This window comes from Prionailurus viverrinus, chromosome B3 (genome assembly GCF_022837055.1).
Source record: "Prionailurus viverrinus isolate Anna chromosome B3, UM_Priviv_1.0, whole genome shotgun sequence".
NCBI lineage: Eukaryota > Metazoa > Chordata > Mammalia > Carnivora > Felidae > Prionailurus > Prionailurus viverrinus.
The window spans coordinates 64,177,519-65,330,951 of NC_062566.1; the positions used below are offsets into that span (position 1 = coordinate 64,177,519).

General features: G+C 41.3%; 13 protein-coding genes and 1 long non-coding RNA gene across 25 annotated transcripts; 6 read left to right on the forward strand and 8 right to left on the reverse strand.

Annotated features, from left to right (window-relative positions):
- Positions 1–30,609: 30,609 nt before the first annotated feature.
- Positions 30,610–39,408, reverse strand: LOC125168412 (transmembrane and coiled-coil domain-containing protein 5B-like). The gene is made up of 12 exons (XM_047863514.1): positions 39,333–39,408; positions 38,420–38,464; positions 37,277–37,426; positions 36,849–36,966; positions 36,474–36,521; positions 35,876–35,944; positions 34,422–34,478; positions 33,875–33,934; positions 33,076–33,140; positions 32,365–32,440; positions 32,036–32,079; positions 30,610–30,965 (listed from the first exon to the last, which is right to left on the reverse strand). The coding sequence occupies exons 2-12, from the start codon at positions 38,452–38,454 to the stop codon at positions 30,767–30,769; spliced, it is 921 nt and encodes a 306-aa protein (XP_047719470.1). The 5' UTR covers positions 38,455–38,464; positions 39,333–39,408; the 3' UTR covers positions 30,610–30,766.
- A 208,971-nt stretch (positions 39,409–248,379) lies between these two features.
- RYR3 (ryanodine receptor 3) lies at positions 248,380–616,984 on the forward strand. The gene is made up of 104 exons (XM_047863199.1): positions 248,380–248,481; positions 258,156–258,275; positions 289,934–290,041; positions 319,761–319,835; positions 322,119–322,197; positions 325,996–326,108; positions 326,983–327,082; positions 330,895–330,988; positions 335,898–335,972; positions 338,583–338,739; positions 349,583–349,756; positions 353,980–354,101; positions 364,673–364,841; positions 366,190–366,325; positions 369,221–369,316; positions 371,085–371,203; positions 378,382–378,515; positions 381,006–381,247; positions 390,336–390,528; positions 401,856–402,072; positions 407,051–407,155; positions 409,010–409,113; positions 409,380–409,463; positions 411,130–411,289; positions 412,656–412,803; positions 413,669–413,874; positions 414,449–414,623; positions 422,409–422,617; positions 424,541–424,716; positions 426,071–426,107; positions 427,857–428,020; positions 431,072–431,237; positions 436,396–436,482; positions 436,815–437,041; positions 438,725–439,520; positions 441,863–442,063; positions 447,217–447,319; positions 448,897–449,034; positions 467,383–467,656; positions 470,687–470,801; positions 472,465–472,594; positions 473,707–473,810; positions 476,929–477,064; positions 487,698–487,878; positions 489,291–489,399; positions 491,793–491,913; positions 498,745–498,914; positions 501,296–501,516; positions 503,968–504,058; positions 505,681–505,821; positions 507,047–507,210; positions 509,297–509,375; positions 513,584–513,673; positions 514,669–514,815; positions 515,025–515,087; positions 516,501–516,576; positions 516,696–516,819; positions 519,569–519,684; positions 520,230–520,297; positions 521,234–521,355; positions 526,311–526,360; positions 526,954–527,014; positions 529,707–529,945; positions 531,583–531,664; positions 540,749–540,879; positions 547,391–547,711; positions 550,019–550,259; positions 557,215–557,302; positions 557,411–557,503; positions 561,737–561,751; positions 564,479–564,649; positions 565,633–565,692; positions 567,216–567,347; positions 568,332–568,444; positions 571,225–571,321; positions 572,904–573,010; positions 573,431–573,482; positions 574,466–574,522; positions 575,708–575,807; positions 575,959–576,038; positions 577,589–577,665; positions 580,676–580,749; positions 580,997–581,014; positions 581,454–581,534; positions 582,007–582,095; positions 583,522–583,650; positions 586,717–586,821; positions 588,561–588,642; positions 589,307–590,634; positions 592,897–592,955; positions 593,866–594,037; positions 595,319–595,405; positions 596,839–597,039; positions 600,124–600,254; positions 604,600–604,642; positions 605,411–605,538; positions 605,952–606,012; positions 606,298–606,444; positions 610,043–610,177; positions 611,482–611,638; positions 612,718–612,782; positions 613,418–613,518; positions 615,548–615,599; positions 616,881–616,984. Exons 1-104 carry the CDS (start codon positions 248,380–248,382, stop codon positions 616,974–616,976), a joined length of 14,661 nt encoding a protein of 4,886 aa, XP_047719155.1. The 3' UTR covers positions 616,977–616,984.
- A 1,315-nt stretch (positions 616,985–618,299) lies between these two features.
- On the reverse strand, positions 618,300–813,329 carry AVEN (apoptosis and caspase activation inhibitor). The gene is made up of 7 exons (XM_047863025.1): positions 813,325–813,329; positions 812,221–812,683; positions 763,033–763,210; positions 624,196–624,266; positions 622,289–622,384; positions 619,211–619,544; positions 618,300–618,431 (listed from the first exon to the last, which is right to left on the reverse strand). The coding sequence occupies exons 1-7, from the start codon at positions 813,327–813,329 to the stop codon at positions 618,316–618,318; spliced, it is 1,263 nt and encodes a 420-aa protein (XP_047718981.1). The 3' UTR covers positions 618,300–618,315.
- On the reverse strand, positions 625,982–631,891 carry LOC125168241 (uncharacterized). The gene is made up of 3 exons (XR_007153051.1): positions 631,711–631,891; positions 629,900–629,983; positions 625,982–625,997 (listed from the first exon to the last, which is right to left on the reverse strand). It is a non-coding gene; the product is annotated as an uncharacterized LOC125168241 (long non-coding RNA).
- A 13,926-nt stretch (positions 813,330–827,255) lies between the features above and the next one.
- CHRM5 (cholinergic receptor muscarinic 5) lies at positions 827,256–828,856 on the forward strand. Its single transcript, XM_047863752.1, has one exon. The coding sequence runs from the start codon at positions 827,256–827,258 to the stop codon at positions 828,852–828,854; it is 1,599 nt and encodes a 532-aa protein (XP_047719708.1). The 3' UTR covers positions 828,855–828,856.
- Positions 828,857–845,977: 17,121 nt separating this feature from the next.
- On the reverse strand, positions 845,978–861,973 carry EMC7 (ER membrane protein complex subunit 7). Its single transcript, XM_047864099.1, has 5 exons — positions 861,678–861,973; positions 856,203–856,322; positions 851,616–851,754; positions 850,263–850,343; positions 845,978–846,439 (listed from the first exon to the last, which is right to left on the reverse strand). Exons 1-5 carry the CDS (start codon positions 861,908–861,910, stop codon positions 846,287–846,289), a joined length of 726 nt encoding a protein of 241 aa, XP_047720055.1. The 5' UTR covers positions 861,911–861,973; the 3' UTR covers positions 845,978–846,286.
- A 33,254-nt stretch (positions 861,974–895,227) lies between these two features.
- KATNBL1 (katanin regulatory subunit B1 like 1) lies at positions 895,228–954,335 on the reverse strand. Of its 4 annotated transcripts, none has more exons than XM_047862240.1 (12): positions 954,276–954,335; positions 949,395–949,594; positions 947,391–947,524; positions 909,011–909,141; positions 908,045–908,085; positions 906,314–906,593; positions 902,618–902,736; positions 901,441–901,491; positions 901,262–901,351; positions 900,807–900,896; positions 899,907–900,000; positions 895,228–897,635 (listed from the first exon to the last, which is right to left on the reverse strand). In XM_047862240.1, the coding sequence occupies exons 4-12, from the start codon at positions 909,125–909,127 to the stop codon at positions 897,603–897,605; spliced, it is 915 nt and encodes a 304-aa protein (XP_047718196.1). In that variant the 5' UTR covers positions 909,128–909,141; positions 947,391–947,524; positions 949,395–949,594; positions 954,276–954,335; the 3' UTR covers positions 895,228–897,602. The 4 variants fall into 4 exon arrangements, with proteins under 4 accessions (XP_047718196.1, XP_047718194.1, XP_047718195.1 ...); XM_047862238.1 differs by having other exon boundaries at positions 947,314–947,524; XM_047862239.1 differs by lacking the exons at positions 947,391–947,524; positions 949,395–949,594; positions 954,276–954,335 and adding an exon at positions 941,954–942,085.
- A 6-nt stretch (positions 954,336–954,341) lies between these two features.
- On the forward strand, positions 954,342–959,606 carry EMC4 (ER membrane protein complex subunit 4). 4 transcript variants are annotated; one of them, XM_047862242.1, is made up of 5 exons: positions 954,343–954,548; positions 954,889–955,003; positions 958,198–958,351; positions 958,645–958,805; positions 959,035–959,606. In XM_047862242.1, the coding sequence occupies exons 1-5, from the start codon at positions 954,463–954,465 to the stop codon at positions 959,068–959,070; spliced, it is 552 nt and encodes a 183-aa protein (XP_047718198.1). In that variant the 5' UTR covers positions 954,343–954,462; the 3' UTR covers positions 959,071–959,606. The 4 variants fall into 4 exon arrangements, with proteins under 4 accessions (XP_047718199.1, XP_047718198.1, XP_047718201.1 ...); XM_047862243.1 differs by lacking the exon at positions 958,645–958,805 and having other exon boundaries at positions 954,342–954,548; XM_047862245.1 differs by lacking the exon at positions 954,889–955,003 and having other exon boundaries at positions 954,411–954,548.
- A 2,227-nt stretch (positions 959,607–961,833) lies between these two features.
- Positions 961,834–1,049,455, reverse strand: SLC12A6 (solute carrier family 12 member 6). 4 transcript variants are annotated; one of them, XM_047861704.1, is made up of 25 exons: positions 1,047,840–1,049,449; positions 1,001,515–1,001,559; positions 988,074–988,171; positions 986,701–986,832; positions 985,450–985,596; positions 984,070–984,124; positions 982,673–982,803; positions 981,744–981,985; positions 979,582–979,796; positions 978,620–978,778; positions 978,362–978,460; positions 978,034–978,091; positions 975,049–975,223; positions 974,178–974,296; positions 972,675–972,773; positions 970,885–971,004; positions 969,995–970,099; positions 969,403–969,571; positions 967,676–967,871; positions 966,477–966,646; positions 965,188–965,319; positions 964,480–964,587; positions 964,082–964,266; positions 963,557–963,690; positions 961,834–962,620 (listed from the first exon to the last, which is right to left on the reverse strand). In XM_047861704.1, exons 1-25 carry the CDS (start codon positions 1,048,108–1,048,110, stop codon positions 962,529–962,531), a joined length of 3,456 nt encoding a protein of 1,151 aa, XP_047717660.1. In that variant the 5' UTR covers positions 1,048,111–1,049,449; the 3' UTR covers positions 961,834–962,528. The 4 variants fall into 4 exon arrangements, 3 of the variants coding, with proteins under 3 accessions (XP_047717660.1, XP_047717662.1, XP_047717661.1); XM_047861706.1 differs by lacking the exon at positions 1,047,840–1,049,449 and adding an exon at positions 1,028,465–1,028,722; XM_047861705.1 differs by lacking the exon at positions 1,001,515–1,001,559.
- A 3,327-nt stretch (positions 1,049,456–1,052,782) lies between these two features.
- Positions 1,052,783–1,053,603, reverse strand: NOP10 (NOP10 ribonucleoprotein). Its single transcript, XM_047861708.1, has 2 exons — positions 1,053,465–1,053,603; positions 1,052,783–1,053,159 (listed from the first exon to the last, which is right to left on the reverse strand). Exons 1-2 carry the CDS (start codon positions 1,053,516–1,053,518, stop codon positions 1,053,019–1,053,021), a joined length of 195 nt encoding a protein of 64 aa, XP_047717664.1. The 5' UTR covers positions 1,053,519–1,053,603; the 3' UTR covers positions 1,052,783–1,053,018.
- Positions 1,053,604–1,054,101: 498 nt separating this feature from the next.
- NUTM1 (NUT midline carcinoma family member 1) lies at positions 1,054,102–1,064,908 on the forward strand. Its single transcript, XM_047861707.1, has 8 exons — positions 1,054,102–1,054,195; positions 1,055,376–1,055,470; positions 1,057,101–1,057,812; positions 1,059,758–1,059,886; positions 1,061,225–1,061,364; positions 1,061,875–1,062,164; positions 1,062,429–1,062,545; positions 1,062,896–1,064,908. Exons 2-8 carry the CDS (start codon positions 1,055,455–1,055,457, stop codon positions 1,064,906–1,064,908), a joined length of 3,417 nt encoding a protein of 1,138 aa, XP_047717663.1. The 5' UTR covers positions 1,054,102–1,054,195; positions 1,055,376–1,055,454.
- Positions 1,064,909–1,066,058: 1,150 nt separating this feature from the next.
- Positions 1,066,059–1,073,708, reverse strand: LPCAT4 (lysophosphatidylcholine acyltransferase 4). 3 transcript variants are annotated; one of them, XM_047864586.1, is made up of 14 exons: positions 1,073,482–1,073,708; positions 1,072,058–1,072,200; positions 1,071,504–1,071,724; positions 1,071,014–1,071,126; positions 1,070,837–1,070,897; positions 1,070,492–1,070,535; positions 1,070,267–1,070,301; positions 1,069,661–1,069,715; positions 1,069,430–1,069,512; positions 1,069,047–1,069,172; positions 1,068,359–1,068,491; positions 1,067,120–1,067,218; positions 1,066,551–1,066,792; positions 1,066,059–1,066,377 (listed from the first exon to the last, which is right to left on the reverse strand). In XM_047864586.1, the coding sequence occupies exons 1-14, from the start codon at positions 1,073,593–1,073,595 to the stop codon at positions 1,066,083–1,066,085; spliced, it is 1,764 nt and encodes a 587-aa protein (XP_047720542.1). In that variant the 5' UTR covers positions 1,073,596–1,073,708; the 3' UTR covers positions 1,066,059–1,066,082. The 3 variants fall into 3 exon arrangements, with proteins under 3 accessions (XP_047720542.1, XP_047720541.1, XP_047720543.1); XM_047864585.1 differs by having other exon boundaries at positions 1,070,492–1,070,550; XM_047864587.1 differs by having other exon boundaries at positions 1,066,087–1,066,377; positions 1,066,636–1,066,792; positions 1,070,492–1,070,550.
- A 38,553-nt stretch (positions 1,073,709–1,112,261) lies between these two features.
- Positions 1,112,262–1,113,200, forward strand: LOC125168302 (olfactory receptor 4F3/4F16/4F29-like). The gene has a single exon (XM_047863326.1). It carries the CDS (start codon positions 1,112,262–1,112,264, stop codon positions 1,113,198–1,113,200), a length of 939 nt encoding a protein of 312 aa, XP_047719282.1.
- A 29,175-nt stretch (positions 1,113,201–1,142,375) lies between these two features.
- LOC125168316 (olfactory receptor 4F3/4F16/4F29-like) lies at positions 1,142,376–1,143,356 on the forward strand. Its single transcript, XM_047863362.1, has one exon. It carries the CDS (start codon positions 1,142,376–1,142,378, stop codon positions 1,143,354–1,143,356), a length of 981 nt encoding a protein of 326 aa, XP_047719318.1.
- Positions 1,143,357–1,153,433: the final 10,077 nt, after the last annotated feature.

Here is a 1,153,433-nt window from a genome sequence, read left to right on the forward strand (position 1 = left end):
TCTAGGTAATAAGTGCTTAAAGGAGCAAAGGAGGAAAATTCAAGAAATGGGATCCTCATGTAAATGCAAAACCCTTGTGTTAGTCTCTCCCATGCCCCAACTAGGCCTCCAAATGGCCCTTTAACCAGAATCACTGTTAGATAAATACTTTGACTACTTGTAGTTAAGAGCCAAATAAGTTCGGGCAAAGATAAAAAATGAAGTAGGGCCTCGACGGTCCGGGAAAGGAGAACCAAGTAGGAGGTCAACAGGATTGGACCTCACAATGAAGGCTGCCCGCTTGCTGGAAAACCACAGTTCAAGATCACTACCGTTCCTATGCTGGTGAGTCAGTGTACATTTGAAGTCAAGGCCAAAGTATTTTGCCCCTGAATAAGTGTCTAATCATTACTGGGACGAACTGCTTCCAAACCTCTCATAACAGGATTTGAGGTCTTAATGATACGGTGATTTGGTCTTTGATTTGAGTGCCATTTCCATCTGTTCCAAATGGGTAGGCAAACAAGGGCATTGCCTTTAATCTGCTCCCTGATAGGTGCAAATTTTATGTTTCTCTTACTTTAGAAATCTACCCTGAACAGATTCTGGTTTCAAATAATAAATAAACATGGGGGGAAAATAGGAAGGTATTTTAAAGTGCTTTTTCCCTCAATTTTTTCTGGAAATAATAAGCTTATGGAAACTGATTTATTCCTACTTATAATATTCCCCAAACACTGCTAGGCACTTTATATGTAGTTATCTTATTCAATTCGCACATCTACCTTATGTAAATTCCACCTTATTGATTAGAAAACTGGGGCTCAGATCAAGTAGTTGTCCCAGGGCCACACTATTAGGAGCAGGTCAATACTAGGTCAGTACTTTTGTTTAAAGCACATCACTGTCAATTAGAAGAACTAACGTAACTCATTTCTTTTAAGTTTTGTTTGTTTGTTTTGCTCCTGAAAAACTGTCCTAGAGGGACCTGGTTCCCACAATAGTGATTTCTTGAAACTGACTGCAGAAACACTTCTAAGAGTGAAGCATCACCCCTGCAATGTGCTAGGAGCAATTGTTAAGTCAGTTTTGCTCATACAGACGAGCTGTGATTTGATATTGATGAGAAGTATCTAAGTTTTTCCAGGGCTTAAGTCTAACTAGATTTTAATTGGTGTAGGAATCTTTTAAAGTAAACCGACAAAATAATATCACGGCCATAAGAGTTTAGTCCTAGAGGGAAAAAAAGGGGATGATAATCCAAAGCAGCTCTCTGAAGAGATTCATAAATGCTGTCATGAGCTTGAATCAAACCTGGATGTATGCACTTACTGTAAGGTTGGGAGGGAGGAATATGTAGGTTTAGAGGGGAAGAAGAAGAAGAAAACTTTTCCCAAAGAGGCTATTTATAAAAACAAAATATAAATAAGCTAAAGGTTACAGATCAATACAAAGGTGCACACTAATTAACAGGTTAGTGGTGTAGGCATTTAGGGTTACAGGTGCTTCTCATGTAATAAATAGTTACTAAGGGCCTAATATATGTTGGATGCTGTACTAGACTCTGGGGATATTCATTTCAATAAAGCCCATTTTCTGACCTCAATGAAGCACAGCTAGTTGAGAACACAAATCTGGATCAGGCTTGAAGACATCACTTTATAAACATAATTGCTAGTCTTCACAGCTACCCAGCATGATCTGTATTATCCCCATTTCACAGATGAGAAAACTCAGATGAGAAAGAACAGTAAGTCACTTGAGTTTTCCCAGTTAAGGAAAAGTCTTAATCCCAAATCCTTCTGACCCAGAAGCCCCCGTTGAGGCAGACCACCATGCTGCCTTCCTACCGGAAGAAGCTGTCTCTGCTGTCTCTCATAATCTGAACAGAAATGCACCCCTCTCTAAAATATATGATGCAATGCCTATGAATTTTAAAATACTGAATTCAGTCAGTTTGTTTATCAAAGTACCCTACTTTTTCACTGGAACCAAGAAAATATAAAAGATGGTTCCTGCCATCCACTGTGGTTTACCTTTTCACCCCTCTACTGCCTTGCATGTGTTAAGTGATCTGCTTTGTTTAATTGAATCTCTGTCCTTCCCTGAGGTGGGCGATTTCAATGTGTGACCTAGAAAATCAAAAGATGTGTGTAAAACTGAAGCAGAGAAAACACACACACACACACACACACACACACACACACACACACACACATTTTGGTAGTTCCATTTGGAATAACTCTAATCCGGGTTGGAAAAGAGATAGGATGTGGCCCGTGGCCCACCTTCCCTTTGTGTGACCGTTCAGAAGCAAGGAGTTGCTTTTACCCAAGAGCTGATGCCAGGGAACAGGTTCTGTAGAACCTGTCAGGGAGAGACCAGCTTCAGTAAAAATAGGGAGTAGACACTGAGTGAATTCTGGGAGTGTGAAGGGAAGACAGATAAGAAGAATACCCCAGTGAGCGTCCCAGGGGAATGGACTTTGCTCTCCCACAGAGAAGGACTAGGCTCTGACAGAATATGACAGCATAACACATAATTCTAGAAATGGCCCAACGTTTAATCACACTCACGAGTTACATCCCCAGCTCAAATCACCTTAACCAACCTGGACCTCAGTGTATCATCTACCACGGATGCAGGACGACAAAATTATCCCAGAACGCCTGCCACAGGACCACTACTGTTGATGTTCCTCTGCGTTCCTACTGAGCTAAATATGTACATGCAAATCTCCAGGATAGATTTTTGTATTTATTTCAACCCTCAGAAAAACAGTCTGTGGGAGAGAAAGGCTGTTCACAGGAGACATTCAACATGAAACCAATGATCACATCCCTCTGAAATGTAGGACACTGGGAGCAAACCTAATCTCCAAGATGTTTCCACCTCATTTGCCCTCAGCTGTGTAATCAGCTTTTCATCTCAACGTCAGATGAATGCAACTTGCCTGCTGCCACATTTGTCCTAATATAGAGCTATCCTATCAATCAGGAGCTACTCCTCACCCACGAATTTCCTGAAAATACTTAGTGGCAAAATCCCGATCTCTGCAGCATATCCAGGGATCCAAGACACAGAGAAACAAGGCTCTGTGCTGCAACTTTGTCATTTATGTGGGCTCACAGCCTGGGAAAAGATAAATCAGGCCATGGAAAAGTCAGCACTTAAATAACAATGGAAAATACTTACTCAAGCCATCAAAATGGTATTTCTTCAGATGGAGGGGGCTCAGTCTCTTCTGAGGTACCACCCTTATTTATTTATTCCCCAACCCATTCCGAAAAGGTTTTTAAATGACAAATTATCCTTGTGACATTACCACGTGTAGGTGAGCGTTGTGGAGGCTGGTAAAATGTTTGCAGACTGACAAGATTTTTTTTTTAACTTGCCTACAGAAGTATTAAAAATATCTTAAATACCACCTGAAGCACCATATGGAGACATTACTCTCGCTTAGCTACAACCATAATTGCATTTGTGCTGTCAGTTTATAGGAAGAAAGCAAGTACTTGAGTGTCAGGATGAAACCATTAACTCACTCATTAATTCCCTGAGAACGCTTAGGTTTGACTCAACAGGAAAAGTCATAATGACTATAGTTCTCTTGAATATAGGGGAGTGACTTGTGAGGGTTTCTTGCCAAGAGATCTTTCCTCCCACACAACAGCAGAACTCAAATTCAGGAAAATCCCACCGTCTTGTCATTAGCTGGCAAGGCAGGCTTGGTACGCAGCTTTGTCAAAGGGTCTTTTGCTGAGTCATGAAAGCCACCAGGCTATACCCCTTGGGGCAGGAGGGAGATAACAGCAGGAGTCAATCACCTGCTTTGTGGCGAATAACCCAAAGGTGATGGGCAGGGAAAAATTCTCCCATCTGGGGCAGAGTTTCAGACAATGCAGCCTAATCCTGTTCCATGGCAGAAACTAGCCTAGGAAGGTAGCAGTCAGAAGACTCAGTGCCAAAGACAGCAGGCTCTGCAGAGAACAGCTGCAGCCTCAAAGGAAGGAAAAAAACCATTTTTTTATGATTTTCTTTTTATTATAAGAGAATCACATGATCATTGTAAAGTGAAAAATACAAGAAAGGCACAGGAGAAAGTAAAATTGACTGTAATCTCACCATTCATTTGTTTAATCAGCAAGTATTTCTTGTGCTTCTTTCAAACACCAGACCCATTTTTAGGCACTGGGAATGGAAAGGTGAACATACACTTGCTCTTTGAGCTTATAGCGCACAAAGGGAGACAGGTGAATAGTACAGTCACACAAAGGAGAATATCATAATTTACTAGGCTAAGCGCTCCATGGAAAGGAATGCAGTCCCTAAAAGCAGAGTATAAGGGAACCTGTCCAGACTTAGGAAGTGGGGGCAGAGGAGTAGTGGTCTGAGAAGACTTCTTGAGGAGGTGACATTTAAACTGAGATCTGAGAGTTGAGCAGAAATAGATTATTCAGAAGAGGGATGAAGAGTCACTGGGAAAAAAAAGAAACAGAAAGAACAACATTGTGCAGGCTCCCTGGCAGAAGGGAACATGGGGTGTGTTGAAGAACTGGGAGAAACCAGTGTGAATAGACTCAGAGCTAGAAGGAGAGGGTGGGACAGGAGACCGGGGAGGTAGGCAGGGCCAGCCTGCACAGGGCATTGTTGACCTTTATACAAGTCCTTCAAATATTTTATGTATATGTGCACATCATATGTGTGTATATATACAACGTGTGTATATATAAAGTGTGTGTGTGCGCGTGTGTGCATGTGTACATGCATAGTTTAATCATTGCCATCAAACTGTCACATTTCCCTCCAGAAAGTATGCACCAGTTTGTGCCCTTGCACTATATGGGGGTCAGGTACACTTCATCTTCAACAACATTCATTATCCTTTTTTAAACTTCAATGTTTGGCAAAAAGTATAGTATTTAAGTTTTCATTCAAGAGTGAACAAATATTTTTCACTTGCTTCATGGAGAGCATGACTGTCCTCTCAGTAAAATAAGTATGATATTTTTAATGTTGGTTAAAGGGAGCTGAAATAGCCCCTCCATTGGAGATACCTCTTTCAAAGATCCAACCTGGGTACCTACTGTTCCCTGCTCCTCATCCTTTTTAGCCATTAGTCTTAGTTTATATTAATGCATGAGATACATTTCCTATCTATGTGGCCAATCACATAGGACAGCCCCGAGGGAAAGAGAGAGTCAGCTAAGACTTGTTGAGAAGGGAGAAAAGGGTCGAGGTCTAGGGCTTGATGGAAAACAGGCCAATCTGAGGTAAGGAATAGTGGGACCCAAATCAAGGACCTCACGAGGAGGCTCCATGCCAAGAAGAAAAGGATGACGAGTGGGAAAGTGGGACATCAAAGAGAAATGATTTGAACACAGGTTTGACAGCTTCACCATTTGGCCTTGGGAGGGCTGTGTTCACTAGCCTGCATCATCTGCACAGAATTACTGGCCTCCCTTCTATCCTCACGTCTCTTCTGCACAAACAGATCTTGATCTCAGAAGATCAAGACTGTGATTGAGGGTGTGTGAGGGCTCCAGGCATAAGTGGTGTCCCCTGGGACCGAAATCTGCATCTGTGTGGAGGTCTGAGGAGGTGCACGAATGGGGCAGGGAGGTTGACCTATTTCCACCCACTGGTGCACCAGGATCTGGATAGCAAGGGTGAGGAGAGAGTGCAGAGAGCTCGCTGCAACAACACTGGAGTAGTTTAACTTGAGAACTTTAAGAAAGGATGAATCGAGAAAGATTGGAAGCACACTATGCCTTGAATTCTACATACATTTCACTGTATAATCTATCTGCCCATAGATTTACACCATACAAACATGCTAAAGTGGGTTTCCTAGATAAGTTTCCAGTTCTGGCTGACCAAAGGGGTTGGGGAACCCAAACACATTCTCTCTTCTGGTCAACACTGGATTCCTCTTGTTTTGTCTGGCTCATGTTCTGTAAATGAACTTCTGTGGGTCTCAGCTCCATATTTAATGGCATGTCCTAGTCTACCTTCATGGGGGTGGAACCTGTGCAGTCTCTTAGGGCCCTGAGAGTGGAAGATCCCCACACTTTTTTTGCTGTTCTCCTGTCACTGTCTTGAAGTTCTTAACTTTTCAACAAGAGACCCAGCATTTTCATTTTGCAGCAGGTCCCATAAATCTTGTAGCTGATCCTAGCCATCTCCCGTTCCCAAGAGTTGTTTCCAATATTGAAATGTTTGAGATTTCACAGTATAATATTTTGGTTAGGAGAATATATTTGGAGCAAGACAGACCAGGGTTCACAGCTTAGTTCTGCCACTTCCTAACAGTGTGATTTTCAAGATAGAGAATTTCTCTGAACTTCAGTTTCCTCATCTGTGCCCACTTCCTAATTTCATTTTTCTGGTTTTTAAAAATTTCATTGTAGAGGCACCTGGATGGCTCAGTTGGTTATGCATCCAACTTTAGCTCAGGTCACGATCTCGCAGTTTATGAGTTTGAGCCCCGCGTCGGGCTCTGTGCTGACAGCTCAGAGCCTGGAGCCTGCTTCGGATTCTGTGTCTCCCTCTCTCTCTGTCCCTAACCCACTCACATTCTGTCTCTGTCTCTCTCAAAAAAAAATTAAAAAATTTTTTTAAATTTCATTGTAGCAAACACTTAGCACTCTATTGGCACAATGCATGAGATATCACCAGTAGATGATTATGCTGTACCCATTTTACTTTTATTGTATGTATTTTGCTATTCAATGAAGACTTTGCTTCTTCTCTCCAATATAAGCAGCAAAATACTTGCCGCTAATTACCATGGTAACAGCTAGTCTAATTGTGTGGTCCTTCAGATGGCCATCTGTCTCTGTCTCCATACTCTGCACACCTTTTCATCTGGTCATTGGTTGTTGAATTTGTTCACGTTGCCTTCTTCTCCTATAGCGTTTTGCAATCTCTTTGTGGCCATGGGATGATAGTTTTTATTCTGCCACTTTAGGCAGAAAGAATAACTCCCAGATTTGGATCTGGACAAAAAATGGCTTCTGAACTCCCAAATCACTCTTAATCCACTTCATGCACACCCCATGACAGTTTCCATGTAACGCCATCAAGCGTTTGTCTTACCCACAGCAATGTAGCAGTATTTTAATTACCACTTCATATCCCAGAATATATAAGCTCAGATGTAGAAGCTTCATTTAAAACACACACATGGGTGTGCATGCGCGCGTGCGCACACACACGCACAGGTAAATGAATAAAAATAGATCAAACTAGAAAGCAAAAAGGGCAGCCAGAATGTCTTGGAGGTAGTATATTGATGTCTGAAACTCACACTACAATGCATTAAAATTAAGAGGGGCTCATGGATGGGTAGAGGGATAGATGGATAAATATGTGATAAAGCAAATAAGCCAAATGCTTCCTATAGAAACTAGCTGATGAGTATATAAGTATTCACTGTATAATTCTTTCTTCTTTTTTATACATTTAAATTTTTTTGAAAAAAAATTTTAATGTTTATTTTTGAGAGAGAGACAGAGACAGAGTGTGAGCAGGGGAGGGGCAGAGAGAAAGGAAGACACAGAATCTGAAGTGAGCTCCAGTCTCTGAGCCATTAGCACAGAGCCTGATGCAGGGCTTGAACTCATGGACCATGAGATCACGACCTGAGCCAGAGTCAGACACTTAACCAACTGAACCACCACCACACCCCTGTACATTTAAAAAAAATTTTTTTAAATGTTGTTCAGGAAAGTCTAGTCTGCTAAAAATCAGGAAATGTAATGAAATCCAGATTTTTGTCTTCCTTTAGAAATCTAAATTCTGGCAATACTGAACCTACATTCCAACAAATGGTTGGGGCTAAGTAGCAGCTGCCTTTTCCACGGGCATGAGACCACCAGGCTCCACATCCCTACCATCTCCTGTTCTATTGCCCTAGGTGCCTCCTGAGTCACTCATTTCAGTTTCCTACCCAACTCTCACAGGCATTTGCATTGCAACCTCTTTTTTAAAATATGCGTGTGTCAGTGGATTGATTATGGAATGATTCACTCTGTAAAAGTATTCTTCGCAAATTCCTTATCCAGAGAATTTTTACGTGAGGCTTTTAATGTTCTCCTTCAGCAGATCTATAAATCTCCTGAAATTAAATGTACATGAAAAAAAAATTGTGCCTGTGTCCTTATGCTTATTTTTCTGGAAAGGTAGCCCATAGCCATCAAAATAATTAAGAACCAACCTAAGTTAAGGAGCTATAATACATAATATACTTTGTTGAGGAAAGGTTAGTCTGCTAAAAATCAGGAAATGTAATAAAATCCAGATTTTTGTCTTCCTTTAGAAATCTAAATTCTGGCAATACTGAACCTACATTCCAGCAAATGGTTGGGGCTAAGTAGCAGCTACCTTTTCCACGGGCATGAGACCACTAGGCTCCACATCCCTACCATCTCCTGTTCTATTGCCCCAGGTGTCCCCTGAGTTGGTTTCCTACCCAACTCTCGATAAATTTTATATATATATATATATATATATATATATATATATATATACACATATATATATATAAAATATATAAAATACATAATATATATTATTATATATAAAATACATAAAATATGTTTTGAATTATTCAGATTAAAAATTTTTTTAACATTTATTTATTTTTGAGAGACAGAGTATGAGCAGGAGAGGAGCAGAGAAAGAAGGAGACACAGAATCTGAAGCAGGCTCTACACTCTGACTTGTCAGCACAGAACCCAATGTGGGGCTCAAACTCACAAACCAAGAGATCCTGAGCTGAGCCGGAGTCAGATACTTAACTGACTGAGCCACCCAGGGCCCCCTAAACTATTCAGATTTTTAAAAATTCCATATACACATAACCAGTCAGGTACACGGTTACTTTGGGACCCACATTATTCTGGAAAATAAGATACCTGTGTATCTCTTCTTGAACCAGAACCACTCAGGGATCTGAATGTGTAAGCACAAGTGAGCAAGTGAGTGCATGTGTGTCTAGAAGGTGAGATTCACTGAAGATGAGGGACCAGCACATATAGAGTTCCAAGATGCTGTCTGTGATCCCAGCATTAGAAGTTTAGTTCATGTGCATACACAAGGGCTGGTGATCTCCAGGAAGCTCCACATCTTCTATGTACACGTCTCCAATAGAACAAAGTGATTTGGTGAATTATGTCTTGGACGCTAATGGTTTCAACACTGTCTCCCTCTCCACTTAAGCCCTGTCTCTAAAAACGGCCAATAGTATCTTGCTTCTCTCCAAAACCTGATCCCAGGATTTCCTGAATTTGTATAGATAGTGACAATTTATTATTCTGTCAGTGCTTGCTCATTTATCTTTCCCTCCCTTCAAGAATGTAAGAAGAGATAGTGGTTAAATTCAGTTAACTTTGCTTTTTTTATAGGCAATTATTCTTCTATCAGTTTGCCTGACTTTTCCATAATTCTGAGTGAACACAAACACAAGTTAGAAATGGATTTAATTCAACAAACATGTACTGTGAACCTACCATGCTTTGTGCAATGTGCTAGTCTCTGGGGCTAAGCAAATATGACTCAGTCCCTACATTCAAAGAACATTTGCTGTGGACACTATTGACTTGATATTTGTGTAAGTTACCCAAAAAAGTCCTTAAGGTTATATAATTTTAGAAACCAATGGGGTGCCTGGCTGGCGGAGTCAAAATAGCATGCGACTCTTGATCTCGGGGTCATGAGTTTGAGCCCCATGTTGTGTGTAGAGATAAATAAGTAAAACTTTAAAAAAAAGAAAGAGGGGCGCCTGGGTGGCGCAGTCGGTTAAGCGTCCGACTTCAGCTCAGGTCACAATCTTGCGGTCCGTGAGTTCGAGCCCCGCATCAGGCTCTGGGCTGAGGCTCAGAGCCTGGAGCCTGCTTCCGATTCTGTGTTTCCTTCTCTCTCTGCCCCTCCCCCCTTCATGCTCTGTCTCTCTCTGTCTCAAAAATAAATAAACGTTAAAAAAAAAATTAAAAAAAAAAAGAAAGAAAGAAACCAAAGTTTTTTTCTGGGAGTTCTTGTATGGATTAGGAAACCTTAATTTATTGGTCCTACGATTTTTGCCTTTCAGAAGTCTCCCTAATCTCTTTTCTCCAGAGTTAGCCACACTTAACTTGATCTCAGGAATATTCCTCCCAGCCAACAGGATGTTCAGGCAGCTGGGACCATAAGAGTTTCTCTGACTTGGTGAGTGTGGGAGGCAAGGCACAGAATGAGGGGCATGTCCAGGGGCAAAGCAAACATCAGAGTCAAGTAGAGGTCTCCTGGAGGCATCAGTCAAAGGTCCTGGGCAGGAAGTAGAAAGTGATGAGGAATCAAGAGCAAGATGTAAAGTAGAGGTACCTGGATGGAGGGCTAAGTGGAAATCTAGACAGATAGTTTTAGGTACTTCAGAAGCTACTCATAAGGAAAAGAGAATTGTTAGGGTTTGTGGCACATTTATATGTAGATAATTTTCTAGACCTTCAAGTACCCCCCCCCCAATCAATCATTAATATTTACCATCTCTTCATTTCCAGAACAAGAGTGCTTTAACATTAGTTATATCATTTGATCTTTATCACCTCCTTAAAACTCAGAGAGAAAATCTGAGACAAGGCCACAAAACTAAGACTAGGGTAGAGGTCTTTCATTTCAAGATCAGGGTTCAATGTGCTATACTACAGCTATGCCCAAACAAGTACTAACATGCTTTGGGGCCAAGGCTCCTGGGATTTTTCTCTTTGGTGCTAATCCTGCTTTTTTAGGAGCCAGAATACTCATTAAAGTCCTTCCATGGGGCACCTGGGTGGCTCAGTCGGTTGAGCGTCCGACTTCGGCTCAGGTCATGATCTCACGGTCCATGGGTTCGAGCCCTGCATCGGGCTCTGTGCTGACAGCTCAGAACCTGGAGCCTGTTTCAGATTCTGTGTCTCCCTCTCTCTCTGACCCACCCCCGTTCATGCTTTGTCTCTCTCTGTCTCAAAAATAAATAAAACATTTTTAAAAAAATTTAAAAAGTCCTTCCAGGTTGCCCTCTTCTTGTTTTTGCTTACTGCTTTAGTAACTCAACTTCACCTCAGATAACATCAACAGATACCATTTGTACTCAGTGGATTTTTGGATGGATTTCACAACAGTCCTTCCTTAGGACAAGCTGCTCAGTTAAGTTTTTCTCATTTAACACAGAAGCATCTACTGCCTGGATACCGGAGTCATGTGAGGTGTGAGGATGCTCCTAGCCAGAAAGAAGGCAATGCTACCTACTGAGCTGGACCTTATGATTCCCTGTGGAATAGGGAAAACAGAAACAAGAGCAAGGCACACCTAATGGGAACCTGATTCTAGACCTTCCCATCTATACTTATTACTGGGCACTGCCGCCTTTAAGCCAGCAGGTGGCTTCGCTCTCTGTTGCAGTCAGAGTGTGTTCCTAAAATGTTGACGGGCCAGCTGTTTTACTAAATGTGATCCTTAACAAAAATGCAATTATTTTGTGGCATCATCTCTTAAGTACTATACCTCAAAGGACTAAAACAAGCTCACACCTGGCGTGGAGGTAGGACTAAGGTGACCAGATGTCTCTGCTAATCACTGGAATTATTCTCTTACTTGGTCAACTCACCTGGCACCTGTGCTGGCAGACAGACTCATTGGCTCCTGGCCAGGGAGCACATGAACTGAACAATCCTATCTTAAACAATTCTAGTATATGAGAGGGAGAGAAGAGATTAATCCATAAGAAGACAGTCTTAACCCTTAGAATCTCCTTTCCTTTATTTTAGAGATTTGCATAACATTGGTTTAAGGTAGCTTTCTGCAATTTGTTTATCCTGATTATTTAAACTATAAAACAAGGAAAGAGACTTAAGACTCGATTTTGATATAAAATATATTTAAATTCAAGAAAACAGGAGAGGTGGAGAGGAAGCTCCTTGTTTTGTTTCATTCTTTCAATAATTGCCCTCAATAAGCTAATTAATTGGCTTATCTTTGGCCAATTAAAGAGATTAAGCTAACGTAAAAGGGTTTTACAACCTGAGTTCTTGGAAGAAATGACTGGGGAGGCTTATGAGTTTTTTAAAAAACCCACATTAACAAATGACATTTACATAAAGTTAATAGCAGGCTGAAATTTCCTAAAAATAAACCTCTTTTGTATATGTATAGATATAAAGTCCCATCACTGAGCTTTTACCACTAGGCAAAAATTTTTATTTTAATTTTTTTATTATCTTTTTAAAGATTTTATTTTATTAAAAAAAATTTTAATGTTTATTTTTGAGAGAAAGAGAGACAGAGTGCGAGTGGGGAAGGGGGCAGAGAGAGAGGGAGACACAGAATCCTAAGCAGGCTCCAGACTCTGAGCTGTCAGCACAGAGCCTGACGCAGGGCTTGAACTCACAAACCGTGAGATCATGACCAGATGCTTATCAGACTGAGCCACCCAGGCACCCCTAAAGATTTTATTTTTTAGTAATCTCTACACCCAACATGGGGCTTGTACTCCCAACCCCAAGACCAAGGGTCATGTGCTCTACCGACTGAGCCAGCCAGACACCCCCAAGAGTTTTTATTCTGATGGTCAGGATCATTCCCTCTTCCTTTCCCTTTATCTTCATAATAATGTCTAAGGGGAGATGCTACATTTTTGAGCTCTCAGGAGCCTGGGATCTGCCTAGAGATAAGCCTGACAAATGTGCACGTTCAGCCCCAAGGCCTAGGGTTTAGACCACACCAGCAATCCCTGATCTAGCAAATCCAGTTGAAATTTAAATCAGGTGGTCCAAATCCTTCACAAACCAGATTCTGGAGATGGCCCCAAATTGCTAATCTGAAATAAAGTCACTTGGGCCAGAATGGTAAACTGCAGAGGACTCAAATTAGTGGAGCTATGTTCAATTCTGTGTTGTTTTTGTGCTTGGTTTCCTTTTTTGAAAAATGGTTTTTTAATTGTAGTAAAAAGAAAAACCCTGAGGGGTGCCTGGATGGCTGAGCCACTTCAGCATCTGACTCTTGATTTTGGCTCAGGTCATGATCTCATGCGTTTGTGAGATCTGAACCCTGAGTCTGGCTCCGAGCTGACACCACGGAGCCTGCTTGTGATTCTCTCTCTCTTCCTGTCTTTCTCTGCCTTTCCCCTTCTCTCTCTCTCTCTCTCTCTCTCTCTCTCTCTCATTCTCTCTCTGTGTCAAAATAAATAAATAAACTTAAAAAAGAAAAAAAACCCTGCATAATTTTAGATCAGTAATTATGGATTGTACTAAGGCATAGACCCTGAACATTGGTTTAAAGTGGGAAGAGGTTTAGGGAGGGACAATCTTACCGTGTCAACAAAAGCATTTCCCAGTACCCTCCAGAACCAATGTTCTCATCCAGAGAGCCTGAGAAAATGGCCCCTCAATTAAGATTAATATCAGAGCACATAAAGGATCGTGGTTTCATTGAGTATTCAATTATAAGGAAACTCTCTGGTTGAGAATGCCTTCTCAATCGTATAAAGATGTTGACATTCAAGAGTAAGGGGCAAGAAAAAGTATGGACTAGATCAATTTATAAGAGCAGAGTGGAAAGGATCCCTATCATCTTGTGTGGTTGGAAAGGAAATCCAAGAAAAAGGAGCTGGTGGTTGGGTTTGAAAGTATTGTGTGTATGTTTTTATAACCTTCAGATTAGATCATAGATCACAAAAGATCTCATTTTAGTTGTCGGGGGAAGTCAGTCAAAACGACTGACAGCCCATTCCCTTGACTTTGGAATCATGCTGGAAATTTTTTTTTCCAGTTTTGTTTATCCACTTGTTTCCCTTTGAATTTTTAGGTAAGCGGCATGTGATGAAGATTTACCTTCTTAGCCACATTTGTAATTCTTTCTCTGTACCTCACTCTTACACATTGTGTTTTCAGAAATGTGACTACATTTTGGTTTACTTTAGCCATTTCATCCTGTGTTCTACTGTCAGCAAGCCCTCTTGCTCAACTATAGACCCCCAAAATTAAAGCCAGAAATAGACAAGACTGCTTAACTCATGTTGTAGCTAAAACCCATTGTGCTCATTTCTTATTACACTTTCTTGAGGCATTGACAAAGATGTTCTGCAATGACTGAAACATTCCAACCAGCAGACCATAAAAGCCCTAATAGCAACAGAATGCCTAGACGACCACCCCCTACACTTCCCCTTCCCTGCCCATGATCGTGGGCTGAACACAAACCGACCCCATGCATGATCAGTGTTTTCTGCCCGCTCACTTGCACATACCCACCTGAACCTCTCCCGTAACCTCTGGGTGTCCATCTTGTTGGTGGAGAAGTCGATTGTCAAGGCTTGAGCCTGCCACCTCCCCCATCTGCTTGCACTGGAAATACATTTCTCCCTTTCTCTTTTCCAAACTCTCATCCATTGAGTTATTGTCTTCTCTTGTGACAAGTTTATCTGAGTTTTTTCAGCAACAGCGTTGGCACACCCAGCCAAGGGCTATGCTCCAGACTTGTCCCCCGCCTCAGGGTTCCTGGGTTTGAGTAGTTGGCCTCAGCAGCATCACAGCTTACCCATTCATTTCCTGACTTAGCAACTGTGATAGATCATTCAGTAAGACTACTTTCATATTTCATACTTAGGCAGTATTAAAAAAAAATAATTTTCTATAACAAATTTATTCAAATACTTCTAGTTCTTATTTTCTTTACATTTGATCTACAAATAAGTCAAACACTCCAGAGTTTTCATTTTGCTGGAGCTTAATATCAAGTCTCTTAGTGCTAATGAAAGATCTATACCCCTGACTATAAATCTTTGTCTCCTCCATTTACCTTCCCTGAATTTTAACTGGGATTCAATTTAATCATGAATAAGAACATGATCACTAATTATGGCTAATGTTTGTTGAAAATCTACTATCTGCCAGACACTATACTTACTGGAAGAGGTGATCTGCTCTGCACATGCCTGTGTGTTCTTGCTAAGTGTGGCAAGAACTCAAGGCTCTGGCTTGGGGGATCTAGACAACCAAGGCAAATGAGCAGGAGGCTCTGGCTACTGCTTTTGCCCTAGGTCATAAACTTCTTTGTTTCTGGCCCAGGAGTCCATGTCTTTTGCTAGCATCCTGTGGCAGGACAAACTGTTAGTTTGTAAGTAGAGTAAAATTACAGAGCCAGCCTGCAGAGTTCCTAACAGTGTTTTGTATGTTGACTATCACATTTAATCTTCACAGAGCCCCTATGAAATTCTTACTCCACACCTTTCTGGTTACCATACTATCCTTCATCACTAAGTCACTAATTGACCCCACGGTCAGTTCTCTTGTCAGAACCTCTACTCCATGTGCTTTCCCTGCAACCACCAGCCAAAACCCACAAATCCAGACCAATCCCAGTTAACCCTCTCTATGCCTGTGCTGTTGAGAGCAGTCTCTTCATCTGTAGTCACTGAGATTCACAACATTCAGCCTCAGCTGAGCCACCTTCACTCTGTCCTGAAAGCACCTCATCTGACTCATTGACTTTGGTGTCCTACCTCACAGGAAGCATAGAAATTCCCGGGAAGTAACTCCATCAACTCCCCTACACACACACACCCTGAATGGTATGTTTATGAACATGGCCCCCTAACCTCTTTCCTTAAAATCCCAAGCAATTCAAGTGAAATGCTTCCCCCCAAACCATGCCTTTGATCTAGTCTCTGTCCATCTACCAGCAGTGCAGTTATGCTTGAATTCTCCTCAGTCATCCTCAGTCATAAACATTCTCAAGTCTCTTTCCCCAAGACTCCCCCAGGATGTTGTACATCTGAAACTAATGTAACATGGGTCATTTGTACTTCAGTCAAAACAAACAAACAAAAAGACTCCCCTAGGATCTCTTCCTCCATTTCTCTCCTTTCCACAGCCAACCTTGCTCCTCCCTACCTCTATTCCTCCTCCGGGCTTCTCATCCATTGCATCACAGAAGTGCTCTGGCAAAATTCAACTATGATCTCCTAACTGCCTAGTCCAGTGGATCACTTTCATCTCCACACATCAAAGTGAGAGACAAAAGTTTATCAGGACCAGGGAGGAGCAGGGCTGGGTTGTTTGATCCTGGTTGAGGGACAGCCAGGTACAAGTAACCTTTCAGGGAGTAGCCATGAGAATCAATACCCTGTTCTCACTTTCCTTGCTCTTTATGTCGTATAGGTGCTCATATTGGCTGGTCCTCACTTACTGGCCCAGCCAGCTCTACTGGGCAAAAGGAGCTCTACTGACAGCATTCATACAAGCTAACTTCCAGAGCAGGTAGAAGAGGGTGATAGCTGACTTGGAGGGCAGGTAGAGGACAAACAGTATAACCCAGTACTCCGTACTGTCTGAGACGATCTTAGTAAACCATAAACCACTTAATTTTTCTCTTGGAGACAAGAAAAGAGAAGGCAGCATATATGGCAATCAAAATATGGCACATGGGGCACCTGGGTGGCTCAGTCAGTTATGTGTCTAACTCTTGGTTTCAGCTCAGGACATGATCTCAGAGCTTGTAAGTTCAAGCCCCACATCTGGCTGTGCGCTGATGGTATGGAGCCTCCTTGGGATTTCTTCTCTCCCTCTCTCTCTACCCCTCCCCCACTTGTTCTCTCTCTCTCTCTCTCTCTCTCTCTCTCTCTCTCTTTCTCTCTCTCTCAAAATAGACAAATAAATAAACTTTAAAAAAAAACTCATGGCACAGAACCTAAAATTACAGATGAAATAAACAACTTTAGGTTTTCTCCGTGAACACAGGCAAAACACTTTTTTATTTTTATTTTTTTACAATTTTTTTTTAAGTAATCTCTACGCCCAATGCAGGGCTTGAACTCATGACCCTGAGATCAAGAATCACATATTCTACCAACTGAGCCAGCTAGAAGTCCCTCACCACTTAAATTTTTAAGATGATTTCAAACCAGGCAATAGCAATTTTAATCTTAAATGATCATATGATGCCAAATGTTAGCTCTGATAGGAGTTTACATTTGAAGAGGCTAGTGAACTGATAGGTTCTTTATAAAAAATGACTGTCAAACAGGATTTGTTGGATAATTTTCTATGGAGGCAAGAGTACAGCAGATTGTTTTCAGTTTGAGTTTAACTTACTTGGGTAATTTTGAGATACTTTGGGATATTTTCATTGTGTGCTTGTGTATGCTGGGGTAGTATATAGATAGCATTGAAATCACTGATGTTTAATTTTGTTAAAAACTTATGTATTATATTAAAGTGTAAGGCTCAAATATTCCTTGGATCCATGACTTCCCTTGGCTGTACTCTGTATTTAATCATTTGGCAACCCCTTTCCCCACGTAGTCTGCCAAGGACAGACACCAAATGTAAGAGTGAAAGGTCCTTGAAGATTATTGAGTTTGACACCAAAATTTTACAGATAAGACTAAGATCCAAAGATGCCACAGGAATTACACAAGGCCAAACAGCAGTTATTAGGAGAGACTAAACAAGAATTCAAATTCCCGTAACACTTAGTTTGCTGTCATTACTATGTCCCCAAATTTGCATGGGGCCACTCACAGTGTGGACCAGAGTTTCCCTTGAATGCTTGCCCATTGCTCAGAGACCCATTCAGCTGGAAGCATCATAGACAGGTGCCCACAGCACAGTGCTGAGCATTCAGGCACCTGTGTCAGAACTGGTCTCAGACCCAACAGCATGTGAGCCCTTGGGCAAGCCCTTTTTTTCCATCTGGGCCTAAATTTCCCCTTCTGAAAAAAAAGTGGTTGGGAGGGGAGGAGAAGAGGAAAGTTAGAACAAAAGATTCCTAAGGTCTCATTCATACCTAATTGTGGATAAGTGCTAAACAAAAACTTGGGTTACTCCTGTGGAAATTTGTTTTATGAAAATAATGATGTGGTTGTCTTATATCTGGAGGGCATTTTAATCTCTGCAGATATTCGGGATGCCTGGGTGACTGAGTCAGTTAAGCATCCAACTCTTAGTGTTGGCTCAGATGATGATCTCACAGTTTGTGGAATTGAGCCCCATGTCAGGCTCTGTGCTCACAGCATGGAGCCTGCTTGGGATTCTCGCTCTCCTCTCTCTCTCTCTCTCCGTCCCTCCTTTTCTTGCTCTCTATCAAAATAAATAAACTTAAAAAAATAAATCTTTGCAGATATTCAAGGAGATTCCTAAGAATTACAATTTATCATCTAAGTAGATTATGTTCTTGTTTCTAAAAGAGAAACACTTATTGGACTTTAATAACATCAGATTAGGATCACCAAAGATACATCCTGCTTTCAAAGTAAACACATTTCCACCCAGATTTTAGTGACCTCCAGGACTAAGAGAGAAGGAACTGGCTTTGAATTAATTATGTCTATTTTCCCACTTGGAGAAAAATGATAGAATTATGTGCCTAGGCCCTTCAAGAAGCAGATACTAAAATGTGATTAAACGTGCAAAAATGTTATTAGGTGACACACATATGAGAGAAAATGGGGAGGGAGCCAGAAAAAAGTTGGGAGAACAATCAGACTATGACATCAGTTTGACTACAACTAAAGGATGAGGGAAGGAAAGTTGGGTAAAAGCATCCTAGACTGCCAGGCAGTCCAAGAGAGGTTCTGCAAGGACATCAGGAGTGCTTGAACCAACCTTGGCCATCAGAACAGTCCTTTCTCCAGAAACAGACTTGCCTTAGTCTTATGTGTGCAGGACAAGAGGATAGAGTATGGAAATCCATTCAGAGCTTGCACCCTTGATTTATTAAGTTCTCTTTATTAAAGTCTTTGAGAAACATTCTCAAGGCCTCCATAAATTTCTATTCCTTTGACTTTTTAATATCTCAGGAAGTGTCAGCTCTAGGTCCCAGTTATTATTTTACTGGTCTTCTCTATAGGTGCACTGTAAAAAGAATATGAATTCTAATTCCATAATTCCCACTTAACCTTCTAGAATTAACTTTTTCCATATGTAATGTTGACTTTCTTCATCGGTCTATTTTTTTTTTATTATTCTAAAACATGACTGAAAGAACTTTGTAGAAAAATGTATAAGAATGGGTGAGGCTACAGAAATTGTCACAAATATATTCTCACTTATTTGGTGAGTTAGAAGGGAGTAAGTATTAAGACAATATTTCCCTTCATGTCTTGAGAGCTGGGCCTGGCCTGATATATCCCAAATTCTAGGAACCACCAAGGGTATAAGATAGAGAAGACTCGTGGGAATGGTTGGAAAGAACACTGTCCATACTTCTAGAACAGTTCACATGTCCACACTTGTGCCCGGCCCTCCCAAGTGTCAGTTTCAGTTCTCTTCATACTAGAAACATTGTCGAAAGGGTGTTAGAGCCTCTTGTCTAAACTTCTACTATTCTTGTGCCATACCCCTTCTGCTCTGGGATGGACTTTGCCTTATTTTGGAGAACTTCCTGCCAATTGCAGGAAATGTGCATGCTCTCATGCAGTTAGTTATGTTCAAATTTGAAATCTAGAATCCTCCTCTGTATTTAAAGAAAGTTGCTTCCTCCAGTTGTTCTCTGTTAAATGCCTGGTGCCAGTTTTTTATCACTAGAGAAATGTGTTGCAAATGGATATAAGCCAATTTGGTCATGCAGACTCTCTTAGGTTCTTTTGTAGCAACAACAACAACAACAACAAATATAGTAGTTACTAAGAAGTTGGAAGTGGTCATGGATTAGCAATCCTCAGGGGCTGGAAACAGAACGAATTTGGAATCAAGCCTTAAGTTCCATACATATGGTATAGCCTATATACCTCATTGGATTCCTATACTCTCTGTTCATGCATGAATAGGGAGTATATTAAAAATATTTTGGCCAGTCTGCCCAACTGCATACCCTTAATTTTACCAGTAAGAGCCAGTTTCCTAACATTCAGACATACTAACTAGCCATTAATTTTGTAGATACAACTCATTTTGAAATTCATTTCATCACCCAAGCTTCTAGTATCCATTGAGTGATAGATAAGAGAAGTGCATGTAGTTGTTGCCTTTAGAGCATAGGCTTTCTGATTCGATGCTAGCTGACCCCCGAGGCCAGCTGCATTCATGTTTGGAGTACCAGCTGAAGCTGGACTACAGACACATGATATCATACCACCCATGCTGAAGTATCCCAAGGATATTCATAGACATTGTATTCAGATGATTTCTCTTTCTCTTTATGGGACCCTAGGGCTCTTCTTTCTGTCAGCACCTCTGCCTGCTGCAGGGGTGTGAGTTGGCCTTAATATACTCAAGCTGTTGACAAGGAATGCTTCCCCTCCCTGGCCTTTCTGTCTCCCCCCACCTCATTCTCCTCCCAGCACCACTCTGAGCAAAGCCAGTTAATTTGGCTTTGAGGCCTTGGCCCTTGCTCTTCTCTCTTCTTAGGAGTGCCTTTCTCTTGGCTCCTTGCATACCTAGCTCCTTTAGTTCTCAACATGAATGCCACCTCAACAGATCAACCTTTCCAGTGTACCCCATCTAATTCAGCTGACCCTTCTCCTGTTACCTTTTATGACATCACCCGGAGTGTTTCCTGTATGTTGTCTTTCATATGTTTTAATTTTTTTGTTGTATATTGTCTTGTTACTAGTTTGTTGTTTTGTTCCATATCCATTGTCTTGTTTTGTTTTAAGGGCCAAGAGGCCAGGCACTGCCTTGTTTACTACTGTTGCCTTGGTGACTAGAGTAGCACTTGCACATAGTAGATGTTCATTAAATGTTTGCTGAAGGAACATATATGGTGTCACCAGCACTGGGCATGAGATATGGACTGTATGATCTTTCTCAGGTAACAGTGTTAAACACTTGTCTTACTGGAGTCAGGGTTCTCCTGTCCATTTCAGGTCCTAAAGGCATCTTTGGGGACTTCAAAAAACAAATATTCCTTTACATATCACTAGACATTTCATCCTTCAGTCCTAACAAACTCCCTCCCTTCCTGCCTGCTAGAGTAGGATTGCACAGCCTATCATGCTGGATAGGTCTTGCTCCACCATTCATCTTAAGTTTTTGTGCCAGTTACAGACTACTGACTCTGAGCTTCAAATTCATCCTTTTTTGCCTGCTCTGTGAAAACAGATCATGGCTCCACAAATAATTTTCCTTTTTTCTTTGTCAGTTGGCCAAGTGTTAAGCTTTGTTAATAGAGGACAGTGGAGAGACATTGCAGGGGGAAAGGCTTTTGCATCCTGGTTCCTGGTTTGCTATGCACATTCACTAGAGCCAAGTAATCTTGTAGAATGTCTACTTTCCAAAGGCTGTAGACAGGAGGCACTGGATAAATATTATAGTAGAATAATAGCCCTAAGTTCCTAAACTTAAATCCTATCACAAGAATTCAGGACCCAATAGAACTGTCATGTTAGGGAGACCTTATGACAAATTATTTGTTAACAAAGTTTCTTCTAACTTGTCAAAATATATTGACATTTTGGCAGAGAATGTGTGCTCCTGGTTTTTCTAAAAAATTGTTCAATTTGTAAATAGCTCAGTTCATTAAAAGGTATCTGTTAAGAGCCCCTATGCCAGAAGTCTTCCACTGGACAATTATAAAAGAAAATGAGATAAATCAGAGCTAAAGCCCTTCATCAAAAGTAGAACAATGATAAGTAACATAGCAAGTGCAAAGGGACACATTGCATCCAGGAACAGATGAATGGATAAACAAAATGTGGTATAAACATGATATGAAATATTTTTCATCCTTAAAATGCATGTTTAAATTTTTTTTATTTTTGAGAGAGAGCACATGAGCAGGGGACAGAGAGAGAATCTTAAGCAGGATCCACACTCAGCATGGAGCCTGACATGGGGCTTGATCCTACAACCCTAAGATCATGACCTGAGCTGAAATCAAGAGTTGGATGCTTAACCCTCTGAGCCACCCAGGTGCCCCTATTATTCATCCTTAAAAAGGAATGAATGAACTTGAGGACATTGTGCTAAGTGAAATAAGCCAGACACAAAAGGATCTGTATGATTCCACTTATGTCAGGTATCTAGAGTAGTCAAATTCAGAGAGACAAATAGTAGAATGATGGTTGTCAGAGGCTGAGAGGAGGAAAGAGTGGGAAATTATTGTTAAATGGGTACAGAGTTCAGTTGGGAAAGATGAAAACGTTTTGGAGATGAATAGGGTTGATGGTTGAAAAACACTGTGAATATATGTTTTAAATAATGTTTATTTATTTATTTATTTTGAGAGAGAGAGAGAGGGAAGGGGAGAGAGAGAGACACACAGAGAGAGAGCGAGCATGGGGGAGGGGCAGAGAGAGTGGGGGACAGAGGATCTGAAGCCAGTTGTGTGCTGACAGCAAAAACCCAATGCCAGGCTCCAACTCACAAACCGTGAGATCATGATCTGAGTCGAAGTCAGGTACTTAATCAACTGAGCCACCCAAGCGCCCCAACACTGTGAATATACTTAATGCCACTGAATTAGTACACTTAAAAATGATTAAAATAGTAAACTTTATGTTATATATGTTTTAATGCAATAAATAAATTAAAAAGTGACATATTCCAAAGTGAATACATAAATGAGCATCTTGCCCTGACCCCTTCCACTTCCAACAACCCACATACACCCCACCCTGCCTGAATCTTGTAGATCTTATGCACATCATCCTTTCTGCTCTGAAACACACACACACACACACACACACACACACACACACACACACAACTCCATCATTCCAGAATTGTGCTATTTTACCAAATAGACAGATTACCCACATGCTTTAAGGCGGTGTTGTCCGATAGCAATAGAACATGGGCCACATTGTAGTTTTAAATCTTTAGAAGCCACATTAAAAAGGAAAAAGAAAAAAGTAAAATTAATTTAATGTTATCCTATTTAATCCAACAAATCCAAACAATTATCACTTCAATGTGTAATCAACATAGAAAATTTTTCTATATTTAACTTTCTTTTATTGATCATACTAAGTCTAAGGCGTGCGACACCTCCTTCCCATCTCATTTTGGACTAGGCATATGTCACTAGTGGCTACCGTACTGGGCAGTGTGGCTTTAAGGGCTCCAGAGAGGAATTTTTTTAAAGTAAAACATGTTTTAAAGAATTTAACACTTGGGGCGCCTGGGTGGCCCAGTCAGTTAAGCGTCTGACTTCAGTTCATGCTCTCATAGTTCGTGGGTTCAAGCCCCATGTCGGGCTCTGGGCTGATAGGCCAGAGCCTGGAGCCTTCTTCAAAACTTCTGTGTCTCCCTCTCTCTCTGCCCCTCCCCTGCTCTCACTTTGTCACTGAGTCTCTCAAAAATAAATAAACATTAAAAAAATTAAAAAAAAAAAGAATTTAACACTTGATTTTTCTACAAGGCAATGTAGGAGTTATCACATGGAAGATTGTATCTCATTTTGTGATTTTTGACTTAGAATTAGAAATGGTGTGTGTTGATGACATGTTGTTTAATCAGCAGTGTCTTTTTTTCCACGTGGCACCTAATATAATGGCGCATGCTATAATTAGTGACATTCTAGATTCTAAGAAATACCAATCTTACCCCTCAGAGATTCTGGTTCTTCCTCCATGAAAGGGGTAATAAAGGACCTATAGAACAAGGATGTTGGGAGGACTAAGTAAGATAATGTGTGTAAAATGTTTAGCAGCTTTTAGAGGCTGTGTGTGTTTCTTGTCTCACAGCCCCCTTCCATCTATCATTTCTTTGACTTCTGCGTCTGGCTTCATATCTCCTCCAACTCTGACTCCTTCCATTCTCGTTCACTTGTAACAACCCTTGTGATTACATTGGGCCCACTCAGAAAATACAGGATAATCTCTCCATCTCAAGATCTTTAACTTTATCACATTTACAGGCTTTCCTATGAGATATATTTACAGGCTCCAGAGATTAGGATGTGGATACCTTGGCAGGGCCATTCTTCTTCCTCCCACATCTGGAATGGGGCAAGTTGTTGCTTTACCTGATCTCTATACTCTTTCCATGGAATAGAAAGGACCCAATATGCTAAAGAGACTTATCTTATCAAGGCAAAGGAGGTAAGAACAAATGTAAACCCAACGATTTGGAAATTTGCCAAAGCAGTTATAGATAACGAAGAAAGGACAAGCAGAATGGGAGCTTTCGTATTGAAGTGAAACTCTCTTCTTACGTAGAAATGTCCCTGCCTCTCCTCATTTATTTACCCAATTTGGAAATAAGCACCCCCCCGTCCCCCGCTGTCTCATCTTTGCCCAAAGAGTCTGGAGGTTACTGTAAACACTTTTAGAGCTAGTTGTTCTCAGCCTTGGCTGTTTACTGGAATCATCTGTGGTGCGGAGTTGGGAGGAACCAGGGACATTTCAAAAACGTCAGTGCCCCTAAATGAAATCAATCTGGGATTAGGGCCCAGGCACCAAGATCTTCAAATATCCCCGGTGACTCTAATGTATTACTAAGACTGACACTCTCTGGTGTAAAGGAAATAACTGGATTCCTCTTCCACAGGCCCTCAAAATGTTCTTTCTCTTTTCACTTCCTTTACTAAATAATGTGCCACTTTGGTCTGAGTATTTCTGGGAATCACCGACCTTGAATTTTAAATTTAGGAAGTTTAACCTAGGAGGGTGCTGGAGGAGGTCATCAAGAGGACTCAACCACTAATGACACATGTGCTGCACTGGGCAATGGGTGGCTCCTTGCTGCCCCGTCCTTGGAATGTGCTTTCCACCTGCTTTCCCTGCAGTAGAAGCTGCCTCAAGGACATCACTTTGAAAGAGCCATGTGTTGTTGAGATCATCTGGATGTGGTATTTCACAGAACCTGCTTCAGGTGTCTATACAAACTTTTAAGATTCTGGCTAGCAGTCACCTATGGATCTGGAGTGACTTGACGCTTCAGTCTTTCCTTGCCCTCTGTGTATGAGGGTCAATTTGCAAACCAATAAAGGGCCCTCAGGATTATCTGGTACACTCTTCTTCTAATCCCCAGAAATCTAATCCATTGGAGGTACAAGTTTATTGAATCCATCTTGAACTTTCTTGCGTACCAAATGTAAGTGAATAATTAACAATGTCTCTTCAACAATCAGTAATCACGAAGCTGCTCTTAAGATTTTCTCTCCTGGGAGAATTTTCTTTCAATTTTCAAAGGATTTGTGTAACTCTGTCCTCTCCCTGGGCAGTTTAGATTATGTAAAAGCCTGGGGGAGTTATGGGATTATCATTCCTCCCCTCCCTTCAGTTAGGAAGCTCTTCCTCCTGCATCTTCACGGATTGAAATGCCATCTCTCTGTTAGTGTTTATATCAAGTGACACCTCCCCCATTAGCTCCTTCCTGTCCTTGATGTAATCTTTTTTGAGCCTCCTTGGCACTCTGTATCCTCTTATTGGTAGTGCCTTCATTCTTTACATTAGAGTTACTGAGCACTTTCTTTTCCCTTGCTAATAGGTTATAAACTCTTTCAAAGTAGGAATTATATAATGAAATGCACAATTGTGTTGTGTTGTGCCTATTTTTCCTAGCACAGTAGCGCAGGCAGGAGGGACATTAAAATTTGGTGAATTGAAATTTTTTTCTTGTAAGGTTGGTCAACAGTAATCTTCCCAGTAAGGCAAGGAGAAGAGATAGGTTTCCCATTTAACAGGAAGTCACTGGTGCATTAGGCTCCAGGCTCATGTAGACTCATCAGTTTCCTAGATCAGAGATACTCACACCATGCCTGGAGAGGTGGGTGGACGTTTCAGCACCTACTCTCAGATTTACCTCTTATTTCCAGACTGCAACACTGAGTGTGACCTGTAGAAAGTTTAAACTGCCATGTGGTTTTGTTTAAAGTTGAGTGCCAATGTAATTCTAGGTTAAACTGGCCTGGAAGGTAAGGAATCTCTTAGCCACCTACATTTGCAGCAGGAAAATTCTAGCAATATTTTCAATATGTGGAATGCAGGGAAAAGACCCACTATGAACATTTCAACTGAGCTTTACAGAAGAGCAACCTGCAGGGGACAGTGGCACCCCTGGGATGGGTTGGAGTCCCTCTAGGTCCAATTTTATAATGGTAACAGCTGTAACATGAGAGTGACATGGCTACATGTGAGAATTGAAGCTTTTACATAGGATTCTCAAGACCCCTTCAGGCAAAGCTGCTCTAATAATTACTTAAGTTTCCCTACTCTTCCCTCAATTCAACACCCTCACCCACCTGCAGGTGACTGTGGCCTTAATATTTCAGCAGCCCCCCAATAAAATCCAGTTCTCCCACCTTGTATTCATATGAAGGTATAAAAGACCCATAATGCCTTAAGGTATTATCCAAAGCATTTTTAATTTTAATTGGAATCATGAAACTAGAAATATAATTAAGCTCCAAAGTAAAATTTCACATAGTGAATGGAATGATACTTGATCTCTAGAGTAACTTTAGGAAAATACGTAGCTGATTACAATTAACTGATTCAATAGTTCAACTAATTAGGAAGACTAATATTGGATTGGGAGATGACTTTGAGGGTCTTTATTACATCTGAGACATGAAAGGCAACTGTCCTGGGGGAGTCAAGAGGTGGCCCCTGAGCCCTGGCTCTGCGATTTGCTAACTGGATAATCTCAGGCCATTCACCAAACTATGAAATGAAGACCATATCTAGCAATGTCTGCAATATAGTAGATGATCAATATATGTTGTGCTATTGATAGTTCTGAGCTCCAATTAAGTCAGCATTTATACTTCAGAGAAGCTTCAGAGTTACGTCTAACCTTGATGTTGAGTGCTAGCATCTGCCACAAAATCAAGAGTCGTTGAGAGCATGGTTCATTGCTTATTTCTTGAACTATTCCTCCTTCACCTCTGCCTTCCAGTACATTTATTGTGCAGTGCCTGGCACATACTAGGAACTCAGTAAATGTTTGTTGATTGAAGCCTTTAAACCAAACTTCTTTACACATTCTTAAGCAACATCTTAAGAAACCGTCTGAAGATGGTAAGAATTACAGGAGTATCACCCACTGAGACTCCTGACAAGAAAAAGTGATGAAAGCACTTCCAGTTTCCAGGTGGATCCCCTGGGAAAGAGGAAAGGCCAGGAAAGGGCTAAGATGGCTGTAAGGGCTGAAGCCTGACCAGCTTGGAGAAGGCTATTCGAGGGCTATTTCTCACTTATGCAAGGATGTGGGTGGAGTAGTCCATAGAATCAAAATATGTCAGCACAAATGATCTTAGAAAGCATGCAGAAATCAACTTTCGGCCCAGAAAACGTAAGTGGCTTGTATAAAATTAGATAAGTAACAGAAAGACCAGGACCAGGGTCCAAGGCTTGACTCCATATTCAGTGCTTTTTTTCAAGACAACACTGGGGTTTGCAAAAAGATATTACAAAGTGCATTTTTTACAAAAGACATTTCCAATGCTGTGTTTGGAACAGGAGACATGAAAGAGATAGGCCCCTCCTTAGGGCATGGGGTATAATATTAATAGATAAGAGTACTGTTTCACATCAGCCCTCTCTATCAAGGAAATTGATCTTTCCCATGATAAAAAGGATAGCCTGAAACAGTTAACAGGTAATTAAGTTTTAAGATAGGTGAGAAGATATAAGGAGGGTACCTAATCCATTTAATTGAATTCAAGCCTCTAGACCCAAAGAAATTCCATTTCAGAATACTGAAAGAATTTGAAGCTGTAGTAACAGACTCCTGGGGGAGAGAATGATTAGCTACCTTAAAGGAAGGGTTAACTAGCTGCCTGGGGTCAACAATTATTACAAGGCCAAAGGAGATTTCACACTCAAGCCTCTCTGCTTCAGCAGTTTCTACTCTACCAGGTGTCTCTGGCACCTAAAGGGGCTAATCAATTCCTTCATAGAATCAGGGTTTTGAATGAAGCAACCAAAAAAAAAAAAAAAAAAAAGTAATTGAGCACATGGTAAATCCTGCATTTAGTATTATCTTTTAATCTGTACAAATACAAAACAAAGGCAATGTAGAGTAAGAATAATTCATGTTCAAAAAGGTTAAGGATCTTGGTTGACTCCAAGTACATATCTTTGTTTGTTACAGCTGCTAAAATGGTTAGTGAACTCTCAGGAAGCAGTAACTGTTCAGAATAAATAGGGCCACTGTACTTTGTCAGTCAGACCTCATCTGTAGTATTCTGTTCAGCTCGGTAGGTAGGTGTCCAGGGGAGGGTATCTAAGATAATACAATTCTAGAAGCCATGTCAAGTGACTGCTTAAAGGACCTGGGAATGTTCTTTTGGAAAACAGAAGGCTGTTCAATTTTGGTGACTAAAATATGACAGAAACCGTTATTTTTACTGTGTAGCTTTATAAGAACTAAGATAAACTACTAGGTAAAGACAAACTTTTCTCATATAAGGAAAAGGAAACTCACATTAGTTAAATACCCACCATGCACCCCTTGTTATACTAGGTGCTTTGTATTATTTTGTTAAAATATTTCAGAACTTGATGGCTATCTGGGAGGTGGTAAACTCCCAGTTGCTGGAAGTCACACGTCCAGGCCACCACTGCTCACTTAAGGCAGCAGTAACCCCTTTGCTCCTTCCCAGACTTGGGAATGCCATCTAGGCCCTTCTGGAGCCAGTGTCCTGGTTGGAGGGAGGCTCTCTGGGTGGCAAAAAAGACCACTGGTGCTTCTGCAACATAGATTTCTAACACAACTTCAAGGTTCCAAATCCCACTGGATCGCTGACTGTAAGTATGGGCCTACTGTGTCCTTATTTTCCCAAGTTCAGATTTCCCAGCCAGTCTTGAATATTAGGATGCTCCCAGGTCTGTCTAGGATGTATCTGTGGGAAGGACTTGGTGCTTGAGGAGAGCCTAGGAGTTCCATGAACTTATGAGGGATTGCGTGACTGGAGACTGCTCCGGAAGTAATACTCTGGCTATGCATTTTCTTGGCCACTTGCAGCTATTTTCTTCACGTACACCTATAGTCATAGAATCATCCAAATACTGAAACCCTCCAGCCTAAGGAATCCTTCTGGCCAATAATGGTATCAGCCAAGGTACTGGCAGGAACCAGAATTCAACTGGGAGGATTCCAATGAAGAGTTTAATGGAGGGACCATTACAAAGATATGAGCATGGAATCAGCAGCGGAACTTCAAATGCACACTCCAACCTCAAGGCTGTGTACTTGGCTGTCTCCCTGTCAGCCATGCGACACCACCACCCCTCCCCACTCTGGACATCCACACGGCTTCTTCATTTTGTTCAGGTCTTGGCCATTAATGGGACTTTCTCAAGTGAGCATTGCAGCTGCTCTTCCCCATAACTCCCTTCCTCCTCCCCCACCTAACTTTCTATAGCACCCAATATCTCATATTTCTATATTTTATATTCTATATATTCTATATTTTATATATATTTATTTTATATATATAAATATATATTACATGTTTTTTAAAATATATAAAATTTTATATACAATTATATAAATTCATTTTATATAATATATAATTTTATATAAAATTATAAAAATATATATTTATATATATTAAAATATATTCTATATTTTAATTGTTTATTATTTACCTCTACTCACTAGAATGGGGGCAGAGATTTTTGTATTTTATTCATTGCTATAACCCCAGTGCCTAGAGCACTACCTTGTCCAAGGAAGAAGCTCAATAAGTATTTGTTTAATTAAGGAATGCTAATTGGACCTACTAGACCTCATAAAGAGAATTGTCCCAAAGTGACAACTGATCCATCTTTCTGCTTCAACTCGCTGATCATGCTCCTGCCCTTTTTGGAGACACCCGCTGAAATGCAAAGAGCTTTTATATGGCCACAAGAGGGTGCTGTTGATCAGTTTTTCATTTTTTAGGAGCCAGTCTGAGACCATTCACCCTCTCCTCCCCAGACCTCAAAAAGAAAAGGTGGGACAGGGTCAGGTCTATAGTCAAAGCAAACATACAGTGTATCTCTTCCATCCCAACATTGCCCTGCAAATGAAGTTCAGTTAAAGCCTGTATCAAGAATGGTCTTGAAAGGACAAGCGGTCACCAAAAAGCAAGAGCCTGAGGACTGCATACAAGAAAGGAGATGCCAAAAGCACGAGAGGAAAGTGAGGAAGAAGGTAGGTGAAGATGTCTCAGGTCCGGAGGGATCGGAGGAGACATTATTGGTGAGACGGCATTTGAATGAGGATTTGAATGACAGGTAGATACAAAATCGTGTTTGGCTGATTTTATACACTACTTTCATGGGTCACTTGAACTTTAGGGTAATTTTCTTCTCAATTGAGAATGAGTAACTGTGTGTGTACATGAAAAAAAAAAAAGAGGTCAGCTTTCCAGGACATCCCACTCCTATATAGCATAGTATAAAAATAAAAGAGCTTTAGGAAGGACAATGTGTTGTTAAACTATGGAATGAAAGCAAGCCTTATATCCACCTCCTGATTTCTTGTTGAAGGGCCTTTGTGCCCACCCCAAAGGGAGTGTAGAATGTCACAAATGAAGGCATGATTTTTTTCTCTGTTTTCTTTAATATGGAGCAGAGAATGGAAGCACTGGTGGAGGGGAGTTTCTTAACTCTGAGTGCAACTTTTCTCAAAACGCCGGTGGAAACTGAATGTCTTAAGGAGGCCCCCAGACTCACAGACCAAATTCACAGACCCAACACAGTGAACTCTTGTCAAACATATTCTTTATTTGAAAGAGAGCCACTCCAAAGGGAAAGTAAGGGAAGAGAATGAAATGAAGAGGTCAGATGTCCAAGTCAAGGTTCCCACTTCCTTCTTGTCCCATCCTTGCTTGACACGGGACTGCAGCCATGTCCCCCTCTCCACTGGGTGTGGTGTGGAGCCCCCCACATCACTTCTGACTAATGTGGTAGAACTTCTTCCACCTCTAGAGTGAGGAAGGGGAATAAGACCTCCCTCAGCCTCTTCAGGGTGTCCCTGCTGATTACCATGGGTAGGACATCCACAAGAAGGTCTGGGTTCGTGTACTGCAGGTGGAAAAGCACATAGCCCAGCAGCCTAATGAAGATCATGACCATGAAGACACCACACCTGAAATGTCTGCAAAGAGACATTCTTGGTTAGTGTGGGGGAAAGAGACAGCCCACGATCCAACTATAGGAGGTGAAGCTTACACTCATAAATAACTGGTGAATTGCTTTCTTTGGGAAAAACTTATGGGGAACGGAGACACAGAGGATGAGGGTAGGGGATAGGTGATGGCAGAAAAAGATTGATGTAGCAGTTAGGAATTTCATATGGCTCTCCTGATAAGTAAGCCCTCCAACAGAATAGATGTCCATATAGAAAAGCTGGAGATGCAAAAGGAGATTTTCCAGGTACTACATATGAGGCAGGCCTTTTGGGGTTGTCAGAAAATGTTCAGGACTGTCACACATGACTGGTGGCCTTCTTCAGGTCTACTATAGTAAGCCCGTTCTAGAACTTGAAATGGGATTGGACATCTCTGACATTAACATCCAGGCAAAATCATTAGGACAGGTTTTTCTTTCAAGTGTCAAAAGAGACCAAGCTAAACAATACAAGTGTGCATGTGTGTGTGTTTTCTTGTGTGCTCCCAAGAAAATTTTGCACTGAAATCTAAGGCCTTCAGTCTTCAACTACATTGAAATGTCATAAATTGAAGCTCTTCCTTAAAGTGTCACATGGAACATTTCAGAGTTAGTCTCCTTGTTTCAAAAATTAAAAAAGAAATGGCACAGAGGGTTCAGGTGACTTTTGTTTTCTAAAATTTTACAGTCTACAGCAAGAGAACTGAGAAAATTAATGCACCCTGAACTGTTGTTCCAGCAAAGAGTATAGGAGAGATTATTAGGTTCAGGACCTGGAAAATAGAAAGGGGTCATACCAAGGACGATAAGAACAGGAATTCAAAGTAAAATGCAACCTGCAGTGTTCATCTTGAAGAAATAGCTTCTTTTTCGACCCACCAAGTTCTGCATAACCTGGTATTGAGGAAGGAAGGAAGGGCTGGAAGAAATTTGGAACTGCCTGATGTTTTCTGGTTGGTGGGTGTATTTATCCTTGTTCCTTCTGTCCTGACCAAGTCACTTGCTTCTACAGAGTGAATGGAGCCTAGACTAGCTAAAAATCAAGATTCTACCACTTACCTGTACCAAAATATTCTCTTCTGTTTCTTAATGATGGTCTTCTCCTATGGGAAGCAATAAAAGCCACAGCTGTGCCTGTCCATGTAGTCACAGAGAGGCAGTGTAGTGTGGTGACTAAGAGCCACCCAGGAGTCAGGGGTCAGGCTACCTGGATCTGAATCCTCACTGCCACTTCCTAGCTGCCATAAGCACAGCACAAGGTACCAAGCTTCATTATGTCCTAATTCTAGGTTTATTAAAAAGGGGAAGGGATGTGGGGAGCAGGGAGAGAGAAGCCAGGGGATGAAGGGATAAAAAAAAACCTCCAGTTTGGGACACAGAAGACATACCATGTTGCTTTGGATGGTCTCTACCAGAATTGACCCAGGTTTCAGTATTTGGGAGGAGTTGTTCTGGGCTTTGAATCTGGGTGAAAAAGATCAGATCCAGGAATGATATTATATAATCTGAGAGACTGGTGAAAAGTGCTTTTCTAAGTCATACAACATCTATGATTTATTTCCTAGATTCTTGATAACATTCACAGTGTTCAACATTCAAAACTCATTAACTGTTCAACATACAAAGAACCAGGGAAATGTGGTCCATTTTCAAGAAAAAAGACAATCAATGAAAAATAACCCTGTCATAACTCTGATGTTTGGTTGAAACTGCAAAGTCTCACACATGTATGGTTACCTGACTTATAAAACAAGGCACCACTGAAAATGACGTTCTCTGAAATAAATGGTGCTGGGTCATTTGGCTATCCACACAGAAAAACGTGATCTTGATCTCTACCCCACACTATAGATAAAAAACAAATTCCAGATGAATGCAAATCTAAGTGTAAAAGGTAAAATAGTAAAAAAAATTCTAGGGTAAAGCATAGAAAAATAGTTTTATGACCTAAAGAAAGCACTAAGCAAAGAATAAAAACAACAACAACAACAAACCCCCCCCCCACACACACACACAAACCCCAAAAACTGGCTTAAGAAACATTTTGCCCTTCAAAGACATCCTGGGGACTTATCAGGGACATCATTTTCTAAACTTACACTTCTTTTTCAAGAAGAAGCACCTCTTTTTCCTTTTCCATCTGTCTCAGAATTTCCTGGTATTTCTTCCCATGGAAATAAAAAAAAATTGTTATAATGAAGAATTCCCCTATATTTCAGTGCAATGTCACTGACGATTCTCCTAAGACTAACTCCTAATATTCCAAATGGTGCATGCATGAGTGTACACACACAAGTAGGGAAATGTTCTAATAAAAGTTGGGAGATACTGTGATTAGATGGATATGGATATATGTATACATATATACATATATGTATATACACACACCATATACATATATATGTATATATATGTATATATGCACACACACACATATACACATGGACATACATACTGTAGCTAGATGGATATACACACACACACACACACACACATACATACTGTGGCTAGATAGATATCTAGAATATATATATATATATATATATATATATATATATATACACATTCTCTTTGGATTCTGCTTGTATTCAAATCCCATCTCTGAAGGTTACTAGTTGTGTTTCCATAGCACATTACCTAACTCCTCTAAACCCGTGTCCTCTTGATCATAATAATATCATCCCCATAGTTTTACTGGACAAGTTACTGGAGAAAAATACCATATGTGCCAGTGCCTGACACAAAGTAAATCCTTAACATACACCTGTTTTGTTAGGGTTTCTATTGTATAAAAGGCATTCTTCCCTGTGGCAGATTTTATCCTAATGAGAAATTAAGGAGTCCACGGCTTTGGAGAAATTCTGCTTCTACTCTGACTTGCCCTTGCAGGTAGTGTACCTTTATGTAGAGGGCCTGGTCCTCACAGAGCTGATGCAAAGATTGGTAGTCGCCCTCTATCTAGAAAGAAAAGAAAATTAACAAATCTCATCAGAACCAAGCCTAGGCTGCTCCCTGGGACCCTAACTGGTACACTGGACATTGTTACCTAGCAACCTGTTCCTTTAAGGGAAAACAAGCACATCACAGAGCAGTGATCTCATCACTCATGAGCAGGAATGGTGTAATTTTGAGGGGGAAAAAATGGTTTGCCCAGGTTGTTGAATGCCTATCAGGTAAAACAGGGGAAGTCTCAGGACACTTAGGTTTGGAATTCGACAATAGTATTCTGAGTATTAGAGGTAAAAGGATGTTTAAGAAAGGGTAAAAGCAGTACTTCTAATATAAGCTCTCTTTCCCTTCACCTGCATGTGAATCAGAAATTTGTCTGCTGGATGTTCTTATTCCTCCCCATCCTCTGCCTCAAGCTGTCCTATTTCTAAGATCTTTGGGTTTCTCTCCCATTTATATCCTGGACAAAAACTCAGTGAGGAGACATTGCCTCTACCTTGAGCAATTCCTTCTCTTGCTTTGCACAGGATTCTGTTGACTTTTGTAGCCTCACCTGGAACACAGCGGGAAGTTAATAGCATTCTTTTATGGAAAGCAAGTGGGTAATGGTCACCCTCTATCCAAACCAGCAGAAAATATGATAAAAATGACTATCATATATTGAGGGATTGAAGACATATTATAGCAAACTAGGATGGACACTATCATCAGCCCTATTTGACACATGAGGAGACAAAATCAAGGAGAAATTAAGTGCTTAACTTTAATCATTTTAATTTTTTTAAGTTTTATTTTTTATTTATTGTGTGTGTGTGTGTGTGTGTGTGTGTGAGAGAGAGAGAGAGAGAGAGAGAGAGAGAGAAAGACAGAAAGAGAGACAGAGAGAGAGAGACACAGAGAGAGAGAGAGAGAGAGAGAGAGCAAATAGGGGAGGGGCAGAGAGAGAGGGAGACAGAATCCCAAGCAGGCTCTATGCTATAAGCACAGAACCTGATGTGGGGCTCTAACTCATGAACCAATTGAGAGTCGAGTGCTTAACCGACTGAGCCACACAGGAGCTCCAAGTGCTTAACTTTAAAAGTCACCCAGTGGCAGAGCTGACATTTAAGCATCGGTCATCTGACCACCCTGTCTCTGAGCCTTACCATCCTCCTTCCTCTAGCCCCACTGACCAAAGCTCCCTAGCCTCTTTCTCCTTCTCTTTCTCCATAGGGAGTACTCGCATGCTGTCTGAATCACAGAGCAAAAGAGAAAAACTGGGCAGTAGGGCTCTGGTATGGTGGTCTCAGCTAAATTGCCATATTTGCCACATAAATCTGCAGAAAGCTTCCCAATAGGGTTTCTGTCCTCTATTGGGCATCCACTTCATGCATTCACTCAACAAATATTGTGCATCTAATATGTGACAGGCACTGTTTGAGGAACTGGAGAAACAGGAGTGAATGACATAGACAAAAACTCTTGCCTTCATTGGGTTTATCCTCTAATAGAAGAGAAAGATAAAGTGAATTTTAAAAATAAAACTTTTTTGGCCTATGAGCCATGGGTTGGAAAATAAGTTAGGATTATTGACAATCTCTATATAATTATGGAAGTCAGCATTCTTATCCTACTTGAACATCTATATCTGTGTGTCATTTAGATCCTAAACTTCTTGGGAGTCCTGATGTGCATTCAGAACATGTGCTCTGTTGACTGACGGGTGACGAGCTCTCTGGAGCAACTTCCTGTGCTTGGATGACATTGCAGTGAACTCTGCCATTACTTGACTAATTATGTTGTGAATGTCCCATAAGCCATGAAGTAAAGTAGAGGGGACAGAAGACATTGGCACCTCTGATAAGCACACAGACATACTTGGCCTGGTAGAGTCCTTGAAAGCAGTTCCTCCCCAAACCTAGAATTGACACACATCTCCCAGAAAATCCCTAGGTTTGTTTCTCTACTCACCTTCAGTTCTACCAACATCTGCTTTAGGGCTTCTTTATCAAGGCCAGTGTTCTTAACTCTCCTTGAAATCTGAAATACCATTCCCAAAATTGTGGACTGAGTGACACAGACCTAAAAATCTGGGATAGTGGCAGACTTTGGGGTCTCAGGGCTAGGGAATGGCGGTTAATTAACTTAGATCTCAGATAGAAGCTTGATAGAAGAGTGTCTCCTTCTTGCTATGGGAGCTGTCTGACTCCAGGCTACTTGGATATACCTTTCTGTTCCCATAAGCCATGAACATGGCTGCACAAGGAGGCAAGGAGGAAGAGAGGGAGGGGAAAGGGGGGCAGAATCCTTTGGATATGGGGGAGGAGGGAAAAATCTTTTCTCCTTCCACAGTCCCTTAGCTCTCTCACCAGATCTGTAATCCCAGGGAACAAATGGGGCTGTGAATCAAAGAGACTCGCTAAGAGATCCAGTATGTGGCAGAGGGGAGGGAACACACACATTTAGCTGGTTGCACCTTCTGGTCTTTCTGACTGAGGAGTTCAGGAGTTCAGATGATTCTGTCTGGATTCCTAAGAAATGAGCCTCTTTCAAGGGTGGCCCACCTTACCTTCTGAAGCTCCACCACCTTCCTGCCTAGAACCTCGTTGCTTTTTTCCTGTGGAAAGGAAGAGGTAATGGGGATAAACCAGCTCTACTCTGGTACTTTCCCCTTCCCCCTTCTCTAAAATAGGGCTTAAGGATAAGTGCATGGAGGGGGAAAATTGCACTCTGGCCCCACTCAGAGGATCTGGGAACAAAGCCTGGGCCTGGGGCCCCCATGCCAAGCACTTCATTCTCAGAGCAAGAGCACTCTCTTAAACAGCTGTGATTTCTCCAGACACAGAAACAACCATAGATGATGATCCTCTGGGAAAGAGAGAGAGAGCAGTGGCAGACTGCAAGCGAAATGCATCACGTGATCCTTTTCTAGACACCTCCTTACCAGCTTTGCTGTCTCTGATTTCAGGTTCCTCAGGGCTTCCTCCTTCCCAGATACAATATGGTTCAACTCCTCCCTCTCGTTGGCTTGTCCTAGTGACAGGGCAATCTCTCTTTCCAGACTGAAAAACAGTCACCCAAGTGTGGATCAGTCATAAGGAAGCTGCCAGCACCCTAGCCTAGGAGGCCACTGCCAAGGTCTCAGGGAACCAGAGAGATTGCCAAATGCACTGGCAATTCAACGTCAGCCTGATGTGGAAACATAATGCAAACATCTATACATAAAGGCTTCTGGGGGCGTCACAGTTCATGCTTCAGAATTTAACACGCCAAGTTTTACCGAGAAAAAAGGAAACCTTCCTCCCACCTTCTTTATTCCAAGGGCCATTCAGTTGAGGAGAAGCCCTTGCCTCACCAACTGCAGAGCCTGACCTTTGAATAGCTTCTTCTTTCTCTTGAATTTTTCTGAGAAGAACCTGATTTGCCTCATCCAGTCTCTGCAGGTCCTTTTCAAGGTCTAAGTTCAGGTAGTCAAGGTTTTGTTTTGTGACTTTTAATTTCAGTATTTCCATCATCTCCTGCCTATAGGAAAATTGTCTTAATTACTGAACTCAGGACAGGAAAACAGAGTGGCCCTAGGAAGATTTCCCTGGTAATCTCATTTATCCTCCCATCTTCTGGTGTTACTATGTCTAAGCAGCCCTGTGTTGTAATTTTCTATGATAAATTGATTTCTACAGTGTTTTGCATAAAATAAGTTCCTGGAGTCAAATCACAGCTTAATTTTAAATATTATAAATGGAACCCATTTAAACACAAAGCTTTTATAAGGCAGAATATTTTTTTTTCATACAGATAACTATGCTCCAACTTATTAAAAAAAATCTTATTTAGAGTGTGCAGAATCTAAAATATACCTATAAAGCATTTAAATATCTGTGAGGGAGAGGAATTTCTTCAGTTCCCTTTTGTTACAGGGAGTTTATTTTCTACCCCAGTCAAGTAGGCACACGGACTGGGTGGGGGGCAGGGATGGGAGTGGATCCTTTCTCCAAATAAGACTGGTTTGCTTTTTGAGTCATTAACCATTTCTAAAAACCCCATCATGGGGCGCCTGGGTGGCACAGTCGGTTAAGCTTCCGACTTTAGCCAGGTCACGATCTCGCGGTCCGTGAGTTCGAGCCCCGCGTCAGGCTCTGGGCTGATGGCTCGGAGCCTGGAGCCTGTTTCCGATTCTGTGTCTCCCTCTCTCTCTGCCCCTCCCCCGTTCATGCTCTGTCTCTCTCTGTCCCAAAAATAAATAAAAAACGTTGAAAAAAATTTTTTTAAAAATTACTATAAAAAAAAATAATAAAAACCCCATCATAGTATGAGGAAGTCCAAAGATCTGAAACCAAAGCCTTTTCTCCCCAGGAAGCCCCCGCCCCATCTCCCTCCCTCCCATCCAGGTTTGAGGACATAATGTCCTGCACAATGGAGGTTTTCTTCCTTACTGGATTGCTGCAGAGACCCTTCCCATTGCAGATCCCCTACTGAATGTTTTAAATTATTATTATTATTATCCTCATTACTTACACATCATCCAGTGGGTCCTGTCCAACTTCTTCCATTGTGGGTTTCCTAAAATGTTAACACAAACATTTATTATAGAAACATAGCCCTTAATGTTCAACATTGTAACATTGCCCCACACAGGCCCAGGAGGGAGCAGGCAAAAGTTTGAGAGACCCATGCCTTCTAGACCCCCTGCTTTCCTGGATTACTAAATTCCAGTAATTCAGATTGTGTTTTAACTTAAAATTGCCTAAACAAATCCCCCAAGAGCACAGAAATTTTTCTGTTTTCACAATTTTTCACATTTTGGCTACCTTTCCCTTTCTTGGACTACATTTTTCCAGTCACAGGTAAAGCACTAAAAGTACTCAAGCATAGGTCTAATGGCAAATGCACTGAGAGTTTATTTCTAACCCAGAACTCCAGGAAAACTTGGAGGAAAGATAGAGAAGAGCCAGAGGGTGCCATAAAGCTGGCTGCCTGAAATTTATGTCTATTGCCATCCTAGTTCTAACAAGCTCTAGATGTTACAGGCTGAGTTGATCTTAAAATAGCAGCAAAAACAGCAGCATGGACAACAGAATACTACTACCAGCAGGAAGAAACAAATATTGGGTTCTCAGGGATGGTGTCTCCTAACGATTGCCCCAAAAACGAAAGTTCAGGACCGAAACCAATCTAAGAAAAGTAGAGTTCCAAATTCCCCTCTCCTTTCATGCTCCATCTTCTCTTCCCTTCCCTTCCCTTCCCTTCTCTTCTCTTCTCTTCTCTTCTCTTCTCTTCTCTTCTCTCTAAAGCTTTTTGGCTTTAATTCTCTTTTTAATGCCTTCTCCTACCTCCTTCCCCTTTCATAGCCATCCTGCATTTTCATTTTTTTAACTACTGTCTTGACACACAAGGCATGCCAGCCTTTGATGATGCCCTCTAAACTCACCGTTCTCTTCCCAAACGAGATTTCTTCAGTTCCCACTGAGATCTCCAACTGATTGTCAGAACTTTCAGAAAAGGTATGTCCTTGCTGATTGGGTTCTCCCCATATCACCAGACCCATCCTCTCCAGTAGGGTGGGGCAGCATGTCATAGTGGGTAGGGATAGGGGGTGGCCATAGCTCAACATCACCCCTGTAGGCAGCATGGGAGCAGAGTTCAGAACTTCAGGGCAGTTTCATTCTCTTCCTACACAGCAATAAGATCTAGGAACACATTTCTGGACACGGGGTAAATCCCTGTGAAATGGGAATCAGCTCTATGGAACACATTTTTTCCTTTCCCCAAACCCCTGGGCCTAGTGGAAGTTGAGATCACTCTCATTTCTTTTCCTTCATCAACTCCTTGTGATAAATGTGAGGGCTGCTGCACCCAAATCCAAATTATGCCTTTCTCTTTAATGCATCCAAGGGCTATGGGGTAGAAATGCTTGAGAGCAGGCCAGGAGGAATCAGAGATGTCTTATCTATGGGCCAGGAAAGCTCTCACTCCCACTGAATTGTATTCTTGGACCTGCAAAACAAACTCCTTTATTTTCCCTCAACTGGCACTGCCAAGACATTGGGAACGAAAGGTCTGATGTTTCAAAGATGGAGTATAGGGCGGTAGAGCAGGACGAAGGAAAGAGGAGTGTTGGGTCTGGAGACTTGAGTCCACTGCCTACTCCTTCAGAATTCCCTCCTCATTTTCTGTAAGTTACTGGAGCCCTGGATGGGATTTCCCACACCAGTGTCACTCTACTAAGCAATTCTGGATTCTCTAAGAGAGAAGAGGCAGTGTACAGAATTGGAGGTCAGTGAAGGTGTGTACTTGCATTTCAGATCTGTCCATTTCTGCCCCTTACACTCAATTCACTCCTCCATGATGTAAATGTAACCTTTTCCAGCTGCATCGTACTAATCTCCAGTCCCTGGAAAGGCCTTATAGAACAGAACATACCACCGTGTCTCCAAGAAATATCTCCCATGCAATATCTGTCATAATCTTATCCATCCTTCTCAGCTCGCTTCAAATGCTGCTTCTACACTTTCCCAGATACCAAGCCCCCAGTCCATCAGAATTAATCCCTCCAACCTCTGTTCTCCTCTTTTGGTATTTTATATTGTTTCTAGGAATGTGCATTACTGGTGTTTATCCCACAATTAGGCTGTAAACCCCTTGACAGAGTGTATTTTAATCAGAGCCATTCTGATTTCCCTCCCCAGCTGAGCTCCAGGAGAACCATTTACACATAATTCAAAGGGAACGGTGCCCCTTGGAGTTGTTCAAGAAGAGGGCGGCTTAGAAAATGGAGAGTGGAAGGTAGGCTGAGTTAGGGACAGAAAGCACCTGAGTTTCATTCTGTCCTGGCACTTTACAGTTGTGTTACCGTAGGCAAGTTACTTGATCTCCCTGAGCCCAAGTCTTTTGACCTGTGAGATGGGCATTACTCCTACTTCACAAAGTTGTGGTGGAGATTAAATGAAATAAAATACGTGAAGCTCTTAAACCAGTGTGGCACTCAGGAACACTTAATTCTCACCTGTTCTCCAACACTGTGCATGCTCCATTTTTCTGTCTCATATTACCTTTGCACATGGAATGAAGCCAAATGATTTTAGAATAAATGAATGAATGAAGGACTCATTGCACTCCCTTTATCTAGAACAGGTGTTATCCTCCCTTTTCTTACACCTGAGAGATTCTCAACTGTACATCCTGATTAGCACACTGTTATTAACAGCACAGTGCACCATAGCAGAATTCTCAACAGAGGGCCATGCCCCCCCATGAGGCTGATCTACAATCATCAGGGATGTAATTTGAAAGCTCCTGCCAAACGTCCCAGGGCAGTAGTTGCCTTGGCTGGAGAACCACTGATGAAGAACATATTCTCTACACCAAACTGCCACTCCCTTTTCCGTAAAGACACTGCACAAATTCCCCCTCTCCATGATCTCTTCCAACATGAACGCTTCTTAGCTTATTGCTCTAAGTAGACCACATGCACTTTGGAAGTGACTGTGTTTGCCTTTTTGCTTTGACACTAAGAAGTGAAAACACATTTGAAGCCCCAAATTTTCGTGACTATACTAGTCATCGTGGCCTTAGTCCTATTCCCTTAGTCCTATTCTCCTATTCATTTTTCAAGTAGTGTTGATATTAAGTTATTTTCCACTATTTTGTGTTAAATCTATAGTTCCAGATGATACAGATGTAAGTAAACATAAATACGGACTTAGGAATATAAATACTAACAAATAGATAAAGATCTGAGAGGGCTAGTGTGTTTGGGTGGCATGGATAAGAACATTGGCTATGGAATCAGACCGAATTGACTTTGAATACCTGCTCCACCACTTCCCAGATGTGAGGTCTTCTTGGACAAGTTACTCAACCCCTTGGCCTTCAAGTTTCGAATTAAGAAAGTGTATATGGATCATTCTGTGGCATATAAGATACTTTGAAAGTGTGGGTCTCCATAGATATAAACTTGTTTTTTTCTCCCACACCCCTAGATATAAACTTTTAAGAGTAGGCACCATGTTTCTTTTTCCTTGGTTAATCTCCATGCAGTGTATAATCCGTGTACGTGAAACATTCACTGTGAATATATACCTAAGTACTTTCTTCCTTGATATAGTTCCATTCACGTTTTCCTAGCAAATAGAAAGAATAATATCATGTGTCAGGATGACAAAGACTTTTTAACACCTCTTGTTTTTAAAATAAGTCTAAAAACAATCAGCTGTTTGGATTTCCTGTGGCCCTCCCTTACACCTAGCAGTTACACTGGTAATGGCTCACCAGGGAGCTCTAAGCTTCAGGCTTAAGTAAACAAAGATTTGATGGCTTCTATTTACTGTTTTGAGTTCCGACTTTGTATTCTCAACAGCTTAGTTTTATTGAGAACAGCTCCTTTTTTCTTCCAGTACCTGAGGCTATAGAGGAGACCTATCTAATTTACATGCCTGCAGAATTCAGTCTTAACCTTTTCATTAGAAATCCCACAAGTCAGAAGGGTTTGTGTTATTATGTTATTTTCGTTTTCTACAAATACCACATCATGGCAAGACAAATTGTTGCAGTGTCAGGAATTAACTCTGTTTTCTGATTAAGAAGAATTAGTTTTCAATCAGTGGGTTGTATATCTGGAAGAAGACCAAAAATTTAGATTTAATATGTGTTTTAAAGACCTTACATTCTTTGCTTTCCATACAAATATGTAAAAAATTTAATCTTTTGAGACTTAAAAAAATTTTTTTTAATTTATTTTTGGGAGAGAGAGAGCGCACGCACAAGTGCATGCACGCAAGCGGGGGAGGGGCAGAGAGAGGGGGATAGAGGATCTGAAGAGGGTTCTGCTCTGACAGCAGTGAGCCCAACAAGAGGCTGGAACTCAGGAGCCATGAGATCATGACCTGAGCTGAAGTCGGGCTCAACTGACCAAATCACCCGGGCGCCCCTAATCTTTTGAGATTTAGTTGAGAGCCATTTATTTTGCATTTTGTATAACATTAAGACTAAGTTGTCAATCAAAACTAATAGATAAAATAAAAATTTCCTACATCATAAGAGAGAGTTGTTTAGAAAGTAACAGAATTGTACAATTGGTCATCAAAGGTTGTAATACTTGGGTGGAAATATAATGAGTGGCATCATCATCAAAAAAGAAAAATATCCCTTTCAATCCACCATGATAAAAAAAAAACTTTTCTCATGATATCCTTACTATCTGGGATAGGTATACCTACTAAGAATTCCTGGATTATTTGTAAGACACTGAGTCATTTAAGATAAAAATAATGACAACATAGGATTCTTGAAAACTCTAAAACCTGCTTTATACTCTGTAATGCAACCTATGATAGGGTGTGTTGAAAGTTTTGCTGGTGTACTGCTTTTTGTATTCAGTGGATTCACTGAAAAAATGAACAATTCAGTTAGTTTTAGGTGTGGTCTAGTAATTTATGTTCAGCAACAAACCTTTTTAACAACAAAATAATTCATATGTAAGCAATAATCATATACACTGTCGGTGGGATGCAAATTGGCACAATAACCATGGAAAACAATTTAGAGAAAACATCCACTTTGGCAAAACCACTTTTGGAAAACTGTAAATGGCAGAACAGAACATGCACCCATCCTACTCGCCAGTAATCTCACTACACAGCATACTCTAAAAAGAAAACCTCTTGCACATATACCCCAGGAGAGAATGTACAATAATTTTTACACAGCAGTGTTAATAGCAAAACACTAGAAGCAATCCATATGTCCAACAACAGTAGAATGGAGAAATAAGTTGTGATATACAGCAGAGGAAATAATTTACTATTATACTCAATAACATTGTTGAATCCCCTGAACATAATAGTATAGACTTTTTTTAGTTTATTTTATTTTGAGAGACAAAGAGAGTGAGTGAGCAGGGGAGGGACAGAGAGAGAGAGAGAGGGAAAGAGAATCCCAAGCAGGCTCCTCGGGGCTCGAACTCACCAACCGCGAGACAGTGACCTGGGCGGAAACCAAGAGTCCAACACTTAACGGGCTCAGCCACCCAGGCACCCCTAAACACAATATTGACCAAAAGAGGCAGAATGTATGCATTCTAAATTGAGATATATAAAGTTCAAGGTAGATTAGACTAAACAATGTATCTTAGAATACATATATAGGTAATAAATCTGTTAAGAGATGCAAGGCAATAATTTTCATACAATTTTCAATAGTGGTTAATATTCTGGAGAAGAGAAGGGATGAGATCAGGATAGGGTACAGAAGGCTTTTGGAGTATATTTTGCTTTCTAGCCTGGGTACATGAGTGTTGACTAGTTATTAGTCCTTAAACCCTCCACATGTGTTTTTATATTATGCTTATGCTATACTTCACAATAAAGCATACAGAGGAAAGACAGCTGGGTTTGGGGTCCTGATGGCTGAGGTCCCTATAGCCCCAGGGGATATTCACAGTTAACAGCTGAAAGAAAGAGGGTTAGCCCTTCAGCAAAAGGCAATCCCCTGACAGACTTTTCCCCTTAATCCAAATCTAGTGCTGATCTGTTGAAGCAATCACTCTGGATTTGCCAAAATGGGAAGATAATGGCAGGCATGGCTTTAAGCAGAAATAGGAAGGGGCACATTTCCAATGGGGGGATGAAAGCCACTTGGTTCTGAGGTTTAGAATTTGCAAATTGCCAGTGAGGGGTCTCATATCTGCCAGAGACATGTTAAGCTTGACCCACACTTGTTTATAATTTTTTTTAAGTTTTTATTTATTTTGAGAGAGAGAGAGAGAGAGAGAGAGAGAGAGAGAGAGAGAGAGCGCATGAGCAAGCGGGGAAGGGGCAGAGAGAGAGAGGGAGAGATTGAGGATTCCAAGCTCCTCTCAGAGTGGAGCTCCAACTCACAAACCAGTGAGATCATGACCTGAGCCAAAACCAAGACTCCGACACTTAACTGATGGAACCACCCAGGCACCCCTATAATTTTTTTGTTAGTTGGCAACAACTTTAAAACAGGAGATTTTGTGTGAAAATCTTGAATTTCAGTTCCTCTCGAAAGCTCAAATATGATAGCATTGGCTCTATAGTTAGATAGAATATTCACTTTCCAGTTCAGGACTGTCCCCATCAGTCCCTATTGGTTTATACTCAAGTTGCTCATTTACATTAATCCATCTCTGAAGGCTTGGGCAACACCTGACTTGTGGGTTCTGTGAGCGACATGAAAATGTGGTCCTTTTGCTTCTAGAGCTCCAGAAATAAGACTGGGCATGGCAAAGGCCAAGGGAATGCCTGTGGAGACTGGGCCCTAAATTACAGGTCCCTGAAGCAGCAATGAGGGCCCCTAGGGCCAGCCTGCAAAGATCTGGTAGGGAGGGGCCGGGTCCAGTGGGTGTGGCCAGGGGAGCCCCATGGCTGTCTCTTGGGGCCTCACAGCAGCCTGTACCGGAAGAATGTTGTTAGGGTAAAGAACAACAGTTAACACTTCTCTCTGGCTTTTTCTGGATGATGGAAGCTCAGGATCCTAGTATAACACAAGAGGTGGATGGCAATGGGAGGAAGCCACAGAAATAAAGTGATACTGGGCATCTCGTTGCTCTTGAAAAGGTGAGTTCAGAAAGAGATCTGACTTGATAAAGAAAAAGTAATACCTGTTTTGCATTTTGATTATAGTGAAAATGTTCATTCCTGCCTTTAATGTGGTGTTTTACAACTTCCTATTTTGATGGGAGTGAAAAAAGTTAACATATAAACATGTCTGCCTCTTTCTCTCCTCCCATTCAAGACAGTGACTCTTATGTTTGCTAATTCTCCTCGCTTTCCTCACCCTCCATTTCTTTTTAACAGCCCCTGTCCTTGCACATGTGTAGGAAATAAAGCAAACTGAGCTTATAACAAACAGCTGGGAGAGGGGAGGAGAGGAAAAGTGGCTGTGGCTAGGGTTGGTGGGGGAGACCAGGAGGCAGCAGGACTGGTGAGTCAGTGGGTCCTATCCTTCCTGGAGGGAGCCAGGGATGAGTACGAACTTTGTGGACCACAGAACGGTAGCAGTGGGGGTTGCTTGTCATGAAATAAGTAGGATGCCCTTAATATTTAAAATTTTTAGTATTTGGGGTTCCTGAGCGACTCAGTTGGTTAAGCATCTGACTCTTGATCTCTACTCAGGTCATGATCTCATGGTTCGTGGGATCGAGCCTGCGTTAGGCTCTGCGCTGACAGTGAGGAGCCTGCTTGGGATTGTCTCTATCTCCCTCCCTCCCTCAAAAAGATAAATGTAAAAAATAAAATTAAAATTAAAGAATAATATTTTTAGTATTTATGACAGGATAAGATTGGAATGGCTATTGGGTAGATTGGGAGAGGGGAGACTGAAATCTCAACCTGATGCTAGTACTGAGAGGAAAAAGGATGATGAGGATTTTGGATTCAGGGTTACTCTGTAGCCTGGATTCTCCAGAGTGAATGGGGGACTTAAGTTAGGCAGGAGGGGCCTGTCCAACTTTAGAACTGGGCAGGTGAAGGAACGGATTGTAATGGAACTGACAAGATTTGGGCAAAGGCCTGAATCCAAAGGGGGTCAGCAAGGATGCTCATTTCTATACTGCCTACAGGGGTGGGAGGCTCTCCTGGTTGGGAAGAAAATCAGATGAAGGCAGGGAAACCCTGTACTTCATTGCTGCTGGGATCACTAAAAGGTCCTCACTATTTTAGGGAGGGTATTTCGTTCAACGTTTTCCATTCATTTGCCTAACGTGACCATTCCTCACTGCTGAATGGTGGGGATGTATTTATAAAAACAAATGTTGATTTTTATGACTGCCATAATGTCCATCAAGCCATTCTAAGTATTGGAATTCAAATATATTCAAATTAAACTCATTTAAATTCAATGCATATTTGCATAATGCCTATTGTTTATATAGTATTTGAATCTTGCCAATGTGCCAACAGTGTTCTTTATAGCATTTTTCCTAACTCTAGGATCCATTCCAGGATCACACATGGCATTTAGTTGTCATGTCTCTTTAGTTCTCTTTTACATGAAACAATTCTGCCTTCTTTTGTCTTTAATGACATCAATGTTCTGAAAAGTATAAGTCAAGCATTGCATGGAATGTTCTCCATAGTACCTAATATATACCCTACATATAATCTTCTTAAGACTAAGAAAGATACAGAGAGAAAGAGAGACAATCTTAGTGTTCAAGGGACCTGTGAAATTATTTCCACAATGCTTAATTCTAAAAAAAATAAACTAATCTACAGGCTAACTTAAAATTAATTTTTAAAAGAGCAATTCAGACATTACATTTTCATTAGGCAGTTGCTTCCTAAAGAATGGTTTGGAGGGGGGCTGAAGTATATGTATTCAGAAGGTTCCATGAAAGAATCAGAAGCCTGAAGGCTGGAAGAACTTGGATAGAGAGAACGCAGAGTGTCAAGTACCTTATGAACAGGGTGCCTCTCAGTGGCAAATTACATTTTCCGAAGATGACCATAATAATCGCTCTTTCTAGGACCCAGCCACCCCTTTATCAAGTGAGAAGTCCCAGTCTCTTCTTCTTTGAATTTGGCTGAACTTGTGACTGTTTCCATAAATAGAATGCTGTGGAAGTGACACTGAGTGACTTCCTAGGCTAGAAATGGTCATGCAACTTCTGCCTGGTTCCCTTGGAATTTAGCCACCATGCTTTGAGGAAGCCCAAGCAGCCCATGGAAAGGAATCAAAACATCGGGCCTCTGGGCCTGGCTGAGCTCCTTGGCAGTAGCCAATACCAACTTTCCAGCTATGTGAGTAAGAAATCTTCAAGGTAAGTCCTCTGGCCCCCAGTTGTACAGCCCTAGTTAAACTATGGAGAACAGAGTTGCTACTCCCACTGGGCCCTGCCCAAGTTGTAGATTTGTGTGAAAAAATATATAGCTGTTTTAAGCATCTAAGTTTGGGATGTGGTTTGTTGTTACATAGCTATTGATAATCAGAATGTTATCAGTCAGTGGTCACATGAGGATGAAGCAAGAAACCAGGAGTGAGGTGCTCAGAATCCTTTTATTTATTCGTTTACTTATGTATGTATGTATTTATTTGCTTATATATTTATTTAATTATTTAATTTTTTAAGAAGTTTATTTATGTTGAAAGAGAGCGGAAGAGGGACAGAAAGAAAGGGAGAGAGAGAATCCCAAGCAGACTCCACACTGCCAGCGCAGAGCTCGAACCCACAAACCATGAGATCATGACCTGAGCCGAAGTCAAGAGTCAGACACTTAACCTACTGAGCCACCCAGGTGCCCCTCAGAATCCTTTTAGATACAAAACAAAAACAGTGTTCTAGTTCATGGATACCACAATAGAAGGGACGCAATCAGAAGAAGTTAAACAGAGGTCTCTTTACATATACTGACTGGATGGACCGCATAAACAAGAAAGAGCAGTCACACTTGAAAGGTTCCAGCTTAAAAACTGTCATAGTAGGCTCCAAGCAGGGCTCCAAAGAGTTTTGCTGGATCAGCCCTTCAACCTCCTGCACTCTATCCTAGTCCTTCACAGTAAAGACCATATCCCACCTTTGTTCTGCTTCTCTGCTTTATAGTAACAATCATCAGGCCACTCCCTGCCTTGCCCTGAGTACTCAACTCCCAAGTAATTGAAACTAAGGCTTTTGAAAAGTGAAATGCACAGCAAGAGCCTCTACAGTATAGACCCAGGGTCAGCAAGGACAGTCATAGCCATTGTGCCTAAGACCAGCCCAACTCCACAAGAGTCACTGAGCAAAGAACCCAATCGTGAGTCTATCTCATGAAAATAAGAGCTACTATATGATAAAGACTTCCCAAACGTGGGTTAGGATTTTCTCCCATAGGTGGCTAGTGGTCCCTTGACAGCCATAGAAAGAGCCTAAAATTTGTTAGCAACTCTTTTTCCTTTTCTCAAGTACATGTAGGGTGTAGTTGGAAGACTCAATTGCAGTTGATAAGCTGTAATTAGGGACTTATGATTTCCCTAGAGTTTAGGGCCAACAGCTACAGAATCTTATTAGAAAATTTAATTAATGTATTTCCATTAGATTTTCATTTACTGGGGAGGGGGGGAGGGGGGGACCAGAACAGTGATGAAAGGATTTTTATAGAAATGAAAAAAGTTAGGTAAATTACCATTTTTAAAGCCTCATTACAACAGAAAAACACACTTTTAATGCAATCTTGTTCAGTTGAATGAGTAAAAATGCTTCTCTGTACTTTTTCTAAAATTGCCTTTCCTCTTCCTAGGTTTAAAACAAATTAAGACTCAAAAAGATATTCCAGCTTTAGTGAAATTAGTTCATCATGGATTGGGAAAGATACAATCTTGATTATAAAGGGCAAATGGAACAAAGAATACCATGGCTAAGAGACACAACATTAATGTCTGATTACTCGAAGGATGAATAATATCTCACATAATTTTGTCCATTATAATAGACATGACTGTACTAAAATATATCCCCACCATTCTACCAAAATGACAAAAATTCTACAAATAAAGATTCATCAATTTTCAGTAACCCTTTTTTGCAACCTGTTAAAATATTATTATTTCTGGAAAGAGTACCATATCAGTTATGATCAGTTATTACAGTTTTATTTCAGACCTTTTGAAATAAAGAATTGCTGCCTTGGAAAGCTGTGGCAAATGTCCTGGGTGAAGGAGGATGCAGGACAGATACATTTTGATGTGAAAAGGAGTGTAATAGTTTTTCAGGAAAGCCGGTCTTTATGGGATGAAACAGAGGCATGAAAGTGGAAGTTGAAGAACAGTCTTAAATTACTTTCCAGGGTTAACCTTCATCTTTAACGATAGGAGGAGAATAAACTAGGTTATTATTTCTTAAAAATAATTACTGAGGGGCACCTGGGTGGCTCAGTCAGTTAAGCTTCTGACTTCAGCTCAGGTCATGATGTCACGGCTCATGAGTTCAGGCCCCATGTTGGGCTCTGGGCTGACAGCTCAGAGCCTGGAACCTGCTTCCGATTCTGTCTCTGTCTCTCTGCCCCTCCCCCGCTCGTGCTCTATCTCTGTCTCTGTCTATGTCTCTCTCTCTCTCTTTCTCTCAAAAGTAAATAAACATTAAAAAAATAATAATTACTGAGTTGAACGTAATGAAAGTTCACCTCTTCCCTATCTCAAAGTCCTTCTGCTCTTCTTTCCCTGACAAACAAACATCTAATCTTGTCTCAAGGTTTAGCTCCTCAGTGAAGCCTTCCTTGAACCTCCAACCCCTAGAGCAATTACCCCATCTTTAATCGCACAGTATTTTGTATATACTTCCTCACAAATGTATAACCCCCGGTAGTACATGAGCCCCTAGAGTTTTGACAGTCTCTGAACAGAAGGGTGTCTAAAGGTTAAGAGATGAAAGAAGAATTGTCGCACCTGTAATTTCTGTGCAATGGGAGAATTCTTTTCCAATTCAAATGCAACCCATATGTTATTTTTTCCTACAGAGGCTTCAGGAACATTCAGAATAGAGACGGATAGAAAGCATCAGCAGTATGCAAATCGAGCCCCTATTCCTAGTTAATGAGTATATATTGGCAAGCATTTTGCTAAACTCACTTAACAAAGCAAATCTCCTACGAAGTACAATTGGTGGGGAACCTGTTACATAAAATCTGACCTATACATTTACAAATCAAAAATCAGAATCTCTGAAATTGGCAACAAGTACCCTGATACAAGGAAATAGACTTTAAGACCAGACCAGTATGGTCTGAGCATGGTCCCTGAGTAGGGAGAAGAAGAGTCCAGAGCGGAAGAGAAGTAATTTACTAATTTGTAGTAAGGATATATTGAAATTTAATCCCTAAACACCATGACATAGCATTTTAACTTTGTCCCTTTACTGATCTACTATGAAGCCATACTCAACGGCAAACTATTGTTTTTGTTCATCAGTGTGAGTTCAGGCAGTCTAGAGCCTTTAATTAATTTTACAAAAAGTAGAAATAATCTCTCAACTTTTATCAGAAATAGCTATCGCAATCAATTCAACCTATTTAAAATTTCAAAGGTAATCAATATCCAGGTTATCAGAATGAGTCCACCAGGTAAGAATTTTTCCTTACAGAATTTCTTCTTAACAAGGCATATTTCTGTCTGAGTGTGCTCCCTAATTTTGTATTCTCAATTACTAATATGGTTACTGACATAATAGGCATTAAATAAGTATTTGTTGTAGGAATAAGTGGAAAGGGGTGGCCATAGCTCCCTTCAGGTAAATCCCAAAGGCAAAATAGTTGAATTTTTTCATGGTGCCTACAAAATCTATCTTGCTCTTAATGAAAAATGTCATAAATAAAACTATTAGTATAAAAACGACTTATATTAAATAGAAGTGAGGGGTTCTTTGGGTTTTTTTTTTTTTTGCTTTTTCTTTTGCTCATGTCCTCACATCAGTATGTGAACCGAACAATGTGAGTGCTATCTTTTTTTTTTTTTTATAGCGAATAGGGTTTCTGTAAGTAAAAAAAAAAAAAAAAAAGGTGTTCTTTAAGAGAGATGGATCTAAATGGTGTCAGCTAAATTGCTTCCAATTTAGCTTGAAATCCAGAAAATAGATGGTAATGAAGAGAAAGGATATGGATTTTTAGTTCATGCAAAAGAGCGCTCTTCTCCAAAGGTACATCAGGTCAAGTTGGCATGCCTTATTTATAAAAATTATGATCGTTGTATCTAGACCAAAGTGAGCCCAAAAAACCCACACCTTTTTCAAGCCAAATTCAGATTTCTTTGGGTTGATGTCTTAAAACTGGAATCTGAATGGGGGGGGCTCTTAGTGTCAGAACTGCTCTAAGCTATGGAGCACTACCTTTCCTCATGTATCCCTCCAGAACCAGAAAATAGATATTTCCTTTTCTGATAAAGACATACACCAAAGTCATAGTTACTGCTCGAAATTGGGAAGATGGTACAAACATTATTTTAATTAATGCTTGGCAGCTATGTGTGGTTACACATATTTTTGATTAAAGTATTTGGAACTAGACTGAATGTCAACACAATCAGCAGCTGTCACCATTTATATTTACATCAAGGTAAAATTGTAAGTCTGGGACCACAGAAAAACAATGAATAGGGACAGAAAAGAAAATACTTTTTATTAATTGGTAAATTGAGTTGTACACAGAAATGTCTTCTCAAGTTAGAATCAGAGAAGTGGTTCGTGCAAACATGATCAGTTTAAAAGACCAAAATGCTAAATATCCCAATTTTCTTTAACTTGTTTTAAATAGCTTCTTTCATTTTTTTTTTTTCTAAAAAAAGGTCCCAGTCTCTACCACCATATTTGTCATTCTTATGCAATGCTTTTGGACAGTGATGCCAAGTAATAAAATAGTTCTTGAGCTAGAACCAGAAGTATGCTAGCTTGGGGGAAGTCTAACTGGATTCAATCCAAGAGGCAGAAGGGCCCAGAAATGGCCTGTTAGTTGTAGATGGAACGTCTGCCTCCTGCCATACCATCTGACTGGTGGAGAGAGGGCTGGGTCAACTTTCAGACTTTAATTATAATACTGTGTTAACTGAGACTCTTTTTATTGCATGGAATGAAGTCTCTGATACTGAGTTAGGAGGACTAAGACGAATCATAAGGATACACAAAAATCAACCCTTGAAGGTCTTTGGGATCTAAGGTGAGTCTGTTGGCCACATACTCCTTGCTTTTGCCTTCAGCTAGTGAGGCTTGCCTCTCATGATGTCTCGCTTTACTGGGCATATCTATTTCATTTCATCAGATTGTCCCCTTATTTATAAATGAGGAGGCAGGTTTTATTGCACAGGGCTCTTACAAGGATTAATGAATTAATGCAAGCACTTAGAGCAAGGGTGCACTGCTTTCATCCATCAATTCTTCTTCTCTCCTCAATGTGATCCCCTTTCTGTAAACCTCCTACACTCCCTGCCATCCTCACTCTCAGCTGATGACTTGTTTCCTCCTTCACTGTGAACCCACAAGCAATCAGAGAACATCCATACGCTCCCACCACTGCCCCAACTCAGTAATCAGCGTCTGTGCCTCCCCTCCTGGCATCATGGACGTCTTTCTGTAAGCCCTCTCCTCTCTTCTGTACAGGGACACCACACCAAGATTGTTCCTCATTCTTCCCTGGTCCTTGTTTCTCTAGTGCATTGTGCCCATCAGCATACAAACTGTAATTTCTATCATGAACAAATAAAAAGACTGTCTCTTGACTCCACATCCATCTGGTTACTACCCCATTTACCTCTTTCCCTTTAGAGCAAAGCCTCTTTCCCTTTAGAGCAAGAATGGTCTATTGCATTTTTTTAAAGTTTATTTATTTTTGAGAAAGAGACAGAGACAGAGAGAGAGCGCGTGCGCGCTTGAGCTGGCGAGGGGCAGAGAGAGAGATAGAGAGAGAAACACAGAATCCAACCAAAGCAGACTCCAGGCTCTGAGCTGTTGGCACGGAGCCTGATGCGGGGCTCGAACCCATGAACCAGGAGATCACGTCCTGAGCCAAAGTCAGACACTTCGCCGAGTCACCCAGGTGCCCTGGTCTATTGCATTTTCAATTCTTCTCCTCCCTTCCTATCTTGAAACCATTCCCATCAAGCTCTCATTCCCTCAGCTCTCCACCAAAGCTGCTGTTAATAATTTTGCAGCACCAAACCCAGTGGTCTCCCATGGCCTGTGTGTGTCATCAGGCACGGTCGACCCCTCTGCTTCTCCTTCACCTTGGCATCCCAGCCTCGGTTTGCTCCGCCTCACTGGGCTCTCATGCTGAGTTTCTGATGTGAGCTTTCCTTCATCTCCCAGCTCTCTGACCGCCTTCCATCCTATATGCTGGCAGTTCTCGATGTATGGCAGCAGGACAGTTATCTCCACTTTTACATCCAATAGGCACCGCAGACTTAATATATCCAAACTGAGCCCGCAAGTTTCCTCCCACTGCCTGCTTCTCCCACAGTTTTCCTGTCACAGGAAATGGCAACTTTATTCTTCTGCTTGCTCTATTGACCTTGACTCCTCTCTTTCTCCGAACCCCACTTCCAACCTGTCAGTAAATCCCAATAGCTCTGCTTTTAAAACGTATCCCAAACTTGCCAACCAGTTTTCGCAATTTCCGAGACTACTGCTTCAGTCTGAGTCACGATTGCCTTTAATCTAGAGTATGGCATTAGCTTCCCATCTGCCCAGGGCTCCTAGTGGTCTGAGCCAGAGGCACCTTGTTGAAAGGAAATCAGAACGTGTCACCCTTTTACTTCCCACACCCAGAGGCTTCCCATTTCACTGTAGAGTAAAATCTAAAGTCATTATAGTGACCTATAAAAAAGACCCAACACCAACTGGCCCTTCCTTCCACCCATTACCCTCCGCCCTCCTCCTATCCAGCCATTGTGGCTGCTCAGGGCCTTAGCACTTAATATTTCCTCTGCCCAGAATGCTCCCCCCAACCCAGATATCCATGTGGCTCACTCCCTAACCTTTCTGTGGTGTTTGTTCAAGTGTCACCTTTGTTCAGAAGCCTTCCTGGCCGTTGTGCTTAAAATCCTACTCTCCACTAGCCTAGCCCCCTTTCCTGCCTTGTTACTCTCCATATCATTGACCAGCATTTATATACTATTTATTTTACTTGTTTAAAAAAATTATTTGCTTCCACATAAGAATGGAAGTTTCATGAGAGCAGGTAGTTTGTTTGTTTATTTATGTCTATGTCTCCAGTGTGTAGAAAAGTTCTTGGAACAACGTGGGCACTCAAATATTCAAACAGTGATTGATGACATATAGATAAATGGTCCCTAAATACCAGCAGTAATTATCACCTTGCTCTAGACTGACCAGTTCTGCTTTCTTGAGCAGGAGACAGCTCATGAGGAATTTCCATTATAAGAGAACACAAGCTATGCAAACTCAAACTCACAGTTTTTGCCATGGTGGGACTTTTTTTCCTAATTTAAATTCAAGTTAGTTAGCATACAGTATGGTCTTGGCTTCAGGAGTAGAACCCAGTGATTCATCTCTTACATATGACACCCAGTGGTCATCCAGAAGAGTGCCCTCTTTAATGCCCATCACCCATTTAACCCATCCCCCCCACCAACCTCCCCTCCAGCAACCCTCAGTCTGTTTTTCTTGTGGAGCACACCTCAGGCTGCTCAGACTGCTGCTGTCCTATTTAGCACATCACAGTCTTCCCGAAAAGGTGTTGAACTACATGCTCTGCTTTCCCTCTCTGCCCTGTCCCTGGTTCCTCTCCCACAGCTGGGATCTACCCCAGGTTGAGGATGGGGGGACTAGGGCTGCTGTGCTCAGAAAAGATCAGAGCAATTGATAAAGACAGAAGAGTCTGGAAGAATCACCAGTGTAGTAGTTGTCTCTAAGAGGGTATTTTTAATTTTATGTCTTTTGCTTGTATGAGTTTTCTGAATTAAGCAAATAGAAGGAGGGGCACCTGGGTGGCTCAGTCAGTGAAGCATCCAACTCTTGATTGCAGCTCAGGTCATTATCTCATGGTTTGTGGGTTCAAGCCCCACATCAGGCTCTGTGCAGAGCCTGCTTGGTGTTCTCTCTCTCCCTCTCCCTCTGCCCCTCCCCTGCTCTCTCTCTCAAAATAAATAAATAAACTTTAAAAAATTTAATTAAAAAAACAGAAGGAGACGGGTTGAAACTTTGTTTTATGTAAATGAGAAAGAAAAGTTAGATTCAGAGATTTTTTTTTTAATTTTTTCTAATGTTTATTTACTTTTGAGAGACAGAAAGAGACAGAACACGAGCAGGCAAGGGACAGAGAGAAAGGGAGACATAGAATCGGAAGCAGGCTCCAGGCTCTGAGCTGTCAGCACAGAGCCAGATGCAGGGCTTGAACCCACAAATCTTGAGATCATGACCTGAGCCAAAGACAGACACTTAACTGACTCAGCCACCTAGGCGCCCCAGATACAGAGATTCGTACACCAGCAGTGTGTCTCCAAAATGTGCAGCATAGAAAGTGCCCCCCGCCCCAAGAATGGGCCCTACTGACCTGGGGGCAGCTGTGTGCCCAGAGAGGGGCTGAGATGCATCCATCGCCAGTGGGCATTAGGTTCACCCACCTAGTTCCGCTTGCTGTAAGCCATGATTACCATGCAACATTTTGATAATAGTGCAGTATCCCAGGAAAATCGCCTGTAGGGAGAGGGTGCACTCACCAAACATGAGCATCCATCTTCCTGGTACTTACATTTTCTTCGTTCAAAATTAATACGGTTCTGAAGATGATGATCTTTTTTTCAGATCTTGGCTGACCCTTAAAGTCATCCCATTCAAAAATCCACCTTCAGTCTGGCTAATGTGCTTGCGCTCACATATCCTTGGGGGGATGCCCGCCCTGTGTCTCACCTGGTTGTGAGAAGCAGATCTGAATTTCATTAAACGACTGTAACCAATGACTGGGGCTCCTACAGAAAATCAAATATTTTGTTGAAAACTATGGTAGGCGATAGAAGGAAGACTCCACCAAAGGAAGCGAGCGTGCCTTGTATTGACAGTGTTGAAACCTCACTTTTTTGGTGGATGGCTGCGTGTTAAACATTTATTCCGTGGCTCCAGCTGCAAATTTTAATCTTCTCCTTCTGGGAGAGTGAATGACATGATTTGTTCCTGGCAATGTCTCTACAACTCTATTGGCATAAAACCCTCCTGGGGAGCTTATTTAAATTGGAATCCCAGGCCCCAGTCTCAGACTTTGATTTTGAGCATCCTCAGAGAGGGGCCCTAAGCAGACCTCGTTTGGTACTCTGTTCTGTACTTGCAAATCCAGGAAGGCTCAGCCCTTCCCCTTCTTCTGCTTTCCTAGTTCATTTCCGCTTTTTCCCCTCTGATCTCTGGCCTATTTGTCCTGCAGCCTCCCCCCTTCTTAGGGGCTGTGTCTGCCAGGTCTTCTGCACTAAGCTCAGGCTACCTTCTTTGGTCCAGCCTTCCTCCTCAGAGCCCATAGTTTGTGATCATCCTGTCCTAACCTGAGGCCCCCACCAGAATGAGAATAGTGGTTGGGAGCCACTGACATAGGCGACTATATTTGCTTTCAGAGTCCAGAAAAGAAATTTTTTTTAAAATCTGCATTTTAAAATAAGAGCCCCAGGAGGTTATGATATACTGTTTAAGGAAAGAGAGTAGGAGCTCTTCGAGTCACACTTTAAGAAACCTTTTTAAGGGTAGTGTGTGCATTTTTCAAACTAGAGTCCCCCATTAGTGGATCATGACATCAATTTAATGGGTTGCTACTAACATTTAAAAAAAGAAAAAAATTAAAAATTAAAAAAGAGAAAAAATATAATGGACTGTGACAAAATGGAATAGATCAAAGTAAAGTACATCACAGGAAATTTAAATGTATTTCTTATTACAGGTTGCAGTTAAAAAAATTAAAAAGACCCTGATTTACAAGATAGACTCATTGGGGCACCTGGGTGGTTCAGTCAGTTGAGCATCTGACTTTGGCTCAGGTCATGATCTCACAGTTGATGAGTTTGAGCCCATATCAGGCTCTGTGCTAGCAGCTCGGAGCCTGGAGCCTGCTTCAGATCCTGTGTCTCCCTCTCTCTCTGACCTTCCCCTGCTGATGCTCTGATTCTGTCTCTCTCTCTCAAAAACAGAAACATTTAAAAATAAAAAATAAAAGATAGACTCAGAAATCAGCATGGACATTCATCATCAAATGCTGATTTTGCCTTCCATACTGAAAAAGTAGGGGCTTTTGTGTTATGACCTGTGTTATGACCATACACTCTGTTGGGCCAGTGGTGTCTCAAGTTCAGTGCATGGTTTGCTGTTGCTGTGCTGATTTTGACAGTGGGTCTTTCCCATTGCAATTCCCCAACAAACATGGCCTTCTTATTTTCTAAGCTATGTGGAGATTTAATTAGATACGGCTATAGACCCCCCCCCTTCATTTAAATAATATTTATTCAAAGATTATCTTGTAGCATTTTCGATTTAATTCCTTAATGTAACAGTGGAGAGAAATAAAAATCTGCCTAACTTTAACTATTTGTCAAATCATTTAGAAAGGATTTATGGGTGATCAAAAGGCCCAGATAACCTGCATTTCTTATCTCGGCATTGGGGCTGCAAAGGAGGGGTGAGAATGGGCAGTGTGTCTTACTAAGTAGCTAGTGTGATGGCCTCTTGCACCTGAGTGTCCCTGTTCATTCCCTACTATCAAGTGTGGTAATTAAATATGTACATAAATTATGTGTTATATGATAGTGTATAGTAGATATATAATTACATAACTTTATCTAGACAAATTGATATAATCGATTTATTGTCATTTTTTTTTTAAGTCTGATACTCTATGGCCTCCTGCCTTTAAGCAACCTTGAGGTTCATTGTACCACATGAGAAAAAGATTAAAACTGCATTTTAAAAACTGGGCCAGTTGAATTTCAAATGTGGGGTGATTTGCTTAAGCAATTTAGTAAATTCAAAAGTCTTAAAAGCAAAATTTTATGGAAATAGAGAAGGGATTTCTAAATTCCAGAGTGCTCTTCTTTAACAGATCAGTGGCTGCTGATCTTAGAGTCTTAGATGGGGAAGCCCTGTGAGACAAGATAGAGAAGTGATAAGCCTGAGTGTTTCAACATCTTCTTCAGGTTTGGGGAGGGATGAAAGGGAGTCAAGTCCAGAGGCATTTTCTTCTTTTCTGTAGCCCAAGCCTTGAGCAAGTGGGAGTGTGGGAACATTCAGGTAGGTACTGAGGCATCCACAATCCTGGGGTTTAGGGCTGCTTCCCAGGGAGAAGCCTAGAGGAGGCTGTTGGCTTCTTGGGGAGCCATGCCTCACTGCTTGGCTCTACACCCAACATGGCAGCAGAGTGATGGAGCAGAGTGAGCTCACTGGTCAGGCAAGCATGGGGCCGTGCTCGGGGCTCCCAGCTGGCCCCATCTTGCCTTCAGAGATGCCTACGTGCCCTGCTGAAGGGAGGGGAAGTGCTGAGGGAGCCGGGGCATCAGCAGGACGAAGAACTCCTATGCGAGGGGTCTTCATGAAGCGTCTGGGACCACAGATTCCAGGGGATGGGTACCAGGACATGACTTGAAAAGGCCTGGGATGGGCCACACCACAGTGATTCACAGTTAAGGGTGCAGATCATACAAGCCACACTATAGCAGAAACCTGCAAGCCTCCAGAGGACATCCACTGCAGGAACCCAGTAGGCTGTCTCACACAACCCTTAGGAAGGAGAAGAGGTGTAGAGAATCTCTCTGGAAGGCTGAGAGTTTATCCAGGGGGACTGCGTCATTCAAAATCCATGATCTATGCCAGCCATGCTAAGAAACTGAACTTTGAATAATCTGATTGCTTAACTAAAAGGAGATTGTTTAAACCGCAAGAGACAGAAACTTTAATTAGCAAGTTAATTAGTGTTTCTGGTACCTAGTGAGGGTTTAGGCTTAGAGAAAATTAACTACACGTTCTTTGTACGTAGAAGGATATAGTTTGTGTGATTTGTAACCCTGCTACATTAGCTGAATAAATACATCTGAAACCCCAAGGAAAGTTCTTTTCTTCAGTTATGCTTTGCTTACAAACTATGCTTAGTCAGGGAGGCAAAAGGCTGGGTGGACCCAAACTACCCAAATCTCACTGCCTTCCCCATCCATAAGCTCAGGCATCACCATCACCCTTTAAGTTTCTGCCATGTGGATGTACCCCTCACCCCTTAGTGAATCTTTCTGGACCTCTTTCTCTTTCCTAACTCCTAAGGATGAAATGATAAGGACATGTACCATCTTCCATAACTAGAAGTCCAGAGGCTTCAAGCTTGTTGGTTTCAGTGGTTCAACCATGCTACTAGAGTCCTGGTTTTGTTCCATCTCTCTGATCTATTATCATTAGTGTTCTCTTAATTTTCAGACTGGTAGAGATGACTGAGGCAACTCCAAGAGTGACATGCAGACATAACAATGTCTTGAAGAAGTGAGACAGTTTCTTCCTGTGTTTTTCTGAAAGCCTTCAGCCGACTCCTTCGATTCTCATCCACAGGATTTGGTCACTAGGCTATTCCTAGCGAAATGCTGGCAAGGGTGACACAATTACAAAGATGAAGGTAGTTAAACTACCTTTAATAAAATTGGTATTGCGGGATGAGCAACAAATATCCACTACCCCTTCCTCAATTCTTCTGGCTCCAGCAATGGATGATTAATTTCTTTAATATCCCTTGTGGTCTTCGATATATTCTTGGGGGAGAGGTCCCCCAGCCTCTTCTAAAGCCTTCCAGCTGTTAGTATCACACCACTGGCCTCGTTGAAGCTTCTGGAGCTGAGAAGAGAGAGGGAGGAGTGTTAAGTTCTGAGGGTAGGGCAGGGAAGGAACGCCACTGAGGAGGTCAGACTCCAGGAAGCAGCTTGCCATGTTTGTTTGTTTGTTTGTTTGTTTGTTTGTTTGTTTCAATATCATAGTCTTTTAAAAAGAAAGAAAAAGGCGGGGTACCTGGGTGGCTCAGTCGGTTAAGCGTCCGACTTCGGTTCAGGTCACGATCTCACGGTCTGTGGGTTCAAGCCCCATGTCGGGCTCTGTGCTGACAGCTCAGAGCCTGGACCCTGTTTCAGATTCTGTGTCTCTCTCTCTCTCTGCCCCTCCCCTGTTCATGCTCTGTCTCTCTCTGTCTCAAAAATAAATAAACGTAAAAGAAGAAAGAAAGAAAAAGGCATCTCCCAATGTGGGTGCTATTCTTCCGCTTTTGACGCTTCTCGTGCCAAAAGAGTGTCTGCCTCCTGGTCTGGATTCACATCACAAAGCTGTCTCCTCTTAACTTCCATTGTCCTGGCCCAATTTAATTTCAAGTTTTGATTTTTCCTCACCAGCTTGGCTGACGCTGGTTGCTGATAGGGTCAAACTGTTCCACTAACTGTTCGATATTTACCTGGGTAGAAGATGCAAAGGCTGAAGCAATGGGCAGGAAGGAAGTGGGAGCTGCTGGCAAGTGAGGACTGCAGATCTCAGCTCAGGAGGAAGGAGACTCAGCAGTCAGTGCAGTTCCTAAGTTCCAGGCTCGGTGGGGCTTGCCTGAGGTCTCACTGGTGTTTGAACTCCAGTAATTTGGAATAGAATGGATCAAGCCTTTCATTTTATTTTCACAGAGTACGGCTCACTTTATAGCAACAAAGCTCCAATATAGTCAATTGGTCAACTATCATTTTAAAAGGTTTTTGTTTAATGTTTACTTATTTCTTTTAAGAGAGAGAGAGAGAGAGAGAGAGAGAGAGAGAGAGAATCCCAAGCATGCTTCTAACTCAGCACAGAACCCAATGTGGGGCTCGATCTCACAACCATAAGATCATGACCTGAGCCAAAATTAAGAGTCAGACACTTAACCAACTGAGCCACCACATGCCCCATTTTTTACTTTTTTTTTTTAAATGTTTATTTCTTTGAGAGAGAGAGAGCAAGAGAGCAAAAAGGGAAAGGGCAGAGAGAGAGAGCAACTATCATTTTAGTTCCAATGACATAGGTACAAAATATAAGCTCCACAGAAGGTACATACATTAATGTAATGATCATAAGAAAATATTCACAAAAATTACTTTTTTCTAGTTAATAATGTAAAACCTGTACTGTACTGAAAAATTGTAAAATACAACAACACCCCAAGAATAAAATAGCAGTAACTCCAGGGCCACCAGTGTTAATAAACTGCTTTGTCTTAGTCTGGTAATTTTACTGTATGTGTAAATTTTCCCTTAATACCTACCTGCGCGCGTGCGCGTGCGCGCGCACACACACACACACACACACACACACACACACACACATGTATGAGTATTCTATGGATTGGGAACACACTACATACCATTTTATAAATTGCTTTTTTCACTTAAAAGTATATCATGAACCCTTTCCCACTTCATTAAGTATTTTTCCAGACAAGTACTATTTTTTTTCTTAATAACTCTTAGTCATCATGATGAATACATTATACTGGGGAGAACTGCAGGGAAAGCCAGAGGGAACAACAGAGACCAAATCTTGCTCACTTACCTTGCTTACAGATGAGGACATAATAACGTGATTTGTGTTAAGTACACACAGAAATTAGTGAAAAAGGGGTGCCTAGGTGGCTCAGTCTGATGTCAGCTCAGGTCATGATCTCACCATTAGTGAGTTTGAGCCCCACATCGGGCTCTGTGCTGACAGCTCAGAGTCTGGAGCCTGCTTCAGATTCTGTGTCTCCCTCTCTGTCTGTTCCTCCCTCCCTCCCTCCCTCTCACTCTCTCTCTCTCTCTCTCTCAAAAATAAACATACATTTAAAAAAAAGAGGGGCACATGGGTGGCGCAGTCGGTTAAGCGTCCGACTTCAGCCAGGTCACGATCTCGCGGTCCGGGAGTTTGAGCCCCGCGTCAGGCTCTGGGCTGATGGCTCGGAGTCTGGAGCCAGATTCCGATTCTGTGTCTCCCTCTCTCTCTGCCCCTCCCCCGTTCATGCTCTGTCTCTCTCTGTCCCAAAAATAAATAAACGTTGAAAAAAAAAATTAAAAAAAAAAAAAAAGAAAAAAAAGAAAAAAAAGAAAGAAAGAAAAGAAATTAGTGGGAAAAGAAAAACAGACTAGAGCCTAGACCTGTAAGCTTCTAGTTTCCATTCTAACAAACTGTTAGGTCCGCCTACTCACATCTTCTCAAATTTTCTGACCTTTTATCCAAAATTAGAACCACTCACCTGCAATAAGCAATAGCTGTAGGCCATTTTGTTTTCCCAGAGAAACGGCCTTCGATTGGGTGTCTGATAGAGGATCCTCTTCACAAGTTTTTCTTTGTGGGAGGCTTTCAGTCCAATTATGTCTCCTAGACCTCCTGGGGATCACTGTGAATCCTGGGTGCATACAGGCCCCTTTCTGCCAGGCTTAACACCCAATGCCCAGCCCAACACGGGATTTGAACTCACGACCCTGAGATCAAGGCCTGAGCTGAGATCAAGAGTCAGATGCTCAATAGACTGAGCCACCCAGGTGCCCCTGAATCTGCACTGTCTTCATCCTTCTTTCTTCCCCAGACCTTTGCTGCTATCCACTGCAATAGATGGGAAGAACCACCACACATACAAAGAGTCATCCTGTGACCAGGGAACACCAGTGAGAAAGACACATTTAAAGAACCCAAGATGAAGTCTGTAGCCATGCATGCGGAATTTGTCCAAAACCTTGACCTCACCTTTAAGAGCCGCCAACCATCTGACTTAAGGTTGCTCAATGTTCTTCCTTTCAGAATAATATATGACAAGTATTTTTATTTCGTAATCGTGGTTGTAATGCAGATTCCATGATATAGATATCTAGCTGGAGTTTCTCATTTCACAAATACACATGCCAGGCACAAAGGAGCCAGTGGTGCACCAGCAGACACGGCACCTGCCTTCATGGATTTGGAGCCAGTGAGTGAGGGTTCCTCTTTCTAAACAGATGGGTACAAAGTAGCATCATAGAGGCCATGCATGACAGGAATGGGTAGAGGATGCTGTCATAGCACCAGAGAGGACACTAAAACCAAATTGGGGAGGAGGAGTTGGTGAGGGAAAGTCTCCCAGAGGATGGTTTCTAAGCTGAGACTAGAAGGACCAGAAGGAGTTGGCTAACAAAGAAAGCACAGGTTGGAGATATAGGGGAGATAGGACAGTGGGGAGAATGGCACATGCAAACTGATGAAAGTGGATGCTAAGCCAGTTTCCTGTGCTTAATGAGGCCATGGAGGACTGCTTTTGTGTTTACAAATGTTCACCGCAGCCCAGCCCTGCCCCCACCCTTTCTTTCTTTTTGCTTTCCTTCTCTTTCTTTCTTTCTTTCTTTCTTTCTTTCTTTCTTTCTTTCTTTTATTTTTGAGAGAGAGAAAGAGAGAGAGAGAACCAGTAGGGGAGGGGCAGAGAGAAAGGGAGATGGAGGATCTGAAGTACGTTCCACCCTGACAGCAGAGAACCTGATGTGGGGCTCGAATTCATGAACTTTGAGATCATGACCTGAGCCAAAGCTGGATGCTTAACCAACTGAGCCACCCAGGCGCCCCCACCCTTTTAAACCCTGATGTGAAACATGGAGGTCTTGTCACTTAGTAGACATTCAACTGAACAGAGTTTCAGTTTTGATATATTTTACCGGTAACATTCCTAATAAGTTTGGCTGTATGTTGACAATTAGATACCACTAACTTGAGAGCTGTTTTCAATCGAGGTATATTTGACAGATGCTGTTAGTTTCAGGTGTACAATATAATGATTCAGTATTTGTACATATTATGAAATGATCACCACAATGAGTCTACTTAACATCCATCACCACATACAGTTATATACCTTTTTTGCTTGTATTAGAACTTTTAAGATCTACTCTCTTAGCATCTTCCAAATGTACAATATATTATCAGCTATAGTCACCATGCTATACATTCTATCACCATGACTTATTTATCTTATAATTGGAAGTTTCTACCTTTTACTCCCTTCATTCATTTCTCCTACCCCCACTGCCCCCCAATGGCAAGCACCAATCTGTTCTCTGTGTCTAGGAACTAGGGTGTTTATTTGTTTTTATTTCTTTTTAATTTCACATATAAGTGAGATCGTATGGTTGTCTTTCTCTAACTTATTTCACTTAGCATTACGCTCTCAAGGTCCTCCCATATTGTTGCAAATGGCAAGATTCCCTTCTTTTTTATGGCTGAATAATATTTCATTGTATATATACCACCTCTTTATCCATTTATGCATCAGTGGACACTTAGACTAATGTTGACTATTGTAAATCATGCTGCAGTGAACGTGGGGGTGCATGTATCTCTTCAAGTTAGTGCTTTCATTTTGTTCAGATAAATATCCAGAAGTGGAATTGCTGGATCATATGGTAGTTCTATTTTTAATTTTTTGAGGAATCTCCATAGTGTTTTCCAGTGTGGCTTCACCAATTTACACTCCCACCAACAGAGCACAAGTGTTCCTTTTCACCACATCCTCATCAACAATTTTTATCTGTACTATTTTTGATAGTAGCCACTCTAACAGGATTAGGGTGATATTTTGTGGTTTTGATTTGCATTTCCCGTATGATTAGTGATGTTGAGCACCTTTTCATATATCTGTGGAACTATTTTTTCATAAAAAAATTCTATTCGGATAGCCAAATGCAGATTTAAAAGAAAATTCCAGCAATTACTTTGATCTCTATCTACTACACTACTAAGATGTCCTATGGTGTACAGGAATACTTGCTACCAGGCTTTTTGTTTTTTTCTTCTATGTTCTTTTGTTTGTTTATCTATTTTGAGAGAGAGAGAGAGAGAGAGCGCGCACAAGCAGGAGAAGAGCAGAGAAAGAGAGAATCCCAAGCAAGCTCTGTATTGTAAGTGCGGAGCCTGACATGGGGCTCGATCCTGTGAATCGTGAGATCGTGACCTGAGCTGAAATCAAGAGTCAGACGCTTAACCAACTGAACCACTCAGGTGCAGACTTTTGTCTCCTCTCTTCCCATCAATAGGTCAGCTGTTCCTTCTCACTACTCCTTTTCTCCTCCAATCAGGTGTATGGTTGAAAACCACATAACCATATTTGTTGCAAGTGTATGTAATATCAAAGCATGCAGTTTTTGAGTGAGGAACTGTCCTCTGCATAATACATTTCTACTCTTAGGCGTAAACTGTGGGAAAATTTATGATCTTCACCATCTCCAATCATATTTCACTCCTTTTTAATTGTGTTGTAAAGAGGACAGCTTTCTAAATAACTGAATTTCACATAGATAAGAACCTTTGTGTTCTGAACACTGCCCACCTTGTGCCTATTTCCTAATCTGTGGGCCTGAAGACATCAGAGGGGATGCAAGTACAAGGGGATAGCCACTATGGGTCAGAGTTATAGGTAGGGTGACCAGAAACCATATGATCTATGGAGGAAAGGAGTATTGACAGTTCAGACAGTTCTTTTATTTCTAAATGCCTCACTGTACATTTTCCTAAAAGAAGAACATTTTCAAACATAACCATGATATATGGGGAGGCCAGAGACCAGAAAAGTCAGGGTTCAGTTCTGAAGAAGGCTCCAGAAGCATCAGACTCAACAGCAGAGTGAAAAGCTACAAACCAAACAGACAAGAGACAAGTAATTATTCATCACTTTTTGTTGTGGTTATGATGCGTAACAAATGGCCCCCAAACTTATTTACAACAATAAACCTCTATTTCTCTATCATATGTTTGTTGGGCCAACTGTGGCTCTGCTTTGGTTTGGCTGGGCTTGATAGGGCTTGTGTAGACTGGGGCGTGGGGTTTGGGTCCACATGGAACAGGCTGAGAGAGCAGTCATTATCTAAGGCATGTGGTTCTGGCAGAGGATGGAAGAACAAGAAGCAAAAGCAGACACAGGTGATGCCTCTGCTTAGAACTTACACATGTCATTTCCTCCACATGGCCCAGCCCAGAGTCAGTGAGTGGGGAAGTCCACTTGGAGAACAAGGGTGGGAAGGAGGAATTGTAAACAAATAATATATTCTACCACAATAGTTGATAAGAGAAGAAACTTGTTGGGAAGAGCAAAAAGGATGGATGCTTAACATTTCAGGATGTGAAAGCACAGACAAGAGGGCAGCTCCCGGAAGCTCCAGGCACATGCGTGACCTGATAATGACACAAAGCTGAGCAGGATTCCAAGCTCAATGAGAGGGTTGTGCGTCCCAGCAGGTAGGGCAGCCCAGCCCAGAGCCTGCAGTCTTCTGAAAGTGAATCTCACCACTACAGGGCTTGCTTTTTACCTTTCAGCATTCAGCACTTTTTCATCTTCATCAAGCACTAATGTGATTCTTCTCTGGCTGGTTGCACAAATAAAAATTTACCAGCTGGGCCACAATTTAATTAGATACTTCAACAACAACAAAAAATGTTCAACTTACCTATTACATGTTCAACCAGTCTATCTTAGTCCATGTTTTTCCATTCATGCTTCTTTCCTGAAATTATAGTTTTTATTTTGAAATCTTATCAGTAATTTTCCACCATGATTATTAAGCAAACGTTTCCAACTATGAAGGTGATGTCATTCACTCTGGCACTTTTACTTGAAAACTCCAAGTAGTCTGAGCTCCTGTATCATACCTACTGAGTTGCCAAATACAGGAACTTTTACCTGTTGAATGCCTCTTTCTTCCATCTTCCGTCTATTCCTGCCACCACCTGGTGCTTATCACCTCTCACCTTGGGAGCCTCATAAGCAGTTACTACACTCCATCACTACATTATGAGTTTTATTTTTTCTTTTAACTTTTATCTTGACATAAATTTTGATCTGTAGAAAAGTTGTAAGAAAAATACAAAGAATTCCAGAATACCTTTCACCTGGGTTCCCCAAATATTAAAATTTAATCACATTTCTTGGCACAAAAACAGACACATAGACCAATGGAATAGAATAGAAACCCCAGAACTAGACCCACAAACGTATGGCCAACTCATCTTTGACAAAGCAGGAAAGAACATCCAATGGAAAAAAGACAGCCTCTTTAACAAATGGTGCTGGGAGAACTGGACAGCAACATGCAGAAGGTTGAAACTAGACCACTTTCTCACACCATTCACAAAAATAAACTCAAAATGGATAAAGGACCTAAATGTGAGACAGGAAACCATCAAAACCTTAGAGGAGAAAGCAGGAAAAGACCTCTCTGACCTCAGCCGTAGCAATCTCTTACTCGACACATCCCCGAAGGCAAGGGAATTAAAAGCAAAAGTGAATTACTAGGACCTTATGAAGATAAAAAGCTTCTGCACAGCAAAAGAGACAACCAACAAAACTAAAAGGCAACCAACGGAATGGGAAAAGATATTCGCAAATGACATATCGGACAAAGGGCTAGTATCCAAAATCTATAAAGAGCTCACCAAACTCCACACCCGAAAAACAAATAACCCAGTGAAGAAATGGGCAGAAAACATGAATAGACACTTCTCTAAAGAAGACATCCGGATGGCCAACAGGCACATGAAAAGATGTTCAGCGTCGCTCCTTATCAGGGAAATACAAATCAAAACCACACTCAGGTATCACCTCACGCCAGTCAGAGTGGCCAAAATGAACAAATCAGGAGACTATAGATGCTGGAGAGGATGTGGAGAAACGGGAACCCTCTTGCACTGTTGGTGGGAATGCAAATTGGTGCAGCCGCTCTGGAAAGCAGTGTGGAGGTTCCTCAGAAAATTAAAAATAGACCTACCCTATGACCCAGCAATAGCACTGCTAGGAATTTATCCAAGGGATACAGGAGTACTGATGCATAGGGCCACTTGTACCCCAATGTTTATAGCAGCACTCTCAACAATAGCCAAATTATGGAAAGAGCCTAAATGTCCATCAACTGATGAATGGATAAAGAAATTGTGGTTTATATACACAATGGAATATTACGTGGCAATGAGAAAAAATGAAATATGGCCTTTTGTAGCAACGTGGATGGAACTGGAGAGTGTGATGCTAAGTGAAATAAGCCATACAGAGAAAGACAGATACCATATGGTTTCACTCTTATGTGGATCCTGAGAAACTTAACAGGAACCCATGGGGGAGGGGAAGGAAAAAAAAACAGAGGTTAGAATGGGAGAGAGCCAAAGCATAAGAGACTGTTAAAAACTGAGAACAAACTGAGGGTTGATGGGGGGTGGGAGGGAGGAGAGGGTGGGTGATGGGTATTGAGGAGGGCACCTTTTGGGATGAGCACTGGGTATTGTATGGAAACCAATTTGTCAATAAATTTCATTAAAAAAAATAATCACATTTCTGTTTCATTCTCTCTCTCTAAATAGGTAGGTGGGAACACACACACACACACACACACACACACACTATACATGTGTGTAGCAGTATACACATTACACGTACATGTGCATGTCTATATATTCTCATTTCTGAACCGTTTGACAGTTCAGATATATGTCCTTTTATTTCTAAATGCCTCAGTGTACCTTTTCCCAAAAGAACATTCTCAAGCATAATCATGATATAATTATTGAAATCTGGAATTACATTGACACAATACTATTTTCTAGTGTATGGACCTTACTCAGATTTTTGCCAATTATCCCAACAATTCCCTTAGCGCTAAAAAAAAAAAAATCCCCAAATCACCTGTTGCATTCAGTTGTCATGTTTATTTAGTTTACTTTGGAATAATTTGTCTTTGTCATTCATGGCAGTAATAATTTAAAGTATACAGGCCAGTTATTTTATACAGTACTCCTCACTTGGAGTTTGATGCTTTCTCACTATTAATATAACTCTTTTTAAAGCTCCAACCTGGCCAGGAAAATACCTTTAGTCACTGCCTGTTACATCCCCAGGAAAGTTCATATTCTCTGGCCTCAAGGATCTGACTGCTCCTCTCTCCAATTTGACTTTTTATACCACAGCCAGACTGGACTACATAGTCTAATACCATCTCTGACTGTCTTAAGATGTTGCTTCATAGTGGATCGTTCTCTCCACTCCCATCTCCCCAGTTGATATGGACCCTTCACTGTTTCCCCAGAGTGAATGCAAATATCACCTGAAACTGTCCATATTTTTTCCCCAGTCATAGAACCATTGTCTCCCTTTATGGGACTTCTTTTGGCTTTCTTTGAGTTTTATGTTATCCCCAGCAAAATTAGGATGGATTATGAAACACAAGTCTATGAACACTTAGAAAAAAAAAAAAAGGAAGGAAGCAATCACCAGAAGCGAGCTTCTCACAGTGAGGGCAAGCTCTATCAGCATAATCTCATCCCCTTCTGTGATAAGGTCATAGGACTAAAGACTCAGGGAAATAATAGAGGCATCCCCAACTGAGCAAGGCATGTGACCAAGACTTACAGTGTGAACAAGGTGTAGAAATATAAGCAGCTTATTACTGTTGACATACAGATTCCTGGCCTCTGGAGCTCTCCTCCCCCTAAATGTTGAGCCACTGATCCCCCAACAATAGGTTCAGCCTTACTCGGAGGCTATCAGGGGATCTAGTCTGGTTCACACTTGTGGCCTGTCCAGCTCTGTATCTGCTGCCTTTTTAGTCTGCTTTCTTGCTTCTGAAACCAAGTCCCCACTAGGTGTCCAAGTTCTGGTAACTAGACCCAGTTCTTACTGGCTTTCTATACTGTACTACTTTGTTGCATTCTTGATCTTTTATTAACTCTAACACCACGCATCGATTCTACTATATCTTCCCGTGGGAATTGGAGTCCTGCCCATGAACTTGACCAACACTTTTCACGAGATCATAGATTGTTTTCCTGATGCTAAATGTTCCCCTGGATTTGCAAATATCTGCCCTACCGCCCATTCACCTTTTAGATCAAGGCCATTACATTAGGTAGTTCTCATTTTTTGCCTTTCCCAGTTGATTACTTGATTATTGTCTGTTAACATAATTTCCAGATACTGGCTGATACTTGACTGGGTTCTTTCTAGCATTGACGTGCAGATCTGCCTTCTGATGCCAGGCTTCCCCTTTGGCAGGTGTGCTTTTATATGTGGATCCTTTCCAAGTTATCCTAACCTGCCATTCCTGGCCATAAATAGCCATGCTAGCTCTCATTACTGCAGAGTGTTAGCTAATTAAACAACCATATGTGTGGGCTATTGATTGCTGGATCAGTGTCAATTTGGCAGGACACCTCTAGAGAATACTGAAGGGCTCTGGATTTGGTGCTACACGTCAACCATTTATTTTAATTTTTTTCAATCAAGGACTAGGAGGAAGGTAGAAAAAATGTTCATCACATTTTGCAGTATTTGTAGCCTGGGGAAACACTGAATATAGACCTTTGATACTTTAAGAATATTCTAAGACTACTATAAAAGGGGAAAGCAGGGGCGCCTGGGTGGCGCAGTCGGTTAAGCGCCCGACTTCAGCCAGGTCACGATCTCGCGGTCCATGAGTTCGAGCCCCGCGTCGGGCTCTGGGCTGATGGCTCAGAGCCTGGAGCCTGTTTCCGATTCTGTGTCTCCCTCTCTCTGACCCTCCCCCGTTCATGCTCTGCCTTTCTCTGTCCCAAAAATAAATAAACGTTGAAAAAAAAAATCTTAAAAAAAAAATAAAAGGGGAAAGCAAAGAATATAAATATTAAAACTGATCAATGTAAAGACCTTTACTTAGGTTCTAAACAAAATTTCTCAAGTACAGGAGAGGAAAAATCTGGCTTACAGTGATTTATAGTTGACAGGCCAGCAACACAGAACTACAAGTAGCTCCTTTTTACACGAGTTGCTTCTTATCCTCTGGGGCTTCACTTGACTTTTCTCTTCTGTCTTAGAAAGTCCTTCCCCATTCCTTCCATCTGCTCAACTCTTTTGTATCCTATGAGACCACTGCCTTCCCTAGGGGTTTTGGTCCTCTTCTGTGGCCCCTGTGTGTGCTCCATCATTGTACTAACCACATTGTGTAAGAGGTAGATGGCCTATGTCCATCTCCCAAAGGAGCTGCGAGAACTCTGATATCTGGACATAGGTCTTCTTCATCTTTGATAGCTAGTGCTTGGCCCAGAGCATGGCACATAGTAAATGTTGATTAAGTAAAGATGCTGGAACAGGCTTTGTCCTCCTAATACTTTCTTCTTCTTCTTGGGGCTCACCCCTGGAAGACAAAAAATTGGTTCAAGTTACCTCTCTGGATTCCACCTCTGAAACTTTTTTTATCCTCGTCTGTTCCTTATGGAAGCCATTTCAATATGGATCTTGATTTTTATCTCAATTTACTCCTTAGATATTAAGTTTCTAAATTTCTCTTGCTTTCTGGCCTGCCCACATCTAGGACTTCTATTTTGATTTTCTCCTTAGCCTGGGTTCCCAAACCCAGAACAGGAACCAGCCTTGTTTACTCCTCTGCCCACATGCCCAGATTCTGTCTGGAGACCCATTAAGTGCAAGAGGCATTTCCTTAACTAGCGCTCCCTTGTCCCTGTCTCCCCACCATCACAGACCATGCTTCCCCTGGCCAGGATGATGGCTGGAACAGCAAGAACTAAGGCTTTAGTTGACTTTAAGTATAATATAGATGCTACAAAAGCACATACTTTTGTATAATTCATTAGTAGAAGTATAACAAATATCATGAGATAAAGTAGCCCCATTATACTCCAGATCCAATATGGGCATCATATATACAGATAATAAAAATATAATCCAAAGAAAGCAAACCAGAATGCAGAAAGATTTTCAGTGCCTCTCTGGGAGAACATACAACCTAGGGGAAGATTTATATATATATATAAAATGTGTATACACATCTCTATGATCTTAACACCCTTTATATAGTATTATATACTCTGTGTGTATGTGTGTGTATATTATATATATATATATATATATATACATACATATAAAATGCTATATATAGTTTAATATATATATGCTAAGTATTAAAAGATCCTGGATACCAAATATTCTATTGAGCATTTATATACTAGGAGAGAAGTTGGACTACATAATTTCTAAGCTCTCTCTACTATCTGAAATTCCAATCCTATGAACTTCCAGAGTAGCCATTTCAGCCTGTTTTCTATGTTTATACATGTAGTTTTCTGATTGGTCCTACTATACTGCAAACTGCTTGCATACAGGGATATTACGTCCTAATCACCGTTGCTACTCTTATGAGGTTAAATACTTAATATACAGATTTGCTCCATAGATATCTGATGAATAAATGGATGGGTGGATGGATGGGTGGAACAAACAAAAACCATGTGGGTTCTTTAAGGAGGTTTTCTGTGATCTTAAGAAATCCTTTGACTTTTTTCCTCTAATTAATAAAATGGACATTAACTAATAGTCCTACTGGTTTGCAATGCCAGAGGAAATAGCTAATGTATGAATTTAAAGATACCGGAAATACAAAAATATTAGGCAAAACATAGTAAGAGTACTCCATCAATGAATCTTTGTTCCTGTTTCAAATCTCATTAAAATTTGTCTTTCTGGGACGCCTGGGTGGCTCAGTCGGTTAAGTGTCTGACTTCAGCTCAGGTCATGATCTCGTGGTTCATGAGTTCGAGCCCCGTGTCGGGCTCTGTGCTGTCAGCTCAGAGCCTGGAGCCTGCTTCAGATTCTGTGTCTCCCTAGCTCTCTGCCCCTCCCCCACTTGCACTCTGTCTCTCTGTCTCTCAAAAATAAGTAAAAACTTCAAATTTTTTTTTAAAAATGAATAATGGTTAAAAACTAAAAACAGGTTTTTTTAATACCCCCCCCCAAATACAGAGTTTTATAGCAGACATTTAAGGCTCAGATGCATTTTTATCTTAGATTAATTTTTTTTTAGACTATGCCACATTCCTTGTAAGAAATCTTTATAGGGCCATAAAACCTTTTTGTGGCATGGGTTAGAACATATTAACTGAATAATATAGCTTTAGTTATATTACCTAAATTCAATGAGATAAATGAAAAATATGTACTTCATTAATTATCAACAACAATAGCATAAACACATTCTTATTAAGAGTCAAAGCAAGGGGTGCCTGAGTGGCTCAGTCGGTTAAGTGTCCGACTTCAGCTCAGGTCATGATCTCACTGTTGGTGGGTTCAGGCCCCACTTCGGGCTCTGTGCTGACAGCTCAGAGCCTGGAGCCTGCTTCAGATTCTATCTCCCTCTCTCTCTGCCCCTCCCCCATGTGCACTCTGTCTCTCTCCGTCTCTCAAAAATAAATGTTAAAAAATTAAAAAAAAAAGAGTCAAAGCAAGAGGTAATTCAATTTTTTAAGAGTGATATGAGTTTGTGCTTGTCCTGGACATCTTTTGAGTTATCTGCCCCCACACCCATCCTCTGCACCCTATTCACAGCTCCAGTTATATAGACCTGTGTGAGTCCCTGACCAAAACTGGATTCATTTCATCACAGACTCTTTCTCCAAAATCTGAGCTTGAAATTAGCTGTGAGGCTCTTTCCTCATAGCAGTGCCCATAACATGTTAACCTCAATGCTTACTTCTGCCATATTTCCCAGTGTCTTCCAAATAATCAGAGGAAAATTTCCCTATGAATTTGCTATTTTTATAATTATCTTTATATTGTGTATGTACATATTATTGAGTCTATGCTGATTACAGTCTCCTGGAGAGAATTAATATTGAGTTAATATTAATTTCATTAATATTTGGGTTGCAAGTTATGTTGGAGGTGGTTTCAGAAAAATAACAGGAAATTTGTTTTAAGACTATTGAGGTATCTAGTGAAATCCAAAAACACACAGCCAGATAATGACAGTATCAAGATTAGAATAATGTTTATTGATTAATCTTGTTGCTTGGACAATTACTGAAACTCTATTACTAAATTTTTTTCTTTTCTCTTGAACATAGTCGTTCAATTAATCTCAGTAATACAGAATCCCTATTAAAGACACCTCTTTTGATATAGTAGTGCAGTAAATATTCCTTAAGTTCTTCAAGATCCCAAATTGCTTTTTGAACTCTTTGCAAGAAATTAAACAGGAACCATAATTAGATGCTTATGATTTCTTCGTTCTGCAAAGTTGTGAGTTTGTGTTTGTTCTATGTGAAAGCGCTGTAGAACAGAATACTCTGTGACAAGAAAGATTAGCTCCATGCCACCAGAGGGCGACCTAACCTAATTTTGTAGAGGTGTGAATCTCAGGAAGGGCGATTTAGAATCTGGAGTGAGCTCCAAATTGCTGAAAACATATATTTAGAACAAGAACATATACTTAGAAAATTAAAATAAGCATGCCCACAATCTCCCACTTTTTCCTGTTCGTACTTCATTGTTTCTAAAAATCCAGTTTCATTCATTAAGAACTTATTTACTGTTCACTACGTGCGTGACATTTTATTTCTCATCGTGATTATTTTTAATCCCCGCTATTGCCTCATTGCTGTCGGAGGTAATAACATAACAGAAGTGCTTCTTTAGGTAAAAAGATTATGTAGAAAATAACTCATGACAGTGTTTGAAACTCGCTGCGTGGAATTGTAGGTGGCCCTGCACCGTTCCTAACATACAGGCCCCCAGGTGGGGAGCCTGTCCGTAGAGGCAGGCTTGATTTCAGGGTTGTGAGTTCAAGCCCCACATTGAGTGTAGAGCTTACTGGGGAAAAAAAATTCACTGAAGCATGTGTTCCATTAGCTTCCCTGTTTCCCTCCCCACTGTTGTTACAGCAAGAGTTCTGATAGTCTTACCCAAATTCCTACCAGACAAGTAGAAAGCCATTTCCTCCTTCTTTGTCAGCTAGTAATGGAAACAGCCTATGAAACAAAACGTTTTGTTATACCCTTTCCTGGGCATTTTGCTCTTCTGGTGAAATACTCTGCATTCTTTTTAGCTTCTTTGCAGAAGAACTTTTCTACCATTTTGGCACCATCTTCTAGAACAAGTGGATTGGTCCAAGACATTTTCAGCACACTCTTGTCCCAACCCCCTGCATTAGTCTGCCTCTTGTGGTGCCAAGTGCATCACTGGTTAAGTGGCAGGTGTTTTCTTGTTTACTTTGGTTTTAATTCAAGCATATACCAGAGCCAACCATTCAATCAGAATTCATGCTGCTCTCTGTTCCTTCAGCGGCACATGAAAGCAGTCCCCAAGCCCTTCTCCAGACAAACATCCTATCACTCCCTGAAATCTGCCCTTTGATTCTCAAATGCAGCTACTGGGCAAGTCACAATCCCCTCCCTGCTGAAAGATCTTTTTTGGGCCTATGGCTGGCACAGCCCAGCTTGCAGGGGCCTGAGAGGGGGGAGCCTTTGAAGTTAGGTGGCTACTGTCCTCGGCCGGTGCACATCGCACACAGCACTCATCCCTAATAATATCTCATGAAGACAATCTTTCCTGGGAAACAAATCAGGCGGCCGCTCCAGTCTATGTGATAGGCTTCCAAGCCATGTGTCACACTGCAAATATGTGCGCATCAAGGGGTATGTTTTCCTGGCTCCAGACCTGAAAACAAACTCTGTCCCAAGACTTAGTCAGCAGCCCAAGGACCCATAGCAAACAGACACAGTGCCCGGTCAAACCCATGCCCTTTCTGCTCCAGCCAGAGAAGCGCCTATTCAAGCACAAATTGTATCTTGCTGGAATGAAGGGGGATTTTGCAAATTCATACACAGCAGGTCAAAGTGGAAGCACGTTTTCTTTAGTAAATGAGTGGTCGACCTCCCCTTCCTCCTTTTCCTCCAACTTCGGGCTTTTTCTGAGAATGAAAAAGAAACAAAACAAGGTCTGTTTTTTCCTTTCCCATTCTCAGCAAGGACTTCAGGAAACAATAGGTCTCTCTAGTGCTTAGCATATTAAATATTAACTACCAAATAAGAACAGAAAGTCCCTTTCCCAGCCCTGCTTTTCTGCCTAATACAAAGAAATATTAGCTATATAATAGTAGTTAGCCATATTTTGTAGGTCTTTTGTTGTGCTGGGCACCCATGATAAGGACTTGCTATACATCACATCATTTAATTTTGACCACAACCATTTCAAGTCCTATTACTATTATTCCCATTATACAGATAGGGAAACTGAGGCTGACAGAGCAAATAGGAAATTTGCTCCAAATCTCACAGCCAGTAAGATGAGCTCTGACTCAGTGCTTGGAACCATACTCTAGTCTGGACTTAAAGGCTGTACTCAAATAGAACATGTGTACAAGTAGTACCTTGAGTTCTGTACTGCCAGTCACTTATCCATAGTTCCTCTAAGATCCCAGGCTATAAAGCTGCAATCCTATCCTGCCTGTTTCTCTAACCAAAGGAAAACATCAGAATCTCCTGGACTCAGTGACTCCATGGGCTAATAAGGAAAGGCTCCAGGCTCCAGGTCTCCCAGACTGTTTGGGTTCTAGCCCTTGAGATTGACAGTACGCTTCTTGAGCGATGTGGCAGATATCTCCTTATTCTAAATTAATACTTCTTGCAGAACTGAAGATTAATAAATATCAGTCAGTAAACTTTACAGAGTGTGTTTTGTGTGCTCATGGTCCTGCTGGGCTCTGTAGAAGATCATAAGGAATATGAAAATGACCTCTGATGTGGGTTTGGCGACTAGCAAATGGGACAGACTTGAGGTTGCATGTCACTCTAAATTGTTCCCAATTCCTAGGGCAACCAGTCACCCCTAGAGGCACATTGTGCTTCATGGTCCAGAAGAAACATAATTAATGATCCTTAGCGACAGTTTCTTAAGCATTTTTAAGGTTTTAGGATTCCTTATACTCTTTTTTTTTTTTAACTTTTTTGGATACTTTATTTATTTTTGAGAGAGACAGAAAGTGAGAGCAGGGTGGGGGGGAACAAAGAGAGAAGGAGACACAGAATCTGAAACCTCTCCAGGCTCTAAGCTATCAGCACAGAGACTGATGCAGGGCTCAAGCTCACAAACTGTGAGATCATGACATCGGCTAAAGACAGACCCTTAACTGACTGAGCCACCCAGGTGCCCCAGATTCTTCCTCACACTCTTAAAAATTGAAGACACAAAGAGCTTTTGTTTATGTAGATGATGTCTGATGATCATATTAGAAATTAAAACATAGAATTTTAAAGTTATTTATTAAATCTATAGTTATTTTGAAGTAACAATAATATCCTCATTGCGTGTAGCATATTTTATGAAAAATAACATTTCCCCCCCAAATTAGTGAGAAAAATGGCATTGTTTTACATTTTTTCAAATCTCTCTAATGGATGGATGACTTAGTAGAAGAGAACATGATTCTTGTGTCTGCTTCTTCGTTTGTAATCTGTTGTGATATGTTGTCTTGATTGAAGTATATGAAGAAAATACAGTCTTATACAGCTATGTAGCTGGAAAAGGAGGACCTAGCAGACCCCGTGAAAGTATTTTGGGACCCTCTAGGGGTCCTCAGACCACACTTTGAGATCAGTGATCTTTATGTAGAGTATGGGCACAGGTGGCTTGCCTGGCTTAGCGTCTGTCTGAGACCACGTTTGGGTACAGACACAGAAATGTAGTATAACTGTGTGTAGCCAATTAGGCAGATACCCAAGTTAAAGGATTTAAGAATCAACTATAGGTGCTCCTGCCTCAAAGTATTTCCCTTTCACTAACGCTTCCTAGGCCAAGAGATTCAATATACACCTGAAACTAATATAACACAGTACATCAACCATGCTGGAATTAAAATAAAATTTTAAAATATAAATAAAGCAAAAAAAAAAAAAAAGACATTGAATGCTCCTGTTTACATGTAAATTCATCAATCAATCATCCTTAAAATTTTTTTTTAATGTTTATTTATTTTTGAGACAGAGAGAGACAGAGCATGAATGGGGGAGGGTCAGAGAGAGGGAGACACAGAATCTGAAATAGGCTCCAGGCTCTGAGCTGTCAGCACAGAGCCCAACGTGGGGCTTGAACTCACGGACCGTGAGATCATGACCCGAGCTGAAGTCGGATGCTTAACCGACTGAGCCACCCAGGCACCCCTCATCAATCATCCTTTAAATAAACCTATATTAAGTGGCATAAATGTGCAAGACTCAGAGCTAGGAACATAAATGTGAATCAAACAGAATAATAGAACACTTCTAGCAAAGAGTTCCCTAAGAGAATGGAAAACATGACAAGTTAAGTTTTGATGGGACAGGAAGAATGGCTGGAAAAGTCTGAAGAGGATATTATTGAGGACTATTTCAGGCCATAGTGGTGGCCAGCATGGTATTACTTGAGGGACATCCATAATTTTCATCTAGAAAAAAAAAGTACCTCTGAAAATTCATTTCTTAAAGTTACTTGATTCTTCTTTTAACATGAAAATTCACTTCTCTGAGCTATTCAATTCTTTTATACTTCCCTCTCCCAACTGCTATAAAGATCGTTATCAGAACTCTTGGACATTCCCACCTATGTCATTCAGGATCCTGCCAGACAAAAAGAATCAGTATGTTCTGTATTTCTTTACATATCTTAGATTTAGATTTAAATTTATACACACATACATGCATATATGCACATACATATATATATACGCATATATATTTATATTAATAAATATCATACGGGTGCCTGGGTCGCTCAGTTAGTTGAGTGTCCAACTCTTAATTTTGGTTCAGGTCATGATCCCAGGGTTGAGCCCCCAGTTGGGCTCCTTGCTGAGCATGAAGACTGCTTAAGATTCTCTCTCTCCTTCTCTCTCTCTCCCTCTGTCCTTCCCTTGCTTGTGCATGTGTGCATGCACTCAAATAAATAAATATACACATATTTATATAAATGCATTGAAAGATTGATTTATGTACTTGTGGGAGCTAGGCAAGTCCTAAATCTGTAGGGCACACTGTCAGGACAAGAAAGCTGGAAACTCTCAGACAAGAGCTAGTGTTACAGACCACAGGCAAAATTTCTTCTGCTAGGAAATCTGTTTCAACAGATTGCATCAGACCTTCTCAGATTATCCAGGATAATCTCCTTTACATACAGTCAACTGATTGTAGATCTCAGTCACATCTGCAAAATGCCTTCACAACAACACCCTGGATTAGTGTTTGATTAAACAACTGGGTACTATCACATAGGCAAGTTGACACAAAAAACTGACCATGATACCACCTTATTGTGAATTTGTTTGATGGACTTTTCCTTCCTAAAAACTTTTTTTATAATTCTCTTATTAAAAATTTTTTTAATGTTTATTTTAGAGAGAGACAGAGTGCAAGCAGGGGAGGAGCAGAGAAAGTGGGAGACAGCTCTGAGCTGTCAGGACTGAGCCCAAGGTGGAGCTCGAACCCATGGACTGGGAGATCATGACTTGAGCTGAAGTTGGACACTTAACTGACTGAGCCACCCAGGGCCGCCCCCCCAACCTAAAATCTTTTTATAAATTAAAATATAAACACAACCTAGAGACTGAGAAGGATCAAGGATAGAGAGAAGTACAGAGCAATAAGAAGATAGGAAGAGAAAGCTGGTCCAGTGGGACAGGACTGGAGGAGAGACCAGTATGAAAGTGGAGACATACAAAACATACCACAGGGAGACATACAAAATCATAGAGGGAAAGACAAAGGACAAGAGGCGGAGGAGGGAAGAGTGACTTCCTGAGGTAAGCTGTTCTCCTTGCTAACTTTAAAGTAGGAATTAAAAAAAATAATTATGATTCACAACTCTTATTTTCCTCACACTTAGAGTTAATGCCATAGCTATGAGAGATTTCCAGGGAAGGAAATATAACTCTAGAGGCTCAAGTGATTTGAAACCAATTAACTCTAGATCCTGGCTAGAGCTGGCCTCTGGGCTAGAACTTCCCCAGCCCTACACTCTTATACTCTTTGTTGAGATAGATTGAGGTCTTCTCAATTTAACCATAGAGAAAATGTGTGAGCTCTCTCCTCTCTTGGTTAAGGTCATATCCGACTGTGTGGGAGGCATCCTTTAAGATGGCCCCCAGTGATCCTGCCCTCTGCATTCACGACTTTTGTATTATCTACTCCTGAGTATGAGTTGGACTTGGTGACTCACTTTTAATTAACAGAATATGGCAGTGATGGGATGTCACTTCTGTGATTAGGTGATAAGAAACTGTGACTTCCATCTTGGTAGCACTTTTCAATCTCTCTCTGAATCTTTTTGTTTACTTGTTCTAATGAGGCAAGCTATCATGTTATAAGCTTCCCTATGGAGAAGCCCATGTGCAAGGAACTCAGGGCAAGGAACTCCTCACAAAGGAGCTAAAGCATCAGTCTGACAATCCACCAAGAACTGAAACCTGCCAATGAATATATGAGATGTTGGGAGTGGAGCCTTCTCTTGTAAAGCCTCGGTACTAGCTGCCTTGCTTACATCCTGAATGCAGCCTGTGAGAGACCTTGAGTCAGAAGATCTTGCTAAGCCAAATTAGGATTCCCGCATCACAGAACTATGAGATAATAAGTATCATTTTAAGTCACCAAGTTTTGGGATAATTTGTTACACTGTAACGGGTAACTAAGTTACCTGAGTTTAAATGCTACCATTTATTAGCTTTGTGACCTTGAGCAAGTAACTTGAACTCTATGTCTCAGCTAACTGATTTGTAAAATGTAGACAATAAGAATAATACTGACTGCGTAGAACTACTCTCAGTCTAAATGATTTAATATATATAAACAGCCAAAGAGTGCCTAGCACACAATAAGTGTTAGCTGGCTACTGCTACTTTTTCTATCATCATCATCATCATCATCATCATCATAAGTTTAGGAAAGGATCACTGTGTATATTCCTCTAGAGAAACATGCATTGTCACCATCAGGCAATTGAGACTAATTGCTGTCCCTTAGGGAGCTGGCCTTAAATTTTCAATGTTAACTTCCCAAGCTCCTGCTAGCTTCATGCATTTCTAAATTTGGAATAGCACGTCCACATACACAGGTGGTCCCAGGGAGCCCAGTGCCTCACCGAGCCCAGAATATCCTACAAGATCTGAAGTATTTGGGAAATGTCTTCCACAGCCTTCTTTTCATATTTGATCCCTTTCATCATGATGCGATATTACCCCAGGATTTTAAACACCTGGTCATGGAGTTATCTGCTGAAACGTGGAGAACACCTCTGGTTTCAGGGTTTGGTGAGCCATCACTTAAAAAAATCCTGAGCAAAGGCTGCATCTGCTGTGATCAATTCCAGAATCTTGAAGAGCCTTTTCTCTGAGGATGTTGACTGGGGTGGGTGGAGCGGGGTGTCTGCAAAACGAAAGACCAAATTAAAGGGTCATTATTGATCATCTCCCTTTTCTTACATGTAGATGAAGGATAATATTTTACCCTCTCTACCTCTCTAAGCTGTCTTATTAGGAATGAATGAATGTATCTAACATACCTGTTATAGCAAAAGGGAGCTTCAAGTAATGAATACCTTTGATTTAAAAAAACCTGCCAAATGGGGACAGATGGAGTGTTGGGTACTAAATAAGGGTTGTAATTTTGCAGAAATGGGGCTGAACTCCGATCTCAAGGAATTCTTCCACTCCTAGAGATCCAAGAATGCCACAAATGCACCATCTGTTGGCCACAGTAAGAAAGCTGTCACTCAAATGGATTTCAATTTATTCCCTTTTGTCCCTTCCCAATTTGTTTTCCATAAGCTTGCAGCAGCTGCTGGGATAAATGTAGCCTTAGAAAGAGTTCTCATAGCTGTGTTGACACTAAGGGAGACTAGACAGCCTATAAATACAAGTGCTTGGGATCAGTGTGCAAGATCTGATTTGATGACCCCAAATTTAAAGCAATTAAGAGCTCTTTTTCTTTGCTTGAACCGTAGGCATCAAAGCATAGTGATTTGGTCTAGATTTGAAATCAGATACACTAGGGTGCCAATCCAAGTTTAGCCTCCTCACCTCTAAAATGGTGACAAAAACACCTACCTCACAAAGTTGTTGTAGCTATTATTATGATATTAGACACAGTGTTTAAAATGCATGATCAGTGAAGCATTTGAGAGATTGAAAGCTGTATCTGCCTGGGAGTGGTAGTTTTAGGAGACAGGCATCACCACTAGCAAAATCACTTTGCAATTGCAGGATAACTGAGGGATTGTGTTAAGCAGGGGGCCTGGCCCCCAGGCCTTCACCATTGACAGCCAGCATCTAGATCGGGGAAACTCTTGGACTCAATCAGTTTATTGCTACCTCCTGGAAATTCTACCATGGCTGTGTTCTTTTAATTGAAAACTAATCATCCTATAAGGCTTAGTTTAATCCTATGTAATCCAATCAATGGAGCCTATTCTGATTGTCCCAGCCAATTGCAATCTCACTTCTCCAAACAACTTCCGCTCTAATTTACTGGACACTTAGTAAGTCCTAACCTCCTTTGTCAATTACGTTATAGTCCTAAGCTTATAGTTTGTCTCTAAAACTAAGTTGCAGTTCCTTGAGGATAGAAGTGGATTTTTACCTTCTTCCATTCATTCCCAGTAGTAGGCTATGAACTGTGATCAAAAACTATGTGGATCTCTGAGATTCCGTAGGGATGATTCAGGTATGTCAACTAGGATGAGAGAACTGGCTTCCCAGTGCCAAATCCTGGGCCCATAATCCCTTCTCCCTCCAGTCAGCTTCAGCCAGAAGAACCTGGCTTTCATCTGTTTGGCCTTCTGACTTCAGTGATGATGATGATAATATATTTATTGAGCACAGACAAGGTCCTCATGTATCTCCTTGGGCCCTACCACTGTGGGGTACTTGCCAGCCAGGTTTCCAAATGCCTGAGGGCTTTCTCTGGCAGCCAGAGCAGGTGGAAGGACCAGAGAAGTCACACCCCTGTGAACAGCCTTCAACCACTGACTAGAGATGGTATGAAAATACCCCAGCTTCCTTATCATTCTGGGGGTGACTCTGAGCTGGGTGTTCCTCACGGGCTCCCAGAGTTCGCTTATTAGATCAGGCTCCACTTTCTCATAGTGGTAACTGGTTTGATAACTTACCTCTTGATGGCTTTCCCTTCCCTTCCCTGCCTCACTTCCCCATTATAAGTATTTCCAGGGATCATTTCCCAAATCCTTGTCTCAGGGTCTGCTTCTGGGGAAACCAGACATGAACTCAGCATCTGTTCATTACCGATCATGATTCTAAAAGCTTTACAGATATTGACTCCTTCAATCCTTCAGCCACCCTATTAACTTTTTTATTCATTTTATTTTCATTTTGCATATAAGGAACTGGAGGCAAGGCAACGTTAATTGTATTACCTAAGTTTACAAAGTTAATATGTGTTGGTGGCAGGACTCAAAGCACAGGTTTCCCTGATGAAGAGAGTGAAATTTGTTGATCCAGGTAGATATGCTGCCCACTGAGTAAGAATCACAGCTTCCTCCGGAAGTCCTTGGCAAAACTCCTTTTCTTTCATTAACTCCTAAATCCCGTCTTTGCTTTTAAATGTTTTAAGTCTGGACAACTTAGAGGTGACTTTTTACTGGAGATGTTACTTGTTTCTTCCAATACCGAGCTCAGTTTGGAGGCCAGAGGAGGGGCAGTGCAACAGGGAGAAGCAGTGTGTCCTCATATCTTGACCGAGTGGCACTCATCATTTCTGCTGGTTCCCTTGCCGGTGCCGCTGTTCCCAGGAATTGCTCCTGAATGGTACCTGTAACAGGGAGGAGGGAGGGGGGAGGGAGAGACAAGTCAGGAGAAGAAGTCAGGTGGTGTGGAGAAGGAAGGTTAGTAGAGAAGGCCCTAACTTGTGTAATGAATTCTGTTCTAGTCATGTTGTGTTTGAAGAAATGGTGACACACAGTTGGAAATATTCAGCACGTAGTTAGGAAAGTGACTTTGGAACTTGGAAGAGTTGATAAAATGATGTGGGCTTAGAAGTGGTGGTGGGTGAGGTGGGAGTCATAGGAGAGGAGAAAAATGGAGCTGATGGAGAATGAAAGTCTAAGGATGGAATCTTAGGGAATGTCGATGTCTGATGTCAGAATGAGGAAGGGAAGTCGTCAAGGGAGGCAGAGACGTAGAAGGAGAGCCAGGATGGTACTCCCCAAGAATGGGCCCCAAGGATGTCAGTAGTCCCAAGCAATAGTAACTAATCAACAGGGCGAAATACCTCAAGGGTCAACTTGGAGAACAAGGACCAAAATGAAAATGTAGTGCTCAGGATGTGTCTCCTAACCTTTGAGGCCAGAGACTAGAATGTAGAGGTAGAAACTAAGAAGAAGAAGGGTATGGAAAATGAGAAATGCAGTGTGTAAGTCATGCAATTTAGTGAATCAATCTTTTACTTTTGTGAAGGGTATTCTAGAATCACCACAACATATGGGCTCCACCAGTCCCCAAACCTCTGTTTAAATGTATAATAAATGTTTAATGAGGAATCTTTATGAGTGACCTCAATTTTAACTTTCTGGTTTCTTTTTTCTTTTTTTTATTTGTTTGTTGTTATTGGCTTTAAAGACTACTGAATAATCCCTTAGGGAACAAGTTCTTTAACTAGTCACTAGAGAATCTCCTCACATGTATTGTTGCTTTTTAAAAGAATTAGACCATAGCACTTAATATCACAACTTGATAGAAGATAGCATAATTATATTTGATGATTAAGAAGATACTCCAGGATCTTGCTGTACCTCTGGGCCATTACCCTGAATTCCATTACAAAGAAGTCAGAGAAAATAAATACTAGATGAGGAGCCAGGATATCTGGGCTTTAGTCCCAGCTTTCATTACTTTAGTTTACCTCAGAGAGCCTCAGTTTCCTCGTCCTAAAATGAGATTGCCTTTATTGGTGATTCTCAAACCAGTACTGATCTCTGATGATGTTTTCATCTCCTTCAGAGCAAAGGAAGGAGGGAAGGAGAGAGAGATAGAGACACATTATGTAGTGAGTTATTAAAAAAGTCAAATTTGTTTATTTTTAATTCTAAGACTTGTCCTTTCTACTGTTATGTTAAAATGGCCTTATCTTTTATAAAACAATGGTCATGGGCATTAGCAGTTGGATTTTTTTACATGTTTATTTATTTATTTATTTGTTTATTTATTTATTTTGAGAGAGATAGAGCACCAGCAGGGGAGGGGCAGAGAGTAAGGGAGAGAGAGAGAATCCAAAGCAGGCTCTGCCCTTTCAGCTCAGAGCCCATCTCTGGGCTTGAACTCACAAGCCATGAGATCATGACCAGAGCTGAAGTCAAGAGGCAGATACTTAATTGACTGAGCCACCCAGGCACCCCAGCAGTTGGATTTTTAATGTGCTCAAACAGCAACATAAAAAACCAGCAATCTCCTGGTACTGCAGAACATTTTCTCTCAATTTTTACTGGTCCATGGACTCACTGGTCTCAAATGCTATTTCCTCTTCAATTCTAGATTAAACGTAGCAGGTAGAGTTTGGGATGAACACCCGGTGTTGTATAGAAGCGATGATTCACGGGAATCTACCCCCCAAACCAAGAGCACACTGTATATACTCTATGTTAGCTAACTTGACAATAAATTATATTAAGAAAAAAAGTCTGACTTTTATTTGGATCTCAGGTGAAAGTAACAGGTTCCTCAGCAGCACTGCCTGTCTCCCCAGCTCTTATTAGAATCTGGGGGCGTCTTGCCATACTTGTCAGCCGGAGTGACATATTGCACAGGGATTTCAAACGTAGAGCTCACATTCCAGGACAGTGGAATTCTGAATGCCAACAGGAAATTGTGCATCCTGGCAGTGTAGTGAGAAAGAAGCTGTGCTTTGTTAAATTCCTTAAATCATTTTAAAGGAAATTTTACCAGCTCAGAGATACTGGAAATGAGATCTGCTCAGAACAGCCTGTAGAGACAAACTGAACCCAGGGTTGGCCGTAGAAACATACTCGAGAACCAGAAGAAACATTTTTTACCTAAATTGTTACCTACGGAAATGTGGGTCTTACCCTGGCACCTGAAATAAATGACACCAATCTCCATTCATTTCCTTCCCACTATAAACCCGCCTATTTCAGCAGGACTATTAAAACTGTAGCGGGTCAGAGCAAATTGTTGCTAGCAGCAGCTTCAATAAATCTGTGCCTCTGAACTGCAGGAAAAATTAAAATGCAGAAATTAGAAATCAAAGGCATTGAGTTTAGTGTGAGAATTATCTGATTAACTATACTTTCATAATCCCCTAGATCTCAATCTCATAATGCCCTAGGGAAAACCTGAGGCAGGTGGGCACTGACAGTTCCACCTTCCAAAGGAAGGCATGAATTTCAATGTGCCATAGCAACAGAATACATTTCTCATTAAAGATGCAGACATAATACAGCTCAGAATAAAACTTCCTAGGAAACAAACACCAAAAAGCAGTATTGGTGTTCACAGTTAACTTGCAATGCATGAGACATGCCTAAAATGTTTTCTTATTGGGGCAGGAAATTGTTTCCTGAAATCAGGGTCATTGTGGCTTTTTGGGGGGAGTTAAGGCCTCAGGAAAAGTCAAATGAGAATGAAACTTTAAGAGAGGCAGGAGCATAGACAGACCCGAAGGGCAGGCATTGGAAACCAGTACAAAGGAGGAGGAGGAAGGGACGATCTTCAAGAGCTATCTCAGGATTTTGCACTGAGCACTTTTACACTAAATCATTTAATCACTATTTTATATCACTAAGTCATTTAATTCTTAAAATAACCTAGTGAAGCAGGTATTTTAACCCCCATTTTACAGAAGACGAAATAGGCTCTGAGAGTTGAAACCACTTGCTCGGGGTCAGGCAATCCTTGAATTGTAGAGTCTTATCCAGGACTCAAATCCTCATCTATCTCATGTTGACCTTTGCGCTATACAGTAAGCTCGAGAGGTTAAATAGGCATTGACCTGGAGGTAATTGCAAATGAGCCACCCTACTGCTTGGTGGCTTAATCTATTGTTTCAACAAACTTGTCCCTGTGGAGACACCTAGGAGATGAATTAGCTCCCTGTATGCACCTCGTGGAGAAGATTTGCCTCCCAGGCTTTTGCTAACACTCGGAAGCTGCCCCTCCTTCAGTGGTTTTGTTTCAGGAGCCTTTCACCAGGGTGTTGTATTAACTTTGACCTTATTATGTAATCTTCCAATCTTAAGGTGTCTGGAACAAAAGAGACATTTCTATGTGTTTGGCTGCAGGAGGTATATCCTTAGCTGTGGATCCTTGCCTGTGTTAAGTGTTGCTATGTCTGTGACTTTTATGAGAGCTAAATGGGTAACATCAAGAAAAGAAAAATGTTTTCTTGTACCTGTCCCCTCCCTAATGAAGAAAGGAATTCAAGGCTTTTTTGGTATGGCTTCCATTTCACTGGACCAAAGAGATACATTGATTTAGTAGTTTTATTGCAAAGATCTTGGGAACTAATGATAATGATTTCTTAACATTAAAAAAAAAGAAGACTTCTGTAAGTGTGTATGCCATCCTCCCCTCTTGGTACCAAATCAAAAGCAGGTGTCCTTTTAAGAATGATTTCTGTTCATGAGCTTGGCTGGTGACAGTATTTTCTCACCCTATCACCAGTAACAGAGCTTACAATTTAAATGCTTGAATACCTGAAGAAAAGGAACAGAAAGGTGGTTTTTTTTTTCTAATGGAAAAATAAATCTTCAGTCAATATATGGATAGTACTTATGGATATGGTAATGTGTCAAAAAAAGATGGCGGCTAGCAGAGGTCAGCTCCCTCACCTCTACAGTTCTTCCATCATTGCCTTTTATTTTATTCATTTATTTATTTTTTAACATTTATTTGTTTTTGAGACAGAAAGAGACAGAGCATGAATGGGGGAGGGTCAGAGAGAGAGGGAGACACAGAATCTGAAACAGGCTCCAGGCTCTGAGCTGTCAGCACAGAGCCTGAAGCGGGGCTCGTACTCGTGAACCACGAGATCATGACCTGAGCCAAAGTCAGATGCTTAACCGACTGAGCCACCCAGGCACCCCAATCATTGCCTTTTATACTTCCCCTAAGTAGAGCCTAAGTCAAGGCAGACCAAAGTCATGAGCGCGATTAACCGAAGAAATGTGTTTTCAACAAATAGATGACTGCTGTTATTAGGAGGTGAAGCTGAAAGGGATATTGAAGACAGATTCAATGTTGTGTAGAGTCCAACAAGATGGGTAAAGCTTATCTTGATCAGCTGTGGACTCTTAACTTATGTGTCTCCAAGCATGTTAGATCTCAGTGAGTGACCAGGCTCAGGCTTGCCTTACAAATGGCTACACCAGCAAAGATTTGAAATTCTTGGCCAGAGTGAAGGGGCCAGGGTCTTTGGCCAGCAAATAGAGTGAAGCTAACTGGCCCTCCTGGAATTGAGTCCACAACCCTAGCCTCATTAACACCGCTTGGGCAATTGACCACCATTAGAAAGCATAGCAAATGACATACTGAATTATGTGACCATGGCCTCTTTAGTATTTTTAAAACTGTATCAATCTTGCTGGTAAAATACCTATAAGAAGCCCTGTTATGTGAGAAAATCCTCAGGACCAAATACTTCACTTGAGACTCTGCCAGAGGGGAAATAAACACGAGTTTTATTTCAGTAATAAGGCTTCTGATTTTGTCAAGCCTTTAAGAATTATATATGGAAAAGGTATAGAAGTGCTGAAAAGATAAAAATGAAAAATTTCTAGTTTGGCCCCATAGGCATAAGGTTGTTATTATGTGCTTTCCAGCTGCTGTTGATATTGGCCGCACAGCACCCCAATGTTCAAACACTGTTGGTTGGCAGGGCTGGCTTGGAACAACTCAAGCATCTCAAAAGTATTTTATTGCTCTGTGGGCACCTCACTAAAGGTGATGGCTGATGGCTAATGGCTGATGTCTTTCTCTATCAGAGAAAGTGTTTGAAACTTGGGAGGCTTGTTTTTTCCCCGATTGGCCTATAGTAGCTGCTATATCCACTAAGACCTAATGTCCATCTATGAAGAATAACTCACTTTTGGAGAAACTCAATTTAAAATACAGGGTGTGGGGATGCTGGGTGGCTCAGTCAGTTAAGCATCCAACTTTGGCTCAAGTCATGATCTCACAGTTTGTGGGCTCAAGCCCCGCATCAGGCTCTGTGCTGACAGCTCTGGGCCTGGAGCCTGCTTTGGATGCTGTGTCTCCCTCTCTCTCTGCCCCTCCCCTGCTCACACTCTAGGTCTCTCTGTCTCTCAAAAATAAATCAATGTTAAAAAAAAATGCAGGGTATGGAGGAGTAAACCTGATATGTGGGGGACATAGGGTGGTGGGGAGGGGGTGTATGAATCTGACTTTCCCCCCATACCGTCATAGAAGCAAGGTGGTGCAGTGTAAAAAGTACCAAAAAGTATTAGGCTTGGAGTCAGGCAATCCAAGTCTGGATGCCAGCTCTGTCACTTACCAGATGGGTAAGTTTAGGCAAGTAACTTAACCTTAGTTTATTCTGTCCTAGACTTGATGGGAGAACTAATAAAAAAACAAACATCAAAGTCTAGTGTCTGAAATCTATCTACAAACCTACCTACCTGTCTTCTCTCTCTTTCCTTTCTTCACACTCCTTCAGCATTTAGCTATCTATCCCTGAGGTCAAGGATTTTGGCTGTCATAATCAATGTTTAATCTGCAGATCTGGATGAATTGAATCCTAAGGTGGTGAAATAATCTGATTGCCCGACTACAGCATAATTATTGATGATTTTGGGGGGAATCTTAGAGAATGGAAGAGGATTTCACATAGAGGTGAATGTCAACTTTCGTCACACTTTAAACTGAAACCGTAGGGTGAGAAACTATAGGCTGAGCCCCGGAATAAATCCTGGACTGGGTAATTAAGCAGCTCCCTTTTGAGCACACCAAAGAAGTGCAAGGATCACCAGGAATCCAAGTAGATGTATCATGGTGTTATATGCCTCTGTTCCATTTCCTTTTTTGGTGGAGTTGTTTGACTGATAAAGCAAGTAGTATCCCATCTATGTATCTTGGTTTCAGTAGAGTATGTGAAAAAGGCTTTTGTAGTCTCCTCATGAACAAGAAGATATTTGAGCTGCAAAATAATATATTTAGAAAAGTTCGTTACCTCTTGAATAATCATAAACAAAAATATAAAAGACCGGAGATGGGATCTAGTGGTATGCCCAAAGTACACCACATCATAGTTTAGTGATAATTAGCACTCTGGATGGCATAATATAGATTCGAAAATATCTTTTTTTAAAAGTTTTTTATTTGGGGGCGCCTGGGTGGCGCAGTCGGTTAAGCGTCCGACTTCAGCTCAGGTCACGATCTCGTGGTCTGTGAGTTCGAGCCCCGCGTCAGGCTCTGGGCTGACGGCTCAAGAGCCTGGAGCCTGCTTCCGATTCTGTGTCTCCCTCTCTCTCTGCCCCTCCCCCGTTCATGCTCTGTCTCTCTCTGTCCCCAAAATAAATAAATGTTTAAAAAAAAATTAAAAAAAAATAAATAAAAGTTTTTTATTTGTCTTGAGAGAGAACAAGAGAGAGAGTGAGCAGGGGAGGGAGGAGAAGAGGGAGAGAGAGGATCCTAAGCAGTTTCCGTGCCATCAGCACAGAGCCTGACATGGGGCTCGAACTCATGAACCGTGAGTCTTGACCTCAGCTGAATTCAAGAGTCAGGCGCTTGACTGACTAAGCCACCCAGGTGGCCCTAGATTCAAAAATATTTTATAGGACCAGATAGGGACAGGAGTTAATAAAATAAATTAAGAAGAAATATTTTTTAAAGTTGATACTTAAGTACTCGGACATGGCCAAGACAGGAGAGGTTTGCGTTAGGGGTTCATGTGGGAGAGAAAACAAAACCAAACACAAAGCTCTAGAAATTCTAGTTAAACATAATCCTAATAGGTACCGTTGGTGCTGTTTCAAAGCCAGTCGGCTATGAGGCAGCGTGTACAGATTGTCTAAAAACAAGAGGAGAGCACTGCAATCTAGGAGGAAGAAGACAAACTGGAATGCTCATACATTAAAGATAACATGGGCTCTGAAAACCATGCCACAGGTAATGGTGAGGGGGAAGAGTATCTGCAGCCAGAAGAAGGGAAGTGTGGATGGTAGGTTACAGAAGGGACCATGACATGTGCCCTCCCATAGGTGGAGGGCTACAGTGTGCAGAGGGTTTGAATGATTCTGGGCAGGCTTCAGGAGAGGTGTGAGGGCCAAGATGTAGCTCTAGAAGGAAGCAGTTTGGGTACAATTTAAGAAAAACATGATTTTTCTTAGCATTTCTTGGTTTTTTGGAAGATGTTGAAGAAATCTCTACACCCAACATGGGACTCGAACTCACAACCCCAACGTTAAGAGTCTCATGATCCATGGACTGAGCCAGTCAGGTGTCCCACCATTTCTGATGTCCAGTAGAAAATGTGGGACTGGAGCTCAGAAAAGGTCTTTTAGGCAGAACCAAAAGAGAGGTCATCCGCGAGGCAGCTATGAAATCCGTTAGGGTCTCTAGTGTCCTCTGCTACCGTCAGCCCATAATTGTCACCCATACATTTTCTGGTTACTCTTCATCCTACGTCTGGATCTCTTCCTAGAGCCCCTTCTCTTGAATACTTCCCTTACCCTGGAGCTTCCTGGCCAGCAGACAGAAGGTGGCACCCTGTACCCTCAGCTTTAGCCAGGATCAATCCTACAGCCCCCAACCTTGGAAAACCACCCAAGGCTGGGTGGCATGTCAGCAGCCCAAGGACCTGGAAGAGGCGTATACTCCTCTATCCCTTTTAGAGTCCACAGGACTGCACCCTAAAGTTTACATGAGGGCTTGGCAAAGAGGAAGGGTTCTGATGCCACCTGACCTCTGAATTTCGAATGGAATGGGGAGCCCCAGAAGCTTCCTGAGGTACAGGGAGCCCTTAATCTGTCGAGCAATAATAAGGGGTTAGTAAAATGTACTCATTAGATTTGAAGAGGAGAAGGGGCTCTCTCAAGGTGAGGAAAGGGCTATCCAAGGAGTTGCAAACTTTGTTATGAATGGACAGCCACCCTCCATCCTCACTGCACCGGCTCTCTCCCTGCCTCTCTTTAGATTGTAGGCACACCTCTCTCTGCCGTCCTCGGTTGGGGGTCCGAACAACACACTGGGGTTGGAGCAACGCATTCGTGTCCCAAACACAGACACACACGCACACACGCGCACGCACACACACGCGAGGGCAAAGTGGGCATAGCGAGAGGGCTCTGACGCCCAGTCTCAGCATGCTGGAGCTAAGCAACTGGCCTTTGTTTGTGAATCGGAGCAGGGTAGGGGGCACCCTCTCGTCGCTGCGGAGCGCGCGCCTTGGCTGGGCGCGCGGCGCGGTGCGGCGGTGTGCGGGGGAGGCCCCACCGCACCCCACCCCCCGGGTCCCGGCACCGCCCCCGCCCGCTCCGCGCGCTGGGCGCTGCGCTCTCCGCCCGGCCCGCGGCCGCCGCGCACTTGGCTGGGGCGAGAGGCGAAGAGGGGTAGGCGGGCTGCTTGGTTGGCGTTGGCGCTCTGCAGTGCAGTGGAGTGTTAGCCCAGCTCCCTATATGGTCGGGGATTAGCTCGGCGCTGCTGAGGCTGAGCCAGGAGCGGGAGGAGGAGGAGGAAGAGGAGGAGGAGGAGAAAGAGCGCAGCAGCAGCCAGCGCACGCCGAGCGGCTGCTGGGGGAAGCAGAGGCGCCGGAGGCTGGGGCACCGCCGACGCCTCGGGAGCCATGGCCGAAGGGGGAGAAGGAGGCGAGGACGAGATCCAGTTCCTGAGGACTGTGAGTCTCCGCGGCGGGGGCGAGCTGGCGGGCAGGTGGGGAGGAGCGCGGAGCGGGGCGAGGAGGGGCTGCGCTGCGCCGGGTGCCCTATGCCGGGTGCAGGTGCCCGGCGCGTTCTCCGCACCCGCTGGCTGCAGAGGCGGACCAGCCACCCACCCGCGGGGCCGGCAGCGTTAGTGTGGGAAGGGGCACCTTCTCTTGCCTGCCTCTACTTCCCCTACCGCCACCCCCACCCCAGACCTCCACCTCCACCTCTACTGCTGTCCAGGCAACTTGCTACTTGATCCGAAACCTTTGATGCCCAAACTTCCAGCCAGGGTTTGCTCGTGGTTGCCCTAACCTGGAGAATCAGAAGTGGAAGATCTCGCCCCAGAGTCGGTCCGCTCTTCCCCCCACCCCCGCAACACTCCGCCCCAGCCCCCTGCCTCCTCCGAGGTGCCCCCACGCACTCGGGAACCGCCAGAAAGATTCAGCGGGGTAGGGGCGAGCGTGGGGAGCCGAGTGCGAGAAGCAGGCGCAGGCGCTCGGTCCCACTCCTGGTATCACTCGGAAGGGAATTCACCCAGCGCTACCCCTGGCACGTTAAGCCCCGAACCGGCAGCTGCTGCTGGAGCGTTACTTGACTGCCCAGAGTGTAGGAGCCGCGGCTTCTGCTGCCTGCTCTCCCGAGCCCCGCAGGACGGGGAAACCCCGGTCTGTGGCTCCGCGTCACTCAGGTCCCCTTCCTGGCACCGGAGGGCGCTGCTCCGCCCCAGATTTTAGGGGAAGTGGCTGGGGGGCGGGGATCTATTGTAGCCACATCAACCTTGCCCCTTAGGAGTTAACTGAAAGCCTTTCAAGGCGGACTACAGCTGGGAGGTGTGGGGGGCATTGAGGTGCGTCCCAGCTCCGATTTCAGCCAGGTGACCTTGAGCAAGTCGCATAATCCGCCCTTCCTTGCCTCAGTTTCCTCTTGTGTAAAATGGAGAAAATATAACCAGCGTTTCAGGGTGATAAGGATTAAATGAGATACCAAATGTCATAATGTTTTGCAAACTGTAAATTGCTCCATAAGTGTTAGATCATTTTAAATGCGCTGTCTAGCTCTCAGGAATTACAATGAAATTCTTTCTTTCCCTCTCCCTCTCTCCTTCTCTTTAAGTGCCCCCCTTCTGACCTGGTGTCTGAAGATTACAGCTTAGGTCTTGTCCCTCTTTTGGACCATTCCCTCCCCTTTTCCAAAGCCCTTGACTTTCTCTTGCAAACATGGTTCCTCTATCAGGGCTGGGAGTCTCATTTGGGAGACTTAAAGGGACCCACCACCCTACTAACGCTACCTTCTGATATTACAGAATTATCTGTTTCTTCATCCTGGATCCAGACCCCCTCCTCATCTCTCACACTGCATTCAAGAGCTCAAGACGGCTTCACATTTGGCCGCTCCTCACAGCCCTTTTGTTGTAAAGCTGCCCGTTCCTTCCAAAACCCTGTGGAATCCCCAAGCTTTCCTTCTAACAGGTGTCCTTGATGTTAGCTGGGTGATACCTCCTGTACTCCGTGTATTGTGTCCTCCTCAATCAGTTGTTTCTTCTGCTTGCTATTAATGATCTTGTAGACGTTGCTGACTGAAGAAATCCCCTTCTGACAGATTGGGTCAGTGTGGAATAGAGGCCTGAGAGGATCAAGGTGAAATCCTGGTGGTTTTCTTGAGATCTCCACCCTCTGTGTTTCTCGTGGCTTCTGTGGTCACCTTCCCTGACATTTCTTCTCCATCAGGCGGTGTAAGTGGGATTTTTCTTTGGTATGCCTATAACCAAGACTTACTGTAGAGCAATGGTTCTTTTTTTTTTAAAAATTTTTTTTTTCAACGTTTATTTATTTTTTTGGGGACAGAGAGAGACAGAGCATGAACGGGGGAGGGGCAGAGAGAGAGGGAGACACAGAATCGGAAACAGGCTCCAGGCTCTGAGCCATCAGCCCAGAGCCCGACGCGGGGCTCGAACTCACGGAGCGCGAGATCGTGACCTGGCTGAAGTCGGACGCCCAACCGACTGCGCCACCCAGGCGCCCCTTTTTTTTTTTTTAAAAATTTTTTTTTCAACGTTTATTTATTTTTTTGGGGACAGAGAGAGACAGAGCATGAACGGGGGAGGGGCAGAGAGAGAGGGAGACACAGAATCGGAAACAAGAGCAATGGTTCTTAAATTGTGTATGCCATGGGTGTCCTGCCCCAGAGATGAGAGCAGTTGGGCTCTTTTTAATGCCTATTCGTGGCCTCCTGCAGGGTTCAAGGACCCAGGTTAAGAACCTCTATTGCAGATGCACTGCATGTCAGTTATGGCTTCCAGGGAGAGCTGGAGGTAACCATGGGAGTGAGTGACTTCACATGAGGCATTATTATTCCTCCTAGTAATCGCCTGGAGTGTTTTTTAGGCGTGTTCTTCAGTGACCCTGTGAACATCTTCATCTGTGATTTACTGGGGGGGGGGGGGGGGGGGAAATAGGTGATGAAACTGAGATACAGGAAATCAGGTAACTTGGCCATGGTTGCCCAGAGAGTTACTAATGCTCGTCATTACATAACGTTCACTTAAATCCCCACCAGAGCCTGGTGTTGAGCACTACTCCAGAGGCTGTGGTCTTCAGAATGTACTGCCACTGGAACTCCTGCTTTCTGACCTGTGACACTCTTCTCTATATATCCATGAATTAGACACAGTTATTTCTGCAAAACTGATCACCGTCAGTTTTAATTCGCACAGAATTTAGACTGCCTTTAGGGGAGTCAGGAATCCCAGGGCTGAGCTAGAAGTGGGATTTTCTCACCTTTGAACATGCCTGGGTTTGGACTCCCCCACCTACCTTTACCTTAGAGTTTGCTGCGTTTCCCAAAACAATATCTTTTAAAGCATTTTGGCCACTTGTCAGTCATGTAATACCTCCTAACCTTCAGGTTGTCCTGGACCAGAACGTGGTTGATATTTGATGATGGAGAAGAATCCTATGTTTGCAACCAAGAACTTGAGGATTGCCATTCCAGACAGCAGAGGCTTTTAAACCTACTTTAAAAAAATAGACCATGGGGCGCCTGGGTGGCTCAGTCAGTTAAGCGTCCGACTTCAGCTCAGGTCATGATCTCACAGTTCATTAGTTTGAGCCTCACCTCAGGCTCTCTGCTGTCTGCAAAGAGCCCACTTTGGATCCTCTGTACCCTTCTCTCTGCTTCTCCCCCATTGGTTCTCTCTCTCTCTCTAAATAAATAAACTTAAAAAAAATAGACCAAAGAATAGCACTGTATTGAGGGTCTGTCAAGTTGTTGGTGGTTATGGCTTCTTGTTTATTATGATAGTGACAAAAATAAAAGCAGCCGGAGCTATCAGTAACATGAAATGGGCCAGGATCACTGCAGTGATCACAATAGGTGTGTGTACTGGGGCTTTGGACACTTGCTAGGAGGTGGTGTTCACGTTCGCTGCATCCTCTGGTACATCTGAAGCCCATTCTCTCCGAGGTAGGGACAGTCCCTACACAAGGGGTTTGGAAGTGCAAGCACATCACGTAAACTAAATGCTCTTGCACCCCAAACCTTAACCTGGCTGTGTGAAACTACATATCCTCTCTGGCCTTCTAAAATCATTGGCAGTCATTCAAGTCAATGAGAGAGAGAGAGTCAGCCAGACCGATAGCCGAAGAATTTTCTTTAAGGCTAAAAATTTCCCTGCCGCTGCTGCTGGCAATGGCATCATCCTGCCTTCCGATTGCTCTTGCTGACGTCGCCGGTGTCACTGACGTGGCTCCGAAGCTGCTCAGAAGGAGATAAACCTGCCAGCCACTCATCTGAAAGCAAGAAGTTACAGTGAGAGAGGAGTGACAATTACCGTATCTCCAGACGGTTGGAGCGGCTGGCTCTATACCAGGCTCAGAGAGTGCCAGGGAGTAGCTGTTCTCTGCTCCCCCACCTCCCTTTGGCTACGGTTTCCATTGAAAAAGAAAGAAAGAAAGACCTCCGCACCTCAGCTTGTTGTTTTAAAAACCCCACAGCCTTCTCCTTGCTGGCCCCCTCGCCACCACAGAGTTAACTGAAACAGAACTCAAAGTGAGGGAGACAAGTGTTTCCCTGAGTTTCAATTAAAGATTGGTCATAGATGCCTCATTTAGCCCTCCTTGTAGAAAGTTGTCCTCTGTCTAAATTTGCAGCTCTCGAGGGACAGGAGAAGGCATTTGTGCTGAAGATCAAGACAGCTCATGTGGTCTGGGCTCCTCCCTATGGGGTGACTAGGACAGATCCCTGAATTTGAGCTGTGGCACCAAGTGTGAGCCCAAGTCCCTCCACAGCACCTTGTCCCAGGTTGGGAGGACTGTGAACCTGCGCTTGGTGGTTTATAGCTTCTGGCTTGTTTCTCCCCTCGGTAGAGTCCATTCCCGGGGCCACTGCGTGATGCCACTGTCTTGCTTTCGGGAGCTTTCTCTCGAGGAGGGAGGTAGACATGCATGACTTCTTCCTTCCAGCACAGCGTCTCAGGGTGACAGTGAGTAGTAATGGAGGGAGCGTTAGAATGCAGACCCAGATACCCAGGCCTATGCTGTTGGTGAGCAGAGCTGGGCTCTCCTGCTGAGTTGGGTTTGATGTTTAAAATGACAGAATTCAGACTATCCTCACAGTCTGGGCCTTCTTGCGTCACTTCCCACATTCCCAGTCTCTTTCCCCTTGGCTCAGGAGAGCTGATCTTATTAAGGAGCTGTAGCAGAATGGCTGGACACCCAGTGTCACCTCCTTTCCAGGGAAATGCCCCAGGGTGGGGGGTGGTGTGTATGAAAAGGAAGCAAGGTCCTTCTCTCAAAGAAATGAACTTGCATCAGAAAGGCTGCATCCTCACCAAGGGGTGGCTCCCACCCATGAGGTACTGATTGCCCACAGCCAGGGGTTGTCCTGAGGGATCTGAAGCTGCTGAACTCCAGGGTCACGAGGTGATGGTGACTGTGAACTTGGAAATACTTGGAATGTGTTGCAGCCTGTGCAGGAGGAGTGAGACCAAGAACAGGTGTGCAGTTGAAGGTGTGACTGATGGAAGAAAGGTGTTTCTGACGTCTGTGCGTATTTTGTCTTATGCTGATATGATTGGTAACAGGATAAAGACACTTCAGTGCAATATGTTTTTCAAACAATTCATTCTTTTCCCGTTACTAGTTTAGAGGAAAAACAAATATATTTCTCCCGTTCCTTAGGATTGATCTGAGGGGAAAAAAGTGTTGAAAAAAGGATGGGGGGAGTTTATCTGGAGATTAAAATACTATGATAATTATTTTCGAAGGGTTTGTATCAAAGTAGATCTTATTATGTCTGTCTGTATTCATTTGTCTCTTTTGCTTGTTTTGTGATCATTTGTTTCCACTCCTTCCTGGGAAGGATTTTTTAATGTCCTAATTCGGTTTTTCCTTTACCTTACTACTTAAAGAGTTTTGAGTTCAGAAGCCACATTTTCTAATGGCTTGGGATCCTTTTGAACGATTCTTACCAATATCATTGTATAGGCAGAAGAGGTCCTGTGTCTTCAGAAAGCAGTACTTTAGCTCATTTCCCACCCTTCCACAGCCTTGTAAACCCTTCTCGATTATAGCTTGGTGTTTAAGCTACCCTTGATACAAGATTTATCCAGTAGGAGTGAAATGTAATAAAACATAAAAAAAAAAAACTGAGCATAGAAGCAGGAATTCTTAATTCCAGACAAAGCTCACTGTGACCTTGAGTAAGTCATTTAAGAAAACAGGTTTCATTTCCACCACTGTATGGAGATAGAATCTGCTTTCATGGCTTCACAGAAGTGTAATGAAAGGCGTTGGTAATCCTAGCAATACCCCAAATGAGAGACAAGGGTGTGTTTTGTAGGACATCATCATCGTGTGTCTCTTGCATAGGACATCAGCCCTACTTGTGACCAGATCTTGTTGAAAAAGCAACTCATTTTCTCTTTCTCTACGATGCCCCTTGCCACAGGTCTCACCCTCTTCTCGGAGTTGTTACACTGTCTCCAGTGTTGGCTCAGCCCCAGTGTTGGGAAATCACCCCGCTAAAGCAAACACCAACTTACCTCAAGTTATTTGACTAAAAGGCTTGATTGAGAAGGCAAGTCATTTGGCGCAAGAGCCTTCAAAAGGCCAGGCAGGCCCCCAGGATTGCGGCCACCAGACAGAACACTCAGAGTTATTTTTTGCCCTCTCAGAAAATTACCAAAGCTACGACTTCCCACAGGACCACCTTTTCTTATTGAATTCCATTTCTCTTCCTTTCAAAGCTGCCTTCCTCCTTCTCCCCTCCCACTTCTTTTATGAGCCCCTTCTTCCTTTCCCCCAGAGCGTTGGGACCAGCTTTTCTATGAAGCCAGCCCTGCTTTTCCTCTGGATTTTGCTGCTTCAGTCACGTCTGTTTGGGGACTCAGGGCCGTTGGAAAGTTCCTTTTGGCCGCACCTGGATGAAGCAGATGCTTTTGTGGTGGGAGCCCAGCCAATGCTGAGGCTGCCGGGTACCACTTCTCCCCAGGGAGCCACGTCCAGTCTTCGGGGCTCTGGTGTCCTCTCAGCCATCTTCTTGTTCGGAAGCCGATGGGGTATTTTAGGGACAAAGACATTTCCAGCCACTGCAGTTTCCTTTGCTTGCGTGAGTTTTGCCATCATAGCACCTCTTCAGTTCAGAGACCGGGAGGAAAAAGTGCTGGCACCTTGGTCCTGACCCTGCTTCTGGGAGGAGCCCTGTGAGGTGCCAAGATGATTTTTCCCCCGCTTTATGTCATTTCTGATTCCCGATTGTTAGAAAACAAAGTTCAGATCGGCTCTGAGACTGATGATGCAGTATTCAAAAATAAAAGCTCTGCCTCCTCTCCTCACATGCACCTCTCCCCCTCTCTAGCCCGGAGCACATTGCTGACGCTACAGGAATACACCGGGCTGTTGTCCTCTTCGGCGGGTCGCAGCCCTGCAGGTAGGAGGCACTGAGACACAAGGCTTCCCCCTTTTTTCTTTCACCTTCTACCTCTTTAGGCAGTGGGCTCCTTCTTGATTTCCGGTCTCCCAGCCCCCACAGGGGCTTGTCTACTTGAGGAGGTCTTCTTTTTGTTGGATTCCATGCCCAAGAAGAAGGAAAGCAAGCATTGTATCTTCAAGTCAGATTACAGAGAGATTGAGAAATTTCGCTCAACATGAGCCATCCCCTCTGGGGTGACAGCTGCTTGCTGCTGCTTACTTGAGGAGTGCAGAGGAGTCAGGAGAGAGCTCTGGAGACAGAGCGGCTGCTGCCTGTGCAGAATCTCACAGGCCATCAACAGTTTTTCTACGGAGTTCCGTTTATGTGTGGTTTTATGCTGCAGGAACCAACCAGCGTGATGAGCAAGGCAGCACAGTTTTAGAGGAAGCATGAGACTGAAAATCTGGGTTGGTGTCAGTGTGGACATGACCCACGTACAGAAAGCTTGCTTTCTTAGTCTGTCTTTGGAATGAGGCATTCACTCAAGAAATGCCCTCTATCAAAATACTGAAATGCAAAATTGTGAGCTCAGCGGGTACCATTAATGATTAGCATCATTAACAGCCAAGCAGACCCAGTTCCTGAAGGAATGGGAATTGGATCAGTGAAAGATGAGAGCGTCTGGGAACATTACTGAGAGGGACCAGCCTGAGTGAACATGCATTGGGTCTTGGGAAGCCCTGAGTAGGCAGAGGAAGCATTAGGGCACAGGAGTCTGGACTCTGGGGCTGCTGGCACAGAAACGCTCCTCTTTATCCACTTATGGCTTCTGATCAGAGGAGAGGAAGCTTTGAGTTACAGGAGATAAAGTGGCCAACCTTAGGCTAGGCATTGGAGAGAGCACTACTTGCAACCAGGACTGGTGTACGAAATACTTTGTTTTTCATAGTTCAGAATCAGAGGCAATGGTTAGAATAAGAAAGTCTCAGATTTTTATGAGGTGACTCTCCATCAAAGTGAGAGCTAAGGTGCCGCCCTCCTGAAGTAGAAAAGCGTTCAAGGGACAAAAGCCCATTATCCATGATCGTGTTTGTTGATAGGTTGCTCATCATTATCCCAAGCAAATGCGGCAGAGTTCCTGAAACCAACTTAGACCAGTTCCTACTGCAAAAAAGGGAGGATGCCAAGGAGAGCTGCCTGTCTCCCAGTAAGAGCAAATAGAAAAGGCTCTTCCTGGAAGGTCCATGCTTCTCAACAGACCAGTGGCAGGGCCTGGCATTTCGTCTCTGATAATTTCACAGTTGAGTTCTCTAATGGGCTTGAGCAGAGAGAGCTAGTCAATGGGACTACGGGAAGAAATGGAAAGTTCTCCATCCCTGGCACATAAATGTGCATGCTGTAAGAAGTATCGATTGGGACAGCTGTACTCTCTGCTGTGGACCAGATCCAGACTTTAAATAATGCTAGAACAATGCAGGGGATCCAGTGGGCCACAACTGCACATTGAACCAAGAGCTGAATCCCGAAGGTCAAGTCCAGATAGAGCAGCTACTCCTGGAGGAGTGTGAGCCCCTTGTGAGCCCTTGCATCTGTCTGTGATCATCATTGTCTGTCACTCAGGACACGTGGCTGTTGTTCTGAACTATAGCAGTGATCCACCCTCAAGTCGACCTCTCTTCTGTCTAGGCTGGCCAGAAAAGGGGAGTCCAAGAATAAACCATAGCAATATCTTGAACGAATCTCATTTCTTTGCAAGAGGGATTTTAAGATGAAAAACATAACAGAGTACACCGTGGTCCAGTGGGTAAACTCAGAGCTAAAGCATTTGCTCTGTTTGGTGGCATTTCTGTCACCAGATGCTGTAGGATTGTCTGCCCTTCCCTGGGTTTTAGCTCATCCATTTATCAAGGCACGGTGATAGTGATTATATCTCAGGGATGCCTTGAAAATAGGATTGAAGGGACTCTGGGTCTCCTCTAGGAAAATGAGGTATGTATATATGGAGGGAGTGGCTTGGAATGAAAGTTACCTTGTTGCCCAATTACCTTAAAAGGTTTCTATCAACCTAAAGTGGGAGCCATAGACTATACACTCCAGGAATACAAGGGCTTTAAATTCAGTCTGTTCTGAATCCCCAGGTATCTTAACATCACAGGGCTCACAATCTTAAACACTTTGGGGGCCAGGCAGGTAACTAAATATGTGAATCAGGCTTTATTTGCAAAGAGAGGTGGGCCTGATGTACACATTCAGGTAAAAAATTCTTGAACACTTCCAGCCAAGCAAAATACCCCTGCAGCAGGATTGTGAGCTGCTCGCCAGCTTGCAGGCGTGGATGAACCCTCACATTTTAAGTGCATAAGCTGCCCAGGATGCATGAATATTTTTATGAGTAGGATCAGGCTCACAATACACATCAAGGTCCTTGGATGAGAACGTCAACATAAAAGACAGTGTATCATTTATCACAGTGCATAAAAGACAGATGGGCAGGAAGATAAATTAATAGGCTTAATAAATGATAGACTTGATCATCAAAATGAATTCAGATTGTGCTAGCCTTTAAAAACCCTTTAAAATGATCACATGGATATAGAGATCATGAAATTTGAAGTAAGCAGGGTATCCCCTCGACATTTATTGACCAGCTACTCATTGGCCCTGACCACGTTGCTGGCCTTTACATAGATGAATAAGAAAGATATCTTAACGTTTATTGCCTCCATTGCTGGAGGTCACGAGGGGGCTCAGTCTTGTTTTGAGGTAGCAAGGGTATCAGTCATTTCAGATGAATGTATAACAATTAATTTAAGTTTTCTGTAACTCCATGGTACTAAAGTAACTCTTACTAAAATGTGTGACCTTGGGGAGTTTCGTAACTTCTGTGCCTGTTTCCTCATGTGTTAAATGTGAGTGTTAATAGTGTCTGTCCCAGACGGTTGTTGTGGGGATTAAATGTGTTAATCTGTGTTAGGTGCCTGGAAGAGTGCCCAGCATCTAATAAGTCCTCAACAAATATTAGCTACTAATACTGTCCCAACAAACAGCATCAGCATTGACATTAGGCACACTAGCTATTCCAAATGTCATTGCATGTTCATTTTATTAAAAAATTTTTTTTAACGTTTATTCATTTTTGAGAGACAGAGACAGAGCGCAAGTGGGGGAGGGGCAGAGAGAGAGGGAGACACAGAACCCGAAGAGGCTCCAGGCTCTGAGCTGTCAGCACAGAGCCCGATGTGGGGCTCGAACTCACGAACTGCGAGATCATGACCTTGAGCCGAAGTTGGACGCTCAACCGACTGAGCCACTCAGGCTCCCATTGCATGTTCATCTTAGAGTTGAAAAGTACAAAAGGACAATGCCCTGTGATCATTCTGTGGTCTTGATTCCTGGCATTCTGCTTACCTATAATATGATCAGGCCTTGTGACTAGCAGTGAACCTGGAATGGACATGGCCTCAGGAGCACAGATGGATGGGTCATTTCTTAAGTGCCCACTTTGCAAAGCCTCTTGTTACAAGTGAATGGGCAACATGATTTTTGGAGACTCCTAAACACAGACAACTCGTCCTTGGTTTGGGGAGATTTTTTTCTTCAACATATGTTTTATTTATTTATTTATTTATTTATTTATTTTAATTTTTTTTTAATGTTTATTTATTTTTGAGACAGAGACAGAGCATGAACGGGGGAGGGTCAGAGAGAGAGGGAGACACAGAATCCGAAGCAGACTCCAGGCTCTGAGCTGTCAGAAGAGAGCCCGACGCGGGGCTCAAACTCACGGACCGCAAGATCATGACCTGAGCCGAAGTCGGATGCTTAACCGACTGAGCCACCCAGGCGCCCCTACAATATATGTTTTAAATGTGGAAATATGCCTTTCTGAGAATTCACTGTATTTTCAGCAATACAAGGTCATCCCACTCTAAGGATCTGGCTGTGCACCTTCTCGATCCCTTCTCATGACTAAGGATGCAAAACATGAACCTAAAGTAAAGCTTGATTCTTGTTACATCCTTTGGTGTCCTCTTCTCTGGAGGGTCCTGTTATGGGGAGTGGTCCAATCCTCTGCTTCTCACCTTTCCTATCAAACATTTATTCCCATCTTTTCTTTCTCTGCTTTCCATGGAATTAAATTGGATAATGTTGGCTATGTAATCCCTATTAACAGTTTTCCTGTCCCTGGATGAGAGTATATGTTTACCTGGTTAAAATACTCCACTTCTTGTCAGTGACAGGTGTATAGGATGTCTACGCACATGGGCTGGCTAATGGCACCTTCGTTTTGACTAGATAATATCACCCTAGTTGGCTCTTTGTTTTCACTCAAAAAGAAGATCCCAACAACTGAAAACTTAACTGGGCGAAGTAGTTGGGAAATTTAATTAAAAGAATTAAAGCAACATTTCCCCAAATAATAGAGAATGGTTGGGCTTTTGATTTCCTTAAAGTAAGGAAGCGATTGTTCTTGGTGTTTAATCATGGTGTTTGAACAGCAATATATTTCACTTTTTTAGTTGTGAATAAAAACCAAACTGTATGGATGATCTATTTCATATACTCCAGCCTCAGTTTTTTAATATATAGAATGGTAGAAATCGTAACTAATTCTCAGGGAGGGGTCAGGATGAAATGACCAGACTCCAAGATTCTCCAGAGCAAGGCCATATTTTGTTACTATTTGCTGCCTCCTTCCCTGTAAAATCTGATAATGTCTGGCACTTGACGATGTCCTCAGAAATCATACTTTATAAAATATAAAATGCTGTAAAGATGTTGCACGTGCATATTAAAAACTGGGCAACAGTGAAGTCTGATTATGTATATATAGAGCTCACTATTATAATCAAATAAATTTAAGATCAAAGTTATTGTGAATTATTTAATTTTATACATAAATATTATTGTACTGGCTCATAATTAGGCATAATTGTACAATTCACATAAATGACTATAATTAGTATAAATTGTGCCTAGCCAAATCAATCTTTTAAAGAAAAAAGATTTAAAAAAACTGAGTATCGTAGTTCTTTCTCTCCTTACTGACCCTAAACTTGATGGTTTCTCTGGTACCGCATACCATTTTTAGATCACCCCCTGTAGTGTCTGTTAAGAGAGTGGTTAAGAGCTCAGAGTAAGATCATGATGTGAATTCTATATTTGTCATTTATAAGCTATTAAACTGTCAGGACAGTTTCTTCATCTCTAAAATGGGGATATTACTAGCTTCTCACGGAGCTGTTGAGATAGTTAAATATGGTGATGTTTGTGGAACTGTCATGAGCACAGAACCTACTCATACTGTGCGTATTTTGTTTTCCATGCTATACTCTGCGATTTGACATAGTGCATATTTTAATGGTAGGTCCTACTGCCCAGTGGCTGGGACTCCCTTTGCCATGGCCCCGGCACCCGTGCTCAGCCACTGCTTCAACCAGCCACCTGGGATCCCACAGCAGCTGCTCTTTCATGATAGGGGAACTGTTTAGGGGGTAGAAGATGTGCTTAAAACTGTTTGTTTACTACAATTTCTGACTCAATTAATTGGAAAAAATCAAAATAGCTCTTCCACCTGCTCTTCGGAAGACTTAGCCAAATGAAACCCTGTGGGTGTGCATGTGTTTGTGCTTGATTTTCTGAACACGTGAATGAAAAGGTTGCAGTCCCAAGTCTCGCTTTTAACGAAAAACAGGAACCTGCGCCTGACCCCCAGCTGTTCGGTAGATGATGGCAAATATGTTGACCGATCCCCAGGTTTTGCTCTGGTCTCAGGTTGTGCTAAGTGCATGGTATTCATGGTCCTGTCCTGATGAGGCCTTCAGAATACACATAGGAAGGCAAATATCTCACAAAGCCAGGGAGGCTCCTAGGTCTAGTCTAAACTGCTAAAATCAAATGAAAATTAAAAAGCAGGTTCACTAGGGACACCTGGGTGGCTCAGTCGGTTAAATGTCTGACTCTTGGTTTTAGCTCAGGTCATGATCTCACAGTTTGTGGGTTCGAGCCTTGCGAAGGGCTCTGTGCTGACAGCATGGAGCCTGCTTGGGATTCTCTCTCTCCCTCTATCTCTGCCCCTCCCCTGTTCTCTCTCTCTCTCTCTCTCTCTCTCTCTCTCTCAAAATAAATATATAAATAGACTTAAATTTTTTTTAAAAAGCAGGTTTACTGGGGTTGTAGAGTCAAAGAAATTTAGGGTTAACCTCTCTCTAGCCCATAAGTTCGGTATAATATGTCATTGGGGAAAGTATGATCCTTTTGCTCCAGACGTCCTTCTCAGCATATGACAAGGTACATGGAATCCCTGACATTCAAAATACTCCTGGAGATTAAGGCATTATCTCCAAGGCAAACATATTGTCTGGGGGTGGGGGAGTGGATTTAGATGTTGCTATACGTGCTCCTGGATTATCAAATTGTCCAGGAATAACACCTTGATCTGGTAATGTGGCATTCAGGGTTGAAAGATAAGGAATGGTCGCTAGGGCACTGGCAAGTTCAGTACCCGGTAGGTTACTTTGGATTTCCTAGAGAAATAGAAAAAGGGAGTATACATTTAAAAAAAAAAGGCACCTAAAGGATAAATATAAGGAGAAAGAGGCTAAGCATCACTAATTTCATAAGTTTCACCCCATTGTTATTTTGTAGATGCCAGTATCTTAGATGGAACTCAGTGTGTTTCGTTAAAGAGGAGTGATTCTACACTGATACAGGCAAAATGTGTGTCATCGCGAAAATAAACCCAATGTTACATGGAATCATGCAGGCTTGGGGATACGGGGACTAATGTCTCAGTTTCTGACCTCAGTGGCTCAGATGAAGTCAGCCCATGAACACTGAGAAATAAGAATGGCCCTGCCATCACACACATGTGTGCCTGACTCTCAGGACCAAACATACACATGGGACATTTCTGGGTCCTTCTGGAAATAGAAAGTGGATATGGGACGATGCCATACATGTGAAACACATATGTGCTCTATATATCTTTGATGCCAGTTTGCTAATTATTGATATTTTTGTAGTTTTTGTGTTTCTAGATGTTTGCAAAATGATGCTTATTTGAGAAACAAGAGGTTATTTTGATGTTGTTCCGCCTTAGGAAAGATTTGTTATGTTTTAAAATCTCTAATCTGTACCAGGTACAGACCAGTAACCACTCCATTATGCCCCTTTATTTCCGTGAGATTCTTGAGTGCTATCAACAGCACATACCAGTTTCCTCTACTGGCATGTGAACCTGCAGATTTAAAGCAAAACTTAGCCAGTGTTAACATCTGCAGATGAAAGAAAGTCATTTTATTACTAGGTCAAATTACTGGATAACTCAAGATTGATTTTTGTTTGGCTTTGTACTTTATGACTTTCATGTCGCTCATCTTGTTTTTACTTTTTATTATCCCTGTTTCTTCTTAGTGCTTGTCCTCCTTTAAAACCTCCTTCTCAACCTTCTTTGGAAATTTCCTTCTGTAGGTCCCGAATAGGACTGTGATGAGGTTCCTCTTTCTTTCTTTATATGAGTGTATTGAGGACTATTTGTTTTGTTTTGTTTTTCAGTGTCTGAAATCTGAGCTAAATCAGAGCTAATCCCTTTCTAACAGAATCATGAGACATTTATAGCTAGGTAGGGACCCGTGACAATCATCTATTAATTTTTGTTTTAAGAAACTGAGATCCTATGTGTTATCCATTCATTCCTTTACCCAACAGGCATTTGTTGAGTGCTTACTATGTGAAAGACACATGCTAGGGGCTGGAGAAGATTTAAGGTGAATTAAAGACACAGTCCTCTTCTCAAGGATCTTCAAGTGTAATAGAGCAGCTTGGACATCTAAAGAATTAACAGTAAGATAGGACAAAGGATGTGTTAAATAAAGGTAAAAGTTACAAACCCTGGAGGGGATAGTTAATTTTGACTAGGAGTCAAGGAAAATTTGAAAATAGGGAGCACTTGAACTGGGTGGGTTCTATAAGGTGTTGGTAGATGGGAAATGGAGTTAAAAGGGCATTTCAGATACAAGGATCATCATAAAGTAAAACCCAGTGTGTGAGAGTCTGTGACATGTTCAGGGAACTATAAAGGCTGGAACATAGGGGTTACATGGAAGGCTTTTGGGAGATGAGACTGGAAAACTTTCTTGAGAGCAAGTCAAGATGATCTGGCCTTTTTTCTTTAGGTGATGGAGAGCTAGCTAACATACATATAATTTATCCTAAAGATTTCCAAAGATATGCTTATGTTAATTTAGTGCAGCAAGGTTTTGGTAAAGTAGAATATATAGGTTCTGTAAGGATGCTTTTGCATTGTTTTTTTCAGTTCACAGTTGCATGTCTGATGATTTGAGAATCTAGGTGGCCCTTTAAGGACAAACACAGACCACTTGAGCAACTGCATGCATGCAGACTAGACCCCAGATGCGTGAGACCACTGGTGAGGCAGAACATCCACTGATGGGAAACTGGCCTGGCCCCAGAATGGAAATAAAGAAGGGTCTCATGTTGCACCTAAACCTGTCTTCATGGGATGAGGACTATTCCGCAGCTACAAAAGGTGATTTACTTTGCCTCAGGCCAGTGGTTTGAGGTGACATTAAAAGAAATAGGTACTTCAGGAACATCTAGAAAATAGAAACTGATTAGCCCTGAAGGGCACTTAAAGGCTTTATGGAGGACTGTGGCTGTTAAGTATCAGCGGTGTTCCTTATACCTCAGACTGTTAAACTTTGGCCCCTGCATTCCTGCCAAAGGCCATGGCTTGTCCGTGGAGCACACAAGCCCCTTAAAGGCACAGTGGTAATATGGTGCAACACTTTCTTGAATAGACGTCACAGACCTTACTACCCTGGTTGTGACTTACTACCCTTTTGTGACTTACCATTTGGTCACATCCAATACTGAGGAGCAATAGAAGATAGAATTCAAATCAGCACATTTAGATTATTTGTTTAAAATTTTGCTAGAAGTTTAGTGAGGAACATGACTGCAAAATAATTGATAATTATTGTGGTCTGAACTAAATAATCTGGTACTTGATCATATTGTGCAAATTTTGTTTTGTGGTACATAAATCTCCCTTTCTCCACAAGACTGAATAGCTCTCAGGGGGCAAGGTCTTCTTTATATAGTTAGTTTGATTTCTCAGGATTCCAATCAGTGCTGCTTCACATACACAGTGGCACAGTGATTTCTTGAGTGATTGTATATACACACACACACACATAACACACACCACATCTTTTTTATCCATTCATCTAGACAGTGTGAACTTCTGATGGAACTGAGTCTTTTTGCATAAACTCAGGGATTTGGGGTTTTTATTGTTATTTCTGGTGTATCTCTAATGGCCAACATAGCACAGCCTATGGCATGTTCTGAATAAACCTTTATAGAACAGTCTAATAAAGCAGAATGGAGAAAACAGGAGGAAACCTAAGTTTATGTGAAATCTGATACCTTGTGTTTTAACTAAACTCCACCTCTGGTGTCCACCTGTGTGGTATCATCAATTTCCCTGTGTGGGGTGTGATCACAGCTCTGTCCATAACTGCACTTACCTTTCTAGGATGTTTCTTCTATCTCTTTTCAGACTTACCTTTGTTCCCTTGTAGATCTGCTTAATGAAGAGGGCCATCCGGCATAGCATCTTTTTTGTTCCCAATCCTCAGTTATCCCTTCTTACATTCCTTTCTTCAGGTCTCAGGTCCTATACTTCACCTTCAGGTGAGCCCTCTCTCTCACTACTCTACATGGGGTCCTTGAAGTGAATGCCCCAGATAATACTCTCTTTGCTTTCATCAAGAGCTTCATTATAGTTTTGGGGACATTGCATATATGTGGTTATGAGTAAACCCATGTTTCAGTTAAGATTAATCTGTAGCCTTCTTTTCCAGATGTTACAGAGGTGTAATTGTCATCTCGGACTTTGGTTCGTGGATCTAATGTTGCCGTTCCAATGCCTGAATCGCTTTACAGCTTCTTATAGTATATGTGCTGCCGAAGCGAGCACTACAGCTTCTTATAAACCAAGATCTGGCATCCATTCAGATACATCTAACCCCGTAAGATTGCTTTCTTTCCCTCCTCCTTCTCATGCTTACATATTCTCTCTCCCTTCATCCCTTGGTCGCTTATTTTACATTTTTTTCTCTCTCTCTCTCCCTTGTTTTCAGATGCTTCTCTCTTCCCTCATTTCTAGCTTTATTTTTCCAGTCTTTCTCTGGAAATGTCTGTAAGTACAGGTAGAGTTTAGCCCTGGAATAACCATGTAGGCCAGCAGGACTCCATGAAAGGACACACAAGGTCAGAGCGGTCCCAGTTGTTCCCTGAATTGGCTTTGTGTAGCTGCCTAGCAGATCTGGTCTACAAGCTCAGAGGTGGTCTCCTGCCTCCTCCTCTTTCCCATGCCCACTCCCTCCCCTTGACTTAGAGATTTCTGGAAGATGTGTCAAGCTCATGGGCTGGTAAATTTTTTTTCTCTAGCGGTAAGAGCTGTTATGTAATTCTAGACTCGATTTCCATGAATGGGTCAGCATCAAATATTGAACTTCACCCCCTAAGAAACTAACATTTTTATGTCCCCAGGGAAGTCACTCACTGAGGGACATGAGTGATGCTAATAAAAGTTCCAAAAGATTTATATAAAAACTAGAAAGTCAGGCTTCAAATTTACCGGGAGAATGTACTTGGCTCAAACTTTTATATATGCAGGGTTTTAAAATTCATTAAGCTGTTTGATGAGTGAAGAATTGATGATGACAAAAGGAAATTGATGTTTCTGAGAGGACATTTGCATCAGGCTCTTTCATTTTAGTGCAGAAGTATTCCACTTTGGTGCATTTTGATCGGAAGCAGAGCATGCATTGTATATTAGAAGCTGGAGCCACACTCATAAATGCTTGCTCTCCAGCTCTGAATATTCTCAGTATTCCTTAACATCAAAATATTTTGCCATCACAACAGTATCTGTTTCTTACAGTTTGACAAATGGTAGTCTTTTTTTTAATTCTGATCTTCTGCCCTTTTTTAATCAGATTTTTTTTTCTGTCGAGTTGTGTGGGTTCTGTATATATTTTAGATATTAGCTCCTTATCAGATATGTGATTTATAAATATTTTCTGTCATTCTGCACGGTGCCTTTTCCTTTTGTTGATGATTTCCTTTGCTGTGTGGGAGCTTTTTAGTTTGATGTAGTCCCACTTGTTTATTTTTGCTTTTACTGCTTTTACTTTGTGTCAGATTCAGAAAATCATTGCCAAGACCTATGTCAAATAACTTACTGCCTGTGTTTTCTTCTAGGAGTTTTATGGCTTTAGGTATTAAGTTCAAGTCTTTAATCCATTTTGAGTTAATTTTTTTGTGTGTGGTGTGAGACTGTGGTCCAGTTTCATTCTTTTGCATGTGGTTGTCGAGTTTTCAACACCATTTATCGAAGAGACTGTCCTTTCCCCATTATAAGAAATGGCTCCTTTGTCATAAATTAATTGACTGTATATGTATGGGTTTTCTTCTGGGCCCTCCATTCTGTTCCATTGATCTGTGTGTCTGTTTTTTATGTTTTAATTACTATAGCTTTGTAATGTAGGTTGAAAACAGAAAGCATGTTGCCTCCAGTTTTGTTCTTCTTTCTCAAGATTGCTTTGGCTATTCAGGGTCTTTTATGGCATCTTTGTGCTTTATTATGCCTGTTTGGGTTTTGGCTTTATTTTGGGTAGAGGAGGGTACATTTGATTTAGTGCATTCAGATTCACCAGTCTTCTACAATGGCAGAGGCCTCACCTCCTTTCCGGGCACCTGCCCTCCCAGGAGCAGAGCACTTAAGTGACAGAGACTTTTGAAGTTTTATGAGAAGAGTTGAGAGAACCTATTTTAAAGGTTGGTGTTCAAGGTTTTCAGCCTCTTTATCCTACTGCATTTTTTTTTAATACATTAGAGTTAATTTTTTTTTCTAGACATACACACTTTGGAACCTTTGGAAGATCTTTTAAAATTGATTCACTCTCCTTCAAATATGTTTTATAATGTTCTTGAGACTGGTGTCACATTGGGTTGTCCCCCAACTCAAATAAATAAAATGCAATAAAATGTTTACTGAAAACACACATACACACAGATATTCTTGATGCTTAGGACCTTAGTGTACCTTCACACAGTTAAGGCAAAGTAACCTGTCCTGAAATTCATCTCACCTCTTATCTTATAGCTGTTTTAATTTGCTGATGTTCTTATAAAGTAGATCATTAGCTAATTCCACATTTAGGAAGATGTACTGAAGCATAGTCTGGTTTAATTAAGTAATTTTTGGTAGCAAATTAGAAATAGACTCTTAACTAGAAAATAAAATAGACTCTTAATAGTTTAACTAGTTGGTAGCAAATTAGAAACAGACTCGTAGTTTCCTTGATTCACCTAGTGATGACAATGCTTCTAGCTATTTTGCTGTGACAAAAAATACACACAGACAATATATATTTATACGTTAAATATAGTAATTATGTAATTTTGAATAACTATATACCTAAATAATCCTGCTATGAAAAAACACGTATACAACATATATTTATATTTACATATTGAGTGCCAAAAATAAGATGTCCGGTGAAATGATCTTTCAAGAACAAAGACTAAATAAAAACCTTTATAGACAAAACAACTCTAAGAAAGTTTGCCACCAACAGGACTTAACTAAAGGATGTGCGGTATGAGAAATAAAAATGATCCCAGAAGGAGGGTCTGAGAAGAAAGAAGAAATGGTGAGAAAAACGAAATGAAACTAAAACAAAGAAAAATGGTGAGCAAGTCTGTGTGAAACAATAACATTAAGTTTTCTGATTCCAACTTGATATGTATCCAAAATTTTGAAAAATAATAGCATATAAATCAGGAAGGAGGTGATTGATGATAAAGAATTCATCCTTTTATTCTTGTAGGAGGGTAAAGGTATTAATTTTACATTTTCAGTTAAATATGCAAGTTAAAATTCCTAAATTTGCCTGCAAATAAAGGAAAGAAAACCTCTGTGAAAGAAGAAAAAAATGTAGTAGGGAAAATGTCGGTCAATCTAAAAGAAGACAAATTAGAAATACAAAATCAGATGCTCAAAATAATCCAGATCTAGCAGTAGTTGCAATCAATCAAATGGCCTTACCATCCAGTTAAAGTCAGAGATTCTCAGAGAGATACATAATCAAAAACAAAAACTCATTTATATACAATTTATGAGAGACATACTTAAGACACAGAAACAGTTTAAACAAAAATATTATCAGAAATGAGGGGCACCTGAGTAGCTCGTTGGGTAAGTGTCCAACTCTTGATCTCTACTTAGATCATGATCTCAAGGTTTGTGATTTCGAGCCCTGTGTCAGGCTCTGCACTGACATTGGGGGGTCTGCTTCAGATTCTGTCTCTCCTTTTCTCTACCCCTCCTTCCTCCCCCCCCCTCTTCAAATAAACTTTAAAAAATATTATACAAAATGAATAGTGACACTGCTTATCTTCATATGAAATCAGTTCACCTGGAAGTTGTAAAAGATTTAATTGGTGTATTAATAAAGCCAAAATGGTCTGACTACAGGGGAAACTGATAAATCTACTAGAAGACTTTAACACTTTTCTCAATAATTCATTGATTAAGCAATTAGTAAGAATCTAAAAGATTTGAAAGATACAAGTAATAAGACACTACATCCAACAACTATAGAATACATATTATTTTCAAACACACGTTAAAAAATTTCAAAGGTGATCATGTACTAGACCAGGAGTAAAAATTTCTAAAAATTTTAGAAAATCAGTATCATACAAAGCTACTCTCTCATCAGAGAACAATTTGGCTTAGAAATCAGTCACCAACAGATGACCTTGGAAAAAACCCATATGTTTGGAAATTTAAGGAACACACTTTCTAAATGACCTGTGAATCAAAGAAATCATACTGGATCTGAGAAAACACTAAGTTCAGAAGAGTTATGAAAATACTAACAGCAAAATTCATGGGGTACAACTTAAGCAATACTTAGAGAAAAATCTCTATCCTTCAAGCAGAGGCTAGCAAACTTTTTCTGTAAAGGAATAGTAAAATGTCACTATTTACCATCACAACCGTGGCACCAAATCTCAGCTTTGCTCCTGTAGCACAAAAGCAGCCGTGGACAATATGAAAACGAATGGCTGTGACGGTGCTCTAATAAAACTTTACTTACAAAAAATTCTTGGGCCACTTTTGGTTTGCTGACCTCTGCCTTAATGACTGATACTAGAAGAAGAACATGGTTGTGATAAATGACTAATCATCTCACTTAAGAGCTTACAAAACAAAAAAGCAGAATAAACCTAGCAAAAGGAAGAGGAAGGAAATGGTAAAGACAAGAGCAGAAATAAAGAATCTGTAAAACAAAGCCAAATCTGATTATTTTAAAAGACTGCTTTAGTCTGGGTGCTCTGGAAAGCAGAACCTTGGGTAAGGTCTGAGGTCTCTAGTACTTTTGTATTTGGGAGGTACAAGCCCAGGGCCAGGAGAGATTAAAAAAGAGTAGCAGAAGCTCAGTGAACGGTCCAAGGGTAGAGCACGTTGCCCATCAGCACATTTGCTCGGCCGTCATCTGGGTTTGACAGGGGAGGGGGTTGGTATCCAGCGTAAGTGGGCTGTGTGTAAGAGCCAGAGAGAGAAACCTGGTCAAGAGAATCTAAGAATGCACATGAAGCTTGTGATGCAATACTGATAATGAAGCTTCTCACCATCCGGAAAGACTGTTGTAACACAGAAGAGAAGGCATGAGTAAACAATATGAGAAATATCACTACTGAATCTCTGATACGGCAGGATTTAAAAGATAATAAATTATGAACCACTTTGTGCCAAGAATTTTGAAAACTTAGGTGCTAGGTCAAATTCTTAACAGAGTGTAAATTGTCCAAACCGATTCAAGAAGAAAAAGAAAATTCGGTTGCTTCTGTAAACTATTTTTTTTTAAATTTTTTTTTCAACGTTTATTTTATTTTTGGGACAGAGAGAGACAGAGCATGAATGGGGGAGGGTCAGAGAGAGAGGGAGACACAGAATCGGAAGCAGGCTCCAGGATCTGAGCTGTCAGCCCAGAGCCTGACGCGGGGCTCGAACTCACGGACCGCGAGATCGTGACCTGGCTGAAGTCAGACGCTTAACCGACTGCGCCACCCAGGCGCCCCACTTCTGTAAACTATTAAATGAAATGAATCAGTGTATTAAAAAATTTCTTCTAAAGACCCAGGGTTTAGGTAATTTTTGTAGGCAAATTCTACAACAACTACAAACAAATCAAACAACTAATTATTGTAATCTTGCAAAGTCTTTTAAAAGAGCATGAAGAGGGGCGCCTGGGTGGCTCAGTCAGTTAAGTGTCCGACTTCAGCTCAGGTCATGATTTCGTGGTTTGTGAGTTTGAGCCCTGCGTCGGCCTCCATGCTGACAGCTTGGAGCCTGGAGCCTACTTCAGATTCTGTGTCTCCCTGTCTCTCTGTTCCTCCCCTGCTCACACTCTGTCTCTCTGTCTCTGTCTCTCTCTCTCAATAAATAAAATAAAATAAAATAAAATAAAATAAAATAAAAGAGCGTGAAGAGTAGAATGCTCCCCAATGGATATATGAGGCCAGTACAACCTTTCCACCAAAATCAGTCAAAGATTATTTAAGAAAGGAAAACTACCAAGTTCACCTTTCAGTATAGATGTAAAATCCTAAGCAAAATATCTTCAGACTGAATTTACCGATCCATAAAAAAGTTAGCATATCATGACTGTCTGTTGGTATAGCTGCTTTGGAAAACAACCTAGCATTGCCTGTTAACATGGGACAGTTGAAAGTACACATACCCTGGGGCACAGCAGATCATCTAGGTACAGCCTCTGCACTCATGCGTGGACTCATGTGTTCAAGCATGTTCATAATACAAAGCAACTGCAAACAACCCACACACCCGTCAACAATAGAATGAAAAACATGTGCTTACCATATGTATATTCATATACATTTGTAGAGAACAGTGAAATGAATTACCTACAGTTACCTGCAACAGTGTGAGTAAATGTGAACATAATGGTGAAAAAAAAGGAAGTCTTTAAAACCTACAAACATTTGGTTTCTCTTAAAAACAAGCTAAACTAAACAATATATTATTTATGGGTACATATGCAGGTAGCACAACAATAAAGGAAAGCAAGAGACTGACTGGAACACCAGCAAAGTAAGGATGGCCACTACCTCTGGCAGATGGAGGAGGGGAGGTGGGGGGAAGAGGGCTTCCTGGGTGAAGGAGCAGGCCAAGGCCAGGACTGGAGAGGCATGCTGCCAGTCAGTCTGTAGAGCTGCTGGGGTGTGGCCGAGGGCCAGACTGGAAGGGCAGATAAGACCAGGAAGAGCCTTGTCTGAGATCTTTGAAGGGAAGATTTATGACCATATTTTGGAGAGGATTTTGCAAGAGTGAGGCCAGTGACCAGAGGACTGGTGATAAGCCTTCAGCTTTAGTCCAGGTAAGAGATGATAAAAGTGTCATAGAAAATAGTGGCAGTCAGGTAGAGAAGAGACAGAGGACTTGAAAGATACCTTAGAGACCAAATGAACAGGACTGGGTTCTATCTGATGGATATGGGAGATGAGGGAATAAAAGAAAGTCAAAGGTAGGTGGCTCAATCAGTTAAGCATCTGACTCTTGATTTTGGCTCAGGTCATGATCTCACAGTTTGTGAGATGGAGCCCCGCATCTGGCTCTGTGCTGACAGCCTGGAGCCTGCTTGGGATTCTCTGTCTCCCTCTCTCTCTGCTCCTCCCCCACTCTCTCTCTGTCTCTGTCAAAACTAAATAAATAAACACTAACAAAAACTTAAATAATAAAAGTCAAAGGTGACCTCAGGGATTCCAGGCAGCATAATCAGAGGGATTATCTGAGCCACAGAGCACCAGAGGTGGACTGTTTTTGTGGCCCAATGGAGAAGAGGAAAGAAAGATGACAGGCTGGGCTTGAGGTATGTTTGAAGCCCTTTTATTCAGAGTGGGTCTGTCCAGAGAGCATTTGGCCACTGCCCTTCCTAGAGACCCATCCCAGGACTACTGGCTGTTCTTCTGGAAAGACAAACAATACTCGCCCTGTGTTACTCAGTCTTCCTTAGCTGCCTCCCATTTAGCGGCTCCTTTGAACCCTTATTATGGAGGCTCTCACATCACCATGGCAAAACCATTATACAGGCTGCAGCTTCAGGGAACTTACACTCTGAGCGGTGTCTGACCTGTGCACGTCGTCAGGGGCTTGAGCCGACGGGACAGCCAGCCCCTCCTGGAGGTTCACTTGTTTCTTTAGGTGTTGGAGGTTTGTTTCAGAATTCGAAACTCACTTAATTAAAATAAAATATTCCTGTCCAGAGAATCGGAAGATCTGATGTAATGGTCTGCCAGGGCTATAAAATACCACAGCTTGGGTGGCTGAAATGGCAAAAATTTATTTCTCACAGGTGTGGATGCTAGAAGTGCAAGATCAGGGTGTCGACAGGTTTGGCTTCTCTGAGGCGTCTCTCCCGGGCTTGCAGATGGCCATCTCCTTGCTGTGTCCTCACATGGCCTTTCCTTTGTATGCACACATTCCTGGTGTCTCTTCCTCTTCTTATAAGGGCACTAGGCATGTTGGATTAGGATCCCACCCCTATGATCTTATTTAATCTTAATGATGTCTTTAATGCTCTGTCTCCAAATACAGTCACATTGGGGGTTTGGTCTTCAGCATATGAATTTGAAGGGAGGAAATAATTCAGTCCATGACATCTGAGTTCTGTATTTTTTTTTTTAAATTTTAACGTTTATTTGTTTTTAAGAGAGAGAACACACATGTGAGTGGGGGAGGGACAGAGAGAGAGAGGGAGACACAGAATCTGAACCAGACTCCAGGCTCCCAGCTGTCAGCATGGAGCCCGATGCGGGGCTTGAACTCATGGACCCTAAGATCATGACCTGAGCCAAAGTCAGATGCCTAACTGACTGAGCCACCCAGGCACCCCCATGATGTCTGAGTTCTAATCAAGACACTAGAGGTCTGAGCTTGGGCAAGTGACTTTTCCTGCACTCCTGTAGTCCTCTACTAAAAATGAACGTGTAAGGGCTAGAACATCCATAAACAATAGGATGTATTAAAATCACTTGTGTGGCTTTTTGAACCAGATGCTGAGCCCCATCTCCAGAGTTTCTGATTCAGTGGATTGGGGTGAGTGAGACTTGGCATGCAAACAAGTTTCTAGGTGCTGCTGCTCTGGGGACCACACTTTGGGAACCACTGGAAAAGCACGATCTAACTACAGCCCTTTTAGCTTTAACACTGTATGATGATCCTGTGGTAAAATCTTACAGCCTTTCTCAAATGGGGTTCCTCATCTGAACCATGCAACCTGGAAATTGATCTGAGTGGCTGTTTTCTCAATTCTAAAGGTGGTATATAACTAGTACCAATCTAGATGCATAGGAAGGGATACATTTTCACAGGGAGGGGATGTCTTAGGTCACTAAAGCTCACTTCTCTGTGGAAACCCTGTTGAAAAGGCTGATACCGGAAGCCCAAGCATGCTGAAAGGAATCCAGTGATGAATTTCACTTCCTCAGTGTGATGTCCACAGTCTGTAGGAGGGCCGTAACCCTGTCACTGCTTTCTGTCCAAAAAGGATTTTAAAAAATCAAAAGATATTAGAGCCCTTAACTATAGAGAACAAACTGATGGTTACCAGGGGGGAGGTAGTAGGGGGGATGGATTAAATACGTGATGGGGGGCACCTGGCTGACTCAGTCAGAAGAGCACGTGACTCTTGATCTTGGGGTTCTGAGTTTGAGCCCCACGTTGGGTATAGAGATTACTTAGAAATCAAATCTTAAAAAACTACGTGATGGGGATTAAGGAGGGCACTTGTGATGAGCACCGGCTGTTGTATGAAGTGTTGAATCACTATATTGTACACCTGAAATTAAGTACTACACTGTATGTTAAAGTGGAATTTAAATAAAATCTTAAAAAAAAAAGACGTTAGAGCTCAAAGAGATTGTAAGTCCTTTCTAGACCAGAGTCATAACTTTTTCGGAGGAGGAAACTGGGGTTTCAGGATGATCTGCCCAAAGCCACACAGCAAATTAGTGGCAGTGCTGGAACAAGAATTTAGGTCTAAGACTCACTCACCTGGCCAGTCCAGGGGCTCTGTACCTCCTTAGCATGATAAACAACTGATTCAGCGGGGGAGGTAAGAGATAAACAACTGATTCAGCGGGGGAGGTAAGAGAATCGACAAGGGACTGGATGGGCAGGATGTTTGCTTTTCAGTGGAGCAGCAGGGCTGACCCCCACAGCTGCCAGGGGTGGATTACTTCAGCATTTAGAAAGGGCGGCATATGTTACATAAGCGCTCCTGCCGGGAGCCTTCACTGACTTCTGGCCCCTGCCGGCTGTAAGTTTCTCTGGTCTGGGGTTTAGAAAAGGATTTGTTGCATGGACTCAAAACTCAGGTTTTATGAATTGGGGGGAGAAATACAAGATGATGCACGCTGCACCCATAAAAGAAATTTGTTTGCCTATTGAAAGTTGAGACGTGTTCATTCTTCTCAGCTGAATGGGGATTTAGTGTTAATTTCTTATATAAGATCTCAGCCCTGGATGGCAGTTGTCCTTTGCATATCTGCTTTGAACCAGTTGATATCTACTGAGCAAGGAGTGAAAAATGTATTCACAGGTGAAGTTTCCATAACCTGCAATAGTTTAATAAGTCATTTTCAAGGAAAGCAGGTCTCTAGTTGCATGCACACTAGTGATCTTGTTTATTGTGGTTAAAGCCAATTTGTATCATTTTCCTCTTTCAGAGTTTTCCTTCCCCAGGATTCAAAATCCAGAAACAAAGATGCTTCTCTTTAGAATTGCATGATATTTATTTGTTTGTTTGTTTGTTTGTTTGTTTATAGTTTGCTCCAGCTACCTGAGTTTATGCCTCAGATTTCTGGTTCACATTGCTATTGTAAACGAACTGTGAATTTCACAGCCATGTTCTGAGACTTAACCTCAAAATCATTTCTGAAGGAAAAAGGCATTTCTTATTGATATCAAGCTCATAGCTCAGAAGTTTTGTTCAAACTCTGTCCCCTAGGTCCTTCCTTATAGATAATGTTGGCGGACAAATTGCCATCTGTGATGAGGTATCTAGGTACAGTCTCTCATCTCCTGACGTTCTAAAGGGGGAGAAGTAAATAAAAGGCCTTGAACAAAACAGGGTTGGTTGTTTTTAATGTTCTGTCTTGCTCCAGTTAATTAAGACAGAAATGAACGTTCACAGCAGAGCTCTTTTTGATAATTGAAATGAGAAATTGGAATCAGGGAGCATGATTTTCTTATCTTCTCACCACCAGAAAGCAGCCATGAGCCAATATATGGCCCTGTATTTACTAGGAGTACAGTATTTTGCAACATGGTAATGGGGTAAGCAAAGAGAATCTGTTTCCATAGGTCCTCTGAAAATTATGAGTTCCTTAAAAGCATAGAGGTGGCTCTTTGCTCCCCCCACAGGCTCCCAGTTTTCCTAATCTGCCCTCTGTTGTCAGATGCAAAATAAAAACCTTTATCTTTTATTCATTTTCTCTTTTACAGTCCTAAAGACACCCCCGTTTGTGTCTCTCTTTGTACTGTCTACTTTGTGGTACCTCCTGCTGAATCACACAAGAGAGTTTATTTCTTGCTTCCCCCAATCCCTCATTTGACTTTCCAGATGCTCACACTTGCCCGTCTTTTGAATTTTCCAGCCCTTTCCATCTCTAGAGTGATTTGTGATCACCGTTGCCTATTTTTCACTGTCTCAAAGAAAGAGATTGTTCCTATCAGTGGAAAAACATCTCTTTTCCTTCAGTATTATTTCCTATCTGCACATCTTGATATTTTCAGAATAGTTTGCCGTGCCTTATGATACTCAGTCCCCATTGTTTGGATTCCATTTTTCAGAACAAGTAAGTTAAGGACTGAGTGAGAGGTGATCCATTCCAGGAATGGAAGCAGGTTTTTGCTTGGGTCGCTGATTATCTAGCCCAGTTGCAGACAGCTTGACCACTTAGTGATTCAGAAAGATGTTTTGGGTGCTTGCAGTTTTCCTGTATAGTAGTAATTCTTGACCCTCCCTGGCTTTGGAGCGGTGATTAGTAGAATGGAGAAAGGTTAAGAATTCCAAAGATGGCAGCTTCTGGCAGTCTTATTTGAAGATTCAGAAACTTCCGCACTGGAGGAAAAGTCCTGAAATGCTGTTGCAAGCTTAAATTCAAAATCGTACATTCACTTGCTGGAATTTTTGTTGTTGCTCTTTGCAAAGCAGCATTACTGCAGGGTAATGAGAAGTTACCGGTCTGTGTGAGCCAAAGAATGCAAGCTCTTTGCTCTCAGCTCCAATTCATCCTATAAACCTGCATTGAAAAAGGAAACTCCCCTGTTGTCTTCATTGAACAGCTTTTACTTAGCACCAAAATCTGCCCGATGGTTGAACAAATGTGTTTTGGTAACACTGACTTGAGTAATGAAGGGTCATTTCTTACCGCAAAGTATTTTCCAGTATTGACCAGTTGACGGTTTAAGTCCATATCACCTTATCCACACAGGCAGGTGTTCCCTAATAAAGCTTTCAGTTCATTTGCTTGTTTCCTGTATTAATTCTTAGCAAAGGACTTTTTTTTTTTCTGAAAGAAGTTTTGGAAACAGCCAGTTCATATAGAAAAAAACTGTGTTTATTTTCTCAGGCAGAGTGTTTTTTCTAGGTGGTTCTTAAGGCTACTGCCTACAGAATGTTTCTCAAATATTTCCATTTGACTGTTAGAGCCTGGTTCTGGGTGAAAAAACTCTTGATGAATATAACAACATAAACATTTTGAAGATGTTTCTTTTAGACAAAAGGATCTATTTTCAGCTCATTCTACTTTCAGTTGCATTATTGAATCTCCAGCCACTACAGACCTGAAGTGGTTGGGACAGAGATGTGAGTCGATATATAAAATAAGAGACCAAAACATAAAAGTCACTTAATAAGTATAATTGAAAAGCCCTGGGCTTAGGCACGAGTACTCATATGGGATGGCAGAAGTCCTGCTGCTCTAGCTTGTTCTCAGAATTTTATTGCTGCAATCTACAATCCTTTATTGGTCGGAGAGAGGAGTTCAAAGATGTGAAATAATTTTCCCAAATTTGCACGGCTGATAAACAGCACAAGTGGAAACAGCACTCGTGTATCTTGGTTTTGAATCCATCGCGTTTTTACAAGTTCAGTATGAAGTTTATATGTGACACAAACTCAGGTAAAAGAGCAGGGCTGACTTCACCTACCTGCCTTCAGCAATCCATTCCAGCATTCGATGAATTTTAATCGAGTAGCCACCCCACATGATATGCATTGTGCTAGGCACAGCATTAAAACGGCTATTTGGGATGTCGTTGAATGGCTATTCTGTACTTTTTAAGCAGCATTTAGAATTTCTTTTGGACATATCAAAAAACTCCTAAGAATATAATGGCTGTCACGAGGCAGTGCTGTCTCTGTGTCTAGGCAGGGCATAACCACCAGGGACTCAATGGAGCATTTCTACAATTAATGGAGGGCTAAGTGAGATGCCTCTAAGGTTCTTTGCAGCTCAGAAGTCCTGTGGTTCTTGGAAAAGTGAATGTTTTCATGACAGAGTGTTAGATATGGATTGAACACAGGAGAAAGTGGTGTGTAACTTAGGTCAATCATAGGGCTAAGGAGAGAGCCTCAGACTTCACTCTGTCCTGCATGGGCCCAGCCTGGGTCCTGGCAGAACTCGAAGGGGAAGGGAACACAACTCAGCCCTGAATTGCCAGCACCTTATTGCCTCAGGCCACATGATATTCAAGAGGAAATACACAATTTTTAGTATTGGAAATATTTCTTTTTTAAAAAATATTTATTTATTTGTTTTTGAGGGAGAGAGAGCACATATGCATGCGTGCACACGAGAGGCAGAGAAAGAGGGAGAGACAGAATCCCAAGCAGGCTCTGCATTGTCAGCGCAGAGCCCGACGCAGGGCTTGAACTCATGAACCGTGAGATCATGACCTGAACTGAGATCAAGAGTTGGTTGCTTAACCAACTGAGCCACCCAGGCCCCCCTGAAAAAAATTCAAATTACGAAATTAATGTGCTCTGTTTACAAAAGTTTAAACATTACAAAAATCCCTATGTAAGAGTAAAAATCCTTTATCATACAACCCCTCCGTAGTTTGGATTTATATGGAAGTGCATTTTGGAGTACATTTCTCCAGTTTCCTTTGAATATATTAACATATGACATTTCTTAATAAAAATCCAATTATATTACACTTAGTTTGTAACTTTTTAAAACTTCTCTTAGATATTTTTCATGTTAGTGGATTTATCTTTAAAAGACTATATAGCATTCTATTGAGTGGGTTTATCATAATGTTAAACTACTACATTTTTTCTATTAATTTTTTAAAAGTTGTATTTATTTTAGAGAGAGAGAGAGACAGGGAGAGAGAGAGAGAGGGAGAGTAAAATCATGGGAAGGGCAGAGAGAGAGAGAGAGAGAGGGAGAGAGAGAAAATCCCAAGCAGGCTCCACACTGTTAACACAGAGCCCTATGTAGGGCTCGATCTCATGGAGGGTGAGATCATGACCTGAGCTGAAATCAAGAGTTGGACACTTAACTGACTGAGCCACCCAGGCGCCCCTTTTTTCTATTTCTAAAACAGTATTATACCAACCTCTAAAGGATATTGACCTTTCTGTTTAAGATAAAAGTGACAGGTGATTCTTGGAATATAAGAAAGAAAAAAAAAAAACCCTGTGTGGGTGTGTGTGTGTGTCGGGGTGAGGGAGACGTAGATGATCATATGATCATATGATCATATTCTATTGTCCTTATATACTGACTTCAGTGGTTTCACAACAATGCCATTGAAATGAAGGGGGAATATCCTCTCCTAATTATTTGCCTGAATCTTTATATATTTGTTAAGTTTATTTATTTAGTTTGAAAGAGAGAGAACACGAGTGGGGTAGGGCAGAGAGAGAAGGTGAGAGAATTCCAAGCAGGCTCCACACTGTCAATGCAGAGCCCCACGTGGGGCTCCAAATCACAAGCTGTGAGATCATGACTTGAGTTGAGACCAGCAGTCAGAGGCTTAACTGACTGAGCCACCCAGGCACCCCCATTTGCCTGAATCTTTAAATGGCACTTGCACCGAAAGTGTGGCAGTAACCCATGGACCTCAAGGCTGGGAACCCCAGAAGCATTTGTGAGAGAGTATAGTGGCTTCACCCCTTAACTTGAATAGCTGTAGCCAGGGAAATATGTCACGTATTGATACCCACACGTAAGAGTCTACTTGCTTTTAACTGCTTTAGAACTCCAAAGTTCTTCCAAGTGCCCTGTTTGCAGTGGTATCTGGCCATAATGAGAAATCCTGTTGACATCAGAAAAACTGGTAAGCAAGGTTCTCCTGTGACCTTCTCTTCGTAGGACGCCAGAAAGAGCAAGTGGCAGCCAACATAATTGTGTTGCTTTCTTTGTGAAGTGCTACAAAATAGCACATTAGAACACAAATCAGTGTTGTTGAGTTTTTGTTTGTATTGGTAAGCTTTATTTTTTGGAAGAGTTTTAGAATTACAAAACAAATTGAGCAGGTGATAGTACAGTGTTCCCGTATGACTCCCTCCTCCTGGCCACGGTTTTCCCTCTTATTAACATCTTACATTACTATGGTCCATTTATCACAATTCATGAACCTATATGGATACATTATTATTTAAGAAAATTTTTTTAATCTTTATTCATTTTTGAGAGAGAGAGCATGAGTGGGGGAGGGGCAGAGAGAGAGGGGGGGAGACACAGAATCTGAAGCAGGCTCCAGGCTCCCAGCCGTCAGAGCTCGAACTCATGAACCGTGAAATCGTGACCTGAGTCAAAGTTGGGTGCCCCACTGACTGGGCCACCCAGGTGCTCCTGGATACATTATTATTAACTAATGTCCACAGTTTGTTTATACCTTTTTGGTTTTAAACTAATGTCCTCTTTCTGTACCAGGTTCCATCTAGGAGCCCACATTGAATTTGGTTATCATGTCTCCTTAGGCTCCTCTGGGCTGTGACAGTTTCTCAGACTTACTCTGTTTTTGATGACCTTGACAATTTTGAGGAGTACTCATCAGGTATGCTGTGGAATGTCCCTCTCCTGAAATTTGGCTGATGTTTCTTTCATGATTAGGCGGGGATTCTGGGTCTGGGGGAGGAGAATCAAAGAGGCAAAGTACCATTTTCATCACATTAGAACAAAGATACATGCTATCAATGTAATTTATGACTCTTGGTGCTGACCTTGATCACCGGGCTTATGGAGCGTTTGTCAGGTTTTTCCACAGTAAACTATGCAGAGCCCACATTTAAGGAGTAGGGGGTTATGGTCTACCTCCTTGAGAGTAGAATAGCTACATACATTATTTGGAAGTGTTCTGCATGAGAGTTGTCTCTTTTCACCCTTCATTAATTTAGTCAATCATTTATGTAACACAGTGCGGAATCATGGATATGTACTTTATACTTTGCATTATAATCTACTATGACTTTATTCTGTTGCTCATAGTGCTCCAGCTTTGGTCACTGGGGGCTCTTTCTTTTGGCTCCTGTATCTCTTTGACATATCTCCCTCATTTTTTTTTCTAGCACTTCCTTATCTCCTGGCACCAGCAGGTGCTCCAAACTCATCTTATATCTTCCCTGGCCTAGCCCAAGAATCAGCCATTTCTCCTTGATTAGAGCATGGTGTTACAAACCAAGTTCTAGGTGCTGGTTTGCCTGTTGCTACCGGCGTGGTGTTTATTTCAGGTCCTTTTTTACTGACAGAGCAAAAAAATATATATGTGTGTATACTAAGCTTTGGATGTACCTGTATGTCTAACCTGTATGTAGTAATCTATGTTTATATTAGTTTCAACATGAGTGCTTATTGATGTCTCCAAATCCATCACCAGTTGGATCTTTCCAGGCTCTCCCCTTGCTTATCTTTAAATTTCACTCCCACAGTGAGAAACCTGCCTCCCACCACCCACCATCCATTGACTTAATGGTTCAGCTTCAGGTTCTGTCTTCAGTCTTCAGTCCAGTCTAGGGCGGTATCAGAGTTGTTAATCCATACCTTAAGCCACTTAATTAACTTAAACAATTTAATCAACTGGAATACATCGCGATGTGCAGTTCATTTTGCCTTTAGTCTTACAGACGTCATTCATTTCCAAGTTATGTAGTTTAGTATCTTTTTCTCACTCCTTTCAGCGAGGTTGTTTCATACATTTGTAATACGCTTAGATTCTCTTGTCATTGTCTTCAGTCCTCCCTGATGTTTTCTGGTCTCCTAAATGACTTTTTTAATGTGTGTGCATTAAAGTTCACTTTTTGTGCTGTGAATTTCAGTGGGTTTTGACAGCTGCATCATGCCATATATCTACTATTATAGTCCCATGCAGAACAGGTTCATCATCCTAAAATTGCCACGGGCGTCATCCCTCTGCTTCTCCCTCTGAACCCCTGGCAATCAGTGATCTCAGTGGGTCCACAGTTTTGCCTTTTCCAGAAGGTTTTATAGTTAGAATCACACAGTACGTAGCCTTTTCATACTGGCTTCTCTCACTTAGCAATATGCATTTAAGAGTCTGCCATATCTTTTTGTGACTTAATAGCTTGTTTCTTTTTTCAGAGAATAACATGCCATGGGATGCGTGTATCCCAGTTTGTTTATCCATTCACCCACTGAAGGACATCTTGGTTGCTTCTGGTTCTGGCAATTATGACCAAAGCTGCCATAAATAATATTCATGTGCAAGTTTTGTGTAGACATAAAGCTTCAACTTAATTGGGTAAATACCTGAGAGTGTAAATGCTGGATCATATGGTAAAACTATGTTTATTTTGTAAGAAGCTGCCAAATGGTCTTCCAAAGTGGCCTTACCATGTTTGCCTTCCCAGCAGCAGTGAAGGAGTGTTCCCATTGCTCCACATCTTTGTCAGCATTTGGTATCGCCAGGGTTCTGGATGTTGGCCGTTTTAAAGGTTTGTAGTGCTATCTCATTGTTGTTTTAATTTGCATTTCCTATGGCTTGGCACTCTTGCCAGCATTTGGGGGGTGTGTGTGTGTGTGTTTTCTGGATTTAGCTATTCTAATAGGTGCAGGATGACATCTCATTATTGTTTTAATTTGCAGTTCTTTTTTGTTTGAGAGAGAGATAGAAAGTGTGTGTGTGTGTGTGTGTGTGTGTGTGTGTGTGTGTGTGTGGAAGGCGCAGAGGGAGAGGAAGAAAGAGAAGCTTAAGCAGATTCTATCTCCCTGTGCAGAGCCCAGACTTGGGACTCTATCTCAGAACTGTGAGATCATGACCTGAGCTGAAATCAAGAGTTGGATGCTTAAGGATGCTTAACTGAGTGAGCCACCCAGGCACCCCAATTTGCAGTTCTTTTTTTTTAAGTTTATTTATTTTGAGAGACACGGGGGTGGGGGGTGGGGGGAGGGAGAGAAAGAGAGAATTCTAAGCAGGCCCCTCACTGTCAACACAGAGCCTGATACTGGGTTCGATCCCACAACTCTGGGATCATGACCTGAGTCGAAATCAAGAGTTAGACACTTAACCAACTGAGCCACTCAGGTACCCCCCAGTTTGTAATTCTTAACGACAAATGTTGAGCATATTTTCATATGCTTTTTGCCATCCGTATGTCTTCTTTAGATGATTATTCAGATTTTTCATCCATTTTTAATATGCTTTTTTTTATTATTGAGTTTTAAGAGTTCTAAAGTCTTACGTGTTTTGCAAAATTTTTCTACCATCCTGTGGCTTGTTTTTTCATCCTAACAGTGTCTTTCATGTGTTGTTAGTTTTATCACGATTTTCTTAACTCTCAGTGAGTAGCTTTAGGGTTAGAAACCTTCTGGTGGTAGACCAGATCTGTTGTTCTGATATGGCCAGTGCTTTCTTTTTCCCTTCCTATTTTGATAACTGTTGGTCTAGATTCTCACTGCTGCACACCATACTTTGGAGCCTCTCTTTGTTGACTTAACTAGATTGAAGCTGTGGGGAGGTACATTCATAAAATCTTTGGAGATTTGGGGCTTAGTTTTGGCTCTGTTTATTTTATTACCAACTATGTAGCTTTAAAAAGGTAGCGGTACTATATATCTCTGTGCCTTAGTTACTTTGGATCTTATATGCTTTAAGCTAATAGTGCATGAGATATTATTTAAGCAAAAGCTTTAATGTCAAAGTATTTGATTACTCTCAGTGAGTTCAAAGTTGGCTACTACAATTAGCTTTTAAAGCAGAAGCCTATTCCAGGGTGCTCAGTGGGTTAAGCGTCCGACTCTTGATCTCAGCTCACGTCATGATCTCACAGTTCATGGGTTCCAGCCCCGTATCGGGCTCTGTGCTCACTGTGCCAAGCCTGCTAGGGATTCTGTCTCTCCCTCTCTCTCTCTGCCCCTCCCCTGCTCATGTTCTCTCCCCCCACCTCTCTCTCTCTCTCTCTCTCTCCCCCCCCACACACACACACACAAAATCAATAAATAAACTTAAAACAAATTTTAAAGCAGAAGCTTATTCCCACTTCTGTTTATTCATGGTGGTGATTTAGAGAATCAATGTTAAAGCTTTAACTGGATCATTTCTAGAAAATATGTAGAAGCAATTCCAGATGTCTCACTTATAATGTATCAGGAATTTGTGGGCCTGTTTGCTCTTCTCTTAGTATATAACATATACTATATAGGCTTTGAAATCTTCCCTAGACCTAACATAAGCTCTTCTTTTGAAAGTGCTTCCCCCAAATGAAGAACCTACTGTACGAGGCCTTCTTTTGGTATTTGTTACCTCAAGTAGAAAGATTTAGAGCAGCAAATCCAATGTTGTTTCATCTTTTTCACTCCCCTAAGGTATATGGGTGTATTTTTTATTTAGTCTGAATTTCAGTGAGAATAGCCTAAGTTGGCTGGAGGGAAATAGGAGTGTAGAACCAAGTCCCCTTTTTGCCATGGTAAGATATTTCTGTTATTCCATTTGCCAAGGGAAGCAACCGAAAGATTTTAAGGATGATATTGATGTGATTTGATTCATTTTTTGAAGAGATTATTCTTGACAGTGTGTACAGGAGAAATTTTAGGGTGACAAGAGTGGAAACCAGGGAATGTTATTAGGGAGTTACTGACAGGAAAAGCTGGAAAATAGCTTGAACCAGGTGGTGGCAGTGGAGTTGGAGAGAAGGCATCAGAGCTAAAGCGTATTTGGGGGACAGAGCTGAGTAGACTTGCTGATGGACTGAACCTGACTGGGGGGTAAGTCAGTGAACCACACTGGTTTGCCCAAGACTGTCCCTGTCTTAGGATGGGTCAGTCTGGTCAGGGATGATCCGCTCTTTAAAGTCAGGGATTGGATTCACATAACATGAAGGTTCTCCGTAGTTCTAAAGTTCTTTGCTGCGGTGATTCTGTGTATAACTCCTGCACAGGAATTTTCTCCGCCATTAATAGAAGATCTAAGCAAGCTTGGTGTTTTTTTTTTTTTCTGGCAGGACCAGGGTAGGCACCTCAGAAGAAGGCATCCCCTCTAGAATAACACATCCCATTCTTATAATGTCTATGTGGAAAAGAGTTCTTTCCTGGTAGGGGAGATTTAGCTTCTATAAAAGAAATAATTTTCTAACTTTATAGCCTTGGGAAATGGAAAGCGGTGACTCCTCCCTCTGAAAGGACTTTGAAAAGCAGGTTGGCTGTCCTTTCATCTGAAGGCTACCCAGAGTCAAAGGAAAGGTGAACATGACCTCCTGACTCCTGACGTCACCTTTATGACTCTGGCAAATGGTTTGATTTCTACAACAAAAGGAGCTGGCATATGTAAAATTTAATGAGTGTTTGCTGTCACTGCCCAAGATAAATATTTACCCTCCGGTTTTCTCAGATACAGGTGGCCTCACTGAGAATGCCTTAGAGATGCATTTGACCTTGCAGCTGTTAAATTCAGCCTCTCTGCAGCACCTGCCAAGCAACCGTGTGCAAAGGAACCGTGTAATAAGATGCCCATTTGTTAGTGTTCCTATCCACTCAGTTCTGATTCTCTCTTTGGAATTGGGCCTGCCCCTCCCCACTTCTTTTATAGCAGTTGCCTCCTATTTGCTTTGCGTTCTGCAAACTGTACACATTAGGTGCAAACATTTTGATTAATGTCACACATAAAGCCTTGAACCAACCCATGGAGAAATATCAAGAGTTTTTTCAAATCCTGTAAATGAGAGCATCTTTACAAAAAAGAAAAACCTGCTAAGTGTCAAGTATCAATTCATAATGCAGTTCTTGACTTCTTTTTATTCAGGAATTGCCAGTCCTTTCATCTCCTTTGCAAACTGCTCTGGGATTGATGTAATCAGCTTTCTGAGCCTGGCGGGAGGTTGTGGCATAGGAGTAGGGGTAGGAAGTATAGCTTCTCTCTAATTCTCTCACATACTCTCTATAAGAGAAGAAAATCTTTCTTTTAAGGAATTGTTTCTTAAGGCTTATCTGGAAGCATACCCTTTCCTGTGATCCCCAAGTTCCTTAGCAACTCGCAAATAAAGTAGTTGGACTTCATTGGCCAGTCTATGACAGAGCCACCTTTCAGAACATTCACCGTGTACCCTGACAGCCAAGGTCATGTCATTAGCTGCTTTGGGCAGGCTTGTCATCCTTAGATCTTCCAAATGAAGCATGGCATTAAGGAAGATTGTGTTTTCAATATTTAATTATGAAGGTTTCTAACTTGCAATCATTCACTGGCAAGAAGAATAAGGCTTGTGATTTTAATAATAGCTGATATTTATTTAGCATCATATGGTACCTCATTTACAAGCTTCCTACCAGTCCTATCAGGCATATATTCTCATATATACTGAATAGATGAGGAAACTGAGGTTCAGAAACTTTAAGGTATTTGTGCAGGCTCACATTGCTGATAAGCATTGCTCCTGCAGTGGGTACCGTAGGGCAATCAAAGCCATGATGTTTATCTTCAGGCTTCTCTTCTGGCATATTTTCTCATGAAATCGTTTTTAATGTTTATTTATTTTTGAGAGAGAGAGAGGGAGAGAGAGAATGAATGGGGGAGGGGAAGAGAGAGAGAGGGAGACAGAATAGGAAGCAGGCTCCAGGCTCCAAGCTGTCTGCAAAGAGCCAGGCGTGGGGCTCAACCTCATGACCTGGGCTGAAGTCGGATGCTTAACTGACTGAAACACCCAGGTGCCCCTCCTCATGGAATCTTAAAGAACGAACCTTGAGTCCAGTTGGGGAACATCCAGGGTGTCTAGACCTCTCAGGCTGGTGTTGCTCCCACTGTGGCAGCCCTTTATCACTTGAGCTTCCAGGGGGAAATGGCTGCCTCCCACCCCTGGTCTCCTGGTCTGGGCTGCACTGACACCAGTGACACTCATCTGCATGCAGAGGGGGAGAGCTTGGTGTCTCCCAGCCCCTACATTGTCCAACTCCCCACTACATCACCTAGCGCAGTTATTGGACTTTCTCCCCTTCTTTCTTTAAGATCCTTCATTTATTCAAAACTGTTACTAAGAGTCTACTTTATGCAGAACCCTGTTGTAGATACCATGAGGAAAACAAAAGGATAAGACCTTCAGCTAGGACATTCAGATGGAGATGCTCGGCAGATAGAGAGCAGAGTTGTATTTGAATTTGGAAGATAGATAAGGACCATGAGTATAGATTTCTGAGTCATGCATTTAATGAGGCTTGAGGAAGCTAAGTAAAGCAGCATGGTTTCTCAGAAAGAGCCTGGAATTTGAAGGGAGAAGGTCTGTGTTAAGAGTCTCATTTCTGCCTCCTACAAGATGCTTGACCTCTGGCAATCTATATAACCTCAACGAAACCCAAGATCCTTTATCTCATAAAACAGAAGAGCTCTCCTCCCTACTTTACAGCATTGTCACAAGGATAGCAATGAAGTATTCTGACATACTTTGTGATGTGCTGTCAAAATTTCAGTTGTTATGATTGTTACTGTTGTATAAACAAGGGAGGAAAACAAAAGTAGGTGGGGGTAGATTCATGTTGAATTGACACCTGGTTTACTGGCCGCCACTTTGGAGGTAGGCTCAGAAGTCGGAATTTGAATCCGTCCTTTCCCTATAGACATAGGCAGTGGCACAGATGCAAGAAACAAATGATAGTTAAGAACATATCAAGATAAATAAAATTAGGTATAGAAAAGGGTTAAGTCACTTACTTTGAATCTTGGTTTCTTCCTCAGTAAAATGGAAATGATTATATATACACATCATATTTTTATTTTGGGTATTAAATGAGATTTAGAAAATACACACAAAGCTCCTCACCATAGGTGCCAGCACAGAATAACCATGCAAGAAGTCAGCCCCGTGGCTACTGAGAAGCAGCCTAGTATTATGGACTCAAGTTATCTACCCTCTTCTCCCTCTTTTATGTGTAGGTGGTTTATTCTGACAGTGGCTGGCACACAGCATCCAATACATGGCAGGTATTATTGACAAGAAGTTTGTATAACGAGCTAGTAGTGGAGTTGAAACTCAGGGAAGCTAAATATTTAGCCGGATGAGACCGAGTGGGAATTTTCTATCTGTTTTCTTCCATTAGTCGGGACCAGTTATCTAGACTGGTGGGGTGTTAGGGCCTGCTTCTCACCATGCTGATAGCCAGCAGAGCTGGAGACGAAGGACCTAGAGAAGACAGGTGAGCCTGGAATTGCCATAGGTGAGCTATTTATAGGCAAAGGTGAGAAGGAGAAGCAAAAATCAGATAACTTTGCTGGACAACATTGTGTAGGGAAAAGGAGAGATCAGTTCATTTCACTCACTTGAAAGAATACAGGCATGCCTTGGAGATGCAATGGGTTCTAGACCACCACTGTAAAGCAAATATGGCAATGAAGTGAATATTGCAGTAAAGCAAGCCAATAAAGTTTTTGGTTTTCCAGTGCATATGAACGTTATGTTGACACTATATTGTAGTCTGGTAAGTGTGCAATAGCATTATGTCTAAAAGAAATGCATATAATTTAAAATACTTTATTGCTAAAAAATGCTAACTTGAGCTTTTGTAAAAATATTTTTAAAAATTTGTTAAAAGTTTTATTTATTTATTTATTTGTTTATTTATTTATTTATTTAGAGGGAAGGAGAGAGAGAGAGAGAGAAAGAATGAGCAGGGTTAGGGCAGAGAGAGAGAGAGAGGGAGAATCCCAAGCAGGACTCTCAGTGCACTCTTAGTGTGGAGCCTGATTTGGGGCTCGAACTCACAAACTGTGGGATCGTGACCTGAGTCGGAATCAAGAGTCAGATGCTTAACTGACGGAGCCACCCAGGTGCCCCCATCATGTGGCCTTTTAGTGAGTCTTAATCTTTTTGCTGGTGGAGGGTCTTACCTCGATGTTGATGGCTATTGACTGAGCAGGGCAATGGTTGCTGAAGGTTGAGGTGGCTGTGGCAATTTCTTAAAATAAGACAACCATAAAATATGCCACATCGACTGACTCTTCCTTTCATGAATAGTTTCTCTGTAGCACGTGATGCTGTTTGATAGAACTTTATCCACAGTACAACTTCTTCCAAAATTGGAGTCAGTCCTCCCAAGCCCTCCTGCTGCTTTATCAACTAAGTTTATGGAATATTCTAAATTCTTTGTTGTCATTTCAACAGTCTTCACAACATCTTCACCAGGAGTAGATAGATTCCATCTCAAAAAACCAAGGGGGCGCCTGGGTGGCTCAGTTGGTTAAATGTCTGACTTCAGCTCAGGTCCTGATCTCACAGTCCGTGAGTTCGAGCCCTGCGTCTGGCTCTGTGCTGACAGCTCAGAGCCTGGAGCCTGTTTCAGATTCTGTGTCTCCCTCTCTCTCTCTGACCCTCCCCCATTCATACTCTATCTCTCTCTGTCTCAAAAATAAATAAACATTAAAAAAATTAAAAAAAGAAACCACTATCTTTGCTCATCTTTAAGAAGTAACTCCTCATCCATTAAAACTCGATCATGAGATTCCAGCAATTCAGTCCCATCTTCAGGCTCCACTTCTGATTATCTTGCTGTTTCCACCACATCTGCAGCTACTTCCTCCACTGATGTCTTGACCCCTCAAAGTCATCCATGAGAGTTGGAATCCACTTCTTCTAAACTTCTGTTATGTTGACATTTTGAGCTCTTCCTATGGATCACAAATGTTCTTAATGGCATCTAGAATGGAGAATTCTTTCCAGAAGGTTTCAATTTACTTTGCCCACATCCTCAGAGAAATCACTGTCTATGACATGTATAGCTTTATAAAATGTATTTGTTAACAAATAAGACTCGAAAGTTGAAATGACTCTTTGATCCATGGGCTGCAGAATGGATGTGTGTTGGCAGGCATTATAACAACATTCATGTCGTTGTATATCTCCATCAGAGCTCTTGAGTGACCAGGTGCATTGTCAATGAGCAGTAACATTTTGAAAGGAATCTTTGTTTCTGAGCAGTAGGTCTCAACAGTGGGCTTAAAATATGCAGTAAATCATGCTGTAAACAGATGTGCCATCATCCAGGCTTTGTTGTTCCATTTATAGAATACAGGCAGAGTAGATTCAGCATAAATTTTCAGGGTCTTGGGATTACTCAGAATGGTAAAAGAACATTGGCTTCAACTGGAAGTCACTAGCTGCATTAGCTCCTAACAAGAAAGTCCACCTGTCCTTTGAGGCTTTGAAGCCAGACGTTGACTTCTCATCTCTAACTAGAAAAGTCGAGATGGCATCTTCTTCCAATATAAGGCTGCTTTTCTACATGGTCTGTTGCTTGGTGTAGCCACTTTCATTACTGATCTTAGCTAGCTCTTCTGGATGATGTGCTCTGGCTTCTGCATTAGCACTTGCTGCTTCACCTTGTACTTTTCTGTTATGGAGATGGCTTCTTTCCTTAAATCTCATGAACCAACCTCTACTAGCTTCAGAATTTTCTTCTGCAGGTTCCTCACCTCTCTCAGCCTTCATAGAATTGAAGACAGTTAAGACCTTGCTCTGAATTAGGCTTTGGCTTAAGGGAATGGCTTGATCTTCCATCCAGACCACTAAAACTCTCCTCATATTAGTGATGTTTTGCTTTCTTAACATTTGTGAGTTCATTTGAGGAGCACTTTTAATCTCCTCCAAGAACTTTTCCTTCGCAGTCACAACTTGGCTGACTGTTTGGCACAAGAAGCTTAGCTTTTGGCCTATCTTGGCCTTTGACATGTGTCCCTCACTAAGCTGAATCATTTCTAGCTTTTGATTTAACGTGAACGATGTGTGACTTTCCTTTTACTTGAACACTTAGAGGCCATTGTGGGGTTATGAATTGTCCAGATTTCAGTATTGTTGTGTCTCGCAGAATAGGGAGGCCCAAGGAGAGGGAGAGAGATGGGGGAACGGCCAGTCGGTGGAGTGGTCAGAACACACACACATTAAGTCTGCGGGCTTATATGGGCACGGTTTGTGGTGTCCAGAACAATGACAGTAGTACCATCAAAGATCACTGATCACAGATCACCATGATAAATATACTAGTAATGAAAAAGTTTGAAATATTGTAAGAATTCCCAAAGTGTAATGGATCCGTGAAGTGAGCCAGTGCTGTTGGAAAAACGGTGCCCATAGACTTCCTCAAGACAGAGTTGTCATAGACCTTCAGTTTGAAAAAAGAAAACAAAAAACAAAAACAAACACACACAAAAACCCCCACAATATCTGCAAAGCTCAATAAAGCGAAGCACAAAGTAACGGGGTGTGCCTGTGCAATCAAAATAATAATAAATTCATGGGCTTATGGATTCATTAACTTCAGTAAACGTTATAGTTAGGTTGTCAAACAACCAAAGTTTTAACTCCAAAGCAATAATTAGAATGATGGATTGTTATAAGTCACAGTTGATCAAAAATAGTTTATAAAAGCTATTGTTACAAGTTTATGTAAGGAGTCTTTTGTGTTCATTATATAAGAAGCACTAGGATCTTTCTGGGGGGCTTACTATTAGCAAATCTGAGAATGTTTTTGTTAAAATCTGGTAACTGCTTATTTCTGAAATTTAAATGCATGCAATAGGCCACTGGACTTAAACTGAATAATAAATGGTAAACATATCAATAATCTATAAACCTAGTCTGTTTCATTTTATTTTTATTTGAGAGAAAGAGAGGGAGAGAGCACACGAGCAGGGCAGGGGCAGAGAGAGAGAGAGAGAGAGAGAGAGAGAGAGAGAATCTAAGCAGGTCCCATGCTCAGTGTGAAGGCTGAGATGGGGGCTCGATCCTGCGACCCTGGGATCTTGACCTGAGCCAAAAATCAAGAGTCAGATTCTTAACTGACTGAGTCACCCAGGCGCCCCTTATTTTATTTCATAATGTCTGCCTAAAAAGCATTCATATTTATAAATAAATTTAGAAAATTCAGAATTCATTTATGAATATTTTAATAACCTCTCCTTTTACTAACTTTTAGTTGCCATTTTATTTTATTTTTATTATTATTTTCTTAATGTTCATTTATTTTTGAGACAGCATAAGCAGGGGAGAGGCAGAAGAGAGGGGGACAGAGGCTCCAAAGCAGGCTCTGTGCTAACAGCAGAGAGCCCAGTTACAGGGCTCGAACTCCTGAACTGATCATGACCTGAACCAAAGTGGGACAGTTAACTGACTGAGCCACCCGCGCAGCCATTTTAATTACCGTTTAAGAACAAACATGCAGTGCTGTCCGCATCTCCACTCCTCCCTATCACCATTGAATCAGATCGTGTTTTGGGTCTTCAGATGAGAAGTATCTTACAAGAAACTTGTGTTGGACCAGATGGGAAACTTCGCTGGAAAGAAGGCTGTGTCCAAGCTGTTTTTACACCAATGCAGCCGGTAAGCGATATTTGAAACTGCCAGGGGCAAAAGACTGCACAACATCAAGGGACACTTTGCTTCTGACTACTTCCTTTTATGCCCGCAGTTAAAGTAATGGAAAGAGGATGCAGTCAGGTTGGGTCCAGATCCTGGCTGAGTGACCACTGACAGCTTAGAAATCTGCTCTGAGCCCTGCTTTTTTCCTTGGTAAAATGCAGATGATAATGCTGACTTCATGGATTAACTCCACGGTGGATCAAGCTACCAGGCCCCCAGAAAGTGCCACGTGGGGCGCAAGCATGGCCCTTGTGCTGGGCACGCCAGGGGTTGGGGCACTACTGTGATCTGCTACCTGTGGTCTCCGTCTCTAGCAGCAGAAGGAAAACATGCCCAGGGTTTCTTTACTGGCAAATTCTCTCCGCTTCTATTTGGCTTACTTAAAATTTGACAGTATCTCTAGCTGACCCATAAAGAGAAGGCTTTAGACAAGGTTGAAATGCATCAAATTCAGTCCTGTCTCCACAAATAAAACTCTTTGTTGTGCTAATGTGAAAAAAAAGGCAGCAGAAACGTGGTGACTTGCTTGATTCAGCCCGGGACTGAGATGGAGCTGAAGTCCTGAATTCCTGCCCCCAGGTAATATTCACAAGAATTTTTACCTAGTCTCCTTGTAATGACTTTTGAAGCAAGGGCAATGGCATCATAGGGAAAGAGGAATTGTTTTAACTTAATTTTAACACTTTGGTAAATTTTGCTTCCCAGCCCCTTTGCAAGTAATTAAACTTGTGAAAATAGGACCCACTCACAGCCCTTTGGCCAAAAAGAATGAAATGCTTCCTTCTCCCAAGGGATGAGGGCTGTTCTTTTACCACACAGCAGGGATAGGAGGGATAGTCGTAGCTCACTGGCTGAGTACTTAATTACGGGCCAGGTGCTATTCTCAGCACTTCTCAGGGGCTTAGAATATTCTAAGCGCATTTCTATTTTCCATAGGATATTCTAAGTACTATTTATTCTAAGCGCTGTTTCAGGTGCTTCGAGTATCCTAAGTATTTTTCAGGTATTTTGAGTGTACGAGGCACTTTTCCCGTTTTTTTCTCAGAACTACCCTATGAAGTAGATACTCTCTGTTCCCCAAATTCACCCTGACCACCTTCGCCGTCACACCTCAGTCCAGGTCACTGTCCCCTCTTGTTTGGTTACCGCAGTCCTCATAATTGCTGTCTTTACTCACTTGTCTCTCTTCTACACAGAGTGAACAGCTTAATGCTTTTATTTTTATTTTTATCATTTATTTATTTATTTATTTTTAAAGTTCACTTATTTATTTTGAGAGAGAGACGCAATGTGAGTGGGGGAGAGACAGAGAGAATGAGAGAGAGAGACTCCCAAGCAGGCTCCGCACTGCCAGCACAGAGCCCAATGTGGGGCTCGAACCCATAGAACCAGGAGGTCATGACCCAAGCCGAAACCAAGAGTCAGAAGCTCAACCGACTGAGCCACCCAGGCCCCCAGCCTGATGCTTTTAAAACATAAATCAGATCATGTCACATCATTTACCTTCTCCGTAAAAGAAGACAAAATAACGACAGCGAACAAAAGCCACCACTCAAGAAATGAAATGAACATATTTCATTCCAAATTCCTCGCATAGTCCTCAAAGCCCCTGCAGGATCAAGTCTTCAGTCTTCCCCTCTCAGCCTTGCTCACTTGGCTTCAGCCACAGAACCTTCCCAGACACAGTGCCCAACCACCCAACACAGCTCTGTACTTGGGATGCTCGTCCCCAGATGTCCTCCCTCTCCCCCGCTTCTCCTTCTTCTCCTTCTCTCTCTTTATTTCCCTTCATTGAAGGCTCTACTCAAATGTCTCTTCAGAGAGGCCTTCTCTGACTCGCTATCTCAAATAGTGTCTCTGTCCCTCTCTATGCCTTTACCCTGCTTTATTTTGCTTACGGTGTTCATCACAATGAAGTGAATCTATTTTTATGCATTGATTATTTGTCTCCTCTCTTTAGAAAGTAAGCTTAACTTAATAAAACAGATGAACACAGGGGAAGGGAAGGAAAAGTAAGATAAAAACACAGAGGGAGGCAAACCATAAGAGACTCTTAAATACAGAAAACAAACTGAGGCTTGCTGGAGGGGAGGTGTGTGGGAGGATGGATTAAATGGGTGATGGGCATTATAAGGAGGGCACTTGTTGGGATGAGCACTGGGTATTGTATGTAAGAGATGAATCACTGGGTTCTATTCCTGAAGCCAAGACTATGTTGTAAACTAACTTGAATTTAAATTTTTTAAAAAAGGCAGTAAGCTTAATGAGGGCAAGGACTTGGTTATGTTCATTATTGTATCTCAGTGCCTAGAACAATACTTAGCACATGGCAGTGCTGCATGTAAATAAACTTCACTGAGATGTTATTTAAATACAATAAAAGGTACCCATTTATTTTTTATTTTTATTTTCTTTGTTTCATGTTGTTTTACAGTTCTTTTTTTAAAAAAATATAATTTATTATCAAATTGGCTAACATACAGTATGTAAAGTGTGCTCTTGGTTTTGGGGGTAGATTCCCATGGTTCATCGCTTACATAGAACACCCAGTGCTCATCCCAACAAGTGCCCTCCTCAATGCCCATCACCCATTTTCCCCTCTTCCCCCCGCCCCAACCCCAACAACCATCAATTTGTTCTGTATTTAAGAGTCTCTTGCGGTTTGCCTCCCTTCTTCTCTGTAACTATTTTCCCCTCTTTCCTTCCCCCATGGTCTTCTGTTAAGTTTCTCAAGATCCACATATGAGTGAAAACATATGATATCTGTTTTTCTCTGACTGACTTATTTCACTCAGCATAATACCCTCAGTTCCATCCATGTGGCTGCAAATGGCATGATTTCATTCTTTCTGAAAATGTACCCATTTAAACGAATAGTTTGATGAGTTTTGACACATGTATAAACCTCTGTAACCACTACTACAATCATGAGATCAAACAGTTCTTCTTGCCCCTTTGCAGTAAATCCCTGCCCACTGCCCCACTCTAGCCCCAGTCGATCTCGATCTCTTTTCTATCATTATAGTTAAGGTTTGTTTGTCTTTTCAATAATTTCATATAAATAGAATCCTACAGTATGTACTCTTTTGTGTCTGGTTACTTTTCTCAGTGTAATGATACAAATGTAAACCACGGATTCACCTGTGTTATTGTGTGTCCCAGTAGTTTGTTTCTTTCTATTACTGAGAAGTATTGCATTAAATGGATGTACCATACTTTGTCAGCTCACCTAATGATGGATATATGGGCCGTTTACTGTCCTTGGCGGTGATGAATAAAGCTGTTATGAACATTGATGTACAAGTCTTCTTGAGGATATATATTTTCAGTTCTCTCTTGTAAATATCTAAGAGTGGCTTCACATACAGCAAAACCTTGGTTTGTGAGCATAATTAGTTCTGGAAGGAAACATGCTTGTAATCCAAAGCACTTGTATATCAAAGTGAATTTCCCTGTAAGAAATAATGGAAACTCAGATGATTTGTTCCACAACCCAAAATATTCGTATTCAAAAATTATTATAATACTGTAGTATTATACAAAACAATAAAGAAAATACAAAATATAAAGAAAAATAACCGATTAACCTACACTTACCTTTGAAAATCTTTGTGGCTGGTGTGAGGGAGACAGGAGAGAGGAGGGTTACTGTGTAGGACGACTTTCACTGTCACTAACGGTATCACTGCTATCTGTTGGCTCAATGGAATTTTTTTCTCTATGGGGGCCACTGTATATGCTTGCATGGATGTTGGCTACAGTACAGTATTCATAAACTCTTGTCATATACCATATTTAATGTAACTGGCAATAAGGCAGCAGAGGAAAGGGTCTGTATCTGCAGGCAGCTTGACCTAGAATGAAGCAAAGCATTCCTAACTTACTCTTATATGGAAAAGCAAAGGACTGTCCATAGGTACTGACAAAAAAATGCAATAGTGCCAGTTGGGGGCATCTTCCAACATTCTGAAAAATCACTGATTTCTGCCAAACATCTTGCCCTGAGACCGAGCATTGAACATGGGAGACCATCACCCACAATTCTGCAGCAAGAGAGAAAGTGAGAGAGAGAGAGAGAGAGAGAGAGAGAAAGAACCATTGGCTCAGTTGTGATCATGTGATGTTCCGTGTCACATGTTATTCGTATTGCAAGACATTCCTCATTTATCAAGTTAAAATTTATTAGAAATGCTTGCTCATCTTACAGAACACTCGCAGAACAAGTTCCTCACAATCCAAGGTTTTACTGTATTTGAATGAGTTTTACAAATGCGAATTGGAACCTTAGAGAAGATAAATGACCTTCCCAAGAACACATACTCGGTGAGTGGTGGAGCTGGGGTTTGCACGTGGGTTGTTCAACTCCAAAGTGCCTAAGTTTTGAGTCTTTCCTTGAAGGTTTCTATAGCCCAAGGCAGCTAAAGAGTCTCATACATGCCTCAGAGTGGCCAGCTCTCTGCTCTTGGGGACAGAACAGTAGAATGGGATTGGGCCAGGGTTGGACACCCACTTTCCTCCTTGATTCCCTTCATTCTCGACTCCCCTTCCTGCTTCTTGCCCCAGATTCTCTGAGCATAGAGCACTAGTGGTTGTACTGAGGGAAAAGCTGCTGTAGAGCATCTGTTCTACTTGGAGGACATGGCATGCTCCCCACGAGCTGGAGGCTTCTTAGCCTGTGCACACTTGGGACCCACAGTGCTCACGGACTTGGTTGCAGGTCGTCAGCTGGGCTGGTGTAACTTTGCTACTGCACCTTGCATGTATGTGGTGAGAAATAGACACTAGATCCGGGTTCTCCTATTTGGTAAAGAAGCCATTTTCTTTCTCCCCTGGGACTCTCCCCTGGGTGCTTGCTAAACAAGTAACATGGAAGTATTATAGAGGATAGAATCCCTCAGCAAGCTACAGCCTAATTGGAAGGGGGACGAGCAAGTATACGCTAATGCAGTTTTTGCAAGAACATTACTGGAATAAAACCAGCCGCCCACGCATGGTTTTTCTCCATTCTAGTAGCGTGGGAATTACTTGGCGGAAGCAGCAGGCTAGAGTTCAGGGAAGAGGGTGAGGAAGAATGAATATTGGGCATGTTCATAGTTACGCCTTTTGAGGAGTGGAGCCAGAATGGAGAAAGGTGAAAGAAACTTTCTTTCGGCCGTTGTATGAGCTGGTGGTACCCAGTTCCCAGTATGTGAGCAACAATCACGGGGTGGATTAAAAACACAGATTTCCAAAACCTACCCTCAGTGATTTGGAGCGAATCAATCTGGGATGGGGCCCAGGAATCTGCATTGTAGCATTTCCCAGATGCTTTGAATGTTTGTTGTTAGGGAACCAGGCTTTAGAGAAGGAGCATCTTCCTTGTGAGCAGTGTTCCGTGGAAGCCATGAGGTATCTACCCAACAAAGCCCAGCTGAGGCACGTTGGTTCCAGAGGTGGGGCCATCTGGCCACTGCCATCTCTTCACAGCCAGGCCTGCCTTTCTTTGGGCCACCTCCACAGTATTCCATGGGAGGGGAACCCGACAGGTTAATGTTGTGTTATTTAGAACCTGTTACTCCTGCCTCTTGCGGTGTGTCACCTTTTATTTTTTGTACCGAATGCTCTAGAACTCTGGTAAGTGAGAACTCTCTTTGGCATGTGTTATTGGATTTCTTGTTTGGTGTTTTTGTCTTCTGTTCTCTCTAGTCTCACTGTGTTCCAAAATGAACAGCCTGATGTTTCCCTTCTCCTCTACGTCGTAGAATTGTTGGAGGGATGAAATGAGATGATGCTTGTGAAGCTTTGAGAACAGAGCCTGGCACACATAACTGCTCAATAAATGCTAGTTGTCATCGTCATCATCATCATCAATCATTTCATGAGCATAAGCCTGCACATTTGTATAAATATGTACATATGTCTAAACCCTGTGTTCAAATGCCTTTGTGGGCCCCAGCATGCTTGTTAATGGAGCCTAACGCTTAGCCTGGCAGCCAAGGCTGACCTCAGCCTTCCTGGCCAATCTTAGTTGTCTCTTTCACCCATACAGTGTTTTAATTGAGTGGAATTTCTCAGTGTTCCCTCTGCTGCTTTTCCATGTGTCTTCTTCCACTAGACTTCCCTCCCTGGAACATCACACTCTGTGACCATCCTTCAGTGTCTAAGACCGGACATCAAAATCATCCCCTCCCCTCCAAATTTCCCCAACCAGTATTAATATTTTCTTCCTGTGAAATGTCAGGGTATTACCTGTAGAGTTTATCTCACTTCCCTTATGCCATTGATACTTTGTACCTTGTGAGAGAATCAGAGAATAAAGGCCATGGCTTTAGGACCAGGGTGTGAACTGGATACTTCTTTGTGTCCTCGTCCTGTCCTAACTGCCCCTTCCCCAGCACAATGATCCACATGTGGTGGCATCTCCATGCACACTGGTTCAGTGAATAAGTGGAAATATAGCACACATTGTAAGGGTGCTGTGTTTATCAGTCAGCCTGAGGCAGGAGAGAGAAAGTGCGCAGCTTATGTAGTGACCGTCGTCTGTGTTCATCTCTTTCTCTGTTGCAGAGAGGCTCGCTTAGCCAGTGGGGTCTCTGGTCCCAGGTTTCTCTTTTATTCCCCCTCCTTCCTTCCAATTAAAACGTCTTGGTTCTGTGTTAGATTATTGGCTTGCTAACGTTTGATAACTAATTGTTATGAGTATGCTAAAGGTGAATAACAGCTCGAGGGCTCTCTCTTGCATTTTAACCGATACAGATTTCCAGTGCCCCATTTTAGGGTCCAGGAGATCTTTTGGCTGGCGGATTCTAGCTTGTGGCATGAGGGTCCCTGGGATATGGCAGCAGTTACTATGGTGAGTTTTCAAATCCACATGTGTACTAAGGTGTGTGTGCTGCTTTTATAAGAACAAATACATTCTCTTGAGATATTGGTATTGGTATTTTTTCACATAGATGTAGGCATTACTGTGATGCATAAAAGGACGTTGTTTAAAAGAATTGCTGAATACATCACTTTTTGTCAGTTTGCATTTTCTAAATCATGAAATGTTAGCTTAAAAATTACTAGTATGTGTTGGGGCACCTGGGTGGCTCAGTCAGTTAAGCGCCGACTTAGGCTCAAGTCATGATCTCGCAGTTATTGAGTTCGAGCCCCACACTGGACTCTGTGCTGGACAGCTCGAGGCCTGGAGCCTGTTTTGGATACTGTGTCTCCCTCTGTCTCTCTGCCCCTCCCCCGCTTGTGGTCTCTGTCTCTCTCTCACAAAAATAAAATAAACATTCAAAAAATTAAAAATAATTACTAGTCCATGTTGAATCTAAGTAATTCTTGTTAAAAGAGAGGTTATTACACTTAAAATCTCTACACTGTGTTGTCCAGTTTGGTAGCCACCAGCCACATATAGCTATTGGACACTTGGGAGTATGGCTGGTGCAATTAAGGAATGATATTCTAATTTTTTTTTAAGTTTATTTATTTTTGAGAAGTGGGGGGAGAGAGGCAGAGAGAGAGGGAGAGAGAGAATCCCAAGCTGATTCTTCTCTTGGAGCCCGATGCTGGGCTCAATCCCAGGACCGTGAGATCATGACCTGAGCCAAAACCAAGAGGCAGGTGCCCCAGGAATGGAATTTTAAATTTTATTTAATTAATTAATTTTTTTAAATAGAACTTACTGTCAAGTTCGCTAACATACAGTGTATCCAGTGCGCTCTTGGTTTGGGGGGTAGATTCCCATGATTCATCGCTTCCATACAACACCCAGTGCTCAATCTGACAAGTGCCCTCCTCAATGCCCATCACCCATTTTCCCCTCTCTCCTGCCCTTCCACTATCAACCTTCAGTTTGTTCTCTGTATTTAAGATTCTCTTATAGTTTGCCTCCCTCTCTGTTTAAAACTATTTTTTCCCCTTCCCTTCCCCTATGGTCCTTCTGTTAAGTTTCTCAAATTCCACATATGAGTGAAAACATATGATATCTGTCTTTCTCTGACTGACTTATTTCATTTAGTATAATACCCTTCAGTTCCATCCAGGTTGTGCAAGTGGCAGGATTTCATTCTTTCTCATTGCTAAGTAGTATTCCATTGTGTAAATAAACCACATCTTCTTTATCCATTTATCAGTTAATGGACAATTTGGGCTCTTTCCATAATTTGGCTAATTTTAAAACTAATACTGGATCTGGCCATTGGAAAAATTTTAAAGTATGTTTGGAACAGCTTGGATATAAGAATCTACTTTTTTCAACTGTAAATACAGATCACGTATTTCTGATGAAAATAGAGCATCTGAATGAAAATATATGGTAAGTGGGAACTGTACACCAGATTTCAAAGAATTAGTATAAAAATGTGTAGTATCTCACAGTAACTTCTTACATTGATCACATGCTGAAATGATAATATTTTGGATATATTGGGTAAAAATAAAATGTTATTGAAGTTAATTTCACCTGTCTCTTTCTACTTTTCTTAATGTGGCTACTAGAAAATTTACATGTATGGTTGCTGTTATATTTTTGTGGACAGTGCATCACTACACCATGTCTCTCAGTGGTTAACTGATTCTTCTCAGCATAAACCTGTACCCTCTTCTTATTCTCTGTATTTCATATAGAGCAAAGGGGATCTATGATTACCTGAAAACAAGTGATTAAGCAAAATTACTTCCTTCTCTGCACAACTCATGAGCACATCGTTACAGGATCCCTGTGTTTCCCATCTGTATCTTTCCTCTAAATCTTCATTTTAACCAGATCATGATTTTTGTTAGCAGCTTGTGAAACCATGGGCGTAAGACTGGGAGAAATGCAAGATAGAATAGCATTGGGAGACTTCAAATATTTGGCCCTGTATAGGCAGACTCATTCATCTAGAGAACAGAGTGCCAGCAGACAACGCATTGATGTGCTTTGCTGTAAAAGTCATTTCCTAAGATATAGAAGAAGTGATGAGGTGGACAGAATTCTGTCCAACAAGGAAGACCCAGAATGATGAGCTGGAGAAGAATGCATTACAGAAGAAAGTGAATCTATCTGTAGAGTTCATCAGAACAAAATTAAAGAAGACTAGGCAGAGGGACCCCTAGACTTGAGCACGGCAGACTTCAGAAACGTCAGAAAAAGCAGTAGATGTGACTCCATAGCATCCAACTCTAGCAGGAAAGAGGGTTCAGTAATGTTAGGGAGGTCTTAAAAAGTAACTCAAAAGGACAAAGCTGTAGGTATCCTGCTTTCTGATTTCAAATTATAATACTACCAAGAAAGTACACTATACTACAAACTACAGTCATCAAAATAGTATGGTACTGGCATAAAAACGGACACATACATCAGTGGAAGAGAACAGAGAGGCCAGAAATAAACCCACACATATGGTCAATTAATTTATGACAAAGAAGACAAGAATATACAATAGGGAATGGACAGTCTCTTCAATAAATGGTGTTGGGAAGACTGGACATTCATGCAAAACAATGAAACTGGACCACTGTCTTACACCATGCCCCAAAATTAACTCAAAGTGGATTAAAGACTTGAATGTAAGACCCAAAACCATAAAACTCCTAGAAGAACATGTAAGTGGTAAGCTTCTTGACATTTGTCTTAGTTTTTTTTTTTTTTTTTTTTGTATCTGACCTCAAAGGCAAGGAAAACAAAGCAAAAATAAACAGACGGGACTACATGAAACCAAAAAGTTTCTGTACAACCTAGGAAACCATCCACAAAATGAAAAAGCGACTTACTGAATGGGAGAAAAGTTTTGCAAATCATGATCTCATAAAAGATTAATATGCAAACTATATAAAAAACTCATGTAATTCAATAACAAAAGATAATCTGATTAAAAAATGGGCAAAGGATCTGAATAAACACTTTTCCCAAGAAGATACACAAATGGCCAATAAGCACATGAAAAGATGTTCCACATCACCAATCATCAAGGAAATGCAAATCAAAATCACACTGAGATCACCTCACAGTACTCAGAATGGCTGTTACCAAAAAGTTAAGAAATAACGAGTGTTGGCATGGATATGAAGGGAAGGGAACCCTCGTGCACTGTTGGTGGGAATATAAATTGGTGCAACCATTATGGAAAACAGTATGAAAAGGGAAAAGTTAAAAGTAGAACTACCATATGATCCAGGAATTCCACTTATGTGTATCTATCTGAAGAACATGAAAACATTAATTTGAAAAGATATATGCACCCTCATGTTCATTAAAGCCTTATTTAGAGTAGCCCAGGTGTGCAAACAACCTGTGTCTATTGACACATGAATAGATAAAGAAGATGTGGTATACATATACAATGGAATACTACTTAGCCATAGCAAAGAATGAAATCTTGCCATCTGCAAAAATATGGATGGATCTTGAAGATATTATGTTAAGTAAAATAAGTCAGTTAAAGAAAGACAGATACTGAATCTAAAAAACAAAACAAACACACCAAACGAAACCCAGACTCATAGGTACATAGAGTAGTGCTCGCCAGAGGGGAGGGGATTGGGGGAGAGTAAAAAGGGTGAAGGGGAGTCAAGAACAAACATCCAGTTATAAAATAAATAAGTCATGGAGATGTAACGTACAGCATGGGGAAACAGTACTATTGTATTAACTTTGTATGGTGACAGATGGTAAGCAGACTTACTGTGGTGATGAGTTCCCAATGTATACAAATGTTGAATTGGGATGTTGTACACATGAAACAAATATAATATTGTATATCAATTACACCTCAGTTAAAAAAAGTAATTCAGTCACCTGCAAATGAACTCAACAAGGAAGAAAAGGAAAATTTGAAGAAAAATTAAGAAATATATCTTCTTTATTTCATTATTGAGATCATTTGTAATTGAACTATGAATACTTAGGGAGCTTTCTCAAGAGCTAAGAGACAAAGAGAGCACATACTGAAGATGGACAGAAGGACATGTATGACAGAGTAACAGCAATGTGTAAGAACGGTACCCAAAAGGCTGAGGGTTTAGGTCAGCTGATGCTGGTGAAAAATAATGGCAACCTTAGAAGCTATTTTAGTTAGGTTGGTGCAGAAGGAATAAGGAGGGAGAGTCTGTATAGACCTCCTCCTTGGTGCCACGGTGCTTATCTTTGTCTTAAGACTGAGAGAATGAACATTAATAGCAGAAATTGAGAGTTCATGGATTCTAACCTGGATGAATTATATCCTATGTGATCAAGAAACAGTTGGTGAGATCACTGAATTTTCTATAGAATCTTAAGAGATTGGAAGGACAAGAAAGGCACCCAAGGCTGGGGAAGAGAGATAAGAGTTTCCAGATGTACAAAAGAAAGAAGTAGACGATAAAGATTCTAGGTTAATGAGTTCTATATCAATTCCATGCAGTTCTTTAGTATAGATTATGAAAAGGTTGGTTTGTGAAAATTAGAAAAAGTTATCAGTGGTAAGTAGGAGCCAGTTTATGTTTACCCAAAATAAGTCATCTCAGAGAAGTTGATTTTCCTTAATTTTTTTAATATTTGGGTAGTATTTCACATATCTATTTACAGTTTATAAAGCATTTACTAAGGTCTCTTATGAAAGTATTGTGAAGCAGACTGAGAAATGTAAAGTGAATGATACCAGAATTGTGTTTGTAGCTAATGCCCGTAAATAAAGGACATGGATCCTGGGCTGCAAACAGTTTGATCAATGAATTAGGTAAAGTTTTAAAAAGCATGCTTTTCAATTTGTAGATGTCATGAAACTTTCAGGAATAACTAAATATTGGATGGCAAAATTAATAAAAAAAGATCTTGACAGTTGGGAATAATGGGCCTCATCTAAGAAGATAAATTTATATATGAATTAATGTGGGGCCCTGCACTTAGTTTCAAAAAACCTAAGAGAACCAGCAGCAGAAGTACATGTGAATAAGACTTAGTGGTTTTATTTTATTTTATTTTATTTTATTTTATTTTATTTTATTTTTATGTTTTTATTTTATTTTTAAGACAGAAAGAGAGTGTGAGTGGGGATGGAGCAGAGAGAGAGGGAGACACAGAATGAGCTGTCAGCACAGAGCCCGACACGGGGCTCAAACTCAGGAACTGTGAGATCATGACCTGAGCCAAAGTTGGATGCTCAACCGACTGAGCCACCCGGGCGCCCCAAGACTTAGCAGTTTTAAATGGACAGTAAATTCAGTGAGTCAACATTGTGGTGTGTCTGATGAAGAGCTGATGTGAACAATTAGATAGACACAAACTGGGGGAGGGGTTGCTAGGAAAATGACTGGATGTTGAACAGCCTGAACACTGTGAGCTACAGGAAACCATTAGATCCATGGGAGTCTGGAGCCTGGAGCTACATAGTAGATGGTGTTAATGACTTAAAATACGAGAGAGTTTTGCTCTATGAGAGATTTGCTATACATGGTCCAAATGGGGAACAGTGGGGCTCATTGGTAGGAAATGAGGGAGATGGATTTGAACCCCCCAAAAGGAAGCATTTTTCTTTTTCTTTACTTTTTAATTTTTTAAATATTTATTTTTGAGAGAGAGAGAGAGAGAGAGAGAGCGCAAACTGGGAAGGGGCAGAGAAAGGGAGACACAGAATCTGAAGCAGGCTCCAGGCTCTGAGCTGTCAGCACAGACACAGAGCCTGATGTAGCTTGAACCCATGAACCGTGAGATAATGACCTGAGCCGAAGTTGGATGCCCAACCAGCTGAGCCACCCAGGCACCCCAGGAAGCATTTTTCGAATAGCTAAGATGGAGTGGATTATCATAGGAGGAAACAAGCCCCCAAAATCTTCAGAGGGATGCAAGGGTATCTGGATGACAATGGGTATTTCTGATACCAGAGAGGTCATTCTAGCACTGGGAGTGTAACATTTTATTCCTTCATTCATTTGAATGCTACTGGAGACATTGCAGATAACCTAAGATCTGTGAAAAATAAATAACACACACGATTGTTATTTTTGTAAGTAAATTAGTTTCAGCAGCCAGAGGCTATCATACCTCCTAGTGGTGATCCTCATCAAATCAGAAAACATGTAGTTTATTTACTACCATATGTTAAATTCTGTCACAATGCATTTCTGAAGAAAGTTCAGAAAGTATACAGAAAATAAATAGCCACAAAAGAACTGTGGAAACTTTATCTCCTTTGAATTCTCCCTTTTCCCATTCTGTCCCTTTTTACCTCTGTACTTCCCGGCCTCTGTCCTTTACCCCTGGATAATCTTTTTCTGACTCTGTTTACCTTCAGACCTTTTTGTACAGTTGATTTTAGTTTATTTTAAAAATTACTGGGGTGACTGGGTGGCCCAGAATGTTAAGCACCGAACTCTTGATTTCAGTTCTCATGGTTGGTGGGACTGAGCCCTGCGTCGGGCTCTGTGCTGAACAGCGTGGAGCCTGCTTAGGAATCTCTCTCTCTCTGCCCCGCCCCCTGTCTCTCAAAATAAATAAACATTAAAAAAAAGAAAAAAATTCTTTATTTTGAGCTCAAAAATTTAAAAAAATGTTTTTTAAAGTTTAAGGTGTACAACATGATGATTTTGATACATGTGTATATTGCAAAATGATTACCATAATAAGGTTAATTAACACCTCCATTTCCTCACATAACAACCATTTCTTTGTGGGCGCATTGATAACATGAGCTACTCTGTTAACCGCTTTCAACTATGTAGTACAGTATTGTTCACCATAGTTATAGGCTATACATTAGATCCCCAGAACTTATTCATCTTATAGCTGAAAAGTATAACCTTTGACCAACATCTCCCCATTATCCCCACCTCCTAGCCCCTGGTAACCGCTATTCTACTATCTTTGTATAAGTTTGGCTTTTTTAGATTCCACACATAAGTGAATCTCATATATATATACACCACATTATGTTTTATCCATTTATCCATTGACACTGAGGTGGTTACCATATCTTGGCTAGAGTGAATAATGCTGCAATAAACATGGGGGTGCAGATATCTCTTTGAGGCAGTGATTTCATCTTCTTTGGATATGTACTCAGAAGTGGGATTTCTGGATCATATGGTAGTTCTGGTTTTAATTTTCTGAGGAACCACCATACTGTTTTCCATAGTGACTCAGTCAATTTACATTCCCGCCAACGATTCATAAAAGTTCCCTGTTTTCCACATCCTCGCCTACACTTGCTATCTTGTCTCTCTTTTTTAAGAATTCCAGTATAGTTAACATAGAGTGTTATATTAGTTTCAGATATACAATATAGTGTCTTAGCAATTCTATATATCACCTTGTGCTCATCACAACAAGTGCCCTCCTTAATCCCCATCATCTATCTAACCCATCTCCTCACCTTTCTCCCCTCTGGTAACCATCAGTTTGTTCTCTGTAGTGAAGATCTGCTTCTTACAGGACACCTGGGTGACTCAGTTGGTTAAACTTCTGACTTTGGCTGCGGTCATGATTTCACGGTTTGTGATATCAAGCCCCACATCAGACTGTGCATTGACGACACAGAGCCTGCCTGGAATTCTCTTTATTCCCCTCCCCTACTCACACACATACGTTTTCTTTCTCTCAAAATAAATAAAAATTTTTTAAAAAGCATCTGTTTCTTGCTTTGCCTCTCTTTTTTTCCCCCTATGTTCATTTGTTTGGTTTCTTAAATTCCACATATGAGTGAGATCCTATGTTATTTGTCTTTATCTGACTGACTTATTTTGCTTAACATTATATCCTCCAACTCCATCCATGTTACTGCAAATGGCAAGGTTTCATTCTTTTTTATGGCCAAATAATACTCCATTATATATATATATATATATATATATATATATATATGCCACTCTTCTTTATCCGTTCATCTATTGATGGACACTTGGGCTGCTTCCATCGTTTGGCTATTGTAACTAATACTTCCATAAACATAAGGGTGCATGTATTTCTTTGAATTAGTGTTTTTGTATTTGGGGGTTCAATACCCCATAGTACAATTACTGAATTGTAGGGTAGTTCTATCTTTAACTTTTTGATCAACCTCCACAGAGGCTGCATCAGTTTGCATTGCCACCAACAGTGCAACAGGGTTCCTTTTTCTCGACATCCTTGCCAACATTTGTTGTTTCTTGTCTTTTTGGTAATAGCCATTCTGACAGGTGTGAGGTAATATCTCATTGTGGTTTTGATTTGTATTTCCCTGATGATTAATGATGTTGAGCACCTTTTCATGTTCCTGTTGGTCATTTGTTTGTCTTTGGAAAAATGTCTATTCAGATCTTCTACCCATTTTTAAACAGATTATTATTATTATTAATATTACTTTGCTATTGAATTGAATGCATTTCTTATACATTTTGGATATTAACTCCTTATCAAGCAGATGCTTTGCAAATATTTTCTCCAGTCCATAGGTTTCCTTTCCATTTTGTTGATTGTTTCTTTTGTGGCCCAGAAGCTTTTTAGTTTGATATAGTCCCACTTGTTGATTTTTGCTTTTATTGCTTATGTTTTTGGTGTCATATCCAAATATCATTGCAAATAACAAAGAAACCTTTCCCTGTGTTTTCTTCTAGTAGTTTTATAGTTTGGGATTTTACATTTAAGTCTTTAATCCATTTCAGGTTAATTATTATTAGTGGTGTAAGGTAGGGCCCCAATCTCATTCTTTTGCATATGTATATCCAGTTTTCCTAGCACCTGTTTATTGAAGAGACTGTCCTTTCCCTCACTGAGTGTTGTATATCCCTTGCCAAATGTTAGTTGATTGTGTTCCATTGGTCTTTATGTCTGTTCTTATGCCAGTACCATACTGTTTTGATTACTATAACTTTGTAATATAACTTGAAATCAGGAATTGTGATGCCTCCATATTTGTTCTTATTTCTCAGTATTGTTTTAGCTATTCAGATCTTTTGTGGTTCTATATGAATTTTGGGATTTTCTATTTCTGTGAAAAATGTCATTAAAATTTTGGTAGGGATTGCATTGAATCTATAGATGGCTTTTGGATATGGGTATTTTACCAATATTCTTCTACTCATGCACACAGATATCTTTCCATTTATTTGTCTTCATGAATTTCTTTCATCATTGTCTTGTAATTTTCAGTGTATAGATCTTTCATCTCCTTGGTTAAATTTATTTCTAAGAACTTTATTATTTTTGATGCTAATGTAAATGGGGTTGTTTTCTTTCTTTATTTTTCAGGTATTTCATTGTTAGTGTATACTAGTACCACTGAGTTTTGCATATTGATTTTGTATCCTACAGCTCTACTGAATTCATTGATTAGTTCTAACAGTTTTTTGGTAGGGTCTTTAGGATTTTCTTTATATAAGTTCATATCTGCAGTGACAATTTTACTTCTTCCTTTCCAATTTGAATGGATTACATTCTTTTTCTTGTCTAATTGCTCTGGATAGGACTTCTAGTAGTATGTTGAATAGAAATGGTGAGAATGGGCACTCTTGTCTTGTTCCTGATCTTAGCAGGAAAGCTTCAAACTTTTCAGTGTTGAGTTTGATGTTAGCTATGGATTTGTGGTATACAGCCTTTATTATGTTGAGGTACATTCTTTTTATACCCAATTTGTTGAGAATTTTAATCATGAAAGGATGTTGAATTTTATCAAATGCTTTTTATTCATCTATTGAGATAATCATATTATTTTTATCTCTTATTTCATTAATGTGGTATATCACATTATTGATTAATGTATGTTCAATCTTCCTTGCACCCCAGGGATAAATACCACTTGATCATGGTGTTTGATTCTTTTAATGTATTATTAAATTTGATTTGATAGTATTTTGTTGAAAATTTGTGTATCTATATTCATCCAGCATATTGGCCTATAGTTTTCCTGTTCTTATTTGGCTTTACTATCAGTGTAATGTTAGCCTTATAAAATGAGTTTGGGACTATTCTTCCTCTTTAACTTTTTGTAAGAGTTTGTTGGAGTCCTTGGGTGGGCAGGTCTGGTGTCTCAGCCAGCAGGTAGGTAGGCCTAATGCTTAGGTACATGGGGTCAGGCTTGGAGACTGTGATCACTGGAGTGTACTTGGCATTTGGGTTTCTAGTGATGGGCCCAGGTCTGCATGGGAAGACCTGAATCCTGGTATCTAGAGGCTGGTCTGATACTAGGACAGACCAGGAGCCGGTTTCCCAGGACCCAGTCTGCAGGGCTAGTCTGGTGCTAGAGCAGACAGGGAGACTAGGTCCATGGAATCTAGTTGGAGTTCAGTTCTGTGGGGGCTAATCTGGCAGGAGCCTCGGGCCACAGTGGTAAGACCGGCACTTGGCCCATCTGGGAGCCTGTATTCATGGATGCCCACTTGGAGCCTAGGTTTGTAGGAGCTGATTGGGAACCTGAAGCCATAAGAGCTGCCTGTGAAATCAGGCCAGTGCTGGGATGTGTGGGGGCCTGGATTCAAAGGAACATAGTGGGAGCCACTTAGGGTCTCAAGAGTTAACCTGGAGGTAGGGTGGGCCAGTGCTGGGGTCTGCAGTGAAATCAGGCACCCACTTCATTTTCTTCTACAGAGAGGGCTTCTTCTCTCAGTGCTGGGCTGCCCAGGCATGGGGGAGGGTGTAATGTGAATCTATCTTTCCTACCCTCCTCAATGTGTTTTTTCTTATTTCTGTGCTTTATCCAAGTGCTCACCTGGAATCCTTAGATCTTGTGAAGATATTTTTGTTCTAATTAACGTTTCAGGGATGGGAGAGGTGTTTTAAATGCCTATACCACCATTTTGCTGATATTACTTAAGTTGAATTAATTTAAACGGTGGGGAACTCTGAATTACTAAAACGATCTGAGCAATATGACATGCTACAACAAATACAGCTCTTCCAGTCACGAGAACATGTATGCAGAATAACCCTGTGGTAAGAAGAAAGAGAAAACAAAGCTTTGGCTGCATGAGGACCATCTTTGATGAGCACAATTCCTGGTTTGGTACTAAGGTTGTCAGTAAAGGGGATTTGCTGTTAACAAGTTAAACAATGCCTGCGTACGCCATGATTTAAAAACAAAACAAAACTAAGCCCTTTTTTTATGTATAAGTACAATATTATGAAGTTCTGACTGCTTCCGTATCCCTGAAACCATGTACCCAGTAGTGATGTCGGTAGATCTGAGGAAAACACATTCCCTTAAGTTCCTAGACTCTGTATGCAGTGTAAGCAACCCCGGGGATTTCCCAGTCAGCCTCACCATTTTGGAGATGGGAAAATCAAGGCTGACTTGTATAAAGTTGTGTGGCTTCTCTGCGGGGAATGATCTTCCACATTGGAAGCTTTCCTTCACTTTGTTGATAGGACATATTTTCCATAATACATGTATTCAGGGATCGTTAGGAGTATAGGTGGGAAGGGGAAAGATACATTGCTCTGTGGCAGATACTACTTTACACGCATGACTTGTATGAAGTTATTTAATCTTTAAACTGAACTCCAGTTACATTCATATTTTGTTTCCTGCCAATAAATCACAAAAACCCTTTAACTTTGCTCAGGCTGCCTAATCATCCCCTTTGGAGATCCAGCCTCGCTACCATTTCACAAAGATAAATCACAAAAAGACATGAGGAACTCAGCGTAAGGAACAAATTCCTACTGAGTTTGAATTACCTCAGCTCATCCAAATATATAAGTCGGTCTAGATTCTGGGTCATGTCCTGGTTTTGCAGCTTGAGAGTGAGAGTGTGGTCTCCCTTTTCCAATGTTCTTCCTCTCTCTCTCTTTCCCTGCCGGCTCTTTATCCTGAGGCCTGGCTGACCACTTTGCATCTCTCCCTTGAACGTCTGCAAGCCCTGTAGCTAAGAGGGGAGCCAGCCTCCACTTGCCATGGTCCCCATGTTTTCTGTGCAGCCCACATCTGCTGCCTGCTTGGTGTTTGAGGCATTCGTGAGGGCGTCTAGCTGTGACCACAGGAAGTGGTGAGATGGATAGATAAACTTCCTGGTCCCATGTTAGTGGTGTTCAGTTCAGAGATCTTGTTCATCTTGTTCATTATAAAATGGCTGCACTACCCCAGTGAGAGACATCACTCCCCGGAGAAACGCAGTGTGTTTCCTGTTCTACCGCACGGAACACCGTCTCCACAGCATTCTGCCCTCAGCAGTGGCTCAGCTCCTTTGGCATGGAGAGCAGTGGCAGGAAGCCTCTATCTGGTAGTGGTGGGTCTAGTGCCTGGAGACCTGAGACACAGGTCTTAAGGCCCAAACTTGCAGCAAGGTCGAATAGAGAAGATTTAAATCTGAAGGAATGCAGGGTCCTGAAAGCTTTACCTTCCTCGATCCACCTCTGAATAAGGGGCCTTTTAGTCACCATCAGGAACATTTCCCAAAGTTTGCACGGGGGTGGGGCTGAGTGAGCTCTTGCTTCCCACTGGCACTGTTAGAAGGTCCCTCCCCACTGTTAGCAACCATTTTCTGCTGAGTCGTAATATATATTGCTCTGTTCCGATACTACTTTGCACATTGGAATTGTGTAAAATTGTTTAATCCTTAAAATAACTCTATAATCCCAAGTTTGCATAAAAGGAAACCGAATCATTGAAAAGTTAAGTCGTTTGCGAGAGGAAGTGGCCAAACCAGGCAGTCTGGCTCCAGAACTGAGTCCTAACCACTGTATTCTGCTGTCCCAGTATAGACCTTGTTCATTTCCTCCTTCTAGTGTATTCCTTCCCATGCTCCAAACCCAGCCACTCTCCGGTCCATTAAGTACCACTGGTATGCTTCCACCTCTGTGTCTGTGTTCACTTTCTTGTCCTGGATGCCCTTCATTCTCTCCCTGTTTGTTAAAATGTGCTCATCATCCATGGCTGAGCTCACATGCTGCCTTCATCCATGAAGCCTACCTTTCTCCCTCTGACTGTAATACCTTTCCTACCTTGGTGCTCGAGGAGGACTTTTAGCACAGAATCCTATTTGTTACCTTCATGGCAAGCATCACTTTGTAATCCCTTATCTATCAGCCTGTCTATGGATCTATCTATTGATCGATTTATCAATTTATCTATCGATCTATCATCTCCATCATCATTTATCTATAATCTCTCATCTATTGCTCATGTGTCTTCCTACCCTAGTCTATAAAGGAAGGCATCCTGTTTATTTTTCTTATCACTGAATACTCAAAACTCCTTAAGAGAGATTAGACTCAAATATTTTTTGGGTAAATAGGTAAAGAAATGAACAGACATTTGTACCTTTCCTTTAGTAGCTGTCACATTCTGCTTTATATATTAGCTCTCTTTGTGAAGTGTTTCTCTGCCAAACTTGACTATGAGCCCATTGGGCTCTAAGACAGTATCTTGTTCATCCCAGCATCCATCCCATACCTGATGGAATGTGCCTAGCACAGAGAAAGGGCTCATCCGAGTATGTTTTTCACTTGGGTTGAAGGGGCCTCATGGCACTTTCAGCCATCACACTGCCATTTATTTGAATATTTCCAACAGTGTTTGAAAATGCATCTTTTTCCCCCCTTGTAGGAGCCTCGGTACCATGGCAACCAAATTGGTTTGACTTGGAAGTGTGTCTTAGGAGCTGAAGGCTTTTCCTTCTACCTGCTGCTCTAAAAACCATGCACGGAGACACTTTCCAAAAATGGCTGTTGTTTCCATCTGAGCAGATTTGAGTAGGTAGAACCCTTCACTCTGCACCCTCTGACATGGTTTCCAACTGGTCTCTCCACCTCCACCTCTCACCCTGTTACTGATGAGCTATTTTGAGGCCTGTAATCATGATGTCAGAAAACCAATAGTGATCATTCCCATGGTACCCTCTTTGGCTCAGAACTCTGAAGTCCAGAACCATGATACCAGATGTGCTGAGAAAAGCAGCTGGCAAACTGTGCTGCTTGCCGACAGGACCCAGCTAGCCATAAAGAGTGCTCTCAGTTCTTGGCTGTGGTTCTCATCTTTCACATAGGTAATCACTAGTATGGTCCAGATGCAAAATAAACTTATTGGAGTTGTTACATGTGCCTGGTCTTCCATTTTCCAGTGGGGCATTTTATGAGAATTGTCGTGCCAGGCTGTTGGCAAGCGAGACTGTGAGCCAGGATGGAGATAGTCAAGTAAAGCAAGTCAAACAAAGCATCCAGAGGAACCAGAGGGGGATCTGGAGCCAAGGCCAAGTCTAGGTTCAAGGCAACTGTAGACAGGCAGGGAAGGTGGACGTCAGACGCTGGAAATGAAGATAACTCCTAACAAGAGTAGTAGCTTTTAGAGAGGGTGCTTTGCCATACTGTCTACCATCTACATCCTAGGGAATTATGGGCCCTAGCATACAAGCACCGTGAGGCAGGGATTTTGTTTTGCTTTGTCTCCTGTTTGATCCCTAGCTCCAAGAACAGTTGCTGGCGCGTGGAGGGTGCTCAGGTAATATTGGATCCGCGAATAAATGAATCCAGGAGAGATAGTTTTCTTTTATTTAATATTATTTTGCAACTTCTTTATCAAAAACAATGACACACATTGTCTCACGTGGGATCCTGCAGCAGCTCTTTGGGGGAGTATATTGTCCTGTGTTATGAATGGGGGAACAGGCAGGGAGTTAAAAGGGCCGAGGCACAGAGGTTGTTCAGCTGGAAAGTGGCCTTGCGGGCCTTCAGTTTCAAGTCCAGAGCTCCTTCTGCTGCTTGGAGTCGGTTGCCTCTCAGCAGACAAGACACTGGGGACGTGGAGAGCAGAGACCTCGCTGCCATCGAGCAGGAGTACTCCCCCCACCTCGCCCCCCCTGCCCGGGAACCAGTGATTGATTCTCCAACTCGGGCAGCACAAAGCTGGAAATGCAGCAACTCCTGAAACCTCAAGGGCTATGACTAGCTCCGTCCGGGTTCTAGATTCTGGCAATGAGTGTGCCGCCTACAGTGAGGTGAGGTGGGGAGCTTGCGGAGGGTCAGTGAGCTGAGCCAGCATGATGGTTGGCTCTCTGCAGCCCTCCTGAGCATTGGCCAGATTGTTTGCTGGGCATTTCTGCCAAGAAGCTGAGGCCTGGAGGGCCTCGGTCGAGGCTTACTCACCGTAGCCAACTAGGCACTGGCCTTCTCGAACCTTCTCTGCCAATGGCAGTCGACACTTGTTGATGTTCGTTCTGTGCCAGGCACTGTGTTCGCTGCTTCGCATGAGTCGTTCCCTTCCATCTTCACAGCAATGCTGCGAAGAGATACCATTGCTGTTCCCAGTCTGAAGGTGTCACTGCCTTGTGAGCGGGGCTTTGTCCGCTCTGCCCTGTACACAGTTTAAACAGGGTGAAGGTCCTCCCCTCATCACGAAGAACCTGCCTTTCACGCTATGTCTGCTGCTTTTCCCCAGACACTGACGGGCCCAGGCAGTACCTCACACGCACCCTTTCGCTCTCTTCTTTTCCTCATCACTAGGCATGTGCTAGCCTCCCACCCGTGAGGCTCTCTCCTTTTTGTCTCTTCTCATGATTTAAACCTCCACTCAAGTTTCAACTCCTAATTGGCCTTCCCGACTACTCCGGTCTGTGTTAAATTGTGCCTTTTCCAAAATCATAAGAATTTTAACTTAACACATTAGATGCCCACGCCTTAGTCACCGTCCCTGTGTTTACATGGGCACCCCATCTGGATTATGCATCCTTTGCAGGACAGACGCTGGCTTGGTCTGCTCAGGCTGCCATAACAAAATGCCATAAACTGTGCGGATTTAAAAATGGACCTTTTTTCACAAAGCTCTGGAGGCTGGAAGTTCGAGATCAGGGTGTCAGCATGGTTGGTTTCCAGAAAGAGCCTTCTTCCTGGCTTGCAGACAGCCGTCTTATGGCCACTTCCTCTCATGATGGGCAGGGGATGGAGGGACAAGGAAGAAAGAGGGAGAGAGAGAGAGAGAGAGAGAGGGAGAGAGAGAGCACAAGCTTTTGGTGTCTCTTCTCATAGGGGCACAGATCTCATCAAAAGAGCCCTAGCCTCATGACTGCATCTAAACTTCCTTATGCCTCCAAAGCCTCCTAATACCATCACACTGGGGAGTGAGGGCTTCCACATGAATTTTGGGCGACATTGTTGTCAATAGCAGACCTGACCTCATACTTCTCATGAAGGTCATAGTATCTTTCTGCCATTGCTCTTATCAGCAAATTTATTCAGTGACCCATTCACTTGCAGTTAGTTTCCCAGGGATCGTGGGTTTATGCCGATCATGTTGGTCTTCCCCTTCCTGGTCTCTTTTGAATTCACCAATCAGCATCTGCAGGTGGCTGACTGAGAGAGTCCTGTTCCTCCCCTTCTGTCTTAGGAATACGTCTCCACGTAGTGTTCTTAGATCCCTACTTGTTTCTTTTTCTGCTATCTCTGTATAAATGCCGGAGAAGATCCAGACCATGTGCTGTATTCATTCCTAGTTCACCTACCAGAGGACAGACTTTCAGCAAGTGCTTTAACTTCTTTGAACCTTATTTCTGGGTCTGTACAATGGACTTACTACCTATTTCATAAGGCTGCTGTGAAGTCCAACTGAAATAAAGCATGCAAAGAGCCTGGTACAGTAAATGATCTCCCTTTTTTATTTTTTAATTTTTTTTTTATTGTGGAAAAATAACAGCAGTGGTGATGTACCATACTGAGTGGAATCTCAATATGTGTTTCTAGGCATTTGTCAGATTCTGATGCAATCGTTGCTCTGTGTTTTGTTTTGTTTTTTCCAGAATAAGTTTCCAGGAGCTGACTTGCTTTTTATATTCTTATGTGTTTTAAATGACACAGAATCCAAGTAAAAGGCATCACAGCGCTCAGTTCTGCGGCAGACCACAACAATTAAATCACATGCCCTTGAATAGGTCCAGAATGATTAAACTGAGGGCCGTCAGTAGTGAACGTGGTGAGGAAAAGGAAGTGCACAGCTCTCGTGGCTCCGTGAAGTCGTAATTGGCCTTGGGATTGGCACAGAGACTGAGACAGGGAACGGTGTTTTTCCGGATGGGGCGCCCACCCCTGTGAGCTGTGGGGCGCTACCTTCACAGCAGCGCCCTTCACTCTCAGAGCAGAGTACATCCTGAAGTGCCCTAACAGCTTAATTGATAAGCAGCTTAAATGGTTTGAGAGGCTGAAAACAACATTTCTTTTAAAAATAGCTGAAAGTTCTGACATTACAACCTTTAAAATACAATACGCATCTCAGGGGGATTGAGCAAACAGCAAGGGATTTGGTCCTACTTAGTATCTGTTTCTGACTCCCCAGTACGGAGGGATTAACTCGACACCTGCCTTTTCCCTAACAGCTGCCAGTATTTATGATTGTAAAAGTACAAGACAGATAAAATAGAAGTTAAAACCATTTTTTTAAATATGCCAAAGTAGGAAAAGACAGAGACCAGCAACTATCAAGAGTAATTGAAATGTATAGAAAATTACAGAAATCTTATTTTACTTGATGCTGTAAACCACCTTCCTCTTGTACAATGCCTTGAATCAGATTCTGTCTGAAAACAAAATTGGCTGGTTTAATTTATCTTTGTATTTTCTCTGTTAACTCTCCAGTGGAGAAGCTGATCAGTAGTGAAATGTTGAAAACATAACTAGAGGGAAGAAGATAAGTAACAAAAAAAAAAAAAAGAGAGAGAGAGAGAGAAAAAAGTTAATTTCAGATCCTGGGCCCCCAGTATCTGAATAATTGACTCTCAACTATGCTAGGTGCCCAGCTGACTGACATGTAACTAGTTCTAAGCTCATCCCTCATTTAGCCAGTGGCTTCCATAGCACCTGCCCTTCTCTATGATTATATATAGTATATATACTATATTATCACACACACAGCTGCATCCCATCCTTTATGAGTCATGGTCAGTGCTGTCTTCTTTGCTTCAAGCAGCCCCTAATAAAGAGAAGTGGAAAATATCCGCACATAATGGCATCAAGAAAGATTTCTCACGCACCAGCTCAAACATGCCCCTTTGGGACTCTTCAAATTTGTATCTGCTGGCCTGAACTGAATCTCACTGGGGTTTAAAAAAAAATCCACAGCAAAACTGTACCAAATGAAATGGTAGTGTTATAATTGAGAGCAAGTGAAGTATATTACACTAAACAGCCAGTGAAGAGAAATGTAATTGTGATAGCATGTGTTCAGAGCATTTTGGAAGTGTTCCGGAGCCCTTGAGAATATTCAGCAGCTGCTCTCTGCTGCTCTATGGCCATGACCTGAGGTGGGCCTTACCCAGCCTAAATCAAAGCTTGCAACTTGGGTGCCACTTGTTTCTAAACCAAACCAAAGCAAAACAACAACAAAAAACAACCCAAAAAACAAATGCTGCTTTTATTTTTAAAAAATATCTTGCATATTCATTATAATGATCACATTCTTAAACGCACAGCTATTTTTTTTTTATTCAAGTAAGAAATATTTTATCAAATACGTGTCAGAAGCCAATAGTGTCTATGGAGAGGATCCAGCCTTTGGAATCGGAGTTGGGTTTGACTCCTCGGTTTTTCACTTGTTGGTTCTATGAATGTGGGTAATTTACAGAATTTCTGTCTGTTTTCTCATCTGTAAAATGTGGGTAATAATACCTACTTTTAAGGGATTGTTACATTTAAGTGGCATAATGTATATGCTGTAGACTGGATATGTGTTCGCCCAGAATTCCTATGTCCCCACCTAACTCCCAGTGTGGATGGCGTGGGGAGGTGGAGCCTTTGGGAGCTGATTAGATGATGAGGGTGGGGTCATCGTGAATGGGATTGGTGCTCTTATAAAAGAGATCCCAGAGCGCTTCTTCCTTCCACCGTGTGAGGTTAACAGCAAGAACGAGGTCGTCTGTGGACCAAGAAACGGGCTCTCAACAGCCACCGGGTCTGCCAGCCCCTTGATCTTAGATTTCCCAGCCTCCGGAACTGTGAGAAATAGATTTCTGTTGTTTAGTAGCCACCCAGTTGATGGTATTCCATTATAGCATCCCAAACAAAGACTGCAAGCAAAGTATTTAGAACAGCGCTTGCCCTGTGGTCAGCACTCAAGAAAAGGCTATTGTTGTTACTGCTGTTATCACTGTGAAGTCTTCCCTGGTCTGGGGCTGGAAGAGAGGTTGATTCCTTAGTTGTAAAACAGTGAGATGGAGAGTACACGAGGAAGGAAGCTCTCGAAGAACCTTAAAGCTCCTAAGAGGAGGGAAATTCAGCCAGGTAAAGTGCAGGAGAGAATGAAAGGAGAGGGGCAGAGTGCCAGGGGAAGCCTGAGGGAGGTCTCAGGGCTTGAGACTTGAAGACAGGAGTTGTGTTAATAACCACTCTTTGAATCCCCTGCAGTGGATTGACCATCTCGAGAGCCCTGCACACATGTGGGGGTGAGGGAACAAGCTCAGATGCAAGACAAACATTATTTGTTATTGAGATATCTTTGTGAAGTGAAAAGCACAGAGCTTTGGCGTATGGTTTGATGAGTTTTGATCACTGCCTATACCTCTGTAACCACCATTCTAATGAGGATATGAAACATTTCTCTCTACCCAGAAAACTCATTTTTGCCACTTTTTTGGGCAACTTCCCCCTCCCTGTCGCAGAGACCACAACTTTCCCATCTCTAGTATCAGAGTTTTACCAGATCTGGTATTTCATAAAAATAGAGTCTTGCCATATGCATTTTTACGTGTCTGGCTCCTTTGGCTCAACTTGATGGTTTTAAGATCAGCATCCACGGCATTGGATAGCTCAGTCGTTGGTTGCTTTTAGTTGCTGAGTAGTAGTCTTTGTATGATTATCTCGCAGTGTGTTCATTCTCTGGTGGACGTTTGGGTTTCCATTGTGGGGCTGTCAAGAATTTGTCTACTACACACACTTGTGACTAAATGTTTTTGTGAGCATATGTTTCATTTCTCATGGGATAACCCTTTATAGTTGTTCCAAACTGAGGCAGAGAGGGCGGGTCATTGTATCCCCAATCCAATGTTTCTCTGAGGGAAACATCTGAGGATAGACTCAGCTGTGAGCCACAACTGTCAGCACCTGCAGCTGGGAGGATGAGGGTCTTGGTTTGATGTAGGGAACCCAGATGGTATACCACAGCATTTGCTCTCCTTATCTAAAAAATCATCTTCTACTCCAATGTCCTGTTTTCTCCTAGAAGTTCTGTGGTTATTTTACATTTATGTCTATGATTCACCTCAGATTTATTTTTGTATATAGAGTGAGGAGTTGAAGCTCTTTTTTTTTTTTTTCCTTACATGTAAGCAGTTCTAGCAGCATTGGTTGAAAAGACTTTCCCTATTGAATGTCCTGGTGCCTTTGTTGAAAATCAATTGACCACGTATGTGTGGGTCTATTTTTGGACGCTCTATTGTGTTTCATTGATCTATTTATCCTTACATGAGGTAGTGTTTTGAAAGAAATCTGGCAGAAACCACATTACCCTTTTAGATCAAGAAACTTATTTGGTAGTGTAGGGAGCCAAGGAAAGCAGTATGGAGCATGCAGGTTCATTTAGGCAGATGTAGACAATAAGGGGCCCTAATAATTAAAACCTGAAGAAATTACATGGTATGTGCTCAGAACTGGCTAGGCTCCGCCATAGTTAAAAGCCAATCTTGAAATCTTACTGACTTAACCCTATAGAAGTTTATTTCTTCCTCACATCACCACCTGGTGTGAGTTGAGTAGCACTTTTGAGCAGCTCTTCTGTAAGCAATGACTAGGACACCTGGGCTGCTTCTATCTTAAAACTAAGCTATCTGGAACTTAAACCTTCCAAGGTTCCCTGGACAGGGAAGAGGAAGCTGGAAGGACTGCACGAGATACTTAAGTGTCCAGCCTAGACGTGCTCAAGTCATTTCCACGTCTATCTAATGACCCCCACACAGTCACATGACCCAACCTAACTGCAGGGAAGGCTGGGACATGTAGTCTTTGGTTGATGAACATACTGTGTCTGCTGCAGGTGATCGTGGGCAGTGAGAAATTGGGACTGAGGGCAAGGTGGAGTTTGATGATGGTCATTGTGAGAGGCTTTATAGTAGAGCTATTAAATGTATGCTCTAGAGCTGGATTCCTCTAGGTTCAAACCCATCGCTGCCCCATTACTACATGAATGACCTTGAGCATGTCATATACATTACCTGACACCTCAGGTTCTTCATCTGTAAAATGTGATGGACAATAATACTTAAAGGGTTGCCATGAGAATTTGAATAATTCATATACATAAATATAGCATATAGTTTTGCATACTGTTTGTCACAGAATAAGCATTTAATAAATTATGGTTATCATGTACATTCATAGAGGACTGTAGGAATTACTTGAAAGGGTTTAGATCTAGGGGAGTGGTCTACCTCAGCTTCTCCCCCCTGCTACCTTTCAGTACTTTGCTCCGCAGATCCTGGGAACTCTTGGAGGAACCAGAACATCAAAACTGAGACAGCTCTGTGCCCCCTCTGCTTTATACTTGTGTTATTTCCTGTGAGAAATGTCAAGTGGTCAGAAGCCATCCATAGCAGACTTTTTAAAGGCTTTCTAGTCCCGGGCACCTTGGGTTGTAGGTATTTTAAAGCTTTCTCTTCATCTGTGACAGAGGATAAGTGGTTGGTGATAGAGCTGGTTTGCAATGACCTCTGATGAAACCCATTGTGTAAATGAGAAGCAGATGAGGAGGGAATACCTAGTGTTGCTTTATGGAATAAACTAGAAAGATGTTTTGTAACTAAGTAGTTGTTGGACTTGTCATAAGTATTAGAACAGAAAGTAAAAGAAGATGTTTTACTATTATGTTTAATCCAAGTGCAAGTTTTGTTCTGGTTACGGCAAAGGTTTCCTTTTCTTCTGACTGTGGGTGAACTACCCCTGTGGAGGTCCATCTCTCCACACCCGTAAGAGAGAGATGGTAAAAGACAGCAAATCCTGACAGTCTTGTGGTCAGGAAAAAGAACAAGCACTTCTAGTTACTGCTTGGTAATCAGATAAAACTGGAGAAATGCTTGCCTGTGTCCTTGTAAAACGCTATGGTTGTCAAGAATCTGAAAGATTGCATTATTCCAAAAATGGAAGTGACACGTGACTATTGATGACTAGTCTGTTCCTTATTAGAGTCTAAACGGAATGGAATTGAAGGGCCATGCTGGAGGTATTGGACAGAATAGACACTAAAATCTGGTTTAAGGTCTGTTTATTAAAAACCTTGTCCTTATTTTAATTAAAAAAAAATTTTAAGTTTATTTATTTTGAGAGAGAGCATGCGGAAGCTTGAGTGGGGGAGGTGCAGGGAGAGAGGGAGAATCCTAATCAGGCTCCACACTGTAAGTACAGAGCCGGATGTGGGGCTAAAAGGAACCGTGAGATCATGACCTGAGCCGAAATCCAGAGTTGGAGGCTTAATCGAATGTCCCACCCAGATGCCCCAAGTTTTGTCATTATTCTGTTGGTGAAGTCCACTTGACTTGAACTGTCCTGCTGTTCTAGACTTCATTGCTCTTCACTGTGTTACTCACCCAATGGAACTTCTAAGTCAAGAAGAGTGGTACTGAGCTGGAGTCATGGAGTTTTCCGATTTGCACACTGGTGACTTCTCTCCCTGAAGACCTTCTATAATGCTAACCTAGCACCCCCAGGTTTGGCAGGGGGGACTGACCAGAGTGTATGCTTTCGGAGGCAAGAGGTAGAACTTGAGATGGAGGTACTTAAGTAAGTGCCTATCACTCGTTCCAGGGAAATCCTCACAGCATTCTATTTTAAGGCATTTTCTGGCAGGGAGCATTTATCTTTGACTTCTAAAATTCGTTTAGGCGCGGGAAGGCTGCACTAGAGAAGCCTGAGCAATTAACTACTAGGGTGATAAGCACTATAGAATTTTCTAGGGAGAGGGCTCAAGATAGCATACACCACATTGTATTGGGTATCAGAATGCTGGGGAGACCGCTCCTATTCCTTGGGCTTCATTCATCTTGTGCAATGGGCCACCCACGTTTACATGCATTGTCGAGCCATACCCTGTGCAGTGTCTGACAGTTGGTACAGGCTGTATGGTATTCCTCTGGAAAACAGGGTATTTCTTTGGAGCCTGCGAAGCTGCACATGTACACGTAAGCTCAGTCTTACAGAGATCCAAAATTGTCTTGAGCCTGAAAGCTGTCTGTTGATTAGTTCTGCTCATCTTAGCATCATGCCAATGAAGACTTTATAGCCAGATGCTTAATAGAGCCAGTGTTTTAGGAAGAAGTGGCTTATTCATGGTTTATCAAATCTGTGCTATTCCCCATGACTTTGACCCTTAGGATTTATGTATGAGCCTTCCTCACCTTGTAAGGATCACCTATCTCCTAAATTGTTTCCAGCTTCCAGTGTTCTTTCTTCAGCCTTCAGTTTATCAGACCAATCTTCCGAAACTTTGTGAACCTTGAAAGTGTTTGCTGTACACAGCTCAGCAGAGGTCCCTTACTGTCCAGATGGAGTCCACCTCCTTAGTTCACTAAGCTCACAATGCACCGACATGTCCAACCTCTTCCTATTAATCTTACAATACTAGAGAGACAAGTGATCGGAAAAATGTCCAAGGCCCATGTGTTACAGATCTAGGAGGCAGATGTATAGGAGTGATGTGATTTGCTCTGTGTTAGACTGGCAGTTGTCACTAGAACCCTGGGAATAGAAGCTCCAGGAGGTCAGAAATTTTTATTTTGCTTACTGCTTTGTCACCAGTGCTCAGAACAGCCAGAGATTCAATAAATATTGATTGAATTAATTTATGAAGGAGCCAGGCTTAGACCACCAGTCGCCAAAACCTTGGTCCAGCCCTCTTTCCACCTCCCTGCTCTCCTCTGCAGACCTCAGCTACCCTAGCTTGATTGGCCTCCAGATGTTTGCTCATAGCACTTTTTCTACCCTGATGGTTCCTCTCAGTGTAATTTCTCCTTCAAGGCTCAGGGCAGTTCTGTTACTCCTCAATATCATTGAGAGCCCCAGACCTCAGCTTCTGTTTGTCAGTTGGCCTCCTGTAGTACCTGTAGAACTCATGGATCACTTAATCCAGGCTGCTGTGTGTTGATGTTTGTCTCCCATGAGCACACTCCTGCTTGCCCACCTCCGTACTCTCTGTCCCGTAGGAGCTCTGTTCATTGGTGGCGAGCGTGGCACTGCCATGGAGGGTCCTACTCCATGACTTTCCTTCAGGCTCTTAGAGGCCTCATTCCATTTTCTTTCCAAGTCTCTATTATTTTGCTTTGTTATAGGTCTTCCTTCATCTGTCTCCTGTCTTTAGTGCTGGGGCAGGTATCACGATGATTTCCAGAATGCATGGAAGACAACGTAGCACAGGAATCAAATGAGTTCAGAAGGGGGAAGGAGGAGCATCAGAATTAGAATAAAATTTGAGTACCTTTAAAAGAGGAGTTGGAGTTGGCCAGACGAAGAAGGGCCGAGAGGACATGACCGGAAGATGTAACCTAGCAGGACCGTGTTTTTGGAAACTGCAAGTAGCTTGGTGTGGCCAGAAGGAAGACTACATATAGGGAAGTGGAGCAAATGAAACAAAATATGTAGGCAGCAGCCAGTTGCTAAAGAACTTGTCTCCCAAGTATTTCGACTTGATTTTGCATTCACGGCAATTTTGAGAGTAAAAGACAAAAACTCAACATAAATCTCCACAGAAAGGTGCTAATTAAATAAATCATAGTTTATATGTTCAGTTGAATAGCATGCAAAGGAATATAGGTCTATATGTGTTTATAGGATATAATCTTCAACATAAATTAAGTAAAAACAGTAAAATTATATATGTGTGTATTATGTGTGCACACACATAGAAAACTTTTGTGATGCATAAACTTTTAATAGTTGGAACTCAGGATCTAGAAAGAGTGAAAAACTGACTCTTTATTGTATATCCTTTGGTAATACTTAAACATTTAAACTTGCATCTGTATTACCTTGACTTAAGAAAAATTAGTTAAAACAGCAGATTTAAAAAAAAATTTTTTTTAACGTTTATTTCTGAGATAGAGACAGAGCATGAGTGGGTGAGGGGCAGAGAGAGAGGGAGACACAGAATCCGAAGCAGGCTACTGGCTCTGAGCTGTCAGCACAGAGCCCGACGCGGGGCTCGAAGTCACAAACCGTGAGATCATGACCTGTGCCGAAGTTGGTTGCTCAACTGAGCCACCCAGGCGCCCCAAACATGAGTGGATTTTTGAACCTAGAACCTAGAAGCACTTGCCACATCCAAAAGATTTTCAGTAAGGAGGTGATGTGATCACATAATGAAAAGATGTCAGGACAATAGTGGGGAAAGGAGATGCAAGAAGTACCTGATGGAGGCAGGAGGACCAAGCAGTGGTTGGAAGATCTTGCAGGAATCCCAGGGGATGGGGATGCAGCCGTGGGGTCAAGATCAGGTAGGATGGAAAAGGAGAATATATGAGCACGTCTGAAACTCTAGGACATGCACAGAAGAGAAGAGTGTAGAGTGGCTGCCAGGTTCATATTAAGGGAACTGGTACCTGCTGTCGCTGGAGAGGGAACATAGGAAGATGAGCCCCCCTCCCCTGCCGCCGAATGGATGCAGTTTTGAGAGCTGTCACAGTTTTGGGATATGTCACATATCCTAAGTAGTATTATTTGACTAAGAGGACTGATGGTCCCTGTTGGTGTTTTCCAAAGATTGCCCTCTAGATTTCACACCTGATACCATGGGTTAACAGGAAGCATTTTCATGGAATCTACTGTGTCTAAGTCTTGCCTTCCAAACTGTGCACATCTACCTAAGCCTCTAGTTGTGTGGCCCCAAATCAGAAAAACCAAAGCAACTTTTTCACTGTACCCCTGTTGATGCAGAAGTAAGTTGTATCTCCTATGTCTTAAATCATGGTCTTGCTTGACAATCTTCCATTGTTTATACATGGGATACAGTTTTTAGACCCGGACTGAAGAATGATGGCTTGGCTGTTTGTACTCTTTTTTTTTTTTTTTTTTTTTTTTTTAAACTTTCAGAGAGCCCACCAGTCTCAGTCATCTGCCTCTCTAGGCACTTGAAAAGGGTAGAGTGAGGGAAAGGCCCATTAGTATACCAAATAATGTAGACCATGGGCATCAGGATGAGTTTGCCTGAATTATGTGAATAATTCTCTGAATCCTGTGATTATGGACACAAATTAACTACTTTGCATTTGTTTTGACTAATGATTTTCTAAAGGTTGATTGGGATTGATTTCTAGTAAGCATTTAAAAGTAAAGGGGAACTGTGGAAGGAATAGTAAACTATGACTATATACATTAGCCTTTTTCCCCCCTCCCCACTTAGATGGTACCCACAGGCATAGAAAGAAGAAAGCTACATTGTTCTCTGGGAAATCTGATGTAAAACTAGTTGTTGAGCTATTTCCTTATTTCCCTTCCTTTTCCTCTGTGCTAAGGGTTGTTTATTTTCTGGATTTGTACAACACTTGCCATTTTACTCACAGAAGTGAGAGACTACGTGATTAGTTAATAAGTGTTTATTGATTACTTCTGGGCCTCTTGGCAGAATTGAGTTAGAGCCAGGTGCTCAATGGTAATTTTTTTTTCCTTGTAGAAGATGAAGAAATCTGTTCTCTTTGCTAACAACAGTGGCAATGGAAATATTCTTTTTTTTATCCCTATGAATGCCAGGATACTTAAGCTTGGCTGATTATTTGTTAGCTGAATGATGAGCTGTGTGATTCAGTCCTCTTGTTGTGTAGCTGCCTCTACTGCTACTTTTACGTATTCAGAGAGGAGACCTTGAAAGTAAAAAGTGCCTCCCTGTCTTCCCATATCCCAAACCAAACCTCAGTGTGAGTTTAAAATCTGAATGGCAAAGCAGAAATACTTAGCTTCTATGGTAATACTGATTGGGGGTAGGAATGACTTGCCTTTATGTCAACAATTTGCAAGAAATGTGGTGACACCAGTGCCCTCTTCTGTCTCTAAAAACGTCTGCTTTTGGGGGCGCCTGGGTGGCGCAGTCGGTTAAGCGTCCGACTTCAGCCAGGTCACGATCTCGCCGTCCGGGAGCTCGAGCCCTGCGTCAGGCTCTGGGCTGATGGCTCAGAGCCTGGAGCCTGTTTCCGATTCTGTGTCTCCCTCGCTCTCTGCCCCTCCCCCATTCGTGCTCTGTCTCTCTCTGTCCCAAAAATAAATAAACGTTGAAAAAAAAAAAAGTCTGCTTTTGTAAAATAAAAAAACCTTTTTCTCCAGCAACAGAGAATTCATGGATTTAAAACAGAAATCCTTAGAAGAATCTTTGTACCTTCTATGTTAATTTTTCTAAGTCGGTGGCATTTCATTTTATTCACATAGCTTGAAATTCTGTCCTTTGCTACACCACCCCCCTTGCTTGCTTGATACCTTCCTAGAAGAAGATAGGAATAAAGAATCCTGATCAGTTTCTGCAACTCCTTGACCCTTCATTCCTTGCTGCCTCTGTTTTCTCGTGATTACAACCATTTCCAAATACAGAACGACTGGTAGGGTGTCAGGAAACCCGTCCTCTTGGGGAGAAAGGTTTCTGTGAATGCACAATATTAATATTGACTCTTGTCATATCTCAAACTGATAAGTGTCATGAACCGGTACACTCAAGTCCAGTTGGAATCTTACTAGCCCGGGCTGAGATGCTAATTACTAAAAAGGTAATGGGCTGGATCCCAGTGCTTCTGCTCCAGCTCGCTGTCAGGTTTTTGTTTTGTTGTTTGTTTAAATCATCTTAACCATTTTAAAAGATACAGATCAGTATTAAGTATATTCCCAGAGTTGTGCAACCATATCCTGAAAGTTTGCATCATGTAGAACTAAAACGCTATACCCATTAAACAACAATCCTCATTTCTTCCTCCTCTCAGCCTCTAGCAACCAGTGTTCTACTTTGTTTCTGTGAATTTGACTCCCTACCTTATTTAAGTGGAATCCTACAGGATGTCTTTGTAACTGGCTTATTTCACTTGTGTAATGCATCAGGATTCATTCATGTTGTAGCATGTGTCAGAATTTTCCTTTTTAAAGATTGAATAATATTCTGTGTGTATATATTCCACATTTTGTGTATCCATTCATCCATAGATGGACACTTCTATTGCTTCTACCTTTTGGCCATGGTGAATGCTATGAATATGAATGTACAGATAACTTTTCCAGACCCTGCTTTCAATTCTTTGGGTATATATCCAGAAATGGAATAGTTGGATCATAAGATAAGTTTAATTTTTGAGGAATCACATACTGTTTTTCTTTTGACCTTTTTTTAAATTTAAAAATTTGTTTAATGTTTATTTTGAGAGAGAGAGAGTAAGTGAGCCTGGGAGGGGCAGGGGGGCGTGGAGAGAGAATCCCAAGCAGACTCTATGCTGTCAGCACAAAGCCCAGCATGGGGCTCAATCCCACAAACTGAGACCATGACTTAAGCTGAAATCAAGAGTCAGAAGCTTAACTGACTAAGCCACCCAGGCGCCCCCGCATACTGTTTCCCATGGGAGCTGTGCCATTTTACATTCCCACCGATAGGGCACGAGCATCTCAATTTCTCCATATTTTTGCCAATACTTGTTATTTTCTGTTGGTTGATAGTAGACGTCCTGAAGATTTGAAGTGACTGTAAGCTTCTTACTGCTTAATTCTTACATGAGTAAGCAAGGATAACCAGATATTTGAAGAAAATCTGAGGGGGAAAAAAAGATGAATAGACAGGTAAAATGGCCTCATAGAAAACAGAAATAAAGAATGAGAGAGCAGGTATTTGTTTTTTTTCCCCAGTGATTCTCAGGAAAGTGGCAATAGATAATGCATCCATAAAACAAGACGATCTAACAAAAGGCACAAACAACATTTAACGTGACTTGATCTAAAAAAAAATACTGAAAGTGTTAAAGATAATGTTAAGGTGATTTCTTATAAAATAAAGAGATACATTGATGGAAAATAGGAGATATAAAGATAAATCCTGGAGGATAAATCCAGCAGAATCAGGAAGAACAGAGACAAGAGAGGGGAGAAAACTATCAAAATATTTTCAGAAAATTTGCTAAAATTGGGGAGCCAGAAGAAAAGGATTCACTGAATGTCCAGCACAAATGAATAAGACATGATTTACAGAGAAAATACACTGTTTCTGAGAATTTTGAAAAGCTGGAAGAGAAGTTTCTATGAGCCTCTTAAGGAAGAAAACAAAACATAAAAGCAGGCCACCCACAAAGGAACAAGAATCATAGCAACAACGGATGTAATACTTTAATAGAATAAAATTTCAGGTGAAAATTATTTTCCATTTAGATTTCTCTGTTAGCAAAACTATCACGCAAGTGTAAATGTACAATGCAGATATTTTCAGATATGTTCTGAGAGGAAGAAAAAAAAAGGTAGAATCTTGGAAATAATAATTTCAACCTAAGAATGTAATATAGAGTCCCAGGATGACAGCTAGGTTGTACTGACTGGTAGCAATTAGTCATTATTGGAGCAGGAGAAAATAGTGCTTTAGGAAGAAGGTATCCAAGTAGGGATAGTTAGAGGAATGAGTTTCCACAGATACATTACTACTTTAGATTCCTTAGACAATATAAGAATGTGATACAATCGCAAGAGAGAAAATGAAAGACAACTAGAAATATGAAAAGCCTTACAGAAAGGAAATATAATCATGCTGTATCATTTAGCTCTAAGAGTGAACAGTATTTATGGAGTCATCATTATATAGATAACTGTATTGATTTCAGCTTTTAGAATTATAGACAAAGCATGGAAGACAGTGGTGGCTACAGAACCTCATGTGAAAGGTCTCAATCTTACACGTAGAAGCATACATAAAAACAACAGCAGTTCAGAATCAGAAGCTGGGGAGAAGTGGAAGGGGAGGATAAAGGTACCAGAACTGTTCATTCTCAGGATAGCAAGTAAAGTATTACCTGTAGCAGGTGGACAATGAATGGAGAGACCAGGTGTCTCATGACACAGAAAAAATCTAAAATACTTAATAGATAATATCTAAAATGAGAAATGTGTTTACTGAAATGGAGATAATCAGAAAAATTTAAAACAAGAACACTTAAATAAAAATGGCTGCTACTGGGGAATAAAAACAGCTGTGATATGATAAGGTAGGGGCTGTAACATTTTATTATAAATCCCTCCTTTACTTTTAGTTTATTTTTAATGTTTGTTTTTTTTGAGAGAGAAAAAGAGCGTGAGCAGGGGAGGGACAGAAAGAGAGGGAGACACAGAATCTGAAGTAGGCTTTAGGCTTCAAGCTGTCCTCAGAGCCCGATGTGGGGCTCAAACCCACGAGCTGTGAGATCCTGACCTAAGCTGAAGTTGGAGGCTTAACCGACTGAGCCACCCAGGTGCTCCTTGACTACTTGATTTTAACCAATGCATATAATTGTTTAAAATGAATAGTTTTTAACAGACATGTATGAAAACTATCCTACATATGTTTAAACATCTGAAAATAGATCTACAGTAGGATTATAATTTTCATAAAATATACATAGAGGCCTAAAGGTACTATGCAGACAAAATAGGTATTTTGTGTGAAATTGTGAATGTTTCTCTTTGTAAAATTTTATTTAATGTTTATACATTGCTCTTTCAAGGATACAGTTTAGTATTTATGGGTTATTATCAGATGCAGCTGTTTTACCTTTCAGAAATATTTATGAAAATGGAATGTGACAGTGAATTACATGAGAAAATAGGATCCTATAAATACACTGCCTTGGCATTAAGAAAGGTCACTTTGGCTATAAAAGAGTTACAATGAAGAGGGCCATTTATTTAGGGTTTGCTGATCAGTTTGCAATTTCTCTCATTTCAGATATGTAAGTTATCGCTGAAAACACAGTTTATGTTTGTGGTAAATGGATTTTATGTCACTAGATGAGTTGGCTTTATTGCTGGAAATCTGTACTTTTATTCCAAGCAAAGTCTCACTGTGAGAGCCCGAAGAGGTGATCTAATGTGCTTTTCAAAGGAAAACAGTCACTAAGGATAGCTTATTTGTACTGTTTGAAACTTACAAAATAAGTTTTTTGGTGAGCTTATTCTGGCTGGGCCACAACTGGCTTCAATGTCTGCATAATTGGGGGTGCCTTAATCTGAGCTATTTGTTTTTTGTTTATTTTTGAGAGAAAGAGAATGAATGTGAGAAGGGGAGGGGCAGAGAGAGAGGGAGACACAGAATCCAAAGCAGGCTCCAGGCTCTGAGCTGTCAGCACAGAGTCTGATGTGAGGCTCGAACTCAAGAACCGTGAGATCATGACCTGAGCTGAAGTCAGATGCTTAACTGATTGAGCCACCCAGGTACCCCTATCTGAACTACATAACACTGACTTCTCCAAACCATTCAAGGGACCAAGTTTCTGTAGAAGAGAATTTATATAAAACTTTCTACTAAGTTGCTTATCTTTATTTGTGGATCTTATGACAGTGAAAATAAAAAAATTTAGTCCATTCATCTTCACAACTTCTCATTCCCCCGGGGTGGTAGGTATTCAGAAAAGAATGAACACAACAGACCTCTGGCCTTCTTTAGAAGGACCTACTTGCAAGCCTGGCCTGGGGCTGGCATTTGAATTTGGCATTTAACATTCTCTAAGGGGTAAGAGTGGTCTGAGGTGTCGAGACTGTTTGCACAAACAACGTGATTATACAGAACACTTGTCTACTCCTGGGAATCTAGAATAGTACATGGCTAGGCAGAGGGTGCTGTGTGACCATACCCCAGTAAACACCATGGGTACTGAGTCTCTACTGGGATCCCTGGGAAGAAGTTACACATATTATTGCACTGTTAGTTGCCCAAGAAAGAATCACACTCATGTGTATCCCCTCAGAAGAGGGAGAGATACAAGGAAGCCTGGCATTGATTTCTCTGCCTCTGTCTTTTCCTTTTATGATCCAATTGTGTGTTTTTACTATATGGCTGTAATAAATCCTGGACTAGAGTACAAGTATATGCTGAGTCCCATGAATCCTTATAGTGAATTTCTCATTATGGGTGCGTGGTGATCTTTGGGACCAGAAGGAAAATAAGTTAATCATTCCCCTTGTCTCTCATCCCTCCTTAACCACCCATGTCTCTTTCCCACCACAGTATCAAAGATTTAAGAATAGTTCTCAAACAAAGAACTCTTCTAACAAAGCACTAAAGTCCAACTGTTCTGACCTGGTATGCCTCCGCTGAGGGTACTTTTCATTAGCCAACTAATTATACTTTCTAATAATGTCAACGTTTCCTGTTTTTAAACTTTATTTTAGAGAGCAAGACAGCATGTTCTCAAGATTGGGGGAGAGGGGCAGAGGGAGAGAGAGGGTGTGAGCAGGGGAGGGGGCCAGAGGGGGTGGGGAAAGAGAAACTTAAACAGGCTCCATGTTCAGTATGGAGCCCAATGTGAGGCTCGATCCCATGACCCTGGGATAATGATGTGAGCCAAAATCAAGAGTTGGGCACTCAACCAAGTGAGCCACGCAGGAGCCCTGAGATTTCCTGGTTCTAGATGCAATTTAAACTTTAAAAAGAATTGGTTACTTTTACTTATTTTGAGAGAGACAGGGACTGCATGAGCAGGGGACAGGTGGGGGGTGGGAGAGAATCCCAAGTAGGCTCCACACTGCCATCCCAGAGCCCGATGTGGGGCTTGAACTCACAAACAGCAAGAGCATGACCTGAGCTGAAAACAAAGAGATGCTTAACCGACTGAGCCACCCAGGTGTCCCTAAATGTAACTAAATTTTTGAGGGCTGGCCCAAACAGGTAGAATTGATTAGCCATTAAAGGAGTTAAGTAATAGTGTGTCAAGTTTTTCTTTTAACTCCCAGGTGGAATTACGTAGTCCTTTCAGTTTCTTAGGATCCTCGGAACAATTTGATGACTCATAAGGGATTGGAAGAGGGAGCCAAGCTTATTGACAGTACTCCGGTCCCATTTGTTATCTCTGTGCAGCACTGTTTCTTTAAGCCTCAAGGCAGTTATAAATGCAGTTTCCTCTGCCTGGGACAGTTTTTCGCGCACTCTTTACCTTGTTCACTCCTACCCACCCTTTAGCCTTTGGCTGAAAGCTGCTTCCCAAAGGGAACTCTTCTCGCAGACATAGATAGGTCTCCTTATACACTCTGGTTGTGTTCTGCACGTGGTCTTGATAGCCTCCATCAATTAGATTCTAACTTGTTAGAGGACCAACTCCTCTGTTAGACTATAAATTTGATGAGAAAAAGATGGTGTCTGCCTTATTAACTGTTGCAGCTCTAGAACCTAGCACAGGGCCAGGCTCAAAAAACAGAACAAAACTAAAACCCTCTCTGTTGAATAAAGGAATGAAGACCCTTCATCTCATTGCATTGGGGAACCTTTTTGGTCTCATTGCACGTGTCATTGTCTTAGGTTAGATTGACCCACGAGCATGTCTTGGCGAGGTTGGAGTACAAGTCGTTCCTTGGGAAGGTGATCGCAGGGAGTGTTGGCAGGGGGTGGGGAACTAGCAGACATGGCCAGGAAGACAACCCAGGGAGAATGAACAGCAGGTTACCCCTGTGGGCAGCTGGGACTCTGTCCTGCCTAGGGCCTCAGATACTGCATAGCACAGGACTCAGGTATTCTGAGAGGTGAGGAATTGGATATTTATTCACTAATTTCCCTTCTGTCTTGTTGGAAGGCTTCTCCCTGGATCATTAACTCCCTGATACTCCTAGTCTTTTCCACATGAGGCCTTAGCAGGCTCCTGTGGCGAGGTGAGTTTCTTAGGCAAAATCTCAGCCTCCACTGGGATGATGTTGAGGGGATAGGAGCCAGCTGCCGACAGCATCTGCTATAGTCAGAAACCCAACTGGATGAAAGTGAAGCAAAGAAAATTTATAATTGTGTCCTATGTTGAAAATAGAAGGAAAAGGGGCGCCTGGGTGGCGCAGTCGGTTAAGCGTCCGACTTCAGCCAGGTCACGATCTCGCGGTCCGGGAGTTCGAGCCCCGCGTCAGGCTCTGGGCTGATGGCTCGGAGCCTGGAGCCTGTTTCCGATTCTGTGTCTCCCTCTCTCTCTGCCCCTCCCCCGTTCATGCTCTGTCTCTCTCTGTCCCAAAAATAAATTAAAAAAAAAAAATAGAAGGAAAAAATAAAACCATATATATAGATGCAGTTGTTGACCAAGTATGTTTCAGGACTGTGCAAGAGCAGTGAATTGCACAACATGTAGCGGTGGTGGTGGGAAAAATGTTGCCTACAGTCATAAACTGAAAACAGGCTCTTTTAAGGACCCTGGGTGGGTGGCTGGTAACACCTGACCTCTACCATAGGGAGCCATCTCCATCAAGAGGTGGGATCCTGGCAGCATTTGTCTTGGACTGTGTGGTTTTGCAGTTGCTTACATGTTTTCAGGAAATGATTCTGCTAGGTGGGTATTAACAGGTAGAACCTAATAGCTGACCTGACTCAAGGGACTGAAACTCTCCAGGAACGAAAGAAAACGGGAATATTGTATCATAGTCGTTGCTTGTATTCAGAAGTTTAGCATAAATATCAAGTGAACTTTCTCCACACCCACTAACCTTTCCGTCAGTGTGATGGTTTTCTTTCTGTGGCAGCATTATTCTAAAGATGACAGGAACCATGATGAGAACCTGCATAACACATGTGAAAATGCACCATTCTTTAAGCTGGTTCTGGGAAGAAGGAACCATATAATAAAAACAGAAGGAGAAAAGAAGAAAAATTTGTTGTTCATAGGGAGGGAAGCAGTTACATATTTTGAGAATTTAATAATGAGCCCATTCAAACCAATTATGGTTGAGGTATGATATGAGACCTTTAACAGGTGATTGGTAGGACTCAGGATTAGGAATTCTCCATAACATATTTTAGGTGTGGCACATTTCCAGTCTGGCTGTTCTCCGAGCCTCTGTTGGCCACTGGTACAGGATGATAAGCTTGAATTCCAAACCAGGCAAGCTCACTATCTTGGATCCTTAGAGCACACCATATGGCTTTTCCTTGATGGTTTCCTCATCTATCCCAGGGAAAGACACCACTACAGAGCAAGAGACATTGCTAAATGTGCTAGACATGTGCTAGAGACAATGTTAGGTGTTCAGTGTAGTATCTCCTACTACACATAGCAACCCTAGTGATAGATGTTGCAATCCCCTTTTCAGATGAGGAAACTGAGACACACAGATCAGCTCCTAGTAACTGGCAGAGCCAGACTCTTACTAATTCCAAAATTTGTGCCTTTGTCTTACTTCCTGTGGTGCAGGTCACCTCTCCATTTTCCTGTGACTTTGGAAAATCAGTTGAAGTGTTATTAGCCTCCTTTGCCACGTTGGGAATGTGGAAGGCCACACGTTGAACACTGCAAGGCAGTATCCCCTACCCAGAGCAAAACATCCCTTTATGTGAGCACGGTGGCAAACCTACAATGGGCTGAGACAGTGGACAATAAAGGCGTTACAACACACAGAGTTTTTACTGTTGTTCAACATTGTTTAAGATATTTTCTAGAGACCTCAAAAGAGACATGGGCACGTCAGAGCATGTAGTAATCTGGGTCCAGTGGTCAGAGAGAGACACAATTGATATTTTATTTTCCAACTTCCCAGGCAGTTTAGGGGGCCCACATTACAGATTGTTTTTTTTTAAGCCTGGGGTGCAGGGTGGGGGTTGGGAGAAACCTTGGTTTTTTTCCATCCTCACTTTGGCTGCTGAGCTGATTTTCTCCTTAGTGTCTCTTTGGGGCGTTATCCTGTGAAGCGAACTGTGATTTCAGCGGACGAATTCTTGTCTTCATTGCATGAGATCCTTAGCTGAAGCTGCAAACTAATTTGATCCTGAAATGATGCTGTATGGAAAAGCTCATCTTTGAATCTCTGGGGCCTCCACCAACCAAAGATGGGCTGATTCTGTTTTTTTGCAAGTCAAGCTAATTTCCAAATAATGTAGCAACCAGGTAGGGCAATAACATGAGGGAGAGAAATTGATTTTGAAAGCCAATTTTGAGAGATTAATGGAAATAAATTTGGAATTTGAAAGGGAGGGAGAGGCAGACTGCTAGTAGCCCGCTAGTCATGAGAAATTGTAGAAAATACTGTTGTCTGGGTCTCAGAAGTCCTGGTTTAACCACTATGGTGTGGGGGGTGTAGCTTTGGCATTGGGATTTTCCAAGCTCCCCAGAGTTTCAGCACCCCTGGGCTAGAAGACAGGTGTTCTCCAAGGATTGTGTCATCGAGATAATTTTTGGAGGAAAAACAAGAAGTTTTGCTCAAATGCATAAAGCAGGGGGCTTTAAGTTCTGATGGTGAGAAACTACTGTTTACCCTCATAGCTGTGCACATATCAAGGTGTGACTTTTCATGTTGGTCACAAACATGAGGATCTAGCTCAAGCCGTTACCTCCAGCAGTGGATGGATAATGGGAAGGTACTTCTAACGCAGAGATGATATTTCTGTTTGGTTCTTTCTCAGATGTTGCTCCTGGAGCACTGCTGTGTTTGTGATAGTTTCTTTAAAAACGAAACTTCGAAATGGAACCCATCCAGGGCCCTTTTATCTCCAACAGCTGCTGCATAATGCAAAGCACAGAGGTAGTTCGACAGTGAGCATTTCTGAATGTCAGGCTGGGCTCTCTGCTGACTGACAGGCAAACCCAGAAAGACTGGCGGAGCATAAAATTTGAGCTGGTGATAGAATCCAGGCCGGGCTCAGTGACTGATGGGCTGCCAGTGACACAGGCAGGAGTTCTGCTAAGTCTTTCCTCTGTAGCTGGAGCTCCACGTTTGTCAGAGATCCTAGAAATCCTATCTGGCCGCTCTGTGTGGTGCCCAACACGGACGTGGTTCACTTGGAGGATCCCGCCTGTTGCATCTCCTCTGGTTAGCCGAGTGATTTATCTTGGGGACAGCTTGCCTTGCAAAGGAGTTCATATTTGTCCCACTGGGGCCTGTCCCCTGTGGATGTCTGGCCTGAATGAGGGAAAGCGAGACTCTGTCCACCTGTGTTGTCATTCAGGGACTCAGACACGGAGCACTGAAGACTTTTCCATGGACTCTGGAGGGATGCAGATGTGATCTGAAGTGTTCTTCTAGTCTGCTCTTGACCCGCTTGAGTAATTCTGAAAGCTGGACTTACTCTGGTCCAGAGCAGTGCATGCACTTGAAATGCCCTGCACGGGCCTTTTGGGGACTGCACTCATTCAGGTTAAAAGTCAGAAAGTAGCCAGGTGCGTGGGGAGTGGCGCACCTTCTAACCCCTTCTGTGTTTGGTGGCTGGCACCTTTTGTGGCATGTTCTATCAGTGGGCATAGTCACGGTTTTCACCTCCAAGGTCTTCCTCTGGCTTCTGCCTCCCTGAGAGCCATTGCACTTGCTTGTTGGTAAAGCGGTGGAACTTTATCACAAGCTCTGCAACTCAACCCCTGAGCTCCTCTCCCTCCAGGGCAGAGGTCACATGGTCAGCTGGATGACACAGGAGTGAGACAGGCCAGTGTAAGAAACCCTAGGAGTGCAGTGGGGACCATAGGAAAATGGAAGACTGGTGACGCACCTACAGGGAACACTTGCCACTCTGCTCCAGATGGTTGTTGCTGAGAAGGCACTTGAGACCAGAGAGATTCAAGAGACACTGTAAATGAAGAATATGACATGAAATCTTCTGATTTCCTATTTGTTGACAACAAACTCAGGTTTTTAAAACTCTGAGACAGACAGAAACTTCGGTGCATCACATGGGGTCTGGGACTGCCATTTGTGATCTCTCTCAGAAGCAGCTTCTTTCTCTGCCTTTGGATATCTCTAGTCCCCAACCCCCACTCCTCAGTTCTCTCTCCACCCATCAGTTCTATACATGAACACGTATGAGGGATCTAGCCCCAGTGTTTGGGCTCACTGTTGTCAGTGAGATCACAGATGATCTGAGTCTAGAGTCCTAGGGAGATTTTTGCCTTTCACCAATAGATAACTCATCCCACAGGAAAGAACACTTAGGCACCTTCCTCCTTCAGTCCCTTTTATAGACTTGGAAACCCAGAAGAGTAATGCTTGCATGGCCAAAAACACAAACCAGTCTCTTTCTTTCCTTGGCGAAGAAACTAAGCCTGATACAGTGTATGAATACTATTGTAATAGGGGAAGGAAAAGTATCTGCAGAAAAATTGGAGCTTATATATCAAGGGAAGGGAACATAATACGTTTGATTCTGTGATCTGTCAAGAGCCTGATATATCAAATATAATATCTGTATATTTATCTCGATTCATTCTCTAGTGTCCCATCAAGATAAAATCCTCAACTTGGGACTTTAAAAAGAATGATCCTTTAAAAGATTAAAGTAGCTTTGAGTAGCAATAAAATTGAATCGGTGATCAAACTCCCAACAAACACAAGTTCAGTACCAGATGGCTTGACAGCTGAATTCTACCAAACATTTAAAGAAAGTTAATACCTATTACTCTCCAACTATTCAAAAAAAACTGAAGACGAAGGAAAACTTGCAGATTCATTCCATGAGGCAGGCATTACCCTGATACCAAAACCAGATAAAGACACTACAAGAAAAAGAGAACTATAGGCTAATATCTCTGATGAGCATAGATGTGAAAATCCTCAACAAAATATTAGCAAACTGAATCCAATAATACATTGAAAACAATCATTCACCACAATCACGTGGATTTATTCCAGGGATGCAAGAGTGGTTCAGTATTGGCAAATCAATCGATGTGATACATCACATCAGTAAGAGAAAGGATAAGAACCATACGAACATCTCAATACATGCAGAAAAAGCATTTGACAAAAATGCAACATCCGTTCATGATAAAAACTTTCAACAAAGTAGGTTTAGAGGAAAAAAGTAGCCTTAATGAAAATGCGAGACAGTGTTTAGAAACTGTTGAAGTACCTTTTTTGAAAATACTTGTTTTTTCAGAGATGTATAGATCATTTAGGAGGGGTCAAAGCAAAGGTGACAGGTTTATGTAATTAGAAACTGCCATTCATCCACAGACTTGATGGCTGCCAAGGGTACTGTACCTTAGTGTAGCAGCAGTGAGAAGAACTTGTAACTCTAATAGCTTTACTGTTGAGAACATAAGTTGTCAACTCTGTGAATGGTGTTTGGCAATAGCACAGTCAGAAAATTGGGGCTTGGGGTCAAAGGGGTTAACAAGTAGGTCACTAAAGATTCGGTAGTGCTAAAATGTGCTATCCTGGCCGAAGGGCTTCAGGTGGTAGATTGATCTTTAGTAGTTCAACTTTGTGTTAAATAAGAGATTTCTCTGTGCATCGATTTCGGGGAGAGGGATTTTTCTCCATGCGGTTCTCATGCAGGCAGCCGCGGCTTTGGTCGGCTTCCGTGGGAGTGAGGGGGTGACAGCATTAGGAGCCCTGAGAAGCACAAAGACCACAGAGCACAGTGGGCCTGGACCACCCGCTCTGGAGTGAGAGCCCCAGGGACCACCCCCTGGAGGGGGTCAGAGATGGTGCAGACTTGACCCATATGCCTATCTCCAAGGACTGTGAAGCCTGGCCCAGAGGGGCCTTGCTCACACAGGCGGGTATAGGCGTCTCTGATGGCCAAGGTACCTGGTGTCTGTGGGGACTGTCACCTGCCCACAGCATACTAAGAATAGACCTCCTAGGTTGTGCTGACCTCTCTTGGTTCTCTAGGTTGAAGGTTTAGTTTCCAGAACTGTAGCATTATATGTAAATCCAGAATCACGAGGCTTCATGGTAAAGAGCATAGGCTTAGAACCCATTATACCTGGTGCTAAATCCTGGTGTCACCTTTGACCAGGGACCTCCTCTTTCTAGGTCTTTCTTTGCCTGAGAAATAGAGCCACATTGTGGTGAGACTTATGTGACACTGTTTGTATTTGCTCATTAGTTAATTTACAGACACTTACAGTGCTATTAAGATCTGTGTTGTTAAAATGTAATAAATCAGTTGATCTGGAACCAAGCTCACTCTCCGTGTGTTCAAAAGGATACCCTGAATTGATTCTGGGCCACAGCTGCTTTACCTGTCCCTTCCCAACCCCACAGGCAAGGAGAAAAGTGACATAGCAGATCCTAAAGTAAACCTGAAAGAAAGCTGTATCTATGGCGATTGCTGGTTACAACTGTAGCTATAGAGATAGGTGTATATACACATATGTACACATTACATGTACAATCAAATCTGAAGGCTTCCTTTTAAATTTCTAAAATGAAGTAGGACAAACAGAAAAGTGCACCTACCATAACAGCTCAATGAATTACCAAAGTCTATACCCCACCCATTTTGAGAAATTGATTATCAGAATTACCACAATCCCTCATGTTACCCTTCCTTCCCCTCACCTTCTTATGCCATCCCCTAAGGAAAACTCTAACCTGCCTTGTTAACACCATGGAGAAGTTTTGCGTGTTTCTGAACTTCATTCAACTAGAATTGGGTATGTATTCTTTTGTGTCTGAATTCTTCCATACAGAGTTAAATTTGTGAGACTCAAACACATTAAGGCAGGTCTTAACACTAAGGTAACCATAGGTAGTTGTTGATAGTTCACCTTTTCACTCTTGAAAGTGTATTGATGTGAGCAATAAATTGAATGAGCAGCCCTACCTCCCACCAAGGCAAAGAGGTAAAACTTCCTCCCACACACCCTATGGGTTGCCCTTTTGTAACTTCTTTTCCTCTAAAGCTCACTCCCAGTGAGGAAGGTAATTGATTGGCCCTCACAATGTTGTGTTCATCCGCTGGGGGAAAGCAGGTGAGGCTCTGAGACATTTCCCTTTCTGGAGGTCTGTGGCAGCTATGGAAGGCTGAGTTCTGTCACTAATCAGAACTTCCTTCATGGAGACCGTTGGCTTTCCTGGGGATCTGTGCAGAACAAGGTAAGGGAAATGGGCAATTTTGTAAGGTGCTGGAGTAAGGGTGCTTGATTTTCTTAACCTTAAAAAAAGGCTTCCATAGTAAGTCTCCTGAATTGGCCTCCAATGGGGAGTGGTATTGCTAAGTTACCGTTCAAAGGGTGTTCTTGGATTTTTAGTATCCTTTTCTTCCTTCTGATCTCTGAGCTACTCATTTGAGTCAATCATAACCACCTAAAGCAAAGGCACCGTGGGAAGGTGCATTCTAAATAAATGATTTGCAAGGCCAGCAGCATGCCTTCAAAACTCACTGCCCTCTGGTTACCCTGAAATAACGGTTGGCTCTCCAAGAGATATTTTCTGGTTATCAGGACACGTTAAAGGTATTAAGAACCTCAGGCCAAATATGAACTAATGCTTTTCTTATCTGCACCATGTGAAAGGTATGTCCCTAGAGAATCTCATTTAACAAGTCAGTTGCTCAGCTATTATGAGGTTTTAAAAATAGTTCTGCCTTGTTGGGACAACCATTTTCCACTGCCCCCACCCCCGTCTCTGGCAAACACCAAGATTTCATTCTTTTTTATGGTTGCATAATATTTCATTGTGTGTATATATATCAATTTGATCCATTCATCTATTGATGGACACCTAGGAAAGTGCTTTCTATATTACATTCATAGAGCAGTTTTAACTCCTAAGGATCATTCAAAAAAATAATTTTATCTTTGCAATAATGTCCTTGGTTAGGATGAACATAACTTTCTTGTCTCAGGTGTCTGATTTCACAAGTGCACTAAACATATTGTATACATTTAAGCCATCTGGTAAAAATCCTACAACAGGCCTTCAAAAGATTGTATTTAGCTCTTTCTACCCCCCCACCCCCGAGCTGAACATTATATGGCTATTTAAATGATGCTGTAGAAATCCTGGAAATTCTAGAATTTCTGACCTGTAGCATAATTTTTTATATGGAAAAATGTTTGTAACATTTAATTGAGAAAATGGGTTACAAAAGAGTTATGTTCTGTGTGATGTTGCGTGGAAAATAAGATTGACCTGTTTCTTTAAGACAAATTATTTTCCATTGTTAAATCTTTTTGACAAAAAGATACATCTTATGTGTTCCACTCTGATAATTTATTATAAGGATAAATCATATTTGATAGCATCTTGTAATTAATTATGATCTCTCTTCCTCTTTCTCAAAGCTATGTCTCAATCACTTAAAGAATGTCTACCAAAATGTTAACAGTGATTATCTCTGGGTTGGGGACTGTAGTGATTTAATTTTATTTTTTTATCCTTTGTGTTTTCCAGATTTTCTAAGTGAACATTAATTTCAACAGTGCCTTTTTAAAAAGATGCAAGGCCCAAGTTTATCCTCATAGAGAAAGATGAAGTTCTTCCCCATGATTATTATAAAGTAGTGGATGGAGAAACAAAACATCTACAAAAATGGTCTGCAGAAATGGTTAAAGGTATTTAGGGAGAGGTTGGCTTCAGGGACAGGGAATAGAAATTAGTTTAAATGTTGTATTTCAAGCATGTTTTCTTGGTTGGAGATACTTACCTATAGAATATCAGGAAAGAGCTTATAAGACCCTACTAAATTCATACTTGACTCTGTGGTTGATGGATTCACAAGTGTTACCGTAAGAGAACAAGGAGACCATAACAGTTTGCATTTTATAGATGAGTAACGGCAGTAAATAGCACCAATGAAGTGGTACAATGAGTAAATGAAAATGGAATTTAGTTCCTAATTTGATTTTCATTCCCCAAAGCTTGAAGGTATGTAGGAGGCCTTCATAAACCAGTCGCATCAAACCTGGGACAAGTGCAACCAGTTGTGTCGTGTTGGTCATACTTGCCATGCATACTTGTAACTTCTTTTCTGTTTCTTTTCTGTACAGTCTGCCTTGGGTCAATATACTTTATTCATCAGCTTCACCCAGACCTCTACTTTCGTGCCTGATTCATGTTGGAAATCTAGACAGACTGTTGTTTTTGTTAATACTAAGCTGAACTTGACATGTTAAACAGCTTTGCTAGACTTAGGCCACCAGCTGTGAGGATGATCCATTCGGTATAAATCCTGCACAGACTAAGAGCAGTCAGTTAGAACTGCCTTTAGGCAGGGGAGGGGGGGGGGCCCTAGGGACAACTACTCAAGGACTCAGAAGACTCACTGCTGAGATATCAAGTTTGTGTTCTGTCTTGGTAGGACTTGGTGCTGTTGGTTGGTATGAAATCATATGCCTGATAGGGCTGAGACTAATTAGGTTGACCATGGTGTCAGCTGCAGAGATGAGGGCAGTTGGTGAGCTTACCACAGATAGATATGGGTGGGCAGTGCTGGCCTTGGCCGTGAGCCTGCCATAAGTGAACAAGCCCACCATGAATGACAAGACCCAGGATTATTGAATGGCATTTCACTTTGGTGTTTTATTTTAGATTGTGTGTTTATTGTGCAGCAGTATAGAAATGAGTGAGTGGCCAGGATGGCTGATTTGGACATGAGGAATCTTAAAGACTTCGTTTCTGAACCAGGACTCTATAAAGAGGTTTGAAACCCAGTAACTGATGAAAGAGCTTTTTAGCATGTTTTAACTATTGATGTTGGTATATTCTTGATAACTGTGCATAGGTAGCCAATTAAACCAGTTTGTGATAGTGAGTTTTCTTTTTTTAAACTTGGAGCCAGTATCTTTAACAAAATATTTGGGTTTCTGAAGATAAGCAAATTTAAACTCTAAATAGGATATATGTTTAAAACCATGAAGCTAACTCAAGACTGCACTGAGAAATGCTGACTTTTGTTTTTTTTCTTTACTGTTGGTGGATGTCAGATGTTTTTAGCAATCAGAGATGAATTGAAATAGTTTATAAGTGTCAACAGTACCTTCTATCTAGTAATGTATATGCCTGATATATATTAAATATAAACATCCTTAGTCTATGAATATGTATACATGTATGCAAGAAATGAAGATGTGAGTATTTCAGTGTGTGTAGGCTTGATGAAATCTCTGAAGATTCTTCTAGGTCAATTGTAAATTTCACCGTAGAATAAGAATTCTGTGACAACAGAACTCTCGGTAAACATGTATGCTACATTGTTTTAAATTAGTGTACTTTGATAAAATATAAAATGAATCATTTTTCTTAGCAAAGTAAATAGTTATAATTTTGTATCCCATCAGCTTTGTAGCTACTAATTCAAGTATTGCTGTGTATCCATAACCTACCAACGTGGAAAATAAATGCTTAAGTAGAAACTACCTATAATCAAGTCCATTGTTTCTCTGATTTCTTCAAAATACCTTCCTTTACCTATCATTCCGTTTGGCCAAGTTCTCTAAATAAATTCTGGATGGTTTCCAAATTAAAACCAGAAGAGAGACTCTTAGCCAGCCAACATTTTAGAGCAGCTGTAAAAAAAATAAATGCAATTGCCAAAACACATATGGAATATCTTGTCAACTCAAGAGACAAGCAGTTATTTTGTATGGATATTCCTCCCTTGTAATAGCAGACCACATGTTCCTGTTTTTTCACAAGTGTTTGCCTTTCCCTTTCAGGGGTGATGTGGTAGTGAAATAACTGTTAGCTTGCATCTGGAGCGGTGCCTTTTATTAGTAGATATGATGACAGGATGTAAAATCAAAATATTGCTTGCGCTGTTGTTTGTCACATAGACTGTTGACTATAAATGATGAAACATATTGGTTATCTTTAAAGGGAAAGAACTCATTTGGGGTACCTGGGTGGCTGAGTCAGTTAAGCCTCCGTCTTTGGCTCAGGTTGTGATCTTGCTGTTTGTGGATTTGAAACCTGCATGGGGCTCTGTGCTGACAGCTCAGAGCCTGGAGCCTGCCTTGGATTCTGTGTCTCCCTCTCTCTCTGCCCCTCCCCTGCTCATGCTGTCTCTCTGTCTCTGTCTCTCTCTTTCTCTCAAAAATAAACAGACATTAAAAAAAGGGAAAGAACTCATTCACTGAACATTTACATGTTTGTGTGCTCATTTAATTTTCATAGTAATTCTAAATGGTAAATATTTACCCATTCTTAATCAATTAAAATAATGGGCCTCAGAGCTGCTAAGGAACTTGGCCAAGGTCACACAGATAGGGGTGGCTGTTATCTGAAACTATCTATAAGTGTATCTGATCTCAAAGCTCAGGTTCCTTGGGCTAGACCATTCTCTTTAGCCATCTGGTTGTTCCTGGCACAATTACTGTTACTGAAATAGTTAATTCGCACAATTAACATACCAACAAAATGGAAACTTACTTATGGAAGGTGTTAGCTACCATAACAAAGTCTTAACACAAATGGAAAATAATTAAAAGTTCATAATAAATTCATAATGTATGAACAGGACTGAAACTGATTTTTGAAAACTGTAGGCTAATTTTTGTTCTTAGAATGTACACTTTTCATCTGCACTTCTAATATTTATGTTGAAAATCTTTGTGTGTGTGTGTGTGTGTGTGTGTGTGTGTGTATGTGTGTGTTTTGGGGGGGCGTGGTCTTTTAAGCTTATTTTGAGAGAGACAGAGACAGTTTGAGTAGGGGAGGGGCAGAGAGAGAGGGAGACAGAGAATCCAAGCAGGTTTTGCATGGTCAGTGTGGAGCCTGATGTGGGGCTCAAACCCACGAAAACGTGAGATCACAACCTGATGCAAAACCAAGAGTTGTAACTGACTGAGCCACACAGGCACCCCTGGTTTTTGGGGGTTTTTTTGTTTTTTGTTTTTTGATGTCTGGTACCCTAGGAGCTATCTCTTGGGAAAACTTGGAAGCAGAATGAGAGGAGTAAGAATCCTTAAGTTAAATTACCTGAGTTTATGTCCTGGGTCTGCCACTAGCTGTGTGATCTTTGTGCAAGTGGCAATGTTTCCACATGCCTCAGTTGTTTGATTTGGAAGGTAAGAGCAATATTACTTCCAGCTTGTTCAGAAAGCCCCAGTGAGATGATGTTTATGGACATACTTAAATACATAGTGTTCTCTGAATCAACGGTTGTTTTTCTTGTACATGTTTGACAAAAAATTTGGTCATCTTGGGTGAGTATTTTTAGGCTGGGAGGTAGCTTAGCACTCTGAGCAAGCAGCCATGGCTGGTTTTCATTCCTTAAGGCCACGGTCCTGGCATCGGGGACAGTGGCTCTAAACCAGTCTCCTGATACACTAAGTATGTGGCATGGTTTAACTGGGTGAGATGTGACCTTATAAACTGTCTTGTGTCCACTCTCTAGGGATGTTCCTTAGGCCTTTTCGCTGAGTTATTTGGCTATGATTATGGACCAAAAATAAGATTCGGGGACTCTGGGAGGTTAATCTTGGTTTTCATTGTAGAAAGAAATAGGGCTGAGCAAATCTGGAGAGCCATGAGATCTCTTTGGTATGCAGATATATTCTTTTAACCTGTGTATATTATATGTTACGTACATTCTCTTGTAGACAGCATAGCAGCCAGCTCATTTGACAGACCAATGCTTCTCTGATACTGACAAATATGTGAGGCCTGTAGGTAGTAATGAGGTGTGTTAATGGTGTTCATTCAGTTTCAAATGCTAGAAACCCAACTCAAATAAGCTTATAAAGAGGGAAATTTATTTGCTAATGTAACCGAATAGTCCAGTTGACAGGGTTGGCTTCAGTCCGAGTTGATCTGAAGATTTAGATGATATCATCAGGACTTTGCTTCCCTTGGTTGACTCTACTGTCCTCTGTTACACATTTAGGCAGATTCTCTCTTTGGGGGCAGGGAGGCCTACGAATGGCTCCAGGCCCATAGCATCCCTACCACTGTCCATCCTGGAGAAAAGAATGTGTGTCTCTCTTCTCAAGTATTCATAGTCTGAAAAGCACCCTTGGTGGCCTCGTTTAGGTCATGTGTTCACCCTTGAACTAAGCAGTGTACCTAGAAGGATATGTTACTCTGGCAGTTTACCCTGAATTACCTGCTCACTCCTGTGGCTGGAAAGGGGATACAATGATAGCAGGGGGTTGGGATGGAAAGAGCATCAGTGATTCATCAGAGCACATTCTGTGCTTTGTCATGGAAATATGGAAATAATCTCATTGGATTCCAAAGAAATGCTTGCTTTCTTTTTTTTTTTTAAGTGTTTATTTTTGAGAGCGTACAAATGGGGGACGAGCAAAGAGAGGGAGAGAGAGGATCCCAAGCAGGCTTTGTGCTGACAGCAGCGAGCCGGATGTGGGGCTTGAACTCAGGAACAGCAAGTTGGTGACCTGAGCTGAAGTCAGATGCCCAACTGACTTTCTGCCCAGGTGCCCCCAAAGAAATGCTTCCTTATCACTGCCTTCTCTGCTTGGATAGGTGATAGGGGAGGAAAGAGATTCAAAGAGTGGATCAACTGGTGACAGACTACCTCCCTTTGGCCAGACACTGGGACCTTCGGGCGTTCCGGCTCCCTCTCAGGAATCCTCCAACTGTTTTTCCTCACCTCTGCCCTCATTCAGCTTCCATAAAATCTCTGTCTGTGATCTGTTCATATCAGCCTGACACTGAAAGTGTTGAGAAAATGAGATTTAATTGCCTCCCAAGAACATGGACACTGGAGATTTTTTCAAAGAAAAGCTATTAAGAGTCAAGGAATAAAAAATTACCATGAAACGGTGGACAGAGGCTCTCTGTTTGGGGGTCAGGCAGCCCTGCCCTGCAAATCCTCAAATAATGCAGTCAGTGTAGCCACCTTGTCTGCTTCAAGCAATAGTCTCCAGCTCTGTGTTCTGACGAATCAATTTGGAAATAGCTGAAAGTTTGCTGTCAGGTGGAGGCACTCCAGGTGCAATGGTGAATAACCTTGGGCCAGTCCATTGATGCCCTCAACATATGTTCACTGCATTCCAAATATATGTCAGGTTTGAGTCTAGGTTCTGAGGCTACATCAATGAACAAAGTAAAGTTCGTGCCCTATTATATATTCTAGGACAGGAGAGAGAATGATAATAAATAAGCCAGGAAATCTGTATGTCAGAAGAGCAATGGAACAAACTATTGAGGAGAGGCTGTGCATGAGGCCAAGAGGAAGCCTTGGCCCATGGTTACCCATGGTTACATGGGTACCATCTGAGTTGTTCCTGCAGAGTGTGTATTCTTTTTCTTCCCTTTCATTTATTTTTAATGTTTATTAATTTCAAGAGAGAGAGAGAGAGCAAGCACATGCACACAAGTGGGGAAGGGGCAGAGAGAGAGAGAGAGAGAGGGAGAGGGAGAATATCCCAAGCGGGCTCCATACTGCCAGCACAGAGCCCTGATGAGGGGCTCAAACTCATGAACCACAAGATCGTGACCTGAGCCAAAACCAAGAGTCAAACACTTAACCACCTGAACCACCCAGGCGGCCCTTCTTTTTCCCCTTTCTTTCACTCAAGAGAGTCAAACCTGGTAGTGTTATTCTGTGTAGCATTGCTTTGAACTAGAATTGCCAGATTCAAAAAAAAGAAAAAAAAAAGAAACCCAGTTAAGCTTGGATTTCAAATAAACAACTTTTAAGTACATCCCAGATGCTGCCTCCCATCTTATATTTTATCCGGTGAGCCTACTGGGCAGAAAATAAACTTTAATATTTCAGGTATGGACCTCAGTTGCTGCTTCTGTAGAATGAAAAATGGATTTTTAGGATGTTTAGTGATCTACTCAGTTACCTATGCCTGGAACAATGCTTCTTACAAATGTGACCAAAATCCACTCCTTGCATGGTTAAAAAAAAAAAAAAAAGGTAAACATCACTTTTCCATAATGCAACTGTGGTTCACTTTCTGATTACTTTACTAACCAGTGGCCTTTCTGTCTGTAAACACTGAGACAGGCAGAGAATTTCCAGTTACCCAGTTGACTTGGCCAATGGACCAGGTAACTGTATTCTACTTAGAAATACGGGACAGGCCTTCCTGTTCAGAACACCATGCAGTGTCCCCTTTTTGCATCTCTGTCCTCTCTGGCACTCTGTCCTTTGAACACTGCCACTGTGGTCTCTCCAGATTCTCAGCTCTGTCTCCTTTACTCAGACTCCCCTGGACTCCCCTCCCCATGCTGTGGGCAGGAAGCTGGGCCAGCTTTATGGCTCTCTCTCTCTTCATTAACTGATGCCCTATGTCTTGAAAACCATTGTTTCATATACAGTGTTTTGTCCTACTTTTCTGTTGCAGGCAGAAGGGAAAATCTGGTCCTTTAATTCCATCTTTATTTCCAAGTTAGGAGTTTCTCACTCCTGGAATTATAGTTACGGCTAAAAAAACAGATGAATTACGACCCACCTCTGGGAGGAAATCAAGAATTTATCTTGTAGGTTGAAAAAGCTTGGAATGGAGAATTGTAACCTGAGAGACTGCTAAGAGAGCCAGGGCCCAGTGATCCTGGGATTCAAATCATGTCCCTGCTAGTTGAGACAGTCCAAAGAAGGTATAAACCCCCCAAATACAGAAATCAAGTTAAAACAGATGGTCTTTCCTTTTTTCTTTTCCATTGTTTGACTTTGAACCTGGAAAAATTGTACATCTCACCGCATAAACACAATCTGGGGCTCTGTGTACAGTGATAAATGATACAAGAGGGACTGTCTCATATAATGCAGTCACGTGGGGAATGTATGTCACAACACCGATTACACAGATATTTGGGCCTGACCTGCTAGCTCATCAGACTTGGTGGCATTACGGCTCCTCACGTATTTTTAAATAACTGAACCACGATGCTTTGCTTCTTCAGAACATTTGACTGGAGGGACTCAACGCTCCCTAATTTGGAATCCTTGGAGATGAATTGAAATGAACAGGCAGGTAATCTCCGTGGTAGAAATTAATTATTCACTATGTGTCAAAATGTTGAAAATGATTTGTTACCAGTTTAGACAAACTTTTGGTCACTGAAGTTCATCTTCGTTATTCAAACACAAGATCAGCTGTCTGTAATGGGTCCGAAAGGAAAAACTTACCAGGTGAAGAAAGCCCAGGACTCAGAAAGCAACGAATAGTCTGTGTACTTGGCTGCCTTATTTTCGTCTAATTGTCAGGGAGAGTTGGAATTCAGTGTAGACCTCTCAGAGAAATTCTCCACTGTGAATTCTTTGAACTTGAGAGTGCTAGGAATGGCGTGGGCTCTGCACAGCATGGCCGTGGGTGGAGGGAGCAGTGGGATACCATTGCCACTCTCTGTCCCTGGCTTACAAGCTGGCTTCCTGTGGGTGCATCACTTCTCAGCCCCCTATGCCAGGGTTTTTCTGGCTGTTAGAAAGGGTGCTTCCCTAGAGCTGAAGTTGTCTAGCGGAACCCCTGAGAAAAGCTACAAGATAAGCAGACGAAACTTAAATAATAGATCGTCATGGTGTCTACACAAAGCTCAGCCATCACCTTGGCCTCTTTGCAGTATTAAGGGATGCAGGCAAATATGTTGCCTGCCTTTAAGAGTTAAGAAAGGAAGGGGTGCCTGGCTGGCTCAGTTGGTAGAGCACTCAGCTCTTGATCTCAGGGTTGTAGGTTCGAGCCCCATGTTGCCTGTGGAGGTTACTTAAAAAGAATTAGGAAAGCAGGTGTTTGTAGCTGCAAGTATCCAAGCAAAGAGATGTGTACATTGCATTCAGATGTACATAGCGAGAGAAGTTCGTGTGACCTCATGCGGCCATGAGAAGGAATGAGATAAAAGATTGGTTATACAGGATACATGCAGGGGGATGATGCAGCACCACCTGTTCTCTGGACACGCTCTGTCATCAAAATGATCATTTTCTAGTTATTTACTAATTGGACAGAGCCGCCCAAATCTGAATCACATCAACTTTGCCTTAAGAGTGGATCTCCCTTACTGCTCACACACAAAAGACCTTGGGGGGTAGCAGTGGTTCCATGCTTTCCGAGAGGCTGAGTCTTCACTCGAAAACAATGGTTTTGTGTAGGTCTCTTCTCTTTGTACAGTGAGGATTTTTCCATTACCTTGGTAATAAGCATTGAGAAATAGGGAGAAAACTATCAGAGGCTTGGCAAATGTATGGCCTGTCCTGTCTTTTGCATGTTTTCTGTAGTAATCAGCTCCACGAAGACATTTGAGGGCCAAATTAACCCCCAGGAAAGAATTTGTCACAGTTGTCTGCCAAGAAATCTCATATTACTGTGAATGGAATATCAAATTTATGTTTCCTGTGTGTCAGCTACACCTGCTGTTGCCACTCACTGGGCTCCTTAGTGGATAGTTTCAGAGTTACTAGAATAGTCACTTAGGCAAATAGATTATGAATGTGATTGTTGACATGAAATGGATCCATTTCCTTTCAGACACAGTTATGGGCTGGTGGAGGACGTGGTTTCTGGTGAAGGAATGCACCTTTTCCATTTAACAGCCCCTTTGGCCAAGGCTGGGAAGGCCACGGGTGGTTCTGGGCACTGACTTGCTGGTGACCTCTTCCAAATGCCAGAGGTATGTTCCCAAGCTGGATCTGGTCTTTGATGCCATTCCTCCAAGGGGACTGAGCTGACAGCAGAACCCCCAGCTCTCTTTAGGGCTTTGGAAGAGGCAGCAGGTGGTGGTATGTGGGTTTTCATCAAATTACTTGGTTATCACCAGTAGGATCACTTTGTAGCCACCCCAACCAACTATCCACGTTTGTTGGCAGAAGTCTCCTTGCCCTCCGGGGAAAGGAGAGGAAAGCCTTCAGGGCCTAGAGTCTGTCACCAGGGCTCAAGAGGATGGGACTCAAGGCTTTTCTTGTGCTACAGTGGATGCCTGGGTTTGGTAGTATCTCTGAAGCTGAGCAGTGTGGCTAAATCCAGCTCCTGCTCCACAGATGCATTTTCAGAACTGTCCTCCGGCTTGCCTGTTTCACACCCTCCCACTTTGGCAGCTTCCTGTTTGCAAACAGATTTGCTTGTTAAATGGAGAAAACCAAGTGTGTATGCATTTGTGTCAGGAAAAGGAGGAGGAAAGCCAGTCTTCCTGGAGGAAGGCAGCTGGGGTTGTCTTGATCAGGAGTATAGGATTCTGTTCAAGGAAGGAAGATTCCTTGGGGCGCCTGGGTGGCTCAGTGGGTTAAGTGTCTGATTCTTGGTTTCTGCTCAGGTCATGATGTCATGGTTTTGTGAATTCGAGCCCCACATCGGGCTCCAAGCTGACAGTGTGGAGCCTGCTTGGGGTTCTCTGTGTCCCTCTCTGTCTACCCCTCCCCCACTTGCTCTGTCTCTCTCAAAATAAATAAACTTTAAAAAAAAGAAGATTCCATAGGCTGGTTTTTCCATCTTTTATTTTTTTTATTTTTATTATTTTTTTTTAATTTAGAGAGCTGAGCAGGGGAGAGGGGGAGAGCAAGAATCCCAGGTAAGTTCCATGCTTAGCACGGAGCCCAACGTGGGGCTCAATCCAATGATGAGGCAGTTATGACCTGAGCTGAAATCTAAGAGTCAGACACTCAACCAACTAAGCTACTCAGGCACCCCTGGTTTTTCCATCGTTTAATTGCTGTGCTCTTTTGAGGATAGGAATCATCTGCCCATCTCTGAATCTGAAAGACAAGCATAACATCTTGATAATGAGGATTTTTCAATAGCAATGATTTTTTTTTTATATAAAATGACTCTTTTGAAGAAAAAATGAGGCATTCTTGCAACCTCTTGAATGCTGGCATTTTTGCTTTTGGGAGCGGTCTTAATAAACCCTTTAAGAAAAGTAAGGTAGCTTGCTTTTCCCAGGAAACTTGGTTAAAGCACATTTGTATTGTCCAAAATATCTTCTCACTGATGTAGAGGATTTGCAGAAGATTTATGTCTTGGGCGAGAGTTCATCGTATTTTAGCCATCTTCTCCAAGGATGAAGATTAGATGCTATAGCAAGTGTGATTTCCAAATGCACATGAACTTTGAAACCAGAGTAGAGAACTGTTAATTCCTAGTGGAGGAGCCATGCTATTTGATAGATGAGATAGTCTACTATTAAAAATAATCATCACAGTGCAGTATGTTAAGTGCTGTAATAGAGGAGTGTACACATGCTTTGGAGGCACGGAAGATACCAGAGCGGGAATGACCACCTCAAGCCAGGGAGTGGGGAAGGCATTTGGACTAGACTTGAAAAAGAAAAGTAAAAATATAACAGGTGGAGAAAATGGGAACCACATATTCCAGGTATTGAGAAAAGTGTGAAGGAAGACAGAAAGACATGAAAGAGCTGGGAAAAGAGGGTTCTAGCAGAGTTGAGTATGGCCAGAGGTGAAAACAAGCACAGAAAGATGATCCTGGAAAGATAGTTGGAGAAACCAGACTTGACCCTATAGGATATGGCCTATAAGATAAGCTAGTCTAGAGAAGTACTTCATGGAAGGTTTTTGAACAGAAGTGATGTCAAATTTGTGTTTTTTTAAGTTTATTTTATTTTGAGGGAGAGAGAGCATGAGAGTGGGGAGGGGTGTGGAGAGAGAGGGAGAGAGAGAATCCCAAGCAGGTTCCATGTTGTCAGCACAGAGCCCAGTGGGGGGGTCAAATTCATGAACCGTGAGATCACAACCTGAGCTGAAATCCAAAGTCAGATGCTCAACCGACTAAACCACCCGGGTACCCCAGATTTGTGTTTTAAAACAACTAGCTCTAGGAGTGCCTGGGTGGCTCACTTGGTTAAGTGTCTGACTTCAGCTCAGGACGTGATCTCACCGTTCATGGGTTCAAGCCTCCTGTTGGGCTCTGTGCTGATAGCTCAGAGCCTGGAGCTTGCTTTGGATTCTGTGTCTCCCTCTCTGTCTCCCCCTCCCCCACTTATACTCTGTCTCTTTCTCAAAAAAAAACCTTAAAAAAAAAAAAACCTAGCTCTAAAAGCAGTATAACTTTCCAAGAAACACAAAGACAGAAGTTCTGCCCAGGAAAATCAGGCATAAGGTCATTGTCAAAAGACATGAGGGCCTTAACTTCAGACAATGGGAGTAGGGATCAGACAAGGGGACACATTCACCAAGTATCCAGATGGTACAAAAAATAAGGTCTGGAAACTGAGTTGCTTTTGGGGAATCTGGGGAATCTGCTGGCATAGCGAGGGCAGAAGCCAGAATGCAATGAGTGAATGGAAGTGTGTGAGTGAATGGAAATAAAGAAGAGGCAGCTGTCAGAATAGATGGCTGTTTATTTACAGCAGCTTGAAAATGCAGGGAGACAGAAGGACGAGTAGCCTTTGGTGGGAGCACATGGGGGTGGGACATAGTCACCCTGCTGCATGTGTTTCATAGCGAGGGAAACTCAGGCTTACAGTGGGCAGGAGGGAAGGATCAAGGAGAGAGGGAAGAGCAAGGGGATAATTAGTGGGGGAAGGTTCCTGAGGAGACATGAGCAGGGGCTGGAAATCTGCAGCTAAAGGAAAGAAGTCAAATCTGAAAAAGCCACCGTGGAGAAATTGAGGTTGCCGAAACCTTCTGTTCTATCTCTTTTGGTAACAGGGCACGGCCAACTTGAAATTCATCGTCTTGGAACAAGCATCTTAGAGGTTTAAGTCTTGTTTCTGCTGGCTGTCCACTTTGCTAGACTAGGTGGGGAATCCATTTGAAGTAGGAAAGTTGGTATCGGCCATTGGAGGTGGGCTCTCCATCATGAAGCAAACGCCTGGATGTTGGAATCCACTGACTATAATTATAAACATGAAGCTCCTGTACTCCCCACCCCACTTTTTAAAAATCTGTGGGCTGTCCTTTGGACTTGTTGGAAAATCTGTAAGGAAATGAAATGTCTTGGTGGAGAAGGGCTCTATCAAACTTAATGGAAAGAGTAGCTTTACCTGACAGTATGACCATGTAAAAGACAACCTTGTGGCTTGATTTACTTGCTCTCTAAAACTTAGGCATTAGAACTGATTATTGCCAAGGCTCCTTTTAATTTTAAGATTCCGTGGGGGCATGGTTCTAAGTTGAATTGGTGCCCATTCAATCAACGAGACGTGAAACAAAGAAAAAGTGATACAGCATGTGCTCACTGGTGAAGAAGCTGGTGTCGATGGACTACATATGTATAAAGTCCCCATGTCACTACTAGGCATCTGCAGCACAAGGACATTTTGCCTGCATAAGCAGTGTTATGCTTCAACTCAGAATATATGCCAAGCACACTTGAGAACTTTCATATTTTGCAGCTGAAGTACAACACAGCTGGCCTCCTAAATGATTGAAAGTCCTTCACTCCACCAGAAAAATTAAAATTAAAAGACTGTTATGGTGCCTCTAAGAGAACGGAGAATCAACCTATAATTATGAATTTATCAGACAATAGGTGACTTTCCACAGTGATCCTTAATGTAGTACCCTAATCGTGCTTTCTCCTTTGGAGAATCCATCCCTGTTCTCAAGAATTTGAGTAGCATGGAGGATTGAAAAGGAGAAATGGATGTGTTGCTCATCCATTAGGGCTGAAATAAGAAAATGTAATGGGTTTCCCTTACCTGCATCTGGGCAACCGATAGAAGAATCAGAGTGTCAGGGAGGTGGGTGTTCAGCAGGTGACCTGGGTGTCTCAAGCTCAGGGCCCTGTGTATATGTCTCCACAGGGCTTAATCCATTCCTGTGTGTGTAACATTACTTAATTGGTGTTGAGGTTGGGCTAATATTTTTATATTGACATAGAAGAACAAGGCAGATCTGTTGATTTCTTGTAGGTCATTCTTTTCAGAGTCATGGTACCTTCACATCTCTTCTTATTCTTGGAACATAATAAGGTGTGGTTTATCATCTTCATTTTATTTATAAGTGAAAACACAAAGAAGTCCATTTCAACAAAAATGATCAGGGCAGGTGGAGTGCTGGAATCAGGACTCTGAATGGACAGCATGTTTTTATCCTTCTCTTTAGAAAGAAAGAAAAATCAAAAAAAATTAAACTGATGTTTGAGCTGTTTACGTAGGTTTGTTTTTTTTGTTTTGTTTTTTTTTTTTTTTGGTACCTTGTAAGAAAGGAATCTGTTTGGTTTTGGTGAGGCCCCATGATGAAATATTCCCAGATAGAAGAAATTTAAAAAGCAAATATATTCTGGATTGATTGCTACCATTGGTAAAATGGAATCCTACGCTGCCTATGGCCTGTATGTTGCAAAATGGTAAGCTGTCATGCTCGGGGCATTTTTAAGTACCTGTATTGTGCCAGGAAGTTAGTGTGCTGGAGATTGAGGGTATCAGCTGAATAATATAATAAATGACCTATCCCCCTATCATGGTGAACAACAGATATAGCCCCTGTTGTCACAGCTTACAGTTGAGTGGGAGACAGAAGAAAGTAAACAGAAGATTTAAATTCTATGAAATAAGCTATGATTGCAGTAGTATGTCATGGGAACAAAGGAGGAGTCCCTAACCTCTTGGGAGTAGTGCTTTGTTATGGAGAATTGCCTTGAAAAGGAGACTAGAAGACTAATGGGTTAGCCAGGGAAAACAACACAAATGGGTTGGAGAGGTCGAGAGGAGGCACTCAGGTGCTGTTCCCTCTGTGCAGAACGTAGATCTGGCAGTTAGCAAGATCCAAGTGAGCTGGAGGAGAAACATAGTGAGAGCTGATGTTCCAGTGACCATGGCCCCTGGTGAGATGGGGGTGAGGCAGAGGCTAGGTAGGGCCATGCTGTGTCAGGCACGCAGAAGGGCCTACACATGGCAGTCTCTCTGAGCAGAGCTGCTGTGGGTCAGTCACTGTGGGTCTAATGATAGGTTGGAAGGAGATAAGACTAAAGGCTAAGAGACCAGCTTGGAGTTAGTTCACACTCCAGTTTAAAAATCAAGACATGGGGCGCCTGGGTGGCTCAGTCGGTTGAGCGTCCAACTTCGGCTCAGGTCATGATCTCACAGTCTGTGGGTTCGAGCCCCGCATCAGGCTCTGTGCTGACCGCTTGCTCAGAGCCTGGAGCCTGCTTTAGATTCTGTGTGTCCTCTCTCTGCTCATCCCCCGCTCACACTTTGTCTCACTCTGTTTCTCAAAAATAAATAAATGTAAAAATCAAGACATGGGGGTGCCTGGGTGGTTCAGTCAGTTAAGGGTCCAACTCTTGGTTTTGGCTCAGGTCATGATCTCATGGTTTTGTGGGTTCGAGTCCCTCATCGGGCTCTGCGCTGCCAATGTGGAGACTGCTTGGGATTCTCTCTCCTTCTGCCCACCACCCCCACCCACTCGCACAGTCTCTGCCTCCCTCAAATAAAAAATAAATTAAAACAAAAACAAAAACAAAAAAAACTCAAGGCCTGACTAGGAGAAGGGTGTTGAGGTAGAAGTAATCTGGGTGGTTTGGGAAATACTTAACAGGGCTTGGTCACTGGATATGGAGACAAAGGCCAAGGAGGGGAGCTTTGAGGATGAGGTCTGAGTTTCTGGTTCTGCAAGCCAAGTAAGTGTGAGAGAAGAACTCTGGAGGAGTAGCTTTGAGGGATGACAGAAGACTATGAGTTGCTTTTTGACACCTCTGAATTGTCTGTGAGAAGTTGACAGATGCCAAGGAAGCTGTGGATATAGGGACCAAAAGCCTAGTACAGAGATCTAGGCTTGAGATGAAGCTCTGAGCCTTCAGCTGAGGAATCCAAGCCTTTGGACTGAGGGGATGAAGTTCCCCAGACACAGAGTGGAGAGTGGATGGAGCAGAGGATGTAGGGGAGAACCCTAAGGCATGTACCAGACAAGGGAAGGGGAGAGGGAACAGGGCACCAGAGGAGATTGAAAAGGCGCTTCGAGGCCAGTGACAAAAGGACAAATCCTGTATGATTCCACTTACACAAAATGGCCACAGTAGGTGAATGCCCAGTGACAGCAGATAGGTTAGTGGTTGCTAACCACTGGGGCTGGGGAGAAGTGACTGCTAATAGGCATGGCGTTTCTTTTTGAGGTGATGAAACTCTTCTAAGAGTGGATGGTAGTGAGAGTTGCACAATTTCTGTGAACATATGGGAAACCGCTGAATTGTCCACTTGGAAAGGCTGACTGGTGTGGCATGTGAATTATATCTCAATAAAGCTGACCTGTAAAAAAAGGAGCTTCCATAAATCCAACACCTTAATTACAGGAGAGCTAGGGCTGGAGGGGGGAATTATAAATAGGTGTCAGCTTTCTCTTCCTTATTTCTAAGGTCTTCAGTGATCAGGCTGAGCCCATCCACTTGACAGAATTGCTGGTGCCCAGAAGATTATGCTTACAATTCAGTAAATTAAAAACAGACCAACATGAGAAGGACATCTCATTTCGAAACCAGAAGGCTGTGAAAAGTCTTTTCCTTGGTACAATAAACACAATGCGGTGACCACGTAAAAGGACTTGGAGGCAAGCAAGGCTTTGAATTGCCATCATTTTTCACATCCATCCTGAGAGAATAGTGTTATCTTTTTTATTTTGTATTTACAGAATAAACAGAACCTATTCTTGCAAAAATGGCAATCTTGCAAAAATGGCAGTTTAAAAACTTTTAAGCCAAGGAGGTTTTGTTGTTGTTGTTGTTTTTTCCATAATTGCTTCTATGGGCTTGGCCTCAGCCTTCAGTCTCTCTGGGACCCCACTGAGTTGCACTCTACTTGTTGTTTGTTTTTTTTTTTCAATCTCCCAGAGCTCCCCAGGGAGCTAACATGGATCAATTAAATGGAATGGATGCAAGGAGAATCCAGTCCAGCCAATAGGGAGAGCAGATATATGGACAGCAGATTTGGGAGAGCCAAACTTGTGACTCAGTCTTAGTAATTAGTAAAGTAGGAGTTCCTAGCCCTTACATTACTAACGATTGTTTTTTAGTAGTACTATTTTTTTTTGCAAACTTTTCAAATATAAAAGATTTGTATGAATGCTATGAGAACTGGGAACACAGAGGCTCAGAGGAATGAATAACAGTCCCAGGTTCACACACAGGATTAAGTCAGGGAGCCAGAGTTGAAACGCAGGGCTGGAGCTCTCCTGGCCTCACCATCTTTGTTTTTTTTCCCCCGAAGGGTCTGGCCTTTGGATGTGAGAGATGGGGAGCATCTGAGTGAGGACTTAGAAATTGGACTTGCTGAAGGGCATGTGTGAGCCTTAGGACTGGCCAAGCCACGTCCTTCTGAAATGAGCGTGTTAAAAAGCCTCTTTGAGGTTGTGTTGAAATGTGACATGACCTTTAGGTAAAATTCTTAGCTAGGCCATTGGGGACTCAATCACAGCAGAGTCCAGCTTTTTTCTTTTTGGAATGCCTCTGAAGACCAGCAAGGTTCCTGCTGCAGTGTCAAGTGGTACCTTGATGAGAGAAGACCCAGAACTCCAGTCATTTCCAAGTGCTGGGCAGGGGCCTGGGCTGTCATAATGAAGCAATGGTGTAGGTTTCCCCTTAGCTTGTTGATAAAAAGACATTCCAGAAAGGCAGAAGGACAGCATTTTGATATTCATCCCTAATTCTCTGTTCTACAGTGGATCCAGCATGCTGGTAATAGCAGAGTCTTATTAGCAAGACAAGAGTAGCACAGGGGAGGTAGAAACTCAGTAAATATATCTTCAGTAGTGAGTCCTGTCTAATCAGGCCAGGGGTACTAAGTAGACTCCAACTTACAAGTGGTCAGAAGTTTACTTTAAAGCTGGCTGTTAGAGATACGGAATGAGTTTTCCAAAAGAAATAATGATATAAATGGAAATTGTAGATAATAAAAATTGAATAGATCTGGAAGTAGCTGAATGGCAAAAGGGGAAATCTGTGGAGTGCAGCAACCAGTCTTGGAGGGGAGAAAGAAAGGTAGCTGTGAAGAGGTCTTCATATAACCACCATTCCAGCCATAAAGAAGTAAGCCTGGACAGTAGCATTCCTAATGTTGGAATTATCAGTCCTGAAGGACTAAATGCTCACTTTTAATTAAACTCATGAAGCCCTAATCATGGTGATCAAACTCATCAATCAGTATCAGTTGGCTAACCTTTTTTTAAGAAACCTATCTTTCTGGTGACAGGAAGATCCCATATTGATATCCATTACAGCAGTTAGGTAGAGCATTAGAATAACCCAGTTATCAGATGTATTCAGAAGCAGAACCAAAAATTTGGTAGATTTTAAAGGAGTTACATAGTCGCATAAAATGTGGAAGTTCTGCTTGAAAACAGGTATATTTAGTGACAAAAAGAATCAAAGTACCCACCACTTGAGGTTAGTAGTCGTGGGTGATGACCAACACTTTTATTCTTCGCCTTTAGATTTTGTTTCCCTTCACTGCAATGCATCTTCAGTGCATCTTTATGATGGGGCAATTCTGTTTCACTTGGAGCACATTTTCAATAAATTGATTTTCAGTTGCCTTCTCAGAAAACTTCCTCAGGTTCCAAATGGTGTGGACTTTGGACAGTCTCACGGGTATGGGTGGTCCTTTCCAGGCTTTCTGGTTTTGATTGTTTTATTTTTTACATAATATATGGTATTCATACTGAAATTTGGTGTCAATTGAAGGATATTAGAGAAGCACCGATGAGTGACTGACTGCTCCTTAGAATTTGGGGGATCAGAGTCTCTACTCCCTAGCTAAGTGCTGGACTCACTGTCTTTCCCATTTAAAAAAAAATTTTTTTTCAATGTTTATTTATTTTTGGGACAGAGAGAGACAGAGCATGAATGGGGGAGGGGCAGAGAGAGAGGGAGACACAGAATCAGAAACAGGCTCCAGGCTCTGAGCCATCAGCCCAGAGCCTGATGCGGGGCTCGAACTCACAGACTGCGAGATCGTGACCTGGCTGAAGTCGGACGCTTAACCGACTGCGCCACCCAGGCGCCCCTTTTCCCATTTTTTAAAACACCACTTATGGAATACTAGTGTCTGCAGAGAGCAATAAAATGGCATATTTGTTGTCAAGAGAATAATGGTAGAATATAGACATGCAGATAAGCAATTAGACTATTAAAATTGCTATTGCAGAAGGATAAATAAAGAGTTAATGGACCACGGGTGGAGGAGCCTCAGAAGTCTGGGGAAAGCTTCATGGAAATGAAATTTGAAGGGAGACTGATTAGACTTTGGATAGATGATGAAAGGTGAGTTGGGGGAGTGAGTCTTTTCGAAGCACATGGAACAGCATGGGAAAACAGGAATGGGAGAACTTTGAACGTTCTGGGGCTGAAGAATAAAGTTCTAGAGAGCAACAACAATGTGAGAGATGAGCTTGGGCTTGGACAGGTAAGTAGGAACCAGATCAGGAAAAAACCTTGTATTCTCTGTAAAATAGTTTAAATACTAGTCTGTACGTGGTAGGAAGCCACTGAATTATTTTGAATAGCACACTTGAAAAGCCTCTTGTTCTCCATTCATTTGTCTATGTTGTCATCCTTACCTAGAACAGGAATTAAGTTGGATATAGATCTTCTAGGCAAGAAAAGTTGCATTTATTCCCTCTGGCAATAGTAAAAGAAACTCTGAACATTAGTTTCCCCCCCATCTTTGAGGGGAAATTGTTTATTGTGGGTGGGTGTGTGGGTGTGTATGCGCGTGTGTATCATAGAATTTATTGTTTTAACTATTCAAAAATTTTTTTAATGTTTAGTTTTGAGAGAGATAGAATGTGAGTGGGCTGGGGCAGAGAGAGAGGGAGGCACAGAATCTGAAGCAGGCTTCAGGCTCCGAGCTGTCAGCACAGAGCCTGACATGGGGCTCGAACTCACGAGCTGTGAGATCATGACTTGAGCTGAAGTCCGACGCTCGGCCAACTGAGCCACCCAGGAGCCCCTATCATTTTAACTGTTTCTAAGTGTAAAAGTCTGTGGCATTAAGTACTTTGACAATGTTGTATGACCATTCTCACTTTGTATTTTCAAAGCTTTTTCGTTACCCCAAATAGACTTTCTGTAACCATTAAGCAAAAACTCTCCCCCCATCCCCATCCCCTGATAACCTATTTCCTGTATCTGTGAATTCACCTCTTCTACATATTTCATACAAGTGGAACCATACAATCTTTGTCCTTTTGTGTATGGCTGATTTTACTTAGCAGAATTCTTCCAAGGCTCATCTGTGTTGGAGCATGTATTCTTTTTTATAACTGAATAATACTCCATTGTATGCATGTACCACATTATGTCCATTCATCTGTTGAGAGATACCTGGGTTGTTTCTACCTTTTGGCTGTTGTGAATCATGCTAAAGTGAACATTGACCTACAAATATTTGTTTGAATTTTTGCTTTCATTTCTTTTGAATATATACCTGAAAGGGGAATTGCTGGGTCATATAATAATCCTATGTTTAACATTTTGAGGAACGACCAAAAGGTTTTCCATAGTGGCTGTGCATTCTCACTAGTAATCTACAAGGGTTCTAATTTCTTCACGTTCTTGCTAACACTTGTTATTTTCCTTCTGTTGTTGCTGTTGTATTATTATAGCCATCCTAGTGGGTGGGAAGCAGAATCGTATTGTGGTTTCATGCACACCAGGTTTGGGATACACAAAAGTGTTTTTTAGTGCGTAATACCAAGCTTTGAAGACCCTTTTGTTCATGAGGCTTCTTAAAATAAGTATTTCTGGTTTTTCCATACAAAATGATGTTTGATCGTAGACTTAGGTTTCCAAGGTAAGGCTTATAGTTGCATTCTTTCAAGTTTTTAGAGTAAGCGAATCTTTGATTCTGCAATACTCTCTAATGAATTCAGGATCAATTTACTGAAACTGCAGTTCCCAGCTCTCTCAGTATGACTGGCTATACAAGTTCCGCTTTCTTTGCCCTGGTTCAGACCTTCCTTGTCTCTGGGCTGGTGTAGGGCCATGGCTATGATCTCCCCTTCTCGTTCTAAGAGCGCACACATCACAATCAGACCCTGTTTGGAGTCCCAGCTTGCCACTACTAGCCATGACATCTCAGACGACTCCTTTAATCTCACTAAACCCTTTGTCCGTGCCCGTAAAATAGTGCCTACTTGACTGGCTTATTGTAAGGACAACGCACATCGAGCCATTAATACATTAGTACCATGCGTGGTACACAGAGCATGCTCAGTAATTATTAACTTGGGCTCCTATTACTCAGCCTATGGACTTACCGCTCCGAAAACTGGATGATGGAACTCCTCTTCTTGAACTACTCTGGATTTTTACTTTACCAAAACAAAGTTCAGCTGTTTGGCAGTTATTCCTTTGCAGTCCAAGTTACTAGCTTTATCTGCTGCCTTACCCCTTCCCCTTGCCTGCCTGAGCCACCAGCCAGTATAGACCAGACACATTCATGTGACCAACTTCATGCTTGCTCTTTCCCTCTGCCTGATTGAACCTCATATAAGGAACTTGTCCTTGACTTGAATGCCTATAGGAAAACCCCTTTCCTGTGAAGCCCTGCATGGTATGCCAAGCTGGGTTGTGGCTCCCACATAACTGTTACAGCATTTGTCACAAGGATGACAATCTGCTGTCACAAAGATGTTTTTGCATTGGTCCCCTCTTATCTCATTATCTATATCATACATACTGTGGGGGCTCAATCAAAATGTAAATAGGGAATTACTTAACCTACACACATCAGTTACAGAAACCAGCCCTGCTCCCTGTTGTCTAGCTTAACGTGGTTGGTTAGGATTGTGGGTAGAATTTCTGCATCTTAAAAGTTCCCTGTCTTTTCATGTGATCATACGGTCATTGGAAGAGACGCCTTAACAGTGAACCATGGATGAATCTTACTTGCTGCTGTTGGTCTCGACAGTGTATTATTTATTCAACAACTCTATTGAATACCCAGTTTCTGTAAGTCACTTAATAGTCCCCGTAAGGGAGATAGAGAATTGCTTGAGATGTTTCTGTTAATGAGGCTCTCAAGATGAATGTTCTTGCTTATCCTGTGGCTTTGAGGAATGTAAAATCTAGTAGGAGGAATTGTGGTCTCTATTTTCTGGAAAGGCCTTAGGAAACTGTGACTCCTCATAACATCATTTTATTTCCAAAATACCTCCTCCTCTTTGGTTTGTAGATGGGGCCACTTGTAGTCCTGAGTCAGCTCCTTGAATTTCTGGTGAAATTTGAAACTAGAGAGACCAGAGAAATTCTGCTGCTTGCAAAGAAGTCCAGAGGGGGATCACAGTAGGAAGCAGTTCAGAAGGAAACATTCAACAAAATAACCCTGTGCTGGTGACAGTCTGCAAAGGGTTTTCTGACTCTCACTGTTTGGTCTCAAGTTGTGCTAGGTTGAGACGCACAATTTTGTCTTTTCTTTTTTTTTTCCTCTTTAAAGAAAATGTGTTGCTGTGTTCCCTCATTGTTTATAACCTGCCTCCCCATCTCTCTGAATGTATAATAAAAGCTACAAATTCAGTAGCATTCTTCTGGAAGGGGGAAGAAGTGTGAGTCAGGAGAAAAGTTAAAGCAAAAAGCTTAGACTAAGCATTCTTTTTAAAATTAGACATAAAACTTTGTTCTGAGCTTCTTGACAGTTAAGGCAAAAGAGAATAATAAAGTAACAGGAACTGAATTAACATTTTGGAATACTATGATTTCCAATCTTTGAAATTACTTAGTTGAAATTTTTTTCTTTTATCTTATGAAAATGTGGCAATTGTAGGCATCCACTGTGGACCTTTATATGCTTTAGCCTTGCTTCGAGATTTGAGGTGATGTTGGATGTTGGAAGTAAGGATGGGCTTCTTGTTACTGAGTTTGAATGATAGTAGGCTACAGGCACTGTTCCACATTTTTTAGTCATTAAAAATGTTGCCCCTGGAGGTGCCTGATTGCCTCAGTTGGTTAAGCATCTGATTCTTGCTTTCAGCTCAGGTCATGATCTCACGGTTCATGGGTTCAGGGTGGAGCCTGCTTGGGATTCTCTCTCCTCCTCTCTGTCTTCCCTCCTCCATTTGTTTATGAGCTCTTACTCTCATAAATAAATAAAACTTAAGAAAAAACAAAAGTTGCCCCTGGAAGTGGCACCTTGCCTGCCTCTTACTGTTAACAGTGCACTTTTTGTACTAAAGGCAGCTTAGTAGGTACAAAAATGACACAAAGGTTGCATGTTTATTAAAGGCTTTTATATGTATCTAATTGTATCCAACCATCCCAATGACCCTCTACTGTCTCCTTATCATCCACAATTAACAAGGATAAAACTGAGACTCATAGGAGTTGAGTAAATTAGCAGCTGACTGGTGGCAGAACCAGGATTGGAAACCCAGTCCTGGGATCCTCAAGTCTCATTTTTTAAAAATGCATTTATTTAAATTCAAGTTAGTTAACATATAGTGTAGTGTTGGTTTCAGGAGTAGAATTTAGTGATTGATTTCTTACATGTTACACCCAGTGCTCATGCCAACAAGTGCCCTACCTACTCTCCAGCAACCCTCAGTTTATTCTCTGTATTTAAGAGTCTCTTATGGTTTGCCTCCTTCTCTTGATTTTATCTTATTTTTCCTTCTGTCCTCCTATGTTCATCTGTTTTGTTTCTTAAATTCCATGCATGAGTGAAATCCTAGGATTTTTGTCTTTGGCTTATTTTGCTTAGCATAATACCCTCTAGTTCCATACATGTTGTTGCAAATGGCAAGATGTCATTCTTTTTTATTGCCAAGTAATATTCCATCACGTGTATCTATACCACACCTTCTTTATTCATTCATCAGTAGATGGACATTTGCTCCCTTTCCATAATTTGGCTATTGAGGGGCACATGTACCTCAATGTTTATCGTAGAGCTATCATTTTTTAAAATTCAATCATATTCAACAATTACTTGCTGGGTTCCATAGTTGCTGGCTAGATAGTGCCTCTGATGGATATAAGGGTCCAGAGGAGAATATCCAGCAAATTACTGAACTTGAGTGTTTTTTTTAATGTTTTTATTCTTTTTGAGACAGAGAGAGACAGAGCATGAGCAGGGGAAGGGCAGGGAGAGAGGGAGAGAGAGCAGGCTCCAGGCTCTGAGCTGTCAGCACAGAGCCTGATGCAGGGCTTGAACTCACAGACCATGAGATCATGACCTGAGCTGAAGTCAGACGCTTAACCGACTGAGCCACCCAGGTGCCCCTAAACTTGAGTGTTTTAAGTGTACGGTTATGTGAGTCAGTAGGTGTCCATTATACAAGTGCAGTAGTATCAAAATTTAATATTATACTCTCTTGAATTTAGCCCTAATCTCATTTTACAGAGAAATATCATAAAATATTTCTGATTAAGGATTTTAAAACATTCAACTGTGATGATGAGTAGTTAGCAACAGAGAACTCCTGCTCATAGCTACAATTTTGTGTGTTTGAGTATTGTCTTTATGACTAGTATTCTTTTTTCCTTGAAAAATACATTTTGGGGTAAGGACGTAAAAAAAACCCTTATATTTTATTTTCTGAAACTGAATATTGCATGGTACTGGATCACTGAAAGTTTATTCATGGCTCTCTGAAATGAACGCTTAGCCGTCAGCTACACATCTCCAGATGGGACCAGCCAGCAATCAGCCGCATCACAATGAAAGACAGAGGTAGAAAGGAAACAGGTCCGGATTCACTACTCTAAAACATGAAACTGCAGCCTGACATTAAAGAAGTATCATGGCTGCATATCCGTCCCCTTTTCCTGATAGTCATTCTGGATAGGAGCTCTGATCCCAAGAAAGTAGCACAGGGCAAGTCTTGAGTAGACCAGAAATGCTCACGTAGGAAATGCTGTCTTGGTGAAACCTTTCTGAAATCCCCTCCCCTTCCAGTCAAAGAGGTCTCTTCCTCAGCACCTCTCCCTTGTCAACCTCAGCCATCAGCTGTAATATGTTGCCACATATTGTCCATTGTCTTTGTAGAGTTTGTTGCTTGAGGGACAGATTGATGTCTTTGTCTTGCAGTAGTAGAAGACCATCTTGATATTCTTGAATAACGTGAAATTTCTAGGTGAGCCTGTTGTTCATCAGGCAGTCGGAACTGTGGTACGTTTCCTTCTTCCCATACATCTCTTTCCATCTCTCGTGCTGCATTAGAGTCAATAAGCTGGTTGCATATGAAATGACACTTAACACGTGAGCACTTGGTAATTAATAATGTTGGACATTATATCAGGTTTAACCAGCTCTGCTCCAAGAAAGATCCTACTTTCCCTTAACTTTATGAAAATTGTCTTTTTGTGTGTAGAAATGGAGATGTATATTTTGAAGCTTTTAATCCGTACCCAAATAGCTTGAATGAACAAAAACCTTCTTTATTGCTGAATAAACACCAAAAACAAAACATCTCAAATCTATATATCTAGTCTTCATACATCCATTTTAAGGCAAAATACAATGCCCACGTGGAAGCAAAGCCTTTAAGTTTATTCAGGGATTTTTCTCCTTTCCTTGAGAGGAAGATGAACAGAAGAACTTCTCAGATACATTCCAGTTCTAAGACTATTTGATTTCTTATTGTTTTTTAGCATTCACCCAGTCAGACCAAATTAAGTCATTTTTTTTTCATGACTTGATTTTTAAACATGAATAATAATGAGTTGTAGATTAGAGGAAGTATTTTAATAAAAAAGTCAAGAGTTGTTAATATGATTCTGTAGCATACCATGTTAGGTTTTTAAGTTTTTTTTTAATTGAGATATAATCAACATATATTACTTTCAAGTGTACCACGAGTCACTGTATGTATATATTATGAAGTGATCACCAGAATACGTCAGTTTAATTGCCACACATAGTTATAATGTTTTTCTTGTGTGATAACTGTTAAGAACTACCCTCCTAACAACTTTGATTTATACAATATAGTATCAACTATAACCACCATGTTGTATATTATCTCCTATGACTTATTTGATAACTGGAAGTTGGTACCTTTTGACCACCTTTACTCATTTTGCCCATACTTTTGCAACATCTATCAGTGCTTTTGTATTTATGAGTAGTTTTGTTTAAGATGCCACATAGGAGTGAGATCATCCAGTATTTGTTTTTCTCCCTCTGATTTCACTTAGCATAATGCTAAGGTCCATCCATGTTGTTGCAAGTGGAAAGATTTCCTTCTTTGTTAGGGCTAAATTGTATTCCATGGTATATATGTCACCTATTCTTTTTTTTTTTTTAATTTTTTTTAACGTTTATTTATTTTTGAGACAGAGAGAGACAGAGCATGAACGGGGGAGGGGCAGAGAGAGAGGGAGACACAGAATCTGAAACAGGCTCCAGGGCCATCAGCACAGAGCCCGACGCAGGGCTGGAACTCACGGACCATGAGATCATGACCTGAGCCGAAGTCTGACGCTCAACCAACTGAGCCACCCAGGCGCCCCTGTCACCTATTCTTTATTCATGCATGATGCTTAGGTTGCTTCCTTGTCTTGGCTATTATAAATAATACTGCAGTAAGCATGGCGGTACAGGTAACATTTCAAATTAGTGTATTTGTTTCCTTTGGGTAAATATCCAGAAGTAGAATAACTGGATCATATGGTAGTTCTAGTTTTAAGTTGTTGAGGATCCTCCCTACTGTTTTCCATAGTGGCTCCACCAATTTACATTCCCACAAATGGTGCACAAGGGTTCTGTTTTCTTGACATCCTTGCCAACACATGTGATCTTTTGTCTTGTTGATAATAGCACCTCACACCTGTTAAAATGTCTATCTCATTATGGTTTTGATTTACATTACCCTGAGGATTACTGATGTTGAGCACCTTTCCATGAACCTGTTGACTTTCTGTATGTCTTCTTTGGAAAAATGTCTCTACCCATGTTATTAATTGGATTATTTGGGGTTTTTTGCTATTGAGTTGTCAGAGTTCTTTATATATTTCGGTTATTGAACCCCTTAAAAGATAGGATTTGCAAATATTTTCTCCCATTCATTGGGTTGTCTTTTCATTTTGTTAAAGGTTTCTTTGCTGTGCAGAGTGTTTTAGTTTGGTACAGTTCCTCTTGGGTATTTTGTAAATTCTAGTGTCTTTGCTTTTGATGTTAGGTCCAAAAAATAATCACCAAGATGGATGTCAGGAAGCTTACCATTTATGTTCTCCAGGAGTTTGATTTCATTACATGAAAGATTTTAATCCATTTTAAGTTAGTTTTTGTGTGTGGTATAAGAGATCTAGTTTGATCCATTTAACTGTGACTGTTCAGTTTTCTCAGGACCATTTATTGAAGAGACTTCTTTCCCCCATAGTATAGTCTTGGCTTTTTAGTCATAAATTTAATTGATCATGTATGTGTGATTTTATTTCTGGATTCTCTATTTTTCATTGGTCTGTTTTTATGCCAATACCCTACTTCTCTGATTACTATAGTTTTATAATGTACTTTGAAGTCAGGAGGCATGGTGCCTCCAGTTTTATTCTTTCTCAGGATTGTTTTAGCTATTCAAGGTGTTTTGTGGTTCTGTATAAATTCTAGGATTATTTTTTCTATTTCTGTGAAAAATGCCATTGAGGTTTTGATAGGGATTGCATTGAATCTGTATACTGTTTTGCTAGTATGGACATTTTAACAATATTCCTCCAATCCATTGAATACTATATCTCTTAATTTATTTGTGTTGTCTTCAGTTCTTTGATCAGTGTCTTAGGGTTTTCAGTGTACAGATCTTCTGTGTTCTTGGTGAAATTTATTCACATGTATTTTTTTATGGAATTGTTTTCTTAATTTCTTTCTGATAGTTCATTATCAGCATATAGAAATTTAACTGATATTGTATATTAATTTTGTATCCTGCAACTTTATTAAATCTGTTTATTACTTCTGGTAGTGTTTTGGTGAAGTCTTGAGGGTTTTCTATATATAATATCATGTCATCTGCAAATATAACAGCTTCACTTCTGATCTGGATGCCTTTTATTTCTTTTTCTTGCCTAATTCCTCTTGCTAGGACTTCCAGTACTGTGTTGAATAAAAGTGGCAAGAGTGGGCATCCTTTCCTTATTCCTGATCTTAAAGGAAAAGCTTTCAGCTTTTGACTGTTACATATGATGTTAGATATGGGTTTGTCATATATATATATAGCCTTTATGATGTTGAGGTACCTTTCCTCTATACCTATGTTCTCGAGTTTTTTTAAAAAAAAACATAAATGGATGTTGAACCTTGGGAAATCCTTTTTCTGCATCTGCCGAGATGATTATACTTTTTATCCTTCATTTTTTTTTTTAAATTTTTTTTTCAACTTTTATTTATTTTTGGGACAGAGAGAGACAGAGCACGAACGGGGGAGGGGCAGAGAGAGAGGGAGACACAGAATCAGAAACAGGCTCCAGGCTCTGAGCCATCAGCCCAGAGCCTGACGCGGGGCTCGAACCCACGGACCGCGAGATCGTGACCTGGCTGAAGTCGGACGCTTAACTGACTGCGCCACCCAGGCGCCCCTATCCTTAATTTTTTTTAATGCTATCACATTGATAATTTGCAGATATTAAACCATCCTTCCATTCCTGGAATAAATCCCACTCGCACCATCCTCTTTTTCTTTTTTAATTTTTAAAAATATTTACTTATTTTTTGAGAGAGTGAGAGAGAGGCAGCATGAGAGGGGAAGAGGTAGAGAGAGAAGGAGACACAGAATCCAAAGCAGGCTCCAGGCTGAGGCTGTCAGCACAGAGCCGGACGCGGGGCCCCAACTCCCGAACCACGAGATCATGACCTGAGCTGAAGTTGGACGCTTACCCAACTGAGCCACCCAGGCGCCCCTCACACGATCCTCTTAATGTATTGTTAGATTCAGTTTGCTAATATTTTGAGAATTTTTACATCTGTATTCATCAGTAATATTGGCTTGTATTTTTTCTGTAGTGTCCTTGTCTGGTTTTGGCATTAGGGTAATGCTAGCCTTATAAAATAAGTTTGGAAATGTCTACCCTCTATTTTTTGGAAGAGTTTGGTAAGGATTGGCATTAATTTTTCTTTGAATATTTGTTAGAATTTATAGGTGAAGCCACCTGGTCCTGGGCTAAAGTCTTATAAATGAGCTTATAGGGCCCCGTACCTGACTGCAATTTGAATATCTGGTGACTTATATTCCTTTAAGCTGTTGAAATTCTTGTATTGTTGAAGCTTGAGCATTTCAAGAGCATCATCTCTGTAAGAACCTTGTCTTACAGTCATCAGAACGGCCAGTGGCTCCACCATCTTGAGAAATAAACAATACATTTGGGGATGGGACACTGCAGGAGTTTGTTTTTCCTTTTCCCCCACTCTGATCCTTCTTGTTTTCTACATTCCCATAGAATAATTGTTGAAACAGGTAATATAAGAGGCCTGGGAAGCTAATCTTTCAAAGTGACTAAGTGTTTCTAAGAGTTACACCGCCAGGGACCCCAAAGAAGTTACAATTTTATTTATGCTCAGTTACTATGGATTAATGTGGAAGTTTGCAAGGAAGACAGAAAAAAACAAAGCTTTTTTTTCAGCCCAGTGAGGACACCATCTTAGTGAAGTATTGTAAGCACTAAGAGTTGTCATATAGCTCAAAAAGATTTAAATATTTTCTTGTAAACTACCTTCCTTGCAATAATAAATCGAGCCTCTTCTGAGAAAGGTTTAAAAATCAGAGATAATAAATTGCAGGATGTAGTGCTACGGGATTAGTCTTTCTTCCTCTTAGCTTCTGGGAGCCAACCCTGATGATCAGTTTTGAGCTTTTAATGTTGCTGTCTAATTTACTGGTTAAAATGTGCCATTGATGTCACTAATGGTTTCATTGTGCTTTAATGAAGCTGTTTGAAGAGAAGAAACACTCCTCAGAACTATGAACGCTTTCCCAACACTACATCCCCTCTCAAAACACTATTTTAAGGGACTTCCTCCTTTGTACATTTTCCTTAAATTGATTTATTGAGAACTTTTTGAGGACGTGTAGAAAAATCACAAAAATCCAATGAATAATTTAGAAAGCTATGTATTGACTGAGTAGCTATGACAGTTGGCTTTGGAAGGACAGAAAGCTCTGTTAAATATTGTATGACATAAATAAGATTGCTTTTCAAAAGATGGTTCATTATTAGGGTTTCCTTCAGGAAATAGAAATAGTAGCATGAACAAAGACATTTCTGTGGCTCTCTACAACACCCTCGGCCAGAAGTTGTATGGAGCACATAAGGCCTTCAGGCTGGATACACCTAGGGGTGGTCTAAGAGAGGGGCACATGGGCAAATGAATGAGTGAGGTTTCCCACCAGTGTCAGGAAAAACAAGGAAGGGGGAGGCATAGATGTGTTGAGAGCTGTGCCTGCTAGAAAGCTCATCAACTGTGGCAGCCTAAGAAGACAGTATAAATTACTTTCCTAATGTCTTCATTTTCTTAGACCCACCTTCCCTATTCCTGCCTAGAAAAATGATTCAACTGAGAGGTCCAGAAAAGAGTAGGTCAAAGTGAGCTGCCTTAAATAAAACTGTTGGCGATGCCACAAGTAGGTGGGAATAGGGGTTCACTGGGCCTCTCATGCATGGCTGGTAGGACTGAATTGCTGCAGCCCTTTAGAAGGTGAGGTGCAAGTATCTATCCAACCATGCGTTTCTACTTCAGTGTACTTGGCAGGAGGTAAGCATAAGAGTGTCCATTACCAGAGCACCTAGATGGCTCAGTTGGTTGAGCGTCTAGCTCTTGATTTCAGCTCAGGTCATGATCTTGGTGTTGTGAGATCAAGTCCCATGTCAAACTCAGTGCTGAATGTGGAGCCTGCTTGAGATTCATTCATTCATTCATTCATTCATTCATTCATTCATTCTCTCTCTCTCCCCCCTCCCCACCTCTCCCCTGCTCATGTGCATGCTCTCTTAAGAAAAAAAAAAAGGCTATTACCAAATAACAGAGGTACTTAGAGGTACTTTAATACCTCCAGAGGTTAACTATGAAGCAGTGAAAGGGAATGAGCTATATCTGTTGCAGCCCAACACAGTAGAATCTCCAAGATGTGCTGAGTGTGTGGGGGGGGATGGTGGGAGTTGACAAATACGTCTTTTATGAGCTACCACATAGTTTCTGTATGTATACATATCATATATGATACATATATGACATATATACATATCATAGATAACATATATGTGACACATATATGATATATATCACATATATGGCATATCATATACATATCACATATATATGTATATGTAAGTTTCATTTACGTATAGTCACACATAGATGGGAGCATATGTATATGTGTGTATAGGTATGTCTGAGAGGAAGCAAACCCATTTTTTTACTTTTGGGAAGAGAGCAATAGGAATGGAAAATGACAGCGTTTTCTGAAATGCCATAAAGACTTAAGTATGTGTTCATGTATCACTGATCTAATTTAAAGCTTAAAACAAAAAGCATTGCCCCTTTTGTGGTGGGACTGGGAAGTGTGTGGGGCCAGGGAAGGTTTTTGCATCATCAGTGGTCAGTCAGCATATTTTAGATAACAAACAACTTGATTTACTGGACATAGGATTTCTTTGTACTGCTAAGTACAAGTTACCCTCGCTCAGAATGCTTGTCCTTGCCTGCAGATCTGGCTCCTTGTAAAATGCTAATGTAACAGCTGGTTGTGGTTTACCTCATAGGTGCCTCACAAATATTAATTACACAGTTTCAGATGAGCGTAAGTTCATGTTCTCTTCATGGCTGAATGAGTTTGTAGAGAAAGCCAAGATGAGTGTCACAAGTAGTCGCCTTGAGGATCATAAAAATCATAGGTGCTGATGTAAAAAGAGGACTAGAACAGCCGGAAGAAAGCCAAGTGTCTGCTTTTAGTTACGGAACAGCTTGATATCTTCGGAGCACAAAAGATATTATTGAACTACATAAATGTAGTTTTCAAAACAATACACCTACGTTTAACCTGCCAGCCCCCTTCCTGTCCCCGCATCATCTGTTGGAGGAAAATTACTGTTCCAAGATTCTTCTTCCCTCTGGGCTATTAAAGCTTCCTGTCACTTAAGATCACCCCTCCTGAGCTTTGTAACAATGCTGCATGTAAGTCGGGTTTTCAGGTGACTGTGGAACTAGTCTTACGATAGTCAACCATCTCGCCTCAGTTTTTCATCATGTGGACCACTTATATTCTACTAGATGTGAAGCTCTTTATAGTTCTGATAATCCCACTTGGAACTAATTAGTTTTGCAATGTCTAGCTTATATCAAGTGAAGATAGAAAAATCCATAGAATTCCAACTCTTTGGCCTAAATTAATCTTGTCTTATAACCCTGGAAAAAATGCCTATCATGTTTGCTGCATCAGTTTATTGATCAACTCTTTCACTTGGTTTGTCTATTGCCCCAAACCTGTATTGACCTTTGTCTTTATCAGTCTTGGACCCATGCAAACACTGGGGAGGAAGAAGATAGGAGACCTTCTAAGTCCTTGCTATCTGCTGTATAGATCGGGGTTTTATGTTGTGTATACTCAGGTGTGTGTTCTGCTAGTGTGTATAGAGCATAAAACTGCCACTTGGGACTGGACCCAGGAGCCTCCCCACCACAACCACCACCACTACCCCCTCCCTCACCCCACACACACTGCTCATCTCGCTCTCTTCTATAGGACATCCATTGTTACAGAAGAGCATCCTTGTGTAATTTTTTTTAAGACCCAAGTATCAGGTTCACCTGGGTGGCTCAGTTGATTAAGCATCTGACTCTTGATCTCAGCTTAGGTCTTGATCTCAGGCTTGTGAGTTCAAGCCCTGCATTGGGCTCTGTGTTGGGTTGTGAAGCCTACTTAAAAAAAAAAAAAAGACCTAAGTATCTAAGTCAGGCATGTCTTCCCCAAATCCTTCATTCCATTACTAAACCATGAGTGCACATTTGGCATTACCTAAAGATATTTTCATCCCTTATTTCACTTTACGTATTAAGTGCCAAAGCTTGTCTCAGATACTATGTGCTGGACATAAAAGATGAAAAGGAAGTAAAGGTACTCTCAAAGAGTTTAAAAAACAACAGGGAAGATTGATGTGTAGAGAAATAAATGCAGTGATGAGTAAGGGCAAGAAGAGGTAAGAAGTTACTTTTATGTATTCTGTAGCATCTTTTGGAGTAATGAGTTTCACATGATTACTCTATAAAAAAAATTCTTATATTTTAAAAATAAAATGAACAGGGGTGAAGAAGCACCAAACTTAGTAGCTGAGTACATTGCAGGCTGTCCATCTATGTTGATTTCCCCCTCCTTCTCTCATGCTTTAAAATGTCTCATTCACACCTTTGGAGAAGTTGGTATATTTCAGTCATATTCCTCTTGAAATCTTAGTTTCCGGATGGGCAAACTCTTGTGTTTCATTATGAACACAACCACATCCCCTTGATCACTATACTTAATCTTCTTGAATCTTTTCCAGATGAATTCGTTTTCAAGTGCAACAATTTTAACTGCACACAGTGTACCATATGTTATCCAAGCACCCTTGTTATCCAGAATTACTAGATAATACTTTGTGCCTTTTCTGATGATAGTTGACATTTTGTTGGCTATTTTTCTAGGCAATACCACACTGGGTCAATGTCTTTAGAAATAGTTTGTGTTGTCATCAAGTCCTCTTTTAAAAAAATGTTTTTTAAATGCTAGTTTATTTTTGAGAGAGAGAGAGTGTGAGCAGAGGAGGGCAGAGAGAGGGAGACACAGAATTCGAAGCAGGCTCCAGGCTCGGAGCTGTCAACACAGAGCCTGATGCAGGGCTCAAACTCACAAACCGAGAGATCATGACCTGAGCTGAAGTCAGACACTTCACTGACAGAGCCACCCAGGCGCCCCATCAAGTCCTCTTTTCTAAGTTGTGCCAGAGAGAAAGCTCATCAGGCAGTTGGTCGAATATGGATTATTTTTTCAGTAAAAATACTGTCTTGTGCTCCCCCATGGTGAAATTCACTACTTGTTTGTTGATTGTTTGCCAGGCACAGCTTCAGAAGTTGGTTCTGCAAATCACCTCCGATGTATCATAGATGCAGTGCTTAGAGCTTATTTTAGCTGGGGGAGCTCTGTGTCATCTGCACATAGAGATCTCAGAGTATACCTCAGAAGGTGTTGGAATTCAGTTGAATCCGTTTATTCTTGATCATATTTCCATGTCCCTAAAGCCATCTCCTCTGATAACAGAAGAGCAGTGACCAATTTCATGGCAAGATTTTTGAAAGCAGGATTTGATGTAGAACCTTGGCAATTTTACAAAACACTGTATTCGTATAAAAATAAATAGTACCTGTCTGTGAGGTACAAAAAATAAAAAGGAACACATGTCTTTGCTATTCAGCTAAAGCAACAAGACATTATAAATAACTGAGTGTCTCTTCCCAATTGTATTCCTCTCCCTTCTCTTTGGTGATAACCTCTGACCAAATAACTCTATTTGTCATTTCCCTTTAGGGTTTGCTACATATATATTTCTCTAAACACATTACTGTTTATTAAAACATTATTTTTTTCCTTTTTAAAATTTTCATATAAATGGTATCACACTCCATACTCTACTGGAATTTTATTGAGCGTTTCATTTATGCTGAGATATATATATCATCGTTCCTATTAGTTATCAACTGTTCTGTGGTATTCCAATGCATACTTTTATCACAGTGATTTTATTCTGTCAGAGAGTTTGGGATTGTGTGTGTATGTGTGTGTGTGTGTGTGCATGCACACACTCTATTTCAAAACTGTGCTCCTGTACACATGCTTGTATGTGGGTGAGAATTTCTACAGTGTTTATATTTAGAGGTGAGATTGATGGGTCAGATAAGCTGTGTGCATCTTTATCGGTATCATATAATGCCGAATTGTATTGCAGAGTGGGGCTTATACCAATTTACATTTGCACCATCAATGTCTAAATCCTCCTTATTTTATGTCCTTGCTATACTGGTTTTCTTAGAGTTTTTTTTTTTTTTTTCAAATCTGATAGAATGAAATGGTGTCACATTGTGTCCTTAATTTTTTTTTTTTTAATTTTTTTTTCAACGTTTATTTATTTTGGGGACAGAGAGAGACAGAGCATGAACGGGGGAGGGGCAGAGAGAGAGGGAGACACAGAATCGGAAACAGGCTCCAGGCTCTGAGCCATCAGCCCAGAGCCTGACGCGGGGCTCGAACTCCCGGACCGCGAGATCGTGACCTGGCTGAAGTCGGACGCTCAACCGACTGCGCCACCCAGGCGCCCCTGTGTCCTTAATTTTTATTAGCATTGAGGTTGGGCATCTTTTTCGTATATATATCAGACATCTGTGTTCCCTTCTTTGGAATTGCTGCTCATGGATTTTTCCTATTTTTATACGGGGTTACTTTAGTTTCTAAATAGTTTGTAAGAGTTCTTACAGAGTACATTATGATTGTTATGCTGTTGGTTATATGTTACTATGATCTCCCAATTTTTGGCTTGTCTTGTTATTTTATCTGTCTTTTGATGAAGCTGTATTTTTTTTTCAACGTTTATTTATTTTTGGGACAGAGAGAGACAGAGCATGAACGGGGGAGGGGCAGAGAGAGAGAGGGAGACACAGAATCGGAAACAGGCTCCAGGCTCTGAGCCGTCAGCCCAGAGCCCGACGCGGGGCTCGAACTCCCGGACCGCGAGATCGTGACCAGGCTGAAGTCGGACGCTTAACCGACTGCGCCACCCAGGCGCCTCGAAGCTGTATTTTTTTTTAATTTTAATGCAATCTGATGTATTAGTCTTTCAAGATGTGTGATCTTTCAATTGTTCCTTACGTAAGTGATCGTTACTTACATTGTGGTAGCTACATTATGGGCTTCCAGTTACATAATGAGTAAGTCTCAGAAATAGAAGGCACGGCATAAGGAATATAGCCAATAGCATTTTAATAGCATTACGTGGTGACAAACAGTAGGTACACTTGGGGTGAGCATAGCATGACAGATAAACTTGTTGAATCACTGTGGTGTACACCTGAGACTAATGTAATGTGTGTCAACTAACTCGGTTTTTTTTCAGCTTAAAAAAAATAATCCCTGGAATTGCTGTTGTTGAGTTCTGAAGTGAGGAATCTAGTCTGTTCAGGTGGCTAACCATTTGGCGTGGCATCACTGATGGTAATGATTGATACTTGGACCTCTGTCAATATCAAGATTGTGTGTATGTGTGAGTTAATGTTCTGTTTGATTATAAGGAATAGACTATATTACCTGTTATACAGGATGTATTTCATCTAGTAAGTAGTCTGGGGAAAGTAGTTGAGGCTGGCAAGCCATTTAAAAGGATCGTAAAGGTCCTGAACTGCTTTTATATGACAACTCTGCCATCCTTAACATTTTCCTTGTGGTTACAAGAGGGCTGCTGATGTCCAGGCATTGTATCTATGTTCAAGTCAGGAAGAAGAGCGGGAACTGTAAACCTGATCTTTGTAATTCATTCCCTTGTAATTTTTCAGGAAGAGAAAATTTCCCTGATGATTTATGCCTAAATCATACCATATAAAACTGTTAAATACGCCACCCTTAGCTTAAAGGATCCTAGGGATTAGTGTTTGGGTAGCCTCCACTACGGACAAAAGCAAGAGGGATGGGGTTGAAATAAGTACTGAATGAACCAACTCACAGGATCTGCCAGTGGTCTATTCCTGCACTGTACTTTTCCATTGGTCTAGATGCTTATCTCAGCCCCAGCACCACATTCTCTTAGTAGAAGTTTTTGTTTTGTTTTGTTTTGTTTTTTTAGAGAGCGTGCAAATTGGGGAGAGGGACAGAGGGAGAGAGAGAATCCCAAGAAGGCTCCACACTCAGCACAGAGCCCAACACAGGGCTTGATCCCCTGACCCTGAGATCATGACCTGAGCCAAAATCAAGAGCTGGACTCTCAACTGAGTAACCCAGGTGCCCCTACTAGAACTTCTTAAAAGAGTGTTTTTGTGTGGTAGGGCAAGTCTTCCTCCCTTATACACTATTATTCTTCTTGTAAGTGTCTTAGCTATTACTCTTTTATCTTCCATACATATAATTTTTTGAATTAACTTATCAGGTTAAACACACACTTGCTGCTTATTGTTGCACTGTAGTGCATTTATAGATGAATTTGAGGACATTGACATTTTTTACATTCTCTTTTTTATCTTTGATCATGGTCCATTTATTCAGGTCTTTTTTAATGTCTGTAAGGCTTATGATTTTCTCCTGAAATTGATAGATCTAAAAACATAACTAAAAGAATGGAATCGATAGCACATTACCCTTTATGTCAGATAAATATACACCCTTGCCCATAAAACAGTAAACTACACTCTCCAAGGACTTACACAAACAAAAGGATACAAATAAAACAAACTAGAAGGTCTTTTCTGTGGGTGCTCTGAAATTGAAGTAGGAATGCAAGTGATCGGGTCATGTGTTGATTTATGGTCAAGAAGTGAAGCTCAGTGTTCAAAATTAAAATACAGCTCCTTTAATCTTTCGGTATTATATTCCCCCCTCCCCCTCTTAATATATCTTCTTGTTGTATTTATTTTTGATTTTTTGAATTTTTATTTTTGGAGAGAGAGAGCACACAAGCAGGGGAGGGGCAGAGAGAGAGGGAGACACAGAATCCAAAGCAGGTACCAGCCTCCTGGCTGTCAGCACAGAGCCCGACGCAGGGCTCGAACTCACAAACTGAAAGGTCATAACTTGAGCCAAAGTCAGATGCTTAACCGACGGAGCCACCTAGGCACCCCTCTTCTTGTTTTATTTAAATCTTCTTGGTTTTGTAACCCTTTACAACTGGGATGTAGGAATAGTTTTTGCCTTCTTGGATGTTGATCTTAGAACTAGCTACCTTGTGAAATTCTCAATAGTTCTCTTTGGATTCATGTGGGATTTCTATGCAAGAAGTTATATACACTGCAAATAATGGATTTTGTAAAGTTTTTATTTAAATTCTAATTAATACACAGTATCATATTAGTTTCAGGTGTACAGTATAGGGATTCAGCACTTCATACAACATCTGGTGCTCATCACAAGTGATTTCATTAATCCCCATCACCTATTTGACCCATCTCTCCATCCATCTGGTAACCATCAGTTCTCTATAGTTGAGAGTCTGTCTCCTGGTTTCCCTCTTTTTCTTTATTCCCCTTGGCTCCTTGGTTTTCATAAATTCTTTCATATGAGTGAAATGGTGTCATTGTTTTTCTCTGACTTATTTCACTTAGAGTAATACTCTGTAGCTCCGCCCAGGTCATTGCAAATGGAAAGATTTCATTGTTTTTTTTTATGGCTGAGTAATATTCCACTGTGTGATATATTTACCTCTTCTTTATCCTTTCATTAGTCAGTAGACACTTGGGCTGTTTCCATAATTTGGCCATAATGCTGGACAACTTTCTTATACACAAGAGTAAATTCAAAATGGATTAAAGACCTGGATATGAGATATGAAACTGTAAAAATCCTAGAGGAGAACACAGTCCTTAACCTCTTACAGGCAATGTCTCCTGAGGCAAGGGAATAAAAAAAAATAAACTATTGGGACTTTATCAAAATAAAAAACTTCTGCTCAGTGAAGGAAACTATCAACGAAACTTAAGTCAGCCTATGGAATAGAGAAGATATTTGCAAATGAAATATCTCATAAAAGGTTAGTATCCAAAATATATAAAGAACTTACAAATTCAACACCCCAAAACAAATAATCCAATTTAAAAATGGACAACAGACATGAAGAGACATTTTCCCAAAGAAGGCATCCAGATGGCTAACACACACATGAAAAGGTGCTCAACATCATAGATTAGGAAAATATAAATCAAAACTACAATGAGGTATCACCTTACACGTGCCAGAATGGATAAAATCACCACCACCAGACACAGCAGGTGTTAGTGAGGATGTGCAGAAAGGAGAACCCTCTTGTACTATTGATGGGAATGCAGACTGGGGCAGTCAGTCTGGAAAACCTTTTTGTCTTTTGCTGTATTTTACTGCACAATGTTGAATAGTAATGATAGTGGTTATATAGGACTAGTTTTAATTTTCTTAAAGAAATCCTTTCAGTGTTTTATCATTGAATAGGACTTAAGCAAGTTCCCTTCACTTCCTAGTCTCCTAGAGGTTTTGTTTGTTTTTTGTGAGTTGATATTCCAATGCTTTTTCTACATCGATTAAGATCATCATATGGTTTTTCTATTCCAGTAATATGATTGAGTACATACATATACTTTCTGATGTTATACCCAACTTAAAATTGTTGGAATGTGCTCGATTATTATTATTATCATCATTTATCTTTTTCTCTACTGGATTCAGTTTGCAGTTATTCTTTTTTAATTTATGCTAATGAATGAGAGTAGTCTTTATCTTTTCCTGTGTTCTTATGTGGTTTTATTTATTTAGATTATTGAAGTATAATTGATAATGTTAGGTTCAGGTATACAGTACAGTGATTTGGTAATTCTGTGCATTACTCAATGCTCACCACGATAAGTGGAGCCACTATTTGTTTCATGCAATGTTCCCTATGCTATACTTTGAATCTCTGTGGCTTATTTTATAACTGGAAGTTTGGGCCTCTTAATCCACTTGATTTCACCAATCCCCCCACGTGGCTCCCCTCTGGCAACTACCAGTTTTCCATATGTAAGGGTCTGTTTTTTAGTTTGTTCATTTGTTTTTTAGATTTCACGTGTAAGTGAAATTATATGGTTTTGTCATTCGTTGTCTGACTTATTTCATTTAGCATAACACCCTCTAGGTCCATCCATATTGTTGCACACGGAAAGATCTCACAGTTTTTTATGGCCGAGTGATATTCCTGTGTGTGTGTGTTTGTGTGTCTGTGTCTGAGGTTGGACTAGCTCAGTGGTTCTCAATCAGGGGTGGTTTTACCCACCAGGGGACAGTTGGCAATGTCTGGAGAGGGTTTTCGTTGTTGCAATGGGCATGTTGGTAGTGCTACTGGCATCTGCTGTAGAAGCAGGAGAAGCTGGTGAACATCCTACAACACACAGGACAGCCCTGATAACAAAGAATTATCTGATCCTAAATATCGTTCATGAGGACTTTAAAACGTGTAGGTATCAAAGTGATTCTCCAACATAGGCTCTCCATGAATCTTTTGGGTTTCTTTTTAAATATTCTAAAATTCCAGGTTCCATCCCTATTAGATTCTGTTTCAAATTGGCAGAGCCCTAAAATCTGAATTTTTCAACATGCAGATGAATGTGATGTAGATGGTCCATGAAATTCACCTTGAGAAGTACTGAATAGACCTAGTGAGAGCATTTTATTTTATTTTTTTGTTAATGTTTATTTAAAAAATTTTTTTTCCCCATCGTTTATTTATTTTTGGGACAGAGAGAGACAGAGCATGAATGGGAGAGGGGCAGAGAGAGAGGGAGACACAGAATCAGAAACAGGCTCCAGGCTCTGAGCTGTCAGCCCAGAGCCCGACGCGGGGCTCGAACTCCCAGACCGCGAGATCGTGACCTGGCTGAAGTCGGACGCTTAACCGACTACGCCACCCAGGCGCCCCTGTTAATGTTTATTTTTGAGAGAGAGAGAGAGAGAGAGAGAGAGAGAGAGAGAGAGAGCGCGCGCGCGCGCGCATGAGTAGTGGGGGAGGGGCAGAGAGAGAGAGGGAGACACAGAATCCAAAGCAGGCTCCAGGCTCTGAGCTGTGCCCACAGAGCTTGACATGGGGCTCGAACCCATCAACCATGAGATCATAACCTGAGCTGAAGTCGGTTGCTTAACCGACAGAGCCACCCAGGCGCCCCCTAGTGAGAGCATTTTAATAAATGCAATTTACCAAGTACATAGAAGGCAAAAAAGGAAAGGAAGTTAGGAGAGCTGCAAACAAACAAACAAGTGCCCAGAGCTCTGAATTCAGGGGCAGGCCGACTTGTCCCTGGCTTGTTCTGCTGGTGGTAACAAGGATTTCTCAAGTTACTTGCCCTTGTGTAGCAGTGGTTTCTTCCCCCTTGTTACACGTGTTGCACAGCTGAATGGTTTCTGTCATTATCAAGCACTTTGTGCTCAGCCAGCCACATCTTCAGGGTCACTTCAGTGGTGAGGGTCTGCCATCATTCTGGGCAGGCTGTGAACAAAGCTGAGTGCTATGGATTAAATTTATAGTACTCTTCACCGAATTGATTTATTGCAATCGTGCTACAGTTAGGGTTAAGAATACCTAGCAGAAATTGCACACCATTTTATTCTCTGTTTGCCACAGTGTTCATTCTGGCTTTCTGACCATCTGTTTCAGCAATGGCATTAGCAAATGTCATTTGGACCGAAAATCCATTGGTAGGGATCATCTTTGTATAAAAGGTGTTTTGACTAGTACTTCTGTAGCACTTAAAAATTTCCAGGAACATAGCAAATGATTTAATTTGTACAAAAAACTGATGAGTAGGTGCCATTACTATATTTTTTAGGTGAGGAAATAGAGGCAAAGGGAGAGAATTAATTTTCCGATGGTCACACAAGCTCATACAAATGGAAACTCAAACCCACACATTTTGTTGGTTCCTGAGCCCATGCTCTCAGCCACTTGACCAAACCAGCTCTCTCATATCTTCTCAAAACTCTGTAATCATAGAATTAATTTTTCAAAAATGCCTTGCTATAGAAGTTCATTGTTTAAAGACTTTTGCTTTTGGGGCACTTGGGTGGCTCAGTTGGTTGAGCATCTGACTCTTGGCTTTGGGTAAGGTCATGATCTCCTGGTTCATGGGTTGTGAGCTCCACGTCAGGCTCTGTGCTGACAGGGCAGAGCCTGCTTGGGATTCTTTATCTTTTCTCTCTCTCTCTCTCTCTCTCTCTCTCTCTCTCTCTCTCTCTCTCTGTCTCTCCCCTGCTCACAGTCACTCTCTCTCTCTCTTTCTGTCAAAAATAAATAAACCTAAAAAACATAAAGACTTCCTCTGCCTTTGACCGCGCTGCTTTATACATTAGTGCTTTCATTGCTTCTAAAACTTCTTTTTTTTAGTTTCAAAGGAGAATTAGATTTAAGGATTTCAGTGTGAGATGGTGTTCTGTGATGCTTCTGACTGAACTAAATAGGGCAGTGAGTTTACAAAGAAGTGACATTTGATAATAGTGATGCTGATAAGAAAGACAATTAGCACCAGAGGTTATAACCACCTGACTATATCAGCAGGTTGCACATGGCTTGGAAATGTCATATTTTACTTATTTCCTTTTCTTAAGGCAAATAGGTTTTAGACGGAAGTTTCAACCATAGTAATAATTTATCTGGAGGTCACGTATCCACTATCTGTGGACATTTAAAATGTAATAATTGGTAATCTAATAATAAGCAAAAGCCTCTGAACAGGCAAAATAGATGTCACAAAGCCAGAACACTAAATTCACATATTTATTGACTGAAAAGGGCCATAATCAAAGTGTATTTGTCCTTAAGTCAAAATTGTTCTGATTGCTTTGGTAGTTAGGATTTCTAGACCACAGCACATTAGAAGGTGGGAGAAAGGAGGGGAATTACAAGCTGTGTAAACAAAAGCAAAATATTTCTAGTTGACAGCTAGAAAATGAACCAAACTCTGTAAGTCAGAAAAATTCAAAGGGTGATGCCCTTGAGCTGTTAAAATAGGCCACCAGACACATTAAGGGCACAAAATAATAATTTAACTTGATTACAGTGAGCCTTTGTTATTAACAGTGGGCTAAATTATGTTCAGTATGGGCTGTTTAACAAAGCAAAAGTTTATAATTGACTTAAAAAGATATTAACCCATTTTTTTCCCCTGAGAAATTAGATAGAGACCAGCTCCTGATGATGATGAGACCATATCACATCAAAAGTGTTACTTACCTAAAGTGGGAAAGAAGGTTTTGACATTAAGAGGAGTAATTGTCTGTCAAGTCCTTTATTGTTTTTAGAAGACCTGGAGACCCCAGACTCTGGAATTGATGGAGCAGACACAAAAGAAACATGTCCAGCTTACTCGTTCATTCAGGAATTCACTGCATATGCCTCAACCATCTGCACACAGTAGTGGGATACTCTTAATTATATTTTCCTTAGGATTCCTTTTTTTTTCCTGCCTTCATTTAGCTCCTGTTATCATCTTTGGTGATTTCAGCATCTGTGTTGACAGTTCACCTGGGGTTCCACATAGGACAGCTTGAAAGATCTGTTCCATCCAACACACGACAGTTCCTGGAGGAGGCCCCCATCATATGCAATTGAGTTATGTTATACCCTGTGGGTTATATTGCAGTGATGATTGCAAGGTGCCCGGTGTGCCTGAAATGAATTTGAGGACTTTGTGGTTACCACTTCTTGAAATTAAATTTTTAGTCTGGAGAACCAACTTGGGATTCACAATAATAAAAATCTGGTGGGAGTTGTGTTCTATTTCATGAGCTACTAATGGGGTCTCTGCTCAAATCTGAGTCCAGGAGGCAATCACAGACTCAGTATAGACAGCTAAGTGACACTGATTATTTGGCCATGTGAGCGGGAAGCTTGTTAGAACAGGAAGTTTTCTTAGCAGCCGCCCCTCAAATTAGCCCATCTGCATTTTAATTTGCTTTGTGAAAATCAGAAAAATTAAAAGTGATTCTTATTTTGCTAATTGCAATTTCAGAGCACTAGGAGAATACCTCATTATGCCGGGTTCAGTGTGAAACAGCCATGGTCCCCACTCCGAGGTCACGTTTGTTTGGGGACTACTTACAGAGCGCTGGCCATGTGCAGAGTGTGGTAGGAGGTAGAGGGATGAAGACACCCCCCTGCCCTCACGGAGCTCACTTTGCAATGGGGAAGAGCCAAACGAGAAGGCACATGCATAGATGGACTGTGGCAGGTGCTCTGAAATACTGTTGGTGGGGGAGAGAGGGTAAAGGGGAGGGAGTCTCAGCACTTCGGTTCCAGCCACATACCCAAGCAGTGGGTGAGCCAGCCACATGCAGGAGCTAGCAGAAGAGCCTTACGGGCAGAGAGAAGGGTCGGTTCAGAAGCCCTGAAAAGAGGAAAGGCTTGTCACTTTCAAGGACATAAGGCCAGTGTGTGTGTGTCCCAGTGAATGACAGTTGAGGTAGAGATGAAGGCAGTGGATGGCTCACGTTGGGCCTTGGAGAACAAGACAAGGGGTTTCCAGTTTTTCTCAGAATAAATCCAGAGTCTTGAAGGGTGGTTAGCAGAGAAGAGGGATGATCTTTTATGTCTTGAAAGGATTCCATTTGACTGCTGAGATGTCAACCAGGCTGGAGAGCAGAAGGGAGCAGGGAGGTGAATGAAGAAGCTGTTGACATGGTCAGAGCAGAGGTGGGAGAGCTTGGGCCTGAGTGGGCAGCGAGGGTGCCGTGACATGGGAAGACAGGGTGTGTTTGGAGGTGGCAGCGATAGGAGCTTCTGAGGGACTGATAGAGGGGTGAGGGGAAGGTGGAATCAAGAATGAACTTTGGAGGGGTACCTGGGTGGCTCAGTCAGTTAAGCATCTGACTTGGGCTCAGGTCAGGATCTCACAGTTAGTGGGTTCGAGCCCTGTGTTGGGCTCTGTGCTGTCACCTCAGAGCCTGGAGCCTGCTTCAGATTCTGTTTCCCTCTCTTTCTGCCCCTCCCCCACTCACGCTCACTCGCGCTCTCTCTCTCTCAACCTCTCTCTCTCGCAAAAATAAACATTAAAAATTTTTTTTAAAAAAATAAACCTTGCATAAAGAGGATTAAGAGTATATTTATGAAGTGTGCTGAGTAACGTAGAGAGTTAGGGAATCACTATATTGTCACATGAAACGAATATAGCACCGTTAATTATGCCCCAATTAAAAAAACTAGTATTAGGTTTGAGGTTTGAACAACTGGGTGAATGGTGTTATTTGCAGTATTGACAAAGAAAGTAAGAAATGAAAAGGTTAGTCTTTGGCCTATTCACATTGAAATGCTTATTAGCCATCTGAGGAGAGAAATACATCTTATTTTTCCTGATTGAAGTCCCCTCTAGGGAAGGTAGCAGACACGTGGTGGGCCTAGGGTTTAGTAAACATCATAAAGTACAGAGACCCTGCCTCTGTCTTTCGGTCTCAGATAATGTGAATTCCCGTCTTTGCTTATCTCATTTCGCCACAAGAATAAATACACACATACACACACACATGCACGTGCACACAGACAGGAAAGCCCTTTTGAGACTTAAGAAATTCAAGGGAAGAATTCAATGAGTATTGTCTTGATACGAGTTAAAAATCAACTTCATCCGTATTTGGTACTGGGATACTGGATTTATACATTTCACAGCCAAAGAAGAAATTTGGTGTATTTTTTGTGCTGTCATAAATAACATTATAAAGTGTTTTAAGTTATATAATGAAGATGAGCCTTGAGATTCTGAAGGTTCTAGGGCCATGAAGCACCTTATTAGGAGATGTTGTAGATGTGTTTCCCTTAAGCCCACTCTGAGGAGTGGCTTCAGTGTTGTTGTCCAGAGTAGGGTTTTTAGTGGAGCTAGTTTCTCAATATTCTCACTCGTAATTATTTTCTGTGTGAGAGCTTTCTAGAATGTGAACTAATAATATTTTTCTGGAATCTGGAGAAAAATGCCTTTAATTTCTATTGGCCTCACTAACTTCTGTTTTCCTGACTTGTTCAAATTCGTGTTCTCATGAGGACTGGGCGAAAGAGATTGGAGTAAAAAAAAAAAATTCTTTTTAAATTTAGGACCTAAGAAAACTCAAGCATTTCTCTCCCAGATATGGAAGCTTTATAATAAAGGCCAATGTCACTTTATATGGGTGGAAATTGGTGTAAAGGTAGACATACTATGTTTGTATTAGTTTGCTACGGCTGTTGTAACAAAGGACTACTGACCCAGGTAGCTCAAAGAAAGTAAGTTACTTTCTCATGGCTTGCAGGCTGGGGCTTTGAGATCAAAATGTCACCAGGGTTGGTTTCTAATGAGGTCTCTCTCCTTGGCTTATAGATGACTGTCTTCATCCAGTGCCTTCACATGACTTCTGCTCTGTGCTTGTCTGTGTCCTGATCTCCTCCTCTTAATAAGGAGACGAGTCATATTAGATTGAGGGCCAACCTAATGACCCCATATTTAACCTCAGTAACCCCTTTAAAGGTTCTTTCTCGTAGTGACATTCTGAGGTACTGGGGGTCAAGACTTAAACATGAATTTGGGGGGAACACGATTAAGCTCATCAAAGTATTTCAGTCATATTAACCCCCCCCCCAAACTCTAATGTGGAAGCTTCCAGCCTTTCTTTTAGTATCTTAATGTTGTTAACCACTGTTGACTCCCCTCCATCACACCCACCCCCTGTACTGGTGCATAGGTCTTGTGGTACATCCCCATGCCTCCTGTCCTGCCCTCCCTCTGATCTTCCACACAGCATCAGAGAGATCGGATCCCCAATCTCAATGTTCCTTTACTATTTGACATCCTTTAGTGGTGTCCCATTTTCTAGGAGATAAGATTTAAATTCTGTGGGATGGTCTTTTGTGTTCTAATCCCCACTGTTCCCTATTCCTCCCAGATTTGCTTCCTAAGTGCCAATCATGAAGTATTGATGCTTTTCAAAGATGTCTGGTTCCACATAGACTTCTTTGCCAGGACCGCCCTTCCCTGTCTAACTCACTTTGGAGATGGCAAGTTGTGCGGTGCCTTCGTGACTCTGCTTTGCTGCCTCCTGCTCTGAGAAAGCTTTTCTGCTCCGTCTCCAACAAATGGAGTCGATCACACTCTTTAATTCACCTTATTTCACTTCTCACCCTGTACCATGGTTCTTTACTTTCGTCTCTAACTTTGACTAGAATGAGAGAAATGAGGTCAAGAACGGTGTTTTTTAACTTTGTACTCTGGTGTTTAGCCTAGCACGTAGTGAGTGCTCAATAAATGAGATGAAGGATACATAGATGTTAATACTAGCTTGCAAACAACTTACATATTTTACGTACCATCAGTATAGGTAATCTGTTCATTACTTGGAACTTGATACTATTTTAAATTCCCATATTCTTATTAGCTTCACACAGAGAACCCCCTGAGTTCATCCAACCAGTAGCCACTAGGGTGACTAGGTGATGATAACAGGGTACAAATGATCAGTAGTCTTCAGAACTGGAACTGAATATCCTGTTAATTGTAGGTCAGATGCACTATCGTTGCCTGCAAGGACTTCCCTCTCCATCCCATGCCCATTTACAAGGGGCTTTCTTCAGAGCAATATTAGGCTCTTGGACTCCTTAAGACATCAAGGTTATATTTTGTGGGGCTTTCTGATCAATGCAGACAATCAAAAGTAAAGCTGCATTGTCCAATATGGTAGTTACTGGCTGTATGTAGGTATTTAAATTTAAATGAACTAAAATAAAATTAAGAAGTCAGTTCCTCAGGCTAACCACATTTCAAGTACTCAGTAGCCACACATGTCTCCTGGTTGCTGTATTGAACACAGATTATAGAACACTACCGTCATCACAGAAAGTTCTTTTGTTCAACATGGCTCTAAAGCTCAGATCACAACTTTCTGTTATTTACTTCAGTAGATAATAATCATAATAAGTACTGTTTAGTATGCACTCACCATGAGTTATACTCTCTATAAAATCTCACTTTGAGTATGTGGAAGCAAAGGCTCAGTGAATTAAGTTACTTGCTCAAGATCCCCAAATTAAAAAGTATCAAAGGTAAGGTAATTATGCAAATATGTTTTATTTCATTTTATTTTTTTTAGAGAAATTACTAACTTAATTGATGAAAATTGTCCTGCATTATAGTTTCAACTTGGATATCTTTGACAGAGGAATTAAATAGGACAGAGCTAATCCTGTGAAGAGGTTGTATCTCCTCCTAAGCTGGTTTCAGGTTCCTGCCTCCCATCTTCTCTTGGTTCCCATTGCCTGGAGGTAGCTGAATCTTCCACGGAGGGACTCTCTGGCTGTGGGCACCGCCTCTCAGGGAAGCAGAATTCTTCCCAGCTGCTAACCACAGGAGAAAGTGGAGCCAGTTTTCTATCCTGACATTTCTTTTAGAAGGAAAGGTTTGAATTCTAGCATTGCCTTTTGCCCCTCCTCCTTTTCCTTACCAAGTCGTGTTTAATTGGGACTAAGAATAGATAAGACTCAACAGCAGACCCTTCCCTCTAGGCAACCCGGTGCACCATTGAAAAGATGCACCGGTTGAGCACGAAAAGAACCTTGAAAGACTTAAGGAGGCCAATCTTTTATTCATGTTTCTAGGTGAGTTATAAAACATCCTGACCAGGGGAGACTATTGTAGACTTTCTAGAGGAAGAGATGAATATTTTTGAAGAAGGGAACAAAGAAGGAACATTGCAAGTGAGATTTGAAAGTGGCTGAACAGTGATGAAATAAGGAATTTACATAAAATTCTGGTCACAGATAAGTATTTCCACAATGATAAAGTAATGAGGGATCTTTTGCCGAGAGAGCAAAGGTGAGGTTTATCTAGAAATCAAAACACAATTTTTTGTGTGTGTTCTTACTGCCCCAGTGTAGTTAGACTTTTAAAGTAAAGCAAAGAAGAGAGTAAGGGAGCCAAGGTCTTGAAGAAGCTGATTCTGGGCCTCATTAGTTGACAGAGGTGATGACACTTTTGTGACAGACCAGAGCCTGAGGACAAAGGGCTTTATCTTGGTTGCCCATTCCAGTTGATGGCAGGTGGCTGCCTGGAGTGTGAGGAGAGAAACACAAGGATGGATGATCCACACCTCCCACAGGTCCAGAAAGGGAAGTGGTGGGGGCACCTGGGTGGCTCAGTCACATCACATCCAACTCTTGATTTTGACTCAGGTGATGATCTCACGGTTTTTGAGTTCGAGTCCTGCATTGGGCTCCATGCTGCCAGTGCAGAGCCTGCTTGGGATTCTCTCTCTCTCTCTCTCTCTCTCTCTCTCTCTCTCTCTCTCTCTCTCTCTCTCTTTCTGAAATAAACTTTTAAAAAAGGGGGGAGGAGGTAATAGTGGTACAGATGTCAGGTATTTGTGACTCCAGGGCCTGACATGAATATCCTGAAGCATTTCAGTGCTCAAAACTTGTAATTTAGAGTAATGAGTTACCTGTTGATGTGTAATAAAGTACCCCAAACTTAGTGGTTTCAAACATCGGTTATGATCTCCCAATTTCTGTGGGTCAAGAATCTGGATGCAGCTTAGTGGAGTTTGCTGGTTCAGGGTCTCTCTCAAGCTGAATCGAGGTGTCATCAGGGGCTGTAGTCATTTCAGTGTTGGACTGAGGGAGGATCACTTCCAAGGTAACTGACCTGGCTGTTAGCAGTGACTGGCCCTTGTGAACTGTTGGCAACAGATAGCGGTTCCTGACCACATGGATCTCTCTATATGGGGCAGCTGGTGTCCACCAGAAAGAGCAAGGGAGGATGCATAACACGGAAGCTCCAGTCTCTTCGTGACCTAATCTTGAAAGTGACATCACACTGGGTTTTGCTGTATTCTTTTTGTCAGAATGAGGCCACTAGTTCTCGCCATGTTCAGGGGGCAGTCAGGGATTATACAGGGGTGTGAATCACTAGAGGCCATTGGAGGGATTGTCTGTGGCATAATGTACCATGAATGGGGGAAGGTTATTGAACACATGACAGAAATACATTTGTTTTCTTGGTAACCTATTTCAAATGTAGCAGTGCCATGTGTTGTAAAAATAACTCCCATGCCCTAATGAAACCTGGAAGAATCTCGACAGTTTCCTGAGGTTTAATCAGATTGCTTTTTGTGATAACACTGGAAGCATGGACGTTTTGACTGTGTGTGTAGGAGTAGATCCGTAACTCCAGGGCTCAAATCTTCGTTCCAAAGACTGGCTGTTCATGCTGGAATGAAGGGAAGGTATTCAGCCAGAGGGAAGCATCAAGACAAATTCTGGGAGGAGAGTGACAAAAGGGAGTTGAGGAAATGGAACAGGTTCTGAATGAGGTGGGAGAACATCCAGAAGTATGTTTAAAACTATTTTGAATTTTTGCTTGGGGCAGTTCTACCGGTCGCTCCTAGGGAGCAAATTATCCACAAATTAGTCATTTCCTTCCTCTCAATCCATATTCCACTGCCCTTATTGTGATTGAAGCATGGAGACCCAGAGAGAAGATAAGGCTGCAGCCCTGAGCTAGTTCTGTGGACATCTTAGCAGGAACACTCTTCAAAGGGAAGAATTCCAGGGGCATCACTTGCCGTGCCCCCACCCAAGCAGAGGCTAGTGAGTTCAGGTGTCTGATCACGAATCTGAGATTCTGAGATGCCCTTCTGCACAAAGAGCACGTCCTGGTAAATAATTAGTTCTTGAGTCCATTGGCTGTACTTGATTTGGGAAAACAAGAGCCTGATCGCGAGTTTATAATGCATAATTGATTCCTAAGGCTAGATCGGAGGCAGAGATGGGAGGGACTGGATGCCACCAAGCCCCAAGTCACGTTTGCTGTGGCTATGCAGGCAGCAAAAACACTCCATCTCCTGCCCTCGTCTCAGGCTGCCCCATGTCAAATGTTTCTGCGGATCAGTTTACAGAGCCCGGGGTGCTGAGACAGAACCGTGGGGAGCAGGGTGGCATTGTCTACTGTGGACAGAGCTCTCGTCCTCCCTAGTCTTTGTTTGAATACAGCATCCACTTACGGACTACATGTATAGTCTTTATTCAGACTGCTGAGCCTGCAGGATCCTTATCTCTGCAGAAGCACTCAGTCCAGGCTCCCTGATTGTCCTGCCAAGCAGAAATTTGGGTCATGCCCAGTTCACATGCACGTGTAGATGGCAGGAAGGAAAAGGATTCCAGAACGCATGCTCTGAACCACAGGAAACAGCAGTACTCAGCATCTCCTACTCCAGTCCTTCTTACTGCCCCAAGATAGAAGGCCTACTTAGTGACTCTCCAGCTTACAGCCTCCAGTACCTATTCCCATCCCCTCTGATGTTTGCAGTGGTCTCCAAAACAAGCAGAAATAAGATGCCCTGTGGCTCTTATTGGAGACACATGGAGGTGGCTGAAAGTAAAGAGGTGACTTTTCCCCTCCATCCATTCCAGCAGAACCTAATTCTGATTTCGTCTCCACCACTGTGTGACTTTGGATAAATGGCGTATGCTTTGAGCCTTCTTGGTTTCTCATCTGTAATATGCATATGAGTTTATTGTCAGTATTGAATGACTTAGTATTTATAAAGTGCCTGACATAGAACTGGTACATATTAGACACGCAGCAAATAGGGCTTCATTTTTTTTTTGCCCCAGCAGATAGCAATGGCCATCAGTCATTACCTGTATTTAGTCTTGCACCCTCTCCTCCTCTTGCTTCCTCCCCACCCTCATATACCAGCCCATTTGCCTGGTAGAGGCTTTAATATATAAACTGAATGGAGAGAGTGCCCACTGGCTGCATAGCTCTGTTGGAAGTTGTCAGGATTGTCAGAAAAGAGGAGCCAACATTAAAAAAAAAAAAAAAAAAGAAAAACACTAGAGAAAAATGCACTGCACGTCAGATTTGTTGAGGTGGACAAGCAGGTTATGTTAACTGCAGGATTATTAATGCATCTGCAGCATCTGCAGGGGCCTGCCAGCTTTTGGATGGAAGCGTTGAGAAGATCTAGAAGCCAGAGGTCAAGTGTGGAGAGGAACTGGAGGTGACACAGCAAGCATGATAGGGCTGGGAAAACTGGGAGATTAAAAAATAAAGGCCAAGATTTGGGATCATCAGTATTTGTTATGATTGTACTATTTCACAGTTCATAGAATGCATGTACATGCACGATTGTGTTACTTCCAATAGCAGTCTCTGACTTGGACATTATTAACTTCGTTTTGTAAATAAGGCCCATAAAAGGAAGGATTTACCCAAAGCTGTGCAGCCAGTGAGGAATCTAATTAGTACTCACTGGGGACTTTGGAATTTGTTTTTGGTTCCTCTTCTGTTAAATAGCCACCACAGACTTAGGCTGTCCAGGGCGCTCAATGTCTGGTGGAAGGACAGGAAAGGACCTCTACTCCAGCAACCAACTAGAACTTGAGAGATGGGCAGAAGTTGGGGTCCTAGCTCATATTTATTTGCCTATTTCCCAGTACTAGAACTGGTTTCAAATAATGGGAAAGATCCAGCCTTTAGGTGGAGTAAATAGGCAGGCTTGTTTGTGGGGTATGGGTCGGGGCAGAAGGTAAATGGAACAGTCTGTGTCTTTTCATTTGGGTCAGTCTTCTTGATCACCCAGCATGTTGATAATTTATTAAAGGACAGAAATGAGACATTTTCCTTTAACTTAAACCTTCCAAAAGTAGGGCTGATAGAATGGGTTTGGGTTAGTAATCTGTTGGAATTTTATATTGTTTAGGTTTAAAGGAGCATCTCATTAGTCACAAAAGCAACTAACATCACCCCCCGCCCCCCATTGAATCAGCTCAAGTTCTCTTTCTAAATCATAGCTGTAACTTTGGAGACATCAATGAAATATGTGAAGATCAAACAATTCTATTGTTACAAGGAAACATAAGCAAGTGAATGCTGATTATTCTTAAAGGGCTTCTTAAATAATAGTATTTTGTTAATATTATAGTTATCTAGTGAATGTTATGTGCAACTATGGTTTCAGGGATTTTGTATTTACTAACTCATTTAACCTCAAACAATGTATAAAAAAAATATTACTGTTCCCATTTCACAAGCAAAAAAAAAAAAAATTTGAGGCAAGAAGTTAATAAAGCTTGTCAAAGACTACATAGCTAGATGCAGAGACAAGATTCCAACCCAGCCCATCTGATTTCAGAAACTGGTACTCTTCACCACTCTTCTGGAATCGATTCATATGAAAATTGAAATAGTGAAATCAATCAATGCACAAGACAGACTTGAAAAAAAACTTAATGCTTTAACCATAATTACATAAAAACCTCCAGCAATGGGTTAGTGCCAATAGAGGTTTTATCTTTCCAAATGTGTAACTTGTAAGATAAAATCTCCATTGTAGCAAAGCCAACAGCACTCTAACTCTTCTTCCCCCCTCTTCGAAGACTCCAGTGAGGTTGGCTGCTATTGAACCAACATTCTTAGGGGCTGCGACTTAAATTGTGGGTTATAGCTTCAAAAGAGAATATACTGAAGCAACAAGTTGTATTTCTAAGCTCTACATAAACTAAAACCTTTATTAGAACATCCATTTGTCAACTCAGATTGAGGCCTAAGAAGGTTAAGTCTCCCCTTAAAGCAAGATTTACAGAAAAACAAATCTTAACTATGATTTAGATAGCTTTTAGGCATTCTTTATCCATTTATAGCTGATCCTTGCCCGGATGCAGCTGATTCCATAAGATTTTTCCAGCTTTGCTAGTGGTTACCTTTAGCTATTTGGGCACTTTTATATATTGCTCCTCTAGAGCAATCTCCCCATGAAAATTCTGGCATGGCATGTGGTAGAAAGAGACAACATCTGCTTCCATAATTGCCTGGGTGAGAAAGTTCTCCATAGCTATTGCTTGACCATAAAACAAAAGTCTACAGTGGGACACAGGACATCTCTGTAGGTTTTATGCAAAAAGGGCCCAAGTGGTATAGTATAAAGAGTAGCAATTTAGCTTCCCTAAAAATAAATATCTTATGCAGATGTTGACTAAGCCGTCATACCACAAATGCCATTGTACTTGGAAAACGAGCAGGTGCTGTTGCATTGTCTTTGTGTTCTGCAATAGTGAACACACGGGTTTCAGTTCATGACCTTTTTAATCAGAAAAAAAGAAATGTTGTCTCTAAAGGAAGTATTAGCCTCAGAGGAGCAAACATAGGATGAACCCAGACTACACAACAAATGGTTAACCCTTTGACTCAGTCGGAGAAGAACAGTGAGTCAGACACAGACTTCCCTTTTCACCGGGTCCTTTCTGAGGATCCACACTTAAATGACTGGCTCATTTTGAAATGGGAGTTGCTGGGTTCATGTCAGGCTGAGACTTGGCGGGGGGGGGGGGGGGGGGGGGGGGGATGGTGCAGAGAGGAGAGTGGAATTAACCCTGAAAATTGGCAAATGCTCAAAATCTGAACAGGCCTAGTGAGAATTGGACTGGAGGCCAGAGAAAATCCCCCTTGGTCTATTCCCTCAGTTCTTTCTGAGGTTGAAAGTTCAGCTGGCAAAGAACTAAGAAGATACTGGAGTACTGGAAAACATGGCTCCCAACATCAAGGAGCTTCCAGTCAAGAGAAGACTTGAAGGCTAAGAAACAGGAGTTATGTGGTTGCTGAGAACTCTCAAATCAAATTATCCAGAGGTTATTGAAGCACTTGCTGGTAAGACTTTGTTTAAGCCAGCCTGTTACTTCTTTACTTGTAAAGTTGGCCTTTTTTTCCCACCTGCTTTCCCATCCATTGTCCTGGCATAACAAATAAAGACTAGGAAGTGGTGACTATACTTGTATAACACACCGAGTTTAACTTAAAATCCTGGGCCAGCTAAGCTCAGCCATCCACTGAGAAGGCATTTCCTGGGTACCCCCTAGGTGCAAGGTTTTGCTCTAGGCACACAGATGGATCGGACATATAGTCTCCATCTTCAGGAATCTTATAACCAGCAGAGGGAGGCAGACAAAACTACAATTGGGGTACAGGCTAGTAAATGTAGTGCCAGAGGCATGCAAGGAGTACTATGGAAGCATAGAGGGATAAGGGAGAGCTTTCCAGAGGAGATGACATGTGTGATGTCTTAGAAAATGAGGAGTGTGATAGAGCAAGGCACTCTAGGCCAACTAAAGGCTCAGACGTCAGTGTAAAACATGGTCCATGAGCAGGTAGCTCCAGGGGGCTGAAGTTTAGTGTTTGGGTGAAGGTTGGTGAGGGAAGGTAGGAACCAAGACTATAGAGAAGAGGGCAGATGGGGGGGGGGTGGGCCTTGAACTCCACAGAATCTGAAAGTTCTGGAGAGACCACTGGAGAGCTTTAAGGAACGGAGTGAACTGCTCAGAGCTCTTCTGGGGATGTCACTCTGAAAGCATGGAGGGTTAATGGAGAAGAGTGGCACAGAAGTCCAAGTGTGCTAAGTAAGCTACTATAGTAATCCTAGGGGTATGAACTGAGGCAAGAGCAGTGGAAATAGGAGGGAAGAAAAGAAAATTCTGAGTGGATATAGAAGGGAGAGGAACTGTGGATGGCTTCAAGGCTTCTGCCAGCGGGTGTGTGGGTGAATAATGGCACCTGTCCCCCATGCAGGGAATGCAGAAGGAATAAGTCTGAGAAAGGAGAGATAGCAAGATGAGTTTTAGATAGATTGCAGTGTGTCAGGGACATCCAAACAGAGGTGATGACCAGCAGCCATCATTTTAACATAGGGGACTGGTCTCAGGAAAGACTGAGGAGTCACCAGTGAAAGAGGTATGGGTTGAAACCGATGAGTTGGATACAGTCACTTGGTGAATACTCTGAGCAGAGCAGAGGCCTGAGGACAGAGTCTGAGGACTGCCAACTCACAAGTCTTATGGGGGGCTGAATGACAGGTGAGAATATTGGACATCAGCTGGGCATGTGATGCCTTAGAAGCCCGAAGAGAAGATTGTTACCAGAAAAATGAAGAGATTCATGATATCCATTACCACACAAAGAGGTCAAGAAAGACAAGGTCGGAACATATTCCCTAGATATGACAAATTGGAGGTTGCTGGTGACCTAAAGTGAAAGCAGTTGGCTGCAGGAGCAGAGATAATATCATGCATCATTGATCAAATGGATGAACCCTTGTCACATTGTCACACGGACAGACCCCAAGAATCCTGGGTATTGGTTCTAGAGAAAAGTAATAGGCAAAGCTATTTACCTTGTTAAAGAGCAGCAGAAATACTTTACTGCCTGTTTATTTGCACATAATGCCATGCTAAACAGTAGAAGGAGAATTAAACACAGTTTATGCATTCATGGAGCTCAAGCTCTTTAGTGCACAAGTATCAAGACTCTCACATTGGGTAAATTGACCAAAAATAATCTTTTTTTAAATGGCTATTTCCATAGAGCGTGTTCTTACAGAATTCTAATCACAAGATCCTTTCAACATCCCAGAGAAGATTGTTCTGTATTCTGTTTGTAAAGAAGCTATAATCCAATCTTGATAATTTATGGTGGTGGTTAACCCTTGGTTTTCTTAAGTTCTTTCTCATAGCTCATTTCAATTTCTGCTGCTATATTTTTAGGGCTGGCCTGTCCCATTCCGACTTCAGTGGATAACAGATGGTTGCCATCTTCCATATATCAGCCCTTCTCATATTTGCAGATGAATAATAAATTTCCTTTCTGCTCGGAACTCCCCAGGCTAGTTAGCTCTGATAAGGCCTAAAGAATTGATCTTGCAGAATACAAGAGGATTTCCTCATTAGTGGACAGACTGTTGATAAGCAGAGCAGGCAAGCACATGACAGAGGAGGTTTTTAATGAGAAAGAGAACTGTGGAAAATACTAGTACATCATTTAGTTGGCTTTTATGGTATTTTTTGGTGCTTTACGTGTGAATTTCTGCCCTGATAAGGAGAGGGGTTTGAACTTCTGTCTTGATGTTTCCATGGATGAATTCCCAAGAGGTTTGGATTCAGTCACTCCCAAAGTGCTTTTCCCCCAAACTTTCTGTGATTCCATGTAGACCATTTTTCCTTCCCTTATCTTGGTTCAGAGGTATATTTTGCACAGGAGAACCTGATAATGGCAAGGCAGGAAGAGTGAGGTCATGAACCCTTGCTTTGGATTTTGCTGGTAGAGGTGGATACTGCTTTTAGTTATTGCTAGTGTGAACTGCTCTGTATGGTTTTAGTGAAGGCTGACTCAGAAATCATCAAAGCCACAATTAGGTGCAACTGTAGGATAAAATACAGGCCTTTCTGTATCATCGATCTGCTTTATACAAAAGGAACAGATACTGATGTTTAATTCTAAATTGACTCAGGTTACAACCTAAAGTTGTAAAAGGTAAGGCTCTTAATCCCGGAAGCCATAAACGTTACATAGTGACTCAAATTTTGCTTGTGTTCCACACATGGGTGACTACCTATAGATTAGCATGATTTCAAAATTTTATTTGGAATACGTTTACTTGTAAGTCACATGAGTTATTTAACATTGTGGGATACCAACCATACACATTGCCCACATTTTGGAAAGAAGACTACAGTTGCTTTCCCGGTTTCCAGCTAGAACATCTGTCCCAAGGATAAAGTCAGATTGAAACATAAGAACTTTGGGGCATTGTTTAGGGGTTCTGACTCCTCCCATTGAGAAGGAAATGTACTATTGTAGAGATGGAAAGACTGATTTCCCACCACGATCTGCTTCTCCACAGCTATGAAAAGGTCCCTTGTACATTTTGAGACCTCTTTGTCCTGGCTGTGAAGCACTTCATGGAACATGAAAAGTGTTTCTCATTCAAAATAGCTTTACATGCTGTTCTTTGAAGTTACCAGAAAGTCATTCAGCCTTGTCATAAAAAGGTTTGGGAGTGGGCTGGAGAAAGGAAAGGAAGGACCCACAAGTACTCTAACATAGGTAGTGCTGGGTACATCGAGAATACTCAATAACTTACTAATTGGCTAGTTTTGTGTTTTAAACTCAGATTCCCTAATTTTAGAGAAGTCTGTAAGATAATAGTTTTTCTTGGTGATTGATTTATAGCTGATAGATTGTCTTCTTAGTCCCTGTATTCAAATCCCACAAGGCAATATTATAAAGGCCTAGAGAAAAAAAAAAAAAAAGAAAAAAGAATTGTGCCATGTTCTAGAGGAGCACACCTAGTGAGGGACCCACAGATTGTAGCCTTTGGTGATTGGAGGGTCTTGGATCAGCAGTGACTTAGTCTTTGGATCCTTGATTAAAAGAAAACGAGAACCACAACAATTGATCGTTCCCCACTTACTTACCCTCTGTTATATCTAAAACTCCATTCTTTTCTCTTGTGATTCCAGACCTGTATCAGAGTGTGTGTCAGCCTCCTCTGGCCCCCCAGCTATCCCCTCTGCCTGGAGTCTGTGGCAAGTCTCCATCTTCACTGTGCATCAGTCACCCAGAGAGACCTTCCATACCTGCACCCAGCACCCTTCCCTACAGATTCCCATCATTTGGACTAGAGTAGGACTCAGGAATCAGTATATTTTATAAGTGCTTCATATGATTCTTGTGTCATATATGGTTGAATCCCACTGCTTTACAGCAGAGTTAGATTTGTTTTTTTTTTTCCTGTAGACTCCTCAAAATGAGAGATACCCAGGAAAAAATGGTAACATAAAAATGAGTTGTTTCCTCCTTTCTTTCTCACCAAGCCCAGCAGAACTTTGTATCTTGGATATCTGGGGCTTCCTTTTGCCCTGAAGTGATCTAACACTTACTTCCCAAAGTCTCTTGGAGGTGAAAATCTGGGTGGTCCTAGTTGGGGATGGGCCCTGAGGGTTGGACAGGATGAGGCTAAGAGACCAAACCTAGGGAAGTCTTATTTCAGAGGCAGCAGGGAAGGGCATTATAGGGGGCTTCATAGGTAGCAGAGATCTGCAACCCTGTTCATATACTCGTACACAGGAGATGGTAGGATGATGAACGTCAAGATGCTGGAGCTGAAACACCAAGATCTTGGGGACCACAGTCTCTGTGGCTAAGAAGGGTAAAAAGTAGAAGATACCTGCCATCAAATGGACCACACATGCTTGGATAATGAGCATATTAATAGCCATCTTGATGGGCTTGAAGACCAGCTGCTTTACTCCAAACTTTATGGACTATATAAATCTCCTTAGATTATTATACAGACCCAAGAAGGGGAAAACTTTCCTAGCTGTGACTGGGATTGAAATGATTGTATATAGGGATTCAGAACCATTACTATATTTAGAAAAAAAGCCAACATGGAATTTTTTTCATCAAGGGATATGGAATAAATTTTAGTCTCTGTAACAATAGGAATCAAGCAATCAGGCTCAAATAGATTGACTGACCCCATCTCCTATGCTTTTAATTTTATTGAGTTTTCATTAGATTTTTAAAAAATTTTTTTTAACGTTTATTTATTTTTGAGACAGAGACAGAGCATGAACAGGGGAAGATCAGAGAGAGAGGGAGACACAGAATCTGAAACAGGCTCCAGGCTCTGAGCTGTCAGTGCAGAGCCCAATGCGGGGCTCGAACTCATATACCGTGAGATCATGACCTGAGCCGAAGTCGGACACCCAACCGACTGAGCCACCCAGGCAACCCTAGATTTTGGTTTGGCAAAGAACTCCAAGGGATTTTGATGCAGGAGGGCATTGCATTTTATAGGCCTGTTCATAGAATGAGGGGGTTCTAGGATTTTTATGACTGGGCTTAGGGGCAGCAGTGTGGTAGTGCATGGGGGTGGGGGAAGTTAGTACCTAGTGGACAGAGATACTGGTCCTGGGGCTTGAAGTTGTATTTTCACTTGACAGAAGATCAAGAAACAGATGGTATTTTATTTAAGAAAGATGCAACTACCCTTCAATTAAAGCCTTCCAGCTGTAACACCTACCCCTTTCCAGCCCCAATAAGGTGGGAAATTGAAAAAGCAGCACCGGTAAGAGGAATGGTGGCAACTATGAAGGTACTGAAATGCTTTCTTCACAAAGGAGCCTTGATACAGTGGGGGAAAACTTGGGTTTTGGAGACATACAGAACTGGATTTAAATCCTCACTTAACTAGCTTTGATGCATTTTTGTATTCCCAGGACCTGGCAGTGCATGACATATAATAGACCATAACAATGAATACTTAATAAATGAATGAATAATGGATGCCCAAAAGAAATAACTGTCTGACTCTGGGCAGTTTCTTAACCTGTGTGCCTGTGCTTAAGTGTCATCACCTGTAGAATGGGTATACTGAGAGGTAGAGGAGATTTTTGAGGATTGTATGAACTACAAAGTATATAAACCAGTGCCTGGTGGAGCTTCCTTATATTTAAGTTGTCTTCTAGCCACACACCTTCCCTAGTGCTATAGTTTCACAGATTTGTGATAGGAAGAGCATTGCTGAATTGAAATCCTGAAGTGTGGGAAATTGTTGTACACAGTAGCCAAATTTCACCTCAGATTTGACTCTGAGAAATAAAGGCTGAACCCTGCCACCAGGGGATGTGTCAAGGAGAATTCCTGTTTCGAGAAACAGGCTTTACTTGGCTTTCACAGGTCCTCTGTCTCTTCGTGAAGTGTGTCTTAGGATCTCAAACAGTGTTTGGTTTTTGTTTTTGTTTTTAATTGAAGTATAATTAACATGCAGTGTTATATTAGTTTCAGGTATACAACATGATTCAACACTTCTATTCATGACTCCATGCTTGCCATATTATAATATTATTGGCTGTATTCTCTATGCTATACCTTTCATCTTCATGACTTAGGTGCTCTGGGGATTCATACCTCTTAATCCCCTTTATTTCACTCATCCTCCCATCCACTTGCCCTCTGACAACCACCAATTTGTTCTCTGTATTTAAGTGTGGTTTTTGCTGGTTTCTTTGTTCGTTTGTGTTTTTTAGATTGTACATACACGTGAAATCGTATGGTATTTGTCTTCCTCTGACTTATTTCACTTATGACAATACCTTCTAGGTCCACCCATGTTCCTGTAAATGGCAAGATTTCATTATTTTTTATGGCTGCATAATATTCCATTGTGTAGATACACCACATATTCTTTATTCATCTATAGATGGACAATTTGGGCCTCTTCCATATCTTGGCTGTTGTAAATAATGCCGCAATAAATATAGGGGTGCATATATCTTTTTGAATCAGTGCTTTTGTTTTCTTTGGGTAAATACCCAGTAGTGGAATTCCTGGATCATAGGGTATTTCTGTTTTTAAATTTTTGAGGAGCCTCCATATTGTTTTCTAGTGACTCTACCAATTTACATTCCCATCAAGAGTGCATGGGGGTTCCTTTTTTCTCCACATCCTCACCAACACTTACCTTTACTTGTTGATTCTAGCCATTCTGAGAGGTATGAGGTAATACCTCATTGTGGTTTCGATTTTCACTTCCCTGCGGATAAGTGATGTTGAGCATATTTTCATGTGTCTGTTGGCCATCTGTATGTCTTTGGAAAACTGTCTATTCAGGTTATGTATTCATTTTTAATTGGATTATTTGATTTTTGATGTTGAGTTGTAGAAGTTCTTTATATATTTTGGATATTAACATTTTAACAGGTGTATCATTTGCAAATATCTTCTCCCAGTCGATAGACTGCCTTTTTGTTTTGTTGATGGTTTCCTTTACTGTGCAAAAGCTTTTAATTTTGATGTAGTCCCAATAGGAATTTTTGCTTTTGTTTCCCTTGCCTGAGGAGACCTCAGAGAAAATGACCTCAGAGAAAGGAGACCAGGAGAAAAATGTTGCTAAGACTGATGTCAAACTATTTCCTATGTTTTCTGCTACCAGTTTTAAGTTTCAGATCTCACATTTAGGTCTTTAATCCACTTTAATCCACTTTGAGTTTATTTTTGTATATGACGTCAGAAAATGGTCCAGTTTCATTCTTTTGCATGTAGCTGTCCAGTTTTCCCAGCATTGTTTATAGAAAAGACTGTCTTTTCCCCATTGTGTATTCTTGCCTACTTTTGACATAAATTAATTGACCATATAAGTGTAGGTATCTTTCTGACAGTGTCTGGTTTTGATTCCTGACTGTTGGGTACTCTTGGTCTACAGCTTTTTACTCAGATTTGACCCAATGTTTTGATCCACTATTTGTCCTAAACTTCATTATTTTAACTTGACGCATTTGTGACATGTTTGCCCCATATGGTAGGTATTAAGGATACAACACAAACAAGATGGAGATGAGAAGGATGTAATTCTTGGCTTCAAAACAGAAAATTTCTGTTAGGGGAATTTAGATTAGAAATCCAAGAGTTACAATGCAGAGAAGTAACTGATAGTTTCTGATAGAAACATACACTAATCATGGGACAGAAAAAATATCAGGGAGGAAAGAGAAATAGCTCAAACATCCCTGAGTTCTTGTCTCTGTCTCACTCAGATTCTTCTAGTCCTGGATTATATCATGTCTGCAAACCACTGCCATTGAAAACCCATTTGAGTCAATGTATATTACAGGATAGTCATCCACTTAGAATGGGAACTCCAGAAAGGTAGATGTGTGGCCTGGCTTCTTCATCACTGTACCCCAGTCCATGAAACAGAGTCTGACACACTAATAGGCACACAAATATTTCTTGAGTGAATTTATGACTTAATCCTGAATGGAGCTGGGAGAAATTGATGGGTTCATTTTCTCTCTCTCTCTCTATGTCTCTTTCCCTTCCTTCCTTCTTTCCTTCCTTCCTCCCTCCCTCCCTCTCTTCCTGTCTTTCTGAAAGTAGTCCTGGATAGTTCATAGGGCTTTAGCACCATTCAATTATGAAAACACTTCTTTTGCTTTTAAGTGACCTATTTTCAAAGACTTATCTATCTAAATGTCAGCCCATAAATTTCATTACAATCTACTAACTTTATCAAGCATCCTTTCTGAAAAAGGCACAGTGTTCCCTAGCTATTAGATTTTGTATGGAAATTGCTAGATGCTTTGTCGTTGCTTTTGGATTTTACAATGTCTCCAGTAAATTGGATTGATTATGCACACAAGAGTGTTTGTGTCCTTCATGTTGGCTATTTTAGTGTCATTTACTTTTGCTAAAAATCTTAAAGGGGAAAATTCCAGAAAGTAGCATAAGAAAGCATTATGCTAGTAGAAACAATCTCCCTGTTTAGTTTATTTCCCTAAACCAAAAGCAGACAGTACTGTGGCCCTCACCCCTCATCCTAGATGCTATTAGAAGATCTAACAAGTGGTGGGCTACAAGTGGGTGGGCTGTCATGGGTGAGTTGCAAGACCCAGGGAAGGTGTTATACCTCAATTCAGAAGCTGAAGATCCAAGAATCAATGATTTAAAAAAAGGAAATTTACTTAAAGAATAGATCTAATAACATAAAAATGGGGCTTATATTGCATGCTTTGTCCAGGTCTCAGTAGTGCCATGGTAGAATCAGAATTGGATGCCCTTTGCATGGTTCTCAGGTTACAGTGCTCAGACTGCATGAGGATGGAGACACAGAGCAAACTCATCAGCGTCTATAATGTAAACATGGGAAGTTGAAGTGTCCTGGTTAGATTCCCTTTTTAATACTAGGTTCAGATCAGTGTTGGTTCCAGAGACCTATACTTTCCTACAGTAACTGTATTACCAACCCTTGCTACACCTCTTAGGTTAGATGCTGAACACCATGTTTGCTTTAGTATTCTAGCTTGTTCCCATTCATATTTTACCCTGGCTGATGTGCCTAAAGAAGAAAAGAAACCAAAGAGGTAAGGGCATGCACCTGGGTATGGTCACTCACCCAGTGTGTTCTCACTGGGTGGGAGAGAAGTATTCAAAATACCAACATTGCACATAAAATTTTATAGAAAACCTCCCTGTGAAATTTCCTTGGTACCAACTAGATCATTATTTTTCTGTCCTATGAGAATAGGTAAGTGTTAATAATTGGCCATTATTTCTAGACAAACATGTCACAGGTCACTGCATTCTTCCATGTCTAATAGCAGCATGATCTGTCTGAGAGGGAATTAAATCCCCGTGTAAACCCTGGTGCCTGCTTGTCCCACTAATCAATGTAGAGAAAGGCCTCCCCCTTTGCCCTATTCCTGTAAGTTCCAGAGAGACCAACCCATGGGTGACACTGAATAGATTTTACAGTCAAGCTCCAAACTCTGCCTTCTTAGCAATGAGAAAAGTTATGAAGAGCAAGTAGAACACGCCTTCCAGTTGTTGGAGCAGAAGGGGCCCTGGAGGCTGCAGGTGACTCTTTGGATTGTCAGTCCCCAACATAAGCAAACAATTCCAGCTGAGTCTGAGGACTGTTAGATCACTTCCTATAAAGCAACAGAAGGGTGCAATGAAGTCGTAAGTTCTTGTGTCTAATATGAAACAATATGACTAGGCTGTCATTCAGTGACCATTGGAGCACCTACCATGTACTGGGCACTTTTCCAGGCACTGGAGATGCATTGAGGAGAAAAACCGTGTCTAAGAGATATGGTTCATTACATTCTAATGAAGGAGGAGACAACTAAGAAATATATATTCTTAGGTAGGCAGTGCTCGCTGGCCAAGAAGGCACATGAAGCAAGATGGGAAGCGTAGAGTGGGATTGAGGTTGTAATTATATATTGGGTAATTAGGGAAGGCCCCTCTGATGAGAAGACACTGAACAGATACCTGAAGGAAGTGAGGGTGGGAGGCCTACAGACCTCTGGGAGAAGAGCATTCTGGGCAAAGGAAAGAGCAAGCACAAAGCGTGTGAGGGAAGGTCATGCTTCAAGAGTTGGGGCTCTTCCAAAGAGGCTAGTGTGGCTGAAAATGAGCAAGCAAAGGGTGATAGAGAGGTTGTTGGAAGGTGTTAGCCCCTCATAGGCCACAGTAAGAATTCTGCCTTTTTCCTGAATAAGACAGTAAATGGCCAGAGGGTTTTGAGGAGTGGAGTGACATATCTCAGGTTTTAAAAACCTCTATCTGGGGGCAGAGAAGAGGTGTAGAGAAGAGATGGGAAACAGGAGTGGTGACTGCAATAATCATGACAAGAAATGATGGCCTGAGCCTGGTGGTCCAGTTGGATCCATCCTGAAGGTAGAATGGGTAGGATTAGTTGCTGATGTGGATGTGAGGTAAAAGAAGAAAAAAAAGGAATCAATAGGACTCCAAGATTTTTTATATATTTTTTTGAGAAGGGGGAGGGGCAGAAAGAGGGGACAGATGCTCTGAAGCAGGCTCTGTGCTGACAGTAGGGAGCCCAATGTGGGGTTTGAACTTACGAACCATGAGATCACGACTTGAGCTGGGACCAAGAGTCGGACACTCAACATACTGAACCACCTGGGCACTCTGGACTCCGATATTTTTATTTTATTTTATTTTTTACATATAGTATGTTAAAAAGGCCTTTATTTTTATACTTCAAATGCTCTAAATTAATAAAAGTAGTAATTATCCTGTTTTATTTTTTTTTTTAATTTTCAAAATGCTGAGGAGAGCACCTCATGGTAGAAATACCCCTTTGTAGTAGTTAAGAACAGCTGTCATCTAGAAAGTGCAGATATTTTTGTTGACTTTAGCTACTGATTTATTTTCTTGCCTGAGACCCTAAAAAAGAAGTTGCCATGTCCCGAGACAGACAAGACTTTGGGAAGGACATTCTCGGGGGAGATGATTAGGAGTTGGATTTTGGAGATACTAGAGCAACTGGAGATATAAGCTAGAGTTCAGAGGAGAAGTCTAAGCGGGTGGTGATATGAACTTGGGAGTCATTCATGTACTGATGGTTTTAAAAGCCATGTAATCAAATGGGATCACAAAGGAAGAGAGTGCCGGTAAAGAGGGAAACTCCAAGGAACACCCTGTGAGCCCTGCTGGTAGTGGCAGAGAGGGGAGGGCAGGATGCTAGCCCAGGAGACTGAGGATGTGCTAGTGAATAGAGGGGAAAACCAAAAGAGAGTCTACCCTATGAACCAAATGAATAAAGTATTTAAAGAAGGAAGGAAGGATAAACTATATCAACTTTCTCTCTTTGGATCCCAAGATTTCCATTTTACTGCATTTTGCAGCAATCAGTGAGTAGTAAGGAATGAGAGATGGGAACCATCCCTAATTTTTGAGAGATTGGAAAAACAATGGGGATTTTCAAAAGTGTAATCATATTACAACAAAAACAGACCACAGCAACAGAAAAACCCTAGAAGGGTTGTCTCTAGGGACACGATATAATGTCAGCTTCTGTGAGTTGGACATTGGACTAGTTAGCCTCCTCCCTCATTCTATAACCTTTAGATGCATAATTTTTAAAAAGGGATTAAAAATACTTGTATGTCTCATGGGGCCATTGTGGAAGCAGGATATCATAGTTCCTTATATATGCTCCCCACTATTTCCTTGTTGGCATTCTAGACTATACAAGTAAAGAAATGCAGAAGGATTTTTATGTGAATTTTTTATGCATCAGCAATTTTGTTAATGCTGTTGTTTTCAAACTATGTGATTTGTCCACTAAATTCACAAATAATTGTACTTTTCTACTCTGTGCCAGGCACTATGTAGGGCACTGAGGATTCATAGGGAGATGAGACATTCCTGCCTTCAAGGAGGTTAGAATCTAAGGAAGTAAATAGAGTGATTGATGTTTAGGACATACAGTAGACCACCAGTGCCATTAATCCTTGTGAAATAATTTAAGGATGGTCTCATCATTCCAAAAGCCTACTTACTTTTCACTGAAGAGATGGTGTAGGGGTAAAGCCTGAGAATGAGCTCTCTCACCCATGTCTGCATATATTTAGTAGATGGTTTGTTTCCTAACATAGTGTCTGATGTTCAAGATGAGTGGCTAGGACACATCTTCCTCTTTAAAGCAATGAGTAAATGGTTATGGATTTTCCTCTGCAGTAATATCTGCACTTAAATGTGGACCATGAAATCTGCTGGACTGCACTCCGTCCCATGCGCTCTCTGCTCATGAGCTTCTTGGTATCAGTGATGTGCCCATCTAACTATAGGGCTGTCATCAGCTGCCTAATGATCTACCGTAAATAGAGCTGTCAGCCATTTTGTTTTGTCCCAAAGAGTTCTCTGCAAATGACCCAGGGAGAAGAGGGAGAGCCAAGGTTCCCCCAGCCATCAACACAGAACTCCAAACAAGGTTGTCATGACCCTTGGACCAGGAGCCAAGGGTATAAGAAAGAAGCAGTAGAGATAGAATAGGCAAGCTCCATTCATTTTCCAATTCAAGGTTCTTCAGCTAGAGGAGTATAGAAAGAAACTTACGTTGTCAGAGATGACCTGTGATAACATGAAATTTAAGCAAAGAGAGCCAAAGGCTGTATATCCTTGTTCAGGGACAATCACTCAACACCACCACAGACTGAATCTATGACAGGAATAGCTGGCGCTTATGAACTGCATAGCTTGGAAGGATGCTGACATATGATATACCTTGGATTTTAATCATTCTTCCCCCTACGTTACAAGTTTGGGGATGACGTACACTCCTTCCAGTGTTAAGTCATGGAGCACAGAAAAATTTTGTTTTATTTGAATTTTAGGTCTCTGGCTATTCTCTATGACATCGTGCTCTGTGATGTGGTTACTTGTCAACATTGTATGGCCATGTGAGAGGGCTGGTGGCTGGGAGTTACCTATTTTTATCAACAGGATCACCACGGGCCTTAGAGTCAAGCATAGGTGAATTCAGACCTGTTACTAAGGTCAGTCTCTTGGGAGACTGTTGGGCATTATGGTAAATAGGACAGCCTCCTGATTCAGATAATCCTAAGGTTCAAGGTCAAAATCTATTATTTACATGCTGTGTGGTATTAGGCAAATTAATTATCCTCTCTGTGCTTTAATATCTTTATCTACAAATGGAATATTAGTATTTTTACAGGATGGTTGTAAGGACTTAACTGAGATGCTGTGACATGGTGGCACCTAATGACTGCTCCTTAAATATTCACTTCTTAAAATTGCCAGATTCCTCTGATCTTTGGTTTCCTCATTCTTAAAATGGTCGTGTTGTTGTTAATGTTAAATAATCTAGGGGGAAATCTCAGCAGTGTGTCTGGTATGGAATGAATAGTTGATATTTTTATCAATAGAAAAGTGACCTTTTCTGGAATAATTATTGGGTGAGAGTAGAGAAATCTTTAAATCTGATTCCATATCTTGATCAGTCAACATGTTTTTACCAAACACATTATGTTCCCAGCCTATATGGGGAAACAGTTTTCTGTGCTTTTATAATTTAGATTACAAGGTAAAAAACACATACATTGAATAAATCATAACTGGATGTATATTGTGCATAAGGCACTATGCTAGCAAGTATCCTGATAGATATAAATGTGAACCAGACATGGACCTTGCCTTCAAGGGGTTCAGAGCCAGCTGTGAGAGAGATGGGAGAGAAAACATGGGTGCAGACTGCCTGGATTGGGTACCAGAGTCTACCCCTCACCACCATGAGACCATAGGCAAGTTACTTGACTACCCTGTGTAGGGCTCCTCATTTGTGACATGCCGGTGAAAACAGTACCTACACCATAGTGTTGGGGTGAAGTAAGCTTTATTACTCATAAAGCACAGTGTCAGTCATACAGTCCGATATCAGTAAATGTTAGCCATTTCAAAATATATAGTCGGGGATAACTGTGCATGTAAACAAACATAAGGCAAGAGTATGGTGATAATTGCTATGGAAATTTGGATGGAGGAGAGATTACTTAGGCTTCATAAAAGAATGTGGCATTTGAGCTAAACTTCGGAGAATAGGCAATATATGAACATGGAAAAATGGCAAATCAGGGCAGCTTTAGAGTTAGTGATTGTGTAAGAGTATGAGGTAGACAGGTGAAGGAACTCTACAGGGAAGAAGTTGGGGGAAAAAGGTCAGAAAGTGAAGGTCCTCATATGCTGGCTCAAGGAGTTTGTATTTGCTATGTGGACAGTGGAGAGGGAGCCATTATAGATTTTCAACAGACAAATGGTAAGGTCAGAGCTGTGCCTCTAGAAATAGATCAGAGGAAGAATGCTCTGAGTTGTCTTCATCTCTAGACCTCCAGTCTGTCCTTTCTCTGGCCCATTTGCTGTAGGACAGGCAGGAGGGAAGACTCAGACAGGAGGTGGTGATATTTGGGCCTGGGTTGCCAAGAGGTTCTATGTGTCACTAACAAACATGGACAACATAAAAGGATGCGTAGGATGGAAATGTACCTTTTGGTTCATTGGGACATGTCGGTTTGCAGTGTTGAGCATGAGTATTTGGATAAAGTCGGGGATAAGTGGAGGTTTGGAACCTTAGAGTGCCACCAGGTTGGAGATACAGATGGTACAACTACTAATCACAATAAAACTGGAAGCCTGAAGAATGGATGGGATTGCTAAGCAAAGATGATGAGGACCAGTCCTTAGGTGATCCCTATGTGAAGGAATACCAGGAGAAAGTGGACATACGAAAGTTCCATCAGAAAGACAGGAGAACACAGTTGATTAAAGGAACAGAAGAGTTTCAAGGAGGAGAACTTCAGGGATGCTGGACAAGACTTACTTGAGAGATGGGAAGGCAGTAGGAATGGAGGAGAGATGAGGGTGGAGACAGAGAAAAGAACTTACCTACGAGGGAAGCGAGCAGAGACCTTTTGACATAGTGAGTGGAAAGCCAGAGATGGTTATGTGATCTTTGCTATTTCTTGGGGACTTAAGACAGGTGCACCCCTCATCCTTAAGTTGAGAGGCTAGGTCTAAAAAGTCTTTTCATTACTGATTATTATGCCCTCTTACCTAACCCCTCTTTCCTCTTTATTTTATCTCTTTGTCTTATAGATGGTGGGGGGGCGGGGGAGGTGATTTGATCGTGACTGAGTTGAATCTGTTGTGAGTTCTACAAAGAGGGGAGATGTTATGATCTTGTTCCAGTGACACCAGAGTTCAAATAAGCCAAAAATGTATTACTGGAAAAAGAATCCCATAAGTTGATAGTAGAACAAAACCCCAGAGTTGTGTTACTTTCTTATTCAAAAAATCCTTTCTCTTCCTGGTGAAGAGGAAGAGAAGGCAGGGCTCTCTAGGAATTGGGAATCGGACGTTTTGGTGAGGGTAGGCAAGAACAATGAACATAAGAGAATGAGAAAGCAAGAAAGAGAAAATTGGGTTCATAGAGCCAGGTAGTCTGGTTCGGAGTAAGATACTCTAGTTCTGGATTTTAGAATAGGAACTGTTGTAGGTTTTGACAAGGAGTGTTACGCATAGCGTGTTACTGAAACTGTGCAAGTAATTAGGTCAAGGTGTTCAACTTGGAAGAGATTATCCACGTGAACCTTGAAATTAGTTGATATGATGGCTCAGGTGGCAGGGAGAAAGGCCAGGAGCTGGCCTTTCAGACATCAGCTCCACTACTCCAGTATTAACCGATCTTGTCTTGTAAAACTAGGTATGCTCTGCAGTATCCTGGCAGAATGCTTTGTCATTGGAAGGTAGTCAAAAATGTGTATTGAATTCATACAAAAATGATCAGACTTTGTGATGGTCGTTAAGAATCAGATAAAGGTGGGAGAATTAAGTAGGATATTGATAGATGACTTGAGAAGATGTGGAGATTGGCTGTCACATACCTCGAAATTGAAGAGTTTTGGACCTGAGTAGGAGAGCGATTATCTGAATTTGGCATTGAGGGATGGGAGGGGAGTTACAAGAAGATGGAAGAATTTGCAGCCTCCAGTGAGTGACAGGGAGTTCCTTGGAAACGGTACCTTCTGTAAATACCCAGATTTGATTTAAAGCAAAGGGACAAAGGGAGAGAGGTAATGGGAGAAGAGAATGTACATCGGTACAGGAAGGAGTCAACTAGGGAGGGCTGGTAACTGGAGGGGCTGTGTTCTGTGTTTAGGGCATAGAAGATGTGATGTGATGCGTTGAATTAACTTGTGGTTCTGAATGAAACTTGGGTGCAAAGATGACAGTGTCGGGTACTCGAAGGCTCAGGATGTTGGTCTGATGGAGGTTTGTGGAGAATGGTAGGTGCCGCCTGGAATGAAGGCAGGTACAAGCCAGGTCAGCACGGAGCGTCCGGTTCCAGACAGCATGTGGGAAAAAGGGAAAGCTTTGGGACAACAGTAAACTTGGCTTAGAGCCCCACACCCATCTGTGTGGCATGCAGAGTGCGGACCTAGGAAAATGTTTGTGCCAAGTGCTCCTCAGCAGACAGCTGTTGAGCCAGGGCAAGGTTTTTTTTATTGCATTAGCTGACTGGCAGCCTAGCTTATGAGGATGTGAGTTACAGAATGGGGAAGTTTCAGAACACAGAGAGGCAGCTAATGCCAAGTCAAGCTAAGGTGGTTTGGGCACGTTGGAGTGGAAAGGGCATGGGAAATAAGGTCATGCAGAGACGTACCTTCAACTCAAGTCGAAGAGAAAATTCTGTCGGCTTTTACCAGCTCATGAAAAGTCTAGTCCTTAACACACACCTGTGATTTCTAAATGACTATTGTTTGCTTGGCAAATGGTATGTAGGTGGGAGATATTTAAATATTTCTCAGTAGGGGGTCCTCTCGACATTTGGGACAGAAAAATTAGGTGTTTTGAGGACTGCTTTTTGAAGTACAGACCACGTAAGTCTCATGACCCATTTTGCAATGCGCATAGTGTCCCTCAGTGATTTTGACAATTAAGAGTACTCCCTTGTTGCCTGTGCCCTTGGGGAGGATGTGATCACCCCCCCCCCCCGAAGATCTGTGGGAGATTCCAGCTGGGGGAAAACTTGTTTCTCTTCAGAGATTTCACCGAATCCACATTCTGAGAGTAGTACCATCCTGGAGTTCTGTTCTGCTTCAATTCAAGTGAAGACCATGAATTCTGACTGCACTCTAAGCGGAGGCTTTTTATTAGTGACTCAATTTAATGGCGAACAGTGACATTCCAGTGCCAGTAGAAGTGTGAAACTTTTTTTCCCCTCCATATTCTTTTCATATGTCTGTGATTTGTGGCTTCTTATAGTTTCCTATAGCTTCTGACCAATCTCTGGGCACCAGCAGTCCTCTTTTGTGGGATCTCTTACTATTCGATCTCTTTATCTTCCCATCAGGTAGAAGGATTTTATTTTTCCACATGACTATGCACATCGCAGACCCCTTTTCAGAAAAGCTGTTTCTGTTTAATCTGACTGTCCAATACTCTGGGACAAACACTAAAATCGGGGGACACGGGGGTGAGACCGGGCAACTGGAGAGCAGTTGCTAAGGAGGAAGCTTCAAGTGGCCTTCCTCTGGTTACTCCTTTAACATAACCACACCTGCAAATATTTTTGATGTTTGCAATCCAACATTGAGTGGTGGGAGAGAGTGGGGACATAGACTAACAGATTGGAGAAACTGTAAGGAAAATGATTTCCTCTCAGCCTCAGTCAGGACTGTGCGAGAGGTGAGCATGTTAGTGTAAATAGAGGTTGGCCTCATTTCTAGACCATCAACAAGAGGGATGCCATCCAAACAAGGCCTCTGAAATTTCAGCAGGGTTGCTTCTAGAGTGATGCATAGGAGGGAGGTCCCCTCCTTAAGGAATTCAGAGTGGCTCCTCTACTTGACCTTCAGCTCCTCCCTCCAATCTCAAGCTCCAAGGCTTCTCTTGAGCTTCCTTTCCCATATGTCTGAAACCCATTTCCTGTCACCCTCCATAGCTTCCTTCTGTCATCTCTGGCAAATGTGTTACCCACTACATGGGCCCCGCTCCCCCAACAACATGTCTCTTGCTTCCTCCAAGCCTCACACACGACGGACTTGCCCTGCACGAACCCCACCTCCATCTGATCTCTGCTGTTGTCTCTGTTCCCCCTCAGTCTCCTCTCAATTTTCTGTTCTTATTATGTATTTGGAGATGGCTTAGATTTACTTTCATGTCCATTCACGTGTTGGAATTGGCTGCTCAGCCGGATTGTGTGCATTTCCTGCACCTCAGAAGTGAGGCTCGTGCTCTAGATATGTGGGGTACACGCGTTCCACGTACATGTACCAGCACCCACTGACCCCACCCCAGAGTTCAGAGTACTCAGGGAGGTGTTCAGTACTGCCATATGTTCTCCTTTTCTGTATCATGCTCAAAAGTATGTGCCTCTCGGTGTACGTGATGATGATATAGCAGGGTGACTTGGGGACCTGGTTCCACATGGGAAGGCAGCCCCCCATTCACTTGCACGTGTGTCTCTGTTCTGCCGGCAGGAGGATGAAGTGGTTCTCCAGTGCATCGCAAACATTCACAAGGAGCAGAGGAAGTTCTGCCTGGCAGCCGAGGGCCTGGGAAACCGCCTGTGCTTCCTTGAACCCACTTCAGAAGCCAAGGTAGGATTGATTGCCTGCCCTGCACCTTCTCCCTTGACCTCCCAGGCAGTCATTTAGGGGAAGGAGCTGCAGGGAGAGGAGGTTGAGAGTGATGAGGAAGAAGGTAGAAAGAAAGGACGCATTTTGTTTTTCAGATGGGAAGCAGATGGGAAGTAAAATGTGACTCTCCCCAGCCCAGGAACAGTAGGAATCCAGAGCAGCGAAGAATTAGTGGTGCCTTGTCTGTCTGTGTTCCCCAGGACACCAGTGATGCTTTGAGGTCACTGTCACAGAAGAGGTTCTTTTCATATTCCCAGAACACCTTTTTGTGTTGTTAATTCCTAAGGGTCCTCAGTGCGGGTTTTGTACTCTCAACTGTCATTTATGGCTACCAGGACTCCCAGGTGCTTGGGCCTGAGCTTCACAGGAAGCCCACTGCTCTCAGTTCAGACTGCGCTGAGTTCCTGCGATCGTTACCCCTGCCTGCCCACTGTGACCTGGGGGCAGAGAGGAGTGTTTGCTCTAGTCCCTGCCTGCATGGTGGCACGTAATGTCATGTCTCTTCAGCCAAACCTTTTCTTCCTCCAGTTTCAGACTGTCTGTACTTTTCGTGATCTGTCAAGTGTATCCGTGTGCTCGGCGAGATCACCATACTTGGCGGTCCTGGCCAGACCTTTTGATCGGTCAGGGTTCTCCAGAGAAACAGAACCAGTGGGATCTCTCCCTTTCTCTCGATGGGTGGGTGGATGGGGGAGATGATGGATTTAAGATATTGCCTCACGCAGTTATTGGGTCTGGTAAGTCTAAAATCTATACGTCAAGTCAGTAGGGTAGAAACTCAGAAGTTGATGCTGTCTTGAGGCAGAATATCTCTTCTCCAGGAAACCTCGGTTTTTATTTTTAAAGCCTTTAAAAGATGGCGTGAGGCCCACCCACATGATCAAGGGTCATCACCTTAACTTGAAGTCAACTGATTATAGATGTTAATCACATCTATCAAATACCTTCACATCAAAACCTGGATTGGTATTTGGTTAAATAACAGTACTATGGTCTAGCCAAGCTGACATACAGCTAACCATCTTACCCTCCTCACAGAGCCATTTTTTTTAAAACAGAAAATGGTTACTATATTTTCCAGTAGGCCCACCGGATTAGTATGCTGTTTCTCCACATGAACATCTACAACACAGACATGCATGGTGTGGCTGAACACCAGATGTGCACTGTGAAGGCAGCATGTCCCAGAAGCCCCTGTGCTCTCCATCACTGTTTTGCCCTCCCAGGGAGGTCACCAATCCCTGAGTTCAAACATCGATCGAGTCCCATTAAAATAAGTGGCAGAGAGAAAAGAAGATGTTTTTATCTTTTTTAAAGGCCTTAGACTTGATTTCCCTGAGGTCTTTTCTCATTTGCTTTTGTCCTTAGCTAGATATTTTTCTTTGCATTCCCAGCCATCTGGGATAATAGGAAGATGACTAGATTAGAAGTCAAGAAGTTAATCCTCAACCACTAGCTAGTCATGTGACTACGGGCAAGTCACTCAACCTTGCTTTCCGTTTCCTCATCTGCCAGATGAGGTACATCCTGGTGCAGCGGAAAGAGCATTGGCCTAAACTGAAAACCAGTGGTCTCATTTTCTAGTCATCCACTGAGTGGGTCATGGGGAAGTGGTTTGGGGCACAGGTTCTGGAGCCAGACTGTCAGAGTTGGAGTCCTGTCTCTCACCACATACCAGCTAAGCCGGGATCTTGGCCAAGGTACTTGACCTTTCTGTGCTTAGTTTCTGCACCTGCTTAATGAGAATTTAATAGTAACTACCTAAAGAGGTTTTTCTTAGGATTAAATGAGTTAATACCTAAGAAGTGCAAAGCACACTCTCTATAACTATTGACTCCTCATTGACTATTATGATTGAACCTTGTCTAAACCAGATGAAAAACTGTATATCCTAACCCGAGAATATTTTGTATTGCCCAGGAATAAAAATAACCCATACCACGCATAAATGCATTTGAGGATGAGAAAATGTCCTTCCTAACACCCACCTGACTAAGTGTCCTTATTTTAATTTTTCGTTTTAAATTTAAAACAAGGTAATAAGACTGAAAAAGAGATGTAACATATCATAACTTACTCATCTTGTCACAACTATTTTCATTTGTTTTTCATTCAGACTCTGTTCACATGCCACCTGTATGTTTTCAGAGTTGTACTCAGAGTTGACGTGTAAGCATTCTGCTTTTTTTTTCCTTTAACATTTTAGCCAGTTCCATAAAGCTATGTGGTCTCCATGGTTTAAAAAAAAAAAAAAAAAAGTATGTGGTTTTGTTAGTTTTCTTGCTTTTTAGAGTAAATATCCAGGAGAAAAACTAATGGTGGTAGGAGGATGAACAGTATTAAACTACTTTCCCTAAAGGGTATACCAGTTGTCACAGTTGACATGCCCACTATCATAGCATGAATATGTGTCTCTTGTATATACAGTATGAGGAAACTGCATCGTGAGTGCTTCTCAAAAAAACAGGGTCGAGTTCATGGAAAGGATAAAGTCTTTAGAACTTCATGTCACTATTCCTGGGAGGTGCCTGCTGGCCGCCATTTTCTGTGGTTTCAGTCTTTCCCACAGTCAGCTACAGCTGTGCACACTGCTTCTGACCTGTCCCCTCCCTTTTCACTAAATATTTCCTCTGATTCTCTACTATCACTTTCACAACCACCTTTGCTATTCTTAGGTTCTCAGAAGCTAACATAGGTGGTGCAGTGAAATGAGAAGGTGTATTCCCAAGCCTGGCACTGAGCAGGAGGCACACACCTCAAACAGCATTCTTATCACCAGCTACAGAGCCACCAGTGACCTTGGCATCCCCAGTCAAGGGTATTTCAAGCTAGGTGAGCCACAGAGAGATAAAATTGAGATAAATTCTAAGGAGAAGATACACCTCTAAGAAAGAAGAGATGAGATAAGGTTCTCAAAAGGTATTCTTAATGTACAAGCCCTATGAAAAGGAGGTCACATTGAAACAAGGGGTGAGAGAGTAGAAGAATGGGAAGCAAAAGTACACCAACACTTGCTGTAGACATGGAGACTGTTGAACACTTGGGAGAGCGCTTGTGACTTTCTGTTTGCCGTGGCCCACTCTTCTTTGAAGGTCTCTTGAAACTGCAAATGTCAACAGATGGAAGCACTGTTGATCCACTTCCCTTTCAAAGATGCACAGCTCCAGGAATTAAAAGGTGTCCTCCCTGTTTTACAATAAAGGTTTCAGAATTATAACCAGAAACCAGGAAACATGGAAAGGAAATGTTGCTTCTTTATTTGATCAGTAACAGCAAATGCTTATTGAGTGCTATTTTTAAGTGGAAAACGTATTCCCAGGAATTTACTACTTTTCCTCTCATCCATATTATCTATTTTGTATCTACAGCATTAGCTGGGGAAAGGGGATCTTACTTGGTTTAACTTGACATCCAAACTCATAAAACTCACACACTGCTTGGCCCAGTATGTGCATTAGGGCAGGAACCACTGCTTGCCTTCTGGGAAGTGTCAGGCACACCTGTGGGAATCCTGGCTGCTGAATCCCCCACCCAAGATGAGGCCAAGTGCAAAGACATGAGGTCCACATCAGGCAGATATGAGAGTTACCATGGCTCACAAGCCTCATGGACCACAGGAGCCAGTGTTTCTTGTAACAACTCCACAGGCATGGCTTTTGGGAGCCCCACAAAGGACACCACCTCCCAGCTATAAGTCTTTACACTTGGGGAATTGCAAAGATATAGCTTCCTACATCGGGTAATGGTGTCTTCCCAGTACAGACTCAGGCTGCCAGTCAGGGATCATTTTCACTGTAAGCAATGTTCCCTAGTGACGTAATTCACGTATCAGTTTTACCAGGTTGTCCAAGAACAAAACTGGACAGTTAACTGAAGGTCAAATTCTCATGCAAAAGGAAAAAACAATTTAATAAGCTTTATCCCATAGTATTCTTCATTGATGGCAGTTACTTCATGACTGTGGCCTTGTCGGATATGTCTGGAACCCCAACACCTTTCCAAATCCTCACTCCGACCTTCCTTAAATATATAGGTCATCAAAAAATAAGAAGAATGTGGGCACTTTTTGGTTAAGATCGATTTCAACACACCAAGCTTTGTTTGTTTCACTGATTTTAATGAGGATGAAACACAAATTGCTGAGGGGAAACTTACCCTAGTGCCTTTTAATTTTTTTTTTTTTTTTTTTTTTTTTTTTACTTTTTTAGAGAGCGAGAAGGGGAGGGGAAGAGGGGGAGAGAGAATCTTAAGCAGGCTTCACGCCCAATGGGGCTCAAGCTCACAACCATTAGATCATGACCTGAGCCTAAATCAATAGTCCCATGCTTAACCAACTGAGCCACCCAGGTGCCCTACCCTGGTGCCCTTTCAAAGTCAGTGACCTAGCCAAAGTCTTCAGACACTCCGTGTCTCAGAATGAAGTTGTGCCTCTCTGTTGGGTAACAATGGCCTCTCTTACCATGGTTTATTCAAAATGAAAAATCCAATTTTAAATCCAATTTTCAAACTGAAAATTTCCAGGGGAAATTTTAAGCCTATTGTTTTCCACCCCCTCTTTTGAAAAGGAAGAATAGTCTGCTCTGGTTTCTGCAAAGTTGGATAGGCTCTAAAGACCCAGGATTAAACATCTGTGATTGTGCAAACATCATTATGTAGATGGCATAAATGAAGAGAGAATTCTAGGCTAAAAATAGTTTATTTTCTACTATTTTTAATATCTTTAGCTCAGAATAGATTTACTGTTTACTTCTAAACAACTAAGCCTGTGCCAATTTTCAGAGAGTGAGGCTCACCCTGAGGTTGGACACTTTTCTTTGAACTTCTGATTGATATTTTAGAGGGTAGTATTCTCTATGGACTTAAGATCTTATGAAAAGCCAAACTATTATAAAACATGCTTAAAAAACTTTCTTGTTATGTAATAGAGACTTATAGGTGAAAGATGTGATCTTTTTGTTTGACATTTATCAGGCATCATGTGCTATATGCCATGTACTACAATGGGTGCTTACCTGCTCTCATTTAATTTTTATATCCCTATGGAGCAAATATTGATTTCATTTATGGAGAGGAAAGATACAAGAATTTAGACAAAGTTACGTAAATTCCTGAAGATGATTCATTCTAAACTTGAATCACTACTTCTGTAGTACTCAGCAATAAAGAATATCACAGATCCAACTTAAGGATAAAGAAGCCATATTTCTCCATGTGGTTAGATTTTAAGACTACCTGGGCAGATCTCCATACCCCCTCCCACAACCTTCATGCATCTGTCCTCTGAATGCTTGACATTCCAAAGTTAGAAATACGTATTTTGTTTAAATCAAATAGGAACTATTAAAATGCAAATGTTCTGAGAGAGCACATGAAGCAATATTAGATTTCTAGAGGTAATTTTTTTTTAGTATAAATGGCATAATCAGATATTTTCTTGAAATTAAGTTGTTAGAGGAATAAAGCAGATGACTGAGTGCCTCTGGGTTGGGATATAAGGCATAGAAACACTGTGAATGTGGGATCAAACATCTACAGCATTGAATTGCAATAGTTTACCTCCCCTCCACCAGGCTCTTAGCACTGAAGATTGTGGTTAAGACAGTGGTTAAGAAACATGACCTTGGACCATGGAGAAAGATTGCCTGGGCTGGTAATTCAGGCTCCACCGCTTAACAGCTATCTGACTGTGGTTCAATGAGTTTACCTTAACCTGCCTCAGTTTCCTCTGCTTGAAAACTGTAATCATCTCATAGGATTGTTATGAGGATTCAGTTACATGGGTTCCCAATTGTAAGGTACTTATAACAGTGCCTGACATACCCCCAAGTGCTTTTTAGGCAATAGCTTTTATTATCCCAAGTATAGATTCAGACATAAATTAGGTCCCCAAGAAGTATTGTTTGAATTAAGTTACCCACATATTGAATTAATTAAATATTTCTTTTATTTTTATTTTAATCTCAGTATAGTGAACATACAGTATTGTATTTGTTCCAGGTGTACAATATAGTGATTTCGACAAGTCTATAAATTACTCGGTGCCCATCATAAGTGTACTCTTAATCTCCTTTACCCTCTGCCCCCCGTAACTATCAATTTGTTGTCTATAGTTAAGAGTGCTTTTGGTTTGTTTTTTTAACTTCTTAAACTCCACATGTGAGTGAAATCATATGTTATTTGTCTTTCTCTGACTGACTTATTTAATTTAGCATTATACTCTTTAGCTCTATCCACATTGTTGCAAATGGCCAAGATTTCATTTTTTGTGTGTGTGGATAATAAACCTTTGTATATAAATACCACAGTGTCTTTACCCATTCATCTATTGATGAACACTTGGGCTGCTTCCATAACTGGCTATTGTAAATAAGGCTGCAGTAAACATAGGGGTGCACATAGCTTTTCGAATGAGTGTTATCATTTTCTTTGGGTAAACACCCAGTAGTGGAATTGCTGGATCATATGGTGACTCTATTTTTAATTTTTTGAGGAGCCTCCATACTGTTCTCCACAGTAACTGTACCAATTTACATTCCTGCCAACAGTGCATAAGTGTTCCTTTTTCTCCACATCATCCTAACACTTGTTGTTTCTTCTTGTGTTTTTGATTTTAGCCATTCTGACAGGTGTGAGTTCTATATCATGGTTTTGATTTGCATCTCCCTGCTGATGAGTTATGTTGAACATTTTTTCATATGTCTGTTGGCCATCTGTATGCCTCCAGAGAAATGTCTGTTCATGTCTTCTGCCCATTTTTACTGCATTTGGTGTTTTGATATTGAGTTGTTGAAGTTCTTTATTTTTGGATAGTAACCCTTTACTGAATATGTCATTTGCAAACAACTTCTCCCATTCAGTAGGTTATCTTTTAATTTCATTGTTTTCTCTGCTGTGCAGAAGCTTTTTATTTTGATGTAGTTCCAATAGTTTATTTTTGCTTTGGTTTCCCTTGCCACAGGAGGCTTATCTAGAAAAATGTTGCTACAGCTTATGTCAGAAAAGTTACTGCTTGTGTTCTCTTCTAGGATTTTTATGGTTTCAGGTCTCACATTTAGGTTTTTAATCCATTTTGAGTTTACTTTTGTGTATCGCATGAGGATAAATATTTCAAAGGCCTGGATTTGAGGATCAGCAGGACATTTATGACCATTAAAGTGAAATATTAATGAGAGTCAGAGTGAGTAAGTGAGATGAAAAGGATTAAGTAATGAGTGGTTAGTTTTTAAAAAAAATAAGGTGAATCAGTGAGATGTAGATTTTTATTGTTATTGACTTCTAATTTAATTCTGATATGATCAAAAAACATGTTCTGTAGATATCAATTCTTGGAAATTTATTAGGACTGTTTTATGGCCTAGCATATGGTCTATCTTGCTTAATATTCTATGTGTTGTACTTTCAACAAGTGTGCTGGATAGTGTTTTATGAATGTTAAGATGGTTGACCATGGTGTTCAAATCTTCTGTATCCTTACTGAGTTGTATTTATAAGTTCTACCAATTACTGAGATAGAGGTATTAAAAGCTATGAGAATTTGTCTATGTCTCCCTTTAGTTCTGTCAGTTTTGTTTCATATATTTTAAAGCTCTCTTAGGGGTGTGTGTGTGTGTGTGTGTGTGTGTGTGTGTGTGTGTGTATGATTTTTATTTTCTTGGTGAAATGATCATTTGTCATTATCAAATGTTCCTGTTTATCCTTTATCTAATTGTATACTTTGATATTAACATAGTCATAAGCTTTCTTATACTTACTATTTGTATGATCTATCTTTTTGTTTTCAATTCTTTTATGTCTTTATATCTTTATATTTGAGGCATGTCCCTTATAAATAGCATATAGTTAATATGCTGCTCCTCCCCCTTTCTGCAATCTCTGCTGTTTTATTGGAGTGTTCAGTTCACTTACATTTATTGGAATAATTGATAGTGTTGGGATTTGGTCTACCATCTTACTATTTGTTTCCTTTTGTCTTTTGTGTTTTTTATTCTTTTCATCTTTTTGTGCCTTATTTAGGATAAATCAAATATTTTTGTTATCCTATTTTGTCTCCTCTCAGCTTTTTAGCTCTACTTCTATGTATTATTTTTTAGTCATTACTTTAAGGATTACAATATAAGTCCTCAGCTTCCTGGAGTCTCTTTTGATTAATATTATTCCACTTAACTTTTATCCTTTGTGCTATTATTGTCATGCGTTTTATTTTTACAAGTTACATAATATGCACTACTTTATTTTTGTTTCAAAGAGTCAGTTGTCTCTTAAGGAAATTAAGGAAAGGAAAAAATAGTATTTTATATACTCATATATTGACCATTTTCAGTGCTTTTTTTTTTTTTCCAGTCTTCTAGATCCAAATTCCCTCTGGTAGCATTTTCCTGAAGCCTGAGGAATGTCCTTTATCATTTCTTGTAGTACAGGTCTGCTGATGACAAACTCTCTTCAGCTTTTTTTCACTGACAATGTCTTTATTTTGTCCCTATTTCTGAAGGATATTTTTCTCTGTGAAATCCTGGTTTGATTTTTTTTTCTTTTATCACTAGTAAAGATGGTGTTTTACTGTTGTCCAATCTCCTTTGATTTTTAAATGAAAAGTTAGCTATTCTTCTTAGGATTCCTCCATTTGTAGTAAGTTTTTTTTTCTGGCAGGTTTTAATAATTTTATCTTTGATTTTAAGCATGTTGAATTCAAAAGCACTGTAAGACATCCAGGAAGAAATAGGCATCTGACTATATAAAACAGAAGTTCAGAAAAGAAGCTGGGATTAATCTTTACAAAAATTCAGAACATCTTTGTTTTTCAGTTTGAATGGTTACGTATGAGGGTGGTTTTCTTTGCATTTGTCCTGCCTGGGTTTTGCTAACCTTGATAGATCTTTTGGTGGTGGTTTTATTTGTTTTTAATAATATTTGGAAATTTGGGGGACATTCCTTCTTAAAATGTTTTTTCTGCCACATTTACTCTTTCTGGAATATTCCAATTACTTATAAATTAAACTGTTTCATGTTGTTCCATAGGTCACTAAAACGGCTGGTTTCCAACTATTTTCCTCCCTGTGCTTCACTTTGAATATTTCCTACTGGCTTGTCTTTATTTTAACTGATACTCTTATTTAATAAAAATGTCCCATTGACTCCCTCCAATAAATTTTTTTCAGATAATGTATATTTTAATTATAAAATTTCTCTTCATTCATTTCTAAGTTTTAACATAGTAACCTAAAATTCTCTTCTTCCATTGTTTCCGTTTTTTCCCTATAAATTAATGTATTTCTAATAGTTATTTTAAATACTAGACTACTAATGCCAATATCTGGGTTCTCTGTGGGTCTACTCCTACTAACTGAGCTTTCTCTTGATTAGGAGTCACATATTCCTATTTATTTTGATGTCTAGTAATTTTATTCTGAAGATTGTAGATGCTATTTTGTAGTTGTTACCATTTTTATTCTTCCCCTGAAGAGTATTGCATTTTATTCTAGCAGACAGTTAAATCACTGGTGGAGTTCCTTGATATTGTAGAGGCTTAGTCTATTTTGGTTTTGCTTTTAGTTCTAGAATATAGCCTTTGGTCTTGAGATGTAGCCCTTCTGGGTTTTCATGAAAATCCTGGAGTGTTTCCTAACCCCTTCTAAGTAGCAAGACTTGAACACCAAATTCTGAAATTTAAAACTGGGTAGCTGCTGAAACCTTCACCCATTTTTAGCATTCCAGCTGTTGCCTTCCCTTGGATACTTGAAATGCTGCCCTGTACAGTTGAGTTGGCCAAAAATCTGTATGCTGATTTTGGGTTTTCATCTATAGCAGTTCTGTTCTTTCCAGCATTCTTCTTGTCAATTTCTTTATATTCTGAGAGCCCAAACTCGGGCCTCTGGCTCCATAGCAGCTTTTTTTCCTGAGATCTGTCCCCCATGAAACCTATGAACAGGGGAGTACTTGCAGGGGAAAATTTAATGAAATGTGGATATCACTTAGTGGGCTTTCCATCTTTCAAGAGTCCTATTCCTTCCAGCTTTAGGTTGCTCTCCAGTGCCTTTAAGCAATTTTTTTTAAATTTTTGTTCAGAATTTATAATAGCTATTGTTAGGAGGGTTATTCTGCTGTAAGCTTCTCCACTCTTACCTGAACCAGAACCTCATCATTTAGTGTTCACTACTCTTTGAGCAGTTGAATGTTAAAAAGAAGAAGAGAAAATAGTGTTAAAGCAGAATCTAGGATCTAGGGGTGTTTCCACACTGAGAAACACAAGCATGTTTCTAGTCAAAGAAGCAGGTGGCTCTAGAGAAAGAGACTGAGGTTGCAAAAGATGGAGAAGAGATGGCACTATTAGTGAGGGGATTAAATTGAGTGTAGCTTTGGTATATGCAAAAGAAAAGAGGAGGCAAGGGGATTTTGAAGTAGCAAGGACAGGAGATGAATGTGAAGGGGTCTCTTGTTAGACAAAAACATGAACTTATAAGGGCTGATAAAATTGAATTCAGGCTAACAGAATGCATAGGATGACTAAAGAATCAAGGTGGGAATAGTCAAGTGTCACTCCAGAGTTACTGGCTTTAGCTGCTTGTAGATGGCATGTTATTTAGTGAAAGGAATTTATGTGAAAAGGAATAAATTAGGACAGAGGGTGGTGGTGGAGCTTATGAACTAAGGTTTGGACATGTTGAATTCAAAGGGCCAGTAAGAGACACAAAAAACTTTGATAGGCATCTGGACACACGGATCAGGACTTCAGAAGGGAGGTTGGGATGGATATATTATTTAAGAGATACTGGCTTAAGGGGTGCCTGGGTGGCTCAGTCAGTTAAATGTCCAATTTCGGCTCAGGTCATGATCTTGCAGTTTGTGGGCTTGAGACCCATATCAGGATCTGTGCTGAAAGCTCAGACCCTGGAGTCTACTTCAGATTATGTGTCTCCCTCTCTCTATGCCACTTCCTTGCTCACACTCTGTCTATCTGTCTCTCTCTCTCTCTCTCTCAAAAATAAGCATTAAAAGAAAAGAGAGATACTGGCATACGGCTAGTAAACCAAGCTATAACAGTGAGTGGAAATTAGGTGGATTAAGAAGTGGGAAGGCCCAGAAAATGTCAATATTTAAAAGTGAGTAGAGAAAGAGTAACATCACATAGAATGAGAGGGAGCATCCTGTGAGCTCAGTGGAAAAACAGGCATATGTGATGTCTGTGCCACAGAAAACACTTGCACAGTGTCAAGAAAGGGGCATAGTCAATAGAGTAGAACGCCACCTGGAGGTCAAGTAATATAAGGATGGAATGTGTCCATGAGATGTGACCAGGAGGCCAGCAGCAGTCTCTGTGAGAGTTCTTTCAATGTAGTGATGAAGGCAGAAGCCAATTTAGAGGAAAAGAAGAGTAAGATGGAAATTAGAAAACAAAGGCAGCTCATGCAGATTATCTCTAAAAGAGAGAGAGTGATAGCTGGAGAGGGTTGGAGGATGGAGGGAGTTTTGTAATGGGAAAGACATAAGCGTGTGTGAACTTCAGTGGAGAAGGAGGAGGGGATACAGGGGAGGGAGGGGTTGGTCTGCTGTGAAAATCGCTCGTATAGTGGAAAAGGCTGGTGTTAAGGACAGAGGAGGAACTCACTTTGAAGTAAAGGAAGAACTTCTGTGCCATTAAATAGGAAGGAAGAAGGCAGGGATGAGAGTAGATTTGTAGATTTTATGCATTTGGAAAGTGAGCTGCCTGGAGATGAGCGTAGGATTGCTGAGCAGTGTGTGGGCCCAGCATTGGGGGGCCAGTTGAAGTTGGTGACCATGAATTTTTGTTGCTATCGATATTCGTTATATGTCCTCTTCCGCAGTCCTTAGCAGTCCCAGCACAGGCATGAAAAAAGAGGAGAGTTAATTCAGCCAGGGTCAAAGTGTTGCAGGTAAGTGTGATAAATGACAAAGGGATAAGAGAGTCTGGGAGGCTAGCCAATGAAATCTTGGAATTTAAGCTGAATGGTAGTGAAAAGAAATAAGAAATAAAGACCGTAATGAGAGCAGCTGAGTGAATAAGAAAGCACACTGGAAGATAAATGCTATGTTAGAGGTTTCAGAGCAGAGTGGTTTGGTTGAAAACATGATTCCTGTGTCTGACCATGAGAGACAGTGGCTGAATTAGAGTATAGAAGATCATTGGTAAGAAGGAAGCAAAATAACTGAGAGGCCATAATAGATGATAGATTATTCATATAATACATTAGTTTTCTATGGCTGCTGTAGCAAATTACCACACAATAGGTGGTGTGAAATAACAGAATTTATTCCCTTTAGCTCTGGAGGCTCAAATCTGAAGTCAGGTTTTGGCAGAGCCATAAGCCCTCCAAAGCCTCTGTGGGAGCATCCCTCTTTGCCCATTCCAGTTTCTGGTAGCCCCATGTATTCTGTGGTTGATAACCGCATAACCCAAATTTCTACCTTCATCTTCACATGGTCCTTTTCTCTGTGTATCTGTCTTCACATGGTATTTCCCTCTTCCTTATAAAGACATCAGTCATACTGGATTGGGTCTCACCCTACTGACCTCATCTTATTTTGATTACATCTTCCAAGACCCTATTTCCAAATATAGTCATATTCACAGGTGCTGGGGCTTAGGTCTTCGTATATTTTGAGAGGACACAATTCAACAAATAAAAATGTCAATGTTCAAATTACCAGTAGTAGGAATGAAAAGGGGCCAAAGAATTCAGTGAAGGGCAGGTCCAGGAAATACACAAACACCAGTGAGAGAGGGAGTGGAGGAGGATGTTACCAGGAGTAGGAAGCTTAAAGAAGAGTAAGTTCTCTTCTTCTTAAGTTCTTTAAGAAGAGTAATGATCTAGAGACAGTCCTGAAGGGAAAGGACACAGAGCCTACCTCTTAATCTTCAGTCACCTGAGGTATGAGAGAATGAGCATCCTGTAATCGGGAAGTCTCCAAGGGAAGTGGTGTCTTTTGGGAGTAGCTGGGTTTCATGTCTCCAGGCAGTATTCAGAGAGAAGGCAGAGGATGAATGATGGAACATGTTGATTGTGGAGTACACTTTCTAGAAGAGAGAAAGGGCTGAGTGAGGCAATTGGAGCGGTGAGAGCATTAAGGAAATGATCATACAGAAGAAGAAAACTAACACAGAAGAGAATTTACACTGTGGCAGTTGTCCAAGAAAACAAAGGTGACAGCCTTTGTGGGCTTAGCCTACAGTTTTCTGGAGGATGGTGGCCATTCAGTGGCATGCAGGAAATGGAGGCTGGATACTCATTCTGTTAGATGAGACCTTCTCTTAGCTGTCAGAGGATCTGTTTTCATGGCCAAGCCTTGCTGTCTAACATGTGCAGGTGAACAGAATCGGTAGGAGTATTCTGTACAGTCATGCCTATGTGGTGAGCTGGCCCTCGGGTGGGGTCTTGGTGGGGAGCAGGGCAGGCTTTCTGCATTGGGTGGCTACTCTACATCAGGTTATTGCTGACATTGGGCCAGGCACTATTATTGTTTTGTGCAGGGAGGAAAACAAACTTCATTTCATGTTGGGCCATCCATGAATTCACCCAGTTGAAGGTTTAGGGTATAGGCCTAACTATGATCAGATTCTGAAAAACATGGCTCCAGTTTTTCTCAATTAGTAGCTAAACTATTTTCTTTGAGGAAGTTTTATTCTTATTTCTGTATCCACCTGGAGCCTCGTGCTCTGCTATTTCTAACTGTCAATTAGAGAAGGGAAACAGATATCCAAAGAAATAGCATAAAAGTCCAATGTAACACAGGTCAGGTTTATTAATGCATTTGTCATTTGCTGCTCTGAGGACCTCGTTAGAAAGGAAAAAAAAAAGTCCAGTCTTTTAACCCCAAGATCTTTCCTCATCTATATTGTTCACCTTCCCACTTGAGTTAATACTGTTGTGATAACTGCTTGTGGAAAAACAAGTCCCCTCTCTTTATTTAAAGACAGTCTGTACCTTAGTGGTGGGAATCTTCACAAAAAAATTTATTCAGTGTGTAAAGTGGCACCATAGCTCTACTGTTCATTTGTCATTTACTTGTTCACAGTAGGCAAATGGCCCCAGGTGAATTAAGAGTAGGTATTAGTCATACCCAGGCACCTCTGCAGTACTTAGTACTTTGCTCTTCAGACCTAATAGCTGCTATTTTGATCTCGATTAGCAGTATTTTTCTTCCTGCATCAACTCCTGAACTTACTAATTATATCACAAAGGCTTGCTTTTCCCCCCCCTGTGATTATAGTATCTCTTTTTCATTCATTGCTTTTATATGGAAGAAACATGATGCATTGCATTTGTGTTAGAACTTGAATCTTAAGAACCCAAGCCATGTCTATGTGTCATTTTTGTTTCCCATGGGTGTTTTAAAACTTGAGGATAAAACTTAAGTCATGATTATGACCTTTTGTGTAATCTTTTGAAGTTTTGGACATCTTTATAGTTCACAGATTGAACCATTTCTGGAGAACACTGGATGGCGATTTGAGAGAAGTGGTTTTGTTCTCTCTCCAGCGTGCTGTGAGATGTTAAACGAGATAACCTCTCAGGTCTGATTTTTGACCATCCTATGAGGAGACGTTTGTAAAGGAAATGTTTAAATTTGTTTTAGAAGTTAAGATTTACAGGCATTTAAGTTGACAACTTCTCCTTTTCAACAATTTGTGCAACAAGTTTATTCTTTAAAGTTTTATTCTAAATTTTTAACAGTGACCTTAAACAAACGAGAGGAATGGAAAAAAATGTATGAATCCTTTGCAAACAACATTTTGTTGGTTATTCATTTCCTGACATGCAACAAATAGGTGACTTTAAATAATTAAAACACACTGGAGAGTGAGCGTATTTTTGTTCTTCCACGTTTTTTTCAGGGAAGGAGTACAAAGTGTCTCTAATTCAGCCATTCCAGGATTTAGCTGCTTTCTCTGTTAGGATGTTTTCAAATAATTTTCTTTCCTTTGCGCTTAAACTCAACTGAGCTTTATCCAAAACCTTTAGAAGATGCAAACAGCTGGTGTAATAGAGCTGTTTGTAAGCCTCTCTCAAACAGTTGGGTTTTTTGTTTGTTTGTTTGTTTGTTTGTTTTAGCTATGGAGTGGTTGACAAAAACTCTTTGACCTAATGATCCATTTCTTATTGAAGCACTTTCATCAAGGATTTTTGCCCCAAGCCCTACTTGAGCACTTCAGTCTATATCCTAAGATATTTCTACTTCACAACAGAAGATATTGTCATCTCTTTGTGGTGGATCAGGTTTACTCCTGCCTCAGAGTGCAGAGCGGGGAATAATCTCTAGCCCACCTCTTTCATCCCAGGAGCGGTCACTGGAGACTGAAATTTGGATGCAATCTGGGTCCAAACCATTTCACTCCTTTTGCCTAAACATGGGGAGGGTTTTTAGAAATTAATGAAAGCTCTGAAACTGAGTAAACAAAGAAGCCTTAGTGTTATCTATCATTGAAGAAAACCTCTAGTAAACAGCTAAAGATGAATTTTGGTGACAAATAAGCCAAGAAAGATGAGAACTTTTTTTTTTTTTTTTTTTTTTTTTTTTGGGACAGAGAGAGACAGAGCACGAACGGGGGAGGGGCAGAGAGAGAGGGAGACACAGAATCGGAAACAGGCTCCGGGCTCCGAGCCATCAGCCCAGAGCCTGACGCGGGGCTCGAACTCACGGACCGCGAGATCGTGACCTGGCTGAAGTCGGACGCTTAACCGACTGCGCCACCCAGGCGCCCCAAAGATGAGAACTTGTTGATGTGCCTGAGAAGGTTTCCGCAGCCTCCTCTGATCACTGTGTAAGCTGAAAACTAAGCGCTGTGGTTTTGCTCACTACCCGGCTTCCCAAGTGAGTTATGTCAAGAATGTTTTATCTTCAAAGATGATAACCCTGGCCAGCATCCAGGGGGTTTGGCACAGACCTCACCCAGAAGGGCAATGCTTCTCAAACTTGAATGAGCATAGTCTTCCATCCCCATCCTTGTCTTGGGTAGGGCCAGAAATTCTGCTTTTATTTTTCTTAACTTCTGTATGATTCTTAGGCAAGTGGTCCTCAGACTACACTTTCAGAAATAGTGCCAGTTGCAGTCATCAACGTTTAACTACGTGATGGTAAAGTAGCTAGCCAGCTTAGTGTGTAGATGTCATTACAAAATGAAGCAAATCCATGCCCTTGGTTTCATTGGCATCACATTCAAACTTCCCTACAGCCTGCTATGGAAAGTTCCCAATTGCTATAGTAATGAATGAACTTACTTCTTTCCCAAAGTGTACAAGTTTAATAGGACGCCAAACATGACTTTCATCTCCATCTTACTCATTGAGAACATAAGGACAAATGCCCCTGGAGAGCAACTGGATAATTTGAAGCATTTATCTTTATAGGGTCTTGACAGGCCTTGCTTAGGTCACCGTGAGCCAAGACTTTGCTTTCTGAGGTGTGTCATTGCTCCGTCAGTTTCTATCAATGTGTTCATTGTCTCTAGTGGAGCCAAGTTAACTCAACCATTATGTAATGGAGGTAACTCCTGAGTATCCAGTAGGGAAGGGGAAAGGAAAGGCCATAATCTTCCCTGGAACACCTATTCCCCATCCTCATCATTGATGATGAATCTTAGTAACCTGGGTTAGTTACTGGGCAGAGCTGAGAGGAAGGGAACTCAAGTGATGGCACAGTCACGTGACCTTCAATGGTTGAGCAGAGGCAGTTGTGGACATGGTATTTCCTGGCCAGCTTTACTAGGTGCTGAGTGATGGGTTGCTCAGGCAGAAAGAGACCAAGTCTCTTAATGGTTTCTTTGTGTTGATCAGAGCTGGTTCATGCCCTGAGTGAAAGGGATTAGTGACTTGAGTGAGGGAACCTTTGGAGAGAATGAGATCCAATAGATCTTCACAGATCAGTAGCATTTTATGATTGTCCAACTCATGCTTCCTGGTAGGAAGGACATTATTGAAGAAGACCTAACCCAAGGAGGTAATAGGCCTCTCTACTACCTCTCTAGTGAAGTAGTGCTTAGTTTTATTTTTTTTTTATCCCTGTGACTTATTCCATAACTGGAAGGCTGCATCTGCCATTTTGTCCATCTCTCAACACTGCCCCCCCACCCTTTTGGCAACTATCCATTCTCTGTATTTACAGTCTGTCTTGTTTGTTTTTAGATTTGACATATAAGTGAAATCATATGGTTTTTGTCTTTCTTTGTCTTATTTCACAATAAGACATAATACCATGATACCCTCTAGGTCCATCCATATTGTTGCAAATGGCATGATCTCATTCCTTTTTATGGCTGAGTAATAGTCATGTGTGTGTGTGTGTGTGTGTGTGTGTGTGTGTGTGTCTGTCTGTGTCTGTGTCTGTGTCTGTGTCACATGTTCTTTATCCATCATCTGTCATTGGACACTTAGGCTGCTTCTATATCTTGACTGTTGTAAATAATGCTACAATAACCATAGGGGTACACGTATCATTTTGGATTAGTTTTTGTTTGTTTGTTTGTTTGTTTTCTTTGGGTAAATACCCAGTAGTGGAATTGCTGGATCATATAGTAGTTCTGTTTTAAATTTTTTTGAGGAGCCCTCATACGATTTTCCACAGTAGCTGCACCAATTTACATTGCAACCAAGAGTCCACAAGGGTTCCTTGTTCTCCAAATCCTTGCCAACATTTACTTTTTATCTTTTTGATTCTAGCTATTCTGAGAGGTGTAAGGTGATCTCTCATTGTGGTTTTGGTTTGTATTTCCCTGATGATTAGTGTGGTTGAGCATCTTTTCATGTATCTTGCCATTTGTATGTAGTCTTTGGAAAATTTTCTATTCACATTTTCTGCCCATTTTTTAATCAGCTTATATTTTTTAGTGTTGAGTTGTATACTCTTCCTATATATTTTGTGTATTAGCCCCTTATTTGGATATACTATTTGAAAATATCTTCTCCCAATCAGTAGGTGGCCTTTTAATTGTATTGTTTGTTTCCTTTGCTGTGCAAGAGCTTTTTATTTTGGTACAGTTCCAATAGTTTATTTTTTTTTTGTTTTTTTTTTAAAGCAGTGCTTATTATTAAGTGAATGTGTTTTTTGTTTATTTATTTTGATAGCAGGGGAGGGACAGAGAGAGAGAGAATTCCAAGCAGGCTCTGTGTCATCACAGAGCCTGAAGGGAGGCTCGATCTCATGAACCATAAGATCATGACTTGAGCCGAGAATGAGAGCTGGACACTCAACTGACTGAGCCACTCAGTGCCCTGTGAATGTTTTTAACTTACGCAGCCACTAACAGTGCTGACTCCCTGCTGTATGTACATGTTTTAAAATACCTATGATGGGGCACCTGGGTGGCTTAGTCGGTTAAGCATCTGATTTCAGCTCAGGTCATGATCTCATGGTTTGTGAGTTTGAGCCCCACATCCGGCTCTGTACTGACAGCTTGGAGCCTAGAGCCTGCTTTGGATTCTGTGTCTTTCACTTTCTCTGCCCCTGCCCTGCTCATGCTGTCTGTCTCAAAAATAAATAAACATTAAAAAGAGTTTTTAATAAAAAAATAAATAAAATATCTGAGTACTACATGTCTCCTTGCAAGTGAGGGTATGTGGTACTAATCCTTGCATGTAGTGCTAATCTTTGTCAATGTGAGCATTTAGTAGTGGTACTTTAGCTCAGATGCTATGAGGCAGTTAGAATGGTTGGGGTCTTGGTCTCTATAAGGGGATAGAAGTACTTTTTCCATATTGGCAAAGAATATTTACGACTGTTACTTATCATCACAAACGCTTTTTATAACTGCAAATGTTACGAACATCTGTCCATATACTGCTGCCAAATTTTTTTTTTAATTCAGAACTTAGTTTATAGTGATATGCTTATTTCTACCAAAGCAAAAACTTCATGTAGTGGGTAAAACTAAAAGCTGCATTTCCACATTGGAATTTGGATTCAATTTGAGAGTAGGAAGGCGGCATTCGGAAAAAAAAAAGGCAAGCCATTTGAAAGCCAAGCTGTTGTCCTTGCCCCTCATCCGTGAGCTCTGTGCCCACTTGAGATCCTGAGTCTATGAGCCTCATGGAGCTGATGCACCTTAGGGAACAGCACTTCGAGCACCCAGTGTCTCTGTTCTCTCTGTCAGCCTTCAGGTCCAGCTTGGCATTTTCTCTACTCCCGTGGGTTCCTCATAATGCTTTTTTCAACTGTCCCCTTCCTCTTATGCAATGAAAAGGCCAAGAGACACAAATTCTGTTCTGCAGCTGTTGAATACCGCTGCTTTGGTAATAAAGAGCAGCCTCATCATGATTTCTAAACTCTTTAGCAACCATGTCATCGCGCAAAAGGGAGGAAGGAGCAAGTGAAATACAGAGGAATGCATGGTTGATACGGTGCTGGTCCATGTTCCTTCCACCAACACTAAAGTAAATCAAGCTTGAGACTAGGCTTTCCTACCAGCCCGCCCCCTCAGCCTTTTACCTTATCCTTTGGTGTTTCTGCCCATCATATCTCATTCTAACTCCATCATCCTGTACCCTGTGCTCCTCTTCTAGCTGATGTGTGTGCCCCTAGCTTCTTCATGGAACATGGGACGTGCACAGAGTTCATCTCCTTGCTGACAGGCTACCTGTCCTCTTTCCTGATCTCTACTATCTTTCTGATACACAAGCTCTTGAGAATAACAGTGTGTTTCTCTTGGTAGGCTCCCGTTGAAAACTAGAGATTTTAGAGTCTCTTTATTTATCCACAGAACTTGTTGTATACCTGTCCCACTCATTAAGGAAGAGTTTTATTTATGGCCGTCTTTTTTAAGGACCATATAAAGAGTTGTTTTTTTGGTTATCTCTGTCCATAAACAGTAGGTATGTTTTGCTGTTCCTCTCCACAGCTTGTTTGTTCCCCCCAGATGCAAGTATTCCAAGTCTCCAGCTTTTGGCACCTTTCCTAACATGCTGACCATGCCGGCCAGGGGGAAAAACTTGGCTCAATCAAGAACCAAACCAGCCATCCAGCCTGTCAGCTATGCTCTTTCCCAGCAGGCAGTTTTTGTAAGCCAGCTGCCCAGCGTTTTGTCTCTGGTTCTTTGGCTGCCCCTTCTTCCTTATTTTAAAGAACACCAGCTTCACAGCACTAATTTTTGCCAAGCCTTTGGTAACATTCTTCCTAACTGCGCCAGAAACAACTGATTCTTGGCAGAAGATAGGTGTCCTGGACACCTAGATGTTACTTTTGGTTGCGGCCATATCAGGCAAGATTATAAAAACAGCAGTCATGTGGATTTCAAATTACCGGGTTATGCATTTGAAAGAAAATTTGATATTTTAATGAACTAAATTCTTCATGGAAGCATTTAGAATGAGAATCAGCTACTTTCTAGGGACCCGAATTTACTTGTTTGGCCCTGTTGCTCTCAAGTGTCTCTCAAACTGGGGTCAGAGACCTCCTGCTTCAAAGTCACCTGGAATATTCTTTTAAAGTACCCATCTGGAGAAGGGTCCCAGGAATCTGAAATGTTAGCACTCTTAACTGGGAGATTCTTGGGCCCACCATATTTCTGCATAAATTCTTCCAGAACAGGCTTATTTGTGTTAGCTCTTAAGAGAAATCTCTGAGTATTATCAAAAGGATAGTTGATGTTGCAGCTGTTGCTTTCACTAAACATTCTCCCTAAGAGAGGCTAGACTGTGTTGTGTCTGCCGGTCAGTGTCAGTTAAACAGCCAATATCTGGATGGGGCTTCACAGATGGGGCATAGAAACAGTGGTTGTGGGTGTTTTTAGTTCTTCCACAGTTTGGATTGGCATTCTCAGCGAGATTTTTGTCAAAGGATATTTGTCCTGCAATTTAGATGTCCTGCTTCTAGGTGGCAGTGGCATCTCCTTGGCATAGAAGTCATTTCAATATGTGTTCTTTTTTTTTTTTAATGTTTATTTTTGAGAGAGAGAGACACAGAGAGAGAGTGTGAGTGAAGAAGGGGCGGAGAGAGAGGGAGACACAATCTGAAGCAGGCTCCAGGCTCTGAGCTGTCAGCACAGAGCCCGACATGGGGCTCGAACCCACGAACTGTGAGATCATGACCTGAGCCGAAGTCGAGCACTTAACCGACCGAGCCACCCAGGCACCTCAACAAGTGGTCTTCTTAAGTAAATATTTAGATCGCCAGTAGAAGGTTTTTGTTTTGTTTTGTTTTGTTTTGTTTTAAGTATCAACACCTTTTTATAACTTGATAAACTTCTCCCTTTTCCTTGCACATTATCAACTTATTCCATGCCTTTTCATGCTCTTGTCTTGGAGTAAACCTTAGGCCAGCACAGCATCAGACGCTGCCATTGCTCACCCATGGCTGTGGGTGTTTCTGCTTAGTAAGTCTCCTTCTGCTGCAGCAGTGATTTTCCATGGCTTTCAGTCCTTCCAGGGCAACTCCCTCATCTCTGCAATGAATATGCACCTAGGGGCACCTGGGTGGCTCAGTCGATTTAGTGTCCAACTCTTGATTTTGGCTCAGGTCATGATCTTAAACTTGGGGAGTTGGAGCCCCATGTGGAGCTCTGCTCTGACAGTGCAGAGCCTGCTTGGGATTTTCTGTTTCCCTCTCTCTGCTCCTCCTGAACCTCTCTCAAAATAAATAAACATTAAAAAAAAGATGCATCTATAAACAGGTGGATTCTGAGAGTGTCACATTCTTATAGGTGACTCCTCAGGCATCAGTCAGAAGGTCGCTTCTTGACTTCTTTTCAAAGATAATGACCTCTTCCTCCTCTTCCCAAAAAGAATTTTTTCCAGTTGTATTCAACTTTTTCAGGGACACCTGGCTGGCTCAGTGACAAGAGGGTGTGATTCTTGATCTCGGGGTTGTGATTTCGAGCCCCGTGGTAGGTGTAGAGATTACTTAAAACTTTTAAAACAATGTGTGTACCTTACCACTTACATATAATGGCTTTTGTTGGCAAAAATATAAGCAAAAATTGGAACTTATCTGATTTAAATAGTTGGTGTCTATATTCAGAAAGACCTTCTTTTATCATAGCAAAGTATTAAAATAGAAGAAATTAAGTTTTGGGGTGCCTGGGTAGCTCAGTCAATTAAGCTTCCGACTTCAGCTCAGGTCATGATCTCATGGTTTGTGAGTTCAAGCCCCACATCGGGCTCTGTGCTGACAGCTTAGAGCCTGGAGCCTGCTTCAGATTCTGTGTTTCCCTCTCTCTCTGCCCCTCCCCAACTCACACTTTGTCTCTCTCCCTCTCTTTCTCAAAAATAAACATTAATTTTTTTTTGAGGAACCTCCACACTGTTTTCCAGAGTGGCTGCACCAATTTGCATTCCCACCAACATAGACCTACCCTATGACCTAGCAATAGCATTGCTAGGAATTTACCCAAGGGATACAGGAGTACTGATGCATAGGGGCACTTGTATCCCAATGTTTATAACAGCACTCTCAACAATAGCCAAATTATGATAAGAGCCTAAATGTCCATCAACTTATGAATGGATAAAAAAATTGTGGTTTATATACACAATGGAGAACTACGTGGCAATGAGAAAGAATGAAATATGGCCCTTTGTAGCAACATGGATGGAACTGGAGAGTGTTATGCTACATGAAATAAGCCATACAGAAAAGACAGATACCATATGGTTTCACTCTTATGTGGATCCTGAGAAACTTAACAGAAACCCATGGGGGTGGGAGAGGGGAAGGGAAAAAAAAAAGAGGTTAGAGTGGAAGAGAGCCAAAGCATAAGAGACTCTTAAAAACTGAGAACAAACTGAGGGTTGATGGGGGGTGGGAGGGAGGGGGGGGAGGGTGATGGGTATTGAGGAGGGCACCTTTTGGGATGAGCACTGGGTGTTGTATGGAAACCAATTTGACAATAAACTTCATATATTGAAAAAAATAAAAAATAAATAAAAAAATAAACATTAAAACAAAAGAAAAAATTAAGTTTGTACACATTTTTAACCTTGTTTCATGAGAACAGTTCTTAACACAGACAGGCAAAGTCTGTTCCCTCAAAATATCTACAATCTGCATATGTATATGTTTTTAAAATCTTCACATACATATCCTTGGTGGAAACCGTCCCCCTCATGGCCAGAATTGAATTGCCTTTTGGAAGACAGCACTTACATGGTAAATCAGTCTTAGATTGTGGAACTATGTATGTTCTTTCCTGCCAGAAATCTCAGTTTTACAAAGCTCTTGAGCCCTGATTGTCTCCCTAACTGCAGTCATAGCCTTTGTATTCCCAGTGGCCGTTCTAAAATAGAGAATTCTTTCTGAGAGAGTCAAGAATCTAATATGAAGCCCTTAACTTCTTATTAAAGTATAAGAGTTGAGAGGAGGCAGCATAGGAAAATTCTGCAAGCTTGGCATAGGGATGGCATCTTCTCTTGACAGGGGAAGGGACAAAGGATCGGTCAGAAAGAGTTGAGTTTGAAATTCGTGATTGAAAAGCCATTTCCAGGGTGTGATTGTGAGGAAGTGTTTTAGCCTTTCTGAGTCTGTTTTCTTACCTGTACATTGGCTATAATCTTTTCCCTAAGGGTTGAGGTGAGAGTTAAGTGAGAGAATATATATATAAAGAATTCACAATATCTGGTAAAATTATATAGATGAGTAAGTAGATATAGTTAAAATATATATATGGGTTCTATTTTTGTTTCTCCACTTACCCATGTAAGTTTTACCTAATTCCTTTGTATTGCAGTTGAGTTGCCTCTAAAATAATTGTAAAAACCATCTTCCATTTTCATAGAAATCCAGATACTAGGCAACATCTTCAGATTTAAACATTCACTGTATAACTTCTTTCATTATAATCTATCAAAAACTTAGCAGAGGTGGCAAAGATAGGTTTAAAAAGCACTTACCTGCGTAAATACTTAAACCTGGTTGGGACAAGATGTGGGTGTTAGTTTGGTTGGTGGCTAGTTCTGTCTTTGAAGCATAAACACAATACAAATAATTATGTGTTATCAATAGTAGAGAGGAAGTCCACAAATGAGCTCATGTCTGCTGTAGGTGGATGAGATCATGTCTGTGTAGTGCTTAAAACTCCTGAAATTCAAGCTACGCATGCCATCTCTGGCTATCTTGATGCTATCCCATGGAGAATTGGTCTTATCCAATGCCACTCTGAACCCAACTGGAACATCTTCTAGAGGAGAGATTAATTTTCTATGCCAGGAGGCTAGGGATGCCTTCTCATTGATGGTTTTTGAGTTAGGACTATATCAAGCCATCATAGGGTGATGGTTATTAGTCTTTTTTTGAGGTGGTGTGGTGAAATGGAACAAACACGATAGAAACCAAGCCACTGGGGACTGGCTCTACCTCTGCCTATTTCTAGCAGACAAAGTGCGCCTAAAGAAATAGACTTCCTTTGTATTCACACTTTTAAATCTACAGCCATGAGAATAACCACGAGCCATATTTATTCTTGGACTAGGCTACCTCAAGCAGCATGAGTAGAGCATGAAGGTAATAATTGAGATACCATTCTCATTAATAAAATTCAGAAGTTTCAAGTCTTCTGAATAGAAATGTCCTATTGGTGAGAGCTGGCTTATCAAGGACCCTCTGCTTTGCCCCCAGCTTTGCATCTGTCTTGTGGTTCTCCTGTTTTATTGCCCCTATTACTGTCCCATTGACCATACTGAGGCACCTTGCTTTAATATTTTGGCTCACTTGTAGACCAAAATTCTTTGTTCAATTTATGTAATCAAGCCAAAACAGGCCAGAGCTTCAAAAAAATTGTTAAACACTAAGGAATAACAGAAGAAAAATTAAAATGGAAGGTCAGGGGCGCCTGGGTGGCGCAGTCAGTTAAGCGTCCGACTTCAGCCAGGTCACGATCTTGCGGTCCGTGAGTTCGAGCCCCGCGTCGGGCTCTGGGCTGATGGCTCAGAGCCTGGAGCCTGTTTCCGATACTGTGTCTCCCTCTCTCTCTGCCCCTCCCCCGTTCATGCTCTGTCTCTCTCTGTCCCAAAAATAAATAAACGTTGAAAAAAAATTAAAAAAAAAATGGAAGGTCAAATACATTCCAATATTCTAGCTTAAAGTTTCAGATTCTTATGCAATTAATATACTCACTCTTTGGTCCCCATTTACATGGAATCCCAGAGGAAAGAATGAACTGTCTGGGTCCCTTACTTCCTACCTTCAGACCTATCGTTGGTTGGATGCTTCTGTACCATCTGCCCAAGAACTTCCCACTGGCTATGCTGATTTCTTCATAATGTGGATCAAAGAATGTGAGATGCACTTTGCTCAGCTACTTCAGCTCTGACTACTTAGTTTTGGTCTCTGTTTTTACAGTCACTACTTCTCCCCCAGATAACTGGAATTAGTAATGGCCTATCCATTGCAGTGGGGCTGAGTCCATATAAACTCATCAGCACATAAGTATAATACAGCCTCAAGCTCATGCATCTAACTTCTCAGTCCTGGGACTGGAGTGGGAGGTATATGTAGAAAAACTAGTATTTTCTTTCTCTTTTCTCTGTGCCCTCCCTGTACTGACTCATGATACTTGCAAGTGCTTGACCTTTTCCTTTAAGGAGGTGGGTGAAAAAAGCAAAGTAAAGACAGAGGTTCTATGAAGCTCCTAACTTAAAAATGCTGCTTTCATTAATGGAATTGTAAACAGAAGGGAGGAGGGCGCCTGGGTGGCTCAGTCAGTTAAGCATCCGACTTCAGCTCAGGTCATGATCTCACAGTTCAAGCCCCTTGTCGGGCTTTGTGCTGACAGCTCAGAGCCTAGAGCCTGCTTCAGATTCTGTGTCTCCCTCTCTCTCTGTTCTTACCCCGCTCGCACTCTGTCTCTCTCAAAAAAAAAAATAAAAAGATTTTTAAAAATTTAAAAAAACATAATGTTCTATAAACAGAAGAGAGGAATACACACAAGAAAATGGAAAAAATAACTCTCGCATCTTGTGCATTGTTAAACAAAAATTTGCGTTTCTTTTTATGTGCCAGGAACTTCTTGTGCACAAAAACTTTCTTGAGGCCAACCTCCAGTCTGGGCTGGGCTTTCCTAATCACAACATTGCTAAGAAGGCTGTGTGTGTTGCAGGAAGTATCACTCATACCCCCCAGTTTAGCATTGAATATTCTCTTTCGCATTGTTTTATAAAGTTTCATGTACAGTAGATGTCTCTTCAAATAGGTTAAAAACTCCTTAAAGGACAGAAACTCTGCCTTTTGTCTTTTGTTCCCCACAGCAGCTAGTGCAGTACTGAATGTTGTTTTGCTCTCCTAATACCGGCTGACGGCTTAAATGGACATGGGAAAGGAAAGTGAGGTTAATTGAGCTGACTGGTGGCTGGGTCTCAAGGAATTCTCCTATGGAGAATATATGTTATTTTCGCATATTCCCACTCTTTTTCCAGATGAGCCTTACTCTGCTGACATCTGTGGGCATACCCATACACAGCCACTCTCCCGTCATCATTCTGTTGGCCCAAAAGGGAGAGTCCAGTGGACAATTTGCCAAGTGTAACTACGGTCTCTGTGGTTCTTAGGATACTTGGTGTGGCTTATTCTTGCTGATTCCTACCCTTTTTACACTCTTTCTCATCCTAGAAACACCTGTCGTCTTCGCCTTTTTCATCTCCTATATCCAATTGATCATCAGGTCTTATCTCTCCTACCTTCTCAAGATTTTTCAAATTCATTCTCTTATTTCCATCTCCAGTGTGATTACTGTAACTTTGTGCTATTCTCACCTCATAACCAGTTTATGGCAACAACCTCGTAATTAGTTTCTCTGCCTTGGTCTAGCCTCCTTCAGACTAGACCCACAATGGTCTTTCAAAGCTGAAAGTTTGGTTAGATGACCTTCAGCATAACTTCCTTTAATGGTGTTCTATTGCTCTGAAGATAAAGTCCAAACTCCTTGACAAGAGAACTCAGGATCCTCTTGGTCTAATGCTTACTTCTTACTCAGCCTTACTTCTCACCTCCCTTTGTTTCCTTCCCTCTCCTTCCCCTCCTCCCCCTTCCCCCACTCCTTCCCATCTTTCCACCCCAGTCACGTTAAATTCTGTATGCTTCCTCACTTGTTTTCTTACTCACCCTGGGCCTATCGAAACCTACTTTGGAAATTGTCCATTGGCTTCCCTGATACCCCCCTTGACCACACAACCTTGAAGGGTGGGGAATTTGCCTTATCCTTAAAATAAGAACTTCAACTACACTAGATCTATAAATGAACATTTAAGTGAGTTATTGATGTTTTGATTTCACTGCTCTGTGATGGATAATATCTGACGTTATTTAAGTTTATTTTGAGCAAGTGCAAGAAAGACAGAAGGGGCTGGGACAAGAGAGGGGAAGAGAATCCCAGACAGGCTTCATGGTGTCAGTGCAGAGCCTGACACAGGGCTTGAACCCACAAACTGTGAGATCATGACCTGAGCTGAGATCAAGAGTTGGACACTTCACTGACTGAGCCACCCAGGCACCCCTGACATTTATTATTTCTATGTAGCAGACCCTATTGTAAGTTCTTTAAACAAAAAGTGTCATTCTGAGAAGTGGTTACTATAATATCTCTATTTTACAGATAAGGAAACTGAGGCACAGAGAAACTAAGGTACCTGCTTATCCTCATTAAACCAATAAGCAGTTGAACAGTTACAGGACCTCAGGCATTCCTAGGCTAGAGTATTCACTATTAACTAATAGGACCTATATTTTAATTCAGAGCTATTGATAACACTTCTAGGGGGTATCATTAAGGCATGACCATGTGAGAACTGGATAAACAGAGAAGTTGAACAAGAGCCAAGATAATGAAACAGTTGGCGAAAGGGTCCAGCCAGGCAGGTGAGTGCTCAGTACACTTTGTATGAACCCACAGCCACCATGAGCCACATACTCTCAGGTAGTCTTCTAGGACACACTCAATTCAAGAAGACTGAAGTTGAGTTCTTGCTCTTTTTGTACTAGAGATACCAAAAATAGAAAAAGACACAGATTTTTCAAGATTCCCACAATCTAGTGAAATAGACTGTACTGTATAAAGAATCCTGTAACTGGAACAGAGTGTGGTTAACAGTGTAGTAGAGGGGTGACAGCCCTCCTTGTAACTGACTCCCTTCTTCATATCCCCCAGAGCTTGGCTAGAACAAGCTAGCACCTTGCTGAGTGCATGTTGTGAGGTGCTAGGTAGAAAAATGCTATGTGAATTTAACAATGAGCTTATCAGATTGCCACCATCTTGGTTTTAGTGAGCCCCAGAAAAAACATGTTGAGTGCAGTGAGGAAGATGTTACATAGATTTATGGAAAATGGGAAGTCCGTAGGCCTTCCCTTCTTTGACTTTCCATAGCAGAGCTAAATTAATACCTAGTTCCTGGCTTTCTCCGCGCCCTGGAATCTCAAGGTTTTCTGTAGGACATTTGAGAATGGAGTGCGTCTCCAGGCAAAGGACAGGGCTGGGAAGAGAGATGAAGAGCTATTTCAGAACAGATGTCAACAGAGCTCTTCTCTCCGTGCTGAGAATCTGTAAACACATGCCGCATGCCTGCCAGGCAGAGTGACTGAGGCACAGGCTCCAGAGCACAGAGACAATGAGCTGACCTCCTAGGGGACTCGCTCGCTGCAAACAAATTAGCTTTGATGGACGAGTGGCCTTTGCTCATTCTTAAAGAACGTGGAGGTGGGACCTGAGGCCTGTGTGGAGTTTAATTAAGGATGGCAGCTGAGGTAGCAGGTCAGATGGTTCTGTGCTCTGGACTCCGTTTATGTTACAAGTTACTACTTGCATTTTGTTTTCCTCCAGATACTCCTGTTGCCCTGTCTTCTCCCTTGCCACTGCCCACGTGTTGCTCTGTGTGCTGTTAGACCAGTGTGAACTTAACCCCAAGCGTAGGCTCCAGGAAGGGGCCACACTTGAGTGGTAGAGACACTGAACTGTAAGGAAACTGTGTAAGCCAGTGCAGGTACAGTGCTCTCATTTGAGGTGTTTTCTCCTTGTGCCCTCTCTCTCGCATTTCAGTGTGCCCATCTGTACCAGCAGTTAAGTCATGACCACCTTAGGGCTTTTAGTATCTGGAAGGAAAAGAAAATCATAATTGGGGCATGTCTAGTCTCCGTATTATTGGTGGTCCTCCATCAGAGTAGATGATGGCAGTGCTGGGGGAGTGCTCCTGTGGACCAGACTCAGGAGAGAAAGAAGGGGGACTTCGAGTCCCCTGGCCTCCTGTCAGGGCGGGATCTCTAGCTCTGAGGACTGTGAAAGTTTTTGTCAAAGGAGAGTGGGCTAGATATGGTGGTTGTAAAAGTGAGCGTGAATGTTGAATTAGCCAAAAAGTGCCCTTTAAAGTACCAACCGTAACTGCAGACCTTCCTAAATAGAAAATCTCCAAACCACATGCTTTAGTGAAGAGGAAGAAACACTCAAACTCTGGTCCTTTTGCTTCCTATTCTGGTGACCTGAGATCCGGGTAGACAAAGTGGTGGGGAAAAAAAAAAAATCTCTGTAAAATTCTCTGCGATGGCACCATATTTGGGGAAACTGAGCTGAGCGATCTATGTTTATGGCGTAGAGCCTTTAGGGAAATGCTTTATCATATTGTATGCTGCTTAAAATGATGCTCTCTGTGCTCCAGAAACCCTTTGTGGACATGACGCTCTGCCCTGCATTAACAGTTGCTTGCTTGCTCAAGTCCCATACTGATGAGTTAATTACCTGCAGCAAGAACAGACTGAAAACAAAGCAAGGAATATATATATCAAAAAAAAAAAAAAAAAAAAAAAGCTGTAGTGTCCTGGTAGTTTCTCCTATCATAACTTTCATAAAAAGAATTGGGCAATTTTGTGTAATAACATAATTCTAGGAAGACTAAGTTTTTAAGATTTCAGAATATGGGGACCCTGAGGAGAAACGTACTTAGTGGAAAAGTCCTCAAAATGGGATAGGGTTACACATTCTTGGCCTGGGGGTCTGGAAACTTTAATGAAGGGAGATAATAGGCCCAAGTAGAACATCATTTTATTTGAGGACATTGAGTTTGGGAAGAGGGCTGAAGAGTATACAAAATGCCTCCGATTAAAGGAAACTTAGAGATTACCATTTCATTATTTTAAAAAAGAAAATGTTGAAGTCAGAGAGGTTATCTGTGCTTTAGTAACAGGCTGGCTTGATCTTTTAAATTGGAGCTCCATGGAAACAGCTCTACCTGTCTGAGTGTTAGACATAAGCTGTTGGTGACTTCTGGCCCTCATTCCTCATTCCTGTTCTCCTCTCCTAGTGTCAGTGTTCTCCAGTATCCTGTAGGAAACAAAGGCTTGGCATGCAAAGTGATTATAAGCTATTTTCCTAAGGAAGATGGTATATCATGAAACTGGATTGTAAACTCCTACAGAGCAATGATTTTGGGTGTCTTTGTATCCTTCTCAATACCCTGTGCTGTGTTTTATATAAATGTAATACTTAAAATATTTGCTGATTGAAAACATTCTAGTGGTGAAAAATGTCTTTAATATTTCCATCAGTGGCAAGAATCGTGTAGGGTTAAGTGTATAGACTTTGGGGACAGACTGCCTGGATTTGAATCCAACTTTGCCAAATAGAAGCCATGACCTTAGGCATGTGACCTAACTTCTCTGTTCCTTAGTTTCCTTGGCTGTAAACTGGAATGTGAATAATTCCTATCATACAGGGTGGTTGTAAGGATTAAATGGGCTAATATATTCAAAGCACCTAAAACAGGGCCTGGCACAGAGAAAATAGTCAGTGAGCATTAGCTATTACTAGTCAGTATGCAGCAAAGGCTGTCTTTAACTATTGTTGAGAAATGTTCCAGAACAAGTACAAATATTAATATCACTGGAGCACATAATAAATTAGAATGATTGTTGTAGGGGCCATCAGTTCTTTTAGTTCTGGACATTGCTTGTTCAGAATTATATTTATATAGCTCTTAATCCCCTCTAATGCCCCTTTTTATAGTGCAGCATCCAGGTTTTCTTTTTTCTTTTTCTTTTATTTATGTTGAGAGAGAGAGAGCAGGGGAGGGTTGGAGAGGGAGAGAACCCCATGCAGGCTCTGTACTGCCAGCGCAGAGCCTGATGCAGGGCTAAAACCCACAAACTGTGGGACCATGACCCAAGATGAAACCAAGAGTCAGACACTCAACCAGCTGAGGCACCCAGGCACCCCAGTATCCAGGTTTTCTTAACAAGTAAATAGATTACCTATCATGTCACTACTGTCTAGAGCCACACTGTGGTGTGTCCACTGTCCTCTTACAAATTATTGTGAATGATATCTCAGTGGCCCTCTTCCTTTGGTCCTACTCAGGCATCAGTGTAGATCAGTATATCTTTACTTTGCCTTCTTCAGCAAGGCTGTATGTGTGTTCTTCTGTGTGTACTACCAGCCTCACTGAAGTTGCTCCTGGCATCTTGGTCACTGTTTCCTTGAGACTTAGACATTTTCTTCTCCTCATCCTTTAGAATTCAGCTTGAAACCCATCTTAACTTGAATAAGAGAAGGCTACCTTTTATATTCCTATTCATCCATCCACCCACCCACACACCCACCCACCCACCTGTCACTTTGATTCATAGGCTTTTTGCCCTTGAGATGTTATTGTGTGATTGGTCCCCTACTGATATGAGTAGGTATCCTCATTCTGGTTTTATTCCCACAGTATGTTCCTCCAGATCTCTGCGTCTGCAATTTTGTGCTGGAACAGTCCCTCTCTGTGAGAGCTCTGCAGGAAATGCTTGCCAATACAGGTGAAAATGGCGGCGAAGGGGTGAGTACCTGATTTACGTCCTAAATGGGGATTGGGACATACCGTAGCCCAAAAGTACATACTTCATTTCATTCCTCCAGTTTTGAACTGGAAAACCTTAGGACCTTGAGCTGATCCACATAAATCTTTCTGTGTTTGATTTCTTTTATTGACCACCCCTAATCCTGCTTCCTTTGGATTAACCAACGTCCACCAGAAAATGGAAGATATCACCATTTACGCTGCATACACAGGCCATAGGACATTGAACCTACTCCTCTTTCCTAACCCATGATCCACCAGAAAATGTGAGAAGGGCGTTGAGATGGAGGGTGCTTGTTGGGCAGTTCTTTTTTCTTGGGAAAGTCTCATCAGAGGTTTATGACTGCCCCAATGAAGTATCCTGTAGAATTCAGTCTTTGCCTTCTGGGACTCCACAGTTTCATTCATGATGAAAAAATATAGAGCTGTCTTGACTTTCTCTTGTTAGAAGAATGGTCCCTGACTATAAAACTGAGGGACTGTACTCCATAGCTCCCGTGTCAGAAGGTGTTTGACCACAGACTTCAGAATAATTTTGATTCTTTCCCAAATGACCCACATCCATTTGTATCTGTTTATCATTGGGTATTTTAATTCTGTGGCCTGAATATCTCAAATACAAATATCTCTTTCCATCCCCCTCAGATATTGCACTAGATGACTATCCTGTCTTCCAGATTACACCAACAGCTTACTAACTGCTTTGATTCCTTTTATACTTAACCACACATGCACCCCCGTGCTGCCATTTTATTTCATTGAGCTATCCTAATGTTCTTTCCAAAATGCAGATCTAATCATTTTACTTCCCTGTTTTAAAACTCTTTGTCTTCCCATTATCTTGAGAAAAAGTCTAAATTCCTTAACTAGACAAAAAGGCTTTCTGGATTTGTTCACCCTGCTCACCTTTCCTGCCCTGTCCCTCACTACTTCCCCCCAGGCACTCAGTGTTCCAGCCATATTGAATTCCTTTCACTTCCTCTAACATAGCAGCGCTCTTTTGCCTCTGATCCCGTGTGTCCGCTACCCCCTCCTGTTAGAACAGCTTCCTCCTCCTGTTTCTCTGCCCCTGTAAAATCTCTACTTTGCCTTCAAGGAACCAGTTTGAATATTAGATCTATTGAGAAGCCTATATTGACCCCACAAGTCTGGGATAGGTGCCCTTGCTTAAGCAACAGGGAGTAAATAGTTCTTATTCTGTACTATAACTGCAAGTCCAATTTTCTGCATCCTGTACTGGGGAGTAAACTGCATGTAGATAGGAACAATTTGTAGTACCTAGCACAGTTTATTCTCACTTGACTCAAATGAACTCATACATAATAAGGAATGTGTCATTTATGGTAAAAGAGATGATGATCATAGACTCAACAGAATCAGTATTTACATGTGGGTCATCTTCCAGCATTTAAAGTGATCTTACACAAGTCTTATCATCTCTTGGAGCCATAGTGTTGTCACCTATAAAATTAGAATGTTTAATTTGTTTCTTAGGGTCCTTAACACCAGTGTTTGTGATTCTTCACTCTTGTGGTTTAAAATAAGATGCTTTTGTCAGCCACCTGAGAATAGCTTTGTTTTGTACTGTAGAGGATTAACACAGGTGAGTTTTTGTTCTTTGGATGTTCGCTGAAGTCTGTGTTCACTTCCCCCTCTCATTGACCTTAGTACCCATGCTTTCCTCCATAAGACATATGCCCTTCAGCTCAGTGGAACAAATCAATTTTTAATTCCTCATTCTTTTTCCAAAACTAACAACTCATCATTTATAGACCTCTTTGGTGAGGAGGAGCTGGTTGATTTGGAATAGTACCACTTTGAGTTTCCACCAAGATCAGCTAGACTCTGCCTACTTACGGCCCAAGGATAGAAACTGGGAGGATAGATGCTATGTTAACTGGAGAATTATATCTCTTGGGCATTCTTTTATCCTGATTTGGTCAAAAAGTGTATTTGAAAGGACTCTTTCATTTAGCATGACAAAGTACATTCAGAAGTTCTGGTTGTAATCCTTCCTCTTTATTGCCGTGCAGTTACAGTCTTAACTTGGTCTGTCTTAAAGAAGCATACATAGCAATTCATTTTCCGAAGAGAATGTGAAGACTCTTGGTAACAGTGACTACTTAGTTTTGGAGCATACAAATAAGACCTACCTTAAAGACCAGCCATGTTGTAGAAGTTTACTCAATATAATTATATATTTCAGAGGCCATCTTTAATTGACCATATTCAAAAACCAGTACATTAAATCTTACTGGGTGATTCATTCTCTTCGAAAACTTGAGTCCAAAATAAATGATACACAGTATTTATTACTAAATATTCATTGATCCCCATGTTGTGTCAGACTCTGAAATTTCCTGTGTGTCATGTCACCTTTTTGTGCTATTTTACCAAACAGAGAATATAATAGTTTTTTCTCATCTTGACACATTTATTATTATCCTCACCATCATCCTTGACTAGCAATTTTAGAGCTGGAAGGAAGGGACTTGAAAGGGGAGCTGGAGTACAGATAGATGGGAGATGGTACTCTTGAAATTATTAAGACATTATTTGTTGGTGGTTCTTTTAATTAGTCACCTGGATAACAGCTTCAGCTCAGCTACTATAACCCTCTTGGAATGTTGTCACAATTCCATCTGGGCTCTTGATCTTTACCGTGAGAAAGAGTATTTTTATATAACCTCTTGAGTCTGATTGTTTTGCTTTCCTGAAGTGATTTCTGTGCACATTTACTATTAGTACTTAATTTGATTTTAGATGATGATACTCAGCAGGGGAAAAAAAAAGAGAAAGAGGAGAGGGAAAAAAAAAAAAAAGGAAGTGAGTTAACATGACAGACCATAATGATTTTCTGGGAAGCCTGGGGATGCTTGAGTGGGATGACGCTTCCTTTGTATGCCAGTCCATTCTGTTTGGAAATAGGCATTTACTGCTTTTAAATAGATATTACTTTCACTAATGATCATGACTGCCACCAAATGGGATGCTTTGAAGAGTGTAATTTTTCCTTCTAGCCATAAATTGGTCCTTGTGTGGTGTGTCTGTTCACTGGTGTGCAGCAACTGAACATGTTTAAAAATGACTTTGGTTGTTTGTTTATTCACATGATGAGCGTACAGAAGTCTTTTTGCAAGGATTTATAATTCTGCAGCCATTCCCCTTGCTAATAAAGAAAACAAAGGTGTCCAGCTTTGTTTAACAATAGAGTTTGTTATTGAAGTGTCTGTAGCTATAGCAAGTAGCATGCGGGACCCAGCTTTATGTTGAAAAGGAGAATAAATGATGAGGATTTGGAGGCAGAGAATGTTTGGTGCCCCCAGAGTCCACCCTAGCTAAATTCATCTATGGGTCAATTTGACTGTGATTAAATCCTATCTGATTTTATTCGGGAGAAAATTACCAAGAGACACATGTTGGCCCTGTGGCCAATTAAATGACTGGAGTTTGAGATAGAATCCCTGCATACAAATATTAAAATGCTTTAACATTTTTGATTGATTGGACCTACAGTATATGAAATACCCAGCCACTTTCAGCAGGACATGGCACTAAAAGAGATGTTACCATCTCCCTCTGAGCCCTCAATCCCACCATCCCTCAGAAATTTGCAGTGAGAACAAGTCAGTCTTTAGAATCAGGTAGATGTGTTTTCAGTCCAGGTGAGCTCCAGGGCAAATTACCTTACTTTCTGAATCTTCAGAATGCAACCTACCTCATAGTGTTGGGTGAAAAGTAAATGAGAGAAATCTCTACAAGGGCTGAAAATGTATATTGGTTTCTTTTCATCTCTGTTCCACTCCCTCCTTTCATATTTGGATGCCTCACAGGAAGGAAAGGGCTGTGCTACATAACCGGGTGCATAGAAGTTCCAAGTGGGTTTTGACACGAATGGGCATAATGCTTCTAAAAATGAAAGGCCTTGATTAATATAATTACCAGCTGCCCTCCTTCTGATAAGGGCTCTAGTTTTCTCTAAAACTTAATCATTGTTAGACTTCTACTACTTAAAAAAAAAGACATGTAAAATGCATTAATGTTATGATTGCCATATTAATGTTACACTTTATATAAGACCGAACACATAATATCATGAGCACATAAGATCATGCTTGACTTTAGTTGCTAAAATGTCTAGGAGGCTAACATACAATCAGCTTTTAAAAAAACTTTTTAATTTTTTTTTTAATTTTTTTTTTTAACATTTATTTTTGAGACAGAGAGAGACAGAGCATGAACGGGGGAGGGTCAGAGAGAGAGGGAGACACAGAATCTGAAACAGGCTCCAGGCTCTGAGCGGTCAGCACAGAGCCCGACGCGGGGCTTGAACTCATGGACTGCGAGATCATGACCTGAGCCGAAGTCGGCCGCTTAACCGACTGAGCCACCCAGGCGCCCCCCCAAAATTTTTAATGTTTATTTATTTTTGAGTGAGAGACAGAATGTGAGCAGGCAAGGGGCAGAGAGAGGAGACACAGAATCTGAAGCAGGCTCCAGGTTCTGAGCTGTCAGCACAGATCCCCATGTGGGGCTCAAACTCACAAACCGCGAGATCATGACCTGAGCTGAAGTCAGCTGCTTAAGAGACTGAGCCACCCAGGCACCCTTACACAATCATTCTTTTAACCTTGATTGGGAAATGTGACCTGGAAAAATATTGCTTCTGCAAGAGCTTTTCTCACAGATAGCGTCACTGAGAGGTAGTCCTTTAATTTCCCATATTACTTATGTGATAGTCCCACTAACTCTGAAAGGAGCCTCAGGCTTCTTTCATTTGCCCCTGCCTTTAGAGTGGGACTACTACCCTCAACACAGCTGCTAGAGAAATGCACGTGTGGTGTGTGACACAGTTGTTGGGTCCGAGGAGGATGAGCCTCGGCTGTCTCAGAATCTAGGGATTGTCTCCTGGTACCATATGCCCTTATAACCAGCAGTGAGATTTAATCTTACATTATGCTATCTTCATGTAAAGGTCATTAAAGTACATGTCATGAGATACTTACCTTGTGGTCAAGTTCAGAACATGCATCCATTTTATAAAGTCACAGAAAAGTGACAACATCATTTTCTAAGAATCTGCGAAAGATACCCGGGGATTGTTAGATGATGAGCAAATAAATCAAAAAAAGATGCTGATGAGAGGAGTTAGGAGCCCCTTGAGTAAAGTTTGAACTCGAGATGTGCCCAGATTTAGAAATCTTGAACTCATCCAGAATGAAGATGGCTAATAGGATCCTTACCCCTTTATTCCTGGGGCCATGAGTTCACACCATTTCTGTGTTATAGAAGGGAAGGGATACCCCGTCATCGAGATTTAGCCTGTCAGAGATTGTTGCCTTGCTTTCATACTTGTCAGAAAAGAGCCAGAATGAGAATGTATTTTGGTATATGTATGGAGAGGGAACAAGACGGAGGAACTATATACCCAGTTCTAAATAAACCTCATCCCCATTGACCTTTCTTTAAAGACTACATTTTTTAAAAGAAAGAAATCATTTCACGAATCAAATCTAACAGGAGGCATTAATTGTACCTTTGCAATAGTGCATAAGCTTTCCTTTGGACAAAAACTACAGTCACTTCTGCGTGTATTATCCGGTAAGTCGTAGGATCTGCCCTCATATGCCATAAAGTCAGGGTAGTGAGGATACACCAAAACAGCCCCATTAGGTATTCAAGTATGACCTTCCTTTGCATGATTTGGTAAAAGCCACTGCTTCAGGGTCCCCAGGGACCTCCTCGGTGCCCACCCTCGGGACTCTGGCCCCACCCCCACCCCAGTGCCAATGCCTGTCTGTCTGTTTCATCTTGGGAATGTTACCCCTGTCTACTGCCTCATTAGTGAGAACAGGATGCCACGGTATTACATTTTTACTTGGCTTGCCCCTGCTTTTTCTTTGGAAGTGAAGAAAAAAGAACATTCTGATTTTGGATGCTTCCCTTTCTATTTTCCCTTACAGCTGGTTGTCCATACCTTCTACAAAAATAATATTTTTGTATTTAAAAACATAACTATCTCTACTGGGCAGAATAATGCTTACATGCAAAAGCCCGGGGGAGGTTATATGTCAAAACTACTCTTTCAACTCTTAAAAACTGAGAACAAACTGAGGGTTGATGGGGGCTGGGAGGGAGGGGAGGGTGGGTGATGGGTATCGAGGAGGGCACCTTTTGGGATGAGCACTGGGTGTTGTATGGAAACCAATTTGACAATAAACTTCATATATTGAAAAAAAAAAAAACTACTCTTTCAAATCTGTCCAGCATTAGAGTTCATTCAGATTTGCTCCCTAGAGGCAGCCTGTTTAGGGGAGGAACCTGGGAGTCAGGAAGTTTAGGCATCATCCTGGCTCTGCTAACCAACCGGAAGTCTGACTATGGTAAATCTCCTTCCTCCTCTGGGCTTTGGTTTCACCAGCTCTTACTACTTGACACCACATGGATGCAAGAGACCTGTCCCCTGCCTACGGAGGTTGCCCTGCACCAAGGAAAAGCGTTGCCACTCACTTCATCTGGAGTGTCCTAGTGACTATATATAGCCCATCACTGATGAGCTGTGGAAAGATTAGCCTGTTTGTGTTAGCCACTGCTTTTGAGACCCGGCTCCCATAATTTTAGGTAGATTTGAATCCACGTGCTCATTCTCTTTCTACTTTCATGTGAACAAAGGATGTTCGAAACTCCGCCTAAGACAGCACCCCTAAAGCATAAAGTGATGACTCTATAATTTTAATCTTTTTTTTTTTGCATCTCCTATAAATTTTCTTTTGGACGGATATGGGATGTAGTCTGTAGTTTTGACACAATGTCTTTCTTCAAGGAGCCAGATGCTATTTTCAGAAATTAAATAATAATGAGAGGCCTTCAAACTAAGGTTTTGAATATGTTTTTTCACAGACCAAATTGTCATGAAACGCATGTCACCATTCTTGCTCCTTTTCTCCTCTTCTTACAATTCTCTCACATGTTACGCTATGATTTTAGGATTTTATGCTAATATGATGGATTTTAATGCTTCTCTGATAAGCTGATGGTTATGAAAATGTATGCAGACAACTCATAATTCATTTTTGAACTGGCCTTTTGATAACATGGTATCCAGTTAAAATATGCCATCCACAAGACCTTAGTTGATGGCAAGAAAGTACCTCTTTGGTTTTAAAAGAAAGTCCAAATGCTTGTTTGCAGTATTTCAAAGAAAAAGAAGTTTGAAATTTGTCTGTTGTGGGTGCTGACCCTTTTGTTTGGGTGGATTTTTCTTTTTTTCTTTTAACATTCATTTGTGAGAGATGGAGACGGAGCATGAGCAGGGGAGGGGCAGAGAGAGACGGAAACACAGACTCTGAAGCAGGCTCCGAGCTCAGAGCTGTCGGCACAGAGCCCAACACAGGGCTTGAACCCACAGACCATGAGATAATCACCTGAGCTGAAGTCGTATGCTTAACTGACTGAGCCACCCAGGTGCCCCTGGATTTTCTTATATAAATGTAATTATGAAAAAGTGCTGCCCACAAAGTTTGGCTGTAGCATGCTGCTTGCTAGTTTCTTGAAGACATCAGCACTGTACCAGGGGGAAGAAGTGAACACAAACTTCTACATCTGATGCCACTGCTTAACTTCTAGCTCAAATAACCACATACTCACTAGGCGGGAAATCCACTCCCTTTATTCTCACTGTTTTTTTTTTTTTTCTTTTTCCTATAGTAAACATCTGTTGACTCCTCAAATTGCTTGAAAGCTTTTACAAGAATTTAATACACTAAAATATCCATTTACTGTTTTGTTTTTGATTTTGCTAGCTCAGTGACCTATCGGAATGGGTATGTTATTCACTCCTTTAAATTTTTTTTTGTAATGTTTATTTATTTTTGAGACAGAGACAGAGCATGAACGGGGGAGGGGCAGAGAGAGAGGGAGACACAGAATCGGAAGCAGGCTCCAGGCTCTGAGCTGTCAGCACAGAGCCCGACTCAGGGCTCAAACTCATGGACCGTGAGATCGTGACCTGAGCTGAAGTCGGATGCTTAACCGACTGAACCACCCAGGCGCCCCTTCACTCCTTTAATATACATGTACTTTGAATGGACAACCGACGCCAGCTTATTTGTAATGAACTGAGCTTCTCACGTGTGAGTGTTCAGAGCAATTTCCATTATTTGTGCCTCTGCAATTAAAACCAACCAACAGACAAAAAAAAACTATCCTGTGCACCACACACTTCAATCTTGTGGAATTAGACGTGGCTGCATACTTAAAAATTAATTGTCAAGCAGCTTGTTAAACTGCCACTCTGCAATTAGGAGAATGGGTCGCCTGCAGAGTCATTTTCCTCCTTTAAGACGTTGAAAAGTTTTCCAAGTCTCCTTTTTTATTCTGCGTGTGGTCTGGATGGCCTGTGGCCATAGGCTTGAACTTGGTGAAGTGACAGAGTGTGCAGCCTTACCTCAATGCCAGCTTCTCGGTGCTTCCACTCTCTTCTGGTGCCATGATGCGATTCCAATTCTGCTTTTCCATAGGGCTGGAATTCATCGTAAAAATGGAAAAAGCTAGTTGAATGGTCTCTCCCTTTTTCATCCAATCCCCAAAATGAACCAGCGGAAGAATGAAATGTTAATTTCAACAATTAGGAACAACCATTAAGGTTAACTAGCTTTTTACGTTTCTTCATATCCTGAATAGAAACATTTTCAAGTGAAAGAACCCATAGAATGAATTTTTAAAGTTCCAGAGGATCAAATCCTCCTCCTCTTTCCCGAATATAGTGCTTCAGCTTTAGTGGAATTGCCTTTTCTTGGGGGAAATGTTTTCACTCTGAGTCGGGTGCCTCATATTTAAAATCGATACGGCTGTGCGATCCTGGTGGCGTTTTGCAAATGTGATAACATTCAGCCTTGCTAATGTCACACAAACCCTGGAGTTCTTGCCATTCTTGCTGTTGACATTTGACGCTCTGTTAGTCTAGTCTTGTCGTAATGACCTCAGTCATCTTAGAAAGCTTGAGCTTTTTCTCCATGGCTGAACCAAAGGTCGTTTCTCGTGCCGTGTTGTGTTTTCTTACATTTTAATTTGCAATAAAAAATTAAACATTTTTATTAAAGTTTCTTAGAGGAGTGAGGAGGGATTGGGGCAGCTAAGCTTTCTCTAGCCCAGACTGTTAAGTGTACAGTTGCATTCTCGTGGGGGGGGTGTTGATGAAAGATTTTGTTGAAGGTTTTAAAAAATAACTGTTTAGTTGGGGGGCAGGGGTAGAGATGGGTTGTAAAAATGGATTTCAGCTGCATTTTTAGAAACGTGTTTTAATTCTAAATGACATTTGAATTGGGGCGCCTGGGTGGCTCAGTCAGTTGAGCGTCCGACTTCGGCTCAGGTCATTATCTCACCGTTCGTGAGTTCGAGCCCTGCGTGGGGCTCTTGCTGACGTCTCAGAGCCTGGAGCCTGCTTCAGATTCTGTGTCCCCCTTTCTCTCTGCCCCACCCCTGCTTGTGCTGTCTTTCAAAATGAATAAACATAAAAAAAAATTTTTTTTTTAATGATATTTGAATTTAGGGGAAATGTTTTGGGTTAAAACCCTTGCTTACCTCTTAAAAATGAAGCACATTTGAAATTCAAGAAATCCTGGGAGAATAGAAACCTCTCAGTTTATTTATTAGACTTTTCCTTTGATCGTGTAATTTACTTTTTAACAGCTACCAGCGTTTAAATTATATATTTGTAGGGGGAACCGAATGAACTAGAAAAGCCTCCAGCTTATTTCCCTTTCATGAAAGTTTAATGAAAGCACCTATGTAGATATTCTGGTGAAGAAAAATTGTCTTGGTTCCAGAGATCTCAACTGGCATTCCAGTCCTCAGTGGAGTAAAAAACCCTGTTGCTAGCACCCCCACCCTACCATTACAACGGTGTGGTTTTAGAATGGAAGAACCTGGCATTTTGATCAAGTGGAATCGATGGAAAGCAAGAATAAGAACTACAAGATGTAGGGGGCCCTTGGAATAAAAAGGCGCCTGCTCTGCAGAGGGCAGGAATGGCAGGATGCTTCTGGTTTTGCTGGTGTTTCCTGTGCCAATACCCAGGCTGGTGGGAGAGGGGAAAGTGCCCAGCCAGCACGGGCTGGGAGTTCTGGCCTGTGCACTGCCTCTCTCTGCTGGTGCTCTGTCCATCTGTCAGCAAACTGTGGCCTCGAAGCTACATGAGTAGCTCTTTAAAAAAAAAAAAAGTTTATTAATTTATTTTGAGAGGGATGGGGAGAGGGAAGGGTGGAGAGAGATAATCCCAAGCAGGCTCTGCGCTGTCAGTGCTGAGCCCTACCCAGGGCTCGATTCGGGAGATCACAACCTGAGCCAAAATCAAGAGTAGACACTTTATTGACTGATTCACCCCAGGCACCCGCCCCTTCAGTAGTGGCTCTTAAACATCATAGGGCACTGTGCCGGGACCCATGCCTGCCTAAGAATAATGATTTGCGAGTCAGCAAGAAAACAATGTAGGGATTGTCTCATTAAGGTTACTTTATGAATGGAAAAGTCTACCTTTTTATTTTCTGTGATTATGTCTTTGTGATGATGGTTATCAAATGGATTTATTTATTGATTTGTTGACTCATCGATTCATTCATTTGGTTGAAATTATAGTGATCATGTAGGTGATAGCTTTCTTCTTTAAAAAAAAAAAAAATGCCCTTACTGGGCAAAATGTAAAACTGGCCACTATGTTTATTATCACTTTTGCTCCTGATGTTGAAATCATAGCAACTTTTGAACTTTTTTAACCCATAAGACCTCTTCTTATGAACTCCAGGTTCTAAGTAATTTTACTCAAATACCAGACACCTGTTTTGGCTTGAAAGCTCTTGGCTTTACAAAACTTCTCTTCTGATGAAACCCAGAGGGTTGGTGCCCTTGCTGGTTGTAGTTCTCTTTCTTGGTGGATAGATAACTCCAGGTCTCACCTCTGTTGCGAGGGGGTGGGGGAGGGATTTTCTGAGTTTCTAGACACTGGTTATGTGCATCCTTTGTGTTTGTTATGGAGAGAAAGGTGGAAGAGGCGGGTTAACAGGAGTGGCCTGCTCCCTTGTCATTAATGATGTGCGGCTGGAGGCTGGGTTCTCTGCCCCCATTTTTCTGCTGCTTATCTACTTTGATGAGGTGGAGGGTGGCAGGCAGGAGAATGGAGAAGTTGTTCTAAAGAATGAATTAAGGGCCGTTCCCATGTCTGTATGGCCAGCACCCAACAGGTTTTTGCTGAAGAACTGCCTTTGGGAGTTGGCATGAGAAGGTGCCTCCTCTGCCTTCTTCCCCTGAGTCCTGCTGTCGGGGTGGTCTGGGACCAATGATGGGAACTCATGGCAGGACTGTTCCTGAAATACCTGTTTCCATGGCTCTTGGTGAGATTTTGGAAAACTAAGTTGAATGCAGTACTTAAAAAAAAAACTTCTGTGTATATATTTAAATAGTTTATTTTTTTTTAAGTTTATGACTTGGTATTAGGAATTTGTGATTTATTGCTGGGGTCCAGAAATCTTCAAATTTTATCTTACCAATGGGTACAGGTACTGGAGTGCAATTACTGATGCACCTTTAATCAAGCTGAGAACGCGGTGGCACTGACTCTCTCAAAGTGAATGTAGCACTCTCTACTTGCCATTCTTGCCCAGTGACAGAGGGGAGAGAAGCAGGTATTTTGCCCCAGTAGTCTATAAAACTGTCTTCCCATGATATGACCCTGGCAACTTTATGACCTGCCCTCATGGGGTTTTCCCATAGCAGCTTGGGAAAGGGACATTGTTGCAAACCCTTATCCAGTTTTAGGATTCGTACAAATTTGGGAAATGATGACCTGGCATGGTATACTATCTCATACTCCTATTCTTTCTCTCAGCCTTGCAGTGGATCCAGTCGCATGTTTCTAGAGATTTCCAATAATAGTGAGAATGGAGGGTGAATACTTAGCAAGATGCATTTCAGAATCTCTTGCTCTCCTCCAAGTTGCAAATTTTGTGGTGGTGTTGATTGCCTGTTCTACTCCTACACCCCACCCAGGCAGGCCTGGCCCCCAGGGTGATGCAAAGGGCCTGGGGGCAAGTCTCAGTAGGAGGAGCCACACTTCTCTGACCTCAGGCGATTGACCTGGGTCACCAGGAGGATGAACAACTGCTGTTTCCCTGTTTATTACTCCTTGCTGGCAGCCACTTGGATGTATGGAGGGTAAAGAGATAGAGATCTACAAATTCATGATTTTTGTCGAAGTTGATAGGAGAAACAGTAGGATGGCAGTATTTCCAAGCCCTCTTAAGAAGGCAGTCTTAGTTTGACCTGTTGATAATGAACTTCATTTCCTAGTCTTATAACCCCAATCTTTACCTATGGCTCAGATCCCTCATAAACTCCTTGCTGTATGTCTCCCAAGTGGTGCTACCTAGGCCATGGTTGCTTCACATCTAACATTATTTACTTCATTTGTAATTTTTTATTAGACTTTTTTAGATTGAGCTGTTCCTATGGCAACCAGGAATGGTAAGTTCACTCTGCTGAATCCTGGTTTTGAGAGGTCCAGTTCCAACTGATTACTCCTTTCACCTAATTTTTTTGTGCTCACAGGAATGCAAAATACTCCTCAGCCCTGCTGGTTCCTGTCCCTCAGCACTCATGGACTTGTACACTTCTAGAAATATATATTAACTTAATTTTAATTCTGTTAATGAACCTTGGTATTTTTCTTTTTGCTGACATCACTCAGCATTTCCCCAACTTGCACTGGTCTTTCCAAACTTATCCTCTGTATGAGAAGAATCTATTTGTATCTGCCCCTCTTGATTTAGTTTCCCCTGTAGTAATGTACTAAAATGTAATTCCAACAGAAGAAAAACAGACTTTATTTTCATTTCTTGTATTAAATTTTTCCAGTCTCTTCTTTTGAAGAGTGATATTGCAGTTTCAGTGTCCTGAGAAATGTGCCAAAGTAATCAAGACCTTTCCATCCTTGACATTTACCTATGTTTCATCCAATAAGAGCTACTTTTAATTTATCTTCAGGTTCTAGCACAAACACAGGTATATCCAGCCCCAAATAATCCAGTTTTTATCAAACGTGCATGTGTCTATCCCCCCAAGAGACTTAAGTGTTTATAAGATCTACTCTAAATGTAGTCACTTGATCTGGGAAAGGAGTCTTGGGCTGAATCCACCTTTTCCTCACACATCCCCTGCCCATCCAGAGCAGGGGCAGGCTGAGATGACACCCTACCCCCAGTGTCCCCAACCTCTCTGATGCTAGGGCCACCCGGCTCCTGAAAGTCCAGTTTATAGTCCATGAGACCTTGCACAGCATTCTGTCCCAGATGGAGCCCCTACAGTTTTTCAGAACGGATTTTAAAAAAAAATTTTTTTTTTTTAACGTTTATTTATTTTGGGGACAGAGAGAGACAGAGCATGGACGGGGGAGGGGCAGAGAGAGAGGGAGACACAGAATTGGAAGCAGGCTCCAGGCTCTGAGCCATCAGCCCAGAGCCCGACGCGGGGCTCGAACTCACGGACCGCGAGATCGTGACCTGGCTGAAGTCGGACGCTTAACCGACTGCGCCACCCAGGCGCCCCAGAACGGATTTTTTTTAAAGGTAATCGCCATGGTAGTTCATCAGTAAGGGCCAGCGGGGGTCACCATGTTAACAAATCAGTGGCAAGGGCCAAACACGTTATCCAGAGTTCTCCTACCAACTAAACAGTCTTTCTAATTTGTGTCCTTGTTTTATAATCTAGTCATTGAAAAATAACATCAATATAGGACTATCATAATTTGAACTGAGAAGACTTGAAGACCGTTGGAAACTCAACTGTACATTACAGTGACCTTTCCTCACAATGTATCATGGCTGTCCTTGTTTTAGTATCATCTTATTTTCCACGTCTCTCTCCAAATACCCTGCATATTCCAAAATACAGTCGTCATTTTCTCTGTGATGCCCAGATCCCTTCTGCTTGGTCAGAGGGTGCACACATTAGCCTTTTGAATATTACAGCTGATGTTTTTGAGAACATCCTTGCTCCCACATGGCAACAAGGCGGCCCAGACCCATCTTAATTCTTTTGTCACACACATGAATTTGGACAACTGTGGTTCCATTTCATGGGGAATAAGTCAGAGACCAAACTCTGGTGTTGGGGAGGCATACTTCATAGCCTCTGCCGTGGCTACTGGAGGAGATATTAGCGTGATACCAAAAGAGAGATTACTTCAAGCATCTTAATGGTACTTCCTGTTTTTGAAGACCATAAGGGTCACAATGGTATCTCCAATGTAATTCCAGCCTCTCAATTTTTCCTGCCTTACGTGAGCTCTTATTAAACTGGTTTTTTTCCCCTTTAAGGTAACAGATTTCCTATCGCCTGTACCTATATTGACTGCACTGTGCTTTCTATATTTAAAAAACACTGACAGAGTACCTACTATATCCCTTTTCTGTCTTCTGGTTTCATGGCATTGTTGTCTAGGATATTAAGGAAGAACTTCCTTGATTCTTCAAGCTGCAGAAATAGTTATAGATACATATTGATTAACAGGCAGGGAGAGGTCACCAGGAATTTTTATAGCTGCCTTGGTTCAAGGCAGTCAATCTGTCTCTCAGACTCTGCCTCTCACTTTGGACTTGACTTTCTTAGATAACCTGTTTGCTTCTTCTGATTTCTGAGGAACATTAGCTACAGTCTCTCCCAGTCTGTAAGATGTAAGAGTAATAAGCAGAGATCAGCTGCAATATTCTTTTTCTTTTTTTTTTTTTAATTTTTTTTTTCAACGTTTATTTATTTTGGGGACAGAGAGAGACAGAGCATGAACGGGAGAGGGGCAGAGAGAGAGGGAGACACAGAATCGGAAACAGGCTCCAGGCTCTGAGCCATCAGCCCAGAGCCTGACGCGGGGCTCGAACTCACAGACCGCGAGATCGTGACCTGGCTGAAGTCAGACGCTTAACCAACTGCGCCACCCAGGCGCCCCTGCAATATTCTTTTTCTTTTAAGTTTTATTGAGATAAAATGGGCATACAACACTGTATAAGTTTAAGGTATACAGCATAATGACTTGACATACATATATTGTGACATTATTACCATGGTAAATTTAGTTAATATCTACTGTCTCATATAAATAAAAATTGTTGTTTCCTTGTGATGAAAACTTTTAGGATTTACTCTCACAGCAACTTTCAAATATGCCATATAGCAGGATTACCTATAGTCATGATATTACACATTACATCCTCAATACTGACTTACCTTCTAAATGAAGTTGGTCCCTTTTGACCACCTTTACCTAATTCCCCGTTCCCCAACCCCCACTCTGGTAACCATAAATCTCATCTCTTTTTCTAGGAGTTTGCCTCTTGTTAGATTCCATTATATAGTTTTGTCTTTCTCTGTTTTATTTCACTTAGCATAATGCTCTCAGGGTCCATCTGTGTTGTCACAAATGACAGGATTTTCCTTCATTTTGTGACTGAATAGTATTCCATTGTATATAGACACCACAACTTTTTTAACTGTCAGTGGGCACTTAGGTTGTTTTTATGTCTTGACTGTTATAAATAACATTGCAGTGAACATGGCAGTGCAGGTAAGTCTTCAACATAGTAATTTCATTTATTTTGGATAGATACCCTGATATGGCACTGATGGATCATATGGTCGTTCTATTTTAAATTTTTTGGGGAACCTCCATACTGTTTTCCACTGTGATTGCACTAATTTGCATTCCTGCCAACAGTACATGAAGGGTACTGATTTTCTCTGCCTCCTCACCAACATTTGATCTTTTTTGGGGGGTGCTCAGGGGGTACGGGGAGATGATAGACATTCTAACAGGTGTAAGATGACATCTTATTGCGGTTTTGATTTTCATTTCCTTGATGACGAATGATGGTGAACACCTTTCCATGTATCTCTTGGCCATTTTCATCTCTTCTTTGGAAAGATACCTGGGTCCCTTGCTTATTTTTAGTTGGATTATTTAGGGTTTTCTGCTACTGCGTTTGAGTTCCTTATTCATTTTGGACATTAACTCCTTATCAGATGCATGAGTTGTTAGTATTTTCTCCCATTCTGTAGGTTGTCTTTTCACTTTGTTGGTTATTTTGCTGTGCAATTTTTTAACTTGATGTAGTCCCGCCTATTTTTTCATTTTGTTGCATGTGTTTTAGGTGTCCTATCAAAAAAAAAGTCATTGACAAGATCTATATCAAGGAGCTTTTCTCTGTTTTCTTCTAGGAGTTGTATGGTTTCAGGTCTTAAATTTCAGTCTTTAATCCATCTCAAGTTAATTTTTGTGAGTGGTTTAAGATAGGGGTCTAGTTCTGTTCTTTTACATTTAAATGTCCAATTTTTCCAGCATCATTTATTGAACAGACTGTGTTTTCTCCATCAAGTATTCCTGGCTCCCTTGACAAATATTAGTTGACTGTATATGCGTAGGTTTGTTTTTGAGCTCTCCATTCTGTTCCATTGGTTTATGTATTTGTTTTTATGCCAGTACTATACTGTTGTGATTACTTTATCTTTATAATAAAGCTTGAAATCATGAAGTGTGTTGCCTACTGCTTTGTTTTTCTCTCCCAGTATTGCTTTAGCTATTTGGGGTCTTTTGTGGGTCTATATAAATTTTAAGTTGTTTTTTCTACTTATGTGAAAAATGTCATTGGAACCTCAGTAGAGATTTCATTGAATCTATAGATGACTTTGGGTAGTGTAGACATTTTAACATGGATTATTCCAACCCATGAATACAGGGTATCATCTTTACATCTGGTTTGTGTCTTTTTTGGTTTCTTTCATCAATGTCATATGCTTCTCAGTGTAAGTAACTGTCACCTCCTTGGTTAAACGTAACCCTAAATATTTTATTGTTTTTGATGCTATTGAAAATGAGATCTTTTTATTTTTTTCTTTATTTTCTTTATTTTTTGTTGCTTGTCATGTTATTTTGAGTACCAAGTCAGCACATTAGGGTAACTACCAAACCCACTGGGAAATGATTGATTGATGGATTTTTCTCCAGCCATCAAAGGAGGCAAAGGTCAGCACAACTGAAGTTGGAGTTTTATTTTTTGGTTATATTTTTCAAATTGTGAACCATATTCCATGTTTCTGAGCTGCTCCCCTCCTCCGACAAATGGCTGCTGCTAATTTTAATATCTCTTCTTTCCCTTGCCCATAGAGTTTCTCTTGCAGCTCAAGGGAAGTTGGGTTTTACTTGTCAGTCTTCATAGGTTATCCTTCCAGTGTCAGTGTGATGAGTTTACTCTCTGCACAATAGGGAGAAAAATAGATCCAGTGGTGCTTGTGCCATCCAATTCATAGCTTTCATTCACAGATCAGCGGAGAAGACTTCTTTTTGTTCTCCTTGACAGAGAGCTACTTGGGGGCAGGAACACTTAGACCTCTGAAAAGCGGGCTTTTGAAAACAGCCATGTGAATAGAACTGCTCAAGTGTTACATGAGTCAGAACACCTCGAAGAGACATTAACCTTGCAGACACAGAAAAGTGGCATGTTGTAAATAAGGATGTGGGGTGCTGTGCACTCTTAAGGGCAGGGGACCAATGAAGCACAGAAGCCAGAGTAAAAACAGAGCAGAGATGACTGACTAGGGAGAGGAGTGACCCAGCGGTAACAGCAGAAAAGTAAAAGAACTTCCCCCTAACCTGTTCTGTTCTTTGCCATGAACTTGATCTTTTTCCAGGCCCAGTAGAGTCCAGGCTGGTGGGGAAGGAGGTCCAGAATGTGAGTGAGGCATATCAGGAAGAATCTAGCTGACCTGCAACATGGTAAAGATGTGTGGATCTGGGGGTGATGATAGTGGGACTCCCCAGAGAGATGTTATAGTAGAGATTTTTGTCTTTCCATCTGCCACATATATGGCAGCAGAGCTAAGAAGCAGAGAGAGGCAATTTTTAGTTTGATTAAAGCTATCAAGGACAAGGGGTAACAACCATATTTGTTCTTTGCTTCGGTGGGGTTCTAGAGAAATGCTAACAGGAAAATCAGTCCCTCATCCAGAAAGACAATTCAGAGAACAGCGAAGTACTTGCTGACTGTAAATACCATGCAGATGACTTCAGGAGAAGTCTCCAGTGTGACTGAGAAACCCCAGAAGGGTGACTCTCCAAGCTGGCCATGCATCAGAGCCACCCTGAGAGCCCAGGCCATCACAGACCTACCGAATGAGAATCTTAGGGGATGGCCCAACCTTTTATGCTGTAGGGTTTTGGTTTGTTTGGCTTGCTTTGGTTTCATTTTTAATACTCTACCCGTGGTTCTGATTGATAGGTGGGACTGAGAACTACTTGTCTGGAATCAGTCTATAAGATGTTCAGAAGAATTGTGCTATGGTTCTCAGAGCAGAATATGGTCTGTGGGCAGATAGCAAGTATTAGGGGCACCTAGTTTCCTATCTTCACACAGGTCCACACATACACAGAACTCTTAGGAGTTGGCTTCTCCATCCAAGGCCACTTAATATACTTCAAGAACAGATCAGGCTGTGTGTTTGTTTTGCTTGGATATATGGCCCTGGGCTTGCTGTATGGGTATAGAGAGCAGGATGGAGTTGATCTCTGTTCAGCAAGATCAGATATGAGATCAGTATGAGGAATGTGTGAAAGGGCATCTGAGAGAGGAAAAGAAATAGGTTGAGGAGTGCAGGAGAAAGGGAGGAGGATCAAAGAGCAAAATAGAATTGATTTCATCTTCTGTCTCATAGCCCTCATGGGTAGAAGTGTTTGCACACAGTAGGACTCAACAGTGGCTTTGTGAAAAAAAACTTATTCCTATTTTTTCCCTAGAGAAATAGTAGATTAGAGACATATTCAATTTTTCATGCCAAGGTAATCTGACCTTTCAGATGTTAAACTCTTGGTAGAAAATACTCAGTATATGTTACCTTGGATGAAAGGCAATGATTGGACAGAGTGCTTAGTCTTGACCCTATGTGGCTGCTGGTCTGCCATTTCATCAGAGGCCTGATGAATGATGTGTAGGTGGTTGAAATAAAAAACCAGAGCAGTTACTGGAAAACAAATCCAACTGCTGGGGTTCTTTTATGTAAAGAATGAACTTGGCAATGTCAGATTCTTAGAAGTGTGTTGGCCGGCTGTGGGATAGAGGGGGAAACATTAATTCGGAGAAAAAAATGATTGCTTCACCTTCTTCCAAAGTATACTTGCCATCAATCTAAATGTCGGTAATACCCTGACAGATACCTCCTGTCAATTTGCTCCCTTAAAAGACACCATAAAAATAAACACGTGTTAGAGCTGCCATTCTGGCTGTCTGGTTTCCCTGGACATCTATGTTCAAAGGAAAGCACAGGTGTATCTAGAATGACCCTGTACTGAATTGGAGGCATCCCAACAACAGGCTCTTTCTCCTTCTGTGGAGAATGGTTATCTTTCTGTTGCACAATCAGTGTTTGTAAAATCCTAGCCCTGGTGGGAACCTCACAGAGTAATTTGGTTTGTTTCCCAACTCCTCAGATTGGGAGGGAGTGAGGGAAATGGTTATACACATCTACATAGGTTCTCATGGATCAAAAACTTATTTTTAGAGACATAACAGATTTCTCAGGTCTTTTCAGCCATGCGTTCAGGGATTACATGTACACCATGTAGGGACTCTTCTTTCTTAGAAGTTTAAAAGTTCTCATAGGAACTCATGAACTCCGGGTCACCACGGAAGCCCCTCCACAGACCCTAGGTCATGTGAGCCATCTCTCAGACTTCACTTACCAAAATATGTGCAAGATTTGGGCCAGATCTGTGTCGGAGGGGCTTTTTGCTGAAACAGAATAGCTTCCTGCTGTACAGGTTATTGCTGGAGAGGGCGCTCCTGACCCAGAACGTTCTCAAATCAGGCTGTGGCCCTTCATCTTTATGTCCTGAAACACTTCCATGTGGCTGGGAAATTAATGACCTGAACAAAAATGAGATTTCCAGAATCTTCTTACCCAAGAAAAAGAATTCTGTGTGATTCTAAGAGGAGGACTTGGCTGAATTGAGTGAATTATAAACTGTGGGAATGGTAAATTTGGCATTCTTGGTACGTGGCTGGGGATGGATTGTGTTCTCCCTACTTGAAGAGTGAAGGAAAGGACAATACCCTGGTTTTATACGAAGCTTTTGGGACATTGCACTCTTCAGTCCTGTCACACGTGGTGATGGGAGGGGGAAGCAGTGAGGGTGTGGGAGGCGGAGCTCCCTGGAATCCTGTCCCCCTGCTTACCTTGCTGCAAGAGCATTAGCAGAAGGAGCAGTGACTCCCGTAGGCTTTCAGCCAACCGGAGTCAACCTTTTCTCTGGGGGTCCTGTTGTGCCTCACAGCCTCTGACATGTGGGCCTGTGTTTTTGGAAAGGCAACTGGGGAGACTGCCATGATCACTGAACGTGGGGAAGTACGGCTGTCAGATGCCACACCCTCCTCCTCTTTTCTATACTTCATTAAAATTGTTTCATTATTTCAGTTTTTACCAGTATCCCGAGAGGCCCACGAGTAATGCCAAGAGTATGGCTTCTTTTCAAGTACATTTACCTTAAAGGCCTGTGCTGTCTTGGTTGAGTTGCCCCAGACTCACGTGAAGGATTTCTTATGGGGGAAACCCCTTAGGGTGATTCTTTCCTGGAGGTGTGGCCTTCTGTAGCCAGTGGTTCAGCCTCCTCTGACTAGGAGTTTCGGGTCCATATGCACCATCCCATTACAAATAGAGAATCAAGTTGTCAAAATAAAAGAATGATCCCTTTGGGTGCCTGGGTGGCTTGGTCGGTTAAGCCTCCGACTCTTGACTCTTCATTTCAGCTCAGGTCATAATCTCACAGTTTGTGATAACCTATGTAGACATGTGTGAGAAATAGAAAATCCCCTTTATATTTCTTTTGGTCAGCAAAAACAGGTACCAATGTTGGTTTTTCTTTTTAAAAAAAAATTTTTTTTAATGTCTTAGTCTATTTTTGAGACAGAGACAGAGCATGAACAGGGGAAGGGCAGAGAGAGAGGGAGACACAGAATCTGCAGCAGACTACAGGCTGTGAGTTGTTAGCACAGAGCCCAATACAGGCCTCGAACTCATGAACTGTGTGATCATGACCTGAGTCAAAGTCAGACACTTAACCAACTGAGCCGCCCAGGTGCCCCCCTCCATCTCTGACTTTAAAGCATAAGTCAAACTAATCTGTGCATGTGGCCTCCCATCCCCGGGTGACACTTTTTAAATTTTAATGGGCTACTTAACTGTTGTTAAAGAGCAAAAATTGTCCCTGTTACCAGGAGTTTACAATCTCAGACCTGTTTGGAAAATGCCCATCAGTTCCTTTGTTGTCCTTTGAGCTCTGGAAGTATTGCCCAGCCCTCTCTGCCCACCCCTTTTAGAAAAGTGAGGACTTGAGAGTTTGGTCAGAGTTGGGTAATGGGCTGGCCTATGACAATAGGGGAAGGTAGGCCTGGAATCTGATGCAGGAGGGGAGGCAGCCTTGGAAGCATGGAAGAGTGTAGGAAGCAAGTCTCCAGGAATCAGGATGGGATCCAAGGTGAAGGTTCCTCAAAGAGCAGTCAGAAGAACGAGTGTGTTTGGGATCCCAGCAGAAGTGACTTTCTGCGGTGAGAGATTTTTTCCTCAGGAGTCTGGACCTGGGCCTGAAGGAATGAGGAGGGAGTCAGAGGGGTCTTGGCTAAAGACTTCCTCCCTGGTGTTTCCACTTGACAACAGGGAAGAGCTAGTCTCTGGATTAGTGCCAAAAAGAAGGCCCCCTGCTGTGTGTTGCCATCAGCCCTTCAGGCAGGGAAAGTTCTGGCAAGCTAATGACATCCTTGAGCAACTTAAGTTGTCATGAAGAGACAAAACACTTTTGTAGCATTCCATGCCTTTAAACACATGCAACAGTTTTTGCCCCCAACACAAATGTGTTTTTTATTAAAATGTCAGGCTAGTAGGGTGAAAAATTTGGAAAAGTTCAAATGGTTCCACAGCCAACCAAATGGCTAGTTCATTTTTTTTAGATTCTTTATCGTTCTTGCAGATGCATAACAGTCGAAGGCATTTTGCATTCTGCCTTTTTCACGGGCGGCATGTTGCACACATTTTTCTGTTTCTGGGAGCCTCTGTGATTGTCTTCTTTAATGGCTATGGATAGAACTTCCTAAAGAAGCCCATGACTTAGAGACACAATTTGTGTTTTGGATATTTAGGCTCTTTCCAGGTGTTTGATTTGCCTCCATTATAATGCTCTTATCACAACAGGGTGCATACCTCTTTGCTTGTCTTGAATTACTCCCAGAAGTGGAATGACTACAGCAAAGGCTACAGACCTCTTTATGGCTCTTGTATGTATTACCACATTGCCATGCAAGAGTTGCGCGCCAGTGTCCCCTCGTACGGGATCACACCAGCTAAACTGCAGCTCAGACAGCATTGTGTTTTCCCCATTTTCGCAAATTTAGTTGATATAAAATGATGTCTAAAAAATGCTTTCTTTAATTGTCACTCCTTTCCTTACTAGAAGAGATAAAGTCCCTTCCATATATTTTAACTTTATTCCTGATATGAATCATTTATTCATCTCCTTTGCCTTTTTCTTTACTTGAGGCTTAGTTTTTTTCTTACATTTCAACAAGATGTTAACCCATTTGTCATAATACAAAGTATTCTGAAATCTATTCAGTGTTTGCAGTGTTCTGAAGTCCAGTGATCTTTGTACAATCTTATCTGTTTTTTGTTGCCTTTGAGCGCATCTGTTACTTCAAACATACATAAGTGTTAGCTCTGTAAAGGAATGGTGGACTATTCTATTATGTGCCAGTTCTAGAATTTAATTTTAAAATAAAATATTTAATTCTGTTATCCATCCAGAATCTTTTATATTTCCTGTGGATCTTACTGAATGCTTTTCTGATTTGCTGTTCACATATCACAGAGAAATTTGTTTAATAATCATGCCTCCCCCTGCCCATTGTACTAAAAATCTGTCTTATCACATGCTATCCTTGGTACTTGTTTATGGACTGCCTAGATTGTGCTACATTCTTCTTTTTGAACCATACCAGAATGAATTAATTTTACTTCACAACATTTGCTAAAACTTAGTTCCTTTTCAGAATAATTTTTTTTTAATAGTCATTTTTGAGAGACAGAGTGTGAGTGGGGGAGGGGCAGAGAGAGAGGGAGACACAGAATCTGAGACAGGCTCCAGGCTCTGAGCTGTCAGCAAAGAGCCTGACTCAGGGCTCAAGCCCACAGACCATTAGACTATGACCTGGGCTGAAGTTGGCTGCTTAACTGACTGAGCCACACAGGTGCCCGAGAATAAAAATTTCTTACTGCTTCTATTTCCTGGTGAATTTTTAGCAACTCTGCTGAATTCCAAAATATTCCATTAGAATTATTAAAACTGCATTAGATCCGTAAGTTAAGTTTAGAAGAACAGGCATTTACCAATATTGGTATTCTCCTTGTACACCTTAATATTTCACCAAATCAAATTACATTTTATAGAATAAAGGTTTGTGGTTTCATTCTAAAGGTTTAACTCCTCTAAGTAAATTCCTGAAAAATTTATTACTTTTTTTTTTTTATCAGTTGTGAATAGAATCTTTAATGGTTTTCTTACTGAAAGTACTGAGTTACCTGCTTTCATTTGTACTGTTAGGGGTACTGTTAGGTTAATGGGGTGTTCGGTTGGTTTGTTTTTACTTATATGGCATCATTATTAGTTGTCAGTAGTATCTGAGGAAATGTAATCGTCCTGGGCACTGTGGGGGGCCTCCAGCCTGTCCAGGAACTATTGCTCTGTGGCCTTCTAGAAAGGCTTCTTTCTTTCTTTGATAGCCTAAAAGTAGAACAGAGTGGGATAGAGAAGAAAAGGAAAATGAAAGCGTGCACAGGCACATCCAACAGATGATCTCATGCCCTACAAACTTCCCAGGAAGGTGGCAACTAAAGCCTTCATGTGTTCTGTGACATTCACCAAGGAGCCTACCCAGAGCCTGGGGTCCCCAAAGAGGAACTTGGGGTTCCAGCTTGGAAAAGAAGATCGCTTAAAATATCTTGAAATACTTACGTGTGGCTAGAGAGAATTACTGTTCCCCCTCTGTGGCCATAACAGGTTTATCTTACTGGGAGGCGGTGTTTTCTGGTATCCACCAAAAGAAATGTCAGTAATGTAGTTAAGTTTAAAATTACAAGCAAGAGGGGCGCCTGGGTGGCTCAGTCGGTTAAGCGGCCGACTTCGGCTCAGGTCATGATCTCGGGGTCTGTGGGTTCGAGCCCCGCGTCAGGCTCTGTGCTGACGGCTCAGAGCCTGGAGCTTGTTTCAGATTCTGCGTCTCCCTCTTTCTCTGACCCTCCCCTGTTCATGCTCTCTCTCTGTCTCAAAAATAAATAAATGTTAAAAAAAAAAATTAAAAAAAAACATTTAAAATTACAAGCAAGAAGGGGCACCTGGGGGGTTCAGTTGCTTGAGCATTCAACTCTTAGTTTGGGCACAGTCATGATCTCACAGCTTCGTGGGTTCGAGCCCTGCATTGGGCTCTGCGCTGGTAGTGTGGAGCCTGGTCGGGATTCTCTCTCTCCCTCGCTCTCAGCCCCTCCCCCCGCCCCTCAACTTGCACTGTGTCTGTTTCTCTCAGAATAAATAAACAAACTTAAAAGAAATAAAATACAAGCAAGACAATTGAATTAATGATCCAGTGGAATATTTTTCCTCTGGATGTGGCATCAGGGCCCTTTCCCAGGTTTACCCTGCCCCACCCCCGTGCTGTGAGGTGGTACCACATAATCTCCTCCTGCTGTTGGGGACAGCTAAGGCCACTCATGGAGGGACAGGACTGCCATCCCAATGCTGCCTCAGAGTCTTGCGGTCTGAATCCCCTGTGAGCAGGTTCATGCAGTCTTCTGTGTACCGTAATACATCCTTCCTGGAATGTTAGTCCAAAAGTAGAGTCAGACTGTGGAAAGAGTTAGTAGAGTTTGTAGTTCGATCCAAGTTCAAATCCCCACTCACCTCTTACAAGCCAATTATGGGAAAGTTTATCTTTTCCCATCCATAAAAGCGAGACAAAAGGACCACTGGATGTAATCATTATTTATTTCTTCAGGAAATATGAACGAGTGCCTACTGTTTGCCCGGCACTGATAAAAGTGCTGTTGTGGCAGAGAATACAACAGACTCATGAAGCTTATATCCTGGGGAGTAGAGGAGGATAGATGCATATCAGAAATAACATGAATTCATATCAGCTAATAATACATGCCTCAAGAAATGAGACAGCAAACTATGACAGAGTAAGGGTGATTTTTCCGTTAGGAAGGGTGATCAGAGAAGGCTTCTCCAAATGAGAAATGTGAGCGCAGAACTGAATGAAGCCTGGGAATGAGCCACAGGAATATTAGAGGGAGAGCATTCCAGGCAGAGGGGAACACATGTGCCAAGGCCCTCTGGTAGGAGGGAGCAGCATACTTGTCTGAAGAACAGAGCAGGGGCCTGTGTGGTTAGAGCAGAGGGAGTGATGGAGAGCACGCTCGTGATGTCAGAGAGGTAGAAAGGATCCAGATCAAGGACGGCAGGGATCAGCAACCAAGGCCAGCAGTCATATCTAGGCTGTGGCTTGTTTATGGGTAGCCCTCTAGGTAAGAATGGTTTCGGTTTTGAAAAAGTTGGTTGAAATTAAAAAGGACTATATGACAGAGACTATATGTGTCCTGGAAAGCCTAAAATATTTACTGTCTTGTCTTTTTTTTCTTTAAAAAAAAATGCTTATTTTTGACACAGAGAGGGGGTTGGCAGGGAGAGGAGCGGGGGGTGGGGGTGAGACAGAAGATCCAAAGTGGGCTCTGAACTTAGTGCAGAGAACCCCATGAGGGATTGGAACCCACACACGGCAAGATCGTGACCTGAGCTGAAGATGGACGCTTAACCGACTGAGCCACCCAGGTGCCCCCTGTCTGGTCTTTTATAGGGAAGATTTGCCAAGTCCTGATGCAGGGTCTTGGAGACCATGGTGAGGACATTGCACTTGTAGGTGTGAAACGGAGCCACAGTGGATGGGAGGGAGTGCCTGTGGGAAAGTTGAGTGAGGAAGTAACACGATATAATAGAGTTTTAAAAGGATGGCTCTGGCTGCCATGTTGGCTCAGACTATAAAAGGGGGTGGGGTGGGGGTGGGGGTGTGGATGCAGCAGGAAGCATAGTTAGGGCACCATTATTACCGTCCAGGTGTGTACCAGGCAGCCTGGCAGGAGGTGGATACTGCGTCCTTGGTGTTGACAGCAGGGTACTGAATACTTGGGTATAGAATGTATTTCAGAGATGGCACCAGAGGTGGCTTGACTGTGGAGTATGAGAGGGAGAAGTGAGTAAAGGGTGACGCCAAGATGTTTGGTTCCACACTCTACTGTTGTCATAGGAACTGAATGAATGAATGATCTTTTCTGTCCCAGGGTTTGATGCCTCCAGCTCTTCCACCACTGTGCAATCAGGGTTACCTTCCTAAGGTACGCTTTTGACAGTGACCCTCTGCTTTTAAAAACCTACACCAGTTAAAAAAAAAAAAACAAAAAACTACACCAGCGTCCCATTAGCAGTAGAACAGTCATGGCTGCCCATAATCTGACTGCCCTGTACCTGTGCCCTCATTTTTTTCCAGGTGTTCCCTTTCATTTCACCTGACCCCAAAACGAATCAATGAATCATCTGTTGGTCCCCGTGTGCACTTCATACTTTCCACCAACAGGCCTCTGCTCGTGTGTGTGCCTCGTTCTTAGCCTCATTGGTTGTCAACACTCTAACCTGTTAGGGTCTACCTTTTCAATAATGCTATCCCTCAACACCCTTCTTACCCTTTGAGTCTATGCCAATGCACCTTGTCTTCACCTCTTTAAACAGGCAGCTTGTTTCCTATTTGCAACATGGTTTTGTTTTTTTTTTTTTTTACACGAGTCTTTCTAGACCAGAGTACCAAGATGGAGACAACATGGCATACGGTGAAATCCCAACTCTGTATTTGGAACTTGTATGACGTGGAACATGTTACTTCACCTTTTAAAGCCTCAGTTTGCATTGCTGAAAAATGGAGATAATGACTACAGTTACTTCACAGCACTAATTGCAAGTCTAAAATGAGATAGTTCGTGTATAACACCTTGCATAGTTCTGTGCCTGCTGTATGCTCAGGGCTCCTTAAATCCCTGCTGTATCAATTCACCTTCCTTTAATAGTTAAGGAAGTATCTTTCTCTCCTGCTTTCCTGGTTGCTTTTACACTGGTTTTGTATACGGTAGGCAAATGAATATATTATAAAAACTAGAGCAAAATAGGCTCATGTTCTGGAATTGACCGTGAGGTCACTTCCCACCGCTACCACCACCAGCCACATCCAGCCGTAGGATATATGGTCAAACTCCTCACATTGTCAGTGGGGGCAATCATTCCTCCCTGGAAAAATCCTGATGACAAACCACGATGTTCTGGAAAGCACCTACCCCTGGTGTGTACCCATAGGAGCTCTCACCGGGATGATGATTGTCAAAACCTCTGCCTCTACTCTGGCAAGCACTGAAGCTTGATCATTCCTTAAGCAGTGGCCCTCAAAATGTCATCCCCGGACCAGCAACATGAGGGTCCTGTCCCCTGGAACTTATTAGAAGCGCCAGTTCCCGGGTTCCACCCCAGGCCTGGTAGAGCGAGCACAGAGGAATAGTGTCCAGCAGCTTCTGCTGTAACCCATCGATGGTGCCCACCAGTGTAACGAGGCACTGCCGTGGCAGAGGGAGGCATCGGGATGCGAAGCCTCCTGTGTTCTTCATGGTGCTGCTCCATTCAGTCCCAGTGGGACACTTGTGCTTCATCTGTCTGCTTTTCTGCTGGTGCCATAATAAAGGCTGTGAGGGCCAGATGTTTGCAGCAGTGCCAGAGAAGAGGGGGAACACACGCTCTTGGGTGCCACTTTTTGTGGTCAGCGACGCTGGGCTCCTTTTAAGATGCTTCACTGAGTCGATGGGAACAAAGACAAAGGTGTGACCCACAGTTAACACCAGGACTTGTCATTTCGTCAGGAGTTCGGTTTGAGACATCGGACTGGTTCAGGAGGGAAAATAGGGAAACCAGCAGACGGACAGGCTGTGGAAATGATTGGGTGTGACTCCTTTTAACGTAGCTGTTGACGCATTTGGAAATACAGCAACTAAAGTTAGTTCGAATGATTTTGAGCAATTCGGAAATAGTACAAAGAACATTTCGTTGCTCCACCGTATTAAGGTCTGGGGAGCCCTTAAATATCTCTGCAGCTGTGAGGAAAGTGCAGCCACCTTTTTATATACTTATCAGCTTTTTAAAAAACATGATACCCCATCTATCATTTTTCTTTTCTTTAGGCTCCTGGTATGACATGAAAAGTTATCTCTTCAACAGAGCAATTCTTTTAATCCAAATAGAGTTGAAATAAAATTACTCCAGACCTTATTATTCAGACCTGTGCCTTCTCTCCATACCACCGGCTTTTGCCTTCTTTGCTCATTGCTCTGAGGGAGGGTAGGCACAGGAGAGGACCACACCTCACACTAGCCCCTGTGGTTGCTGGTGTGCAGGTCTAAATAATATTTGGTGCCTAAGAGGTGCTCTTGGCATATAGAAGGAAAATGTTAGAATTTCTCGTTAGGATTAACTTTCATCTCAGGCTTTGGATGTGTTTTGTGCATATTTAGGGATGGGGTCCTATGCTGAAACATCTTTTCCTAAGGGGTATGTGTGATCAACATTATTTGACTGTGTCTCAGGGCAGGGTAATAGGATGGGGAAGGGATTTAGGCAAAAGGTCGAAAAAGCGGATACCAACAAATTCTAGGACTTCTTTGTGGATTTCAATGTTGTCATGTTACCAACTCAGGAATAATGACAATAAATAATAGTTTTGTCTCCTATCATGTACTGTTGGGTTTAGACCATGGTGGGTGAATCAGACAGATGAAGGGAAAAAGAAGCAGACACAGCAGCTTTATGTTGAGTTGTCTCTTTGCTTGTGCCTCTCCCACTGGGTGGGTTGCCACTGAGTGAACAGCCAAAGTGGAACTACCTGGGGTGGCAGAGAAGGTACCGAGATGGTCCTGCAGCTGATGGGTCCATTTCTGCACTGCTGGTTGCCCTTTGAAAGTCCTGCATTTCAGAGCTGTCTGCAATGGTGAGATCTGGGTAAATAGGACCCCTTTAAGTGATGGTGCAGAAGGCCACACGCCTTGAAGGGAAAAGACCACAGGGCACAGAATGTGACCATATGCCTGTCCCCCAAGCTGCCTTTCTGTCGCTAGGCTATAGTTACATTTGTTTCTCTCTCTCACTCTCGAATGCTTCTGAGAAGTTTCAAAGGAAGGTAAGCAGTACCTATCTCATTTACACGCTTCTCTGGTAGAACAGCTCGGGTTTCTGCTCATCCTGGGCAGGGGACCTTTCTAAGAACAGATTTGGCCCTACACACCCTCTCCCAAGGATGTTGCATGGCTGTGGTCACCAGTCTCCCCCTCGCCCATAGGCTGGCCACTCGCTTCTAGAATGAATTCTTGGGGAGCTTTGCAATGGGTCTTTCCTTTGTAGTCTGTCTTTCAGAATTCTTGTCCTGCTTTGCTCTAGAGGGGGCCACAAGCGGCCCGTGCTGACATTTTTCCTTGTCCTTCCCCACAGGCAGCACAAGGGGGTGGCCACAGGACCCTGCTATATGGCCACGCGATTCTCCTGCGGCACTCCTTCAGCGGAATGGTAAGCACATCTGGATGTCCACTTGGACCATTCGAGGAGGAGGAAAAAGATGAAGAAGGGAGGAAGTATAGGAAACCAACAAGCATCTAGATTATGTTAACACACAAGTAATTTGGAATTTAAATAGAGAACATTATTGCTTTGCATTTTCTTCATGTAAGTTACTCATTTTGCAATTAGGTATTTGCCTAATGTCTAACCACTCTCCTCCCCACTCTGGGAAGAAAAAGGACCTTGTCTTTTCTTTTTTTAATTTAACTAAACCTAACCCTATCAAGGACAGTGCCTCATACTAGATGCTCAATAAATATTTGTTCAACTGATGAAGAAATAAACCATGAAATAATTCGTTAAGCATATAAGGATAACCAACAGAGAAGAAAAATCAAATGAGATTTTTATGAAATTTCTACTCTTCTGCTAGCTAACGGAAATGGGATGGTATCCATTGCCTTCAGTCCTGGAATAATTGGAAGGTATTATGTTAATCCAGAGGCTGTAGGAAGATAAGGAGCAAAGCCGTCACAGAAAGCTCATTGAGCTGTAACTAATTAGGGGTCTGGAACCGGAACTAACCAAAATGGTGCTAACTCAGTGTAACATGAGAAAAAGTGTTCAAGTTTTAAGTAAATATAATTAGAAAAATCTAGATACTGTAGAACTTTTGCAGGGCACGTTAAGGAGACTATGGTGATCTCAGTCGAATGTAACACGTGCCAGCTCTAATCCTGCTTGCTTCCATCCCTGTATTGCTCATCGTCACTTGTATCAGTGTAAGGGAGGCTCGTCTTCTTTCTCTGGCCCAAGTGGAAAATGTTACATTAATTCAAGACTTCGTTTTCACACATTTACACCTGCAGTATGCTCACAGTTCATCTCAAAGCTTGAACTGTCAGATTGGCAGCAGGAGCTGCAGCTGGCTCTTAAATAATTTATTTGTGGCGGCTTTTTTTTTTCTTCCTGAGGACTGGTAAGAAGTTGACCTATTCAGCCTGAACATTCTTCTGTTGTAGTCTTTCATGGCAGAGGACAGAGAACAAAAGTGACCAAATGGAAGGTTATAGGAGCAGGAGATGGGGACATTTAGAGAGTGGGGAAACTTTGTATCCTGATGATGTCTAGAACTGAGATGGGATCATGTATCTTTCAGAACCTGGTGCTTATCCATAGGGTAAATAAAACCTTAATACCTCTCTTTTCCTACCTGAACAGACTAAACAAAACCTCAAACAGCAAGCCTCTTATGGCTTTGACAACTTGGGCTAAAAGCATGGTAGAGATGTGAAGGATTATGTGATTTATTATTATATTTACTGTCCCCCAGGCCCAGAAAAATTTGGATTCACAGTTAACATAAACTCTCTACTAGCTAGTTCTTTTTAGGAGTAGCTCTGAGAATGAAGCCTGTGACATAGGATTTTGGACAATGCAATGATTCTCCGTTTATCTGTTGCAGAGAAGTAGAAGTAGAACTCAGAAACCACATTTCAAGTGCATAGTTGCCAACCAGTTTGATTCTAAGATCAGCCACTGTGTCTGCCAGTAAAGGGGGCAAGGAACAGGCCATGGCTTTTTTCCATTATTAGGTTATTTTAAATATCAATGTTAAGTTTTACATGCATTTTTATAATCAGTGGCGGGGGTTTGGGGGGAGGGGGTCCCATACACATTGAGAAGTCCTGAAGCTCATAGAAAGTTGGAAAACCAAAATAAATAGAAGTAGGGGAATCATCATGGTCCATCTCACTGTCCAAAGAGAACTTCAGATATCATTTTGGTGTAATTCCTTTTAGCCTAGTTGCCAGACATTTAAGTATTGTGTACCTGTTAATTGTGCTGTTTTGCATATGTTCCATGCTATTACACACTCTGGATAAATACTCTTAATGGTAACATATTTCATAAAATGAAGGACCAAAGTTTATTAACTTTTGCATTATTGTTGGTTGTAGACGTTCCATTTATATTGTCTCCAATTTAAAAGTTTCTCAGTATCTTTGAACTAAAGCATATTAAATCTGTTTGAAATATTAATTTCAAACTTATATCTGTAGCATATAGTCCTAGAAGTTAAATCACTGGGTCACCAGAGAAGAACATCTTTGAGATTTTAAATATACTATTAAAAGTATATCTCAAATGTGTTATACCATTGAATACAGTAAACGAGCCCTTTATACAGTAGCTCAGTATTGAAATTGACAACTGGAAGCCAACTAGTGGTGAGATGCCAAGACCTGATAGAAGAGTATGACTTCACTAGCATCTGCTCTTGTTTCACAGTATCTAACATGTTTGACCACATCAAGATCCCAGACAGATAAACTTGCCTTTGATGTAGGTCTACGGGAACATGCCACAGGTAAGTCAACGTTCCCAGATCTCCTGTTCGCTTGGGTCTTGGGCTAAGGGCTTTTGAGAAGGATATTGAATAATAAGTTCTTCATTGGGAATTCCAAACCAAGCAACCAGTGGGGTCAAGAAATAGGTCTGATAAAATTTAGGGGAATAAGAAAGAAACAACATGTGATGGGGACATAGTAACTAAGAATGAAGGACAACATAATGCTTTCGCCACAGTCACGTACTTTGGGAAACATTGGCTTGTGTTTTGTTTTGTTTTGAGGTCAGTCAAAAATGCTGACAGTCAGGAGGTGGATCTAAGAAAGGTGGTGACCATGATGCAGATTCTCCCTGGAAACCAGAAATGAAGAAGAGAGGACCAACATAACTATACATACTTAATAGTTACAGTGTCACAGAAGGGTCTGACTTGCTGTGGGTTATTCCATAGACCAGTGGAGCAATGGGATAGAAGTTGAAAGGAAACACATTTCACCCCAATGAAAAAAACTACTTTGCCATATCTGCAATTATCCAGCACCATAGCAGCTGGCCCTGGGATGTAGGGTGCTCGGTGTGGCTGGAGATATTCATAGGTAATATGACCATCCTTCAAGGACAATGTATATGGAATATCTGCTCCACTTACAGGTTGGGCTATGTATCAGTCAGGATTCTTGGTTGCAAATGGCAGAAATTACTTCAGGTTAGCTCAAACTGAATGAGAATTTGCTGGAAGAAGGATGGGTAGAACCTGCTCTAAAGCAGAAACCCCAGGCCTGGAAAAAGGATAGGAACAAAGGCCAGAGAAGAGAAAACATCCTAGGTCACACTGCAGGAAGAGTCTAATTTGAATACAATCTTTCATACCATGACAGGAAGTTCCATTGTTGGGACTTTGGGTAGCCAAAGGGCAAAATTACATGTTGTTCCAAAATTGTGTCAGTTCATAAGGGAATGATCCAGATTGTCTGATTTTACAGATGATCTAGGGAAAAAAAATGAAGTTTTAACGATGTGTGCCTGCCATCTCTGCATTGTGCTCAGGGATGTCTGAGAATTCCTGAGGAGAAGCCCTGCCTCTCCACTTCTTCTCATTTTTGTACAAAGCACAAGAGTGGGCTCCATGATGCTTTTTCTCTTAAAATGAGATTATACTTGCATTTGATTTGAGGTTGCTTTGTTTTCAGCTAAAGTGTTATTCTTAAAATATAATTTCCTCTAAGGTATTGTCAACCTTTGCTGATAATTACAAAATGAGTGAAATGCCACACTCACTGATTGTAAGTTGGCCACTATATATAAACCAGCTGTCAGTCTTAGAGCATGTAATCGGAAAAGTCCTATACGTTCATTCTGCTGACATTGGTAGAATGACTTTAGGCTTTTTGAGAGAATCGTTTGCTTTATTTTCTGTGACCCAATCGCTCATTCATTTCAAACTGTTCTATAGAACTGAAACTTTCCCCTGATGGGATTCAATCATATTGGCTGTTCTATCAGTGTCCTCTTATAGAAACATCCACCGTCATCTAGGAGATGTCCTTGGCCTCTCTCCTAGATTCCATGTTTCCTGGATCTCCTGTTTTTCTCCCTCATTGGTTTACCACGTCACTTTGGTGGAGCCCATTATCCAGTAGCTTTTACAGAAAAGATCCATGGGAGGTAAATCATCATCTAAGAAGTTTAAATCATGCTTCACAAGTAATTCATAGTATTCTACATTGGAAATAAATTTTTCCTCTGCATCTCGAAGGCTTTCTTCATTTTCTTCTAGCTTAAGGCCTGGCTACTGAGATACCTACATTCAGATTCCCAATCCTTTGTGTATGACCTGTTTATATTTTCTGAGCGCTACTTAAATCTTCTGTTTTGCCCTTCTGTCTAAAATTCCACAGTGCTGTGTTTGGGCATTGATCCTTTTTGTTCCAAGTCTCACAAGAATGGACCCTTTTGTGGGTCTCTCTTCACTGTGGTAGGGACTCTGTGGGCTTTCTCAGTCTGAATGCTTGCCTTCCAGCTTTGGGGAATGTTTAATACTATTTCTTCATTAATTCCTCACTTTGTTTTCTCTGTTCCTGCTTTCTGAAAATCTGCTAGATTGGTTTTCTGATTATCTCTTTACTCCTATTTCTAATGTTTCTCTTCATTCTTTTTTTTTTTTAAATGTTCAAACATTTATTATTGAGAGAGAGAGACAGAGCATGCACAGGGGAGGGGTAGAGAGGGGGAGACACAGAATCTGAAGCAGGCCCCAGGCTCTGAGCAGTCAGCACAGAGCCCAACATGGGGCTCAAACTCGTGAACCACGAGATCATGACCTGAGCCAAAGTCGGATGCTTAACTGACTGAGCCACCCAGGTGCTCTTCATTATTTTTGGGAGAGTTTTTCAACTTTATCCTATAAGTCTCTTGTTTCTTTCTCTCTCTTTCAGGATACAAGGGTTTTTCTCCAAAGGGATCATTCCTGGACACTTTCATTGCCATTTCATGAATGAAATTTTTTCTTATCTGAGATGATTAATTATATGAATTTTTAAAAGTTTTCTTTGGCTCTCCATAATCTTTGTTTTCTCCAAGTCCCTTTGCCCAGTGTTTGTTTTGTTCTTCTCATTCATGTTAGTGACTTGGCTCAGATGTCAGGTGATCCTTGGTGTCCTTTCATGTTTAGATCAAGGCAGTAAAAGCTGACCGGAAGCCCTGAATGTGTGGCTGTGGCTTGCCATCTGTTAAGCCTTACTTTTGGGTAATCTCTCAAGGATTACGCATTTCACTGGAGATGCCCAGACAATAGTATTTTTTATCTTGGGTGGTTGGGCTTCCCTAAAGAGGAATCCTTGAATTTGAGGTGAGGAGAAGACTTAGGATCACAGCTGGTGTATGAGGAATAGAGGCCCAGGGAAAGGAGCTGGGGCTTTACTAATCAGGGCATAAAATGTTAACGATTCTCTATTTTTAGCAATAGTTTTTACTTTCTTGTTTGACAGTGCTTGATATTACAAAACCATAACTTTGGTGGTTGGTCATTCCATGGATTTAACTCTTAATCTTCCGTAGGGTAGAGAAGGAAGGGTCATCTGGCTGTGCTGGGTATAGAGAAGGATGCCAGGTGATAAAAGTTCCTTTATAGCTTTTGGCCAATTCTCCTGCTTTCAAGCCAATCTTCTGTTGGTACCTTCACAAGTAACTTATCTCCCATTCCAGAGACTTCCTGAGAAATTCGAAGCAGGAATGACCTTATTTCTTGAGATCAACTTCTCCCTTTTCTTACTTAAGGACTTGGGTGTTAGCTTGTCTATGCTGAAAGCATCTGTCTGCTTTCCTTTTGCCAAATTGTCCATTTCTCTTCTTTGCTATGAACTTCTCACCTGTTGTCTGAGTCTTTGTAGATTCAGGCCTTTTGAAAATCTCTGATGTTTTAAGTAGAATTACTCACGTTTCAGTAGAATTTCAGGGAGAGTATGGCAAAAAGTAAAAGTGTGTAAGTAGTCCGTAGACCCATGGAGTCAGTTCTTAAAGATTTGTAAGGACCTATGATGGAAACATTTTTCTATATGTATTAAAAATACTCAAAAGCTTCTGTAGTTTCTGGATTCCAGTACTCTCTCCCAAACTCTGTTTTCCTGTCACTGGAAAAAATGAAAATGATAAGACTGTCGAGCAGGTATGGGGCTAAATAGAAATTGAGGTCTGGAGTTTGTATGTGTGTGCACATGTGTGCTTGAGGGATTGTTCTCAGGAGAAAGGAGAATGAGGGACTGACTTAGGGACACTGGTTTCCATGAAGCAATGACTAACTCAAGGAGCATTTATGTAGGAGAAGCCTGTTGGTGGACCATACATCCCGCTTCCAAACAGAGATCTGAGGGAGAGAAAGTTCGAATTGGTGATGATCTCATCCTCGTCAGCGTGTCCTCTGAAAGATACCTTGTAAGTACTTCCTACCAGGCATCTTTTCATTTCTAGAATATTTTCCTTTAGGAACTAATGGCCAAGGCGAACTGAGCCACAATAGGATGGGTACGTTAAGAAACTTTTATGTGGTGTACTGGAGAGGTGGTTGGATTCTCTCCCTTGTCACATTCTCATGGGGCCTGAAATTTAACTGTTAGTTATCCTTTCAGAGTAAGATACTGGGCGCATCAAACTCTGCCAAAATGCCCTGGGCACTTTCTGAGAAAACCAACGTGAGCTACTATTACTCTGAATTTCTCACGTGGTTTAGTTCTTGTCCAGTGAACCAGCCAAAAAGAACAGGATCTAGGAAAATAAGCTTATGTTGGAGGAATGGAGAATTTAAAATGCTTTCGGCAAATGGGATGTCACAGTGGTTGAAAGATGCCGGTGAGATTTTGCACCTGGGGATGAGTGTTAGGCTCCCTCGGGTGTCTGAATATCAGAGAAGTGTCTAGAGGTAAGTTTTTAAGCTTCTCAGCACCCATCTTGCCAGCAGATTTTACTTTGCCTAGAACAAATGCTGGAGTAATTGTTCCCATTTGTGAATTCTCTTCTCCCAGCAAGAATAGACATTTTATGACTTCCTGTTGAATCGGGGATCGAGCTGAGGGGATGAAGTCAACACTTTTCTGCCTCCTCTGTGGCAGAAAACTTCCTCTTCCCTGAAGGAAGTGTCTCCCTTTGAAGCATGCTTCTGGATTGGGTGTAGCAGTCTCCCACAGGCTATGCAGAAAGAGCCTGATGACAGTGAGATTCTTTAACTCAATCCTTGCGGTTTTGGGTGAGCTGCTTCTGCCAGGACCAGGCCGGCTATTTAAAGGATGTCTCATTTCTGTTTCTGCTGCAGCATCTCTCCGTATCAAATGGGAACATACAAGTGGATGCCTCTTTTATGCAAACACTCTGGAATGTACATCCCACGTGCTCAGGAAGTAGCATCGAAGAAGGTGTGCTTTTTTTAATATGCATTCAGCCCTCAGCCTTCCAGTCTTTCTTGAGCTGTATATATTGACATTTTCTGCTGCTTCCCAGCTCCTACCTAATGCCTTGCTACACAGCTAGCATTATTTTAGTCCACCTGAATGTCTTTCTCTGATGTGGGTGTGGATTATTTTCTGTCCTGATTTCTGATTACATGGACATTCCTGACAACATCTTGTAATCCTTTAGAGCCCACCATTGTTTTAGTACTTATGCATGCAGGATTTGGATATGTACTTTTCCTCTCCTGCTGACTTCTCATTTTCATTTATGGTTACTACTTATCAGTGTATAGGCCCCAGCCACTTCAGTCTTGGAAGAGATTATTTGCCAAGAAGGTGATACTGTGACCATCTCTCCAGAGATAGTAGGAAGGACTTTCTCCATAATAAAAGTGTGTTTGGTCATTTGTTTCTACTTGTGTTTTTGCAGGGCCATTTCACAATAACAAAATGTTCTCAGTGTTTTATTCTTCCCTTGAAAGTAAGATCCTCAAAGTTTGTTCAACATATCCTATTTCTTGGAGCTGGCAAAGTCAATACACCTTTCAAGTTACAGAATTAATATACTGGCCTTACCTTATTCATGGGTAGTATTGCAGCTGAGCAGAATCATCAAATGCCAGTGACCCTGTAGGTTATCATATTACATTTTGGCACCTTACAGCAAGATCAGAATTTTAAAGAAATACTCCTACCGTGGCTTTAATCCGATTTTTAATCTTGAGCCCAGTAGTTTCAAACTAGGAATGCCCTTCTATGATGACATGTTTGAAAATAGAGGGAAACCTAAGGGTGTCAAGGCAATGCGCCAGTTTTAGAAGGCATCGTGTTGTAGCCAAATAGTCAGGAAATGACAGATTTTTAACTCTGTCGGCAACTCGTGGAAGGCTTTAAAAAGGCAGACTATGCTTAGCCCTCTTCTTTTACACCGAAACTAACTCACCACCCTGAGTCTGTTGTTATTGCCTTTCTGTAAGAAATCAAGAAACTGGGGTTCAGTCTTCTCGAAGGAAGAGTCTTGACTGACTCTTCTCCATATTTTTCGTTTTCACTGGAGGAATAAAATTCTTTCCCAGTCCCAACAGACAACTTGTGGAGATTAATTAAGGAGTGTTTGCAAATCACATAATAAAGGTCCTTATCGAAGTTTTGAGTGCCCTTGTAATTTAGCCTGGAAAGCTCATCACCTGAGTCATGTGGCCCTGCAGAAAATGCCCTCTCAGCATCCCCTGGTGAGAAGCCCACTTCAGCCCTGAGAGCATAAGTGATCCTCCTCATGACCCTTCTTTCCTGAATATTGCCCTCATAGATTTCAACTAGGAAGAGCCATAATGCACCAGCACTTGGCGATTTTCTGTGTGAATAGAATATTGATTGGAGGAGCCTGAGGACTGCAAAGGATAGATCCAAATGGGGCGTGGCCTCACCATCATGAGATGACCGAGAGGTTAATCAAGAGCATGATCATGGAAGATTTTAATTTTTCAAAATAAATTGGCTGTTAAGATTTCCCCTACAGTATATCATGAATCATTTTAATGCAAAAGAGGTTGTACAAGTGAAACTCTTAGTATAGTAAGGTAGAGGAAAATTGGGGAAGGATTTGTGAATATTCAAGGAAAGTTTAAGAAGAACTTGCCTCGCCTGGTTTAAAAAAAAGTGAACAATGGAATATCACACTGTCCCTGTACAAAATACATTAATAAACAGCCCTTTCTCCTTTGGCATGTTTCTGTTTTTTACTGTTAATTCAACACCCAGAACACTTCGGTAGTCCCTAGTATGATATAGCTGTGTGATTTTTTTTTTTTTTTTAAGTCCTGATGCAGACATTGAACATATATTAAGTCCATATGTCTCCTGAGATCAGACTGGCCTAGAGAATTTTTTTTACCCAAAGTGATAACAAATTTACAAATTTTGCTTTCTTCGTACAAGTAAACCTCAGACTAGAGTCCTGCTCCTAGTATGTTTTTTGAATTAAGGCTCAGAATTTATTTGAAGACTAATGGGTCATCATGCACTTGAAGCTCATTGTTTTCCATACATCCTGGAACTCTGTGGCTATTGAGATTCCTTATGCTGAAAGCTAAGTGCTTATCGGTAGTGGCTCACCCACTGTGGGATACTGGAATGTCAGTTTGCCTCCCCTTGGTGCTGTGGGATGGGCATCCAGGTTTTATCTGTGTCTGTTAAATGCATTTGAAAGCCAGCTTCCCCTAAGACAGCTCTTTTTTTATATATATATTTTTTAATATATGAAATTTATTGTCAAATTGGTTTCCATACAACACCCAGTGCTCATCCCAAACGATGCCCTCTTCAATACCCATCACCTACCCTCCCCTCCCTCCCACCCCCCCCCATCAACCCTCAGTTTGTTCTCAGTTTTTAAGAGTCTCTTATGCTTTGACTCTCTCCCACTCTAACCTTTTTTTTTTCCTTCCCCTCCCCCATGGGTTTCTGTTAAGTTTCTCAGGATCCACATAAGAGTGAAACCATATGGTATCTTTCTCTGTATGGCTTATTTCACTTAGCATCACACTCTCCAGTTCCATCCACATTGCTACAAAGGGCCATATTTCATTCTTTCTCATTGCCACGTAGTACTCCATTGTGTCTATAAACCACAATTTCTTTATCCATTCATTAGTTGATGGACATTTAGTCTCTTTCCACAATTTTGCTATTGTTGAGAGTGCTGGTATAAATATTGGGGTACAGTGCTCCTATGCATCAGTATTCCTGTATCCCTTGGGTAAATTCCTAGCAGTGCTACTGCTGGGTCATAGGGTAGGTCTATTTTTAATTTTTTGAGGAACCTCCACACTGTTTTCCAGAGTGGCTGCACCAGTTTGCATTCCCACCAACAGTGCAAGAGGGTTCCCGTTTCTCCACATCCTCTCCAGCATCTATAGTCTCCTGATTTGTTCATTTTGGCCACTCTGACTGGCATGAGGTGATATCTGAGTGTGGTTTTGATTTGTATTTCCCTGATGAGGAGCCATGTTGAGCATCTTTTCATGTGCTTGTTGGCCATCTGGATGTCTTCTTTAGAGATAGTAACAGTTTGCTGATCTCCTTCCCAGCTTCCTCTTTATTCCCCATGGCTGCAATTTGATTGGGATTTTGCCACAAAATGGACACATCAAGATTGTAAGAGCTTATCCAGGAATTTTGTGTTGGATGTATTTTCATCCTAAGCAACTAGAAAATCCTTCCCTTCCTAATAGTAGCAACATAATTTTCCTTGTAATGATGTGAATTGACACTTTTCACCCTACATTTTGATGTTGGACTTGCTCATCTCTGAAATTCTATTTAACTTTCGATGTTAGAATTGTTTTGACTTTCTTGGGGCGCCTGGGTGGCTCAGTTGGTTGAGCCTCTGACTCACTTGATTTTGGCTTGGGTCATCATGCCAGGGTTGTGGGATTGAGCCCCACACGGGGTTCTGTGCTGTGTGTGGAGCCTATTTGGGAGTCTCTGTCTCTCTCTCTCTCTCTCTTTCTCTGTGTGTGTGTGTGTGTGTGTCTGTCTGTCTGTCTGTCTGTGTCTCTCTCTCTGTCTCTCTCTCTCAAATAAAACAAAGAATTTTGACTTTGTTGTCTTTCCTTCCTGAGGCCAGAATTCATGGAATCTGCCATTTTCCAAATGCTTCTTTCTTGGTGTTTTCTATAACTGACTCAATGCTGTGTGAATTTATCCTTTTTAAACCTGGTGTTCTCATTATTAAATTTCCCGTCAGCTCATAGTAGAATATAATTCTCTCACAGGTTACCTACTTGGTGGGCATGTAGTACGTCTCTTCCATGGTCATGATGAGTGTTTGACGATACCATCTACAGACCAGAATGACGCCCAGCACAGGTAAGCCGATAGCATTATCCTTTTCCTAGGTGTTTCAGTCTCGGGTGACTCAGACTAATCCACAGATGAATTCTGTAAGCATTGGTCAGTGGACATCAACCATACCCAGCCGTGGTATTGTAAAACAGGAATGGCAGTGCCCTGGAGCTCAAGAACAGGAGTACCTGGCCACACCTGTTGCTTCTTAGGCAAGCAGTTCTGTAATGCTTCCCAGTGCCTTCATTTTCTTTAAGTGCTTCTCTGAGGAGTTTCTTGTAGCATTCATTGTAGATTGAAGCACCCACTAATCTTTCTAGTGAGTTTGTGCACTTAACTCATTCACCGGGCGCTTCAAAGGCAGATCATCTCTCTTTTTCCCCTCTCAGGTGCTAAGTAATTGAGGTGGAGTTTGGTGATTTCATTTTGCTTATTACTAAATAGGATTGGAGAAACCAAATAACAGTATCCAACAGGAGCTAGATTTAGCTGGGATGGTGCCAAGGGGCACATGTAGATGACACTTCTGAGGGTGATGCTTTCTGTGATCCTCTGCTTAACTCCTCAACGAATGCTTTTCAAAAATTCAAAACCAGGAGATAGATGATACTAATCCAGGTCTTAAATTCATTCTGCAGTGTCCCTTGGTAGCCTGTTGATCACCAAAGGAACAGAGCCCAAAAAGCTTGACCACTGTAACTATAGAAACGTGGTAAATAATTAAAAAAATAAAATTGGATCCAAATTAGGTGGAATTTGTGACAGCAGTGGGTGATCTCCCAGTGGTAATACATTCTATGTTTTTGTGAATTGCCTGTGGGAACCTTGTTAACTGCATTTCTTTTACTTCATTTGACACATGGGATCAAGTCCTCACACCTAAGAGATCCTCTAGCTCAGGCTCCTGCCAAAGGTCACTTACCGGCTGCTTTCAGGTGGCAGCTTAGAAGCCACGCTGCTGACACTCCCACCAGTGCTTGTTCCTGATCCGATGAGCTATAAAAGGACCTTCAGGAGCAGAGCAGTGTGCTCAAACATGTTAATGTGTGTCTTAGAAACCATGCATTGGCAGTATGTATCCCTATTGTGCTGAATCTCTTCCTACTTGCTCTGTCCTCTGAATATCTCTCCATGGGAACCAGATGTGACCCAGAACACTGTCTAGGATGCATGAAGTACAGACCTGTGGCAAGTGCCTAATTAATTCACTGACTTCCTCCCTGGCATTGGTCCAGTTAACTGACAGTTATCTCTGAGATACGGTGTTAGGCTGACCTAATTTCCTTAGAATTAAGGATTCCCTACTCTAAATAATGTCATGTGATTCTATGCAATGGTGATTTTCTTTTTCTTGATTTTAAATGGTAAAATGATGCAATAGCCCGGGTACTATCTTTTAAATATTCTGCACTAAAGGGAAGATTTGCAGGTGGGTAAAGACCTGAAATTTTAGGAATTTTGCAGTCAGCTACCTCTAAGATGGAATACATCTGAACTCGTTCTTTCTTCCTATTCCAGTTCTTCTTGAAAGGGCAGGAATTTGGAAAAAAAGAAATGATAACCTTGTGCATGACCCTTGACCCACCCTCCCCCCCCCCCTCACCGATCCCCAACACACACACATTAAATTTGAACCAAATTAGTAGCAGCCTGGGCAGAAACTCTGCTTGGAGAAGCCCACCTTTTGGTGGCCATTCCTGGCGAGTACTTTAACAAGAGACTGATGTAAAGGAAAGACTGTACAAATATTTGAAAGGAGGTGCTGGGAAGAGTGAAACAGATGGAGAGGAATTTCCCAAATGGCATCCTGAAGCAGGCATGCATGCCATCATTGAAGTAAGACAAAGGTGACCTTCTCTTGGTTGAGGATTCTACAGGATCTAATATGTATTTGAGGGGGGGGGGGATTTTACAGGTAAAATAGCCTTATCCCTTTCCTTTATAAGGAAGCATTAAGGGGTGAGTAAGCAGCTATTCATTATACTACAACCTGAGATTATGTGTCAGCGGGTCTCAATCAAAAGAGGATGCAACCTCGTCATTGTCTTGTGGTGTCAGGAAAATCCTCAGAACTGGCCAGGATGGCCAGGAATACTGAAATCTGGGAGACAACAAAGGAATAGGGAATCAAGAATGCACTAAAAGACACCAGCAGCCATGAGGGCTTGCAGGTGATTCCAGAGTCAGGGTGCTGACTTTCCAGAGGAAATCATTTCTATTCCTTCTAAAGCCTGAAAGCACCAGGCCGGGTAGAGTAACAATCTAGCATTCTGAGATCTGGTCTTTGGCTGTGCCTCTGGCTTGTCAAGCACCCTGGGGTAAGTCACTTAACCTGTTAAAGCTGAGGCTAAGCTGTCAGCCAAGCTTTCAAAGTGCCTCAGCTCACCACCCACTCTACACTTCTCCTTGGGTAATTGTCTTATAGAACAAGAACAGGTTGTTTCAACCTCTGTAACCGTACAAGATTAAATGGAGCAGGCTGCCCTCAAGTTTCCCAGGTGGGAGGGACTAACCTTCCAGAATTCTTCAGATGTCAGAGGAAGAGAATTCTGTAACTCTGTGACCTGGGGTGAGCTGCTCCTACCCTCTTCACCTGAGAGACACTTCCAGTCCTGAGTGGGGAGACACATAAATGAAAACCTCAGCAAGTGTGGGTGAGTAGGAGGTCAGCGCAATGCCATTACCATTCTAGGCTTGGCACAGAGACACCTGGGCAGTTAGAGCTCTCAAGTCACACAGGATTTCTTTCTTAATATTTACTGTGTGTTTCCTGATTCCATATACATTTGGACAAGGTTTAGAATGTGTTCTATAATCCCACCACCCAGAGGCAACCACTATTAACATAACATTTCAGTGTTTCTGTGCCATGTAATGTGTTATTCTATATTTGACATAAATATTTGTATTTAAAAAAATTTTTTAAAGTTTATTTGAAGAGAGAGTACACAAGTGAGGGAGGAATGGAGAGATAGGGAAAAAGAGAATTCCAAGCAGGCTCTGCACTGAAAGTGCAGAGCCCGAGGTGGGGTTCGAACTCACAAATCGTGAGATGATGACCTGAACCGAAATCAAGATTTGGATGCTTAACCGACTGAGCCACCCAGGCACCCATATAAACATCTATATTTAAACAAAATTTGGATGGGGCCGCCTGGGTGGCTCAGTCGGTTAAGTGTACAACTTCAGCTTAGGTCATGATCTCACGGTTCGTGAGTTCAAGCCCCATGTTGGGCTCTGTGCTGACAGCTCAGAGCCTGGAGCCTGCTTCAGATTCTCTTTCTCTCTCTCTCTCTCTCTCTCTCTCTGTCTCTCTCTCTCTCTCTGTCTCTCTCTCTCTCTCTCTCTCTCTCTCTCTCCCTTCCCCTCCCCCACTCATGCTCTATGTCTCTCTCAAAAATAAATAATTTTTTTTAAATTTTGGGTAAATTCATCTATGAATATTTTTGTGCATGTCCTTTACTTTAAAAAACACATTACCTTTTCACAACCTTTCTGTGACTAAAGTCCTGAATCAGGCTCATTTTATAGATAACAAAGCTCCGTACAGAGCTGTGAAGGGATTTGACAAGGTCACACACCTAAGAGAGTCAGACGGAGGTCTGCCCAACTCCCAAGCCTCTATTTTCAACCAACTCATAATGATCTTACTTATTCAGATAAAAAATAATAATTGCCCATTTTCTCCTCATCTCTACTGATTACCTGTTGTCTCAAAATCTAGATCAAGATCCTCGGGGAGCTTGAGTGATTCAGTTGTAGTATAGAGAAACCTTCTGTGGTGGAGGTGGGATTTTAAATTAGTGCAGTTAAATGCAATTAAATGACCAGTCTTGATCTAAGGTCACAAGATTCTCAAAAAGAGCCTGGATTCAGTATACCAGGTAATCTGGGACCACTATTCATGAGACATACTCTTCAACAAGGATAGTTAACTTACATGGGTAGGTCGGTCCCTATTGTATGGCTTGAAAAATAGAGTTTACTGATCATCAGATAAATAGCAAGCAAACCCAAATCAAGGGACATTTTACAGAATACCTGACTACTACTCCTCAAAATTGTCAAAGTCATGGAAAATAAGGAGGGACTAAGAACAGGCCAGAGGAAACAAGGGAGACAGGACAGCTAAATGCATTGTGGTATTCCTGGATTGGATTCTGGAACGGGAAAATAAATATTAATGGAAAAACTGCTGAAATCCAAGGCAAGCCTTGATTAGCTAGCGATGACATAGCAATGTTGGTTTGTTAGTTTTTACAAATGTAACATGTACATTTATGTGTAGTATAGATAACATTAGGAGACAGTGAGACTATATACCTCTTTCTACTATCTTTGCAACTTTTGTAAACCTAAATTACTCCAAAATAAACAACTTTATTTAAAAATACATCAAAAGATTATCTTTAATAGAGAAAAGGAGACAAGAGCACAGTGATAAAATTATGGACACTATAGCAATTGAGCATAAAGCTTTGTTCTGGACTTCCTAGAATAATGGAAGTGAATTCATACTGTACTGTATATATGTTTTAAAAGTACAAATACATTTTTTAAGAGATGGAAAACTACATCAAAGAGCTTAACCTAAAAGAATTGGAGCATTTGGTATCTGCTCTGATGGTATGTGAGTGATTAGGCTATTTTGACTGTGCAAATGGAGATGGTCCTTTTCATCATACCCCTGACGGTCCATGAGTGTCCATTATCTGTTGTGGTGAGCAGTTCCCTCCCCCATAGCACCTTTTTTCCCTCCTCAGAGGTTAAGACTGGAAAATTATTCTTCTCTTTGACTCAGCTTTTAGTTTTGCTGACTCTACGAGGGCTTAGAAAAGCGGCAGGGTTTGAACAATCTCTGCCGGGAGCTGTCCCCTCCCCGGTTCTGATCAGTGTCAAGCTCAGAGGAGCTAATCTCCAACTCTGCTCACAGGAGGATATTCTATGAAGCTGGGGGAGCTGGGACACGAGCCAGATCTCTGTGGAGAGTGGAACCCCTTCGGATAAGGTAATGGAGGGCTTGGGTGGTGCTCTTTTTGTGATTATTTTCTTTTCCTCTACTTTCCATTTTCTTAAATATTTCATTTGTTCCACATCACCTGGCAAACTCTCAAAAGTTCCTTGGCCCAGAGCTAAGTTTTGAAATTTTCCTGAGTTTGTTTTCAAACAACAGTAACACACACACACACACACACACACACACACACACACACACACACTCTGAAGCCAGAGGACTCAGCTGCCCTGAACCCAGCCCCCAGGTCTTACTGCCCTTGCAGTGACTGGCTTATAAAACGTGAGCTTGGATATGTCTGCTGAAAGTCATCAAAGTATTTCTCCCATTTGCTTTCTTGAACAGATTCTCTGAAACCCAGCTAGTGTTTCTCTTCTCAGTAGTATGGTTGGCTCCAGTGGAACATTAGCTTTAAATGACAGAACTAGTGGTTGTGATGGCAGGAGGTAGAGAAGACTAAAGCATCACTGCAAATGTAGCTGTGAGGAAAACTGTATTTACCGGACTTGTCAGAAACAATTTTGTATCTGGGGTGGAAAGAACAGGAGGCTGAGACTTGAGCTGTGTGCCTGAGTAAAAACATGTGGTCTCCAAACGTCAAAGTACAAAGCAGCATCCAGTAATCTCTGGGCTGTTGTTTTGCTGAGAGGGATTGCAAGTCAGGCTAGAGATGAACTGCTTGGGATAACAGAGGAGGGAAAGGTGTTTGGTTTTCCTTGTCAGCCTTTCCCACTGGCTCCCTGCTCAGTCTCTCCCTGAATATATGTTCATTGTGAAAGTCTCTCTTGTGAGGGTATATGCCTGCAAGGTGGTCTTCAAGCTAATCTGTAGAAATCAGAAGAAAATATTAGAATTTATGCACACAGATACATTTAAATTTTTGACTGAGATCAACTCTTTGGAATTTTCTGGTTTAAAGAATACTGGTTCTAAGGATCACCCACTTGTTAGCTGGCTCAGGGCATTTGTATTCTCTCCCAGCCCTGTTAAAAAGCTTGCAATAACATACTCACATTCTCGGGATATTAAGCCTTGGTTCTTACTTAATGGACTTCTTTAAAATGTCAAAATAGGTATGTATATATAGTTTCAGTTAAGGTTGTTTATTTCCCCAGAGGTCTAACCATGAGATTTTATTCTAACTTAAAAGATAATGAGCTCAGTTGTTCAGTAGATAAGTGCTCCCCAAATACTTACGGTGACTTTTGTTGAATGCCAACATTTTGATGTAGGTCCATCGAAAGGTTTCCACTCAAACATGAGGTCTCTCTTACCTTAATCATCTAACTTTGCTTTATTTTTTTCCACAAAATGTATCCCCTTCTAACACAAACACACACACACACACACACACACACACACACACACACACACACACACACACATGCTTCTTTATTCTCTGCCTCTCCCTGGCAAGTGTAAACTGCACAAATATTTTTACTATTTCTCTTAAAGATGGGATTCTTTGTGGTAATATAATGTTTGGGTTGAGATAGCACATCAGAGATGACTTTGTTTTCCCAGAAATGAGCTTTCCTTATAAGGTATTCTTTTCATTTGTTTTTATATATCAAGAAACTTCAGAGGAGTGAAGGAAAAATTGGAAGCCTCAGACTTCCATTTGCATTAAATTGTTGTCTTGTCCCAAGATCATCATAATTGTTGGTGTTCTTTTTTTTTTCCTTTTTTTCCCTTATTTTTATTGAAGTATAATTACCATACAATGTTATATTAGCTTCAGATGTACAATATGATTCAACAATTTTATACGTTACTGGATGCTCATTAAGATAAGTGTATGCTTAAACCCCTTGATCTATTTTACCCATACCCACACCCACCTCCTCTCTAGGAACTACCAGTTTGTTCTGGATTTGAGAGTCTATTTTTGTCTCTTTGTTGTTGTTCATTTGTTTCTTCAATGTCACATATGAGTGAAATCATAAGGTATTTGTCTTTGACTTATTTCAGTTAGCATTACACCCTCTGGATCTATCCATGTTGTTGAATATGGCAAGACCTCATTTTATATAGCTAAATAATACTCCATTTTGTGTGTGTGTGTGTGTGTGTGTGTGTGTGTGTGTGTGTGTGTGTTATTAAAAAGGTATGGTGTGTGTATATATGTATGATTATAAGTACACATACTTACTCATCTGTGGATGGATACTTGCATTGCTTTCATGTCTTGGCTGTTGTAAATAATGCTGCAATAAACATAGGGGTGCATGTATCTTTTTGAATTAGTATTTTTGTGTTCTTTGGGTAAGTACCCAGTAGTGTGATACTGGATCATTGGGTAGTTCTACTTTTAATTTTCTGAGGAAACTCCATACTGTTTTCCACAGTGGTTGTACCAGTTTGCATTCCCACCAACAGTGCACAAGGATGCCTCCTCATTGATGTTAAGAGAGGCCACAAGAGAAGTACCATGCTGAGTTGTCAGCAGACCTGAAATCCTAAAGCAAGCCAGGAGACAAGTGCTTTGTCCTTTAAGGAAGAGGGTTTAAAAGTCTGCTAGCATGTGGAAGAAAGCACAGGAGAAATATTAAAATAGACATAGTTTTGTGTAAATGCAGTTTCTTGTCTGTTTCATCTGCCCAGTTGGAGTGGCAGTAACATCAGATGGGGCCAGGCTTTCCGCCTCCGGCATCTCACCACAGGCCACTACCTGGCCTTGACAGAGGACCAAGGCCTTATACTGCAGGACCGGGCAAAGTCAGACACCAAGTCCACAGCCTTCTCTTTCCGGGCTTCCAAGGTAAGGTGTGATGAAGTCGACTTTGACCTCATTTAAGAGTGAAAGCTCTGAAACTTCCAGAAAGCACTATGGCTGAAAAGAAAATGGGCTGGAACAAGAAATTCAGCCTTCTGATAAACACTTTCTTCTTCCATCTTTTGAATTGAGTGTATAGAGGAAGGATCACAGGGATGGGCACTATTGCTCACAGGCTAATGAGAAATGTTGTTTAATATATTCTAAGTTGTTTTTAATACTTGGAAACATATGCTTCAGTCCTATAAGGCAATAAGAACATGGAAGCATGAGTTTTAATGCTATATTTGTTGAAAGCAAGGCGGCAATCTCTTTCAGAAAGATGCAGACAAGACATAATTCTGAACATGACCTCTTCTTGCAGTTATTTGTATTATACAAAGTCACCAGTACCTTCTTCATCTTTTTCCTAGGTTGTTTCTTCTCTCTGCTCTCACCCGTCCATCCCCAACCTCCATTAAAAGCAGACCCTCTGGTAGTTAGGTTAACTGCAACATGTAGCTTTGCCTTCTGATGTGTATATAGGCATCTGTTTTTTTAAAGACTTCTTTCTATCCTTAACGTCTAGCTAGGTTTTAACTCTGCATAACTCAGAGCTGGATCTAGTTGGATGGTCAGAATTGCATGCTGAGCTAACTTCTGACAGAGAGTTGGATGCTCTGTCACTTTATGATTATTCTGGAAAGATCGCGCAAGCATCAGAAAGGCTGTGCACAGATGCATGCCTAGTTATCAGGGAGCCTACACCTCCTAATGAGACAGTTCGACATCTCTTTTGGGGGTTTCATCTCTAGTTTTGTTCTTTGCTCTTTTCCAGAAATAGATCTTGATTTGTGTTCCCACCACGATTCCAGGAAGGGGTGGTTGATGATTCTGTTCACGTAGGACTTGGTGTGAAGCTGACAGATGAATTTTCCATGGGCAGCTCAACTTCTCAATGAATCAAAGGAAGACAGTCTTCCACCATTGCCCTTCTTTGAAGCAGGGGACTCAGACTCGTTTTTTCCTTCTTTTTTATGGTCCCAGAGTCTTTATAGGCAGAGAATCTCTTTGGCATATAGGTTTTTCTCCCCAAATGGCCATATATCAGAGTTAGGCTATTTCCACACCTTTATTTCAAACATTAAAATATATAAACTTCTTACCCTAAATTTTTCTCAGATATCACCTTCTATCTGCTTCTCCTTAAATGTTGTGTTGGCTCCTTGACTTCATTCTGGTTCTCTGACCATATCTCCTTTATGTTATCTTTATTTAAGTTTTTTAGGGTTGCCAGCAAAAGAAAGATTTTAAATATAAACATATATCTATGTAGCAAAACATTTTGGGCTCCAGGAAGTTGTTTATGGCGGTGTAACTTGCTAAAAACTCAATGAAACAAAGCAACAAAAAAAGTCTGAAGAACAGAGACAAGTAAGATCATATTCTTCCCTAAGACACAACTTGGACATGGGGTGTAGGGGGCAACAGCAGATGTGGGAAGTTAAAAAAAAAATCTGGGGGAAAAATGATTCATTATAGCGGATGACCAAGTAAATGCCTTTCTAAGAATGCCAGCTTGGCTTTTTCTCTCCTTGAGTGCTCTACCGTGATCCCCTCAGCCCATTCTAGATAGGCTGAGCTGGATTGATCCGTGACACTGAGGTCTTTACTGTTTCAGAAGGGGCTTTTCTTACTATAGCAGACATTCAGGTGGCCTTCCAGGCAGCTGGCAGAATCCTGTTCCAAGGGGACTCTTGCATTCCATTCCTTTCTTGGCTCAGCCTTGTGTAGGATGGCTTGGTGCTTTCCATGGTCTCTGGGGAGAGCCAGAAAAACTCAGAGCACCGTAGAGACTCCTCATAACACTCCTTCCACTTGGCACCCCTTCTGGCCTGTGAGCACATTTATCCTCAAAAGGCCCATTTCTTATCTCTCCAAGTCCCTCCATTTCTCTGCACATGGAGGCAAGCAGCTTATGGCTGAAAGTCATCGAGGTACCATGGGGACAGCCGGCCTAGCAGAGCTGGATGTAAAAGTCACCCATGAGTCACATTGTCCTATGCACTTGGCAACGTTGTTACATTTCGGTGGAGTCACTATGTTAAAGGTTTTAAATAACTCCCAGTGCAGCAGTATTCGGCCCAGCTATGTTCACTTTAACGTGGAAGGAGCTGAAATTAAAATGACCTAGGCTCCATGGCAGGCCAAGATACAGCCGTGCTCCTCCAGGAGATCAGGGCTTCCTGAGGACATTGTGTGGGCAGAGCATCTGGCATCTTAGAATGTGAAGCTACACCATAAGCAGGAATGTATGGAGCACGCATGGCTCTGCCATACACAATGTAAAGAACTCTTGGGAGAAGAACACTAGAAATGCCTTGATTGCTCTGGAGGCTCAATTCTTCCCTAGTAAACGTGGTTTTACCTTGCTTGGTGCAGGCTCTTCTCCCTTAAGTGCACGCTCCAGTGTGCTTGCCCTCACTGGGGAGTAGTGAGGCTCCCCACAGAAAGAGACTTTTGGCTCTGTTTCTGAATGGTGTGAGAGCCATTGAGCCGTCTTGCCAGCTCTTTCCTGCTATAGGTGCTGTGTGATGGAGCAGATGGCAGACAGTAGTCTCAGATACCATTTCAGGATCTGGGTGGTGGCATAGGGGTTGGGCGAACTAAGTGGGAAGGCTGAGAGGTGGAGATTCTGTGTCCTTTGTGCCTTTGTGAATAGGATTAAGAGGGTAATCATCTGATCCCCTCTGTATGTTGGAGAATCTAGGAAACAGAAAAAGATTCCCAGGAAGGACACTCTGGGCTCATGTGTTCAGGGAAGCACTGGGTTAGCTGAGCTGTGAGTCATTTGGCACTGATGGGCTTCCCACCCAGTGTTCCTGTCTGGCTTCATTAGCCTGTGACAGCTATGACTCCTAAATTGGGGACCATGGAACAGCTGCAGGTGCATGTTAAAATCCTTAGCAGGCTGCCCTTAGGAGGAAGTGGCAGGTACCCTGTGAATCTTGTACACATGGATAGGACAGGGGTGTGACTGAGCCTTCGTGGAAGGTGCTCAAAACTAACACCTGCTGCAGTCATTGGCTCAGATGAAATCAAACCGAGGCCTTCGAGCAAGCTCTTTGAGGCATGGAGAATAATGAGCAGCATGTGATCTTGGTCAGTTTCTCTCCCTCTCCTTCAGCAGCGTGATCCAAATCAACCTGGAGGTCGGGGATGTGTTGTTGCCCCTGAACTGCAGCATCACAACTTACTTTTTTTTTTTAACATTTTTTTTTAACATTTATTTATTTTTGAGACAGAGAGCATGAACAGGGGAGGGTCAGAGAAAGAGGGAGACACAGAATCTGAAACAGGCTCCAGGCTCTGAGCCGTCAGCACAGAGCCCGACACGGGGCTTGAACCCGCGGACCGCGAGATCATGACCCGAGCCGAAGTCGGACGCTTAACCAACTGAGCCACCCAGGCGCCCCAACAACTTACTTCTTTAATGTGGAAGTGGTGTAAGATGGAGAATGGCTTCCAGGTCACCGAGATCTGGCCTTGACTCCCGTCTGCTCTCTGTGTGGTCTTCGACACAGTCTTACTCTGGTTGCCCCTCATTTGAGGTCTGTCATAAAGGGTTAAGATCCAATCCCTGCCTGCCCTTCCATCTTATCTGCATCACTTGGCTCACAGTTGCCTTGAGCGCTGGCATACTAAATATTTACCAGTCTTTGAACATGTTACTTTTTCTCACTGCTAAACCTGGATCTAGAATGCCTTCTACCCCTCCTACACACCCCCGCTCATGAACTCCTCACGCTTCCAGACCAGTGTCGGATGCCTTTTACAGAAGGAGGGCTCTTCTGTTGTCCTCCAGTAGGGCCCTGTTCATGCTTCTGTAACAGCCATCAGTGCCTGGACCGGGAGCCCCTAGATGACAGGGACCACATATGCCCCCCTTTTTGCACCCCAGCACCTGGCACAGTGTGTAGCATGTGGTAAGTGTGGAGATGGCTTCCTGAAGGCATACATGAATGTGGTCACACACTAAGATAGGCTAAAATCCATTTCATTTTAACCCTCCTCATCTTCATAGAATTATCCTGCCATCACTGTGTAATCATTTTGGATCAGAATACTCTCCCTATAAACATTCAAGCAGACAGATTCATTATTTGGAACATCTAAGTCAAATTTCTGTGAACTTGATTTCACATCATTTCCCCATTGTCTTGACATTGCAAAGCCATTCCCCGAGGATTGTCAGATAATGTGATTTAATATTTTCTCTGGCACAGCAATACTGTCTATTTAGCTGTCATGTCTGCACATCAGTTTACAACACTTTATTCCTCATGGGGAAGAAGGAATTAGTAATGTTAAAGCAAGCCTTATCACATGTAGCCATTTATTTTAGAGTTATTTTTAATGATTGTACTGTAAATCTTGAATGGTCGAGATAGAATCTCAGTTTTCCTATTTTATTGCATAAGGAAACAAAACTACAATTGTTCCTGATTGGAGGAAAATTTTCCTCAGTGTATTAAACACTAAATTCAATTTAGTCAGCAACGATCAAATATCTATTAAGCACTGTGTTCTTGGCCAAACTTCCCTGTCTTTTATTTTTCTTTTAATTTTTTAATGTTTGTTTATTTTTGAGAGAGAAAAACAGAGCACAAGCAGGGGAGGGGCAGAGAGAGAGGGAAACACAGAATCCAAAGCAGGCTCCAGGCTCTGAGCTGTCAGCACAGAGCCCACGAACCGGGAGATTATGACCTGAGCCAAAGTCGGATGCTTAACCGACTGAGTCACCCAGGCTCTAAAAAATCCCTGTCTTTTAAAAACTGTACACTGTTCTCTCTGATGTGTATGGAAAGCATCTCTGTAGACTAGCCTCATGTGCCCTTTAACCTTGGTGGCGTGAATCAAGATGGCAGCTGGGCTCATGGCACATCCCTTAGGAAAACATTGACTCTGTTTATTCCAGCCCCTTTGCTTGCTCTGCTTCCTCACTGAGTTATCAGTAGGGGAAAGAGAGAAAAGGGCTAGGAGAAAACATCTACCTTAAGATTCAAATATCTAGAGACAACAGTTGTATTTCATTTCAAATAAACTACACGTGTATTTTTAAAATTTAAACCAATGATTTCTCAAGTCTTTATTGTTCAAAGTGGACCAAGTAGAGAAGCAGTCAAGGAAGACAGTGGGTGTGAAACACCGGAGTGTGAATCCTGGCTCTCCCGTTTGCTGTTCATCCTTAATGTCTTTTGTCTAGAAAATGGGGGTGAGGAAGTGTGGTTCAAACGGTTGTTGTGTGGATTCAGTGAGACAAGGAAAGTGGCCTGGGAGTGTCTCCTTATCCACGAAATGGCGGTAGTATTGCCTACCTCCTGGTGGTGGTGTAGGAATTAAAGGAGAAAGACAGAGGGAAGAGCCCCCAGGAGAAACGCACCTTCCCTAATGCAGCAGACAAGTCTGGTCCGCCCCCCACCCCCACCCAGCACACTGTAAAGTGGGAGTGAAGTCCTCCCACCCAGCCAGGTTCCAAGCAGTGTCTGAAAGTGTGTGATTTCTTTAAAGCCATTCTAAGACCTCATATTTTAGATTAGAAATTGAGAAAAGGACTCTGTTTGTGGACAAGCGAACCCAAAGGCTGTTTCTCAAAGTTTCTCCAGAGACGCCTAGGAAGGAGCCAGGCTAGCCAGGACTTTTTTGATGATATACCCCAGTATCCGTGGATGGGTCTCCTCTTCCCACATTTGCTTTTCCTCTGAAACATTTTTGGGTGATTACAGTCTGTTGGAAAGGTACTTTCTTGTTGTCTGTGGACACAGGCAGTTTAATTATGTCAAATAACAAATTTCACTCTAATTAAAAAACATGAATTAGGGCCTTCTCTGTTCCAGATATGCTAAATACTGATGTCATAGCTTAAAAATCACCTGTCTCTAGCCTTGTTTCTTTTCAATCTATAATTCACACTGCTGCTGGAACAGTTATTCTAAGATGCAACCCTGTGTTATCCCCCCGCTTAAAATTCTCAGTGGCTTTCCATTGCCAACACTAGCTTTTCCCAAGAGGTGTTCCAAACAATAATTTTATGAATTTTTTTTTGAAAAGCAGTTTGGCTGCATTACGCAGAGCTCAACAGATTTTTCTGTTGTTTGCTTTTTACTGTAAGACTCTTAACAGTCCATATTATGCAAGCACTAATGTTCCCTTTGACTCCTGGTGTAAGAATTAGAGCTTGTCCAAAGTCCTCTTTTCCTAGAGAAAGTCTGTTAATTTTGTGAGTTTGAGAAACATGTATACCTATGATAACAACGTTCAGAGTCCTTGTTGTTCAAGTCCCTTCCTGAACTTCAGCCACACTCCTTGCCACACTACACCCATCTTATTAGAATTCAGTCCCCTTATTTTCTTTCTTGCTTCTCACTCCTAGCCAAGCTCACCTCAAGTGTCATTCTTACATAAATTCATCCCTAACTCTCAGGCAGAATGGATTGTTCTCTCTCCAAAACTCCAACTGCACCTTCACTATAGACCATATCCTCTTGCTATCATTATTGGTTTGTATGTATGACTTCTAAGTTGTATATGAGCCCAGAGCCACTTTTTCACAAAATAAATGCATATATTTTCAACCTTTCAACCTTTTCATTATAATTACCTTTAAACAACTGAAACAGTAATACAATTAATACTTAGCTGTGCTAATGGTAACCATTCAAAAACTTATGTGCAAATGAGAAATCGGCTTTGGAATTATACTTGATTTTAGATTCTTTTCTATTACTTACTAGCTATAGAACTTTGACCAAATTGCTCAAATTCTGTAAGCTTCAGTTTTATCATCTATAGAGTAGGAAAAAGGAAAACCAAAGGACTGCTGAAAGGTTTAGAGAAAATGTTTTTAAAGTGTCATGGATAATACGTATCACTGTGTAGATCCTTGGTAAATTCACATGATGGCATTGCCATTGTAGGGTACTTAGCAAAATACTTTGCTCTAAGTAGGTGCTAGACAAACCCTAGTTGCAATTCCCTTCCTTGTCCTTCTAGCAATCTTAAATCATTCTGGAGAGCAGCAACTTAGTCATTTAAACCAGGTATTTATTCAACACTTGTGACGTGGTCATGGCCATTTCATTAAGAAGTTCTCAGTGGAGACAGGAGAAGATGATGATCCATCAACACCTCTTAAGCCAAGTAACCTATTCCTTCTTAGAATCAGCTCATCATCTAACACCGGGAAGGTTGATGGAGATCAGCAAATTGATGTCCACAGACCAATAAAACAAAAGGAAATTATTTGCAACCTATTTTAAGCACAGCATAGTATGGAATACAAAGACAAGCAAATCCAAGTCTTGCCCTTGGAGAGTTTTCAGTCTGGTAGGGGACAGGAAGCATGCCAGCAAAGGATTCACAGAATATTGTAAAGAGCCTTGACAGGGGAGAAAAAGTGCCATGAGGTCAGAGAAAATGCAAAGGTGGATCTGGGAAAGGCTTGATGGATGAGATGTAAAGATGCAGAGATGAAACGGGGTTGCCAAGCAGAAAGTGTAATGTCTGTAAAGACCCAGGGGAAGGAATCTTAATGTATCAAAGGAACATAGTCCAATTTGATTAAAGTATATGGTATATATGAACTTTAGAAATGAAAATTGTATCTTATAGGAATTAGGGAATTAATGCAAAGGAGTAATTGGATTAGCCCTGTCATTTAGGAAGAGTCCATTTGCAGCAGTAGATTAAGTGCATATGGGGCCATATTCCAGTGAAAACAGAGGGGGAGCATTTGCGCATGCTCACATCAGAAGATCACGTGAACCTGCTCTCAGCTGACTCAGGCATCTCTATCATGGATCACTCTCCTTTCTTTATTATATCCTCGGTGGCATTTATGGTTGGCTTAGGTTGGCTTTTACATTTATTTATTTTTGAGAGACAGAGAGACAGAGCACAAGTACAGAGGGGCAGAGAGAGAAGGAGACAGATTCAGAAGCAGGCTCCAGGCTCTGAGCTGTCAGCACAGAGCCCGACGCAGGGCTCGAACTCACAAACCATGAGATCATGACCTGAGCTGAAGTCGGACGCTCAACCAGCTGAGCCACCCAGGTGTCCCTAGGTTTTCTTTATTGTTGTCTTGTCTCCATGTCTTAGTTTTTCTTGTTGTTTCTCCTGTTTTTCTTCTAATTTAGCAGTGGCCACTACAGTGACTACCATAGAACTCTGGAAGTAGATGCTGTTTTGTAAAACCAAAGATGCAGAGAGATACCCTATTCTATAAATAGTTATGATGCATTGATTTCAGGCTCTAGAAAAAATAGATCCCAGTATTGTTCTTCTTTTGCAAAGTCATATTTAAATAAACAAAAAGTGAGAAAATGAATGAAGTGACCATAGTCATTGATAGTTTGGGAACATGCACTATTTTAACTGTGAGCTCTTGGCAGTCAGCATAATTACTCATATTTAACAGTTGTAGTGTATATTATTTTATTTTGCCGAATTATCTATGCTTTAGGGAACAGACTAGAGAGGAGAACTTTGCATCAGAATTAGGAATATTTCTGGAATGAAAATCAAGTATCCATTGTTTTGTAAAATAAATGAATTCTTGACCCCCTGCCCATAAAGAAGTCTTAATATATCAGATTCTGTTTTCCTATTGTCTTTTGTTATAAAATCAGAGATAAGTTCCTTTAGAAATATTCATTTTGAGAAATGTCATATTTAAAAATCCAGCCAGAGTTTCAACGTACCTTTAAAATAAGAGTTTCCTTGTAAAGTATTAACACTGCTCAAGATGATCCTGTAAAGGTATACAAAATAATTAATTTTGCTGTTAGGAAGGTTTGAAGGAAGAGAAATCAGACCAAAATGAAAAAATATATTTGAACGAAACATGACTTAGCAATATATATACGTATGTGTGTGTGTGTATATGTATATATTTCTTTAATATATATTAATTAATTGATGGGTGCTGGATTCTCTGTATTGGGAATCCAAAAGTAATTGAAATCTGGCCATGCCCTTGATTGTTTTGTAGCCTGGCAAAAATAAAGTGTCATATAAACAAGCATATTTACACTGTGATGGGCTTAAGTGCTCAGTAAAGGAATGAGACTGTGCTGGGGGAAATACAGCAGGAGAAACTACTTGACCCTCACAGAGAAGGTGGCATCTGTACAGGGTGTTGAAGGATGAGTAGGAGTTTAGAACAGTGGGGAAGAACGGAGCCTCTGGAACTGAACCTCGTGGGTTAAATCTTGGCTCTTTTCAGGGTACCTGAGTGGCTCAGTTGGTTAAGCATCTGACTTTGGTTCAGGTCATGGTCTCGCAGTTCATTAGTTCAGGCTCCACGTCGGGCTGTGTGCTGAAGGCTCAGAGCCTGGAGCCTGTTTCGGATTCTGTGTCTCCCTCTCTCTCTGCTCTTCCACTGCTCATGCCCTGTCTCTCTCTGTCTCTTAAAAATAAGTAAAACATTAAAAAAAATCTTGGCTCTTTGACTAGTTCTTGAGTGACCTTGGGAAAATTATTCATCTCTCTGTATCTTCGTTTTTTCCTCTGAAAAACTGGGATAGTATTTGTAGCTCCATCCAAAGCTGTTGGCAAGAATTCATACATGTAAAGAACTTAGAACACTGCCTTGCACTTGGTAAGAGCTCTGGACTTGTGTGCTATTTGTCCCTTCGTTAAGAAAGAGTAAAATTGTCACAAGCAGAGGGAACGGCATGCTGCATTTTTTATTTTGTAAAAAAATTCAAAATGCTGTCTAGCTAATGGCTTTTACAAATGAGCAATTTAACACAAGATGTAGAGGAGAAATAGAAGTCGGGTAGAACCATCAAGAGGCCTTGATTAATGAGGAGGGGACAGAGTTACCATGCACCCCAGGTCTGCTTCCTGACTCCATCTTTGACAGGCACCTCAGCTTGTCACCAGACAGATAACTGATGTGCAGCAACTCCTTTTTCCATACTGGAGAAAAGGCTGTAGTGAAACAGAGGTAATTGAAGAATGAAACCCATTGATGGCAACACACTACTGAGGAGGCCATAAGAGACGGATAATACTGATGACAGCATTACAAGGACAGCATAGTAGCCGCTACCTACTCCACGAATCTGCTTTCTCTGCTGATCTTTAGAAAAGACTTTTATAGGGGCAGCTGGGTGGCTCAGACGGTTAAGCAGCCGACTTCGGCTCAGGTCATGATCTCGTGGTCCGTGAGTTCGAGCCCCACGTTGGGCTCTGTGCTGACAGCTCAGAGCCTGGAGCCTGTTTCAGATTCTGTGTCTCCCTCTCTCTGACCCTCCCCCGTTCATGCTCTGTCTCTCTCTGTCTCAAAAATAAATAAACGTTAAAAAAAATTTTTTTTTGAAAAAGAAAAGACTTTTATATGTTGTTAACAGATACATTTAAAACCCTGACTTTGGGAATTTATGTCAGGTGACTATTGAAACTACAGAGGATACAACTTGCTGAAAATAAGTTAATTGGCCTGTAAAGTGTTGATTACTATTAAGGTGTCTAAGTCAGGATAAGAAAAGTAGAAAATATAGTGGAGAATTCTATAAAATCAAAACCAAAGAGAGACCCTACCAGCTGCCTCCTTTCCCCATGGATTTAAGTAATTACTAAAGTGGCTGAAACTTGGAATCCGTTGACTTTACAGTTAACAGCAGCTAAGGGAAGCAAGCCTTTCCCAAATCCTGGCTTGGACAGGCACATCATGATGATCTTGGTAATGGGTTCCCTGGCTGACAAATTCTGCATAGGTGATGTGTTTCATATATTGCATTTCTATTTAATCAGACATGCCTTTGTTTCATTTTCTGTGAAATAGGAAATCAAGGAGAAATTGGATTCTAGTCACAAGCGGGATATAGAAGGCATGGGAGTTCCAGAAATCAAATATGGAGATTCCGTCTGCTTTGTCCAGCATATAGCCAGTGGTCTGTGGGTGACCTACAAAGCACAAGATGCCAAGACCTCCCGCCTTGGACCTCTGAAAAGAAAGGTGAGGCTCACGAAGGCTGTCCAGAATTATTTTCCACTGAACTGGAAGCAAGTAGGCAAGAGCAGCGATCAGGAGAATCAGGCGAACATGATGTTTGTTTACTTCACACTGTTTTTGCTATTCTGAAGAGTTATTCTGTGACAGATTGTACTTCCTAATTGGTTATTTTGACCCCATATTCAGTAAAAGGGAAAAAAAAGTTAAATACATGGCAAATCTGTGATGAAGGGGGAGAGTTTGTTCAATGCTCTCTAAAAAACCTGAACTAAGTAACTCTTGGTGATATGCTGTTTGGGGATTACTCACACCATTGCTCTCTTCATTTAAGTGGATAATTGAGTTTCTGTGTGATTTTCATGATAGAGAGACTAAATAGAATTGCTACAGAGAAAATGCAGATTGCATGATAACAAGCCCACAGGAACCAACATGCAGAAAGAAGAGATCGTGTGCACTGATAGGGTATCCACAGAGAGCACTCAGATTGGAGTGGCCCATCACAGCCAGCTGCATTGGGAAACTGGCTTGGATACTCACCACATCTTTGTCCCAAAAAGTTGTTGTAACAGTTTTCTTTTGATAGGAACCAGAGAATAGATGCCAAGGGCATGAGTTTTCTTGGAAAAAACTCTTACCAGACACCTGTTTGGGTAGTCAAGGAACCCTAGAATGGGGTTCTAGGAGCCATTGTCCACTGTAGCTTGGGTTTATCAGCCAAAAGTGCAGGTAATGCAAAGCTTCCCAGAATGCAGGTTGTTGTAAGAGGGGAGGTTGGAAGCAAACCTTAAGGCAATAACTTACTTTGGTGTAAAGTAAAACATACCAAGAAGATATCCAGAAATGTGAAACTAAAATTACGAAGAAGAGAGAGAAAATTAAAAAAAAAAAACCAGCCACACTGAGTAGGTTATACTGACTAGGTTGTATAACCCAACAACAACAACAAAACCATTTGAAGGCTTCAGCAACCAGGGCATCCGGGGCATGAGTGCTAAAGGTCCCAGATGGAATGTGGCTATGCCAAGTGAGCCACACCTTTGTCTCTACTTGCCCCTCAGCATATTTTCTGAGTTGTGGCACCAAGGACGTGGGGGCTTGTGTTGGCCTCATTGGGCTGGAGAAGACAGATGAGACAGGAGGTCAGCCAGGGTCTCTGGGACTTAAGAGGCCAATGTTCTAGAATGGAGGGAACTCTAGAAACATGAACCTGAAATTCTATGTGCAGTTTCCCCTAAAGCTGACCATGGATGGGCTGTGAAGCTAGGACAGTAATAGAAGTCTGAAGCTATGATGGACAAGATAACAGCAGAGATGTCAACAGAATGACAGGACTAGGGAGGCCAAGGTTGGGGTTCAGGATCCATCAGATTGGACCAGGCCTTGAAAATACAGTAGGCTTTCAGTTAAACCCCAAAAGGGCTCCACCTCAGGAGTATGAAACTACCCTTGGAAGAAGGGCACCTTGAAGATAGATGCCAAAAACCTATCTATCCTACCAGCCTATCAGAAGAAAATTAAATCCTCTGTAGAGTACAATAATATTATCTAGAGTCTCCACAATTTTTCACTCCTACTAAGGAAATGATGGCATTTAAAGAGGGTGGAATTTGTGGATCTTGGCAATAGCTCTGGATGGGAGGAGACATACTGAAAGGACCCTGCCAACCAGGAGAGATCCCACCTTGAGTTGGTGACTTATCATGCCTCTCCTTGCCTTTCTCTTCCAGGACCATAGTGTGTATATTTATTGAACTGCTGCAGTGTGCATATGAATTTGGGAGGTCCCTTCAGAAACTCTCTAAAATGATGTCCTAATGTTCGGCCTCAGGCAGGGCTGCCCTACTCTATTTTGCGAAGAGCAGGTTACATTTCTTTCTAAAAATACAAAGGATATTCAAATCTGTGTTAAGTATTTCATAAAACAAATCGGGAACCTAGAAAAAACAGTGGGAAACAGAGACAGTAAAAAAAAAACCTAGAGAATGGCAACTCACCTTAAAGGAAGCCACCTCCTTCCCATTCCCATCTTGGGCTTCTGCTGTCTGTTCTTGGGTCATGGGATTCCTCCGGGAGAAAATGGGCTGCAGTGATCAAAAGGGCACATAGTAACAGTGTTCTAACAGCTGCATCCCCCCTATTTCTCATTACTTTCTTGTTTGGCTGGCCGGTTTGGATGTGCTATCTGAACAAGCAAAATCTAAGGATTTTGGTCTTTAGAGACCCGAATACTGGGACTGAGGCCAGAGTAAACCTAGTGGCAATATATTGCCGAATCGAAATGCTTAAACAGTTGCGGGGAAGCTCTGACAGGGTAGTTCTGAAACAGTTGGTGAATCCAATACTAAGGGTATCCTTTGCTAACACTTAAGCTAGATACGGTGCTAAGTCTTGTGTCAAAACTGAACATAAACTTTTGTAAGCCAGTATTCTACTTCCTGTGTGAATTCCTTATATTAGGTAGGACACAATTTCAGAAGAACAAATAATAAGAGATTTTCACATGGAAAGGAAAAGAAGTTGCTTTGAGCTAACAGTGAGAAAGACAGGGAAGCCAGGGTGGCTCAGTTGGTTAAGTGTCCGACTCTTGATTTTGGCTCACAGGTCATGATCTCATGGCTCGTGAATTTTAGCCCCATGTTGGACTCAGTGCTGACGGTGCAGAGCCTGCTTGGGATTCTCTTCTGTCCCTCTCTCTCTCTGCCCCTCCCCACCTCTCCTGCTCTCTCTCTCTCTCTCTCTCTCAAAATAAATAAATAAACTTAAGAAAATAATAAAAACGAGACCAAAATGCTTTTACTAAAGATATTTTATAGAGCTACATGTTCTATTTAATTGACCCCACCCCACACCCCAGGACCTACAAATGGTCTCCCTTCACTTACATCAAGAGGAAACTGGGGCGCCTGGGTGGCGCAGTCGGTTAAGCGTCCAACTTCAGCCAGGTCACGATCTCGCGGTCCGTGAGTTCGAGCCCCGCGTCCGGCTCTGGGCTGATGGCTCAGAGCCTGGAGCCTGTTTCCGATTCTGTGTCTCCCTCTCTCTCTGCCCCTCCCCCGTTCATGCTCTGTTTCTCTCTGTCCCAAAAATAAATAAAAACGTTGAAAGAAAAAAAAATTTTTTTAAAAAAAGAGGAAACCATGTCAGGAAGTTGAATTAGGATTTAACTCTGCCCCACACCCTAAAACCTTATAAATGGTCTCTCTTCACTCACATCAAGAGGAAACCATGTCAGGAAGTTGAATTAGGATTTAACTCTGACTTGACTCAGACTCAAACCACCCCAGTTAATATCTGCATACACTTGATCCTTTCAAGGGAAAATGCCACTGACTTCCATCTTCAAAGCTGCTAGTCCTGCCCCAGAATTGTATCCTGATGTCACTGGTGGTCAATATGTATATTTAGCTTTTAGGTAACTGATTTGAGATCAGTAATACACTGCCCTTTATAACAAGTATTCATTGAGTACCTCTTAGATTCTAGGAAACGTGCTACGTGATTTGCATGTAAATCATTTAGTCCTCAGAACCAACCCTATAAGTCCATTTGATGGTGAAGTTGAAGCAAAGAGAAGTTAAGTGACTTGCTTAAGGTCACACAGCTGGGAAGTAGCAGAGTAGGACTGGAACTCACATCAACTAATACCAGAGCCTATGCTTTCAAACCCCCTCCTTAGCCTCCATGAGAAGCAAACTACGACCTTGAGCTGCATCCCCATTTGTACAGTCACCTGTAGCTAGCTATCCTTCAGGAGGGGAATCTGAGCCTGACCCCAGTAGAGGATCTGTTAACCCAGTAGAGTTTTCTGTCTAACTTGTTATTCTTCCTCAATTTATCTCTGGACAAAAAGACTCTGAACAAAGTGACTTTTCCCATTTCCAAGGGTAAGTTTTTGTGTTGATTTCAAGAGAAAAATCTATTGTAAAATATGTTTTCACCTTTTCAAATTGGCCGTCCTAAGGAATTTACTGTAACTCATACCATAGTAGCACATAAAATTTTATTTTCCTCAAAGCACCGTGTCTCAGGAATGATTCATAGGTCAGTAATAGGGAGTATGGGCAAAATAACTTTGTTAATGTCCCATTTTCAAATGGACCCAGAGGAACCTGGTTGGGGGGAAGGAATACAAGGGATGAGGTAAATAAATACTGCAAGAAAAGTTGACTGTCCAGCTATGGAGTCACGTATAAACGGCCCTGGTTCTTTTGCTCTGCGGGTAGGTCATACTCCATCAGGAAGGCCACATGGATGACGGGCTAACACTGCAGAGATGCCAGTGCGAGGAGTCCCAGGCTGCTCGGATCATCCGGAACACGACAGCCTTATTCAGCCAGTTTGTAAGGTACATAAGCTTCTTCCCTTTATCTGATAGTTTCTACTCTGTGGCCATCCAGTCCTACCTACCCCCACTCCCTTTTCAATACTTGAAGTTTTCAGGAAATTATTAAACACCAGCAAAGAGTTTTACCACAGAGAGCTTGGGACTGAATCTTATTTCCCAGCAAATGACCTCCTACCAGCTTCGCCCTCTGCCCAACAGATGCTTGAGTCCCATTGGTTACTGAGGTTGGTGTCATGAATACCCAAGGTCTCCTCCAGAAAATTAAGTGACGACTGCCAAAGCACTTTAAATCCCTTCGGTATTAGTGTGTGAAGAGGGGAGAAACAGATCCACACCCTCCCGTGCTATTGAGAAAAGCTTTCTACATCATTCAGAATCGTTGCTATGGTTTTTGATCCAAGTAGATTTGCATTGAAAGCCTTGTGTTACCCACCTATGGCTGAGACCTAAATGGGAAAAGTAACTGAACTGCCTGCTTGGATCATAATCCCCTGGATGCCGAAACAATGCTGCCAATGCAGAACGCTGTGGATTGTGTTCACCAATTACCATGAGAAATGGATTCTGTTGTAAACAGTGCAGTGTTCCAAACCGTCCTTTTTTGTAGGAGAATATCTCTAAAGCCAGGGGGGCTTAAATTGTGTGTGTGAATTTGCATGAAATAAGAAAAAAATTTTATGCCTTTACTTTTCCTGTTGGAATAATGTGATCCAAGCAATGTGTGTCAGTTAGGATATAGGCTAAGCTGCCGTTGTAATTCAAGATGTACACTCACTTCTCTTTTAAGTAATAGTATAGGTTAGGCAGGGTCTGGCTCCAGGGGCTCAGGTTCCTTCTATCTTGCTGCCCTGAGATTTACAGGTTCTTAAAGTGCGTCCCTGACCCAGCACAGCAGCATCACCTGGGACTTGTTAAAAATGCACATTCTCAGGTTCCACCCCAGACATATTGAATCAGACACCTGGGAAGCGGTACCCCCAGAAAATCATGTTTTGATAGGCCCTCCAGTTGATGCTGAAGCATAATAAAGTTTACAAACCACTGCCCTGGAATAGAGGTCTTACCCTTGGCCACATACTAGATTTCTCTGGAGAGCTTTTACCACCCTGATGCCAAGGTGGCATCTCATACCAATTGGATTAGAATCTCTGTGGTGGGATTCCACCTCTAGCTTTTGACTAAAGCTCCCCAGGTGATTCTAATATTCAACACCATTGAGACCAACTGTCCTGCTATATTTTCTTCATCTACATGATCAAAAAAAAAGCTTGCTGGCACCATTTCTCAGGTTGCATACTGCCAAAAAAACCCAAAAGAATGGAGGGTGTGGGGGAAGAAATTGGAAGCGGCGGAGGGCAAGAGATTTTTTTTTTAATATAGGACCCAGAAATAGATCACGTTTTCTTTAACTCTACTAGTTAAAACTAGTCATGTGACCACACCTCGCTGCAGGGAGGCTGAGAAATAGAACCTCTGGTTGGTTGGCCATGTTCCCAGTACCACTCAGGGGGTCCCGCCGTGACTAAAGCAGAGAAAGGAAGGCAGACAGTTAGGTACTCCTACCGCAGAAGGGAGCTGAGGCCTTCAAGTCAGCCATTCTGTCTGCCCCTGCCACTGGTCTCCTGTGATCCCTGAGCAAAGTGGTTCCTCCCTTCTGTGCCATGTTACATGTCACCTGCTCCCCTTCTTCATAGAAAGGGTATAATATGAATGAATAGCTTGGTATAGGCAGGAAAACATACCTGTGTGCAAACAAGAGTTTTTTGTGTAGTCTGGACTGTCACCAGAACCATGACCCTAGAGGTTGGATGGCTTTATTTGGTTCTTGGTTCTCTCAAACCCTGCCCCTGTGTCTGTCTTAAAAGTCCCTGGCCTCTGCTTCATAGATATGCAAAAATTAATTCAGAATGAATCAAAGACCTAACTGTAAGACCTAAAACCATAAATACTGGGAGAAGAAAACAAAGGCTTGAATTTTTATGACCTTAGATTAGGCAATGGTTTCTTCAATATGACACCAAAAACAAAAGCAACAAAATACAGAATATGAAGCAACAATACATACAAAAAGTATGTAAACTTTATCAAAATGAAAAACTTGTTTACTACAAAGGGCACCATACAGAAAGTGGGGGAAAAAAACCTACATAATGGGAAAGAATATTTCAAATCATACATCTGATAAAGGATTTGTATCTAGAATAAAGAACTCTTACAACTCAACCTTGAAAAGACAATTGGGCCAATTTACAAATGGGCAAAGATCTGAATAGACATTTCTGCAAGGAAGATACACAAATGGCCAATAAGCATATGAAAAGATGGCCAGAGCCATTAGCCAGGAGGAAAATGCAAATCAAAACCACAGTGAGAGAACACTTTGCTCTCACAAGGATGACTATAATTAAAAAGACTTAATAAGAAGTGTGAGACAGGAAGTAGAGAAATTGGAACCTTCATACACTGTTGGTGGGAATGTAAAATGTTAAAGCCATTTTGGAATGCTGTCTGGAAATTCCTTAAAAGGTTAAACATAGAGTTACCATGTGACCCAACAGTTTCACTCCTGGGTGTATACCTAAGATATATGAAGCACGTCTACTGAAAAACTTGGACACAGATGTTCAAAACAGTATTGTTCATTATAGCCAAAAGGAGGAAACAACCCAAATGACAAACTGATGAATGGATAAATAAAATGTGCCTTATGCATATCTGTGCAATGGAATATTATTGGTCCGTAAAAAGGAATGAAGGACTGATACATGCTATTTGTGGTATGAGTCCATTTATACGAAATGTCCAGAATAGGCAGTTCTGTGGAGACAAAGTAGATCAGTGGTTGCCTAGAGCTAAGTTGGTTGTAAGGGTCAAGGGGAGTGACTGCTGACGGGTGTGGAGTTTTGGTCGAAGCTGATGAAAAAGTTCTACAGTTGATTGAGGCCATGGTTGCAAAACTCTATAAATACACTAAAAACCATTAAACCACTGAGTTATACCCTTTAAATAGATGATTGTATAATATGTGAATTATATTTTAATAAAGCTATTACTTTAAAAAGTCAGTGGGAGTTACATACCTGACAGTGGGAAAATTATTTTTAAGCAGCTTTATTGGGCTATAATTTACATATCATAAAATTCATCCTTTTAAGTATGCAACTCAGTGAATTTTAATAAGTTTACAGAGCTGTGCAACCATCACCATAATTCACTTTTAAAACATTCCAGTCCCCCCAAAAGATTGCTTATGCCCATTGCAGTGTATATCAGTTCCCACCCCCAGCCTTAGGCAACCAGTCATCTGGTTTGGGTCTCAATTTAACACATTTATAAGTTAATGTATACAATATGTGGTCCTTGGATCCAGATTTTCCCTTAGCATTACATTTTTGAAGTTCATCCCTATTGTAGTACATAAGGGTGTTCTGTTCCTTCTTATTGCTGAAGAGTGTTCCTGTGTATGTGTATCTCATAATACACATCCACATATAAATGTCTGCATATGTATATGTATGATTGTGTATATACATACACGTGTGTATAGAGAGATCTATCTATAGGGAGAGATGAACAGACAGGTACAGATGCACCTCACTTTCTGTTTGCCCTTTGAGGAACAGTGGATTTTTTTCTATTTTTGCTTATGATCAGTAATGGTTCCATGGATGTTTGTGTAAAAGTCTTTTGATATATATTTTAATTTTTCTTAGGTTAATATCAGGAAATGGAATTGCAAAGTCATGTAACTCATTTAAACATTTTTATATTTTTATGATAAAATATACAAAGCATAGAATTTACTTTTGTAACCATTTTTAAGTATACCGTTTAGTGATGTTAACTAAATTCAAATAGTTGTGCAACAGTTACCACCATCCGTCTCCAGAACTTTTACATCATTTCAAACAGAAATTTCATACGCATTAAGTAATACCTCCCTGGGGCGCTTGCATGGATCAGTTGGTTAAGCATCCAACTTTGGCTCAGATCAAGTTTTCGGGAGTTCGAGCCCCACATTAGGCTCAGTGCTGACAGTTCTGAGCCTGGAGCCTGCTTAGGATTCTGGGTCTCCCTCTCTTTCTGCCCTTCCCCAACCTGTGTGCATGATCTCCCTCCCTCTCTGTTTCTGTCTCTCTCAACAATGAATAAACATGAAAAAAACTCCCCATTTCCTCCCTTCCCCTCCCCCCTCCACAGCCCCCCCCCCACTTCAGCTCCTGGTAACCATTATTCAACCTTCCTGTGAATTTGACTGACTTAATTAGAATCTACAATATTTATCTTTTTGTGCCTTGCTTATTTCACTTAAAGTCTTCAAGATTCACTCATATTGTAGCATGTTAGAATTTCTTTCCTTTTTAAGGTTGAATAATATTACGTTGTATGCAAATACTACATTTGGTTTATCCATTCATCCCTCAGTGGACATGTAGGTATGTTCAATTTTTTAAGAAACTGAAAACCTGCCTTCCAAAGTAGACACACCATTAGACACTCCACACAGAAATATATAAAGTTCCAGTTTCTCCACATCCTTATTGTCTGACTTTTGATTGTATATATTCTAGTGGATATGAAGTGGTATCCCATTATGGTTTTAATTTGCGTTTCCAAAATGACTAATGATTTTTAACATCTTTTCATGTGCTTATTCGTATCTCTTCTTTAGTAAAATGTAATCAGGGCTTTTGCCTATTTTTTTAGTTGGGTGGTTTGTCCTCACGCTGACATTTGACTTTTTTTTGTATCTTCCGGATGCATGTTTTTTATTGATTCATGATTTGCAACTGTTTTCTCTTAGTTTGTGGCTTTTCTTCTCATTTTCTTAATGCTGTCTTTTGAAGCACAAAAGGTTTAATTTTGGTGAAGTCCTATATGGCATAACTTTTTTTCTGGACTGTGCTTTTGGGTGTCCCCAGAGTCACCAAGACTTTCTCCTGTGTTTTCTTCTGAAAGTTATATAATTTTAGCTCTTATAGTTAGGCCGAGGTTGCATGTTGGATCAATTTTTATACACGGTCTGAGGTAATACGAATTGAAATTTATTTTTTTAAGTGGATCCTGTAGATACCTCGTTGTCCCTGTACAATTTGCTGACAAGACCATCCTTTCCCCATCACATTGCCTTGGCACCTTTGTCAAAAGTCAAGTGACCGTAAATATAAGGGTTTATTTTTGGACCCTCAGTTCTATTCCACTGGCTTTCATACCTGTGATTATGCCAAAATGACGAGCATAGCTTTGTAGTAAGTATTGAAATCGGATACAGTGAATCCTCCAGTTTTGTACTTTTTTTGCAAAATTCTATTGGCTCTTCTGAATCCTTTGAATTTCCATATAAATTTTAGGGTAAAGGTGTCAGTTTTTGCAAAACAGCCTGCCAGTGTTTTTATAGAGAATGCTTTGAACCTTTAGACCAATTTTGGGAGAACTTTTATCTTAATTATCCTGAGGCTTTTGATTCATAAACATAGAATGTCTCTCCATTTATTTTTCTTGAATTCCTTTCAGCAGGGTATTACAGTTTTCAGTGTTTAAGTATTGGGCTGCTTTTGTAAAATTTGTTCCTAAGTATTTTTTTTTATGTTTATTTTTGAGACAGAGAGGCACAGAGTGCGAGTGGGGGAGGGACAGAGAGAGAGGGAGACAGAATCCAAAGCAGGTTTCTGACTCTGAACTGTCAGCACAGAGCCCCACGTGGGGCTTGAACTCCGTAACTATGAGATCATGACCTGAGCTGTACTCAGACGCCTAACCAACTGAGCCACCCAGGTGCCCCCTAAGTATTTATTTCTGATGCTACTACAAATGGAATTATTTTCTTAATTTCTTTTCAGATTTTTCACTGCATAAATAATACTGGCATATAGAAATTGAGTTTTTAAAATATCCATCATATATCCTGTGACTTAATTGAAAATTATTATTCTGGTGGATGTGTGTGTGTGCACACGCGTGCTTTATCTACATAAAGGGTCCTATCATCTGTGAATAAAGAAAGTTTTATTTTTTCCTTTCCAATATGGATGCCCTTTCTTCCCACCCACCCCCACCACCACGTCATGACTGCACTGACTAGAACATCCACTATGATGTGAAATCAAAGTGGAAGGAACAGACATCCTTGTTTTGTTCCTGATCTTAGCAGGAGAACATTCAGTCTTTGATTATTAAATATGAAGTTAACTGTAGGGTTTTTATAAATTCCCTTTATTGGGATGAGGAAGTTCTCTTTTTATCCCTAGTTTGTTGAGAGGTTTCTTTCATCTTGAATGAGTTAGATTTTGACAGTCTTTTTTTCTTTGTCTATTGAGATGATTGTATGGTTTTTGCCCTTCATTAATACAGTTCCATTAGAAGACGTTACATTAACTGAGAATAGGGTGTTTAATTTCTCACTAGTAGGTTGACTTGTCTGTTTCTCCCTCAATTCTCTCAACTTTTGCTTCATATATTGTGGTCTCTGTTGTTACGTGGTTATATGTTTATAATAGGTATATCTTCCTGATAAATTGACTCTTCCATAGTTACAAAACATTTCCCTTTTTTCTCTGTGAACATCTTTTATCTTCAAGTCTGTTTTGTAGAGCCACAGCAGATGCCTTATATGCAGATTATGGTTACTGTTTGCATGGTGTAAGTTCTTCAGTCCTCTTACTTGCAGCCTGTATCTTTGAATCTATAAAGTGGTCTTATAGAGAGCATACACTGAATTTTTATTTTTATGTGCTCTGACAAGTGTCCTCCTTCTATTGGTGTGTGTAATCCATTTATAGATAATGTAGTTATTCAAATTGTTGGATTTATGCCTGCCATTTTGCTGATTTTTATAGATCTCATGTTCTTTTTTCCTCTCTTCCTCTTATTGCCTTCTTTTGTGTTAAATAGATATTTTCTAGTTTACCATTTTCATTTCTTTAAGATTTTTTGGTTTGTTTTTATTTTGCTACTGTTTTGAGTTATATTCCTAGTGATTGCTCTAGGAAACTCACTCTGTTTTGGACTTCCAACACTCCACCTCGGATTAATACTAACTTACATAAAATAAAGCAACTTTGCTCCAGTATTACTTTCCTCCTCCTTGTGATAATATTGTCATGTATATTACATCCCCATATGTTATAAGCCCAGTTGTATCATTATTTTCTTATCCATTTGTGTTTTTTAAAATATAAGAACAAAAGAGAAATGAATATGTTTATACCATATTTTATATTTACTTGCACACAATTACCTTTACCAGTCCTCTTTATTCCTAGATGTGGATTCTGCTTACTGTCTGGTGTCATTTTATTTCAGCCTGAAGGGCTTCCCTTAGTCTTTCTTAGAAGGCAAGCCTGGTTGTCTTGTAAATATTTCTTACAAGTATTTGCTGATGGACCTGCTTGTGGGCTAGATGACACATTCAGAGTTCAGACAGTTTTAGGTCTGTCCTGGATTTTGCTTTCTGCTTGTTCGAAACCTCATAATCGGGCAGAGATGAGTAGATAACTAGGTCCGTCTCCAGTACTTTCTGAGCACGTGTGGCCTTGCTCATTGTCTACCCCACCTTGTTAGAACTTCTTTGGTCTGAAGCTGGAAGAAAGCATGGAAACAGCCTCAGACTGAAACACCATAGACTCCTACTGTTCTTACTGAGGCTCATTATTTAATAAATCAGTCAGTCAGTCGATCAGTCTCAATTTATTGTATGGCTTTGGTCAATTTCCAGAGTCCTAAAACAATTGTTTTAGATGATTTATCCCAAGTTTATCATTATTTTGCGGGAGAGAGGATTTCCTGAGCTCCTCACTCAGCTGTTCTGGATGTTTCCCTTTCAATGGGGGACATTCTGGATTCTCCAAGCCATAAGATTTTTTTTTTTTTGGAAGAAAGGAGGACTACTGAAAAACAAACCCATGCAGCAGCGAAGGGGGCTGCAAAAGCCATAGCACTTGAAATTTTCAAGAGCTGGGAAATGAAGGATAAAAAATCATTTGTGAGTAAGATTCTCCTCTCCTGTCTCTTTTGAGAAACCAACAGAACATGCTGTGTACAGTGGAAGCCAGAAGGACAGGGGGTGGCCTTCTGGGAAGAAGCACATTAAAGTTAAATTAATAGGGAAGGAAGAAGAAAGAACAATGAGGAAGAAAGGTTGGCGTTGGCTTGTGCTGTCTCATCATCCTCTGGTCAGTTGCTGGGAGCTGTCCAATAGGACAGATGAACAATGTGAGGGGTGAGGGAGTCTCAGAAATCCTGCTGACGAGTAGATATTGCCCAGCTGTCCTGAGTTTAACCTTATGATCGAAACAATACATAAATAGTTGTGTTATGGTAATAGTATGGTAAATATTCAGAATCCCTGGGATTGTACTTGAATTAAACAAAAGAAGTCCTTGGAAAGATCTGAGAAGGTAGTGGGGCAGTGGCTGAAGTAGGGAGTGAAAGATGGCTGGGATAAAGTAGGTACCATTGTAGGTAGTTCTGAATTGAGACATCATCTTGTCCCTATCCTTCTTGGTACATCTGGGCCTCCTCCCTAAGGTTCTGGAGTAGAACATGAGCACCCCGAAGCCATTCAGAGGTCGTGTCTGTTTCCCCACTGCCGGGCATGTGGTATGTGCTCTGTTTTGAGGGAAGGGGGGGGATCTGCCTTAGTCCAGCGGAAGACTATTATATTGAGGTGTCTCGCAAGAACAAGATAAAGCAATCAAACATTGAGAACCCACCGAAAAAATTAGACCCAGAAGGACCCTGGCAATAGTAGATAGTACCTTTCCTATTTTCCAGGGGGAAAGTGAAGCCCAAGAGGCTTAGAAGCAGGCACTCCAGATAGCACATGTTCATGGCATTGACTATAACTTGGGTTTCCCAAACCCCTGTAAGTTGCCCTTTCAAACTACAAAATGCCAGCAAACCTCTTGTATGTTTTCATCTTTATTTTAATCACACACTTTTTACTGAACTGGTGTCATTGTTTCTAGTAGACTTAAAATGTTTTTATAAAGGGGGGCGAGTGGGGCTAGGGGACTCTGCAACTGGACCAAACATACTGGGGAGACTGTGTTCATTTTTCTCTGAATCGAGAACTGGAAAGTCATTCCCAATTAGGTTTTGTAGTCTCAAACCTTCACCTCATGTCCTCACAGCAGGTATACTATAATATCTCAGATAGTCATTAGCATTCCTTGAGCACCTCCACGGTCCAGAGTACACACTCATGAGAAGAATCTCCCTGCCTGTAATCCACTGGTGTTCTGTCCTTACTGCATGCACTTGTCATTTTTTTTTTTATGTTTGTTTGTTTTGAGACGGGGTGGCAGGCGGGGGGGTGGGGAGAGCTCCCAACCAAGCTCCATAATGTCAGTGTAGAGCCCGATGTGGGGCTTGAACCCATGAACCATGAGATCATGACCTGAGCTGAAGTCAGATGCTTAGCCCACTGAGACACCCAGGCGCCCCAACACTTGTCATTTTTATGTACAAAATTGGAATTGTCACTTCATAAGCTGAGGGTTCTTAGGGCTTATTAAGCCTTTGCTTCAGGCCTAGATAACAGTCTTTTCTTAGCATGTGTCCAGGTTAATATATAACTAAATTCACTGTAAATTCAAGGAGAAGGCCTTAGAAATTGACCCAAGGAAAAGCCATGACGTTATTTATACCAATTCCACCAATTCCCAGTCCCCTGGGGCCATGATGCATTTACACGGGGGCTGGCTCCATTTCCCCCTTCCTCTTTTTTAGCCTTTACCTTCCAGAAGGCTCACCAGTGTACCTGCCAAGGACATGGGAAATTGAGGGCTTATTTTGCCATCTGTGGAGGTTTGTGGTCTCTCTGCATTGACAGGATTTAATAACAAGACATTTTGAAAAATTATGACAGAGTCAGAAACACAGATTCAGGATAGAAGGATCACAACAGAGAAAGAGCGATGGTGGGGAGGGTAACACTGAGGAGGGAGAGGGACATGAAGACAGAAGGAGAGAAGGATGTCACAAGATGGGGGCGGGGTTGTTGAGAATGAGGACGGAGGGCACACAGAGGAAGTCCGAAGGAGATAACAAATGAGGAAGGGGGAGCTGGTGTGTGAGTGCACATGCATAAAACCTATAAGAGAAAAACACATGCAGAGACATGAAAAATGTGCAGATAGAGAGACACATGGAGAGAGAAGACAAAAATACAGATGGAGGGAGAGACCCAGTGATAGAAGCCCTTCTGCCCCTATGTTTACCCTATTCCAAGAAGAATCTGTGATAGTTCCAAACAACCATGAGTGAATAAGTTTATGATTTTTAAATCTGTTTTTACTTTTAAAAATGAAAAAGTGTGGCAGACGGCCACAGGTCATTTCCCTTTATTTATGAAATAGCCTGAAAATCGAAGCAGGCGTTTTCTTCCGTTGTCTGTTGGTTGGCAACTGCCAGTTTGTGGTCATTCCCTGAGTGACTGCTGCAGGAAGCCGTGCGCTGCGCCCCATGTGGGGCAGGTAAGAGCCAGGATCTGGCGGGTGCTTGTCAGGGACACTGCCTGAAGGCCCATATCTGAGCCACGTCCACGTCCGTGTCCGTCTTGTGTTCTTTAGTGGAAACAATCGTACGGCGGCCCCCATCACCCTGCCGATAGAAGAGGTCCTGCAGACCTTACAGGACCTGATCGCCTACTTCCAGCCCCCGGAGGAGGAGATGCAACACGAAGACAAACAGAACAAGCTCCGCTCACTTAAGAACAGACAGAATCTTTTCAAGGAAGAAGTAAGTCTAGAAAATTGAACATCGCGATTCTCTTTGCGTCCGCCGCTAAAACATCCCTGTGATTGCATTTGAGCCTTGTGTGCATGCATGCACGTAGTTATGAAAGAACAAGAAAGGAAGGAAGCTGGGAAGAAAAGGATTAAATAGAAGCCAACCTTCCCTGTCCATCGCACCGGGTTACACTACCAATGTACGTTGTAACCGTGCACATTGGCACACTCAAACCAAACTGTATTTGAGAGCTTTGTTGCCACAGTGCATGTGTGTATCCCAAATCTATTGTTACTAAACCTCAACTGTTAGAGCATGCCATTGGCTGTGATTCCCAAGTTTTGGAAGATGTTAGAATTACCTAGAAAACCTGTTTGAAAAAATACACATGGCCAGGTTCTGCCACTTTGGAAATGACTGAGGAGCTGGTTTGAAAGGTAACAAGTAAAGAGCCAGGTCTGACTTAGAACCTGAGCATCTGAGTCACCAGAGATGGGACCTGGATGCAAGGAAAAACAAACCTGGGACTTGGCAGGGGCTCTGGCTCGGGTTCTGCCTCCGTCCTTGGTTAGGCGGGACCTTAGGTCACATGCCTTCTTTGAACACTGACGTGATGATTTGGCAGTAAGAGGCCATGGTCGCCCTCCTGCCGGGCCGCCTTTCCCAGGGACAGGGCTTATCCCTTGGGCATTTCCAAAGTCATTGGCCTGGAATATAAGACTGGCCCTGCTCAGTCTTCTGATCCAAGCAGACTGGCTTTGGGGACATTACGCCTGAAAGGCTACTGAAACTGTATGTCTTTAAGAACAACTAGGCACAGATGTTTTCACTGGGCGGCATAGTATTGTAATGTAGAAGAAAAGTAGTTAAAAATCCACTTTGATTTTATTGTCTCTTAACCCTACCCTCTTGCCAGCGGGAGAGGGAGGAAGCAAGCATGGTTTTCTTTGCGCATCTGAATGGAACTTCCTGAACTCACTTGACATTTGACAGGAAAATAAGAACTATACGTAGGGCTGTTTCTGGGTGAGTCAGAACTATTTCCCACCAGACACAGAGCAAGCTTTTGTGAGAGTCATTCACGCTCCCTCTTGTGATAGGTCCTTAGATTGAGATAATCACATGGGGGCAAACCTGCCACGAGGAAACCGCTAACTCATGCTCCAAATGGATGCCCCGTGTGTCTCAGAGGCATAAGAATGTGTACATTTTGTTTTTAGGGGGAAAAAAAGATCGTGAAGGTCTGTTAGCACATTAGCATTACGAGCTTTAAAAGGTGAATGATGTGGGAGGGAAAAGAACAAAAGGCTCCTGCTTTCTCAGGGGCTTTCACTCTTTCCCCCACTCTCCTCTGCAGGGAATGTTGGCCCTTGTGTTAAACTGCATCGATCGCTTAAACATCTACAACAGCGTGGCGCACTTTGCAGGAATTGCAAGGGAGGAGAGTGGCATGGCTTGGAAAGAGATCCTGCGCCTGCTATACAAACTGCTGGGTAAGCACACCCCCGGAGCCTCTCGCTGGGAGGATTTCCAAGGGTGTCTGTGCAAGATCGCCGATCCGGCCTCACTCCTTGGACACCTTTTGTTAACCGGTTGATTCCAGCCAGCAACTTACAGTACTTTCCACACTTAGAGCAAGAAGGCAGCAGCGAGTGGAAGGGGATTGTGATCAGCCCAGCCAAAACTACCTGTACAACCGTTGACGGTCATTACTCTCTCCGAACCTCAGTCCCTCCTCTTTTTTTTTTTAATAGTTGATTTATTTATTTAGAGAGCACGCATGCACGGGAGGGGCAGAGAGAGAGAGAACACACATGCGCACACAGGCACATGGGGAGGGAGAGAGGGAGGGAGAAAATCCCAAGCAGGCTCCTTGCTGTCAGTGCAGAGCCTGACCTGGGGCTCAATCCTAGGAACTGTGAGATCATGACGTGAGCCAGAAACCAAGAGACACTTAACTGACTGAGCCACCCGGGTGCCCCCAGTCCTTCCTCTTTAAAATGAGGGGGTGCGTCTGTGTGGCTCAGTCGGTTAAGTGTCTGACTTCAGCTCAGGTCGTGATCTTGTGGTTTGTGAGTTTAGGCCCCACGTCGGGCTCTGTGCTGACAGCTCAGAGCCTGGAGCCTGCTTGAGATTCTGTGTCTCCCTCTCTCTTTCTGCCTCTTCCCCACTCACACTCTGTCTCTCTCTCCTTCAAAAGTAAATAAACATTTAAAAAATTTTTTTTAATTTTTTTTTTAACATTTTATTTATTTTTGAGACAGGGAGAGACAGAGCATGAACAGGGGAGGGTCAGAGAGAGGGAGACACAGAATCTGAAACAGGCTCCAGACTCTGACCTGTCAGCACAGAGCCCGACACGGGGCTCGAACTCACGGACCGCGAGATCATGACCTGATCCGAAGGCGGCCGCTTAACCGACTGAGCCACCCGGGGGCCCCTAAAAAAATTTTTTAAATAAAATGAGGGAACAAGACTAGAATATGTTTGCAGTGCATTCCACTTTTAGACTCGGGCACTTGTCACTCTTTTCAGCTCCCTGACCTGTCCCTGACCTCTTGTTGGTTGGTCGTGATTCCTGCCACTTTGGCCTGTTCGTTATTTCATTTGGGGGGGGGGGGAGGGAGGGGAGACAAAGGCGGGGAGTAAGGAGGTTCGGCGCCCAGCCTTTCTTCTCACAACACCAGTGGGAGTGATGTCCTGGGGCCTGCTCTAACCAGTGCCACCACAGGGCCCAGCCAGCAAGCTACAGGAGGAAGGCAGTGGAAGACAGTATCTGCCAGTATGGGAAGGTAACCACCTGTAGTTGCTTGGAGATGGTGACAAGGCAGCATTTGAGGGTTTGCTCACAAGTGTATGTCCCGTTAGAGAAAGTCCATAGAAAGTTGAGCGGGCCAGAGGGAGACCAGCAACGTCAGGTTGGACCCATTCTCGATGTCGAGGGTCAGGCTGATTGGCCTACCACCATTCTGTGTGACGTTGTGAAGTCCCTTCCAACTCTAATACTTTCTACCGGTATGCTCAAACTCAACAGCAATTATACAAAAACAAGCAGTTATTGAGCTTTTCTGCCAAGCAGTAGAATATCTTTTTGATCCGCCCAACAACACCTTCAGGTGTAGGCACTGTTAACCGTTTAGTCATGAATCCGAAGAAACTGAGGCTCACAAAGTCGTAACGCACCCAAGGTCATACATGTAGTATGGGAAGGAACTACGGTGTGAGGCCGCCTGACTCCAGCACCCTGTGCCTAACCCCTTTGCTGCTGCAGACCTGAAAGTGGTTTGGGGGGTCAGGCTCAATCCAGCCCTCCTCTGACTACGGAGGAACAAAGCAGAGGTCCTCAGGAAGACTTTTCCCTCATCCAGGTATCTTTGAAGCATCTGTGAAACCTGTCTTTGAAAACCAACAGCATGAAGAGCATGGGACCGGTGGTTTAGGTGGATTCATTGCAGAGGCCTGTGGAGGGAAGGTTGCTTGGTCTAGTTTGGTGAAAATCTCCTGACAGCATATTCTCTCCCACCCTTAGCAATGTTCTCTACCAGTGGTTCTCAACTTGGAGCAGGCATCAGAATCAGCTGGAGGGCTGGTTAAAACAGTCTCATCCCCAGAGTTTCTGAATCCTTAGATCTGGGATAAGGTCAGAGAATTTGCATTTCTAACAAGTTCTCAGGTAAAGCATTCTGGCCTCCACAGACCACACTTTGGGAACCCTCATCATATGCTAATGTGTTTTAGGTATTTTAGAGTTTCCTGTTTTGCAGTTATTGGCCTGTTCGTTTATTTTTAAAATATTTTTTTAATGTTTATTTTTTGAGAGAGACAGAGAGTGAGCGGGGGAGGGGCAGAGAGAGAGGGAGACACAAAATCCAAAGCAGGCTCCAGGCTCTGAGCTGTCAGCACAGTGCCTGAGGCGGGGCTCAAACTCATGAACGGTGAGATCATGACCTGAGCTGAAGTCGGACACTCAAGGGACTGAGCCACCCAGGCGCCCTTGCCTGTTTGTTTCACCTACCTTTCCAGCTGTTTCACTGGGATGCCTCCCTTTAGCATTGAAAAATAGCAACTCTGTAGCTGGGTTTAAGAAAACAGTGCAAAGAATGGAGTTCTTAAACCAGTAACCAAGCAGGTATCTGCTGCTGTGTTCCCACTGCTCTGTTCCCAGCAAGTATGCTTGGTACATAGATTCTCTGGAATAGTTGAGTGAATGGTAGATTTTCACTTTGCTAAGTATAGGAACAATTGTATCAAAGGGCTTGGAAGGGGAAGATGGTTAAACACAGTTCCTTTTTGTTGCTAAGCAGGTGCTGTGCTTAACAGTTTCCCAAGTTCTTATGCCCATCCTCCTGCCCTTTAACCTACATGTTCCAATGTGTCCTTGTTTGCAGCTGCTCTCATTCGTGGAAACAGAAACAACTGTGCTCAATTCTCTAATAACCTTGATTGGCTAATCAGCAAATTGGATAGACTAGAATCTTCCTCAGGTAAGTGTTGACAGGAAACCACTGAAGAAGGTGGGGTTTTTCTTTCTGGAAAAAAAAAAAAAAATAAAAGTTGTATCTTTGAATAATTCTGTTTTCCCACTGAGGTGTAAGCAACCCTCAAGTGATTACTTCAACAAAGAGAAGGTCCTGAATCTTCCTGGTGCTGCTGTGACTTTATTTAACCACTCTAACCCAGACTTCAATGATTTCCTTTTCTGTTTCACTTTTCACTTTGTGTGTTTATCTCCATCCCCTGGATCCTTTCATTGCCCCCCACCCAGGCAGTGGTCTCCTACCTGCTGCTTGCAGTTCTTTTCCTTGGGCTTCTAAACCCTCTCTGAACATGCTTATCCTGTTGTGGTTAAAAGCAGACGGAAGGATGACATGGATAGGAGGAAATGAGGGTCCTCCGTCTCACTAAGTCACCCTTGACATCTATCTATAATGCTTCTTGATGACTCACAGAGAATTTGAGCCAAGAGAATGGTTGTTGTTGGTAAGTTAAGTGACTGGGCTGTGAAGCTCAACCATTGGCTTCCTCAGTGGTGAGAGAACATGACAGCTGCAGACCCCTCTCTGGAAAGCTAAAAGGTTTTGATGCTTTTTTCATTGTCCAGAGGTGGCCTGAACTTGGACAGGCCAAAGGAAGGCTCCCCTAAGGTCTATCCACCTACACCTATGTATTCTCAAGCCCCTGTTTTTTCTTCAGTGCCTCCTCCATGGGCCATATTACATTTCATAATAATTTATGAAAACCTTGAGAAAACCGGAACCAAGGGGAGTGTTTTCAATAAAACCAATAAAGATACTGGCCAACTACTTCCCTTATATTTTCATCATGGTGTGTTACCCTTGGAGGTGCCAGGTTGCAGGGGCACAAGTTAGTGTTTAAGTCTTCCCTTCACAGAGAAAACCATCCAGTGTGCTGAGTAAAGAGGCAAAGGTAAACTTTATTTAGTGAGTTTATAGTTTGCTTGGTACACCAGTACATCTAAAATGAAAATACTTTCTGGGGTGGTTCCTAGAAAAACTCTTAGGCGAGGAACACTTAAAATATTTTCTAAATTATTTGGAAGGACCTCTAGAATTGATACTAAACTGGGCATCCGCCATTTTAATTAAGTATTGCTTGGTCTGACCAAGTGAAGAATTCCATTTTACCGCTGCTCCTCTACAGTGTTTTCTTTTTTTAACTGAAGTGTAACCAACATACAGTATTCTGTTAGTTTCAGGTGTACAATATAGTGATTCAGCAATTCTGTAAATTACCCAGTGTTCATCATAAGTGTGCTCTTAATCCCCTTGACCTGATTTCACCCACCCCCCACCCACCTCCCCTCTGGTAACCACCAGTTTGCTCTCTGTATTTGAGTCTGTTCTGTCTCTTGTTTTCTTTGTTTTGTTTCTTAAATTCCACGCATGGGTGCAATCATATAGTATTTGTCGTTCTCTGACTTACTTAACTTGCTGCTTCTCTGTATCTTGACATAGAAGGATCATGTCTTTGTCTAAGAAGGAGGAAGGTGAAGTTAGTGCCTAAGGAAATATCCTCTCTAAATCACAGACTTCTTAGGCCCCAGAGGCTCCTGAAGTCTATCAGAGATGGCTACAGTCTTTCTTCTGGCTGGAAATATTTAATACATTCAAGGAGCTGATAATATTCTGTCCCCTCAGGATGGTCCTTTCACTTATAATTCAGGTTTCTGAAGTACGGTCGGTTCTGCAGGTTCTCTTTAACATCCACACGATTTTTGTGGCATTTATACAGGTATCTTGGAAGTTTTGCACTGCATCTTGACTGAAAGCCCAGAAGCCTTAACTCTGATAGCAGAGGGCCACATCAAGTCTATCATCTCCCTGTTGGATAAGCATGGGCGGAATCACAAGGTGGGTACCAGAAAGAAGAACCCGAACAGGGATGGGCTTCTCCTGCTGCTTAATCACCAGTGTGTGTTACTGAGAGCATGTTGACTAGTCTCTTTCTTGGCTCTGATTTGAGGGTAGGGAAAAGAAAAACACCTTGGGAAACTGAGGTTCTGAAAGACACTTCCTGCCCTAGGAGCACACTCCAAGACAGACTGTCACACTGGGTCTTGGAGGTCCTCTCTCTCTTCCCACCAGCTTCGCAAGCCCAGCTCATCCATCACCTTCAGCCCTGAACATGGAGCCGACCGCATAAGGTGCTGGGCTGGGGTGAGTGCAAGACCTACCCTGGGGTCTAGGAACTTAGTAGTGGAACAGCTAATACCAAGCTGTAGAAAGAAGATACACAAAAATCAGATCAAAATAGCATAGAAAGTCTTGGCAACTGGCTTGTTATTAAATGAAATCAGATTTACCCTGAGCCGCACCAAGCGAAGGAAGTGAATCTACTTTTTTGCTCATGAGCAAGCAAGAGCACAGATACAAAACAGCTGTGTGCTTTGGGGCCTCATTTATATCATCTGCGCAATGGAGACAGTGCTACCTCATTTGCTAAGGTAGAAAGCTCCATCAGTTTTTTAGGGGTCTTAAAGTTCTGTCATCTCTGTTTTTATGGAATCATGTGTTGAAGACACCCGATTTGCAGGGAAAGTCTATTAAAATATGCTTTTTCCTGACTCTTCAACATCAGCCCTGTGGATGGGGATTTCCTGCCCTAATTAGTGAGCAGGCAGGTACCCCAAGGCCGAGAGGGTGTATTTCAAGAGCAGATGACATGAGCGGCCACGGTTGTGCTCCTGCAGTGACGAAAACTGAGCTTGGTCACTGGCCCTCTGTGTTCATCATCATTGGGGGGCGCTGCTTATTTGAGACACGTTTCAGGGGGTCCAGGAGAACAAGCCTCAGCAGCATTGCTTAGCTGTGCCTTCCTTAGGAAGCAGAAAAGCCATGGTCCTTAGCATCTGTGAAATGGCTTGGCAAAGAAGAGAAAGAAATATGTGGGGCCTGGAATTGCTTTCCCAAATGGGGTAAATCAAAAGCAGGCATGAGGCTCCAGCGTCAGACCAGCGTCTGTATGCTCCGACATGTTCTCTCATGTCAGCAAAGCATAATAAGAGTAATTGATAAGCACCCAGGAAACACATGGTCTGGGCCATGAGCTACATGCAGATGTCAGGAAGAGCCCTTTGGCTAGAGAAAAGCTGCTGTTGTTTCGTTGCTCCTGGGTCATCTTTATGGTCAGACCATATAACGCACTTCACGAATAACCAGCTTTGTTATGGCTTCTTTCAGCCAAGAGCTACAGAGCATTTAATGGATGTCGCTTGGTGGCGAGTTGATGACTATTCTGCCCATTCCACAGTTGAGAAATCTGAGGCCAGTAAGCTGAAGGACTTTGCTACAAATCACTACCTGCTCTGATAGGTTACCCGAGTGTAGTAGCAGGGCGGTCTTTAATCTTTGGGAGCCAAGGCACTGAGAAATTCCGGCAATGTTAGAAAAGTTCAGGCAGTATGTTCCCGGTACATAAAAGCCTCCTCAAGGATATCCCTTTTTTTGTCTCTTGATAGATTTTTGGATGAAGGTTGGTTTGCCATGAATTCAGGCCTTCCCTTAGAAATTATCTGGATAACTTTTATTTCCAAAGAGAAATCTGTCTCAAATCATCAATAAAGCTATCACAAATAGAGCTATTTGTGGTAGCTTTATAAAGAATGTGCAGAGTGAAGGCCAGACTTCTGCTGTGACGTTTTCTTTTTGCTTGGAAAATGTCAAGGTAATGTTTTGCTCTCCATGCTGCTCTTTTTTTCTCCAGTCGTGGGTTTTCACATGTCTCTGATCTATTCACTTAGTTTTCCATGAAGATAGTGGCTGAAAATACATAGAATTAAAAAAAAATGTTTTAATGTTTATTTATTTTTGAGAGAGACCGTGTGAGCAGGGGAGGGGCAGAGAGAGAGGGAGACACAGAACCCAAAGCAGGGTCCAGGCTCTGAGCTGTCAGCACAGAGCGCGACGCGGGACCCAAACCCATGAACCGCGAGATCATGACCCGAGCCAAAGACGGACACTTAACTGACTGAGCCACCCAGGTACCCCAGAAAATACATAGAATTTTAGAAGCACAAAGCACCTCACAGCTCTCCCAATAATAGCAACAGTAATTATGGCAACAACGATAGCTAACATTTGTTGTGCATTTGACAAATGCAAGGTGCTGTCCTCCACATTCCCATGCATTTTCTTTGTCCTCAGTATGACCCCATGATGTAGCATTGTTATTTCCACTTGTCAGTGGCAGAAACAAGGCTGACACGTGGGCCCTGACATGTTAAGCCACGTGCCAGAGGCCACACAACTCGTTCACGACAGCCCAGGACCAGACTTTGAGTCTCCCCCTCAGCGTTTAATATTCTTTCCAGTGTTTCTCAAACTGCCGTCTGTGAACATGTTCTTGGGGTCCACGTGTTCCGGGAGAATATTTTTAATTGCACGTTCTTATTTTTATAGTTCTCTAAAAACAAAACTGCACAGTGAAGAATTCATAATTAGAAGGCATTTTTAGACCAGTAAAGGTTTCTGAGACTGGAGTTTGCACTCCCCTGTGGGCCCATCTGTGGTCTTCAGGGTCATGACATTTTTCTTTAAAAAAAAAAAAAAAAAGGTTTGTACATCTCATGGGTTTGATGAACCCCTTTTTGTATTGTTCCAGCTCTAATCACAGGTTTAGGATGGGAGTAGATACAGTGGTGGCAGTAATTAATGCCGCCTCTAAGATTTTTCACTTGTTAGCTCTCTCCCTGACGTGGAAAGCATTGCCACTCATCTAAAGCATGATCCAATGGAGGTCAGAAAGTTCGAGGGAAAGAACACAATCTCTGGAGTGAAAAGACCATTCTCCGAATGCTCTCTGCCCCTCGACCTCTTAGTGCCTTGACTCGTGCTGAAATCTCCCCATCTCCTCACTTCTTAGTTTTCCAGCACCCATGAAAAATTCTGTCTGCCCTTCAAAACTTACCCAAATGCCACTCCTCCTTGAAGTCTTCTTTTTTTTTTTTAATGTTTATCTTGAGAGAGAGCAAGTGAGAGAGTGTGAGCAGGGGAGGGGCAGAGAGACGAGGGGAGAGAGAGAGAGAAAGAGAGAATGCCAAGCAGACTCCACACTGTCAGTGCAGAGCCCGACGTGGCGCTCAAACCCACAAACCGTGAGATCGTGACCAGAGCCGGAGTCGAGAGCCTGACGTTCCACCATTTGAGCCACTCAGGTGCCCTGAGGAAACTTTCTCTGATACCAGTTGGATGTGATCTCCTCTCCTCCATCCTTCTACCACTAGCCCTCCATTCCTTGGTGGTTCTGCTTCACCTATCACTGTAGTCATGTTTGCACAGAGATTGCTCTCACAGACGCTACGTTCCTTCAGGGCAGGGACCGACTTTTCATTCCTCACAGTGCCAAGCTCATACATTACACACAGCAGGCATTTAATACGTGTTTGTTGAGGGTGTCCTAAATGAATAAAAACAATGAATGCAGCCAGAATACATTCCCATCTCACCTTGGGTGGAAGCTCACCCATATGGACGGGCCTTGTCTCATCCAACAGATGGCTGGCTTATCAGAGCTAAGAAACACACTATGTTAGTAGCACTGGTTTTTCTTGTTTGGTGAAAAGAACAATTGGAACATTTTAAGTCGCCCTCTAATTTTCCCATGGACTAAGCATCTAATAATAAAAATAAAATCTGCCCTTTTTACTTGCCCCCAAGCCTATCTTATGCCAAACCTCCTCAGTAGTCACAAATACATTTTATTTTTATGAGGATTTCGAGCCCCCAATGAGAAAAATATATGGTAAAATGTAACAACTTTGGTCCCAAAAAAGTAGACACCAGAATTGGAGGTTTGGCCTGGGTTATGGGGAAGATAGAACACAGGGAAGCATACCATTAACTCCCACGTAGTTGCTATAGTAGCTCCATGAAATTATCTCTGAGCCCCCGGGCAGCCAAGGCAATAGAGAAGCCTTTCTAGAAACCCAGTTTGCCTCTGCAGCAAGAAAAAAAAAATCTGTTCCTCAGGGGCTTCAAAAATCTTCATTTTTCAAATACAGGACTCAATAAGAAGAATCACAGAATAAGTACCATTAGCATTTTTACAGCTTTTATACAGAATAATTACATTTTAGCATGGAGCTGTTTTTATAGATACAAGCTGAAGGGCAAAATGCAACAGCCAACTGATGTTTCCATGGATATATGATAGGTGTTTATTTTTGAAGGAGAATTTCCACATAAGCCTCTGTTTGGGGGTAGAGACTAGTGGAAATAAAAAGCAGACGGAGAGGATCTTGAATGATATGTGGGGTCTGAAAAGGAGGACAGCCAGAAGCCAATGACCTCCACAACACGAGCCAAGGACAGTCTCCAGTTGGGCCAGTGTATAGATTAGAGAAGCCTAACTCCTATGACAGCCCAGATTCTTACTAGGAAGATTTATCTTTGCTCCCATCACCACCCTAGGCCAGTCAGTGGGAGGGCTTCTGGCTGTGTGGCCACTCAGGGGAGACACGAGTTCCTTCCATCTCAAGGCTTCGCAGAAGGCAGTGTGCTTTACTCCTTGTGTTCAAATGAAGACTCTCAGCTGGTGAGTCTGGTGTCGGGAGGAGTGGAGGGGAACAGAGGAAGTGGTCCTAAACACCTGCATTTCTGGCAAGTTGCTAGGTGATGCCCTTGTCATCTTCCCCGGGACCCCTACTTCTGGCTGGGAGGAGAGTGTGAGTGCGCAGAGGACTGTGTAGAAGATTTTTAGGGACCAGGCCTGAAAGCCATGTAGGTCATGTCCATCTGCTTTCCATTGCCCACAACTCAGTCACATGACCCCACACACTGCAGGGTAGGCTGGGAAGTGGGGCCTCTGTGGGCTGTGGAGTAGAAGGAATTGGAGCTTGGTGACTACTCGTCTGTGCCTGCCACATCTAGCCACGTTTCTCAGAGGCCACGAAAATACTCCCTCTCCCTAAGTACAGATGACCTCCAGGCACAATGCTTGTGGGTTCCCTGTGGTGGGCTGGCCTTGTCTACGTTCCCGTCACCTTGACAGGAACCCACTTAAACCTTTTCATATAGGCAGTCTGGCCACATTGCCCTGTTTTACCCCAAGAAAGGCCTGCTAAAACAAAGCCTAAACAAGTCAGCCCTGTTGCTTTCTGGCATTGTTTATTTAAAAGTGAGACATTATATTAGGCAGGTCCTTCTCACAGAGCCTTTTTTCTCCTTGCTCTTCCTGCTGGATGTGAATTAAGCTCTGCTGTCCCTCTAGCTATGACAGCAAGGCTCCCGCAGCCGTCACTCGAAGGCAAAACCGATGAAAATGTCTGATAGGCTGGATGATAAGTATTTAATTTCCTGGCCATCTATGGCTCTTTCCTTAGAATGAGAAATTATCCTCTGGATTTCCAGTTCCACAGTCGATATGTTTCACAGAGTGGGAATGGTAAGAGTTCTCCATTAAACTGCCTTTGGGATTCTTTTCTGCTTGTCCCATAAATGTGCTTTGTATTTATCTGGAACGAAATTGACATTCAGGGAGTCAGGTAGAAAATTGGTTTGTGAGAATTATGGATACTAATGCCAACAACCTGAATTCATCCAACCCCACTAAGCATCGGGTCTTAGTGGCCACTTTGAAAGACTGAAATGTGGCTGCCACAATCTTGTCGGTTATTATTTATCAACTGCCGTTTGCACACACCTCCCTGTAGGGGGGACAGGGGAGAGCAGTGCCTGGCCCAGAACAGTTTCCTCTGTCGATCTAGGCACACAAAATCTGAATGAGAGAGGATGCGGCACAAGGAGACTGTGGCTAGGAAGCCAGGGGCTGGGTTCCCACTTCCCACGCAGCTGGAAAATGAAGAGGTGCAGTGGTGGCTTGGTGGCTGGTCTCATAGGTTCAGGGAACACTTGGGCTCTGGAAGGTTTGCTCTCACTCTAGGAGAGAAGGAGAGCGGGTGAAAGGTTGTTGAATACCATTAGTAGGAATAGAAGTGTCTCTTAACGAACTTTGAGGATATCACAGCAGGAGACCCAGGAACTGAAATCTGCCCTACTGTGTTCTCTACTGACCTATGTGAGGTTCCCCAAGCCTGCTGCCTGTGAGGGACCTTGGTCAAATGGAAAGCTGAGTGCTGTTAGATAACAAAAATTCAAGGAGATTTTAAAGACCTGATTAGCTTTGTTAATCGATTCATGAATCGGGCAGCAACCCATCTAGCAGTAGAGGGGAGCTCCATAGGGCTACAGGAAAGGAAAGTCTTGGAAAGGAAGAGAGGAGGTTGGGGGAAAAGGAAATTACTAGGAAAGAATCCATTATTTTAGGCAAGGTCACCCTCCTATTGGGAACAGAAGGGATCTATCAGTCAATTTCCTATTGCTGACCGGGAAATCCCCATACTGACTGGTTAAAGGTTACATTCCTAGGGGTTCGAAACTACAATTAGATTAGGTATTAAGTCTTGGCTTACTGACTTGGGACCTTAACCCAAGTGATGCCATTTGGGGCCTGTGGCTTTCTCTTTAATAGCACCTTTCATGAAGAGCTATGAGTCCCTACTGATCATAGTGCAGGGGGTTTCCAAGGCTGGGCGGGAGCATAAACTTAGCCTTGATGCCAATGAAGGACCTTCCAGGTCCTTCTGGGTCCATGCCCCATTCATGCACGACTCCCAAGAGGGTGTCAGGCCTGGATTTTGTGCTCCAGATGCCTCATCTGACCCTAGTCCTGCCATGGCTGGATATTAACCCAGATAGTCTGTCTTCACAGCCCATACTCCCACCTGTTTTCACAGAACAGTGATCACAGGTCACATGCATAGTTGAGAGGGAAGGGGCCTAAGGTGAGGGCAGAGGGGCTAGAAGGAACCCAGCTTCGTGTCCCCCAGGGGCAGCAGGCTCCAGCATTGCTCACTGATTTTCCTGGTGAGGAAGGTGTGGTGGCCTTGACTCTGAATAGGTCCCCCCACCTGCCACCAGCCTCCCCTCACCACTTCACAAGGCCCGCTTCCTTCCTATGTCTTGGCAATCAGGTCCTGCCCACTGTGCCCTCCAGATGGTCCTAAGGCTTTGTGGGTTGTATCCTGCTGCAGGTTCTGGATGTGCTGTGCTCCCTCTGTCTCTGCAATGGGGTCGCTGTGAGAGCCAACCAGAATCTGATTTGTGACAACTTGCTGCCCCGGAGAAACCTGCTCCTGCAGACACGGCTGATTAATGACGTGACAAGGTGAGGCCACTATCATCATGCCACAGTGTCCATCTTGTTTCCAGACAGGAAAGGAAGAGGGCTGATCTGAACTCCCGGGCTGCGTCCCCATGGTTTCCATGGCGAAGCGGGCACATAAGATGAGACTGGGCAGATGTGTACTTTTTCAGGGCCCTGTACACCAGCCCTTTTCACAGGGTTTTAAACGTTTCCCCTGAAGTAGCCGACAGTGGAGAGTACGTGTTCCACCTGAGGGCCAGAGCATTTAACCCAAAGTGGTCTACCATGTTTCATGTTACAGTTAAGTACAGATCTTGTACCTTCTTCATAACATACTCCCTTTTTTTTTTTAAATTTTTTTTAACGTTTATTTATTTTTTGAGACAGAGACAAAGCATGAATGGGGGAGGGCAGAGAGAGAGGGAGACACAGAATCTGAAACAGGCTCCAGGCTCTGAGCTGTCAGCACAGAGCCCGACGCGGGGCTCGAACTCATGGACCGTGAGATCATGACCTGAGCTGAAGTCGGACGCTTAACCGACCAAGCCACCCAGGCGCCCCCTCACTTTTATTTTAATATACCACCTTTTATTTTTTTAAATCTTTTTTTTTTTTTTTTTAAACCTAGCTCAGCTCCTGGATACTTCCAGCACTATTGCGTTGGTCCTGCTTTTATTTTTTTTTTTAATTTTCTTTCTTTTATTTAATGTTATGTTTATTTTTGGGAGAGTGCAAGCAGGGGAGGGGCAGAGAGAAGGGGGACAGAGGATCCGAAGCCAGCTCTGCCCTGACAGGCTGACAGCAGCGAGCCTGATGTGGGGCTCACAAACCACAAGATCAAACCTGAGCCCAAGTCAGAGGCGCAACTGACTGAGCCACCCAGGTGCCCCTCCAAGTCTTATAATAGAATGGATGCCCCATGTTGATACTGTGGTTTCTTGCATCCTCTGGCACATGGCATTCGAGGTTATCTGTGAAGGCCACGATGAAGAGCATGGGCTCACACAGAATCCTAGCCTGCTGATCCACACGTGCAGCCACATGTGAGTCATGTGAACTCATGGGACTTGCATTAGGCAGGCCTAAGTTATTGAGCTATCTTCTACCCAGGCCCACTCCCTAATCTACAAGGTGAGGAAAGAACTGTGGCGCGTAGAGCAGAACTGAGCCATCCACACAGTTTCTTTTGGTACCAACCTGGTTTTTCCTGGCTCACCCAAAATGGGATGCAGCTCCAGCCCAGAACAGTGGATATTTAAGAATAGCACTCCAACCAGGAAAACTCTAAATGGTTTGTCCCAAGCTTTTAACCATCTTTCTGGATACATTAAGTCCTCCAGCCCTTATCAAAGTTGGCTAAGAGTGACTTCTCTTCCCTTCTCCCTTTTTCTGCTGTCTTCAATTGAATTTTTTCAGCTTTATTCATTGAAGTATAATTGACAAACAGTTAAAGGATATTTAAAGTATGGAATAGGATGATTTGATATACATTGTGAAAGGATTTGCCCCATCAGATTGAGTAACACATCTGCCACCTCACATATTTATCCTTTTTTTGTGTGAGAGAGCCCTTAAGTTCTTCTGTCTTGCCACATTTCAATTATGCAATACAGTGTTACCAACTGTAGCTACGATATTACACGTTGTATCCTCCTATGATATGCATCTTATAAGTGAAAGTTTGTACCTTTTTTCTAACCTCTGTTTTTGCCACCCCCTACCTCTGCCCCTGGCAACTGCTTTTCTGCTCTCAAGAAGTTTGACTTTTTTTTTTTTTTTTAGATTCCACCTGTAAGTAGTTCCATGTCGTTTTCTTTGTCTTGCTTGCTTGTTTAAGAGAAGGAAAGAAAAGGAACACAAGTGGGGGAGGGGCAGAGAGAGAGAGGGAGAGTATCTTAAGTAGGCTCCTTGCTTAGCGCAGAGCCCGATGCGGGGCTTGATCCCACAAACCGTGAGATCATGACCTGAGCCAAAACCAGAGTCAGATGCTCAGCCAACTGTGCCACGCAGGTGCCCCTGGTCTGGGTTATTTCAAATAGAGGTTTCTTAATGCTTTCAAGAGGCCACTGCTACTGGTTATGTTTAGGTGACAAAGCTGCCACTGTGGGAATAGGGGGAGCTTGAACCAATTTCCCAGGAGATGGAACTTGATTAAGTTCCTTCTTCCACTTACAGAAAGACACAAGGATTTATGGTTATGCATTTCTATGACGTTTTCATCATCTTTTACCCATGGTCGGCACTCAGTAAACGCTGCTTGCCTTGAATGGAACAAGGAGACGTTCTTTATATTTTTAAATAGAATTAACATTGTCCTGACACCTCCCACTGCGAACTCGATCAAGTGTTAGAGGCTCTAAGCATTTCCTATTTTAGAATCCTATGAAAAACACAAAAGTGCTCTTGCCTTCAGTTGACAGTGCGTCCTGTGGCCCAGTTCAACCTGCTTGCTGTTGTTTATCTCTGTGCTTCCAAGTCTGTAGCTGCCACCTGTCCCGTGTTCAATTTCAGCATTCGGCCAAACATCTTCCTGGGAGTTGCTGAGGGCTCAGCACAGTACAAGAAGTGGTACTTCGAGCTGATCATAGACCAAGTGGACCCCTTCCTAACAGCTGAGCCCACACACCTACGGGTGGGCTGGGCCTCTTCCTCAGGCTATGCTCCGTACCCTGGAGGTGGAGAAGGATGGGGAGGCAACGGTGTTGGAGACGACCTGTATTCCTATGGCTTTGATGGCCTTCACCTTTGGTCAGGTGAGTACCTTGCCAGAGCTTTGGCCCCTTTTCCCTTGCTGGAGATGATCGAGGCTTGAATTGTTCAAGCTGCGGTGGTCACTTTCTGTCAAAAGTATGCAGACTCAAAACTCTCAGCTAATTAGAGGGTTAAGTGGAAAGCACATCAGATCTGAAATGAGACTGTCCTGCTTTGCCACCATGACTCCAGCACTTACTTGCAACTGCGTGATCTAGTGTGGCTCAGTTAACAGTTCCCAAGCTCAGTGACTGTACCTGTAGCATCACTATTGCCTAGGATGTTAAGGGTTATATAGTCAAACAGGGAAAGAGACTCAGCGTTTGTTTACTGGACAGTGAGCTTACATACCTTTTGTACATTTTTCCCCTCACTTTATTTATATAATGACCCCTTAATGTAGATAATATTGTTTTTAACATGTACTTATTTTTGAGACAGAGCGAGCAAGCAGGGAAGGGACAGAGAGAGGGAGACACAGAATCCAAAGCCGGCTCCAGGCTCTGAGCTGTCAGCACAGGGCCTGATGCGGGGCTCGAATTCACGAACCGTGAGATCATGATCTGAGCTGAAGTTGGATGCTTAACCAACTGAGCTGCCCAGGCGCCCCAGTGTTCATAATATTGGCCTCATGTGACGCATGTGGAACCACCACAAAGATGTTTAGGTAGTTTATTTACAGTCATGCTGAGAGGGATCCAGATCTGACTACAAGTCCATCATTATGTCAGTGCAACATGTTGCTTCATGATACACTTCACAGAAAGCCTGGATCGGTGCCGGGCACACCCTAAATGCCAATTGCTTAAAAAACAAAAAAAAAGTGCAACTTCCTTTTTAAAACTCCACTGATCCTTTCCCCAAGCATATCCGTGGCCTGTGCCCGCAGGAATGGGTTAGCTTCTGCCTAGACGAAAATGCAAGGCTAACTTTTAGGCTTTCCCCCAGAACTAGAGCTTTACCTCTTCTTTCTGTTGTCCCCAGCACATCGTACCTGTATCTTTTGTGAGACTGTATTTGGAGTCACTGTGTCCCTTATAGAAATCCCTTATGTAAGCATGTCTCTTACGTAAGAAACGATGACACGCATTCTTCCCCAAATCCAGTATTACGGAAAAGTTTGTCTCTAAACACAAACCTATACATTTTCTTTTGTAACTGGGAACTATGTAACCTATCACATTTTCCTTTTTCCTGCCACTCTCGGGCCAAAACCGTCACCTGGGGCTCTGATTCCATATCTTACAGTTGGTATGTATTTTCAGCGGGTCAGCATGGGTTGGTTTTTTCATTTTTTGTGCTGTTGTACGTTCAGTATAAACATTTAAAAACTTTTAGGAATGGTGTCCGCTTACTTATTGATAAATGTATCCTGGATCATTTGTGGGAAGAAAAAAAAAAAATCTCTGTTTTGTGTGTCCCAGGGGACAGTGTGGTGCAGACAAAGGCAGGTGAAAAACGGCCGAATGATGGGTGATGGTGACGTCAAAGCCCTGTCCTGTCGTTCTCTTATCCTCCCAACTTCCCTTCGCCAGTGCCATCTTCATGGGGAGTGACCGTGCATCTTCCCTTCTTGGGTCACGGAGCCACTGTGTCTGTGGCTGTACAGACTGTGGCTGTGATGTGGGTTAGCCTCACATGTCATGAAGTGCTCAGAAAGCTGTCTCCGAGGAAGTGAGTGAAAAAGAAAGAGTCTTATGCCTACCCACATCTACATCTCCTGAATTTGGTAGGGTGGAATCTGTGAGGGGGCGTGAACGGGATTGGCTTGACAACATCATTCCCCTACTGCCTGCTGATGGCTGCTCCTCTCCTGCCATCTCGTCACCATCACCCAATCTACAACTGCATCCCAGGTTACACCTGAAGGGAACTCTGCCTGGGGACTGGTTAAGGAAATCCGGAGGACACCTAGACTGTTGGATGAGGCAAACTGGACCCTTGTTCCAAAGAGACACTAACCGTGCTCCAAGGAAAAGTGTTACTCAGTCCTTCCCAGATTTTGTAGCACTGTGTGGGGCACTTAGGGGATCCCTTCATAAAATTTGCGGAATGAATACATCGATGAGTCAAGAGACAGAGAAGCCAGGGCATCCGGGAAAGGTTGCCATTTGCATTTCAGAACTCGAACATCCATCTAATTGTGTACCATTCCCGGAGCATGCCACATGCTCGTCATCCCTCTTGTCCTTTCTCAGCAGAAGACTGGGAAGCCAGATGCGCCGAGCCCACACCAGTCATCACGAGCAGTGGCCCTTCTGATTGGTAATAGATGACAGGGGAAAGGGACTTGGGACTCTGCATTTCAGGAGCTGATTGTGGCTCTCTGAACGTGACCCACACTTAGTAATACAATGCCGTATAGGTACATTCAGAGAACCTCACCCCCTCAGTCCTCAGCATCTGATGAGATGTGGAGAGACCAGTGTCAGCAAGATTGACACGTCTCGTGCTCATTAAAACACAAAGCTTCCTTGGGTCTGGCATCATTCTGAATTCCCCAGCCAGCACACAGGGAACATATATCTGGCAGAAGGCACTGCGGGTAAATATGCCAACATGTGTTCCAGTTGAAGAAATAAGGTTTCTGTTAATGACTCCCACCAGGACACCACTGTATCTCGGACTATCTGATGAAAGGATAATTGTTGGATGAAGAAATGAAATGGAAACAATACTCCAACTTACTGCAGGATGTAAGGGAGGGTGGCTAGGGAGACCTACTGGGAACTCCTCCTGACAAGTTTTCTCCTTTTCCTTGAGATATAAATGCCCAAGTCCGTTAACTTTAAACTCATCTGTATGTATGAACTAAGCTACTGCCTCGAACTGGTCTTTAATGTACTTATTAAAGCACAGTAGAGGGGCGCCTGGGTGGATCAGTCGGTTAAGCGGCCGACCTCGGCTCAGGTCATGATCTCGCGGTCCGTGAGTTCGAGCCCCGTGTAGGGCTCTGTGCTGCCAGCTCAGAGCCTGGAGCCTGTTTCAGATTCTATGTCTCCCTCTCTCTCTGACCCTCCCCCGTTCATGCTCTGTCTCTGCCTCAAAAATAAATAAACGTTAAAAAAAATTTTTTTTAAATAAATAAATAAAGCACAGTAGATACTGTCGTTATTGGTAGGAATTATAGTGCCCCTGACATGTAGTCGCTGGAAAGAGTCAAGAAGAAACAGCATGGCTTTGGAGTTGCACCTGGGTTTGAATCCCAGCGCTTCTGTTTACTGATTTTTTTTTGATTCTGGGCTCAGAGACTTGGTTTCCTCAGATAAAATGAAGATACATAGGCTCTTATGAAATTTAAATGAGGTAAGGAACATGAAGTTCATGACACATTAGCTACCCAGTAAATGCGATTTCCCATCCCTCGTTGTCTGTGGGGTCCACTGTAATCATAAAGACCATGTCCAGAGTTGTGGGTACCTCACTGGAGACCAGCCCATCCTCAGGGGAACTACCTGAGTCCCATGCTGAATGGGAAAGGATGTTTCTTTTTTTTTTTTTAACGTCCATTTTTGAGAGACAGAGTGCACATCGGGGGCAGGGGGAGGGGGTGCAGAGAGAGAGTGAGGGAGACACGGAATCCAAAGCAGGCTCCAGGCTCCGAGCTGTCAGCGCAGAGCCTGATATGGGGCTTGAGCTCACAAACCGTGAGATCACGACCTGAGCCAAAGTCGGACGCTCAACCCAGTCACCCAGGCACCACAGGAAGGGAAGTTTCAGGTGACCTCCTGGGATGATGAATGAGCTTTTTCTCTATGTAAGGAAAAAGCAGTCTTCATGGGTCTTTTTAGCCACCAAAGTCTGTGAAGCCACTTTCAAGCATCAGCTGTAGATCTATCCCCCATCTTAACCCTCCTAACAGGCTCCTGAGTCAGCTTAGCCACTGGGAGTTTCCTTTCTGAGGATGGGTTCTTTTCTGGTCCTGGCATTGCTTTCCCTCTCCTGACAGCCTTCATGTAGCCTTTTGGGGCTGCCGTTGGGATGAATTCGACTCAGAGCTTCCTGTAGTATGTTCCTGGCTGGGGGGACAGTTTCACAGAAAGAAATCTGTCTACGTTTCCCTTTTAATACCTTTTCCCCTTGTGCAGTTGGAATAAGCAGAGGTATCTACCTTCCCGAGTGATAAGTGATGCAGGAAATGAATGGAGTAAAATTGCATTTCCTGATTTATTATGATGTCTGGCTTTTTAAACTTTTAAATCATTTAGCTCAACAATCACATTTGTATGAGAGGGTCTTTACCTGTCTCCCTCCTGAGAGGAGTCCCAGCACTGAGCTGTGGAGGCACACCCCACTGTGACTCAGACCCTTCCAGCCCTGCTGCTGCTCTGTGAAGAGGACCCAAGGAGTGGCTAAAGAACACCAGCATTTCTACGTGTTTGGATCCTCTCTCCTTCCGAATGCCAGAGTGTTTGTGTGATAGTGCCAAATTCTGCAGTGCCTGGGGCAGTGGAAATGCTGATCAGTTGCCTACATTACTCATCAGAAGAGGCTTAATCCTGCAGGAATGTGTCCTTGGGCCTATTTGAAGATGTGCAGCCTATGATAAAGTGAGATTTTCCTTTATCTTACAATGCTGCTTTGGAATGGCCCTTCTGATCTTCCCGGGACCTTAAGGTAGGCCCAGACCTCTGAGCCAGGGGCAGTTTATTCAGACAAAGAGAGGCTACAGGACTCCCCAGCCTGTTTGGGTGGGCTGTGGCTAGGATTATAGAGACTTAGACTTTGTAACTCCTTTGCTTTCCTTTCTATGGACTAGCCCTTCTGTTGGTTGTTCTAAAGGGTCACATACGTGAAACATACTTGAAAGTGACTATTTTTGAGCATTCTCTTCACCAAAGGGTCTTACTCATTTTTATTAACCCAATACAGTGACTTTTCGAGTCTCTTTCTGGACTCAGCCTTCAATGCCATGATTCTCCATAGTGTTATTTTTTCATTATAATACCAAAGACATTCATACAGTGTTCTGACATTCTTCTCTACTGTTAGCCTAGTAATTAAAGTTTCTAGAGCTTCAGAAACAAAAGCAATAATAGTACTTACTGTGGGTTATGATGTGTCAGGCACGCTTCTAATCCCTCTTAAGGGAATAATTCATCCAAAACTCAAACAACCTCATGACGCTATTTTCACTTGACAGATGAAGAAACTTGAGTTGGCAAAGGTAAGTGATTTGCCCGAGGTCACACAGTAAGTGACAGAGCCAGGACTCTAGCCCAGAGAGTCTGGTTCTAGAAATGCCCAGTTATTGCTACATGCTAAACCTTTTGAGTGGCATACAGGACATCAGTCATTTGTTTCATTGAAGTCCCGGGAATAATTACAGTACCTTACAAACAACTCTTAACAACAATAGTGTGGGCAACACGGTACCCATTTTATAGAGGTGGAATCTGATTTTCTGGTAAAATTACATGCCCAGCTTCAGGTAACAGACAAAGACTTGGAATTGAACTCAGCCCTCTGTGATCCACTTCTGCTCCCTGCCACAATGCCACCTCACTACAGAGCAATTTAAAGGACAAGTATGTTGTTTAAATGTGGGGTACAGGACCCTTCTGAATCATTTGGAGCCTGGAAAGCCCTCATGGGGCTAGAGATTTCTTCTTGTAGATGAGAACAGATTTATAGAACAGTGTGTAAAAGCCATTGCACAATTCCCTTGTTTTCTAGCTTGAGACCCTTCACGCTGCTCCCATTTTAAAACTACATATACCTTATCAGATGATATTTTACAACATGAACATTATATGAAATGAGTTTTTTTTATTCCAATAGACTTCCCAAACCACTGCTCTAAGTAATCACTAAGTACATGCTTCCTATCCAGTAATTATCCACTGTCTCCCTTTAGTTTCTGGATAGTATCAGTCCCAACTCTGTATTCTGCATATGTTTTAAAAATAGGCTCAAACCATGATTTCACTTGGCCTACTGATGATCTTCTACTCGGTGCCCATTCTTTTAGAATAAAGGAGTTTTGTAAAAGGCAGTGGTGTTTACCACAAGGGTATAATTGCTCATCCTGGTTGTTGTTTTCCACCAAGGGAGGGAACTAGACAGGAGAAATGCTCTCGGCTGCCATTCTTCGGGAAGGCACTTGGCAACTATGGCATCTTAAGGGCTAAATAAAGCTTGGAACTCAGCTTCCGATGGCATCAAAGCACTGCTGTAGATGAAGAGTATCCCTCGTGAAAGCTGCTCTCTGTCTTTACTGGCCGAGGTTCTGGCCGGCAGGGAAGCCAACAGTGCACTTTGAGCAGCTAGGACGAGCGGGCGCTGGCATCACAATTCAACACTGTCAGTTTGTCCTAGTTTATGTGAGTCTCAGAACAGTAAAGGACCTTCTCATTTGTATTTTTAGCCAGCAAGGATCTGAATACCTTGAAAGTTAGTTGACCGGGGCGCCTGGGTGGCTCAGTTGGTTGGGCGTCCAACTTTGGCTCAGGTCATGATCTCGTGGTTCATGCGTTCAAGCCCTGTGTCAGGCTCTGTGCGGTCAGCTCGGAGACTGCAGCCTGCTTCAGATTCCATGTCTGTCTGTCTGTCTGTCTGTCTCTCTCTCTGTGCACCCTCCCCCACTCATGCTCTGTCTCTGTCTCTCTCAAAAATAAACATTGAAAAAAATAAAGCTAGTTGACCAACCGAGCGTTTCAGTGGCTTCTTGGTTTTCCCAAATTCACAGAAATCTCTTGGGATTTTTTTTTCAAATGACTACAGTGATATTATCCAGAAGTTAAACTAAAGGAGAAAGAAACAACTGAAGCAGAAAAGATTGGTTTCTAATGGGAAAATAAGAAATACTGAGAATGAGACCGTTGTAGCAAGATTGGCTGAGTTTTACTATCATAGATTCCTTTCATAACAGACTTGATTATGATAAGGGAGAAAAGATAATTGGGACCTGGGATACCTCAACTCCATAAAAGGAACCAAGGGCCCTCGGTCTCCTCAGAGAAATTGGAAAGGTGTCAAACCTCTGCAGTCTTAGAATTTGGCTTAGATTGCTGTGTTTCAAAGGAACCTGTTCCTCATTCTCAGGAATGAAGCAAGGTTACAAAAACCGAGTCTGGGGCTGTCTCAGGCTTATGTGCCTTGTGTACGTTATTTTGTGTCATTGCACCTGGTGTGGTGCAAACAGTCCAAGTTGTGTGTCCAGTCCGGCTGTGTTCTGCATCTACTCCCCAAGCTCCTATCCGTCCCCACACCTGCCGCACACAGGTAGGTCTCCTCCATCCTTCTGTATAAACTATTCTTCTGTAAGAAGTAGTCTTTCTTATATAGTGGATCTTTGACTCTTGTCCCATGCTCCTGGGCTGATTTGGCACCTTCCTGTATCTTAGAAGCATCACCTTGTGTACACCTTCATTCCATTAACTAGACTGAATGGTAATTCTTTATTTGAATGTTTATTTCCCACCAGATTATGGATTTATTAGGAGCAGGAACTGGGTCTTCAGTCCTTGATCCCCAGCCCGGTGTCTGGTACCACGTAGAGCCTCGTTCACGTTTGTACAAGGGTGGGGGGAAATACAATATGGTTTTGTCAGTTGCCCACAATAACCAGAAGGGGATACTTAATATATTTTTTTTTATTAAGGATAGTGTAGTAGTTTCACTATTTAAAAAAAATTTTTTTAATGTTTATTTATTTTTGAGAGAGACAGAGATAGTGACAGCTGGGGAGGGGCAGAGAGAGAGAGAGAGAGAGAGAGAGAGAGAGAGAGAGAGAATCCAAAACAGGCTCCAGGCTCTGAGCTGTCAGCACAGGGCCCGACGCGGGGCTCAAACTCAAAAGCTGTGAGATCATGACCTGAACCAAAGTCGGCCGCTGAACCGACTGAGCCACCCAGGTGCCCCTCGCTATTTTAAAATCCACCACTTAATTTAGAACCTACTAGAATAGCACTACCCACTGGAAACATTAAATAATTCATAGCTGAGATTAGAAAGATTATATAGCATAGATGTGCATACAAAATTTATAAACAACTCACATACCCATCATAAGGGGGTTTTTAATTACCTTATGGCATATGATGAAGCCATTAAAATGCAGTTTCTAGTGAATATTCCATTATACAATCAAATATTTATAATACGATAGGTAGAGAAAAAGTCACAAAACCCACAGAATCCTAGTTTGGATGAAAAGTGTGTATGTGTGTGTGAAAGTGGAAGCATTTTTTATTGAGTTAACTTTTTTTCTTTGTTTATATTTTTGTATACAATGAACATTTATAATGAATATGTATTACTTCTGTCATCAAAAAATAAGATACATTTTTATAATTTTTGTTGCCTGAAAGTCCATTTTAATACCTAAATTCTGCCTCTTCATTGCTCTCTTGCCAATAGAATTGTAACCGTGGTAGGGAGATGGGTGAGGGAGTTAGGATAATTTACTTTTAGAACTTCCAGAATGAGATGGTGTGACACAAAAATCCCGAGAGGTGATTTTCTCATGACTGTAAGTTAGGTCAGGCAATGATAAATCATCCTATTAAAGAGATACACAGTAATGACAAAAATCATCAACACAGTGTACAACTGACCCTCTGTTTCACTGCTTATATGAACTAATAGAATTCTTTAAAACAAGTAAACTATGCTGCATAGTTTAATGGCTGGATGACCTTGCTGTTACTCACTTTGATGGCTCCTGCGTCCAGTGCCAGAGTGGCCATATCTTTTACAGGAAATGGAAGAGGGTGAGATCTTTGGGCATCTGAGAGTAAACCCACGCACACACGCGCACTCACACTGCAGGACCCACAACCAGCAAAGCAATCTGTTCGTTAATTTAGACACCAGGCCAGAATCTGAACACACACTGAGGGGGTTGAATTCATGTTTGTTCTCATTCCTGGCAGTTTGAGTTTCCTCTGAGACTCCTCTCGTTTTGGGCTGCCCACTCACAAGCTCCGGAAATCATTTCTCACTGCTCCCCTCACACTGGGAAAGCCAAGTTGAATTGCAAATGCAGGAGCATATCCAGACCTCCTGTGTGCCATCATACCTCCCCACCTCCCACTGTGAGAGCCTTCTCTAGAGTCCCACAACACCTTCTTGTTCTTTGCTCACCAGGCCGCATACCCAGAGCCGTGGCCTCCATCAACCAGCACCTCCTGAGATCAGACGACGTGGTAAGCTGTTGCCTCGACCTCGGGGTGCCCAGCATCTCTTTCCGCATCAACGGGCAGCCTGTGCAGGGGATGTTTGAGAACTTCAACACAGATGGGCTCTTCTTCCCTGTGGTGAGCTTCTCAGCAGGTGTCAAGTAAGTGATGGCTGTGATTTCATGGGGAGTGGCTGTTAGCCCACCTCCCCACCACTCGTGTGAGCCAGGGAGCAAGGGAGTGTCCCTCATGACTTCCACATCATAAGCCAGACTGCCCCCCCCCGCTCCCCCTCCCCCGCCAAAATGATGTTGAAAGCAGGAGAGCAATCCAGGATCACTAACTCCGTGGATAGTCATTGAATACCTACCTACCACCAAGGGTTTTGTAATGTCTTCAAATAAGATGAATAACATCAATCTTATGTAGATCCTTGCTTTAATAATTGTTTTAAAAATTACATCCTCGGGGCGCCTGGGTGGCGCAGTCGGTTAAGCGTCCGACTTCAGCCAGGTCATGATCTCACGGTCCATGAGTTCGAGCCCCGCGTCAGGCTCTGGGCTGATGGCTCAGAACCTGGAGCCTGTTTCCGAGTCTGTGTATCCCTCTCTCTGCCCCTCCCCCGTTCATGCTCTGTCTCTCTCTGTCCCAAAAATAAATAAACGTTGAAAAAAAAAATTACATCCTCATTATTAAAAATTTATGAGATATAGTTCTAAATAAAACAACGTCACAATCCCAACGTGTAACTATAATCTCTGCTATTAGTTTCAAGTCTTTAATTCTACACATTTTGGGAGCTTTTTTTTTCTTTCTTTCTTTCTTTTTTTTTTTTTTTTTTGAGAGAGAACGTGAGCAGGAGAGAGGGGCAGAGAGAGAATCTTAAGCATGCTACACGCTCAGCACGGAGCCCAACGTGGGGCTTGATCCCACAACTTTGGGATTGTTACCTGAGCCAAAATCAAGAGCTGGACGCTCAACTGACTGTGTCACCCACGCACCCCATGAGGCTTTGTTAATTGACATCACACTCAATATGAAGTTTTATGTCTTCATTATTTTCCATTCAGCCATACATAATGAGCCTTTTCCTGACTCCTTAAGTATCCTCCTCACAAACAATTTTTATAGCCAGTCATTTGGTTGTCCCATAATATAGCCATTACTTTATTGTTAGACTTTTGTGCTAATTCCATTTTTATCTTTATAAATAAAATTATGATGGACATCCTTGAGCATAACTCTTTTGTCTGCATATCTGTTAAGTTCTTCCTAGAAGTAGGTCAAAAGTTATGAAGTTTTTAAAGTCTAAATTTGTAGGGGTGCCTGGGTGGCTCAGTCAATTAAGTGTCTAACTTCGGCTCAGGTCATGATCTCACGGCTCATGAGTTCATGCCCGGCATCAGGCTCCCTGCTGTCAGCTCAGAACCTAGACCCTACTTTGGATTCTGTGTCTCCCTCTCTCTCTGCCTCTCCTCCACTCATACTCTGTCTCTCTCAAAAATAAACATTAAAAAATAATAAATGTATAATCACATAGCCAAGTAGATTTTCAGGAAGATTGTATGGAACAGTTCAGAAATAATTATCAACAATTTTGGAATCTCAAAAGTTCTGAAACCCATGAATTTTTTCATAACTCATTTCACCACAGAGTCTGACCTAAACTCATTTTGTTGTCAAAACTGTCATCAACAGAAATGAGGTTGCTTTTAATCTTTCATTTATTCCTCTTCTTTTGAATATTTACAAGCTTAACTGCAGAAATATTAATGTGTTTGATTAAGGGGTACAGCCCCTCACCTGTCTAGAGGTTGTATTTAATGCATAATATGTATACTTTCTTTAAAATCTAAAGAATTCTGAAGTCTGAAACACAACTCCAGATTTCAGATAAAGGATTTGGGCCTTGTAGTATCATTTAAAGCAACATATGGGAATGCCCAACTGATTGAGTCTTCATTAACTTTTACTGTTATGGGTTATTTTTAATCTTTGCTAATTTGAGAAAATTGTAACTTAAAGTTTTAATTTTCTATTTATTTGATTACTTGTGTGGTTAAGCATTTTTAACGATTACTGTTTTTAGATAGTATTTCAACCCAATATTTTTTATGTTCTTTGCCTATCTGGTATGAATTTCAATGTTTTGTATGTTAAGACTATTTAAAATACTGCCTTACTCGTTTCAAATCTTTTTTCCCAGTTTACGATTTACATTTTCACACTTAGCTTTATTTTCCTGTCGTTTCTTTGTTTTTCCCTTTTACAAAAATAATGTAAATCAAGGAAATAACCAAGAACCCAAAATTGCACAACCTGGAGACAACGCTATTACCTTTTTATTCATACATCCGAATATTTTTACACTAAATTGGATTTATACTGTACAAGCTGTTTTCTACATACTATGGCTAACTAGTGTGTTTGTTGCTCTGCCCCTTTCCTTATACCAGTTGGATGCTGTATTAATTATTTTAGTCTGACAATATATTTTAATGTCAAGACAAGACAGACCCCATTAATTTAATGTCAAGACAAGACCCCATTGTGACTCTTCTTCCCCAAGACTTTCTTAATCATTCTCGATCCCTGCTTATTAAAGAGATTACAATAGAATGAGTGGAAAACTAGAATCAACACAGTTAGAATCAAACTGGTTTCCATTGGAGCCCTTGGAAAGGGCCATAAAAGGAGGGGAGTTGTAGACAGCAGACACTTAGAGCTTGGACCACAAAGATGCCATCTCAGAGCTGCGAGCATCTGAGGGATGGATTTCCAAAGTGATAGCACTGTGATAGTCCTCAGCACCTCAGGTAGACTGATAAAGCAAGACATGTTGATATATTATTTTAATGGATGAAATTTCAGCTCTGTTTCAGTTAAATAATTTAGAAATAAAGAATTATCCTTTGGAAATGATATTGAACCTTGGGAATTTGACACAGATATGCAAATACACATAGTATATATACACATACATAGATATGCAACATGTACATAAACTAATGTATGTTTGTACACATAGTGATACGTATACAGTACATATACATATTTATAAATATGTTGATGTCGATGGATATAATAAATTTAAACATTATCATTGTTTGAGATTCTTTTAACAAAAGGACAACAATGATAGTAAAACCTTACTAGGGCTGCAAATCTACTCAGCACTGTTGCAAGCCAACGAATCTTCTGTCCACCCCAGGGACTGTATTCTAGAGTTGTGAGTTCTTTATCTGTGTTTCTGTCTGCTGAGGACATACCCATTAGAATTTCATTCCAGGTCTCCCATTTTAAGCGTGGCATAACATCCCATTCTTCGTTGATATCCATAAGAAGCATTTAGAAAACCAGGAGCATTATTGAAAGACAGAGACACTGTAAGCCCAAAGAGAACTGATTGGAACAGAGATCCCTGGCAGTCGGGGGAGAACCAGCACATGTTCCACTATGCATCCTCCCCACTCGATTGCCCAGGAAGAAAGAGAATGAGCAGAAATCTACATATGATGTAACAGCGTTTGGGTCATCCACCTGTTGACTCAGTACCTTCTTCGGAGAAACAAGATCACTCTGAGCAGTCGCTTCCCAGGACCACACTGGCCTAGGTAGCTAATGGCCTTGGTCACCCAGCATCACTGCCCTTCCCTTCTCTGTTGGTTTTGACCACATCCCACTCGCTGGGTTTTACTTATTTTCAAGGCAAGTACACCTACTTCTCAAGCATCTCATCTGAGACAAGGGCCTAGCTAGAAGTCAGATCTCTGGAGAAAAGGACCTTTTTTAGTGTGCCGGCTTAATGGTATCTAAGTAGTTTGTGTTTAGAGATCAGTACATCCAATCTTGTATGTTGCCTAATGGTTTTTAATCATGAACTCATCCATCCAGTCTCCTTCAGAGAAATGAGATAGGATTTTTAAGTGTGTGAATTTATTTATTTATTTATTTATTTATTTATTTATTTATTTGGTGAGGACTTAAACTGAAATCTCTTGGCAAAGAACTGCAGCTGGCAGGTAAAGAAATGGGCGACTCCACCGTATCCACATGTAGAAGATGCTTCTAGCATCTCCTGTCTGGGACAGCAGGGCATGCAGCCTTCTGAGTGCCCAGGAAAAAGAGAAGCAAAGTTCCAGGATAGGAAAAATGAGTTGTCTAACCCATTTATAAGGCACAAAACTGGTAAGAGAGTTTAAGAAACTGAAGGATCCAGATGTGTTGATTTGAAAAGTTGTTACCTTAGCTATGAGAGCCTCTTGCTTAAAGCACCTGAATTAGTGGTAAGCTAATGAGTGGGACTTGATGTCTTTCAGGCCTCCTTTCTCTCAGGAAAATGTCACCTCTGACATATTCCTGTCTTTGGTTCTCAGAACATAGTATGATCTGAGGAGAGATGGAATTGCCTGCACATTTGGGAAATACATTTTACTGAAGTACATTCAGCCCCTTATATGATGTCTTCAGTCGTTCCCAGTGCTGGTCTTGTGTTGAAGAGTAGCCAATGGACTGATTTTTATTTGTGAGCAAAGAGGATCAGTATACCAGTACTTACTCTTACATCAACTGGTAAAGTATGATTTGGTGCTGAAACCCAGAAGTCTCTCTATACTACTTTCACTCAGCTGTGCAGAAAGCGAGAGAGAAAGCAAGAGGTTAATTCCAAGTTAATTAAATATGAGTTAATCTCACTGAAATAGGTTGAAGAACACAGTTGATCAGGCAACTGAGTCCTCTGGTCCTCGGTCCCGTGCCAAGTTCCATCGTGAGTGGTCAAGGTGAGGAGGGCAGAACAGAAATGCTGAGACCCTCTGAAAGCAGTGCTACATGTTGAAGGATCATACTACCCACAGTGTAACTCCAAAAACTACAAGAACAAAACTTTATTTCTCTTATAAAATGTGTGTGTGTGTGTGTGTGTGTGTGTGTGTGTGTATTTATGACAATTGAAAAGAAATTACTATTTTCACCAATATAGTAAGTAGAATACTTGCTTGGTTGTATTGTGTCTCTTCCAGCAGGGTACAAGATTATGCCATTCTAGAAAGAGGTCCTTCTCCTGTCATAGAAGCATTCAGAACTGTCTCTCGTGTTTATTTTCAACTCTGGTGTGGCTTCTAAATTCGATTTCTCTTTTACAGCCCCATTTCCTCCTATTCACTGGTCTTTACTGAGGTCACAGTCATGAATTTGTGACCCCATAATTATTTGTATAGTTACAAACTATGTTGTTAATAACACCTGATTAAGATGTCCCTGTAAGTAGTCACTGAAGAGCAAAAAATCTTTTTCAATTAGATTTATCCACAGTGAAGTCAAAGGCAGCATGAGTAATTACTAACAAAATCCACAAATCAATATGTGCTCTCTTTTCTAACTATTACGAATGTGCCTCCTTAGGTTTCTTCTCCGTGGGGTTTGTCTGTGGATACTATTCATGCAGTAGGCCCTTAGTGTGACAACACAGTTTGTTATAGGACAGAATTTAGGATGAGGCATGTGTACCTTGGAGACCACCCAAAAGGTTGAGTTACTTAAATGCCAGCAAGCCCTCATTAAAAGGCAGTCTCACCCAGCAATATGGCGTCATGGCGTGAAGCACGGAAGCCACGACGTATAGTGAAACGTATAGTGATATAGTGATTTAGGTGATACTTTTTGTTTCTCAGAAAATGGATGAGTTCATCGCTGTAGTAGAATATGTTTTATAGACATAGTTAAATTTCCCAGAGATCTATTTTAACGGCCTGACATAGCTCTGTTACCGGCCCTTGCTAATTTATAACAGCAACAATATCCAAAGGTGGTTGGTATTTGTGGTTGCTGTTTGTTTTCTGTTGGTATCCACCAGCCTTGGCTAAAATTCAGGTAACCAACAGCTTAGCTATTTCCAGCTTGCTGTGGTCAATGCTGTGGAAATTATTACTGAGATAAATATACTTCTGTGGAGAACATGATGATTGCCCTGGGCTTTCATCAAACACTGGCCAGAAGGAAAGATGAATGTGGGAACATACATAACTCAGATTGTTTTCCCGTCCTAGCGAGAGGATGCGGTTATGAATCACGACTTACGAGTTGAATTCAGGTCAGCCAAAGCTCATTAATTCTTTGTCCTCTTAACCACAGCCTGTATCCTTTTCTTCTTTGGAACACCTTCCCCGCTGTCTGGGAGAGCTTCACTAGCAGATGAGAGTAATGAGATATTCAGGAAGAGAGACTCAAGTGACGTCACATGTTTGCTAGTAAGCCGTGGATAAGGAAACCTAGTCATCCTTCTGGAGCATAACAAAGCCGTGTCTTGATTTTTACTGTGTTGTTTTTATTTGTGGATCCGTCTTTCGAATCTGGGAACTTGTAATAGGCAGTCTGGTCCCTTCTGCAAATGGGAAAGCCACAATGTCTAAATCTCAAAAGGCTGAATTGAAAATGCTAGCAGGGATTTTTCAATACAATTTTCTCTGTTTTCAAAATCAGTCAAGTAAATAAAAAATTCCCCCACATCTCCCCAAAAAAATCTCAGTACTCCCTGGAGACTCTTATGGGAGCTTTTGCTCATCTCGGAGGCAGAAGAATCTAAGGACCCACTTAACTCTAATCACTTTAGGAGGAAAACCGCCCTTAAGAGCTGATGGAATGTCCTGAGTTCTAGGAAGAATTCCAGAAGATAACAGGTGCTTTAGTGGACGAGATTAAATTGATTAATTAAGTTGATTTGAAAATCCATTAATGTAGAGAAAAATCCAAGGATCAAGAAGAATGAATCTGAATGAACTCAATTCTCAAATTACCTTTTTATTTTTAAATTTAACATTTTCTGAGGCTGGGAGATGCAGTGGAACCCAAGAAGCAGGGAAGAATAACACCTAGAGAAGAGAGATTTACATCCTAATTGGAAAAAGGATGTAAATGATAAACCTTCAGCGCCAGATGCCAGATTTATGAAAAGAAATAGACTAGTTATTTGTCACTCTGTTGTTTCCTTGCTACCCTCTACATCCATGCTCTGGACTTCTGGCCCTGGATAAGCCCTTCTGCCCATTCTGTAACCTTTATTGCCCCTTTTAAGAATAAGAACAGTCTTCTTGGCCATATGAAAATCCCATCTATTTGACTAGAAGGTAACTCAGATTTGTATGCAGTTGATGTTTGAGGCCTTTGTGGTCTCCTTGGAGCCTCAGGCTGGAGCATCTCGAAGCGTCTCGCTGCAGTTCTTTTTACACAGGCTTCACCACCTGTGCTGGCTGCTTCCTTCTGGCTGACCCCAAGCCCTATTCTACATACGTTTCCCTCCCCGCACACAGGGCCTCCCACCTCCCCTGCTTACCTCCTTTCTGATCTCTGATCAGTCATTTGCCTCTCGGGGCATACTTCCTTTTGAGATGACTGACAGCTGACTCATTTGTGGAGTCTGTCTGGCCTTCCAGGAACACAGTCCTTGGCCCCGCCCTGAGCAGAAGGGAGCTCTTTCCCTTGAGATCAACTATTGCTCGCTCACTCTCCCGCTCGTGCTCTCTCTCACTCTCTGTCTCCCTCTCTGTCTGTCACCGGGCAAACATGTCCCTCACTAGATTCCAGGGGGACACTTGAAAGCTTCTGAATAGTTCTTAAAGCACTCTTCATTTGACTTCAGATAGGAGAGAACTCCCTGCCTTTTCTCCCTGACAGTTCTCTCCAAATGAATTCTTTACCTTTCTTATCAGGGTGCAGGCACCTGGTAGACTACAGCTGCATTTGTTTCATAACTTTTTGGATGGATCTTCGTAGTGGATCCAGCATCTCACTTCAGGATGTGAAAATACTGGCATCCTCTGATTTATCTGCCTTTGGGACCTCTGCTAAAACTCTAAGAGGGGGAATCCCATTTTAATATCTTCAGATAATTAAAGTGGGTTGCAGGCATTTCTTTTGATTATCCCCTTCAAGCCTGCATTTTATCTCTGGGTATTTCCTTTGACGTGGTCAGTCTGGATCTCGCGGAGAGAGGTATGAGGAGGACCACCACTGTTAGTGCTTGTTTGTTGGAGCCCTTCCCAGGCACTGCGGGTAGCGAGGGAAGGAGCCACAGACCGCGGGTGTACCTGGCACAGGTCTTGTCCAGTCCCTGATGGAGAGCAGGGCTTCTGTCTGGCAAGTCTTTGGAAGCAACCCAGGACCACTCCTTCCACCCACTGATGACACTGGACGTGACGTTTGGAGACAAATGCTTCAGTGAACAGTACACACTAATTTCTGCTTACGTACATTTTTCCTTTTACAGTTTTTGTGGCCATCAGAGGAGATGAGATGAAGATTTATAACCAAATTATTCTCTTTTTAATAACAGAATATAAAACCAGAAATGATGGTTTTCCTTATGTTCTCTGTGCTTTCTTGATTTGCTCTCTATCCAGAAGATGATGGCAGATTTTAAAATGTAAGAGAAATTTTAACACTAAACAGAGCTGGCAAGACAGCTCATGAATAATTAAGTCCAGCCAGAAGACCTCATAGGAGATCATTTACTTGTTCTTGGAATCTATTCACTAGTGAGTAACAAAGAATACTCATACCCTTGCTGTACAAGCTCCTGGGCATTCAGCTTCTCACAGGAAGGATGCTCAAGGAGAAGAGGGAGGCAAAAAAAAAATGTCCTACACTGTCTTTTTTGCTCAAAAAGCTCTAGTTCTATCCCACAGTTTCAATATGTCAGTAACACAATCTGCTGTGTTTCAGTTGAATCGGGAAGTTCTCAACCAATAATTTCAAGGCTTAGTCATTATTTCCTGAAGGTTCACTAAATTAGTAACATTTCAGGCTAATGACTCAATTTTGTCTTAATGTCATCGTTCATATTCTTAATACACATATAGCATGCCCCGTTGCGTAACATTTAATGTAGGAACATCCACAAGGGACAATTGTGGTTCTAATTCTATATCATTGTTTAGTACTTGAAAATGGGAAAGTGGGAGATGTCCTATGATTTCTATAATTAATTTTAAAACAGCATTGTTTAAAATGCTATTTGGATAAAGAATTTGTTTGTATTGGGAAGGAAAAAAAAACTTTAATGTCTCCCACTTGGAAAGAGTTTTATTTTCCAGTTTCATAATTAGGCTATTTCCACAGTCATGATTACTCAGCCAACACTGAGACTCTCTTGCAAGGCTGCCCTACCAGAACTTTCTAGTTAAAGAAAGTGAGGCCTGGTGGAGAGTCTTGCTGTGAGTGCTTTGCTAGGTCATAACCCTTCGCCACATATCTCAGCCCCCTGCAAACGTGCCCTCACTCCCTCAGCAGTCCCTAACTGTCCTCATTCCAAAACAAAAATGGGATCTGGCTTTTGCTTTCCATTTTGTCCATCATCACATTGGCTCAACCGATTATCCTCACCTCCCACCATCACTAGTTGGGTGTCTGGTGCCTCCAAATACTCGCTGAATGGTCTGCTAACCTGTCCACATACAGCAGCTAGAAGAGTCTTGTATTTCTTCTTAAAGTCTTTCAGAAGCTTCCTGCCTGGCATACAATCTCATCTTCTTGCCATGACTCACAGACCCTACCTGATCTAGCACCGCACCCTCCCACCTCACCTCATGCCCCTTGGGCTCTGCACCCAAGCTCTTTCCTGCCTCAGGACCTTGGCACATGTCATGCCTCTGCCTAGAATGCTCTTCCAGATTTTAAACTCCTTAGCTCCTCTTTAGTCCACAGGGTTAACTCATGTTTCTTCCTCAGAGAGGCCTTCCTTGACTGCAGTCTAGGAGCCTCCCCTCTTTCCTGAGTTATTTCACATCGCCCTCTTTATTCCTTCCTTGATATCTCCCAATCAGTAATTATGACTGTTTTTCTAGTTGGATCCCTGTTCTGTGACACCAGGGGCACTGTAGTCTTTGTTCATTGCCGAGTCTCCAGTGCAAAGAACAGCAAGTCATATGGGTTCGATCACTCGTTAAATGGAGGGAAGAGGGTGTGAGGGTTGCATGCAGAGGCTATGTGTATATACTGATTTTTCCTGTGTGATATTAGTGTTGACCCTGGAGGGCTACATATCTTTTCATGCTTTTTTAAAAATTTTTTTTTAACATTTTATTTATTTTTGAGACAGGGAGAGACAGAGCATGAACAGGGAAGGGTCAGAGAGAGGGTGACACAGAATCTGAAACAGGCTCCAGGCTCTGAGCTGTCAGCACAGAGCCCGACGCGAGGCTCGAATTCACGGACCACGAGATCATGACCTGAGCCGAGGTCGGCCGCTTAACCAACTGAGCCACCCAGGCGCCCCATCATGTTTTAATTACTTAAAACTGTGGTCATATTTTCTCATTAAGTTAAAGTTGATCTGCAAAAGCTCTCTTTCTTGTTACAAACCTAGGAGAATATAAAGTATCGTTTTGAAATAGTTCGCTTTCACCCTCTCCTCCTTGCAGGGAAAGCTTTGGGGTGTACCTATAACCCTAACCGAACCTATATATATATAAGGCTAAAATGCAGCCAGATGCTGAATTAGCATATTGAAAGACTTCAGTATACTGGAAATTTAGTGCCTGCATCACTTGTGAGCCCCAAGTGTCTCTCCCCCTTCTGGGAGGTCTCTGTAGGCACTGCTGGAGTGGACTAGAGTGTCAGGCCTGGATGCCAGCAGGGTGGTGGTGCCCCTGAGAAAGGCACTGGTACCCTGGTGTGCAAACACTTCATACCTATTTGGCTGCCTATGGCTATGACCGCCTGCTGTTGCTTCTTCAGAGTCGCCCTCGTATGGCTGTTTAGGGGAACTGCAGCCTCTGCAGGGTATCACTTGGCATATATACCACTTGTGCTTAATATTCTGGTGTTCATCTTTTGCCTGCCATCTTAAAAATTGACGTGTGAGTGATATCCCTCAAGTAAAAAGATTTGAAGTCCTTATGCTGTAGTTTTAACATGATCTTGTCAGAGAATAATGTCCTTCTCACCACTGCTACTCTTTTCAATAGTCTAGTAATATTTATAATGATGATTTGTCTACTAGGGTAAAGAAAAACATGATTATTTATTTTAGAGAGTACATGAGCAGGGGACAGGGGCAGAGAGAGAGCTAGAAAGAGATAGAATCTTCAGCAGACTCCATGCTCAGCTCAGTTTGGAGCCTGATGTAGGGCTCAGACCCATGACTGCAAGATCGTGACCTGAGCTGAAATCAAGAGTTGGATGCTTAACCAACTGAGCCACTCAGGCACCCCAGGAAAAACATTATTTTTAAAGTGTAGTGTTATTTATGTATGAATTAACTTTTTAAAGAACTTAGCTGACATGGGTCATCTGAGGATCATAGACTGAGAGTTTTCCCCAATGCTTTATTGCATACTTCAGGATGTTCGTTGTACTGAATCAGAGTTCAGGCACTTTCCCACAAAATAATTGCTGGGGGTGGGGGACGGGTAGTTTATCTTGAATGTTCTCATATCGAGGCTGGGATTTCTCTTTTTAACCTCTCTCTTCCTGGTCTTTCCAAATGGTACAGAGTACGTTTCCTGATGGGTGGACGTCATGGAGAATTTAAGTTCCTGCCTCCCTCTGGCTATGCCCCTTGCTATGAAGCCTTACTGCCAAAAGAAAAGATGAGATTGGAGCCTGTCAAAGAATATAAACGCGATACTGAAGGAGTTAGAGATCTTTTGGGTACCACTCAGTTCCTCTCTCAAGCCTCTTTCATCCCATGCCCCATAGACACCAGTCAGGTAGGTTCGAGCAGGCAACCCAGGCAGATGAAATCCTAGGGCTAAATCCTTCTCTCTCTGTTGTCTCTGAACCATTCCTGTCATGCATTCAGTATTATTATCATGTGATGTGAACAACTGTTGTTTTTCATGTTTCCACCATATGCATACGTTGAGCTCTTTCAGGATTTCCCAGACAAGTTGATCACTTGCTACATGCAAGGCCCTGTGAGGTACAGGTGCAAATATGCAGTATTCTCTGGGAATTCACAACCCACTTAAGGAGGTAAAAAGCAAATGTGCTATTTTTTAAGCCTGAATGTAATAAATGCAAAACGAACAGTATGCACAAATAAGTGCTAGAGACACCTGTTAGGCTACCATATTTCTAGAAGTCTAGTTAGTGAGGCTAGAATTCCACCAGGGCCTTTAATAAGCTTAAACGGGGAGGGATCCAGATGTGAAGTAACAGGAATGGGGTAAGGGTCTAGAAGTAGAAACACAAAGTAGGGACAGGTGGAGAGCTACCCTACCACCCAGCAATTGCACTACTAGATATTTACCCAAAGGATACCAAAATGCTAATTCAAAGGGGTACATGCACCCTGATGTTGATAGCAGCATTGTCTATAAGAGCCAAATTATGGGTCATTATTCAGCCATAAAAATAATGAAATCTTGCCATTTGGACGGCTGGATGGAGCTAGAGAGTATTATGCTAAGGTAAATAAGTCAGAGAAAGACAAATACCGTATCATCTTACTCATACATGGAAATGAAGAAAACAAATGAATGAAGGGGGAAAAAGAGAAAGGCAAACCAAGAACCAAATTCTTAACTACATAGAACAAACTGATGGTCACTAGAGGAGAGGTGGGTGTGGGCATGGGTTAAATAGGTAATGGGGATTAAGGCTTACACTTGGGGTGAGCACCAGGTGTTGTATGGAAGTGTTGAATCATTGTATTGTACACCTGAAACTAATATTATGCTGTTAACTGGAATTTAAACTTCAAAACAACAGAGGTGGTGATAAATATTCTCTTGTGGCTGGATACTTGGAGGAGGCGGAGTGTGTAGGAGAAGAGTTGGAAATAAAACTGAAAGAAATGAGGTGGTATATATGAGGGGAAGGTGCTGATAAACGGACATTTTCTTTGCCTTTCCAGGGCCTCTTTTGAGAGGGACACACTCACAAGCTTATGACATGGGGCATAAACAACAGCTTTGAATATTTCCTCCACACTGGTGCTATTCAAATCACTATTCTCATTGTTAGGGAAAAATAAATGCAATGGGGTCTTGTCTCTGAGGCACAAGGGGTTAGTAGTTTTTGGAAATATAGCTCTTTTGACCTGTAGAAGGTCTCCAGCATGTTATTTTCTCATAATATTCATGTGACCCTATTACATTCAGCTATGCACGCATGTTCATGAATTTGCTTCTTACCTCCTGCAGCAAATTCCCATGTGTGAATTCCCATAAAAATTATTGTAAAGCAGCATTTCTCTGCCTGCTTCACAGAGCCTGGTGCAGCACCTTGAAAGTAGTTGGCGTTGAGAAGGTTGATGGGAAACTGGGGAGGAGTTTGTGAGCCAGAGATGATCCTAGAAATCAGATCCTCTGGTTCCTATGTAATCTAGATACGAAGACTGAGGGCCAAAGAATGAAACTAGCTTTTGCATGGATGCAAAGCCACTAGGGCCCTAGTGAGGAAAGAGCATGAACGTGGTACCTACTTGTCTGTGCCACCCCTCACTAAATAATCAGAAATGTGCGGGCCTTTCAGAAGCCCTTCCAGAAGGGCTTCCTGGAAGAAGTGGGCCTCAAAAAAAGGGGGGGGGGTGTTTTGATGAGGGTGGGAAGGAGGGCTTGACCAAAGAGTGGAAAGAGTGTCTAAACGTGCAGAACTGAAGATTTAAAAATTGAAGATAGCAGACAAATCAAGAGGCCAGAAAAACCTTTGATGTCAGGACCCAAAATTGAATTTGTATGGACCTTGGAACTAGGGACTTGTTCCCAGGAAATCAAATCATAGGGAAGTTCTCTTTGGAAAGGTACAATTTATTATCTCGAAGGAGACCTTACAATTTTTTAGAACCTACTATTCTGTGAAATTATTATCAAAGGAGAAGTTAAACATATATATGGAGAATCAACTCCATTTTCCCTGGAGCATGGTAACCAGTTTGTAGACCAAATATTGCTGACTGGAACCCTGTCCTTAGGCACTAACAGTACCCAGGGCTTGAAGCACCCCAGCCCCTGGCTGAACACAGGCAAAAAGGAGTCCGACTCCAGGCAGCCCAATCCCAGACACCCTAAGGCAGTTAGCAAGCCAGCATTACTCTGCCCCAGGTAGTAACCAATTGAGGTCACTGAAACTATGATTTGGGGTACTTGTGGAGGCCTTGTTCCACACTGTCTCCCACATTGGTTCCTCCCACATGGAAATCCCTTTGCAGTCCATGATCTCCTAAGGAAAACCTAGTTTAAACAGATTCTCTGGGTTTACCAACAAAGCCCAAATACAGTTATAATTTGCTGGCTAATAATTTTCCCCATTTTGTTCCTTATTGAAACATTATGCCACTTATTAATGTTGCCCCTTTGATAATTGCATTAAGTTGATTTTTAATGGCTTTAGTTGAAAGTCAAATAGTGATTATAACACATAGTTTAAATATGTTACTGCAATTTTCCTCCATGATCTCATATACATCACTTACTTGATACACGTTTGTTTTTTTTTTACCAAAAGCAATTTTTATCCAGAAGCTACCGTGCCTCAAAAGAAAAACAAAATCAGTATTTTTGTAAATAGTGGAAATACTAATAACCATTGTCATAGAGGGGGCATTGCAAGGGCCAGGCAGGTGATACAGAAGTGAAGTATGTCAAGTGCACAAGCCCTCAGAAACTGCTTCTCAGCTCCAGCTGATGGTTACCAGGCAAAAGTGTGGGTCCAGTGTTTGTGATCTTCCAAGCAAACTAGATATCTGAATTTTTATATGAAATCTCCCATTGCTTTAAAGTTGTCAATGGATAAACGTGGGAATAAGACCTATTATTGTTATTGCTGCAGAAGCAGTAATAGTAAATTTTAAAACATAGGAGGAAGGAAAGGAGAAAAAACTTGGGCCCCCAGTGTATGACCTTTGTGGAGACATATGAGCAAAGTGCCAGGAAAACATGGAGAAACTCTCCGTGAAGGTAATTGGGGAAGACTTCCCAAAGGTGGGACGTTTGAGCTAAATTGAGAAGGATGGATATTGAGGGTGTTGGGATTAAAACCAGAGCTGGACAGCAGTTAATGCAGTAAAAACAGATTTTAGTTAAGAGCTACATAAATAGGGGAAGAGGATCTCCAGTGTAGATCTGGGCTCGGTTCTAAATACAACAAGAACAACCGGGGCTTTAGAGCCAAGGAGAGCAAGATGGGGAGGTGGTTGAGAGCCAATGGAAGAGAAATTACTAAGAGAAGCATCAGCGGTTGGGATGGATTCTTATTAAACTGACCTCCCGGGATTCTGTCTTTAGGCAGGCCAGAGTGATCTGATATCACCTGGAGGATGGTGAGGGAGAAGGAAATTCCATCAGACAAGGAAGTAGGTGGAGGGCTGTTCCATTATCAAGGGTGGTGGATTCTCACCAAACTGATTTAGCAGGATACTTTCTCCAACTGGGGTCTTGAGACTAAGGCCCAAGGATAGAGCCTAGCTGGAAAAAGGGCTAAGAGACCCCCATCTGGAGCCTGGTCTAGGAGAATGTCTTTGTCATCTGCTCTGTGGTGTAGAGGGGTGTGTGTGTGTGTGTGTGTGTGTGTGTGTGCGCACGCACATTTTATGTGTATCATTGGGAAAATTGATAAAGGTGAAGACTGCATATACAAAGACACAACTGTGAAACAGTGTGATCTTTTGCAGTAATTTCAAAGGTTGGCAAGGATGTGTTTGTGAGGACATGGTGGAAAAACTGAAGGAGGACACTCAATACTTGGTTAACACATCTAGTCTGTGTTTTAGGAGTTCAAGGAACACTTGCAGACACCCAGGAAGTGTTTTGATGTGATTTTATTGTTGTAGACTCTTCACTCTGGTCACAATACGGAGGGTAGATTGGTCAGGAGTTGGGGGGACCCAACTGTGAGGGTCTTGCAATGATCCAAAGAGAAAATAATGAGGTTGAGTGATTAGAGGTGGGAGCCTTTCAAAAAGATGCTTCAAAAATTAACATGATCAGAGGCATTTGTGTGGCTCAGTCAGCTAAGCGTCCTACTCTTGATTTCAGCTCAGGTCTTGATCTTCAGGGTCATGAGTTCACACCCTACATTGGGCTCCATGCTGGGTGTGAAAACTACATTAAAAAAAGATGAACATGATTGATTTTGTGATTGATCCAATGGTGCTGGGGGTCCAAGTAATACCCCGGAGGGAAGACACTAGGATGACTTCTAGACTCGAAGCAATGGTGGACCACTGAACAAAAAGAGAAAAACAGAAAGAGAAAAGGTTTTGAAGGAAAGAAATGATTTCAGTTTTGAATGGTATATTGGGTTTACTTAGTGGGAAAATCCTGCAGGCGGCTGGAACTGTAAGTCTGAACTTCAGGAGAGACCATGACTGGAGACATACGCACTTAAGAGTGATCATCTGTGGCTGGGTGTGATCTCCCAAGGAAAGAGCATAGAGAGAGGGGAGGTGAGGCCCAGGGAAGCATTCACATGTCAAGAACACACAACACAAGTATCTCCAAAGAAGACTGAGAAGGGATGGACAAAGGAAGCCCAGAGAGGAAGGAATCTCTGGAAGCATCTGGGTCAAGCAGAGTGGTTTGGAATCGTACAGCCTCTCTTGGGAAGGAGCCTCTGCAAGCAGCCTCTCCTGGGGGACGTGTAGGGAATTCAACTGCGGCACCTCATCCACATAGATTTTATGTTAGATTTCAGTACAGCCGGTTCGTATACTGCTGATTTCACACTTGTTCCTTTTCCTTTTAGGTGGTTTTGCCACCTCACCTAGAGAAGATCCGAGACAGACTGGCTGAAAACATCCACGAACTTTGGGGAATGAATAAAATAGAGCTTGGCTGGACTTTTGGCAAGGTATGCATTCCAGGGGCCAAGCTGGGGAGGAGGATTGGATTGCCTGGTCACCTAGGGAGGGTTCTTGAAAGACTCAAATGAGGAAGGGAACCGCATGAGCCCAAACTTGCTCCTTCTTACTGCCGTCTGTGTAGCTTTTGCTCCAAGATTTACTCAGTTATCTAAGCGCAGTCAAGGGTGTGGGGGAGGCCAGCTCTGAGAAGACAGAACTGGGGGTTCACTTCCCTTCTTACTTGAAAATGGCTTCCTTCATTTGGGGAATATCAGGCACTGTCAGGTGCCTCCTTCAGAACCCTCACATCCCCTTTTCCTCTTCAGAAAAAAGCTGTCCTCTCTTCATGGGGGGGGCGGGGGGAGGGGGGACGAAAAGAGGCTGATTCATTGTTTTGAATAAGAATTTGTTTAATACTGTTTTCAGACATATCACTAAGATTAATAGGCACTCAGGTTATAGAATCTCTTGTGCTAGAAAGCATTTTTCAAAGAGGATGTAAACTGACTTTGTGTTGGGTGATTTGTGTAAGGTCATGTCTGAAGGCATAAGGATAGGTGAGTTCTGAAGCTGCCTATGACCCTGACACCCTCAAATTATGAACATTCCAGCTTAGTTACTGAAAGGGTCCCTGCACTCTAACACTTACTGGTATCGATATAGCTACCGTAAAATAGTCTCCTTCTAGATGACTACGTCTCTGCTGTATGCTTTTATAACACCACAGACCTCTCCTTTAGAGAACTACTCACAGCTGCAATATTACATTTATTATTATGGTTATTTTATTACTATCCTCTACTCCATTATACTGTATTCTTCATGGGCCTGGGGCTATCCTGGCTCACCACTGAACTCCTAATGTCTAGCTCAGTGCCTACCACATAGCAGACACTTGACAAATGTTTGTTGGATGACTTAATTAGTTAATGTCTGGATCTGTTCTATCCAATACTATAGTCGTGAGCCACAAATGCCTACTGAGCACTTGAAATGGGACTGGTCTGAATTGAAATGTGTCGTAGTTATAAAATACACTGGATTTTGAAGACTTGCTGTGAGAAACTACTATAGACTGTCTCAAATGATTTCTTATACTGATGGCTTGCTAAAATGGTAATATTTTTTATCGTGGGTTAAATATATTATTTTTCTAAGTTTATTTATTTTGAGAGAGAGAAAGTGCATTTATTTTGAGAGAGAGAAAGGGGAGGGGAAGAGAGAGAGGGAGAGAGAGAATCCCAAGCAGGCTCTGTGCTGTCAGCAAGAGCCCAATGCAGGCTCGAACTCACAACCCCATGAGATCATAACCTGAGCCAAAATCAAGGGTCAGATATTTAACTGATTGAGCCACCTAGGTGCTCCTAAAATATATCATTAGGATTAATTTCACCTGTTTATTTTTGCTCTTTTCATGTGGCTGCTAGACAACTTGAAATTATAAATGTGGTTCATATTTGTGGCTGACTTTATATTTCTCTTGGGACAGTGGTGTCTCCTGGACAGATTGTGTAGTCCCTTATAAAGAATGCTGTCCTGCAGCAACATTATGGTTCCATGAATTTGGGGTAGGCAGGAACATGGCTACCATGTGTAAAATTGTTTCTCTATGAGAGTATGTTCTGAACGCAGACACTTGAGTAGAAACAATCCACAGAGCACAAGCCGCTGGCAACTTGGGGACGATGTGTGTCATTTGCTAGAGAGAGAGAGATGGTCTATTTGCCTATCAGCAAATAACTGTGTTTGTCTTGCCCTATATGGATTGCCTGGGCCATGTTTCAAAGTGTGTCCTTTTCTGTTTTCCGGGGCAGTGCCTGTTGTCAAAACTTAAATTATGTTTTTCTTATGTTGTCACCTAGACACGGGATGACAATAAAAGACAACACCCCTGTCTTGTGGAGTTTTCAAAGCTGCCTGAAACTGAGAAGAATTATAACCTACAAATGTCAACGGAAACCTTAAAGTGAGTGCTGAATTGAATCGAATGTGGACTAAACAGTGAGTGGGTGATTTAATGCCTTATAACTACACTGTAAAGGTATGTCTCTTGCCTTGAAAACATGACGCATTCTGATAAATGAGTGGAGATGGTGATTCTTCATGCCACTGAAGGACTTAGCATAGTAAATAACACATACACCATGGTTGTTGATCAGCTCAGATGCAGGTTAGGGTTCTTGCTGTCTTTTAGCAAGTTGACCCTTCTCCTCTCCCTCTGCTACATCACAGAACCCTTCTGGCCCTGGGGTGCCACATTGCTCATGTTAATCCCGCTGCTGGGGAGGATCTCAAGAAAGTCAAGTTGCCTAAAAAGTAAGTGATTTTTTTAATGATCGAAAACTTTCATGCTTCAGTCTGAATTTTTTAACTGGGAGGATGGGAGGCCCGTGGGCAAAGGCAGGTGATGGCCCCAGATCCATGCCTGCACTGGCAGGGCACGGTTCTCCCAGTTGCTTCGACTGTACTGTAAAGCCAGACAGAAGTCTGCTGAAATATGAGTGTTTCCAAGCTTTCCCTCTTTTTGCTCCTTCACCTGGGACCTACGCTACTATTGTTACTTCTAAGCCGGGAGGTGCGACACTCAGAAGGTTACACAGCCTTCGGTCTGTAAGAATAGCAGTTGGCACAGGAGCTCAAAAATGGTTGGTAGCCACAGAAAAGACTCACTCCTCTGGCATTGGGCCAGCCTGATAATTCCTTTGTGGAAACGGTTGTCTCTGCCAAGATTTAATTCGGCCCCTAAATCTGTCTATGTCCTATGCTCTCTCTCACCTGTACATTCCTGGAGAGTCACATGTTCTCACACATTCAGATACGCGCTCATGGCACATTCTCGCGCTCAACTGCTTGCTCACCCTCACATGCACCAGCCTTGGGTGCGTGTGCATTCACACACAGGTGTCCCAGTTACTTAGGAGCCAAGGCAATGCCAGCTTTAATCAAATGCTTCTCTTCCCCGTCTTCCCTGTGAAACTCCCAAGCTGCCAAGCCTCACTCTCAAAGGCAACTCCAGGTACAGAGCCTGCCGACCAGATTGCTGGGGTCAGTGCTCAACAGCCAGCACATGTTGACTCTGCCCAAGATCGGGCATCCCAAGAAGGTAGATGAGGGGCAGTATTTAATGCCTGTAGCAGACCGTGCCTCTCACATTGCTCAGCAGTTCCTGTGTAGAGGAAGTTCCTGGTCTATAAGTCATCACATTCAGGTTCTGGCTTTGATCTGGGCATTCGGTGTCCCTGGGGCCATCAGTGCCTCCAGACTCCTGTTCCTACGTGGCTATGATCAGCTGTTCTCCTTGAGAGTCACTCCACCGTGTACCCTGGTCCTCTCCATTCATGCCACACATCTACCGGGCCTCATACTCCGCTTTTTCCCATCTTCACATTATCTACCAAATTACAGACCATTGAGGCTGTGGCTCCTGGACCAAAGAGCAAACCATGAAGGTCACCTCAAGCTCTCACATTGTCTGATGTCCTGACTTTTTGTTTAATTCCCAAAGTAAAGGTTTAGCTTTCTAAGATGGAATGATCATTCTCTACTAATTTATAAGAAACCATTTGGCTCAAGGTCCTGTCCTTGCCAATCTAGTTGTAACCCTTTCTGTTTTGGAAGTGAGTTGAAGGAGCTGTCGGTAACACCACGGCACACTGAATGTGCCCCTCATTTGTAGCCCCTCATTTGTAGCTTTCTTAGAAATAAGGCTGGGTTTGCACTGACGATCCACTTTGCCCAGCAGTTTGTGTCATCTGCGACGTGCATTGGCAAAAAGGGTGGTGGATTAGGGGCTTCATCTAAGGACTTGCAATAGAGCTGGACACTTCATTCTACCAAAGGGTAGAACCTGAGACTGTAGCCTTATTTTCATGGCATTCTTACCATGTGTTGCTGGTCTAAAATCTGGTATGGGTCTAAGATCTGGAATATACACACATGTGTATATATATAGAAGTATATGTTTTGTTTTGTTTACTTATAGCTATATGATGTCCAATGGCTACAAGCCAGCCCCTTTGGATTTGTCTGATGTGAAGCTATTACCTCCTCAAGAAATTTTGGTGGATAAGCTTGCAGAAAATGCACATAATGTTTGGGCCAAAGACAGAATAAAACAAGGATGGACCTATGGCATCCAACAGGTGAGAAGTACTGAGTAAGCCTGCTGGAAAAACTAGGAGATGTGATCATCCATCAAAATGCCATTTTGCGTTGGTGGGTATTAGATTGGAAGATGGAAGTTGCCCTTGCACTCTGTCCGTCATGCCTCAGTGCATTCGTTATTTATAGAATCACGGGACTGGATGGGATTTGTAATGGTCACACTGACATTAACTCCAGGCATAATTCCAATTTTGTAGAAATGAATAGGCTTACCTTTCCTTTGTTAATCTGGCTCACTTGCGATCATGTTCCCTGTGTGTGTGCCCACTGGCTGCATCTTGCCTCATTCCCTATCTTTTTTGTTGGCGTTGTGGAGAGCTGAGCTTTTATGCCAGTCTCCAAGGCCAAGGTAAGCTTTCCACAATTCAGCATTACAGCTCAGAAGTGTTTCTGGGTCAGTCCCAGGCATCTACCACTGAAGGTGAAAAGGAGGGGAGCCCAGCTCAGGAGAGGGGCAAACCAGCCTGCCAAGAAGCCTGTGCCCCTTACCTTAGCCTCTGCCCACAATTCGTGGGCAGAGTCCTTGGCTTGCACAGGAGATAGCCCCAGAATCAGGGCCTGGCAAGGAATTAGATGGAGTTTAGAGACAAACCATCTCTCCTTTAGTGTTCTTTCATTTCCTTAAGTATCCAGGGTACCATCACGGAAGGTCAGGGGTAGTTGTATGTACACGTGTTTATTTATGCCTGAGTCTCCAACTCTGCACATGTCTGGAAGCCAAGAAGACCACAACTATGGAAACCATGGCCGAATGGGGTAAGGGAGACTCAAAACAGCATGGGAGGCATATTTGTTGATGATGACTTATCACTGCAGTCATTGGCCATTGTGTTCTTAGTACTCCCTAAGGAACTGAGGAGGTCTGCAATACAAATGTGTGCCTTCTATAATGACATGGACCCACTGTGGCACTGCCACCTTTTCTGATGCTTCTCTGTGAACATACGTGTTTATCTATCTTGTTTCTCTGTTAAGAGACTGTTGTGAGGAGACTCTAATGGTTTGAATCAAGGCATGATCTTCCACAGGGGAATAACTAGGTGAATCCCCACCTGCCTTGCCTTGGGAGTAGAGGTTTCTAACCAATTTCAGGATACTTCACTTTATTCACAGCCTGGCATTATTAAAATGTGTTTTTAATAGCAGAAACTTACCATTTATATTCATTTAATCCTGAAGAGAAGTAGTAAATGAGTATATTGCTAAATATCAAGGTGCTGGTGGGAGGGCTGGTGGACGGATATGAGGAAGCCGGGATGGTGGCTCAGAACATATAAGGTGGACAAGCTCTTGGTAAAGACGAAATGTATTTTCTCAGAACCTCTTTTGTCTGGCTTCATGTAGGATTTGAAGAACAAAAGAAATCCCCGGCTGGTGCCGTACGCATTACTGGATGAGCGTACGAAGAAGTCCAATAGGGACAGCCTTCGTGAAGCTGTTCGCACATTTGTTGGTTATGGCTATAACATTGAGCCGTCAGACCAAGAACTAGGTAACGAGTTGAGATTGTTCATTCTGGTCCCAGACGACTGAAATGTTACTTCTGCAGAAATGCTGACTTTGAACAAGTCTAACATGTACTCTTAGAAACGATATTGGTACCAAAGAGCACTAAACAGAATGGTGTATTTTAACAAGAGAGGGGAGGAGGAAGGAGAAAGAACCATGTTTAAACTGTGTGATGAGTTTGTATGGTGAGCACTTCTGTGACCCAGTCCCAGAGGGAATAAGCGATCCTCCAGCATAGCTGAGCTTTTGGGGATATTTAGTCACAAACCGAGAAATCTTTATTTCTCTTATTTACCAAACATGTGACTCTCAGCTTACTTTTGGGCCAGGTCATCTCATCTCTAAATTGACTTCTACAACTCATTAAAATCACCAGCCCACAACTGATGAACATGTCATTGGGATCCCAAACCCAATGAGGGACTAGAGGCAAATTAGGTCACTATTATAAGTAATGAAGAGGATGGGTTTGGAGTAAGACAGACCTGGGTTCATATCCCTACTTTCCTCCGTTTATTGGCTCTGTGACTTTGAACAAGTAAACCTTTCTAAGTCTCAGTTTTTCATCTGTGGAATGAAGAGTGTATTAACTGACCTCATAGAATTGTTGCTGGATATCATTTCTAAAGGATCTACCAGAAAGTAGTCACTCAGTGAATGTACCTTGTATTCTGATTAGGATATGATGATCATGGTGATGATTGTATTATGAACAAAATGCCATGTTGGGTAGCAGGAGGTCTGTCTTTGTTGTTGTGCAATTCTTGTAAGGAATGCTACCTAATTATTAAAGGCCTGTGTTCTCTCTTTACTTCCTGTCCCCTCTACTCCTTTCCTTCTCACAATAGCTGACCCAGCTGTGGAGAAAGTCAGCATAGATAAAATTCGATTTTTCCGGGTAGAGCGGTCTTACGCAGTGAGATCTGGAAAGTGGTATTTTGAGTTTGAGGTGGTGACCGGAGGAGACATGCGCGTTGGCTGGGCCAGGCCGGGCTGTCGGCCCGACGTTGAGCTGGGAGCCGATGATCAAGCCTTTGTGTTTGAAGGCAGCAGGGTGAGTCTGGGTTGTGTCCACATGTCCCCAAAGTTTTCTTCTCCAAACATTTCCTTAGCAATTGGAAGTTCTGAATATCTGAATCTCTGGCTTCAAAGTGAGTCACCACCGTCACTGGCTAATTTAGGTCATTGAGTGATCATTACCTAGTGATCGTCACTTTGCTTTTTGCTCTGGTATAGGGGAAGACTATATGCCCAAGTCCTTTCTGTAACTTCCATACCTGCCCTTGAACTTGAGCCCATTGCCTCCATTCTGAAGGAGGTTCCCAGAACACACCGCAGCTAGTATGTGAGGAAATCTTACCACTTTGTCCTCGAGAGAGTTCTGTTTGCTGTCATAGCTGATTGGGTGTTGGGAGACTCTGGCTACCTTTTCTGATGAGCCTATGTAACTCAGTTTCATTTATTTGTAAGACAGATCATTCCTCCTTGTGAGTTGTCCCTGGTAGAGAGGTGAGTACTTTGTAGAGACCAGGTACCAGTTAGGAGAAATTGCTCATGGAGGCATTTCTTTAGCTGCATGGGGCTTTTAGGACCTCCAGTTCTCTAAGCTCTGGAGTCTTATTTCCTAGGGCCAGCGTTGGCATCAAGGCAGTGGGTATTTTGGACGTACGTGGCAGCCAGGAGATGTGGTTGGATGTATGATTAACCTTGATGATGCTTCAATGATCTTCACACTGAATGGGGAGCTGCTGATTACCAACAAAGGCTCTGAACTTGCCTTCGCTGATTATGAGATTGAGAATGGTAAGTCTACCATCTACCCCCCTCCCCGTTCCAGCTCCATGAGTTCAGGGAAAATCCAGGGAGAGCTGGGTGAGCTCATCTGCCTCCTTATTTAGGGTGGGCCATTCTTTACATATTTAAAACCCTGGTGGTGAAGACTAACCCATTTACTGTCATTTTTGAAGAGTCAAGAGCATGGCAATAGTTGGTATAAATATCAGTTCTGAACTTCCAGATAAATTAAGAAGCTCTCCTGTGATTCCCTGTCCTGCGGCATGGCATGTTAAAGTTTCCCAGCGTTACAAATGAAATGCTAATTGCGTGTGGACTCATGTCCCTGGCAGAATAGAAAACACAGTGAATTAAAGAATTGTCCTTTCATTCTGATTTGAAATGTCAGTCTGCATGTTTGTGCAATTGAACTTGATGCTTTGATGAGAACCATTGAAACACAAAAGTTGGGCGTAGCTGTTCCCTTGAATGAAATATAATTTATTTTGAAATTCAAACATGCTCTGAAACCCAAGCACAGTTGTACTTATTAAAGGCCCTGAATAGACGTCAGTCAGAACGGCGCTTCCAGCTACATAAAGGATCAATTGGCACTTACTTCCTGTCTGTTTCACTACGTTATATGCAAACGTTGGCTGCTTATAGGAGAAGGAGCACTGGACTCTGAGTCAGCTGACTCGCTCCTAACAAGCTGTGGCTCCCAGAGAGTCTCGGCTTGACGTCTCTGGGCTTCGCTGTCTTCGTCTATACCAGACAAACAGACGGTAAGAAGTTCCAACATCCTTCCTGGATATAAAATTCTACAGCAGTGACTTAGTGCCCGCTGTACGTACATCCCTATGCTTGGCGCTGTGTCACTGCCATCTTCATGACAGATGGGGATGAGGTGGAGTAGTCGAGAAGGTGGGAGGCCACTCTCCTCTCGTCTCTGCTGCTCTCCACTTACGACATCTTGGGTGGACTTAAACTTCATCTCCCTCTCTCTAAATGATGAGGGCTCCGGCTGGCTCTAAATTTCCAACACTATACAAAAAGAAACCTTTTTCACCAAGAAAGCTAAAAAGAAGAGAACTACATAGGTGAGAGCAGCAGAAATATGTGTCACTGTATATATATAATAAATAAATATTCTCTACTTGCAGAGTTTTTAACAATCTCTACTAAGAGTTTTTTTTAAACAATTCTCTACTAACAGAGTTTCTATAAGTCACTTTCATGATTTTTTATGGACACCTCTTTTCTGTACATAACTGTACTCTAAGAGGACTTCAAAGATTTTTCTAAGAGCCACGTATTTAGGGAAACAGAAAGCTTGCAATTGAGTGTATTTTCCTAGAAAGACAGGATGACTAAAGCCAGGTGGGGTCACATTTTAATGCCTGCCAAAAAGATTTAAAATCAAGGCCTTAAAGATTCGTGGTTTTGGAGACATTTGGGAAAGAGGTCACCAGCAGAAAGAAATGTTTCTGTGCTGGTTCAGAGGCAAAGCAGAGGAAATGGGGACGTGGACCTGAGGGCAGCGTAGAAGATCTGCCTTCTGACATGGTTCTTAGAAAACAGATACCTGCCTGGTACCCACTACATGCAGTGCTCTCTTCTTGAGGCCAGGAGGAAAAGGAAGAACTAGGAGATTGAGACTCATCCCCTAGGAAAGTAGCTCCCTAAGGTAGACAGAGTCCAAGGATGAGGAAACTTGTCCTGGCTCTACTGTGTATGAACTAGGGGAGTTTACTTACCTATGAGGCTTTGGCTCCACATAAGGAAGGGATAAGAATCTTGTGTGTTGTGCAGTTAGACGTGAAGTTCAAAGCCTCGCCACTCAAAGTGTGGCCCACTTGTTAGATATGCAGGATCTCAAGCCCCATACCAGGCCTAGTGGACCAGAAACTGGTGGCAACAGACCCCAGTGGTTTGCATACAAATTAAAGCATGAAAACCAGTGGTCCAAAATATATAAAAATGCAAGCCATAGCAGTGTTAAGGGGCTCATTTTCTAGTTGTAACAATAAATAACACATAACTCTGAAAAGATAATAATTCAAGGCAGTAGGTTAGAAATGGCAAACGACTAATACAGATGGCAATTCCATAAATGCAGTATTAAAACTGGATGTTAAATAAAGAATATGACAGATGCCCACCTCAAAGGAGCCAGGGTGTTCCCCTCTGGGAATATAACTGCAGTAATAATAATAGTGTATGAGTAGTGTGAGGAATAGTGTGGGATCAGGAAACTTCAGGAAAGGGTGGGAAAGTTTGGAAGATTTGTGTATGGAATTTATAAAAGATGAAACTGGAAAGATAGAGAAGGTACAGAGGACAGTCTCAAATACCAAGACTTGGTATTTACATTCCAAATTCCAAAGAAATTTGTGCTGTCTAATCTGGGCCACGCACCCTTGGACTTCACTCTCTGGGGCATAGGAGCTATTGGAGGCTTTCAGCAGAGGAATACTGGAAAGAAGAGGGATGTTTGAGGGTAACTTTGCTTTTAGAGATCATCTGTGTTGTATTGAAAAAAATGCCTCCTGGACCCTTTGTGTACAGGGACATGATCTGACCTTCAGAATAACAAAGTCTATTATTAGCGAGCTATTTTATAATAGAATTGTACATATTCACATATTATGCTGTATTGTATTGCACTTTAATAACACAGAGACAAGGTTAATTGGAAGGCTCTTTCACTTCTGTGATGGCTCAGGAGTCTGAAGAAGGACAGTTGAAAGGAAGTCGCCATGCCATTCTTTGATAATAATAGTCCAGAGGCCTAGAATAGCCCTTATAGCATCTCTCTGCTCTCTGCATAAGGGGGAAATAGGCAGCGATTCTTGCCTGGAGCTGTTAGGAAAAGCATCTGTTGAAAACAAAGCATTTTGTACACAGTATCCCTCCATAAAGCAAAATCCCCTATATGCTTCTATTCTGGTCACCAGCATCCCAGCCTTGATTTAGGCCTTTCCCGAAGTGAGAGTTGTGCTGGTGGGAAGTTTCCAGTCCTTTGGCGAAAGAGTGGGGACAAGCATTCTAATTCATGGCTGTTTTCCTCTGGCTTATTTATAAATTGTTACCTCTGTCCTCTTCTGCATCCTAAGAGTTGATATACTCTTATCTGCCTCATTAGAATTGTCCTCATCATTGTTCCCTACTCTGATCCCTGCCTTGGACCATTACAGCTTTCAGCATTGTCACCTAATAGCATCTGAAAGCTCAGAAGCTTCCCTGGTGAAACCTTTGCGATCAGTGTTCTCTTTTATTCCATTTAGAGGAGAAGAAAATACAATTCTGAACGTCCTGTTAGACCTCAGAATGTGGCGTCTGAATGAGGCTTTACTGCCGGTCCCCTGTGCTGCCTCTCTGCCAGGCACTCCCCTGAGGGACAAACTGCTCCATTAGAGCTTCGGTGTCTGCAGGGACAGCCTCCCAGGCTGTTCCTGCCATTGGCCCGTCAGGATTTAACAGATCCCCCAGCTCTGCTGGCAGCTCTTTCCGTAGGTGGCTGATGAAACCTACCTGCAGGAGGCGTCACTGCCATCCACATGCAAGCCACATTGGTGCCAAGGGGCCCCTGCCATTCTCTCTCCAGATGGGTGCTATGGTTCTGAAAGTGGTTGGAGCAGAGAACATGCAGCATTTGCTGCAAGTCTTGTGACTACCTCCGAGCTGTCCTTGGACTCCATCTTCAGGAGGCTTAGCAAGAAATGAAAACGAATGGGTAAAACACATGCTACTGTGTTGAGACTCTCAGAAACACCCAGGAGGGGCCTGGGCACTCATCTAACCAGCTCTTTCCACGATCTCGTTTTTCCTTTACTGTTAGTGAGCTGCTCTCGTGTCTTTCCACAGCTTTAAAATGGATTGACACCGGGGCCATGGTTTAGATTTTCTAGGGAACCAGTTTCTTTCCAAGGTCCTGAATAATTGAAACATGCCCCCCTGGCTCTCCCTCTTTTTAATCACAGAACTAGTCAGGAGGCCTCGTGATACAAAACTTACTGGAACCTGGAGTCCTCGGCAGGATGTAAATGTCTGTGTTCTGGCATTTCTCTCCTGGAACAAGAACTCCATGCATATCCTGGTTCAAGATAAGGCCATGTGCAAGTCTTCTCCTCCGACCTTTTCAAAAACGTTACCACATTGCATCTATGATGCTGCATATGTGGAGGGGCATTTCTTTTCCCCTTTATTTTTCTGTCCACTTACTTCTCCAGTCTCATTTGAAGCAAGGGGTTAACCGAGTTGTGTGCAAGTACAAACCCTTGTTTGTGAGAGTCATTGCTCACTCGAACACCATGTGGCCTTACCAAATGGAACTTGTTATCCAGATTTACTCCAGGAAGCCATGTGGCCTCTTCAGAGGTAGCCCTTTTCGTGTAAGGAGCCTACAGTGGTTGGTGGTTGTGGGTCTGCAGTTGCTTTATCTAGAGGCAAACTGCTCAACTACTTAACACTTAGGAAAAGTAAAGAAAAAGTCACAAAGCAAGTTACTATAGATAAGAATTAGAAAGCCAGGCATCCTGGCCTCAGTCCCAATTACTTGCTCTGGACCGCTTCTCTGGCAGCTTTTTTCACATGCTGGCTCTGCATGCTTACCAGGTGACAGACCTTGAGCAAGTTACCCAGTTTGCTAAGCCTCGGTTTCCTGTTCTGCAAAATGGGCATAACAGTGAGCCGAATCAGCAGAGCACTAAGCCCAATGCCCAACACCTAGAAAGTATTTGATAAACATTAGCTGTTGTGGTTTATCATCGTCCCCCCCTTATCTACCAGGCAGAATTAGAAAGTTACATGACATTTTAATGCCTCATGAAAAGGACTTTTCAGGAATGGAAAGATCATCAACTAGAGCCTCTCAGCCAGGTGGAGGGAACTGATTCGCTGGGTTCAGTTATCAGCTGAATATATCAAGTATTCTTCCCCTGGAGAAAGTGCTGGCACCTTACGAGGATTTATCTTTGCTCTAGGTCCTTTCTCGGTTTTCTGTTTTCTGACCCAAACCTTGGACTTAGCTTCTTTTCTGCTGTTTTGCAGAGCTGTCATGGCTATACCCACTTGGTCCCATGAAGGTGCCCAACAGTCTTTCCCCCACTGCTGTCACATCCATGACCACTGTGGCTATGCCTTCTCTGTTCTGTTCATCTGTCCCCTGTGTAGAGGGCTGTTGCCCTGGAGGGATGGGACTCTGCCCTGGGATATGGCTGCTATTTAAAGCTGGGGCACTCATCCCTTGGAACATTCCCCCCCTTGTCTTGCACACTGACTGGCAGCTGACCTATGAGTCAGAGTGTGTGGGATCTTGTCCCATTTTGTCACTTGCCCTTCTCATGACCTTGGTCATGTCCATTAGCTCCTCAAGTCTCCAGTTCTGTCCTCAGTAAAGTGCTCTCTGCTTTGCTGGTAGCTTAGGAATGGGGAGAAGCCCAAGCCCCACAGAAAAAAAGGCCTCATGCAAACATTACCTGTTTTCCTTCTGCATGTATCTCCCATTGCCAGTGGGTCTGTGACTAGGAAGTTACTCCTGTGGCTTGAGTTGTTCCGAAGTACTCAGCCCCGCTTCTTCCCACTTAGGCTTGTGTGACTACTGCTCGTATGTTCCACCACTCAAGTCAGTAGAGAAGACAGGTTTTCTTGAGATGCCCTTTCTCTGCTTACCTCAGGGCTGTGCTGCTTCATGATCATGGCTCCAAGACCGCTATAGTGATGGTTTTTTGGGTTACGTTACCCGCTTTAGCAGAAACCAAAGTGCGGTCATGGGAGCAGCGGTGTTTTACAGCAGAACATTCACTGCTCTCTAGTCCAGTTTTGTCCTGTTTGTATACGCACCTTGGGATCGGGATAGTTTCCTTCCTTTACATCTTCTCATAGTGCAAACCAGAGCCCTCTGTCTCAGTGGGGACCCAAGAAATGTTGCTAATAAGCAATTCTCATTCCACACTGGAATCAGATTTCCGAGGGTTCCTTAATTATAAACATCCCCGTCTGCAGAAAGGAGATGGTTTCCTGTCGCAAAAATGCCAGAAGCATAGAACCTGTTCTGGAGGTTGCATGAGTGGGTGTTATCTGACCAGCACATCTTACCTTCCTAGGGGCCAGGCCACTGGTGTAGTCTCAGTCCTCCGTGTGTTGGAGCAGAGGCTCTCTGTATAAACATCACCCTTATTCTGCTAACATTGTGTTAAAGCTCTTTTATTTGAAATGATATTAAATGGTATCAAATAGTGTCCTAAATGAGTTCGTAGTTTCTTAGCTTGTGCAGGATTCACTTTTCACGTATGTGGCTCGTCTACATACACACTTTGTGACTTAGGTAATGATACATAAGCATGGACTCTAGGAGTGAATTTTGTCCTTGATGTCTATGGACAAAACCTCTTATTGTGGAATGTAAATTCTCCCAAAGTTGGCCTTTAAATTTCCCCTGAAATAAACACTCCTGTCTTAGGAGTGACATCAGTTTTCTTTGTGGGGGCTCCAGTCCCTGTGTTAGCCACCGGCCTCAGAGCCCTTCCTCCCTTGCCGAGTGCTCTAGGGATAATTAGTGCTTTCCCAGCCCTGCTGATTTGTTGGTCCACAATTATGATTTATAAATAGCCCACAAACAAGAACAGCAAACAGTTTGAACCTCTGCTTTGGAATATTCTGCATGGCAGTTTTTTAACATGATGGGATGCAGGAGTGAGCTTGGAAAGAGACCGTAGCCATAGGAGGGGAGGAAGGAACTTCCCATGGCTCCTGCTGGAAGTGTCACCTCCTGCTCGGGTGGGGGCCACAACAGCAGGCTGGGGGTATGGCAGTTTGTAAATAGAGTCCTTGTTAGCATGTAAAACTTCTCAGACTCAAAATGGGAAGAACTGTTAGACTCCTCATTTCACTGGAAGGCACTGAGATGTTAGGCTATTTGCACCAAGTCCTTTAACAAAAATTTTTTTTTAATGTTTTTATTTTTTTGAGAGAAAGAGAGAGACAGCGTATGAGCAGGGAGGGGCAGAGAGAGAGGGAGACACAGCATCTGAAGCAGGCTCCAGGCTCTGAGCAGAGCCCAATGCAGGGCTCGAACCCATGAACTGCGAGCTTGTGACCTGAGCCCAAGTCAGACGCTCGACAAACAGAGCCACCCAGGCACCCCTGGGTACTAAGTCCTTCTTGAGGCTTCTCGTGTTGTTTCGTTTGGGGCAGTGTTTAAAATTTCCCATGGCCTAATCTCACTTTTAACTAAAGCATAGGTAAAGAATTTTATTTATCCTCTTACTGGTTTTACTTTTCCAGCTGATATTTATTAACACCTTAAGAATAATCTAGGCCGGGGCGGCTGTGTGGCTCAGTCGGTTAAGCAGCCGACTTCAGCTCAGGTCATGATTTCGTGGTCTGTGGGTTCCAGCCCTGTGTCTGGCTCTTTGCTAGAAGCTCAGAGCCTGGAGCCTGCTTCCAATTCTGTTTTCCTCTCTTTCTGCCCCTCCTCTGCTTGCTCTCTGACTCTGTCTCTCTTTCTCTCAAATAATAAATATTAAAAAAAAAAAGTTTAAAAAGAAAAGAATAATTTAGGCTGAATGATGGTTCCCCCCACCCAAATAATTTTGAACCAAATTCAAGTATCTTCCCCATACACCAGCAGCAGCCACAGACTCCGTGTGACCTCCTGTTGTTGGAGTCTGTGTGCCAGGAAGAAAGACCAAGGATGGTGTCCCTTGTTTCCTACTGGGACTCAGAGCTGTTGAAGAAGCCAGGGTCTGACTCCCTCACAGCTCCCGGGCTGGTCCCATGGGCTGAAGCAGGCTCTCCCCCACCATTCTGCAGGCTTCGTGCCCATCTGCTCTCTGGGACTGTCTCAGATCGGCCGCATGAATCTTGGGATGGATGCCAGTACCTTCAAGTTTTATACCATGTGCGGCCTCCAAGAGGGCTTTGAGCCTTTTGCTGTCAACATGAACCGAGACGTGGCGATGTGGTTCAGCAAGCGCCTCCCGACATTTGTCAACGTGCCAAAGGATCATCCGCACATAGAGGTAATGTTACACATTGTGGCTGGCCCCAGCAGGGCAGGTGGGCCAAGGCCCTAAGCTCCTGCTAATGCTTGTGTCAACAGGCAGCTGCTTACCTAAGTCCATGCCCTGGCGGCCTCCCAGCCACCTCCTCGGCTGGCGCTCGGGGCTGTAATCGTGGCCACCTTCACCGGGGCAGCTCAGTGGCACCTTACAAATGGCGCCCACCTCACACATCCATCCTTGCAGATCAGTCCCCAAGCCTTTGGGCTACTGTGTATCCTCCAGATGTTCCTGCATTGCTGTGGCAATACCCATACAGTATCCAAAGACCTTAATTGTTGTTTTCCTGAGAGCGTTTGTTACTGACACTTGAGATGATATGTCCTAGACAGAATTCTTGCTCCTAATGTAATGTCTTTTAGACCCGGATAGTTTCTGCAGAACTGCTTCCAGCATTTCAGACCGACATGTAGTAGTTGATTACGGTGCCCCCATCTTGTAGGAGGGAGTAGGGAAGAGCCAGAGATTGTAAGGAGCCTGATGAAGGTGCTGGTTGAACGTCTACGTGGCTCTGTTTGCCTGTGCCCACAGTGGTTTTTTCATGGGGGGTGAGGAGATGGGTGAGGGGGCTGATGCAAAGTCAGATAAATCAGCTCCATTGAGGCAAGATGCAGTGGCTTGCTTTCACCTGGCGGTAAGTTCTCCTAACTGACTTTCCAATACAAACCCAACAGGCACCAACACTTAGTCCTCTACTTGTCCCCATAGTCTTAAATAGCAGAGACTTTGATTTCTCTGATTCTTACCTGATGATCAGCACCTTAGAAAGCTGGCTCATAAACTTTTGGAACTAATGAACCTGTTTGACAAACGGATGGAGTCTAGAGACCCTATTAGAACCATCTACAAACCACACAAAAATATGTAAGCACACTCACCCCAGGATAGGAACTATTCTCTAGAATGCTTAGACCATAAGAAAAATATTATTATTATTATTATTATTATTATTATTATTATTTATTATTATTATTGTTGTTGTTGTTATTTTTCTTATTTCTTAGTTTATTTCCTCTGCACCCTCCCCTATCACACATTTTTAAAAACCCAGTTTTGATCATTCCTCCTCCAACCCCACCCCTTGAGATGCTGTGCCCCAGCGCTGGGAATTTCCCCAGTATTTTTTTAATTATTATTGTCACTTAAAAAATGTTTTTAACATTTCTTTATTTTTGAGAGACAGAGCATGAGCAGGGAAAGAGCAGAGAGAGAGGGAGACACAGAATCTGAAGCAGGCTCCAGGCTCCAAGCTGTCAGCACAGAGCCCGACGTGGGGCTCAAACTCAGAAATTGCAAGATCATGACCTAGGCTGAAGTCAGATGCTTAACCGACTCAGCCATCCAGGCACCCTCAGAATTTCCCCAGTATTTACAGGCATTTCAACCCTTAGGCTGTGATTGGGGCAGGGCTGAGAAATGCACAGGGTGGGAGACAACCCCTCCAAGGGAGCTGTGATGTGTCTTGTCAAGCTTTGGGATTTCTGCTTTTTCCTTAAATAGCCACTTGCCCACTGACAAAGGAAATCTTTGGAAGCATCTTCTTCTTGAGCTACTTACCCCCTGACTTGAAAGGTCATCCCCAGCAGATGCCATGCTGCATCATTCAGATTCCACCACCTCTGTTATACCTGTTTGCCACCCTTGATCTTGCAGAAAACCCAATGAGCGTGTTTTTAAATCTTTAATTTCTCTAGCCAGAGGCAGATCTGTTATTTTGTATGGAGCAGGATCCAAGGAACAGTGAGAATAAGGTTTGGTTATCACTGGTGACAACTTTTATAGTTCACAGAAAGCCATGACATATGAAATATCAATGAAGGAAGGAGGGACAAGGTCAAGGTCGGGCCATCAGGTGTGTCAGGTAAGGACCCATGGTGTTTCCAGGTTGTGAGGATAGATGGCACTATGGACAGCCCTCCATGCCTCAAGGTGACCCACAAGACATTCGGCACACAGAATAGCAATGCCAACATGATCTACCTACGCCTGAGCATGCCCGTCGAATGCCACTCCTCCTTCAGCCACAGCCCCTGCTTGGACAGTGATGCATTCCAGAAAAGGTGAGGGCGAGGCCTCCCACTCTCACAGGTGCTCATCGTGTGTGCTGTAAAGTTGACTTTCCATTTTTCTGTTTCTTCTCTTTCTTTTTTTTTTTTTAATGTTTATTTTTGAAGGAGACAGAGACAGGGCATGAACAGGGGAGGGGCAGAGAGAGAGGGAGACACAGAATCCAAAGCAGGCTCCAGGTTCTGAGCTGTCAGCACAGAGCCCTATACGGGACTCAAACTCACGAACCATGAGATCACGACCTGAGCCAAAATTGGGTACTTAACCGACTGAGCCACCCAGGTGCCCTCTTTTTTTTTTTTAATGTTTACTTATTTATTTTTACAAGAGAGTGAGAGAGAGAGAGCAGGGGCAGGAGAGAGAGCAAAGAGAGAGGGAAAAAGAATTCCAAGCAGGCTCCATGGTCAGTGTGGAGCCCAATGTGAGGCTCGATCTCACAGCCATGGAATCATAACCTGAGCTGAGATCAAGAGTTGGCCACTTAACCAGCTGAGCCTCTCAGGTGTCCCCCATCTCACCTGGGTACAAATGGAACTCGTGGGTAAGGTTCTCTCCACTTTCAGTCAGATAAAGTCACAAGAATGTGTGTGTACACACATGTGTATACATATGCATGTGTGTGTGCAGTGCATAATTAGAGGACCAGTCAAGCTAAACAGGGTCACATCTAGGGGAAAAGTTTGCACTCTTGCTGAGCCCTCTGGGTCCTTAGCCTCCTTGCAGCCTACAAATCCTATGTTTTTGGAATAGAAGGTGCATAAGAGGGTGCAATTGTTGCCTTTGTGAAATTAAAAGCTTCTCAAGGCAAATACTACCGTCTTTGTGTAACTGTGGCCAGTGTCCAGCCCAGCAGCTATGTGACTTAGGAGTATTAAGACTTCTTCCCTCCTGATAAGGAATATATATGTTCCTTGCTGTATTTCTTTCCTTTAATGTCTGTTTCTAATCATCGATGTATGTCTGCCTGTCTAGAGCTGTCTTGTCTGGGTTGCCTCTAGGGTTTCAGTATCTACCCAGCTTTAAACAAGTACAGCTGCTTGAAAGAACAGGACAAGGTATTGAGAGGTATCCCTGCCTATGTTATTTCATTCTCTTCAACCGCTCCCTAGCTCTCACTTACCATCTGGGCTGAGAGACAAGAGTAACAAGTCACAGTCCTGGCTTGTGGTAGCAGATTACAAATGCACAAGTCCCAAGACCAGTTGGGATCACTTGTGTATAGAAAATAGTTTTCTAACCTTGCCTTCATCATTAAAGGTAGATTAATTGCCTGTCCGAATTGTGGAATTCTCTGTACAGCGGAATAACTAAAACATGGATTATCTCCTCCCCCTGCCCCCACCCCAGGAAACAGATGCAAGAAATACTCTCTCATACAACAACAGTAAGTAAATGTGCTCAATTATGGTTTTCATGATTCGATTCTTTGTTGTGCCTGGGAATATGCCCCTTACAGCAAAGATCTGTCTAGAGATCCTCCTTAATTGCCAATTACTGTGCCTTTTAATATCTATCTTGATACTTCCAGAACACAACTCCAACATTTCTCAAATGGGGAAAAGAAAGACAGTTGTTTAGTACAAAGGAGAAGCTCCACCTGGAGCTCTAATTGGGCATCATGGTGTACTTGTGCCCAGTTGCCACCAGGGACCAGTACTGCCTTTCTGATTGAAATGAATATGGTGGGGGCGGGGGGGGGGGTCCTTAATTTAATCCTCTTGTTTGCTCTTGTGTGTAAACTTCTGTGAATCAACTCTCCCATGTCTCTGAGCAGTGCCAGCAATAATGTTGAAAGCAATCAAGTGAGAAGTATGAGCAGGGAATGGTCCAGATGATGGAAACTGATGTTGGTCTCATTTCTATATAGCTAGACAGTAGTCAGAAAGCAACACTTGCTAATTTCTTTCTTTCTCTCATCCTTCTTTAGCACCTGACAAAAAACGTTTCTTTGCAAGAAATGCGTGTCACCTCTTCTAAAAACTTTTTTTTAATGTTTGTTTATTTTGGGGGGAGAGAGAGACAGAATGTGAGTGGGGGAGAGGCAGAGAGAGGGAGATACAGAACGTGAAGCAGGCTCCAAGCTCTGAGCTGTCAGCACAGATCCCAACATGGGGCTCAAACTCACAAACTGCGAGATCGTGACCTGAGCCAAAGTCGGATGCTTAGCCGACTAAGCCACCCAGGCACCCCCATGGCATCCCTTCTATAAACTTATCCTGCAACCACAAGCTTGTAGGTTAACTATCATCAGGAAGTCACAGGAAGTGCAGGGTACTACGCTGTGTGCATTGAATCACCTTCCCGCTTAATTCCCACGGCATCCCCACAAGAGGGACCATATTATGCACTCTGAAACACATAGAGGACAAATGGCTTGCCCAAGGCACACAGTTAATAGCTGCTAGCAGTGAGATTCAAGCCCTCATTTGACCGGCTGGCCCTTTTGTCTCCTAATCAAAAAAAAAAAAAAAAAAAAAAAAAAATACAACAGGCTCCAAATAAAAGTAACTTCATTAAGAATAAATGTGCTCAATTTCACAAGGCACGTGATGAAGCAGTCACTTACCTCGTGGTTTAGCTAGTGTCATAGCTTAGTGTTACAGATAGCGATGCCAGCCAGTAACTGCTGTAATTCTCAATACTGCCTGTCATTGAGCCTGATGGCCACACAGGGCGCCTTGGGCCACCATGTGAGCTGCTGCTTTTACAGCATCTTTTTTAAGACATTCAAAACAACCACAAAAAATACTTTGGACGTCCCTGTGGAAGTGGAAAGGGTAGCAGAAGTTGTCAACTATTCTCTCCTGAGGGCAAGGGCAGTGCCCAGGAGAGGGTGAGGGTTCTGTGCTGGCCATTCTGAACGGCTGCCCCTGATTTCAGCAGCAGCAGCTTCTGGGCAGAAAGTGGTAGGTTAAATGCTCGATTGTCTCCATGCTAAAGCACACACAAAAGGGAAAAATAGGGAAGGCAGATTCTCCAGTCAGCCTGTCCTAAGTCTGGAGTGTAGGGCAGTCCAGGTCTAGAGCGGTGTGTGCCTTTTAAGGAAAGAGGGCCACGTGGGCTCCTGCATTTGTTCTGTCATGTCTGGCCCCCCACCAGGGACCACTCACTCCCCTCTGTGGTCTCTCCCCAGCAGTGCTACTATGCAATCCGCATCTTCGCTGGACAGGACCCCTCCTGCGTCTGGGTCGGATGGGTGACTCCGGACTATCACTTGTACAGCGAGAAGTTTGACCTGAGTAAAAACTGCACGGTGACTGTTACTCTAGGGGATGAAAGAGGCCGGGTCCACGAAAGGTAAGGGGGCTCCCAAGCGGGCAGGGTTAGCCACCAGGCTCCTCACTCTCTCCCTGCAGCTGTCTTCTTTTCCCTTCCACTCAACACCCCAAAAGAAAGAAACATCCCAGTATCTATGAAAAAGGAAAAGTGAAGCACAGGCTTAAAATCCTTCACTAAATAGGCAGTACTATGGCAGAAGTGTATTAGTGAAAATGGAGGATAATTCCATCACGGTATCAAACATGACCCATGGAGGCACCTGCATGGCTCAGTAGGTTAAGCGTCTGACTCTTGATTCTGGCTCGGGTCACGATTTCATAGTTGGTGAGTTCAAGCCCCGTGTTGGGATCTGCGCTGGCAGTGCAAAGCCTGCTTGGGATTCTCTCCCTCCCCTCTCTCTTCTCTCTCTCTCTGCCCTTCCCTCACTCGCACATGCTCGCCTGCCTGCTTTCTCTCATTCCCTCAAAATAAATGAATAAACTTAAAAAAAAAATGACCCAGGGGTAGGAGATACAAATGGACAGCTGGAGTCTGTGCCCCCTCTCAAACGCTTCTCTTCTGTGCGTTCTGGGCAAGCCCCAATTTCGGCAACATCAGAACAAGACAGAGAAAAATCCCTGGGTACTTGAAAGAAGTCAATTCAGAAGAAATACAAAGATGCACCACATCACATAGCAACTGACAGACTCAGAACTCCTCATCCTAAGAATGTGAAGTGTCTGAAAGCATAAAGAACATAAAAGAGATACAGCAAGTTCACGAACAATTACGTAGAGATCTTTTGGGAAAGCAGGTTTTAGGTACACTCAGGCCTTCCCCCTGGTCCATTGAGGGGGGAGAGGAGGGTTGAGGGTTGATTGCCACCAGAGAAAGAATCTCCAGCCAGCGGTGCCCCAGAGGTGACCCAGGAGACCATGCCTTACGTCCACCCAAGTGAGACTTAATAGAGTCTTTGCCAAACAGACATGTTTATAGATATAATAGGTTGTTTTGCAAGCTGACCTTTATCCTTACCAAGTCAGGAACATTTTGCAGGCAGTGTTCTTTAGGTGCTACCGGGTCATCAAACACTGGTGACCAGAAAGGTCACTTATAATCACTGTATCATGCAGGACCATTGTGGGTAGGTGGTTAAGAGCACAGACTCTGGAAGCAAACTGCCTGGGTTTTAAACGGAGTTCCAGGATGTCCTGGACCATTTAGCCTTTCAGGGCCTCAACTTCCTCACCTATAAAATGAGGATAATAGTTTCAGTCTCATGGAGTGATAGGAGGATTAAATGAGGAAATACCTGGAAAAATGCCTAAAACAATGTCTTGACCCAGGGACTGAATAAACACATTACATTACTACTATTACCAAATGTCTTTTATACATTACAAGACCCAGAATAGACGCTACAAACAGCATCCAACATCTTGTTGGGTTGGTAAGGAAAGCATTTGAAAGCAGCTGACTGAAGTCAGAAGACTTTGCTCTTGAGCCAGAAGAACAAAAAGCTGACGTGTCCATCACAACTGGGTTTATTACTCGAGTTTGCTGATGGTGCCACACCAGACAGATGACTTCACTTATCTGAGCCTCAGTGACAACATTTTTTTTGAAAAGTGACTCGTTAGTATCTGGAACAAGACCCAGTAGATAGTTGGTGCTCAGTAATTCTTAGTTTTTTGTCTTGCACAATAAGAAGTAAATATAGGAACAATGTCCGATGTTTTGAGGAATTTCAAATTTGGCCCCTTTAAAATATGACCGAAGCATGTCACTGCACATTCCCACCGCTTCAATACGTTAGCAATGGACTTCTGCAGTAGGCATCAATGTACTTGGGACTCTAATTACTGAACGGCAGTAATAGCATGGCTGAAGTTTAACCTGTATGGAAGTCTCACCGTGGCTGTCACTCTTTGGAAGGGGCAGTTTGCACTGACTCTGCCTGAGGGTCATTCACACTGAGAAACTGGCCCCACTGGTCCCCCAAAGGAGAGGGAGTAGGAGAGGAGGTGAGCGTATGTTGACAAAGGGGATTTCTGGTCTCGGGGGAGGAAATTATATGCTTCTAGAGCTGGAAAGAACCTTGGAGAATTCTAATCAAAGCTTTAACTTTCCAGGGTCAAATCAGGTTGACCTTAGGTGTTTAAAGGGACTGCATTAAAGCAACAGGTAGAGAGTCATGCTCTGGTTTAGCCTGAGAAAAAGCACTCTATGGTACTTCAAACAACTGATTCCTCAGGCAATGTACATCAGGGCTGGGCTTAGTAGAAGGAGACCAAATCACCTGTCTCTTGCCCACAGCCATGTTGACGGCCTTGAGAATCACCTCTGCCACTAATTTCTCCAAAGCCTACCCAGGATTTGAAATCTCTTAATTAAGGAATCAGGCTTTGGAGCCTTAGTGCCTTTCTTTGTTTATTACTATTGGCTTTTGAATATAAATGCCTATGATGGAGTCTACACTGTGGGGGTAGGTAGACAGCCAGCTAAGAAAGGCACCCAAGCTTGTAGTTGGTGAAGAGTTCAGGGAGCAGAACTCCAGGGTAGGGCCAGGTTGTGTAGGTCAAGGACGTAGTTGGGCATCAGACCACTTGTGACCTAGTTTGCAACCAAGCCTGGGTCTGCCATCCTAAGGAATGCGGGCCTGAGTTTTCAAGTGTGTTACAGCCTTTTTCACTGACACTGCAGAGTTTTGTTTGTGCCTCTTATACCAAATCCCTGTATAAATCTTTCCATTGTGGTAACCTTCCCTGTGCCCCCATCTCCCATCTCTGAGTTGGGAATACTACCATCCCCATGATCCATTTCAGAAAGGTGAATTGACGTTGAGCCCGGAGACAGTTACCAAAACACCGTGCTCTCTGGACCAAAGTATTCTGATAGATTGCCACATCCTTAAATTGAGTGGTCATGTCTGAGAAAATTAGGATGAAGCTGGATGAATGTGTTTAAGAAAAAAAAAGTGCTGACTGGAAAGCTTCTTTGGAAGGTTTCTGGGGCATTTCGTTCCTGAGCCTTGATTGCACACTGCCCCAGTCCAGATTCTGTGCTTTTTCCTCTCTCTCTGGTTTCCAGCGTGAAACGCAGCAACTGCTACATGGTCTGGGGTGGGGATATTGTGGCCACTTCGCAAAGATCAAGCCGGAGCAACGTGGACCTGGAGATCGGCTGCCTCGTGGATCTGGCGATGGGCATGTTGTCTTTCTCAGCCAATGGGAGAGAGCTGGGTACCTGCTATCAGGTAAGGGTGGCTCTGTGGCTAAGACAGCAGCATCCCCAGCCCGCATGCTTGTGGCTCTGCTCCTCGTTCTTCTCCATCAGCATCCCGACCACAGCAGATGGGGTTGAGGAGCCCACGTGGTTCACAAGCCATCGAGGGAAAGAAACAAGAACTAAATGGCTTGGTTTTCTACAGAGGGGAAAATAGGGGAAAGTATTGTTCTTTATTGGTTGATCAGATATCCTGGTCATCTTTCTAGAAGCTAAGAAGGATTTTCTTTGGTGATGGTCTCTAAAAGGGTATTCATCTATTCCATGAACATTTCTTGTGCAACTTGTGCAACTTGTGTTACCTGTGCTCTGTAAGATGCAAAATCTGAAAGGGGAGCAGAGATACTCCTTGCTTTAGGAAACTTCTGTGCTCAAAATACAGACTCCTAAAAACAGACTCGTTTGCCAGGGTGTATTCCTTTTGCAAAAAGGCTATTCTCATTCCTTATGAATTCCTTACAGGATCTTTTAAAACTGCATTTATATGAGTAATGTGTTTCTCTGCTTCATTGACTGTAAGCTCTGATAGAACTATGGGGAAAACCCTCAGTTACACACAAGTAGATTTACCTGTCATTAACAAGAAGCCCTATCTCTCTTAAGCAGGATCTTCATCCTTGATGGCCAGGTAAGCTTGAGAAATGCCACATATCATATCCTGCTTCTGACATTGGCAATGAACATTTGTGCAGGACAACTTGAAAAAATACTTCAGAAAGAAACCTGTCTAACCAGGCATTTCTCATATTACATAACCAAAAACATTTTTGGCTTGTTTTGTTTTACTTTAACATGCATAGTAGTTTTCTAGAAGTCTGGAGTTGTACAAAGCGTATCTGGAAAAGGCTAACTTCAGGTGTTAAATTTCTCTGTTAAACCTATTTGATACTCCAAGGTAGAATAGAGACGTGTGGACAGAGAGTGTCCTCTGAGTTCAGAGAAGGAAGAGCTTCCCTCCATTGAGAGTGGTCAGAGAAATATTCGTTTCAGAGAAACCTTGATTTAAAGAATGGCACAGGAGATATCCTTATGGAGATAGGGAAGCATAAGGTACACTTGAGGAACAGTGGCCACCATAGTATGGGCCTCTGTGGTTATTGGTGAGAAATTCATTTGGAAAAACCAGGAGGTATTGATAGGAATTGAGGAGCTTTTGAAGGTTTCTGACCAGAACAGTGACATGCACAGTGTTTAAGGACCCTTAGCTAACTACAGCAGATGAAAAGCATCCCACTACTGTGTAAATGGATAAAACCCCAGATTCCAGTCAGCCCCATGTTATAGCCTCCAGGCTGGAAAGCCTCTTGGCAGCCATTTGTCTGCCTTGTGCTTGAAGAGATGGCATCTGGCGGGGAGAGACGGAGTAGCCCCAAGTCTGAATTGTTTGGTGACCAAGAACGGATGGACCAAACCCTTTCTGGGTTTGGTGGGATCAGCCACCTCCCCTTCTGCATCTCCTGCAATGCATGCCAGTCTGTGTGCCTCCCTGTCCTCCTGGGAAAAAGTAAGAACCACTGACATCTCTCGACAGCCTGGCTGGGCAGCCGGAGGGACCTGTCTTTCCAGCAAGAGGCCTTTGCAAAACCAGGCTTTGAGGCAGAAAGTAACGTATTATTCTTCCGGTACTTTCTCATGATTCCACTCCCCACCCCCCAGCCCCCTGAGAAAATGCTTATATACATTACTGCCGTCCTTCAGAATCCATTAGCTTTTTCCCATTAACTTTTGAAATGAGTTTGACTGAAGGGTCCTCCCTGAGCTGCAGAGAGATCTAAAGCATCTAATAACTCTGAAGGCTAGCCGGGCTTCGGCTGTCCCTAAATAAATAAATAAACAGCCCATGGCCTTCGCAGCAGCAGTGACTTGCCTGCCTCTGGGAAGAGCCCATAATGCAGGAGGAAATATCACAACAGACAACAGGACGCCGTGGCTGTTGTTATCCTGACTTGCCCAGTAGTTCCTGGGTCACGTTGGGCTGGTCCGTTGTCTTCTCCCAGCTGCGTGCTGGCACCGACCCACCTCCTGAGATGCCTTCCTCCGCTCCGTGCGTACGAATCCTGATTTCCCTGCTCAGTGGCCCCAGTCCTGCGTCCCGCCCAGAGGCATGGTGTCGTGAATGGGATGGTGCCAGGGCTCAGCACAGGAGCCCTCAGGTGTCTCATACCCGGCCAACCCCTTTTTCATTCCAGGCGAGACACCAACGTGTCCAGCCATGCATCTGGTCTCCCGGCAGTGGGATGATTATTATTCTGCAGCCATAGCCATTTTCATTTTTCAATTATCTCAAGAGGAACAGGGCAGCAATATTTATATACTGGCTTTCTATTCAGAAAGGACCAGTGACCAAAATAATGAGAGGAGGATTCTCTCAGACCATGTTTCTAGACCTCCCCGTTAAATACTGCTGTGCAGTTTGAAAATCTCTTTCTGCCGCACTTAATTTACGTAATCATGGGAGAAATGAGAAATAAAATGTATGTTCAAGATATACTCGGTTATTGCCACCCCAGCCACACTGCTCTGAGAACAGAGTCAGCTACAAGACTCAGATTTACAAGAGGGGTTAGCTTTCAATTCAGGCCAGTTCCTATGCCCTGACCTTCACACGTGATCAGAAATAAAATGTCTATTATTGCAAGAATAAAAGAGATCAGCCAGAGATAAAAGGTACCTTAAATAGAAAAAAGGTCCATGGCACTCCACGGCAGCCTCAAATCTGGGCTCGCTGCTCCTAACATTAGAATGGAAGCTCCCCTTGGGGCGCCTGGGTGGCTCAGTCGGTTAAGCGTCTGACTTCGGCTCAGGTCATGATCTCACGGTCTGTGGGTTCAAGCACTGCGTCAGGCTCTGTGCTGACAGCTCAGAGCCTGGAGCCCGCTTCGGATTCTGTGTCTCCTCTCTCTCTCTGCCCCTCCCCTGCTCATGCTCTGTCTCTCTCTCTGTCTCAAAAATAAATAAATAAAAAAAAAATGGAAGCTCCCCATCCAGAATGTCACCTCCTAGAGGACAGAGGCCATCTGTCATGCCTGTTGCTGTTCCCGTGCTTGACATAGGACCTGGCACCTAGTAAGTGCTTGCTAAGTATTTGTTATCAAAGCGACCAACTTGGCCGCGAAGCCACTGTTTCAGTTTTTTAATTGCTTCTTAACAAGTGACCACATAATTAATAGCTTAAAACCACATACATTTATTATTTCCCAGTTCTGTAAGTTTGGGTTCTCTGCTCAGGTTCTCACAAGGCCAAAGTCAAGGCATAAGCTGGGCTGAGCTGCCTCTGTCTGGAGGCTGTGGGAGGAATCCACTCTAAGCTCATTCAGGTTGTCATCAGGATCCATTGTGGTTATAGGCCAAGGTTCTGAGGTCCGTTCTTCTTTGCTTTCTTTTCTCCTTCCCTCCCCTTCCTTCCCAGAGGTGTCCATATTCCTTCTCATGTGGCCTCTTCAATGCCGACAAGGCATGTCCTATCCTTGTTGGCAGAATTTAGGTGCTTGTGTTTGTAGGTTTCAGGGTCCCTTTCTTGATGGCTGCATCCAGGGGCACTCCCAGTCCCATGAACCCCCCCTGAAATCTCCTGTCATGTAGACTTTCACAGGCTCTGTTACACCATGGTAGCTTCTTTCTCCAGCGCCAGGTGGAGAACCTTCTCTCCAGTCTACCAAAACACAGTCTTACAAAACATAACCAAATCAAGGGAGTAGCAATCTCTACACCCTTTTGCTATATTCTATTTGTTAGAAACAAGATATAGGTTCTGGGGAGGGGATTGTAGGAGAGAGTGGCTCCCTGGGGCCCACCTTAGAGTGTGTCCAGGATACTCAACATTCCCTAACTGCAAGAGAGTTGCAAGAATTTCCTAATGTCTGAATTTACTTAAAGGCAAAGGACTTCAGTTGATAGAATTAAAGTCACCTTTCTGTTTCCATGGTCTCCAAGTCTCATCAATAGTCCTACATCAGGGGTGTCTGGGTGGCTCTGTCGGTTGACCATCCTACTCTTGATTTCTACTCAGGTCATGATCTCACAGTCGTGAGATTGATCCATGCTGAGAGTAGAGCCTGCTTGGGATTCTGTCTTTCTCCCTCTCTCTCTCTCTCTCTGTCTCTCAACAAATAAACATTTTTTAAAAAGCTCATCAACATGGGCAGATGATAAGTGGAGCCCCTACTGTCATAAATAAATTCGCACACTTCATCCAAGTGGCAGCTGGAAGACAGTGAATCCTACACTATTTAAGGTGAGCTCTAGAGTCATAAAGAGTGAGAAGGGGGTTACAGAGAAGTCCAGAGGAACCAAGAAAAAGGAGAGGTTCTAAGAAAAGGAGATAGGTTCTGGAAGCAGCCTCTTTATGTTATCTCAGGGAAGCCCTTGCCTGTAAAACAGCAGTTCTCATCTGGGGGTGTTTTTCCCTCATGGGACATCTGGCAATCAACAGAGACTTTTTTAGTTGTCATGACTGTGCTGGGGGTGGAGAGTAGTACTGACATCTTCTGGGTGGAGGCCAGGGATGGTGCTATCTGTCCTACAACACACAGGACAGCCCTACAACAAAGAGTTACCCACCCAGCCGAAAGGGTCAGTAGTGCCAAGGTTGAAAAGCCCTGTCCTATGACGCCCTTTGGGCTTGCCTCCCCAAAGTCCTTTTTGCCTTCAGATATAACACTGAAGTCCTTGCACCACCCTCAGTGATGACTTCCTGAGGGCAGGAGTGACGAATGATGGTGCCACCTGCATGCCAGGTGTCTCCCTGCTCTATGACAAGCCAGGAATCACATCGTTCCATGAATAAAAGCAGGCATTACCCTTGGTGGTATGTTAATAGCTCCCCATGTGTGACTGTCCTGAGTACTGGAGGAAGATTTTGGCTACGGTTATCAGCGAGAGAAAATGAAAGACTGTGGGATTGTTCAGCCCCAAGTCGCAGGGGGGTGCGGCAGGAATAAGGTGGAGAGCAGTGACTGCACTCCCAGAAGCACCAGGTCTCAGGATTTCTGAGGAATAGAGAATGACCCGCCAGGGAGTTGTCCTGTTTCATCTAGGGTTAGAATGAGGGTGTTGATGAATGCACCCAATGACTTAGCCATCTGTGATGTTATAATTCTGAGCAAACCTCCCTTTGTTTTGGTTTCCAGGTGGAGCCCAATACCAAAGTGTTTCCAGCAGTCTTCCTGCAGCCCACGAGCACTTCATTGTTTCAGTTTGAACTTGGGAAGCTGAAGGTATTGGTCAGTCTCCTCATCCAATGGCTATGATAAAAGAAGGCAGCATTGACCATTAGGGGGAAATTTTCTAAGCCTCAGAAAACAAGGGAATCCCTTCTCACCCAGGCCCTGTACTGGGTGCTGAAAGAATTACTTAATGTTAATATAACCCATCATGCAAGGTTTTAATTAAGGCTGGCAAAGCCTTAAAGGTCTCCGGATTGATTTGTCTCTCTTTAGTTCATACTCACCATATTGGTTATCATGGGCCATGTTGCATTATCCAGCAACTGAGCATCTCTGTAGTGCACCTGTCTTTCCCTTTGAATGCCTTTTCTGCCTTGCCCCAGAATGCGATGCCCTTGTCGGCGGCCATATTTAAGAGTGAAGAGAAGAACCCAGTTCCGCAGTGTCCACCTCGGCTGGACGTCCAAACCATCCAGCCCGTGCTCTGGAGCCGCATGCCCAGCAGCTTCCTGAAGGTGGAGACAGAGCGGGTGAGCGAGCGCCATGGCTGGGTGGTGCAGTGCCTGGAGCCCCTGCAGATGATGGCGCTCCACATCCCTGAGGAGAACAGGTAGTGGAGGGACCCACAGAGGAGGGGGCAGGCCTGGGAGGCAGGCAGGAGAAGGGGAGGAGCAGCATCCCCCTTGGCCAGGGGCTCTGCTCTCTTCCCAAAAACCTCAGTGTCTCTTTTCCTTCCTCACTTACATTATTCACTTAGAAATAGCAGAATATCCACTACGATATGCCTGCCACAGGGCCTTCTCTCTGAGTGTCCGAAGTCAGGAGTGTTTCCATCCCTTTAATTAAAAAGCTGTAACGTGACCCTGAAATATATGTCATTAATGACAAGAAGGGAGAAAATGAGGCATGCCTAGTTTGCCTAGAGAACCAGGAATGGGCTCCTGGGCTCCTCTTGGTAAGAAGTACTCCTGGATTATGGCCTGGGTTTAATCCCAGCACTATCACTTTCTGGCCTTGTGGCCTTGGGTAAATGACTCCTATAACTTACCTGTGTTTCCTCATGATACATAAAATACATGACCGCCCAGAGGACTGCAGGGAGAAATAAATGGAATTGTGTAGGTGAATCTACACTAGCATAGTTTCTATATGTAGAAAGAAAGAAATTTTATCGCTAGCCTATTATCACCCCTTGATCTGTTGGACTAAAAACATACAGTAATGGGGGAGCCGGTGGCAGGATTTGATAGCTGCACAGCTCCCATTTAGGTATTCTGCTGGGTCATGGACAGCGGCAAGACAGGCTGGTATAGGGAAGGAGCAGGAAACAAATAGGAGTCCCGCCAAGTACGCCAATTGCAAAGGATCCTCAGATCCGTGGTGAGGAGCAAGACAAAACAGAAAATCTAAGCAAGGATCAGAGGCTGTGCCCTGAGCCCCCCCCAAAAATGAGGGAGCAAGACAGCCTTGTAAATGGGCTTCTAAAGTCAGGAAGGAGAAAGTGAATTGATGATGCCAACTGAACTCAAATTGGAAGGTGTTTTCTCTCGGGACAAGAGTGCAGTTGTGTTTGTTTTCAGGGGAGGGAAGGCCCTGTGGATGACGGTAGATTTGGAGATGATACAGATGATGTGGGTGGTGGATTGACAGAGGGCTTTGCCTACATTTTTTCTCTGATTTTTTTTCATGTTTATTCATTCTTGAAAGACAGAGCACAAGCGGGTGTGGGACAGAGAGAGAGGGAGACACAGAATGCAAACCAGGCTCCAGGCTCTGAACTGTCAGCACAGAGCCCAGCGAGGGGCTCAAACTTATGAACCGTGAGATCATGACCTGAGCCAAAGTCAGACGCTTAACTAACTGAGCCACCCAGGTGGCCCCTTCAGCTATGCCTGAGGCTCTTGTACTGGGGAGCAGAGGATCCCCTTCTACCCACAAATAAGAGGACCAAGTCACCTCTGTCACACACCTGAATGTTTTTCAGTTTTCCATTTGGGAGGGTTTTCCTTAATAAGGAGCACTTTCATATTTGGGAATCCATGTTTTTAAGTCTTTCGGACTTTTGAGACTCGTTGAGTTAGGGAGGATTATCAGGAACTGGGATAAGGACCAGAACTGAGAGAGGAATGATAACCTGTACGGGAGCAGGGGGCAGAGGCTCCTTCATCCTTCTATGCCCTCTGCCCTCATTGAGTTGGGTGCAATCCCTGGGGATTCAAAGAGAAGAACTCTGCTGAGCGCTGGCATATTCTTTTCCAACCATGGAGTGGTTGATGGCTTGTCCTATCCGCAGGTGTGTGGATGTCCTGGAGCTCTGTGAGCAGGAGGACCTGATGCAGTTCCATTACCACACGCTGCGACTCTACAGTGCAGTGTGCGCCCTGGGAAACAGCCGCGTGGCCTATGCCCTATGCGGCCACGTGGATCTCTCCCAGCTGTTCTACGCCATTGACAACAAGTACCTCCCTGGCCTCCTTCGTTCTGGTTTCTATGACCTGCTCATCAGCATCCATCTGGCCAATGCTAAGGAGAGGAAGCTAATGATGAAGAATGAGTACATCATCCCCATCACCAGCACCACCAGAAAAATCCGCCTGTATCCAGATGAGTCCAAGAGACACGGGCTGCCTGGGGTGGGCCTGAGAACGTGCCTCAAGCCAGGGTTCAGGTTCTCCACCCCTTGCTTTGTCGTGACCAGTGAGGAGCACCAGAAGCAGAGCCCTGAGATCCCCTTGGAGATTCTCAAAACAAAGGCACTGAGCATGCTGACGGAGGCAGTGCAGCACAGCGGGGCTCACATCCGGGACCCTGTCGGTGGGTCTGTAGAGTTCCAGTTTGTGCCTGTGCTGAAACTCATCGGGACCCTACTGGTCATGGGGGTGTTTGATGACGATGACGTCAGGCAGATCCTCCTCCTGATCGATCCCTCTGTGTTTGGGGAGCACAGTGGGGAGATGGAGAACAGAGCAGAGAAGGAGGAAGTGACCCAGGTGGAGGAGAAGGCAGTGGAGGCCGGAGAAAAGGCCGGCAAGGAGGCTCCAGTCAAAGGCTTGTTGCAGACCCGACTGCCAGAGTCCGTCAAGCTGCAGGTAACTCAGGGCAGCAAAGATCCTGCCTTTGCAAAGTGCGGGGGGAGGGTGACAGTGCAGCCTGGAGCTAAGGCTGGGACTGAGGGTGCTGGCCTAAACCTGGAGTGTAGTGGAAATACGGATAGAGAACATTCACTGCTCATGATTTTCTCTGGCATGAAATGTACTCCCGAAGTCAAGAGAAAAGTGCTAACCCTTATCAATAAGGCACGTGCCTTAGAATTGTTTTTACGGAACTAGTGATGGATTGGCCCTCGTCTTACCTCTTACCCTTTGGGACTAAATGGCTGCTCTGTGAGCCCCTGTCGGGAAAGGAGGAGGAAGAGCCTTTGGCTGTGGAAAAGACCACACTGGTTCATACGGTGGCCATGCTCATCCCTTGGGCTCATTTGTTGCCATGTACTGATCACCAAGCCTGTGTAGACGTGCTGTCCTGGCATGCAAACAAACTGCCGTCTGAGCTGAGGAGAAGAGGCATGCTCGCTTCGAGCTGCCCCCTTGGCATCACCTAGGAAGCTGCAACGTTTCCTAAGACATAGTCTTACCAGAGGGAAGCTGGCAGCAGCGATACGCTGAAGATGATAACTGTTGTCTTCTGGGCACTGAGAAAAGAGAAATGAAAATGGACAGAGCAGTACAGTCTGTTCCACAAAGTCAGCCTGGCTCGGGCATCCCTGGACCACGTAGCAGCTCTACAGGCTTGCCAAGTCAGTAGCCTCCCAAAGCCTTGGCTTCACAATAATGTAAAATGTGGATGATAATTGAATAAAACGTAATATTCACTTTTATCTTTGAAATACGGTATGAAATATATTTTATCATAAACCGTGTTAGAATAATCTCCAAATGAAGCTCTCTTACCTAATGTGGTGGGATTGGTAGGTGTCAGTTCATCAAAATGTTGTATGTAGAGGAGATACGTAACAAATTTTACACAGATACCTTAAACATTTTTATTAAAACATAAATGTGCTCTTCAGATGTGGAGCTGAGGCTTTTTCTTCCATGTGAGTCCCTGCCTGGCATGTAGAGTCCTTTCTTTTGCATAAATGACACCTGTCACATACAGTGTGATATGCCTGATGGCCAGTTTTGGGGGTATCTTGAAGATAGACTGTAGATTTAGAGGTAATTGGAAAGCAGCCTGAGTGCAGAACACTTGTAGATTTTAAAGATTTTCCCCCAATTTTTTGTAGTTGTCTAACTCACACCCAACTGTGAGTATTTTTTTTTATTTTTTATTTTTTATTTTTTTTTTAATTTTTTCAACGTTTTTATTTATTTTTGGGACAGAGAGAGACAGAGCATGAACGGGGGAGGGGCAGAGAGAGAGGAAGACACAGAATCGGAAACAGGCTCCAGGCTCCGAGCCATCAGCCCAGAGCCTGACGAGGGGCTCGAACTCACGGACTGCGAGATCGTGACCTGGCTGAAGTCGGACGCTTAGAGTATTTTTTTTTTAAAAACAACTTGCCTTTTGCAGATGTTCCTTAGTCTTTGAAGTTAGTTTTCCTATTTCATTGGCACATACAGCTTCTAATCAGATGTGATAACTGTAATCACAAGTGTGACGGGCATGTGCTCTGGGTCCTAGGTCACCTGCAGATATGCCAGAGACTAGCCTGCTAGGTAAGAGCACACCAGGGGCATTATTGTCTCTGCCCAGATGGACTGGAGAGTGTCTGTTAGTCATGCAAGGGGTTATGTGGAGATGGGTTCATAGAACTTACGCCTGAATAAAAGTATCGGGAACACACTGAGGTTTGAAGGAGCAGGTCTGGCAAGTGCCTAACACAGAGTCGGGTGATTAGAGCTCAATAGGTTCTGGCTGCTGTTTTTCTTATTAGTGAAAGTGCAAGTAGCGATAAGATCAGGACTAGTAACAGTCCGAAAGAACTGGTGGCAGACAAAGCAGTGCCAACAAACAAACAAGAAAGAAAGAGAGGGGAACAGAAGTCTCTGGTTCCCATCATCTGGAGCCAGAAGATGCCAGGAAGGAACCAGAGCTCTCCCGTGCAGTTGAGTGCTGGTTTCCATGGGGAGCTTAGAGCCAGGGAAGAATTCTCTTAGGAATGCCGTTCTCACTCTCCACGGGCAGGTTTATTCTGTCTTTGGTGAGCTCGTTTTCCTGTTGTTCTCCTGTCCTTAGGATAAAGGGCTGGTGGCTCGGTTCAAACTGACTTGGATCCAACTAACGGCTCTGTGGTCACTGTGTGACATTGGGCAAGTCACTTAGAGCACCTAAGTCTCAGTGTTAGCCTCCGTAAAATGGGGATGCTAGCTGCTTCACCAATGTCTATGAAGTGTTGTTAAATGAGCATAAATATATGCTTTGGTTGCAGATGTGTGAGCTCCTCAGCTATCTCTGTGACTGTGAGCTGCAGCATCGAGTGGAGGCCATTGTGGCATTTGGCGACATTTATGTCTCTAAGCTCCAGGCAAATCAGAAGTTCCGCTACAACGAGCTCATGCAGGCCTTGAACATGTCTGCAGCCCTGACTGCCCGGAAAACCAGGGAGTTCCGCTCACCCCCCCAGGAGCAGGTGAGAAACTCTTCCTGAGCCTCCATGCCAGTGGGGTGAACTTGAACCTTACAGAGCAGGGCACGTGAAACCTTTATGTGCCTGGGGTGCCCGTGAGAGGTGTGGGCCAGTCAGTGACCCAGCACAGTGCCAGGGGACAGGCCTGGTCTGATGCTAATGGCAGCGAGGAGTATCTGCCAATCATCTTAGATGGGAAAATAACCCATCCAGAAGTGCACACGGGGCGGGGCTTCCTCTCCTCCCTTGCTTGCTCCTACCGGTGCCCTGTCACTGAGTCAAAGACCAGATCCCTGTCATGACCCAGCTTCTACACCAGCAAGGATCCACCATTAGAAGAATGTCTGTCCAGTCCTTGCAGAAGTCACTCCTTTGTATTAGAGATCAAGAGAGCCTGGTCGACGTTTCCTGACTTACGAGAGCAGGTGCACAGACTTCCTCGGCTAAGTGCCCGAAGTGCCTTACCCTGTGACCAAGACCCTCACAAAGCCTCCCAGCCCCCAGAAGCGAGGAAAACAGGACTGGGCAAGTGAGGTCCCTTCTGTGAGGGATTGTCTTCATTTTTGTACAGTACCCCCATCTTGCAGTCAGCCTTGCCCATATGGGGAGACTGCATATGAAATCCCGGTGAGTAACTGGCAGATAGGGGCGGGACACCTTGCAGAACATAGTTGGCATTTGTCCCCCTGTTCCCATGTACATCCTGCAGGCAGCTTGGCCACAGCTCCCTAAGTGTTCAAAACAGATGATCTTTCGGTGAAGAAATTTGCTTTCTGTCTCTGAAACCAGATCTTTGCATCTTCTCTATATTTAATAAGCAGTCTATCCATAAACTGTTGTCAGGTATAATTACCACCATTTGATATTAATGGTACAACTTGGTCCAATTACTTTCCTAACCTATTTGGTAGAACATAGATATTTATATTGACTTAAAAGTGAACCACATATCTTGGCTTTTAAAAGATTCACTTGAATGATGCTGGCCTTGTAAAGACTAGGCAAAGTTTATCATCGCTTTGCTGGAGGCAAACTGAGAAGGCCCTTTGAATTGATGGGAGGAGGTAATTCATACCGTACTGAGGGAAGCGCAGTGAGCCTGGATTACTCTTAAAGGCTTTCCAAATGTTGTCAGGCTGCTTTTGGACTGGCAACCTGTGCAAACATTTCCCAATTCATTGGGCAGATGCTGACTCCTATTTGTGAATAATGGGCAGGAAGAACAATGTGATGCATGGCTCCTTTTCTGGCTCCCCCTTCTCTCGCTGTGTGGCCTTAGGCAATTGCCTTTCTGTGTCTCCCTTTCATCAGCTGCAAAATGAGGATGTTTGTATGTCCCTCCCTCCCTTCTATGGAGGACCCAGGAGATAATTTTTTAGATTGCTTAGTGGGATACTGTCATATGGTAAACATTCTGTAAGTGGAATCATTAGTTTCAGTGTTGGAAGGTTCTTTTGCCTTCTGCCAGTGACCCACTGAGTAGAGTTTATGTATGTTTTCTGAGACATCTGCTTAACCCAGCTAGACCTGCACTGTCTATCTAACACTGTCCTCATGGACACAGCTACTGATCCTATCCTGGCTCCTGGAAGGGCCATGCTGGCTCCCACCTCACCTGCTACCTCCTTACCTTCTCTTCTGCTGTCCCCAGGGCCTGCTATCACTTCCTCCTTTAGCCTTCTCAGTACTCCCCTGGGCAATCATTTCAGACTGGTTTCAGATGGAACTTGAGAAATTCTTCCCTAATGTGTTAGACTAAATGATTCTTGAGCGGATATCAGAATCACCAGAAAGGCTTAATAAAACAGACTGGTGATCTGGGGCTTCTAATTCAGTAGCTCTAGTGTGAGGCCCAGTAATTTTTACTTTTAGCAGGTTTCCAGGTAATACTGATGATGTTGGTCTAGGAATGAAAGGAAAGAAAAGACACTAATTCCTATCAAATTCAGCTGCCCCACCTACCACCCCTCACAGAATGTTCATTTCTAGAAGGAACCAACCAATAGAGCTCTCTAAATAATTCCAAATTGAGTATGGACAAAGGAGGATTCAGATCAATTTCAGGGGATAGCAATGCAAAATTACGTGGAAAATTGGGTGTGTAAGAATTAGAATTTTAAAACAATGATACGATTATCTCATCCTTCTGTAACCTTTGAGGAGAAAGTAAAGGTTTTCAGCCTTGTATCTATATAGGATCAGAGATACGAAAAAAACATATACTTGGGGGATGTAACCAAGTACAAAAATAGGTAAAACTAAGATTAGTCCAGTGGTCATTGGCATATTAGCCAGGCACAATCAGTAAGCCTTTGACTTTAAAAGGGGCATTATTGGGGTACCTGGGTAGCTCAGTTGGTTAGGCTACCAACTCTTGATTTTTGCTCAGGTTATGGTCTCATGGTTCCTGAGTTTGAGCCCCACATTGGACTTTGCACTGACGGTATGGAACCTGCTTGGGCTTAGAGTCTCTGTGTCTCTCTCTCTCTTTCTCTTTCTCTTTCTCTCTTTCTCTCTCTCTCTCTCTCTCTCTCTCTCTCTCTCTCTCTCTCTCTCCCTTCCTCCCTCTCCCCTTCTGCCCCTCCCTGCCTCTCTCTCAAAATGAGTAAACTTAAAGTAGTAGGTAGGTATAAAAGGCATCATTAAAGGGTATGCCCTGTGCAGCAGAAAGTTCAGCTCACTCCACTGTTTTTTTTTAATGTTTATTTATTTTTGAGAGAGAGAGTGCGAGCAGAGGAGGGGCAGAGAGAGAGGGAGATCCAGAATCTGAAGCAGGCTGCAGGGTCTGACCTGTATGCACAGAGCCCAATGTGGGGCTCGAACTCAGAACACTGAGATCATGACCTGAGCCAAAGTCAGACACTAAACTGACTGAGCCACCTAGGTGCCCCACTCCTCTTTTGGTTTTCTGACCTGCCGGCTGGTGGGCCACTGCTTCCCAAGTATTCCACCCACGGCAAGATCTTTCAGCAAAGAATTCAATTTTCTGACTCTGAAACTAGATCCTCAGATCTTATTTTTATTTCATAAACAACCTATCAATCTATGTTGATGTAACTACCATAATTTAACATTGGGGAACAACCACAAAAATTACTTTCCTAACCTATTTTATGGATATTATTTTATTACAGGCAACACTTCCACCAACTTCCAAAAAAACTGTTTGCAGTGGAAGCTTTAAATAAGCGTCTTCCTACCAACATTAAACACAATAAAAGAGATGGTGACGTTTTTTAATGTAGAAATTCTAAACAGAAGGAGAAAGTATCTTTGCCTGGTGTTCAGGTTACACTGCCTGAGGCGAGCAAAGTGGAGAACATCACCCCTAGTTATTGTTTCAGTCCCTCCCAGTATTCACTGCCTTGGGGTCGTGGGTCTTTGGAAAGAATTGAGACATCCTGGAATCTGACCAGGAAATGAATGACCACATCCTTACCAACTTTTCATTAATCTCTGATAGCATTTCTTTGAATTGTTAATGCTGCCGAGCACATACTAATGCTGACTTTGCCAGCAAGAACAGAAATAGCACATTTTCTCATACTGTGTCACAATGAGTATCATACCTTGAAATATCATTTACTTCATCACTACTTCAAGATCACAGTGGATATGAGACTGCCACTAGATCTTTTTGTCCAATAGGTTAATAAACAAGTACATGTTACTATATCACAGATTTCTTTTTTATGGTTTTTGATGACTAAATTTCAATAATGGTTTCTGTATGTAATTTTCTATATTTTATGTTACGTATTCAAAATACTAATTTAAGCAGTAATCGGGTGGGTTTTAACAGACTGTCAGAGTGGTCCATGGCATTAAAACAGTTAAGACTCCCTGAGACAAAACTAAAGGAAAAGATGAGTGTTTAACTACCTGTTAAAACCTGCATGTCAAAAAAAAATTTTTTTTGTAGGTAAAGTTAAAAGCTCACTAAAACCTGGGAAATAGATTTAGAGAACATGTTACAAAGAGTTAATAGTCTAGGGATGTGCAAAATACTGATTAATTTTTTTAATGTTTATTCAGTTTTGAGGGACAGTGATAGAGTGTGAGCATGGGAGGGGCAGAGAGAGAGGGAGATACAGAATCTGAAGCAGGCTCCAGGATCTGAGCTGTCAGCACAGAGCCTGACGCTGGGCTCAAACTCACAAACCGTGAGATCATGATCTGAGCCAAAGTCAGCGGCTTACCGGACTAAGCCACCCAGGCGCCTCCTGATTAATTTTTAAAAAGAAAATTACCCAAAAGAAAAAGGGAGAAAGAACATGAATGGGAAATTTATAAAATACTGAAATGAAAATGGTTCTTATGTGTGGAAAAACAAAATTCAACCTCACCAATTAAATGCAAATTAAAGCAACAGGGATGTGACATTTTTTACCCATTAAATTTGGGAAATATTTGAAAATGTGTTAACTCTCATTACTGTACTGGAGATGGCAAAGTAATACACACTCTTGAATAAATTTGGTTAAAATGCAAATTGTTGTAAGCCTTCTGGAGGGTGATTTGGCAATTCCTATCGAAAGCCATTAAAATGTGCAAACCTTTTGATCCAGTCATGTTGCTTCTAGGAGTTTATCCTTAAAAAAAAAAAAAAAGATCAGAGATGTGAACAAAAATTAGTTAAAAGGAAATTCCAACAAACTTTATTTATTTATTTATTTATTTATAAGAACAAAAAAATGGAAACAATTTAAATATTTAACAGGTCATTAATTTTACACCAATTGCTATTCATCTTATGATAAAATGCAGTGTACCTGTTAACAATCAATAAAAAAAGAAAATGCTGAAGATAAATTGTTAAGTGGGAAATCTGACCTCAGAAATGTTTATCTAGAGTATGCATGCTCTCAATCTACCTACATAAAGCCTGGAAGTTATGAACTAAGTATCATTAAATATGGTTATCTTTGGGTAGTGGGATCACAGTAAGTTTTCTTTAGGTATTTCCAAATTGTGTGCAGTTAATAAATTACCATTATAATCAGAGAAAAGGTGAAAGCTACTTTTAAGTATGGTCATCTTTACAAAAAAGTTTGAGGTAGATAAAATTTGCAAAGAATGTTAGGTGTCTAAGGCAGGATCTGAGTTCTTTGGCCAACACCGAGAACCACTTACCCATTCTTCTTTGTCCCTCAAAGATCAACATGCTTCTTAACTTTCAACTGGGAGAGAATTGCCCCTGCCCAGAAGAGATCCGAGAGGAGCTATATGACTTCCATGAGGACCTTCTCATTCACTGTGGTGAGCTTCTGAGATGAAAGCTTTATCAAAGACAAGTCTGTTCCCCGATTCCTTCACTAGAAGCTAGTGGGGGTTGGGAAGACAGTTTTGTATTTAAAAGTGCGGTTGACCCTTTTTAATATTATTTTTGCTTCCCTACCCTTATGTTCATCTGTTTTGTATCTTAAATTCCACATGTGAGTGAAGTCATATGTTTGTCTTCCTCTGACTAATTTTGCTTAGCATAATGCCCTCTAGTTCCATCCGCGTTGTTGCAAATGGCAAGATTTCATTCTTTTTGATTGTTGAGTAATAGGGGTTTGAGCTATGTGAGTCCATTTGTAATGCGGGATTTTTTTCCATAAATAGAGTGCAGTACTCGAAGTGTATTTTCTCTTCCTTATGATTTTCTTAATAATATTTTCTTTCTCTGGTTTAATTTATTATAAGAATACAGTATATGACACATATCACATTTAAAAATGCATGTTAGTTGACTGTTTATGTTATCAGTAAGGCTTTCCCATCAGGAGTATGCTATTCATAGTTAAGTTGTAGAGGGTCAGAGTTATATGTGGATTTTCTACTGTGTGGGTGAATGGTGCCCCTAACCCCTGCATTGTTCGAGGGTTAACTGTACAATTCTAACTGCTCAAGAAATGATTCTGCCTGGACTACTGGGGTCAGAGAAGATACAGAAAATAATTCTGGCATATATGCCATATCCATATATGGTGGAAACTCCTTCTACCAAGAAGAAATTTTGTTGAAATAGAAGAGAGTGAACAGGGTCTCTGAAGAAGGAAAATAACTGTTAACTTGTGTAAACTTCACCCACTTTACTTAGATGGTTGGACTCTGCTCCCAGGTGAACCAAGATTCTGATCTCCTTTGCTTCTTATCTTTTGCAGTGATATAAATATGATAATGTATGCCCTTAACAATTGTGAACCACAGTCCCTACTTTAATACATAACTATTTTAAATAACAATTGTAAGCCTGCAGTCCCTCCTTTAATACGTAACTGCTGATTTTAAATTGTTCTCAGCATTTGTGCTGCTTGTACATGGATGGATTGACTAATATATGGAAAATAAGTGGTATTTGCATAGGAAATGACTCACTGTTAACTCTTTCTGGATGCTTTAGAGCCCTTTTAGGGTACAGGTTAGAATAAGTTAAATTTAGGGGCACCTGGGTAGCTCAGTCAATTAAAGCATCCAGCTAACTCTTGGTTTTGACTCAGGTCATAAACTCATGGTTCAAGGGATTAAGCCCTGCATCAGTCTCCGTGCTGACAGCACAGAGCCAGCTTGTTCCCTCTCTCTCTCTCTCAAAATAAATAAATAAACTTCAAAAAAAAAAAAAGAGTTGATTTTAGGGTTTGAAATTACTTGGTGTTTTTGTGTGTAAGGAATTATCTTTTTAAAATACTTTCCAAAAAGACATCCTGTAGGTAAATAATTATGGGAGGCTGCCTATAGCATCTTGAGAAAGTTCCAGAAGGTTAGGAAGCAGAGATTTATGTTCTTTCAATCTTACGGTGGTTATTTTTATGTACTGTTCAAGATTTTCACTCTGTTCTGTGACTTGCTAGGTGTTCCCCTGGAGGAGGAAGAAGAGGAGGAGGAAGACACATCCTGGGCTGGGAAACTCCGTGCCTTGGTGTGTAAAATCAAAGGCCCTACCAAGCCTGCGAAGGAACAGCCAACAGAGGAGGAAGAGAGATGCCCTAGTAAGTGACCATGCCTTTCAGTCCTCCTGACACAGTGCTCTTCTTTGACATAATGAAGAGAATTGGCTTTCTGACAAATGCTGTGTAAGAGGTGGACTGTCTAAGCTTCAAAGGAGGCATCTGGGCATTCTTTTATAATTGGTGGTGGTTACTGTGTATTTGGAGCTATGCTTTTCTAATTTAAAGACCTTACTTTTAGAGCCTTTTGAAACCTGAGGGATCTGTTACTTTGGCTCTGCTCTTGTCTGTCTGGTTAAAAATGCCTATAAACAGATTTCTGTTCTTCTTTCTTTTAGGTTTCCATGGTCTCTGTCCTTCAATCATTGTTGTTTCAATCATTTGCAATGTTTCCTTAGAATTGCAAATTGCCCCAGTGAGGAAAAATAATAATATGAGGGGAGTAAAGGAAATAGGATGTGGGCTTTGGGGGTTGTTTTTGGGGTTTGGGCAATGATTTTCATAATGTAGCATCCTAGAGGACTTTGACCTTCCATTTTTCAACAATCCCAAACCTTGTCCAAATTCATTTCTCTAAGCCTTATAGTAGATGTGACTCCTACTGGTGTGACTCATGTTGAAACAAGATTATAATTTGTTCTATAGGGAAGTGTACTGTCCATAAACCATTAACGTTTTAAGAAGAAGACTGTGTATTATATATAATCAATATGCTCTTCCATCCAAAATTCTGCAAATATTTCATTTGTCTAAAGAAGAAGGAACTTCTGAGGTTTAACATAATTGCCTTTTATCTTGTTCCTGTTCCTATCCATTTTAAGTTTATTTATTTATTTTGAGGGGGACAGAGAGCACAGGGGAGGGGCAGAGAGAGAATTCCAAGCAGGCTCTGTGCTGTCAGTGTAGATCCCAATCCAGGGCTCAAACTCATGAACCATGAGATCATGACCTGAGCCAAAATCAAGAGTTGGATGCTTAACCGACTGAGCCACCCAGGCATCCCTATTCTTAACCATTTTAAAACATGCTTTCAAATCATAGACTAGAGCAATAGACTGTCAAGCTGTGATTGGTTTGTCTGAAAACTCTACTTTGGGGTTCATACATCTTATTGCCCTTTCTATTGACCTTTCATCTTTGTCAGAATATCTCTGAAGGGAAAGAATCCTCACCATTTTTTCAGCACAAGTGTTAAAACCTCTGGAAAAGAGTACAGGATACTTGGAAGCAGTCATACTGCCAACCCTTAATCAGTGCTCTCCATCACCATATTTCTATGGGTGGGACTTTGATAAGGGCATGCCAGCAGGATTCTAAAAGCACAAAAGTGAGTTTAGATTCCCTTTGTGGTTACTGCCAAAGCAGAACTAAAAATAGGCTGAGCTGACCCATATTACCTGCTGTGAGTCTATTTTGGAAGCGGATGCTTCTAATATAATGTGTCACCACTAGGGGTCCCACGAGGTGACCATTTCATATGAGGTAAGTGGAGTCAGTCAGATGAAATCACTTGACTGTGTGAAGTCTCCCTAACTCTAAGAATGGTGTCCAGGCTCCACAGATTGCTACCTCGGGACTTAGTCTGGAAGACCATATTCTGCCTGTTCTGATAGAATGTGCAAGCAAGGTCGCTCCAGTGTGAGAGTTCACGTCTTCTCCTCATGCTGCTTCCCTTCCAGAAGGAGAGTTGTGAGGGGCTCGCATATTGTGTCCTAAGTGTCCTATCCTGGATTTCGAGAAATAGATATGAAGGTGGTCAAGCGTATCTAGTTGTCACCATGTGGGTCCTCTTCCAAATGTTCCAGAGACATAAAGCCTCTCACACAGGCCGGACATATGAGGAGAAAATCTTGGGAATGGTTTAACTGCCACACCACTGAAATTGGAGACAGTGTTTCTGAATACATAGCCAGTTGCGATAAAAGGGTCAAAATACTTTCTGGTATTAGTAACTTTGTCCACGTTATTACGTTATTACATGACTGTTCTTACCCTTACAATTGATAACATCCTGAAATTACAGAGAATAACATGGGATAGGGAATTAACAATTCCTCAAGTACTTCACATGTTATTAGTTTATTACTGGTGGTTTTTTTTCACTCTTCTATTGTGTAGTTGATGAAAATAGAGCTCTGAAGAATGAAGGGATACTTGTTCATTCATTTACTCTTGCCACCACTCCCTGGTTCCAGAAAACTTTCCAGGTGACTGAATGTCACTGGCACAAGGTAACTGAGCTGAGTAAAGCCATGGCTTGCTTCACGTTTTCTGGCTCTGGTTCCGTGCTCTTTCCATTGTCCCGTGAAGCCTCCGACATAGCTATGGCATACCCAATGGCTTTTTAAAGCCATCATCTTTTTATCTGGCTTACTGCACCTGTGAGGTAACTCGTGCTTGTGACCCAACGGAAGTCAGAATTCTAACATGCCCAAGTTGACCAAGCCAAAGTTCTGCACTCGGAGGGTTCAGGATAGGTGGTACACTTCCTCCTCTATGAGCGGTTGGTGTTGGCCAACTGACCTGCAGGAAAACCTCACTTTCTCTAGAAAAGAGAAATAAACAGGGTCCTGAGCTTCATGAGAATCCTGCTAGCTGGCTCAGAGTTCCAAGGATCTGCTTAAACTAACTCTAAGCCATATTGTTGATGAAAGCTGTTACAATCTTTATTAAAAGATCATATGATAATAAAGAAGTAAAAAAGACCCAACAGTAGCAGCCTGCCATACTAAGTCACATTTCTCTGGCATATCCTAATCCAGCAAATTCCCGAGAAAATCTTTTGCCTGTTCTGAGCCAGGGCTTCTCACACATGACAGTTTAAGCAAGGTTTCTTGAATATAAATGTGTTGCCACTGAGTTACTCCTCCAGAAGAGACCAACCTGCTGTTTCCGCTAAATTCTGAAATTAACAAAATGAAGATCACCTGTCACTTTCCTGCTCCAAGTTGGTGGGTTCCCCTCTCTCTCATTCACTGAATGCCTTCCTGAAGCGTGGAGGTTTTTCCATTATCTTCTCTCTACAAAGAAAGCTGCTACTTGTGTCCACTCTTGCCCCATTACCGAACAGCCTAAGAACCCAAACCGAAATTCTCTCCTGTCTAAATGCTCCAGCTTACTGAGTGCTGAGGAAGGGAAAATCCTACTGTTCACTACAAAAATAAGTCCTGGAGCCCAGCTACGCAAAGTGAGATAATTCAGTGATAGATGCATCTGTGGCACTCAGGCAATATTTGTAAGCCTGTTCAGATTCTGTCCCACAAGCCTCTCCCCATGATGTACATGCACAGACACCTCCTCTGTGAAGTCTTTCTTTCAACCTCATCCTCCGTCCTTCTGCCCCAGCCATTCCACAGAATTTCTCACGGGGCCTGTATGACCTTCTGCTTTACGTGGAATGTCTCTGTCCCTGTTTTCTTTCTTCACTGGGTCTTTGTGCCACATTTAATTCATTGTCACAAATCTTTCCTTTCTGACCTCCAGTATATGTTAGTCATAGGCTCGTAAAGATGATGAAAATAAGGACCTTCTGAACAAAGGAGGAAATGGGTTTGGGCAGGAAACTCAATGTAATCATGAGTGTGGCTATGGTAGAATAAAAGTGCAGATAAAATACAGGAGGTGGCCAGAGGAGGAATTGGGAAAATGTCCATAAAGAACATAGATCAGTAGATAAGATAAGGGACAGACATTTTTTAAAAGAATTTTTAAATGTTTGTTTTTGAGACAGAGAGAGAGACAAGAGTGTGGACCAAGAAAGGGCAGAGAGAATGTGGGAGACACAGACTCCGAAGCAGGCTCCAGGCGCTAGCTGTCAGCACAGAGCCCGACACGGGGCTCGAACCCATGAACCGTGAGGTCATGATCTGAGCCGAAGTCTAGTGCTTAACTGACTGAGACACCCAGGTGCCCCAAGAAGGGGCAGACATTGTTGATGAAAAGATCAGCTTCAGCGAGGGTCCCCACGAGAAAAGTTCAGGTCATAGTCCAGGAGCAGCAACCAGTTGAGGTTGGTTGAATTCTAAAAGGAAAAGAATGGGGTAGAGGGTAGTAGAGTGGTGTTAGGACAGAGTGGCTTGAAAATCCAATCACTCAACTACAGTTAGCCTTAGAGTGTGACCTATCACTTGTATCCAGTTGCAGGGAGGGAGGGGTTAACATTTACACGTACCCGCTGTGTCCTGAGCCTTGGGTGAAGCAGTTCTCTGTTACCTCATGTAATTTTCACAATAGGCAGTAGCTGAAGTAGATGATTTTATTCCTATTTTCTAATTGAAGAAACTGAAGAGTGAAGTTTCTTAATCTTCTTAAAACTGAAGTTCCTTAATTCTAAGCAACTTTATAGGGTCACACAGTAGTGGCATTAAAGTTCAAACCATTGTCACCTGAGTCTAGTTGCCATCCATATTATTTATATAATAATATCCTGCTCCCCCCCCCCACCCCCCACCATGCAGTGGCTATGAAAGGTCTTTGAGGACTAAATTATTCATTTACTCAAAGTAGTAAGGTAGTTAGGAGCATAGGGCTCTAGACTTAGGCCACCTGGTCTTAAATTCTTGCTCTGCCACACAATCTCGATAAGACTGAGCATGTGATGGCCTCTCTGTGCCTCAGTTGTCTCATCTGTAAAACGGACATGGCACTAATACCTTACTTAGTTGACATGAAGATTAAATTAGTTAAAAATTCAAAGTATTTTTAAGTGTGACTGGCATAGAGTATGCACTTAATTTTAACTATATTTGGCATTAAGACGTTTGGGGATGCCTGGATGGCTGGTCAGTTAAGCATCTGACTCTTGATTTCAGCTCGGGTCATGATCTCACAGTTGGTGAGATCAAGCCCCATGTCGGGCTCTGTGCTTACAACATAGAGCCTGCTTGGGATTCTCTCTCTCTCCCTCTCTGCCCCTCTCCTGCTTCTGTGCTCACTAGCACACGCTCCCTCTCTCTCTCTCAAAAATAAATTTAAAAAATGGTAATCACTTACCATTTCTCAGGCACTGTATCACACACTAGTTAATTCTGCTTTAACAGGATAGGAATCTAAAGGATTGCAGTGCAGGGTCACTGGAGGCATGGAGCCCATGAGATGTCATTGCAGTGCTCTAGATGAGAAGCTCCAAGGACTTGAATTAAGGATGGTGTGGTGGGTAAGATAATGGCCCCAACAATGTCCCCGTCCTAATTCCTGGAACCTATGTATTAAATGGTAAAGGAAAATTTAGGGTGCAGACACAGTTAAGGCTGTTAATTAGCTGACCTTAAAATAAAGAAATCTCCTGGATTACTGGAGTAGACCTAAAATAATCACAAGGCATTGTGGTAGACACTTCACGTTAGCTCACCTGATGTGAGCTATGGAGAGAGAAGCAAAATAATTTGGACAAGGTTTCTACACCAAGTTAGAACTGGCCCAGACTGGGATCATGTTCCATGCCCAGGGCCCACACTCTTTCAGAGCACCGTGTAGGGGTGCCTGGGACGGGGCCGTGAGGGTGGCAGGACAGGGGTGGGGAGCACAGACCTTGAGGACCTATGGTCTATAGCTCACCTCATCCTCGGTCTATTCTCCAGACTGAATACACACAGGAACTGAAATAAAAGTGATTCCATTGCTTTTCTAGAAGAGTCAAGACAGAGACCTCAGGGCCCCGAGCCCTTCGCTGTCCGGTTTCCGCCCCATCTTCATGTCAGGGATTTCCTTCCCAAACACACGAGCAGCCGCAGCTGTTCTCTGTGCTCTTCTCCCCGGCGTCGTCATTGGTCATTTAATCTCTGGAATGTTTTTGAGAAAGTGATTATGAGGCTGGTTGACTGATTCCAAAAACAACAGGCTAATTATCTCCGTATGATGGATGAGACCCCAGGGGGCAGCAGAGATGGAGTGGCAGCAGCCAGCCGCACTGCTCAAGCCCAGTGCGCTGGCGGCTGGCGGGGCGGCCTCAGGGGCCAACGGCGTGTCTGGCTGGCTGGGGAAACGGTCCTGGGGGTGCAGCACTTTGCTTCCACGCTTGTCTCCACCCTCCCCGATGGGAGGCTCTGGCCAAGGCAGAAAACCGCTGAGGAGGGAAATTTAGAAATGGGTTTAGCAGAAATATACATCAGCCATGTGGCCATCCACACACAGCCTTCCCTGAGAGCCACGTTCAAGGGCAGCCGGGCCAGCCTGACTGGGGGGATTGTGGGGTTCACACCAGTTGTGCATAGAGGCATGAGGCGCCATCTCCAGTGCTGCTCGTCCCGTGCAGCACGCCCAGCCATGGCCGCCTCGGCAGACCCCCTAGTTACAGGAGTCCTGTAACTAGTAGTTACAGGTTTGTTTCTTAAATTGAATTGCTTCTTTGCATAAAGAAAGGATAGAGTGAGGATCAGGCTAACATGGCCCTCACTGTAGGGGAAACTCAGCCCCTGCCACATCTGTCTTCTCTTACACAGTGGTTGTAAGGAATAAATGACGGGGCGCCTGGGTGGCTCAGTTCGTTGAGTGTCTGGCTCTTGATTTCAGCTCGGGTCATGATCCCGGGGTGGTGGGATGGAGCCTGGTGTCAGGCTGGAGGTTCTCTCTCTCCCTCTGTCCCTCTCGCTCTCTGTCCTTCCCCTGCTCATGCATGCCAAATCAATCAATCAATCAAATGTCTACCTTAACCAAAAAGGAATAAACGATAACTCAGGTACAGCATTTAGCACAGGGTCTGATGCACAGGAAGCTCTTAGTGAACATTGGCTATAATTTCTGTGATAAGAACTAGAATGTTTTAGCAGGCAGCTTGAACTTGTACCCTATTCCCCTGCCAATAGAGGAGACAGGTGTACACATCCAAAAATTAAATACAGAGCTCAGATGAAGGGAGGCTGGGTGCCCTCACGGGTTGTCCGGGGCCGGCCTTGGACCATCGCATGCCGTTCGCTGGGTCTCTGGCAGCGGTGTCCTGATGAGTAAATGGAGAAAGGAGCAGCTCCAAGAACAGTGCTCCAGACTGTCTTTACAGGCTTCTCCCTTTCAGGTTTCCAGAAAGCCTCGTCATCTTGTCCTCCACGATCCCGGTAATATTCTCGTTCCAGTGAAACTAAGCAAAAGTGGCACTGACTGTACCTCCTGGGCCAGGGAGGCCCCGGGAAGGCACAGAGAAATTAGCGTGATGAATTTTCCAAGTCTCCTCAGAGTCCGTGGGTTTAACTTTCTCCCTGACCTTCACCGCTAATAAATAGTAGGTGTTTGGCCACTTTGTGAAGCAGACCAGACTTTCAGCCCAGAGGGAAGCTCTGGGGCACAGAGCACAGAGGGCATGAGACCTTCATATTCAGTCTTACCCACTAAATCAAGAGGGTGTTACTGTGCTCTCGGACCCCTGACGGGGGAAAGGTCCTTTCTCTGTCAGCATTCAAGACAGCCGTCAAAAGAGCCATCAAGCTGCCACCACTCATCTCCCCCATGTGAGTGATTCATGGTATACGGTGATGCCTCAGCCCTGGCCATTTGCTGTGGTCAGTGACCGCTGGATTTTAAGATTTTGTTTTATTTCTTTGATCTCCAGCTTTACTATTAATAAAAGCAAGCTGGGTGTCATCCTGATATGACAGGTGGGCACTAGAAAGTGGGGGTAAAATTCTTGGTGCTCATTGCTTTAACCCAGTGAACCTGGTAAAATTTGCCATTTTAATAAATTAGTACAACCCTTTCCAATAGTTCAACAGGTCAGGTAAACATAGAGTTCTAGAGTATTAAGCCACCTGTGACTTGGTAGAAATGCATAGGGACGCAGAGAGGTAAAGTGACTCGACCGAGGTAACACAGCCAGAGCCAGAACAAAGAAGCCAGCACTCTTGTCACCACATCAGCTGTCCATTCATTTCCTTCAGCATGAACTTTCTTTTGCTAACTTGATTTTATTGGTGAAGAGATCAAAGCTCTGGGAATGTGAATAATCTTCCTAGCTCAGCATCAGCTACAAAAAGACCCAAAGCTTTATGTTTTTATTTATTTCTGAATCCACATCATTGTTTAAAAGAGCATCTAGGCAGTATAATATAAATTTAAAGCAGTAATAAGGGTAGGTATTTTTCCAGATTTTGTGAAGCTATAGAAAGGAAGCAGCTCTCAGCCAGAAAAGTAGATGAGTTTAGATTCCAGCAGCCGAGGTTTGGATCCCAGCTCTGTCATTTACGAAGTGTGATGTTGGGCCAGTTTCTAAACCTCCATATGTTTCCATTTCCTTGTCTGCAAAATGAGAATAATGATGCCCCTACCTCATGGGAGCAGGGAGATAAGGATTCTGTGAAATACTGCTCAGTGTAATGTTCCAGTACTTAGAGGTTGGTATGCCTCCCAGCTTCTGAAGCGGATATACAAAGTGTGAGTCCTAAGAACTTGGTCTCCACATTTATTATTCCAGATGTTTGCAGCAAAACAGAACAGAAAATCCAACTCCGGTAGAGTAGCCGGTAAAAGACTTCCTGGACTGGTGTACCTGGAAGGTAGATATGGAGCCAGCCAGCAGGTTGAGTGAAACCCGTGGCTTTGCTCCTTCTTCCCACAGCTGCTCCTGTTCTAGCTCTGCCCTCAGGCTGGCAGCAGGGTGGGGGCTGCAACTCTCGGCCTCATATCCACGTGCCACAGTGTCCAAGGGAAAAGCAAGACCATTTCTCCTGCCCAGGTATTGGAAGCAAGGATTCTGAGATTACCTTTGATCGGAGAACTTGGTCGCGGGCCAGCTTACGAACCATTGAGCATGACCTAGAAAATAAAATGTGCTGGATGATGGATGTCAGCAGAGCCTACCTGTGGAGTGGGATTGGGTCAGTGTTCATGGGCCATAAGAGGGAGAGGCAGATAGCTATGCAAAATCAAGTTCTGTTAAGAAGAAAGAAGGAGATGGGGCACCCGGGTGGCTCAGTCGATTAAGCATCCGACTTCGGCTCAAGTCATGATCTCACGATTCATGGGTTCCAGCCCCACATCGGGCTCTGTGCTGACAGCTGGGAGCCTAGAGCCTGCTTCAGATTCTGTGTCTCCCTCTCTCTCTCTGCCTGCCCCCTGCTCTCTCTCTCTCTGCCCCTCTCTCACGTGCTATCTCTCTTTAAAAATAAACGTTAAAAAAATTTTTTTAAAGGAAGGAGCAAATGGATTCTTGATATGTGGTTAGGAATATTCACGGCTGTCATCTTCCATTACTCAGTGGTTAGTGCTGGAATGCAGGCAGTTCTAGCTCTTGACGTCCAGAGGGAGAGTAGAGGCCACAAAGCTGTGTTACAGGAACTAAGGAACGTGACCTCTGCACTCTGTGTACATTATCTGATGGGCCATAGCAGTTGTGCAATTGGTGCTTTCTGCATTTAATGTTGTTCTGGTTTGACGCAAGCTCTGGGCAAGACCCAGGCAGACCTCAAGGTGTTGGTAGCCCTGTCACTCCGGTTCCCTCAGCAAAAACAGAACTGGATCTCTCTCAGGACCCAGCTTCTGTGAGCTCTTCTGTAGCAGCTTGGTCACTGAGCCTCTCCAGTCTGATCTGGAGAGCTTCAAGTAATCTCAACCAGGACTTTGTACCAGTGGGAGTATATTAGTTCTCTAATATATGGCAATGAATTACCGTGAACTTAATGGCTTCACACAATGCGAATTTATTATCACCGAGTTCTGGAGGTCACGAGTCTAAAATGGGTTAGTAGTATCGCATTCCTTCTGGATGCTCTAGGAGAAGATCCATTTCTTGAATTTGCCACATCTCAAAGGCTACCTGCATTGACTAGTGGCTCTTTCCAGCAATGGTACCAGTGCAATCTCTTCTGTCATCACAGCTCCTTCTAGGACTTTGACCCTCCTGCCTCCTTCTTAGAAGAACCCTTGTGATTATCCTGAGCCCACCTGAGTAATAATTCAGGATAATCTCCCCATCTCAAGGCCCTTAATTTAATCACAAACGCAAAGTGCCTTTTGCCATCTAAGGTAATATATTCACAGGTTCTGAGAATTAGGAGATGAACATTTTGGGGAGGTCATTCTTCAGCCCACCACAGGGGAAGAAAGCAGAGGTCAAAATACATGCATTCTTTATGCTTGGAAATGATCTACCACCTGTCAATGCCTCCAGAGCATTTACAGCATATCACAAGCTGACTTTTTAATCACCTAGAATTTAAAAATAAGTGCACATAATTTAGATGCACATAATTATTTTTCTTTTCCCATTGTAAGCAAGAGTATTATAAATTGCTTTCTAAGTTGAAACTAAGTACAGTGCAATTGTGTTTGCTCCCTCTTGTCAACATAATTGGAAGATGTTTTCTTCCAAACTGACCCAGATGGAAGAACACACTCACAGAAATGTAACACCAGCTTAGGTTTGGGATCTGTAAGCTTCAGGGATTTGCTTTGCCAGTGGCCAACATCTGCTCTTTGATAATAAGCGTGTATTTCAGGACACGATGGCCACTTGGACTGTGATCTAAATTTAGAGATGAAAAGGAAGGATTCTTTCCAGACCTCAGTAGCCTAAAAACTTAAACCTGTACCATGAGAATAGATGATCTTTTTCTCATTGGAATTGCAATTGCGAAGCTGGTAATTTGATCATTTAGAGAAGCGTTTCGCCAAATATAGTGGGTAACTCTGGGGAACCTTCTTCTAAGTGTCACAGAACGTAGGCTTGGGGTTTGAGGGTCAATAGTAGGTTACAGAATGACAAGTGGAGACCAGTAAACAACCTAACAATAAATCATAGCTGAGCCTCCGCACCGATGTACTAAGGCTAGCTCTAATTTAAGGGCACTTGTAATCCTTTTTTCTTGTAAGTAATGTCTGGCTAGTCCAGAAATCAAGTAGCAGAGTAGCTATTTTTCTTTGAAAGTGTCTTTCAGGCACCAAGTTTCCCCTAAACAATACAGTACCTTAGAAATATTTCATTTTTGAGTTAGCCTAAACAATTATTTAAAATGCAGTTTCTAGATCGTGTATCTGATATAATTGCCTAACTGTGACTATCCCTAATTACACTAATTACAAAAGTGGGGCAAGTTAGAATGTTAATAATTTCTTAAATGAAGCCATTTATAATTATCAAGGGAACTATATGTACATGACTAGCTTCATTAAGACATTCTGTTTGGTAGGATTCACATCTCATCACAAAACAAATGTTTGGTTACACTTTTGTTTTCTTTTTGAAAAGAACACTGTAGCTGTTTAAAAACCTCATGAGTGGGGCGCCTGGGTGGCGCAGTCGGTTAAGCGTCTGACTTCAGCCAGGTCACGATCTCACGGTCTGTGAGTTCGAGCCCCGCGTCAGGCTCTGCCTGTTTCCGATTCTGTGTCTCCCTCTCTCTCTGCCCCTCCCCTGTTCATGCTCGCTCGCGCTCTCTCTCTCTCTCTCTCTCTCTCTCTCTCTGTCCCAAAAATAAATAAAAGTTGAAAAAAAAAATTTTAAAAACCTCATGAGCTTGGGGCGTCTCCGTGGCTCAGTTGGTTGACAGTCTGACTCTTCGTTTTGGCTCAGATTATGACCCTGGAGTCATGGGGTCATGCCCTATGTTAGGAGCCTGCTTAAGGTTCTCTTTCTCCTCTCTCTCTTCCTCCCTCCCTCTGCCCCTGTCTACCACTTGTTCTCTCTCATGTGCTTGTGCTCTCTCTCTCTCTCTCTCTCTCTCTGAAATAAGAACAAAAAACCTCCTAAGCTAAACCATCTAGTGCATTTGACAAGGCCTTTTTGAAACAGGTAAGTCAGTGAATGAAAAATCCTAGAGTGGTAGCAAAGACTGTGGAAGCAACTTTATTACATCTGGCGGGGGTTCTTTTTTTATTTTTTAAAGTAGGTTTCACACCCAGTGCAGAGTCCAACACAGGGCTTCAACTCACAACCCTGACATCAAGACCTGAGCTGAGATGAAGAGTCAGACATTTAGGGGCGCCTGGGTGGCTCAGTCAGGTAAGTGTCTGACTTTGGCTCAGGTCATGATCTCATGGTTTGTGAGTTCGAGCCCCACATCGGGTTCTGGGCTGACAGCTGAGAGCCTGGAGCCTGCTTCGGATTCTGTGTCTCCCTCTCTGTCCCTCTCCTGTTCATGTTCTGTCTCTCTCTCTCTCTCTCAAAAATAAATGAACATTAAAAAAAAACAAAACGCTTAACTGACTGAGCCACCCAGGCACCCTTGTGGTAGGGGTTCTGAGTGGAGTTATGAGACACATGTACTTGGGGGTGTGTGCACGTGTCAGGTGCCGTACATAATAGCAAACAGTAGAGTTAACTTCCCCACTTCACCCTTACCTTTCTCCTGGACTCTTTCCTCCTCAGGAATCATGTCTCTTATGCATACTGAAATGTCTTTTTAGTTATTAAAGGCCAGCATTTCCAAAGATGAGCTTAGAAAAGCAGCAGAAATGAAATCAGTATTTAGTTGCAACTGCTGTTAATATATTTGTGGTTATGAAAGAGGTTTAAATATATCTCAAGCATTGACTCCCTTTGCTGTTTGAAGGTCCTACCAAATTTGTTGGCATTCCACCACTGATAGAAAAACATACAAGTATTTACTACAGGGACTACTTGTATGGATCAGCTCTTGAAAGACCGCATTCCAAAACAGCCATAGCAAAGGGTGGTGTCTTTGCCATCAGATCGCTTCATGCATCCCTGGGAGGGGCCCTCTTTATGTTAGAACTCTTTCTTCCCTGCTTCTTTAGTCGCTGTGTAATGTGACCTCTTCAAGAAGTGGGAAGAGCTTTAGATGAAGGACCCATTGGGGAAAAAAGGAAGAGAGGAAGATCTGATCATGTCTTTAATTTCTTTTGAGTTTTTGTATTACTAGAGAAATTGTGGCTTTCTATGAATTGTCTAGTTTCCTAAATGTCTTGGACAATGCAGTTTTACCCATTATCTTGCTCGTTACTCCTCATTAAATGCCTCACACATGTATTTAGTTTCCCCAACTAAGAGGCTTGGGGTAATCCCTGGGTCTCAAAATAGTTTCATACAGACTACTTACCTCAGTGTTGGGCACTTAACAGAAAACACCACTCAATTAGTTAGCTCATTAGGAGTTGATACAATTGGAGTTAACTCCACTGCTAAGATGAGGACAGCAAGAACTTGCAAATGAGCCATGTCCTGAGGCCCAGGTACACAGTGACTCCAGAGCAAAGCTTTTTTTTCTTTCTTTTTTTTCTTTCTTTTTTTTTTTTTTTGAGAGAGAGAGAGAGAGAGTGAGTGAGCAGGGGAAGAGTAGAGAGAGGTGGGGAGAAAGGATCTGAAGCAGACTCCATGCTGACAGCAGTTTTAAATTGTAACTCAGTAGCATTGGTAGATATATTCCACATAAACTAAAGTTTTTTGAGGGATTTGATAATTTTTAAAGAGTATAAAAGGGGTCTTGAGACCAGAACGTTGGAAAAGCATTGATTTGTACAGAAGGGTCTATGTTGAGGTGATGGCCATGATCAGAAAGCAAAGCTTTCTGTCCAGTTACGATGGAGCCCTGTTTCATTAGGCTGTGTGATTGTAATCAAATATCTCTGGTCTGAACTGGGAAAGCGACAGCTTAGGAAGCCGTCCATATTTCTGGATGGGAGGTAGATGAAATGTGGGAATAAGGTGAGTGAGACACCTCATACTGAGAAATAAATGAGGGTTAAGGAACCATTTGAATCTTGGCAGTTAGGAAGGATTCCTGCCATTGTTCCTCCATCACTGAGGGGCTCCCTGCCAGCCTGAAGGGCTCTAGCTGCTTCCCTCTTTATATCAATTTGGGTTCAAGATCCGTCATCTCCAGAGCAAGGAGCGGGGTGGGTGGCTTTCACATCGAGGCCACAGGGCCTTGGTTGGCCTGCTTGTAGCCAGGACAGTTGGACACAGAGAGAAATGGGCTGTAGGATAGGGAGGCATTTAATTCTTAGCCCCACATTAGCTGACCCTTCAGCAATGACATTACTCTCACTAATACTGGAAATCCAGGCTGTTACCTACAGAAAGCTTTGCTCTACAGGCGCCTGGGTAGCTCAGTGGGTTAAGCAGCTGACTTCAGCTTAGGTCATGATGTCACTGTTTGTGAGTTCGAGCCCCACATTGGTCTATGCACTGATAGCGTGGAGCCTACTTGGGATTCTCTCTCTTTGCCCCTCCCCTATGCATGCGTGCGTGCTCTCTCTCTCAAAACAAACGTTTTTAAACAACCCATTACATGCTATGTAAATAATATATTTCTGTGAGAAATGATTTAATTTTTCAAAACAAGAATAAGGAGAAGAGTGACATTGTTTTGCATTTTTGTAAATCTCTAATGAAGATTAATAGTAGAAGATGAGCTGGGTTCTTATACCTGGTTAAAAAATAGGGAGAAAACTGGCCTCAAAGAGATATATAGCTGGAAAGGGGGAGAGTATTTTAATAACCTTCTCAGATAATTGCGCATAGTCTTCTTCGATACTATCTCAAAACTCAACAAGTAATAGGTTCTCAAAAGTTCACTGCCATGTAGAACCTGCAACCTCATTAAGGAAATGTTTGTACTTGGTTATATGAAAACTCATTGGTGTGTCTTTGATCTTGAAGGGATCTTTTACCCATGAATGTTTTCGTAACATCATGGTTTGGTCATCGGGAAATTATTGCCTCACCAAGTTACGCAGAACTTCCAAATGTTGACATACTTCATTATAAAATATTTTAGAAATCACATTTGTTAACATCAACGATGTAATGAGAAGGCCTTTAAGTACTGGGAAGCTGTCACACTCACTGTGCAGATAAACGTTTTCTAAAATTCTGGTTTTTACTTGAAAGCTCAGATTATGTACTGGCAAAAGATACCATCCATTGTTTTCCTTGCAGTGATGAGCTTACTTCCTTCATTTGTAAAGACATGTCTGTCATTCACCCAAGTCTGATTAACCAGCCCAGTTTGTCTGCCGTTCTTTTCATTAAAAATAGCATTCCACGAAATGAGCAGCCAGTTTAGCTCATAACTCAAGCCACCACACAAGTGCTTCTCCTCACGAAATCCTCTGACTTTTCATTTGGGGATGTGCTGTGCACATACTTCCTTTTTTGTCCCACAGGAGGTTGGAAAGATGTACATTGCAATTGTTATTAATGAAATATAAATTTTTTATATTTCCTATAGGACACTCTAAAGGTTGATGTTTGGTGCTATTGCCTAGATTCCTGCTAAGGCACCACCCCTTTTTACCCACCATGCTTCTCCACCATCAGGGCAGCTGTCAACACAGTGAAGAAGGCAAAAAACATCTTAGAGTTATGATGAAAATCCATCTGGCCTTGCAAACCACCTAAAGGGCCTTGGGATCCCTAAGGGTCTGTGGCCCACACTTTTACAAAGGCTGATATCGATAGCAGAATAGTTAACCTTTATTATGCTCACGTATGTGCCAGACATGGTTATACGCATTAGTTATTTTAATCTTCAGCTGTATATGGAGAGCCTACCACATGCTAGAAAGTGTATTATTTTTAACCTCTGGACCCCGGTACATTTATGCTACTCTGCAGCTAGTTCGTGGGAGCTAATTAAAATCTGAGGAATTTTCAATAGCATCACTGCTGGGGGTGCCAACTCCATTTTCTCAGGCCCAGAAGTGTTCAGAGGACTAGAAAGTCCTCAATTCAGCCAAGTTTGCTTGGTGGCTGCTGGGTCTCTAGCATATGTCAGGCCACCAAAGATGCTATGCTTCCAGGGCTCTTGTGGGGATATTTCCTCCCCCGCCACCTCTCCCAAGTTTTCTTTCTTCTTGTAGTTACTCTTTCTCTCCCTTCCTGGACCTCGGTCTCACAATTGGAAACCCCGTCCTACAAGAATGGCCTTCAATGTCATGCCTTCCACTAAATGACATCTGTCCATCCAAAACATGACCATGAGTCTTGCTTTTTCTTTCAGGGTCTTGGGGCCACGTTTTGTTTTGTTATTTGTTGTTGTTTTTTGTTGGCTCTTTTTGTTTTGTTTTGCTTTGTTTTTGTATTTTAACCGAGCTTCCGCTTGGTCACACACACATAATGGCTTATCCCGTTCTCTCATACCTACTGGAAGGCTGACCTGGACAGAGAACCCGTGGGGTGCTTCCTGCTCTACTCTTTGAAATAAAGGGCTGTCTCCTTTCTCATTTGCCCTCTAGAGAGGTGTTTGGCTCTGAATGTTTCATTCTCTATAAGTGTTGATTTGGATTATTAAATCAGTGTGTGGCTAAGCACTCACCAGAATCCTGAATGAATCTGAAAGCCAGGTCAAGGGAAAGCTAATACTTACTTGGTTTCCTTATGACTCTGTAACCCTCCCTGTTGAAAAGAAGATGGTCCTTGAGCTGATTAACATTTCTGGTTGCTGCTTTTCGTGTGTGGCAGGGACTGTGATTATTATCCCAGCAGAGAATTTGGTTATTAGTGGAGAGAAAACCATGAGGCTTAAGGAGGAATTAGACTTACAGGACTGGAAAAACTTGAAGTGTCTATGGTTTTGTCATGCTTTGATTTTTACTGTGACTACTAACTAGAAGAAACAGGACCTCTTACATTTGGCCAGCAAGAAAACAAGTTCCTGACACGAGCCCATCCTGGCCCATAAATAACTTATTTTTCCCCAGAGGATAGAGATATTACCTAACCTAACAGGTATTAGTCAGCAATCCCTGCCTAGTGAGATCTCTTAGGAACATCTTTTAACTCTGCTTCTCTCTGCTCTGGGTATCCTTTTTTAAGTTTTTCAGCCTGTCTCTCGTCTGAACCTGAAACACCCACAGGGTTGATAGACCCAGCAGTAAGTTAAATTCATCCTTTACATCTCGATCTCTTGTGAAGCTTTGGTAACCAAGTTCTATTTTTATATCCTTATGATGAGCCAAGACTGTATGTAGAGCAGACATCTGCCATATATAATGACATGGAGGTAAGAACCTTGACTCTTAGAGGTGGTGCAGGCTACCAAAGGCAGCCCTCTGAGCTTGTTCCCAATGCCTCCACTGATGGACCGAGTAACCGTTATGGTCCCCTGAGCTCTGCCTTTATCACCAGGTCCAAATGAAGGATCTTGATGCCATCTATACCTTTCTGGAATGTGATAGGCAGAGCCAGACTTGGAGGCGATTGTTATTTCAGAGCAGCATGTCTCACTCCTCTCATGGCATTTTCTGGAAGTGTGTATGTGTGTGAGACACAGGGAGGGGACAGCAGTGCCCTCCTAGCCATTCTGGCAGGCCCTCTTTCATCCTGTCCTCCACCTCAGATCTGCCTCTCCCTTCTTACCTTTTTTTAAGTTTATTTATTTTGAGAAAGAGGGAGGGAGAAGAGAGAATCCCAAACAGGATCTGTGATGTCATCACAGAGCCTGATGCGGGGCTCAAACTCACGAACCTTTAGATCGTGACCTGTGCTGAAATGACGAGTCAGACGCTTAACTGACGGAGCCACCCTGGTACCCCTACATGTCCCTGCTGACTATGCTCCCTCACAGTGCCAGCCAGCACTTTCCAGGAGCCACTCACTTCAACCTCTGAAGGTCCCACAGTTGGTTCGAGTCCCACTTCAGTGACTTCTCCTTTACCTGTGAAGCCAGTGGTTTTTCTTTGTAACCAGTGTGAGCTTCTAAACTCAACGCCATACTGGCCTTTCTCCTGATGCTTCTGAAAGTAGTCACGATGCCTTGTTAGCTGACCCCCTGCCAAAGATCCAGAGCAACACAGTCACAACAAGGAGGTGATAGTCATATATCCAAGTGCAGTCTTCAGACGTAACAGAACGCTCTTCATCTGTTTCTTTGCATCTCCTAACGTAGCTCTATGTGTATGTCAGCCAAAATATCTTCTCAAGGTCTAGAATCAACGGCATGGTTTATTCAGTTTGTGGTATGTGGTATATTTAAAGTGCTTGGGGAATAGTATCCATGGTAGAGAAAATCCAATGCTTAATATCACTTGACTCTAAAGATGCAGTGACCAGTGTCGTCTTCTCGTGCCTTTGCCCCCCACTCCCGCAGCTCTGTCCCATGGCACTTGCACATTGTAGTATTTCTTACATTGCATTATAAAATAAAGGTAAAAGTTGTTCTTCATAAAACCAAAATGAAAATGTAAAGAACTGATTGGTGAGCACTCTAAAAACAAGGACAGTGTCTTACTGAGTCTTTTATTTCCAATATCGAGTCAAACTTCATTTAATTAAAATATTTAGCACCCTGAATTCAAAATGGAGATACCTTTTCTTGTAGTATGGCTCACATATATGTTTTTTGATTATATATTTCATTTCTCTGCATGCCGTGTTCCACCCTTAGAAAAAGAATGTTTTAACCTTGACCCCTGATGTTGTCTTAGTGTTGAATGGAGTGGCTGAGCTACCCAGCTCTCCTGGAGCCATGACAGTCACAGTACCGGTCTTCTGTATTGTCCCTCTAGCGACCTTGAAGGAGCTCATCTCACAGACCATGATCCGCTGGGCTCAGGAGGACCAGATCCAGGATGCAGAGTTGGTCCGGATGATGTTCAACCTCCTCCGGAGGCAGTACGACAGCATCGGGGAGCTGCTGCAGGCGCTGCGGAAGACCTACACCATCAGTCAGGCCTCCGTGAGCGACACCATCAACCTGCTGGCCGCCCTGGGCCAGATCCGCTGCCTCCTCAGTGTCAGGATGGGCAAGGAAGAGGAGCTGCTCATGATCAATGGGCTGGGGTAGGTCGTTCATAGTTCAGTGTGAGTCTTTCCAAAGAACTTCAAGAGGAAAAGCTGGTTTACCTTGCTCTGCAGGTGTTCTGGAATCAAATCACATAAAACCCCAGCCATCCCAATCTCACTTCTTGTGGAAAACCATTCTCCGTGTCTCCGTCCCCTTTGGTAACCTGAGAGATCTGACTGTGTGCCCCAGGTGAAGGGACATTGTCAGAAGCAGTGGGGAGGAGTCTTAGAGAAAGGCAGTTACTTCATTTGTGTCTGAAGAAAATCGCTCCAGGGTGGCAATGAAAAAAATTCAGCGGAAGGGAGAGCGTTCAAATCAACAAGAGAGAAAGGTTTTGAGCAGCTGGGCTTTTGACTGGAATTCTTCTGAGACTTCCCTCTGAGGTATTGCGGGTGGATCCCTCCCTTTGCTTGGGACTGACCCAGGGAGTCAGTTTTGTCAGTTGTACGAGACACCTTTCACCCTAACAGTAGCTCGTGGCTCTTAGAAGCTATGCTATCTAAAAGATAGCATTTTAGACATCAAAAAGATCTCCTTTAATTTAATTCAATGGCGTAATTCCATTTTGAGGATGAGAAAACCAAAGCCCAAAAAAGTTACCTGACCAGCCCACGATGTTATTTGATTAAAATCAAGAACTCATTAGGGCACCTGGGTGGCTCAGTCGGTTGAGTGTCTGACATCGGCCCAGGTCATGATTGCACTGTTGGTGAGTTCGAGCCCTAGGTCCGGCTCTGTGCTGACAGCTCAGAGCCTGGAGCCTGCTTCAGATGCTGGGTCTCCCTCTCTCTCTGCCCCTCCCCCCCTTCAAAAATAAACATTAAAAAAAGTTCAGGGGGCGCCTGGGTGGCTCAGTCAGTTAAGTGTCCGACTTCAGCTCAGGTCGTGATCTCGCGGTCCGTGAGTTCGAGCCCCTGTGCTGACAGCTCTGTGCTGACAGCTCAGAACCTGGAGCCTGCTTCTGATTCTGTGTCTCCCTCTCTCTCTGACCCTCCCCACATTCATGCTCTGTCTCTCTCTGGCTCAAAAATAAATAAATGTTAAAAAAAATTAAAAATCTTTTTGAAATCAAGAACCTGATATTCCATTTCACCACCCTGGAGCCAGCAAACTAAAGGAGCATCACTGGGGCCCAGAAGAGAGACTTTGAAGATCCCCGGGTTGGGGCATGGGTGGGATGCACGCATTCTTCAAATGCCTTTCCAAGGCTGAATCATGTAATAGAAACGAAGAGAATTTTATGGCAAAAGAAAACCATAGAATTAGCTTCTCCCCTGACTCTCGCAGTAGACATAGCAGCAAGTAAAACCTAGTGGTGTCTCCTCTCGACAGCTGCAACACTCAAGGGAAAGGGTACAGGCAGAGGGAAACCACCCCATATGGGATTACACAGCCACATCACAGGCTGCCTCTGTATTTTGATTTGCCTGCAGCATTATTATGTGAATTTATAGTGACCGATTTAAACATAAATTTTTTTATATTTCATTGTTCATTTCATTTTTTTTTAAAGACTGCGGTCCAGAAATGTCATGGGTACCTAATGTACAATTGCCTTTAAGAGAGGGGTACAGCCCTATCATTAAGAAAACTGAAGTCCAGTATCCCTTGGGTAAATTCCTAGCAGTGCTATTGCTGGGTCATAGGGTAGATCTATTTTTATTTTGGGGGGGAAACTCCACACTGTTTTTCAGAGTGGCTGCACCAATTTGCATTCCCACCAACAGTGCAAGAGGGTTCCCATTTCTCCACATCCTCTCCAGCATCTATAGTCTCCTGATTTGTTCATTTTAGCCACTCTTACTGGCATGAGGTGATAGCTCAGTGTGGTTTTGATTTGTATTTTCCTGATGAGGACTGATGTTGAGCATCTTTTCATGTGCCTGTTGGCCATCTGGATGTCTTCTTTAGGAAGCGTCTATTCATGTTTTCTGCCCATTTCTTCACTGGATTATTTGTTTTTCGGGTGTGGAGTTTGGTGAGCTCTTTATAGATTTTGGATACTAGCCCTTTGTCCGATATGTCATTTGCAAATATCTTTTCTCATTCCATTGGTTGCATTTTAGTTTTGTTAGTTGTTTCCTTTGCAGTGCAGAAGCTTGTTATCTTCATGAGGTCCCAATAGTTCATTTTTGCTTTTAATTCCCTTGTGTTTGGGGATGGGCATAGGGGCACTTGTACCCCAATGTTTATAGCAGCACTTTCAGCAATACCCAAATTATGGAAAGAGCCTAAATGTCCATCAACTGATGAATGGATAAAGAAATTGTGGTTTATAGACACAATGGAGTACTACATGGCAATGAGAAAGAATGAAATATGACCTTTTGTAGCAACATGGATGGAACTGGAGAGTGTTATGCTAAGTGAAATAAGCCATACAGAGAAAGACAGATACCATATGTTTTCACTCTTATGTGGATCCTGAGAAACTTACCAGAACACCATGGGGGAGGGGAAGGAAAAAAAAAAGGTTAGAGAGGGAGGGAGCCAAACCCTAAGAGACTCTTAAAAACTGAGAACAAACTGAGGGTTGATGGGGGGTGGAAGGGAGAGGAGGGTGGGTGATGGGTATTGAGGAGGGCATCTGTTGGGATGAGCATTGGATGGAAACCAATTTGACAATAAATTTCATATTTAAAAAAAACCTGAAGTCCATAGAGACATAGATATAAGGACGAGAGAGGGGGAAAAAAGACACTGAGCACATGGAGGAAGAGAAATCCAGTGATTCAGGCTCTCTGAAGCTATGACAAGCAAAAAGACAAAAGGACAACTGTGAATGTCATTAGAAGAAAATGTTTCAAAATAAAGTACTTAATGGAAGTAAAAGAGTACAATATACTCCTATCAGCTAAAAAAAAAAATGCATTCTACTTCTATTCCACCTGGCTGGTACCTTCTTACTACCTTTCAGCTTGCGTCACTCCACCCCCAGTGTGTTTGTGCATGTGTGTTTTCTCATGCCTGCATTTTCATACCACTGATAGAAGCAAGTACTGAAGACTGTCCAATCTTTACCCTAGAGACATTATGAACAACAAGGTGTTCTACCAGCATCCCAACCTCATGCGAGTCCTTGGCATGCACGAGACAGTGATGGAGGTGATGGTGAACGTGTTGGGGACAGAGAAGTCTCAGGTAATGCTACCAGGAAAACTTAGGCCAGAACTTGACTTGGGCAGGTGCATGTGGTGACTTGTTCACAGACAAATAGCTGGTGTCCATTGTCTCAGTTCCTCTTCCCAGGGAGAGGGAGGGATGTGTATAAAGCCAGGAAACAGCCAAGGGATGGGACAGAGCTGCTGAATGGAATCCAGCCAGTGTAGGCGCTCTGGCTCCTGAAGCTTAGAGCTTTCCCCACTCATTCTACGAGGCTGTTCACCTGCTAAGTTTACTTCCCATACATACTCTGCAGCCCTGCTCCTTCCAACATGGAGTTCCTCTGGGTTCCACTTAGAAACCTGCTATGTTTTGTGCTGTGTCAGGAGAATGCTGTTCTAAAGGAGAACAAGATCTTAATAACGATCCTGGCAGTGTTCCCTCAGGGGTGCGTGTGTTTCCTCTCTGTGCCAAGCTCCTGAGGATGTCGGCTCTCCTTCCCAGCCCCCCATAACAAGCCTGCTGTCAGGGGGAGCCCCCTGGACATTTATTCTAGCTTATGTGGGTTCCTTAGAGTTAGATAGGGTCCTAAGGCAGTAGATGGGGGATGTTTTCAAATGTTGGAAATTCCAGAGGGCCAGGGTCCTAGGAATGAATGATTCCCAAAGCAGTTCCACCAGTATGGACAGTTGGGGGTATGAAGGAAGAACAAAAGCCAAGCTCACATTCCTTCTCACTCACTTCCTTCTGGTCCCTTGGAAAAGCAGACTCTCCAGAAGAGCCCTGAGAAAATGCCTGCATGCCTCAGCAAGCAGGTAGCATATAGGTTTTGGGCCCTTACTTGTAAGAGCACCCCACCCCCATTATTCTAAAAGGGGAAATGAAGGGCTTTCTAGGATCCAGAGCTAGGTTAAACATAGACATCATTTATTGAGCATTATTGGATCAAAACTAAGATGTGGCCAGGCTCTAGAGATGCTAATTATTTTGTTAAGGAGAGAAGCCAAGTACGATCAGCAGTAACATAAGATGGCATCTCAGTGCTAAATTGTATGAATCCGGTTACAAGTGCTAAGGGAGCCCGTAGGAGAGCAGTAGTCAAGGACAGAAGTAACTAGGGAAGAAAAAAGCAATTGGGGAGGGCTCACATTCGGAGAGGGCAATGCTTATCAGGCTCCCACAGCTCTGGGGGGACCAGCCTTTACCCAGAGGACCCAGGTTTGATTTAATGCTGGGCATTATTTGTCAGGATCGCTCATCTCCCTTTCTGGACCTTCTCATCATGATCGCTCCTCTCCCTTTCTGGACCTGCTCATCACAGTTCTGTCTGCTCCCTTCCCGGATGGAAACAATAGTGTGATGTAGGGTCGTGCAATTTCATGTGACATCGGAGTGTGTCTGGGATTCTTGTTTGACCTCTTTTTCCTTTGAAAGGAAGATACTTCAGGAACTATAATTAGCTCTCAATATTTTTGGAAGCCTCTTCTCAGGTGTGTCCCCTCTCTGTCCCTCCTGTGAATAAGTCCTCGAAAAAACTAGAAGCAAGGACGAAATGCATTTTGCAAACTGTTCATAGCTTATACACCCGTATTGACAGGTGGGGGTCAGTGGATGGCCTACCCTAAGACTCTTTGAAGTCAGACTTCTCAGAAAGGACTCATGATAGATTCTTTTCCTTGACATTTCCTTTTTCTCCCTACAGATTGCCTTTCCAAAAATGGTTGCTAGCTGTTGCCGCTTCCTCTGCTACTTCTGTCGAATTAGCCGGCAAAATCAGAAGGCCATGTTTGAGCATCTAAGTTACCTGTTGGAGAACAGCAGTGTTGGCCTAGGTATGTCATGTTATCACTTCCACATTTGGGCTTGGAGGTGACACTCCTCCTGGCCACTTAGGAGGTAAAGCGAAAGAAGTGACATACCTGCTAAGGTATTTTTAAATAGAAGAAGGAAGCTGCCTGATCTAAAAATAAATGAAATAAGGATACCATGTCTCTGCTGTCCAACCTAAGTAGAGATGTTGCTGCCACCCAGAACTGGTGACAGATTTGTGTTGGCATATTCACACAGTTTTTACCTTGTCTTCCTTGGGACCGGCGGCCCATGGCTCATGAAATGCTGCCTGAAATTATAGATATAGTCTGGAGACACCGCTCCCCCACCCCCAGCCCACTCCACTGACCAAGGAGGTGCTAATGAGACCAAGGTCAGAGACCCAACCCCTTCTTGGAGGGCTGGCTGCAGGCTGCATCCCTCTCTCCTAAGCTTTGAGGTGGACTGGCCAAGAGCAACTGTGGACCGTGTAAATCCATCACCACCACTAGAAAAGCAACACGGTGCATATGCCTTACTCACTGTCCTGGATGTAAACCAAATGAGTTTGTGAAAGACACAAAACCACTCATACATGCATGTGAAATCTGAAAGCTGGGTTTCCAATTTACCAGATGCAACCTCGGACTCCCAACCTTTTATAAAAAAGTTTTTCTGAGTTCTAGCATAAGAACCAAAGGAAAATCAAAGACAACATTGGTGACCTGATGTAACTGTATGAGCTAATGCTGTTTGAGGCTATTCCCAAACTCTGGTTGGTGGCTCTAGAAATGACCGACTCATTTGAGATTAGTTGGTTAAGTGACATCACTACCTTTTGAGTGATCACCACAGCAGAGCTCCAAGAAGTATCATGTTAGAAAAATACTTGAAAATACATGGTCCCTGCTAATTACGTGCACTGATTTTCTGACTTAATCCATAGTCAAAATTAATAATGAGTATGGGGACTGGGATAACAAATTCTGTTCTTGGGCAGGCAGCCCCCTCAGAATGGTGATGGGAGTTTAATGTGCTTGCTGCCCTCTCCTGGCCATGAACGTGCACTGCACCCTCAGCTCAGCGCTGGACGGCCTCTGTCCCTTTTCTCTCTCCTTCTCTCTTCCTTCCTCAGCCTCCCCTTCGATGAGGGGATCTACCCCTCTGGATGTGGCAGCTTCCTCCGTGATGAACAACAATGAGTTAGCCCTGGGCTTAGAGGAACCAGACCTTGAGAAGGTAATTGGCCCTGGGGAGGCAATGTGCTTGCCCTCTCCTGCCTTATAGCACAGCCAGGACAAGGAAATGCAGACCAAAGGCTGGGTCTCCATCAGAACCTCTCAATGCTCCATGAAAATGTGGTAGAAAGTGAGTAACCAGCGGCAGTATGATAATTAGGAGCAGAGAATCTCCTATGGGCAGGGATAGTCAACTTCTTAGACATGGATATCTGGATATGTGTGCTGTCTGTATGTGGAGGCCCAGCCTCATTGGTCTACATGGAACACTACCAGAGACCTAGATCCTAATAAAGTTCTTTGTCATCGAATTCTTAAGTTCACACACTAAAGAAAGAAGCATGATAGAAAACTGTATAATCCATATATGGACAAGGAACACCCACATGTCCTATCTTTGTACAAATGAGGCAAAACTGAGCTGCCCCACATTGGGATTGTGAAGTGTGCTCCCACTGGTGATGATAACTGGAGGCTGATTCACCTACCATTTTTTCCCCATTCCATCTCGGGGCTATTTCCTTGACTGAGTGGCTGCCAAGATTTACAGTATGAAGACTGGTCTGGTGAGGGGGGAGGGGAACAAGTTAAAGGTCATCCGTTGAGTAGTGGGTCTGGAAATGCATGGAAGAAGAGTTCCTAATCCTGACCAGGGGTGCAGGAAGGTCACTCAGGAAAGTGATGAGCCGAGGTGGGAGTAGGAAGCCAGCAGCCTCACCATCAGGAAAAGTGTGTCAAGAATGTGTGAAGTTCAGTGAGGAAAGCATGGTATGCTTGGGAATCGGGAAGGTGTGTGTGACGGATCATGGGGTGTGTGGGGGGAGTGGTGAACAGTGAGGGGAGACAGGAATTGGGCTTGATGCTACCATAATGGTTACCATAGAAGTTCATACTCCTATAGGATCACTGTGGGCCAGGTCCCACTCTGAATTAACTCACATAACCCTTAGAACATGCCTTTTTGTTAGTGCCCCCAGTTATAGGAGAGGAAACTAAGGCCTAGAGGGGTTTAGTTGATGTGCTCAGTGTCATGGGGTTTGTAAGTGTCGGAGCCAGGAGCCACAGGGGTCTGGCTCCGGAGGCCGTGCTCTCACCTGTCATATTACAGGACCTCTCTGTAGAGCCAAGAGCAACAGAAACCATCAGAGGGCTTTAAACAGAGGAATGACTTGTATTTTAGAAAGCACATCTTGGTTTTAGCAAGAAGAACTGATGAGAACAGAGACAAGACACACCCCCTCCCATACACACACGGACTCATGCTCTGCCACCCAGCAGTACGTTGCGTGATAGCTGTTCCACAAATGCCACAAATATTCCTAGTCTGCTTCTGGTGAGACAGACTTTAGTCAAACTCTGCTCTGCATACATTGCAACACCAGTCAAGAACTCCACGTTTGAGGTGGTGAGATGGTAACTGATCCCTGGATAAGAAAGTGGCTGATGGTTCTCTTAGACTAGGACAGTGCCACCTTACACTGATGGGGACTCAGTGCCCATCCTCAGCTGTAGCTCAGCTTTGGAAATGACAGCACTTGACAAAGACCCTAAGTCCCCCCTGGAAGGTGGAAGATGGGCTAGGGAGAGGCCAGGAGGCTGGGAAAGGGAAGAAATGGGGACCTAGGGACATCTGTGAGGGGGAGGCTTCTTCAGGTGGTCCCGGTGGCTCAGCACAGGGCTACAGACTTTGTTGGGACCAGTGTCAGGAAATCACCCAAGTGTGGTTCCTAGGAGAGAGGGGAAAGGACAGGTAAATGCCACAGTTCTTCCTTGCCATTGATCACAACAGAAATTAGGTCCCTTAAGATTGAGCAACAGCCCCCCCACCAACACACGTCGTGCATGCGCGCACACAGACACACAAGGGTGCTTATTTCAGTGGCCACTGAAATGTCCTGCACCTGTAACCTTGAAAACACTGCCGAATTCTTGCCTTTATTGATGTTTTTCTCACATCTTAAAGGCCAAATCAAATCTAAGCTCCAAGCAGAATAGTATCCTTACTGGTTTAAGAAGGAAACGGTGTGATGATTGTTTCTTACTGAATTTTGACTTAGATCCATTGTTCTTACAAAACAACTTGGAGTATGTGACCTCAGCAAATACATGATTCATTTGAAAAACATTGATTGACCATCTGCTATGTGCTGAACCCTGGGAATCATAAAATGAAAAAGATACAAATTCCTGACTGAGGAGTTTACAGCCCAGTGGATTCTCCCCTTCTTCTTGTACACATAAAATAATAAAGGCTAAATTAGAATAGCAACTGCATTTCAAGCAAAGGTCTATTTGCTAGGCACTTTGTCTTGCCTGATATCTTCTAAAAAGTAGGCAAGTCATAAAACACTCTACAAGATCACAGGGCTGATATCCAGTGACCCAGGAAGTGAAGAGAACACTACCAATCCCAGGTCTTAACTGGCCACAGCCCCTCACTCACCACCCCAACCTTAACATTTGGCTTGTGACTTGAGACAACAGTTGTTAATGCAGAACTTGAGTAGGGAGCCCCAATTAGTCAAGGGCCCACTCAGAGTCAACCAGTGACTCAATATTTTGATCTTCAAATACCATGGCCAAATGAACATGGCCCACCTGGACCCATTATCTCCCCAGAGACCCCCTAGTTAGGCCTATGTTTAAATAGTAGTTCCCTCTTGGGGCACCTGGGTGGCTCAGTGTGTTGAGTGTCCAGCTCTTGATCTTGGCTCAGGTCATGATCTCCCAGTTTGTGGGTTCAAGCCCCACATCGGGTTCTGTGCCAGGATCGTGGAGCCTGCTTGGGATTCTCTCTCTCCCTCTCTCTCTACCCCTCCCCCTCCCCTCTCTCTCTCAAAATACATAAAACTTTTTTTAAAATATGTCCGTTCCCTCTTGCCAGAACTGGAAAATCCAGGGAACTGAGCTCATGGCATATTCCTACATAACAGTGACAATCTGTCTTGGCTATTTGGAAACAATGAACTAGAAGTTCTGATTTCAAACTTACTGAATTATTAAAAGTTTGGGGCTCTCTCTAGCTTCTAGGCAAACGAAAGCCCTTCTGTTCCCAGAATTCTGTAGGCCTCACAGCTGTCTCCTAAAAAACTGAGACACTTTTATACTGTTGTTGGCAGGTGGTGACCTACTTGGCAGGCTGTGGCCTGCAGAGCTGCCCCATGCTTCTAGCCAAAGGGTACCCTGACGTCGGCTGGAACCCCATCGAAGGGGAGCGCTACCTGTCCTTCCTGAGGTTTGCCGTCTTTGTGAACAGTGAGTCCCAAAATTTTCATGCCTTTCAGACCTAGGATAGCATAAACTTGGGTACATACAAGGAAAGAGAGATCCTTTGCATTTCTTCCTACCTATAAGTAGGATAGATTCTACAGGTGGTGGGAGACAGGACAATCTCAGGCCAGACAAGGACCAAAAGCAGCATCTGGTGGACAGTGTGTTGAGCTCTAGCACCAGATCCAGGAAGAAAATAAAGGTGAAGGCTAGAGCTTGTCACTGCTTTGTATCTCTTCTATCAGTAAAACAGGGGATTGTTAATAGCTTCATCTCACTTATTCACAAAGCTAACCTCAGGTGTGCCCTCAGATCCTCAGACTATTGGATGAATGGAGGCATACATGGATAAAAATTAAAAATAACTGAGTAACTATAAAAGGTAGCTCAACTCCCAGGAGAAAAAAATATTTCTGTGGCAACCCTAAATACTATTCTTCTCATACAAGTCACTTCCCACTGATAATGAATTCCAAGTGCACAAAACCTCTTTAGTTGCCCAAGTAAAATGTACTGAATCTTGTGTAAAATTTAAGTGGGCTACTTTCTTGAAAATGTGCCCTGTCTCCCAAGATTGTGTTCTAATACCAATTCACGTATATTCACATCAGAATTGTGATCCTTCTCCCTTCTCCAAGTTTGGAGTTCCAGGCTAACAAATCCAGCTTGGCTAGTTACACGATTGCAAAGAGGGATTACAGCTAATAAGCAATCACGCCAAGTGTTCTAGGTATAAGAGTTTATCTTGGAATATACTGACATAATGTGATCACTGATTTCCTGTGTGCTTTTCTTATCTCCCTTCATCCCCGAACTACTACTTGTCTTCCTAGACTCCACTCTTAATATTTGAATGATTTCCATTGTCCTGGTTTCTCCCCCTGGGTCTCATCCAGTCAGATGCTTGATCACCTGTCTTCTGCCACTCTCTGAGTGCTCCTTAGTGTCCCTAACTGTTCCTCACCATCATTGCTGAATTCCATTTCCTCTGAGGCCAGTGTCAGCGTATCCTCTAATAATCTCTTCCACTTCCCATCCAAATCTTTCTGATTCTGGACCACGTGTCCAGAATTAATTCAGAGGTACTATGGTAATAGGGACATTTTTTTAAGTGTATTTTAAGGATTCATAAGTCTCCCTAAATTATCTCAGTAGACTGTATGACACAAACCAAATCAAGGCAAGACTCGTTTATTCATCCTGGCCACCTTTTCAAGATCAAGAGCTTTATGAGTCATTTAGAGGGATTGTCTACATAGGTTATGAAGGTAAAGGAATCCACCGGCTATGCACCTATCTAGATTGCCCACATTCCAACACTGATGTATGCTAGTTTCATATGACCAGATTGGGACTGAATAGACTTGCAGATCTGTAGTTGAAACGGTGGGAGTAGACTGTCACAGGGGAAAGCTTGAAAAACAGAGAGATGGAACATATGAGAAAGAAAAAGTTAGAATCTTATTGAAGCCTTAAAGAAGGAGCAAGAGTGCTTTAAAAACAGCTGAGTGTTATGGAAGACTTTGGGCCCGAGAATGGAGTGTCTGAGGAGCAAATATAGTGCAAAACACTTACTGCTTTGCAAATTTAGGCACATTACTAAAACTTTCCTAGCCTCAGTTTTTTTATGTATGTTAAGTAGAGATAACAGTAGTATATACCTCACAGAGCTGTCATAAGACTTAAATGAAATAATCTGTGGAAAACTTAGCACAGTGCCAGAAACATAGTAAGCCTGCAGTCATGTTAGTTGTCGTTGTTTATGATCCTTACAAGAGTATTAGGGCATTTGAAATGGAAAGACTCTAATAAATGGATTATTTGGGAGTCTCAAAGCCCTCTGTAAGTTTTTTTTTTTTTAATTTTTTTTTCAACGTTTATTTATTTTTGGGATAGAGAGAGACAGAGCATGAACGGGGGAGGGGCAGAGACAGAGGGAGACACAGAATCAGAAACAGGCTCCAGGCTCTGAGCCATCAGCCCAGAGCCTGACGCGGGGCTCGAACTCACAGAGCGCGAGATCGTGACCTGGCTGAAGTCGGACGCTTAACCGACTGCGCCACCCAGGCGCCCCCCTCTGTAAGTTTTTATGTCTAAAAGGTGATTAGAAAGGACTTCCCAGCCCTTTTGTGGCATCTACACAGCAGTTGAAGATAAAGGTGTTAGAGGTGATCATGGTAGATGATAAGAGTGGTCATGATGGGTAATGGTGGGTGGTGACAGGTGGTGATGTTGGATGATGGTGAGGGGTAATATTGATTGGGGATATGAGGGTTGAGTAGTGGTCATAGCAGGTTTTGGGGTGATTGAGGTGGATGGTGGTTAGTGATGAGAAGTGGGTGATGGTTGTGGGGGGTGATGAATGATGGTGGGTGGTCACAGTGGATGATGAAGGGATGTGATGGTTGGGTGGTGGGTTGCCATAGTGGGTGTAGGGGTTACTGTGGTGAGTGGTAGTGAGTGATGATAGAGTTAGTGAGGATGATGGTGGTGATGAGAGCAGCTAACACTTACTGAGCATTTACCATGTGCCAGGCACTGTTCAAAACACTTTGGGATTGGGGGCACCTAGGTAGCTCAGTTGATTAAACGTCTGACTTCAGCTTAGGTCATGATCTCATGGTTCTGGAGTTTGAGCCCCACATCGGGCTGTCTGCTGTCAGCAAAGAGCCTGCTTCCGATTCTCTGTCCCCCTCTCTCTGCCCCCCCACCCTTCCCCCATATTTGCATGCTTGCTCTCTGTTTCTCAAAATAAATAACTTTTAAAAATTGGGATGTGTTAACTTACATAATACAGAAATCCTAGGTATAAGTTATCTTCCTCATTTTATAGAGAAAGACCCGGTTGCTTAGAAGGATTAAGTGCCTTGCCCAGAATCACACAGCTAGTAGGATGTAAAGCAGGATTTGAAGTAGGATTTGAAATAGAACAATTTGGCCCAAGAGTCCAAACATTACTCAAACATTGTGCAGTATTGTCTTGGTAGTGTAGTCTAATGAATGAATAAGGAGAAACAGCGTTTTCTCCTTTGAGATGTTCAAAAATTGTGGCTTTATTTAATTACTGTTTGGCACTAATGTTTTTCTTTTTTAAATTAAGCCAAATCAAAAGCTCTTGCCATATCAAAATAATAGAATTGGAAAATTCTAACATTATTTTCCTAGTCTCTCTTAATGTTTGATTTAAATCTTGTTAAACAAGATTTGTCTTTAAAAGAACTTCTTGAGGCTATAATTTTCTCCGTTTTTTTATTAGGTTGCTCAGAAGCCTTGAGCTGTGTTTTACTGTGGGAGTAATGGAGTTGAGAGGCTTATATTTACCCAGCAGTTGTAAACTTTATAACCAGTCTAGACACAGCTCTGTCTAGGTATCTGATTAATTCCTTCCTAATGTAGATTCCAAGAAGGAAGATGTCTTACCAATCCACAAGAAGAAGGGAAAGTTATTTTGTGCTTTTTTTGAGTCCTTGGAGTATTTTAGTGATATCTTCCCCAGGCTATAAACTTAGTTGTGAGGGACACACTATTCCTAGCTTTGCTGAATATTTCCCTAGGCAGATTTGTCATCAGTGGACATAACTTGGGGATCCATTATGTGACATGTGAAGCGTATGTGAGGGGCTATGAGATGTAATAAGAGACATGACCTAAAAATCCTGACGTCATAAAGCAGGAAACAGAGCAAACCTAAGTGGAATTATCAGAAACGTACATGAAATAATTACTAAAAACCTTGTAATCAACCATACCTGCCTACAGAGTGACACATGGGACTACTGACATGCCAAAAGTGACAGTGCATATTGGAATCTGGTAGAGTGAATCTACGAATACCTGGGGAAAAAGGCAAGTGTTGAACAACATCTTGGAGAAACAAATGGACATAGTATAATAGAGTAGTGTGGTGAGAGCATACTGATTGGCTTGAACTAGGAAACATTAATCTTTTATTATATATCAATTTTATCTCAATAAAGCTGGAAAAAAATTTTAAAGTCAAAAGCACCAAGTAGCATGGTAACTTTGAAGGGCACAGTAGATAAAGATGCTTTAAAAAATCAGCCAGTTCATTTCCATCCATGTATTTATTAGAGTCAGAAAGGATGTAATAACCACTCTTAGGTGTGATTGGTACTAAAGACTAGGGATGATTAGGATTAAAATGTGTTAGACATTGTTCTTATGCTCACATTTATAATACAGTTGGAAAGATTCAGCAAACTTTTGAAAAATTGACCAAGAGTAAAAGATTTACATAACAGTTTAAGACAGTTACAAACAACATCACAGTGTTCTACTCAGGAGACACTTCAGGCTGTTGTGGTGAGAGAAGATACAATATGGGTTACAAATGAGATATGGTTACTGGGGGTTGGGTACTTAACGTCTGAGTTATAGCTTCTATCCAATTACAAGACATGTAGAATCTCTTCTACCCCATCTTCCTCATTCTCCCAATGGACCTTCTTGAATCTCTGTGCCTGAGAAGAAAGAAATTGGTCATTGGGGTCAGGACGGGCTCATAGTGACAAAGAGAAGGAAATGTGGCTCCATTTGTAGAAACTCAAAGTGAAACTATAAACGCCCAGAGATAGATGGTCAAAACAGCACAAGTAATAGAAAATAAATTACTCACATAAAGAAGCCAATGGCAAACAAATGCCCAGAGCACCAAAATGAGGAAATCTGACTGGGGTGAAAAGCTGTTTGGCCTTGTTATTTTCATGCTAAGTAAATCATTCAGCATTTCTCCCCCACTGCTGCTTGTGGGATCCCAGCAGTGGTGCTGGCTGAGCATTTTGGCATGAGCCCAAATGTCCTGAATCCATAGGGATATGGATTCTTTATCAATCATTTTCTTAATAACGATGGTGAATGAAGTTTGATACCTACATGATGTAGATTTTAACTGAAATAGTAAAACCAGGCTAAAGCTGCTTCATCAACATTATTCCCACAAAATAGCAGTATAATGATCCTACCCATCACAAATTGATTTTCATTAACTCAGTGAGAATGCCCGTATTTAAAAGGTGGACTCTACCCTATTAGAACACACCTCAATTCTGACTCCAGGTTTCAGTCTTAGGCAAATTTTATTTAACATATTTCATGAAAAAGCCATGTGGATGCAAACTCTAGATGCATGGGCAACATTTTAGCATGATTCTAGCATTAAATAGCAGTCTCTAAAATTTCTGGACTACTATACCAGTCCACCCTGCAAGGTTTTCATTCAGTCCTTTGGCTTTAAATTCCACATGTTTGCTCGTGATCCCCCCAATGTACATTCCCATCCTTTTTTCTCTTCCCTGAGCCCCGGACTTGTGTAACCTGCTGCCTACTTGATGTTTCTACTTGAAGGATGAATAGGCATTTCAAATTTTGAACATCTTAAGGATTAATTTGTATATCTACCCTAAACTTGTTCTCTTAGATTCCCCATCCCCCTAGCTAGCACTACTGACTTTGCAAAACTTTTAGGTGGCATCTTTAATTCAGACTTGTTCCTTATCCCCACATTCAATCCACTTAAAATTCTGTAGATTCAATGTCTAAAAGTTACCTGAAAGCCATCAACTGATTTTTCTCCATCTTCACTGGCCACATCCCACCTCATTATCTTCCACCTGGACCACTTCAGCTGCATAGAAACTGATTTCCCGGTTTCTACTCTTAGAAAGGCATTAATTGGCCTCTGTTGCACTATCTGCAAGATATTTGAGAAGCTCTGCTGCAGGTATATAGACCAGGTAGAGTTCTTCTGTTCCACTTATCTCATTCCAGGGTCTAGGCTTGACCATCTTCTACAATACTTGTCCACTGGTCCTGGATCAGTGACTAGCAAGTAATGTGGGCTTAATGAATGCTTGAATTAATGACCAAATGGGCAAACAGTTCCTCATTTGCTCCCTGGCTGCCATAGTAGTTTATTGACCTATCCCTAGCTCCTCCCTCCACAGATTAGAAAGCCCTAAGGAGGAGATCGTATATCTTAAACACTTGCAATGACTTGGTTCATGCAAATTGCCGACAACCGTATTAAAGTTGGCACTTACAATTAAAAGGTATTGGGTCTTGCTCATCGCCCCTACCTTGTGATACTATAAGTTAAGACACTCTAGATGCATTCATGCTAGGCCTCCAGTGTTCGTTCTTCCTACAGTATGACTTGATGAAGGATATGTTCTTTTCCTTAAGACTAATTGAAATCTGAAGAAATGAACAACCCAGGTGCTTGTAAACAAAGGCTGACAGTTGATCTAGTAATACAGTAATGGATAGTGACCCTCAAACTTTGCATCCAGTCATTTCAAGTCTCTGCCTTGAGTCTCAATGGAGTCTATTCATTTATTCAAAAATATTTTTGAATGCCTATTATGTGTCAGATGTTAACAAGATGCTTAAGCATACAGGGTTAGATAATGCAGACATAAGGCTCTGTTCTTATTACATAGACAATCTGGTGACAAAAACAGACACAAACTAATACAAACAATTCATTAATTATACTTGTGTTCAATGATTACAGGAAGAGGGCAGGGTGTTTGAGAAGACCAGGTCCTCTAGGGCTTCCAAGGATGAATGGGAGCTACCTAGGTCAAGGGTTTATGTTAGGGTAATGAGAAGGAAGAAGGCATTCCAGGCAAAGGAATTTGAAATAAGGACTGTAGTTAGAATATTGAGAGTAAGAAAATCTATGGACTGTAGGTAAAATCATTGCAATAATACTAATCATCCCTGTGGTGAGAATGACTGCTTCAGGGTCAGATAGGGGGAGAATCATAGCCATTGCCATCTGACTTCTCAGGAATGTTGAAAAGAAGGTAGCAATGTAAAGATAGTGTTGAGAGCCTTTGAAGAAAGGCACTGAGAACATTCACACAGTTATTAAGCTCATTATTCATTTTGGAACTCAAGTAAAAACATTGTTTAAGCCCCTGGGCAAAACTAGTTTACCTCAGATCTCTTGCTCCCTTAAAAAAATGCCCTCAAGGTCAGTATTCAGCTTCCCCACAGTGGATTTGTTTGGCAGTCTAGTTTGCTGAGCTACAGGTAATTAGGAATAGAATGTTCTCTCTCCTAATTATGCCGTCTCCTCTACCTTCTGAAGCCATTGGAAATTCTCTTCCTTGGTCCTCTCTCCAATTAGCAACAATGGTTGCTTACAGTTCCTTCCTCTTGCAGGTTGCTCTCTGCATCCCCCACAGACGTCTAAGATTTAGTAATCAAGAGATGGCTTCCTGGGTCAGTTTTAGCAGCTCACTTAATTAGCTTAGATTTGAAGCCCTGAGATTCAGATAAAATAAGGTTAATTTGGTGAATGAACTTCAATAGCAAGCTCAATGTAGAACCCACGGTCTTAGTTTTTCACATTTTCTTGCACATGGTGGTCCATGTTCCATCTAACTCCATGATGCTGATCGCTGTGGCAAGAAGAGCTAGGTTGATTTCAGCTTGCTGGTAAAGATCATGGCTGATCCACAAGTGTTTCCACCCTGAGAACTGAAAGAATCAGAGTATGATATTTAAATAAGTTTGAATAACAGGATTGGAGGTTTTTGGCCATTTCTGACACTTAAAATTTTACAGTTTTAGCTTCGTTATTCTTACAATGAAAAATGACAACTGGGAGTGTGGGTATAAGTGACACCTGGTAAATTATAGAGGCCAACAACATTTGAAAGTAGTGAGCTGTGAGTTGTATCTATAACTAAGATTATTTGCTCTCAAATAGGTTGATTTTCCTGGTGCTTTTCTTTAAGTGTCCCTCCTGTATCCTGTATTAAACTGTATCAAATATAAATGCTAGGTTTGACTCATAGTTGACTCATAGGAAGACATGGCCTTAGGACTTGGCATCATTGTTGTATCTTCCACAGGTTGCTCAACGTTGTTGAACATCTCCTTGGTTTATCTCCTTCAATGATTCTTTCCACCATACCATTACTGTGATTATTGTGCCCTTTTGCCATCTCCTAAGAATTTTCTTCACATACATTCTGTTTTAGTAAGATCAAATTCTTTTTTATATATTAGATGGAACTTGGAGGAAATCCTCTTTTTTTTAAATATAATTTATTGTTAAATTGGTTTCCATACAACAACCAGTGCTCATCACCCACTTTGCCCTCTCCCCCCCCCCCCCCCCCCCCCGTCTACCCTTAGTTTGTTCTCAGTCCTTAAGAGTCTCTTATGGTTTCCCTCCCTCCCTCTCTGTAACTTTTGTTTTTTCCCTTTCCCCTCTCCCATGGTCTTCAGTTAGGTTTCTCAAGATCCACATATGAGTGAAAATATATGATATCTGTCTTTCTCTGCCTGGCTTATTTCACTTAGCATAATACCCTCCAGTTCCATCCACATTGCTGCAAATGGTCAGATTTCATTCTTTCTCATTGCCAAGTAGTATTCCATTGTATATATAAACCACATCTTTATCCATTCGTCAGTTGATGGACATTTAGGCCCTTTCCATAATCTGGCTAGAGGAAAGCCTCTTCATAAGAATTTTAGTCTTGTGAAGGATTGAGCTATAAAACAGTAAATGCATGCCAGCAGACTATTTAAATTCAGTGTAATGAAAACTTTTCTGAATCCAGTTACACAGTTCTAAAACTTACATGGTGTATATTTATAATCTTGAATTTTACCTGTACTTTAGACAGTTGGATGAGAAGAGGATGTCAGCAGGCTGAGCTCTCTGCCAGGACCACAGCTGGGTTGTACTGTATGTTCTCCGGGCCGTGAGTCAAATCAAGTGTGTTCAGGTGTGAGTTCACGTGAGAGCTGAGTACAAGCTAATCTGAAGCCCTGGGACAGCAAGCTCAGCCCCTTTGATTCTCTGAACATGAGGGAGAAATTTCTGTATATGAGGTTAGACTAATAGATTGACTCCAAAAAACTGGAAGTTGCATGAGTATCTCAACAGGGACGTGAGACCCAAGGAGATTGTGCACCATGCATACTTGCACACTGATTTGCTAAAAAGCTGGAATGAAAGCCAGGGCTTCTGAGTTCCCATTCTAATGCTCTGCTTACAACACGCCTCCAAGTTGATTCTTAAAAGTTTTCATTAAACAGAACTCCTGTGATAGTTTTAAAATATGTCTGTAAATTCTTCAGTGCATCTCCCTCCGAAAGATGGATGCTTCTCCCTTTGAGTGAGAGCTGGACTCAGTGAGTCACTTCCAATGAATAGGATATGGCAGAAGTGACAGTATGTGACAAGGTTGTAAAAGGCATCGCGGCTTCTGCCTTACTCTCTCCAATCATTTCCTCTGTGGGAAGCCAGCTGGCATGTGGTGAGAACACTCAAGCAGCCCCACAGAGAGGTCACATGGTGAGGAGCTGAGGCCTCCTGCCAACAGCTGTCTGTTTGTGTGTGTGTGTGTGTGTGTGTGTGTGTGTGTGTGTATGCGCACGGAAGCCAATACTCCATGCCCAGTCAAGCCTTCGTGGGACTGCAGTGCTGGCTGACATTTTGGTAGCATCCTCATGGGAGATCCCATGCCAGGACCACTTAGCTCAATCACTCCCAAACTCCTGATCTACAGAAACTTTGTGGTAGTAAATAGTCATTGACTTAGCCTGCTAATATTTGAAGTACTTTGATGCGAGAATAAATAATTAACACAGCAGTGTATCAAGAGGCAACCTCTGTTCTAGAACTCAGTCCTCTGAGAATATCTGATGATCTCATGGAAAAATTTTTTGTCAGCCTTCATCCAATACACAACATCAAAAAAGTCTTTGCTCAGAGTCTTAGCCCAAAGATAAATTCTCAACACAAATTAAGATTTCATCTGAGACCGAAAGTGTGTTTCATGAAGTTGTTGGAACAAGCTGCAAAAACCGCTTTTGGTACCAAGTATTCTCTCTGAGGGGCGCTGGCTGGACCCCTCCCTTAAGTTTTCCAGTTCCCCTGCTTAATCACTGCCTCAGGAAATTAACCCTGTCTCAGTGGTCCATGTTCTTCCAAAGAGAAATGCCAGCAGAATTCAGTTCTTCAACCTGCAGCTTCCCACAGAGGTACTTAGGAATAACCAAGACCGTTTTATCAAGTTGGATAAAGCTGGATAAATAATTTCAGAAAGGTCTGTCGTCCATCCACACAGACTTGGTTGTTCTGAAGTACGTGTTCATAGTCCGTGAGAATACAGTTCATGAGCTACCATGTTATTTCCCTGGATGTTAATTGAAGCATGTCACCTTAAGTTAACATTTTACCTCTTCTTGAGGAAGGAAGGAGATAGGTTTTAGCAGCTTCTCATGGAGTTAGTAAACATGTCAGGTTCTTTGTCCTCTAAGTCAATTGTGACTGAATCAGTAATCTGTGGAAGACTTGCCTTCTGAGGATCAAAATAGTAGTGAAAGAATCACAGTGCAAAAATCCCAAACTTAAAACTCAGATTCTGTTCTATGATGGTTAATCTTAATGCTTCAGAAAACAGATTTTGACCGAATTTATCAAAGCTCCCCTTTCTCTCCATCAGTATTACCTCCTAATTTTAAGAATAAGTGACACACTCAATCCAATACTGTTCTTCTCACCTCATCAATTAGAAATAATTGGGGGTGTCCCTTCCAGTGAAAAGGAAATAATGCGCCTTTTCCTTAGGTGAAAGTGTGGAAGAAAATGCTAGCGTCGTGGTCAAGCTGCTCATCAGACGCCCAGAGTGCTTCGGCCCAGCCTTGCGAGGTGAAGGAGGAAACGGTCTATTGGCAGCCATGCAGGGTGCCATTAAGATCTCTGAGAACCCAGCTCTCGACCTCCCCTCTCAGGGATATAAGAGAGAAGTGTAAGTGAATGGAATTGCCTTCTGGGCCTGATACAATTGGTAAGCTCCCAAATATTGTCAGTAAATGGATTATTAAGGAAGTGTCCATAGCTTCTCCCTAGTGGGGAAAGCACAGGTTCTCTACAGTTGTAGTTAAAACCTTTTAAATCACTTTGTCAAGCACACTGCCATCTTGACTCTCCCAAGTAAGGCTAGTGATCAGGATCACCTTCCCCCACCCCTTGCATGTCTCCTCTTCCATTCTCTCTTACACCAACTGGCAGATCAAGCCATCTAAAAGCTCTTTCAGCCCCCACTGTGCCTCCCTTACGGCATCACTACAGGAGGAAGCTGCAGAGACGAAAGGCTGGACCGGCCAAGGTTACGGCCACTGTCTCCCTCCAGCCCATTCCCATTAGTGCTTAAACCTCAGTGCCTCATCCCTTACCTCACTTTTGCAGAGAGGTAGTACTCTCCGCTTTCCCTCCCGAAAGTGTTTTGATTTGATTCCTCAGGTAAAAAAAGAGAGCTGCACGGGGCCCTGGCACGACTCAGTTAAGTGTCCGACTCTTGGTGTCGACTCAGGTCATAATCTCACAGTTCATGAATTCGAGCCCCGCATCAGGCTCTGTGCTGACAGCAGGAAACCTGTTTGGGATTCTCTCTTCCTCTCTCTCTGTCCCTCCCCCCACTTCACTCTCTCAAAATAAATACATAAATTTTAAAAAGAGAGAGAGAAAAAGAGAGCTGTAGAATGTGAAAAATCACAGCATTGATAATCCCGGTATTTAAGGGTTCGGGATGTAGTTGGTGGGTTGGTGGACTGTCTTGTCCTTGTGTATTGGGACCAGTTCCCTTTCCTTTATTATAGCCTCTATACTAGACCCCAGAATCTAGAGAGTGGGTATAACCCCATAGGGGTACCTGTCTAAGCAGTTGGGGTTCATTTGCTTATTATTTGCTCTGGTAGGTGATCTGGTAGAATTAGAAAAAACCCAAAACATCAGCTGCTCCACCTTCCTCGTGTAGCATGAGAAGAAACAGAGGCCAGGGTCATACAGCTTGTTACCAACAGAGCCAGGGCATGGACTTACTCCAATATGCTTTCCATGCACGTTCAGGGTGGAAAATGGAATGAAGAGTTGGTGGGAACTTTGGGAAATCCTGCTCCACTCCACGGGTCTGCAGGATCAGCTCATGTCAGTACTTAGGCCTTGAAGTTCAGAGGACCTAGGAATTCCATGGACAAACATTTGGGTCCTTTGAGCTTACTGAGTAAAACCACGTTGTTGGGAGGGAGGGCGTCCAAGGGAAAGGATATGGGATCCTTAGGATGAGCAGAGGGTTTCATTGTCTTGCAGTTCATGTCCAATAACATGGCCACACCTGCCAGGCTTCCTCACACCTTCCCCATGTTGGTTCTCTTTCCGCAGCACGGAGGACGGTGAATATGAAGAAGAGATCGTCCACATGGGCAATGCAATTATGTCTTTCTATTCAGCCCTTATAGATCTCCTGGGCCGCTGTGCTCCTGAAATGCATGTGAGTTCCCACTGGGCAACTTTGAGGGGCTTGAGCGAAAGAGCACTGGAGATTTCCTGAACGTAATTTCTTCTTCAGTCTCTGGCATTTCTCTCAGTTCCTTTTAGCTACTAGAGTAGTTTGCACCTCTCATAGCTGATGCCACAGGCTTCTAAGGAATGATCCCTGAGCAAGTCCCTGTGTTGTGTGATTTCTCTGTGGTGCTAGTTGGGCACATCCTCCACATATTCCGTCTTATAAGCCCCCCCAAATTATGTTTCCATTCCATCAATTTGTCCAGAATGTGACCAACTTGATTCTTGACTGTGGCCACTGGTGCACTCCACATGGAAAATCCTCTGGCTCATGTGTGATTATTTCCCAGAGGTAAACTTTGCAGGCAAAAGGAAAAAAAAAAAAATAGATGCTTCTATTTTTATGGGATGACTTCTCAGGCTTCCAGTTCTGTCCTAAAAAGTTATGTTCCTCCCCTTCCCTTTTCACCTCTGCTCAGGGATGAGCGAGAGTGACCTTATTTCACATAAGGCCTCACATGATTAGGAAAGGAGGAAATAATTCCGTTTTATATCAAAATAGAAAAGTTTAAAAATTTTTTCATTAAAAAATGTCCTTGGTCATTTCTTAAAAGAACTGTTTGATTTGCTCATTCAAGCCTCCGGTGCCTGCCTGCCTCTTCCTACACTGCTCACCGCATTTGGATTAAGCCAGGGTATCTCTCAAACGTGGTTTGCAATGCAGATTGGGTTAATATAAACAGTGGTATCTAGTGTTGATGAGACTGTGTATTTGGTCATTGACAGGTTAACAATAGATATGTTGTATTTTTTTTTAATTCTTACAAAAGACAGAACTCATTAAAATAGTGGCTTTCAAACTTTTTGACCAAAAAAAAACTGTTTTAGCCATAGTAAGAAATTTAATTTACCTTGCAACCCACCATATATATGTATATATGCATATATATATATATGATGTGTGTATCTATCTATCTATCTATTCCAGAAACTAAATTTACCATTCCTACAGACACTGCATGCTAACATTTTCTTTTCTGTACTAATCTACTTCATGCTTTTTAATGCAGGTCACAACCCCCTAATGTGATTGCACAGCCCACTAATTGGTCACGACCTATAGGTTAGGACGCTGCACTAAAGTATCCAGTCTTCTCTTTCTTCCAGTATGTCATGGGGCCTGCCTAAAACACAGTCTAGCCCGTTTGCAAATCCATCTACAAGTGGGTAGGGAAACTATCCCAATGTGGAAGAATCCAGGTTAAAAGTACTGTGCATAGAAGAAAGTCTAAATCTTGCTAAGGGAGCCTGATCAGAATTCTTATCTGAGGATTCTGGTTCCTACTGTGATAAATCAGCCTCATCCACATAAGCCCATCTTTCCATTTTTGTGCCTTTCAACAACTGAAGCTTTAAAGGGAGGAAGGGAGAAACTAGCATGTTCTACAGTCTTGGCGCAGGATGAGGCACGTTGTCAGTTCCCTCATCACTGGCCATCACTTGAGAAAGCAAGTTACACATTTGGCTTATTCTCACGAAGACAGCATTGTGGGACAGGTAAGCCATCAGAGCTGTTCCATCTGGGAAGGAGTTCCTTCCTTCCTTACTGCCCCTCTGGCTTGACAGTTGACACATAACCCTTCTCAGCACCCTTCCCTCAGGCTCCTACTCTATAAGTGGTGGTTGGAGGGGAGGAGCCATCATCACCCATGCAAGATTCCATCCTGAGCTCGTAACAGTTCAGTTTGCAGCTGAGAGCCTGTTCTCAGAAGCTTACCCACTGTCCTCATGTTCCAGATATGCACCTGTACACACTGGTTGGCTCATTCATGATCGTATGGATCAGGTTATCCATCTCGGGATACCTCTGCTTAGACACTCACATTCTCTAGGACATTCTCTATCAATACCTCTTGCCCACCCCCAGCCTCAGCATTAATCAAACTTTTAGGAAGGTGAAATTCATAAGTGACTTCTGTATTTTAGCTGAATTCTAAAGTCTGGAATTGTGGCCACAATGTCAACACTTCTGTCATGGCCACTGAGAATTCCGTGTATTGCAGTCACACTGAAAATCCCCAGCAGCCTGCACATTTACTGCAGAGACTTGATCCCATAACTGCATAACCACTGTAATCACAGCAAAGGAATCGAGTGACCTCCTTGCTCAGAGTTATTCCCTCAGTAGCACCTCCTCAAGAAAATCAAAAAAAGAAAGCTCCCTTCTTTCCCTATGGCCATAAGTGTCTATGGCAATTAGAGAAATATAGAAGTGTACCGACCCCTTAAGGAGAACTATTTCACTGCCAGAGGTTTGGAGGTGGGGTGGTGAGGGGTGTGGTAACTTCCTTTATGTCATTTTCCAACACTGCATTGCAGCTTATCCAGACAGGAAAGGGGGAAGCCATCCGGATCAGGTCAATCCTGCGCTCCCTGGTCCCCACTGAGGACCTGGTTGGGATCATCAGCATCCCCTTGAAGCTGCCTTCCCTGAACAAAGGTAAGAGAAGCAGCTGAAGGCTGAGTTCTGCCAGTCTCCCAGGGGGCCACTCGCTCAAGGACTGGACTGTGTACTGGTAGGTAGCCTGTCTTTCCAGGCTCCTACTCATGGGACAGGCAGCACTGGGAAAGGTTGCTCTTTTTCTGGCAATGAGGAATTATCTCCTCCTGGCTCCAGCTAGCTGCTGTCTCCTCTGGTCTGCTGTCAGAGACTCCTGTACCCTTTTCCCCATGGGGAGGGCCAGTCTAGACCTCACAGTCCTCTGAGTGCTCTAACCCTCTGGAAGGAAGCTGATGGAATGGAACCAATGAAAGCTCTCACCTCAGCCTTCTTTCTCCTTTGCCTCAGTGTCCCCGGATTGTGCAGCCAGGTGGGCAGCAGACGGCTAGGGCCTGACTTAGGCTCCCTTCCACCACAGCCCTGTGAACCTCATGTCCATGGATATAAAGAGGTTTTCACCCAGTGCTACTTGCCAGATGACCTTTGGCATCGATCAATGTTAGCTTTGCAAAACCTATACTTTCCCAAAAGGATTCAATTTCTCCATGTCACTGCACTTGCTATCCAGGCAGTTTCCTCCTGGCAGTTGGAGGAATTGAAAAGATAACAGGACTCTGACTATTACAGTGTTTCCCAAACTGGTGTTACGCAGAACATTTTTGTAGAAAACATTAATTGCTGTATGTGTTAAGAAGTTTGGAGTAATATAAGTTTGGGAAATGCCTTGGGATATATCACATTTTTTCCCGCATAATTGAGCTACAATATATAATATTATGTAAGTTTAAGGTATACAGTGTGATTTTGTGTGTGTGTGTGTGTGTGTGTGTGTGTGTGTATTTTGCAGGTGTTTACCACAATAAGTTAACACCTCCTTGGCCTTACATAATTACCTTTTTTGTTGTTCTATTGAGAGTATTAAAGCTCTACTCTCACAGCAACTTTCAAGGATATAATACAGTATTGTTAACTTAGTCACCATGCTATATATACCATTAGATCCCCGACTTACTCATCTTATAACTGAAAGTTTGTGCTCTTGGACCAGCATCTGCTCATTTACCCTACCTCCCCCATGACCTAGTAATTATCATTCTACTCCATGTTTCTATAATTTGAGTGTTTTTAGATTATACATATAAGTGAGACCATACAATATTTGTCTTTCTCTGACTTATTTCACTTAACATAATGTCCTCAAGGTCCATTCATGTTACTGCCAATGGCAAGATTTCCTTTTTTCTTATAGCTGACTAATATTCCTGTGTGTGTGTGTTCACATTTTCTTTATCCATTCATCCATCAACAGACACTTAGACTGCTGCCATGTCTTGGCTCTGGTGAATAATGCCACAATGAACATACGGATGCAGATATCTCTTTGAGATGATGATTTTGTTTCCTTGGGGAATATACCAAGAAGGGGGATTGCTGGGTCATATGATAGTTCGATTTTTCATTATTTTGAGGAATCTTCATACTGTTTGCCATGGCACCTGCACCAGTTTACATTCCTACCAACAGTGCACACGAGTTTCCTTTACTCCAAATCCTTGCCAGTATTTGCTATTCCCTGTCTTTTTGAAAATAGCAATTCTAATAGGTATGAGGTGACAGCTCATTGTGGTTTTGATTTTCATTTCCCTGATTATTAGTAATGTTGAGCACCTTCTTGTGCGCCTGTTGGTCATTTTCATGTCTTTAGAAAAATGTCTTTTCAAGCCCTTTGCCCATTTTTTTAAAGTGTGTTTGTTTAGAGAGAGACAGAGGCAGTGCAAGAGGAGAGGGGCAGAGAAAGAGGGAGAAAGAAACCCAAGCAGGCTCTGTGCTGCCAGAGCAGAGCCCAACATGGGGCTCAAACTCATGAAACTGAGATCGTGACCTGAGCCAAAAGCAAGAGTCTGATGCTCAACCAGCTGAACCACCCAGGCACCCCTCAAGTCCTTTGCCCGTTTTTAATTGGGTTTAGGGTCTTTTTCTTGTGAATTCTATGAGTTCCTTATGTCTTTTGGATTTTAACTCCCTGTCGGATGGTTTGCAAGTATTTTCTCCTATTGTGTAGGTTGCTATTTCGCTTCGTTGTTGGTTTTCTTTGCTGTGCAGGAGTTTTTTCTTTTAGGTAGTCCCACCTATTAATTCTTGGTTTTGTTGCCTGTGCTGCTGGTGTCATATCCAAAAAAAAATATTTCCAAGACTGAAGTCAAGGAGTTTGCCTTTTATGTTTTCTTCTAGTTTTACAGTTTCAGGTCTTCCATTTCCTTAGTCCATTTTGAGGTAATTTTTGTGAGTGGTGTAACTATGGGTCCAGTTTCATTCTTTTGAGTATGAATATGTAGTTTCCCCCAACACCATTTTTTGAAGAGACTGTCCTTTCCCCATTGAATATTTTTGGCTTCTTTGTCAAATATTAGTTGACAATATATGCATAGGTTTATTTCTGCCTCTCAACTGTATTCCATTGGTCTGTGTGTCTGGAATTTATCCATTTTTCTGGGTTGTCCAATTTGTTGGTGCATAATTAAGCATAATAGTCTCTTGTGATTTTTTTATATTTGTGTGGTATCCATTGTAACACCTCCTCTTTTGTTTATAATTTTCTTTATTTCAGCCCTCTTTTTCTTGGTAATTCTAGCTAAATCTTTATCAACTTTATCTTTTCAAAAGTTAGCTATTAGTTTTGTTGATCATTTTAGTGTCTTTTCCATTCCTTATTTATTTCTGTTCTTTTTTTTTTCCTTCCTTATGTATGGGAGTATTCTGGATCTAACTATATACTTATCCATATTACCAGTGTGTTTTATGTTTTCATGTTATTGTTTAGTATCCTTTTATTTAAGCTTGAAGAACTGCTTTCAGGGGTACCTGGGTTGCTCAGTCAGTTAAGTGTCTGACTTTTAATTTTGGTTCAGGTCATGATCTCATGGTTTGTGGGATAAAGTCCCACATCAGGCTATGTGCTGACAGTATGGAGTCTGCTTGGGACTCTCTCTTTCTCCTTGTCTCTGCCCCTCCCCTTATTGTACTCCCTCTCCCTCTAAATAAGTAAGTAAGTAAGTAAGTAAGTAAGTAAATAAATAAATAAATAAATAAATAAATGGGGGGGGGGGGAGAACTCCTTTCTGCATTTCTTTTTTTTTTATTGTTTTTTAACACTTATTTATTTCTGAGAGATCACGAGCAAGGGTGGGGCAGAAAGAGAAGGAGACACAGAATCTGAAGCAGGCTGCAGGCTCTGAGCAAGCTGGCAGCACAGAGCCTGATGTGGGGCTCAGAACCATGAACTGTGAAATCATGACCTGAGCCAAAGTCGGATGCTCAACCGACTGAGCCACCCAGACGCCACTCTTTCAGTATTTCTTGTAAGGCAGGTCTAGTGGTGATGAATTTCCCCAGCTTTTGTTTGTTTGGGAAGGTATTTCTCTCACCTCCACTTCTGAAAGACAACTTCACTAGGTAAACTATTCTTGGTTGGCGTTTTTTTCATTTAGTGCTTCGCATGTATCATCTCATCTCTCCTAGCTTGCTGCAGAGTTTTTCTGCTGAGAAATATACTGATAGTCTAATGGGGGTTCGCTGGTGTCGGTGAAATTTTTTCTTTTGCTGCTTTTACAATTCTTTTTGCCTTTGATGTAGACAGTTTTAGTATAATGGGTCTTGGAAAAGATCATTTCAGATTGAAATTAAAGGGTGACTTCTTAGCTTCATGAACTTGGATGTCCACAGATCTCTCTGGGTTTGGGAAGATCTCAATGGTATTTAAATAAGCTTTCTCCTTCTTTGCCCTCTCTTCTCCTGTGGGACTTGAATGATGTGTAGATTGTTCCTCTTAATGGTGTCCCATAAATCCTATAGGCTTTCTTCATTTTCATTCTTTTTTCTTTTTCCCCTTAATGGGAAATGTCAAATGATCCTTCTTTAATTTCATGGATTCTTCTGCTTGGGCCAGGGTGGTGTTGAAGTGCTCTACACAATGAATTCTTTCATTCAGTCACTGTATTCTTGAGCTGTGAAATTTGTGTTTGTTTCTTTATGTTTTTGACCTCTGAGCACCTTGAGAATAATTATTTTGAATTCTTTGCCAAGTAATTCATGTGTCTCCATTGTCTTTGGGGTCAATTACTAGGAGTTTACTGTGTTCCTTTTGTGGTGTCCTATTTCCCTTCTTTGTTGTGACACCTATAGCCTTGCATAGATACATGCACCCTGGGAGAAGCAGTCGCCCCTTCACACTTCATGGACTGACTTTGGTAAGGAAAGACCCTCACCTGCAGGTGGGGGCATGTTAGAGTGTGCTGTGACCCCAGATCTCGTGGGACAGGGCACCAAGCACAGGTGTGTGCTTTGGCTTTAGATCTGGAGCTTGGGGGGCATGATGTCTTGGCAGCTCAGGCCACTGCGGTCCACCACACTGATAATTATGCGGTCCTTGGCAAGTCCTGCTGGAGATCCTCAGTAGCTGCAAGGGCTATTGGGATCCTCGGCAGTGAAGTCCATATCTAACAACTAGGAAGAAGGGTAGGCAGTGGTGGTAGCTGGAGCCGGTGATGTGTACACTCTGCTGCAGGGACCAACTGCAGGTGCCTGTGTAGTGGCACAGGCCAGTTGCAGACACACGTGGAGTGGCAGGAGCCAGGGTGAGCAGCAAGTATCAGGGTGAACTGTATGGAGGCACTAGCACCTGCGGGGACTCTGGCTGTCAGCATGCGTGCCTGCGGCTGCAGGGTCTCACCACAGGTGCACAGCAGTAGTAGCCAGTGACAAGACTCAGGCCAGTGAGATGCAAGTTCACAGTTGAAGGTGCCAGCTGAGATGAGCCCAGCAGTGCAGGCCACTGACTGGAGGCAAGGCCAGAGCTGGGCCCACAAGCAGCTGTGGGGCCCTGGTTGTCTGCATGTACTCCCGTGGCTGCAGGATCTTACCACGGGTGTATGCGTGGAAACAGAGGCCAGTGATGGAAGTCTTCCCAAGTGTGCCCACGATGGTGGGTATCAGCTGCAAGGGTCTGGGCTGGCATCTTGAATCAGTACAGCTGCAGAGCCCAGGACTGGCTGCCAATACAGATCAGGGTTCTGGCATTGAGAGATATGGGAGTGAGAAGAGACCCAGGTGGCTGGGCATCTGCAAACACAAAACCTGGGAAACCTGCCAGGGTTTCACGGTGGCTAATGCTGGGTATTGGTTTCTTTACTGGCAAGAGCTGCTGGGGTCCTCTGCAGAGCAGGTCACTGGTGACCACAGTGACTCCCACTGCCTGGTTGATGCAAGTGGCCCTTGCCCTTCTTTCTTTTCCTGAGACCCCTCCCTTCACTGGGCTCTAGCTGGGGTGAGACAGAAGGTATCCTTCATGTAGCTCCCCAAAAGGTAAAGGAGATGATTGTTCACCCCATTCTCTTTACCCAGTGAAGGGAACTCTTTCTAGATGAGCAGCTCCTGCTTGGCCCTGAACAGTGCCAGCCTGGGATAATGCCAGCAAAATGTATCCTTACTTTCTTGTGCAGTGATTCTCAGGGTTTTTGTTCCACTGTGTTACTGAAGTTTCTTACGTTGACTCCTGGCTTCTCCCAGTGCTGTTTTTGTTCATGGATAGCTAATTGTTGATCTTTGTGGGTCTCTTACTTCTCAGTCTTGGTGATATCAATCTCGAAAATGTTGTGCTTATCATGAAGAACAAAGATTATAGAGCCTTTGAAAAAACATGATAAAAGAAATGTCAAACTCAGAATTACCCAAACTTTTTGAGCACAAAACACTTAGTAGTATCATATAAAATGAATGTTCCTCAGAACATGAGTCTCAGAGATTAATTCAGCCTTGCCATTCAGATCTGGCTCCCCCTGGTGTTCAGCGGAGGCAGGTAGCTTCTTGTTGGGAAGGTCCCCTTCTCTCCTTGGTTGGCCAGAGCCCTGCACTGATCCCTGCGCTGAATGAGGCTCTGGGCTGGATAGGACTAAACCTTTGTGGCTCTCAAGGTAATTTATGAAGTACAGTATGTAAATATGCTCTGATTTAGCTTGATCATTTAGGGGCTCTTTTTCCTATTTTTTTTTTTTTTTTGATATTAACAAACTTTCAAACTCCTGTCTTTATTCTCTAAGTCAAGCAGTTTTTGTTTTCTTCATGGTATTCCTCGCTTCACCTTTGAACTTTTGTATTAAAATAAGATTAGAATTATTGGAAGATCTGTCCTCAATTTCACCTAAATCAGATAATAGTTTCCAAATACTAAGAGAATATTTCCTCAGCTTTGTGCTATTTATCATGTAATGGCTACAGAGAAGACACACTCTTAAACTTAATCTCCCTTACATTTTCTTCCTTCATTTCTTCTGTCTTCAGTCAACAAAGCAAAAAAACCAAGCCCCGATTCCTGGCATTTGCCCATTTTGTGTGGTGTAAGTACTCTGACCATGGTCCATTTCAGGCTCTCAATGTGTGTCACTGAGCCACGGAGTTGGAAAGAGAATGCACATAGCACACCACTGTATTGTATTTCCAACATGCAAATTAAACAGATATAAATAACCCCAAAAATATAGTTGATAGCAAAGTCATTAGGAGGTGATGCGTTTTGAGTATTTGTCACCTATCTAAATATAATTTACTTAATTGTAAATTTTAGTTGTTGATAATGAGTATGTCTAACAACTGGCTCAAGAAAATTCCTGAAATGTAAGCAACCGGCTGTTCCAAGCGAGTATCCGCTGGCTGCAGCACAATACTGTATTCCTGTTGCTTGTTAGGAGAACAAGGCGTGTGGACAGACACACTCTGTGTGGCTTTGAGTCTGTGGAGATAGAAAAGGGGCCATGACGTTCTCTGTGTGTCTTTCAGATGGGTCGGTCAGCGAGCCCGATATGGCAGCCAACTTCTGCCCTGACCACAAGGCACCCATGGTGCTGTTCTTGGATCGTGTTTATGGCATTAAGGATCAAACTTTTCTGCTCCACTTGCTAGAGGTTGGATTTTTACCTGACTTAAGAGCCTCTGCCTCTCTAGATACAGTAAGTGGCTAAAATAAGGAAAACTATCTTTTTCCCATCATTGTATGTTAGTAACATTGGATTTCAAAGTGATTATTTTCTATCTCCTCACTGATTACATGTTAGCAGTCGGCTTTAAAGGTAAGAAAATAGAAGTACCAAGAAATGGAAGTTCTTAATTTGTTGGGCCAGGGAATTAAATGTAGGTAAACTCGACCTCACGTATTTAATCCAGATTCCTCTGTTGCAAGTTTCTCAACCTTGGCACTATCTGGTGTGGGGGTACATCCTGTGTATTATAGGATATTTAGCACCATCCCTTGACCTCTACCCACTAGATGCCAGTAGCACACCCATAAAACCAATTCTGGATAGCATCAAATGTCCCCTAGGGGACAGAATCTCCCTTGGTTGAGAACCAGGGCTTGTTGCTTATGAAAAGGTCTGCCTGGCAGCATGATAGGCTGGAAATACTCTTCCCACTCTCCTTAAGTTGCATGCACTGACCATCAGGAATGATAATCTCCAAGCCAAGCAGTTTTGGAGCTTTGGCCATGGCAAGGTCAAGACCAGAGGCCAAGTCAAACCCAAGTTTGAAAGTCAAGGGTGAAGTATAGTAATCCAACATCAACAGACATCAAGACAGGAGGCCCCAGAAGTTATAAAGCATAGAAGCATGATTGTCCAAGCCAGAAAGAGTGCACCAGAAGTCCTGGGTCCAAGGAGAAAAGAACAATTCGATCAGCATAAGTCTAAAAACATCTTGCCAATGTAGGGTTACTTTTTTGGAGAACCAGAAGATGCAGGTCTTCTTAATCAATCATAAAGTCTCTCAAAGGCTCCACCTAGTGTCCAATCGAGATAGAAGTCTGAGCTCTGTGATGGGTGGTCAGCTAGCCAGTACCTTAACTGGGATGGATTTCATTTGAATGGGTTACTCGCAAATGTATAGGATCACCCAGAAATGGGAAGCAATACAAGTCCCAATCTGAATGGAAGATCCATTCTTATTTTTGGCATGGTGTTAAGAAATGACATATTCCTGAAGGTGTTTGGGACATATGATCATTTTGAATAATTAAAACATTGCTTCCACAGCTACTTTTGTTGTGAGTTTTTTCTATAAATTACTTGATTAAAAAAAATGGTAATTGTTTTCACTTTTGGGACATTCCCAAGGTTCCTGATCGAAGCATGTGGGTTTTTCATAGGTCAAATAAACAGCAAATTCTGTTCTTCCATTTGGTGTTCAAATCACATGCTTGTCTAGGCACAATCTGCAGCAAAATAAGCTAAACATTCAGTTCCTTAACACATGCATTTTTATGCATTCTCTTTTGAAAACTTTTAAGCCACTGGAATCAAAGCTCTGTCCTTCCCCATTGTGACAACTCTATTTACCAAAATGATAAATGTGAAAGATTTGCTATTTCTTTCAGTAGGATTGCTAAGTCTTATCAAAGACAAACTTTTGATAATTAATAGGAATACCCAGAAATGTATACAGTTCAAGACAGTTTATCATGTCATAACTTACAGAAAATGTGTTACAGATACAATGGCTATGATAATCACAGGAAATAACGATAAGATTTTATCTTTGTGGATCTCAAGGTTTCTTTTGAAGTTGCCTAGTTTTCAAAGATGGTAGCTAAGAATGCTTTGACTAAATGTCAGTAACTGGGCCTGCCTTGTGTCTAGCCTAAGTGAATGAGAAAGAACACTGAGTGAGAATTAAAGCAGTTTTTGAGTGAGTCCTAAGTTTATGTTCCTTGTACCCTTTTCCCATCAAAGGTAGGTTCTCTTGAGTGAATTCTACCCTTGTGCCATTTATCAGATAGTGAATTGCTCACAATGCTCATAAATTAAGTGATAAGGTCACAGCTCCACTTTCTCTCTGTAAACCTGTCACAAAACCAGTGGTTTGACGGCTCGCTTGGCCAGTAGCCACTTACTAATCTCAAAATCACCTCAGGACAAATTGTGAGTCTGCACAAGGTGAGAAAAAAGAGCTAAGACAGAATAATAACAGAGCAGCTTGGCAGTTGGACTTTGCAAACATGAAGAATGTTGGGTTAGACTGGTCATCGGCTGATTTTAATAGGTTTTAGTATCCCTCTTTGAGGGGAACAGATGTTTGTGGATCATTTGGAATGAGTTAAGACCAGCCAGCCTTTGCTTTCCTTCTGTTTATTTTTTTCTTTTAACCTGGTTTTTTTTTCCATTTAAAATGCAAAAGAGAAGTAGGTCTGCTGACAAGGTAGGGAGTTGTTCACTCTGTTACTGTGAAACACTGTTATGTGTAAGCTTTCCAACCTGCCAGACAGGATCTCCATATGCAGGGTAAGCTGTGCTCTGTTTTTCCCAAGGAGATTAACCAGTGTCCCAATTCCCTTTCCTAGGTTTCCCTAAGCACCACAGAGGCCGCGCTTGCACTAAATAGGTATCTATGTTCTGCTGTGCTTCCGCTCCTCACAAGATGTGCCCCTCTCTTTGCCGGAGCAGAACACTACACCTCTTTGATCGATTCTACACTACAGACAATATATAGGCTTTCCAAGGGACGTTCCCTCACCAAAGCTCAGAGGGACACCATAGAAGAATGTTTGCTTGCCATTTGCAAGTAAGTACCCTGGCCTGTGGTTTTCACCTCCATGTGTGCATCTGTGTCAGCTGCATTTAATTGTGTAATTGAAAAACTGGTGACTCCAGCTTAAGGAAGCTTCCAGGCCTTAACCATACACCAACATCTCCCCAGACATCTCCTCTTAGGTTGTGCGGGGACTCCCACTTACCTCAAGTTTGCTGGTCACCTCTGCATGGAGTCTTGTCTCTCACTATGGAGAAATGGGGGGCACAGCTCAGGCTCTTGCCCTGAGGGTTGGTGGAACAGAAGATGAAACTGTCTTTTAGGCCTTAAGTATTCAGATTAAGAACTAATGTTTTGGTTCCTAAAAGCCAGAAACCAAGTTTTTCCTTCTCTAAGTGAGTGGACCTTTACACAGAGACCAGATGTAAGAGTATGAATCAAAGCAGCCTACCTGTAAGCCTCAAAGAACCTGGAGCAAAGATAAGAAGGAATCTCCAGTCCCAGTGGGGAATTAAGGGCAGTAGTTTTCACTGGAGCAAAGATAAGAAGCTCCAGATAGTGAATTGCTCACAGAACCTGGAGCAAAGATAAGAAGGAATCTCCAGTCCCAGTGGGGAATTAAGGGCAGTAGTTTTCACCACTGCAGATAGGTATCAGAGCAACCAAGAACAAAGGGTAAAGTCAACCCAAGAGACTTGGATCCTCAGAAAACTGTCAAGTCTGATAGGGTCAAAGGAAGAAGGCCCCTTCCAATAGCAGGTCTCAGCAATATGGTCCAGATGCTGATTTGCTGTGTTAAGCCAGTGTTTTCTGCCTTGGAATCATATAGGGAGCTACAAAATAAATATCCAGTGTCCATGCCATACCTCAACCCCCAAAATCAAACCTTTAGTAATGGGACCCAGGCTTATAATTTTTGAAGCTCCCCAGGTGCCTCCATAATACAGCCAAGATTGAGAACCACTGCTCTGGGATGTCCAGGAGATAGGCCCAGCAGGTGTCCCTGTAGTGGCCCACTGGATATAGTCCTTATTCTTGTTGAATGAATGGTTTCCTAATCACACAACAGATGACTATGTACTGGGGGGGGGGGGGGGGGAGGGGGGGGGCTAGGGCTACCCAGAAAAAAAAGCAATAATTAGTAATGAATTTTATATTATAATTCCAAGATTTAGAGACAAGGCCATTTACTTGCTGTATATTTCACTTTTTACTCCAGGACTTTTTATCACAAGGCCGGCTCTTGGAAAAGTTGTCAGCCAGATGAGTTCTCTTGTCCATCTCCATTCGCATCCATTCTCCTTGTAGGATTTCTTTTCTGACATTCCAACATTTAACATCAGTCATTAACTTGGCCTCCATGGCTCCTTGTGCATCTGTGGTTGGAAGTCAGTAGGTCTTGAACTGAACATACATGCTAAATTATGTATATGGGCACTTTTCTGTGCAGAGAATTTGGAGATTCCATTCAGTTGTTAAAAGCCTTGGTAATCTAAAAATAAAAGTGAATCAATGTTGTTTATCTCTCCTTTCTCTATTTCAGAGTTGTACCAACTACCAACGCCATGAACTCTTCGATAATATGATAAATTGTTCGCTAGTTGATTATAGTATTTGCCTGTTTAAGGAGGGTTGTTTTGTTTTGTTTTGTTTTTTTGAGGACAGAGCCTTAACCTAAAGAAATTATTCCAATAATGAGGATTTCAGAGATTGGATAGTAACTCAGAGGGTCTTAAACTCCCTTGCAGTCACACCAGTAGGTGGCCTCAGATTCCACCTATGCACTGGTCAACTCCATCATCCTTTGCAGAGTTCAAGGAGACAGTTGGCCCTTAGAGATGGCTGTAAAATCAACTGCACCTTCTTTCTATTATATTCTTTGTACATAATCCGTAACTATATTTTGATGATGCATAGACTCTAGGACATCTTATCACCTGGTGATTAGACTTTACCTTAGGTATCTCACTTCGTTAGCCACACATTCCCCTTTTATATTTTAAATATACAGTTGACCTTTGAATGACACGGGTTTGAATTGTACATGTCCACTTGTATGTGGATTTTTTTCAATTAACACAATACTATAAATATATTTCTCTTATAATTTTGTTAACATTTTCTCTAGCTGCCTTCATTATAAGAGTACAGTATATAATACATATAACACAAAATATGTGTTAATCAATTGTTTGTGTTACTGGTAAGGCTTCCAGTCAATAGTAGGTTATTAGTAAGGTTTTGGAGGGGGTCAAAAGTTATATGCTGGAGGGATCAGCACCCCTAGCTGCCATGTTGTGAAAGGATCACTTGTACTTACTTTTAAAGTGTGTTATCATTGACCGTGATTTACCCAAGATCTTGTTTTAGGAGCTAATTATTCTGAGGCTTAGCTCTGGTATATGGTTATCAATGAGTGTTTCTTCTTTCTTCCTTCTTTTATCATTTTCTTACCTTTCTATTCTTTCTTATTTCTTACTGCAGTCACTTGAGGCCTTCAATGCTACAGCAACTCTTGCGACGTCTTGTCTTTGATGTGCCGCAGCTCAACGAATACTGCAAAATGCCTCTTAAGGTAAACCTCTTTATTGCTGCAGAAATACAGTCCACGGCACAGAAACTTGCCTTGCAAAACATGAGGGCTTCACAATTGGGGGAGCAAAATATACATTCAATGAGTTTTACTTTTTTGAGGGCTAAAAAGATACAACCCACCCTATCACACCCCTTTCTGAATGTCCAGGTTGCAGAGAGTAGATCATTAACTGCTCCAATTTTCTTTAATTGCTTTCCACTGGCTACGTGTTATTTAGCAGAAGTTAATGAGGGGGACTTGGATTGTGCAGTTTCCTGCCTTAATTGTGTTTTCAGAATGTATCCAATCTCAAAAAGCTTTGAAGGCCTTGTGATTATTCATTCAAGTACAGAAACTAAATTGTCCTTTTTCTATTCCATACTGTTTTGTGCCTTTTTTTTCCTGTTGAACAAACCCTCTTTTGTGTTTGTTTTTAACTCTTACCTGCTTTCCTTTATGAATGTAAAGTAGAAAGAACGATAGAGCTATTTGTTGTCTCATTCATGATTTTCTCATAAATTACAATAATTTTATCACTAGCACAGGGAGCATCTGGGCCTGGGTGAGAGGGCACCACAATCAACTGCCCACCCAAGAGAAAAATGTTTTTTTAACTTTCACCTATGAGGTACCTGCCGTATTTGCATATTCATTGTGTCGGCAGTGGCTAGCCACACCTGAAAATTCTGCCTGGTGATTTTAACAGAACTTTTCCTTTTTCTCAGAATTAGGCAAAGCCAAGGATTTCCAGAAGCATTTTACTGGGATAAACAGAATTCCCAGAAGCCTTCAGTTCAATCCTCTGTCTCCATGCCAGGCAGAAAGCAGCTTGTATATTGTCAGAGATTCCACTGCCCTCCAAGGGCTATTCTTCTAATCTTAATCCCAGTAAGCATTTTAGCTGAAAACTATGGTTTTCATAGTCCAACCTGGCATTGCTTCCTCAGCAGGCCTGTACTGCCAGCTGGATTCTGGTCCCTGAGGAAGCAGCATCAATAGCACTCAGTAAGCTCGCTTTTACTTCTGAGACCAGCGGGATTTTTCTTAGAGGGTGTGGATTCCACCTGTTGGGATAGGAACTTTGGCGCTGTGCTTCTGCCCTCTCCTGGCCACATGTGGAACTGTTGTAACACGGCTGGGCCATCAGAAGGCTCAAGAGAAAAGCAAGGAAGCCACAGGCAGTAATCAGTATAGAGAAAATCTTCAGACCCCACGGGGTGCTCCTCACCATCTCCATATCAGCATCACTCTGAGTCTTCTAGATTTATAAGCAAATGTCTGAGAAGAAATTATTCCCACCTTTGAGTGCCTGCAGTGTTAGATAGCAACTACTTCATTTGAAGTAGAAAGAGTTCCTCTCCATTTTCCAGCAACTGCTGGGGGCACATTAGGAGGCACAAGAGTTAATCAGGTGGATTCAGCTCCGGCTAGAGCTCATTAGGCAGGAAAGCAGACCATTCCCAGTGGTGTCTGAGGGCCTCTCTGTAGATAACCCAACTGTTTCAACTGTTGGTTTCACTCTCATGTCTGCCCCCTGCTGTTGTGTTCTCCCCTGCATGTTGCGGATGCCTGTGGATCTTCCGTACCCCACCCACTGGTGCAATCCTGTTCAAACCTCCCAGCTTCTGACAAATCACTATGAACAGTGCTGGAAGTATTACTGTCTGCCTTCAGGATGGGGGAGCTACGGGCTAGCTGTGGAGGAGGAATTGCACCTGACGGAGAAGCTCTTCTGGGGGATTTTCGACTCCCTCTCCCATAAGGTAATGGCAGTACTTCTGAACAAAGAGGGAGCACCTTGATAACCAATGAGTAATAAATGCCTGTGAATAATAATAGCTAATGTTTTTAGCCTTTGCCATGTGCTAGGAACAGAGCCGGTTACTTCCCAAGTGTATATCACACCATCCTTACCCAAGTCTGTGAAACAGGAGCTATGCTAATCATCATTTCACAGACGAGGAAAAGTCTCAGAGCAGTTGAATAACCTGTCAGACTCACAAAGCTAAAACACAGGAGAAGGACTTCCAGAGCAAATTACAAAAATATTTCCTAGTTTCAGTCTTGATGACTTACCCTCACTGTCATTCCTTTCCTCCTGACATTGTGTGGTCCCTGTTAGCCAGTCTTTACCAAGCTCAGTTGTAGAGGAGAATCCCCAACAGCTGCTCTGATGTTGAGATGTGGGATTTTCAAAAGACCACATACCATTCTGAGGAAGGTTCTTCACAGCCACTTGCTTGAGGAGAAAAGTGAGTAGGAGGCCTCTGTACAGTCTGACTGAGATACAGTTCAAACTGTCAGACTTGCCTCCCCTCCCCTTAGCCCAGTTTATTTCGATTTTTGAGGTCGCCATCTTTAAAGGTGGAAAATGAGTAAGTCTGGCTTTCTTACCACAGTCTGAAGCTTGTGGATAGCTCCAGGTGGTGTTCACCTGCACTTAAATTTTATTTATTCCGGTGTTCCTTTGGTCTAGTAGGAGTAGATCAAAAACTGTTCCTAACCCCATATTATTTGACTGAAATTTCTTCCGGGCCCCATTCAAGAGAGAACAGATGTGATATTGAGCCGTCTGCTGAGGATACCAACATAAGACCCATATTCTGCAGAGGGGACTGTCAGAGCTTCTCCTGTCCTCTCCAGTCACAGGTTGGGTCTATAACCATCTGTGGTAGGCAAGTTTATAGACCACTGTAATCCTTAGGTATTCTTGCAATTAACTATTTGGGAGATACTGATTTAAACTTTGATTAAAGGATTTTCACCTTAAAGCAAATGGTGACTTGAGGGCTTTACGAGTTGTCGTTTGATCTTCCAAGGATCCTTAAGTTTCCACCAGAAAGCATCAAAGGATATAGATGTTCCCCATTTTGGTGAATCTGGACAAACGCAAGCGTTTTATTTTTTTCAGCTAATTGATGAGTTGTTCCCTGTGGGCGGCACTAGTTCTCATCTCTTTGCTATCATGGTCTTTGTCTTTCCTCACAGAAGTATGACCCAGACCTTTTCCGAATGGCCCTTCCTTGTCTCAGTGCTATAGCTGGGGCGCTACCACCAGATTACTTAGATACCAGAATCTCAGCCACGTTGGAGAAACAGATCTCAGTGGATGCAGATGGCAACTTTGACCCCAAACCCATCAACACCATGAAGTGAGTCCAGAATCATCTCTAAGCCAGTCGACATTTTGGCCAGTGGCTGGTGTTTCTCTTTCAGAAGGTAGCGAGGATTATGAACTTTTCTTCCTTCTGTCCTGCTAACCCTGCGGATCATTTTCTTTGACACGCTACAAGTCACGTTAGGCACTGGGTTTTGTCAGCTTCTGAAGGTCTAATCTGTCCATATCTGATTATGTGCTGTATTATTATATTCTGGGCTTTCCTTTCGGGGGTTGGTTTATTTATTATAAGAGACTAATGCTTTCCACAAATAAATGTCACCCGAGGCATTGTTAAGAACCACGCTGACAAATGATGCAATTAATTTATTAATGAATTTTTTGACAAAAATCTTCATTCTTTGTGAATTAGGCCTCTATAGTTCTAATAGCATTGTACATCAAAACAACTCTGTAAATAACACTCAGCTGAACTCCAGTAAGGCCTCAGGGTGTGAGTGACAGAACAGGATGAGGTCCTTATTTGAAAGACTGGACCCACTCTTTGCCATGCCAAGGGATGCTGGAATTTTAGAATCACCCTACAATAGTGTCTTTTACTTCCTCCCTCTGGTTCCCCAGCATTCCTCTCTAGTGATGATTAGGCCACGGATAAAATATTGGGCAACAGATGCCCAATTTTGTCTTCTGGCAGTTCTTTCCTAGTTATGATTATGCGTTGTGGGTCATACAGTCTTCATGTCCGGGTGCATTTTAAATGAAGAGCTCTAAAAATGCTTTAGATTGAACAGGGAAATCAAGACATCCTGTAAGAGCCCCTTAGACTTGTGGTTTGCAGCAGTAGCTCCCATAGGAGAGGCATAGCTTGAGCCATTCCTAGGGGCTGTCAGCTTTGATAATGTATAAAATTCACCTTCAGGAAAATTATGTACACATCCTATCACATGGAGCCTTGAGCGAGTGGATGGCAGGAAATAGAATTGAACCTGCTGTAAAAAAGAGGTAAGGGGTGTGAAAAAGTACCGAGCTAGAGCCCAAGAGACGCAGGTGTTGACTTCGGAGAACTTCACCTTGTGAAAACGTAAACATACTGAAGGGATGACAGATGGTGTAATCACTTGGATGCCTTTATAAACATTTTGAGATATACAGTAGCAATTGTTTGCTAGCGATGAGTGTGGTTCCATGTTATCTTGAGAGTTCTGATTTCTTCACATATACCTCTGGCATCAGTATGGTTCTCCAAAAAATATAAGTAACAGGAGCTAGAAGTTAAGCAGAAAAGCACATGATTGCAAGGATACAGGGTTATAATTAAAACCTAGCGCAAAGCTGACCAACCAGGCCTCAGGAAGCACAGGAACCAAGGCAGGGTGACGACATGAACAACCTTCAAGTAGTATCCCCATTAGATGAATCAGCACAAAGACTTTGCTGCCCTGGCCTCAAACAACTCAAGACTCAAATTCCAGGGAGAGTGAGTCTGATTGGCCTACTCAGATGTCCATTCTTGGTGACTGTTCGCACACCATGCACAAGACTCCATGCAATTCAAGACGTGTTCCTCAAAGGAAAATGGGGGTGCTTTTTGTTTGTTTTGTTTTGTTTTTTGTTTTTGTTTTTTACCACTAGATGGGACAGAAGCTGCCAGGCTAACAGAAACAAGTGTCTGCTCTCCTAACCAAATTCTAATATTTAAACCTGAGTCTCTGAATCCAAAAAAGTAGACAGTCTTTTGTAACATTTGGTTCTCTGTCTACCCATTTCTGGCATTCCCAGCTTGGAGTTGGTGAGGTTACAGGCAGTGTCTTTGGATAAGGGGATTTTCACTGTCTAACCCAGGTCAGATCTGGCACAGGAGCCAATGGAATCTTGAGCAGCTGGAAGGTCACCTGTGCAGCAGAGGCTCCTACAGTGATGTCCTCCAATAAGACCTGGTGTGTGTCTGTGACCCAGCATGGACAGGCCATGGAGTTCACAGCTGGGAATCCAGCTTCAGCCTTGGGTTAGCTGGTCCCTCCCGTCCAACTTCTGCCAGCTGATCGTTGGTTCTGGCCATCTTTTCAGTACATCCAGCTGAAGTGCTTGGGGAGGTTGTAATTTTTTTTTTCTCATTTCAGTTTTTCCTTGCCTGAAAAATGGGAGTACATCGTCACCAAGTACGCGGAGCATTCACATGATAAATGGGCCTGTGACAAGGTAGGGATTATCATCCAACTGACAATTGTCAGGGGGAAGAAAAAACAGCCCAAGAACATTAAAGGGTCCAATCCTGGAAATCTGCCTGATTTGTCTAAGTGACAGACTGGCCATGCCAAGAGAATTCATTATTTCTGAGCAGCAATTTCCCAGGGATGGTGGAGGTCGGAGAAATAGGCAGCAGCAGTGGCTGGTGCTGCTTTTTGTATTTCTCAGGAAAATGATTGATTCTGGGAGTGTTAACTCTTTTCTAAACATTGCATTTTCTGGAGTTTTCACCGAGCACGTGATTTTGACATAAATGCATAGTATGGGGCAGGAGGCGTTCGTGAAATTCTTTCTTTGAATGTAGCATTGGAAAAAGGGAAGTGCAGTTGAAAGCCTTACCCTTGTATTTTGTCGGCAAGCTGCATTTCATTCTATGGAGGACCCGCATCTTCCCATGGTAGGCAGCCGTAGAACTTCCAGACACTCCCTTATTAATACGCCTGTCCATCTGGTGTTTAAAATTCCTCACCACATGAGGTCAGGCTGCTTAATGAGTTTAATTGCTCTGTCAGCCCTTTAATGCTGGCAGGCAAAGTGGGAGGAATGTGCCAAAGACATCCAGGATTCCTGTGGGCCGCCAGTTGAGGACTGGGGCCATTGCTCAGCTGCGGCTTCGAGCATGTAGCAGTGAACCCGTCTCCCCTGCAGAGCCACAGAAAACCACCTCCGAGCAGTGTGCCCTAGAGAGGGGACACCTTTAGCCGCTCTCTCAGCCTCTGCATTTATCTGGGGTCAGTTTTTTTTCCTTTGATCAGTTTCTGTTTGGGGCTGGTGATAACAACAACCCTCGTAACCATAGAGTGGGCTAATACGTCATGATTTTAGAGCAAAGGTTGGCAAACCTTTTCTGTAAAGGGCCAGATAGAGGGACGTCTGGGTGGCTCAGTCAGTTAAGCATCCAACTCTGGCTTAGGTCATGATCTCATGGTTCTGTGAGTTCAAGCCTCACATTAGGCTCTCGGCTGTCAGAATGAAGCCTGCTTTGGATCCTGTCTCCCTCTCTCTGCCCTTTCCCTGCTTGCACCTGTGTGTTCTCTCTCTCTCTCTCTCTCTCTCTCTCTCTCTCTCTCTCTCTCAAAACTAAATAAACATTAAAAAACTTTTTAAAATAATAAAATAAAGGGCCAGATAGTCAACATTTTAGGTTTTACGGGCCAAGCAGTCTCTGTTACAACTGCTCATCACTTTTGTGGCAACACAAAAGTAGCCAGAGATAACACATAAATGAAAGAGTGTGTTCCGATAAAACTGTTTTTAGCAAGTGGGGTTGGGTGGATTGGCTAAAGGGCTCCAGTTTGCTGACCCTTGCTCTAGAAGGTCTTCACGTATGCCCATTTGGCCAGCCTATGAATTAGGGGAAAGGGACACCTCCATGAATCCAAAGTAGTATCCAATCCATTACTAATCCATGTGGATTTTACCTCCTTAGTCTCTCTTGAATTTGTGTATGTCTGTCTATGCCATGGCTTTAGTCCAAGCTACAGTCATCTTTTGCCCAGATGATGGTGGTAACATCCTAACTAGTCTGCCCACGTGCATTTTCTCCACTCTGTCCTTTACGCTGCTGGCAAGTGCTAGTTTCAGTATGTAAATTTAGTCATATTCTACCGCTGTTTTCCAGTCCAGCCCTCCTCCTTGTTAAAATCCCTTAATAGCCTAACCATTTTTAATACAAAGGCCAAAATCCCAGACATCGCCCAACAGCGGACACTATCTAATCTGGCTTCTGGTGCCATCTCCAGCCTCCTCTCTCCCTTTGCCCTCTGCTCTCCAACCTCATCCCCTCCTTTTAGCGTGTCTCTCTCTCTCTCTCTCTCTCTCTCTCCTCTCTCTCTCTCTCTCTCACACACACACACACACACACACACACACACACACACACTCTACATAAGCCTTTTCATTCTGAGCCAGGTCCCCATCTGCACCCACACAAACAAACACCAGTTACCAATTCATCCTTCAAATATCCATCCCCATGTGAGTTCTTCCTAGGACACTTCTTTCCCAGATTTCTCAGATAAAGGCCCTCTTAGCATCTTGTTCTTTTCCTTCATGGTATTTTCATAGCAGCTTATATATTTATATTAATATTTATATTTATAACAATTAAACAGTTTCACCAGTTATTGACTACATGTTTACTGGTGTGGAATTTGATGAATCTCTCTCTCGGTCTCCCACTGGACTATAAGCACGTTTATAAGGAAACATGTTTGCTCACCATTGCCAAGTGGGCATTGATCATCTAACAAAGAAAAGAGCATTTTTCCCCTGCTTTCAAGAACTTCACACTCTTGCGGGATAAAGAAAATAGGCCAGCCATTATACAGGCTGGATAATGTATAATATACAGCCATTATACAGGAATGAGCACAGGATTAGAACACATAACCCGTAAGGGGAGTCCCTAAGTCAACAGTGGGGGTCCAGGAATGCTTCCTTGAGCTGGTGACATCTCTGCTATATGATAAGGGACAGGTAGTTGTTCAGGCACAGGGTAACAAGTGCAATGCAGTCCATGGGAGCAGCAGATGGGAGCAGAGAAGCAAGAGAGAATCTGGTGGCTTTAAGGAACCGTAGTTCAATATGGTGGGATCACAGAGTAGAGCAGATGAAGAAGGGTGAGACATGAGTCTAGAAGGGTCAACAAGATCTCGCTGTAGCTTTAGAGTCCACAAAGAGTTTGGGTTTTACCATGATGACAGATCGGAGTCAGAAAATCTTAAAGCAGTAGAGTGCCCTGATCTCAGTGATTTTATAAATACTGTCTGACAGTGGTGTAGAAAATGGAGTCCACAGAGAGGTGGCAAGACTGGAGGCAGGGAGACCACATGGAAGCTATTGCAGTACTTCAGGTGAGAGCCAATGGTGGTCTGAACTAAAATACTGGCAGGGAAGCTAGGGAGAGGCAGACAAATGAATATGTCTGGGAAGTTGAACATAATATGAGCTGGTACAGAGAAGAAGGGGGCATCGAGGAAGATTCTCACACTTCTGGCTTGGAAAGTGAGTGTAGCTGGTGCCATTCACTGAGATCCAGGGAACCCAAGAGGAGAGGCCCCCTAGAGGAGTAAAATGCTGGGTTCTGTTTCAGGCATGTGAGGAGGTACCTGTGGACATCCAAATAGAACTTAAATATGTTTGAAAATTAGGGGAGAGGGGCGCCTGGGTGGCGCAGTCGGTTAAGCGTCCGACTTCAGCCAGGTCACGATCTCGCGGTCCGGGAGTTCGAGCCCCGCGTCGGGCTCTGGGCTGATGCCTCAGAGCCTGGAGCCTGTTTCCAATTCTGTGTCTCCCTCTCTCTCTGCCCCTCCCCTGTTCATGCTCTGTCTCTCTCTGTCCCAAAAATAAGTAAACGTTGAAAAAAAAAATTTAAAAAAAAAAAAAAAAAGAAAATTAGGGAAGAGATCTGGGCTGCAATCCCGATTTGAGATTAGGCCACCTGTGGACCGTGGGCCTGGATTACATCTACCAGGGAGGGTGTACCTTTGAGAAGGGACAGAAACTTGAGAAACATACACATTAATGCATGGGCTGAGGCAGAGCCTGAGAAAGAACATCCAGGAGTCTTTGAACTGTGAGGTTACGACAATTCAGGGGCTCTTCCTTTCCTCTGTATCCCCAGTGCCAGGGACAGAGTCTGGCACCTAATGTAGTAGGCATTCAGCTGATGTTTGTTGAATGGATTTTGAAATTCTTAAACTTCTATGATGCTAGAAGACCTGCCTTGCTACAATTGTTCCCTAGGGTTGGCAGACAAGCAATGCAAGTCAGGTCAGCCTCCTCCAAGCAGTGGGCAGTGGGACCAGTCCTCAGATGCCTTTAGCCTTGACTTCTTTCCTTGCCTGTGAACATGACACACTGACCTGAGAAGCGTTGTTCTCAGGTCTTTTGAAACATCCTTCTGTCTGAAACACAAGCGAGTAAGCAGCGAGGACAGCTGCTGAAACAAGAAGAAATAAAGGGGGCAGAGTTCAAAATCCAGGGGGGCAGAGAGCTTAATGGCCTTAAAGGATCAATTAGACATTTTGGAGGGGAATTTTCAAGCTCTGTCACATCCCATTATTCCATTTGTTCAGTGAAAATAGAAGCTGGGATTTGGGTCATATAGGAGGGCTCTTTGGATGCCAAGGATATTTGAACTGAGAACATTTCTACAGAGTCAGAATGGATGGAAATATGGAATTTCCCTGGATGAAAATGTGAAGACCCATCCCCTGATCAGGCCTTTCAAGACATTAACAGAAAAGGTAGGAAACTCGCCTCTGGTAGCACTGAGTGGCCATGCTGATTGTCCTTACTTGAGAATTGTATCAGGTGGTCAGAGGAATTCAGGGCACATTCATTCTCAAGTTTACATAAACTCCTCAGAAACTCACCAGTGGGCAAGACCCTCAAGGACCAATTTCCAGGAGCCCATCCTCACATTCTGTTCTTTGGCCCTGAGCACCCATTGGATGGAGAAGCACTGTTCAGCCTTTGGAGGCTGAGCCAAAATGCATTCGTAATTCACTTGCAACAGGACTAGGAAGGGCTTTTGTCAGACTGTTGACATGGGGGATTTGGGGTTGGGGAAGCATTGAATTGCTGGAGAAAACTAAGGTAGAAATAACTTCCAGTTGTGACAGATGAAGGGAGTAGAGAGAAGGACCCCTAGGGAAGTATGGACAGGTGTCTTTGAGATGATATTATTATTATTATTACTATTATTAAATCTGATTCAACTCAATTCCGAATTCCTATCTTGGTATCAATAAGAGTTCTTCGTAAGGTTTCAGCTTTATGTCACACATAAAGGACGGCATATGTATCTCTGTAGGTGTACTGGCCATTTGTAAAATGGTGCAGAGCTCAAGAGAATTCTAAATCTAAGAAACTCTACTTCCCAAGCACAAAAGAGAGTTTTGTGCAGATGGATTCCCTCATGTCCCAACTGAAACAGTGACTAGAGCATGAGGAGTCACCCTCCTATTCTTGCTCCTCTTTATCCATAAACTGTGGATAATGTTTGGTACGTTTCCTCCAGAGGCAGGAGACTATAGGGTCTTGCACTTGGAAACGTTAGAAAGGCTGACAATGACATGTTTCAGGTGAGATGCCGCAGAGGGTGTTTGGACCTAGTGAGAGAGGAGGCTGGAACCAGCTGCAACCATGTCCACTGTGGGGGCCAACTTTCCAGGGAGTCAGGCCTGTCATAGTGCAGGGGCGTGCTCTGCAAAGCTCTTCTGCCTGGATTTTCTTCCAGGAGAAGGAAATTTACCGCTGGCCTGCTAGAGAGTCCCTGAAAACCATGCTGGCTGTGGGCTGGTCTGTGGAGAGGACCAAAGAGGGAGAGGCCCTGGTGCAACAGCGGGAAAATGAGAAGCTTCGGAGCGTGTCCCAGGCCAGCCAGGTATGACACCATGCCCAGGGCCAACACTGGGCCAGTGAGGAACCCCCAGAGAATCTGGGAAATCTGTCCCTGGTGTGTCAGGGGCGACGACTACCAACAATGAAACCTGGGGATCTCTCAGGGATACGTCTTTGGTAGCTGAAGTCAGGATACTGATAAGAGTAAGGAAAATAATGGCAAACCCAGTGATTCTGCCTTTGCTTTCCCAGGGCAACAGCTACAGTCCTGCTCCCCTGGACCTCTCCAACGTTGTGCTCTCCAGGGAGCTCCAGGTCAGTGTTGGTGCTTCCAGAACAGTTTGCTTTCTAAAGCCCCCAAGTGCAGGACATATTACCCTCCAAAGAGTTTTGTTCAAAAGGAGTGAGGAGGCACCTGGGTGGCTCAGTCGGTTGAGCATCCAACTCTTGATTTCGGCTCAGGTCATGATCTCATGGTTCGTGAGACCGAGCCCCACATCAGGCTCTCTGCTGACGGCATGGAGCCTCCTTTGGATTCTCTCTCTCCTGTCTCTGCTTCTCCCTTGCTTGTGGTCTCTATCTCAAAATAAATAAATAAACTTAAAAAGAATATTTAAAAAAAAATAATGACCCTAGGGAGAGAAGGGCTCTTTAAAAAATTAAAATAAATGAAAAAGGAGTGAGGAGAGGGGAGAAAGCCTAGAACATGTCACCACTGAAATATCAGAATTGAAAAGAACCAGACTGGGCAAGGGCCACAGGGCAAGTCTCGGCTAGAATAAACCAGTTATCTAAGGAGGCCAGGCTTTGTACTTCTTCCAGGGCCATCATCACAGGTAATGACTCACTAAAAGGAGGAAGAAACTGCAAATTACTGTATCAACACACAGAACTAACAGCTAGGAGGAAAAAAAACTTGGAACAAAACTAATAAGAGCTAGGAGAAAGCCTGTGGAGCAGCCGCCCCTGGGGTGAGGGTGACTTCCTGGTCCCAGCAGGTGCCGCCAGCTGCAAGGGCACTTGCATATCTCATGTCCTGTGGAAGATTCGCTTGAGTGCCCCGTGCTGGTGCAGAATTCAGGGGCGTACAACCGAGGATGAAATTAAAAGCCCCAAGCTGCCTCCTCCCATCCCTCCCCTCCCGCATACATCGGTGGCCAGGATTGGCCCCAACCCAGGGCAGATACTCCCCAGACAGTCCGTCAGACCAGCCCTTTGGACCTTGGAGAAAGTGTCTTTCCAACGTACACCCTTGATTCCAGGTCACTATTTTCTGAGCCTTAGAAAGATGAACTCTCTTTGAACAACTGTATTTGCAGCCATTTTCTCTAAGATGTGATTATTTTTAGCCTGCTAAGGTAAGGGATTTGGGGGGATTCTGACACCCACTGCCATCTCCCTGTTTCAGGTCAGGAGTAAAATGTCCAAGTCCTGCCAGAGTGCAGTTTCAGATGGAAATGTGTGTGTCTCATAAATGCATCAGACTGCCAGGATAATAAGTTATAAGGGAAGGACAGAATTAGAAGCTGTTTTCTGTATGCAGGGGAAGCTATAAAAACTAATGAGGTGCATAAACACAGACTAATTAATGATGGGAGACACTTCGCGATGTGCTGTTAGCATTTGGTGGTGCTCAGTTCCCGAGGCTGCCTGAAACAGCCCAGCAGATGTGGACCCATTTTTCTTCTTTGCTTTTGCTCTGACTGCTGTCTCTTTGGTGGGACACAGGGAATGGTGGAGGTCGTGGCCGAGAACTATCACAACATCTGGGCCAAGAAGAAGAAGCTGGAACTGGAGAGCAAAGGTGAGCCAGGTTCCCGGTGCCCCCTGCAGGAGGGGAGCTGGGGGTGCGGCAGGTACATTTTCCCAGAAGTGCAAAGGAAGGGCCAAAGAGTTGATCATCTCTCACTTTCTTGTCCCCAGGTGGCGGCAGTCACCCTCTGTTGGTACCATATGACACCTTGACGGCCAAGGAGAAGTTCAGGGACCGAGAAAAGGCACAGGACCTGTTTAAATTCCTCCAGGTGAACGGCATCGTGGTTTCTAGGTAAGTCATCTTCCAGGTGATGTTAGGGGGGCAGGGAGGACTTGTGGACGTGGTCTCTCCTTCCCCAGGTATTTAATCGCCTGTCTGCAAAACAGACGGGAGACAGGATAATGGTCAGTATTCTGAAATGAGAAAACTTTTATTGGGGAGCATGAAGCCATCTTTTCTGACCTAAACAGGACCAGTCAATATCAATTTTTAAAGCTCAGTTATAGCAAAGAATCATGACAAATTATACATGTACACCTTAAACATTTAATTTGAAATTGAAACATATAAACATGCATTCATTCACAAATCTTGTGCTATAGGCCCCCGAAGCTTCTCTTTGTATATTGTTTTATCGATTGGCCTTCTGAAGCATATCCATAGGGCATCGTCAGACCTTTGGGACTTGGGCTTCTTTGCAGAACGGCAAGAATTACGGCATGTACAAAACCGTAGAAGTGCCATATCTTCCAGATTTTTAAAAATGTCTATTTTGGGGAGAGAGAGCGTGTGCACACACAAGCTGGAGAGGGGCAGAGAGAGCAAGAGAGAGAGAGAGGGACAGAGACAAAGAATCCCAAGCAGGCTGTCAGCGCAGAGCCCAACTCAGGGTTCGAACTCCTGAACCGTGAGATCGTGACCTGAGACAAAATCAAGGGTCAGACACTTGCCCGACTGAGCCACCCAGGTGCCCCCGTATAGATTTTTTTGTCAATTTCCTCTCTTGTCTTCTACAGCTAGTTGTCTCGCTCATACCTATTTCAGAAACGTGTATTTGGAAACACAGTTTCATGTCTTTGCAAAATGTGCAGCCTAGTTCTCACAGAATCAGCAGTTGTCTTCAAATTTCTATTTTGTTTTTGTTTTAGACAATATTTGATTAAATCACATAAGAGCAATAGTGAGCAAAATGGACATAAACAGTCTTTGAACACAGAGAACAGATTCTTTGAAGACACAGCACCACTGAGGAGACTGAATGCATCAAGATTTCCTGAGTTTTTATCGCAAACTTGTGCTTGTCAGAATTATCTAGATGAGTATTATATATGAATAGGGTCTTAGCTGCTTGAACCTAGAACCTGTTTCCTCACTGGTCAGATGTCACTGGTGGGCTTTGCTCCTTAAGTCATGCTCGCTGAGTCCCTTGAAGAGAGACAAAACAAGCCAGGGTTCCTATCTGATATAGCCATTCCTTCTGAAAGAAACGTTTGCTGAGCCAACTGCTGTTTCTTGTTTTAGTCTCCTACAGAATTTTGCCACAGAGTGGCCAAAAAAAAGAATAATAATAAATAAAATAAAAAATAAAAACCCATACAAATATTTCTCTTGTAGCGCCTATGAAAAAATAGCAAAACTTATTTGCCATATTGTGAAGCAGGAAAGGTCAGACAGCAGGAGACCACCTCTGGGGAAGCATTTGAGAAACATTCCCTTGGTTGTTTTAATCCTCTTCTTAACACCCAGAGGAACGTGCGCTGTGGTTTGCTGATAAATAACTTGCTTACAGAAATGAAAAATTCCTCTTTACCAGGACTACAAAGGAAATCAAGGAAATAAGGGGGGGAAAGGAAAAAGATGGTTGAACTCAGCAGACATAGCCTAGTAGCTGTTTACCATGCGCCAGCCCCTATGGAGGGCACTTGGGTGTGCAGGCAAGGAAGCCAGAGCCCCGTCAGTAAGGAGAACTCGTTTCCCGCTATCCGTATCTCTGACCTGCTCCATCCTCAGCTTCCCCATCACGCCACAGCAGCCCATTCTTCCTGGTGCTCAAGCCAAAAGCCTTGACTCCTCTTTTTCCCCCAACCCACATCCAGTCCTTCAGGACATCCTGATAGTTCTGCTTTAAATGATATTCAGAATGTGACCATTCTCACCCCTTCCATGCTGTTACCATCATTCCTGTAAGAGCCTCCTATCCAGGCACCTGCTTCAACCCTTGCCCCCCACCATCAGTTTTAAACCTAGCAATTAAAGTAATTTGTAATGTAAGTCATTCCTCTATCCAGAGCTTTCAGTAGCTTCCCATCTCAGAGCTAAAGCAAAATTCTAAGGATGGCCCGTAGGGCCCTAATGATTTATTAACCACCTCCTGTTTCTCTGACTGCCTGCTCACATCCATTCCATCCACACTAGCATCTGCCATATTCCTTCGGCTCGGCGTGCATGTTCCTGCCTCAGGACCTTTGCACCACCAGTCCATATGCCTGGAAAACTCCTTCCCCAGATGTCCATATGGCTCACCTCCTCACCTCCTTCAAGTCTTTACCCCAGTGTCATCTCCCAATGAAACCAGCACTGATGGCCCCATGTAACACTACAGTCTGCTTGCTCCCCCCTCTTGGGCCTTTTCGTACTGCTTTAATCTTTCTTTTTTCACAAAACTTACTAGCTTCTAGCATTCCACATAATTTATATTTTGTGCTATATATTATTTGTGTCCATTTACAGCTAGTCTGTACGTTCCATGGAGGCAGGGATCTTGTTTGCTTCTCCGATTTATCCCCAGCTCGATATTTGTTGAATGAATGATAAAGATATTTTGAAAAATCTTTTCAGACGTTATCATAGTGCAGGTATTGGGTGCTCATAAACTCAGGTTCCAAGTGCAAGGGGAATCAGTCAAATGACAAAGCAGGTCACTAGGCCAGAATAACCATTAACGTTTGGAAAGTAAAGTCAACACAGATAGGATTGCTGATGCTCCGAAGTCACATAGTCATCTCTGTTACTTCCTGGGATTTACCCATTTCCAACCTAGAGGTATGAAGGATATGGAGCTGGATGCCTCCTCCATGGAAAAGAGGTTTGCCTATAAATTTTTGAAGAAGATCCTGAAATATGTTGATTCCGCCCAAGAGTTTATTGCCCATTTGGGTAAGTATCATTGTGAAATATCCCCCAAATGTGTGCTTCCCTTAATATTTCATAATCTCAAAAAGAATGTGGTATTTCTTTATCAAGGGATGATGCTTTCATACTGTAGCTGTTCGTAATTCATTGAGACATCATAGGTTTTGGGGGGGAAACGGTGGCTAAGACTTTTGTCCCCCTCTTTAAAAAAAATCTGTTTCATCCTTGGTTTCAGGGTTTGAGCCACTTGTCATTTTTTTCATATAATTCATCCTATTTTAACTTTTCCATTATTTTGCTTTGTGACTGTGGGCATATGACTCAACCTCTCTGAAGCTGCTTTCTCATCAACAAAGTAGAGGAAAGGGTACTAAAACAGCTTAGAAAACTGACAGAAGAAACACCTAGCCAACACAGCTATAAAGTACTTTGTAAAATACGAGATATTTTGTAAAAATGAAATGGCCTTTCCATGACCCTGAGGAAAGTTGCTCTGTTTCTAAAATGCTGTAGTTGTTTTTGTGTTTGTTTTAACTATGGCCAACTTTGTGTTACTTTTGTCTTTGTAGAAGCCATTGTCAGCAGTGGGAAAACTGAAAAGTCTCCCCATGACCAGGAGATCAAATTCTTTGCCAAAGTAAGTGATTCCCTGCATTTAACCAAATTACTGTCTTCTTAGAATCTGTACAATGTAGGGTGTCCGGTAAGCTAATCTAACAAAGATAGGCAAAACTCCACTGGCTTTGATGAGCTGGACATGTATTTCTCTGTTGTGGAACAGTCCAGGGGCAGGTAGGTCGACTGAGATGGTAGGAAGCCTGGTCTTCTCCATGCCATCATCCAGGGACTCTGGTACTGTCCTCTCCTGGTGCTCCACCATTACCTCAAGTGTGATGTACATCAATAGGATCCAGATGGGCTCACCTATGTCACATCGATGGGAAAGGGGAGGACAGGCCCCTTCTCTCTTAAAGATCTGTCCCATTGACTAGAACTCAGCTGTTCTAGCTTCACCCAGCCACCATGGAATCTGGGTGATGCATTCTGTAGCTGGGTGACCCCATGCCCACCTAAAACATGGGGGTTTCTATTGCTAAAAGAAGAGAAGGATGAATTTGGGTACCAGTGATGAGCAGTCTCTACCAAACAACCCTACTCAGAGGGCTGAATGCACATGAGGCCTTGGGATAACTGTGCCCGAGAAACAGAGACATAAAGGCTCAAGGCTGAAAGTGGTAGGCCCTTCCCCAAGTGTCCCTGTTGGATGCCGTGCCCAAGAAGTACCATGACCCACCAGACTATCCTGAAAATACTGGCTCAGGGCCATATGCATATTTCTCTGGACCCTCAGTCAGTCAGTGACCTTCTCCATTCCCATATCCCCAAGGCCTCTGGTTTGAGGTGTGCAAGAGGAAAATGGGTTGGAAACTGCAATTCACCGGGTAGAGATTCCTGGGAATTCCAGGACCTGTGTTCAGAGGCTTTATGCTCCCTGAAAATGAACTTTTTCAAAGGAACTGAAGGAGGGGCTTTGATGAACTTTCTAGAAGTTCATTTATGGTGGATTTTCCAGGTTCTCCTCCCGCTGGTTGACCAGTACTTCACAAATCACCGCCTCTACTTCCTGTCATCCCCTCTAAAACCCCTCAGCAGCAGTGGCTATGCCTCCCATAAGGAGAAAGAAATGGTGGCCAGGTGAGTCTACAAATGACAAGGTCATGGTGCTGGCGTGACCTATGTAAAACCCCAGATTCCTGGAGACTAAATGGCAAATCCTTCAGAGAAATGAACTGTGATCTGATGATTGGTAGCACAGAGGTTTTGGTTATCCTCCTGGTTTTGAAAGTAATTATATTCATACTTATCTGTGTATTATTTTGGCAACCAAGAGAAATGCACTGTTTGGATGTATCAGTAGGGCTTGGGAAAATTTTATATACTCAGATCAACTTTTATCCTGAAATAACATTTAGAAAAAGGCAAAGTCAATTCTGAAGCTTGGACAAGCAAACACACAACGTTGAGAAGAAGCAAGATTAATGCTGGCTTCCATCCCATTCTTACAGGCTTTTTAAGTTTAAATTTGTTTTAAAGAATCAGATCTTACAAGTCTTATTGTGGATGATCTGATATTTGAAATCTAGAGCAACATAATTCAATTTAAATTCCTAATAGGAAAAAAAATGCATCTGGCACACCAGCCTTCGTCCTCATTCCGCTAGGTGTAACGTGTGGATACCTCAAGGGAGAGGAGAGCAAAGGGAGTGCTTTATGAGCAGGCTAAAAGATGAATTCCACCGTGCCTCCGGTTTTCTCCGTATGTGATTTAGGATGACAAGGAATGGGTTAGACTTCTAAACGGCACAGAGTTAAGAACTGTAACGGAAGCACTCAACTCTTTCCCTAGCAGCCATTGATGGTGAACAGCATACAATATACTTTAGAAAGGCCCAGCCGTTAAATACCATCATCCTTGTGAGGATATTCAACCTTAGGATTTAGCTAACATTTATTAAACACAAGGCTAAGCAGTGAGATCATTTTTCATACTTACACAAATGGGCTATAACTCTTGCAAATATCATTGTGAAACCTCACAGTGTTCTAAGAACTGCCTGTATATGCTCTCCAATTTGCAGACAGGGACTCTGAGGTTTGGTCAGGTTCACGCTGGTGCCTGAAGTGACCCAGGTAGTAAGTGAGGGCAAGAATGAGCGTCGTCTCTATCCACGTTGAGTGCCATTTTTTCTGCACAGTCATTACTTAATTTCACTTAGTAAGAAAGGAGGAGCCCATGCTTTCAAAATGAGATACCCGTAGCGTCAGTTACCGACCAACGACTTCCTAAATATTTTCAGGATTAGCTGGTGTATTTTGTAAGAAGGTAGAGAAATGAGAGGCAAAGTGAGATACTCTGATAATCCAACAGAGGGCAGGTGTGTCTGTCTTCTTCATCTATTTTTGTTAGATTATTAATTCATGGAAATGTAACATTTGTTCAGCCAGGCACCATTTGTCATGGCTGGAATACAACCTGGATCTGATCAGCCTTGCAAATAGCTTCCAAATCCATCGTGTCCTCGCTCCCCTCCCACAGAAGCGCTTGTGTCTGCACCAAATGCTTTCCACCTCCAGACCCCTTGTGTCCGCATCCTTCACCTCTGCCTCACCTCTTCTGCATCTGGTGTCCTTCGCCAGTGCTACCACACTCTCTCCCTGTGGTCCCTCTAATTTATCACTTGCAAATTCTGAGATGGGCAAGCACCTGGGGACTCTGGCCCCTCATAACACTGGCCTAAGGACTTCTACTTAAATTATGGGCCCCCTAGGGGACAAGAGGGGGCCTCTGAAAACTTAACTGGCCTTGGTATGCCTGGGCAAGTGCTTCTGACAGCAAGGGGAGTCAGGTTAGTATTAGGATCAAACGACCTAACCATCTGGTTTAGTTTGAAAAATGTTGTTTTGGGGCACCTGGGTGGCTCAGTCAATTAAGCAGCCGTCTCTTGATTTCAGCTCAGGTCATGATCTCACTGGTTCGTGAGTGAGTTCAAACCCTGTGCTGACAGCCTGCTTGGAATTCTGGCTCTCTGCCCCTCCCCAGCTCGTGCACATAGGTGCACACGTGCGTGCGAGCTCGCTCGCTCTGTCTCAAAATGCACTTTTTAAAAATAATGTTACTTCGTACTGAGCATGAGTCCACTTTGAAGCATTTCACCAGAAATATCTGAGTTTACCAGCCCCTAATTCTAATTCTAAAAAGTAAGAGGATCTTGTGATAACTGTCTACTTACAGGTGAGAAAAGTGATGCCCAGAGCAGCTAAGTGGCTTCACCAGGACAGCCCAACTAGTCAGAGTAGAGCCACGGCACTCATGTTCCTTCAGGCTATCCCCCTCCCCCAACTCCATGATTTTTTTTTTTTTTTATCAAATACATATGTCTTTAAAAAATGGACACAATGAGGGGAGCCTGGGTGGCTCAGGTGCTTAAGCATCAGCCTTCGGCTCAGGTCATGATGTCACAGTTTGTGTGTGTGAGCCCCATGCTGGGCTCTGTGCTGCCAGCTCAGAGCCTGGAGCCTCCTTCAGATTCTGTGTCTGCCTGCCCCTCTCTCTCTCGCTCAAAAATAAATAAACATTAAAATTTTTTTCAAATGGGCACAATGAGGGGTGCCTGAGTGGCTCAGTCAGTTGAGTGTCCGGCACTTAATTTCAGCTCAGATCATGATCTGATGGTTCCTGAGTTTGAACCTCGGGTCAGGCTTTCTGCTGTCCACACAGAGTCTGCTTGGGATTCTCTGTCTCCCCCTCTCTCTGCCTCTCCTTCCGTTGCACACGTGTGTCCTCTCTCTCTCAAAAATAAACATTAAATTTATTTTTAAGTGGACACAGTGAGGGACACTTGGGTGTCTCTGTCTGTTAAGCATCAGGCTCTTGATTTCAGCTCAGGTCATTATCTTATGGTTGGTGAGATCGAGCCCCACATCTGTACTGACAGCATGGAGCCTGCTTCAGAATCTCTGGCTCTCCCTCTCTCTCTTCTCTTTCTCTCTCTCTCTCTCTCCCTCTCTCTCTCTCTCTCTCTCTCAAAAATAAACTTTTTTTTTAAAAGTACACACAATGAGAAACACAAAAAAGCAGTCCGTTATTTAATTTCATATTAGCAGTCTGTCAGATTTCTATTAACTTACTCTGAGTTCTCTGAAGCACTAGGCCAGGGTTTCCAACTTACTCCCACTGCAAAAACAGATGACTAACCACGGGGGAACTTTGGCTGCGATTTTCTAGTCGACAGCCCAGTAGACTCAGGGCATTAATTGAAAGCCACTTAAAAGTGAGCAAGTCTGTGTTATTTTTTTTTTAAGTTTTTATTTAAATTCTGGTTAGTGAACCTACAGTGTCATGGTAGTTTCAGGTGTACAATATAGTGATTCAGCACTTCAGTACATAAAGGCGAGCAAGTTTTGATCTCCACCGACACTCAGGATGTGTTTCTTCTCTGTTTGAGCTGTCCCCGAAAAGACTTCTGCCCCTGTTGTGGGTCAGAGAGCCCGTGACAAGCTATGAGTGAGAGGTTGGGAAGGACTTCAGCTCAATCTCACCTTGGAAGCCCTTGGCCTGTATCAGGTGTTTTTATTCTAACTTCCCTTTTCTGTTCCACCAGGAAGGACTGCTTTCTCAAGGGACTGCAAAGTTCTTGTCTAGCTGTGCCACTGTCACATAGTGTCAGAGTTCTGAGTACTCTCTCCCCAAGAACTACTGGCAGTTCAGGCCAAATTACGGCTGTAGTGGGCAAGGGTCCATCCATGGCATATTCACATACGTTTATGGAGCTCTTTTCTAACTGCACAGGGCTCTCTGCTAGATACCATGGAAAGTAAAATGATAAGATACAGCTGGACCTCCAAGGGGTTCTGGGGTAGAAAAGATGGGTGAAAGGGTGGAGTAGGGTCAGAAAGCACAAAAGCATAGCAGATGGGCTTTCCTAACTTCCCGGGGCACAGTGAGGACAGCTACTCAGTCAGGCCCACAGACTGATAGGAAATGACAGAGGAAAGCAATATCCTAAAATGTTTTTATTCAACATCATATCCCCCTGTGCCTGAACCATTAATTTTATTCTGTTCCCACCTTCTTCCCCACCTCCCAACTAAAGCCTCACACCCCCAGAGAAGGCTGCAAAATGGTTTGCAATCCATTGCAACAGTGGGGAAAGCATGATCCCTTTCAGAACCCTCATTTACTCCTGGATGTCCTACAAATGGATGTTTCAGCACATGGGACTGTATGGCAAGAGGTTGTTGGCAGTAACCTTGTTACTGCAAAATACTCTAGTTGTTGCAGAAGGATTATTTTCTTTGGGGCAGGGGCTACCTCCAAGGTGCCTTCATGACTGTCCCACAAGACAGTGGGAAGCATACATTTCTCTTTTTTTTTTTTTATAATTTATTGTCAAATTGGTTTCCATACAGCACCCAGTGCTCATCCCAACAAGTGCCCTCCTCAATTCGCATCACCCACTTTCCCCTCTCCCCCACCCCCCATCAATCCTCAGTTTGTTCTCGGTATTTAAGAGTCTCTTGTGGTTTGCCTCCTTCCCTCCCTGTAAGTTTTTTTTCCCCCTTCCCCTCCACCATGGTCTTCTGTTGAGTTTCTCAGGTCCCACATATGAGTGAAGATATATGGTATCTGTCGTTTTCTGCCTGACTTATTTCACTTAGCATAACACCCTACCCTACCCATAGCAATAGCACTGCTAGGAATTTACCCAAAGGATACAGAAGTGCTGATGCACAGGGGCACTTGTACCCCGATGTTTATAGCAGCACTTTCAACAATAGCCAAATTATGGAAAGACCTAAATGTCCATCAACTGACGAATGGATAAAGAAGATGTGGTTTATATATACAATGGAATACTATTTGGCAACGAGAAAGAATGAAATCTGGCCATTTGCAGCAACATGGATGGAACTGGAAAGCATATGTTTTTCTAGTGTGGTCCAGAGGATCCTTTGAGAGGAACACAGTGCATCTTGCTCAAGGGTCATTCTGTGCTCTTTGTTTTAAAGTGTGGGGCCTGGGGTAGGGAGGGTACGAGTAAGACCTTGGATTTCTGTGCCTTTCCTACTCGCCTTCTTTTCTGCTTCAGCCTGTTCTGCAAACTCGCTGCTCTTGTTCGACACAGGATTTCCCTCTTTGGTAAGTGAAGAGGAGTATTGCTCAAAGCCTCACTCCTCCCTGTAATTATCCTTCACTTGCATTTTGCCTTTATTTCTGGTGCCTACAGACAACCTGAGCCTTAGGACTAAGGTGTCACCTAAATTTGCCATAGAAAATTGATCTGAAGTATGATAAATGACCTCTCTACCCCTACAACAGCTCAAATTTTCCACACCGATGAATGTTTTAAGCTCTGCCTCTAACATCCATCAAACAGTGTATGTGTCAGGCCAAAGATAAATGCATTGTCCCAGCACATAGGTCTGGCACTCTTAGTGTTGATGGTTAATTATGCCGGGATGTGGTTTGTGCATATTGAGAAGATTGCATTTAAAAGATAGGCTGGGGGGCACCTGTGTAGCTCAGTAGGTTGAGCGTCTGACTTTGGCTCAGGTCATGATCTCATGGTTCGTGAGTTCGAGCCGTGCATCGGGCTCACTGCTGTCAGCACAGAGCCTGCTTTGGATCCTCTGCCCCTCTCCTACTTATGCTCTCCCCCAAAATAAATAAGCATTTAAAAAAAGACAGGCTGAAGGGTTTGGGGAGTCACCAGTGATATTTTTTTGTTCTAGGAAGTGATTCTACTACAATGGTGAGCTGTCTTCACATCTTAGCTCAGACACTTGACACAAGGTAAGTCTGCCCAGTTTTTTCCAGTAGTTTCTCAAGACTCCCTCTGTGACCCTCTCTTCTCACTTATTGTACAGAAGAGGAGATGTGCCACAGCTCTGCAGGAGCTGGGGAGAGGGAGGGGAGACAGGGAAGAGATGAATCTTCACCCGACATTAGCACTCTCCATCTTTCAGTTCACATGATGGAGGGCCACTGTCAGGGCGTGTACCGCACGCTAAAAGCTGAGAATTTGATCAATTCTTGTCTTCTCTTCCTGAGAAGTTCATCTTTCAGAAGATAAAGTATATAATATAGCAAAGTGCCGCTTTATACCTCATTATCTACAAAAAGGGAAGAGCTGCCTGATGGCGAGGCCACAAGCATCCTGGGAGAAGGGAACCATAACACTCTGAATCCAAAGCAGCCAAGCAGGGGAATGCAGGGGATGTGTGATAAAAAGATCAGAGGCAAAGACAGGTTTAAACCCATGACCTGAGGGTCTTGCAGGAAAGATGGCTGAAAGGGAAAGGAAATTTTAACAAACATACATGTAAGTTCTGGTAATATAAACATAAATGATCTAGCAGCGCCTGGGTGGCTCAGTCGGTTAAGCGTCTGACTTGGGCTCAGGTCATGATCTCAGTCTGTGAGTTTGAGCCCCATGTCGGGCTCTGTACTGACAGCATGGAGGCTGGAGCCTGCTTCCGATTCTGTGTCTCCCTCTCTCTGCCCCTCCCCAGCTCATGCTCTGTCTCTCTCTCAAAAGTAAAACATTAAAAAAACTTTTTAAACATAAATGATCTGATAAGATGAAAAGGAGAAGTAGTAGGAAAGACAGGGAGCTTTCTTGAACACACTCTTTGAGTAGAGCCCTTGTCAAAGTTGGGAGGATGACGCACTCCCCAAAACAATATGAGGAAGAGAGAAACCAACTAAGAGAGTGGCCATAAGATGAAAATCTACTACAAACTAAGACTGGTTATCAAAAAAACATTAAGCTGGGGCGCCTGGGTGGCTCAGTCGGTTGGGCGTCCGACTTCGGTTCAGGTCATGATCTCGCGGTCCGTGAGTTCGAGCCCCTCATTGGGCTCTGGGCTGACAGCTCAGAGCCTAGAGCCTGTTTCAGATTCTGTGTCTCCCTCTCTCTCTGACCCTCCCCCATTCATGCTCTGTGTCTGTCTGTCTCAAAAATAAATAAAACTTTAAAAAAAAAACGTTAAGGATAATTAAAAGCGATTTTAGGGGTCTAAACCCTAGAAACAAACATGGAGGTATTAGGACAGCGCAAGTTTGCAGATCAGACCAAGCACCCCAGGGGACTCAAATTCTGTGCACCTGAGATGAGGAATCTTTATTTCCAGAAGCATGTGGACTGCCTTTGGGAGAGTACCCCCTCCCCTTTTTCTCAATGCAGGTCAGCGTGTTTGATAATCATTCCTGACAAAAACCCAAGACTAGAAAGTTAGAAAGATAGCTCGTGAATCCTTACAGGCCAGGAGCAAGCCTCGCTTACCTCATTTATTTCTTCTTCTTTTTCTGGTTAGCGGTGGGGGAGAGGGGGGCTAGGACAGATGATGATCTTGAAAATGCTGGAGATAAAAAGCATCTGTCCTTGACGCAAGCCTGTCATAATCTTGTGAATAAGATGCTGAAATACGGAGGGGCACCTGGGTGGCTCAGTCGGTTAAGCATCCAACTTCAGCTCAGGTTATGATCTCACAGTTGTAGGTTCAGGCCCCATGTCGGGCTCTGTGCTGACAGCTCAGAGCCTGGAGCTTGCTTCAGATTCTGTGTCTCCCTCTCTCTCTCTCTCTGCCTGTCCCCCACTCATGCTCTGTCTCCCTCTGAAAAATTGGGAAGCATTTTGCTCACTGTCATGCCCAAGTATTAACAGGACAGGAGCAGGATAATCGATGCCAAAGGAGATGGTGACACCCTTTCTACTGTAGTTGCTGTCATAACCTTGACGTCCTTAAGCTAACGGCCATTTGCATCTGTGTCCCCAAACAGCTCCTGGTACAACCATTTTCTCCTGTTCGCTTCTGGGGTGACGTAGTGCAGGATTCTACAAATAAGGTGTCGCTGTCCAAGTGCGCTGTACCGGCATAGAGAACACTGCTTTGTTTTCCATGGTTTTAGAGAAAACTAGGGGGATCTTTATTTTTCAATAAACTTTTGTTGTGTGGGAGACAAAAAATGTCCTTCTCCAAGCTAGGACATCCCTGCTAGCTAATAGAAACGTAAACTTAAGCTGAGTTATTTCTTTGTTCTGAGAGGTCCCGCATCATGGGAGAGCTAATATTTCTTTCCTTAAAGAAGTTGCTCATCTCCTAGTGAACTGTAAGAAAAACTCACCTCTCCTTCCTTACAATTAGAAATTTACAGAGGAATATAGCCTGCTGGGACATTCTATTAATAGCACGTGACCAAAATCAGTTTCTTTCTAAACTCTCCTCCACATCTTCCTGAAGAGTCGAGTGCCAACTCCCTCCAACAGACAACACTGTCCAGTTGCTAGCCCCCTTTGGGATTGTGTGACCCAGCTTGCTTCCTGGATGCTAACTGCTCTCTCCTCTTCCCCTGACTCCATGTCGGTCAGGTGACTGGGGTGTCAAATGTCTGCCCAGGTTAAACTACAAGTCACCTGTTTCAAGAAGGGGGTCGGCCAGAGGTTAGGATTGTGCTTTTGGTTTTGAACATCGTTTGCTTACAGGACTGTCATGAAGTCAGGCTCAGAGCTGGTGAAGGCTGGGTTACGAGCTTTCTTTGAAAATGCGGCGGAAGACTTAGAGAAGACTTCGGAAAATCTGAAGCTCGGGAAGTTTACGCATTCCAGAACACAGATTAAAGGCGTGTCTCAGAATATTAACTATACCACGGTGGCTCTGCTCCCCATCCTGACGTCCATCTTTGAGCATGTTGCTCAGCATCAGTTCGGGGTGGATTTACTCTGTAAGTCAGATTGCCGTCTATTGTGGATTTATATGCACATGGCTCCAGATAAAAAGGGTGTGTGACTCATTTGCTTGAATTAACCTTAAAAGCGGAATCGAGGGGCACCAGGATGGCTCAGTCGGTTAAGCGTTCAGCTCTTGATTTCAGTGCATGTCATGATCTCACAGTTTGTGGGTTTGAGCCCTGCATTGGACTCTGCTCTGCTTGGGTTTCTCTCCTCTCTCTCTGCCTCTCCCCACTTGCACACATGCTCATTCGCTCTCTTTCTGTATCTCTCAAAATAAATAATCTTCAAAAAAAAAAAAAAGAAAGAAAGTGGAATAGAGATAATTATTCCATACTTTCTTCTTCTTAGGTTTAATAATGGAGTAATAGGTACTTACAGGGGCAGAAATCCCCCAATTTGAGTATATAATATTTCATCTTTTTCCACTGTTACTGAGGACCAGAATTTTCCACCCACTAGCTTAGCTGTCAGCCGTTGTGTTCCCACTTAATTTGAAAAGGTTATCTGAGTAATCCAGTAGGGGATATAGGTTTGCTCCCAGGGTTTTTCAGATACCAAATTTCCTGTTAAGAAGCCCTAATTTATTCATTGGATACCAGGAGCAAAGGAGAGCTGCTAACATTTCATTATCTGAGCCTTCAGAAGAGACCATAGTCGGCTGGTTTTATTTCAGTTTGCATTTAGTACCACATATAGCCCCTTAGTGCAAATACTCTGCCACCGAGCTTCAGTTTCACACTTTAAATGTTGGCGCATGATTTAATTCAATTTAAACAGTTGTCCATAGCCAAGGCTATGACTTCTATATCCCTGAACAACTAAAAATCAGTTATTTCCATGGAGGAGGGCAAAGGAATAGGGGAACATCCAAACTCATTATTTCACATCATGGAAACAATGCATTTACTTGTTAAAAATTTTAAATTAGTTCTCATTGTGTTCATTTAGTCCCTGCCTTATTATGAGTTCCAGGCGTTAAAGGAGCATGTAGCCTATAGATTAAATTCTGTGGATTCCTAAATGGAACATACCCTTCCCTCAGGAAACCTGGCAAAATCGTGATGTGATTGAACCGTTTTGTGAAAAATGTCCGTCAGAGAACTTACGCAGGTGGACATGAGAAACATTGCTCTGTCTCTAAAGAGGTCAGGATGTTCTGCCTACCTTCCTAGGAAATTGCCAAAAGGCTCATTCAAACTTCAGACTTCTTGCATTCTTCCTTTCCAAGAAAGGAAATATTGTTATGTGTAAAATTTAACCATAGTGTCTCCCTCTTTTGGGGAAAAAAAAAAAAACCCTTGTGGATCTCCTTGGTCAAATGATTTCTTTCCCTGGAAGCAGTGTGATTCATATCAAAAGTCCCCAAAGGAAGTGGGATGGCTCATTGGAGGGTGTTCTCCCTGTCAGTGGGTTCTCTCTTTGTTCAGTAGCTACCATTTGGTAGAAGGGGCTCTATCATGTGTTGGGGGGGGTGGGTGAGGGCCGGAGGTGGGGGGCACATGTACATGTGCTTTAGCTCTTGGGTGATGCCAGCACATTCTTTCTGTCGGTGGACCCTTTCCATGTCCTGGAGGTGAAGAGCTGGGATTGAAGCCTGGAAGTGACTGCTCGTGTTTGTTCTTTTCAGTAGGTGATGTGCAGATTTCATGCTACCACATACTCTGCAGTCTCTACTCCCTTGGGACCGGAAAGAACATCTATGTTGAAAGGTAATTAGTGAACAGAAGAGGCTGACACATTTCAGGGCTTAGAAAAATGTTACTTACGGGCTTGAAACCCTTAATAGCATCTTTTTAATACAGCAAAGTCAAAATGCTCACTGAAACAGGATGGAGATTTTGAGCCCAGGCCATTCAGTGTTTATGGCTATATTAAGAAACATAGGAAGGCTTTTGAGATTTATGACCTCTGTGAAGATTTGTTAAAAAAGAGAACCACAGGCCAAAATTGGTATTAATTGGGCCACGCCAAAGCACCAAAAAGGGCTTACTGCCTAACCTAATTGCAGTTTCAACGTCCCACAGAAATATAAATCTTAACTTGTAAGTCAGGAGTTTCTTTTTTCTTTTTTTTTTCATTTTTGATTATTCAGTTTATTCATCTATAAATGTGAAAGATCCTTACAGTTTTGCTTTTAAATAACAGAATACATAGAGTGTCCTTAGACAGCCTACGGTCAGGTAGGGTCCGCCCTCTGCTATGAAGGCCAGGAGGTAAGGTATGTGTCCCCAGCCTCTTGGCAATTTGTTATGACTGACAAGCCTCAATTCGTTCTACTTTGGTAGTTAGGGTTATCCACCCGAGTTCAAGACGCGTATGCTGTTTTCAGTCCTCTGGCTCTGAAATACTCCGCCACAGCTCATCAGTAGCATGCATTGTTTATGCCTTTACTGTCTTCACCCCTGCGTACAGTTTTCTTAGGCAGCTCAGCATTCCAGGGTGTACCAAGAGAGGGGTTTAAACCCCTCTTGTCACCCTTTTGTAAGTCAGGAATTTCTGATAGGCGCCAATGAGGTAATCAGTCACAGGGGCCCTCTCCATACCCTAAAGGAAGATGAGGTAAACTGTGTGGTAAGACCCCTTCTCTTCCCCCTAAGGGAAAGTTTCTAGCCTGGAACAGTCTTTTTTTTTTTTTTTTTTTTTTTTTTTTGCTTCTAACTTTGTTGTCCCATCCTTCTTCCTTCCTATAAAAACTCTCCATTTTGTACCATCTCCTCCAAGAACCCCCCAGCACTTGCTAGCTAGGATGTTGCTAGCTAGGATGATTCACTTAAGCCAAGGAGATCTTCAGATTTACTCAGTTGAATTCTGTTTGTTTTTGGTTTTGGGTTTTTTTTTTTTTTTTTTTTTTTTTTTTTTGTAACAGATAGCTAGTCAGTGTATGTGACTGGAGACACAATACTATATAGCCAAGCTAAATCATGTGCTAGTGACCAAAAAACATTGAAGAAATGTCTCTTTCTTCATAATCACAGCTTCCAAATAGCTTCCAGAGTTCCTGTGGTTAAAGCTTGCAGAAAAGCTCAAGAGACAGGAGGCTGTTACTTTCGTGTTGAATGAGTTTCTCTGTGATACAACCGTGGACCTTTACTGTTCACGGCTGCCAGATTAGCTATACTTTTAAACAAGGGCACATTTTGGTAGCAGAAATGCTATTCAGAAATCTTGAACAAGCTGATCTGCAGAGATGCTGGGGTTCCAGCTTTGCTTGCCCAAATATGCCCAGAGCAGTGGAGGCCTTTGGTGACCCCCTGGTTTTTAGCATTAAATGCTCCGTGTTGTGTTGTTCCGTTTCAATCCACGGGGATTAGAAGGATCAACACAGTATTAACCAAACTCTCGACTCAGTCTTATCCTTAGAAGACTTTTTTCCTTTCAAACATGCTCTGTCACATCATGCACTAGTGACAAAAAAAAAAAAAAGTTGAAGAAATGTCTATCTTCATAATCACAGCTTTCTTTTTTTTTAAATTTTTTTTTAATGTTTATTCATTCTTGAGAGACAGAGCATGAGTGGGGGTGGGGGGGTGTGTGGAGCAGAGAGAGAGAGAGAGAGAGACAGGGAGACACAGAATCCGAAGCAGGCCCGGAGGTTTCAGCACAGAGCCCAACGTGGGGCTTAAACCCACAGACTGTGAGATCATGACCTGAGCTGTAGTTGGACGCTCAACCGACCGAGCCACCCAGGTGCCCCAAGAATCACAGCTTTCAAATAGAGTCCAGAATTCAAGAAATTAATTGAAGAACTAATGACCACTTATTTTCATTATGATTTTCATCCCCAGTTACGTAGCTTTCCTTACGGATTTAGAGAAGACATGCATAGTTTTGTTAGTTAGGAATAGGACCTGGGAAGACAAAAGTTTTAACTAGATTTTATATCTCATCAACAAGAGAATAAAAAAATACTCTCCACTTAATACTGAATTTCACCTTAAGGACGGTATCCTTAATTCTTTGTTCTGTTGAGGATTTGTAAATATTCTCTCAATACTTTTTCTTATTCTCTCCAATGATATGTGTGTGCATACATACATCTGTCTGCATTCATGTTTCTTGGTACACCTTTTTGAAAAGCTAATGCATTATTCTCTTGCAAAAAGTCAACTCTGAAATGTCAGGCCAGAAAAAGGCTGCTTTTCATGATGTTTTATACTTGATCTGTTACAGTCTTACTGCATATCTGCTGCCTCCAGCATTGTGAATATCGGTGCCGGACTTTTATACTCCATGTTAGTAGAAGCCATTTCTAGAGGAAGACCCTAGATGAAGACCCTAGATGAAAGCAGACCCCCTTCCTCTCAGTTAGCAGAGCAGCTGAGGAATTGAACATTTAAAATCCTAGAGTTGTGATGCCATCACTACGAATGACTGTTATTTACTTTCTTATATTGTGAAAGTAAGACATACTTGTTAAAAAAAAAAATCTAACAGTACTGAGTATATAAAGGTAAAAGTCTACTGGTTTTCTTACTCCAGACCACCTTCCCCAGTACACACACACACATACACATACACACGTACATGCACACACACACACACACACACACACACACACACACACACACACGGATCCAATTCCCAGAGGAAAGCACTATTATTTTTTTAATTTTTTTTTTCAACGTTTATTTATTTTTGGGACAGAGAGAGACAGAGCATGAACGGGGGAGGGGCAGAGAGAGAGGGAGACACAGAATTGGAAACAGGCTCCAGGCTCCGAGCCATCAGCCCAGAGCCTGACGCGGGGCTTGAACTCACGGACCGCGAGATCGTGACCTGGCTGAAGTCGGACGCTTAACCGACTGCGCCACCCAGGCGCCCCGCCAGAGGAAAGCACTATTAACAGTTTGGTGTTTGTCATTCTAGATATTTTCTACACATGTACATTCTTACGTATGTGAGATCATGATATCCATACTTCCCAACTTTGTCCCATTGGATGAAACTAAAAACTGAATTCCCAACTCCTATTTTTAGATTTATCATTTAGATAAAATAATCATTAACTTTTTACCTTAAAAAGGTAGGCAAATTTAGTACACTCATATCCCTGCCTACCTTCCCATCCTTTCTGCCTATTTTGCTGTATAATTTCTCACATTTACATGCTATTCTAGGACAAATATTCCCTGAGTTGTTTACCTTAGTTTGTATTTAAATGATTCATTGAACAGCCAATCCTTTTGAACCATGACTTTCCCATTCCTAAATTTTTATTTTGGTTTTTGTCTCTTGGCCAGTTTTATCGTTAAGTACTTATTTCTGTAAGAGCTGTTAGATAGTCTTGAATCCTCGCATATTTTAGAATACTACCCTTTGACTTTGTGAACAGTTTTCATGGTATAAAATCCCTGAGTCATAATTTTTTTTCCCCTCAGAAGTATGTAGACTTTGCTTCTTTGTGTTCTGACCATGTTCCCTGAACCGGGTGATTTATTGACTTACACATGACTGCAATGGCCGTTCACTGGATTCTTTCTGGAGCCTCGAAGCTCATTAAGTTCCTCTAATATGTTCCAGGATGTGTTTATTCTAGATCAGTCCCCTCTGCTTTTCCTCAGAACTTAATATGCCTCACAAGTGGGTCTTGCATTATTTACAAATTTTTCACTTTATTATGAAAACCTCGCAGGGAGGTTTTTCCTAGCTGTTACTCAGGAAGAGATCGTGTGTATTTATTGGCTTTTTCCTTCTCATTTTCTCCCAAGTAACTTTGAGCTGGTTGCTCTTTGCTGTTTTGTGTTTGTAAGATAATTTCTCAAACTTTCTCCACATTCCTGACTCTGTTCATTTGCTTCGTTTCACATGAAGTCGAGGAGTGAATGGGGAAGAAACCTCATACAGCTTCAAATCTGACAAACAGGTTCAGGACTCTTTCTCACTCTACCCCCAGTGCCTTTAGCTCTAGAGTGCATCCACCCCTAGCCTTTGGTGTCTCCCCCCAACAAAAGTAAGAGGCCCAGGTAAGAGGTCACAGGTAAAATTTTTAGTGCATCCTGTAGACGTAGGACTTTTGGGTAGTCATTTAATGTAGAACACCTACTATGTACAGTAGCAGACTTGGGTCAGCAGCTACAGAACAGGTTACTTCTCACTCTTCCACTCTACTTCCCCGCCAGTGGCTTTTCCAGGCTAGGAGCCCAGGTCACAGGAATGGCAAGTGGCATGTACACACTTCTTTCCTACTCTGCCCTGCATCACTCTGCAGTATGAACCTGGCCCAACACTCCCAGCAGGTGTCCCAGGGCTTGCTCACCCCCTTAATCCTAATTGTTTCAAGCACAAGTTCATATTCTGGACTCCTCAGAATCCCCATATTTACTTCCAGAGACTTCTATACTCTGTTGTTAGTCCAGAAAGTATGTTTCAGTTTCAGAGTCCTCACCTGATTTGGTCCCTACTTTGTGACTTGACGTTAATCACATATTTTCTAATCTCAGCATGGATTCAGATTTCTTCCCATTTCTCTGACACCTTTTGCTGAAGTTTCCTTGGCTAATGAATGTGGCAGGGTTGCAAGGGAACCATTAAATATTTGGTTTCCAGCTATAGCTTGAGTGTACATTGTGGGTGGAAGATTCTAGGCACCTCAGTGATAGTTTGATTATAAAGAGGAAAAAGGCGTTGAAACACAATAGAGACCTTTCTTTAAGAATAGTTTCTAATTGAGACAATATGAGGTCACTGACAAGCCATCTTCAACAAATTTTCAGCAAAGGGCCAACGCTCTTCTGCTTTTAACTATGGAGAATATTTGCCTTCTTTGATGTGGAGATACTTTGACTAATCACAGAACATTGGAGGGGGGTTGGTCAAGAAAGGAAACTTGGAAATCAATTTAAGCATCGCATCTCCATTTTATTTCAAATGAAAACTGTGTTTTTTCCCTTCACACTTGAGAGAGATTTTTTCCTTCCTGCCCTTCCCCATTTGACCAATTGGTTCTGACCAAACACTGCACACCTGCCCTAAACCTCTGAGGAGACTAGTATTGCTGTTCTAGAACCGTGGCCTGCCTCCATGTTCTGTCCCTCTGCTACATATCATTTCCTCTCCTTAGCACCCTTGGGAACATACATGAAGGAACTTTCTAAACTGTAAAGCTCCAGATATGTGCAAGGCATAATTCTTATTACCGTGATAACTTTGGTTCTGCCTGGATCCCTAACAGTAGACATTTGAAAGGCAAGATCTGGACCCATGGAAAATAAAATCAAGAGACTGACGAGGAGAGCCTGCAACTTAACAAATTAGAAAGTAACAAACATTGAAATACAAATTGCACTCTGTTTAATCTGACACCATTGACCAAGTTCTATATGAAAAATACTGTACTGGGCAGTAAGAACTAAAGGGGAAAGAGAAAGAAGGTTCCATATCCAGTGAACAAATTCTTCAAGTAGACCCTTTGGTTGCTCTGTAGATGCTTCCATAGCTCTTGATCTGCTTGGTCCATACCCACCCTTCCCCCTGGGGGTGGGGGGGGCACTAATGACTAGAGAAGCATTATAACAGCGGGACTTTGCTCAGTCCCTCTAGGAGTCTGGGGGCCAAGGTCATTCACTCTGTTATTTCAAAGCCTGCAGCATTAATTGGCCAACTTCTGGGCTTTACGTTTACAGAACTTTTAACAGCTGACCCAGGAGACCTGGTGTTTATCCTCCCTGTTAGCTGAATGGCTAATTAGCATCACTGTGTGCCCTAGACTAGAAAATGCCCTGTTGTGAGCCTTGTTGAGGCTCAGGCTTGTCAGTAATTAATATCAGAGAACACAGGGAATGCATGTCCCCAAGGCAGCACAACACTGGAAAACTGTCTTTTGCCCCAAGGGTTCCTTTGCCAACAGGCTAACTTTCTAGAAATCTACTTTTGTGAGATCAGGACTTTTTTGATGAGAGAAAGAGAAAAGAGAAGAATGATGGGTCAAGTTATCACCAGGGCAGCTGAGGACCAGCTGTTTTCCAAGGTTCATCTTGCTGGGCCAAGTAGACTTTGTGCTCAGATTCGACTTTACCCCTTGTCATCCTGATGCTCGCCAGATTTTCTTTCATCACCGCTCTCCCTGTGGTGTTTCTTTCACCTTCATGGTTTGTCACCTTATTTCCTCCTCCTCCTCCTCGAAAGGCAAGACTGAGGAAATTGAGTATTTCTCCTCAGTGGCCGCTGTGGTTGGTAGAAACAGTGAGGCTTTTAATTGAAAAGAACGGCCACCACTTGTGTATCCTCATAGTTGATATACCCAGGCCCTCCCTCCCCTCAGTTACCACTCAGGGTGCTGGTCATTGAAGCCTGAAGGTAAAATGATGCCCTTCTTCTTGGGCCTGTCCACCATCTTGAGTTCAGCAAAGAAGAGAAATAATGGGGGAACAAGTGGTAGTGAGAGGGAGTGCAGGCTGAGGGAAGAGGACTGGCCTGAGGCTTGCTCAGAAGTGAAGCGAAGCACCCCACAGAGAAGCCCAGTTCTCACTTCCTCCCCTTCCAGCAGGGTTGTGGCCTCCCACTGGAGCCTGGAAGCTCCAGACACAGGACACAGAGGACCTGTTCTGTCTGAGGGCTGCTGTTCTGTCTGCAGAGCGGCCCTGGATGGGGGGCATTTCACAGTCGGACCTCCAGCAAAAGGATAAGGCTGTGCCATCACCTAAAGTGATTGCCTGACTGAGGACATTCTTGCTTGCGGGAGGCTGACTTTAAAGTTACCTGCTCAAACACTTCGGAGCTAATAAGCAAGCTGTCAGGTAATCCCCTAAAAGCTGAGCCTAAGAAGAAGGTAGAAGACAAGGATTAAAACCACATATATTGTCTTTTAAGTTAATCAAAGGATGACTTTTTTCCCTAAGTTTGGTAACTTAATGGAAGTTGGAGGGTGGGTTCCAAGACTGCTTTCTCCCCTTCACTCACCCACCCTCCCCCTCCTCTCTCTCTCCCCTTCTCCCTCCAGTCCAGCAGGTTCCCCATTGCATCTAGGAAGTTCTTGGCCCCTCAGGCTTGCCCCTTGCAGATTCTGTACCCCAGATAGCCATGACAAGTTATTTTTTTATGAACAATTAAGATCACATTTTTAATCCAATAATCCAATTCAAGTGGGTCTCTTTCCTGCTTTAATTAGTTGGTCCTAATTCTAATAATCAGACCATAAATATATGTTATTTTATGACATTGCTTTAGGTTCTAAGAAGGACTTTCACTATCTGGAAGACAAAGGTTAAGGTTCAAACTATGTGGCTTACTCCTCAGTGAGCAATGGTTTCCCTAACCATCCCCCACCCCATAGTAAATGCTTGTTGTACTCATCCGGAGAGCCTACACTTTTGACATTCTGGCTTCTTGGTGCTGTTGGAATTGTCGGCTGTTATCACAGTCAAGGGCAATTAACATGGCCTTCGATTCTGGTTTTGTTGGGGAGCTGAAGGGAACCCTGAGCTGAATGCCTTTCTGTTTCCACAGAACTGCAATAGTGCGGGGTTAGCATTTGCCCCTGACTCCAAGTGCACCCTCTCTAGCTGACAGTTTTCCCCATGATGGTTCTAGAACCTCCCCCAAGATACAGATGGATAACTTCAGCTCCCAGGGATTCTGCTAGTGGGCTTCATATACACAGCATCAGCGCTCACTTTGGTCAGATGCAAAGGAAGGCAAACAAGATACGTTGGAGCACTGTAAGCCCCATCCAGTCCTTAATTATAGACCTATTGTCTGCATCTCCCACTAATTATCTGTGTCATGGTCTAACAAAGGACTCATAGTATTACTTTGTTTGAAGAAATATTTCAAATTTTCTCCTTATTTGGCAACTGACATCACATGTGTAACTCACATAACAGGTTTGTAGTCTCACTGTCATCCAATGCCAGTAATTGACAGAAGATACTGATGACTAAAAAACAGATGGTCCTGGTCTCTCATTCATTAGAAAGCAACAGGTGTCTGTGCCCATACAGGACCCTTCAAGCCAGCACTGTAACTGTATTGTCTCACTAGCAGGACCTGCAAGGCTAGCCAGGACAACTCCAAGACTAAGTCCAGGCCTGGGAAAGGGAAGCACTATCTCAGTACCAGCCCTGCTTTGACCAGGCAGTGGCTAGTTCTCATCACTTAGGCTTGCAGACTTGGTTAGCAGGCAGGCAAGGGCAAGTTCTTTCAGTTGGAGAACTAGAAATCTGAACAAGGAATCCTAAGCATTTTTTGTTTGGGTGCTTGTTTCACAGAAAGACTTGAGACCCAGAGCTTTATACATGGTGGACCCTCACATATTTGTATAGAGTATTTGTGAGAAGGAACAGGTATTAGAGGTCTCTCCTCTAAATCAAGCAATGAGCTTTAGGATCTGACATTTCTCTTGCAAGGCAGGTTTTTCTTTTGTGTCTTAATTGTTGCTTTTGGCCCATTATCTACTGTTCCTTCTGCTGGACATTGGCTCCATCCAAAGCAGGGAATAGACAGAACTTACACAGATGATTTCAAAACATTCTGAGTACAAAGAGAGGATCAAATTCAGCTTGGATGCCTGCAAAACTTGGTCTCAGAAATGCTGGGAGAGAAGAACAAAGTTACATAGTGTGTTCTTATATTGCCTCAGCCACTTAAGAACCAGTTTCCAGGTGGTGAGACCATGCCATTGATCAGTGTCCAGAGAAAGATGGGGGAGGGAAAAGTGTATGTAATCTTGCTGACCCCAGGACCCAAGGATGTTCAGTAGAGTAATCTATGAGACATCCTGGGAAAGGGGCCTGGCCCACAATGCATGGGGCCAGCATATGGTGGTACCACTTCTAAATGGACTTCTTTGTTTCCAGGCAACGTCCTGCCCTTGGAGAATGTCTGGCCTCACTGGCAGCTGCCATACCAGTGGCATTCTTGGAGCCCACTCTTAACCGCTACAATCCACTCTCCGTCTTCAACACCAAAACCCCCAGAGAGAGGTCTAGTAAGTATCTTCCCTCAGGGGTCATCAATCCATATGTTGAGAGGAGAGCATCCAAGAAGGAAGGCCACCCAGGCAGGGAACAGCAGCCTTGTAGAACTTTGGGTTTATGTGGTCTGAGAGGAGAGGGGAGGTCAAAGACATGTGGCATGTCTCCATCTTACTAGAAAAATGGGCTTGGGCAAGTATGTATAACAAAGTACGCTGGACTTTGGCTTTCTCTTCCATACAATGTGGTTGGATTCTAAATCCCTTCCATCCTAAAACTTTAGGCTTTCTAGTCTACCCTGGGTCTCAAGTGCCCTTCTGCACCTGGGGATATGACCACTTTATTACGGTTCCTCTCCAGATCCTCATCAGAAGAAGCATATGTGCACTAGTAACCTAATTATACTTTCCAAGTCCAGGGAGAGGCTGTGTTTCTAAGGAGGATGACCCCATGCTATCTATCATCATAACAAATCATAGAAAAACACCAGAAGGGATTGAGACTGTACAAGAAAGAGAAGTTAACAGGAGTATTGACACACTAAGTTCTAGAACAGCAGTAGGCAAACTATGGCTATGGGCCTAATCTGGCCCTGCTGCCTATTTTTGCAAATAGTGTTTTAATGGAACATGCTCACACCTACTCATTTACATACTGTCTGTGGCCACTTTAGCACCGTGTGGGGGAGAGGAAAATAATTTTTTCTCTACTCTTTTTTTTTTAATGTTTATTTTTGAGAGAGACAGAACATGAGACGGGGTGGGCAGAGTGAAAGGGAAACACAGGTTCTGAGCTGTCAGCACAAAGCCGCATGTGGTGGTTAAACTCATGAGCAGTGAGATCATGACCTGAGCCGAAGTTGCACGCTCAACCGACCCAGCCACCCAGGTGCCCCTCTATTCTTTATTAAAAAAAAATTTTTAATGTTTATTTGTGAGCGAGACAGAGCATGAGTGGTGGAGGGGCAGAGAGAGAGGGACACACAGAATCTGAAGCAGGCTCCAGGTCCTGAGCTGTCAGCACAGAGCCTGACGCAGGGCTTGAACCCACAAACTGTGAGATCACGACCTGAGCCCAAGTCGAATGCTCATGCAACTAATCCACCCAGGCACCCCATTTTCTCTCTACTGTTAATTGTTCTTGGCTGAGACCCCCCCCCCACCCATAAAACAGAGATTAACAAGAGAAAAAATTTAATTATATACATACGAGTACTTACAGGAGACTCCAAATGCAGCCAAACAATTGAGGCTTATAGATACACCATTCAGAGCTAAGGAAAGGGATAGGGCTCTGGGAGTTCAAAAGGAGGAAGGCAATTCATAGAAAGGGAAAAAGTAGAAACATTTGGTAAACGTGTGCCATGCCCTGTAGTTGAGTCTCAGATGAAAAGGTGATCTCTGGTAAATAGCTCACTTCCTGGTACACGCCCCCATTCTAATGTAAGTTTCCTTTATAAAATTTAGATTTTTCTTACACAAGGATAACTTCTCTATTTTCAGAGCTTCTTCCTGTGTTTGTAGATTCTTAAAAAAAAATCAGCCCAAACAATCCTTACGCCAAAGAGGCATATTTTTGAGTGGCACATTCTGCTTTAGTTCAACCATAGGCTCAGAGTTAACTCATAGTGGAAAAAACTGTCTGGCTTGCAGATATTTACTATCTGGCCCTTTACAGAAAAAGCTCCCCATCCCCCACCCCCCGTATTCTAAAACACCCTGAAACTGGAATCCAAGGCAGGTTATATACTTGCTGCTGGGGAGTTAGGAGTGAGAGTCCTCATATATGGATGAACTGTGATCCTACTAGAAGTCAGTGGAATAGAACAAAGGAACTTGAAACAAGGGAGCTTGAATGAAACTTGGACTCCAGCTAGAAAGACCTATGATAATTTGATGTAACATGAAGCAAAAATTACCACACCTATGGTCCTAATCAATATTGCTGAAGAAAAAAACATAGTAAGCCATTTCAGACCAGAGTCTATCCTATTAAGAACCAATATTTTCTTAAAATATTGATTTACAGTATCAGTAGATGACTAGACTGTGTAGCAATTCATCATAGTCAAGCCCCCTTTTCAAACTGATATGAGATCCCGAGGAAGAGAGTTTGGAGCGTAAGCATTCATGTTACACTCCTTTGTCACTCTCTTCTCTGCATGTAAGAATACAGAGTACTAAGCCACAGTGGCTTTATTCTCACTTGCTTCTTGATACTTCAGATAAAAGAAGCACATCGTCCCCAGAAATGACAACCAGGCCACTTAATAAAGTTCTGGTCCTGAGCTAGAATACAGGAGTGTTCCCAGATTGAGTCAAGAGAAAACCTTGCCCAGATGCTTCAGCTTGCCAAAGTCTCATGTGAAATCTCTAATTTCCCAACCCTCTCAGCCTCACCTTACCCTTTTTCCCCTTTCTAAGACTAGCAAAAACAGACCTCTAACCTTGTTTTTCTCTACCCTCTGCTGATACCAAATGAGTCACATCTTGCAGCTAACATGGGAGCTGAACCACTAAGCAGGCTCTGGTAATGTTGAGAAAGAGCTGTGACCTCTGTAGGCAGGTGCCAGGTAAAGTGTTCCTCCCAGGCTCCAAAGGGATATGGGCCCACTCATGAGAGTGCTAGGTGTTTGATCTGCTCCAACTGTGATTCAGGAAATCCTGTGTCTCTGTTTGACCAGGGTGTAGAGCTATGCCTCAAGAAATAGGCCTACTCTGCTCTTCAGCTCATAGACGTACAGTAGGGGGTAAAATCAGAACTTAACAAAGATGGGGGAAACCCTGAATGGGCTCTGGTAAGCAAGGGAATGACTCTGTCCCGTTGTTCTTCTCAAGGGCAATTAGAAACCTGTTCCTTCTTATTTTATATACTTGACCTTTATTTAGTAAGACATATCCATAAATAAAAAATAAATATAAATCATTGCATACTCCACAGGGAGAAAAAGAGAGAAGGGTGTGATTAGAGATGACACAGTTTTTCATCCATCAGTGACACACTGTGGGATGTGTCCCAGTCCCCTGAGTCCATGTTTTCCATCATTCAGTTAATCAACAGAGGGAATGCTGACCAGTGTGGCTCTTGAAAAGTAGAGCATACATGAATATGTATTCTGGGATAATCAGGTTAGCCTGGAGCGAGAGAATGACTGATGGCTTAATGGACCCTAAGAAAGTAGACTTCATTCATTATACAAAGTGAGTGGCCCCAAGGGACCAAGGTGGGGGAGGAATGTATAGGGTGACAAACCATGTGAGCCTTTGGTTTAGAAATATGAGCTGATTTATCAAGGCTTCAGTCAACGGGACATCTCTATTAATGGACAGTTGGTGTTTTGCCAGCACTTCCTCATGTTAGTAACTCTTCTGTAAGACCCTGGAGCATTTTCTGATTCATCCAGAAATTAAGATAGGCCTAGAAAAGGTGAATACTAGTATCTTCTAGGTATTCAAAATTAGATAAACCTTTGGTTGTGGGCGGCAGTGGTCTGTTAATCAGATTATCAAACAAGATACCCTAGTCACCAGTCAGTTTATTTCTATGCCCTTATTGGAGCAGTCATCCAGAGAGAGCGGTGGCCCAGGTCCCATGTGAGCTGTCTGTTTACACAAAGAGGTGGTGCTCTCCTATGCCGCCTTATGAAAGAGCTGCCTGGTGGAGAAAATCTGACTTGAGAAGTTAACTCAGAATGCTTAGTAAGACAAAGATCGCTGGGTGCTACCTGTAAAGTTTCTAACTCAGGAGATCGGGACTGACAAGTTTCCAGATGCTGCTGGTGGGACAACCCCACTTTGAGAACCACTGATCTAGAGATGAAAGGGAAGTATGTTCTAATGATAACTCCAACAGTCTCGTGCCTGATTCTTTTTTTCCTAAGTTTATTTATTCATTTTGAGAGAGGCAAAGACAGTGTGGGTTGGGGAGGGGCAGAGAGAGAGGAAGACGGAGAATCCCAAGCATGCTCCAGGCTGTCGGCACGGAACCCAATGTGGGCTTGAACTCACAAACCGTGAGGTCATGACCTGAGCCAAAACCAAGAGTCAGTCGGACACTTGGCCAACTGAGCCACCCAGGCACCCCTTGTGTCTGATTCTAATAGGACCGAGCCGAGGCTGTTTTTCAGCAGCATTCATTCTTTGGGTTTGTTTTGTGGCATTAGGAGTATAAAACACCATCTGAATCACAAATGTTTCTTTCACTCAAGGGCCAATTACATATAAATAGCTTTTAAAGGTCATTATAATGATGCCAGTGCAGCACCCTCAAGCAACTCTTTTCTTAGGTAGGGGAAGAAAGTGTCCATGGTGATGTATTGTCTGTGTGACATTTAAACACAAACACCTGAGCTGCCTTAATTATAATGTTACGGCCAATAGTTGTAAACTTCACTTGCATCTGCGGCAGTTGGCACTGTTCTACGTGCAGAGTTTCAAGATAAAAAGCTTGACTTCCCAGTCTCTAACTTCTTGTGTATGTAAAATTACTTTGCGAGGCTCCTCCAGACCCCCATGTTGATGTCACCCCTGGTGGCTGTTCTGCCGCAGTGTCCACAGACTAGACTTCTTCTCTGCACGTGACCACCACTGGCAGTAAACCATGTCTGACCCTTATAATTCCCTTCCCTTGCAAATCACAGGAGTGTCACATTCTCTGGCTCTCATGCTACTAATCCTTTTGAAGTGTCTGGATTTTTTTTTTTTAATTATTTATTTATTTATTTTGAGAGAGCGAGCAGGCAAGTGCAAGTGGGGGAGAGAGAGGCAGAGAGAGGATCCCAAGCCGGCTCTGCACTGTCAGCACACAGCCCGACCCCAGGCTCCATCCCAGGAACCATGGGATCATGACGTGAGCCGAAATCAAGAGTCAGAGGCTTAACCACTGAGCCACCCAGGGGCCCAGAATTGTCTGGATTTTAAAGGACATTGGTCCACTTAGGACTTTCAAGGAAGAGAGATCTTTAGCCACAGTGATAGCAGCAAAAAGTAGTCACTAGGCAAAGAGTGTTAGGAACTCATGGGGCCTCCTCCATAGCAGGAAGGCTCCTGCGTATCATTTGCTTTGCAACAGTCCATGCCATCCAATAGACTCACTTGTCTCAGCTGCAGATTTAGTGTCTCCAACGATGGCCAGCACTGTCCTATATCTCTGCTCCAGAAAGTGCAATCAAGGGAGAAATCAAAATGGTTCCTTCCAACTGACCAGTATTTCTAAAGGCCACAGAATTTGTCTGACCTCTCTTACTCATTAACCCTTCAGTTCCTATGTACCTAAATGATAGAGAAGGGAGACTTCCAGCCAGCGGTAACCGCAATGGCAAAGGGCCTGCAGGCATAACTCAATTCACAAAAGACTTTATTTGAAGTCTTCCACTTTGTCCTTTGAAATTCATGAGAACGTCGCATTTTTCTCCGAGCATCAAAAATAATTTCCTCGAGTCATCTAGTGGGACTGATGTTCCAGAAAATTGCTCCCCGTTTTCCTGTGGCTTCTCAGATTCCCTCGCCCCTGTGGTGCCTGATGCTTTGGCCGCAGTGTGAGAAGTTTGGCTTGTGGGTGGAGTCTGCATAGGATGTGTGTCCTGGGTCCAGGTGAAGTAGGCAGATGGGGGGGCAGGGGAGGAGACAGATCTGTGGGCTTGCACTGCTTTCAGAGTCCCTGCTAATCTTCTCACCCTTTAAGAATCTCAGGATGCTTCCAGTCTCTCCTCGTCTGCCCTGTAGAACAGGATGGATATCCCCTGGCTGCTTCTGTTTTTGATTCTTGTATCTGACAGCCTTCCTCAATTTCACATTGAACTCCATCTGTTGCCGCATCATCCTGTCTGTCCGCATTCAGTGAAGTGACCTCAGTCTTCAGTGTGAGGAAAAGGTGGGGCTTAATCACTCTTCCTCACATAGAAGCCTTCAGAAACAAAAAGGTTTAAGCATGACAGGAAGTCTTGGCACAGGTCATCAATAACTTCTGTTGGAAATGCAGAAATTAATTCAAATACAATCCCCCCCCACACACACCAAATTTCAACCTATGTCTGTGGTCCAGCTGAAGGAATATTTGATGAGAGGGGGTTTCTTTTCCTTTTCTAACCAGTACAGAGATCCAGATGACTGAACTCTACATGTTTTCAACTAAACACAGATTAGTTGCTTTTCTCCTTCTTGTATTGTCTTTTGTGCTATGCATGCAGTAGGGCAGAGAGGGAGAAGTCAAGAGACTGGCTTTATCTCAGAGAAGTCTTGGGAAATGTCCCTCAGCTGTTTCTCTGATGCTCCTTTGGCATTAAGTTGAAGTGTTCTATCCTGAGTATGGCATCTGGGAAGATAATCCAGCCTCTGGAAGCCGCCATCTTTACACAAACACCTGGAGGACAGAAACTCCCCCATATCCAGTGCTCACTCATCTGGAGCTCAAGGGTGGAAACTTAATGTCTCAAGACCAAAGGAAGGGTGGGAAAGACAGGGAAGTTTACATTATTTGTGCTTTTGAATTACTGTCCCTGTATTCTTCCTGTACCCTCTTGGTCAGTTCTGGGGATGCCAGACACAGTGGAAGAGATGTGTCCTGACATCCCTCAGCTGGAAGGCCTGATGAAGGAAATCAGCGACCTGGCCGAGTCAGGGGCCCGGTACACGGAGATGCCCCACGTCATCGAGGTGATCTTGCCCATGCTGTGCAACTACCTGTCCTACTGGTGGGAGCGGGGGCCGGAGCACCTGCCCCCCAGCACGGGGCCCTGGTGCACCAAGGTCACCTCTGAACACCTCAGTGTCATCCTGGGAAACATTCTGAAAATCATCAACAACAACCTGGGCATCGACGAGGCATCCTGGATGAAGCGCATCGCAGGTACCACAAATGCCTCTTTTCCCCAGCACAAGGCCAGGGTGCCTGTGTTTTCTTTTCATCTTAGTCCATCTTTAAACTAGTCTCCCTCCCCATCTTAGTTATTTAACAGTAAAAAGGTTTTCCCCTGGAGAGCTTCCTAGAGCAAATGCCTCTTGCCCACTCCTCACCTAAGCCAAGTCCCTCGAATCTCCAGGAAGCCCTTCTCAATACACTGTACCTGACTCAGATGTTCATTGCTTTATTTGCTTTTGGTACTTAAGACTCCCGTTTGCTCTTACAGTAATAATTGTGGATATTTTCCTGGTAAGTGATCCTGTGTGTTCCGTACATGTAGAAAACTCACTCCCATCTGAGCTGTACTCAGATTGCTAGCATTTGTATTTCACGTTATGCTTTCTAAGACACTCTCTAATTTAGCTTCACAGCAGCATCACTTTGGGATTTTTGTTTATTATATCTGTGTCCCCCTAGAACTGCTTGCATGCAATAGGCTCTTAATGAATTTTGTTAGCTGTTCCTAAAGCAAGCTCAAAAAAAAAAAAAGGAAAGGCTTGGAAAATGAATAACCATACTTCCCATAGTCAGGAAACCGTGAATATTTAGTGCCCTCTTGTCAAAGCAAAGTCTGAGGAAACAGAAGCCAAGGGGAAGCCATTGCCTTTCATCAACCTACAGTGTAGACAGCTCCATGGTGGCATTTTCACCCATGCCATCCCCTGGATCAGGAGACACGGTGACTGGGCCAAAGGGAGCTATTAACCCAACCTTAGATATTTATCTTCCCAGGCAAATGAGAAGGTATTCCTCTACGAGACCAAGGAAGAAAAGTTCCTACCCCCTTCCTGTCTCTGAAATGAACCGAGACTGGAATTATCAATATTATAGGTGTCCATAGCTACTAGATGGTGCAGGGTTCTGTGAACAATATAAGTAAATAAAGTTGAGGTTCCTTTCTGACCCAGTAGCCCAAGAATATTGCCAACCCTAAGGCAATTTGTTGAGAAGCTCTAATTTGTAATTCAAGAGGGATTCAGGGACAGAAGCAGGCGGAACGACAGGCTCCTTCAGCTCCCTAGAGGTGCAGAGAGGAAAGATGTCACAGCACAAGGTGTGCTGGTGGCAGTTGAACTTGACTTGTTACTCCACAGGGGTATCCATATCTCAGGCCACTTAATTGCTGGCGCCAAAAAAAAAAGTGATTTTAAGTTGTAACCCTATCTCACCCACATCTGGAATAGCCATTCTGATTATGGGTCCAAAGCAGAAGTAACCCTCCGGGCAGGGCAAGGTATAGAATGTGAATGGCTCTCAAAGCGCTGAGTTTCGACTTCTCGGTTGATGCATCTCAGCAAAAGCTGCCTTTGTCTCCTTTTTCTGCAATGGTCATTTTTGTGAAAGTGAAAAATAAGGCAGATTTAAAAGAAAAAGTGCCAGAATGTAGGTTATTTCCGATTGAAATGCCCTAAGCTAAAGAAACCTTGAAATACACAAAACATACACCATGCACATTGGCATTGGTTCTTGACTCTTATTAATTTTATTTCACTTATTTCTTTTATAATTACTCTGATTCTGATCGTTATGATGAATTGGACCAAGAGGATATTCCATTTAAGGAAAAGGGTACAACACATAAGTTTTATCTTGCTCTTTAAGAGGCCGAGAATCACAGTCCCAAGTTCCACTGATTACTGTATCTGCTCTTTGACTTCTGGTGGCCACCCCAGCCTCTCCCTCCATTCATTATACCAGATAATTAGTCGATCTAGCTTCCTCAGGACCCAGAGGAGCCCCCAGGCAGCGAGTTGGCAGTTTTCAAACATTGGAGAGTGAGAACTGTGGGTGGATTAATATATTTTTAACAGGAGTTTCTTCTATAAAATAACCAGAAAGCATAGCACTGAGTGCCTACTTTTGGCTCAGCACAGAGCTGGTTATTAGGGGGAAAAGGCTCCATTCAAGGAATTGGTAATATTGTTAGTAAGCCCAAACCAGCATGAACGTGCTAAGACTATGATAAGGAGCTAAGAGGTGTGGCAAACAGCAGGCATGCCTGAGACGGTCAGGGGTGGCAGGGGCTCCCTGTGGCCTGGACAAGCAGAACAGGAATAGGGACTTTGTCCTGTGGCTCCATTCCCCAGCTGTGTCTTGCTGAGAGCAAGCAGGCCACTAAGGAAGGGAACAAGAGGCAGGGGCTATCTTGAGTTGATGGATTGTCACAGCCTCACCTTTCAGGATCACCTCTTTCCTTTTATTAATTGTTGTAATGTGTGAAATGAGGGGGAGGCTTTTTGTTTGCAAACGCAGTGTATGCCCAGCCAATCATCAGCAAAGCCAGGCCGGACCTGCTGAAAAGCCACTTCATCCCAACTCTGGAGAAGCTGAAGAAAAAGGCTGTGAAGACTGTGCAGGAGGAGGAGCAGCTGAAGGCCGACACCAAAGGAGACACTCAGGAGGCGGAGCTCCTCATCCTGGATGAGTTTGCAGTCCTCTGCAGAGACCTCTACGCCTTCTACCCCATGCTCATCCGCTACGTGGACAACAACAGGTATGTGGGAGACCTGGGGCAGCCTGTCCACAGAATAGAAAGGTGGTGTGGGGTTGTGTTACAGGTGAGAGAGGGAGTCACGGCTCCTACCCCCACCCACCCCAGCCCCTCCAAGAGAAAATTCCGGGTTTAGGACCTCTGGATTGCGCTTTCCTTGGCCAGCGACTCCATATGGTCAATGACATGGCCACCCCTTCCATCCTCACATGCTACTGTAGCTAGGAAGGAATTGGTCAGATTGGGGCAGAAGTAACCCACTTCTTCCCCTCCGCTGTTCTGTCACATATTCATTCAACAGATATTACTTTGTGTCAGGTGCTGTTCTAGGCATTGGGAGACAAGAGTGAACAAAACAAAGATGTCTGGCCTAAGGGCTTTCATTGTGGTAGGAAAGTAAGGCACACAGACAATAAACAAAATAAGTACTTACATACTTAATGATATACTTTACTTAGATAAGTAAATTCTACAAAGCAAGGTTAAGGAGAATTAAGAGTGCCCCAGGTGGGTGGAGTCACAGTTTTAAATAGAATGTTACTGGGGCACTTGGGTAGCTCAGTCAGTTAAGCATCCACCTCTTGATTTCAGCTCAGGTCATGATCTCACAGTTCCTGGGATCAAGCCTCACGTCAGGCTCTGAGCTGACAGCATGGAGCCTGCTTGGGATTCTCTCTCTCCCTCCCTGCTCCTCACCCACTCACTGATGTGTTCTCTCTTGCTCGTTCTCAAAATAAATAAACATTTTAAACAGATGATGGATGGATGGATAGATAGATATAATGTTACTGAGAAAGCAATACTTGAGCAAAGAGATGAAGTGGGAAACCATGCAGGTCTGAGAAGGGTTATATTCCCAGGAAGAGGAAACATGTGGAGTAAGCCCTGAGGAAGGAGTATGTTGGGGTGGAGGAGAGTGAGGAGTAGGGAGGAAGGCAAGAGATGTCAGAAAAGCAATATGGGGCCAAGAGTGCAGTCCCTTGGAGGCCATTGTGAAGACTCTGGCTTTTATTCTGAGAAGGGAAGTTGGTGGACGCTTTAAGCTACTCTGTGATGTGATCAGATTCACTTTTTGAGCAAAGCATAGAGGCAAATAGGGGGATGAGGAGACCAGTTGGGAGGTTCACAATGATCCAGTCAAGAGCTGATGGGGGATCCTTAGAGACAGAGCCAGCTACTGGTTGCCAGGTCCTGGGGGGAGGGGGGACCAGGAAGCACCTGCTTAATGGGATTGGGGTTTCCTTTTGGAGTCCTGAAAATGTTCAGAAACTAGATAATGATAGTGGCTGCCCAACCTTATGAATGTACTAAATGTCACTAATGGCAAGTTTTGTATTTTACCACAATAAAAAAAGTTTGATGGTTGAAGCCAGGGTTGTAGCAATAAAGGTTGATAGAAGATGGCAGATTCTGGGTCTATTTTGAAGTTAGAGCCCTTAGGACTTCCAAATTGGGAATGAGAGAAGAAAGGAGGGTCAAAGATTATTCTTGCAAATGGAAGAATGGAATGTCCAGCAGTTGAGTAGGGGAAGATTGTGGGTACAGACATTTTTTAAGGGGAATATCTGGAAATCACTTTTGGATATGTTAAACTTAGGTTGCCTATTCAATATAAAAATGAAAATGTTGAGTGGGCAGTTGAATATATGTGTCCAGAGTTCAGGAGAGAGTTCTGTTGTAGCCATTGGAATTTGGAAGTCATTAATATATTGGAGAACATGAGACTGGATGAGAGAAAGAATTGTGGGGGGGGGAGAGAAGAGTTCCAAGGACTGAGCCCTTGTGCTCTCCAATATCAAGAGGTCAGGCAGAAGAGGAGGAACTGATGGCAGAGGCTGAGGAGGAACAACCCATGAGACAGGAGGAAACCCAACAGAATGGTATGTCCTGGGTGCCAACTTCACAGACCGTCTCCAGGAGGGAAGAATGATGAGTGAAGGTCATTGGTGATATTGACAAGAGCAGTTGGAATGGAGAGATGAAGTAAAGCCTCTTTGGAGTAAGTTGGAAGAAAATGGGAGAAAAAGACTTGGAGAGAGAAGTACAGACAATTTGTTCAAAGAATTTTACTACAAAGAGGAGCAGAAAAACAGGATGCTAACTAGAGGTAGAAGTAAGGTCAAAAGAAGAGTTTTTAAGACGGGAGACTTGTCAGCTTGTTTCTTCATTAGTGGGAATGATCTAGTAGAGAAGGGGAAATTTATCTTGTAAGAGTGAGAGAGATAATTTCTAAAGCAACATTCTCTGCACAGGCAAGGGTCAGCATTAGATGGTTTATCCACAGCAACAAGCAGGGGGGCAGGGAGTGTAGGTGCTGATGCTGGCAGATACATACACACACACACACACACACACACACACACACACACACACACACACAATGTCTGGGGTCTGTAGGAGTCCTTTCCTGATAGCTTCCATTTTCTCAGTGAAGTAGGAAGCAGGATCATCAGCTGATATTGAGGATGGGGAGAAGATGTTTGGAGGTTTGAGGAGTAAAGAGAAGGTGTGTGGTAATAGCCAGTGAGAGGGAGAGAGAGTAGATGGGTCAGAACAGTGTCATGTGATTGCCAGGCAGCATTAAGGGCCCCACCTGAGATCTGTGGTCATGAACTTAAAGTGAGACCCATCACCAAGTTGTCTTTTTCTCCAGCCAGTTCATCCCAGAGTGAGGCCCAGAGTAGGAAAAGAGTTGGATGTAACCAAGGTCGGGGTTTTGCAGTGTGAGTATGAGAAAGAGAAATAGGTTAGGGAGTTGAGGGTGTATAGAAGAGAATATTCGTAATGATTGACCATGGAATTTCAGCAGCATGTTGAGGAAGGTGAGGACATGGTGGGGGCTAATGTCTGTGAGCAAGCAGAAGAACAAAGGATTATTAGTCCTAGTGGAGAGCAAGGACCAAATGGATTTTTATTATACTGCGCCCTCTTAAAATTTAAAGTCCTTAACACGTAAATTTGAAAAGGTTTATTTTTAAAATACTCTGTTGTAGATATTGAAAGGACTTAAGACTATTTGGGGGAGCATTGCAACTTTTGGGTTGGAAGCCATTCTGTCATGGGCAGGCAATAGGTCTGGATATGCCCATTTAGCGTTTATTTTAGAAGGCAAATTGTGCTTATTGTTTAAAATAATTATATTTAGCCTTTCAAAATAAATGCTTTACATTTACTATATACATAATAAAATCCCTTAACTGTCTGTGGGAAACCTTACTCTCGCAAAACAAACTCTGGTTTGAGGATCATCGTTTTCGTCATTTCCGATAGTATAATGACATTAGCAGTTTAGAGAGGGAATTTGTCAGAGTGTGAGGTAAAAACAAAAATGAAAGCAGAGTAAGGTTGCTCCTGGAATAGCTCTTTAATTGCATTTGTCACTGTTGACAATCAAACTCAAGATAGAGTATGTTCTCCTTACACAGTGTTTGACAGTTGCTAAAAGTGGCAATGTCAGAGAGTCTTTGAGATCATCATTAATTCATTCATCCCTGCTTTTCAGCCCGTTCTTCACGGAGCACCAGAGAACGTTATGGCCACTGGAGCCTAGCTTAGAAATACTTCCTTCTTAGGTGTATGCCTTTACCTTCTTTGAGTACTTTCTTCACCAGTAGAATTGCCGGCTTGGAATTATGGGAGTGTGGAGTTGGCAGGAAGAAGAGGGGTCACTTCATCTTACCTGTAACTGGATGAATAAATACCCCCTTTCTTTTCTCACAAAACTGTTCCAGTCTCTCTCATGGCACCTCTTTAAACATTGAAGAGAGCCATCTTGTCCTGTCCTCCTCCCTGTTCTTCCTGGTCACATTAAACCTTTCTACTTCCTTCGGCCCAGTCATGGCCATGTTTCAAGTTTCTTTGCCATTTGGAACACTGTTCTGAACAGAAGCTTCTGTTAATTAATCTTCAGTCCAAAGCTGATGCAGAATAAGCAAGAACTCCAGGTATAGTGTGGTCGGAGCTGGGCAAAATAGCTGGCTATCTCCTTGTGCAGGACATATGTCAGCACAGGTTAAACAGATCTCTCCACCAGAGTCAATGGCTTCTCAGCCTCCTTTCTGGCAATCAGGAACACTCGGAACACACAAAAAAATGAGCACCTTTAAACAGTGCAGCTTGGGGTGAAAAACCATCTCTCAGACTACAGAAGGGAATCTGAGTAAATGCTGTGCGGTGACTGCCTCGGGCTGTGTCCTCTGTAGGAGGCTTAGGAGTAAGGTTGAGATAAGCCCTCAGCTCTAACTCCGACAACCTGACCATGGACATAGGAGCATGGCTTTACTTTCTTTGAAAGCTTGATAACTGGCTTTACTTTCTTCGAAAACCTGATAACTTGTCAGTTTGAAAGTGAAAATCTCACTCTCTTTACTCTTGAAGTCATCCAAGATTTTATTCTGTTCTTCTTGTTTTCTGTTAACATGCTCGGTAATTTCATCCATTGGGGTTGCTTCAGTTGTCACCCCCATTGCCTCTAAAACCAATCTTTCTCCCCACCTACAGCCTAGAATGTTCCACCTGCCTTTTGGCAGCACACAGTGCAGATGATTTAAAAAAAAAAAAAAAAACCTATATATCAGTTTGGTACCTCCAAAAGGACAGGTGTCTGGATATTGAGAGAGATCTGGATTCTGGGAGACTGGGAGCAGGCAGGAGATGAGCCCGGTTGCCTCATCTGGGGGCAGAAAGGAGAAGGGCAAATAGGAGGAGTGAGGTCAGGATCTTCTATGCACCTGCCAATACCATTTTCATCTGATTTGAGAGAGGTAGAGAGTTTGTGTGCCTGGGGAAACATGTAATGAGGTATTCTTCATTCACACCTAGCACTCTAAACCTGAAAGAAGGACCTCGCTAGAAATAAAGAGTGAAGATTTGCCTCCTAGAAGAAGGGTATTGAAAACAAAATTCATTCACTTGAAACTGCATTCCTATATGAAGGCGAAGGGATCAGAATCCTTTTCTGTCTCCTGTGAGGGAATATTGACCTCACCTGTTTGCAGAACCCCTGCTGCCCATATGCCCTGTGGCTGTCCTTTTCCTTGGCAGGATGGTATGTGACCCCTCACCTCTTCCCACTCAGGGCATAGTGCACACTTACAAAGCTCATTTCAAGCTAAACATTGAGGAATGAATGGCTGGCAGTTGTGACCAAAGTTGACGTTTGATCCAGAAAAAGCACTCCTGAAAAATCATATGAATGAAATCAGAAAGCATTACCAATCTCAAGCCTCAAGTTTGGATTGCATTTGGCTGCTAATAATGGATACCTGATTACAGTGGCTTAGAGAAATGAGAAGTTAAATCTCTACACATAAAAGAAATCTAAAGGTTTCCAGGGCCAGTATGATTGCTCCTCATTAGAGAGCCTAAGTCCTCTGTCTTTCCATCCTTAACATTGGCTTCCATCTTTGAAGTTACTTTATGATGCACTGTGCCAATTAGAGTTCAAGCCATCATATTTTCATTCCAGACAGGAAGCATGAAAGCAACAGGGGAAAGGCACAGGCATCCTCAGCTATCCGAGGCATTTTTAGAGAGCTTTTCCAGAAGGTCCATCCAGCAGTTTCCACTTCCATGTCTTTGATCAGAACTTAGTTACATAGTAGCTATCCCTCAAGAGAGGCCGGGTAATGTGGTCTTCAGCAGGGCACAATGCCACCCTGAATAAAATGGGCTTTTGCTCCTAAGAAGAGGAGGATGAGTATTGGGTAGGCAACCTATAATGTCTGCCATGTACGGGAAAGACAAGTGAAGTAGAACCCAAGAAAGATGAGACAAGAATGTCTATGAGGCTGAAACTCAGCCTCAGCAGCAAGGAATTGAGAGAGGGGTCCAAAGACAGTCTTGGCCTCATGAGTCTTCACCTTTCTTCTTTATCCTGTTGCTCTCCACGAATGGGCAGAAGGTGTAGGCTGCCCACGGCAATTCAGAGCGATGCCCCAAGGCTTAGGGAACTGGCTTTTGATAGCTGTTACTCTGCATGCACTAATAAGGGACATTGGATTTTTCAGAGCATTCATGAGAACCAGTTTTCTTTAACCTAAGAAAGATGGTAGACAATTTAACTTGTACTGTGTTACTCTGCACCAATATTTGAAAACGGCAATATCTAGCCCTTTCAGAATATAATTAAACTCAAATATGTAAGATACTTAGGGATACACCAACTTGTAAGAGGTGACTGAATTCTTCTGCAATTTTGCCTTCTTGCCACCACTGTGAAATTCTTAACCTGGGCTGGTTTATAATTAAAAAAGAAGAAGAAAAAAATGAAATGACTATATACAAATTTCATATATATAAATATATATATTACGTATTACAAATTTTATATTACATATTATATAAATAGGGAATTTCTAAACCATTTCAGAGGACATAGGAAATGTTTGGTTTCTGCCTGTATACTTAAAATAGCAGTGGAAAATCTATTGCCTTACAAATTTCATTCATAAAATTGGCTTTGAGAAGAAAGGGTATGAGGCCTTAACTGGTTTTAGAGTGCTCCATATTTCAGAGGCTTGACAATGTCAAGTGTCAATTAGGTGACAAGATTAGGTGTTATAGTGACCAAGTCTAGTCTTGCTAGCCTTAGGGATTAAAGAGGCCTGTCCCAAAACAGAGTGTAACTTTAATCATCTCATCTGTTTAAGAAAAGAAAAAAAAAACTACCCTTGACAAAATTGAAATGTTGTTCTCTGACATCTGTTTGCTAAGATAATCCTTGAATCCTTTGGTAAGATGGAAATTATTATTGTAGGTCCTTCAGCAGTATCTACAATTACCTGCCTACAAGCATGTAAGGAGTGTACTGATATTTAGTCTCTCTGAAGATTTCCTCTGGGTGGGAATGTAGTTTTATCTGGATAAGTGTACACACCCAAAGTTGATAGAATTTTTAGTGTGACTCTTTTAATCATTACTGAATTTCATATGCATATCAATTTACTTTTTACTTCAGATCAAACTGGCTCAAAAGTCCCGATGCTGATTCTGACCAGCTCTTCCGCATGGTGGCAGAGGTCTTCATCCTGTGGTGCAAATCTCACGTAAGGAACATGTGGGCCCTGGATTTAGAGATGGCTGTGAAAGGTACAGACCTCAGAAAACATTCTTGTAATGTTGGCTTTTTTATTTCTCCCCCGCCCCCCACTTAGAACTTCAAGAGGGAAGAGCAAAATTTTGTGATTCAGAATGAAATTAATAATTTGGCATTTTTAACTGGAGACAGCAAAAGCAAGATGTCGAAAGTAAGTCCATAGAAATCAATTCCAAAGACTCTTCAATCTTGACCTAAGCTATGTATCTTGGGTGTATGAAGCGATTAGTTCCGTACTGCATTTAGGTCAAACCACAAAAACCAACAGTCTCTACTGTTGTTTCTTTGAGAATGAGCCAGAAGGAACTGCCCCCAAATAAGCATGGTCATCACATTTTATGAATAAATAGCTGCTTGTGTGTCAAAAAGTTTAAGTTTCAAGACTTGCCTAAGGCATTTGAGAGGTCTCCAAAACTGAAGCTGCTGTTAGTTGTTTGAAAATAGAACTACTTCTTGTGTGGTGAAGCTGCCAAACTGCACACACCTAGAGCCACCTTTTGATTAGCTACGAGGAAATTACCTTGCTTTGAAGATTTCCGTAGCACTTGTTCTCACAGTAAGCTTGTTTTCCTCCTCTCTGGAACGTCCAGCGGCTGTTTGATTTCAGTTGTGCTGACCTCTTAATGCCTTCTGTTTATTTTCCATGTGGGTTGCATTCAGAAACCCAAACATTTGTCCATTCCCCGCAGGAAATGTTTAAAAGAGGGCATACCAGATATTTGAGAAAAAGTCACTTCTAGGGAGGTGTGTAGCAGGAATACAGGATGGGGACCTGCACTCCCAGCTCCTCTTGAGTCAGCTCTGCAAAGGGAGGCTTTGCTGTTGTGTTTGTAAAGAATTCTCAGACAGACTCCTTCAGGTGTAAATACATACATGCAATGTGATGTTTTGTTACCAGCTGTTATGGCTTACTCTTGACTCTGTTCCCTAGAGAAGTGTGCCTCAATGAGGGCTGATTGTATATGTCAAGTATGAGTGACATACCTGAGATTACATCTCTCTCATTGCTGGTACAGTACTGCCTTTGAGGAACATGAAGGTGGAGTGTGCATGGGGACCCTCAGAAGTGAAAATCAGTTCTGGAAAGATGACAGTCTTGGGTTTGTAGCAAAGGCTTTGGAGCATCTTTCCAAATAACCATTTGGGATGAAGACCTGTGTATGTGAAACTGCAGACAAGGGGCCGGTATAACAACGAAAAATGACAACTTCACCCAAAACTTCACCATGTTTGCCTAGCTCTGGTTAGCTGAAGTCTCTCTGAACTTTCCAAACCTTCTATCTTTCAGCTACACTGACGCTCACACTTCTTCCAGCATCCAAAAATTGACCCTTAGAGTTTAGAATCTGGTATACACTGCTTAATAAAGTTTGACAAATAAAATTGTGCATATACAAAGTAGAGAGATCAGAAGTATATGTTCATATTCAAGAGGAATCTTTGCTGCACAGGAACTTTATATAAGGTGGATCCTTTTGTGCTTTAGATGATTTTTATTTGATTTTCCAAAATTCATTTTGCATTCAACTTCTGACAAATGTATCTGCTGCTCATGTGAGATACACAAAGATAAGATTGTTCAGACTCCTGATCCTTGGACATTTATGTTAAATTCCCTCTGAAGAGCCTTCTTACAGCCATCACTGGCTCTCCTTTGGCTCTACCCACCTACAGAAAGTCATTAACCCCCAGATAGATTTTATGGTACCTTCACCTTGGGTTAGATCCATGGACTCAGCACTGAACCAGCTAGCACCCATTGTTATTGTCAGCGGATGGCAGCAAAGCAATGGAAATGACTCTGGTATAAGGATTTGGATCCCAGATGAGCAGAAATGGCAAAGACATCTCAATGCTCCGGTGTTGAGTGGTTACTTAGAGTCCTTAGGTTTACACTTGGAAAGAGATGAGGTGACAGAGGATGACATTTCAAAACTAACCTACTAACAAACTAACTGGAAATTCTGTTCATTCATATTGCCGAATAAGGAAAAGGGCATGTTTGTCTTGTCAGAGGATGGTCATATTCAGAATCTGTGCATCTTTGATAAGGTTTGTTTGTAGGAGCAAACAGTTTCATTTAATTCCCCTTGACCTTGGATGCCAGTTTTTCCTGAGCTACGTTACAATGTGATGAATGTGAGGACAGGCCACAGGTGTTAAATAACATTTACCATGCTCCTTAGGGTGACAAATATGCCTGTTGATCTTGTTGCCTCAGTTGAGACACAAAGTATAGTAGTAAGTAGGACTAGAGACTGAAAGGAAGCTAAGTCCTACCCTTGGCCCAGCTGTTGACTAAAGGTATTGGCCTTGCATCGTCCACGTAACTCTTCTGGACCCCGGTTTACCAATCTATAGAACGGGCTTGAGTTTACTATCTGCCTCCTCCGAGCTCTACCAGGATGCTATGTTTACAAGTCAGCTTTAAACTGCATCTCTAGGATAGAGATAAATGCAGCACGTTCATTCAGATGGAGAGATACCATGCCTCCAATAAATAGCAACTCATAGGCATTTCTGGTATTCTTTGGACATAGAACTACATGTTGAGAGAATGAGGAGGAGGTATTCTTACTATGAGTTCAATCTCCATTGCCTTTTCCTCCCTGAAATTAGATGTTCTCTCTGCTACCTAATCTGAATGGTCACCTGTGCTTGCTTTTATCTCCACTCTTAACTGAATTCTGGTGTTGTATAAATGAACTTGGCCTCGGTGCATATGGCGGTTGTTGGCAGAGATCTGTGTATTCGAATGCTGCATGCCTACACACACTGCACATGCCATTGCAAATGGAAAGGAGGCAGAAACAAAATATACGGTGGGCCACACTATTTATACTTGATTCATTGAAGATTGGTTCAAAGATGTGTTCCTTTTCTGGCAGCGAAAGCAGGTTGTTTTGGAGAGCTCATTGTATATTTTCTTTATATAACACCAGTTTGCAAATATGTGTTAAGCTAAATGTAACTAAGCTGAGCAAGTGTTTTTTGTTTTGTTTTGTTTTGTTTTTAAACTTGTTTTGTTTTCTGTAAAAATGGCAGCAGCTTCCTTGGAGGGGAATGGTAAGTTAGAACATGTTTAGCCCAAGAAATGTGGGTCTCTTGCCCAAGATTATGAGTAAAAAAGGGTTGGAAGGCAGGAAATATTAGAGTGCCTCGTTGTTTAAAGCCTCTCCACCCATGAGTGTGATTTTGGTGTATTGAAAAAGGACAGAGAAGAGTTGTGAGCTCATCTTTGAGGTTTTCAAGGGTATTCAGACTTATCTTACTCCAGTTTCTCCTCCTTCCCTCCAGTGCCCACCTTGCTCACTTAGTCTCTGTTCCTCTTGCTCTTGTGCAGCTCCCGTTTTCTCCCCTTCTCCCTACCTGTCCCCCTTGCTATCTCTCTCCAGCTCTCTGTCTCCCCCAGGGGGTGGGGGACAGCTTCCCCTCCCTCTCTCACTCTTTTCTACCCTACCCACCTCCCCCCTCCTCCCTCCTCCTCCCTCCTCTCATTGCCTTCCCTCCTTCGCTTTCTCTCTCTTGATTTCTCATTCTCAGACTGGCTTGCAGAAATTCACCTTTCCCCCTAATACCTAATGTTGGGTTGACTTGTCTTCATTTAACCTTTTAGTGGGGATAAGAACTTCACATGGTGCAGGCTTGCCTATTTTTATTTTATTTTTTTAAACGTTTTCTCTTTTTTTTAATGTTTGCTTCTTTTGAGAGAAAGAGTGTGTGTGTGCAAGCAGGAAAGGGGCAGAGAGCGAGGGGAGAGCGAATCCCAAGCAGGCTCTGACCTGAACTGAAATCAGGAGTCGGATGCTTAAGTAACTGAGCCACCCAGGTGCCCCTAGAGGACTTCTTGTTAGCAAACCTCCTTTTCATGGAAGCACACACATTGCCCCTTAGCCCAGTTCTTCCTTCTCTTTTCCGAACCACAGATCTGCTGAAGGTGATAATGTGGGTGGGTGGAAGGAAGAAAGAAAATGGGGTCTTTGGTTACATGACAGATTATCTACAGCCCACCCAGGTGAAAGGAGGGAGGAGGGGGAGGGGAAAGGCTCTAGATCTAAAAGGTTCATGTGGGCAGCCAGACCAGAAGCCCACATGGGTCTGAGTGGCACATGCTCAGGGAGGTTAATCTTCAAGGTGAACTTGACTTGGGGGTGTTTTGCTTGGTTTGGGTGTACGTCCTCTTGACCAAATTAACCTCCATACTAACCTGCTCACTTTTCATGCCATGCTCAGCTGGCTTCCAGAACTGTTGAGTTTCTGTTGTGTTGGCTGACAAATGGGGGCTAAGAAGCTATGACTAACATGTGCTACCTTATGCCTTGGACCCCTGCTTTTTACTGACTGACTCTTCTCCTTGTTTCTTTTCTTTTGTCTTCCCACACAGGCCATGCAAGTAAAGGTACAGGTCAAATGCATGACGTGTCTTTTCTGTCGTAGTATTAGAGGTGCCAGGCTCTGGCCACCCTCTGCACTGTGATCACCATGGGGGTGGTACAGAATGGATCTTCCCACCTGGAGGTCCCCCAGGCCTGCTCCAGGGAAGACACCTGCCCGTCAAAGAGTGAATGTAGGCCTACCCACCCTTGGAATGGGGAAGCCGGGGAAGCCAGCCAAGCCTCACCCTAACCGAGGTCTCCTTGCTATCTCTGCTCCCTTCCCCAGCTGCCCACTCTGCAGCCAGCACACTGACAGAGATAGGGATGCCAACAGGGCATAGAGCCCAGGAGGCTCACTCCTCTGCTGTGCCATGCAGGGTCAGAGTCCTCTGTGCTGTCAGTGGCCCCAGGTTTTTCACACTGTATACCTCTGCCTCTTATGCAAGGCTCCCTTGACCCAAAGAGTTTTCCAATGACTCACCTTCAAGATTTGAAATCAGATAACCGTGTGTTTTTGCACAAAGTGTGCATATGCTGGAATAAACCCTGGGACAACTTTCCAGCGACCCATACAGATGAGAACCTGGAAATATTTCTCTCTGTTCATTAATGTGTGTCTGCTGCCATTGTCACAAGCTCCCTGCCCTAGGCTGTGTGACAGAGAAAAGGAGACGTGCAAGAGCTAGGTCACTAGCTCTTAGTTAGAGAAGGAAAATGGAGCCATGGCCAGGTCGACTTGGGTCTGGATGTTGACTCAGATGCTCACCTGCTGTGTGACCTTGGAAAAATCCTTTACCTTCCCTGAGCATCATGTTCTCACTTATATAACAGACTTGTCTGTGTATCAGTTATTGGGAAGATTAGAAATGTTTTATTTAAGTAGCAGGCACATTGGAGTCACATCACACATGCAGCATTTATAACAAGAACACCATGAGATTGGCCAAATAAAATAGAGCGAGCAAGAAATTATTTGACTCGGGTATCAAATCCACCTCGTTACATTTTGCATATTTACTTGATTGCATACTGCATGTTACTATTTACCTTTTACATTTATATGTACAGGGCACCTCATAGTACAGGACACAAAACCGGGTTCTGTCCTTTATGGATGATGTTCAAGGGTAATGTAGACCGTAAAGGAGTTTTGCCTTAGGCACGACCTTTAGAATTCTATGCCTGATGGTAGAACATGTGAGGAACCTAGCAAGCACTCAGTAAATGATAGAACTCTCCGTGGTCTTTGCGGGAGCCAGCTTTCACTTTCCACCATGTTCTGGAACACACGAAGCTGCCTTCTGTTAGGCTCCTTTCTTACCCACTGCTCATTATTTCTGACCACCCCCTCTCCCTGCTGTCCCGGGCCTGACCTGCTGTTTTGGAGCACCCAGCACAAGGTGCCCTGCAACCAGCAGAATTGTCTGGTGGTGTTTGGCCGGCCTCAGTTGTGCTGGCCAGGAGCTTCGCTGTGGTTGCTGTCATGTAACCACCTGAAGGTACAGTCACCACAGGCTGGGTGAAGGCCATCACATCCATTTTCAGAGTGTCCATTAATAATGACGGTCCTCTTTCATACTTTAAAGGTAATTTAAAGTAATTGAAGAGATCAGTCCCAAGTCAGTGTTAATTCTCACCCTCCTCTTCTCTCAGAAAACCTGTGCCTCCTAAGATGAATTCTGCTCCAGCTCGGGGTCCCAAGTCTCACACTGCCAGTTCCGGGAGAGGCCCCTGGCCTCCCGCTGCTCCCAGAGCCCTGTGTCTGTATGTCGTCATAAACCGCAGCACTGCCCCCTGATTCCTACGAACATTTCACAGGCACCTCATAAAGCCAAGCTTCACTGGGCTCCATGTGTCTTTCCCTCCACAGCCCCTGCTTCTGGCTCTCCGACATTCCCACACTTCCATTCAGCACCTGCCCAACTGACGCAAAGTCTAGCAAGTGAGGTAGCAGGTGGACAGTGTGCTCCTTCAGAGGCTGACCTCACAAAAATCCAGTCGCTGCAGGGCTTGTGTCCTTGAGTCTACCCATAAGGCCATGTGTCAGGGACACTGAGGGTTCTCAATTGAGAGCCTCCGTGCAGGGCCTTGAACTCTTCTGAAACCGACTACTCCGGTGGGTGGACTTCACTGGGTAGATTCAGTTTAAGCAAAAGAAGGGTGGACTCTCGCAGACTGGGGGAGTTCTATTCAGTGTTTCTCCGAGCTTTCCCCTGCCAGATCCCAAAGCAGCCCTGCTTTGGGACTTGTGTTTTCCGGTGAGAATTTGCACTGCCTCGGGGTAGAGGTTGAGCGGGATGCGGTGCTCCAAAACACTGGCTTCAGCCCTGGCAACAGAGCAGTTCAACGTAGAACGTCTTCCGTGTGTTTACTGATGCCCCAGCATCAGGATTCTCAGTTCTTTCCTGGAGTCATCTCATCAGTTATCAAACCATTCTTCTGGAAAGACACCAGTTTATCTGTTCATTTGGGCCCGGAAACGAGTGAGCCAAGACTGCAGGTGTCTGTGGTTTGTGTCCACTTACATGGTTCTGTGAGCATGTGCACAGGGAGAGGGCACAGGACCAGTGCTGGTCCTTTATGGCCACCCGGTTGTGTTTCACACACTCCTCTCACTGTGCTTTGACATGTAGTGAGCTCCCCCCTCCCTCTGTATTGACAGGGCCACAAGGAGGCAGGCTGCCTCCAAGAGGAGGCCGTTCCTCTCAGAATCACTGAGCCCCTCTGTTTATTTCAACCTCATCTCCTAGTCTGGAGGACAGGACCAGGAACGGAAGAAGACCAAGCGGAGGGGAGACTTGTACTCCATCCAGACCTCTCTCATCGTGGCTGCACTCAAGAAAATGCTGCCCATTGGTTTGAATATGTGCACGCCAGGCGATCAGGAGCTAATCTCCCTTGCAAAGTCACGATACAGCTATGTAAGTCTCCCGTCTGCTCTGGCTGAGCATGGAATACTGGTGGTGGCAGCTGCTCAGAGCCTGAAGGGCTAGTTCTCCTTCCCAGGGTGACAGATGAACAGAAACCAAGGTGCACACGGGCGATACACTCTCACCTTTACTGGTTTGGGGGCGCCTGGGGGGCTTAGTGGGTTGCGCATCTGACTCTTGATTCCAGCTCTTGTCATGATCCCAGGGTTGTGGGATTGAGCCCCACCTCAGGCTCTGTGCTGAGCATGGAGCCTGTTTAAGATCCTCGTGTTCTCTCCCTCCCTCCCTCCCTCCCCTCCACTTGCTCTCTCTGTCCCTAAAAATAAAAATAAAATAAAATAATAAATTAAAAAAAAAAACTGGTTTAGGGCGCCTGGGTGGCTCAGTCAGTTAAGCGTCCGACTTCGGCTCAGGTCATGATCTCACGGTCCGTGAGTTCGAGCCCCGCATCGGGCTCTGTGCTGACAGCTCAGAGCCTGGAGCCTGCTTCAGATTCTGTGTCTCCCTCTCTCTCTGACCCTCCCTCATTCATGCTCTGTCTCTCTCTGTCTCAAAAATAAATAAACATTAAAAAAAATTAAAAAAAAAAACTGGTTTGAGAGCACATGCCCTTAGGACAAATCTATAATTTTTCTTCTTTTGTTCTTATAATAAACATTGCAGCTGGGCACCTGGGTGGCTCAGTCAGTTAAGCATCCTACTGTTGGCTTCCGCTTGGGTCGTGATCACATAGTTCGTGAGTTTGAGTCCTGTGTCGGGCTCCAAGCTGACAGTGCAGAGCCTGCTTGGGATTCTCCCTCTCTCTCTGCTGCTTCCCCTGCTCGCTCTTGTCTCTCTCTCTCAAAATAAATAAACTTAAAAAAAAAAAAAAAGATCACAGCAAAACTGCCCATATGCCACCCATACATCCCTGCACCTTACTTTACATTTCCATAGTGACCTCTAGGAATAAAGCTGAACGTCTCTTTCCACAGAGGGACACCGATGAAGAGGTGAAAGAACACGTGCGGAATAACTTGCACCTGCAGGAAAAGGTGATGTGGCAGGAAGACGGAACTCATGCAGGCTTCCCTCTGGCTGTAGGGGGCCCTCCTCCCATTTAGTTTACTCCTGTTCTCTCTAACGTGTTCTAAAAAAAAGTCTCCCAGTACTGATGTTTAAGTGGTAGGACTAGCTCTCTGCCTTTAGTTTTTGTTTTTGTTGGGGGGAGGGGCGGGGAGGGGGGGTGTAGAGGTCACCCTTCATTTTTGTTCTTTGCTATTACAAAGAGGATGCAAAGAGGCATTTAATGAAGCATGCCTTCCCACCTGCCATGTATAAACATCCAGCCATAGCATGGGGGTTAGATCAGGTCTCAAAATTTACTGACTGTGAGGCTTCTTCAACAGTGAAATGGACATTGGGGAGGTGGGAGGTGGGGGAGTTTTAGCACAGCCTGATCTAGAGATTTGGAGTTGGTACAAACCAGGGGGAACCACTTGGATTTTAAAGGCTGTCTGAGATTTTTTTTTTTCCAGGCCTGTGAATCTGAACAACTCTTTCCTCAGGTAGAATACGCCCTAAGATGCGGGATTAGGCTGACACAAAGAGCCACTTCTTTCTACCCCAAACATATGGGTATAGTGGGGAAAATACACTACACAAAAAGGCAGTAAAAAGATATCCCAAGTGCCAGGATAAACAAGACACTGTAAATCACAGGAATTAGGAGAAGTTGATGCAGCTGGGAAAATTAATAGAGCTTTCTGAACCATATATGTATCTTGGACGCTGGGGTTGTTAATAACCTTCAATGAAGAAGAGTGTGGGACCTAATTACCCATGCTGTACACAAATGCAGAGCAAGAAACTTACACAAAATTAGCCTTAAACCTTACCTATAAATCTCCTATAGAGACAACCCTAAAACCACTTGGATACTCTCCACCTCTTAGAATACAGGCTAACATGCCAATAAATAAAACTCCACCTGAAGACAAGGTCATGTTTAAACAACAACAAAAAAAAAAAACATGAAAGAAAATCCACCATCATTAGAGAGTCAGAAGATGTAACCAAGAGAAGAATTCAAGCTTAAGGAACTGTAGAAAGAAATTTAAAGATTAGTGTGGTTGATAAATATTTAAAGAGCAAAAGATAGCTATGGTAGCCATAAAGCAACACTTGCTCTTTCGTTTTTTTTAAGAGTGGATATGGGATTGACAAAAACCACATAGTGATTACAAAAGTTAAAAGCATTCATTAAAATTAAAAATCCAATTTATAGGTCAAAAAACAGGCTAGGCACAGCTGAAAAGAAAATTTATGAATTGGAAGGTTGATTTCAGGAAATTAGAATGCAGTACAGATAGAAAGGGATGGAAATAGGACGAGTTAAGAGATACAGGCTAGAATACGAAGTTTCTAAATAGCATCTACAATGTTCCAGTGAAGATGATAGAGAAAATGGGAAAGAAGCGATAACAGAAGAGTCTCAGGTGCTCTGAAACCATGTGAGGAGTCAAGGCTTTTTCAGTGCAAGAGGTGCTGCTCACCTCCTGTGTGCTTTAATTTGCAGTCGGATGACCCAGCAGTAAAGTGGCAGCTGAACCTCTACAAAGATGTTTTGAAGAGTGAAGAACCTTCCAATCCAGAAAAGACCGTAGAGCGCGTACAGAGAATTTCCGCAGCTGTCTTCCATCTGGAGCAGGTAAGGCACATCTGCCCTGAGGACTGAGGAAGCTAGACTGCCCTGGAGACTAGAAAGCTGTCCTCTACACTCAGCTGTTAGTTAAGTGTTCTCGGGGCACCTGGATGGCTCAGTCTAAGGGTAAGCATCCGACTTCAGGCCAGGTCATGATCCCACGCTTCATGGGTTCGAGCCCCGTGTTGGGCTCTGTGCTGACAGCTCGGAGCCTGGAGCCTGCTTCAGATTCTGTATCTTTTCTTCTCTCTCCCTGCCCCTCTCCTGCTTGCACTCTGTCTGTCTCCCAAAAATAAGTAAATAGTAAAAAAAAAAAAAAAATTTTTTTAACGTTCTCATAAGACCCAAAACCAGGAATGAGTATCATCCGAGCTCACCTCCAGATGTCATCTTGGTGCCTGGTGGTAGCAGATTCCTCAATGCTTTTCCCTCAGAGGTTTTCTTTCTTTATTTTCTTTCTTTCTTTCTTTTTTTTTTTTTTTTTTACAAATTTTTGCCTTTAGATCAATGACCCCTTCAAATCCCCCTACCCATTTGTAAACCTTCTATTAGGCAATAAACATACAAAAACAGGTAGGAGAAGGCAGAAAACCTAAGACCTCCACAAACTGAATCATTTGCTCCTGAGGGGCGCTTTGGTGGCTCTGTTGGGTAAGCGTCCGACTTCAGCTCAGGTCTTGATCTCACGGTCCATGAGTTCAAGCCCCACGTCAGGCTGTATGCTGACAGCTCAGAGCCTGGAGCCTACTTTGGGTTCTGTGTCTCCCTCTCTCTCTGCCCCTCCCCCACTTGCATTCTGTCTTTCTCTCTCTCTCTCTCTCAAAAATAAATAAACAATAAAAAAATTGAATAATTTGCGGCTGGGTACCTTTGGCTGGCTGTGGTTGAGAAATCAGAACTCTCGCAGGGTTGTGAAGCCTTAGCTGCAGGTGACTCCCTCCTGCCACCCAGTTAGCCTGGTGTGCACCTACCCTTGTGATGTCTTCTCAGGTTGAACAGCCTTTGAGGTCCAAGAAGGCAGTCTGGCACAAACTGTTATCAAAGCAGCGGAAACGGGCAGTGGTGGCCTGTTTCAGAATGGCCCCTCTGTACAACTTGCCCAGGTAAGTATTCTGTCATTTTCTTCTGGCATGGGAGCCAGTGATGGGAATTAAGGTTTCCTCCCTCAGCTGTGCTCCCTTGTGGCACGAACACCCATGATCCAAGTTTTCCAATGGAGTTTTCCATAAATGGCACCCTTACAGTCTGCATGTGGTATCATGGGCTATTAAGGCAGTCAAGGTAAGCAGAAAAACTGAAAACACATGTGATTCCCTAGTGTCCCATGCCTGCCTTAACTCCCCATTTTACACCTTAAAGTCAGCCCAGTTAGCATATGGGAGCTGTTAGTTTTACTGAGGTGGGATTCTTTGTGAGGATGTAAAGGAACCCTGGAAAAAGGAGGGTCTCTAAAATGCTTAACTCAGAATCCATCAACAGATCAAACAATGTATCTATACTGAGGTACTTGGATGACCCCAAAATTACTTTGTTTCCTCATCAGCTACAGAAATGTAACTCAGGAATCCGTGCGCACAGTGTCATCACCCTCAAGATGAAGAAAGGGCACTGGCTAAAGATGTCGTAAGAGGACAGTTAGGGGCATATTGCCTTATCTGTGTGGTCAGTCTATACTCTGCAGTCAAAAATATGTGAAGGGTTTTCTGAAATGTACTCCATCGACACAGGGCAGAGTATCAGTGCAGATTGGATAAACGTTGACCACTAACACTTGACTCGGTGTTACTGGCGATGTGGCGGTTCTCCCATCCTCAGACTGATTGCAGAGTCAACAAGGTCGGGCCTGTGACCAGTAAACAAAGCTGGTGATAGAATATCAGCCTCTGCTTCATCAGCTTGCAAATCAGTATGAACCATCCTCACCTGGTCAGGAAAAATAAACTGACTTGGAAAGGCATTTTCTGAATGTAAATAAATGTTCCCTTGGACTATGAGCTAACAGACGATTCCTAGGCTTGACACTTGCTTTCAGCAGACTGTGTTTCTTGGCCATCATTCATTCTGTGACCCTGTGTTGAGCCAATTGGCCTCCTGAGCTTTCCCATTGGGGTCTTTGAAGATAGTGAAGAATGATGACCTCTGAGGCACACACCTGGTCCTCCAGGACTCTTGAGAAAACAGACTAGTGTCTTTGGAAGTAGAATTCATCAATGAGAAGCCAAAATTTTAAGTAAAATAGTCGTGGGTATGAAGGCCACTAAAGTCCTGGCAGAAAAGTGAAATCCGTAGCCCAGTAGAGAAAGCAAAAATGCACAGGATTTTTGTCTGTTTCCTAGAAGTGGTGAAGTATCCAAAGGCATCGGCTTTCCTCTGTGGTAGAGGCCCATGCCTCATGTGCTAAGTGGGTCTCCGGGAGGACTCTGTTCTCAGCACATGTCTCCAGGGCCAGCCAGGCAGAAATTAAATCTCACAAAACAAGCATTTTTTTTTCCTAAATCCTTTGAAAATGTTAGTAGCGTCCTCTTATGTTTCGGTTGCTCCTTCAGCAACCCTCTCTACCCCTGTACAGGGAGCAGTTAAGTCCAGGAATTCACTGTGTCTTTGATGAAATGTGGCCAGGCCCGCCTGTAACCCAGCTTTTTAGAGAGTTTGCCTTGGATTTCTCCCCAGCATGGAGGATTGTAGGTATATTTTATAACAACAATAATAAAAATGGAGAAGCTGGTGGTGGAGACCACTTCTTTCTCCACCTTGTCATGATCTAAACTGCATGGAGTCTTCCAGATGGAAGGGCTAAAGGGATTTATTTTATTATGTGAAAACTGTTTCTCTGATGTTAGTTTTTAAAAGACAACCTGTGTGCTTTTCTCCAGACACAAAATTAACAATTTCTTCCTGAGCACCTTTCAACGGGTTTGGCTGGAAAAGGTTAATGAAAAAACTCAGTATGACAGGCTTATACCCATTTTAATGGTAATGTAACCTGTGGAGAGACCCACTCACTTTCTGCACACTCCTCCTTTCTTGATTCATGATTTAACATTACCATAAAAACACAAATTTGTACAATTTTTAAGAAGACCTCTGATTGGTCAGAATTCGAAGAAAGACGGCAAGGGTTGTGTTCTTCCAGAAACCAAGGTCAGGTCTTAGATGACTCTGATGTTGACCTGCATCTTATTTTTTTACTCCTTCCCTCTCACCACTATCCTCACCTCTGGGAATCAGTTAACCACGATTCAGTGCCATATTCCCAGGGAGAGTAGGTGGCTCTTGACAGTTACTCAGTGTTCCAGGGCCACCACTGGAGTCCATGCGGCATACAGAAGTGGTGCTCGAAGCATAGCACACCCAAGTCTTGCCTTCCTAACAAAAGCCGGAGCACCTTGGAGGTGTCGTTCCTTGGAGACACTGCAAAGGACCCACGCTTTGCTGCTTTCGATATATCTGTGGCTATACCACTCGCCGTCGGCATTACTTAAATGGGATTACCTGGACAGGTTATTGGCCAAAAGGGATAACCACATTGCCATATTAAGCAGATACTTCAGGATTGTGTCTTGGCCTAATGAATCATTTCTCATTAGAGGAGAAATGTGATAAAGACCCCTCGGGACCAGAGTAGGAATTCAGTTACCACCAGCTCCCCCCACTAACCATGATTAGTTCATTCAGAAGGTGTTCCAGACATTCGGGAACTGACATGTTAGAGGGTTCTGGTTTCTTTGAAATTAATGCTTCTGGTGTACTTCCGGCTGCCCTGACCAATCAGAAGGCAAGAATTGTACAAAAGTCTGTCCTGCTTACTAACTGTTAACCACCCAAACTAAAACAAGGTGTGCCATGGATCCCTCTTGACCTCACTCTCACCCCTTCCGCTCAGGCACCGCTCCATTAACCTCTTCCTCCATGGCTATCAGAGATTTTGGATAGAAACAGAGGAGTATTCCTTTGAAGAGAAACTAGTACAGGACTTGGCTGTAAGTACTGACTCAGCTGGAAGCAGATATGGGTGTGAATGAATTTGACTTTTGTATTCATGTGTGTGTGTTGTCACAGTTAAACATTCACAAAGAATCGGATGTATCCGTTGGGAAGGAACTAACTGTGTAAATTATCAGAGGAGGCCCTGCTAATGGTCGTAGGAGCCAGAGGATGAATTTCACTTGGAGGTGCTACTGTTACCATCCTCATCATCATTATTAACAACTAATATTTCTCGGGATGCACAGCCATGCGATGAAAAGTTCACGCTAAGTGAAGTTTTGAGCACCATTGGTTGCAGGAGGCCACCCCGTCCTAGCCGAGGCTCTGCATTTCTGGCCAGTAGCTCTGCTTTAGGGAAGGCACATCCAAATCCCCTTCCTGCATTTCACATTCCTGTATCTGGCCCTTCAGAAAACGTGTCATGCCCCGTCTCTAACAGACTTCATGCTCTAAAACTACTTAAAACGACATGCAAGGGGAAAAAAGCTGACTGCAGAAGCACCACAGAGCCTCGTCCTGGTTCAGACAAAAAATAAACCCTCCATTCCATTGACCAACCCGTGGTTCTTTTTTTCTCTTTCCCCTTACTTCCCCTGTTTATTTTTTCTCTCATCCCTTAGTCTCTCTGTTAATCTTGTTCTGTGTTTCTCATATCCAGTCTTTTGTTTCTCTTTCCCTGTCTCCCTTTGTTTCTTTTCCTTCTCCTCTCTTTTTTGCTTTTAATCCTTTCTCTCCCATTTTTCTCCCATTTGTCTTTATGCCCTTCATTCTTTTCCTCTACTCCCATCAGTAAGAATGACGGCTCTTAAGTTTTCCCAGCTTCTTGATGAGTGAACTTGACAGTGAGCCCTGCCCTTTCGGCCCTGCCCTTCGGAACCGTTCACGCAGCTTGTGTAGCTCTCACAATTTACTGGATATGGTATGCCCTGCGGGCTCTGCCGCTGCTAGAAACTCCCACCTCTTGCATCAGCTGCTATTTCCTTTTCCGTAAGAGGAGATTGAGAAGAGTTAAAGGGGAGAAACTGCCAGGCTTGGAGCTCCAGGATGACATCATTCAGGAAGAAGATTCTAGAATCAGCAGTGAAGTTAGGAGAGAAATGAATAGTTAGCAGACCCCAAATGGCCCCCGTGTTTTATAACTCCTGCCCCACCCCTATTTCCAGCCCACCTCTCCTGGAGAACTTTCAAGTGTTGACCGAGAGGTCCAGACTCTCGGGGAGCTGTCCAGAGCCTCCCTCCTGAACTCGGGTGCCCAGAGCTTGCATGAGACTTCTGCTCACTGGAGTCTGTAGCTCCTCCCCTGTGGTCAGGCTTTTGCTTTTCCTTTCATTTTGTTGGAATTGAGAATTGCAATGTTTCTTTGGCTGAAAAAATATATATATATATATTTACGTCCCAAACCTTGCATCCTTAAGGGCTTCTCGTCCAGTGATAAACATACGACATAGTGGTTTCTCTCTGTGCTTTGATCTGATGCACTGTGTGCCTTGCGCTTTCCCTTCTCTTTGTTCGCATGTGGTTGTGTGGCTTGTGCTGAGGTCCATGCCTAACACCTGTCTGCATTGGTTTGTGTAGAAATGCCCCAAGGTGGAAGAGGAGGAGGAGGAGGAGACAGACAAGCACCCAGACCCACTTCATCAGATCATTCTCCATTTTAGCCGCAATGCTCTCACGGAGAGGAGGTCAGCACCAGCAGAGCGTCCTGCTTCTCAGAAGCACCGGGAGTGGCTGTACCAGCCCCACACCTCCATCCCACAGACAACACTGCCTGGAAAGGGGTTGCCAGATTCAAACAGTTCTTCCTGGCTGCCCTATTGTTGGCCATCAGGAAACATCCGGGGAAACTACATAAGCCACAGTCCTCTCGTCATAACGTGAGACACTGAGGCTGAAGAGGAGCCTGCAACTATAACCTTGATCCTTGAATTCCACCATCAGCCAATGCTGGTGCAGATTTTCAGAGCAGTTTCTAAGAATCCGGGTGGGGGAAGGGGTTTGTTCATTCACTCACTAGTACATAGAATTTAAGATTTCTGTGGCTCTTAGTCTTTTCTGCTGAGTCCAAAAAAGAGCCTGCTAAATATTTCCTCCATTCTTTCCAGCAAATTGGAAGACGACCCCTTGTACACCTCCTATTCCAGCATGATGGCCAAGGTACACCTGAGTTTTCTGCTCTCATCGTCTCAGTCTTTCTCTCTTCCCTTTTGCCTCTTCAGACACGCGAAAACTGTCATTTTGAACAGCAGGGCATAGGACTCGGTCATGACATGGACTCCAGGCACTGCACAATTCATGTGCCATAGGGGTGACATTAGCAAACCATTCCACCATCCCCCTCAGGAAACTCAGAAGCGTTGCGGAAACAGTGGGTGCCAATGGCTCAGTTCACCCAGCAGTTCCAAGCCAGCTATATGGAGTTTAGGTGTATAGACTGTCTTTGCATTTTCAGTCAATGTTCAGAACATATCCAAAAGCTCAAACACATCAGTAGGTGAAGGAAGTTCAGTACATTTGGAAACAGGCTTTAGACACTAGAATGAGAGCGTGTGCTCTGGCAGAGGCAGAGTGACATTGTTCCTATGTCACATAGAATGACCGTGGCCTCCGGAATGCTGAGTGGTAAGGGAATTGCTCCTTCTCAAATGTGAAACCTTCACATCAGGCAGAAAGAGGGATAAGTTGGGGTACAGGAGCACCTGTTCCTTTAGCTGCTGCACCACAGGGTCATGATGAGAAGGAGCACTTTGGGATTCACATCCTAGGTGTCTCCAGTCTTCTTGCCAAGCCCCGAGCTCTTGTTTGGAAAGGGACAGCTCCCTACGCTCTTGCCTCCCTTTACAGCAGAACTTTATATGGTGGAAGAGTTTAGGTCTGTGGTTAAACCAGGTAGGTCCCTGCTGGCTCTGTGAGCTTGGTGTTCCCATTTCTCATTTCTGAACCCCTTGGTAGCTGCAAAGATGACATTTTGAGTAGAATGTTGCCCTGCAGTGGTCAAAATGTTCTTGGCTTACAAAGTGCTGAGGTCCTGAGGTGCGTGTGAATTACATCCTGTCCCTTGCCCTTGCACAGTATAACAGTCTTGTTTATTAGGCTTATCTTTAACTTGTTTCCTCCTTTCCCTGTTCCACGGAATCCAGAGTTGTCAGAGTGGGGAGGACGAAGAAGAAGACGAAGACAAGGAAAAGACATTTGAAGTAAGTTTTTACTAAGATTGAAGACAGGGCCACCCTCCAAAGCCAAAAGCAACAATCAGACCTTCAGAGGTGGGTGCTGACATTAACCATGTGGCACGCCCACCACGTGTATCTGGTGACAAGCACACAGGTCTGCGTGCATGGAGCGCATGCGTTAGCCATGGTTCTGTTGTCTCTCTTCCAGCCTAAGGAAAAGTAGCAGGCACCCAGTCAGTCCACAAACCCCCCCACGGGTTTGGTCTTCTGGGAAATTTTGTACTCCTACTCAAATATGGTAGCAACAGGAGCGAGAGAAGGACAAATTCAAACGTCTAAACATGAAAACTGAAACCAATGGAGACACTAGGGTGATTTTTGCACTACTATTCTATAAATGTAATTACTAGCAATTTTGATTTTGAGGCATGCAGGACTCAGAGTCTCCCAAGATAAAAAACCTTATTAGTTTACTGGTACCCTTTTTATAGACACAGTAGACAACAGTGAAAGTAACTATAATTATAGTTCTGGAAGGCCTTGACATTCTAGTATTCCATATTTGGTAGTCTCTGTTAATGGTGGCCTGAGCATTCTAAAAAAATTTTTTTTAATGTTTATTTTTGAGACAGAGAGAGAGCATGAATGGAAGAGGGTCAGAGAGAGAGGGAGACACAGAATCTGAAACAGGCTCCAGGCTCTGAGTTGTCAGCACAGAGCCCGACACGGGGCTCGAACTCACAGGCTGTGAGATCATGACCCGAGCTGAAGTCGGACGCTCAACCGACTGAGCCACCTAGGCGCCCCGGCCTGAGCATTCTAGATAAATGGGTGTTCTCTACATTCAGGCAGATTTGCTTCACCTGAGCCCTCAGCAGGTTTCACTGTATGTTGGAACATTGAAAACAAACACATTTTCACCAGGGGTCACTTCCTATAATTATAGTATTACAGGGGAATGGGCTATGTTTCCTACCAATGCAGAAAGTGGGAAATTCATCATCACCATAGGAGTGAATTGTGGATGGGCAGTTTTGGAAAGCTGAATAGTGTCTGAAAACCAACCTCAGATGTCTCCTCTGTTCAAAATTACATGTGTTGCCTTCCTTAAGCAGATTCTCTCCCTCAGTGTACCTTACCATGGCAGATTGCCTGAGGATTAATAAATCTTCCCTTGCTTTGTTTTTTGTTGTTGCTTTTTCTTTCCAGGAGAAGGAAATGGAAAAGCAGAAAACCCTCTACCAACAAGCTCGACTGCATGAGCGTGGGGCTGCAGAGATGGTCCTCCAGATGATAAGTGCCAGCAAAGGTGATTCTGTGATTTGTGGATGGGCCCTGTAGCTACCACAGTGATAGCATACTTTGACACGAAGTCATTATTAAAGAGTCCCAACAAAGCCCAGTAGATGTGATTTACCCTCTGTTTCCTTGGTAATTCAATCGAATCTTCACCATGGCAGGTGAGATGAGCCCCATGGTGGTTGAGACTCTGAAGCTGGGGATCGCCATTCTGAATGGGGGCAACGCTGGTGTACAACAGGTACTGGGGACTCACAAGTTGGTAGTGCACACTTCCCAGGGTATTCCCAGTTGGCAGCTGTCACACTTCGGGCAAGAGGTGTTGACTCTGCTACAGCGGGAGCCACCCAGAATCACCTGTGCTGGTGTTTTGCCCTTAGTGGCCAATTATATCAGAGTAGCTGGGAACACAGATAAAACCAGAGCTAGGAGGCTACAGATAAATGTATGCTTGATAAAGAGGGTTTACCCATGGTTCAAAGAGAAAAACATTTAATTTTTTCATCATCAGATGATTTATTTCTTGTACAAACAGGCTCTGAAGGAAGTTCTCTAAGCCTTAGGTTTTTATTTTTAATCATTTTAAGTATTAGCTGTCTTACCACGAGCAAGGAGCCCAGTCAGTTAAGTGGAGTTCATAAACCCCACACACCTGTTTGTCCGTTCATTCATTTGTTTATTCGTTCATTCAGTAACCGTATTGTGATTGCTGACAACACTAAGGTCAGCCTCTGCTCTGGGATGGAGGGTACGGCAGTGAATGAAGCAACTACAAACTCTTGCCACCACGCATTAAATGAGAACACACGGAAGCCTAATGGGGAGCTCCTGGCACATGGAACGCTTTCAACAATCTGAGTTGAAGCTGGTCGCAGGAGACAGGAAGATTCTGGTGTCTCCAGGGCCCTCCAGGCTCTGCCTGAAATCATCTGTGTGCCCAGGAATGTGACATTTCAAAGACTCTTGGCATTCATGAGGGTTACATCACAGAGAGATGTAGCCTGTGAGAACTTCCAGATTTATAACTACCATTATTGTACATAATTTTTCCCAGCCTTTCATTCTTCCCAAACCAATTTGTCATGAAAGAACTTCCATTTTCTAAGACACACTTCACTTTCTCTTCTCTTCCGTCACCACCCCATCAGTTGATTTTCTTTCTTCTTTTCTTTTCTGTTCTTTTCTTTTCTTTTCTCTTTTTTCTTTTCTTTTTCCTTTTTTATTTTCTTTTCTTTCTTTCTCTTTCCTTTCTTTCCTTTCTTTCTTTTTTTTTTTTTTTACATTTTTATGATGTCAGACAAAGTTACTGCCTTCCCAGTAACAGAGAACAGAGGTAACAAAGTCTGATTGTGAAAGACAGTGAACTCTCAACTGGGTTCATTACTGGCTAAGCTCCTTGCTCCAGGGTACCATACTGAGCACATGAGTTTTTCATATTCTATCTCAGCAACATTTAACTAGATCACAGTCCTGGTGCTTGTTCCCAAATGGGAGAGACTTTAAACAGTAAATCTGCGAATGCCCATGGTCTCCTATACTGCCCTAGCACAAATGCCAGTGGATCTTTATAAAATAAAATGTCCATCCAAAGAGATTCTGGTTCCATAACAAGAGGGTGGGGCTCAGGCACATGGAAAGGTTTATGTGGTTCTAATGCTTACCCAAGATTACAAACCACCTGGATATGACTCTGTGTGACTGGGCTTGGCATTTCTCCATAACATTTGGGAGGGTCAGTATTTGTGGCATAATTTACATTGCTTTTCCTTTTAAAATGTGTCTCCCTTATAGAAAATGCTAGATTACCTAAAGGAGAAAAAGGATGCTGGATTCTTTCAAAGCCTTTCCGGCCTTATGCAGTCTTGCAGGTAAATATGGGAAAACCACCTATAGCGCTTTTTTCTGTTCAGAAGAAAGAAGAATGGGGTGAGGAGGAGCACAAAATAGAATAGTTTGTCAAGGAATTGTTCAGGAAAGACCTACCTGCCTTAGAAAGCTAAAAGGATGGGGATTGTTCCTCCAGTCTGTAAGATTACGTTCAAAGAGCATACAGAAGGGAAAATGTAATCTCATTATGCACACACACACACCTCGTTTGGTTTTTTAGTTACCTTTACCTCCTTTTTTTGGGGTATGTTGTTTTTCTCAGAGCTGAGTGTTTCGCCTAAACATAAATCCTCCTAAAAGTCAATCCAGAAAAGAATGAAAAAGAGGAGGAATACCTCACTAGGACTCTAATGCTGTGTTTTCATTAGACCCATTGGGCACTTTGTTAATCTTCATCCTTAACAATTATTGGAGCATGAGTAAGTATTGGGTGGGTACATATTTTGACAGATCCATTTCGACAGAGGGACATCCTAACCCAGGAATATTTTGCCATAGCCTAAAAACCAAAGCGTTAAACTTCGCACTTTTATTACCATATATGTAAGCGTCACTTCATGGCTGACCCCCTGACGAATGAACAATGTGTAGCCAAAGGTCATAAGGTTACCATACTTGCTCATTTTGGAAACAAGCTAGCAATCTTTCCAAGAAAAGTGTCAGTTTATCCTCTAAGATTCATATGTATTGTGAATAGTCTACAACTCGTTGTGAAAGAAATCAAGGTTGGGACACCTGGGTGGCTCAGTTGATTAAGCGTCCAGGTCTTGGCTTAGGCTCAGGTCATGAACTTACAATTAGTGAGTTCAAGCCCCGCATCAGGCTCTGCATTGATGGTGTGGAGCCTGCTTGAAATTCTCCCTCTCCCTCTCCAACTCCCTCTCTTTCTCTCTCTCCCTCCCTCTCTCTCTCCCTCTCTGCCCCTCCCCAACTCGTGCTCTCAGGTGCTCTCAGAATAAATAGGTAAGCTTTAAAAAAAAAGAAAGAAGGGTGCCTAGGTGGCTCATTGGTTAAGCCTCCGACTTCAGCTCAGGTCATGATCTCATGGTTTGTAGGTTTGAGCCCCCCCACATCAGACTGTGCTGACAGCTCAGAGCCTGGAGCCTGCTTCGAATTCTGTGTCTCCCTCTCTCTCTGCCCCTTCCCTGTTAACTTTCTGTCTCTTTCTTTCTCTCTCCCTCTCTCAAAAATTAAAAAACATTAAAATTTCTAAATAAAAAAAAGAAAGCAAAGTTATAATTATCTAGCTCATTTTCCTCTAATTAATATTCTTAAAAATAGAGCATTAGGCTTTGCACTTAAAAATTTGCGGATGGACATTCTTTTGGTGGAGTTCATAATTTTGCTAATCTTCTTTGATGGAGTAAATATCGTACCCAGGGGTTGTAGGGAGCATATTTGAGCTGCGGTACAATCCCTTATACTGAGCTCCATTTTTCCCCCACCAATAACCAATCCATTTATTACCTCTCTCAGGAAAAGAAAATGTGATAGTGTCCGACCTGACCCACTCAGGGTAAAATAGTACATGTAGACTCAGAGATGGCAAAAATCAAGGCAGTCCAGTTCCATATTGCCCATGAAATTCTCAATTAAATTTCTGAGTGTTCTCTTAGTAGTCTGTAACACTTCCCATTACTAAATTCATTTATAATGATGGCTTGGAGAGACAAGTGACATACCTTTAGAAGCCAACTGAGTTCTCACAGAAGTTTTAGTATATTTTTATGCTTTTCTACTGATTGTAAAAATAATACGTATTTGTAAAATATTGAAGCAGAGAAGTTAAAACATTTGAAATGGGTGGCTTGGAACACTGTAAGGGTCAGAAATGTCTCCAGATTTTCTGCTGAATCAGAACTGCTGCTTTAAAGCAGCTATGTCCAAAGGCCCTGTTTCCCTTGACAGCAAAACCCAAATAGAAGGATGGTTTTATGTTATTGAGAAGAGCCTGTTTACAGCAGGATGTGAGAAAAACCAACAATATGGCAGTAGGAATTTTCACTGTTTTCTCTTTAAAATGTATCTAAGCTGCAGAAGATCTGTGGCTCCCTAAAAGGGGGAAGAAATGCTGGATTTTTCCCTAACATCTTTCCAATCCAGCGGTCATTTCCTTTGCCCAGTGGTAAAAGGAAGGCAAAGTTTTGTGGACTCTTAAAGGACTCAGCCACAAGCTACCCTAACAGCTAGATTTTTGTGAGACCTTATATGATGTTCTGTAAAGTCTTTCAGAGTTGGGAAGGAGTTAGAGCCTGTCAGAGAACTAGAATGAGTCCCAATTGGAAATAATATGATTATACATTGTCCTCTTTATTAAGTTCTATGCTGGTGCTCGTGGCTCCTGGCTAAGTAGGATTTGGTGGTGGCTGCGGCTGAGAAATTTGGAGAAAGTGTGGGAACAGGAAAAAAAAAGGGCCAGCTTGTTACAGGTTCAGGAATACTACGGACACCATTGCCCCCCGAAAGCTTCATCCAGCTACTGTTGGCTTCTGAATGATGCAAGAATTCTAAAAGGGTGTAGCCCTTTGAAATCTGAAATTTGTAGCCCTTTCCATCAATGTTCATTCTGAGCACTAAAAACTACAGTTCCTTGTGATTCTCAGAATAGGTAAATGCAGGAGGTGAGCTTTAATTAGTGCAATTTAAAGTCAACTTTCTTTGGGGAACTCTTAGAAGCAGATTATTCCAACTCTACTTGAGAAACCTTTCTAAATCTTCATGTGTAAGAAAGGGCTCAAACTGGACAAACAAGGGCAGCTGTAACTCTTTCTGACCCTTCTCCGTGCACGTCTGTGAGCTGTGGGCGTCCTTGGACAACACCGCTTGGCACAAACCCAGGGAACTGTCACACTTTCAACCACACTGTAATGTGTTAGGCCATTTATGGTAATATAATGACAAGATTCTTAGTCAATAGGTACAAGTGACGTTAGAAATCCATTTTCCCGGCGTGCATAGCCCTGAACCTTGTTTCCTCTTGTCTGTTACAAGTGTCCTTGATTTGAATGCATTTGAGAGGCAGAATAAAGCTGAAGGCCTGGGGATGGTTACTGAGGAAGGAACACGTAAGTAACGAATGAATGTGAAGGCCATTCTCTTCCTGATTTCCGTCTCGTTAACTATTTCTGGTTAGAGCCCCTGCTCGGCGCATCTAAATGTGCAAGGGTGTGCTCACTTTCAGCACAATATTTCCATCGGTAGCTTTGATAAAGGCTGGATGTGTCCATAGAGCCAATCTTAACTAGACACAGTTTATCATGGTCTTTATGATTTTTCTTACTTTGCATTCTTCTGTTTTTCTCTTATCCCCAGTCATTGTCCGTGAGCGTGGTAAGTTTGAGTTTCTGGCCCAAGTTGTCTACCATGTATGCAAGTCCTCAGGGGCCTTATTTAGTTGCTGCAGTGGGGACACATTTTAGGCTTGGTGGTTGCATGTGAAGCTTAACTCAGCAGTTCGATGCCTAATTAAGAAACTGTCTTCCATCTGTAAAGCATGGGTGTGGACTGTGCACCGTTACTGCCCTTAGCCTAGCTGTTTTCCTTACAAATGCATGGGGGGTGGGGGGGGTGCTGAACATTTTAGCTTTGTTGGTCATTGCATTTTGCGGCCTCAGCTCCAGGTTAATCGGGTTTTTCCCCCCTGCAGTTAAAGTTCCCTTTCCGAACTGTTCTGACACAGGCCCTGTTATCATTTTTGCTGCTGTTTTGCATCGGAAAGTGTTCTGTGTTGAGAAGCCAAACAAATGCTCACCAGTATTCTGTTTTCAAGGTGAAAAAGTACTCCAGAATGACGAGTTTACACGAGATCTCTTTAGATTCCTGCAGTTACTTTGTGAAGGACATAACAGTGGTAAGTGGAACAGATTGATTTGTCAAAGGAAAACAACATTCAGGTGCCAAATTATGATTCAGCTCAGGATGCCACATTTAATACAACCAGCTGTTGGCTGAAGGACGACAGCTAATCCATTCCTAAAAAAAAAAAAAAAAAAACACCTTATGTAAAAGGAACTTTAACGTCAGGGCTGATGTTATTTAGTGCCACCCAGGCTAAGTTGCTTCCAGAAGCTTCAGATGGTGAATCTAAACACCCTCCCCTTTCTGTCAAGTCCCTCGGGGCTCATTAAGTCCACTTTCTGGCATCACCAGGGTGGGAGGGCTCAGGGCAGAACTCTGTCCTGCAGGACCTGCCAGGACCCAAACAGGATGGCCTTGTGTCAGGCTTTTCATGTAGCACGTCTCTTCTGAGTTCAGCCGAGGGGGCTTGCCCAGCTCCCTCGGCATGCTGGGAACAGGCTCTGACCCAGCCCTGGTGTTCTCAGACTTCCAGAACTTCCTGCGGACTCAGATGGGCAACACCACCACTGTAAATGTCATCATCAGTACCGTGGACTATCTCCTGCGTCTGCAGGTGAGTGGGTCTAAGATGGTGGCGTGGCTCACGTACGTCTCCAGAAGCTGAATACAGTTACCATGGGGTCAGGGAAGGCCCCGCGTACAGTCAAGCCCCAATAAGAAAGGGATTATAGGGGCGCCTGGGTGGTGCAGTCGGTTAAGCGTCCAACTTCAGCCAGGTCACGATCTCGCGGTCCGTGAGTTCGAGCCCCGCGTCAGGCTCTGGGCTGATGGCTCGGAGCCTGGAGCCTGTTTCCGATTCTGTGTCTCCCTCTCTCTCTGCCCCTCCCCTGTTCATGCTCTGTCTCTCTCTGTCCCAAAATAAATAAACGTTGAAAAAAAAAAAAAAGAAAGGGATTATAATTTATGTCCACACACTTAGGGGAAGTCAAACACCTAAATATGTGTGTTTGAAGACTGAAATAGGGAACTTGGTTAAATATCAAATCATCCGTTATAAAATGCTAATTTACTTCAGTTTTGCGGGTGAAAACCTCACCGCAGTGCCCTAGAGCCACAATGCATGAATGAAAACAGATTTTTTTTACTAGGAAACAGAGGTACAGACGATGGTGGGAATGAGTCTTAAGAAGTCGCTTTGTGCTTAGGAAGTCACTCGGTTCAACTGTTGGAAAGAATTCCAAATAATATCAGGAAAATCTACACAAACATAAAAAGATTCTCTTTTCTCTCTGCTGACTCTTCACCCTGGTTCTGCAGCTTACAGTTGTGACCTGGAGCCATCTGTTTAACCTCCATGTGTTCCAATTTTCTCATCTGTAAAATGGGTAGCACCCATCTCCTAGGATAGTAAAGATGGAAAGGTTAAACGTATGCAGCGGGTCAGAACAATACATGGCACCTAAGAGTGTCAGCTGATGTGTTGCCTCCATTGTGCCCATTTTTTGGATGATAATCAGTATTGCCATTAATGTATGTTTTTCATTGTGAGTAAGTTGTCCTACATCATGGTCACCAACGTCCAGCTGAACACTATCCTCTTTCCTACCTGTTCTTTTTTAAAGGGGTATATGTACATAAAAGATGCTAGGGATGAGGTACGTCTGTGCTTTCTCAGAGTCCTGAGTCTCTCTTTTTCTTAATTTTTTTTAATGTGTATTTATTTTTGAGAGACACAAACAGAGCATGAGTCGGGGAGGGACAGAGAGAGAGGGAGACACAGACTCGGAAGCAGGCTCCCGGGTCTGAGCTGTCAGCACAGAGTCCAATACTGAGCTCAAGCTCATGAACCATGAGATCATGACCTGAGCAGAAGTCGGATGCTTAACTGACTGAGCCACCCAGGTGGCCCGAGTCCTGGGTTTCTATCTCTACAAAGAGGTCATAAAAATGTAGGATTCTCTTGTACTCTTCCTGAGCATTGGGTTTAGCATCACGGACTGAAATTTGAGAAATACTAAACTCTACTTGTTTATTCTTAGGAATCAATCAGTGATTTCTACTGGTATTATTCAGGGAAGGACATCATTGATGAATCTGGACAGCACAACTTTTCCAAAGCTCTGGCAGTCACGAAGCAGATTTTCAATTCTCTTACAGAATACATCCAGGTATGTGCTATACAATGCATGCCTGAAAACAGAACATTTTTAACATTCCCATGTTCTGTATCCCACACAGAACATTTGGATGCATATATGGACTGTGCATCTGGCCCTAGCACTGACAATATTTATGGACAGATAGGAGCCAGTTGTACGGGAGTACTCCCAACAGCACTACCCTCTATGAGAAGCTATAGTTAATCTCCCTCTCTGTGACCTAGTCATAGCCTTGTCCTACTCTGCATTTATCTAGTTACGTTTTCCTTTCCCTTCTGGACTGAAAACTTGCTGCAGGCAGAAAATTTCTCATTCAACCTAAAATTCTTCATTTCTAGCACAAGCAGCACATCCTAGGTGTTCAGTAAGCATGGAGAATGGAGTGGAGTAATTGATAGAATGAAGGAATAAAGGTATAAATGGGGTTATCCTGAGTCTTTACATCAAAAACAGAATTTATGACAGCCTACTAGTTTCTCAGAAATTCACTCTATGGAAAAGGTAACTTAGCAGCACATAAACTCTGTCCAGTGGCAGTCAAGTCTAGAAATGAATTTCAAGTTGAACATTTAGATCTTGCAGTGCTCTTTCGCTGTTTACAACAGCCTGTGGTCATTGCCTACAGTGGTCTAACAACTGTAAAAACAGGGTGTACTCAGGCATAATTTTCTATGATATCAGTAACCATATCATAGTCCTCTAGGATGTAATACAAGATATATTTTATTTTATTTTATTTTTTAATTTTTTTTTTACCGTTTATTTATTTTTGAGACAGAGAGAGGCAGAGCATGAACAGGGGAGGGTCAGAGAGAGGGAGACACAGAATCTGAAACAGGCTTCGGGCTCTGATCGGTCAGCACAGAGCCCGACGCGGGGCTCGAACTCACGGACCGCGAGATCATGACCTGAGCCGAAGTCGGCCGCTTAACCGACTGAGCCACCCAGGCGCCCCACAAGATATATTTTAAAAACCATCTCATGAGCCAACCAGCACACTCCAATTATATTTGCTTATTAAACTACATACAGAACTATCAACTTGAAAAGGAATATTTTAAGGGAGAGATCAGCCCTTGTTTTACTCAAGGATTGTAAGAACATGGCGAGAGAAAGGTAGAAGCAGGTGACTGATCTGAAGGGTGACAGAATGTGAAATACCTGTGAAGGGCATTGAACAGATTTGACAGGCATTTGATTTGCTCTCTGTGGAACCCATTCTAATCTTCAGAATTTCCCTTGGAGCACTTAACCCAAAAGGGAAAAAAAAGCGCTTATTTTTGGTGAATGTAAGTTCCTTACAACAGCTGGTTTTGTTCCAAAAATAATCTAGGGGCTTCTACGGATCAGACACCAAATGCACATGAACGATGATTTTTTTCAACAAGCTTAGATGACTTAGGAAGGCAGGCAATATCTCTTGTGCTGCCCTCTCCCCTGGACATTCTGCCAAGGCTTTTCTAGAACTTTAGATGCTACATATGTTCTTTTTGGAAATTTATTATTGAAGAGTGATTTGGAGATGAGTAAAAGGATAAAAACAAAATAAACTATAAGGAAGAGTGAATAATGAGAAATGAAGGCAGAAAATGACAGAAGAATCTCAGTGTATAAAAAAATGTAAAAAATGATCTCCCTGAAGGGGTGGGGAATAAGATACTGACCTAAGAAACTTTGGAAATGAATACAGACTGTAAGACCAAAGGCAAAAGGAACTGTACATGAACACTTTAGTTGCTAAAGTTTTTCTTGTGTTAATAATTCTGTACCCATTCTACATATATAATGGAAGTGAGCAGTCATTAAATGGCAGGGGCAAGGTTTCCCCCTGGTGAATGGAAGGTTACAGATACACAAGGAGAAGCAGCTAGATGACCCCAGTGGAAATGCATTAGAGTTGGCTACATCAGTATGCTAAGTTCATGCTCAACTTAATACTAATGCAGATAGAAACATTTCTATATATTTTGTATACACAAATACCTGCCGCTCTGTCAGCTGAGAGGGCCTTAAAGTAATGACATCGCAGTAGAAGCAAACACAACTAGCTGGTTTCTAATGGCTTCTAATACCATTCTCCAGTGAGAGGAACCAGGCTTCTTGGAGAAAGGGCTGGTCCAAGTGCTGGGGCAAGAAATCTATCGGATGAGCCTGGAGAATCCTATGGTGCAAGGAAATGCAAAAAAAAAAAAAAAAAAAAAAAAAAATGGGGTTATGTCCAAGGGACACAGGAGCCAACTGAAAGAGCTCCCAGTGGCCAAAACTGGAAAAATTTGAGTGACAAAATAAATAAAGTAGTATTGGATGATAACCCAAAGCAGAAGATGAAGATGTTAAGTCCATATTAATGTGAATAAATGACTAAATATATAAGAAAGAATAGACAAATCTCCCATGTGGAAGAATTCCAAACAGTTTATTTTTTTAAGTGTTGATTCAATAATGTAAAAAGAGGAAAGGTTATTAACGGAAAATGCAAACTGGGAATGAAGTCATCCCTCTATGTTTGGCTTTCAGAAAAGGTAGAGATGATATTCCAGCTAAAGTTTACATTAATGATATGAAGACCCTAAAGGCAGTTGAACATTGGCAATATTATCCACATTGTTTTTACCTGATAGCTATGTGATCATGCATTTTATGTATAGCTTTGACTGAAAACAGCAGGGCTTGCTTTTCAAATTGTGGAAGCCTGAAGTTCCTCAGAATCCCTCTTAGGCCAAGGTGTAGCTGAGAGGTGGGCAGGACGGGTTTTCAGTCCTGTATCAACCAGAGCATTTAACTCTTAAATCATGTTCTTCATTGTAGTATTTTATTTGAAGAACGCATTCTGAAGCTAACACAAAAATATCTGAAAATCACTGCACTGTGAAATTCCTAGTGGTGTTTTGTAGGTCTAGGTTCCTACAATAGGGGGCAAAAAGGAATACCTTGGGAAAATACTGACCCACAAAATAGATGCCTTTTGGAAGGAGCTATCTGCTAATAGAAGCAGGTGTCATATGCATTTACTAGGGCAAGTTGCAGAGCGGCTCATAATGTTTAAGTGAAATAAGGATGCCCTCCTTTCCATAGGGCCCTTGCATTGGGAACCAACAGAGCCTGGCTCACAGCAGGCTGTGGGATGCAGTGGTCGGCTTCCTGCACGTATTTGCTAACATGCAGATGAAACTCTCTCAGGTACTGTGGCCCTTCCCTGCTGTGTCATTGGTGTGAAATGTGAAATCAGTCCCCACCCCTTGGTATTTCCCCCCTGTGTGGATGTGGCTGCTTGATCAAATGGCTAGAAAAGCCTTGCAGATTAGATCTCACTTTTAAAACTGAGGCTTCAATGGGAGACAGGAAGAAATGCCTGGGGAGTGGGGTGGGGTGGGGTGGGGGGCCCAGACAGGTTTTGCATGGATGCAGCTTCCTTCCTTGTGTCCCACCAAACTGTCCTTTCATAATTGCCTCAACACTTGCTTTTTATGATGCTAATCCTTTATGCTTCCTCGTCACTGTTTTGTCAATTTATGACAATCTATCAGCCCTGTCTGGGTCTGTCAAATGTCTGCATGTCTCTGTAATTCATACATCCCTTCTTTCTTACCTTGGCTTCCCCTCCCTCCCCGTCTCTGCCTTTCCTTCTCACTCCCCATCTCTCTGGCAAGATGAATCAGAATCTCTCAGAGCATTTATTATGAACAAATATATGTAGTGTATGTGGTTGTCGATCACCTCTCTCCATGGCAACCCATGAGGGAGAACTTCAGGATATGTTTCAGGCTGATTAGAGTAACATTTGCAGCATTAATTTAAGTAATGTGTATTTAAAATTTTCAAGGCTGTCACATCTGCCTCCTCTCTTCTGGAATGTGCTATTTAACCCTTTCATTTTTCCCCTTTTGACTCTGGCCTTAATGGGAGGAGAGAGCTCTTGGGAGCGCTGCTAATTTGGCAGTAATAGGTCCACTCCTGTCAGCCCAGCCAGGGCAGTGCAGTGCAGTGCAGAGGCTCTGGAGACAGGAGCCTGGCCCTGCAACCTCCTCACTGGTGACTTTCAGGAAGTCACTCCCCCTTCCTGGTGTTTGGTTCCATCATCTATGAAATGTTGGGAATTAGAACAAATGATGTGAGGTCTCTTCCAGCTCTTAATATTCCACACTTCTGTGATATTCTGTGTATGGCTATGACCCACACCAAAGAGGGGGCAATCCTTCTGATTGAAAGACTAGACAAAGAACTGTGTATTTGTGAGAGAGTCTGTACAAGAAGTGTGGCCCAGAATGCATTTTTTAATCTCACCCTGAGACTGCCCACCTCCTATCTTCCAAGGATTATTTTCCTTCTGTGACATAGAGTTGAAAACAGAGGGGTAACTTGGCAATGCCCCGTCTGCAATGCTGAAGTGAAAACCAAACAGACTAGTATCAAAACCATCCAGAGGAATAGCCTCAATTATATAACATTTTAAGGGACCAGTGGCAGCCAGATCACCACCAATTAGAATCAGGAGACCCTAAATTAATCCAGAAAGAAAGGAGAACCCACTTGGTGTTTATAACCTTGACACCTTAATTGGACTGCAGTAGTATCCCCAAAAGCTCACCTGATAATTCGCCAGTATTATTGTACAAAAGAACAACATGCACTCGTAGAGATAACTGATGCCTCTTCAGTGGATTGGGTTGTTCCATAGTTTTGGACAACAAGTGGTGTCTCTGCCACATTGTGCTGATAAAAGGGAAACTAAAAGAGCTCTATTGGATGAGTCCTGCAGCAGTGAGCCTCCCCATTGCTCCAAACAGTGGATGATACGACGTCCACATTCACAATGGACGCAACCTTCACCTAACCTTTCCAGAGCAGGCTCTTGCTCACTGCCCTATACTTTGCTGAGGGATCAGATAGCTCAGGGGTATCTCCTGTTTCTGTTCTAGGATTCCAATCAGATCGAGCTGCTGAAGGAACTCTTGGATCTCCTTCAGGACATGGTGGTGATGCTTCTGTCCCTCCTGGAAGGTTGGGCTGTTTGGTATAACTAGGCATTCACACAACTGTAATTGGTCTGAGCACTAACCATACTAATCACGCAGATTGTCCTTCTGGCAGGTCATTGATGCCGTATGACGGTTAGAAAGCCAAATTTTCAGAAACAAAAAAATGAGTGAGGGGCACATGGTCTGATGGACAGAGCCTGAAACCAACTCATTTTATATCAATAGGAAAGCCAGAATGAACTGGGGAAAACCTCCAAGCTTTGCTCTACCCTATCCTCTCCCTCTCCCCATTGCTTTTCAGTACATCTGGCTGCCAGTGTGTATGCCAGCCATCTAGTTGGGCACCCTCCTAGGTCTAAGGGGATAAGGGGGCACCACTTATCCCTATGTGTCCCCAATAATCTGATAATGAAACCACTTCCCAGGCCCCAGGCCAGATAAAAGGCACTGGCGTGGCCATCTCCTTCTTCCCTTTGTTTCTTCCCCCTTGGCTCCTAGTGGTGTAGTCTTTATGGCTTGCTGCTCCGTCCTACCTAAACCATCTAAATGCTCCGTCTAAACCATCACGGTCAGAAAAGAGCCGACTCATTGGACATACAACTCTTCTAGAGGTAGCTACCTGACCAGTTACATGATGACTTGGGTTTATTTATATATTTGTATGTCTTTTTGAACCTGCCTCACAGGGAATGTGGTAAATGGAACTATTGGCAAGCAGATGGTTGACACGCTGGTAGAGTCATCTACCAATGTAGAAATGATCTTGAAATTCTTTGACATGTTCTTGAAACTTAAAGACCTAACCAGCTCAGACACCTTCAAAGAATATGACCCAGATGGTAAAGGGATTATCTCCAAAAAAGAATTCCAGAAGGCCATGGAAGGGCAAAAACAGTACACACAGTCAGAGATTGACTTTCTCCTTTCATGCGCAGAAGCTGATGAGAATGATATGTTTAATTACATTGATTTTGTAGACCGGTTTCATGAGCCGGCCAAGGACATAGGGTTTAATGTGGCAGTGTTATTGACAAATCTCTCCGAACACATGCCAAATGATTCTCGCCTTAAGTGCCTATTGGACCCAGCGGAAAGTGTACTAAATTACTTCGAACCCTACCTAGGACGTATTGAGATCATGGGCGGGGCCAAGAAAATTGAGCGCGTTTATTTTGAGATCAGTGAATCCAGTCGAACCCAGTGGGAGAAGCCCCAAGTGAAGGAATCTAAGCGGCAGTTCATCTTTGATGTGGTCAATGAAGGTGGAGAGCAAGAAAAGATGGAACTGTTTGTGAACTTCTGTGAGGATACCATCTTTGAAATGCAGTTAGCGTCTCAGATCTCTGAATCTGACTCAGCCGAAAGGCCAGAAGAGGAGGAGGAAGATGAAGATTCTTCTTACACGTTAGAAATTGAGGGGGAAGAGGAGGATGACAAGTCTTTTGAGTCTGCCTCTGCATTTGCCATGGCCTGTGCCTCAGTGAAGAAAAACGTTGCCAACTTCCTGAAGAAGGCAACCCTGAAGAACTTCAGGAAGCAGTACAGGAAGGTGAAGAAGATGACCGTGAAGGAGCTGGTGAAGGTGTTCTTCTCTTTCTTCTGGATGTTATTTGTGGGGCTATTCCAGTTGTTCTTCACCATATTGGGAGGAATCTTTCAGATCCTCTGGAACACAGTGTTTGGAGGGGGCCTAGTGGAAGGGGCAAAGAACATCAGAGTGACCAAGATCCTGGGTGACATGCCTGACCCAACCCAGTTTGGTATCCATGACGATGCCATGGAGGCTGAGCGGGCAGAGGTGACTGAGCCAGGTATTACACCAGAACTAGTCCACTTCGTCAAGGGTGAGAAAGGAGATGCAGATATCATGTCAGATCTCTTTGGATTCCGCTCAAAGAAAGAAGGTGGCTTAAAGCATGGGCCTGAAGTGGGTTTGGGTGATCTCTCTGAGATTATTGGCAAGGATGAACCCCCTACACTAGAGAGTACTGTACAGAAGAAAAGGAGAGCACAGGTAAGCATAAGTTGTTCTGTCCTCTTTACTTACGCCCAGAAATAGACTTGCAATCAGGTCTGATACCAATTCCCCAGGAAAACATCGTGCAGATACCAGCTCTCCCATATCCTGATCTTGCAGTTTCCAGGTCTGGGGAAAGCAAGACTCAGATGGTTGTCTCAGGGTCTTGCTGCTGAGTGGTCTTCAGCTGACATTGTAGAGTTCACACCTGATGGCCTTCCACATCTTTGTTAGAAGATTAGTTCTCATGGCATACAGGTTTCTTCAGTGAACCGAAAGCATAGAAAACTAGGTGTAGGTTTCCTTCACTATCCAAATCAGAGCGTTCCTGTAAAAACCTTTTGTAAGCAGAAATGGCATAAAGCAAAGAAAAGTTTATCATTTCATAAAAGCAAAAATCCTTTCTGGATTTCTTTCACTTAGCATCAACAGGTACTGATGGAGGTCTTTCATAAAAGTGAAGTATAAAGCAACCTTTCGGATAGTGGGAGAAACCTACAAAGCATAAGGAGAGACCTTTCTTTTGAGACTTCTGCAGTGTCCCAAAAGGTCCAAATGATATCATATGATTTAGCATCATTTTTATTTTTGAGATGCACCCACTATCCAATTTGGACTTTGATCACTTGACTAGATTAAGGTAATAACAGTAATTCAGAGTCCCCTTGGTCATGAAAGCTTCTGGGTGTTCCCCTCCACTGCAGCATCCAACTCACAGCACCTTTCTGGCCCTAAAAACAATGTGGAGAGAAGTACAAAGACATCAGAGCCCAAAGACAACATTTATTCATTCATTTCGTTAGTATTTATTAAATAGTTAGTATGTGCTTCTCACTGTTTTGGACTCTGAGGATACAATGGTGAATGAGAAATGCATCATCCCTATAATTTAGTGGGGAAAAAAGGACATTGTGGAAGTCAGTACAAGCATGAAAAATGTTAGGAAGGAGGAATGCCAGGTAAAGAAAATGTATAGGGGAAAACTCGCACCTAATTTTGGAGAGTCAGGGATGGAAGCATCAGAGCCATAGGCCTTGGTGCAAAATTATTTACTGTGTTTTGGTCCCTGATGTAGCCCCAGGCCCCAGACAGAGTTTGATACATAATAGAAATTCATTCTTGGCTTACTACATGCCAGGCTGTATTCTTAGTGTATGGGTATCCATTGGTTAACAAGAGAGACAAAATTTTTGCTTTAAAACATTTTTTAAATGTTTTTAACATTCATTTATTTTTGAGACAGAGAGAGTCAGAGCATGAACAGGGGAGGGTCAGAGAGAGAGGGAGACACAGAATCTGAAACAGGCTCTAGGCTCTGAGCTGTCAGCACAGAGCCCGATGCGGGGCTTGAACTCACGGACTGCAAGATCATGACCTGAGCTGAACTTGGACGCTTAACCAACTGAGCCACCCAGGCGCCCCCAAAATTTTTGCTTTAAAACAGCTTAACTTCTAGTGGAAGAAGACAACAAATCAATAAAATAATTATTGCTTGTGACACATGCTGAAAGGTAGGAACAAAGTCATGTGTTACAAAGTGAATGTGGGCCCTGGTATGAATAGGATGGCCAAGGGACTTCTGAAAATACATCATCTGAACCAAGTCCTGAAGGGTGACAGGCACAGGAAAGACGAGGGTAGTCATACTTCAGGCAGAGGATATGGCTTGTGTAAAGGCCTTGGTGCAGGGAAGGATTTGAAATGTACCAGGAAAGAAAAGGAGGTCCGGGTGCTTGGGTGTAGTAAACAAGTCAAGTGGGTACAAGACAAGGATGGAGAGAAAGGCCGTGATCACATAGACCTTGCAGGCCTCAGTGAGGAGCTTAAATTTTATTCTAAGTGCAATGGTCACCATTCAGAGGGATTGTGGTGGTTAAGAGGATTGAAGACAAGGCAGGAACCTGGTGGAAGCAGGTTCTGGATTGGACCTGGTGTGATCTGTGTCCCATCTCACCCTGACCACGTGGGGCAGTAGGACCAGGGCCATGGGGTCCTAACACAGGTTTTCTCTCTGAGTTGAATAATAAGGACGACTGAGTTGTTAAGTGTGAAATCTTTGTGTTGGCATTTCTCCAGAGTAGCTTGATGTGTAGCAGGACACTTCTGTCCCATGATCCTGAGAAGAGCAGAGACATTCTGAAGAGAGAAAGCGATGAGGACTTGTGACCAAGGAGATGAAAATGGCCAATGCCATATATGGCTCTTTACTATGATCTCTTTAACTTGAGGAAAACTTACCTCACTGTTATTTTTGTCTAGGCAGCAGAAATGAAAGCATCACATGAAGCAGAAGGAAAAGCGGAGCCTGAGAAGACAGAGTAAGTTCTTGGTAGCTTCGTCTACTTGAGGTGCTACAGCACATAGCTCTTGATATAGCACCTACTGTTCTGTTGCAGTGGTAGGTAGAAAACTTCATTTCCCTTAATGCAGGAAACACATACTGTACAAGTCCTGGACATACTTCTTTTTACCCCAGCTTATACAAGAAACACATTCTGTTGGTCTTGTTAACTTTGTGATTGCACCAATAGACCAGGATTTCACCATCGCGCCAAACAAATTATTGAATACCCACACTCAGCAACTTTGTATAATGCTGATGGTGGTGCTAAGATACTGAATACATCTTACATGCCAGGGTCTGTGCTAAGATCTCTTATACAGCATCTCACTTAATTCCTACCACAAGCTTAGAAGTAAAGGTACTATTACTAATTCCAGCAGTCTAAGAAAGTAAAGGACTCGGGGCACCTGGGTGGCTCAGTCGGTTAAGCGTCCGACATCAGCTCAGGTCATAATCTTGTGGTTCGTGAGTTCAAGCCCTGCATCAGGCTCTGTGCTGACAGTTCAGAGCCTGGAGCCTGCTTCGGATTCTGTGTCTCTCTCTTTCTCTCTGCTCCTCCTCTATGCATGCTCTGTCTCTCTCTCAAAAATAAACATTTAAAAAAATTTTAAAGACAACTTTTCTGAAGGTTAAAAAAAAATGTTTAGCTGAATTTAAGAAGACTACAAACATATTTACAACTGACACATGCCCATGATTGTGACTCATCCAAGTGGGCACAGCTCATTAAATGCAAAGTTGACATCCAGGCACTGTGGAATGATACAGACCTGAGGTTCCCACCCTCAAGGAGTAATTACAAGATTTCTTTTTAATGTAGTCTCCCTATCTGGGCCAGGCCCCCTGCTGCCCTTCTGTGCTGAGTGGGCTTCTTGTTCGTACAGCATGGAAGATGGGGAGAAGGAGGGTACGGCCAAGGAAGAAGAGCAAGCTGACGCCCTGTGGGCAGAAGTGACAAAGAAGAAGAAGCGGCGACGGGGCCAGAAAGTTGAGAAGCCTGAAGCCTTCATGGCTAATTTCTTCAAAGGGCTGGAAATCTATCAGACCAAGTTACTGGTAAGCACTCTAGCCTGGCCATGCTCCGGTGCAGACCTCAGACGAGTGGTCACTGATTCTGTTTCACTGTTTGCTTCGTTATGCTTCCTTGTCTTTCTCATTCCTTTTCTTCTCTCATTCATCTGTTGTTTCCTTTTGTGTTGGAGGAAAAGGAAAAGAGGCTAGCCTGGGGAAAGCCAAGTGCTCCAGCCCCTCTACCCAGCACTGGATGCCCTGTGCTCTCTGCCAGTGAGCTCTCGTGTGTTATGTGCTCACTTAGCCTGTCATAGTCCAGAGCTCAGAAACGGCCAGACCATTTGGGATGCAGAAAGAATATTCTTATGTTAGGTTCTCCTGTTACTCCTTGGAAGCTTTGTTATTCCACCTGCAATCAGCCCTCAGCATAGCTTGTAATGTCCTTTCTCTGACAAACTGCCCACTGAGGTGCAGCTGCTGATGGTCAGGACAACACCTTCCCCAACACCATTGGTGAGAGCCTCCTACACAGAGAGACTGAGAGCTTTTCCCAAACTGCTATCATTCCAGTCCTCAAGTGCTGATTTTTCTTTTTTTGTTTTAATTTTTTTTAATTTTTATTTGTTTTTAAGGCAGAGACAGAGCATGAATGGGGGAGGGTCAGAGAGAGAGGGAGACACAGAATCTGAAGCAGGCTCCCGGCTCCGAGCTGTCAGCACAGAGCCCGACCCAGGGCTTGAACTCACAGACCGTGAGATCATGGCCTGAGCCGAAGTCAGAAGCTCAACTGACTGAGCCACCCAGGTGCCCCCAAGTGCTGATTTTTCTAGGGAAGATGGCAATGGGAATGCTACCTTGAGGGGGAGAGGCAGAGGGAGAGGGAGAGGCAGTGACTTGCAAGGGGACAAAGACTTTAGGCCACAGACTGGCTACATCCAGGGTGGGAGCTGCAAGGCTCTTCTGTGGGCATAGAAAACTCATTTCTAAATAGACTTACCGTCTGTATAGAGTGCGCATGCACTCACGCACCCTAACAGCAGCATTTTGGTCTTCTGCTAGTGACCTGTTTAGGCTTTTGATTCCCTGAGGGGTAAACCAGGGCAGAGTTCCTTTTAGCATTATTCTGAGCCACTTTTCTAAATCAATGGCTCCTGTTTCTCCCCAAATAAGTCATAAGAAGTCCAGCACTGTCTTAGTACAGTGGTTACCAAGGAGTAGGGCCAGTCCCGTGTAAATTTCTAACCAGAAAAGGTCTCCTGTTGGAGGGAAGGAAGGTCTCTTTCCCTTCCAGAACTCTTCTACTTCTGCCTGTCCTTTCCTTTTCAGCATTACCTGGCCAGGAATTTCTACAACCTGAGGTTCCTCGCTCTGTTTGTAGCCTTCGCTATCAACTTCATCCTGCTCTTTTACAAGGTGATACTGCATTTAGGGGTTATTTGCTCACTATACTATATACTTTTTAAAAATCAGAATAGAACTTATGCCCTTAATTAGAGCAGAAATTCTAATACCTAAGGAAATCTCTAAGTCACTGGCTTCCAAAAAGGATATGGTCTTTAACATTTGGAGGAATGGAGACACTGCTTGCAAGGAAGGCCAGTTAGGGCATCATCTCCATAGTTTAGGCTTGTTCTAGTCATTACTTAATAAATTCTCCAAATATTTGTTGGGTGCCTACTATATTCTAGACCCTGTATTAGGCACTATAATGCATTTCAAAATGAATAGTAAATACAAGTTTTTTTCCTTAAAGGATAAGGTAACAGAAAGCCGTTATAATTGGTCCATATGTTAGAACTATTATGAAGGAAGAATTAACAGTAGTTGGTTTGGGGATATGGGAAAAGAGACTAATCAGGATAAATAAAGATTTTGAACATTGCTAAGTGGGTCTTGTAGATCATAGGCACATAATAAATGTTAGTGGAATGAATAAATGAATGCTAGTTCCTGAATTCCTGACATAGCCTTTAACTGGCTACTCTAACTTTTGCCTTTCTCCCTCCTTATCTAAAACCATCAATCTGATTTGTATAAACCTTTCTTTAATCTACATCAACCTGCCACTAGATTGAACTAATAATGGCTTTCCTTTGCCTATAGTCCGACACTTTGCCTGTGGAAGAAAAATGGAAATCTGTAGAGGGGCGTGTAGCAAAGCTTGGCTTTAAACATACTGAGGTTGAAGTGACTGCAGACAGTTATCCAGGTGAAGGTAGCCAGCAGGCATTGGAAATGCAGATGGAAAGCCTCACAGGTGTACATTTGGAAGCCATCTGTGTAAGAATGGCAGTTGAAGGCATGCATGTCAAAGGCTTCTAAAAAAGAATGAAAAAATGTCGACTATGTGCGAGCACACGCGCACGCAGTTGTGCATGTGCACGTTCGTGTCTTCGCCTCCTCCCAGGACACGGCATTTCAGAAATTACCTCCTGTGGTATAGGGATCATAGCACACATAGTAAAGCTCTCCTCTTCCTTTTTAAAGTAGGTTCCGCGCTGGGCACGGAGCCCAATGCGGGGCTTGAACTCACCACCCTGAGATCAAGACCTGAGCTGAGATCAAGAGTCGGGCATTTAACCAAATGAGCCACCCAGGCACCCCAGCTCTCGTAACTTTTTTTGTTTTTCAAGAGATAGTATTTGTCTCTCGGAAATTTTCTTTGTAGTTATGATAGACATTGGAGATTCCTAGGAATAAGTTACCTAAAACCTCATTCCCTCAGCAAATAATGCTGCATTACTACCATGTGTATAGCATATGCTAGCAGTCTGAAAAAATGGGGGGAGAGCCCACTGGCAGAGGTACTTTCTGATGTTTGTAAGAAAGTGTGTGTCTTGGGCCAGGTCACTGAAGAGCCTTTAGAAGAAGAGACAGAGGACGTTGCAAACCTGTGGAATTCCTTTAATGATGAGGAAGAGGAAGAAGCGATGGTGTTCTTTGTCCTACAGGAGAGCACTGGGTATATGGCACCAGCACTGCGGGCCTTGGCCATTATCCACACCATCATCTCTTTGGTCTGTGTGGTGGGCTATTACTGCCTGAAGGTGAGTTGCTGGCTACTCTGAATCTAATCTGACTCCTTGGGGAAGATGCATCATTTTGAACCCAGCGAGCCCTTTATTCTCCAGGACTTTGCTTGTAGCCTGAGGTTCAGAGAGTGGTGGCAGTGCCATCACCGGGGAGCTGGTTAGAACTGCAGAATCTTGCCCCACCCCTGGCCTTTTACCTCAGAAGCTACGACTCACCATGCCCTCCTGGGTGATCTGTATTCACACCCTACTGTAAGAAGCCTTACTCCGGGAGTCCCTTTTCAGATACTTCCTGTTGAATTTCATAGGATTAGAGTCATCATGCTAAGTCACACATGCAGCTAGTAATGAGAGCCGCTTCTGATCTTGGAACTTATGTTGGAATTTTATAAAAATGCTTTTCACCTTTCAAAATCTATTGGTTTTTAACTACTTCAGATGTCAGAAGCAAACTTACTGATGGATTACTGTCTCAGCTATGTAGGGCTGCATAACAAATCCTCCCGAGACCTTAGTCATTTAAAATAACAATCACTTTCTAAGATTCTGTGACTTGGCTGGGCACATTTGAGCAATCCCTCTGCTCTGTGTGAAGGCAGCTGTGTCAGCAATTATCTGTCAGCTCAGCTGGGCTGGACTGTCCATGATGGCACACTCTCACACCTGGAGTGTTGTCAAGGGAACAGCTGGAAGGCTGGGCTCAGCTGGGGCAGCTGGACCTCTCTCTCCGTATAGACTCAGAGCATTCCCCCTTCCATTTGGCCTCTCTGTATGCTCTTTCTGGCAAGGTAGCTGGACTTCTTGCATATGACGGCTTGGGGTTTTCCAAAAAGAGCACAGTAATGGAAGCTACTAGCCTTTTTAAAGCTTAGGCCTAGAACTGTCACAGTGTCACTTTACTGCCTTCTGGTGCTTACAGAAAGTCACAGGGTCAGCCCAGATTCATGGTTGCACAGGAGATGAGGGGGAGCCACACAAGGGCGTGAATACAAGGAGACATAGTTCACGGGAGCCATCTTCAGACACTACTATAGTTATATGAATCTTTATATATTCATGTGAATCATAGTATTTTTGGCTTTCTAAGTCTGGTTCTGTTGCTACTATACCACATCTTTTTTCTCATTACATTTTGTTTCGTAAGTAGGAAGTCTCCTTGGCCATACACTAAGCCATCTTCTCCTGGGAAGAGTCCCAAACATATATTCCTATCTTTGTGGCCCTCTCTTCGTCCCCAGGAACTGTAATATCATGTGGGAAGTCTAGCTACCCCGGTGGGGAGACCACTTGCTCTAATCCACGCTAAGGACTCTTTTGTAATGATGAGAGCACACATTCTGGAGGCTTCCTGGGTGGGACTTACAGTTCTGCCACTTAACCTCACCATTCCTATCTCCTCCTCTGTACATATGAGTGTTAATAATAATAGCACAACCCCTAAAAGTAGCTGGGAGTATTAAATGAATTAAAATGTATAGAGGGACCCAGAACACAAACATAGTAACCACTAGAGTGTTAGTGGTTTACCTTAGTTTACCATCCTAGGGCTCAGCTTGTTGGATTCAGTGCAGATATACCAGTGACCTAGAGAAAACACAAGGTAAACACTATCTAGGGAATAAAGATGTGGAAGTCCTACTTACAAGGATATACAAATCCTTAGAAGACTGAAGGGGGGAATGCTTCAAACTCCAGAGATGAGTACTGCTCTAAAACTTCATAGTATTATGATTATGATTATGATGATGATGACTATTCAGAGTCATTTCACAATATAGCAGGTATTAGTCAGAGTAGCTTTATCTTTGCTTTCCCTCCCACATCATCCATTAACTAGCAAGCAATCATCAGTTCCTCACAGGGTGCAATGCCTATTATTAGCCTTTGCCACCTTCCTGTCATTAGTCTTTTCTTTGCTTGGTGTTGTTTTGTCATGTTAAAGATAAAAAGGGCAAGAAGCAACTCTTTACAAATCACTATCTAAATTTTGTCTTTTTTTTCCCTTGGAAATAAAGGAATAGCATGGGTATTTATAGATAACGTGAGCTTTGAGAAAGAGTTATTGGAAGAACCCGTTTGGAGACCAAAGCCTGAGGGATGTTGCCAAGTAACCAGTGGCTTTCCAGCTGAATGAGAAGCCTTGGCTCTGTCTGCATTAAGCTTTCCTGGCTATAGGAGCCCTGGCTATTCTGAATTCTCATTTCCTAGGATTTCAGTAGCACCCTCTGACCTCACTAACTCTGTCCCTTATTTGAATTATTGTATGTCTGTTGATGGTTGAAGCAAGTTTCCCCTCCTTTTCTACTTTTTTCTGTGGTGGGCCACCATAGCCATGCCACCATCTCTAGGCTAAAATCAAAGTTCCAAATGTAAGAGAATGGGGAGTGATAATAGGAAACCAATAACTGTGTTTCTCTCAGGAAGAAAACTTCAATAACAGCCCAGTGAATCCTCTCATCCCTGCTAGCAAACCCCCATATTTCATTAACCAAACGTCAGTGCCATGAGATCAATATGACCCTAGCCATTGAAGGCGGCTGGAACATTCCATGGTATTCTGTGGCTGAGCAATCCGTTCTAGAATAGTTCATTTTCTTTATAAGTCATGTGCCAACTCCAGCCTAGGAGCCCTAGGGTACCTAACTCATTTGGCCCAGGGACTGGTCTAAATATGGCCTTCTCCCCAGGATGGGTCAAGGAGTCCAGTTTGTATTACTACAAGCTATTTAACCCAAACCTTAAAGGGTGGCCCAAGATGAGGGTGGCTCCAGATTTTTGGAGAAGGAAACATATTAGCCAAAGGAGTGAGAAGAGATTTGACTTTGGACCCACAACTAGGCACCCTGAGAATCCTACTACAAAGAGATTACTGCCCCCAGGCTGCCTGGCTGGCTCAGTTGGTAAAGCATGAGACTCTTGATCTCAGAGTTGTGAGTTTGAGCCCCAGGTTGGGTGTAGGGATTACTAAAAACAATAAACTTCAAAAATAAGAGATTACTGCCCCCTCAAATGGGAAAGGTTAATTTGCGAGAAATGCTTGGGAGAGGGTGCTTGAATTAGAAAGCCTGCATTGAGCAAGCAGTGTCTTCCCACTCGTAGGTCCCTTTGGTGGTGTTCAAAAGAGAAAAAGAAATTGCCAGGAAGCTGGAGTTCGATGGCCTGTATATCACTGAACAGCCATCTGAAGATGACATCAAGGGGCAGTGGGACCGCTTGGTAATCAACACACCGTAAGTGTCCCCTCACCTCCATCCCAAAAAGGGAAAGGCGTCTGTACTGTAAACAGAATGGCATGTTCTTAGCCAGCCTTGGAGACTGATTAATAGAAGCCTTTTTTTTTTTTTTTTTTTTTTGGTTTCTAGGACGTGTTTTCTCTACCGCCTTCCTAGTAAATAGCCTGTTGCCCCTCAAACACTGGTGTTGTATCCCTATGCATTCAGTGGGAGGCATTCAGTGGAGGCTGTCGGGGAGTGATGAGCATATTTAACTAAGAGCAGATGGTCCAGTGCAGTGTTAAGGAGTTTTCATGTTCGAGTCATGCAGAATGCTTCCCTGACCCAGAGGTTCTGAGATCATCTGATCTATCTCCAGAGCACCCATGCTGCACAGCAGTCCTGTGTCGGCACCAACTCTGAAGTTGTCTCAAAATAATAGCCTGGATAGTATTAGAGCTCCTTCCAATGTCGATGGATAGGCAGTTCCATGGGCAGTTAGAATAGGGCCATCAGGGGGCACCTGGGTGACTCAGTTGGTTAAGTGTCTGACTCTAGATTTCAGCTCAGGGCATGATCCCAGGGTCGTGGGATGGAGCCCTATGTCAGGCTCCACACTGAGCATGGAACCTGCCTAGGATTGTCTCTCCCCTTGTGCGCCTCTCTCTCTCTCTGTCTCTCAAATAATTTAAAAAAGAGCCATCTGGCTGGGGTGCTACTACCTGTGTCATTAAGCCTGTCTTGATGGGCATGTATGTGATTAGTACTGTGATGGGAAAGACCATGGATTCTACAGGCAGAAGCGGGTTACCAGGTCAGCTCTGTAACTTAGTTGCCTGTGAAAGGGGCAAGGTAATGAAGCCTTTTAGACCCTGATTTCCTCTTCATTAACGGAGCCATGAGAATACCTACGACCTCCTGCAGTCTGGGAGGATGAATGAGTGTATGTCACATGCTTGGTACAGTACACCTGGCACGTGGTAGGCATCAAGCTGTTGGTCATTCCTTCTCCCTACCTGTTCAAAAAATGGCTGCCATCATTAGCGAAGGTAATGCCAGTGTGTTCCCAACTGGGAAAATGAAAGTTTGAAGATAAATTAGTGTGTTGAAGGAAAAGAGATACATAAACAGAGGTGACTGTTGTCACCTTAGCTGTGCCAATTAAAATATGCATGTCTGCAAACAGCAACTCTGACCCTGGGAGAAGAAAACTGCTCCTTATCCAAAGAGGGTCAGGCACACTGAGGGAGGCAGCTCTGTAAAGGCCCAGCTGAGCTTTTTAAAATAGTCTCTAGAAAGGGGAAGAAAAGAAGTGAGCATGCAAATCAAAAGCCTGTCCCCTGCTCCATGTCTGTGCCAGTCAGCTCGAATAAAGGAAAAAAAAAGGAAAACACGAGGCCTAATTTCTGACCCTTTGTCATCACATCACAGAAATTTTGTATACTCTTAAATAATGTGATTCTTTGGTCAGCTTTCTGCAGTTATCAGTAATGCTTGTATATGTGACACAGGTGATTTGGCCTAAAAGTCTCAGTAAAAAGGCAGTTCAGCTTCTATGAATGGATCTAAGGAGATAATAAGACAATTACACTAAAACGTTCCAACAAGGATATTTGTTGATTTTTTTTTTCATTTGAAGTGGCTTCAATGCCCATGAGTAGGGAAATGTGTAGATAGCATTTTTAAAAATTTTAGATGGATGAATCTTTGTTTCCACAGTAATGGCACCACAGTACACGTAACCTACTTTTTACAGTTAACTATATGTCAAAGAGAGCTATCTTATTTTATTTTTATATTGTTAATGAACTACAAACTTTAAAAAATGGAGCACTGCTGATAGCTTCAAAGTCCGGGATGTTCTCTCTGATCGTATTCTCCCCAACCCCCACTTAACTACTCTCCTGGCTTCAGTGATATTCATTCTTGTGCTTTAGTATATAGTTTACCTCTTAGGTATGTGTCCCTGGAACCATTGTTTCTTGTCAACTGATTTTGAACTTTATGTAAAGGGAATTATGCTACATGCATTATACTGTCATTGAAATCTTTCATTCAGGAGTGCATCTGGAGCTTGCCCAGGTTGATGTGTGTAGTCATAGTTTGGTCATTTTCAAAGCTGTAGCATTTTCCATTATATAAGCACTTGTCATGTGTGTATCGTGTATTTATACATTTTCCTGACAGTGGATACTTCAACTGTTTCTAGTCTCTGGCTCTTATAAACAGTGGGACAATGAATACTTTTATACCCGATGCTCAAGTAAAAGAGTTTCTCTAGAATAGAAATCAGGAAAGGAATTTCCTGAATAGTAAGGTATGCAAATGTTTGTCTTGATTAACATTCCAACCAGCACTGTATGAGAGTTCCTGCTTCTCTGCCTTTTTGCTACACTTGTTAAGATACTCAAATAACTTTGCTAATTCAGTAGGTGTGTAATAGCATCTCACTGTGCATTTTTTTGATTTCTAAAGAGGTTGAGCATCTTGTATTATTTTTTGACCATTCATATATAGAAGTGGCACTTACTTATGCATTTCCCTTCTGAAGGCCCTGTCATCTACCTCACATTTTTAAACATTTTTTTATGTTTATTTGAGAGAGAGAGACAGTATGAGAAGGGGAGGGACAGAGAGAGAGGGAGACACAGAATCCGAAGTAGCCTCCAAGCTGTCAGCACAGAGCCTGACATGGGGCTCAAACTCACGAACCAAACCGCGAGATCATGACCTGAGCTGAAGTCAGATGCTTAACCAACTGAGCCACCCAGGCGCCCCCATCTACCTCAGATTTTAAGTAAAGGATATTATTTAAAAATACGTATATTATCAAGTAAAACTATGTTTTCTACCTTCAAGGAGCTTACATACCTAGTCAGGGGACAAGAATACACAGACCAAGGTAAGATCATGTCTGTGAAATGGTCTTGCCTGGAACCTTCAGTCAGCATCTCTGTGGCATCACCTGTGGAATTTTACCCTTAGGACCAAATATGACCAAGGCCAAGTTGTATGTTAAGGACTAAATGTGACCAAGGCCAAGTTGTATGTTATCCATTTGGATAAAGGATTTAAGAGAAAGGAGATATTGGTGTGGACAGAGGAAGCCTGGATTGATTTTTATTTGCTTTGTTTATTTTAGGCTCTAAATGTAATACGTGAAAAAAATCAAGTAGAAAAATGTACAAAGAAGAAAATAAAAATAATCACTTGCATTCCTCCGGAGATAAAACCTATTACCAGTTTACTTTGTAACCCCAGCATCTGTTTTTGCTTTTAAGTGGCATTTGGATGTTTGAAACAAAGAAATTGCTTTTGCTTCCCCTTTCCCCCCTCCCTACAAAAAAAAAAAAATGTTTAAAGATTGTCAGCTTGTTTATTGAGGGAGAAGTGGCATTTGCTCACAGTTGTTCTTCTGAGAGGCCCATGAAGAGAGGGATGTCCTCACTTCCTTATCACCAGCTTGGGTGGTCTTTATAAAATAAGAGACTGTTATGTTCCACAGGCAATAAGAATGACTCAGATTAAGGAAAACAGAAGTAAGAATGCCTGCACCAAGGTTCAGAGGTTCCTTGGCTGCAATCTAGACTCACAATGAACTCTCCCAGGAAAGATCGATTTCAGGATGGAAAGGAGAAAAGTATCTTAAATGGTTTTTGCCAACCTGCCCACAAGTGACAGTCCTTCCTTAATTTGAACAATGACAATTTGCAGTGGAGCTGGTATGAGTTCCTAGGCTCAGGGCAGAAATTGCCTCTGAGGGGTTAGGGATGGTATGGTAGAGGGGACCATGTCCAAAAGACAAGAGGGGTCTAATTCCCTGAGAAAAGCAGACCCCACAGGAGTTATATGGGAATGGAAAATAGAGTGGATGAGCCCTCTGGTTAAGAAAAACCCCACATACATGAACAAAAGATGATTCCCATACTGGAAACTTCATGAAGTTAGGGACCTCATCTACACTTGCCACCACTATATCCCTATCAGCTACCCCAGGTACCAACATGAAGTTAGGCACTCAGTGAAGGAAGGTTGAATGCATGTGTTTTCCTATAGGCTTTTGTTTGCAGTTATACTGGGATCAGGAGACATGGATCTGCTTCTGTCTAATCTGATGCCACAATTTCTGGCTCTTTACCATACTTTTGAAGTAGAAAATGCAGAGTGGCTCTCCAGTATTCCAGAAGTCAACACAAAGAAGCAAAACCATAAATCAGACCTGTGGGGACTCTTTCAATCAGTCTCAATTCTCGAATGAGCAGGACAAAACCCAAGGAGATCCTAGATCCAGACACAGATTGCAAAGCCTCTTGATGTGCTTGCCTTGATGCTAAGTATCTCCCTTTTTTATTCTGTTTTTCAGATCTTTTCCTAATAACTACTGGGACAAGTTTGTAAAGAGAAAGGTAGGCCTTGTCAGTTGGGAGTGGGGCGTAGGGATGGGGAGAGTTCCATGACCACGAAAGAAATGTAGGGTTTTTTGTTGTTGTTGTTTTGTTTTTTTAAGTTCTTCATCTACAGGGGCGCCTGGGTGGCTCAATCAGTTAAGCATCTGACTTCAGCTCAGGTCATGATCTCACAGTTGGATTTCGAGCCCGGCATCAGGCTCTGTGTTGACAGCTCGGAGCCTAGAGCCTACTTCAGATTCTCTCTCTCTGTCCCTCCCCTGCTCGCACTCTGTCTCTCTCTCTGTCAAAAATAAAGAAACATTAAAAAAAATTTTTTAAAAGTTCTTCATCTACAAACATGAATAAATTTGATGTTGTTTTTATGATGGTATCTCAAAAAGAGTAAGTCACAGAAGGGTTTTTTATGAGCATATGTAGGTTTTGGCTCCATTGCTATAATCAGCTGCCCTAAACAGCTTAATACAATCACTGTTTTCTGCATACTAGTTTCTTTCTCTGTTCCAAAAAGATACTAGCTTGAAAAAAAACGTTTTTCACTTATCTCTGTCACTTCTGTTTTCTCCGGGGGGGGGGGGGGGGGGGGGGGTGGTGGTGGTGGTTATCTTATCTTATTTTTTTATTTTTTTCCTGTTGCATTTTGAATCATGTCTTTATCAGTCACTTGAAAGAGCCCAGAGTGTAGCAAAGCTCTGAAGACCTCGGGGCCAGAGAAAACACTGATGGTGTTGAGTGGCCCAAACCCACTCTGTTGTCTTCTCTCTTTAGGTGATTAACAAGTATGGTGATCTCTACGGAGCAGAACGCATTGCTGAACTCCTAGGTTTGGACAAAAATGCCCTTGATTTCAGCCCAGTAGAAGAAAGCAAAGCAGAGGCGGCCTCTCTGGTGTCATGGTACAGAGCTTAGGAGTTTAAATCCAAAGTCTGGCCATAGTGGATCCTTTGATTTTCCAGCCCTCTTCTGCATGCCAGAGGAAGGAACTGCAGAATGTCTGTGTGCTCTCAGGCTCTGGTCTGGCTTAGGAGTTTCTTCTAGGTTCTAACATATTGGGAGAACACTGCCTTAAAAAATGGAAAGGCCTATCAGGTTTTATGCCTGAAAGAGCTGAAAGAGAAAGACTAATTAAAATTTCAGGATGTATGATTCAACCATTCTCGGTCTCATGGGGAACACATACAGCTTGCAAAACTCAGAGCTGTATTTAGATTATTAAACCTGAGAGGAAAAAAACTGAATTTTTCCCCTTATTAAACACTTAACTGCATTCTGACATTTATAAGTTTTAAAATTACTTGTCTCCCTTTAGGCTGAGTTCCATCGACATGAAGTACCATATCTGGAAGCTGGGAGTTGTTTTTACCGATAACGTGAGTATGGCATCTGGAAAAACGAGATTCTGTGCCACAGGACCAGGGATGTCATTAGATGCCATCGGGTAACACGCTAGGGGGTGCCAAGAAAGATTCACTGATTGCTTATGAAAGATGGAAGGCCTTCACCATACCTGGGGAACAGTAGTGTAAGGCAGACAGGCTTTCACTTGTTCTGTTCCCAAAGATGAGGAAAAAAAAAAGGCGGGGGGGGGGGGTTTAATGGGCCCATCATGAGGCCGGAATGCCTGAAAAGTTACTAAATTGCCTCTGTTTCCACAGTCCTTTCTCTACCTTGCCTGGTATACAACCATGTCGATCCTGGGCCACTACAACAACTTCTTCTTTGCTGCCCATCTGCTAGACATTGCAATGGGCTTCAAGACGCTGAGGACTATTCTGTCATCTGTAACTCACAACGGCAAACAGGTATTGGGTTTATCCTGATGCAGAACAGGAGGGGCCTCGATACGGATTGGGGGGGGGGGAGCCAACAACAGGTAGTATTGCTAGTGTACAACTGTGGGTCATAGAGTATAGTACACATTTCTTGGCCAAACACGTGAACTACTAGGTTGTTTTTGCAAACTTGTGGCCATCACTTAAGAGCCCTAAGACCTTGGTTTAGAAACCCTGAACATTTAATCAAATGTTCAGGAAAGGGGGGAGGAAAGCAGGTGATGGGCATCTCAGAATCACTTTGGAGACTCTTTTTAGGTTTACCCTTTCCTCCATGAATCTGATACATTCCCTGGGGATTGGTAAGTAGGCTATGTATTTAGAAAACTTCCCAGGCACTTCTGATACATGCTTCTATGAAGCAATGACTTCTACATATATATATATATACACATATATGTCTATATCTATATCTGTCTATAGTCATGGCTATGTCCAGTCTCATCAGTGTCTAGTCTGTCTTCTACAGTGCTGTCAGGGTCATTCCCTTGATTAAAATCCTCTAATGGCTCTTTCTGTCAACAAATTCAAACTCTTTAGCATTTCATTCCTCATTAAGTGCAACTTCCTAAGTGAGGCAGGAGTTCCCTCACGTCTCTAAACCTTTGTGTAGGAGAGGGAGAAAAGAATGAACTTAAAATGTGCCCAGCTTTGTACAGCCATTGGGAAAACCCTACGAAAATTCCTCAAAAAATGAGATGAAGAGCTACCCCATGATCCACCAATCCTACTTAGGGGTATATAGCCAAAGGAAATGAGATTACTATCTCAAAGAGATATCTGCATTCCGTGTTCATTGAAGCATTATTCATAATAGTCAAGATATGGAAAAAACCGGAGTGTCCATCAATAGACGAAAGGATAAAGAAAATGTGGTATGTATATATAATGGCATATTAATCAGCCATAAAAAAAAAAAAAAGGAAACCATAGCACTCACAACAACATAGATGGACCCTGATGGCATTAATGCTAAGTCAGATAAGCTAGACACAGAAATACAAATACTGTATGATCTCACTTATATGTGGAATCAAAAGAAATTGAACTCCTAGAACCAAAGAGTAGAATGATGGTTGCCAGGGGCTGGAGGAAATGGAAGTGTTGCTCAGAGAGTACAGACTTTCAGTTATAAGACAAATACATTTGGGGGATCTAATATAAAACATGGTGCTTATAGTTAAAAATACTGTCTCATATACATGAAATTTGCTAAGACAGTAGATCAGAAGTGTTCTCACCACCCTCCCCCCCCACACACACACATATAATAATGGTAACTGTGTAAGGTGACAGATATGTTAATTAACCTGATTGCTGTATCATTTTACAATATGTATACCTATTAAATCATCTTGTATGCCTTAAAAAAAACAGGGATTCCAACCAGAAAAAAACTAAAGTCAAATTGACCTTTAATTGTTCTGCAGTGAAAGGTGATAGAAGCAGATCTACAAATACAGAGAACCAGTGGTTTGCCAGAGGGAAGGGAGTTGTGGGTCCAGGCTCCCAGTTATGGGACGAATGAGCCATGGTAATAAGAGGCTCAGGATAGGGAATGTAGTCAATGGTATTGTCACAGCATTACCTGGTGACAGATGGTAGCTACATTTATGTTGAGCATGGCACAACAAATAGAGATGTCGAATCACTATGTTGTACACCTGCAACCAGTGTTTCATTGTCAACGATACTCAAAAAATTTTCTGCAAGATAAAAGGTGCTAGATCATCAAGTATTAGGGTGGTTTGTTTCTTCTAGGTTTCTGGCACTAGCAGCAGTCAGTGTTTCTCGTTTTAGTTGAAGATAAAAACAGAGAAAAGTTGGAGGTAGAAATTTGCTGCCGCATTCAAACCACTCAAGTTTGGGGAGGTAATGACGGACTGTGATGTAGGTATTTGCTTAGCGTGCTAAATGCTTCCCTATAGGTTCCTGGGAGAAAGGCCATTGTGTATTTTTACGTGTGTGTCTTGGGAAGTTTGATCCTATAAAGGCAGTGTTTCCTAAAGTGTGATCTGTGGAATGCCGGTATTACAATATGCTCTTTTAAAATTCGTTTCTTCCCCTTTTCAGATATTGAAACTTCAGTTTTTGTTGATTTGGCTTAATGGCATTACGCAAAACTGTACCTTAAATGGAAAGGGGAAACAATGAATTTTTTATATGGGCTTGCTGAATAAACTCTGGCAAGATTGTAAAAAACAAACAAAACAACATGCCCAGCTTTGGGTGCCATCAGCCAAGTACTATGACAGGCTCACAACTACCTTGTAAGGTAGATGTTATGTTCACTTGACAGATGAGTGAACTGAAGTTTAGAGAGGGTGAGTGTCTCACCCAAGACCACACAGCTGCTAAGTGGCAGAACTAGCTCATTTCTTCCTTGGCGCAAAGCCCAGGTTCTTTGTCTCTTTCTAAAACGAACTGCATTCTGTGAGGTCTGCAGTCTGAGGTTTGGTAAGTTACTATTCACCATTCGAAGAAGCCTCTGAATATGTTTCTTGTATTCATAAAGACTGTGATCTTCCTAGCTCCGGCTCAGCCCCCAGTCTGTCAAATGGGCCAGATGAGCAGGTCCTGCCTAGTCCTCATTTGTGGTACTTCCTGAAGCCTGGAAATAAGCATGCCCTGTGCCCCTGCAAAGGTTTTAGGCAGATTTGTTGATGATGAGAAATGTCACTTTGCTAAACCATCATAAATAATTCTTATACTAACTTCAAAGCTATCACAGTTTTCCACTCATGGTTATTTATGAAAACGTGTAATGTAGGGACACCCACCAGTCGAAAGAATGTTTAATTTATTAAAAAAAAATTTTTAAGGTTTATTCATTTTTTGAGAGACAGAGAGAGAGCCCCAACCTTTAATTTCTTCAGAAGCAGCGTTGGAGTGGAAGCCACATGGTGAAGCCTCAGCTCCCTGCTCTCTCTGTAAAAAACCTAGGGAACCTCCTCCTAGAACAGTTTCTATTCAGTCCTAACTGCCTTCATAGATTATTTAGCCCAGTCCCATCCCCACGTATGTGTCTGCCAGGGCTGCTGTGACAGAACCAGACCGGTGGCCCAAACAATGGATGGAAGGAAACTAAAGACGTTTATCTTTTCTCTGTTCTGGAGCTGGGAGTCTAAGATCAAGGTGGGGGTAGACTCAGAGGCCTCTGTCCTCAGTTTACACCTGGCCAGCCTCTTACTTTGTCACTTGCTCTTCCCTCTGTGCCTGCAGCTCCTGCTGTCTGTGTCCTAACGTCCTCCTCTTGTAAGAACTCCAGTTAGATCAGAGTGGGGCTGATTCTAAATGCCTCGTTCTCATTTACCTCTTTACGGGCCTGACCTCCAAATTCAGTCACATTCTGAGATGCTGGAGATGGTGAATTTAGTCCACAAGCCCTCAGCGTTACTGTCTTCTCCCCATAGCCCGTTTTCTCCACCTGCAGTAGAGCAAACTTCGCTCCTACCCCCTCCTCTCCTACCCCCTCCTCTGTCCCCTTTCTTGTTTCCTTGGGGTCTCCAAGAACCTCCGAGGGTGGAGAAGACCCACCTCCTTTCTCCTGTCTCTTTCCCGCTCACAGCTGGTTCTGACTGTGGGTCTCCTGGCCGTGGTGGTTTACCTCTACACCGTGGTGGCCTTCAACTTCTTCCGCAAGTTCTACAACAAAAGTGAAGATGACGATGAGCCTGATATGAAGTGTGACGACATGATGACGGTGAGACCCCCCCCCCCCCCGCAGGCCAGCTGGTCACTGTCCTCCCTGGGTAGGGAGGAACTGGAGGGTCACAGCGACAACAGAGACTAGAGAAGAATCCACATCTCTGAAAGGGAGAAGTGTCCAGGAAAGACAGAGGGACGGAAAGAAACAGGGTTTGGGATCACTCACCTACACCTAGGTGGAAAGAGCACCCTGCAGAGAGGGTCTCTGTCACCTACATTTGTGGTAAAGATGCGAATTGCCTGTATCTGAATGTGGACAGACACACATCTAAATTTCTTGGAAGTCAAGCTTTGGTTCTTTGTCTCAGAAATCTAGGGGTGTGGTCCCATGAATCTGGTGCCCAATTTATTTCTGGAAGCCCCAGGGGATTTTTTTTTTTTTTCCCAGAACAGCCGCTATAGTCTGACAAAATGCGAGTGGCAGGCTGGCGGGGCAGAAGGTTCCTGTCAGGCCAGCCACTAGTGGGCAAGAAGAACACAGCTCCCGGGGAGCTGGCAGAGCGACACTTGCATCTGTAGATGTTCCTAATGATGAGATTTCAGGCAAACACTGTGTGTCAGGGACAGGTGACATTGAAATACCCTAGCTTGCGATCATTTAATACAGGTAACATTCTGGCTGAAGACTCACCTTATGCTTTCTTGGGGCAGGTACCCCTATCAGACAGCAATGTAACAGTCACTAGAGCACCACTGTGACCAGCATGCATCTATCTCCATGCTTTTCCCTCTGAACCTCACCCCTCTAGGCAGGACTGATGGCGGGGGGGGGGGGGGGGGCGGGGGGGGGGCAGCACCCTGCTCTAGGATCCGGCACGCAGATCCCTGCCCTGGATGACCCATGCAGCACGGGAGCAGAAGTCGTCTCCTCTCAGAAGCTGTAGGAATCCCTGCCCTCCTGGGTGCACAGAGGATGTGGAAGCAGGAGGAGGCCTTTTCCGGAGGCTGCAACTTTAAAGGAGGGAAAATGAGCATCTGGCAAAAGCATGCTCATCAGGGCCCAAAGGTGTTTTAACTTAGACGTTTCCTACATGAATTCTCTTACAGGTGTCAAATAGTTAAAACTTATTATCTGCTCATTTAAAAAAAAATCTTTTAAAGGCTACACGTACCCACAGTCTTTCCACCTTTAGACACCCCACACGGACCAGGGGGTGCAGAGGACAGCAGCTGGCAGCAGAATACTGACATCACCGGAGAGGGCTGTGTTCTGCCTCCCGCAGGTGAAGGTTTGGACCATCTTGCTAAAGACAGAGCTCTGTGACTTTTATCTGAATGGCCACTATTGTTCTTCTCTAGTGTTACCTATTCCACATGTATGTGGGAGTAAGAGCAGGAGGCGGCATTGGCGACGAAATTGAAGACCCTGCTGGTGATCCTTACGAAATGTACCGCATTGTCTTCGACATCACGTTCTTCTTCTTTGTCATTGTCATCTTGCTGGCCATCATTCAAGGTAGGGTTTCCAGTTAAATATGAACAGGGCTTATTAGATCTAGTTCTTTCTTTCTCTGTGTCTGTGACATTTTGTATAGAGGTTTGGACATTTATTTATTTGTTAATTCAGTAAATATTTATTGACTATCTCCTGTATGCAAGGATTCGGCTGTACATAGAGCCAAAGATACGGGCACTGACATAAGAAACTTGAGAATGCCACGGGAGGACTCCCTCTCCCCCCTATTATCCCCCACTCTGGTTGTTTCCTTCACCTTCTGCTTCCTAGATCCCTCCTGTGGCTAGTCTTGTCCCACAGCCTCATGGTTCCTGCCCTTATTTTTCTTCCCAGGCATTAGGGTGGGGAAGGAGCAGAGAAAGGAGCTATGAGAGAGTGATGTGTTTGTTTTGGGTTTTTTTTTATCTTTTGGGGGGAGGGGGTACTGCTATTGTAGTCAACAACTTGTCAGGAATTAGAGGAAGATGATGAATTTAGTTGGAGTCACACCAAGTTGAGGTACCTATAAACATGCGGGTGTTGAGGGCTAATAAGCGGGTAACTGTATTAAGTCTTTCAAGAGACCTGTCAGGAATGGAATAGGATAGAAATAATGAATAATAAGCACACAGAAAATAAACACGAATGCAACAGTACAAATGGGATACATCAGTGCTGGTGGTGGTGATCAAAGATGTGAGTGGAGAGGAGATGCTCCAGAAGCAGAAGCAAAGAACCTGAAGAGGAATCCTGATCTACATCACTGCCTAAGGGGCTAGAGAAGAGGAAGAGCCCACAGGACTGGAAACGGAATGGCCAAGCAACATAGAACAGGGAAGGACTAGGGGAGAGCCAAGTGGGTCACGAAGTCCATGGTTAGCATCCAATACTGCAGCAAGGTGGAGGAAGAGGAACAATGAGAAATGGTTAGCTTGGATGCAACACTTGAAAACACAACTATTTTTTCTGATTTTGCTTTAATCAGCCTTGATAATTCACTTTTTTTCAAAACACTGTGGCCTGAACAATTGAACCACTGCCCTGAGCCACTAAACAGAGTATTCTAAACACTTTATCTGTCTTTGTATTTAAAATACCAGGTCTTATTATTGATGCTTTTGGAGAGTTAAGAGACCAGCAGGAACAGGTGCGAGAAGATATGGAGGTAATGCTCGACTAGTTCCAACTCTATTTTTGTAGGTTATAGTAAAACATTTAAAAAAAAAAAACCTTTATTTTTGAGAAAGTGCAAGAGGGGGAGGGGCAGAAAGAGGGGACAGGATCCGAAGTGGGCTCTGAGCTGACACCAGTGAGCCCAATGTGGGGCTTGAACTCACAAACCACAAGATCATGACCTGAGCCGAAGCCGGACCCTCAACCGAGCCACCCAGGTGCCCCGTAAAGGGACTTTTTAAATAATAGGGTCTGCTATTACCAAGGGCCAGACAAATTTTAGGCAAATTACCAATAAAGTTTTGTTTGCCTTCCCTGCACCTGTCTGCCAGCTCTGGGCATTTCTTCTGTGCCACCCTCTCTGCTCTGCACCCTACCCTATCCATCCCCAGCCTGCCACCCTGGTGCCTTCACCACATCCCCTGCTTGGGCAGGAGCAAGCATCCTCAGCTAGCAAGGAGCTAGGTATGGGACCCTGTGAAGTAGACGACTAACAGCCCAACACGTTAAGGAGAGAAGTATCCTTCATTGGCTATCAGTTCAGTCAGAGATCATCACCCCTTTCTTTCCGCCCACCTGTAATGTCATGTTTGCTAATGCCTTCACTGCTTCTCTTATTCTTCTTAGACTAAATGTTTCATCTGCGGGATTGGCAATGACTACTTTGACACGACCCCTCATGGTTTTGAAACACACACCTTACAGGAGCACAACTTAGCCAACTATTTGTGAGTACCCTTGGTCAACGGAGGGGCCAGTGGCCGGGGGAAGGAGTGGCAGGTTAAAATAAACAGTTGTGTCCTCAGTGTCACCTCTGTGGGTGCCATTTCTGCCTATTCCTCTGAAAAAGGAGAGGTGATTAGGAAAAAACTTCAAGGAGCCCCCAAGAGCCTGCACCTTTGTCCCTATTCTCTGCCTCTCCCGGGTGTTGACAGATGGGGGCTGTGGGCTGTTCCTACTGATAGCCACGGTCAGCCCTTCCACCCAGGATCAGACCCCATACATCACTACAGCCATTTCTCTTTCTCTACTGGACTTTCCCTATCCCCATACATGCGTTCTCTTTGGAAATCCTAAACAAAGCAAAAAGGCTACCGCCCTACTTTTACTTCCAGCTGTTATTGCCCAGCTTCTTTCTTTCCTTTCCAGCAAAACTTAAAATGTCTGTGTTTACCGCCTCCGTTTTTTCTCTTCCCCTTCTCCGGTGATCCCATTCTGGTCAGGCCTTCCTCCCCACCAGGCCACAGGGGCCTCCATCAGGGCGGTCGGCGCCCTGCGTGTTGCCGGATTCCATGGTCAGTTTGCGGGCCTCACCCTGCCCGTCCTCTCCTTGAACATACGAGCTCTGCAAGCATGGGATAGTTGTGGGTGTGGGTGTCCCAGCACCTAGAGCTTGGCCCCCTGGAAGCTCCAGTAAGTATGTACTTGTTCTGAGGTAGAGCATTCACTCAAGAACAAGTTATTCAGAGCCTGTTGTGTGCCATGCGCTGTGTACGAATCCTGTACCTTAGAGAATATAGAGTACCTGACGATACAGCTTCTCTCCGTGATCATTTTCAAGAAAAGAAAAAAAGCGGCTCCCTGGCTTAGCTCTTCCCCCTGAGTCAACATTTTATTGTTGAGGAAAAACTAACCTCTCTTTAGGATGGAACAGCCCTAGCCTTTGGGAAAGGTGTTATTGTTAAAGAGAAGTAGCAAAGACGTAATTTTTTTTTCCCTAGAATGTGAGTTCAAGACGAAAACACAAATTTAAAAAATCCTAACGAGAACAAAAACTAAAAAAACTTTAGCATACCCTTCAAGTCGTGAGTATTCATGATTGTTAATTCTCAGTAAGAGAGTTTTCATCTCAATGGAGGTGACGGGGATGGATGTCCTTCTATAAAAGGGGAGCATTTGTGAGAACTCGTGAATAGAGGAATGTCAAATGGTGCTATGTGGCCCGCTTGTACGTCTTCCCAGAGCACTATGTATTGTAACAATGTCCCTTCTGGCTCTGTGCAGCTCTAGCAGCAAGCTTGAGAGAACCCCCTTATTCATGTTTGAAACTCCCCCTAAAAACAGTGCTTTGTCAAATAAATGTGCGAGGAAAGGAGTAATGTCCTACATGCCCGGGTATCAGACCTCATAAAGTTACTGGCCATACCTTCTTCTTAGTCTGATCAAGGAAGAGGGAGGAAGGAACCAAATCTGTTCATAGCTTCTGAAGCTATAACCCTAAGGACACCCCAAAGGATGTGAAATCTGGGGCTCGGGTTCTCCCCCCCTCCAGCCTCACAGTCCTATACTCAGAGGGCAAGAGACTGGCTCATTTGGAAGTGGTCTCTGAGATCATGCAATGTGAGCTGAATGATCAGCCCCCGCCTCCATGGATACTTGTGTGTTCCAGAAAAACAGACCCAAACCTCAGACCCATCACAGTTAGAACAAGTGAGACTACGTGGACTTTTCTCTGGTATCCATAATACAAACAAAACTATTTCTGGAAGAGTCGCAGCAACTTAAGGAGGTTAAATACTTTCCACCTTTTCCATGACCTATCCTTGAGACACACACATGTAATTTCAGTTCTATGTTCACCTATTAAGAGCATTTTAGTCACCATTTGGTTGTTTAGGGCTTTTTAAAAAGATAGCCAAAATGCTTCCTCATAAGTTGTCTTAGCTCAAGGTTTAGGGACAAAAGAATTTCTCCTCACAAAAAGAGTAACCAAAGTAATGTCTTTTTCTCACTTATACCTTTTTTCTTTTGTTCCAGGTTCTTCCTGATGTATCTGATTAACAAAGATGAAACAGAACACACGGGTCAGGTGAGAAATAAAATATCTTAAGAATCATAGCCCTGCAGTCTAGAGTTTTCTGCACTTAGATTGACTAAATATATTAGGTTAGACTAGAAAACATGTGACAAAACCCCACTCTTCCCCCGCTACCTGAACTCATAGCCAGTGAGGAAAATGGTCTGAAAGTCTTGTCACAGAAGTGTTAGCAATGCTTATCTCTCTGGCTGGTGGGTTATGAGTGTTGGTTTTTTTGTTTGGCTACATTTTCTGACTTTGGGTCATGATTTAAATTGCTTTTGTAATAACAACAAAAAGAAAATGGCATGAGCTTAAAACAAAAGAAATAATTTTTTGATTTAAAAAAAAAATCATAGCCCTGCATTGAGTTTCCTTTTCAGAAGCCTTGAGACTCACCAGAGCATCGAATGTCTGAAGTAGACGGATGATTCCCTAAGTGTCTCACATGCGTTCTTCCTCTGTGTTATTCCTCCATCTCTTTGTGACCTGAGAAACCCCACATCCTAAGGCAACTCCCATCTATTCCTAAAGACTTTCTGGTTATCCTTCCCAGCTAACACTGACATTTTCTAAACCCTTATGGTTACTGCTTCAGAGTAGAATAGCTGGAGGTGGGGAGAACATTACAGAGAAAAAGACAAGGAGAAGCTGAGTGGGCGGCTTAACAAAGAGTAAAATGGTGTGAGAGACAGCCTGAGAAAGATAACCACCTCATGTGTGGGTGACGCAGGGAATGTGGAGGTGTGGATAGTATGAGTGAAAGTATGTGTCAAAAGGGATTCTGTGACTAAGTAGGAGAAAGAAATGCAAAGATAGAGAACAAGGGAAGAGAAGGTAGGTTATCAAGTATTCCAACATCATCAGGGTTGTAGGAAAACTTCACAGCTCACACACTTGTGAGGCACTTGGTTCTGGATCTGCCTTCAGTGCCCCAGGTGTCTGCCCTAGCTAGCACTCACCGTCCCCTCATTGTGCATTATTCTGCCTACTACCAAGTACCAGTGGCATAGAATGAGCTTATCTCTAGATCTTTAAGCAATTTACTGGCAATCATTGCATGGTGTTCAGTGTTGTGAGTTTTGCGGGGAAAGGAAGGAGTCGGGTAGGGAATGACTTTTAGCTCTCAAAATAGTCTAGGCTGGGAACAGAGCAAGGAAGAAGGTTCTAGTTGGGCCTCATATAAATGAAACCCCCTCACCATTCCCAAAGGGATACCTACAGAGTAAAAACAACACAGGTTTTAGCTTACTGTGGTTTCAAAAGAAGTACCCTTTGTTCCCATTGTTTCAGGAATCTTATGTCTGGAAGATGTACCAAGAAAGGTGTTGGGATTTCTTCCCAGCTGGTGACTGCTTTCGGAAACAATATGAAGATCAGCTTGGATAAATGAGAAAGAAACTCCACAGTTCTCGACAACTTCCAGTGGAATAAGTCCTTTTACAGTTCTGCAAAATAACTGAAATGTGACATATTCTAAATGCCTCTCTTATGAGCAAGTGTTTGTTAAAAATATGTGAGATCTTGGAATTGATTTGGCTTTTTGTGCCTAATGGACATAGCCCTGTGGGAGACAACCTCTCAAAATGTTAAAAGAGGGCAAAGAAGCAAGGAAACTATAATTGAATACCTTCAAGTTTTTCAGTTGTAATGGAACTAGTTTGTCACGATGGCAGTCATTGAGGAAAGGACTAGAAATATGAGGTCTTCAACGCACTGTACCTGAAATTTTACACACTTGAATGTCACATGACAGTATCCACTAGTGACTCATGATCTGAACTACAAAAAACATTTTAACTGCAAATTTCTCCCATGGTACTTGCTAGTGAATGTATTCAGAATCAGCTTGAAAAGCTTTAAGCAGTTACAGAAATAGAAAAAAAAAACACACTTTGTCGACACTGAAATATCGATTAAGTGCCTTAAAAATCTCTTTAGATATAGCTATGCAAATTTTTTATGTTTATGTCCCAGATGGACATAGTTCCATTAATTAGTTGTGATCTTCTGTCTTTATGAAACTGCACTTGAAGGTTATTCATATAATTTTTTTTTTCCAGTAACAGCTTGTCAACTGCTGTTATTAGAAGTACTGTACTGAAAATTCAGAAAAAGTTCAATCTTATGCCAAATTGAGTACTGCTTTCTGGTCCCCTTGTAAGTAGTGGAGCTGCTGTGTTTAGGTGAATCTCCTTAAATAAAAGGAAGTGCCCACTGCAATAAAGTAATACACCCCACTCTCTGGCGTTGGCGTCTTGCGTTGCACCTCTTGCCGCTGACTCCGCAGCCGCACTGTGACAGCTGGGAAAAGGGACACGACACAAATGGCCTAAAACCCCACCCAGGAAAGAAAGGAGGTCCACACACCAGCGTTCATTTATTTGGGCCAAATGCATGCCTTGTTGCTTGTGTCTATCAGCAGCACCTGCTCTGCCGTAAACATTGAAAGGAAGGAGGCTGGAGACAAGAGCCCTAACATCCCCTGCCCTTAAGGGATCTACTAGATCACTAAGCCAGAGAACAAATGCAAGGAGCCTCTTAAAGGTATAGTCTCATGTTGTGGAACACAGAGGTAGGCTGTACCGCGGCAAGCGTTGACAGAACGCACTGGCGTGGGGCATGCTTGTAAACCAGCTGTTCTGGAAGGACAGCCTTGGGCCCGCCCTTGCTGACAAGGCCACCAAAATTTGCTTCAGGCACTTTTTTTCATTTTTCTTTCTATACGTTAGGAAATCATGCTGTCCAACCAGTCTTCGAGCTCTTCCTCGGTAACAGTTTTTGATGTACTTGCTTGCTCCGGTTCCACGTTCTTTTCTTCCACCACAGAGGGCTCTGCAGGAGCTGGGGAAATAAAAGCAGTGTTAACAACTACACGTTGGTCCCCAGAGTGAGGGTTAAGGCTGCCTTGGAGCTTGTTCCATGACAGAAGTCAGCCCTACCTGTTTGCTTACAACAAGGGGAAACGTTCTGTTATTCAATCAGTTACAGTAATATCCTCACAATAAATGGGGTAGAGATTTGCCCCTCTAGTTATTCCGAAGTTGCCTTTTACCATTCACTAGTTTCTTAAAAAAGACCAACAGCTCAGTTTTCTTTTGACTATTGTAGCACTCCTGGAAAGTCTTCAAAGGTTCTCCAAGGCAGTGTGTGGATGCAGCCGTCACCCTCGGCCTCTCCCTATCAGATGGGCCACTGTCTCGCAGAGCGCACACAAGGGAGGGAGTGCTCTTTTGTAAAAAATAAGATCGAAACAGCAAGCAAGAAGTCTGGAGAGTTGGTTAACTGGCCTGTTCAGATAGTCGATTAAAAGGCCTGCTGATGCACAGCTGAGGACCAGGAGAAGCTTAATGCCTTTTTATAGCTCGAGTTCAATCTGCAGCCCCGGGTTTAATATTGCAGTCAGGCAGGTAGCAGCTTTGGAAGCCGGGTGTATCGAGTGGGAGGAAGGGTGTCAGAAAGGTCAGCTCAGGGGGAAGTGGGGATGTGAGCACAGAAATAGATGTCCACGGACCACAGCAGATCGATGTCAGACGCTGATGGAGATGTGTATGGATGGGACGCAGGTGGGGCTGTTTGCAGAAAAACAGGAAGAGGGATAGGGAATCAAATGGAAGCCATACCTTTTTCTTCTGGGGCCACCTCCCCATCTTTCTCAGATCCTCGGTCCTGAGATGTCTGGTCTGGTAAGATGTTCTCTCCCTCTTTTATAGGTGCATCTAAACTCAGCAGCAGATCTAACTCTTCCTCCAAGGGGCCTGCTGCTGACTGCAGGGAACCCTTTGTGGGACCTGGGCTATCTTTACCCAGGTACATGGGGCAGCCAGCAGCAACAGACTTCAGCTCAGCAGACCCCCTTCCTCCAGGCCCCAAGGGCCCTTTTAACTGCATCCCTCGTCCCTTGCCTTCATCATTTCTCTTTGGTTTCACCTGAGGAAGCTCTAAAGGAAGAGTGGTCTGAAAGAGAAGCATAAAGAGTTAAAAAAATCTTGAGTCCTGCCACATTTGCTTAAGCAAAAACAAAGGAAGCCAAACTTTGGGCAATGGCTTATTCTATCCAGACAGCAAGTCCACAAAGGGTCTCGAATTCAGGCCCTGCCCCAGCACCCTTCCTTACTGATGGGGGCTAAAACATGGGAGACCTCACTGAAACACAACAGGGCTGGGCCTCCCCCTCTGCCCCACCTCCGCTGTGTGTTAACTCAGAGTTGAAATCAAAAGGGCCATGTCTTTCTATAACTGCCCTGAGAGCTGGCAGCACCACAGGTCTATATGAATGTATGTATACTTCCATCTGTGAGGACATAAACATCTGTAAAAGGCACCGAGAAGCAATCAGCCAATCAATGTGTGAATAAGAAAGGTGAAGGGAGAAGCTCCCCAAGGTAAGAGGGACGCTTGCTAACATTCGAGTAAAAAATGCCAGACAGGAAAGAAAACATACTTGATTACATTCGTAAAAAGTACAAAAATGGGCAAAACTAATCTTTAGTATTAGGAATCAGGATAGTAGTTTTTAGGGCAGTAGTGACTCGAGGGAGGGGTGGCTTCTGGGGTGCTGGCAATATTCTGATTCTTGCTCTGGATGCAGATTCCATGGTTATACATACTTATGCGTGCACTTTTCTGTAATGACTTAACAAAAGTTAACTCTTCAGGGGACTGTAATGTGGAGTGAAGACTGAGAAGCTCTGTTCTGGTGGGGAGGCGGGGAGGCATGGGGTGACCAGCATGGCAGCAGGGTGGGTAGATGGAGAATGAGGTTCAACTACTGTTGGAAGACCTGTCCCTGCATTTAAGCATTCTGAGCAGATCCAGCTTGCTAATGACCCCTCAGGGCTTTCAGAGCAGTATGGCTTGACACATAAATATTCATCCATCATTCTCAGTGTGCAAGATAAAGCTGGGATGTGGTCTTTCATTATAATCCTGGAGTCATTGAATTTGTTCTGGACTGGGTGTCTGGTGTTGCTTTTTTAACTCCCCCAGTAATTCAAATGTGCAAACACAGTTTGCTCTACATCACTGGGTGGGGTGGGGGTGAGATTTAAAACTAGGACCCAGGTTTTCAAAGTTCCTGTGATTGTTTTATACCTTTCTTCTAAGGCCTGCCACTGATACGACATCCTCACTTTCAAATGCTCACAGCGCTTCCTGTTTCTCCCTAAGTCCTGAGGCCCCATCACCTTCATCTCAGTGCTACCCTGATGTGTAGTGCTAACAACCATTTCTCATTCTGGGGGACCCAACGATGCATGGCGGGACTTGGAACATCTCTGGACACCCAGCAGAGACAGCAGTGGTTTCCCAATCCGTAAGAAAACCCCAAACACTTCTAAAGCTCTATGGCGATTCCCCCTTAGAGGCAAATGCCATCCTCTCTACTTCTCTGCCCTGCCCTTAACTGTCCTCCAGCCCTGAATTCAACCCGCGTGGGTAACCAATTTGTGCATCTGCTCCAGCGTAGCATCACATGAAGCTGATCATTTTAGTTTCCGGGATTCTATTTACAATTAGGACTGCTCAGGGTTTCGCTTTTTAAATAATTTAGTGGAGCCACAATTAACATTTTCAAGTTCCTGTAGTCTCATCCACTGGGCCTCGTCTCAGTTCATTATTCAACTGCTGTCTTACGCTGGTGTCTCCTACATTTATGTTTTGAGCCCTTAATTCTGCACCATCAATTTCTCTATCCAACTACTGTTTGCACTTTGCTATCTCAGAGACACAAACCCGTAATGTCCCAACCTTGCCTTTCCTGATGCTGCCCCACCGCCTAGGTGCACAAGATGGAAAGCCTGGAACAATTCTTCGCTTGCTCTCCATTTCCAGTACTTGACCAAGTCCTGCCAGTTTTACCCACAGGTGCTCAAAAGTAAAGTCAAACTCTCTGTCACCTCCACCATCATCACCCTAGCCCCAACCACGATCACACAGGGATCCCACGGGACCCGTGCAGCGGCCTCCTGTTTTGCTTCCCCTCCTCCACTCTCCTCCGCCACGTGCCTGCATGCACACATTTACCAGACACTTCTGCCTATTCCCCTAGTCCACTCTCCACTATCCTGCAGCCAGAATGGCCCTTGCTATTATCATTATGAGTATTGCCAAGGTAGATCCGGTTGGGTCACTCTTCTTTAAATTCCAACTCAGACGTTGTTCTACTTTGGATCTCAGCTAATCGGACACTCCTGCAGGAAAGGCATTCTTAAGCACACCAAAGTAGATCGGGTTTGTTATTATGTATGCTCACAGCACACTAGGCTTCTCCTTCGTAGGACTTAACACAATTGGGTCACTTGATTGATACTCCAATTTCCCAACAGATTAAGCTCCAAAGAGCAGGAACCATGTCTGTCTGATCACCCCTTAGTGCTAACAAAGAGTCTGGCATATAGGTTTGTGAGTAAAATACCAGCTAGACTTTATCTTTTTGCATTTCATTCAGTTCCATTACCTTTGATCCTTCAAAATGTTTCAAATGTAAAATGTAAAAAAAAAAAAAAAAGAAAGAAAAAAAAACTCTAAAAATTACTTCATTCTCCCTTAAAACTTTTCAAAATGCTACCTTGATACAAAACCCTCAGATTTACGAAAGGAAAAGCTCACTGTGAGACATTCTGCAGAGGGATATTTTTCACTCGTTTTTTCTTCTGCTGCCCTAACCCACACTGGCTGGAAGATGCTATCGGCATTTTTACCTGGACCAATTCAGCAGCGACATTGAGTCGGAGCGAGAGAGGCAGTTCTTGAAGGGCGCGAACCAATGACTCACAGTCCACATAAAATGCCGAATTCTATCAACAAACAAAAAATTACATATATATCAGGTGATGATTACAAATGACCTTTTAGAAAAAGGCAGAAGATGATAGAAATAAACCATCATTATAACCCCAAGTTATATCCTATTATTAGTTCCATTTTACAGATGAGAACATGAGAGAAGGAAACAAGTCAGCCCAAGTCCTAGAACTAAGATACACCCACCTTCAGGCGTGTCTCTCCAAGGTCTGTGCTCTTACCCACATGCTAAACTTCCCCCCAGAAGAAAATGAAGATCAAACTGCTGGTACTAACTGGCCCAGGACAACCCCTGAAGCCCCCTCCTCTGGGAACACTGCACCCCAATGACATCCTCTCCGCACAGCCGGTCTTTCAGCTCTCCTCCCTTGACAGGACCCCCCAGAATCACACTCCTCTGCCGAGATGCAGCAAACGATCTCTTTCCCCGGGTGCTGCTCTCCATCCCTGCCAGCCCAAAGTGGTCCCCACAGTATTATCTTCATTCACTGATGACCCCACTTATTTTATGTCACGGTTTTTCATTCATTACAAAAATATTTGCTGATCATCTACTTTAGGTCAGCCACCGTGCTACGGGCAATGCACGAGCATGGTCTCTGTCTGGCTCATCTTTGAACAGGCTGCATCTAATAAAGTATCTAGTAAAGAACAAGTTCTCAGTGTTCTGATGAATGAAGAACTTTAGGATTATTTGAAACCCTCGGGATAACTGAAACATTCTCTGAGAGTCAACACGGTCCAAAAGGAGTTGAAATGTGAGAGGTTATCTGTTTGCAATTTGTCCTAGAATGCTAAACTGCACCTCAGGCATCTGCCCACACAGACTCAAGCAGACAAGTATTTTTAATTCCCTACTTTCTCCATGGGGTAATACATGCCCTATGTAAAGTGACAGGCAGTCACTTTGTAAGTAACATCCCCCGCCGCACAGTGTGGTAAATCAATGCTCATCCCAAACAAGTAGACATCACACCAGTCCAGAGGTAAAAATGAACCACTTACAGTGTGTGTGTGTGCAAAGCTAATAGCAGAATGGGGAGGAGGGTGCCCGACCCTTGGGCTTCAGGTCTGCTATTCAGCTACCTGCCTGAAGCTGTGGACAGATTGTCTAATCATTGTATCAGACAGTATGCCCTAGCCATGGAGTCAGGGAGCCCATGACAAGCCACCACTCATTCTCTGAGCTTTGTAAAAGGGTAAAAACACCTGTCATCTCTCATATGGAAACAATCAGTCAAATTCCACTTGGAAAAGAATCGAAACTCCTTGGGATGGAAGTATGGCACGAATACAAAGCGAATGAAGTGGTTGGCCTTTCTGGATTCGCTGAAAGGCTTCTGTGATATTTGTCCTTATTTTTATAGCTTTATTCTTCTAATTATAGATAAAGAGTTATCTAAAGCTATAAACTTGAGGATTGTTTTCACCTGATACCAAAAGCAGTATGAGGGGGAAAAAATTACTTTTCAACTCCAAGGGGAAGTTTCACAGAAAGGGAAAGAAGAGAGGCCCAACGGCAGAGCAATCCACACAAAAATCATGACTATAAACTCACTACCTTGCAGCCCAGTCTATGTGAGGAATTCACACAGATGGCCAGGTGTAAAGGTGAACTCTAGCTTCAAAGACCTGTATAATTTAAGCTTCCCAGACATTTTCTGAACGGTTTCTGTAACGGAGACTAAACTGTACATGAATGACCACTCTTTTCTACACGGAGACTCTATCTCAACAATAATGTAAGGATGTTAGTCTCCAGCCTTGAGCAGAGCCAACCCGCATTCGAGACAAACCATCTTACCTGTTTTGGACACGACGCTTCACCATCCCACTCCTTCTCCTCAACAAAGCGGAACTGAGAGAATGAGTCCCCTAGAGATAGAAGAAAAAAAAAACCCCACAATTTTACGCAAAAGCCAAAGGAAAAGGCTCAGTTCTCTATATTTCCCCTCTGGCATAAAAGTGCCACTTCTGAAGAGCTAACTGTCCTGAATTCGGCGACATCATTCAGTCGAAATTCTTGGCTTCCACATCCTTACACAGCAATCTGTGTGTGCCCTTGAAAATATTGTGGGCACCATCATTCACCGTTTCACCCAATTCTCAGTAAGCCACCATCTCCATGCTACTCGAGAGGCAACAAAATAGTTCAGGCCTGCAGACATGGCCATCTCCTCATATTTAGCACATTTTCACCTCATCTGCTTAATGTATGCAAGGAAACAGATATTTATGATTTGGGGAGCAGGTGCAGCTGAAAAGGCAGAAGAAACAAACTGAAGGAAAGAAGTTCTAGACTTATCCACGATATGACAGACTTTTACTATCTCTCTCAGGTGAGGTGACCGTCCTCAACCATCACTCTAAAACTCACCTGGTTAGAATGTCAAATGCAAAGTAAAACTCAAAGAAGTTGCACAAAATTAGTTCATGTGAATCCTGGTGCGCTGCTCTGAGCTCGTGGAATAAAGGAAAATGAACACGTAAGATCAGCATAAACAAGCGTGAAAGATGATCTTGGACAGCAAGCTTTGACACAGGGCTTATTTTGTAAATGCATACTTATTTGGTTATCTGCATTAAGAACATCTAATTTACACATGAAGAATTCTTTCTCTCCCTAGCTTTCAGGATTCTCCAAAATGTGATCCTCCCTCAATAACCCATGTTTGCTTCCTATTTCTTCAGACTTTCTGCTCGAGTTGACCTCTTTTCACATTCCAAACATACTTCATATTCTATCCTAGGCTCTTTCTTTTTCAATCCTCCCCCCTTGTCTAGAAGACCCACACACTTCTACCCATTCATATCATATTTATACTCTTTTGTGATACCTCTCAGGTGACTTAACCATAGAATCCATTCTTCTAAATTAAAAGAGGAAAAAGGAAGTGAAGAATTCAAAATTAAAGAGACAAAGATAAAATTAGACCCTATACTACCCCTATCATTTCCAAAACACATGGGTCAGAAATATGAACATTTGGCAAGATCAAATTAAAAGCAAAAAGGACCAAGAACACCACTATTAGAAGGGGTAAAGTTAATACTCTTAGTCATCGGCAAATCAATTTGATCCCTCAAAAATTATGACAATAAAGGATCTGAATGATATAATAAGTTTTTTTATGTATATATAGATATGAGTATGTGTACATATATATTATGATTGTATCTGCATTTATAAAGCAGATACTCTCTTTATAAATATCTGTGCGACATTAGTTTTTAAAAAGAGCTATAGGGGCGCCTGAGTGGCTCAGTCAGTTAGGCGTCCAACTTCAGCTCAGGTCACGATCTCACGGTCCATGAGTTCGAGCCCTGCGTCAGGCTCTGGCCTGATGGCTCAGAGCCTGGAGCCTGCTTCCAATTCTGTGTCTCCCTCTCTCTCTGCCCCTCCCCCGTTCATGCTCTCTCTGTCTCAAAATTAAAAAAATAAAAATAAAAAAATAAAAAATAAAAAAAAACGTTAAAAAGAGCTAACCTCAATAAATCTGAAATGTAGCAGTATTTGCTAATGATAAACATTTATAGCACATATAAGCAAAGGGTTAATATCTCTTACATACAAAGAGCTTCTGCAAATCAACCAGAATAAATCACCTAGTAGAAAAAGGGGAAAAGGAGTGAAAATAAGAAATACCATTTGCTAATATATATAAATATATATATATTATATATATAATTATATGTATACACATATATGAATAAATTAAAAATCAGTCTGGTAGATTTTTAAAACTTGACCAAATATCTGAATGCCATATTCAGTGTTATTTTTGGCATTCCTGAACTTCTATATTATAAATAATGCTATATAATATATAATAATGCTATATAATAATGCTGTTATAAATAATGCTATAATCATTATAAATGATGCTATGACTGCATAGAATAATATATAACCAGCGCAAGGTAACAGTAATACAAACAAGGCATGCTACACTGTCTAATATTTGAATATTCACTTTCAAATACAGGTAAGATTCCAACAATGGCTAAATAGCTTGATGTAAACCAATCCTCTTACTGAGAACAGCTTAGGAACACTAGGCCAAAAAGAGCCACTTAGCACACAAGTGACAAAGGTCTCAGAAAGAAGAGAAGCTAAGGAGGTAAGCCTGACATTGAGAACTGCTTTTCCCTTTGAGGCATTTATTCATTCCCACAGGTGGTCCTGAGAAACTGAAGAACTGAGCATAAAGTAACAACCAGGGAATGCAGAGAGCTTTTGCTAGTTTTATGGTACAGGGCAGACAAAAATTGGAATTCAGGGCCCAAGGATGAGGAAGAATCTTGGAAAACCCAAAACATTCACATGGGAGCCCTGATGAGTACATCTGAGAAGTGGGAGTTGGGGGGCACCTGGGTGGCTCAGTTGGTTGAGTGTCCAGCTTTTTATTTTGACTCAGGTCACAGTTGTGAGATTGAACTCCATCAGGCTCTGTGCATGGAGCCTGCTTGGGATTCTCTCCCCTCCACCATTTGCATGCCTTCTCTCAAAAATAATACATAAACATTAAAAGGAAGGAGGAGGAGGGGGAGGAGGAGGAGGAGGAGGAGGAGGAGGAGGAGGAGGAAGAGGAGAAGGAGAAGGAGAAGGAGAAGGAGGAGGAGGAGGAGGAGGAAGAGAAGGAGGAAGAGGAGGAGGAGGAGGAAGAGAAGGAGGAGGAGTAATGGTGGGGATGAAGTAGGAATAATCCAGACCTCCCACAGTCTGAGGCAAAGCTATAAATCATCTCAGTCTCTGATTCTGCCCATAAGAAGCAAAAGTAAATCCTTTTTGGAGGAAAATGACATTATCAATAGCCTAAAATTATCTCCACTATGTTTCATAACCAGTGTCCAGAGTTCATTAAAAACCATCAAGCATATCAGGAGAGGAGACCAAGGTAACAAAAAACTAAGGTGACGGGGGGAGGGGGGGATAAAACCCTAAAAAGATCCACAGAGGTTAAGATATTTGACTTATCAGACATGGATTTTATAATTGAGCAATGTAAACATTTTAAGAATAGGAAAATCTACAAAATCACAATGACATCCACGAAGTCATCATGATTCATATAAAATGTACACATAAAAAATACAAAGAAGAAAATGCTTGAGGAAAATGAGATGCTGGAAACACAATTTGCTTACAGTAATCAAACTTCAAAAACACATTTTTAAAATTATAATAAATAAATCATAGAGAGGCCAACATTGAAAAATAAGCTTGTTCAAATGCCTACGAAAGAATGCCAACCGCTCTGATCCTGTCACTGAAGGCGAAAGAGTATCCAGACTTGTGGAAATCATGAATCTTAGCATTTCAAGAGTGCTTCTGGAAAAGGTGTTACCGAAATTCTTCTTCCTCAATTATACTGCAACATGCACAAAAACAATGGTGATAGTACCAAATGTGCCACTCCTCTACCCTGTGCATCAGACATTTGGACATGTACACCTACTTTAAGTAAAACAGCACAGGGGCACCTGGTGGCTCAATCAGTTGAGCGTCTGACTCTACGTTTCGGCTCAGGCCATGATCTCACGATTTGTGGGATCAAGCCCCATGTCCAGCTCTTCGCTAGGTATGGAGCCTGCTTCAGATTGATATTCTCTCTCTCTCTCTCTCTCTCTCTCTCTCTCACTCTCTCTCTCTCTCTCTCTCACTCCCTCCCTCCCTCCTCTACCAACCCCCCCAACCCTGGCCCCTCAGCCCCTCCCCTGCTCACACTCTCTCAAACAAACAGCACAGTTCCTTAACAATCTATTCAATCCTGCTCCTGCTTTACTCTCTTCTTGGAAGAGTTCCTGGTCTCTCACACTCACATGGTGAGTCCAGATGGAGAAGTATAGAGTAGAAACCAATGAACAGTGACAGCTAACTGTGGTTGACAATGAACAAACATGGGTGTCTTAAGAGCTGCCAGCGTTCAAAGTTTCGGTCACACTGTATGTTCAGATGGTAATTAAGGCACAGTGTAATGGACAGAACTAGAAAGCATAAAAGGAGTGCTGTACTTTCTTTCTTCTTCTTCTTCAGCCAAAGACTAATTTCATGAGTTACAAGAGGTTGTGGGCCTGCCTTGTTGTGCACTTACACAAAACCCTAAAACAAGATGGAGGAAGAGCAGGTACCTGTTACACAGGCTGCTTGAGCAACAAAAACCCCCTAATATTCTACTTTGATAAGAATGCCAAAATCACAGACCTGCTAAATCCAATGATAGCTTATTAAGAACATGATTTCTTCACTAGAATTTGCTAAATAAGGCAGGGGGCAGATTTAAACGAAACTGATATACTTTGAGAATTCACATTTTTCTAACGTATAAGGAGTCTCGTATCATTCTATCGCAGAAATCATGGGGAAGCTGGTGTATATGCAAGCAAAGCCAAGATACAGATACACGTGATATTGAAACAATTCTGTTACATCTTGAAAGTCAACCACATTAATTTACTGCCACAATTTTAGAGCCAAAGTTAATGACAGATTTTTTTCAAATAACTAATTGTATGAGGCAACAAAAATATTAGAAAGTTGGATATATGTGTTGGCAGCAATCTTAAGTATGCTCCTAAAAACATCGAGAGAGTATGTTTCTGGCAGTGCACAATGCTTCAATTTCTGAGATTCCTTCCATTAAACTCATGATCGTCACACAAATCTCCAAGGCCAGTGGTTAATGAGGTTGTAAGTCTTTACCTAGTCTATTACCTAGTTATTATTGGAGAGGACAAGGTTAGTTGCCGAGGGGCAACATTAGTATCAGCGGTACTATACTGTGTAGTATATTATAGTGACTGCAGGAATAATCCAACGCCAGGTATTGGGGAAAAAGGAGAATATATATTGTCAAAATTAAATCTGACTACTATAACCTTTTATTAAAAAATTTCAAGTTCTGTTAAGTTTTCAGATTTTTTTTTTTTTTGTATTCCAGACATCCATTCTATGACAGTGATATTTAGCTTTAGTTTCAGCTAAATATGACGTACCACTTGACCATTTGGCCACAATATGATTTTGGTGTGCCTCCAATATTCAGTTAGTGACACTGTATGAGGCATTTGAAAAATAAGGTAGCTTGTGTAATGTACAGCATGGTGACTATGGTTAATCCTACTGTATTGCATAATTGAAAGTTACTGAGAGTAGATCTTAAAAGTTCTCATCACAAGAAAAGAAAATTGTAACTATGTAACAGATGTTAAGTAGATTTGTGGGTATCATTTTACAATACATGCAAATGTTGAATCATTATGGTATACACTTAAAGCTAACATAGTATTACATGTCAATCACACCTCAATTAAAAAAAGAAGGTAACTATATGTACTGACGTGCAAAGATATTATTTCAACTGCTACCTGAAAAAATCAAGTTTTAGTACAGCATAAATAACATATATATGCATGCAATATGCATATGCACACATGCTATATACACATGTGTATATATCACAAAAATACTAATATATGCATAGAAATAAGCCAAGATAATTATATACCTATTTTAAGAATGATTCTCTCTCAGAGGATGGGATTGAAGGAGACTTTCCTTTCTGCATAATACATTTTCCAGTTGAATTTTCCTTTGTAAACAACAAGCACATGTTACTTTTGGAACCTAGCCACTAGCCACAAAGAAGGAAATCTAAAAAAAAAAAAAAAAAAAAAAAAAAGCTAAAATTTTTTGAGGGCGAAGACCTTCTCAGAACGCATTTAAGACAAAATATGCATAGATCTCATAGGCTGGGACCACGGAACCATAGGTGTCATTCATTATAACCCTCCCTTTGTAGAAGAATAGAGAAACTTTAGGTCTAGACAGGCTCAGTGGTCTAACCAAAGCCAGATGGTCAGGTAATGGCTGAACACCAACACCTCTTGAGTCCTACCATTTGTTATTACACCTATAATCATAAAATTATTTCCACTAGGCTTCTTGGCTGTCTGAGTTTCCTAGAACAAAAACAGGTAACAAATATTTATGACATTTGATATACTAACATTAGACAAGCTGACATGTTGGAAGATCATGAAAATTCAAACTCAAAAGTAAATAATTCTTCACTTTAGGAAAGGGATTACTTCAGGGGTTCCTTTAAATAACCACAATACGACTTTTAAAAATAAAACAGTTTCACAGAACTCTGGTAACAGCAGTATTCTGCTAATGATAGCATTGGAGAAATAAAGGTGATGAGCAACTCCGTCACTGTATTTACAATACCCAGGATTCTCACTCTGCCTTCCTTCCCAAATTGGTCTAACACAAGTCTTAGAATCAGTAACAAAGCGGACACTACACTTGTTAGAATTCCACAGCACCATATTAATATGCTTTCAAAAAGCTTACCATCTAGTCATAGATAACACAGATTTGGATTATAAGCTTACCCTTTCAGCCCCACCAGCAAAAAAATTGAAAGCACTTAATACAACCATGAAGCTCTCCAGAGGAAGTTCAGGTGGGATTACAAGGAACGACCTTTATGTGGGCAATAAGAACCCACTAAGATTCCCAGTTCCAACAATATACATCAGGTGTACATGAAGAGTGAGCGCAAAAGACAGAAGATGTGCCCAAGCCTAGTAATACCTACTAATTCAGTAGTGGCAGCCAATTCCCCTAAGTGACATCTGTCCTATGTATTTGGAACTCTTTCTCATAAAACTGGCCCAAGTGGCCGAGTTGCAGTGCATCCTTTCAGAAACCAAGTCTAGAAAGCAAGAGGAATATATCACTAGTTCTGAATGAATACTTAGTTTTAAGCTCCATTTTCCTGGCTCTTATCGTGATCACATTTGCCACACAGCCCTGAGAATATGCCCTCGACCAGGACATAGGTCTCTGGGAACTCACAAATGAACTCCATAGGCTGACAAGTTCACAATCTTCATAGAAAGAGAGTAAGTCCAAATAGTCATCACGATGGCTGCTATAGGAAAATGAAATATACCCTTTTTCTCTCTCTGAATTTCTCTATTCTCATCTATGAGATATTTGGGAAGTCAAGGTGGATCCTAAATCCACAGGCTGACACAGATCACACCAGAGATGACCCACAGTTTAGCTTAAAGGACATAAAAAAATCTTTGCCACCCAATGTCTAGCTCCCATGGATGAACTTTTCTAGATGTAGATGTCAAACACTTTGATATTTACCCAAAACAAAGCAACAGCTAACTCTGTGTGAGAAATATTATACAAGCCACTACAGTGAGTAATAAAAAAGTTAGGCTGAGCCAAAATAACAGGAGAGGTAAGAAAAATCTCTCCTCCTGCTCAACAGTGACCTATAATTAGCTTTCTCACCAGATGTGGGGCCCCAAAAGCCCCTGAGCATCAAATATCCACATTGAGCACTACACAGTAAGATGTGCCTATCTTTCCAATGCCCCTAAAATGTGGCTTTCCCATCTGCATGGATTATGTTGAAGGAAAAGCCAAATACACTCAAGTACACTAAGAGGGTTCTAGGCTTTATGAGAGAAGGATGATGCTGACATTCTGGAATTTAGAATCTAGTTGTTTTCCACAAAATAGTTGGTGAATATTCTGTATTAACCCTGTACCATTGTAGACAATCTCGTAAAATCTCTCAGATCAATTCTTTTTTTTTTAAGTTTGTTTGTTTGTTTGTTTGTTTGTTTAGAGAGTGTGGGAATGGGGACAGGCAGAGAGAGAGGGAGAGAATTCCAAGCAGGCTCCACACTGTCAGCACAGAGCCTGATGCAGGTCTAGAACCCACAAACCATGAGATCATGACCTGAGCTGAAATCAAGAGTTGGATGCTCAACTGACTGAGCTACCTAGGCGCCTCAAGATCAATTATTTTCTGAAACAAGGCCAACATCAAACCCTGGCACAGAATTCCAAGATGGAAGCAAATGATTAGACAAGGCAGAATAAATAAGAGAAATGAAGGACCAATCCTCAGCCAAACAATGGAATCTTAAGATGTTACAATGACCTGTAGTAAAATAGCGCGTCCCTTAGGATTAGGTCTGGCTGTGTGTAATGAAGACCTACGAACTTATGGCTTAAACAAGGTAAGAAGTTATATCTCTATCAACCAAATGAAGTTAACACTTAGGCAGTCAAATGCTGGCATGGTGGCCCAGGTTCCTTCCAGTTCATTGCTCTGCCATTCCTATGAAGACTCTTCTCGCCATGATTTAAGATGATTACCAGGGCTCCCGCTATCCCATTAAAATTCCAGACAGCAAGATCCAAGAAGACTTGAGGAAAAACGGGCAAAAGGCATGCACCATCTGTCAGTTATGTTTTCCCAAAAACCACCACAGAACATTTACACTTATTTCTCTTTTGGCAGTAGCATATTGTTTTATTAAGCTACAAGGAATGTGGGATAACTGATTTCTTCCCAGGTGGCTGTTGGCCCAGATGAGAATCAGGGGTTTGAAGAGAAAGAGAATGAGTATGGGATGGGGAAGCAAGCACAGTTGACTTTGAATAACACAGTTTTGAACTGCACATGTTCATTTATATGATTTTTTTCAATAAATACAATACTGTAAATATTTTCTCATGACTTTCTTGACATTTTCTTTTCTCTAGCTTACTGTGCTGTAAGTATATATGATATATAATATACATAACATATAGAATATGTATTAATCAATGGTTTACATAATCAGTGAGGCTTCCAGTCAACAGTAGCCAGTAGTAGTTAAATTGGGGAGGGGAGTCAAATGTTATACATGGACCTTTAGCTGCACGGGGGGTTGGCACCCAAACCCTGTGATGGTCAAGGTTCAATTGTACCCTCTCTGACAAATTATCAGAAGGTTCTACTCAAGGGGTAGTTAGTAAGGGTCAATTTCTAGGGTAGTGATTGTGCTCACTGAAGTGTAAGTTGTCTCTATTTCAGTGAAATGCTTGTAACATCCAAACTTCTCAAACTGTAGTTAAAATTAACTTTAGAGAATACATGCCTTTCAGCTTTTTTCTCCAATTCTGGTCTGAGGTAAGTGTAGGATAAATTTCTAGTTTCCGGCATAATGTAAGAATTTTACCAAAATAGCTTACTACCTTTCTCAGGGGAAATGGGCATATGTGAAGTTAACAACTTTAGGAGTAACAATTCATTTATTTAGTAACTTCTTCAACTTCAAGAATAACAATTCACTTACTTAGTAACTCTTTCATTCTTTCATACAATTTTCAGCACAACTATGTGCCAAACACTATTGGGTGTTAATAATATAAATATATAAGACACGCTCCCTGCTCTTCTGGCTCTCAGATCTGGAGTTCAACAAGTCAAGAAGGGGCTACACAGGGGCGCCTGGGTGGCGCAGTCGGTTAAGCGTCCGACTTCAGCCAGGTCACGATCTCACGGCCCGTGAGTTCGAGCCCCGCGTCGGGCTCTGGGCTGATGGCTCAGAGCCTGGAGCCTGTTTCCGATTCTGTGTCTCCCTCTCTCTCTGCCCCTCCCCCGTTCATGCTCTGTCTCTCTCTGTCCCAAAAATAAAAAAAAAATAAAAAAAAAAAAAGAAGGGGCTACACAAAACACACACACACACACACACACACACACACACACACACAAAAGGAGGGTTAAATTCCTTCCCTAAACCTTTAGAAGGGTTTGTGCTGTCCCTTTGTTGTTTGATGCCTATATACACATAATGATATGCTTATGGTGTTGATTTACTTAACATATTCAGCCCAGGGATGCCTGAGTGGTTCAGTCGGTCAAGCATCCAACTCTTGCTTTCGGCTCAAGCCATGATCTCACAGTTCACGAGTTCAGGCCCCACATCAGGCTCAGTGCTAACAGTGTAGAGCCTGGTTGGGATTCTCTCTTTTTCCCTTTTTCTGCCCCTCCTATGCTTTGTCAAAATAAGTAAACTTAAGGGGAAAAAAGATTAAGTCCACTTATTTGTACTTTATTTATAGCCTTTCTGACACCCAAAAGTTAGCGAAAACCATCATACAAATAATCAAAGGTTCCATGATTAATACCTCAAGTAGACTGCCCTCTAATGCCATCAGTAATCTTATAGTGACACACAATTCACTTCCGGAGAGAGATGAGAAAGAAGATAGAGGCCAATGCCAAATTGTCATTACCTGGAAAATAGCCTGACACCTGTAGAATGATGCTTAGGTACACACACACACACACACACACACACACACACACACACACACTTCAGTGCAGTAATGCAGAAAAAAGCACAATCCCACTAGTACTACAGTACTCTCCAAAGCTCACTTTGAAACTCAGCAATGTGGTCTCCTAGCAGAGTCAAACCTTGCCTGAATTCCGTGGCCTATCATCCATGGCTCCTTATTGTTTCATTTTCCTGTCTCTATACTGAGTACTTTTTTGAAAATCAATCTACCCTTACTATTACTTATGTCTCTCAAACATGGTTATTTTCTACCTTAATCTGCCCAAGTTTTCTTCTTGCAATGAAGAGTTCTCCATCAAGGTTAATGTCAAATAATCAAAAGCACCAAAGACTGCAATCCGACGATGGAACAGATGGCTCAAAGCACACCCTCAGAGGACACCGTTTGGGGTTTGCTGGAGAAAATGTCTGAACGCTCATTTCTATCAGGAATATGAGATTGCTTTCAATTTGTTGTTTACCTGCTAAACGTATGCCAGAGTCTCATAAGTGAAGAATTAAGAAGTCTTCCTATTGTCTTATCTTTGACTTGTCTGGTTATTTTCTTACTGTACCTCAGTTCACTGAAACCATCTCTCTGGTACTAATTCACATCTTAGTATAAAATCCAAACTCACACCTTTTAACTGCTGACAGCTCTTCCTCCAGCTTCTATTCTCATTTGTAAGATTCTATAAAGCCTCTTTTGAAAATCACATAAGGATTTTCCTAGTCAAATTCATTTCTCAGAAACATAATATTCTCCATAAAATCTTCAGCTGAGCAGCTCTAGCAAGCACTAGTAATACCCAAGCTGAAGAGAAGAGACTATAAGCCAACTGCTTTTACTGAGGTCAACTCATGTAGGCGACACAGAACCTGTGAAAGGGAGTCTGAACTTCTTCCTCTTGGTTTTCTTTTTTAAACTTTCCCAATTCTGGTTTTTGAGGACACCTGGAATGAGTCTGGCAGGGCAACATGTCCCCAGAGAAACAACATGAGCAGAGGCCTCAAAGATAGAAGGGAGTTTGGCCATTCGAGAAGCAGAAGAAAGGCCAGGATGGCTGAAGTGTGGTGAGGGGTGAAGAGGTAAGACATGACGGAAGAGAAGCTGGGTCATATTCTTCACGTGACTCAACACTTGCAACGAGTTACTAAGGTTTACTGCTCAGCGCTGTATTCCACAATAATAGCCAGGCTTAGCAAAACTCAATTCGTCCTACGTATCCAGTTAAGCACATTTTACATGAATACCTAAACACATACTAACTCTCAAGTGATGATTATCCTTAAGCTGTTTACAGAGTAAATGAGACCACACCAAACCAAACCCACACCCAAACAAACCCAAACAAAACAAAAACAGAAACAGAAACAGAAACAGGATAAGATAAGATAAATAAAATAAAATAAAATAAAATAAAATAAATAAAATAAAATAAAATAAAATAAAATAAAATAAAATAAAATAAAATAAAATAAAATAAAATAAAATAGCAGGGCCAAATTGTCACCTTCAAAACATACAGGGTGGAAGATACAAAAGTTCTCTTTGTCCACATAGGATAATAGCTCATTCTAATTAACATTACCGTGGCTATATGCCATCTCTCCAAGCCATTCTTGAGAACCTAGAACCCAAACATGAAGCTAAGGAATTGGAGGAGCTATCCTGACTGGTAATTAGCTCAGGGAAAAATGTTGTGGGACCTCTATGAAATGTTTGGGAACAGACAAATCTCCATGCCTACGAACATGCCATTTCCTCCTAATTAATATCCAGAGTCGCTAATCTGCAGAGCGGCAGACTTTTAAATAGTGACAGAAGGGAAAAGGAAACATAGTGGGGCAGAACGAAACCGGGGAGAAGTATACACCTCACCTAATAACATGGTGAATCCCTGTCACCTGTTCAGATTAGCAGAGAGGGAGTTAGTGTTAAGTCTCTTGGGTCTCTGTTCTTACTCACTGGCCCACAGATTCTAACCCTGGTACCTGGCACTGAGTACTGAACCCTGTCTCCTAGACTTTAGCTACTTAAGACCACAGTTATTTTGAACAGCACCTTTCCAGAACCAATCCCTAACTATGAACCTTGGCGTAGGCCGGCACTCCCAGGCCTGCTGGGATCCATTTCATGGCTATTTTTTTTCTTCACATAGATGCCAGTATTTATTTTGATGATAAGAGTGTTCAACACCTAAGTGCAGCACTACGAAGCAGAAATGCAAACAACGTGTTCAGAAGCCTTGGTATTTGCTATTACTGAACATATTTTGATGGGCACTTTTTGGGTCCTGGAATTATATAAATGATATACATTACTTTTATCAGAAAGTCACAAGTTGCCTTGGTAGATCTGTTTAAGGCTGTCAGTAGTAAGGATGTTGATTCTCATTATGTAAGTGCCTTACAGTGCACTTGGCTTTCTTTAACTTAAAGTTTACATTCCACATCTTGAAGACGGAGTCTTTTTAAAAATCTGATACCCCCAAAACACAAAACTATACGGCAGTAACTTGATAAACTGAGTAACTTGCGGATTATACCAAAGGATTCGTGAGCTCACATAAATACAGGTATCCTCCACTTTCCAGAATTTCACGCTATGCCACTCCACATTTACGACAGACCTACAATAGTATGGTAATGGCTTTTTTTTGTAAAGGCAAAAATCCTCTTCCAATTTCTTTCAGTGAGAACAGGGACTAATGTAGGTCATTCATAAAAGTGAAAGGGCATAAAGCAAACTTTAAGAAAGTAGAAATGCTCATCACTTGACACCATTTTGGCTTCAAAGAGCTTTCATAGGAACACTCTGCTTTCAGATAGCAGAGGAAATCTGTACTGAGATCCCTTGACATCCTTAAAATGTGACTGACTTTCTAAAAGCTTTACTTAACACTTTTCAGGATACATTGATGGTTAAATTAAAGGAACATCAGTGGATCATCTATAAAAAACACCTGTTGTTTGGATGCCAACTCCAGTGTTTCCAGTTTGATGACCATGTTTGTGTTTTATTGTATACCCAAAATAACCATTTTGCTTTTCACGGGTATTATCAAAAGTAGTAACACTTCTTCAAAGTTTCAAAGCTCAACGTAGAATTTACACAAGTGCACTATCAGAGGAATAGCTCTAAACCATTGGTGTATTTCTTATGTTTTAGGAGTAGAATGAGGGTAATAAATGTTGGGTTTACTGCTGCTTTTTTAAAGGAAGAATTATCTTCTCTTTTTACTACGACTATATGAGAAACTTTGGCTAGGCAAGGAACCAGTGGAATCTGTTTACCAAATTCCATTTGACAAGTTTTAGCAATCATTTTGACATAATTAACCAGCTTTTCTCCATTTCATGTTTACTGCATTTCCAAGAGATGCCACAGGGCAGAATTCAGCAAGTTAAGGGCCTAATTTATCTTAAGCATGTACGTATGCAAATTTAGCCCCATCTGGAGCCTGGTATCAACCAGATAATATGTCTTGGCATCTACCCCTAAAGTATAAGGTGTCTTTTTAATAACAACAATAATATTACAATATGTAAAATGGCGGTGATTACATAATAAATTAATACTATAAAATATGCACATAATATTTAAATATCTCCATAAAATGCGTAGGTTTCTCTGGTGGGCTGGGGAGGGATGGTGAGGAGATTGTTTTTATTTTGTTTTTTTACATTTATTTATTTCTTTTGAGAGACAGCAAGGGAGAGAGAGAATCCCAAGCGGGCTCTGCACCATCAGCACACAGCCCAGTGTGGGGCTCGAACCCACAAACCATGAGATCATGACCTGAGCCAAAATCAAGAGTCAGACACCCAACCAAATGAGTCACCCAGATGCCCCAGGAGATTGTTTTTTGTATCTGATGTACTGGTGTACTCAAATCATAATCCAAATAAATACCCACAAGACATTTAGTTGATGTGTCCCTTAAATATCTTTAGCATTCATAATTTATTTGTTGAAGAAACCAGACCATTTGACCTGTCAGTTTTTTTCACTTCCTGGATTTTACTGATTTGTACTTTCATATTATCTAATCTGTTCTTTTATTCCTTATATTTCCTATAAACTGGGTGTTAGAATTAAAGGCTTGATCAGATTAGAACTGAATTTTCTGGAAGGATGCTTTTAAAATCAGAAAATTAATTAAAATTTATAAGGACAGAATCCAATTTTAGATAAGGGTGTAATGTTGGCTTTTCAAGTTATGGAGGAAAGTATCCCAGATATTGGGATACTTTTTGCCTACTACTCTTTGCCTGAAATGTTTAGGAGATGAGCAGATCCTAAAATTGCTCATCAGTAACATCATTTAGTAGTGAAATTAACATAAGTAATAACACAGGAAAGTTTTTTTAAAAAGTGATTAATACACAACCTGTTGTCATCAATAATGACATCATATAACATCCAAAATGTTAATTGACAATAAGCTTTTCTTCAGATGAGAACAGATTAGTTCATGATCACCCATGGAAATGGTTGGATGTTTATATCCCCTTTTGAACTTTTGTTTTCCAAGGAAAAGGGGTAGCAAGTAAAAGAGAAGACAGTCACTTTCCATGCCGCCTTCCCATCTCTGTAATTTAGAGATGGGACACAAACAGAAGCAGATTTGTGTACAAAGTAAATTCAGAACTCCGTCCTAAGAAATTTCAAAAAGCGGTGCATAATTAGAGATTTCTAAAGAAAGAATTATAATGCTCTGGGCTGGCTGCTTTGTGGGGCTTATGGAATAACTCTATTTTTTTTAATCCTTATTTATTTTTGAGAGACAGCACAAGCACGAGCAGGGGAGGGGCAGAGAGAGAGGGAGACACAGAATCAGAAGCAGGCTCCAGGCTCCGAGCTGTCAGCACAGAGCCTGACGCAGGACTCGAACTCACGGACCGCGAGATCCTGATCTGAACCAAAGTCGGACGCTTAACCTACTGAGCCACCCAGGTGCCCCGGGATGACTCTTGCCCCAGCGAGTTCCACACATTAAAGAGAAGGAAAGGGTTCATGCATTCACCACACATGGGTCACCCACCGCAGTACCTACAGCATCCCAATGTCTACAGGCTTGGTCCTTTGATTTCCTCTGCTGAATATGGCAAATGGGCAGCCCTCTTTCTTCCCACTAATGCAGGGCTTCTAACTCTAAGGGACGGGAACCTAAACTCCTTTCTGCTGCTCCACATGCCTATGTCCAGTCAATTCTATTTGGGTTCTCAAGTTAAATTTTAGTGAGTGATCCATATTATGCTCATTTATTTATAACTACATTGTGAAAATGTATTATTGCTAAAATGGTCTTTATGTCAGAATTGTAATTGAATTGTAAAGTGGTATTTTGTTACAAAATATAATGTCAATTTTTATCACCCTTTTTTATAGGAGATGTTAAAAGATTTTCTCTTTTCTGGTGGTAAATGAGGGGAAAAAACAGCTATTTGAAATGTCAATGTTTCTAAACCCATTATATTTTTAAAGCTGTTCAAATGTAATAAATTCTGGCATTGCTTTCCTTTGGTTTCTTTCTGAAGAGGTCCATCCGGCTGCCAAATGGGAAGTAGATTTTTTTCCTTGAACAGTTATATGTGACATTTAAAAGCTGATAGTTCTATTTATAGATGTAGTCTTTCAAGGTAACTTAACTGTCTTTAGAGAAAGCTTCGATTATGTAGTTTACATATTTTTTTCAAACTTTAAAAGGTTTTGATAGCTTGTATAATACACAGTTAACTTTCCCCCTTTCTTGGTTTGGTTGCTGGGCCTATGATCACCTAATGGCATGAAGGCCATAGAAGACTGGCTTCACAATGAGACACTTAAGCAATGAATAACCATAAACCACATCAAAATATACACTATCCACCTATGTGAAGAAAAAAATCGCCATGAAATGGACACCAGAATAAAATGGCAGAGATCAGCCTTATGCAGAGGGTCATCAACATAAAGGGAGACATCTCACATGTAGTGAGATGACTTCCTAAAGTTCTCAAAGCAGCTCCACTTATCAAGGACTATGAACCACGATGTGTGTGTGGCATGAGAGGCCACATGACCTTAAACAAGTAAGATCCAAAATGACCTGATGACTCTGACTCAAGACGATCAACCCAAGCCCAGAGCTCTCTCTCAACTGCTCCTGCCACCGGTGCCCAGGCAGGACTCCACAGGGGTCAGGGTAAATGTTCAGCCTGGGACAGAGTTTTCACCAACACCATGAACAACAGGTAACCATTTACACGTAAAAACTGTATCTGACTCAAGAGTGTCAGATCCAGCAATCATAAAAGGCCACCCTTCGTGACAAGGGGTATATGTAACTAGACTCCATGGGAATGGGGGTGGGCACAGAGAGAGAGGGAGACACAAAATCTGAAGCAGGCTTCAGGCTCTGAGCTGTCAGCACAGAGCCCGGCATGGGGCTTGAACCCATGAACCATGAAATCATGACCTGAGCAAAAGTTGGATACTGATCCACACAGGCGCCCCCAGAAAGGAATAGTTTTATTATCTTAGAATGGGGTAGTGCTTTTCAAAGCAAGACTTGATATTCAGAAAACCCATAAAGGAAAAGATGAACAGAGTTTACTACTCAAAACTGAAAACTTCTGTTAGGCAAAAGACACTACAAACATTAGAAAAAGACTGACTTGAATATAAAAAAAAAAAAATTTAGCAACATAAAAAAGACAAAATCCTGAAATCCTTAGTTCACCAACAGCACCTACAAATCAACTCAGAAAAGACACTCAACAGAACATACACTCACAGACACTCAACAAAACATAAAAATAGACAGATTAAGCTCACAGGAAAAGATGCTCAAAATTGCTAGTTCTTAGAAAATTCAAATTTAAACAACCATAGGAGGCCATTTCACTTTTTGACCATGAGACATAAAAATTTAAAAGAGTAACAGGGTTAGTAAGATACCATATGTTTTCACTCTTATGTGGATCCTGAGAAACTTAACAGAAGACCATGGGAAAGGGGAAGGGGAGAAAAAAAACTTAGAGACGGAGACAGCCAAACCATAAGAGACTCTTAAAAACTGAGATTAAACTGAGGGTTGATGGGGGGGTAGGAGGGAGGGGAAAGTGGGTGATGGGCATTGAGGAGGGCACCTGTTGGGATGAGCACTGGGTGTTTGCATGGAAACCAATTTGACAGTAAATTTCATATTAAAAAAAAAAAGAATGTGGAGACATGGGGCATTTACATTGTTAGTGGAAATGTACATTGGAACAGCCTTCTAAAAAGATAATTGGGCATGGCACAAGAACAGACACTCAGATCAATGGAACAGAATAGAGAACCCAGAAAATGGACCCACAAATGTATGGCCAACTAATCTTTGACAAAGCAGGAAAGAATATCCAATGGCATAAAGACAGTCTCTTCAGCAAGTGGTGCTGGGAAAACTGGACAGCGACATGCAGAAGAATGAACCTGGACCACTTTCTTATACCATGCACAAAAATAAACTCAAAATGGATGAAAGACCTCAGTGTTAGGCAGGAAGCCATCAAAATCCTCGATGTGAAAGCAGGCAAAAACCTCTTTGATCTTGGTTGCAGCAGCTTCTTACTCAACATGTCTTCAGAGGCAAGGGAAACAAAAGCAAAAATGAACCATTGGGACCTCATCAAAATAAAAATCTTCTGCACAGTGAAGGAAACAATCAGCAAAACTAAAAGGCAACCAACAAAATGAAAGAAGATATTTGCAAACGACATATCAGATAAAGAGTTAGTATCCAAAATCTATAAAGAGCTCATCAAACTCAACACCCAAAATACAAATAATCCAGTGAAGAAATGGACAAAAGACATGAATAGACACTTCTCCAAAGAAGACATCCAGATGACCAACCAACACATTAAAAAATGCTCAACATCACTCATCAGAGAAATACAAATCAAAGCCACAATGAGATACCACCTCACACCTGTCAGAATGGCTAACATTAACAACTCAGGCAACAACAGATGTTGGTGAGGATGTGGAGAAAGAGGATCTCTTTTGCACTGCTGGTGGGAATGCAAGCTGGTGTAGCCACTCTGGAAAACAATATGGAGGTTCCTCAAAAAATTAAAAATAGAGCTAGAACTATCCTACAGCCCAGCAATAGCACCAGTAGGTATTTATCCAAGGGATACAGGTATGCTGTTTCAAAGGGACACATGCAACCCAATGTTTATAGCAGCACTATCAACAATAGTCAAAGTATGGCAAGAGCCCAAATGTCCATCGATGGATGACATCAATGGATAAAGAAGATGTGGTATATATATACAATGGAGTATTATTTGGCAATCAAAAAGAATGAAATCTTGCCATTTGCAACAATGTGGATTAACTAGAGAATATTATGCTAAGCGAAATTAGTCAGGGAAAGACAAATATCATATGACTTCACTCACATGAGGACTTTAAGACACAGAACAGATGAACATAAGGGAAGGGAAGCAAAAATAATATAAAAACATGGAGGGGGCAAAACACAAAAGAGTATTAAATATGGAGAACAAACAGGGTTACTGGAGGGGTTGTAGGAGGGCGTATGGGCTAAATGGCTAAGAGGCATTAAGGAATCTACTCCCGAAATCATTGTTGCACTATATGCTCACTAATTTGGATGTAAATTAAAAAAATAAAATTAAAAAATAAATAAATAAAAAGAAACAAGCAGATCTCACACACACGAAAAAAAAAAAGATAATGGGGCAGGGGCTCCTGGGTGGCTCCTGGGTGGTTAAGCATCCATCCAATTTTGGCTCAGGTCATGATCTTAGTTTGTGGGTTCGAGCCCCGTGTCAGGCTCTGTGCTGACAGCTCAGAGCCTGGAGTCTGCTCTGTCTCTCCCATTCTCTACCCTCCCTCACTTGTACTCTGTTTCTTTCTCTCTCTCAAAAATAAAAATAAACATTCAAAAAAATTTAAAAAGATAATTGGGCAGTACCTATCAAAATGGACAAAAGCGTATCTACTTTTAGAACCCAGTGTATGTGTACAAGCACTATTTATAAAAATGAAAAACCAGAATCATTCTGAATATTCATTAACAGAACGGTTAAATAACTCACAGCATGTTCCTAATATAGCACACTACACAGCCATTAAAAAGACTGAGACAGGCTTGTATAACTAACATGGAAGGATGTCTGTAATGCACTGATGAGCCAAAAGAGCAAGCTAAGCAACACCATTGTGTCAGGGGGCCTCGAGACAACCTCCAGACTCAATAATTTGCTAGAAGGACTTCATAGGATGCAACATATAGTTGTACTTGTGGCTACGATTTATTACAGCAAAAAAGCACAAAGCAAAATCAGGCAAGGGAAAAAGTGCATCAGGGAAAGTCCAGAGGCACAAGCAGCCAGGAGTCCTCTCCCAGTGGAGTCCCACTGGAAGTGCTTACCTCCTCCAGCAAGGAGATATGACAACACGTGTAACGTATTACCCACCAGGGAAGACTCATTAAAGACTTGGTACCGGGGTTCTTACTGGGAACTGAGCACATAAGCACTCTCTCCCTACCCCTGCTCCAAAATTCCAGATATGCAAAAGGAAAGCAGGTGTCCAACATAAACTATATAGCCTGTATGAACAATCTAGGCATGGTGAGCCACTATGATTGGTTTGGAGAATGGTAAGAATCCTCCCAAATTCCAAGTTCCCAGACACCAACCAACCTTGCAAGCAGGACTTTCTTTTGGATAAGCAGCCTCAAGCCTGCTGTGTTGTCTTTTTCTGTACAACCATGAAGAGTAAAGGCAAATCACATAATAGAAATAAGATATATTTAAAGTTGGGAGAGGTGCCTGGGTGCCTCAGTCAGTTAAGCATCTAACTCTTGATTTCAGCTCAGGTCACAGTATCACGGTTCCTAAGCTGGAGCCCACATGAGGCTCCGCACTGAGAGCACAGAGCCTGTTTGGGTTCTCTCTCTCTCTCCTTCTCTCTCTGCCCCTCCCCCAACTCACGGGTGTGCACACTCTCATGCACACTCTCTCTCTCAAAAATAAACGTAAGGGGCACCTGGGTAGCTCAGTCAGTTAAGCATCCAACTTCGGCTCAGGTCATGATCTCACAGTTCCTGAGTTTGAGCCCCGCGTCAGGCTCTGTGCTAACAGCTCAGAGCCTGGAGCCTGCTTCAGATTCTACATCTCCCTCTCTCGGCCCCTCCACCACTCGCTCACTCTCTCTCTCTCAAAAATAAACATTAAAAATAAAGAAAGAAACTTAAAAAAAATAAAAGTAATTAAAGTTGGGACGACTAGGTTCTAGTTTCATCTTAGATAACTCCATTTTCTCAGCTGTCAATTTCATTCATTCTTTCATACACTGGCTCAACTTTTATTGACCACCTATCCTACAGTCCCAGATGTGGGTGATACAGTGGTGAATAAAACAAAGTCTGTGCCCTCTTGGAGCTTGTATCCTATCTGATGAAGTTTTGGGGTGATGGTGGGTTGGTCCAGAGCCAATGGCCAGGAAAGAATCCTTGAAGACATCTTTGATGCAAAAAGGTGATTAATAAATAAAATAAATAAAAGCACAGGGATAGGACCTGTGGGCAGAAAGGGCTGCAGTCAGTAGGGCCTGCAACTCTTGATCTCAGGGTCGTGACTTGGAGCCACCCACTGGGCACGGAATTCTTTTTTCCTATTCCGGTAGCTCAAGTAAGATGTACTCTTATACATATTTAAAAAAAAAAAATTCTTTTCATTTGTACGTACTTGAAAATATATCTTTCAGAAAATATTTATTGATCATATTTTATATTTCAAACATTTTGTAATTTTCTAAATTTCTAAATTTTCTAAATTTCTAATTTTCTAAATTTCTAATTTAAAAAAATCTATTTTATTAACAAACTATAAAAATGGGCATCTTTTGTCTGTTGCGATACAAACACTTCACATGATAACTATATAAGATCTCACTATCCAAATAACGATGGCCCTTTAATCTAAATCAGTATAATGAAACCATTTCTAACCAATACCAAGATCATTACTGTTAGCATCCAGCAGATTTCTGGCTTTTATTGCCCTCTCCATTCTTGGCTTACGAAGTCTGTTTTATTTTATTTTGTTGTTTTTACACACATTATGATCTCAGCTGAAAACTCTAAAATAATATTAGGCTCATTAAGAACATCATGTTGTCCCTCAGAGTCTCCCTTTCACATTCCAATCAGTGTAAACCTCAAATGATCTGTTTCTCTGCCTCTCCTTCATCCTATTCAACCCAGTGAGTATGAAATGTGTTTCTGCATGGAAAACAAAACAAAACAAAAACATCAGCATCCATCACGCCTTCTTCTCCCATGACATTGTCTTTACTTTTTTATTTTTATTTTTGAAAACCACTCAAGTATCATTGTACTGAGCTACGATTTAAAGGGCCAAATGATAGGCAGAGTAATTCGAATTTTACAAGTTTTTTGCTTTGCCTTCCCATCACAAATTAAAGCGAATATGTGCAAACTGTGGTTTTAATCTTCTTTGGGTCATGACCTTTGAGGCCTACAGAGCAACTACGGCCCCTTTTCACCACCTATGTATATAGAGCATCTGGCATACAATATTACTGGGGGCAGGGGTGGGGGGTGGTCATAAAGCCTGGCTGTGAAAATGACGTACAAAAAAAAAGGGGCGGCTTTCTACTCGTAGCACAGTAGCGTGGCAAGGCGACTACCTACATACCCAGTGTTCTGCAAAACCAAACTTCACAGAATCCACCTTGCCACATGTATCCACCCAAGTGCCCTTCACGTTGGGCTACGCTGATCTTAATCCGGTGGTGGTGCTGCCTCACTGATAGAGCCTAGGGTCCTGTTCCTCAATACTCCAAGTGTTTTCTACTTCCTTGAGGGGAACAAAAGGGGTCACAACAGAGTATGTGTTCAGTGGTTTGACTGAGGTACACAGCAATCTCATCTTCGTGGAGGATCCACGCCACCTTGCTCCACACAAAGCCAAAATCACGTCTGCATTTCACAGCTTCGCTAACGTGATTATCTCAAGTACTGTACCTGTCAGAGCCAGATCTCTTCACTGTCACATACTTCCGGAACTAGTGCAGTTTCTGGCACACAGTAAACAGCAAATGTGTCTTCACTGTATGAATAATGTGTACATCTATGCATTCGAGAAGGAATAAGCAGATGAGTGAACGTACAAAAAATAAATCAGCAAATAAATATAAGTGGTCTAGGTGTGCCTGGCTGGCTCAGTCAGGAGAGCACACAATGCTTGATCTCAGGGTCATGAGTTCAAGCCCTATGTTGGGTGTACAGATTACTTAAATAAGATGGAAAAAACTTTAATATACATATTATTTAATATATATAGGATATATAATGTATTTTATATTTATATATTACCTACATTTATTATAATATATGATATATATTTATGTAAATAATATATATTTAATATATATTTATAAACCATATAAATATGGTCTATAGAACATAAAGGGGGTAGAGGATAAAGAAATAAGGAAAAGTATTAAACATGTTATTTTCATGAAGCTTGCCAAAAATACAGGGCAGAAACATAAAATAGAAGATTATGTTTGCACTCAGAACTTATGGTAAATCACAGACATCGACTAAAAACAAGTGGGCAAGACAGGGCACCTGGGTGGCTCAGTCAGTTAAGCACCCGATGTCGGCTCAGGTCATGATCTCACAGTTTGTGAGTTCAAGCCCACGTCAGGCTCTGTGCTGACAGCTCAAAGCCTGGAGCCCACTTTAGATTCTGTGTCTCCCTCTCTCTCTGCCTCTCCTCCTCTCACACTCTGTCTCTCTCTCTCTCTCTCTCTCTCAAAAATAAACAAACACTAAAAAATTAAATAAATAAGTAAATAAATAACAAGTGGGCAAGAGAAGACACAGAGACCATCAACTGGAATTTCTCTGACACTGCCCTCAAAACTGGAGAAAAATGAAAGGAACTTTCTCAAACGGATCTCAAAATGAAACATTCTAATAATTACCACTAGCCAAGGAAAGTGGATGGTGCAAATTTATGAGCTGATGACTATGAACATGATTGCTGAAAAGGGAAAAACTTGTGTAGGCAACTAATTTTAGACAAGGGCACTAAGAACACACAATGGAAAAAAGGGCAGTCTCTTCAAAGAATCATATTGGGGAGACCGGATAGCCACATGCAAAAAAAGAAAAAGAAAAAAACAAAGAAACTGGACCCTATCTTACACCACTCACAAAAATTAACTTGAAAATGGATTAAAGATCTAAATGTAACACCAGCAACCATAAAACTAGAAGAGAAGAAAGGGGAAAGGCTCTCTGACATCAGTCTTGGCAAAGATGTTTTTGGGTAAGACCTTAAAAACACAGGCAACAAAAGCAGGTGGAACCACATCAAACTAACGAGTTTCTGCACAGAAAAGGAAACAATCAACAAACTGAAAAGGCAGCCTAGGGAGTGTGAGAATGTATTTGCAAATCATATATTTGATAAGGGGTTAAAATCTAAAACTTATTAAAGAACCCATACAACTCAACAGCTAAAAAGCAAATGATTCTGTTTAAAACGGGCAAAGGACCGGAATACACATCTTTCCAAAGAAGACAAACAAATGGCCATTGTGCACACAAAAGTGTTCAACATCACTCATCATCAGGGAAATGCGAATCAAAACCACCATGAGCTATCACCTCACACCTGTCAGAATGGCTAGTATCAAAAGACAAGAGATAACAAATGTTGGCGAGGATGTGGAGAAAAGGGAGCCCTTCTACATGGTTGGTGGGAGTATAAATTGGTGCAGCCACTATAGAAAACAGCATGGTGGTCCCTCAGAATATTAAAAATAGAACTACCATATGATCCAGGAATCCCGTTCCCAGATAAACAGCCAAAGGAAATGAAATTAGGATCTCAAAGACATATTGGTACACCCATGTTCAGTGCAGCTTTATTCACAATAGTCAAAATATAGGAACGATCCGAAAGTCCTTAACGGACGAATGTATAAAGTAGATCACACACACACACACACACACACACACACACACACACACACACACATGGAATATTCAGCCATTAAAAAGCAGAAAATCCTGCTTTTTGCAACCATATGGATGAACCTGGAGGGCATTATGCTAAGTATAATAAGCCAGATAGAGAAATACTAACACTTCATGATCTCACACGTGGAATCTAAATAAGCAACTCATAGAAGCAGAAAGTAGAATGTTGGTTCAGGGGTTGGGGGGAAGATGGAAATGAGACAAACTTCCAATATACAAAGAATAAATTCTGGGGATCTAACGTACAGCATGGTAGCTATAGTTAATAACACTGTATTGTATCTAGAAGTCAGGCATTATGTGAGGTGAAGGAAATTGGCACTGTCGTGTGGTCACTCACTGGAGAAACTGAAGTTCACCTCAGCTTACCGTTTTCTGGCACGGGCACTCAGCTCCTCATTGTGCTTAGAACGATGCTGAGAACACAGTAAATAAATGCACATTAAATAATACAAAGACATTCCCACAGACTACCAGTAAGATAAAACTTTGAGGCTTTAATAAAAAAAATTATAAGATTGGGGCGCCTGTGGCTCAGTTGGTTGAGCATCCGACTTCAGCTCAGGTCATGATCTCTTGGCTTGAGTGTTCGAGCCCCACGTTGGGCTCTGTGCTGACAGCTCAGAGCCTGGAGCCTGCTTCAGATTCTGTCTCCTGCTCTCTCTCTCTCTGCCCCTCCCCTGCTGGTGCACTGTCTCTCTCCCTCTCTCAAATATAAATAAACATTAAGAAAAATTATAAGGTAATTGGGAAAAGGTGAGCTTTGACTAAATATTTGATATGGTTTATTGTTACTATTCTTAGGTGTGATAGTGGTACTGTGTTTATGTTAAAAAAAAAAAAGTCTTTGTGTTCTGGACAGTGGCCCACTCCCCTGCTCCCCTCCCCCGCAACATCCATATATTGAAACCCTAACTTCCATGAGACTATATTTGGAGAGAGGACCTTTAAGGAGGTAATTAAGATTAAATGAGGTCATAAGGGCAGGGTCCTAATAAGACTGGTGGGCCGGTAAGAGGAGGAAGAGAGGGGCACCTGGCTGGCTCAGTCAGTATAGCATGTGACCCTTGATCTCACCCTACCTTGGGGATAAAGGAAGAGGAAGAGGCACCAGGAGTGTAAGAAAGGAAAGGCTGCATGAGGACACAGTGAGAAGGTAGGCAACCATCTTCAAGTCAGAAAGGAAAGTCTCATCAGAAACTGACATCCTGACCTTGGACTTTTAGCCTCCAGAACTATGAGGAAATAAATTTTTGTTGCATACTTGTAAGTTGCAGAAAGCAGATCTTAAGTGTTCTCACAGCAAACAAATCATTCCACAATGCAACTGTGTCTCAAATCATTGCACTGTATACTTTAAATATATATATTTGTCAATTCTCAACAAACCTGGAAAAAATAATACAAAATAAAAAGAGAAGAAGTCCTAAAATATTTACTAGAAAACATCGCTTTAAAAGATTTCCTTTGTGGGGTGCCTGAGTGGCTCAGTCGGTTGAGCATCTGACTTCGGCTCAGGTCATGATCTAACGGTTTGTGGGTTCAAGCCTCACGTCAGGCTCTGTGCTGACAGCTCCGAGCCTGGAGCCTGCTTCGGATTCTGTGTCTCCCTCTCTCTCTGCCCCTCCCCCGCTCACACTCTGTCTCTGTCTCTCAAAAATGAATAAACGTTAAAAACAATAAATTTTAAAGATGTCCTTTGTTATGAGGAAGCAAGTTTTAGAAATTGATCCCCAGGGGAAATTTTATTTACTGGACGAGATGCATACAAAGCTGCCTTGCTTGTATTAGAAAGCAGTATTTCTCTGAGAATTCTCTGCTTTTACGCCAGTTTTCCTAACACATAAAGACTTCATATAAATCCTTTAGAAACTTACTTTTGTTCTTTTTGTGCTTTATCTTTCCTGAATAAAAATTGTGGTCACTACTACTAGGAAAACAGAGATGGCCTGAGATGTCTTGGAACAGCAGGAAGAAGCCTGCACCCCACGGGAGCCTTTCTTTGCTTAAACAGCACCTCTGATCAGCAACTTCTGGCTCACACCAAATGTGCAATACATCAATGAAGCAGTTGGAAGAGGGTATGATCACAGTGTTCCATCAGTGATACCGAGTTCCTTCTCAAGGTTTCTCAAACAGAAAAGAGTGGGAAGAAGGAACAACCCTGAAGCCAAGAATTTTAAATAGCTCTTCTCAGAGCTCAGATCCCCAGAAGGAGCCTGCTCTGGAGAGTGTGGTTACAGAACATGAAGGCACCGACAGGCCTTTCTCAGGATCTTACTCCTCATTTTTGGTAAGAGATGCCGCTTCAGGAAAGACTGCAGGCAAGCAACTGAACTGCTATCCTTCCACTGGCAGAAAATACCAAAAATCTAACTAAAAGTTGGGGTTCCTGGGTGGCTCAGTCGGTTGGGCGTCCGACTTCAGCTCAGGTCATGATCTCACACAGTCCATGGGTTCGAGCCCCGCATCAGGCTCTGTACTGAGAGCTCAGAGCCTGGAGCCTGCTTCAGATTCTGTGTCTCCCTCTCTCTTTGCCCCTCCCCTGCTCATACTCTGTCTCAAAAATAAATAAAAACATTAAAAAGAAATCTAACTAAAAGTGAAACAACATGCATAGTTGGAATAATGGGGTCTGTATGTCTTTAAAAAAAATTTTTTTTTAATCTGTCAAATGCATACTTCATCCCACAGCTAATTCTTCAAGGTTCATACTTCAACGTAATGCTAAGGTTTTTGGCATTTTTAATTCTTGACAGATATTTCTGGAAACTGCAATTATTGGGTCCAAAGATAAAATATACTTTGAAACTAGTTTTGTATGTTGCTCTCCTGGTCTACTGAATACAATCTGAATACACTTACAATGTATTCACCCACTTACATATGTATTTAAGTACCTGCTATCATGCAGACTAGAAGCTGGAGATACGAAGGTTAAACAGAGTCCCTGCTCTCTTGGAATTTATATTCTACTACTTATATGTCTACTAAAAGGCAGAAGACATTTTAAATTAATTCACTTCTTTCCCCAAAGCCTTATCAATAACTTCTGTACTTATGTTCACAATTATAATAAGTATAAGGTTTCTTATTTAGTATATTCATTAAGTATACGAAGTAAGGTTTCTTGTTTAATTTATATTTAATTGATTATTAAACTATCCATTTTTCCACATAATTTTTCCAGGCTAATTGTTATGTCCAATCTATGTGATTAAAAGTGGTATCTGGACACTAAACCAGGCCACATTTTGGATGCCCCAATTCTATAGCATCGCAAGATCTGAGAATGTTCCTTTCCTAAAAGCATTTTTTTCTTCAACTTTCCTCAAGGGCTTAATGTCACTGTTCCTTCATATCCATACTCAGGTTTCTGGATTTGACCTCTGGTGGGCATCCTCTCTGAATTCATACTTACTCTGCCTCTGCAGTATGCCATATCTTTTATTTTATTAATCAGACCCGACCGAGTTTTCATAGATTTGTTATCGCTGAAACTTACCCTACTATTTTTCCATTGTTACAGTTCCTGTTTGGTTCACATTTTCTACCTCACAGATACCTCTCCCATGTGTACATTGTTGTTAATCCATATTGACGATTCCCTAGTTTCAGTGACCGCTATCTCTTTTTTTAATTTGTGTTAATATTTATTTATTTTTGAGAGAGAGACAGAGTGCACAAGCAGGGGAGGGGCAGAGAGAGAGAGGGAGACACAGAATCCAAAGCAGCCTCCAGGCTCTGAGCTGTCAGCACAGAGCCCGACACGGGGCTCGAACTCACCAACCACAAGATCCTGACCTGAGCCAAAGTTGGACGCTTAACCAACTGCGCCACCCAGGCACCCCAGTCACCACTATCTCTTAACTGAATTATTGCGCTACCACTGTAGCTGGTTTACCTAACTCCAAAATTGTTTTTTATTTCAGGTCCCCAAGCAACTCCAACAGGTAAGCAAAACAATCTGTTTATTTTTTTTTTAATATTTATTTATTTTTGAGAGCGAGAGAGACACAGAGTAGGCGGAGAGGGGGAGGGGCAGAGGGAGACAGAATCCAAGGCAGACTCCAGGCTCCAAGCTGTCAACATGGAGCCCAAGGCGGAGCTCGAACTCATGGACCCCAAGATCATGACCTGTGCCGAAGTCAGATGCTTAACCGACTGAGCCACCCAGGCACCCTCAATCTATTTCTATATTACATTCAAACTCATGTTTTTAAAAAGCAAATCTGATCCCACCAGCCCCCATGTAAACCTCTATTTAATTGCCCTCCACTGATATTAGGTCCAGCCAATGATTTTATTGATTGATTGACTGAGCTACTATTTAGCTGTAATAAAATCAATGATTTTATTGATTTATTTAATATTGATTTTATTTCAGTTCTGCAGAAACACCAGGAACCAAACTTATCCTTCACCTGAAATAGCCTAAAAATCTAGGGAGGATTAGGCAGAGTCAGGCAGACTCCCTGAAATTAGAACATGGAAGTAAGAATCCAGGGAAATGAGGTAAATAGAGTCTTCAGGAGAGAATTGCAGCAGGGAGGATGCTTGAGAGAGAGAACTCTCGGGAGCTTGAGATGGTCCCCCTCAAATGTTGACCAGAATGTGATCACTGCAAACATATGAGGAACTGTTCAAGGTCAAGAAAAAAATGACCCAGGATTTACAGGAACCAGTCAGTACCTACCTGATACTCAAACAGGGCCAAGGAATAGTGCTTGTTCCCACCAGTCAGACTAGAAAACTTAACAATTCATGGGTATCCAGTAGAGAATTCAAAGGGTCTTAGCTCCAACAGTAGGAAGAATTAACTCTCCACTAAACATGGCTCTGGTCCCAAGCAAAGAATCTTACACAAATGACCGAAATGATCAAACTGTGTCCAAGTAAAACTTACCTGTGTCCCAGAACAAAACTACTCAAGATTTACAGGAATACAGAAGGTAAAACTCGCAGTTTCTGACGTACAATCAAAAACTGCCTGGCGTGTAAAGCAGGAGAATAATTCTCCCCAGTGAGAATAATCAATCGATTGAAACCAAGCCAGAACTGACACAGATGTTAAAATAAGAAAATGACATCATGGCTTATTAACACGGCTTACCTCCCCCAATACGATCTGCCCCCACCTAATTCTCTAGCTGTCAGTTCTCCCCTCAACACTCTACACTTAAGCCCTACTGATTTTATTTCAGTTCTGCAGAAACACCAGGCTCCTTCTTGCTTTCACAGTTAACAATCTCCCCTGACTATAATGCTCGTCCATCCAGTGTGATGTGCAAGGAGACTGTCTAAAGAAGAAAACAACTTCCCAATTCGAGGTATTTAACAATATCAGTGGTATAAATACTCTGACCATGACCAATGTCAAGCTATCAGTGATTCAACAACCAGCTTGCAAAGCTCCTCAATTTTTAACCACCAACTCTCATGAGCTGGTACAGTTCTGAATTCATCCCTCCCATCACCTGCTTGCAGCCCATTCACTCATCCTTAGGTCTCGAGTTCAGCAGCAGCTCCCCTGGGAAGCTTCCATGATCCTTCAAATGTGAGTTAAATATTCTTGCTCTGGGCTCCCATGATACACTGCACTTGCACCATTGCAGCACTAATGATACTCTTTCTTTTTGTACTTGTCTGATCCACAAACTCCGAGACGGTAGGGATAGTGCCCACCTTACTCATTACTGTATCGGCGGAGCATTCGCACAACAGCTAGTGCATAACAACACTCAATAAAAATTAGCTCGATGAGCAATAAAAAGGAACACACTCATACCTGTAAGAGCACAGATGAGTCTCAAATGCATTATGCACTGGGAAAGAAGCCAGACACAAAAAGGCCACATGCTATAAGATTCCATTGATATGGCATTCTGAAAATGACAAAACCCACAAATCAGAGGTGGCCAGGGGCTGGGAGAACGGAGAGGGGATTGCAGTGGGTTACAAGGAACGTTTCTGGGTCGATGGAAAAGTACCGTATCTTGGTACTGTGGTGGTGGCCACAGACCACACATTTGTAAAAACTGACCAGAAAAGGGTAAATTTTACTGTATACAAATTATATCTCAAAAATAGGAACTTGTTTTAAAAACTTTTTTTTTTAATGTTTATTTACTTTTTGAGAGAGAGCATGCGTGGGGAAAGGGCGGAGAGAGGGAGACACAGAATCCAAGGCAGGCTCCAGGCTCTGAGCTGTCAGCACAGAAGTCGGACACCCAACCGACTGAGTCACCCAGGTGCCCCAAGAAACAGACACTTGTTTTTACAAAAACATAGCTGAATGAATCTGTCAGTGCTGAGGAGACAGTAATGAGCAAATCACATCCCAAACTTTTAACCAATTTACAGCATAACGGGCAGGGGCTGCGGAGGCAGCAGCAAGAGCGGTTAGATAAACTCACTGTATCAGTTTGCGAGGGCTGCCTTAAACTCCCACACTCTGGGTGGCTAAAAACGACAGACACTTGGGGCGCCTGAGGGGCTCAGTCGGTTAAGCATCCGATCCAACTTCAGCTCAGATCATGATCTCTCAGTGCGTGAGTTCCAGCCCCGCTTGGGGCTCTGTGCTGACAGCTGGGAGCCTGGAGCCTATTCCACATTGTCTCTCTGTCTCTGTCTCTCTGCCCCTCCCCTACTCACACTCTGTCTCTCTCTCAAAAATACACAAACATTAAAAAAAAAAAAAAAAAAACAGACACTCATTCTCTCACAGCTCCGGAGGCTAAAAGTTCAATATTGAAGGGTTGCAGGGCTGTATTATCTCTGAAGGCTCCAGGAAGGGATCCTTCCTTGCCTCTCCCTAGCTTCTGCTGCTACTGGCAATTCTCCGTACTCCTTACCTGAGAGCTGCATCGCTCCAATCTCTGCCTCTGGGTCACATGAACATCTTCCTCCCCTATCTCCCCTCTCTACTGTGTCTCTGTCCAAAGTTCCCTCTCTTTTAAAGGACATCACTCATTGGATTAGGGCCCACCCTAATCCAGTAGGATCTCATCTCAACTTGATTATATTTGCAAAGACCTTATTTAAAAATAAAGGCATATTCCTAAGCATTGCGGGTTATGACTTGAATCTATCTTTCAAGGGCATATAATTCAAACCGTAACACCCAAACAGCTATGAAATAAGGCAGAAACAGGACAGCACAAAAAGGAGTAGAAAGTGCCATCGTTCTGAAACTCTAGGGGGCTTAAGGGAGGCACTTCATGCGATTTAAGAAATAGTATTTGAGGGGTGCCTGGGTGGCTCAGTCAGTTAAGCGTCCGACTTCAGCTCAGGTCATGATCTCACGGTTCGTGGGTTCCAGCCCCGCATCGGGCTCTGTGCTGACAGCTCAATGTCTGGAACCTGCTCCAGATTCTGTGTCCTTCTCTCTCTCTCTCTCTCTCTCTCTGCCCCTCCCCTGCTCATGCTCTCTCTCACTCTCAAAAATGAATAAATGTTAAAAAAAAATGGTATTTGAAGTGGTCCTGGGTGCAACAGTATGATTGAGACCAAGAGACATGATAGAGAAGAAGGGGGGGCATCCTCAGCAAAGGGAAGAAATGCTACAATGTTATAAGACAGAGGCAGGAACGGATGATCATCAGGAAAGAGTCCAACTGGATGAAAGCATTAGCTCTATGTGTGATAGATTGGAAAGGTAGGTGGGAACCAGGTAGCAGTGGTCGAATGCCAAAATAAGGAGGTTGTGCATCATTCAGTAGATGTTTTAGGGCCACTGAGAGGGTAACATTGGTAATAGCAGCCCTCTTTTCTCAGCCCTGCTTAGACACAGTGAAGAGGTTCACATAATATGACAGGGGACTTTTCTTTTTTTTTTTCCCATTAGCAAATTTATTTATTTTTTTAATGAAATTTATTGTCAAATTGGTTTCCCTACAACACCCAGTGCTCATCCCAACAGGTGCCCTCCTCAATGCCCATCACCTACTTTCCCCTCCCTCCCACCCCCCCCCCCCCCCCCATCAACCCTCTGTTGGTCTTCTGTTAAGTTTCTCAGGATCCTGAGAAACTTGACAGGGGACTTTTCAAATGCAGTTCCTTGGACTGTTCGAATCACACAGGTAGCAATTACTGATCCGGAAAACATATAATACCAAAACTAGAAACAGCTAGAGGGGCCCAAACATCTTGCTACGATGTGTAATCTATTTCATTCATGTGCTAAATATGGTTCCCTTTGGAAAATGCAACCTTAATTCAAACTGTTTATATTTATTCACTTCAGTAAAGGTCTTTTCTATTGTTAACTTGCAAGCTAGCATACAAAATTTTGTAAGATTTCTAATTTGTAGAGAAACTGTTCTCTTAATCTTGGTAATTCTTCTTCCCCCAAAAAAGTGTTCCCCGAGTATAAACCAACTCATTCTTTTAGGTGACAAAGCTGAAGATCCTTGAACCATACTTAGATTATTTTTCACATACAAGAAGAAAGCCATGTGCAAACAAGTACACAGAATAGAGAACGTAACTGACAGCAACTGTGCAGGAATTCACAGCGAGAATGCCAAGGTCACAATTACTGCATGTATTCTCATCCTAGCATCTGGGTCTGTATTTAAGAATCTTTCCTCCTTTTCTTCTAAAACCCTTTTCTAGGACTATGCAATTTTAATTGCTCTACAGAAATGAGTCCTTGAAACCCTTTGGGATCTAGAAGGTTACCTCTCCCACAAAGCTACATTGTGCCTACATGTTCTCAACTGTCTGACATTTCAGCAACTCTAGTGTGGAAAAGTGGATAGCGTTTCTGAAAAACAATTTTTTTTTAATTTTAAATACAAAACATCTGAGTGCATAGCCAGATAAGTCAATTAAAATATCAGGTTGGTGTCATATTTCTTTCAATCACAGTATAATTTCTTTAAGGTCTAAAACTTGACATTCAGCTACAGTTAACAAGTTTAAATCAAATTCTAACTTCTAATTGTTCAGTTTCATAAATGGCAACACCAGCCAACTATTAATTACCAGTGACAAGCCTACTGTTTCCCCATCATCAGGAATCATGAGACACCTCTCCTTCCTTCCCTCAGAGATTTCCCAGGGTTCGGGCTAGAACGAGTCTCAGTGTAGTCCCTCGAACTAGATTTCAAAAAGTAAATAGAGATCATGGAAGGTAAGCCACGATTTATATTTTCGGTGCCTTTCCTGCCCCTCAATTGACAGCCTTGTTTCCTAAAGTTTCCTGCTTCACTTTATTTAATGACAGCTTTGCTGAGATATAATTCACATCCATACAATTCACTCGCTTATACTAGACATTTCAATGGTCTTTAGTATATTCACACAGTTGTGCAGCCATTGCCACGATCAATTTGAGAACATCTCACCACCCTGAAAGGAAACCTGTACCCATATGTATTGGTATTTCATTTCTTTCTATTGCCAGATATCCCATTGTATGGATATATTTATAACATTTTATTTTTCCATTCATCAGTCAATGTCATTTTCCTTTCTTTAAACCCAAATTGTGCTTGCTTTTTTTACTTTAGGTAAAATAATTCCTGCCTAAATCGTATGTGTTTATCTTTAGCATTCTGTCTTATGGTTTGATGATCAATTTGCTGCCAACAACCTCCCAGAATTGCTAAAGCAACTGTCACCTACAGGAGCCATTTGTCATTCTCTTGGCCACCAGATCTGAATCCCCTTTCTTATGAAGTAGAGTCCTCTTCCTACTACCAAAGAGAAAATGGCAGATATTCCCTTTCCAATTTTCTTGCTCTAGGACATGGGAACACACACACACACACACACACACACACACACATACACACAATGGCCATGTTGATCATGAATACTCATGTCTAGTTTCTGAGTCAAAAACCAATGACAAGAATAAGGGAGCATGCAAATTCCATTGTTAGTGTTGGGTGGGAGCAACTATAACCGACTTCTAAAAGGTCAGTAACGTTGGAGGGGTTGGTACAAACCGCAGTGTCCTGGGCAGAGCACCAGCAGCAAGCCCTCACAGTGTCAGCTCTTCAACAGAACGGGAGGCCTGTTCCAAGCCCTCAAGCTTGAACCTGGTTCTCAGATGCTTCCAGAGAGGCTGTGAGCACCCAATGCATTTCTTTTTTAAAAAAAATTTTATATATACATATATATATATATATATATATATATATTAGAGAAAGAGAGAAAGACAGAGACAGAGAATGAGCAGGGGAGGGGCAGAGAGAGGGAGACACAGAATCTGAAACAGGCTCCAGGCTCTGAGCTGTCAGCACAGAGCCCGACGTGGGGCTCAAACTCATGAACCATGAGATCATGACCTGAGCCGAAGTCGGATGCTTAACTGACTGAGCCACCCAAGCACCTAACCCAATGTATTTCTGATACATTCCCCTTCTGCTTAAATTAGCCGAAATCAGTTTCTTATAACTTATAACTTCTTATCAGTTGCTTATGACTAAGACCTTGATTGATACGGTATCTTGATCCACTTAACTTTGCCAAATTTTGGCATTAGATAACCTCATTAACTATAAATCTCCTCAAAGCACGGATGGGATCCAATGTAAAAAGACACATTTAGGAAAAACATATGTAATATTGAGACTGTATATTTTCAGTGATTCTAAAAGCATTAAAAACAGCATGATATATATAAAAACCATGGGCCTTGAGGTCAGAGATCACTGCTTTTCATTGCTTATTTGCTGTGAAAACCTGAGGTTACCCAAACTCTCTGGGCCTCAGTTTTCTCATTGGAAAATGGAAAAATGAGGATAGTAGCACTCTTTCCGTAGGACTGTTTCCAGAATGAAATAATATGTAAAACACCTACCCCGTGTCTGACATGAATTCAGTGTTAAGTAAACGTCTGTAGTACCACCCACACAACTTACCCATCTCTCAGTGTCAAATCCAAACTCACCTCCTCCAGGAACTCTTTCTTTCAAAGTCAGGAAAAAGAGAATGAAATTTCACTCCTGGACCCGATCCAACCAAGCGCACACTGACCCCAGTGAAACAACAACACCCTTCGTTATATTTGGCGTATTATTTAGCATGTTCTCTTTCCTCTATTTCTAGTACACTGTCTTTCTTGTGTGTATGTCTAGATTCTCAGCACTTCTTATATGTGAATTGCTCTCTATACATCCATGAAGACACAGAGTAAGTTGTTACGTTTGATTTTATTAACCCAAGTGCCCAAACCAAAAGAAAATGACTAAGGGCAAAACGCAAAGCCACTCAGCTCCCTAAGGGTAGGTCCGAGTTTCCAGGGACCGCTCCGCCAGAAAGCATGGGTGTGCCCGCTCTCTTGTGTCTGCAGGATGGGTGGGGCTGAGCAGGGGCAGGAACACACTGATGAGGAAACGGAACCTACACCACGGGACGCAGAAGCCCTGTGGGCCAGCGCACCACACAGACTGTTGGAGCTATCTATCTGAGGGGCTGTACTCTATCTGATTCAACAGCCTCATTTTATACACACAAAAAGTGAGGCCTCAAGTGGTTAGCTGACTTTCCCGTGTCAAACAACTAGTGAGCGGTAGAGCGGGGATTAGGACCCAGTTCTTCCTGTCGAGGTCCACACACTTTTCCAGCAAACCATGGGTGAAAAGAAAAATGATTACAGACTTGGGGTGTCCTCCCATTTCGGCCTCTGGATGGCTTCTGATCCAGAATCAAAATTCCAGATGCCACCAGGACGTGTCCCTGCCTGTCCAGATCCAGCTCTCAGCTGGCACCTGCGAGGCACTAAGTTCACCAGGCCTCTCCTTGGAGCGGAGACCTCAGATGATGGAAAATGAAGCCGCCTGCTTTCCTCTCCACTCGGAAGGGCAGCCACCTGAGGCCAGCAACCGCGACATGCCTTGGGAATATTTCAGAGGAAAGCCTGGGGTACCAACGTCAGTTATTTTGCTTCCAAACTGGATTATGCTTTCTTTTTTTTTTTTTTTTCAACGTTTATTTATTTTTGGGACAGAGAAAGACAGAGCATGAACGGGCGAGGGGCAGAGAGAGAGGGAGACATAGAATCGGAAACAGGCTCCAGGCTCTGAGCCATCAGCCCAGAGCCCGACGCGGGGCTCGAACTCACGGACCGCGAGATCGTGACCTGGCTGAAGTCGGACGCTTAACCGACTGCGCCACCCAGGCGCCCCTCTTTTTTTTTTTAATATTTTATTTTTTATTTATTTTTGAGAGACAGCACGAGTGGGGGAAGAGACAGAGAGAGGGAGAGGGAGACACGGAATCTGAAGCTGGCTCCAGGCTCCGAGATGTCAGCACAGAGCCCAACGCGGGGCTCGATCTCACAAATCGCGAGATCATGACCTGAGCTGAAGTTGGACACTCAACCGACTGAGCCACCCAGGCGCCCCTGGATTATGCTTTTTAAATGAGATGTTGTCTCTTAAGGGACTTTGTTAACCTCTCTGTTCCATATTTTTCACATAAAAAAAAATGCTAAGTCAGCTTGTCAAAAAGGAAGGAAATGTGACTTTGCTTTAGGCCAGCATGTTATAAAAGTCCTCATAATTCATCAAGTAGCACAGAGTTCATGTCTTTTATTCCCCTCACCTCTCCATTCCAACAACCATACAAGTTAAAATTCAACAGTTCCTAAGCCTCAGGGAGCAAAAATTGCTTTTCTGAAGTCCTAATAAACCTTGAAAATAATAAAGCCTTGGTAATATCCCTGCCACGCTGTCCTAAACCACAAAATTCCCAACACCAAAATGAATTCTATATGGAGCAAAGACTTAAACATTAAAAAAAAAAAAAAAAGTGTAAGTGCTAGAAGAAAAAATAGGTAGATCTTGTTGTATTTTACACCCTTAGAAGTGAGGAAGACCTTTATAAACATACTACAAAACGCGTATGACTCCAAAAGTGTAAAGTGTCTGTAGAGTCAAAAACTTTGGCGTCAAAAGACAAATGACAGTGTGGGAGAAATATTTGCAACACAGCAGATAAAAGACTTCTTCCCCTGCTACAATGTACACTTTACAAATCAATCTTAAAATTTTCTGTGGTAAAATACACCACAAAAATGACTTTTGTGGTAAAATATACCACAAAAAATATTTTTTTTTTTTAATTTTTTTTTCAACGTTTTTATTTACTTTTGGGACAGAGAGAGACAGAGCATGAACGGGGGAGGGGCAGAGAGAGAGGGAGACACAGAATCGGAAACAGGCTCCAGGCTCTGAGCCATCAGCCCAGAGCCCGACGCAGGGCTCGAACCCACGGACCGCGAGATCGTGACCTGGCTGAAGTCGGACGCTCAACCGACTGCGCCACCCAGGCGCCCCTCACAAAAAATATTTTTAATCTAAGTGTACCCTTCAGTGGCATTCACCTCGTTTGGCAACGATCAATGCCACCCATCTCCAGAACTTTCTACCTTCCCACGCCAAAACTGTGGACCCAGTAAACAGAAACCCCCATTCTATTTTCTGCCTCCGGGAACTGACTACTCTATGAACCTCATAGAAATGGAATTATACAGTATTTGTCCTCTTTTGTGACTGGCTCATTCCACTCAGCATAAGGTCTTCAGGGTTCTTCTATCCCATAGCATGTGTTAGAATTTCCTTCCTTTTGAAGCTGAACAATATTCCTTTGTGTGTCTATACATGTTCATTCATTCATGGATGAATGGATTTTAGAATGTTTCCATCTTCTGTGCAAATCGTTTTTTTTTTTTTTTTTTTTAATTTAAGACAAATAATCCAGTTAGTGGACCAACACGGGAGGTCTGCATCTTGGTTCACACAGGGGGCTGCTGGAGGGGAGAAGAGAAGCCGGCCCAGACTGCAGCAGTCTGCGGGTCTGGGGTGACACCACCACAGATCTGAAGCATGACCAGCTTCCCTCACGTAATTCTTGCTCAACTCTGAAGCTGCTTCAGAGACCAAAGGGTTTCGTACATTTTTAATAGCCCCTGCGGCAGCCTTCTGCCCCTCGGAGTACCTGCCTGGGCTGCCCCTCCAATTATCTCCCCAAGCACTCGTTATTTTCTTGGTGCCCGAGTTTGTGAGTGATCTGGTTACAAAGTTGCGTAGGCTCTGGGGGGCTGCTCCCACCCCTATTTCTTCTGTTACTTTAGTGTGCAATTTTGCAGGATTCCCAGGGTCCTCCGAAAGGTATACAACAGAAACATCTTTACCTCCACATCCAAGAAGGAAGAAGGCATTTTGTGTTTACTACCTTAGACAGAGGAAGAAAGCTAGGTAATAGGCTGGCAATTCAGGGAGAAAGACAAAATTAAAATATGCAGAGGGGAAAAAAAACCCAAAACATAATACTGTCATGTGAAACCTGCCCATTTGTGATAATAAAGTGATTTTATACTATTTATGCTATTAAGGCATTAGTAGTAACATGAATAAATACTGATATATTACCAGTTCAGGGTCTGAATAAGAAAGCAGGAATCTTTTCTTCCCGCTAACAATAATGCTTGCTATAAGATACAAAACTACTGTATATAAAGGTGAGAGCTCCTTAATTGTAGGTACTAAGAGCACACTGTTCCTTAGAGTTAGCAACTTGGCTTTAGAAGGAAAAAGAGCTTCAGTTAGATGATAAAACTGTCGGCTGTTCCTACCCTCACCAAGCCACCAGTTAAAAAATCATCTAAATATTGGGGTGCCTGGGCGGCTCAGTCAGTTATGCATCGGGCTTCGGCTGAGGTCATGATCTCACAGAGTTTGTGAGTTTGAGCCCCACGTCGGGCTCTGTGCTGACAGTTCGGAGCCTGGAGCCTGCTTCAGATTCTGTGTCTCCCTCTCTCTCTGCCCTTCCCCCACTCACGCTCTCTCTCAAAAATAAACATTAAAAAGTTTTGTTCACAAAAATCATCCAAGTATTTCACCTTTCAACTGAAACAACTTTAGAATGACTAAAATTACTGTAATCCTATCAGGTATACAAAATTATAGACACCACATATATCTAGGGCTTTTTTCTTTTTTCATTTTAGCATTAAAAACATCTGCTGTTAGAATGAGTCTCTTTCAGGGGTCCCCTTGGCATCTGTGAAGGGCACACATTCCTTTCCTTTCTCGGAGATCTGTCAGTGGGGAGCTAGAGGGAGTGTTAAAAACAGACGAGGTGAGAAGCTGTGAGGTGGCTGTGAACCTTGCTGGACAACAATTCAAGTGTCTACTCAGACATCACCAGCAGGAGAGAACAAAAGAGAAATCCAAATAATACGAAGCGAACACATTTACTATCTATCTGCAAGGCGTTGTCCCTGGTGCCATAAGCACACTGGCCACAGAGGCGAAAACTGTGCAGACGTAACTGGGGCCTGAAGCCAGTGTCACCACGCATGTGTGTTCAATTACCCCACGGCTAACGAGGTGCTGAGCACGGGCTTCCTCTCTCACGAGGCACTGGCAGGAATCTCTGCTCTAGGGTACTACAAAGTGACACAGAGAGAATGTGCCTCCTAAAACGCCCAACTCACTCAAGGGAGCCTTATTCACCAGGCCAGGAGGAGATGTGCCTGACTGGACATACTGACGAGGCTGGAATCACAAGAACATTCTGCAGATGGGCCAGAGCCTTTACTCCTCGGGAGACAGATCTGGAAAGATGGAGTGCTCTGGGGTCTAGCCAAGAGGAACGGCCACCCTAATCAGGCGGGAGGAGACCCATCCCTTCTTCTGCCCCTACCCACTGGTCATCACTTCAGCTCTCCACTTGCCCACTTCAGGGCAGATACCAGGAGCAGAAATTGCCTGTTAAAGTGTTTTGAGCTCTTTGGGAAGAGAAGCAGCTTTAAACCAATGAATCATCAAGACTCAACACGGAGTCAGGGGAGAAGCCAAAACAGTGAGAACAGTTCCCAAAACTGAACTGCTCTGAATCTAACCCATGAACATTTCCCCTCAGAGATATTTCCAGATGTGAAATAAAGGTTCCTTACTCTTCCCGGGACAAAGCCTGGTCCCAGCATCGAAATCACCCCTGTGCCACTGCCGTGTTAGGTGTCAGGCAAAGCACATGGTTAAAACATGCTCTGCTGACCAGAGAGCTCCATAAGGGCAGCGGACAAAAGCTGGAGCTGACGCCTCTTGAGGAACAAGGGAGAAGAGCCAGAACCCACACAAAAACCTAACAGCATCCCTAGCTATTTTCATCTATGCTTGTGGTTTTCTTTTTGTTTGTTTATTTATTTTGAGTGAGAGAGAGAGAGAGAGAGAGCATGCGCATGAAAGGGGCGGGGGAACACAGACAGAGGCAGAGGATCCCAAGCAGGCTCCATGCTGTCAGGGTGGAGCCCAACTGGGGCTACAACTCACTGACCAGAGATCATGACCTGAGCCAAGATCAACAGTTGGATGCTTAACCAACTGAGCCACCCAGGAGTCCCCATTTTCTTTTTGATGAGATACATGTAACTGGTAAAATATTTTACAGAGCGTTTCACACAGCACTATGCCTGGGTGGCTCAGTGGGTTGAGCATCCGACTTCGGCCCAGGTCATGATCTCACAGCTCCTGAGTTCGAGCCCCACATTGAGCTCTGTACTGACAGCTCAAAGCCTGGAGCCTGCTTCAGATTCTGTGTCTCCCTCTCTCTCTGCCCCTCCCCTGCTTGTGCTTGCTCTCTTTCTCTCTCTCTCTCTCAAAAATAAATACAAATGTTTTAAATTTTTCTTTTAAAAAGAGAGTGACACATTTTAGTCAGTACACCAAGGCCACATGGGAGAGCATCTCTTTGTTAAAAGCATAAACTACATTTGAAATCTAAGGCACCCTCTGGACAAGAGTTTTAAAATAAGAATTTCTGAGCCACAAATTGAGACCGTTAAAGAGCTCAACACAATGGTCAATAATATAGAGCTCTGAAAACAAAGGCATGTATTATTTAAACACGGAAAAGTCACTGTATATTCATCTATCTGGCAATATGAAAAGATGGACACCTTGTCATTATAAATTACAGAAAACTGGAAGAGCAGTTAAGAATCATCTTAGCAAGCTTCCCAATACTTAAAGGCTGACAACTAGCCAGTGATGCACATAGTTCCTTTGCTCCTGTTCAGTTATATATCAAGAGAGGTACAGACAGACAGAAAGACACAAGAGAAAGACAAGAGTTGAAATGTAAGTCAGTTCACTATTCTTCTGCTGGATCTTCCAAGAACTGGATTTGATGAGGGGAAAGGGAAGGAACTCGAGGCTTCAGGAAAGATCTGTGCCACTTATAGGTTCCCAGCAATCCATAAACTGTGTGGGTCTTTAGAAGCAGCCTGAAGTGATAGAAATCAAAGAAACAGGTGTCTCAGACTTAGCCCCACAAGCCAGAGGCTCTGTGACCTTAATTAAGTTAATTAATCCCTCTTAACTTCCTCATTTGTAAAACAAGATTTTACACTATCTACTTCATGGACCTACTGTTAAGTTTGAGTGAAGGAATACATGCCCGTCTTTTAGAAGAGAGACCGTATCAGTGTCCTCTACATCTGCTCCCTGTTTACCACTTACAAACTTAACTGACCATAGTTGGTAAATGTCCTATGTAGTGTGGTGGTTCTTGCTTCCTATTTTAAAAATCCTCGGTTATGGAGCAGTAATCATTAGAATTAGGTTTATTTAAAAAAAAACCTCTTTTTTAAAAAAAATTGGAGAAATGTAAAATATTCACAGAACAAGTTATTTAAATATGGGCATCTAAATGAGATCCTCACAAAATCACTATCTAGAATATTAAGGGCAGTTCTTGGTAAAAGGGCGAAAGTACAATAGAAAACATTACCAAGCACGTATTGCCATACATGTAATCTAATCTCTGTCTAAGAGGGCACCTTAGTTGAAGTTCTGCCCATCTGAAATGCTTAGCTGTTCTAAGCTTAGCTCTCTCATGTTCTCTTTCAAGGGATAAGCTTGTCTTCCACTCCTAATTGAACAAATCAATCAACCCAACCAGACCTGTGACACGCAACACCATGTGTACCACACTCCCACTGATGGCTAATGGAAAAAATGGACTCCCTGTAGGCCAGGGACTAAAGTCCATATTGGGCAGGAACTTTCTAAAATTCAGTAGTAAACATTCATCTAGCACCTATTTTCAGACTGACTGGATATATTGGTTTAGAGATTACCATGTAAATGACATAAGAGAAAAAGAAAAAAAAACCGAGTAGCCATGCCTACTTTTAAAGGCTGAAACCAAATGTTAAACTTTTAAAATGGATTGGTTTTAAGGAGAGTAGAAATATTCATACTCATCCCAAGTAATACTAATTCTCAAGGAGTTAACACTACAATTTTCTATTAATGAAGAAGATAATAGAGCCAACCAAAACATCATTAATTTGGGACCGAACAGCACATTACAGAACATAAGGGGCTTTGGGCAGATTTACATTTCTAATTATGTTTTGTTTAATCTAATATTAAAATTACCTGCAGTATCTCCTACGCCTCATGGTGGGGTGACTTGCAATGTGCCAAGTGGCAAGCATGGTGATTCTGGGATGAGATCTAATTCGGTAACTCCCTCCTCTACCAATTACCTTAAGTCATCAAAGTTCGCACATTTCTTGTAAAGCTGAAAATCAGCCCACTGAGTCATAAGAAATGATCACAAATACAATCGGTCTCAGTTTTCTTGAGTGCTTTCCTCATAAGATCAGAAACAAGGCAAGAATGTCCTCTCCCACCACCTCAAGAACATGAAAGCAGGCTTGAAATGAAAGCTAGCCCTTGCTCTTGGTAAGGACATGTCAAAATCATGCAGGGTACCAGATGGAAACTCAGATCCACAGAAATCAGTAAAGAGCACTGGAAATGGGGAGTATGTGAATGATGTAAAAGACCATTTTTCTTCTTCTCTCTTCTTTCCTGACCAGACAACTGATATTTAAGGCAAAAATAACAACACTGTAAGGCGGGGTGCATTAGCATCTACAGAAGTAAACAGCAGCACCAAGAGTAGCAAGGAGGGGAAGGGAATTACACTTACAGACAAGTAGTGGGAAGGCAAAATCTCTGCTCTCCTGAAGTTATTGTACGTATTTAATGAAATCCCCCCAAGACAGGATTGAGCTCTTTTATAAGTGGTAGATTGATTCTTTACAAAGTTCGAATATAAAAATAAACACAAAAGAAGAGCTAAGAACACACTCTAAAGAGCCGTGAGAAGAATCAAAACACATTTAAAAGCCTCTGATTAAAACAGTGCATAGCACATGCATACAGATATGCCAATGGAATACAAAGTCCAGAAATAGACCCATGTGATAGAGAGATACCTCAAACCACTGAGGCAAAGACTGCCTTTTTAACAAACAGGATTGGTACCACTGGATAGTTATTTGGAAAAAGGTTAAATCCATCCCTCAAACTGTAAACGAGAATAAACTTCAAAGCATCAGACATCTAAATATAAAATATGAAACAAGTTCTAGAAGAAAATGTAGGCAAATCCCTCTACAGCATGAGTACAGAGAAAGGCTTTCTAGCTATGATTTAAAGTCCACAGGTACCTGGGTGACTCAGTCAGTTGGGCATCCTGCTTTTGATCTCAACTCAGGTCTTCATCTCAGCGTTATGAGTTTAAGCCCCACATTGGACCCCATGATGGGTGTGGAGCTCACTTTAAAAAAAAAAAAAAATCAGGGCACCTGGGTGGCTCAGTCAGTTAAGCATCTGACTTCAGGTCAGGTCATGATCTCACGGTTTGTGAGTTCAAGCCCCGCATCAGGTTCTGTGCTGACAGCTGCTGACAGCTCAGAGCCTAGAGCCTGCTTCAGATTCTGTTTCCCTCTCTGCTCCTCCCCACTCATGCTCTGTCTCTCTCGCATGCAAAAGCAAATAAACATTAAAAAAAATCAAATCAAATCCATATACAAAATATATATACATACATATATGTATGGCTACATAAAAATAAAAGCTTTTTAGGTAAATATTTTTCTAGATATGTGTCCTAAGGCAAGGGAAACAACAGCAAAATTAACTATTGGGACTATACCAAAATAAAAAGCTTTTGCACAGTGAAGGAAACCATTGACAAAACAGAAAGGCAATGTACTGAATGGGAGAAGATATCTGCAAATGATATATCTACAAAGAGGTTAATATCCAAAATACATAAAGAATTTAAACAACTCAATACCAAAAAAAAAAAAAAACCCAAATAATCTGATTTAAAAATGGGCAGACAGCCTGAATAGACATTTTTCCAAAGAATACATACAAATGGCCAACAGACATGAAAAGATGCTCAACATCACTGATCATCAGGGAAATTCACATCAAAACCACAATGAGATATGACCTCACACCTATCAGAATGGCTAAAATCAAAAACACAAGAAATTACAAGTGTTGGTGAGGATATGGAGAAAAAGGAACCCTCATGCACTGTTGATAGGAATGCAAAGTGGTACAGCTACTGTGGAAGATAGCATGGAGGTTCCTCAAAAAATTAAAAGTAGAATTGCCATATGTTCCAGTAATTACACTACTGGGCATTTACCCAAAGAAAATGAAAACACTAATTCAAAAAGATACGTGCACCTGTATGTTTATTGCAGCATCATTTACAATAGCACACATATAGAAGAAGCCCAAGTGCCCAATGATAGATCAATAGACAAAGAAGATGTGGTATATATACACAATGGACTATTATACAGTCATAAAAAAGAATGAGATCTAGCCATTTCCAAAACATGGATGGACCTAGAGAGTATAATGCTAAGTAAAAAGTCAGAGAGAGGCAAATACTATACAATGTCACTCATATGTGGAATTTAAGAAACAAAACAAATGAACAAAGAAAAAGACAAACCAACAACAACAAAAACAGACTCTTAAATACACAACAGCAACAACAACAAAAAAACACACTCTTAAATACAGAGAACAAACCGGTGTTTGCCAGAGAGGAGACGGGTGGGGTGGGGGATAGGTGAAATAAGTAAAGGGGATTAAGAGGAACAGATAAAATTAAAACTTCTACATATGCAAAACAAACTGGGAGAAAATATTTGTAACATACAACAGAAATAAAGGGTTAATACCTCTAATATGCAAAGAGCTTTTTAAAATGGAGGAAGAACAAGAATAAAAATCTTACAGAAAAATGAAAAGAGAATTCACAAAAAGATTATAAAGATGGCCCTTAAAATATGAAGAGATATTCAAGAGAATAAGAGAAATGCTAATTTGAATCACAAGGAGAGACTAGCCATCATTTGGCAAATTTCCAGCCTTCCTATTGGCTAAAATGGAAAAGCTTGATAATGAAGGCTGTTGCCAAGGCTATGGGAGGACACAATCATTCACTGCTGGTGGGAATGCGAAATGGAACAGGCTCAATAAAGAACTGGGTTTATGTTATAAATTAGCTGTGACTGACCAAATGCAGTCATGCCTTTAAAAGTAGTGAAAATTTAGAATGGTGAGTGCCAGGGACATGGAGGGAGGGGAAAATGGGGGAGTTGCTGTTCAACAGGTATAAAGTCTCAGTCATGCAAGATGAGAAAGTTCTAGATCTGCTCTATGACAATACAATTGTATAGTTAACAATACTTAACTATACACTTGAGAAGTTAAGAGGGTAGATGTCACAGTATGTTTTCTTAACACAATAATCAAGAAGGGAGGGATGTCGGTGGAAAATTTGGTAAAATCCCAGTGAAATCTATAATGTAGTCAATAATATCGTATTAATGTTAATTTCTTAGTTTTGACAAAAGGATAATGGTTATGTAAGATGTTAACATTCAGGGAAACTGGCTGAAGGGTATATACACTAATTCTCTGTACTATCTTTGCAATGCTTCTGTAAGTCTAAAATTATTCCAAAGTAAAAAGTGTATTTTTTTTAAGTAATGAAAAAAAGAGAGAGAGAGAAATGGCATTATCTAGTAACCGCATGTGCATTTTCCCTTTGATCCTGTTTCTAGGGATGTACTCTGAAGTCTCCAATAGCATGAGCGTATGTTTATTCACTGCAGTACTAGTTATCATTGAAGAAGACTTAAAGCCACTTAAATGTCCAAGAAGAGAAGAAGAGCTGAATAAACTATGTACACACAACAGAGTACTAAGCAGCTATTATTCAAAACAGTAAAGATCTCTGTGAACTGATGTGAAGTGATTCCCAGGAGACACGGCTGAAGGTAAAATAGCAAAGTGCAAAAAGAGTACATAGAACATGCTACCTTTAAAAAAAGAACACAACATCTGGGGCACCTGGGTGGCTCAGTCAATTGGGCGTCAGACTTTTGCTCAGGTCACAATCTCACGGTTTATGAGTTCAGGCTCTGTGCTGACAGCTCGGAGCCTGAAGCCTGCTTCAGATTCTGTGACTCCTCCCTTTCTGCCTCTTCCCCCACTCATACTCTGTCTCTCTGTCTCTGTCTCTGTCTCTCTCTCTCTCTCAAAAATAAACATTAAAAAAATGTTTTTAGGGGCGCCTGGGTGGCGCAGTCGGTTGAGCGTCCGACTTCAGCCAGGTCACGACCTCGCGGTCCGTGAGTTCGAGCCCCGCGTCGGGCTCTGGGCTGATGGCTCAGAGCCTGGAGCCTGTTTCCGATTCTGTGTCTCCCTCTCTCTCTGCCCCTCGCCCGTTCATGCTCTGTCTCTCTCTGTCCCAAAAATAAATAAACATTGAAAAAAAAATTAAAAAAAAAATGTTTTTAGGTATTAAAAAACACATCTTTACTGAGATATAATGCACATGCTATACATACCCATTTAAACTTCACAATTCAATGGTGTTTAGTAACTTTAGAGCTGTGCGACCATTACCACAGTTTTAGAACAGTTTCATCATCCCAGAAAGAAACCCTGTACCTATCAGCAGACACTCCTCATTTGCCCCCAGTCTCCCAGCCCCAGGCAAACACGTATGTACCTTCTGTCTCTATAGATTTTCCTGTTCTGGATATAGTATGTGAGAAGGAAGAGAAAATAAAGCATATATATGCCCATCATGACAACGTGAAATGTATGAAAGATAAGCTAGAAAATGGTTATGGAAGTTACCTACAAGGAAGCCGAGTGGAAGAGATATAGGAGGAAGGGACACTTCTCTGGGTACCTCTTACATAGTGTCAACTTTCGGAAGATGGCACTGTTATACATATAATTAAATCAGCAACGGTGGGTAGGAGAGGAAATACCTAAAACTGAAAAGAAACAAACATACTCCTTTGGATTTCAAGTGAATACCATAACCCTGCTAAAGGGGGAGGGAGGAAGAACTAATTCAAGACATTTATAAACGCCGTATGTGACTACTCTGAATTGTGGGTGAAAACAGCAAATAAATCCTCAGCTCTTTCTAGGAAGTTTGGGTTTTTTGCAGTGGTAAATGGGATAAGCAGAGTGGAAACTCTATCAGATGAGTTATACTGCTGAGTTCCAGCGTTCTCACTGTGAAAGAAGGAACATGCAAATATGTATGGAAGAGGAGAAGGCAAGAAAGAAACCTGTGGGGATAGACTGGAATTGGAAGTACTGGTGTGAATGCATGACTACTCTATTTTAAAAAGTATGTAGAGATGTATACATGAACCTGTGTGCATGCTTCTATGTGTATGTATCAGTCTACGCATACACATGTACACACACACGCATGTGTCCCCTAGCTTTGACCACCTAGCAAAGGCACCCCAGGAGCAACGCACATACCCAGCACCCGTATCTTAGTTTGTTAAACCACTCCCTTTAAAAGGGACCCGGGCTCGTGAGAAAAATGGCCAATTTGGGGTTGGGACAGGGCAGGTACAAGAGGAGTTTGGAAAATCCTGAATGTTACAAAGTAAGGAAGTATCCAAAAAAAGGGGTAGCACAAATTTCAAGTACAGAGGAGCCAGCTAAAAGGGGCTTCCAACCAGCCAAAGCCAGTAATTTGAGATGTGCTGTAAGTGTAAAACACACACCAGATTTCAAACATTTAGTACCCCTCCCAGAAAAAAGAATGTAAAATATCTCAACAATTTAGATATTGATTACATGTTGAAATTGTAACAGTTTGGATATATTTAGTTAAATAAAATATATTAATACTAACTGCACTTGTTTGTACTACTAGAAATTTTGAAATTGCATATGTGGCTCCCATTATTGAACAGTGTTGCCCTAGATTAAAAGATTTTACAAAGAGATCAATTTTTTTTAATTAGCTAACCTATAGTGTCTAGAGCTACATTTACATGATAAAACTATTTTTTAAAAACACGGGAAATAGGGTGGGAGGGTGGGTGATGGGTATCGAGGTGGGCACCTTTTGGGATGAGCACTGGGTGTTGTATGGAAACCAATTCGACAATAAACTTCATATATTGAAAAAAATAAAAAATAAAAGTAAAAACACAGGAAATAATTACTACAAACTCAGTACAAAGAAGGACCCGAAGATATAACGTTTTATTTCTTGACACAGGTGGTAAATTACAATGGTATTTGCCTTCTTTGAACTATATACTTGTTTGGTATGGTTTTCTGTACGTGTATGTTATTTTACAATAAAATCACGCAACAACAACAAAAAGAATGAGTATGTTTCATTTTAACCTTTCTGACATAAAAGCTAATTCGTACACATATCTAAGAAAATAAAAGCAAATGCTATTGGCAGTCCTGGAAAACATTAATCAATTTTTTAAAGCTTCTTGAAATTTCTTTTAAATGACCATAAAATTTAAGCTCATTTGGCTCGTACTCTGTACTTGTCAAATCCAAATGATGATATAAATCTAGCAACTTTTTTCTACATCTTGTTTATTAAATAATTTAGACAATACAGGCCAAACATTGCTATAATTTGTGTCAAAGAAAAACAAAGGATTTCACAAAATTTAATGAAGCATGTTATGTCTTCACAGTCTTTTAAATTATAGCATCCTTTTCATAATTAAACTTTTCTTATAAATAACATGGTTTCAAATGACTAACAATTTCCTCAATGTGGAAGAAATTAATGTACATTTTTAAAGGGAGGTTAATGATATTGACTTCTCATCTAACACATGAAATAGCGCATACCTCTGCTTTGTTTGCATTTTTAAGAAAAAAGGCCCATATTAGTATCCTGCTGACATGCATTTTCATAGTAAAAGAAGAAAATGAATTCCAGACTCTACTCCAAACTTCTCTGGGTACCTCTGACATAGTTTTAACTAGTCTAGCAACTTTGGGTAATGGTTTACATAGCAAAGGCAAATACAGCAAGGTCATTCGGACGTTAGAAAGACAAAATTGGTATTTCCCAAGTAGTAGTTGTGCAAGTCTGGGGTGTATCAGAATCACCCCAGGAGCTTGCTTAAAATAGAAATGCCTGACTCCTATCCAAAAGCCATGAATTAAGTCAGAAGCTACAGGATGCAGTCAACATCCGTAATATTTTCCCTAAATCTCAGGGGAATACCAATTCCCCTTAGATGGAAAACAAGAAGGGATGGGAATGGACCATATGAATTCTGAGCCTACTTGGCAAACACCTCAGCAATCTGGGGCTCAGAGTAAGACCACAGAAGGAAAAGACAGGCAGGCAAAAAGCATTTTTGATGTGTGGGATGCAACTTCCAAATATGTGAGACTCAATATACACACATTCTTCAACTGATAAAGAATTTTATTGAGCATATTTGGTCAATACTTAGTCGCATTCCCTCCACTATTACAAAGTACAAATATGAATAATTCCAGCCAGCCTCTAAAGAGTTTCCTTTCTAACAGGAGAATTGGATTTACAATGAACGTAACTAAGTCTCACTTCCACAGAATGTATTTCAACTTCTATTTCCTATTCTGATTACAAACTCGTCTCTGGTTGCAAACTCAGCATGTTCCCAACATACCTACTCTTCAAGGGCCCCTTCTAACCTCTTATTCCTTCCCTATCTATCCCCTATCCCAGAACTAACTGACCATGTAAATCACTCTTACCAGCACCCCCCACTACCTTTCTACACTGGCCAGCAAAACCCTACCCCTGGATTCATGATGTATCTCTGCTTCTATATGCAGCAGTATTCCAGAGATAACCATAAAATGCAGGTTTGTCCTGCATTAAAAAAAAAATTCTTTTTAACTTTATTTATTTATTTTGAGGGAGAGAAAGCACGAGCGGAAGAGGGGCAGAGAGAGAGGGGAACAGAGAGAACCTCAGTGAGGGGGCTCAAACCCATGAACCCGTGAGATCATGACCTGAGCGGAAATTGGATGTTTAACCCACTGGGCCACCCAGGTATCCCTGTCACACATTTTTTTAAATTATGGTAAAATACACATAACCTAATTTACCATCTTAACCATTTTTAAATGTACAGTCCAGAAGTGTTAAGTATATTCCTATTTTTGTGCAACCAAAACTTTTTCATCTTGCAAAACTGGAACTCCTTATGCATTAAACAACTCCCCACTTCCCCCACCCCCAGCCTCGGCAAGCACCATTCTACTGCTGTCTGAGTTTGATTACTCTAAATATCTTACATGAGTAGAATCGAGCAGTATTGGTCCCTTTGTGATTGCCGCATTTCATTTATTTTTTGTCAATACTTTATGGTATTCCTTTTTATAGCAGTCTCATCCCTAAACCCGACTTATCTTAACCCCAGTACTCTCTTTTATCTTTCTCCTACTGTTCTTAAAAGGACATGCTCCTTTTCTGATTATAAAAGTAATCCATGTTCAAAGCAAAATACATGAAGAAAAAAAGGCATTGGTTCCTGAATTCCTACAACCTAAAAAGAATCACTATTAACATCAGTGATGTTAGAGTCTTAACAAGTCCTTACAGTCGTGATTTTCTATGTGCCTTTGTCTATACGAGGCAGAAAAAAAAATTCTTTTAACAAACTGGTATTAAAACATACTGGATTTTCCTTCCTACTTTTATCGATCCCACTGTCGGTCTTCATCTTTCTTCCTGTCCTGTTCCCTTCATGTTTTAGGTCAACTCCTGCAACAGCCATTAACTGGTTCCTCTTCCTGCCTTTACATTCATACCCATAAGCCACATGCCTTACATTGTAGCCAAGTGTCTTCCTAATTTGCAAATTTCATTGTGACTCTTTTTTTTTTAATATGAAATTTATTGTCAAATTGGTTTCCATACAACACTCAGTGCTCATCCCAACAGGTGCCCTCCTCAATACCCATCACCCACCCTCCCCTCCCTCCCACCCCCCATCAACCCTCAGTTTGTTCTCAGTTTTTAAGAGTCTCTTATGTTTTGGCTCCCTCCCTCTCTAACCTCTTTTTTTTTTTTTCCTTCCCATCCCCCACGGATCTGTTAAGTTTCTCAGGATCCACATAACAGTGAAAACATATGGTATCTGTCTTTCTCTGTACGACTTATTTCACTTAGCATAACACTCTCCAGTTCTATCCATGTTGCTACAGAAGGCCATATTTCATTCTTTCTCATTGCCACATAGTATTCCATTGTGTATATAAACCACAGTTTCTTTATCCACTCATCCATTGATGGACATTTAGGTTCTTTCCATAATTGGGCTATTGTTGAAAGTGCTGCTATAAACATTGGGGTACAAGTGCCCCTATGCATCAGCACTCCTGTATCCCTTGGGGAAATTACTAGCAGTGCTATTGCTGGGACTCTCTGCTTTAAAGCCCGTGAATGGCCATAGAGTAAAAAATAAAGTCTAAGATCCTTAGGATACCACTGAGAGCACTATTGACTGCTCCATACCTACATCATCAGCCTGATCCCTACCACTCTCTGCCTCTACACTCCAGTAACTGGCACTCCCTCACCCCTCTCTATGGGAATGGGTCTTTACTCTATGCCTTGGTTCTTGCTTTTCCTTCTCTCTGGAATAATCGTACCCTTTCTCCTTCATCTAGCTCACTCATACTGATTTAAAATTAACAACAAGGGGCGCCTGGGTGATTCAGTCAGTTAAGTAGCTGACTCTTGATTTCGGCTCAGATCATGAACTCACAGTTGTGGGATCAAGTTCAGATTCAGACTCTGTGTTGGGTGTAGAGTCTACTTAAGATTCTCTCTCTCTCTCTCTCTCTCTCTCTCTCTCTCTCTCTCTTTTCTGCCCTGCTCCCTCCCCTCCTCTCTCCTCATTCTCTCTCTCAAAAAAAAAAAAAACCAAAACAAAACAAAAACAAAAAACACTTAACAATCATAGGGACAGCTGGTTGGCTCAGTCCATAGAACATGCGACTCTTGATCTCAAGTTTATGAGTTTTTAAGCCCCACAATGGGAGTAGAGTTTACTTTAAAAAAAGTTTTTTAATAATAAAATAAAATTAACAATCATCTCTTCATCATCCCCTTCCAGAAAGAGTTCCTTTTACTCATTCCAGCCTCAATCAACGTCCCTCTTCTGGTCACCATAACAACCTGGACATTCCTCTGCTACTGGACTTACCATACGGTCTCCTAATGACTCACACATGTGTATGTCTCTTAGCACTAGACTCTGAGCTTGAGGGCAAGGGCCATATCTGACTCATCTTTGGATCTCTAGCACAGTGCCAAGTATATAAAAGACATTCAATAAATGTTTGATGATTAATTCCTAAATACATGTCATTTTTCAATTTTCAACAGCTATATTCATGTTTGCCCTTGATAATTTTTTAATGCTTTTCTACAAAGTCTAACTTCCACCACTTATTGTGACCATAATTCCTCCCATTGAATTTTAGTTTTATTTTATTTTTTTCTTTCTCTTTCAAGTCTGCTTGATTAGCCCCATATTTAAAATAAAAGAGTGTAACAGTCCCCAATCCACTGCACTTGAATCCTGCTCTTAAAAGACAAATACTTTTATCAATTTTAATGCTATTACTTATCCTTTTAGGCAGTTACTTTCATATTTCTGAACATTTTGTCCTTATTATTTCTTAATTGGTCAGTTTTAGACATGCACTTCTGCCTACTCTTCCACCTCCCTTTCTCATTTTCCCAATAAAGTTTTAATATTTTTACAGGAAATTATCAGTATTTATATCATAATGCCTGAAGAATCAAGTGATATGCCATTTTAAGTCCTTTGTTATGTGGCTTGTTTGTCCTAGAGATTCTACTGAATTATTTTTTTAATGTCTCATTTGCTACCAACATTGCATTTCTCTTTTTGAGGTATTCCAAAATGTCTATTCTTTTCAGTCTCATCATTTCCTTTTTTTTTTCTTTTTTTAATTTACATCCAAGTTAGTTAGCATACAATAATGATTTCAGGAGTAGGATCAAATGACTCATCTCCTACACATAACACCCAGTGCTCATCCCAACAAGTGTCCTCATTAATGCCACTTGACCATTTAGCCCATCCTCCCACCGACAACCCCTCCAAGCAACCCTCAGTTTGTTCTCTGTATTTAAGGGTCTCTTATGTTTTGTCCCCCTCCCTGTTTTTATATTATTTTTGCTTCCCCTCCCATATGTTCATCTGTTTTGTATCTTAAATTCCTCATACGAGTAAAGTCATATGATATTTGTCTTTCTCTGAATGACTTATTTCACCTAGCATAATACACTCTAGTTCCATCCACGTTGTTGCAAATGGCAAGATTTCATTCTTTTTGATTGCTGAGTAATAGTTCATCATGTATGTGTATATATATATATACACACACCATTTCTTTATCCATTCATCAGTCAATGGACATTTGGTTCTTTCCATACTTTAGCTATTGTCAATAGTGCTGCTGAATAAACATTGGGGTGCATGCGCCCCTTCAAAACAGCACTCCTGTATCCTGTGGATAAATACCTAGTAGTGCAATTGCTGGATTATAGGGTAGTTCTATTTTTTGAGGAACCTCCATATTGTTTTCAGAGTGGCTGCACCAGTTTGCATTCGCACCAGCTGTGCAAAAGGGTTCCTCTTTCTCTGCATCCTCACCAACATCTGTCATTGCCTGAGCTGTTAAGTTTAGCTATTCTGACAGGTGTGAGGTGGTATCTCATTGTGGTTTTGATTTGTATTTCCCTGATGATGAGTGATGTTGAGCATTTTTTTCATGTGTCTATTAGCCATCTGGATGTCTTCTTTGAAAAAGTGTCTATTCATGTCTCTTGCCCACTTCTTCACTGGGTTATTTGGGTTTTGGGTGTTGACTTTGATAAATTCTTTATAGATTTTGGATACTAACTTTTTATCTGATATATCCTTCACAAATATCTTCTCCCATTCTGTCAGTTGCCTTTTAGTTTCGCTGATTGTTTCCTCCGCTGTGCAGAAGCTTTTTATCTTGATGAGGTCAATAGTTCATTTTTGCTTTTATTTCCCTTGCCTCCAGAGACATGTAGAGTAAGAAGCTGTTGTGGCCAAGGTCAAAGAGGTTTTTGCCTGCTTTCTCCTCGAGAATTCTGATGGTTTCCTATCTTACATTTAGGTCTTTCATGCATTTTGAGTTCATTTTTGTGTATGGTATAAGAAACTGGTCCAGGTTCATTCTTCTGCATGTCACTGTCCAGTTTTCCCAGCACCATTTGCTGAAGAGACTGTCTTTATGCCATTGGATATTCTTTCTGCTTTGTCAAAGATGAGTTGGCCATACGTTTGTGGGTCCATTTCTGTGTTCTCTATTCTGTTCCATTTGTAATACATCTTGAAATCCAGAATTGTGATGCCTCCAGCTTTGGTTTTCTTTTTCAGGATTGCTTTGGCTATTCAGGGTCTTTTATGGTTCCATACAAATTTTAGGATGGTTTGTTCTAGCTCTGTGAAGAATGCTGGTGTTATTTTGACAGGGATTGCATTGAATATGTAGATTGCTTTGGGTAGTATCAATATTTTAACACTATTTGTTCTTCCAATCCACAAACATGGAATATTTTTCCATTGTGTGTGTGTGTGTGTGTGTGTGTGCGCGTGTGTGTGTGTTCTTCAATTTCTTTCATAAGCTTTCTATAGTTTTCAGTATATAGATTTTTCACCTCTTCGGTTAGTTTTATTCCTAGGTATTTTATGGTTTTTTGGTGCAATTGTAAATGGGACTGATTCCTTGATTTCTCTTTCTGCTGTTTCATTATTGGTATATAGAAATGCAACCGATTTCTATGCACTGATTATATATCCTGTGACTTTGCTGAATTCATGGATCAGTTCTAGAAGTTTTTTGATGGAATCTTTTGGGTTTTCCATATAGAGTATCATATCATCTGCAAAGAGTGAGAGTTTGACTTCCTCCTTGCCAATTTGGATGCCTTTTATTTCTTTGTGTTGTCTGGTTGCTGAGGCCAGGGCTTTCAATACTATGCTGTATTGGAATATATGGGAAGAGGGAACATCCTTGTCATGTTCCTCACCTTAGGGGGAAGCTCTCAGTTCTTCCCTATTAAGGATACTATTAGCCATGAGTCTTTCATATATGGCTTTCATGATCATGAGGTATGATCCTTCTATCCCTACTTTCTTGAAGGTTTTTATCAAGAAAGGATGCTGTATTTTGTCAAATGCTTTCTCTGCACCTATTGAGAGGATCATATGGTTCTTGTCCTTTCTTTTATTGATGTGATGTATCACATTGATTGATTTGCAGATATTGAACCAGACCTGCATCCCAGGTATAAATCCCACTTGATCATGGTGAATAATTCTTTTAGTGTATTGTGAGATCTGGTTGACTAGTATCTTGTTGAGAGTTTTTGCATCCATGTTCATCACAGAAATTGCTCTGCAGTTCTCCTTTATAGTGGGGTCTTTGTCTGGTTTTGGAATCAAGGTAATGATGGCCTCGTAGAATGTGTTTGGAAGTTACTTCCACTTCTATTTTTGGGAATAGCTTCAAAAGAATAGGTGCTAACTCTTCCTTAAATGTTTGGTAGAATCCCCTGGAAAGCCATTCGGCCCTGGACTCTTGTTTCTTGGGAGACTTTTGATTATTGATTCAATTTGTTTACTGGTTATGGGTCTGTTCAAATTTTCTATTTCTTTGTGTTTCAGTTTTGGTAGTTTTTATGTTTCTAGGAATTTTTCCATTTCTTCTAGATTGCCCAATTTATTGGCATATAATTGTTCATAATAATTTATTATTGTTTGTATTTCTGCAGTATTGGTTGTGATCTCTTCCCTTTCATTCTTGATTTTACTTATTTCGGTTCTTTCTTTTTTTTCTGATCAATCTGCCTAGGTGTCTATCAATTTTGTTAATTCTTTCAAAGAACCAGCTCCTGGTTTCGTTGATCTGTTCTGTTTATTTTGATATCAATGATAAAAAGATATAAATATATAATGATATAAAGATTTCTAATCTTTATTATTTCCTGTCTTCTGCTGGTTTGGGCTTTATTTGCTGTTCATTTTCCAGCTCTTTAAGGTGTAAAGTTAGGTTGTGTATCTGAGACCTTTCTTCCTTCTTTAGGAAGGCCTGGATTGCTATAAACTTTTCTCTTATGACCGCCTTTGCTGCATCCCAGAGGTTTTGGGGTGTTGTGTTATCATTTTCATTGGCTTCCATGTACTTTTTAATTTCCTCTTTAATTTCTTAGTTAACCCATTTATTCTTTAGTAGGATGTTCTTTAATCTGCAAGTATTTGTGGTCTTTCCAAATTTTTCTCATGACTGATTTTGAGTTTCATAGCATTGTGGTCTGAAAATATGCATGGTATGATCTTGATCTTTTTGTACTTGTTGAGGGCTGATTTGTGTCCCAGTATGTGATCTATTCTGGGAGAATGTTCCATGTTTACCCAAGAAGAATGTGTATTCTGCTGCTTTAGGATGAAATGTTCTGAATGTGTCTGTGAAGTCCATCTGGCCAGTGTGTCATTCAAAGCCATTGCTTCCTTGTTGATTTTCTGCTTAGATGATCTGTCCATTGCTGTAAGTGCAGAGTTGAAGTCCCCCACTATTATGGTATTATTAACAATGAGTTTCTTGACTTATATATTTGGGTACATTCACATTGGGGGCATAAATGTTTACAACTGCTAGATCTTCTTGGTGGATAGAACCCTTAATTATGATATAATGTCCTTCTTCATCTCTTGTTACAGTCTTTATTTTAAAATCTAGCTTACCGGGGCGCCTGGGTGGCGCAGTCGGTTAAGCGTCCGACTTCAGCCAGGTCATGATCTCGCGGTCCGTGAGTTCGAGCCCCGCGTCGGGCTCTGGGCTGATGGCTCGGAGCCTGGAGCCTGTTTCCGATTCTGTGTCTCCCTCTCTCTCTGCCCCTCCCCCGTTCATGCTCTGTCTCTCTCTGTCCCAAAAGTAAACAAACGTTGAAAAAAAAAAAAATTTTAAATCTAGCTTACCTGATATAAGTATGGCTACTCCAGCTTTCTTTTGGTGACCATTAGCATAAAAATGGTTCTCCATCCCCTTACTTTCAATCTGAAGGTGTCTTTAGGTCTAAAGTGAGTCTCTTGTAAACAGCATATAAATGAATCTTGTTTTCTTATCCAGTCTATTACCCTATGTCTTTTGATTGGAGTGTTTAGTCCACTGACATTTAGAGCAAGTACTGAAAGATATGAATTTATTGCCGTTATGTTGCTGGTAGAGTTGGAGTTTCTGGTGGTCCTTTCTAGTCTTTGCTGCTTTTGGTCTGTTTTGCTTTGTTTTGTCTTTTCTCTTCTCAGAGAGTCCCCCTTAAAATTACTCGCAGGGCTGGTTTAGTGGTCATGAACTCCTTTAGTTTTTGTCTGAGAAACTCTATCTCTCCTTCTATTTTGAATGACAGCCTCACTGGATAAAGAATTCTTGGCTGCATATTTTTCTGATTCAGCACATTGAATATATCCTGCCACTCCTTTCTGGCCTTTTGAATTTTGTCCTGACTAGATTTTACTTCTTTATCTATGCAGAAAGGGATTCTATGATTTTCTCAACTCCAGCTAGTATTCATATCATCACGATTCTAAATTCTAGTTCAGAAAACTTGCTTATATCTGTGTTAATTAAGCCCCTGGCTGTCATTTTTTTCCTATTCTTTCTTTTGGGGTGAATTCCTTCATTTTGTCATTTTGGAGGAAGAGAAACAATTAATTAAATTAAATTAAAATTTAAAAATTAAAAACACAAAAAAATCAAATAAAGGAAACTAGATCCTAGGCACGTTTTGGTCTGGTTGTTGAAAGAAGCTTGACAGAATAGAGAAAAAAGGGAAAGAAAAAAAAAGTAAGAAAAAGTTAAAAATTTTTAAAAACATACTCAATAAAATAAAATGAAGAAAGAATACAAAAATTTACAAAAAAAATAAAAACAGAGTGAGAAGAATTTAAAAAAAAAACTTTTTAAAGGAAAATAAAAAGAAAATTTTCTTTTTCTGTATCCAAGAAAAAGAAAAGAAGAAAAAACAATTTAAACAAAAGCAAAGAAAAAGAAAAAGAAAAAGAAAGAAAACAAATAGATGAACCAGCAAACAGGATGAAACCTGAATGAAGTTACATCCCATGTCTCCTAGAACTCAAACTATGAAGCACTCTCTAGTCTGTACACTAAGCAGGTAGAGAGACTTGTGGTGGTCTAGGACATGTTCTTGGAAGGCACAGTTGGGTGGGGCTTGGTGTAAAGTCTCTGTTCTCCACTAGGCAGCGCTGCCTAGCTTACCGGGGTGGATCGGTCTGGCGTGCATTGCGTGCATACATACGTTCGCAGAAGAGGTGATAATGGTGTCACCCAACTTCCTAGTTTCTGGCACAGGAACTCTGTACTCTTAACCACTCATAATCAAGCATCCCTCCTCTGTCTCAGGCTTCTGTCCATTCCCCGCTTTTACATTGTCCATGTCCAAGTTGCCAGCCTGCCAGGCGGTACCTCCCTCCCGAATTTTATCTCAGATGGGGCTGTGTTTCCAAACCCCTCATTTCTGAGGACCGTGCTGCTTGGACCCACTCTGACCCTCAGGGGCAGGGTCTCACTGAGCAATGGCCAGGTGCCCCAGAAAAAGTTTGTGCCACTGCACAACGGCAAAGGTTCAGAGATTAGGAAAAATCACAACACACAGCTGGTGCCAGGGTTCAACACACTCTGGCATCTTTGTCCCAATACCAGCAAACGTGGCTGTTCTCCAGGGTCTGCTGGGACCTTTGGCGTGGGGAGGCCATATGGATTCTACCAAATGCCCTCCAAGCAGGGGAACAGCTTCTCCCTGTGTGCCCCATGAACCCCTGAGATCTTGCTGCCTGCTCCTGGGGATTCACCCTGGGGATTCACCCTTCCTCCCCACCAGAGCACTGCCAGGTATTGAGCTCCAGAATTTCCAACTCTGTGCTCTCCTATAGAGTCCTAATGGTATTGAAACCCGCTCCTTTCTCTCCATCAGCGGTGTTGGGGAGCACATTTCTTGTTCAGTCCCTTGTGAGTGTTTCCACTCTTTCTCTTTCTCTCCAGTTACTTTCAGGGGGAGTGCTTTTCCTGTACTCTCCTCATGGGCCACACTCTCCCCCCCTTTCTCTGTCCTCTCTCCACAAAATCAGTTCCCTACCCTCTGCAGCTTCTCTCCCCCCCAGTTCACCTCCCTGCACCACATATCTATCGAGTTCTGTGCCTCAAGTTAGGCAGATTATTGTGTTAATCCTCAGATCAATTTCCTAGGTGTGCAAAAAGGTTTGGTGCTGATTGGGCTGTGTTTCAGGGATGAAAGAAGCTGAGAACCTCCATGCTGCTCTGCCATCTAGTCCCCTCTGAATGTGAGCTTAAAAAAATAAAAGGACACAGGGCAGGGTGACTCAATCAGTTAAGCGTCTGACTCTTTGTTCTCCCTACAGTCATGATCTCACAGTTCATGAGATCGAGATCCCTGCACGAGGCTCAGTGCTGATAACGCCGAGCTTGCTTAGGATTCTCTCTCTGTCCCTCTCCTGTCCATGTGAGTGCACGTTTGTTCTCTCTCTCTCTCTCTCTCTCTCTCAATAAATAAATAAATAAACAAACAAACAAACATTTAAAAAAATAAAGTGACACTCTTGGGGCTCCTGGGTGGCTCAGTCAGTCCAGCATCTGACTCTTGATTTCGACTCAGATAATGATCTCAGGGTCGTGGGATTGAGCCCCACATCAGGCTCCACACTAAGCATGGAGGCTGCTTAGGATTCTCTAAAAATAAAATTAAAAAAAAAAGTGACACTCTCTATTACGATTCTTATTTTCTTTTGGTCGCTGACAGAGAAAGGCAAAATCATTAGGTCCAACCTTCCTAGAGATGAATTCTAAATCAAGGGACATTTATAGAACACCTGTCTCATGGCAGGCTAGACTTTGTGCTGGCATTGCCTTTGTTAGATTACACGGACATTGGGCCATTAGAGAGCCTTAAAATGGGGGGGCTCAGGTGACATGAGAAAATAGCTGTTCATTATCTAATAAATTTCTTTCTAATTATAGAAGTAACACATTTTTAGGGCGCCTGTGGTTCAGTCGGTTAAGCATCCAACTTCGGCTCAGGTCATGATCTCATGATTTGTGGGTTTGAGCCCCACGTGGGGCTCTGTGCTGATGGCTCAGAGCCTGGAGTCTGCTTCGGATTCTGTGTGTGTGTCTCTCTCTGCCTGTCCCCCGTTCACTCACTCACTCTCTTTCTCTCTCTCAAAAATAAATAAACATTAAAAATTTTTTAAGTATAAAAAAAAAGTAATACAGTTTTTTAAAAAATTCAATCATGTATATATAGCAATCTAAAATTATACATTATTCAACCAGATTGAGATAGCCCCTCATTGTATTTTCACCCAGTCATGGCCTGTGCTTATAATTTTGAATGAATTATATACACATTCTAAGTACACCATTTAAAAATCAGTATTAAATCACCAATGTGTCCAAACTCAGTAGCTGTATAATATTCCCTTTTATGGTTACCACACAACTTAATAATTCTAATATTAGTGGAAATTTTGATGGTTTCCATTTTTTCATAACAAATGATGATTCAATTAACTTTCTTATGTATAAATATTTATCTGATCTTCCATTTCTTTTAATTTTATTTTTTATTTTAATTCCAGTTTAATTAACATAGAGTGTTATTTTTCATGTGTACGATATAGTGATTCAACAATCCTGTATATTACTCAGTGCTCATCAAGAGAATCATACTCTTGGGGCACCTGGGTGGCTCAGTCGGTTAAGCGTCCGACTTCAGCTCAGGTCATGATTTCACACTCTGTGAGTCTGAGCCCCGCGTCGGGCTCTGTTCTAACAGCTCATAGCCTGGAGCCTGCTTCGGATTCTATGTCTCCCTCTCTCTCTGCCCCTCCCCTGCTCATGCTCTGTCTCTCTCTGTCTCAAAAATAAATAAAAACATTTTAAAAAATTAAAAAAAGAGAGAGAGAAGCATACTCTCAATCCCCTTCACCTATTTCCCCCATCCCCCCCTCACCTCCCCTCTGATAACCCTCTGTTTGTTCTCTATAGTTAAGAGTCTATTTCTTCGGTTGTTTTGTCCCTTTTCTTGTTTGTTTTGTTTCTTCAATTCCACATACGAGTGAGATCATATGGTATTTGTCTTTCTCTGACTGACTTGTTTCACTTACCATTATATTCTCTAGCTCTATCCATGTTGTTGCAAGTGGCAAGATTTCATTTTTTTTATGGCTGAGTACACACACACACACACACACACACACACACACACACATCTTCTTTATCCATTCATCTGTTGATGGACACTTGGGCTGCTTCCATATCTTGGTTATTGTAAATAATGCTGCAATAAACAAACGGATGCATGTATGCTTTCAAATTAGTGCTTTTGTATTCTTTGGGTAAACACCGAGTAGTGTGATTGCTGGGTCATAGGGTAGTTCTATTTTTTAATTTTCTGAGGAACCTCCACACTATTTTGCACGGGGGCTGCACCCATTTGCATTCCCACCAACGGTGTACACGTGTTCCTTTTTCTCCACATCCTCACCAATACCTGCTTCTTGTGGTTTTGATTTTAGCCATTCTGACAAGTGTGATGATCCTCTATTTCTCTGGTAGATTCAAAATAGTAAATTCATTAGAAGGGAGAGCAAGGGTTTTTTTTGTTTTGTTTTCTTTTGTTTTTCTTTTACATCTAAAAACACATTGCTATCATGCTTTAACTAAAGGTTTTATCAATTCACTTTGCCATTAACCACATAATCAGAATGCCTCTCACACTGCATACTGAACATTATCTTCTCATCTGGATTTGCTGATTTGATAGGAAAACAGGATCTTACTTTTAACCACTTTTGTCCGTGTTCCTTTCACAACTACACGAAAGTAACATTCCATCTCACTAGTTAATACGTATTTCTATTCCTAAGAGTCACAGTTTCAAAATATGGCTCTTAAAAGACTAATCAGAAAAGTCTCGTTGAATTAATTGACCTGGTAGCACCTATCCTCCTTATCACATTCTGCATTTATAAAGTGACTGTTACTAAATTCCTAGAAGTTTACAGAATGATAAACACACTTTATAAGCTCTCAGACACTCCCCTCCCTTACCAATTCTCCTTACCTAAAGTGAATATAGATCCATTACCCACATGCCTCTTTCCTTCCCCTATTTATTACTCTCTACACTAGGTCTTTTTACCGGGAAAAAAAAAGAAAAAAAAAAAAAAGCCAAGAGCCTCTTACTTTGTACTTATCCTTCTTCTTTTGAAGTTGCTCATTATTATTGCAAGAGCCAAGAGAGCATCAGCAATTTCCCTCATTACCACCTCTGGGCTCTGATAGCTTAATGGAGGGAAAACTTGTCCTAGTCAGACAAGATCTCAGTGATAGAAAACGTGGCTGATCTGGAAATAAGTGCGCCCTGAGATTTCCTACATTTAGGTAGCACAAATTTCCTGGCATCAGAATTCATCCTCAAATACTCAACATCTCTTGAGGACATAGCTAGCTTCCCCAAAAAACTTAACAACCTGTCTTTCAGATGGACTTTCACTTTCAGACATTTAAAGGAAAACTGTTGGCTTTTCGTTTTCCTACTTCAACAATGACAGTAACAGCAAAAAGCAGCAGCAGTTCTGCTATGTGCCAGGCTCTGTTCTATGTACTGCACACATTACTCAGTTAATTTTCACAACAACCACATGAAGTAAATACAATTATTACCCCCATTTTACAGAAGAGGAAATTGAGGAACCAAGAGAGTTGTAAAGAATAAGTTGGGACCAGACTGTACATTGCCTTGAAAGGGTGGGTTAAGATATTTAAACTACACCCCATGGAATGGCACCAGGAATACTGACAAAGCAATGACATAATGAGGATTGAAATTCAGAAAGATTCACTTGGACACTTCTGTTCCTTTTCTGAAAATATAAGTACAAGAATAACACTCAATTTAGGCACATCCACAAATCTCAATAAACATTAGGAAAAAAGAACAAAAGAAAAACTCAGGACACAGGCTAACTGACATGGCTGTATTGTCTGCCTCCCTCTCCACCTTCCACAGCATGAGAGTCTCTATGGGGGAGAGGGGGGAAGAGGGGTGTGGTGGTGGGCAGTGGGGAAGTGGGGAAGGAGAGAGAGACTAGGAAGAAATGGTTGGCAGTAAGCCTACAATTCATTTTCTCTCTTTGCAAAGCAGGAAGGACTGGGGTGTGAAAATGTTCCTAGGGAAGAAAGAGGTCAGTTAGCCTGGTCAATGCTCCTTATAAACAACTAGTGTCAGATTGCTTGACAAAAAAAAAAATCTAACGGTGTTTATTAGCAGAAGAGTCCTTACCTATGGAATCATTTTAGCAGGATATACCTAATATGTCTAGAATTAGTTATGGTTAATACATCTGGAATCTTTGGGGCACCTGGTGGCTCAGTCAGTTAAGCATCCAACTTCAGCTCAGGTCATGGTCTCACAGTTCATGAGTTCAAACCCCACAGTGGGTTCTGTGCTGACAGCTCAGAGCCTGGAGCCTGCTTCAGATTCTGTGTCCCTCTCACTCTGCCCCTCCCCCATTCACGCTCTGTCTCTCTCTGTCCCTCAAAAATAAATAAATGTAAAAAAATTTAACAATAATAATAAATAAATAAATCTGGAATCCTTGACTTTAGGGAGTACAGCCCCTTGGGAAATAAGTGACATAAATCGTTTATGCTACCAGAATACAAATGGAAATGCTTCCTAAGAGAAGCAGCATCCTAATGTACCACAGGCATTCCTTAGAGACTTTGTACCTTAACCTGGACCACAGCATCCTAATGCAGCCAGAGAGGACCTGGGGAGTGGGACCACAGTCCTGTCCGCACCATGTTTTGTGACGTCTCAGGACCATTTGTTGGTCATTATAGTCAAGGCTGATGAGGAATAAGACTGGATTCTTGTGAATCTGATTTCATAGTCTTACCCTCCGTGTTTTCAGAGACTTCTTCTGAACTGCTTATTTCAAGAAATGTGATTCTGCTTTACTCCTGATACTTTAATTTTTTGTTACTGGTCTGTGGCCAAATCCTTAAGATACAATTCTCTGTACAAAGCTCAATCAAAGTTTTGTTAGGAATGAATGTTGGGGCACCTGGGCGGCTCAGCCAATTAAGCGTCCAACTCTTGATTTCAGCTCAGATCTCATGGTTTGTGAGATTGAGCTCCGTGTCGGGCGTGGTGCTGACAGCATGGAGCCTGCTTGAGATTCTCTGTCTCCCTCTCTCTCTCTGCCCCTCCCCCACTCACGCTCTGTCTCCCTCTGTATCAAAAATAAATAAAACATTTAAAAAAAATTTTTTTAGGTAAAACAAAATACTTAAAAAAGAATGAATGAATGTTGAATTTGAATTTATAGGTATTCTAATCAGTATCATATATGTTTAATAAATATTAATTTAAATAAATCTGATGCTTTGAGTTAACCTAAGAACACATATTTTAAGGATGCAAATTTTATACTATGATTAGAATGTTTTTACAAGATCAAGGCAAATACACTAAAAAGAGATAAGCTAAAAAGAAGGGAATATAAGGTTGGTAATTACCATGCTTTGTTCCATCTCAATGAAACAACCTTATTAGGCAGAAAAAAGAATTAGTAATGTAAGATTTAGTCAAACATTGTTTTACCAATTGAAGGAATGAGCACTTGGAAATTTATTCCATCCCTGAAACATGTGTTTAACTTCCATAATGTTAATGATAATTATATGTAACCTTATAATAATACTCAAGCAGATGCACTAATGAAGAGTAATCACAGTTACTTCACTTAGGCATATTAATTGATTTTTTCTGTGACTTCCAAGTTCTAAGACATGCGGTTGTAAAAGCCTGAAGTGTTGCAAATATAGAGCAGAGAAAGGAAAATCTTTTCTGGTGGAGGGCTGAACAGTAAATATTTTAGGCTTTGCCAGTCACCTGGTCTCTGCTATAACTTCTCAGTATCACAATGCAAAAGCAATCAGTAAGTAAGTAACTGGGTGTGGCTGCGTTTCAGTAAAACTTCATTTACAAAAGTAGGGAATGGGCCAGATTTGGCCTTCCTTCAGGTGGCAATTTGTCCACCTGTGATGCGGACCGTCTTCATGTCCACTAAGCATTTATTGAATGCAAAAGCGTATTCAGAGAACCAGGGATCGGTCTGGTCCCTGTTTTCCAAAAAGTTAACAAAAAGCTGCTCAATAATATAAAGCAGCATATACGGAGCATAAGTAAGTTGAAATGAGGTATGATTTAGACAGGTGGCAAGAGGGCTCACAGTGGGGTGCTTTCAGATAGGGGAAGACAGTGGAGTGAAAATGCAGACAAGTTTTAAAGTGATTATGAAAGCCTGACACCAAGTTTGGAAGAAATGCAGGACTGATGTGAGAATTCAGGTTGGATGCCAGCTCTACATAAAGGAGGGGCCAGAGTCATTTTCAAACCCTAGAGACCCATATGTGATTATTAAGTAGTCAACAGAGGCTGTTAGATCTAACGTAACTCCTAAGAGCAGTGCTGTCCCGCAGAACTTTCTGCAGATAAAAACATGTTACGTATTACATGTCACTGTCCAGGACTAAGTCTGCAGCCTTTAGTGGATTCCTTGAGAATCTTCCAATTAAAAAAAAAAAAAGTGTATAGTCCCATTTGCATCCAAGCGTATCTCAAATTATGCCTTTTATGGCATGTCATTAGAAGAAATGGGTAAAAGAATGAGACTGCTCCACAGTCATTAATTTGTCTGGTGTTCCAGCCCCTGCAGTGACAGGGCTGTGATAGTTCTGGGGCCATCAGATTAGAAGGCAGTGCATTCAACATGGCCGTGGAGATTAATGGTGTTAACTACGTAAGATACTTAAGAGTAAGGCCTGTGCAAACGCACCGGGTGAGAGCTGAATAATATCAACTAGTAAGATGGCAGTGCATGAGGGACATAATTAAGCAGATTTTTGTCTACAAGGTCCTATAGCAAAGTTCATTCTATTCTGAGTCTTTCTTAAGTGAAAGGAAGAATTCCAAACCATGGGGAGAATTCAACTCCCAGTGTATTTAAAATGAAAAGCTCTTAGTCATATTTTATACAGCTTCAGAGACTGAAATTCTATACCTCCTTTTGGTGCACTGTTCTAATATTATCATTAAGAAAGCACTCCTGGGGTCTCAAGCTCTCCTGTATTATTTAACCCATTTTCTCTCAATTATTCCTTTTTTAGCAAATGAAGATAGTGAACAATAGTCGTTCTGTAGCAAGACTTTATGTGCAAGACACGGTTTTCATTTGTATCATCTGTTCTTTTTTTAAGTTTATTTATTTTGAGAGAGAGAGAGAGAGAGAGCATCCACAAGCAAAGGAGGGGCAGAGAGAGAGGGAAAGAGAGAATCCCAAGCAGGCTCCTCACTGTCAGTGCAGAGCCCCATGTGAGGCTCGAACCCAGGAACCATGAGATCATAACCTGAACTGAGATCAAGAGCTGAACACTTAACCAACTGAGCCACCCAGGTGCCTGTGTATTACTAGTTTTAAAATAACTTTTCAGTGGAACCTGCTTAAGATTCTCTCTCTCTCTCTCTCTCTCTCTCTCTCTCTGCCCCTCTGTCCCATTCATGTTCTCTCTAAAATTAAAAAAATAAATTAAATAAAGCATATAAACTAAATTAAAATATAATAATTTTTCAGAGGGGAGGAAGAGGGAAACACTACAACCTTGCCTATATACATCTGTGAAGTGTACATTGACCAAAAACATTTAAAATGTGAAAAGAAGTACTTCTTGGAATCTAGAAAACCCAGTAAAATTAAGTACTTCTGGGGCGCCTGGGTGGCACAGTCGGTTAAGCGTCCGACTTCAGCCAGGTCACGATCTCGCGGTCTGTGAGTTCGAGCCCCGTGTCAGGCTCTGGGCTGATGGCTCAGAGCCTGGAGCCTGTTTCTGATTCTGTGTCTCCCTCTCTCTCTGCCCCTCCCCCGTTCATGCTCTGTCTCTCTCTGTCCCAAAAATAAATAAACGTTGAAAAAAAAAAAATTAAGTACTTCTGAATACCTGTCCTCTGTCTGGCTAAACAGTCTGAACTCTCGTGTTTTCTTAGGAACCCTACTTATCACCCCCTTTCATTTTAGCTTCCCTTCTATGAATCTTTTTCTTTTCCACAGCTTTCCTACAATAGGAAAAACAAAAGACATCCATACTGAGCATACTGGAAAGGTTCCTTCCATGCATTACTTGTAACTGCACTCAGATAGGACCCAGAGATCATTTTCTACCATGGAAGGTAAGACATCACCTGAGACACTTTACGAAGCAAATGAAACTTATGCTCAGGTCTCCTCTCTTGCACAAGCTCCTTCCAAGGTCCTGGGAGGTCTAGCAATGTGTTCACGTGGTCATAGGGTTTTCTAGAACTTGCAAAAGATATTTTAACTGCCATCTGTTAAGAGCAGTCTTCCCACTTGGACTTCACACTTTCCCTTCGATGGGGTAGCTCTGGTGGGCCTTTGGGAGATCTAGATAAGGGGAATTTGTGCTGGGGACATGGTTGATTTGGGTTTAGTGGGACATATGTATGCAGTCACTTCTGTCATGCTAGCCATCAAGGCATATGACCTTTTGGGAATACTCCTACTGCACCCACTCACTCAGCATCAGGACACAAATACACAGGGCTGGAGCTCTATGTGTCCTGCTAGACCTGGTGATGATGTTTGTGGGAAGTAGAGAAGAGACAAGGTTCAAAATGTATCAAGGCAGAAGCGAATCCATACAAAACTCTTCAGACGATCACAAGTAAAACAGTAGGCTCAAGCTTCAGTTCTCCGCAACACTTAGTCAAAATGGAAGTTCTCTCTGTTCAATAATGTAGCAGAACCATTATTAAAGACTATCCCAGGGGCGCCTGGGTGGCTCAGTTGGTTGAGTGTTCGACTTCGGCTCAGGTCATGATCTCACAGTTCATGAGTTCGAGCCCCGCGTCGGGCTCTGTGCTGACAGCTCAGAGCCTGGAGCCTGTTTCAGATTCTCTCTCTCTCTCTCTCTCTCAAAAATAAACATTAAAAAAAAATTTTTTTTTAAAAAGACTATCCCATAAAACTCACGGTAAGCCACTGCCACTAAAACAAGAACTGGTCCCCAAGTGTTATCGATTCCAAGATGAGCCTCTACACAAGAAAACTTGAAAGCTCTGAAATCCTACAACTCTTATTATGAAAGAAACTGGAGAGATGTCCCCAAGTTTGACAACAGACACAAAGACACAAGGGTAAAGTGGAACATCAGACTGAGGCAGGAGGAATGTCGAACTGGCAGGGAAGGTGGCCCGGAGAGAATCCTAGGCCCGGACTATGGTGGCCAGCAGATCTGGGCTGAAGGGTACATACACAAACAGCCCAAGAGTTCGAAGCTGAATGATGGGGAATGGTGAACCTGGTCAGAACTCTCCAAGAAGCAACTGATTGGGGAAGAGAGAAGCCTTGCTCTTGGTGGGGCTTTAGAAGCACAGAGGGGCAGAATGGGATGCCTGACCCAGAATCATCACTTATGTTCAGCATATAAATGTGCATGTTCTATCAGCTTAGCACCAGAGTCTTACCTGTCCTTTGATGCAGTCTGCTTCCCACACACATTCTGTTCCCTCCCAGGACTTCGTGTTGACTGTTAGTCACTGAGGCACAGAAACGTCAATCCTGGTCTCAAGTCACACTGCCACTGCCCTGACTTTGTATCTAAGTGCTGATTTCAACTGAGTGGCCCAAACCTCAGAGCTGTAGACAGTCCTTCTACTGACAGGGTTGAGCCCAACCTCTGGGTCAAAGGAAGAATAGAAAAACACTGGGTAGGACTGGAGCTGGTGCCAGCCCTGGGAGCTACCAACGAAAAGGCGGCTAGTTTTCACAGCTGCTAAATTTACAAATGCTTCAAGGATTCGTCACATTTTTTTTTTTAATTCTTGATGTTTATTTATTTTTGAGAGAGAGAGAGAGACTGACCATGAGCGGGGGAGGGGCAGAGAGAGAGAGGGAGACACAGAATCCCAAGCAGGCTCCAGGCTCTGTGCTGTCAGCACAGAGCCCGACCCGGGGCTCGAACTCACGAACCCATGAGATCAGTATTCATCAGACTTTCAAGTGTTTAAACAAACCATGAAACTAAAGAAAGAATTTTCTACCACCATTACAACATTAGAATCTGTTTCAGCAACCTAAATTTGCACACAAAATGAAAAAAAAGCCATTACTGTGACTAATTACTCTTTACTACCCTTTTCAAAGATAGATCAAAACACCCTTTAACAAATGTCAATCCAATTTTACTGCTAAAGATTAGCAGCAGGTGATAAATGGGAAACACAGTGTCCCTAAATACACAGTGAAGCAGATCAGTTTAATCTTTACATATCTGAGAAGGGAAATTTATTCAGAACAAATAGGAACATAAGGCATGAAACTACTGGGGAGGTGAATAAGAAGTATATGATAACAGACTGATGAGTACAAATATGCTCCGTTATCACTCGCGGAACTGCTGCTAAAAAAACCACCACCCCATCCAGTCCGTTCTTCCCAAGTGCTCAAATCAGTTGTCTGCCTGAGACCAAAGGAGTTCTATAAATGCACCAGCAGCTTGAGGATCAGATTAGAAAAGTGTCCTAATGTGACACAGTAAGTCCACAGGGGGGGAAAAAAAAAAAAAAAAAACCTAACCGATACCTTCCATCATTTTACAAATAAGCTTCTATCTTTCTCTGTTCCTCTGTCTGTGGCTTCCTGATCTTTTCAGCATGACCAACACCATGTTCCAAAGTTGAGAAGGTCAGACATCTTGACACAGAGCCACTCAAGATGAGAAAGCACAGCATGACACCAGTACTATTTTGGGTCCATCCAACAAAGAACCTACTTTAGTAATTCGTCAAGACAGCTTATTCACTAAAAACTAATTTTAAGCCCAGTTTAATTAAGCCAAGTAAAAGTCATGTCCTGGACATAGAGAGACTTTCCTGCAAGAGAATGTTAGCATGAATAAAATATGCATAAATTACAATCCATAAATCTTTGCTCAAAGACTGAGCCAAATATTCCCTCTTCCTTTTGCATGAAGCAGCCTACAAATACTTTCTTGCTAACTGTAAAGTGCTGTAGGAATAGTCACTATGGACAGACCCCAAAGCAAGATTATCACATTAAATATAAAATTCTCAGAAAAAAGTAATCTGTTACCATTTAAGAAGTGCCGAGGGCTGATTGCATGATAATCGTGATAACCGTGGTTTCATGATTTTTAAACATCCCTTGTCTTCTCAAGGCAAATCCTGTAGGTTAGGGGCATACGCCACCCACCTACTCCTTAAGAATAAAAAGAAGTTACAACTTCCCATGCTTTTCTTTCAGAATGACTACCAACGACAGGTAGGTATAAATAATGAGTGCTTTATCTATAGCCTGAATCATAAACCATTATCCCTCTTCACTTACAGAGAAGCAGCTCTCCAAAACCTTCCAAAGTTGAAATATTTAATTCCATATATAGGACCATCTGTATGGGTTTATTTTTGCAGCTATTTCAATCAGCACATAACCATCAAATTAAGAAACCTTTTAAAAGGTCCCCTTCACTTTCATATTTAGTGAAAATATTCAGCACAGTTTATTTTTGCAAATAAAATAAACAGTATTACAGCAAAACCAAGTATTCTATTTCAAATACTTTCAATTTCATCTTCCTTTCCTTAATAAAGAGCTCAAACATTAGAATTCACGTAGTAAGCAGAATACGAAATCCAATTGGTTCAAAGATCTCTTTCTCACCGCTAGAAGCAGAGCTAATTTGCAACAGAGAAAACAGTGCTTCATAGTCAAAATAATTCCGCTAACCAAAGAGAGGCACAGAGATCACAGAAAGAATAAAATGTCCAGAATCTTCGCACTCACTTGCATAGGACTGACTCTGAGATGGCAATGATCTCCAGGGAAATAGATCACAAAGAGAAGTATTACCCAGCATCCTGTAAAGTTAGCTTAAACGCACCCCCGGCGTGTACAAATTAGAAAATTGTCCAGTTGGTTAAGTACATTTTACCAGGTCAAGATGCACACCATTAAGAGTAGCATTAGATGTTACAAATAAGCTACATCTACTGATCCCAATGAGCAGAAATCTGAAGAAAAACAACACATTTTCAGAACTTCAGGCCCTTCTGGAAATATACACTACTTAATAAAATATACCCAATTTGGCAAGGTTTTAACTGTATTTCCAAATCAACAAAATACTTTCGAGTCTGCGTTTCTACCAGTGGATACACATGCTGAAAAGTCATACAGTAACCTCGTCAGTTACGTGTGTGCACAGTTCCCAGGACAACTTGATACACAAGGAGATTACACTGTACACATTTTTAGAAGATTACTTCTATAAGAAAGTTAAACCGTAAAAGGAATAATAGGCAACTATGAAGAAAAATGATAGTCTCCTTAATCCAGAACTATTTTTCAATTGCAACTCTCCACACATTAGTGGTTTGTTAAATCAGTTTAATGGGCATCAGTGTTTTCCAATGAAATAAATAATAAAATATATATATCCAAGCCACTGCATATAGTGAATGAAAGGTTTATTTCACGAATCTTTTATTTCTGGAGAGGGTAGCAAAATGAACTATTTTTTACTTGGATCTTGTATGAAAAGTTTGAAAGCCACCGCCTCAAACGTTGCCTTTACAACAAGACAGAACATGAGTAATCAGTGCTTGAGATGAAGGAAAATGTAGAATAATCATGTTCCTTCTCATAACCTGGCAGCTCCAGAATCACAAAGATTCCTCTAACCAAGTCCCAACCTATTATTCTGACACCCAATCAATGTAGAGGTTTTTTGCAAAGCACCAACCAATTTTCTGACACCAGCTTGGTGTCCTGAAGTCAGCTCACCTCTGACACTATCTACCCAGAGACAACATTAGATTCCACAGGTTAAGGGCTCAGTCCCACAAGACTGTCCTCCACATCAGATGCCGATCACAAGTCCAGGTTATCACCTGTCCTTCTGACGGACTGGCTATAAATCTGAGTTCCCAGGTTGCCCCCCACCCCGGGCTAGATTAATTCACTAGAACAGCTTACTGAACTCAGCAAAGTTTTTCTCTCTAGATCACCAGTCTATTACAAAGCACATCACACAGGAAGAGCAAGATGAAAGAAATGCACAGGGCAAGGTATGAAAAGGGCACAGAACTTCGGTGCTCTCTCAACATGCCTGTCTCCCCAAATCTCCACATGTCACCTGCCAGGAAGCTCTCCAAACCCGGTCCTTCTGGGTTTTTATGGAGGTTTCTGTATATAGACAAGACTGATGAAATGACTGGCCACTGGCAATCAATTCAACCTCTAGGCTTTCTCCTCTCCCCAGAGGTAGGTCCCAGCCCTCAAATCACACAGCTGATTCTCCAGGCAACCAGCCCCTATCCTTAGGTGTGGTCCAAAATCACCTTATTAACATAATAAAAGACACTTTTACAGTTCTTAGCACTTAGGAAATTCCAAGGCTTTTAGGAGCTCTATACCAGAAATGGGGACAAAGATCAAATGCATGTATCCCTTTTTATGAATCACAACATCACACAACCACTGTGTCTCTGAAGAGGAGTGGAACACATTCACAGCCCTTGTCTATGCTCTACACACTGCTGGAGTAGAATGATCTTTCAGAAGCAGCCACAGCTTGTGAAGTTCAGAAAGAACTGAGAGACAGTGGTTAGGTCTGAGTGATCTGCCCAGCTTCCTGTGGAGCTGCAGAGAAATCTTTCAGCCATCACAGGACAACTAAACAGTGGCCACCAACAAAGCCTTCGGCATTTCAATCATCATTACAAGACGGAGAGCTCCAACGAGGAAGCCAGTTATCACTAGGGCACAAAGGAACATCCTATCCAGATCTCCAGCAAATGGCTGTAAACCTGGCGAGTCTGAAACACAGAATTTAAAAAAAAAAAAAAAAAAAATCCATCTTTTTTCTCAACTGTAAGATTCAATCTGTTAAAATGACTATTTCCTCCCCCCAGATTCACCTCATTCTCCAGTTATCTTTATACTGATGAGATGTTACCTACAATTTAGTCACTTTTTAGCATGACTACGTTGTACATTAACACTGGCTGCGATGAAGGTCTCCTTGAGAAACCGTCCTTTTTTAAAAGCTAAAAGAAATCAAAAAAGAGTTCACTACAACTAAATTATGTAAAGACACTACCTATTTTAGGGTTCAGGCATCTATAAAAGGGGAAATCTTTACTCTTAATGAATCACACGGCTCCATCTCCAAAATAACCTCAAAGATCCAAACTTGCTGAGATATTTATGAGATGATTTCTCTTTTCTTAAAATAAAAATAATAATAACAACAACAATCATAAGACAGAACAAACACAATAATAAGTACATAATACTATTAAATGTATATAGCCAATACACTCTCATGGCCACACTTAACTTTTAACTTTAAATCCCCCCACGATGCCAGAAAAGATTCAAAAAGTATTAGAGGGGCACCTGGGTGGCTCAGTCGGTTAAGCGTCTGACTTTGGCTCAGGTCATGATCTCATGGTTCATGAGTTCAAGCCTGCATTGAGCCCTGTGCTGACAGTGCAGAGTCTGCTTGGGATTCATTCATTCCCCACCCCCACCCCATCTCTCTCTCTCTCTCTCTGCCCCTCCCCCGCTCGTGCTTTCTCTCTCTCAAAATAAACTTTTTTTAAAAAAAAGTATCTGAAAGAAAAGGCAGTGAGGCCTCCTTCAAAATGCTCTTTGATTGAAAAAAAAAAAAAAAAAAAAAAAAAAACAAGTCAGCTAATAAGGGATTTCTACTTTCAACAGAGACTTGGATCACAAGTCATTAAGACAGACCTACCAGCTTAGATCCCAGTTATCAAACATGTTTAAAATTAAAAATCAGCATAAGCAAAAAGAGAGGACAAACACATAATGCTAAAAGATTGGCATAAGAACGGGGATTTTCATTACTAAAGAAATCCCTCTTTTCTCATGGTTGAGACTCAATCTATTACTTACCCAAAATACCTAGTGAAATTCAAACAACAGGATTAAAAAAATCTTCAGAGCTCTATGTCAAACAATTCTTTTAGAAACCCAAAGAAATAGAAAAGAACTTGTGGGAGGGAAGCCACTATCTCCAGGTTAGTTTGGTTTTGTTTTTTAGATGGATCTATCTCAAAATAACCTTGGACAGCCACATAGGGGCAACAAGTATCAGCTGGTTCCCTTCACTGCAACCTCTTTGTTAAGTAGACTCTCAGCAGCATATTAACATCCACACCAAGAAGGAAGACTAACTGGTAAATTATGGATGTATTTAACTCTGCATTGTGAAATCAATACACCACAGAAACAATCTGAATATGATGCACTTACCTAACATCTTGGTTATGCGGTAGCTCAGAAAGGAAGTAACTGGGTGGAAATAACACAGGCTCTAGTATCAGAAAGTTGAGTTCCAAACTCCAGCTCTACCACTTTGTGATTATGTAACTTGGAAGTTACTCACCTAAACCCTAAACCTCAGTTTCCTCAGGCTGCAAAGGGTAAAGGAAAAAACCTGCTTAACAGGGTTAGGTAAGAATTAGGTAAAATCACACACATAAAGCAGATTGTACACTGCCTGGCACATTACAGGTTTCAAATTTTACTTTGACAATAATCATGCCCATCTCAAATCCCAGAAAGTACTTTTGATTTTCAACTTACTCACCTATAAAGAAAGGGAACTGAAGCAGAGGTCACAAAGGCCCATTTCAGAAGTGAGGGGACCTACTAAAATGCTATGATTTCATGGTAATATTTACAGACATGGTTATTGTATTTTGATGGCTACATTTTCTCCTATTTTGAACCAGAGATTTACAAACTGAAAGTTCTGAAACACTTAAAGTGAAAAAAAGCACTCTGTCATAATTTCCAAGACATGGGAAGTCTGAGGCATAGCAATTCTTTTCTGGGAATTTATCACACAAAAAAGCTCACACAAGTGAGGATGTATATACACAAGGTCACAGTCGATTACTGTGATAGGAAAGAACCTCCTTCATAGGAGAATGTTTGAATTATGGTATATTGATCTAAGGGCACTCTAAGAAGCCTTATTATAAGATCTGGGAAGATTTTGATTAAATATTGTTGCATTGGAAAAGTTGCAAAATATATTGGGGCGCCTGGGTAGCTCAGCTGGTTGAGCGTCTGATTCTTGATTTCAGCTCAGGTCATGATCTCACGATTCAGGAGATCAAGCCCTGCATGGGGTGCTATGCTAACAGTGCAGAGCCTGCCTGGGATTCTTCTCTTTCCCTCTCTCTCCGCCCCCCCCCCTCCTTCTCTCTCTTTCTCTCCTCTCTCAAAATAAATAAATGAACTTTTAAAAAGCTACTCTCACTGAATCACATGTGTTCACACATTTAGTTTTGTAATACTACAGGCCAGAAATGTGTTAAAAAGTACTTAATTTCCTGAAAACAGAATCATAAAATGAAGCACCTTCACAATTAAAAAAAAATAAGAGTAGAACTTTCTTAAACGAGTAAGTTATCAAAAATCTACGGCAAACATTATGCATCATGGAGAAACTTTATAATTATTCCCACTAAAGTAAAAAACAAAAAAGGATCCCCTCCATCCCTGCCTCTTTTTAATATCATGCAAAAGCCAGTGTGATCAGAAAAAGCAGTCAATGGGGCAGGAAGTAGATAGCAAGAAACAAGACTGGCCTTGTGCACAGACGGCATGGAGAATGCAAAAGTATTAAGAATTGATGAGAATTCACCAAGGCTCCTGAATCAAATGTGTTCCACTGATAACGAGCAAATATAATTGACAAAAAAATCCTATGTACCATATAAACAAAACTGTAATTCAACTAAGAATAAATATATTAAAGTATGTCAAAGGCTATTGTGGAAAAGAATTATAACATCTCATTCAGGGATATGTAAGTACTGAATAAATGGAGTAATGTGCCATCATCATGAATAAGAAAACTTAACATCATAAAGAAGTCAGTTCTCAGGGCACCTGGGTGGCTCAGTGGGTTAAGTGTCCAACTTTTGCTCAGGTCATGATCTTGCAGTTGGTGAGTTTGAGCCCCACGTGGGGCTCGGTGCTAACAGCTCAGAGCCTGGAGCCTGCTTCTTATTCTGTGTCTCCTTCTCTCTGCCCCTCCCCTGTTCACATTCTTTCTTTCTCTGTCTCTCTCTCTCTCTCAAAAATAAAGACATTAAAAAAAAAATTTTTTTTAAAAGAAGTCAGTTCTCCCCATATCACCTGTAAATACAATGTAAATCCAAACAAAATCCGTAAGTCTAGGGTTATTTGTTAGTGTGCGTGTATTATTTAACAAACTATTCCTGAAATCCACATGGTACAATAGTCAAAAAGAGCCAAGACAGTTTTAAAGAATAACCAATTGGGAGTCTTGCTTTCTCACATATTAAGTCTTCTATTATAAGGTGGCCTGTGTGGTTCAGTTGGTTGAGTGTCCAACTTTGGCTCAGGTCATGATTTCGTGGTTCCTGAGTTTGAGCCTCGTGTGAGGCTCTATGCTGACAGCTCAGAGCCTGGAGCCTGCTTCAGATTCTGTTTCCCTCTCTCTCTGCCCCTCCCCTGCTCACGCTCTATGTCTCTCTCTCTCTCTCTCTCTCTCTCTCTCTCTCTCTCTCTCTCAAAAACTAAATAAACATTTTAAAAAAGGCTTCTATTGTATAACTATAATAATTAAGAGTGTGGTATTAGTGCAATTAAAGATAAGGCAGGGATTTAAAAAAAATGAATACTCTGGAAATAGACCCTATGTCATTATTAAATCCGTGGGAAATGGATAGCTAATTCAGTAAGTGATGCTGGGGTAACTGGTTAGCCATATAGAAAAAAAATGTAAAATAAAATCCTGCCATGGACTGAATTGTATTCTTCTGAAATTCTTATGTTGATGCCCTAACCCTCAATGTGATAGTGTGTGGAGATGAAGGCTTTCGGAGGTAACTAGACTTAGATGAGGTCATAGCGCCCCCATGATGGGACTAGTACCCTCATAAGAAGAGATACCAGACAGCCTGCACATGTTTTCTTCCCCATTCCCTGTCATGTGAGAACACAGAGAGGGGACTTCCTACAATCCAAGGAAAGAGTTCTCACCAGAAACCTATGATCCTGGCTGACACCTTGATCTGGGACTTGTAATCTTAGAACTGTGAGAAAATAAGTTTGTTGTATCAACTACCCAATCTACGGTATTCTGTTATGGTATCCTGAACTAATATATAGGTCTACTTTACCCAAAAAAAAAAAAAAAAAAAAAAAAAATCAAGTGAATTAAATAACTAAATATGAAAATCAAGAAATCTAGGGGCACCTGGATGGCTCAGTCGGTTAAGCGTCTGACTTCAGCTCAGGTCATGATCTCGCGGTTTCGTGAGTTCAAGCCCCGCATCAGGCTCTGTGCTGACAGCTCAGAGCCTGGAGCCTGTTTCGGATTCTGTGTCTCCCTCTCTCTCTGACCCTCCCCCATTCATATTCTGTCTCTCTCTGTCTCAAAAATAAATAAATGTTAAAAAAAACAAAAGAAAATCAAGAAAGTTAAAGAAAAGAAAGTAAACATATTTATAAGATCTTAGGAGAAAATAAGAACTTCTTAAAACAATCTACTTGAAACAATAAAGGAAATGCTGGTAAATTTGGTTACTATAAAATTTACATGTTGTGTTCAACAAAAGACACATGACCCAAGTAAAACACAGGCCATTCTCTTTATGCCATGGGAGGATACAATGAGAAGTCAGCGGTCTGCAGCCTGGGAGAGAATTCTCACCAGAACTGACCGTGCTGGAACACCAATCTTAGATTTGCCAGCTTCCAGAAATGCAAGAAAGAAAGTCCTCTTGTTAAAAGCCACCCAGTCTGTGGTGCTTTGCCATAGCAGCCTGATCAGACTAAGACAGATGAGGACCGATTTATTACTATTTTTTCTTTTATTTTTTGTTCATGTTGAGTCCTATCCTTAAAACACTTAACCCAACTCAGGATCTTTGAGATCCATTTTGCTTTATTTTATTAAATTGCACATGGTAAAAACAAAACAAAACAAACACGTCTTTTTAAATAGGCTATTTCAAGGGAGAAAATATTCTCACGGCACCTGGCTGGCTCAGTCGGTAAAGCGTACAATTCTCGATCTTGAGGCTGTGAGTTCAAGCCCCACATTGGGCATAGAGCTTACATTAAAGAACAAAATTTAAAAAAAGGTAAAAAAATTAAAATTAACCTCTAGTTCTAGAATATACAAAGAACTCACACAAATCAAAAGTGCTTGCAAGCTCTTTATACAGAATCTCTTAACAGCACTTTATTATTTATAATTGAGAATGTATAAGTTACATATTCAGAATAAATGATGAGTTATAATTTAAAACAGGCTCTGATGTCTAACCAAAAACATCATGTTTCCTGTCAAACCCACAGCACCATATATGGCTGCTTCTTAAAATGGTACCATCACTGTCCCAGGCACTAACCCCTTGGGCCTTCTGGCAGTCTTCCAATGTTCCGTTTTCTTCACTTAAGTGTCACTGAATTTACAATGTGGTCATCAGAATTTGGTCAAATTTTAATAATCAATTATCATTCATATGTTGCCAGAGTTTGAAATGGCATCATTTTAGGGAGTGTGATCACAGACTAGAAATCACTATCAGTTGTCATCTATGGAGTAACATGTACAAGTGAATAAACTAGATAAATAAAATAAAGACAGAGTCCCCTACAGAGGTAAACTCTAAAACCAGAGAGAGACAGACAGAGATCACTACCACACTGGAAAGGTACAAAATGCATGGCAAAGAATTTCAAACTAGAAATCAGGGACTCTGTTTTCCAATATAAACCCTGCCATCAACTGTTAATTAAAAAGCATCCCTAATCTTCAGCTTTCTCATCCTTAAAAAGAAGATGAAAGGATTTTTTTTTAAGTTCTGGAAGCTCTTAAGTTCAATGTATAAACCCTTTTCTACAGATGGGGAAAATGTGGTACAGTGAACAAAAAATGATTTGGACTTAAAAGGTAATATAAATCTGCATCTCAATTTCCTTTCAGCAAGTTCAAAAAACCAGTAAGGCACTTATGACCTCTTCAATATCAAGTTAATACCAAGTACTTCAACAAAACAACCTCCTCTTATTTTTCCTCCTATCAATCAACCTTCCAGTTCCTCCCTACGTTCTGACGTGCAAATACAATGCTACAAGTTACTGATTGCTAGGACAACTCAGTGCTCAGTGTCCACAAAGTAAACTTCAGTCCAGGAGAGATGCACCTGGACCAGTGAGGGAGGAAGGGGACACCCACCTAGCCAGCCTAATCATCCAGTCAACCCTGGCAATCACTGGGGTGACAGATGTCACATCCAGATGGCACTCACATCCTTCCGACAATTTGTTCTACAGAATATTAGCCTTGCAAGATGCTCTAAGAAAAAAGAATACCACAAATGTTTCAGAAATGCTGCCTGCTGTACCTCATTCTTGAGCAGTTCACAAGGAAAGTGCAAATATTAAAGGCTCTGAGAAGCTCTAAAAAAATCTGATTTGGGGTACCTGGGTGCTTAAGTGTCTGACTCTTGATTTTGGCTCAGGTCATGATCCCCCTACTCATATTCTCTCCCTCTCTCTCTCTCTCTCTTTCTCTATCCTCCCTCCTTCCCTCCCTCTCAAAATAAATAAATAAAATGTAAATAAAATTTTATTCTGATTTGTATTATCTAATCTAGGGTTTCTCAACCCAAGTAACTACAAAACCCTTTCTTCATAGATTATCCACTAACACTCTATAAACCTCATGCTCCAAAGAAGCCACTTTGGAATGTGCTTACACAAGCTTACACGTAATATTTAATTCACCCACTGCTAAAAACTGAAACTGATTTGATTGTTGTTTGCTTCATTATGTTTTGTTGTTTGCTTCTGATATTCTATATCACTCGGGCAATCATTTACTAGGTTAAACACTAAATTAATCTTCTAACACCCAACTGTTCAAAATTAAACAAACTGTAAAGCTTTCCCTCTGACATGGGCACCTGAAACATACCACCCAAAGAATATGCTCAAGTGGGATAGAAACTATCCCAAGCTCTCTGGTCCAAATTCACACATCACTAATTACCCGTCAGTCCATAACTTGCATCCATTCTTGTCTGGTTGTTTTAGTTTTAGTTTTGGTCATGGTACAGTTTACATTAAAAAAAAAAAAACACACACTGCTTCAGATTCTGTATCTCCCTCTCTCTCTCTGACCCTCCCCCATTCATGCTCTGTCTCTGTCTCAAAAATAAATAAACATTAAAAAAAATTTTTAAAAAGGGGGGGGGGCACCTGGGTGGCTCAGCCAGTTAAGCTTCCGACTTCAGCTCAGGTCATGATCTCACGGTCCGTGAGTTCGAGCCCCGCATCGGGCTCTGTGCTGACAGCTCAGAGCCTGGAGCCTGCTTCGGATTCTGTGTCTCCCTCTCTCTCTGACCCTCCCCCGTTCATGCTCTGTCTCTCTCTGTCTCAAAAAAAATAAACATTAAAAAAAATTTTAAAAAAAACACAAAACTTTAAAGCAAAAAGGTAATTAAAATACAGCCAAAGTGATAATAATTTAAATTACCAGAAGGGAGATTTAAAAACTGACAATGGACAAGTCTGAAGATACTCCTTACAAAAGAAGAAAACCCATTATAAAATAAATAAATAAATAAAAATTTACTTGACTTTTTAATTGAAAATATAAATCATCATTTGAATTAAGATTGATTTAGGGGTGCCTGGGTGGCTCAGTCGGTTAAGCATCCGACTTCAGCTCAGGTCATGATCTCAGTTCATGAATTCAAGCCCTGCATCGGGCTCTGTGCTGACAGCTCAGAGCCTGGAGCCTGCTTCAGATTCTGTCTCCTTCTCCCTTTACCCCTCCCCCACTCACTAGCTCTCTCTCTCTCTCTCTCTCAAAAATAAACATTTTTTTAAAAAGATTGACTTAGATTCACACAATATGGGGTGATACTTGCAAAAAGTTTCAGACTTTGTTACCATCTATACACTTCAGTTTTTCAATATTTGTTTGCTTGACAGTAAGTGTTCTTTCTTCTAGCCACGAGAAAGAAGGAGGGAGGGAGGGGGAGAAGGAGGAGGAGAAAGAGCTTACCCTAAATCACCATCATCAAAAAACACTTGGTCCTAGGAGACTAGCTAACAAAATGGTGTTTTCATCAAGTAGTCTTCCAAATCCATTCTAGGAATTTTGTGACACATATCATTACGGCATTTGAAGACTTACAGTCAGATCTTGAGAAAAATCACAATAAAAACACTAAAACTGTCCTCATTAAATAAGCTCACAGTTACTACATCCACTTACAGCTATTACTAAATATGGGGGGTGGGGGTGGGGAAAGCACTCTGTATGAGCTCCCAAAATCAAACTCCATGATTATTTAATTATGACATTTTCCTTTACATTAATGCATTTTTTATTGTTATAAGTACGTATTTTATTATTATAAGTGTATCGTATAACAGTATATTTTATTTATTTTTTAATTAAATTTTTTTCAGTATTTATTTATTTTTGAGAAGAAAGAGACAGAGTATGAGTGGGAAAGGGGCAGAGAGAGGGAGACACAGAATCCGAAGCAGGCTCCAGGCTCTGAGCTGTCAGCACAGAGCCCAATGCGGGGCTCAAACTCACAAGCCATGAGATCATGACCTGAGCTGAAGTCGAATGCTCAACTGACTGAGCCACACAGGAGCTCCTATTTTTTAATTTAAATCCAAGTTAGTTAACATATAGTGTAACAATAATTTCAGGAATAGAATTTAGTGACTCATCACTTATATATAACACCCAGTGCTCATCCCAACAAGTGTCCTCCTAATGCCCATCACCCATTTAGTCCATCCCTCCACCCACAACCCCTCCAGCAACCCTCTGTTCTCTGTATTTAAGAGTCTCTTATGGCTTGTCTCCCTCTTTTTGTATTATTTTTCCTTCCCTTCCTTTACATTCATATGTTTTGTTTCTTAAATTCCACATATGAGAGAAATCATATATTTGTCTTTCTCTGACTTATTTTGCTTAGCATAATACACTCTGGTTCCATCCACGTTGTTGCAAATAGCAAGATTTCATTCTTTTTTGATCACCGAATAATATTCCATTGTGTGTGTGTGTGTGTGTGTGTGTGTGTGTGTGTATGTATCACATACACTTCATCCATTCTTTATCCATTCATCAGTCAATGGACATTTGGGCTCTTTCCATACTTTGACTATTGTTAATAGCACTGCTATAAACATTGGGGTGCATGTGCCCCTTCGAAACAGGACTTTTGTATCCTTTGGATAAATACCTAGTAGTGCAATTGCTGGGTTGTAGGGTAGGTTTAATTTTAATTTTTTGAGGAACCTCTACACTGTTTTCCAGAGTGGCTATACCAGTTTGCATTCCCACCAGCAGCGCAGAAGGGTTTCTCTTTCTCCACATCCTCACCAACATCTGTTGCTGCCTGAGTTAACATTAGCCATTCTGACAGGTGTGAGGTGGTATCTCATTGTGGTTTTGATTTCTATTTCCCTGATGATGACTGATGTTGAGCATCTTTTCATGTGTATGTTAGCCATTTGGATATCTTCTTTGGAAAAGTGTCTATTCATGTCTTTTGCCCATTTCTTCACTGGATTATTTGGTTTTTGGGTGTTGAGTTTGATAAGTTCTTTATAGATTTTGGATACTAACCCTGTATCCAATATGTCATTTGCAAATATTTTCTCCCATTCTGTCGGCTGCCTTTTAGTTTTGCTGATTTTTTCCTTCGCTTTTTACTTTGATGAGGTCCCAATAGTTTATTTTTGCTTTTGTTTCCCTTGCCTCCAGAGACTTATCAAGTAAGAAGTTGCTGCAGCTGAGATCAAAGAGATTGCTGTCTGTTTTCTCCTCTAGGATTTTGATGGCTTCCTGTCTTACGTTTAGGTCTTTCATCCATTTTGAGTTTATTTTTGTGTCTGGTGTAAGAAAGTGGTCCAGGTTCATTCTTCTGCATGTCGCTGTCCAGTTTCCCCAGCACCACTGTTGAAAAGAGTGTCTTTTTTTTCCTTTGGATATTCTTTCCTGCTTTGTTAAAGATTAGTTGGCCATACGTTTGTGGGTCCATTTCTGGGTTCTCTATTCTGTTCCACTGATCTATGTTTTTTTGCCAGTACAACACTGTCTTGATGAATACAGCTTTGTCATAAGTGTGATGTCTGGAATTTACATTAACGCTCATTCCTCTTGCTGTCAATTCACATTTCCCATCCTCCTTCAAGTTCCCATTCCAAATGTATCACTTTCAGGAAGATTTTGCTCCCCTACTAAATGCCTGAGGTTTTAAGTGTTCAAAGATCAAGCTGTACTTTGTAACTGCTGCTCTGGGAAGATGTTCTTCATCTTCATGGATGTGCATGAATTGTTCTCAGCTGCACCATCCCAACGACTCCTGTTAGAATTCACGGCTTCTCAAATGCTTCCACCAAAAGTACTCCTTTTGTTAAAGGAGCTACCATAAAATCAAAATTTACTTAAGGGCTTCTGTTTTCCATTTAAAATTCATTCAAAATGTAAGACTCAACACCATTATAGATTTGTTTTAACATAAAAATGTTTTTGTGTTGGCGAGGATGTGGAGAAATTGGAACTCCTGTGTGCTGTTGCTGGGACTGTAAAATGTTGTGGCTGCTATGGGAAATGGTATGGAGGCTCCTCAAAAAACTAAAAATAGAACGACTATATGATCCAGCAATCCCACTCCTGGGTGTTTATCCAAAAGAACTGAAAGCAGAAACTGGAAGAAATATTTGCATGCCCATGTTCATGAGAGATGAGTGGATATATAAATGTGATGTAGACATAAAGTAGAATATTATTCAGCCTTAAGAAAGAAGGAAATCTGTCCCATGCTGTATAGATGAACCTTGAGGGCAGTAAGTGAAATAAGTCAGTCACCAATAGACAAATACTGTATGAGTCTTTTTTGTTTTAATTTTTGAATGTTTATTTATTTTTGACAGAAAGAGAGAGACAGAGCAGTGAAGGGGCAGAGGGAGAGGGAGACACAGAATCTGAAGCAGGCTCCAGGTTCCCAGCTGTCAGCACAGAGCCCGATGCGGGGCTCAAACTCACAAACCGTGAGATCATGACCTGAGCCAAAGTTGGACACTCAACCCACTGAACCACCCAGGCGCCCCTGGATGAGTCTTCTTATATGCAGTATCTAAAGTAATCAAATTCATGGAAACAGAAGGTAGAATTGTGATTACCAGGGGCTGGAGACAAGGGAGGAGAAGGGAGTGTTTTTATGTAAGAATAAAGTTTCAGATTTGCAAGATGAAAAAGTTCTGGAGAGCTGTTTCACTCATAATGTAAATACACTTAGAACTACTCAATCATACACTTAAAATGACGAAGATGGCAAATTTTATGTTATGTGCTTTTGCCACAATTGTTAAAAATGTTTTTAATCACTCTATTTGTTCTACAGCTGACACAGGCACATCCTGAATGCGGTTGCCTCAAAGTCCCGTGCAGCTCTGAATGCGGTTCCCAGAACAAAACCTCCCACTTCTGTCATATCCTCTGCTCAGTTCAACAGTTACCAAGCAACTAAACTGCGGTAAGTGCAAGGGAGTATCAGGATTAATGAAGCCATGATCCCTGCCCCTGAGCAGATCAGAGAAACCCCCTGCACTTACTTAGTTAGCTCAGTGCTGGGAACCTATTATCTATGCAGTGAATTGACCAGTTCCATAGTTGCCCTCAATTACCTGCTAAATTATAGGAGAAAAGAGAGGCTTTCTCTAGACCACAGTTCCTCTGGACAAAGTTCCCATAATCATAGCCACAAAGGACAATAACCACACGAGGGACGGAAGTCAATGTAAATTTGCAAACATTCAATTAGCCAAAAGTCCTAGTGTTAAAAGAGAAAACACTTGAATTGAAAACGACAGAAATGCCCTTCCACTAAAGCAGATATATGGACAATGTTTAAGGCACTTATTAGCCTAGCATAGCAGGGATGGACTCTCCATAGCAACAAGAAGGAGCAAAAGCTGAAGAATGAAATAAAAATATGCAAGCCGGTAAGATAGAAAATTCATGGCGTGAGGTAACCAGAAAGAAATTTTTGAGTACAAATTCTAATGTTGTATCCACCAGACCAGAGGAGTTCAGTTCTGGGCAATGTCCCGTAATCAGTTGCCTGTCTCAACAGCAATCATTCGTGTTACTTTCTGGTAGGTCTTTCTGTATCCTGCAGTGTCAATTTTGTCATAAATGCTAGTACTTCGCCTCTGGGAACAGCCACGAGAGACACATAGTCTATAAGAACAAGCTTACTTCCTTTAATAATGGCGTATTGGTGGCTTATGTTACCACAGAAACAGCTCTGCCTCCAAGGCAAACTGATAAAGTGGGCATTATGGGAAAAGTTGCTTCTCTGAACCCTCAGTGTCTCCGCTTAGGCATCCGTCACTTCTGGCTTACTGCAAAGCCTCCCTCCCTCCCTCCAATCTTGCATGCCTCACACCCATCCACCCTAGCTGGCAGTCAGCGTTAATCGAAGTTCCAAAACTTACCGCAACACTCCCCGGCTCAAACTTACAGAAATGTTACGAGCACGGTAAAAAGAACCCCTTACCCTTTTCATGCAAATCTACCACTTCCTAATAACCACAGGACACAACCTCAGTGAGAGCAGGCACTGTGTATGTTATTCATATATGCCTGGCACAGAGGTGGTAGTCAGTAAATTCATGGAAGAAATTAATCTGTAAGTGAATAAGGCAGGAATTAATGGAGGGCCCAACTTCTGGTGAAACAGAGTGGGCTGAATGCAAATGTTACCTCTACTCCCTCCTGCACTCTCACAAAAATAACTGTTAAAGACATTTTCTTCAGCGTAAATCCATACAAAGAAAAGAGATGACACCAGCCAAATCAGGGGTGGGGGGCAGAAGGGGAAACTAATCGGGCAGCCGTCGGAATGTGAGCCTTAGAAGGGCAGCCCAGAAGAAAGGCATAGGAATGAGGCACGGGTATCTCTGAATAGCGGGCTGCAGGGAGGGCCGCAAGGAGAAAGGATGCTGAACAGATCTTAGAGCAGTTAGACTCCCCAGATCTGCTGCCCAACACGGTGCCCTCACATAACAGACCCTCCCACCAACACCAGCAAGTAACTTACCTAGGGAAATTAATTGACTGGTAGCAAGCAGCTATTCTGTGCCAGGTGCAGTCCTTACAGTCAGAGGAATCTCAAAACTAACAAAACTAAGGCTGGTCCCCATGGGGCCTCCCTTCTAGTGGGGGAGAACCAGCAAGTACCTCATTGACAGATCAGACGCTGCTATGGAGCAAGAGCAGAGGACAGGAAGGGGGTGTGGTTCTTGCTAAACAGGAGAAATCAGAGAAAGAAAGAAGTGAGCTATGCAGACATCCAGGGAAAGAGTATTCCAGACAGATGGGGGTGGGTGCACCAGCCTCAAGTGGAAGCGAACTCCAAGCGTGAACAGTGTGGCAGCTGATGTGATGAGGCAGGTGAACGTGAAAGGGGGTAGGGGGCCTGAGATGTACTGAGGGGCCAGGTTATATAGAAGGAACTGTCAAAGCAACAACATCCCTACCTACCCGGCCGCACATTGTAATTATCTGGAGAGCTTTAAAAAAAAAACTTACATGAGTCCCACCAGAGTTTCTGATCTGAACTTTCACGGATATGGGGTGTGGCTGGTTGTGAATCTGGTTCAAAATCTCTGGAGGTGGTCCTAATGCGAAGATGAGGTTAGAACCACAGAACTGGAAGCATCCTGGCCTCAGGCATCTAGCTGTAGCTAGGGAAGGGGGTGGAGGGGCTCCACTGAAAACAGGAAGATTAAGTAAAAGGCGATAAACTCAAGATCCAAACTCTCAACCCCTCCAGTCTAATTTTCCCATCTAATCCAAGAAACCATGGACAGTCAGTCCATGCAGTTTCTGGCAGTCAGACACATGTCCACCAGATGAGGCTGGGCTGGGCAACAGCAAACAAACGCTCCCAGTGTGAGGCAGGGCAAAGCCTAACAGCCGGGGCGCTCCAAGCGCTTTCGTTTCTAGAAAACTGAGAGGTATACCCCAACTGAGGGACAGAAGAAGTAAAAAACCATCATGAGAGGTTGAGAGAAAAAGATAAAGAAAATAGAAATACCTGGCATGGGGACTGCAAAATTAAATAATTTAACCATCAAGTGTAATTGCTTAGACTACCTTGGAAACAATCATTTGGAACAAAAATGATAGCTAAGTTCTATCTGTGATGGATGGCAAATATTGCAATACTGAGTTTCTGCTAGGTGGAAAATCCATGAACAATTCCACCCATTTTAAAAAGGTTTTTCATTTTCGAGAATGACAAAAAAATCTTTTGCAACTATACATGTAAACATACTCAAGCATATATACAATTAGATATTAACATAAGAGACCACATGCTATTTCTAAACATATCCCATATGCTTATGAGAATATCAAATAATGTCTCTTAATTGCCTATATCAGCTGTCTCAGTTGCTATGCAAACTGATATAAAGAATCAAGAACTAAACTAATAATTTGCTTTACAAATTATCATAAAGTAATCATGCTTCTAAGTAACACTTTCCCAGCTCTCAATAAATACCTAAAGAATCTGACAATGTAAGGGGAAAAAAAAAAAACCCATCACTAAACTCATGGATACAATGGCAGGAGTTTGAGCCCCCAAGAATGTGTCTAAAATGAAGTACAGTTTTGGGGCACCTGGGTGGCTCAGTTGGTTAAGTGTCCAACTTCAACTCAGGTCATGATCTCATGGTTCATGGATACCAGCCCTGTGTTGAGCTCTGTGCTGACAGCTCAGAGCCTGGAGCCTCCTTCAGATTCTGAGTCTCCCTTTCTCTCTGCCCCTCCTCTGCTTGCTCTCTGTGTCTCTCCCTTTCTCAAAAATAAATAAACATTAAAAAATAAAATAAAATAAAATAAAATTAAGTACAGTTTTTGAAGATTATTTAAATATGACAATTCAACTCAATTCATTTCAACAAACATTTATTGATGCTGGGTGCTGAACCTCAAAGACAAAAGGCACTGCCTCTGCCCTCAAATAGCTCAAAGGTTGTAAGGGAGACAGACACCCAAACAAGTCATTACAACCATTGTGAAAACATGGGTCCAAGGTAGAGAGACAACACAAAGGACTGACCAACCACACTAGAGCATCGGGGGAAGTTTCAGAAAGGGAATGAGGATTAGTGAGTTTTTAAGGCAAAGGGAAAAGTTGATTAGGGGTATAATCAGATAAGACAACTGGTAAAAGGGTAGAGCGCATGGTATGTTCTGGAAACTACAAGTAGGCTTGCTATTATTAATTACAGGATGACCTTGGGACAGAGGAGGCAAGACTGTGGCCGAGGCCACATCTGGACAAATCTTGTGTGGCATTCCTGCCTTGAGTCCCAAACCTTTCTCAAGGCCTCCAGGCTGGAGGGAAACAAATACATTCAGCCTCCCAGGTTCCAGTTGCTTCACAGCATTCCGAAAACAATGTAACAATTAATACTTTGACCATGTCAATCTAATACTTTACAGCCATTAGTCTCTGAACCAAAAGTTAAATAAACACTAAGCAAGCCTTCAAGTCCCTTCATTAGTTCCCTTTTTCCTCTTCACAGGGTCTCTCTCTCACCTCACTATTCTCGAGCCCGCCCTCCCAGCACACCTGCCTCCTGGAAGGCAGTAAGCATTTTGCCCAAATGACTCCACACATACAGGAAACAAATTTCCTTCCTAATCTACCTGAATAAACACAAATTCTGAAATAGCCCTGCATTCATCTACTGCCCTGTGTTTTCTCTACATAACCTCAATAATTCCATAGGTTCTAGGCACAGTTTCCAACTCACTCTCTCTCAGAACTCACCTGCTCATACTGAACGTAACAGCGGACACTTGTTGAGAATGACAGCTACTGATTTTATGTCTACTGTGTCTCCAGTTTGTGGTAAGCATAACATTGTTCTCTACAGTTCCAGAAGAACAAAGAGTGGAGATACAAACAAAACAAAATGACCTATAGGATTATTAATATTCTCTTTGCTCTCCTGCTTCCTCTCAGACTCAGACCTACAAACTATTAACCCTTTTTTTCTTTTATTTCAGTCTCATCTTTTATAATTCCTTCTCAACTCACCAACAAGCTCAAGTCTCCTCGACTTTAAGGAGTTTTAAATATCCTACAAGCCACGCACACCTTTCCCATGGTCATGCCCCTCCCTCAAACTCTGCCTCTTCCCCAACGAACTTCCTAAAGCAAGCTGCCCTTAGGCTCCCTCCATTTTCTTCTTGCTCATTCATCAACCCCCTCCTCCCTGCCCTGCTCTGGATTCTACCCTCTCCACTCCACTGGATCTGCCCTCCCCACAGTGACTCCTATGCCAAAATTACTGGCACTTTATTATTATTTTTTAATGTTTATTTATTTATTTTTGAGACAGAGAGCACAAGCAGGGGAGGGGCAGAGAAAGAGAGGGAGAACACAGCATCTGAAGCAGGCTCCAGGCTCTGAGCAAGCCAGACGCAGGGCTCGAACCCACGGACTATGAGATCATGACCTGAGCCAAGGTCCAACGCCCAAGTGACTGAGCCACCCAGGCGCCCCACAACTGGCACTTTAAAACCTCTTTTTACTCATTGATCACTCCTTCCTTTAAATATTTGCCTTCTCCTTTCCCAGTCTTTCCTAGGAGACTTTCCTAGTCTCCACCCTTCCCTCTCCCCAACAAGGCCTCTGCACATCACTTAAATACCAGCACTCCTAGTACAGATTTCCCCCAGCAGACTACTCACTCTTCTTGTGTTCTCTGCTTTCTAGGTACTTCCATCAGGTGTCGGTCACATAAATGCAGATCCACCCACTCCCCTAGCCGGAAAGCTCAAGGGAGGAACCAAGACTTTTCTTCTCTGCACCTTCACCAACGCCCCCCTCACTCCTAGCACAGTGCCCCAACACACAGTGCTGCCCAGCAGATGTTTCCAGATTGAATAAATCAGTAACCAAACGCTACTGCAAATTATCTGTATTACAAATATACACACATGTAATATTAAGATAATTCTGTGTGGGGTGCCTAGGTGGCTCAGTCAGTTAAGCGTCCGACTTCAGCTCAGGTCATGATCTCGTGGTCTGTGAGTTTGAGCTCCGCGTTGGGCTCTGTGCTGACAGTTCAGGACCTGGAGCCTGCTTGGGATTCTGTGTCTTCCTCTCTCTCTGCCCTCCCCTGCTAGCACTCTGTATCTCTCTCTCCCAAAAATAAGCATTAAAAAAATTTTTTTAAAGATAATTCTGTGTATTTCCTTCAAATGAAATTTTACATATTTAGCCACATAATAAAACTTACAGTTTTTATAGTTGATTATTGTTACCATTACAGCATCGAGTTCATCCAGGCTCAAAAGCTATAAAAAGTTCTAAGGTGCTCCTTCAGCTAAAGGAGCCATGGTGACCTCAAAAATTAAATCCACTGAATGGATAAAGAAGATGTGGTATATACATACAATGGAGTATTACTCAGCAATCAAAAAGAATGAAATCTTGCCATTAGCAACTATGTGCATGGGACTAGAGGGTATTATACTAAGCGAAATTAGTCAAAGACAAATATCATATGACTTCACTCACATGAGGACTCTAAGATACAGAACAGATGAACACAAGGGAAGGGAAGCAAAAATAATATAAAAACAGGGAGGAGGACAAAACATAAGAGACTCTTAAATATGGAGAACAAACAGAGCATCACTGGAGGGACTGTGGGAGGGGAAATGGGCTAAACGGGTAGGGGGCATTAAGGAATCTACTCCTCAAATCATTGTTGCACCATGTGCTAACTAACTTGGATGTAAATCAAAAAGATTAAATTAAAAAAAAATTAAATCCACTCCATGCTATATGACAAACGTCTCCATAACAGGAATAAAGAAAATTTTATTACTTAGCTACTCCCAGATAAGAGGGAAAAGGTACCTACCTACCCAGTTAGGGTCACCCCAGAAAAAGCCAACCAAACAAATAAGGTAGAAGAAAAATGAAGATGAAGGTTACTTCCTGAGTCCTAGGACCATGTCTGTTAGTAAAGTATCACACATACAATTAATATAAAATCATTATGAGAAGAAATTGTTTAAGAAAGACCATGATAGCACAGGAGGATACATTGATAGTTAGACTTCAAAGTAAAAAAAAAAAAAAAAAGCGTCTTCACTGAGAAGGATGCTTCTATCCTTCAGGGAAATCACTCTCAATTCCATCTATAAAGCTGGATAAGACAAATGCCAAATAGTAATTTCCTAAATACCTGCCACACACAATTCACTGTTCTTCATCCAAATAAGCACAGCTCTGTAGCTCAAAACCCCATTCAATTTCAACTGCAAGATCTCTAGATCACCAGGGGTTTATGCAGCTCTAGCAACAAAAGATGTATGTTAGAAACAAATTCACTCCATCTGGCCCAGCTTTTGAAGAGTCTGTATCAAGGTGGCTATAGAGATAACAGCAGCTCACGAATGAGGGGGCAGAAATATTAATATTGCCTTCACTGAGAAAAATAAGTCAGTTGTTTTCCACATCAAAAAAAAAAAAACAAAAAACAAAAAAAAGCAAAAAACAGGGGCAGCCAGCTGGCTCAGTCAGTAAAGCACGCAACTCTTTTAATCTCAGGGTCCGGAGTTCAAGCCCTACATTGGGAGTGGAGCCTTTAAATTTTTAATTTAAAAATTAAAAAAGAAAAAAAAAGAAAAAGAAAAAGTTCACTCTAGGTTTCTGGGGGTACAGGTGGAGGGAGCTGAAACACGGCAAAGCACCAAGAAAACACACTACACCTTGCAACCCACTCCAGGACCTATTAGACGAGGACTCCTACATGTATGCTACGTCCCCATCTGTAGATGCTTCTCTATAATTGATAGCACCTGTAGCATCTGCTGATGAGAGAGAGATTAGAAATTAAGTCTCATTCGTTACAATTTCAGCCTTCTCTGAGTCAGACATCAATGCATTCCATGGCAAAAAAAATGATAATGAATGTCTGAAAAGATACAAAATTGCATAAATGATGAAATAGCATTCACTCTTTAAAAAAAAAAAAAAAAAAGAAATGGCTCCCAGAACAGCGTCAATGGAAAAACAGAGATTAAACAAGCATTAGGTTTTTGTGCAACAATTCAACCTCATCTTATTTTCGGAGATGGTTGAACTAGATGTGGAAACGACACTGTCCCACCGAGGAGAATGATGCAGGCCAAAGTCTGTCAATCAGCCAGTAACTGTATTTGAGTGCCTAACATAGTACCTTAGGAAGAAAGGTACCCACAAGGACACCGAGTTTGACAGGACCCTTGTTCACATGGAGCTAAAAAGGAAACGACTCAGGGGTGTCTGGGTGGCTCAGTCACAGTTGAGCTTCCAACTTCTGCTCAGGTCATCATCTCCCGGTTCTTGGGTTCAGGGCCCACATTGGGCTTTCTGCTGTCAGTGAGCAGTCTGCCTGGGATTCTCTTCTCTCTCCCTATCTCTCTGCCCCTCCCTGACTCATACCTTCTCTCTCTTTCAAAATAAATAAACTTAAATAAAAATTTTAATTATTAAAAAAAAAGAATTATTTTGTTTTGCTTTGTTTCCAAGGACATATAGATTCCCAGTATTAGTAAAACAGACTTCTCCATCTACTTCTAGTCTCACACACTCAACTGTTGAGAGGAATGATACTTGAATTATCAGTACCTATATTTCTCAGTCATTAGGTTTTCTTTTTTTCTTTTTTAGGCTTCATTTTTTTAAATGCTTATTTATTTATTTTTGAGAGACAGCATGCACGTGCATGTGAGGGAGGGGCAGAGAGAGAGAGATGATTCCAAGCAGGCTCCACTCTGCTAGAACAGAGTCTGACATGGGGCCCAATCCCATGGGACCGAGAGATCATGACCTGAGCTGAAACCAAGAGTCAATGCTCAACTGACTGAGCCACCCAGGCTCCCCAGTCATTACGTTTTCTAATGGACAATGACTACCTGTCCAAGAATCCAATACAAAATGATACCCTTAATTTTCAGACAACATAGAAGATACTTATTTATCACAGTTTGGTTTTTTTTTTTTTTTTTAACAACACCTGCAGTCTTGCCTATCAGAAAATCCTGTAGGATCTATACTGATCAGCATTAGAAGTACTCTCTTAGTTTATCTTTCTGCTTCAGCTTTTGCCTTAATGACTGAGAAGGACTACTGAAATATACTTGGGCACAGGATTAGTTGGTTTGGTGTTTTGTTTTTTTTTAACTCTAGATAGCAATCAAATTGTGAGAAGGAAAATGTAAATGAAGGTAACTTTTTGGTTTGAGCATATAATTGTATTCTTTGTTAGGAATGTAAGCAGACAGGAAACTCATTAAATATTTGGTGCCCTATTTGCCCCTAATACTTATCAAATCTGAAGGCATAATCCACAACGTACAATGCTTAAAACCATGGAGTGCTGCAGAGAATGATAACATCCCAGACCAGAAGGTATCGCAAATAGTTATCTGGGCTAACCTTTTGCCTCCGATGCTGAAGTAGTCATGAAAAGTGATACAGCATCATGAATTCTAGTTTTCTGAGAGTCAAATGGGCAATGAAGCAGGAGTGATAAAAGAAGGATAAGAAATATGAGGAGGAGGGAAAAAGAAATAGGATGGGAGGGAAGGGAAAGGGAATTAAAAATAAAAAGCACCAGGGTGCCTGGGTGGCTCAGTCGGTTGAGTGTCTGACTTCAGCTCAGGTCATGATCTGGCCATCTGGGAGTTCGGCCCGGCATCGGGCTCTGTGCTGACAGCTCGGAGGCTGGAACCTGCTTCAGATTTTGTGTTTCCCTCTCTCTCTCTCTGCCCCTCCCCCACTCACGCTCTGTCTCTCTGTCTCTGAAAAATGAATAAACCTTAAAAAAATTTTAATAAAAAATTTTAAAAAATAATAAAAAAATAAAAAGCACCATTCTGTTCATTTAATGCCTATTACTTGCTTTTCCAAAATCAAGCAGTAGTAGCTCATCTGTCTCCCAGTCAGTAACTATGTTAGCTGTTCCCTGGCAAGCAAAGAGAGACAATGGGGTCTCTCACTGGCCACTATCGTCCTAAATATCCAGTGATGTAGCATAACTCACCGTAGGAGAATCTGACAATGGCAATAAGCAACTAAAATAGTAAGAGACGTACTTCATTTATTCAGCATCTTCAAATACAAAGTATTCTCTAAAACTTAAATTTGAGGTAACTGGAAAAGAAATCTCTTTAAATGATCATTTATTGGGTGTGTGACATCTGTTTCATTTAAAATTCCATTTTAGGGGCGCCTGGGTGGCGTAGTCGGTTAAGCGTCCGACTTCAGCCAGGTCACGATCTTGCGGTCCGTGAGTTCGAGCCCCGCATCAGGCTCTGGGCTGGTGGCTCAGAGCCTGGAGCCTGTTTCCGATTCTGTGTCTCCCTCCCTCTCTGCCCCTCCCCCGTTCATGCTCTGTCTCTCTCTGTCCCAAAAATAAATAAACGTTGAAAAAAAAATTTTTTTTAATTCCATTTTACTGTTTGGACATAATGTAACCTCTTGTGGTGACCCTGGGTCAGTCATTTCAAGTGCCACTCTGGGGTGCTGGTCCCTGCAGGGCTGCTTGCTTCCACACAGACGAGCACTTCCAGTTCTCGCCTGGACGTGTCTGGTTTCCCTGTCTTCTCCCCTGACATCGGTTTCCTGCTGTCGCTCCGTGCTACTGGCAACAGGCTTGCCTCTACGTTCCCTGCCCTCTTCGAACCTGCAGCCCCTACTTTTGAGCCCCCACCTCCTGCTCCTGTTATTCCTTCGACCCGAACACGTGTCTCCAACACCACACATCCTCACCTTTGCCAACGCGGTAGCTCACCAAACTTTCTGATCTGTCAGTCTGAGAGCTGAAAATATGTCTTCTGGTTTAACATAATTTGCATTTTCTTATCATGAGTGGGTTGAGCATCTTCTCACATGTTTAAGAGCCATTTGAATTTCATGTGCTGTGAACAGTCTGCTCATAGCCTTGGCCCATGTTCAACAAGGTTGTTAAAACTCATTATACATACATTGGCAATTGGTTCTCTATCACAGGAGCTACAAACCTCTCTCCAACCCCCACCCCATGTACGTAGTCATTTGTCTTTCAGCATGGCTTTGCCAGGCAAAAATTCTTAACTTTTATGTAATCAAATTTAATGGTCTTTTCTTTTATGGTTTCTGGGTTTTGTGAAATATTCAGAAAGACTCTCCCCATTCTGACATTACAAAACAATTTGGCAGTGATTCGTTCTAAGACTTTTATGGCTTTTTTATTTTACACTAAAATTTTGACCCTCGTGGACTCGATCCTGTGACATGGTATGAGTTTTGAATCCCACTCTTTTTCCAGTTGGTGACTCCACCTGTGCTAACATCACGGATTAACAAATCCATCTTTTTCCCAATGATTTGAAATGCTTTGGAGTTTATTGATCATGTCATGATCCCCTGGTGCTTAGGATTCCTGGTGTAATGGTATTGAGATAAACTAGAATTAAGAGCAGTTGAGAGCTAAGGCATTGCCTTACACCTTCTGAAAGGACAGAAATTTCCTTTATCTGTGAGCTCTTTGGGGCAGGTATTGGGGACCCAAGTACCCTTATGTGACTAGCAAACAATAAACGCTTAATAAATGTTCTTTGAATGAATACTAATCCACATTCTTTTTTTAAAATTTAATGTTTATTTATTTTTGAGACAGAGAGAGACATAGCATGAGCAGGGAAGGGGCAGAGAGAGAGGGAGACACAGAATGTGAAGCAGGCTCCAGGCTCTGAGCTGTCAGCACAGAGCCCGACGCGGGGCTCGAACTCACGAACTGTGAGATCATGACCTGAGCCAAAGTCAGACGCTTAACCGACTTAGCCACCCAGGCGCCCCTAATCCACATTTTTTAAGACCAACCACAGATTTAAGTTGTGTTCGGGTTTGAGAGGAGAGTTGCATCACTGTTGATTAACTATGTGTATGCCCCAAAGGTTAAGTCTGTCAAACTTGCCTGTCCAACCTAGCCCTTTCTTCTTTTTTTAAAAATTTTTTAAATGTTTATTTATTTTTGAGAGACAGAGACAGAGACAGAGCACAAGCAGGGGAGGGGCAGGGAGAGAGGGAGACACAGAATCCAAAGCAGGCTCCAGGCCCTGAGCTGTCAGCACAGAGCCTGACACGGGGCTCAAACCCACAGACCATGATATCATGACCTGAACTGAAGTCAAATGCCCAACTGACTGAGCCACCCAGGCGCCCCATAGCCTTTTCTAAGCCTTCAGTCTAGTCAATATCTAGCCACCTCACAAGAGTCAATGAACATTTAATCACAACTCAACTAGTTACATCACAACCAGTATGGAAAATTATTTGGCAGTTTCTTAGAAAACTCAACAGAAATCTACCCTATGACCTAGCATGTCCACTCCTAAAGAAATGAAAGCATACAGCCACCAAAAGACATGTACATAGTGTTCATAGAAGTTGTCTTCATAATAGCCCAAAATTGGAACTAGGGAAATATCTGTGGACAGGAGAACTGATGAACAAATTGTGCTATATTCATATGATCAAAACTAGTCTGCAATAAAAAGGAATAAACTACATGCAACAATATGAGTGAATCTCAAAACCATTACATTGTGTGGAAAAAATCAGACATAAAAGAATACATACTGCCTAATCCTATTTGCTTGCCTTTAAAGACCAGTCAAACTAATCATGGTGACAGAAAGCAAGCCAGGTTCCCTGGGGAGTGGAGGGCGACAGGGAGTGGAGGGCAGGTGGGGCGGTGGGAAGGGGGGGGGGGGAGAAAAGGCCTTTCTGGAGTGATGATGGTAATGTTTCATAGCAGCTATTTTCAAGGCGCCTGTCCCTGAACTAGCAGCATCTGGAAATTGTTAGAAATGTAAATTCTTAAGTTCCTGCCCCAGACCTACTGAATCTGAAACTCGGGGGGGGGGGGGGGGGGGTGGCAGGGAGCGACACAGCAACCTGTGCCTGACAAGCCACCCTCCTGTATGTGACGCATACTCAAGGTCAAGCACCACTATTCTATTTGTTTGCGGTGGTGACTACACAGGTGTATACAATTGCCAACGCTTGTCAAAACGTTGGCTTAGGATCTGAGCATTTTATAAGTAAATTACACATCATTTTGTTAATTTAGATACAATTCTTTAAATACTATCTTTAACCCCCCCCAAAAAATAAGTAATAAAATAATAAATATCATCTTTAACCCAAATGGGTCTCCTCTTCCTATTTTCCTAACCTTGATAAATGGCAAAATAATCCACCCAGGAGGTTGAATGGGAAAGCTCCCTTTCCACTCCCTCCCTGCCTTTGCTCCATGCTGGCAATTCCCACCTTGTCCAACTCAGTCTCTACACTGCCAGAGCTATTTCTCTACGTCAGTTCAATGTCTTCTTGCTGCTTTAAAAAAACAAAAACAAAAACAAACATGGCTCCCTTCTATCTATGTGGAGCATAAAGTCTCTAGTCCTTAGCAGGGCATCAAAACTTCTGGCAACCTGGTCTCAGCCCAACACATCCAATCTGATCTCAAGCCATGGGCCCCTTTGGAGCTCACACTGCACCAACATCGGCACAGTCAGGGTATTGCTAACATACCAAGCGTGTTCTTGCCTCCAATCCTTTGTTTGAACAAAGGCTGCTTCTCATCTCTCAAATGCCATCTCCCCCATGTCCCCGCCTGGTGTAATCCTGGCTACCCACTAAAATCCAGCTGCAATATCACCTCTTTTGTACAAGTTCCCTGTCATCACACCCCAGGCAGCAATAATTGCTCTCTCCTCTGTGCTTACATTTTCCTACTTCAGAGAACGTGTATCTACCTGTGCCTCTCTTTTTTTCCATGCATAGTTCAGTCTCCAAGGCTCTCCATTTTTAGGTAATCTCTTCATATCAATCCCTTACTTAAGACCTTTTAATAGGTCCCTATTACCTACCAGATGAAGTTCAAATTCCTTAGTAGGAAGTCCAGTCCAAGCCTACCTTTAGTAGCCTGGACAGCTCTAACGTCTCTCCCACCTCTCCCTGTACTTTATTCAAAGCCCACAGCCCTCCAAGCACCAAGCTCTCTGGTGTTTCCAGATGGTTCCATGTGCTTCTCCCTCCACCTAGAACACCCCCCCCCCGCCCCCCTCACTACATCCTCTGTCCTCATCTCCTATGCTCCCCTGTGGACATGAGTCCTACAGTCAGACTACAACAGCCAGTAACAGGTCATTAGGTCAAAGGAGTAGGAACAGACAACAAAGATCAGAAGCCAGGTGAACTGGAGTCAGAGCAAGAAAGAAGAAGAGGAGGAGCTGATCCTTCCCAGCAAATTCTGGAGAAATCATGTTAAGTACAGTGCAGCGTCCGACCCAGAGAAGCTCAGCTTGGTGGAGATTGGACAGACATACAAACAAGTTTACACGCCTCAGTGTGTAACACAAAAGGATGTTACTAGACAAGACAGGACACACATCAAATACACAGAGACACATATTTACATGAGTTGCGAGATTTAACCAAAGCTCAGAGAGCTAACTAAGAACAAGATGCTGCTGAACTCCAATACCATCAGAACTGTAGTGGATCAACTACTAAATTCCTGGTGAATTGTGTTCCCATAGGGAAGTCATTTAACCCTTCAGAGCCTCAATGTCCAAATTACAAACTAAGATAACTTGATCAGATACGGAGGTTTCCTTTAGCAATAAAATACTCACAACCAAAAGCAGAATCCTAGACACTGAACAAACAAATGGACTTTTTCGATATGACCAGAGAGGAGAATGACTTTTGATATTCAATTATAAGGGTAAACAAAGCCAATCAGCAGATGGAATTTTATATGTCATGTCAGTGAATAGGATGTTGAATTTTCAAATCCTGAAAACTGCAGTTTACAATGGAACCTGCTGACACAATGTCCACCACAGTAGCAAATGCACTACACAATCAGGTTGTTATGGCAACTAGAATACCTGGGTTAAAGAGAGGAAGAGAGAGTCGGTGTGTGTGTGGCCGATTTTCTTGCCACTTCCATTAGAAATATTTTTAATGCTTTACAGATAATAATCCCAAACTTATATTCTTCACTTAGCATACAACAAGGCTCTTGTTAATGTTTTGGGATCAACAAGAAAAATAAAATTAGCTCCCGGGGCAGGGGGGTCAGGGTATTTCAAAGAGTACATAGCCAATGTCTACCCCCAACTCAGCTTAACACAACTCCTCCAAGGAAGCCACCCTGATCTCTCCCAGTGAAATTAGCTATTTCCCCACTGTGTGGAAGCCCCATGTTCCCTCTTATTTTATAAATGCTCTAATAACTATCACACTAAGGGCAATGTTTTTCATTTGTATGTTTGTCTCTCTCACTCCATCAGCTGCTTGGGAACAGTTTATCCTTAGTTACCTTTATACATCCAGTGCCTAGAACAATGCAGATACTTTTAGGTATTAAACTGCTCGACTAAGGACTCAAGAATAAACCCCATATCAAATTGTAAACGTAAAATCTCTCTACAGGGACAATATAATTTTTCACCTTACCAAATGTATTTCTTATAAAACATACTTCATTTTTTGTATTATTCACACGAATTTCTCCTATGAGAGAAATTGAGAATTCAAGAGCATGTGTCATGGAAAGAATTATAGGCTGGGATTCTGATTCCTGGAGTTCTACTATTCAACATACCTCCTGTTAACCAGCCACAAGATCTGCATTCTTAAGTAAATGCCAACCTCTCAGATGCTTAGTATTCTCACCTAGAAAATGGAGGTGCCCAGACCATCTGAGAGCCCGTCCTACCTATGAACCAGTGTGACCAATACATTTTTTTAAAGCATTTAAAGAAATGTGAACATGTCAAAGGCCATTCACGGAAGATTTTAAGGAAATGATTCTCAAGCAGGTTTGGGGAAGAGGTGGAAGAGTACATGATACTCATTCCTACAGTGCTTTTTCCAATCACACCACATGCAGGGAAACTGATTTATCAGTTCCTTTCCTACCTCCCTGAAATACCTGCAGGGAGAGCAGTTATGATGAGTATGTGTTACATGTAAATAGTGGAGACAAAAAAAAGAAAAAGGCGAGGTTAAAAACCATTATGTGAAACACAGAAAAAGATCTCTTTACAAAAGTAACACTTAAGAGTATATTGATGCTCATATATAAAAATTGTGTTCTTTCACATGCCTCATGTTTTTGAGAAGATAAGAATTATCAGATCCATAAAGACCTAAATGTGAGACAGGAAACCATCAGAATCCTAGAGGAGAACATAAGCAGCAACCTCTTTGACCTCAGCCAGACCAACTTCTTACTAGACATGTTGCCAGAGGCAAAGGAAACAAAAGCCAAAATGAACTACTACTGGGACTTCATCACCATAAAAGGCTTTGGCACAGTGAAAGAAACAATCAACAAATCTACAAGGCAGCCTACAGAATGGGGGAAGATATTTGCAAATGACCTATCTTATAAAGGGATAGTATCCAAAAATCAATAAGGAATTGATCAAACTCAACACCCAAAAAACAAACAATTCAGTGAAGAAATGGGCAAAAGACATGAATAGACACTTTTCCCAAAGACATCCAGGTGGCTAACAGACACATAAAAAGATTCCCAACATCACTTATTATCAGGGAAATACAAATCAAAGCCATGATGAGATACCACCTTATACCTGTCAGAATTGCTAAAATTAACAACACAAGAAACAACAGGTGTAGGGTGTCTGGGTCACTCAGTGGGTTAAGCATCCAACTCGATGTCAGCTCAGGATCTCAGAGTAATGAGTTCAAGCCCTACACTGGGGTTCATGCTGAGCGTGTAGCCTATTTAAAAAGGAAGAGAAGAGGAAAGGAAAGGGGAAGGGGAAGGGGAAATGGAAGGGGAAGAAAAGAAAAGGAAAAGAAAAGAAAAAAGACAAGACAAGACAAGACAAGACAAGACAAGACAACTGCAGGAGGAATGCAAACTGGAGAAGCCACTCTGGAAAACAGTGTGGAGGTCTCTCAAAAAGTTAAAAATAGAACTACCCTATGACCCAGCAATTGCACTACTAGGTATTTATCCAAAGGGTACAAAAATACAGATTAAGAAAGGTACATGCACCCTAATGTTTATAGCAGCATTATCAACAATAACCCAACTATGGAGAGAGCCCAAATGTCCATCAATTGATGAATAATGGATAAGGAAGATGTGGTATATATAAACAACAGAAAATTACTCAGCCATCAAAAAGAATAAAATCTTGCCATTTGCAACAATGTGGATGGAGCTAGAGTGTATTATGCTAAGTGAAATAAGTCAGAGAAAGACAAATACCATGATTTCACTCATATGTAGAATTTAAGAAACAAAACAATAATAAATAAACAAACATATGGGGGGGGGGGAGACAGAGAGGGAAACAAACCATAGAGACTCTTAAGTGTTGATGGAGGGAGGTGAGGGATGGGCTAGATGGGTGATGGGTATTAATGATGAGCAGTGGGTGTTATATGGAAGTGATGAATCACTGAATTCTACTCCTGAAACTAGTAATGCACTGTATGTTAACTAACTAGAATTTAAATAAAAATTTTAAAAGAAAAAAAAATTATCAGATCCACAGCTCATCCTATTCAATATTCTCTCTCTCAATCTTCCCTTTCCCAAAGCTGCTCCTCATATGGCTTCCTCCATTTCAGCAAATGGCATCTCCACCCACTTACTTCATTCTCTTACTGAAGCAGACTTTTGAGAGTCATTCTCAACCCTTCATTCTCCATCAAACGCAGACACCGAGTTCATCAGCAAGTTCTACCTTTTACACCTCCAAAATTTTCCTCTATTCTGTCCACTCTTTTACTTTTCCATTGTTACTACCCTAGTCTAGGTCACAGACTGTTTGTGCACCACCAAAATTCTTATGTTGAGTCCCTAACCCCACAGTGTGATAAGCGTAGGAGGTAGAGCCTGGGGAAGGGGTAGGTCATGACACTGGAGACCCCAGAAGAAACCTGAACATCCTTCTCTCTGCTATGTGAGGACATAGCAAGAAGGCAGACATTGGCAAGCCAGGAAGAGAGTCTTCACCAGAACCTGACCATGCCGGCACCCTGATCTTGGACTTCCCAGCCTCTAGGACTATGATTAACAAATGTCTGTTGATTAAACCATCAGTTTATGGTATTTTGGTATAGCAGCCCAAGCTAAGATAGGAACCATCATATTTTGCCCAGACCATTACAATAATCTCCTTACTACTCTACCAATTTCTTAATTTCTTACCATGGCACACAGGACTCAAGAGAGATCTTTTAAAAACATAGCAAATCAGGGGCACTTGGGTGGCTCAGTTGGTTAAGCATTCACCTTCAGCTCAGGTCATGATCTTGCAGTTTGAGTTCAAGCCCTGCATCCAGCTCTGTGCTAACAGTTCAGAGCCTGGAGCCTGCTTCAAATTCCGTGTCTTCCTCTCTCTCTCTGCCCTTCCCCTGCTCATTCTCTCTCTCTCTCTCTCTCTCTCTCTCTCTCTCTCTCTCTCTCTCTCTCTCTGTCTCTCTCAAAAATAAACATATAAAAAAAATTTTAAACATAGCAAATCATGGCATGCCCTTGCTTAAAACCTTTAATTTCCCCCTTATCTTTCTGCATAACATCACATAGTCATGATCGAGATTATTTTCACTTATTCATGCCTACATTAAAATGCATCTACCACTTCTAACTCATAGAGCTCTAAATTAGAATTTATCCCAGGCAGTTGTATATATTATTACCCAATCCTGGGACCCATCTTTTACCTCTGTCTTTCAAATAATTAAAAACAAACAAACAAACAAACATTGCATGAAAATGGTCTCAACTTGTAGAGAATGCCCAAAGTTCCTCCATTCCAAGAAATGATATCTATTCCTATAGTTTTGTTATTGGCTCAGACAAATGACCTATTCACATAAAGCTCCCCAAGATTACTTATATAGTTAGTGTTTATTCAGGTTTTTAAAATAGAATTTAAGGTGTAAACTTTGTCCAAATATATTTTTAAATCTAATAAAATATAACCCACTTGTTTCTAGTCATCCATATAGTTATTTATGACTGAAATCAAGCTACCTTCTCTTCTATAATTGTTCACCTAAGTATTCAAGTATTCTACACTTTAAAAAAAATAGATCTGCCATCCAGAAGGTCACTAATCTATAATGTTCACAACTCCCTCTGGAACATTGTTACAGAAGAAAGGCTAACAAATTGCCAGGATTTTATTTTGTTTAATGCTTCTCCAATTTCACCCTTAACTTCTTTTAAAATTCACAATTGCTATTTAGTTCAAGATACCCACATAAAAATCATTATGAACTAGTATAGCCATTAAGCTGATAACAACTGAACCAAAATTTGGGTCTTCCTAATATAAAACAGATAGCACTACGTAAGAGAAAACCACTCCAAACAGCTCCACTGTTTTGTATGAAAAAGAAAATAGCACTAAAACTTACTGTGTAAAATGGGTGGTTGGACTACATTATCTTCGAAGTCCCCTCCAGCACTAAAATTAAATTAAGTTCCATACTAATAATAACGACAACTGCCAACATTTATTTAACACTTGCCAGCGATGTCCCAGGCACTTTGCTAGGAGTTTTTCATGGATCATTCACAATATGTCTATAAGCATATTACTAGTAAGCATGTTACTATGAGACACTTCTCTATTTAAATATCCCTAACATACCAGGGATGAAAATGGGACATAGACCCTTTCTAAAAAATTTCTCTAGTAAAGGAAAATGGATGCAGAAGGCTCTAAGTTATGGGGCTTGCTTTGTTACCTGGGATTGGGAGAAGTGGACTCTTGTATGAAATTGTTTCCTAAAGATCAGATGCATAGAGCTGCTGAGAAGGGCATCGGAAAACAAAAACCAGAGCCTACCCAAATAATCCTGCTGTCCCAGAGAATGGCTCCCTACCATATTGATGAAGACACATCATCGGGCTTGATCAAGAAACCAGAAGTGATCTCAGTATAGATAAAGAGCTACAGGAAAGTTCAAGAGCATTAGTGGCACTTTGATAAACCTAGAAATCTGAAGGATTCTGGTAATAGGGATCTAAAAGTATGTGATGTGGCCATGCCTAACACGCAGTTTTGTGGCCGTTATGCTCACACTTCAGTGTCTCCAGTAGACTGCAGGGTTCTCCAGGGGGGGAGACCTTACCATTTTCTTAATCTACCCTCAGAACATAGCATAATCTAGAACCTAGAACATAGAAGCACTTAATTAGTATTTAAGGGGAAATACCAGTAACTAATCTCCCAGGAAACATATTTATTCCACTTACTGGATTGTGCCTATAAAATCAGAGGTTTCTTTCTTTCTTTTTTTTTTTTTTTTTTACTTTTGGGGAGTTTTATTTTTTATTTTTATTTATTTTTGAAACATTTTAATTTATTTATTGTTTAATTTACAAAATCAGAGCTTTCTAAAGTGAGGTCTGGAGACCTCTAGTGGTGGTCTACAGTTCATTAGGAGAAGTCAAAATCTGAAGGGCAGACTGGAAAGGGCCAAACTAGGACACAGGTGAAGGCCTTAGCTGAGTGAAACAGGGGAATGCTCTGGTAAAGCAATGAACTAAAGAAGTGTAAAAAGGAGACATTTTTAAAAGTCCAAATAAGAAGATAAAAATGGAGGGGCGCCTGGGTGGCTCAGTTGGTTAAGCATCCGACTTCAGCTCAAGTCATGATCTCTCAGTTCCTGAGTTCGAGCTCCGCATCATGCTGTTGTCAGCGTGCAGCCTGCTTCGGATCCTCTGTCCCCCCCTCTCTCTTTGCCCCTCCTTTTCTCAAAGGTAAATAAACATTTTTTTTAAATAAAATAAAAGAAGATAAAAATGGAATCCATTCATCTGGATGAGATACATCTGAAGAAAGCAATGGTTTCCTAATAATTTTATAGTAGAGTACCAACAAGTCTGGTTCACATCCTCTCCTAACATCACATGTACTTAACATTTTTTTTTAATTTAAACTTAAATGACTAGTATTCTAAAGCATATCTACTTGAGAGACTATGAAAGAACAGAATGAAAGAAAAAAACACCCCTTTATAAACTCTTAGCACAGAAGAAAAGAAGGAAACATTCATTCTATATTAAACTCAGTATCTTTTTCTCAAAGATAGTCAATTTGTAGGATCATCTGCCAGTCATCAGGTACCCCTGAATCTGCAGATCTCATTGTGGTACAAGGTTGGTGATGCCAGAGCCACCACTCTTTCAAAATTCTGCTAGGAGTCTCACACTCTAAGGGAAGAGCTCCATCATCTTTTTTTCTCAGTTTGGAATCTCTCTGGATTCTGGGCTCTGGAACCACTTTGCCTGGATTCATATCACAGTTCAACATCTTACTAGCTAAGTCAACTTAAGTTACTTAAGCTCTCCACATCTCAGCTTTCTTCTTTATAAAACAAACAACAGTCTGCATCAAAGCTGTGAAAGTAGGTGCACTGAACATTCTAAGGACCTAGAGCACTGTCATGTATCCAGTAACGAACTAGGAAGTAGTTGTTAGTTTTTACAGGCTAGAATGATCTAGAATGACCCAGGTAAGCCAACAAAGACTTGATGTCTTTCACTAAAGCAACAAGAAAATATATGTATTCTAGAAAGAGCTTGCATGATTCTACAATACTCCCTTAAAGCGCAACTTTTTTTCTTGGTTTATTAACTGAAAAATAATCACACTCAGTTGAGATTATGAATATTTAAACTGCCCTAAAAATAGGTAGTTGCTACAGAAGAAATATTTAACCACAAATCCCACTCACTTAAGAACTGGAGAACATAAAGAGGGGACTGTTTTTTCTTTTTCCTTATAAAAGCTGTTACAGTTTTGCGAAGGCTCAAGATCACCTATGACCACACTTCTAGGTGTGGACCAAATGTTCATGCAAGGAAGAATTTTGAAGAGGAAAATAATCATTAATCTTATTATACATAAAGTGTTTTAAAAATCTATAAAGCCTATGAAACTGCTAAGTTGTCTGGTCAACTTCATAACAGAAATGGGAGTTTAGATCAAATATGAGAATAAAGGCAGTTGCAAAATGGGAGATGGGAATTGAGACATCTGAACAACAACAACAAAACCTGTGCTTTATTATATGCATCAGAAAGAACGTCAAGTTCATTTTTCTGAGACTTTCCCTCCTTCCCCTCATATGGGGGTGGGGGACAATAAGAGACAAGCCACCTGCCCAACTAGCTACTTGACAAATTAGATCTCTGAATAATACTATTCACAGGAACAACTCCATGCTTTTGGAAAAAAGGATTCACACAATGGCTGAGGTGCACCTATTTCTTTGGTTCGGAACTCTACAGGGTCACTGCCTGAGTCACTGTTTTCCTATTAATTCAGTTTATAGTTAGTGCACTGGGAAATAATGACTGGAAATAGAGTGAGGACTTATACCCAAAATAGACTTCTAATCTATTCGTCTAGTTCCCTCTATAGCCACTCTGTCACCAATTATACAGCGTTCTATAATAAAAACTGCATATTTGCAAAACGCCACCTAATATTGGTATTGCATTATAAATGATCAAGGGGGAAAATTACAGAAATGGCTTAGGAAAAAGAAGCCTTTTTCCTTTAGTTTATTTGTATATAATGGTCATAGTAACTCTTTGACAAACTTTCAATAAAGCACATAGGTAAGTAATAGAACATGTACACTGCTTGTTCAGCAACATTTAAGGACAAGGCTTCCAAAGGGATTGTTTGAGAATATAACAAAGTGTTACACAAAGCTACCAAACAATCATGTCATAACATGATATGCAGCAGGAGACAGAGCCTTTGGAGAGCAGTATTATTCTATAGGCTTCCACAGAACTGGAAGCATGGTCCTCGATAGTGCCTTTGAGCCCAGGTAGAAGTTCCATCCACGCCCATTCAATGGCTCCCCATAGTTCACCTTCCCCATTCTCATTCATCTAGCCAATTTAAAAGATGGAGACAGAGGAAGAATAGGTGGGATCAGAGAGAAACAGAGAATCCGAATGAGAACCAATTTCAGTGGGGTACAGTGCCCCACACAGTTATTTCAGGAACTTACGTTACTACATTCCAGGAAAACGCAAGTAGACCGCCAAATGCTCTGCGTTTTCAAAAAGGAGCTGGGAGTTCCAGTCTTACAGGAAAATAAAAATTCATACTAAAGGAAAAACCTGATATTATGAGAAAAATTATAAAACAATTTATATAATTATGGATAACTATATAATATTAGAGTCACTGGTTCTCATCAACACAATGGCCCATTTGATTTTTACTTCTCTATTTTTAGATCTTCACAGAACTCTAAGTCACATTCAAATGTTGAAACTTGGTTTAATAATCAATGGTTTGAAACTTGGGAGTATTTATTACAACAATGTTCTACTGTGTTTGATAAGGTAAATAAGCAAGATGGTCTTTTTCAGCAATTACGTAGAACTGACCCTGGAATTTGATTGAATTTGCCCAGCCTAAAAGGTAGACTCAATAGCTTGGGGCAGAATTTTAGACCTCATACTCCAGAACAAATCATGAAAAACCTGCAGAGTAATGAACCTAACCAACAGCTAGTCATAACCACAGAAAATTACATTCCTTTTCAGCTATCATTACCGTGCATAATGTTAAGTGGGCAAGAGTTCAAGAAAATATTCTGGAGATATGTTCTCTTATCTAGATATTCCTACTATAAATGTGCATAGAAGACTGCTATAAAACTAAATTTTATTTCTTCGTTACATGTGATCTAAATTAGTGTTTAAAATTCTAATGCCTAACAACTAAATATATGGACCCTGCCTAGATTCTAATTCAAAAAAAAAAAAAAAAAAAAAAAAAAAACCTGGTCAAGACACCATCTCTGAGACAGGAGAAATCTGAAACAGGCTGGATATCATATGACCCCGAAGAATTACTAACAATTAACCTCATTATTAACTACTGTTCATTATAATTACTATTAGGTGTGATAACGGAACAGTGGTTACGTGAGGTGTCCATACATGCTAATGTATGTAAGGATGGAATGAGATTTGCTTTAAAATGTTTCAGCTAAGGGGCGCCTGGGTGGCGCAGTCGGTTGAGCGTCCGACTTCAGCCAGGTCACGATCTCGCAGTCCGTGGGTTCGAGCCCTGCGTCGGGCTCTGGGCTGATGGCTCAGAGCCTGGAGCCTGTTTCCGATTCTGTGTCTCCCTCTCTCTCTCTGCCCCTCCCCTGTTCATGCTCTGTCTCTCTCTGTCCCAAAAATAAATAAACGTTGAAAAAAAAAATTTTTTTTTTAAATAAATAAAATGTTTCAGCTAAGAAAAAAAAGTTAAACGAAGCTAACATGGCAAGAACTTGGTAATTGTTGAATCCAGGTAATGGGTTGATGGAAGTTCATACATTATTTTTTCACAGTTTTGTGTAAAGTGAAGTTTTTAATAATTTTAAAAAACATTTAAAAAGCATTTATTGTCCCGAAACACCTCTGAAAGGACTCTATGGAAAGGTAGGAAAAGGAAAAAAATCCCGTTTTATTTAAAAAATGAAGTACAAAAATTATAAAACGGACACTCTTTAGATCTATTCTTTTATACAGCTCCTCAGAATTCCATATAATATTTTTAAATAAACACCCTGCTAAAATTTTATACTAAGTGATGACTCATAATGTTCTATTCCAAAGCAACAAAATGCATGTGCCCAAAAGACATGTAAAAACAGGTGTGCCTTTTCACAAAAAAAGCAGCCTTTTCCCTGCTACAAATTTTTAAAACTCACAATATATTTTTCTATCCCATGGGATTCTTTAAAATTATGTTCCTTCTTTAGAGAAAACTAGATTATGAGAAAACAGCTCAGCGGAATTTCTGCAAATAGTGCAAAGGTAAAATACAGAGTACTTTCCTCCAGCCAAAAGGATGAACAGGAGGAAAACAATGAACATTTTCACCAGCATTTTGGAACCTTATTCCAGCTCCCTCTTTGCTCAGCTCTTTTTTTCCTCCCCAAATTCGTCACTTAACTGCCTGTCAAAACAACTCTTGCCCATTCTACCTGATCACATTCCAGAGCTGCAGCTCTTCCTGGATTCTCTTCACAATGACAGGCTGCTCAGAGAGCACCTATCAAACTGAATATGATCATCGGCTCCTTCCTCTTTTCCTTTCAGGGCATACTGCTGTCCATCAGGAGAAGTAATTAATGGGTTTATTATGTATGAAAGCGTCATCCCATCAGTTTGCTGTCTGGTTTGAATAGCTCCTATCAGCTCTTCATTCATGCCAAGTATGCTCACTGTCCGGAGGGATGATAAAGCCATACCTTCTTTGGATTTTCCCCTCGCTATTCACAAAACAGTGTCCCGGAACTATGTGTTGCAGAGGCACAAGGAAGACAGAAGAGACCCCCTTATCCTCTACAAAAAGGAAGCCAGTGGACTGAAAAGTTGGTAAAGGGGAACACAAGGAGAGCAAGACAGTGCAAGAGAAGATCCGAGAGAGATCCAGTCCAAGTGATTTTTTTAAAGCAACTTGATCCGGGGGCACGTGTAATGCTGAAATATGGACAGCAGAACTTTTCCAGAAGGTAAAAACATCTATACAAGGACCTGGATTTCTCACTGCTGAAACATTCAATGAATTTTTAATAAGTTCTGAACGCTCAAGTTGTCTGTGGTCAGATCAACTGCTGTTACCGGATAAAGAAAGGCAAAACTCACCCCCTTTCTCTATAATCCTATTCAAGTGGAATCTTCATCTATTGCGTGCTGCCCTAATGCTACAGGATTACCAGGAATACAGACAGACAGACACTGCATGAAATAAAACACAGTGGTGAACGAAAACACGCAAGCCAAGTAGAGAAGGCATTTCAGGTACCGAAGCTTACTATTTCCAGCCAGAATTAGATTATTGGGCTTCACACACACCACTGCCAGGTAAGATCTAATTTTATAACATTACTTTCTATCCTGACTACTGAAACTGAACCTGCTGAATGCTGTGCACGAGCCACTAGATTTGAATTTCATGCGACCTTCCCCTAAGCTTTATGCAGATTTAAGCCTTGTGAGGTAAACACTTGCTTTTACTTATGCTGCATAAACTACTCATTCGTAACTAGATAAAAACATCCCCAAAATCTCATTCATTTTTCATTGGACATGACCCATCTTTGTCTTCATTTTTAAAATCCCAATTTTGTTTTATTTAATAGCTTGAAAAACACGCATGAAGAGAACCCTGAATGGGGCACGAGAGCCATTCACAGATGCTATATACCAAACATATTCAAATGAAATTTGATTCCCAGGGCACTTGGTAAAACAAAAATTAACGCATTTTTAATATTTCTATTAATGCAAAAGAAGAAAGCTCAAGAACTGATTTTTATCATTACAAAAAAAAAAAAAAGCTGTGATGTCACTCTCATTCACACTCAAGAAAAACAATCTCTAGCAAACTAAAAGGCAGCACCACAGTAGAATGATATTCATACCCTAACAGTAACAGTACTGGGCATATTTGTGTTAACAGACTAAATAAGGACATTTTTCTGATTTAACAACAGACAAAAAGATGTCTGGTGTCTTAGTACCAGAAAAGCTCTACCTCAGATCAATGGTCCAAACAGCAAAATGTAAAGAACTATTGGAGCCAAAGAATTTTAAAAGGTCCAAGTGCCTTTTCGAAATTCCCTAGAAATCACTCCATAATGAGACTTCTAGAGAGACTATCATATATATATATATATATATTTTTTTTTTTTAAAGACACACACACACACACACACACACACACACACACACACACACAGAACAGGACAGTCAGAATTTTAATTCCCTACATAGATTTTTAGGCAAAATTCAACTATATTGGTTTGCATATAAATTCAATAGGAAAAGTTCAAAGCTTAATCTTTTCATAAAGAAACCCTAAAATAAATAATACAGTTCTATTATCTTAGAAGACAAGAGATAAGGGAAACAATAAAAGCAAATCACACCTAACAATAGAAATGATCTGATGATACAAGGAAAGTTATCAGAGGTAATTATGCAGTACCTGCCAAAAACAATTTTTTTAAGTCAAATTTGAATTTCTCTTCCATTTCACTAAATTCTTTCCTTTTTTCAGAGCTTTAATTAGTAGAGTGAATTACATGATACTTTCACTCTTTTCAAAACAGTCTTTAAAGAACCTTAAGTATCATCATTTGCATCTGAAGTCATTACAGAAATTTACTTATCATTTTCTAGTACCAAAGGAAAGCAGCAACTTATGTACAAGCAGTCGTGGTATAATGCACCAATTTATCTCACACAAAAATCTTTATTTTAGAAATTTCAAATGACTTCCTTTGTATACCAGCCCTAACTAAAAATATTGTTTTTTACCTACATCCAGACTTACCTGAATCCTTAAGGATTCTTTGCATCTTTTTTCTCCTTATTATAATATCCTATTTTGCAAACTGACATGCTTTGAAAATATGCCTACCTTTTGTAAATGAAAAATATCATTAGTTCAACTCATAAATAAGGTTTTGGGGTTTTTTTAATTAACTTGGGCAAAACATAAGATAAACACTATTATGCTCAAACAATTTGCTTCCAATAAACAGAACTGAATGGGGCATAAAATTATTCTTGTGAAGTTTCCTAGATTTTATTTACTCATTATTGATCTACACCAGTTCAGGGACTTTTTGCTTCCATGACTTTGATGATGGTGATGGGTGAACAGACATGACCCTCGTCCTCTGTAGCCCTTGTAAGCATCTGTCCCAATTTCTCTTCATTTTCTTTCCCATCTAAATCAAGGGGTTTTTTTCTCCATAATGATTCATTCTGAATAATAATAACTGAGGTTTAAATAACAGCTTTCAAAAAAAAAATCTACAGCAATTTGGGATAATCTACATTTTCCTCTTCATTTTAGTGAAAAAGTGAATCAAAAACATTAACTACCTTTTAACACATCATTTGTAACACTGAAAATTGCTTCCACATCAGTATCTCATGAGTACAGATGGACAAGGAATTTTATGTTAGTACCTGAAGATTTGGTTTATTTATGGGAGTTTTTCCCTTGTGTTGATACATTTAAGACTTAAAGAGATTTTGAACATTCTTGGGAAGTATTCAGTGGTTGCCTACTTGCGTCTGTGTAATTCAGAATGTATTTTATGTCCACGTATTATATAAAAGTATCATAAAAGTAATATGATTATGTAATATTGGATTCTTTCATAGAAATGAAGCAAATATTCTGGCTACCATATCCTTACAATGATATCTACCTCTATACCCATAGGTTCTGCTCATTTCAAATCATCCAAAAGTTATAAACTTTTTGCTTAAACCATGAGAAAATAAAGGTAGGCACATATGTCAAAATAAAGTATATCCATTTAGTGCCTTGGTTGACTTTTTTTAGACTGGTATGTCATTTTTGCCTGAAACAATAAGCAATATAATTTTGCATCTGAAATTAGAAACATACTTAAAATTCATTTTCACGTGTCAACATCTAACTCAAAGGGTCTGGCACTACATAACATTTTTTAAACTCCATAAAAAGGTATTTACAGATACCTGCATTATTCTAACTCCCAAATTTTTACTTAGAATTTTTCAAAGAATTTCTCTCATTCCAGTATAATGGTAAAGTTTTTCAAGCTTAAGGCAAAAGGATAATTCAACTAGCCAGTATATTTGCTCCTCATTGTGGTTAATTTTATGAAATGACCAAATCTGAATAAGGATGATGGTTCATCATGGAGATTCATCTCCTCTCCAGCTTCTTCCTGCTGAGAGAGAATAATCTTTGGTTTGTGACATCACAGTCTGTAGCTCGAGAAGTGGCTGTGATATCAAACAGAAGATTATATCCTTTCAGTGTGAACTAGCTGCAAAAGAGACATGAGCAGTGTCATTTCAAGTCATGTCACAGAGACACTAAAGAGACGCACGACAGGAACTGAATGAGAGAAGGATGCTTTCGTTGCATTTGTCACTTGTACAGCATCAACTATTAAAGATAAAAGCGCCATTTCACAGTTTACTTCATTAATAATTTAAAAGAGGGAGTAAACACCGTGTTAATAAAACTCACAGATGACAAAACGGAAGGGAGGAAAGTACCAGTCAACAGTCAGACAATAATGGAAAAAGAACATAGAGGAATTGGTGCAAAATTTCACCCTGGTCCCAAGAGAAATACTGATACTACTCAGGAAATTGAGAACATTATCAATACTCCCAAAATAGGAATGAATTTCTCCAAATGAGAAAGGGACTCCTAAATTATACAGTGATCCCATGACTTAAATTAATGAGTGTATAGCATATGAACTAACATGATAACATGGGGGCTCCTTAAGAACATTAATTAAGAAAATATTAACTCAGGGCGCCTGGGTGGCTCAGTCAGTTGAGCATCCGACTTCAGCTCAGGTCACGATCTCACACTCCGTGAGTTCAAGCCCCACGTCGGGCTCTGCTGACAGCTCAGAGCCTGGAGCCTGCTTCGGATTGTGTCTCCCTCTCTCTCTGCCCCTCCCCTGCTCATGCTCTCTCTCTGTCTCAAAAATAAGTAAAAACATTTTAAAAATTTTTTAAAAAAGAAAATATTAACTCATAAAATAAAAGGAATATCTCTTTAATAAGGAGAATGATTGTGTTCTATCAAAGTCGTCACCAAAAATTTGCAAAAATAAGTTGGGAGTTAGGGTTCAACAAAGAAGAAACATGAGAGCTCCTCTTACAAACACACACACATATACAGACCATCTCTCCTGTATCTCTTAGGCAGCTCTAGCTGCAAAGGACAAAGCACAATTCACTGAACACATGTAGTTTATCCTTTGATGAGTTGCAATAGCCCTGGTGCAAAATATCAGTCACGTGTGTCTTAGACTCCTAGATTTAGAGCCTATATAAAGATTCTATGTTAAAAATAATAAGAACTCCATAAATAATTACAAGCCAAACTGACATTTGTTACCTACGGTTACAGTTTGCTCGAAACAATGGTGTATTCGAGAATTATTAAAGCATTTATCCAGTCCTATATACTGGCTAATTACTACCAGTTTATTATCAACAGCTGTTTGACGATCCTGCCATCCTCCATGTTTCACATGGCACTGGAGGCATTAGCAAAATAACTCAAGAATCCAGATCAGAAAACATTACTTTTATAAACCTCATAGTTTGAGGTTACACTGTTGTCATCAGAATACACCAGGCCTTCCAGTTTATTGTTTATCACTATATACAGGTTGCATTAAATAATGTGCTTTGAGTAGTAAAAGTCAGCTTCCAGTTCAATTATTCCAATAAAGACATTTAGCTGTCTACAGAATCTTCTTGGTGCAACAGCCCAAATATGCTGGTTGGTGCAAAATCTCCATCTATCAGGCTTAGAACATAACATGGTTCTAGTCCAAGCCTTCATCCACTACAGGTCTTCCTTCATCTGTGCCATAAGGACACAGTCCTCTGCATGCACTAATTGTGGGTAACCTGTGGTAATACCTACAGAAGAGCTGTCCAGGAACTTCCACAGCACTTCCGGTAACACCTCTTTTATAATACCCTGTTTACATTGCATTGAAAATCTATATAGGGGCGCGTGGGTGGCTCAGTTGGTTAAGTGTCTGACTTCAGCTCAGGTCATGATCTCACAGTGTGCGAGTTCGAGCCCCGCGTCAGGCTCTGTGCTGACAGCTCAGAGCCTGGAGCCTGCTTCAGATTCTGTGTCTCGCTCTCGCCCTGCCCCTCCCCCACTCGTGCTCTGTCTCTCTCTCTCTCTCTCACACACAAAATAAAGAAACATTTTTTTAAAATCTATGTATATATTCATCTTGCCTGCTAAGTCTGCACCCTCCTGGGTGACGACCTCAGGAATGAGGACCACATCTCATACATTTCATTATTCCCAAGGAAAGCACAGAACTAGTTACTTAATAGCTTTGTTAAATGAATGTGAAAATGTACCTTAATACATCTTCAAGTATAATTTCATCAAAAAGGGGGATGAATGATGATTCTAAATTATACCCCAGCTTCACTGGTAATGAGAAAATAGGACAAATACAGAAAAGTCTCCATGTTGGGAACATTTTGGAGCAGTGATTCTGAAACAATAGCTACACACAGATCTGGTCTGTTAAGTATACTACATGAGACCATGAGGTGTACAAATACAGGATTGTGAATTTATCCCCTATACTTTTTCTGGGAAATTAAATTTGCCATACCATGCTATGATCTAGAACTTCATCAGTTGTTCAAAAGGATCTAAATTGGCCTTGTTAGCAAAAAGTGATTACAGAAGAATCTGGATAAGCACTTTACAAGAGAAATTGAAGAGATACAGTCAGTTTTCTGATTCATTCAAAGATGAGAGTGGAGGAAGTGACATACTTAAATATCTTTCGTCTATTTTGCGTTCTCTGGGCATGAGGAATAAATCTATACAAGTATCTAAGTCAAATTTCCTTCAAGTTTGAGAGCCATGGTATCATCATGATTAATCTGTTAAATCTATGTCAACAATGGTGATCTCTTCCAAAGCATGCTGCACATTATCCTCTATGACAGAAATCAAAGTAAGAAGGTATTCAGGTAGGCCAGCATTGTTCTAGAATTCATCACCATGCGTGTTGGGGTGGAATCAGCTACAGTCTCTAGAAATGCTCAGGGCATGTGGACGAACACCTTTATTACATCCAGTTTGATGTTGGGTACACTACTCAAGATATTTTTGAGCTTTGACATCCCATCATTTTCTTTAGCAGTGTTACATTGTTTCAAATAAGATCTTAGATAAAACATCAAGACATAAAGCACATAAAAATCAAGACCTAGAGCATGTAAAAACCTCGTCGGGTCCAGATAGAAAGCACAGAGCCCTGCTAGCTGAAAGACCCCTTCTCATCCCATGTCTCCTATACTCTCCCCTCCCCACACTTCTTAAAGCAGCTCCTGAGGTATATTTGTTGTAATTGTTCTGCCATCTAGAGGATCTTCAAAGGTATTCTCCAATTTAACACATGTATTTGATTCCATACAGACATTGCCCAATACTCTAAAACTCCTCATTTGAGTTATGTCAAGCAATAGCTTTTTCTAGCCCAAGTGGGCACAGGTTGCAAAACACTGCTGCTTAGACATGCAGAATGCTACTCAATCATTCTGTTGTCTCAACAATGATCAAGCAACCAAGACCTAGGATTCAAATAAATTACAACTAGATAAACAAGGATTAAACATCATCTATAATTTGGGGCACCTGGCTGGCTCAGCCAGCATAGTATGTGACTCTTGATCTCACGGTCGTGAGTTTCACCCCCCCCCACCCCCACAATGGGCATAAAGTTTATTTAAAAAATTAATTAAATAAATGAAAAACAAAAAATGCATTCTCCCGTTCTTTGTAAAATAAACAAACATCTATAATTTGGGTTAAGATATCCCAGAAACAACTAAAACTAATAAAATCTCAGAAAATTATATCATTTGCAGTCAAGAAGTAAGGCATGGAAATGAAACAATGAGAATTTGTCATAATAGGAATCACAATTCAGTGTGAGAAATCAACAGACTTTAATTGTTGGAAATACCAAGAGGCCCCCTTCATAATATTCTTTCACCTATAACATTGTGCTAAACATCTTAGTTTCCTTTAGTTAAATTCCAGGTTTGTGGGCTCTTGTAATTTACTTGACTTTGAGAGTGAGACAGAGCTCAAGTATTTAAACTAGAAACCATGTATAACTAAATGTTATGTCTAACAGGGTATATTGGATAAAGCAACCTTTCCTTTTCGAGAGGCAATATTTTCCATCCCCCCAAAAACATGCAATTATGGTGACCCACCGGTTATGTTATTGGTTTCTATTCATTGATCATCTCCAAAACTATTTCTTATTTACTAAGGAATTCTATAACTATTATTCCAAAATCTCAAATGATTCTTATTCTGAAGCCAATCTCCCAAGTGAGCAATGTCTCTTTTCCCCCTAAAATGCTTTAAAATATTTTGAAATATATTCTTGAGATTCTATTTATTTTAAAATATTTCATTATGAATTATTTCAAACAGTTGACCAATAACCATGTACTTACCACCTAGTTTTAACAAATATCAATTTTTGCCATTTTTGCATCAGATTATTTTTATGGTTCCTCTATAAAAAAAGAAGAAAAGCTCCAGTAGAAAATACAACCTTACAACTTTATGCTTTGAGATAACTATGTCAGGAGCCAGTTATCATTTATACAATCTTTATTAAGATTTTTAAGTCAAGAGAGGGGAGACTTTTGTAGCCATAATTATACAACCATCTTCCTGATAAAAATTTTCCATTAGTGTAAATACCAAGACAGACACAAAGACATTTTTTTGAAATATGTACCCTTCCCACCTCAGATACCCAGCCAAACTTTTGAAGCAAATGTCCTAGAGGAAAGACCCATAGACCAATTTCTTTTTCCATATCCTCCCCTCCTCTGTGCCAGGTTCCTGTGGTGTAGTGACATCCTGGATAGAAGTAAAATTATCAATATTACATGGTTCCTTGAGAAGGAAACCAGTTCTCACCAGTGATTTCTTGTGTTGCAAAGACCTACCTAAACTCACAAAGACACAAACTGTTTATAGCGAGGTTAACATCTTGTAAAAAGTAAATAAATAAATAAATAAATAAATAAATAAATAAATAAATAAATAAATAAAATGTATTTTTGGCTCAAGTTGGTACCAAAGAGCTAAGAAGGTTGAAAATGTGCATCTCCTCACTCTAAGGACAGCCAGAAAAATTCACCCGCTCTCCTTTTTAGGAACAAAAATCAACAAAAAACACAATAATAACTCCATACAAAGGGAACCCAGAGGCTGGACTCCTTACAGTGAAGACAGGAAAGCAGTGCCTTCAGGATAAGCATTGAGAACGAGCTTCCATTGAGAACAGATTCCAATAAACCCTCCCCTCCTCATCACCTCTTCCTGCTCTCCCCTTATCTTTGTTTATAAGCAAATAAACCACTGCGTATCACAATAAATTCCAACTTCACGTTCTCTCATTCAGGAGGATGTGACTGAAGACTGATAGTCAGGCTGCTGTAGCCCAACCCAGTGGCCTCGCGGAGCAGAATTCCCATGTGCCGTCCCTCCTCAAGGACGCTTTGAGAGAAACAAGGGTCCAGGCATATTTTCCTTCTCATTACCTCTCTAGATCTGTGTCTGTGAAATTCTCGCCACTGAAACTCTTCAACTATTTCTACAAATGGAGAATCACAGGTTCTCTATTATACTCTAAGTTTCCAATAATACGATCTTGGGGTAACCTAGTCCTCCCTGTTAAAGTAGCCAGGCTTAAATTAGAAAGATAATTTCAAAAGTCACCACTCCTATTTAAGGCTATAAACGAACTGATCCAGAAAAACCTAGGGATCAGAGTTATGATGAGAGAAGGAAATTTTTCTGGAGGCAGAGACCCAATGCAGACTGGCCACGCCAAATAAAGTGGTATATACGTATTAATAGTATTTCCTAAACACCCCCTGAACAAGTTGTGGTACTAGACCACGGCAGATCCTTTGTAGACAGAGGAGGTATCTAGAGGCATTTAAAAGAAAAGGAAAACATGGGGCACCTGGGTGGCTCAGTCGGGTGGGCGTCCGACTTCAGCTCAGGTCATCATCAGCAGTTCATGAGTTGGAGCCCCCGTCAGGCTCTGTGGTGACCGCTCAGAGCTGGGAACCTGCTTCAGATTCTGTGTCTCCCTCTCTCTCTGCTTGTCCCCCATTCATGCTCTGTCTCTCTCACAAATAAACGTTAAAAAAAACTTTTAAAAGAAAAATCTATTTTAAAATTGGAAACAAAAATACTGAAGTGAAAATTAAATTATACTGATTGGTTCCTACAGTGTCTGAGAAAAACAGCAGTCTGGTTTTTTTTTTTTTTCTTTCCCATGGGTCCTACACTCAAGAAACATTAGAAGGATTTAAATCACAAACAGAAAACCCAATGGAGTAATATTCACTTTTACCCTGAAGTCCCAAATCCCAACTCTATCAAGAGCAAATGAGGAGGAAGAGGAAGAAAGAAGAGGAAGAAAAGAGAAGGAGGAGGAGGAGGAGAAAGAAATGTCGATGTCAGGCCACAGTAGGGAGTTAGGGTAGCAGAACAAGATGGGCCAAAAAGCAGATGATAGGTGGGAACTTTTGGCTTATATAACCCTCCAGGTTTTTCATCCTACATGAACCTGTTTAGGAAGGTCTATATACTCGAGAATATCCACAATTTGAAACTCTGAAAAAGTCACTTCTACTTCCACTCTACATACCACTCTGATTAAAGTTTGCCCCAAAGGACACAACACCCAGGGAATCAACTCTTCAATCCCCTTCGGAAATAAAAACTGAATTCAGTGGATGACCCAAGCACTACACTATCTGTGAACATATGGAAAAGATACTTATCTGAGCAATTCATCTCCAAGTACCTACAGCCTTAGGTTAAAACCCAATCTATACAAGCCTCAGCTTTCCCATCGGAAAAGTGAAAGATTTGGACCAAATACTATGTAAGATTGTTTTCACAGTGTGCATTATACACTGTGTTCTGAAGAATGAGGGGAAAAGACACCAACTTCACTCAACTAACAGTAATTTGGCACCCTAGGGAATCTTGCCTGACACCATAGTAGACTATGATGGCTCATAGCAACCAGGCACAGTAGAGAGAAGGTGCAAGCTTATCAAACATGTAGATATGTGATTTAAAGTGACATCAGGAGCAGCACATTCTTATTTAGAAATGATACCGTATAGCTGACAGACAGGCACACTCCTACACAGAAGGGATTTAATAATACCTTTTTGTTAGCAACCTACCCTTCGAGTACCAGTGCACTGGGAATGCTGTGGCTTGACAAGACCTTACCAAGCAGCCCGTTCTAAAATGATCTCACTTTACCTGTTGCTTTACATATACAAAGGTGTCCTGGTACAGTCCCACGCACGAACACTCCAATGGACTCCTCCCAAGCAACATTCCCTCCCATTTCTCCAGCTGTGGCCTGAAGGCCATATACAACGTGATTACCAGGTACAAACACTAAATATGCATGTGCGGGTTTCCTGGGAGCTGTACCAGGAGAACAGGCAAAGCATAAATGAGTACATAAAAGCCTTGGGCGTTGTAATAGTCAAGTACCTAAGTGGAAAAAAGAAAAGAAAAGAAAAAAAAAGAGGCAGAGGTCTCAAGATAAACTTGCTCCGCAACCTGGCCCATTTCTCATTATCTCTGTACACAGAGAGAGCCCAAAACTACTTCCTCCTCTCAGTCAAGATATGGGCAATTTCCTCAGCTAGTTCCCAAATCCCACTTACAGCATATGCCAATGAAATCAGCAAGGAGGGTATGAAAATTACTAACTTGCAATACATCTCATATAGTTAAATCTACCCAACCCTGGACACCTGGGTGAATCAATTGTTAAGCATCTGACTTCTTCTCAGGTCATGATTTCACAGTTCATGAGTTCGAATCCCACATCAAGTGAGCTCAAGCCCTGCTTTAGGTGAACACGAGCCCCACTGCTGGTAAAAACACGAGCCCTGGGTGAGCCCTACTTCTCTCTCTCATTCTCTCTCATTCTCTTTCCCTCTCTCTTTCTCTCTCTCTCTCTCTCTCTCTCTCTCTCTCTCTCTCTCTCTCTCTCTCTTCTCTCTCTCTCTCTCTCTCTCTCTCTTCCTCTGTCCCTAACTCACTTGCACCCTCTCTCTATAAAAAAAAAAAAGAAAGAAATCTAGTCAACCCCAAAAATGACCACTAGAGCCTCCAATCAGAGCTCAAAAAAGACCAACCAGGGATTCAGAAACACTTTGCAAATAAGTACTCTCTATGTTAAAATCAGAATCATTGGGGCGCCTGGGTGGCGCAGTCGGTTGAGCGTCCGACTTCAGCCAAGTCACGATCTCGCGGTCCGTGAGTTTGAGCCCCGCTTCAGGCTCTGGGCTGATGGCTCGGAGCCTGGAGCCTGCTTCTGATTCTGTGTCTCCCTCTCTCTCTGCCCCTCCCCCGTTCATGCTCTGTCTCCCTCTGTTCCAAAAATAAATAAACGCTGAAAAAAAAAAATTTTTTTTTTAAAAATTAAAAAAAAAAATCAGAATCATCAAGTTGCAAAAATGCTCAAAAGCGTTCTTAAACTGGGTGTATGGATGATCATATGATCACAACTTATTCCAGGGCTCCTCCAAGCCCTGGCAGCAATCCCTCATGGTTTTCTCTCAGAATTATGGAGAGAAGCTATCTAAATAAGAAATCCAACAGGTAATATGAAAAATATCAATGATAGTGATGCCTTGTCACGTTTCCTAATATAAAGCAGATGAATTTCATTTACGCATACACAGCATATACAGCTTAACACAAATTATCTTTTTTGCTTGAGCTAATAATTACCAGCTGTCAAGGAAAATTAATTTCCATATTAGAGTTCCTGAGTACCTCTGTCATAATACATGTCAGGTGAAATGAATCCATATTTGTTTTCCAGATTTTTCAGGTTAAATGACACAAGGAGCTAATAATAAGAGTAACGTTCCCCCTGTCATGACCAGATCAAAGGGTGCCAAACTATCCAAGATAATTTTTTTTAAGTAGCCAAAAGGGTGTGTGTGTGTGTGTGTGTGTGTGTGTATCTGTGTGTGTGTGGTTCTTCATTTGTTTGCTTTACTACAAAGTGGCGGCAGGGGGAAATAACTATTCCCAAACTACGAAACAACTCATTTTCCACATAATCTACCAATCGAGCCTGCTGCTGCACAGCCAGCTGTGTGCACACAGCAGACTGAACAGCAACAGTTCAGTACAAAGAGTAATAATGGGTTTGGGAATCAGACTGATAGAAATTCATATTACAGTTCTGTCATATACTAATTATGTGGCATTAGGCAAGATATCTAAGTTCCTTGAACATAATTTGCCTCATCTGCAAAATTGTTTAATACCGACCTTGCAAGATTACCTTGAAATTAAAATGTTGTACATAAAGTACCAAATACCCAGCCAGGGGCTCTATAAATAAGAACAACTGTAACACATTTGTTTATGCCTACACCTCATCTACCCCTATGCCCCAAATTAAGACAGTGACTGTTGCTCAACCTAATATAAAAGTTGGCCCCCAATACATTTCACAACAACGTTGTCTTCTCCATTGCAAATCACTGCAAGATCTCTCCCTCTCCCTTCAACCCATCCCCTCCACACCCAAACCTTACTCTGATAACCCCAAGAATTAAAAATGCTGTGCTCTGCAAAAAAAAAAAAAAAAAAAAAAAAAAAAACCCAAACCAAAACAAAACAAAACCAAAAAAAAAAAAAAACAAAGAAAAAAAAAGAAAAAAGGAAGAAAAAAGAAAGAAAGAAAGAAAGAAAGAAAGAAAGAAAGAAAACAAAAACAATGGAGGAAATCAATGAAAATATTTCTGAGAATAGCTCATTACTAAAATCTGTTCTGGAGCAAAGCAATGACATAGTTAAAATAAATAGCCAAATCTCAGTCCCAATGGTCCAATGCAATTTGACTACTAAACCACTAGCAAATCTTGATCATATATATTTTTTAAGATTTTACAAATTTTTTCCAGCGCTACATATCCTTAGCCATATCTAGCACTGCACTAACTACTACTCTAGACTTTGTATTACCAAACTCAAATATCTAAACAAAGATACATTTAGATTACAGAGCTGCTGAGATCAGCAGTAAGAAATAAATGATTACATCACCCATCAAAATCTCATGATGCTTCTCCCCTTATGAATCACAAAAGCACATCTTTCTGGACCAGCACCTGTTTGGACAACACTCCTGCCCTAATGGCTGCCCTAGAATTATCCCAACTTCCAAGAGAGATAAAATAAATAGTTGCTATGTACCAAGGACGCAGGCTCACTAAAACATACCTCCTTCTCCTCTATCAACCCCTACGGGGGTACCTTTTGGATGGCTGCAACACCTGATTGCATGGGACACTGTGACACTGCATAAAAACACAACTTTAAATGAGGCTGTTCTGATCAGTGGATTTTAGACATGTGCATAGAAGTCACTTGGAATGTAGCTAAGCATACACACACACACACACACACACACACACACACACACACACACGTCTTCTTACTTGGTAGCCAACAAATGCTATGAGATAAAGTAAGCATTTTGTAACCGATTTATGAGGCAGAAATTGAAGTCAATTACCTTGTTTCACAAATGTACTATCTTCATTAACCTTATTTAATATAAATGCATCTACTCTTCAAAGAAACGGACAAAAGTGTCAATGACACAGATACAGCAAAACTTATACATTTGCACATACATTTATAGCTCTGCCATAAAACATAAATAAAAAGGGTCAACTATTTGGTCATTACAGCTTTACCTCTTGTCTCATGCAATTCTTGGCCTCATTCTTAGAGAACAGGTTCCCCTGAAGCTTTAAGTAAAAATAAGATATTTTCATAGCCCCAAAGTATCTCCCCTAAGTATTTATTATTTACTGCCATTGTTTTCACTTTATATCCAAAATCTCTTGATACTCCTCCCTCTTGTAGGTGAAGCTTAATTCCTACCCCCTTGAGTATGAGTAGGACCTACTCACTCACTTCTAGTGAAGACAATGGGAAGGAACTTTACACTGGAGAAACCTGGAGGGTATCATCTTAATCAGGTGATCAAACGTAATATTGTCAGTAATAAGTCATGTCGATGTCATGTGTCCACTGATGTGATCCAACAAGAAAGGCACATCATCCCCAAAATCTGTAACTTCCATCTAACCATAAGAAAACATCAGAAAAACCCAAATTGAGGGATGTTCTACCAAATACCTGACCACTATTCTTAAAATTATCAAGTCAAGAAAAGACTGAGAGACTGTTATAAATTAGTGGAAACTAAGCAGGTAAATAAATGCAGTGTGGTATCCTAAGTTGAAACAGAAAAAGAACACCAGGAGGGGATAAAAAACTGGGGTAAGTCAAATAAAGTCTGTAGTATAACAATGTTAATTTCTTATTTTTGATAAATATACCAGCTCAGGTGCATGATTGTCTCTGACAGATGGGACTCGTGTAATACTCCCTCCGTGGAGGTAGAAATTCATGATAACAAACTCAGAATTCTATTAATTTTGGTTATTCAAAGTTATTCATGACTGGGGTGCCTGAGTGGCTCAGTTGGTTAAGTGTCCAACTCCTGATCACCGTTCATGAGTTCAAGCCCTGCATGTGGCTGTGCACTGAACGTGAGGAGCCTGCTTGGGATTCTCTCTCTCTCTCTCTCTGCCCCTCCCCTGCTCATGCTCTCTCTCAAAATAAATAAAACTTAAAAAAAAATCATTTTTAAGTTCTTCATGATCACCTCAAATTTCACTATAAATTTGTATCAAGATTAAACTCTCAGGGCACCCGGGTGGCTCAGTCGGTTAAGCATCTGACTCTTGGTTTTGGCTTAGGTCATGACCTCACGGTTTCATGAGTTTGAGCCCTGTGTCCAGCTCTGTGCTGAGAGCACAGAGCCTGCTTGGGATTCTCTCTCTCCCTCTCTCTCTCTACCCCTCTCACACTCTGCTATCTCTGTCTGTCTCAAACTTAAAAAAATGTTTAAAACAAAGATTAAACTCTATAAAAAGAAGGCAGAAAACTATCACCACAAAACTCTAAAAGTAAATTCTAAAACCACATAAATGATCTACTTAGCTAGCAAGTCATAGATGAAGAGATGAAAAAACAATGAAACTTTCTAAAACTATGATTTTTAAATATGAAATTTATTGTCAAATTGATTTCCATACAATGCCCAGTGCTCATTCCAACAGGTGCCCTCCTCAATACCCATCACCTATCCTCCCCACCTTCCTACCCCCCCATCAACCCTCAGTTTGTTCTCAGTTTTTAAGAGTCTCTTATGCTTTGGCTCCCTCCCTCTCTAACCTTTTTTTTCCCCCTCCCCCATGGTCTTCTGTTAAGTTTCTCAGGATCCACATAAGAGTGAAAACATATGGTATCAGTCTTTCTCTGTATGGCTTATTTCACTTAGCATCACACTCTCCAGTTCCATCCATGTTGCTACAAAGGGCCATATTTCATTCTTTCTCATTGCCACGTAGTACTCCATTGTGTATATAAACCACAGTTTCTTTATGCATTCATCAGTTGATGGACATTTAGGCTCTTTCCATAATTTGGCTATTGTTGAAAGTGCTGCTATAAACATTGGGGTACAAGTGCCCCTATGTATCAGCACTCCTGTATCCCTTGGGTAAATTCCCAGCAGTGCTATTGCTGGATCATAGGGTAGATCTATTTTTAATTTTTTGAGGAACCTCCACACTGTTTTCCAGAGTGGCTGCACCAGTTTGCATTCCCACCAACAGTGCAAGAGGGTTCCCGTTTCTCCACATCCTCGCCAGCATCTAGTCTCCTGATTTGTTCATTTTAGTCACTCTGACAGGCGTGAGGTGGTATCTGAGTGTGGGTTTGATTTGTATTTCCCTGATGAGGAGCAACGTTGAGCATCTTTTCATGTGCACATAGACCAATGGAATAGAATAGAAACCCCAGAGTTAGACCCACAAACGTAAGGCCAACTAATCTTTGACAAAGCAGGAAAGAATATCCAATGGAAAAAAGACAGTCTCTTTAACAAATGGTGTGGGAGAACTGGACAGCAACATGCAGAAGGATCAAACTAGACCACTTTCTGACACCATTCACAAAAATAAACTCAAAATGGATAAAGGGCCTGAATGAGACAGAAAACCATCAAAATCCTAAAGGAAAAAGCAGGAAAACACCTCTCTGACCTCAGCCGCAGCAATTTCTTGACACATCCCCAAAGGCAAGGGAATTAAAAGCAAAAACGAACTATTGGGACCTCATCGAGATAAAAAGCTTCTGCACTGCAAAGCAAACAATCAACAAAACTAAAAGGCAACCAACAGAATGGGAAAAGATATTTGCAAATGACATATCGGACAAAGGGCTAGTATCCAAAATCTATCAAGAGCTCACCAAACTCCACACCCGAAAAACAAATAACCCAGTGAAGAAATGGGCAGAAAACATGAATAGACACTTCTCTAAAGAAGGCATCCAGATGGCCAACAGGCACATGAAAAGATGTAAAACTTTATGATTTTAAAAGACCAGCAGCGTTATTATTAAAGATGAAATGTTTCCCTTCGTGTACAATACACAGGGATGCAACATTGAAGGGATAATAATGACTGAGAGGCTCTCCATCAAGTTCCTTTTGCAAGTGCCAAGTACACATTTAAGAGGCAGATTTAATTTCCAGGAAGAATGCTCACCACAAATTATGAAAAGCAACATGCTGACATCATCAGCTACTCTTTTGGAAATGTATACCACATTCAGTCACTAAATTAGTAGTACATAATGGTATTTCATGAACATCATTCCATTCTTAGCTGAAAATGCTGAGACTACTATAGTATTCTCATAACAAATCATATGAAGACATCCTTTCCTTTCCATTTCAGGTATGACAGCACGCTAGAAATACATGATGAAGGATCCTACAGGCCTATTAATCTTTTGAGTATACCACATTTCCATTAGAAAAGGTACATTTAAAGGCTTTTTTCCATCTAAAATATCTCAAATTAGTTTATCATATTGGCTTTTCTCTTGCTTCAGCAATGTTGGGTGGAATAGACCTGAGGATTTCCCCCACTCCAGCCTCTGATCACCCTCCAATTTCCTCTCTAGCTGTAGCTTCCAGGACCCATCTCTTGGCCCATCCCTTGCTTCTCAGACCAGTTAATACCATCTTTTTGTGGTTAGCTCTTTGTCTCCAATCAACTATGAGCCCCCAGAGTCACCAAAATTATTCTACCAAGGTAAGGGCCGCCATTACCTGCCCAGTCTACCAGCACCTATGAGTTTCCTATACCTCTCTCTCTTTGGACTTCTATCACAACTGCAAGAGTGTGGCCTGGGAAAGCAGGGTCCACTTCTTCCACAAGTTGGCAGGGAGATCCAAGGGCACCAACCATGTCTAGACTACACAAAACCAGAACTGCGGCTGAGTCCTCTTCTAGGACATGCAGAAGCTGACACAAGATGAGTGGGGTCACACCCTGGGTGCCAAGGAAGCAGCCCTGGAGGAAACCCTGAACCAGTTCCTGCCCTCACAGATTCCCATCTCTGTGACTTCCTGGACAGATACTTTCCGGAGGAAGAGGAAACTTATCCAGCAGGACAAATCACCAACCTCCTGAGCCCAGTCCCAACAGGGCTGGGTGAGGCCTCATTGGAAGGCTTACCTTCAACAGGACTAGGAACCCCAAAAGGCAGTACCCTCAAGGCCCAGATGCAGCTCCCAAGCCTCCAGACTTCTGCCTGGGTCTCTGCTTCCAACCCAAAGGCAGTTTCTTAACCCACCGCAAATTTTCTCCCAAGCTACAGACCACGTATAAATAAAGCTTCCTTTTGCAGAAAAAAAAATAAAGAAGAAAAGTATGTCTTAGATAATAATATATTTGTTGATTTTAATGGATAGTATCAAGTGGGACAAATATCAACTTTGAAGCCAGGTATACTTACATTGATTCCTTATTCTGTTTATTAGATATGCACATATGTGAATTTTGTACAAATTATTTACCGTTGGTTTTAAGACTTTGTTTCAACATGTATCAAGATAATGAAATCTACCCTGTGGTTACAGTCACAAGTCAATGACATAGAAAAAAGGACACGTGACACACCTTATACAGAGCCTACATATGGTAGGTATTCAGGCAGTGGTAGCTCTTACTGCCGTCAGCTTGTCAGCTTCAGGCCCATCTGCTGTCACAGGGTCACTAACGGCCACAGGACTCCATTCACACACACATCACTTGCCCATTTATTTTAAGCCTAACCCTTCTGACAACACTAGATGTGCTAACTTAACACATTGGGGTAAAATGCTATAGAACTACTGAGAAATTACAAGAAGCCCAGAGAACAGAATTATAGGGTTGAAAAAGCCTTGAGAAATCACCTTGCCCATCCCTATGCAGCAGTAAGGAATATTGGTGAACTCATTCTCATTAAAGGAGACCAAATCTATTTTGAAAGATTTCCAATCAAGATGATCCCCAACTCTCCCTTAGATGCCCAGTTAACATCTCATGTACTAAATGCACAGCAATATCTTATCTAAATCTTCTGCATTTTAGTTAAACACATTTGTTTTCTTCCATTGTCTTGGGTTTGGAACACATATGACATAATTATTAAATCATTTCTCAGACTTCTTTTCTTTAGTATCATGAGCCTTTCATCACAGATCCTGCTTTTCCCATTTTTAATCATCTTTCAACTTCCGTGTCACCTCTATAGTTGCAGAGACTGAAATAGGTCAACACATATTACAAAGAAACTAAGAAAAAATGAGCTAATTATCATTGTGTGCTATATTCTAGTTATATATATCAATACGATGTTTGGATATTTTAATGACAGCCCCAGTTAAAGGCCTGATTTCAGGGGCACCTGGGTGGCTCAGTCAGTTAAATGTCCTACTTTTGATTTTGGCTCAGGTCATGATCTCATGGTTTGTGGGTTTGAGCCCCATGTCAGGCTCTGCACTGACAATGTGCAGCCTGCTGGGGATTCTCTCTCTCCCTCTCTCTCTCTCTCTCTCTCTCTCTCTCTGCCCCTCCCCCTCTCGCACTCTCTCTCCATCACACTTACCTAGCATATTCTACCCCAACAGTTTGCTTTCCTTGCCTATACAATAATGATTGACTTTTGTGTAGCACTCTAATTTTTCCAATAATTCTCCATGATCCTCACAAGCACCCTGTACTAAAGCAAGGCAGGTATTATTTCTAGTTCGCAGCTTTAAAAAAGAGCTTCCGGGAGTTTCACTCCTCCAGGAGCACGTACTTAGTAACGACAACCAGAACCAAGACTGGGATCAGCTGACATCCGTCAGTCAAGGGTGGTTTCCACTCTACTGCCTGAATAAAGTCACTACACTTCACTTACACGTACCGGAATAGATGACTTTACTATCACAATCTTAAGGATTATTAATCTTAATTCTAAATTCATAGCCTCTGAATTCATGTGTTTCATGCTTTTTAGATTACAAGGAGTTCTCCACGGACCTTCATTCAAGGCTTTGCCAAAATAACTTTTATTCTCTTTTTTTTTTTAGTATTATAGGGGCCTTTATTATAAGCCTTGGACTTTCCCCATTCTGCCTTTCAGTATTCTTTACACAAAGAATTGCATTAATAATCAGGCTTAATCTTATTGACATGACAAAACCTTACATATCAGCTTTATGTCAAATTTCACCATTAATTAATATAAATATATTAATTGTTACTATAGTATCAATTATAGTTAGGAAAATGAGGAGGGTATTCTCTCTAGAGCCAGTAAAGAGAACTTACCAATTTCCACTTAAATAGGACATTGATCATGAGCATTTATTTGCTCTGCTTCCCAAAACCTCCCTTTTTTTTTTTTTTTTTTAATTTTTTTTTTCAACGTTTATTTATTTTTGGGACAGAGAGAGACAGAGCATGAACAGGGGAGGGGCAGAGAGAGAGGGAGACATAGAATCGGAAACAGGCTCCAGGCTCTGAGCTATCAGCCCAGAGCCTGACGCGGGGCTCGAACTCACGGACCGCGAGATCGTGACCTGGCTGAAGTCGGACGCTTAACCGACTGCGCCACCCAGGCGCCCCCCAAAACCTCCCTTTCAATGATGGTATTTCATGGGGCGCCAGGGTGACTCAGTCAATGGAGCATCTGACTCTTGATTTCAACTTGGGTCATGATCACAGGGTCATGGGATCAAGCCCTACATCAGGTTCCACACTGAGCATGGAGCCTGCTTGAGATATTCTCTCTCTCTCCCCCCGCCCCAAACTGTCCCTCTCCCATGCTCTCTAAAAGAAAAACTAAAAAGAAAAAATAAAAATAAATGATATTTCTCTTTTTAAAGTAAGTATGACTCCATGAGAATAAACAGAGAGGAGACAGCAGCAGTTGAGAGGAATATAGTAGATGCTATCAGAACGTGGCATGCAAATTTGATGATGCAGCTAGTTAGACACTGAACAACAAGAACTGTATCTGGAATACAAGTCAAATTCAAAAAAATTCACTAATATTCTTTCATTTAGATATTTCTAGTTAGGGGGTGCCTGGGCAGCTCAGTCAGTTAAGCATGGGACTCTTGGTTTCAGCTCAGGTCATGATCTCACGGCTTCATGGGTTTGAGCCCCACATCAGGCTCTGCGCTGATGGGACAGGGCCTGCTTGGGACACTCTCTCTCTCCCTCTCTCTTTCTCTCTCTCTCTCTCTCTCTGCCCCTCCCCCACTTGCGCTATCTCCATCTCTCTCAAAATAAATAAACTTTAAAAAAAGATATTTCCAGGGGCGTCTGGGTGGCTCAGTTGGTTGAGTGACCAACTTCGGCTCAGGTCATGATCTCACAGTTTGTGAGTTCAAGCCCTGCATCGGGCTCCATGCTGACAGCTTGGAGTCTGGAGCCTGCTTCAAGTTCTGTGTCTCTCCCTCTCTCTGCCCCTTCCCTGTTCATGCTCTGTGTGTCTCTCTCTCAATAATAAGTAAACGTTAAAAAAAATTTTTTTAAATAAAAAAAGATATTTCCAGTAAAAATAATCTCAATTATCTTATATGCTAAACATTCAGTTCTTAAAAATGAACTGGTGACCCTATCATCACTGCTGGTGATCCTATGGCCCAGCTTAGTGGGACAAGGACCAGAAAGACAGCTGCAAGTGCCAAAAATGGTGATTGTGACAAAATGGCTACTCTGGGACCAAAATCTGTCATCAAATCAAGTACTATTGTAGTGACTTTAATTTGCCATGAGAAGTTTTTGAAGGGGACAGATCACACTGGATGAAAGGCAGATTCCCCTGGAGATACTAAAATCCAATAGGTAGAAGCGCCTAACAACAGATTTTAATATAATGGAAGCACTGAGCAAACCCAACACAAAACTTGAGGAAATAAAGATAAAGCTAACATCAGAAGCTCCCCACACAAACCTCTCTCTGATGAGTACAAAACATCTCTCCAATGACCAATGAGTATTAAAAATGATGTAAAAACAGATCCATGTATATGAAAGCCTTTCCAGCTGATGCAATCCTTAGTGACATAAAGGATTAGAAGATAAAGGTCAAGCACAAAATATTCAAACGAAAACAACATTACACAAAGCATGAAACGATCAATATTTGCAGGGTCTGATTGTATTGAATTTGCCCAAGTTTATAGAGACACTGGTTAAAAGCATAAAGACCTTCTAATACTTTTCAAGGAGTATTATTTTCCAAACAAGAAAAAAAACAAAGATTAAAATGAGGTATAAGCTAAATTCAGATACCAAACAAGAACAAGAAGAAAACCAGAAGTGCTCCAGGTGCTGACATGAATCCTCTGGAAAAACTGAATGGTGAAACTTTGAGATGACTTAGATGATCAGACCCGTTGGAAAGATCCACACTTCTTTTTCTCAAATCGTGGGGAAATGAAATGGATAGATTTCATAATGCTATTTAAAGAAAAGGCTACGCAGCACTAGATAAAGCCAAAGAAGACTTAATTTACAATTAAGGAACAGAGAAGAGAGGTGGGAGGTACTAGGAGAGGCAGGGGGGAAAAACAGCACTGAAAAAAATCATGGAGGATCAACAAGAATCCCTAAACAAATGAACTTGAAAAGGTCACAGATTTAAAGGAAGGGGGAGAGGAATTAAAGCTGTCCAGGAAAAGTACAGTTTCACGGCTAGAAAGTGAACATGGATGGTGATGAGGAACATGATCAAATGGATGCAGCTGGACCAGTAAAAGCAGACAAAGGAGAATCGGCATGGAAACAACGACAGCAAAAACACAAAATGGTGCAGAGACCAGGAATTTAGCCAGCAAACTTCTAGGTATTCAAGCTGCTTTTATCTCTGGAGGCTTGAAAAAAAGAAAATCAAATTAAGCCCATTTCCTTGTCTGGCTACGAGAAAGGAAAGATTTATTTATTTTGTGTGTGTGTGGTTTAACCTCTTTTTGTTGTTGTTACCCAAATGAAGGTTTTTTTTTTTAATGCATACATAGTTCTGTTTCTGTTATTTCAAATGATTCAAATACTAAAGGGAAGGTTCTTCCACTACACTGTTTTGTAACAAGAATAGATTAGTAAAAACTGACAAAATGCACACCCATGGGAAAAGAAAAAAAAAAAATGAACTGAGTCAATGGGGACAAATGCAGCTGTCCGGCTGCTTCGTGGGCTGCTAGAGCGATAGGCTTTCTTTTCCCGTTCAGTCTACTTGCTGGCAAAAGGATACCAAGGGTGGGGAGGATCAAATATCATAATAATTAAAATCTCCCCCCCCAATCAATTTTTCATAAAATGGCATTGAAGAAAGATCTACAATAGCTTTAAATGAAAATATGCATGGGCAACTATACTGACCCAACTGTAGTCTAACCGTTTCATTTTTTTTCTATTTGCTCCACTGAAAATAAACAGAGCTTATAGACTTGCACAGAAACATGTGGGAAAAAAAAAAAAAACCTTTTCTCTTCAATATTGCCCCAGTGCACTCTTGCTCACACTGTAAACGTTTTTCTAACTAGTTATCTGTGACTTCTTGAAAGGAGTAGATAAAGCATATGGCATGAATTCAATGACTCACCACTTGGGGAAAGAAAATAAAGGTAGGGGGCGGAAAACTTCCTTAAAGATCTAACATTCTTATGCCTGAACATAAGTGAGAGTATGGTACCATTCTCCAAGCTTGTGAAACATAACTTAGAACTGCAAGAACATTGTTCAAAAAGAAAAGCTGTAGGCGCGATCGTCTGTTTCAGAGGCTTACAGAAAGACTCCTAAAAAGATGTCTCAAGACTCCCAATCCTACCAGAAAGAGTGTGACCTCAAACAAACTAGTGGCCTCTCCCCATTTCCTCAGCAAAACAAGATGCCATGACCTTCAGCCAGAGACTGAAACAAAGCAGGCGGCACCTGTGTGTTGAAGACCTCGGGATGCCAAAAAAGAATGCCTCTCCCAAAATGTTCCCCATGGTCTGTGGTGGTAACTGAAATCCTCTCATTAGAAATCCATTTTTAGACTTTTTTTTTCCTTGTGTAGAGAGACACATAAAAGAATGGGTAAGATTTAAAGAATAATTATTCAGGGTGCCTGGGTGGCTCAGTCGGGTGAGCATCTGACTTTTGATTCTGGCTCAGGTCATGATTTCAGGGTTTGTGAGACTGAGCCCTGTGTGGGGCTCTGTGCTGGCAGCGCAAAGACTGCTTGGGATTCTCTTTCCCCCTCTAAAAATGAATAAATTAATGGAGGAGGAAGAGGAAGAGGAGGAGAAGGATGATGATGATTATTATTATCCAATGAATATAAGTAAACATTATTCAGGTCAAAAAATAGATCAGCATCAACATCAGGAAGTCCCCCCAACACCGACACCTGCTGCATGCCCCTACCCAATCATTACCCCTCACCCCTCTACTAGAGGGGAACACGATCCTGATTTGTACCATAACCGTTTCCTTGGTTTCCATTTTACCATTCAAATATGCATCCCTAAATAACAGCTTGTTTTTTTCTTGCGTGTGAACTTTATGTAAGTAGAATCGTACAGAGGTATTTTGTGGCTATGTAGTGTTCCTTTTACTTCACAGTATGTTTGAGCGGCTCATCCACTGACTTATGTATTCATTCCACCATTAGTAGACAGTTGAGTTGCTTTCACGTGGCTCTTCTGACCAGCACTGCTATGAATGCACACACACGTCTCCCGGTGTGTGCATTGGCGCCATAGCTTCTCGAGAGTGCCTTCCCAGGGTACAAGTGCCAGATCTTCAACTTTACAGAAAAATGACAAACCACCTTCCTAAATGAATATACCAACATGCACACACACCAACTGTGTGTGCAGTAGAAATTCACTCTTGGGATTTAATTACTGGTCCTCAAAGATTCACTGTTGAGACGTAAATCCTACTGGGTGAGTAACAACACATTAAGCTAGAGGTACTCTGAGCAAAAGGTCCGTCTCAAAATGGCATTTGAGAATTGGACCAGAGGTGTATGCACCACACAGCTGATTCTAGAATAAAAAAGAATGCATAAAGAACAGTTCAAAGTTCAGAGAAATGAAGTCTGTCATCTGTCACAGGGACAACAAGGGCCATCCTTCAGGGCATGTGGCAGACACAGATATGCAGGAGAAAAACAAATGAGCAACTATAGGTGGCAAACTGGAGGAAAAGGGGGGAAATTTTATTTTAGGACTTAACCTGAAACCTAAAATCACCAACTTTTAAATGCTCAGAGGCTAAGACCACCACCATTGGTTATTCAACAAGTAGACTCAATAATCAGCTCTATCACACCCAAAACCTTTTATTTTCTCAGAAAAAGGATCTTCAAATTCTATTGGCAACCACTGCCATTATGTCTAACATTCAAGGAAAACAAGAAATTAGACTTTGACTTTACTGAAGGTAGTTAATTAAGCTTCTATGGACAAAAAATTCTGATACATACTAACTCTAGGCACACGGTTACTCATTGAGCAGAACTAAAACCAGCAGCCAATTTGGGATAAGATGTTGACAGCATCAAATTAGGCACTGTTCCATCTAACTATTCTTGCACTGGATACTAAGAGAAATAGTATTACTAATGTTCGACAGAACCATGATAGACTAGGATTCAAATCCACATCTGTTCAACTTAGGGGTCTGTGCTCCTTATATTAAACAACACTGACAAAGGAAAGACTGTAACATCATCGACTGAACTTAAATGTCCAATATTAAGATAATCCAATTTTCAAAGTTGATAAGTTATTTCTAATTTGAGTTACTTTGGTAGTTAGTAAAAAAATTATATACTAAATATATATATATATATATATTTAGTATATATATGTATTTAGTATATATATATTTAGTATATATATATATTTAGTATATATATATATTTAGTAAATATATATTTAGTGTATATATATAGTATATATATATTTAGTATATATATTTATATTTTTATATATACTAAATATGTATATAAATATATATTATATATTTATAACATATATTATAATATATATTTATATATTATAATATATGTTATAAATATATATATATATTATGATCACAGAATGTACTCCATCTCTCAAAAGTAAACTAATATAGCCCTACTCCTACAATGAAGAAAGCATGGCAGCTCTTCTCAGGCATATGACATGGTGAAAAGAAAATGATACATCAGCAGCACAGTGGGGAAAAGCTAGAAGCACATGTCAGAAGATGGGACAATTGTGATCTCCCGAGAAACCAATCACACATAAACAAGCTACTTGAAAAGAATCAGTAAGCAAAGACAGACTACAAGAAAAATACATAGGAGAGCCAAATCATGCCAGGCTTTAAGTTATAAATAAAATGCTAATATAAACAGTCAAAATCATAAGCCCCTGGGCATAGCTGCCGGGTTAGACTAGAGCTGTGAATCGCCTTCCGACATTCAGGCAGTATCTTTCACTTGCCAGATACTGTCCTAGTAACCAAGTACACTTTTAATTCAATTAAAACCAGGTAGTCCACACTGCACTGCTTCCATTTCCCTCCCCCCCTCCCCATCCTTTAGCAGAACAGCTAACACAAATTAAAACTAAGCAGCCCACCTTTTACCTTTCTCTCACCTTGAAGAAAGGTGCTTATAAACCTGCAAGCGGCCAAAATGCAGGTGACAAGAGGGCAGTACTCATCTGACTGGCAAAAAGAGGAGTCACTGGCCCCTAAACGGTCAATGAGTTGGATGCCGTCAGCAAACCTCTCCTGAGAGGGTGACACTGTGGGGAGCATACAACAGAAGGACACCAGTCTGAACCTTGCTCTGCTGACCCACACTCACCCTACTCTCTCCACATGTAATTTTTTTCTACTCAAGAGGTTTATTCTATTAAGCTCAAAGAGAATTCATCACTTTATGATTCTCAGTCTGGTATGGGCATTCAAAAATATAGGCAAGATGAGAAAAAAGAAAGGTGGAACTTAACAGCAACATAACACTTGGAGGCAAGAGGGAATTCAAAGCAAATTGTCTCAAAATATTATTTTCATTTTATTTCTATGCTTCTCAATTCTTTATATTTTTTTAACCTGGCAATATTATGCTGTTTGTTGTTGTCGAGGTCATAGTAGACTCACATACAAATTTAAGAAATAATACAGAGAGGGGCGCCTGGGTGGCTCAGTCAGTTGAGCGTCCGACTTCAGCTCGGGTCATGATCTTACAGCTCGTGAGTTCGAGCCCCACGTTGGGCTCTGTGCTGCCAGCTCGGAGCCTGGAGCCTGCTTCAGATTCTGTGTCTCCCTCTCTCTCTGCCCCTTTCCCACTCATGCTGTCTCTCTCTGTGTCTCAAAAATGAATAAAGTTAAAAAAAAGAATTTTTTTAAAGAAACACAGAGATCTCCCATGTACTTGGCCCAGTTTCCCCCAATGATAACAGTTTGCGAAACTGTATTATAATATCACAACCGGAAATACGGACATACTGACGTTGATATAAGCACCAATCCTCTTCATATTTCCTCAGTTTTATTTGTAGTCACTCATGTGCATGTGTATTAAGTTCTAGACAATGTTATCATTTGTGTAGGTTTGTCTACCTACTACCACAAGACAAAAGATCGTACCAGCACTATCAAGAACCTTCACGTTGCCATTTTATAACCACATCCACTTCCCACCCTCCCATCCCAAACCCCTGAAAACCACTAATCCATCCTCCTTTCGTCCTTCCGATTCTTACGCCACACTCTAGGAGAGAGCAGCCATCTCTCCAGCCAGCTCTGTTCCATCACTCTCTGTAACTACTCTCCTACTCCACCTTCACACTGCTGCACATCGTTCAGGGTAGAGTCAATCTTAAAACAACAGCTGGGCATAGAAGGAATGAGCATTTCACCTTATTGATAGGGAAGACTGCCCAAAAACAAAACAGAAAAGTTTTCGTGTTCAGGTACACAGGACTCTAATAGGTGCATATCCATGAATATGCATATTCCTGGCTATAAAAGGGAAAAGAACACATACTCTAGAAGCTTGGTAAAGCTTTGTATAAACATAAGCATTGATTCCTCTGATATCAACGAAAACACTTCTGTTTTCAGACTACCCAACTTAGAGGGGCATGGTTCAGCATTTCCATTTCTGTAAAGCCTTTTATCCATTTCAACCAGGCCTGAAGTCCTTCTACATCAGTACATGGAATCCCTGGCTTCCACTTAATGAAACATCTTTTTTCCTTGCAAACCATTAGACACACTGTCCTTTACTTGAATTTAAAACCCAAAGGACAAAAGGATGAATTGCTAGTAAATAAAATGCAGCTTTATGGGGCGCCTGGGCGGCTCAGTCGGTTGAGCATCCAACTTCTGCTCAGGTCATGATCTCACAGTTCGTGAGTTCGAGCCCCACGTTGGGCTCTGTGCTGACAGCTCAGAGCCTGGAGCCTGCTTCAGATTCTGTGTCTCCCTCTCTCTCTGCCCCTGACCCATTCGCGTTCTGTCTCTGTCTCTCTCAAAAATAAATAAACATTAAAAAAATTTTTTTAATGCAGCTTTAAAGGGAACATAAATAAGAGGTCTATGCAACTTTCAGAGCACTAAACCATAGGCAAGCAACCGGAATTCATACCTGCAGAGCTGAGGAGGACACTGAAGTCTGTCCCCCGTTGTGATTCTCCACTTTCATTATTGACCTCTTTTTCAATATCTTGATATCGATCCCAGTTAGAGACTATCTTTCTTTTAGAATAATTTCCCTGTTCCTCGTTCTCTTCTCCAAAGGTCTCTGCATCACTGTCATCTTCAACCTGCAATCATTACAAACAAATCAATACACAGGCAGTGGAAATTTCAACCATAGCAGCCTTAGCACTAAAGTAAAACAAAACAAAAAATAGTATACAAGTATCATGACAAAGAGCATTTTATAGATCAAGCTGAGGATACAAAATTATATTTCAAAAGGACCCCAGTGTACCACGGTCCTGAATTCATTTTCAGGGTAAATTTTTCATTTCACTTTGCAAAGGAAATCTGGCAAGTTCCTGTCTAAAAATTTGGGTAACTGATAGGGCTAATGCCTACTACCCCAATGTATCCTTTCCCATTAGTTGTTTCATCTTATTGAAACAATCAAGGCTATACAGGTCTTTTTTTTTTTTAGGCTTATTTTTATTTATTTTGAGAGGGGCATTTATTTTAGAAGGGCAGAGAGAGAGGGGTAGAGTCCCAAGCAGGTTCCACACTGTCAGCACAGAGCCCAATGAGTGGCTCGAACTCACAAACCATGAAATGACCTGAGCTGAAATCAAGAGCCAGATGCTCAATGGACTGAGCCACCCAGGCACCCCAAGCCTATGAGTCTTAAACTTAGAGGACTTTAGGATAGAAATCAACCATTTCCACTTACAGATTTTACCAACACAATAAATAAGTTTTGTAAGTTTTAAATGGGAACTCTGCTCAGGTGCATTCAAGAGTACAACTTCCAGTCTTGAGTATTAAAAAAAGAGCATGCAGAAAAATGCAGAAGGTGAGGAATTATAAAAGATGAAGGGCCTAGTTTCTTCAACAAATAATTTGCAAGGGAAAAAAATGCTGGGGGAGGAGGGAGATACCTACAGATTGAAAGAGCTTAATGGACACATAACCATTTGTAATGTCAGAAACTTATTTTTTTTAAAGAGACAAAGCTCTTACTATTCTTTAAGTGAATTTACTTATTTTGAGAGACAGAGAGACAGAGAATCCCAAGCAGGCTCCACACTGTCAGTACAGAGTCTGATGCAGGGTTCGAACCCACAAACTGTGAGATCATGACCTGAACTGAAATCCAGAGTCAGACACTTAACCAATTGAGCCACGGAGGCTCCCAGGAGCTTATTTGAAGTCAGATTCTAACAATATAACTATAGATAAAAATCACTTATGAGACAGAGAAATGTGAATGACTGGATATTTGATTATATTGAAGGAATACGATTATTTCATTTATTTATTGTTTGCGGTGATACCATACCATGTTTTTTTTTAATGTTCTTATTTTTTAGGAAAAAAATATTGACTATTTATAGATGAAAAGACAGGAATGTGGGATTTCCTTCAAAATAATGGGTGGAGGGGCGCCTGGGTGACTCAGTCGGTTGAGCATCCGACTTTGGCTCAGGTCATGATCTCATGGTTTGTGAGTTCAAGACCCACGTCAGGCTCTGTGCTGTCGGCTCGGAGCCTGGACCCTGCTTCAATTCTGTGTCTCCCTCTCTCTCTGCCCCTTCCCCACTCATGACCTGTCCCTCTCTGTCTCTCAAAAATGGATAAACGTTTTAAAAAAATAAAAAATAATAATAATGGGTGGAGAGGAATGGGTGGAGAGGAATGGTGGGTACAGAGGAAATAAACTGGGCACAGTTGATAATTATACAATCCTATCTACTTTTGTATGTATTTGAAATTGTCCTATTATAATAAAAAATTAACTTTAAACAAGAAAGATGCATGTAGAATCTAAAGTCATGGTTCAAAGAAGCATCCCAAAGATTATAAAATCCTCATCAAGAAAAACCTTGTGAAATATATTGTAACAGTCTATCTGTAGATGGGTTGTAGATAGCTTTTGTTAACACAAAAATGAGGCATGTGCACTGCAGAAAAGTAAGAGGAGAGACAAGCAAAGAGATAAATAAAAACCCCACATTCCTATCACTGGAGAGTAGGAGTTCCACTATTAACACCTTAGAAAGACATCTAGAAGTATATGCGCTATTTATATATACATTTTTTTGTAACAAGAATTTTTTCATCAAAATTCTGCATCCCTCCTTCTCAGTAAATATCATTTCATATAACATCCAGACTATTTCCAAATTTGTCTGACTCCAAAAATTTGCTTTAGAGCTGGTTTTGTCCAAGCTGGTATCCTACTCAAGATCATGCCCTGTATCTCACTGTCCCTTAAATCCCTTTGATTCTAGTTCCATCTCTATCTTTAAGACATTGATTTATTTTTTTTTAATTTTTTTTTCAACGTTTATTTATTTTTGGGACAGAGAGAGACAGAGCATGAACAGGGGAAGGGCAGAGAGAGAGGGAGACACAGAATCGGAAACAGGCTCCAGGCTCTGAGCCATCAGCCCAGAGCCCGACGCGGGGCTCGAACTCACGGACCGCAAGATCGTGACCTGGCTGAAGTCGGACGCTTAACCGACTGCGCCACCCAGGCGCCCCAAGACATTGATTTATTGAAGAGACCAGTACACGTAGGGTGCAGAAGGACCCATCCTTTGTTTGGCTGCTTCCTTGCGGTATGGTTTATGGAAATAATGGATTAAAAAAAAAAAAAGCCCTAAAAATCTGAATGCCCAATGCGGTCAAGTTAAATATTTTTTATTTAAAATACAGCATAGATGGTGCTCTGAACCTTATGTTACACCACATGAAAGGACAGGTAATAAATGTATGACCCAACATAAGTAATGCTAAGATTACCCAACGAGTTTGGACGAAGTCTGATCCACCCACTGTACACATAGGTTTTCCCCCCTTGCATCTAGGAACTCGACTGCGTGGTATTATTTTGTCCACTACAAATTTCTAATTCCCCAAACAGATTTAACGCTAGTCAGTAATTCTCACCTGGATCAAATTTAGTAAGCTTTCATGAAAGGATAGAGTATTGACCTTTCAAGATTACTCACAGCCCTCAAATATCATCAGAAGCCTCCTTGATGGCACAAAGAGATGGCAAACTACATCATAATCTAGGGATTGCAAAGATGCCCTGAAACCTCCAGGTTTCCTGCCATTCCTGAGAGATTCTCAGAAAAGATGGTAGCAGATTCAAGGTATGTGCTTGAGTAAGATCTCCTGTTTAGATAATAAATACCAGGAAGGTTCTAAAGAAAACAGCTTCATAACTGATGAGAACTGGGGAGGACTGAACTAGAGCTGAAACTACTAGCAGGGTTTAATCTGGGAAAATCCAATTTTCCTTTGTTGGTCCACTGGGTACACAGAGTTCAGAAAGACTTATCCAGTTAGCACAAAACTTGTGAACATCGCCCTAACACATGGCAAAAATGTAAGCCTGGGCAGAGTAATTAGCTTGATGCTAAAGAGGATGATGATCTGAAACACCTGAGGAACTACTAACAGTGACATAAGCCCTGAAACGGGAGGCAGGGGACCTAGGAAAAATGAACGGCCCTGCCCTCACCATCATTTAGTATTTACAACGTGTGTATAATAGGCTGGGGCCTCCAACAGCTAAATGACTCACCAATCCCCAACTTACAAGAATCACTGAATAATGATCTCATTACCCCTGACCCAACTGCAGAGATGAGAAGAGGTGTCATTAGCCTCCATCACAAGAGGGTAGTAAAGAGTAATAAAGCTTAGAAGACATCTGATGTAACTTAGAGAAAGGTGTATCTTCAAAACTCCCATAGATTTTATGTTTGGTTCATTTTGCAACGATCTGGGCCAAAATATGCAAAATCGCAAGACAGAAGAAACAGAACAAACAGGAAAATACTGATGAAAGCAATGTGAAAACTATAAAGCAATCATTATTATGTTAACAACATCATTACAAAATGAGTAAGCTAATTTTGTATACTGAAATAGAAGATCCTGATGTAAAAGATTAAAGAAGACACAAATGGAAAGATACGCTATATCACAGATTAAAAGACTATTGTTAAAAATATCCATACTACCCAAAGCAACCTACAGATTCAATGCAATCCCTATCAAAATTCCAATGACATTTTCCACAGAAATAAAACAAACTATCTGAAAATTTGTATGGAACCACAAAGGACCTTGAATAGCCAAAGCAATCTTAAGAAAGAACAACAAAGCTGGAGGCATCATGCTTCCTGGTATCAAACTGTATTACAAAGCTATAGTAATCAAAACAGTATGGTAATGGCATAAAAACAGACACATAGATCAATGAAACAGAATAGAGAGCCCTGAAATAAACCCATACATATATGGTCATTTATGACAAACAGTACACCATGAGGAAAGGACAGTCTCTTCAATAAATGGTGCTGGGAAAACTGGACAGCTGCATGCAAAAGAATGAAACTAGACCACTTTCTTATCCTTACACAAAAGTCAACTCAAAACGGATTCAATACTTGAGGGGGCATTCACTTTCAAGTGTCCCCTCTCTGTAAAGAGAGCTTTCCTACTATTCTTCCTTTCTAATTCTAATAAATTCTAATAAACTTTGGCCTGCTGCTGCTCAAAAAAAAAAAAAAAGTGGATTAAATACTTGAGTGTAAGACCTGAAACCATAAAACTTCTAGAAGAAAAATATAGGTGGTAAGCTCCTTGACATCAGTCTAGGCAATTTTTTGGATTAGACACCAAAGCAAAGGCAACAGAACAAAAGTAAACCAGTGAGAATACATCAAACTAAAAAGCCTCTGTACAGCAAAGGAGACCATCAACAGAATGAAAAGGCATCAACATCATTTATCAACAGGGAAATGCAAATCAAAACTACAATGAGATATCACCTCACACCTGTCAGAATGGCTAGAATCAACAATACAAGAAACAACAAGTGTTGGTGCGGATGTGGAGAAAAAGGAGCCCTCATGCACTGTTGGTGGAAATGCAAACTGGTGCAGCTACTCTAGAAAACAGGGCAAAAAAATTAAAAATAGAACTACCCTACAATCCAACAATCACACTTCTGGATATTTACCCAAAAAATACACAAATATTAATTCAAAGGGATACATGCACCTCTATGTTTATTGCAGCATTATTTACAATAGCCAAATTATGGAAGCAGCCCAAGTGTCCATCAATAGAGAAATACATAAATATGTGGTGTATTTGTGTGTATACCTATGTCTAAATATAAATATAAGTAAATTAGCTATAGCTGTAGATATAGATAGATATAGATACAGATGATGGAATATTACTCAGCCATAAAAAGGAATGAAATCTTGCCATTTGCAATGATGTGGATGGAGCTAGAAAGTATTATGCTAAGTGAAATAAGCCAGTCAGAGAAAAACAAATACCATACAATTTCACTCATATGTGGAATTTAGGAAACAAAAAAATGAGCAGAGGAAAAAAATAAGATAGAGACAAACCAATAAACACATGCCTAGCCATAGAGAACAAACTGATGGTTACCAGAGGTGACATGGATGAGGGATGGGGGAAATAGGTGATGGGGATTAAAGAGTACACTTCTCATGATGAGCACTGAGCGATGTATAAAATTATTGAATCACCGTATTGTACACCTGAAACTAATATAACACTGTATGTTAACTATACTGGAATTAAAATTAAAAGCTTAATTGAAAAATGAGAAGGGAACTTACGGAATAGGAGAAAATATTTACAAATCGTATCTAATACAGCCTCTCCTCCCATAACTGACTTTAAAAGCAATTTAAAACAGTATGTGCTTAATTATGTTTCCATATGTTATAGGCCCAACAAAATATTTGCCAATAATAGCACAAAGGAGGTGGGTGGGAGCAAAACTGTATTGCAGTAAGGACAGGACTTTGTACAGGAACTCCAATATCAGAAACAAATATACAAAACTAGCAATAGGAAATAAGAAGCTAATATAACAAAAATTATCGATACATGCTTATGCTTCTTCTTTCTTCTCTCATTCTTTAAAAGGTAAAATTATAGGGGCATCTGGGTGGCTCAGTCAGGTGAGCGTCTGACTTCGGCTCAAGTCATGATCTCACAGTTCATGGGTTCATGCCCTGTATCAGGCTCTCTGCTCACCATACATGCAGCAAACACTGACTGAATTAACGAGGGGAATTGCTCAACAATAATAGGTAGAGGCATCAATACCCCACTTTCGATGATGGATAGAAGAACGAGAAAAAAGGGGCGCCTGGGTGGCGCAGTCGGTTAAACGTCCGACTTCAGCCAGGTCACGATCTCGCGGTCCGTGAGTTCGAGCCCCGCATCAGGCTCTGGGCTGATGGCTCAGAGCCTGGAGCCTGTTTCCGATTCTGTGTCTCCCTCTCTCTCTGCCCCTCGCCCGTTCATGCTCTGTCTCTCTCTGTCCCAAAAATAAATAAACGTTGAAAAAAAAAATTAAAAAAAAAAAAAGAACGAGAAAAAAGGTACCATATGCACAACAGAGTCAATAAAAGCTTTACTCACCACAGCTATACTGCTATTTAATTTACAACTATAATTTACATTAAATTACAATCTGCTTAATTTAACTGGACTGAACAGTATGTTTGGGCAATGCTGTTTTTTAAATATCCTCTTACCTTTTCTTTCAAAAAGGCGACCATTGGCCAAGAGAATATTTAAAGATTATCTTTATCATGAAGAGCCCTTGGATAAGCCAATAAAACTTGGGAAGTTACTAGCAACACATAACAACAAGAGCCTATGGAAAGCCTTTTATACTTAGGATTCTTTTTGTAAAAAAATAAATAAATAAATGTTTATCTATCTTTGAGAGACAGAGAGATACAATTAATACATATATATATATATATATATATATATATATATATATATATATATATTAGAGAAAGAGAGAAAGACAGAGACAGAGAATGAGCAGGGGAGGGGCAGAGAGAGGGAGACACAGAATCTGAATCTGAAGCAGGCTCCAGGCTCTGAGCTGTCAGTACAGAGCCTGATGTGGGCTTGAACTCACAAACTGCAAGATCATGACCTGAGCCGAAGTCAGCACTTAAGCAACTGGGCCACCCAGGCACCCCAGAAACCTAACTTTTGAAGGTCCTTATTTTACTTTCTGCTGGAGTAAGGGATATGGAAATGGCCTTCCTAATAAGGAGGTTGAACACAGTCAATCACACATTTTTCAACTACCTCCTATGTTCCTCACAAAATGTAATTATATCATAAAAGGCAACAGGATAGAAAGATACACAAGAGAAAATTTAAGGAAACTCTTGAACAGAAAGTCACTGGGAACTGATTTCAATAATTAGGTAATAATGTCAAATATATTCAACCAAAAAATGTTACAATGTATAAAATTGGAAAATTATATTAATTCACCTTAACTTTAAAAATTTTAAATGTTATCAAGCTTTAAAATAGATCATTACGGGGCGCCTGGGTGGCGCAGTCGGTTAAGCGTCCGACTTCAGCCAGGTCACGATCTCGCGGTCCAGCGGTCCATGAGTTCGAGCCCCGCGTCAGGCTCTGGGCTGATGGCTCCGAGCCTGGAGCCTGTTTCCGATTCTGTGTCTCCCTCTCTCTCTGCCCCTCCCCCATTCGTGCTCTGTCTCTCTCTGTCCCAAAAATAAATAAACGTTGAAAAAAAAAATTTTTTTAAAAATAGATCATTACTTAATAGTCTAATTGCCAACTTTTATATTTATGACCCTATTAAGGTCATTTTTTTTATCTTCTATACTCATTTTGTGAAACAGCTGATGCTTCACCACTTTAAATATTCTTAACAACAGAAAAATGTATAAATCATCATAATTGAAGAGTTCACTGACAGCTTTTGGTATTAGAAAAGTGTGCTAGCAAAAATAATTTTTATGTAGGGGCGCCTGGGTGGCTCAGTCAGTTAAGCGTCCAACTTCGGCTCAGGTCACAATCTTACAGTCCGTGAGTTTGAGCCCTGCGTCAGGCTCTGTGCTGACAGCTCACAGCCTGGAACCTGCTTCAGATTCTGTGTCTCCCACTCTCTCTGCCCCTCCCCTGCTCATGCTCTGTCTCTCTCTCAAAAACAAAATAAAAACATTAAATTTTTTCAATAATAATAATTTTATGTAGTATTTCCAGAAGCCAAATTTCAGCTAAAAATTAAATTAAAAAAACATATATATATATATACTATATAACTAGTATACAAGTAAACTAATAAGTTTGTCGTTGTGTATTACATAAAAATATGCATTAGAGTGTGATCATACTTGAAAAAAAAAACAATAAATGCAATTTATGGCACGTATATCTACATTACCTATTGAGCCCAGAACAATGTTCACAGTATTTGAGCTCCACAATTCTCTCTAGCCAGTATGAACAGGGGAAAAGTGATTTAGACCATAATCAAATTCAGGTGTTTCTCTAACAAGAGCATTATCTACAGCTTCTTTTCTTGTCCTTCCTTGTGATCAGTTTATGGGAAGGAAGAGGAGACAGAGGAAACTGAGAACAGAAAAAGTGGTACCCCTATCCTCAAAACAGCTACTCAGTGACACTTCTGCCAGGCCTCTTCACTCATCCCCAGTCCTTATCTTTCTTTCTCCAAGTCCTTGTATCTTATCTTTCTCACCTGTGTTATTTTGTTTCGGAGAGTTGGCTAAAAAGAGGAGACACAGAAAGGAAATTACCATTTGCCGGCAGTCCATAGAAGGGCTAGACTATGGGATAGCTCATCGCAAAGACCCTGAGAGTTTATGCTGCCGTAAGTTAAGGGTAGTTTAGAAATTAGACTGCAGTAACTTTCATTGGACTAAATGGCAATTTTAAACTATACTTAGTGAAGGTCCCTTTACGAGGTCCTTGTGGAAAGGTGAGGGAAGTGGCAATAGAATCAGTTTCATTTTATCTGCTTTACAACTTGAACTTCATGTAAGAATTCAGACTAAAAAAGGTTTTAAAAACGACCAAATTACTCAACCTTGCAAGTCCCAACCTCCAGGTAAAATTCTGTGAGTTAGGTCAATGTCAACAACGTTTCTATTAAAGAAGGTAAAAGAATGGAACTATAAAGACCGTCTGCTTCTCAGTGTGGTTCTGATCTAAGAAAAAAGTCAGCATTTTGCTCTGCCAATCTAATGACACGCACAATACAGAGACGTACGATAACCAGAGATACAACTAAGAGGCCTTTGAGCAAAAACTTCTCTTTGTTAAATCATTTAATTAAAAGATTTTGTATACATGAAATTATCTGGGGCGTTTGGGTGGCTCAGTCAGTTAAGCATCTGAGTCTTGATTTCGGCTCAGGTCATGCTCCCAGGGTTGTGGGATCAAGCCCCGTATCTCAAAGCCTGTTTAAGATTCTCTCTCTCTCTCTGCCCGTCTCCTATGCGCGTGCGCGCGTGCGCGCGCACACACACACACACACACACACACACACACACACACACACACACAATGTTGATAGGAGGGCTGCATGTAGACTCTGAGCATTCCTGAGCAAGCTTAGTGTACAAACCACACTCACCTTGACCACAGCCCCTGACAGTTCACTTTCTCTTAAGGGGGCAATTGATACATCAGGGACATGTGCCTCTGCCCCATCTTCCCTGGGATTTCACTGGCTGGGCTTAATGCTGGAAATGGCCAGATTTTCTTTTGACGGCCTCAGTTAAATTTCCGCTCCTCGTGGGGCGCTTGGGTGGCGCAGTCGGTTAAGCGTCTGACTTCAGCCAGGTCACGATCTCGCGGTCCGTGAGTTCCAGCCCCGCGTCAGGCTCTGGGCTGATGGCTCGGAGCCTGGAGCCTGTTTCCGATTCTGTGTCTCCCTCTCTCTCTGCCCCTCCCCTGTTCATGCTCTGTCTCTCTCTGTCCCAAAAATAAATAAACGTTGAAAAAAAAATTTAAAAAAAATAAATTTCCGCTCCTCTCGTCCACCAGCACAGGACTGGTTTCCTTGGTTACTGAGGTTTTAACACCATCACCTTCCACTTTCCAGAAAACTCACAGACCATTAAATGGCTGTTGATTATCTGGCCGACTTTAAGACACTCCCCAAACTCACAAGTCACCAGAAGGAGAGAACTTAACAGGAAAACAATTATTGAACAGGAAGGAACCTGAGTAGCCCAGGTCCACCCTCTGCCCTCAAGTGAGATGTGGAAATCACACTGGGCCAGTCTACCCTATGCCAGAGACTGCGATGATGTCTTCTACCCAAATTAACCATATTGCATCCTTCATGAGCACAAACGTCCAATTCCTTAAACATTATTGCTTCCTCTACATTTCTTAAATGCCAGTAACCTTTTTTAGTTATACTCAAAATGAACTTGCTGAGAAGGACTAAGCCTGTGCCACCTCCTCCACACCATAAATTTTGAAAATAAAATTAAAAATTAAAAAGCACCTTTATTTTTAGTTCCTTCTCTGGACACATTTCTTTCTATAAATTTAACTTTTTTATTTATTTATTTTGAGAGAGAGAGAGCATGCACGCAAAGGAGGGAGAGAGACGGAGAGACGGAGAGACAGAATTCCAAGCAGGTTGCACGCTCACCCCATACCCCAACGCAGGGCTCGATCTCATACTGTGAGATCATGACCTGAGCTGAGATCAGGAGTTGGACGCTAAACCAACGGGCCACCAGGGCTCCCCTCCTCAAATGGCACTGATCTTTCATCTGTCTGTCCTACAGTATATCTGAAGGGGACAGGACTGCTTTTGTTCCCTGCTAACATTCCTACACTGTTGCCAAGATTTCTTCAGCAATTAATTCTTGAGTAGCTACAGAGTGTCAGTCACCAGTTCAGGTACTGGGGAGTACAAAAACAAACAAGACAAGGCCCCTTACCTTATGAAGCCAGAGTCCTAAGAACAAACAGAGAAGCAAACATATACTTTAACAAGTGTGATATGTGTGCACGTGCATTCATAAGATGTCACAGGAGCACAGGAAAAGCACCAGCAATGGAGGAGAGAGAGAGGGAGGGTATCTGTGAGCCAGAGATAAGGAGGAGGACAGCATTTCGAGTTGAGGGAATGTATCATTCAGCTCTAGCCATGGGCATGGGACCTGAGATCAGCCTAGCGAATCAGCAGCTGCCATCTCCTGCTGGAAGGCAGCTCCCAGGCTCCCAAGAGAATGAGCAAAGGACATGCTTATAACCAGGGGATGGCAGCTGTTCAAAACAAAACCCAGGGAGGTCACCGGGAAGATGGTAGCCATAGTGGCATGGTTTTTTAGTCTTCCCAAATTTCCCCATAAAAAACACACACAGAGCAATTTAGGACGTCATGATCAAAACTCCAGGGAACACACCCACAAAAACCTAGGGGGTGAGCTATCTCCACAAAGCCCCCAACATGGGCAAGAATAGCAAGAATTAGGATAGGATAGGAACACAGCAAGAATCGCAAGTCCTGAATGGTACCAGCACCTAGGAGAGGAAGCAGAGGGAGTCAGCAGGGCACCTGACAGACCTGAGCATCCCAAAACAAAGAGCAGGTGCTCATGAAGTGGGCAAGCCCCACTGAGAGCAGCTGCCAGAAATGTTGGGTCTTAGGCACACCGACAGCTATCAGGTGCAGGAAGTTCACAGAAAAGCTTGAAGGGGCAAGTACGTCTGGACCCCACAAACTCTCAGAAGTAACTGGGCAAAGCTCCTCACAGGACACAACTCCACTCTGAAGAGAAATTGCAAGAGGCAGAATCCAAACCATGAAGAACAGAGACAGTGAAGAGAGGGGGGATAAAAAGGCCAGATTAGGGGAGGGGTGTAGAGTGAGGAGGCAGGGACTCACTGCAAGTGAAAAGGTCCATATTTTGGCACTTTAAAATAACAGAAGAGGGTGCCCCAGAGCCATGAACCTTGAAAATTATCCTTAAGAGTGTCCCTCTTTTACAAGCTTGGGATAACGGATTCCACATGAAAATCACAAACAACAAAGGACCGTGGTCAAATCCCATAAAAAGTTGTCATTATAAGGACAAAAGTACTAAGGACAGGAGCATTTATATAATAAATAAGTATATAAAAACAAACCACCCAAAACTCCTTATTGTAATACAATTTCACTGTTTTAAGTATGTAACTAGAAATCCCACCATAGGTTTTGAGAGGCGAAGGATTTTTTTTTTCTTAAGTTTATTTATTTTGAGAGAGAGCAAGGAGCAGGGAAGGGGCAGAGAGAGAGGGGGAGAGAGAGAATCCCAAGGAAGTTCTGAGCTGTCAGCACAGAGCCCGACTCAGGGCTCGATCCCATGAGCCATGAGATCATGACCTGAGTCAAGTCAGATGTTTAACCGACTGAGCCACCCAGGCACCCCTAGGAGGGAAGGAAGGAAGGAAGGAAGGAAGGAAGGAAGGAAGGAAAGAAAGAAAGGAAAGAAAGAAAGGAAAGAAAGAAAGGAAAGAAAGAAAGGAAAGAAAGAAAGATTTCCCGTCTCAGTCTTGATCAGACAGACTTCGACACATGAAGAAGAAAAAAAAAAGGAAGGTTGAAGAGAATCTGAGAACAGAGGAAAAACAGAAACCAACCCACAAAGCAGTTGTTAGTAACAACCCACAGAATCCTTCACTCCATCCTTTCCCTTCTCCAGGTTCTTATCTTGTCCTCATCGGTGTTATTTTGTCTTGGAGGCATGAAAAAGTCATTCCCATTTGTTACCAGAATCGAGAATCTGGGTCAGAACGACTCTTCTCTCCATGCCCAGCTCCTCAGATGCCCTTAACTCCCCTTCAAACAATACACCTTCACATTTCAACAGTAACATTTACATGGACACAAAACTGGGGAAATTTTTCTGTTTCCTAGCTTTTTGTCAGATTGAAGTTCATGGTGCTGTCAGATCAACACGACAGACTTTTTTTTTTTTTTAAAACTTCTGTAACAAACTCAACATAATAAAAACAGGCACTGAGTTCAGCTCTGATGGGCATTTGCATACCCATCTCATACGGTCACTTCTCTCCTCAGTAACCTGCTTGTGGCAGTCCATTTGCTCTCACAGGTTTCCCCTCTTTTCCTTCGTAGGATACTTGGGTCAAAAGTATCTCAGCCAGATTTCTCTCCTGAGCTGTGAAATGTAACCAAATCTTTTATAAGATTTTTTTTAAGTTTATTTATTTTGAGAGACAGAAACAGAGACCATGAGCAGGGGAGGGGCAGAGAGAGAGAGGGAGAGAAAGAATCCCACACGGGCTCCATGCCATCGGCACAGAGCACCATGAGGGCTCAAACACTCGAACTGGGAGATTATAACCTGAGCCGAATTCAAGAGTCAGACGCTTAACGGACTGAGCCACCCAGGTGCCCCTAAAATATTTCTAACAGGAGTTTTTGATCCAGCCAAGACACTTTTCTCCATCAAACCTGCAAATCCACTATCATCTAAAGCTGAGTGTCTCTACGTGCTGGAATGCTATAGAGCCTGTAAGAATGAACGATGGAAATACTTAAAGAATTCCCTCCTCTTGTGAGCTGCTTCATTTCTTTAAAAAATGGCTATTTTGAGAGACAAAACACTTGTTTCTTCTTTATACTGAGTTCTAAACCACCAACTTCTAAATAATCTCCCAAATTCACCTCCTTGGTCCATTTGTTAACATCAAAAAGCAGAGAACGTATGCTCAGCTTGCCCTGTAAATGAGACAAAGTTACCACCACCACACGCCACTTGCTTTTGTTTGTAATTGTTTTGATGTTTATTTATTTTTGAGAGACAGAGACAGAGCGTGAGCAGGGGAGGGGCAGAGGGAGAGGGAGACACAGAATCCGAAGCAGGCTCCAGGCTCCGAGCTGTCAGCACAAAACCCGACGAAGGGCTCAAACTCACCAATTGTGAGATCATGACCTGAGCTGAAGTCAGACGCTTAACCGACTGAGCCACCCAGGGGCCCCGGCCACATGCCACTTTCAACACCATGGAGATACATACCGTCTTTCTGTCTATAAAGTTAAGCAGCTTCCTCAAAGAAGTCCCTTCTCACCAGCTATTTTGGGACGTTTATCACTGAAGTTTTTTCATGCAATGTTCCTGTTACCATGTAGCTACCAATTGTAATATGTCAATCATCAAGGTAAGTGACCTCAGTAAGCCTCATTCAGAAATTCTAAAAGGACTGGAAGTTCTGCTACCTGACCACTATTTACTCTAGCAACACTTACAAAGACTGTGTTGTCATATACAATTCTTTTGCTTGCTATTTACTTCATCTAATACACACAACAGAGTCGATAGATACTTTTTTTTTCTTTAAGAAATTCGGTCTTTCCGGGGCGCCTGGGTGGCTCAGTAGGTTAAGCGTACGACTTCAGCTCAGGTCATGATCTCGCGGTCCGTGAGTTCGAGCCCTGCGTCAGGCTCTGTGCTAACCGCTTGGAGCCTGGAGCCTGCTTTGGATTCTGTGTCTCCCTCTCTCTGACCCTCCCCCATTCATGCACTGTCTCTCTCTGCCTCAAAAATAAATAAACGTTAGGGGCGCCTGGGTGGCGCAGTCGGTTAAGCGTCCGACTTCAGCCAGGTCACGATCTCGCGGTCCGTGAGTTCGAGCCCCGCGTCGGGCTCTGGGCTGATGGCTCAGAGCCTGGAGCCTGTTTCCGATTCTGTGTCTCCCTCTCTCTCTGCCCCTCCCCCGTTCATGCTCTGTCTCTCTCTGTCCCAAAAATAAATAAACATTGAAAAAAAAAAATTTTTAAAAAAAAATAATAAATAAACGTTAAAAAAAAAAAAAAGAAATTCGGTCTTTTAAGTTTTATTTAGTTTCTGCAGTAATCTCTACACCCAACACAGGACTCCAACTCATGACGCCAAGATCAAGAGTCACACGTTCTTCCAACTTAGTCAGTCCAGTGCCTCTCAGGCCAACAGATTCTTGATTTTTTTTTAAAAATGAAATCATCTGGGGTGCCTGCGTGGCTCATTCTGTTGAGCATCTGACTCTTAATTTGGGCTCAGGTCATGATCTAGCAGTTCATGAAATCAAGCCCCTCAAGAAGCCTGCTTGGGATTCCCTCCCCCTTGCTCTCTGTCTCTACTCCCCCCCCCCCAAATAAATAAATAAACTTAAAAAAAAAAAAAAACAGAAATCATCTAGTCTTTTTCTATGCCTCCAAATAGAGGTTTTGCTACTAGGCAATGTCTTTTTTACCTTTAAAATAGAACTTCTTTCTAATACCTTTGCATGCTTGCTCTATGACATCAATCTATGGAGGCAAATGGAAAATTTGGTTGAAACAATACTATCTCTCTCAAAGTATTGTGTAGATCATCTGGTTTAAGCCCAGAGGCTTTAAGAGAGGAGAGAAGGTTCAGAAAAGGACTTGTCCAAGGTCTCACTTAACAGCAAAAGCAGAATCACAATCTACCTAGAATGCAACCCAGGGCTTTTGCAAATATGTCTCCTGACTGAGCAAAATCTTAGTAAAATAAATGATTCTCTATAATGTTTTAAGTTTCTTCATTTCTAAAGCCTTTGTGAAGGTTCTATTCAAAACTCCTGACTACCATTAGAAAAAAACAATGACACTGTTTAAATGGCAAAAGAAATACACCAAGCCAGCGATCAATGATTCCAGAAACAGCCTCTGATGTGTGAAGCTACCTTCCTTACATCAATAACACTCTCTTGATCTCTCAAAACTTCATTCTCATTCAGTTATCCTAATTTCAAGGAAGTCCTGGAAGATAGGCTACGACCTTATACGTAATTATATATACACAGATGAAATACAGTTGAAACAGGTCATGTACCCACTCCAAAAATTTAGCATCCATACAAGAAAGCAAATCTCTGACACAAAAGCTTATTCAACTGCAACCAATTCATACGCGTCATTTAAAACAGCAAGGTTCACAGAATGAGGAAATGGCTTGATAGTAAGAAGTCACTTACAGTGAAAAGCAATAAATGTGGCCAGAGATTGGGAGGAGAGGGACACACACAGTCATTAACAATTAAAAAAAGACACAGAATTTGAAAAGAGTTGATGAGCATTTGCAAAAATTATCGCAAGTACCTTAGAGCAAAACGAAAACAGAAGAGGATGTCAACTCGTGATAAATTGGTAAAATGTGAAAAAAGGAAACTGTACAAAACAGGTGCGATCTAAACGTTAATCTATGCTTAATTAAAAGATTAATGCCACCACCTGGCAGAAAACCTTTCTCCTACCACCTCACAACTCAGTCAAATGGACTGCCAATCTCACTACGCCTTCATTAGTGACAGATCTAAGTTACAGATGTTCAGCTAGAAATTTGTGTGCCTACACCAAAGTTTCACACATTACAGCATTCAGGTCCCTTGACCAAATTACAATCTTCTCCCTCCTTGTGACAAAAAGGCTCGGAGTTTAACTGACTAGGTCAAATTTCAGAAGACACAAGACCTAATCTCCACGTAACTTTCGTCATCCTGTCTTTAGACAAGGGCCAAACTCAAGCCCTAACCAGTAAAAGCTGTTGGATTTGCCAATTCACATTAGAGAACAATGGATCTACCAGAATTCCCTCCTTTTTTAAGCATGTGGTTCACATGAGACCGACCACATACACAGACTGCCCAAAGGATGAGGAAGGACGCCACTAGACCAACCGTCTGTCAAGCCTTGTTTTGTACGTGTGGTTGACCTGACACTCCTGAAATAATGCGTGTGTTTCCCCTTCTCTAGCCTTCTACCATTTGAAGCTCCACCTTTGAATTTCTCCTCCTTTTCACCTCTTCCCTTAAGAATTGTGCAAAATGCCCAACACTTCTTTTCCGTGGACTGGTTGGATTTTTCTGTGTGTTGAGCTCTTTTCTTTATTTTCAAGAGCACTTGCACACAACCACATGAACACGAAGAGAAAAGTCAGAAGGCACTCACAGCACTCCTGTGAGCAGACTCCCTGGAAAGAGAAGCCAACAGAAATCAAATGACAGCTACTGCAAAAATTGTATTTAGAGATTTCAAGTGCAAACATTTTGCAGGTGGAATAAGATGGCATTGTTTGCAAAGAAGATGAGTGCACATATTAATCGTGAAACGTACTTTTGCCACACAATGCATGACATTTGAAAGGCGCTCGGCTGGCACTCTCTTTTCTGGCTACACCGCGTGGTCTTGTGCCTCCGCCATCAAGGGAATGACATCATGGCTACACACGAGCAAAACCTCCTTCCGGTCCACGCTACTTTAGAGAAATTGAGAAACAAGAGAAAGAAAATGCGCTTTTCACAGGCAGACAGATTCGACAGACCATTTCTCCCGTGTCAGGACAGAATTCTGCAATCTGCATTTCCCTTCTGCAGCTCTTCTCAAGTGTGACCTTTAAGAGGCTCTTCCGACATTGGGGAGGCAAAAACTTTAATTAAAAGAAAGGGCAGCAAAGAGGCCTAAGGAAGGAAGAAGGCTTTTTTACCTTGCATTAGACAAAGGTGGATTTTCTCAAAGCTCCCAACTGCCAGGACAAAATGCAAATCCCAGGATCAGGATTATATCGAGCACACAAGCTAAGGGCCTTGAAGCAGGGACACGGCACAGTGGGCCTAACTGACCACACGCTGGTGAAATTCCCTCAGAGCTGGCGACACTAACATCACATGTGCCCTATCTTTTGTACAAGTGTGACACTATTTACCTCCCTTCTAGAAGTTTAAAGCGACCCCTCATTGCACCTTCTTGAGATCCCCCACCACATCATCCAATACTCTTTTGTGGAGGAAGCACAAATTAAATTCTAGTATTGCTTTCTTCTAACAAGGAGGCCTGCGGATTTAAAACCGTATTCGAAACCCTCAAGAGGAATAAACTTGAAAAAGCTAAAGCTTATTAGGATCCGGGCTCTAGTTGTGGCAGAATGAAAACGCTGTGCGTCCCTGTATAGCATTCACACAATTTGCAGTGCTTCACACAAAAAGGTTCATCTGCCTCCAAACAGCAGCCCCACTGGGATTTCTGTGTAGGCAACACTGAGGAGATTGAAGTCATGTGAAATTCAGAGCCCTTGCCTCCAAGTGACGCACCATCACGATCACAACTTTGACAAGGGGAGAAAAAAAGAAAACGTCTAGAGTGTGATATATCATTAAGATAGTTCTGAATGGGCTACGTCTCAGAGATAGCCCTAGAGAATAAAAAGGGACACGATGAGGGCCCTGAGAAACAGAGGGTCTGTCCCAAGGAAAATGTCACAATCACCAGCAAGATAAACCTTGCTTCCTTCAGTACAACACCAAGACCAGTCTTCAGGCTTTATCCACAGCAATTCGGTGTATTAAGGGGAAAAAGAATAAGGGAAACTCTTTTTATTCTTCTAAGGGTCCTGAAGCCCCTCACAGAGCAGCAAGAGTGAGATTCTACAAGAACGGGGTCCTGATCCAGAAACGTAGATTCCATTAGCTCAAAGCACACAACTCGCTTGAAAAAAGAAATCCTATATTTACAACTCTGCCGAGCAGACAGGCTCTCTCTTTCAGCTCTGTGGAGGGCTGAAGACCTACTTCCTCACTGACAAAAGATTTCACATGAAAAATAACAGTCCTCTTGGTCTGGAGTACTTATCTTTTTAAGATTTGACAAAAATTTTAAGTAGGTGGCTCTTCAGCAATTATTTCCTTTTTTCCATTTCCACAGGGTAAAATACAAAGTTCTATGAATTTAGATAAACGTAGTCACGTAGGGGCACCTGGGTGACTCAGTCCGTTAAGCTGACTCTTGATTTTGGCTCAGATCATAACCTCATGGTTTGTGGGATCGAGTCTCGTGCTGGGCTCCGTGCTGTCAGCGCAGAGCCTGCTTGGGATTCTCTCTCTTCCTGTCTCTCCACCCCTCCACCTGAGTGAGCACACACATTCTCTCTTGCTCTCTCCCAAAATAAATAAGCTTTTAAAAAAATGTAGTCATGTAACCACCACCACAATCAAGACATAGAACAGTCCCATCACCCCCAAAATTTTCCATCAGGCCAACTCTCCAAGACTTCCTTCACTGAAAGTACATTCATAGTAGACCCATCCTTGTGGATGACACTGGTTCATGCCGTTTTATTGCTAAGTTGACACACACCTTATAATGTACCACAGTTTGAGTATCCATCCGTTCACCAGTTCCAGAATTTGGGTGGTCGTTTCTAGCCCTTGGCAATGATAAAAAAGCCACCGCAAGCATTCACAAACCTGAATTTTCATTTCTTTTCAGTAAATAATACCTAAGAGTGGAACTGCCACATCATATAAGGGCATGTCTAACTTGATAAGAAGCTGCTGGGATTTGGTACCGCCATTTTTCTAAGCCATGCTAATAGTCATACAGCAATTTCTCGTTGTGGTTTTAGTTTGTGTTTCCCTAAAGACAAATGTTGTTGAACACCCTGGTGCCAGTTCCCATTGATATATCTTCTTTAGTGAGCTGTCTAAATCTTTTCCCCATTTTTTTTAATGGATTATTTCTTATTGGGTTTTGGGAATGCTATATATTTTCTGGATACAAGTCCTTTGTTGGATATGTGACTTGAACATATTTGTCCCAGTCTGTGGTGTTTTTGGTTTTTTTTATTGAGTAGAATTTATTTCTTAGGTAGTTTGAGGCTCACAGCAAAACTGAGTGCAAAGTCCAGAGATCACCCACATACCCTCTATGTGGTTTATCTTTTCATGAAAAGTCCAAATTTATCAATTTTTTTTATTTTGCAGATCATGTTTTTGGTGCTATATCTAATAATTTTTTGCCTAACCCAAGGTCACATTTTCTATTTGTCTCCTAGAAGAATAGCTATCCTTCATTTCAAGACAGTTGAACTCATGGGACATGTGTTAACTGCTTCAAAGTCTCTGTCTCGTAATCCCGGGATCTGGATCATCCTGGGGTTAGCGTTTGTGGACTGTCTTTTGTCTCAAGAAATGGTCACATTTTTCTGGATTATTGTGAAATTTTAAACACAGAATAACATCCTGAATATGAAGTTGTGCAGACGCTGAGTCCTGTTGCAAATCCTCTGGAGAGCATTAGGATTTTGTTTGTTCCTTTTTATCAGACAACCAATCTGCTTAGGTTCAGATGGGCCATGGTTCCAAGGTCACCCCAGTGCTCAAGGCTTTTGCTCCCCCATGTGCAGCTCAGGGTGAGTCCTAGCTTCAGGCCAGTCCGGACACAGACAAGACCCTCCCCCCCTTCCAGATCTTTCCTCTTAGGAGTCTCCCAATCTGCTGGCCCAGAGGTGGGATTTCTCTTGGGGTCCTAGCTGCCCACATTGCTCCTCTAAGGGCAAAGCAGAGAGAGAAAAAAAGGGAAATAAAAACGGGCATCCTCTTACACGTTTTGGACCACAGGGGCCCCTTATCCTGGTTTCCCTGACCAGAACAAAAGGATTTCCAAAGGCATTTTAGGTGCCAGCACCACCAGCCACGTGAGCTCCCCCAAGGGGTCTGCTCCAGGATTCAAAAGGAGGGACAGACACCTATACACTTTCCAGCCTACATTTCCCTACTCTTCTGGCAGGAAAGATCGGATTTTTTCTTGGATTTTAGTGCCCTCTGCACATCTGCTGCAGCTCTGAGAGCCTCTGGCTCATGGCCAAAGAGAAAAGAAAAATGAGAAATTCACCCCACTGGTCCCCAGCATAGGTGGTTTCTCCCCCGCTTTCACTCCCTTCCCAATTTGTCACTTTTTCTTTACTTTCCCGAGTCCTCAGGTAATCAATCTGTCCATAGTTTTCCGTCGCAATGCACAGGAGAAATAAGACCTAGTGGGCTGACTTCACCTCGGTCCTGTCCTCCAGTAACTTCCATCTCCCGTTACCTACTAAGGCAGCACCTCTCTTCCCATTTTGCGTTCCAGTAGCTTCCACGCCTTAGCTGAGGCACTAGCTCGCCTCTCACCTTCTGCCTGAGGGTATAGTCAGCATGGAGAAAATCCGATCCCTGATTCTCATAAAACCAGGACGTACAGTGCACATGTTTTATCCTGGTCTTAGCTGTCACTCTTTATTTCATATCCTTACAAAAGACATGGGAGGGCACCTGGGTGGCTCAGTTGGTTAAGCGTCCGATTCTTGACTTCGGCTCAGGTCATGATTTCACGGTTCACGGGTTTGAGCCCCGAGTAGGGTTCTGTGCTGACAGTGCAGAGCCTGCTTGGGATTCTCCCTCTCTCTGCTCCTCCCACTTGCAGGCGTTCATTCTCCCACTCTCTCTCTCTCTCAAAAAAACAGACTTGAAAAAAAGACAGAGGGAAAGAAAAAACCTACCTGACCTCTGGCACACTGTCCTCTCCTAGTTCCTGCTCTCTGGAAGCCTCAGTCTCTTGCCTTCCTTCCCAACCACACCAGGCTTAAGAAGCTAGGTGGGAGGTTCACTCTTCATTGTAAACAGCTGCTCATCAGGTAGGCCAATAGGGACCAAGAAAAACTAACCTACACAGGTTCAGGCTGTTAAGGGCATCAAAGAAAGAAAGTGTGTGTTAGAGGCTTCTTTCTTTGGCAGACACTTAAACTCATTCTGGCTCTTTTCACTGGTAGCAAACTAGAGGACTATATCCAGAGAGGAACCCAGTGACTGGGTTTAGTTTCAGATACACAGCTAAACCTAGCTCCCCTGCACTGCTTTGAGCTGTAATAGGAAAATCAAAGCTGCTAACAGAAAATGAATGTGGATGTTTCCAGAATGTTGGAAGTAATGCCATGCTTAAACACAAAATCCACTCCTCAGTCACATAACAAATATCTCTGAAAAACCTACACTACACCAGGCACTGTTTCATGTACATAGAATACTGAGGTAAACAAGACAAATTCCCTGCCCTCATGGAGTCATCACACAACAACAAAATGAATATAGAATGTTATACAAATATAAAACACAGTTGTTTCAGGTAGTAACAAATACTATACAGATAAAGTACAATAAGGGGTTGGAGAACAATGAGAGCACTATCTGATATAGAAAAATCAAGAAAATCTCTTCAGAGATAACATTTAAGCAGAGAACCTGAACGGATAAGGGAGTAAACCATGTCAGGATGTGGGGATAGAAAGGCAGAATGTTCCAGGCAGCAGGTGCACAAGCCCCCAGGAGAGAACAATTCTGCCCCACTCAAGGATCAGAAATAAAGCCCATGTCATTATACTGGCTATGCTGGATTGAACTTGGAGGAAAGAGTGTAGTAATGAGGCCTAAGAAGTAAGCAGTCATCAGATCATGAAGGGCCTTACATGGCATGGTAAGGAATTTGGATTTTATCCTAAATGTGATGGGAAAGCAGACCTATAGAGATGTGAACAATGCAAGGTTTAATCTAACCATATTTCTCACCCTCAATCCCAACCAAAAAAATTACTTTCAGACTCAGAGCTAAACCGAATGTTCCAATCCACTTCACAATCAGTCTTTTTTTTTTTTTTTTAAATCCTAGTTAACATATAGTGTAATAATGGTTTCAGGAGAATTTAGTAATTCATCACTTACATATAATACAGAGTGCTCATCCCAATAAGGGCCTTCCTTAATGCCTATCCCTCATTTAGCCCATCCCCCAACCCAACACACTTAATAGTCTTAATAGATCACAAAGTTAATACAAAATCACATCACAACCTTAAAGATGAATGAAGCACATTTAATCCATCCCCAAAACAATACTCATATATCATAAATATCCTCAAATGCCAAATTACTTCTTTTCTACTAAAGAAAAGAAACTGAAAGACTACATTAAGCTTTTGAACTTGTGTTTTGATTTTAAAACTCTTCAAACACAGTACACTAAATCCCCAAGTACCCATAACCCAGCTTCAACAATTGCACATAATTTGCCAGTCTTGATTTTATCTATCACCCCCTGCTTCCTCAAATACACACATGCATACACACACATTTTTAGTGTATTTTTTTCTGGATTAAAAAAAAATTTTTTTAATGTTTAATGTTTATTTATCTTAGAGAGAGACAGACAGACAGAACACGAGCAGGGGAGGGGTAGAGAGAGAGGGAGACACAGAATCCGAAGCAGGCTCCAGGCTGTGAGCTGTCAGCCCAGAGCCCGACACGGGGCTCAAACTCACAAACTGTGAGATCATGACCTGAGCCAAAGTGAGATGCTCAACCGACTGAGCCACCCAGGCGCCCTTTGAATATTTTTAAATAGATCAAACACATCTGTCATTTCACCCATATTATTTCACTATGTCTCTTTTATTAAAAACTTTAAATATAGGGGCACCTGGGTGGCGCAGTCGGTTAAGCGTCCGGCTTCAGCCAGGTCACGATCTCGCGGTCCGGGAGTTCGAGCCCCGCGTCGGGCTCTGGGCTGATGGCTCAGAGCCTGGAGCCTGTTTCTGATTCTGTGTCTCCCTCTCTCTCTGACCCTCCCCCGTTCATGCTCTGTCTCTCTCTGTCCCAAAAATAAATAAACGTTGAAAAAAAAAAAAAAACTTTAAATATAAACACAGTGCTTTTGTCATAGCTAACAAGAGAAACAATAATCCCTTAACATTACCTGGTCCTTGTTCAAATATCCTCCAACTACCTCAAGTCTTTCCTTTTATATTTGGTTTTAAGAATGAAGATCCAAACGAGGCCAACACAGTGCCCATGTTTAGTATGCCTCTGTAAGTTTCCTGTAATCTGTATTGATCCCACAGAATTCCCACATTTTGGATTTGACTGTTGCTTCTTTATATTGTCCTTTAACTTGTTCTTCTATCCCACTTATCTCCATAAACTAGTAACGGGATCTAGTGGCCTGATTACAGTCCAGTTTAGCATCCATTAGTGATTACTGTTTAGATTTACTAGTTCAGTAGGAGCTGGAAAATGGCAATTTTCTAATTCTAGCATTTCTTCTGCATTAGATGCAATGTATATTTTGGGGGAAAAAAACAACTTTCATCATCAACTATTTGGTTATCCTAAAGTATATAGTTCATTCAGGAAAGAATAATTGCTAAATCTCTTCCCTTACTTGATCAATGTTCAGAATTGTGCACTGTAACCTACCAGCCTCCAAAGATAGAAGACTGGGGCAGGGGGTGGAGGGCTGGGGGGTGGTGAGTATCATTAAAAACTCACATTTGCTCTCTCTCCATCCACTGCATTTATTATTTCTTATTGATGCTCAAATAGCCCCAACCAGTGGAAGTTCTTGGGAACCTTTGATAACATTCTTGCTTACTGCCCCATACCTGGAATCAGCCTTTTCTCAAATATGTCTGTTTTTTTATTAAGTGGGGAATGCTATTCAGAAACTACAATCCAAGTGCTAAGAATGTTCACTGTACCAGGATTGTTTTTGTTTCTACCTTTTTCAGTGGAAAACACATACTTTAAAAAATAAAAGTAGGAGAACGTGGGTGGCTCAGTGGACCAGCTCTTGATTTCAGCTCAGGTCATGATCTCATGATCAAGAGATCAAGGCTCACACTGGGCTCTGTGTTCAGTGTGGAGCCTGCTTGGGATTCTCTCTCTCTCTCTCTCTCTCTCTCTCTCTCTCTCTCTCTGGCCTTCCCCTGCCTCTCTCTCCCTCTCAAAATACATAAAAAAATGTATAAAAATAAATAAATAAAAGTAAACCTAAGTTCATACAGATATTTCAAGTTTAAGATTACAGGGTTTTTACTTAATTGCCGCGATTTTTATATTAGTTTCTCTTTTCTCTTACTCTGAAAATCTTAGTTACTAACAACATTAATATAATTACTTGTTTCCTTTACCTTGTAATATATATTTAATATTTTCAACATAATGATACTAACAGCACTACTAAGAATACTGAATGTAGTTTAAGAGTTCTCTTAGGTACCTTTCTTCTTAGGACTTATCCAACTGGGGATATATAGCCAAAATATGATTTTAGAGTCACTTGACTTAGTTCTTTGACTAAGCCATACTCAATAGACTCATGAGAGAGCTTTCAGTTATTTTGTTTTGTTTTCAGTTATTTGACATTCAGCTTTAAAATGAGGATTTACATACCTGCTCACACGCTCTCTCACCACACATTCGTGCTCGTTCACTCTCGCTCTCTCTCTCTCACCACACATTACTACATATAAGCAGTAGGTTGATGTTATTTTCAATGTCTATAATAGTAGATACAATGAACTGGTCAAACTGTTTACAGGACTGATCATCAAAGACACTGGATCCAGTATAAAATGTAGCCCTGTATTCTTAGAAAAATGGCAGATTCCAGGACTGGGCAGAAAATATATATGATAAACCTAAAGCATCTAGTATGTAGTAGTACCAGAAGGTAGAGGGTGACAGACACACACACATACACACACACACACACACACACACACACACACCCCTGATGAGGGTGGGGCAAAGAAGCACAGAAGTCAACCGAGAGACCTCCTAATGGTCAAAGATGAACAATTTGAGCAACAAAACAAATTAAGTAGTATGGGATTATTGGATTATAGCCCACAGTATAAAATAAACATCCTGGAGTCCACACCAGCATAAATAAATGATGGAGTAGATCAGTGGGGTAGATCAATCTCCCACGCAGAAGAATTTCAAGTAATTTACATAGATTCTGCATCTCCAAGGGCTACAGAGAGTGACTTCCTTCCAGAAAACAGTGTAGAAGACAGATGGGCATAACTTTAAAGAAACCTGACAATTACCAACTCAGCTAGATGACCAAGGTCAGCATCAACAATCATGATAGTATGTGCACTTGATATGTTAGGGTGACGGTACTTAACCTCCCAAACCCATAACCTCAGTCTAATCATGAAAGAAACATCAGACAAATTCCAATAAAGGAACATTCCTCTACTGGCATGGAGAGTTAATAGCGTATCAACAGTGGTTCATTAATTGTAACACATGTACTATAATAATGAGATGTTAATCACAGGGGAAACTAAGCATGGGATATATGGAAACCGTCTATACTACTCTTTCAATTTCTCTGTAAATCTAAAGCTCTTCTAAAAAGCCTGTCAAGTCTATTTTTTAAACCATATAGAGAGATAGACCTATAGAGATAGACAGAAAGAAAGGTAGATAGAAAGATATAGATCGATCTCCCTGTGTATAAGCCTGCAGGATACGTGCCCGGAGACCACATATCAACAAAAAGCAATCACCTTGTCCTATTGCTTTGAGTTTTTTCAGTTGATAGAATGAGACTGAAAATTAACTTCTAATCAACTAAGCAGTTGAGATTGTAGGTCTTTTACTTTTTCTGAACAAGCACTATCCACATGCTACCTAGTGCTTAAGTATGTGGACATGTTTACAAAATATTTGCTAGGCCTCTTTAAATAAGTTCACAATAGCAAGATCGAGTAATTACTATTATGGGGGAAATGGAGTTGGTGATAAGAATAAAGCAAACACTACACAGATTTTAAATCTGAACGGAAGTGTGAACACTATATCCCAGAGGCTATCCCAGTGGCCCAGACATAGGGTAAGTATAGGTGTGACAAACTATTGTTAGCTCTCACGATGGGGGGGAAGAGTTTGGGTATGTGAATATCTTAGGTGGAGAAAAACCTAATGTTTGTATTGACCATCGACTACACGAGATTTTTTGTTTTTCAAAAGAGGGCGTGGGTTTAAACAATTGAGAAACACTCACAGAGCGTGGTTCCTCCAGAAAAAGATAAGCTGACGGACATGAACTCCCAAAATTTTCAAAACCAAGTTTTCTTGTGCTGTCTTAAGTAGATCCCTTTCTGCCTGTGATAGGCAGAATAAAGGCCTTCCCCCAGATCTATCCATGTCCTAATGTTCTGAACCTGTGACTATTCTGGGACCACAGAGAAAGGAAATTAAGGTTGTAGATGGGAATTAAAGTGGCTAATCAGCTGACCTTAAAATAAGGAAATTACCCCGGATTATCCAGGTGGGCCCAATGTAATCACAGGTGTCCTTAAAAGTGGAAGAAAGGGGCGCCTGGGTGGCGCAGTCGGTTAAACGTCCGACTTCAGCCAGGTCACGATCTCGCGGTCCGTGAGTTCGAGCCCCGCGTCGGGCTCTGGGCTGATGGCTCAGAGCCTGGAGCCTGTTTCCGATTCTGTGTCTCCCTCTCTCTCTGCCCCTCCCCCGTTCATGTTCTGTCTCTCTCTGTCCCAAAAATAAATAAACATTAAAAAAAAAAATTTTAATTAAAAAAAAAAAGTGGAAGAGGGAAGTGGAAAAAGAGAGCGAGGGAGAGTTGTGACCACAGAAGCCAGAGGGATGATAGGCTGCCGACTTTAAATTTAAAGGAGCCCCGTCATAAGGAGTGTGGCAGCCTCTAGGAGCTGGAAAGGCAAGGAAACACATTCTCTGTAGAGCCTCCAGGAAAAAACACAGCCCTGTCAACACCTTGATTTTAGCCCACGGAAACAGACCCACATACTCCCAAACTATAAGATAGTTCCAAAACTATAAAACAGACTCCAAAACTATAAAAAGTGTCTATTACTTTAAGCCTCTAAGTATGTGGCACTACAATACATTACAGCAATGGCAGGGAAGAATACCATGCCTGCAAAAAGAATTCTCCTGCTTTGAGCGGGAGAGCCGTTTTAACCCAGTATCGGGTGGTGTTTCTACCGCGTGCTAATTAAAGGAAAAGGGGACAAAAATGTTATTCATATGTGTGGAGTAAACAATCATGAATAAGAAGAGAATCAAAAGATCAGGAACCAAAGAATTGAAAGATACAAGCTACAGCCAAAGGCAGGCTGGGCTATTCATTTCAGTAATGCATGGCCTTAGCATTAAAATTCCTGTTGGTTTTCTTATTTTACTTCATCTGAAATCTTCATAGTAACCATTGTTAAAAAAAAAAAAACTATTTATGGCTAGAGAATTAGCTAATATGTATTAGTCACCTCAAAATGCCACGACAAAATGCCACAGACCGGGGGGTGGGGGGGGGCACTTAAACAATAGAAATTTATTGCTCACAATTCTGGAGGCTGGAAGGTTCAAGATCAAGGTGCCAGCAGATTTGGTGCTTCCTAGCTTACAGACAGCCGCCTTCCTGCTATATCGCCTTCACACGTCAAAGAGAGAGCGAGACGGCACTCTGGTCTCTCTTCCTCTTCTTATAAGGGCGCCAACGTATCAGATTAGGGCCCCACCCATATAACCTCATTTAAACTTTATTACCTCCACACAAGCCCAAATACAGTCACCTGGGGGTTAGGGCTTCAACATGTGAATTTGGGGATGGGGGAGGTCACAAACATTCAGTCCATAACACCATGAGTAATTATTATTTATGTCAAAAAACAATAAAAGAAAGCTATTTTTCCTAGTGAATATTCATTAAAGGAAACCATTAAGTCATATAAAGTACCATAAACAAAAAGGAAAATCTGGGAATATAAGGAGCTTCCAAGTAGGATATTAATATACAACTTACATGTTCATTAATATATTAATACATGTGCAGATATAGAGGGACACGAACCAACTGTCTATGTTTATACAACGTATACAGTCAGCTCCTACACTAAAAAAAAAAAAGATGGCTCTTCAATTTGTTCTTTTAAAATAAATGTGTATTTAAAGACATACTAGTTTTGGAAGCAGGGAGATACAGATGGCTATGGTACCAACAGGTCTCTACATACATAAATTGCAACTGTAAACTCAGTTTTTTACAATCCAGAATATTAAGAACATAGTGCAAACAAAAGTCAGTATATCGAAAGGGGCCAGTAACTCAAAAGAAAAGAACAACTTCCACAGTTTGCTATTCATTCCCCAAAATTGATTCTATGTATAGTTCTCCCTGGACTCTAAGCCATTAATGTCAGTAACAAATGAAACTGTATTGAGATTTCACAAATACGATAATACATAACCAGATCTGGAGTTTATACAAGGCAGTTTCAGGGGCGCCTGGGTGTCTCAGTCAGTTAAGCATCCAACTTCGGCTCAGGTCATGATCTCACAGTTTGTGGGTTCAAACCTCGCATCGGGCTCTGTGCTAACAGCTCAGAGCCTGGAGACTGCTTCAGATTCTATCTCCCTCTGTCTCTGCCCTTCCTCCTCCCCCCACTGGCACTCTGTCTCTGTCTCTCAAAAAAAAAAAAAAAAAAAAAAAAAAAAAACTTTATACAAGTCAGTTTCAGTCAACAGTTTCATCTAGAAATTCCTGAGTCAAGGATAAAATATTTAACACCATATTAAACTCACACATTTGCTGGGGCGGTGAGTGGCTCAGTCAAGCAATCACTACGAAGATTTTGCTACTGTTGTTGTAGTTTTAGTCTGCTCAGCTAAGGGCTGAACATACTGAGCTATGCATTCATTCCATGGTCCTCTGATTAAATGGCTAGAGCAGGAAATGAATGTTGTTACCCCCACCGGAAAAATGTTAGACTGCTTACCCCCCCTGCTGTTCACTAGTAAAACTGCTTGGTTGCTGGTTTCATTTCGGCTGCAAGCAGACACAGGCTCTGTGCTGCATGTGATGCCTGGGAGGGGCCTGAAATTTTCTTGTCATGGTTTTGGAGCTGGACAAGGGCCTAGGAGTGAATACATCTAGTTCAAACTTCATTTGACATTGGTTGTCCTCTATTTGATTAGGCCAAAAAGCACTTACACATTTGTTTTTAAAAATTCATTTCTTGGGACACCTGGGTGGCTCAGTTGGTTAAGCGTCTGACTCTCAATTTCAGCTCAGGTCATGATCTCGTGGTTTCAGGGGTTCGAGCCCCACGTCAGGCTCTGTGCTGACAGTGGTGAGCCCGCTTGAGATTCTCTCTCCCTCTCTGTCTCTCTGCCCCTCCCCTACTCACACTGTCTCTGTGTCTCTCAAAATAAATAAAACCTAAAAAATGTTTTTTTTTAATTTGCCTATTTTAAAAAATCCTTTAATCACAACTTCTAAGCAATTTGCACTTCCAGAAGGTGTATACTTAACACAGCACTGTGAACACTTATTTTTTTTTCCTCCATAGGATGATTTAATTGATTATAAATTATAATGATGGCATTCTAATACCAAGTGCTCTCTTACAGGCTTTTCATATTTAAATGTTTTATAAGTGAGAGAGAGTGGGAATGAGAATGAATTAATACTGTTTGCTACAGATGTCCCAAATTGAGAGAAAAAAATAAGAAATTGAGAAGGCAGATGGATGCAAAAAGTGCAGTACAGGCAGAGAGAGAAGGAGACACAGAATCCGAAGCAGGCTCCACGCTCCGAGCTGTCAGTACAGAGCCCGGTGTGGGGCTCGAACTCATGAACTGCAAGATCATGACCTGAGCCGAAGTCGGCACTTAACCGACTGAGCCCCCCCAGGCACCTCTCCCAGTCTTTTTAATATCACACATCACAGCAGCCCACTAGGAACCTCTTCTGTTTAAAGAACTATAATTTGGGGCTGGAAGTATGGTTTTCACAGCTTGGGGAGAAGAGCGTGGGAGAGCCACACACCTAGACTTCAGGATACCAGGCAGAAACCTCAGTTTCTTCTTTTTTCTTAGTTGAAGTATAGTTGAGACCCAGTGTCACATTAGTTTCAGGTGTGCAACATAGTGACTGGACAAGTCTATATGTGATACTGTGCTCACCACAAGTGTGGCTGCCCTCTGTCACCATACAATACTATTACAGTATCATTGACTCTACTCCCTATGCTGTGCCTTTTATTTCTGTGGCTTATTCATTCCACGACCAGAAGCCTGTCTTCCCACTCCCCTTCACCCATTTTGTTCATCCCCCTACTCCTCTCCCCTCGGGCATCCACCAGTTTGTTCTCTGTGAGAAATCTCAATTTCTAAGCCATTTGGTGGAAAACCTTAAATTTCCATCTTCATATCCTACTACTCCACCTTTTGCTATCTCAAAGAATAAGGAGATATATATTGAGTAAACTAGAAAGCTTTAGGTCAATAGATCAAAGGGACGAGCTACAATTAAATACACCCTAACCATTTGCTATATTAAAAAGAAAGACATTAATGCCTGATGGGAAAATATGAAAAGTATTTAATTGCTCTGGGAGGGAAAAGAAAACAGTTCATTGTGTCAATTGTTTTGATCACTCAGAACACAATATTAAATCTCCTCCTAGAAATCAGAAACCTCAGATTCAAGTATCAATCCCACCACTCGGCTCTATCCTTAAAAAGGCCTAACTCAACCCAATGACTATTTCTTCACCTGGAAAACTACATTTACCACCACCTACCTCTTTCCTAGGGAGATTCTCATAATCATTTAAATGTCAGGATTTCTCTGGGGCGCCTGGGTGGCTCAGTCTGTTAAATGTACAACTCTTGGTTTCGGCTCAGGTCGTGATCTCACAGTTCATGGGATCGAGCACCAAGTCAGGCTCCATGCTGACTCCTCGATGGCTCCGTGCTGACAGCGTGGAACCTGCTTGGGATTCTCTCTCTACCTCTCTTTCTGCCCCTCCCCTGCTTGTGCTCACACACACGCTCTCTCTTTCTCTCAGAAAGAAAGAAAGAAAGAAAGAAAGAAAGAAAGAAAGAAAGAAAGAAAGAAAGAAATGTAAGGATTTCTTTTAGAGGCTACTCTGAAGAAACAATGTTTTCATTTAAATTTTATTGGTTTTTTATTTCCTTGTTCATATGAGTGATGCACGCTCACGGTAACAAAATCAAAATTAAAATAGTACAGAAAGACATAATCCTCATTAATCCTCAATTCTCATCCTCCTTAATCTCCTAGTCTCATTCCCTAAAGGTAACTACTCCATATGTTTCCCATCTAGCCTTCCAGAAATATCTTCTGCATATAGATACCTATCTTCTTTTTACACAACGGAAAGATACTATACTGACTTTCTTTAAGTAACTGTTCTCCTCGATGCAGGACATTTTACATATTTACCCCATTCTTCAACAGCTACATGGCATTCCTCCATAGACATACCATAACGTATGAACCAATCCTTCTTAATAGAGATTTGGAAGTTGTTTCCAGCTCTTCCTTAATTTAAACACTGTTGCAACGAATAATTGCTCCCATACATTTGCTAAGGTGTTCAGACATATTTGCAAAATAAATTGCCAACTACAGAACTGCAGGGCCACCAGCTAAATTTCGATGTCTAAGTGCTTCATTTATGGGTTCTATCAACTTCTACCAAGAGAAGAGTATCAGCCAATACGGAATGTGCTCAACTCTGTTTTTTTAAAAACATAGTCTTAAAGGGCTATTTCTACACCTAGTTGCATTAGGAAGTTTATCTCCAAGGAAATTAGCATGGATTTTTGAACATTTGGAAGCAATCTATGTTTCCACCTTCTCTTTGAAGCAAATTTGTGAAGAACCCACAATTTGCATTTTTCCGAAAAAACAAAATTAATAATAATAACTTAAAACTTGAGGCACAAGACATTCCAAAAAAGAGAGCATTGGCTGAGACACATTGAATACACTTAACCATCATCAATATGAAAGACCTTTGTATTGTTACTGTCATTACACTGCAGTTTTACCATTATCCTAAAAATGTAAATGTCTCTAAATACTGGATACTTGTCTATGTTCCCCATGTTTTGTTTTTTTTTTTTAAGTTTATTTACTTATTTTGAGAGAGACATAGAGAGAGAAAGAGAGAGAAAGTACACAAGCAGGGGCAGAGAGAAAGAGAAAGAGAAAGAATCCCAAGCAGACTCCACACTGTCAGCAGGGAGCCGGATGCCAGGCTCAAACCCACAAACCGCAAGATCATGACCTGAGCCAAAATTAAGAGTCAGATGCTTAAACAACTGAGCCACCCAGGTGCCCCTTCCCCATGGTTTTAAAAATGTTGCTATGATGCTAGTATCTTTTACCTAGAATGATGTGTGTAACAATTTAAAAATCATTCATGAGAAAACCAAAATTGAGGCACAAGAATGCTCGGGCCTGGGTTAGGTCCTGACCTAACTCAGCATAAAGGAATGTTAAAAAAAAGTGTGGGGGGGAGCACCTGGGTGGCTAAGTTGGTTGAGCATCCGACTTCGGCTCAGGTCATGATCTCATGGTTTGTGAGTTCGAGCTCCGCATCAGGCTCTGTGCTGACAGCTCAGAGCCTGGAGCCTGTTTCAGATTCTGTGTCCCCCACTCTTCCCTGCTCACACTCTATCTCTCTCACTCTCTCAAAAATAAATGAACATTAAAAAAATAAAATAAAATAAAATAAAATAAAATAAAATAAAATAAAATAAAATAGTAATGGGAATGTTAATAAAATGCTGGTGTACTTTAATTCCTCCCTGCTAGGTCAAAAAAAGATCTCTCTTATCCCATTATTCTATACATAAAATAAACAGCACACTCTTACAAATAAATTTTAGTTTAAATTTAACAAATATGTACTCTTGTCAATTCATCACTAATAGTGTAAGAAATAGTTAAGGAAAAAACACAAAAATAAGCACAAAATTTCTTACGAAATCCGACATTTCAAATATCAGAATAAAAATACAGAAATATATAATTAGTTCTTTAAAAAATCCTTTCTAGTTAATAATTGACCTCGAAAATGGCAAAGGTAAAAGTGGCAAGGAATCCAAAGTACAGACAAAGAATAAAACTTGAAAAATATATGTAACAAATTGAGTTTACAAAGATAAAAAGGAACTGAAGAGTGAAAAGGGGTTCTCTAGATAAAAGATCTCTGGGGGGGCCTGGTTGGCTAAGTTGGTAGAGCGCGCAACTCTTGAATTCAGGGTCATGAGTCTGAGCCCCATGCTGGGTGTAGACTACTTAAAAAAAAAAAATCTCTGGATACTATAATTCCTGTTTCAGTCTCACAGTTAAAATATCTACTGTTTGCATTGAATTGTAAAGTTTAATAGACCTAGAACTAGGAGAATATAAAATCCAATGTGAATTCATGTTTGTGTATAAATCTGGCCCTGGGGAGAGCAATCTCTTTTTAGCTACTGACCTTTCAACTACCCAAAGAAGCTACTTCAAATAGTGTAACAAACAAATGAAACATAAAGGTTCTCCTGACCTGAACTCCCAAAATGACTCTACCTAAAAACACACTCTCTCCAGGGGCACCTGGGTGGCTTAGTTGGTTGAGCTCAGGTCATGATGTCACAGTGGAGCCCCACATCGGGCTCACTGCTGTCAGCACAGAGCCCTCTTCAGATCCTCTGTCCCCCTCTCTCTCTGCCCCTCCCTTGCTCACACTTTCTCTCTCAAAAATAAAAATAAACATTAAAAAAAAAGACACACTCTCTCTAGCTTGCACCATTACCTTCTAAACTACCTTCTCAACGCTATTTGTCCAAACATTCATGGAACTCTTCCTGAAAATCACAGTGCTGCGTCATGTACAGGCCTTCATGTAGCTTATAATTAATGAAGCAAACATATGACAAGTAAATAATTAACTGTAATCAAATGAGGATTGAAAATAAGTACTATGTTTACAAAGTACAACATTACTAACTGAGGAAAACCAGAAGCCTCACAGAGAAAAGTGACATTTGAACGGAACATGTAAGGGGGAGTAAGACTTTGAAAAATGTAAAGTGTGAAAAATACAGAACGGTAGAATTTGGGTTGCAAACTACAGAATTCTGCTAATTTAGGCAAAAGAGGAATTTCCTGAAAGAATTTCCTAATTTTAATTTTTTTAATGTTTTTTTTAATTTTATTTATTTATTTTAACATTTATTCTTTTTTGAGAGACAGACAGTGTGTGAACAGGGGAGGGGCAAACAGAGGGAGACACAGAATCAGAAGCAGGCTGCAGGCTCTGAGCTGTCACCACAGAACCCAACGTGGGGCTCGAACCCACAAACCATGAGATCATGACCCGAGCCAAAGTCAGACAGACTTTGCCACCCAGGCACCCCAATGTTTATTTTATTTTTAAGAGAGAGAGAGAGCGTGAGTGGGAAAGGGGCAGAGCGAGAGGGAGACACAGAATCGAGAGCAGGCTCCAGGCTCTAAGATGTCAGCACAGAGCCCGACTCGGAGCCCAAACCAACATATTGAGAGATAATGACCTAAGCTGAAGTCAGAGGCTCAACTGACTGAGCCACCCTGGCGCCCCATGGAATTTCCTAATTTTAAAGTAGCTCCTAAAATTCATGAGAAATCTAGAGGCTGGAGAAAGGAAAAAAAAAAAAAAAAAAAAAGCAGGAAACAGGCTGTTGAGAACTAAGACACAGTAACATAACAGAAACAGACTAGACAGGATGCCATGGTAACTGCCATAGGAAATAATCTCTAATTGTCCTACATCTGTATGCCATTGCTTTAAGATTCAAAACCTGATGAAGGACAGTAATGAGTCAACGGGCAAAATCTCAATAAGGTTAGATAACAGTATTCTACCAATGTTAATTTCCTGATTTCAATCATTGTTCTATGGTTGTATGAAATTTCCTTGCCTTTAGGAAATATACACTGAAGTGTTTAGGGGGTAAAACGGCATCATGTCTACCATTTACTTTTTTTTTTAAGCTTGTTTTGTTTTTAATGTTCATTTACATGTTTTGAAAGAGAGTGCGTATGCACAAGTTGGGGAGGGGCAGTGAAAGAGGGAGAGAGAGAATCCCAAGCAAGCTCCAAGCTGTCTGCACAGAGTCTGAAATGGGGCTCAATCCCACAAACCATGAGATCATGACCTGAGCCAAGATCAAGACTCAGACGCTTAACCAACTGAACCAACCAGGTGCCCCACTACCATTTACTCTTAAAGATTAAAAAAATCTTTAAGAAAAAAAAATAGTGTGTGTGTTTGTGGACAGAGAGAAGTGGACAGGTATCAAGCCTGTCCAAACTAAAGTAATCATCTTTCCCCAGAAAACCTGTTTGTACTGACCACACTGCATGATACCACATGGTCCCATCACCTAGAGATAATCCCTGTTATTTTTATATGCATCATCTTCCTGCCTGTCTCACCTTATTTTATAATCAATGTATATCCGTAGAATCCTCTTTCCAATGGGGAACATATTTATTTTTCTACAACATAAACAAACATTTAAATTTTTGAATTAAAAAAGAAGATTAGGATCCACATAAGAGTGAAAACATATGGTATCTTTCTCTGTAGGACTTATTTCACTTAGCATCACACTCTCCAGTTCCATCCACGTTGCTACAAAAGGCCACATGTCATTCTTTCTCATTGCCACGTAGTATTCCATTGTGTGTATAAACCATAATTTCTTTATCCATTCATCAGTTGATGGAAATTTAAGTTCTTTCCATAACTTGGCTATTGTTGAAAGTGCTGCTCTTATGTGGATCCTGAGAAACTTAACAGAAGACCAAGGGGGAGGGGAAGGGGAAAAAAAAAAAGGTTAGAGAAGGAGGGAGCCAAAACATAAGAGATTCTTAAAAACTGAGAACAAACTGAGGGTTTATAGGGGGTGGGAGGGAGGGGTGGGTGGGTGATGGGTATCGAGGAGGGCACCTGTTGGGATGAGCACTGGGTGTTGTATGGAAACCAGTTTGACAATAAGTTTCATATTAAAAAAAAAAAAAAGATTAAAAAGTTCCACATAATCCCTGTATTTTTCCCACTCCAAACACAGTTAATAGTTTGATACGTATTTATATCCTTTTAGGATCCTAATGCATGCACAGATCTTATAATTTTTACATAAGTACAATATTGTCTTTTTTCCCTTTAAAGTCATATCATGACCTGTTTCCAGTTTTATATGGAAAACAAATGTACATCATAATGTTAACAGTGGTTATTTATAGGTGGTAATATTATAGGTAATTTTTATTTTCTTCTTGGTATTTTTCTATCATTTAACAGGAGAGTAGGTAAAACTTTTTGTTTGTTTGTTTTTGAGAGAGAGACAGAGCATGAGCAGGGGAGGGGCAGAGAGAGAGAGAGGGAGACACAGAATCCTAAGCAGGCTCCAGGCTCTGAGCTGTCAGCACAGAGTTCGACACAGGCCTTAGACCCACGAGCTGTGACATCATGACCTGAGCCGAAGTTGGATGCTTAACCAACTGAGCCCACCCAGGCGCCCCAGAATAAGTAAAACTTTTATAGATTTAGGAGATACGTGTATCACTGATACAAAAGGGGAGGAATGGAAACAAAGATTAACTTTCATAACAAAGCAAGGCATGTTGAGAGAGGTCATACTTTACATAAGTTTGAAATTGAAGAAATCACATAGTGAAAATCATGATGTGGTACGTATCAATCATATATAAGTAGATGTCACCCAGAAAGTAATAAAGAATGTAAACTATAAATTAGGTGCCAAAATCTTCAGAGAAATGATGAAAAGAGTCTTACAAAATGATGGAATATCAAATTTGCCTAAATAATTAAATCATTAGTTTTTGCCTTCTTAATATACTCTTACTATATGTGATCAATTCCAAGTTGACAGTTTCAGAAAACAAAAAAAATCTCTCATATTAAACACTGAAACCACTCCCCATGACCTTTTCAGGCTTAAGAGAATTCTTTGTTTTGGCTCAATCAAAAATTCTGTTGTTCCAGAGAACAAAACTTTGGCTGGCCTACACATAAAAGAGTGAAAGGGAGATACGATTTGTCTCAAACAAAGGGAGAAGTTTCTAACAATTAGAAACAGCAGCAATGGCTGCATCAAAATAAAGGAGAAAAGGGGCACCTGGGTGGCTCAGTCGGTTGAGTGTTGGACTTCGGCTCAGGTCACGATCTCATGGTTTGTGAGTTCGAGCCCCACATCGGGCTCTGTGTTGACAGCTCAGAGCCTGGAGCCTGCTTCGGATTCTGTGTCTCCCTCTCTCTCTGCCTGCTTGCTTGCTCGCTCTTTCTCTATCTCTCTCTATCAAAAATAAAACATTAAAAAAGATTTCTAAAATAAATAAAATAAAGGAGAACAGAAATACTCCCAGAATGGCAGAGTAAGGACCCCTGAAAATCCACTCTACTGCAAAAGCAACAAGAACACTGACAAAAACTGCCAAAACCAAGAACTCTGGAAATTAACCAAACACTTACAATAATCCAAGGAGAGTTTATGGAAGAAAAACAGCTAAATCTCTAAGAACTGCAACTTGTCCCATTCTCATCTCTGCAGTAACAAACTCTGCATTTGCTCTGAAAACCGACAGGCTCACAACTATGGTGACGTGAAAAACAGCAGCCTTATAACCACCGAAGAGGGAAGAAAAGCTTGCTGAAAGTCCCCTCCACAGGGACCTGTCACTATTTGACCTCTCTGGCAGCTCTGTGAAAAATTCCATTCTTGGGTCTTGTCTTCATTCAACCAGGTTCAGAGCTCACTCCGTGTGAACAGTCCTATCATCAGGGAATTCGTGAGAAACAATTAGCAGCAAAAGTTTAAAACCACGACTGCCTGAAGCAGTGATAACAGGTGGGCCTCAAAAGAGACTGAAAAAATAAATAAACAAACACCTTATAAGATAAACTGGGGAACGAGATGTCCAAGAGGTCTTTGTAAAACTGCAGCATGTCCCTGGGACTCTAGAAGGCCATGCAATTTGTGCATCACTGTGGGCATGCCCAGAAAAGATCTGAGAAGTCCCTAATGACCTCTTATCTCTGGCTAACCTTGAGTCTCTACACAAGCAGGAAGGAAAGGTTAAGGCAGAGTTACAAGTTTCCTTCCAGAGCATGAACACATGCCCCAACAAACACAGCAGCCCCTCAGTAAAGACTGGGAGACTTCATGCTTCAAGGCTTCTAAGGAAATTTTAAATGAATAAAAGATATTCATAAGTAATATAAATTCTAAATATTCTATATATGTGTGTGCGTGTTCATGTGTTACATGTGAATGAGTGTATAGTTTTGCATTTGGTCTTCGCACTCTGAGAAGACCCCGAATAAGGGAGGGCGCCAGAGTGGCATGATAAGTATAAAAACTGCCTTTTATTGTGTTCACCTAATTCACTCTCTACAACAACTGTGTGAGGTGAACACTCTTAATCATCTTTACAGGTGATGAAACTGAGGTTTCAGGAAGCTTAAGCAACTTTTCAGATATAACTATTAACTGGGGGGTTGGAGAGTAGGATTCTAACCAGTTTCTGTTAGACTCCGAAACATACATTACTGGCCACCATGTGATTTCTCTCCATAACAACACAGGGCACCTGGTGGGCTCAGTTATTAGAACACGCGACCCTTGATCTCTGAGTGTGAAGCTTACTAAATAAACAAACAAACAAACAAATGCAACACTAGTGGGGGGAAAAGATAAAGAGAGGAGAGAAAGGAAAAGAGAGCCAAAAAAAAAAAAAAAAAAAAAAAGAAGGCAGAATACTGAGTAGGTTTTGAGGAGGTATACCCTACTCATTCATGCGTCCGTAAACTTATACTAGTATCTTGAAATAATAATCACTCTCTGTCTGTAATTCTTCAGTTCTAATACTTAAGCTTTCAGAGATCCCATTCTGTATGAAATCACTGTGGTGCCATCCACCAGGGCAAACATTCATGCTCAAGCTTCAACAGCCCTTTCCCACCCCTCCCCTCCCTGACTGCCAGAAGCCAACCGGAATACAGATGAGGCACAAACCTGAGACCCCATCCCTGCCAACTCTGTCTAAAAACCATCCCTTTGAAGTCTACTTCCATATTATAAAATGAAAAATCAACTTGTCTACTTAATTTCTCCTTCCAGTGAATATAAAATACATGCTCTTTTTTTTAAATGTTTATTCATTTATTTTGAGAGAAAGAGAAAAAGAGAGCATGAGCAAGCAGAGGAGGGATAGAGAGAGAGGGAGAGAGAATCCCAAGCAGGCTCCATGCTGTCAGCGTAGAGCCCAATGCTGGCTTGATCCCATAAACCGTGAGATCATGACCAGAGCCAAAACCAAGAGTCTGACACTCAACTGACTGAGCCACACAGACACCCCAAAATACATGCTCTTAAATAACATTTTCTGGTCACCTCTTAATTTAATGATTTTCTTGGCTGTAAAGAGGAGAAAAATACTTTTCTTAAAAAAAAATATGTATTTATTTATTAGAAAGAGAGCTGGGGAGGGGTAGAGAGAGAGCGAGAGAGAGAATCCCAAAGAGGCACCGCACTCTCAGTGCGAAGCCAGACGTGGGGCTCAGTCTCACGAACCCTGAGATCATGACCTGAGCCAAAAGCAACAGTCAGTCACTTAACTGACTGAGCCACCCAGCTGCTCCAAGAAAAATGTTTTTTAAAACTTAACAGGAATTGTTCTGCAAATTCATACTGGCATAATAAAGAAGCAGCCAACCAAAACACAACTTGAAAATGAAGTGAAGATTAGTTAAGGGAAAATAGGAAGCCGAGCTTTGTCTTCAGAAAAATATTCATTTGTCATCAAGCTTTGCTCCCAGAAAACTCATAACCTCTTTGGAAGGATTTGAGATTTATATACCTGTGACAGGGATTAAGCCCTTTTCAGTAAGACTAAGCTTTAATGAGCCCAAATATTACACAAAGACATGTTATTTTATTATCAGCCTTGTAGAAAAATGAAAAAGTGGGGATGAAATATCCTAGTACTCAATATCATGAAGCCAGCTACTGGGATGTGACCTTTAGATGAACAACAGAGCCACAGACTCCAAATCTACCACTTAAATGACATCCGCACTGCATTACACTGTGATAGTGAATACTAGCTATTTTAAATTTTCCCAAAATGTAACTGTTAATGATCCTTTCAAGCCAGAGATTATAGAAACCTAAATATGGTGACTAAGTATTTCACAGAATATACACACATGAATAACATGTGTCAACATTAGTAACTTCCCACAGCTAAATAAATGGAGGAATCATGGCACTGATAATCCAAGAATATATGTGAATTTTTGGTAACAGTCCTATCATCTCAATGATGCCTTGCTTAAATTAATATTAAAATGTGCTTGCTATCTTTCAACACAAGTTTGACTGGGTACTAAAGAAGATGGGTCAGCGGCACCTGGGTGGCTCAGTCGCCTGAGCGTCCGACTCTTGATTTCGGCTTGGGTCACGATCTCACTCATGGGATGGAGCCCTGTGTTGGGCTCTGTGCTGGGAATGGACCTGTTTGAGATTCTCTCCCTTTCTCTCTCTCCCTCTCTCTCACTCTCTCCTCTCCGCCCCCACTCACGCACACATGCATGTGCACTCACTCCCCCTATCTCTCACACAACAAAAGTATAGATCAGACACACTTGTATCAGTCCTTCACAGAAAGAGGACCCAAAGAGATGATTAAATATGTACAACAGGGAATTCATTCTATCAATCTCCCATGTTTTTTTAATTTTCCTACTGTTTGCATATACCAATGACATGATATGGATTGTAGGAAACAGTATTCCTGGGAGTGCTGTTTTTACAGAAATTGTCTTTTAAGCAAATTTAAGGCTCATGGACATCAGGTTGTTCAAATTCTAAAATAGCCTCCTAGCAACATCAGGAGAAAATTAAACGATTTGTATTTCTTGTCAACATCCTTAGACACCCACTCAAAAGTGAAAGATTATCTATATCAATTTTCCACACACTGCCCCATGACACCTTTATAAAAAATTCTGGGACCAACAAAATTGTTGACATTATTTACATCCCAAAAGAAAAAATATTAACAGCATTAAAGCATTTGTTCTTGGTACTTCAACACACACACACACACACACACACACACACACACACACACAAATGGCTTCTAACAAAAGAAAATAAAATTTCAAAAAGAATGAATCTAATGTCTATAAAATACAAATAAGTACCTATAGTATCTATAAAATAGAAATAAGTATGTGTCAGTATGGTCCTTATTTCTCCTTTTGATATTTCAAAGCACATCAGGAAACAGTGACATCTGAATAGAAAATCTATTTTCAACCATTTAATTTCTTTTTTAAAAAAGTCTTGGGGGGGGGGTGGCGCCTGACTGGCTCAGTTGGTAGAGCATGCAACTCTGTCTTGGGGTCATGAATTTGAGCCACATGTCTGGGGTACAGTTTACTGTAAAAAGTAAAAAAACAAAAACAAAAACAAAAAAAACCCAAGTCTAGAAAGTCATGCTGTGGTGTGGGTAGGACCAAATGACCTAACCAGGCCTCTGGAAACCTCACTTTCCCAGAATCGTGGAAAATAATCACTACTTTTCTGGAGAAAACAGTGAAAGCCCAATGGCTTAGCACCTAATTCCCCAGAAAACAGATCCTGGTAGTCTAGAATTATGAGCTTGACATTTTCCATCTGAGCATCAGTTAAAACAAAGACAGAAACACCATTAAGAATGACAACAATTGGAAACCATACTCCACAAGTGGTGCATCGTCCCCCACCAATAAATAAATAAATAAATAAATAAATAAATAAATCCCTCTGGATAAATACATGTAAATAACTATCATCCTTAAAATAACAATAGTAGTAATAATAATAATAATAATAATAATATAATATAATAATAATAAAAGAGTAAGTAATGTGCTCTTAGTCAACAATCCCAAAATGGAGTATCTATACACCTGGGGGTTCATGAAGATTTCTCAAAAGGTATATGAGCAAGGAGTTCTTAAGGGAATTAAGTTTCAGATCTTCAGTGTCCATACTCTCAACTGAAAACAGTCTTAGAAAGTGCTTGAGGACGGGCGACCCCTGCTCAGCCATTCTCACTCTGGCTGTCGTGCGCTCCCTGAGGCCCCAAGCAAAGGGATAATTTTCAATAGAGGTATAGATGTTGAGAGAGTATAACTCTAAAGACTGAGTAACAAGTCCCGCAAACCAGGAAGGTTCCAATTCCTTGCTTTAGACAAAACTGAAAGAGAACCTAATCCAGTTGTCAAATGACAGATCATTAAAAAAAATTATTTTATAATAATGATTTTGATATAGAATTAGAAAGGTATTCAAAGAATTGAGTGACACATATGATGAAGCTCCAACCATCACCTCATACTTACATCTATAAAAATCTAATTGGGAAGAGAATTGACACTGAATCCTATTTCGTTTAGGCAATAAGCCACATTTATCCATGGATACCTAATTAAACTCATTAGGGAAAATGAGATGCATTTACAGTAAAATTTTACCTTTATGTGTAACAACTGCTAATCAAAATAAGTTGTATATTAATCAGTATAATCGCAATTTAACCTAAAAGAAAAAAATTTTACATCCAAGCCCTTAAGGTTATGAGACTTTTTTTACAAAAATCAAAATTTGTTACAGGGAAGCAGAAGAAGTGATTGCTAAAAGCTTTTCAAGTTTGAAAATATATTAGATGAAGTTCTAGGAAGATGTGAACTCAAAACATAAAATAAGGTGCACCTGGGTGGCTCAGTAGGTTGAGGGTCCGACTCTTGGTTTCAGCTCAGGTCACAATCTCAGAGCTTTGTGGGTTCGAGCCCTTATTGGGCTCTGCACTGATAGTGCAGAGCCTGCTTAGGATTCTCTCTCTCTTGCCCCTCTCCTACTTGTGCTGCCTCTGTCTCTCTCAAAATAAATAAATAAACTTTAAAATAAAATAAAACACAAAATAAAAAGAATAAGAAATAATGTAAATCTTCTCACTGCTGAAAAGTTTATTAATGTGAGATTCTTAAATGGATGATGGTGAATATCAAACCACTATAGTATTTGGACTCCATCCAGGTAAAAGAATGATGCAACAGTTCTATTTAAAATGCCAAATATACAATTAATTAAAATGTCAAATCAACAATATGCTGGAAACTTTACATTCTGAAACTATATGAACCAATGATCAAAAGTATTAACTGTAAATGTTAAAGTACAATGTCATAGATAATTTATCAAAAAAAACTTTAAGCAGAATACCAGCAGAAAGTGTCAATAATGTAAATATGTAAGTGATAGAATGATCAGTGAGAAAAACAGATCTCAAAACAGTATACGTTATTAGCAAAGTAGTTACCGTGTTTGAGGAGTGGTCTACAGCAGAGGAAAGGGCCAATTTCATGGATTACCAAGAACTAATCTTTTTTTTCTTCTTTTAAAGACTTTATTTTTAGCTAATCTCAAACTTACAACCCCTGAGATCAAGAGATGGATGCTCCACCATCTGAGCCATCCAGGCACCCCTTACCAAGAGCTAATCTGAAAGCAATTTTCTTTTAGGACACTTGAGCACATTCAGTGTCTAAGTGAATTTACGTCAGGCTTTGTGAAAAGGGAAGAAATACAGCCTAGAGGCTATCAAGTGCGAGCTTTAACGGACTCTCCATCTCTGTCTGGCTGGCACAATGAGGGGCACTCCTTTCAGTAACAATGAAGGAGCAAATGCTATAGAAACCTGCCAGCAACTTGGATTTGACATCTTTTCTTCCTCCAGGCTCACGGTAAACTTGAATATCAAAGTCAGAGATATCCCTTTTACTGAAATAGTAGCAATGAAAATGTCAAGGGCATCTAGGATTAATTACTATTCAGGCAAAGCATTTATATTTTTGTTTGCAAAGCAAAAGTTTGGTCAGAAAAAAAAAATTACCTCCAAGTTCTTATTCTCCTTAACATGGCTATAAACAGCTGCCTTATCTTTTATTGGACATAAATAATTTAAAAATGATTAAAAGCAGCTGCCATCTGAACGTGGAGCAAGAAAGCAAAGATCTGCCGACATCCACAATAACCAAATACGGCATCAGTGTTACCTTCAATCCTGATCACCATTTTGGAACATCAGGAAAACAAAAGTGTGTGAAAGAATCGTACAACAGTCTGCCACACTTGACCTTTCAAATCTCAAATCACTCTAGAGACAGTTTAGAGACACAGTGGAAAAAACAGTTCTGGAACCAAAATGCTTGGGTTGAATCCAGGCTCTGTAATTTTCTGGTTGCATGATAATGGATAAGTTAGTTAACCTCTCCTAACTGTGAGTTATCCAAGGACTACCGATAGGCCTTGAGTTCCTCTCTGCTAGTAGCTCATCAGAAAGATAAGTATATGGGACGCCTGGGTGGCCCAGTTGGTTAAGCACCAACTTCCGCTCAGGTCATGATCTCACAGTTCGTGAGTTCCAGCCCAGCATTGGACTCTGTGCTAACAGCTCAGAGCCTGGAGCCTGCTTCAGATTCTGTGTCTCCCTCTCTCTCTGCCCCTCCCCTGCTCACACTCTGTCTCTCTTAAAACTAAAATAAAACAGGGGTGCCTGGGTGGCTCAGTCAGTTAAGCATCCGACTTTGGCTCAGGTCATGATCTCGTGGTCCGTGAGTTCGAGCCCCGTGTCAGGCTCTTTGCTGACAGCTCAGAGCCCGGAGCCTGTTTCAGATTCTGTGTCTCCCTCTCTCTCTGACCCTCCCCCGTTCATGCTGTCTCTCCCTGTCTCAAAAATAAATAAACGTTAAAAAAAAAAAATTTTTTTTAACTAAAATAAAACATTAAAAAAAAACTAATAAAAAAAAGATAAGTATAATACTAACAAATCCTAGTATGCTTTAAGTTAATGACTACATCCAGTGCAATGTCATGCTTCAAGTGGATGGATATTCAGTGGAGATAACTAGCCTTATGATATGCTTACCCAAACTCCGTAAACTTAGGGTTCATATGATCTACACAGGGAATGATTTAAGTGCAAGGGACTAGCAGACCCAATGTGTTCAGTAAAGTTCCCTTGGAGAATTACTTGTCTGGTACTTGTTTAGTCTTATTTTGTCCTGATTTTCATCAACAAGCCACGTGTATATAGTGGTCTAAAATAGAAAACAGGGGTGCCTGGGTGGCTCAATCGGTTAAACTTAGGACTCTTGACTTTGCCTCATGTCCTGATCTCACAATTTGTGAGTTTGGGCCCTGCAAGGGGCTCTGAGCTAACAGCCCAGAATCTGCTTGTGATTCTCCATCTCCTCTCTCTCTCTGCCCCTCCACCAGTCGTGTTCGCGCACATCTGCACTCTCTCTCTCCCTCTCTCTCTCTCTCAAAAATAAACTTAAAAAAATAAAGTAGAAAGCAAAAGGTGTAAACAACATTAAGTTCTGGAATTAGGTAACTAATCCTTACACAGCTAAACCTCTATCATGAATTTCTTTCTTTCTGATCATTTCAATTACTCTCCATTTGGGGCACAAATCAACATGCAATAGGAGAGCAAGGAGGCCTCAGGCAGGGCAAAAAATCTTGTCCCCCTTAATCTTTACGCACCAAGAACGGTATTCCTTGCAAGCCTAAAGATGAATAGTACTTCAGAATCTAAGAAGTGCAAGGACTTAGAGATCACAGACCAAACCAAAAGGAAGAAATCCTTCCAACATCTCTTTATCCAGGTTTGACTGAAAATAGGATAGTGGGAACAGTAGCAGAAGTGGTGATGGCTGCAGGGATCAGTGATGTCCCAAGCTCTGTGCCACACATTTACATATGCTGACACACTGAATCATTAAACTATGCAGGGAAAAAAAAAAATCCCAAAAGAATATATAAGATAGGATTTTTTTTTTAACGTTTATTTATTTTTGAGACAGAGAGAGACAGAGCATGAACGGGAGAGGGGCAGAGAGAGAGGGAGACACAGAATCGGAAACAGGCTCCAGGCTCTGAGCCATCAGCCCAGAGCCTGACGCGGGGCTCGAACTCACAGACCGCGAGATCATGACCTGAGCCGAAGTCAGACACTTAACCGACTGAGCCACCCAGGTGCCCCTAAGATGGGATTTTTAAGATGATCCCAAAAAGGGATCAAAGCCTAAAATTTTAATAGGTTACAATATTAGCATAAATCAAAAAATATATTATTCATTCTCAAAACAATATACCATCATTTTACTCAATTTAGTTCCATAGAGATTTGTAAGATAGAAGCACCTTCATTCACTCAATTCATCAGGTTAAAGACACTTGTTATGAAACGCCTATGTGTCAGACACTGTAGTAAGTACCAAAGGTACCATTTCTACAACTACTATTAAAACATGATCCCTGCAGCCAAAGGAGCATCTATCTACCTTGCTCTCAGTTAAGAGGTGACTGGTTCACAAAAATGTAAGAGATAAGACAGAGTTGAGTCAAGAGCAGCTTAGTATAAATTCCAGCTCTGCCACTAGCTATAAAAGCTTGGGCAAGTCAATTAAAAATGAAGATTTTTAATTGGTAATAATGAAGATTTTATATATACAATAGATATAAAATGAAGTTGTTATAAAGTTAAACAACTTGAAGTTGTTTAAAAAATAAAGTTGTGGGGTGCCAAGGTAGCTCAGTCGGTTGAACATCCAACTTTTGATTTCGGCTCAGGTCATCATCCCAGGGTTGTGGGATGGAGCCCCACGTTGGGCTCTGTGCTGAGGGTGGAGCCTCTCTCTCTCCTTCTGTCCCTCTTCCCCACTCGTGTGCACTCTGTCTCTCTCTCTAAAAAATAAAAAATAAAAATTTAAGAAAAATAAAGTTGTAATAAATACATAAGTTATGGGGCGCCTGGCTGGCTCAGTCTGTTGAGCGTCCGACTTCAGCTCAGGTCATGATCTCACTGTCAGTGGATTCAAGCCCCGCATCAGGCTCTGTGCTGACAGCTGGGAGCCTGGAGCCTGCTTCAGATTCTGTCTCTCCCTCTCTCTCTGCCCCTCCCCCACTCACGCTCTTTCTCAAAAATGAATGTTAAAAAAAATGTTTTTAATTAAAAAAATAAGTTGTAACAAAGTTATACTACATATATATATATATGCAACATATATACAGTTGATTCTTATACATATCCTAGGATAGGGGTGCTGTGGAAAATTCCACATATAATTTTTGATTCCCCCAAAACTTAATCACTAATAGCCTACTGTTGACTGGAATCTTTACCAATAACGTAAACAGTCAGCACATAACTTAGATGTTATATGTATTAGATACTGTATTCTTACAATAAAATAAGCTAGAGAAAAGAAAATGTTAAGAAAATAATGAAAAGAATACATTAACAGTACTATACTGGTTTATAAAAGAAAAAGAATCCCCATGTTAAGTGGATCCACAAGCCTGTGTTATTCAAGAGTCCACTGTATACAGTTGTTATGAGGACAAAATGTGTTGCCAGTGTGCACTAGATTGATCATTTCCTGCCAACTGAACCTAAGAATTTCTTCATACCTCAAATTTTACTTATTTCCTACTTTAATCCTAACCAGGTTAAGTATGTTACACTTAATTTTAAGTTTTCTAATTTTTTTTCAAGCTCTGTATTTCGGTATACAATTACTACCTTTAGGAACATCTTAACCTTCTATGCCCTTAATATACTCCAAACATTTCAGTAACAAGAAATTTTGCCTCAACCAATTTTTTTTTTTTTAATCTATGCACACAATAATTAAAAATACACAGTTTTGGGCTGAAAATATGATAGTGGTAACAGTGGCAGAAGTGGTGGTGGCTGCAAGGATCAGTGATGCCCCAAGCATTGTGCCGCACAGGTACGTTTTGCACTACAAATGTTAAAATAACAGCTCCTAAAAAGACCGTCCTCAAACCCCTTTAGCTGGGAGATAAGTGATGTTTGCCCCCTATCATGCCCTGCTCCAAGCTGTTAAGTGTCCTTCTATGAACGTGTGAATAAGGTCGATCACATTGCTATTAAAATTCAGACCCGAATGCAGAAACATTTCCTGATTAAAAATTTTTAAATACGAAGGCCAGTGACCCCTGATTCCGACACTTGTGTAATAAAAGAACTATGCTATTAAAAGAAGAGAGAGAACTATGCATCTGATCCTGTCCCCAAATACTAGAGTCCATTCCGTGGCGGGCATTCTTTCAGGAAACCTTTATTATCCTACCGTGTGCTAGACCTTGCACAGTGAACACAACAGATCAAAAAAAATCCCTGCCCTCCTAGTAACAGGAACATCTGCCCATACTCTAAGGCTGCTCAAGTCTCAGTTCCTCCAGACCAAGCGCTGGCCGCACCCCCACACCACAAGGGTCAATCCCGGTGACACTCCACCCGAAACCAACAAGCCCGAGAGCCTTGCAACCCTGACACGCAGCCTCGGCCCCGGCGTTCTTAGCCATTCCGGCCCGGACCACTTGGGCAGGCTGGGGAAGCCCTCCGAGCGGCCACTCCCGCGCCACCCCGGGCGGGGAGACAACCGGCGGCTCAGCCCCAGACGCGCCACGTGCGCACCCTGCGCGCGCCCCCGCCGCCCTCCGCCCGTCCCGCGCAGGCGCAGGTGCCGCCGCCGCCCTGCTCGCGAGCGGCCAGCAAGCCGCTCGCGGCTCCTGACTCGCGGCGGGGCCTCATCAGACCCAGTCCCACGAAATCGCGGCCCGGACCCCACAAGCCGCCGCCTCTTACCGGCGCTCTGGCCCAGGCGCCCCGGCCTCCTGGCTCCCGGCGGCCGCCTCGCGGGGCGCCTCCTCCTCGCCCTCCGCGGCCGCCGCGGAAGCCCCGACCGCGACCCCGGCGGCCGCCTCCGTCCCCGCCGCCTCTCGCCACCGCCGCTGCGGCTCCCGCCCGCTCGCGGTCGCGGTCCCCGCCCGGCCGGTCGCGGCCCGGCCGGCGTCCGCGGCCGCCCCGAGCTCCTCGCTCCGCCTGCATCTGGCCGCCGCCGGCGATGCTGAGCGCGCCGGGGCTGGGCCGCGGCGGAGACGCCCTTGCCCCACCGGAAACAGGTCGCTCGCAGGAGCCGCGAGCGACAGGCCCCCGGTGGCGGCGAGCGCGGGGTGCGGGGCCGGGGATGGAAGCCGGCCGCGGCGGGGGCGGGGCGGCCCGGGGCCTGGCAGGTGGGGCCGGAACCGGGGCCCTGGGAAGGCTGGGGCTTCAGAGGAAAGGCCCACCCGTGGGAGCGGGAAGTGGGGGACTCGGTGGGTCTGGGGAAGGGACTGTGGCTCAAGGACGGGTTATAAAGTAAAGTAAATGGATGGGTTAAATTGTTTGTATAATTGGAACTCGTTTTTGTTAAAAAAAAATTATGAATATGAGTGTATTTGCATTAAAAAAATCTAAAAAGTATATACCAGAATGTAAGCAGAGGTTAATTAACGGTAAGGTGGGACACCCAGTGAGTTAATTTTTCCTTTTTTCCCCCGTTTAATCTCTTAATTATCAAGCATGAATGTGTATAATTATTAAAATTATTCTGAACTCAGGGTTCAGGAGGAGGTATGGAGGAGAAGGTGGGGGGGCCTCGGGTGAGAGGTGTGGACTGCAGCAGGCAGCTGGGATAGCACAATGCAAAACTGGTGATGAGTGGAAGGGCTCTGAAGTCCTTGCGAGAACTTCTGTAATAATGACTACTTTAGCCCACACCTATTGAGCACCTGAGTGTTTAATTCTCCTGGCAGCCCTTTTAGGTAGATACTAGCGTCAATCTCTTATTTTGCAGATGAGAAGCAACCCTAGAGGTTAAACAACTTGTCTTATGTGGTACAACTGGCATTTTAACTCAGGTGGACTCACTACATTCTATTCAGTGTGTGTGTGTGTGTCATCACTTCTTTAGTAGAAACTTGTGCGACTTACCCATGATTGAATAATTATATTCCTTTTTATCGCTAAGTGGTAGTCCATTTTATTTATCCAGTCTACTTTTTTAACCAGGAGAAGAAGGGCAATTAGTCATATGGATACATGGGAGTCATTTTTAACTTTGTATTACTGAAACCACATAGAATAAACAAGGGCTAACTAAAACTCCCATCATCCAATCAGCATAGCAAAACAATTGTTTTTTTTTCCCCCTCTTCTCAGTCCTTTCTTATATCCCTATGTACTTAACACTGTTCGTTGCTTCTAATCATCTTCCCTATGCCAGCCACACTGCTTTTGTCCTGGAAATTTACAAAAAAAAAAACAAAAAACAAACAAAAAAAAAGCAATCCCTGCCCTCAAGAAGCTCTTTTATTTTTTTTTTTTTATGTTTATTTAATTTCAAGAGAGGGAGACAGAGTGTAAGCAAGGGAGGGGCGGAGAGAGAAGGAGACAGAATCTGAAGCAGGCCCCAGGATTTGAGCTGTCAGCACAGAGCCAGATGAGAGGCTCAAACTCATTGAACCATGAGATCATGACCTGAGCCAAAGTCAGACACTTAGCTGACTGAGCCACCCAGGCTCCCTGAGTAGCTTGCTTTCTGTAAGGATAACCCTCTAAACAGATGATTGCTCTGGAGTGCTGAGTGCAGTGGGAGGTTCAAGGTGAAGGCCCAAAGGAAGAAAGAAACTAGCCCTAAATGAATAATAGCCCAAGGCCTCATGAGAAATACGACCTTCAACAAAGGCCTGATGGCTAAGCAGGAGTTTGCCTCATTGATAAGTGGGATCTGGGAGCTTTCTAAACAGAAGGAACCACTGAAGGATTGTAAACTGGAAAGAAAAAATCTTAAACATAGTGATGCAGAGCATAGTTCAGAGTACAGTTCTGAGTACATCCTACATAGCACCTGATGTAAACCTCACAGCAGCATTAGGAGGTTGTACTAGTGTTGGCCCGGTTTTACAGATGAAGAATCTAAGTAACATCCAAGACTACACAGCTAGTATGTAAATGAAGGATTGGAACCTAGGGCAGTCTGAGCCTATGTTGTTAACCACTACACTCAGAAAATCATTCTGTAGAGGAGCATTCAGACTCTAGGCAGAGCCATTAGGAAGCTACTAGAATAGTCCCAGCCACAAATAATTAGGGCCTAAATTAAGTTGAGAGCTGAGGAGGCAGATAATGAGAAAATTGATAGGACCCCTTGTCCAATTGTAATTGGGCTGGGGGGTGAGAAGTTGGAGGTGATGCCCAGGTTTCTTTCTTGGTAGTTAATGATGCCTTTAGTCAAGAGAGAATACAGTGTGGAGGGAGATGTGTCACGGAAGGTTGTCAGCATAACTATTTTTTAACATCATATTCTATATTTTTCTGTGTTAATTTGTTGTCTTCATAGTTAACATTTTTTGTTAGTAGACACTATTATGTCTTACACAGTACATCAACTTTTCCTTGTCCACTGATCTCCAGCCTTTCCCCCTTTTTTTTTATTCCCCCATACCCTATTTTCCTCATTTTTTTCCATGTCTCTATTTGTGAAATTAGGACTGTCAGCACCCAGGATTAAGTTATTCATCCCCATGCTAAACTCTCAAATTCAAAGTCCCACCTCTGAACACTAAACAGGAAGATGAGAATAGTAACAACAAATGTATCCTTTTCCCTGTGCACCAAAGAGGAGCTAACAGGAGATACAAACAGATAAGAAAGGCTTGTTTTAAGACTCCATTGGTCAGCCTGGACCCCCATCTTCTGTGTAGCCAAGAATTACAATGTTTTGGTACATTATCTCATCCTAATTCTACATTCAGTGACAAAGTTCGTAGCTTGAAATGGGTCACAGTAGGGATTTTTACACCACAGAAATTGGCAAAGTTTTGCACATAATTTGCTCAAACTTATACATGACAGAACTGGGATTCATACCCATTCAGTCTGGTTGCAGAATCTGTGTTAAGTCTATGCTGCGGATGCCACCAGAGGTCCAGAGCCTATATTACTCCCCTTCCCCTTCTGTCCTTTTGAGTTTTGTTTTGTTTTGTTTTGTTTTTAATTTAGCCAGGAGTATTTAGATATGGAGAATTCTTGTATTTTAATGTTTATTTATTTTTGGGGAGAGAGAGAAAGGCAGGGAGTGTCAAGTGGGAGGGAGAGAGAAATCCCAAGAATGCTCCATGACACTATCAGCGCAGAGCCCGACGCTGGGCTGGAACTCACGAATCAAATGGAGATCGTGACCTGAGCGGAAACCAAGAGTCATATGCTTCACCAACTGAGCCACCCAGGCGCCCCTAGATGTGGAGAATTCTGAGATCTCCCTGCTAACACCTCCTAACTGGAAGGACACCTCTAGCTGAAGTTCTTCTAAGATGTTGACTATGCTTTCCTCATTTGATTGATCCACATGGTAAAGAGATCATCAAGGATAAAAAAAAATTTCTTGCATTGCAAGAACCCAGAGACCTTTTGATTTTATAAATAACAAAAGGAAGGAAGGTTTTTCCTGCTATTGCTTTCACTTGATAGTCCTGATTTTAAACGTATGCCATTGCATGAATAAAAAATTCCGTTTTCCCTTAGGTAGTATTCATGAGATATCAAAAAGAAAATGCTGAATTACATAGGTAGCTCTTTAAGAAAATAAACTGCACTATTTGCATATTTTTTAATATACATGACTTGATTTATTACAAAAAAAAAAAAAGGCAGTTAATTGCTTAAGGCAATAGTTTTCAAAATGTGGACCAGCAGCATAGCATTACCTGGGAACTTGTTAGACATGCAAATCTGCAGGCCTCACCCCAGAATCAGAAACTGGAGATGAGGCCCAGCAATCAGTGGTTTAACAACCATCCCCATCAGGGGTTCAGATGCATGGTCAAATTTGAGAACCACTGAATCAAGGTAGTATTTCAGCCTTCAAATATCACCCGGAAACCTAATTCCTAGCCCGAGCTTATACATTCTCACTGTTTGATAAAAGTGGATGTTATGATAGGACTTAAAACTCTTTTTCAATAATAAATTAAAGGGGTGCCTGGGTGGCTCAGTCAGTTGAGTGACTTCGACTCAGGTCATGATCTCGCAGCCTGTGAGTTCAAGCCCCGCGTTGGGCTCTGTGCTGACAGCTCAGAGCCTGGAGCCTGCTTTGGATTCTGTGTCTCCCTCTCTTTCTGCCCCTCCCTCGCTCATGCTCTGTCTCTCTCTCTGTCAAAAATAAATAAAAACATTAAATAATAATAATAATAAATTAAAAAACACTGTCCCTTTGCAAATAAATGTTCAAGGGATATGCATCTTCCTGATTCTTCTCTTCGTAGGCAGATTTTCTAGTTTTGTTGATTTCTGATGCTTAGTATATAAACAGTATAAACTGGAGAACATTGATAAGGTCTCTCCAAAAGCGGTCTCTGTATCTAGTAGATGTTTTTGAACAGCCACAGCCACTGTGGAAAGTGCTCCAGGACTGCAGGGGGAGGAATCTGGCCAGGAACTCTCCTTTCAGCCCAGAATCCTCAGCCTGGAACCTGGTAAAAAGATAAGAGCAAGTGAACTGCCTGTAAGGTCACAACAGTGCCCAGGCCTCTAAAGCTAGAGTCGCGGAACAACCGAAAATGAATGGGGCAAACTCCCAACATACAGGATTCATGACTTGCTCCCTCCTTCTCTCTCCCTCCATCCCCACTCTCAGCTGCTGACCTTGCTTTCTACTTCACAGAGAAATGAAAGCAATCAGGAAAGAATTTCCACTGCCATTACTCACAGACTACCTACATCAGTGCCTGTCTGCCCTGCCGTGTCCTCTCCAGGTTACTACAAAGAGGTCTCTGCTCCCGTGTGAAGCCCGGGGCCTCTATTACTGCACTAAGTCCAATCCCTACTCACCTCCTCGAGGACATCTTTCCAGCAACTGCCCCCACTCTGTCCTGCTTGGCAGTTTTTACCTTCCAATGGATCATGCACATTAGCGTGCAAATATGCTATCCCTCTGCCTCTCTAAAACAAAACAAAAACAAGAAAACTCTTGGCCCCATATCCTATTCCATTTTCATAATGGATTTCTATAGCAAAGCTCCTCAGAAGAGTCCTCTGCGGCACTGTTTCCAGCGTCCTCCGTTCACTCTCTAATCCGCGTCACGAGGCCTTCACCATTACCACCTCACCAGATGACCTCCCAGGGTTGTCCGGGATCCCCATGTAAGTCAGTCCAATCGTCAGTCCCCGGTCCTAGGCTCTTGTTCCATGCACCTCATCTGATACAGTTCATAACTCCCTTCTCCAAGGACTGTCTTGCTGCTGCTTCCGGAACAACACACTACCCTCAGAACGCAAAAATAAATATATTCGCCATGCCTTTAAGTCTGTCGGGGGGAAGACTTGGACAATACCGTCCGGAGCTCCCGGACTTCCAGATTCTCACATAAACCGGTCTGGGCAGCACCTCCCAGCCCGTTTCATGTCATGGCACACACAAGAAATGATATTATCCAGCACACTGGGATAACAACAAGACAAGGCTGGTCTCAGCAGGAGGAGTCCCCGCCCTGCAGAGGCAACCCCAAGGCATGGTGGGGCATAGGCACGCACCGAATGGCTCCAGCTGATGCTGTCTTATAAAGCAGCCCCACCCGTCTTCCTGTCTTACTCTGAAAATACAGTCATTTGATGTGCTCCGTAAGACTTCTGTCACGTTGTCGTGGTATAAAGGCACGACTTCACTCTTCTATCCTCTTTTTCTTAGAACTGTAGATGTCTGACTCCTTTACTGCAAGGACTACTGTATATCTCTTTTATATGCCCCCCTGGAATCTAGCACAGTGGTGAACACAGAATATATTTTTAAAAACTTATTACGGGGGTGGGGGGAAGGCGCCTGGCTAACTCAGTCAAAGAGCATCTGACTCTTGATCTCAGGGTCATGAGTTCAAGCCCTACATTAGGTATAGAGATTACTAAAATAATAAGTAAAACTTAAAAACAAAAAATAAAAATAAAAAATTAGAACTTACTGTGCTATTAATAATATTGTAATAACTTTGTATGGTGACAGATGGTAACTATGCTCATCATGGTGAGCATTTCAGAAAATATAAAACTTTCAGATCACTATGTTGTATACCTGAAATTAATATAATACTGTATGTCACCTATACTTCAAGTAAAAATAATAAATACATGGGACACCTGGGTAGCTCAGTCTGTTGAGGATCCGACTTCTGATTTCAGCTCAGGTCATGATCTCATGGATCGGGATAGAGCCCAGCATCAGGCTCTGTGCGGACATCACGGAATCTGCTTGGGATTCTTTCTCTCCCTCCCCCCCCCCCCCCCGATTGTATACACACATTCTCTCTCACACTCTCTCTGTCAAAAATATTCTTAAATATTATTTTTTCATATTTAAAAAATGTTTATTTATTTACAGAGCGCCTAGGTGGCTCAGTTGGTTAAGAATCCAACTTCGGCTGAGGTCAGGATCTACAGTTCATGAGATAGAGCCCCGCATGGGGCTTAGCATGGAAGGCAGAGGCTACTAGGCATTCTCTCTCTCTCTCTCTCCCCCGCCCCTGCTCATTTTGTCTCCCTCTCCTTCTGCTCCTCCCCTATTCATTTTCTCTCTCTCTCTCTCAAAATAAGTAAACTGAAAAAAAAAAATTTTTAAGTGTGTTTATTTTGAGAGAGAAAGATCAGGGGAGGGGCAGAGAGAAAAAGAGAGACAGAATCCCAGGCAGGCTCTGCACTGTCAGCTCAGAGCCCGACCTCATGAACTGTGGTACCATGACCTGAGCCAAAATCAAGAGACAGACACAACCAACTGAATCACCGAGGCACCCTAAGAAAAGAAATTTTAAAAGAGTATGCATTGCATTAAAATTCAGGCCCAGATATTGCTTCAACAACATTAAGAAGTCATTTCTTAATCACCAGAAATCTTTGGACAGCATTCTATTAATTGAAAGAGGTTAGATACACCTACTTTAAAATACAAACAAAAAAGGTAAGTTCAGAATCTCTTTTACTCCTACATTCCATCACTGGAAGTTCTTCCTGACATCTAACCCAATGTTATCATCTGTATTTAAGCTTACTTTCTCTCGATTTATCCTTGAAAAGGAAGGGGTTGGGAGAAGATCAGCTCATGAATACTCTGCATAACAACCTGAGCTGGTTATGATGATGTCCTGATATCACTAGATTGTAGATGCTATTGACATTTTCCACTGCAGTTGCTATAGAAACAGTAAAGCATAGTTCAGACATAAAGCTTCTCAGAGAAAAGGTATTTCAGAAAAGCAAGGTCTAAGCATATCTCATGCAAAACCTCAGAAGTCATCAAGGCCACCAGCAAGGAAAAGAATTAATTTGACACATTGTGTTACCTCTTTTGGTGTTTATGTTGGTTTCCTTCCTTTGTAACTTATTGATAGCAAAGAAGCAAGAAGCAATGTGCCAGAGTTGGGAACAAGGAGACTTTCATTGTTCTGGGTTTGTCTTCTATTTGGGGGTAGAAAATAAACCAGGGGTGACTGTTCTCTGCGTAGGCTAGCACCCTAGAAATAAACATACTCTCCATAAAGTTGTGGAAAATGGGAACTTTTAAAATTTGAGTAACCAAAAAAGAGCTCAGAAGAATTCTCACCCCCTCCCCCAGTAACCACCACAACCCCCAAAACAAGAATTACTCCTCCATAAACATAATCTTTTACTCAAAAACCTTTTAAAGGTTCAAATGTTTATTTTGGAAGACTGTTATGCCTGAAACTCAGTTTTCACACTCAACTATAACCCACACAAAAAAATCAGTCCTTCAAGTCATGGAACCTACCTCATGTCCCTACCTCATATGCCTTTGACTGTGACAAGATCTGTCCATTCCCACCAGCTTAGGAATCAGGAAAGATCACCCTTTCAAACATGAGGGGGGTGGGGGGGAATGGAAAGAACAGAGAGAAGCAAACCTGGTAAGGAAGTATGTATTAATTTCAAACAGGAGAAATAAAAATAACTCAAATGTCCTTGGAAGGCAGAGTGGGATCCAAATGTTATTGCACATTTCAGTCGGAAAATTCCAATTTTAATAGCACCTGTGTAAAGATATGGTTGCCCTTTTCTAGGAAGATCAGCAATTATCCTCTGTCTGGCTATTCATAGTACCGTTCAGGAACGCCTGGGTGGCTCAATCAGTTAAGCCTCTGACTTCGGCTCAGGTCATGATCTTGCGGTTCATGAGTTCGAGCCCGGCATCAGGCTCTGTGCTGACGGCTCGGAGCCTGGAGCCTGCTATGGATTCTGTGTCTCCCCTCTCTCTCTGCCCTTTCCCTGCTCATGCTCTGTCTCTCTCTTGCTCTCTCAAAAATAAATGAACATTAAAAATAATAATAATAATAAATAAAGTACATCTCATGGGTCAGCAGCATAGACAGAATGCTCAGGAGCTGTTGATAAGGGGATGATGAAATGTAGGATTTTAAACTTCGCTCTTCTGCAGATTAACTAGATCCTCCAGGTAATGCACAAGCATGTTACATTTTGAGAAGCACTGATTCTAGTCCTGGGGACTTTTTCATTTCCAACGTGCTCCAGGGTGGTGCCTGGCCATCAATCGACTGCACCTTGAGTAGCAAGAATCTAGAGAGGCCACTAGTGTTCCACCCCGGCTTCAGGGGAGAATCACCTCAGGAATTTCAAAACGACATCATGTCCAAGTCTCTCCCACATAGACATCTGTTAACGGGGCTGGGGTGGGGTCTAGACATTAGTATTTTCCCAAAGCTCCCAGGTGGTTCTAATGAGCTGCCGGTGGATGAGATCCACTTACCTAGACTAACCCTTCATTTTATAATTACAACCCCAAACAGACATCAGAATAGGACGTGGTGGTTTCCCTACATTACCTCATTTGGCAGTCCTCAAAACATATCTGTAAGATAAGAGAGAACAGATACTGTTACCCTAGCTTAACAGATGAGAAGCCTGAGGACTCACAAATTCACTGAGAGCTGCTTACACTGCACTAACTTCCAGACGGCGGCTGACTGCTGTTTCTCTGGCTGACAGTAGAGGGAAGCGGAGGTCTAAAGTTCCTATACTGTCCACTATTTCCCACACTGAGTCTCGAAAGCATTTTAGACGGCAAATCATTCATTCCAATCTCTTAAGTTTATATGTAGGCAAACTGAGGCCCAGAGATTTGTGTCAAATCACAAGATTTTAGCTGAAATGTGAACTCAGATCTCCATACTCTTGGTTCAGCGTGTTTCCCACTAACATGCATCTCCCAGCTGTGCTCCAGGGATGCCACAGGATGCTAACAGTTGTTCCTCTGAAAAAAACTTACACTCGAAGCCACCTCTGTGTTAAACCAAATTCAATATTGTCCTTGACTCCAGGACTTCCCAGCCTTCTCTGGGCTCATGTGTCTTTTGAATCTCTGTGAGCTTTATATACTATAGGGTATTTTCTCAGCTTCTTTGACTATGCAATCATATCTTTTTTTAAATCAAGTATCTTGAGGTAGCCCTATTCTAATGAGCAGACTTTGAAGAAGACTGTTAACTTGGCTCTCTTCAAGGTTATTCTGCTTTAGTGGATGGGAACAATTCGTTCTGTCCCTAAAGGTGGAGCACAACTACCAAAACTAAAGGGGAAAGTATCATTAGCACCATGAAGCATCTAAAACAGCCACTTCAAGGTTGTGAGAGTATTGTCTTGTCATTTTATACCACTTTGTCCCTTAGTAGACCATGCCTCAGACCCTCTCCCACAAAAGGAAAAGTCATTTTGATGTCCTTCTGCGGGATGGCTACTTTGTAATGAACATTCCCCTGTGTCAGGCTCTATGTGAAACACTTATTGAGAATTACCTCGTTTAATCCTTAAACAACCCAATGAGGTAATAAGGACTCTTAGTATCCCCACTTCTAAGTTTAAAAATATGAGACCTAAAGAGGTTAAGTAACATGTCCAAAGCCATACAGTAAAGAGTGGAACTAGGGGTTTTTTTGTTTTAAAGATCTTATTTTTTAAGTAATCTCTACACCCAACATGGGGTTCAAACTCACAACTCCAAGATTAAGAGTTGCATGTTCTCCCAACGGAGCCAGTCAGGCGCCCCTGGAGGTAGGTTTTGAACCTGACACTGCCCACTGCCAGATTCAGTTGTATGATTAAGAGACCATGTTGCCACTATAAATGATCTTTACCCCATTTATCAAAGTGTTTATTTCTTTTATGAGAGAGAGAGAGAGGGAGAGACTTTTTTTTAATTTTTAAGGATTGTGGCGTTTAGCAAGTCTAAAATGTGCAGTGCAGGTTAAAAGACTAGAAATTCCAGCAGGAGTCAGTGTTGTAGTCTTGCATCCAAAGGTAATCTGGAGACAGAAGGAACTCGGCCATTAGCTGATTAGATGAGCCCCACCCACACTATGGAGGATAATCTGCTTTACTCAAAGTCTACTGACTTAAATGTTAGTCACATGTAAAAAATACCTTCACAGCAACAGCTAGTCTCAGGTGTTTGACCAAACAACCGGGAACTGTAGCACAGCCAAGATGGTACATAAAATTAACCATCACACTGTATAACATATAAAATCATGAAAATGTATCTTGCATCCCATTAGTCAAACTTCCTTATTTTTACAAATGAGGAAACACATGGGAGAGCATGAGCCCCTAGTTATACACATGCGTTCACAGAACATGCACTCCCAAATTCCCAGAACTCTTCATAAATTGCTCACTACCTTCCAATAAAATTAGGTCGAAAAATTAAATCCTTCCAAAACCCATTTATTTCTATTTTGAAGACTTGACTAGAAAAAAACCATCAGTCAGTTCATTTTATTACTTCTCTCCGGACTATCTCCCTCAACACCCTGGATGTTGGGACTACTTTCAGAGCAGATGGGGAGTCTGGAAATAGAAACAGCTGACACAGCTCTCCCAGAAGGTGGACTTCTTTGATCTGAAGTCCACTCCTGTCCCTCCTACCCCACCCCCTCAACCTCTCTAGTCTCGCCTCTCATGTCTCTGGCTTCCTCCAGCTTGATGCCTCCTCTCTTTTTAAGTTTTTACTTAAATTCCAGTTAGTTAACATACAGTGTAATATTAATTTCCAGTGTACAATATAGCGATTAAACACTTCCATCCAACACCCGGTGCTCACGACAAGTGCACTCCTCAATCCCCATCACCTATTTAACCCATTCCCCTGCTCAGCTCCGTTAACCATCAGTTCTCTATAGTTAAGAGTCTGTTTCTTAGTTTGCCTCTCTCTTTTCTTCCCTTTGTTCATTTGTCTTGTTTTTTAAATTCCCCATGAGTGAAATCATATGGTATTTGTCTTTCTCTGACTACTTATTAGCATAATGCACTCTAGCTCCAACCATGTCATTGCAAATGGCAAGATTTCATTCTTTTTTACGGCTGAGTAACATTCCATTGTGTGTGTGTGTGTGTGTACATTTATATATATATATATATATATATATATATATATATATCACCTCTTCTTTATCCATTCATCAGCCAATGTACATTTGGGCTCCTTCCATAATTTGGCTACTGTTGGTAATGCTGCTATAAACATCGGGGTGCATCAGAATTTTTGCATCTTTGGGTAAATACCTACTAGTGCAATTGCTGGATCATAGGATAGTTCTATTTTTAAACTTTTTTTTAAGTTTATTTATTTATTTTGAGAGAGAGCGACAGAGAGAGCTAGCATACGTGGGGGACAGAGAACCAGAGCCCGACACAGGGCTCAAATCCATGAATCGTGAGATCATGAGCTGAGCTGAAATCAGGAGTCTGAGGCTCAACTGACTGAGCCACCTGGGCATCCCAATTCTATTTTTAACTTTTTGAGGAACCTCCATACTGTTTTCCAGAGTGGCTGTACCAGTTTGCGTTGCCACCAGCAGTGCAAGAGGGTTCCCCTTTCTCCACATCCTTGCCAACATCTGTTTTTGTGTGTGTGTTGTTTTTAGCCATGCTGACAGGCATGAGATGGTATCTCACTGTAGTTTTGATTTGCATTTCCCTGACGACTAGTGATACTGAGCTTGGTATCTCCTTTTGCCTCTGGGCTTACTACAAATAAGTTCATCCCCTCTGAGACTGAAACACTCTTTCCCCTGCCCACCCCTACATATCCCCCTTGCCTAGCCAAAGCCCATTCATGCTTCAAGTCTCAGCTTAGACATATTTTCCTCAAGAAGTGTTTCCCCCAACCCTCACAGGATTGGGTTACATGTCCTTCCATGTACCCTATGGCATGCAGTGCTGCCCCCTTACATTTATTACCTGTTTCTTTATCTACAACCCCACCAGTGTCTTGTTTCACGGTACCCCCACCATTGGAGTCTGTCACAGAAAAGACATTCAATGCATATTTATTGGGGGAGGGAAAAAAAGATAGAATGAAGGAGACCGGAAGGAATTTCTGTGGGTCCTTTCTGGCACTGTGAGACTTGCCTGCCAACTAGAGACAGCCTGGGATGGAATTTGCTCAGAGAATTGTACGGTGTAGAGCAACTTTCAGGTTGCGCCTTTCAGGTGTTAGGGAGTCAGTCTAGTGACCTGGCATCTGACATGCTTTGCCCTCTTTGGAATGTGGATAACAGCAAGGGGTTATCAGTGAAGGTAACACAAGGCTAAGCCTGGGTGATAGAAGCAGGAACGTAAAGGGACCCATATGAGGGATATTTCATGGGTAAATTGTACTGCATCCATTGGAATGTGAAGGAAAAGGTTACACGATCAAAAAGTCAGAAGAATCTAGTTTCTGGCACAAGACAATGTCCTCAATTCAATTCCATATGGAATTTGAGGCATTAGAAAAACATCCAAACATGCAGTTGAAAATATAAAACAAAGCCAAGAAAATCCAGAACCGTTCACAAATTTGTCATCTTTATAAAAATAGAAGTGTCAGGACTGGTCAGTAGGCAGAGCAGTGATTGCCCACATGGCATGCTTTGAAAGGGTCATCAAGAAGATTCTCCCTTCATCATATCACGCTGCCTGAAATTTTGCAATTAAAATAGTATTTTTCAGGGGCACCTGGCTGGCTCAGTTGGTGGATCATGCGACTCTTGATCTCAGGGTCTTGATCTCAGGAGCTCTCTTATTGAGCCCCACAATGGGAGTAGAGATTACTTAATAAAAAAAAATTAATGGTATTTTTCCTATATCATCAAATATATATTGCACATATTATATCTCTGGAAGGAATGATAAGAAATGTTGGTAACAGTGGTTACCTCCACAAAAGGAGGATTAGAAGCTTGGAGGTCAGAGATGGGAAAAAGACCTATCTTTTAGCATTTACATTTTTATACCCACTGAAGCTTTTTATCATGTACATAGATGTTCAATCTGGAAAAGAAAATTTTCCTTTTACTTTTAAAAGTTGGAATTTGTCAGTGAGTGTTGATTAAATTATATTACATCCATTAAGTGGGATAATGCAGTCATTAAAATGAAAAAAGCGCTTTGATCCAATAGACATACTGATACAAGAGATCTCCATTTGGGCACCTGGCTAGCTTGGTCAGAGGGACATGCATGCAACTCTTGATCTTGGGGTCGTGAGTTCAAGCCCCATTTCAGGTGGAGAGATTACTTAAAAAACAATAAATCTTAAAAAAAAGTCCATGATGAATTGTTAGGTAAAAAACAAAATTCAGAGTGTAAACATTAAGAAGTCACCTATTTAGGGGCCCGGTTGGTTAATCCTCCAACTTTTGATTTCACCTCAGGTCATGATCTCTTGGTTTGTGAGACGGAGCCCCGAGTTGGGCTCTGCTGACAGCATGGAGCCTGCTTGAGATTTTCTTTCTTTCTCGCTCTCTCTCTGCCCCTCCCCCACGCTCATGCACTCTCTTTCTCTCTCTCCCAAAAATAAATAAACTTTTTAAAAAGTCACCCACTTAAAAATAATTGTATTTAACTGTTCGTTAATATGTGCAAAGGAGAAAGCATTGGTTACCTTTGCAAGATGGAGTCAGAGGAAGCTTGTTTCCAAGCTATACATTTTGACATTGCTTGAAATTTTACAAGAAAATATTACTTTGTAATCAGAAAATAATATAATTTAAACCATTTCTATTACATCACAAATAGCTCAAGAATAGATGGGGGGAGTAAACATCAGCAGGTGGGTCCAATTTCAAACCCTCTAGATGAAAACCAGGTGCATGCAAGGAGAGTGTGTACATTAAGTCAGGGAGGAGTGTCATAATACAGTCTCGGTTCACAGCAGTACCTCAATAATGCTTAATAATTGAATTTGTAATTAAACTCAATAATGTTTAGTAATCAGACTATAGAGTAGATAATACCTGTCTCTTTCCCCAGCGCATGACAGAATAGGTACTTATCACTGGGAATCTAAAAATGAGTTTCTGGCCTCGAAGCCGTTGCAATATAAAGTAACTTCACATCACCTGCTTTCTTCTCTTTATTGCTCCCAAATTACCCAATTTCCTTTCCCTTCCCCCTTGTCTTCCCAGCCCTCTTCTTTAAATTGCCTATTGCAACCACAAGGGGGCAACAGCCTCAAGCACAAAAAAGGCTCTCAGGCACTGGTACTTGTAACAAGCAAAGGGATGATGTGGTTACAAAAATGTTATAAAAACTTTAGGGATTTCAGCATCTTGCTCTGGATATGTGTGTGACAACATTTAATATTCCATTTCAAATGATAAACAATGAGTGGGGAGAAAAATCTGTGCTGGTGAATGGAGCTAATATACTTCCCTCTCTTCCAGATGCTGGCCAAGAAGAGGTGAGATAGAAAAGAGATGGTCTAGAACCCAAGACTTAATCCTAATGTAAATTCTTGCACCAGGATGGAAGGAGAATCTCACCACAATACAACCATTGTCAATAACACCCCAGTAAATCACCAGCCTTTGGAACGCCATGGGTTGTGGGAAGTCATCACCATCGCAGCTGTGACTGCTGTGGTAAGCCTGATCACCATTGTGGGCAACGTCTTAGTCATGATCTCCTTCAAAGTCAATAGTCAACTGAAGACAGTGAACAACTATTACCTGCTCAGCTTAGCCTGTGCAGATCTCATCATTGGGATCTTCTCCATGAACCTCTACACTACCTACATCCTCATGGGACGCTGGGTGCTTGGGAGTCTGGCTTGTGACCTCTGGCTTGCACTGGACTATGTGGCTAGCAATGCTTCTGTCATGAACCTTCTGGTGATCAGTTTTGACCGTTACTTTTCTATCACAAGACCTCTGACATATCGGGCCAAGCGTACCCCAAAAAGGGCTGGCATCATGATTGGCCTGGCCTGGCTAATCTCCTTCATCCTTTGGGCCCCGGCAATCCTCTGCTGGCAATACCTGGTTGGGGAGCGGACAGTGCCACCAGATGAGTGTCAGATCCAGTTCCTCTCTGAGCCCACCATCACTTTCGGCACTGCCATCGCTGCCTTCTACATCCCTGTTTCGGTCATGACGATCCTCTACTGCCGAATCTACCGGGAAACAGAGAAGCGAACCAAGGACCTGGCTGACCTCCAGGGCTCTGACTCCATGGCTGAAGCTGAGCCAAGAAAGCCAGCTCATAAGGCTCTGCTGAGGTCCTGCTTTAGCTGCCCTCGACCCACACTGGCCCAGAGGGAAAGGAACCAAGCCTCCTGGTCATCCTCCCGCAGGAGCACTTCCACCACTGGGAAGCCATCCCAAGTCACCGGCCCAAGCACCGAGTGGGCCAAAGTCGAGCAGCTCACTACCTGTAGTAGCTACCCTTCCTCAGAGGATGAGGACAAGCCCACCACTGACCCTGTCTTCCAAGTAGTCTACAAGAGTCAGGCCAAGGAAAGCCCAAGGGAGGAATTCAGTGCTGAAGAGCCCAAGGAAACTTTTGTGAAAGCTCACACTGAGAAAAAGGACTATGACACCCAAAAATACTTCTTGTCCCCAGGTGCTGCTCATAGACCCAGGAGTCAGAAATGTGTGGCCTATAAGTTCCGATTGGTGGTAAAAGCTGATGGGACCCAGGAGACCAACAACGGCTGTCACAAGTTGAAAATCATGCCCTGCTCCTTCCCAGTGTCCAAGGACCCTTCAGCGAAAGGCCTGGATCCCAACCTCAGCCACCAAATGACCAAACGAAAGAGAATGGTCCTTGTCAAGGAGAGGAAAGCAGCCCAGACCTTGAGTGCCATCCTACTGGCCTTCATCATCACCTGGACCCCTTATAACATCATGGTCCTGGTTTCCACCTTCTGTGACAAGTGTGTCCCAGTCACCCTGTGGCACCTGGGCTACTGGCTGTGCTATGTCAACAGCACTGTCAACCCCATTTGCTACGCCCTCTGCAACAGAACCTTCAGGAAGACCTTTAAGATGCTGCTTCTCTGCCGATGGAAAAAGAAAAAAGTAGAAGAGAAGCCGTACTGGCAGGGGAACAGCAAGCTCTCCTGAAAAGTTACAACTCCTCTCAAAAGAGTGACCATGGTCAATTTCTTTTGAGGATGGGTGGGCTGATTCTGGCTTATTTGTTTTCAAAAAAGACATATATCATTTTGAGCACCTGAGGACTTTGTAAAGGCTTCAGATCTGTCACCAAAAGGGAGGAGTCACAGCTGCCACAAGTGCTGCCATATTGAATGATCCTTGTCTATGACCAAGGTCTCCTGATGCCACTGGAGTTCGCTGTTGAAGTGAGGAGACAGACTTGTGTCCCTCCACAGGGGGAGGAACACTGGATCACAATGAACAGTGACTTAGGGAACTTCAGTCCCCTAACCTCTGCAGAGCAGCAGGGACTGGGTGGAAACCTTCCCTGTGGAAACCTGTATTCAGGTTTTGTGCAATATGTGTGTGTCTGTGGGGTTGGCTCCTGTAAGTGAGAATCGGGAGACTGTAAGTCAGTGTTACCTGTTAAGAAGAGTGATATTCAACTGGCATCTAAGACTCCATTTCTTTATAAACTGATCAGTATCATGCCGATGTTATGTGTTCTGTACTGTGGTATGTTCTTCTGTCCCTACATCTGAGTGAAGCTTTCACAACCGATGCCAATTTCTGGTACCCACTGAAACCCTGCTGGTCTCCATGGAACCATCCTTTCCCCCAGAATCCTGGGTCTGGACTAAAACCTGATCCCACCCAGTCAGATAGAGGGGCCTCTACTCTGCTAATAAAGAAGATCAAGCCTCTGCAGCTGTTTTAGTTTCTACCAATGGGATTTTTTTTCCTTTCATCTAAACAGATATTGTGTATTCTATTTTGTGACTATTTGGGCCTATTTATTCATGCTCTGTTCATGCATAAAGGTCTTCTCTGGGCTATTTCATCACAATTCTTTTAATTGTTTTCAGAGGCCTTGCTTTCTAATCTCTTCACAAGGCAAACCTGAGGCAAACTGTAGAAAACAAATTTGGTTTCACTCCATGCTTTTGAGCTTCTTCCAAAACTCTTTTGCCAGTCCCCAATTTCCCTCATCCAGAGGCAATTCACAGCCAGGCTCAAGCAGGTCACCGTGCAGCCTCCAGCCAGAAGTGTTATTTGGAGGACAGCAGGGGAAAGATTTTTTTTCTTTCTTTTTTATTTTTATAAGTCTTTCAAATCATGGCTCAGAAATGACTTATTCATTCATCTCAAAATTCACCATCAAAGATGAGAAGCTCAGAAAAGTACAGTTAAGGTCCAGCGAAGCTGGCGACAGTCATTAAAAATGAAAGCCTCTTAGGGCGCCTGGGTGGCTCAGTTGGTTAAGCGTCTGACTTCAGGTCATGATCTAACACTCTGTGAGTTCGAGCCCCACATCGGGCTCTGTCCTGACAGCTCAGAGCCTGGAGCCTGCTTCAGATTCTGTGTCTCCCTCTCTGCCCCTCCCCTGCTCATGCTCTGTCTCTGTCTCAAAAATAAATAAAAACATTAAAAAAATGTTTTTAAATGAAAGCCTCATCTTTAAGAACAAAATGTATATCATAGTAATAAAAATAGAAGTTATCAACATAACATACATTAGAGTATCAAAATGATCAAAAGCAAATTTGATTGGAATTTCTCTTCTATGTATATAAACAATGTATATAAACAATTTTTTTTGAAAATTCTGAGAATAAACCAATGTGCAAGAAATGGAAACTATAAAACTGCATACAATTAATAAAGTGTCAGTGTAGTAACACAGGGTTTTAGAGATGAAGTTCTCCCGTCAGACAGAACCCCATTATCTAACCTGTTGACAATATCTGCAGTTGTGTTTTAACACCTCCAGACTTCACTTAACGTAGGCCAGTCGTGATTCAATCTCATTTGCTAAGGGGATGTATAAATAGCTGCTTTAGTTGTCCTGGGAATTACATATGTACTTGAGTATAAAAGAACTTCCCCCTACCACAGAAGAAGGAATCAGTCTGTTAAACCAGATCCCAAGAAGGCTTCAGGGCGGGACACACAGGTGCACCCAGGTCTCTCCCTCACCCTTATGGGGACTTGATGTTGAGATGAAACATTTTAGAAGCAATGTAGCTGCTGAGACTTTGTGAAGGGCAGGTTGACACCCGCCAAGAATTTCATAAAGAATATTAATTAATTGGCTCAGTTCTCCAGGAGAGAGGCTCCCAGGCCTGCATGATGCTAACAGGGTGTGACTTCATAAGCAAACCTGTTCTACCAGCTCTAGATAGACAGTAGATTCTTTTAGTTTAAGACTTTCATTCCTGACAAAATCGCAAATCCCTCCAAGAGCACTTTGAGCCAACACTGGGCATTTACTGTTCACAGCAGAGAGAGACACAAGCTAATTCAAACAAAAGAATGCAGAGGTGGGGGAGGGGAGGAACAATGGGGCACATTTTTCATATGCCACAATTGCCTAGGACTTAGCCTTTTGGGTTTATCTTTTGTAAAACTGAGAGGGCTATGCTTTCCTTTTTTTGTCATTGGATTTGGGAGGCAGCCCATTTTACAGACTACCAACACCCCTTGACATAGACAAAAAAAAAACCCAAAACAATCTAGGAGAAACTATTCTTTAGAATAGGGCCTATGGTAGGGCCCTTGGAATGAAAAGATCCAATTGTAAACTACAGGGACCTGGCGGGTGGGTGGGTTGGTGAGGTGCGGGCTGACTTCGGATCTTAGGCTTTTTATGCCCCCAGTCTCCCAAGCTCTGTCTATGGTAAACTGTGTACAGCTTTGACTCGTCACCTATTGAATGCTGCTATGTTGCTAACATTGTGGCTTGTTTCTCCTTGACTGTGAATTTGATAGCTTGTTGAGGAATCTGTTTTCACTCTGCTGTGCTCCTTTAGGGAAATGTCCTTTGACAGCAATGCTGATGTTTGCCTCTTTGTAACTGTGAAATCTGTACCTAATCTCTGGATGGGAATATCCACTTGTCTACTGTAAATACTGGAATTACAACTAACGATGTGGGGACTAGGCTGCTTTTTCTGTATCGTGCTAGTATTACTCTGGATATTAAAGAAATTTAACCGTACACTAGTCTAATGGAAAGTGTTTAAATAAGAAAACGTGGGCAACTGCCTAGCTCAGTCGGAAGAGCATGTGACTCATGGGGTCTGGGTGGCCCAGTGGGTTAAGTGTCCAGCTTTGGTTCAGGTCATGATCTCACTGTTCCTGAGTTCCAGCCACGAGTCAGGCTCTGTGCTGACAGCTCAGAACCTGGAGACTGCTTCAGATTCTGTCTCCCTCTCTCTTCCCCTCCCCCTTTTGTGCTCTCTCTCTCTCTCTCTCTCTCTCTCTCTCACACACACACACACACACACAAATAAATAAACATTAAGAAAAAAAAAAGGACGAGCACGCAACTCTTGATCTCAGAGTCATGAGTTCGAGCCCATGATGGGTGTAGAGATTACTAAAAAAATAAATATACATACATAGGAAAATGGTCTTCGTGCCTGGCTGGCTCAGTCGGTAGGGCATGTAAGCCTTAATCTCAGGGTCTTGAGTCTGAGTTCCACACTGGGTGTAGAGATTACTAAAAATAAATAGATAAAAATGAAAAGTGTTTTTTAAAAAAAGAAAGAAAATGGTCTGAAATTAGCTTGATAGATCCATCTATATGAGAGATCCTACACACATTTGCACATTCTGGTCTTTTAAGAAGGGAGGGTCTAGAGACTTTTTTTTTTTTTCTTAAATTTTATTTATTTTTATTAAAATTTTTTTTTTAATTTGTATCCAAGTTAGCATGTAGTGCAATAATGATTTCAGGAGTAGATTCCAGTGATTCATTGTATAACACCCAGTGCTCATCCCAACAAGTGTCTTCCTTAATGCCCCTTACCCATTTAGCCCATCCCCCCACCCACAACCCCTCCAGTGACCCTCAGTTTGTTCTCTGTATTTAAGAGTCTCTTATGTTTTGTCCCCCTTCCATTTTTATATTATTTTTGCTTCCCTTCCCTTCCCTTATGTTCATCTATTTTGTGTCTTAAATTCCACATATGAGTGAAATATGATGTTTGATATTTGTCTTTCTCTAATTTTGCTTAGCATTATCCCCTCTAGTTCCATCCACGTTGTTGCAAATCTTTTTTTAAATTTTAAATGTTTATTTTTGAGAGGGAAAGAGAGCACGAGCACAAGTGGGGTGGGGCAGAGAGAGGAGGACAGAGGATCTGAAGCAGTAGAGAGCTCAACTGACTGAGCCACCCAGATGCCCCTGGTGACAGGTTAGAGACTCTTAAAGACAGAGAACCGAGGGCTGATGGAGGGAGGTGGGTGGCGGATGGGCTAGATGGATGATGGGTACTAAGGAGGGCACTTGTGATAAACACTGGGTGTTGTATGTAAGTAATGAATCACTGAATTCTACTCCTGAAACTAATATCGCACTGTATGTTAACTAAAATTTAAATAAAAACTTGAAAAGAAAAAAAAAGCAGGCGGGGTTGATAGACAGTGTGGATACAGGTCCTTCTTGCTACCCTTATGATTTCCCCCTTTCCTCTCAGCTACCAATGACTAAAGGAAGATGAAATATGATGACAAGATTCCTGTGACTAAAAGTCTTCCCTTTCCCTCCAGGACACGGGAGGTAGGGCAGACCCTGCAATAGAACAGAACAGCAGCATTTCCTCTGCAGCTACTCAGAGCTGGTGCCCCAGTCATTCATTTCCATTATAAATGGTTCTAATTTCCATCTCCCCCACACCATTTCACCAGGAAAGTTTGAGAATATGTGCACTCTTGCCCAATAAGGAATCCAGATTGTGAGTGGGAGGAGAAAGGGAAACATTTTTTTTAAGTACCAGGGAAGGAGCCAGAAGGAACTTTAAAAGAAAAACAAAAATTTTTTTCGAAATAATTTTAAACTTAAAGAAAAGCTGCAAGAATAGTACAAAAAACTCCTTAAACTCCTTATTTTTCACCCACATTCCCCAATTGTTAACACTTTGTTACATTTGTGCTCTGTGTGTGTGTGTGTGTGTGTGTGTGTGTACACACATGTATTCTTTCCTCAACCATTTGGAGGAAGTTGCAGACATCATGTCCGTTGACTTCTAAATACTTCATTGGCGGGTGGGGTGTGGGGGGCAGGTAGCTGCTTGGGTGGCTCAGTTGGTTGAGCGTCCAACTTCAGCTCAGGTCCTGATCTCAGTTCATGGATTCGAGCCCCTCCATCAGGCTCTGTGCTGACAGCTCAGAGCCTGGAGCCTGCTTCAGATTCTGTCTCCTTCTCTCTCTGCCCCTCTCCTGCTCGTGCTCTGTCTCTCTCTCTCAAAAATACATAAATGTTAAACAACAAACAAACAAATAAATAAATACTTCAGTGGCTATTTCTTAAGAAGAAGATTATCTTATATAACCACAACACAAATATTGAAAAATCAGGAAATTTAACATTGCTACAATATTTTTATGTAATACATAATTACATAACTGTGTAATACATTGCATACTCAAATTTTGGCTGTTGTCCAAAATAATGTTCTTTATAAGAATTTCTTTTCCAGTTCAATATTACACACTGCATTTTGTTCTCATGTCTCTTTAAACTCTTCTAATCTGGAAATGGTCCTCAGATTTCCATTGTCATTCATGACATGGTCATTTATGAGTGCATTCAATCCAATAAAAAAAAAATCATCATTTCCATCGATTTGGGGTTGTCTGGTATCTCCATATTAGATTCGTTTTAATTTGTCTGCTACTTTTGATTTGGGCAAGAATATCACAAATGGATATTGTGTCCTCAGTGTATCACATCAGGAGGACATGATCTTTTATCCCATCATTGGTGATGTTAACATTGGTTACTTGGTTAAAGTGCTCCCCACTGCCTACCCACCCCAGTTTTCTTTACTATAAATGTACTATTTTTCCCTCTGCAATTAAAAATTTTTAAGGAAGAGACTGATTCTATGTAAATTTCTTATGGGTTTTCACCCAATAATGGCAGCATCTACTTATTATTCTCACCCAAATAAGTTATTTCTATAATAGCCAAATGGATGACATTCTACTATAAGGAAGACTTTTTCTATTTATTTATTTATTTATTTGCTTACTTACTAATACTATGGACTCCTGAACTCATTTTAGTAATTGGTTAAAATCCATTACTATCATTATTTCAGTGCTCAAATTGTCATAAATGTAAGCACTGAGAGCCCCTTCCAGATGACTCCTGTGATGCTTTGACATACCCATACTTATTTTCCAGAGAGAGACAGGGAGAGAGAGCCCCAAGCAGGCTCCGTGCCATCAGCACAGAGCCCGTGTGAGGCTCCATGTCACTAACCATCAAGGGCATCTGGTGGTATGAGGCTTATTCAAGTATAAGAAGATGAGGACTTTTTGGAGAAATAGACTGCCATAAGGCACACTAATGTAGACAAGTCTGGATGATGGTCAAGCCCAGTAAGCAGAGCTAGACCTTGGCTTTCTTTGCCTCATCACAAATAAACTTAAGGTTGTAGCACCTCCCCCGCACCCACATTAATTCATCAAAGGAGATGGGGACAAGACAGTTCACTGGGAGGGCAATTTACCCTGCTGGATGTGTTCTCTTTGACTTTAATGTGAATATTTAAGTGTCAGGCTTTTGCCTGTTATTACTTAATGTCTCTAGACATTAATGCCCTTATGTTCCTGCTAAGGGCAGTTCTCCAAAGTTTCACTCCCAGGCGTTGGCAATGATTTTCTACGGAGAGCTATCTTGCATAAATGTATCTGCAATGGTGTCCTCATTAAAGGAATGGGGACTCTTATCCTCAGCAAAGAGCAACTCATACTCAACCCACTTATTGCCAATATCAGTAGCTGGGAGCTTGTGCTTATTTTTTAGTAGTCCCACATATACCCAAGGATAAGTTTACAGTGCAGCCACTTTCCATTACAATCCATGAAGCTATTGACCATGATATGCTAACTATAGCCAAGTCTTCCTACTATATGGTACAGTAGGCTGCAGAAGAAAAAGCCACCAGCCAGAAGACGGCAAAGAAGAAACAGTACAGATTACACCTGGGATGTGGAGAACCATTCTTCTCCCTAAAAAACTAGATCACCATGGTTGAACACCTTTTGACAGGTCCTTTATACCCAGAAGTAGGGCCTATGCAGGAGAGTCTGAAACAAAAAATAAGATACTAGGTTGTTGGGTTTGTTTTTTAGGCTTATTTATTTATACTGAGAGAGAGAGAGAGAGAGAGAACAAGCAGGGGAGGGGCAGAGAGAGAAACCCAAGCAGTCTCTGTGCTGTCAGCAGAGCCCCAGTGGGGGCAGAGAGATCATGATCTGAGCCAAAATCCAGGCTGACGCTTAACCGACTGAGCTACCCAGGCACCCTCTAAGTTTTGTTTTATCATTATTATATTTAATAATATAGTGACTAATAAAATAATACATATTTTCACGGAAAACTTGGAAAATAAATAAGGAAATAACAAAAAACTACCATCAATTCTATAACCTCTGCTAGGTATCTCAGTGTCTGTCCTTATAGTCTTTTCTTCCAAGTATAGACATACACTTTTTAAAACTCACAGAACTGCTATGTATGGTCCAGCAATTTTCATGATCAGATCTTGCAGAAAATATCTGGCGACTCAAGCTTTTCCTAAGCAGAAAATCTCAAGGTTTCAATTAACATGGGGAGCTCCCATCCATAACTAGATTAGAAAGAGGTTACTTCTGTTCTTTTTCATCTTTGATAGATGCACACAATACAGCTTAGTCCTCTACAGTTTGAACTTTGAGATGAACCAATCATTATCCAGAGATATTTTTCTCTAACTTATACAGTCTAATTTTTTAAATAACTATATTTGTTTCCTAGGGCTGCAGTTCGACAAACAAATTAGCATAAAACAATGGAAATGTGTTATCTCAGTTCTGGAGGCCAGAGATCCAATCGATACCCAGGTGTCAGCAGGGCCATGCTGCTAGGGAAGGCCCCAGGGAAAGATCTGTTCTGGGCCTGGTAACTTCTGGCCTTCCCTGGCTTGTAGGTAGCCATTTTTCTCCCAGTGTCTCTTCAATGTCATCTTCCCTCTGTGTCTAGCTGTCTCTGTGTCCAAATTTCCCCTTTTATAGGCACAGCAGCCACACTAGGTTAGGGCACACTAAAGGTCTCATTTTAACTTGATTACCTCTAGAAAGATCCCATTTCCAAATAAGGTTACATTCTGAGGTACTGGGGGTTAGGGCTCCAATATTCTGGGGGGACACAATTCAACCCACACAATAACCAAGAGAGAAAAACACTTTCCTATTTTATAGATGGACAAACTATAGACCAATGCTGGGTAGTATCAAATGGGAAGGATTTCAGGGTCACTACTGAGAAGATACGTGGCATCCTCAACTGCCTCAAAGAGGCCTGGCAGGACAAAGTGGTCTTGACTGGCATAGGATAGTTACCAGTATCTATCTATCTATCTATCTATCTATCTATCTATCTATCTTCCCAGACGTATTTTTTCTTTTTTATTTATTTATTTGTTTGTTTGTTTGTTTATTTATTTATTTTTATGTTTATTTACTTTTGAGAGAGACAGAGACAGAATGTGAGTGGGTTAGGGGCAGAGAGAGAGGGAAACACAGAAGCAGAAGCAGGCTCCAGGCTCTGAGCTGTCAGCACAGAGCCCGACGTGGGGCTTGAACTCACGAGCTGTGAGATCATGACCTGAGCCGAAGTGGGACGCTCAACCAACCGAGCCACCCAGGCGCCCCTATTTTTCTTCTTTTTAAAATTATTTATTTAGGGCAGCCTGGATGGCTCAGTCGGTTAAGCGTCCGATTTCGGCTCAGGTCACAATCTCACAGTTTGTGAGTTCAAACTTGGGATACATGGGAACCCTGCTCCCCAAGAACACGGACTAACAGAATGGGTTACAGAACAACTACAATACAGAGAATCAGCCCAGTGATGGCTGAAGGCCCTTCTCCTTCTCAAGCACCAAAGTTTCCCTTCTCCAGGCTTCTTCATCCCTACTGTTTGGCACAAAAGGGGAAGCTTGCACCTGAATTGCACAGGGTAGACCTTTATATGATTGAAGAGAGATGATAAGTGAAGAATGATAAGATGAATGTGGATTATATCCAGTATTCTACTTAGAAGCTCTCAGGAGCACAATCCTCTGGTCTCTTTTTCCAATGTGGTTCCCAGTTCCTGGGCTACATGCCGAGATTATATGCCTTCTAGAAAGGAGCCTTGCCCTGTCTGGATATAGCCCAATCCTCCTCTTCCATAATCCAACCTCTTCTCAAGGGCAGAGGTCAGGTAAGAACGCACAAATTAGAGTGGTCAGTAGGATCTGCAAAACCAAATACGTACAATCACACATCTATTTACATACATACAACTTGAAGTAGGGAGGACAGAAAAGAGCCTGAAATTCAAGGTGGGGGCAGCTAGTTCAGAGTGGGAGGGCTAAAAGCCTACCAGGAACTAAGAGCCCTCTGAGATCTTGAAGAAGAGCAGCAACCTCCTTCCCAACCAATCCCCATCAGCTCCAAAAAGGATGAAGGGGAAAGAGAAGTCATCTTCATGCCAGCCTCTGCTGGACTACATCATTTAAAGATTAGAGGTAGGGCCAAATGTGGGCAGGGAGCAAGGCAGGAGGGAAGACCAGGCTTCTTTTCTTCCAATTAACATACTATCTCAATATTTGGGGGACCCTGACATTTCAACTAAAGAGTTTGGGGTGATGATTTTCATGTTCCTCAGTTTGCTCAGACTATCAGTAATAAGTCATAGCCAGGTGACTGTGGAACGCCGCACATGGGCCTCTCCCTCATGATCTGTCCCGAGAGGAGCAAGCATGTCCAAGGGAAGATAAGGCAAATTCAGGCCTGTGACACCTCCAGGCGGCCTCAGCCTACCCAGGTGTCCAGGTGCTCTCTCTTCCTCTGGAAGTGCTTTATCTACATTGTTCTTTCAGTTCCTTCTGGAGCCTACCTCCCTTCTACTTCAGCTCAGGCTGGGAAGCTCCTCACTCTTTATCCCCCTTCTTCTCAGCCTCAGCCTACTTAATTCCCACCCAGTCTTTCATCTTACCTCATAGGTCACTGCATTTGCCTTCTACCCTCCCATCCAGGTGCCCATGTTATAAGCTTTTCTGGCAGCTTGGATTTTCCTTGGAGTACCTATCAAGGTTTTCATTACACATCAGTATGTGTTTTGATTAGTGTCAATTTCTCCCACTAAACTCTTAAGCTCTGAAACCAGAGATCATGCTATTTTGTCCATAACTGTGTTCTCTCACCCAGTAACCCTTGGCACATTCAATAGTATAGATGCTGCACATATATTCTTGACTAAATAAGTATGTGCAGACCTTAACATAGGAAATAGTTGCAAAACAAGGTTTCTGGGTTTTGGAGGGGGGCGGGTTCTGGCGTGACTAGCATCTTTGTGGTTCCCTGAGAAGAAGGTTAATTCACCATGAGTCTCTGATCTCTATCTTTGCCTAATGATTTGAGTTGTGATCCCAACAATGCAAGTTGAAGCTAGGTTCATTTGCAAATGGCAGCCACCGCAGAATTATTTTAGAAGAGAAGTTAAGATTCTTCTACCTTTCCTTGAGGACAGGACTATTACTAATGCCTTACAGTCCAAGCAGCTTAGGGTCCAGAGAGGGAACACAGAGAAGTAAAAAGACAATCCAATAAATTGAGGTGCTCTAATGGCTTAAGCACAGGCAGGAAGGGGGAGTGGGGGACAGAAAAGAGACTCTTATCTAAGCTTTGGGGGCATCTGGAAGATTTCTGTCAAACGTAATTTCTACACCAAGTCCTGAAGAAGATGTAAGAGGTAGACAAGAGAATGGGATAGGGGTGGGGCATCGAGTTGAGATGAAGAAATACTTGAAAAGGCCCAGATCAGAGGTGAAAGGGAGTATAAAGCATCCAGTAAACTGTGGGAAAACTTAAGATGTATGCAGGAAGGAAGTGCAAGAGGTGAGTCTGGAGAAAATGTGACTGGGGGTGGGGGGTTACCTAAAATCCATAGAGAGTCCACAAAGGATTTTAATAGGGGGGTGACCCTTAAGATTTGCCTTTTAGAAAGATCTTTAGGCTCATGGTGTTGGAAGCTCTAGGCACCAGAGACTAGGACTAGAACCGCTTTCTCTTGGAAGTCAATTTCCCTTAACTACACCACGCTTCTCTCTGAGAAGTGTTTGGAAGGAGAAAGGCAAGTCCCTAGATGATGCCAATAAATGCAGGCAGAGGGTGGCAAGTTGGAATAGATGTATATCTACGTGTTGGTTATGGGTATAGAAATATTTAGTTTTTTAGTTTAGCTTGTGAGAAGCCCTAGAGGAAATAGCAGGATTCACACCAGGGGACCAGTTGGTGAGCCTGGGAAATGTTTAACTTCTGTTTCCTCATCTGAAATATGAAAATACTAATAATTACAAACTTTTACTGAGGACTTACACATAGGGCTGGTGTGGATATTAAATAATACCTGTGAAGTTTTCTGAAAAGTTCTACTCATGAAGCAGTTACTTCCCCCATTTTACAGTTGAAGCTTTTGACCTATTTTACACATGATAAAACTGAGGTTCAGAAAGGTTAAGTACCTCTCCCAAGGTCCGAAAATTAGCAATAGGACCCATTCATTCAAGACGGACGTGGAGGCAACACGGTCAATTTGGCACTGACTGAGGGAAAAGGAGGGGCTTTCAGCAGGCTGGAGATCATTTTGGTCAGTTCTGGAAAAGTGTGTAAATGAGGACACTTGGATTCAAGTGACAGAAACCTACTGTACAACTTCTGAAACAGTAAAACACAGAAACACTACATTATAAGATCCAGCAGAGCTCCGTGGAACCCGGGGACAAGAACGCAGGCATCTCAGGAAAGAGTTGGAACAAAGGTTCGGTTCTCAAAATTCATCTTGCATTTCAGCTCCTCTCTGTGCATCTGTTCCTTTCTATTTTTTTTCTCTTTGGAACCGTTTTCCCTTTTTGTGTGTGTGGTTTGCATGATAGAATACATAGCCATGAATACTTGCAAGTTTATACGTTGCCATTTCTTCTCTAGTCTCTTGGTTTTAATTTCAAATTCTCAAGGAACAGCCATCAGCCTAATCTGGGTGAGATGCTCTTCCTAGAAAAATCAGCAATACCCATAAAAGCAGGGCCACCTGCCACAAACGCAGCTGCTGAGAGAATACTCCTGTGGGCTGCACCCAGTGCTCAGGGGAGAGCCAGTTACAAGGGGCAAAGTGGATGACAACCCTACAGATAGATGTACATTAAAGAAAAGAAATTGCTTATTTACAGTTTTTCCTCTCCCTTCTCCACAGCCCAATTTTGCTGGTATGTCTCATTTCCTTCTCCATTAAAATATCGATCTTACCGTGCTTCACATTCTGGGGAAAAAGAATTCACTTTTTGGGATAGGGAACTGTCAGGTGGGTATATATATAAGCCATCCTCAGAGGTGACTTTTTGCCCAGTGTGTTAACTCCAAGAAAAGCAAATCTCATAGTCACTAGCATTTCACAATTTCGTTTACCGTGCCAAGAAATTCTTCACAACAAATTCCTTCTGCTGCGATTTAAGTCCATTTCCTTTCTCAGACCGCTGATTAAAATTGGCTGATTAAACAGCTGATTAGAATTGGCTTTAAAGGGATTAATAGGCACTTGAGAACCCCTCAGCATTCTCTTTACCAAACTGCAAAAATTACAGACCCTTCAATACTTCCCAAATTAGATCTAATTGATATAGTCATGTTAGTAGAACCAATATATGAGTATCACTCACTGGCACGTTTTCTCTCAGCCTTCGAGTATCCTATTACAGAGGATAAAACTGCACGCAGGACTCACCTCGTCAGGATAGTTGATAAGTAAGGGGTTAGGGCAGAGGCAGTGAGGGAAGGGATTCAAGAGGCCTTCACAGAATCCACTGCAAGAAGACCAAGTGTGCCTCCATGCACCTCCATGCATCCAGCAGCTACTCTCTCCATCCCTCCCTGGGGGTCACCATGGTCTCCTACCTGGGCATTTGCTATCCTCTTTGTGGGTCGGATTCCTTTGGTAGATTCCACTGTTGATTCTGCTTACCTGTGGCTCAGGGTCAACGTACTACTTTCTCTGATCCAGTACCACCCAACTGATTGGCCAAGTCCCACCCTCAGTCCAACCAGCTGTGGGTGGGAAGGCAGGTCCATCCAGTCCTGTGGAGAGACGAGCGCAAAATGGTATTTCTCCTTCTTTCTTATGTGTAATGCACAAGACTCCATGATAGCAGTTTTTTGCAAGGAAGCTTTCCTTATACATCTTCTCACGGTCCTTTATGGATCATCTCATAACACTTCTGAATGATTCCATTTCTCACTCTGCATGCTGAATTTTCATGATCATTTAATTCTAAATATTTTCTAATTTTTTTAGAAAAAAATTAGTTATTGGGGCGCCTGGGTGGCGCAGTCGGTTAAGCGTCCGACTTCAGCCAGGTCACGATCTTGTGGTCCGTGGGTTCGAGCCCCGCGTCGGGCTCTGGGCTGATGGCTCGGAGCCTGGAGCCTGTTTCCGATTCTGTGTCTCCCTCTCTCTCTGCCCCTCCCCCGTTCATGCTCTGTCTCTCTCTGTCTCAAAAATAAATAAACATTAAAAAAAAATTAAAAAAAAAAACTCAAATATATGTAGTAGGAGCTCATTAAAAGTGAGTACATTATACATTCATATATATGGAAAACTTGATTTCAAAATTACCTGAGGAGGTACACTTATGAATCTTCAAAGTTACTAGTTTACTAAATTTTAGTGGAATTACATGCCCTATCAAATGCTCTCTGTTGGAAATGCTGTGCACAGCTAGTTTTTATGCCTTTATTCATTCCTCTTATTTACTACTTGACCTTCTTAATTTACCCCTCCCTGTTCTCAGGCATGCCAGCCTGGCTGGCTCAATCCTACTGGACTGTAGCCATCATGAATGGCTTCAGTTCCCCTACACTCCCATAATAAAGTTGTGTTACAAAGAAAAAAGAGATAAGCTAATATTTGAGGCTATTTGAGGAGGGATTTTTTTTTTTTTTTAATTTTTTAACCTTTATTTACTTTTGAGAGACAGAGTGTGAATGGGAGAGGAGCAGAGAGAGAGGGAGACACAGAATCCGAAGCAGTGTTCAGGCTCTGAGCTGTCAGCACAGAGCCCAATGCGGGGCTCGAACCTACGAACCATGAGATCATGACCTGAGCTAAAGTTGAACACTTAACCAACTGAGCCACCCAGGGGCCCCTAGGAGGATTTTTTTTTCTAAAATAGTTCTTTTATTCTCACATACCTTACAAACTAAAAAAAAATCTGATGCTAAATGATGACAACAATCATATATACAATGCTAAAAGAAGAGCACAGTACAACTAGGTCCTGTTTCGACATACTCCTTAAACTGAACTAAAGGATTTAGCCACTAGTTTCTATTGTATTCCCTTGAGATTAGTACTTAGAATTTTTGTTGGGTTTAAATACAAAATGGCACATAAATAATTGTAAACATGCAAAAGCAGGTCTATATGTAACCTGGAAGGCAATAAACAAAAATAAAAATAGTTGGATTAATTTTCTAAGATACTCAATAAAAATATTTTCAATAGATTTTTTGAGCACTTCCTGAAAGTTTGAGTGACCACTTAAATGACATTATTGACATTCCTCATCGGGACCTTGAAAGCTTTCCAATTACTGAAAAGTATGGTGATGGTTGTTTCTTCTCTCCCATTAGAGGAAACATAAGAAATAAGATATTTTGCTACTCTGGGCAAGTTACGTAAAATCCTGAATCTTTTCAAAATGTTTACCAGACTCAGGGTGAGTCCTGAGGTTTTGACTCCTAAAACACTGCTTGAAAACTTAAGAGGTATGGATCCTCCCTGGAAGTTATTCTGGGCACTGAGGACTTCCTGGCAAGAAAAGACAACAAAGATCTGTTTTGCATAAAGTCACTACTCAGGTTTAACTTAGTAAATGTGAAAAATTTTAAAACACAAAGCTTATATTTAGGAGATATATGTAAACTGAATCTAAGAAAGGCCCTAAAGAAGAGCAAAATAATACTTTGCCTCCAAATGATGAATAACAGCAAAAACAATCAAAGGAAGTGGGAAAAAAAGAAAAATTTGGCACTGATATATGGTTTTTGTGGATAGGAAATAATAGGACCAGGTTAGAACTATAGTGGATTTTTAGATCTTGAAAAGGAATTTACAGGTTTAATCCAAATCCTTCAATTTACAGATGAGGAAACTTAAGGCCCATTATTTTATTCATTCAACAAACATTTATTGTGTGCCTATATATACGCTCAATGCTGGAAATACAACAATGAACAAGATAAAATATGGTTCAAAGAGGGAAGTGACTTGCCCAAAGTCACAAAATGCAAGTTAGCAGCTAAACAGTCTCTTTGCACTGAACCCAATATTGTCCAATAAAATACAATAATTTCTTCACCTGTAAGCACAATAAGCATTTGACGAAGGTTCCATGCAAAGATAAGATGTTCATATACAACTGATATAATAATATTCCATAATATAAGGGATGTATATATATTATATTCAGATGGTTTTAGAATCTATGTAAAATAACCACAAACTTTCTTAATTAAGATATGAAATCATTTCCTTGAAAGTTCTTTTTAATTTTTTGGTCATTAGATATTCTATGTGCAAATTTTGACACCCCAAATTTTCAAATTTTTCAAGATGATTTCCAGTCATATAACTATGACTCTCACTATATCCTGTCTCCTTTAAATTGCAACTTTCATTCAACTAGCATTCTAATATTTAAGTTATTTTCAATAAATGACTCCATTTCCAAAGACCTACCTAGTTCTACCATTGCCCAGTTTCCCCCCTTAATCATTCATAGCTTAACCAGTTTGGTAACTTTAGCATATAATAATACAAACACTATATGAGTTAATAAACTGTCCTGTATCAAAGCTTATGTCTTTAAAAGAAACCCTATGGGGAGCCTGGGTGGCGCAGTCGGTTAAGCGTCCGACTTCAGCCAGGTCACGATCTCGCGGTCCAGGAGTTCGAGCCCCACGTCAGGCTCTGGGCTGATGGCTCAGAGCCTGGAGCCTGTTTCTGATTCTGTGTCTCCCTCTCTCTCTGCTCCTCCCCCGTTCATACTCTGTCTCTCTCTGTCCCAAAAATAAATAAACGTTGAAAAAAAATTTAAAAAAAAAAAAAAAAAAAAAAAAAGAAACCCTATGAACCTCATTTCAAAATGAACAATTGTACCTACTACAAAAGGGTAAATACGAGTTTGGAATATTTTTTTGTCATTCTGGCAGACTTCATAACCTTAAGAAAGCAATAGGGGAGTTCTTTATCATAGAAGAGAATAGGAGACCTTTACTACAGTAATACTATAAATAGTCTGAGTTCCTTTTTAATTAAAAACAAAAGGTATGAAATTTTTATAACTTATTGACATAAAGTTTTTGAGATAATCCTGATTGGAAAGTAATATTTACATTCCAACAACTCTGAAAATCAATGATGAGAGAGATGAGAGGATTTAAAAGGTACCTGTGCTACACTACCAACGTTACAACATGGAGCTCTAAGGTTGATTTTCCATCCTCAGTCTCCAGAAGGCTCTCCTACTGCTGCACTTCCTTCCCCTGGCTACGCATTCCCTGTTATTATTTGGGCTTCCTCTTTCCATAATAAGCTCTGTTGAGGACAGCCACTGACATTCTCCATCTCTGAAACCCTCCTTGAAGTACAGCACATAGCTGATACTCAATGAATCCCAATGATGGTAACAAAAACTTAAAAACTGGTAACATCTACTCTAATTCATATATCCATACTCTGAAACTAACTGTAATAACACAAATTAAGACATCAGAATTTGGTTCTACCTCAAACATCAGGAAATGTTAAATGCAGGGCAGGGCTGATAATTTTCAAGGTCTGGCCATTAAAAAACCCAATGGTTCATGCTGCTCTAAAAATAGCAACCACTTCTTTTTAGATAGGAAAGATCAATTTCAAGCTTCATATAATGAAAGAACAAAGCTGTCTGGAATAAAAGAAATATCAAGTAAAGAAGAAATGACAAGATAATTCTATCTCTGGATTAAGACATTTTAATATACATAATGTATAGAACTTCATATAATTTATTAATGTCATTTTCTATAGGACACTAATTATTTCAGTGACATCAATATTGACCTTATACAGACAAAAGATGAAAGCTGGGTTTTCTTGTGTACCAAGTACAAAACACGTGCTAAAGAATTACCACACACAACAGTTATAAGAGATCAACTTTAAGGATGACTCAAGTTTACAGTAGTTGCTTCACGGTTTTCCCTCAAGGCTTGGATGTCACCCAGTGTTGCCATGTCTGTGCAAATGCTATCTCTGGACTGTCCAACTACCTCCTTTTGCCAGCCCCACTTTTGCCTGTTTTACTGCTGCCGCTGCTCGACTTGCCAGATGATTTTGAAGAGAAGAGTCTTGTCATGAACTCAGAAACATCAGGTAATTCATGGTTGGAATTCAGCATATTCATTGACTGTTCCATCTCCTGCAAGAAGACAAAGTATAATAATACAAAAGGCACTGGGATCCTTCAAGTCATTTAACAACTAACATTTCCATCAAGGAAGAAGAGGAATAGAACAAGTAGAAGCTACTGGTTCTCAGCAATGTTATACCCAATAGGACTTCAGAAACCACGTTTCTTTCTTTTCTTCTTTCTTTTTTTCTTTTTCTTTCTTCCTTTTCTCTTTCTTTCTTTCATTCACCTAATTTATTGTCAAGTTAATTAACATACAGTGTACATAGTGTGCTCTTGGCTTTGGGAGTAGATTCCCATGATTCTTCGTTTACATACAACACCCAGTGCTCATCCCAACAAATGCCTTCCTCAATGCCCATCACTCATTTTCCCCACCTCCCCAAGCCCTGCCCGCCCCCGCTCCCCCCATCAACCCTCGGTTTGTTCTCTGTATTTAAGAGTCTCTTATGGTTGGCCACCCTCTCTGTTTGAAACTATTTTTCCCCTTTCCCTTCCCCCATGGTCTTCTGTTAAGTTTCTCAGGATCCACATATGAGTGAAAACATACATCTGTCTTTCTCTGGCTGACTTATTTTACTTAGCATAATACCCTCTAGTTCAATCCACGTTGTTGCAAATGGCATGATTTCATTCTTTCTCATTGCTGAGTGGCATTCCATTGTGTATATAAATCACATCTTTTTGATTCATTCATTCACCAGTTGATGGACATTTGGGCTCTTTCGGTAATTTGGCTATTGTTGATAGCACTGCTATAAATATAAGCATTGGGGTACATGTGCCCCTATGAATCAGCACTCCTGTATCCTTTTAGAAACCATGTTTCATACCTCCTTTATACTACTAAGCATTGTGATCCTTTAATAAATGTCCAATAAATCTTGCCTAGGGTTTGATTTGGCTTATGTTTTCATAAACAGTACTTTCTATTATTATATGTGACCATATTCCTGTCGTCTCATTTTATGCTTTTTTTTTTTAATTTTAGAAAGAGAAAGAGAGAGAAAGAGAGAGAGAGAGAGAGAGAGAGACCATGAAGTGGGGAGAGGGGCAAAGGAAGAGAGAATCCTAAGCACGTCCCATAAGTTCCATGCTCAGTGCTGGGCCTGAAATGGGGCTCAATCACATGACCCTAGGATTACGACCTGAACCAAAATTGAGAGGTGGACACTCAACCGAGCCACCCAGGTGCCCGTTATTTTATGTTTTCTGATTAAAATGCTTTCTGGGGCGCCTGGGTGGCTCAGTTGGTTAAGCAGCCGACTTTGGCTCAGGTCATGATTTCGCAGTCCATGAGTTCAAGCCCCATGTTGGGCTCTGTGCTGACAGCTCAGAGCCTGGACCCTGCTTTGGATTCTGTGTCTCCCTCTCTCTCTGCCCCTCCTCTGCTCACTCGCTCTCTCTCTTTCAAAAATAAACATTAAATAATAATAATAATAATAATAATAAATAAATAAATAAATAAATAAATAAAAATGCTTTCTTACTGTTTTAATGGGTGTTTTCTTTTCTTTTTAAATTTTTTTTTTTACCTTTTGAGAGAGAGAGAGAGAGAGAGAGAGAGAGAGAGAGAGAGAACACAACCAGGGGAGAGGCAAAGGGAGAGACTCTCAAGGGGGCTCGATCTCATGACCGTGAAATCATGACCTGAGCCGAAATCACGACCTGAGCCGAAATCAAGAGTTGGACGCTTAACCTACTGGGCCACCCAGGCGCCCCTAAATGAGTGTTTTCTTAAACTCATGCTTTCTTTAAATGCATATAAATAAGAATATCAGAGGTGCCTGGGTGGTTCGGTCAATTAAGTGATCAACTGTTGATTTTAGCTCAGATCATGATCTCATGGTTTGTGAGTTTGAGCCCTGTGTGGGGCTCTGTGCTAATAGCATGAAAGCCTGCTTGGGATTTTCTCTCTGTCCCTCCCCTGCTCGCACTCTCTCTCTCTCTGAAATAAATAAAAAATCATTTTAAAAAAGAATATCAATCTTTAATTATATATCCAGGCTATTAGAAAAGTTCGGAAAATAACTACAGTATTTCCAACACTTAATTCCTAAGGCCCTTAGTAGTAAATCTATGAATACTACTATGGACCTTAACAGCATCTAAAGCCAGCAATAAAAATGTTACAAACAAGTCACTGGCAGGACCTCATAAGGATCTGGCACTTTTATTTTGAGGTTTTGTCCTCTCTCTATTTAGCCAACAATCAATAAAGTATTGTTCTACCTTCAACAATATTGATGTAATATATGCTACATATGAATTTTATGTAACATTCCAAAAATGAACTTAAAATAGTATTAGTTCACACATGGAAAAAATAGCAAATATTATATTATCTCTCATGTAAAGTTGAACACCACTAGGATATTAGCTTAGGCTTTCTCTCCAAAGGTAGAATTTATACATGGGTTCTCAAGGAGAATGTGCTTTTACAGATATGGACAGGAAAAGAAACATTATAAGCATAAATCAAAAATGTTAACATGCTCCCCCCGAAAAAAAAGTTAACATGCCCTCATAATCAAATATATATCGTAACAAGTCTTGAGACCCTGCAAAAATATATCATCAAATCTATGTTTTAATCTGCTCAATTCTGAAGCTCCTGAATAAAGAACTTTTTATACTGCTTACTATGTGCAAAGCACTTTGCAAGGAATGAACTTTTAATCCAATGTGACCTCTAATGTTTCCTTCTATTGATGCCACAGAGAGTTACCTGGCTTAACAGATACCAGGATTACATAGGATGTATACTTTCTGACCAACACTGAAGCAAAGATGTCAAATTTGGCAATGAGACATCATGAAATATCTTAAAACTTTCTTTAATCATGAAGCTTTTTCTGCTGTTCCAGCTTGGAATAAAATGCCTTGCCTTCTACAGAACTTAATCACCTACTACCTCAGCAAGTATTTTTATTTATTTTATGCATATCTTATTTTCCCATTTAAAACACAAATACACTCCCTCACCCATACACCCACAATCCTCTGACGGCAAGAGAAAGTATTTTATAAAGCCGTGCTATTTCCTACTCTTGACTCTGAACTCATTGGCAACAGGGATGATATACAATTCATTTTTGTATCCCCAGTATCCATAACCTAAACACTGATTAATAAATGTTCATTCAGCAAAAATAAGGTGTCAACACATCAACATATTACATACAGTGGAAAAACTCAGAACTCAGGAGGTATTTGTTAATCATTTCCAGGTGGAAGAAAAACAATGGTTTAAAAAAAATTCTGAAGATTTTATGGAAGCCAATATTTCAGAGAGACAAAGTAGTGGCACTAAATTTGAAGCATCTTATTTGGCAATCCTCTGCCCATTGCCAAACCAATATAATTTGGGGGTAAAGACTCTGGAAGTCGCTATTCTATTTTCTTCCCTTGGTTATCCAAATTTGTGTGTGTGTGTGTCTGAACACATAAACTAAATGTGTACTCTGAAGAGTTTTGTAAAGTAAAGGTAAACTGTAAGAAGCTATCATTTTGCAAACTATTTGGATTGGACTACCAGGATTATTATGCATTTCAACTATTTAACAAATGAGGCACAAAGAGAGCAGTACTAAGCAGTGTTTTAGCTGTACGAAGAGACCCACGCTTTTATCAGGCAGAACCAACTGAATTTATCTGGTCCAATGGAAACAACTAACTAATACCAGGAACATAATATTGTATTAATACAACCTCTGATTGAATTTGGCTTGGGAATTAGGATAAAGCTAAAAACCCAAGCCATTCAGCCACAATGAATGATTCAGGCATTGGAATATGGTTCAAAAATTCACAGTGGGGGCAATCACCTTACCCGTCTCATGTCAGGATCACTTGTGTTGACCACTTTGGGCAGAAGCACAAATATCAATAATGGAAGAACCATCATCATAACCTATGGAAGAAAAAAAGAAATCCAGAAAATGTTTTTCCCCTTTAACGGCAGAATAAAATCTGCATTTCACAACCCATGATGAAATTAAAGATTCATATGTTATATATAGAATAAACCTAGCAGCACCACCTCAAATCTACTCACTCAGCCTGTGTGATACAGGCGCTAATCAATGTCTGACTACTGTAGAGAAGAGCCTTATCTATGTGGATTTGGAATTTATAGACACCTCGCTTTATATTTGTGCTTACAGTTTTAACACAAACCGTTTGCAAACATAACTATCTATTCACTTTCTTCAATCTGCAGTCTGGCATTGGGAATAGCGACCCTGAGGGCCAGCTGGTCTCTTTCCAGATGACTTTATGGTTCTTGAAGAAAATATTATATTGCCCCTTTAATGTACATTCTCTCGAGACTGCAATATAGTACTAGGTGACTAGTTTTGAAAAATGACCTAGAAGCTTTAGCACTGTATATGTTTCCATGAATTTCAGAAATGAGAACATGGAATCTATTTCTCAATAAACTTTGGAATCTCATTGCTGGTTTCTCCTATCCACTCTACCTTCCTGCTTCTTTACTCCTGATAGCAGATTCTAGGTACTATTTATTCCTCTCAAAAAATGTACAGTCCCCAAATATTCCTGTTTGTGATCTAAATAGCCATCAGCAAGGACTATGATCACCACTTAGACAATTACAAGATAATAATTCAACTTCCAGAAGCAGGAAAAAAAGTCAATTTGTTTCTAAAGAATGTATTCTATTAGTGATTTATTATTAATGGATACCATAACATCATTTTTATACCAGGGATTTAAATTACCACAGAAAAAATTCTCTGTTTACCACACATGTGAAAAAAGGAGAAAGACCCTTACTCAAGCCATCAATAGTAGCTGATTAATAAATGATGGCACATTCATCAGTGGACTTATATGCAAGTAGTATGAAGGATGAGACTGCTAACTCCATGGGACTTACCACATACTCTTATTCCATTTAAATTTTAAAACCTTTCATCATAAATAAGTATTTATCCCATTTCTGTTGCACATTTCAATATCAAATCTACTGTGCAATTCTCACCATATTCTTTTCATTAGTATTCCTAAAGCTACTATTTTTATGAAATCAATAAACTTCACAATTATCCTTTCATCTAACAGTCTGACCTCAGCTTTCTTTCTCAGAGGGGCTAGAAATTTTCAAATTCCTAGATTCAAATTAGAGATTTGTAAAGATGTTTAACTGTAGCCTGATACATACCATTGGGTTCATTAGAAAGTCTGTCCAGCCCCATGATTCCCTCTTAATAAAGTAAGAAGGTGGGCCTGAAGATTTCATTTGGAGAGGATAGGGAAGTCTGACCACTTCTGATGTTTTGATGTAATTCACATATCTTGCTCTGATGAAGCAACATGAAAAAAGCATCAGTAATTTTATCAAAAACATTACTAGTTAAAAGAACTGCTTATATTAACAATGCCTTATAATTACCTTTAAAATTACCATTTTTCTAAAATGCTTTGGCATCTAAACTTTTGATCTTAAAAATTGGATTAAAGTAGCTTTATCTGTATTTCTAAAATATTTAGCAAAATGCAGAGAGAGAGACTTAGTTTCTAGCTGTAACTCTTGTTATTACCTAGTCCTGTGGGGCTAGACAAGTTCTTCTCTGGATATATCAAAAGCTCTTTTAGAATTCTTCTAACTCTAAAGCTCTTTGATTATATTTAATAATAAATTAATTTTGTTATAAATATACAAAAATGTTGTATTTTATTTCTTTGGCTGTCTGAGATAGGCATTAATGAGCACACCCAATTTTTAAGTCTAAAATTTTGCAGAAAAAAATTATGATTTAAGAAAGTCCTGCAACAGTACCATAGGTAACACTACATTTTCACCAGAGATGTCACTAATTTTAATCAAAACTCTCAACATGTTCATACATGTTCCAGGCTACTTTTTGAAAACTGCCTCCTCTTTTCTCTCTCATTTCCTCCCAGAACTTCTATTTGACACCAGTTAGAACTTTTTCTTTCTTTCTTTTATTAAATTTTTGGCAGAGCACAAGCAGGGGAGGGGAGGGGGGAGACCAGATCCAAAGCCAGCTCTGAGCTGACAGGCTGACAGCAGCAAGCCCGATGTGGAGCTCAAACTCACGAACCGCGAGTTCATGACCTGAGCCAAAGTCGGACACTCAACTGAGCCACCTAGGTGCCTCTAGACCTTTTCATTTTTTACTCTGCATCTTGTTAAATTCTTTCACAGTGCCCATTCCTTTATGTGTACTGTATTCTGGGTAAGTTTTTTCCTATCTGTCTTCCAGTTCACCATACCTCTGTTCAGTTGTTTAACATATGCATTGAATTTTGTATTCCAAAGCCTGTATTTATTGTAGAAGTTCTATTTTATTCTTTTTCAAATATCAATGGTCTGTTTTTGTAGTATCTTACTCTTACAACAATAGATCTTTTATTTGTTTAGGCATTTTAAATATACTTTAAACTATTTCATAGTCCATACCCAATAATCCTATTATATAAGGTTCTTATATATCTAATTCATCTGCTGACTCAATGTACATTGTTTTCTTGGGTGTTTGATAACTTTATTTATGTGTGGGCCTGAATAGAGAATATCTCCCTGCAGAGAGTTTATGCATTTGTCTTCACCAGGAGTTCAGGATTATGACCAGGGATGATCTTGTTAATTGCACAGCTTGAAAGTTTCTGGATCATGCAGGAAGTAATAAGTTCACACCCCAAATTTCAGTGAGGGAGGACTGTGACTATCAAATTTCAGGAGAGATTTTCCCCTTCAAAAGGCCAGGGCTAGATTGGGAGACTAGTGGATTTTAATGCCAAGAGTCAAAGGGGGTATCGAGTCTTAGATCTAATTCTCGCCCAAAGCAAGCCTAAGGCTTACCTCTTACCTACATACTGCTAATAAAATCTAAGCATTTTGGTTAGAATATCAAAACCCCCAGGTAGGAAAGTGGTTTATGGTTTGTCCCCCAGGGATTTCCCTTGCTCTTCTGGGAGCTACATATTTAAAAGGAAATGTCTGTCATGTTACCATGCATGCTTACAAAATATTGCTCAAGAATATGAGGATTTTATATGAATCCCATCTGCTCTCTATTTTGTTCCACCCCCAATTATTAAAATGATAAGAGCCTCATTTTTTTACCTATGCTTCAGGCATCCAATCATCAGGAATGGAACTGAGAATATGAATCCCACTGCTGCAACCAGTCCTTAAATGCTAAAGCAGGAAGTACTCTTTACCCAAAGCAAAAAGCAAAAAACTTTATATACAGAAAAATATTTCTATTTGCTTAAACTATTTAATGCAAAATTCAGAGCAAAAGTAAATAAAAATTATAGGTGTTAACAGACAAATACCCCCTTTTAACAGCCCTCATTTCCTCCAGTACTGTTTTCAATATTAAAAAAAAAAACTTAAATATGTATATAAGTATAGTGCAATCAACACACCCACCCATCTCCAAGCTTCCAATTCTAAAATATATAAAAAGTCATAAGTCCTTTAAAGTTTAAATTTAACATTAGAATTTTACCTATATATTTCCTTAAAAATCTTTATGCCTTTAAGACGTGAGAAATTTGAGGGGCGCCTGGGTGGCGCAGTCGGTTAAGCGTCCGACTTCAGCCAGGTCACGATCTCGCGGTCCGTGAGCTCGAGCCCCGCGTCAGGCTCTGGGCTGATGGCTCGGAGCCTGGAGCCTGTTTCCGATTCTGTGTCTCCCTCTCTCTCTGCCCCTCCCCCGTTCATGCTCTGTGTCTCTCTGTCCCCAAAATAAATAAAACGTTGAAAAAAAAAAAACTTAAAAAAAAAAAAAAAAAAAGACGTGAGAAATTTGATACCTAATAAGGTTCATCTACTCTGAAACAATTCATTTATTCTATCAAAAAATATTTATAAACATATTTACAAGACATTACCTTCAATTCAAGCTTCACCCTTGCCCTAAATAGCCAAGAGCAAGAAATACGATTAGAATTTGGACAAACTAGACTATTCTAAGACAACAATTTAACTTAAAATAGGGGGGAAAGTAATTTGTTTTTAAAGAATGTATTCTTAGTGGCATCATAATATTAGTTTCATGATAATGTCAAGAATTTAAATTACTACCAAATAATCATCTCTGTTCACCACACATGTTAAAAGAGGAGAAAGAAAACCCTACCTGTCCATTAATGGGCATCAGCATCAATGGACTAATATTCAGCTGATATAAAGGATGAGACAGTTCTATGTGTGGCTCACTCTATGTGAACTATACCATATTTACATATACTTTTCAAACTTTCAATGTCCAAAAAAAAACAAAAAAGGCAAAGAAAGAAGAAAACATTTTAGGCATAAACATTAATGCCAATGTAAATATTATGATACTAACTGAACATATCTCTATTAGATCAGCTCAACTTGGAGTCTCTACAAATCAACCTAAATATTTTTGGAACATATACCAAAAAGGTCAGTCATAAAACACAGTTCCTCGAACCCCAAAATTATTTTTGCCTTTGTGAGACCTGTGCTTTATTACTGCAACAAAGAGTTATTTTGTGATAATTCAGAGAAGAGACATAACCACTCAAAATTCTTTCATATTTGCCATCATACCTCAATAAAGCTAGAAAAAAAAAGCAAATAAATAAAATTGTTTCATATATTTCCTGGTCATTAGCCCAAAGAGACAACTACTGGCATGGGACAATAAAAAAAAAATAAACCAATAAACTGGAGTTACAACAGAAGGAATCTGAACACTGTGGACATCTATACAACGGATTCCAACTGCAAATGGATTTGTGGTATTCCACACACAGCCTGAATTTGTCCAGCATTCTTTTCTCCTCAACTTCAAAGCATGTGTTCATCTACTTAGAAATTCTGAAATTTTTTCCTGTCTGCCAGCCTCTGATACTGCCCTTTCTTCTCTTCTTATCATGATCCTCACGTGGATATAAACTTACAATATAATCAGTTTTCTCAAACAAAACCAAATTTCCACTGCACACTAAATATTTCAGAAAGAACTGTAGAAATTTCTAGATCAATACAACTATTACATAGGTATTAAGGGTATTATGAAAATATCCCAATGAGAAACAGGAGACGATTAATATTTCTAATTTAGAAAAGTTAAATTATTTCCCACTTTAGGAATCCCATTTCAATTACAACTTCTATAGGGCTTTTGCTCTCATAGTAGGTAATCTTGCCTCTTCTCTATATACTCATATAAAGGAGCTTTAAAATAAATTTTAAAGCAGAGAAGGAGGAAGTTCAACTTTATAATATTATCAATGCACAGATTAAAACAATATAATGAGGGCACCTGGGTGGCTCAGTCGTTAAGTATCTGACTTCATTTAGCTCAGGTCACGATCTCATAGTTCGTGAGTTTGAGTCCCAATCAGGTGAGCCTGCTTCAGGTGAACACCAGCCCCGCTTTGGGTAAAAGCCGCTTTTCTCTCTCTCTCTCCCCCACCCCTCTCTCTGCCCCTCATGGGATTCTCTCTCTCTCTCTCTCTCTCTCTCTCTGCCTCTTGCTCACTTGCATCCTCTCTCTCAAAACACACACACACACACACACACACACACACACATATACATCAATATAAGGATATTTTAGGGGGAACAGAGTGAGAAAAATTTTTAAACTAAAAACAATATAAGGATATTTTAATTGTTTTAAGGAATACCTGTAGTTTAAATGAGAAAACTTTTCAATCCTAACTATAAAATCCAAAAGGAATATAGGAGGTATTCAGTAGTCTATCCTTTAGTAAAAACTACATCAGGTACCCTTACCTCATTTTTCCTTTTGAAGTGATATCCACTCGGACAGGATCAAACCTGTAAGCTGGAGATATAACTTCTACTACATAAGATCCAGAAGGTATATCATGAACCACAAAACTCCCATCTGTCCTAGAAAAATGAAAATCGTATTTAGACACTTTGGATCAATAGCTTGTATTCTTCTTTTAAATCATGTTAACTCCTAAATCAACTCCCCCCAAAATGACGTTCAGAGCAATTAGCAAAAGAAAAAACAAACAAACAAAACCCCACAAAAAACTGGCAAGAATTGTCCCTACACTTTAGCTTCCATAATCACACTGCCAGGCTTCTGAAAATAGCCCAGAGCACTCCACAGGAGCAGAGAATCCTGACATAGAAAATACTTCTAATTCCTTCTATGAGACAGTGATAGAACAGGAACACAGTTCCAATTCTGAAACCATATCTTCATTCAAGGGAAATTACCACTTTACATTATTACTACAGTATTAGGGTTCCCATTTTGCAATACCCTGCAACAACTTCTTAATTAAAAAAAAAAAAATGGCTGGCACAAAAACAGATACTCAGATCAAAGGAACAGAATAGAAAACCCAGAAATGGACCCACAAACTAATCTCTGACAAACCAGGAAACAATAGCCAATGGAATAAAGACAGTCTCTTCCAGCAACTGGTGTTGGGAAAACTGGACACAGACATGCAGAAAAATGAACATGGACCACTTTCTTACAGCACACACAAAAATAAATTCAAAATGGATGAAAGACCTAAATGTAACACAGGAAGCCATCAAACTCCTCGAGGAGAAAGCAGGCAAAAATCTCTTTGACCTCAGCCACAGCAACTTTACTCAACATGTCTCCAGAGGCAAGGGAAACAAAAGCAAAAATGAACTACTGGGACCTCATCAAAATAAAAAAGCTTCTGCACAACGAAGGAAACTATCTGCAAAACTAAAAGGCAACTGACGGAATAGGAGAAGATATTTTCAAATGACACATCAGATGAAGGGTTAGTATCCAAAATCTATAAAGAACTTATCAAACTCAACACCCAAAACCCAAATAATCCAGTGAAGAAATGGGCAAAAGACATGTATAGACACTTCTCCAAAGAAGACATCCAGATGGCCAACCGACACACGAAAAAATGTTCAACATCACTCATCATCAGGGAAATAGAAATCAAAACCACAATAAGATACCACCTCACACCTGTCAGAATGGCTAACATTAACAACTCAGGCAACAACAGATGTTGGTGAGGATGCAGAGAAAGAGGATCTCTTTTGCATTGCTGGTGGGAATGCAAGCTGGTGCAGCCACTCTGGAAAACAGTATGGAGGTTCCTCAAAAAATTAAAATAGAACTACCCTACGACCCAGCAATTGCACTACTAGGTATTTACCCAAGGGATACATGTGTGCTGTTTTGAAGGGGCACATGCACCCCAATGTTTACAACAGCACTATCAACAATAGTCAAAGTATGGAAAGAGCCCAAATGTCCATTGATAGATGAATGGACAAAGAAGATGTGGTATATATATATATACATATACAATGGAGTATTACTCAACAATCAAAAAGAATGAAATCTTGCTATCTGCAACTACGTGGATGGAACTAGAGGGTATTATGCTAAGCGAAATTAGCCAGTCAGAGAAAGATAAATATCATAGGACTTCATTCATATGAGAAATTTAAGATATAAAACAGATGAACATAAGGGAAAGAAGCAAAAACAATACGAAAACAGGGAGGGGGACAAAACATAAAAGACTCTTAAATATGGAGAACAGAGAGTTACTGGAGGGGTTGTGGGAGGCGGGGTGGGCTAAATGGGTAAGGGGCATTAAGGAATCTACTCCTGAAATCACTGTTGCACTATATGCTAACTTGGACGTATATTAAACAATAAATTAATTGATTTTTAAAAACAAATGGCTTTTTTTCTAGTTTTTGTTTGCATTTTGTTGTCTTTCTTTCTAAAAAATGGGGTATTAAGTACCACTTGTTCCACTTGTTACAAATAGCTCCCATCTACTTTGGTTAGTTTGGATATATAAAAGTCTAACGTGTTTATGTAGTTAAAATCACCTGCCTTTTCCTTAATGATTTCTTCTAAGTCTTCTAGACTTAGAAAACCATCCCATCAAAAGCTGATAATTTCAGGTTCATAGATCAAAATTAATTTGTTTTGATAATGAAAACTGACATTCTGAGGAAAAAGAAGTTTCTGTTTTAGGAAACAAATGATCCTAAAAGGATTGGCTTTATCAGATAATTCTCAGCATAATATATTAAATAATCCTTCTTAAATCATTAGACTCTCTCAAAGCTAAAGCAGTAATTGATTCTGCAACATGCACAATATTTACTAAAATGTAAGAGGAAAACATATTCCTTGCTACTTCAAAATACAAACTAAACTAAAACAGAATCGAAATAAAGACACCAGCATGCCTGGGTACCTCAGTCGGTTAAGCGTCCAACTCTTGATTTCAGTTCATGTCACGATCTCACAGTTTGTGGGATCAAGCCCCTCGTCGGGCTCTGTGCTGACATTGTGGAGCCTGCTTGGGATTCTCTCTCTTTCTCTCTGCCTCTCCCCCACTCTCTCTCAAATAAATAAACATTAAAAGAAAAAACGTAAAACATCAAGTTCACTTATTACTAGGCTGGATATCTTTCATTTGCCCTTCGGACCCACTCTCCACCCTTCTCTTTGCAGACTGGAGGAAGGAAAGAAAGAACATGAGCTTAGCGTATTTTTCCCCAGCTTTCTCCCTGAGAAGCCACCTGTGACTTGTTTTGTCAAGTGACACTGCTCCTCTCAAGGCAGTCCTTTCTTCTACGTCCCAGTAAACTTTACTTCCCCTACATCCTTCAAGCTCAGAGGTGATAATAGCCTTGAGGCTGTAAACTCTAGAGTACTGTACAATCTGGTTTCCCTACACCACGACTATACTGTTTAATCCTTTCATTCGACTTTCCTGGAATTATTCTAATTTGAGTGTATCTTCTGCTTCTTCACAGGACCCTCAGTGAACAAAATTTCAAAGCATTTTTCTAGGTCCAGAAAAAATTAATTAAAGCAATGACTGTGCAATGCAAATAACAGAACTAACTGCCCAAAGGAAAAAGCAAATCTATTTTTCAACCTACAGTAAATATTTTACTTTAGAAAGATAATATACAAATTTTATAATGAAATTTTAAAACTTGGTTTTACAGATGGACTCTGCAATATGTAAGCCTTGTTGGATACTGATTTAAAGAATACATAAAAGCATTTTTCAGATAAATGAACGAGGTATTAGATGAAGTTACAGCATTATTATTTACTTTATTAAATCAATAATAGTATTGTGGGGGTTTTTTCAAGCCCTTATCTTTTAGAGACACATAATTATGTTTTTTCACGTGAAATTATATGATGTTTAGGATCATATTTAAATATTCCAGGGAAAAAAATTAAGTACAGAGGAGACACTAAAAAAAAAAATGGTAGACTGGGATGGGTACCTAAGTATTCACTAAACTACTGTTTATTTTAGCGTATGTCTGCAATTTTCCATAATAAAAAGTTCCAAAAAAGTATCGTGCAGAATTTTACTATGTCAAAAAACTGAAAACTACCTAAATGACCCCAAAAAGAAGATGTCTAAATAGATTATGATTTATGTACACAGTGATGAGAGCAAGAAGTGGCACGAAGCATCCTCAGTCAAAACTCCCCTCATCTCCATTAGCCAAGACCAATGCCACCTCCAACAAACATAAAACTGCATGCTAGTTATGCATAACATGTACAAGAAAAATTACCTATCCCTCTTTGGACAAGTTCCCACCATAAGCTCTTCACATTAATTTTAAGCTTTCTACATACAAATGGAAGAACATGAAATGGTATCAGAAGCTGCTCACAAAATATTAACTGAAAAAAAAAAAAAAAACCAGGTTACAAAGTACTATATATTTTACTATTAAAAACAGGTCATATGATTACAAAAAGACTGCAAAATATACAACAAAATGTTAAGGCTTGCTCCCTAACTTGTTATGTTTCCTTCAATAAACAGAATATTTATACATATTTTAATTTTTTTTAAGTAGGTTTCAAGCCCAGTGTGAAGCCCAATGCCAGGCTTGAACTAAGAAACATGAGATCAAGACCTGAGCTGAGATCAAGAGTCCAAGGCTTAACCAACTGAGCCACCCAGGTGCCACAGCATACACATTATTTTAAAATTAAAAAAAAATTTATGGTTTTTAAAGTAATTATATACTGCAGAAAAGAGAAGCCAAATGGTCAATTTAGGCTAGTTTTCCAAGGCTTAAGAGAGTTTTTTCATTAAAACATCATTACTTAGGGCAAACTCCAAAGAATACCAGATTCACAAAGACAAATAGCATCAAAATACTGATTGTAACCTTGTTGTCATTATCTATTAATCTGGGATTCAAATTCTCATTCAACAGCACCTGGATGATCTGAATATCTGCAAATCAGATTTTTAGAAGTGTCTACATTTAAGTTGTCTGGGTTTCAAATATCATTTGCTGGTGGACAAACGAAACATTTCCTTTCCTAAATATTTTCTTTCAGTTTGTAGTTTCACCTCCCAAGAAGCGAATGAAAGATACAAAACATCACATTTGTACCTAAACATCTGAAAAGCAGGCTGCTGCAAAACTGGAGTGCTAATAAATTCACCAGGTCCTTTAATATAGGCTGAAATCCTATTCTGCTAATAGCTAGAAAAGACAGAAGCATATAAGCAAATGTAGAGAAACCCCAGTCTCACATAAATACCAGCAAGTGTAATACTGCAAATCCCTCGATGAATTCAACTGTAAAAAAAAGAACAACAATCCCACCTCCAGGCAAAAAAAAAACGGTGCTTTGATTAGGGACTTCAGGGCCCATTAATTTGAGAAGCGACAACGTTAGCCTCCCAGTCTATGCCATCATAGAAGTCCCTTTGGGCTTTGAGAATTCCCATTTGTTTTTAGCATCTTTCTACACAAATCAAGCTGCCAAAAGACTGAAACGAATGCAAAAAAAAAAAAAAAAAAAAAAAAAAGACCAGATTCCATGGAAGCTAGATGAGATGCAAAGAATTCAGCATGAGACAAATAAGGGGCCCACCTGTCCCCAGTGCCCAAGAGTGGTCGACCCCGTATGTGGCAAAAATGGAATTGAAGAAAACTGACCCCACTGCGCTGGCCCGGGGGCAAGCACCTGCCATCCTCATTTCCGAGGTCCAGGGAGTGGAGTGAGGGGGAAACGGGGGGGGGGGGGGAAGCGTCGGGCTGCCCCCCCCCCCCAAGGTCTCCCGGCACACACCGCTAACGGCGCCCGCCCCTTCACCCTCCGACAGCGACGTCGTCAGCTCCTGACACCTGGCTCTCCTGGAGGGAATTCCCTTCCGGCTTCCACGCCAACCTCTTTCCCGCTGCCCACAGGATGCTCACTTAAGGAACCCGACGTGCTCTTCTCCGTCTACCAGCACTCGGGCTGCCGAGATCCAATCCTGGGGCTTCACCCCTGGAACAACAGCACGTCCCTCAATCTTGAAGCGATCTCCTATGCCGACCCCAATCCCTCCTGACCCATCGGCCGTAGCCCCAGGCAGCTCCGAGCTCTGGGCATCCCCTGATAGCAACAGCAGAAGGACGAAAAAGAAGCCCCACAGAATGGCCGCCATGACAGCGGCTCTCAGCGGCCAGACCGGCCCCGGAAGCCTTCCCAGTCTCCCAGTCGTCGCCGCCGCGGCCCGATGTCGTCATCACTGCGCGCCGGGTCTTGGCGCGAGCTGTAGGCTCAAACCCAAGGGAAGGACTCTTGGGCCAATCGCTTTGCGAGGCGGAAATGAGGCAAGGTACTACCGAGAACTCCCCGCGCTCGAGTTTGGAATGCGGTCTGAAGAAAGTGTCAAGTGCCTCGGAAAGGGCCCCCCCCCCCCGCAAAGTGAAAGTGGTGAAGTGTGTTGCTGTGGCAGCCGGCGTCGCGCTGGAGTAAAAGACGTTAAGACTGAAAGCGACGACGATCTGAAGTAGTGTCTGCAAATGAGGCCCTGGCTCTGGAGAAACAGGCCCAGAAGAGAGCGTTTAAAAAAGTTATAAAAAGGGGCGCCTGGGTGGCTCAGTCAGTTAAGCATCCAACTTCGGCCCAGGTCTTGATCTCGCAGTTCCTGAGTTTGAGCCCTGCCTCCGACTCTATGTTGTCAGCTCAGAGGCTGAACATGATTGGACTTCTGTGTCTCCCTCTCTCTCCGCCCCTCCCCTGCTCGCGCTCTCTCTCCCTCAAAACTCAATAAACATTTAAAATATATACATATTAAAAAATATTTTTTAAAAAGTTCTAAAAAAAAGAAGAAATTCTAGAGATTCCCTAAGACGTGTGAGATGAAGTCTCCCATTTGTATGTTTAAAGGAGATAATGTTTCGGCATAGAAAATAGCTAGAAAGAGACGTGAACTATTTGTTAAGGGTTGCCTCTGGTGAAAAGGCAAGAGTTGAAGGACCTTCATCAGGTACTACACCCTTCGTTCTGATTTGAATGCTTTACCGTAAACATAACAGCGTTGGGGGTGAGGGACTGCCAATGTTGATCATGGGGTCTAAGCCGAGATTTCAGAGATCATCCGCTCCAATCTTTTCCATTTTCTTGATGGTACAAAGGGAAGGAACTTGCCCACGGTTTCTGTTGGCCATAAACGTTGCCTTCTCTTACAAATGTCTGTTGAAGATTATCGAAGGGAGTGGATGTTTTTGCCCTGTGAACTCTTTAGACTTAGCCTCCCAAAGAAAAATAACAAAAATTGGGGAAAGGGATACAAGAGATGAGTATTCTGAACCCCTGGCAAGGGGTAGAGATGCAGCAGCTGGGGCCAACCATACTCTGTAGTGTCCTGAGCATCAGCAACCGCCAGTTGGAGGTACTTTCCTTCTGAATGTAGCCATTTCTTCACATTTGACCGTTGGAAGAAGCAGGGCTACTGTCAAAAAGGTTATCCTGTGCTACAATGCTATCCACTACCACGACGCCTCAAAAATAAACTATGAAATAAAATTTCACTTTTCTAAAATCACACAAAAATTACAAATAGGCTGAAATAAAAATAGCTTCATCCCCAAATTTTCTGATAATTCACATATTTTTGGTGACCCTGCTTTGTTGGTGTCTTAGACACATGTTCAATTTGATTAATAGGTAATCCGTGTTGGTCTTCATAAATCAAGTAGGAACCGGGGAGTTTCCTTTTTACAGGGAGCAAAGAGTGGAAGAGGACCAGCCGCAAACAGCAACTAAGCTCTCTGCATCCCTTTTCTCTTTTCCCCTACCTTATTGTCACTCTAATACCAAACAATCCAGTGATTTGAACCCCTCAAATGCAAGGCTGATATTTTTACGGCATAGATGAAGTAGAGAAGCCTAAACAATGCTTTCTGGCAGTGTGAAATTCTATGACTTCTGGTGTTTTCCAGGTAGACCACAGGAACTACATAGGTATTCAACTGTATACAAGAGTTATTCCATAATGTATCTCTTGGACTGATGCCTAATAAAAGAAACTATGCTTATAATGAAATATTTCAAAAAGATTTTGCACTGGACTTGCTCTGTTTGCCCAGCCAGATCCACTTTCTAGCCTCTACTCTGCTTTGTGCCTTGGAAGGCTGGATCTTGAAGGATTGCAAAAACTTGGTTCCTTTGACGTCTGGGAGCTTCCAGTTGGGTCCGGCCAATAGGAGGTATATGGAGGACACCTTATTATTCAGTTTCCCTTACTTCTGCCCATACTAGCAAGAAACTTTAATGAAGGGATCATTTACAATAACCCCTTCAAGCCTTGCATCTATTTCCTGCCAATATCTTGGCCAATATAGATTTCAGGCAGACCTACTTATCTCAATTATGGAAAATACTGTTAAAGTGAGGTCATCAGTTTATTATCCAGGCCCTTTGCTTTTCTCTCTTCCTTTTTTGTTGCCCGGCTCTTGGTTTCTTCATAGCATGGCCACAAGGGGGTGAACAAGGATAAGGACAGACACAAAACTCAAAAACTACACAAAGCGTTTTTATAAATAGGGGATTGTACCAGCAGAGGTTAAGTCTGGGTTTTACAGGTGGTATGTATTTTCTTTTTTTTTAAAGTGTTATGTTTCTGATTTTTGGCAATATTTTTGTAATATAAGTGTTTCATCAATATAAATATAAATTACAAAAATATAAACCTATTTTTAAAAATAAAGGGAGAAGCTAGCTAACATTACTATAAATATATAATAGAATTTTCTTTGAATTCTTAATGAATAAGCCAAAAAAAAACCTGTTGCCATCCTTATCTAGAGTTTTCATAATCACTTAAAGTGGCGTCTTTGATGGTGGTTTTGATCTCTTCCTCCCTCTCAGTAATCTGCTTGTCAGCATCTTTCAGTGTCAAGGTGCTTTTCAAACAATTCTTTATACATTGATTGTTATAGAAGAGGTAACAGGTTATAAGTTGTGACTACAAAGTAATGAGGATCATACCCTTTGCTGCTTCTCTCATATTTAAGCCAATGGGTATTTATTTATTTATTTATTTTCAACAGGTTTATTTTTAAAACATAGAGTAATAGTAGCCGAATGCTTGGAAAACATCAGCTGTGCTGATCCCCAAACACCCTGCTATTTTACTTTAAGTGATTTTTGTCCTTTGAGTTCTCAAACTTCATTTACCTCAAGTAGATCAGCTAATGTTTTTCACTCAAGTAAACTGGAGCCAATTTCCTTAATATTTAAAAATGCCTATCATCCACTGGGACTCCAGGTTTGGCTTTCTGAAGTTGCCTGTAGAGTCGTCTGAAATGGGATGCGTCATCCACCATTCTCAGAGGGAGTCCCAGAAGCATCTAACTTGCCTTCATGTCCTGTAAAAATAAATCACAACAGAGAGATTTCACTTTCCATTTTACTCTAAATTCTCATCCCTTCCACCAAATTCTGTAAAAAACCATAAGTAAAATAAATTGGAGCAGTGTGAAGATAATGCTAAACAACTTACAAGCATGAGGAGGAAACAATTATCTTTAATATTAAGAAAAAAAGGCAAAATTCTCAACATCCCAAGAACTTCTAGGGAAACTACTTTGTTGTGTTTTTTTTAACTTTTTTTTTTAACATTTGTTTATTATTGAGAAACAGAGAGAGACAGAGCATGAGCATGGGAAGGGCAGAGAGAAGGGGAAACACAGAATCTGAAGCAGGCTCCAGGCTCTGAGCTCTCAGCACAGAGCCTGATGCAGGGGTTCAAACTCACAAACCGTGAGATCATGACCTGAGCAGAAGTCAGACACTTAACCAACTGAGCCACCCAGGTGCCCCTAGAGAAACTGCTTTGTAAACACGAAAACATAAATATTGTTAGTTGTTGTGTTTGAACACCAGTGAATAAGAACTAAAGTGTTAGAATGAAGGAGTTATGTAACACTACCCTCTGTGCATTTGGGCTCTCTAGGCCTGAGGGACCCAGCTTCTCACTGGCCTGTGGCTGCAGGATAGCAATGTTCAATGCACCACAGGGACCTAGGCTAAAGGACTGGCTCCAAAACCAGTCACAGAACTTGAGAAGTACAGTAGTTGAACTCCAGTTTCACACAAGGTATCTCTAAGCCCTCTTTGCAACATCCCTGTTCTATCTGACATATGCACCAGCGTTTATAAAAGCAATAGCCCTCTAAGTACATCTGTGCATAGTAATTGTAAAAACTGGATCTTCTTGATTTGAATCTTACCATCTTTTATTTATTTATTTTTTTTAATTTTTTTTTCAACGTTTATTTATTTTTTTTTTGGGACAGAGAGAGACAGAGCATGAATGGGAGAGGGGCAGAGAGAGAGGGAGACAGAATCGGAAACAGGCTCCAGGCTCCGAGCCATCAGCCCAGAGCCTGATGCGGGGCTCGAACTCACGGACCGCGAGATCGTGACCTGGCTGAAGTCGGATGCTTAACCGACTGCGCCACCCAGGAGCCCCTGAATCTTACCATCTTTTAAAAAAACTTGTGGTAGGGCCATTTGCGTGGCTCAGTCAGTTAAGCATCTGACTTCAGCGCAGGTCATAATCTCACCGTTGGTGAGTTCAAGCCCACGTTGAGCTCTGCGCTGACAGCTTGGAGCCTGGAGCCTGCTTTGGATTCTTTCTGTGTCTTTCTCTCTGCCACACCCTCCTCCCCCACTCATGCTCTGCCTGTCTCTCTCTCTCTCTCTCTCTCTCTCTCAAAAATAAATAAATAAACATTTTTAAAAATGTGGTAAAATACACAGAACACAAAATATACCATCTTAACCATTTTCAAGTGCACAGTTAAGTAATGTTAAGTAAGTTCACATTATTGTACAACCAATCTCCAGAACTTTCTCATCATGCAAAATTGAACTCTATACTCATTAAACAAATTCCCATTTCCCTCTGCCCCCAGCCCCTGGGAACCACCATTCTACCTTCAGTTTCTATTAATTTGACTACTCTAGCTAGCTCACAAAAGTGGAATCATACAGTATACATCTTGTTGTAGCTGGGTTATTTTACTTACTATACTGTCCTCAAGGTTCCCCCCAGTTGTAACATATGTCACAATGTCACAATCTTCTTTTTTAAGACTGAATAATACTCCATTGCATATTTATACTATTGTTTTTGTGCATTCGTCCACTGATGGACATTTGGGTTGCTTCCACCTTTTAGTTCTTGTGAATAGCACTGCTAATACTGCATGGGTGTATAAACATCTGTTCGAATCCCTGCTTTCCCTTCTTTTGAGTATGTACCCAGAAGTGGGATTGCTGGATCATATGATATTTCTATGTTTAATTTTTTGAGCAATCTCCATACTGTTTTCCACAGCAGCTGCATTTTACTTACATTCCTACCAGCAACGGACGAGCGTTCTGGTTTCTCTATATCCATGAAACACTTGTTAATTTTTTTAAATAATAGCCTTCCTAATAGATGAGAAGCAGTATTTTATTGTGGTTTTGATTTGTATATCCCTAATAACCAGTGCTATGATCTGAATGCTTGTGTCCCCTCAAGATTCATAGGTTGAAATCCTAACTCTTAGATGGTACTAAGAGGTGGGGACTTTGGGAGGTGGTTAGGCCATGAGGGTAGAGCCATCGTGAACAGGATTTGTGTACTTATAAAAGAGACTCCATAGAGATCTCTAGCCCTTTCCACCACACAAGGACACAAGACAATGGCCATCTATGAACCAGGAAGTAGGCCCACACCAGAATGAGACCATGCTGGTGGCTTGATCTTGAACTTCCTAGTCTCCAGAGGTGTAAGAAATCAATTTCTGTTGGAAATACCATCCAGTCTGTGGTATTTTGGTAATAGCAGCCCAAATGGACTATGACTACTACTGATGTTGAGCATCTTTTCATATGCTTATTACCATTTGCATATTGTCTTTGGAGAAATGTCTATTCAAGTCCTTTGCCCATTTTTTAAGATAGTTGTTATTGTTGAGTTATAGGACTTTTTATATATTCTGAATATTAACTCTTTATTGAATATATGATTTACGAATATTTTCTCCCATTGTGTGGGTTGCCTTTTTCACTCTGTTGATATGTCCTTTGTTGTACAAAAGGGTTTTTTTTTTCGATTTTTATCTAGTACATTCATAAACATCAATGCAATAAAATTGAGAGTACAGAAATAAGCCCTCACATTTACATTCACATTATTTTTGACAAGGGTACCAAGACAAATCAATGGGGAAAGAATAGTCTTTTAAAGAAATGGTGCTTGGGCAACTAGATATCCACATACAAAAGAATGAATTTGGACCCTTACCACACACCATATACAAAAATTAACTGAAAATGGATCAAATACTTAAATATAAGAGTTAAAACTATAAAAATCTTAGAAGAAAATATAAAAATCTTCAAGACCTTGGGTAGGCAATGGCTTCTTAGATATGACACCAAAAGGACAAATAGCCAAACAAAAAAATAGATAACTTGAATATCATCAAAATGAAAAACTACTCTGCTTCAAAGGGCACCAACAAGAAAGTATAAAGATAATTCAAATAATGGGAGAAACATTTTGCCAACTATATATCTGATAAGGGACTTGTATCTAGAATATATAAAGTAGTCATACAATTAACGATGAAAAGACAATTTAAAAATGGGCAAAGGATTTAAATAGACATTTCTCCAGAGAAGAAATACATCTAGTCAATAAGCACATGAAAAGATTCTCGGCATCAGTAACCACCAGGGAAAATGCAAGTCAAAACCACAATGTGATGCTACTTCACAAATACTAGGCTATAATCAGCTTCAGATAATAACAAGCATTGGTTAAAAATGTAAAGAAGTTGAAACCTTTATCTATTGCTGATAGGAATATAAAGTGGTGTGGCCGCTTTGAAAATAGTCTGCCAGTTCCTTGAAATGTTAAACCTAGAGCTGCCATAAGACTCAGCAATCCTACCCCTGAGTATATACCCAAAAGGCATGAAAACATATGTCCAAATAAAAACTTGTACACAAGCGTTCATAGCACCATAATTTTTAATCGTCAAAAAGTGGACACAACTCAAAGTGCATCTACTGATGAATGGATAAGCAAATGTGGCATAGCCATACAATGAAATATTATTTGGCGATAAAAAGGAATGAACTACTGACACATGCTCTAATATGAATGGACTTCGGAAACATTAGGCTAAGAAAAATAAATTAGTCAAAAAGGACCACCGATTATACGATTTCACTTATATAAAATATCCACAGTAGGGGGCGCCTGGGTGGCTCAGTCGGTTAACCGTCGGATTTCAACTCAGGTCATGCTCTCACAGCTTGTGAGTACAGGCCCGAATCCGGCTCTGTGCTGACAGCTCTGAGCCTGGAGCCTGCTTCGGATTCTGTGTCTCCATCTCTCTCTCTGCCCTTCTCCTGCTCATGCTCTGTCTCTCTCTATCTCTCAAGAATAAATAAACTTTAAAAAATTTTTTTTAAAGAAATTAAGGGGTGGGGGTAAAAAAAATAAAAGAAATTAAGATATTTTTGTGGGCTCCTAAAAGTATCCTGGGCCCTAGGCATTGTGCCTACCGTGCTTAATACATAAGTTGGCGTTTGGTTTGCCAAAGACTCTAAATCAGAATTCCATGAGGACTCCTGGCAGTCATACAATACTTGGCAGGCGGCTGAGCTCCCACAGTTAATGAGCAGTCAGATAGTTAGAATTCCTACAATTTCCAGACAGGATGCTGTCTGAAACAGTGCATCAGCAGTGCTGTGAGTTGGTCATAATTTTCAACTGCTGCTCTTCTTTTTAATTATAAATCACTGCCAGGGTAGTTTATCTGTTAATTTGTGTGAGACTTAACCCTAGGAAGTTCAGTGGTACAAATCCGTGTATGTTTTCCAAAAACCAGACTTTAAGACACGCATTATTGTAGTTCCAAATGTCATTCAGTCCCTTTTGCTGAAACAGATATGTAATTTCCCACAGTGTAACTTTCAGTTGTCAGGGAATGTCTACACGTTCATATTGTTCTCTTATAAAATAAAGACAAATGACCCAGAAGTGGGTTTCTGTTATTGTTGTTCTTTGTTTTACATCTGCAGAATCAACTTGCATGTTGAAGAGGTCATCGATGATGATAGGAGTGTGGGTACAACCAGATGCTAAAGAGGGGGTGGCAAAATATCTCGGCTGGCTAAGAGCCACGAAAAGAGATCACAGTGATTTCAGGAAAGGAGATCTATGCTAGAAGGTCAAAAGTCTGGAAGTATCAGGAGAGACAGAGGAGAACGGTGGCCTCTCATTCTGGCCCCAGGAAAAGGATACTGGAAAAATGACTGTCTCAAGTTCTGGTTTGTAGAAAGGATGAGGAAAAGGAAACATACACCTCAAAGGAATGTTAGAGGCAGAAGTTCTTGGGTACTACACACACATAAATGTTCTTTTCCTTTCAAGCTTCAAAGGAGCAAAGCAATCACAGGAAGCTGGAGTACATTATATTTCTCATTTAGAGGAGACCTATTAACACCCACCAGCTTTTTAGAAGATCCTGAACATCTCACAGAGAAAGTAAACAACATCTTAAGCTTCAATTCTGGTGGCTACATCTAACATATCATACTAGAGATATTAATATAAAATGAAACACTTAGAATGCTTTGAGAAAATGTAAGATCACATTCCTTTTTCTGTCCTTTGGACCTCTATATTTAAATAGCCCCCATAAATTTCTCTATATAGAATTACAAAAATTTATTTGTTTGTTTATATTTGCAGAGGAAAAAATTGGCTTTTTTTTTTTTTTTAATTCTCAAGTTAGTTAGCATACAGTGTAGTTTTGGCTTTAGGAATAGAACCCAGTGATTTATCTTTTACATACGACACCCAGTGCTCATCCTGAAGAGTGCCTTCTAAAATTTATTATTTTTTAAATCATATGAATCATTAATTTAGTCTAAGTCCTATAATTCTAAGTGCCTCTATCAGAAAATAGCCTGACAGAGAAACTGGCCATGGAACAACAACTTATGTCAAACAGTAAAGGCATCCTGTGAACTTCTAGAAAACAGCAATCAGCAACCTTTGCTTTCTTGAGCAAAGGTTTTGGCTGATTTGGGTGAAACATTCTGATAGACGGGTTAGAACTAGGACAAAGTATGAAAGCTCTCGTGAAATATATTTCACCCAATTAAAGGGAAGAATTTCTAAGTCAGAAGGAATAGACTGTTCCCAGGAAGTCCCAGCTCTGTAGCGGGAATAGACCACTTAGCCACTTGGTAGAGATGCCGTAAAGGAGAATTCAAGTAACATATGGCTGCACATGCTGACTTTAATCTTGGGGTTTTGTGATTCTTTATTTAGAGTCTGCACAGTTGTTGTGTTAAACTGCTTGAGATTTTATTCATAGTGGTTACCCAAACACACACAAAACAGAGTGTTAGCTATTATTACCAAACAATTTTTCAACAGGGAAAAGAAAAATGAGGTGACAGTTCCATTGTGATGGGTCATATCATAGAGGTTGCCAATTGACAATTATTCTATAAACTTAGACAGGATGTTGGTTTGAAACTTATGTATTATAATTTAGCCATTCCCAACATTCCTGTGAAGCCCTCAGTAACACTATGAACCTGGGAATGATCCTTCCTGAAGAAAGCCCTCCTACCATTCACAGACCTCAGTGATTCTCAATCTTCTATGTGTCAGAAATCAGCTGGGAAGCTTATTAAACGTCAGATGCCTGGTTTCCGCCCATGGGGATTCTGACTCAGTAGGTCTGGGATGGGGCCCTGGGTATCTCCAGGTTTATAAGCTCCCCAGGTGATTCTGATGCACCCCAAATTTGACCTAGCTCAGGAGAAAGCATTTGCATTAAATAAGTAGTCTAGTAAAGCTTTCAGAAAACCAAGTATAATGTAAATGCCAAGCTCTATTTTTAAGCAGAACGCTTCCTGTGTGGCTGTTAGCAAATACCCAGAAGCCGAATTATTATGTCCATATATCAGGTTAGTAACAAATTTCTCTTTAGCTCCAACTCAACCCTTAAAAGTATAGGGGTGCAGAATACACAAACAGGCTTTGGAGTGAAACCATGGTTTGAATCTTGGTGGCATCAATTACTGACAGTGAGACCTTGGCCAAGTGGTTTCACTTTGCCAAGCTTCAATTTCCTCAGGTGGAAAAAAAAATAGAATTAGAGTACTTATTTCACAGGGTTGTTATGAGGATTAAATGAGCTAATATGGGTATTGCCTGGGTGGCTCAGTCGGTTGAGCTTCCAACTTCGGCTCAGGTCCTGATCTCAGGGTCTGTGAGTTTGAGCCCTGCGTCGGGCTCTGTCCTGACAACTCAGAGCCTGGAGCCTGCTTCGGATTCTGTGTCTCCCTCTCTCTCTCTGCCCCTTCCCCAGCTTACACTCTGTCTCCCTCTCTCCCTCAAAAATAAATAAACATTAAAAAAATTAAAATAAATAGAATAAATGAGCTAATATGAGTGAGCATGTAGCACAGCTACAGGTATGTAGAAAGCACCCAATAAATGGAAGCACTATTATTATGACTAATCAGTAGATGATTTTAGTGTGACCCTACTGTGATTAATGCAGGATTAGAAATAGGATCGATTTAATGAGCTTTCTGCGACCATAGATTAGTTCCATGGGAGGATGAAACATACATGTTTCCATTATATACACATTACAATCAATGTTTTATCTATTTTAAAGTCGGTCATTTTATCTAGTCCTTTTCATTCTTCATTTGTTTATATCATTTCGAAGTTAACTCCCCTATTATCACAGGGATATGATTTTAAAGAAAGAAGTTAATGCCCTATACAGGCTGCCTGTGTCATATTCCAGACCACACAGCAGACACAAGCTATGGAAATCCAAGATTTGGATGACTGTTTTCATACTCCACACCATAGCTTTCCCTCAAAACGGGATGCTTTTCTAAAACAAAAAATAAATTAGTTTTTTTTAGTAGTGAGAAGCGTATGTCCTAACACCAGGCAGAAAAGCGGTAACATAATCAGCAAACAACACTAACCATTGCTCTTTTTGCTGGAGTTCTCTGACCCATTAAATTACAATGAATATGAATAGTTTTCAGATAAATAATCTTCAACAACTCTATTTCCAATAGAGCAGTTCAATCTCCCTATCCCAGACTTACCCAACTCTTATTCTCAAATATCCCTAACCTTTTTCCTTTTAATTTTTTTAATATGTACTTATTTTTGAAGGAGAAAGAGAGCATGAGCGGGGGAGGGGCAGAGGGAGAGGGAGACAGAATCTGAAGCAGGCTGCAGGCTCTAGGCTGTCAGCACAGAACCCATGAGCTGTGAGATCATGACCTGAGCCGAAGTCAGATGCTTAACCGACAGAGCCACCCAGGCGCCCCTCCCTAATCTTTTTCTATAGGAATAACTTTTCATTTCCCGATACTATGATTTTCTATGGGTAGGGGTGGGGGTGAGGAAAGGGCAGAAGAAGGCTCAGAAGCTGACGGTGAGGTCCCTGAACAGAGGCAGACAGTGCTGGCAGCAACATCGCTAAGCTCTGTACTCACATTCCTCTCTGGAACCAGTCAGAGGAGCAACCAGTGTGGTGAGGGAATAACTTTCACACCAGATCCTGATCAGCTGCTGCCAGCCCCCCTGGGTTTTATTGTAGTGATCAGCACATATCTATCAAACAATGAAACTGTAAAAGGCACTGTGTTGGGTACCTTATTGAGCAACCACCTGCCATTAAATCTGCAACAAAATAGGCAGTCTCACAATCAATGATCCATGTGTAAGGCAGAAAATCCCAGGCAGTAACAGAGGGTTTGCAGATGTGCTCATTGACAGCACAGCTAGGTCCTGTTACAGGCGCTCGGTTGCTGAGTGAATTGTCTCTTGATAGAAAAACAGGTGTTACCTGGTGGCTACAGCCAAGAATGAATGCCTGATAAACACAGGCACCTGGGTCTTATCTGAATATTCTAGTTTAATAAAAACACCCAGTAGCCCTTTGTTCCTCTGTTTACTCGTTTACTCGACAAATGTGTTATCGACCATTTCTTCTCTCTCTTTTTTTAATATTTTATTTTTAAGTAATCTCTACACCCAACGTAGGGCTTGAAGTCACAGTACCGAGATCAAGAGTTGCACGCTCTTCTGGCTCAGCCAGCCAGATGCCCTTGTATCATACGTTTCTTATTTAGGACATACAAAGCTGGGAGGTGGGGATAAATGTTACACTGATCCTGCCTGAGAAGCTGCTGACAGGTAAATAGGTAAAAATGCAGTACACTCAATTATTCTATGTCCCACATCAGGGGAAATACGGAGTACCCTGACGTAAACCAAACTGGAGGACTCAAAGATTCGAGGGGGAATTATTTTAAGAGAAGCTGGGGAGGGTGACTGGACAGAAAAGGCAGAGAGGGAGGGAGGCGAGTTCTTCGCAGAGGGAACAGAATGTTTGAAAGCTTGGAATTGAAAACGCAAGTGGTTCGGACATACTGGCTGAAGAGTGCACTGGCTCCCAGGGGTGGAGTGTGCATGTGTAAGTATGTGTGTGTGATGGCAAGATGAGATGAGGCTGGAGAGGAAAGCAAAGCCAAGAACACGAGGGGTCAAGCAAGTCAAGGCACTTTATCCTGAGACGATAGACAACTACTGAAGAATTTCACGTCAGGAAATGAATGGTGGCATGTTGGAAAGATCCCTCTAGCTTTTGGTTACAAGGGATAGGGAGAAGATTTAGTCATTCTCTTAAACCCCGCCTCAAAGACAACCTGGCAAGTAGGTTCATAAAGTTTTGCCATCCACAAAGAAGTCAAACTTTCAGTCTTTGCAGATGACATGATACTCTATGTGGAAAACCTGGAAGACTCCACCCAAAACTGCTAGAGCTGATCCATGAATTCAGCAAAGTCGCAGGATATAAAATCAATGCACAGAAATGATCGCACTTCTGTACACCAATAATGAAGCAACGGAAAGAGACATCAAGGATTCGATCCCATCCACAATCACAACAAGAACCACAAAATACTTAGGAATAAACCTAACCAAAGAGGCAAAATTCCGTACGCTGAAAACTATAGAAAGCTTATGAAGGAAAGTAAAGAAGACACACAAAAAAATGGAAAACTATTCCATGCTCATGGTTTGGAAGAACAAGTATTGTTAAAATGTTGATAATACCCAAAGGAATCTATACATTCAATGCAATTTCAATCAAAATAGCACCAGCATTCTTCCAGAGCTAGGACAAACAATCCTAAAAATTGTATGGAACCACAAAAAAACCCAAATAGCCAAAGGAATGTTTAAAAAGAAAACCAAAGCTGAAGGCATCACAATCCTGGGCTTTAGCTTGTACTACAAAGCTGTAATCATCAAGACAGTATGGTACTGGCACAAGAACAGACACATAGACCAATGGAATAGAATAGAGAACCCAGAATTGGACCGACAAACGTATGGCCAACTAATCTTCGACAAAGCAGGAAAGAGTATCCAATGGAAAAAAGTCTCTTTAGCAAATGGTGCTAGGAGAACTGGACAGCAACATGCAGAAGACTGAAATGGATCACTTTTTAACACCACACACAAAAATAAATTCAAAATGGATGAAAGACCTAAATGTGAGACAGGAAACCATCAAAACCCTAGAGGAGAAAACAGGCAGCAACCTCTTCGACCTGGGCCACAGCAACTTCTTACTTGACATGTGTCCGAAGGCAATGGAAACAAAAGCAAAAATGAACTATTGGGACCTCATCAAGATAAAAAGCTTCTGGGGCGCCTGGGTGGCTCAGTCAGTTGAGCGTCCGACTTCGGCTCAGGTCATGATCTCGCAGTCTGTGAGTTAGAGCCCTGCATCGGGCTCTGGGCTGACAGCTCAGGCCTGGAGCCTGTTTCGGATTCTGTGTCTCCCTCTCTCTCTGACCCTCCCCTGCTCATGCTCTGTCTCTCTCTTTCTCAAAAATAAATAAAACGTTAAAAAAAAAAGATAAAAATCTTCTGCACAGTAAAGGAAACAATCAACAAAACTAAGAGGCAACCAACAGAATAGGAGAAGATATTTCACGAGACCAGTGCTCTAACCCCTGAGGTACGGAGCCTGGGAGAATATATTTGAAAATGACATATCAGATAAAAGGTTAGTATCCAAAATCTATAAAGAACTTACCAAACTCAACACTCCCAAAACAAACAATCCAGTGAAGAAATGGGCAGAAGACATAAATAGACAACTTTTCCAGAGAAGACATCCAGCTGGCCAACAGACACATGAAAATATGCTCAACGTCACTCCTCATCAGGGAAATACGAATCGAAATCCCATTGAGATACCACCTGACACCTGTCAGAGTGGCTAAAATTAACTCAGGAAACAATAGATGTTGGTGAGGATAGAGAAAGGGGAACCCTCTTGCACTGTTGGTGGTAATGCAAACTGGTGCAGCCGCTCTGGAAAACAGTGTGGAGGTTCCTCAAAAAATTAAAAATAAAACTACCCAATGACCCAGCAATAGCACTACTAGGAATTTATCCAAAGGATACAGGAGTGCTGATTGATAGGGACACATGGACCCCAATGTTTATAGCAGCACTATCAACAATAGCCAAATTAGGGAAAGAGCCCGAATGTCTGTCAACTGACAAATGGATAAAGATGTGGTATATACATGCAATGGAATACTACTCGGCAATGAAAAAGAATGAAATCTTGCCATTTGCATCAACATGGATGGAACTGAAGAGTAATATGCTAAGTGAAATAAGTCAGAGAAAGACAGACATCATATGTTTTCACTCATATGTGGAAGTTGAGAAACTTAACAGAAGACCATGGGGGAAGGGAAAGGAATAAAAAATAGTTATAAACAGAGAGGAAGGCAAACCATAAGAGACTCTTAACAATTTTTTTTTACATTTATTTATTTTTGAGAGACAGAGCACAAGTGGGGGAGGGGCAGAGAGAGAAGGAGACAGAGAATCCAAAGCAGGCTCCAGGCTCTGAGCTGTCAGCACGGAGCCCGACACGGGGCCCGGATTCACGAGCTGTGAGCTCATGACCTGAGTTGAAGTCGGATGCTCAACCGACTGAGCCACCCAGGCACCCCAAGGGACTCTTAAATACGGAGAAAAACTGAGGGTTGATGGTGGGGGGGGGCAGGAGAGAGGGAAAAATGGGTGATGGGCATTGAGGAGGGCACTTATGATGAGCACTGGGTGTTATATGCAAGTGATGAGTCATGGGAATCTACCCCTGAAGCCAAGAGCACACGGTATACGCTGTATGTTAGCTAACTTGACAATAAATTATATATATATAAACAAATAAAAATTAAAAAGTATAAAAGTTTTACCATCCCAAATAGTAGCCGGTGGTATTTTCTAAATTTGCTAAAACCACACTGAGGTTGCAAAGTCCAATTGGGTCACTAGCAGCAGTGGGGTGAACTGATTAAATCTGAGCAGATTCTGAGTCAAATTAAAGAGGATTAGGCTTTTTCTGTTTGTACTGCAGGTGTTGGTGCTTTCACTCCATGTCTTTCTAAAGCCTATCTAATCCCAATTAACTGTAAAATTGAAGAGCACATTACTTTGGTTTATGTCAGTAATAAAACTATTCCAATTAGAAGACAAAGGTGAAGACATTCTATCCACAATAAGCTTACAAAGTATTTGAACAAATTTGGCATTTGATATATACTGCCTGAAATTGCTAATTTGACTGCATACTGAGATTCCCAGATTCCCTCAGGCTAAAGTAACCAATGTCTATCCAACCACATCCACCAAAAAGAAAAATATAAACAAAAACAGTAACACACACAACCATGCCCCTCCCTCCATATGCTTTATGCTACTTATTTAGATTTTTCTCCTGTGTGCTTCCTTCTAGAGTCCACAAAACCTTGTACACAGCAGGTACCTACAACAGGGTGTTTTTCAATGAATATATGTTTTTACACCTGTGCATTTATGTGTATAACAATCTGTTGGTCACAACACACCTGAAAACATAATTCAGAGTTCATACTCTCCCAAACTTTGGTGTTGAATTGGACAGGAAAAGTAAAGCAGTAGGAACTTCTAAACAGATCAACCCAAAAGATTTCATTCCCAACATGAACAAGAGTGTGGCCAAAGGGACCCAGCTGTGCTGATTTCATATGCCCCTCCCATTGGAAAAACTGTACATTTAAAATATTTGAAATTATAATTGCTGTCCTTGAAGGGTAAATGTCAGATTCCTGTGCTTTTCATGGTGCTCTGTGGTACTATAGACCTTTACTTTTCTGAAATAGAGGGTTGATGCAGGCTGGCTGGGTCCGAGGACCCAGAGGGGTCCTGCTGGACCAGCCAAAAGGGTTCTTGACTTCTCACAGGATAGAAATCAAATGCAAGTGGAGAGGAAGTGAGAGCAGAGTTCACTGAAGACACAGAGAGAGTACCAGATAGAGAGCATTTGGAAGAGGTGGAAAGAAAAGGAGAGTGAGTCTCATCTTTGCTTTGGGGCTGGGGTTTTAATGAGGACTGTGGTCTGGTGTACATGTCTTCTCAGGCATCCGGGGACTGGTTAAAACAAAGACAGGTACTTAGCTGTCCTCTATAAGTCACTGATGCCCTGGAACCAGGGGGGCTTATGAGGCAGTGGTCTGGAAAACGTACACGATGACCTTGCCAGGTCTCTCCTTAGATGGTACCTATTGTGCTGGACTCCAAAGAAATCATTGACTCCTTGACCTATACAAGGAGGACGTACATTATCTTAAATATAAGGCGTGTATAAGGTGGAGGTGGAGGTCCTAGCAAGAATAGAGGCAGCAAAAAAAGCAGTCTTCCATGGAGTCCTTTCAGTTTCCCTGTCTCAGGGTCACATGGCAATGTCACATGGAAAACCCATGATGCAGGCTGGTAGAGGGCTGCCTTACTGCTCTACGAGAATGTGCTAGTCTTAATTTTCATTCTGCCCTTTTAGGGAGAGACACAGGGTAACAGCTTATCCCTTAGGTTAAAACCTCAGTTAAAACCGGACAAACAACAAAGCATGAAACAACTGGTGGCTTCTTTTAGAAAGGCTTCTGTTGCCGTTTTGTTTCATTTTTCTTTGTCACCTTGCTCTAATACCAGAATCAAGAAATGTTGATTTACAGCATTTTCCAGGGTCTGTGGTGTAAATATTTCCACCAGGACTGATAAAAATTATCATGTCATGCCACGGAAGGCAGAGTTGGGATGTGCACAGCTGTTTTTCCAAGAAGTTGGTGCAGGCTGGTTTCAGCACATCAGTGCCTATGACCACAGTTGAGCCATACTGGACAACCCTAGCCAGTCAGGTCATTCCAGCTTAGGATCCAGTCATAGCGGAGTAGATATGAGCTGTTCCTGCTGTGCTTTGCCCAAATTCCTGACTCCCAACATTGTGAGCAGCATAATAAAAGTTGTTTTTTTTTTTAATGCCACCAAGTTTTTTTTTTTTAAACAGTTTTGTTGAGATATAATTCACATACCATGTAATTCACCCATTTAAAGTGTATAGTTCAGTGGCTTTTAGTATATTTGTATGGTCATGTGTCCATCACCATAGTCAATTTCAGAACATTTTCATTACCACCACCCTTCAAATATTAACTCCTTTAGCTGTCACTTCCCAATCCTCCCACTCAACCTTCCACCCCTAGGCAACCAATAATCTGTTTTATGTCTCCAGATTTGCCTGTTCTAGGCATTTCATATAAATGGGATCATACAACGTGGTCTTCTGTGACTGGCCTCATTCACCTGGCATACTGCATCCAAGGTTCATCCGTGTTGTGGCATACATCAATACTTCATTCCTTTTTTTTTTTTTTAATCAAGTAATATTCCACTATTCACAGCCTAATTCATAGATAGCTGTCTTTTCACTGTGTCCTCACGTTGTGGGAAGGGGTAAGAGAGCTCTCCAGGGTCTCTTTTATAAGCCCACTAATCCCATTTATGATGGCTCCCGCCTCCGGCCCCAATCACCTCCTTAAGGCCCCACCTCCTAATACCGTCATCTTTGGGTCTTAGGATTTCAACATATGAATTTGTGGGAGGATAACATTCAGTCCACAACACACTTTTTTGTTATGAAAAATGTTGCTATGAACTTTTATGTACAGGTATTTTTGTTGACATATGTTTTCATTTCTTTTGCATATAACTAGGAGCAGAAATGCTACATCCTATGATATCTCTGGTTAATTGTTTGAAAAACTACCACACTGTTCCATAGTGGCCCCACTGTTTTGCATTCCCACCAGCAGTGTACAAAGGGCTTTAATTTCTCTATATCCTCACCAACATTTGTTATTATCTGTTTTTGTTTTTTTTTTAATTTACATCCAAATTAGTTAGCATATAGTGCAACAATGACCTCAGGAGTAGATTCCTCAGTGCCCCTCACCCATCCAGCTCATCCCTCCTCCTCCACCACTCCCCCAGCAACCCTCTGTCCGTTCTTACATTCACGAGTCTCCCATGTTTTGTCCCCCTCCCCGCTTCCACATTACTTTTGTTTCCCTTCCCCTATGTTCATCCGCCCTGTCTCTCAAAGTCCTCATATGAGTGAAGTCATACGATACCTGTCCTCCTCTGACTGACCAATCTCACCCAGCACAACACCCTCCAGTTCTGTCCACGTAGCTGGAAATGGCAAGATTTCATTCCCTTTGATTGCCAAGCAACACTCCACTGTATATACACACCACATCTTCCCCATCCATTCATCCATAGATGGACATCTGGTCTCCCTCCATACTTTGGCCACTGTTGATAGTGCTGCTATAAACATTGGGGTGCATGTGTCCCCCCAAAACAGCATACCCGTATCCCCTGGATAAATGCCTAGTAGTGCAATTGCTGGGTCGTAGGGCAGTTCCATTTCTAGTATTTTGAGGAACCTCCATACTGTTCTCCAGAGTGGCTGCATCAGCCTGCATTCCCATATCTGTGTTTTTGATTACAGCTGTCTTGGTGAGTATAAAGTGATACCTCATTGTGAATTCAATTTGCATTCCCCTGGTAGCTAATGAGTTGAGCAACTTTTCTTGTGCTTGTTCACCATGTATATCTTCTTTGGAGAACAGTCTATTCAGATCATTTGCCCATATTCTAATTGGGTAGTCTTTTATTATTGAGTTGTAATAGATCTTTATAAAGTCTAGATACAAGTTCCTTATCAGATACCTGATTTGCAAAAGTTTTTTTTTTTTTTTCCATTTGGTGGGTTACTTTTCACTCTTTTGCTAGTGTTCCTTGAAGCACAAGTTTTGATTTTGATAAAGTTCAATTTATCCGATTTTTTTTTTCTTTTGTTGCTTATGCTTTTGGTGTCATAGCTAAGAAACTACTTACTAATCTAAGACCAATGATTTATACCTATGTTTTCTTCCAGGAGTTTTATAGCTTTGCTCTTATATTTTATAGTTTTTGTTCTTATATTTTTAGACTTTGATTCATTTTATTTATTTACTTACTTGTTTTTAAAGGTTTATTTAAGAGAGAGAGAGAGGGAGGGAGAGAGAATGTGAGTGTGGAAGGGGCAGAGAGGAAGAAAGAGAGAATCCCAAGTGGGCTCTGTGCACCATCAGCGCAGAGCCCGATGTAGGGCTTGAGTTCATGAACTGTGAGATCATGACCTGAACTGAAATCAAGAGTCAGACGCCTAACCAACTGAATTACCCAGGTGCCCTTCTTTGATCCATTAAGTTAATTTTTGTAGGTGATATGAAGTGTTCAGATTCATTTTTTTTTTTTTTTTTTGCATGTAGATACCTGATTGTCCCAGCAACATCTATTGAAGAGACTATTCTTTCCCCGTTTGTTTTGGTACCCTTGTGGAAGACCACCTGACCATAAATGTGAGGGCTTTTTTCCCTGGAGCCTCAATTCCATTTCATTGATCTCTATGTCTATTCTTATGCCAGCACCACCTGTCTTTTTATTTTTATTTTTTAAATTAAATTTTTTTTGTTTTAAAAAATGTACACCCAAATTAGTTAGCATATAGTGCAACAATGATTTCAGGAGGAGATTCCTTAGCGCCCCTTACCCATTTAGCCCATCCCCCCTCCCACAACACCTCCAGTAACCCTGTTTGTTCTCCATATTTATGAGTCTCTTCTGTTTTGTCCCTCTCCCTGTTTTTATTTTTATTTCCCTTCCCTTATGTTCATCTGTTTTGTCTCTTAAGGTCCTCATATGAGTGAAGTCATATGATTTTGTCTTTCTCTAAGTTCACTTAGCATAATACCCTCCAGTTCCATCCACATAGTTGCAAATAGCAAGATTCCATTCTTTTTGGTTGCCGAGTAACACTCCATTGTATATATATACCACATCTTCTTTATCCATTCATCCATCGATGGGCATTTGGGCTCTTTCCATACTTTGGCTATTGTTGATAGTGCTGCTATAAACATGGGGGTGCATGTGTCCCTTTGAAACAGCACACCTGTATCCCTTGGATAAATGCCTAGTAATGAAATTGCTGGGTTGTAGCGTAGTTCTATTTTTAGTTTTTTGAGGAACCTCCATACTGTTTTCCAGAGTGGGTGCACCAGCTTGCATTCCCAACCACCTGTCTTTCTTTTTTTAATTTTAAGTTTTATTTAAGTAATCTCTACACTGAACATGGGGCTTGAACTCACAACTCTGAGATCAAGAGTCATGTGCTTCTCTGATTGAGCCAGCCAGGTGCCCCAAAACCTGTCTTGATTACTGTAGTTTTGTGGTAAGTTTTGAAATTACAAAGTGTGAGTCCTCCAATTTTATTTTATTTTTCTCAAGATTGTTTTGGCTCTTGCCAAATTCCATATGAATGGAATTCTCTTGCAATTCCATATGAATTTTAGGATCAGCTTATCAATTTCTGCAAACTTAGCTGGGATTCTGAGAGTGATTGCATTGAATCTGTAGATCAACTTCAGGAGAATGGCTATCTTAACAATATGTATTCCAAACCATTAACATGGGACATCTTTCCATTTTTCTAGGTCTTCTTTAATTTCTTTCAACAATGTTTTGTAGTTTTCAGAGTATATTTGTTAGGTTACATTTATTTTTTCTTTTTTTTAGTTTATTTATTTATTTCTGAGAGAGACAGAGACTGGGTGAGCAGGAGAGGAGCAAAGAGAGAGAGAGAGAGGGAGAGAGAAAATCCCAAGCAGGCTCTGCACTGTCAGCACAGAGCCCCATGTGGGATTTGAACTCATGAAACCATGAGATCATGACCTGAGCTGAAACCAGGAGTCAGACACTTAACCCACTGAGCCACCCAGGAGCCCCAGGTTTCATTTCTTTCTAAGTGTTTTATTCTTTTTGTGTTTTGTAAATGGAGTTTTCATAATTTCATTTTCAATTTTTTTCATTGCTGCTGTATATTGATCTTGTATTCTGCAACCTTGTTGATAATGTCAATGTTTCAAGGCAATGGATAACTGGAACACCAGTCATTCACTTATTTCTACAATGTCCATGTTAATCTCGCTCTCATTCTGTTCTTAGTCCATTACCTCTGCTTTAGTTCAGGGTCTCTCCCTTACCGGCCTGGGTCATTCCCTAGTCTTCTCATAGAGCTTCCGGCTTCTGTTGAGCCCCCTGCAACTTTACATCATTGCCAGAATAAATTGCCTGAAACATAAACTTGTATGCATTTACTTGCTTTGAATCATGAATATTAACCCAAATCTAGGGACTTGGAATGTTATTCTCAGAGCTCACAAAACCTTTTATCTGATCCCTCATATAACTCTCCTGTCACCTCCCACAGTATACCTTTTGCTTCAAATCACAATGCCTTCAAACACACTGCTTCCTTTGCCCAGACTACCTTTCTTCAGCTAAGCTAGCTAGTTACCCCTACCCCTCTTCCTTCAACTTGGGGTAGCTATTTCTATGATATTTTTTTCTTTTTTTAGAGAGTGAGCGGAGGAGAGGGGCAGGAGAGAGAGAAAATCTTAAGCAGACTCCAACCTCAGTGTGGAGCCCAACTTGGGCCTTGATCCTACCGTGGGTTCATGACCCGAGCTGAAAGCAAGAGTCGGGTCCTCAACTGGTTGAACTACCCAGGTGCCCCTAAATCTTTTAAGGTCTCCTTTACCAAAGTCTGTTTAGATGTTCTTCCTCTGTGAGCCCATAAAGTCCTAGATTTCCCTCCACTATTAAATTAACACACTATGCTGAAGTTGGAAGCTGCTTTGAGGGCAGAGAGCAAGTCTGATTAACACCTAGCATACCAGTGAATAGTATCCAAATGAAGGAGAAGACAGTAATAAATTGACTCTTGAAAATGGTTGTTTTAACTTCAGAATTCAGTCTCCAGATTCACTTTTGGGGGGAGAGGCAGAAAATGGAATGATTGATACCTCATCCTGGGACTTTCTGTGATCAAAAGAGGGAGCCTTTTGTGAAACTGATTTTCACTCGTGGAACATGTGTACTTGGCAATAGATTTCCCAGGGAAATTAGCTTCCTGTTCATTGTAAGGATACTATGGGGGTTGGGGAAAGGGGAGGAGAGGTAGGCAGTCAGTTACATTCTTTGTAGTTCCATTCCCTCATAAGAACTATAGTACCCACCATGCTGTTGAGGACAAAATGAGTTGATACCTATAAAGTACTCAGATCACTGCTTGGCACACAATTAGTAGTCAGTAAATGTTAGCTATCATCATCACTGTTAGAAACTTTCTCTTCTGAGGGCCTTCAATTACATCAAGGACTTCTAAAGAGTTAAATATTTGTGTTATCATTATCTTTGATCTTCAATAACACACAGATATGTTCAATGTCAACAAGAAGTCAAATGATTAGAAAATGTTTATTAAAGTAAAACTGCAAACACTAATAACTCTTGGGAGAAAAACTAGGAGGCAGGAAGGAGAAAAAAAAATCACCAGATTTTATAAATCTCTGACTTGGGCAAATAGTCTTTGGTAAATAGGTAAAATATGTTGGAGGAGCTTATGAGTGGGCGTCAAGATTTAAATGTAGGAGTCAAAAATGTTCCTGTGGGATATGATTACAGCTTTGCTGGTGCTTCACAGGAATGTTTATGTTCCTTAAAAGTACTGCAGAAATCACATACTGAATCAAGTGACCTGGCAAATCCTGTTAGAAGGCAATGAATTTACTGAGTCCTGTTCAAATAAAGTGTAATGTTTCTATAATTATAGAAACTCAAAGCTTATAACCAACTAGCTGTTGTATATTTATTGAGACCTTTAATACCTTAAGTATACAAAAAATGGGTAGGTCAGACTATGGTGAAAGAGCTAAGCTTATTAAGGATGTAACTTAGGGGCACCTGGATGGCTCAGTCAGTTAAGCATCTGACTTTGGATCAGGTCACGATCCCGCGGTCTGTGAGTTCAAGCCCCGAGTTGGGCTCTGTGCTGACTGCTCAGAGCCTGGAGCCTGTTTCAGATTATGTGTCTCCCTCTCTCTCTGACCCTCCCCCGTTCATGCTCTGTCTCTCTCTGTCTCAAATACAAATAAACGTTAAAAAAATTAAAAAAAAAAAAAAGGATGTAGCTTAGCTTTTGGTCCAGCCTTCACAAATATAAAAAGGTCTAGTTTGATATATTGCCTAAATCTTACCTTCCAAGCCAAATTTGACATAGCTTTATGAAGATACTCTTTCTCTGTAGTGTCAAAGCAGAAGTTGTATAGTATGCTGAGGACTTATTACCATGGATGAATTATTATTTTGGGGTACTGAGCTGAAGTCAGACTCATTTATCCTAATCCACATGAGTAAAACATACCTCACCCGGTAATCTCTCTGAGCTTGTTTTTAGGAGTTTAAAACTCAAGATTCCCTGGTTGTAGTCCTCTCTTTCCCCTCTGTCACAGTACTTGTGACTCAGCCTGTGCTAAGGAACAGCTTCCTTCTGAATTCTTAAAAGGAAAAACTCGAATTACCAGAACATATGCAACTTTGGAATTAGAAGTTCAGCAATTTCATTTGAGAAAGTTCAGGGAATGTGTTTATTTTAGGCTAACCACACCCCTCGAAGGGCATGCTTTTGACATATGGTTTTATCTCTGCATTAGGAATGTAATCTGCAGGCATTGCATATCTGCTGTACAATGCCAGTTTCACCAGGAAATGGTATTTTAGCTAAAATGGTATCACAGGGAGGAGGCATATTTAAAGGCTATGATTTTACATAATTTATCATTTTTTTCTATAAAAGATAATGGCATCAGAAACCCAAAAGGGATCTACAGTTTTGCTTTTGCATAGAACTTATAATTAAACTGTGACTTTGCCCTGGAAAGCCAAAAGTAGCAACTCAGAATGTTGCTTTAACAATTCAGAAAATAAAAAATGAAAAATACTTAGAATTTATCAAACAGCCATTTACTCAGTATGGTTCAGGACATGAGAATTGAGGGCGTGTGTTGTCTAGCAGACTTACAATCTAAATTAAATACAAACAAGCGTGTATGTGGCACGTAGAAGAAAATAAAGAGGCAAAGTATCATAAAGGTGAAAAAAAACCCCAATTTTACTATTAGTAAACATTTATATTTGTTTCTTTAATGGAGCATTCACCTTGACTTCCAAAGGTGTTGATGGTTTAACAAGGTATTATTGTGAACCATAGGCACTATGTTGTACAGCAGGTCTCTAGAACTTACTCATCTTGTATAAATGTAACTTTCTATATATCCATTGAACAACTCCCTGGTTTCCCCCTCCCCACATCCCCGGCAACCACCATGCTATTTTCTACTTCTATAAATGTATTTTAGATATCTCAAGAAAGTGGAATCATGTAGTGTCTGTCCTTCTGTGACTTATTTCACTTAACGTGTCTCCCAAAGACATCCATGTTGTCACAAATGGTAAGACTTCTTTTTTCCCCAGGACTTAATAATATTCCACTGTATGTATATAAAACATTTTTAAAAATCCACTCATCTGTCAATGGACATTTGGGTTGCTTTCTTACCTTGGTTATTGTGAATAATGCTATATTAAACTAAAATTTTGATGTGTAGACATGGCAAGTGTTCTTACCACACATACACAGAAAAGGACACAAGAAAACCTTGGAGGTGATGGATATGTGTATTGCTCTGTCATCATGGTATCACAGGTAAACATCTGTGTATATACCCAAACCCATCAAAATGTATGCATTAAAGATGTGTTTTTATCATTTATACCTCAATAAAGCTGTAAAAAACATTAAAACAAAGCTTACGATGATCTGGAAATGGTGTAATCAGAATTCTTCTGGCTCAAGGTCTTGTAAGGAAAACTTCCTAGCAGCAACCCATTACGTAAGTCATAATATGCAGGAAAAGCATGGAAAGAGAAAATGTCCTTGAAAATTGTACCTTAACCCACTTGATGCCACTATTCTCAAAAGACATCAGTGTGGATAATAAGGTAGTGTATGAATATTGTGTATCTAATTTAAAAATAAACAGGGTATACAAAACTGCCTATTAAGCTTATTGAGTTTTGATTATAAAGGCTGGAGTGACTTAACACCAGGGCAAAGAGACTCCCTCTTTTGCAACCAATTATCTAGTAAATAGAGTAACATGCGGTACAGAAAGAAAAAAAACCTTTAAAATGTTTAGTATAGCACCTTATGCATTTGACTATGAGATTGCTTAGATCTCAGCCTTCCTAAAAGTATAAATAAGAACTCTGGACTTCCAAAGTCTTTCCCAATAGTATGGTTTTATTTTTTATTATTATTTTTTTAATGGCATAGTTTTAGAATTGTAGTTCATTTAGTATTTTACAACAATTCTTTTGAAGACTGTACCTAACCTTTGTGCATAGGATCAACAAGCTTATAGCAAGTAATCTATTGATTATGGACAGTCTCCTTAACTCAACCAGTTAACACCTTATAACCCACTGGGTATCTAGTAGCTTAATGTCTCTGTTTAGCAGGAAATAATGACATGCCATAAACAGAGAACTTTAGACAGAGTCTCAATCATACCTGTTAGCATTCATTGGGGCACAAAACCACCTCCTTAATTTTCCAATAAAAGTTTTGGGAAACTTAACTTGAAATATGACTTTTAGAGAGCTGTATAATCAGAATGATTAACAGGAGAAATTTCTACCAGTCTCACTTGAAAAAGAGGGAAAGAATCCATAGATTCAACTTTTAATTTTGAGGCTCTGTTTTTACAATATACCTGCTAATGACTTAATTGTTAAATATTGAATCTAATATTTCTTTGGGATCTGTCAACATTTGGCTGTATACATATATTTCTAAACTATCAGAGAATTCTTTTACTTAGATCACCGCTAATAAATATAACTAGGATGTAACTGAGGAAGCTCTTCCTTCTATATAGTCAGCTGTCACTTTTGTCTACAAAGATTGATCAAGAGATACAAGTAGCAGACATGAAACACACACCACACGTGATATAACAAATGGGAGTGTACCAGCTGCTACAAGCAGCTCATGGAGGCTGTGTATATTTTATAAATATCTTTTAATTGAAGTATTTGATTTCAAGGATACAATGCAGTTCCTCAAATATCACACTGGTCGACAGCTGAATTAAAAGAAAAAGCACTAAGTTTTATGTCATTTAAACACAAAACTTGTAACTGACTCCTCCCAAAGCAATTTATATTTTCAAAGAATTATTAGGTCCCACTACCTAATAACGATAACAGAAAAAGAAAGTCATGTTATTTTCATTTAGTTCAAATTACAAAAGTGTATCATTTGCCCAAAAAAACTTTAAGATAAACAGTGTAATACTGCTATTCTAAAACACTGGTTACTCTTTTGAAAACTACAGCAAACACACATCAGTTATCGTAACTGCTATGGCTTTCATTATTTAATTCCCAACTTATGTCAGTATTTAAATAATTTATAGAAAAATACTTCAGATGAATAATTTTACCAAAGTATAGTTGCTAATTATCATCAAAAGCTTTTTAATTAAAGCAAACTTTTGCTATTTCATATTTTGAAGATTTGTAGGATGAAGTCATTACACACATTAATTACATAAATTCTGAAAAGCAGAAATGATTGAATTATTAGACTAAGGCAACAATTGTTCATGGCCCTGGATCAATACTATCAGATGTTCTTAAAAGCCTAACATGTTAGGTTTATTTTGTTTCAACTGCTACATAGTCATTTGTAATTAAATTTATCTTTATAAGTTTATAAATAACCAAATAAATCATTTAAAAATCATTAATTAGAAGGGTGCTAACAATTTTTGTTGATCTGTTTAGCTGTTAATTGTCTAAGTAAGTTCAAACAAAACTATACCTGGACAAATCACCAATAGTTTTTACAGATAATGTGGAGAATAAAGTTTTGTTGCTGTTAAAACAAATATTTAGGGGTGCCTGGGTGGCTCAGTTGGTTAAGTGTCTGACTCCTGGTTTTGACTCAGGTCATGATCTCAAGGTTTGTGTGTCCAAGCCCACATCTGGTGCTGTGGAGCCTGCATGGAATTCATTCATTCATTCATTCATTCATTCATTCATTCTCTCCCTCTCTTTCTCTCTCTGCCCCTCCCCCACTTGTGTGTGCATGTGCTTTCTCAAAAAAAAAAAAATTAAAAATAAAACATTTAAATGGTTGTAAAAGCAAGCCAATGTAAAGTATGATCTTAGAATTAACAAAGACCAAGGAATTTTACCTAGTTAGTAGTATAAAAACACTAATATGCTATAGAATTCAGCAAAAATCATTAATACACCCATTTATAAGAAAATCCACCTCCTTTTATTCCATATAAAGATATAATAATCTTTATGGTTGATTATAGCATTGGATAATAGGTTGATCCCAGGCATAGGAGAATTTCACATTTTTAATACATACGAGTATGTGTATAATTATTAGCTTTACCTACCTCTCTTCCTATTATTCACCTGTTATTTACCATTTTTCTCTATTTCTAGCATTATGTGACTTTCCTCCACAACACTATGCAATGATTACTTTTTAATTAAGGGTATAGAATCTTAAAAAAATTAGTCACTAGAGAAAATTATTCAGTTAGAACCACTTCATTAGAGTCTAGAAAATATTTTGAGAGTCAGTTTATTAGGAATTGATTTATTCGGAAAAGGGCTGAATCTTAAAAATTGTATCTTAGTTCTATACTGACTCAATAGTCATAGTATTAACATTATCAGTTTCAGAAATAAAGGGTGACCTCATTTAGAAAATTATGTTTGATGGGTAGAAGAAATACACTACAACGAAAGTTGAAATTTTGTTCCTAATTACTTAAAATCATTTACTTATTTACTTTTTTAAATGTTTGTTTATTTTTGAGACAGAGACAGAGCATGAACAGGGGAGGGGCCGAGAGAGGGAGACACAGAATCTGAAACAGGCTCCAGGCTCTGAGCTGTGAGCACAGAGCCCAACGCGGGGCTCGAACTCACGGACCGTGAGATCATGACCTGAGCCGAAGTCGGACGCTTAACCGACCAAGCCACCCAGGCGCCCCTACTTAAAATCATTTAAACACACCTATTCCTTTTCAAAATAGAGAAATTGTTTTTTCTTATAAGCCCTCTTGCTAGCATTTTTTAAATGTTAGCATTTTTAAAATGTTAAATGTTTTAAAAATTAGGTAATAATTAGCAATGGTCAAAGAAAACAGAATCCTATACTAAGAATGCTTCAAAAGTAATTCTCAAAATTCTTTGACTACTTCCAATTTCTCTACAGAAATTAACTGCTCAGAACATATAGCTTAAACAGGCAAAAAAGTTTTTCAGTTACCTTCAAGCTTTTTCAGTGTATGGAAAGTAGAAAACAAGATGCCAAATATCAGTATATAAGGTTTAAATATGTGCATTAAAAATATACATGCACACAGAATATGGAAGGACAGACACATTGGTTCTTCTATGTGGATAACATTATGGGTATGGATATTTTTAAAAATAAGTATGAACTTCTTTTGTAATTTAAAAAAGAAACTTACAGGAGAAAAATACTGTACCTCACATGATTCTCAATTATTTTAAGATAAAAGCTGAAGAGAAACACAAAACCCCAAAGAGACGCCCTAAATTGCAAGAAAATGTATGTTTTTACACATTACACAAAAATACCTTCACTATGCACTTTATAGATGGTTCTCTCCCTTTTAAACATTAAATTTATTTGAGAGACAGAGAGAGCGTGCATGAAAGGGAGGAGTGGCAAAGAGATGGGGAGACAATGCCAAGCGGGTTCCATGTTGTCAGCACAGAGCCGGCCAGGGGGCCTGACCCATGAACTGTGAGATCATGATCTGAGGCAAAATCAAGAGAACCGATCGAGCCTCCCATAGATGGTCCCACAGGCACCCCATAGATGGTCTTCTCTTCCATGGATCTTGTGTGAAAATGTAGAAACCATACAATAGAAAAACAAATGTTACAACCTTTAGGAATCAAACACATTTTAGCTAAGGTTTTATTCTATTGTAGCATGAACATATATAAAGCAATTTCCTAAAACAAAAAGTGAGAGAAGAAAACTGGATATTTTTCTTCTAAAATTATGTTTAGCTGCTACCACAAATAGCTTTGGATTATTCAATTACTCCCTCATACAATGTATGCCCAAAGGTGCCACATCCTTGCATTTATTCATAAGAATTAATGCCTACTGCTTGCCAGGCTTTATGTTCGGTACTGGAGAGGCGACAGAGAACACAGTCTCTGGCCTCATTAAGTTATCAATATAGCTGGGAAGACTTAGCAATCAGAAAACACTGATCCATTAGTAGTGTTAGGAGAAGAGGGTTAAGATGAGAGCGTAGCAGATACCTTTAACAGTTTTAAGAGGTGTTTAAACTGTTTCAGCTGAGACCTGAAGGTTAAGAAATGGGTGAATTTGGGGAAGAATGTTCAGGCAAACCATGCATTTGCAAAAAACGTTTTTAGCATTTACAGTTTTCCCAGAAACTCAAACAAGTTCATTCTACCTGGAGGTGTGGTCAACAGATTGTAAATCATACCATTTGGACTAAGAGGCCTTTAAGGTATAAAATTTGTGCTTTATAGACTATTCTGGGGCAGGGTGTGTGGAGGATAGCATATAGACATACGGTACCAATGCAAGAGACCAGTCAGGAGGCTGTTGGAATAATATAGACTAAGACAATGGCAGGAGAGGTGGAGAGCAAGAGAAAAATGAAATTGAGGGGGTTGCACCAACAGGATTTGAGGAGTGATCTGGAGATGATTCAGAGTTCTGTGGCTTGAGAATTGTTGATATTAGGGGTATTCAGTGAGAATGGAAACCCAGGACCCAAGTAGAATAACTTGTGTCCCTGGAGAGGAGTTGAGGATGAGTAGGGAGAAGGGAGGGGAGTGGAAGTAGAGAATGAGGTCAATTCTGGTTATACTGAATTTAATATGCTTAAAAGATGTCCCAACGGATGTTCCCAGTAGGGAGCTGCATATATAATTTATGAGCTGAGAGATTAGGGCAAGATATGTATTTCAGAATAATAAATATACAGTTCAGTGTTTTCACAACCTTAAAAAAAAAAAACATGTCCATTTGATTGACCAAAAAATTGTCTCCCCTCTACCCCTACAGTGAGAATACTTAATGTAGATAGTAAAGGAAGCCATGGGAATAAAAATGTTTTTCAGGGAACTGGTAGAGTGAGAAGAGACCTTAAAACAAAACCTTGAACACCAACTAATGCCTAAAGGACAGGCAGAGGAGCCTTCAAAAGAAGAAACTGAAAAGTGAGTTGGTTGTACCCTTTACTGATTTCTTATCTAAGTAGAGGAAAAGGAATCTGGATGGCTAAGGGGAAAGATAGGCCTCTTCTAAACCTTTTTGTAAGCTTCAGAATTTGCCTAAAGGAAAAATATCAACCTTCACTTCTCTTGCTGTTGAGCCTAAGATACAATTATATACAAAGGAACTGATGAGTGTACTTCAGGGCAATTGAGAGGTGAGTTAGGTCCTCATTCACCTAGTTTAACTAATTTTATACAAAGGGCTAATGAAGTTTTTTCTTTTCTCTTGCTCTTTTAAAATCAAAGCAGAAAAGTAAATGAATGCCAACTCTCCTCCTGACTTCTGGAAGGTAAGGTCTAATTCTGATCCAGGCTCCATGCTGCAGGTTTGGTTGATAAATACAACACAGTTAATTCTAGAAGCAAGTAATTCTGGCAATTCAGTGTATTCCAGGAGTCCCACTGACAACTCTTTCTTATCCTAGAAAATATTTTGATAACTACTCTCAGACTTGGTATAAATTTGTAGTGACAAAAGTCTTGGCCAGGTTCAGAACATTAAAAAAAAAAATTCTGGTTTAAATCTGAATGAAAATACAGAATATTGTAAAGGATATGTAAAAATCAATACTAGTTCAAGTGTACTTGGGGCTGGATCCTCATCTAGACTCCTGGCATCTATCATTTGAAAACTTTGCAGTTTAGGTAACAGTAATTCTGTTTATCAAAGAAATAATATATAACAAGCTTTGCTATGAAAAATACTGGCAGTCTGGGGCTGCCCTTTCATACAACTATTGGTACACAGTAATTGTGTTTTACAATTAATTACAGTCTATTAGAGAAAATACTGTGGTATATACTACATTTCGTTTGTTGTACTTAATTTTTACTGAAGTTTGATTTTAGCAGATGCTGTTAGGTCAATGCTCTGACCCAGAGAACAATACGAGTATAATTTATATATATTTTAATATTTATTTATTTTTGAGAGAGAAAGAGAAAGGGAGGGAGGGACGCAGGGAGGGAGGGGAAAGGAGGGAGAGAGAGGGAGACACAGAATCCGAATCAGGCTCCAGGCTCTGAGCTGTCTACACAGAGTCCCACACAGGGCTCGAACTCACAGACTGCAACATCATAACCTGAAGTTGGACATTTAACTGACTGAGACACCCAGGCGCCCCATGACTACAATATTTTAAATATTATTTTAAGGACTGCCTGGGTGGCTCAGTTGGTTAAGCATCTGACTTCGGCTCAGGTCATGAACTCACAGCTTGTGAGTTTGAGCCCCACATCAGGCTCTGTGCTGAAGCTCAGAGCCTGGAGGCCTGCTTTGGAATCTGTGTCTCCCTCTCTCTCTGCCCCTCTCCTGTTCACGTTCTGTCTCTCTCTCAAAAATAAACATTAAAAAATTTTTAAATATTATTTTAAGTACAGCACTGGAAAATATACCCATTATACTGCACATATAATATGCAGCGTTTGTTTTTATTGTTATACTTGGTGCTGTTACTGAATCAATCAAGCTATCTTACAAATTAGAAATACAGTGTTCAGGGATGAACTTTTTATTCTATATTCTTGTTACAGAATAAGAAATGAGTGGGAATAGCTGGTCACAAATTTTATGACAGTTTTCATAGTCAGAATTAGAAATTAAGGGAGGAAGAATAAGAGTAAATACCTGTGAACAAATGTCCAGCAATACCATTTCCATTTGAAGTAACAAGAAAGTAAACGTATTGAAAGATAAGTAATGCATCCAAATGTATCAATCAAGTCAGCTGTTTGTGATTTTTTTTTTCTTTCTTTAAATCAACAAAGGCAACTGACATTACCATCTTGTTCTTAAACAGGAAGATAACTGGGAATGACGGCTAAAATATTAACTTAAATTTTGCTTTGTCAAACTCTTTAACTAATTTAAGAAACTAAATATTTAAATATGATTCCTATTATCAGCATTTAATAGCTAATAATCATTACTCAAATTAGTTTTCCATTAATGTTAGTTAAATTCACAACTTGCCAAAAAAAGAAATGTTCTAAGTTTGAGAAAATTACTATTTCAAGGCCAGAAAGGTAGCTCTGATTCCACATGACCATTTTTAAGATTAGGACATAGCAAGTAGCAAGAATGTTTAAAGGCATTAAGATTTAATTCCTCAGTAGCCCTGAGGGCTGAGTGCTAATATTATTGATTCCCCAAAGTGGATACAGTATTTATGTTCAAACCCTCACATCTCAGGATTCAAGTAAATAATCTGTGTCAATTACTTTTGAAATTACTGCCAAAAGATTAATTTAAAAAAAAAAATCTGATTAAGCTTGCTTCCCAACTTTTAACCCTTATTCTGATCATGACCATTCATTACAAAATCCATTCACTTTATCCCTAGTGGAAGCAAATTATTTGATTATAACCCTCTATCACCTAAATACACTTCCTGCCCTAGACCTGCAAAGTTAGCAACATCAAGTACAGAACACCTAAGAAGGTAGAAGAGGTAAAAAGGCATAGAGACCTTGGGTAGTCCCTCAGTTCTGTATAATTCTTAGCAGCACAATAACAAATGAGCAATGACAGACACCAATTGTCCTAATCTAGGTCAATACAACAGCCAAAATACTTTGTAAACACTTTCTTTGGCTCTTTCTGGAGATCAACACTGTTCTGATTAAATAGCATGAGAAAAACTTAACAGCAACCAAAGTGTTCAACAATATTTACTTATTTAACATCTTTTACCCCAAAATCTAAAAACTGTAGTAAAAATAATACTAATCATAACTCAGTAACTGAGAAGGGTAGGTACTAACAAAAACTGTAAAGGCCAAGAACAGAAATTAGGGGTGTGTGCTACTGAATATTTGCGAGCTAAAGACTCTGTTGCCTTATATAGCTCCGAGTACATAAAATGAAGTGTTCTCTATTCTCCTTTAACAAACCCAAACTTAGGCACAAGAACTCACTGTTAACAGGATATTACCTACTCTTACCATGTTTTAATTTGTTAAAATTTGATTTTTACAAGATAGTGTTTAGAAAATGATCTTACCCACAGAAAATTATAGTGACATAATTACAGTATTAATATTACATGATTAATATTGTTTATTTTAAATATTAGAAGTGTATACTATCACATATACCAATTATTTGAGTTGTCTTTCCATTTGAGGTGAAAGGTTGATGCTAAGCTATACACACCATCTTCCTTGTGACTAAAAGCTGAATTTGAAAGACCTATACCTAAGGAAGTTGCGATATGTAGCCACGAATCTGTGTAAGTGTGCCAAGTTAGTGAACCTATGAAAGGACTGAACTCCTGTCTTTAGCCTCCTTAGCACCACGCTCCAACTGAGTTAACTGGTTCAAACTGTTAGATAAGACAGTGGTAACTAAAGGAATAGGAACAAAGAAAGGTTATATTTCATCATCTTAAGGTTTTACAGAGATGACGCAGGTTTACGATTCAAATTCCCACCTCCTGAAAAACAATATGCTTAAATAACTCAACTCTCAAATCACAGAAATGCAGTAATCTTAAATTATTCTAAAGACTTAAGAAAATAACCAAAAATGGATGTTCACTGTGAGGAATGCATAGCTATATGAAATACAGCTACACAAAAAATAGAGAATTCAGTAAAACATAACATTTTTAAAGCAAAAAAAGTTATTTGTTTGGAATTCACATCAGTAGTGGCTAACTGGATAAATGCTAAAGATTTACATTCACGTGCTTGAAAGATTACTGCAGAGAAATTTGATTACTAAAAATCTTTGCTCAGATGCCTCTCAGGCTTATAAAGATGAGATGATGCATGAACCACCAATAGTGGTATTTAAACCCCAATCACTTTCAAGATGCGATATATAGCTGTTAAGACATTCCAGAAGTGGGTTCACTGACACTAAAAATGGTAGATATATACTTAAAAAAAGAAAAAAAAGACCTCATACAGTCTGCTGGCATTTCATACCAACCATTGGAGGAGGTAGTAAAGTGTTGGAATTTAAAACACAAGGTCAGCACTAACTGTAAACATTTCTAAAGCACTGTATGTAATTCTTTAAAACATGAGTAGTGAAAAAGAACTAGAAGTCATATAAAAGAATTTAAAAAAGCAAAAAATAGAAATATTTAGTGAATTTACTCAAATGAAGAAAGCTTAAATGATACAGAACTGAAAATATTAGAAATCTATATACAATAAAAAGTGAATATAAATTAGCTAACTCCACGGACATTTCTAGTTAAGCATTCATACAAATACATATTCACCTTTTCTTTTATATAGGAATAACACATACACACATGACACAATGATTCTGGCAAAGAAAAATCAGAGATACTAAAAATATTCTCAAGTTTTAAAAATGGTATGGAGTAAGTTTTAGCAACAACGTTCTACATGAATGGAAACCCCTGATTTAATTCCATGATTTTATCATGCCAGAGCATGTTTGATGTTAATTTTTTAAACAGATATTCATATCATACACATTGGCTTATTAATAATTAAGGCATCTTGTATACACAGTATCTCAGTGTGGACAACAAATTTCTAGTACTGATTTTCTATGACGTTTTAAACTTGCAAAGTCTTTTCAAAATAAGAAAATAGCTGCACACACTTAAGTGTTTTCTTATAAAACACAATCTTCAAAAAAGTAACGATGATTGGTCTTTGTGATTCCTAGTGATAAGTACTGTCTTCTTTCTGACATAGTATAAATTATATTCTTATGCAGTATTGCATTAAGACCCAGTAGTTCTTAAACAATGTTACCAAATAACCATATAAGTCCCAAATGCAGCAAAGGGGAACAATCTTCATAGTGCACTTTCACCTCATTGAAGTTGAAGCTGCTCCTTTTGTACATTTTTCCACTTCAATGTGAAGCAGATTGTTAGGGTTTCATTAGTGGTTTCACGTGTGGCTTTTTAAGAAAAAAAAAAAAGTTTTGATTTCTTCCACAGTTCACAGTTCTCAAAGGAGACTTTTTTTTTTTTTTTTTTGGAAATCTTAGTCTGGGGACGCTTTGAATAATCAAATGCTCTTTTTAGTAGATAGTCTCTCAATGCAACTGCAATAAATAAGCATCTACATCCTTAGGGAAAAAAAAACAAAACATTCCATTAGCAGGTATAGTAAATATATATAAACACATCCAATTCTCTTTTTTTTGACACTTGATTTGCTTAAGCTTCCTTTCGTGATCTTTTGAGGGTAAAAAAATGGGTCTTACTCAACTTTTAGCTGCATTTGCTTGGCACAGGGCCTGGCACACAGCACATACTCAGTAAGTGTCTGTTAAGTGCTGAGTGTTTGGTTCCTGTGATCAAACAACTCTGCTTTTATAGCTACGCAAGATCATTAAATCATTCCCAGCAATTCCTTCAGCACCATATAAACCACAGGCCAGCGTGATGACAGCCTTTCTGATTCCCACCCTTGACAAATTACAGTGGAGAGTTTAATATTGTAAAAGAGGTTTTATCATAGGGTAAGGAACTTCACAGAGCTTTCAATCACTCAATATTATCTTCAATAATAAATACAGTATTGTAAAGTTATATTTACGATAAAGCTTCTCTCTTTATAAAAAATTCTCATTGAAAGCAAATTTCTAAGGAGGTAATATTTTTTCAGTACTACTACCAAGAATGCAAGGTGCCTCCAGAACAAGGTGATATATGATGTATGTTCTGTAAGTACTCCATTTTCTATCAACTTTTACTTCATTTTTCCATTATCAAAAGAACAAACTAAAACAACAAAAAACTGGAAAATTGATTTTTATGAGATTTTCATCATTAAGAATTCTACAGAGTAAAATTATACACAGTGGTAACACACTTGTTTGATACATCATTTTGCTTCTTTTCTGAGGGTATCCAAGGAGAATTTTACCGGTAAATCCACAACATAATTCCTCTTATTTAGAATACTGTATTTTTTTTTAACTAAAGAATGCTTGTATATTTTTGACTAATGCCCATTTATGATAGCACTATGCCTAGTAAAAGGTGCAAATATTTCTTAACAGTGACTTCTTTTTTGCACTTATATTTTAATTACTAATGGTTTCTGGAGTTTAAATGTTAAAATCCAAACTAGCAACATATCTTTCCTTTTAAGAGACAAGCAAATAAAAAAAAAAAAAAAAAAAAAAGAGAGAGACAAGCAAATAAATAACAATGTCAAATTCATTGTGATTGGAACATTTACTTCCCCAAAAGCAGGACACTTGCAAAAACCAAGTAAAAAATAAGCCTGAAATCATATGATTACATTCCTCACCCCTTGCTTCCTGTGTGTGTCTATCTTTTCAGATGCTTTGCTAACTTGGGTTAACTTTTTCTCTAATTGGAACTACTTCATTAAATTCCCTCTAGCGCATCATTTCCATAGCTGTATCTGAAACACACTGAAAGGCTAATTCCTGTGTCCCTTGTCAAAGTTATATTCATATCCAGATGACCTTAAGCATTTACAAATATGAAATTAACATTAGACCTTATTTGAATAGTATTGTATTGGATATTTGAAAGACATCATTTATGAATGCATAATACTAATACATCATTTCTAATATTTAATTAAGATTAAATACAGATTTTTAAGCTTAACTTTAAAAAAAAAAAAAATTTTTTTTTAATTTTTTTTTTTTTTCCAACGTTTATTTATTTTTGGGACAGAGAGAGACAGAGCATGAACGGGGGAGGGGCAGAGAGAGAGGGAGACACAGAATCGGAAACAGGCTCCAGGCTCCGAGCCATCAGCCCAGAAAAAAAATTTTTTTTAACATTTATTTATTTTTGAGACAGAGAGAGACAGAGCATGAACGGGGGAGGGGCAGAGAGAGAGGGAGACAGAGAATCGGAAGCAGGCTCCAGGCTCCGAGCCATCAGCCCAGAAAATTTTTTTTTTTTTAACATTTATTTATTTTTGAGACAGAGAGAGACAGAGCATGAACGGGGGAGGGGCAGAGAGAGAGGGAGACAGAGAATCGGAAGCAGGCTCCAGGCTCTGAGCCATCAGCCCAGAGCCTGACGCGGGGCTCTAACTCACGGACCGAGAGATCGTGACCTGAGCCGAATCGGACGCTCAACCGACTGAGCCACCCAGGCGTTCCTAAGCTTAACTTTTTTTTAAGTTTATCCCTCTTGACAGAGAGAGAGCTCAAGCAGGGGAGGGGGCAGAGAGGAAGGGAGAGGATCCCAAGCAGGCTCCGCACTGCCAGTGCAGAACCTGATGTGGGGCTTGAACCCACAAACTGTGAGATCATAACCTGAGCTGAAATCAAGAGTTGGAGGCTGAACCAGCTGAGCCACCCAGCCTCCCCAAACTTAACTTTATAAGCTTAAATGTTGATTACCTTGGCTATGTTACCAGTATATCCTGGAACCAAAGTAAGATGATTTTCCTGTTCCCATAATCCACTTAATTGCTGCTTTAAAATCTGAATATTTCTATGAGGAAAAAAAGAGAGAAAATGCAAATATAAGAATACGTATTTAGTAAATATACTTAATGAACACAGGTTTTTAAGATTTCAAGTATTTATGGAGAAAATTGTACCGTTTGAAGCCAAGCAACTCTTTACAATGATACTTGTTAGTTATGGAAATTAAAAGATTACTTATTTGTTAAAGCAGGAAAGAAAACTGGGTACTTGGAGCATTTGGACAACCTCTTCCTGGGTATGAAGTGGGAAATTTTTGAGAGCCTAAAGAGAAAATTATGGACTTTAATCAAACTGTTGGGGGGATATTTTTTTGCAGCTTCATGATAATCTGGCTCATTTGGTAGAACACCCACAGACTTTTACATCAAGGCAATATTCAAATTATGATAATTATAGTACATAATCATCCAACTGAATTTTCAGGTTAATGTCTAGGTAGTCAAAAGACGCTACAGGATGCTTCGATCTCTGTGCCTGAATACTTAATCCACCAAAAGTCCTCTCTCTCTTCCTCCCTTACTCATTATAACAGATATGAGGGTTAAATCACTGCTTTGCTTTTTCCTCCTAAAATTACATGTAAGGTTCTGCCAGAAAAAGAGATACATGGGGTTACTGGGCTCTGGAATTCAACTTCCATATGTAATTTTCACATGTGAACACTATTCCAATTTATTATTTCTCTGAAAACGAAGAAAATAAATTATTATTTAATGGTGATCATGGAATAGAATTATCACCTAGCTTAATCAAACTGCTTTTCTGAAAAAATTTTTAGTAGCCAGAATTTATTTTTAAAGATATACTCACCCATCATTTATAATTTCTGTTTTGGATGATAGCTCTGACCACCACCTTTTTATGACTGCTTGAAGCCAGTTTAAACCAACTATTATATATCTGAAATGACATTTTGTTACAAAATTCAAGTGCTTTCACCCAAGAAGCTTTTACCAAAAAAGATACACTCCCCCCACTTCAAAACACACACACACACACACACACACACACACACACACACACACACTTTCCCCTTTAAAAAATTTATTTTGCTGCTTTCAAAAGCTGTATTTTATGTAAGTTGTTTATAGATTCTTTTGTAATTATTCTTCAGTCATCTCATGTTCTTTTCCTAATTGGATTAAAAGCTCTCTGAAAACAGACACCATTCATGTCTCATGTAGCTCAATCTATCACTATATACACGCAAGAAACAAAATCAAGGATGTTGAAAGAGAAAAGTGAATTGAGAGATTAGCACTTACTCTTCGAATTTGCTTTTAAGTAAGGACTTGACTAGAGGCAACAAATCTACACAGCAGCCAAGTGAGATGTACTGTTTTTCCTCCTGTAAACTAAAATAAATACTAAGTTGTAAAAATATGAACAGGTCATCTGCCCTTCTATTTAAACTTACTTTTTTTCTGAAAAATATTATTTTTACCTATTGGTGAGCACAGGAAGGCAATCCACGACAACTCCAAGATCTTCTATCCTGTGGGTACAAAACTGCTTAGAGAACAGATTTCCTTGCTTATACCCTTCACACTGCTTTTGAGAAATTTACTCATTCAACAAATGATCTGAGTCTCTCTGATGAGCCAGGTGCTGGGGATACAGCAGTAAACAAAGAGAAAGGACATGTATTTCAGAGTAGGATGTGGGAGAGGGCAGAAACAGACAATAAACAAACAAGTAAAATATATACAGCATGTTGATAGTAGTAAGTGCTATGGAAAAAAAATAAAACCAGAAAGATTGGGAGTGAAGAAATATATATATTTTTAATGTTTATTTATTTTTGAGAGAGAGAGAGAGACAGAGCGAGAGCAGGGGAGGGGCAGAGACAGAGGCAAACACAGAATCCAAAGCAGGCTCTAGGCTCCAAGCTGTCAGCCCTGAGTCCAATGAGGGGCTTGAACCCTCGAACTGTGAGATCATGACCTGAGCTGAAATCGGACACTCCACCAACTGAGCCATCCAGACGCCCCAAGAAATGTTTTTTAATAAGGTGGTCAGGGAAGGCCTCATTAAGGTACTGTTTGAGAAGAGACTTGAATACACTGAAGAAGGCCATGATTAAAGTTTTCGCTCAAAGGAGACTTTTTGTTTTTAATTTTTTGAAGTTTTTATTTATTTTTGAGAGACAGAGAGAGACAGAGTGCAAGCAGGGGAGGGGCAGAGAGAGAGGGAGACACAGAATCAGAAGCAGGCTCCAGGCTCAGAGCTGACAGCACAGAGCCTGACACAGGGCTCGAACTCATGAACCGCGAGATCATGACCTGAGCTGAAGTCAGACGCTTAACTGACTGAGCCACCCAGGCGCCCCGCTCAAAGGGGATTTTTAAAAGGTTATTCTCCCCATACTGGTATCTCTTAGTTTTATATTGTAAAAATTTTAGAGAAGGTAATAGTTTTGTTCAATATGATGAAACCAATGGTTTTCTGTATTTTGTTTACTCTTAGATTGGTGATAAATGTAATTTAAACTATATTGTTACTAGTGAAGCTAAATATAAGAAGTTTAAAATTTTACCCAGTATAACATAAGAAAGAGGCACTTCAAGACAAAACACTGGAAATTGCTTTAACTGAACAAAAGCATAAAAGGTCACACTTACCTCACCAAATAGGCTACAAGTTCACTTATACTTCTCTTTCTCCAGAACGTTAAAGCTACATTCAATCTCAAATTCCTGCTGAACAAAACCTGTGCCATTGTTTCATGGTCCTGAGAAACCTGAAAGGCAGTAATCTAATTTGTTAAAAAGCACATTGAAACATGACATGAAACCATTTTTTTTCAATTAAATGATTCTGGTAGACATATTTTAAAATTATGCAGAGGTGACTCCTTTTACTGCCCCCTGCCAAAGCAATGTTGCAGTTAAACACAGTAAACAAATGATCTGAATAAATTTAGGACCTGTTTGTTTTTTATCAATACTTTTTGTTTGCTACCATTTTCTTTTTAAATCTCACCAATTTATAAAATAAATTATATTTAGCTCACCTATAAGCCTGGGATTTAATTTATAATGTGGATTAAAGGAAAAAGTAAATATCTATAGGCTAGTCACTATCAACTGAATAACATGAGAAGGAAACCACAAAAATTCAGTCATGACCAATATTTAAATTCATTTTTTCTTATATAATAAAGTAATACACTCCTGTTGTAAAAAGTTCAAATAGCACAGGACTGTATCAAATAAAAAGTAAATAATCTCTATCTGCCCACAAAAAATCTAGTATCACTCCCTAGAAGTGTTAACTGTTAATCACAGTTAACAGACTGGTATGTATCTTTAAAAAACCATTTTCTAGACAGAGACAAATTAGATATACAAAATTAAAATATTACAATATTGTGTTTTTGAAAACCTTGTTTTTCACTTATATGCACTTGTACAAATATTTCTGTAAGATTAATTTTAGAACTGGAACAACTAGATCCATTTTTAAAAAATAACAGATTAAGATATAATTCACATACCATAAAACTTAACCACTTAAAATGTACAATTCAGTAGATTTTAGTACTTGCATGGAGTTGTGCAACTGTGACCACGATCAGTTTTTTTTTTTAATTTTTTTAAACATTTATTTATTATTGAGAGACACAGCGTGAACAGGGGAGGGTCAGAGAGAGGGAGACACAGAATCCGAAGCAGCTCCAGGCTCTGAGCTGTCAGCATAGAGCCCGATGCGGGGCTCGAACTCACGGACCGTGAGATCATGCCCTGAGCCGAAGTTGGATGCTCAACTGACTGAGCCACCCAGGCACGCCCCTATCACGATCAGTTTTAATCAACATTTTCATCATGTCTAAAAGAAACCCTGGACTCCATTCTTCCTTCTTGCCAGCCCCTGACAACCATTAATCAACTTTTTGACTCTATGACTTTACCTAGACAGTTCATATAAATTGAATTATACAACAGTTAGCCTTTTTGATATGGCTTCTTTCACACAGTATAATGTTTTCAAGGTTTATATATAGTGTAGTATATGTATTGGTACTTCACTCCTTTATAATGGTCAAATAATATTCCACTGTATGGTTTTACTTAACAATGTTTAATTTTCCATCTTTCTTTTATCTTATTATTTTCTACTTGAGAAAGAGCATGTGTGTGTGAGCAGAGGAGAGGGAGAGAGAGGGAGAGAGAAGGAGAGAGAAGGAGAGAGAGGGAGAGAGAGGGAGAGAGAGGGAGAGAGAGGGAGAGAGAGGGAGAGAGAGAGGGAAGGAGAGAGAGGGAGGGAGAGAGAGGGAGAGAGAGAGGGAGGGAGGGAGAGGGAGAGGGAGAGGGAGAGGGAGAGGGAGGGAGAGGGAGAGGGAGAGGGAGAGGGAGAGGGAGAGGGAGAGGGAGAGGGAGAGGGAGAGGGAGAGGGAGAGGGAGAGGGAGAGGGAAAGGGAGAGGGAGGGAGAGGGAGAGGGAGGGAGAGGGAGAGGGAGGGAGAGGGGGAGAGAGGGAGAGGGAGGGAGAGGGAGAGGGAGAGAGAGGGAGAGAGAGGGAGAGGGAGAGAGAGGGAGAGGGAGAGGGAGAGGGAGAGGGAGAGAGGGGGAGAGGGGGAGGGAGAGAGAGGGAGAGGGAGAGGGAGAGGGAGAGGGGGAGAGGGGGAGAGGGGGAGAGGGGGAGAGGGGGAGAGGGAGAGAGTGAGAAGGAGAGAGAGAGAAACAGGCTCCATGCTCAGCACAGACCCTGATGCAGGGCTTGATCCCACAACTGTGGGATCATGACCCAAGCTGAAATCAACCAACTGAGCCACCTAGGCATCCCTCTTCTTCTTTACCTGTATTTATTATCCTAAATGCAATGTTCATTTTCATTTACCTACACGCTTAATATCATTTTAATCTAAAAAGATTTTCTGCTTGTATGCCACAGAAAATGTTTTTCAAGTTGTCATGCCAGATAGAACAATACTAAGCGTACCAACTCATAGTAAAAGAAGTTAATGTTATGTATCCATCAAAAAATTGTAGAACCATTACTTAATTACATGGAAAAAAATCCAAATTTATTAAACTTAAAAATCAAGTAATCAAGCAACATGTATAACATGAAGAGAAAAAGATACATCAAAAATTTAACGTGATTATTTCGAAATGTTGAGATTATGAATAAGTTTTTCCTTTGAGTTTATTTTCTACAACATATACAATACACATGCGATAATAATTATAAAGTCATGTTTATAAATTTTATCAAACTATTCCTTCAAATGACTATTTTTTAAGAACTTATTTGTGAAATGTCCTTTTTTTTTTTTTTTTTTAAGCCTATTTTGAGAGAGAGAGAGCAAGCACACCAGCAGGGGACAGACAGAAAGAGAGGGGGAGAGAGAGAATCCCAAGCAGGCTCTGCACTGTCATTGTGGAGCCTGATGCAGGGCTCAAGCTCACAAACTGTAAGATTATGACCTGAGCAGAAACCAAGAATCGAATGCTCAACTGACTGAGCCACCTAGGTGAGCCTCAAATGATCATTTTTATTTTTTACTTTATTTTTTTCAGTGTTTATTTATTTTTGAAGACAGAGACAGAGCATGAGTGGGGGAGGGGCAGAGAGAGAGGGAGACACAGAATCCGAAGCAGGCTCCAGGCTCTGAGCTGTCAGCACAGAGCCCAACGTGGGGCATTAACCCACGAACCATGAGACCATGCCCTAAGCAAAGTCAGGCACTTAACCAACTGAGCCACCCAGGTGCCCCACAAATGATCATTTTTAAAAGAAAGCTGCTTTATTTTTGTTTTTGAGGTGTTTTTTCATAAAACTCAACTACTGAAAGTATGTAATACAATACAATTTGTAATAAATTTATAAAATTATACAATCATCATCACAATCCAATTTTAGAGTATTTCTATCACCCAATATTCCCTTGAACCTGTTCAAACAACTAACTTTACCTGAGCTACAAAAGCAGAAAATCTCAGGGGGGTTGCCTGAATGAAGCTTCCAGTGGTAATTTTGAGAGTCAAACAAAATGTTCCTGGATAACTGACTTTGGTGGTCCACTGTTCAGGCAAGATTTCTTCTTTTCCTTTCCTTTAAATCTCTACTGGTCAACTTGCCATTTTGAATATTTACTGCAGCTTGTCAATCATTTCATTCTATCTCAGATATCATGACTTAACGAAATGGAATAACTACTGATTCAAATTTGATTAATCTAGAAAACTGGCTCAGGGAGTTACAATTACTTAAGTCTAAATTCAGTGCACAGTGAATTACTCTGCTAGCAGAATATGACAAAGGAAAAAGCCAATAGTGTAATAGGATAAAGTTAGCCTCATATAAATGACTTACCTCAGAAAAAAACCCACTATATTTTGATGATGGGCTTTCTGTCTGTGAAGAACCAGAATCACTGGAGTTAAGCAAATATGTTCGACTATCATGGCGTAATTTTTCAGGCAGGTGACCTGCACAAGCCAGTTCGTTTTCTTTATTTGCCATGTCACAGCCCCCACTTCTAGGGGACTGTTTTTTTCTATAACAAGGATTTGGAAAAGGATGATGCGCTTTCTTTCTGCGATAGATCACTTTACGTAGTTTATCTGGGCTTTTCACAGCTTGTCCAACTGTTCTGTAAAAAGAATTGATTTTTTTTTAAATGAAAAAGAACCACATGAAAACCTTTACAACTTTTTAAGCAGAAAGATTCAATAGGCCACATTTTGTGATTACAATCCACTAAAATTAGAAGAAAATAGAATAAAAAAAAAATCTTAACTCTTAGATTGATGAGGAAAATAAAAAGGAAATTACAAACCATCTAGAAAGCAATGAAAAAAGTAATACTTTATACCAAATGAAACTGAAAAGGCATAATAACTAGATGCTTTTAAAATAAAATATTACAGGGGTGCCTGGGTGGCTCAGTTGGTTAAGCGTCCGACTTTGGCTCAGGTCTCGTGGTTCTTGAGTTCGAGCCCTGTGTGGGGCTCTGTGCTGATGGGTCAGAGCCTGGAGCCTGCTTTGGATTCTGTGTCCCCTCTCTCTCTGCCCCTCCCTGACTCGCGCTCTGTCCTCTCACTCTCTCAAAAATAAACATTAAAAACAAAGGTTTTTTTAATGAAATATTACAAAGAAAAATAATAAAATGAAATATTAGTTTGAATTGTGCAAATCTGAAATATATTTTAATGTATTATAAAAAAGAATACTTACTCTGATTAAACTTAAGTATATTTTATTTGTTTAAATAAGATGAAACACAATACAGCAAATCTCACAGTTCTGCATGGTGATTCTCAAACGTTTTGGCCTTGGGATGCCTTCCAATTCTTAAAATTATTGAAGTTTCAAAAGAATGTTTTTATGTGGCCAATATCTACTGATATTTACTGTATCAGACTCTAAAATTGAGAATACTTACTGATTCATTTAATAAATAATAAGCTTGTCACATGTTAACACAGAGTATTTTGCAAAAGAAAAATCCTATCTTTTCCAAAACAAAACAAAATATAGTAAGAAGAATGGCACTGTTCTTTCTATTTGCTCAAAATCGTTAATATCTGGCCTAACAGAAGACAGTTGGATTCTCATATCCGACTCTGCATTCAGTCTCCAGTGGTATCAAATATGAAAACTACTGTACACTGGTAAGAGTGTAAAAATGAAAACGATGAATTAATGTTATTGTTATGAATATAGTTTTGACTTCACAAATTCCCTGAAAGGGCTTCAGGGAACCCCACTGTTATCGGATCACATTTTGAAAACCAGTAGTTTACTAGAAAGTGCCTTTAGAGAATGAATGCCATTTTCACTACTTTCTGCTGTATGACCCTGAACTAATCACAAATCTTTAGTTTTTCTCATCAACTGTTAGGGGCAATGATACCTCTCTAGTAGGATTGCTGTAAGGATAAGAGATATTACTGATGTGTTTTGCACAGTGACTGGCACAAAGGAGCTGTTTGACAATAGTTACTTGTAACAATAGAAGAGAATAATTAATGTTTTCCCTATTTTCACTATTACCCAGCTTTCAACATTTCTGTTTCCCACAAACTTTAAAGAAGCTCTTACCTATTTATGTAAGCAGCCAACTGTTTTGGAGATTTCTTAACCTGAAAGATAAAAGTAGATATAGTTATTAACAGCATATTAAAGTTCTTTTGTGAAGCTATGTAAACTTTGTGATTGATATCAACAAATCTGAAATCTAATAGTTAAATTTTCCAGATTAAAGTTGTAGTCTCAATCTTTAGTTACAATACTCTATGTAGGTATATTTGACAAAGCAACATACTCATCTCACTATTTTCTAGGTCACTAGTCATATATTATATTTGCATGGTACTTAAAGTACACTGACTTTTAATATCATTTAAAAGAAATTCTATCGGCATGAATGAGCCTTGCAGTGGTGAACCAAAAGCACCTCTGGGATTCCTCTTTAAAATTAAACTGCCATATTTAAATGATATCTTATCAAAAATAGCATACTGTCCATAAAGTTTTTACAGCTTTTGGAATATAAACAATTTTCAGTATTTCATTAATTCTACCTAATTCTGGGAGACTAAGCAAATGGTCACCTTCCTGTTGTTTAAATAGTTTAATCAAAACTATCCATAGACTTAACAGTGTAAACTATCTGATGTACTGAATGACAACGTCTCCCCAGAATTCATGTTGAAATCCTAATGCCCAAAATGAATGATATTAGGAGGTGGGGCCTTTGGGAGGCGATTAGGTCATGAGGTGTCATCCTAATGAATGGGATTAGAGGCCTTGTAAAAGAGACCCCTGAGAGCTCTTTTGCCCCTTCTACCATGTGAAGACAGACAAGATAGACAACTATGAACCAGGAAGTGAGCTCTAACCAGATACCAAATCAGCCAGGGCCTTTGTCTTGGAATTCCCAGTTTCCACAACTGTGAGAAATAACTTTCCACTGTTTATAAGTCATCTCGTCTATGGTATTATGCTATAGCACCATGAACAGATTAAGATACTCTCTCACCCATTTCCTAGAAACCATGCACTTACCTCCTTCATGTTCTTATTAGTAAAATTAGAGATCCTTTTTCTAGGAAGATCAGTGGAATGATCCTCAATATTATTACAAAAGGTTCGTTTTTTAACATTGTGGGCCTCAGTTGCCATAATCTCTTAAATACCTAAACAACAAAACAAAAATAATAAATAGAAAATACAAAAAGCAAAAGAGCCTGATCATTTCCTTAACAGACACATAAAAATACAACACTATGTAAAAGAGGTTTATGAGTAAAGCAGAGGACATGGTTCTAATTTATACACTTTTTAACCTTAAACAGAGGAAACACAAGGCAGGGCATTCCAGGAAATTAGGCTCTTTCTGTTCTCATTCTTTAGTTGCAGCCAGTAAACAATAATATGGCATATATTTTTTGCCAATGCAACATGTCAATCTCCACATTTGCCCTATCACTAGTCATATATTAAATTTAAATTTATAGGTTATGAAATCAGGTCTATATAGTAAGTATCAATGACATCCAAATGTATAGATGTCTAGTTTTAGAATCAAAATCAGTGGGTCAAATACAACTATAAGCAGCCAGAGGAATAAAAGTCAAACCATATATATATATATATATATATATATCTGACTTGTTTTATGTCTAATCCTTAAATTTTTCTTTCATTCTTACAGTTAGGTCTCCAGAGCTTTCCTCTCCCTTTGAAAAGCCATTCCACTATTCCTCAGTTCTTCAATTATATCCAAAGAGGGGGAGGAAATAGAGGCTATTACTTCCTATATGTAACAGAATAAATTACTGATTTCCTGACTAGCACCCAGGTTTCACATAAGAAATTTATTTCAGCCCATGACCTGAATACAAGTTCCTCCCTTGTTCCTTTTTTCAACATTTACTGAGCATTCACTATATATGCCAGGCCCTGGAATTAATGTAGATGATGGACCAGAGATGCTGTTCTCAAGGATCACTTGGGAAGCTTTTAGAAAACATATCTTTCTGTGCCTTAATTTCAGACTGTAACTCAGCAGGTCTCTGGAGTGAAGCCCAAAGCAATTATATTTCTAAAAAAGCTCCACAGCATTTCTGATACACCTCTTAGAAGAAAATCTGCCTTAGACAATTTTCCAAAAATACGCACAAACACACAAAAATGTGCAAATAATTTCAGGGTGTTCTATGATCTCCTGCCACTAATCCCTGGGCATCCCTTCTACCTGCCACCTCAGATTAAAAAACCTCTAGGATATGAGGCGCCTGGGTGCCTCAGTTGGCTGAGCGTCCGACTTCGGCTCAGGTCATGATCTCACAGTTTGTGGTTTTGAGCCCCGCGTCAGGCTCTGTGCTGACGGCTCAGAGCCTGGAGCCTGCTTCGAATTCTGTGTCTCCTCCTCTCTCTGCCCCTCTCCTGCTTGCGCGCTCTCTCTCTCTCAATAATAAATAAACATTAAAAAAAATTTTTTAAAAACCTCTACGATGAGACTTTTTAAAAAAATAAATAATTGCAGTAACAAGATAAACACCCTGACAGGACACTCATGTGAGGCAGCAAAGCTTCCCTGAGGAGAGACTTAAAGGATAAATAGCACATTGAAAAAATAGCATGAACAGAACTGAAAGGCATGAAGCAACACGGTTTGTTTGGCAATCTCTTAAGTAGATGCATGTGACTGGAGCTTAGGCTGGAGGTGGGTTGCAGCAGAGTGAAAAATGAGGCTGGAGAGATAGAAGCTAGATCATAAAGGATCTTTCGTACAAGGTAGAGATACTTATTAAAGATAATGGACTAAACATAGGCAATTATTTCTACCCTTCCCTGAAACCCCATTACAATGATAGTAAAGGATTTTTAAAGGCATAAAACTCATAATGACAAAGAGGAGTCGAGTCGATGGCAACAACATTTTGAAAACTGCAAAGCAGTTTTCAGACCTGACAAAGCCAAACCCTAAATCAGCAATGAGTAAAGGTTTAAAGCAGAATCCCCCAAAGGTTTAGGAGTTGGCAATATTGAGGACCTCAAGAAGTGAGGATAAATGCAGGCTTAAGAATAAGTAGAATGATTGAATATCCATTTAAGAAACATTTAGATCCCTAGATCCCTTTCCCCATTCCAATAAAAGTTTTACAGTACAGAAAATTTAAAACAGAGTCCCTGGGATAGGAAATACCAAGCAGAAATGAAGGAGAAGAATATATTCTAATAGGGAATCAAGTGAAAGTTTACATACTAAATACTGAGATCTAACGTTTCCACCATTTGCCTCTCGCAGCGAGCCTTATACACTCCAGGAGGAGTGCAGAAAATCCTTCTTTGGGAAACTCTCATCAAGCCCAGAGGAAAACACACATACCTACACACATCTAAAAATACTGACATCAGTTTTGGTCAAAGTCCCCAAAGAACTGTTTTACATCTTGATTATGGTGGTAGTTACCCGCCAAAACTAACAGAACTATGCACTAAAAAGGATGAATTTTTATCTTATGTAAATTATATCAACAAACTCAACTATCAGAAACCCTCAAGAGACAAGAACAAACTGCATACATGAAACACAAATGAGACAGAAAACAAACCAACAAAGAAATTAAAATTTAATTTGGAAATGTAAAATAGGGTAAAATAAGATAGCAAAAAAAAAAGTCAACAAAAAGTTGGAAAAGAAACTTGAGGGTATCTCCTGGAATATAGGAAAAACATAGGTAAGATTGGCTTAGAGGAAGCAACACCCAAATAAATGGAATTTTAGAAAGAGTACAGAGAAGACAAAGAAGAAATCAAAGATACAACTGAAAATTGTACAGAATTGAACAAGGACATGAATTTCCACATTGAAAAACACAATGAGTTCCATCATGGTCCATGAAAATAGACCTACAAGGCACATAACTGTCACATTTCATGGCACTAGAAAAGCTGAAAACATGAAGCAAGCAAGCAAGCAAACAAACAAACAAACAGTAAACCCTAAAACCCCAATCAGGTGACACATTATCATGACATAAAACAATGCCTTCAAAATTCTTAAGGAACCTAAGATTTATAACTGGCCAAATTACCAATTTAGTATAACAGAGATATCTTCAGACATTCAGAATTCCAAAAAACATTCTTTGCAGTAGCAATCAGAGAAGTGAAAAACAAAAATTAGAAATATAAGAAATGGAAATCCAACAGGAAAGAGGAGAAGGGAATTCCCAGGATGGTTATGAAGGAAGATTCCAGGATGAGTGAAGGCTGTGCACAAGGAGTAGAGGACAACCACTGAAGCAGGAGAGCAGGCTAAGGGAAGACGTTTCTACATAAATGAAATAAAACGTGGTGCTCATGAGAGAAGAGATGGAGGTAATTGAAGGAGAGTCACAAGGCAATGGCACATTTGCCAAGTTAAAAGAATTGTCAACCCAGCATCCTATGTGCAGAGGAAATCCTTCAGGAATGAAGGGGAAACCAAGATATTCTCGGGTAAAAGGAAGTTAAAGAAGAAATCTTAGAACATCAGAAAGACAAAAAGAAAATGGTAAACATGTTTGATGGTTGAAGCAAAAATTATAACACAATCTGATGTGGTTCAAAATACACAGAGAGGAAATATTTAAGATAATTAAACTGTAAGGGGTGCCTGGGTTCCTTAGTCAGTTGGGCATCCAACTTCAGCTCAGGGCATGATCTCACGGTTTGTGAGTTTGAGCCCTACATCATGCTCTACAGCTGGCAGTGTGGAGCCTGCTTGGGATTCTCTCTTTCTCTCTCTCTGTCCTTCCCCTGCTCTTGCTGTCTCTGTCTCTCTCAATAAATAAACTTAAAAATAAATAAATAAATGGCTTGCTTCAAAAAATAAAGATAAATTCAAAAAAATTTTAGGGGCTCCTGGGTGGCTCAGTCGGTTGAGCGTCTGACTTTGGCTCAGGTCATGATCTCAAGGTTTGTGAGTTCAAGCCCTGCGTCGGGCTCTGTGCTGACAGCTCAGAGCCTGGAGCCTGCTTTGGATTCTGGGTCTCGCTCTCTCTCTGCCCCTCCCCCACTTGTGCTCTGTCTCTCTATCAAAAACAAATAAATGTAAAAAAACAAAAAAAAAAAAAACAAAAAAAATTTTTTTAATCTTAAGAAAGAAAAAAAAAAGAAATCTTAAATAGGTGTGTACCAAAGAAGACAGTTGAAAAATACATGAAGCAAAAACTGAAAGGGGCTGAAAGGAGAAACAGGAAATTCCACAATAATCTTAGAGATTTCAATATCTCCTCCAGATAACTGATGGAACAAACAGACAAATTCAACAAGGCTGTAAGACAAAACCATCAACCAACAGGATAAAATCAACAATGACAAAAAACTCCACCCAACAACAGCAGAACAAGGACATGCCATTTTAACTAATGATGCAAGTTACAACCACAATGACATACTATTTCACAACTATGAGAAGGGCTATAATAAAAATGACATATAATAACAAATGTTGACAAGGATATGGAGAAACTGGAACCCTTACATTATTGTAGGAATGTAAAATGGTATAGTGACTCTGGAAAATATTTGGCAGTTTCTTGAAATGTTAAATATGGATTTACCATATGATCCAGCAAATCTACCCCTACATATTTACTCATGAAAAATGAAAGTTTATGTCTACACAAAGACCTGTATGCAAATGTTGATAAAAACATTATTCAGAATAGCTAAAAAATAGAAACAACCCATGGGGCACCTGGGTGGCTAATTTGGTTAAGTGTCTTACTCTTGATTTTGGCTTACATCATGACCTCACAGTTTTTGAGTTTGACCCCACACCAGGCTCTGTGCTAACACAGCATGGAGCCTGCTTGGGATTCTCTCCCCCTCTCTCTGCTCCTCCCCAGGTTATGCACCCACGCACAGCCTCTCTCTCTCTCTCTCTCAAAATAAATAAATTTTTAAAAATGTTTTTAAAGACTGGAAACAATCCAAATGTCTACCAACTGGTGAATGGAAAAACAAAATGTGCTCTATCTGTTGGGAATACTAATCAACAATAAAAATGAAAATAATACATGCTATACAATATGTATGAACATCACAGTTAAGTGAAAGAAGACAAACACAAGAGATATTATGTAATTTCATTGATATGAAATATCCATAAAAATAAAGAGCACAGACAGAAAGTAGATTAATGGTTGCCTAGGGCTGAGGTAGGAGTGAGAATAACTGCAAATGGACACAATGCTTCTTTGGGAGTGACGGTGACAATGGAATGTTCTAAAAATAGATTGTGGTCGATAACTGTAAAATTCTGCATATACTCAAAATCAGTGAACTCTACATTTAAAACAGGTGCATTTTATGGTATATAAGTTATAGTTCAATAAAGCTTTAACAAGTAAATTATCAAGGGGTGCCTGGGTAGTTCGGTTGCTTAAGCATCCCACTTCAGCTCAGGTCATGATCTTGTGGTTCACGAGTTCAAGCCCCGTGTTGGGCTCTGTGCTGACAGCTCAGAGCCTGGAACCTGCTTCGGATTCTGTGTCTCACCCTCTCTGCCCCTCCCCTGCTCATGCTCTGTCTTTCTCTGTCTCTCAATAATAAATAAACGTTAAAAAAAATACACTATCAAAAGTGTAATTGGTAAAGCTTCGTTACAAAGGATTTTTACACTACAGAGTCCATTTTGCTTTACATCGGATACATTTGCTATTACCCTTCTTGGGCAATAATGTAAGATTATCCTTTCCCCTCCAGAGCATTTCATAGTGCTACTAAAACAGTTTAAAGTGGGGCGCCTGGGTGGCTCAGTCACTTAAGTGTCTGACTTTGGCTCAGGTCATTATCTCACAGTTTGTGAGTTCGAGTCCCGTGTCAGGCTCTGTGCTGACAGCCTGGGATTCTGGGTCTCCCTCTCTCTCTCTGCCCCTCCCCTGCTCACAATCTGCCTCTGTCTTTCAAAAAATAAATGCATGTTAAAAAATTTTTTTCAGATAAAAAGACGGTTTAAAGCAATTGTTGAGGCTCCTGGGTGTTTCCACAGTGCTATTTGCTAATATACAAAAAGAATAGTCTGAAATAAAATTAAGAGTGGATGAAGACCATGATTACAGAAACCAGAAAGGATGATCTTTTAATTCAAAAGGAATAAAATGAAACAAGGCCTAAAGGGAATGAAAGCAAGGGTTAGAAGATACTGAGACTGAAATACTAACTTTACCCATAATTGTTCTGAACATTGGATATGGCGCATATTTTCTTAAATAAAGATAAAACAGTGATTGTTATGGGTATTTTCTTGAGAAGATAGAACAAACTCTGGTAGAAGGAGTTGGAGGGTTGAATTCCCCTCATACAGTAGTTATCTCTTATCGGAAAGATGAAAAGGGATCTATTCATCTACAATGGCTGCCAAATTAAGAGATTAAACAGCTCTATGTGTTCACATACTCCCTACCTACTCACAACGATGAGAAAAACTCATACAGGAATGAAACGTGAGAAAAACTCATCATACAAGAATGAAACACATCTGGACTTTTGACTCTAATAACTTCTTACAGCTCAAGATCAAATTAATTCAAGCTTTCTTTTTACATCAATACACCACAGTATATCAATTACTTACAATGTATTTAACTCTACAATATCACTAGGCAATTTCATTCCTCTTCTTAAAAAGCAAAGCATGGTTGTGAACAAAGAATTACAATAATTAATATTCTTGGTATCAAGTATTCTCCTCCAATCACTACCACAGACTTCCTCTCACAAAGGGCTTGACTTCAACCCCAAGTCATGAGGTTGAAAACTGTTTATAACCATTATCATATAATAATAAGATACACAAATAAAAAATAAAGAGGTTTTAGAATTTAAAGCTTCAGCCTAACTTTTTTTTTTTTTTTAAACCCAGGAGATCAAGTAACCCAAAGACGCTCGGCTAGTGACAGAGTGTAGGGCATAAAATCCATGCCATTCCACATCTTTATTTTCATTAACTGAATGCAACGCATTCCTAACCACATGAGAGTCAACACTTTCAATCTTGAACAGGCAAACAAGGCAATAAAATGGTAGTACTAATTCTTCTGAGGAGCCAAGAGAGAGACAAATGAACATAAACCAAAACGGAGTCTTACTTCCCATCCTTTCCTTACCCTATAAGGGTAAGCTTTTCTTCTCTCTTCTAAGTCCCACCAGGGGATTTACAGGGCTCAAAGAAAACTCACAGGTTTCTTAATAAGACAGCAGCCACACATAAAAATAAACGGGAAGGACGAACATGGGCTTTTTTCTTCAAAATTTCAACGAAGGGGAGAGGAATAGAAGGTAAAGATGAGATTTTTCTGGTACAATCTTAAGGACCTGGGGATATAGATTCCCTCCACCTAAATTCAGCTACCGGGCACTCAATAACTGCTTTGGTATCTGCAGCACAAACATTTAAAAATGAAATTTGGATCAGGTTTAAAAACAAAGTGATAAAAAGGGAATTGATAATGCTAAGGTTGATCCAAATGGGATCAGGGTCTACAACGGAATATTAAAAACACTACTTTCAAAGAATGTTTTGTGAGTGGAAGAAGGTTAAAAAAATAATGGCATTGGGGTGCCTGGGTGGCTCAGTCAGTTCAGTGTCCAACTTCGGCCCAGTTTGTAACCTTGCGTTTCATGAGTTTGAGCCCCATATCAGGCTCTGTGCTGAGAGATAGGGAGCGTAGCCTGCTTCAGATTCTGTCTCCCTCTCTCTGCCACTCCCCAACTCAAGCTCTCTCTCTCTCAAAAATAAACAAAAACATTAAAAAAATTGATGAAAAAAAGACAAAAAAGGAATGGCATTACAAAAAGCAGGTTAAAAAAAATAAACGTGTAGTGTAATCCCGGTTTTTTTTTTTAATTTATTTTATTTATTTTTTTGTAGTTTCATTTTTTATTTTACAAAATTTACATCCAAATTAGTTAGGATACAGTGCAACAATGATTTCAGAAGTATATTCCTTAGTGCCCCTTACCCATCTAATCCACCCCCCCCCCACAGCCCCTCCAGTAACCCGCAGTTTGTTCTCCACATTTATGAGTCTCTTCTGTTTTGTCCCCCTCCCTGTTTTTATATTATTTTTACTTCTCTTCCCTTATGTTCATGTGTTTTGTCTCTTAAAGTCCTCATATGAGTGAAGTCATATGATTTTTGTCTTTCTCTGACTAATTTTGCTTAGCATAATACCCTCCAGTTCCATCCACGTAGTTGCAAATGGCAAGATTTCATTCTTTTTGATTGCCGAGTAATACTCCATTGTATATATATACCACATCTTCTTTATCCTTTCATCCATTGATGGACATTTGGGCGGTTTCCATATTTTGGCTATTGTTGATAGTGTTGCTATAAACATGGGGGTGCATGTGTCCCTTGGAAACAGCATACCTGTATCCCTTGGATAAATACCTAGTAGTGGAATTACTGGGTCTAGGGTAGTTCTATTTTTAGTTTTTTGAGGAACCTCCATCCTGTTTTCCAGAGCGGCTGCACCATCTTGCATTCTCGTAATCCTGGTTTTTCAAAAGCTGTGTGTGTGTGTGTGTGTGTGTGTGTGTGTTTAAATGATCAATGTATTCATAAGAACTCTACAAAACCACCAACAAAAGTTACTTATTGCTAGTGAAATTACAGGTGATTTTCCCCCTTCATTTACAGGGTTCTCTACTTTCTTCAAGGAACATGAATTATTTCATAATTTGAATATTTTAACTTAATGAGGTCACTGTCTTATAAAAGCAGCTTAATTGTACAACTCCCTTATAGTAAAAGAGTGAAAAAGGTATAAATACCAAAACAGAGAGGTAACATTTCATCGGAAAGATCTGTTTTAACTTCTCCAAAATTAGGGCAATGCTATCTAATTTTCTCAGTTCTTGCTTTCTCACCTCATTTGGGACTTAGCTTCCCCCCCTCCCCACCCCCCATATCTTCAGTTTCTCCCTTTGAACTGATTCCTCCCCTTCTGCTTTCAAACATGCTCAGGTTTCCTCTATCAACTCCTATACCCTTTCTCTATTTCTCTTTCCTGCCAAATTTCTACAATGAGTGCTTTTTAGTTTCCATTTTCTCTTTAACCCTTTATAACCTTGATTTTGTCCTCTCATTTGAAAAAAATTACATCTTCAAAGTCACTTGAAGCTTATAAGGGAGCCTTTTATAACACTGACGATGCTCATATCAAGGTCAGCCCAGCCAAGTCTAAAGACTTCTGTTCATTCTTCCTCACCATTTAGCTTCTTCATCCCTTCACTGTACCCCCAATACACACACACACACACACACACACACACACACACACACACACAATTTTTCTAGGCATAGGACAAAGCACTACAGTACCTTGACTCTCTTTGCTCCCTTACTAACCCTTTTGGTTCCTTTTCCTTCAACAATTCTTTTATCTCTACACTAAAATTGGAAAGAAAAAAAAAAAAAGAAAAAAACCATGTTTTCACGGCTTCAGCTATTTCTCTAAACCCAGTCTCTCCTTTAACTCCTATTTATTTGTCTTCCTGATCTGGCATTGATTGGTCCACGTCAACACATCTAAAACAAACCTCTTCAGTCTCTTCCAATGTCAAACCAACTAACTGCCCTGCCTAGCTACCACATGCCTAGCTGGCATCAAACTTCTCCCAAATAAAAACCTAGGATTTATTTTGATTCTCTCTCCTTTCTTCTAACGGATTACTAAGTCTTCTTGAATCTTTCTTCAAAATATTTCATGGATCCATTCTGACCTTACTTTGTCCACTGTCAGCCCTATCACTTCAAGCCTAAATTACTATAACAATTATTTGACTTTCCTGTCACCCTCCCTTCCTGGTCCCTGCAAAACATTCTTTACAACCTACAGTGTTCATGGCAAAATCCCCATATCTCCAGTAATTTCTTACTGTTTACTACAGGATTTCCTGAATTATGTTTAGAGTATCCACATAGATTTAATAGATGTTTTACTCTGTTCACATAAGTCTGGATAAGCTGCATATTAAATTATTTCTGGGAATTATTTAAATACATTAACAAGGCTCTGAGAAGCCTGTATAATCTTATTTCACTCCGCTTCCCAAACTTGGCCACCATCCTACTTTTTAAAATGTTGATACATATAAAATTTGAAAGATGCAGATGTTCCAAGGAACATAATTTGTGGAATTGATTTACTACACCCAAAACTAAACTATTTATCTAAATGTTGAAGACTTTCATAATTGGGTACCATATTATTAAAGATTAATAATTTCTTTTTAACTAGAAAGAGAAAAGAGCAAAATGCTACCCACTTTTTTTTTTTTTAATATGGTGGGAACGGAGGTTTTTGTTGAGGGACAGAAGTTCCATTGCAATGGTGTTAATCAAATAACAATATCATTAAAAAATAATAGGTAGCCTTTAGTACAAGCTTACCATATGCTACCCATAGGCATTGCAGATATCATATTATGCCCTTTTAATAGATGATGAAACTGAGGCACAAGAAGATTACATAATTTGTCCAAAGTCAAACAGCAAAAAAATGGTAAGAGTTGGGACTGGAATTGAGGTCTTCTGCCACCACTGCCTCCATTCTTAACTAACACACTGTACTGCACCTCAAGTAACAGGAGAGATTAATGGTGAATATGTAGATAAGACAATGCAGGTTTTATCACTTTCTAGCTCATGATTTTTGGCAGGTCATTTATTCTATTCTGAATCTGTTTTTTCAAATGCAAAATGGGGATGTTGTTGAGATCAAAATGATATTACATGTAAGTAATTACTGCTATTATCACAATAGTTCTAAAAAATATAAATATATACAATTCTGGTATTTTGGAAGGCAAATCTGACAACACTGCAGAGCAAGTAAACTATGATCATATCATATCAACCATATAATTTATCAACCAAACCAGGATATATTTGAGAAGGAAAGGAAATACTATTAAAAATTATGCTGGGTCTTTCATCCATTTTGAATTTATTTTTGTGTATGGTATAAAAAGTAGAAAAAAGTAGAAAAAGTTTCATTTTTCTGCATGTCACCGTCCAGTTTTCCAGCACCATTTGCTAAAGAGACTGCCTTTTTTCCACTGGATACTCTTTCCTGCTTCATCGAAGATTAGTTGGCTGGTGGGTCCATTTCTGGGTTCTCTATTTTATTCCAATGATCTATGTGTCTATTTTTGTGCCAATGCCATACTGTCTTGATGATTACAGCTTTGTAATACAGTTTAAAGTCCACAATTGTGATGCCTCCAGCTTTGGTTTTCTTTTTCAACATTACTTTGGCTATGTGAGGTCTTTTCTCGTTCCATACAAATTTCAGGATTGTTTGTTCTAGCTCTGTGAAGAATGCTGGATGACCCAGCAATTGCACTACAAAGAATATATCCAAAGGATACAAAAATGCTGATTTGACGGGGCATATGCACCCCAATGTTTATAGCAGCACTATCAACAATAGCCACATTATGAAAAGAGCCCAAATGTCCATCGACTGATGAATGGACAAAGAGGTGTGGTATATACATACAATGGAATACTAGTCAGTGATGAAAAAGAATGAAATCTTGACATTTGAAACAATGTGGATGGAACCAGAGTGCATTATGCTAAATGAAATAAGTCAGTCAGAGAAAGGCAGATATCGTATGATTTCACTCTTGTGTGGAATCTGAAAAACACAACAGATGAACAGAAGGGAAGGGAAGGAAAAATGTGATAAAAAGAGAGAGGAAGGCAAACCATAAGAGACTCTTTATGTACAGAGAACAAACTGAGGGTTGCTGGAGGTGAGGTGGGTGGGGGGAAGGTTTAAATGGGTGATGGGCATTAAAGAGGGCACTTTTCAGGATGAGCAGTGGGTGTCATATAACAGATGAATCACTGGATTCTATTCCTGAAGCCAAGACTATACTATATGTTAACTAACTTGAAAATAAATTTAGAAAAAATTATGCTGGGTCAATAGGCATAAACCAAGTTTGTCAAACAAATTGGGATATATGGTCACCCACCTTAGTTAAAAGGTTTACATTCCTAGACTGAATTTTCTGTAGTTCCATAAAAATTATCAACTACTCAGCAATAAAAAGAAACAGGTTACTAATATACATGACAACATGAATATGTCTCAATCCCATTATGCTAAATGAGAGATGTGAGACTCCAAACAGCATACACCATACAACTTCATTTTATGATATTCTCGAAAAGGCAAAATTATAGGGAAAGAAAAATAGCAACTGTTGCCAGAGTCTCGAAGAAGGGAGAAGTTGACCACAAAAGGACAAGAGGGAACTTTCTGTAGGGAGGGACATGTTCTATTTCTTTTTTTTTTTTTTAAGTTTTTTTATTTTGAGAGAGAGAGAGAGAGAGAGAGAGGGGGGGGGGGGGGGGAGATGGAGAGAATCACAAGCAGGTTTCACACTGGCAGCACAGTGCCCAATGCAGGGATCAAACTCATGAACTGTGAGATCCTGACCTGAGCTGAAATCAAGAGTTGGATTCTTAACTGACTGAGCCACTCAGGCACCCTACATGTTCTATTCCTTGACTGTGGTAGTGACTAAACACATATAACTCTGCATACGTCAAAACTCATGTCAATGACACCTCAATAACTTGACTTTAAAAAAATTGGGGTGGGGGCACCTGGGTGTCTCAGTCGGGTGAGTGTCTGAGTTCAGCTCAGGTTCCTGAGTTCAAGTCCTGCATTGGGCTTGCTGCTGTCAGTGCAGAGCCCATTTCAGATCCTCTGTCTCCCTCTCTCTCTGTCTCTCCCCCCCACACCCACTCTCTCTCAAAAATAAACATTAAAAAAAATAAGAAAATAAAAAATTGGGGTGCAGAGTGCAAGTCATTCATAGCTTTTCATTAGGCTCCTTGGACACTTGACACTCACTTGACAAAAGTGAGAAATGTGGTTTCACTAGGCCCATATCCATTCTTTTTTTTTTTTTTTAAGCTTATTTATTTATCTATTTATTTATTTAGAGAGCACACGTGTGCAAACAGGGGAGGGGCAGAAAGAGAGGAAGAGAGAGAGACAGTCACAAGCTGGCTGCCAGGGCAGATCCCGATGTGGGGCTCGAACCCACAAGCCCTGAGATCATGACCCAAGCTGAACCAGAGTCAGACACTTAACCACTTAATGGACTGAGCCACCCAGGAGCCCCATCCGTTTTTTTTCCCTCCAGGAAATTGGTCCATATTTCAGTGGTGAACGTTCTAGAAACATTGCTCCAAGTATCTGAAATATGTACTGTTCTGATTGGTGATTACTAAGGCTCACTTTTCTGGCTCTCTCCATGTTCTACTCATGTATGTGGGTTGTCTGGCCCTGAATATGGGAGATGCCTTCAGTGTCCTCTGTGTGCAATGATGAAGGGTGAGTGCTCTCATTTGGAGGCCATTGGGAGTTAAAAGCTTAATCTGCAAAGACTTCCAGGCTTCTCTGGTCTCTCCTAGCTCTCTGGAAAGCTTTTTTGCTCACCATGCAATAGTTATCAAAACTCACTAACTGGGTTAAAAATTAAAGACTCAACCAACCTTAAAGTTTAGCATAGCTAAAAGATTAGGTCAAATAGTCCCATGTTCAAATCTCTAGCTTTCCTATTTAACTAGCTATGTGACCTTGGAAATAACTAAGTCTCATTTTCCTCATCTTTAAAAACAAAGATGTTTGCATATTTATCCTGCCCCACTCCAAAAGTAAAAGAAAACCTGCAGACAATAAAACAGTTTGGTGGCTTTTTTTTTTTTTAACATTTATATATTTTTGAGAAACAGAGAGAGACAGAGCGTGAGCGGGGGAGGGGTAGAGAGAGGGAGACAGAATCCGAAGCATGCTCCAGGCTCTGAGCTGTCAGCATGGAGCCTGACGTGAGGCTCAAACTCACGAACCAAGAGATCATGACCTGAGCCGAAGTCACACGATTAACCGCCTGAGCCACCCAGGCACTCCGGTTTTGTTTTTAAATAAAGGAAGAACTAGGATAAAGAGAATGGGGGGTAAATAAGTTAATTACCTAACTGTCAAAACTTAAGAAAAGAATATTTTAACTGATTAAAGTGATTTCAAAGCAGTAGGCCAACTTTGAAGACAGAAAGCAGAGGACTAACATTGGAACTTTACAGAAGGATCAAGGGCTGTTAAGTGTATGAGAAAATGATGAAAATGTAAGAAACTAACCACATTAAAGCTTTCACAAAAGGAGGGGCACCTGGATGGCTCAGTAGGCTAAGTGTCCGACTTCAGCTCAGGTCATGATCTCACAGTTTGTGAGCTGGAGTCCCATGTCAGGCTCTGTGTTGACAACTCAGAGCCTGGAGCTTGCTTCAGATTCTGTGTCTCCCTCTCTGTCTCTCCCTACTCACATTCTCTCTCTCTCTCTCTCTCTCTCTCTCTCTCTCAAAAATAAAGAAACATTAAAAAAAAAATGAAAAAAAAAAGCTTTCACAAAAGGAAATGAGAAAAGGGTATGGACTTCTAAACTCATTGTAAGCATCCTTAAACACAGAAAACACTTTATAACACTAAGTCTCATTTGTTTTGCTATTAATACTTCCTGCCTCCCCTGTTTCATTTTTATGGAAATGAAATGTTTCTTCTTTTATAGAAACAGAAATGTCCCTTTCCATTCCATCATGGCCTCTGACCATAAATGACTGAATTCAAAGTTTCCTCTCCGTATCATTTCTTGATTCCTATCTTCATTGATCTCTTCCTTCACCACTTTTTTATGGCACTTAGTAAATTAACATCACATAGTTTAGGACTTTAACAATCAATAAATAATTGAAGGTTTAAATGTAAGACATGACTGAAAACTAACTGATCCAGGTGTGTCTCCTCTTGCCAACTAGACTGAAAAATGAGATTCTCCTGATCAGGGGCTGCATTTCACACCTTGAGATACACAATCTAAAAAAAAAATTTTTTTTTAATGTTTATTCATTTTTTGAAAGAAAGAGACACAGAGCGCAGGTGGGGGAATGGCAGAGAGCGTGGGGGACACAGAATCTGCAGCAGGGTCCAGGCTCTGAGCTGTCAGCACAGAGCCCAAAGCAGGGCTTGGACTCACAAACCACAAGATCATGACCTGAGCTGAAGTTGGATACTTAACCAACTGAGCCACCCAGGCGCCTCTTAGTTACACAGTCTAAAAGGTAATTCAACAACTCTTAATTTAAATATATACACAGATGTATATGTGTGTGTGTATATATGCGTATATCCTCCAGAACAAATATCATCACAAAGTACTAGTATTTTAAAGTTCATTTTTTAAATGATTAAAGAAAGCACATGTATTCAATTCAACATGCATTTACTGAGCACCTACTATGTGTCAAGAGATGAGTAAGAAGTACACATCTTATTTCTCAAGAAGCTCATGGCCTAGTGGGGAAGAAAAGAAAAAGTCAACAAATATAAAATAAGTGCTATAAAAGAGAAATACATACACAGGTTGCTAAAAGAGCAGCAGCAGTGACTCTAATCTGAGAGTAAAGTATCCAGAAATATATCTTATGTCATACCTGATCTGATCCCTGAAGACACAAAGGAAATTGTACAAATGAAATGAGGGAAAGCTCGCTAAGCAACCACAGCAAAAACTCTTAGGTACTCAAAAATCAGAATCTAGAGCTTTCCTGTTTACTATATTTTCAGTTCTTCTCCAGAAATCGTTGTTCAATTTGAGCACAAATACAAAGCAAAAACATACAGATGGTGATGGGGAACTGTATAAAGAATAGATCAGACTGACAACATCCAAACCACTTACCAACTTTAGCATCGCAAACAAGGAGAAAATCAGATATTACATGCCTCCTGGTGTGACACAACAGGAAATACACTTCACAACACTATTATTAAATATTCTTGCCAAAAAATCTAGCCTGAACATAATCAAGTTTCAACTGTCTGTTACAAATTATCAGTTTAAAGGAAATACAGAAGACAAAGAGGGCCTATTAAGCACTATCGTGGGGGATATAGTTTTAAAAATCCAGAAAACAGAAATTCTTTGGTACACAAAATTCAGTTTCCTCAACAAATACTTCACAAGAAAAAAAAATAAAGAAGAGAAAACTATATATTAAAAGACACTGCATCAACTAAATACAATGTATGGACATTGCTTAAGATTCTAGTTTAAAAAAACTGGTAAAATGTGTAATTAGGGAAATTTGAGTATTGACTGAATATGTGATATTAAGGAACTGTTTACAACTCTAAAGTATAATAAATAATATACTGTACATAAAGTGTACTTCTGTACACATACATACATATACACCATTAAACCATTACCACAATCAATATAGGGAACCCATCCATAATCTTAAAAAATTTCCTGTGCCTCTTTATAATTCCTCCCTAACCACTTGATCTGTTTTCCGTCACTATACATTAGTTTGCAATTTCTAGTATTTTACATAAATAGAATCATATAGTATATTCTCCTTTTTTGAGGGAGGTATGATTTCTTTCACTCAACATAATTATTTTGGTAATCATCTATGCTGTTACATGTATCAATAGTCCATTCCTTTTTACTGCAGAACAGTATTCTATTGTGTGAATATATCAAAATTTCTTTATCCATTCATCTGTTGATGAACATTTGGGTTGCTTCCAATTTGGGCTATTACTAATAAAGCTGCTAAGAATAGTCCTGTACGAGTCTTAGCATGAGCAGATACTTTCATTTCTCTTGGGTAAATACTTAGGAGTGGGATGATGGTAAGTATATGTTTAACTTTTCAAGAAAGCTGTCAAACTTTTAAAAAATTGTACCATTTTGCATTTCTATCAGCAAGAATATGAGTAAGGAAGTATTATTAATCATTGTTAATTACTTCTAGCTGAATGGTATTTTATCTTTCTTGTTTTCTCAAGAGTCTTTTAGAGATACATCTACATACATACATCATACAGATGAAAAGAGATATTTAGGATGTGCACAGAGTACGGGAAAATCACTGAAACAAGGAACGCTGATAATGGCTGAAGCTGGGTAATTGGGATGTTCATTATACCATCCTCTCTGTTTCTCTATATGGTTAAATATTTCCATAAGTTAAAAGAAATAGATAAGATACTAGAATACTTCAATGAGTAAAGCTTATTTGTGGGCTATATATAAATATATATAGCAATGTTCTGCAATAATATAGTTTAAATGGCATGTCCTTGCTCTTTGGGCTAGAGGTAGTGTTCCCCTCAATGACTGTAGATGCAGTGAACTTTGTCTCAACAAGAGTAATGTGAAAGTAAGGGGAGGGGGGAAAAGAGAGAAACAAAAACAGATGTGGGCAGGAAGTCTGGGTCCTGTCCCTCCCTCTCTAACTCCATATCCCTGGATTTGGGAACAGAAGTGTGTCGCATAAAAGGGGGAAATAAACATGAATAAAAGTTATCTCTCTCACATTAAAATATCCTAAGAAACACTGAATGCTTCTACAAAGGTGAACCACAAAGTTGGAGAACAGTAGAGAAATTTTTTACTTTATACTCTCTTTATACAAAATTTTGCATTTCATGCAAGTATTACTTTTAAAATAAGTCAAATTAAAAAAATCACCAGTAATTCAACCACCAATACTATTCTGGTGCTTTTCCTGCCAAGCAGCTTAGTTTTATATACTGCATTGTGTCATCAACATTATATTTTCCTACATATTACAAAGTCTTTTGAAAACGATTTAAATGTATATTATTTTATCACATGAATTTTATTTTTGCTTTTACAGAAAATACTTTGGTGGATATAAATATATTTGTACAAAATAGATTACTTCCTCTAGATAATCAAATGAGTGGGTCAAAAAATACGATTATAGAGCTCTTGAAATATATGATAAAAATATTTCATATAATGTGACTGGGATAGTGGTTACTCAAAAAATCATTTAAAATGAGATTCAAAAGAGAGATGTACACATGTACCTTAAAATGATGCATATGCATCAATGATTCCTACTTTGGGTTTCTTTCAAGTGGCCCAAGAACTAATGACACAAAGCATTATCAGTACAAAATTCTAAATTGTTATGGTTTTACTTCATTTATCTTTAGCTTTCTAACCTACACCCAAGTTGATATGAAGTTTTTGAGTCACTTGCCTTCATGTAGTCTATCTAAACCATTCCAATTAGTTTTCACAGAAACAGTGTTTTTAAACTCCTGTTTTAAACTTCAGCATATTTACTAAGCTGGGCAACCGTGTAAGCCTGGCAAATGGGTAGATGGACAGTCGGCACCCCTGATGACAGAAGATTCTGTATTATCAATTTCTGCCTTTACAAATTTGGCAGATGTTATAGAAGATCATGTTTTAGTTTGCATGTGAAAGCAGTAGTATGCACTTGTACTTTTCTTAGGTGATTAAACTGAAAGGACGAGGCAGTATGTCATAACAGGGAAACACAAGTCCTAGAGTCAGACTTCCTGGGTTTGAGTCCTGCCTGAACCACTTATTAGTTACACAATCTTAGGCAAATTACTTAGCCTCCTATTTTCGGAGTGGTGCTGTGAGGATTAAATAAAATAATCCACTTGCCACGATGTCTGGCACATGGTTAATCGCTCTATAAATGTTAGCTATCATTAAGTTATATATACATAGACATCACCGATGAAGCAAGTTGTCTTTCGCGTAAGAAACATGCTTTATGGTGTCAGCAAACTTTAATACCAGTTCCTACCTGTGTTGTAGGTTTCTGTGTATGCGTACATGTAGCATAGGAAAAAAATAAACACGAGACCAAAAGGACAAAAATTCTTTATTAAGAGTGGTATTACAGTTGAATCCTTTTTTCTTGTTTATTTTTTTACGGTATTAAGGTTGAATCATTTTCTTCAGCTTATTTTTCTGTATCAATTTTCTACAGTAAAAAACTGTATATTTTATTTTAATTAATTAATTTATTTATTTATTTGAGTTTATTTATTTTTGACAGAGACAGAGTGTGAGCATGAGCTGGGGAGGGGCAGAGAGAGAAGGAGACACAGAATCCGAAGCAGGCTCCAGGCTCCAAGCTGTCAGCACAGAGCCTGACGTGGGGCTTGAACTCATGAACTGTGAGATCATGACCTGGGCCAAAGTCGGACGGTTAACTGACTGAGCCACACAGGTGCCCCTAAAGATCTGTATATTTTAAATAAAAGAATTAAGTTTATTTTTTAACATAAGACAATACCTTAATAAGAAGTGATAAATTAGTTTCTTAAGCCTTAAAACACGTCTTTGTTATGTAAAGGAACACAAAAGAATTGTAAAATTATAAAATTCAGTGACCTGAATCACTTCAAAGTTGATGAATTTTGGTGTTATATATACCTACATTATGGCAACTAGTAGTTTCCTGCCTCATTTCTGCTCATACCCTTAAACTTCCCAACTTTTCCTCTTATAAAATTCTCACCTTCACAATATTCATAGTGGGAGAAACACAGAAAAGCCATTATAATAAAATATATTAAGCATGGCAATTATCTCCAATGACTTATCAAATAGTTTAAGGGGAAAAACTGCTGAGCTAAATTAAATTATTAAATAGAAAAAAGTGGCTTAGGGGAGCCTGGGTGGATCAGCAGTTAAGGATCTGATTTCAGCTCAGGTCATTATCTCACAGTTCATGGGTTCGAGTCCTCTCTCTCTCACTCTGCCTCTTCTCCGTGTGTGCACTAAGTATTTTTTTATTTTGAGAGAGCGAGAGAGCGAGCACACAGTTGGAAAGGGTCAGAAAGAAGGAGGGACAGAATCCCAAGCAGGCTCTGTGCCATCAGCGCAGAGCCCAATGCAGGGCTTGAACTCATGAACTGTGGGATCATGGCCTGAGCTGAGATCAAGAGTCTGAGGCTTAAGTTACTGTGCCACCCAGCTGCCCCTTAAAGCAAGTATGTTTAAAGAATCATTTAAGGGGCGCCTGGGTGGCTCAGTCGGTTAAGCATCCGACTTCAGCTCAGGTCATGATCTCAAGGTTCATGAGTTTGAGCCCTTCGTTGGGCTCTGTGCTGACACCTCAGAGTCTGCAGCCTGCTAAGGAACCCGCCTCTCTGCCCCTCCCCACTCGCACTCTGTCTCTCTCTCAAAAATAAATAATATTAAAAAAAAATTAAAAAAAAAAAGAAAAAAGAATCATTTTATAGAGTAACAACAGCTTCTAGTCCAACAGGACTCACCCAATGATTCTCAATGAAGAGTTTCACTAAATTTTAGTGTGTAAAATTTATTTTCATAACTATTACAGGGGTGTCCAAAACAAATGTTGGGCTGAACAGATTATGTGACCTAGTGTAGAGCAGTCACAACTTATCATAAGAACTAAACACATGTACTTTTATATCAAGCCAGATTCCAAAAAAAAATTCCATGATTTCTTTTTTTTTTTAACATTTATTTATTTTTGAGACAGAGAGAGACAGAGCATGAACGGGGGGAGGGCCAGAGAGAGAGGGAGACACAGAATCTGAAGCAGGCTCCAGGCTCTGAGCTGTCAGCACAGAGCCTGATGCGGGGCTCGAACTCACGGACCGTGAGATCGTGACCTGAGCGAAGTCGGACGCTCAACCGACTGAGCCACCCAGGCGCCCCAAAAATTCCATGATTTCTTAAAGGCACATTTGGACAAGGGGGGTGGAGTGGCTTATAAAGACTGCAGACACTTGTACTCAAAAAGTGACAAAGTGAATGGCATGTTCACTAGTACACTGGTAGAAAAATGATACATTCTGTTGATTAGTTTTGTTTGGAGCCTTTTAATCCCTTCTAGATTCTAATCTGATTGAGGGTTAACATTTTGAAAGAATGTCTCAATTACATAGGGCTTGGATTGGTGGGTAGGAGGTGAAGAACAATGGAGAAGAAGAAAAAGAAGCACAGAAATAAACATAGGCAGTACTTATTTATGCACCACCCAGGGAAATGGTGCCCCATCAAATTACCTGGATGTCTAATGCACTTGCTAGGTTTATTCCTATTGAGGAAATGGATTTACCAAGTTATCAGAGCCTGATATTAAATACTCAAATCATGAAACTAAGTACCCTTGTTCTGATTCCATGTTCAGAACAACACAAAACCCCTAGGACCCAGAATAAATCCTAAGGCCTTTTTACTTGCTGCATTGATGATTTATCACACCATCTTCTATGAACTCAGTCTGCCATGCATGGAAGGTTGGTTTGAGAAATAACATCAAATTCAGGAAGGCAGATCAAGCATGAATATACAGATTTCTGCAGATTCAATGGATACAAGATGATAATATATCCTTTCAGTCAATTAGACCAAACTGAATTCCAGTTCTCTTATGACTGAGTTACCCTGAAACGAAAATTTAAAAATTGATGCTAAGTGGGAATTACCATTCCCACCATCTCATCCTTATTTTTAATAATTAAGTCCACTGAGTAGTCTACATTAAGGGATTGGTATTAATAATGAGAAAAGGAAGTTAGCTAAATTCTGATTACTTGGTGGCTATTTATCATCATCTTTACCAATAGTTCTGGACCCACAGACTTATTTTTTTTCAATGCCTTATAACTGGAAAGTGGGCATGTGGGGGGAGGTAGGTGCAGAAAAGTATGCTACTACTTACATAAAGACTAAATGCGTCGGGGCACCTGGGTACCTTAGTTGGTTAAGCTTCCAACTTCGGCTCAGGTCATGATCTCACTGTTCGTGAGTTCGAGCCCTGCGTCTGGCCCTGTGCTGACAACTCAGAGCCTGGAGCCTGCTTCAGATTCTGTGTCTCCCTCTCTCTCGGCCCCTCCCCTGCTCACACTGTGTCTGTCTCTCTGTCAAAAATAAATAAACATTAAGAAATTAAAAAACAAAAAGACTAAATGTGTGAGTGATTGCCTGTATATTCCTTGAACTTCCTTTGAAAGGATACACAAGAAAATGGGGACAAAAGTCACTTCTAGAGAGAGGATAGGTGTAGCTGGGGGATGAAGTGAGAAGGAGACTTTTTCCTTTCGGGCTTTTGGATTTTGTATCAAATGTAAGTTGTTTTTTTTTTTTTAAGTTTATTTATTTTTGAGAGAGAGGGAGGGAGGGAGGGAGGGAGGGAGAGGGGAAGGGACAGGCAGGGAGAGAAAGGATCCCAACCAGGCTCCATGTTGTCAGAGCTGAACCCGATGTGGGGCTCGAACTCATAAACAATGAGATCATGACCTGAGAAGAAACCAAGAGTCTGCTGCTTAACTAACTGAGCCACCCAGGTGCCCCAAATGCAAGTATTATTTTTTAACTAAGTTAAAATGTATTGTTAATGGGACTCCTGGCTGGGGCTGGCTCAGTCGATAGAGCATGTGACTCTTGATCTCAGGGTTGAGTCTGAGGCCCACGTTGAGGGTAGACATTACTTAAAAATAAAATCTTTATCCACCTCCCCTCCCCATAGACTCTTAACTACAGAGAACAAACTGAGGGTTGCTGGAGGGCAGGTGGGTGAGGGGATGGGTTAAATGGGTGATGGGCATTAAGAAGGGCACTTGTGATGAGCACTGGGTGTTGCATGTAAGTGAAGAATCACTAAATTCTATACCTGAAACTAATATTACATTGTATGTTAACTGTAATTTAAATAAAAACATGAAAAGAAAATATTTTTAAAAAATAATAAAATGTATTGATAATATACATCTCTTCTTCAATGGCTACACAAACACATGAATCTTTAGGAAGACTTAGGTTTCCAAAGCCAAGTAGATGATTATCTTAGCATGTTTTGGTGAATAGCTCTCTTCTCCCTCTTAGAATATTCCAGCTTTTTCTGGAAATATTCATAGGGAAGAAAAATAATCCTTTCTAATTGTCTTCTTAAACTCAGAAATTTTTATAAACATATATAAAACAATGTCACCTTAAGGATCCTTTCTGACCCCTTGTTTAGCTACTAAACGTATTTCTGATGCTTTCAAGATAGACTATGTATGAAAAGATATTGCAATAAGATATACAACTCCAAAAAAGACCAGCTAACATAAGCTAACTTTAATGTTCTATCTTCATGATTTGGACTAAGGTTACAAATCTGTAACACTTGTGCCTAATTTTGAAGTAAACAGGGTAAGTACTCCCTAAGACTTTACAAATAAGGGTAGACTGCCCTTTAAGAATTAAACAAAGAAATCAACAAAAGATGATGTTAGAGCCCTTTTATAACAACGGTTCTTAATCTTTCTTACACTCCAACATGTGCAAGGATTACCACACATCCCTCCCTGTCCATTACAGTGGTTTGTTATCACTATGTCTCCTGGGCTGAAATTAGAATATATACTGAAATCTGAAAATGCCCCCGTCTCTTAGAGAGCACCCTTCTCCAGCATAAAAATCCCACACTGCCTTAATGAGGTATAATGAAACTCAGGTCCAAAACTGAACTGTAACCAAATTTAATGTATTAACCACATTAAAAACAAAAAAATCGCTCCTCTCAATGATTCTCAACTCTGAACTCAAACCTCCAACTGCCTGTGAGCAGCTCCATATGGATGTCAATTCTATAGTCAACTATTCTTGAACTTAACATATTGAAAATAGAGCCCTTAATATCCACCCTCTCAAATCTGATCCTCTCAACTGTTCCTTTTATTTTCTTTTTTCAAATTTTTATTTAAATTCTAATTAGTTAATATATAGTGTACTATTGGTTTCAGGAGAATTTAGTGATTCCTCTCTTACATATACAACAACATACAACAAGTGCCCTCCGTAATGCCCATCACATTCAACTGTTCCTAATCAAATAAAATGAACCATCATCATCCTCCCAGTTGCTGAAAGCCCCAAAGACTCATTCTTATTTTCTCTTTCATAAATTCCCTACTTCGAATCCACTGATTCTGCCTTTATAACATATTCCCAAACTATTTCATTTCTCTTCATTTTTGTAAGCATTATCCTAGACAAAACCACCATCATCTCTCCCTTGGACTATATCTGTTTGCTCCTAAATGCTCCAGCCACATTGGCCTTTTGTCCTTAAACATGCCACGGTCATTTCCATCTTGTGGCCAAACCATTCCTTCTGCTTAAAATATGCCTCCCATATACTCTCAGGGCTACTGCCTCTCAAATCAAATGTTACTCACCCAAAAGGATTTCCTGACCACCCAATCAAAAATAACACCAGCTTGGGGTCTATTCTCTATGCCAGTACCTTGTATCTATCCCTCTCCATAGCACTCATCACTATTTGAAGCAAGCTTATTTGCTTATTGTCCACATCCTCCCACTAAATTGTGAGTTCCATGAAAGCAGGAATCACGTTCACTATCTAGAATAGTGCCTGGCATATAGTGAATCGGTGCTTAATGAACAGCTGCTGAATGAAGGAACCTATCTAAAAAAAGACCATGAAAGATAATGGTAGGCTGGGAGGAGTCACAAAATATTTAAAAATGTCAAGGGGAGAGTGCCTAACTGTGATTAAAACCGTGCCATGACATTCCAATTCTCCTTTCAGATACATGATTGGTTTACACTTGCCCATCATCTTGAAGCTAGGTAATTGTCATATGACTTGCTCTTGCCAGTGAAATAAAGAGCCACTTTGTGTGATTCACTTCTATTACCATCCCTCTATTATGGCAAGCAGCAACAGGACAGAGAGTAAAGTTCCATCTGTCCATATTCCTTAACAAGGACAACATAGAGCAGAGCCCCCAGATAACTCACATGTAAGATGAATCAAGGAGAAGTAAACCTTTGTTATTTGAAGCCACTGAGATTGGGGGGTTGTTACTGTAAAACAGCCCATCCAGACTGATAAACCATCTAAACAATGCTGTGGGCACAGAATAATGTGGTCAGTCACACTAAGTAGTCAAGTGATGCCACTAAATATACATAAATAATTTCCTTCTAATTATTAGTTTCCAAATAGGTCTGCCAACAAGAAGAGAAAAAAATATTTATGTGGAGTTTAAGAATTCTTGTTCCGGGGCACCTGGGTGGCTCAGTTGGTTGAGCGTCCAACTTTGGCTCAGGTCATGATCTCCCGGTTTGTGAGTTCGAGCCCCACGGGCCCCTAGGGCTTTGTTCTGACAGCTCAGAGCCTGAAGTCTGCTTCAGATTCTGTCTCCCTCTCTCTATGCCCCTCCCCACTTGTGCTCTCTCAAAAAATGAATAAATGTAAAAAAAAATTAAAAAAAAAAATTCTTGTTCCTGATACTATTTTTCAGTAAATATTCCCCCAAATAATGAATGTCACCCTGTACAGGCATACCTACCAGCCTTTTCTTACCTGGAAACATACTTCCTAGGTGCGAATAACCCAGCTTGTTGTTTCATTATTATCTACCCCAACTATTCAAATAACTAAATAGTTACTCAGTCCAGGTCACTGTGGAGGAAACAGACTAGAAAAGTAGATTGGATAAAATGCAGAAGTCCCTCGATACTGGGTTAGGAACCTGGACCTAATTTTGTAGACAAAACAGACTTACTGAGAAGCTTTGTGTATGAATCACATAATTAAAAACTATTCTTGGGGCACCTGGCTGGCTCAGTCAGTACAGCATGCAGCTCTTGATCCTGGGGTCATGAGTTTGAGCCCCACGATGGTGTAGCGATTACTTAAACTTAAAATTCTTTTAACTTTTCAAGATTATTAAAATTAAAAAAAAAATTTTTTTTAACGTTTATTTATTTTTGAGACAGAGAGAGACAGAGCATGAATGGGGGAGGGTCAGAGAGAGGGAGACACAGAATCTGAAACAGGCTCCAGGCTCTGAGCTGTCAGCACAGAGCCCGACGCGGGGCTCAAACTCACGGACTGCGAGATCATGACCTCAGCCGATGTCGGCCGCCCAACCAACTGAGCCACCCAGGCGCCCCAAAAATTTTTAAAAATTGTTTATTCAATTGTGAGAGAGAGAGAGAGACAGAGAGAGAAAGAGACAGAGACAGGCATGAGCCAGGGAGGGGCAGAGAGAGAGGGAGACAGAATCTGAAGCAGACTCCAGGCTCTGCGTGGTCAGCACAGAGCTCAACGCAGGGCTCAAACCTACAAACTGTGAGATTATGACCTGAGCCAAAGTTGGACGCTTAACCCACCCCTCTTGAAGATTATTCTATATGAGTAAGAATTAAGATGACTGGCACAGGAATGCCAAGAGTACTCATTTCCAACAGCTGTGCCATGAATCCTCTATGGATGAGAGGACAAATTTTAATCAATCTATTGATTTATTTTGGCTACAACATTAAACATACTGTTACTGGTGATATTAAGTGGTGTAAGGAATAAGCAAGGCATAGGTTTTTGCAAACAAGAGTAAAAGGCACACTCAAAAGTCAAGCTGGCACTAAAGTAAGATCTGGTAATGGACAAAACTGCATTTATTGAGTATGAAGGGCAATCAGGGCAGTAATTACTTAATAGTTCTGAAAGGTAACCAAGTGAACAGTGGATGCTTTACCACCACTTGTAGGTATTTTTACATTCTAGGAAAGACTAGGTTGTAATCCTGTTGGTTTGTATTCCGAGTTCTTTCAAGATACTCAGAATATCTGTGCAGTCCTCCTCAACACCAGTCCATTCCTTCCTTCCTTCAGCAAATACTAAGTACATGTTACAGGCTAATTACCATTCCTGGCACTAAGGAAACATCAGTGAACAATGATCCCTGCCCTCCTGAAGCTTATATGCTAGTGGCACTTAAATTCCGCTCTAAAATTTCTTCCCCAATCCTATTACATGGGAGTAGCTTTTACAAATGCCTTTGGGAGGTATCATCTAATTAATGCACACTAAGATGTGAAAGACATCTTAGAATGTCTTTAGAATAGTCTCAGCAGAGGCAATTACCCTTGAAAAGTAAATACTTCACAGATTCACAGACTCTTAGAGCTGGAAAGGACCTTGGAGATAATTTCAATTTACAAATGAGATTACAGGATCTGCCCAAGAACACTCAGTCACCAGCAGGAGAGAGAAGCTTAGAACTGTGACTTGCAGTGTTAATGCCTTTCCCATATAACACCAAGCTGCCTGTTTTAAGATTAGTGAGAAGAGATGCTAGCATGGGCATTCCTGGATGACTCAAGGCAAAAAGAATTTGAGGCAGTGTGTAAAATTGAAAGAGAGAGGGGTGCTTGGGTGCCTCAGTTGGTTAAGTGTCTGATTTCGGCTCAGGTCATGATCTTGCAGTTCGTGAGTGAGTTCGAGCCCCGCGTCGGGCTCTGTGCTGACAGCTCAGAGCCTGGAGCCTGCTTCGGATTCTGTATCTCCCTTTCTCTCTGACCCTCGCTCATTCACACAGTCTCTGTCTCTCTCTCTCTCAAGAGTAAGCATAAACAGGGGCGCCTGGGTAGCTCAGTTAAGCATCTGACTTCAGCTCAGGTCATGATCTCACGGTTCATGAGTTTGAGCCTGCATTGGGCTCTGTGCTGACAGCTCAGAGCCTGGAGCCTGCTTCAGATTCTGTGTCTCCCTCTCTCTCTGCCCCTCTCCCACTCTCATTCTGTCTCTCTCTCTCTCTCAAAAATAAATAAACATTAAAAAAAAAAGTAAAAGTAAACATTAAAAAAGTATTCTTAAAAATTGAAAGAGAGTGAGGTGGTCAAGGGGAAGCAAACTAGGGGTACTTTCAGAAGACTCTTTCTCCCATCTCTACCTTCATTATGTCCCAAGAACAAAGATGGGAATACAAAACTAATGGATATTAGAGAAGATACTCGGACATAAGCACAGAGTAGTAAACACAGCATTTGAATCCAGCAAAGTCAAACTATATCTTATCCAATTTGAAAAGTGTATGTTGCCAGTAAAGGCACCATTTGTATTAGTTTTAAGCTTTTTAAAAAAAATTATTTCCCTAAAATACATTTTCCAGAAAGCACTAAACTAACTGATATAGATCAACAAGTATAATGACTCATAAAACAGTAATGTAATATTGAGTGGGTTGATGTTATCAGGCACTGGGCAAGCATTTTTTAAAAAATTTTTATTTTATTTTGAGAGAGAGAGGGACAGAGAGTATCCCAAGCAGGTTCCACACTTCTCAGCACAGAGCCCAATGCAGGGCGTGATCTCAAGACTGAGAGATCATGACTTAAGCCAAAATCAAGAGTTGGACACTTAACCAAGCCACCTGGGCACCTCTAGGCAAGCATTTTTTAAAATTTATTTATTTATTTATGTTTTATCTTTTATATTTGAGAGAGAGAGAGAGAGAGCGAGCGAGCAGGGGAGGGGCAGAGAGATGGAGACAGAATCTGAAGCAGGCTCTAGGCTCCGAGCTGTCAGCACAGAGCCCAACACAGGGCTCGAACTCATGAGCAGTGAGATCATGACCTGACTTGAGCTGAATTCGGACGCCTAACTGACTGAGCCACCCAGGCTCAGTATATATATATATAAATATATATGTATTTTTAAAATTTTATTTATTTATTTATTTATTTTTGAGAGAGAGAGCGAGAGCTAGAGCAGGGGAGGGGCAGAGAGAGGGAGACATATAATCCAAAGCAGGCTCCAGGATTGCAGCTGTCGGCACAGAGCCTGATGTGGGGCTCGAATTCATGAACCGTGAGATCATGACCTGAGCGGGAGCCAGAAGTCGGACCTCAACTGACTGAGCCACCCAGGTGCCCCTGGGCAAGCATTTTTAAAGATAATTCCTCCTCCTCCAGAAAAGAGTTATACTCACCTCTTGCTTATAAACTGTACCAATCTATACATTCAAAAAACCCAAGTAGTCCTTTAATCTCTCAAAGACTCATGACCAACAAACCTGAGCCTTATTTAGTATTCTAATAGAAAGTAAATTATTAAAAAACTTTTCAGGGCACCTGGGTGGCTCAGTCGGTTAAGCGGCCGACTTCGGCTCAGGTCATGATCTCACGGTCCGTGAGTTCGAACCCCGCGTCGGGCTCTGTGCTGACAGCTCAGAGCCTGGAGCCTGTTTCCGATTCTGTGTCTCCCTCTCTCTGTGCCCCTCCCCTGTTCATGCTCTGTCTCTGTCTCAAAAAATAAATAAGTAAATGTTAAAAAAAATTTTTTAAAAAATTATAAAAAAACAAAAAAACTTTTCAAGAAGAGGAAAAATGAAAACTTGCTAGGAACTGAAAAATAAGCTTAGCACAAAAAAACAAAAGGTAAAAAAACAAAAACAAAGATAACAAAAAAAAAACCAAAGAAAGACTATTATTGTTAAGAGTTTTAGGAAGAATGTAAGCCGATAGGCAGCAAAGGTCCTTATTAAAATCTCTTTATGGGTCTCTGTGATGGCAGTTTACATACCTAAGATGGATATTATTATGAGAATCCCCTGCCCCCCCTCAAATTATTATGAGAAACCGATTTATTTCAGTAGCCCTGCCATTCTTTTAGCTTCCTAGGTTTAAAACCTTGGAGATACCATTGACTTTTACCCCTATTGATTTCTATAGTTAATCAGTCATCATATTCTATTTCTTCCTTCAAAGTGTCTCTCTGGAATATAAGCAAAATTCCCAATTTCAAAAGAACACACACACCAAAAAAGATTGTGACCATTAAAAAGAGCATTTTTCAAGGAATGGGAAATACTCATGACATGCTGAGTCAAACAAATAAACACACCAAACAATAAAAGCCCACAGGGAGAAAAATGTATAGTCCTAGTTTTTAAACGATTTGAAAAAAAGATTTGAAAAAAACCACCACATGAAAATGTTTAACAGTTGTTGTTTCTGCCTGGGGTAGGGAGTGGGAGGGTTATAAGTGCTTTTAATTTTTCACTCTCTACATGTCCAAAATTTCCCATAATGAACATGCATTATTTTCAGTGAACACGCATTATTTTCAAACTTAGGAAAAGTTGTTATTTAAATAATTGTCTCATTTTATCACTGCTTGTCATTCTCATTGCCCTCATCCTATTTCCTTACAATCTCCCCCTTCTTCGAGGACTCCAACAAGAGCCTCCTTCTTGAGGTCTCTGAGTCAGCTTCCCCCAGCTTTAATATTGTTTGTACTCACGCTCCTAAAATTCATCATTCATACTTATTTTACAGCACATGGAAGCAGAAGCTGGCCATATAAACAACCAACTCACAACAGGGTCTCAACCTCAGCACCGCTGACATTTTGACATTTGGGGTAATTATTTCTAATGGAGGGGCTGTCCTATCGTAAGATGCTTAGCAGCAGAACTCAGGACCTCTGTCAACTAGATACTAGTTAGCACCTCTCCCCATTCCAGCCATGACACTGCCAAATGTCCCAAAGCAGGCAAAATTGTCCCCAGTTGAGAGCCACTGATATAAGTTTCAAAACTTCCAAAATCATCTCTCTGTGTATATACATATACGTTAAACTTAAACTTCTCTGCCATATGTGTCTTATACAACACTCCTCAGTCCTGCCCACATAATCTCATTTTTCTCAATAGGAACTTTCCAAATAGATCAGGTTCGCTGTTCTCAAGAAAAATCATTTTTATTCTCACTTCCAAGTCTTTTTTTTTTCCTTCCAAGATTTTATTTAAATTCAAGTTAGTTAACATATAGTTTAACACTGGTTTCAGGAGCAGAATTTAGTGATTCACCACTTACATACAACACCCAGTGCTCATCACAAGTGCCCTCCTTTATACTCATCATCACCCATTATCCCATTCCCTCACCAACTCTCACTTTGTTCTCTATGGTTAAAAGTCTCTTATGGTTTGCCTCCCTCTCTGATTTTCATCTTATTTTATTTTTCCTTCCCTTCCCTCATGTTCATCTGCTTTCTTAAATTCCACATGAGTGAAATCACATGGGGGTCTTTCTTGGACTTATTTCTCTTAGCATTATACACTCTAGCTCTATCCACATGGTTGCAAATTTGCCATCATTCTTTTTGATGGCCGAGTAATATTCCATTATATAAATAGATAGATGAGATACAGATATATAGATAGATATATGATACAGATATATATCGATTTATCAGTCAATGGACATCCTCTTTATCCATTCATCAGTCAATGGACATTTGGACTCTTTCCATAATTTGGCCATTGTCGATAATGCTGCTATAAACATTGGGGTGCATGTGCCCCTTTGAATCAGTATTTTTTTTATCCTTTTCACTTCCAAGTCTTTGAACACACTGTTTCCTCACTAAAATTCCCCATTCACACTTCTATTCAATGCCCTAGATCCATCCTTTATGTGTTGGTTCTCTCCAGAAGCATTACCGACCAGCCCGTTCAGTTCACCATACACCCTCTGTACTAAAGAAGAGTATTTTATATTGTTGTTGTTAATCTCACATCCCAAACTAAGGTTTGTTGCCCTGGCACATTTCTTTTGTATAACCAACTGTACCTAACACTGCTGGGCATAGAGACAATCAAAAGCTTGATAACTGATGAATGAAATTTAACTGCTCTGCTGTAAATCACCACAAACTGCTGATTTCTTATGAAATGATTTTTTTTTGAACCTTTATTTCTTGTCATGGAGCTGTAAGTATAATCATTCCAAGAACAGAGTAACCACTCAATTAAATTCTCAGAATAAAAATATATAAAGGTATATTTTAAAGAGTATGTAGGTTTCAAACTGTTGTTCTCTACACTTTCAGGACATGACACAAAGGAACTAACATTATAAACTACGACACAAACATGAACTTTATGAACTCCATTTATCTTAAAATATCCAACGGAATTTTTGCTCAGTATGCAAAACTTACGCACGGTCAACAAAAGCAGAGAGCTGAATTTAATAGTGTGTGAATGCATAAATACACAAACACACTTCACATATTTTATACCCCCAGTTAAGAGAAGTAAATGAAAGAGCTTTGTAAACTAAAAAAAGCCATATATAAAGGAGGCAGTAAAGAAGCATAGGTAAAAGCACGAAGCCAGCCTGCTTGGGTCCCAAACGTATTAGCTGTGTAACCTAGTACAAGTTGCTCAACTTTTCTGTGTCTCAGTTTCCTCTTTGTCAAAATGGGGATAATAATAGTACCCATCACAAAGCAAAGCTCTCAAACAGTGCTTAACACCCAGAAGGCCCAAAATAAATATTTATCATCGCTAACACTACAGTGCTAGTTATTAGCCCAGTAAAAGCCTCAACGTATAAAATTCTGATTCAAGTCTGAAGCAGGTTCAAACAAAAACAAACAAAAAAAACCCAGAATAAACTATTTACACAAGTTGAAGCTATTAGGTGGTCTAGTTTCTCAGATTTTTTGCTAGTTCTAAACTGGTAATTACACACCTAATTTTTGTAACTGTTTTTTTTTTTTTCCTTTTAATCTGTAAAGAAACTGACATAGACACCTCTGTTTTCAAAGAACTTTACAAGCCACAAGAAAACAACTGAACTCTTTGTTATCTCCATATTTACGCCAATTTAAGAGCGTGGTAAAAGCCTAGGTACTGTTACAGAACAACTTTTCAGCAAGTACAATGAGGTTTTTAAAGTTGCAATCAGCAATTCGTATGCAGTTATGTCAAGTTTCTGTCCTGCTAAACAAAAGCTTATCTGTCAGGGAACCAAGGACCCGTCAGAATATAAGGAAATACCAAGGCCCGGCCTAGGCGGCTCGGGAAAACCAGCCCTCAAACAGATCGCCGCAGACGCGTTCCGTGCTTCCCCCTCCCCGGCGTGCAGATGTCGGCTCCACCCGCAGATAAATAAGTGACAGCTGGTCGCGTCCACGCCTCTCCCGGCCCGGCCCCGCGGCGACCCCCAGTCCGCCTCCTGCGCCCGCTGTCCTGACCCTCCCCGCAGCGGCTGGGCAGGGGCTACTCGCGGGAAACGGAGGTCTCGCCGCCCCGCCCTTCCCCACCCTCCGACCCCGCAGCCCCGCTGCCGACGGGCTCCGCCGAGCGGAGGCCGCCGCGGGGCCTGCAGGTGGGCCCAGGGCGCGGCCGGACCGGAGGAGACGCGCGGCCTCGGCACGGCAGCTGCGGGCGCCGGGCTCGCACAGGCCCGGCCATCACTTACCGGCGCCTCATGGTACCGCGGCACCTCAGCCCTGCCCCGGCGCTGACGAGCTGCGCCCGGCAGCCTAGACCGTCCCTCGGCTCCCGGGCCGAGCCCCACTCTGAGCCATTCAAACGCGGCCGCGCGCGCGGCCCGCCGGGATAGCTCCCCCTTGACGCTTCTCCCAGGCTCCGCCCAACGCTGGCTCGGCCCCCCCTCAGGTCGCGCAGGACTGGAGGGAGGAGGGAAGAGGACGTGTGCCCATAGTGCCCCCTGGTGGCCACGCGCACGCCCGGTAGTCTTGCTATGGCGCGACAATCAAGCTCTAGGAACTGAGGGTGGACGAAAGTCAAAGAATGACACTGAGCTAGTGACAGTCTGGTGGGGGAGACTGCCTTAAGTGTTGTCCCAGGAGAGGAAAACATCCGCTATAAAAGTATGGTGCAGGGAGAGATTTATTCCTTCACTCGCATTTAAAGGTACTAAGGCAAAATATTTAAAAAGCATGGACTCTGGAGCTATGTGACCTTGCACAAATCATAAAAATTCTCGTGTGCTTTGGTTTGCCCATCTGTAAAATGGGGATTATAATAGTATCTGTCTCATAGTTGTGAGGATTAAATGAGTTCATACATATAAAATGCTTAGAGGAATGTGTCTGCCATATGGTAAGCACTCTATAATTATTAGCTATTATGTTTCAATTCCTAATATGTGTCAGACTCTGTGTTAGACTCTTAAGAACACAAGAAATATGTCTGATGCAAACCCTATCCCAGAAAGCAAACTCAGTCTCTCTGGGACTGGAAACACTAGAATATGAGGTTAGGGTTGGGTCTGTCCCTCACCTGCTTTTAACTACTGAGGAAATTCTCTTCATCTTAGTAGACACAGAGTGTACCCATCTTCAAAGGTAAGCCACTGGCCAAGGTTAATCAAATTGTGATGGGAGCCCTTGCAGAAGCCAATCAAGTGGTGTATTTGAAAAAACATTTTCTCACTCCAAGACTACATTCCTCCACTCTTGGGAGGTGGGGGGGGGGGGGGGCTCTTTTTTCCAGAACTCTCCAGGGCTTGCCTAAGGCATGGGTTGCTTACGTTTGGTTCAGCAATATTTTTGAGGGCCTACCATGTACAAGGCTAACATTGCATCAGCTGCTACAGATAGTCCAGAGGACCTCCTAGGGGGATGGATAAACAGGGAAAGAGATCATTCGAATGAACTGTGGTGAGTGCAATGACAAAAGGTATATCCTAAATGCTATGGGAGTTCAGAGCAATGAGAGGCCTCACAGATAAACTAATCAGAACTAAGATGTCATTAGATGATAAAAGCAATATATTTTTCCTCCCTGGTAACTGGGTCCTTACCTACTTAATACAAAAAATTAAGTAATGGTGAGTGGGTCACTACTTTAGGTTGGTGGTAGAAATATTTTAAGATATATTTTGCATTGGCAATGCCTTTAAGAGCCAAGCACAAGCAGGCACATGCCTATGTGTGTGGCCACACCTGTAACAGGTGGGACTGTTGAGAGAGGCCAGTGGGGTGAGTGAGGGGAGGGAGCAGGACCCCTGGGCTCTAGGGGTGTTGCAACATAGAACATTCCTTGCGTATGACCTCCACTAAGTAGGTATGCTATTTTAAAGAAAAAAAAAATTCAACGCACATGGATGAAGTCACTTTCTTTCAAGCTGTTTCTTCATCACTACCATCATAAACAGGAATTTCCTGATAACCCACAAAAGGCATCGGTGCGGCCCTCATAGGAAGAGGATGAAGAGTGTAAGACATGGGACTTTATCTCAAGGGAGGCTGGATGTTGAGAGAAGACAAATAACGGAGTCCTAGGACTCAAGGAATGTGCTGCGTTAACACAGAGAGATGTCAGCCAAAACAAGGCCTCGGGTTGTCTGAAGGCCAGATGCGAATCCCGATATTCTCTTTTCTAGGTCTTCTTAGGGCACAGTGTCTCAGGAAGTCCATCCCCAGACTCAGGTTCTAAAGTTATACCAGTGAAGAGCAGCCCTGGCCTATAGATCTCATGTCGCTGCCTGGTGTTGACATAATTTAAAGTGAAAATAAAGAGATTTGCCTTCATGTTGCAACTTTTGAAATATATACATTTTAGCGATGAGACTGCAGGTTCGTCTTCTTCATTAACACTTTTGAGTCAACCAAAATTGAATTTTTTTCACTTGGAGCTCAATCAAGCTTTTCTCTTTTTATGGATTTAAAAAAAAAGAGGGACTCTTGGTTGGCTCAGTCAGTAGTAGAGCATGTGGCTTTTGATCTCAGGGTTGTGAGTTCAAGCCCCATGTTGGGTGTAAAGATTACTTACATAAATAAATAAATAAAGGTCATCCCATACATGTTTTTAGTATCCCTGCACGAGTCCTTGAACATAGAAAGGTGGTTCATGGCTAGCCCTCCCAGTGAGCAGTGTCTGAGGGAATTACTCCTCTGGTCATTCTCTTATTCCTTCCTTCTGAATACCTTATATTCCTTCTATCTGAATGAACAGGCAGCTGAGTTAGCATTTCTGCCCCCACCCCATCTGTTTAAGGGTATGGATGTCATTCAGGGACAGTGCATAGCATACACCCTGAACATAAGCACCCGCGTGAGAAAAGAACACTCATGCAAAGTCTTACGTACACTTCTAACTGGACAGCTGGGGTGGGGGTGGGGGTGGGGGTGTCATGGAGGAAGATTTGAACCAGGCCTGACAAGCTGGAGAGGATTTTTGACAAGCAGGGTAGCAAGAGCAAAGCCTGAAAACGTATGTGGTCACTTGACAGGTTGTGAAAATCTGGAGTGATGAAGCAAAGGTTTTGGGGAAAGAAAAAGATCACTAGAAACCCTTAGAAGTCTATTACTCATGAATAAGCACTATTTCCATCTTGAATATATGGGGGTTTTTTTCCTATGCAAATGTAACTATATCTAGGAACAGAGGTGAGATTATATCCTACCTACAACTCTGTAAACTGTTTTTTATAATAAATGTCATATGATATAAGTCAATCCATGCCAATTAATATAAATGCGCATAGTAAAAATGTCAGTTAAAAAAAATGCATAGACATCGAGCGAGGAAGCTTGATGGTTAAATCAGTACTTAGGGAGGATTAAGCCGTCACCAGGATACAAGATGGCTGGTGGGAGGGAGGGGGGACTGCTGGCAAGAACCTTAGGTATGAAAGTGCTGTAGTTCACGCCAGCGGTTCAGGGAGCCACAGCTTTTACTGTGGTGTGTGTCATTCTCATCAGTGCAGACTGACGAAGGGCAATGCCTAAAGAGACCTAAATACAAGACAGCAATAGCTCATCCATTCCATAAATAACTGCATCCACTGCTCAGCCTTCACAGCCTTTGGAAAATTCCAGGCACTTGACTTTGGCAGTCCAAGTGGGAAGTCAATCCCTTTTTTTCTGTTCCTCCCTTCCCCACCTTCCTGTGTAGACTGTGGAAGGAAGGAATGGCATTAGGGAACATTTCAGATAAGGCAGTAGCAGTGGAAAAGAGCAGATTTCGCTCCCAGTTTACAAGGTTTATGATTATTTCAATCACCACTGCTGTACCGATGCCGTCCGTGGTTCAGAAGCAGCAAAGTTTGTGTGTGTGCGTGGCAAGGGGGTGGGGTGGGGGAGAGGGGGGTTTGAGGGCTGCTGGAGGGTGGAAGTGGTGGGGACTGTAGGGTAGTAGGAGATCCTCCTGTTAAGACAGTTTCTGGGGGCACCTTGGTGGCTCAGTCGGTTGAGCATCTGGCTTCAGGTCATGATCTCGCAGTTCATGAGTTTGAGCCCTGCGTTTAGCTCTGTGCTGACAGCTCGGGGCCTGGAGCCAGCTTCAGATTCTGTATCTCCCTCTCTCTCTGCCCTCCCCTACTTGCACTCTGTCTCTCTCTCTCAAAAATAAACATTAAAAAAATTTAAAAAACAAAAACAAAAAGAGGTCTCTGATGCAGCTCTCTGTTACAACTCAAGAGCTGGACAGCAGGTAACATTTGTTATTTATAGATTTTCAACTCTGAATCCCAAGAGACTATTTTCCTCCTTCCCCAAGTAGATTTCCAGCAATTAGGGTACACTGTTACCAACTGGAAGATGGTAGACAGCAGCATCTTAGAGTGGAAAGAACACTAGCCTTGGAGCAAAGCTCATCTCTATCAGAAGCCTGGATCACTGCTTTTGGACCCTTTCTGCTCTATTTTTACCTTAACTGCACAGTGGAGATAATAATATTCTTCCCTTGAGGATGCTGGGAAGTAGGGTAACCTATGTAAAACACTTCAGTAGTGCCTAGTGCACTGATTGTGTATCTCTTTGCAGAATATCCCCCAACTCCGAACTTTACCTGTTCAGTGATCTTTCCAAGAGAACACAGTATGGTTGAGTGCTGCCTTGGAAAGCAGAGTCCTGGAATTACACCAGCTCTAGGAGCGGGACCAGTGGTGGGAAGACAGACCCGCTGTGGTGCTGACGGCCTGGTAATCTGTACACGGCATCTGAAAGCTATGCCATATGCAACACACACCCAACCATGGGGGCTCAACACTGCTGGTGCCTCATAACAAACAGACCTTATAGAGGGGAGTTCAAGGGCAGGGTGGCAGGCAGGAAAGAAACAAAATGGGCAGTACAGCAATAATCAGAAGCAGGATAACGTCCACGGAAAGGAGACGTGAAAGAGGAAAGCAGATCCCCAGCCTCAGGAGATAGGGGCAGTAGGAAGATTACAAGACTGAAGTCCACCTCTCGGAGCTGGATGCAAAGGCAAAACTACTCCTACAGTGACAAAATTGAGTCTGAACCTAAACTGGCTCAAGTTCCTACCCCAAATTAGCTCTGTTCTTCACAATACCAGTTCTATAAGCTGTTGATAGATTGAACAAAGAGGAAAAAAGAAAAAGAAAAAGTCTTCCTTGGACACAAAGTTTGGCAACTTTGGATTAAACAAATATTAAATAAGTTATTTCTTTACTATAGCACTTTTCAGTCTTTAAAATACTAACTTTAACAGATGAACACAGGGGAAGGGAAGCAAAAATAAGATAAAAACAGAGAGGGAGGCAAACCATAAGAGACTCTCAGTCTCTCTCTCTCTCTTTTTTTTTTAAGAGACTCTTAAATACAGAGAACAAACTGAGTGTTGCTGGAGGGGAGCGGGGGATGGGTTAAATGGGTGATGGGCATTAAGGAGGGCATGCATTGGGATGAGCCCTGGATGGTATATGTAAATGATGAATCACTAAATTCTATTCCTGAAACCATTATTACACTATATGTTAACTACCTTGGATTTTAATTAAAAAAAATACTAACATGAATTGTAAATCTCTAAAAGAAAGTTATATGCAGTGCTGCCCAAACTTACCTGAACTCTGAATCCTTTAAGGGAGAGAAAGCCAATATTCTAAAAAAATTACTCTTATCTAGAAAGAGTAGTAGTACCAGCATAGGTCCTGGGAGATGGGGTGTGGCTCCAGCTGCAGGCTGGGTGGAGAGGAGTGTGGAAGTCTGGTGGGTGCCTCGTGATCTTGGTCAGGGTGGGATGGGAGCAACAGAGCCTGAACATCTGGCAAGAGCTATCAGAAACATTAAAAAACATTGAAATAAAGATTAAGCCATACTTTTTTCTTTGCCTTTTTAAAAGATGAAAGCATGGCTCTTCATGAAACAGTATGTTATAAAACCGTATAGTCTTAGTAAGTCTAAATATAAATCAAAAAAGTCTGGAAGAGTTGAACTCAAAATGTCTATGGGAAAAAATTTGTTTTTGTTTCCATGGTATGATTTATTACCTTTTTTTGGGTTAGTTGCATTTTCCATTTTATACAATAATTGTCCTTCTTTTGTAATTAATTTCTAAAAATCACTTTATTACAGGAACTAATCATAAGCAAGTAGGAAATTAAATAAAACTTCTCATGCAAATTTCTGAAAGTTTAGAATTTAATTTGGCAGCTTTGGTGATACTGTTTTATTACTTGTTATATTTTTTTCCCACTGAAGCTAGCTAGCCCTGGTTGTTAGCTGGATTCATTTGAATGGACCTCTTTTAGAAAGAAACTTGTATCCATTTCCTAGGGCTCCTGTAATGAAGTATCAGAATCTGGGTGGCTTAAAACAACAGAAAGAGAGTCTCCCTTAATTCTGGAGACTACAAGCCCAAAATCAAGGTGTTGCCAAAGACCATGCTCTCTGCAGGCTCTAGGGAGGATCCTTCCTTGCCTCTTCCGAGCTTCTGGTGGCTCTGGCAATCATTGGCTTGTAGCTGCATTACTCCAGTCTCTGTCTCCATTATCACATGGACTTCTTCCCTGTTTATCTGTGTGTCTTCCTCTCTTTTTATGAGAACACCAGTCATTGGATTTAGGGCCCACCGTCATCCAATATGACCTCACCTTAACTAACTAAATCTGTTAAGACCTTATTTCCAAAAAAAGTCAGGTTCTGAGTTTCCATCTAGATGGATGTGAATTTTGGGGGGACACTATTCAATTTACTACAAGACTATAGACATAATTTAGTCCACAAATCTTCTCCTATAGAACCATGTTGACAAGGACCCTAGGGATGTTCACAGCAACATTTTTTTGTAATAGTGACAAAAGGGAACAACCTAAATGTCCATCAACTGGAGACTGGTTAACTAAATTATCATACATCCTATCCTATGTATACTCTATAGCCTTTAAAAAAATGAGGCAAAACTGAGTGACACATATGGAAGATATCCAAGATAAGGTGAAAAAAAAAAAAGTCAGTGGACAGTGTTGAGTATGTTTACATTTATACAATAAGCTCCTACAAATTAAACACCCCTACATTTATGTTTATGTTTTAGGGGATGACTTTGCCTCCAAGTACCAAAAGGTACTTATTCAATTTTTCTGAGTCCTACTTAATCCTCACATTAATTTGCTCAGGCTGCCATAACGAAATACCACAGAGTGGGTGGTTTAGACAACAGAAATTTATTTTCTCACAGTTCTGGAGGCTGGTCTGAGATCAAGGTGCTGGCTGATTCAATTACTGAAGACAGCCCTCTTCCTGGCCTGTAGAGAGCCAGCCACCTTTTCACTATGTCTTGATATGGTGGAGTGAGATAGTGAGCTCTCTTGGGTTTCTTCTAAGGACACTAATCCCATTATGAGAGCCCCACCTTCATGACCTCATCTAACCCTAATTACCTCCCAAAGGCCCCATCTCCAAATACTATCATGTTGGTGTTAGGGCTTCAACACATGAGTTTAGGGGAAACATAAACATTCAGTGCACAATAATCTTCCTTCCAAAAACTTCAGGCCATAAAGCAGTGCTTATATCTGAACCAATTGAGGCTTTTAAAAATTAGCACATAAGAAAAAGTGCCATGAAGGACCTTCATTGGTCATTCAGATACCTGATGTAGAGACAAGTTAGCCCACATCCAAGATAGCTGAAATTAATCACCAGAATGAATCCAAAGTAATCACGCTTGAAGAAGCATCCTGGGCCATCAGTAATGTATCATCATGACTCATGCTATGGTTGTCATTCTTATCCTTTAATAAGATCTGTGGGAATGGCAATCCTCCCAGTTTCCTAAGCAAGTGCTGGAGGGAAGTGCTATAATGGGAACTTGTTAAAACGTGAATTGCACAACAGCTCTCCTGAAATGAAAAAAAGGTAATTGTTAGGGAAGAATGGTATTACTAGCCAACATCTCCCAGCACTGTCTAGTTCATGTCACTGCTGACAGGGGTATTTCATGACACCCGCAGAGCCATAAACCAGAAATTAAAAAAAAAAAAAAAATGTAATCCACATAGAAATGACGCAGAAACCCAACAATAACTAGGAAGGTAGTATTTTACCGCTCCCCACTCCCCACCAAATTGTTTTTACACTAAAGGGGTTTGAAATTGCAAACAAACAAAATGGAGGAAAAAAGTTTCCTCTCATTAAGACTCTTACTGACACGGAATAAATCGCATCTTGAATAAAATAGTGTGAGGTGGTCCTTTTCAGAAGGCAGTGATGATAGGAGAGTTAAATAACACAAATAAACTGGGGATTTGCAATGGAAACCCATTTTATGGAAGCTACAGGACCTTTTAAAACAGCATACTAGGGAAGCTGGTTGGACCACGAAAGAGGGCAGAACAATTATTGTACAGACACTGTTAAGTGGCATACCCCAGAATGTAAGACATTATCTATGAAAGCTTTTTTTTTTCCCCTTTAGAGAGATCCATTCTTGCAAATCTGGTTGTTTGAATAGAAAATTTTCAGGGTGCCTGAGTGGATCAGTCGGTTAAGTGTCTGACTTAGTTTCAGCTCAGGTCATGATCTCGCAGCTTCATGGGTTCCAGCTCTGAATCGGGCTCTGTACTGGCAGCTCGGAGCCTGCTTGAGATCATCGCTCTCTCCCTCTCTCTTTGCCATTCCCCCACTCGTGCTGTCTCTTTCTCTCTCAAAATAAATAAATAAACTTAGAAAAATTTTTTTTTCTTCGGGGCACCGCCCTGGTAAAGCATGTGACTCCTGGCCTGCAGGTCGTGAGTTTGAGCCCCATGTTGGGCATGGGGCCTACTTAAAATTAAAAAAAAATAAAATAAAATTAAAATAAATAAATGAAAATATCCTTTTCAAGTTTCAATCCAAATGCAACTGCTCAGAAAATGGCATAAAGTATTAGAAACAGATAGCATCTTAGACGCCTAAAGTGGTGGTGGTGGTGGGGGGGTGAGACTCAAAAACAAATACAAAAACTGTGTAGATAGCCCAAATATAAAGTCACTTGAGGCAACTCACAAGACCTATGGAATCATGGTGTGGGTCTTCTCAGTTTCTTTAAATAAAATCGTATTTGCTCAAAGTCACAAAAGGAAGTTTAAGACTTATTTTTACAAATTGAGTATTTCCATTATTGTCTTATTCAAGGTTAGTCCAGTGGGAGGCATACAAGGAGGCTCTCAGAAACCACTGACTGTTTGCTTAAATTACTGTGTTAAGTTCAAACCTTTTAGAGCAGTAAAATGCTCTGGGTCAGTGATTCTTAGTACTTGCTGCACAGTAGACCCATGCTCTACCCTAAGCAAATGAATTAGAATCTCTGGAGTGTGGCCCAGGCATCAATATTTTTAAAGAGATTCCAAGGTGATTCTCCTGTGAATCCGGGACAGAGAACCATTATGCTTCTAGGTTTGGAAATGTGTCATATTATTAACATTTATACTTTTTCTAAATCCAAAAATGGTACCTGCACAATGCAGGTAACTAGGAAAAGTATGGGAAAGCACAATTTAAAAAAATTATCTGAAATCCCATTACTCCTTTATGTGTTCATCATTTTCTCTATGTCTATGAAAGAATAATATGCAAAGTGTTTTTTTAAATGTTTTTATTTATTTTTGAAGGAGAGAGAGAGAGACAGAGCATGAGCAGGGGAGGAGCAGAGAGAGAGGGAGACACAGAATCCGAAGCAGGCTCCAGGCCCTGAGCTGTCAGCACAGAGCCCGACACGGGGCTCGAACTCAGGAACCGTGAGATCATGACCTGAGCCGAAGTCGGAAGCTCAACCAACTGAGCCACCCAGGCGCCCCATATGCAAAATGTTTTTGAAAAAAAAAAAATGTATTTTAGAATTAGAAGTTACCCTTAGAAGTCATCTAGAAGTCCCTTATTTTAGAGATGAAGAAATTAAAGCCAAGAGTTCCTAACTCAAAGTGGAGTTCATTTGGAGTCAGGATCAGAATTTAGGTTTCCCTTGACTTTTCTTGCAAAACATAATTAGTAAAAACAAACAAACAAACAAAAAAACCCTGAGTCCTCAAGTTTAAATTCAACTTGAAATTCCATTTTTATAAAGGATCTATTATTTCTCATGGTATTCTAATAATCTTAAAAAACAACAACAACAAGCAGAGCTTGCCAGGGAGCACCTTCATCTTTTTCAAGACTTCTAAAGTATTCTATGGAACAATGACTCCATAGGAAGTTAATAGGTGTGATAAGGAAAAAAAGGGGGGGCTTCTTATTTAGGTGGATGGGAAATGAAGATTCATTACAGAATCACTTCTCATGGTTTTAATATGTTATATTAATCACACTGAGACCCTCTAGGGTGTGTGTGTAGAATATCATCTACAGTTTTCCTCAAGTGTATTTGACCTTGGAACACTTTCTCAGTTCAGTCTCATTGTTCACCTCAGTCTTCATGTTCTTTGGAACATGTTTTGGCAAATTACACTATGAGGATTCCTAGGATAAAGGAATAAATGACCTGGATTAACCTACTGAGGCCAAAGCAACCTCGATTTGGGTTCCAGTTTAAACATTTTTATAGTAAGTGGGGGAGTACTTTAAAAGGGACAGAATATATGATTCGAATGACTAACAATGTTTTCAAAAGTGCTCCTTTACAATTTATTAAAGAAACATGAACTCAAAAAAAGAAAAAAAAATCCATGAAAACCATTAATTGGATACAATAGATAACGTTCTAAAACGTATTCCCTTCTAGTTTTTACATTTTTTTCACATATATGTAATTATAGTATATTCAGTTCTGTATTATATTTACTTTCAATTAATTTACTCACATTCACTAAACAGTTATTCAATACATCATGTTCTAGGCAATGGAATCAAATATAATTAACACATACCTCCTACCTTTAAGGAATTTAGGGCAGGGTGCAGCAAGAGAGGGGGTAGATAAGTGCTCAGGGGATGTCAACAAACATAAATGCAATGCAGTAAGTGCTGTTACGCAGATTACAGTGGGGACAAAGAAGATTGCCCAATAGGGCCAAGACCCTTGTGAAGTCTGAGATGAATCTCAAAGGTTTATCAGAGATAAGAGATAAAGGCAGAAAAGTAGAAAAAAAGCAGGAAAGCAATCCACAAGCTGAGTCTTCCTAAGATCAGATAAATATTTTAGAATGAATTGGAAGGGGAAAAGTGTTTCTTGTTACTACCTTATTCAAACAGTCTATGAACACACGATACTTTTAAAATCAGAAAACAAAGTGGGGATGGAAATCTTCAGCGTCTCCAGATCAGCATCATCTTCAAGGGCCCAAACTCTTTAACTGGCCCTTTTCAATCTTAGCTCTTGATTATATTCTCACCTCATTCCTCCTCCTCCCTCACCCCTAAGCCTACCATATCAAGTAACTTGGGAGTCAAAGAAAAAAAAAAAGTTTAAAAATACAGTACCATTTTCAAACCGCCAATTAAAACACATTATAAAGCTGGTGGAATGCAAATGGGTGCGATTTTCCTAGTGAGCATTTAAAATGAAAATTCCTTAAAAATGTGCATAGTCTTTGATCCAGCAACTGCGCTTCTAGGCATTCAACTTAAGGAAATACAACACACACAAGAATGTTCACATTCAATGGTTATAAAAGGGGTAGAAACGGGAAACAACTTAAATATCGAACATCAGGTTAAATTATATAAGTATACAACTGAACACAAAATCCAATCACTATTGTGCTTTTTTTTTTTTTTTTTTTTTTAATTAAAAAAAATGATGCATACGTAGCGGGCACTCCATTTAACCTCAGAACCCTGGAAAGTAGGCAGATTATCCAACTTCTACATATGAAAAGGTTGAAACACAAAAGATTTAACTTGTCCAAAGTCACATAAGTAAAGAAGCCAGGATCAAAAGAAGGCCATCTGTATCTCAGGCCCACGAGCCTTCCCACTTTAACACTGCCTCCTAGCATTGGGCGGAATGAGCATAGGACTATTTACCGCGCAGGGTTAACGTGACTTCTTAAACACAAAGCTCCTGGGACATGGAGAGCATTTTCAATACTCGGAAGCTACTAAATAACGTGCTCAAGGTCACTCAACCCGTGGTGAATACAGGTTTTTTTTTTTTTTTTTTTTTTTAATTTTTTTTTTTTCAACATTTATTTATTTTTGGGACAGAGAGAGACAGAGCATGAACGGCGGAGGGGCAGAGAGAGAGGGAGACACAGAATCGGAAACAGGCTCCAGGCTCTGAGCCATCAGCCCAGAGCCCGACGCGGGGCTCGAACTCACAGACTGTGAGATCGTGACCTGGCTGAAGTCGGACGCTTAACCGACTGCGCCACCCAGGCGCCCCGAATACAGGTTTTTAACGCAGATTTGAATCTTGTCTTCCCGGGAGAGCGTAGGGGCTCAAGAAGGATTTCTAGGCTTCAATTCCTAACAGGGTCAGTAAGGACTTTCCCTCTGCAAAGCGCACCTCAGAGGTCAGGGAACACACAACAGGCCTCTTCAGAAAGGAGGGAGCGCTCGGGGGTCGTTTTACGGAGCTAAGGACGGTCTGACCTTCACGACACCCACCTTCTGCACTTCCAAGGACTCTCTCTTCCACCCTCCGTCCGCCAATTTCCAGGTGGAAGTGACGTTTACGTTACGCGCCGGAAGCGGGCTTGAAGAATAAGACAGAGAAGTAGCGGGTGTCAGTGGGCCTGGGTCCCGGCCCGCTTTACAGTGAGGAGCTTTGCAGCTTTGGTAGGTGGCCGTTGCCATGACGGCCCAGGGGAGCCTGGTGGCTAACCGAGGCCGGCGCTTCAAGTGGGCCATTGAACTGAGCGGGCCTGGAGGAGGCAGCAGGTGAGGAGCAGGGGCCAAGCTAGGTAACAGAGACTTCACCCCAGTACTGCCGCAGAGGAATAAGAACTGATCTCTGAGGCACAACTCTCTGAAAAGGACGGGTGGCATAAAGACGACTCCTGGGGAGCTAGTGGCTTCTCTGCCGCGGAAGTTTCTAATGTTCAAAGGATGTTTATTTTATTCCTCCCAATAGACAGAGGTCTGACGAACCCACGAGAGGGCTTGGTCTAATCTGGGTAGGTGTATCTGAGGCTCTTTGTTCCTATGATTAATAGAACAGGAAATGTGGGATTTGAAGTGTGGAAGGCTGCAGCCTTAGTTTCCTGCTTTGGTTCTTTAGGAGCCGAAGTGACCGGGGCGGTGGCCAGGGAGACTCGCTGTACCCTGTTGGCTACTTGGACAAGCAAGTGCCTGATACCAGCGTGCAGGAGACAGACCGGATTCTGGTGGAGAAGGTACAGAGGTATAGATGTCACAGTAGTTCTTAGGCCAATCCTGACCTACACACGTACCCTCCTCTCCCAGGCAGCATATGACTGACTTACTGTAGGAGTCTTAACCCCAATATTGGTAGATAAGCCGATTGAGATTAACTTACAGTAGTAAAAGTGCTTAATAGTTGGAAAAACAAAAGGCGTTTGAACGATGTAAGAAAGTAGGTGGAAATTATCTACTGGTGCCTGTGCCTAACAGCTGAAGTCCTCCTTTTACTCTAGTTCCCTTACAACCACAACTCTAGTTCCCTGACACAACCAATGTGTCAGATATACTTTTGGCTTTATCCTCACAACAGATGAGAAAGTTTGTTACTTATTACTATTGATTACCTTACCTATCATTCGAGTCTGAGCGACTTCATCTTCTGTCACTTTCCCCTTTGTTCTTCATTCCACTCTAGTCAGAATGGCCTCCTTGCTGCTCCTTGAATATACCTGGCAGGCTTCCATCTCAGACTTTCCTACATGTTCTTTACCTCTTCCTGGAATACTCTTCCCCCAGATACTTTTATGACTTGCTCTCCCATCTCCTTTAGGTCTCTCAAATATTACCTTCTTAGTAGGGGTGCCTGGGTGGCTCAGTCGGTTGGACGGCCGACTTCGGCTCAGGTCATGATCTCACGGTCCGTGAGTTCGAGCCCCGCGTCGGGCTCTGTGCTGACAGCTCAGAGCCTGGAGCCTGTTTCAGATTCTGTGTCTCCCTCTCTCTGACCCTCCCCTGTTCATGCTCTGTCTCTCCCTGTCTCAAAAATAAATAAAAATGTTAAAAAAAAATTAAAAAAAATTACCTTCTTAGCGAAGCCTACTCATGGCACTCCCTATCCTGTTTTCCTACTTATCCTTTCCTAATTCCTATATTTTTCCCATATCATTCATGTATATGATATAGTTACTTTATCAACTGTCTTTTTTACGTTGGTAAGCTCCAGGAGAGCAGATTTTTGTTTCCTGACAGCTAGAACACAACCTGGCACTTTTTTTCATCTCAGCCTTAATATTGTTCAATACCAAATGATCGTCATTTCATGAATTGCAGTGATTTTTACAACATGAAAATGACAGCTGGTATCAGTGCCTTTCTTGATAAGTATATCACTTTTCATCTTGGTACATCAAATTGTAGTATTATGAATAACATGAAAGTATTAAAATGGCCTGATTTTGCAGGTAGATTATTATACTTTAGAACACTTCTGTTGTATGGATGGTTTGATCTTTAAACTCCAAGATAAGTGATCTTTTATGTAAGTGACACATCAGGAACTGCTTACAAATATGGCCATTTATTCTTTTAACACGAATAAGCTCAATGCATAGTGATATATTCTATTACTAGATTTACTTAATATTTTGTTTAGGATTTTTGCATTTAGTTTCAGGAGTAATATCAATCTATAAGCTTTTCTCATAATGTCCTTGTCAGGTTTTGGTATTTATGGGGCCCCATTTAATGAGTTGCAGAATGATCATTTTTTATTTTCTGAGAGTGTGTATAAGATTGGCTTAATTTTTTCCTAAAATGTTTAGAATTTGCCAAGGAAAACCATCTGGGCTTAATTAAAGATTCAGTTTCTTAAACAATTTGAGGACTATTTAAAATTTCAATCTAATATATTATGCTGTTAGGTAGTTCTTCTAGGAATTTATCCATTTCCCAAAATTCATAATATGATCACTTTAATACACTGCAAGAACTATAGAGATGTTCCTCTTTTATTCACAATGTAAAATATCTCTTCTTTTTCCTTCGTCAGGCTCTCCAGTATTGATTTTATTAATCTTCAAAAAAAAAAAAAAATGCCGTCAGCTTTGTTTACTTAAAGAAAATTTCATTAATTTCTTTTCTCATTTTTATTTCCTTCTCATTTCTGTGGGCTTTATTCCTTTCTCTAACTTCTTGAAATAGATGCCGAGCACAATGTGGATGGAGCTAAGGAGTATTATCCTAAGAGAAATAAGTTAGAGAAAGACAAATACCATATGATTTCACTCATATATGAAATTTAAGAAGCAAATGAGCAAAAGGCGGGGAGAGAGAGGTGCAAACCAAGAAACAGACTCAGAGGGGAGGTGGGTGGAGGCATGGGTTAAATAGGTGATGGGGATTTGGGTGCACTTGTGATGAGCACCTTGTATGAAGTGTTGAATCACTATAATGTACATCTGAAACTAATGTTACACTGTATGTTCACTGGAATTTAAAATAAGAGCTTTTTAAAATTTTTAAAAGAGAAATAGTTTTCTAATACGTATTTAATTTCTTCTTTGATTTGTTGATTATTTAGAATACATTTGTTAATTCTAACATGTAGGGAGTTTTGTTTTCTTTTTGTTACTGATTTTTAGCTTAATTGCATCATAAGCAAAGAACATGCTTTGTAGGATTTGGGTTCTTGTGAGCTGACACTTTCTTCATGGCTCTGCACGTGGTCAGCTTTTGTAAGTGTCTCAAGTATGTTTGAAAAGAAAGTGAATTCTACAGGTGTTGGGTGCAATGTTCTGTATATGTCAGTTGGGTTAAGTTAATGTCATTCAGGTCTTCTGTATCTGTTTTTTCCTTTTTTATGTTTATTTTTGAGAGAGAGCGTGTGAGCAGGGGAGGGGCTGAGGGAGAGGGGGACAGAGGATCTGAAGCGGGCTCCGCACTGACAGTAGAGAGCCTAGTGCGAGGCTTGAACCCATGAACCGTGAGATCATGACCCAAGCCAAAGCTGGACGCTCAACTAATTGAGCCACTTAGGCACCCCCAGGACTTCAATATCTTGATTTGTCAGTTTGTTTTTTTAGTTATTGATTGTGATGTGCTAACTCCCATCTTGTGGATTTACCTATTTCTTCAGTTGTAGATGGGACAATGATAGATGCAGAAGTACAAGAACCAAAGTAAGGAAGTCTTTCTTTTTAGTTAGATCATGGGGGGAAAATAACATCTGGAAAACCAATGGGGAAAAATATTACAAATGTTGAGGATGCCTTATCTTTAGTGGAAGAGAAAGCTTCTTGTGGCAACATGAAGGGCAAAAGTGGTGGAACTGAGGAGTCGGTTCAGAAGCACAGAATTAGGAATTGTGTTCACTTCACCTTAACATCAGTGATCTGACAAATGTGGGACGGAGGATACAGATCATCAGTTAAAACTGTGTTTGTTTTAGCGCTGCTGGGATATCGCCTTGGGTCCCCTCAAACAGATTCCCATGAACCTCTTCATCATGTACATGGCAGGCAATACTATCTCCATCTTCCCTACTATGATGGTGTGTATGATGGCTTGGCGGCCCATTCAGGCACTTATGGCCATTTCAGCCAGTAAGTATTCTTGATATAACAACCCTTCCTTAAGTTTTAAGAATTGAAGACATATTCTTAGGTGAAACTCATGAAAATCTTTAGTACTGCTGTTGGCTAGTTGCCAGTGGGGTGGAGGGGGGGTGTACAGGGAGGTGATGATAATGGTGGCAGCGTGGAGGGGAGGGAACTTATCATGGTTTTTTATTCACCTTCAGTGGTTCTATTTGCTCTCTTTCTTTGGGTCTATATTGTTTTAATAAATGACCTGATTCATATTGGGGAAAAAAAACCTTGGTTTGTTCTCTCAACAGCTTTCAAGATGCTAGAAAGTTCAAGTCAGAAGTTTCTGCAGGGTTTGGTATATCTCATTGGAAACCTCATGGGTTTGGCACTGGCTGTTTATAAATGCCAGTCAATGGGACTGTTGCCTACACATGCATCAGATTGGTTAGCCTTCATTGAGCCCCCTGAGGTAAGCCAAAAGAAAAGTTAAATTTGGGGCAGTTGTAAATAGTTGACCCATTTGAGGGTGGAGGATTTGAGTTGGTACTAGAGCTTATTTTTTAAGAAATAAGATTCCTTGGGAGTTTGGAAGTTGTTATTTTTTAAGGATAAAGTGAAATAGAGCCTGTGATTAAATAAAGTAACTGTACTTGATTCCAGGAGTTAGTTCAACACCCTTTCACCTTTTCTTGTTTCAGAGGATGGAGTTCAGTGGTGGAGGACTGCTTCTGTGAACCTGAGAAAGAAGTACCTGGTGCCTTTGTATCAGGATCCCATTTACAACCTTTTCATGTCCAGTGGCTCCTCCTTCACATACTTACTCTTCACATGATCACTCATGCCAACAAGAACCCAAAGCTCTCTTTTCTCCATGGTGAGGCCCAGAAAGACAAGTATGTATCACTACACACACAAACCATACTACAACCCTTGACTGAAAATAATGTAGAAAACTTTATTTATGTTTCCAGTACAGAGCAAAACAACAAATAAAACTGTAACTCTATGTAAACAAAAGAATGGCTGCTGCTAAATCGAGAACCACAGCAGCAGCTCTTTTCAATAAATTAAATGGTCGAGAACAATGCTTAAAAAAAAGTTGCACAAGTTTCCCTTAAATCTATTTTCCTTAATATTTCACTTCTATTTAACACAAGCTGGAACATAAAAATTCTGTTGGAGACACTTGTGGAAGATATAAGAAACTAATGCTGGATTCAGATTATACATGATGAAAAGAAAAATAAACCAGACAAAAAGAGCACGAAAATATGCTTACAGTGTAATCGCTACTTTAATATCCACAATAATGGATTTTTAACACATGTAGGGGGCGTGAGGATTGGCGGGATAGTCGGGGCCACAGCCATCTGAGGCAAAGGAAGATACACAGTAATGATCTTTCCCCTGCCAAGAGGAGCCTGGCATCTGTCAAGCAGATGCTGCAATTCAAACCCCAGCTTTTAAGATAGCTTTAGAAGGCAGAGGGTCAGCATCTGGAGAATGGATATTGTCATAATCTGCCCTGGTAAATCATAGCTGAGACTTAAAAGCTGAATCTTACTCAAAAGGCAGGAAGAGGTCTTTCCTTTCTCTTCCTTCTTGAAACATAAAAGCCCCTTCCCCTAAGGTGCATTCTCTTATCAAGTTTTCAGTATTGCTTTATTTGCAGTGATTAGAAGAGACAAGACACTTTGCAGACAAACAACATAAGCAACACACGGACATGAAATGCTCTAGACGGAGATGAGTTTAAATCTGGCCTAGTAACCATTTTCCCACATAATGGTGTTTGTATGTTTTAAGGGCTGAAGTAGCGGCTGTTATTAGTAGCCACTAACTCCGTTATCCCTTTTAAAAGATTCTTACAGAGCTCCAACCACAAAAAGCTCTTCTAAAACCTTGTTTTCTGCCCATATTTTTTCTATATGGAAAAAAAAAAAGATCAACTACTTTGGCCAGAGGATGTGTGTAAATGTAGAGGAATTCCTGGGTAGGCTGACCTTTAAAGACTGGGGTGTCAATATCTTGGGTCCTAAGAAACCTATTCCACTACTGTGGACTCAATTCAACAATGGAGTATTATGGTGGAAATTGTAAACAATGCTTCTACCCTCTGCAGGAAGGAGCAGGAAAAAGACTTAAAGATTGTGTCTGCTTTGCTACCCTGACTGGGACTTGAGGTCGAAAAAAGAGCAAAGGGAACAAAATGACTCAATTTCTGAAGCCATACTGAAGAGTTTTCTCTTCTGCCCCGTAACAGTCAAATGAATAGTCTGCTGATACCTAGGTTTGCTTCCTCCAAATCCTACTGGGTAATCAAAAAAGAGTGGCACTATTTATCATTAATAAAGTGATTCAAAATCAGTCATGAATACAGTTAAGATAGTTTCTCTAAATACTTATCCTATAAAAGAAATGAACATTTCACATATTTGCAATTACTACTCAAGGTGGTTTCCCTATGCTTGAAAGCCAGGTGTTTTAATGACCAGTAAATGAGCAAATAAAAAGCTAAGCTTGCACAAGTATTTCCTTGACACATTTAGAGCTTTCTGAAAACAACTGTTATAGCAGAAGACTGTTGGCTTGGATACTCTTAGTTCAAAGCCAAGTTTCTGCAGTCACAAGAATAGAATTGAGAAAAGAAAACTGCTCATACTGTGGGCATTTAGGTGAGTGCCTCAAGTCTTTGCTATGGTTTTGGAAATGAGTCCACAGGATTCTTAGTGAAAGAAGTTTCTTGAATCAGGACAATGCCAATCATATGCCACTTTAGTGAAGCAGGTAGGGAGAGGAGCAGCAGCTCAATCTTTGGCACTATGGAAGGAGTATGGCTCTGGAACTTCAAATCCCATTGCTAGATTCCCCCTTTAAAAGACAGTCCAACGCTTTTAGGGAAGGATTTCAGCCAGTCTTCCTAGTGTTTGTTCCTGATTTTTGACCTATGCCTGCCTACCAACCCAGAGGGCATAAAAAAAAAGGAGAGGAGAAACTGTTGGGCACTATGCATCATCATCTAGGTTTCCTAGATAACAACTTTAATGTTTGCCCTTGTCGCATAGGTAACCACAGACTGTGTTTCAGTACATCTTAACAGCTACCATTTGGAGTTACCTTAATTTGGCCATTTGAACACAGCCTGAAAGAAAATTTTCCACTCCAACTTTAAAAAACAATTTCCAGGATAATGCCTGTATTACAATCTTAACCACAATCGATTTTGAGAACCAGCTGATATATATATATATATATATATGTGTGTGTGTATACATATACATGTACATATATGTATATATATGTATATATGTGTATACACATGTATATATACATGTATATATACATATATGTACATGTATATGTATACACACATATATACATATATATGCATATATATACACACCTACATATATGTGTGTGTGTATAAATATATATATATACACACACACATATATATATATATATATATATATATATATATATATATATACACACACACCAACATAGTATATGTACTTAAACCTGGTATTTGGGGAGAATCTTATTTTGGAGGAAGAAGTAAAGGCTGCAGCCATGTGTCAGTTTTTGTATATTAGTACCCTAACAGAAAATCAGAGTCCTGGAGAACAGTGGATTCATTAAAGAAAATTCGCTAAAAAAGGTTTTCATCCTGGTTTGCCACAGGTTATCTCCACAAGGATGTTAGGTCCCCATATACTTGGCTGTGATTTCTTTAGTATGATGAAGCTGTGTCCTCTGGCTGTTACCCCCATGGTGTCATCACTGGACCATGACTTCTGAGACTTCCCTTTAATGTTGGAACTGTACTTGCTTTCGGTCTTCAGTTGAATTTCTAGCATCCCTTTTGCCAATTCATTTTTATTGGTTTAGCTTATTAATTCTAACTTGACTTCAACTGGGACAGACATGGCTTTTAGGACTTGACCAGTGTTCCAATGTTGAGGGAAGATTTGCTTCTTCTGTAAGGATGGCAGATCATATGACAGCAAAGAGCAGAACTATTTGTACTTTTTTTGCACAAGTACTTGAGGCTCAGCCTGTCAAGAGTTCAGTGTGATGTGTACAGAACCCAGGCCTACTTGATGGGAGTAGTAGTAAAGAGCTGGCACTTCCACGAAGGATGGAAGCCTTTTAGGAAAGGTGAGGCCAAGCAGAGTCACTCAGGAGTAGATTATGAATAAATGGTGATCACTTCACTGCCACCACCTCGGACAAGGAGGACTCGCTCTAGTCCCTCGGTGAGCACTTCTAGGAACTCCATGTCTTCAGAATTTGTCAAGGAGACAAACAGGTGGGAGAAAAGCACATTTTTATAACCTGACATGATAATCTGGGTTTATCTGACTACAAACTTGCAAAATCAACATGCTTGTTTTACTTACTATATACTAAGAATTGGAGAGATCTGAACTCTGGAGTCCATTTAACCCTGTGAAATAATCCAGGAATCTAGTCCCTTTGCATATATAATACAAGATCTCTATTTGTTAGATTTTTTTCTAAACGTTACTTAAAAAAGTGGAGGAAAACCACAAATAACATGTTCCCACCACATAGCAAAATAAGCCAAAAAAGAAGAAAAAGTCACAACAGGGCAGCTTAGAAGACTGCTAGAGAGAACCCAAGTAATTTCTAAGTGAAGTTACTCAAGTCAGATTTTTCTGCCAATTCTTTTTTTCTTAATCTTTTTTTGCTTAGTGGTACTGGTGCAAACGGGCCAGTCTACACCATTGCCGTTCTGAAGGGGCCCCATGAAAACAATCCTGGGATGAGGGTCTGAGGAAAAAACCCTTATCTCTTTTTTCCCCTTGGAGGAGGTTCCACTCCACTGCTTCTCCCCTAACTCCATCCGCAGGAGCTTTGCAAAGCAGGTAGAGCTTGAAAAGGAGAAAGGATGTGGGTACTCTGTCTCTAGGACTGTCAGAAAGGGTTCTATACCATGAAATATTAGAAGTCATGATGCAAATTTACCACCTATAAAGTCTTTTTAGGGTTCAGAGAGAACATATACACCCACCTCCCCAAAAGGAGATTACTCTCACTACTCTGTAAGAATCCTTGCCTAAGACTTTTAACAGCCTTCCCTCCTCAAGAGGGAAATGTGGGCACAGACAATGACTTTTAAGGTTACCTAGTGGTCTCATCTAAGAAACAGGCTAAGATTTTCCTTACTGATAACCCCACTCTTGGAAAGGATACAGTTTTCATCACCCTCAGGGTTTCGAGGTGGCCCTGGCATATTCAACAAAACAAGCTTTGCTTCATGGGACTTGTTAACTATAACCTCATTGAGTTTCACTGCTGTATGCATCCTCCTCACATTGGACTGGTCCCTGGGCAGGTGGAAGGGAGAAATAGAGGTGGTTAAGGCAAAGAGAAAGCTAGACATACAGTTAACTTTAAAAACCTTGAGATACAGAGCTTTTTTGCAATGACTATGAATAATGCAATGAACAAATGATTTCTTTATTTTAATATTCTGGCCTGGGTTTTCTCATTCGACGTTTGCTTGTTTTATGCCGGGAACAGAACATGGCGAGGAAGAAGGGTGGTTAGCTTGTGTACAATGTTAACTGGTAGCTGGTATGCACAGGGAAATAACAGAGATGGCTGGATTTGGTGTGGAATGAACAGACTTTATCCTGTGTATCCAGGCAAAGTCACATGTGTGCCACTGACTGGGATACCATGTTATGTGAAAAGCTTGTGAGTTGGAAAACTTACGGACGCATGTTAAGCAGGTCCTGGAATCCTTCCATCGACTTGGCCTTTTGTCCCCGGGATGCCATGTACTTGTCTTTTGTCCAAGTCATGTGCACCTTCTCCTGATAGGTTTCTGTCTCTTCATCCTCATCAGACCCAATGCTGGTCAATCGCAGCATTGAGTTCCGGTCTTTCACCAACTGTGCCTGAGGAGGGCCCAACACAGCTATGACCTCTATACCCAAATCTCTCTCATGCTTCAGCTTCAATCATTTTCAAACAATAATGTAGGGTTACAGTGGAAGAACTGATAAAGTGGGAAGGAAAGAATCTGTCATCCTAGGAGAACAATAGAGGATCATCCCTTTCAGTGACAGACTTCACAGGGGCAGGATTCAATGAATACAGGAAGGTCTCACCTCTCTGTCCCGCTCGGTTTTGGACAGTCGCATGTGCCGGAGCATCTGGGATCTCTGCTCCATCATCAGGGTGCGCTCATAAGTATAAGCTGAAATGTCACTGTCATGCTGCCACGGATCACACGCAGCATGGGCAATAAGCACAAAGGGGAAACAAGGATCAGCCATACGTTTTCTTTTCCACTCACTAAACCAGAGAAAGTATCACAACATCAACCTAAGTTTCACCCCTGTCTTGTCCAGGCACTGAGCTATGTAATTTTGCGGACTGTAGATCAAATATAGAAGCCCTGAGAGTCTTCCATAAGCTAACCATTACATATGTTTCCAAAGCACAAACTCTACTTTAAAAACATTTTTTTTTTACTGCCAGGTTACTAAAGCAAAACAAAACAAAACAAAAAGCTATGTGTGACTTTACCACACGTATGTAAATTAAAACTAAAAAAAAACCTGTATTAAGCAGACAAGAATCTGGCCAAAATACAAAGAATGTGTCACAACCAAGAAAGCAAAAATTAAAAACAACACCAACTACACATCACATACATAGTCTACTTCTCTCGATCACTATATTAGGGGTTTGTTGGAACTAAGGGATTAATTCACATTTGCAGCTGAACAAGTTCCCAAACCAGAAAAAGCTCTAGGAAGACAGGGTAGGAAGTGGGGGAAGGGTGGTCTTTGTGATCTCAAACTCTTTCTCACCATCTCCACCACCTCCACCTCTGCCTCAATGCGCAGGTGATAGAGGAAGGTGGCCAGGTCCTTCTTCATCTGAATACTATTGTCTTCTAACTGGGCTACTGTGAAGATCCGTATGCTGCATTTTCGCCACACCTGAGAAATTACCATACAGAAATGGAAAGTGAGAGGCAAGAAGGCAAAAAAAATAATTATTTCCTAAAACGCAAGCCATTTTTTGTTTTAGACAACCTTGCTGTAGTATCAGGGTATTTGTTTCCAGTTTCTTACTTGCTAAATTATGGTACTGGGGCAAAAGCTTGACTAAGAAACACATTTAAAACATTTTAAAGAAGTTCTTAATTTCCTAACAAGAAAAAAACTGGCAAAAGATGATATGATACCTTAAGAGGGTGGTGTATTCAGGTAGAATACTGATGGTACCACAGAGACTATAATAGCTAACTATTTTTTTTTTTAAGTTTTTTTTTTTTGAATGTTTATTTATTTTTGAAGGGGAGAGAGAGACAGAGAGAGAGAGAGAGACACAGAGTGTGAGCAGGGGAGGAGCAGACAGAAAGGGAGACACAGAATCCATAGTGGGCTCCAGGCTCTGAGCTGTTAGCATCGAGCCTGACGCAGGGCTCGAACTCTCCGTGAGATCATGACCTGGGCCAAAGTTGGACGCTTAACCGACTGAACCACCCAGGTGCCCCTTACTATTTTTAATTTCAGTTTAATTAGTCTTACCAAAGGATGAGCATATATATGTTTATTTTTTTATTTTTGAGAGAGAGAAAAAAAAGTGCAAGTGGGGGAAGGACAGAGAGAGGGGGACAGAGGATCCGAAGCGGGCTCCGCACTGACAGCAGAGAGCCCCATGTGGGCCCCCAACTCACAGTGAGATCGTGACCTAAGCCAAAGTTGGATGCTTAACTGCCTGAGCCACCCAGTCTCCCTGAGCATGTATATGAGATACACACACACCCATACATCTTTATGTAGGTTTCCAGTATTTGAGAGACTTTGGTATTTTTTTTTTTAACAGATGTGTTCATTTGTTAATGTTTTTCCAGCAGCTCATATGGAACTTTATTAATTTGCTGAATTTCATGTGGAAATAGGTAGGTACCAACTACAAAACCATTTCTCATAAGGTTGAAACTGGGATCATGGGAAAGCTAAGAATAATCCCCAACTTTTCTGATCCTAAGCCCCAACACTATAGAATCAAAGAGGAAGGATCTGTCTAGTGAACCAGGACAAAACTTAATTAAGGGAGATAGACTTTTTTCAAAAAGTGTCTAAAATACCTTGTGCTGTTTAAGTAGGAATGGTAAGAGCATGAGCATCCCCCCATCATGCACAATCCACCACACATCAATGTTGCCCTCAGAAAACTGCTCCACGTTGCTGGGAAAGAAGGAGATGTTTTTAGCCACCAGCAGGGCCAGATGGGCAGCAGTTGTCACTCGAACTGTGCCTAGGGAGAAAACAGAATCAGGATCAACAGAGAGGCCTGCCTTGCTTCCCACCATGTCAGATTGTTTATTTATTTTGAGAGAGAGAGAGAGCAAGAGAGAGAGCACAGGGGAGGGGCAGAGAGGGACAGAGAGAGAATCCTAAGCAGGCTTTGAGCTACCAGTGCAGAGCCTGACATGGGGCCTGATCTAATGAACTATGAGATCATGACCTGAGCCAAAATCAAGAGTCAGCTGCTTAACTGACTGAGCCACCCAAGTGCCCCAAGGATAATGCTTTTTTTTACACTTTTTTTTAAAGTTTATTTATTTTGAGAGAGAGAGAGAGAGAGAGAGAGAGAGAGAGAGAGAGAGCATGAGTGGGGGAGGGGCAGAGAACGAGGGAGAGAGAGAATCCCAAGCAGGCTCCGCACTCTCAGCACAAAGCCTGACATGGGGCTTGATCCCACGAACCGTGAGATCATGACCTGAACGGCAACCAAGAGGTGGACACTTAACTAAGCCAAGCAGGTGCCCTTACTTTTTTTTTTTTTTTTACACTTCTTTAAGCAAGGTGTTCTGTTTACATAGTAGGTTATACCTCATCGAGCAACAACAATCATTGAGAAAAACCTGAATAACACAATTAGATTCAGAACCATGATTTATGTTACTAGATATATTCTGATCACTACATTTCTGGGGAGGAGGCAGGATATGTGAATTTTGGAGATTTTGATTAAAGATGATCCTTCCAATTCCTGTGAGAATGTCAATGATAGGAGATCGTAAGTGAAAATATGGCAATTTCAGTAATAACTCCCAACATAATACATGACAGAGATAAACAATTCATGAACATAAGGTAAAGGTGGAGGGGTGAGTAGAGTAAGGTTATTACTGTTAGCAGTCATTTAGGTGCCCTTATAATACTCTGCTTCAACAATGGCACAGTCTCCACTTTAGGAGGCTATGGGGTGGGGTTAAGGTAACAGGGATATAGGTCTATCCCCTCTTTGGGCCCTCAGGATAAAATGAAAAGTGTTCTGTACCAATAAAAGTCTTCCAAGCTCGAGCATCTTCACTCTGGCGCCAGCCATTAGGCCATCCCATCACCACGGTGTTGTGCTTCATGCCCCCAAGGCCACATGACTGGATGAGGTGGGAAATGCCCTCTCTCAGCTTGGCCGCCACCACCAGCTGGCAGAACCCTTTCACCTTCTCTGCCTCCATTAGATGCTTTATGGTCTGGAAAAGAGAACCTCAACACTGAATTGCTTCACACTGAACCTTTTTATTTATTACTCTTCTCCTTATTATATTCTCCTCCTCTTTAACAAACTCTGCATAAGACCATATCTCCTACAGAAACGTCCAAAAAGTTAAAATTAATCCGATGGAATTTCATTATCCTTTGCCTTTTTCTCTAAGTGCTTACTACATATACTGCTGGTTGACTATAGGGAGTTTCTACCTTTTCCTTCTCTGTAACATACAAGACAAATCAAGAACAGGGGTTTGACAAAGCGAATATTCAATACTCTTTCTTAACCGACTAGGGTGAGTGTAAACATGATCTCCTTCTTTCCTCAATTGCCGTGATACCCTGACTCATATTACTAGAAATTCAATCTGATGATTCAGTTTCACTTAAGAATTTTGTTTTCTTTTCAGGTATGTTTTATTTTTGGTTTCTCTTATTTCTGTATCTTTTTTGATATTTTAAAAATGATTATTGATGACACTTGTCTTTGCTTTACTATTACTTATTCAGGCCAATTTGGAGATAATATTTCATTTACTTTTACTCTGCTCTCCTGGTGGAAAGGTGAAGGGAAAAATGGTGCAGAAAGAAGAAATGATTTTCCCAAAGGCACAGATTATATCAGTGGTGTAGCTAGGGTAATATAAGCAAGGTCTCTTGATTTCCAATCCTGTGCTTTTTATTTATATTTATCATCCTGCACTAATGCTTCTTCATTATTTCTAGTTTTTAGGGTTTCAAAGTGTTCCAAAATGCAACCCAGTAAAATTTTTGAAATGTAATTGAACATCTGTCCAAACAACAGGGTTGGTTCTATCAATTATAATAAGCATTAGAGTGAAAACTGCTTTCTTCTTTAAGGAGAGCTTATACTTGGCAAGTTAACCAGAAGTAAAGCAAAGGAATCTTGCTCACAATACCATGTAGACTGCTAAGGAGGAAAAAAAGTTGTTTACCGCTCTTCGTTGTCACCAGATTGAGCAGAACCATCTCCACAGTTCAAGGGACAGACTTATTTAAAGGACCTCTCTGAGGCCTGACTCAACCAATGTTTGGAAATAGTGCTCAGCCTTAATAATCTTAAGAGTTTGGTAGTGCTTTTTATTTTTATTTATTTATTTTTAAATGTTTATTTTGAAGGGGGGAGGGGCAGAGAGAGAGAGAGAGAGAGAGGGAGAGAGAGAATCCTAAGCAGGCTCCATGCTGTCAGCATAGAGCCCGATGATCTCTTGAACCCTGAGATCATGACCTGAGCCAAAATCAAGAGCTGGATGCTTAACTGACTGAACCACCGGGTGCCCCAGTAGTGCTCTCTAAATGGAAAGAATAAATTACTGTTTTCTGGTTCATCTTATTATTTGGGAGAATATGATTGTTCGAAAGCAAGCACCAAGAAGGAAACAACCTGGATCACTCAGGAAAGGGATTAATTTAGAAATACAACATCTTATAACTTTACATCACAAAACCATAAGCTACATTCCACTAAGTCAGTAGGCCTTGACTCTTTCTTACCTGCTCAGCAGCTAGAGCTTCCCCGTAGTTCTCCAGGAAGTTCCCCACGATAACAGAGCCCACAATAGTGAGGCCCTTTCCTGCTTTAAGCTGTGAAGCAAAGGTGAGGAGGCGAGGATGCTTGACGTGTAAGTCTTCATCTAGTTTCAGCAATACAAGCAACTGAGGCCTGTAAAGAGGTTGGCAGGAGGGGGGGTGGGGAAGGAGAAAAGACTTTCGGTTTGGGGAACAGAATGAGGATTCTAGCATTTACTTGAGGAGATCTGGATAAAACATGTAACTGGGCAGAAGGGCGAGATTAAAGGAAAGGAAAGGACAGGATGAGGGTATAGTGATTTTGAATCCTGTATCACTGCAGTATCACTGCAGATTGATCAATCTGCAACAAACAATAAAAATGGTAGAAGTCTAGATCAGACACCACAAGAAGAAAAGGGAATCAAGATGAAGGATTTGGAATTGTTCAAAACAGATATATTACACCAGTTCTTTGAGCCGCCTCAATTCATTATCCTGTCATCCTGAACCACACGGTTGGGTGTGCTAACCATGTGCCAAACACCACACCACTAGGCTCTGTTGATTTCTTTACCTCCAGTTTTTAGTGTGTGGAGGTCCTTCCTCCAGCCGAAGCAAAGCAAATCGGGCTGCACTGAGGGACAGCCCACGGATTCCATCACCCCATTCTTTCTCCGCTCTGGGAGAAAAAAAGAAAAGAGTAGAGACAGATTTAAACTACAGGAAGTACAATTTCAAAACATAAAGTTTATTTTTTCTTTATCTAAAAGTAACATATGCACAAGACAGAAAATTAAAACTCATAATAACTAAATGCTCTTTATTAACATAATGAACCCGCTATAAGCAGATCCGCACTGCCCTTCAGTGATGGACTGCACTGCACAATAAATAGTTCAAAATAAAGGCTGGAAGGATCACTCATTTGTCCTTCTATGTACCTGTTAAAAGCAATAATGTAAAATAGCCATTTGGAGAATAAAATGACTGCAGACCCAAAGTTCAATTTACTCTGAAAATAATGGAGAGAAAGCGAAACTCAATGTGATCTTCTGAACCAGAGTGTTATTTACTCCTAATTTTTGGAAACTGTTACTGAAGTCTTAGTTGTTACAGTTTTTCAGAATTAACTTCTTTTTCATTTCAAAAACAATACCTTGACTGAGGCGATAAGCAAAAGTATTTATATTTGTGTTATACTTTCATACTTATCATTATTATTTCGACATGTCCTTTTAGTTATTTTTTTTCACTGATCTGTTCATATTTTCTCAATAGGTTCCCCTTGTTGTATCTGTAAGCTTGTGTCTTGTAAGACGGCTAGGAGAGTCGGGGATACAAAATTTAGTTACAGATGAATGAGGTTATCTGGATCCTCAATGCAATTTCCATTGGGCTGGCTCTAACCAAACTAGTTGATGTGGATACTTTTATCAGTAATCAAGGTCACATCCACAAACTCACCCTTGGTACTCGATGTACTTGTAGATCATACCAGCTATCACCATAGCTACAATAGCGTAATACCAGGAAGAAATGAACATCAGAGCCAGACAGATACTCATTCCCATGAAAGAGAGGGCCCTAGAAAATTCAAAACAAAAACACAAATGAAAAAAGTGCTTTCCTAAGCAACTAAAAAAGACGCCTATGCTAGAGGTGCTTCTCAAACTGGTGAGAAATTGTTATTAATTTTTTAATTCTAATATATTGCAGAGTGAACTTTTGTAAAATGCAATAAAAAGGATTTGTTAGAAAAATTACTATATGCCTGGATGCTATGACAATGTCAAATTACTATAAAAGTTTCTAAATGATTTTTCTCAATTTTTATAGTTGTTTTATTGTGGCCTGCGCTGAGGCCCAAACCATCCTTTGTGCTGATGTGTCCCATTGCTGGAAAAACATATAAATAACCATGATTCAACAAAAGTTATCTGTAGTTGTGAGGATAATTAATACCTACTAGGTGAAACAGGGATGGGGCATATAGTCAGAATTATTAACGTGATGATCTCTAACAAAAGTATTTCATGTAGATATTGATCTTTACCTTATGAATGTTTATTAGCATACGTGTAGAACCCACTGAAGGAAAGCTGGTGTTAGTTTTCTTACTTTACATAAGAGAAACATGGCAGAGAATGATAAAATGCTTGTTTTAAGCAAATAGATTAGGTGAACAATCATGTTTATTGCAGTTCTTCTGTGTACAGAATGAACTTCTTAGCTCTATGATGAATCTCAAAGAATGAGCAGGAGAGCTCAATCTGGAAAGATTAGGCTCCAGTAAAAACAGGATAAAGAGAAAACAAAAGCAAAATAGTAACACAAAAAAGTTCACAGTGAACTTCTGATTAAGGTTAAAGCTAGAAATTGGATTAGAGGCGATAAAATCAGTGAGGATCTAATTTTCTGCCAGATAAAGGTCACATTACTGCTCATCACTGGTAAGTAAAGCCAGGAAAGGGTCAAAGAAAAAACAAAGAGGAATATAGCAACAGGTCCCTATGGGACCTATTAGAGAATCTTTAGCCATGACAGAAAAGAAATGAGGAAGAGATGGGATGGCAGCGAAAAGCGTAATGACTCCTTTAGGACTGAGGAGATGCCAACACAGCAGCAGCAGCTGTAGTGACGTTTCCACTGAGAGTTTCACCACGTAGCAGGCACTGTGCTGAGCACTTCAGATCATCCCAAAGCAACCCTGTGGGATACGTAATACTATCAGTCCCATTCTACAAATGAATAAACTTGAATTCTGTGTGGTTATGTGCTTTGTTAAAAGTTACAAAGCTATGAAACAGTAGAGCTGACATTAAGCTAAGGTCATCTGAAGCTATAGCTCGTGCTCTTACCTGCTAAATGACACTGTCAAAAGAGAGTTCGAGAATGAAAACGGATGACAGTATGAGAATAAAGATATAAAGGGATGAAGTCCAGTGCTTAGCTAAGAGGTAAACAGAAAACAGATCTGCAAAGGGTAGGTTGGTTTAACCTGAAGAATGCAGCAGGCTGGAAATATTTATTTCATAGTTTTGATCTTTATCCTCAAGTGGGTGTTAGAAGTTATAAAGTGACCTATGAAGAAAACATGGTAGGATGATGGAAATTCAGGTAAGCACTGCAAGTCGCAACAGTATGGAATGGCTGACCAAGAAAAATTATATTGACAACCCAGAATCTCCTAGTTTCCTAGTTCAATGATGGGTTCTCTCCCAATGTGGGAAGAAGAAGAAAAAGAGCAGACTTACCAGTGGTAGTAGCGAAACCGGGGTCTCCAGTTGGGTGTTCGAAGTAATGTTTGCAAGGCACATGCCAAGTTCACAAAGAGGTAACACATGAGGAAAAACCTGGCAGATTAAACACAGTAAGAGGCATGAATATTACTGTAAAATGATTCTTCAAGGGTTATTTTATTTTTTTGAGTTTATTTATTAATTTTTGAGAGAGAGAGGGAGACAAGAGAATCCCAAGAAGGCTCCATGCTGTCAGCATGAAGCTCAATGTGGGGCTGGAACCTATGAACTGTGAGATCAGACCCTAAGCCAAAACCAAGAGTCAGATGCTCAACTGACTAAGCCACCGGGCATTATTTTAAATGGAGACCTTTGTTGTATTTAAGCCTCTGTTCTAGCCCACTAGCCCCTGGTTAAGACTAGGATGTAGAGAAACTCAAACTTCTCCCCACAAACTTGCTCATTTTCCTGTGTTCTCCTTCAGTGAAGACACAACCACTCTTTACCCAGTTGTTCTTGGAAAAATCCCAGTGTCCTCTTTGTTACGCATCCTTGTTCCAAATTGACTTATCAAGTCCTGTGGATTCTACCTATTTACACATTTCTAAACCTTTTCCTTCCTTCCCATCTCTATTACTATTATCTTTGTTCAGGCTTTCATTTATTCCTTGCTGGATTAGTTAAATAAGCTTCCAGTTAGCATTCATTCCCAGCTCAATTTTAGCCTCCTTCACACTTATCTTTTATACCAAATTGATCATTCTAAACCATAAATATGGCCATTCTCTTCTCAAAGGATCATTCCCTCCCTCCAGGTAAAAGTTCTGGGTCTTTTGTGACCTGGCTCTACCTACTTCTCTGCTCAGCTAGCTCACAACAGGCACCCTCCATTCTATTAAGCCAAACTACTTTCAATCCTCACATGTGCTACATTATCTCATTCCTCAGTTCCTTCACACACATTCCATGCCTGGGACATCTCACTATTCAGTTGCTGAGTTAATCACCAGTCCTCCTTCAAGATGCAAGTAGTAAACCTTTCTTGAGTCTCAGTCCACTTAGGTGCCTCCCTTTAGAGTTCTTATGACGCTGTTCACCTTTACCACAGTTCTCATCACACTGTACAAAGATCACTGGTCTCTTTATCTATCATCAGTTTCTTAGGATTGTGTCATTCACCTCTGTATTCCTACCATGCTGCCCAGTGCCAGGTAGGTATTAAGTCAACACTAAGTCCCAGCTAAAGGATCCAACCTAACAGTAGCAGTAAAAACTACAACTAGTTGATGATGAATCACAAAGGAAGGAAAAGAACTTTTCAAGTTATACAGGTAGGAAGAAACCATGACAATTTATAAAAGCCTTACACGAAACTTCTTAGCAATATATACTATTTAGGTGAAGTTATACCAGTACTTGGCTCACTCTTTTACCACAACTGTTATACACCTGATGGAAATCAACATGTATTATGTATCATTTAAGCAAGAAAAAGTGAAGAGAGGAACTAGCTCTTACATAGAAAGAATTGGGGCCACAAGATCCAGGGAGGCGATAAGAATTCCCAGCTCTGCAATGGCGGCAGTTAGAAGTAAAGCCCAGGTAGGTTCCCCATTGGCTTTGCTGTGACCAAAAACCTGTACAGAGAAGGTAAATATCAGACACAGGAATGTGGGAAGTGTTTGAGTCAATGCTCCCTGATTCCTCCATGTTACAGTTTCAGATATATGAAAGATGATGGTGTTAACGACTGTTGATATTTCGGGGTGCCTGGGTGGCTCAGTCGGTTGAGCATCCTACTGTGGCTTGCTGCTGTCAGCACGCAGAGCCTGATTTGGATCCTCTGTTCCCCCCTCCCCTCTCCCTGTCCCTCTCCTGCTTACGCTCTCTCTCTAAAAAAAAAAAAAAAAAAACAAAACAAAAACCCCAAACCCAAACTCCCAACTGTGATATTTTTATTTTTTTTTATTTTTTATTATTTTTTAATTTTTTTTTCAACGTTTATTTATTTTTGGGACAGAGAGAGACAGAGCATGAATGGGGGAGGGGCAGAGAGAGAGGGAGACACAGAATCGGAAACAGGCTCCAGGCTCTGAGCCATCAGCCCAGAGCCCGACGAGGGGCTCGAACTCACGGACCGCAAGATCGTGACCTGGCTGAAGTCGGACGCTTAACTGACTGCGCCACCCAGGCGCCCCTAACTGTGATATTTTTAAAAATACCTTTACCCACTCACATATAAACTCATCCCTCATAGAGATTTAGAGTGTTTTGTACTAAAAACCCAGGTCTTCGTATTATATGCTCTAATAATTCGTAAGCATATGAAGATGACAGTTTCTCATAAAATCTGAGAAAAAAAGAAGAGGGCATGGGAAAGATCACTCACCCTCAGAAAGGGTATGATGTTATCCTTGGCTATAGCCTGGAGCAGCCTTGGTGCACCTGTGAGACTCTGAAGTCCAGCCCCACATGTGGAGAAGAAGGAGCCAATAACAATCACCCATGGGGATGGCCAAGATAAGGTACCCACCACCAGATTACCTTTCACAGCATCCCCAAACCTGGGAGAGAAATAAGAGTGGGGAAATTTAACTGGGAAGTAACTACAGACTGAAAGCCTAGAAAAGTATCACCCATTTTTTTTCTATTTATAATTTTTAGAGAACTGAATGGAGGTAGACATGAAAATTAAGAAATGTAAAGGTGGGTAGATTTGATCAAAAGGCTAATTATTAACCTATATTAAGAAAATAACCTGAAGAGCCAGAAAATAAGCTAAGCTTCAATTATAGCTTTTCCCTTCAAAATATCAAAATATCTGCTCTTTGCAGAAAAGTTGGAAAAATACAAAAAATAAAAAGCAGGGAGGAAATACATCATGATAACATAACTGGTAATATTTAGCACACTTTGTACATTGTAGTCTCTTTACTATGTTTTTTAAAATATAGAGGAGATCACACTATACCTATAATTCCATATTCTTTTTAAACTTACATTTTCCTATGTCATGAAAAGCTCTTTATGAATGAAAATCTTAGTGGTTTTAATAATATTGCATCATAATTTACACAGTCCATTCCTCTAGTGTTATTTTGTATTATAGAAAATACTGTGATTAACATCTTTGTGCACATATCTTCATTCGCACTTCAGGTTTTTTTTTCCTTATGGCAGATTTCTAAGAGGTAGTCATTGCAATAAAAAGGATGAAATCGCATTTCAATATCTTAAAATATTTCAAAATCACTATCTAACTGCTTTCCAGAAAGGTTATAATAAATTTTATTCCCACTGGAAGTATATGAAGGTTTAAGTTTTATAGCATGTATCTATTTCACACCAGCCTTATATTAAAATTTTAAAAGTCAATGCTAATTTGATGGGTGAAACATGGCATCTCATCTGTTTATTTTTGGTTTCAACCATTTTTATTAAGAATCACACACAAAAAGTAATGTGCAAAAAACAAATGTACATTTCAATAAATTTTCACAAACCATCTATGTAGCTACTATCAAGTCAAGAAATAGAAAACTGCCAGAACCCCAGTCTCTCTTATGCCCACTTGCTATCACTAGCCCTTCCCCCATCACTATCCTGTTAATACTATGTAGTTTTACCTGTTTTTAAACTTTAAATAAGTGAAACACAATATATGTGTTTTGTGCTTGGTTTCTTTCACTTAACTTTCTGAAATTCATCCTTTTGTGTGGGTGTATATATAGCTGTGGCTTATTTATTTTCATTGCTCTGATTTCCCACTGCATGAATACATAACTTATCCATTCTACTACTGATGACGTGTGAACTATATCCAGATTTTGACTATTAGTAACAATACTGCTGTGAGAATTCTTGTGCATGATTCTTAACGCACATGTGCATGAATTTCTGTTGGATCTACCTAGCAGTGGAAGTGCCAGGTCATAAGGTACATGCATGTTCAACTTTAGGAGACAATGACCAACAGTTTTCCAAAGTGGTATTCCAGCTTATACTTTCAATACTTTTTATATTATGGTGTAATTTACCAAATCTCTACGAACCCATATATTTTCAGTGACAATAGTATAGTAATAGTAAACTGTGCTACTTATTTTTGTCAGTAATATGTATATATTATTTACTGGGGTTCCTGTCCTAAAAGAACTCAATCTAGTCAGGGAGAGTGATATGAAAAGCTACAATACATATATATGGTAAGTGTAATACTGTAGTGGCTAAACAAGGAGGGGAGTGGGTATCTCTGCTGGGTAAGTATGAGAAAGCTTCACAGGACAGAAGACATTTAGTCTAGTCTTCAAGGATTCATGTGGCTGCCAGGCGGGAGTTACCCATTCTAAGCAAAGGAAACTGCACAAATGTGTGGCTGGATGGGAATCTGAAACAAGGCATATTTAACTTCAAGTTATGGCTAGAGCACGTAGACTTTATGAGGGAATGATGGGAGATGACATAAGAAAAAGGTAAACAGGGCCGGACTGAAGTAATGGGCTTGGCAGGCTGTGAAGCAGGAAGGTTTGTATGATCTCATTTTGTATTGTAGAAAAATCATTCTGGTGGCAGCATGGAAGAAGGATTAGAAGGTGATAAAACTGAAAGAGAGGTAATTACAATAATCCAGGAAAAAGATCCTGAAGGTCTGTGCAAAGGGATGGGGATAAAGACCGAAAAGGAGATCTATTAAGATGAAAGGTGGAATTCACAGGGCTTAGAAACCAACTGGATGAGGGAACTGGGGAAAGTCTAGGATGGCACCTACATTTCTGTTTTGAGAAAGGGTGAATGGTGAGGCTTGTAATTCCTCCAGACGGGGAAAATGGGAAGAGATCTAGCAGATTTAGGGGAAAGATTTTTCTAAGAATCTCTTACAAAAACTTGTTTTTTGCTCATAGGTGTGAGGAAAGGAAAAACACCCAGCAGCCTTCATGAACGAAATGAAGAAAATTCCAAGATTTTATTTAGAATGCTAAACAGACACATACTTATATCTCATAGAAGAGATGCTAGAAAGAGATGCTAGAGACACTTCAAAGTTTTTGTTCTGTTTGTTTTTTTAACGTGCTTTCCTCTACTTTTGGTCTTAGTTTTCCAACAGCTTTTAATGTACTACAGACAAGTCCTTGTTATTCAGACAAATTCACTACTTCATGAAAGAGCTATATTCATGGCATCTCACTTATTTATAACAATGTAACTAGTACTTATTATTCACTAACCTTTTTGGGAACTATATACATATATTTTCTAATTGTTAGTCACGATATAAACCTCAGGTTAGGTTTTGAGTTTATGACCATCTTGGGGGCAGTGATCTGATATACTGGAAGACAGACACACAAATATTACAAAGAAATCAACTACTCACTTGTCTCTGAGAACAACACCTTCAATACAGGCACCAAAAAGGACAACATTGCTTAAATCTACCATACTGAGAGTCAAGGAAACTGACCTCTGACCCTCTGAAATAGTAAGCAGACACACAGGGTATTTCTTCTATTAGTAAAATTAGTTGGTAGATTCACTACTGTAAATTTTTCCTTGAATTTTAGAGATGAGGTGGGTAGATTAGCTAGTGAGAAATAAGCTGATAGAAAGCAGACATCTTTATTACTAGGATAAAAATATCGATGGCCCTCATTCCACAGATGTGCCTATGACTAAAACTCAAATTGGATTCATGACAAGGATACAGACAAAGGAGGTGGTCAGGATGGCGAGAATAGTGCCAATGGGAATAGACTTTTGAGCATCTTTCAGATCTCCAGATCTGTTTGATCCAGCCATGATACCTTTAGAGAAAGAAAAAAGAACAAGTTAATTTCTTAGTTCCTGGACACTTTGATATTCATACTGATACCAAAGACTGGTATCTGAGAAGCCTGGGTCTTAAGGAAAATCACTCTCTGGGTCTGATAACTTCTAAAATAGATAACAGCCCTTCTGCTTACCTGTGACAGAAGGAAAGAAGATCCCCACCAGAAGAGTAAAAGAGGTGGTGATGTCAACAAGGACATACTCATGGTTTAAGCTGCCCAAGACATCAGAAGATTTGGCTGAGGGCTTTTCAATGATCTCTCCCTTTGGTAGGTAATTACTCCAAAGATTCTCTGTAGAGGGAAGAAAAAGGTATATAAGCAACAGAAGTATGGAAAGAAGGTAATTCATTTTCTACCTAAACAACATTCTAAATCAGATTCCTCATTTCTAGTGTTTGAAGGTATGTTTGTTTCTACATGAACACATGTATATATTACATAATAAAACACAAATAAAAACCTAATGCTCTTTCTCAAATGGTTCAAATGTAATATGACAAAAGGCTTTGGTACATACAAATACAGTTAAATTTACAAATGCAAATTAGTAAAAGTTAATCAGACTAAAGATGGGTGCCCCGCAAAGCCTATTTTCTAAAAATTAGTAATCAATGCTATTTCTAACACCTTAGTATAAACCTGCTTACATGCAAAGAAATTGTGGACCAAACATTTAAGACAGAAGTCACTTAAGCAAAGAGCTTCAGAAATCGGGCTGAGTTAGGAAAACACACATGTGCATGTGGGGACACTGAAATAGTTCCATTCTAGCTGTCACTGTGGGAAGAACATTGGCAACTTTACAGTAACACAGAATATTTTATTACTTTATCCCAGTTCAAAAAGCGATTGGCTTAGCTCTGCTCTCTAAAGGTGGGAAATTTTAACAGAAAACACCGCAAGGAGTCCTGAAAAAGGAGACGTTCACTAACAGAAAAGCAGAGAGAAGCTGAATTAGGAACTGTGTGCTGAGCTTAAGCAGGGAAGTGATACAATGGCAGTGAGGCGTCATGGACAATATAAGAGTCTAAGATTGAAAGGCCCACTTTCCTCAGAAACAAATAAAAAACTTGTTCAAATACCTCCTAACTTACCTGTAATGACACCACTAGCCAATCCAGGAATGCCCTGGATTGAAGTGACATTATTGTGAACAAAGTATTCATCACAGGTGGCATTGAAAAACTGACTTGAGTTACAGAAGAAGCCCCATAACCTTGATGGTACTGTCATGTTGTTAATTTCCTTGGTCTTAGAGCAAATATCAATGTGTCTTGATGAAAGGGTGCGGTTACCCAGCATGCAGACCCTAAGTGAAAAGAGAGAGAAAGATGAAGCAAGGGGGCAAAAACGTTTAAGAAAAGAAGATAGGTTAGAAATGGGTTAGTAAATTAGATTAGCAAAGTTAAAAACAAAACAAAACAAAACACCTCATCTCTAAGAGCTTTTACTGTCATGGATGGGAAAAGAACTAACATTTATTGACTCATTCTGTAAATGGGGATTTAAATTTTCTGCAATTTAATCCTCACAGCCACCTTACAAAATATGCATGAGTATTTCCATGCTGTGGATGGAGGAACTGAAGTTTAGGGAGATAACGCAGTCTACTCCAGTGGTAGTGACAGAATTCAAATACAAAAACTATCTGAAGACACAGTACTTACTCATCTTCCAAATTTTCTAGGTTATTAACCAATTGTTAGGCCTAAAAGAATCCCAGAGTCCTTTTGTTCTTCTGACAAAAAAAATTTTCCCCTATTTTTTTGGCCTAGAAAAGCCTTATGTTCCTAAAAACCCCTTTGAAAATGTTCTGCTAAAGGTCAAACTTTCTGGCTACCGTTTTGAGAAAAACAGCTTGGCTGAAATAGAAGGCACATCCCACTATGGCCTAAGAGAAAACTATTTTTGAACATAAGCCTAGACCCAGTGGGAGTGAGGGTATTTAAGGATATTACAAATAATAACTGCTGATTTTATTTTTTTCTTTAACCCGGAGCTATAAATATGAACAAAAGAACAATACACCCACAGTTAAAGTAACTCTCAAGAGGAACAAAGCAACTTTTCAAATCTGCAAAATGACAGCATTACATGCATAATGAGCCATGTACCCATTACTCAGCTTCGATAACTCAACACTGCACAGTCTGGTTTAGTGTTCCTCTAGGGAATTCTGTCTTGTTTTGCTGGAATATTTTAAAGAAAATACCACACATCGTGACCTTTTACCACCAAAAGAGAGAAGAATCAAAGAAGAACTTAAGGCAAAGTGGAATTTCTCAAGTGAAGACATCCAGTAGCCTTCAGTACTTTCGGCTAGTTGTAGCCCATAAATGAGCAGACTAAAAACTGATGATGGAATTTATCACTGACATCATTTAGCATAGTAGAAGAAATACTGCACCAGGAGTTAGGAAATCAAAGTGTTCATGTTTGTGCTCTGCCATTAACTAACTTTTGGGCAAGTCATTTAATCTCTATGGATCTGTCTTTTCATCTTGAAACAACTATTTTTCTGTAATCAGGTTTAATGAACATAGGACTGATAAGTTTGATACCTGATAATCCAGATGCTTCTTAAAGACAATCTCTGTAGCAAGATTACAAACACTCAGTGCTGGTTAGTCCCTATGCCACTAGTCAAACAGAGAACAGGTGACCTGGGAGTCACCTATCTGTACAAATCCATTGCTACTTCAAAAAATATACTTTAATGTACTTGTACTACTTATGGTAAGGAATACAATCTCTCTAGAGAGATATATATGCAAATGTGACATGTATTCCTCTTTATTTTATAAGTAGAAAGTCTGCTATGATATTAACAGCAAAATAAAAAGGGTAATTACAAATATTTAAATAGGAGCTAAGGTTTCTTTGACTCTCTTGATATTTCATTAATAACAGGAATCCAACTTTTGAATACTTTACAAAGCTTGCTGGTAATAACTGTATTATTTGTAAAGCTCTTCATGAATAGTTTAAGCAAGCACAACCATTATAAGGAGGTTTTAAAACAAAACTCAGTATCTACATCCAAATGATGGTTACAGCTGCCAGTTCTATGCCTGGGACATAAGGAAGAGGATTGACATGACATTGTTTGCGGGGAGGCTTCCTGCCTAGATGCTAACTGAGCTTATCCACAAGTGAAATCTCAGGGACACTGTGAAATTGTACTTGAAGTGGTCACATCACCAGATATTGTCAATGACTACCCAGTAATGATGGCCGGTAAGAGGCAGACACGTACGGGAAGTGTGGAGGGGCAAAAGAAGACTTGATGGCTCCAGCATAGATGGCCAAGATGGACACAATGACACAGGCCAGGAAAAGTGAGGCAAACTTGTTCACATAGCGCACACCGATGAATACCACCAATACCATGAGAACCAAGAACGCGGTGCCATAGACACGCATGTTATTTAGCATGGCTGCTGATTCCTTGAGTGCATCATCGCTACGAAAGATGGCAGCTCGGGGGACAATATATACCTGTTAAGTGAAAGAAGTAGAAAATGAGGTCATTTTATAGTCATCAAGTAAAAGGGCTGTTGTAATTTGCATTTATTTTCACAAAGTAAAGAAAAGCTAAGATAGAAAATGACTGGAGACTTAACCTATTCCTGCAAAAACTGGATAGCATTGATCTTTTTTTTTTTTTTTAAGGCTACATGTTGTTCTGAATATCTGCATTTCCCAAAGGAAACAGCAAAGAATGCATTAATAATTTATTCGAAGGGTTATGTAAAATAATTATAATGATTACCTTAGGTCCTACCTTATTATTCCTACTTACCTATCATTTTAAACAGTAAAAAAAAAAAAATAATAATAATCCAGTGAATAAAGAAATGAAAAACATTTTATTTTTGGGGGATAAAGATATGACAAAAGATAAACTTTACTTTTTCCCTGTTAGTGTGTCTTGCCTCACGACTTCCACTTTTTGGTGAGGTGGGTAGGGTGTTAGTAAATGGGTGGAAGGGAAGCAGTAGGCAGGCAGTGGATACTTTCAACCATTCTGACTTATACTCACAACAGGAAGTCAATGACTAGTTAACAGTGAATCACTTGTTTGATTCTACAGCGGATCTCTCAGAAGTTTTGCTACCAAACAACAAAATAAATCCAAATCTCTATCTTTTCTACACTGTAGAACACAATTAAGCCATTACTCACCAGAAAAATTTCAATGGCACCAAGGATATACATGGCTGCTGCAAATGTGGTACCAAGATAAAAGCAGAGGCCAACAGCCCCACCAAACTCTGGGCCCAGGGCCCGGGAAATCATAAAGTATGAGCCTCCAGCTAAAAGACAAAACAGAATGTAAGCAGGATAAAGAAAGTACACTGGTAAGAAGAATGTAAACAAAGTCATAAATAAGAAGAATAAATGCTTCAAGCTTTTGAAAACTCTCAATGTTCTGATAAAAAGTATATTTGCTAACGGGAAATAAAGGATAAAACCTTTCTAATATACTGCATAGCTAATGCTCCACACCAACTAGTTCAACTTGTCAACTTGTCATTAGATAAATATCAAGGAATATTTACTACAGGCATGAGATAGCCCCATAATATATATCCTAACTAAAAGAAGATAGGAATGTGATACAAATTAAGACTTCTGGCTTAGAACATGATGAGATTTTTTTCCTTTTTATTTTAATTGAAGTATGGTTGACTTTAATAAATGGTATAGTACAACATCATAATGGTTCGACAATTCTGTACATTAAGCACACCATAGTAAGTGCAGTTACCATCTGTCACCATACAATGTTACTGCAATATTATTGAGTGTATTCCCTATGCTGTATTTTTCATCCCCATGACTTATTTATTTTATAACCGCAAGTTTGTAACTCTTATTCCCTCCCTCTCACTTATTTTGCTCATCCCTCTACTCTTCTTTTCCTGGACAACCACTAGTTTGTTCTTTGTATTTATGAGTCTCTGTTTTTGTTTGTCTGTTTATTTTTTTATTTGGATTCCACATATAAGTAAAATCATATAGCATCTGTCTTTCTCGGACTTATTTCATTTGCATGAGTGGATCTCTAGGTCCACCTGTGTTGTTGCAAATGGCAAGATTTCATTCTTTTTGATGGATGAATAATATTCTATTTTGTGTGTATGTGTCCACAACTTCTGTATTCATTCATCTATTGATGAACACTTAGGTTGCTTCCATGTCTTGGTTATTGTAAATAATACAGCAATATACATAAGGGCACCTATATCTTTTTGATCTAGTGTTTTCATTTTCTTTGGGTAAATACCCAGAAATGAAATTACTGGATTATATGGTATTTCTACTTTTAATTTTTTGAAGAACTTCCATACTGTTTTCCAAAGTGGCTGTATCAGATTCTATTCCCACCAACAGTGAGTGAGATTCCCCTAGGTTAGGACATAAAGAGACTTAATGTATTCTAAAGTCAAAGAGTGTGAATGCCTATGACCAACAGACTAAATACTATTCTGTTCCTTGGAAGTTTGCACCTCTGGCTTCACAGCATAAACATACAGTAATTGTTGACAATCCCTGAAATGCAGTCTTAGCCAACTGACCTGGCACCACTCCATTAGTGGCAATGGCACTCATGGAGATAGCAGTCAACATTGTCTGTAAAGGAAGTGAAAGGAGAAGACTGTTACTGTTATAAAGATGACATTTCTGTACTATCTTCCCATCTGTGGAATTCAGAGCACTGTTTGAATAATTAACTCTACATACTTTATGGACGGAGTTGGATGTCATACCTAATAGCATGGAAATATGATGTGGTTCAACTCATTGCACTAGTCAAATTATTATCATCTTGAGTATTCTGTTAAAATGGTTCTATGTCATAATCAGTAGGTTAGGGGCTAGTAGAAACCCCTGATCTCACCCTGGTCTCCTAGTTAACTTGGAAAACAGACTGGAAACTGACTAAGGACTAGATATTACAAGAACAATATTCAGTAAGGAAGGGAACCACTGAAGACTTCTGAACTAATAAAAACTGTATTTTGAAAACATTGCCTGGGAGCAACAGAGTATAGAATGGACTGCAGACAGGGAGCAGATGAAGACAGAGTGACTTGTTAATAGGCTATTACAGTTCAGTGAAAAAACAGGAATATAAAGGAAGGGTTGTAGGTAAGAGATTTCAGAGGGAGACTTGATTGACACTGGTAGCTGATTAGATGTGAGAGGTAACCAAGGAGCCAAACATGACCTTGAAGTTTTAAGACTAAGAAAACAAAAAGGGGGGGGGGGGGAAGGTAGTACTGTTAATTTTAATTTATTAATGATAGGAACTATCTCTGCTTATCCTGCTTTGTATGTACTCAGTGAGCCTAATGCACAAGGAGGGTATAATAATGATAGTAATGAAAGAGGTCAGCAGGTAACAGAACAAAAAAATACATTTTTTATAATAATCAACTTATAATGCATAAGAGGAGTTTAAATTCAAGGAAGATCAGAATGTTTTCAGTACAGTGGGGAGAGGACCTGGAAAACACACCTGAATTTCTAGGGAAGGGAGAACAGATGAGACTTGAAAACAAAACAAACGCCCCTCACCCTAAACAACAATCCATTTTGTTCCTCCATACTATACTGGAGTAGTGCGGCATCATTTTCTATCACAACTTTGGTGCCATCAATACAAGTGGTTTGTATTCTGAATTCTTTGAAGTCAAGGACTACATCTCCTACTCCCTCCAGAAAGAAGTCTTCCTTTGTAATTTCTAGTACATCATATTATAGATCTAAGCAGTGAAGAGTGGGCCGTAAATAACTGAAAATCCTTCAGATTTTAATATCAAAATAATCTCTCCTTTTGAGATCATGAGTCTTCCCCTACTAGCCTTTGTTTTATTCTCAAACAAGTCAAGTGCATATAATCTTGAGCTCTTGCAACGTTCCAGGTGATTTCTAAGAGCCAACTCAGGACTTACACAGCAGCAGCAGATAAGGACGATTGCGAAGGCCTGAAGAACGCCAGCCGTGCCCACAACCCATGTAAGGCGTAGAAACAAGATCACTCCAAAAATATTTTGTAGACAGGGGAGGTAGACACCCATGAAAGTACCCATTTGAGGGGTCTGGAAAGAAAGTTGACAAAAGAAAAATTATATAGTCATCTAGAAGCCATGCTTTTATCCCTTTACTTGTGTATAAAAACTTGCTCCCAACTACCATATTAATTATTAGGCAGAGATAATCAGAATATCCTAGAAGAGGCACATATAAAATCTCCATCTAATAAATGTCAATCACCATACTTTTTAATAGTCCTAGAACTATACATTTTTACTTTACACAGGTCCCCACATGTTTTTACGTAAGTATTTGACCACAATCCCCCCCTTTTAAAATGTTCTGTAGTTTGAAACTATCAGCTTTCCCTTTTCATCTAAACTGAATAATGACTTGATGGAATTCCTTTAGAATGTGGTATAAATCTTTCATAGTAGCTGGTAAATACAGTTGGTAAAATGAAGATCTGAGGGTCATTTCATTCCTGAACAACCAGGAAGCTACCTTGTTCCGTATTTTCATTTTGAGAAAAACTGAAATGTAGTCTTTGAAAAACCCAACCACTTCACCTCAGAGAGATGGCATCAGCAGATGGGCGTGGACACTCCTCTTCTGAAGTGCTATTTCCTCTCCCTGCAACGGTCTACTCCCAACCAGGCTCACTGTCTCACATTGGTTAGGTCTCTGCTCAAATATCACCATCAGAAGGGCTTTCCCTGACTAACCTCTCTCCAACAGTAACCCCTTCTGCCCTGGCTTTCTTGCTGGCCAGTTGCAGTCTCTCTAGCCTGCCTTAAAAAAAATTAATTACTGAAGTATAGTTGACACACACTGTTACACTGGTTCAGGCGTACAACATAGTGATCTGCAAGTCTCTGCCTATGATATGCCACAAGTGTAGCTACTATCTGTCCTTGCTTATATTTTTGTTAGAGCATTTATCACCATGTAATATACAGTTTAACAACTATCTCTTCATACCAGAATTCAGGCTGCATGAGAGCAGGACGTTGTAGGTTCTCTTTTTGCTATGACCCCGGTGCCCAGAACAGTGCCTGGCTTAAAGCAAGCATTCAATAGTTATGGAGCACAGAGTGATGCCCTGGATAGTTCCTCCTTTCTTATATATGGGACTCTTTTTATTTATCATTGTTATCCTAAGGCCTCACCTTGGTGGGCTTCTTTTTCCCCTCAGTGATGTTCTCTGCCTCTTCATGTTCCTTCGCTCCTTGTGTCAGATTAGTATAATTGGCCATACGGTTGAGGAGAGAAGATACCTTTGGTCTTGTGTCCATTTCTTCCTATAAAGTCGTAAACATGGAAGAAATGAGTAATGAAGAGCACTGGAAGCATAAGCATCAAAATGGCCCATGTATCAGAAAATTGCAAATTAAATAAAATATTTCACAGATAAATATTTTAAGACAATTCATCAGTGAGGCTTTATTTTCCTCCCAAGGTAAAATATCACTTAATCAGGGCTACATGAATCCTTATAAGATTCTTAAGTGAAAAGCTTTAGGATTCTTTCTAATAGCTTAACTTTACAGTAAAAACAAAATCACACTGGCCCCTACAGACAGCTGTAACCTTGTAAAAAATGTTGGTAATATTATCTTTAACTACAGTGCCCTTTCTTTAGGCTACCAACATTCTAACAAAATTTATGGCTATTATTTATTGCAGCACATACAGATAGCTCATTAAAAACTTTTGTGACTGAGGGGCACCTGGGTGGCTCAGTGAGTTAAGGGTCTGACTCTTGATTTCAGCTCAGGTCATAATCTCGTGGTTTGTGAGATCGAGCCCTACATCGAACCAGCTTGAGATTCTCTCTCCCTCTCTCTCTGCCCCTCCCTGTCTCGTGCACACAGCTGTGTTCTCTCTCAAAAATAAACAAACATTAAAAGAAAAAAACCTTTTGTGACTGAAATAAATATTCACCACAGATCTTTTCTTCAAGTAAGCTGAAAGAAAATATCATTTAAAAGATAAGTATGCTGAGAGAACTAACATTCACATCACTGTCCAAAGCCAGAAACAAAGGCAGTGCGGGACTAAAGTAGGTTCCTTTCAAGAACCTGCCTGCAGACGCCGTCAGAGTCTGTAGGGTCTCAGGTTAAGACCTACAAGGTCCTCTTAATCTAGCAGCCTACTTCCTACACTGATTTTTGATTTAGTAGTTCTAAGGTAAGTGATAGTCCTCCCAAACACAGATTGAAAAACTCACTATTTTACACTTTGTAGATAATGCAAATATTCACATCCTAGCTGAATTAGATAGCAAGGTCCCCCATATTGAGGAAGAATGTCAACATTCTTCCTCAATACTCAGAAATTTGATTTAATGGTACTTATTAGTGATCATTAGATTACATAAATAAATCAACTATAATGACAAGTTATCATAAGTATTATACTTTAACAATTAATTCTTAAAAGTATCCAGGCTGTACTGTTTTAAAACTAAATGGGATAGAAAACAGCGATCTTGAAATCTCTATTCCTGAAATCTCAGCCCTAGTCTTCTCCCAAATATTACCTCAAAGAGTGCCAGGTTTTTATCAAAATATTCATCTCCTTCTTCATAATTGGAATTATTGAGATAAGCATTTCGAGCTTTCTTATTATGCCCATCATCTGGAAAAAAAAAAAAGGAAACCAAGTCAGTTTCTTAGTGGTATTAAAGAAGTATCAGCACCAAATAACTTCATGTTGCCTCTGTATTAACAGAACCCATTTTCATATTCAAACTACTTTATTTTTTTATTTTGAGAGACAGCATAAGTGGAGCAGGGAAGGAGCAGGGGTGAGGGTGGGGGTGGGACAAAGGATATGAAGAGGGCTCTGTGCTGACAGCGGAGAGCCCAGTGCAGGGCTTAAACTCACAAACTGTGAGATCATGACCTAAGCCAAAGTGAGACGTTCAACTGAATGAGCCACCCAAGCACTCCTCATATTCAAACTTTAATCTGACAGTGGGAGAACTCAATTAGCGTTGCTTGGAGAATGTGGCTCCCTCTAGAAAAGGAGCAAAAATAAATTTCTAAGAGGTAAACATAGGTCATTGCTTTTCTTAATACAAAGGCCTCTGGACACACTATTCTTTTAGGATTCTAACCTACAGAGACCCTACACTTAAAGTCACCCAAATCTAAAATAAAATTTTTTAAAAAAGTACTTATTGAGTCCTTAGTATATAATACCTTTATACACTATTGCTGTTGAACAATGGCAGCAAAAGGCCTCTACTTACAGATGTCCAACCTTTTATAAATGATATTAGGTAAAAAAACAAAAAAACAACAAAAAAAAATGACATTAGGTCATGTAACCAAGAATTATTTTTGTACAAACTCCTGCCACATATTTTTTTTCATCCCACGAGCATTTGGTGAACCAGCTATAAAGAAAAAAAAAGAGAGAGAGAGAGAGAGATAAAGAGACTGGGTTCCCTAACACAGTAAAGTTTGTGTTGTATCCTTAGCTTTGGTTCTGTATTGTGTAAGAGTTATATAATTATAATCACCTTGTAGGAGAGAGAGAAAATAAAAAAATATATAAATGTCATTAAGAACTAAGACTTTATTGATAAAATAGACACTAATATAAAACTTAAAGAAATTAATTTAAAGTCCTATAACCTTAAATGTAAGTTTGGGAAACAGTCAACAAGCTATGAAAATAACTGGATCATGTCAAAGGACAGAAAAGCCAACCTGATGGGATCCCTAATGGCCAAAAATGGGATAATATGAGCACTAAAAATAAATAATGCAATGAATTGAAAAGTAAGTATGTGAAATATCCAATATATTAAAAAAAAAAAACTAGTCACCTTTGCAAGTTACAAGAAAACAATATATATGAAAAACAATAAATGGAAAGAATCAAGCAATTATCTTGCCTTTCCTGTACCAACTATATTTCTAGGTAATGAAAAAGTTAAAGAAAATTTCTTCATTATAGAAACATTCTAGCTAATCAATGTGGAATTTAAAAAACAAAACAAACAAGCATAGGGAAAAAAAAAACAGACAAACCAAGAAACAGACTCTTAACTACAGAGAATTGGTGGTTACCACAGGGGAGCTGGGTAGAGGGATGGGTGAAAACAGACGAAGGGGATTAAGAGTACACTCATCATGGGGTGCCTCAGTGGCTCAGTCATTAAGGGTTCAACTCTTGATCTCAGCTCAGGTCATGGTCTCATGGTTTGTGAGATCAAGCCCTGCACTGGCCTCTGCGTTCACGGAGTCTTTCTCTCTCTCTCTCAAAATAAATAAATAAACTTAACAATTAAAAAAAAAAAAGTACACTCATCATGATGAGAATTGAGTAATGCACAGAACTGCTGAATCACTATACTGATTCACCTGAATCTAATATAACACTGTATGTTAACTGAAATTTAAATTAAAAAAAAATTTTAATGCAGATGGATTAGGAAAAAAAACCACCCATTTTCAACCCCTAATGAAATAATGGATCTAGGCAATCATCATCAATGGTTGCTAAAACCATTAGATGAAAGGCTAAGACATAACTTTATAATGGATGGATCAGGGTGATCTGGAACTCAATGATCAATATTAACATTGCTTGTTAAAAGTGGATGACACAAACCCCTACTGTAATACAATAAAAAGTACCCTGTGCAACCTATGATGTATTCTTACCAAAAGAATGGAAGTTGAATCTAATCAAGCTTCTTAAATCTATCAGTTCACAAAAACAAAACAAACAAAACAAACAAAACAAAGCAGAGGAGGAACATGCTAAACATCACCACAAAGATGAGGCAATCACCAAATTCAGAATGTGAGAAATTCTACATGACAAATAATCTGACTTATTCAATAAATAAATGGCATAAACTAAGAAAGCAGAATTCATAATTTGAGACTTAAAATGACATACCAACCAAGTACAAGGTGTGAAACTTGTTAGAATCCTGACTCTAATCAAATGTAGAAAACAAAAACAAAAACAACAAAAAACCCCAAAAAAACCCACCTTTGAAACAGATAAATTTAAACTTTTTTAAAGTAAATAAAATCATGTGATGTCTGGAATTTTAAGATATTCCAGGAAAAAATTAAGTGGGGATTGAAAACAGATTCTCAACATTGTTGAAACTGAGTGATGGCTTCATGGAGGTTCACTATCCTATTCTATTTACTTTTCTATATCGTTGGAAATTTCCACAATAAAAAGTTACTAAAAAAACAACAACAAAACAAAACAGAAAAATGATAGCGTGGAGGAGCCTGCTTCGGATTCTCTGTCTCCCTCTCTCTCCATTCCTTCTCTGTTGTGCACACGGTTTTTTTCTCTCAAAATAAACATTAAGGAAAAAAAAAAAAAAGAAAATGTAATTCTTTTCTTCTAATGGTTCCGGAAAATTCTAAAGAGAGAATGACACAGCTTAAAATTATCACCGCTTTTAAGTAATCCATTTATTCAGTTAATTCAGTAAGCATTTATTAGGTTTTTAAAAAAATATTTATTTTGGGAGAGAGATAGTGTGCATGAGTGGGGAAGGCGCAGACAGAGAGGGAGAGAATCCCAAGCAGGTTTTGCGCTGAGGGCATAGCCCGATGTGGGGTTCGAACTCATGAAGCCTGAGATCATGACCTGAGCCGAAATCAAGAGCTGGACGTTCAACCGACTTGTACCACCCAGGCACCCCACATTTATTAAGTTTTTATGATGTGCCGGGCACTGTTCTAGGTCCTGGTGATACAGCAATAGACAGAGCAGTTAAAGATGTTGCTTTCGGGGCGCCTGGGTGGCGCAGTCGGTTAAGCGTCCGGCTTCAGCCAGGTCACGATCTTGCCGTCTGTGAGTTCGAGCCCCGCGTCGGGCTCTGGGCTGATGGCTCAGAGCCTGGAGCCTGTTTCCGATTCTGTGTCTCCCTCTCTCTCTGCCCTTCCCCCATTCATGCTCTGTCTCTGTCCCAAAAATAAATAAACGTTAAAGATGTTGCTTTCATTGTGTGTATATGAAGTCACAGAAGACAGTTAAAAACATATACACACACACATAAAACTGATTTATAGTGGTTGTCCATTTCCACAGTGTAAATACTCACACACGCCAATTGTAAACTACTAACGTGTTGGGGCGTCTGGGTGGCTCAGTTGGTTGAGCATCTGACTCTTGATATCAGCTCAGGTTATGATCTCGCTGTTGTGAGAAAGAGCTCCATGCTGGCAGTGGAGCCAGCTTAAAATTCTCTCTCTCCCTCTCAAAAAAAAAAAAAAAAAAAAAACCTCCCTCTTTCTCTCCCTCTGCCCCTCTCTCCTGCCCGCGTGCTCTCTCAAATAAAAAAATAAAATAAAATAAACTACTAATGCGAAGTCACTGAGAATGGTTTTGGGAAGAGATGCATACAATTGGTTCTCAGGAGTTGGTATGAGCTGGCTGTAGCACACCCTTGACATAGAATGTTCAGGAAAAGCCTGCATTTCAAGCAGAGGGAACAGTAATTTTAAAAAATCCTAAAGCAGAAACAATCTTAATGCAGTCATAAAACAGAATGAGTAACATGGCTGAAACAGAGAGAGGAAAGGAGAGAGCGACTGGAAAGATAGGATTTTAAAATTTCTATTTGGTCTTTTTTTATGATTCATTCTCATTTTCTCTCTCTGGGACTTCTCTCTCTTTTAATGTTCACTTATTTATTTTTTAGAGAGAAAGAGAGCGAGAGCGAGAGCGAGAGCGCGTGCCTGCACAAGCTGGGGAGGGGCAGAGGGAGAGACAGAAACAGAATGCGAAGCGGGCTCCAGGCTGTGAACTGTCAGCGCAGAGCCCTACTCAGGGCTCGAACTCATGAACTGTGAGATCATGACTTGAGCCAAAATCAGACGCTTAACCGACTGAGCCACCCAGATGCCCCTCTCCCTGGATTTTTTTTGGTTTGTTTTTCCCTTATTCTATTTGTTCTCTTTCCTCTTTTGGAGTTTCCATTCTATTTTTTTCAGTAATTACTTTTGAAATTTTACCACATATGTTACTTAAACTGTTAAGTGAGTTTAATCAATAATCTGTCATCCTCACAAACAACACACTTGAACACTTCAGTTTCAACTGTCCTCTGATTCACATAATATTACTGTTCTGTCCAATATTTCTAGTAGTTAATTTTACTACACAATAAGACACTAAAAATATTTCAGAGACAAAACACTGACTTGGGTCAAGGTCAAGGTCACTGTTCTTCTGGGATCATTTCCCTTTTACTTGAGGTCCCTTCTTCACAATTCCTTTAGAGTTTCTCAAACTCAGCACCATGAAATTTCAAGGCCACATAAGTATTTGTTGTAGTACATCATACAGTTACATCATAGGATGTTTAAGAGCATCCCTAGCTGCTAGTCACTAAAGGCCAGTAGCATCTCCCGCAGTGACAATCATGAAAGTCTTCAGACATTTCAAAATGTCCCCTGGGGGACAAAATTGTCCTCAGTTGTAAACCACTAGCTTGGAGCAAGTCTTGCGGTGAGAAACGTTCTTGGCTTTTATTTAGCAACAGTTGCCTGTATTTTGTCCTAATTATTACTCAGTATCTTGCCAAGCACAATTCTAGGATAATAAAAGCTTTGCAAACACTTTAAGACATCATTTGCTATATGTTTCGCTATGGAGAATTCTGTCATTCTGCTGTTCCGGGGAGGATCTGTACCTCTGGTGGATCTCAAGATCTTTTCTTAGGTGTTCTGCAGCATCATTAAAGATGTGTCTAGGTGTAATCTTCCTTTTGTTCTGTTCACAAACCCCTTTTACCTGTTTATAACCCGTTAATTTTATTTTTTGTATCAATAACTATTTTTTTTTTCTACAAGTTCCATTTGTTCTCCTCTCTAAACAGTCCTTCATTTCTGGGTAATATGCTCATCTAACTGCACCTTTTACTGATGAAAACATTTGATAGTTTTGTATCCCAGACTCAGAACCACTTTATTCCTCTTAAGGGTTATGTGACTAGGAATCCCAGATCCAACATCCTGCTTTTTTTTTTTTTTAATTTTTTTTTTTCAACGTTTATTTATTTTTGGGACAGAGAGAGACAGAGCATGAACGGGGGAGGGGCAGAGAGAGAGGGAGACACAGAATTGGAAGCAGGCTCCAGGCTCTGAGCCATCAGCCCAGAGCCTGACGCGGGGCTCGAACTCACGGACCGTGAGATCGTGACCTGGCTGAAGTCGGACGCTTAACCGACTGCGCCACCCAGGCGCCCCTGTGACTAGGAATCCCAGATCCAACATCCTGCTTTCCTGCTGGTTCAAGAGTCTCACAATACTGTTGCTATAAAAATCTGGCTTCAGAATAATCCTGCCCCATCCTGCTGCCTACTGGTCCAAGCCACATCCTCAAAGCTCTGGCTCCCCTTGCTGCAGCCATGGCACCTCTTTCAGGGCCTCTGTATTCTCAAGTTTCAGGTGCAACCACCTTAACTTTTAGACACTCTGGTCGTGGACGTTTCTGGTCCAACTTCCATTTGCTTATTTCGCGATGGAAGAAATATCCCTGGAGACATTACATTTACATTTACATTACATTTACAAGACCAATGATGCCTCCAAGATTATATCTTATTAGGGTCTACCTGTGGTGGTGGTAGGAGTGGGAGGGTCCCGTAGAGATCCTGGTCAATCATGAAAGATCAAGGCCTTCCAGGCAAGGAACAAAGTTCTCATCAAGAGTGGTTAACTGAAAGGCATGGATCAATTCTCAATCTCAGTTTCTTGGTGGGAAATCATGCTGTTTCAAAAGTACAGCCTTCAGGGGCGCCTGGGTGGCGCAGTCGGTTAAGCGTCCGACTTCAGCCAGGTCACGATCTCGCGGTCCGGGAGTTCGAGCCCCGCGTCGGGCTCTGGGCTAATGGCTCAGAGCCTGGAGCCTGTTTCCGATTCTGTGTCTCCCTCTCTCTCTGCCCCTCCCCCGTTCATGCTCTGTCTCTCTCTGTCCCAAAAATAAATAAATGTTGAAAAAAAAAAAAAAAAAAAAAAAAAATCAAAAGTACAGCCTTCAGAAGTCTGGGTCATTACTGTAACCTCAGGAAATCCCAAATGGAATGGAAGTTCTAGAGTTTCTGAATAACAAGTAAGTTTTACTCTGCAGGAACTAAGAACCAAATGCATGTCGTAGGGCTGTTTTAGGATTATCCAGAATCCTAAGAGGATTCCTTTGAAGGATACCTACTGACACTATCAATTAAACAGCCCAACAGATCACTATGTTTTGTTTTTCCCCATTTTACTATCCAGATAATGCTAAGATTACTGGGAACTTACTGGTGTTTCACTGCACAAGTCAAACAGAAACTGATAAGTGCCATTGATTCTACTACAAATTTCAAATTTCCATTTTTTATGGCATACTTTTTTTGGTAAACATAAAATGGTATATCAAATGTCTTGCTCTTAAGAAAACCTTTATTCTTGTGGTGCAATTACCTCCATATTGCTGCTTTTATAATTTGCCACTATACTACAATTGGGGGCTAAGATAAATAAATCTCACATTCCTCCCTTAGTCTCCTGATCTCGTCAAATGATGTTTGCTGGTCTGAGCTAGGCAGAACAAGAGCAGTAAATGTATTTAATTTCCTCTGGCACAGGCTTGGGTCTGAACTATGCACTGTGTAAACATGAAAGTTGTCTCAAATGTTACAAATTACGTTTTTGATTTTATAGTTTGCTTCAATCAGTAGCCAAATAAGAGGCATGCAGTATGATTGACTGCTGTATCTCCTAAGTCAAGCGTCTACTCTCTTTTTCTTCACTACTTACTTGTTGAAGAAACGATGTCCGGTGTTCAGTAGGGTTTCTGATTTTGATGATGACATCCATATGATGTTTAAATGTTGTTCGGTTTTTGTAGTTCCTATAAATTGCTAATTAGGTCTAGAGGCTTAACCACATCCAGTATTTTTAAGGAAGAGGTAGGAAAACTCCTTCACAGTGGTATTTTGATCTTCTGTCAGGAGGTTTTCTTTCTGAGATACTAGCAACTGTTGGTGATGAATGCCTAGATCCATTAATTTATGAGGGCTTACAAAATGGTGATATTCTTTTCTATTATTCTTCCTTAACTTACTGGCTGAAATACTTTTATGAAGAGATATTCCCTCTAATATACTGTTTGGTTACCCATTAATACAGTTAAAAGCATGGCAAATACTTCATTCTTTCCCTTTATTAACCAACTTCGTTCACCAGAACACTCCAATGGTGACTAATTAGCTTTTTTAAAGTCTCAATATGAACTCATGAATTTAAATATTGGATATATTTCAAATGAAATTCTTTTTCTGCGTCAGTTAAGATGATTAATCATTTAATCTCCTTTTGTTAATACACTGAATTATATAAATTGATCTTTAATGGTAAACCAACAATGTATTTCTAGCAGAAACCCAATCTGGTCAGGAGTAACTTAGAAAAATATATTGCTTGATTTAGATTGCAAATATTTCATTTAGGACATCTGTATCTGTATTCATAAGTAAAACTGGCCCATACTTGTCTCACACTGGCATTAAGTTTTGGAATCAAAGTTATGCAATCCTCAAACTGAGTTGGGGAGTATTTACTTGTTTTTCTATTCCTTGGGAGAAACTGTAGAAGAGGAATTAATGTTCCTTGGGTGTTTGGTAAAAATTGTAAAAATGCCAGGGCCCACTGCTCATTTGCTTACTTGCTTACTAAAATGTTTTAAATTGAAAATTACACACACATATACAGAGCAAAATTCATTACAGCTTAATTATTTCTCACAACAGCAGTTTCACTCTTCCATCCATCTCCTCAGCCTAACCCTAAGTTTTGTAAGAGAGCTGATGAGTCAGTGCCAACAACAGATACATCAAAATAACTGCCCCCTACTGACAGGAAGAAACTTAAAAGGTCTGAAAGATACTATTATAAATTCTACTCAGCAGGCAAAGCAATTGTAGTTTTTAACGTACTAGGCCTAATTATCCTAAGCAAGATTATTTTTTTTAAGTTTTTAAGTAATTTCTACATATATGGTGGAGCTCAAACTGACGACCCTGAGATCAAGAGTTACATGCTCCACTGAGCCCTCCCGGTGCCCCTAACCAAGATTTTTATAGAGAGCTGGCAAGATTTTAATTCAAACTACCAATGCCCTCTCTGAGGAACTATAAGATGGTTAGAAAATATAACCCAGAAAAATCACCTTTCCGTCTTCTGCAAACTTCTTTAAAAAATTTTTTTTAATGTTTATTTATTTTTGAGAGAGAGAGACACACACACAGAGTGTGAGTAGGGGAGGGTCAGAGAGAGAGGGAGACACAGAATCCGAAGCAGGCTCCAGGCTCTGGGCTGTCAGCACACAGCCCGACGCAGGGCTCGAACCCACACACTGTGAGATTGTGACCCAAGCCAAAGTCAGCTGCTTAACCGACTGAGCCACTCGGGCACCCCAACTTCTTCTTTTTTTTAAATAAACCAGGCTTTGAGGGATTTTGAGGCTGTAGCTTAAACAAAGATACTCAAAGGGGCACCTGGCTGGCTTAATCAGTAAAGCATGTGACTCCTGATCTCAGAGTCATAAGTTCAAGCCTCACATTAGGTGTAGAGCTAAGGGGAGGGGAGGGGAGGGGAGGGGAGGGGAGGGGAGGGGAGGGGAGGGGAGGGGAGGGGAGGGGAGGGGAGGGGAGGGGAGGGGAGGGGAGGAAAAAAAGAAAACAAAGAAACTAACACATTAGGTGTAGAGCTTACAAAAAGGAAAGGAAAGGAAAGGAAAGGAAAGGAAAGGAAAGGAAAGGAAAGAAAAGGAAAAGGAAAAAAAGAAAACAAAGAAACTAACTCAGGATGGGGCACACAAGATGTAGTTATTAAGAGCATGAGAAGGAAGAACATAATCTCATCTAATGAACCTCGGAGGGAGAACCCAGGGTAGCAGGATGAACTCACCTGAGAATCTAGCCAAAAGACTCTGGACACATTCCCAGGTTTGTTTAAAAATGAATGCAAATGTAGGCTGCCAAACGAGAGTAATGTCTGTAGTAGTCTCTTAGCAGATATTAGGGTTTTCAGCTAATAATACTAAGAGAAGTCTTTTTCACAATCATATACTATTTCTTTTTGCCCACAATTTGTTTACTATCTTTTACTTAAAGTGCTTCATTGGAAACAAAATCCAGCTTGCACTGGAATGATACCAACTCCCCTGACTGTCCACTTCATTAGCTAAGTCCTTCCCTACCTCTATTACATACATGTTCCTGGCCAGAAGATAAACTACCCTCAAACTCCTCTACCTGTCGGCATGTATCAGAGACAGAATTGTTTTAATAGTTTAGGGGGAAAATTTACTTTTCATGGTCTGCCTAAATATTTCATTGAAATCTTAACCATTCCTAATCCAAATATGAAATTTTTGTACAGAGAAGAATAATTTTGAACAGTCTAAATAAACTATCCAATATAAAAGTCTAAAAAAAAAAGAGAATAGTGACAACCCCAATATCACAAGGCTAGGACCCTTGTGATCAGATTTCTAGCTATATGTTTATGTCAAACCATTTACCTAAAAAATATTTATGGACTGCTTAGGGTGTCAGTTACTCTTCCCGCACATAAACTCTCTCAAACAAATGAGAATTATCACCAGAAACTTAGGTTCTTAACAGAGGAAGATCAGAAAAGGAGTATCCCAGTTTCTTCAATACTCTGAAACTGTAATGAGCAAACAAGTCAAGTACTTTCCTTACTGTCAACTTTTTGATAGCTTATATTTTACATAGCTGCTCTGCACTACTCAAAGAGCTAAAAGTTCAGCAATGTAAAAATCAAAATAAGCCTCAAATCAAACCTCATGCACTGTTAGTGGGAATGTAAATTGGAGCAACCACTGAGTAAAACAGTATAGAGGTTCCTCAATATATTAACGATAGCATTACCATATGATCAAACAATTCTATTACTGGGTATTTACCCAAGGAAAATGAATTTGAAAAGATATACTCACCCCTGTGTTTACTGCAACATTATTTATAAAAATTTTTTAATGTTTTTATTTATTTTTGAGACAGAGAGAGACAGAGCATGAGCAGGGGAGGGGCAGAGAGAGACGGAGACACAGAATCTGAAGTAGGCTCCAGGCTCGGAGCTGTCAGCACAGAGCCTGACGTGGAGCTCGAACTCAAGGACTGTGAGATCATGACCTGAGCTGAAGTCGGACGCTTAACTGAATGAGCCACCCAGGTGCCCCTATTGCAACATTATTTATAACAGCCAAACTACAGAAGCAACCCAAGTTTCTACTGATAAGTGAATGGATGAGGATATGCTATACATATATAATACATATATACATATATATGGAATGAGGATAAGTGAATGGATGAGGATATGCTATACATATATAATACATATATACATATATATGGAATAGTCAGCCATAAAAAAGAATGAGATCTTGCCATGTGCAACAACATGGGTGGACCTACAGGACGTTAGGCTAAGGCTAAGTAAAATCAGGCAAAGAAAAACAAATACCACATGATTTCACTTACAAGTTTTATATAAAAAGAAAACAAACAAACAAAAGACCTTTAAAAACAAAGAACAAATGTTGACACAGAGGAGGTGGGTGGGGGGATGGGTAAGATAAAGGGGATTAATAGCCTAAAGTATACAGAAGCAGAATCACTATGTTGTACAGCTGAAACTAATGTAACATTGCATATCAACTATATTCAAATTTAAAAAAGGTTTAAAATTCTTTTGACATTTAAAAAGATTTATTTATTTTGAGAGAGAATGCAAATGCGAGGCAGGAGGCGGGGCAGAGAGAAAAGGGGACAGAGAATCCAAAACGGATTCTGTGCTAAAAGCAGACAGCCCGACAGAAGGCTTGAACTCACGAACCGTGAGATCATGGCCTGACCTCAAGTTGGACACTTAACTGACTGAGCCACCCAGGTGCCTCTAAATTCAATAGGAAAAAAAAAAAAGAGACTGATACAAACTTCCAGTTATAAAACAAGTAAGTCATGGATATCAGTAGTATAGCATAGGAAATATAGTCAATAATACTGTAATAACGTTGTATGGTGACAGATGGTGACTACACTTATGGTGGCAAGTACTGAGCAATGTATAGCATTGTCCAACCAATACGGTATACGCCTGAAATTAATGTAACACTGTATGTTAATTATACTTCAATAAAAACAAAACAAAAAACAAACAAAAATTCTAACAACAAAAAGTAAGCCTCAAATCAAAAGACACACACATATACAAAATGGCTGTCAGTGTATTTAAAAACCACTTAACCTCATTCATAATTAAAGAAGTACAAATAAAAACTAGACATGCCATCTTCATCTAGGGAAAAAAATTTTTTTTAAGATTGGTTATCTACTTTTTATGATAGGGAGCCCAAGTATGCTTCCACACTCCTAATTGGTAGAAGTCTAAGTTGATGTATCCTTTTGAAGACAGGTATTCCTTTTGATCAAAGAATTCTACTGTTAGGAATTTTTCTTTCAAATATACTGGCAATGAGATTGCAAGAGTGTATGTACAAGATGTTCACTGTAACATAATTTTTAACAGTAAAACACCTGGGAATAAATGGTCCAGAATAGGGAACTGGCTGTGTAAAATTAAAGTACAGGAATACAATGGAATACTATTCTAAAACAGAGGAATAAGGCAAATCTTTATGTACTGAAATGTCACAAGGTAAAATGTTAAGTCAAAGAAAGGAAGTCATAGTCTGTAGAGTATAATTCCATGGAGAAAAAAGGAAAAAAGATAGTCATAGATGGTAAGAAAATGTGTAATTAAAAATTTCTAGAGAATTTCCAAGAATAAGTACCTCAGGGGATAGAGGTAAGGTGGTGAGGAGAAGAGATAATTTAGAGGACTCTACTTTCTGTACATATACTCTTTATTGTCTGAATCCTCACCAGAGTATGTTTCCTTTCTTTATTTTAATTTTTTATCAGTCTTTTTTTTTTTTTCAACGTTTATTTATTTTTGGGACAGAGAGAGACAGAGCATGAACGGGGGAGGGGCAGAGAGAGAGGGAGACACAGAATCGGGAACAGGCTCCAGGCTCTGAGCCCTCAGCCCAGAGCCCGACGCGGGGCTCGAACTCACGGACCGCAAGATCGTGACCTGGCTGAAGTCGGACGCTTAACTGACTGCGCTACCCAGGCGCCCCGATTTTTTATCAGTCTTGTGATGCTGTGAAATACCTATTAAATTACAAGCTTACTGAAATTTAAATATGTGATAACTAGAAGAAATAAATTTATTTCCAAAACTTATTTAATAAAGAACTGGAACATCAACTTCTACAGCTTAAGGTCATGCTGTTTATGAAGTACTTTCAGCAATTAAAATGAGGGCGATTAAAGACCAAGAAAAATAATAAAAAGGGCAAAGTAGCTGCAAAGCCCAAGCTTATAGAATATTATAGTTATCTTCTTGACAAAATTATCTTGGAAAAAAGATCTAATTTTTACAGACTAAAAAAAAAATTTTTGTTTTTAATGTTTATTTTTGAGAGAAAGAGACAGAGTGTGAGTGGAGGAGGGTAGAGAGAGAAGGAGACACAGAATCCGAAGCAGGCTCCAGGCTCCAGAGCCTGATGTGGGGCTTGAACTCACAAACTGTGAGATCATGACCTGAGACGAAGTCAGATGCTTAACTGACTGAGCCACCCAGGTGCCCCTACAGATTTTTTTTTTTTTTAAACACAGAACAATGTAAATTATTTTTATATGTGACTACATTGAGGCTCAACAATCAATTGTACAAGTAGTTTCCAAAAACTTAACAAGTTAGGACCAGAAATACCAGGAAAAAATGTTGAGAAGTGAAAAGCAGAAGAGGGGATAGAAAATAGAATTAGAAGTGGAAGTAATGTCTGTTAGTATAAGCAGGAAAAGGGTGACTGTAGAGAAAGTCAATCCCATAGTAATACTATACCTAACAGCTGGCTGTGTTCCCCTGTGATGGAGTTCTGACTCGGGTCTGAAAAACAAACAATTGAAAAGAAAAGAAAAAAATGAATGACCAAAACAAATAATTTCTTAAAAATCAGCAACAAAAGTCAACCAAGGATATAAGCAAAAAAAACCCCAAAAACCAAAAACCAAAAGTTTTTTAGTGATCAAAATACATTAATGAATGGATAATAAAAACAGAATAAACTATTTTAAAAAATAATCACACAGCTTCTTTGAAAAGTTAACTAACAGAATTACCATGAGACCCAGCAATTCCACTCTTAGGCATATACTCAAAAGAACTTAAAACAGGGACTCAAACAGATATTTATATGACAACGTGTATAGGAGCATTGTTTACATTAGTCAAAGTGGAAACAACCCAGTGTCCTTCAACAGATAAATGGATAAACAAAAATGTGGTATATCATACAATGGGATATTATTCAGCCATAAAGAGGAAACGAAATTCGGATACGTGCTACAACATGGACAAACCTTGAAAATATGCTAAGGGAAATGAGCTAAAAGCAGAAGGACAAATATTGTATAATTCCATTTAAAAAGAAATAACCAGAAAAAAGTAAACTAACAAAACAATCACAGAAATTTGACCAAGCAAAAATAGTTCCGTAAAGTAGAAGGGGCTTACGACATGGGCTACATTTTCTCTTTAATGACAAAGGAACATAATAGCCATAGCAGCTCAAAGTCAAGACATAAGTAAAGCACTCATTACTAGATATGTCCTGATTCGACTTCATGATAAAATAACTAAACAGGCTTTTAGAAATATGTTTCTTCAGTAATCTATAATAAAACTAGTGGCAATAAGCCAAGTTCCTAATGCAAGAGGTATTGACAATCACCATTTAACGACTAACCACTTGCTTATTTTAAAGGCTTGAAAAGCATTAAGGGCTAAATATGGAAGACTTTGAGCTCCAGTTTCCTCAAAGATTAAGTGTCTTGAGATATGAGGATTATATCTGGCTTCCCTGTGTCTGGGAAACAGAAATAATTTTAGATGAGGGTGTCTGTGAATTATGGGGGGAAAGTTAGTATTTTCTCCAAGTATGATGTCAGCAACAAACTACATAAAAGTACCTGTGATTTTTGTTAACGATAAATATCTGGTATTTTCATATCACATTATAATTGTTGCATGTATCTCATAATATGATTTAGGTGCAATACTACTTTGAAATTATGGTAGTTATTAAATGGCTTCTAGATCTTTTTCGATGCATTGATAAAAAAGCACTTATAGGGGCGCCTGGGTGGCGCAGTCGGTTAAGCGTCCGACTTCAACCAGGTCACGATCTCGCGGTCCATGAGTTCGAGCCCCGCGTCGGGCTCTGGGCTGATGGCTCGGAGCCTGGAGCCTGTTTCCGATTCTGTGTCTCCCTCTCTCTCTGCCCCTCCCCCGTTCATGCTCTGTCTCTCTCTGTCCCAAAAATAAATAAAAACGTTGGGAAAAAAAAAAAAAAAGCACTTATATTAAATCATGAATTTAATATTTTGATAATTGTATTTCAATATAATAGGGTTCTTTAAAAAAAATCTATTCTTGAGAAAGGGAGAGAATGTATGTGTGAATGGGGGAAGGGCAGGGAGAGAGGGGGGTAGAAAGAATCCCAAGCAGGCTCCGCACTGTCAGTGCAGAGCCCAATGTGGGGCTCAAACTCCTGAACTGTGATATCATGACCTGAGACGAAATCAAGAGGCAGATGCTCAACCAACTGAACCACCCAGGGGTCCCTAACAGGGTTCTTTTTAATGCTATACCTATATATTTATATGTGTGTATAATCCTTTACACATTAAAAAAGGTTACTCTGAAAAGGAATTTGTAGACTTCAGACTGCCAAAAAGGTCCCAGATACAAAAAAGATTTAGAATTACTGTTTTAAACAAAATTCAAATAGTATTTTCAATGGTGCTCATAAATGTTTTTTACACATAATTAAATATAACACTTTAAGCATCCCAGACAGAAAGAACCACTCAGAATCCTTAACAAATTCTGGTCTGATGAACAGCACATACTCTGATCGAGGAGGAAAGAAACCTGATTGATACAACTGAAGTTTCAAATGCTATATGAAAATTTTAAAATATATTTTTAGATTTTCTTCCTTAATTTGGTTTTGAAAGAGAGATATTCTCAGATATTTTCCCCAACATACCATCAAGTGGGTTGTCAAATTTTTAAATTTAAACTCATCTTATTTCCCATATACATAAACAATATGGGTTTGCACATAAGACAAAGCAGGAATAACAGTTCTATAGTACATTAGTGTATTAGATTGATCCTGTTTCTCCCTCTTTCATACAAGCACACATAACACACACACATATAACTGATAAATTAGGCCCTGTCAATACAGAGAAGCAGGTGTATAGGTAGCAAAGAAAGGAGAACAGAGAAAGAATCACAGAATTTTAGAACCAGAAGAACTATGGTCATCATCTAGATCTATTCTAGTGATTCCAAAGGAAAAGTTGGAGAGGAGCTATCAGCATCATTTATTTCTCTCCTTAAAACCATACCAACAACCCTTCTCAAGATTCTGATTCCCAGGGGTGCCTGGGTTGGCTCAGTCAATTAAGCCTCTGACTTCAACTCAGGTGATGATCTCATGTTTTATGGGTTCAAGCCCTGCAGGGGGCTCTGTGCTGACAGCTCAGAGCCTGGGGCCCGCCTTGGATCCTCTGTCTCTCTCTCTCTGCCCGTCCCCTGCTTTCTCTTTCTCTCTCTCTCTCTCTCTCTCTCTCTCTCTCTCTCCCCCCCCCACCCTAAAAACACACATTAAAAAATAAATAATAAAAAAACAAAATCACCAAAAACTATTTATTTAATTTATTTATTTTTTTCAGTGTTTATTTATTTTCCACAGAGAAAAAGACAGTGTGAGCCGGGGAGGGTCAGAGAGGGAGATACAGAATCCAAAGCATGCTCCAGGTTCTGAGCAGCACACAGCCTGATGTGGGGCTCGAACTCACAAACTGTGAGATCATGACCTGAGCTGAAGTTGGACGCCCAACCGACTGAGCCACCCAGGTGCCCCAAAAGAGTGTTAAAAAAAAAAAAGATTCTGATTCCCAGATGCTGTCATTAATGGGAATGCCTTTTATATATGCCAGGATGGAGCAAAGGTGAGAACCTCTTAATACTTATAGTCAAGAAGATGAATGGTTGATTAGTAAGTGGCCAAAGACATGGCACACTATTGCCAAAAGAGAAAGCTCACAGAGACAGTCTTGATCTTTTGGGAACTTATGTTCATGCTTCTTGATACTCTGTAATTCTAACTTTTTTTGTCCGAAAATGAAGCATAATAGCCTAAAACAAGTAATTTGGAATTGCCAGGGAATCTATGACTAGAAGAACAACTCAGATAACTCAGGCAGAATAGGTATGATTTTAGATGGGGGAAACAAATGATTTTCTTCTTAAACATTACCTCCTTCTATACTATCTACTTCCTTGCCTTCTGAGCTGTGCACACATGCCGTATGTACGCTTTCTAGTGAAGCCAGGACTCTTCCTTTGAACACCCTCTTGTATTTGAGATGAATAGAAATAAGTGTTTTGTTTAGTTCTTTATTCAACTTAGATTTTTGTTTTTAATTTTTTATAATTGAAGGAATGCAGGGCAACCTTTACTTGGTACTTACTTGGTAATTTGAAGACTAACCTCCAAGAACCTGCAAATACTTCACTGATACATGTGAAACTTGAAACAAGGGCAAATCTACGAGTAAACAGGTTCATGAACCTACTAGAATGAAACTAGCCATGCATGTAAAAATCAGAACTAGTAAATGGGTTTAAGTTGAGGGGTGTTTCTGAGTGTGCAATCCAAATTGTGTAATCAATCTGGTAACACTGCTCTGAGATATGTCTAGGCATCCTTCTATTGTCTTATGTCTGAACTCTCCCATTTAATATTTTTCCTGCCTACGTCTGGTGAGGGCACACCTAAGTTTGCTGAAGAATGGGAGTTGTCCTATACGTTACTCAAAATGACATTTATTTTAAAATTGAATTACTTCCTGCAATAGAAACAACTTGCCAATAATGTAACTATTTTTACATTTGATGGCCTTCATAAACTAAGCTATTCATAGGTTATAACTCAAAAGGTTATACACCACATTATACTGAAAAGCCTATGATACTCTACCAGTCAAAATGGCAGTTGAAATAGAAACATGTACCTTTTCACAAGTTAATGCAATCAGAAAAATGACCTCAAAGTATTTCCTTGTAACAGTAATGATATAGTAGTTTTACAAATGGGCACTTGCTCAATATATTTTATCCTGGGTAAATGGTAAAGAGTGGAGATTTTACTTAGTTTCTTACCATATGCCTTAAAGAATAGAGAGAAAAATGATTGTGGGTGGTACTCGCTTGCAAAACTGCCTCTGTAAATAGTTTTTCTGAAGAGCCTAATTATCTCCCTTGGTTTGCCCATAGCAATAGCCTTTAATCACTTCATCTACCATTCTTGGTAGAGAATTTGAAGCAAATAAAAGCTAGCTTGTATCTTGCATCTAAAACTCAGTGTAGGCTTTAGTCTTTACTAAAGATAGAATTAGTAATTTCATTAAAAAACACAATCAATAATGGGAACTGTTAGGCCTAATTATTTTAGAAAAAGAAGTGGGCATGACCAAGTGAATACACATGAGGACAATTAGCTTATTATGCTACTGTCTATATTATCTAGACACACTTCAAAAACCTATTTCAGGATACAAAATATCTGAAAGCACCAGCCTTAACACATTCTTTAATTTTCTGGACTCCACCTTTCAAAAAACCAAAGTTTCTTAGCACCAAGAAAAACCATTTTGACTCAGTTAGGCAAAGCTGATTAAAGACGGAACACTTACTCTAACATTTCACACTTAGATTCTGCTTGTCTATATGGTTACTTATTGTGGTGGGGAACCCAAGGATGAAAACAAGTTGAAATAAGGTAAAATCTGAAGAAGCATATCCTCCTTATATACATTTTGAACTTACTGCAATGAGACCAGAGTGACATAGAAATATTTACATGTGATTAACTGGGCTTAAATAAATAGATGGGTGAAAAACATAAAGTAATCTTGGTGAAATAATTTAGCTGTAAGGTGGAAATGTAAAGTAATGCATACAAAAGTTAATGAATCATTAGTTCTTTATGTTTCTAGTCTATCCAACAGTCAAAAGATCCTTACCTGAATTTTTATTATAATAAGAACATAATTTTAAGAAGATATTTAGAATGTAGTTCTGCCAAAATAGATAATTTCTGCTAGGACTTACAGTTTTGTCCAAACTATCAGTCATGCAAGTGAACTGTGTTGACAGCTAGCCATGGAGAGAATAAGCTATGGTAGCAGGGAACCAAGGACTGTACTTCTTGTACTGTGTATATTTCTTAGTATATTAATACAGATTTAGTGACAAAATGATTGGGGGCAGGGATGGTAAATAACTTGGCAAATATATGTAACAGTCAAGTAGCTTCCTATAATGTTTAATTTCTCAGATGCTTCAATATGCTAATGACTGCCTACCTAATCTTCAAAAGAAGAATATTTGGCATTCTTAAATACATCAGAAAACCAAAACTCATTTTTCATCAAACATCTTATGTAATTAGTTTTCTATTGTATACACTTTGGGAAACATTCAACCCATTCATATCAATATACTAAGGTTAAAAGATAACTCCCTGAATTATCATTCTCATTTATTCATTCATTCACTTAGCAATAGTTCTGTTAAAGCAGTATCCTCCAAATTTGCCCAGTCCAAAGAATCATCTGGAGTTATTTGCTAAACTGGAGTTATTTGCTAAATTGGGTCACATAAGTAACCCTAATAACTTGATCTTATGGGAAAAACCTGAGATTCTGCATTTTTATGAAGTGCCCAGATGACCATTACAAATCTTCATTCACTGATTTCAAGTATATGACTAATTAAGTCCTAGGCATGGTTCTATGTGCTGAAGATTAAGCAGTAAATAAGAAAGACAAATTTTCTGTTCTCATGCAGACATGAGAAGATAAAGAACAAAAGAAAATAATAAAGATTATTTTCTTTATAACATTTATCAAAAGCCAAAAAGTAAATAGAGGACCACCTGGGTGGCTCAGTTGGTTGAGCATCCAACTCTTGATTTTGGCTCAGATCATGATCCCAGGGTTATGGAATCGAGCCCTGTGTTGGGCTCTGTGCTGAGCATGGAGCCTCCTTAGGATTCATTCATTCACTCTCTCTCTCTTTCTTCCCTGCTTGTGTATTCTCTCTCTAAAATAAAAATAAATAAATAAAACAAAAGTGAATAGAGAGGCTATTTTGGATCGGCTGGACAGTAATGGCCTGAGGCCTCACTTTCTGAGGAGTTAACCTTTACGATGAGATCTACATGTAAAGGAGACAGACATGTGAGGATCTTGAAGAAGACTGACCAGGGCAGAGAAGCAGCCATGCAAACGCCCAAAGATGGGAATAAGCTTGGCATGTTTGCGAAACATTAATGTAGCTAAAGCACAATGAGTAAGAAAGTGGTTTAAAAAAAAAAAAAAAGTCTTCAAACTAGGTAGCAGATACATGCCAGAGTATCGCAGACCGTGGTAAAGAGTGTAAATTTTACTCTAAAGTGAGGTGAAACAATGGGAAGGTTTTATTTATTTATTTATTTTATTATCATTATTATTTTTTAGTAAGACAGGGTTTTTAAAATTTTTTTTTAACGTTTTATTTATTTTTGAGACAGAGAGAGACAGAGCATGAGCAGGGGAGGGTGAGAGAGAGAGGGAGACACAGAATCTGAAACAGGCTCCAGGCTCTGAGCTGTCAGCACAGAGCCCGATGCGGGGCTCGAACTCACGGACTTTGAGATCGTGACCTGAGCCGAAGTCGGACGCTTAACCGACTGAGCCACCCAGGCGCCCCATTGGGAAGGTTTTAAATAGCAGCAAGACAAGTCTGGTTAAATTAAAAGATGCAGGCTGCTGGTTGAAGAATGGATTGTGGAAGGAACAAGAGCAAAAATGGGGGAAGTAACTGGGAGTCTACTGCAGAAATCTTAGGAAGATATGGTAACGACTGTACTCAAGATGGTGAAATCCATGGTGAGAGAGTGATGTTATCTTCCAGAAGAACTCTTTAGTCTTTAGAGACAATGTCCATGTTACTCTAAATCTACAGTTCATCTTTTACTCAATAAAATTTTTTGAGCACCTTCTACATATGAAACATTATTCTAATTACTAGAAATGCAGTAGCAAAATCCCTGCCATCAAGAGCTTACATGATCAAAGAGCAACATACATGTCAAGAGTGAGGAGTTATAAAACAAACCAAAAAAGCAGAGTAAGAGAATGCAAAGGATCAGCAGGGGGGATGGTTTGTGTACTAGTTTAGATACTGAGTCTAAAAAGTATTTCATGGGGCACCTGGGTGGCTCAGTCGGTTAAGTGTCTGACTTTGGCTCAGATCATGATCTCATGGCTCATGAGTTTGAGCCCTGTGTGGGGCTCTGTGCTGACAGTGCAGGGTCTGCTTGGGATTCTCTCTCTCTGCCCCACCCACTTGCTTTCTCTCTCAAAATAAATACACTTAAAAAAAAAAAAAAAAGAAAATTAAAAATGTATTTCAGGGGGCGCCTGGGTGGCTCAGTTGGTTGAGGATCCATCTCTTGATTTTGACTCAGGTCATGGTCTCACAGTTCATGAGGCTGAGTCCTCTGGTGGTGGACTCTGCACTGACAGTGTCAAGTTGGCTTGGGATTCTCTCCCCACCCCCCGCCCTTACTCGTGCTCGCTCATGTGCACACTTTCTCTCAAATAAACATTAAAAAATAAAAATAAAAAATTCACATTTGGCCAGCAACTTGAAGTGAGGCATCTAGGCATACACATATGGAAGAACACTCCAGGCAGAGGAAATAGTGCAAAAACCCTGAAGCAGGTGATGTTAGCATGTTCAATGAACAGCAAGGTGGCAGGGTAAAAGTGATAGGACACGGGATAAGAGATGGACGTGTGTGGTGGAGAAGGAGGCATACATCACATGGGGCCTTGTAGGACACATTAAGGACTTTGGGTTTTACTTTGTGTGAGCTAGGAAACCATTGGGAGGTTTTGATTTATGCTTTAACACAATCACTCTAGCTGTTGTCTGGAGAACAGATTGCAGGAGGCAAGGGAGGAAGAGGAAATAGAAGGCTTTTGCAATGGTCCAAGAAAGATAATGGTAGCCTGGATCAGGTCAGAATTATCAGAGCTGCTGAGAAGTGGTCAGAGGCTGGGTATGTTTTAAAGGAAGGGTTCACAAGGTTAACATACTGATGGACTGGGGATGGTCGGGACTGGGGGCAGAGGGGAGAAAGGAGTCGAAGATTTTTCTAAGAGCAAGGAGACGAAAAGAGATGCCGTTTCCTGAGTTGTGGGAGACTGGGAGAAGAGCGATTTTGAGTGGAGTGGGTCAGAGGAGGCATACTGTGACAGCTGTGCAGCTATTCTGGAGCAAATAATAAGGCACAGTGAAAAGAGAACATAGGATCTGGAAGCAGATAAAGCTCAGGTACAATCCTAGCTCTGTATACGCTATTCATGTAATTGCCAAAATGATTTAATATTCCTTAGCTGTAATTTACTATCTATGCAACAGGAATACTACACTACAGAAAATTACCGTGAGGACTACAGACTGTAGACGCTCATTAAATGGTAACTATTAAGAAAATTGAGATGATGGGACTCCTGGGTGGCTCAGTTGGTTGAGTGTCCGACTCGTGATTTTGGCTCAGGTCATGATCCCAGGGTTGTGGGATCGAGCCCTGCATTGAGCTCTATGCTGGGCATGGAGCCTGCTTGAGATTCTGTCTCTCTCTCCCTCTGTTCCTCTCCCACACTTGCACTCTCTCTCTAAAGTAAAAAAAAATAATAATAATAATCAAAAAAAGGAAATTGAGATGAGCCATGGAATGACCCTTAAGAGAAATAACTGTGATTAAATTAGAATTTAGGTAGCTGGGGATATTTCTTAGAACTTTAAATATTTTGCAGTACAGCAGTACTTAGAAAAATGCAAAAGTTAATACAGGTGAATCCTTGGACTGATCTACACACTGACTTAAAATTGTGATACTAATAGTTTGAGTCACTTGTCTTATTTCAAACTTAATACATATATAGTTTGGACTAAATATGCATTAACATAGGATTTGGAATTTTTTGATAAAATAATTACAATAGTAATTGTCCAGGAGCGTCTGTGTTACATTCCCAGTACAAGTTTACTAATATGACTCCTATTCGAATAAATAATGTAACTCAGTAAGTTTTAAATACACCTAAAACTGTGTTTGGATACTGTGAGGAATAAAAGAATGAGTGTACGGTATTTCCTGACATGAAGCAGCTCACAACTCACAATCTAGTTGAAGGGTCAAGTTCAAAATAAGAAACTAAAAAAAGAATGGTAGTAGTACTTCACATTTAGTAACATCTAACAGCTTTTAAAATGTCTTCCCATATTTCATTGGATTCCCATGATGATTCTGTGAAACTAACAAATAAGCAAAAGCTAAGTTGGGCTCAATGGTTTGGCCAAGGTATATACTGAGTATACATTTCAAAGACTGGCTTGAACCTGGATTCTGATTTTTCTATTACATGATACTGGCCATAAAATGTAGGTACAAGAATGAGTATTAATAATATAGTCAACACTTCATTATCCAGGAAAATATATTAGGAATAAAATAAGGTAAAAGAAATTATAACAAGGTATTTAGGCAAGAATTACAAATCAGAAAAATAGGTATCTAATGTGTGGCACAGTGATCATTAAAAAACATAACTTATCCCAGTAAGATGAAACTCTCTCCTTGATCTCTTTTTTTGACAGGCTGAGAGCCTCTGCTTGGCAACAGTATCTAGCAAGATTACTGCCATTTATATTATACCTATTTTTAGTTTATTCTCTATTTATAGAGTGGCAAACACTCTGGTATTTCATTTAATGATAAAGTTCCTTTTGTAAAGGAAACTAGAAAATCAGTCACTCAATTTAAGAAAAAACATTAAATAAATGCAAAGATGATACATAAAAATGGAAACATTATAAAGGCAATCTCTAAATGACTCCATTTAAGGGAACATTTTCTACTCTCATCACACCAAATCACAGCAACCCTCTGAGGAAAAATTATTCCCATGTTCCAGAAGAAACTAGCTCAGAGAAAGCTGGAATGATTTGCCCAAGGAGGTAAAGCCAATAACCTGTGGTATAGCCTTTAGTGCTGTTAAGGTTCCAAAGAAGTAGAGGAGCAACATAGATCGAGGAAGTAGAAGCTTTAAGTAGATCTTTTAAAACCTTTAAAAATCATGGAGAACTCGTGGTGCCTGGGTGGCTCAGTTGGTTAAGCATCTGACTCTTGATCGTGGCTCAGGTCATGATCTAGTGGTTTCGTGGGTTCGAGCCCCACATCAGGCTCTGCACTACTAGTGCAGATTCTCTCTCTGCACCTCCCCCAACTTATGCTGTCTCTGTCTCACTCAAAATAAATAAACAAACTTTAAAAAACAATCATGGAGAACTCAAAATTACAGGAGGAGAATAAATATGGCACATGTCTGGGATGGTCTGCTTTGGGTTGGGTCATATTAGCAAGTCTTGGGAGTCTAAAGCAGATTGAAAACAACTGAAATTCTCTACACAGAAGTCTCAAAATGAAAGCAGTGTTTTAGACAAGGAAATAAATGCAATATGCAAAATGAAATGGATGCCAAATTATTAGAGACAGGCAGGCGTAATTGTTATCAGACCACTGTAATATATCCATGTGCTAACAACCACCTCTAACATGGTCTCTAGGATAGCATAAGGAGGGGCGCCTGGGTGGCTCAGTGGGCAAAGCATCTGACTTCAGCTCAGGTCATCATCTCACAGTTCATGGGTTCAAGCTCTGCATTGGGCCATGTGCTGACAGCTCAGAGCCTGGAGCCTGCTTCAGATTCTGTGTCTCCCTCTCTCTGCGCCTCCTCCACTTGTGTGCACACGCTCTCTTTCTCTCTCAAAAGTAAATAAACATTAAATTTTTTTTTTTAAAAAGGATAGCAATAATGAATAGCTGTTATTATTAATTCAACCAATACTCTGAAATTTGCCTACCATATATTAGGTACTGTGCTAGGCACTACAGATACCAAAAGAGTGATGACCCTTTCTTCTCAAGAAGTTTGGAGAGGAGTTATGCAATTATGAAACAATAAAAATAATTGTTCAAGTGTAGGTACAAATACTGTGGGAATCAAAAAGGAAAGAAAACAAAATAAAGCAGTCAGGGATGGTGTCAAGGAAATACGTGAGCTAAATCTTGAAGAATGGATAGTTTATCAAAAAGCAAAAGGGTGAGAGAAATGGAGGAGAGACATTCTAGACAGAGGGATTAGCAGGTAGGACATAGATAATGGAGAAGTTCTAGAGATATAATAGGAACTATTATACCTAATAATATACCTTTATATAATATTAAGTGTATAACAGAACACATAATGATATAGAATATATTAGCCTATAATACCATACATACAAATATAGTGTACCGAATATATAACATCCATGTAAATTGACAGGAAAGAAGAATGCTGTTGTCATTGACCCCCCCCCCCCCAAAAAAAACAAGTGGGTAAGAAGAACTGGTCAGCATATGTGTTACCAACTTTTGATTCTTCCCCTTCCCTCATTAACCAAAAATCCAGTCAATTGTGGCTTCTATACCAATCTCTTCCACTACACTGCCATCATTTAAATTCTCATCCTTTCCAGTCCAGACCATTGAAATAGCTTATTTAGATGATCAATTATTCCCCCTGCCACCAATTCTCCCATCTTCAAACAATCCTGCATTTTCCTTCATATTAATAATCCTAAAATTCTGCCTTTATCAGGTTGCTTCATTGCTTTAAAACCAAAACACTTTCAAAGTTCTCCTAATGACTGTGCCAGGTGTCCCCAACCATTCTGTTAAGAAATGATCATTCTCACTTATTTATATTGAGACATAATGTGAGCGGTACTGGTTCAAGTCCCTCCAAGAAAAGCAAAGGGGCGCCTTTGGAGGTTCTGCCTCCATTCCTACTGTGAATTCTCAGCCCAGGCATGAGGGTGGCAATGGCAGAAGCTACTGGTTTAAATACCAATACATAGACACTGGTTTACTTGTTTGGATTCCTTGGCTTACAGGATGAGCTCCAAAAACCTCACCCTAGCTTTCAGGTCTGTTTATAATCTAATACTGTCTTACTTCTCTCTAACTTTATCATTTGCTGTTCTTAGTCATGAACCCTCTGCTCCACACTCTGGAATGCTTTGTGAGCCCTGATTCTAGAAATACACATCTCTGATTAAACCAATTTCCATTGAAAATTTCCTTTTCTTTCTTTTCTACTTACCTGACTTCTACATCCTTCAAAGGGCCAACTCAAGAGCTTCTTGGCGTAGGCCTACCCTGAGGTTTAATTTTCTATCAGGTTTAACTCTCTTCTGAACTGTTGCACATATACTGTCTCGTATGATCTTTTCATTAACCAACTATTAATTCAAAGAATATTTACTAAGCACTTGTAAGTGTCAAGACTATATGACAGGCACCAGGGATACACCAACAACAGAACATAGTAGCTACCCTTAAGGATTTATAACACATATGGCAAAACAATTATATAACGGCGATTAAAACACTATATAATAGAGGTACAAAGAGATATGAGAGTGTATACAATACATTACATTCTCTGAAGAATGTAATGGAGAAGCCATTAAGGAAGAAGTGAAGTTTGAACTCAGTCTTAAGGAGGCTGTTAAGTTGGAATGTTCTAGGGGCGTCTGGGTGGCTCAGTTGGTTAAAAGTGTCCAAGTTCAGCTCAGGTCATGATCTTGCGGTCCGTCAATTTGAGCCCCGCATCTCCCAAATATTTCTTTCTTGAGAAAGAACTTGAGAGAAAGGAGGCTAACTAGGATTACTTAGAAGAATTTCTGAATAGTGTTAACAGTACGGTTGAAGTTGGAAATGGTAATGTTTGGTGGCACCAATTTTCTTTTTTTTTTTTTTTTTAACATTTATTTGAGAGACAGAGAGACAGAGCATGAGCGGGGTAGGGGCAGAGAGAGAGGAGACACAGAATCTGAAGCAGTTGCAGGCTCTGAGCTGTCAGCACAGAGCCTGATGAGGGGCTCAAACCCAAAAACTGTGAGATCATGACCTGAGCCGAAGTCAGATGCTTAACCGACTGAGCCACCCAGTCGCCCCTATGGTGGCACCAATTTTCATAGCTGTGAGATAACCATCCCCGTGTCCCCACCCCAGCAACACAGCTGCCAAGACTGAGAGTAAAAACTCAATGAAAAAAAAAAATGTTTTTAAGGAAAAGAGAATGAGAGGAGGCCCAGTGAGTCAATCCAGGGTTGAGGGTTGAGCACTGGGAGGGGTGGGGGATGGGCAGGGGCAGGGTCCTATCTACCTCATTTTAAGTGCTTTGAGGGCAAGAACTTTGTTTTGATGTTGCTGTGACGATTATCGCTTTTTGTAACACAGAGCTTGGTACATGCTATAAAATACTCAATGTATGTTAATTGATGATGAGCTGATTTCAAAGAAAAATATCTAGAGATAGAAATTCAGGACTAGTTTCAGTAAAAGTTAATGATGGAAATAAAAATTTTCAAATCATCATAAAAACACAGAGTTGAAGATAAAGGATATGTTTTCCTAAAAGTCAATGTAAAGAGAGAGGAACTGAGATCGTCCTGGAAATAACAGTGAACACGACAAAGTGCAACCAAAGAAGGAAACAGAGAAAAAAAAATCGTTGAAAGAACTATGGCTGTAATGCTGTAATGCAGTCTTCCCCAACCAATCTAGACACTAGGGAAAGAAAGGGAAGGAAGATGGGAAGTAGTAAAAATGCAGAGTCAATGGGAGCAGAGAACACTATACCCAAGCCCTGAAAAAATGTATGATAATTCACTTAGCAATCCTCCCTCTGACCCATCAGACTTGGTTTAAAGAGAGGTGGCAAGACCACAGCAGCCTGCAGGCAAGTAGCTGAGGCTGGAGGAGACCAAGAACCAGGCCCAGTCAAGTCTCATCCTGACTTGAGGCCACGCAAGCCCAACTCTTGGAGCAGGGGCCTGCTGTGGTGCAGGGACAGGGACAGCCGCATGTTGGCAGCGGAGAAACTGATGGCACTGGGGGGCAATGGGCTCTAAGAGGCAGAAGATGTGGCAGGAGACACTAGGTTAGACAGGCACATCTGCCACCAGTGCTGGATGCTCATCAGCAACATCCTTCAAATTCTGATGTGTATGCTAAGCATAAGCATTAGATTAAGAGAGACCTTTGAGGAAATATATTTATAGGAGTAAACCCACCACAAGTTGAAGAACTCATCTATGAAGAAGAGAGTTGTGATTTTAACACCCAGTAAAATTTGGGAGACAGCAAGCATAATAGCAGAAAGCAGATTTAGTAAAAGCCCACAGTATCATAGAAAGATGATTTCCCGAGCCAAATCCACAAAGAGGGCAGAACTTACACAGTTAATAAAACAGAAAAATCTCACCAAGAAATAATTCTTACTTAGGATTTGGGGATTGTTGCGAACATTCAAGACTCTTGATACCTTATATCCTTCTTTGGCATTGTGGGTGACCCAAATTATTTCACTCTAGAAAAACATATTTCATGTTTCCTTCATTTTAATAGATGGTATTCGAAGACCAAGCCTATCCATATAGACTACCTCTTTAACAAGGAGGGTAGGAAATTGACACAAACCCTCAAATTCTAAGGAGCTAAAGAGCTAAGAACTAAGGAGCTAAAAATTCGTGTTATGTGGACTAAGAGGATACAGTAAACGTTTCTGGTATTTTAAGACCCTGTACTGATTTCGTGTCACAAAGGCTAACTGCTTAATGCAAGCTAAATTTAACATTTTCTAAATTTTCAAACATAAAGAGAAGTTAAAATGGAAACAACTGCTGTAAATGTCGTATATTGAAATTTTAAGAAATATTGTTTTCATAGTATGTATGTGAATAAACACATGCACACAAACATGTTTTGATTAATAAATGTGTCATGATCTTCCATAATTAAAAAAGTACATAAATGTAATCTTATAGTATATAACCTTTTGAGACTGGCTTCTTTCATTCAGCACAAGGCCTTGGAGATTCCTGCAAGTTTTGCACATATTGGTACTTCGTCCTTTTATTTAAAAAGTTTTATTGAGTGGGGGGGCTGGGTGGCTCAGTTGGTTAAGTGTCGACTTCAGCTCAGGTCATGATCTCATGGTTTGTGGGTTGAGCCCTGCATCCGGCTCTGTGCTGACAGTGAGGAGCCTGGAGCCTGCTTCGATTCTGTGTACCCCTTGCTCTCTGCTCCTCCCCGCTCATGCTCTTGCTTCCTCTCTCAAAAATAAACATTTAAAAACATTAAAAAAAAAAAGTATTGAGATATGATTTACATGCCATGAAATTCACACATTAAGTGTTCAATTCAATGTTAATATGTTCACACTGTTGTGCAAGTATCATCACAATCTAATTGCATATTTTGGTCCCCATACCCATGAGTAATCTCCACTTCATTCCCCCACATTATTCAGTCCACAGCTACCACTTTGGTAGCTACTACTTTCTGTTTCCTAAATTTGCCTATTCTGGACATCTCATATAAATGGAATATGTAAAATGTGGTCTTTTGTGACTGGCTTCTTTCACTTTGCATAACGTTTTCAAGGTTCACCCATACTATGGGATGTATCAGTACTTAACCTGATTTTTATTGCCAAATAATATTCCATTATGTGGATATACTACATTTTATTTATTTATCTATTAATTAGTGAACATTTGGGTTATTTCTCTCTTTTTGGCTATTGTGAATAATGCTGCTATGAACATTCCCATACAAGTTTCTGGGTAGATACATACTCTCATTTCTTTGGGGGTATATATTTAGGAGTAGAATCACTGGGCCATACTATGGTAACTATTTCTTTTTGTGGAACTGGCAATCTCTTTTCCAAAATGGTTATACCATTTTATGTTCCCACCATAAGTATATGAACGCTTCAATTTTTTCACATCTTTGTCAACACCTGTTATTGTCCACCTTCTTATTAGAGCCATCCTTGTGGATGTGCAGTGGTATCTCACTGTGGTTTTGACATGCATTTCCCGATGACTAATGATGTTGAACAGCTTTACATGTGCCTACTGGTATTTGTTCCTCTCCTCATCTCCCTTTGGAAAGCTTTTGCCCCTTTATCCCCCCCCCCCCCACAATTTTGAGGTTTTGCTTTGACTCATTTAGTACTTCTACATTGCAATTATTGTTCCCTGAAGCATGTCCCTTTTGGTTAGCATTTACACAACACATTCCCAGGAGAGTCTGTCATTCTACTATTTCTATTCCTTTCACCCTGTGATCTCTGTTCCGGCTCATTTATTTGGTTAAAAACCTTTCTTAAATATTCTCAGAGGGGTTAAAGTGGTAACATATTCTCTAAATTTTCTCATACTATGTAACTCATTTCCCCCTTATAGTGGGGATATCTTCACTGGAAATAGGGGTTGGGGATTAACAGTCTTTTTTTCTTGGTGATCTGTGGATACTCTTCCACTGTCTCCTAATTTCCAGTTCTGTGGATTAGAATTATGATGCCAGTCTGACAATTCATAGGTATACCATCCTTTTTATCTGGAAGCCTCTAAGATGAATCCATAGATATCAAAAAATTTATCAGGATAACCCTAAGTATGTTTTTTATCACTCGTCTTCCCTGGAACTACTTTCTGCATGTTAAAGTCTTTAACTCAGGAAGTTTTTTTCTATTTGTTTAATTAGTGCTTCTCCTCCATTCGTTCCTTATTCTCAAACTAATATAAACCACATTAGGTGCTCTGAATCTACCCTCCAAATTTCTTATCTTTTTTTTCAATCTTTGTATTTTTGTGCTATGAAATATTTCTTCCATTTGATCTTCCAGGCCAATAAATGATCATATTCACTTACTCCTTTATTCAGTGATTATGCACTGTGTGCTTACTATGTGCAAGACAGTGTTCTAGGCATTGGGTGTTGACAACAGATTAGCAACGTATGCAAGAGAAAAAGTTCCTGCGCTTACAATGCTTACATTTTAGTGAAGATAGTAAAAAAGTATCTGTGCATGGATTGAGAGTCAGATGATAATAAGTATTTAGCTGCGAAATCACATATTTTGCTCTGTGAAGTCTTTTTTTGTATTTCACTTGAACTTCCTTAAATACTATTATTTTCATATTCAAGTTACTGTCTCCCCCAGCATTTCTCTTTAGCTAGTCTACCACATTGTTTATTCTAAGTGATTTTTCTCTTTCTGGTTGCCTGGCTTCCCTACATGGGTTCTTTTCCTTTATGATCTCAGAAGAGCTTAGGTTTCATTGTTGGAGGACCACAAGTAAGTGGTAGCAGTCTCAAGAGAATGGACAGACAAAGCAGGCTCTATGCCCGTAGGGGACAGTCCAGCGGGCAAGATGACAGCCTTGCGGAGGCCCAGGAGGAAGCCTCCCAGCTCTCCGGTATCCTTACATCTCCCAGTCTCAGAGACAGAGAGATATCAGTCCCCTGGTTCTGTCCCTTTCTTCTCGCCTCCAGGAGTCCACGGGTCTCTACCAAACCAAGCTCTTTCTTGGAGCTGCCATTGTTATCCTCACCCCAAGGCTCTTGACCAGCCCTTGAGGAACAAGTCCTTTGCCACCCCTCCCTGACAGAGCTCCCACAAAGCCCAGGCCTCACTTGCACCTAACTGTTCATTGGATCCAGGGGCCATTTGGCTCAAATAAGGCAGACACAGGCTGGAATCAGGAACAGAGGGATAGCGAGATTTCACCTTCCCAGAACCCACTCTGAAAAGGAAGGTCTGTTTACAGACTAATACTAAAAACGTTCAAATCCTGACAAATAGGTCAAAATTTTTAAAAAGACTCTGTTAAGTCCAAACATCTGTGGGTTCTATCATTTTCAACTACTGCCCTAACGTTAAGCTCTGAGAAATAAGGAAGATCTTAATGTTACTTGGACTTGAAGGATATTGACTAGGTGGATGAATTGTAAAAGTAACTGTTACGTAAAAGTCAAAAGAGAGTACATACTGTATGATTCCATTCATAGAACATTCTAGGAAATGCAAACTAATGTACAGTGACAGAAAGCAGATCAGTGGTTGCCTGGGGACCGGGCACAGAATTAGGTAAGTGACTTACAAAAGGATACAAGGAAATTTTTGGAGGCAACGGAAATGTTTATTATCTTGGTTATGATAACTGTTTCAGAGGTATATACAGATGTCAAAACTCACCAAAATGTACACTTTAAATATGTGCAGTGTATTTTACATCAATTATACCTCAATAAACTTTTAAAAGAGGGGTGCCTGGGTGCCTCAAATGGTTAAGCATCTGACTCTTGATTTCAGCCCAGGTGACGATCTCAGGTTGTGAGATCAAGCCCTGCATTGGGTTCTGTGCTGAGCATGGAACCTGCCTGGGATTCTATTTTCTCTCTCCCTCTAAATGAATAAATATTAAAAAAAAAAAAAAAAAAAAAAAACTTTAGAAGAAATATTGGCTGGGAAAAATATTTGCAATTTATATCACAAAGAGATGATATTCCTAAATATAAAGAACATCTAAAAGTAAAGTAAAACACCAACAGGGAAGAGGTATGAACAGAAAGTCACTGAGCTTTTGTAGGTTTGAAATTTTCCATAATAAAATAAAAATATATAACTTTCAAAATATATTAAACACTATCCCTAGCCCTCATATAATTCACAATACAGCTGAAGATACAATTATAAAGCCATTTCAAGTTTGGGCCACACTGCAAAGTATATGTGATGTGCTGATCAATGTGGATTGATGAATAATCAAAGTTGGGATAGAAAATCAGGCAATTCATCTTGGAGGAAATGAGTATGAGCCTGGTCTTGAGATGATGTGGGTTTGCACAATTTTTGTGGTAGACAGGGAGCAGAAGGCAGAGAAGAGTTCAGATGAAAAACATATGAACAAAGGCAGTAAGATGGGAAAAGAGAAAGACAGCTTTTTTTTTTTTTTTTTTTTAATTTTTATTTTTGGGACAGAGAGAGACAGAGCATGAACGGGGGAGGGGCAGAGAGAGAGGGAGACACAGAATCGGAAGCAGGCTCCAGGCTCCGAGCCATCAGCCCAGAGCCTGATGCGGGGCTCGAACTCACGGACCGCGAGATCGTGACCTGGCTGAAGTCGGACGCTCAACCGACTGCGCCACCCAGGCGCCCCGAAAGACAGCTTTTTAAAAGGACTCTTATTATAGGTTCACCATTCTTTTTTTAAGTTTATTTTTATTTATTTTTTGAGAAAGAGCAAGCCAGGGAGAGGAGAGAGAGAGGGAGACAGAATTTTAAGCAGGCTCTGCGTTGTAGTGCAGAGCCTGAAGTGGAGCTCAAACTCACAAACTGTGAGATCATGAGCTGAGCCAAAGTTGGATGCTCAACTGACTCAACCACCGAGGCACCCCTCAGTATTCTTCACAATCACCATCAAAATCTCCTGGGTGGCTCAGTCCGCTAAGCCTATGGTTTCATCTCAGGTCATGATCTCACGGTTCCTGAGTTCAAGCCCTGAGTCAGGCTCCACACGGACGGTGGGGAGCCTGCTTGGGATTCCCTCTGTCCCTCTCCCTCTGCATCTCCCCTACTCTTGCTCGCTTTCCCTCTCTCTCTGTCTCTCTCCCAAAATAGCTAAAAAAAAAAAAAAAAAAAAAAAAAAATCTCGTCACCAAAAGGTTAGCTGTCACATTGGAAAGAACCCATGGGAAAAGAAAGGAAATCTAATTCACTATATGAGGGCTTGGAATAGATTAAAATCATTTACACTATTCATGCAACCATAGTCAATCTTTACTATGTTCTACCTATATTAGTATTTTTCTCTAAATAGAATTGTGTTTTCACCTGGCTTCATTCTAAGAATAAGATCCATTAAAAGAAATATAACTTTTTCTTTTTTTGTTTTTAATGTTTATTTAAAAAAATTTTTTTTATACAATTTTGATAGAGAGAGCACAGTGGAGGAGGGGCAGAGAGAGAAGGAGACACAGAATCTGAAGCAAGCTCCAGGCAGAGCCCGATATGGGGGCTCGAACTCACGAACCATGAAATCATGACCTGAGCTGAAGTCGGACACTTAACCGACTGAGCCACCCATCTGCCCCAATGTTTATTTATTTTTGAGAGCAAGAGACAGACAAAGTGTGAGTAGGGGAGGGGCAGAGAGAGAGGGAGATACAGAACTGGAAGCAGACTCCAGGCTCTGAGCTGTCAGTACAGAGCCTGACATGAGCTTGAACTCACGAGCCGTAAGAACATGAGTTGGAAGCTTAAACTGACTGAGCCACCCAAGCGTCCCGAAATGTAACTTTTTCTAATACGCTAAAATAAACACATCTTTCATACGTTCAGTATATTCTTAAAAGTTACATTAAAATTATTTCACTAATCCCTATGCCCACCATTAACATTTGGTGTTTAATGAAGCCTTTATTCCTATCTCACTGATAAATGTACATCTCCTTAGAAATCTAAGGAGCGGGGGTGCCTGGGTGGCTCAGTCGGTTGAGCGTCCAACTTCGGCTCAGGTCATGATCTCACGGTCCGTGAGTTTGAGCCCTGCGTCGGGCTCTGGGCTGACAGCTCAGAGCCTGGAGCCTGCTTCAGATTCTGTGTCTCCCTCTCTCTCTGACCCTCCCCCCGTTCATGCTCTGTCTCTCCCCCGTTCATGCTGTCTCTCTCTGTCTCAAAAAAATAAACATTAAAAAAAAAATTAAAAAAAAAAAAAGAAATCTGAGGAGCAGAGGACTAGTAAAGGATTGTTAGAGTAAACTAGGTTCATTGCTTGTTCAGACTTCTCAATTTTTAGCATCATTTGTAAGAGTATTCTACATTTAGAAATATTCTACACAAAATTAAAAAAAAAAAAAATCCAGCACATGAAAACGTAGAAGCAGCAAGTAACTTTCCATTAATTTTGAGAACTACACACAGAAAAGATTTAGAACCTAACAGGAATTAGGAACTACTGAGAAAATAGAACAGCCTAGTTGAGAAAACAAATAATGTGTCTGTTTAGAGGGATAATGTGGTATGGTGAAAAGAAAAAAGGCTTTAGAGTCACAGAGATTCTAGTCTGAATTCTCCATCTATCACTTTAACAGCCTATCTAATTTCTTGGCACCTAAATTTCCTCACCTGTACAATGGTGATAATGATTGCCTGTCTTGGCTGTTGTCAGGATTCAATAAGCCAATATTTGTAACACACTTAGCATACAATAGGTACTCAACAATTACTACTATAATGTTGATGACATTTTGTAGTGTAAAATCATTGCCACTTTCAACCTGGCAAAACCAAGAAATGCTAAAGTCTTTAAAGTTTATCAGCTTACAATCTATTTTTGTAACGTATGCCAAATGTCCAAATTCAGTTGGAAATTTGAAAACTTTGAGTATTTTACAATATGCTACAACTACACTTAACATTTTTATAATCCTAAACTAAATGCTGCTTTGAGTATAGATTATAAGAGTATTAAGCAGTAAGAATGTATATATCTTTTGGAGAAATTTTATCTTTACAGAATCAAATCAGTTCCAATCTGGTATATCCCTTGTTGGGCAAAAGCAGCAGATGGTATACAGAGGATTGCACACTAAGCAAGGAAAATTTGGGGAAAGACTCTAAAAAACTGGTGATAAGAATACTGAAATAGGGAATGAAAGAGTTCAATATTGCCAGAGTGTAATATAAAGGTTAGCAATCTAAACAAAGTTTTAAGATGTAAAAAAAAAACTGAAAAGACTCAGAATCAAATTTGTATTCTTGTATTAAGGTCTCAGGTACAGCATAAAAATACATAGTAAAAAGAACTGGCAAAGTATTTCAGGGAGGTGTTCTTTCTGACGATGATGGAATATAAGAGGGTAGGAAGGGAGGGAGAAAAACATGTCTCACTGAGTCACCTTTAAGGATAAACTTTTGAGGGGTGCATAGGTGGCTCAGTCAGTTAAGCATCCAACTCTTGATTTCAGCTAAGGTAATCTCAAGATGATGAGATCAAGCCCCATATTAGGCTCTGTGCTGGGTGTGGAGCTTGCTGAAGATTCTCTCTCTCTCTCTGTGCCCCTCCCCTGCTCCTGCACTCTCTTTCAAAAACAACAAAAAAAATTTTTTTAAATAAAAAGGATAAACTTTTGAACTTAAACTTAATAAACTTTTAAACTTAATATCTGAGGATATTAAGACAACAGATGTGAATTTTTGTTATTTGGCTTTGTAAAAGCCCCACGTGAATAGGTAAAAGGACACACAAAAAAAGCTTTAAATCTTTACTACGGAAAAGGTTTTTTTAATTTTTTATTTTAAGCAGGCTCCACACCAGACACAGGGCTTGAACTCACAACCCTGAGATCAAGAGTCACAGGCTCTACTGGCTGAGCCAGCCAGGTGCCATAGAAAAGATTTTTTTTTTTTTAAATCAATACAAAGAAATTCTTCAGTTGTCTATTTCAACTTATTTCAGTGTTAGTCAGTAAAGAAAAGTACTAATAGCACTAATAGCAGAACTAATAGCAGTCTTCTTGTGGGTTAATAAAATTTAAATTCTATATAACACAATCTCTCTCATAGTATGCTCTCATACCATCTGGATTACTTGACAGTTAATATCTGGACATGCTATTCAATACCAATATAGGTTCCTTTCTTTTCTGTTACAAGTGTGTTTCTGAACATTTCCTTAGAATCCTATTTCAAAGAAAGGAGAAATCTTCAATCTGCTCTCTGTGTATATCAAGTGAAAGTAAATTCAGTACCTGAAGTCTGCCTAATCTGTAGACACTATAAGAAGATCTGAGGAGGGGAAGAACAATTATTTCACAAAAACACTTTAACAAACTCAATAAACATTTAAATACGTAATGAATGAAACATTTACACCTGATTAAGTAAATGTAATAAATAGTAAAATTCAATTGCGTTGTTCCTATAAAACCCATCACAGATCTGATGACATATGAAATCCTGTGGACACATGAACATTAAGATATAAAGTAACTTACTCTTAAAAAACTAGGAATTCCGGGGCACCGGGGTGGCTCAGTCAGTTAAGTGTCTGACTTCAGCTCAGGTCATGATCTCACAGTTTGTGAGTTCAAGCCCCACATCAGGCTCTGTGCTGACAGCTTAGAGCCTGGAGCCTGCTTCAAATTCTATGTCTCCCTCTCACTCTGCTCCTCCCCCCTCATGCTCTGTCTCTCTCTCCTTCAAAAAAAAAAAACCAAAAAACAAACATTAAAAAAAAACAAACAAACTAGGACTTCCCATCATGGTGTGATGGGAAGCACATAAAATTTACAAGTTTGAATACTGCCTCTGCTACTACTCCCATGTTGCTAGAGGCATGTACTTACTGTCCACAGACAGCCTGGTGTAGCTCTAAAAAGGCATTAACACCCACTATTCCCACAGAATGAGGAAAAGATGAAACTGATAATCCTTCATTAAGTAGTCTCATCTCTTAGCCCTCTTCACCTTATGTCCAATGTGCTAACTGCCTTAAACTTTTGTTTTGCACAGGCTCTCTACCTTCCTCTCATACCTATTGTTTTACTCTTACTTGTAATCTTCTCTAGATCTCCCTTCAAGAATCAGTGGTGTTCTCATCCTCTGAGATACCCATCTAGGATCCCCTGTAGGCAGTATTATTATTCTCCCCATCATCTGGTACCCAAAGCTGTTTCTTTTTGCTCTTATTAAACGACTAATCACAGTAAGTAAAAGATGGCTCTTATTTTTGAATGCTGTGTCACACATGGAGTAAGTGCTTTACATTCATTTTCCCATGTAATTCACAACCACCATGTAAAGTAGGTACTGTTATTCTTACTATATCCTTTTGTTTTATCAAAGAGCAAAGTAAGGCTTTGAGAAGTTAAATAACTTGCCCAAAAGTCACTCAAGTAATAATTAATACAAATTATCACTACTTTTAATTAGTAATAATTAGTAGGACTGGGATTCAAAGCCAGGTCTCTGGCTCCAAAGCCATTCTGCTGCCTTTGGTGGGGATCTTAAGGCATTTGTAGCCTTAAAAAGAAGGTAAAACACCTGGCATGATATTTGCACTGAACATGTGTTTAGTGAATTAAAAAGGCAGGAAAAAGGTCTATTCACTCAATAGGCTCTTGTGTGCAATTCACCTGGATCCGGAGATATAAAAATGTCTGACAAAGTCTCTATCCTCAAGAACTACAGTTAGTCTACTGGGGGAAGAAAGACAAGTGTAACAGGTGATTGTAATACGGATGGTTCATACAATTCCTATGGACAGGTTGCTGAGAAAACATAGGATGGGCACCTAAACTGGATAGGGAAAGAGGAAAGCAGTCAAGAAAGATATTAGTTGGGAGAGTCTGAGTTTCTGCTTTTCTTTTCAAAACCAATTAAGCAGGGGCGCCTGGGTGGCTTACGCGACATCAGCTCAGGTCATGATCTCGCGGCTCATGAGTTTGAACCCCGCATTGGGTTCAGTGCTGACAGCTCAGAGCCTGGAGCCTGCTTCGGATTCTGTGCCTCCCTGTCCTGCTCCCACTCTCTTTCTCTCAAAAATAAATAAACCTTAAAAAACAAAAATAAAAAAAAAAAACAAAATTAAGCAGGTTCTACTAGACTGGTAGCCAGCATGCCAAGGATTAATGTATTTCTTAGAATTAGTTTAGATTATATCTATACTCATATTTCTATTTTATCTCAAATTATATGCCTAGTTCAAATAAATCTCACCTCTGAAAAAACACATTGTAAAGAATGATTTGCTTTCTAAATATGTTCCATTTATATGAAACTACGTATTTTTCTCTCCTCACAGATACAGAAAAACATTAAAAAAGTGACTGGTTGTACAACTGGCTAGTGTTAGCTTGCCACAAAACCACAATCAATTTAGGAGATTTTTTAACTCAGAAGACCAAGGGGCTAAAACTTACTACATTTCAAGCAACTGCTCCCAAAACACCATCCATCATCAAGAATGTTAGAATCCAAAAACAAAACAAAACCCAAAACAAAAAAAACCTTCTAATTAAGTTTTTCCCATATGTTTCCCTCTTTCCCCTCTAATTTAACCCTACAATAAAGAAAATACAATTTAGGTAATATATTCCCATCAGTTGTTCACTTACCAAACAATAGTTCATTCAAGTGGACACTTTCGGGCTGTCATGGAAAACGCCAAAATAAAAAGCCTTCTTAAATTCAAGTTAGATTATATCTGTAACTTCTTTGCCCAAAGCAATAACTATGGAAAAACATAAATTAAGCCTAGCAATGTCATTTTATTACAAAGTTGGCTGCTATCAAAATTTTTTACAGCTCTTCTAGGTGGTTGCTAATAGTTTAAATGATTTCAACGCTGTTGTAATCCAAGGAAAGCAGATTTCACCAAACATGATGGGACCCGTAAAGATGAAATAATAGAGGTGGTGAAGAAAGGAAATAAAAAACAATGAGAAGTCAAATGAGGTACAGATAGACTTCACTTGTTTACATCTTGTGAAATTAATTAAGACAATAGCAAAGCCAAAAGCCTAAAGGGATTAAAATCTGACGGCAGCAAATGTAAACAACTAAGAAAGTGTAACTTCAAACACACACAATCCAGGGAAGAAAACCTAACTTCTTTGAGCTAAAGTTGCGGAGAATCAAGTTCAAAGTAGGCTAAACTTACTTTCAATTTACCACCCTTGACTGTTCAGCAAAATGAAAACAACCTGGCAAACAGTTTCCATAAAATCATATCTCCCCCAAGTAAATTTTCTCACTAAAAGGAAACAATAAACAAGAAGAATGTTTTTTTGTAGTCCTTTGTTTTTACGTTAGAGATTCTTAAAAATTCATACAGGCGTGGTAAGACAGAAGACAGTAAACAGTTTACAGAAAGGAATTATGATGTCTTACTTGCTATAGGAAAAATTAGATTCATGGAATTTTGAGAGATTATTTATTCCCTTAGCCTTTATTCATATATTAGAGAAGGGTTTTTTTTGACAATCTGTGAAATTTATAGACTTAAAAAAATAAAGGGCTTCAAACTACTTCTGTCTTTAATATAGTATTAACTAACATTTTAATTGCATGTTTAAAAATTCAAAACCACAATCCCGCCAGCAATTCTAACTGTTACCATTTAGAGAAAATAATAGGGATAATGACATTCATCAAATTTACTAAACCTGATGTTATGCTAGTCACCATAATGACCTACCGTACTTCTTTTATTAAAGAATTCTTAGACCATTTGCTACTGAATTAATGTTTAACTGGTAAACTAAGGCAAAATACTGGATAATCTGAGAAGGCACAAGTGCAGAGTCCACTGTACAAAACTACTGAGCCATGCTTTCCCACTTTATGTGCTTTTCCAGATATATTTTAAACTCAGCAAAAGGTAAAATTTAAATTCGGCATAATTAACTTTTACTGTGCCTTTCTTTTTGCTTGAAAACTCTTCTCATACACTGCCACCGATTCAATTTCACCTGTAGGTAATGAACACAGAACTCATTGTGGGGAAAATAAACCAGAATGGGAAAAAAGAGAAGTTATCAGATACACAAAGGAGTGAAACAGCTGACTGAAAAACACCTTAACCACAATGATTTCCCTCCATCCTTAAGGAGGTATTTTTAGTATTTTAGTCACCATTTCTTTCAGGAAAGACCCCACAGGTTCCAGAAGCTCCCAAGTTGAGTACTCACCTAGTTCATCTGAATGCTGAATCAGGGCTTTTATTTCTGCTAAGCTGGTCGCCCCCTCTTGGGAGACCGAAGCTGCTGCCCCCTCCTCTGGGTCCTCCACCTTAGTCACGGTAAAGTGTGGCATTGTTACACGTAGAAATCCCGTGCTCGTTCTGTATTTACACTGCCCTCCACTCTACTTTCCTTACCTACCTCTTCCTTACTGTGCCCCTTTCGCACTCAAATCACTGCCTACGGGAGACGAAGGCTGGGAAGAGGGAAGTACTTTCTGCTCACGTGACCCACAGCCCCAAGGGAGTGGAACGCTGGAAGACACGCCTTCCACAGTGTTTATCATTCACTCGAAAGGATTAAGCACTCCACCCCTTGCTTATGGTTGTTAAGCTCAAGAATGCCAAGAACTTCTTAGACCGCCTTTCCAGAGCTGCCAAAAGCTGTGAGTGGGCAGAATTCATGACCTGCCGCCCACTGTGTACTCACCCGCTCGTTTCCTTCACTTATTTCCATCCCTATGTGCACGTCGTGATCTCAACCCCTGCCCTCATATTTCACACGATAAAGATTAGGGAACAGTTCATTGTACAAACTTTCCTCTTTAAAGAGAAACTGGCACCACATAAATTTAGGAAATGAAACAAACTATTTGTAAGCTTCTGTTGTTGCTTTATTTCAAAGCATATGAAAAATAGTAATTTCTTATGGTTCCGATGGGAACATTCAGCAAGTATTCAATGAATGCCTACATATTTCATACAAGGCATAGTTGTAGATACTGTAGTGTATACCACAACTTCCAAGAAGAGACATTAATATTCCCCGAAGTCCAAGTTTGTTTAAAAGAGCAAAATATTTTTAAAGAGTTCAGACTTTTTTTTTTGTACAGAGTTTAAACATCGTGTTTTAAAGAAAAAAAATTCAAGAAAATCCCTCTGATTAGGTGGTGTATGGTTCCTTCAACACATGTAACATATTTAAATCTTGGTATATTTTATCACATAACTGTGTCCAGTGCTCAGTTGATGGCTTTAACTACAGAGTATGAGATCTATCTCTGCACTGATAAGGGACTTCAGTACATTGAGCCCTGTGGTAACTTCTATGTTGATGATAGAATATAAGGGCTTTGTTGTTAGTAACACCTGACATATAAGGCTGCACTAAATTTAACAAAGAAGGAATGATACTTTATAATCCTCATTTATTCCTATACCATTTCTAAAAGAAAAGGAAACCAATAGTTGTTAAAGATCCACTTTGTACTCTGCATTGCACTAAAAACTTTTCCTTATGATTTCATTTAATCATCACAGAAACATTAGGCTAAGGAACTTGCCCAAAGTCACAGAGTTTGTAAACAGCAAAGCCCAACCTAAAAACCTGTAATACCCTTGTTAGTAAGCAACATAGAAGTTTCACAGAAAGAAAACACACACATGCCCCTAAATTTTATTTCATGGGTTCCCATGTAGCACTGATTTGTAATCTTAACTGCACACTGGAATCACCTGGGGAAATTTACAAAATACTGATGCCTGGGTCCTATCCCAGATACTGTAATTTAATTGCTCTGGAGTAGAGCCTGGGCAATAAGGCTTTTAAAAGCTCCCCTATTTCTCACTCTCAGATGGTTCAAACAAGCAGCCAAGATTGCAAATTACTACTATATGGGGGAAAAAAAGTTTATCACCTAAGAAGTCTTCGTAACTATTTTATTTTTGAAAGAAAATTAAGCGTGGTAGTGCCTTGGGTGATTTTCCCATACTTACAACTCAGGAAGCTACTCTACTAATTTATTCAAAGGAACTTAACTACCAAATTGTCAAAAATTTCAATAGTAGATTCTGGGTTCCAAATTCTTCAGTGCCACTGTATATTTCCAATAGGATCTTGCCTTTCATATTTATTATAAAAAGAGAGTTGAACTAGGGCTAATCTACAGTTGATGGATAAGAACAATGACTTGTGTTATACATCTGTGCACAGCTTGTGCATATAAGTCTATGTACAAATGTTATCCTGTCACCTCTCCCCTCTAAAAATATCTGCAAACCAAACAAGTAGGAAGGCAAAACATTCCTGCTGATCTATGATAGGCGTATTTATTTACCAAACTCGATGATTTGATACCACAGTGCTCAGTAATTTTAAAATAGTTCTCTCCTAGAGTGGCCTATAGATAAAAGTGCAATGGCAAAAAAAAAATTGAAGGCAAAGTTAAAGTAATAAAGAAAAAGCTGGGGAGGGGGGGCGGTTCTGGTAAAGCTGAGGGCAGTGCTATGTAGACAGTGATTAGATAGGGAAGGTAGGATATAAGAAAATGCTATTTAAAGTACAATAAACTACCACAATGGGGGCACCTGGCTGGTTTAGTTGGAAGAGCCTGTAACTCTTGGTCTTGGGGCTGTAATTTGGAGTCCCCCATTGGGCATAGTGACTACTTAAAAAATAAATAAGATAAAAACATCAATAAACTACCACAATGAAGTACCACTGCATATCCATACTAATGGCTAAAACTGATAAGACTGGAAACACCAAATCTGGCGAGAATGTTAAACAAAAGATACTTTTATATATTGGCGTAAATTGGTTCACCCAATTTAGGGAAAAGTCTAGTACTCTCCCGTATAACTCAGCAATTGCACTTCTAGGTATTTATCCTCCCAAAATGAAAACATATTCCCACAAAAAGACCTGTCCAAGAATATTCATAACAGCTTATGAACAATAACCAAAAACTGGAAACAACCCAGATGTATATCCATAGCAGAATGGGTAAACCAACTATGATGTATTCATATAAAAGATTTCTATTCAGATAAAAAAAAGGAATGACTCAGTGATACAAGCAACAATCTGAATGCATATCAAAACATCACGCTACATGAAAGTAGCCTTAAGAGTGCACAATATATGAACAAACTGTATGAAGTTTTACAACAGGCAAAACTAATCTATGGTGCAAAAACAAACAAACCAGGACAAGGGCTACCTCTGGGGGAAGGGGGCCTCAGGAAAACTTCCCAGAGTGATAGTAATATTTTACATCTTGTTAGAGTTTAGGATTCCATAGGTGTATGCATTCATCAAAAGTTAGCTGATGTTCACTTCAAATTAGTGTTATTCATTGTATGAAAACTTCACCTAAAAAAAAAAAAAAGCTACAGGGGTGCCTGGGTGGCTCAGTTGGTTAAGTGGCCGACTCCTGATTTCAGCTCAGGTCATAAGCTCCAGATCATGAGATCAAGCCCCACATCAGACTCTGTGATGACAGTGCTGAGCCTGCCTGGGACTCTCTCTTCCTCTCTCTCTGCCCCTCCCCTGCTCTTTCTGTCTCTGTCTCTGTCTCTCTCTCTCAATAAATAAACAAACAAACAAATAAATAAATAAATAAGTGTATTTTTTAAAAAGCTACAAACAAATACTGAATTCTAATAATATGCATTTTGAAGTATCTAGGAGAGGTGAACTGATATCTGTAATTTACCTCGAAATGCAGTAAGATAGATGGATAAATAGGTGTTAGGAAAAGTACAATAAAATGTCAATGATAGATTCTGAGTGGTGGGTGTACAGGTGTTCACTTATATAAAAGCCTTCCAACTTTCTGTATGTTTGAAAATTTTCAGAATAAAACACTGGAAAAAATACAAACTGACACCATTATGAAAATAAACATATAAGTCAGAGACTGGGAGAAAATATTCATAAAACATGTACTTGACAAAGGACTTATATCTTAAATATATAAAAATCCTCTACAACTCAATAAGAAAAAAACTGAATACAAAATAAAAAAAGATTTAAATAGACAATTCACAAAGGAAGTTATATAAATGGCTAATAAGCACTGGAAAAAGTGTTCAACATCATTGGCTTTCAGGAAATGCAAATTAAAATCACCATTAAAACTGTTGGCAAGGATGTAGAGCAAATGTTGGTGGGAATATAAAATAATACAACCACTTTGGAAAAAGGTTTGGCAGATTTTTATAAATTTTGTCTTTTTTTTTTTCATTTGAGAGAAAGAGAGAGAGAGCAAGAGCAAGGAAGAGGGGCAGAGGGGGAGAGGGAGAGGGAGAGGGAGAGAGAGAGAGAGAGAGAGAATTTTAAGCAGGCTCCATCACCACAGGACTCAATTCCATAACCTTGGGATCATGACCTAAGTTGAAATCAAGGGTTGGACAGATGCTCAACCGACTGAGACACTCAGGTGCCCCTTTTACAAATTTCAAACAAGTATGTTTATAAACCTTTATTCATAACAGCCCAAATAGGAAACAGACAAGTTATCCATCAATAAGATAAACAACCTGTAGTATATTCATACAATAGAGTATTACTCAACAATAACCAGGAACAAACTACTGATACATTCAACAACATGGATGAATCTCAAAAACATTTTAAGTTATATATTACATATTAATCGTATGCATACAAAAGTGTTTACAGTTGAAGCATAACTGATGCCCGCAACTTAATTTGAAATGCTTTAAAAGTAGATGGATCCAGGGGCGCCTGGGTGGCGCAGTCGGTTAAGCGTCCGACTTCAGCCAGGTCACGATCTCGCGGTCCGTGAGTTCGAGCCCCGCGTCAGGCTCTGGGCTGATGGCTCAGAGCCTGGAGCCTGTTTCCGATTCTGTGTCTCCCTCTCTCTCTGCCCCTCCCCCGTTCGTGCTCTGTCTCTCTCTGTCCCAAAAATAAATAAACGTTGAAAAAAAAATTAAAAAAAAAATAGATGGATCCAATGGAAGGGATAAATATGTGGTAAAACAAATAGAGCATAATGTTAATTGTAGCAACTGGAGGATAAAGATGGTTGTTTACCAAAAGTCTTACAATTTTTCTGTATGTTTGAAAATTTTCTTAATAAAATGTTGGAAAAAATACAATGAACTGAAGTTCACTGAAATCTTTATAAAGATCTTTAGGTGTGAGTATAAAGCAAAGCACTTATGGGTCAAATTCCGTTTCACGTAAAATTTAATCAGTTACATAAATGCTAGTCCTGTACTTTGATTTTATAGTGTTGAATGCTGTTTGAAATGAATCATACAGGTTTGAAATACTTAGTTTTACATTTAAAAAAAACTATAGTTTTTTTTCAAATCTTTTTTTTTTTAAGTTTATTTCTTTAGAGATAGAGACAGCATGAGTGGGGGAGGAGCAGAGAGAGAGGGAGAAGAGAGAGAATCCCAAGCAGACTCTGCACCGTGAGCACAGAGCCCGACGTGGGCTTGAACCACGAAACTTCGAGATCATGACCTGAGCCGAAACAGAGAGTTGGAAGCTTAACCGACTGAGCCACCCAGGCGCCCCTATGGTATTTTTTAGTAGTAAGACATAAGCCCAGGCTAGGGCAAAAGCGCATTTATAATGGCATTACTCCCATAGCGCTTTGTACATTAGGCCAAATATTATACATTATTTATATTACTAGTTTCAGTAAAACTTTTTTGTGACATTATGTTTGTTTTTTTAAAAAGCATGCCCATTCTTTAGAAGAATGGATCTACCATGGGTGATATTTTGGAAGTACAATTTACTGTTCTACACTATCCAATTACTTATTTTTAATCAGAGCTAACAACTCATGACAACCAGCATTTTGTTTTATTCAAACCATTTATTAAAAAAACAAAGACAAATTAGATTTAGTGAAAAGACTTGAACAATTAAGGGAAAGTAAGTGGGAAATTATTTTCAACATAAGGATTCTCTTCCAGGTTGTACTATACTGTTATACTACATCACTCAATTTTAGAGCAAATCATATATGCATTTCCTCTTCATTCTCAGAACCTGAGAACTGTATTGTACAAAAGCCATTCACAAATAACCTAGAACCACACTACATCCTGCTGAAGTGATTCTTAAGAATCTAGTAATGCATGCTAAAAATGAATTCACGATGCAAGAAAACTTCTATAAGTAAGCAGCAAGCAAAATCCCTGGAATTAAAAAGCCACATACATTTTGAATACATGAGTTTTACCAAATGTCATTCTGTCCATTCCTGAGAGCAGTTTTTAGATATGATGTTAAGGATTTAGTAACACATTAAATAGTATTCTTTCAAAAAACTTAAAAATTCAACTAGAGCTTGATCAAAGGTACCAGCATGCTATTAAAAAGCTGGAAAAATATAAAATAGAACAATAGCTCCCATGACACACACAATGTAGACTTAACTCATCTGTCTACACCTTTTTACAGAATTCTCTCATAGACACACACACACACACACACACACACACACACACACACACACACACATTTGATGGGGATGGTGTGCAAAGAAAAAAGGATTCTGATTTGGAAAACAGCTTCAAATCTTATGAGTCTCTCCTAAACTCTTGTAGTTTGAAGATACCATTCAGAGTGCTTTATCTACTATTGAGATCCAGCCACACTTGAGAGAGCCTTTAAAATTGTAGCCAATTGACAGTTTTGTGCTTACAGCATTTGTTTTATTACAAATGGTGTTTTTACAACAAATAGTAAAGAAAGTGGAATCTACTTCCAAGTAGTTGCTTTTCCCCCCGCCAAGCAGTTGCTTCTAATGTAGTAAGTTGTTACTTCAAAATATTTAGGATAGACATTCTCATCAAATCGTTGTAACTGCCAGCCAGCAACTAAATATAAATAGAAAATGGCATTATGCTTTAATTTTCTTGATTAATTTTCTTGATGAACTTTGAGCAACAAAGGTTAATTATGTTTTATCCTCAGTAAATTCTTCATGAAGTTTACACAGAAGTAAACCCTTCATACTCTTCATTCTATAAATCTTTCTAACAATAAATTCATCTTATTAAGAGATGTTGTTTGACAGGAAAAAGATCTGAATTATAGGATTTCATTAAAATGTCTGAATTATAGAACTTCTAAAAAAGCACAGAATTTCCAAAAATTTTAACTTACCTTCAAATATTAAGAAAAGAAAGAGGTCATGTGTTAGAGCAGGCATTCTTAAGGAAAATATCAGACTTGCATAAAGGACTAACTTACTCCGTGACCCCCATTCAGTTACTCAGGCTTTAAAGGGCCACTGGTAGGGAAACACTACCTCATGAGGTATCATTCAGAAGGTTAGGCAAACATTCAAAAGAACAGTGCTTTGCAAATGATTGCTGGTAAAGGAATATTTTTCTTTATATTCAGAATTCATTGAGGACTAAAAATCTTATGAATTACTAGAAAAATATACGAAACACAAGTTCTAATTTTTATTATTAGATTTGACATAAAATTGCTCTATCAAACTGCTAAGCAAGTTTTTTAAAACTTTCAATTTCTGAACTTACCTCCTCACACAGGTTAAGTAGACAGCTGATGGACCAGCACCATTTACATACTACACTCATTGGCTGTGTTACAGAATACTGTAAACATTTTACTGGCAGTTCACTACTTAAATTTAGAGCTATAGCTAGAAAAGTATACAGACTCTCAGTCTTAAGTAGAAATATATATATATATATTTTTTTTCCTTAATATATCAGCAAACCCTCTTTCCCCTTCAGACACTGGAGATAGTGGTTTAAAATATTGAAATGATCACAAATTCTAAATATTGCCTTATGTAGACAAGTACAGAAAGAATTATAGAGTTAATCAATTACTCTGGTGACGACCAACTACAATGGATAGTAAGAACTTAAAACCCCTAAATCTCAGAATCACATAAAATTGTCCATGAAAATGGGTTTTTATAAAATGGCATCAGTGATTAATATATAACATATGTTGGGGCTAACAACTGAAAGATAATAAATACCTCAGACATTATTTTCTGATGGATTCATAATATTGCATTGTAAGAAAGGCAGAGACTTCTCCAAATCAAAATGTCAGGAAAATCTCATGCTTTATTTAAGCTGAAGAAATCATGCATTATTCAATACATATTTGAGTGACCATTATGTGCCAGGAAATAGGAATACAATGGAGAACAAGACACTGTTCCTGCCCTCAAGGAGCTCACAATCATGTTATCTACCTCACTATGTAATAAAAGGCAACATCAGACCAGTTCTGTAAGTACAATATAGTGTAAACATAGAACCTTGAGGGCACAACACACTACTACCTTGCCCAGTTACTTCTTCAAGGACCTACAGGTGTGAATCTTCACTAAAGAAAAGAACGAAGTAGGAGGATAGTGATGACTGGCCAATTTGATAACTACATCACCCATTTTGGCTGATATTAAAGAAGGCATTATCAAAACCCTTTGTGTACCCAAGAGTCCTCAGCTTCCACTGTTTCCTTCTTCACGATATTACAACTCCCTGTATAAGGCTGCCCATCTCTTTCATTAGTCTAATGTGATTATAGCCTAGATACTGTAAGACCCAAGAATCACCAACCAAAAACGTAGCACTGGCACTATGAACATAGACTACTCAGTAACTCACTCAGAATTTCATTTTTGATGTAGGACATTCCATTCTATATTATGAAATACTTGCTAGATAGGTTTCTAGTCAACACTACGAACAGTGCATAGAAATGAAACTGCAACATATTGTCAAAACTTAAGACATATTTCTAAAAATATAAAGAAAAATGAAAATACAATTCAAAACAAAATTTTCTTGTTAATTTCACCTCAGAGAACAAGTTTTTGTTTTTAAAGAAGTTATTGCTTCCTTCCTTCCAACAAAACTCCCATGACAGAGAGAAAGCGCGTATGCACAAGTGGGAGAGAGGGGCAGAAGACGGGGGGGGGGGAGGGGGGGGGAGGGGAGAGAGAGAGAGAGAGAGAGAGAGAGAGAGAGAGAGAGAGAGAGAGAGAGAGAGAATCTCAAGCAGACTCCACGTTCAGCACGGAGTCTGATGCAGGGCTCCATCCTATAATCCTGGGACCATGACCTGAGCCAAAATCAGGAGTTGGATGCTCAACTGACTGAGCCACCCAAGCACCCCCAAAACTCCATTTTAAAATAGATATACCAGGAGGTGCCTGGGTGGCTCAGTTGGTAGAACATGTGATTACCAATTTCAGGGTTGTGATCTAGCCCCACGTTGGGGGTAGAGATTACTAAAAACCAAAACGAAAACCAAAAAACAAGTAGATATACTGAAACTAGAAATACGAATATTAACTTTCAGGAAGATGAACTAATGTGCCTAATAACTGTATAATTCAGCACTACCAAATTGCCCTGGGTATTTGCAAGCCGTTTATTTAAAAGACACTGAAATAAGGGCACCTGGCTGGCTCAGGTGGTAGAACATGTGACTCTTGATCTCAGGGCTGTAGGTTTGAGCCCCATGTTGGGTGTAGAGATTACTTAAAAATAAAATCTTAGGGGCGCCTGGGTGGTGCAGTCGGTTAAACGTCCGACTTCAGCCAGGTCACGATCTCGCGGTCTGGGAGTTCGAGCCCCGCGTCGGGCTCTGGGCTGATGGCTCAGAGCCTGGAGCCTGTTTCCAATTCTGTGTCTCCCTCTCTCTCTGCCCCTCCCCCGTTCATGCTCTGTCTCTCTCTGTCCCAAAAATAAATAAACGTTGAAAAAAAAAATTAAAAAAAAAAATAATAAAATAAAATCTTAAAAAAAAAATACATACTTTTAGGCCAGATTTCCTTTTAGGAACACAGAACCTTAAAATTGCTCAGGAAACATGTCATTTTACTACCTTCTTTTGAAAAAACAAAAACCCCTGTTTCCTTTCATGCCCCCAATCCAGAAAAAAAACTGCAAAAATGTACACTGAACATAAAAATTCTATTTCTTTTATACTTCTTCTATTCTACCTTTGCTGCTTACTAAATGCTTCAATACAGCCAACTAATGTTAGTAGAGGAAGTGTAATAACAGGGATACTGATACTAAAATCACACACACCTGGGTTTAAGTTACTAATCTTCAATTTATTACTTGTATGACCTTGGGCAGGTTACTTAACCTTATCAGTTTCAATTTTCTCCTGGATGAGAAATCCCATCATAGCTCTGAAGAAAATGGCTTTATTTTAAATGAAAAATATCAAAACATGATTTTTCATTTAATAGGGAAGAATGTTTTCTATTTCCTAGTAATTCTTAGAATTCTATTGGAAATGAGTACACTGCAAAACTAAGAAACAAATTTTTTATTTTAAAAAAATGTTTATTTTGAGAGACAGAGTGTGAGAGTGTGCACGAGCAAGTGGGGGATGGGCAGAGAACAAGGGAGAGCGAGAATGCCAAGCAGGGTCTGATGCAGGACTTGATCTCATGAACTGTGAGATCATGACCTGAGCTGAAATCAAGAGTCTGATACTGAACCAACTGAACCACCTGGGAGCCCCTAAAAAATTTTTTTAAATAAAAAAAAATTTTTTTTAATAATTTAGGATGTAAACTAGCCAGTTGTGAAAGTAAGTATTCTTTCTGGATATATATATATATATATATATATATATATATAAAAGCTTGGATGTTAAATGCAAATGCTCTCAAAAAAGATAAATTTCAGTTGGTTCAATTTCTCATAGCTCCTCAAAGTGATAATGTACATATTTATACAAGAGTTTTAAAAAGTTTTTTAAGTTTATTTATTTTTAAATAATTTAGAGAGAGAGAGAGACTGAATCTCAAGCAGGCTCTGCACTGCCAATGCAGTGGCCGATCAATGCAGGGCTCAAACTCCCAAACCGTGAGATCATGACCTGAGCAGAAATCAAGAGTTGGACAGTCAAACTGACTAAGCCACCCAGGTGCCCCAATAGATACGAGTTTTTAAACTTACTGTTTTCTTGTTTTTAAACTAGCTGTATAAAAACGGAATAGTTTTACCCCTGAGTAAAAGTAGATTTGTCTGGTGAAATGGAGAAAATGAAGAAATTCAGGTGCCACTTGGCCAAAAATTAAAACTATTAACCAAATGGTTCTGACTGTAAAAAGAGGAATGCTGTGGTGCTTGGGTGGCCCAGTTAATTGAGGGTCCGACTCTTGATTTCAGCTTGGGTCATGATCCCAGGGTCATGGGATTGAGCCCTGCATCGGGCACTGTGCTGAGGTCGGAGTCTACTTGAGATTCTCTCTTTCTCCCTCTGTCCCTCTGCCCCACTTGCACCTGCTCTAAAATAAAAAAAGAAATAACATAAAAATAAACAGAGGAATGCTACCAATTGAATATCTTGCATGGATTTCTCAAGACCATTAGAAAAGTATAAGGCTGAGCAATGCAGTAATAAAAATGCAAAGCCAAAGATGCCACTGACTAATTTAGTAGAGAAACTGGAGACTGAAACACAGTTCTAAAAGAACAGGAAATTTTAAAGTGAAAAACACAAACAAACAAACAAAAATACAACAACTAAAGTTAGGATTAAAACCCAAACCCAAACACACCTCTTATCTCTTAATTACTTATACACACTTTTTGTTTTCTATCTCTGGCTTTTCAACTACAAAAACTTCCATTTTAAGACTAAAAAAAAGCTTCAGCCCTCACATTTTTTCAGTAGACATCCAAAGGTAACTTCAAAATTTCAGATTGTGGACAGCCTTTCAGATTGATTTATTCACAATAGTGACTTGATTCTGAAATTTTGTAAACTGTAAGTTCCACCAATGATTTAACAGTAGCTTAAAATTCTTCAAAAGTAAAATGCACCTAAATGTCAGAAATGTTAAAAAGATGACAAGTGTACGCCTTAGAACTGAGCAAATATGGTAATAATATTTATTATTCATCAACTATGGAACTTCTGCATTTAAAGCAAGGTGCCTTGTGTGTCTGCTTGTGTGTGTGCTGTATGTTCTGCAGTTTTGTGCTCACACCTTCATTTATAATTGCTGGGGTTCTACACAATACACCAAAGCACTAATCACAGGATTGTAATGAGGAAAATCTTCTTATTTCCCTATTTACTTACAAAACTTCATTAAAATAACACATTGTTTTATATATTCACAAAATAAAATGCTTTCATAATTCCTACAATATACCCCTCCAAAGTTTCGTATGTGCTGCTAAGAATCCCATCACCATACTCTGGTTTCTCTTCATATCACATAAATCTTTCACCTTTCTTTACAAAAAAGAAAAAGAAAACAACAACAACAAGAGACCTTGCCAAGAACTCAAACACATATAATTTGCATTATTCTGATTCAGCAAACCCACCAGGTGCAGCTGCTGTGCAGACTGTGTCACACCAAAAGGGCAGGGGTTGGGGGTTGAAATCCAGTTTGTCCTTCTCTAGTGAAGCCTGGAAGGGCTGTCTTTTTTACAATTTACATAAAGGTTGGGGTGCTTGAGTGGCTCAGTCAGTTAACTGTCTGACTCTTGATTTCAGCTCAGGTCATGATCTCATGGTTTGTGAGTTTGAGCCCTGTGTTGGGACTCCACACTGACAGCACGAAGCCTGATTGGGATTCTCTCTTCCCTTTCTTGTCTGCCTGTCCCCCACTTTTGCTCTCTCTCTCTTGCTCTCTCTCAAAATAAATAAAGTTAAAAAAAAAAAGAATTTGCACAAAGGTCTTGCTATTTCAGAGTGCAGGCAGAGGGGACAAAAAGAGAGGCAGCTACAATCCAAAAGTTCATAGCAAGACATCATCCGCATAGGTCATTAAAAATTATCTTAAATGTCAGCGTTAGAAACATTACTCTTATTCTAACAGTCTTGAAATGGGAAGTATAACTTTTAAAGGTGCCCAGGAGTGTCCTCTTCCTTCTTTTCCATTCCAGTAGAGATAATATCAAAGCAAGGTTTATGAGAATCTGGAAGCAAGAAATATGCCACTGACAGGCAAAGAATAAGGCCTTTGGTAGAAAAGAATTAGTGAGGACATAGAAGATATTACCAAAAATAAAAGACACGAAGTTGAAGCATCACTTTACCAACTGCTGAGTCAAAACACAGAGTATGCTAGGACAGACTCTAAAAGAAAGTCCTTTCTATCAAAGCAGCTTTCTTACACACAGTTCAACCTTTTGAAAGTTTTTATTATAGATATTTTCAAATATACACAAAAGCAGAGAAAACAGTAAAATGAATCCCCATGCACCTTTTACTCCAATTCAAAATATAAACATTTGCCAATATTCTCAACTTTTGGGGGGGGGGGCCTGGGTGGTGGAGTACATTTCATTTCACTTGTAGATACTTCAATATGTATCTTTACAGACAAGGACTTTACCACAATGTCTTAAATATACCTAAGAAAATTCACAATAATTCATTAAAATCATTTAATACCAAGTACATTGTCACATTTCCCTGATTACCCCAAAGGTATCTTTTACTCTTGTTTACATCAGGATCCAAATAAAGCCCACACCTTGCATCTGGTTGGTCTGCTTTTTGTCTGTAACAGCTTTCCCTCTCTTCCCATCACTCCTCCTCCACCCCATGCCATTTATTTTTTGAAGAATCTGGTTATTCAGTAAAATTTCCCGTATTCTGGATTTGGCTGATTGCTTCCTGTGGTGTAAAGTAGTATATTATAAAGTTTGATCACTGGCTGTAGAGTATGGAAAAGTGGACCAAAACAGATGTGGTCTGTGACCAAAATGTTCAAAATGTTTCAGAGAATACTGGAAACCCTTAAAAAATACATACATACATATATATATATATATATATATATATATATATATATATTATATAATATAAATATATTATAAAATATATATATATAAAATCAGAGGATGATATCAGATGAGCTAAGAAGGTACCAAATCCATGTATTTTTATGAAAACTATCCATCCTACTACCTTCTACAATGTTATAGCTCACAGAGTGCCAAAGTAAAATAAACAATATTCAAGAACCACATACACTTGACCCTTGAACAACACAGGTTTGAACTGCATGTGTCCACTTACACTTGGATTTTTTTCTATAAATAATACAGAATAGTAAACACATTTTCTATCCCTTATGATTTTCTTAATAACATTTTATTTACTCTAGCTTACTTGATTGTAAGAATACAGTCTATAATATGTACAAAAAGGTTAACTGACTGTTTATATTATTGGTAAGGCTTCTTCTGGTCACCAGTACGCTATTAGCAGTTAAAGTCTGGTGGAGTCAAAAGTTACATTCAAATTTTCTATTGCATGAGGGTTGGTACCCCTAACCCCTGGGTTTTTCAAGGGCCAAGTATAATATGAAAAATATATTTAAAAGAAGGGTAATAGTCATTGATTGGCAATACAATGTAATTCACTTATTTTGGTTTGGGGCAAAAACTTACAAGTTTTTTGCAAAAGTACAGAAAAGTACTTCGTACTTTGAAGTATGTTCTTATGGGGGAAAAAAAAACAACTAGCTAGTTCTCCAAGTTGCTTAGTCAATCATTATTCTGATTTAACCCTAGATCAGCTGAATACACTAAACATAAGTGTGTAGTGTAATGGCTCCATGGGCAGATAAATATTCTACTCTATAAGACCTCCTGACATTTAAGGAAAGGCCTGCTGTGCCTATCTGCTCACAGTGAAGTCCTAATCAGGTGGGAAAGTTCTTCTCAAATGCACAGCATTAATCACGCTTCTCTTCCGGGCTATGGTCTTCAATGCAGGCTTTACATTAGAATCATCTGAAAAGCTTTTAAAAACTACTGATGCAATTAAATCAGAATCCCTGGGAAAGGGGCAGAAGTATTTTCTAAAAAGATCTCTAGATCATTCCAATATGCAACCAGATGAAGCATCACTGCTCTAGTGGGTACATTTCATTTGCCTTTACCATACTATGTTTTTAATTTTTGTTTATATTTCTATCCTTTTTTTTAAGTTTATTTATTTATTTTGAGAGAGACAGACAGCACAAGTGGGAGAGGGGCAGAAAGAGAGGGAGAGAAAGAGAATGCCAAGTAGGCTCTGCCAGTGCAGAGCCCAATGTGGGACTCAAACCCACGAGATCATGACCTGAGCTGAAACCAAGAATTGGACGCTTAATTGACTGGGCCACCCAGGCGTCCCTATTTCTAGATCTTTTTTTTTGGCTTAGAAGATCTTCAACTCGGTATGTATTTTATTGAGTGCAAATTATATGTGGCATGACACACTATACTAGGTGCTGATGATACAAAGACAACTTTGTGTTCCTGTCCCAAGAACTTTGCTGCCTAGGTGAGAAAGATAACATACAAAATCAACAAAATTAAGTGAAATAGGTATTATAGTAACAGTCTGCATAAGGGATACAGGGACATAAAGAACTTATCTATTTTATCTGGGGGTGGGGGTAAATCAGACAAAGTTTCAGACAGAAGGTGACTCTTTGAAGGAGGGACTTATTTAAACTACTTTTGCATCTCTACCACCTAATGCCCCCCAATAAAAACTTGTTGACAGTCACCCTTGGAATTGGTATATTTAGAGCTCCTTGACTTAACGGATTTTAGTTTTACTCTATTTCAGAAACCCACTCCCAAGGCTGCATATTAGATCATCTTAACACTGGACCTGCCCCACCTCTGAAACAATTAACTCCAACATTCAACTCTCTGAACACAGTCTTTACTCCTTCTACATCTTTCACTACAACTTTACTCCATCAGGACCTCCAGTCTCTAAATGTCTCCATTTTTTTTTTTTAATTTTTTTTTCAACGTTTATTTATTTTTGGGACAGAGAGAGACAGAGCATGAACGGGGGAGGGGCAGAGAGAGAGGGAGACACAGAATCGGAAACAGGCTCCAGGCTCTGAGCCAGCAGCCCAGAGCCTGACGCGGGGCTCGAACTCATGGACCGCGAGATCGTGACCTGGCTGAAGTCGGACGCTTAACCGACTGCGCCACCCAGGCACCCCAAAATGTCTCCATTTTTATCTCAGTTCATCATTTTCCTGTGCTAAATTTTTCTATTGTATTATTCTAAAATTTGCTGTATTTTTCTTTTTTTGGTGTTTTGCTGTATCTTCATTTTTGTATTTATCACACAGCATTATAATTTATAGGAACATTTGTTTGTTTTCTCTGTTAGATCATAACTTTCCTTACAGCAGTTATTGGGATTTTTTTTCTTGGTCCTCCTGCATCCTTAACACCCAGGACAGGGCCTGACTCCTAAGAAGTGTTCAGTAAATGTTTGGTGAAGAAATGGATAAAGTTTTCTGGTCATTTTCACCACTAAACTATAAGCTCTCCAAAGGCAGAGACTGTCTCATATGTATATTTCCTATAATTCCTACTGGAGTGCCTTATACATAGCAGAGCCTCAGGGAGCATTTGTTCAATTGTAAAAGGGTGAAATGTATCAGAACCTGTGTAAGACATATAAAAATATGTCCCTTGCTCTTTTTGGGTATTATTATTTTAACAATCATTTAAGATAACAAAATAGTTACAAGGCAAATGTAAATAATGTTCATCATGACAGAGACAAAATGATATAAGCACTGGATATAAGTCAGGAGGCCTGCACTTTTCAGTCTTGGCTTTCCCACTCTGATCTACAAATAACCATCTCTGTAAGCCTTAGTTTCCCCATTTTTATTTTAATGCTTATTTATTTTTGAGGGAGAGAGAAAGATAGATCATGAATGGGGAAGGGGCAGAAAGGAGGAGACACAGAATCCGAAGCAGGCTCCAGGCTCTGAGCTGTCAGCAGAGTCTGACGCGGGGCTTGAACCCAGGAACCGTGAGATCATGACCTGAACTGAAGTCTGACGCTTAACCGACTGAGCCACTCAGGTGCACTCCCCTCCCATTTTTTAAAATAGAGTTTGACCAGAATTCAATTCTTGTTCTTCTTCAAAATTCAATTCTTGGTCATCTGAGGTTCCCTAACATGCTATGCCTCTTAAAATTTTTATTATTAAAGTGATACATCCTCAATCTAAAAAATCGTACATGCCCTTCTGAATTGTTTAGGTAAAGGAAAGTTCCCATTTTCCACCCTATTTTCATAACCCACCAGAGATATCCACTCTCAACAGTTTCTTCTGTATCTTTAAGGCATTCTTCATGTAAAAGCAAATACAGTCTAAGATTCTTGTTTTTATTTACCAACTGCACAATCCTATAAACTCTAATGGAACCTTAACAAAATGAAAGGAAAATCATAAATACTTTGATAGCAGAAAGAATTACCTACTCAAAAGGCCGACAGGAGAAAAACTTAAAACACAGACAGAAATATAAAACTTCGTGTTTCACCCCCACCCCCCTTGGTTGTACAATGTAATGTGAATAAAAAGTGTATGATGAGAAAAGAAATTTAAGGTGGGAAGCTAATATATGGAAGAAATGTGAGAGGCATGGGAATTGTGGAGAAAAGAGAGATAATCATACCAATGTCACAACCACAGAAGGATGTATATATAAAAGGCCAAAAAAAAAGATCACAGAATTCTAAATATTAAAATAGCAAACAATTCTGAAGTATAGTATGAGCTTAAGGACAGAATCACTTGCGGAAAATGCAGCATTGTTTTCCAATACTGATTCCAGCCCAGAGACAAATGTAGATTAGTATGTTCTTGATTTTCTTGACAACAGGATCCTATGAAGATCTATATCTAACAAGGGCATCCGCGTATTAAGAAGCCAAAGATGAAATAATTGTATTTTTGATCAGTCCCTCTAATAGTGGGGAAAATATATCATAGGATTCTGGTTGTCATAATTTTTTAGAAGACAGAGAAAAAAATAGGTCATTAGTAAAATACAGAACTAGTTTCCTGAGAATATAGTGGAAATTGCAATCTAATGGCTGGACTGTTAATTTCTTTCATTTGGTATCATAATATTTACACATTAAGGAGTATGTTAGATAAACAGCCAAGCTTTAACTTCTATACCCATCTAAACAACATAGATTTCACCTAGATAGGTCCCCAGTTTTACCTCTGTAGTGTAAAACGATACCATTCCATACTGTAAATAATGCTTGTAAATAAGGGAAGAACAGCCTGGATAAGGATCCTGTTCCACAAGGCTAACACATTACAGAAATAAGTTCACTTTTTAAACAGAATAAAAATACAATTCCAAAATATGTAAGTACAAGACTAATAGCAGTTAGCTGTAAACTGCCTAACAACAATTACAGCATTAAAAAAATTAACACTGTTATAGTCTTTATCTGGTATTTTTACAACCTAAATATAGTATGATGGATACAGACTAAAACTACAATTTAGAACTAATTTGGAGGAAGAGAAAATGATAAATTATTTTTTATTCCATTCCATGGTATAAAGTGTGTCAAGAAATTGAAAATAGTTAAGTCCATATCTCCATAAAATAGTCAAGGATAAGTGAATTCTAAGACTACAAACTTTACCAAATCTACCTTGTTTCCAGACATTCAGAAACACAAACACAAATAAGGAACTAAAATCATTCTGGTTTCCTGCACCCTTTCGGTTAAGAGGAACAATACTTCCTGACACCGGAAAATGTCAAGTCAGTAGCTGAAGCTATGGTTTTCAAATTTGGGTAGAATACCATTTTAAGAATCTTTAAGAGTTTTAAGAGAAATTTTCATTACTAGACATACCTACGTTATAATTTAGCACAAAACTAAACATATAAAGCAGTACAGCAATTCTCAAACTTTTGTACTTCAGAGTCTGAAAAATGTTATGACCTCTCATCTCCTTTCTCTCTTTTCATCACCTCTTCCCACTAAATCCTGTAAAAACTTACAAACCAGCTAACACAAATTAGTGTAGGCAGCTTAAGGTCTGTAGTGGTCAAGGTAAGTCAGAAAGTGGCTTGTGTACTACTATTTCCTGACTACAAAGACTCAACACATTCCATCTAATGTTCAAAGTGAATAAATTATGTAGAAATCAGACCCTAAAAGCCTCTCTACAAAATTATATGGGAATTAGGCCCTAAAAGCCTCTTTACAATTTCTCCATTCGATAGCCAGGACAATAGATCCACCAGCCTCATCCTGAGTAAGCTAAGCTTCTTGAATTGCGGTCTCTGTAAAACATAATTTTTTACAAAGAATTCGGTGACATAATATCTGAAATCTTTGTGCGAAAACGGTAACTAAGAGATGATCAATAACTACTCCTGGTAACTAGCCTTAAAAGCCAACTGTAATATTCTGACCCCAAAGCTCTCCACTGAATTTCACAATTTAGGATTCTCTGTGCTAAAAAACTATTAAATTCTTTGATATCTGCCCTAAACCAAAACACTCACTTCAATTCTAAGGAGGCAAAATGAAGAAATCGAAATATAAATTTGCTTTCCTTCTTTCCATATACCTTCCCACATGCCAAATTATTGCTGCCGAGAGTCACTGTGCTGACCATTATTCCAAAGGGTTCCTTAGGCATCTCAAAAAGAGGTACCTTGGTTCCTGATGATTACTGTATAATGGAAAAGTGATTTTCCAGTAGACAACCAGATAAATAAGCCGGCAATGAAAGTATCCTGTCATCTGTGTTTCTACTTACCCTCCGTGACATCCTGGGGGTTAGAAGTCCGGTCACTAGCCGGATCCAGAGCAACAGTTGCCAGTGAAGTGGTGGCTCCGGACATCTCACTCATGGGCTCACTCCGGCTTGTTTCCGGCACACTTTCCCGTGAGCTAAATCTTACTCGGGAACTGGACCGGGAGCTGAGGTCCGGGCTGGTATCTGACAAACCAGGAATGTCATCGATCTTTGTTGGTGTCACCATGAACCGAACTGAAGCCATCTTGGTGGTGGCTTCTGGAGGATGCATTATTCTTTCTCTTTTCCTTTATAAGAACAAAGAAAAAAGGAAACCCCCGCAAAATCCTTCCTCCTACGCTAGCTACTTTTGATTGTAAAATAGAAAAGATAACTTAAAAAAATCTTCAATAATCTTGATTTACACCACAAAAAGTTCCTTCTCAGAATTCAAACAGACTATCCCAGAAAGTGCACTACCATTAAATATTTAAGGAGGAAAAAAGACAAAACGATGCCAAACTCGTGTAACTTCCTTGCTTCAGGGGGAAAAAAAAAAAGTTATCTAGCTATCTCCCCTGGTCCAGCACTGCAGCCCCAGCGCCATGGTCTCAAGATAAGCTGGTGAACCGTTTCTCCCCTCGACCCGCAGGTTTCCGCCGAGGTAGTTAAGTCTTTTTTATCTGGTAAATGTCCCACGGTTCTAGTTGAGCAAAGTGCGCGCAGGCCCACCCTTATCAGGCGAATACAGCACAGATCAGATTGCGAAATGGTGTACACCCGGCCACCTGTTGTGTATCAGGTGAATACCCCACAGGTTTGGCTGGGAGGTGTGTGGAGAGTCACCCGATGTTTTTGAGGCCAATAATCCACTTGGGTCTGGTGGGAGAGATGAGCATGCATAACGAGAAAAATACCCCACACTACTGGATACAGGAGAATGAGGAGAAAAGGGTGAGCAGAGGATGCAGGGGCAGAGCGGATTCTCGTCTCCAAGAGGTCTGCGGGGGTGGCCCGCCCGCTCTTCGGGCAGAACGGTCCCTCGGATCTGGGAGGGGGCGGCTAGCGGGCGGATCGAGACCCCTCGGACTGCAGCTCAGGGTCGTGGCAGGTCGTTGCTAGTCCATCGAGCCCACGGTCTGCTCGCTGGGTTTCTCCTGCGTGTGACAGGACGGGCCACCCCTTTGCCGGAGGACGCCTTCTCCCCGACCAGGGCCGCGGCGCAGGTCAGGCCCTCGCCGTTCTTCCTTCGGGTCCTAGCAAGAGAAGAGACGGCCCCGTAGGCTGGCCCGGGCTGAACAGGAGGGGGCAGCGGGGATGAGGGGAAGAGGAGGTCGCAGGTGCTGAATCCCGGCGCCAGCTGATGCGGGTGCGCGCGCAGCTGTTGTTTACGAGCCGGTAACTGTTTCGGAGCCGCGCGCAGGAGGGCTCCGGCTGCCGGGGAGGGCGCCCCCTCCCCGGGCAGACGCCAGAGCAGCCGTTACGTGACCTCGCCGCCCCCGGCCCCGGGCCCGGCGGGCTGTGCCAGCGCCGCCGCAGCCCCTCCCTTCCCTCTCCGCTCGTTCCTCATTCGAGGTTAACGGTCCGAAGAGAAGCCTGGGGGAGCGGTCGGAGGGCGGTACCGTCCCGCGAGTGCCGAGGAGCCCCGCCCAGCCTCTGCAGTCTGCGAGGCGACGATAAGGGCTGCGCGCATGCGCTGCTGGAGTCGCAGCGGGACTGAGGGGCCACACGTGGGAGGCCCGGAGGACGATGGGAATTGTAGTTGCGTGTTGGGGCCTGAGCAAGGAGCACAGGAGAAAACAAATCCTTTTCCTTCTCAGTCCTGCTGTGTTGCACAAACTCAGGTCTGGAGGCGTTCGGGGGAGCAGACAATGCCGTTTGCCCTCAGAACCTGAAAACCCATCTCTTTTTAATAAAAGCGTCTCTGAAAACGCCGTTCATAATTTCTTTAAAAAAATCACAAACCTCCCATACCATACACCTACGTATGACCCTTACTCAAATTTTTGAGATGTGTTTTTACAGCACTGTATCCTCACATCTATATATATTTTGTGCTACATTTTCCCCCATCCTTAAAATGTCTTTTACCACATGCATAGTTCATGCCATCGTGTACACAATGTATACAATTTGGTCAATTATACCTCAATAAAGGTGAGCGGAAATGCTATTTTTCGCTTTCTAGTTAGACGGAAAACTCCATTAAATAAAATGTCTTCATAATTTTTTTTTTTAAATGTATTTGAGAGAGAGCGCGAGAGAGCAAGACAGTGAGAGAGAGAATCCCAAGCAGGCTCCATACTCAGCGCAGAGCGCAACACGGTTCTCCATCCCACAGACCTGGTATCATCTCCTGAGCTGAAATCAAGAGTCAGATGGGTAACCAACTGAGCCACCCAGGCACCCCTATATAAAATGTCTTTAATTTTAAACCTGGGGAAAACAAGAGATACTTTTTTGTTCCAATCCCAGTGTCCCTACTACTCACCAGAATATTTTTCTTAGCCTGTTTATTTAATACCTGAATAGAGTGTTCAATAAGTTTTGACTTATCAATGCTTTTGTTTGAAAGTTACTTCCTATAGCTTTAACAAGACATTTAAATTTAACAATCTGTGCCCTGGCTTTGCCTGGGTCCTTATACCTCCCAAGGTAAATGTTTAAGCATCATTCTTAGCACTAGGTCAGAACTATACTGAAAACCTGAGCCAGGAAATCCCTTTTTAGCAATTGACACACAAAGTCCAAAGTCTGGTTAAAATGAACCAGGTTATAAAAAAATAAAACAAAACCACAAAATAAAAAATATCCAGGTAACAAAATGAGAATTCCCATTTAAAATGTAAACCTCCTTAAAGCTTGATTCTTTCAAGCTTGATTCTTGCTCTTCAAAGCCTGTGATTATTAACTCAGGTTCACAGCTTTCCTGAGGAAGAAATTCACTTCCTGAGGGATGTCTTTCTCAGGCAGGCCTGCTAAGTTATTCAAATCTCATAGACTTTCTCTTTATAAAGAAATGGTAGATTTCTGCAACATCCAATTTTGTTTCATACCACAGTGTATTTTCATTCACTTATATATACTACCTATTACCAATAGACTATAACTTTTAAAATTCTCCAGTTTTTGAGCACATCTCAGAAGATATTAATATCTAGAGACTCTCTTAAGGAAAAAGCCCTGGGTATTCAAACCAGTCTGCCTTTTCTCCTCTGCTTCAATTAGGAATATTTCCAGGTCAAAGTCTTTTCATTTCAGTTTACAGAGCAGGTAGCATGGAACAATGGTAATCCTTTTGGGGGGCGGGGGTGGGTAGTGGGTTACTTATAAAAACAAAATTACAGCCAGTATTATAAAACATTGGTAGAATTCATTTACCGACTTTGGTGCTTAAGAAGGTTCCATAGCAGATCCTTTTTCTAGTTATTTGCAGAATTAACATTTCTTCCATCATTATCCCCTTAACAGGATAACACTTTAAATGTTTTTATTTATTTTGAGAGAGGAGAGAGAGCGCACATGCAATTGGGCAGAGAGAGAGAGAAAATTCCAAGCAGGCTCTGAGCTATCAGCGCAGAGCCCCATGAGGGGCTTCACGATCATCACAATCAGATCATGACCTGACACCCAGGAACCCCAGAATAGGGTAACACTTTAAAGTCCCTCAGATCCAATGCTAAGACCCTGGAAGTGAACAGGCTAAGAAATTAAAAATTGCTTGACAGGAAACGAGTATCTCATTTCACCATTCCTATAAGTAAGTAATTGATTCAACAATCATCTGTCTTCTATTAACTATGACCCAAGTAGAAAGATTTTCTTTTTCTTGGCAGTCAACAATTATCCCTAACTTTTTTACTGAGATCGTCAGACATCAAAGTCCAAGAGAAACATAATTATTCCTTTCCAGGACCAGTGATGATAAATCAAATTTATGCTGATTTAAGTTACATCTGCTTCTAGAATCTAGAATCTTGATGCAGTAGAAAAAGAGTGTATAATTAGAACACCATCTCCATAAAGCAGTTTTAAAATCAGTATTCAAATCCAATGTCAAAAGCCACAAATGGGAAAATTGGGAAATAATGAGTTGATTAACTTGACAAAGATAAGAAGAAGCAAGCTAGCTTTCTTGAAAGCTTAAATACAGCATTTTCCCTCATCATCCCTTTACTATGAATTGGCTGAAAAATTTATGGTTGCCCGATAAGAGCAGCTTAAGTCCTAAGAAATCTTGCATTTTTTTTTAATTAACCCCAAAAGTAGCTTAAAAAACCAGCAAAACCCTGTTTGAATCTCTCATACCCAATTTTCTAAATTAAGATCCATGTAGAATTCCACACAGTAGCTGCCTGCCAAGGAGAAAATAAAGTTAGGTGTATGTGAGAAGGCAATTCCTTGATGGAGAAAACGAAAAACCTGGGAATATTTTCAGAGGGCCAGTAAATATGCATTCATTGATGCATATTATTCATTTAATGAATAAAGGCATTCATACTCAAAACGGTTCTATTTATAACACACTGTCGCTATATTAAGATCCGCCACTGAATTCTATCAAATTTAGAGTTGGAAGAGAATTTAGAAATGAGAAAAGTGAGACTAAACAAGTGACTTTCTCAAAGGCACGCAGAGGGGAAAATCCTGGTCTCCCGACTTCCAATTCACAGCATCCCCTCTACAATATAGCTGCTGTTATTTTTCAAGCAACTCTTCCGAGTCAAAACGTCATTTCAAGGGGCAAGGAATGACTTAAGTGACAAGAGGGGTACTTTTCAGTGAATGCTGACGGTTGTGGAAGAGTCTCAACCACTCTTCCCGTTCCCCGACACCCCATCGCGCGCAGCACTACCGCTCCTGCAGTGACTGAAGTTTTTCTTCCAAGTACCACTTGTTGTACCCCTCAGGTGCTCTTCCCTCTCATCTCCCTCCTTTCTTCCCACAACGTACAAAACAAGAGCTCTTTCAAATCAATTTAATAACCTGGCAGCGATTCAAAATATGGAAAGATTCAAATTTGTTCCCTTAAGAGGTATAGCTACCATGACTGTTTCACACAAGCATGAACAATGGCAACGATGAAACCGATTCCAAAGAGCAAGGATGATAAGAAGGCTTCTAGGCTCACACACTGAAGAGCTTGGTTTCAGAAAGTCTCTTGAGGGGTAGCAGAGGAGACATGAAATTTAAGGGGCCCTCAGAGGACAGGGCGCGGTTGCTGGGTCATGAGCACCTTGAAGCGTTTCTTGATGGTGATTCGGTGTCGAGAGTATTTGTCATCTGGGGAGAACCGAGCAGGATGAGCCGAGCAGGTCTGTTGTCCCATAGGGTCAAGCTTCTGCTCGAGGAAGAAAGAGAACATAAGCTCAGTACAGGAGTGATGGGAAAACTCAATCCCTGGAGTCATAAGGGAGACAGAGGCTGGGATGGGGAGGAGGCTGCGCGAAAAAAAAAAAAAGATTAACAGGAAGACAGGAGACGCAACAGTTAGATCAACAAGTCATACACTCCTGCCTCCATCACTCCTGGTTTCTGGGCTTTCTACTTCCCCTCACCCACCTAGGCAATTCGGTGGCTGGTCTCAACCGCTCCCCCACCCATGTTTCTCGCCATAACCGTTTCCAACCTGTTTTCTTTTCTCACCTTCAGCGTATAGACCCGGTCTCCCTGATCGTTGAGGTAATACTGGAGAAACATGACCACACCGAAGCCAGAAGTTCCAATTCCGTCTGCACCTCTTCCTAACCGCCGCCAGTCTCACGTGTTTGTCAACTTCCTTCCCCTGGAGCCGGAAGAGTCTCTTTCTTTCGCTTTCTCTCTCAAGGCATGCCGGGAAATGTAGTCCATTTAGGTCTTTCTCCAGCTGGCCAGAAGGGGGCGAACTATTGCAGGATCTGGCCCAGTTGCAACCCAGTTGCAACCTTGCAGGAGTTGGCTTCCAGTTGCAACTTTGCAGGAGTTCTGAGATAGGTGGAGTGTGCCCACTGTGTGCAAGACACTGCTAGGAATTAGAGGGGGGTAGGAATGGATATGGCTTGAACACTGATTAATGGAATCATGTCTTTATATCGAGATGTACACCCATTTCACAGGCAGTGGGTTTCTAGTGCCTGGAGAAACAAAGGCTCCAGGATTCAGAGCCCCTTTACCTTATGGTAGAAGAAGAAAGTTTTCTTCTCTCCCCTCTTTTACATCCGGTTCCTCCGCCCTATTTCAAAGTATTGGCGGTAAAGAGTGCATGATGGGTATTCGATATTATGTACAGCGAAGAGAGCGTGAAGTTATTTTATGAAACTGGTGAAGTAGATTTTAGTGGTCAAACCAAGATTTAAACTCAGGTCTCTACCACAAATTCAACGCTCTTTCTAATAGTGGTGAGTAGCTAATAATAGCATAATAAGATGCACCTCATAGGGTTATTTCGAATTTTTAAAAGAACATAGAAATTGTCTTCATAGGAACCTGGTTTTTAAAAAATGATAGTGGAACCCAGATATCATTACAAAGATGATCATTGCAGTATTATTTATAATGGCAAAGACATTGGAACATAGGTTAATTTTATAATCGAGAAAAACCTGAAGGCTTTCTTCTTTTTTTTAAGAATATAGTTTGTATTTAATTGTAGTTGCATAAAATGCAAAATTTCACAAGAAGCATACTATTGGTTTCCTCTGAGATAAAGAACTTGCTTCTAAAAACAAAAGAAAGAAAGAGAAAGAAAGAGAAGAAACAGAGAAAGAGAGAGAAAGAACTCAGTTCCAGAGGAAAGGGGAGAGAAGGAGACTTGCTGTATATTACATTTGGCATAATTTGACTTTTGAAACATGCGGATGTATTACCCATTTCAAAAATTAAAATTATTTAACAAAAATTTAAACAAAATAACAAAAAGGAGGACTTTTTGCTTTTGGAATTTTAGGCTGAATAGCAGTTTCTGATAGAGTGGTGCTTTTCAGCCCAGGGTAAGGCTGAACCTTCTGTGGACTGCAGACCTGATGGTACTGGACTGTTTGGGAATTGCAGGACAGCTTTTTAAGGAAATGATATGCATATAGCCCATCAAACCCGGATTTTCTGAGACACACTGATTTCAAACATTCTGTTTCTTTGACCCTTAAGTACACAGACTATAATACTCTGAATTTGGTTTAAAAAATATAGCCAACATTGAATTAAGTCAAGCGTATGCCACAACCTGCTATTAATAGGAAGTCAGTTACAGAACTGGATGGGATTGAAGGGCACAAAACTATATATATTGGTGAAGAAATGTACAGGTAACCGAGATGTAAAACTTGTAATATTGGGAATCAGAAAGAATTTACAAATTGCCCTAAAAAGAAACTCAAAAATTGTGTTGTGGTACTTTGGTTTGGAGGGAATTCCTGGTTACCGCCTACTTACTAGAGCCCGTTGGAATCTCTCTGTACCTCTACCCCAGCTCCTCTCCCCTCCCCCACTGCAGAATGCCTCGAGTCCTAGATTCTAGTTCTGTTTTGATCTGATCTTTGTCTTCCCTTCCTTGGATCCCTGTGTGTCTGCTGGGGCCAGGTTGCTCTCTGGGTCCTGGACCTGACTGGCCATTCTGGAGGCTTCCACAGAGCCACAGTTGGAGCCCAAACCTGAGAGGATGGCTTCAGATGGAGGTAAGTCTGAAAGTGGTGGGGAAGGTCCTGGCTACCTGCCCACATCCTTGGGGATTCAAATTTGACGTTTTATTTGGGGACCAGCTTTTGGGGTTCACCTCGAGGGATGTGAGAGCACTATACCCCAGCAAAGTCATCCGTCTTGGGGAGGCTGGGGAAGGAGATTGTGCTAATAACACCAGGCTTAGGGGATGAAGAGAGCTTCCTGGGAGGTAAATAAATCAGAGCCCCTCAGAGGAAAGTTAGCAACTCATTTCTCTGGAACAGGGACCGCCTTCAACATGTGTTTGTGTGGCCGGGTTATGTGTGGTACGAATAGCTCAGAGAGGGCTCAAGGGGAAGGTCCAAATTCCTGTGTCTTCTTCATGCGATTGGAGCCTGCTCTAGAATTTTGCTGTGAGAGAACCAGGCTGGAGCCACTCCCCATCTTATTGAGTGAGGTGAATGGAGGGAGACCTTAGCTGGAAAACTGTTCTGCTGGGTTATCTGTTGCCTCGTCTGTAAAGAAATGTTCTCCCCAAAGCCAGACTGGAAGGTACTATATAAGTGCCTCTGCTCAGAGCCTTATGACTCCTTTTTGCCCGAGAGGTGGCCTCTCTTCCAGTTCAGGGAAGCAGTTTTCCTTGATTTCCCAGGGCCAGGGGAGGTGGGTAACTCCAACCAGAATGAGAGCTGGGGCTTCCCTGAGTTGCTCTCAGTTTTTTTACGTTTTGTGGAACTCAGGCCTTCAGACACATTTCACTGTCCACACTTGGTGGAAGACTCCTGGCCTTATGCTGTGTGGTTGAGATGAGGGGTTTGCTCATATTCCATGTCTCCTTCATGGTCAGGAAGCGGAAGCTGAGTGCCATTAATTTGCCACTGGAAACTATTTATTAGAGGGGGAGGAGAGTCGTGTGAAATCAGGAAAATGATCTTCTATTATTATAACAAAAAATCCTAAGAAACACATGTCCTGATTAATTAAGTACATATTTTATGTATTTTCCTTGGTCCCTTTGACTAGACCCCACATAGCTTCTCATCAGCAGGTACTGTGTTTCCGACTTCACCGTCTGTGCCTTGTTCCTAGTGGACCCTAAATGTCTGCTATTAGGAGTTCCAAGCAGGACCACGGATAGTCTACATCACCAAATTTTAGCATGTGCAGCAGCTACTCTGGGAACCTCTCTTCTTGCACAGCCCTCCCCTCACCCATTTCCTGGCCCTTATCTCTAGTCATTCCTAGCTGTTACATAACAAGATTTCTGGAAACGAGACATCTAATCCACACACCCTCTCCTGGAAACAGTGCTTCTGTGAGTGGTGGCAGGGACCACAGAGTAGATGGGAGCAGGGCTCAGGTGGTTTGAATGTGTTTGGAGTGGGTGAGAATAAGAGATGTACGCTGGGTGGCACATGTTATGGAATATGAGTTATGGGCCCAAGGGTCATTGCACCTCTTATGGTGCGAGAATTCTCAAATCAAAATCACTTGGGGGACATTTGCAGACTATGCGAGTTCCCCACCATAGCCCCTCTCTCACCTGTTGAGAATCAGTCCTCTGATGGTTCAGGGACTAAATGGAGCTCTGATGACCTACTTCTGACCTCCCTTCTCCTACTCCATTCCCTCTCTTTGTCTCAACAGCATCTCCATTGCCAGGACCGGATATAACCTTGAAACCTGGTACCACCCTGTCTCCTTTCACTGCACTTCCCTTTCCCCCACCTGCTTCTGGCCCACCAGATCAGCCACCCTGGGAGCCGCCTCCACAGCCTCCCATGCCTTCAGCATTCTCTCCAGACAACCCTCTGCTGCTCTCTGTTCTCCCCAGCCCGTTGTTGGTGACAGGGGATGGGGGCCCTGGCCCCACTGGGACTGGAGTCATTGTCAAAGTCAAGACAGAAGTGGGGCCGGCTGAGCCCTCTCAGACTCAGAACTTTATCCTTACTCAGCCAGCCCTCAACTGGATTGCCTCAGGCAGTCCCTGCGGGGCCCCTGAGGGTCCTCCCCCGCGATTCATGACAGCCACTAACATGAAGACTCTTCTGCCCACTAAGGCCGTTGGGGTCAGCCAGGAGGGTCTCCAGGAGTGTCTCCCGGGCCTTCCTGCTCGGGCTCCACCACCAGCTGCCCAACTGGCCCCCATTGTGTCCCCGGAAAAGGCTTGGCCAGGGCCACACGGGGCAACTGGAGAAGGAGGTCCTTTGTCCACCCAATCCAAGCCTTCACTGGGTGACCTCTCCTGTACCTCCAAGGGTGTGTATGAGAACTTCCGACGCTGGCAGCGCTACAAAGTCTTGGCTCGGAGGCATTTATCTCAAAGTCCTGATGCAGAAGCCCTTTCCTGCTTTCTTATGTAAGTGGGGAGATCTGACATGGATTATTCCTAGCGCTTTTCAACAGGGAGGACTTTGGGGTGGGCGAGAGGTTAGGCTATTCGGGAATGCTTGAGGGCAGGTCATGAGGGTGCTAGAGATGCTGTGAGAATGAAAAAGCATAACGAGGATGATGATACACCTCTTTATGCGCTTTCCAGAGTATAACAAGCTTTCAGGTGTCTTCTCTGAAGTGATCCTCACAACCTGTGGGCTGAGGCAGGCATTTTTATGTGGTCCTCATTTATAGATGAGAAGACCGGAGCTCAGAGGTTCCCTGTCATAGAGCGAGGAGCCATGGGTGGAGCTGAGGTCTCTGACACTAAGTACAGGGGCCTCCATTCTGTTTTATTACCGCCCGACATCGAGTTGGGCCGTCCAAACCAGCAGGATGAGTGCTGGGCCCTGAGCCTTCCTGGAGGAGTGGAGGATGACGTGGGGCCTGGCAAAGGACCTTGTGTGTGCCACCCCCACCCCCACTAGTCCCTATTTTAGCCACAGTTCAAGTTGAACTAGGGAGTTGGTAGAGCTTGCCTAGTGACCAGTGGCCTAGGCTCCACCGCTTGCTGGATTGGTGATCCTGGGCCCAACATTTGCTGTCTTTGCCCTCAGTTTTCTCACCTAGAAAGGGGATGATTATACCTACTTCAAAAGGTTGCTGAGAAGATGAATTCATATCTGTGAAGTACCTAGCAGTGTGCCAGGCACAGAGAATGCTTCATTAAGTGGTAGCTGCTGTTGTCATTACTATCGTTATAAAAAAAAAAGGCAGTCTAGTAGAAGAAAAGAATTCACAAAAGGCCAGAATGTTTACGTGAGGGGACGCTTAGCCAAGGACCCCAGGTGTCATAGGCTGTCTGTTGTGTTTATCAAGCAGAGTCATTAGCCAGCCATCTGGGGAATTTTCTCTTCTTCCCACCCAGACCCACAGCTGCTCCTAACTGCACTGCACTCTCAACATCTTGTGTAAACCACTATGTAACACATACCACATTTTACTGGACTTAAAATACAGGTACATTGTTCTCGCCGTCACTGAACACCTAAAGGAATCTCCCTTTCCACCCTGACTCTGGAGTGAATAAATCAAGAGCCTTCCCCCAAGTCCTTGGTGTAGATCAGCTTACCAGCTCCCTGCTTTCTCCAGACGGCTCTGAGTTCTCTTGGAGCCTGGCAGGCTGGATTTCTAACTCCTGGCCTCTTCCTGCTCTCCATGCTCAGGGGCTCTGGGCAGGGTCTCCTCCACAATGCAGTTCAGACCCTCTGCAACAGTCACCCAGGAAGCTAGTAAAATACTTAGTCAAGAGATCCTGGGGCGCTGGAATCCATAATTATAACAACCTTCACCCGGTGATTCTAGGCACAGTGCTTGAGCACTCTGGCAAGTCAGAAAGGCAAAAATGAATCATAAAGAGCTTAAAGAGTATTGATATTTGACTGACTGTGAAGGGTGTCCTGGAGGCAAAAAGCACTTAAAAACCAACAAATAAAAACACCACACAACCTTTAATTAGAGATTCATTTGGGTTAGGTAGTGCCTTTCTCCAAAAGCAAGAGCCTTCGGGCAGGGGTAAGCCTGCCTACTTTATAACAAATCCATTAATTTAATAACATGAGTGCTTTCTTCCTAATGTTGAGGACAGCACTGTGAGAATTAAAGGTGGCTGATTTCAAAAGGTGGGGAGCAGAACCAATCATCTGATTTTGCATGCGATTTGAACATTTCAGTGGGAAGTCCAGTGTGGTAGAGGATAGATGGAAAGTTGGGGGTCTGGAAATCTAACCGGAAGTTGGGATGTGACAAGGATTGGGGGGCAAGTTAGATCTGCTGAGGGGACAAGGGGGTATGTGTTGAGGTATCTGTCAGGACAGGTGGATGAGTGGGGCATGCACTGTAGACCATGACTGACCCATTGGGGGTTTTAGCCCTGTGCTTCGCTCTCTGGCTCGGCTGAAGCCCACGATGACCCTGGAGGAGGGATTGCCAAGGGCTGTGCAGGAGTGGGAGCATACCAGCAACTTTGACCGGATGATCTTCTATGAGATGGCAGAAAAGTGAGTCTGACCACCCCTCATTCTCCTGAGGGGCACTGTTTTCAGCTGAGGGATGGGGTCAGGTCTGAACATCGTGAGTCTGGGTGTGGGGGGAATTATTATTCAAAGGGGTGCTAGGAGGAGTGTGGACTAGAATGGGGTCTCCTGGATTCTCACTGCTTCCACCACCTTGACTCTTGTGTTTTCCTGTTCCTTGGAAGCTCTCCCTCCTCCAGATTCTCAATTATATAGGTCCTTGATACTGAAGTTCTTAGAACGGGGTTGGAACCCAATGGGTGTAAAAATTCCTTGCTAAAGGGACCTAGCAATGGGGAGGTAAGCCCTACTAGGCGGGTTCTTTCCTATCTCACTGACCAGGTAGCAGCAAGTGGCTATTGATGTAGACTTTGAGACCATGCCTCCTCTGGAAAGAGTATATATCTGTGAAGGACTTATCACAGAAATCATTTACCCTATTATCCCAGGGAGGTCCTGGTGCTTGCATAGGTTGGTCAGAGGAGGGTCCTGGGTGCCCAGAGTTGTCTCCTGGCTCATATTCCCCATTTTTCCATGATAATCTCCTTGGTTAAAGAAGTAACTCTTAAGGAAGATGAACTCTTTCCTCCAAAGCTTAGCTTCCATTTCCAACCCCCAAATTTTCTGGACCTGTATCTCCCAGAATTACTCTTGTAGGGTCCCAGTGCAAGGCTGAGGACTCAGATCTCAGTACTGCCTCCTGGTAGGAACTGCCTTAAATTGCAACCCCAGGCCCTATGGGCTGGCTGGTGGGGTCCTGCTAGGCTTTGGCAGAGGCCTGACTGGCTTCAACAAGCCTGAATTAATTGCTGCTGTATACCCTCCATGATGCTTGGCGAGATAGGGTATGAAATAGAAGTGAAAGCCATGGTTCTGTCCTGGAGAAGCTTTACAAGTTCTAGACCATTCATTTTCTTTTTATGTATGTATGTATGTATGTATGTATTTTTTACTTAATTTTTTTTAATGTTTATTTATTTTTGAGACAGAGAGAGAGCATGAACAGGGGAGGGGCAGAGAGAGAGGGAGACACAGAATCCGAAACAGGCTCCAGGCTCTGCACAGAGCCTGATGTGGGGCTTGAACTCATGGACCGTGAGATCATGACCTGAGCTGAAGTCGGACGCTTAACCGACCGAGCCACCTAGGCGCCTCTAGACCATTCATTTTCTTAACAAGCTTCCTAAGTGATGATTGCACATAAGGGACTTTGTGGAGACCTTGTGATGTTTTCTCCAGAATTGTTATCTGGCCATCTGTGAGCAACCCCCTCCCAGTGTCTGACCTTCTGAGAACTTTCCAGGCCTTCCTCGCCCTCTGCAGGTTCATGGAGTTTGAGGCCGAGGAGGAGATGCAGATTCAGAACACACAGCTGATGAACGGGTCCCAGGGCCTGCCTCCGGCAGCCTCTCTGAAACTTGATCCTCCAGGACTCTTGGCCCATGAGGCTAGACAGCAGCCAGGTAAGGCTACCCAATTCCAAATAGGAGCCTTGGGCCAAAGGCTCAAAGAGAGGCGTACACAGAGCCAGTCATGGACTAGGGAAGGCATTGCCCTTGCTTCTGTCACTTTCCCTCCAGGGAGTGCCATTGATGTTCCAAACAGGACATACATAGGAGGCTGGGTTCTCCGTTTCCCTTGGTCCCAAACTTTGATCTTGGCCAAGGAGACCAACTAGTCTCTAATTGAGACTGTCCATAAATGAGGCACATAATACTTCATCTGCCTAAGAAATGGGGGCTGGATCAGAGGACTTCTTGGAATTTCAGAGGTTTCCAGATGCCTCATATGGTGATCCTCTTAGACCTTCTAGCTCCCGTCTTCTCCCATGGGCTAGTACCGTTTCAGGCCTCATCTAGCCTGTAACCATTTCAGTGTACCCAGGTTGCTGCCCTTTACAAACACAAGGTCGGGAGGCAGAAGCCACAGTCTCTGTGCCACCTTGTGTTCCTCCTTTCTGTCTCTTCCCTTAGCGTACATTCCCAAAAAGGTGGCTTCCAAGGCCCGGGCCCCCCGTCGGCGGCAGCGCAAAACCCAGAGGCCTCCACTTCCTGAGGTACCCAAGGAAATCCCACCAGAAGCTGTGAAAGAGTATGCTGACATCATGGAAGGGCTCGTGGGGAGTCACTTGGCCAGCGGGGGGTCAGATGGAAAACAAGAAGAGGAAGAAGAGCAGCAGCAGGAGGAGGAAGGGATGTATCCAGATCCAGGCCTCCTAGGCTACATCGAGGAGCTTTGTTCTCAGGAGGTCTTTGTCTCCAAGGTGGGTCGGACCTGGGTATCTGGTTTCTAATAGATCCTGGGGTGGAAACACCAGGGCACCAAAGGGGTTTTGCCCGAGGCAGTTAGGAGCTAGGCTGTCTTCCTACTGTCTTTCTAGGTTGTGAACGTTTATAGCTGGTGGTGGTCGCGGTTAATAACAACCCCAGGGGAGGAGGGGTGGAGACATGGCTTCTTCTTCAGAGCTTCTTGGTTCACAGGTTACTTTCTGTCAAGGACTCAGATCATTTTTCCTTCTGTTCTCCAGGTGGAGGCCGTCATTCATCCTCAATTTCTGGCAGATTTGCTGTCCCCAGAGCAGCAGAGGGATCCATTAGCCTTAATTGAGGAACTAGAGCAAGAAGAGGGGCTCAGTCTCACCCAGGTAAACCTGGGAGGTAGGGAATAACAGAATAAAAAGCTTGTATAATTTTATCGAACTCTACACGGTCTTGGATGGTATGGCTTCTGGAGACAGCTTCAGGATTGAGGTTTGGGTGCAGAACAAGTAGGCAAGGGATTGTGGAAACACAGGAGAAGGGGAGTGAGCATAAGGGGTCAAAGCATGGAAGGAAGTCCCGAGAAGGGAGAAAAGAGCGACGGTATCTGTTTTTGATACTGTGACTTATGCCATCTGTTTCCATTCCCTGCCCTAAGTACCATCTCTTCACCACCCCCTCAGCTACTCCTTCTCACAACCATTTACAGAACAATGTTTGTCCATTCTACTTCTAGCTGGTCCAGAAGCGACTCCTGGCCTTGGAAGAGGAGGCTGCAGAGGCATCTCCGAGTTGTAGCGGAGCTCAATCGGACTCCAGTCCTTCCGTTTCTGATGAGGACGAAGATGGAGGTGGGCGGCTTCGGCCCTCAGCTGGGCCTCGGGTGGCGGGGGACAGCACCGTTCGCCTTGGAAAGGCTGTTTTCCCAGGAAAACGGGCTCCGGATGGCCGGCGGGGGATGCGCAGAGATGGGAATGCTCTGCCATCTCCCAGCAGCTGGGACCTGCAGCCAGAACTTACAGCTGCGCAGGAATTTCGAGGGTCCCTAAATATGGAGAGAAGAGGGTGTGGGAAGGTGACAGATCAAATATGCCCACATCAGGATGACCACCTGGGAGGTGCTAGGTCTCCTGGGCACTCCCTGGTGGCGGACAGCACTTCAGAGACTCCGCCCCTTTGTTGGCAGGAAGGCCCCCTGCTGGAGATGGTTCCCAGTTTGGATGTTGGATTTGCAGGGCTGGCCCTTCTGCAAGGACAGGGGTTAGAAAAGCGGGTTGTGGGGTTGCAGATGGGACAGCAGCTAGGGGGGCTCAGAGCGCTTCCTCAAGGGGAGGAGCTGTTAGCAGAGTCCCAGGAGATGACAGAGTGGGGAGACGACAAAGGTCCTCCTGTAGTTCAGAGTTATGATCAGAGCCCTTCCCCTAAAGAAGCTGGGGACGGGGATGGGGACAGAGCCTCTCTCAGTCCAGGACTTTGGCTGAGCAGTGAGCTGGATGCTGTGGGCTTGGAGCTGCCCTTAGAGATTGAGGAGGTTATAGAGAACTTCCATGTGAACTCCACTTCCAGGGAATGTGTCACTGAGCATCAGGGTGACTGCCAGGCACTGGGCTCCAGAGGCAACATTTCTCTGGGTCCTGGAGAAACCACAGCACCTGGGGAAGGGGGGAGCACTGCAGTTCCCCATGGAGGCACAGACGGCACAGCAGCTGTGCACAAGGGAAACTACAGCAGCCTGCCCAGACCTCTGAGGGCCAACAGCCCGTCCTTGGGGTCTAAAGGAAATAGAGAACAGAGCCCTGAGGCTACAGGGGATCCCAGTGAGTTGTGGGCTAAAGGCTGCCCCCCAATGCTGGAGAGTAGTATCAGCACCCCCACACTGGGGGCTCCCAAAGAAACCCTTCAGCCTGCATGTCAAGGCAATATCTTTATGCTGGGGACCCAGGGGATCTCCTCCTTCCCTGAGGTCAGCCTAGAGGTGGGGAGCAGTGGCAATTCCCTCTCTCCTCTGTTGGAAACCATAGAACAGGTCGACATACTAGATATTGGAGATGCCTGTGGCCTTCATCTAGGGGTCAGTCAGGATACCTGCCTGCCAAATGTTAATTCTTATGACCCCCAAGGAGAGCACAGGGAGGATACTGATGTATCCAAGCCCCAAGACCTTGCTCCCTTACCAGGGAATCAAGACTCTTATGCACATGGGACCCCCAAATCAATGTCTCCTCACCAGGGCCTTGAAAGCATGTTCTCTAGATGGGGAGCCAGGGATGCCTTAGTTCTGAGAGATGCTTCTCCTGTCAGTGAAACATGCAGCTCAACAGATGGGGCCAAAGGAAAGGAGGAGGAAGAGCAGAAGGAGGAGAGGGAAGATGAGGAACTTGCCAGCTTTGCCTACCTCTTGGCTTCTAAACTTAGCCTGTCTCCCAGGGGGCCTCCCTTCAGTCCTCATTCTGCTTCAGGCCCACTGCCCTCCACGAGAGGACAGAGGGTCCAGAGAGCATCCAGCTCCCTCTCCGCTGAGGTGAGGGGCCTTGGCCAGCCTCCATATCCTGTGACCAAGTCTGGGAAGAGAACACTCAGTGGAAGTTCAGCTCCTGCTGACAAGAGGCCCTACAAGACACCTATTGATCTTGGTGTCTCTGGGGAGAAACCCCTGGCTCTGGAGGTGGTTCGGGCCTCACAGCCCCGTAAAAGGCGGCGTGATACTTTTGTTACTGGCAGAAGGAAGAAACGACGGCGCAGCCACTAGGGGACAGCAGGACCAAACGATCCCTCCTGCTGATCCCTTGAAGGTGGGGGCCCCAGAGTAGATTTCACCCTGGCTGCGTACCAACAGACTGGTTCTCAACCCCATGTTATTTCGTTGTTCTGCAAAAGTAGTGAGTGTGGGAAGGGAGGCCACACTGGCTAGGTTGAAGGTGGTCCCCTTGGTGGGAGGTGAAGTACCTCTGAAAGGAGTTGTATGGGGAGAAAGAATAAAGATTTTCCGGTTGTTGGAAAATGCTTGCAGTTTGTCCTTGTGTATTTGCGTGTTCCCTGCTAGATGGGGTGTGGTGCTGAAAAGAAGAAAGGAGGTGGAGGTGGCTCCAGATTCACCGGATCTAGATACCACTCCCGCCTCCAGCCTTATCTAGGCTCCCTGACAAGCTCCAGGAGTGAGAAGTCCCAGTGATCACTTTATCCCCCCACTCATGAAAAGCCTAGACTTGAAGCTGGCAGTTCTTCCCAGGATAGGCCATCATTATCCATCTCCCTTTAAAAATCTGTAAGATGGAAAGATTTTTTTTTAAACCTGTCAGGTCTCTGGGTTAGATATCTAATTTTCTGAATCGAATTAATTTTCCACACCATCTTTTTAAGGGGCGTGGGGGTTGCTTATTGTTCCCCCGCCTCAAAAAGGGGCTGGAAGGAAGAGACTTTACTGTTTATCCTCTGGCATAAAACATCCTCCTAAGGCGAGTCTCAGCTGCAGGGAGGAGGCTTGGCTGCTACTGACACAGCTCTCTGCTCCCACCACGGGAGGGAGGGGGCATCATTCTCAGTAGGATTATTAAATGTAAAATGGTAGTCAGCTATTTTTTAATTTCTAATGAGGACAGAACAAGAGGGAATAGGCTGAAAAGAGGTTCATGAGGAAGCCTGTTAAAATGTGCATATGTAAGGTTTGACAGCAGGAGAGGAGGATGTGAGATTTGCAGGATTTCTGTGCAGGAAAAAGCTCCGTCCAGTCCAACTGGAAGTGAGGATTCATTCAGCAGTGGCCAAGAGGACTGACCCTGGGAACCTTTGGGATCTTCCAACAGGCAGCCTACAACCATTAATCCCTTTCGTTTCCAGCTGATATCACCAGTGTAACAGCCTTACTTTTTTTTTTTTTTAAATAGATATAGATATATATTTATATTTATATATAAAATAGTTTCTTACAAAAAAAAAAAACCCAAACAAACAAAAAAAATGAAAATCAAATTAAAAAAAAACAACAATAACAAAAAAATCAAGCAGGAGCAAATGGGCTTGAGGCACAGGGTAGGCCGGAGGCAAGCTGGGGAGGTCGAGGCGCTCAGTCGCCCTTCTGCTTGGGAGCTTGCACAGTCCCGTTGGCCAGAGCAGTGGGGGTGCCTGGGGATGAGGCATGTGGTTTCTGGGAGGGGCGCAGATAGGTGCTGAAGAGCTTCCCGTGGAGCGGATCGTGGAGGGAGAAGTCCTGGAACTGACCTGAACGGGTAAGAAAGAGTGAGAAGGGCAAAGGTGGAAAGGTAAAACCATCCTCCAGGAAGGAGAGGAAGAGGGAGGCCAGCTCGTTTTGGGAATTGGTATGTCTTGTCCCTCTCCTTTCTGCTTCACTTCTCAAGTCCCAGCTTATGTCTTCTCTGCCTTCCCAGCCTCACCTCTTGTACGAGGATCCCCAGCACCCTCTCCCAGCCTGTGCTGATGATGGCCCGAGCCGTCCTGGCAGAGGAGGCAGTGACTCACAGAGGGAGAGGCCCTGGTGGGGACCCCCCTGGCACAGCTCAGCATGCAAAGTCGCAGCAGCAGGGCGGGGTGACCCTAGCAGCAGGTGCAGGATGGTGCTGAAGCCGTCTTTGTACAGCAGGCGGTCGGGTGCTTCTACTTGCTCCTCGGCAAAGAGCTGGGACAGAAAGGGACAGCAAGTCAAGCACTGTCCTCAGGCCATAGCCCCACACCGCCCTGCAGGTCTGCCTGACAGGCTCCCCCATCTCCCCTGCCACCCTCACCCTGGCCCTTTCTGCAGAACTGTAAACTTCACAGCTGTTGCCCTTGCCCTGTTCCCAGCAAGGCTGCGACACAGAGGCACTGGGGCTCTGTAGGTGAGACAGGGAGGCACTGCGGTGCATAGCCAGCACCTACTATCTAGAAGGTACTGGGAGGAGCAGTGCATACAGGCCTCTGGGTGGGGTAGGCATGGCCACCACACGTCCCTCCACCTTCCTGATACCTCAAAGGCCAGGCGAGTCAGCTCCTCCAGGCTCCTGCCCCCATCCAGAGCTGCCAGTGCCAAGGCCACATCTCTAAAGTCCACCAAACCCTTGGCATCCTAGATGGTGAAAGAGAAACCAGGGCAGTATGAGGACCAACCCTGTGTCCTCCCTCTTGCCCTGGGTTTTGGCTCCTCCCTCTTCTCAGCAGGAACAGGGATGATGATCTTCTGTCTGCTTCCCTCAAAACCTGAAGCCCTAAACTCACCAGGATTCCCAGCATTTCTCTTGGTCATGCTCAAGCCACCCCCAAGTCACCTGGTGACAAAACTCTCTTCTAGGGAATCTCCTATGAACGTGAGGGAATCCCTCAGGAATGCTGAAGTTACCACCAAGTTTCTGACATATGCTAAGCTGGAATAACTGGTTCTCTTCTGACTCAGCCAATGCTGGAGAACTGGTCTGACAGACTGACAGGGGGCCACCGGCATAAAAAACCCCAAGGAGGATGCTGCCCCAGCGGAGCCATGCTATTTATTCAGCTGTGCTACAGACTAAGCAGAGAAGCTCCTTTCAAGGGAAGTCTGCCCCAGTCTAAGCAATCAACACACCTGGGTCACTCTGTCCCTCTCTAGAGGGTGTTGAGAACCACGGTTTGCATCTTAGACCAAAAAGAGCTCTTTGGGGCCAGTGGTGGTTGTTTGCAAACATTAAGAATCTTTTGAGATTATTATAATTCAACAGGAAAACCTAGTTAAGTCCCAGGAAATATACAGAGTACCAAAATTCTTGAGATAGTTCAGGAATCCCCTAAGCAGCTACGGGCTATCTTTAAAAAGTATCGCTGAGATCTAAGGCTCCCACTCGTCTCTGTCTAACCTGTCCCATGTTGTCTCCTCCATAGGTCACTTTCCCATCCAACCTTCATGACTCTTCCCTGAAACTCACACAGGTGCCCCACAAGGTCATCTGGTCCTCCATCTTGGCGAATCCCTAAAGTGGCTTAAAAAACTTATGGACCTCACTGACCGATTAGTTCTCCACTGCTCCTTTCCACAATGATTAAAACATTGTTCCTCAATGCACTAGATACTCTACAAAAAATGAATCCCCCAGCAGACCTCAGGAGATGGCCATCCAACAGTGCAGATTCCAAACTGGCCACCCATGGGGCCAACTGGATAGTGTCCTGAAGTCCTGAGCACATCAGCCTGGAGGGCAGTGCCCGGGCTCTGGCCTCTGTGTCCCAGCTCCTTTACCTGCTGAAAGTAGCTAAAGGCTCCAGCCACCGTCTGGGGGTCAGAGAGCTGTAGCTGCCTGGCAAACTCCTCCTGGCTGATCATTCGACTCCGGCCTGGCTCTGCCCCAGCGTCCACATGGCCAGGGGACAGCCTACAACAGAATTGTTGAAGGCAGACAGCTTACTCATCTTCTTCCTGGACACACGACCTTGGCTGCAGCCCTCCCACCACAGACATATCTGGTGTTTTTCTAAGATGTATTCTCACTCACAGTCCGTTGAGAGCCATTCCTCCTTTCCTCACTGGGGTTATTAAATATCTTTCCCTTACTTTTTACCAATTCTTTTACTCCATTATCTTAAAAAAAATTCTTCTACCTTCCCTCTTATTTATTATTATTTTTAAAAAGATTTTCCTTCCTTGGGCGCCTGGGTGGCTCTTTTGGTTGAGCATCTGATTCTTGATTTTGGCTCAGGTCATGATCTCATTGTTGTGGGAATGAGCCCTGAGTCAGGCTGAGTGTGGAGTCTGCTTGGGATTCTCTCTCTCTTTCTCTCTCTCTCTCTCACTCTCTCTCAAAATAAATACATAAACTAAAAAAAAAAAAAAAAAAAAAAAAAGACTTTCCTTCTTCCCATTTCTCCCTCTTCTTTTTTCTCTATCTATAAGTGACACTGACCATACTCTTATGTTCAAGGTCACTTACCCAGCCTTCCGAAGCACTTTTCCCAGTTCCCAGAGCTGTGGCTCCAGTGCTACCTTCAGCCGGCCCACCACGATCACAGGCAAGCTCCCTACAAACTCACACTCAGTGGCTGGAATGCCCAGGGCCCTAGAGGATGAAGAGTGATGGAATGGAGGGGGAGCAAGGAAGAAGACTCTTCTGAGGGGTCACTACCGAGTCTGGGCTGCTGAACAGGGAGAGGAGACCAGGCCCCTTTAACCGCCCCCCATCCCAAGTATCAACCGTTCAGAGTCCATCCCACTGCCCACTCCCCCATCTTTTCCTTGGAACCTCAGCCCTCCACCCCTCTTGTGGTTCCTATGCCCTGTGTATCTGCTCCAGGAAATATTTTGTGGGTAACTCACTGTGCCATAACCCTCTGGACATTGTTGGCATAGAGGGTGGGGTTCCTGCTTTCCTCTGGGCTGGGGTGGTACACAGGGAGGAACTGAAAGACACCACACACACACACACACACACACACACATCAGGACCTCAAAGCGATGGGTGACCACTCCCACTCTCATCCCCTTCGGCCGATGCCCATTCCCCTATCCCACCCATGGTGGTAGTAGGGGGGGTAGGGGATGTCATACCTCCACGTCCACGATGCTGCAGGGCTGAGAGGCTGTGAGCCAGAGGACTTTAAGTCTAAGAGAAGAGAGACCTCAGATGCTCACCAATCTCTAACTAGGGGTCTTCCCATCCTGAGGAGGGGAGTGGGAAAGTTCTGCCTATTCATATAAAAACAGACTCCTAACCACACAGTCAGCTGGATGAATATGCAGTAGGGAGACAGAGGAAAGGGCCAGAAGGTGGTAGGGAAAGAGAGAGCGCCAGCAGGCATATGCCTGAGGAAGAGCTGCTGGAAGAGGTGTGAGTGACTGCACAAAAGGTGAAGCACACCTGCTGGTTTTCAGGAAGGGATGGCTGATGGAGAAGATCACTTAGAAACATAGGACAGGAAGTTAAAAGGAGCTGTAATCACAGCAGGAATGATTAGGTGGGATGGCTGAAAGCACTTCCAGGTTATACCTGGAGATCAGAACAAAACGGAAATGGGCGTGCCCTTCTCTAGAGTTCTCTCAATCTGAGAATGAAGAAGGTCCATTGGCCTTATCTGGAGATTGGAAGGCAGGCCAGGAATTCTCTGATGGGCCCTGCTCCCCACCCTCACCCCAGGAACCAACACCAAGACTTACACTCCAGGGCCCCTCCATGCCCAGCTGGTGGTGTCCTACAGGAGAAGCAGAGGTGAGGGAAGAAAGGCATTCCTTTTCTTCCCTGGGAGCTGGCCCATTCTCTTTGGGCAGAGGCCCCGCCCCAGCCCCACATGCACATCCCACCATGACACTCGGAAGTTTTCACTGATTCCCATTTAGGGTGGATTTGTGCACCCCACCCTCCATTCTTAGACTCAGACTCACCAGACTGTTGGGGTATCGGATGAGGACAGGTTGCACAGGAACCCCTGCGATGAAGGCTCCTGAATCCCATTTCCACCCCCCACCCCCCCAGGCAGAGGTTAGTTCATTCAGATAGCTAGAAGGCATGAAGTGTTGGGGTCTGGGACAGGTCTGAAATAACACCTGGCCTTGCTCCATTTCATTGATAAGTTTCTTTCTGACTCCTGGAGACTTTTCAGGGTTAGTTAGGAAGTCTCCCATCTCTCTTCCCTGCCATCCCACTCCACTTCTTGGGTTGGTCCAGACTCTGTAAATCTGGGGCTACTTTTTTTCCTACCACCCTATCACCCACTATCATTTATTCACCTGGTTTGAATTTAAGCAAAGCCTTCTTGTTGGAACAGGTGCCCTCAGGAAAGAATAGTACCTGGGGGAAAAAAACAAGGGATCAGAATGAGGAGGGGTAGCTTGAAGGGGCAAGAGGAGAGAGAAGTCTCTTTGGGAGTATATAAAAGGCCAGAAGCTCTTGAGACCCTTACCCACCTGGGGCCACTTGCCTCCTGAGGTAGCCCGCCTTCGGACCTCCTCCACTACTCTGCGCCGAGACGCCGGGTCGTGCCGGGATACTAAGATGGCTTGGTTGAAGCGAAGAAGGGCTGGGATCCAGACAGGATACAAGGAATCATTTGGTTCCTTCCCAGGGGCATTTACACCTGCACCCTCCACTCCCTCAACAGTATGGAGATGCTTCTCAGTTGTCTCTTTGCCACAGGGACACTCCTTTTATTGCATATTGTCCTTTAGGGAACTGATCAGAGATCCCTCCAACCCTCTAAGCACCAGCCCTCAGCATCTAAGAGGTTGGTTCACAAAAGGTGTCCATTTGAATTTCATTGGCCAGCATCAGTCCGTATCCCTTCTAACTTCTCCCTTCCCCCTGGAGGCCAGTTCTCTCCACAGCATCTCTGATTCTTGCCTTTTTTGCTCAGAGTGGTCATCTCTCCCCTTTACCCCTGTTATTAAACTCTCTCACCTCCAATGACAGGCACAGAAAGGTTCTCGGCACGGGACACAACCTTGGGCAGGTCACAGGGCAGCAGGACAATGGGGTCGAAGAAAGTAGAGTGGGGAGCGGCAACGAGGACAGGGGCTTGAAGGCGAGAGGCCCGCTGGCCCCGAACTCGAATTCGAAGGAAGCCCAGCAGGAAAAAGAGCAGGCGGCTGAGACCCAGCACCCCATTGTGGCACACGGTCCTGTGGGGCAAGGCTGGCCATGAGCAGCGGCAGTGATTCCGTCCCTTCCCTCTCACTCCCAGGCTTGGGCACCCGGAAAAGCAACTGCCCTTCTTTTGTCCTCTATCCTCTGCCAAGGGCTGAAGTCTGCCTCCTCTGGGACACATCAGGGTGCCTCACTTAGAGCTGCGGTCCTGGGGACCAGGTGTGAGCCTGGCTGACTCATCTTGCCTACCTAAGATGGGTAGCAGAGCTTCAGAATCCTCCCTCCTTTTCTTCTCAAAGAGGGAGCAGAATGGGTAACAGGGAAGAGAAGTGAGAAGTAGGGTCTCCGGGGGCTGATGCTCCACTTACTTCCGCCATCCTGTAATTGGTTCCTGAAGCTGCTCCTCGGTGAGACCAGCTACTTGAAGCCAGGCAAAGGGCCAGAGGAGAAAGAGGACGATAAAGGCTAGAAGCACTCGGATGGGGGCCAGCAGTGCCCCCAGGAGGCAGAACTGCAAAGGGTGGGAGAGAATGCCACTTCAGGACCGGGAGACATGCTCCCCACTGCTTCCCTTCTCCCACAAGGATGGAATAGAGAGCTGTCACCGCCTGCAGATCAGGAGACAGGTGGTGTGGGAACAGAAGATGGATTGGAATCCAAGATGAGATGAAGATACCAGTAAGGGCAAAAGGGTAACAGATAGGATTAAGGGCCTCATTAATAGGATCAGACCTAAATGTTTTATATCTTTCAGTTGGTCCCCACCCTACCTAAAAGTCATAAAATGCACCTGGCACTTGGTAAGGCTGTTAAGAGCATTTAATGATAACCCCTATGGAAGGGCCCAGCACAGTGCTTGATGTAGCGTAGGCTGGAGACAGTCCCTCCCCCCCACGTCGCATTCCATAAATAGCTACTCTGTCCAACAGAAGCCAGGTGCACAGTTCTTTCTACTTTGGCCCTAGGAGGTGTAGAGTTGGAACACACAGAGGTCCACTTTTTAGGCCCAGGCCAGACTAGTGCAACTCACCAGCACTCCCCCAGGGCTGGAGGATGGGGGAAACAAGAGCTTGGCCCTACTCCGCAGGGTAGGGGTTGCCAGGAGCCAGGGTGACTCCTTGGGCTGCCCTAGGGAGAGCGCAGGTAAACAAACCGAGCCCCAAGAGCCAGCCTTCGGGGCGGTGAGGGAAGCAGAAACCTTGGACACTCCCTTCCCACACCCTTCCCCAGTTCCCCCTAGGCTGGTGCGGCCCTCCACTTCCTGTAGCCTGCCCCTTTCTCAGCCGCCCTACCCCCCACCAGGAGGTGCTGCAGTGCAGGGGTGGGGGGAGTGGGAAAGGGGGGGTGTTGGATGGCCAAAGGGGCGCAGGCTCTGGGTCTGGAAACCTCTTCCCTCTAATTCCGAGCCTCCGAGAAGCACTCAGTACGCCCCCACCCCCACCGCCGGCTTTCCGTAGCCTCCACCTCCATCCTAGTTCATCGGCCTCGGCAGGATGTAAACCGCATTCCCAGTATCTTCCGTCTCCCCTTCCCCCGGGTCCTCTGCAGTTCTCCGTCCTCACCCTGTCCATTCTTCCACACCTTCGAGCTATCCATCGCCCCATCCCGCGCCCTCTCCAAGGACTCCTCGCCCATCCACTGCCGCCCCCACGTGTGCTCCCCCGAACTCCCGCCCCCCAAGCTTCTCACCCACCTCTTTTCTGGATCCCCATCCCCATCTTTTCCTGGGCTTTAAACAACCTCCTTTTCCTACCTCCACGAGTCCTCCCGACGCCCACCGCTCACACTTTACCTTAACCCTCTGGAGGCGGGAGAGATGTAACTCATGCACGAAGGGGTTGGGGGGCGTCGGGGGTCCCGGGGTAGGGTCGAGGGGGGCCCAGTCCCCCGGACTTCCCTGGCTCATAGCGGCGGGAGAAAAGTGGGAACGAGGGCGCCCCGGCCCCGACCCCGGGCCCCGCTCTGCAGAGCAGCAGCTGCGGCTGCAGCGCTCCCACCGGGGCCCCGCCTGGTGCCGGGCGCCGAGGGGCGGGGAGCAGGCGGCGCGGCCCTGCCCGCGTTGTCAGGGAGCCGGCGGAGGGGCGGGGCTTCCAGCTCCCCGGCGCCCGGGCTCCTAGGCGCCCGCCGCAGCCCCTCCGGCCATTGTTCCGCGGCGGCCGGATGCTGGGGTATGCTGACCCCCGGCCTGGCCTCCGGGCGTTCCTCTCGGAACACGGGGCCACCGCCACCTCCTCGCAGGCCTCCGGCTCGGAGAGGGCTTGGGATCGCGAGGTGGGCGCGAAGCTGACAGCGTCCTCCGACCCCGCCCGGGAGTCGAGGTCACCCTCCGAGCGCGGATCGGGGCCCTCGGGCGGCTAGGAATGGAGGAACTGTGCGCGGTGCGCCGAGGCCCGCAGCTCGGGGGCGGGTGGGGCCCCGCTCTCCCCGCGGGCTCGCTGGCGGACCACCTTCCCTGCTTGGTGGTGGCGACGCCATCGCGGGAGGACTTGAGGCGCCCGTGCCCTCTGGCGGCTGCGTTGTGCCTCACACCTCTCCGCACCCGCGTCCTGCCTGCACTAAGCGGGGCCTCCTGTTCTGCGGGGTGGACCCCTTGTGTCCGCCGGACGCCCGCAAGCTCTTAAAAGGCTGGCCCGTGTGCTTCCTGTGAGCCCTCAAGGCCCGGCTGGGGAGGGGCAGTAGGAACCGGGAAGGCTGGACGACCCCAGCAGCAGCTTTCTTTTTCCATCCTTGTCTCTTTTTCTCCGTTTGCCCCCCTTCTGCCTCTCTGCCCTTAACGCCCAAGCCCCAGATCATCCTAGAAAACTCAATGGTGAGATCAGAAAATGGGGTGGACTTTGAGATCCACAGCGAGTAACAAAATCCGAGTGGTAATACGATAAAAAGGGAAAGGGGACCTCCCTGCTTGTGGAAAGAAGGCAGCCTTGGGTTCAGCTTGTTTTCTCCCTTCTGCATTCCTGTCAGTCACCATTTCCTGAGGGCAATGGGGACAAGTGGCAGGTCATTGAACACCATTAATCTTTCATTGGAAGGGGGACCAGGCAAAAGCCAGAAGACTACTGCCTAGATCCCCTTCTCTCCCTCCTTGCCCCATAATTTACGCACTTAATTTCTACCTGTATTCTTCAGAGCGTCACCATTCTCAGGGAAACAAAGGGATATTCTAGTCAAGATTTGTTTCTTAAACGTTCTTAAGATTCAATAGCTCACTTTTACCTATTAAAAAAATTTAAAAACCGTTTTCAGATTTATCGAGATGACACTGATATCAATGTTTAAGGTGTACAATGTGATTGATGTGGGGAAACAAAGGCAAAGAAATGCAGATAAATTTCCTTATAACCTGCACCCCATTGACAAATACTTGAGACAAGGAGAGTAAGACATTCTTCCAGGAACTCCCTACTGTCTTAAAATTAATGCTTTCCTAGAGCGGAAAACAACCTTAACTTGACAACAGCTAGGCTTCCAGGATGCTCTGAGCCTTCTTCAGCATGGTGAAAATCCCTTTGGAAAGTTCCCCTTACCTTTACCTCCCCCAACTCCCAAGTTATAATCAGTAACCCCTCACAATCCCAGTGCAGCTCTTCAGTCCACAGTCCTGTCCCCTGCCTTAATAAAGCCACCTTCGTGCATGAAGATGTCTAAAAATTTACTTTTTTTTTTCTTTAGAGAGAGAGAGAGAGAGAGAGAGAGAGGGGGAAGGAGGGGGAGGGGCAGAGAGAGAAGGAGAGAGAGAATCTCAAGCAGGCTCCCTGGCCAGTGCAGAGTCAGAGCCTGACATGGGGCTTCATCCCTTTATGGTGAGACCATGACCTCAGCCAAAATCAAGAGTTGGATGCTTAACAGGCTAAGCCACCCAGGTGCCCATAAGAATTATTCTTGGCTGTTGGCTCTGCACCTCAACATTTCCACATCGCGATGATAAGATACAGGTATATCTTCTACCTCCTATTTAAGGGAGAGCAGGTTTCTATATATCTTGCGTTTTCCAGAATAGTTAAAATATTTTTGCAATTTCTTGTTCTTCAATTCAGGCAATTCATTAAATGTATAGTTACACATAATTTACTTTTTATGCCTTTAATATTTTATCATAAATTATCTGTAACCATACCAGGAGGAGTTATGAAGCTTGGGACACAGACCTATATAGCAATAATAATTGTATGCAAATTACTATGTCATTAAATTGTACATATAATCAGTGATGCGCAAAGTTTTGATACGAATTTCTTTTTTTTTTTAATGTCTATTTCTGAGAGAGAGAGAGAGAGAGAGAGAGAGAGAGAGACAGAGCATGAGCAGGGGAGGGGCAGAGAGAGAGGGAGACACAGAATCCGAAGCAGGTTCCAGGCTCTGAGTTGTCAACACAGAGCCCGATGCAGGGCTTGAACCCATGAACTGTGAGATCATGACCTGAGCTAAAGTCGTATACTCAACTAACTGAGCCACCCAGGTGCCCTGATACTAATTTCTAATTCTATGGAATTGATGGAAAACCCTTAGGCAATGGGTCTGGTGTGGATATCTCTTCTCTCATCATTTGTTCACCTTGTATGTCTCTTGCAATGTTCTTGCTCCTTGCTGCTCTCTGACATGTTCTTACTTCATTGTCTCTGATTTCTTATCACTGATTGCAGAGCAATATCAGTGTTGGTGGACATTTCATACTTCTGTCCTTTTTTTTGTAAACTCTTTGATTAAGGGTTGTAGTGGACATGTTAGTCTTTTCTCCCCATTTCTCCTAGTCCCTTTCACCCAGTCAGTGACTGATTTGGAATGGGCATGTGGCTGTGGACAATGAGACAGGAATGAAAATCTGAGGAGCTTCTGGGAAGTTTCCTTACTCTTTCTGAAAATGCCTTACAAATTAACACTCTTTTTTTATCCTCTGGATGTTTCTGAATGTGACACCGATATGACTACTGGAGCCATCTTGCAACTATCTGAAGATCAAACATCACTTAGGGTAACACAGTGGTGGGATGCAAAGAATCTGGATCTTTGATGACAGAATACAGCCTCTGAACAAACCAAATTGAAGTCTGAAGTACTTCTGGACTTCCTGTTACATGAGAAAATAAATTTCTTTGCTCATTAAGCCAGTTTAAGTCAGAGATTCTGCTATGTACAAAAAACTGCTGTTACTGGTTTTCTGTTGCTGTATAACACATTGCCTTAAAATTAGCAGCTTATAACAGCCTCTCTTTATTATCACAGTTTCTCCAGGTCAGAAGTCAGAATTTCCAAATGAATGGGAATAGCTACTGAGTCTGCTTAGCTAGGTCCTCTGCTTTGGGTCTCACAAGGCTGAAGTCAATGAGTCGCAAGGGCCATGTTCTCTTCTGGTGGCTTGACTAGGCAAAGATCTGCTTCCAAGCCCCCTCAGTTGTTGGCAGAATTCATTTCCTTGAGGCTGGAGAATTTATGGTAATTTGATTTTTACTGCCGGCACCAGAGAGAGCCTAACTTCCAGACTCTCTTTTACAGGGCTCAGTTGATTGGGTCAGGCCCATCCAGGATGATACTACTTTTGATTAACTCGAAGTCAACTAATTAGGGACCAGGCATGTGGCTACATATATATAATGTGAGTTGTATTATTTATTAATACAGATAACATTTGCAGATATTTGCAGGTATTTGCAAATACATATGCTTGCAGATAACATTTGGCATTTGTATTGATTTCTCAATCCCTTGGAATTACTTCATGCATAGTATACTTAGCATATTTGACCCTTGGGTGGGGACTTCATGCCAAAGAACTTGTGGTCTTTCTTTCTGACATGTGAGGGCACAGTGAGAAGGCTGACATCTGCAAGCCAGGAAGAAAGCCCTCACTGTAAACGGACCATGATCTCAGACTTCCAGCCTTCAAAGCTGTGAGAAAATAAATTTCTGTTTTTCAAGCCACCCATGGTATTTTGTCAGCTGACTGAGACACTATCACTATGCTATCATTGTTTAGGTCAAATCTGTTTAAATGTAGAAATACAGAGTACCACAGAGGCCGGAGATATGAAGAGTGCCTGAAGTAGTCTGGAATGATTCTGGACCTTTGCAAACTTTCTAAATGATGGGTAAAAGCTACTGAATCCGCTTGTGTCTGGGGGCAATTGTACAACTGAGAATCCTTTGAGTTAAATTCCATGCAGATTACAATGTTTATTAAAGGCAAGTAATAAAAATGTCCAACTTGAAGCTTAAATAAATATTACCAAAACTCGAAAGTAACCACAGCAATTGTTTAAAACTTGGATTCATTGGATATTTTTTTTGGAGCAGTATTTCATCACTGGCATTGTTCAGAATTGCTGATGGATTGTGATAGTGAAACGCTGACTGATTTCGAGGCACTTTTAGTGCCCTGCACCTGGCTGGGGCTGACCCCATCATTGACTTGCACATGGTACCCTGCTGACTCCATGATCTGTTAGGTGCTTGTTTCATAGGTTGGAAACCACTGGTCTAGCTTGGGAGACCAGGAAGATTTGGGGTTGACATATTTATTGGGAGGCACCATCCAGATCCAGGCATTGTCTAGTGGGCTTTTAAAAATGTGGATTTGGAGCTTGGGGATGGTGATAAAGATTTTGGAGAAGTCTGTGCATGTGGTAGAGAAATCAAAATCAGAAGTGTGTTTCCTATATACTTTTGGGATGTATTTCTATTTGTTTCAGAGGTGCCTTAAATCAGGAGGGAATTCTCCTGACAAACCATCTTGTCTGCTTTCAATTTAATGAAAAAATGTTTATTCATAATCCCTTTATACCAGACACCATACGAGGTGCTGGAAACACACACACACACACACACACACACACGCACACACGCACACACGCACTGATGCGCACACGTGTGCGCACACACACACACAAGGTGAGTCTCTATTATGGTTGTGGAACTTGAATTCCACCTTCTCCATTCCATCTTATTCTTGAGTCAGGACCTTTGGTCCATTTTATAAAATCTCAATAGGCAAGGAGCTCATTTAATACCAAGCCAGATTCTTTTTTTGGGAGCCGAGAGACCAGACTTCTCCTTGGTAGGGATAGCACAGTTTTTATGCCTTCATTCTAGGTTCACCCAGGATGTCCTTGGCGGAATTAGAGATTGGGGGGGGGGGGGGAAATCACAGTTAAACTTCAGCATATTCAAAAATACTCAAGATAAGATTGAGATGAGAAAAAAAGTTTTGTTTGCTTTTTTTTAAAGTTTATCTTGAGAGAGACTGAGAGCCAGGGAGGGACAGAGAGAGGGAGAGAGAGAATCCCAAGCAGGTTCCACACTGTCAGTGCAGAGCCTGACGTGAGGCATTTGACTCATGAACCACGAGATCATGACCTGAGCCAAAACCAAGAGTAGGAAGCTAAAACCAACTGGGTCACCCAGGCTCTCTGAGAAAAAAAAAAGGCGGGGGGGGGGGGGAGTTTACTGCATAAGGGCACGTGTGAGCAAAGGGAAAAGGCAATTTCATCTCTGTGGCCCTGAGCATACCATGATGCTGAATACACCTAAGTTTAATAAGTATTTTCTGGTGTTGGAGAGTCTCAGATTTAAAAAAAAAAAGCTCACACAATAGCTGATACAGATCTCAGATGTCCTCTTTTCCTCTGTGAGTCCCTCACGTCTAGGGGCCTGGAATAATGGCTATTGATCACTGTATCTGAGCGACTGCTCTGAGATCTGCATTCACAGTGCACTTCACAGAATGGTAGGCTGCTAAATAAAAGAATGTCTTTGGTATTTACAAAGACAACACTACTGTCTGAGCTATCTTTTACAGCTTGGGTATTAGATTTGCGCTGATCCTTCTTAGGAATAATGGTAGGGATCTGAGTTGCCGGAGTGAGATCAGCACAGAATAAACAGCCTTGAATTTGGCACCACAATATAGTTTATGGGACTGTTGTTCAGTAAGTCCTTTGCTTGGGACACACGCCCACCCACTGTTCCCATATCCCCTGTCTAAATGTTAGTTTCTCTGCAGTCATTCCCTCCTCCCTCTTTGTCCTGAGCCTTCCTCCTTTCTGGGGGCAACCAAAGAGTTCTGCTTCCTGCCTTTTTCTGTTCCTCTCAGAAATTCCATTTAAGTTCTGATGGAAGATCCAAGAACAAGCAATGAAGTGTGGGAGAGAACTAGCTTAGGGACTGTGTGTGGAGGCAGGGAGGCGTGGGGGTGCAAAGAGGCAAAGCAGAGCATGTGTTCAGGTATTAGTCATGTCCACAGGGCCTCACACAGTGCCTGGGGCTTTGTCATTGTTGGCTAAATGCAAAGTCACACTTACTGCGTTTTCATGCCATATTTCACAAATTTGCTTTTGGGCTCACAATCAGAACACACAGAATAGGGTCTAAACAAGATAAAAGAATCAGAACCAGGGAAAAGATAAGTGAGATTAACAAGATACTATATTCATTTCCTCTTGTCAGTTTTAAAACAGACTTTATTGAGGTCTATTTTACACTGTAATTTTTTTCTTATCTTTTTATTTTGAAACAATTATCAAGTCACTTGAAGTTTCAAAAACAGTACAGAGAAGTCCACATACCCTTCTCCCAGTTTCCCCCAAGGGTTACAACTTATGTGACTAGAGTACAATATCAAAATTAGGGAATTGGCATTGATAGAATGTGTGTGTATAATTCTATGTCATTATATCTCATGTGTACATTGGGGTAGCAGTCACAACAATCAAGATGCAGAACTACTCTGTCATCACAAAGATCTCTGTTGTTTACTTTTGTTCCTTTTTTTTTTTTAATTTTAGAATGACAGAGAGACAGAGAATCTTAAGCAGTTTCTGTGCTCAGTGTGGAGCCTGACGTGGGCCTCCCACGGCCCTGGGATCATGACCCGAGCTGAAATCAAGAGTCAGACACTCAACCAACTGGGCCACCCAGCTGCCCCTCCCTTCTGTTACTTCTCTAGAGTTACACCTGCCCCTCTCCTCCCCACCATCTCTCATTCCTGGCAACCACTAATCTGTTTTCCATCACTGCAATTTTGTCACACTGAGAATGTTATATAAGTGGAATCCTACAGCATGTGACTTTTTAAAAAAACCTTTTCAGATTCGCATTTTTTACTTAGCATAGTGCTCTTGTGATCCATCCAAGTTATGTGTTTCACTATTTCATTCCTATTTATTGCTGATTAGTATCTGTGCAGTGGATGTAGCACAGTTTATTGTACCATTCACCTGTTGAGGGACATTTTGGGTGTTTCCAGCCTTTGGCTATTACAAATAAAGCTGCAATGACCATTCATGTACAGATTTTTGTGTAGAAGTCAAATTTCACTTCTCTGGCGTAAATGCCTAGGAGTGTGATTGCTGGGTTGTATGGTAATTGCATGTTTAGTTTTTTAAGAAACTGGCAAACTATGGCCACCCATTTTACAGTTATACAAACAACGTATGGGAGATTCAGATATCCCACGTTCTGAATAGCATTTGGTGTTGTCACTACTTTAAAATTTTTAGCTCTTTTAATAGGTGTGTGATTACATCTCATTTTGGTTTTAATTTGCATTCCTATAGTGGCTAGTGATGCTGAACATCATTTTTGTCATTGGTTTTTATTCTTTCTTCAAAGACTTCTTCTTCTTAACCATGGTACCAACTGAGCCCACATGTTAGTGTTCATGTTTGGTCCTAATTAATATCCTTCCTCCTTTTACTCTCTGTGGGAGGGTGCTTGTTTTTTTGTAAAAGTCTCTGTGTTCCCCTGTGCTCTAGCATTACCCAGGGTGAACACTAATAAGGCTGTACAGGGCAAAGTGTTTTGTTTAAAAAAAATTTTTTTAACATTTATTTATTATTGAGAGACAGAGAGACACAGAGCATGAGCATGGGAGGGGCAGAGAGAGAGGGAGACACAGAATCCAAAGCAGGCTCCAGGCTCTGAGCTGTCAGCACAGAGCCCGATGCGGGGCTCGAACCCACAAACTGCAAGATCATGACTTGAGCCGAAGTCATGACGCCCAACTGACTGAGCCACCCAGGTGCCCCAGGACAAAGTGTTTTTTTTTTTTTTTTTTTAAAGCCCTGGGTTTGGAGATGTTGTCTGTAGGTGACAAAAATGCTACAGTAAAGTCATTTGTTCATGTTCTGAATACATTATCTCTAGGAATGTTTTTACTCTATAACTGAATATCTTGGGGCATAAGTTGGCTTTGGTCAGAAACTTTGTCATTTAATACTTAGGAGTCAGTCTCTAGAATCAAACCAATATAGAATTTTTTTAAAGATTTTTTTTTTCAACGTTTATTTATTTTTGGGACAGAGAGAGACAGAGCATGAACGGGGGAGGGGCAGAGACAGGGAGACACAGAATCGGAAACAGGCTCCAGGCTCTGAGCCATCAGCCCAGAGCCTGACGTGGGGCTCGAACTCACAGGCCACGAGATCCTGACCTGGCTGAAGTCGGATGCTTAACCGACTGCGCCACCCAGACGCCCCTAGAATTTTTTTAATATAAAAATTTTATTTATTTATTTAGAGAGCAAGCAAGACTGGGAGGGGCAGAGAGAGAGACGGAGAGAGAATCCCAAGCAGGCTCCATGCTGTCAGTGCAAAGCCCAATGCAGGGCTTGATCTCACAAACTGTGAGATCATGGCCTGAGCCAAAACAAAGATCAGGATGCTTAACTGACTGAGCCACCCAGGTGCTCCAAACAAGTGTAGATTTTAATTCCTGGTTTTGCTACCTCTGAACTTTGTAATCTTGGACAAGTTATTTAAACTACCTAAGCATTAGTTTTCTCTTATACAATATGAGGATAATAATGGCAATTACCTTACAGGGTTTTTATGAAGACTGTATGGTTTCAGTTATACATCGTTGTGTTATATGTCATCCCAAAGCTTAGTGGTTTCAAATGAGAATTATTTAATACTTCTCATGAGTCTGTGGGTTGACTGGTGCTATAGACTGAATGTTTGTGTTCTTCCCAAAATTCATACGTTGAAGCTCTGAAGCCCAATGTAATGGTGTTAGGAGATGGGGCCTTTGAAATGTGATTGGGTCATGAGGGTGGAACCTTCAGGAGTGGGATCAATGCCCTCATAAATGAGGACCCGAAGAGCTCTCTTCCCCCCCCCCCCCCCACCGCCCCACTATGTGAGGACACAGTGAGAAGATGGCTGTCTGGAACGCAGGGAGCAGGTTCCTCCAGACACTGAAACTGCCAGTGATTTGATCTTGGACTTCCCAGCCTCCAGAACTGTTCCATCACTTTAGCTTTCCTTTTTTTATGACACATTTTTTTCTTTCCTAAAACGTCCAGGCCAATTATCTCTTTCTTATTTATTTATTTATTTATTTATTTGAGAGAGAGAGTGAGTGAGAGTGAGAGAGAGCCCATGCGCACATACACGTGCACGCATGTGAGCTGGGGCATGGCAGAAGGAGAGAGAGAGAATCCGAAGCAGGCTCTGGGCACAGTGCGCAGCCCGGCGGGGGGCTTGATCCCACGACCCTGGGATCATGACCTGAGCCGCAATTAGGAGTCTGATGCTCAACTGACTGAGTCACCCAGGTGCCCTCAGGCCAATCATCTTATAAAATACTTATTTCTTCATGTTGCCATATCACTGTTTTTCTTTCCCCTGTTTTCCCTATATGCATGACTGGAGGTTTAGAGACCTGGTTAGATTCAGCTTAAACAATTTTGGCAAGAATAAATTATACTTGATGTATTTGATATTGCATTGCCTATGGAAACAATAATGCTAGCTTGTTCTATCTACCACCAGTGAGAGTTAAGGTGGTCAACACCAGATCACTCCACTGAATGGCACATATTTTCACCTTTGCAATTAGTAACAAATCTATGTGGTTTTATATTATTGTTGCATGACAAAACAACTCAAAACTGAGTGGCTTAAAATAAAGATTTGTTTAGCTCAAGATTCTGAGGGTTGGCAAATATTTATTTATTTATTATTTAAAAAAATTTACATCCAACTTAGTTAGCATATAGTGCAATAATGATTTCAGGAGTATAATCCAGTGATTCATCCCCTACATATAATCCCTAGTGCTCATCCCAACAAGTGTCCTCCTTAATGTCCCTTGCCCATTTAGCCCATCTCCCCACCCACAACCACTCCAGCAACCCTCAGTTTGTTCTCTGTATTTAAGAGTCTCTTATGTTTTGTCTCCGTCCCTGTTTTTATATATTTTTGCTTCCCTTCCTTTATTTTCATTTCTTTTGTATCTTAAATTCCATATATGAGGGAAGTCATATGATATTTGTCTTTCTCTGACTGACTAATTTCACTTAGCATAATACCCTCCAGTTCCAGTCACATAGTTGCAAATGGCAAGATTTCATTCTTTTTGATTGCCGAGTAATACTCCATTATATATATTTACCACATCTTCTTTATCCATTCATCCATCGATGGACATTGGGCTCTTTCCATACTTTGGCTATTGTTGATAGTGCTGCTGTAAACATGGGGGTGCATGTGTCCCTTCGAAACATCACATCTGTATCCTGTGGATAAATGCCTAGTAGTGCAATTGCTGGGTAGTAGGGTAGTTCTATTTTTAGTTTTTTGAGGAACCTCCATACTGTTTTCCAGAGTGGCTGCACCAGTTTGCATTCTGAGGGTTGGCAATTTAAGCTGAGTTTACAGGGTGTTTCTGCCTTCAGCTGGACTTCCTCATGCATCTGTGGTCAACTGTGGATTGGCTAGGTGGCTTTGCTCCTGAGTGTTGATTCACTGTTGCCTGTGGCACGTTGAATCTCCTCAGCAGGCTAGCCTGGGCTTATTCTCATGATGATGGTAGGGTTCTAAGAGAGCCAGTAGAAGTGAGTGACATCTAGGTTAGGAACTGACACTGTCACTTCTTCCGTATTCCATAGGTCAAAACAAATCACAAGGCCAGTTGAGATTCATAGGGTAGAGAAAAATAGGCTCCATCTCTTGATAGGGGAGCTATAAAATCACGTTGTAAGAGACATGGCTAGAGAGGGGAGGAGAATTGAGGCCATTATTTACAATCAGACTATCACAGGCATCATGTTTCCTACCAATCTTTCCTGATGATTTTGGCATCCATTGATGATTCCCACCTGCGTCAATTATCACACTGTGGTGACAAAAGGGTGATTTCTTTTTCTTTTTTTTCTCTCTCTTTTTATTTTATTTATTAATTTTTTTAATGTTTATTTATTTTTGAGAGAGAGAGGCAGACTGCAAGCAGGGAAGGGGCAGAGAGAGAGGGAGAGATGGACTCAGAAGCAGGCTCTAGGCTCTGAGCTGTCAGCACAGCCTGATGAGGGGCTTGAACCCATGAACTGTGAGATCATGACCGGAGGCAAAATCAGATGCTTAACCGACTGAGCCAGCTAGGTGTCCCATCTCTCTCTTTTTATTGAAGTATAGTTGGAACACAATGCTACAAAAAGGGTGATTTCTTAATTCAGTCATTTGTCTATATTTCCAGGTAGCATTCATCTGTAAAAAGAACCTTCCGCAACACCAAAAAACAAAAACAAAAAACAAAAACAACAATGGGCAGAGGACCTGAATAAACATTATTTCCAAAGAAGACATACAGATGGCCAACAGACACATGGAGAGATGCTCAACATCAGGGAAATGCAAATCAAAACCATAAGGAGATATCACCTCATACCTGTTAGAATGCCTTGTATCAAAAAGGTAAGAGGGGAGCCTGGGTGGCTCAGCTGGTTAAACGACTAACTCTTGATTTTGGCTTACGTCAGGATCTCATGGTTTGTGGGTTCGAGATCTGTCTTGGGCTCTGCACTGACAGCCAGGAGTCTGCTTGAGATTCTCTCTCTCCACCCCTCCCTTGCTCTCTCTCTCAAAATAAATAAATAAACATTAGCAAAAAAGAAATAACAGGTGTTGGTAAGGATGTGGGAAAAAAAAAAGGAACACTTGTGCACTGCTGGTGGGAATGTGCATTGGTGCAGTCACTGTGGAAAACTGTATGGAGGTTCCTTAAAAAACTAAAAATAGGAATACCATACAATTCAGTATTTTCACTACTGGGTATTTACCCAAAGAAAGTTAAAACACTAATTGGGAAAGGTTTATGTGTCCCTATGTTTATTGCAGCATTATTTACAATAGCCAAGATATGGAAACAACCTAAGTATCCACTGATAGGTGAATGGATAAAGATGTCTCTCTCTCTCTCTCTGTCTCTCTCTCTGTCTCTCTCTCTCTCTCTCTCTCTCTCTCTCTCACACACACACACACACACACACACACATATACACCCCACTGGAATATTATGCAGCTATAAAAAGGATGAGATTATCCTATTTGTGACAACATAGATGGATAGAGAGCATTATACTAAGTAAAATAAGTTAGGCTGATAAAGACAAATACCTTGTGATTTCACTTCTATGTAGAATCTAAAAAAAACAAAAAACAAAAAACAAAAAAAGAAAGAAATGATGAACAAAGAAACAAACAAAAAATAAACAAAAAACAAAAAACCCCCAGATTCTTAAATACAGTGAACAAAATGATGGTTGCTAGAGGAGAGGGATGGGGGACGTGGGCAAAATAGGTGAAGGAGATTGGAAGATACAGGTTTCCAGTCATGGAATGAATAAGTCATGGGAATAAAAGGCACAGCATACGAAATATAGTCAATGATATTGTAGTAGTATTGTGTGTGACAGGTGATAGTTACACTTGTGACCATAGCATAATGTATAAAATTGCTAAATTACTATTGTACACCTAAAATTAATGTAACATTGTGTCAACTATACGCAAATAAAAAGATTTTTAAAAAAGAGTAACTACAACATGCACACACACACAATCTTCCTTTATTCTTATTTTCTTTTTTATTATAGGCAACATTTTCACAATTATATAAAAATATATGCTCATAAAAACTCAATGCAGAAATGTGCAAAATAGGAACAAAAAAATCTGCAGTCCTACTTTCTAGAGGGACCCATTATTACAATTTTGTACATATTGCCTCATATATACAAAAATACATATAATACATATAATATATAACATATACATTATGTACATAATATATATTTGCATAACACTTAGATTTCAGATGTTTTTGAAGTAGCATAATAAATATCTTACACTAGTAAAAATACTAATATTTGAAAACAGAATGAAGTGGCAAAACACTTTCCCAAAACTTTTCTTCCTCTTATAATCTTAGTTTTCCTTAGAAATATGTATTATAAATTCAGCATGACCAATCACCACTTCCACATCCAGTTAGCCAAATCCCATTTAAATCTTGTCACTGTCCTTGGATTACAGTATATCATCCTGAATTTGGCCTCTAGTTACTACTCAGTTTGCTCACTCCTATCATCCCCAACCCACTCTTTCTGCCTCAGTTATGCCAATTTCTTTCAGTTCCTTGAATTCACTACACCCTTCTTGGCTCCTGGTCTTTGAACATCTGGTTGCCTCTCCTGAAGCACTTCCCTCCTCACCAACCCCCCCAGCCCAGTCTATGTCCGACAATAACTTGTTCACTCTTTAGCATCAGCTCAGATAGTACTTTCTCAGAGAAGCCTCTGACTCCCAAACTGGCTCATGTTCTCCTGTTTTGTGTCCTATAGTGCTTGAGAGTAATTTAATGCTTCTTTTCATCGTCAGACTATAAGTGCCAAGAGGACACAATAACTGTGTCCCCATTGTCCATCATTGGAACTTCAGGGCTGGCATAGCATTTGGCACATTATGGGTACTCAATAAATGGTTACTTAATGAAAAAAAATGGGTTTTAGAATACTAGAAACCTATCACAATCCTATTTCTAGCCATTCCCTCTGCCCCTTCCTAGCCATTTAGTTCCTAAACACACTGCAGGGGACCCTGTCAGTGCTCTGCCTAGATCCTCTTGGACTCCTTAGTGAAACATTTTTTAATGTTTTTTAATAGCCAGCACCGGCAACTCTCTTAGGAGGACTGTCTTGGGCTATTACAACTGCTTCCCCCCACCCCCAGCCTTTTATTTTCACAATAAAAACCCTCTCTATATAGTGTATACAATGGGATGATTTGATATATGTATACATTGTGAAATGGCTACCTGATTACCACAATCAAATCAATTAACATATCCATTATCTCACAAAGTTAGCTTATTTTTTAAAGGATTTTATTTTTTTTCAAACTTTTTTTAAACGTTTATTTATTTTTGAGACAGAGACAGAGCTTGAACGGGGGAGGGTCAGAGAGAGAGGGAGACACAGAATCTGAAACAGGTTCCGGGCTCTGAGCTGTCAGCACAGAGCCCGACGCGGGGCTCCAACTCACGGACCGCGAGATCATGACCTGAGCCGAAGTCGGATGCTTAACCGACTGAGCCACCCAGGCACCCCTAAAGGATTTTATTTTAAATAATCTCTACACCCAACATGGGGCTCCAACTCACAATCCTGAGATCAAGAGTCACATGCTCTACTGAGCCAGCCAGGCGCCCCCAGCTTTTCTTTTTGTAGCAAATTTCAAGTATATAATATAGTAGTATTAACTATAGCCACCGTGCTGTACATTATATCCCCAGAACTTATTCATCTTAAAATTTTTTTTAACGTTTATTCTTTTTTGAGATATGTAGAGAGACAAAGCATGAGTGGGGGAAGGGCAGAGACAGAGACACACACACACACACACACACACACACACACACGCAGAATCTGAAGCAGGCTCCAGCCTCTCAGCTGTGAGCACAGAGCCCAATGCAGGCCTGGAACCCCTGGACTGCAAGATCATAACCTGAGCCGAAGTAGGACGATTAACTGACCAAGCCACCCAGGCGCCCCAACTTATTCATCTTATAAATGAAATTTTGTACCCTTGACCAACCTCTTCCCATCTCTCTGGTCTCCAAACCTTAGCCACCACCATTCTATTCTCTGGTTCTATGCATTCAGCTTTTTTAAGTTTCATATATAAGTGAGATTTCACAGCATTCGCCTTTCTGTATCTAGCTTATTTCACTTAGTGTAACTTCTGGGTATACAGCCAAAGGAAATGAGATCAGTATTAGAGCTGCTTTGCTCAGGCAAAGGCCAAAGGAAGTGACTGGGGGTTTACATTCCTCCTCACCAACGCCCCCAGTTCTTAGTCACTGCAGAAGTATGAGAACTCAACTCCTTTGACTCCAGTTGGGATAGAGTCTAAACTGTGAGCAATCATCTACATTCCAGAAGTCCCCTGCAGGATCTGGCTGGACTTTGCATGAGATTGCACTCTTTCTTGGCTTTCTCCCCGCCTTGTCCAGCTTCCCCTGACTAGTTTTGGGAGAATTTTCTTTCTTTTTTCTTTCTTTCTTTCTTCCTTTCTTTCTTTCTTTCTTTCTTTCTTTCTTTCTTTTTTTTTTGCAGGAACTCAGGAAATACTGCTCCAGTGAGTCATTTTTTTTTGAAATTTAACTTTCTGAGAAACTGACATATAACATTGTATTAGTTTTAAATGTACAACATAATTTAATTGTATTTTTAAGCAGTTGAGGTATAATTGACATATAACATTAGTTTCAGGGGTACAACATCATGATTTGATATTTGTATATATTATGAAATGACCACCATGATAAGCTTAGTTGATATCCATCAATGCACATAGTTACAAGGTTTTTTTCTTGCGATGAGATCTACTTTTTTTAAAGATCTCTTTTAAGATTTACCCTCTTACAATATTCAAATATACACCATGGTATAGTAAACTATAGTCACCATGCTGTACATTATATTCCCAGGACTTACTTTTATTTTTTTAATGTTTATTTATTTATTTTTGAAAGAGAGAGAGAGAGAGAGAGAGCAAGAAGTGAGGGGCAGAGAGAAAGGGAGAGAGAGAGTATTCCAAGCAGTGTCACAGTCAGCACAGAGCCCCACATGAGGCTTGAACCCATGAACTGAGATCAAGAGTCAAACACTTGTCTGACTGAGCCACCAAGGTGCCTGAAGACTTTTTAATCTTATAACCAGAAGTTTGAACTTTTTGACCACCCTCACCCATTTTCCCACCCCTCCTTGCCTCTAGCGACCAATAATATGTTGTCTATATCAATGAGTCCTATTTTTTTTTGATATTCCACATATAAATAAGATCATACAGTATTTGTTTTTCTGTCAGACTCATTTCACTTAGCAAAATGCCCTTGAAGTCCATCCATGTTGTCAACTAGTGGTAAGATTTCCTCTTTCTCCTCCTCCTTCTTCTTTTTTTAAAAATAGGCTCCACGCCCAGCGTGGACCCCAACATGGGGCTTGAACTCACAACTCTAAGAGCAAGAACTGAGCTGAGATCAAGAGTTGGATGCTCAACTGATGGAGCCATTCAGGTGCCCCCCAATTTTCTTCTTTTTTAATAGCTGAATAATATTCCTGTGTGTGTGTGTGTGTGTGTGTGTGTGTGTATCTATATATGTCACATTTTCTTTATTCATTCATCCATCAGTGGACACAGGTTGTTTTCATGTCTTGGATATTGTAAACAATGCTGCAGTGGACACCAGGTGTGGATATCTTTTTGAGATAGTGATTTCTTTTCCTTCAGATAAGTATCTAGAAGGGGAATTGCTGGATCATATGATAATTCTGTTCTTAATCTCTTGAGGAAACTTAATACTATTTTCCATAATGGTTGCGCTAATTTACACTCCCACCATGAGTGCATAAGAATTCCCTTTACATCCTCGTTAACACTTGGGGAGCATTTTCTCAATAAATCACCTGAATATGAATCTTTAGCTCAGTCTGCTGCTATAAATCCTGACCTAAGACTCACAACAAGCTTGCTTCTGACTCAGGGCACTTGACTTTGCTTTGGCTACCTTCCTCCCTTTACTAGGTCTCTACTTATTTTATTTTATTAAAAATGTCTTTTTATTTTTGAAAGTTTATTTTGTTTTATTTTTTTTAACCTTTATTTGTGTGTGTGTGTGTGAGAGAGAGAGAGAGAGAGAGACTGAGAGTGAGTGGGGGAGGGGCAGAGAGAGAGGGTGACACAGAATCCAAAGCAGCCTCCAGGCACTGAGCTGTCAGTACAGAGTCAGATGAGGGGCTGGAACTCGCGAACTGTGAGATCATGACCTGAGCCGAATTCAGATGTTTAACTGACAGAGCCACCCAGGAATTCAGAAAGTTTATTTATTTCAAGAGAGAGAGAGACGGGGGTGAGTGGGTGGGGGGAGAGGGGTCGAGAGAGAGGGGTCGAGAGGGGTCCCAAGCAGGTTCAGCACTGTCAGTGCAGAGCCCAATGCAGGGCTCAAACTCATGAAATGTGAGATCATAACCTGAGCTGAAAGCAAGAGTCAGATGCTTAACCAGTTCAGCCACCCAGGTACCCATCACTAGATCTCTATTTAAATGCTATTCCCTCAAAGAGGCCTGCCTGAACCCCAGATATAAAATAGCACCACTCCTTCCTTCCCATCCTGCCCCTCTTGCCTACCATCTCAGTAACTTGTTTTATTTTTCTTTCACAGTAGTATTCTCCAAAGTATATATTTATCTTTTTGTTTGCCATTTCCCTGTTTCCTTGGCGTCTGCCTCCATGAGTGCAGGGACTTTGTTTTCTTTTGCTATTGCTGCTCTAGAACAGAGTACCTAGCAGGACTTAAAAATCACTGGAATGAATTATTACTCTTTTTATTACAGCAGGGAAATGTAGTAGTGGAAACTTGAGGTCAAAGGAATGAAATAAAATTCCACTATTAAAACTTACATTTTCTTGAAAGTTGTATATAATATTTAGAACTCCTCATATCTTTTTTTTTGGTTACTTTTTTTTTCATTTTGCAACTATTTGTCAGAAATGAATATTTTAGTGTTGCATGGCCTCCCTGTAGGAACCTCAAAGACTAGTGTCATTTTCCAAGTTCTCCCTGAGACCTTAACTCCATGTTAGATGATACAAATGAAAAAAATTTGCAATGGAAAGAATATGAAATGGTAGTTGTGGTTCTCGTTTCTTGCAATCTAGCTCTGTAGGCTTGACCATCAGACGCTGCCTATAAAATGAAGGCTGGGCTGGATCAGTAATTATCAAACTCTTGTGTGCTTTCAGGTAGATGAAAATTTCCTGGCTCATCCTGAGAGATTTTAATTCAGGAGGTCTGGGGTGGGCCTCAGAATCTGCATTTTCCCATAATTACAACAGGTAACTTAAGAATAGATATAGTCTGGGGATGCCTGGGTGGCTCAGTTGGTTAAGCGTCCGACTTTGGCTCAGGTCATGTTCTCACAGTTCATAGTTTGAGCCCTGCATTGGGCTCTGTGCTGACAACAGCTCTGTGCTGTTGTAATTATGGGCTCTCCTCAGAGCCTAGAGCCTGCTTCAGATTCTGTGTCTCCCTCTCTCTTTCTGCCCCTCCCCTGCTCACGCTCTCTCTCTCTCTCAGAAATAAACATAAAAAAAAAAAAAAAAGAATATAGTCTGTATACCATACTTACAGAAAACTGGGGGAAATGCTCCTTTATTATGTCAATCATTCCACAAGCTTTTTAAAAAATGTTTATTTTTGAGAGAGAGAGAGCGAGAGAGAGAGAGAGAGCGAGCGCATGTGCCTGCACAGGTCAGGGAGGAGCAAAGAGAAAGGGAGACAGGGAATCCAAAGCAGCCACAGCGTGCTGTCACAGCAGAGCCTGACATGGGGTTTGAGCTCACAAACTGTGAAATCATGACCTAAGCCAAAATGAAGAGTCAGTCACTTAGCCGGCTGAGTCACCCGGGTGCCCCACATTCCACAAACTTTTATTGGGCATCTACTATGTACTCTGCTGTGTGTTGTAGATTCTGGAGATACAACCATGAAAAAAGGAGACTAATCTCTGCTCTCCTGGAGAAGAGAGAGAGAAAGAGAGAGAGGCCATGAATGAGAGGAGACACAGACAAAAACCATAAAAAAATGTATCTGGGGCATCTGGGTGGCTCAGTCGGTTGAGTGTCGGACTGACACTCAGGTCATGATCCCAGCGTTGTGGAATTGAATCAGGCTCCATGCTGAGTGTGGTATCTCCTTAGGATTCTCTCTCTCTCCCCCCCACCCCAACTCTGCCACTCTTCCCCACTCATGCTCTCTCTGTTTCTGAAAACAATTTAATATATATGTGTGTGTGTGTGATATGTTATATGTTATATGTTATATATGTGTGTGTGTGTGTGTGTGTGTGTGTGTGTGTATATATATATATGCACTAAAGAGAAAACAAGTGAGGATGGGGCATAGAGTGCTCAACAGGTTGGGGTGGTGGTGACTGGGGTTATAATCAGGCAAGACCCACTGAGATGGTGACATTTGAGGAGAGGGAGTTAATGATGTTGCTATCTGGGAGAAGGGCATTCCAAATAGAGGGAAGTGCAGGTGTAAAAGGCTCTGAGGAGGGAGGCTACCTGCATGCTGGAGGGGGGCAAAGGAGTGCAGCGATGGGGGGAGTAATAGGAAATGTGGTGGGGGAGATCCTGAAAGGTCAGGTCACATAGGGCCTTGCAGGTCATTTTATAGTCTTCAGTTTTACTCTGAGCAGAATCAGAAGCCAATGGACAGTTTTAGGTAGAGAAGAGACATTGTTTGTTCTACTCTTAAAAAAAAATTCAGTCCACAACGGGGGCGAGGGTGGAAATAGGCAGGTGCTAAGTACTTTATATTTTAGCTGGTTGAATTCTCATGACAAAGAGCTTTTAAAAAAGTTTTTATTTTAAAGTTTATTTATTTATTTTTAGAGAGAGCACAAGTGGGGAAGAGACAGAGAGAGAGGGAGAGAGAAAAATCCCAAGCAATGTGGGGCTTGAATTCTGGAACCTCAAGATCATGATCTGAGCCTTAGTTGGACACTTAACCGACTGAGCCACTCAGGATCCCCAAATATGATTTTCTTTCATTAAAAATTTTTTTAAAAAACTTAAAAAATGTTTATTTAATTTGAGAGACAGAGAGAGAAAGAGAGAGGCAGAGAGAGGAGAGAGAGAATTCTAAGCAGGCTCCACACCATCAGCACAGATCCTAACTTGGGGCTTGAACTCAAAAACCATGAGATCATTATTTTGGCCAAAATCAAGAGTCATGTGCTCAACTGACTAAGCCACCCAGGCGCCCCTCACAACAAAGAGCTTTTAACATTCTATTACCCATTGGTTGTCTGACTCAGTGAAATATTTAAAAATTAATTTTATTCAGTTCTTTGTCCTTCCTACTATTACTTCCTAATATGTAACTTATTCATTCTCAAACATTTATAATTTTCTTGCCTTTTTAAGGTAGGGAGTGTGGTAGGATGGGAGGTGGGAGGGTCATTCCTTCTTCCCTCCTGACATCTCCTTCCTTGTGGATGGACATATACTCACCCAACATTGTGGGGGTGGGAGATATTGTACCCTATCTGCTGGGTGAATTTGGAGGGGGAAAGTGGACATGCCTCTCTCTCTGTCCTCAGGCAGCTTTTGTTCCTCTAAGTTCCTCTAGGCGCTAAGTTACAGAAGGACAGCCTTCCACTTGGGAAGGGTTGTGGTGGTTCAGCACTGCTTGTATCTGGCTGAGTCTAATCTGGCGTTCAGCCCTGGAAGCTTATGTAGCTCTCCTATCTCTCATACAACATTTTCTGATACCAGCTTTATCACTAACACAAGTGATATTCTGTCCTCCAACCACCTTGTTTATTGTCTCCATTCTTACTGGTGATGAGGTAGAAAAGGGGTTAATTGTGAGGCCATCTCAAACACTAGCAATATTTTTTGCAGCACTTTCTTATAGTTCTTAGAACAGTGTTAATGGAGTTTTATTCCAAGTTTTTCTTAGGTACAAGCACCTTGTTGGCTGGTCATTCACAAAAATTACAGTAGGTGGCAGACACACTCTATCAAAATCAACCTCCATCACAGTAGTTCTATTAAGGAACTAGCCAATTTTTTGCAATGTCCCATTAGAAACCACAGTGTCTTTGTTTAAACTTCTGTAAGAGAGTACCACAGACTGGGTGGCTTTTAAATAACAGAAATTTATTTCTGCCAGGTTTGGAGGCTGGAAGTGCAAGATCAGGGGGCTAGCATGCTTAAATTCTGGTGAGGACCCTCTTCTGGTTTGCAGACTGCTGACTGCTCACTGTACCCTCACGTGGTGGAAAGAGAATGAAAAACATTCTCTGGCTTATTTTAAGGACACTAATCCCATTCATGAGAGCTCTACAATGGTGACTTAACCACCTCCTAAAGACCCCACCTCCAAATAGCATCCTGTTGGCATTAGGGTTTCAACACACGAATTTTGGGGGGGAACACAAATGATCAGTCTATAACACAGATTCACTTGGTAAAGCATCTAGGTTAGACTATTTAAGAATAAGTCCTGTTGGTTCTTATCTTGGAGTTGGCAGTCTTTTGTTTGTAAAAGATGGTTGAAAGGATTAATTTAAAATAGTCAAAAGGTGTTCAGAGCCAAGTCTTTCAAATAAGAAAAGCTATTACATTGAATTGTTTGATGTGTAGCAGGATAATTTTTTGGAAGTATTAATTTGTTTTTTGCCATACATTTATTTCTTTAAAAATTCTTTTTATGTTTATTTTTTTGTTTTATTTTAATTTTTAAAAAATTTTTATTTATTTATTTTGAGAGAAAGCTAGAAAGCAAGCAGGGGAGGGGCAGAGAGGGAGAGAGAGAATCCCAAGCAGGCTCCTCAGCTGTCAGCACAGAGCCTGACATGGGGCTTGAACTCATGAACCATGAGATCATGACCTGAGCCAAAACCAAGAGTCAGATGCTTAACTGACTGAGCCTTCCAGGAATGCCTTTGATTTTGTTTGTTTGTTGGGGGGGGGGGAGGGGCAGAGAGAGAGAGAGAGAGAGAGAGAGAGAGAATCTTAAGCAGGCTCTCTGCTCGGTGTGGACCCAGATGTGGGGCTGGATCCCATGACCCTGGGATCATGACCAAATCAAGAGTTGGATGCTCAGCTGACTGAGCCACCTAGGCACTCCACCATATATTTATTTCTGCTTCTCCAATTCAAGTGCTTAGCTAAGCCCTTGAGAAATTCCTTGTTTCAGATATTTTTGTAGGATATAAATACAAAATTTGATGTCAATAAGTCTTTTTTGATTTTGATAAGATATTACCTTCACTGAATATAATTTATGTCCTGAGTGGGTAAGAAAAAGAAAAGAATAGACAAACAAAGAAAGATAAAAGATACTACAGACCGGGAAGGAGATAAAAGTCAATGGGACTTGTGCTTGTTAGAAACCTAGGCCTGAGGCACAGGACCCCCAGCCTAAGACTTCATTGCTCTGAGTATGCACAGAAGAGGTGAAATGGTGGACAGGAAGGGATCACAATTCACTGGGGCAACTGACTTCTTGGCAGTCTGGATAGATGACTGACCCTCTCATGCTTCAGTGCCAAAAGATCCCACAATCTTGGCACAACTTGGAATTGGGAACCCAAATAATGGATGGAAGTGCATATCTCCAGTAGCATGGCAGAATGGGGTTCAAAGTCAGATTTAAGATGATTAGAAGAAAATAAGGCAACACATTATTTCTTGTATCCCTGAATTTGTGAAGCTAGAGTCATAACTGCTACAGATATTTTTGGTAAATATGATATAACCTGTAAAATAACCAAATTTACTTTTCATCTCTAATGTTTTATAGGTCTGTGAGTACCCACATTTTCTGAACAAGGGAAAAGTATAAAATATTCTACATGGCCATTTGAAGGTCAGTTTTCTTTTGCCTCTATAGATTAAAAAAATTGAAATATAACTGACATAAGGCCTGTATACATTATTAATAGATAGAACTGTTTCATTACTTTTAATTATTTTGTTTTGTTACTTTGAATTCCTTTGTCTATTATGACAGATTCTTGGGAAAAACTAGAAATTAGGTTTGAGATCCTGTAGTATCTCCAGGTAATGATACTTATTTCTTATAGATATGGATGAGACTGATAGATTATGAGGCAGTTAGCTTGGCCAAGATCATATTGGTATAATAATATTAGCAATAATAGTGTTGATGATGCTTATTATAATGATAAACTAATTGAAATGATAGAGACAAATTAAAAGGCTACTTAATAAAGTCAAAGAAATATAGTATTTTTGGATTTGTTATTGTCATTTAACTATGCAATGAACACTTTCATAGAACTTCATATAGGTGCTGTGTACTTTTTGAAGCACTTTCCAATATTAACTCAACTTAAGACATATTAACTCAATGTAGGACATATAAGAGTCTTTTTAGGTAGACATTAGTATCTTCTCTATTTTGTTTTTAATTTTTTAAAAGTTTTTTTTTTAAATTTATATATTTGAGAGAGATAGAGTATGAGTGGGGGGGTGGGCAGAGAGAGAGAGAGAGAGGGAGACAGAATCCCAAGCGGCCTCTGCACTGTTAGCATGGAGCCTGATGCAGGACTTGAACTCACTAACTGTGAGATCATGACCTGAGCTGAAATCAAGAGTTGGACGCTTAAATGACTAAGCCACCTAGGCACCCCTCTTCTCTATTTTAAAGATGAGGAAATTGAGGCATTGAGAGCTTAGGTAACTTGTTTAAGGTTATGCAACTTGTGATGGAGTCATGGTTTCAGTGCAGGCAGGCTAACTCTAGAGTCTGTGTTCTAAACCACTGTGCTACACTACCCCTCTCTAACAGGGTCTAATGAGCAGCTGAGAGCTTCTTTTTAGGAGAGAAATAAGAAGGCATGGGTGATCTGTGGAAATAGGAAGAAACAGCTCATTCATTTATTCATTTGTTCCTAGGCTTAATTGGTTATTTTCTCAAGCTCAATTGTTATTCCATATAGTTCATGAAATCCATTCAATTTTCTTACTTTCTAACCAATTGTCCCAATTTAGTACTTAGATGATGGCTCTGTTCATTAACTCTGCAGTCAATTTATGGCTTCACTGGTATTACTGAATGATTTTCCTTCGTCACATAAAGAAAAAGAGTGATATTTCTGTCTATGGATTTACTGTGCAGTGAGCAAGATAGAGACCATCTTTACTTACAAGAGAATCTGTATCTTTACTCACAAGAGAATCTCCTCAAAGATCGCATGCTAAACACCTGAAATGTTCTGTTACCTAATCAAGGCTAGGAAAATCACACCAACCATGTGCTATTTTGCTACGAACTGAAATTGCTTCCATTGACACAAGTATTCAACTTGCTATAAACTCTAGAACCTCCTAATTTTTCTATGGTTTGATACTTATTTCTGGTTGGTTGTTTATCTGTAGGTAAATGTAGAGCACAATGGACGTTCCTAAAGACATAGTTTTGCTTAAGTCTCAAGTTCCTAATTAAGTACTTGCTCTTTTTGAAGACATCTTGAAACAAAGGAGAGGCTTGATGTACCATGGAGACACATAGTCTCCTGGGACGCTCAAATCAGGAAAACAGGAGAGGACAGCTCTAGTCAGAGGCTGGGGGCAGCCGGAAAGGGGTAAACTAGGCACACAGAGGGTCTTGGGGCTATTCTCTACTAGACAGTTTATTTTTCTGTGAGTATATATGAGGTTGACATGAACTGTTAGTGATTGCAAGGAGGTCTCCATCCAGTCTCTACCATTGTAAGCAAATGTGCTGCACATTGTCCCTTTCTTGATAGCCAGGGAAGTACCTACCTCATCTCAGACACAGAAGGTGTTTGTTCTCTGTGTACTTCATTCCCAAGTAAATAAAAACCTCGGATGATGACATGACATAATGTAGTCTCTGTAGAATATATTATTACTTATATCCAGAACTGTTAATTAACAACTTTACCTACCAGAATAGAAACTTTTGCAGCGATTAATGTCCAGGACAATTGTGACATTTGGTTAAATTTGGGATTTCTAAGATCAACGTATATATTATGCATATCTTGGCTATCCCTTATATCATTTTTATTTTTATCTCCTTTTCAACTTTCTTAGGGTTCTTTTCCTTATAATTTCGCTCTTTCCCTGTCTCCTCTTTTCCCTATTTTTCTTATTTAAAAATACTTCATGTTTTGAAATTCTCCTTGAGTCAGGTCTCAGCTTAAATGAGTTTCCCAGGGAAACCTTCTAATGCTCAGATTAGATTAGGTAGCCCTATTCAAAGTATTCATAGCTCATACAATCAGTTTACTCATTAACTAATGGTGTGAATGGAACCATGTTTATTGTTTAATGTTTGTCCTCCTCTCTGCCATTAAAGTTGATGAGGGCAGGGACATATTTGCTTCTTTCATTGCTAAATCCCCAAGGCTGGCACTCAGTAGTAGGTGTCAATAGTTAATTGTTACCTTTCTGAAGATTAAAAAAAAAATCTCCTGCTTTTTTTTTTCTATTTCATCAGATACCTCACATATATTTATGTACAATACAGAATGTTAAACCTGAAAGAGACTGTCAATGGATATGTGAATATGTCATCTAATTTTCTACCCTTTCCCCTTAATTGAAACATGAGAGACTTGAGGCTCAGGTACATGAAATGACTTCCACATGGTTACATCAGATACAGGTGACAAAATTAGGACCCTCAGTCCAAATCTCCTTCCCCATATTACATTGATTCCCCTCCCGCATTCTCCTTTTTGTTAATCCAAGTATCTAATAAGTAAAGAGAAAATCTGTCCAAGATAAAGGAAATGTTTCTCTTCTATTTAGTTCAGTCCAAATATCTTAAGTTTTCAAAGCATCATTTGGGGATGACTTAAAGATATTTTTGGGGGGGCCTGGGTGGCTCAGTCGGTTAAGCGTCCGACTTTGGCTCAGGTCATGATCTCATGGTTTGTGAGTTTGAGGTCCTGCATTTGAGGCCCTGCGTTGACAGCACTTGAGCTTGCTTTGGATTCTCTGTTTCCCTCTCTCTCTGCCCCTCCCCTGCGTTCTCTCTCTCTCTCTCTCTCAAAAATAAATAAATAAACATTTAAAAAATGAAAGTATTTTTGAAGTATAGGAAATAGCTAAGTGATAAAGTTTTTTTTTTTTTTTTTTTTTTATCATTTAACATTAGTGGGCCAGGTATACATAAAGACATCAACCTTGAATGTGCACTTTTCCTTGGACTCACACTGTTATGATGGAAAGGAGGAAAAGGGAGGACAAGGATAGTACCTGGCATGCTAGAATAATCTGATATGGCATTCATAATCCCATAGATCTCTGAGGTGGATCTGGTTAGCAGGCAAATAGTCTTCTCTTCCCTTAACAATACATGAACCTTCCTAAGACAATACAACTTGCTTAGAGAAAAACCCTTCACCCAGAGAAGGAAGAAGGGATTTGAAAAAGCCATCTTGAGCAGGAAGATTTATGAGGGGTAGTAGGACCATAGGTATTTCAGAGAGGTTATTAGCCTTATAGCCAAGGGTGTTGCTATTAAAAAAGTTCTCATTCTCAGATGCAAATGAGTAGTTAGTGGAGAGTGCTTGTATGGGATTGTGATGTCTTAATAGGATATCACTTGCAAGAACCAGGGAGGCATCATTTTTTATTCAGTCCTAGTTTTTACATTAATAGACTGCTGCTTTGTATTCTTCTTTTTAAAAAAGAATGGGTTAAAAAAAAGAATGTGGTTTAGAAAATATATGGAGAATAAGTAGAGATGTGCAATGCAATAACAGAAAAGATGAAAACAGGTTTTAAAATGTTTTGTTTATTCAAATGGAAGAGTTGAAGCTAAAGAGTGAACAAGAGACATTTAAACAGAACTGATCCCTTGTTCTCAATGTATACATAACACAAGTGAGACAGTCAGTTTGTTACATAAATGGAAAACCAATTACGATGCAAAAAGATTTGGTCTTGATATGATTTTAAAAGCACTAACTAGCTACTTGAATTTAATGTTTCAGGGATTGACTTTTCTGGAAAGAAAAGACTGGTTACATGACCATAGGCAGCCCTTGAAACGTGAAAGATTTAATCTCTTGTTTTGTTAATAACCACGGCTGGAATATATTTTGAGGGGGCTCTGTAGAACGCAATTCTAAAACAAGAAAAAAAAATCTGTTTATTATTTTAGCTTTTAAGAGCTCCTGTTTCAGGAAATAGAATCAATCATTTACTTAAAGAAAATAGTGAACAAAGAGGCTCTTCTCCTCCAAGTAACCTAAGAACACCCCAAAAGTCATTTTAGCTTTCTATATTTCTCCCATCCAAATACTAACCAGGCCTGACCCTGCTTAACTTCTGAGATCTGATGAGATCTGGCACGTTCAGGATGGTGTGGCTATAGACAGCTTTCCATATTTCTTACAAAATCGTAGTTCTAGGTTGGACTGAATCAGTCAAGGCAGATTTGCTTTCCTTCTGTCTTGCTTATGCTTTGTAATCATTGTTTAGAGAATATCTCACCAAATCTTAGATGTTTAAAAAGCAGAGTGGAAGAATCTAATGACCTAAATTCTAAGACAAATTCCAACACTATTTAAAGGAATATAGGGGCACCTGGGTGGCTTAGTTGGTTAAGAGTCCAACTCTTGATTTTGGCTCAGGTCATGATCTTAGTTTGTGAGATTGAGCCCTGTGTCAGGCTCTGTGCCGTCAGCCTGGAGCCTGCTTGGGATTCTGTCTCTCCCTTTCTCTCTGCCCCTCCCCTGCTCTCTCTCTCTCTCGAAATAAATAAGTAAACTTAAAAACATAAAGGAATACAATAAAATGCAATAATAAACAATATAAAAATCAAAACAACTAGCATCCAAGCAAAAAATTCTCAGGCATAGGCAACGATGTGGATGGAACTAGAGAGTATTATGCTAAGTGAAATAAGTCAGTCAGAGAAAGACAAACACCATATGATTTCACTCATGTGGAATTTAAGAAACAAAACAAATGATCATAGGGGAGAAAAAAAAAAGACAAACCAAGAAACAGACTCTTAACTATAGAGAATAAACTGATGGTTAATAGAGGGGAGGTGGGTGGGGGATGGGTTAAATAGGTGATGGTGATTAAGGATTGTATTTGGTGTGGTGAGCACTGGATGTTGAATGGAAGTGTTGGATCGCTATATTGTACACTAACTAACTGAAATTAAAATAAAAACTAACTAAATAAATTAAAAAAAGTAAAAATAATAAAGTAAGTATTAGGGGTTAGTGGTTAAAGGTTTGGGGTTAGGGCTAAGATTAGGGTTAGGGTTAGGATTAGGGTTAAAGTTAGGGATTAGGGTTACGGTTATGGTTAGGGTTAGGGTGTGTGACCCTATGTTTACTGCAGCACTATATACAGTAGCCAAGATATGGAAGAAACCCAAATATCCATCAACAGATGAATGGATAAAGAAGATGTGTTATATAGGGTTAGATCTAAAGGGTATTATGCTAAGTGAAATAAGTCAGACAGAGAAAGACAAACACCATATAATTTCACTTACATATGGAATCTAAAAAACAAAACAAATGAACAAACAAGAAACAAAGAAACAAAGAAAAGCCCAGACTCTTAAATATAGAGAACAATTGGTTGTTGCCAGAGGAGTGGCAGGTGAGGGGGCTGGATGAAATAGATAGAGGGCATTGAGAGGTAAAAACTTCCATTTATGGGGCGCCTGGGTGGCGCAGTCGGTTAAGCGTCCGACTTCAGCCAGGTCACGATCTCGCGGTCCGGGAGTTCGAGCCCCGCGTCAGGCTCTGGGCTGATGGCTCAGAGCCTGGAGCCTGTTTCCGATTCTGTGTTTCCCTCTCTCTCTGCCCCTCCCCCGTTCATGCTCTGTCTCTCTCTGTCCCAAAAATAAATAAACGTTGAGAAAAAAAAAATTTAAAAAAAAAAAAAAACAACAAAAAACTTCCATTTATGAAATAAATAAGTCATGGAGAAAAAAATTACAGCATAAGGCATAAAGTCAATAGCAAACTAACAATGTTGTTTGGTGCCAGATGGTGACTACACTTATCCTGGTGAGCACTGAGTAATGTGTAGAACTGATGAATCACTATGTTGTACACCTGAAACTAATAAAACATTGCATGTTAATTATATGCCAATGAAAAATGATTTTTTTTTGTTTTTTTAAAAATTTTTTTTTAATGTTTATTTATTTTTGAGATAGAGAGAGACAGAGCATGAATGGGGGAGGGTCAGAGAGAGAGAGGGAGACACAGAATCTGAAACAGGCTCTGGGCTCTGAGCTGTCAGCATAGAGCCCAACGCGGGGGTTGAACTCACGGACGGCGAGATCATGACCTGAGCCAAGTCGGCCGCCCAACGACTGAGCCACCCAGGCGCCCCGATTTTTGTTTTTCTTAACAAAAAAAAGGCACAATGGGAATCACAATCCCATTTGGCTATGGGCTTGTGGCCATATCTCCCCCCTTGTATTCACCTTCTGAGCTCTTAGACAAGAAACTGATCTGTGATTTTTGGTCACGTCGTCTGTCATTAACCCACGGTGCCCACAGTTATTTCTAAGAATCCTCACCTCTCTTCACAAACCACAGCCTACCATGCATAACTTGCTGTTTCCGGTTTCCATAGCTTTACCTGTGCTCCTTCCTCCGTCATTGCTTGAAGTGAAGCTATCACACAACTATTACCTTTTTGATAAAGCCTTTTCATACTTCCTGCTCATATCTTATTACTTATCTTCTATGTGGAGTTTTAAATACTATACTTATCCTCTATTTAAAATATCTCTTCACATTTCTCTCACTTCCAGACTATGAATTCTTTGAGGGAGATTCTATGTCTCCTCCTCCTCCTTCTCTTTCTTCTGCATAATTATCATCTATAACAGAACTTGGTATATGAGAAACTGAATTAGTGTTTTTAGCTGTTTTGAACTCCATGATGTTTTCACCCTTTTCTCTACCAGTCTGATCAATGGTCTTTGAACATGTAAAGAAAAATATTTTGTCATGAGCAATAATTAGACACTGCAAAAGCCACAGGTGAGACAGAAAATATAACTGTATCTCATAAAAATCCTATACATATTTATTTGGCAGAGCAATGGGCATTTAGAGGCAAGAATATTTGTGAATTCCTTAGGTAGATGAATAGGTAGATTTAGGATGATGTCAAGAACAAGGAGTCTTTAAGTTTTTGGTGGCTCTCTTTCTTAGATTGTCGTATTTTCTAAACCTCAGGATATATGCTTTTCTTTTTTCAACCCGTCCAAATGCATGTATCTAGAAAATAAATATCCGGTTGTGTGCTTGTGTCTGTCTTATATGTATGCATATAGGAGAACAGTAAAGATGATTTTCATTAAAAGGTAATTAAATATTTCTTCATGAATTTTAGGACTTCACCTAAGACCTGAGGTAAAACAAAAACAAAAACAAAAACCAACTAAAAACAACCTGATCAAACTTATTCATGAGGGAGCTCTTCCCCTAGGTGACTCATTAACTGTCTCCTTTTACATTGCTCTGGGAAAATCAGTCTTATTCTGAGACCATTCCCAGCACAGATTGAAAGCATATTGGTCTTCCCTGTGCTGTTTGGTACCATTTTTGACTACCTTCTGTATGGCTAATTAGCTATCTCTTTTCCACTCTGGGGGAATTTCAAATAGCTCCATATGCTAGATGTGATTTTTCTGATGCTGCTATTTCAGGTCTTCTAGAAAACAGGTGGGTGAGAAAGATGAGCAGAACAGATTCAATCAGATTGTTGTTGGCTGAGATGTTTTCTGGTAACTAAATCAGAGTTTGAAATCTCCAGTGGTAACTAAATCAGAGTTTGAAATACCCAGTTGTGGTCCAGGAGAAGAGGACACCCAGAAGAGAAAGAGTTGAGAAGAGTAACTGAGTCAACAGGCAGGGTTTGAAAAATAGTCTGCAGGGAATCTATATTGGTCTTTAAACAGGGATAGAGAGGTATTCAGTGTCACGTATCCAAGGGTAAGAAACATGATGCAAAAGAGTCAGGCGCGATCCAGGAGGCACACAGGAGTGTAAATGACATTAGGATGTGCATGGAATATTTAGATTTAGCTCCCGAGTCAGATTAGTTTGGTAGCAGACATCCACTCCAGAGTTGGTACTAATGTCTGGTTTTGGTTGTAGAACACAACTGCTGAGTGGATCAAGCAAACAGAATTATTCAATTTAGTCAAGCATTTGCCAAAGAAGCAGGAATTGCATGTTCTCTCCTCCTACACTGACCATTTAATTAGTTACTACAAGAAATGACTGACAAGAAAAAATCTGAAGTAATTGCTGAGGTCAAACATTCTATTTAATTTAAAAGGACCACGGTCTTCCTGAACGATTCATAAAACCTTGATATCTGGGTGTTTTGTATATCCATTTTTTTTCATTCAACAAAAATATACTTCTTCAGCTTCTGTTATGTTTTCAACATTAACCAGAGTGCTGGGCTTACAGAGAAAAATACACAATTTCTTACCCCCATGAGCTGGACTCCATGGGAATAGAAGATAGAAAGTTACATTGCATTACTGTGCCTGGAGCAGGAAGAGCTGAGAGGTGGAGAGGTAAGTAAGGGAAGAATATTATTTAGGGAAATGTCTCATTAGAAAAGAAGTGGGAATAAGGGGGAAAATTTGGTTTCAAATTAAAGATCGGCCATTCTCTATGGCAGATGAACCCTTCTGCCAAATATTTTCTTTTTCTTTTCTTAATGTTTATTTTATTTTTTGAGACAGAGAGCGACAGAGCGGGGGAGGGGCAGAGAGAGAGGGAGACAGAGAATCTGGAGCAGACTCCAGGCTCCGAGCTGTGAGCACAGAACCCGACGTGGGGTTCGAACCCACAAACAGTGAGATCATGACCTGAGCTGAAGTCGGACGCTCAACCGACTGAGCCACCCAGGTGCCCTTCAAATATTTTTTGAGAGGAAAAACTCAGGTCCTTGTGTTTGTGAGATTAGCTTGTCTTTCTAAAGCTTTTTACTGGGTGTGTGGCTAGGGCTCCTTGGAATTTTAAATATGTAAACTACTTTTTCATTCTTTCCTGTATTTTTCCATCTAGTCTCAGAACTTGAGGGAAGCGTCATTCTTTGTCCTTTTCTCTCCTACATGATTCTTTTCATCGCTCTTTCTCTATTTCTTACTCCTTTGCTTCATTTTTGTTTTATCATTAAATCCTTTTTTTTCTCTCTATCCCTCACCATTGTTCAAGTTCTTCTCTTTGTATGCTTTCTAAATCTTCATCTTCTAAGTTATCTTATTTTAAACAATTAAGTTGACATTGCAAAGGAATGAACTCAAATTAATTTAGCAAACACTGACTTCTTAGAACTGACAATTCTGCCCTCTGAAACTGCTAGGATGATGACAGAGATGAATAATGCAGAGGTCCTGCCCTCTAGGGCTTGGGAACACAGGAAACGAGTCATGTACAGTAACTATACTGCAGGGCAAAAGGTACTATGAGAAGTATGAAGTGCTATGGGAAAGAGAGGGAATGAGGTTTCTTTTCCTGCTAGGATAGTGGGAGGTTTCATGAAATGGGTGGCATTTAAACTGGGTTGTGAAAAACGAGCAACATTTCAAGACAGATGAGGCAGGGTGTTTTATTTGGAGGGGATAGTTTTTTTAAATTTTTTTTTTCAACGTTTATTTATTTTTGGGACAGAGAGAGACAGAGCATGAACGGGGGAGGGGCAGAGAGAGAGGGAGACACAGAATCAGAAACAGGCTCCAGGCTCTGAGCCATCAGCCCAGAGCCGACGCGGGGCTCGAACTCACGGACCGCGAGATCGTGACCTGGCTGAAGTCGGACGCTTAACCGACTGCGCCACCCAGGCGCCCCTGGAGGGGATAGTTTGAAGAAAAGGAGGAAAAGATAGTTTCAGACATGGTGAAGGGTCTGATTTAGCCGAACACAGGGTGAGTTAGTGCTGGAGCCAAAACACAGAGGCCCTAGAATACCAAGGTTGTTCTTTAGTCAATGGGAAGTCTCCAATTTGGAGTAGTAGAGAGGCATAGCTAGTGTTTCTGGAATATTAATTTGCTGTAGAATGGGCAGGGGTGGGCAGAGATTGGGGACCAGGAACACTTAGAATTTTGTAGGACCCTTGTATTTTTTCATCTTCGGCTGGTTAATCCTCACTACTGTATCATCTTGAAGCTCTGGTCTACTGGTTCATTCCCTATTTCTTATTTGGTTTCTCTGCCCTGCTTCCTGGATCCCACTCCATCCCAACCAGATTCTAGGTAAATCATGGAAAATTTGGATTTTTTTCTTCTTCAAGTAATAAAACTGCAGGATGTTGGACGATTTTTTCCTTGGTTTGGGGCTTTTCTTTTATTTATTTGATGGTGATATGATCAAATGAAAAAAGGGACAGTAATAGGCAGAAATTATTTTATACATCTGTGTGAAAATCTAAAGTTCATGTAACTTATTGACAGTATAGCCACTAAAAGGCAGACCTTCTGATTCTAGTACAGTCCAAATTCACCTGTTTCTACTGTAGTGTTCTTTTCACTATAACAAAAAGACTTATTATAATTTTTCTTTGTATCTTTACAAATTATTTTCCTTTTCCCTTCCTGACTCAGAACAATACATGGCCCTTTTATTTTGCAAGGCTAAGCCTCCTTATTTTTATTTTTTCAACGTTTATTTATTTTTGGGACAGAGAGAGACAGAGCATGAACGGGGGAGGGGCAGAGAGAGAGGGAGACACAGAATCGGAACAGGCTTCAGGCTCTGAACCATCAGCCCAGAGCCTGACGCAGGGCTCGAACTCACGGACCGCGAGATCGTGACCTGGCTGAAGTCAGACGCTTAACCTACTGCTCCACCCAGGCGCCCCTCCTTATTTTTATTTTTTATTTCATCCATTTCTGCTACTCCAGAGCCTATGGCCAATTACCTCTGGCGGTTAGGCACTTTGATATTCTTCCCCATTTGTTCCTATGAAACTCTCATTTCTGCTGTTTATTTAATCATTAAAAAGTCCTTTTATTTTGGGCTCTCTCCATGTATCCTTCTCCTTTGTTAATTTTTAAATTGTATACTCTCAATAGACTAACTGTATTAACAACCTGATTTTACCTTAATCCTGGGCAATCTGAGTTCCTCCTTCTAATATTCATTCATTCCATAATTATTTATTGAGCATAACTGATGTGTTACATTCTAGGCACTGGAAATACATTAGTGAAGAATTCCTAGAAGGGTCTTCCCTCAAATACCAATTTTCTTATTTTTGATCCCAGAAACACTGAATTAATTCCTATTCTTGATTCCACTGCAACACTATCCACCTTCTGGAATAATCTCATTTCTTGACTTCTAGAGCCTTGAGCCCTCTGGTTTTCTGGAAATTTTCTTTCTCTGTTTTTGGTTCTTTTTTCCAGACTTTAAATCTTGGGCTTTTCTCATATCGTATTTGACCCTTCCTCTAGATACATATATATCTTGTGGCTTCAATGATCATATTCATGCAGATGATTTCTTTTTTTAAAAAAAATTTTTTTTTTCGACGTTTATTTATTTTTGGGACAGAGAGAGACAGAGCATGAACGGGGGAGGGGCAGAGAGAGAGGGAGACACAGAATCGGAAACAGGCACCAGGCTCTGAGCCATCAGCCCAGAGCCTGACGCGGGGCTCGAACTCACAGGCCACGAGATCGTGACCTGGCTGAAGTCGGACACTTAACCGACTGCACCACCCAGGCACCCCCATGCAGATGATTTCTAAGTCACCTCCCTAGCCTTGGCTTCTTTAAAAAAACACTACTTTACATATATAACATTTCTCAACTTAAATCCCCTAAATGGTTCCTTCTCCATCATGGAGTATTTCATCCTCCATAGCCTGGTTTTCCAGGACCTCTGCAATCTGTTTCCCATGTATCTTTACTTTTTATCTCTTATGTTTCTCCTACACAGCTTGCATTGAAGCCAAAAAATTCATTGCTTTCCCCCCAAAACTGCTTGCTTACTCTCACTTCTGTACCTTTCCATATGCTGTTTCCTCTCTGGAATATCCCTACCTATCTCTTTTGGTTATTTTTTAAAAAGTGTGAAATATTCTACATACAAAAGAGTATATAAACATATGTATACTAAAAATAATAAGGTAAACTCCCGTGCACTTATCACTCAGGTTAAAAGATAGTTTTTTAAGTACCTTATAAAGCTCCTGTGTTTCTCTATTTTTGTTCCCCTACAGTTAACCTCCAACTGATTTTTGTGTTAAGAATCCCTTGCTTTTTCTTCTCTCTCTTTTTTTTTAACCATTTATGTATGCAAATTAGGCAAAAGCAAAAAAAGATCCACATTGTTTAAAAATGAATACTACTGGATACTTAAACCTGGATGTCCACCTTTCACTTCACACTTGGCATGTCTACACTAGAATCCATCATCTCCTGCCCTCCCTGCCGCCTGGGTTTCCCTTTAGGGAGGGACTTGCTGCCCAGCTGTGGGGAGTGCCATCAGCAGGCGGCCCTGAGGTCGCACCAGAGCAGCCCACATGTGGTGGATGACTGAGTGAAGGGAGGTACAAGTGCTCAGCTATTTTCACCCCACATGGGGCAATCTGAGCTCACTCCGAGCTCTCTGTGGTGGGGATTTGTTGGGTCTGCGTCATAGTTAGATTTCATTCTTTGTCCAATCCTGCCTTCTCTGACTTCCCTTTAAAGGTGTTAACCACCCATGTGCAACTTGTACCCTAAACTCCACCTCAGCGCTTGCTTTTGGGAACCCAGACTGCTTTACTGCCCTCCTCCCCCTTTTCCTCTTTACAGAAAACTATTTTTATCTATTTTGTATCTAAATCCGTGGGTGACATTGTCCTATAGAATTTTTTTTCTCATACTGCCCTGGTCACATTTTAGTATCGACATTATATTAGTGTCATAAAATAAGGTAGGGAAGAAAGTTTTCTCACTTTCTATGCAATGTCAGTAGAAATACAATTATTGGTTCCTTGAAGTTTTGGTAGATTTTGCCATCAAAACAGTGTTATATTTCTGGGAAGATTTTTAAAATTGGATTTAAATTCCTTAATCTCTTTAATGCAGTTGTAGGATTATTTATGTTTCCGATTTTATCATTTGTTCCCACAGAAAACAGCACAGTCAAGTAGAATAATAGAGGGAAGATGAACAATGAACAGACTATTTAGAAAGGTGAGGATAAGAGACTCTTAAACACTGAGAACAAACTGAGGGTTGATGGGGGGTCAGAGGGAGGGGAGGGTGGGTGAGGGGTATTAAGGGCACTTGTTGGGATGAGCACTGGGTGTTGTATGGAAACCAATTTGACAATAAATTTCATATTAAAAAAAATTTAAAAAAAATCCTATTAAAGAAAAAAAAAAGAAAGATGAGGATAGGATTAAAGGAGACCAGTAAGGAGCTGGTGAAGCATCCCAGTTGCTGGGATCTGTAAAGGAAATTATGCTTGTGGGAGAGAGCTGGCCCCATTAAAAAGAAAGGCAGACATTGCAAGCACAAGGTTTGGAGGGGGTGGTCAGGAGATTGATATCCTTATCTTTCACTCACTCTTCCTGGCCTCTTGTTTCTTGTTAGTGCCTCTAATTGACCAAAACTAGCCATCAGTGAGAGCAAGGGAGCCCAGTTTATGCAGTCCTTAAAGATCCTTCCCAGAGGTACAGAGCAGAGTGGATGGAGAAGAGGGACAATGAATCTAGAATGTCCAGCATAGTGAATTTTGGTAAGTTATGTTTTACTAGATATTTGCTGATATGATTAAAATTTTGGAATATGTTGGCCTAAAGTTGTTTATTATAGGCTCTTATTGGGCTTTTAATGTCTGTAACATCTCTACTTAGAGTCCTCTTTTGTTCTTGATATTAGTCCTATGTGCCATCTCTCTTTTTTCCTTGATTACTTTCAGCAGAGGCTTATCAATTTTACTTGTCTTATTAAAGAATAGCTTTTTTTTTGTAGATTTTGTAGATTTTTTGTTTTCTATTTCATTAATTTATACTATATGATTTCCTTTCTTATTCTTTTTGTATGGTGGTTGTATTATCTAGTTTTTAAAGATGGATACTTAGCTCATTAAATTTTAAATTAATTTCAAACCTTTTTTCTTTATCTAACATTAGCAGTTAGACTATGTATTTCCCTCTAAATACTGCTTTAGCTGTATCTTACAGGATTTGGTATAAAATATTTTATAACTCAGTTTAAAACATTTTCTAATTTCCATTGTGATTTCATCTTTGACCCAAGAGTTATTTAAAAATGCATTACCTAATATCCAAACATATGAAGATTTTCTAGCTGTATTTTGGTTAGTGGTTCCACCTTCACTGCTTTAGGCTAGAATATTATTTTCATGGTAGCAATGTTGAATTTGTTAAGATTTGCTTTATAATATAGCATTTGGTAAAATTTTGTAATATTCTATAAATGCTTGAGTATTCTGCATATATCAGGGACAGGGATCTATATAATTCAATTAGATTAATCATGTTTTTAAACCTTCATATGCTGTCTAACATTTTGTCAGTTTGCCCTATTATGCACTGAAAGAAGTGTATTTCATTCTCCCACTATTGCCACAAATATACAGAATTTCTCTATTTTCATGCTCGCTTTGGCAGCACATATACTAAAACTGGAACAGAATTTCTCTATTTCCTTCTGTAGTTCTGCAAGTTTTGTTTTTCTTCATATGTTTTTGGACATTTTGAAAGTCCTATGGGCTAGTAGAAGCAACAGTTTATTGGCATATAACACTTAGCACCTTCGTTTTCCTTTCACCAAAACTCTATTTAAAGTCTTTTACAGTTCTCTCTTGAAGCGGCTTACTGACATCAGAAGAGAGCCCATGGTGAAATTTTAAATGGAGTCCGTAATAATAAGGGAAATTGGTGGGAGATGGAGTGAGATTAGGACCAATGGATTTAGAGCCTTTTTCATATCTGCTTAGGTGCCACTGTGATCATGATTTGACCAAATGATTAGAGGTGACAGATAATTTTCAAAATTTGTACATTCTTTTAAGTAGGCAACGTGGTGGCTTTGTATTGTGTCAGCTTGGCTAGACTGAGCTACGTCCTCTAGAATTCCTTTTTCTGTATGTTTGCAACTACAATAGGTTATAAGAGAAATTCTTTTGCAATATTTTGAGGTCAAAGTGAAACAGCAGCCATATTTGCCACTTGCACACATTGTCATTTCTTTGCTGGCTTATCTCATTGGTATGAGGCAGGGGCCAGGACTGCAACTGCCACTTGGGATCCTTCTTTGGCTTCTCTGACTTGTGGGCCAGCTGTGTGTTCAGCTCTGTGGTGAAGGCCTTGGTTTCTCAATACATTCACACCATTGAGGTTAGCGGCAAAGAACATTGACACTCATTTTCGTCTGACCTTGGGAACTTTAGCTCTTGCTTGTGGGTTCCAGTTTATTTTTGTTTTACTCCATTTTACACCCATCTTTTCTTCCTGGCTGCATGTCCCGTGGACTTCAAGCTACAGCATCAGATGCAAAGACAACAGACTTCCAGAGATTGCCGATTCACCTTTCATGATTATGTAAGGTCAAATCACTAACAAATCCCTTAGTATTTTATCTCCTAGTGGTTCTGCTTCTCTAATGGAACCTTGACTGATATGGCCAATAATCCCAATTTCTTATTTTTTCCTGTTCTTTCAGGCAAATTTGGAGCCCAAAGTGACTGAAACCATGGGGGGAGGAAATAATTCGGTGGTGTCTGAGATTGTGTTGGTGGGACTCACCAATTCTTTGAAGATGCAGCTTGTCTTATTTCTAGTTTTATCTGTGTTCTATGTCACAGGTATTTTAGGAAACCTCCTCATTGTGCTCACAGTGATCTCTGACTCCCATTTACACTCCCCTATGTACTTCCTGCTGGCCAACCTCTCTTTTATTGACATGTGGGTTTCCTCCATTGCAGCTCCCAAGATGATTTCTGATCTTTTCAAGGAGAGAAAAGTAATCTCTTTCCAAGGCTGCATTGCTCAGATGTTCTTCATTCATGTTATTGGAGGAACTGAGATGGTTCTGCTCATTGCCATGGCCCTTGACCGTTATGTTGCTATATGCAGGCCTCTTCACTACCTGACCATCATGAACTTCAGAACTTGTATTTTACTCTTGGTGGTGGCCTGGACCATTGGGATCATCCACTCACTGATCCAACTTGTGTTTGTTGTAAACCTGCCACTCTGTGGCCCCAACGAACTGGACAGCTTTTACTGTGATCTTCCTCGATTTATTAGGCTTTCCTGCACAGACACTTACAGATTGGAGCTCATGGTCACTGCCAATAGTGGTTTCATCTCTCTGGGGACTTTTTTCATTTTGGTTATTTCCTATATCTTCACCTTGGTCATTGTTTGGCAACGTTCTTCAGGTGGCTTGTCTAAGGCCCTCTCTACTCTGTCAGCTCACATCACAGTGGTAGTCTTGTTTTTTGGTCCATGTATTTTTGTGTACTCATGGCCATTTCCCACAGTGCCAGTGGATAAGTTCCTTGCCATTTTTGACGTAATTATTACCCCATTTCTGAACCCTGCCATCTATACTTTTAGGAATAAAGAGGTGAAAGTGGCAATGAGGAGAATATTCAGTCAGGTGTCGAGTTTCAGGAAGATGTTTTAAGTAATTTTGATATCAAGAAAGACAAGCATCTCTAACATTCCCTGACTGTACTACAGACATGAATCTGATGAAACACAGCACCATGGATATTCTACTTACTAGTTTAATTAACTCCAGAATTTCTTAATGTATTTTCTGCTCACAACCAAGGAGGATATGATGTGCTTTCTTATGCAATGTGATGGAATAAAAGTATTAATATATGACTATTTCCAAATTTTCTTGTCCCTCCTTTATAAAAGAGATTCTGTACTGGCCTCTTATATCTCTTTTCCAGCTTTGTGTGCTGAGCAGAATCTTCCCTTATCATATTGAGTTTTGGGGTTTGTAATGCAGAATCTGAAGAAAAGTGCTTTGGAAATTTGACAAAATTGAAATTATTAGGGATAGCGTTTTTCTTTTTTTTCTTTTGAGGTCCTATAGTGAGATGTGTGGGAGTAGCTGTAGTGTGTGAAACAAATAGATAAAAGACAAGAAGAGGCTTTTAAAGAGATACTGTTGTCTATCTCTTACCTTTTTTTAATTTAATTTTTTTTACTTTTTAAAATACCTCCTTTTTCAGAGAAAGAAGACCATTTCAGTTTTTAAAAATGTTTGTTTATTTATTTTTGAGAGAGAGAGAGAGAGAGAGAGAGAGAACATGAGCAGGGGAGGGAGAGAGACACACACACAGAATCCAAAGCAGGCTCCAGGCTCTGAGCTCTCGGTGGGGCTTGAACCCATGAACTATGAGATCATGACCCAAGCCTAAGTCAAACACCTAAGCAACTGAGCCACCCAGGTGCCCCTCTTATCTTTTTTTTTTTTTTAATGTTTATGTATTTATTTTGAGAAAGGGAGAGAGAGCATGTACGAATGGGGGAGGGGCAGAGAAAGGGAGAGAGCACTGTCAGTGCGGAGCCAATGTGGGACTTGAACTCGAGATCATGACCTGAGCTGAAAATCTAGAGTCTGATGCTTAACCCACTGAGCCACCCAGGTGCCCCTATCTCTTACCTTTCAAAATATACTGCCCTTCATTAAATGAAAACAAAGAGCTAAAGTTATTTTGAATTATTTTTGTGTTTTTTAGAAATCTTATCAGCCTGAAATTGGATCACTGGATTATGGCTTCTTAGGCTTTTCAACTAGTGCACATGGCAACTATGAACTAAGCCTTATAATTACTTCAGTTCTTTCAAAAACTGTGTTCCTGTATATTAGGAGATTTAAATGATGGGGGCCAGATAATGGACAAAGACAATGACCTGTTTAATAATTCTGTCCTGAGTAGTGCTAATTCTTGCCCTAATTATACTGAAATCATCAGTGATTCCTCAGAGTTAGGTAAACTCTTTTCTTTTTCAGTGACATGGTTACAAGCACACACTCTTGAGCCAGACTGCCTGACTTCAAAACTTAGCTTTGCTTTTTACTAATATACAAATTGCTTTAGCTCTTTATGTCTAAATTCTGTCATCTGTAAAATAGAGGTTAAGTTGAACCCTCTGAGATTTCTGATATTTGTTTTGACCTACCAAAATGGCAGTTCCTTATGGCTAAAGGTATCTTCCTCATAAGTTATAAAGATTGAACAAATTAATATTTGTAAAGTGCTTTAAACAATTCTTGGTCTATAGTGTTATATATGTGCCTATTCAATAAAAGGAATCAAAACATTACAACCACTTCTCAGTTTTGATGACCTTCTTTCATGCTGTTCAGAAATTATTTCCTTTCCTCTATTCATCAGACTTTGGTCAAGAAGGTACTCTTTTCCTGGGCTGTCTGGCTGGCTCAGTCGTGGAGCATGCAACTGTTGGTCTTAGGGTTGTAAGCTCGAGCCCCATTCTAGGTGTAGAGATTACTTAAAAAAAAAAAAGAATGTACTCTTTTCCTAACAAGACTCCTTTAAATGATAAAATTCCTTGATACTTCAACATACCACAATTCAATTTACTTTCTACACTTCCTTTTAGATTCAAATTGCCTTCTTAAGAGCTATGCAATAGTTCTATGAAGCTTGTTTTGGTTATCTGTGGTGCTTTTTAATGTGCCAGAAGTTACCAAGCTGACTAGGTTATGAAAAAATTACATGAATAGAAATGTAATTAATCAAAAAAGGTATTGAATACTTACTATGTTCTAAATCCCATGCTAGGAACTGTAGAAAATAGTGTTAGGAGTATGCAACTTAATTGTAGAGAGGGATGATCCATCTCTGAGGCAAAAAATTATGGTGAGAAAGTAAGCAGTGTGGTAGGGTGGGCAGACTCAACAAAAGGGTTTGAGTAGAGGGAATTCGTGAATTTGTGAATGTTATGGATGGGGCTAGATCCCATGCTGACTAGTCTGAGGTAAGTGCATGCCCTGGGAAGAAGAGAAGCTCATGGAAAGCTCTGGATGCTTTGGGCAGGTTGACACCACAGCATGATGGGGGATGGATACCTACTCCACCTCACTGCCTAACCAGGATTGGTAAAACCTGACAAGATTTGGTTTTGCCAACTTCATTGACCCGTTTTTGCTCTTCTTAGCCATTTTGGACTTTCTGTTGTTTGAATACACCAAGCTCATGGTCTGAGATGTGTACACTGGCCTTTTCTTCCACTTGCAGAGAGCTTTGCCTGGGTATAGGCAGGGCTGGCTCCCTCTCATCATTCAAGTTTCAGCCTTAGTGTCAACCCCAAGAGAAGACTTCCTATCTAAAGTTCCCTCTTGCCTTTCTACTCCAGTCATTCTCTATTAAATGCGTTGTTGAACATCTCCATTTGAATGATTGCTTTCTATTGTTTTATTAATTATTTTTTGTTTCTTAAAAACTTTTTTTTGAGAGACAGTGCGTGCACACAAGTGGGGGAGGGGTAGAGGGAGAAAGAATCTTGAGCTCAGGGCCCAGCGCTGAGCCCTATGTAGAGCTTGATGAGGGGCTGCATCTCACGACTGTGAAATCATAACCTGAGTCAAAATCAAGAGTTGGACACTTAATTGATTGAGCCACTCAGGTGCCCCAATTATTTTTTGTTTCTGTCCACAGGGAAGGAAGGTCCATAAAACAGAATACATGGTGTTTTAATCTTTGTACCTGGACGGATTCCTGGCCTACAGTGGGAAGTAAATAATTATTTGTTTCTGTCCAAAGAGCAAATGGTAAATAAAAGCTGAGAGAAAGAGAAACAACTGTTTCTTTCTAAATTGCAAGGAATGGAAAGAAATGAGAGAAATCCAGTAGATTTAGCACAAATGTTAAACTTATTCAGGATAATAAACTTGTGGAATCTAAAGTACATTTGTAGCTTACATTACGTAAGTGTAAGGAAGAAAAGAAAAAAAATCACCAAAAATCATTTCACTCAAATATAACTGTCAAAATTCTGCTATATTTTTTTTAGGATTTTCCTTTATGCATGTGAAAAATTATACAAAATAGGATCACATTGTTCTATAATCCATTTAACAATACCAATATGATGTATAATTTTTTTCACGCTGATAAATCTACTTCTAGCATGTAGTTCTTGGTTACTATATGATAATCTATTGTATCAATAGATCAATAGATCTAACAATAGGTCAATAGCCATATTGTTTTAGTCTTGGTTACTATATGATAATCTATTGTATCAATAGATCAATAGATCTAACAATAGATCAATAGCCATATTGTTTTAGTTAGTACTTTATTGCTGACGTTTAAGTCATTTCCAAGTTTTAGCTTTCAACAACTCTGCTATGAAAGATGATGTACCTTTTTATATACACATAGCTTGGATTATGTCTCCATAATAACTTAATAGAAATGAAATTGCTGGGCCAAAATGTATTTGTAAGGCTTGATTAAATATGGCAAAAGCGCCCTATAAAATGATTAGGTTGATTTAAAATTCCATCAGCAGCAGAAGGGTGCCTGGGTGGCTCAGTTGGTTAAGCGTCCGACTTGGGCTCAGGTCGTGATCTCAAGGTTTGTGTTTGAACCCCATGTTGGGCTCTGTGCTGATAGCTCAGAGCCTGGAGCCTGCTTGGGAGTCTGTGTCTCCCTTTCTCTCTGCCCCTCCTCTGCTTGCACTCTCTCTCTCTCTAAAATAAATAAACATTAAAAATAAATAAATAAAGTTCTGTCAGCAACAGTGAATTAGAGCACGAGTTGCTCCTATCTTTGCAAACAGTGAATATATAATTAATTTGAATAATTGCAAATCTGAAAGAAAAAAATATTAACCAGTAATCTATTTTTTTCTATTTTTTGTTATAAAATACTACATATTTATAAAATATGTAACATATATTTGAGTTAAAAAGCACAATAAAATAAATACCTGTGAGCCTATCTATCATTGCACCTATTCTCCCAACCCCTATTCCTTTATCTTGTTTTTCATCCAGAAACAATCACTATTTCTTTTTTGTTTATATTTCTTTTGCTTTTTTTGAAAAATAATTTTATTAAAGAAGCATAAATCCACAATGTTGTTTAATTTTGCTCAATTTAAAAGTTTCTATACATTCTTCTTTAAAAATATATATAACTTATTAGAACTCACTCAAGAAAAAAATATAAATATACATGTATGTATATATATTTTTTAAATGTTTATTTATTTTTGAGAGAGAGAGAAAGAGTGTGAGCAGGGGAGGGGTAGAGAGAGAAGGAGACACAGAATCTGAAGCAGGCTCCAGGCTCTGAGCTGTCAGCACAGAACCTGATGCGGGGCTTGAACCCATGAACCACGGGGTCATGACCTGAGCTGAAGTCAGACGCTTAACTGACTGAGCCACACAGATATCCCAAAGTATGAGTACATTTTTTAAAGAATTTGTCTATTTCATATTTACAGTTTTAAAATTCATTGGCATAAAGTTTTTTTTATAGTAGTTTCATTATTTTTTTATGTATATTTTTTGTTTATTTATTTTTGAAAGACACAGAGCGAGCACAAGTGGGGGAGGGGCAGAGAGAGAGAGAGGGACGGAGGATCTGAATCAGGCTCTGTGCAGACAACAGAGAGCCTTATGTGGGGCTCGAACTCACAAATTATGAGATCATGACCTAAGCTGAAGTCAGATGCTCAACCAACTGAGCCACCCAGGTGCCCCTAAGCATTTTCATTATTTAAAAAAAAAATGATAGGGGCACCTGGGTGGCTCAGTTCATTGAGCATCTGACTTCAGCTCAGGTCACCATCTGTGGTTTGTGAGTTTGAGCCCCACGTCGGGCTCTGTGCTGATAGCTCAGAGCCTGAAGCCTGCTTTGGAATCTGTTTCCCTCTCTTTCTGCTCTTCCCCCACTCATGCTCTGTCTGTCTGTCTGTCTCTCTCTCTCTCTCTCTCAAAAATAAACATTAAAAAAAATTTTTTTAAAGCAAAGGATTTAAAAAAAATTAAAAAATGATATATCTGTATCATGTCGATATATTCTACTTGATTTTCTCTATCTGTCTCTGTCTCTGTCTCTCCCTCTGTTCCTCTCTCTGTGTATTAAGTGTATTATTGAGGTATAATTGATATACAAAGAAGTGCACATATTTAATGTGTACAATTTTATCAGTTTGGATATATCCAAATACCCATGATACCATCACTACAATTAAAGTAATAGACATTTGGGGCGCCTGGGTGGCTCAGTCGGTTAAGCGTCCGACTTCAGCTCAGGTCACCATCTCACGGTTTGTGAGTTCGAGCCCTGCGTCAGGCTCTGGGCTGATGGCTCAGAGCCTGGAGCCTGCTTTCGATTCTGTGTCTCCCTCTCTCTCTGCCCCTTCCCCTTTCATGCTCTGTCTCTCTCTGTCCCCAAAATAAATAAACGTTAAAAAAAAAATTTAAAGTAACAGACATTTAATATCTTCCAAAGTTTCCTTGTGTCCCTTAGTTTTCCTTTTTTTGATGGTAAGACACTTAAGATATCTATCCTTTTAACACATTTTGAAACGTACAATACCATATTGTTAACTTTAGGCACTATGCGGCACAATAGATGTCTAGAACTTATTCATCTAATAAAACTGAAATTTTATAACCAATGGAAAACATCTCTATTTCCTAGCTCCTGGCAATCACCATTGTATTCTCTGCTTCTATGAGTTTAACTATTTCATTTTGTTTTATTTTAATTAATTAATTAAATTAAACTAATTCACTTTTAAAATTTATTAATGTTTGAGAGAAAGAGAGAGAGTGGGGGAAGGACAAAGAGAGAGGGGGACAGATGATTTGAAGCAGGCTCTGATCTGACAGAAGAGAGTCTGATGTGGGGCTCAAACTCATGAACCTTGAGATCACAATCTGAGCCAAAGTCAGACGCTTATCTGACTGAGCCACCCAGGCACCCCAAGTTTGACTATTTCAGAGACTTCATATAAGTGGAATCCTGTAGTATTTGTCCTGTGAATGGCTATTTCACTAGCATAATGTCCTCCAGTATCATTCATGTTGTCAAAATGGCAAGCTTTCCTTCCAAGGCTGAATAATATTCCATTGAATATGAATATCAGATTTTCTTTACCCACTTATCTGTTGGTGAATACTTGGTGGATACTTGTTTCCATATCTTGGCTATTGTGAATAATGCTGCAATAAATGTGGGACTACAGATACTCTTTGAGATACTGATATGGTAATTCTATTCTTAATTTTTTGAGTAAACACTATACTGCTCTGCATACTGAATGCACCAATTTACATTCCTACCAATCGTGCTTAAGGGTTGCAATTTCTGCACACCTCACCAACACTTGTTATCTTTTTTCTTCTTTTGATAATAGCCATCTTAATAGGTGTGAAGTGATATCTCATTGTAGTTCTGATTTGCGTTTCCCTAGTAGTTAATGATATTGAACATATTTTCATGTGCCTGTTGGCAATTTATGTGATCTTGGGAAAGAAGAAGGAGTTGGAAGCATCACACTTCCTATTTCAAATGATACTACAAAGCTACAATAATTAAAACAGTATGGTACTGGCAACTGGCATAAAGACAGGCATACAGACCAAGGGAACAGACTCTAGAGCCAAGATATAAAACCATGTGTGTATATGGTCAACTGATCTTTGATTAAGAATGGCAAGATTACACAATGGGGGAATGGATAGTCTCTTTAACAAATGGTGTTGGGAAAACTGAATATCCATATGCAAAATGTGAAAATTAATTGAGGGAAACCTCACTAAAATGGAGTGGGAAGGCCACTAGGTGGAGCTCTCATATCCTACCACTTTTTGCCAATTGCAAATATAACAGGAAGAGAAGGATCTTGCATTAGATAGTACTTTACTATCCCAGTAGAAGGAGGGAACGTTTCTTCTTCCCCTGCCAATAGCCCAGCAAATAAGGTACTGTCACAAGTCAGCCAACGAGAAGCCACTATGCTTTGAACTCCCAGTTTACGCTTTTGTTTATAACAGCCATTCCCAACTCCCTCCTTTCCTATAAAAAAAAGTATTTCTCTCCTTGTACTGTTGACTTGTCTATGGTTTTGCTATAGCTTGCTTGTCTCTGATTGTAAGTCTCTGCTATTCCTAAATAAGCCCATCTTTTTGCTGGTAAAATAACTGGCAGTTTTAGTATTAAGGTTAACAATAACAAAAATGGATTCCTAACTTACACCATACACAAATATCAACTCACAATGGTTAAAAACTTAAATGTAAATATGCAACTATAAACTTCTAGGAGAAGACATAGGGGAAAAAATTCTTGACATTGTTTTTGGCAATGATTTCTTGGATATAAAATCAACAGCACACAGATAACAAAAACAGAAATAAACAGGTGGGACTATCTCAAACTAAAAATCTTATGTCCAGCAAAGGCAACAATCAACAGAGTCAGAAGGCAGCCTCTGGAATGGGAGAAAATACTTGCAAACCATGTATCTCATAAGAGGTTATTTATTTATATAAAAAACATTTTTTAAATGTTTATTTATTTTTGAGAGATAGAGTGTGAGCAGGGGAAGGAGCAGAGAGAGAGAGAAAGACACAGAATCGGAAGAGGCTCCAGGCTCTGAGCTGTCAGCACAGAGCCCAACGCAGGGCTTGAACTCACAAGCCATGAGATCATGACCTGAGCCAAAGTCAGATGCTCAACTGACTGAGCCACACATGCGCCCCCAAAACATTTTTTAATGTTTATTTATTTTTGATAGAGAGACAGAGTGCAATTTGGGGAGGAACAGAGAGAGAGAGGGAGACACAGAATCCAAAGCAGACTCCAGGCTCTGAAGCTGTCAGCACAGAGCCTGACGTGGGGCTTGAACTCACGAGCTTTGCCAAAGCCAAAGCCAAAGCTCAGAGCTGTGTCTGAGCCACAGTCGGACTCTCGACCAACTGAGCCACCCAGGTGCCCCTCATAAGAGGTTATTTATAGATATATTAGGAACTCAAACAACTCAACAGCAAAAACCAAATAACCCAATTAAACAATGGGCAAATAACTTGAGCAGACATTTCTCCAAAGAAGGTACATAAATATATAATTTTGTTTTGCTTGATCAAGTTAACAAGAGTTGTGTATAGTTATGTCTTTTGAATGAACCAACTTCTTCTAGCTTTTTCTTGTCTATTTTTTATCTATTCTACTTTCTCTGAATTTATTATATTCATTTTCTAACTTCTCATGTTGGAAAATGGGATATTTAATTTTTTGGCTTTCTTCTTTTCTCATATTTGCATTTCCATTGAGGCACACGTAGGCTTTCACACCCACAAGTTTAGTTCTCTGTATTTTAAAATTTCCACAAAATTTTCATGGAAACACAAATTATTTAGAAGTTTTAAAATTGGAAAATGTACGAGAATTCGAAAAAGCTCTCTATAAACTTTAATATAAAAATTTTTTAAATTATTTATTTTTGTTTCAAGTTTTTATTTAAATTCTAGTTAGTTAACAAATAGTGTAATATTGGTTTCAGGAATAGAATTTAGTAATTCAGCACTTACATATAACACCCGGTGCTCATCACAAGTTCTCCTCCTAATACCCATCATCCATTTAGCCCATTCCCCACCCACCTCAGTTTGTTCTTTACAGTTAGAGTCTCTTATTTTCTCTCCCTGTCTTGTTTTTCTCCCTTCCCCTGTTTATCTGTTTTGTTTTGTAAATTACAGATATAACTGAAATCATATGGTTTTGTCTTTCTCTGACTGACTTATTTCACTTAGCATAATACACTCTAGCTCTATCCATGTCATTGCAAATGGCAGGATTTCATTCTTTTTGATGGTTGAGTAACATTTCATTGTATATATACACCACCTCTTCTTTATCCATTCATCACTCAATGGACATTTGGGCTCTCTCCATTATTTGGCTATTATTGATAATGCTGCTGTAAACATTTTGGGGTGCATGTACCCCCTTTGAATCAGTATTTTTGTATCCTTTTGGTAAATATCTAGTAGTGCAATTGCTGGATCATAGGGTAGTTCTATTTTTAACTTAAAAAAGTTTATTTTTGAGAGAGAGACAGTGCATGTGTGCGTGTGTGCATGCAAGTGAGGGAGGGGCAGAGAGAGAGAGAGGGAGATAGAATCGAAACAGGCTCTAGGCTCTGATCTGTAAGCCTAGACCTCAACATGGGGCTCAAACTCACGAGCCATGAGATCATGACTTGAGCTGAAGTTAGATGCTTAACCGACTGAGCTTCCCAGGCACCCCTGTTTTTAACTTTCTGAGGAACTTCCATACTGTTTTCCAGAGTGGCTGCACCAGTTTGCATTCCCACCAGCAGTGTAAGAGAGTTCCCCTTTATCTGCATCCTTGCCAACATCTGTTGTTTCTCGAGTTGTTAATTTTAGCCATTCTGACAGATGTGAGGTGGTATCTCATTGTGGTTTTGATTTGTATTTCCCTGATGATGAGTGATGTTGAGCATCATTTCATGTGTCTGTTAGCCATCTGGATGTCTTCTTTGGAAAAGTGTCTGGGTTTTCTGCCCATTTCTTCATTGGATTATTTGGGTTTTGGGTGTTGAGTTTGATAAGTTCTTTATAAATTTTGGATACTGACTGTTTGTCAGATATGTCATTTGCAAATATCTTCTCCCATTCCGTAGGTTGCCTTTTCACTTTGTTGATTGTTTTCTTCACTGTGCAAAATGTTTTTATTTTGATGAAGTCCCAATAGTTCATTTTTGCTTTTGTTTCTCTTGCCTCTGGAGACGTGTTGAGTAAGAAGTTTCTATGGCCAAGGTCAAAGAGGATGCCGCTTGTGTTCTCCTCCAGGATTTTGATGGTTTCTTGTCTCACATTTAGGTCTTTCATCTGTTTTGAATTTACTTTTGTGTATGGTCTAAGAAAGTGATCCAATTTCATTCTCTCACATGTACCATCTAGTTTTCCCAACACCATTTGTTTAAGAGACTGTCTTTTTTCCTGCTTTGTTGAAGATTAGTTGATCATATAGTTTTTGAGTCCATTTCTGGGTTTTTTATTCTGTTCCATTGATCTATGTGTCTGTTTTTGTGCCAGTACCATACTGTCTTGATGACTACAGTTTTTAATAAAGCTTGAAGTTTGGAATTGTGATGCCTCCAGCTTTGCATTTGTTTTCCAAGATTTCTTTGGCTATTCAGAGTCTTTTGTAGTTCCATACAAGTTTTAGGATTATTGTTCTAGCTCTGTGAAAAATGCTGGTGGTATTTTGATAAGGATTGCATTAAATGTGTAGATTGCTTTGGGTAGTATAGACATTTTAATAATATTTGTTCTTCTAATCCATGAGCATGGAATGTTTTTCCATTTCATTGTGTCCTCTTCAATTTCTTTCTTAAATGTTCTATGGTTTTCAGAGTACAGGTCTTTTACCTCTTTGGTTTGGTTGTTTCCTAGGTATCTTAGGGTTTTTGATGCAATTGTAAATGGGATCAATTCCTTTTTTTCTCTTTCTGCTGCTTCACTGTTGGTTTATAGAAATGCAACTTATTTCTGTACCTTGATTTTATATTCTGTGATTTTGCTGAATTTGTGTATCAGTTCTAGAAATTTTTTGGTGGAGTCCTTTTGGTTTTCTACATAGAGTACCATGTTGTCTGCAAATAAAGAAAGTTTGACTTCTTTCTTGCTGATTTGTTGTCTGATTGCTGAGGCTAGGACTTCCAGTACTATGTTAAATAATAATGACGAGAGTGGACATCCCTGTCTTATTCCTGATTGTAGAGGAAAAACTCTTGGTTTTTCCCCATCGAAGATATTAGCTGTGGTTCTTTCATATTCAGTCTTTAAGATGTTGAGGTAAGTTTTGGGGCACCTGGGTGGCTCAGTTGGTTGGGTTACCGACTTCGGCTCAGGTCATGATCTCACAGTTTGTGAGTTTGAGCCCTGCGTTGGGCTCTGTGCTGACAGCTCAGATCCTGGAGCCTGCTTCAGATTCTGTGTCTCCCCCTCTCTCTACCCTCCCCTGCTCACGCTCTGTGTCTCTCAATAATAAATAACTGTTAAAAATTTTAAAAGAAAAAGATGTTGAGGTAAGTTTTCTCTATTCCTACTTTTGTTCAGGTTTTATCAAGAAGGGATGCTGTAGTTTTTCAAATGCTTTTTTCTGCATCTATGGAGAGGATCGTATGATTCTTAGTCTTTCTTTATTGATGTGTTGTTTCACATTGATTGATTTGTGAATATTGAACCACCTGCAACTCAGGAATACATCCTACATGATCATGGTGAATAATTCTTTTAATGTAATGTTGGATTTGATTTGCTAGTATCTTGTTGAGAATTTTTGCATACTTGTTCATGGATATTGACCTATAATTCTCCCTTTTAGTGGGGTATTTATTTGGTTTTGGAATCAAGGTAATGCTGGCTTCATAGAATCAGTTTGGAAGTTTTCTTTCCATTTCTATTTTTTGGAGCAGTTTGAAAAAAATAGGTATTAACTGTTCTTAAATTTCTGTAGACTTCCCCTAGGAAGCCATCTTGACTTTTGTTTGTTAGGAGATTTTTGATACTGATTCAATGTCTTTGTTGGTTATGGGTCTGGTCAAATTTCGATTTCTTCCGGTTTCAGTTTTGGTACTTTATGTTTCTGGAAATTTACCCATTTCTTCCAGATTGCCCAATTTCGTGGCATATAATTTTTCATAATATTCTCTTATAATTGGTTGTATTTCTGTGGTGTTGGTTTTGATCTCTCTTCTGTCATTCATGATTTTATTTATTTGGGTTCTTTCTCTTTTCTTTTTAATAAGTCATGCTAGAGGTTTACCAATTTCATTAATTCTTTCAAAGAATCAGCTCTTGACTTCACTTATCTGTTCTATTTTTTTTCCTATGCTTGTTTTGTATCATTTATTTCTGCTCTTATCTTTATTATTTCCCTTTTTCTGCTGGCTTTAGACTTCATTTGTTGTTCCTTTTCTAGCTCCTTTAGATGTAAGGTTAGGTTGTGTATTTGAGACTTTTCTTGGTTCTTAAGGTAGTCCTGGATTGCTTGTACTTCTGTCTTATGACTGCTTTTGCTACATCCCAAAGATTTTGTACCATTGTGTTTTCATTTGCTTCCATTTTTTTTCATATATTTTTTAATTTCGAAGTTAACCCGTTCAATCTTTAGTTGGATATTCTTTAACCTCCATGTATTTGTGGTCTTTCCAAATTTTTTCTCGTGGTTGACTTCAAGTTTCATAGATTTCTGGTTGAAAAATATGCATGGTCTGATCTCTATCATTTTGTACTGGTTGAGGCCTGATCTGTGACCCACTATGTGATCTATTCTGGAGAATGTTCCACGTGCATTTGAAAAGAATGTGTATTCTGCTGCTTGAGGATGAAGTATTCTGAATAGATCTATTAAGTCCATCTGGTCCAGTGTGTCATTCAAAGACATTGTTTCCTTGTTGATTTTCTGCTTGGATGATTTGTCCATTGTTGTAAGTGGGGTGTTAAAGTCCCCTACTATTGTGATACTATTATCAATGTTTCTTTATGTTTGTTATTAATTTACATACTTGGGTGGTTCCACATCGGGGGCATAAATACTCACAATTGTTAGATATTGTTGGATAAACTCCTTTATTATGATATAATGCCCTTCTTCATTTCTTGTTACAGTCTTTTGTTTAAAATATAGTTTGTCAAGGGGCACCTGTGTGGCTCAGTCAGTTGAGCGTCCGACTGCAGCTCAGGTCATGGTCTCGCGGTTGGTGGGTTCGAGCCCCCGGTCGGGCTTTGTACTGACAGCTCAGAGCCTGGAGCCTGCTTCAGATTCTGTGTCTCCCTCTCTCTCTGCTCCTTCCCTGCTCATGCTCTCTCTCTCTCCTTCAAAAATAAATTAAAAATACATAAATAAATAAAATATAGTTTGTCTGATACAAGTATGGCTACTTCAGCTTTATTTTGACATGAATTAGCATGATAAATGGCTCTCCATCCCCTCACTTTTAATCTGCAGGTGTCTTTAGGTCTAAAATGAGTCTCTTGTAGGCAGAATATAGATGTCTTGTTTTTTATGCATTCTGATACCCTGTGTCTTTTGGTTGGAGCATTTACTCCGTTTACATTCAGAATGATTATTTATAGATAAGAATTTAGTACCACTGTATTACTTGTAAAGTTGGTGTTTCTGGAGATTTTCTTTGTTCCTCTCTAATCTTTGTTGCTTTTGGTCCTTCTTTCCTACTCAAAGAGTCTCTTTTAACTTTTCTTGCAGGGCTGATTTAGTGGTGACAAACTCCTTTAGTTTTTATTTGTCTGGCAAACTCTATTTACTTTCTTTTCTTTTCTTTCTTTCTTTCTTTCTTTCTTCATTTATTTATAATGTTTATTTACTTTTGAGAGAGAGAGAAAGAGAGAGACAGAGCACAAGTGGCAGAGGGGCAGAGAGAGAGGGAGAGACAGAATCCAAAGCAGGCTCCAGGCTGTGAGTTGTTAGCACAGAGCCCAATGTAGGGCTTGAACTCACCAACTGTGATATTGTGACCTGAGCCGAAGTTGGACGCTTAACCGACTGAACCACCCAGACACCCCTGTCTGGCAAACTCTTGATCTCTCCCTCTATTCTGAATGACAGCCTACCTGGATGAAGTATTCTTGGCTGTATATTTTCCTCCTTCAGCACATTGAATATATCATGCTCCTCCCTTCTGGTCTGCCAAGTTTCTTTGTAGAGATCTGCTGCCAACTTTATTTCTTTTCCCTTGTAGTTTAGGGGTTTCTTTTCACTTGCTGCTTTCAGGATTCTTTCCTTATCTCTGTATTTTGCAAATTTTGGTGGTGTTGGTGTTGGTGTTGGCCTGCTTTTGTTGATTTTGATGGGAGTTCTCTGTACCTCGTGGATTTGGATGTCTGTTTCTATCCCCAGATTAGGGAAGTTTTGAGCTATAATTTGCTCAAATAAACCTTCTGTCCCTTTCCCCCTCTCTTCTTTTTATGGGACTTCTATGATACAAATATTTATGCTTTATGGAGTCGCTGAGTTCTCTGTCTACATTTGTGATCCAGTACTTTTCTTTCACTTTTGTTTTCAGCTTCATTATTTTCCATAGTTTTCTTTTCTTTTGTTTTTTTTTTTTTTTTTTTTAACGTTTATTTATTTTTGGGACAGAGAGAGACAGAGCATGAATGGGGGAGGGGCAGAGAGAGAGGGAGACACAGAATTGGAAACAGGCTCCAGGCTCTGAGCCATCAGCCCAGAGCCTGACGCGGGGCTCGAACTCACGGACCGCGAGATCGTGACCTGGCTGAAGCCGGACGCTTAACCGACTGCGCCACCCAGGCGCCCCCATAGTTTTATTTTCTGTATCACTTACTTATTCCTCTGCCTCTTCCATGCTTGTGGTCATTACACTAGTCAGTTTTGCAACTTGGTTATAGCATTTTTTATTTCAGTCTGACTAGTTTTTAGGTCTTTTATCTCTGCAGTAAGGGATTTTCTAGTGTCTTCTGTGCTTTTCTCAAGCCCAGCTAGTATCCTTATGATTGTTGTTTTATTTCATTTCATTTTAATTTTTAATGTTTATTTATTTTTGAGAGAAAGAGAGTGAGCAGAGGAAGGGCAGAGAGAGAGAGGAAGACAGAATCTGAAGCAGATTCCGGCGCGAGGTCGAACTCACAAACTGTGAGATCATGACCTGAGTCTAAGTTGGACGCTTAAGCAACTGAGCCACTCAGGTGCCCCATGATTAATTGTTTTAAATTATGGCTCAGGCATATTACTTATATCTGTTTTGATTAGATCCCTGGTCATTACTTCTACTTCCTGTTCTTTCTTTAGGGAAGAATTCAAATTTCCTCATCTCGGCATTTTGTTAGGTCTCTGTCTTCTGTGTGTTGGGAAAGCCTGTTATGTTTCTTACTCCCGAGAGTAAGGCTTTATTAAGATGAGGTCCTATACTGTCCAGGTTCTCGCATTTCAAGAAGTGTTCCCGGTATATGCTGTGTGCTCTCTTCTGTTGTGTTTTGGCTGATCTTTCCCTCAGGTCAGTCATCTGCAGACTTTCTCCTTGTCTTCAGTGGGGAGTTGGACCTTATCCACTGTGTTGCAAGTTTTAACTAGGTGTGTTCTGGTCTACTTGTTCAAAGAGGCTGGATCCTGGGCATCTGGATGGCTCAGCTGGTTAAGCATTCACCTCATGATTTCAGCTTTAGGTCATGATCTCATGGTTCATGAATTCAAGCCCTGCATCAGGCTCTGTGCTGACAGTGTGGAGCCTGCTTGGGATTCTCTCTCCTTCCCTCTCTCTCTCTCTGCCCATCTCCTGCTTGCACACATGCACACACTCTCTCTCAAATAAATAAGTAAATAAATGAAGAAATAAACAAACAGACTTTTAAAAAAATAAAGAAAATAGGCTAGATCCCATTTCCTCTAGAGCAGAAGCTTTGCAGCACTCTATGGTCAGTAGACTTGGTGTGTGCTGTGAGTTTGTGCTCATCTTCTGGGGGAGGGATCTGCTGCTCTGACTCTCAGGCACGCTTGCCCTAGTTCAGAAGCACCTGCGAGGGAGCAGAGAGGTAAGACTTGGTGTAGGTGGCTCAAGCTTTCACTATGGGTGCTGATCTGCTCTCACCGACGGCTGTCCATACTGGAGGGCTGGGGTAAAAATGCTGTCAGCTGGCTCTCTCATCCCTGGTGAGGGGAGTTCACACCTGCTGCTGTTCAGGAAGCCCTCAGAGAAGAGTGAACAATCTCCCCTTGTTTGTCCCTGGCTACCCTCAGATCCTTGCCTTCACCTTGTCTGTGGCCAAGCTGTCTGCCCACCTGGCAGTGCAGTACAGTGCTCCTGTGTTCTATCTGAGGCATGTCATCTGGGTTTAAAATTCCAAATTTTAGTGACCCAGCATGGCACAGACCCACACTGATCTTATGCAGGAGGATCTCCCATCACTGTGGCTGGTGCCAGTTTGTCCCAGAAGGGCAGTCCCACGAATGCAGAGGGGCTTAGAGTTTAAGGTAAAGCACAGCACAAGGTCAGCATCTAGGTCAGCTGTGCTTAGCAGCTGCCTCTGATACTATGCTAACAAACAGGGCAGCTCAATGGTGCTCGGTGGCTCTTTCTTCCCTGGTGAGGCAGTGCTACCTCTCCCAAAATACTCTGAGAAGGGGAACTATCTTTCCCAGCGCCACCTAGGGGATCCTCAGACCACATGTCCACTCCCAGGCCTCTGCCCTCCTTCTTTATCTCTATGCCTGCCAGGCTCCATCTGGTGATGACACAGACTGCTAAAACTTTAGTCTTTGAGCTCTGTTGCTCATAAAAACTTGTGATAATTAGTGTTTCTCATTTTCCCAGTCAACGGTTTTGGGGAAGTGTTTTTCTTGTGCAGTGCCCTGCTCTCTATAACCTTTAACTTGATAGTATTATGGTCAGGGATTCAGGTCTACCTGATAGCGATTCTTTGAAACACGTTAAAACTTACTTATGTCCTCTTTGTAATTGCCCCATGTGTGTTTGAAAAAACATGTGTCTTAATTGTTGGATACAGATTTCCATATATTTCAACTAGATCCATAGCATTGCTATTTTTTTGTCTACTTGACTTATAGATGGTGTAAGAAAGGTATTGAAATTTTCTATTATGTTGGAAAAATGTATCTAATGAAATTTTGATTCATGTATTTTGAGACTATTATATTAATTGTGTACAAGTTTAGAATGTTCCTGGTGAATTGAAACTTTTATTATGCAGTAGCACCCTCTGCTCCTAATAATGCCAGGATCTTAGACTACATAAATTTTTCAGCAGAGTGCTGTCAAGTTATAAAGTGTTTATTACTGGAGCATAAAGGGAATTATGTCAGAAAGTTTTAAAATACATACAGCTTTTATAGGAAAGCCTTCCTTGAACACATTAAAAAAATTTTTTTTTAATTACTCTTCTTTATTTTTGAGAGGCAGAGAGAGAGAGAGAGACAGAACGCGAGTGGGGGAGGGGCAGAGAGAGAAGGAGACACAGAATCCGAAGCAGGCTCCAGGTTCTGAGCTGTCATCACAGAGTCCGATGTGGGGCCAACTTACTGACCGAGAGATCATGACCTGAGCTGAAGTCGGATGCTCAACCAACTGAGCCACCCAGGGGCCCCATTTCTTGAACACATTTAAGAGGTTCTTATACTTTCCTTTCATTGTCCTATAATCTTTTCGTCTGCTTCTATTATTAGCATCTTTCGGTATTCTTGTTCCGGTATTATTGCCTAATATTAACTCTTACAAGAATTACAATTGATTGGCTCCAACACCACCACCACACTCTGACATAATCTGATAAGAAAAGCAAGGAGAGGTACATGGTGCAGAATATATAGTCAATATTTACCAGGTTTTTTTTTTTAAATGTTCATTTATTTTTGAGAGAGAGAGAGAGACAGAGCATGAGCTGGCAAGGAGCAGAGAGAGGGAGACACAGAATCTGAAGCAGGATGCAGGCTCCCAGCTGTCAGCACAGAGCCCAACGTGGGGCTCGAACTGGTGAATTGCGAGATTATGACCTGAACCGAAGCGGGACGCCCAACCAACTGAGCCACTCAGGCGCCCCTATATAGTCAATATTTAATAAATAGGACACCGGGGTGGCTCAGTCGGTTTAGCATCCTCCTCTTGACTTCAGCTTAGCTCAATATCTCACGGTTTGTGGGTTCAAGCCCAGCTTTGGGCACTGCACTGACAGCCTGGAGCCTCCTTGGGATTGTCTCCCTGTCTCTCTGTCTCTCCCCTGCTAATGTCTATTTTTCTTCCTCTTTCTTTCTTTCTTTCTTTCTTTCTTTCTCTAATAAAAGAACATTTAAAAAATATATTTAATAAATTCACAATTAATCAATGTATTCAAATGGTTCATCCCTCATAGACATAAACTCTATCAATGATCAGCTGTTAAAAAAAATCAATGAATGAAAACTATTGTCTCGGTTTTACATATTTGTAAAGAATATGTAGAGAATTTGTAGAGAAAATAGACTTTAAAAATCCATCTATATGTTATTGACAAGACACATTTTTAAAGACATAAAGGTACAGAAAACACATATATCTTAATGAAAGAAGACATTACTTGAACAACAGTTTACACACAATGAAACATACAGCTAGTCCATTATGCTTCTACACATACATTTACAAACATTTATATTTTAATGAAAGAAGATGTTAGCTGAAGGGCATATTATACACAGTGTAGTTTCAATGAGTTAAATATATGGCTATGCCCATATGCCTCTATCGATAGGTTGTGAACCCCTGTTTTATTTTATTTTTATTTTTATGTTTATTTACCTTTGAGACAGAGAGAGACATAGTGTGAGCAGTGAGGGGTAGAGAGAGAGGGAGACACAGAATCTGAAACAGGCTCCAGGCTCTGAGCTGACAGCACAGAGCCTGACACAGGGCTCAAACCCATGAGCTGTGAGATCATGACCTGAGCTGAAGTCGGCTGCCCAACTGACTGAGCCACACAGGCGCCCCTATTTTATTTTACTATTTAAAAAATGTTTGTTTATTAATGTAATCAGTACACCAAAGTGGGCCTGGAACTCATGAACCCGAGACCAAGAGTTGCACACTCTTCTGACTGAGCCAGACAGGTGTCCCTCTATTGATTCATTTTAAAGCAAAGATATTTCTGTGCATCTACCTAAAGTACTACTAAATTTGGCACCCAGAAGCTACTTTTCTTCTTCAGTTCTTTTTGTCCTTTTTTAATTCCCCAGGGGGAAAATCATTGTGGAATCCAAGGTATAATTTCCAGGAAAATCCAATCAAGGAAAGGTTGGCTATTCCCAAGACTCACACCATCATTTGGTCACCAGTATTCAAGGTTGCTAATTAGAATCTTTTTTACTTGAGAAAAACAATATTAAGCTCTTTGTTTTTGAAAAGTTTACAGTCTCAGTCAGAATGTGAAATTATCCTCCCCTGAACCTAGAAAAATGCTCCTACTTCAAGTACTATCCTGTAAAATGTATGTAAAACAAATGTATAGTTTAGCAGACTGAACATTAATCCAACCTATCCTTGGGTCTCTGTCCACTGATTGCTCAGTAATTATTTCCTCTCTTAACTTAATACATAGTTTAATTGTTATTCCACATATTTGTCATACATGTATTCTGGGCAAGGCATGGGGAGGAGTATCAAGATGAATGAGCTATGGCTCTTGCTAAGGGTATTGGGAAAGGTATTGCTGAGGGTATTTGGAGGGTAATAAGCTGGATCATGAATCAAGGGTGGGATTTTGACTAGAAGAGGATGTTCCGAGAGGAGGAAACAGTATATTTTCATCTTTTTTCTTATTCTTTTCTATTCCATTCTGCATTTTCTTTTAGCTTTTTTTATCCTAGATAATTTCCCAAGTGATATTTTCAGATTCTATGTTTTATAAACTCCCAACTTTTGTCGTTTGGTTCTCAGCATCCATTAAACTAATTCTTATTTTTCTCTTTTAGAAATTATAGTTCTTACATAATGGAAGCTTTCTATCTTATCACAAAATTTGGAGGGAATTGATCTACTATTTGAGAAAAATAGATTGTTTGGTCTAACTCAGGTAAGAGAGAGTCTGGTTCTCACTGACTTTCTTTGCAAATAAGATTAATGACATTTTCAGCATCGAGTGTGAGCCACTTCTAGGGCTGAGAGAAGATTAATCTCTGTGTGTGTGTGTATGTGTGTGTGTGTGTGTGTATGTGTGTGTGTGTGTGTGTGTGTGTGTGTGTGTGTTACTCAACATAGATGAAGCAGACAGTGGAATGCAGTAAACTACAATTCCCATGTGAAAACTTCACCATAGGGAGCTAAAATCAGGTATAGGCAACGTTTTAGGAGTTGAATGCCAAGTTGTTGATGACTCTTTCTGGTATGCAAGGAGGGCAGGTTGAGAGTGGAAGAGCTGGAGTAGCCTGGAATAGTCAGGAAGCTCAGCACAGTTAGGGACATGTATAACTAAAATGAAAATATTATGAGAGTTAAATTTATATACATCCAGGAAACTATTGATTTCCTTCTAACACCTTATGTAGATGTGGCTCAGCATGTAAATGGTACAATTGAAAAGGGTCTGGAAAGGATAACACTGGAGGCTAGGAACTCAGAAGAGACTAGATATGGGTGAGAATGACATAGTGAAGATCTTGGACAGCCAGAAGACAGCATGAGGGTACTACAGAACTGAGCAGGTGTAGAAGGCAGTATGACAATAGATAGCAGAAGATCTGGAGATGAGGAGACAGGCACTAAAGACCCACACTGCCTTCTATGAACTTCTATCAAGTACTTTGGTAGTAGAAGCTACTTCCTCATGCCCTTGAAGTTATTCATATCTATAGTTTGTCTGTGACTTACAGGGTAGTGTACTGAAGAAATCCTGGACTCTGGAGTCAACTTGTTTTTTTAAATTAATATTAAAAAAAGAGAAAAATAGATGTGCAAAATAGAAAATTTATGAAAGTATAAAGAAAAAAGTCACTCACAGCCTCTTCATAGGAAGATAGCAACTGTTAAAATGTTGGCATTTTCTTCAAGTACTTCTTGTATTCATTTGCATCTTTACAACAATTCCAAGAATTGGACTTGAATTTGACACTTAGCTGTGCAAAATTAGGCAACCCATTTAATCTCTTTGAGTTCTCATTTTCTCATCTATGAAATAAGGATATTCTCTTTCTTACACTCTTTCCTATTTTACAACAACAGATATGAAAAGTTTTTATCTTTTAGCTTTTAAAAAAATGTTTATTCATTTTTGAGAGAGAGAGCAGGGGAGGGACAGAGAGAGAGGGAGACCAAGAATCTGAAATGGGCTCCATGCTGACAGCAGAGAGCGTAACATGGGGCTCCAACTCACAAACTGTGAGATCATGACCTGAGCTGAAGTTGGATGCTCAACCGACTGAGTCACCCAGGTGCCCCGTGAAAGGTTTTTAGAGGCTGTAAACTTTTAGAAATAACCAAATTGATGTTACAAATTTTGGTTTTCATATCCTGTAGGAAATGATTAATGAAACAAGATTAAAAACAGCAGCGTTCATGGTAGGACAGAAATTGTCTTAGTTGTAATTTTGTGAGAGAATAGGAACATTCTCAATTCATATGAGTTTATAACTCATACGGTTAATCATGAGGACTAACGATATTCTAACACACAGCATCTTTATTTCCAGAGGATGTAATACAGTTATTATATATAATATTAATATAATATATACTATTAATGCTTTCTAAAGCCAATATGAAATCAGAATTAACGGAAGTTTCACTTGTAAGATTTAGGGGAAAATGTACTATATTTATAGATAGACTCTTACCAGTGTTTTATAACCAAGATTCATTAGCACATTAAGGAAATGTATAGAGCATGAAGAGCCTCAGAGAACTAATATGTTAAAGAGAGTTGAGAAAAAAGACACCATTAATAATAAAAAGTATTTATGTAACACTGTGTGTCAACTACATTAAAAAAAATTTAAAGTATTCATTCTGGATATCATAAGATTAAGAAGAGGTGTAAGAGTTAAAAAAATTATATGGCTGACTCATTGATCAGTAGATATAATTGATAGCCCCTTTGGCATTTTTACACATATAAAAAAGATCAACATCTGGTGGGCACTAATAGTTTCTATCTATACTAAGGATTCAGCAAAAGTAATTGCTCTTAAGTAATCATCCTAAGAAGTAATTTATATCTGAGGGTTTGAAGAGGAGTGAAGAAAACCATCTAGGAAACACTCAAAAGGATGCCCAAAGTGGATTTTAGAATTTAGATATTTGCATATATTTAAAGTTAAGTTGTGTACTGTGTATGTAGGCATGTTCTGTCCTTTGGCCTCTAAGCTATGACATTCAAGTCCTTTAATATGTTAATGACTCTAGTTAGAATTCTCTTTTTTCAATTGTGTCTCCATAAGAATGCTCACAGAAGGGGAAAATTAAATAAGATGATCTTCCTAACTTTCTAGAAGTGAATCCTTTGAAACAATATTGCATTAGTATCAGAGATTCAATTGTTTACATTCTTGGATCACTTACTTTTCCCTTCTGAATCTTTTTGTATGTTCAATGAACAGAAGTGTCTCTGGCCCATATACTGGGAATAACTTTTGATCTTTCACTTCAACTATAAACCAGGTGGAAAAAAAAATTAACCCATTTTTCCCCTTTGAAGTGACAATTGAATGCTCCAGTAATGTTTGCCCTGTTCCTCATCTACTACCTCCAGTTCTTTTCTCTTCTTTGTCTAAATATTCCTCTTTTGGCTAATCTTTTTTGTCTTTTTTAAAAATTAAAGTATAATTGACATATAACACTATATTAGTTTCAGGTGTACAACCTAATGGGATGTAAATCCATAAGAATTTAAGTCGTTCCCTTTGTTAATGATTCTAGTTAAAATTTTTGCTTGAGGAATTATCTTATTGTTAGGTCCAGCCTATAGAAAAGACATTACCAACAGGGAAAAAAAGGCAAAGTCTCTGTACGTCTCACTATTTATTTCTCAGAAAGTAGGCAATGGTGAACAGTATGAAATGATGCAGCGAGATCATAAGGATGAAGATTTAGCTATTGTGAGGTATTTAGTGATCTTCATGATGGGAGGCGGGGGACAAAGGCAAGAGAATTGTAGCTAAAATGAAGTCTCCTTACAACTTGCAGCCCACTGATAAATCCCTGAGACATATAGGGTGTAACACTCCTGCAACTCTCCCAAGGATTTTCTTTAACGTTTGACCAGGGTAGCCTTGCTCTGGTTAATGTAACTTCACTCTGATAACCACAAACCTCCAGGATACGATAACAATAATCTTTCCACATGTGATCCGCTCAGACACATCTAAAAGATCTTATGATTAATGCTTTACTAAAACAATAAAGAATAAGCTTATCTGGATAATAGCTAGTCCTCTAAGGTTTTGGAGACTCTGTTTCAGCATACATAAATTCCTGAGAGACTTACGTTATCTCTAACCTCCACTTACTGAAAAGTATATAATCAGTTACTTGTCACAATCCCAGTGAAGCTCTTTCTGCCCGTGGGTCCTATCCTTGTGCTGTAATAAAAGCACCTTTTTGCACCAAAGATATCTCAAGAATTCTTCCTTGACCATTTGCTTTCTGGCTCCACATCAGTGAGACCAGTATAAAGGTCAAGGGGACAGCTGCCAGAATGCAGGGAGTTAAAGAGGAAGTCATCTATAGGCCATAGAGCAGATAATATTAAGGCGGAATAAATATTTCTTGAAAATAGAAGCATAGAGGGAGATGATCTTGGAAAGATGGTACGGAGCCAAAGTATAGCAGCACATTCTAAATTAGGAATTTGTACTTTCAGAGGCAATGAGAACCACTGAAAGTTTTGTGGTGGTACTAGTTATATAATCAGAGTGCTACTTAGCAAGAGTAATCTGATGTCCATATTCAGGTTACATAGGGAGAGATCACTTGTCCGTAGATTTTCAGTAATGATTAGTGAAAACAAGTGGAGGATTTGAGAAGAACAGGTAGATAAGATGCCTGTAAGGCTATACTAGATCTGAAAGAAAAGCTGTATGGGGAGAAGAGAGATGATTATTAGCTTTATTGCAGTCATGTGAAATTCCACATGCAGAAGACTGATATATAAGTATCTAGGTGATAGTGTTTTGTAGACTATGGGAAATATGACTATATTATTTAAGATAGAATTAGGGAATGAGTGATAGACCTATTCAGATTCAACTGGCATTTGTATGATAATGAAATTATTAGACCCTTTCATACATATTGCCTTTCCCACAGTGGTCAAGCTTTTGGGGAAGGTATAATTATAATACAAAACAAGCCCCTTAGGAGGAGAACAAGGCAAGATCTTAAATAACGTATATAGTGAACAAAGGACAAAAAATGAGGGAATGACAAAAACAGGAGTCTGAAGATTAGGACCACCAGGAGAGCTTAGTGAACTAAGGATTGTTTACAATAACATCATTATAGCTAATAGTTATTGAATTCTTGCTATGTGTCCAATACAGTTCTAGGCTCTTTATTTATAGCAATTTTTGAGGCCAGACTATTATTATTCCAATTTAACAGATGAGTAAATTTAGATACAATAAGATTAAGTAACTTGTCTGAGGTCAGGGTATTAACTGGGGCACTGGGATGCAAGAGCGTCTGGCTCCAGAGGTCTCATTCAGACCAGATTCAGCCACTCACTGCTGACAAAATTTAAAGGCAGAGAGATGATGGTGAAACCAGAAAGGGATTTATTTCAGCAAGACCAACACCAGGAGGACAGAAGACTAGTGTCTCAAAGACTGTCTCCATAGTGCTGAAAATACTCCCAGGTTTTATAAGGGAAGTGTGGGACAAAGGTGGGTGGGTACATGCAGAAGGCAGTAAAGGTCAGGTCAATCATTGTCTTGGGGTCAATCACAAGGGGTCATGCTGGCTGAGGGCTGTCTCTGTTGCTTGAGGGGGTAGTTTTGGTTGCTTTCAGGGTCTTTTGCCTGAGTTAAGAGATAAGACGGAAGAACTTAATTAGAAAGTTTGAGGTCAAAATGGAGCTAGTTGAAGCCCTATTTCAAGGGTTAGTGGTAGGGCAAGTGGTTAAGGCAAGTTTAAACCCCAGGAGTATGGTTTGTGATTCTTTACTTTTAACCAACATTTTACATCTATCCCTCCAGAACAATAAACATAGAAAGAAAATGAATGAACCCATTTAAATAAACTACATAGTATCCAAATTTGGAAAGATTAATAGGATTGGATTTCTATTTTAAATGTGTATTTTAAATGTGTTATCTTGTAGAGAAAATTTCACTTGTCTTCAAGATCACCCATCGCTGTGACAGAAAATATTTGGGATGAGATTAATTCCTAGTTTGGAACCTTAAGAAAAATCAAACTCTCAAGTTGGCTGTTCTTTATCACTTTATCATAAAGTAATACATAAGAATATTGTAATTAAGAGCTATAGTTTACTTCAAACCCCAATGCAATGGTATTTATTTATTTCACAGATTTTTTAGGCACTTTTCTATTGTCAAGCTGTTATTCCAACAACACTTAACAAGGATTCTAACAGTAGTATTAGGTGGCATTTACATCCCTGAGAGATTAGAGAAGTAAAGCCAGTATCAGACTAGACTGGATATATTGAATAAATCTTAAAATCAGATAGACTGATATAGATGATTACTGAAATTTCATCTCAGCTATTAGAATTTGTTAAGTATTAAGTATACATATTAAGTATAAGTGCTATTAGGCTGAAGTTGGGACACAAGACTTCTGGAAGAAGCAGATGCTAATTTCAATGAAAAGTTATATTAGCATGCAAAGGGATTCATGAGCAATATAAACAAAACCCTTTAGAACCGAACAATTCAGATGAATTTAAACAAAGGATGATTATTCTTGAAATCTGAATTTGAGGCTAGAAGGTTAGGTGCAATGGATATCTTGAAGCACACAGGATAAAGATAATGAGATGGAAAGGAAAAGGAAACAAAATAGGGAGGATAAACTCAGGAAGCATACTATATAAAACAATTAGAAGTTCCAGAAAGAAAAAGGAGCTGATTTAATTTAAATGGGGTGGGAGGTGAGGAAGTGAGATGATGGGGAGAAAAGTACTTTTGAGGTTTTATCTTAATTGGTGATAAGGGAAGGCAGGGAGGTAAAAGAACACATTGGTAGGGAAAATAATTGGCATCTTATTTTAACATAAGAATAGAGGGGCACCTGAGTGGCTCAGTTGGTTAAGTGTCTGACTTCAGCTCAGGTCATGATCTCACGGTGTGTGGGTTTGAGTCCCGAGTTGGACTCTGTGCTGACAGCTCAGAGCCTGGAGCCTGCTTCAGATTGTGTCTCCCCCTTTCTGCCCCACCCCCACTCACACTCTCTCTATGTCTCCCTCTCAAAAATAAATAAACATTAGAAAAAAAATTTTTAATAAGAATAGAGAAATGTGGGGTGCCTGGGTGGCTCAGTTGGTCAAGTGTCCAACTCTTGGTTTCAGCTCAGGTCATGATCTCGTGGTTGGTGAGTTGGAGCACTGGGTTCCGTGCTGACAGTGTGGAGTCTGCTTAGGATTCATTCTCTCTCTCTCTCTCTCTCTCTCTCTTTCTCTGCCGTTCCCCTGGTTGTGCTCTCTCTCTCTCTCTTTGAATAAATAAACTTAAAAAAAAAGAATAGAGAAATGTATCACTGGATAAGGGACAATAAATATGAAAAAAATAGGAAAGTACAGTAGGACTTTCATGTTAATAAGGGGCTGATGAATACTATCTTAACCAAACCAGCAAAAATCAAATATGAAAAAGTTGTCTTTTTTTGCTGATGACATTATTGGTAACCTAGAAAACCCAAGATATTTCAGTAAAAAACTACTTACCCAGTAATAATTAAGTTGCCTACATGCAACAGATAAAAAGAAGTAACTTTGTCCATTCTAACAAAACGAATCTAGAAATGGAAGTGAGAAAAATATTTCATTCATAATGCCAAGAAAAAAGCTATAAAATACATAGGAATAACTTTAACAAAGAAATCATAGAACATATATAAAAAATGGCAAAATCTTGTTGAAGGACATGAAACAAGGTTTGAACAAATAGATGGATGTACAATGTTCTTGAGTGGAAGACACCATCATAACCATGCTACTTCATTCAAAGTTAATATATAAATTTACTGAAATTCAAATCAGAAGTTCAATGGAATTCTTGGGGAGATTGGATAAAATGAATTTATATGCTATCATATATGCTCATCAATAGCCAAAAAAAATATGAAAAATAAGGACAGTGAAGGAGGACTTGCTTTATCAGAAATAGTGACATAGTATAAAGCTACTGCTTTGAAATACCCTGATATTTCTACAGAAATAGACAAATATATCAGAATAAAGAATTCAGAAATATATCCTAAAATCTGAGAATTTAGGATAATGCAAAAATGGTAGTTAAATTCAAAGAGGAAAGAATGGGTCATTTAACAAACAGTGCCATTACAATTCTATTCACCTGGAAGAAATTAAAGGTGGACTTATATTTTGAAACATATAGAAAATAATAGAGCAAGGTCCCAAATAGAAAACAAAACAAAACAAAACAAAGTCTTGAAAGAAAATCTAAGAATGTACATGTATGCTTCAGATGCAAGGGAGATCTTAAAAATAGTAGCTATAAAAAAGTAATAGCTGTATTTAATCATTTAAGAATTGAAAACTTGGGTGTAACAAAAGAAACCATAAATAAACTTAATAGATAATTGATTTAGAAAACTTAAAAAAATGACAAATGCTTAATATCTGTAATATAAAAAGATCTCTTACAAATTGGGGGAAAAAAAAGCACAGTAGTAAATAGGAAAAGGCATGAATAGGCAATGCACAAAAGAGCAGATCCAAACCACAAGAATGTTCAAATTTATTGGTTGTCAGGGAAATGAAAATTAGAGTAACAGGGCTACCTGGATGGCTCAGTTGGTTAAGTGTCCAACTCTTGATTTTGGCTCGGTCGTGATCTCATAGTTCGTGAGTTCAAGCCCCACCTTGGGCTCTGTGCTGAGAGCGTGGAGCCTGCTTGGGATTCCCTCTCTCTCCCTCTCTTTCTGACCTTCCCCTGCTCATGCTCACTCTCTCTCTCTCTCAAAATAAATATTAAAAAAAATTAGAGTAACAGGGAGCTATTACTATTCTGGCAACAATTTACAAAAGTGGTAACATTTATTTTTGTAGATATGTGTTGTTCCAGCTTTTTTGGAAAGCTATTGGGCAACACCACTGACATTTTTGGAAAGCTATTGGGCAACACCACTGACATTAAAAATATGTGCACTTTGACCCAGTGATCTCACTTCTGGGATTCTATGACACAGAATTAATATGCAAGGATGTATATATAAAAAAAATTTTTTTTTCAATGTTTATTTATTTTTTTGGGGACAGAGAGAGACAGAGCATGAACGGGGGAGGGGCAGAGAGAGAGGGAGACACAGAATCAGAAACAGGCTCCAGGCTCCGAGTCAAGGATGTATATATAAAGAAAATAATTTGTAGCATTGTCTGTAGGGGCCAAAAACTAGAAACAAGGTAAATGCTTATTAATTGGGAAATTAGTAAATAGATTATGGTCCATCCACATTGTGACTATTGGGCAGCCATTAAAAAGAATAAATTAGAGGAGTGCCTGGGTGGCTCAGCCAGTTGAGTGTCTGACTCTTGATTTTGGCTTAGGTCATGATCTCACAGTTGTGAGATCAAGCCCTGTGTTGGGCTGTCCATTGATAGCACAGAGCCTGTTTGAGATTCTCTCTCTCGTCCCCTCTCTTAGCCCCTTCCCTGCTCATGTGCTTTCTCTCTCTCTCTCTCTCTCTCTCTCTTTCAAAATAAATAAACTTAATAAAAAAAGAACAAATTAGAACACCTCTCCAGATAGTTCTCTGTGCCTTTTTGCATATTTCTATTCTGTGGCATATTTCAGTGTAGAAATGAGAAAATATAAGCCTATTTCCTGATGTATTTCTCCTAAAATTCTTAGGTGACCTTGTCTACATTTCCCTTCTTCATTATACACTAAAGATGAAACTAAATTTGAGGCACATGATTAAATGATACCAAAGAACTAGGCATGGAAAAAATTCTGGTGTTGGCTCTCTGTGAGTCTTGTACCATGTAAACTCTATGTAACTGTGTACAATGGCTAAGTGATCTTTAGTTTCCCTTTCAACTTAAAAATCATGTTTTTCTCCCTCTTATGCTCTTCAGGTAACTTCAGGATCAGCCTAGCACATGAAGTTGATGGATGGAGGAAATCACTCAGTGGTGTCTGAATTTTTGTTGCTGGGACTCACCAGTTCTTGGGAGATTCAGATTCTTCTTTTTTTGTTTTTTACTATATTTTATATAGCAAGTATGTTAGGAAACCTTCTCATTGTGCTCACGATCATTTCAGACCATCACTTACATTCCCCCATGTACTTTTTGCTGGCAAATCTTTCCATCATTGACACTGGTGTTTCCAGCATTGCAAGCCCAAAGATGATTTACGACCTTTTCAGAAAACATAAAGTTATCTCGTGGGCAGGGTGCATTACTCAGATGTTCTTTATTCACACTGTTGGGGGTACGGAGATGGTGCTGCTCATAGTTATGGCTTATGACCGATACATTGCTATCTGTAAGCCTCTCCACTACCTGACCATCATGAGCATAAGAATGTGCATTTCCCTTTTGGCTGTTGCCTGGACCATTGGACTCATCCACTCCGTGGCCCAACTGGCTTTTGTTATAAACTTGCCCTTTTGTGGTCCCAACAAAATGGATAGTTTTTATTGTGATTTTCCTCGGTTCATCAAACTTGCATGTACAGACACATATAGACTGGAGTTTCTGGTCACTGCCAACAGTGGTTTCATCTCCATGGGCACCTTCTTCATCTTGATTGTGTCTTACATCTTCATCCTGGTCACAGTTCGCAAACACTCTTCAGGTGGTTCATCCAAGGCTCTCTCCACTCTCTCTGCTCACATCACTGTGGTGGTCTTTTTCTTTGGTCCTTGCATTATTGTCTATGTGTGGCCATTCCCTACCTTACCAATCGATAAATTTTTAGCCATCTTTGATGCCCTTATCACTCCTTTTATGAATCCTATTATCTATACATTCAGAAATAAGGAGATGAAAGTGGCAATAAAGAGACTGTTTGGTAAGGTTTTAAGTGTCAGGAAGAGTTCTTTCATGAACGATCAAAGCCATTTGGATTCATCTTGACTATTTTTGGAAATTAATCTCTTTAAACTTTTCATAAATCTTTTCAGTTTAGTTAGTAATTTCAATATCTACTTGAAAATCGTCCTCAGGACTCTGTTCTGATCTGGTCAGTTTTTTATAGGGACCCTTACCCTGTGGATCCTGAAACTATTGAGGAGGAATTAATTCAGCCTTGGAATATAGTGTCTTTCTTGTTATAGAAGAATATGAAATCTCATATACTGGGCACATTTTCCATTAAGACAAATGTTGGATACTCCTCTTTGGTAATGATTCTCAAAGACATGTCTCTTCTATCTACATATGTACTGATATTCATACCCTCTGAGTTTCTTTTGTCTACATACTTGGAGGAATAAACAAAATGAAGATAGGTGCCTAGGTAGCTCTCAGAATTTGAGGCTTCTAACATCTGGATTTGACTATACACACTCAGATTTAGCTAATAACGAGGTTTTTAGATTTAATGGGAATTTGAAGGCAAAATTTGGGATAAATCATAGAATAACAACCTAGGATACTTTAATATTATTATTTAATCAAATGTTTTGAGATCAGAGATGTAAAGTCCTACACCACTCAGTGTGTATCATAATTATATTTTACCCCAATTATTTCCTAAACAATTTTTATATGGTAAAGAAAGCTATGTGAATATTAAAAGATTATAAATGGATTGAATATTTTGGAGCTAAGGATAGGTAGCACTGGCTTATGAATAAATAAATAAAATGCAAAAGATTTCTATGTTATATGTATCAAGTTTATAAGTAAATAAATAGCAAATTCAAAGTATAGACATTACAAAAGAAAATTTATTATAAAGCTGTCTACAAATGATGAGATGTATTAATGAATCATCTATAATGAAGAAATGTATTATACTTTCCATGTGATAAAATATATATAATTATTAAAAAAATAAATATGCTGTTTTGAAGTGGTATAAATAACTATTCAGAGTATCTCACTACTTTTTTTAAGCTAGCAAATAAATAGGAGCAGGTGTTGAGTGAAGGTCATTATCATTCACATGTAGGTTAGACAACTCGTTATGAAACTGGCCGGCTATTCATGAGCACCAAGATGATCATCAGCAGCAACAGATTATTTGTAAAAGATGGGAAGAATCATGTTCAAGGCTAAAATTGATGCTTTTTTTTTCTTTCTTTCTTTTGTAATGTTTATTTATTCCTGAGAGAGAGAGACACAGAGTGTGAGCAGGAGAAGGGCAGAGAGAGAGGGAGACAGAATCCGAAGCAGGTGCCAGGCTCTGAGCTGTCAGCACAGAGCCTGACGTGGGGCTCCAACTCACAAACTGTGAGATCATGACCTGAGCCGAAGTGTGACGCTCAACCAACTGAGCCACCCAGGTGCTCCTAAAATTAGTGTTTCTGACAAATCTTTACCCTCTTCCCTGCCCAGATTTGCCAGTGAATCTCAGCTGCCAGATGAGATACTCTCAAACTTGAGGAAAGATATATTGGTACTCTTTGTAATTCCTGCTTTTATGTATTGAAATTTTTTATTCTTTTAAATATTGAGGTATGATTGACATATAACATTTTATTAGTTTCAGTGTACAACATGAAGATTCAATATTTATATATATTGCAAAATGATCACCACAAGATGGTAGTTTAACATCCATCATCACACATATCTACAAATTTGTTTTCTTATGATGAAAACTTTTAAGATCTAGTTATTCTCTTAGCAATTTTCAAAATGCAAAAACAGTATTATTAACTATAGTAACCATGGAGTGCATTACATCCCCAGGACTTATTTTATATCTAGAAGTTTGTACCATATTTTTTTTAACCAGCCTTCCTCTGATGTATATATAATTAGGCATCACATTTTGCTAGTAGAAAGCATGCTATAATACATCTTTGTGCACTTTTTTTTTAAACGTTTATTTATTTTTGAGACAGAGCATGAATGGGGGAGGGTCAGAGAGAGGGAGACACAGAATCCGAAACAGGCTTCAGGCTCCGAGCTGTCAGCACAGAGCCCGACGTGGGGCTCGAACTCACGGACTGCGAGATCATGACCTGAGCCAAAGTTGGCCGCTTAACCAACTGAGCCACCCAGGTGCCCCTGTGCACTTTTTTTTAATGTTTATTTATTTTTGAAGGAGAGAGACAGAACGTGAGTGGGGGAGGGGCAGAGAAAGAGGGAGACACAAAATCCGAAGCAGACTCCAGGCTCTGAGCTGTTTGCACAGAGCCTGATGTGGGGCTCAAACTCATGAATTGTGAGATCACGACCTGAGCCAAAGTCAGATGCTTAACCGACCGAGCCATCGAGGCACCCTGTGCACTTTTTTTTATTATTTTCTTAGAATAAGATCTTAGATATGTAATTACTGGTCAAAGAGTGCCCATATTCTTGGGTAGTGGGGAGGATTTTGTTTAAAGATTTATACACTGAATTAAATGTTTTCATTTTCATTTAAATAAATATATATGCAAAATTTCCTTTATTAATAAGTCTCAAGCTCAATAGCGTTATACCTCTTTACAATTTAGGCCACCTGGTTTGCTGAGTTTTTGTTAAGAAAATGTGTTGCATTCGGTCAAATTATTTTTCTGCATCTATTGTGAGGATAAAAATGATTTTTCTTTTCTAGTTTTGATACAGTGAATGACACTGATTATTGAATCATCTTTGATTTGGGAATAAAACCATTTGATCATGATGTATTTGCTTTGATATACTTTTGTATTTGCTCTGCTAGTATTTTATTAATAATTCTGCTTCTGTGTTCATGGGAGTCTGTCCTTTTAAAAAAATGTTTTTGGTTTTGGTGTCAAAGTAATGCTAGCTCTACAGAATGGATTGGGACATGTTTCCTTTTTCATTTTCTGAGAAATCTGTGCAGCAAATTTATGCATTATTTCTTCATTAAGTACTTGGTGGAGTTTAACAGTGATGCCATTGGGGCCTTGATTCTTTTTTGTGGGAGTTTCTTTTTTCTTTACTACAAATTCAAGTTTTTTTAGTAAATAGAAGGTCACTCAGATTATTTCTTCTTGAGTGAGACTTGGTAGTTTTGAATCTTTCAAACTTTTTTTAAGTTTATTTATTTTGAGAGAGAGAATGAGCAATGTAAGTGGGGGAGTGGCAGAGAGAGAGGGAGAGAGAGAATCTTAGGCAGGTTCCTCACTGTCAGCACAGAGCCCCAAGAGATGCTTGATCTCACAAACCATGGGACCATGACCTGAGATCGAGAGTCAGATGCCCAACTGACTGAGCCACCCAGGTGTCTGCCCCTCAGATACTTCTTATATTAAGTTTTTAATTTTAATTCCAGTATAGTTAACATACAGAGTTAAATTAGTTTCAGGTGTACAATATAGTGATTCAACAATTTTATATATTACTCTGTGTATCCTTTAATCCTCATCATCTATTTCACCCATTCCAAACCACTCCCCCCCTGTGGTAACCATCTGTTTGTTATCTGTAGTTGAGTCTGTTTCTTGGTTTGTCTTTCTCTTTCAAACATTTTGTCTATTTCATCTAAATGGTTGAGTTCCCTGGCATAGAGTTGTCCATAATATTCCCTATTCTTCTAAAGCCTGTAGGATCTTCAGTGATGTTGAGATTGGTAATTTTCATTCTTGACATTGGTAATTTCAATTACTTAAATTATTCATGACGCTTAAATGATTCAATGATTTTTTCAAGAACTTTTTCTTTTTCAAATATAAATATTTAGTGCTATAAATTTCCCTGTAAGTTAGCAAGGCTTGATCTGCATCACAAATTCCTTGAGATATCTATTTTGAGCCACAGTTTGTTCATCTTCTTTTTAAGGTTTAATTTAAATTCTAGCTAGTTAACATACAGTGCAATACTAGTTTCTGGTGTAGAAGTAAGTGATTCATTACTTACATACAACACTCAGTGCTCATCAAAAGTGCCCTCCTTAATACCCATCAACCATGTAACCCATTCTCCCACTCATGTCCCCAGTAATGCTCCCCTCCAGTAACCCTCAGTTTGTTCTCTATAGTTATGAGTCTGTTTGGAACGGCTTCATGGCTCAGTTGGTTAAGTGTCTGATTCCTGATTTCGGCTCAGGTCATGATCTCACGATTGTGAGATTGAGCCCCACATTAGGCTCTGTGCTGAGTGTGGGCCTGCTTGGGATTCTCTCTTTTCCCACCTCTCTGCTCCTCCCCTATGCATGCGTGCACACTCTCTCAAAGTAAATAAACATTAAGAGTCTGTTTTTCGGTTTACCTTTCTTTTTCCTCTTTGCTCATTTGTTTTGTTTCTTAAATTCCACATCTGAGTGAAACCCTATGATATTTATCTTGTCGAAATGGCTTATTTTGCTTAGCATAATACTCTCTAGCTCCATCCACATCATTGCAAATGGCAAAATTTCATTTTTTTTAATGGCTGAATAATATTTCCCTGTATATATCAGTTGATAGACATTTGGACTCTTTCCATAATTTGGCTAGTGTTGAAAATGCTGCTATAAACATCAAGGTACATGTGCCCCTTTGAAGAGTATTTTTGTATCCTTTGGGTAACCACCTAGTAGTGCAATTGCTGAATAATAGGCTATTTCTATTTTTAACTTTTTGGGGAAACTCCATACTGTTTTCTAGAGTGGCTGCTCCAGTTTGCATTCCCATCAGCAGTGTAAAAGGGTTCCCCTTTCTCTGACTTTTTGCCAACATCTGTTGTTTCCTGTGTTGATAATTTTAGCCATTTGGATAGATGTAAGGTGATATCTCACTGTAGTTATGATTTGTATTTTCCTGATGATGAGTGATGTTGAGCATCTTTTCAGGTGTCTGTTAGCCATCTGGATGTCTTCTTTGGAAACGTGTCTATTTGCGTCTTTTGCACATTTCTTTCTTTTTAAAAAATTTTTTTAAAAAATGTTTGTTTATTTTTGATAGACAGAGCACGAGCAGGGAAGGGACAGTGAGAGAGAGGGGAAGAGGGAGACACAGAATCCAAAGCAGGCTCCAGGCTCTGAGCTGTCTGCACAGACCTGGATGCGGGGCTCATACCCACAAACTGTGAGATCATGACTTGAGCCGAAGTTGGACGCTTAACTGACTGAGCCGCCCAGGCGCCCCATATTTAAAAGTAGGTTCCTTATTGTAAACACATTGGAGATTTTACAGATATTTTTCTGTTATTAATTTCTTACATATTTTCATTGTTATCAAAGAACACGCTTTGCATGGATCTCAGTCATCTGACATTATTTAGACACGGTTTACAGTCCAGGATATGGTTTATTTTTTATGATATTTCATTCAAAGAATGTACATTCTGCTGTTATTGGTGGAATACTCTATCAATATCAATTAGATTAATAGTGTTCTTCAGGTCTTCTATATATTTCCCGATTTTTCATCTACTTGTTCTAGCATTATAATTTATAAGTATAATTTTGGATTCACCTATTTATCCTTTGGCTTTTGGTTTTGGTTCATGTATTTTGAAAGTCTGTGTTCAGGGCATACACATTTAGTATTGTTATGTTCCTAAGGAATTAAGTCCTTTATTATTAAAACAATTAGTATGAAATTGAGTTTTCAATTTTAATGTTCAAGTTTCAATTTTAATTAAGAATTCCATCCCTTCACTATTGTCTTATTAGCTATATATCATTATTTTTAGTGTTTGCTTTAGGATTTACAATAAACCTCTTTAGCTCATAATACTCACATTTCAAATAATACTAGACCACTTCTCATATAGTGTAATAACTTTACAACAGTCATCCCTTGTACTGTTGCCATACATTTTATACCTACATATGCTATAATCATTGTAGCTCATTATTATTTTTTGTTTTAAAATTTTAATCCTCTCAGCTTTGTCTGAACATGTCTTTATTTTGACTTCAGTTTTGAAAGACATTTTTGTTGTGTAAATATTTTTATTTGTCATATTTGTCTTTCTTTATTGTACTTTTAAGATGTCTCTCCATTGTCTTCTGGCTTACATAGTTTCTCATTAGAAATCTGCTTTAATTCTTTGTTTTCTGTATGTGATGTGAATTTTTCTTTGGGTCTTCAAAATTTTTTTCTTTATCACTGGTTATCAGCAATTTTATTATGCTCTGTTTGGGCTGAATTTTCTTTATTTTTATCCTGCTTGGAGTTAGGTAAACTTAGGTTTGATTATAGTTTGTACAAAACGTGGAAAAATTTCAAGCATTACTTTTTCTGTCCCATTCCCTTACTTTTCCTCTAGGCATCCAACTACATGTATGTTAGGCTCCTTGATATAGCCTCACAGGTTCCTGATGCTCTGAATTTTCTTTTTCACTTATTTTATGCTCTGTGCTCCATTTGGATAATTTCATTGCTATGTCACTAAGTTCACTGATAATATCTTTTTAAATATTTAATCTGCTGTGCATTCCACTTAGTGAAAGTTTCATTTCAGGTCTATTTTTTATTTTTCAGAATCAATATACAAAATCCTGTTGCATTTCTAGGCACTACTAATGAAATAGTAGAAAGGGAAATTAAGAAAAAAATCCCATTTACAATTGCATCAGAAAGGCTAAAATACCTAAGAATAAATTTAGCCAAAGAGGTAAAAGACCTGTATTCTGGAAACTTATAAGACACTGATGAAAGAGATCAGAGATGATACAAACTAATGGAAAAATATGCCATGCTCATGTATTGGAAAAATTAATGTTGAAATGGCCATACTACCCAAAACAATCTACAAATTCAATGAAATCTCTATCAAAATATCAATAGTACTCTTCTCAGCAGAACAAAAAGGTCCTAAAATTTGTATGAAACCACAAAAGATCCTGAATAGTCAAAACAATCCTGAGAAAGAGGAACAAAGCTGGAGGTATCACAATTCCAGATTTCAAGATACACTACAAAGCTGTAGTAATCAAAACAGTATGGTGCTGGAACAAACATAGACATATAGATGAATGGAACAAAATTGAAAGCCCAAGAATAAACTCATACATTATATGGTCAAATAATCTATGACAAAGGAGGAAAAAAATATAGAATGGCGAAAAGACAGTCTTTTGAATAAATGGTGTGGGGAAAAACTGGACAGCTACACACAAAAGAATGAAACTGGACCATTTTACATTGTACCTAAATGTACAAAATGGATTAAAGCCCTAAATGTGAGATCTGAAACTATTAAAGTCCTAAAAAATTGGTAATAATCTCTTGGACATCAATCTTAGAAATATTTTTCTGGATCTGTCTCCATAGGCAAAGGATACAAAAGCAAAAATGAACTATTGGGACTTCATCAAGATAGAAAGCTTCTGCACGGTGAAGGAAACAACAAAGTGAAAAGGCAACCTACAGAATGGGAGAAGATATTTGCAAATGACATAGCTGATAAAGGGTTAGTAAACAAAATCTATAGAGAACTTATCAAACTCAACACCCAAAGCCCCAATCATCCAGTGAAGAAATGGGCAGAAGACATGAATAGATGCATTTCCAAAGAAGACATCCAGACGGCTAACAAACACATGAAAAGATGCTCAACATCATTCATCATCAGGGAAATACAAATCAAAACCATGAGATATCACCTCACACCTGTCCAAATGGCTAAAATTAACAACACAGGAAACAACAGATATTGGTGAGAAGGCAGAGAAAGGGGAACCCTCTTACACTGCTGGTGGGAATACAAACTGGTGCAGCCACTCCGGAAAACAGTATGGAAGTTCCTCAAAAAGTTAAAAATAGAAGTTCCCTACTATTCAGCAAATGCACTACGAGGTAGTTAGCCAAAGGATACAAAAATACTGATTCAAAGGGGGTATATGCACCTTGATGTTTATAGCAGCATTATCAACAATAGTTGGAAAGAGCCCAAATGTTCATCGACTGGTGAATGGATAAAGAATATGTGGTGTGTGTGTGTGTGTGTGTGTGTGTGTGTAATGGAATATTACTCAGCAATCAAAAAGAATGAAATCTTTCTATTTGAAATGATGTGGATGAAGTTAAAGTGTATTATGTTAAGTGAAATAAGTCAGTCAGGAAATAAGTCAGTATGGAATTTAGGCAACAACAGGTGAACACAAAAGAAGAAAGAAGAAAAAAAGATAGGGAGGCAAACTATAAGAGACTATTAACTATAGGGAACAAATTGAGGATTGCTGGAGAGGAGGTGGGCAGGAGATGAGCTAAATGGGTGATGAATATTAAGGAAGGCAGTTGTGATGAGTACTGGTTGTTATATGTAAGTGATGAGTCACTAAATTTTACACCTGAAACCAATATTACACTATATGTTAACCAACTAGAATTTAAATAAAAACTTGAAACAAAAGTCCATATATTTTCCATTGATTTGAGAGGCCATCTTTATTGAATACTGAATTTCCAATTTGCAGTTGGGGATGTCCGTATTTTCTATTTGGTCCCATTAATCTATCTGTTTATTCCTACAGTTTTTATTTACAAAGGCTTTTAATATATTTTAATATCTGTTAGAGAGTTCTTCCTCCTCCTCCTTCCCATGATTTCCCCTTTCAAGATTACCTAACTATCCTTGTTCATTTGGTCTTTCAAATGAAATTGATAATTTATCTAGCTCCTGAAAAAAGTTTTGATGATAACTGTATTGAGATCACATTATATTTAGGGATTTACTTTGGGAAAATTGACATTCCTGTGTTTTTATTTTAATTCTTTTATTGTAGATATATATATTTTTTTGGTCTAAGTGTTTCCTGCTTTAAAATTAGTCTTAAATCTCACAGACTTTTCTGGTCTCCTCCCAGCCTCTACTATCTATTAGAGGTTTAGAGGAAACGTGAAAATAAAATAGTAATGCCTCTAGAGCTGGTTAGAGGGAATGATTTAATAAAATAAACTTTGTTTTTTAAAGCAAATTAAAAAATTTAGTGTTTATTTTTGAGAGAGAGACAGACAGCATGAGTGGGAGAGGGGCAGAGAGAGAGGGAGACACAGAATCTGAAGCAGGCACCAGGCTCTGAGCTGTCAGCACAGAGCCTAATAGGGGGCTCGAACTCACGAACCCCGAGATCATGACTCAAGCTGAAGTTGGATGCCTGACTGAGCCACCTAGGTGTCCCTCTTCTTATTTTTTAAATAAAAATTCTTGAATAGGAAATTTATATCCAAAAATTAGATAAGGTTATTCAGATAGCTACTTCCTCTTGCTAGAGTTAAGAAAATTCACCTTTTTCTTTTGTATTCACTTGTAAGTACTAATATAAGGTATTATCTCTCATCCCCTCTTCCTTGGTTTGAACATTAACAGTTTCCTACTAAACCCACTATCTTGCACCTTGCTGTTTGAAGGCATTTTATATCCCCACAGGTAGAATGTCCCCAGTCTTTTATTGTGGCTTCATAATATTCTGTTTTATGGATGTTCCACAATTTATTTAGCTACTCTTCTATTGATGAACATTCTCCCCAATCTTGTACAATTACAAATATCAAACATTTTTTTAACATTTATTTATTTTTGATACAGTGAGAGGGAGAGAGAGACAGAGAGAGAGAGAGAAAGGTGGGGGGAGGAACAGAGGGAGAAGGAGACACAGAATCCGAAGCAGGCTCCAGGCTCTGAGCTGTCCGCACAGAGCCCGACACATGGCTTGAACTCACCAACCACGAGATCATGACCTGAGTGGAAGTCAGACACTTAACTGACTGAACTACCCAGGTGCCTGTAGTATAGTTTTTTCTGACTTAAAAGTATTATTTTTAATGTGAAGTTGTAGATCATGTAATAGAATCTACACATAAACGGTTTATGTTATGGATATGGTAGCTTTTGATTATAGAGCAGAAGAATGAATTTACAAATAATTAACACACACACACACACACTATCCTGGGAATTTCTATGAAGGTTCCTGTTTTAAGTATCAGGGTTCTTTAGCAGAGTTGATTTTAATATAAATATAAGACAGTGTATATTCACATGTTTGTTGGAGATCCTTCTTTAACCTTATGTATGAAATAAATATCTCCAATTAAGTGAAGAAATGGCGATTTATTTATTTATTTATTTATTTATTTATCTTTTTCCTCTTTGGTGACT

Coding starts and splice junctions, on each gene's coding strand:
- LOC125168412 (XM_047863514.1), bottom strand. CDS start 38,454: ATGGAAGAAGTTGGACAGGACCCACTGGATGATGT. Junction 32,441..33,075: donor CTTCTTCTTGAAAAAGAAGT/GTAAGTTTAGAA, acceptor TTTTTCACCCAG/ATTCAAAGCCCAGAACAACT. Junction 30,966..32,035: donor AAGAGAATATTTTGGTACAG/GTAAGTGGTAGA, acceptor GTCTCTTTGCAG/ACATTTCAGGTGTGGTGTCT.
- RYR3 (XM_047863199.1), top strand. CDS start 248,380: ATGGTAGAATCAGAATTGGATGCCCTTTGCATGGTTCTCAGGTTACAG. Junction 431,238..436,395: donor AGCTGGGTACCTGCTATCAG/GTAAGGGTGGCT, acceptor TTTGGTTTCCAG/GTGGAGCCCAATACCAAAGT. Junction 573,011..573,430: donor AATGCTCTCACGGAGAGGAG/GTCAGCACCAGC, acceptor CATTCTTTCCAG/CAAATTGGAAGACGACCCCT.
- AVEN (XM_047863025.1), bottom strand. Junction 624,267..763,032: donor TGTCCTCCTCAGCTCTGCAG/GTATGAATTCCG, acceptor TTCTATCTCTAG/GGGACTCATTCTCTCAGTTC. Junction 619,545..622,288: donor TCGCTGCTGAATTGGTCCAG/GTAAAAATGCCG, acceptor CTTCTCTTTCAG/ACCACTCTTCCTTTAGAGCT.
- CHRM5 (XM_047863752.1), top strand. CDS start 827,256: ATGGAAGGAGAATCTCACCACAATACAACCATTGTCAATAACACCCCA.
- EMC7 (XM_047864099.1), bottom strand. CDS start 861,910: ATGGCGGCCATTCTGTGGGGCTTCTTTTTCGTCCTTCTGCTGTTGCTA. Junction 856,323..861,677: donor GAGCACGTCGGGTTCCTTAA/GTGAGCATCCTG, acceptor TCATTTTTCTAG/GACAGATGGGAGTTTTGTGG. Junction 846,440..850,262: donor GTGATCCTGACATGAGACGG/GTAAGGTGATTG, acceptor GTCTTCTTGCAG/GAGATGGAACAGTCAATGAA.
- KATNBL1 (XM_047862240.1), bottom strand. CDS start 909,127: ATGGCAACTGAGGCCCACAATGTTAAAAAACGAACCTTTTGTAATAAT. Junction 902,737..906,313: donor ATAGTGGGTTTTTTTCTGAG/GTAAGTCATTTA, acceptor ACTGCCTTTCAG/GTTTCTCAGGACCATGAAAC. Junction 900,897..901,261: donor CTTAAAAGCAAATTCGAAGA/GTAAGTGCTAAT, acceptor ATGTCATTTCAG/ATATATAATAGTTGGTTTAA.
- EMC4 (XM_047862242.1), top strand. CDS start 954,463: ATGACGGCCCAGGGGAGCCTGGTGGCTAACCGAGGCCGGCGCTTCAAG. Junction 954,549..954,888: donor GGGCCTGGAGGAGGCAGCAG/GTGAGGAGCAGG, acceptor TTGGTTCTTTAG/GAGCCGAAGTGACCGGGGCG. Junction 955,004..958,197: donor ACCGGATTCTGGTGGAGAAG/GTACAGAGGTAT, acceptor TGTTTGTTTTAG/CGCTGCTGGGATATCGCCTT.
- SLC12A6 (XM_047861704.1), bottom strand. CDS start 1,048,110: ATGCATCCTCCAGAAGCCACCACCAAGATGGCTTCAGTTCGGTTCATG. Junction 984,125..985,449: donor TCCTTATCTGCTGCTGCTGT/GTAAGTCCTGAG, acceptor CTTCCTTTACAG/ACAATGTTGACTGCTATCTC. Junction 963,691..964,081: donor GACCTGCTTAACATGCGTCC/GTAAGTTTTCCA, acceptor CCACCTGCCCAG/GGACCAGTCCAATGTGAGGA.
- NOP10 (XM_047861708.1), bottom strand. CDS start 1,053,518: ATGTTTCTCCAGTATTACCTCAACGATCAGGGAGACCGGGTCTATACG. Junction 1,053,160..1,053,464: donor ACCGGGTCTATACGCTGAAG/GTGAGAAAAGAA, acceptor TTCCTCGAGCAG/AAGCTTGACCCTATGGGACA.
- NUTM1 (XM_047861707.1), top strand. Junction 1,061,365..1,061,874: donor TGAGGCTAGACAGCAGCCAG/GTAAGGCTACCC, acceptor CTCTTCCCTTAG/CGTACATTCCCAAAAAGGTG. Junction 1,062,165..1,062,428: donor AGGAGGTCTTTGTCTCCAAG/GTGGGTCGGACC, acceptor TCTGTTCTCCAG/GTGGAGGCCGTCATTCATCC.
- LPCAT4 (XM_047864585.1), bottom strand. CDS start 1,073,595: ATGAGCCAGGGAAGTCCGGGGGACTGGGCCCCCCTCGACCCTACCCCG. Junction 1,072,201..1,073,481: donor CCCGCCTCCAGAGGGTTAAG/GTAAAGTGTGAG, acceptor CACCCTTTGCAG/TTCTGCCTCCTGGGGGCACT. Junction 1,070,551..1,070,836: donor TTTGCTTAAATTCAAACCAG/GTGAATAAATGA, acceptor AATGGGATTCAG/GAGCCTTCATCGCAGGGGTT.
- LOC125168302 (XM_047863326.1), top strand. CDS start 1,112,262: ATGGGGGGAGGAAATAATTCGGTGGTGTCTGAGATTGTGTTGGTGGGA.
- LOC125168316 (XM_047863362.1), top strand. CDS start 1,142,376: ATGAAGTTGATGGATGGAGGAAATCACTCAGTGGTGTCTGAATTTTTG.